Raw genomic sequence first — 1,153,433 nt, forward strand, 5'->3', positions numbered from 1 at the left:
TCGCCATGAGAGGGTACAAATGAAGACAAGGTCATACTAAGGAGGGATTAACAAGCCTATTACCAAATCCCAAGGCAGCATTTACGAAAGACAATGACACAAACCAATTAAAAATATGGGAGGAGAGTCAGCGCAGCTTCTCTCCCATACTCTACTACAACAGTCTTGCAGAGCGAGCAGCGCATGCACCCACTAGGCTCGACCTAAAAAAGTAGCTGTTGGCTAGGTTTGCGTTGTACAAATACCACATATGTCATGTAGGGTTGACGACATAGAGCTGTCTGGCAATTGGATCCTGTAGTAGGTCTATTACCGGGCAATTCGTATTTTGCTCAGGTTCTGCTAAATAAGTTACTTTATACCCGAGTGAGTTTCTTTCGTGGGGATACTCCTGACTATGTTTGACCCCTTGCTCATGACGGAACCACTCCGTCACGAGCCACGGTGGCGCTGTGCTTGTGACGGAATGGTTCCGTCACGGCCCCGCCTGCTCAAAAGAACGCGCTGCGTAGGCGTGAAATCACTGCAACGCAGGCGCGGCGGCCCGGCTGTGACGGAACCATTCCGTCACCAGCACAGCACCACCGCGGCTCGTGACGGAATGGTTCCGTCACGAGCATGCAAGGGGTTAAAAGAGGTGTTCTAGGCTTGGCACACAACAAGCTAAGGCTCTTAATAGTTCAATGACGTGTACACTCGGAATCACGTTTACTCTGTCTGCCCCAGATATGTAGCACTATGCATAATGTTTCTTTCTACAACTTGCATTCTCCAGTTGCTTGCTATCTCAGAAAGCAGTTTCCCACTGTACTCTTAAAATCAGTGGCGGCTCCCCTGCTAAGGTGGAGGAGCGTCACCCACGGCTATTTCAACAGTGCAAAAAGAAAATGATAATAACAGGGCGTTATCATTTTTTTTTTCTATGCAGGAGGCAGGGCGGAGCTGGGTCTGTGACACCAGAGCAGGGGAGTAGTGGTTTGCCCTCCTGTAAGTGCTCATGAAAGTTTGGCCGGGCAAACTGTCATGCACACTTGGCATGGTCTCTATTGGGCTCTGTTGCACTGCCTCTTGGAGATCATGCCCAGCCTCCCAAGCACTGCCTGAGCGTCCAATCACGACTCTGCTCCTGCAGCATTGTGATTGGCTGGGAGAGTTAGTAAGCCAGTGTGCTTCCGGTACTCCCAGCAGACAGAGGAGAGGTGTGCCGTAGCGGGAGAGGCGTGCAGCGCACGGCAGAGAAGGTAAGTTCAGTTTTGTAATTTTGTTTTAATTCCCCCCCCCCCCCATTACGAGCGAGCTGCTTAAAATCCTGCATGAAAAACTGGCCGTGGCGCACTTTTTCTTCAATTTGACCCTCTTCTTACCATCCATCCTCTTCATTCCTTCCATTTCTAACTATAGCCTCCTCTTAGTCTCACGCCTGTTTGCATCAGTCCTTTTTATTGTAATTATGCAATGGACTGATACCTCATTTCATAAATCACAACCTCTCTTCTTTAAAACCCTGTCATCTAACATTGTCTAATCTCTGCCAGCCTATCTATCTCACCAATCATTCACCTGAAACTACCTAGTCCCTACTAATGATCACACCTAACAGGTATTAAAATATCACAAAGTAGCTGGATTACATGTATGCAATTTTTTCTTTAGAGCACATGACTAATCGCAATAAGCAGCAATAACCACTGGATTAACTGCTAGATAACCGTGGGTTCTGTAGTAGCGCACTACTCGCCGTAAATTTCTTCAGCGAATAGTCTGGGGTAGTGAGTGCTAGATAAATCCAATTACAATATATTTTTCTGTAACTCTGAGCCATGACTGCATGTTGATCTTGCCTGCTATGGACTGTTATTGCTAGGTGAATTCTATAGGGACCTGCTCAAGCATTTGCAACAATAGAACATGCATGGATTACACCTGTCACTCTTCACACTGTTCTATGCATAAGCGTAGCAAGCAAAGACAGTATGAGAGCACCATTCTCTCCACCATAGCACAGCACCCACAAAGGCCTCTTTGCATTTCAACACTCTCATTCCCCAACAGTGTAGCATACCACCTATCCGCTAATAAGCTACAGCTCCTCTCCTTGGGCATGAGGCACTACATAAATGCACTTGCAGTTATATTGGTGAAATTTCAATAACATGTTTCTGCTCCATAGTGCCTATGGATATCAGGTCTACAAGTTCATTAGCCTCATTTAGAAAGAGTTTGGAGGCATGGCTATTCCTGAATTAATGCAAGAGTTTCTAGGGCTTAGCGCCAAGACACCTCTGGGTATTCGTGCGGTCAATAAGTCATAGTAACATAACATACTATGAATGCTTCTTAAAGCTATACGTTTCTGCCAAATGTTTCTTTATTACATCTGGAATTCTGTTGCATAAACTTCCATGTAAAATCGTTATGCCACAAGTCACCTGTAGTAATTTCACAAGCCTGTTGTGACGCACTTGTATTAACCTCTCTTCCCAATGTGTCAATAACATTTGAGACCATAGAGGCGTCCCACTCAAGCTTCTTTGTCTTTAAGGAATGTGAAGGCAGGTGATTTGGGGAGGATGAGTTTGTTGAAGTCATTTAAGGTGTGTGATTGTTTGGAAGATGAGGGTGGTGACGTTTATTTAAAGAATTTTCTGGGATGGTGAAAATACCTCCCAAGCAGGTGAGGTTCTCTAGATGAGAGTGAGTTGAGGGGCATGTGTGCGGTTTAACTGTTACACCAAGCATTAACTGAGATACTACACAATGAAAGCACAGCAGCACAATTTGAAGCAACCATGAGGAGAACAAATATTAAACTATGGTCTGTACGCTATTCACCTTTGTGTAGCACTAAATACTAGCATTGAGGCATTGTAGCTAGTCTCCAACTGGCCGCCCTTTCATGCAGATCTAGGAGGGACATCATTCCAAGTGGTGGTTGTTGTTTTGGCTGAGTTGCATGTGGTTAGGAGTGAGTTAATTCATTTCAAGGTGCAACATGTTAACCTGAGTCATTGTGAAAGTAAATGAGTTCAACCTAGTGAGGAGTTTTATATGTGTGGGTGCTTGCGCCCAAAGATTTTACAGTTTTTCTCGATTTGGGGGTACCAATTGACCATTCATTGGCCACACTATATAATATGTGTGTGTGTGTGTATATATATTACAACATTAGATGAATCATTACATCATATCCTTGATACACTGAAATAAGTGGCCTTATGATGGGCAAGCCCCATGTGTGCGTCTATACTAACGTGGAATAAAAACAAACACACGGCAGGGACCATGTTGCAAGCCATTTTGTAGCCCCATGACCCATATTTCACTGGTGTTTAATATAATTTACCGCTCATGTTTCTCCCCTCGCGAGCTCCAAGGCACAGTGGTGACAGAACTCCAGGGTCTCGCGCAATACTTTGGTAAAGTCCTGTTGGGTTCCCTTATCCGGTGTGTGGCCCTCTCAGAGGAATGATCGAGGCGCTTTTGATGTGATGTGTTTTGACTGCTCGCACACAATGATTCATTTATGACAGACGTCCATTGTTTCTCCCTCCCACGCTGAAGGGACCCTGCAAACATCCGTTGATTGGGCTGATTCGAGCTCAGCTGTCCGGGCCTCTGCTGTTTAATAATCAGCGCCATTGTTTTCATATCAGTTTGGCCACCAGCTCGACCGAGCGCAAATATTGTATCACAACTTTTGCACATTATCTCTTCGCCCCTGTTCCGTGCATATTTTAGGCCCGCAGACTCCGCGTCGTTTTCCGTGAGACAGAGTTGGCATGCCAGCCATGAACTCTTTCTCGGAATAGCTCCTGCAAAGAAAGCCCTGCTGAAGTATTGCCACAATGCGTATGCGTGGCTGGAATTCAGATCTCACCCCAGGGGCGCCACTTCACGGCACTGTTGGCAGCGTTCGAGGACTCCAATCAGGGAGGCTGCTTCATCTCCATTCACACATTAATTTGCAAGAATCGCATTTGTACCCGCATGCGAGACAGTGGAGCGATGATGCGGTTTTTATAAAAAACAGGAATTTTAGATTTTTTTCCTCTCATTTCTTGAATGGTCATTCGAAGTTGCTAAGCAGCCGCATCAGGAACCAATCCTGACTTTTTTTTACGCCACAAAGCTTTGAATTTTCGGGAATGTGGTTGAATTTTCTCCATTATAGGTATGCACCTTCGAGTCCATAATGCAAAGGGTGTCTGGTTCATTCTGCTGCACGTGACTATAGGCACCTGGCAGCAGGAGCATGTAGAGGTTGGTAGCCTTGGCTTCAGAGCGAGACCTCCTTCGGACGGTGCAGGAACTCATCCCGGGTGATGTAGTCTCCTGGCACCCGTATCAGCAGACTAGGAGCCTGTGCGCCCTCTTGTGCATGGATTTACCCAGAAGGTTCCTCGCGCCTCTAAATTAGGCAACATGGCGCTTTTGGGGGGCAGCCGAGCCTCGAGGTCTGCCTCCCGGGCACATTGGGATGGGGAGGGGGCGAGATGTCGGCAGCCAATTTGTGCTGTTGGGCTGTTTTGGGATAGCCCAAAGACAGCCCAATTTTAAATTATAGCCCAAGGTTATTTCAGTGGTCACCGCGCTTGCCCAGCCACCATTTTAGGTTTTGGTAACCTGGTGGCTGGGAGCGCTGGCAGTTTAGGTTGGTTGGAGTGAACAGCCTTATTCAGGAAGGAGGCAAGATGCGTCCAACTCCAGTCTGAACCGTAACAAGAATATCCCCTGCATACCCACCTACCATTAACCTTTTGCAAAGCCCTTTAGTTTCTCCTGTCACACTACCGTCCTATCACTCTCTAGTATCGCTCATGGGTAGAACTTAAATGTAGTTGGAATCCACCATGATGACTCTCGCCTCGTGGGTCGAGCAGAGTTGTGGTTGGAATCCTCCACAGCCAAATCTAAACCAGGCACATGCGGTACACTCTCACTGACACTTTGTCCACGCAATCAGTATCATCACACAACAAAGAATCACTTAAGGAACCAAATGTTCCACACTCTTTCTTCCACTGGAGAATTCTACCAAATATGCTAGGGTGTCAACACTTTATCATCGCTCAACTTTGCACCATTAGGGAATAGTTTGGTTTCGCGTAGTGGTTTGCTGAACTTACTCATTCCCTTCCTGTTCCTGACAGGTTCTTTTGAACCCAAACCCAATCACCCAACTCCAAATCAACATTCCTCACAGCATCTTTAAAATCATAGTATTCCTTGTAGATATACTGCACTTTTTCAATATTGTTCAATACCGCTGCAGGAGTCCACTCCTGATCACCAGACAACCAAGCAGTATTATCCTTAGTAAGTCGTTCCCTACCGCCAAGTACTTTGGAGGGACTGTAACCAGTAAGTTTGGGAGTGATTCTGTAAGCCCAAACCAATTTGTTGAGCACTCTTTCCCAAATAACACTACTACCAGTGGCAATTTGTACATTGGCAATAATCACTTTGTTGAGATGTTCCACAGCATCATTATTTACAGGATGATATAATGACATATACCTGGCTTTAATGCCATCATGCAATCAGACACAAATTGTGGACCATTGTTGCTCAGCAACACTTTCGGAATACCTTCTCTAAGGAAAACATTCTCCAGAAATGAAATGACTGCTTTGGAATCCATTTTTAGTCAACATTTACACCTCTGGCCACTTTGAAAACACATCAGTTAACACCACAACTTACTTAGGTGTACAATAGAAATTCAAAAATGGTCCTAAAATATCAATGGCCACAAACTCCCATGGACCACCAGGACATTCCACAGGACAAAGTAGTGGCCTCGATACCTTTTGACTTCATTGGCACATAGAATACAATCACAAACAAACATCAAGCACAAGCCGAGTGATGAACTATCAGGACAAGGAAACCATGCTACAGGCGACACACTCAGCGGACCCAATCCTATATGACAATACATGAATATATCTCTTCCCGGATTATACTCTAGCAGTGCAGCACCGTCGAGCCTCATTTCTGGGCATAAATCGTAAACTTTGGCAGCTCGGCCTGAAGTACTCCATACCATTCCCAGCCAAACTGAAGGTGATGGCGAATAACACTAGTTACTTCTTCACAAAAACCTCAGATGCTTGGGATTGGGTGGATCAGTGCCGGTTTCAAACTGGAGCACCATCGTTGCCATCAACGAGGTCCCGAGCAGACAGGCCAGGGCGTAGAGGCCGGCAAAGTGCTCTGGGTCGCCACCCCATTCAGATAAAGGGCTACCCCCATACCGAAACACGCAGAGGAGGATCAGTCTCGGGCACTATCTACAGCCACTTCTTGGTGGGTTGTGTGTCACTCCCTGCCATTGCAAGCCGATGAAGACACCCTCTCAGAAGTGTACTGACACACGGAGTAGCACTGCATCATTGGTCCTCCCAGAAGTTACTCCGCAGACAGCTGGCAGCATGATCTAAGAACGACTGTCTCACGTGATAACGTAAAGTCCAGTGGACAATAGACTCCTACTCCTGACATCTAAAGCAGAAAATGCTGCCTCACCTCCCTACTCTACTACTCCACACTGCAGTGACTGTGGTCCTATCTTGTTTCACAGAGCACAAAGATGTGGCTGAAGATGGAGGTGACGATCAAGTACAGTTTCCAGAAGACTGTCATGCGCTAAGTTGTATGTTATTACAAAGTAGAAATGGGTCGGTTTTACTCTTTCGCCCTTCTCTCTTTCCTAGTCTAGTTCTTGTAGCCCTGCACCGCTGGGGCTAGACTTTAAAAGGCCACACATGCAACCAGCCCCCAAAAAACTCTCTACGGAGTCAAGGGTGAGCCATGTGAGAGTGACTTGGTGATCCCCAACTAGGGGACATTTCTTTACCTGTTTGGGTATTCACCCTGTTGGGGACCACCCTGGGTTGAGAGTTTAAGGGGTTATCACCAGTTTAAGTTACACAGATCACACAGAGAGAGGGACTGACCAACCCCTCAGGGAATGTTGTACGTGTGCAAGCTAGGGTATGCCCTCCCTAACCCTCTCATTCCCGTGCAGGCTTGGCCTCTCTTTCCCCCTTCTCCTTACATGCTTCAAAGTTCCAAATGGCTAACATAGGAGTTATAACCTGGAACGTCCGGGAAATGGAGTCAACGCATAAACGACATGCAGTGCACGTACTGTGAGAAGGTGTGGAGCGTAGACCGCGCTACTCCAGGAAACCTATACGGAAAAAGGGGAGGCCATTAGACTTCAAAAGCGGTGGCCGGGGCAATGCTATGGTACTACATATTCAGGATTTGTGAGGGGGTGCTCATATGGATCCAGCCAGGGGTGCCGTTCCAGCATATCACTGTGGATGCCGATCCTGAGCAGCGCTATGTCCTAGTGAAGGGCCAGCTGGACAGTCGACCTATACTGTTGGGAAGCATTTATGCACCGAATACAGCACAGCCAGCTTTCCTGGTGTGTCTTTCCCTTACCCTCACCCATGGGCCCATATTCCCTGGTTAATTGGAGGGGACTTCATTTGTGTTCTCGATCCACAACTAGACCGCTCCCATCCCCCGCTGCCAGTCTCTCTGATGGTGTTTTTACCTGTCTCACGCAGTGGATCAGCCACTGGTCCCCTCGTGATAGCTGGCAGGTCCTAAATCCACTGACCAGGGAATACCCTACTACTAAGCCCCACACAACTTACATGTGCTGTTAGACCTCTTCCTTTATCACTCCACATTGCAGTTCACGGGCGCAGAATGCGTAGGGAAAACATTCTCTGACCACAACCCGCTATAGATACACCTCATTTGGGGAGCGCCACGCCCTCTGGTCCCCACGTGGAGATTGCAGCCGACTATGCTGGAAGATCAGGTCTTTAGAAAAGAGACGCAGGAAGTTATAACCCACTACTTTGAAGAGAATTGGGGCACAGCCACCTCCTGACAAATCGAATGGGAGGCACTGAAAGTGGTGATTAGAGGCCATTACATCAGAGTGGTGGTAGGGACATATACGGACCTACACAGAGACTGAGTACAGACTGAGGCATCGTTGGGTGCTCTACAGGTGGCAGCTAGAGCAGACCCCACGGCGCAGCAAGCATTAACTGAAGCTTTGGAGCATCATGCGCATTTGATGGAACAGCTGCTCTGCCTGGATTTTAGGGGGTACCAAGCAAGTATGCATGCAGAAGGGGAAAAATCAGGCCGCTTATTGGCATGGCTCCTGCGCAGCTGGACAACAGTAAACCCCATCCCAATGATTCCAGAAACCCCAACACACACGCACCCTAGTCAGTTGGACATACACAACAGGCATTCAGCAGGTATTCCCAATGGTTGTATGACCCTCTGCACATAGAGCGTCAAGCACACATCACAACATTCTTGAATGGTCTGGTGGTACCTACTCTCGACCCCCTGGGAAGAGAGGAACTGAACATCCCTCTTACGCGACAGGAAAGTCAGAGAGCCATTAGAGGCTCAGCCACACAGAAGACCCCAGGCCTTGACGGTCTGCCTGTCAAGTTTTACAAGGCTTATAAGTCTCTCCTGGCCCTAACATTTCTGCATTCATACCTGGCCGTCCTTGGTGTGGGCTGCCTCCCGCAGTCCTTACGCAAGTCACTGTTAGTGTCTCTGCCCAAACCTGATCAAGATTTGCAGGAGATAGCCTCTTACCGTCGATTATCAATGCTTGGGACATTCTACAAGATCCTCAGTAAAGTGATAGCATTCCGCTTTCAGGAGCACATGCCCAGTCTGGTTTATGCCGACCAGAATGGCTTTAGTTCCGGAAGGTCCACCACTTTAAATGTCCGACAATCACACAGCTGGATTGAGATGGCGCCAGCATAGTGGCCTTGTGGAGCCTGTCTTGTCCTTGATCTAGAAAAGGAGTTGACACTGTGGACTGGGGCTACCTGTTCTCTACACTGGCTGAAATCAGCATAACCTGGAGACTACAGATACTGAATAGGTTTTTCTACACAGCGCCAGCTGTCAGGTTGAAAATAGGCTACCTTATGTCATCTTCCTTTTCAGTGAGATGGGGGACTCGCCAGGGATGTCCCCTCTCGCCTCTTTATTTGTGCTGGCAATGGAGACCTTAGCACAGTGGCTATGGCGGTAGGGTGAGGAGTGGGGTATTGCACCGAATGAGGAAATGCCCGTAGTTTCACTATATGCAGATGATGTCCTTATCTATGTAGTGGACTTTCGAGTGGGTATTCCTGGGATTGCAGAGATTCTTGAAGAGTACCAGAGAGCCTTGGTACTGGGGGTCAATTGGACCAAGTTATGTGTTTATCCACTCCGAGCAGACTGCCCTCCACAATTGTTATCGCTGGGTGTCCTCTCATTCCGCTGGGAACCCAATATGGTCCGTAATTTGGGGATTCGTATATATCACGATACGCAGGACTGAATAGACCAAAACCTCTTTTCCCCGCAAATGGCATTCAGGAGCACCTTACCACTTACGGTATAGGGGTGAGTATCCCTCTATAAATGGTGATGCTCCCCCGGATCTTGTATTTCTTCCATAAACTTCCTGTGCATATCCTGCGGCCCACCTTTCACGCCATACGTTCTACGCTGGGTAGTTTCATATGGAACAGAGGCAGAAGACTGGTGCTGCTCCGTAAGCTGCAGCTACCAGTAGATAAGGGGAGCCCACGGGGGCAGAATATTGAGCATTATTACTTGGCTGCAAAGCTATAGTGGCCTGCAAGATGGCTAACAGGGCGGCAGACCGACGAGGTGGGTGAGCTGCAGGTGGCCAGGGCACAGGCAATGATTGGGGAAGCGCTGCTCCCATGAGCGGGGCTCCCTCAAGAGGCTAATAACGTAGGGCCCGATTCATAGAATGAACTTAAGACTCAATCCTAAACTTACTACTATTTTGGTATTCACAGAATGCACTTACTACTTTTGGTATTCCCAGAATGCACTTACTAGTTTTGGTATTCACAGAAGTTAAGATTTTGTCTTAAGTTTGTCTTAAGTTTGTCTTAAGACAGACTTAAGACAGACTTAAGACAGACTTAAGACAGACTTAAGACAGACTTAAGACAAACTTAAGACAAACTTCAAACAGACTTCAAACAGACTTAAGACCGACTTAAGTTAGGATTTTGTCTTAAGTCTGTCTTAAGTCTGTCTTAAGTTTGTCTTAAGACAAACTTAAGACAAAATCCTAACTTCTGTGAATACCAAAAGTAGTAAGTTCATTCTGTGAATGCCAAAAGTAGTAAGTGCATTCTGTGAATACCAAAATAGTAGTAAGTTTAGGATTGAGTCTTAAGTTCATTCTGTGAATCGGGCCTAAAGTCCGCATAGCCTATGAAAGTTATCGAAGAGGCCTACGTCTCGTGCAGCACATGGTGCCATATTATCTGGCAATAAGTATAAGCAATATTGTGCCGTTCTATGAACTCATAGGGAGTGACAGCCTGATGAATTGGACGGAGGATGGAGTGGGAACAAGTGGAGATCTTTTTCAGGACGGAGCACTAATACCTTTTGACCAACTGCAAGAGGAATGTAAGTTGCCAGTGGGGCATTTCCTGGACCATGGTAAAATAGTGGCAGAGCTGGGCTGTTTATGCAATATCACTGGCACTGAGACGGAGCAACATCCACTAGCACCTACCCTATACATCATGGGTAATGTCTGCCGACTCGTTACATGCTTCATTTCAGCCCTTGCACACATGTCCATTGACACCTTGCTAGTGTCACGCAGATACTGGGAAAGAGACATAGGCCGAGACCTGACATCCAAAGAATGGGAGAGAGCTATACTTTATTCGCAGAAGCTATCCCGTAATGTTAAATGTCAGTACATCCTACACAACATTGTGTGTATAGCCTACCTCACCCCTGCGAGTTTACACAAAATGTTTAACTCTCCCTTTGCCACAGATGTCGCCAACGAAATGCAAATCTGGCGCATATGTTCTGGAGCTGCCCTGTGACTGAGACACTGTGGATGGGGTTACTGGAGTGCTGGCAGAGGTGACAGGATTGACAGACTTGCACACCATGGAAAGAGCATTGTTGGGATTGTATAAGATGAAAATAGCCTAAAAAGGGACTAATCAAGTAATAGACTTGGCGATGCTCCTCACGCTGTTCCATAGCAATGCACTGGAAGGCACACACCATCCAGGGCATACATCACGGGTGTGCAGCAACGTTGAAGTGGGGTAGAGCGTAGGCAGTGGAGCTGAGGAGAAAGGAAGCAAGAGGATCCCCATATTACTGAGTGCATTACATATAACTTAAGTTGAAGTGGTGCTAATACACATCCCTGTTTAAGCCTCTTACTGTTAATTAGCAGACAGCAATCCTAGAAGAAACTGGGTCACCTGAATGCAACTTATGTTCGCATACATCTGTATATAATACAAGGAACATGGCTGGAAATATGCAACTTGCTGAAATTGTGCCATAAATGATTTCTGCAAAAAGAACAATTGATGGACAGAATGCAGAACAATGTCATACATTCACCCCAGAAAAGAAATCTGGGCCTAAAATCATCGTTTTTTTGCTCACCATGCCATTCCAGTTTGGACCCAGCCATATACAAATAAGTCTTGACCCTGTGCACAATGGGAATAGTTCAGCCCGATCTGCCAAGCCATGTCTTCCCTGGACCGGAAACAAGCATCCTGGGACCGGTTTCGGGCTAATAGCCCTCATCAGCCAGGCTTGAAACCTTGAATCCAGTGACAAAGTGAGCAAGAAACCCAAGTCTGGGCAAACCCTGTCAACTTAGGGCGTACAAAGCAAACACAAGGAGATGATGGGCGGAGAGCTGAAACCTTTCAGACACTCACCCCCAGTCAAAAATCTGGGTTGTATCCATCATTGTTCTTTAGCTCACTTCGCCAACCCAGTTCCAACGCAACTATATGCAAATCAGTCTTGACCCTATCCCTCATACACTATTTGGTTTCCTACTAAACCTCTCTAGTAGTTGTAGTCAGGGTGTGCTTAAGCCCTTAAAACCCACAACGTCTAAGTTCAGTAGAACTTACTGTATTTCTAAGCTGATTTATATGTCCCTATGGTACCTTTAGTGATTTTTCAAATGATATTCTCAAGATTATCATGTAAAACAATGCAAGCTGAAATCCCACACACTGCACACCTATGTGAGAAGTTGGCCTGGCATATGATGTCCTCTATTCTAGTGGGCACCTTGCACCAGTCCAAACGACCCTTATTGATGGTAGGTTTAGACAACCTTTATAGAAAGCTATCCTAGTGGTAGCTGTGGAGAGCAGCCTTCAGGCTAAGTCTTGAAGGAATGTAAAGCAGCTTGTTTTACCAGTCTATAATCTCTTGAATAATCAAATGAAAGTACACCACACAAGGTATATATATATAAAATATATGTATTTATTCTAAACACAACCCCTCTAGTCTCTTTATGAGGCTAGAGGCCAAAGTACAATACAAGGACTTAATTAGCACGCAGTATACGTTTTGCCCTAGGGGCCTCACAAACCATATACTAAGAAAGTGGTATAAGAACCACATAAGGGATAGAAGTGAGGCCTAGGGCCTGTAAAACTGCTGGGGCAACAAGGAACCACCCAAGGTAGGGACGCAGGAGACCCACGGGGACGCGTGCAGTGTCTAAACACAGCCGCAAATCACCATTGACTTCTATGGAGGAAAAGCAAGTTACAATTTTAAAAATTAAGGACACTTAGGAATGAACTACGATGGAACCCCTTTCGACTTAGACACTTGGAGAGTCAAGAGGCCCGGGAGCACTGGAGTACTAGTGTTACCTCACCCAGGGAAGCCGGGTGCATAGGTGTCTTTTCGTGTCGGGTTTCGTCGTTGATTCCAATGGAGAGCTGCGAAGAAGTGCTGCAGGCGACCAGAGGAAAAGTGTCCGAGTGGATCCAAGGGTGGATCGGAGATGTAAAGAATCTGAAAGCAGAGTGGACAGAGTCTAGGTCACTAGCCAGTGACCAGGATGGCGACGAGAAGATGCCAGCCGATGTCGTGTGCTTTAAGGTGAAGTAGGTGAAGCTTGACTCTTCAGCCACGAGGACCAGGAGGCGTGGACAATGACCGGGAGCTGTATTCAAGCTGTCCCACGAAGGATGTCGGGTGCTGCAGCGTCAGAATCCGGATTGGACCCAACAAGCCTTGGCAACAGCAACCCACGCAAGATGACAAGATTGGCTTCGGTGCAGACCGCAAGGTCTGAGGGACTCATCCTTTGGAGGGGAGTCAGAGCACGTCTGGAGCAACCAGGAAATCTCAAGAAACAAAGGATTGTCTATACTATACAATTATTTCCCTATTGAAATAATTGTACCCGACACTCGGAAGCACGAGGAGATTCTGCTCTATACAAGCAAATAAGTTGAACCTAAGCTGGGCAGCAGAGCAGTATCCACGTCCGAAGCCCACAAAATTAAGCATGTGGGGGACGATTTTAAAGAGCGACTCGCATGAGAAGACGTACCTGACATCATAGTAATCGAGCAATACTGACAGCCAGACCCATAATTTAATTTTGTGGGACACAAGCGCACAGGATAAAAAGACCCTTGCAGAGGGACAGCCACAAAGGAATTAAAGCAGCTTTCCGGCACTGGCTGATAGGAGCGCAGGTTAAATTAAAGAATCCAAGTCAATGAGACACTGTGAAAAACTGTATAAATACGAGGGGCGAAAGAAACCCAATTGATATAACTACAGAGACAGAAATACTGTGTCATGATAAAGATGGTGTGAAATTATTGGAGCCATCGAAACGCGTCAACGCTATAGAAAAAGCACAATTTAAGAACTGGCACGAACAGGCATGATATTGATTGGATCAATGTATTAACTGTGTGTCCTTGAGTCTAATTGAATGTGCAACTGTAACTGACAAGGGTTGGGTCTTACATTTGTCTGTCTCTTTTATGCTGGTCATAATTGCAAACTGTCCACTTATATTTTTTGTGAAATATATGTTATGTATGTTTTTTAATACTTAGGATCGATTTTATTGTGTATCATTTGTACGTTTTCATGTGATTTTATATTTTGTATAATGGAATGTGAACATAAAAATTATTTTTAATAAAAAAAACTGTGACAAAGTATTGGATATAACATTCAATATTTGACATTTGTAATCCGTGTATTTAAAATAGTTGGGTCAAGGGAATCTTTTCTGTTTTGGCTAACCACTACAGTGACAATGCAGACATGACTGCAGGCCTAGCATGTGTAGCCTGGCTGTTACAGGAGCAAACTGCAAATTCCACCTGTCAAAATAACCCCTTTTGACAGAGCAAAACCCTCCTTTTAAATATGTATATATCTCCTCTATGTAGGCCTTATTGCCCATAAGGCAGGGTCTGCTTCTTAAAAGTAGAACATGATGGAATTTAATGTTAAACACGTCCATATAGAGAAAAAGTTGAAAAACTATTTTCACTGTAGCAAGCCTTGCTGTTCCATAGAAAAACACCTGGTTACATTATTATGTTAAATAATTCTAGTTTCGGTTAGCAAACAGCTAGAAAAACAAATTAAACAACTATTTTGAATAATTATTACAAATTCAATTCAATAGGAAAGTCTATTTTTGATAAATATTAAGGAAAAGGTACTTTTAGAAAGTTACCTTTTCCCTGCCTAAAGCCTCTGGAGGCACATTTTCTCTTCCATTTCTGCAAGCCAGTAATTAGCATTTGAATAGGTATTATTGGGTATGAAATGCCGCCCAACAGCAAACAGTAGGTTGACCTGAATGGGCAGAGCTGACCCCTCAGATTCTTTACAGAATATGCAGTGTGGGATTATGAGCATCTCTTTTGACATTAGTGTTAAATCCTGATTGATGAGTCTGCTGGGGTTTTACACATAACACTTGGGGTACACTTCAAGGAGCAAAAACAGGAAGTCAACACAATTCTTGTGTATTCATATACTGGTTGCTGAAAAATACATTCATGTGGAAGGGTAGAGAGGAATAGACTCGGCCCAGCACACTATCTCCCAAATGTCATGAATGACATCTCCTAGTGCGCAGTTCCGAAAAGGCGCATTGTCATCTGGGACACCCCGATTTGACACACACATGTCATCTCAACACTTTGTGTGATGACCGCACTGTCTAAGGCAGGTAGCAGTTTAGATACAAGCTACCTCTGGTTGCATGCATGGTGACGCCAGTGGTATGCGTCATGCATCACATTTCAATCTCAACGAGTGGAGTTCAAAAACGCCTTACCGTCTCAAGTCAGTTTCCATTTCAGATCCACGGAGACGCAAATGGTGGGGACACTTCTTTGAAGGAGTAAGTGGCACATGTGTTGATTCATTGTTGGCTTGGGCAGAGACCCCTTTTTACCAGATTTTCCTAAGAGTTGAGCCCTAGATTATACCTTTGCTTATTTAGATAGTACTTAAAAGGGTCCTCTCTCTCCTATAGGACTATACTCTCGGTTAGTTTCAGGTGAGACCTCCATTCATGCTTCCATAAAATATGACCACTACAACTACTTTACACTGCATGGTTTGTTGAATGTTGCATATTTAACTCACCAGTGTGAGAAGCACTGACTATGAACATGGATGAGCTGAATCAGTGAACACCGGCATAATACTTTGAAGAGATGAAATTTACGACTTTTTTCTTGTTATCAGAATTTTTATTATGTCTTCTTTTACCTTTCGGGTCCTATTACAGAAACGCATCAAAACCCTTGAGTGTAGGGTATTTTTTGTTTTGCTTGTTTGAGACTAAGTCGGGGTCCATATGGGGGCACTTCTTCAATACTTCTTGAATTAGACAACCCGATAAGTAGATTAGGTATTAGATAATTGGCCCTCATGCATTGCCACTGATCCACTTAGGGACTGCAGGAGGTAAGAACCATGTTGAACCAGATCAGATCTTACGGAACATTATTTCTTCAAGATTCCCATTGTTTCTAATCTTAACAAAGGCCCTTGCAGATCAAAGAACCGATTTTAGGGGTTCCTTTAGTTGATTTCAATTTTTTTTCTCATCCTTTTAGCCAAATTTCTCTACACGCACCTTTAGACTAAGTATGGGCGAAATTTGCGAATTTGCGGTCCGTGAATTTGTGCGAAATTGCAAAAAAGTCAGAGTTTGCGAATTTTCCCGCGAACTCTCGGATTTTTGTGCCATTTGCACAAATATGTGACCACGTGTGCCTGTAACTTTGCCAGCGCACCAAAAGGCACCGAGGTCCCTTGAGTGAGCTGGCCATTATAGTGGGGACGGGCGGGAAGACGTTTTATACCGTTAGTGTGTGGTGGATGGGGCCAAACGGGCGGGGTTTTTTGCGAGTTCACATGCATCTTGTTTATAAAGGGTCAGAGACCGAGCAGAGCAGCAGATGAGGAGAAAGCAGCCTCCTGGTCACAGGAGCTACACGGGGATGGCGCTCGGGAAACTCATGGATGCAAAAATACGTTTGGCACAGGACCCCAGATTCCTTCAGATGTCCAAGATAGCTCTGCTGTGCGTGTTGGTACAAAGCCATTCTGATCTTGCTCAGTGGGTTCAGGCGCATGCAGCTGCTGCTGCTGGACAATGTTCCATCTTATACTAAACTGCCCCGTACAGGCATATGCTGGCGCTGGGCAGTAGGGTGCAGTGGCATGCGGGTGCTCCACGCCTGGTACATGAGCATACCGGTGCCAGGGGGAACACGTGTTTATTGGTGCTGTGTAGGGAGTTATGACTTTACATTTTGACTGCACCAGACGGTGGTACCACCTACACGGATCAGGAGCATCCAGGCACCAGACTTCATGGTGCAAGAGCATAATGGTGCTGTGCGGTATGGGTATATATGTACTGGGGGCAAGGGGACACTTAGCACAATGTGTGCTCACACCCAGAGGGCTCCCAGGCAATTGAGCACGAATGATTTTCACACTGAGAGGGCTCCGGGGCAGTTCAGCAGCATGGGGGCTCACACCCACTGGGCCCCGGGGCAGTTCAGTAGCGCGTGGGCTCACAACCCCTGGGCAGCTCAGCAGCGCAGGGGCTCACACCCACAGGGCTCCCCCCGGGCAGTTTAGCAGCACCACCCTCTGATTCATCACTGCCACCCTCTGGTTCATCACTGCCACCCTCTGGTTCACCACTGCCACCCTCTGGTTCATCACTGCCACCCTCTGGTTCAGCACTGTCACCCTCTGGTTCACCACTGTCACCCTCTGGTTCATCACTGTCACCCTCTGGTTCATCATTGCCACCCTCTGGTTCTTCACAGCACCCTCTGGTTCACCACTGCCACCCTCTGGTTCATCACTGTCACCCTCTGGTTCATCACTGCCACCCTCTGGTTCATCACAGCACCCTCTAGTTCACCATGCCACCCTCTGGTTCATCACTGCCACTCTTTGGTTCATCACTGTCACCCTCTGGTTCACCACTGCCGCCCTCTGGTTCATCACTGCCACCCTCTGGTTCACCACTGCCACCCTCTGGTTCTTCACTGTCACCCTCTGGTTCATCACTGCCACCCTCTGGTTCACCACTGCCACCCTCTGGCTCATCACTGTCACTCTGTGGTTCATCACTGTCACCCTCTGGTTCATCACTGCCACCCTCTGGTTCATCACTGCCACCCTCTGGTTCATCACTGCCACCCTCTGGTTCGCCACTGCCACCCTCTGGTTCATCACTGCCACCCTCTAGTTCATCACTGCCACCCTCTGGTTCATCACTGTCACCCTCTGGTTCATCACTGTCACCCTCTGGTTCATCACTGTCACCCTCTGGTTCACCACTGCCACCCTCTGGTTCATCACTGCCACCCTCTGGTTCATCATAGCACCCTCTGGTTCACCCCTGCCACCCTCTGGTTCATCACTGCCACCCTCTGGTTCATCACTGCCTCCCTCTGGTTCACCACTGCCACCCTCTGGTTCATCACTGCCTCCCTATGGTTCACCACTGCCACCCTCTGGTTCACCACTGTCACCCTCTGGTTCATCACAGCACCCTCTGGTTCACCACTGCCACCCTCTGGTTCACCCCTGCCACCATCTGGTTTATCACAGCACCCTCTGGTTCACCACTGTCACCCTCTGGTTCACCACTGTCACCCTCTGGTTCATCACTGCCACCCTCTGGTTCATCACTGCCAGCCTCTGGTTCATCACTGCCAGCCTCTGGTTCACCACTGCCACCCTCTGGTTCACCCCTGCCACCCTCTGGTTCATCACTGCCACCCTCTGGTTCATCACTGCCACCCTCTGGTTCATCACTGCCACCCTCTGGTTCATCACTGCCACCCTCTGGTTCACCACTGCCACCCTCTGGTTCACCACTGCCACCCTCTGGTTCACCACTGCCACCCTCTGGTTCACCCCTGCCACCCTCTGGTTCACCCCTGCCACCCTCTGGTTCATCACTGCCACCCTCTGGTTCATCACTGCCACCCTCTGGTTCACCACTGCCACCCTCTGGTTCACCACTGCCACCCTCTGGTTCATCACTGTCATCATCTGGTTCACCACTGCCACCCTCTGGTTCATCACTGCCACCCTCTGGTTCACCACTGCCACCCTCTGGTTCATCACTGCCACCCTCTGGTTCATCACTGTCACCTTCTGGTTCATCACTGCCACCCTCTGGTTCATCACAGCACCTTCTGGTTCACCACTGCCACCCTCTGGTTCACCACTGCCACCCTCTGGTTCATCACTGCCACCCTCTGGATCACCACTGCCACCCTCTGGTTCATCACTGCCACCCTCTGGTTCATCACTGCCACCCTCTGGTTCATCCCAGCACCCTCTGGTTCACCACTGCCACCCTCTGGATCATCACAGCTCCCTTTGGTTCACCACTGTAGATTATGGGGAGAAAGCACTACTGCCCAGCCTCAACCTGGGGCTGGTTAATGTGTTACTGAATTTGAGCTTCAAGTCCAGCACCTGCTTCCTTATCTGTAAGTGCTTCCTGTTGTGGTTTAATTTTTGTGACAGCCTGGAGCATTGTGCCATACTTGTAACTATTCTCTGACCCTGCTTCGAGGGTCAGAGCAGGGTCAGACAATAGTTGCAAGTAGGCAACAACTCTGGAGGCGCCACTCAGGAAGCACTTACAGGGTTACAGCAGGTGCCCAAGTTGAAGTTAATTTCTTTGTAACCATTTTGTAAATGGTTGCAAAGAAATTAACTTCAACTTGGGCACCTGCTGTAACCCTGTAAGTGCTTCATGTACTTCAGTTTTTGAAAATCCGTCCGGAACGCGATTTCGCTGATTTTTCTGCAATTTCGCGAGATTCGCAGACCACGAAATTGCAGAAAATCCGCAAATTCCGCGAACGGAACGGATTTTACGCCCATGCTTACTTTAGACCAGGAACTTGGACTTTTTACTGATTTTTTAATTTTCGGCAAAGAGCCTCCTTTTTTTTTGTTTTTTTTTTTGTTCCAAGACCTTTATTGTTGTTGTACTTCAAAGGATACACAGCTCAGTGCCCACAACCCTGATTAGGCTGGCAGCGTGTTGCTACGCACAATGATCAATGTATAATCAATACAGACAATAGCTTATGTAGTACACAGCAAGTTTCCTACAACCACTGTGGGCCGGCCGCGTTCACAATATCAGTTGGTCTCAGTTTTTACTATTATATGTAAATAACAATTATATAACATAACCGGATCATTCCACTACCGCATTCCCCACCCGAACCATTAGAGTAGTACGATGGTATATATAGTGCCTCTGCATATCGATAACCATGCGGATATCTTTTAAGTTACACATTTATTATGTCTCTCAATCTTCTACTTGTGCGTTTAAATAATTCGTGAAATAAGTCCAATAATCCCTGGGTCTGGATCTAGGGGGAAGTGATTCCTCATACGTCCTGAGTGTGTCCTGGCAATATGACATGTCTGCCAGCCATTGCTTGATTAGGGGTGTGTTTGGGCTGTCCCAACACATAGAAACTCTACGTTTGGCTAATAATGATGCTATAGCACGGAATTTACGTTTTGCCGCTTTCACATTACCCAGTAATCCCAAAAGACAACATCGAATCGTACATTCAAGTGGCACCCCCACCATGTCGGTTATCCTGTTCACCACCTCCAACCAGTAGTTCTGTATCCTCGCACAGTTCCAAGCTAGGTGTACAAAATCTGCTTGGTCGTGCCCACATCGTTTGCATCTTGCCTCATCTCGTAGGCCATATCTGTGCAGTTTGGCTGGCGTGTAATATACCTAATGTATATATTTGAAGTGGATTATGCGCAGATTGCCATTTGGCGTGAGCAGTTTTGTGAGCGTGCATGTCGTTTCCCATTCTTTTTCTGTAAGAGGGACTTCTAGTACTTCGTTCCACCTGTCTTGCGCCTTGGTCGCCCTATAGTCTAGTTCAGTCTGTGCCTGTCTATATAGCTGTGATACTAGATGTGAGGTGTTTGGGGAGGTGATCAACAGTTGCAGGGTATCCATAGTTGGCGGCTCGTTTGGGAAGGTCGGGTAATGTTGTTTTAACGCCCCCTTAAGTCTATGGAACTTGAAGCGGAAAAGCAGTGACGGGTTTTGTATAAAGGCCAAGTCCTGCTCTGTGATAAAGGCACCGTCTTTATAGATGTCTCCCATGTTACACAGTCCCACCTGTTTTAAAATGTTCATGCCCACCTCCTCACTTGTGACAGATAAATTCGGGTGGTGATGAAGGGGTAGCGCCGGAGCATAGAGTGGTAGTTTGTGCATCATTTGGCCCAGACTTCTCCAAGCCGAGTTCGTAGCGTCTATCGTGTTTATGTCGTTGTTATGAAGTGGAGGCCTAATATGTGTAATTATGGCGTCTAATGGGACCGGTGCCGCGTCTCCCTCTTCCACTGCCACATGAGTTAGGTACAGAGTTTTGTGGTACCAGTGTGTGGCATATTGGGCCTGAGCGCACAAGTAATATAACCAGAAATCCGGTACGCCCCATCCTCCTTTGTTAATTGGCAATGTTAGTGTATCTAATTTGATGCGCGCCTTTTTGCCTGCCCATATCAATTTCAACACCATTGCGGTTATACGTTTGAATACCTCTCTCAGAGGCTGGATTGGAATATTATTGAAAAGACAGAGAATCTTAGGGAGTACAACCATCTTCACGATCGCCATCCTGTCAGCTAGTGACAGTGGGAGTTGGATCCATCTTTTGACTCTGTCCTCGAGAGCATCTATTGTCCTACCATAGTTAGTTCTGATAACCACCTCAGGGTCGCGGTGAAACCATATGCCCAGATATCTTATGGGGTCCGTCTGCCATTCTAGTTGGTATTCAGTCGTGTGCTGTCGTGTGGAGTCTGTTAGTGGGAATATAGATGATTTGTCCCAATTAATTTGTAGCCCCGAATATCCCCCAAATTTGATGTATGCTCGTAAGAGTGGGTCTAAATTAATGGCCGGGTCTCTGACGTAAAGTAGCATGTCATCTGCATATGATGAGATATGCAAAGGTCTGCTTGGAAATTGAAGTGCCAAGTGGTGATGTTTCTGCCTCACTATGCAGGCCAGGGGCTCCAGTGCCAGTGCGAACAGTAGAGGGGACAGAGGACATCCCTGCCTCGTCCCTCTCTCTATGTTAATGGCCTCTGACACTTAACCGTTGATCTTAATCCTAGCTGAGGGCCTAGTGTATAGTAACTGTACCCACTGAATAAATATACGAGGGAAGCCCATTCTGTGAAGAATCGTGATTAGATAGGACCATTCAATGGAATCAAACGCTTTCGCAGCGTCCAGCATAATCGCTGCGGCTTTTGTGGTCGGAGTTAGGTAATGTGCTGTTGCAAAGAGTGTTCTCGTATTATGCGTGGTATTTCTAGAGGGTATAAATCCCGATTGGTCCGGGAGGACTAGGGTAGGCATAAGTGGTTGCAGACGTGTGGCAAGAACTTTAGCGAGTATTTTGGAGTCCACATTTATCAGAGATAGGGGTAGATAGGAGTTGCATGTGTCAGGATCTTTACCCGGCTTCAAAAATGCTATTATCATTGCTTCGCGCAACGTGGCCGGAAGTATCTGAGCCTCGTGCGCGTCTCCAAACATGGCCACCAGATGTGGTGCCAGTGAATCGCTAAATGTTTTGTAGAATTCACACGTGAATCCGTCCGGTCCTGGCGCCTTCCCGTTCGGTAGTGATTGTATTACTTCCGTTACTTCCTCTACGGATACCGGTTGGGCTAGATATTGCCTTTGATTGTCAGACAGCCAAGCGATAGCGATATCATCCAGATAATTTAGTGTTTCTTGTTGTGTGGCAACCGGACGTGATGTGTATAAGTCCTTGTAGCTATGCACGAAGCTCTGTAAGATGCCCGCTTGATCAGTGTGTGTTACTCCGTCCGCCCCAATAGTCTGTGTGATCACGTGTTGTTTGTGTCCAGTGCATATTTTAGACGCTAGCGCTCTCCCAGGCCGACCACCCTCACCATATGATCTAGCCACATGCCTTTTACTTAAATACTTGATTTCGTCTGCTGCAAATGTTTGATGTTCAGTTAGTGTGTTTCTAATGTCGCTCAGTATGGAAGGACTTGGCGTTAATTCGTATTTACGTTCTATTGCACGGAGTGTGGATTCGCATCGTGATAGTTGTGTTCTGATGTCTTTTAAAATCCCAGCCGTTGTGCTTATGCAAACCCCACGTATTGTTGCCTTGAACGCTTCCCATAGAAGGCCAGCGTCCTCCGTGGTTTCTCCATTTATTTGGAAGTATTCCTTGATTGCTTTTCCGATGGTATCCACATATAGGGGATCAGTAAGCGCCAAGCAAAGAGCCTCCTTGGGGGACAGTGGAGCATGGCAGGGCTAGCCAAACAAGGAGCATATGCCCAATGATGAAGCAGGCTGCCAGTTGGTGGATAAGGGCTCTTGCTCTTAAACATTATGCAGTATTTAGACCTTTTATGTTTCTCCAGTATTGCAGTAAATGACTATGAGCTTTTTCAAACTGCACACCAGGAGATTTCATTGGTTGCTGGAAACCACAGCTTTGTTCTAACAGTCTTCTGTCTCTCTTTTTTTTGGAGGTTCACTCACTGACCCATAATGGATTTTAGTGGTAGATGTGGGTGGACTAGGATTAGCATAGTATACACACACTCAACCCTCAAAGCCCAAGTTTAGCATGGCTGAAGACTTTTGCCATCTTAAAAATGCCCAAAGTGGGTATGGTTGGCACCACAAGCTTTTACCCCATTTGTTAGGGAGTGCCCAAGAGTCATTCCCACCCCCTAGCTTGTGCCAGGCATCCATTTCAGAACACACCTAGACTCAATGAAGATCAGAAGAGGACTGAACCTGCTTCCTGCAACCTGAGAAGAGCCCTGAATGGACTGGACCTGCTCCCTCTTGTACCCAGGACAAAGACGAGGACTCCAAGGGTCATAAGACTGATCTCCTGTTAAAGCAACAGGGACACAACAAGCTAAAAGATGCCTTTTCCTGCAACTGCCCAGCTGACCAATCACAATTGGACCTGAACTGGATCCTGCTATGTGGGCTCTGTGTTACACCCTACGAGTCTCTAAGTTCCTCCCCTGAGGTCCTGATGTCTTTAGAAATATACTCCTGTGGTGGATTGGGACATACAGGACAAATTCAGAATGTAAAATCTTTGACCAGGAGGATCCTAGTTGGTATATACTATGTGCGCTACATCACGGTCAGTGTTAAATTTATATATTCATTTGTCTTATAAAGCGCACTATCACCTTGCAGGCATCCTGGCGCTAGGCTCAAAAAAAGGGGGGGGGGATGTCAGGTCAGGCCGGTCAACTGAGTTACTTGGGAAACAGCCAAGTTTTAACACTTTTCCTAAAAGGAAGAAGCTCCTTAATTTGCCTGATCTCACACGGGAGCGTGTTCCATAGTTTGGCAGCTGCTTCCTCAAAGGATCTACCCCCTGATCTAACCTTCCTAAACCTAGGCACTCTCACCAATCTGGCCGATGAGGAGCGAAGCAGCCTAGTTGGGGTGTACAAATCAAATTTAGATTGCAGAGGAAAAGGTCCTATCCCATGAAGAGCCTTAAAGGCGAGACAGAGGGACTTAAATTGTACACTCTGTCTCAAGGGGAGCCAGTGAAGTTCCGCCAGAGCTGCCGGCGCAGGCGCTTTTCTGGGAAGCCCCAAGACCAACCTAGCAGCCGCTGATTGAATTCTTTGGAGCCTATCCAACAAGAAGCCCGGTGATTCAAGTAACAGGGCGTTACAATAATCCAGCCTACTAAGTATCGTACATCTTGCCACTTGGCAATAGCGGCAGGATCTTACGCAGAGATCGCAGAATTGCAAAGCAGCAAGATGTTGTTTTTGCAACCTGAGTCTCCATGCTAAGTTTGTTGTCAAGCATGACCCCTAAATTACGGACTGATTCCACTGGCTGCACTTTGGTCACTGTTTCAAAAGGCCCGAAATTCCCTGGACAAGGACGGGGGATCTTACTCCCAGCACAGAAAAGCACCTCAGTCTTGCCAGTGTTAAACTGAAGGGAGTTGTTCTGCAGCCAGCGTGACGTATCCCGCAGACACTTATGAAACACATCCACCGGTGTCGAGTCCTCTCCCTCAAAAGAGATGATCAGCTGAGCACCTAAATCCCAGTATACTGCGACCATTGATCATTGGCACTTTATGCATCTTGGCACTATTCCAACTTAAAAATTTTAAAAATCATATCTCAGATTCCCTTTACTGGATTTTTGTCATTTTTTATAATTTTGTTTATTATATTTTACTCTAATCTATTTTGAAATTTTTACAGTTTTGCATTTCAACTTTCTTACTGTTTTGGAACTGCATAAATACTTTACCCATTGCCTCTGAGTTAAGCCTGTCTGCTCTGTGCCTTAGCTACCAGGGGGTTGAGTCACTCACCCACTATATAGTCCAGTTTTTTTTACCGAAGGCTTATGTCAAATCTGAGAGCATTGCCTGTTTGAGCTATTGATGAAGAATGTTGTGCTCTTGAGCAAAGACCAGTCCATAGTGTAAGGGCAACTCGACAAAGATCTCCTTCTTCGATGTATGGTGCCTGCTAGCTCAGTCTAATGGTACACAAGGTTCCGCTTCTTAGGTGGATATGGTGTCAAGGCGGGAGGGCTCGATGGGCCTTTAGCAAAGGGACACGCACTAGGCAGCCATGCAAATGTAATCATGGAGGCAGCCATTGCAGGGGATGCTACATGCTGTACAATGTTACTGTATTCCATGAAGTGACTCATTTGAGACTGGTTCAGAAGAAATATAAAGGGAAAAGACTTGCACAAAAGGATAGAGTGGTTACTGGAAGTGTGTCACACTACCTGGACTGTGGGATTCTATCAAGATTACAGGGATTCTGGGAAATGCTACGAATAGAGAACTTACTATGCAGGTAAGATCGTGTATGATCACTGAAGGGTGAAATGATCATTACAGTGGGGCAGGGGAGATTTCTGGGACCCATTATGACATATTTTGCTTAGGAACTTAGGGGCATACTATCAACAACTAGCGATATTTATCGCTAAATGAGCTTAGCAATATTTTATGTATCGCCACGCATCGCCGGATTTTATCGCAGAGACAACGTGCTATTAGCAACGTTTATCTCAAATGCGATAAAATATCCGACGATAGCGGCTCAATGCGTGAATATCACTGGAAATCCAGCGATATTCAGACATTAACGCCAATTGGGTCTTAACCTGAATATCCAACTCCCTTTGGATATACAGGTTCTGAAATGGTCTGAGCAGGCGTTAGTTTTTGGCGATATTCCCGCTTAGCGCAATTTTTTTTATCACTGTGCCTGCGTTGATAATAGGCGATAGCGATGTTAGCGACTGATTTCAGTCGCTAACAGGTTGGGTACGCCCAATTTGCATGTCATTAGCAATAAATATCGCTGACATGCAAAGCGGGCCCCAAACCGCTCGCTATCGCCTATAAACTGTCGCTAACTGCTGTTAGCGACAGCTTGCTAATAGGGTGATGAAATTATCGCCGCTTTAGCGGGAAAAAGTCCAGCTAAAGCGGCGATAAGGCCTTTGATAATATGCCCCACAGTTATTTCCGCTTTAGGTAAGCAATGGAATGGTTATGGAATTTGGCAAAGTTGTGGAATTGTAAAAATGTGACATTAAGGACATGTTGGTTTAATCATCTTGGTAGACAGCTTGGTGGGCAGATGTATATACACAAAGCCTCTTACAGGAAGACTTGGCAGCCCTCGTATTCACTGAGCGAGTGAACACTCCCATCCTTCTTCACCAACTTCAACGAAATCATAGTGAACAAGCACACACTGCTCATTTGGACCGACCACACCTTTGTCCATTTCAGCATGCCCATCCCGCACCACCATAGAACCTCACCTGTGAACTCTACTCGATGAGACTGAAGAAACAAGATTCTAGCAGAAACCTGGTCCTCGGAGCTCCAAAGCCACCTTCTGCAACAGCACAACAATCTTGCTCGGTCCATTGACAACTTCAGCACCTTGATCACCTCCATCACAGACAACCTGGCAGTACTCAAAACTACCAAGACTGCCAGAACCAGTCCACAGGCAAGTTGGTATACAGAAGAACTCTGAGCCACCAAATGCCACTGCAAGAAGCTCAAACGCAGATGGAGGCAAATCCATGGCAGCACAGACAAGAGCACATCCAGGTCAGCATTCAGACGATACCATCAACAAATCAGAGCCATCAAAAGAGCCCGTTCACCGACCGTTATCAAAAACAGCAACAACTGCACCAAGGAAATTTTTTCTATCGTGAAGGCTTTTCCTCTTCTTCAGCTAGCACCACCTGTGTTGCCACTTTGCAGGACCTCTGCACCTAGTTGTTCCTCTTTTTCAGCAGCAAGATCTGCAACATCTACAATAACTTCGAACCCCAGTTGTACGCTAGCACACTTGCAGCCCTCCTGCCCATTGAGACCAACCGTCAGAAAACCACCTTGTTTACCTGACCCACCATCACCACAGAAGAAACCTCATCACCCATGCAGTCCATACATTATGAAGCACCTTCAGTCCCCTACCCACAATACATCTTCGCCAAAGGACTGGACCCCATAAACACAGCCCTAACCCAGATACTAACCAACTCAATCCCACTGCCACCTTCCAGGTCACTTAGAAGGACACTACTGTACTCTCATCCTAAAGAAACCATCAGCGGACCCACAGACGCCAGCCAACTACCAACCAATCTCCCTGCTACCATAACCGTCAAAAATCTTGAAGAAAATCATCAACTAATGCCTAGCTGAGCACCTCAATGACAACCACCTCCTTGACACCACTCAATCCGGATTTAGACCCAGCCAGCACCCAAACCATTATTATAACCGCCACTGATGATATGCGACTAATCATGAACAGAAGAGACACAGCTGCCGTCTGTAATTATAGGACATTGGATTGTTTGTCATTCTTTTATTTCCCTGTCTTCCCTCCTTGTTGCATTCTGGAATTGTTATTAATTGCATACTGTGTGCATGCGATAAGCGTTTGTTTACTTTTGATATATGGCCCGTGACAGTGTTCTTGTCCGCTGTGTTCAGAATGCTTCTGCCTGGCAGTTGCAGACTGGGACACAACGGACAAGGACGCACTCCAGTGGGCACCTGTTACATATGGAATGAACATAAGAAGATTGATAAATGTTTGCTTCAGCATTCTTCACTTTACCTACCTTTACATCTGGCATCACCCTCCCCCTTTGACACTGTCTCCCACCCTATCCAAATTATAAGCCTCCATGAAACCAACATACAAGGTCCCGAGCTCTGCTGAATCTGCTCCTTCTTAATAGATCCTATTCAGTCAGTCGGGTTGACTCCCTTTGCCTTGACTGCCGCCAACCTCATCTGCGGCATTCCCCAAGGATCACAGCTCAGTTCCACACTCTTCAAGACCTACATGAGCCCACTCAACAGCATCCTCTGCAACCACGGAACCAACGTCATCTCCTATGCAGACCACCCCCAGCTCTTCTCGCTGACAAATCAGCAAGCACCCAGACCAACTTTGCCTCCTGCATGTCCAAAATCGCTAAATGGATGAAAACCAACTGCCTCAAAGTCAACACAGACAAAACTGAAGTTATACTCTTCGGCAGAGACATATCACTATGGAACTCCATCTGCTGGCCATCAAAACTCAGACCCTACCCCTGCCTGGCAACCCAAGCAAAGAACTTTAGCAAAATAATGGTGGTCAATTTTGGGAGTAAGCACTTGACAACTGGTCTTGGTATAAGCAAGTGTTGCACTATCTAGATGACTTCTTGTAGGTGGGCAGGGCATGAAAAGACAGGACTGTGGAGTGCCACTGGGTGACCATGGTAGGGAGAAGCAATGGGATACTTTGACCAAGGATGGCAAGCATTGGACAGGAAGTGATTCATTACAGCTGCACCAGAAATGCTTCGTGTAGGTTGAAGAGCTCATTAGGGATTGGTATATGCTGTTTAAGGATGATGTGGTCATAGAGGGGCACAAGATAAGTATGGTTAGTTGGCAACTAGTGAGCTTGGAGAGACATAAGTTTGCTAAATATCAGAGCTATACAATTCCATGGAGTCAGAGAAGGGGCTAGAAGTGCTGTGTGTTTAGCGTTTATTTTTATTTCCCTATTCGAAGACCAAATTATTTTCTGGACAAGATTTGAACTCAGTACTTCAGGTTATTTGATCTGTGAAAGGGTCATGGAGTAGCGATCTACAATATTGCAAGACAATATTATTGCTTCCACTACATCGACATAACCACCGTATTGCAAGGTTAGTCTAAGTGAGAAGATATGGCGGTAAGAATAGTAATCATACTTACCTATGCAACGTAGACGATGTAGTGGAAGCGTTACATAGTAGATACAGTAGGATGATACTATCAACTTTGAGGTAGTGCCATACAACTGGTCAGGGGCCCACGCAAAGCAGGTAAAAGTGCTGGAAACATCTGTAGGTGAGTAGGTGAAAGTTCAGTATTTAGGTGGGGCCTAACTTTCAGATCTAACATTTATCCAGCTTGAGAGGTGGGAGGGATACAGGCGTCCTATGTCAGGCTTCCTATGGATACCCATAGGTTGGGATGCTTTAGTTCAACTGAGAGAACAGATGTTACAGATCAAAACAGGACTTAGGAGGATTTGGAATCAAAGGCCCTATGTGGGAGTGATTTGAACCCTACTGCGCCCCCATGGGTAATGTACAGAGCACAGAAGCCTGTTGCCAGTAATGGGACATTTAAGGATCTTATCACAGAGGTATAAAGTGTCTTAAGAAATTGAAAGCTGTTGGGTGGCTACTATGTGGTGTACGCTGGACCAGCTGTAGTAAGTGAATTAGCGGTCACAAGCTCTGCGATTCGGTAAGGTACAGGCTTTGCAACTGCGAGATCACTTATTCATGCTTCAATCACCAAGATAAGAAAATCTATGCTTAAATGGTGTTTTTAAAAGTAATTTTGCCTACTGGGTTAGGACTATTACAAGGGGTATCAGTGGGATAGGACAGGCCAGGTGCAGACATCTTCACCGAGGGTCTGGCGGCTGTAAATGGAGGAGTTACCGGTAGGCCTGTATGTTATAAGTGGCAGTAGATGTGTCAGATGACTGGTAGGTGGAGGAAAGTAGGGATAAACTATCAGTCGGCCAGGCAGTGTACAGGGAGGTCAAGGAAAATAGGAAGGGGCTTAAAAGTTGAAAAGGTGAATATTAGAGTTTAGGAGGGACCGCAAAGTTAAAAGGTGGATTCGAATTTATTAGGTTCAGGGAAGGCTCTAATTAAAAAATGTATTCATTTAACATCTAGGAATATATTCACTTGATCAGCCAATGATGTGATCTGTAACCTGCCTAGATAATTAAGCAACCTCTTGTCAGCTTTAAAGCATGTCCTTGTCTTATGCCTGGATCCTAATGAAATACCTCATCTGGCATTCACCTGAACTTGCACATCTTAAAGGGGCTGCAGTCGAGAGAGCTATAAACTTGGCGGTCTATTTTTCTATTCTATTATATCTTTTTTATTCTATGACTTGTTCCCTCTGCCCTGCCAGGTTTCAGTGCGCTACACACTGCACACGCGCCCACACTCTTTCAGCTTGCCTATAAAGCGCTTTGACGCCTCGTCTGGGGGTAGGAAGCGCTATATAAATACAGTTACAGCTAACATTCCTAAGACGGAGACGGTGCGCCGAGTGAGGGTTGCTTCCCCTCTCCACACACGGCGCTTTCGACGCCGAGCACCGGCTCACGGTGAGCCCGGCCCGGCCTGCCCCTTCCAGGCAGGCTGCCATGTCGCAGCCACCGGAGGCCTCTCTGAAAGGCGCGGACACAAAACGCGCATTGAAGACCGAGGCAGCCGCGTCCCTGTCTTTCATGTGTTCGTCCACGACAGGAGAAGCGAGCACCGCTGGGGAGGCCATTCAAGGCGCTGGCAAAGGCCCAGCATGGGGACAGGGAGGCCGCCCCTCATCTCCATCTGAATGCGGGGGCACAAAGGCGGAGAGCAGCTTCCAAGCGAGGGGGGCCAAACACGGAGAAGGAGGAGGCGTGCTGCCTATGAGCAGGGAGGGTGGAGGTGCGTGCTGGGCACGGAGGAGGAGAGGGCATGCTGCCCAGATGAGCTGGGAGGCTGTGGGGTGCGTGCTGGGCACGGAGGAGGAGAGGGCATGCTGCCCAGATGAGCGGGGAGGGTGGAGGTGCGTGCTGGGCACGGAGGAGGAGAGGGCATGCTGCCCATATGAGCGGGGAGGGTGGAGGTGCGTGCTGGGCAAGGAGGAGGAGAGGGCATGCTGCCCAGATGAGCTGGGAGGGTGGTGGTGCGTGCTGGGCACGGAGGAGGAGAGGGCATGCTGCCCAGATGAGCTGGGAGGGTGGAGGTGCGTGCTGGGCACGGAGGAGGAGAGGGCATGCTGCCCAGATGAGCGGGGAGGGTGGAGGTGCGTGCTGGGCACGGAGGAGGAGAGGGCATGCTGCCCAGATGAGCGGGGAGGGTGGAGGTGCGTGCTGGGCACGGAGGAGGAGAGGGCATGCTGCCCAGATGAGCGGGGAGGGTGGAGGTGCGTGCTGGGCACGGAGGAGGAGAGGGCATGCTGCCCAGATGAGCGGGGAGGGTGGAGGTGCGTGCTGGGCACGGAGGAGGAGAGGGCATGCTGCCCAGATGAGCGGGGAGGGTGGAGGTGCGTGCGGGGCGCGGAGGAGGAGAGGGCATGCTGCCCAGATGAGCGGGGAGGGTGGAGGTGCGTGCGGGGCGCGGAGGAGGAGAGGGCATGCTGCTCATCGCCCAGCTGAAGACAGACAATGGTCACCCATTCCAAAGATTAGAGTTTAAAGACCTGCTCACATCGCTGGGCATATGTCACCATTGGATAACACCTCAAGGGCCGCAAGCCAATGGCGAGGCAGACCGCTTCATGGAACTGCTATCACCACCAAACTAGGAACCGAAGTGTTCACCAGGAACGTATTTTGGTTCCAGAAGGTCAAAGAACAATTGAAACAAAGGAGTGCCAGCCCCGGAGACATGGGGACAGAAAATGCCTGGGCTGAAGAGACCTCCCCTCTCAAGCCAGAGGGAGTCAAGTCTGGTAGATCCTCACAAACCATCAACAACTATGGCTATGACTATCACATCCCTGCCAGACCAAAGCGCAGGTCCTCGATCCAGTCTACGGCATTACAACCTGAGGCCAAAGCCTTCACCTAGCCAGAGGCTTAGAGACTTTGGGCTAGATGTAGGTAATTTAGATTTACCGATTCGAAAATACCGAATTTTACCGATTCGGTATTTTCGAATCGGTAAATGCAATGTAGGTAATTATTTGGTAAAAAATACTGAATCGGTAAGATTCGGTATTTACCGAATCGGTAATTACCGATTCGGTATTTGCCATTCATTCTCAATTACCGAATCGGTAATTACCGATTCGGTAAAATTGGAAAAAAGTCCAGGGTGGCAGGGTGTCACTTTGACACCCTGCTGCACCCCTGATTAGTGCTTGTGTGCACATGTGGCACAAATACATGCCCTATGTATGTCTGTCACTAGGGAAGAGGTGTGGCGCTGCGGCTAGGAATCTGGGGATCACAGTTCGATCCCCGGCACCGGTGGCAGATTAGCTCAGCACCATGTGACTCTGGGCAACAACTTGCTTAATCTTTCCAACGGCCCCCAGCGCCTAGAGACCCTTGTGGGTGATTGTGCACTTTACAAATGTGGATTATTATTATTATTATTATTATCACATGGCACAGGTGTAAATGCACATATTTGCATTTACATAGGAATTTGTTATTTACCACCAACTAAAAGTTGGTGGTAAATAACGAATCCTTAAAGCCCTGAAGCACTGTTGAAAGTGCTTCCTACATCTCATTTACTGATTCGGTAAATACCGAATCGGTAAATGATGATTCGGTAAATACCGAATCGGTAAATACCGAATCGGTAAATGATGATTCGGTAAATACCGAATCGGTAAAATAGCCTCCTACATAGGAAAAGTCTTTTACCAGTCGGTAACAGCCGATTTCGGCCGTTACCGACCGGTAAAAGCCTACCTACATCTGGCCCTTTGTTTGTTAAAACTTTGTTAATGCATTGTTGGATACCGCTTTTAGGAAGGATGTAATGAACCAAGTCCTGCGCGAGCAGAACCGGGGTTTGGCCTGGAAGGGCCTGCAAACAATGCATGGCCAGAGGAGATAAATAAGGGTGCGAAGATTGCTCGTGGTCTTTTGCCTGTACTAGTGTACCAGAGTGCATGTGCCCAATTCTTTGGGCCTTGCTAGGCCGCAGCATGTCCCTGCATCTGTGGCTGTGGAGGTGCGTGCTGGGCACGGAGAAGGAAGCGGCCTGCTGCCCAGATGAGCGGGGAGGCCACGGAGGTGCGTGCTGGGCATGGAGGAGGAGGAAAATGCTGCCTATGAGCGGGGAGGCTGTGGAGGTGCGTGCGGAGCTCGGAGGAGGCCTCTGTGGAGCAGACATCAGAGGAAGGGAGGCCTGGTGCAGCGCCCAGTACTCACACCACAGCCATGTCACATGCTGCGCTTAGTGCAGGAGTGCAGCTGCCTGTCCGAGCCAGGGGACCAGGATCAACAGTGGCCTAAGCACAGAATGTGCACTAGTTGTTAAATAGGCCCGAGTCACAAAAACTTGCACTTGTGAGTAAGTTTACTTCTTTTTGAACATTTACAAAATCCAAGTATAAATTTACTCTGAGGTGTAACTAGCACGTTTCCACCAAAATCAAAAGCCTGGGGGCTATACACTTATAAGTAACTTACACTGTAGAGTAAGCTTACTACTTTTTCTAAATTTACAAAATCCATAAATGAACCCCAAAAGGGTAACCTAAACTCTGAAATTTTAAATAGCCTAAAAGTAATGCATTTACTCAAAAGTATCTAGCCCCCAGGCCTTTCAATATGGTGGAGACAAGCACATTACACTTTAGGATTAGATTTTGTGAATAGCCAAAGAGTAGCAAACTCAAAAATGGGACACATTGGACTTGTTTTCTTGTTTTTGTTCAGTATATTGCATCCATTGCATAATGCTATTAGATTTGTTATTGCAGTGTACGTCTAATCATTTGTTTATTACATGAATTGTCTACAGCCATTGTTGTGCCCATAATTGTTAGTTTGATTGAAAATTATGCCAATGAGAACCACTGTTTTCTGAAGATTTATTTGTACAGGCTGCTCTTGCATGATTTACATGCTATTTCTTTTAATGGCATGGCTCGTACTTTGCTGCCAGGGCCAGCCAGACCGTAGATGGCTCTGGCTCACCTCGCCCTCTTAGTTCTTTGGCTTTCTCATAGCTACATAACTACAAACTGACGCGAAGACCACAATAAGAGGCACCCTTGTCTACAGACCCCTGGGACCCAAGTAACATTCTGCGAGGCCACCCCAAACCTCATCACCCCCCTAGCCATCGACTCTCACCATTACGTCCTACTTGGCGACCTCAACTTCCACATCAATGACCCAATGACGCCAACTACATCGCCCTCCTGGAGAACCTGAACAACATCAGCCTCAACCAACTGGTCACCTAGCCAACGCACAAAGCTGGAGACACTCTTGACCCCATTTTACCTCCAGTGACAGGATCAAATTCAGCCACACCACAGAACTCACCTGAACTGACCACACCATTGTACACTTCACCATCGCCAATGCCCAGCACACCATCACCAAATGTCAGATCCCCCACCGTAGCTAGAGCAAGGTCACTGAAACTCAGTGGTCACAGGCCCTTACCACCCTCCAACCCGAGGCCTCAACAGACCTCAACCAAGCTTTTAAGAAATTAATCGCTTTGATCACCGACTGCCCAGACAGAGTCACCCCACTGAAACCTACAAAATCCAACAAGACCTCCAGGCATGCCAGTTGGCATACCCCGAACTCAGAACCACCAAGCGAACTTGCCACAACCTGGAGAAGCACCTCTAAGGGCCCCGCCAACAGGGCAGCCCACAAAACATCCCTCAGCAAACATCAGCAACACATCAAGGAAGCCAAGAAAGTAGCCATCACCACCTGCATCAACTCCGCGGCCAACCGCACAAAGGAACTGTTCAAAATAGTCTTAGAATTCTCCAACCCAACAGCCATAGAGGACACCATCCATCCATCCCAAGAACTCTGCAACACCCTCTCAGACTACTTCCACAGCAAGATCGCCAACATATACAACAATTTAACCATCCAACCCACCACCCCTCAACCTCAATGACCTCAACCAACCAGCGAACACCAGCCAACCCATTACCACCTCGTCTTCACTCGCCACCCTGACCTCCTCAGCCATCATGTCTTCCATCCACTACGGCACACCCACAAACCCCTGCCCCCACCATCTCTACAACCTCGCAACAAATCCAATCAGCATGCAACTCACCTGAATTCTCAACACCTCCATCTCCACAGCAACCTACCGGACAGTTGAAAACATGCAGATGTCATACCTCCCCTAAAGAAAGCCACAGAGGACCTCAGCAATCTAAAACATTAGTGTCCGATCTCCCTGCTTCCCTACCCCGCCAAAGTACTCAGGAAAGCCATCAACCAGCACCTTACTGGATGCCTCAAAATCAGGATTCTATTCCAACCGCAGCACTGAGACCCTGCTGATTGCTGCCACAGACGACATCCGAACACTCCTCGACTGTGGAGAAACTGTGGCCGTGATCCTCCTCAACCTCTCCATGTCAGTCGACACCATGTCCCATAACACCCTCATCAACAGACTCTACAACATAGGCATACAGTAAGACACCCTCAAGTGGATCGCCTCCTCCCTTGCAGGATGAACACAGAGCATCAGAGTGCCTCCCTTCACCTCCACTTCCCCAAATACATCATATGCGGTGTACCACAAGGATCATCCTTCAGCCCAGCCTGTTCAACATGTACATTACCCCCTCACAGACGTTGTCAGGTCCAACAGACTCAATATAAGCTCCTACGCAGATGCCACTCAACTGATTCTGTGCTCACCGAGGATCCCTCCAATGCCAAAACCAACTTCTGTAACACCATGACCATTGTAGCTAAATGGATGAGAGACAACTGCCTCCAAATCAACTGTGACAAAACAAAGGTACTGATCTTATGGAAGGACACCTCTGCATGGGACCACATCTGGTGGCCTGCAGAACTTGGACTTACACCCACACCGATGGACCGTGCTCGCAACCTCGGCATCATCCACGACAGCCAAATGACTATGAAATGACAGTTGAACGCAATAGCCTCCTCATGCTTCCACACATTTAGCATGCTCCACATCATCTTCAGATGGAACCTGACCAACACCAGAAAGACAGTCTATTACGCCCTCGACACCAGCCGCCTCAACTAAGGCAACTCCATCTATGCCGCATCTCCACCCAACTCCTCAGAAGACTCTAGACCATACAGAGTGCTGCAGCCAGACTTACCGTGGACCCCCCGAAACGAGCCCACATCACCCTCCACCTAACAAACCTCCACTGGCTCCCCATCCAGAAGAGATGCCAGTTCAAGATCCTCACACACGCCTACAAAACTGTCTATGGCCTAGGACCTGCTTATCATCGACTGATATTCCACAAACCCTCTAGACACCTGCGCTCCTCCTCACACACACCCCATACATCCGTTACAGTGAGGCCGCTCCTACTACATTGCTGCCAAGACCTTGAGCAACCTTTTCCTCCAGCTCCATACAGTCCCCTCGCTGGCAGACTTCAGAAAGAGACTCAATACCAGCAGCGGCTCGTCTGCTATGGCAGAGGAACGTCGCCCCCCCCTGCTGAAAAAACGGGAAAAATAAAATGATAATAAAACCAGTTCATCATCATTTTATTTTTCTTTCCCCACTAGAGCAAGCTAAGTCTGGCGGGGCCATGATGACAACAGGGGAGGAGTAGGGCAGCACTGTAGGTGCGCATGTCAATTTGGCCGGCTGTCTCAGGCTAGCCAAACCGTCATGCACACTTAGGTTTCTCCAACCCAGCTGAGTTGCACAGCTGGGTTGGAGAAACCGCACAGACTCCCAGGCACTGTCTGAGCAGCAAACCGAACCGCTCAGACCAATTCTGACTCTGCTCTCATGCTACTGAGAGCAGCAGCGGGATTGGATGGGGAGCCTGTGCTGGTGTCATAGGGACTACTGGGACACCATCAGGAGAGAAGAGGAGCACTGAGGCAGATGGCAGCATCGGCTGCAGACAGGTATTTAAAAAATAATATATTTCCCTAATTTCCCCCCACACTCCCACTTGAGTTTTACAGCGGCTGCCACTGCTTAAGACCTGGCTCTTCAATGGAGACACAGCGCCCAGATACCCCTAGGGGTGACAGTATTGATCTTTGCAAATGCTGTTGATTGACAATGGTGCAAGTGTTTTGTTGCTGTAGGCAAGGTGGTATTTTAACACCTTGGCTAACTTTCTTTAACAGAGACTACCTTTGATGTTTGAAGTTGCTCATCTGGTGCTCCCCTCTCACATTCTTCCTGTGGAGGAAAATGTATATTCGTGTTAGTGTAACTGTAACCACTGTAGCCGTGTGTTCTTGCTCATGCCAACCATGCTCCAAAGGAAGTGCCTTTGTATGATGGTTCAGGCCTCTCTTTCACATCTTGCCTTTCGGGATACGGTGTTAATTAGCTTGCTCAGCCAAAAAGGTTGTCTCTTCCTTTCTTATGATCTCAGACTCCATCCTGCATCTCAGTGACGTAACGGCCCATGCAGCCCTTGCAGTGAAGGGGGTGCCCTGAGCTCCTGCAGGCCCCCTCCAGCACTATGCACGGGTGGCAGGCCCCTGGCCGGAGAGTTCCTGCCTGGGTCCTGGGGAGAGGGTTGGCGGGGGGGGGGGGGGGGGGGGGGGGGGGGGGGGGGGGAAATCGCAGGTACTTTATTTTGCAGGGGGGACCCTCACATTTTGTTGCGCCACTGCTGCATCTGTTCTCTTACTTTGTTTTATGATGTCATGTGATATAATGGCAAGATTGTTAATAAAAGACTACATATTTGTGCACTATCCCCAACCGACATTGAGACTCAAAGACTGTGTGCAGAATTTCTGTAAGTGTTCTGGTGGGTAATTGCCAGGAAATCCATGCATTTGATTGGAGGAGGGGAGCTGGGCGTTCCGTCACAGGACAATCCCAGGTATCACAAGGTAGGAAGAGAGAATTTTTCTGAGGGACTTGAAGATATATGGCAGGGAGCGTAGGTAGGGGGCCCCCGGAGGAACGTAGGCGTGGAGGCCAGTGAAGAGGGGGGGGGGGGGTGTCAGGGTGTTTGGAAGTGGAACGGAGCCAGAGGTCGCCAAATCCCTGCCAGGGGCCGCCACGCAAATATGTATCCATCCTCAGAGGATTATTATATTAAGGATATATATTGGCGTGGCGGCCCCTGGGGGTTGGCGGCCCTGTGCAGGTGCACAGCTTGCACATGCCTAAGGCTGCCCCTGCTGGCGGAAGTGTATATGCAATCCATGGTATAGAACAAGAAGGCGCTAAAAGGTTGCAGAAAGGGTGGTGCAATGAGTGCTAGGTTGCCTATCTCAGACCCTAGCGGATGAATGTGTGAGTGAAAGAGGTGCACTTATCCAGATACTGCATCAGCCCACTGAGCCCCAAAAGGCTCCGACCAAGGGTCTCCAAATGCAAGGTTGTCAGTGCACAGACATGAAGGAACTTTCCTTTCTCCATCTATGGGAACAGACATGAAAGTAGCAGCTAGACACTCCCTTCTCCTGCTACCCCTCCTCTTCCATGGGATGAGCTGCAGTACAATGCCGGCAGACCCCTAAGATGAAGTGTTGATGGAATGGCCCTTCTGTTGCTCAATGTCTCCAGCTTTGATTGACTTGCAAAGGATTGATGATTTGGTTCTGCTGCATTGCAAACAACTGATTTACTGTTTGAACAGCTTACGTTCTCAGATGCACGCTGCACTGACAGCCAGCCGTACCGAAGTCTGTCACGATCTGCAGCTCGACCATTGGGTTCATGCGAAGATTTATCAGTGGACGTTGGCTCTCCAGCCACACTAGCAGGGGCGGCTCCTCCGCCAAGGGGGAGGAGCGCCGCCCCACTGCTCTATAAGCAGGTCAAAAAGGAAAAAAAATAATAATAACGCATTATTACATTTTATTTTTCTGTTGCGGCTCATGAGGTTAGGGGCGGGGCTGGGCTGTCCCAAAGGAGCAGGGGGAGGAGTGGTGAGCTCTCTCTTAAGTGTGCATGACAGTTTGGCCGGCCGTTTTGGGCCTGCCAAACAGTCATGCGCACTTTGCATGTTCTCCACCTGGCTGTATTGCACAGCCTGGGTGGAGAACATGCACAGCCTCCCAGTCCCTCTCTGAGCGCCGAACTACAGCGCTCAGACCAATCACAACACTGCTGTAATGCAGCGCCTTGATTGGGTAGGGGAGCCTGGGAGCCTGTAAACTTCCTGCTTCCTGCCACTAGAGTCCTGCAGTCGATGAAGAGCTGAAGAGGACCGAGAGGCGGCAGCTGGCCTGCAGGTAAGTGAATTTTTAAATTATTTTTTCATTCCCTCCTCACTCCCCATACCTGCCGCGACCCACACCTCCACCCCATTATATAGCAGCTGCCACTGCCCACTAGTGAGGAACCTTCTGGATTTCCACTCAACACAAACACTGCTGTGAAGTGTCAAGGATTGCATGCCTGGATTGATCCATCACACTGCAAGGGAACCCCCAAACCAAAGGACTCGCAACCTAACATCGCTACTCCTATACCTATCTCCGTCGCCAGAGAAGGCTCTATGCCTACTACATCCAAACTGCTGCATCTCATGGGCAATCTGTTCATGTCTGCTGCCAATGGCTACAACTTTCAACCTCAGTACTGTGTCGCGTCCCAGCTACCTGATCCTTCAATGGGCCAGGCAGGCCTGCCTTGCTGAAAGCCTGATGGAAGGCCCACCAAGTAGCTGTGCCTAGATGAGGGGGTGGGGGGGCAGCTGGCCTGAAAAAGTCACTCACACTGAACCTGCTGCCCTCCTTCAAGACAGGCACTCTACAATGACAATACTTCTCTCTCTGATCTCTCTTCTCCCCCACTGACAGCGCAGACCGCCAGGACACTCTTTGGACTAGAAGTGCGCTTTAGAAATGCCTTTTACATTACATTACATTTCTTGGAGCAGTACTGCATGCTGTATATGAGCTCATTGGCACACTGATTCAAATGGTGGAGTGCCCCTGATTCCAAACCCAATGTCACGAAGTACCTGCACCTGGCCGTCTCCTTTCCGAATCTGACATTTTCACCTCCCAGCTCCCTCCTTTGGCCAGGGAGATGCCCGTGCCTTACTAACAGATTGGGCCCTATTCCGTTCACCTTCCTGATACTGACCATGGACTTTCCTGTAAAAGTTGAAACAGCACTATCTTTACTGGACACAGTGGGCCCGATTCACAGAATTAACTTAAGACAAAATCCTAAACTTACTACTTTTGGTATTCACAGAAGTTAGGATTTTGTCTTAAGTTTGTCTTAAGTCTGTCTTAAGGCAAACTTAAGACAAAATCCTAACTTCTGTGAATACCAAAAGTAGTAAGTTTAGAATTTTGTCTTAAGGTAGTTTTGTGAATCGGCCCTAGTGAGTCCCATCTGCTATGACTGATTCATTTGCCCATCACTCCGAACTCCTTGCATGGGTACGCAACAGCTATGGGCCCGGTACCTTTTTTCGTGTGTGTGAGTAGCACCTATGCCTGGTTACCTAGATACTGGTCTAGATCTTATCCTATTACATTGTGCCAGCCACCAGTCACTCTGCAAGAAACCCTGGGCCTCATTTATGACTTTTTGCCCTGGGGCAACGCCACAGGGCTTCCTGCTGCGCTGCCCTATGGTAAAAGAAAAGGGCAGGAAAGCGCCGTATCCGTCAGATGCGGTGCATTCCTGTCCTTTTCCCCTGCGCTGGTGCACAATGGGATGCCATGCACAGATTTCGGTTAAATCTGGGGCAGTGTCAAAAAGCCACGGATGCTGCTGGAAACGCCCTCAGCAACGCCCATTGCACGCCTCTTTAATGAGCTATATAAAACTGAAATAAAGACCCCAAAACACTGTTTCTGACAATGTTATGTTATGTTATGTTATATTGTGAATTGTAGCGCGCACAACTACTCCTGAGTATCCTGGCGCGAAGCAGTCTAGCATAACTGGCAAGAGAAGATGAGTTAGTAGGCCTGTTTAAAAAGGTGGGTTTTAAGTAATTTTTAAAAACATCTTAGGTCCTGAGTGTGGCGCAGCTCTAACGGGAGGGCATTCCAAAGGATGGCTGCTTTCACCGAGAGAGACTGACCGCCCATCCTAGCTCGGCGGAAAAGAGGGATTACAATAGGCAAAGACACCCATTAAAAAAAAAAACAACAAAAGAAACAACTGCTGAACTAAATTGGACTTAAAAAAAGGCAAATCTCAAAACCTGGGTGTTGTTCTTTCTGGCAAAACGAGATCCAGTGAGAAACTACAAACTACTTGAACTGAACAGGGGTACCTCAAGCGGTTGGTATGGTTCTCGCTAGTTATTGTTTTTCTGGGAAGAAACTAAAAACTGGCCGAACCAGTCAGTGCTCGGTTCAGGGTTTTTTCATGCAGGAAGTCTCTTTCAAATACCTCAGAATAAAAAAACACAACCCTAGTCTTGACTGTACCTCTTTGAAATGTGTAATTGTTGTTTGTCTGTGGCAACTAAGACAACTGATTCCAGGACTACACTGAACACTATAACTGAATCAGAGGCGCTCATGTAGAAAACAATTCAGCAGAGTAGACATAAATCTTGAGTACTTTGGCCTTTGGGATAATTTTTTGTGTGTGTGATATATAGCGTCCTCTTATCAATGTAGAGAGATTTTAAAAGTTCAAAAAGGTTAACTTTTAGAAGTACTTACGAATCCAACATTTACTTGAAACATGATATTTGAGCAAAAAAACACAGGCAGTGTTCTGAGTTTTTCCAGGAAGAATTTGCAAAGAGAGGAAAAAATGGGTACTTTTAAAATTGTCAATTCATTTAGCTTTATTTCGGTTAAAAAACATAAAAGCATTTGGACAAATTAATAAAATATTACAAACCAGGGCCAATGTAATGCAGTAAATACATGGTCTGACCAGCATTGATCATAATGGATGTCGGCTCAATTGTATCATGTGAGCATGCTTAAAATGTTAAAATATGAGTCGGGAAAACATTCAATAGCAAAGATCCCTAGTTGTAAAGTGAGGTTCAACTCATACATACAGGTTATAGATTGATAAAACGTTAAAACTATTGAAAAAAAACCATATCATTGGCAAAAAATTTGTAGATTGAAGTATATGGTTCAACTCAATCATAAAAATTATAATAATTAAAATAGTGCTGTTCATCCTTTATCTCCAAAAGGTGTAGATTTCATGGCTGCCAAAAGTGCGCCAGTGCAGGGTGAGAGGTGAACAGCACCACATCTCAGTATACATGACGCGGTTCTGCCCTCTGTCTATCACGCTACTTTAGTTGCTGCCCTATGTTGGGTGACTTCTGGCCTATGTACAACACTTCTGTACTCAAGGCGGAGTCACCTTGTGTTAGCAGAATCATGCGACAGAGCTTAATCTGTAAAAAAAATGGTACCAGGGAGCTTTTCAGGAGGCCACTGCAGCTTGCTCCATCCATTGCCCCGGCCAGCGCTGCCTATACCTGTACAACGCACCAACTAACCACATCACTACAAGTGTGACACTTCAGACTATTTCAGGCCGCCCAAAGCTATAAGAATGGCGTGGGCGGCAGATATTATTAATTTTGAATGTATACTGAATTAAACACTATTTTTGTGCTCATCCCAAAATGAGTCAGAGAGCGCCACCAGGTGGTGGTTTGTCATTAGTGCCAGTGTTGATAATTAAGTGCTGATCCCAGAAAGCCACTGGCTCAAATTAAGAACTGGAGGAAGATCTCGGGCTGCCAATTGGGGATCTAGGGTACTCCCTGTGCGTAAGGTGCACATTGATACATTCCATTGCTGGTCCAGGGTGTAGAAAAACAAATAGTTTTCCCATTGTATTCAAGGGAGGTATAGAGTTTGTTTTATGTGCATGTGAGGCACACAGTTTATGTTTTACTTTAGTTTGTGCTTACCAGGCTTTTCAGGAGATTTGTGGAGTTGTAGATATTATGATGACTACACTCTGCTGCCACAGAGGCTGTACAATTAAACTTGGGAGATTTGCAGCCTGCCAGCTGAGTTGTGTGGTGCAAAAGCAACGCAACTGGGCTTGTAAATATGCCTTTCAATATGTTTATAAGAATGGCTTATGTCCTTGGAATACACACAGCACACCAGTACCCTGAATGTGGCCCTGCGTAGGTACAAGTTAATGTCAAAATATCACATAGGCTGTATTTATCATAGATAATAGGAAACCAGCGGTATATGTGCAAACAAGTAGGCTTTTAATTACATTTACACCCTTTAGCTATTTAAAAAGGTAATGGAATTCCCTCAAACCAGTTCATCAAAATATAATCAGAGGTGGGTGAAATTGCTGAAAATTGCATGAAACTACCTCATAATCACCAATTTAATAGTTCTAATTCTGCATGAATATCCCAGGTATGTCAACAGGAAGCACCCCCTAACTGCTAGGAAGTGTCCCATAATGAACATAGGGGCATATTAGCAAGGGTGATATCACCGCTTTAGCAGGACTTTTTCCCGCTAAAGTGGTGATATCTTTATCGCCCTATTAGCAAGCTGTCGCTAACAGCAGTTAGCAACAGCTTTTAGGCAATAGCTACAGGTTTGGGGCCCGCTTTGCATGTCAGCGATATTTATCGCTAATGACATGCAAAGTGGGCGTACCCAAACTGTTAGTCGCTAACACAGCTATCGCCTATTAGCAAGGCAGGTGAAGCGATAAAAAAAATCGCGCTAACCACGATTATCGCTATAAACTAACGGCTGCTAAAAAGTTGACTTACCTGTATAGTCAATGGGTGGTGGATTATCAGATTAAGCCCCCATTGGCGTTAATGCGAGACTATCGCTGGATTTCCAGCGATATTCTCGCATTTCGCCGCTATCGCTGGATATTTTAGCACAATGGAGAAAAACGTTGCTAATAGCATGTTTTCTCAGCTAAAATATCCAGCGATAAAAAAAGTCGCTAACCACGTTTAGCGATAAATATCGCTATTTCTTGCTACTAGGCCCCATAGAACTCTCCTGCATTCTGCATGTTTTGTCTCTGACGTCAGATGTTCTTCAACAGATGCACCCAGATGCCTCTGAAAATAGGAATGTTATAGTTATGAGTTAAACCGAATACAATGAAATAATCCTTACTAGTTTTCTGTTTGAAGCCTCCACTACACTCACAACGCATTACAATATTCAGACGCAGTAATTAATGTGTTTTTGCTGCTGTTCAAAAGCAGCGCTCATTAAAAAGCTCATAAAACGCTTTTAGCATTAATCACATCAATAAAACGCTCTCTGCGCCCCTGTACACATATTCACAATCCCAACTCTTTAATTTAAAATTGGCTATTCTGCTGATCATTGTAGCAGTCGGATGAATGTCAAATTAATTGATTATTTACAGGGCATTAAGTTGTAAAGTCTGATCAGCGTGCAGTGTTTACATTTAGCAGAGTCCAATCGCTGACAGAGTACAAATGCTCACATCCTGACCTATATCCAGCAAGGTAAGTATCAGATTTCCCACATCCAGAAATAATGATTTGCCCCTATAATATCCACAACAGTTCCGGATTACCAAATAGGCAATGTAGGCACCGGCCTATGGGTCCCACTCCTTTAAGGGGCACCGCGACAACGGATCAAAATAATATTGATTTTATCTTGAACGAAAATTGCAATCAAACTTTCTTAAATATTGCTTACAAAAGATTGAGAAAAATGAATCAACTCAAAGAAACGAAGGGGCATGTTATCAACAACTTGCGATATTTATCGCTAAATGAGCTTTGCGATATTTTTTTATCGCCGCGCATTGCCGGATTTTATCGCAGAGATAACGTGCTATTAGCAAATTTATCTCAAATGCGATAAAATATCCGGCGATAGCTGCTCAATGCGTGAATATCGCTGGAAATCCAGCGATATTCAGGCATTAACGCCAATAGGGTCTTAACCTGAATATGCAACTCCCATTGGATATACAGGTTAAGAAGTGGTCTGAGCAGGCGTTAGTTTTTGGCGATATTTCCGCTTAGCGCAAATTTTTTCATTGCTGTGCCTGCGTTGGTAATAGGCGATAGCGATGTTAGCGACTGCTTTCAGTCGCTAACAGGTTGTGTACACCCACTTTGCATGTCATTAGCGATAAATATCGCTGACATGCAAAGCGGGCCCCAAACCGCTCGCTATCACCTACAAACTGTCGCGAACTGCTGTTAGAGACAGCTTGCTAATAGGGCGATGAAATTATCGCCGCTTTAGCGGGAAAAAGACCCACTAAAGCGGCGATAAGGCCCTCGATTATATGCCCCGAAAACTTTAGATTAAAGTCTCCATAACGAAATGAAAACATATTAGGTGATAATTTGCAGGGGGCCTTCAAAGTTTCAACTGCCTAGGAGCTTCAACAGGGTTTAATCTGGCACTGACCACCAAATTCATCCAAAATTCATCATGAAATATGAATTAGATTGCCTTTAGCCACGTTCTCTTACACTATAATCGAATTGCCCCAAAACCTTTCAAAATCGTTGTTATATGAACATTAAAAGAGCCATAAAACAAGCCTTTTTGTGGCCTCAAAGTATGGACCTGATGCAGGTTGAGGTACCAATGAGCCAGTGAGCAGCCATTGCTTTAGCTCCCTTCACACTGCCGTAGCTGGGGCCCCAACCTAGATCTGTGCCAGGCCCCCTCTTCTTAAGCTAAACTGACTGCAACCTGGCCTACTTGTGGTAGAGGTTTTAGGGATACATAACCCCATCCTGTTTACTAACCAGTTGGTAAGTGGTATGCTCTCTCTTGACTCAGTTACTACTGCTGAGTAATTTACCAATAAGCACGGTAGTTATAACCTCGTAACTTCAAGTCTGGTAAACACTTCAAGCTGTTTTGGATCCAACCATGAGCAGCTGAAATAACTGCATAAAACAAGCATTGGCAATGCCAATAGGCCTGGATTTAAAATTATGTTTTATGGCAATGTAAAGCATTAAAATTAAATAGCATGGGAATGTATATGTATTTATGTGGAAGCAAATACACGTAGAATAATATTGGTGTAGGTTAAAAGGTTAGGTGATCAGGTTTCATTGTCAAGCCAGACCTGAAAATCCATGTAGGTTAATGACTGTCCTCCTCACATCTGTACCCGTGCCAGAAAAACAACCCTACATAAATAATCTTGGGGCATATTAGCTAGGAATAGCGATATTTATCGCTAAACGTGCTTAGCTCTTTTTTTTATCGCTGCCTATCGCTGGATATGTTAGCGGAGATAACATGCTATTAGCAACGTTTTTCTCCATTGTGCTAAAATATCAAACGATAGCGGCGAAATGCGTGAATATCGCTGCAAATCCAGCGATATTCCCGCATTAACGCCAATGGGGACTCAACCTGATAATCCACCTCCCATTGGATAAACAGGTAATTAATGTTTTTAGCAGGCGTTAGATTATAGCGATAATCGCGCCTAGCATGATTTTTTTTATCGATTTGCCTGCCTTGTTAATAGGGGATAGCTGTGTTAGCGACTGCTTTCAGTCGCTAACAGTTTGGGTACGCCCACTTTGCATGTCATTAGCGATAAATATCGCTGACATGCAAAGCGGGCCCCAAACCAGTTCCTATCGCCTGAAAGCTGTCGCTAACTGCTGTTAGCGACAGTTAGCTGATAGGGCGATAAAAATATCACCGGTTTAGCGGCAAAAAGTGCTGCTAAGGCGGCGATTTGGCCCTTGCTAATATGCCCCCTTGTTATCTTAGGCACTTTACTATCAATACAATATCGTGTGTGTGTGTGTCCCTGAAAGTTCATGCTAAGGCAGCTGGATAATAAACAAAATTATCACAGCTGTGTGGTGGGCAAGCCCTTTTTTGTGGCAGCACACAACTTCTGCCCAATCACTATATGCCATGTTTCGCTCCATTATGGGCGGAGCTGGAGCTGGAGCTCCTCTCTAGTGATGCTCACATAATTGTCTGGCAACAGCTGCGCTGTCAAGTCAGACCATAATCAGGTACACAGGCATGGATTACTCTCGAGCTGCAAGACCCATTTTGAAACAAGAAACCCTTGTTTTCTCACTAGCTCCATGTCTACCACTCATATGTGGCTTGAGCTGGACACCAACACATCAAGCTGAATTATTGGAGCCATCTGATTGACAAGCTCCACAACCCCTCAGAGAACACTGCCAGGTAACAAAGGAGGTCCCTGTCAGATGTAAAATCTATCGAAGACGGCTGCAAACTAGTTATCAATAAGAAAGAGCGAAAGAAACTAGCAAGCAGTGGTAGTTCATGAAAGTCTGAAGCGTAAATGGAGCTGGTTGGCCTAGAAGAATTGTTTAATGACTTACAAGAGAAGACAGCAAGGTCTTAGAGGCGACGCTCAAGTTACAGATAAAGTATTCAGCACTTTGAATCTGAAGCTTGTCCAGCAGCAATCAGTGGGTTTTTTCTCAATAGTTTGGTGAACGCCGAAATGGAAAAAAGACTAAGGGGCTGATTTACAATAACTGGCGCATCCCTGCATATCAGCAGGGATGCGCCAGTTACTGTGCGCCACGCCTCCGCCACCATGGATGAACCCCATTTACAATGCGTCGCACCATGGGGCAAAAATGGCACAGATGCGTCACGCATCTGTGTTGTTAAGGCGGCGCATTGCTGGAGTTACATCGCAAGCGCGACGCAGCTCCAGCAATGCTCTGGGGGGGACCTTTTCTTCCAATGCTGCGTCAATCCTTACACCTGCTTCAAGCAGACGCAGGGTTTTGACGCAGCATGGGCCCAGAAGTGACTGCCACTTTTAGGAGGCGTTCCAGCGCCGGAACGCCCGCCCCGCGCCGGAGCGCCTACTTCTGGCGCAGGGCTTTACAACGTGACGCATCGCCCAGATGCGTCACGTTGTAAATACCCAGCAGCATGGCGCATCTTTTGCGCCGCCACTGCATCACAAAAGTGACGCAACGGCGGCGTAAAAGAGGCGCAACGGGCTTGTAAATCTGCCCCTCTGGGCCTGATTTAAATTTTGGCGGACGGATATTACCTCCACCATCCTGGGAACACTCCACCTGCCAAATTTATAGATGACCGCCAGCCCAGTGTTTTTTTCTGTACATTGAAAGGAACTGCAGTATAGCATTTGAGGGAGATTCCACTTTCTACTTTTGGGTTTACTGAGATTTAGTATGGCGGCTGCTGTGAACGCCACATACACGCGTTTGTATATGTGGACACTACACACATCCACCTGCTCCAAATATACTTAAGAACCGAAAGGATTTGGAGGTTTGTCATACTTTTTATTGGGAAATTGAAGAGCGTCTAAATTGAGGTTTTCTGTTGATGGGTTTTGTATTTGATTTCCCTGTTTTTAGATTTAGCTTTGGGTCTGCGAGACTCTGGCACAATTTAGAATGCCTCAGTATGCTTCAATGTACACAACGAGTTGGTGAGCAGTTTGCAAAACTTGAAAGCCCGTTGATGGTAATACCTATTGATTCTCCTGTACAGTGGAGTGGTGACGGTAACGCATTGTTGGTACTCATAGGTTCCTAAATACGACATCACAATTTTGTTATTGATTGGATACGGTTTCCGGGTATTGAGTGACTATACAGTGGTACTGGATTATTATTATTGTTATTTGTAGGGCGCACAAATCATCCCCAAGGGGATCTCTCGGCGCCAGGGTAACAGGTAACTTGGGGGCATATTATCAAGCAGGGCAATAGGCAATTATCGCCGCTTTAGCGGCCATTTTTGGCCGCTAAACGGCGATAATTCTATCGCCCTATTAGCAAGCTGTCGCTAACTGATGTTAGCGACAGCTTTTAGGCGATAGCGAGCGGTTTGGGGCCCGCTTTGCATGTCAGCGATGTTTATCGCTAATGACATGCAAAGTGTGCGTACCCAACCAGTTAGCGACTGAAAGCAGTCGCTAACGACACTATTGCCTATTAGCATGGCAGGCGTAGGGATGGAAATATTCGCGCTAAGCGCGAATATCTCCAAATACTAACACCTGCCCAGACCAGTTCTTAGCCATGTTATCCAATGGGAAGTGGATAACATGGCTAAGAGCATTTCGTCGCTAATCCGTGAATATCGCTGTATTCTCAGCGATATTCACGCATTTCGTCGCTATCGCTGGATATTTTAGCACAAGGGAGAAAAACATTGCTAATAGCATGTCTTCTCCGCTAACATATCCAGCGATAGGCAGCGATAAAAAAATCATTGCTAAGCTTATTTAGCGATAATTATCGCTACTTGTTGGTAATATGCCCCCTAGTGTGGGAAATGCTCATTACAATAGCCAGGTTTTACTGATAAGGTGAGCCGCTTCTGTACAAACAGCGAATCTCTTACCTACGATAGCATGGACTAGATTCTCTCGTCCTTTGTCTGGGTCACTTATTGTTGGGTTTATATTACTCTAGAACCTGAATAAGGTTATGGTTGGCACTGGGTGTCTGATTTGTGTTCTTTTATGAACCTTCACATAAATGAGGCTGAAGCACCAATCTGTGTTACACCTATTGGACCATTACATGTGCTACTTTCTCTGGTCTTCGGCATGGTTATTTAAAAATGTATTGATATTATTTAGGGGTCTATTTACCAAATTCTCAAGCAGCTCAGCACAGCAGACAAAAATGCTGTGCTGCTTGAGAAGGAGAGAGCAGATGAGTACCATAGCTACAGAGATATGCCCCTCTCCTGCCCTCTCCCTAGAGCCAATGCACCATCAGGCAGCTGTGCTCCACGCACACACCTTTGCACCATAGTGCAAGGTTGTCTTCGTGAGTCTAGCATAGGTTTTGTACTGGAAGTTATCCTTCCGGTACAAAATGCTATGCTTAGACTATCTTAGGCCCACTTTGTATGTGTGTTGTTCTGTGCAGCACACGTGTAAAGTCGGAAAAGAAAGGAGAAATAAAAGCACTTCCCCTCGATAGCACCTATTTGAAATAGGAGTTATTTTTTTTACACAAAACCAAGTGTACTCTTTTTAGTAGATAGGGTTTTGCGTCAAAAACCCTGGGTGGTTGCATGGGAATGCCCACGCATCATTCATGGAACGTACCATTGGTGCTAAATACTGCAAAGCAGCGCTTTGCATTAAGTTCAAGTGAATTTCCAGCCCAAAACAAGTTTTGTGCTGGATAGTAAATTGGGAAAAAACAATTTTGCGTCACTTTTGTGACATAAACACAGCACAAAATCTTAGTAAATATTCTCCTGAGTTTCTACATTGTAATCTATGTGATTTAAGTTGCTTAAAGACTATTAAGTGAAATTACTTCTTAATTGTAAATGTATTTGATACTATGTGATTTCTAGCCCTGATGAAGTCAATCATGACGAAATTCTTGTTGGCCGGAATGGTAGAACAATAAAGGAACACTGCCAATTCTAGAAATATTGTGGTGTCTCTCTGGATGATTGGAGAAGAGTGCTTGAGGGATTTATGCTGAGCCGCAGCTAGAAAACCTTCAAGGGCCCAGATTTCACCCACCATTTTACAGATAGTACCCTGGATGCACAACTTTGTGTGTACCTGCTTTTAGCACCCTCGGGCCACTATAGTATTACAGTGGGGGCGGCAGACGCTTGTGCAGCCCCTTGTGTAATACTGATTGCACTGGCATAATTGCATAATTTTAAAGAGCTGACTACCAGCCTTCATTTGATCCTGTACTCCTGAGGCACAGCCGGGAGTTTTAGTTCGTGAAAACTGTATTTTTTAAAATTGTGTGTTGAATTGATTTTAAGAATTGCGCACTTTCCCTCACCTGCTAGTCCGGTTGGGGCACTTATTCTCACTTCTTGACACCCGTGCAGTCGATGTGAACGTTGCCACGGGATAGGAAATTGCCATTACCACCATCAGCGAGCGAGCCTGTTGTCAGGCCACGCCCACTTCACAAGGCCACGCCCCTAATCCCTGTATAAAACATGTGCAGCACTCGTACGCGCAGCGGGCGTGCCGTCAGCGCGCCGAAGGCGCGCCTAAGGCAAGCCCGTCTGGGCCCGTCCGGTCCCAGGCCCAGTCACCATGCCCATTTCTCCAAGAAGTTACCCTGCCTATACTCGAGACATGCTTCTGGCTCTGAACACTCAAAAACATCCCACCTGCAATTACACCTATATGGGCGACAACCCATTCACCGGCTGCAGTCTCTGCAATTCGCCCTGCGCAGAAACAGAACGCGGTGGCTTACAATTAGGACTCCTTAACTGCAGGTCGCTTGCCAAACACGCCCACGAGTTAAACCTCCTGATCTCAGACCATGCCATGGATATTTTGTTTCTTACTGAAACATGGCTCACTCCCAACAACGGCCCTGATATTATCAACGCACTCCCTCCGGGCTACCAAATCTGCTCACTGAATAGACCGTGTGGCAGAGGAGGTGGTTTAGCGATAATACATAAAGATCCCCTCACCTGCAGAATCTCGGATGGCAACATCAAAGACTGCGAAAGCTGCCACTTCACCATTCAAATTTCGCCAGAAACATCGCTGTCGGGGCTGCTTGTATACCGCCCCCCCGGCCAACTTGCTGAGTTCCCCAGCAAGCTCATTGACCATGTCACCCTTGAGGCCACAACTTCTTCTAACTACCTTTTATTAGGGGACCTCAATCTTCACTTTCTGGACCCAGCCGACACTCCCGCAGCTGAACTACTACTGGACCTCTCCTCCGCCGGTCTCTGCTTAAAGAATTCACAGGCCACCCACGACAAAGGACAGCTACTAGATCCGATCTTTACAAACATTCAAGATCTCATTACCCGCGCGCACCTCCCTCTCCCTTGGACCGACCACTTCCTGATCCCCTTCGAATGGCACATCGTTACTCCCCCACCCCAATTACCCAAAATCAGAACCCTTGCCAGGCGCTGGCACAAACTTGTCCCTGAAGAATGGGCAGCCAAACTTAGGGAAGATATCCCCCCCCCCCAACCCTAAACCCCATTACTGCCATTATTTTAACACATGGATCACCCAATCACTGGATTGCCTTCTACCGTGATACAGCACCCTTAAACGTACCAAGAGAGTCAACCCCTCCCCCTGGTACACCCCTGAACTGAACCTTTTACGGAAGGAATGTAAGAGAACTGAACGTGCATGGAGAAAAGACAAGACAGCAGACAAGAAAGACACGTTCCGGTCTTCCGTAAAAACCTATAAACTCGCGCTCTTTAAAACCAAGAGCTCATTTTACGAGGATAGAATTAAAAACTCATCCTGCTCAGCTCAGGAAACCTTTTCCATCCTTAAAGAACTTCTCCATGCCCCAGATCCCCCGGTGAAACCCCTGGACCCTAAAGCCGCGGAAAGTAAATGTATCAATCTGGCTACTTTTTTCGACGAGAAAATCAAAAAAATTCTCGCATCACTGCCACCCTTCGATGCCGGTTGCACAGGCAGAGACCCCCCCACCCTCCCCCTGGTCACAGTCTTCCCCCTGATACCCCCACACTCCATCTCGATACCTTCGGCCCAGTATCCACGGAAGAGGTAGCCGCGACGCTTGCCACAATCAGAAGTGGCTCCCCCAGCGACCCGGTCCCACTGCGCTTTCTTAAAAAAGTGGCCGCCACCGTCATCCCCTCTCTCATGTCCCTCATCAATGCCTCTCTAATGCAGGGAGTAGTCCCTCCTTGCTGGAAAGCGGCTGTGGTCAAAGGTCTTCTGAAAAAACCTTCACTGGACCCTCAGGACCTAGCCAACTATAGACCAATCTCCCTCCTCCCAGGAAACAGCAAAATCACGGAGAAACTAGTGAAAAAAAGCTATCACTATTCCTAGAAAGTAACAACCTACTCAGGAACTCCCAAACAGGCTTCCGCCCAGGCCAGGGCACTGACACCGCCCTCCTGGCAGCAGTGGAGAAGGCCAGAAGCATTCTAGATACAGGAGGATCAGTGGCAGTGATCCTCCTGGACCTCAGTGCGGCCTTCGACACTGTCAATCACCAGGTTTTAATCCAGCGTCTGAGAGACATTGGAGTGAGGGGTATGGCCCTGAAGTGGCTCACGTCATTCCTCAACGGCCGCTCCTTCCAAGTCTGGGAGAATGACAGCCACTCCACTGCGGTCCCCCTCCGCTGTGGAGTACCGCAGGGCTCATCACTTAGCCCGACGTTATTCAACGTTTACATGTCTCCTTTGGAAGAATTGGTCACCCCGTTTGGAGTGACGATCATCAATTACGCCGACGACACCCAGCTGGTGGTGACCCTTTCACACCCCCATCAAGATCCCTCCGATCTCCACAGCTGTCTTACTGAAATCCACGGCTGGATGAACACCTCAGCACTGAAACTTAACGGGTCCAAGACCGAAATCCTGCTGCTTGGACAAACAGGGCCCTCCTTGCCGCCCAACATCTGGCCCGCCTGCCTAGGTGACCCACCCTCCCCCAAGGATGAGGTTAAGAGCCTAGGTGTATGGCTCGAGAAGGATCTGAGCTTCAGAACTCAGGCTAAAAAGACGGCGGGAACATGCTTTGGACTTCTCAGGGCGTGCAGGAAGGTTCTCCCCTTGCTCCCCTCCACCTCCCGGAAATTACTGATCCAGGGCCTCATCTTGGCGAGGCTGGATTACAGCAATGCAATCTACTTGGGAGCCCCGGAAGCCACATTTAACACCTTGCAGAGAGTCCAAAACGCCGCGGCCCGACTACTCACTAACACCCCGGCCAGATCATCAGCAAAGCCAGCTTTGAAGCTTCTCCACTGGCTCCCAGTCAGAGAGAGGGTGATCTTCAAGGCCCTCTGTCTGGCACATAAACTTCTTCACAACAAAGGTCCACCCATTCTCAACAACTTCATCACTCCCTACAAAGCTACCAGGGCACTCAGGTCAAACCACGAGAACTTCATCACTGTTCATAGAGTAAAAAAAGCCCGGTCCGGTGGCCGCCGCTTTTCGGTACACACCGCAAAACGGTGGAATAGTCTCCCCCGGAAACTTAGGACCGAACCCAACCTCCTCCGGTTCAGGAAAGCACTGAAAACTCTCCTTTTCCCCTGATCCCCCCGTCCCTTCCGTTGCTGTTCCCCTCTGACTTCAGGTTCTAGCGCTGGGATGCTCAAGGGTTACTACGCGCTCTACAAAAACCTTAAATAAATAATAAAATAATAAATAAATAAATAATTGTAGTGCCAACACTCTTCACTCTTCAGAGGGTGGTCCCCTCATCTGCCCATGGGTGTGACCCCATACAAATGAGGAACCCGCACTGTATTATGGACAAAGGCACAAAGGCAAGCGTGACCTTAGAATGTGCATCGACAGTGCACCACAAAAAGGTGGTGCACTGTCAGTGTGCCCCTTGAGAGCAGCCCTCTAAGGGAGGAAGGAGGGGCCCATTTTTTAATATGGGTCCTGATAGGCTGAAAGAGGCCATAATTGTGAATAGAGGTTCATGCCCCAAGCCGCTTTCGTGCTCCTGAAGGCTGCCGAAGGCAGGCCAGCCATAGTCAGTCCTGACTCAAACCGTAGTCAAACTTGTACCCGTCACATGCAAGGGTGACAGAAGAAGAGCTTGGTAAGCTGCTGCCCTGACAACACAAGAATGAACCGTCCAGATCAGAGTTGCACTTCTGACATCAGCGCTCCATGAGAGCCCTACACATTTTTGTAAATCAAAGAGACCTGTGGGCTTTCAAACTTTACTTAAGAGGCATACTCCATCACTTCTAGAATTACCTCCCAGGTAGCACTCGCTCTCATTATTACGGAGTGACATTTCAGAGTCAAATGTCCTAGCTTTCATAATTTCAGCTAGGACAGCAGCATGAGCTTTGCAAAGTGAAACTGACTTTGTTCTTGCTGGCTGTAGGACTCTGCACACTTTACCACTGCTAACAGTACTAAAGTGCTCGTGCTCTCTCCTTAAAACACGGTAGAATTGGCTCACACTCAATCGCCTATTTAATTTGAGTCTCTAGTAACGTGGTACTGTATGTGCCAAGGGCCTGTAAATTAAATGATACTAGTGGGCCTGCAGCACTAAAGTGGCACTCACTTAGGTAGTCATTTACCTAGGCCTGCCATTGCTATTGTTTGTGCGGATTTAACCACTTCGACGCGGATGACGAGCTCAGCTCGTCATGACGTACACCTCTCGTACGCTGATGACGAGCTGAGCTCGTCATGAACCGCGGTATTTACGAATCTTCAGTGCACAGCGGGAAAATGCGCCGCACCGATGCGGTTAAATTGCCATTTTGACCTGGCAAAATAAACCTTTTGCCTTGCCTACACCTTCCTTTTTAATACATATAAGTCACAACTAGGGTAGGCCCCGAACAGCATGAAGGGCAAGGTGCAGTGTATTTAAAAGATAGGACATGTGCTTTCAAGTTTTACATGTTCTGGCAGTGAAACCCCTTAAATTTAATTTTCACTACCATCACTACTGCAAGGCTTCCTCTCCCATTGGATAACATTGGTGTTACCTTTAATTAGCTGTAACCTCCGATTGGGAGCAGGTCGAGTTTGGTGTCTAACGAATTGTAATTAAAAGCGCTCTTTAATGGTAAAGTTGGATTTTTTAACACAATTCTGAAAATGGCACTTTTGGAAAGTTGCATTTGCTTGCCCTAACAATTTGGTGCCTCCAGCCTGATCCTGCGTCACATGACTAGGTATAGCTGGAAGTTGGTGTTTGTGTATTGCTCCCAATCAGTGAGACAAAGAGAAGATAGTTGTTGGCCGGATGGGCCACTCTGAATTAACGAGGGGGAGGAGCTGTCACCTACCACACTTGTACATCACAAAGGCTCTGCCTGAGCACTCTCACAAATGGTTTGTCACTCGTCTTTTGTGACTCTGGACAACCTGGGGCCAGGACAGAGAGGAATGGAATGCCTGACAACCCAGGTGGGTGGAAACCTCTAGAAGCTTTCCCCCACTTCAGAGTGGGCACCAGGTATACATATTGGACCCTTAGACCCAACTCTTCAGTACACTTCTGGACCTGTGGACTCTGCCAGGAAGGACTGCTGTGCTGCAGTAAGGACTGCCACTCTGCTGGACTGATGCTCTGAAGGACTGATGGCCTGTTGTGCCACCCTGCTGCTCTCTTGCTTGGGTGAGAAGGGCTGGGCCTGCATCTCTAAATTCAGGACCCCTGAATGACTCTATGAGCTAGTTGGCTGGACTCCTGATCAGAAGCCTCAGGGACATAAAAGGCTTCCAATAACCTTGAACCCAGTACTTGGATTCTTCCATCTTTCAGTCCTGCCCTTCCCAAGTGGTGCCATCCCTGTCCTAGACCCTTGGAAGGGAGTCTGAAGGTGCTCTGTCAGCCCATCTGTGGATCCAGCAGAGCCAACTCATCTCCTCCACAACACGTTGCATCTCCAGCAGAACTGGTACATAACCTTTGCTGCTCGATGAAACGCTCTCGGAACTGATGCATCTTTACGAAAGGACATCGCCTCACTCAACGCAGCACATCGTAACTGCCACTGCGAGATGCATCTCCACACACTTCGCAGCTTCCCGGAACTGCCGCTGCACGACACACCTCCACACCGGACCTCATATTGCCACTGATGCGCGATGCATCCTTGAAATGGGACTCCTCATCTTTTTGCAAAAAGGATTTAACCCCTTCCATGCGGGGCTGTTTCCCCCGCTGTGCTGGGGGCGCGTAAACGCCCCAGTGCTCATGACGAGGTCAGCTCGTCATGACGGTGCTACGGTGCTCATGACGAGCTGAGCTCGTCATGGTCACATCCGTTCCCATGGAACGTTCAGCACAGCAGGGGAATCAACCCAGCGTGCGAGCGTTCCACGGAACGGGCGAGGTCATGACGAGCTCAGCTCGTCATGAGCACCGGAGCGCCGTAGCTCATGACGAGCTGACCTCGTCATGAGCACCCAAGGGGTTAATGTACTCTTGTTCAGCGGGCCCAACTGTGTTCCTGTAGCCAGCCCGTGCTCTATCACATTTGGCTTGAACTTGTGGCTTTGTCCCAGTCCGGCGTGACCAGATAACCACAGTTGGCACTTTGTGCCTTAAAAAAATATATATATTTAAACTTGAATATCTCTGATTCTACTGATTAGACTTTTATTGTTTCGATCTTGATTTATTTATTAAATTCCACTTTACTTTTCTGAATTGGTGGGGGATTTTTCTTGTTGTGTTTTAATTTTATTACTGTTTGAAGTGTTGCACAAATACTTTACACATTTACTCTAAGTTAAGCCGAACTGCTCTGTGCTAAGCTACCAGAGGGTTGAGCGCAAGTTAATTTAGGGTTTGCTACTTGGGTTTCTACACCCTCAACTACTAACCCAATTTCTTACAAAGGCCTCCACTAAAATAGCCTTGGGGTACACTGGTGAAGTCAAGGCAAACTTTTATGATTGAATCCGTCTTTTCATTGCCAGTTGATTGAAAGCAGGCAGTGTGAAATTCTTGGCGGATTACTGTGATCTTTCTCGGATTGTTGGATGTTGTGTTTGTAGATGATGTCGTCACTATCTGCTAAAAGATGGAAGATACGCTGGAAATGGGAACCCACTTACCTCCAGTAGGAGGGCTGGGGCAGAGCTGCTGCGGCGATGTGGGTCAGCCCGCTATTGAAAACCTTGTCCGCTGGACTGCGTCTGGGGGGAAACGCCACAGCCCTCTAGGCAGCCCGAATTTCAGACCAGTACAAAGGAGGTGAGAAACAGGAAATGGACTCCGGCCTCCCCGGCTCAGACTCACCAGGCACATAAGGTGTACAGCCCATTTACATAATTAAACACAAAGAGGCAGGTTTACAAGTCCCCTGCGCCACCACTACGTCACTTTTCGTGACGTACTGGTGGCGCAGGGGGCTCCTCCATATTTACAAGGAGAGGAAAAGCCACCCTGCGTGACTTTTCCTCTCTTCGTAAATATGGCCCCTTCACACACAGCACTGTGCGTGGAAGGGGGGTCCAATGGGTGTTGCTGTGGGTGTTCCCACGCAACACCCATGGAACAAGACACATCTCCAGATTTACGAGAAATCGTAAATCTGGAGATGCCTGTGAATGCTACGCCACCCTAGAGGTGGCGTAGTGAGGCGCAACGAAGAGAAATGTTTTCATTTCTCTTCGTTTTTTTCCTCTTTCAATGCACGCTGCATTCTACAGCACGCACTGAAAAAGGAAAAAGCCTCTTGTGATTGTTTTAGTGCAGGAAGGTGTCCCTTCCTGCATAAAAACAATCTCCCCACGACGCAGGCATCCTTGCACCATGGTGCAAGGGTGCTTGCGCCAGTGCATGGCTGCAGTTTGTGCGCCAGCGTAGGGGAAGCACAGAGATGCAACATTTTCTTGTAAATATGTCACATCTCTGTGCTTTCCAAACTAACGCAGCACGGTGCAGGAAAATGACTTGCTGCACCGTGCTGCGTTACTTTGTTGTAAATCTGCCCCAAAAGGCGGAGGGGCATATTTACGAAATTGGGATGCAGTGTAGTGATAAAAGTAACCTTGGTGCTCTGCTCTGTGTGACAGGGAAAGGACAGGAATGCACTCTATTGAAGTCAATATGGCGCATTCCTGCCTTTACCCTTGCGTTGGCACCCTTTTAGCAGCCTAGCTCCAACACAGGTACCCGTGCACGATGGTGCAAGCGGGCATCCATTGTATGCAGGGTTGTTTTTGTGCAGGAAGGGGCACCTTCCTGCAGAACAATAATCTGCTGAGGCATATTCCTCTTAAAGAGGAAGTAACCAGGAGAAATATAGGGGCCTATTACCAAGGGGGGCGATAGGCAATTATCGCCGATTTAGCGGCCGTTTTCGGCCGCTAAGCGGCGATAATTCTATCGCCCTATTAGCAAGCTGTCGCTAACTGATGTTAGCGACAGCTTTCAGGCGATAGCGAGCGGTTTGGGGCCCGCTTTGCATGTCAGCGATGTTTATCGCTAATGACATGCAAAGTGGGCGTACCCAACCCGTTAGTGACTGAAAGCAGTCGCTAACGTCGCTATCGCCTATTAGCAAGGCAGGCGTAGCGTTGGAAATGTTCGCGCTAAGCGCGAATATCTTCAAATACTAATACCTGCCCAGACCAGTTCTTAGCCATGTTATCCAATGGGAGGTGGATAACATGGCTAAGAGCATTTCGTCGCTAATGCGTGAATATCTCTGTATTCTCAGCGATATTCACGCATTTCACCGCTATCGCTGGATATTTTAGCACAATGGAGAAAAACGTTGCTAATAGCATGTTTTCTCCGCTAACATATCCAGCGAAAGGCAGCTATAAAAAAATCGTCGCTAAGCCTATTTAGCGATAAATATCGCTACTTGTTGGTAATATGCCCCATAGTTATTTCTTCTTGCTATGCCTCCCCTGGGAAGGCCAATCTTTTTGGCCCATTCCCAGGTTTACCAATTCTGGTAAATCTGGCAAAGTCGCAAAATCCATGGGAGTTGCATGGGAACACCCACGCAATGCCCATGGAATGCCTTCCCAGGGCAGAGTAAGGCAACGCAGTGATTTACACAGTGCTGCTTTACTACAGATTTATGGAGCCACTCAGGGCCAGACAAAGTGGCCTTGCGTGGCTTTATGAATCTCCCTTAGGGTTTGTGGCGCGCATGTACCACGTTGCATGGTGCGAACGCCACGCAAACTAGGTCATATGCCCCTAAATTCACATAGTTCTTATGCAGTGCTGCTATGCTGCACTGATGAGACAGACTTATTTAACCCCTTGGGTGCGGCCGCGATTCTGCGCCAGTGCGGCAGAATCGCGAGTGGGCGGGTTTATGACGGCCCCCAGCCATCATCAGCACACGAGCCCCGTGATGCATGACGGCTGGGGGCCGTCATCAGCATCGAAGGGGTTAAGCCACTTCAATTTACTACATAGAATTAAAACAAGCATTTACAATGCAACGGTTTCGCCTTTGGAAAAGTTGCAGTACAGGGAGGATGTCTGCACATGGCTAAACCTTTACACATTTACCCCAAGGTTTATGCCCTTGGTGCTGTAAATTTGTTCTGCTTTGATTGTAAATTTCAACAGCTGTAATCAGACAACAAATCGCTCAGCTTCAGGAGGTATGAGAATTAGTGATTTACCTTAGGAAAAATCACTCCAAAAGTAGATTTTTATCTCATATTTACTTCAATTAATCTTGTTTCGCATGAAGGACAACAGAGAATGGATGTTTGTACTCTAAAATATTGAATTCTCCATTCTCCGCCTTTTACCATTAAGTTGCGTTGAAAACACTCTAAACAGTTACAATCTTTAATAGTGCAGATATCTTATGGCTGTGTTGTATGTAGAATGCTTCTTGCAATTTCATTTTAGATTATGCTACATGTTTTACCTGTCAGTTGAAGATTGAGTACCAAGTGCAGGTAGCATTATATATTTTACGGTTATGTATTGTAGCTACTGTTTTCTAATAAACCCGAGTTCAAAATGTTATCTGGAGCCTCTCCAGTACAAAATAAGAAACAGGTCTGATCCTTATCTTGTCTACAGCCTCTTGAACCTGCAACAGAGAACTTTTGAGCTTCCATCACAGATTTCTTTAGGAAGTACACCCTAGACAACCGCAAGAATGGGAGCATGAACGGAAAAAAATTATGTTACAAATATTTGAAAATAACTGCTGGTGTCATAGGCCCAGAAGATAGCAACATATCAATTCTTCATTTAAAAAAAATCCACATGGTGCTCCAAAAACAAAAAGTACAGCTGAAAACGGACATGTGTTTTCCCTGGATGGCAAGTCTGGAACTAGGTGCCAACCATAAAGTGGCATCCCTTGCGAATAGAAGATTACTAATCTCCAGATCTATTCATTTTTGTGGTACTCCGGTTCAGATAGGGGAGGGTTTAGCTAGGGTAGAGTGGAGTCCCAGAGAGATCGATTTAGCTACATTTTGGGAATCTGTGACTTTAGAAATAAAAGAGCAGTCTGTAAACATGTTGAACGTGTGTACAGAAGCCATAGATCTACCATGATATTTATGATGTGCCCCATATTTCTGTTTACCTTTTCGCAGACGAGCTGCTGACTAGGAACAATGTTTATTGTGGTGAAATTAAGGGGGCTCAGGCAGGTCTGTCAGTAGACACTTACCCTCATCTAGGTGGGATAGTACAAAGGTCTGGACTGAGGCTCAGACAGTTTTGGATAGGCGTTTTATGTTTTAAGGGAGTGGTGGTGGGGTGAAACCTGGCTGTCTTTTTTTAGGCACAGTAAACTTGGAAGAGGGGTATGCAGTCGCTTTGCCAAGTAATTTCCACGTTTACTTTGGTTAGGCAGCCCACAGTCAATTCAGACGGTTTGCCCACTCTGCACTATCCGCTCAGTCACTGAATTATCGAGGAGTAGAAAAGTATGTGTTAATAGCTCGATGCGATAATTATGTTACCGCAGGGTGGGGGTTTAATATTACCACCCCTCCCCCTTTATTAAGGATTTTAGGTCTTAACGGGAGATAACTGGTAGTAATTTGACAACATATATGTGCGGATTCACCACCGGTTTTAAGCCAGTGGTAATGTGTCAGGCGTTTCTGCCTGATCACTAAGCGGTATCAACAAATCACTCCAAGTGCATGGTAACAGAAGATTGTGTAGAAGTACAGAATCTCCACATTTATACCATCACAGTGGCACCCTAGTCAAGAGGCTTCATCGTGAGCTGTGCCTTGTCCTTTCACCCTAAATAGAATAAGGGCCCAACTAACATCAAATGCCCTGGTACTCCCCTTCACTTCACATGATCACAGAGGACACCCTGCTTATCCAATCTACCTTGGAACCGGACATCCTTTATTGATTACAACACACCACAAGTAGGGTTGTCGCCTGCAAGATTTTCTACCGTCAACGCAGCTATTTTTGTCCCAGCGGAATACAAAAATTAAGATAAATCGCCTAAAGTCGGTATTTTTAGCCCTTATGTACACATGATTCAAACAGCAACTATGAATAGAAACCACTTTTAAATGTGTTCTAGAGCCGCGTCTAGATCCCTGGCTAATAATTTGAATAAACAAAAGCAGAAAATTCATATAAGAAAGGAATACATACGATTTTGTTTAAAGTCCTATTTAGAATGAAGTCCGGGCCTTTACAGACTCTTTAAACAACAGCTAATGCCCGGTATTTTTCTCTTAGAAAGGTGGCAACCCGAACCCCAATACATGATGGACACTGTTTGCAGCGCTGAAGTGTCATTCTATAAATCACCGGTAACACGTGTTTTAGACGAATCAGAAAGTAAACAGAGTACAACACCTAGAATGCAAGAGGCTGCCACAAGAAAGCTCGAAGTTCAAAACAATGAACTTGATAACGAAGTGATAAGACCACACTGGTCTTGATGGCCCATTCCAAGTTGGATGACCCTTTCCTATCGCATAAAAACACAATGTTATTATTACATGAGCACCTTTCACCCACTCCCATGACTTGAATCGTCCCACCACAAGGTGAGTACCGCTCATAACCCCCCCCCCCTGTCTGATCTCGCCCTCCTCAATGAAGGATGCTGCTTAACTGACTAATCGCATACACAAATAGTTAACGAAGGCTCCCCCCTGACCTCAGATGGGCTGATCTTCCTTTTCCTCCTCCTTGGTCTTGCGCTGGTCCTCTCCTAGGTAGTCGGGCATGGTGAGGCTCCGAAGACGTCGTTCGTGTCACAATACTCAGGAGTCTGACTCTGAACTCGGGCACCATAGGATTACACAGCAGCTTCCCACTTCCGGTACCAGCTACAATCCCAGTGCACCCCGCGCGCGCACTCGCCGGAAGCGTGCAACAGTAAAACCGGCCGACTAGAAACCAAATAGTTTTTCAGCGTGGCCGTTGACAGCCAGCATGACAGAGCGCTTTGTAAATTGCTGCCCGCAGTGGTGGCCATTGCAGAGTTGTGTCCAGCCACCGCCTCAGAAGCGGCTCCAAAGTCTTAAAATACCACCGAATGAAAACCAGTTATTAAATACGGCATCCTTATAGTCCAGTGGTCTAAGTGCAAAATAGTATTGGAACTAGGATGAAGGAAACACAAGTTGTGGGGTTACGCACAGTAGCAGCTGTATATTGCATTCGAATGCTACTTGGCCAAACACGTACACATACCTGGAACAAAAGGAGGTGCTAATAATACGAACTGCACAACGAGAGGGCTCGCTTGGGCTCAGGGATAAGAACCCCTTGTTGTTGGTCGCACCTGAAACAACTGCTGTAGCAGAAGACAACACACACAAACCTTGCCGCTTCTGTGGAAAGAAAACTAGGCATTTACCATAAGTCTAGCATGAGGTACATCATGAATGCGTCTGTCTGCCCGTGTCTGCGCCGGGAAATGGATCCAAAAAAAACAAGTCAGGTCCCGGGCCGGCAGCCAATCACAGCGCGGCCCGGGAATGACGTCACGGGGGTGTCCCGGGCCGGCAGCCAATCGCAGCGCGGCCCGGGACAAAGGGGCGGGGCTTAAAAAAAGCACCAGAAACGCCCCCGAATCGCGTTTTCGTGAGAAAGCGCGATTGACAGCCTCTGTCTCCCAATGGCTAGTCTCCATTTATGGAGCTAGCCAATTGGAAACAGAGGCTGTCCTAACCTCACTATTGAAAACAATAGATTTCGATCTGGGAGGGGCTTCGCCCCTCGCCAGGTTTCGAAACCTAAAAATGAAAGATGCATGACTTAAACGTGGTATTAATACATTTAAATGCAGATATTTGTACCGAAGTCCTGCCACTTCTAAGCACTATGAATTGCAAGTGTTACAATTACCCAGTATGATGGTAGTCAATTTACTAACATTTGAAGGGTGATTTTATCTTAACTTTTAATCAAACGTGTGACCTGTTTTAGGTGGTTGTTAACCCACTGAGTTGTCGGATTTATTTTGACCTTTGTACGAACTCACAGGCAGTGGTAAGTAAAACTTTCTGGTTCCTTCTCTGCATGAGAAATGTAAAAGCTTTTACCAGAAGCGCCATTGGGCAATATTCGGGTAGAAGCAGATGGGAGGGTGGAAGATTGCCCTGGGATGGCTAGAGAAAAGATTGTCCATTCTCTAGCTAAACTGAAAAACTGGCCTTCTTCCGCATTCCTGGCAACAAAAAGCCTGACAGTCTGATTAGCTGCCATTAGTCAGAACCATGGAATTATGAAATGAAAATTTGACAAATTACTTAACTAAATTGTTTTCGTGAATCATTCAAACTGAATGCTGAGTGATATAATCTTTCTTAATATCCAAAATTGGCTGCATTGTCATGTGCTAAGGACACACCAGCTCTTCACTTCATAGGCTAAACAAAGCCCTTTCCACTCTCCGGTGTTTCAGGCACACCGGCCGCAAGGACCAAAAACAAGCACTGGCAAAGCCAATAGGTCTTAAAGAAAACACTGGGTACAATTTAAAATATTATTGGGTCTCAAAAAGCACACCTGGCTTTGCACAGGAAGCCTTCTACTGAAGGGAACTACTTTGCGTGCAGATGTGCTCCTTATAAAATGGCAGAATACTGTCATTCACAGGGAGCTAGCCAATGGCAAAAGTGGTCTTACCCATTACTCATGCTCTGGTGGGCTGTAGAAAAATGTGGATGACAGAAAAAAACTGTGGATTAGGGGGGCCGATTGAAAGACCCTATAATTAAAAATATTGGGGCAGATTTATGAAGGCCTTGCGCCGCCGGTGCGTCATTTTTAACATGGGAAAAAGTGACGCACCGGCGGCGCAAGGCCTTCATAAATCTGCCCCATTGTATATATAATTTTAGTAAAATCAAAAGGTCTTGGCTAACACAAGACCTAAACTATTAAAAGCTGTTATCTTTTTTGCTAATCTGGACCTGCCCCTAAGCAAAAAAAATTATTAGCAATTGTCCCAATGTGAATATAAAACAGAGTATACGTGGCCAGTTCTTCCGTAAGGCACGGCAATGCACCAGCTATTGAGGGCCACCTCGTGTTTGTACCAAATTACTGTGAAAGTACATCAAAGTAGCCTTTTACTATGTATGGTGGCATTGCAGCAGACACAACTCTATTTTCCGTTAAGTTCCTTGCATTGTTCCTAAGGGTCAAGGGCAGTGGCATCCAAGGTAAGAATGGAGGGAGCTAGGGTTCATGGTGTCACTATCACTAGACTAGTATGGACGCAGGTGGTGGGATCTCGCAGGAGAAAGGAAAAGGGTATAAATAAAATAGTCCTTAGAGGACAGCAGGAGGAGTGAAACAGAAAAAATCTTATTGAAGGGGGAAGAGGGGAAACCGGATGTCCCCACAAGGGGAGGACACACACTAAGACCGCCTAAAGAGATGGATGAAATGGCTTCAGGTGGGACGTTGACGCGTTGAGTGATGGAGAGCAGGTCTTGAACCTGAGGCACCTGTCGAAGTGAAGAGTCACTTAGTGAGGAGCAGAATAATTGAAAATAAAGCTTTTCTCTTTACTTTTTAATCAAACCTCCTTACTGTTGAGTCCAGGAAGAAGTCTCAGCAGGACCCCAATATGTCGCTTAGACGCAGAGGCACGCATGCAGGGGTAGAGATAAGGTACTGAGGGGGACATTTCCTGGCCAAAACTCACCCCCAAAGGGACTAGGCAAGTCCTTGCAGGAACGCGGACATTCCCTTTCCTTCCCCCGCTGCCGCAGCTCCGACTACGCGGTCGCCGAGCGGGGAAGGATAAAGTGAACTACACCTCCCAGCGTCCCCTGGGACGGGGACGCCGACTGCCACCTCCCACTTCCTGCCTGGAGGCAGTTAAGAACAAGCAGCCGCTCCGGCTGAGTGGGGGACATTTCCTGGCCAAAACTCACCGCCAAAGGGACTAGGCAAGTCCTTGCAGGAACGCGGACATTCCCTTTCCTTCCCCCGCTGCCGCAGCTCCAACTACGCGGTCGCCGAGCGGGGAAGGATAAAGTGAACTACACCTCCCGGCGTCCCCTGGGACGGGGACGCCGACTGCCACCTCCCACTTCCTGCCTGGAGGCAGTTAAGAACAAGCAGCCGCTCCCGCCTCGCGGGACACGCGTGGGCGGAGCCCGGGCAGAGGGCGGGCCGTCTGTGGCCGTCCGGGGCGGACCGAGGCAGGGCAGGGCCACATCTCTAACATCGCCACCTCCATGCCCATGGTAAGATAGACTGAAACATACGTTTTGTGTGCAGGTCTACATTGACTATAGGTGCACGTATACCTGGGCCATGGGGAAACGAAAGTCCACGGAGGCCGGGGGAGGAGACGGAAAACACCCTAAAAAACGGAAGGGTAAGAAATCAAGAACGGTGGCTAGCCATGCATCCGAGGATGTTCTGGAGCGAATCAATGTTCTTGTCGATGAGTGTAGGGAGATCATCGACTCCGATCAGCATCAGTGTAGCGGGGAGGCCTCAAATGAGAAGGGGGACACACAAGAACTCCAAGAAGCCAATAACATTTTACCAATAATACCAGCAATGTTCCGGGCCAAAAGAAAACCTAAAACCTTGGCCGATAATGACACTGAACATAGGGACTGTGTGATCATACGAAACAACGACCAAGAACATGTAGCTAAGGATCAACTGGAAGGTGCGACCAGTGATATTTTACCAGCTGTTGTTGCCCCTTTAATACCCTGTCATAATAGGTTCACAGTCCTGGCTGACATTCACAATGTGCCCCCTGCCTATCAATCAATGTCACTAGAAACAGATACTACCCCAGCTGAAGGCGAGATAGCTATCTTGGATGCTGTCCTCAATCACAGCAGTAGAAAGGGAGTAGCTGTGAGCGAAGAAGTATCCAACGTAACAAATCTTGTTATCCTTCTCCGAGATGAAATAGTGTCACTAAAATCATTAGTGAAGAACCTAAGCACATTAGTAAGGGGTGAGAGCGAGGGAGGAAGAACAACCCAAGCTAATGCAATAAAAAGTCTACAAGATAGCTTCCCCCTGAAACGTAAAAGCAATCAAGCCCCAGATAAGGGTAAGGGTATTGACTTAATCGTACCACTCCCGATTGATTTGAGTAAGAATAGACCTGCCATACAGACAAGACCACAAGAAGCACTTATATCTAATGCTCCTAGAGTGAAAATGAATGCCCAAAATACCCAATACAAGTTAAGAAATACGAAAGAAGGGAGGAGGAGCTACGCGGGCGTCCTAGATGGTCGCGTGAGCAGAGGGCTCCTGAGACCCGCGCCGCCCTCTTGCAAATATCCTTATAATATCCTGGTTCTATTGATGGGCTTTTGAAGATCTACTCTCGCTGATCCTGATATCCTTTCAGAAATTGAATTTGGACGTCGGGAGCCGATTCTACGTTGACTTCAACTATCTGGGCCGGGGAGTAATTCAACAACAGCGGCCGGAGGGACGTCTCCCTAGTCGACCTGATTGTCACTTTCAGTTTCGGTTTCTCCCCGGACCCTCGAGTGATTGCGCTGCAAGCGGATCGTCTCCCACGGCGGTGCAACTTTACCCACTGTGGTGTCCGGCCACATCCCTACTTCCTCGGCCTATTCCTCAAGCTGCATTTTTCTGTTTTGGCCCTAAAATTTGGACTTTGTATCCCGCGGGCGTCGGCCATTTTTACCAGGTCCAGAAGGCCCCTTTGGGGCACTGATCCCAATATGGCCTCCAAACCTGAGTCCGAGAAGCGCAAGACCAAGACGCCGGTCCGCGGGGGACTCACTCAGACTAATGTCATGGATCGGTATACGCAACCGAAGGGGTCCCCCGGTGGTACCGGCCGCACTCTTGCTGACCCCAAGACGGACTCTGCTGAGCCTCCCGAGGTTTCTCTCCAGGACCTGATGAGTGCCATTACGGGGATGAAAGCGGATATGGGACAACAATATGAAGCCCTGGCCTCCAAGATTGATACTGTGGCGGTCGACGTTACACTCATTAGAGCTGACCTTGCCAAAACTAATGAGAGGGTCAAGGCCTTGGATTTGAAGACCTCCTGTCTTATCACGGATGTGGCGGACGCGCAGTCGGAGATTGGCAATCTGAGAGCGTCGCACGACTTGATGGCTCGAAGACTGGACGAGCATGAAAATAGGGCCCGGCGTAACAACATACGCTTGGTGGGAGTGCCGGAAAAACCCGAGAGCACCACAGTCGACCTGCTTGTCGAAGATCTGATCCTCAACCATCTGGCCCCCGCTGGACTCAGCTAATTCTTCGCAGTTGAACGTGCATACCGCTTCCCGGGTGGGAAGATTCAACCGGGGCCCCCCCGAGGCCCATCATCGCTCGGCTTTTTCACTTTCGTGATAGAGACGCTATCCTGCAAGCCTCTCAAGGTCTGGGCCCCTTGAATATTGACAACTGCACGGTCAACATCTACCCAGACTTTACCCCGCAGGTCCAGCGACAAAGGATGGGGTTTCAGGGAGTGAAGAGGCGACTACGAGATCTTGGATTTAAGTATGCTATGTTATTTCCGGCTCGACTGCGCATCGAGCACGAGGAGCGGACCTTTTTCTTTGATCGACCAGACTGCGCCAGTGACTGGCTTGATTCGCTGCCTAAACGAGACGATCTGAACGGGCGCCCCGGTGGAGCAGAAGGGGTGCACTTCAGATCAGGAGTGACATTGTGGTTCCTGAGGTCCGGTTTCTTTTACTTGCTTATCAGCTGAGTTATGCCATTTGTCACACTATTGTTTGGGTTGAGCCCGAGGGTGGTCCGGGTGTAAGGGGACTCATCTTCCTCCTCCTGGGTTCTTTGTGTAGTGTAGTTATGAAGGGGCGACAGGCACACTGCATGTTGGGGTGGCTTTTGAGTCGTACGCAGGGGTGCAGGGTGGGGGGTGTTGAAGCCGGGGGTGATTGGAGGGAGGGGGGGGGACTGTTACTGTTATCGTTTTTGTGTTTGTTACTTTCACATGGCACTGTGCACGTTGCTTTTATCCTTCTGTTGCCGGGTATCGAGGGGGGAGGGCAATGGTCCATTTCCGGGATGGGGGGTGGTGAGTTGAGGTTGCTGTCCTGGAACGTTAACGGGTTGGGGGATAAGATAAAACGTGGTGTTGTCTCTCAGTTCCTTAGATGCCATTCCCCTGATGTTGTATTGTTGCAAGAGACCCATTTGATAGGGAATGCTTGCCAAGCAATGAATAGGCGTGGCTACAAGCTGGTGGCACATGCTGGTTTCACTTCTGGCTCTAGAGGGGTGGGCATTCTGATCCGGTCCTCCCTGGCCCTTGAAATAGACGATGTGGCGCTCGATGACAGGGGTCGATATGTTGCAATTTCGGGGAGTTGGGAGGGCAAAAGGCTCTCTATAGTTAACTTATATGTCCCCCCGGGTCTACAAGCCACTACCTATGTCGACCTTGGGTGGCTTTTGCTAGAGCCTCCTGATGGTCTCCTTCTTCTTGGGGGGGATTTTAATTCTGTGGTCTCGGGCGATTCTGATCGCTACCCGCCCAGGGCATTACCGAACTCCCAGGGGTGGCTCTCCGAGCTACTGGACACTTTTGGGTTGGTGGATAGTTGGAGGATGCTACATCCTGTGCAATTACAATACACTTTCCACTCTGGGGCCCACGGTAGTCTTTCCAGAATCGACTACTTCTTATTGCCGTCGGCCCAATCTTCATCAGTGCGAGAAGTTCGTCACCTCCCGAGGGGTATTTCTGATCACTCTCCCTTGTGGCTAAGTGTTGCTGTTGGTGCGGGTAGTGCAGGGAGAGTTGCTCCTATTAATCCTTGGCATTTGAGAAATCCCAAGACATGTTCCGAGTTGGTCAAGGCTATTGATTGCTACTTTGATGAGAATGTGGGGTCTGTTTCCTCTTCTGTCTCATTGTGGGAAGCTTTCAAGACTGTAATTCGGGGTTGTTCACTGTCATTGATTGCCACTGCTAAAAAGGCCAGGAATGAAGAGCTGACGCGCCTTGAAGATGAGATAGTTGTGCTCGAGGGCGCCCTGGGTGGGAACGATACCCATGCTACTCTTCACTCCCTGGCTTTGAAACAGGCCGACTATAGGGCCGTGGTTACCGATGCTGCTAAAGTTATGTGTAGAGAGCAGCAGGGTAGACTCTATGATGTGGGTGATAAGGCGGGTAAACTTATTGCGTGGCTGGACAAGAAAGAGAGAGCTAGTCGAGTGTTGCCGGTGATTGAGAGGTCGTCTGGTGATTGTGTGTCTGACCCTATTGGAATTGTTGATTGTTTCATGGACCACTTCCAGACGGTCTATGCCTCGGTGAGCGACAGGGATGAGTGTGATTCCCGCTTGCTGTTACGTGATATCGCGTTACCCTGCCTCTCTGATGAGGATAGGTCCTTGATGGACGCTCCCATTACAGTGGATGAGATCGCCGGTGCCATCCGCGCCCTTCGGTCGGGTAAGGCCATGGGGCCCAATGGATTACCCATTGAGCTGTACAAACTACGGCCTGACAAAATGGCGCCTTATCTGAGGGATATGTTTCTCGAGGCCCTCGATAATGGTGTCTTTCCTACTGATAAGCGTTTGGCCACCATCGTTGTCATTCACAAGGAAGGTAACCCGCGTGATCGGTGTGCTTCGTACCGGCCCATTTCCCTGCTAAATGCTGAACCCAAAATTCGAGCTAAATTGCTTGCTAATCGACTGGTTAAGGTGGTTGGAGACCTGATCCATCCGGATCAATCCGGTTTCATCCCGCACCGGAATACCGCCCTCAATCTCAGGAGACTCCACAGAGTTCTCGCGAGAGCTGGGACTCTTACGGAGTCGGCCATTTTGGCTTCCCTCGATGCTACTATGGCCTTTGATACGATAGAATGGCCGTATCTCTTGGCGGCTCTCGGTAAGTTCGGGTTCGGCTCTCAATTCATCGCCTGGGTGCAGCTCCTTTATGAACGACCGCTAGCCCAGGTGTTAGTGAATGGGAGGGTCTCTGGTACTTTCGCGCTCGGCTGTGGCACCCGCCAGGGCTGTCCACTGTCGCCGTTGCTATTTGCCCTCGCCTTAGAACCATTGGCTGAATGGCTTCGCTGGGAGCCCTCCATAAGGGGCATCCGGCGGTCCCCTGACTTTGAAGATCGTGTCTCCCTGTACGCTGACGACATTCTTCTGTACCTCACCTCCCCCCGAAAGTCTCTGAATGTGCTTTTCGATGTTCTCACCTCTTTCGGTAAGAACTCGGGGCTCGTCATCAATTGGTCCAAGTCATGCGTCTACGTTTTGGCTGGAGACCTCCCCCCGCTGCCCCGTAGATTTCCAATTCAGGTGGCTGAGTCTGGTTTTCAATACTTGGGGATTTATGTCTCGCTAAACTCCGATGTCCGTTATGAACGTAACCTTCAGGCCCCTCTCCAGGGGCTTAAACTTGATGTTTTACGGTGGCGACGACTTCCCCTTTCCCCATTGGGACGTGCTGCTCTGTTTAAGATGATGTCGCTTCCCAGATTTCTTTATGCACTTCAGAATTTTTATGACCCTATACCTTCGGCGTATTTCCGTGAAGTCGACGGCCTTCAGAGGCGGCTGATTTGAGATGGGCATGCTCGTATCTCCTTACCCAAGCTCACCTTGCCGTGGTATGACGGTGGCATCGCCCTCCCTGATATCAGACGCTATTACTGGGCCTCGCAGCTTAGCGCTGTCAATCATGTGACTGACGCCCCTGGCCATACTCCTGCCTTTGCAATGGATAAGCATCTCTTGCCGGGCGGGAATTTTAGCAGGGCGCTGTATTCCAAGAAGCCACTGGGTGCCCTGACTGGCCCTACGAAAATTGCTGTGCGAGTGTGGCGAGATGCGAATGCTGCTACGGGATGGAGTGGTAGGTTGACTCGTGTGACCCCGCTGTATGATTCTGATCGATTGAGCGATTTGTGGAGAACGAAAGGATTCGATAAATGGGATATGATCGGTGTCAGTAGAGTGGAGGATCTCTGGTCCAAGGGAAGCGTTAAGACTTTTGAGGCGCTTAAGCTGGAATATGAGCTTGATGATAGGGAATACTTCAGGTATATTCAAGTGCGACACGCATTGCTCTCAGTTTTCCCCCCGGGGACTGAGATTCCTGACTCCTCGCCTCTAGAGGACCGCATCCTTGATGGCTATGTGCCTGACAGTACCATATCGCTGCTCTACAAGAAGCTCATTAACAACAGGGCTGACTTGCTTGGGCGCCTCTGAGCCTCGTGGACCGCAGATGGCCTTGAACTGGATGACGAGGATTGGCAAATGGCGGTCTCCTCCCCTAAGGAGGTGGCCATACCCGCTCGTCTCCGATTTGTCCAGCTGAAGATCCTCCACCGTGTATATGTAACGGGTCCGCGTCTGGTGCGAATGGGTTACTCTCTTGATGGGCTATGTAAGCGCGGCTGTGGAATGAGTGGAACCTTTTTGCATATTATTTGGGAGTGTCCGGCTGTGGCTGTTTTCTGGTCCAGAGTGCATGCGATTATGGAAAGAGTCACCAGGGTCTCCCTCCTGCCCGAGGTCAGAAGATGTCTTCTCAATGTCTAGGAACCCACGGACTATAACACGGCTCAGACTATTTGGGCAACTCTTCGTAACATGGTGGCCAAGAGGGACATTGCACAACTCTGGGGTTCCCACAGACCACCTAGCGTAGCGGCCTGGAGGGAGAACATGGACTGGTGTATGATCAGAGAGAGGACGGTCTATGTGGCTAGGGGCCGGCCTGAGAAATGGGGTACAATATGGTCCCAATGAAACTCGTATCGTGGCAACCTGTGCACTCCCCCACAAGACTACACTATCGACAAGTTATTGTCCCCTTAGTTGGCGTTTTGGGTCAATGCTAGCAATTGTGTATAATACTGATCTCCTCGCTACCCCCCCCCCTCTCGAATCGTATGCTTATCATTGTATGCTACCCAGAACCTGCCACCCTTCCCTTGACTCCCAGTATTCGACTATTGCCATGTGATTGTGTTTTATGTTGTTCGTTTTGTTTCATCAAAATTTAAAAACTAAACCTTCAATGCTAGTCTTCTTTATCCTTAACCACGTACAAGCCGTAATGTTTAATGTTTCTACCAGAAAGACTACCGTGAGGACTGGTACTGTGTGATACATGCAACGTTGGATGTCATAGCGGCCGGCCCTCTGGGTTGTAGGCTGACAGCTGTGTATCGTGCGTAAATTGAATAAAGGTTTAAAAAAAAAAAGAAATGCGAAAGAAGGAACAACCGTAATGCCTAGAGCCTGTGAAAAGAACAAAACATCAGCTTCTAGCATCCAGGGGAAAAGAGGGACTAGCGATACTAATAAAGGACACCCTTCAAATAAAATCTACATGACCAGTGTCCCTAAACTTGCTAAAGACATTAGGGAGTTACCCGACTCTCTCACAAACAAAGCCATTCATTGGTTGCGTCACGTGAGAGGTTGTCGGTCAGTGATAAGGGAAGATATCCTGCAGGCAAAACGGATTAGTGCCCCTAATCACAAATATGACTCCATAGAACTTATAATGAAGCATGCCTCCCTTGCTGAAAACCTCTTTACCCTAGAATTCAGGACTAGTGCCCTGTACAATCTAAGATCCAGTTAAGAAAATCTTGCCCCCAGTTCCAAGAGCTCTCCTCTCGAGTCATGAGTGGAGTTCACGAGAGAAGTTGCTCAGGACTGGATTGCAACGATTGACATCAAACATACCCAACTGATGGGATTGGGATTATTGAGGAGCTCGTGGATCAATTAGAAATAATAGGGACCTTAGAAATAGAGAACACCACAGATGTGAATGCAGCTACCCCCCAAAACCTAATACTGAGTTGGGTGTAATCTTCGGGGATACTTCTGAGACTAGTCTAATAGTAAGACCTGCCAATGTAGAAGAGCAGGGTCTGTCTGTAATCCCAGTTGTATCTTCCCTTAATGGAATTCCAGAAGATATATGGGGAGATAATGGCACGCTAGTTTCCTGGAATATAGCGGGGTTAGGATCCAAGCATGACTCACAGGAATGGAGAAGTTTTTTAAACTTATATGATGTCTGTATCTTCCAGGAGACCTGGCTCTGTGAGCCATGCTTTAATGAAGGCTTCCTGAATTATTACATCCCAGCAATAAAAGGTGTCAAGGGGTGTCCAATGGGTGGCCGTACTATTTGGGTACGCCAATGATTAGCGCTCTCTGTTAAAGTAATTGACACTAGAAGTAGATACATTCAACTAATTAGAATCGAAACGGGTCCTAAGGGTTGCCTTGACATCTATAATGTATATGCCAGGGGCAATAGGGGAGGAAGGTCAGAAGTTTGTGCAGCTTTGGTTTCCCTCCTAGAAACTCACTCGCTTGATAAAAGAATTGTGGCAGCGGGTGATTTCAACAGAACTTTTGAACCCCTAGCTATTCAAGATGACTGGGCTGGAGATGAGGAAGATAGGCAATGCGGTGTCCCCAAATTACATCTGAAACCTGTCACCCGATGGTCTGAGGACATCATTTCCTTAAATGTAATTTGCTATGAAAATAGCCTGAGGGCACTAAATGGAAGGACAAGAAGTGACAGGTTAGGGGCTTGCACTTTTGATAATGGGAGACACAGTAGCCGAATAGACTACGTTCTATGTAGTCTACAACTTTGGGTACAAATGATCGATATGGAGGTCAAAACTAGAATAGAAAGCGATCACAATCCGCTATGTGTTATACACAAATGGTGGGCCCCATATAGTATGGGTGAGGCACGTGAGGCAGTTAATGTCCCTTTGATTGTCCCAACCAATGATATGCGCAGGCTGAGATGGTTGCATGTTAAGGCTAATCAGCAAACTATAAACAGCATTAACTTCCAGGTTGATGAAGCGGTAACACTTTTTGAACAATTAAACCCTAAATATCTAGGGAGTGATAAAGCAACCAAAGTCCACGAGAACCTTTTCATAGCTATTAAGGATTATTTCCAGAAACCAGCAAAGAAAGGAGACACAAGAAATGCCAAACCAGCGAAGTGGTATAATTCGGAGTGTAGACAGACTAGAGTAGCCTTAGGAGTCGCGATAAGGGAGAGGGATATGGTGTCTATTCGTCTGGCCAGAACTACGTACAGAAAAAGCATAGCCAATGCGAAGAAACTGTGGGATGAGCAGCATTGGCGAGAGCTAAAGGAAGCAAGCGACAAAAATGACTCTAGACTATTCTGGAACATAGTCAAATGGGGCAAGGGGGGTTCACCAGAGACCCCTAATAATAATGTATCCCAGGAGGACTGGATCAACTACTTCAAGCCGCAGTATGAAGACACCCAGTCCAATAACCTGATGACTGAACATAGACCTTCTTTTTATAAAGACAATTTTTTCTGCAGTAATGAGGTTATGATGGCCTTGAGTACAGTCTCAAATGGCAGAGCCCCGGGTCTAGATGGGGTACCGGCGGACCTTTTCCTCAATGACAAGGAGCGCTGGTGTAAATACATCCTTCTCCTATTGAATGCGGTTGCTCAGGGCGCTAATATACCGGCGTCATGGCAATGTGCAATTATAATTCCTATCTATAAGAAAGGAGATAAATCACAACCAGGCAACTATAGGCCCATAAGCCTAATTGACACCATCCAAAAGGTGATAGGTAGGGTGGTTGTCAATAGACTTTTGGACTGGGCCGAGGAAAATAACGCCTTGTCACCATTTCAAGCCGGCTTTCAAAAATCTGTAAGTACAATGTATCAGGTCTTTCGTTTGTCCCTTCTACAATGGAAAACCGTGCTACTGAGGAAGGGTAGCCTGTACGCAGCTTTTGTAGATTTACGGGCCGCCTTCGACCTTGTTTCAAGGCCCAAACTGTGGCAAGTGTTGAAGAACCTGGGCATCCTTGAAGAACTTTTAACGATGTTAATGAGGCTCCATGGGGCAAATTATGCGAAGATCCAGTGGGGAGGGCATGGTAAGGTAACCTCTGATTTTCCAGTGGAGCGTGGGGTACGACAAGGATGTTCTATGGCCCCCACTCTGTTCACACTGTATATTAATGGAGTTGTTTCCCGCATGTTGGCTGAGAATGTTGATGCCCCGTTACTGGCTGGTACCAAGATACCGATTTTAATGTTCGCCGATGACACTCTGATTCTATCCAAGACTCTAAGTGGTCTACAACGCGCTTTAATAATCTTTGATCAATTTTGTAAGGACCACGGACTAGAAATTAATGTGTCTAAGACTAAGTCAATGGTTTTTAACCCTCCTCGTGGCCGTAAACCTCATATTGTTATGAATGACCGCCCATTAGAGATTGTCAATGCTTTTACATATTTGGGAATCCACATATCAAACGATTCAAGTTGGACCAAACTATAGACACTGCAAGTATAAAGCATAGGCAAATAGTTGGTGCACTTGGCTCTGAGCACAGAAAATCTCTAACAAAACCAGTAAAACCTGTGCTTCAGGTATATGAGGCCAAAGCTCTAGGATCATCACTTTATGGTGCAGAGTTGTGGGGCTATGAGAACCTAGGGAAACTACAAACTTCGGAAAATAAGTTCTTTCGACTCATTACAAGTCTTCCAAAGAGCACCCACCTGCTGCCATTAAGGTATGATCTAGGCAGAAAGGCATTAATTGACTCAGCAAGATTAAGACCTATTATGTATTGGCGTAGACTGTGGACTACACCCGAACTCTTACACTATGCGGAAGGATTTAAGGATATAATCAATGCAGATGAGTTCCACAAAATAGGATGGCTAAATGAACTAAGGAAAATGTTGGGCAAACTAGGCCTCTACATGTTATGGGCAAATCCGGAAGTGGCCACTTTTCCAACAAAGACTAAACTTAAAGAGATCTATTGGGAGAAGGTGGCAGAACGGACTTGGAAAGAAATCAACCAAGAGACTATGGCTGGAAAATTTCTGCAAGCAAAGTTCCTCCCAAGCCTAGAACCATACTGGGACACTATCACTAGCCCAAGGGATAGGAAGTTGCTTTTCCAGATTAGAGCAGGTTCTCTCCCTCTTAAATCCCTAACAGGCAGGTGGGGAGGCCCCTCAAACAGTTCTTGCCCATCCTGTGGAGCACATGACGAAACAATCGGTCACTTTTTATTTGCATGCAAATCCTATGTTGAGCCCAAACGTATCTGGCTCACTCCCATGTGTAAGAACTTAGGCACAACCAGCAGTGTAGTGGCATTAAGAATTATCTGTACTAGCTCTTCATTGTTTATACTAATAGCCACTTCTAAATTTCTCGGCTGGTCATGGTCCATGAGACAAAAATCCTTAGATAAATGAATGAACTGGAGGTCATTAATCAGAGTGTACATATTTTATCTGTAAATTTTATGTGACAATGTATGCGATACATTTTTTTAATTACTTTTTCCTAACTCTTTTTTAATCAATTTAAATGTTTTATAAACAGTTTTTTTAATGTTGTCTGTAAAGCTTTTATGAGTTTATTCTCGAATAAAGCAAAATTGAATTGAAAAAATGTAATTGATAAGGTACCGAGACCACACTTTAGCACTGCAGGTGGGTGCACATGGCCAAGGATACCAGTCAGGAAGTTTTCTTTACAATACATGTGCACAAGCAAGTTGACTGATGCAGGACCTGCCCAGAAATTGATGTAGCTCAAAGGTGGTGCCAGAAATGGTCTATTCCACAGTCAGAAAGGCCCATTAGCATCAGTGAATATCAGTTGCCGCCCCACCTTCGCCAAATATAGAAAGCACGTATGGAACAAGCAAAGAAGCCTTATTTCTGTAGCTTGTGAGAAGGCATAGGTGACTGCACCTGTGCAGTAAAAAAATACACAAGCCCACATCAGGCCACCAGGCAGGTTGCTCCCCTCACCGCCACGCAGCCCCCTGTGTGGCCGGTGCTCCTCTGCTACTGCTGCCCATCGACTGCTATCCCGTCTGCATTTTGCTCGGATCTGCTGTATCTGCACTTCTGTATTGCCCCGTATTGTTTTGCCTCGTATTGTATTGTATTGCCTGCCTGCCCACTCCATTTGCTTCTGTGTCAGTTTTTCCCCCTTGTGCCACCTTCTTTGTGTCCCTTGTCCCTTTGCCTAATGTGACCCCCGCCGCCGATTTCCCCGCTGCTGCGTTCCCTTGGCCCGCCCCCCTGCCAACCCATCCGCCACCCTGCTCCCGCCTCCCAGCTGCTCCTTACCCCCACATACCCTCATATGGAGGCCGCAAAGCGGACGCGCGCAGAGGACTCGCGCAGCGGGCACGCTGCTGGCGTGCCGAAGGCAAGCCCATCTGCGCCCATCCACGCCTGGACTGCACTCAGTGCCAGAACCCCTGGTCCCCACGGACGCTACAACGCCCGATTCCGCTACGACGCCAGCACCCTCCACGCCCTGAACCCCAGACGAGAACACACCTGCTACCGGGCCACCCCAAGCGCACCCACAGGCCCTTCACCTGCCGGAACTGCAGCTTCACTACCATCCGGCCCGGCAAACCGCCAGCCAAAGAACCCAACCACCTCAGATGTATCCTCCTCAACGCCCGCTCCGCCCGCAAACACGCCGGCGAACTCTGGGACCTCCTCGACTCAACCTCCCCAGATGTCGCCTTCCTGACGGAGACCTGGCTGAACCCCACCTCAGCCCCCGACATTGCCATAGCCATCCCGGAAGGCTAAAAGATCACCCGCCGAGACTGCACCAACGGAGTAGGAGGTGGAGTCGCCATCATCCACAAAAACACCCTCAGAGTCTCGACCAACTCCGACGACATCCTCAGCACCGCCGAACACCGGCACTTCCCGATCCACACCGACCCCAACACCACCCTCAGAAGAGCCCTCATCTATAGACCCCCCGGACCCAGGCCACAGTTCAGTGACGCCATTGCCGACTTCATCAGCACACACGCCCTCACCTCCACAGACTACATCCTCCTCGGGGACCTGAACTTCCACCTCGAGAACAACAACGACACCAACTCCACCACCCTGATCGAATACCTCGCCAACCTCGGACTCAGACAGCTCGTGACAACACCCACCCACTCCGCCGGTCACACGCTTGACTCCATCTTCTCCGCAAGCCCCCACTTCTCCTTCAACCACACCACCGAACCCCAGTGAACCGACCAACGCTGCATCCATTTCACCTTCAGGAATCCCACCACGCACCACCGCACCCAACACATGCCACTTCGCTGCTGGGGCAAAGTCACCGAAGACCAGCTAGCCACCACCCTCGCCCAGAGCCCACCCGCCGACCCCACCGACCCCACCGACCCCGACACCGCTGCCTGCAACCTCAGACAGTGGATCAACGACTGCGCCAACACCCTCGCCCCGCTCAAGACACCCCCCAACATCCACATCAGCAAGAAAGCCACCTGGTTCACCGAAGACCTCCAAGCCTCCAAAAGAACATAATTATTTACAACAAGGGGTGGTGATGGACGGAGTCTCTGAATTAAGCAGAGTACTCTCACCCAGTCAAGAGATCAGGGCTAGATCCAACACCGTTTTTTAGCTCATTGCACCATCCCAGTTTCAGAACCTGGCTGTATGCAAATTAGTCTGTCCCTGGCCCAGTGCATCATGGGAACAGGGCAGACCAGACTACAAAAGCCAGTTCTTACACTGGGAAGGAAACAAGCTTCCGGGGACCGGTTTCTGGCATTTCAGCCGTCTTCGGCCCGGCTTGCTTGAATCCTGATGGTGCAATGAGCAAGGGACTCACATCTGAGTATACCCTTCCACGCTTAGGGTGGACAAAATTATTTACAACAAGGGGTGGTGATGGACAGAGTCTCTGAATGAAGCAGAGTACTCTTACCCAGTCAAGAGATCAGGGCTAGATCCAACACCGTTTTTTAGCTCATTGCACCATCCCAGTTTCAGAACCTGGCTGTATGCAAATTAGTCTGTCCCTGGCCCAGTGCATCATGGGAACAGGGCAGACCAGACTACAAAAGCCAATTCTTACACTGGGAAGGAAACAAGCTTCCGGGGACCGGTTTCTGGCATTTCAGCCGTCTTCGGCCCGGCTTGCTTGAATCCTGATGGTGCAATGAGCAAGGGACTCACATCTGAGTATACCCTTCCACGCTTAGGGTGGACAAAATTATTTACAACAAGGGGTGGTGATGGACAGAGTCTCTGAATTAAGCAGAGTACTCTCACCCAGTCAAGAGATCAGGGCTAGATCCAACACCGTTTTTTAGCTCATTGCACCATCCCAGTTTCAGAACCTGGCTGTATGCAAATTAGTCTGTCCCTGGCCCAGTGCATCATGGGAACAGGGCAGACCAGACTACAAAAGCCAATTCTTACACTGGGAAGGAAACAAGCTTCCGGGGACCGGTTTCTGGCATTTCAGCCGTCTTCGGCCCGGCTTGCTTGAATCCTGATGGTGCAATGAGCAAGGGACTCACATCTGAGTATACCCTTCCACGCTTAGGGTGGACAAAATTTTTTACAACAAGGGGTGGTGATGGACAGAGTCTCTGAATTAAGCAGAGTACTCTCACCCAGTCAAGAGATCAGGGCTAGATCCAACACCATTTTTTAGCTCATTGCACCATCCCAGTTTCAGAACCTGGCTGTATGCAAATTAGTCTGTCCCTGGCCCAGTGCATCATGGGAACAGGGCAGACCAGACTACAAAAGCCAATTCTTACACTGGGAAGGAAACAAGCTTCCGGGGACCGGTTTCTGGCATTTCAGCCGTCTTCGGCCCGGCTTGCTTGAATCCTGATGGTGCAATGAGCAAGGGACTCACATCTGAGTATACCCTTCCACGCTTAGGGTGGACAAAATTATTTACAACAAGGGGTGGTGATGGACAGAGTCTCTGAATTAAGCAGAGTACTCTCACCCAGTCAAGAGATCAGGGCTAGATCCAACACCGTTTTTTAGCTCATTGCACCATCCCAGTTTCAGAACCTGGCTGTATGCAAATTAGTCTGTCCCTGGCCCAGTGCATCATGGGAACAGGGCAGACCAGACTACAAAAGCCAATTCTTACACTGGGAAGGAAACAAGCTTCCGGGGACCGGTTTCTGGCATTTCAGCCGTCTTCGGCCCGGCTTGCTTGAATCCTGATGGTGCAATGAGCAAGGGACTCACATCTGAGTATACCCTTCCACGCTTAGGGTGGACAAAATTTTTTACAACAAGGGGTGGTGATGGACAGAGTCTCTGAATTAAGCAGAGTACTCTCACCCAGTCAAGAGATCAGGGCTAGATCCAACACCATTTTTTAGCTCATTGCACCATCCCAGTTTCAGAACCTGGCTGTATGCAAATTAGTCTGTCCCTGGCCCAGTGCATCATCGGAACAGGGCAGACCAGACTACAAAAGCCAAATCTTACACTGGGAAGGAAACAAGCTTTAATGCCAGAAACCGGTCCCCGGAAGCTTGTTTCCTTCCCAGTGTAAGAATTGGCTTTTGTAGTCTGGTCTGCCCTGTTCCCATGATGCACTGGGCCAGGGACAGACTAATTTGCATACAGCCAGGTTCTGAAACTGGGATGGTGCAATGAGCTAAAAAACGGTGTTGGATCTAGCCCAGATCTCTTGACTGGGTGAGAGTATTCTGCTTAATTCAGAGACTCTGTCCCTCACCACCCCTTGTTGTAAATATTTTTGTCCACCCTAAGCGTGGAAGGGTATACTCAGACATGAGTCCCTTGCTCATTGCACCATCAGGATTCAAGCAAGCCGGGCCGAAGACGGCTGTAATGCCAGAAACCGGTCCCCGGAAGCTTGTTTCCTTCCCAGTGTAAGAATTGGCTTTTGTAGTCTGGTCTGCCCTGTTCCCATGATGCACTGGGCCAGGGACAGACTAATTTGCATACAGCCAGGTTCTGAAACTGGGATGGTGCAATGAGCTAAAAAACGGTGTTGGATCTAGCCCAGATCTCTTGACTGGGTGAGAGTATTCTGCTTAATTCAGAGACTCTGTCCCTCACCACCCCTTGTTGTAAATATCCAAAAGAACATGTCAGAAACTGGAGAAGAACTGGCTCAGCGAACGATCACCGGACAGCTACACAGCCCAAAAGACCGCCACCCACAGACACCATCAACTCATCAGAGCCGCCAAAAGGGCCTCATTCAAGGACCGCCTAGATAACAACGCACACAACAGCAAAGAGCTCTTGAACATCGTGAAGGAACTCTCCAACCCCAGCTCCAACACCAACGACATCCCGCCTTCGCAAGACCTGTGCAACTCACGGGCCACCTTCTTCCAACGCAAGACACTCAACATCCACGACAGCTTCAACTCCACGACCGCCCCGACAACCACCGCCCCCACAACCACCACCTGCACCAATCACCTGCTCTCCTGGACCAGCATCAACGACAAGGACACCTGCGAGATCATGAACACCATCCACTCTGGATCACCGTTAGACCCATGCCCTCACCACATCTTCAACAGAGCCAGCACAACCATTGCACCCCATCTCCGGAAAGTAATTAACATCTCCTTCGAGACGGCAACCTTCCCGGAAAGCTAGAAGCACGCAGAAATCAACGCCTTACTCAAGAAACCCAAAGTGGACCCCAAGGACCTCAAGAACTTCCGACCCATCTCCCTGCTCCCGTTCCCGGCGAAGGTCACAGAGAAAATCGTCAACAAACAACTGACCCGCCACCTCGAGGAGAACAACATCCTGGACCCCTACCCAGTCTGGGTTTCTCAGCAACCACAGCACCAAAACCACCCTCATTGCCGCCACTGATGACGTTAGGACCCTGCTAGACAACGGAGAAACAGAGGCCCTCATCCTCCTGGACCTGTCAGCCGCCTTCGACACAGTCTGCCACCACACTCTACGAACACGCCTTCACGACGCCGGAATCCAAGAGAAGGCCCTGGACTGGACCACCTCCGTCATTACCGGCAGAACTCAGAGTGTCCGCCTCCCACCCTTCCGTTCCAATGCCACTGAGATCATATGCGGCGTACCCCAGGGCTCATCCCTCAGCCCGACGCTGTTCAACATCTACATGGCACCCCTCGCCCACATCGCCCGACAGCACGACCTCAACATTATCTCCTACGCCGACGACACCCAGCTGATCCTCTCCCTCACCAATGACCTTCACACCGCAAAAGCCAACCTTCACGAAGGAATGAAGGCCGTCGCCGAATGGATGAAGAACAGCCGTCTGAAACTGAACTCGGACAAGGCGGAGGTCCTCATCCTCGGCCCCACCCCGTCAGCCTGGGAAGACTCCTGGTGGCCGACAACGCTATGAACAGCCCCGATACCCACCGACCACACACGCAACCTAGGGGTCATCCTCGACTCCACCCTCTCCATGACTAAGCATGTCAACGCCATCTCCTCATCCTGCTTCAACACTCTCCTAATTCTCCGCAGGATCTTCAAGTGGATCCCCCCCCGAAACAAGAAGAACGGTCACTCAGGCCCTCGTCACTAGCAGGCTGGGCTACGGAAACGCCCTCTACGCAGGAGCTTCGGCCAAGCTCCTGAGACGGCTGCAACACATCCAGAACGCCTCTGCACATCTGATCCTCGACATCCCCCGCCAAAGCCACATCACACCCCACCTGAGAGACCTTCACTGGCTCCCCGTCAACAAGAGGATAACCTTCAAGCTCCTCATTCACGCACACAAAGCTCTCCACAACAACGGACCAGCATACCTCAACAGATGACTCTGCTTCTACACCCCCACCCGCCAGCTCCGCTCTGCCGACCTCGCCCTCGCCACAATACCCCGCATCCGAAGAACGACCTCCGGTGGCAGATCCTTCTCCCACCTCGCCGCCAAGACCTGGAACACCCTCCCACCCAAACTACGGCAGACCCAAGACCTACTGGCCTTCAGAAGACTCCTCAATACCTGGCGCTTCGATCAGTAGCAGCACCCACCCCCTTCCCCCCCCCCCCCCCAAACCCCCTAGCGCCTTGAGACCCTCACGGGTATGTAGTGCGCTCTATAAGTGGCCTGATTGATTTCCTAGTTGGACTGCTTGCAGAAATGTATAGACCCTGGATAGAAGGCGGGCCTGAGATAGTTTGTGCAGTCTGGGAGCAACAGTAAGGGAAGGCTGCAAGGATTGAGAGATGCAGCCTAGGACCCAGATGAGCAAGAAAGGTGCAGCCAGGGTCAGCACGTGAGACAGAGATATTGCGGATGGCGATCCAGGTAAGCCGCACTGAGGGAGGGAGAAATGCTACTTTTTAAGGGAGCTGGAGCAAGTGATGATGTAGTTGCAAGGGGGGCCCCTCTGGAAGAGATTCAGAATGAACAGAGATCTAAACCGTGTGAAAGTAGAGGATGTACACAAGCATTGACTCTCAGGAATGGTCACACGATTCTGGAGAGTGAAAGACGAAGGGTCTAGGGAAGAACTTGGAAAAGTCTCTGAGGCAACCTCTGAATATCTGTGGGCAACCTCACACAGGTGAATGGCCAGTCCCCTTGGGCTGAGATACGTGTCTGTAGAATCCTACCTGTGTACTCACTAGCAGAAAGAGGAAAAACAGAGCAGTCTTACTTGCCTGGTAGGACACAAAAGGGGCCTCTGCTTAGATGAGGTAAGGTCAGTGAGTACGAATGCCTCACTTTGTTGCATGATAACTGATGCTAAAGGACTGCTGGCACTAAAGGGGTTCTGGCTTTTGAAGATATAGGGGCTTATTTATGGGCCCTTGCGTCAGTTTTGCGCCGCTGGTGCTTCACTTTATGTGACGCACCAGCGGTGTAAAAAATGCGCCATGTTGGATCATATTTACAAAGTGACGCATCTAGGTAGATGCGTCATTTTGTAAACCTCTGCATCACATTATACCTGCACCAGGTATAATGTATGCAGGGGGGGCGTTCTGACGCAAGAAAGGGTCGTAGAAGTGACGCAGTGAAATTTAGGAGATTAAACTTCACCACTTCTAGGATGAAAATGCGTCACTATCTTACGTTTGCCTCATAGCAGGCATAAGACTGACGCAGAAACATTTAACATGGAACTTGCCCATGTGTAATGACCCATTGCTGGAGTTGAGTCACTTTTGTGACACACTACAGCAATGCATAATTTCTACGCTGACATATACGTCAGAAATACTGACGTATCTGTAACTCCTTGCAACATGATGAGTCAAGCTGTAAATATGACGCATCATTTGTGTCGCTAGGAGGGCGCAATGAAAAGTGACGCATCGCTGTTTTCTCGCAGTGATGCGTCACTTTTCATAAATGAGGCCCATAGTTCGCCCCTGAATGTCTTTACTCTGTAGAGACATCCCTTAGGCAATCAGGAGTCCTCCTCTCTTCTGGAAGGATTCATGGAGGTCCCTAGACCACGTGCCTCAAGAAGCCAATCCAGAACAAGCAGGACGTGATCCTCCTAGGTCCAAGCACAGCTGAGAGAGAGATCTGGCAGTCACTTAGGGGCATATTATCAAGGACGGCGTTAAGAATTATCGCAGGTTTAGCGGCAGAAAACTACTGCTAAAGCGGCAATAATGGGCTTGACAATATGCCCTTGAGAATTCCATTAGAAGTCCATGATCTGGTGTGAACATGGGCTTCTATTGGAATTCTCCAGGGCATTTTATCAAGCCCATTATCGCCGCTTTAGCGGCAGTTTTCTGCCGCTAAACTGGCGATAAATTTAACACCGTCCTTGATAATATGCTCCTAGGTGCTCCATGAAGCTACAACCCTTCAGAGGGCATTAACCATGATTAACCGTTGCCAAGATTTCTTTTGTGCTCACTGGTGGTGAACCAATCTGATCTCTGACCACAGTTTAAGTTTCAAGAGCAAGTTGATCGAATAATGATAAATCTTATACGGCTCAGGAAGATCAGATAAAGACTCTACGATGCCCAGGTGGAGCACAGATAAAGCATGTCTGCAGGACACTACTAGACATGGCAGCCACCTAGAAGCATCACCAGAATCCAAAGTAGGGTCATTGTGTCATCACCTGTGGAGTGGTGTGGCTCACTGGTTAGAGGCGGCAGACCCGGAAGCAGAGAACGGCCCGGGACCAGGGTTCAATTCTCGACGCGGCAGGGTCATGGACCAGGGTCAGCGGACTCGACAATTCTCACCTCGGTGCCTACTCTAACCAGGGATCACACTCGGCAACTCTGGGCATTAAGCTTGCCTCATCTCTACAACGGCCCCCCACAGACGCCGGCGATGCCTGGTTTCACCTTGGAGATACCCAGAAGGGACCATCTCACAGGGAAAGCCAGGACGGGTTCCCCAGCGGACTCCAGCGTTGGGACGCTTACGGGCTGCTGTGCGCTTTACAAGTCCAACACATTTACATTTACCTCTGTGCCCACCCAGGTCACCAGGGCCTGGCTGCTGCAGCAGGAATAACATCTTCCTAATATGCGGCTGGGGTATTGGACCAGGTACGCTAGATCTCCTGTGGGTTCTGATCAACTCTATGGCACTAACATCAGGTGCAGCGTTGAGATTCTTGCTGGGACGCCTCCCATGATGACGCATGCCCGCGCGCACTTCCTGTGCACACTGCTGGTAGTCCACCTTTCTCACATACAGGGGTCCGAGATCCCTGCAGCAGCTCCACTGGCAGTAGACAACCTAGCAGATTTTTAGTGCTAGGCCAGAAAGTGTGTACCTAATAGGAAGATCCACCTGCCATCGTCTCTGAGGTGTGCAATGGAAGGAAGTGGGTGATGATATGGGTGCTTGCGTTGGCGCTAGGCAGCACATTATGCACCCGTGCTGGAAATGACAGGAATGCACCGTATATTGTTAAGTATGGCGCATTCCTGCCCATTCACTATCTTGCAGCACAGCGCAGCATGATAACTTGCTGTGCTGCATGATAATTTCATAAATATGCCCCTAGACGTGCTTTGCAACATGATGCATATTTTCTTTTATTTATTTTTTTGGTGATCCTGCACAGCATTTGTAAAAAGTGTTTTGCTTTTTACCAATACGGTACACCATCATCACAAAGTATTGGGAAAGCCAATAGATCCCAAACATGAGACCTATTGGCTTTACCAATGCATTTTTTTGTATCTGGGAAGGTTTAGTTGTAGTTTATAGGAACAAATAAAAGCTGTTACATGCTCCAAGTTTTTGGTAGAAAGCTCTGGAGTATACGTGCATCATGTTTAAAAAACATATATCCAAGCAGACTGGGCTGGACTGGAAGCTAAAAGCAGCCGTATTGGGGGGCATATTATCAAGGAACGGCGTTAAAATGATCGCTATTATGGGCTTCTTTTGGAATTCTCTATGGCATATTATCAAGCCCATTATCGACGTTTTAGCTGCAGTTTTCTGCCGCTAAAGCTGCGATAATTTTAATGACGTTCCTTGATAATAATATGCCCCAACATGTTTTAGTACTAGTCGCAGCCAAGACCTGTAACGACCTGCCCCTCCAACTCCACCCTCCCTGGTGGACTTAGGAAAAAACCTCAAGGCCTGGCTTTTCGACGGAGACACAGCACCCTCAGTGCCCAGAGACTTTTAGGGGTGACAGTGCTGCACTATATAAATGCTGATTGATTGATTGAGTCCCGCGTTGAATTAGCGTAGTGAGCAAGATCAATCCTCTCAACTTGATTTTGGGATAGGTCGTCCCCAGAAAATCATTTTTTTTGAAAGGGACAAACAATTTGCATCACACGTTTCTGAACATACCGGCTTACCGGGCATTGGATTTGCAGGCTGTCCTGGAGAAAAACCCATAGAGGCAGATTTACAAACCCCTTGCTCCACTTTTGCGTCACTTTTAACATGGGAAAAGTGACGCAAAATTGGCGCAAGGGGCTTGTAAATCTGCCCCATAGAATATTGCAGGATGTCCGAGCCTGGCACAGTGCTCGGAGTCATGATTTCACTTCAGCAGCAAATCACCTAAGTGCCCATAAGAAAGCTATGATGCCTCCGCTGCGCTCTTTTCAGGGCTGGCTGGGCGGCGGATCCCACAGACCCACCCAGCTATCAAAACGGCCCAACCAACCCCAGCCTCCCAGTGGCGTCCCCATCTGCCATATGTCCTGTCCTGTCCAGTCCTGAGGCACAGTGCCTGAACCCACCGGTTACTTTATGGAACAAGATGCTGCAATGTATACTGATACGTCTAGCCCTGCAATCCCTGTATAAAAGCTCATCTGTGGCATCTCTATGTGCCTATAATGAAAAAATAAATAACATAGGTGGTTAATTGTGATAACTTTTAGAGATGCGTTCTGGCCTTGCAATACCTAGATCAGTTGACTGGGGGTGAGTGTTTGTATTGTCAACGCTCCGTCCATCACCACCTTTGGTTTTTCTTTGTTCGCCCTAAATTGGCAGGGTATGCTCAGACGTGAGTCCCTTGCTCACTTTGCCACTGGAGTCAAGCAAGCCCGGCTGAAGACGGCTGTAATGCCAGAAACCGGTCCTGGGAAGCTTGATTCCGGTCCAGGGAAGACATGGCTTGGCAGTTCGGTCTGGACTGTTCCCATGAGGCACAGGGTCAGACTGAATTGCATATGGCCATGTCTGAACTGGGGTGGCGGAGTGAGCTAAAGAATGGTGATGGATTAAACCCAGATCAGTTGACTGGGGGTGAGTGTTTGTATTGTCAACGCTCCGTCCATCACCACCTTTGGTTTTTCTTTGCTTGCAATACCTGCCGCCAGAGGCAGTAGCCATAGGAAAGGCAGAACAGGAAAAATAACTAAAGCTGCAGGTAAAAAACGAAACCTAGCTATTCCTTCTTCTGCTGTTTTTCTAGATGAACAGTGATCAGCATAAATGAGATATTTATGGCAACATGTTTATTTTTTGTACACTTTGAATACTTATAGGAAATATAGAATCTCTTTGCCCGTTTCTACACATTCCAAGCTACAGTGTTTTTTTTTTAATCTGACTTTTATTAAACTGATTCTAATATCTTTTTGCAACAGATGTTTTTGATGTGTTTAATTTTGCAGCACAGATTCTACTTTTATTCTTCATGTTTGCAAACATCCTATCTCTTTCATGTGAAAACTCAACTTTAAGAATTTCAAAGGGTTATGGAAAATGTGATGGTGTGACCACGTGTTATAAGGAATGAAGCACCCCTGCCGTATATTATCTGAATACTGCAAGTTACCTTAAGGTTCCATGATCTTATAAAGGAACTTTGCTCCTTCCTCTAATTGGTCAAGGAATTCCTCGGTAACTTGCTATATCCTTATGATGTAGAAACTTGAGTCCTTGATCCCATATGTACACTGATTAACCTTTCCTCGAACAATATAATAGAAAATCAATGTAAAAAAAGGACTTTATTCAGCTGTTTATCCCCCAGGCTAGTGCGCGGAAAGGTCAGAGTGGGTTCCTGTACCAAGCCTGTTCATTTGCATTGCTAACGTTGTTGTAAATATGAACAACACTTTTATTGCATCACAGCTTTTGAGGAGGCGACCCACTGGGCATAAACAGACAGGAAAAAGGCCCATTCACGCGCTGTAAAATAATCCTTGTGGGAACGGATACTCACTCTGTACACTCAGGTCACCTAATTGTAGTGTAATTGATACTCTGGGAGGGAAACAGCTGCACCATCCTCCTTCAGCTTCTTCAGCACAGGTCGATGCCAGTTCTGTGGTCAAACAAGGTTCCATTGGGCTGGAACATGGACACTCTCTCCCTGGGGTCCAAAGCCAGAGATTCGCATAGATGTCAGTCATCTTGGTGTGTTCAGTATCTTAGCATAAGAGTGTCAGCGTGGGAGGTGCCTAAGATGCTAACATGAAAGAAAGTTACAATTGTATCATGGACACAGGGGTGAAAATTATGAGTTCAATCGAGCTCTGGCTACAGTTCCAGAAAACAAGGGGCTTATTTACAAGGGCATTGCGCCACTGAAGCATCACTTTTTAGGATGTGGCGCAATGCCCTGCTCCATATTTACGATGTGGCGCTAAGCCACTTTGCGTGGCTTAATGCCGCATTGTAAATATTGTACCGCTTCATGCAGTTTTCTGCATCAAAGGAGTGTGCAATGGTTGTTACTTTATTGCGTTTCGCCGCAACACCCATTGGGGCATATTTACAAGGAAGCTGTCAGAGCATGGCGTTAAGCCAAGAAGGCTAATGCTGCACTCTGACACTTTTCAAACGCAGGGATGCGCTGTAGTCACAAGAATACGGTGCACCCTTGCCTTTCCCTTAGAAATGGCGCTAAATGTAGCTGCCTAGAGCCAATGCAGGCTCTATTGCACCATTGTGCTAGGGTGTCTGTGTTGCAGGGAAATATTTTTTATGTGCAGGAAGGTCCCCCTTCCTGCACATAAACAATCAGTAATGGCGTTTTACAACTTCCAAGTGTGCTGCATTGTGCAGCACACATAAAAGTTGCAAATCGTCATTTTTTAAATGATTGTTCATGTGCAGGAAGAGTCACCTTTCTGCACATAAACAATAATTCATGGCATTTTTCTGTTTGTATGTGTGCGTCACAGTGCAGCACACATAGAAACAGCATAAACGGGGAGAAATAAAGCATTTCTTTTCGTTTCGCCATGTTAAGACCAGGTTTTTCCTGATCCTAACTTTGGCACTACCTCCTCTTTACGCAACCCTTGTAAATAGGGGTCAGTGTCAAAATCAATGGGTGTTAAGGCAGATCACCCACCGCAACACCCATTGCTTGCCCTTTCATGCTAAGTATAGCTTGAAAAAGGTGCCTTATTTACAAGGCGGCGTTAAGCCACATTAAGTGGCTTATCATCGCCTTGTTAATAAGGAGAAGACCGTATCGCCACAGAAACTTTGATAAAAGTGACATTCCTGTGGCAATAGGGGCTTGTAAATATGCTTCATTGTTTTTTGACGCTGCCCCAGATTTACAAGGATCTGTAAAGGTGAGGCAGCACCAAAAACGAACGCCATTGAAAAGCATTCTGGAGCACACATAGAAGGAGAAAATCACATTTCATGATTGTTTATGTGCAGGAAGGTGTCCCGTCCTGCACGTAAACAATCACCCCTGCAACGCAGGCACCCTTGCACCATGACACACGGGTGTTTGCGTTGGCACTAGGCAGCTTTTTTTAATGTTGGTGCAAGGGAAAACATAGGTGTGCGCTGTTGTCTTATGAATACGGCGCATCTTTGCATTTTTGAAATGACGCAACACGGCGGTGCTAAATCGCTTGCAGCGCCATGCTGCACCATTTCTTTGTAAATATGCCCCCTAGTGTCACAGTCGGCACCGCTAATGATGCATGTTTTCCAAGGTGGCTCCTGTTAGTAATGGTCAGACAAGCCTGACAAGACCTGACCTTGTGCTGCCTGGAGCCCCATATGTATCTGCCCTACCTGGAAAGAAAAAACATGGCAGATGCTAGCAATCAATTCAAACTCAAACAACATGTTCCAATCATTGTATAAATCCAATTAAACCAGCCCAACACTCTCACCAAGAACAGTAAAACATACTCCACTGGCTGCAGGCAGCAAACAAAGAGGTGGAACGGTTCAGATTGAGGACTTACTATGAAAGGGGGGAAGCTGATTGGTTTCTTGGTCGCTTGATGTTTGTTGTAGTTCTTTTCTCTGTCTCTCTTGGAAATGTGGCTCTGTGGGTGAAATTTGTATAGCTGATGTTTATGTGGAACAAAGAGGCAAACTCATTTTCTGCTTCCACTGCTTCCATAGAATGGGTGAATATAGAGGAGGCAGATAGGGTTAGCAGTTTACAAGTTCCAACCAAGTAAATAAAGGTGACATGGCCTCCAGCAAACATGTTTTCCTAGTCCTGGTGAAGACCTTCCCTTCAGATATAAGCTTTCAGTGATGAGCCTTTAAAGGACCTCCATAGGAAGCCAGGAGGCATTTGTGGCAAGCCAGAAGATGTTCCTTGTCATGAGTGCTTGAACCTGGATGGAGGAGAGTCCTGTGACCAGGAGGGTCAGACCGGAAGCCCGCCCACTCCTAAAGCAGCTAGGAAGTCTCACCTGCATCTTCTGCAGGGCAAGTGGAAGCGTGTGCAGAGCAGCAGAAAGAGTGGTCATTTTAAACTCACCAGGAGGAGCAGAATGTGGTCCACCTACTGTCTATCCAGGCAGGATAAGCCCAGAGCAGGGCCAGTGCTAGTGAGCAGAACAGTTTTCTACACACAGGGGCAACCCTAGCACAAGAACAAGGGGCTATAATAATAATTGTCCAAACAGTGGCTCTTGATCAGTCCTTATACACACAATAAATTCAGAACCCAAAAATAAACATCAGACATATATAAAGAATTTAAGAAGAAAAAAACAGATGAAAAAAGACCTAAAAAAACGTGATATCAAAAGAGACCATGTACAATGTAAAAATAGATTTAATCACATCAATAAATCTTTGAAACAATTACACTCCTACACAAATATAAAATAAAAGACATATGAAAAAAACCAACAAAATCAATAGCAGAGGAAAAGACTTATACAACAATCAACACATAAGATAATAAAGGTATTGATGTCCTCAATGATTTAGGCCATGTTGTGGGTGTCGACGGCCTTTCAACCCCAGATGATTGTCGGGGTCATCATCAGGACTAAGAGCTTCAGGAGTGGGAAGCGACCACTTAGCACAAATTATTTTCACAAGCTGTTCAGTATGGAACTTCTTATCTTCAGTATAAACCAGGAAGTTGGTTTATTTAACTTTAAAACTTAGCAAGAAGAACCAAGAGCTGTAGCTACATGTAAATTGAAAACATAGTAGTCAAGACAGGTCATAAAAAAATCAGCGAAGCCAAGTTCAAATGGAAGGGGAGCACAACAAAACATCCGAGCCTTCCTGGGGACTTTATCGGTAGGAATCTCGGCGTGCAAACTCCATCCGTCATCGACCGGCCCGAAATGCCGCGATGGTGAGCAGAAGAGGGCAGGAGGGTTCCAGATCTATGAGTAGACCGCTCTGGGAGTGATGAACTTTCCCTCACTGAGAAGATGGGTGCATTGTTATGTTATGTTATGTTACGTTATGTTAATGGCATTTGTACCGCGCACAGCTACTCTGTTCGATCGCTCTGCTGCCACAAGATTTTACTTTTGTTCCCCACTCCAGGTTCTCACATTGTGCTACTAATTAATGGTTGGTTTATTCTATGGTTAGATCTTTTTTCTGGTATTTGCAAGGCGCTTACGTCTGCCATTGGAATATGACCCAGATATATGCCTGAAATGGGCCCCTCGTTACCTTCAGTCATCCCTCTGAGCAGGAGAGAGAACCTGCACGTCCCAGCAAGTACACCAGAGGAGAGGGGTGAAGCACCGGCTTACTCCAAACTATGGTGCCAACAGTGCACGTCCGACCCATTCACCTCAATGGGGCCTATGAATGTCTGCGTGATACGGGGTGTGAGGCATTGGGTTGTTAGCTTGGGGGTGTGTGAACCATTCTCAACCAACAGCCACAATCCTCGTCAGAGTGAGCTACAAAAAGTTACTAAATTAATCTATGCTTAAGCCTCTGGTAGCTTGGCACAAAAGCAGTCGGCCTTAACTTAGAAGCAATGTGTAAAGTATTTATGCAAAATCAACTGCCGTTTTGCATTTGTCACCCCGAGTGGGATGGGTATGCTCAGACTTGAGTTCCATGCTCTCCACACCACTGGAGTCAAGCTATCCTGGCTGAAGACGGCTGATAGCCAGAAACCAGTCCTAGGATGCTTTATTCCGGTCCAGGAAAGACATGGCTTGGCAGTTCGGGCTGGACTGTTCCCATGAGGCACAGGGTCAAGGCTGATGTGCATATGGCCATGTTTGAACTGGGTTGGTGTGGAGTGCAAAAAACGATGGATTTAGGCCCAGATCTCTGTACTGGGGTGAATGTATGACATTGTTCTGCATTCTGTCCATCAACTGTTGTTTTGCATAAAGAATTTATGCAGCACACAGACAGTAATAAAATGAAAACACAACACAAGAAATATCCCACACCAATTTAGAAAATAGGGTAAAATGTAATAAGTTATTTGATGCCAAATGACAAAATTCCAATTAGTAGAACCGGAGATAAATGATTTCAAAGATGTGTGGTAAGTGTAGCGTCTAAAAGCACAAAGCGGCACTCACTGTCATCTGTTCATGCTCGACTGGGTGACAGTCACAAGTTCAGGCTGACCACAATGGGGCGCAGGCCAGATTCAGAAACATAGGTAGTACAGCAGAAAAAGTTACCTTCTAAAGTCCAGCCTAAAGAGTTCTGTTCATGATGAAAGTGGCTTCAAGGAGCAGAAAGAGTGTCATAATTGGTCATCACTTTAGTGCGAAGAGCAGGCCAGATGTTGCGGATGGCCATTGCTGTAACGCAGGGATCCTATTGGGCTTTGCTGATGGTCGTTGCTGGAGATTCACATTGGTGGTCACCGTGGGCTGTTGATGCTGTAGGGCAAATTGCAGATCTTACATTGCTGCTTGTCACTGGCAGTTACTGTAGCACAAAGAGTCGACTTCACCGGAGCTTCACATTGGCAGTCGATGTGGGCGGAAAGATCTAGCACAAACAGTCCCTTTTGAAGTCAGGAAGAGCCCAAAACTTCAGGATTTCTCGATGAACATCAATTCACCGAAAAGCCAGGTGTAGCAAAAATGAAATCACACTCCATTTAACCTATACATTCACTCACACACACACAGATGCTTACACATTGACACACAATCACACATACACTCTCCCACATAAACACACACTCATGTGTTCACCTGCACACAAAATATATTTAAAAGTGTTTTTACTTACCTCAGCTTCTAAGGAGGGTGATTTGCAAGCTAATAATACTTCATTTTGTTATTAAACTAATAGTGAATAATATACTGTTATTCACTATTAGTGTATTTAAAAAAAATGACAAAAACCATGGAGATTAGAGTCCCAATCGATGTCAATAAAAAGGAGGAGGCCACTGATTTTGCCACCTCTGAGTCCAGTTCCAGGGTTCGCAAGGGGCAAGCTACAGGTCGCAGGGGACCTGCTTGCTCTCTGCTTCGTGTGCTGCCTCAGAGGCATTTCAGAGGCATTTCTGACCTACACCGACTCAGCATTTTTGCTTCCTGCAACTTCCCACCTCCTGACTCAGACCTGCGCACGGTACGAAGCGCGGATCGAAGCCCGGGCAAAGGGCAGGCCGTTTGAGGCCGTTCGAGGACGTGAGAGACTGGACTGGGCCGTTCCTCTATCATCCCTCTCATCTCTGTTTCCCCCAGCTACTACATCATCTCTGTTTCCCCCAGCTACTACACAGTCGAAATGGTGAAGACTAGGGGAAATAAAACCAAGGCCCCGGGTAGCGTGGGCAAATTGCTTGGTCCTATGGATGAGTTCATAACGAAGGCGAACACATTCATAGACCAAAGCATATCATTGATAGAAGAAAGGGTTTCCCTAGACTTAGCATTTGCCAAAAGGTCGTCTTTGGGTAACCTGGCGGAGGCCAGATCCCCTGCTGTAAGAAACACCAACGAAGGGGTAATGCCGAGCCGTGAGAGACGTAGTTTGCCTAACACTGTGGATCTATCTGTGTCTCAGTTTGCAGACTCTCAGTTAAGTACCGATCTAGAAAGAACACCTGATCTAGAACCGCAATCCCCTCCGCAAACGATCTCACCAGAAAGAATCTTAGCCAGGGGAAGGAGGGAGGGGGCGATAAGTAAGAGAAGGAACGAACACAAAAATCCCACCTCTAATACCTCGGACCTTACACTAAGTGCTCCACAAGTCCGACTTGACAGAGCAGAACAAATTGTAGTGCCTGTGTTAGTCCACCGTCCTGAGCACGAAACATCTATACCCGTCATCCTGGATTCTCCGACCCCCTCACAGTTTAATAAGGCCCCATATAACAAGGATGACTCCCAGCTCTTAAATAAGATTGCCAATATATTTAAACAATCCTTGCTACCAATAGAACAAAGGTTAGCACAGTTGGAGGTACAGTTGTCAAAGCTTGTTAAAATTCAACAACACAATCACATTCACACAGCAGGGGCACAAAAACCAGGTGGCATTAATAACAAAAATCCACTCCCAATAAAGCCCGCAAACCCAACTTTGAATCTAACAAATGCCCAAAAGAAGACACCCCAGTCCGTAGTACCTACTCTGTCAACCATTAAGAATACACAGAATCCAACCATCACGTTATCCAATACTCGGCCACAGGCAAATCCACAAATATTAACTACACCTGCCCCAAATTTAGTAGCACAGAATAAAACAATAACTAAAGCATCAACTAAAACTTCGGCGCCTCAACCCCCGGCCCCTAATTCCTCGGCCGTAAGGGCGAGAAGAAATACCTTTAAAAGTTTTGGGGTTCCCAGAGTTCCAGCCGATCTACCACCTGAGGCCTCTTCGTATGTAGTGGTCATGGCAGGCGTGCCTGAGCTGGCGGACCACAACACGGAACCCGGCTGGTCTCTAAAAAACAAAGCACAACACTGGCTACAGACCAATCGCCCCATCCCTTCAACTTGGCATGGTAGGATTCGGTCAGTATGCAGGGTACCATGGGTGGGCAATACCAGAAAAACGATCCCAGGGGACTGTATTGTGATCACCTTCGAGGAGCCCCGAATAGCAGATTATATCTGCTCCCGGGAAGACACGACTGTAAACGGAGGTATAAGAATTAAACCACTTTCCTTCTTTTATCCTTTTAGACAACTAAATGGTTTCCCCCAGGAATAAGACCCCCCATGGGCTGTATCAGTTCCCCGAAAGGCCGATTTTCTTAACACTAGATATTATGAGGCCCCCAGACACTTTGAGCATGATTATTCTTGGCACACAGTGGGACCACGCTATCAGGGTGGAGGGTGGGAAGAAAGGAGGCCCTACTTACAGAGGTCGGCTCTTAGAGCGCCGCCTCGATGGGAGCCATGGTACAATATCCCGCTGACTAACAGATTCAGTGGACTTGAAATGGTTGATTGACCGTCAATCGAAAGTGAATCTAATAACCTTAATTTACCCCAGAGCATTTCGAAAATAAATACTTCCTCGGCATCCACAGAATTAGATCTAGATTTAGAAGTAGAAGCAGGAGTAGAGGTAGCACCCTTAAAAGATGATAGACTTTTCACACCCATCCTTTTTTGGAACGCAGCGGGTCTTCGCCCCAAAATTGAGGATGGGACAGCACAAAACTTCTTAGCACGCTATAAAATAATTTGTATTCAAGAGACATGGTCGATAGCAGAGCTTCATCTACAAGGCTATAAAACCTTTTTTATCCCAGCAGTGAGCAGTATAACTGGCAGACCCAAAGGTGGGCTAGTAACCTACATTGCTAATACCCTGAACAATCTAAAAGTGGTTATGGTCTACCAGGATCCTAATTACCAAATTCTCTCACTCTCCTTTGCAAACAAGGAGACTATCCTTCTGACCAACCTCTACAATAACCTAGAGGATGAGCAATTCATGATTCTCCTCAGAAGTGCACAGGAGAGATTAAAACAACTTTATCAAAGGAGTGAGAGACATGGGAATATCCATTTAATATGGGGAGGGGACTTCAATCTTCATCCATGCCCAATGGTGAACTCACACTGTTGCGGGATAGTGGATGAATACGAAACCCCAATAGTACACTTTACGCATAGTAAAGCGGGAGACGCTCTAAATGATGCGCTCTCAGACCTGGATCTTCAAATTGTTAATCGCCCAAGCGCGGATTCAAACTTACTTAAGCCGACCTACGTGGGAAGAGGCCACCAAACGACGGTCGATTTTATTCTTCTCTCCCCAGGCCTGTTAGCTACAGCCAAAGACTTCCAGGTTATAGGTAACTTATTAAGTGACCACTCAGCGTTGAGAATTCACCTCTATTTACCCGATTACAAGTCTCAAAACTCGGTAATAGCAAATGCTTTTGCCCAGAAAAATGTATAGATAGGGAAACAGAATGGCTACACAATTAAATGGGAAAAAATTAACCCTACTGAAATAACAAAAAAATTAGTCGAGCAGGCTTACCCAAATATATCAAAGTGTCTGGACCTTTCGTCAAGCCACGAGGAAGTCCTAAATAATTTTAAACAAATTTTAGAGAAAATTAAGGAACTACTTACGTCTAGACCTATGCCCAAACAATCAGCAAAGAAGGGATGGTTTAACCACAATTGTACTATAGCCCTTACTAAACTAAAATTGGCTCTACATAACAAACCTAGGGATGTGGGTCAAATTCAACTGCTAAGACGACAATATATGGGGGAAAGAAAGTTGAGAACTAAAGATCTGAAACAGAAACTCTGGGAGGATCTGCATAAGAGTGCTGTTTCTAAAAATAGTGACCTCTTCTGGCGAACGGTCAGAGCCCCTTATCTTACCGATAACAACACCCCCAGGATAGAAGTGGCGATAGATGAAGATACTTGGGTTACTCATTTTTCTAAGATTTTTAAGAATAGCTCAACCATTGATAAATTTCCGTCAAAAGTACAATACCCAATTCCACTCTTCTTCGACATGCCCGACCTACTAGCAGCTTTGCAGTCAAGTAAGACGGGGAAAGCCCCAGGCCCTGATGGGGTCCCAGTGGACTTCTTCAAACACAATTTGGACCTTTGGGCACCCATAATTACAAGAGTATGCACAGCGGCTGCAAATGAGGGAGTCTTGAATTCATGGGCCAAGTCTATAATGGTACCCATATTTAAAAAAGGGGACCGTCAAGATGAGAAATGCTATCGCCCCATGTCATTGCTGGACTCGCTCGGGAAAGTAGTGGGGAGAGTAATCCTAGAGCGACTCCAGCAGTGGGGTGAGGAGCGAGGTATTATCTCTGACCTTCAATTCGGCTTCCGAGAGGGGTTCGGAACGATAGAACAGGCCCTCAACCTCAGCCTAATAGTGGGTAAATACATACAGGCCTAGGAAAATAGGATATACCTGGTCTTTGTTGACCTGTCCGCAGCGTTTGACTGCGTATCGCACTCAAAACTGTGGGCAGTCTTACGCCAGATGGGAGTGGAGCCACCTCTCCTAGATTTTCTGAGGGAACTCTATTCAGGTGCCTCGGCCAGAGTGCGCTTTGGCCTGAAAGGTGAGCTGACAGCTCCGTTTGGAGTAGAGAGTGGAGTCAGGCAGGGATGCGTCCTGGCCCCCTTCCTTTTCTCACTCTACACCAATGGTCTGGAGGGGGAGATGTTGAGGGGGGCTCAGGACCTCCCACGTATAAAACAGCGCCTGATTCCCGCTCTGCTCTACGCGGATGACGCTGTCATCCTCGCGCGTACTCCACACGAGCTTCAGAACTCCCTGAATAGATACACGACCTTTATGGGCGGGCTGGATCTACGGGTAAATGTCAAGAAAACTTTTGTCATGATACCAGGCAACAGGAAAAAAGGAGTAAAAGAGATCTACCTTGATAATCAAAAGCTTGAGGTTACTCCCCAGTACCTGTACCTCGGTGTCATGATAGACGAACGCTTGACATGGAAACCAGCAGTAGAAACAAGATGCCATCTATTTAAAAGATCAATAGCGGCTTTAACGAGCTTCTCCCAGAGGTTAGGGAAAAGGGCCCCAGTGGAACTACTGAAAATTTATAACGCCAAATGTCAGGCCATTGCACTGTATGGTGCTGGAGTCTGGGGACACACGGATACCAGCTCCATACAGATAGCAGAAAATGGTTTCCTCAGATTTCTGTTAGCCACTCCGAAAGGCACTTCAACCTATGCCTTGCATCTGGAACTAGGAATCCCCTACCTAGAGGACTTACTCAAGATCGAACCACTGATGCTGTGGCGGCGCATCAGGACATCTGATAAGAATACGCTGACCCAGTCTATCGTCACTGACACAATGGCCCTTGACAACTCCTCAAAAGTAAGATGGCTTTCCTATGTTAGAATTTTTTTTAAAGACCTTGGACTGGAGAAACACTATCTTGAACCAGAGACTATAATTGATATCCCGAAGAGAGCGCTTAAACAACTAGCTCTAAGACATCTGGAGTCTCTAAGATTGGCATCCGAATCATCAAAACCCGCGGTAGTCCAGGCGAACATGGTACAAATCACGTACGGCATTCACCCTTATTTAACACTTCAGATAACAACTTACGAGAGAATGCTGATGACAAGACTTAGGCTGAATACATTTTTCAGATTGGTTGTGTTCCCTCTGAAAAATGGATGGGATGTAATTTTCCCCCCTGCCCGTGTGATGGAAAATCTAATCAGTCTAATTTACACGTGATTATGTTCTGCAAATTCTATCATTCACACAGAAAAATCTGGTTACTACCCATATTGAGGAGCTGGGGCCTCAGACAATGTAGACCGCCATTTCTCAGACTCCAAATGCTTGAATCTGAAACTGTTTGCTACTTCGTTCTCAGCTTTTTAAAATGTATTAGGAAGCATAGGCAAAATTTATAATCATTATCGTTTAACCGTACGAAATGAAATAGTTCTAAATAATTTTCTTCTTTTAAAACTTGCATTTTTTATGAATCTTCCTAAGATTGCTTTTTTTTTTTAAATGTACATGTATGTAAAATGCATTGTCTCTTTGATGGCTTTTCTTTGTGAATAAGCCGAATAAAGAAGTTTATATATATACAGGTCGCAATTACGACCCCTGGCAGACAGCAGGACAGGTCATAGACAGCAGGGTAGTCCTCTGGCAGCAGGGCAGGCCTTCTTCTGTAGTATCCACAGGTCCAGGAGTGTACTGTAGAGTGGATGTGAAAGTCACATTGTTATACCTGGTGCCCCTCTTGAGGTGGGTGCAGCTTCTGTAATTTACTTCTCCACAGAGGTGTCTGAAACTTCTGCCTCCTGTCCTGGTTCCAGCCTGCATGGGGAACAATGGGCTACAGTGAAGTCCTTTGGGTGTGAGTGTGGTAGGTGCTGCCCCATCAAACCAGGATGACCCATCCTGCCGACACCAGACCCTCTATTGTGTGGCTGCCCAGGAGCAATACACAAATGCCACTGCAACTACACCTAGACATGTGATCCAGGAAACAGGCTGCAGGCACCAAATGGTTAGGGCAAGAAAAGGTGAACTTTCTAAAAGTGCCATCTTCCGCATTGTGACTTAAAATCCAACTTTACCATTAAAAAGGGGTTTAAATTAAAATTCCTCAGATGAAAAACATTACATTCCTACATACTCCCAAACAAATGTTATCCTTTGTTGAATTTAATAAGGTAACCCAATGTTATCCTACGGGAGAGGTGGGCCTCGCAATAGTGAAAAAATGAATTAGGGAATTTTTCTCTGCCAGGACGTGTAAGTACATGTCCATCTTTTTTTAGAAGCAACACACCCTGCCCTATAGGCTATTTAGGACCTACTTCAGGGTTGACTTATAGGGTTGACTTATATGTATTTAAAATGAAGGTTTAGGTCTGGCAAAAGCTTTTTTTGGCAAGTCCAGTTGGCAGTTTAAAACTGCACATACAGGCTGCAATGGCAAGCCTGAGACATGTTTTAAAGGGCTACTTGAGTGGGTCGCACAATTAGGGCTGCAGGCCCACTATTAGCATTTATTTAACCTGTTCTCATTATATGGTAAAATACTTTATAAGGGACTTATTTGTAAATTAAATATGCCAATCAGGTGCAAGCCACTTTTACCATGTTTAAATGATAGAGCACAAGCACTTTAGTACTGGTTAGCAATGGTAAAGTGTGCAGAATCCTAAAAGCCAACACAAATGGGTTCATAAAATAGGAGGGGTGAAGTTAAAAGTTTGGGGTGACCCCGCAGAGAGGGCCAGGACCAATAGGAAGTCTCAGGGGTCTCTCACCACATTCTTCATGGCTATCCCACGAGATCATGAACACCATCCACTCCGGATCACCGTTAGACCCTTGCCCCCACCACATCTTCAACAGAGCCAGCACATCCATCGCACCCCATCTCCGGAAAGTAATCAACATCTCCTTCGAGACAGCAACCTTCCCGGAAAGCTGGAAGCACGCCGAGATCAACGCCCTACTCAAGAAACATAAGGCGGACCCCAAGGACCTTAAGAACTTCCGACCCATCTCCCTGCTCCCGTTCCCGGCAAAGGTCACCGAGAAAATCGTCAACAAACAACTGACCCGCTACCTCGAGGAGAACTGCATCCTGGACCCATCCCAGTCCGGCTTCCGCAGCAACCACAGCTCCGAAAACATCAGGACCCTGCTATACAATGGAGAAACAGCAGCCCTCATCCTCCTGGACCTATCAGCCGCCTTCGACAAAGTCTGCCACCGCATACTACTAACACGCTTACATGACGCCCGGATCCAAGAGAAGTTCCTGGACTGGACCACATCCTTCCTCTCCGGCAGGTCTCAGAGTGTCCGCCTCCCACCCTTCTGCTCCAATGCCACCGAGATCATCTGCGGCGTACCCCAGGGCTCATCCCTTAGCCTGACGCTGTTCAACATCTACATGGCACCCCTAACCTACGTCGCCCGACAGCACGACATCAACATCATCTCCTACGCCGATGACATCTAGGTGATCCTCTCCCTCATCAAAGACCCTCACACCGCAAAGACCAACCTCCACGAAGGAATGAAGGCCATCTCCGAATGGATGAAGAACAGCCAGCTGAAGCTGAACTCGGACAAGTTGGAGGTCCTCATCCTCGCTGCCACCCCTTCAGCCTGGGACGACTCCTGGTGGCCGACAACACTGGGAACAGCCCTGACACCCACCGACCACGCACGCAACCTAGGGGTCATCCTCGACTCCACCCTCTCCATGACTAAACAGGTCAACGCCGTCTCCTCATCCTGCTTCAACACCCTCTGAATGCTCCACAGGATCTTCAAGTGGATCCACACCGAAACTAGAAGAACGGTCCCCCAGGCCCTAGTCACCAGCAGGCTAGACTACAGAAATGCCCTCTATGCAGGAATGTCGGCCAAGCTCCTGAGACGGCTGCAACGCATCCAGAACGCCTCTGCACGTCTGATCCTCGACATCCCCCGCCGAAGCCACATCACACCCCACCTGAGAGACCTGCACTGGCTCCCCGTCATCATGAGGATAACCTTCAAGCTCCTCATCCACGCACACAAAGCCCTCCATAAAGCCGGGCCAGCATACCTCAACAGACGACTCAGCTTCTACACCCTTGCCCACCAGCTCCGCTCCGCTGACCTACGGGAGCAGGTCTGTAGTAGTAGACTTGTGGTTTTAGTTCGTCTTTTGAATATATTTGAGGTATTTAGAGAAGGTACTAAGAGCTAGCAGCTCTTTTCAGTAAACATTTGTTGTGTTATTGAAGGCACATGGTAATAATGCAAAGATGGGCTTTGGTAGTTTCTCCTTGAATGTATTAGCAGGATTTACTTTCTCTGTGGTTCAATTGGAAGACATATTTTAAGATTCTGCAGTTTTATTTTGCATTTGTAGTTCTGAGTTGTGTTGGTTGAATACAATAGGATGTTCTGTTATGAACATTGGCCCAGATTTACACAGACTTTGTGTTAGTGTGTGTCACTTTTTTTTAACACATTTAACGCAGACCTGACACAAAGTCCACTGGTGGGATTTACAATTGAAAGCGAATTGTAATCCAAAGTAACGCCTTGCAATATTTTGTGTCAAGGGTGAGTTCCGTTAGTGTTGTATGGGCGTTCACATGCAACTACTCATGGGTGTTGACGCAAATCCCTATCTATGAAGAACTGTAGGCTAGCATCTACACCAACATCTGTGTCTCACTTAGGCAGGTGTGTAGCAAACTGGGTTTTTGTTGCAGTAGCCCCCACATTTTTCGTCTAGTATTGCAACTTTGACTGAAGTGCAGTTGGTTCCTGCTAACCAGGTCCCCAGTGCCAGTGTTCTTTACCCAAAACAAAACAACTGCTCATTTGATCCCCAAGTGACCAGGCCTTTAACACCTCTGTAAGTTCCGAGTTAGTGGCATCTCTGGTGCCTACGGCATAGGTACTAAAGAGGGTCACTAAGGGCTGCAGCATATCTTGTGCCACTGTAAGGGGCTCAGCACCAAACTCTCACAGACTGCCACTGCAAGCTGCGTGACAAGCTGCTCTAAAAAGTCAAAACACGACATACCACACACTTGTGTGCAATGTCCCCTAACACTGCATGTAATATTTGTAAGACACCCCTACAGCAGGCCTTACAGTCCTATGGCAGGGTGCATCATATTACATGTGTTGGAATAACTCCATGAGCAGATATGCCCATGTGCTGGACAGTGCCATTACTGCCAGTACAAGTGATCAGGGAAGCCATTTAAAAACATATGGTGGACACTGGTAAAAACTAGTTCCCCAGCTACATGATGGCTTCACTGAAACCAAGGATGTTTGGTATCAAATATCTTGTATTAATAAGCCCACACTGATTCCAGTGCTGGATTTATTAATACATGCACCCAGAGGGCACCTTAGAGGTGCCCCCTGAAAACCTACCACCTACTGGTGTGCTGACTGACTGGTCCTTGCCAGCCTGCCATCACAGACGTGTATCTGACCTCCAAGGATTAGAGGCTTTGCTCTCAGGAGGTCAGGAACAAACCCTGTTTGGTTCGAGGGTGTTTACACCCCCTTCCAAAGGATGACCGGCACATTAGCATTCCAAGGCAGAGAGCGTCAAAGAGCCCACCGCCTTTGGTATGCAAATCTGGCTTCCCTCACAGGAGAGAATAATGACCCCCTTTGTCCAGGGCCACTTTGAACCTGGACAGGCGGGAAAATTAGTAGTCAGATAGGCATGCCCACCCTTATTGGTAGTACCACCCCTAAGGTGGGCTACCTGAAGTGGATACAACTCATCAGAGCCTTCTTCTTTGTGATGCCAATTTTAGGAATTTGGAACAGTGTTATGCCCACTTCCCACAGGAAGTTGTCATATAGGGGGCATAGTGACCCCAGAGGTCTGTAGCCCATTGGCCACTACCTTAAACTCCCCTAATGGGCCTAAATCAAGTATTTAGGGGTGCCTCTGGCACCAGGAAATCAGACCCTGCCAACCAAAAGAAGAAGAAGGATCGAAAATCAGTAAAATTAAGAACTGTGGAAGAAGCAACTAACGTTGCCCCAACCGTGTTGGCCTATCTGTTGTGCCCAACAATTGCACCAAAGTCTACTCTCCCCGCAAAGCTGCTGTGCCTCCAAAAGCCTGGGAGGACTGCTAGTACTTCAGAGCTATTCCCCTGCACCTTGCAGGTACCTAAGAAAGACGAGAGAGAGGACTCAGAGTAAACCTGACAACACAAAGCACCACTGCACCCGTTGTTATAAGCCCCAGTTAAAAGTGGGCCAACCATGTCAGCTTGGTCCCCCAGCCCTCCAGAGAAGAAGCACACCTCGGGTTTGCCAGGAGGGAACCACTCGATGACGCCTACAGTCTCTTTGTGAGGCCCCCCTTGACCGCGAGTGTTCCCGGTGACAAAAAGCCAATGCCTCAAGACACTGCTGCACTTTTTGCCCCTGGAGACAAAGACCAAAGGTGTCTCCACGTCCTCCAGCATTGTGAAACCTGAGCCCACTTGTTGGTTCAGACTGACTGGTTTCCCAAACCAAGCCTGCAGCCTCTTTGCAACCAGACCTTTCCCCATTAAATGAATGGGACACCTGACGCCGTAACACACATCTGCACCCGGATGCTCCAGAGCTTCCTGAGGTCACATGTTGGTGTGGCATTGGACCTTGCCCCACACTCACCTTAAGTCCAGGAGATTGGTCCCGTAAGTGATTGTTAAGTGCCCAAATGCAGTACATGTGTTTCCCCTATAGGATAACATTGGCACTTAATGCTGAAAAGCACTTCTGCACGCATCTGCCCCAGTGCCACCCGAGGTGACCTGTTGGTGCTGCCTTGGACCTTGCCCCATACTTACATTAAGTCCTGGAGATTTTTCCTGTAAGTCACTGTATGATACCTGTATGCAGCATGTTGTTTTCCTCCATAGGATAACATTACAGCTTCAGAAATTGCACTGTGTTGATTTTTCAAACTTGTTAAAATGTATAGCTCGAAACATACTTACCTGATTTTGATGATCTTGGTGTCAACAGTTATGAAAAGATCAGAGTTGTTTTTACAAATTGGTGTGGATCTCTTTATTGGGTCATGTGCATCATGTATTTAATGTGTATTGCCGATGTCTAACACTCCTCTCTGATAAACCTAAGTTTTCTCAACCACACTAACCCCTAGAGTAGCACCTTGGGATTGCTAGAGCAAGCCCTTGTCCATTTATAAGGGAATATCTAGACTCATTTCTCAGTGTACCTCTTTTGGTATACTATATAAAGAGCCAGCTTTCTACAAGGTGTATTTATTTATTGATATTTATAAAGCTTTATATAGCGCAAACAAGATCATGAGGGATATCAGAGCGTTTCACAATTAAAGGGAGGGAAGGTGATCGTACATGCGTCAAATAAACATATCAAAGGAAACAGTTACAAAGGGTGCATCAAAGAACATCACCATAGCTAAAATTAGCGAAACTGTGAGGGGAAGAAAAGATGAAATAAGGAAAAATAGCACATCAATTCAAGACTTAAAGGTGTAAGTCCAATATCTTAAAGCAGATGATCCGAACCCGTTTAAGGTAAGAACTTATTCATAAGGAATCTTTTTACTTCCAACTTGAAAGCAACCGCGGAGGTGATTCTGTGTATTTCAGGTGGGAGAGAGTTCCAGATCCTCGGGGCAGAGCCGGAGAAAGCTCTTTGACAAGTTCTCTTTTTGCAAAGTGAGGTGAAATATTTTAATTTCTTCTTGTTCTTTCCTCTTTGCATTGTTGCTTCATCCTACAGCACACATAAAAAGAGGAAAATACCTCAAAGCATAGATTTTGTAGAGGATGGGCCCCTTTCTGCACAAGCAATACGCAAACTACAATGCAGCCACTGTTGCACTATGGCGCAAGGGGGCCTGCGTTGATGCATGACGCCAAAGGTTGCTCCTTCTAAATGATTGTACAACACACTGTCATCTTATCTTCTCCAGGCATTTCAAATAGTACGTGTACCTTTGCAATATCGATTTGTCAGTAAGAAGCTGGGTTAGGGAAGTCATAAAACACTGTCCGGAATGTTGCTTCTGACTAACTAAAACTATCACCCCTTTCCCCTACGCAGAGAACCGCTATCCTATGCTGCTCACCGTTTTCTCTTTGTGTTGCACCCTGCCTTTTATACTACCCAGGACCCATTCTAGCAAGGATATTTTGAGTTCAGTCTGCTGATTGGATTCTAAAACAGACGTCTTTGCTAATTAAGGGGCATATTATCAAGAATGGCGTTAAAAATTATTGCCGGTTTTCCGATAAAGCGGCGATAATGGGCTTTATAATATGCCCTTGAGAATTCCAATAGAAGTCCATGATCTGGTGTGAACCTGGGCTTCTATTGGAATTCTCCAGGGCATATTATCAAGCCCATTATCGCTGCTTTAGCGGCAGGTTTCTGCCACTAAACCCGCGATCATTTTAACTCCTTTCTTGATAATATGGCCCTAACTTTGGGTCAGCTACCAGCATAATGGCGAGCTTGTCTCTACGTACTCAGCCTGGAATACTCTGGGAGACATTTTTTGGAGGCGCAAATATCTTTCTGGTACTTCTTTCTACCTCTTTTTTATGTTGAGCCTATAAGACACCAGATGGTTGGAATATATACTGTGGCTTAGCAAGAACATAGAACGGCTTGGAGCCCACCCATGCATTCCTTGTCACTCTCATTTGCCTGCTTCTTATTCCTGTACCAGCTTGTCAATCTTGTGTTTTCCCCTCCCATTCAGCATTCCCTCTTTACAATCTCTTTGATTGGCTGGCATTTCTGATTACACTGTTTGCGTTTTAAGCACTACTGTTTTCTTGTATGTGAAGCACTCCATTAGAGTGTGTGTTTCCGAGATGTCTCCCTCTTGTACGTCTCTCGCCCTGCACTCCCTAGGACTCTGTTGTGTTTGGCTGCTTCTTCCTGCCCTTCTCTCTCTTGCACTCTCCTCTGTGCTTTTTCTCATTGCTTCCCCCACCACACGCCTTCCGTGTGGCTTTCCCCACCACCACTGTGTTGCTTGCTGCTGTTCTCCCTGTGTCTTTTGCATCCCCTCCAGCCCCCTGTTGCTTTAGGGCATCCTTTCTGCATTACTTCGCCATCGCCCCCACCCATCCTCATTTTGCTTTGTTGTTCCTCCATCCATCCCCCATCTGCCTGCTTGAAAAAAAATGCTTTTGCACGTTTTATTTTCTCTTTAATTACCGGTCTAATTTGGATCAGTAAATAAAAAGAAAAATAAAGTGCCCTTTTGTTTTATTAATTTAGGGCCCGATTCACAGAATGAACTTAAAAGACTCAATCCTAAACTTACTACTATTTTGGTATTCACAGAATGCACTTACTACTTTTGGCATTCACAGAATGAACTTACTATTTTTGGTATTCACAGAAGTTAGGATGTTGTCTTAAGTTTGTCTTAAGACAAACTTAAGACAGACTTAAGACAGACTTAAGACAACATCCTAACTTAAGTCTGTCTTAAGTCTGTCTTAAGACAAACTTAAGACAAAATCCTAACTTCTGTGTATACCAAAAGTAGTAAGTTCATTCTGTGAATGCCAAAAGTAGTAAGTGCATTCTGTGAATACCAAAACAGTAGTAAGTTTAGGATTGAGTCTTAAGTTCATTCTGAGAATCGGGCCCTTAGTTTTTTAACTTTAGCCATGTTGCACAGCATGGCAGATGCTGGGTGCTGTGCAGCGTAGCTAAAAAGCCATGGTTAAGCCAATAGGACACAAGACAAGAGCTATTGGCTGTGCCATTGCTTTATTAAGGCCTCTGTAATATTCGTAGTTGTTGTACAAAGGAAAGTCTTTAGAATCCCCCCATTCCTGCTCTTACCGCAGTTCCTGCTTCACAAACTGTTGGAAATTAATGAAAAGCTCTACAGTAAAGGTAATGTTTCAATTCCATCTTTATTTAGGAATCAATCCATCTCATCACAAAGTTGGTCCCAGCGTCGGAATGAATCAACGACCAAAACTGCCCTCCATATATATTTCCTCTCCCATCCGAAACATACCAACCCACGAGCCCCGGACGATCAATCCGCTGCAGGGTTTGAAGAATAATACATACATGAGCGTGAGAAAACCATGTGCTTCTGTCTCTGGGCCCGATTCACAGAATGAATTTAAGACTCAATCCTAAACTTACTACTGTTTTGGTATTCACAGAATGTACTTACTACTTTTGGCATTCACAGAATGAATTTACTACTTTTGGTATTCACAGAAGTTAGGATTTTATCTTAAGTTTGTCTTAAGACAAACTTAAGACAGACTTCAGACAGAATTAAGTTAGGATTTTGTCTTAAATCTGTCTTAAGTCTGTCTTAAGTTTGTCTTAAGTTTGTCTTAAAATACCAAAATAGTAGTAAGTTTAGGATTGAGTCTTAAGTTCATTCTGTGAATTGGGCCCTCTGTGTGCACGCTCAGGAGGCACACTGCACACACACCATGGCAGGATGATGCAAGCAGAAGTATATACAACACAAACATCTGGCAGGCTTCAGGCCAATAGGAAGGACTCCTGCCTCCGGGCCAGGCCCTCCTCTTCTTCTCTTCCAAGCAGACTCTTTCTCTCTGGCCATCACTCGGTCACATCCATGCTCAACCCAGGGCTACCCCTACGTACTGGTACACCTGCAGGCCCTGCATCTTCTCCGCTGGGTCCCCTGTGCGTAGCTCAATTTGTTACTGCTGGGCCGCCACCATAATGCCTTCCCTGCGCAGGGTCCGGCAAGAAAGAGGCTCCATGAATCCACTGGCTTGGCCCCAGATCCTTGGAACAAGCCTTGTGTGGGCTGCTTGCACTGCACCTAGGGCACTCCATGGGCACTTCATGTTCGGACTCCGACTCAATCACAGACCCTAGACATGGCCCAGGTAAGGGAAGCTGTGCGGAAGTCAAGCAATCAATCAATAAAGTTGGTGAACGCAACTTGTCACCTGTGAGGGTATTCGGATGCTGGCAGGGTCCAGTTGATTAGCCGTGAAAGCCAGGTCTTCAGGGACTTGGAAGAGATATGGAGGTACATAGCTGAAACAGTGGTTAGTTCCATCTCTGTGTTGCTATGTAGGAGAAGGCCTGACCTCCGCACCTGCTACATGGGATGCGGGGTGAGGGTTAGCGAAAGGGACGCAGAGGGTTCTGGTGGGCTGATGGAGGTTTAGGCGGTGGTTCAAGTAGGTGGGTCCACAGTTGTGTTGGGCCTTGTATACATGGGTCGGGAGATTAAACTGGCATCTTTTCTGTACAGGGAGTCAGTGGAGTTCCCTGAGGTAGGGGGTGAAGTGGTTTCCTCTAGGGATATCCAGGACAAGTCTGGCTGCAGTGTGATTAAAGTGGGCCATCTCATAGATCTACTGCCTCCGCGTCTTTCATTAGAATAATTAAAAGGATACTTCCTCTGTTTCTAATTAAAATCCATCTTGGAGAAAGGGTACCTATTACGATGATGAGTTGGAGGCAGTCTTTGAGTCAAAGATTTTGCTCCTTGTAAATCCGAGAGTAGTTGGGATTTCTTGAATTATTTTGTTCAGTTATTGTGGCAAGTACCCATCCGTAGAAGGGACTAGCAATTGATCCATTGATACCTGTGTTGTTTGATCATTTCTCCATGTTGTTGACAATCACCTTTCCACTACATTTAGCCATGACTTTATAAAAAACTTACGAACATTTAAAATTCACTTCAGATCAAATTGGGATTATTGTAGTCCTTCCTTCCTATTATTTATGAATGGAAACCCTTCAATGCAATGCTTTAGATGGGCCGGTACTGACTGACTAGCAGTACCGAAACTTCTAATTTTTCCATTTTCCGTCTTAAGTACTATAACTTCTTCATATGAATGACAATAACTAACATTCATGCCACAGGAGAAGGTCTAAAAATGTGGGGCCAACTCCCAACCCAGTGGGCCTTCAGCTGATATGTTTAATACACTAGAAACAGCATTTTAAGCAAATCCTTGCATGGTCCTTTTAAACCCATGCTAGCAACTATGGCACAGATTCGCCAACATTTGCGCAATGCAGCCATGCATGAAAATCTGTAGTGCTGTATTGTGTGTCAGCAACACCAGATTTACTAGGAGTCACACACTGAATAAGTCATCAGCTGTGTTTGTGCAAAAAAGTGTAAACAGCACGAAGCTTAGTGCAGTGTTACAGCTCAAGGTTGGGCAAGTACTCTATATCTTCCAGTACAGATTACAACACAATTTCAACCAGCAAAGGACAGTGGTGCTGCAACAATTTTCAGAGCAGGGGTGCTGCCATCAACTTTACATCATCGATGTACTGGGGAATGTGAAAAATCAAAATGTTGCACAAAGACCAAGTGTAGCAAATGAGTCAAGCCCATTCAGCAGGAGAGTATTAAGGTTGTGGTATGTTGCTGGTGGTACACTTTGGATCACACTGTCGAATATATGTATATAGCATGGTATGTTCGCGCATTATCATTTACGATCAACACATTTTTTCAGTGAAATGGCTACTACATTTTCACAGACATGCAGTTTTACTGATGATGGTATATATCACACAACCGAAAATATGTGGAAATCGAGTTCTAGTGACTAATTATCATTTGCACAGCACTAAGTATCGTGATCTGTTTTGATTCTATTAAAAATCTTTGCTTCTATAACACTTCAGAATTACAATAACAGTGCTTCAATTGTGCTTTCCTAACTGATGGGGTATTTTTTAATATTTGTACACTACATATTCAAATTGCATTGTGTTAGAAAAAATTGACATCCTGCAACCTTCCCTTCAAATAATATAAGTTTGTGCAAAAAACATTAAGGTTGCACCGCTCTGCTCGTAGCACAGCTGCGCACCTGCTAATTGACTACAGCTGTAGCTGCGAGCCACGAGAACTCATAGGCGGGGTTTATGTGGCAGCAGTACGAGTGGGGGATCCTGGCTGTTCTCCGACAGATTCAACAGTGGGCACGTCTTTATGTCTCTATCGCAACCCAGGGTCGAAATTCACCACTATATCACAGCAGCGCCCAAACATACCTCAAGGTGGGCGAACTGTCCATGTCACAGCCAAAACCTGTGTGGGGGATTCTGATCCTGCGCTTGCAGCAGAGGATGGAGTAGGCTCTCCTCTTCTCCCAGCTGTCTGTCGTGCCTCACAAATAGGGTGCCTGATTTTGAAACTACTCAGGTCTGACATAGCAGCCAACCTGCTCCAGGCCTGCGGCAAGGAGCAAGCCGCACCAGGGAAAGAGTCTTCTTTCACAGAAACATTTATTGCAGCAGCTCAGATGGTGGGGACTGATACTTTGCCTACTTCGCAGGAGTACCTGTCGCAAGTAGGCAACAATGTTGCTAAGTCAGCAAAATATTCAAGTTTGCAACAAAGTTACAAGACTGGGTTACCTGGAACACTAGAAAATGCTCTCTCTGCAACTGCTTTAAATCCCTATGAGCAGGAGCAAGTTGATAACCAAGGCTTGGAGTCTCCGATCATCACAGTGAGTCAAAACGAAGGTGCTATGGGAGACTTGAAAGGCGGGGCCAGGGGTCTGTGGGAGAGGGGTGAATTTCTCTTCCAAATGGCATCTGCACTATCTCCCCCACAGCATGCTACAAGCTCCTATCCATCTGTGCTTCCCTTGGCCCCTACTGCTGCCAGTCTTGATATTTCGAATTCTTACAATGGCAATACCAGAGAGACACATGGGGGCTTACCGGACCAGATTCTGATGCTCCCCAAGCAAGAAAAAATAAACAGTCTTCCCAGAGTAATAGGGGCAACAGTAAGAAATACAAAGAACTTAATCTGCTGGCAAAATCTGTAACCCTGCGCCTCAAGCAAAGGGCAGCAAACAGTGATGCTAAAGGTGGGGCTAAAGGAAACCCTACTGTGACTGGGTTGTCTCAAAAGGAGACGTTAAGCCCTTAATTTTTTGAATTTCTACTGTCTACTCTTTGGCTCAACCAGAGACAAGATTAGACAGACAGGACTAAGTCCTGCTCTGACACCACCCCTACCCTTAAGCTGTCTCACTTCTTGAGAGTAGTTTTGATTCATTGGCGGGCCCCCTCCATTTATTCCTCACCAGCTGTCAGCTCAGAAAGTACAGAAATGCCTAAAGCAAATGTAGCACACAAGCCTTCTCAAAATATTCAATCTGGTACAGGCTCTGAAAACCGAAGCACAGAAGAACTATGCTCAAGTCCGAGCAAATGCCACCCTAATCCCGGAACCTCTAGTAGAAGTAATAAATAAGGTCTCAGCTCTCATCATGGACATGGCTGAGCTTCAGCAATGAATGGCCAATACTGGGAAGCTGGGAACGGCTACATAAAATCTATTGTGAATCACAACCGGCAGTTGGCATTTATCCGGATGAAAATTAAAGATTTAGAGAACCGTCAGAGGAGAAATAATCTTCGCGTGTTTGGAATACCGGAAGAAGGAGAGGGTGATGATCCCCAGCAGTTAATAGAACATTTGTTTGGGAATGCATTTCCTGATCTCAGGGATTGGGACATGTATTCCCAAATTCAGCATGCGCATTGTCGTCCTTTAACCCAGCAGTTATGTCGCTTACGGCAACGCTACAGCATCATATCTTCGCCCAATCCTAATCGACTTTGGCAATTTTTTTCTGAGGCAGGCAATTTCTTTAAAGGCCCGCTCAGCTATGCCAGTGGCTGTTGATGCAATGTTGATTTCAGTCCATTCTGATTTGTGCAAGTCCACTATGGACAGATGTGGAAGCTCCGCCAACTAATTGATCTTCTAAAGACTGTTGGGGAACAAGTATTTTTACAGAAACCTGCCAGGTTAAAGATCATTAAAGATGGTCACACACAGATGTGTTATACAGAACAAGATCCTGTGTGGACTCTTCATAATTTTCAAGGAACTGAATCGTAGCATCATAATGTAAGATATAGCTTCTGCTGTCTTTGCTTGGAAATAAGGATGATGTTTTTGAGTTTGGCTTTAATCGCTATCTGGGCAGGTCTACTCAGCTTACAATTTCTTTTTCTTTTCTTTTCCTTTCTATGAATCTGGGGTAGCTCTGTTCTTCATTATTATTACTTTCCTCTTATCCTTTTTTCTTTATTTTTCTTCTTACTTAGTAGCAATGTGTGTGGTTGGCAGGTAGACGGGGGGTTACTGTGAGGGACTCTCTAGGGGCTGTCATGGTCAATAGCAACCATGGGGTGGAGGATGATTCTTTTCGTTAGAAACCGGGGTGAGGGGTTCAGAAGGATGGCTTCATTGAGTAGGCTACAATGGCAATCATTGCCAAAGTTGCAGTGGTTGTGGTGAGGTGGGAAATAAGTCAGAATGATCAATGGTCACTTTATGATTTGATGTTTTTTTTCGTATACTGTGAATTGGGTTTTGGGCACCTGAAGATGGTGAGATGGGTCCTTTTTAATGGTTAGGTTAAAATGCATGTGCTTTAATGTTTCCAGCCTAAACTTGTCTAGCAAATACCAATCATTCCGGGAAGTGATTATATAAGCTGCAATTATGATCTCTATAACTGAGGCTCATCTTGCTCATACGGAACCCTTACTGTTAAGGCATCTCGGGTACAATACTAGTGCATGTACATCTCTATCTGTTTCTATACGTGGGGTAGCCATTTTGGTGGATAAGAGTCTTGAGCTTAAGATATTAAAAACTGCAGTGGACCCTAGGGGTAGGTGGGTGCTTGTCCAGTTATTAATATATGGCCAGAAGTACATATTGTGTACAATTCATGGGAAAAATGTAGATGAGCCTGGGTCCTGGATTTGCTCTATTTTGAATTACTGGATTGGTCTGCGGAGTTACTTATAATGGGTGATTTTAACTGTGTTATGGACAATAGTATTGATTCCACTAATCATTCTGCCTTTCCTTGTATGGTGAATACAAGGGCTTCTATTCTTGAATTAGTTCGCCTACATGGGATGCGTGATGTATCGAGGGCATTACATCCAACCAAGTCGGGTTATACTTTTTATTCATCTCCACACAGACATTACTTTAGGATAGACATGGTTTTTGTCAATGGGAGTCTGATTCAGTAGGTAAATATGGAAGTCTGCCCTAAGATCATGAATGTCAATTAGATATCACCAGGGGTCGCAATTGAGACCCCCTACATCACCTGTTGGGACCTCTGCCACCTTACTTAAGACCACTGGCTGGAAATCACTCAGCCAGTGTGAGCAGCGCTTCATTGCACTGCCGAAGGAATCTGTGAGTGACAGCATCATGATTGCACTGGCTCCTTGTCAACAAGAGGATAACCTTCAAGCTGCTCACCCACGCACACAAGGCACTCCACAAAACCGGACCAGCGTACCTCAACAGCTGCCTCGGCTTCTACACTCCCACCCGCTGCGCAGACTGCGCCCTCGCCACTGTCTCCCGCATCAGAAGCCGCATCAGAAGTGTGACCGCCGGTGGAAGATCATTCTTCCGCCTCGCCGCCAATACATGGAACATCCTCCCCATACGCCTACAGCAGACCCAAGACCTGCTTACCTTCAGAAAACTACTCAAGTACTGGCTTTTCGAACAGTAGCAGCATTCCGACCCCCCCCCCCCCATTCCTCAGTGCCTTGAGACCCTCACGGGTATGTAGTGCTCTTTACATATGCTTGATTGATTGATTGCAGATTGCTTACTAGCTGGCTATGTCCACCAGACCGGTCCTTTGCAGAACTTGTCCACTGTACCGTTGCCGGCACTCAGTCCTTGCCTTCTAGATATATGTGTATGTATCTGCTGCACTGCTTGCTTGGGCCTCGCCTCAGTCACTTGTAGGGCGATCAATATTGTAGCTCGCGAAAGCATTGCCACCAATGACAAACCTGGCAAGATTTATTGGCCAGCCCCCGACAGGTCTCTCTCTTTGAGTTGGGCTCATGTGACAACACGTGTGTCAGACTCCAGTCAGCGACCAATGGTGAACAAGTTACCGCCGGGTGTGTAACCTCTGCACATCTCTAATTACATAGGGCCTCCGTGTTTTCACATTATATGATATGCTAAATCGTTGGTTACAACGCAATTCTCCAAAGGTTGAATTGGTGAGTGTTTCCGTATATTGTAATCAGGGAAATTCCATCTTTTCGTAAATTTGAAGAGACATTTCACTTTTGAAGCTTTCTGGGTCTCAAAACAAATGCAATGTAATGGATATGAAAATGTACACTCACACCATTGTTTGATGCACACAATAGAATGTATAGATACATTATTCACGTAATGCTTTTTTCCTAAACAAGAATGAATGTTGTCAATAGCATGTTGTTGCTGCAGCCCTTCACATTTTCCAAAAAATGTAGAGATTAAAATTTAAAAGCTATGCAAATTTTGAAAGATTACTGTGAAGTACATTTGTTTTGGAAAGCCTCAGGTTAAAGCGTGTTTTAAACTTGGTTTAAAAGTCTGCCTTTTGGTGCGGTGTTAAGGTGTCGTGGTTTACTGTTGTTTGAATTTTGTCCAACAAGTTGGTAACTTTGTAAACTATGCTAAGTGCCCCCAAATCTAGTTAATGAAGATGTAGCAAACTACTAAATAGGTATATGCTCAGGTGGATGGACGAGGCCCCTGGTAAATTGACTTACTATGGTGTGGTAATTGGCGAGGTTTTCTATAATTCATATAGTATATGTTTGGGCTATGTTATGTATCATAATACTTTTTTGGGGGGGCATTTTTCATATAGCACAAACTCGACCCAAAGGTATCAGAGCACTTTACATGAGCACCAGTGGTTACAGACGGACACATTCCTTTTTTGGCATGGGGAGATTTCGTGATTTGCCCAGAATCATAGGGCCTCATTTATGAGACCGTGCGTCACTTTTACGCCGCTGGTGCGTCACTTTTTGTGACGCACCAGTGGCGTAAAAAATGCACCTTGTTGCGCCACATTTACAAAGTGACGCATCTAGGTAGATGCGTCACTTTGTAAACCCTGATCCAGCGGCCTATAGAAAATATGTCATAAACTTATGCTACCTAACTACACAACCTACTTCATAAAATATTTCTCAAACTCATGGACCCATTAATCAAACATGACATATTCTGACCTACTGAATCAGGTGGCCTAATTAAATTTATATACAACTTATATACATTTATATACAACCGCGGTAAATTATGACATTATATAAACAAATCCTAACTATTTAATTGACCACCATGGCGATGGCATCTAGCTAATAGTAACCTGAACTCTCGAATAAACAAGACCAGCTTGTTTCAAAAGTAAGATTTTATTAGCTATTTATTAGAATTTTGAGAAAATAATTTTATTAATGCAATTGTATTAGAATCATGGTGAACATGTTTGAAAGCATCATAGAAAATTGTAGATTAAAGTAACAAATTATAAGTTTAGCATTTTCAAACCTAAGTCCCTAGTTAAGCTAAATAGATGGAAATAAAGTAAAGTCTTTAAGGGTTCTTACGTGCTCCAAGCAAGTCCGTCAGCACAACACCCTCATCCGAAAGTTAGAAAGCAACAGCGATGACCCATCCACAGGGCATGGATCTTTATACCTTTCTGCGCTAGCTAATCTAAGTAAAAGTAAAACTTTCTGCAAAAGTCGATGTCCCATTGGTCCGTGAGTGACAAGTGACATGTCACCCCATATTTCAAAACCTCAATTCCGTCATAGTCTTTGAGACCATTGTCTTTTTTGTACGTGTTCTGAGGCTTCCTCTGTTTGCAACAGTTTTGTAATATTTTTACTGGTTTCATTTCACTTCCTCGGATGCCAAGTTATCAAATGTTCCTTCTGCCGGTTGCTGACCTTGGCCACGTCCGACTAGAATAATGTCAGCGCTTCTTCTTTGTTAAGCGAATGTGACTTTTAGTGGAAAACTTTAGAATGGACATCTCGTGCTTCATGCAGAAATTAAATTCATCTTTTAATAAACTCGAGTAAACTAGGCCCAAAAGCAGGTAACTTAATTTTCTAGTATATAAACAAACACAAGAAAAGAATTAATGAAATAAATATTATTCATTCTGTTTCCACCCTTTATTTGCTAAATGATTAACCCACCCATTTAGTCTAATGTTACCTAGCAAAAAGCAAACGAATAAGCAGCATTTTATATCTACCAGTCTTCAAAAATCCACGAAGCCTTTTATGCACCTATAAAGAGTAGAATGACATCACATAGACAAGGAAAGCAAAATAAGCACATGCCACTTTTAAATTCAGCTGCAGTTAGTAATGACATGACAGAACAACAAAATTAATTTATTATTTTCGCACGATCAAAAAGATGCAACAGTAATGCACACTTATGAGCACAGATGTTAATATCCCCGTGTGTAAAAGTTTAATCTAAGTTGGTTTAGTACAAACACATCACAAATCATTAATAGGATTATTTATATTATGAAAGTGTGACTTCACGAGCAGGAATAAAATGTTATTCCCAACTTCGCTCCATCAACTCCCTCATCTGATGATTAACAAATCACCACACCATACCCAAAAATTTTGAAAATTTAGACTCCTTGGAAAAATGATTCAAATTCATCTGAGTTAGTATTTCTAGAAATTTGTTTCTGCAAAATCCTTGCAAGTGTCATATCGTGCTCTGTGTAATTCTTGTAACTCAATCTCCCTTTCTTCTTCCTTTTTGATTTTATAAATTCTTTTCTTTTCTTTCGTTTGTTTCTTTCTCTTATGCAGTAAACAGCCAATTCTTGTCAGGACAATTATAAATATTATCACGATCAAAGGTGCCAAAATCTTGCCAAGAACTGAACCACCAATCTCTTGAAACCAGGTTTTAATAGCTTGAAATCTATTTGAAAGTTTTTCTGAAAAATCTTCCTTTTCTAATGGAATTATCTCTGATTGCATCTCTGTGATGTTCTTAATGTACATTTCAATATTTTTGCTTTCATCGGGTATGTAGGTGCAACAATGTTGCACATGCAAAATGCCACAGACTCCTCCCTCTTTTGCTAGGACTATGTCTAAAGCAAGGCGATCTTGTATCACCATAGATCTGATTGCAATGACTTCAACATTCAATAATTGGAAACCATCTGCTGTCTCAGTTGACAATCTGTCAACAATTGTGGATAATTTTCTAATTCTTCCTGCATTCAGGGTTATACCTACTAAAGGTATCACTGCTACAAAAATGTCTCCCAAAATTTCTGTGAAGGTTTCTCTTTTATCTCTATTTACATGATTTCTGATTTTAAACAATCCTTCTGTATTTCTGTCAACATGAAAAATCTTTGGAAAAACAATTCCAACAAAACAAGTCCCATACCAGTGGTCAGGGAGATTGTAGTAAGCCTTGTCACCACACACAAAATAAATCCCAGGGAAAATTGGATCTTTGCCACCTTTGAATCCCCAACCTCCCATGATCTGATATGTATCTTCACAATTGCCTGCACCCACAAAATATTTATCAAAAAGCGTATTGTCTCTTCTAATGCAAAGCTTACCACTAACTGGTTTGTCTATGTGAATTGCAACATTATCAAAAGATTTGCCATTAAGTTTTTCGTCCTCTTTTTGCCAGAACCTAGACTTAGTCTGCTTGACTATTTCATTTCTCTTGTAAATCGCTCTTCTTTCCTCAACTAGGTTCAGAAATTTCTTTCCTTCAGCGCTTAACTTGCAGGTTAGATTATTCTTGTAAGCATATTCATAGGTAAGTTCGTTAGTGACAAGAAAAAATTCCCTCATCTGTTTAGCTTTTTTATGTTTATTCAAAGCATTCTCAATTTTTAGATTTCCAAAAGTTTCATCAAAATTTGAATAATAGTATTCTAAGCGACCAGTTTGATAGAACAAGCTAGCTAACACACTACATGTTACTCCATATGTAAGAGGAAGCATATTGTATGTTACTCCCTCTGAAACAGAAGCAGGTAATTTAACACATACATAACAATCTTTAGCGTCCATTACTTTAACATATTCACTCAAAAGCCTTGTAAATGTATTGCTTGAAAAATCACTAATAGACTTGTCCTGATGAATGTCAGGTCTGTGATCAATAACTTTGCCTGTTGCACTATGTTTGTTTTGACTAACTGAAGCTTTGCTTGTCATGTTGGCTTTGTATAAATCTTTGTTGATTTCAAAAGGAATAATAACAGCTAAAGCTAACCAGAGCAGAATTAAAATGAGCACACACACCAGAGTCATCTTACAGCATCTCTTACAAATGGAACATTTTGAAGTACTCTGTTCCATGACATAAGGCATTTTTTTTTTAAAGAAAACAAAAATTATTTTAAAATATTAGTTAAAAAAAATATTAGTTTAAAATGCTAAGATTCTAAAATTATATACACCCCACTTTTTAAAATAATTTTTTTTCTTTTTTTTTTATACCCTAACAGTGTTTCTTCGACCTTGTGTCACAAATATTTTCTCAACTAACAAGTTTTCTTCGACCTTGTGTCACCTAACACAATTTCTTCAGCCTTTTGCCAAAATTGAAAATTAAAAATCTCATTGAAAAATTCAGTACTTCAATCATTGTCACTAATTTCTTCAATTTCTTCTTCTTCTTGGCTGCTACTGTTGATCTCAATTACTGGTGGAATTATCAAATAAGTCCACTCAGGTGATTTGTATTTCTGATTTGGCTTCACAATTCTTCCTGTTTTTCTAGTCACTACTTCTATTTTTCTCCCTAATTCAGCTTTCTTCACAGGATCTTTTTGACTACTAATTTCATTCACCTGCTCTTTTGAATTTTTGATCAACCTAACTCTCAGTCTTCCACCTGGCCAAAAATCACTTTTTCTCAAGATTTTCCTCTTCGGTTCAGAGATATTCGTTTCTGACAACCAAGATCTCTTCTTCACACTTCCACTTTCACCATCCACATCACTTTCTCCTGAATCGTAGTCCGAAACTTCAATATTTGACTCAGGAACTTTTCTAATCGGCAGTTTCACTCCGTTAGGAACTATACTTCGTCTTCCATCACTGGTACTTGGCAATTCGTCTTCTTCCTCCTCCTCAATTACCGTCAACTTCCCAGTTTCTGGTTTTCTGTTCCTTCTTTCAGAGCTTGTTTTCTGCTTTTCGATACCCTCCTGGTCAAAAGTTTCAATTGATTCAGCCTCTTTGTCTTCAAAATTTTCAGTAGGACTTACTCCATTTATTTCTTTAACTGATTCTTCAGTTGTTTTTCTTTCTAGCAGATTTTCTTCATTATCAGAATCTATTTCAATGATTTCCAAATCTTTTCTTGTTACTTCTTCATTCACAGATACAGGTTCCAGATGTCGACCTCTCTGTCGATCTTCAGAATCTGGAATTTTCTCACTCTCTACTTCCGAATCTGAATCTTCTGTTGTATCACTTTCTTCATCAGAATTTTCAGGAGTAGGTACTGGGATTGTATGACTAGGATGGATCCACCTCTTCAATCCTTTGCATTTCACTGCATTTGTAGTAACTAGAATTATCTGCCTAGGTTTCTGCCACCTTGGAACCAGACAACTTCTTCTTTGATGTACTTTTGTTCTGACCCAATCTCCAGGTCTCAGATCATGTGTCTGCGCTTTTTCATCTGACTGTGCTTCAGTTCCCACCTGATTAGACACAGAAGTTACTATATCAGATAACTTCTTACAGTATTCCAAAATAGCACTGTCATTTATACTCAACAATTTGCCTACTGGTACAAAAGCTTGTCTCATGACTCTGCCCATTAAGATTTCGTTGGGACTCAAACCTGTCTTTTTATCAGGTGTACTTCTCAACGACATTAAAACAAGTGGAAGACCATCTGTCCACTTTACACCTGTTTCTAAACACATTTTTCCAATCCTGTTTTTAATGGTTCCGTTGATCTGCTCAACCACTCCAGATGCTTCTGGTCTGTATGCACAGTGTATTTTCTGCTCAATATTTAATGCTTCACAAATCAATTTCATTAGTTTGTTATCAAAATGGCTTCCTCCATCACTCTCAATAGTGACTGGAAAACCGTACCTTGGGATGATTTCTCTAAGCAGCAGTTTTGCTACCGTCACTGAATCACAATGACGCGTAGGAAAAGCTTCTACCCATCTTGAAAACAAACAAACAATCACAAGAACATATTTCAAACAATTGTGTAAGGGCATCTCAATGAAATCCATTTGTAATCTGGTAAAAGGACCACCTTCTCTACCTATTATTCCTGTACCCACCACTGATTTTCTGTTGGGGTTCATTTGTTGGCAAGTCAAACACCTCTGACAAAGAGATTCTGCAATTGTTCTAAATTTGGTCTTAAACCAAGTTTCCCTAAAAAGTCTGATCATGGAATCTCTTCCAAGGTGAGCTGGGCCATGATACAATCTGGCCATGTCAGCAATCAAACAATTTGGTAAAACTACTCTGCCATCTTTGTAAGTCCACACTCCATCCTCATCACGTGGTCTACATTCTGCTCTTAACCACGTATCTTTTTCTTCATCATCAGCTTCATTTTGCAATTCTCTGATTTCCTGCCATGTTTCCACTACTGTTGTTAGCATCAATGAATTTGAATCACATTCTTTGCTCTTTTCCCGATTGTATGCACGACAATTTTTCGCACAGTATTTAGCTGTTTCATCTGCATAAGCATTTCCTTTGGTGATATAATCCTCACCTTTTGTATGTGCTGCACATTTGACTACAGCAATTTCTTTTGGTAACTGTATAGCATCAATTAATCTTTTAATAAAGACTGCATTTTTAATTGGTGACCCTGCTGATGTTAAATAGCCTCTCTGAGACCAGAGTTGTCCATAATCATGCACAACTCCGTACCCATACTGACTATCAGTAATTATGGTAACTCTTAAATCTTTTGATATTTCACAAGCACAAAATAAAGCAATCAATTCAGCCACTTGTGCTGAACGAATTCCTTCAAGGCATGATGCTTCTTCGACATCTGCAACTGTACACACTGAGTATGCTGCTTTTAAAACACCTCCCTCTGTTCTCAGACAGGAGCCATCCACAAAGTAAACAAAATCTGATTCAGGCAAAGGTACATCTTTAATGTCCTGCCTGGGCTTGGTGCAATATTCCATGACATCTAAACATTCATGTTCCACTTCATTTTCATCAACAATCTCAGAATCAGGTAACAATGTGGAAGGATTCAAGTTCACACACCTCGAAATAGAAACATTATCTGCTCCCAGAATAATTTTCTCATACTTGGTTAACCTGCTGCTGGTTAAATGTTGAGTTTTACCTCTCGTCAGTAATATTTCAACTGAATGAGGCACAAAAACTTTCACAGGAAATCCCATTATGATTCCCTCGCTTTGCTCAAGACTGACACTTGTTGCTGCAACTGCTTTTAAGCAACCTGGTAAGGCTTTTGCAACAGGATCAAGAACTGCAGAAAAATATGCAATGGGTTTTTTCAGATTTCCATGTCTCTGAATTAACACAGACAATGCACATCCTTCTCTTTCACTGCAGTATAGCTCGAAATCTTTCTCATAATTTGGCATGCCTAGAGCTGGAGCTTCACATAAGCTCTCTTTGAGATTTTCAAAAGATTCCAACTCAGTTTCGTTTAAAACAATTGGATCTTTTACATCTGATTTTGTCAATCTCTGTAGTGGTTTCGCAATTACCGAAAATCCACTTATCCATTGTCGACAGTAACCAACCATTCCTAAGAACATTCTGACCTGTCTTTGTGTTCTTGGGGGTTACATTGCTTGAATCATTTTAATTCTCTCAACTGTCACCTGTCTTTTCCCTTTAGCAATTCTATGACCAAGATATTTCACTTCTTGTTTACAAAACTGCAATTTTGCCGGAGACACCTTATGTCCCTCATCTGCCAAATGATTCAGAAGTATTATTGTGTCTGTCACACAATTTTCTCTCGTTTTAGCAGCAATTAACAAGTCGTCAATATACTGCACCAACGTTGACCTGCCAGGTAAATCTAGATTCTCCAAAGATCTTTTCAACAGCTCATTAAAGATTGAAGGACTCTCTGTATACCCTTGAGGGATTCTACACCATGCGAGGGTCCTAGTCTGGAACCTGAAAGCAAATATTTCCTGACTCTCTGGATGTAATGGAACAGTAAAGAATGCATTGCAAAGATCAATGACAGTGTACTATTCTGCATCATGTGGAATCTGATACAAAATAACTGCTGGGTTTGGAACCACAGGACAACATGGGACAACAATTTGGTTAATTTTTCTCAAATCCTGAACAATTCTGTAGGTTCCATTCAATTTTTTGATTCCCATAATTGGTGAATTACAAGGACTACTCTCAATTTCTTTTAAAACGCCTTGTTTAATGAATTTTTCAATCAAAGGTATAACTCCCTCAATTGTCTCTGCTTTCATCTTATACTGAGGAATGTACGGAAATTCTATTCCCTGCTTCAATGTAATTTTGACTGGATCGACATGTTTCATCAGACCCATCTCATTTCCAGTCAAATCCCAAATTTCAGATTTCACCGTTTCCTTGAGCTCTTCAGGCAGATTTTCTTTTTCAAATGCAGGAAACAAATTTGTTTCCTTTGTTTCCATCAACATCATTGTCATCCTGTACAACCCATCTTTCTCCATTGTTTGTAATTCAACTCCTTCAGGAGAACAATATATTCTGCAATTCATTTTACACAATATATCCCTGCCCAATAGATTTACTGGACTGCTGTTACAAACCACAAATCTGTGCTTGGCTTTAAAATTTCCAATCTCAACTGGTACTGGATCAGTCAAATCTGTCTTGATCTGTTGATTGCTCACTCCGACTACTTGGATGGTATCCCCAGAGAGAGGTAGGTTTTCAATTTCCACTGATCTAACAGTAGAACGGGTAGCACCAGTGTCCACTAGAAAAGTGATGTCTACATCATTAACTTTCCCATTTACAAATGGACCAGACTGGTCAACCTCAAGAGTGGCTCCAATAACACACTCTTCCCCCTCTCTCGGGCACCGTCAGAAGTAATCATCAGAGTCAGCTCCCTGTTGCTCTGTTAACAAAAACTGTTGTGAAGCATTTTGCACAATTTGTCTTTGGGATCTTATTATCTGATCATCTCCTTGAAAACCCACACTTGGATTATATTTTTGGTTTCCCCCACAATTAGGAAAAGGAGGCTGTGGTATCTGTTTCTGGTTATTATTCACCTGATGCTGTAGCTTTTGCTGAAGATTCAAATAATTTAAGTTCTGTTGTAACTGTAGCTGTCGCTGCAGATCAACATCATTCTGCATCTGTGGGATTAACAATGGACTTTTTAAATTTCTGGGTGGTTTCTTACACTCGTCCCTCCAGTGTCCAATCTCACCACAATTGAAACAAGGTAATTTCTGTTTTAACTCTTCAACTTTAGGATTACATTTTCTGTTAATATTAACTTTAAATTTTCCTTGACCCTGATTTGAATTTGAAGTTTGAACAAAATTTGTATTTCCATTCCCAAGACTAGCAATTTGTTGTTCAGCTACTTTCACTTGAGCCCACATTGCTTTTTCCTTGAGCTTTTTCTGCCTCACTTCCAACTCATCACTGCAGTATTTTGCTTTTCTCAGAATATCATCAACTGAAAGTGCATGCCATCCGACAATACTATTCCTGATCATATCTGCAATTTCTGGCTTGAGACCATATACAAATCTGTAGATGAAATGGCTCATATCCTTTTCATCTAGTTTTTCATAGCCACTGTATTGTTTAAAAATCAACAGTAACCTTTCGTAAAACGAATGAACTGATTCTTTTGGTTCTTGATTTGTTCTCTCTATTTTAACCCAATCAACCTCTTTTGGTGGAATTTTTTGTTTAAGCCAGTAAATCACTTTTTCGTAAAAATCCATTACAATTGGAGCTGGAGCACCTGTTTCTTTGACTCGCTCTGGTTCTTCTTTTGGCCAACTTATTGATATTTTGCATTCTGTCCAGAGATCTGATGGGACAACAATGTCAAAAAATCCATCCAGATCAATCCACAGAACTTTTGAGACTTTAATGAACCTGTCTACTTGTCTGTACCATTCAACAGGCTTCTCTCTCAATCTCGGAAAGTCATTTGTGAACAACAAAATGTCCTGTCTTGACCAAGGGACAAGAACATATCCTCCACCTGTAATTTCTCTCATTGGAAATTGTTTTGACAATCTTTCCAACTTTTCATCTTACTTCTTTCTCGTCGATTTCACTCTCTATTTGCTCAACTCTCCTAATTTTTTGATGTAAACAATCAAGTCTTTTATGTGCATTATTCTTCCCATTGAGTTCAAGTTTTCAATGTCCTTTTCTGAAAAATCTAACCTGTAATGTTTTGCAAAATTCTTTTGTCTGCTCAAATCGATTTCAAGTTCTGCTGCCAATTCATCTATTTGATCATATTTATTTTTTGTTTTCCATTGAATACTCTTGCAAATGAACAGGAGTTCATCATCTCTGTAAATTTTTTAACTGTCAGGACCAATCGTACCAATTATTAACTCCTCCAAATTTGCTTTTAATTTTGCAATATCAAGTTTAGAATTTGACCTTCTGTTTTCAGGAGTTTCAGCATCAGATTCTGCACCCATCGGTGATTTTGGAAATGAATCTTCATTAAAAGTCAGATCAGGCATTTTGGTTTTCGTAGAATTAATTTCAGATAAATCTGTGTAGAATTTTTCAGCAACCCTTTGAATTTCTGCATTTAAAGGAATAGTTAAACTTGGCTTATTAATTTCTTTTTGCTCAAAAACAGTCTGAACAGGACCAATTGTTACTGGAACTGTCACAGCTTCCATGCTTTTTGTTATTTGTCGAACTAATTCTTCTTTTGATCGCAAATATTCAGAAGAATTTCCAACTTCCACATCTCTAACTTCTCTCACATAGTTTTTTGGGGCTTCCCTTTCCTTTGGAATTAATGAAAAATGTCTACCTCCAATACAGACATCAGCATTTGTCTCAGTATTCAAACTTTTTGGAGTCTCAAAAGATTCAGAATTATTTGGATACATTTTAGGGGTTTCATTAATCGGAGGTGCACTCGGTGTAGTCTCTGTAGAAACCATCGGAGTAGACCAGGATCTAGGAGGTCTCAAAGGCTCATTCCTTTTATTAGAAGTAAAAATTTCTTCTAAAACTGCATCTTCAGCATCACTTTCTACAAGTGCATTATTTTTCTTCTCAATTCTTTTTCCACCAGGAGAACCCAAAACCATTTCTCTAATTAAATAGAGTCCCTCACTCATGTTCCCTTGTCTCCACATCCACATCCTGTCTTCATGTGTCTCCCTTCTATAGCTTGGTACTTTAGGAGGTCTTTTAATACCACTTGCTTCTCTTTGTAATTGAAACATCTCATCCTCCCATTCAACTAAAGCTTCAAATTGAGTAGGTCTTGGCTTTGGAACAAGAGCATTCATTTTCTCTCTTAGATTTCTCAAAACCTTTACATTGAATGAACCATCATCGGGCCAAGCCAAAACACCATCATCCTTAGTGTAAAATTTCCAAATATCAAACCACAAAACAGTATGATAACCATATTCACCTTCCATATACGTTGCTGGCGTTTTGTACTTATGAAGTAATTTACCACCTCGCGTTTCAATTTTCTTGTCGGGTGAAATGAAATTTTTAAGTTTCTGAAACAACGTAGGCTTTTTCTCGACATGTTTAAAATGATAACTCATTTTAAAAGTTCAAATTCAATTAATAAATTTTGTTTGTAAAATATTTCCGGGATGTTCCGCAACACTAGCCAATCCGTGCGCGAAACACACCAACAAGCCAATCAGAGTTGAGCTACGTCACCTTTTTACTCAACCAATAGAAATAGAGTTTTTCTGAAGAACCAATTAGCTTACAGTTCGTCAGAGTTTCGAGAACCAATCAGAACACAGTTTGTGACGTGTATCACCCAATCACAGCGCGGCTCTGTGACGTACACAGCAGCTGCGGTTTCTCACTTCTCACTCCCTGCGCTCACCCCTCCTTCACAAAATCTTTTCACAGCGCCATTTTGAAAACGCCTTTTCAGTTAAAATTAATTTTAACAACGACAAGAAAGACTCATCTGTCTGTTTCTCTAAAAGTGACAGAATTTCAATCACACAAGAATTCTTTACGTGGAATAGACGACGCTAGTCTCACAGAATATGCATTTGCCAGTAAAGTAATCTTTTTACTCCACCCTTCAAACAAGTAATTATTGAACTCGTCTCCCTCAGAATCCACATCCAAGTGACAATTCAAAGTTTAACTTGAACACTAATTACATATCAATCACGCACTTTCAAACAGAAAAAACCCTAAATTCAAACACACATGAAATCCGTACAGGACTCTCACCTGTTTATAGATATCATGCACCGTTAGTAGAATAAACGACGTTATCCGTACAGGACTCTCACCTGTTTATAGATATAAAACATGTACCCCTACAGGACTCTCACCTGTTTATAGATAATCATGTACCGACGTTACCCTACCCTTCACTCAAGCTCGAATATATACTAATAATTTTATCACAGTGAGTTTTATAGCAGGCTCTCTGTCCCTATACTCATGCTGTTCAAATTTCTTAGATAATCCTCACTATACAACATTTACACCTAGTCCTAACATGTGTTGCACGGCCACAACACTGGTGATACACGGCGATATCACTACTCTGAAACAGATCAAATGTACTGTGTGACTACCTTCTCATCACACTATCTGTACCGGTACAACTCACATATAGCACGAAAACGAACTCAACATGTGTTAAACATCAATCCTATATCCATACCATAACACATTGGTTACCATAGCAACCATCAAAATCTGCTACCAGAAGAATTGATCCAGCGGCCTATAGAAAATATGTCATAAACTTATGCTACCTAACTACACAACCTACTTCATAAAATATTTCTCAAACTCATGGACCCATTAATCAAACATGACATATTCTGACCTACTGAATCAGGTGGCCTAATTAAATTTATATACAACTTATATACATTTATATACAACCGCGGTAAATGATGACATTATATAAACAAATCCTAACTATTTAATTGACCACCATGGCGATGGCATCTAGCTAATAGTAACCTGAACTCTCGAATAAACAAGACCAGCTTGTTTCAAAAGTAAGATTTTATTAGCTATTTATTAGAATTTTGAGAAAATAATTTTATTAATGCAATTTTATTAGAATCATGGTGAACATGTTTGAAAGCATCATAGAAAATTGTAGATTAAAGTAACAAATTATAAGTTTAGCATTTTCAAACCTAAGTCCATAGTTAAGCTAAATAGATGGAAATAAAGTAAAGTCTTTAAGGGTTCTTACGTGCTCCAAGCAAGTCCGTCAGCACAACACCCTCATCCGAAAGTTAGAAAGCAGCAGCGATGACCCATCCACAGGGCATGGATCTTTATACCTTTCTGCGCTAGCTAATCTAAGTAAAAGTAAAACTTTCTGCAAAAGTCGATGTCCCATTGGTCCGTGAGTGACAAGTGACATGTCACCCCATATTTCAAAACCTCAATTCCGTCATAGTCTTTGAGACCATTGTCTTTTTTGTACGTGTTCCGAGGCTTCCTCTGTTTGCAACAGTTTTGTAATATTTTTACTGGTTTCATTTCACTTCCTCGGATGCCAAGTTATCAAATGTTCCTTCTGCCGGTTGCTGACCTTGGCCACGTCCGACTAGAATAATGTCAGCGCTTCTTCTTTGTTAAGCGAATGTGACTTTTAGTGGAAAACTTTAGAATGGACATCTCGTGCTTCATGCAGAAATTAAATTCATCTTTTAATAAACTCGAGTAAACTAGGCCCAAAAGCAGGTAACTTAATTTTCTAGTATATAAACAAACACAAGAAAAGAATTAATGAAAGAAATATTATTCATTCTGTTTCCACCCTTTATTTGCTAAATGATTAACCCACCCATTTAGTCTAATGTTACCTAGCAAAAAGCAAACGAATAAGCAGCATTTTATATCTACCAGTCTTCAAAAATCCACAAAGCCTTTTATGCACCTATAAAGAGTAGAATGACATCACATAGACAAGGAAAGCAAAATAAGCACATGCCACTTTTAAATTCAGCTGCAGTTAGTAATGACATGACAGAACAACAAAATTAATTTATTATTTTCGCACGAACAAAAAGATGCAACAGTAATGCACACTTATGAGCACAGATGTTAATATCCCCGTGTGTAAAAGTTTAATCTAAGTTGGTTTAGTACAAACACATCACAAATCATTAATAGGATTATTTATATTATGAAAGTGTGACTTCACGAGCAGGAATAAAATGTTATTCCCAACTTCGCTCCATCAACCCCTGCGCAACATTATACCTGCGCCAGGTATAATGTATGCAAGGGGGCGTATTGACGCAAGAAAGGGTCGTAGAAGTGACGCAGTGAAATCTATGAGCTTTCACTGCGCCACTTCTAGGACACAAATGCGTCAATTTCTTACGCCTGCCTCAAAGCAGGCGTAAGACTGACACAGGCCCTTTCACATGGGGCTTGCCCCATGTGAAAGGATACAATGCTGGAGTTGCGTCACTTTTGTGACACACTCCAGCAATGCTTCACTTTTGCCCCATACAGATACGTCAGAAATACTGACGTATCTGTAACTCCTTGCGCAATGATGCGTCATACTGTAAATATGATGCATCATTGGTGTAGCAAGGAGGGCGCAGTGAAAAGTGACGCATCGCTATTTTCACGCAGCGATGCGTCACTTTTCCTAAATGAAGCCCATAGGGTTTATTAGCGTCCAGCCGAGACGCAAACCACTTTTTCCAGCTTCAAAGTCATCTGCTCTTGCCATTACCCACATCCTCAACTACTATGCAAACGCATGCCAGTTCAGAGACGGCCTTTGCTAAGACAGTGCCCTGGGTGGAGAGAAATTTGTCTCCCGTTGCTGGTGCTATTCAATTAAATGAGGCAGCAGGGGTCCGTTTTGTTTTCAAAGGTCAGTCCCTGGCTGAGCAGTGACTAGTCCCTGAACACAAACATCTCTGGACCTACCCAGCTCACCTAAATCACTGATTGCTTTTCTGCCTCACACTGATGAGGGTGTTGTTAGTGTGTATCAGCAGGGGTGAGAGGGTGAAGGGAAGACAAGGAAGGGGACCAATGGGGTGTTAAAACATCACCCACAGTATAATCAAGAATTCAAACCGCTTCAAACCTGCAAACCGCTTTAAACTTGCAAATTAGACAGAAACGAGCACACAGGGGCACCGACAAGACTGGTTCAAGATGACAGGGGTGCTGCTGTTGAAATAACCTTAATGCACCCAGCTCAGTGCGCCCCTCAGAATACTGTCACCCTCGGCCTGGACCCAGCTGCTCGCCCATGCTAATCTGTAAATGTAATTTTGTAACTTCTATGTGTGCTGCTTCAAGTGACATTTCTCCTCGTTGCGCCAGGGTAAGACCAGGTTTTCCCTGGTCTGAATTCTGACGCTGCTTCCTATGTACGACTCCCTTGTAAATAGGGGGCAGCATTAGAATCAATGGGTGTTGCAGTGGAACGCCCACAGCAACACCCATTGCCCTCCCCTTTTACGCTCAGCATAGCTTGAAAGGGGGCCTTATTTACAAGGCAGCATTAAGCCACATTAAATGGCTTAACGCTGCTTTGCAAATAAGGAGAAGCCCCTATCGCCACAGGAACGTTGTAAAAAAGAGAAGTTCCTGTGGCAATATGGGCTTGTAAATATGCCCCTGCGCAGTGTTTAATTAGCAAAATATTAAGTGCCAGGGCTCTGACCAGGAGGCCACTGAGGCTTGCATCACACATCGCCCCTGTCATTGCTGCCAAAACATCTATTAACCATCTCTCTCACATGTAAATGCGACAATTCAGATCAGTCCAGGTCCCCAAAGCTAAAGGAATGGCTGTGGAGGCAGGGATTAGCACTACCGTTGTTCTGCTCATCTCTAAATTAGATGAGCAGCGCCACCATGTGGTAGACTGTCAACACAATACTTAGAACGGTTAGGGGCCGGTGCCGAGAACCGGAAACCAATTAAGTGCTGCTGCTGAGCGCCGGAAAGCACCGGCTCAAATTAGGCACTGCCCCTAAGTGTCCTATATAAGTCTTATTTGCAGTAGATATTTTGCATATGTTTGCCACATGTCCTACCTTGCAGGAATTCTTAACATCCTTCCTTGGATGTTATTATACAATTCACTCCTATGGAAATTATGTTAAGCTATAGAACAGAATTTTAAACCGGTCTGAGACAGATGTTGTCCATAATAATTGTCTTGGCCAGGCTCTGTATTGCCAGAGCTTGGGTTTTCCCGATACCCTCAAGGACAGCTGATTGGTGGGCTGTCATTCAACAAACCTATGAGTTGGAATTGGTGTTGGCTTGGAGGGTTCGTTCTATTAAAAAATTGCCTTGAATTTGAGCAGGATTACTTGGGATCCACAGGCCACTGTTAATGCTAATGTTGGAAATTAATCTGTTAGAATTCGCTGGTCGAAATAGTGTGGGTCAGATTAGTATTTTGGCATAACAATTTGTTTTCTGATGTTCTAGTGTCTGTTATCTACAAATATGTTTTATTTGGTTTTGATTTTGGTTTTAGGATATTTTGGGGTGCCATCCCTGTTTTTTTTTGTTCATGTTTATATAATAACTATGTGTTTTTAGTTTGGACTATTCCCTAGGCTACTGTCTGTCTTAATGAAATAATACAAATAAAAAAAGAGCAACATCCTCTGATTCTGGGAAAATCACTAAGGGCCAGATGTAGGTAGCCAAATACCGGTCAGTAACGCGACCGGTATTTGACTTTTGAGATGTAAGTGGGTTGTAATTTACAGAATCGGTATATTTACCGATTCGGTAAATTTACCACTTCGGTATTTTACCGAATCGGTAAATATACCGATTCTGTAAATCCATATGTAGCTGACACTCCTAAGAGTGCCACAGGCCCTTAAGAGTCGGTATTTTACCACCCAATCCTATTGGGTGTTAAAATACCGAATTCAGGTGTGCATGCACATGTGTGCATGCACACCTGTGCAATGTGACACACAGACATGCCCTTAGGGCATGTATGTGTGCCACATGTCACACAAGCCTGTACTTGGGGTGCTAGAGGGTGTCAAAGTGACACCCCCTGCACCCTTGCAGGATTCGGTATTTACCGATTCTGTAAATACAGAATCTGTATTTCCCATTAATTCCTATGGGCTTCAATCCCCATAGGAATCAATGTGAAATACCAATTCGGTATTTATAGAATCGGTAAATACCGAATCTTACCGAATCGGTAATTGGAAAATAAGATTTACCTACATATGCCTCCTTCCTATTTACCTACTCTTAAATACCGAATCGGTATGATTCGGTATTTAAGAGTCGGTAAATAGGAATTACCTACATCTAGCCCTTAATCTCCTCGTGCCTAACAAAACATGGATGTATCCTTCTGTAATGTAACTGGTGCTCATGTAAAGCGCTCCAATATCTTCGGTCAAGTTTGAGCTATGTAAAAACTGCACTTGTATATCACATGGTAAGTAAATTGCCCCCAGGCGGTTAACAGCATGTGCTAATATTAGTATACAACACGCAGAGGTATTAAATCTGCTGCCAGTAGTTGAACATCAGCCCCTGAAGAGGTGTTAAACGCCCTGAAGGTGCAAGGACACTGGACCTTGGCAGCGATTCCATTGACCTGGTATCAGACTCAGAAATAACCAGCTGGGCTGATGAGCCCACAGGTATCACTGAATCTGAGGGTGAAGGTGTGGGAGAGAAAGGAGAAGCTAGACATGTAACCCAGCTTGCTATACTATGTCAAGAACACAACCTAGGATAGCAGTAAGGGCAGTAGTAACATCTCTGTACTGTTGCCTTAGCCTGGCTTTTATGAGGACTCAGGAAAACCTACCCTAAAAATGTGGGGCCTCATTTATGAAAAGTGACGCATCGCTGCATGAAAACTGCGATGCGTCACTTTTCATTGCGCCCAACTTGCGACACCAATGATGCATTATATTTACAGTATGATGCATCAATGCGCAAGGAGTTACAGATACGTCAGTATTTCTGACGTATCTGTATGGTGCAAAAGTGACGCATTGCTGTAGTGTGTCACAAAAGTGACGCAACTCCAGCAATGTGTCCTTACACATGGGGTGTTAGAAAGGCGATCGCGGGGGAGGCAGAAGATGTCTGACTGACCACCCCTAGGTCCACCTCTCTGCGGAGAAGTAGCCGAGCGTTGTCGAGAGCCCTCCTGGATGAGGGTCCTCTCCTAAGATCGTACAGCAGAGTAACCACAACACTACAAACGGACACCACACAAGAGGGTAAGTTCTTAGGCTTTATCAAGAGTAAAAGGTCACTTGTTCTCAGCGGTATGTACAGGCAGATCGACAGATCTGGAAAGTCTCATAAATCAGGGACAGGGTAGCGGGACAGTCTCAGTACGGGAGCAGGAAGGGATACCCTACGCACAGCTCTCAATCCTCGAGCCGGGGGGTTCCGAGGGATCGATCCGCGGCAGCGCCAGCAGGCTCTCAAGATGGTTCAGCGAGGTTAGGCCGCGGCAGCACCAGCAGGCTCTTAGATGGTTCAGCGAGGTTAGGCCGCGGCAGCGCCAGAAGGCTCTCCAGATGGTTCAGCGAGGATAGGCCGTGGCAGCGCCAGCAGGCTCTCAAGATGGTTCAGCGAGGATAGGCCGCGGCAGCGCCAGCAGGCTCTTAAGATGGTTCAGCGAGGATAGGCCGCGGCAGCGCCAGCAGGCCCTCAGGATGCTCCGGGTTACAGGAAATGAGTTCTTCTGGTGTCGGCCGCGACAGCGTCAGCAGGGCTTCCAGTCCAGGATACAACTGCCGTCCTACTCCGGGGCTGGCCCAGATATAGGACTGGAGGCCTTTGATGTCCGGACCTTCGCGTCTGGGGGCCAGAGGGGCCGGGATGATGGTGTCCAGACACCCAGCAGGGGGGTGGAGCCAGCGCCCAGGGAGGCCGGAGGGCGATCGATACCAGGCGTCCGGGGACGGCTGGAGGGCCATCGAAACTCCCCTCCTCTTGGATCGGTTGAGTGGCCACTCGACTACCTGGGTGGATCTTGGTGCCTCGATGTCGGGGCCTCGCTGGGGCTTGGGCCGAGGCCGAGGCCACGTGTTCGTGACGTGGTGTGTCCAAGATGGCGTCGGGCGCAGCCTCGTGTTCAGGCCGTGGTTCGTGTTGGTGGTCTGGGATGGTAGCCGGACCGGCAGTGTTGGGGCGTGCAGGATCGGGCAAAAGGGGCCGCCCGGGGCTCGGCGGAGGGCCGATGTCGTTCTGGGCCCGCCATGCGGGGGGGATAAGGCCACGCCATGAGGCCGGGTCCAACACGCGTCCTCCCCAGCTGAAGGCAGGCGAGAGACACCCATCCTCTTGGGGGTTCTCCTCGCCGAGGCGGAAGAATCTGGACAGCCCGTCAACATTGGCGTGGTCGTTGCCACGGCGATGTTCCATAGTGAAGTCCATCCCTTGGAGGAAGATGGACCATCGCAATAGTTTCGGGTTTTCCCCCCGCATCTGCATTAACCACCGCAGGGGCCGGTGGTTGGTCTGGACCCTGAAGTGGGTGCCGAAGAGGTAGGGCCGGAGCCTCTTTAAGGCCCATACGACGGCGAAGGCTTCCCTCTCGATGGTGCTCCATCGTTGTTCTCTAGCCAGCAGCCGCCGGCAGATGAAGGCCACAGGATGGTCAACCCTCTCGGGGTTAACTTGGGATAGGACCGCCCCAATGCTGTGCTCCGAGGCGTCTGTTTGGACCACAAACTCTCGGCTGTAGTCGGGGGCTTGGAGCACAGGGGCGGTGCACATGGCGGTCTTTAGTGTGTCGAAGGCGACCTGGCACTCGGGGATCCAGTGCACCTGTGGCGTAGTCTCTTGGACATCAGTTCTGTGAGGGGCCCCACAATGCTCCCATATTCCTTTATGAAGCGCCGATAATATCCTGTGAGCCCCAGGAAGGCTCGGACTGCTGTCTGGGTGACCTGGGGCTCCCAGGCCCGGGTGGCGTCAATCTTTGGCTGGAGGGGAGCCACCTGGCCGCTCCCTACTTGGTGTCCCAGATAGGTCACGGACCCTTGGCCTATCTAGCACTTGCTGGCTTTTATTGTCAGTCCGGCCCGTCGGAGGGCCGTCAGGACCTCCCAGAGGTGGGTCAGGTGCTCATCCCAGTGGAGGCTGTACACCGCAATGTCGTCTAGATAGGCGGCACTGAACTCTTCTAGCCCGGCCAGGACCTTATTTACGAGTCTCTGGAAGGTGGCCGGGGCGTTCTTCATGCCGAAGGGCATCACCTTGAAATGGTAGTGGCCATCAGGGGTCGAGAAGGCCGATTGTTCTTGAGCCCCAGGGGTGAGGCCGATCTGCCAGTATCCGGCCGTGAGGTCGAAGGTGCTGAGATATTTTGCACCCCCCAGGCGATCGATAAGTTCATCCGCCCGGGGAATGGGATGGGCGTCGGTCCTGGTGACTGCATTCAACCCCCGGTAGTCAACACAAAACCGGAGCTCCGGGGGTGTGCCGAGGGCGGCGGCTTTAGGGACCAGGACAACTGGACTGTCCCAGGGACTGTCGGAGGGTTCGTCTACCCCTAGGGCCAACATCTTGGCCACCTCGGTCTGGATGCAGGCCCGAACTCGGTCAGGCACGCGGTAGGCTCGGTGTCGCACAGGCGGGCTGTCTCCTGTGTCTACATCGTGGACACACCACCGGGTGACCCCCGGAGTGAGGGAGAACAGATCTGCAAATTGCCCCAGCAGCTTCCGGCAGTCTTGGTGCTGTTCTGGGGTCAGAGTCGAGGAGAGCGTGACCCCTTCGACGGAGCCGTCTTTCTCGGTGGTGCTCAGGAGATCTGGTAGGGGTTCGGAGTCGTCTTCAGCTCCGTCATCGGTCGCTAGCAGCAGACTTAGTTCAGTGCGGGCAAAGTGCGGCTTGAGCCGGTTAGCGTGGAGAACCCGGAAGGGGTTCCGGGGGGACTCCATGTCCACCAGATAGGTGACGGGGCTCTTGCGCTCCACCACTTTGAAGGGCCCCGTCCATTTGTCCTGGAGGGCACAAGGTTCAACCGGGGACATGACCCAGACCTGCTGGCCCGGTTCGAATTCGATGGACGAGGCGTTCTGGTCATACCAGGGTTTCATCTCCTCCTGACTGGCCTCCAGGTTGGCCTCGGCCAGTTCCCGGAACTTCCGAGTTTGGTTACGGAGGGTCAGGAGGTACTGGTAGACATCTGGCGGAGCCCCTCGGCCAGCCGTCTCCCAGCCTTCTTTGACCAGGCTGAGGGGGCCTCGGACCGGGTGCCCATACAATAGTTCGAAGGGGCTGAACCCCAGGGACTTCTGGGGTACCTCGCGATATGCAAACAGGAGGAAGGGCAGCAGGACATCCCATTTGCGTTGTAGCGGCTCTTCGAGGCCCTTGATCATCCCCTTCAGTGTTCGGTTAAACCGCTCTACAAGTCCATTTCCTTGGGGGTGATACGGGGTGGTGAACTTATATGTGACCCCACACTGTTGCCACAGGGACCGCATATATTTGGATATAAAATTTGTACCCCGATCACTCACGACTTCCCGGGGGAAGCCGACTCTGGAGAAGATCCCCATTAGTGCTCGGCCCACCACGGGGGCCGTGATGGTTCGGAGGGGGATGGCTTCCGGATAGCGGGTGGCATGGTCCACCAGGACGAGGATGAAGTGGTGCCCTTGAGAGGTGCGGGGGTCCAGGGGCCCCACTATGTCGATCCCCACTCGCTCGAAGGGGGTGGTGACCACGGGAAAAGGCTGGAGCGGACCTATGACCTTTCTCCCGCTCTTTCCGCTGGCTTGACATGTCGGACAGGATCGGCAGTGATTACTCACATCGTTGCGCATTTTCGGCCAGTAGAAACGGGTCACCCGGCGGCTGTACGTTTTGTCCTGCCCCAGGTGCCCGGCGAGGGGCACGTCATGTGCCAAGTTCAAGAGGAAGTCTCTGAATCGGAGGGGAACGACCAGCACCCGGCTGGCCCCTAGTTCGGCAATCTTCTGCTCACTGTAGAGAAGGTCGTGGTCCCAATAGACCCAGTGGGACCCAGAGGGGTCCCCAGCGGCTTGAGTGGCGGCTTGTTGTCGGATTCCCTCAAGGGAGGGACAGGTTTTCTGTTCCTGCCGGAATTGTTCGCGGGTGGGGCCACCTTCTTGGCGCCCTTGAGCTAGTTCCGGAAGGTTGCTGAGCTCGGTGAGGTCTTCATGGCTGGGCCCCGGGGGGTCGGGTTCCTGTTCGGCGTCCTCAGGGACGACGGGCGGTGGTGGTGCGGGCCACTCTGGTTCTCCCGGTATGGCATCTCCGATCGGGGCGGAGGCCCGGGCGGCCATGGATCGAGTGGTCGCACAGGCCCACTCGGGAAGGCCTAACATCCCCAGATGCTCTCTCCGCTCGACGTGGGCCCAGGCGGAGCTTTCTAGATTGTTCCCGAGGAGGCAGTCCACGGGGGCATCATCTCGGACGGTTACTTTCAGCGTACCCGACACCCCTCCCCATTCGAAGGGGATACGGGCCATTTGGCACAAAGTCTCGGAGTTATCCGCTGACCGGACCGGGCACAGGACGTTGGGGAGGATTGTAGTGTAGTTCCTATTATCCCAATAGGCTCTGCGCATTGGAATAATACCTTCAATAGTATAGGCCTAGACCAGACGTTAACTAGGTCTTCTATTGTCGATATTAGACTTAAAGTTTTGGGTTTGCCAGCTAGCTCAGAGTTCACTAGAAACTTTCTCGAATAGGCAAGGAGGAGTTGAACCTCCCTGGATAGACAAGAAGGGATTTAGTTTCTGACAACCATAGAACATGACAACTTTGCTCTCCCCTAATCAAGAGTGTATCTCTAGAGTCGTGTGAAAACAAAAGACTTATTTTACTCAGTCAGTCAGTACGTGCATTCTTAGTTTCACCAGATTGTAGAGAAAAGGAAGAGACGGGCGTGTTCAATAAAAGATGGTATTTATTGATCAGTCTCTTTTCTCATACAAGAGAAATGGATCGATATTATTGCAATACTTATGGTTAAGTAAAGTGCATACAATAAAAGCAGAAGTATAAAATAATACTGTAAAAACATTTATATGGTTTCTAAGCCATAAGGTGGTTTAAAATGGATAAAATAGATACATACACATATACGTTTGACTAATCGTACTCAACTGGTGTTTCTAACTACGCCTACCCCAGTGTACCTGACCTAAGCCTAATACGTGGGCGGGAATAGAAAGTAGCAGTTTAAGTTAAGTTTGTTTTTGCCAAGTGACTGACTCAAGAATTCTCTGCTAAGGGGTTATTCAGTTCTGTACCTGGAATTTAGGATGAATGAGGGATGGTATCTCTCGTCTCTGGTCTCGATATTCCAGGCTGCCTGCGAGGGCTACCCGGAAGCGCCGGAGCAGGATTTCTCGGCAGGAGAAAGCAGCGTCTCGTTCTCAGCGCGTCAGGAAGGCGGGGCTGCGCCAGCGGGGTCTGCTCTGCTCTGGGCTTCGGCAAGTCTGGCTGCTCCGATCTCGTCACCACCGCGTGTGTTTGCTTAAGGCAATACCGGTAATATTTATACCTGTCAGGTGCCGAGATTGACGTAAGGATGGACATAGATACGTCAATAAGGATGTCATACGAGCTGGTCGTTAGCACATTCTTTTGCTGAAGTTCTCGGTGAAATCAAAACAATGGCCGCAGGGTTTTTCCCAGGTTGTCATAGGTTTGATTTATTTTGAGAACTCCGTATGCCTTATCAGGGGCTGGAGGAATATTGCTTGTCTAATTAGATGGCAAGCGTTATGACCTAATCAGATAACACGTTCCTGTGCCGTGGTATGGCTTGATCAGATAACGGTTTCTGCATCATGGGATGGCTGCTAGTTAACTTGTTAACCAGAACAGGGTCAGGAATAGGGGGATCGATACAGAACCTATAGGAATACATCACACCCACTCCACGCTAACTATGGCCATATGTACGAATTTAGGCATAGTAAAACATACTGTAGAGTATCGTGTATACCTTACCACCCCAAAATACATAAAATGCATTTTGAAATTATCTAATATACGGAAAAAACAGTCACATGTATTATATGCACTCAAGCTGTAGAATAATGCTAAAGTAATCACGCATATGTATACATTATTGCTAATTGGTATATGAGAATTTACACATGAAATGGCTCTTAATACAGAAAAAAGGTTCGAGACCATTTCATCACAGAATAAAAATAATTATGAACATACCAGCGGGCAGCTAATGTCTATAAAGTATCTAAAAATAGAAATTTTAGTTCTCTAAGAATAGTTCTTACTTTAAGCAGAAGATAAGTGTCCCGAAAAATCGTAAAAATATTTTGGGGCTGCTGAAAAAATCGCTGTCCGTGAACTGGAGGGGAAATTGTTCATGTTATTTTGCTATTCTAGTTGAAGGCCAAATTCAGGGAACGCCGTGTGCTAGCTTGCTCAAAAGTCTTTATTTCTGCTCTGGTGAGAACATCATATCATTTAGACTGTCGAAAAAGCTGTCAACAGCTTCCTGGGAGAGTTCCACTAACTCGGAAAAAGGTGAAACCATGCATTCGTGCGCATGATTGTCTCCATTGACGTTTTGATTAGTATTGCTGACAGAAGGTCGTACCTGATCGATGCTGCTTTCATCTTGAACTTCACTACCCCTCAATCGTAGTGGTGAAGTTTCCACGAATGCCGTCATCAGGATTGGTAGCCGTTGAGGGCAGCACAAAGCATGAGCCGTTATTGGACTCAACAATGTTTCTGCATCCATTGGCGCATCCGATTGTAGCGTCAGACAGGTGTCCAACACGCATTCTTCTCCGCACAGCAAGCACCTTAATACAGGTAAAACACATCGATGCCACATTGGTCGAAATGAAAGAAACCAAGTCATGTTCAGGTCTCTAAGCCGGGATAGTCCCAGGATTTTTGATATCCGGTCCCGGTATCCAATGGCTCGGATTGTTTCTTCCCTTGTCGCAGGTGTTTTGTCTGTGACACGGTTTGCCATAACGAAATATTAGGACCAAGAATAGGATTCCTGCAATTAGTCCCAAAATGAGGGGAAGTCCGCCAAAAATCGAATGGACGAAATCTGGAAAAATACCCAGTATGGCTTTGAATGGTGTTAATGCCATCGAAAATACTGTCTTAAATACTTTTGAGACTCCACTGGTATCAGAAATATTTAAGATTTCATTCAGGATTTCTGCGAAATGTATGGGGGAATTAGTTGATAACAATGAGTGAATCTCTGCAGTCGTCCTTACGACTAGGAGATCATACGTTTCTTTTGATGACGTGAGTCTGGTCGGCGTCTGAAGAAGCACTGTTTTCATTCTGCTTAAAGTATTTATTCGAATAGAAGTAATTTTCAAGTTGGGCCATGCCCTTGCCTCCCTGTCTGGAAAGGAGCTGGGGAACAATAAGTGTCCACAACACTTGACCTTCGCAGTCGTAGTTATGAGATAAGGAGTCCCGGGCATAAGACTACAACATCTGCGATCCACAATTAGAATGTAACTCCCATTATAGAGTCTTTTAAAGAATGGTTCTATCTCTGTTGCAGGTGCGCCTAGCTGGTGACATGAAAGGTTATTTGAGTTCCCTTCACAGGCTCCATGCAAACTAATTCCATTACACAGAAGTGTACCGCTTAGTGACATCGCACAATTATTGCCACTAAGAAACACTTTCTGTCCTTTATTACTGACACATGCATGTGAATAGGGCAAGTTCCATGTTGTCTTAATGTACCCTTTTCCCAATTTTTCGTACATGCCAGCCTGTATATATTTTTGGCAGTATTGAAACCTGAAGGTTGATATTGGAATATTAATTATCCCATGTATTATCCATTCACTGACAGGTCGTTCTGACATTGTCACTGGTAATCTATGCATCCTTTGGTGGAGACACGGGGGCTAGACCCACTGCCAGTAACAAGGAACCCTTCCATACCAATCATGATCGTTTTTCTCTTTTTGCTGACACCTCAGAGGATCAAATTAGCAGACTTATTTCCATCATTAAGTCTGGATCCCCTTTGGACCCATGCCCGCCCTCAGTGATGATCAGGCTAAGTGAGGTGATTTCTCACCCACTTACGGAAATTTGCAACACTGCCTTTCAAACTGGTTGCTATCCAGCCCCGTGGAAAAAGGCAGTGATTAAGCCCCTTATGAAGAAGCCCTCCCTAGATCCCTCCGCCCCGGCTAGCTATAGACCCATTGCCTGTCTTCCTTTCCCGGCCAAAATCTGTGAAGCTCTGATGAACACACAGCTCTCAGAGTTCGTCGATACGCACCATCTTTTAGACGAAACCCAGTTTGGCTTTAGGAAGGGACACGGGACGGAGACGGCTCTAATAAAAGCTACTGATGAAATTAGAACCATCATGGACCAGGGAGGAATGGCCATCCTGATTCTTCTGGATCTATCCGCAGCATTTGACTCGGTCGACCATGTCATTCTGGTCGACCGTGTCACAGCCCTGGGGATTGACGGTTTGGCTAGAGATCTTATTTCATCTTTCCTAGCCGACCGCACCCAGACAGTCAAGTTGGGTAACTTTTACTCTCCCGTCTCTGCACCACCATGTGGAGTACCACAAGGCTCCTCGCTAAGTCCTACGTTATTTAACATCTACGTAGCGGACTTAGCGAGGGTAATAAAGGCCTATGGGGTGCGATTAACCTCTTACGCAGACGATACCCAACTGGTACTGGCGATCCATAAAAATGGTACAGCAGTAGCTGCCAATTTCAGGAAGCAATGCTTGCGGTCAGTAAGTGGATGTCCTCTAATTGCCTAAGGCTCAACTCGGATAAAACCGAGGTTATGACCTTTGGCAATCTCGCCCCAGAATGGTCCTCCACCTGGTGGCCCATACAACTGGGCTCTCCGCCCGTCCCAGTGGTAAAGGCTAGGAACTTGGGAGTCATCCTTGATAGCAAACTAACTCTCAATCTTCACGCTAACAAGGTTGTTTCCGCTGCTTTCTTTATACTAAAGAAAATAAAGAAATTGTTGCCTTATCTCCCCCTTCTGCTGGGAAGACTCTAGTCTCTACTCTGGTATTTTCCAAACTGGATTACGGGAATGCCCTCTTTCTTAACACCCAGAAACGTGTAATCTCAAAGTTACAGTCTGTACAGAATGCGGCTGCCAGAATTCTGCTAAACATCCCTCGCCGCCATCCCACTACCCTTGCCATTCGCCAGCTTCACTGGCTCAGAGTAGAGAGTCGGGTTAAGTTCAAGGCCCTCTGCATCGCCTACAAGGCCGTGCATGGCACTGGACCCAAATTTCTGACTGAGGCACTTCAATTGTACACCCCCAAAAGACCGCTGAGATCGGCTAATATTTGCCTTCTACCTGTACCTCGTACCAGAACGGTAACTTGGGGAGACCGCCGCTTCTTAGTGGCTGCACCAAAACTGTGGAATCTTCTTCCACTAAATATTAAAAATGCCCCTAATCTGATAAACTTTCGGAGGCTTGTAAAGACATGGCTGTTCGATCAGTGAACTCTATTTTTATGGTCCTGCTAGCTTTCACATGCGCCGAGACACCTTCGGGTAATTGTTTGCGCAATAAAAATCTCAAATAAATAAATAAATAAAAATAAAATAAATAAAATAATCTCGAGTTTCTCAATGCTCAGGATTGTATAATCAGCACCCTTCTGTGCCATACTGATTTGTTTATCAGTAAGGTTAAAGATATTGAATAGTGACGTTGTGTTGATTAAACGCCAAGGCACATAGTCTGAACGCAGATTTTGTAACGTCCAGCCAAGCTGTACAATAGAACGCAATTGAGACTGACCGTGTTGTAACAACAGTAATTCTGCGATAATATGTCGATTGCTGAAGACACAATGCTGTCCAGAGAAAAAATTCTGGAGGACAGAGTCATTAACCCATTGTCCACTACAGAAAGTGATTTTTCCAAATTAATACGGTCAATTTCCCGTATACTTTCTGCTGTCTCAATTTGAGTCACCTTCCAGGCCTCGTTGTAAGCTGCATATACAGAGGCTGCTATGAAACGTTTTTGACGCTGTTTGCGCGGTCCCATAATGAAATCACGCAAGTCAGCACCATCAGTAAGTAAAGTTAGGTGTTGCTCAATTTCTGTCAGTGTGGAAGTTTGTAGCCATTGAAGGCACAATTTGCCCACACTGTAAGTGGTTATTATCCCTGGGTGTTGTCTTTGGGAATATCTAGGGTCTGGCCTGGTCAATTTGAACCCCTGTGTTTTGTTCAGGAATCTATCTTGACAGTTATTAGTATCTGTGGGCCAGATCAACCACTGTTTCCAATCAGGATGTGTTCTGTTTTGGTTTAATACATAGTTTACGTCTATCTCTTCATCTGTAGAGCTATTGCTGTTCATTGTTGGCTTTGGAATAGACGGTTTATTTAAGTCTTTGATTTTGGCTAGGCCAAGACAGGTAGTTTGTTGAACAGTGTCATTTAAAAATATAATTTGTTCTGGGATCATGCAGGCTCTAAACAATGATTCTATACCTTGTACTTGCCATTCTTTTGTACCCCAAACACTTTTTACTTCAACATTTTTGTCCCAATAATCAAAACCAAAAGTATTCATTTCTTCAAAAAATGAGTCTGAATATATCAATTTCGTGTTTGTTATCATGGTCTTTGTCCCTGTCTTATTTGACAATTTGAAAAAAAATGTTTCAGCATTACTTGTGTTGAACCCTGAAAAGTATGAATATTTGTCATAAAAGGTTCTTGAGCTTCCTTTTGGAGGGGTTGCACAATGTTCCCATTGATTATAATTTAAAACATTTCTAGGTTGTGCCGATTTATGTAGAAAATGGTTACCATAGTGGTTGTAACAGTACATACTATCATAATTAGTCGAACCCTGCAAATAATCATGTTTGGTAAATTTAGCAGACATCACTAAGTCAGACATCATATCATTTATATTTTCAAAGTCCCAATCATCAGCAAATGAGCTTGGTTTTACAAAGTCACTCAACGAGATCTTGATTTGGTGTGGATATTTCAGGATTTCAGCTGGACCATAAATTTCGTAGTCAGTGTTTTCCCATGCTACCTCACCCGGTATAGGATTGGCTGTGAAGTTGACTGAAGAAAGTTCTCTTTTCTCGACGTGTGAAGATGTGTGTGGCTTGAGGATCAAGTTGATTTTCTGACTTGCTGTGTCCATTTTAGCATATTTTCCTTCAATGAAGCGTCCCAAAGTTAGTACCATGATGAGCCAAAGTATGAGGATAAATGCACCAAAGCCCACCCAAAATTCAATCCATGGAGAAATCAGATATGTTTCTTTCAGTTGTTTCAAAAGTTCTTTAGCTTTATCTTTAAAGGTTTTTGTTGATGGCTGTCTTTTTGATTCACTGAAGTCTTCAGAGGAATCATCGAAGTTTATGAAGTAGCCGGATGCAGTTCTGTCAATTGTTCCAATTGCTTCAGGATTACTGTTTCTTGCATATTCGTTTGTTACTTTATTGTAGGTTGGTGTGTCTCTACTAAATGTTTTTATTTGGGTTTTCAGAGGTTTAAGTTCCATTACATTGTTGCATAGTCCTTGTTGTTCTTCTGTAGACGTTTCAAATGTGATTAGCCTCTTAGTTAGGACCTCTGTTTTGGTAGCAAATCTTGGTGTTCTACTACTTATCGGGAGTCCACTTGGCCTACTATTTGTTATCGGCCACATGATTGTGGTTTTACCAGGTCGATGGATACAACTCGGTTCTCCTTTTTACCAGCAAGCGGCGGTAGTACAACTGATCTTGTCCCGTTGATAGACAAGACAGGAACTGCTTTTCTGTAAGAAGGCCCAAATTCCTTCTTTACCGCGATCTTTTCTCTGACTAGATCCCCGACTTTTGGAATCCAGACAGGTCTTGCTGGGACAGGTGGTGGTTCTTCAGTGGTTGTTGGCTGCTGTTTCAACTTTATGTTGCTCAGGTCTTTTCTTGTTTTGTTTAAGTCCTGCAAAATAGCCAAACGATCTTTGATATCAAAGCTTTTTTCCTTCACCACTGAAGTCTGACTGTCAAGATCTAAGACTAACATCCTAGTTCCAAACAATAATTCGTACGGACTGAATCCCTTCAGAGAATTTCTTGGCAGGTTGTTTAGACTACGTTGGACACTTATTAGATGTTTGACCCACCCAGCTCCCGAACCTAATATCCTTTCCGTTATAGATAGCTTTATGCCTTGGTTTTTTCTTTACACCATCCCGTATCCCTCAGGAAGGAAGTGAGAAGAATCCCGCTGTGCTATGCTCATTTGGCCATGTTTCCCCACAGGCTTGAGGGCTAAAGTGAAAACATCGGTCAAACGTAGCATGCTCCTAGCGTATATGCCATTTAGACTCGCAAATCTTTGTATAACAGTCCCGACGTCAGCCGAGTGCTGGGGTCTACATTATAAGTGGAAACTAGTCTTTGTTTGTTAATTGGACGCTTTATTCGCACTGGTCTTATTGATTATTGCTTAGCCCTGCTTGAGTGAAACGCCATGGTAATACACCGTTTCTCTCGCCGCTACGATCTCTGTTGTAGTCCGGGCATTTTTTTACAAAAATGTGATGCTGCAGGCTCATGCCTGGCCACCAGTACACTGATTGTAGTTCTTCCAGAGAATCTTTCAGTCTGAGATGACTAAGACCCTCGCCTATATGTGCGTCTACAATTAACAAAGTTCTCCTGTCCATGTTTGGAATTACTCTATCCCCCACTCCAGGGATTCGAGCAAAATGGACGGAGTTTGCATCGATTATGTATGTATAATTGAGTGGATAGTTGATCGGTAGCGCTGAGCAGTCGCCTTTTGATGACGTTTTCACCGCCAGCACTGTTTCACCGTCAATGTATTTCATTGTACGCTTTTTTCTAGCTACGGAAGCCGATTTAGTTGCTACCGCTGTGGCTGTCTCAGCCAATGAATTCCCTGCAACGTGAACGCCATCACGTTGATGACTCAGTGTATGTATCACGTGAGTCTTTGGTAGTTCTTTTTGTAACAGAACTATTTGTTCCCAAAGCAGTTTTTGCTTTATTGTTGCACCTGTGTCATCTTTGTAACCGTTTTGAATCGATTTCTGCAAATCGTTGTTATATGATTTGACGCAGTAATATGAATCGGACACTATAAGTGTCGGGAATTCGCGATCCGCATTATCTAGCGCCATTTTCAATGCTATTATTTCAGTCTGTTGTTCTGAATTAGTTTCTACTGAGTGTGTTTTTGTTAATAGAGGTCTTAGTTTACCTCCGCGCCACACTTCTTTTGTAATCTCACATGTGGGGTTGTATGCTTGTTCTCCCCAAACGGAGGGTTGAGCATGTCCGTCTGTATAGATTACACAAGCGTATTGTCGTAAGGGCAGAATGTCGATTGGCAGAGGGTATTCTCTCTCATATTCTAGGTTTTTTAATTCTGGATCAAAATAGTAGTATACTTTGTCCGTTGTAATTGAATTCACCCATTGTATCCATTCCGGATTCAATGCTGTTGTTGGTAAATTACACTGTGTTGTTAATGCCTCAAAGGCTGATTCTGCTGTTCTGACTGTGATACGTCTACCGTCAGCTTTATCTTTTTCTCTAGCTATTGCGGTTTGAACTGCATGAACAATGTTTTCTTTAATGCTGAACTTCTTTACAGCTTCTGTGTACAAGTGTGATTTGAATGCAATTGGTACCTTTTCTCCCTCATTAGAGGTCAGGTATGTGAAGCCGCATCTTCCTGGGATGACTCGAATCACAAGGTTGCGTGTGTTATCACGTGTTTCTAATTTTGTTTTAATTAACATGTCTGTTTGTAAGGATCTCAGAATTTCTGTGTGTATTTGAGTCCAATTGGTTCTTTTAAAATCTGGTTTTATTAGATCATAAAGGGGTTTGACCCTTTCTGCGTAATTTGCAATGTATGTTCTTCCGAAATTTAGGAAGCCTAGAATTGACTGTAGGTTTTTTAGTTTCTAGGTGCTTGGAGTACGGCACATTTCTCTAGGAAATTGTCAGCCAGGCTTTTGCCTTCACTTGATAATTCATATCCTAAGAACAGGACTGTTAGATGGGCAATTCTAGATTTTTTAAAGTTGAATTTGTAACCCTCTGCTGCGAACCCAAGTATTATGGTGTTCACTCTCTTCAAGTGAGTATCCAAGTCATCATCTGTTAGGTATATGTCGTCGACATAAGATAATGCTTCGTCATCATATGTTTGTAGTAACTCTGTTACTCTCGCTGAGAATAATCCTGGGCTGTTCTTGAACCCCTGGGGTAACCGACAGAATTGTTTTTGAGCGCCATTTATTGAGAACGCCGATAAATATCTGCTCTCTGGTGCTATTTTTTGACAAAAGAATCCATTAGAGATGTCTAATGTTGTTTTGTATTTTTTGCGCACTATGTTATTCATTAGTGCAGCACTATGCGAGTTTTGCACAGCAAAAGTTTTGCAACATGAGTTAAGGTGTCTGTAATCCAAAACTAGACGATATGAATTGTCTGGTTTGGAAACCGGAAACAAAGGGTTGTTCATTTGTGAGGTGCAAGTTTCAATCACCCCCTGGTATTCTAGTTGATCTAGGATTTCTTTTACCTGTTTTTTAGCTTCTTGCTTAATTGGGTACTGTCTTTGTGCAGTAGGTTGTGTTTTTAACTGGATTTTGTGAGGAGGAGAGTCCTCATCCCATCCTACGTGATTTTTATATAAAGCAGGAGCTTGAGCTACTGCCCACTTTCTAGCAAGTGTGTATTTTTTATGAATTGGGATATGATTTGAGAAGGCAGGCATAATTATTTCTTCGCCATGAGGGCAGTCCCTGACAAACTCTGGTGGCCAGTCTTTTTCAGCTAGAAGGATGTCATAGCCCTTGGAGAGATTATCCCAAAATAGTCCCCTTATTTTTCTAGTCTTATCCCTTCTATACGTAAAGTTATTTCATATATTTTGTGAGGTTTGCTAACTCTGGTGTCTGCAGTTTCCACTTGAAGGTATTCATTCGTGTCCACTGTCTCCAGATGATTCATAAGGACTTTGCGAGCTATGCTCACTTCTGCTGCGCTCTCTAGCATTGTCTGAGCCCATTCTCCGTTTTTCAGTTGTGTCCTCAGAATTCTCGGCATTGTTAACTACTTTAATACTGGCTACCTTCTTTTTCGGAAATTGTAATTTCTTTTTTAGATGAGCAGGTTCCTTGTCTTTGGACTTGACGTGCTCTTCTCTTTGTTCTGATCGTCCTCTTCTTTCCGATTTCTGCGAGGAAGTCTGAAAAGATTGAGAGGGGCGTGTATCAATTTCTTGATATCTATCAGGCTTCTTTATATTATCCCTATTTCTAAGGTTATATCTTTTCCCAGAGGGATCACTTTGGGGAGACCTGTGTCTTTGGTTCGGAGATCTTTCTCTCCGCCGAGGAGACCTTCCTCTGGACTGGAATTTCTTTTCTTTAGGATTGGATTGTTTGTTTCCATCCCAGCTCTTTTTTTGTGATGTTAAATTATTATTAAAAAATACTTTTTCAGGACTTTCAATCAGTTGTGGTTTTACTGGTATTCCACCTAAACTATCTCTACCTAGTTCTTCATAGGATTTTTCTATAATTCTGGCAATTTCAGCTGGTTGTTCTGCTATATCTATTTCTTTTAACCTCTGGCGGATCGCTACGTTTGCTGCTTCTCCCTTTATGTTGGCTAATAATATAGCCGAGACCTGCTTGAAGTCTTTCAGTAATTTCATACCAAGAGTTAAAGCGGGTTCTGGACCGTATTCATCTTGAATTTGTTTTAGCACATCTGGTATTACCGAGATGGATGGAACGCCATGCGTTTTTGTGTAAATGGAAGCAAAGACTGTGCCCCAAGTGTCACAGTCCTCCACGTGTGGTGCGATTCCCATTGGAAGACAGATAGTCAGAATCCTGTGTTTTTCTAACGGGGTGGTGTCTGGAAACACCGCCTCTATTTGGGTGATTTTTTGTGCTAACCAGAATGGTATTTGTTCCCGTTTAGCTGGTACTTTGCCTAGGCAGGACTGTATGTTCTGTGGTGCAATTTTATTTGTGTTCCCCTGATGAGGGGTCAGCTGTGGAATTTTAATTGCTGGTTGGATTGTTGAAGTCCGCATTACATATTGGACCAATTGTCTATGTAATTTTATTAATTGTTTTAGTTGTACTAAAAGAGTTGCTGCAGACATCCCGTCGATGTCTGGATGTGGTGTGTATCCGGCTAGGACCGGCCACGTTGCTCCTGGTCTACCTAACGGACCGAGCCTGGTGATGTGATCATTGTGTTTTAGGGCGCCATTAAACAAGAGCAGGTGCTCTTGAAATTTGAGTGGTACTTCCACCTCCTCGAAAGGAGTGTACTCATTAGGAGGTTCCTCTGTTTTGTAATAGTGGAAGTGCTTTGTTACAGCGTTTGCTGCTGGAAAGTTTATCCATGAATAGAATACCTCTGTCTGCCGATATTCGTGTGCCTCTATTACGAATATGACTGTGCCACCTCTAGGTGTCAGTCCATTTTCTATAAGTTTTAAAGTTATAGATTTTCTTATGTTGACCGGGATGATTATTATACCCGGGTCAGCTTCTTGCAGTGCATTATCAGCTGCTACGAGTTCAGCTGCTATTCTAGCTGCCTCTCTTTCTCCTTCACTGTCTGACATTGTACTGTCCAGAAGGTTATTTCGTTTGTTTGCAGATCAGGTTTCTTATGGAAACAAAGATTAGATGCACAATATTTTGGAACAGTGTATCCTTCAACGTTGACTAAACCAAGAACCATACATAGGAGTTTCCTCCTGCGAGGTTTGGCGGATATGACCTTTCACCCACTCCAGACGTCTTTGGAGTATTATGGGAAAAAAGGGGTCTGAGTGAAATAGCACGACTGAGTTACTCTAATGTCTTGCGTTAGTTTTATCGCCTTTCCAAACGTTTGGGCGCCATTTAGTGTAGTTCCTATTATCCCAATAGGCTCTGCGCATTGGAATAATACCTTCAATAGTATAGGCCTAGACCAGACGTTAACTAGGTCTTCTATTGTCGATATTAGACTTAAAGTTTTGGGTTTGCCAGCTAGCTCAGAGTTCACTAGAAACTTTCTCGAATAGGCAAGGAGGAGTTGAACCTCCCTGGATAGACAAGAAGGGATTTAGTTTCTGACAACCATAGAACATGACAACTTTGCTCTCCCCTAATCAAGAGTGTATCTCTAGAGTCGTGTGAAAACAAAAGACAACTTATTTTACTCAGTCAGTACGTGCATTCTTAGTTTCACCAGATTGTAGAGAAAAGGAAGAGACGGGCGTGTTCAATAAAAGATGGTATTTATTGATCAGTCTCTTTTCTCATACAAGAGAAATGGATCGATATTATTGCAATACTTATGGTTAAGTAAAGTGCATACAATAAAAGCAGAAGTATAAAATAATACTGTAAAAACATTTATATGGTTTCTAAGCCATAGGGTGGTTTAAAATGGATAAAATAGATATACACATATACATTTGACTAATCGTACTCAACTGGTGTTTCTAACTACGCCTACCCCAGTGTACCTGACCTAAGCCTAATACGTGGGCGGGAATAGAAAGTAGCAGTTTAAGTTAAGTTTGTTTTTGCCAAGTGACTGACTCAAGAATTCTCTGCGAGGGGTTATTCAGTTCTGTACCTGGAATTTAGGATGAATGAGGGATGGTATCTCTCGTCTCTGGTCTCGATATATTCCAGGCTGCCTGCGAGGGCTACCCGGAAGCGCCGGAGCTGAATTTCTCGGCAGGAGAAAGCAGCGTCTCGTTCTCAGCGCGTCAGGAAGGCGGGGCTGTGCCAGCGGGGTCTGCTCTGCCCTGGGCTTCGGCAAGTCTGGCTGCTCCGATCTCGTCACCACCGCGTGTGTTTGCTTAAGGCAATACCGGTAATATTTATACCTGTAAGGTGCCGAGATTGACGTAAGGATGGACATAGATACGTCAATAAGGATGTCATACGAGCTGGTCGTTAGCACATTCTTTTGCTGAAGTTCTCGGTGAAATCAAAACAATGGCCGCAGGGTTTTTCCCAGGTTGTCATAGGTTTGATTTGTTTTGAGAACTCCGTATGCCTTATCAGGGGCTGGAGGAATATTGCTAGTCTAATTAGATGGCAAGCGTTATGACCTAATCAGATAACACGTTCCTGTGCCGTGGTATGGCTTGATCAGATAACGGTTTCTGCATCATGGGATGGCTGCTAGTTAACTTGTTAACCAGAACAGGGTCAGGAATAGGGGGATCGATACAGAACCTATAGGAATACATCACAGGATCTGTTCTGGGGTCACTAAGTGGCAGCGGACCGCCGTCACGCTGGCCCCAGTGTCACGGAGGGCTTCGGCCCGGCGTCCGTTGATGGTGACCCATTGGCGGTACTTCTGGGTATTGCTCGGGATCGGGTCTCGGGGGATCATGTCTCGATCACCCAGGCATGCCAACATCATAGCGGCGGGCTCCCACTCGGCCTGCTCGGGGTAGATGTCTTCTTCTTCGCCGCCTTCGGTTCCCAGGGCGGCGGCCGCGATCTGGCGGTTCGGCGGGTCGGTGGTGCCGGGTTGCTGGTTCATCGGGCATAGGGGTCGTTAGCATAATGACCCTGTCGCTGGCATCTGTGACACGTAACATTCGGGCGGGGCCTGGGTCGGGCTAGGGGAACCCCCCTTCTGCCCAGGGATGGTGAAGTGGAGGTAGGGGAGGACCCCGTGGAGGCTTCTCGTCCCCGCTCAGGCCTCCTCCGCCGCCTCGGGGTCACTGGTTTTCCGGGGATCCCCGGCCGTAGTCTCCCCTCGGGCTCCGGGGGACTCGGGTGCTCTCCCATCTATCAGCCTCGACAGCGAGTTTTCGTAGCTCAGTCAGTTTGCTGTCGAGGAGATGCTGCCGGAGTTCGATGAAGCAGTTGTTGGAAAGATGTTCCCATATAATGAGGTCGACCAACTGCTGATAGGTGGTGACCCGGCTGCCTTTGATCCACCCCTCGAAGGCTCTGCTGTAAAATTTCACGTACTCCACCCACGTGGTACCGGGGATTTTTTTACAGTGTCGGAATCGCTGCCGGTACATTTTGGGGGTGAGTCCGTAGCGAGTGAGGAGAGCATTTTTCATATGCTTATACGAGGTCATCTCGGCATCGGGAAGCTCTAGCAGGGCGTCTCTCCCCTCGTTGACAAACTTCCCCCATAGGCCGGCGCCCCAGTCCTTGAGGGGTACTCGATGGGCGGTCATGGCGACTTCATACGCTTTGAACCACTGTTGGATGTCGTCGTTCTTAAAGTACTCTTTGACGACATCCTTGGGTATGTGCACCTTCGTGTCCACAGGCGGGGGCGACGTCTTGCCCCCGGATGCTTTGGCATCGTTCGTTTTGGCCTTGAGTTCTATTTCTTTTAAGCCGCGCTCATGCTCGAGCATGAGTTTCTTTTCCTCGAGGTCTCTTTGCCTTCGTTTCTCCTCCAGGTCTCCTTCTAGCCGTAGTTGCTCGAGGGCTAGTTTCTTCGTTGTCAGCTGGAGTTCTCCGTCTAGCCGGATTCGGGCGAGCTCCAATTCGTGGAATCGGGTTCTTTCTCATTCTCGGGTGTCCTCGTGGGGAAGGCCCATGTCTGGATTTGTGGGCCTTTCCCCCGCTGGGGTTGTGTCGGTCTCTGGTCTTCCGTTCGGGCCCGGGTTATCTTCATTCTGGGGTGGCGTGTCACCGGCGTCCACCCAGGCTTGTAAGGCCGATTTAAAGTCCTCCTTGGTGCTTAGGCCAGTGGTAGCGATGCCCATGTCTTTGCAGAATTGTTTCAATTCCTTGTGGCTGTACTCTTCCATTTTCTCCTTTTGGAATTCTGTAGTTGGTCTTGTTCCCTGCGTTGTCATGGTCGTAGTATGTTTTTCTTGGTAGTGGGTGAATCACTCTCTGTACGATCTGCGTCGGCTCGGATCCCGTCACCTGCCACCAATGTTAGAAAGGCGATCCCGGGGGAGGCAGAAGATGTCTGACTGACCACCTCTAGGTCCACCTCTCCGCTGAGAAGTAGCCGAGCGTTGTCGAGAGCCCTCCTGGGTGAGGGTCCTCTCCTAAGATCGTACAGCAGAGTAACCACAACACTACAAACGGACACCACACAAGAGGGTAAGTTCTTAGGCTTTATCAAGAGTAAAAGGTCACTTGTTCTCAGCGGTATGTACAGGCAGATCGACAGATCTGGAAAGACTCGTAAATCAGGGACAGGGTAGCGGGACAGTCTCAGTACGGGAGCAGGAAGGGATACCCTACGCACAGCTCTCAATCCTCGAGCCGGGGGGTTCCGAGGGATCGAGCCGCGGCAGCGCCAGCAGGCTCTCAAGATGGTTCAGCGAGGTTAGGCCGCGGCAGCGCCAGCAGGCTCTTAGATGGTTCAGCGAGGTTAGGCCGCGGCAGCGCCAGCAGGCTCTCCAGATGGTTCAGCGAGGATAGGCCGCGGCAGCGCCAGCAGGCTCTCAAGATGGTTCAGCGAGGATAGGCCGCGGCAGCACCAGCAGGCTCTCAAGATGGTTCAGCGAGGATAGGCCGCGGCAGCGCCAGCAGGCCCTCAGGGTGCTCCGGGTTACAGGAAATGAGTTCTTCTGGTGTCGGCCGCGACAGCGTCAGCAGGGCTTCCAGTCCAGGATACAACTGCCGTCCTACTCCGGGGCTGGCCCAGATATAGGACTGGATGCCTTTGATGTCCGGACCTTCGCGCCTGGGGGCCAGAGGGGCCGGGATGATGGTGTCCAGACACCCAGCAGGGGGGTGGAGCCAGCGCCCAGGGAGGCCGAAGGGCGATCGATACCAGGCATCCGGGGACGGCTGGAGGGCCATCGAAACTCCCCTCCTCTTGGATCGGTTGAGTGGCCACTCGACCACCTGGGTGGATCTTGGTGCCTCGATGTCGGGGCCTCGCTGGGGCTTGGGCCGAGGCCACGTGTTCGTGACGTGGTGTGTCCAAGATGGCGTCGGGCGCGGCCTCGTGTTCAGGCCGTGGTTCGTGGTGGTGGTCCGGGATGGTAGCCGGACCGGCAGTGTTGGGGCGTGCAGGATCGGACAAAAGGGGCCGCCCGGGGCTCGGCGGAGGGCCGATGTCGTTCTGGGCCCGCCATGCGGGGGATAAGGCCACGCCATGAGGCCGGGTCCAACATGGGGCAAGCCCCATGTGAAAGGGCCTGCGTCAGTCTTACGCCTGCTGTGAGACAGGCGTAAGAAATTGACACATTTGCGTCCTAGAAGTGGCGCAGTGAAATCTTATAGATTTCACAGCGTCACTTCTATGACCTTTTCTTGTGTCAGAACGCCCCCCTTGCATACATTATACCTGGCGCAGGTATAATGTAGCGCAGGGGTTTACAAAGTGACGCATCTACCTCGATGCGTCACTTTCTAAATATGGTGCAACAAGGCATATTTTGTACGCTGCTGGTGCGTCACAAAAAGTGACGCACCGGCGGCGTAAAAGTGACGCACAGCCTCATAAATGAGGCCCTTGGGATTTGTGGAAAACGGTGCATTTACACTTCCCTGAGGGTAAGAAATGTTTTAGAGGAGAGAATGTAGCACTCATAAGTGTAGAACACACAATGCAGTGGTAAATTGTGTATCTAACAATACAAAAGTTCCACAGTGATTAGCTATGTCTGTAACTCTGCCATTGCATTTTGTGGTTTTTAAAATGTAAAAATAAATTATAGAAATATTGCAATATGTATGCATACACCCAGTTTGCTAATAGAACCAAGAGATGTGTATGTTGTGAGTGGTAGAGCAGCTTATGCTGAGATATTTGTTTTGTATGTTTGTGATTTACGCCTGTGCTAAAGCTCGGGGCTATGGGATGCAGCCGGTTATGAATGGCCATAGGAGGATAGTGCTAATAGGACTGTTTTACTCCCTCCCCAGGGCCTAGGATCAATAACAGAGCCCACAGCGGTCCACCTCCTGGCACGTTACCTCCACCAACAAAGCCATAACCCGTCCACCTTGGGACTTGTGAGCCATCCACACACATATATTTGACATTATTTATTTATCGTTCTACAATTCAACACACTGACTCAGCTGCGGAAATCATGTGCCACCACTCTGGGACATATTAGCTCTCCTTACATATTTTCAAATGCTCGTAGTTTATGTTTGTTGCCTGGGTGATGACCTCAGGACATACAGCTACAAAGATGAAAACACTTCCTCCTCTACTGGATCAATGAACAAATGACCACTCAAAAGTCATTTTGTTAGAAAACAAATGTTTCTCATTTACACAAAAGCATGTTTTGTTTGTTTGAAGTTTTTCTCTAGTGCCTTATTACCAGGACGTGTATTAAAGCGCTTAACAGAGAACCAAACTTAATGCACAGGAGTTAAAAAATGATGAGTTAAATAGGGAAAGGGGAAAGGGCAGGGGGTGAACAAAGGCAGAAGGAAGGTGGGAACAGAAGGAGAGAACCAGCAAGAAAGAACAGCAGAAGGAAGATAACCTGGAGATTGTCATGGATGCCAGGCTGCTTCCTGTAGGCGGTGAGGATGGATGGCTCAGACTAGTAGGCTGCATGGATGCTAAGCCTCTCTGCACCGAGGTAACACTTGGATAAGTAAGTCACGAGTCCTTTCCTGAAAGCCAACATGTCATTGGTTCATTTCAGGGCTGTAGGCAAAGAATTCCAGCAACTAGGGGCTGCACCCGAATTTGAGTGCGAGGGAAGACTTACATTTTGGAGATTTCAATGATAATTACATTTTGCTTGTCAGAGTCTTTCGCCTCCAGGTAGTGTGAGGTGGTTAGAGGGGTACCCTTCTCTGCTGTAGTGTGAGGAGGTTAGAGAGGTGCTCTGCTCGGCTGCAGTGTGAGGAGGTTAAAGGAACTCTTCTCTGCTGTAGTGTGAGGAGGTTAGAGGTACTCAGCTCTGCTGTAGTGTGAGGAGGCTAGAGAGGTACTCTGTTCTGCTGTAGTGTGAGGAGGTTAGAGAGGTACTCTGTTCTGCTGTAGTGGGTGGGATGAGGTTAGAGGTACTCAGATGTTCTGTAGTGTGAGGCGGTTAGAGGTACTTTGCTCTGTTGTAGTGTAAGGAGGTTAGAGGTACTCTACTCAGCTGTAGTGTAAGGAGGTTAGAGAAACTCTGCTCTGCTGTAGTGTGAAGCGGTTAGAGGTACTCTGCACTGTCGTAGTGTGAGGAGGTTAGAGAGGTACTCTGCTCAGCTGTAGTGTGAGGAGGTTACTGAGGCTCTCTTCTGTAGTGTGAGGAGGTTAGAGAGTTACTCTGCTCGGCTGTAATGTGAGGAGGTTAGAGGTGAATCTGCTCTGCTGTAGTGTGAGGAGGTTGGAGAGGTACTCCGCTCTGCTGTAGTGTGAAGCGGTTAGAGGTACTCTGCTCTGTTGTAGTGTGAGGAGGTTAGAGAGTTAATCTGCTCTGTCGTAGTGTGAGGAGGTTAGAGAGGTACTCTACTCAGCTGTAGTGTGAGGAGGTTACTGAGGCTCTCTTCTCTACTGTAGTGTGAGGAGGTTGGAGAGTTACTCTGCTCGGCTGGAATGTGAGGAGGTTAGAGGTACTCCGCTCTGCTGTAGTGTGAAGCAGTTAGAGGTACTCTGTTTTGTTTGTTGTAGTGTGAGAAGGTTAGGGAGGTACACTGCTCTGCTGTAGTGTGAGGAGGTTAGAGAGGTACTCTGTTCTACTGTAGTGTGAGGAGGTTAGAGAGGTACTCTGTTCTCCTGTAGTGTGAGGAGGTTAGAGAGGTACTCTGGTCTGCTGTAGTGGAAGGAGGTTAGAGAGGTACTCTGGTCTGCTGTAGTGGAAGGAGGTTAGAGAGGTACTCTGGTCAGCTATAGTCGGAGGAAGTTAAAGGTACTCGGCTCTGCTGTAGTGTGAGGTGGTTAGAGGTACAATGCTCTGCTGTAGTGGAGGGAGGTTAGAGAGGTACTCTGTTCTGCTGTAGTGGGATGAGGTTAGAGGTACTCAGATGTTCTGTAGTGTGAGGCGGTTAGAGGTACTTTGCTCTGTTGTAGTGTAAGGAGGTTAGAGGTACTCTACTCTGCTGTAGTGTAAGGAGGTTAGAGGAACTCTGCTCTGCTGTAGTGTGAAGTGGTTAGAGGTACTCTGCACTGTCGTAGTGTGAGGAGGTTAGAGAGGTACTCTGCTCAGCTGTAGTGTGAGGAGGTTACTGAGGCTCTCTTCTGTAGTGTGAGGAGGTTAGAGAGTTACTCTGCTCGGCTGTAATGTGAGGAGGTTAGAGGTGATCTGCTTTGCTGTAGTGTGAGGAGGTTGGAGAGGTACTCCGCTCTGCTGTAGTGTGAAGCGGTTAGAGGTACTCTGCTCTGTTGTAGTGTGAGGAGGTTAGAGAGTTAATCTGCTCTGTCGTAGTGTGAGGAGGTTAGAGAGGTACTCTACTCAGCTGTAGTGTGAGGAGGTTACTGAGGCTCTCTTCTCTACTGTAGTGTGAGGAGGTTAGAGAGTTACTCTGCTCGGCTGAAATGTGAGGAGGTTAGAGGTACTCCGCTCTGCTGTAGTGTGAAGCAGTTAGAGGTACTCTGTTTTGTTTGTTGTAGTGTGAGAAGGTTAGGGAGGTACTCTGCTCTGCTGCAGTTTGAGGAGGTTAGAGATGTACTCTGTTCTACTGTAGTGTGAGGAGGTTAGAGAGGTACTCTGTTCTCCTGTAGTGTGAGGAGGTTAGAGAGGTACTCTGGTCTGCTGTAGTGGAAGGAGGTTAGAGAGGTACTCTGTTCTACTGTAGTGTGAGGAGGTTAGAGAGGTACTCTGGTCTGCTGTAGTGGAAGGAGGTTAGATAGGTACTCTGGTCAGCTATAGTCGGAGGAAGTTAAAGGTACTCAGCTCTGCTGTAGTGTGAGGTGGTTAGAGGTACAATGCTCTGCTGTAGTGGAAGGAGGTTAGAGAGGTACTTTGCTCTGCTGTAGTGTGAGGAGGTTAGAGGTACTCCGCTCTGCTGTAGTGTGGGGAGGTTACAGAGGCACTCTGGTCTGCTGAGGAACTCTGCACTGCTGTAGTGTGAGGAGGTTAGAGGTACTCCGCTCTGCTGTAGTGTGAAGCTGTTAGTGGTACTCTGCTCGGCTTTAGTGGGAGGAGGTTAGAGAGGTACTTTGCTCTGCTGTAGTGTGAGGAGGTTAGAGAGGTGCTTTGCTCGGCTGCAGTGTGAGGAGGTTAAAGGAACTCTGCTCTGCTTTAGTGTGAGGAGGTTCGAGAGGTACTCTGCTCTGCTGTATTGTGAGGTTGGAGAGGTACTCAGCTCTGCTGTAGTGTGAATCGGTTAAAGGAACTCTTCTCTGCTGTAATGTGAGGAGTTTGGAGAGGTCCTCTGGTCTGCTGTAGTGTGAGGAGGTTAGAGAGGTCCTCTGGTCTGCTGTAGTGTGAGGAGGTTAGAGAGGTACTCTGCTCTGCTGTAGTGAGAAGCCTTGTTGGTGATGCAGCCGATCTTGAAGTTGGTCCGCACCTCCAGTGGTGATCGGTGAAGTTCTTTTAGAATCAGGGAGATCTAAAAATCTGTTTTTCTTCACGGTGAGTCTAGCTGAGGAATGAAAGATGGCTTTAAAGGGAGCCTGGGGTGATGTGAAATGCCATCACCCCACCACATGAACATATCCTTTCAAGTAAAGTCAAATAACTTCATTCGATTAAAAAGAAGCATAAAAGTTTACAAGAACGTTTGTACATTCATTTTAAAATACAAAAGATTGTAGCAAATAGTACAAAAAAATTGATATGAAGTGACATAAAATCAATAACATTTGTTCATGATTCATAATGTTTCCTAATTGAAAGAACAATTCTGATAAAACTGAGCACAGAGCTACAAATGGTAACGGTTGATAATGACCTCAGGTAATCAAACCCTTCTTTTTTTTTTTTTTTTTTTTTAAAAACCTTTATTGAGAGACAGGTATCAGTACAAGCGCAGGCCTACAACCACAGGGGCCGGCCGCAAAATCAGGAGAGTCAAAAAGGAACAACATCAATGAGTACGGTAGGATGAATACAGGATAGACGTGTAATGAAATCGTTGCACAGTAAGCGCCAGGATAAGAGAGGTTCATTTTATGATGTATAGAGGAGGCAGAAGCCATATCTACCAAAGTGTCATGCAACATACACAGAAAAAGAGGGGGGGGACGAGAGGGATGCAGCCCCCTACGCAATCAAATAACCACAGTAGGGCGAAGCCCAGAGACATCCGGTGCCCGTCAAAGGTTCAAAAATAAAGGACAAACCGTAGCAAACAAAGAAAGGGGTCACCACATAGACCGCCGTCCCGCCCCGAAAAAGGAGAAAGTGCAGACACATTACGAAACGAAGGAGAAAGCACAAAGGGACATAGCCCACCCCCTAGAAAGAAAGCAAAGAAGGGACCATAGAAGAAAACAAACTAAAATAACAAACACCCCCTCCACCCTACATCACTGTAATGGCTATGGCCTACCCCACTAAACAGCGTGCCTGTCGCCCAGAGTCACCCGAAATATAGAAGAAAGAGAAAGGGAATAATAACGAAAGGGAGAAAAGAGAAAGGGATAAAAGGAGAGGAAAAAGAGGTAAGAGAAGGAGAGGAGAGAAGAGAGGAGGGGAGCCAGCGATCGAAATACAGAACACCACCCCACCCGCAATAACGGATCACTAATCGAGGTCAAAAAGGATACTGAGAAAAGCCTACATAAAGGATGAAAACAGGAACTGTCCAAATGATGAGGCACGGAGATGCCATTTAACCAAACAAAAGTCCCGCAGGCACCCAGGCACGATCACCCCTGTCCACTTCTATGAAAAGCAGAGCTGCCAGACCCCGCCACGGCCAGGAAACAGCATGATACAGTGGGTCCATACCAGTCAGGGAAAGCAAGTGGGATCCTCGCGGAACACCATCCCGGCGAACAAGAAGCAGTCAGGAAAACTCGGCAGCAGTCAGAATGCAAAAGTAACCCAAAGATCCACGTGGCCAAGCACAAAATCCGGGCTGTCCAGCACAAAGCGAAGAAATCAGGATGTAGGAGACACTGCAGCATCGGCACCGGGTCCACTTGATCCCATGGAATCGAACACCCAGCCGGATATCCCAGCACCGCAGCTGGAGAAGTCTCGACAATATCAACTCGGGGAGACGACACCGCGTCACAAAATGGCTGAGCAACCATGGCGGCGACCCGCAACTCCAAGTCCCGGCATTGCAAGGACAGGTCGATCCGCAGAGCGCCCAGGGCGAACAAGACAGCACTCCGTGCAGGGGCCGCCCGAATCAATCGAGGTCTGGGGAGAGCAAATGTAGCAACGTCCCTGTCTCCAGGAGGAAGACACTCCGAGGGGCCATCCGCCATCTTGAGCACATCGCCCGCCGCCATTGTCGCATCCGCCTCCAAATCCACCAGGAGTGCCGGAGGCCCCAGGACACACAGCCGATCCGCGGCGGATGGCGCTCGGCGGAGAAAGGAGAGTCTCCAGAAGAACGGGCGTGCTCCCCACAACACTCGGGGGAGCCCTGCACCAGATCCCAGGCGGGACAATCAACAGGAGCGGGCTTCTCACCCGAGGGGCGCCGGACAACGCGGCTTCTCTTCTTCGGGCCGGCAGGCAATCAGGCATGCGGGGTGGCCCACCATCGGGGGTGGGTCCGCTCCGGCGCTTCCGGCTCGCGGCTCTCAGGCTCCCACCATCGGGTCTCTTCAGCGGTTCCGGACCGCCGGCACTCCGAACACCTCCGGGCAGACACAGCACTCGAGGCCCCGGCTTCAGGGCCGGGAAGGCCAGCAAGGCGACAAGGGCAGAACGCAGAAACCACTGCACGCCAGAGCCCCGGAAAAAGACGGTAAGTGAAGGCTCTTCCCTGGTAACCGAATTCGGAACACCCCGAACAGGATTAAAGACAGGATAGACGGCGGGGAGGAAGGGATCTCGGAGCGAGGCGTTTATGCGACCGTTCCGATCGCCATCTTGGCTCCTCCAATCAAACCCTTCTTGATTAATATAGGGACGAATGTCCCTTAGAATGTGCTTAATGAAACGGGCTCTTGGATCGTTATTAAGAAAACAAAAAAGCATAAGATGCATTGTGCTCTGCTGGGCTGCGTTATTACATGGACAAGGGGGAAGTCTCTCACACCACCCCCCCGTTTTGGAAAAGCCACAAGAAAATGCAATGTATTTAAACGAAATCTTGTCTTTAAAAAGCTCGATTGAGCCTGAGTAGTAAAAGACAAGTAGAACTGTTGTTTTAAAGAAACATATGCCACTGTGTTACTATCCTGACTAGACAAACTTAAAACAGTATGATATGCATTCTTGATGACCGTCTTCATATTAGATTGAATAGACCCTGGGTTTTCATAAAAATTTACAGGGCCTATCTTATAAAAAGTTTCCTTGACATAGCGTAACCATGGTACTGCCATTGCATTGTCAAGGTTCATACAGTCTCTTAAAATACCTCTTGAATATAACAGCTCTTCTGATGTCCAAATTTCCCCCCATAAAAGCAACTGGGAAACATGAATTCTGTCAATCACATAATCTAAGCCCACCTCGGAATGACACAATAAAGTAGAAGTACTAATGGGGATAAATAGGAGGCATTTTTTAAAAACGTGTTCTCTAATATTTGGATCTGGGCACTTTTATGGTATCCCCAACCCCCTGCCCCATAGGTGGCTACTGACAGACATTACATTTATACAATGTTTTCAGTTCAGCTATCGGCTTATGACCAAGTTTGCTGGCAAAGCGAAAGAGCCCCTCTATGGGTCTGCTAGTTTGTTGTAACAGTGTTGTAATCAAGTGATCCCAGCTCAACTTATTATTAAAAAGATTCCCCAAATAGGCAACATTTGACACTTTGTCAATGACTATGTCATTGACAATGTACTTACGTGTTTTAGTTTTATTCGAACCACAAACCAAAATAAAAGATTTGCTCAAATTAACCTTGAGATCCAATCCTAACATGAACTCATTAAATGCATTCAGACATTTTTGTAAGCTGTTTGCTGTTAAAGTCATCAATACTGTATCGTCGCATAGGACAATAAGGGTACCTGTTTACCTTCTATTCTTGGAAAATCCAATTTTTGTTGTAATAAAAAATATTCCAAACCGTTTGTATGTATTAAAAATAGAAAGGGAGCCAATATGCATCCCTGGCGTATACCCTCAGTTGAAGGAATTGACTTGGTCTTTTCTCCTCCTGGCCCATACTGAATGGCTACCGTAGTAGCTGCATGCAGTCTGCGCAACAAAGTAACAAGCGGTTCCTCAAATCTCATGGTGTCCATTAAAACCCACAACTTTCCCCGCCAGACTGTATCCTTTCCTGTATGCATTCTATCCTTTCTGTGCCGCACAGCATATACACTAGTGCACCTCACCATTCGAATATATGCTTTCCTATGTTCTTTCTGTACCTCACAGCATGAACACATGGAGAAGTGTGGCTCACTGGTTAGAAGCGGCAGACCCTGAAGCAGAGATCTGGCCTGGGACCAGGGTTCAATTCCCGACGCGGCAGGGTCTTGGACTCAATGTCCTCGGACCTGATAATTCTCGCCTCGGTGCCTACTCTAATCATGGGTCCCACTCTGCAACTCTGGGCAATAGCTTGCTTAATCTCCACAACGGCCCCGAAAGCGCTAGGATGCCTGGCTTCACCTTGGGGGTGCCCAGTAAGGGGCATCTCACAGGGAAAGCCAGGAAGGGTTCCACAGTGGTATACAGCGCCAGGATGCCTGAAAGGTGATAGTGCGCTTTACAAGTATACATACATTTCCATTTTTACATTTACAACACTAGTCCACAATTCATTGTTAATGCCTTGCATACATTGGGTAGAATAGGTATGAATTCTAAGTTTACTCAATATATCTCTATTTTCTTGGTGCAGATGTACCCTGGTGATTTTTTTACAATAAATCTTTGCTTCTAGGTGAAGCATTATTTTGGTTAAAACTGGTGTATTCAGGTTCACCTGGTGTTAAGAGGCTGCCGTGTCTTTGAGTGCTGAGCACTTGGTCTACGTGAGAACGCAAATGGGTGCAAGGAGCTCTCAAAGTGAAGTGAGGTGGTGGCATCAAATACTCACAAATGCTGGTCTGTCACTCATCAAGATGTATTTTTCTCTCTCACCAGGATTCTTGTCAAAGCCCTGGTGAAGGAGCTGGGAAGTGGCCCTGAGACGAAGAGAAAGCGTCTGCTGAGGCCGCAGAGAGGCATATGCATCATGACGTTACAGAGGCTCAACACCTCCTGCTGCTGGCTGCCAGTGCCAGGCCTGTAAGTTACCTACACACTGGGCAGTGAATCCCTTACAGTTGCACGATGACAGAATGGTGAGTAGACAGTCTGCATAAGTCATGAGAGAGCCTCTCACGAGAGTGCATTCCAAGACATCTAACTGTTTATGTGGATGACTCTGATGACGGGGCAGAGTCGGCACGGGTTTTAGGACAGCAGCGGTTTGAAAAAGCAGTACAAATCTGTTGCCTATTTGTGTGACTAAAAAATGCAAAATCTCCCGAACTGACAACTAGGGGTGGGAATCGCTGACACTCATTGGTGGGATTTTCAGAACTAACAATTTTCAAATTTCGTCACCTGTGCAAGCTGTGCGAACTACAAACTAGAAGGTGAAAAATACTGTAAAAGTGTTTCTGTTTAACGAAAAAAAAACTACTTTTTAAAGACATATGGTTAGGGTGGCAAACTTTGCAGGTTTGTGACCTTGCAAAGTTTTTTTGATTTATGGTAAATGTTGTAAGTGGGATTAGATTGGTGCACCACAGGCCTCAGCCTGGCAGCAGAGCGCTCGTTGAACCCAGTCATTGCTGTGGGGAAACATGATAAATTCGTGCCTTAATTTTAAGCACCGACTGCATTAGAACAGCGATTTCTTTTTCAGCAACCCAAGCCGAGAGCAAAACCCCTCTCATTGTGGGCCCCGCTTGTCAACATTCGGTAAAGCCTCGAGGCCCGGATGGAGGAAATGTCTGTGGTCTGCCCGATACCCTACCGAGGGCAGGAACCATTGACGCAAATGGAGTTTCTCCTGGGTTTACATGAGTGCATAATCATTTTTTCATTTAGTATTTTTATAAAGCGCCGATTGTCACCATTCGGCGGCACAGCAGGACGTTTAACTACGGGAGTCACTCACTTTAGACGAGGGAGCGCTTGACAAGGCACGTTGTTGCTGGAGGAAGTTTACTGTGGTTAATTTAACTAGTAGTTCTATATTTATTTGACATGTATGGTGCTGCGATTAATTTATATTTAGGTTCAATGTTGGATTAGCTTTCAGCAGGGCCAATTAACAAGAGACATTTACTTTGTTATCATGTCACCGCTCCTCATTTTACCAAAAATGTGCGGCTGGTGACTTCAATGTTTTTATTGGTTCTAAACATATTTGTTGCGTCTCTCGAAAGAGTGAGGCGTGACTCACTTTTGCTGCACAAGACCCAGCAGTATAAAGTGTGCATGCGCGATCATTCCTGCATGGATGCATTAGGCAGACTTTCTTTTTAGCTGGACGAGGGGATTGTTTGCGTGGCATTACTTGCTCTCTGCTTCTTCTCCAGGCTTTTTAGCTTCCCTTGGGCAGTGAGTTCTTGCTGTACAATAACAAAGCTAAGACTATATAAATTGCCACTACACCCCAGCAAACAAACAGCTCACGCTCTCTACATACCACCAGATACAATTCTATACGCATAACCTGCAATCTAACCCCCCCATATAGGTCTATAATCTGCTATAAACTATCAACAGAGAGTCAAATGATGTCTGCTCACTGCCCCCATGAAATTCAAGGGGCCTTATTTATGAAGACCTTGCGCCGCCGATGCGTCACTTTTTCCCATGTTAAAAGTGACGCACCGGCGGCGCAAGGCCTTCATAAATAAGGCCCAAGGTGTTTATATGCAGTTACATGAAATAAGGCATTTGTTTATTGAATGGTTGTTTGTGCATTGCTGATTGGATATAATAGATTGCTGCTTCCAAAGTGACAGAAAAGTCGTATAACTTTTGGTGCAGGATTTAATGCATTGTAACAATGAGTGAACACATTTGCACTCGGAACTGGGCAATTTGTCAACAGTGCTAATGGATCATTATTGTTAATGTCAAATTAAGAGAAGGTCGTCCCAAATAAACTTTTTTGTTTTAGCTGTGTGTAAGGATGAGCGCTCCACAGGACTGTGCTGTTGTTGCTGTGCTGGGTGGTCAGTTGTCTATTTCTGGCCTTTGCAGGTACTTTCCCCACGGCATCTCTTGCTGAGTCTCTCTAGCAGTGATGCAGTACTGTGCTGCAAACTGGGTGACATCATGTTCAAGCTGCCCGTTTAAGTCGGTTCGTTCAAGGACACGTACGGTTTGTTGAGCTAGCAGTACTTTGCCTGCTGTCTGGCTCTGGTGCCTTGTCATCAGACCTCAGAGTGGTTGACACCTTCCTGCTTTCTCAAATTTGCTTGAAAATGCACCATTTGCCCACTATTTTTCCACCGTGAAACATCCCCAAGCCCTCCGTAGGTGGTTCAGGCTCGCTCGCTACTCTCGCCGCAATGAAGTACAACAATTGTTTTACGGCCAACCAATTTCAAATGTCACCAGCCGCCACTGGTTACAGGTGATGACTGACGTCAACCCATCGGGACAAAATGGCTTCCTTCACTTGTACAGCCACAACCAATCCGCACAGCGACGGGTGACACTGTCAGAAAACGCTGTTGAGTCTCAGAATACCCTGCAAAGGTGCTCTTTCTCCAGCAGTGCTGCGAGGCAATCTATTTTGAAAGGAGGTGCAGTCTCCAGGGAGAGAGCGTGTTGTATTCTTATTTCAGGTTGTGTTTCTTTAAGAAGCTTGGTCATTGTCGCATGCCACTGCATGCGACATGTTTCCTTTCAACAGAACTCTACATTCCACATGCTAGTGGAACTTACATGTTACTGTTATAGGAATCAGTTGTAGCTGTACTCTGTAACCTGTGGATGGATGACCATGCTGCTAATAAATACATTACAACTTTATAATCTTTTCCATGATTATTCAACAAAATATGGCGACGAGGGAAATCACCACTAAGCAGCATGGATTTCAGTGGTGTTGAACTCACTATTTTCTCATTTTGCTGAAATTCTGGTATGTACTTTTCTTCATTTATTTTAATTCATGTACATTGATTGTACCTGCGGCTGAAATTGAATATATTTATGTGCTATGATCGCACCTGCGGCTGATACAACGTTAATTACAAGTTTAATTTTCTATTTTTACAAGTACCATTGTTTTGGTCAAATTCAGCGTTTTAATTTCAACTCATTTTCTGATGCTATCACCTCAACTATATTGAAAGCGGCACTCAATTAACATTTCGAGCAATTTTTCAAGCTATTTACCTGTTTTAAAGCCGGAATCTTGAAAGTAAACATTTCCCGATGCTCGAGCGCTGTTGACTCTTTCAGCGCATGCGCCGTGGTTCTGTGACGCATCACGTTTCATCACGCTACTACGCAGCCTCCTCTTACTCTGCTTGGCGCTTCCATAGCAACGCTGCAACGCTACTAACCCGACAATCATTTCTTTAACGTTTTCATACATTTACAAGCTTCGTTTTTCAACGCGATTTCACTCAACGCGTTCAAGTAAGTGTCAGACCAAGTCAAATTCAGTTAAAAAATTTAAACAAAAAAAAAAAAAAAAAATATTCATTTTGAGACTTTGGGTTAATTGAAATACAGTATAGAAGATACATAACTTTCCATTTCTTCAATTGAAAATTTATTCTGTTCTACAAAGTAAGGACATACAAATACATTTTACATTTTATTGTACAGAATTTCAGCATTGAACTACATTTTATTCATTTATTTTTCCTCCATCTACATTTCATAATATAATTTTTCAAGTTAATTACTTACAACATGCAATTCGATCCTCCTGCTAAATTTTTACAACTAAAAGGAGATCCACCCATGCCATGGACTAGGTGGAAAGAAGAATTCATGAATTATATGAAAGCCATTGATGGTGAAAGAATGGGCTCAGAAAAAAAAAAATGTATCCTTTTACATTGCCTAGGTTCAGAAGGTCAAGTTATTTTCAGATCTCTACCACAAATTACTTCTTCAAGTGATGGTAGTGGGGATTCTATGAATGTCTATACTGAAGCTTTAGCGAGACTTGAGAAAAGGTTTAAACCAACTGTCAGCATTGCTCTAAATCGTTTCAAATTTTATACTAGGAAACAAAAAGAAGACGAAACGTTTGATGACTTTTTAACCTCTTTAAGATCGTTAAGTTTACATTGCAATTTTGGCATGATGACAGATGAAATGATTCGAGACCAGATTATTGTACATGTTAAATGCAAAAAGATACAGGATAAACTTTGGGTCATGGGTGATCCCAATCTCACAGAAACAATTGCAATTGCTAAAGCACAAGAGCAATCTGAATTATGGATGAAAACTATTAGAAATGATTCCGAAAAGAAGCTTCCCGAGGAAGAAGTCTGCGTTATCAAAAATAGACAGGATAACAAATTTGTGGCTAACCAATCTTTATCTAAATATGTGCCTTCCAGATTTAAGACTAATTTTACACAAAAGTCCAATGAATATACTAATATGCAAGGAATGTGTTTTAGATGTGGAAACAAATCTCATTATGCTTCCTTTCCAGGTTGTCCAGCACTTAAAAAAGAATGTAATTTTTGTAAAAGAATTGGTCATTTTGGGAACATGTGTAGGGACAGAAGATTTCAATCTCATAATAAGGGTTCTGTTTCTTCTGTAGCAGAAGTGAATGCTGATGAAATTTGTAACCTTGAATCACATTCTTCTGGTTTTGTAGTATCCATCATTGATGAACAGGCTTTGTTTCACCTTAAAGCACCTGATTGCATATTCAACATTGGCAATGTTGAATTGTCCCTCATGGTAGATTCAGGTTCACCTTGGACTATCATCACCCAAGAGTATTTCAACCAGATTCTAGCTAATTATTTAATGTTGAATGAAATGAATGAACCTGATATTTTTGCAAAAAATTTCTCTGGTACAAGAATTGACATTATTGGTTTTTTTCATGTAACGATTCAATTTAGGAATAGGAAAGCTGACATAAAATTATACATTTCTCTCAAGGGCGTTAATGTTTTAGGATGGTGGGATCAGTGGCAATTAGGAATTTTGATTAATCCACGTGCCAAAGATCCCATTTCTCTATGTGATGACAATCTCATGGGTACTGTTTCATTAATTGAACCATCCAATATTGCTACTACTTATACTGAAAAAGCTGATAATCTAGTAAAGTCTTTTGGCTCAGTTTTTTGTGAGAAACTAGGAATGCTCAAACATTTTTCACATAATATTGTCCTCAAGAGGAACCATACACCAATTTCACAAAAGCTTAGAGGTGTACCTATCAACATCAGGGAGGAACTTAAAAGTATGTTGAAAGAGTTGCTAGATGAGGGCATTATTGAACCAATCGAATCATCCGAATGGGTTTCGCCCATAGTTCTAGTAAGAAAACAGGACAAAAAATTAAGGCTATGTGTAGATTTAAGAGCACTAAATGCTAATATCGTTATTGACTGTCATCCCTTACCCAACATAAACGAGCTAGTGTCTATGTTAGATGGTGCAAAAATATTTTCTACATTAGATTTGAGATCGGCTTATCACCAGATCCCTTTAACAGAAACATCTAGGAAACTTACAGCTTTCATTACACCTCAAGGTTTATTCCAATATGTACGTATGCCGTTTGGGTTAGCATCGGCTGCATCCGTTTTCCAAAGGACAATGTTCCATATTTTCAGAGATTTGGATGGGTACGTCAAATGCTTTCAGGACGACATCCTAGTATTTTCAAAAAATGTGAATGAACACGAATCTCATTTGCAAGAGGTTTGCAGAAGATTAGAATCAAATGGACTAACACTTAAAGCACATAAGTGTAAATTATTTCAAGAATCTGTGGAGTACTTAGGACACACGTTGTCAGGTGAGGGTGTTGTTCCTAAAAAATCAAATGTAGATGCCATTATTAAGGCTCCTGCTCCAATAAATAAGGATCAGTTGCTATCATTTGCTGGAATGTGCGAATATTACAGTAAATTTGTAGTAAACTTTGCAACTAAGATGGAACCCCTGAGGAAATTATTAAGGCAAGGTGAGGAATTCAAGTGGTCTACTACACAACAACAAGCTTTTGATACCATCAAGAATGATATTATAAGTTCCCCTACCCTTAAGCCTTTCCGCATAAACAAGGAATGTGTAATTACGGTTGATGCGAGTTTGTATGGTTTGGGCAGCGTTTTATCACAGAAAGAGGGTGATAATGAGTGGGTTGTAGCGTTTGCATCAAGAACTCTCAATGAGTGTGAGAGAAAATATGCAGTGATAGAAAGGGAACTTCTTGCTTGTGTTTGGGCGATTGAGCACTTCAGATTGTATGTCTGGGGTTCTAAGTTTGTCCTTAGGACAGATCACAAACCACTAGTCAACATTTTATCAGTTGGTGGTGGATGGAACTCAACAGCCAGGATAGCCAGGCTTTCCTCTAGACTACAAGAATACAATTTTGTCACTTGCTATGTACCTGGGAAGAAGAATGTTATGGCTGACTGTCTATCGCGTTTACCGTGTCAACAAGATGTAGTGGGCATTTTACATGAAGGAGATTTTGTGGTTACAATTCAGGATGTTTTACAAGATTCTTTTCAGGATATTTCTGAATCGTTGTGGTTGGAGTGTGTACAGAAGGATGATAAATGGGAGGAACTCAAAAATTATATCAATGGGGGTTGGCCTAGCAAGGACAAAATTAGAGCAGAACTTTTGCCTTTCTATAATGTGAAAGAAGAATTGGAACTAGAGTCTGGTTTTATTTTTAAGTCAGGCAAGTGTGTCCCTCCAGAAGGTATGCAGGATGTTATACTCAAGGTGGCACACAGGACCCATCCAGGAATCTCATCAATGAAAAGACTAGTTAGATCGTATTTTTGGTGGCCTGGAATTGACCGATTCATTGACAAGATTGTCAGAGAATGTCAGGATTGTGCATCCAGTGATAGGATGATGAAAACCATTACTCCACCCCTCAAGATGGTTAAGTGGCCATTAGAACCCTGGGAAAAAGTTGCATTTGATATTTCTGGGCCTTTTCACATGTTACCAGAATCTTCAAAGTATGCTTTGGTCATGATAGACTACCATTCTAAGTGGCCGGAGGTTAAATTTGTACCCAAAGCTTCCACAGAAGCTGTAATTGGTTTTTTCAAGGACATTTTTACTAGAGAAGGTTGTCCATCAGTAATGGTGTCTGATAATGGGGTGCAATTGACCTCTGTAGATATGTCCACTTTTCTTAAAGAATGTAATATTGTCCACAGATTGACATCTTTGTACGAACCACACGAAAATGGGCAAGTAGAGAGGTTTAATCGAGTGTTAAAAAATTTCATTGTGGAGTCTGTCAAATTTGGAAGAAATTGGGTAAGTGCTTTGCGAGAAAGGTTGTGGACGTATCGTATCACACCCCACTCTACCACAGAGGTGAGTCCTTTTAAACTGTTTAAAGGTCGAAATCCAGCTTCCACTGTTCTACCTTGGTGGTTAAAAGAAAAGTATAGCAAGGGTGCTTTGAATGATAAGGAAAATATTGTTGAAGTGGCTAAACGTGTGGAATGTAAACAGTTAAGAACCAAATCATGGTATGATAAGAAATGGAATACCAAACGTTTAATTTTTCAAGAGGGTGAATGGGTCAGAATTCTTAAACCTGGTCTTTTGCCCAAAGGATCCAGTAAATTTACCGATCCAATCAAAATTAAAAAAGTGTTTACCAACAGTGTCATGACCCAAGACGGTAGGATTTGGAATATGTGTAGGTTAGCCAAAAGTACTAAATCTTATAATGTTTCCAATAGTTTGGCTGATAAACATGTTGATACTGACACAGATGACTCTATAGCTCATAGGGTCAAGGGTGGAAAACGGGTCGTCAACTTACCTAAGAGATTTTCTGACTGAATGTAATTCTATATTTTTATTTTACTTTATTTATTATTCAACATTGTACATATTTGTTCTTCTCTTTTTCCTTTTGTTTTGAAAAGGGAAGATGTTGTATTCTTATTTCAGGTTGTGTTTCTTTAAGAAGCTTGGTCATTGTCGCATGCCACTGCATGCGACATGTTTCCTTTCAACAGAACTCTACATTCCACATGCTAGTGGAACTTACATGTTACTGTTATAGGAATCAGTTGTAGCTGTACTCTGTAACCTGTGGATGGATGACCATGCTGCTAATAAATACATTACAACTTTATAATCTTTTCCATGATTATTCAACAGAGCGTCCAGGCAGACTGACAACCGTTTCAGCAGCAGGAAGCAGAAAGTGCTCTCTGGATCAAAAACCTGCACCCGGCAGCCCTGATGTCGAATGCTGTTCAAAAGCATGGGTGGGTCAACACTTGCAGACACGGGAGCCTGCATGAATGACCTCAAGACCTGGCACTTCTAATGTCCCTAAGGGAACTGCTCACACCCAACCCTAGCACCTGGGGACCCTCACGGGTGAGTAGTGCGCTTTACAAATCGCTGATTGATTGACCCAGGCCCTAAGTTCACACTGCATGAGTGAGTGTCTATGAGGTTGGAAGAGCTGAGTCTTTAAAGGGGTTGGTACCATATGACCCATGGACCCCCCTATGAGTCTACTGCCATTAATGCAACATTCTTTGCCAGCACAGCTGGAAGAACACACCCCTAAACTGTGTATTTATTTTAAACTCTGCCAACTAAACTGGAGGAGTTGAGAACACTCTGCCAGGATTCAACGACCTCTTCAAAAGCAATTGCTGCCTAAAAGGGTGATGTGTGGCACTTCTTCACAATGACACTATTCAGCTGCTGGTCCCCCGCCACCAGAAGACTCCCTTTCACGCACACCCCAAAAGATAGCAGAAACTAAAAAACAAATGGGAGGTAAAGTACATCATCTGCAAGTTACAGGGTACAGACCGGTGGGCGTCCCATATCCTTCTCACCCGCAATCCGCGTGAGTTCCTGCGGTACACATCTGCAATGACAGGCACAAGGCAAGTATGGCCATTCGCTGATGTCACCTGACTCCTAAGGAGGAAACTTCATGGATGAGCTGATCCGCACCTATCTCTTTCTCAAACTACGATGCTCAATCAGTCTACCAACCTAAGACTCAAGTCTTGTCTCATGTTTATGGTCTCGTAGGCACTAATGTATTTCAGACTGAATAAAGGAAGTGCTGGCAGGCCTTAAAGAGAATCGGTAACCCAAAGTGATGACATGCTGGTGCATGCCAAAAAGTCCCTGAGGACAATGCATGTCTAGAAGCTATTGTGGTGAATTTAATGGCAAAGGGACTAGTACGCAACAGGCCGAAGCGCGAGCACCCGTAACAGACACTTGGGCATATTATCAAGGACCGGTGTTAAAATTATCGCTTTTTTATCGGCAGGAAACTGCCGATAAAACAGCGATAATGGGCTTGATAATACACCCTTGTTAATTCTCATTGAAGCCCATGTTCTTGTGTTAACTTGGGCTTCTATGGGAATTAACAAGGGCGTATTATCAAGCCCATTATCGCCGTTTTATCGGCAGTTTCCTGCAGATAAAACGGTGATAATTTGAACACCGGGCCTTGATAATATGCCCCAAAGTTCTTTGTTTCAAGACGAAGGGCATACATATGACCCATACAAATTAGAAGACACTAAGGGGCATATTACCAAGCAATAGCGATAATTATCGCTATTGCTTGGTTAGAGACAAAATTTTACCGCTGAGCTGCGGCGATTTTTATCGCAGATAAACCTTGGTATTACCAAGGTTTATCGCAAATGCGATAAAAAACGGCCGCAATGCATGAATATCGCTGAAAAGTTAGCGATATTCATGCATTACCGAGCTAATGCTCTTAGCCATGTTATCCACCTCCCATTGGATAACATGGCTAAGAACTGCTCAGGGCACGTGTTAGCTTTTGGAGATATTCGCGCTTAGCGCGAATATCTCCAAAAGTTGGTAATAGGAGATAGCGATGTTAGCGACTGTTTCCAGTCGCTAACATCGTAGCACGCCCACTTTGCATGTCATTAGTGATAAATATCACTGGCATGCAAAGTGGGGCCCAAGAATGTCGCTATCTCCTACTAGCTGTCGCTAACTGGTGTTAGCGACAGCTAGGTAATAGGGAGATAATTTTATCTCTGCATTCTTGGCTTTTAAAGCCAAAAAAAGCAGAGATAAACCCTATGATAAAATGCCCGCAAGAGTGCTGCTGCTTCTTCTCCAGCCCCGGAAGCATCAGTCCCAGGACACCAGTTGTGTGGCCTGAAGAGATTCAAACCACCCCACCCCCCCATCATGACGGACCTGGCACAGCATCTGGGGGCAGAGCTATGACCAGCAGCATAAGGGTGTGCTTGAGACTCAGCATTGAGACACACCAAGATGAGAAAAATGCCTGATGGAAGACACCACTCTGGCCTGTGTGGGTCCTAAAAAGAACACCACAAACAACATGGACACCCCACCCGTTTGCCTCCCCAGGGCAATGCTGACGAGCAACCAAGGCATATGCTAGCCGTGTTCCCACACTGACAAAACATAACTATTTACAGATTTAATGCAATACCATACAAGAAGCAAACATTTTGGGTGCTGTAAGCTATGCATGAAAAGCTCCTCCCTTTGGACCCATTTGTCTTACCTCTAACTCCTCAGGATATAGTAAAGCTTTCACAATGTATAAGGTCCGCAAGGCATTAGGGTCACTCTAGCGATATTAGTTCTGGAGGTTGCAATTGTCTCAGAAATGTTTCTCTGTCAGACGAGATGCCCTAGGAAGTGGCCCCTGGACAGCATCTTTGATTTATGAAAACAATTAATTAGAAAGTGAAGTAAAATAAACTTCAATTCTTTTAAGCTGTTACCATGACACCTCTATGGATATGCAATTGGCCAAAAGCACTCAGTGTGCATCAAAAAGTGGTTACAGAATCTTGAGGGCATAGTTTGTGAGTCACATATAAAGCAGGCCCTGAAAATCCAGAAGATTTTCTGTCACATACCCCATTCCTGAGTCCTCTCACAGATGCAAGAGCAGCAAATCTGGCTGTAGTGCGCAATCGCCATGCCTAGAGCGGTAACACCTCCGGAGATGGTGAGTGCTTCAAATGTGGGTACAGGCATTGAAATAGCTCTGGGCACCACCTACTCAAAATCATGGAGGATGGTACTCAAGGAGAATGGCCACAGCTCAACGGAGGTTGCTGCCACACTGTATGGACATGCCAATGTCACTTTATGGGATAATCTGCTGGAGGCAACAGAACTGCAGTCCCAAACACTGGGGCATAGTTACAAGCCCCTAGCGATACTGGTGTGTCATTTTCTTTTACGCTTAGGTGGCCCTGTGTGCTGGCCCATATTTACAATGCCACGCAAAGCCATTTTGCATGGCTTTGCACAGCCTTGTAACTATGGCCCTCTTTCAAGCAGTATTCTGCATTAAAGAGGTGTGTCATAATAATAATCCACATTTGTAATAATAATAATAATCCACATTTGTAAAGTGCACAATCACCCATAAGGGTCTCTAGGCGCTGGGGGCCATTTGGAAGATTAAGCAAGCTATTGCCCAGAGTCACATGGTGCTGGGCTAATCAGCTGCCTGTGCCGGGGATTGAACCGTGATCCCCAGATTCCAGAGTCAGTCGCCCTCGCCGCGGCGCCACACCTCTTCCTCTATCATAGGTGTTATACAAAAGGAAAGCCATGGCACTCGATAAGTAATCCAAGAAAAAACATGTAAGGTCCAAACAGGACTTGTGTTGAGTGAGAAGGTTTCTTTATTGTAGAAATAAGTAGTTAAGTGTTCTTTGGTACATTCATGTTTCACAAAATAATATTCTTCAGTCCTAAATACTTCCGACATGCGTTTCTTCATGCAGTGACTTTTTCAAGGCTTGATTTGTATTTAGACTCCAGGCATTAGGACAGGATGAAGAACCAAGTAGGAACAGGTGCTCACTATATTTCAGTGGGCAGGCCTTCTGTGGATGACATTTGGATGCTGTAAAATATGTAGATGTAAATCGAAGAAATGAGTGTAGTCGAGGCAAACGTTGTGAAATCTACGGTGGGTAGCAAATCTTCGTATATAGGAAAAAAGGCGACTCCAAAATATTGAGCAAAACAGGTGAAAGACTAAGAAGTCAAACAGTAATATGAGAAAAGATGGGGACAATGATAAGCCCCTGTCAGTAACCAGCGGAGTTATTTGACATCTATGCAGTGTCATAGGTGTTGTAGTGGGTGTTCCCACGCAACACCCATGGCTTTTTGACACTGCCCCAGATTTATAAGGATTGGTAAATCTGAGAAAGTGCGAAAAAATAATACCTTTCAAGGTGAGGCGTTAAAGTGGCGCAAAGAGGAGAAATACTTTTATTTCTCCTCATTGTTTGCTTTTTCTGCAGCACACATAGAAGGAGTACATGCCCTTAATGATTGTTTTTGTGCAGGAGTGTGTCCTTCCTGCACAAACATTATCATCCCTGCAGCGCAGGCACCCTCGCACCATGGTAGCTTGCCTGAGGAAGAAAATGAGGTTCCTTGGCATGGATCCTTCGGTCTCTCATTCAAAAGTTATGCTGATGGTACCCAGCTAATTCTCCGTTCAGATGACACTGTAGGCCTAGCCAAATCCCAGTTTCGCAACTTCATGCTGGCAGTAGCAGACTGGGTGAAGAACAGCTGTGTTAAATACTGAGGAAACCGAGGTATGGTGCTAAGTGGGCCATCACCTTCTCGTCATAGGAATGATTGATCAATCAATCAAGACCCGTGAGGGTCTCAAAGCGCTGAGGGGGGGGGGGGAGTAAAGGGTGCTGCTGCTGATTGAAGAGCCAGGTCTTGAGGAGTCTTCTGAAGGCCAGTAGGTCTTGGATCTGCCGTAGGCTGGTGGGGAGGGTCTTCCAGGTCTTGGCAGCGAGGTGAGAGAAGGATCTGCCACCGGCGGTCGTTCTTCAAATGCGGGGGACTGTGGCGAGGGTGAGGCCGGCGGAGTGGGCGGGTGGGGGTATAGAAGTTGAAACGTCTGCTGCGGTAAGCTGGGCCGGTGTTGTGGAGAGCTTTGTGTGCGTGGATGAGGAGCTTGATGGTGATCCTGTTGTTGACGGGGAGCCAGTGCAAGTCTCTCAGGTGGGGTGTGATGTGGCTGCAGCGGGGGATATCAAGGATCAGCCTGGCTGAGGCGTTCTGAATGTGTTGCAGTCATCCCAGGAGCTTGACGTTCCTGCGTAGAGGGCGTTTCCGTAGTCCAGCCTGCTGGTGACGAGGGCCTGGGTAACTGTTCTTCTAGTTTCGGTGGGGATCCGCTTGAAGATCCTGCAGAGAATTTGGAGGGGGTTGAAGCAGGATGAGGAGACGGCGTTGACCTGTTTAGTCATGGAGAGGGTGGAGTCGAAGATGACCCCTAGGTTGCGTGCGTGGTTGGTGGGTGTCGGGGCTGTTCCTAGTGTAGTCGGCCACCAGTATTCGTCCCAGGCTGAAGGGGTGGAGCCGAGGATGAGGACCTCCGTCTTGTCCGAGTTCAGCTTCTGTCGGCTGTTCCTCATCCATTCGGCAATGGCCTTCATGCCTTCGTGGAGGTTGGTTTTGGCAGTGTGAGGGTTTTTGTTGAGGGAGAGGATCAGCTGGGTGTCGTTGGCGTAGGAGATGATGTTGAGGTCATGCTGTCGGGCGACGTGGGCGAGGGGTGCCTTGTAGATGTTCAACAGCGTCAGGCTGAGGGAAGAGCCCTGGGGTACGCCGCAGATGATCTCGGTGGCTTCAGAGCGGAAGGGGGGAAGGCGGATGCTCTGTGTTCTGCAGGAGAGGAAGGATGTGGTCCAGACCAGAGCCTTCTCTTGGATTCTGGCGTCGTGAAGACTGTGTCAAATGCGGCTGACAGGTCCAGGAGGATGAGGGCCACTGTTTCTCTGTTGTCAAGCAGGGACCTGCTGTGGTTGTTGCGGAACCCGGACTGGGACGGGTCCAGGATGCTGTTCTCCTCAAGGTAGCGGGTCAGTTGTTTATTGACGATTTTCTCTGTGACCTTCGCCGGGAACAGGAGCAGGGTTATGGGTCGGAAGTTCTTGAGGTCCTTGGGGTCTGCCTTGGGTTTCTTGAGCAAGGCGTTGATCTTGGCGTGCTACCAGCTTTCCGGGAAGGTTTCTGTCTTGAAGGAGATGTTGATTACTTTCCGGAGATGGGGTGTGATGGCTGTGCAGTCTTTGTTGAAGATGTGGTGAGGGCACCAGTCTAGTGGTGATCCGGAGTGGATGGTGTTCATGATCTTGCTGGTGTCCTCGTCGTTGATGCTGGTCCAGGAGGGCGGTGGTCGTGGGGGCGGTGGTGGTCGGGGCGGTCGTGGCGTTGAAGCTGTCGTGGATGTCGGTGATCTTGTGGTGGAAGAAGGTGGCAGCGTGTCACACAGGTCTTGCGAGGGTGGGATGTCATTTGTGTTGGAGCTGGGGCTGGAGAGTTCTTTCACAATGTTGAAGAGCTCTTTGCTGTTGTGTGCGTTGTTATCTAGGCTGTCTTTAAATGAGGCCTTTTTGGCGGTTCTGATGAGTTGATGTTGTCTGCGAGTGGCGTTCTTGTGGGCTGCGTGGCTGTCAGGTGTTCGTTCACGGAGCCATTTCTTCTCCAGTTTTCGGCATGTTCGTTTGGAGGCCTGGAGGTCTTCGTTGAACCAGGTGGCTCTCTTGCTGGTGTGGCTGTTGGAGGGTGTCTTGAGTGGGGCGAGGGTGTTGGCGCAGTTGTCGATCCATTGTCTGAGGTTGAGGGCAGCGGTGTTCGGGTCGGTGGAGTAGGCGGGTGGGTTCTGGGCGAGGGTGGTGGTTAGCTGGTCTTTGGTGACTTTGCTCCAGCCGCGTCGAGGCATCTGTTGGGTGCGGTGGTGCGTGGTGGGCTTCCTGAAGGTGAAGTGGATGCAGTAGTGGTCGGTCCAGTGGGGTTCGGTGGTTTGGTTGAAGGTGACGTGGGGGCTTGCGGTGAAGATGGGGTCGAGCCAGCCGCGGCCAGTAGTGGGAGTACCTGCCGGGCAGTGACATGGGGAGGGGCGGGGTGGGGGTTAGTAATGTATGGATTACAGAGCTTTACAGGTAAGTAACCATATAAATAAATAAAAAGAATTTGTTGCGTGCACTGCATCACCAAAGCACTGCCCTAACCTGCTCAAGGTTCATGTGACCTCAGTGACAGTCACAGTGACTGGATCACTGTTTCGCTAGGGTGTGCTGCTTCGTAGGCCTGCCCCCAAGACTGGAGGTGAACTTTATTATGGATTGTGGTGGACAGGCCTTCAAGGTTAACCCCCAAGTGACACCACTAGGGTACACCTGTGTGTGCTAAGACATCAGGCCTTCTAAGGTCTAGTGGGGCCTTCTAAGGTCTAGCATGGGAATATGCTCCCTCTTGAGAGTGGTCTGGTGGACTGGTTGACTGGTCATGAAGGCTTAACCCAGTTCCTCAGTTCCAAATTCGACAGCTCTGGCCATAGTGCCACATCCTCTCCCCCACTGAACACCATACTCCCCACTGAGAGAAACTCGCACTGCCTTCAGCTACAACTTAATTGTGCCCGCTATAAACACTTGGATGTGGATCAATTCAAATTATGCACTTGATAAGAGTAATATGCTTCCTAAAAACTCATAGGGAATGCTAGGTTAAGTAAAGCATGTGAAATGTAAGCAGAAATAACATGGGTACTTTAACAATCTCTCACTCACTATTCAGAAATCAGCGAGTGGTTTTACCTGAAAAGTTAGGGACATGACTACAGGGCCCTGAAGGGAAACGTTTCAATGTCCATTGATTATATCCTTACAAAACGTAAGCAGTATGGGTTAAAAAGACCACATCCATAAACATAAACACAGAGAACATTTTGTTTTTCAATCCACCCATCAACCAGGTATTGCAATACATCCAGGAATGGTGCACTTCCCCACCTGGAGACAACAATGCTGTTCAAAGAAAGACAAGAAAACAAAAGTAGCGCTTCACTGCAAAGTCTGTAAAGCGAGGCTAATGCGTTTGGATGTGAATAAAACCAATCTGGCCACTTTGCAACCACTCTGTCTTGCTTTATTTAGTTATATATTTATTTTTCATATTTAAAACCTTTTATTTTTCTCCATTCCGAGGCTGCACTTTGGAATAGAAAAATGTCAGAAAAAGGGCATTTCCCACAAGAGTGTTTTTCTTTTTAGGATCCATTTCACAGGGAAGCAACTAAATGAAAGAAGGAGAGAGAGGTTGTGAACCGTTTCTTTCATTCATGGTTTTCAGTAAGTGAGGAGCATGACAGACAGAGATGGAATAATAGGAAGAGAGGGGGGGAGGCAGCTGCCAGCACAGAAACGTAGAGGACATTGTCCGTGTCTTCGCTGGGCAGTAAGGAAGAGACAGAGTCCTTTTCCTTCTCTGCCCGTCCCCGAACGTCCACGAAAGCAAGTCGAGCCTTATCTGAATATTTATTTATTTATTGTAGGCGAAGGTCGACAGAGGAAACTTTTTTGTGCTACTTTATCATTCTACTTAACATAGACGGGCCTGCGATCTCTTGGATGTGCTCTATGTCCATGTTTATGGTGAAAATAAAAAAACAGTTATAACAACAAAAAAACTCAACATGACATTCTATGTAAACTGCACATGGTTGTCTGAAACTACAGTTTTGGGAAGATTCTCTTGTGAGAAAAATAATCTTAGAAAATAAATAACTGCAGCTGTGTTGAGAACTTTAACAGAATCCATTTCGCTCCACTTGGACCTGTTTCATACTACAACTAATTACACTGTATTACCAAAACTAGTGAATGGACCTAACTTCTCCCACACATTTTCAGGTAACTTCTCAGCCAGGTGGCATCCTTACAATCAAATGTTTATCATACCTGTTGTAAACCTCTCATTTCTTCATTTTCTGTTCTTCTTCAAAATCCCATTTCGGCCACAAATATGTTTCATGTAATCACTTTTTGTTCATTGTCATCCTCAAATGCCCCATGAGTCAAATCCAGTAATTTATTTCTTAAAGCAATAGGAGGAACTAATTTATTCCTTTCTGTTAAGAATTCCTTAGATAAATGATAGTTCAAAAGCTATTTCTGCAAAACTCTGTAAATCGCCTGAAAGATTCCCCTCCTTAGGCCACCTGTGAATTACATACTAAATAACTTAACAAAACTCATTATCAATAGATGCTGTATTCTCCAAATAATCTTTGGAAATGCAACTTTGTAAATTGAAATAAATAAGGTCACAATACATTCTTCAATGTCTGTTTCAGACTATGTTTTCTTCTTGTAATGGGAATCGGGACAGAAAATCTGTCCTTCTATTGGTAAACCCAGGAACATGAACTACAGTGACATTGCAATCTAGTTACGTGGTGGAAAGCCTGGATAATTTTGCAGTAAGTTTTTCAGAATGTATATCAGGTCTGTTAAAAATAACGTTGCTGTCTCAACCACTGAGTATGTTTTTCTGATTTTCTGAGTACTCTTGAAGGAAAATTAACAGTTCTTTCTAAATTTTCACATCTTTGTGTGACTACAGCTACAGATCCTCTATCACTAGCATCCACAGTAATGCTAACTTGGAGACGTGGAATGTATGGTTGTGAAAGAGGTGCTTGTAATTAGAAAGTTTTAATTTGTAAAATGCTTCTTGTTGTTCATCACTCCACATACATTCTACTTTGTTTTGGTGGTTAGCAATAGGTACAGCAATTAAGGAAAAAATTGGTAGAAATGTTGCATAGAACTCACATAGACTAACAAATAGTATGACCTGATCTTTACTGTTAGGGTCTAGAGCTTCCTCAATGGCTTTGGCTAAATCCAGTTTGTGACTCATCCCTCATGCACTTCTTGGAAAGTAAGAGTTTGTTTCATGTTTCCTAAAATGTTGTCCATTACTCTTTGAAAGCAGAGGCAGAAGATGCTAGGAACCAGGTGTTTCAAAAGCTGCAAGATGACATGAAGATCTAGCTAGGGCAATTTGATGATAAACTGATCATAAATCAAATTTTCTAATGATATTAGCACCATTAAATTTCACCTTCAAGTCCTCAATTCTAGGTTGTGGATGAGCATCAATCCACACATTGCTATTAACTGTTCTTAGATCTATGCAAATTCATGACCCCTTGTTCTTCTTTTTAGCTTTGACCAAAGGAGAAAGCCAAGTCAAACTAAAAACAGGTTCACTTATCCTTTGTGTTTGTAACATGTGTAAAGCTTTGGACAAATAATTTCTGATGCTGAGAGGAAAAGTCCTTAGTTTATGCTTACAGGTATAGCCCCTTCTTTCAATTCCAGATCAAAATCCTTTAACAATGCCAGTTGACTGTTAAATAAATCTTTGAATTCCTCAACTAAGGGCCTGATTTATCTATTGGCAGTAATCCAAGATGGAGTATGATTACTGCCAATATAATGGTACGCCCATCGAATTTATATGCAGGTGGACCATAATTTGGCCACAATGGGTCCTACCCCACCTTAGTGTTTTTGTTGTTTCTTGAGCAGTCACACGGCTGCGGACCCTTTCTAATTGCAACACTACTAGACTGTGTACGCAGCTCACCACTAATTTGTGGTTGAGCCCCTTTGCTCTAGATCCACTGTGTACAGCATTTTCCTTCTCCCTCTTCCTCACGAAACCACAGACATGGCTGAGTACCAGGGTTTAGCGTTCACCGAAGATGACCTATTAGCAGCACTCGCACAACATCCGGATTTAGCTGACACCACACCAACCATTATTTCCGTCAATGAGGACGAATGGGGTAAATTGTTGGGAATAAAAAATTACAGACCCGCACAGCACTACATGGTACAATAATGGCTCAGTATTTACGGAACAATTGTGCTCCAACTGGCCTTATAGTGACGAATGCCCCAAGACTGTTCCTTACAGATAAAGAATTTCTTAAAAGCTGGGCTATGATCGTTTGGTGGTGTACCAGAGACTGGTTGATTCTTATCATCCAGACCGCCAAACGTATAGCGGACACTATACTTATCGAAATTCAGATTATGGAGTCCAAAATCAAGACCACCCTCTCTTCCAAAGCCTTTCAAAAGAATCTTGATGATGCCAATAAGAACAACAGGGATTATAAAGAGTATACTCTGTCAGTAAAAATAGAGAAATTCAGAAAAGACCTTGATAAATTCAAATTTGAGAAGGTATATCCTTACTCAAGTGACTCTTATGTCCCGCCCGACTTCAATACTAACAGTCGCATGACAGCTTCCACCTACGGGACATCGACTTCTGGCAGCGACACTAGTAATAATAACTTCAATACACAAGGGCGAGGCCGAGGCAAAAGGAATCTGAGAAATAACTGGCGAGGCAACCAACAAAACCAACAACAACAATGGTGGTCACCATATCCATGGCAGTGTGGAGGAGTTCCTCCTCCCCCTTTTTTTCCTCCCCAGCAACTAGGCCCTTTTCCTCAATCGATGGGCCCCCCTATGGGCCCTTGCATGCCTAGTTTTCCGGCGAATTTCAACAAGGATTCCTAGGCAACTTTCCAGGCAGCCTCCTTTTTTAGGATTTGGCCGGGGAAGGTCCCGAGGGAAAAGACGAGGTCAAACACAAACCCAACTCCAGGTCCACTACAGTCCACCATCCACTTCGACAGGGACGAGGAGTCTGAGGAGCAATTCTGCGAAGACCAAGGACCCGGTACAAAACAGTGCGGATCCAGCATCGTAATCAATTTGAGCAAACACACTCTCACTCCAACAGAGGAGAAAGCCCTCAATAAGGGTCTCGGATTCGTACCTACCCATCAGAATGACCACTTTGAGACTCGCTTGGATCTCGCGAAATTTCTGAGGAAAATTAGACTACACTACTTCTTTGCGGACAAGGAACAACTTATACAAGATGAGAGGGACGTCAATACCGGGCTAAAGTGTAAGTCCACTTTTACACCTCCCGCCCATTTGATGCCACCACAGGTTCTAGCCTTTGAACAGGCTATGGAGAGAGAAGTCGAGAGCCTTTTTTCTGAAAACAACAAAAAGGTTTTTTACAATCTACCCAAATCAGAGCATTTGGCACTTAAATCCCTTACAGCCAACAAAGAATTAACTATCAAGCCAGCTGATAAGGGTGGATCCATCGTTTTACTGGACACCGATGTTTACCGTTCTGAATGTTTGCGACAGCTCAATAATGAGAGTGCGTATCTTCGTCTTGAAGAAGATCCGACTGAACAATTGAAACTGACCATCAGGACAATGATCGAGGAGGCATCATCAGAGGGTTGGATCACTCAAGCAGAATCAACCTTTCTGTATACTGAGCATCCGAAGATGCCTTATTTCTATGCCCTGCCAAAGGTCCATAAACAACAGAGGCCACCCCCCGGCCGTCCTATTATCTCTGGAATAGGGTCAGCTCTGGAACCTTTGTCGACATTCGTGGACCATTTCTTGCGACCTATGGTGGAAGAGATGCCCACTTATCTCAAGGATACAACAGAGGTATTACGTCTGTTACCTGACATGGAATTTGACATCACTACAGATTTGCTTGTCTCTTTTGATGTTGAGGCACTCTATACCTCCATCCCGCAGGATGAGACATTAGAAGTTATCCGCTCATTGTTGGAGTCTAAAGACTTAAACAGTATTACACCGGTCCATTTTATCATGGCTTGTGCCACTTTGGCCATGAAGCAACATTTTTTTTGTTTTGAGGACAATGTCTATCTGCAGGTGTCTGGCACAAGTATGGGGAGCGTTTACGCCCCCAGTCTGGCGAATTTATATGTCCATTCTTTTGAGCAGCAACACATTTTCAGTGACAGCAATCCGTACATCGATAATTTAAAAACCTGGAAAAGGTATATCGATGACATTTTGGTGGTGTGGCGAGGCTCCAGCGAGTACTGCCTTGAATTTTTGGAATGGCTCAACACCAGAAACTCTTTTCTCAAATTCACCATCAAGATCGGGGGCTTGAGCCTTGCTTTCCTTGATCTGCTAATTGTGGCCAAACCTGATGGACTACAATCAGAACTGTACAGGAAACCCACCTCAAGGAATTCCCTTCTATTGTTCGATAGTCATCACCCAAGATCTTTAAGGGAGAATCTCCCCTTCGGACAATTTCTGCGTGTCCAGAGGAACTGTTCTACCATTGCAGCCTATAAAGAACATTCGAGGACTCTGAGTGACCAGCTGATCACACGCAAGTATCCACAGAAGCTGGTACGTCAATCGATGAAACGGGCCATGAATAACAACCGCTCGGCCTTGTTGGAACCATCTGTACCAAAAGCCCCATTGGAAAGACTAACGTTCGTTCATACTTTTGGGACTCTTTCCACCAGCATTCAGAAAACTGTCAAGAAACACTGGTCGATCCTTAACTCTGGACGTCTGGCTCTTCCCCTTCCCCTGTTCTCATTCAAGAGAGGCCCAAACCTGAGAGATAGGTTGGTGCACACAAGACCCCTTGAAGAACATCCGAGGGTTTTGGGGACTTTATGGGATCTTCCACCAGTCATAGGACACCATCCGTGTGGCACCTGTCAAGCGTGCCCTCAAACGAAGAAAACAACAGAGATTGACATAGGAACATCGCGACCTTGGAAACAGAACAAATGTACGAATTGTAACAGTGATCGACTCATCTATCTCATCACATGCCCGTGTGGATACAAGTACGAGGGATGACCACACGTAAGATCCGTATCAGGATATCAGAACACAAAAGCACGATTCGCTGTAAGAGACAGGCCACCATGTTAACTACACACTTCTTAGAAGCCAACCATCCCTCTACTGCATTCTTATGGACTGTGCTGGAACAACCTTTTATTCCCTCGCACACCGCGGATGTAGCCAAATTTCTCCTTGTCAGGGAGCAGAGATGGGTTCTGAAATTGGACACCCACCGCAATGGGTTAAATGACGAAATTCCCTGGTCTACTCTGTAAGACATGAGTATGAAACAACCTCATTCTCTAATAATGCCTTCTTTAGCCCTGCCATGAAGTGTTATCCATCTAAGTAGGTTTGGCATCAATCAAGGTCTTCCTAAGGCACTTGTGTTCTTGTGACTCCATAGACACACCTGCGGGCTTACTTAATAGTAACCTTTGAGCAGCTGTATATACAAACTCACTGGACATTCATGCTAATGACTAGTGTTGCACCCCCTTTTTTGCCTATTTTTCTACCCTGTTTACATCACAGTATAGTGGTAGGATGAATCACTTGAGTCTCCCCTTTTTTGCTCAGTCATGAGAATTTTTATAACCCACAGATAGGTAATATTCCTGCTTCCAAACTGGTCAAAACGGGGCACGAATAGAATTTGCGAGTCGATCCTGTAGAATGCGCAATCTTTGATAGCGCATTAAATACGAGCCTAATAACAAACACAGCGATTCCCGGGCCTGAGAAATACAGATCCTGATTTTGATTGTGTTTATCGATCATGGTAAAATGCGTCCAAACATAAGGGTTACCAAGGGAACGTCCCGTTACCAATGAAGAGCGGTCTTACACACTTAGCCCGCTATTTAGCCAATCACTAGGCCTTTGAATCTGTCACGTGGTCGCGGCGGCGAATTAGGCATTTCCGTAGCAATCGAGACGCGGATGAGTCAGTCACATGCCTGCCGCGACAAATCAGGTCTCTACTTTTATAAAGTCACGAAGCAACCGTTCGGTGCCTCCCCAGTCGACTCAGATGCCGGCCAGGAAGTACCGACGGTTAGGTAAGACGGCTACTTCTCTCCAATAGGTTCACGCTATACACCGTTAAAACGCTTGGCCTCAACCCCCCTTAAAGTACTGACTCGTTTTTAAAGTGACGATTGTTTGTAGTTGGTCGAACAATCAGGAGGCACTTTATTACGGAGACAGGAGTCTAATGCCTGTGGGACCTTATATCATACGCTGAAGTCAGTATACCATTCAGGGCATACTTGATGGACGATTGTGGAGTTATTCATTATGACTCCTATCCTCCTTAGTTTAGCAAGTCCCCACCAGTTCTCTGTAATATGGAGGTGTCTGTACACTTTGGAAACAACATGTTTTTATTCCTTTTTTCATGTTTCTTAGAGCGGTGCTTCACTCCTTTCCTGAGCCACTGCCAGGTGGGGTGAGGTCTTCACATCTTACAAGCTATGGTAAGATTACTTAGGCATATAAATGATATATCCAGATATGGTAAACCGATTACACTATATTTTTAAGTGTTCCTAGTCAACACCCTAGGTGTGATTACGCTTAAGGTCTTTAGTGTTCAGACCTAGCTTGTAACTGAGGCTATGTGTGTGTGGCCAGGTTGCCTGACTTGTGATTCTCTTTTTCTGTTCTAAACCTTTTCAGTGAACGACATAAGCAGTAAGCCAAAGACCAGAATTTTTCACCTGGAAACTGCAGGTGATCTCTGTACTTGCCTTTTAGTTGTCACTTATTATTTGTTTTATTGATGCAGTAGCACCTATTTGTTATAATGGTCCTGAAGAAAGCAAGGACTATTACGTTCAATTGTTGCTGAAACATGTCGACCGAATTCCATCTTGAGACAGCATATCTTTCTAACTGTCTTTAACAAATTTTTTAATATTGGTAGAGCGAGCATCACCCGAATAAAGTTTGTTCTATGCTTCCTCACCCAATTTTAAACTCACTTCCTTATGTTTATTACTTTCCACGTTAAGAGTTCTTTTGCACTGCACTTATTCAGTCATACCACACTAGACCACTCATAAGTTACTAGGAGTGGTAAACCATACTATTGCTTGTTGAGAAGGAGGGACTTATTACATCTTGGTCTCTTTCTGTCTAAACATAACACAACTGCATAGATGGTCTCGAGAATAAAATCCCAAATGATGAAGGGCAGTTCCGAGTGGTGACTGATGGGTACCTTTGACCATCTCTTGAGTTGTCATTGTACACCATTTTTTGGTTTAGTTTTTTGAGTCCCAGGTCTTGTTGCTTGTTTCACACACAATTATAACCTCCTTTTTTTAGACCCTCTGGTACCCTTTGTTGTTGGACTACTCGTCTCCACCATGGCCGAACATCTCCAATGGCCTGATGATGGAGTAAGGGCCAGAGGGTGGCTTTTTTTTGTTTTAAAAAGAAAATCCCAATATCCTGCCTTGGGACTTTCTTTGTCTGAATAAAAAAAAAATACGTTTTATGAACAGCTTCTTCATGTTGGCAGAGCCGTCCGTCAAACTTAAAAAAGCATTGACAGGAATCACCGTAAGGTTGGTTTGGCATTCATTTCTAAATTTGGCGGGCAGGGATTTCAGCAGGATGATGAGTATTTTGAAAAGGGGTGTGCACATTACTGATGCAAGCCTTCAAACATGTAGAAAAATATTAAATGGTCTTGACGTCATTATTTGTAAAAATTTTAATAATGGTGTGTACATCACCGAAATGCAAACGTTTAAATAACCTGCTGACAAATGATATGACTGTTTTAATACATAAATTGCCAATTAGCGGTGTGGTGGATGTATTGAAGATGTCAAATTAAAGGACAGCTTAATTTTAGGGCTACAAATATTACGGTGCTTGAAAATAAGTTTAAATTTAAGTGGCGGCTGGAAATGGTAAGCAGAAGTTATATTTGTTGAGGTAGTGGCTATCTGCAGGAGTGAGATTGTTCTCCTGTACAGAACACCTGCCTTCATTAAAACCTCAACATGGGGACAAGATATCATAGTGCTCCTCAGTACACACTCCTACCATGTCCTTGTCTATTCGAATACCTTATTTCTCTTCACAAGGCAGATTCCATTACTAGTGATATTTCACAGCCTCACTGCCTGAAATGCATCAAGGTCCAGTGCAGATAGACCAGAGTGATCTACCCTTTTTAATATTGTTATTCCTACTTCTGAGCTGCTGACCAGAGAGTCTATAAATGTATAGGTTCATACTGTTGTTCCTGATACTTTTATTACCATCTTTCATTCAACTGCTGGTTAGCAGGTAAAGATGACCTTAAGCTGAAGAACAACCTGTCTTGTTTCCCTGGTGGGGCGTTTGTTGGTGCAGTTTTGTTCTTGATTTACAATATACTGTTTTATGAAAAAATAGCAGGCAATAAATAAACAGAAATATTTATTTTTGAAAATTGGCACAAGATTTGTCCTTTGAGGATGTTTGCTGTACAGATATAGTAAAATGTTCCTTCCACCGCCCACCCTTTATGGCTTCATTGTGTGAAGCACAGTATGACAACTTTAAGGGACCCAAGAACATATTTTCCAGAGTTTTAGTACGTTCATAGAGGTGAGTAAAACAAACTGTACACATTTTCAGACATTTTAGTTGTGGCATCAGTGGCTCTCTGCTCCAGTAAAACAACAAAAACAATAAAAATACAATTTTACTAAAACACCAAGAAAAAAACCTGTCTGTGCAGAGAACACCGAGAACCACAAAACACAAATGAGGAACCAGGCGAAAGGCACCTCTCTTCACTGTAAATTGCATCTTTTCAGATGATGCAGCACACAGGTAAAGCCATCGACAAACAGTTAAGCTTTAGTAGCAGGCAGTCAGTCCTCCTGAAAATGAGAAAGAAAGGCAGCTGATGAAATGAAAGTGGAGACCCAGAGTCCACTTAGTCTACTCCTGTCCACTCCAGTCCTCTTAATGCAGCAGCTATGCTGGGTTTAAGAAAGGACGGCCAGCAACTACTTACGAATGCCTTAGATAATCACAATCTGCAGGTGCTTAGGTGTACTACGACAGAGTAAAATAAAAAAACACACAAAAAACAGATCAGCCCCCAGGTGTAACATGCTGGTGGGCTTAGGTTCCATAATTGTCCTTCTCAGTTGTGTGCAGTGGTATTGTACCTCCCAGCCAGACATATTCCATTTCAGTAGACTTGAGTAACAGTTCTACAGATGAGCTAAAACTGTGTTGAAGGTTCAGCATTGTTGACAGCTGGTCTTGTAATTGTTCTTCCTTGTTGCAAATATGTCCACATAAAAGTTGGTGTAAAGCAAATTTGGTCCTAGCCACTAAGGGCCAATAAGCAGGCAGAAGGTATGAGTTGGTGTGAACTCTGTGGTTGAACTGCTTCCAGTGATTTTTTGAATGTGACTGTAGCTGGACCAGTGTTTCAAACTAAAGTAAAATTTGGAGAAGATTGTAGCCTTCAAGCTTTAACAATATTTATGATGAAGGAACGGGTCATACCTTTCAGAACCTGTCACAATACAGAGAACATTGATTATAGTTCGGGTCTACACATCTTGAAGAAGACAGATGACCGAAACTGGGAGATGCCGGCATTGACGATTGTGCTAAAAAATGAAGTAATCCAGCGGACAGTAAAGATAGCCCAGCATTTGCCTGATAAACATATCTAGGACATGTTTTTGAGATTTCTGGATAGGCATATCCTCGGCCTACCTATAAGCAGTTTCTAGAGGGCCACTGATGTATACTCTTAGCACTCTTGGTTGGAGATTCAGATGTCACATTGGGGATGTTATTGACGGTAATGCGTGGAAGCAAGCTACATTATCGATTTGGGAAAGGTTCCAGGCAAAACTGCTACACCTTACGTAGAATAGAAATGCAACATTGTAAAGAGATCTGTAAGCTGCAGAGTACTGTAGGGAGCCCAGCCCTTTGGGAAGCAGGTCACACCCTTGCACAGTAGTATTGGTCAGAGCAGAGGCAGTAATACTGAATGGTGCCAGAACCAAGGCAGGCACGTCCGCTGTGCATTACAATACGAAGGTAGGACCTTCTGGGTTGGGTATGAGAGTAGGAAACAGAAAAAGAAGTGGGAGGAAAGAACATCAGACAGAAATGTTGGCAGGTGCTTCAGTTCATGAATCCTGCTTTGTTACTTTACAGGTACCAAGTATAAGGTAGGGTTTTGAACTATAAAAATTGAAACCAAGTTGCATGACTTAATGTAAAGAAAAGGATTCAAGTAAATGCATTTCTATACTCAATCTCTTTCTGAGTTTTTATCTTGTAGAAGTAGAATTGATTCACTTCTGTACATTTTGAGGATGCACAGATTAATTCCTCTAACGATTTTTTTATAAAAGTTTATTTTTTTAAAAGGCTGCTACAGTCCCTGATGTGGTGGCTAAGAGCCCCATAAAAAGGGGACAGCCACTGAGAAACATCCCTTTGAGACTAGTTACAATTCAGGAATTAGCTCTAGACTCTGGGAGGGACACAGCACCTGATTTGGAATGTATACGTTAATTTGATATTGAAAAGAGAGTAGGGTGAGTTGAGGCCAGGGGTACATTTGGTAAAATAACATTAACAAGCGCCATATCTTGACCCAGTGGGTGTATTTCTGGGCAGCGGGAGCGTGCCCCAGATTTTAGTTTTACAGTTTCTTTTGGACAGAGTATTGCAACAATTGCAGTTGGATCCTATTTACACTCAAATGAGGTGGACTTCTGTTCATTAAAATGGCAAATACCAGATATTTTTGTCTGGATGCAAGCAGCATTCATGAAGCCAATTACATACATTGTGGGTAGTAAGAAGCATTTAAAATGTTGTTTGATGTATTATTATTTACAAAATGTATAGTTAAAAAATCATCAATGCCATTGCTTATAGCGTGTGATGGGTAACCCTGGGTTTCATGGGGTATCTGAAGGGTTATAATAAGGCATTATTTTACTTGGTTCAACAGAAATTGACATTTTGGGGATTTCAAGGTGCTTCTAAGTCAGGTAGGTATTTCTTTTTAGGTTTTATTGGAACTCGTTGGCAACGTTAGCCATAAATAAAATCAGAGGTCAGATATTGTGGGTTAAATATCAAATATGTTTGTCTGTGTGCTTCTAAACCCACAATCTAATGTTGATAGCGAAAAAGTTCTACGAGATTGTCAGGGATGATTCATGGATGAGGGCAGCTTATTTAAAAAAAAACATAGGCAGCCATGCCCAAATTGGAATTCGAGCCCTTGTTGAGTTTGCCTCCGCCATTTTGTGTCTACAGGAAATAAAAAAATTCAAAGACTGAGCCCTTTACATATTTCACAAAAATAAATTTCTCGTGAGTGGATTTTTGTATCCTCTAGCACAGCAAAATGCCAATTGAGAGGGAGTTCCAAAATATTTTCTCAAGACGCATTTTTCTTGTGGAAAAATCACAGCAACATGTTTTTTGTTTGTTTCGGGAACACAGCTCAACATGACATCGAGGACCAGAACGAAAACACCTGTTCACATTTCCCGATATAATGAACAATGATCCGTGTTCTGGGAAAAAGTTATTTTCAATTCACGGCCTTACTCCCGAGCCAATCACAGTTCTGAAAGCAAAGAGAGAAAGAGTGTGAATGCATGTGGAAACTTAGAGTTGTTGCAGTCGTCACAGCTGGCGGTACTGCAACCAAACTTGCAAGAACAATCAAAGTTCTCTGTTTCTCTTACACAGTTTTGCATGCATAGGGCTGAGGTTCAGCATCGCAGCCTGAAGTGGTGGTAGACTGGCAAGCGTAAGGATAGAAGGAGAAAAAGAAATGTTAGGAAGGTAAGAATCATCGAAGAGACTGAAAAAGATCAAAGTGCAGATTAGTCATAACAGAGCCAGAGTAAAGGGCCATGACTTGCTTATGAGAGTGAAACGTGACCGTGGGGACAAAAGTACAGACTGCACAACACAACCCCTGGTAGCATGAGTTAGAGAGGCTTGAATGGTTGGAGTATAGTTAACTGTATGTGTGCGTGTGTGTACACGTGTGTGTTCTATTCTTCGGGCAACTTCTAACCCCATATCAGCCCCGCCCATTCATGCTCACTTGCTTTATCTGCTAATTTCCTACCACAGATAGCACAAGTACTGTTGTGTGCATTTTGTGGTGGAAAGGTTGTGTCAACAACACTGAGTTACTCAAGTGCAAAATCAAGATTTAGTGCCTTATTTGGAATTTCGGGGGCAAAATACTCCATCACAACATGGCTGATGTCCTGTCTGCCGTATTACAAGTGCAATATAGTCTATGGGACGTGTGATACAACAAGAAGGATATTTGCCACGTTTCGACATAGTATCCTATCCACCAAACTGTAAATAAGACCGTAAGGATTATATTGCTACAACACTTTTATTTATATGTCATTCACGATAGGGACAATAAACAGAAAATCACTGTGTTCCTGTAATTCTGAGACCACTACCAGTATGCTATTAAAAGTAAAAGCTGTAAACAAAATTGAAGCGCTCTAGGGACAATTATGGTGTAAAATGTAGAAAAAAAATACTCTGTGCTGAAGAAGACCATTTGTCCTTGAAACACTGGTGGAAATTTAAGAATAGGTCCTGAAACATTAGGTCTGAGAAGTGTGTTGGGTTAATCCATGACAATTTGTTTCCTCGATACCCGGACGGAAACATATTTGCTCAATCAGACATTTTATATCACAATCCCTTAAGAAAATCACCAAGCTGACACTCATGTCAGCACACTCTCTAATAATATCCGTTTCCAACTCTGGCACTACTCCAGCTGGCTGTCATTCCTCTCTCACTCCACTGAAAGCTGTCCTTCTTTTTACACCGAAACCCTCCAGTTACCTCTAAAAGAAGGGATCAAATTCAGAGTTTGTTGCTTCACATATATAGCATTCCATCTGAGAATTTCAGTGTACCTGGCCAACCTACTTACATTCTCAGGGAGAAAAAGAAGACTCACTTTAACTAAAAAGCACAACGTTCAAAACAGCTGAAGCCATGACATGGCACGTGACCTGAGGAACTCTCTGCCCTTGAGAATGAGACCTCAAACCACACTCCCACCCTTTAGGAAACTACTAAACCGGCACCGCTTCGGCTTAGATCTGAACAAACCTAGTTCAAGTTCTCATACCTACCCCTTATATCAGGAATTAGTATGAAGTAAGCTTGCCCCCCGTAGTTTTATAATCATACCCTTACGCGTTATACTGTGACTTCATTGGACGTCCAGTCAGCTTTTTGCTTAAAGGTACTAAACTGCAAGGCCTGAGTCAGGCAAAATCTGTCTCTTTTTAAAATAAGAAATATTTTATCTAAGTTTTTCCCTTGATTAAGCTCACTATATTTCAAATTAAAATGAGGAATAACTTTCCAAAGTATATGAGTATATGAGTTTATCAAAGAAAGATCACACAATAAAATTACAAATTAATATTTATATTAGTAGCCTAAAATCAAGACACACTATAAATTGCAAATGAATAAATGATATAGATTGTGATAGGAATAAAAAAAGATTGTTTTTAATGGCACATGAATATAAAATTAACTTAATAAATCAAATAACTAAATAAGTTATCCCTTTGAAAGAGTAATGTAATGCAATGACAGCCAGTTATTGAATTACTTAAATGATGAATGAATGGAGAAAATAATATGTAGGATTCCGGAGTGCTGATTGCGTGTCTTGAAAAAGTGCTTCTAAATAAATTATGCTTAAATATAACGCTCAGTAACAGGAGTCCTTTGAAAACCCTCCGGCCCTATTGTCCCAGTACAAAGAGTGCGTAGCACATAAGATCCAGGACCGCAGAGCTGGGACACTTCCTTCAAAGTAGCTATGCGCTTTAGAAGCTACACTATTATTATTATTAAAAAGCCCGATGACGGCAATAGGATTTGGTGTTTCCGTTCAGATGAAAGACTGGATGAACTGTTTCGTACAGTAGATTTGATCAAAATACTATGAAAGAGATGTTATGTCATAGACTGAAAGATTGATGGAAACCAGCACACAGCACATAATTAAAAACAATAGTACATGCTAAACAGACAAAAATACAGTCAGAATAAACTGGGGTTAAGGCTTGGAAAAGACCCTTTAAAACTATATGTATAAAAGATGGACAACAAAGATACCTTATGGGGAGAATCACATGAAGATTAGGTCAAAAACAGTGAAAGGAGACAACCCATTCCAGTCACAACTGATACCTTATATCAGCTGCAGCACGGAAATGTTGTTTTCAAGATTATTGCAGTATTTTGCATTCTACAGTACTTTTTCTAGTTAAACAACTATTCTTTTCTACTAATGAAATACTAATAATATTCAATAATATTTGTACAGACCCAGGTCAAAATGGTGCCCAGATAACTATATATTAAATAATTTAAAAAGATCAGCAAATATTTTAGTTACTGACATATGTAAACATAAGTTCATTCCTTCCATTGTAGTTGAAATGATTGATCATCTCAGCTCACAAAAGCATGCGAAGGAAAACACAGTGATCTACCACATTAGTATAATGTTGCAGGTAAATTTGTTGATAAATATTGATTGGCAAGTTTATTATGGTGGGTTATTGTAAATCAAGCCAGGGTTTGAAAAGATCATTACCCTGCAACCACAGTAAACTGTTAACTAACTTAGTGGGAGTATGAGAATTTATTTTCACTGGGATTTCAAACACTGTCCACTTTATGTGTGATCCTATGGTATGGAATATATTAGGCATATTATACTATGTTGTTAATAATTGTCTTCTGTGCAGCTAAGATTACGGTATAAACCATGCCTGATTATTTTTGAGTAATCAGCACTATTAATGATCTGTCTTTCATAGTGGAATTTACGAAATGTTTTAAAATCAGTAGTTCTGTGTTCTATTTTCTTGTTGTATGGGTGCTTTGCTTTTGATAAATACAGATTTGATTATGAAATGGAAATATACGATAAGCTGCACAGTCCCTAAAGATTTATTGAACATGATAGTTTGTTTTATATTACAGTTCCTAAGGAAGAGGTGAGGCCCAAAGCAGTAAAATTAGGTTCCTAAATAATTTATTAAATCTACCTTGCAGTCCATTACAATTCATTTGTGCCTGTTATACCCGGCACAGTATTGCTACATTTTTGCCTTGTGTTAGTGTATACTTATATTGCAGCTTTTCTATTGAGGATAAATTATACCGTATTCTACTTCTTCATGTAACCAGGTTAAAATCACATTCGGATAATTCATTCAAAGCCTGGAAGAGACTGGGATTACTACATAATCATAGACTCAGACACTCAAGTTGTGCAAAATGACTGTTAGGGGTTCTTGGATAATTCAATCTTGTGCACGTTATATTCAGAGGTAAATACATTTAGTGCTTAAGTAAGGCAAAGATACTGCAGCCATTAACTATTAATTCTGTATATAGGGACACTAAAATGTGTATCTTTTCAATTCCTGTGATGCCTTATTTCTGCATGGACCGCTGGGAAATCTTACTTTGATCCAGGCAGCAGCCTTCTGCTTGAGACCAGCCACATGCATATATATGTGGTTTCTCCGGATATCAAAGTTTATTTATTTTATGTTAGCACAATAAACTTGTATTCTTGAAATTCTAATATCTCTTTGATTGTACTTTAGTAAATTTTAGTGCATGGTTCTTAATTAAAAAATTAACAGACTTACACTGTCTACTGACTGATTCCATTGCTTTTCATACAGTTTTCTGTGCTTAAAATGTGTTCTATTATTGAGTGATTATTATACAGTAGATATGTGATGTTTATGACTTTCAATTTTCATATAAGAATATACAATGGAATAGTCTCAGACGCAAAACTATGTTGCAGATATGTCTTTCAAAGTGTTCAAGAAATCACGTATCCCATGCCAGGAAAAGTGTTAATTTCAAATCTTATCAGTATGACTGTAGTTGTAATTGTGACTATTTTAGATATACCTCAAATAAATGTATTACCTTGCTAAATCTAGCTGCACCTGATGAGCCAGATCATAAGCGCGTAGAAGAGCTAAGAGGTGCCCATCAAGCTGTGTTAACCCTAGAGGCTGTTCTACTTATAACACGAGGAATTCGGTTCATTCTCTACCAAAGCATTGTATAAAGTTCTGATCTCTTATTTTATTTCTCTCTAGCCTGCAAAACTGAAGTCCTTGCCAGATTTACAGGAAATCTTCATTACACAGATTTATTTCAGATAAAAAAGGAGAAATTAAGTTGTGTATCACCTAAATGTGCTATCATTACTTAAAAAAAAAAGATGAAAGTGATGTAACATGAGTATCCCAGAGTGCCCTTGAGATTCAAATGAATACAGTTTAAGTTGTCAAATTTTCTAACAAATTTTTTATAAATATTAAACAACTGTGTTTTTCTCTTATTTGTATTTACCTTACATGAGTTGGAAAGTAATTGAACAAATTGGGAGTCTTGTAGTTTTGGTAAAGTCTCCAAAGGTAGTTCCATTAATTCACTCAGGCACTTAATTTGCATTTGTATTTTCTGTGAAGGCCCCTCAAAAGTGTTGTGTTAATGTCATGTGCAGGTGTGCATGTATGGATCACTTTTTTCTGGCTCTGGTTTAAGTGAGATGATGAAGAAGGGAGTTACAAACTGAAACAAGAAGACAGATGGAGGAGATGGAAAAAGAAATGAGAACACAATGGTGAGTCAGACAGCCTAGGGACTGCAAGAGACGGCTACGGTGGAAAGACAGTTGGCCAGTAGTCTTTCTGCTAATCTCTTCAGGGAAGTCTGGAGTCTTTTGCCTAAAGTCAGTAGTGAAATGGTTCCATAGCATGGGGTGTTTATCCATCAGCAAGTGTTAACCATACCGGACCTTTCTGGATTCCGGATGTTGGAGGTGGTGTACATGCACTGAACGCAGAGTTCTTGAAAGTACCGGCCAAGTACATCTCTTCTTTACGTGAGTCAGGCGGAGGCTTGCGCACAAAAACACAGATGGCAATATGATCTCCTCTCTTTTGAGTGAGGGCTTATGCAGGGCCTTCACAGGTTGCGGGCACAGCATTACGTGTTAGCAGCAGGGACCAGAGTCTTCTGGTGTTGGGCACCAAATACATGGGTGAAAGTTAGAGTATGTGATTTAGACAGACCGTTCAGGTTCAGTGCTGAAGATGTATGTCTGGCTGTAAGGCGTGGCAACTATCCAGGCTAGAAAGTCTTGCGATTCACAGTACCTCTTCTAACTGTGTGGCACATGGTTGACAGACACTGAGAAACACCAGACACTACAGAAAATGCTGCATATTCTTGACACAAATATATTTTAACAATGGGTGACAATGTTGAGACCAAGGCAATGTGTTGCATCAGTTGAGACAGGCCCTCTGTCAACAGAGCGCTCTAAGATCCGGTGTGGTCTAAGGCAGCTGCGCTCTTAAAAACTGCAACATTTGCTAAATGTATTCTGCCCTGTGCATGTATGAAAGAGGACTGCCTATAACCTTAAGAATAAATTCGCTGCAGAATGCATCTGTAATTTCAATGCCTTCTGATGGCCTTCAAGCCTTCACAGTGGGACAGCCTATATGCAGAAGACCCTCCCTCTCAAGATGGCCGCCCTGCTCAGGAATTATCCTGAAATCAAAACTCCAGGAAAAGACTTTCGGCCTAAAATGACAACTTCTCTAGAATGGTCCCTGCCCCAAGGTTGCAATGTCTGGAAAATATGTTATTCTCTGAATCTTTCCCTTGTATCGTGCAATTGCCTCCACCCTGACATCCCCTCCTGTCCAGAGAGTAAAGCCACAGCAGAAGGCCTCCTGAACTGAGATTCTTTCCTCTACTGTGGCTGTCCAGTCTCTTGAAGACGTGGGACAGGTGACATTTTTTCTTGTCACGGGAGATGGAATGATCCTCAGAGACTGTCTGGTACAAATGGGGCTACAGCCTCAGGGGCCTCTCCACTCAGAACCTTCCTAATGTCTTAACGGTGTCAGACCACGAGAGACATCCTGTTTGGTAAATCACCCTGCGAAGACAATAAACAAACACACAACCATGAATGTACAGCAATAAAAGGACAGAGTTTTCAATTTTATAGAAAATTTAGATATAACTCCCCCACCCACTGCCTTTTCCTCCCACAGTTCTCACTGCCATACCCTTTTCCCAAAAACATTACTTCACTGTGACTAACTTAAGCATTACCCTGGAGGCTGAGAGGGTTACTGGCTGAGTAAAGCAAAGGGATGACCAAATGGAAAGTGGGAGTCAAAGCAATACCATGCCAGTGACTGAAGCTCTTCAACAAGAAGATGAAACAGAGGGTTCAGTAGTGAGGAGAACATTCGGTATTCTTTCGCAGAACCATCCTTGCGTTCTGTCAATGCCTCGAATGGGTCAGTAAGTGATTGTGGTTGAAGTATCCAGTATGGTTTAGCCTGAAATAGGCCTTTTTAGTCGCACTGCGTACAATGTCTTGTTGACGTTTAATAGGACTCTGGAAGAGGATGGCACTATTAGGATGAGGGGAAGCTTAGAGGTCCGGAGGAGATCATAGATGAATATTTTGAGGTGAGGGTCCACAATAATGCATACATTGGTCACAACTCTACTAGGGATGTGCAGAGAGCCTCAGAACAACTCTAGGGAGAGGGCTGATTTGATGGCGATGAGTTACTGACTGGGGAGACCAGAATAGAGCCTTTGCATGTAGTGACAGTTTCCAGAATTCTTAATGGAGCAACAAGGTGCAAACTTGACACAATGCATCCCACCCTGATTTTCAGTGCAAGAAATATATGTACCCTTTTTTCCAGGGCCTACCCTGGTATGAAGGCCACAATTTCCACTCATGGACGTCTTAGATGTGGCCAATACAAATCAGGAAGAAAGGAAGTAAAGGCAACAGTAACTTGGTCTGGAAGTGGTTGTGGCCACAAAACTTACCATCACAGTCTGGAAGATGTCATTCTAAGCAAATGTGGCTTTTCATGCTGTGACCTGATCCTTTCATGTCTTTTTTTGGGCAGAGAAACAGAAATATGTCGGCATGAACTGGCCAAAGATCGTATCTCTCGCCAAACAAGTGAGTATCTCCAGTCCCAAGCAGTTTCCGTACTGTGAATGTGATACTATAAGCCATTGACGCGTATCACAGTGATCAATAACAGAGTTAGATGTTTATCAGAACAGGTATTTGAGAGATAATTGTAGAACATTTTCCAAGATTGTCATCGAATAACGCCCAGACTCAGTTTCCTCATGGATCTGTCGACCTACTCACCTACCATGATCCATCTACCCATCTCTCTTTTAATTCATACTGATGTCCATGTTGCTATGTGAGCCAGCTAAATGTTCATGTATACATTTACATGCTAATATATAAAAATGCTTAGTCATGTATAAATATGTACACTTATATAGACAAATTTAAGTTGAAAAAGCTTCAATTTTCAAGGTTTCAAAAACACAGACAGGGGATGATCACAAAATGACAAGACCTCATCCTACAAACATAAAATGAGGTAATAATCCGTCTCAGACTCCAAGAGATAATGGCCCTCATTTCCTTCCCTGGTTTCTAGCTTTTTTAGACAGTGAATACTACTATACCTACTGTTTTAATAGACGGTTCCTTCTTTTTCCTCTTCTCCGAGGAGCCGTGGTAGCCATGCTCTCTGGAACGATACCCAGAACCTCTGCTGTGCTCTCTTTCACTATAAGGTGGTAAGGGGTCTTCTTCATTCCCCTGCTGCTCCTTCTCATCCCCTCCTTTGCACGTTGGGGACCGGCTGAATCTGGTCCCGCCCTGCCGCAGGCTCAGTTTGGATGGCGTTGCACTGCCGCAGCTGTCCTCCAAGCCCTTTGACTTCCTTTCGAGGACACTGCTTAGGTACCCATCATCATAGCTTTGCCCCATCCGACTGACCCGCTTTGGAATGTGCTTATCCTCTGGAACTCTCATTCTCGATGGGCTGAATGACCAGCCCCTCTCTGAGTCCGAGAACACTTCTCTGCAGCGGCTGCGCTTATTGTAGTATCCTTCCAAAGAGGTGTCTTGGTACTGTGACCGTCCTCGCAAGTCGGTCTTCTCAATTCGTGATGGGCCTCGGCTGTCCGACCTGCGGCCTTTCTGTCTATACGAATCTGCAAATGCGGCTAGTTCGTCTGTGGACACAGCTTGAACACCCATTGCAAATGCTTTTCTTTCCAGGAGCTCTGAAGTTGGCCTCTGATGACTATGAAAGAAACCATGATTTAGAAAATATTGAACAGTGCAAATAGAAATAAACAGTGAAATATGTTATTGCTTGGATATAGAAAGTGGAGACATTTTTGCTGATGAATAATTGACGACTCAACAGTGCATCAGTTAATTATCAAGTTACCTGTAATATTTCACCTGACTAAAGTGTGTAAAATAAGATTAGTCTAATGTCTTGGTAAGACATGTGGTGCTATACAAATATTTCATTTAGTAATTGATTTAAAATATTTTTCAATTCAATAAGATTGTATTTCAGAACACATTGAGGAGTTAAGTAAGACAGCTTCACCACAGAGATTGCAGATCCTCATGTGTGAACCTTGTGCCTAAACTATTTCTTCATCAGGTTGGTATCATGTACCATGGAGCCTGCTGCTCACCCCTACCATAGGTTAAGGTAGGTTATCTTAATTCAGGGACCTGAAAAAATTGCAATATGACAGAGATTATGATAGGACATACCAGCCTTCAGCTTTAACATCGAGGAGAAGAAAGGAGGATTCTGTTAGACCATTCGTAAGGTCTGTGACTTACTGCAAATACTCACCCGTTCACAAATAATTTCTTACAACAATGTTATCAGTTAATGAAAAGAGATTTAGGTAACACACTTGAGTCGGGGATGGAAGTCATGCATTTATAATAAAAATTGTGTTCAGCATGGCACTTAATGCCGCAGTTTTGCATTTGTTGGTGCTGCGAAAAACAGTTGGTATCTTTTAGACTTTTTAAAATTTGTACCGCATGCAAAGTAGCAACACTTTATGAAGGTAACTGGGTACTCAGGTTGTTCCATTTCCATAGAGTGAAACCCCCAAAGTAGGAAACCATGTCCCACAAACATAAACATCAAGCAACTCAAACAGCACAGTACTCAGAATCAAGAAATGTCAGACAAGATGTCCCACAAACATAACCCTCAAGAGGTAACTCAAACATCACAATCAAGAAAAGGAGGGCAAAATGTCCCACAAACATAACCATCAAGAGGTAACTCAAACATCACAGCACTCTGAATAAATAAAAGGAGAAGTTGTCCCACAAACAAAACCATCAGGAGGTTACTTAAACATCATAGTACTCCGAACCAAGAATAGGAGGAAAAGATGTTCCACAAACATAACCATCAAGAGGTAACTTAAACATCACAGTACTCTGAATCAAGAAAAGGAGGACACCATGGCCCACAAACATAACCATCAAGAGGTAACTCAAACAGCACAGTACTCTGAATCAAGAACAGGAGGGCAAGATGTCCCACAAACATAGCCATCAAGAGGTTACTAAAATATCATAGTGCTCTGAACCAAGAAAAAAAGGAAAAGATGTCCCAAAAACATAGCCATCGGGAGGCTACTCAAACATTATAGTACTTTTAACCAAGAAAAGAAGGAAAAGATGTCCCACAAACATAACTATCAGGAGACTACTCAAACATTATAGTACTCTGAACCAAGAAAAGGAGGAAAAGATGTCCCGCAAACATGATCATCAAGAGGTAACTCAAACAGCACAGTCTCTGAATCAAGAAAAGGAGGACACGATGGTCCACAAACATAACCATCAAGAGGTAACTCAAACAGCACAGTACTCTGAATCAAGAACAGGAGGACAAGATGTCCCACAAACATAACCATCAAGAGGTTACTAAAACATCTTAGCACTCTGAACCAAGAAAAAAAGGAAAATATGTCCCAAAAACATAGCCATCTGGAGGCTACTCAAACATTATAGTACCCTGAACCAAGAAAAGGAGGAAAAGATGTCCCACAATGACACAAATGAAACCCCACTTTCCCGCGACTTCACGGACCTATTGACTTAACTGCATTCAGCAGGTTCACACCCCTACGCACAACAAAGGTCACACCCTAGAACAAGTCTGGTCCTTCAACCTAGACATTACCCAACTTGTTGTTCTTCCCTGCGCCTGGTCAGACCACTGTTTAATTAGGTGCACACTTGCCGGCCTGGCTGTACCTCCCTCGATTAGACCCAGCAGCATGAAGGCGAGGAATTGGGGCCAAGCCAGCATCGAGACCCTTAAAACTGTTCTTATCAACACTGTCCCGCCGACCCAAGATACCTCTCTCACAATTCAGGCGGAAAACCTAGCCACTTGGCTTGAAGAAGCCAGCAACAAGGTTGCCCCGCAAAAACACATTAAAGCACGCAGGCCTCATGACGCTCAAAAATGGTTTTCTCTCGCCCTGAAGTTACAAAAACTAAACCTCAGACAAGCTTAGCGAAAATGGCGAAGAAAATATGAGCCTGAACTGAAAACCGGCTACTTGTCCCTTTTTAAGGATTACAAAGCTGCTGTGTTAAAATGTAAAACCGAGTTCATCGCAAGCAAAATCTTGAACTCAGTAACAAAACCAGAGAGATCTTCTCGATAGTCGACGAACTGACAGGGATGGAGAGAGTCTCAGCACAACCCGTGCACTCTCAAGAATTGTGCGACAGGTTAAACATCTATTTCTTCGAACAAATTGACATAATTAGATCTAGCATCCCCTTAACTTGCACCCCCAGTCCCTCTGCCTTGCCTGACAAATCTGTCCCCCTCTACTGGACCATTTCCCCTTCATCAACTCAGACTCCTTCTCCAACCTGATGAACAGGGTCAAATCTGGCTCCCCTCTGGACAGTGGTCCTCCCCATATACTGCGCGAGGCTTTCGGCGCATGTCCTGATCCACCCATATCTCTTCTCAACACTTCTATCGGCAGTGGAACGATCCCCAACTCGTTCAAAAGTGCATAGATCCTCCCCATCCTCAAGAAACCTGGGGAGGACCCCCAAGAGTAATTATCGCCCAATATCCCTCCTACCTTACTTGAGTAAGATTTTGGAGACACATGTGGCGGAATGCCTGAGCTCCTTTATTGAGGAGTCTCATTACCTGGACCCTCATCAAGCCGGCTTTAGACCTGCCCACTCGACCGAGGCGGTTCTTGTAACGGTCATGGACGAGTTACGCATGGGGGCGGACCACAACTCCCCCCAGGCCCTGATCCTCCTCGACCTTTCCGCCGCGTTTGACACGGTCGATCACAACATCTTGATCGACAGTGTCCGCAGCGCCGGCGTTGGAGGCCAGGCCCTGAGGTGGTTACGCTCCTTCCTGACGGACAGACATCAATCTGTCAGATTGGGCAATTTTTGCTCAAAAAAAGGTTGGCTCTCCTGCGGAGTCCCACAGGGCTCTTCATTACCCCCCCCTTTTATTTAACCTATACATGCAACCTTTAATATCAGCCCTGAAGGAAATGGGAGCTCTGGTCTACAACTACGCAGATGACCTGCAACTCATCTTTAACATCCAACCTACTAGACTCTCTGAAATCAATCTACAGTCTACTATGACCTACATTAGCACTTGGATGAATACCAACCAATTGAAGCTTAACCCTGACAAGACAGAGTTGGTCCTGACACTCACGCCGTCTAACCCCTGGAATGCCAGCTTTTGGCCTCCCGCTTTGGGCTCTCCGCCCACCCCAGTTTCCTCGGCAAAAAGCCTGGGCGTTAAAATTAGCAGTGATCTTTCGATGAACCCTCAGAGCAGTTCTGTTGTTCAGCCTGCTTTCTCATGTTACGGAAAATAAAAAAAATAAAAAGATTTTTATCTATAGAAGCTCTCACTCTGGTCGTTCTTGCGCTTATCATCTCACGGCTGGATTATGCCAACGCACTGTACGCAGGTCTTCCTGCGTACCAGACACATCGTTTGCAACTGATACAGAACCAGCGGGCCAGAATGATCTTCCAACTCCCGGCTCGCCACCACACAAAACCACTGCTCAAAAAACTGCACTGGCTCCCCGTGGAACAGCGTAGCATCTTCAAGCTCAGCTGCATTACGCATAAAGCACTATCAGACACAGGCCCTAGGTTCATCTCCAATCGGATCAAAAAATACATCCCCTCCCGTACCCTTCGTTCCTCCGGGCAACATTTACTGACCATCCCTAGATATAAGCGCCAAAAATATGGCGGCACTCGCTTTTCCACGCTCTCCCCCCAAATCTAGAAATCTCTCCGCCTCTCAATCCGTTCCACTGATTCACATTTTCACTTTAGGAAGCTGCTTAAGACGTGGCTATTCCAGCAAGCCTACTCCTCCTAAGCCTCCAAACCACAGAGCTCTATCCCAGAAGCGCCAAGAAACCAACCAGGTGAACGTTGCGCTATATAAATATTTTAACATAACATAACAAACATGACCATCAAGAGGTAACTCAAACAGCACAGTACTCTGAATCAAGAAAAGGAGGACACGATGGTCCACAAACATAACCATCAAGAGGTTACTAAAACATTACAGTACTCTGAACCAAGAAAAAAAGGAAAAGAAGTCCCACACACATAACCATCAGGAGGTTACTAAAACATTATAGTACTCTGAAGCAAGAAAAAAAGGAAAAGATGTCCCAAAAACATAACCATCGGTAGGCTACTCAAACATTATAGTACTTTTAACCAAGAAAAGAAGGAAAAGATGTCCCACAAACATAACCATCAGGAGCCTACTCAAACATTATAGTACTCTGAACCAAGAAAAGGAGGAAAGGATGTCCCACAAACATGATCATCAAGAGGTAACTCAAACAGCACAGAAATCTTGACTCACGTATTGAATATTCTCTCATGGGCAGACTAAGTGGATGGTCTTACCACTACCTGGTTGGCAGGCGTGGGGTGCCATACTTCCTGTCCACCTGTGCTGAACACATTCCAAGAGCGGAGGGGATGCCTATGCGCATAAGCGTCGCATATCCTTGTAAAAGGCGTTGCACTTGTGGAGGGTTCACTACGCGATACAGTCCAACAGAGGAATACATTTCCCCGAAATATCTGTGCTCTCACAAAATTGCAAAATAACCCCCTTGTCTTTAACAGCATCCTTGCTAGACATTCGGGCTACAATGTTGCTGCGGCCACAACGCTTACGTTGTAGCGCTGTGCTTCATGTTGGATGAACTCTTTCTTCTTGAGAGCTTGCTGAGAGACATTTTAGTTATAGAGAAGCATTTTGGAACTCAAGTTGAGTGGACAAAACAAACTTTAAACTATTTTTGATTTTAGAACTACTGCAATATTTTGAAATAATTAAAAGAAAATGGATCTAACATCAAAAGAACACCTTGATTATAATATGTGTGCAATATGTTTATTTAAGGTACAAGTGTCATTTAGTCCGAAATATATGTGTAGTTACGAATACAAATCAAAGAATGCTAATGAATGTTTATTAGTTTCTGGTTGCATCCAAGACAAAAGCAAAAAACAAGCCAATCAGTATCAGAAAGTACATATGTAAGAAAATGAGGGTGGATGTTTGCCTACAGGGTTAATACAGATCTCAGCAGTCACCTATATCTCGCTATATTTCCAGTTTCAGGAAGTCAGCTTCAAATCATGAGCGCATAGAGTTGGCTACACAGAGATATGTTTAAGTGTATCTTTTTCCTGTTAATGCTAGGTGCAGAATGTTCATGTAGATTATTAAAGTCTCGTATTTGCCTTTAGCTGCTTACCCCGACCTGCAGATGTCTGTGACCAGCAGAGTGACTGTATCTGGTGTCTCAGTTTTCTCTCTTATCCTATTCCCCTTTCTCTATTTTTACTATTTGTTCCACATACTATACTGCATGAAGTCCAGAAAAGCATCTTGTCCCAATTACCTGGGCACTTTCCCATCACTGCATTTTTTATCTATCTGCAAGCTAATTGTTAGTGGTAATGTAGTTTCTGAAACAATAGGGTTAGCTGCTGTTCTAATTTCCTGTAATTGGCTGCCTACGCTTGTGCCTCATGGCTATCAATTCTTGTAACATCGCCCTGGTTTGTGCCACATTAAGTGCATCGCGTTGTTGATGCTGTGTTTACTTCACTATCACAGGCCAAGTTAGCCTCTGTAAGACCAGCTGACCCATTCTAGCAGATGACACTATATTGGGCAGTTCACCATTAAACCCAGGGATACATTTTTGATATGTCATGGGCATCGCTTGTTGTTGGCATGGAGTGTATCACTGTGGGGAAATTGAGATTTTTCCTCACAAAATGTGCAGTGTTAGTTTCAATGGAATCAAGCTCCATCAGCGCGGTATGATATATGTGCTATATATCAGGATAGTATAAATCGCAAATGTAACCCCTTGATAAGGATTAGGAGTGAAAGTTCTTAGACTAGATTCTATATATAGCGCCAATTATCTATGAATAGCATAGACTATTTTATTGCTAGCTAGTTGCATCCATGGTAAGATTAAAAAGAAGAAAGGTAGTGTGCTAGCAGTACATAGTCAGGGACGTAATAATCCCCGAGGCCCAACATAATTAATTAGGTAATATCTAGATATCATCCAATCTAAAACCTTCCATCCTAATACTTACCAAGGTCTTAAAAGCATTGGCCTTTCGATCGTTGCGCATAAAAAATTCAAATGATCTCCAACAAAGTGTTCCCTTTGAAGTCGTAGGGTATTGCACACTCGACTTAGGGTGGACCACGGCCTGAAGATGAAGCATGCCACCTGGGTGAATCCTGTAAAGGATCCTGATGAGGCAAATCATTATAGGATAACTGTAGACCTACAAATTGATGTTCTTCTGGAACACCACACCTTGATAGTCTGACATAGCCTCTTATTGGGACAACAAGCACCGGAGACTGAGATAGAAGATCCGGCCTGTAGAAATCAAATCTTTGTGTAGGAATTATGAGTCTGGAACCCAGAAAATCGACATCAAGCTAGAGCCTAAAGTTTCTTCAGTTGATAATATTTTCTTTTAACCTGCAAAACGGAGAGCAAGAGCTCTTCTGTTGTTGTCCTGAGTCGTCTTAGGCATCACGTGCACTTGCTGTAACTAGACTCCAATGGCTTGACTATGAGTGGCCCGAGTTGGATGCAATAATTATAGCCCCCGATAAAAATCCGAAACAGAGGTGTTTGGTATTTATAGGATCTGAGGATCTGATCATTATTCCATATTTAGAGTTTTGGAGGAATCACGTGGATTTTAGTGCTTACTGTTCCCATATCCACATTTTACTGTGAATATCATACACTTTTCCCCCTTTAAATTGTGGCAGGTTCGACCTGCCAAAATGTAATGAAGGGTGAGGCCTTTATTGTACCACACTACTCGAAATTCTGATCCCGGAAATCTCCGATCCACTCGTAACCGGGGCTGGAGTCTACTGAATGAGAGAGTAAATGTTTGGGGACATGTTCTGAACTGAGGAAGAGATCCCTACAGATATAGAATTATCTCTTACAGACAAAAGACACAGCACCATCACACCTGAGGGTGACAAATTATAGGAACAGTGCACTGGACAAATACTAACACTTTCGTCTCATATATTTTAATACCTTCAGGCACCTATCTGGGACTGTCCATATGCTCCTAGATCTTGCCCAGTGTACAGAGAAAAAATTGGAGGTGGCGAAGGTAAAAGCCCTAAATGTGAAGAATCTTTACATTTCTTTCAATGGTAAGTGGGAGAGATAAAAGACAATGTTTACATGGAGTGGAATGCATTTAATTTCTACCACTGTATGTCAATGGGGAGAGGGTGTGGCCTTATGGCTAGAGTGGTCAACTTTGAAGCTGGGGAACTGGGTTTGAATCTTGACAGGGACGCTCAACATCCTGTGATTCTGGCCAAATCACTTAATCTCTCCATGCCTAACAAAAAATGAATGTGTCCATCTGTAACGCAACTGGTGCTCATGTAAAGCGCTCTGATACCTTTAGATCAAGTTCCTGCTATAAAAAACTCTGGGGGGGGGGAATGGTATGGGATTTCCAAGGATTATTCACAAATTGGTTGTACTATCCAAGAAGCTGTGTCACATAAATCATTTCAGACATCCAACATGATCTCTGCTGACAGCTCATATCAATGCATCAAAAAGCGCAATCGGCCCTGTGGCTCTAGGTCAAGCTGTGAACATCTGGTCTCTTTATCCACATCACACATTGTTCTCCCCTACGGTCACTGAGAAGAAATACAGAAACTCATCACGGTTTACTACTGTAGTCAAGCTTTCTAAAAACAATATTGTATGCCCTTGACACACAATATTGAGAATAGCAAACTTACACACACAGCCGTTGGAATGCATTATAAGGCTATGCGCAAGCCTCTTAAACTTTAGTGATAGCAAATGAAAAGACAGAAAAGGTTCTAAAGTGTTGCAAGAGCTTCCCCATCCCCAAATTACTCTCACTAATCCTATGTAATAATTCCCAAATATTTTTTTTTCAGTCAAAATGTAAGCCTGGAGAAGATCTTGGACATTTCAGAACAGGGCGGTCATCTGTCAATCTTCTCCCAGTATTGTGGATACCCACTCTCTCTCTTGGTCTTCTCAGTTTATGTGCACCACCCCAGATGTTCATGCCACACTGAACAGCTAAGGGTCAGAGTACAGCACCAGCAGTGAATATACTCTACAGTACTTATCCACTTGCCCACCTCTAAGAGTTGGCTGTTCAACAACCAAATATCAGGAAAAATATCATAGACCGGCAATAATTGTAATGATTTAAATCTCAAAACAGTCGTCTCCAGAAATAAGATGGGTTTTATTTATGAAGACAACTGTTTTGAGATTTAAATCAATATAATTATCTGCTCTCTATTTATGATATATACCACCCCAGAAGTTGTTAAGATTCTGGAAACCCTCACATCTTCTTTTCCTTGCCACCATACACTGAATCACTCTGAACACAGTACTGCTACTGTTCACTGTAAGCTCTATCTCGCCAGCATGGATCAAGTAAGGTGAAATGCATTGTGCACTTTGTGCCCAATGTGGCGGTATACATCTACTAAACATTTACTAAGTTCATCACATTGTGTTTGACTTTAGGTGATTGGTGAAATGTCCATTCTGACAGAGCTTTGTTTGAATTGTAGTGGACAGCATTCCAACCAATGGGAGACGAAGAAGCCATACAAAAACGAGTGCTTCAAGTGAATGCATGCTAAGGGCTCTGAGAAAGACATATTGTTGTCGAAACGCGTCTGTCAATTCAACTGAATAAAATTGATTATTGGGAACCCGTTGAGTGCTTCTGTATGATGGATGAAATATACATGTATAGTCCCTCTCCTTCCTGATTCCAAAAGCAGGTACCGACACCATGGGATTTTGAAGTCAAACTTGTTTATTCACGGCAAAAAATGACAAAAGATGACACGTTTCGGTGGTGACTCCCACCTTGTTCAGATATTTATGTATGTTTGTGTGTATCACACACACATACATAAAAAGCAACATTGAACATTTTAAAACGTTTTGTAAATGTGAAGGAATTTGAAATTGGGGGCTAAAAATTATGTTTGTATCCCTATCGTGATCCGTGAGGGCTTCACAAGTACAGAAAATGGAATCTAGTATAGAAAATAGATGGCCTCAATTGAAGCTCTGGTTTGTGCCAACATAAATAGACTATACATTAGGAGCTAAAACACACAAGGCGATATGCTAAAGTCTAGCTTATTGTTTTATCTTTTAGAAATAAAAAGACATTTTAAAAAGCTCTAAACTTCTAATCAAAATTGTTTTGTTGTGAATTAAATAAAATATTTCATAACTTGTCTGATTGTTTGGTGTGTGGAAAAGTAAATTTTGCCATGTTATATGTGCCTACGTGTTCCCCATCCTATGTTATATGTGCATGATCGATATGCATATGTATTCCTCTCTGATCGATTAAAGACGCAATTATAGTTGTGTCCATCTCTAGTATGCTAGTTTCCAGTTCTCGTGATAGCTACGAGTATCAGGCCTATGTAAACCTACGTTGCCACATTTTACAGTGTGCACGTTAATTCATTGAATTGTCTCCGTTTCTAGGCCTCAAAAGGGCCCGGACTCAGATTCAGCTCCTGTCTCCTGAACCCTCTCCGAGGAGCGATACAGCCCCCACCTGTATCCCTGACCCTTCACTTACTTCATGCCTCGCAGTGCCCGGCCCGGCCTGGCTCTGCCTCCCAGTCTGCCAAGAGTATGTTATGCTTCTAGTTATCAGTCCAGCCCTCCTTCTCTGCATTCCTAAGCTACTGAATCGCATCAATAGTTCCCGTCATGGTCTAGCCTTTATGTCTCCATGTAAGAGAAATACTGTATTAATATTCATAGAATACTCCTAGCACCCGCACTACATGTAGAATAATGCATGCACCAGTCTCAGTATCAAGTAGCCTTTGCCCTGATAACTTTTGGATTCTATCAACATGTTCTCTAAACACCAGATACCAGATATGCCCTAGGTACATGTCGCTCTGACACTCCAGACTTTAGTCTCCTCTTCTAGCGCAGGAGTCATAGCCCCCAGTTCTCCCTGGTAACACGTCATTGCCAGTTTGCGCGCACCACTAGGTTAGAGGTCCCAGCTGCTCAGGTAGCCCCCTCCATGTTTCCGCCCCATTTATGACATATTCTGTTACGTTTGCATCACATGTCTATGTATACGCCCTGTACACGCCTTCTTGTTACATCATTTTTGCCCTTATCTTTCGCGACTGTTACGAACCCCGCCTACTGCTACGCCTACTGTATTGAATGTAATGTATTTGTTTTGGTATATATACTAATGTATTGTTACTGAAAGCCAGCCTTATTCCCAGATCCTGCCCCCGGCAGCTGCCATCCTATTCCCATGCAGGCTGTCCTGTTCCTGTCCTGTTATGCCTGATTAAAGCCTGTAAACTCCAGCTACCTCGAATCTTGACTCTTATTTATTGAGCTATCTGTTTATAGAGTATCCTGAAAAATAGAACCGGTAATTAATTATTTATTTACCACATAATGGCGCCCGAATAGGGACTTGCCCTTTCCCCACGCGCCGGAGTAGCCACGCAGGCCCCCTGATCCTCTGCAGCCGTGACGGAACCATACCGGCCACGTGCAGATATTTCTGCTTCAAGTATCCCTCAGGCCCACGGAGGAGACGGAGGTTGCGGTCCAGCATCCAGACGAGGCGGTGGAGGAACGCGGCGAGTCCCGACCAGAGCCCAAGCCGAGAGTCCAAGGTCCGAGGTATCCAGAGGCCCACCTGTAACTGAAGTCCGAAGTTCGTCCGTCCGTCGTCGTAGCAGTCCAGTCCAGTCCGAGGCCTTCCGTTCTTGCTGCCCGGTGAGTACCGTTGCTGGGGTAGTATCTAGACAGGGTCAATTAATTTGTCTCTGGTCCGTGGGTTTGGGTACACAGATCCAACACGAAGTGTCCACCTAGGTGGATGCGGGTCCTGACGTGTCTCTTTATGAGACCGGTAAGTTTCGTACTGTTTTAGCAGTGCATCTAGTCATTCCAGTAAGTTCTGTTCTCGAGAAATTCATGTGTTTCTGTTCTCAGTATTCCAGGTAGTATTCTGTTCGAACTGTTATTTTAAATGTTATTTCATGTGTTTTCAATGTTGTGGTATGAGTGATTTGTTTTCAAGTTATTATTGTGTTTATTGTGTATTGTATTGTGTCTAGATTCCAGTCTAAGTCATGCCTCTGTTCTCGAAGTTACGTCAGTTAAAAACCAGAAAAGGTCTGCTCGAAGAAGCAGTTCCTGTCCCGCCTAGGGACAGTCCAGGTCATTTTATGTATCATAAGCATGGCATAAGTGCCATATTATATCTAGACTTATGGGTCGAGTATACTAAAGATCTAGAAGAGAAATATAGATGGCCTGTATCAGGTACATGGGATGCCGAGTGCATCATGCGAGTAGAAGAAGCATTATGGAAAAAGAAAGCCAGACAGTCCCAGAAAGAGGCCATCGAGTTATGGCGCAAAGAATCTCATAAAAGAACAGAAAAAGAAATCAGAAAAACAGAGTTAAGTAGGGAATCCTCAGAAAGAGCCCAAGAAAGGGAATTAATCGAAATAGGTGAACGAGTTAAAGCCGAACAGTCAGACAGACAGAGAAATGCCCTTATTAAGGGTATGTATCCTCTTCTTGCTGAGGGCTTGCCGAAAGCAACCCCGGAAGCATCCAGTAATTTCCCGCCGCCATTAGTTCCGATTAAGCTACGTCAGAAACCGACCGCAGCTGATATTTTTCTCTCGTCCTACTTGGACGACACAGTCCCCGAATATGCTAATCCTGTTCCGCCAGCTCCCGTAAATAATGTAATTCCTGTTCCTCCAGTCGCTGGCCCCGTGGGTCCAGTTAATGTTACAGCACCTGTTACAGTTCCCCCGGTCCAGCCTACAGTACAAGTAGCTGCTACATCCGTCAATCTCCCAGCCCGTACGATACCCGTCGATGATTCTAGTCTAGGGGCCTCGGGGGGAAGTCCTCCGGGAACCCCGCCGCAACACAAACGTGTAACGTTACTTGAGCTACATGAACGTGCGTTACAGCGTACGCCCAAACCCCAGTCCGTTGCAGATATCAAGCGAGCTCTCACCGAATGCCGTTATGACCCAGTCCCAGGAAATAATGATATGGTCATATATTCATTGCGTGTAAGACGGGTAACCGAGTATTTGGACACCCTACCGGATATGAAAGAAGATCTAGACAGAATATATCGTTTCATCCGTACAGGAACAGACCCAGAAAGTATTGGCGAAGCCATGTCTCAAAGGAAAGCTGAGACTCAGCTCATGCTTCTAAAGTTTCTGATAAATTGTTTAATAAGGGAACAAGATTATCCAGATAAAGATCCGACCGAAATGAAAGTCCTGACAAGGTGGAGTGATCATATAGCCGAGGGAAGACACAAGACACTAGGTAGTATAGAGAGTATGTACAAGAAAATTCGTAAGGAAATAATAAGGTTACACGAGAAACGCAAAGCAGTACAAGTGTCCGAGAAAGAAGACGACACTGATACTGAAGAGGTAGACGACGAGAATCCCACCAGAATAGCGTATGTAGGTAAAACTAGACTTCCCGACCGACATTCACGCCTAGAACACAAGAAAGTCTTTCCTCCTCCAGCACCAGAACAAGGTTCTCTCGAGCAAGTATTTCAAGCTACCGATCACATTCTGAAATCACGAATCGGTTATAGTGAACTTAGTACCATGCATGAACAAGAACTAGTCCGATCAGCAGTCCGATGGACTACTGATTCCACCACTTTTCCAGACGAAATAGTGGCACAAATGTTTCTGAAACTGCCCCCAGCCGAGCAGCGACTGGCGGGTATGTATATGATCCAGCACCTCATTACACTGTATGAGGGACAACATTCTGATCCAGGTCCGTTACATGATGTTCTGAACGAGTTACTCCAGTATAGATGGAGAGGTCTAGATACCGATTTAATTAGTGTCATTCTAGAACAGCGCCACAAATATAGAACGTTCCTGAACCCGCATTTTGTCCATGTCTCACCTCCAGAAAGTAAATCATTCTACATAGATAGACAGCATCCGTTACGAGAAGTACATCCAGTTAGGACAACGGGTGGTGGACTAGAACGAGTATTTGTTTACACCCCCATTACAAAGATGGAACTCTTAGAGATGAAGAAATTAATTCCCTGTCACGACAAAGATCCAGCAGGGTTCCATCGAGAATTAAAAGACATGCTCCGTATGGGAGAATACACGTATCCAGATATGATTAAAATGCTAAAGGTCCTGTTCCCCGCAGGGGTATATGAAAAACTCAAGGAAAAGGAATGGGAGGTGGGAGAGAAAAAGATTGATTGGACAGCTCTAGAAGCTGAAGATAATATACGAGTACCAGGTACCGGTCTTGGGGACAAATGTAAAGAATTGCCCGAGTTATTGATACAAGTTTTGCCAAGGTTACTAGCCACGAAAAAGGAAGATTGGGATGCAATCTCAGCATGTAAACAGAAACAGGATGAAGATACTAGTGATTTTTATTCTAGATTCGAAAAATGTTTTATTATTAACAGTGGTTTGAAGACGAGTAGCGAGTCATACCCTCATCTTTTTGTTACTAAACTAGTCGAGAATTCAAGTCCACAAGTTAAAAATCGAGTTTTGAAAGTCGAAAGTACCTGGCAAGCTAATACTCCGTCACAAATGCTTCAGATGCTCCAGTATCACCAGAACAGAATCAGGGAAGAGCAAGAACACGAAAGGAGACGTATGAAAGACACGAAAATGAAAGTATTAGTTGCACAATCTGTTCCACAAGACAGTCAGAAGAGGGGTCCGAATCAAGCCAGTCATCCTGCAGCTCCCGTTAAAGGGACTTGCAATTACTGTAAACAGCCAGGTCATTTTATAAACGAGTGTGCAGTTCTGAAACACAACATAGCTACTGGTAAGACTAAAGAAAGACCACGTCCGCCTAGGCAAGAACAAGTTTCACAGACTTCTCAGCCACCCCAGAATGCACAACAGACAGTTCCAGCATCGCAGCCTATCGCTGCAACACAGCATGTTACACAGCAGATGTACCAGTATGCTCAGTCAGAGTATCCAGATTATCAACAGTATTCATGAAACAGCCTAGAGAGGGAGGTAGGCTTGCCTCTCATCGAGATACCTGTAGATCAAGAGGGTCCCTATGTACACAGTCAAGTATTAGGGAAAGACAGAAAGTTTTTGATTGATACAGGGGCAAGTAGGACTACTATCAGTCATGACGAAGTTCCAGGGGCTCCGCTCTCAGGCTCTAGAAATGTTTCCCTGGGATTTTCAGGAAAACCGATTGTTAATGAAATTTCAAAACCAGTTACTCTAGAAGTTGGTCCATTGTCCCGAACTACTGATTTGTTACTCACGAAAGCATGTCCCGAAAATTTGTTAGGCATCAAAACGTTAAAAGAATTAGGAGCAGTTATATGCTGTTCCCCAGAAGGAGTCCGATTGTTTTTACGCGACTTTAAAGGTCACTATGTATTACGTGATTTTGATCCAAGATTATCGAATGTACCGCAGCATCTATGGGCGCAAGGTCCAACTGATGTAGGTTATATGCACATCACACCCCATCGTGTGACTCTCAAACAAGGAATAGTTTTGCCACGAATCAGACAGTACAGATTGCCACCTGAGGCTGTAGCAGCCTTATCCAAAATTATTGACGAGCTCATAGCTCAAGGAGTGGTTGTAGAAACTGACTCCAATGTATGTAATTCTCCTATCATTCCAGTCCTGAAACGTACTGATCCAAATGCACCTCCAGTATATCGATTAGTGATTGACCTTCGAGAACTTAATAAATGTATCATACCTCAGTACCCAGTATTCCCAGATATTTCATCCCTATTGACAGCCATTGATTCTGAAGCTACGTTCTTCACTGTTATCGACCTCAAGAACGCATTTTTCAGTGTCCCCATTCATCCAGACAGCCAGTACCTTTTCGGTTTTTGTTTAAATGGAAGGAGCTATAAATTCACACGAGCTCCTCAAGGTTTCACAGAAAGCCCTAGTATTTACAGTCAAGCACTTAAGAGACAACTAGACAATATTCACATGCCAATTGACACTGCCCTGCTCCAGTATGTCGATGATCTACTGATCACAGCCCGTTCTGAACGTGACTGCGAGCGTGCGTCACTTACAGTCCTGTATTTCTGGCCGAGCAGGGGCACAAGGTGTCCCCTTCGAAGCTTCAATTCTGTGTCCAGCAAGTGATCTACTTAGGCCACTTACTGTCCAAGTGGGGTAGGCAGTTGACACCTGACCGTATCCAGTTAATAGCGAGTCTTCCACAGCCCAAGACACAGAAGGAGGTACGAGCTTTTATTGGCCTCACTTCTTACTGCAGACAATGGATTCCTCAGTATGCATTTCTAGCTAAGCCACTGATACAGTTAACGACACAGGAGGCAGCCGTATCGACTGTCCTCCCTTGGACCCAGGAACATACACTTGTTTTTAATGAATTAAAGAAAGCCTTATGCCAAGCACCTGTTCTAGCAACACCGAACTACAGTAAGCCTTTTACACTTTTTGTTACAGAACGTGATGGTACTGCATTATCTGTTCTCACACAAGATCAAGCAGGACAGTACAAGCCCTGTGCTTATTTCTCTAGCACATTAGATCCAGTAGCCCAGGCTCTGCCTGCGTGCCTCAAGTCAGTTGCAGCCACAGCTCTAGCTATCAGACAAAGTGATTCCATAGTATTAGGACACTCCCTGACAGTACAAGTTCCACATTCCGTGGAAGTTCTTTTAAACCGAACACAAACTCAGCACTTGACAATTGCACGTTTAACAGGTTATGAATTGACACTGTTCCAGCCACACATAGAAATCAGACGCTGCAACATTCTAAATCCTGCTACACTGTTACCGTCAGTTACTCCAAATCCTGCCACACATGACTGTGTGGAAGTTGTTAATACTATGACCAAGCCAAGACAAGACCTGACAGACATTGCATTACCTAATCCTGACCTGACACTTTATGTGGATGGTTCATGTATGAGAACAAGTACAGGAGAACTAGTAGCCGCGTATGCAGTGACTACTGAAACTGAAGTTATAGAAACACATCGTATTGACACCCTGTCTGCTCAAGCAGCAGAGCTAGTTGCTCTGACCCAAGCCTGCATACGTGCCAAGAACCAGAAAGTAAACATATACACAGATTCACGTTATGCATTCGGAGTTGTACACGACTTCGGAGTACTCTGGCAAGAAAGAGGTTTCATGACTTCTCATGGAACCAAGATTCAGCATGGTCTCCTCATTCAAGCTCTGTTAGATGCAATACATTTACCGACAGCTATCGCTATCATGAAGTGCAAGGCACATACGAAAGTTACTGACATCATTTCCCAAGGTAACGATCTAGCCGATCGAACAGCCAAGCTTACAGCTCAGACTCCAGACATTCCAGTTAACATGACACAGACACTCACTCCAGATCCGACTACTTGTATGACAGTTAAGGACCCTACACAAGATGTCATAGACATACAGTTACATGCTACTCCCGAAGAAATCAAGAAATGGTCCGAACAAGGAGGGGTCCAGACAGATCAGGGATGGGTGACGAAGGGAAAAGCCACATGGTTTCTCCCCGACTCTATGGTTCAAGTCATTATCAATACCGCACATAGTCCAGCACATCTAGGAGAAAAAGCTATGTTAGACAGTATTCAGAACCTTTGGTTCAACAAGCATTTACGAGCTGCAGCCAAGCAGAAAGTCCGTACCTGTATGATATGTTGTCAATTCAATCCAGGTAAAAGTGTCCCGGTGGAACAAGGTGGATTCCAACCTCCTGACCACCCTTTTGAAGTCCTCCAGATGGATTATATTCAGATGGAGCGATGTCGAGGTCTCAAGTATGTCCTCGTAGTTGTATGCGCTTTGTCCAGGTGGACAGAAGCATATCCAGTTCCAGATTACACAGCCGCGACCACTGCCAAGCAGTTGGTTCGTGAATTCTTTCCCCGCTATGGACTCCCTAGGGTCGTGTATTCAGATAACGGCCAGCCATTCTCATCTGAGCTTATGAAACATGTTTCCCTTCTGTTAGGGTACCAGTGGAAGTTCCATTGTGTGCGCCATCCTGAAGCAGCCGGTCTCGTAGAGAGACATAATCAAACCCTGAAAATCCGCATTGCCAAAATATGTAAAGAGAAAGGTGTAGACTGGCTAGTTGCCCTGCCAGTTGCATTATTTTATATGCGCATGGTCGCACATTCCAGATCAGGTCTGTCCCCGTATGAGGTCATATTCGGCCGCCCCCCAAACATGTGGGGTACACCTAGACCCCGCAGTATTACAGATGTTTCCAGTAATATGCTGACAGATTACCTAGCTTCCTTGATGTCTGCCCTACACTCTTGTCGTTCACAGGTTGCCGCCGCATTTCCAGACAATACTGAAGTGAAACCGCATGAGGTCATTCCAGGAAGCCTCGTATTGGTCAGGAACTTTGATCGTTCAAGTCCACTGGAGCCCCGTTGGAAGGAGCCACGTTTAGTCTTATTGACCACAAGGACCGCGGCCAAGTTGGAAGGAAGAAAAGGCTGGGTCCATCTGTCCCATATCAAGAAATTCCATGGAATTCGTGAAAAAACATTTGCAAAGGACTGCCAAAAATCTAAAGACTGCCTAAAAAGAGACTCTGAACTTAATTCTGAACTCAAGCCTCCCCTGTTAGAGGAAACTCCGCAGCAGGAGTATAAACTGAAACTCAGGTCTAGTAAAATAAGTCAGCCAGTTTAATTGTCTAAGTCCCTCTCGGGTGAAACGGTTAGACAGGTTTCTGACATGTATGAGATAGACCCCCATAGTGAGAGAGTTAGTCAAAACTCTATACGATGTATCATTGTTCTAAGTTTTTTATTATATGTGAGTCTTATGGTCACCTGCACAAGTTATGCATTACATTTATGTTTTCCAATTTCACATGTAAATAAGTTTGTTAATGCTACAGTAGAGCACACATTTAGTGATCTGCCTCCTCACGAGCTATCCTATCGTCTTGCTATGCGTAATAATACATTTATCAGAATGTTACACTATTCACACCAGACCAGCAATGCCACTAATTGTTGGGTGTGTGGTCGACTCCCCCCTTTCCAGACACCGAAGGGAGTTCTGCCACTCTTTCCTTATCCGTTTTCACATAATGGTTCGTGTGGAGCATGGTCCACGTTAACGTCATCCTCCAATGATATGTCCCTTCTGAATAGAACATGTTTTCCAGACAAGCAAAGTCTCTCCCATAGAACAGGGTTAGATCTAGAAAATGAAGTATATGATTTAGGTAATTATTCTTCGAATTTTATGGTCCTGAATGTTCAGTCTGATACTACTCCAGATTTGCCTGCTATTTCAGTACTACCAGTCAAAGGCGAATTATGTGTCAGAAAGAATGGTTCCGCACATGTAGGACATAGTGATTGTACTACTACTGTCAAGTATAGTGACAGTGGGAAATCTATTTTCAAAGCCTCACGTCATTCTTATTTTGTTTGTGGTCAGACCGCATATGTTCGTCTGCCCCTCGATTGGGATGGAACATGTTACATTGCCTTCCTACTGCCACCAGTTTTTCTAGCACCATCTGATTATCATAGAAACACACATCTAGTACACGTCAGACATAAAAGGGAGATCGAGTCCCCGATTGTCGATCAAACTGAAACTACTCTAGAACAATATCAAGATTTCAATAAAGGTTTCTTCTTCTTTATAGGACCTGTCCAGAATAGTAAGCTAATCCGTAGGTTAACCAGAACCCTTGAAGCAGTAGTGAATGAGACTACTTCTGCTCTAGGTAACTTAACTGAAGAGCAATCTGCTATGAGATTTGTCGTGCTCCAAAATCGTCTCGTTCTTGACGTCATACTGGCCGATAGAGGAGGAGCATGTAGAGTCATCGGATCTAGTTGCTGCATTTTCATTCCTAATAACGCACCGTCTGTTTATTCAGCTATAACTAGACTTCATAAAATTGCCCATCAGTTACACCAGAATCCAGGCACCTGGACATGGTCCGGTTGGCTCTGGAGTATTATATCCGCCTGGGGATGGAAAGTATTGTCATTCCTAGGTATTGCAGTAATGATCATATTCAGTTGCTGCCTCTGTATACAATGTGGCCCTGCGATTTGCGGCATTTGTGCTACCTCTTGTATTCCCAGTCCTAAATCCCGTTCCAAGACAATTCGAGACGAGCAAATGATGCTATATGAAATGATAGATGGTATCATGAATATTGATGTTTCCTGATGGAAACGTAGGGCACAAGGAGGGAATGTGGAAAAGTAAATTTTGCCATGTTATATGTGCCTACGTGTTCCCCATCCTATGTTATATGTGCATGATCGATATGCATATGTATTCCTCTCTGATCGATTAAAGACGCAATTATAGTTGTGTCCATCTCTAGTATGCTAGTTTCCAGTTCTCGTGATAGCTACGAGTATCAGGCCTATGTAAACCTACGTTGCCACATTTTACAGTGTGCACGTTAATTCATTGAATTGTCTCCGTTTCTAGGCCTCAAAAGGGCCCGGACTCAGATTCAGCTCCTGTCTCCTGAACCCTCTCCGAGGAGCGATACAGCCCCACCTGTATCCCTGACCCTTCACTTACTTCATGCCTCGCAGTGCCCGGCCCGGCCTGGCTCTGCCTCCCAGTCTGCCAAGAGTATGTTATGCTTCTAGTTATCAGTCCAGCCCTCCTTCTCTGCATTCCTAAGCTACTGAATCGCATCAATAGTTCCCGTCATGGTCTAGCCTTTATGTCTCCATGTAAGAGAAATACTGTATTAATATTCATAGAATACTCCTAGCACCCGCACTACATGTAGAATAATGCAAGCACCAGTCTCAGTATCAAGTAGCCTTTGCCCTGATAACTTTTGGATTCTATCAACATGTTCTCTAAACACCAGATACCAGATATGCCCTAGGTACATGTCGCTCTGACACTCCAGACTTTAGTCTCCTCTTCTAGCGCAGGAGTCATAGCCCCCAGTTCTCCCTGGTAACACGTCATTGCCAGTTTGCGCGCACCACTAGGTTAGAGGTCCCAGCTGCTCAGGTAGCCCCCTCCATGTTTCCGCCCCATTTATGACATATTCTGTTACGTTTGCATCACATGTCTATGTATACGCCCTGTACACGCCTTCTTGTTACATTATTTTTGCCCTTATCTTTCGCGACTGTTACGAACCCCGCCTACTGCTACGCCTACTGTATTGAATGTAATGTATTTGTTTTGGTATATATACTAATGTATTGTTACTGAAAGCCAGCCTTATTCCCAGATCCTGCCCCCGGCAGCTGCCATCCTATTCCCATGCAGGCTGTCCTGTTCCTGTCCTGTTATGCCTGATTAAAGCCTGTAAACTCCAGCTACCTCGAATCTTGACTCTTATTTATTGAGCTATCTGTTTATAGAGTATCCTGAAAAATAGAACCGGTAATTAATTATTTATTTACCACAGGTGTATACCTGTTTGTGTATTTTAGTGTATTGTATTGAGGTGCAAACTGAAGAAATTGGTTCAGATGGGGTCCCAGGCTTCCAGTAGAGATCCAGTGGGGGTCCACAGCAGAGCTCAAAAGCTTAAGAACCTCTGTTCTACACAATAAGGACTATATATATATATTATATATATATATATATATATATATATATATATATATATATATATATATAATTTTTTGTTGTTGCAGTTTTATACAACACGAACTCGGCACAAAGGCAATACAGCCATTTACATGAGGGACAGACGTTGCACTTTTTGCCCAGAATCACAGGATATTGAGTAGAGGCTGGGTGTCGAACCTGGTTTCCAATTCTAAAGTTGGCAGCTCTAGCTCTGTAAATAAATTCATTAATAAATACATATATTGATAAATAAAGGTTATTGGTTGCAGCTGGAACAATACTGGCTGTTAAATACCACTCCCTCTGGTATATTCCCAAGCCACAGAAGAGGGCCCATGAAGAGGGGCAGGTAACTAACAGTCACATTACTCCAAAGTTAATGGAAATACGGCTGAGCACACGCCCAAAAAACACAGTGCGAATGACTTTTTTGTTGTGCTGAATTCTCTCGGTGTTGCTAGTGACCGAAAACCTACTTTCCTTTCAGTGCTTGTGTATGCTGGCTCCAACTCTTGCTTCAATGAGGGAAACTCACATGCCACTGAAGAAACCAAAACAAACCGCTCTGTTTATTTGTTTTTTCACCTTCAATGTGGCATTTGGCCTTGCTTTCTCCCTCTGTCTTCGGCCAGACACACACAGGTGATGAAAATTGTCCTAGCTAATGAGAAAGAACGTTTCAGTTCTATTAAGGTCAAGGATGCGAGGATTATGCATTACTTTCTTCACTTTATTAAATGAGCAGCCTTCAAAGAACATATGTAAAGAAAAACAGCCAAGACTACAAATCCGATGAACGACTGTGGATGAGTCTCCATAACAACCATAGACCGATAATCACACAGTCCGATGTATATAAATGTGCATCGTCCCTTCCTGTTTCTCTTCCTCACTGAAGATAGTTAACCCTGAACGTCTGTCCTATTCGAATTTCTGAATATTACCTACAAAACAGAGAAGTAACCCACATTATCCAATTCCTTACAACCTCTTTGTACATACACTTTCTGTCTTGTCTGTACGTCCATTGCATTGACTTTTTTACAACGTGAGTGGTACACATCACACCAAGATAAACGGATGTCAATTTGCATATGGTAAATCAGGTATTAACATCACCTACTGGTAGCGAAGTAGCGAAGGGTGGGCAGGAGATCACTTCCTGATGTCTCAGACTGGGCTAGTCCTCGCCTCCTTGTCCTTAATAGAATTGAAACTTTCCTTCTTGTTAGCTAGGAAATGTTATTTCTTTGTTAGGACCGGAGGCAAGGATTTTGCATCTTCAAAGCTTACTTACTAACAAAGCTGCGACCTCCGAAATAGGTTTGAAGTAAAACTTTTTAAAGGTCGACTCAGATGACCAGTCTGCAGCATTCATAATGTCCTCCAGTCTACTGCCTACCTGTATAGCCTTAGAAAACATGGGGCCCGATTCACAGAACTAACTTAAGAGAAAATCCTAAACTTACTACTTTTGGTATTCACAGAAGTTAGGATTTTGTCTTAAGTTTGTTTTAAGTTTGTCTTAAGACAGACTTAAGACAGACTTAAGACAGAATCCTAACTTAAGTCTGTCTTAAGTCTGTCTTAAGTCTGTCTTAAGACAAAATCCTAACTTCTGTGAATACCAAAAGTAGTAAGTTTAGGATTTTGTCTTAAGTTAGTTCTGTGAATCGGGCCCATTGTTCCCCTTGTGAAATGAGCACCAAACATTTGAATATCCGCCATGACCCAACTGGCAATGGAAGGTGAGGCTACCGACTTAAACAGTTTCTTAAAGGCAATTAGAAGTTGCCTCTCACCTGCCAGTGTGATCTTGTTTGTCATCTCCTCATATGCCTTAATGCATCGTACATCGCATAACTTAGGGTACTCAGTAAATGCAGGATACGATACTGCCTATTATTAGTCTTAGTTCTTCTGGAGATGGTAAACGTGACCCACTCAGGTGTGAAAAACTTAGCTAAAATATCAGATGTCCTCACATCCAACACTCTTTTGCATGAGATTAGACATAATAAAATGGCCAGTTTTGTAGATGGCTCTTTTAGCGACAGGTAATGGTTGTCTTGCCAGCGCATGATAAGTTATAGTACCACGTTAACATCCCACAAGCCAGAATATCTGGGCTCCGGTGGTTTAGAGAGTCAAACATCCTTCATTAGCTTACAAACCCAAGGGTGTTCCACAACCAGTACATTGTCAATGGTATTATGTCCAGCTCAGAGGGCTGACCTATAGAAGTTGACTGTATGGTATGCCAGCCTTAACAGTGCCAATTCTGGCAAAACAATGTAATATATGAGTAACTTCTGCCCCCAAGGGATCCAGATGTCTCTCCAAGCACCAACGATGCCATTGACTCCAAGCCGAGCAATATCTTTTGATGGTACCTGTAGCTCATGCCTGTTGGATAAAGTTTCCAGTGTCTCCTGAAATATGATTGTTTTTCCGGCATCTCCGGAAATCCTCGATGCCATGAGGAGAGATGTCCCTGCAGAACCATTGGGTGCAGACAGCCCAGATGGTCCTGGAAAATCAAAGGGAATAAGGGCAATTCTATCGGGAGATCGCATGACAGTTCCATCAAAGTCGAGAACCATGCCTGCTACTTCCAAATCAATGTCACTAACACCAGTGATGCTGTTTGTCGTCTGACCCGAGCTGCGACTCTGGGAATCATCATAAGCATAGGAGAAGAGGTGGGAGGGAAGTAAGATGGGGCTGGTGAGTCACTGGCCCCTGCTCTCCACCTTTTTTCACACATCTCCTCACAGCTGTTACTTGTTAAAATAGGAGAGGAAGTGAGGCTGATGTGTAGGTTTACTTTGCAGCCACGCAGCAACCTTTTCTCGTCTGTGAAGGGGCGGTTATATCTGAAAAACAAAACACAAATGGTCCGTACACCCTGGAAGGTTTCTTCTAGGCTGTGGTGGTTGTTTTAATTTTGTTTGCCAGGATTTTTATATCAGTCCAAAAGAACCAAAAAGAATGTCAGAACATGGACCCTAAATAGGGCAGATGGTCTGTGGTACACAGACTGATGGGCTGAAGTTCACTGACCAATCGGTCTAAGGTGTCCAACAGCAGAGCAAGGTTCGGGCACCACTGCAAGAAACATGGTGGTCTAATTGACTCTAAATAGAGTGGGAAGACCATCAGCTTGGCAGACAGGGTACACAGGGATGTTTGTGGTCGAGTACCATGTCCACTGAATTTAAATAAGACCAGAATGTTATGTGGGTCTCTTGCCTGACTGAATGCAAGAGCCATTTGGTGGTCAGTCTGTTGACCAAGCAGTGAGTGCATAAGTGCATATGGGTATACGTAACCAAAAAGGGTAAAACTGGAGGAGGAGCTTGGCGGGCATCTGTGATGGGCGCGTGAGCACAGCGCTCTCCGGACCCCCGCCACCTCCGGCATGATATCCTGAACATATCCTGATTCTTCACGAGGATTTGTGTAGAGGACGCTGGGCTGATCTTCCTGGGATTTTTGGAATTTGATTTGGACCCGGGGCGCCGAAGATACGACGATTCGAACTTTCGGGGTCCGCCCTTGAGGTGCGCCCGGGACTGGGTGCGGCACTGTGGCCGTCTTGGAGTTGAACAACAGCGGCAGGGGGATTGGACTTGTGGGTCCCCCTCTTAAGTTTCGGTTTCGATTCTGCCTCAGACTGAGACATCTGGCAGGGGAGTCTGGCCTTTGCTGAGTCCGGCGCACGAGACGGCTGTCAGGCCTTTGGCTAGCTTATTCTCCTTCCAGGCTAGTTCACTCCTAGTGGTACCCTCGCCGCTGCTTTTTGGTCCCGACGCCCTACTTTCCTGCGGCCATTTCCATCGGGTCGAGTGAGTCTCCTGGTGACGCGGCTTCCGACATGGCGGGCAGAGGGGACCGAGAGACACGAAAGACCAAGACGCCCCTGCGTGGGGGCCCGGTCCAGTCTAACGTTATGGACCGTTACACCCATTCGAAGGGGTCCCCTGGAGCCGCCCTGCCTGGCCCAAGTGCGGTTGACCACATTGTGGACGCGACAACGGAGCCGTCCTTGCAGGACATCATGGGCGCCATTTCTGGCATGAAGGAAACAATAGGCCAACAGTATGAAGCTTTGGCCCACAAAATCGACACCGTGGCCATTGATGTGAACTTGATTCGGGCCGACCTATCTAAAACCAATGAGAAGGTGAAGTCATTGGATCTCAAGTCATCCAGCCTCACGGCAGACGTCTCGGAGATACAGACGGAGATTGGCAATCTCCGTAGGGTGAACGATTTCATGACCCGGCGCTTGGAGGACTTTGAGAACAGGGCACGTCGCTGTAATGTGCGGGTGGTTGGCGTTCCGGAGAATCCAGAACCGCACTCTGTTGATCTCCTGGTCGAGGACCTGATCCAGAACTACCTCTCTCCGTCTGGGTTGAGTAAATTCTTCGCAGTGGAACGTGCCCATCGTGTTCCGGGAGGTCAGGGTAAGCCGGGCGCCCCGCCGAGGCCTATTGTTTCAAAACTCTTCCACTATAGAGATCGGGACGCTATCCTGCAGGCATCACGCGTGAAGGGCCCGGTGGCCTTTGAGAATGCCACGGTGAACTTTTACCCGGACTTTTCTCAACAGGTGCAGAAACAGCGTATGGGCTTCCGTGGAGTCAAGAAGCGTCTCCGGGACTTGGGATTGCGCTATGCTATGCTCTTTCCGGCCAGGCTGCGAATTGAGTACAATGACCGAACCTTTTTCTTTGATCGGCCTGATTCTGTGAATGACTGGCTGGACTCTCTGCCGGACCGACCTCCTGCGACTGAGCCCGCCGACCACCCGGGTGGTGCTGAGGGTGGTGTAGAGAGCTGAACTACTTGTCTATGCCCGGGTCTTCGTGTAAAGTAACTTCTTCTGGGATTTTATGCCTAAGTGCCTCTACTGTTTGTGTGTTCTCCTCGTTATTTGTCTTGATCGGGGTGGCGGGTGGGCCAGGGCCTTTCCTCCTCCGGGGTCTTTTTGTAGAATGGGGGTTCTTGGGCGACAGGCACACTGCATGTTGGGGTGGCTCTTTAGCTTCTTGCAGGGGTGCAGGGTGGGGGGTGTTTCCTTGATTGTTGGGGGGTGGGTGGATGGGAAGTTTGATGTTTGTGTTTTGTTTTATCAAGGCGATTCTATCTTGCTAATGATGTTTTTGAAGTCATGCTCATTGGGGGGGGGTTTCGGCGTTGCTGTGTGGGATGGGGGTAGCGGGTTGAGGTTTATTTCGTGGAATGTCAATGGTCTGGGGGATCGTATTAAACGGGGTGTGGTGTTGCGATGTCTACGACGTTTGTCTCCGGATATTGTTTTTCTACAGGAGACTCATTTGGTGGGCAATACATGTCGTGCAATGAATAGGTGGGGCTATCGCCTCGCCGCACATTCGGGGTTTACCATGGGTTCCAGGAGGGTGGGGATCCTTGTTCGGGCTTCCCTCCCCCTGGCTATTGATGATGTGATCCTTGATGATCGGGGGCGTTACGCCGTCCTTGTGGGACGCTATGAGGGTCGGACCCTTTCCTTGTTTGCTGTTTATGTGCCCTCCGGTCTACAGACCTCTACCTTTTCCGATTTGGGCCGGGTGTTGTTGAACCTCCCTGATAGTACTCTTTTTATAGCAGGGGACTTTAATTCTGTGCTCTCCGGTCTACACGATCGTCACCCCCCTAGGGACACTCCTTCGGCCCAACAGTGGCTGGGTGGGTTTCTGGATACGTTTGGCTTGGTGGATTGCTGGAGGCTTATGCATCCTACTCAGCTTCAATACACTTTCCATTCTGGGGCCCATGGGAGTTTGTCTAGACTGGATTATTTCCTGATGCCTGCGGCGCAGTCGCCGGCGGTTCGCGAGATTAGACACCTCCCCCGGGGCATCTCTGATCATTCACCGCTCTGGCTTTGTTTTGAGGTGGGGGTGGAGGCGGCGGGCCGGGTGGCTCCTATCAACCCATGGTACCTCACCTCCCCCGAGACCCGCGGTCTCTTGATTAAGTCTTTGGACAATTATTTTCTAGACAACGAGGGGTCCGTCTCATCGGCGGTATCCCCGTGGGAGGCCTTTAAGACAGTGATTCGCGGGCAGGCCCTTTCCCTTATTGCTGAATCTAAAAAGGCGAGGAATCGGGAGGTGGTGGACCTTGAGAGGGAGATTGCTGAGATAGAGGCTGACCTGGAGTCGGATGTTACACCTGGTAAACTCCACGCCCTGGGTCTGAAACAATTTGCCTATAGGTCTTTGGTTACAGATGCGGCTAAACTGATGTTTCGGGAGCAACAGGGTCGTTTGTATGATGTGGGGGACAAAGCGGGTAAATTGCTGGCATGGTTGGATAAGAAGGAGAGGGCGAATCGTGTGGTGCCTGTGATTCAGACTTTGAATGGTGTGAGAGTGACCGACCCGGTTGGAATAGTTGAATGTTTTGCGGACTATTTTCGTGTGGTTTATTCCCCTGTGTCGGAACGGGATGTTGATGACTCTCGCCTTTTGTTGCGTGATATAGCTCTGCCCAGTGTTTCCGATTTAGATTGAGTCTCTTTGGAGTCCCCTTTCACTACGGACGAGATAGCGACGGCCATTCGCTCACTCCGTTCGGGCAAAGCTTTGGGCCCGAATGGATTGCCAATTGAACTGTACAAGCTACGTCCTGATAAGGTGGCGCCCTATCTTCGCACCATGTTTTTGGAATCCCGGGAGCGGGGTATTCTCCCATATGATCAGCGTCTGGCTACGATTGTTGTTATTCCCAAAGAAGGTAAACCTCGGGACCTTTGTTCGTCCTATAGGCCCATTTCCCTGTTGAATGTTGAACCCAAGGTTCTGGCTAAGCTTCTGGCTACCCGCCTCTTGACGGTCATTGGTGGCTTGGTTCATCCGGATCAATCCGGATTTATCCCGCATCGCAACACGGCTCTTAACCTACGTCGTCTCCACGGAGCTGTTGCGAGGGCGGGGCTTCTGACGGAGCCGGCCATTTTGGCTTCCCTAGACGCCTCGATGGCCTTTGATACGGTAGAGTGGCCCTATCTTTGGGCAGCTCTTGAGAAATTTGGTTTCGGACCTGAGTTTATTGGTTGAGTGAAGTTGTTATACGCCGAACCCTTGGCACAGGTAGTGGTAAACGGTCGGGTTTCTGTCCCCTTCTGCCTTGGTAGAGGGACCCGTCAGGGATGCCCCTTGTCTCCGTTGCTTTTCGCGCTTGCCCTGGAACCGTTAGCTGCGTGGCTTCGATGGGAACCTTCACTCAAAGGGATCCGTTGGTCACCGGATTTTGAAGACCGCGTCTCGCTTTACGCGGATGACATTCTTCTGTATCTCACTTCCCCGCGTAAATCTTTAAATGTCTTATTTGACGTTCTTACTTCGTTTGGTGCTAACTCAGGTCTGGTTATTAATTGGGCTAAGTCCTGTGTGTATGTTCTCTCGGGTGTTTTGCCCCCATTACCGGACAGATTTCCTATCCAGGTTGTCCAGTCTGGCTTCAAGTTTTTGGGGATCTTTATTACGCTGGACTCTTCACTCCGGTTCGAGCGTAATCTCCTCCCTCCGCTTCTTAGACTGCGACTGGATGTGGCCCGCTGGCGTAAACTACCCCTGTCTCCTCTGGGCAGGGCTGCCCTTTTTAAAATGATGTCTTTGCCACGATTCCTATACGCACTTCAGAATTCTTTTGACGACGTTCCCGCTACCTATTTCCGAGAGATCGAGAGTCTTCAAAGGCAACTGATCTGGGACGGGCGTCCACGTATCGCCCTTGCGAAACTTACCATCCCTTGGTACGACGGGGGCATTGCACTCCCCGATATCAAGAGATATTATTGGGCAACCCAGCTGTCTGCCATTAACCACGCAATGTATTCCCCGGGTCGAGATCCGGCCTTTGAGATGGATAGACTCCAGCTGCCGGGAGGGGATTTTAATAGAGCGCTTTATTCCAGAGCGGCCGGGCGCCATCTTACGGGCCCGTCCAGGATCGCAGTCAATGTGTGGCGCGCCGCGAATGTGAGTTTGGGATGGGAGAATCGACTGACAATGCCGACTCCGCTCTATGCTTCCGAACGTTTGGGATGTCTCTGGTCCACTAAGGGCTTTGACCGCTGGGATATGATTGGGATATGTAAAGTGGGTGATGTCTGTGTGAAGGGTAGAGTGAAGTCTTTCCAGGCCCTTAAGGCCGAATATGACTTGAGTGATAGAGAGTTTTTTCGATATCTGCAGGTCCGGCAATGCTCTAGCCTCAGTTCTGACTCCTGATGTGACCCTGCCCAAGTCCTCCCCCCTTGAGGACCGCATACTGGATGGACACCTGCCCGATAGCACTATCTCCCTGATTTATAAGAAACTGATTAATAATCGCGCTGACTTACTGGTCCGACTTAGGGAGGTTTGGGTCGGTGACGGGTTGGACTTGGATGACGAGGATTGGCAGTCGGCACTCTCTTCTCCGAAAGAGGTCGCCATCCCCGCCCGCCTTCGTTTGGTTCAACTTAAGATCCTCCACCGGGTGTATGTAACTGGTCCGCGTCTGGTAGTAATGGGTTTTTCCCCGGATGGCTTATGCAAACGTGGTTGTGGGATGAGTGCTACATTTCTGCATATTCTTTGGGAGTGCCCAGTGGTAGCAGCCTATTGGATGGGTGTGCTTGCGGTGATGACTGCTGTGACTGGTATTACCCTGCGGCCTGAGGCCCGACGATGCCTGTTGAATGTGTGGGAACCCACCGACTATTCTGTGGCTCAGACCAGATGGGCGACCTTGGGATACATGGTCGCGAAGCGGGACATTGCGCAACTCTGGGGCGCATCCAGACCTCCCGACGTCTCGGTGTGGGAGGATAACATGGACTGGTCCATGTTCCGAGAGAAGACCGTCTATGTAGCTAGGGGCAGACCCAGGGCGTGGACGAAGATTTGGGGTCAGTGGAACGAATATCGTGGAGACATTTGTACCCCTCCCTTGGTTGACACTCCCGATGTTACCCTATCTCCCTAGGCTGGCGTTCCCGAAATTTTTCATGCTGTTCTAGGATTTTCCTGTCCCCCCCGCTGTCCCCCTCCCCCCAGCCTTGCCGAGTCCCATTGATTGTGCTTTCGTCTTCCTGATTAGTGGCTTTCCCCTCCGCCTTCTGGGCTGACCTTGATTACTGTGCATTCGCCTTGTTTAGAGTTCGTTGTTTTTTATGTCTAATACAGAAAATTGTTATGTCCTGTCCTATGTTTTGAGCAATACTTGGTATCTGATTTGTGCCTGGCCACGGGAGTGATCGTTTGCTTCTTATGTTGTGCGTTGCTATTAGCGGCCAGCCCGTGTGGTTGTAGGCCCATCTCTGTAATTTTTATTTTGATTGCTCAATAAAAGTTTTTAACCAAAAAAAAAAAAAAAGGGTAAAACTAGTTTCTTCACATTGGGACATCCGTCCCCTGTCCCAGGACAGTCTATTGGAGTTTGGCGCCCACTGGTACTGGAGTGGGCCCCCCTCTCTGGTTTGGCGTGCAAAAGTGTTCCAGGGAAATAAAGCAATATCATCCGCACACTTATTAATCCATTGTAAAACAACATATACTCTGTAGTTACACATGCATACCCTTTGCAGCAGCGCATAATCACTCTGAACCAAGATATACACCAGGGCTACCGGGACTAGCGAGATAAACTAGCCCTCACTGATTCTGGAAAAGACATAGGGGCACATGCATCATTGTAGGCAATTGTTTTTCCATAATTGGGATTATTAAGGAATCACAATTATGGTATCGCAATTGCCTATGCATGTAGGTTTCGCAAAAATATTAGCGATTCCTACATATCCCTTAATTGCGAATTGCAAATTGTGATTCAAAATTAAGGAATAGCTTGCCATTCATTCCTATGGGACATAGGAATGAATGGGAATTGCATGCGCAATTTGCGAGTACGAAATAGGTACTTGCAAATTGTGCATGCAATTTCAAGGGTGCAAGGGGGCCAAAAGGCCACCCTGATGCACTCCTGAAATTTGCATGTGATCACGTGTTGCGCACACACATGCCCCATGGGCATGTGTGTGTGCAACATGGCACTTTGAAAAATGCACTTTTGTGCATTTTTCAGTTTTCGCAAATTACCATCAACTTCAAATTGATGGGAATTTGCGATCCCAAATTGCGAAATCTCAATTTTCAAGTGCATCCTGCATTGCATTTCGGGAATCGCAATTTGCGATTCCCTAAATGCATTTGCAATTTAGGTAATTGCAAAATGTGCGATTACCTAAATTGCGAGATTGCATTTGGGTTGATGCATCCCAAATGCAAAAATACTGGTCGCAAAGGGACAGGGTACATGGAGACGTGATCAGGTGTAACTTTAATCCCTCCTGAACCCCATAAATCTCCACCTAAAATCCAGGCTATGCTGGAAACCACAAAGCATACTGACAGGATGATGGGCCACTGTCCGGAGCAGGTTCTACCCACAAACAGTAGAGCAGGGTGCCCATCCTGTGCCATAAACTCACCCACTAGTGTTGGGAGCTCTAACACTGGTGATGCCTACATTGGTGTCAGCGGGTTCAGGTCAGGGGACCCTCCATCCTCTTGGCTTTGCTCATGGTGAGGAACTCAGATGGCCTCAGGGAGTCTGCTGACCTGTTTCTCAGGCTTAACCTTGTGCCAGCCTGCCCCGCCTCTGGGTAACAGAGTGTCTGGTCCATCCTCCATTAGTTGGACCTGCTCCGACCAGAAGTCATCTGGATGGGAGATCTTTTTCTGCCCCGTGCAAGGCTGGTAGAGCTGCGGTAAGCACGGCTCGCTTGCAAGCTTCTCACTCTCAGGTATCCAACTCCAGACTGTTGAATTCTGGACACTTTAGGCAAGACCTACAGTGTACCATAGGCACTGTCCTCCAGGAACACATACGTCATAACTCTGCAGGCACTGCCACTGTCACTCACTCCAGGTTTAGCCACAGGATTACCTGATTATCTCATCTTTCCTTCCTGACAACATATATAATATTTGCTTCCCCCAAGGCCTCAGAAAGCCAGTCTTACAAAAGCTTACACACATAATGCATCATCATGAGCTGCTATAGCGCTGGAATGCCCTCGGGTAGCGATGCGCTTAATACATTATTTTCCTTCATTCATTCATTTATTCATTCATCATAGAATAGATGTAAAAGGGCGGATAGAACAGTGTTAGCATGTTTCCAGTACACCGTGGTGCAGACATTCACCCACCTGACCAAGTGAGTTATCATTTTAATCTCAGTCATTCACCTTTTCATCCTGATATTTCATGGATTCTAATTCAAGACTGATGTGCCTAGAGACAGGATTATAAAGCGCAGCTGCACAGTAAAAGGTTGCATCGGTCCTTGCAAAGCTACAACGCGGCACCGGGGAGTGACTTGATTCTTAATGGCTGAGAGCTCGCGCCACGGCCTTGGATCGATGTATATGGCTTCTCTGGAGCACGCGCGCTAAGGCTCTGCTTGAGTCACAGCAGTAAAGATTCACAGCCATTCTCCGGGGGGGGTACTTGCTTCTATGCGCTAAAGATAGACCAGCGTAAAGATGGACGATTCCTAGAGCCTGCCATGTTCCAGGCAGTTGGAGGGGGGCCTGGGTCACTGCTGAGAGTGGGGGCGCACCGCTCGACCAACGCAACTTCCATCTATGGGGACATGTCTAATCTGCAGCCATTTTGAAATGCTCAGATTGGCTCAGCCAATCAGAATGCTTAGAAGGCTGGCCCTTCCTCCTGTTGTTCGCCTGCCACAACAGGAGGTCGGATCTCTCATATAATGGAGACATTGGTAGCATTATTAAATGGGGGGCGTGACCTCTGTAATTAATGGCGTGGTTTAAAACACTTAAGCTAAAAAAATGTGTGCTTAGCATAGTGTGCTGCCCCACTGGTATTTTGCTGCCGCTGTCCATTCATCCAAATATATAACAAAAGAAGTAACATTACACCTATAACAAGGCAGGACGATTGTCTTTGTCAATGGTTGTAAGTTGTATAAGATAAATAAGCAACAACTATCACTTAGTTGTATATAATATTGAAAATGCTACTCGCTCTTGTAGGCGAGGTTGTGGCATAAGTCTTGAGCAGCCGACCTTCGAGCTGAGAAAAGAGGTTCGAGCCTAACGTCCCATGATTCAAAAAATGAATATGCGCTTGTGCAATCTAACCGGTGCTCATGTAAAGCGCTCCAAGTTTGCGCTATATAAAACTGAAAAACGAGTCTCTTTGAAGTTACATCAAAGTTAGTGACGGGTTGTACTACTGAGAGTAAAAATGGAGAGCCCGGTAGCGACCTGTCTCAGCACCTGTTTTTAAAACATATCGGTGCTGAGCACCGGCAGGACCCGGCTCACTTAAAGCCCAGGGTACAGCAAGTCAATAATGGAGGCTCTGGCTGTAGGCACTTGTTCAGTTAATATAATGGTGGTCATGAACTTGGGGTAAAAAAGGAAGAAAAGCAACTTCTGAAGTATCAGAATGGGGTCATGATGGTCTCCCTTACTTTAGGGTTCCCGTGTCCCCGCCATGCGTGCTTCACGTTGGATGGAGCATATGGCAGACATAAGCAACTGCAAATGCATGATGGGAAGTCTGCATCATGAAGACGGTGTGTGTTGGGTATGAGTGTACCATTTTGTCCCCACCTCATAGATCGAATATAGATTGAGCCTGACACTGCGTGTGGCACACATGAGTGCATGCCTGTCTCATGTTTATGTATTATATGTTCCATGTGTGTCATGACGATTATTGTTTGTGTTTAGTCTTTTACCTTCTTTTACAGATTTCACCAGCACTACTACATCAAAGAAGAAGTAGGAGGAAACGAATAGTTTCTCTCCAGCCCTTCTCACCTTAGCGTGTGTGCACTTTTCACACTCCGGTCTTAGAGAAGCCCCATTGATCAGTTCACGCTTTTTTTGCCCTGGTCCTTACGAAAGCCAGCATATGACACAGTGTGGCTGAAACATGTAGACCTGTTATTAGGATAACTGAGTCAAAACATAAAACGCTACACGTTTCCGCCTAATCAAATTTGTAACCGTCATAGGCCCCACTATTAAAATTACTTCTATCATTTGAAGGGGACCCTATAGATAGTTTTAACATCACCAATCACTGCACCATACAAAAATACACCAAAAATCTAGCTCCGCTGTAGTTCAGGCATCGTAGCACACACAGGGTGCACTCGGCGCCTTGGGTGGGACCCGATTTTTGAGCATGCCACCAACTAGGTTGGTGGGTGCCGGTTGTTATTCTTAGCCTGCCTCTGAGCTCTCTTGATTAAATGTTTGGGATATGAACGTTGATGTAGTTGATTGGCGGTCTGCATGCTTGATGAAGATATTGAGATCAGAAGAGTTTCTCTGTATCTATAGAAATTGTCCCACAGGGAGGTTTTCTGTCAGAGCTTAAGGTAGTAACTTTTAAAATAGAGAAGTGAGTTCCTGTCTGTTGGCTTCCTATATATTTCGGGTACCCGTCTCCCATCTTGTAACCACAAGAGATAGGTGCTCATTATTGTATGGGCCCGTGAACCTGAGATGTGGATTTAGCTGAATTAGCCAAGTGAGAAAGGTTGAAATAGTGTCCCTATCATCAAAACATCATCGTTACAGTGCTTCCAGAGTTTCATCTGGGCTTGGAAGGGGTAGGATAATGAATAACATTTTTTGAGTCAAGATGAGTTTAAGGAATTTGATAATTATTTGAGGTGGGTGACAGGCCACTCCAAGAAAATAATAATAAAGACTTTATTGCGTGATTTAAAAAACTTTTGCAAATTACAAGATTTAAAAAAATATATCAAAATATATATATATAAAAGAGAATGTAAGTTCGAGTCCATTTCAGAGAACGGTGACAGATGGAACCTACCAAGTTGTTAGGCTGGTGGAGGTTCACAGACTTGGGTCCCCTCACAAAGTTTTTTTGCTGCTTGATCCAAAAACCTTACTAAGGCACAGTTTAATTTGGTGTTCCGTGGGTCAAAGCAGGCCAAAACTGCTGCTCTGCACGATCTAACCATGTTTATATTCCAAAGTTTCCTTAAGAGGGTCCGTCTTTCATTCAGCAGGTTTGGACAGAGGCATAGGATGTGTATTATGTCTACTTTGTGATTCCCACAAAGTCGACAGTGTTCCTGACCGAGATCTCTTTTCCATTTTGGCAAGTAAAACGACAAATTGATGACTCCCATTCCCAATTTTAAAAAAACTTAGTTTTGTTCGTGCAGTGAATGGTAGGGTTAGGTACTGCTGTGGGATCAGCTGGACATAAGATTGCAAGGTCATCCATCCATGACTTCTTTTTGCTTGCCACTCCAAGAAACAATCACAACACTTGTCAGGGTGAACCTTAAAAGTAGCTAACTTAGGATAGGAGTTGGAGTTGGCCTAACGGCTAGGGTGGTCGACCTCGAATCTGGGGAACTAGGTTAGAGTCTCAGCAATGACACTGAACATCCTGTGATTCTGGGCAAATCACTTAATCTCCCTGTGCCTAACAAAAATGAATGAATCCTCATGTAATGCAACTGGTGCTATGTAAAGCGCTCTGATACCCAATTCAGATCAAGTTTGCGCTATATAAATCTCTGAATTTTTTTTAACTTCAGCTCAATGCCCTGGCAGCCATGGAATAGAGCAGACAGGCTTAATTTAGGTCACTGTATCAAGTATTTCTGCAGTGCCAAAACAGTAAGAAAATCAAAATAGCAACCAATAAAAATTCCAAACAAAATCAGTAAAATGTGATACAAATGACACCCAAATGACAAAAAGCTAATAAAGGGAAGCAGAGAAATGACTTTTTCAAGTTTAAGTAGAAATAGCAGCAAAAAGGACAAAGTGCCAATGATAGTCAATGGTCACAGTAGATCAACTAGGCGCTATTTGAGGCCGACTGCAATGGAGCACGGGTCAGATACTCCAACCAGATTCATCTTGGCCAACGATTTTACTTTCTTAGGGGCATATTATCAAGCCTGGGCGTTAAAATTATCGCCGCTTTATCGGCAGAAAACTGCAGATTAAGCGGCGATAATGGGCTTGATAATATGCTCTAAGGAATTCCAATCGAAGCCCATGTTAGATGTGAAGACATCTAACATGGGCTTCGATTGGAATTCCATAGAGCATATTATCAAGCCCATTATCGCCGCTTTATCTGCAGTTTTCTGCCGATAAAGCGGCGATAATTTTATCGCCCAGGGTTGATAATATGCCCCTTAGTCTTTTAATTCCCAACCAAAAATAGGAGTACACTTCCAAAACCCATGGGAGGCACATGGGGCCAGATGTCCCAACATACAGATTTTCGAGCAGCCAGTGGTCCATAGGACCACTGCCTGCTCTTAAAAAGTTTTTTTTCAACATTCTCAAAGGGGAAGGGGTCCCAATGGGACTCTTTCCCATTTGCAAATCGGTAACCACCACTTTTAAAATGGTGGTAAAATATTCCTGTTTTGTGTACTGAATGCGGTCGCAAAACAGTAATACATATCATTTCAGTTCGGTATCTGGAAGGGATGTCCAAAACATGCCTCCTCCAAATACTGAATCGCGATCGTAAATAGGAATCACATTTTGTACATTTGAAAAAAAGCATTTTTCCGTCGCAAACTGCCTAATTCTGCGATAATGGTCGAGGCAAACAGCAGGGTCAACTCCAGATCCAGTTGTCTCTGGTCAGCAGAATACTTCCAGCAAAAGGGTTCTTGTAGCTAGCTGTCTCACTGCAGCCACATCGGACGCCAGACAGATGTCTCTTGTATTCCACTTCTTTGTCTTGGGTACATGATGGAGGCAGGTTGAATCCTTCGGGGCTGCTCTCATGTCATAGACAGAAGGTCCAATCTTTTTCAAATCATCCACAGGTCTAGAAAGTGTTCTGAAGTGGGTGCTTGGATGTGCCACATTTGTGACTGGCACTAGCTAGTCGGTGGGGTGCTAGCTGTCAGATGCTTAGCTAATTAGCTTTTTGATAGTTCAGGCAGGTCAAGGATAACTTTCTAAACCTTACTTTTCCTTAATATTTATTAAATATCTGACTTCACTATTGGATGGAATTCTAATAACTATTACAAATATTGTTTTTCTAACTGGTCCCTTTCCTGAGGTAGCATTATTTGCATTTAATATAGCTTCCCAGTAGTTTCATATGGATCAGCCAACTTTCCTAAAGGTAAAACAGCTTTTGGGTGCTAGAAACTGTAAGGACATGTTAACGTTACATTTCAACAGGCCCTGCTTTTAAATTCCATGCACCTTGCCTGGGGGCTACAAATCATACATAGTGGTGATTTATTAATATTTAAAAGATAGGTTCTCTCCTGTCAAAAATTGTTATTTTGACGGGGTGACACTGCAGATTGCACCGCAGCAGTCAAGCTACACATGGTAAGCCTGAAGCCATGTTTACACTGCCAATGTAGTGGATAACAAATAGGTGTGAAAGTTCACAAGAGGCATTTTAAATTCCAGGCACTGAGTGTACTTCTACACCATATTCAAGAGACCTAAATGCAAGATAAAGGTTTCAATGAGGAAAATGTCCATTCAACCACATTGAAAGGGGGACCACAGGCACTTTACTACTGGTAGGGTGGGGTGCAGGGCACAAGTACAAAAGCCATCAAACCAGATAGGCTCCAACAAAGGTGAATAATCTGGGGTGACCATACAGAAAAGGTGGATTCACTACAATGAGAAACACTATTATGTTAGTACATTACAGTATTAGACTCAGAGACGCATTCACAACCCCCGGCATTCGCTACCCCAGGCTAAGATGTGGATATTACATATCAGTCTTTACTATCGCTACCACTGTCCCCATTACCATAGAGATCCAGCCCAGTTTGTGCTCCACTACTGAAATGAAACAAAATTCATTCATCCTTTAGAGAGAGTTTGGGTTTTATAATACTTGAAATGACTTACAAGAAGTACTGTGACCACTTGATCCCCGTTTCACATAATGTGTGGCACCAGCATGAACACAACAAGAGATACGTCTGTCATAAATATTCACGTTATTCCTTTCGATGATTCACCATGCTAACCTAGGTCGACCTTGACTCCATACAAATGACTGGACCCTGGACTCTAGGGGCAAGCTCCCATGAGGACTGACATTTCCTTCTGCGGGTTGTAGAAAATCAATCTGCTTCTCTATCCCTTCATCGTTTTGGTTCAGCCGAGAAGGCAAACACGTCGCGATGAAAGCTCCAACACATTGTTAGGAAGTTGACCTCCACAAATGGATCGAATTAAACCTTACGCCTACCCTTTGGGACTTCTGAAATGTTACCAGTGCAACAATAGGTAGTTTTAGCACAGAGTTATGTTCAATTCTCATCTGTATTCAGCACTTTCACTCAATAGTCCTTCCTCCACTTATCTTCCACCCCAATCCTGTTTGTTTATTGCAAATCACCAGCACCTTGAGACCTTCACGGGTGAGTAGCGCGCTATATAAGCCCCTGTTTGATTGATTGATTGATTGATTGATTGATCACCTCAGTAGGTTCCCAACATCCAGGTATTAACTCACACCTGAATCTTTCAGCCCTGTGCCAGGAATGGCTCAATCATGGAGCATGCCACCAGATAGGTGTGTGAGGGCCTTTGATCCCAAATTGGAGAATATCTTCTGCTCTCTCCTCCTTTCAGGCACACATTGCTGTTGCCTGTTGATTGATTTTGGAGGATGTACTGGTTGTGCCTCTTCCTCCTTACCCTCTTTTGTGATGAGTATGACATTCGATATACATCGCGTCAGATGGGTCAAAAAGTTTTACAAATTGTCCAATAGCCTCCTCAAACCATGATTTAAAAGATGGCATGGTAAAAATGCACTCTTTCCTACTCGCAGTATAGGTTCTAATGAGGGTCTGCTTAGTTTCTCTGCCAGGGTGTTCGAAGCAAAAGCCATGGGGCTAGCCTTTCATTTTACGCAGGAAAGGTGTAGCCTGAAGCTGGCTCGCTCATCAAAGAGTATACCCAGGTACTCATATGTAGCCGCTTCTTCGGTTTTGTTATGACTTATTTTTCAAGAACTAGGTTTTCTAATTTTCCGCTTCATTACTACCACTTTAGTTTTATCTAAATTGATTTCCATGTAATTGTTCAGGCAAAAAAAGAAAAAAATCTTTAATATGTCTCTGCAGACCTACTGATGTTTTGCTCAGCAGGATAATATTGTCAGCGCTCTGTAGAGATGAAATTCTTTTGCCTCCAATTTTCTTTGAAGGTGTGAATCCCCAAGGTTAATACAATTACTGAGTGCATTACATATAACTTTAGTTGAAGTGGTGCTAATACACATCCCTGCTTAAGACCCTTACTGTTATATTAGCAGACAGTGATCCTAGAAGAAACGGGGTCACCTGAACGCAACTTATCTTCGCACGCATCTGTCTATAATAAAAGGAACATGGTTGGATATATGCAACTAGCTAAAATTGTGCCTTACATGATTTCTAAGCGATACAAAAGGGGATGATGGACGGAGCGTTTGAGCAAATCAAAAACACACCCCCAGTCAACTGATCTGGGTTTAATCCATCACCATTCTTTAGCTCACTCAGCCACCCCAGTTCAGACATGGCCATATGCAAATCAGTCTGACCCTGTGCCTCATGGGAACAGTTCAGCCCGAACTGCCAAGCCATGCCTTCCCTGGACCGGAAACAAGCATCCTGGGACCGGTTTCGGATTCATAATGCTTCTTAGCATCCGTAGACCAATCTGTATCTGTGTTGTTTATGTTTTTCAAGACCTGTATCCACTTGTGGACTGTACACATGCTCCCTAGCAAAAGGCCTGAACACAGAATCCCACAACCAAGCATACCTTCCCAAGAGGATGTTTCTATGAAGGCGCAATCACCAGAGTCCCAACCAGGTTGTATTCCAGCATTGGAAATGTTCTTGTCCTTAATCAAATTTTCTGAGTTACTTTCATATTTTAAGAAATACAAAGTCAAAAGCAGCACTTGGTGAAAGCAGCACCGCTTTCACCAAGTGATGCTTTTGACTTTGTATTTATAAACCTCTCATTTTGATATTGGAATAAAGAACATTTTGGAATAATATTGTTAAGAATAGATTGTGTAATTGTCTTTTCTTGTATATTGAGAAGTGGTGCATCTGTGCTTTTATTTAAAAAAGACCCTATGATCGTAACTAGAAACTTTGGTGTGGCACAATGGACAAAAAAGAAATGGCATGCCCGCCTCTTCTGAATCATTCTAATACAACATAAACTCTTGTAAAGCAGTTCATAAACCTGCTGCTTTGGCACACTTTGTCTCTTTCGATGCTTCCCCCAAAGCTCAAACTACAGAAAATGTTCCCTGGACCTTCAGTCTTGACTCCTTGAGTAACTGCTTCCAAGCGCAACAAGAACCAAATCAATGGTGGAAAAAAACCCAATGTAAGGTGCAGTCTGTGACCAGGCACTGGGGTTTTTGAAGGCGTGATTATGGGTCCCTCCATGCATGCCCGAAACAGAAACAAGTTGCAGTGCTCCGACCCCAGCATTAGATTTCAGAAGAGTTCACTGCATGAGAATCTACAGCACATACTGAAAACATGGGCTTAGGTTGAGGGCTATATTTAGGTCAGGTCTGAGATTAAGGCTATATAATAGTTCAGGGTTAGAAATAGAGTTAAGATGAGTTAACATTTAGGCGCGGAAACTAAAGGAAATTAGGTAAATTCAGACAAAACAATTCAAACTAAGTTCCATCTCCAGAGAAATGATCACCTGATTAGCATCAAATGCAGGTCTTACTAGTTGAGTCAAACTCCGATCACAGAATCCTCTATAGTCTCGCTCTTCTTATGTTCGGTGCTTTGAGTTCACTCATTCCCCAAACATGAGGAACACGGAGCGAAACCCTGCAGAGACTTTAAACCCCGTCTCTTGTCTATTCTCAAACCATGCTCCACCAGAAGATCCCTTGCTGGGCCCTACACGTCCTCCAGGGTCAAGGCAAGGTGCAGGATACTGACACCAAAGTGAATAAACACTCCATACAATGCATATGGTTTACACTTCGCAAAGTAGTTGAATTTGTACTAAGAATGTCAATGACTAGGGTGGGCAAAGATCAGCACATAGGTGGCTCCTCCAGCGGGGGCGGAGGAGCGTCGCCCCACTGCAATGCCCCCAGTGCTTAATTTGAGGTGGGCTCTCCGGTGCCCAGCACCGGCACCTAATCCTCAGCACCGGCGCTTACAGCACCAATTAAGGACACACTCATTTGACAGGCACTCGATTTTCCCAAGAATCAACACGATTTTCTCAATAATCACAGGATGTTGAACCACACAGACTCGAACCCGGTTCCCCAGCTGTGAAATTGGCAGCTCTACCCATTAGGCCAAGTCCTCTCCAGAATAATAAGTGCTGGGGCTTTAGTCAGGAGGCAGTTTGCAACAGCACATTTCTCCTGGTAGCGATACCTCCTGAGGAGAGCCCCTGCACTTTTTATTTTACAAATTAATCACTGAATGCCCCCAGAAAAGCCCCCGAGACGGAAAATAAAATGATAATGAAGTTGATTCATTACCATTTTATTATACGTCAACCCGTCCTTAGCTGAGTGTCAGGATGGGGCGGGGCCTGCTGAGTACCAGCAGGAAGGAGTGGTGGGCTGCCTGTGCATAGTCTAAAGTGCGCATGTCTCTTTAGCCGGCCAGACATGCACATTTTAAATCTCTCTAACCCAGCTGTCTTACACAGCTGGGTTAGAGAAAGCACATGCCTCCAGGGCTCTTGAGAGTGCTGGGAGAGGCCGCTCCCTCCAATTATGGCGCTGCACTCATGCTGGTCACCAGCATGAGAGCAGTACCAGGATTGGGTAGGGGGAATTTGCCGGAGTCCCCAGAGGCTGAAGAAGACAGAGAAGAACAAGCACCTGAGTGAGGCAGCAAGCAAAGTAAGTGGCTATTTCTTTTTATTTACCGCCGCCACTCACCTTGCCTGCATGCACCCACCCACCACTCATTTGCCTGCCATCACCCCCATTCTTCTTCGATGACAGCCACCGCTGGATAAGCACTCTTTGGTGTAATTGGTGGTAGTCTTAGTACATGCATTTATTCACCAAACTACAGTTTCAGCCCTGTTTTACAAGTCATCAGGTGGCCTTCACCGGGCATCTTACCTGTTCCGTTGACTGTTCCTTTCTTCTCTGTAACTGGAACTAGCTGGCTGCCTTGTGGAGCCACTAGATGCCCCAGGGTAGTACTCTGCGTTCCCATCCAGTTCCCGACCAGTTGGCGGCTTTCTGCGGGACTGCCGGTACGACCGCCCAAAGTTGGCGTCTTCCTCGTGCAGGGAGCTGAGCTCAGAGATAGTGTTGTTATCTGGGAGATACAAAAAGAAAGCAATTTTAGAGTCTGTTCCAGGAAAACTTTAATCAGGCACCCGAGCTTGCCAAGTCAAGTGGTTTTATCATGCATGTTTGGATATTTTTCATTTAAAGCCCGGTCAGAGAGAATGCTTGACTTTATCTTAGAAGTGTTGCAGAATCCTCCTTACTGCTTCTCGGAATCGAAAAAGGAGGAGGCAGATAGCCTTGCTATAAATGGCATAATTCGGATTCCATGTTGAAGGCTAGCAGAAGGGATCTGAGGTGACCTTTCAGGTGCTACATCAAGATCAAGCTGGACAGGGCCCTAGCTTCACACAGGCCTTGCTTCACGTAGAATACTTTATGGACCAACAGTAGAGGTACTGATGCTCCACCGCGACAAGTAGAAGTCAATTCTAACAGCTCGAAGTGCACAGATCACTCACATAGCACTACATTCATCCAGGACACACAGGAGGAGATTCAACAAGCAGAATATGCCGCACATCTTCCCGCTTAAAGAAGAGAAGGGCACGTGTACACATCCCACACCAACCCAAAGCAAACAAAATCACAGCGTACACCTCCTCAAGCTAAACACTAAACTAATCTAAAATACAGTGCATGTATCATATGCATTGGATACACCCACAATTTTTAATCCTAAGTACAAAATACAAACAAAACACAACTTCTCGCACTGAACTCAACAGACAATCTCTACAAATCCGCCCTATGCATGCACATTCAAAGCAATCCCACCCGCTGAGGACTACGTGGAAACAAACAAAAAAACTAATGCCCTAGTGTGGAGTACACCACACCCTGAGGACAATGTCATCCTAAAAGAATAGGCACAAGGTGGAGTTTGCACACGCCACGTACACTACAGCAATGGGCACCCGTCCCTACCTGTGACGTTTATCCTGCAGGCACATCATTGCGACAGGCATCCCACGTAGCGGGGTTCATAACTAACACACACACAAATAGGCATCCCTCTGGATTCTGCACCCTCCATACACACAAAAGTTGATATCTCTGCCAATGACGTTCACACTCTCTGTGCACGCGTGCACACACACACACACACAAATAGTGCGCACAGAAGTTGGTATCTCCCCCACTGTTCGCAGAGTTCACCCCCTCCACACATATCACAGTAATTAGCATCCCAAGTGATGTTCTCACCCCTCACACATACAGACATGGGTACCCAACCCATTTAGGCATGCACCCTCTCCACACACAAAAACCTGAGCACTACACAAGCAATGGGGTACACATATCATCACTCCCCCCCACCCCCCACCCCTCCACTCAGGCAATAAAACAAAGCGACAAATACAGCCATGACAGAAACACACCAGCAAAAGTATCATTGGCAGCTCCATGAAACACTCACAGTGTCACCTATGCCAATAGGACGAAATAATATAATGGAAGCATCCATCCTTGAGTAAAATGGGAGAGGTTAACAAATAAACAGATTGTATAAGCAAGATGAAAACTAGCAACAGGACATACTAGCATTCTAACAAACCTGTAAAAACATCTTGCATGCATGCACAGTTTTTCCCATAAAAATGTAGTTCAAGACACATTCCACCCGGCAAAACCAGCATGAAAGAGTGCAGCCCTCTCCACGCAGACAGTAATATACATAGGCATACAATATGCTGTGTTAGTATTTACAATTTGATAATCTAGTATTTGGGGCAACAGGGTATGTTCAGAAAACGGCAAACTGGGGTTTAGTAACAACAATGTATTTAAAAAAAATAATGAGAAATTGATTTCTTGGGAGGAGCCAGGTTTATTTACTAAAATTAGAAAGCTGACACTTGGAATCAGAAATTGTGTGTTGTTAGGCTCTGGCAAACACGCTTGGGGACAACATTGTATTCTGAGATAATTGTAAACTAGTGTTTGGAGTTTAAAGCATATATTCATAAAAAAAGACAACTTTACTAAAAACTAAAATATTCTATTTGGGATGGTGAGATATAATGAAAGCTCTATTGTTTGAAAGACTATTTGCGCGCTAATTAAGGTAAGTTACTACTGCTATTCGCACATTGTTTCCTTGAGCACGCTCTTTCCATAATGTTACTCCAAGGCTCATCACCACCTACAGGAGCGTTGCATGAGTCCCCTGCACACCCGGATGTCATACCTGCAACTTTTAAGGCGATTTCTTTGGAAAAGTCTGCTTTAAATGCATATTTAGGCGCCAATTCAGTGCTTAATTTGTAAAAAAAAGTGCAGGTGCTGAAAATTTTGCCAAGGAGGCCACAGCTCACTTCTTCCTCCGGTGAGCCCCACTTTCAACACTCTCACTGCCTCAGTCTCTATCTTCTAACCTTGATCTGTTGTCTGTCCCCTAAGTCTTTGCTCTAAGAGTCTATCCTCTCACCTCGCAAAGGGCCCGATTCACAGAATGAACTTATGACTCAATCCTAAACTTACTACTATTTTGGTATTCACAGAATGCACTTGCTACTTTTGGCATTCACAGAATGAACAAACTACTTTTGGTATTCAGAGAAGTTAGGATTTTGTCTTAAGTTTGTCTTAAGACAAACTTAAGACAGACTTAAGACAGACATAAGTTAGGATTTTGTTTTAAGTCTGTCTTAAGTCTGTCAGAGCTCTGCCAGGTGATCCAGGTGTTGGCTGCCCTCAAGCACAGAGATCTGATAAAGGTGAAACTTACATTTCTCTCGCATCTTCCTGGTTGGGTCAAACTGGGCCAGCTCCTTCTCCACATAGTACATCACCTTCATCGAATCCCGCTCCTTGTCCGCCTGGATCCGGTACCCTTTGCGCACGGCTAGAAGAGTCATGAAAAGCAAGCAGAAGATAGCTCATTAAAGACCAGAGTGAACTGCAAGAGGCTCTAGACAGATGCACAGACTCAAAACATCACCTGTTGCCTGCACAGACCTTTTACCTAACACATCTAACAGATAAGATTCGTGTGCTTAGATTCAATTTAATCTATGAGAATTGGAGACTGAGATATACACTTAGCGTGAGTCACCAACACATGGCATGTATGTCAAAAGTTATTAAAGAGCCATAAAAACATCAACATGTGGGTTTCCAACTGTTGGAACCACCAATATTGAAACATTTATTTGTATTCATTGTTCCTCCCTTTACAACACAAACCTTGAAAAGAATCTATCTGTTTCACTCTGTGAGAGGTTTATTCAATATTGGTAGATGTTGACCGTCTCGTGTCCAAGCCCTTGGCAGTCCTTACTATGTTGCAACAGAGTCTGTTGCTAGTATAGAGTAGGTTTGCAGATTTCTGGGCACTCGGGAGCAAGTCTGCAGACCTTTGTAGGGGTATAATGGGCCCCGGTAGAGATAGGTGTTCTGATTCATGGGGAAAGGAACAGGATAAACAGAATATTTAATTACCTGCAACTCCAGTTCTCCTGCATGGGTATCTTAATTAAATTCATAAACACCGAATATCTTTACAAGTCTGCAATTTTTTGTAGTGAGAAATAAATATTTTCTATCGTAGAAAGTAACGCTTGTGTAAAGGCAATGTTTGCTTTCTATTTTCAATATTTAATAGCTTTAAATGCACATATATTAAAATACTCAAAAATGAAAATAGGTTTAAACACAGAGTAGCCCTGCTGCCTAAGCACACTGTATTTCCTCTCATTCAGAGGCATATGGAGTCACATACAGGAGATACTATAAGCACCCTATTACCAAGTGCTTTTTGTCTTACTCTCTACCCCTGCTGATGCCCTAGTGAAGAACCGAGGAGGGCAAGACTAGTCCAGGCCCTAACAGGAAAAAACGTTTACATGGCGGATTTTACAGCGCGTGCAAACACAACGCGTTGGTTACAACGACTGCGTTGTTACAACGCAGAGCCTTTACTATGTAAGTTATTACAACGACTTGCGCTAGATGGCGCTCTAGACTAAGGAATAGTATGATTTACTATTTCAACACTTTCCCTAGTGTTGCACACACTGGAGTTGGAATAATTAATCATACTATTCTTAAGTCCAGCGCGCCATCTAGCGCAAGCCGTTGTAACGACTTGTGTTGTAATGGCAGTGCGTTGTGACAACATGGTCGTTGTAACGACCAAGTTCGGAATGCATCGCGAAGTAAAATCCGCGATGTAAAGAGTCATATTCGGCCCTAACACGTGCAGCAGCCCAGATGTGTGATGCACCCACGACAACGGATTTCTTGAAGTGGTTCACCCAGACCACCTTCTCAGCAGTGGCCTCTGCTGCGACCACCAGGACCAGGAGCACAGTCCTGATTCCCCCGTCTCCAGGAAAGACACAGTGGCTCCTATGACCACCTAACTCCCTCCATGCGGAGCCCTCCAACTGGATGTCCTATTCAGAGTTCCTGATTTTGAACTTTAAGTCTCCCTCACACGGATCCTCATTATGAGGAGCCTCTTAACACCATTTTGACCGAAAAGAGGAAGGAAACCTGACTCTCCGCTTAAGTCCATATTGTGAGTCCTGCAGAATTACTGCATGTGGTGAGACTACACTGTTTCCAGGGACAAATTGTCCAGATCAAGCCTGGAAGAATTAGACCCAGGAAAAAGGCCTGGAATTATGGAATGATGTGAGGAAATTGATGTGGTAACACTAAATTCCAAACATTATTCCCTATTCCATACCCGCATGGGTTTAGTTGTAATCTGGGAAGCTTGATTTTCTGACGCCCCAGGTGCAATGATGAATCCCTAAGTCTTTTATGCAAGTAGAAAAATGTAAATTAATCCTGACTGCACCCCTTGATTTATTGTACTAAGATTGGGTGCCTTTTTTATTTAGTAAAACAATTTCACCCTGTTCTTGTGGCTAGCCTCCCCACTGTACACCTGTGTCTTTCCTGCCAGGTTGGTCATTCTCCTCAAACCTAGTAACTTATCTGACCTACTTCAATAGCCCCTTGAAACATTGCTCCTGGTGGACTTCACATGCCTTAGTAGAGTTGCTGATAATTACACTGGAAGTTCTTAAAAACTTAATACTGAGGTCCTCTTGTGTCACATCGTTTTGTCCATGCACCATTTTTGCCTCCGCCTGCCTACGCTGAGCCCTTACCGCAAGATGATTCTCGTGCACTGTCGGTCTGTCCGTTTTGTATCGTTCTGATTTCTGCAGAGGGTACCTTTCTTTCTCGGATTTATAGTAGCTATTTAATGAGGACTGTTGAATAAGTTGTACAACCACCAAGACGCCCAAAGTGGGGGTGTGAATGACATAACAATGGCAGCAACCGAGCAAACAATGACTAAGAGGACTCAGTTTGCTCTAAACATTACTAAATGTTTAATGGCTCTTTGTTTGCAGTAAGACATCATAGCAACACCCAAGCAGCAGACCTCAAGACTTCCCCACTTTATGAGTAGGTCTTCGGATGTAGAGTGAAGAAGCATTTAATGGGGTTTTCAGTTCTTGACCTGCACTCGAGCTACCACAAACCCGGATGCCAACGTAAGACATGTTTCAGATGTTCCTTACTCACTCGGTCTAAATTCTCCAACTTCTATTCCTGATGCTGTCCCATTTCGTCTGGGAAAGGATGAGTTTGCTATTCTATTCAGTGCTTATGAATATTAATGAAATATTAATGAGGAAATTATGCTTACCTGTTCTCCAGTACAGCTGTCTTCATTACATCCATAAACAATACCCTCCCCCATGGAGCGGTAGGAATGGATGCGGTTGTTTTCAGAGTGCGCTTCCTTCAGTAGAGCATCAAGATGGACTGGGTGACCATCTGCTGCTGCTCTGTAAGCTCAGGGGCTGTGAAGCTCCCCGGGTGCCGCAAAGCCACATTAAAATCTCTTCTCTATTTGAGGAGGTACGCCAATGAAAGTACTTCATTGTGCATTCTATCTTTTAATAAAAAGGATTTAGGCAGTAATGCTGCTTCTTTTTTTGTTTTTAAACTTGTTTTAATGTTATAGTGTTGATTTTTATTTAGGCATATTTACTTATATACACAAAGATACTAAAAGTAAACGTTTCCCCTTGGTTACTCCTCGCCTTTTCAGGGTTCATGGAAGAAGTGGCTCACTGGGGTTGGAATTGATATAGACGCCAGGTGAAAACCTTGTTATCAAGTATAAAGATCTTTAGTCTCTTCCAGAATCAGAGAACTATTTTTTTTCTACTGTTTTGAGCAATAATGGAAGAACAGTAAGTGGGTGATAGTTCACAACCCCAACATTCTGCCAACCACGTACTTCTCCAGGACGTAGTCTGCTATTCATTCGATAATGCACTTTGCCACCATACAACAGGGTATGAAGTGCTGTATAGAAGCTACAATGCAATGCAAATGTTGAAAGCCAAGGCTGCATTCTCATGTTGCTCAAGCTGCGCCTTCATCATGGTTGTGACAGCACACGGCTGGAATATTGTAAACTATGGGGTCGATTAGGATGGCGGACGGACAAAGTCCGTTCGCCATCCTGTCTGGGGCAGGGACCGTCCGCCACAAGGGCGGAGGTACCGTGCCCCGAATTAGGATGCACCCGCCACAGTGGCGGGTGCATCCCACATTTTTAACATTGCTGCCGACAGTGCTGGAAGCACCGTCCGCCGCGATGTCAAAAATGCATGTTGTGCATTTCACAGCACAACATGACAGGCACCCCGCGGTGCCTGCCATGTTGTACTGTGAAACGCAGTGGGGTACCATAGGTACCCCCCGTGTGCACCCCCCACACCACCTTCACCCTGGGGGCCCGCAACGGGACCCCAAAGCAAAGCCCGTATGCCTTTCCGTGGCGGCATTGCCGCCACGGAAAGGCATCTACATCCGGCCATCGTAATATGGCTGGCGGTGTCTGGAAGACACCGCCAGCCATATGAACCCTTTTCCACCCTGGCCGCAAGGCAACCGGGGCGGAAAAGCAGCGGACGGTGTTTCTGTCCGCCGTGGTCCCCCCCCGCCATTGTAATATGGCGGGGGGAAATTGGTGGCGGACGGGCACAGATGGCGGACGGATCGCCACCGCCTGCATGGCGATCCGTCCGCCATCCTAATCAGCCCCTAGGTTTGCACCTTACCTAATGTCAACATTGTTTTCTCAAGCCCATCCATATTGACAACTGGAGGTTTAACACCTTGCTCTGATGGTTGCTTTAGTATTTGTAAACCAGAAACAATACTATTAAAACCAGATTCACTGTCAATAAAAAGGTTCTAAGTGGGTTCCTTTTCTGGAGTGCTTGATTTCTACAGCTCTTTCACCGACACCCTGGTGAGCTTCTTCCCATCCTCAATGCTGATTCAGTGATGCTGTCACCACCCACCCAGACTCAACTCTTCGTCCTAGATGGAGACATATCAGGAACGACCCTCTCCATTCCCTTTTAGACTTTGGACAGTTTTCCTTCGGAGAATCTTTGCAGGTGGTTGTGTTTGCCACGCCAAAAACCTCCCACTCTCTCCTCCCTCCCTCAGTGGATTGTTGTGTGGTTGATTCTGTTTGGCACTCAGTCTGTGTTGCTGTCATGGCAGCCGTATGCCTCTCCAGGCTCCAGCCATTGATTGTTCCTCCTGCAGGGTATGTGGACCTCTCTACTTCTCTGTATAATGCGCCCACCGCTGTGTGTAAACAAATGATACTCCTGGTAAGAGCGAATATTATCAATACCGTGATAGTGTATGGTACTGTACCCTGGATCCAACTCTTGCACCTTCACACCGTAGGTCTTCCCACAGGCACCAACAGCCCCCCGGCTGCTCCTTTGGACTCTGACAATTCAAAAGTGCCCAATAGGTATACGCACTCCTCCCTGGAGAAGCTCAAGGGTTCATAGAAGAGACTACTGCCTTCAGCATAGAGAAACCACAGCCATTACCGAGACCCACATATGTGTTTTAAGTTGTATTTCATTATGAATTTTGTGCATGACTTTTCTTATATGACAGTTGTCTAAACAAAAAACAATTGATTAGTAGTACTATTATGGTTTAGTAACATTAGGAGATGTAGCGATACATTTAACAGCCAGAGTAGTAGTATACCAGTAGCAGTGTAGATGGCTAAAACTGAACCTGGATGCACCTAGGGTGGCATGTGTGCTTCAAAGTAGTCTCAGATTCAAGTTCATAGTTGCCCCCTTCCTTCCTATAACTCCCTTGGGACATTACCCTTGCTTGAGTCAGCATGCATTAGGAAAGTGATAAGCATTTAGACCTGACATGCAGCTGTAGTGATAATAAGACCTGAATACTGGTAAATTCCTCAAGCACTGCATCGATTAGTGCAACCTGGACATATACTCATCGGTCTGTGATGCTCTATCCAGGGGGTGTCATTGAATATCAGTAACTGGTGTTCAGTAAAGCAGTGTAGATGTGACAAGCAGAGGTGGGAAGGTCTCATCATACTAGACAATAAGCAACATGGACCAAGAGTTTCCATCCATACACAATGACCACAGATCAAGATATGTATGCTTCAGTCTAGGGAAGAGAGCAGGCATGGACCAGAGTTAAGACATGTTTCAATTCAAGGAAGAGAGCGGGCTTGGATGAGAGTTAAGACATGCTTCAATCCAAGGAAGAGAGCGTGCGTGGACGAGAGTTAAGACATGCTTCAATCCAAGGAAGAGAGAGTGCGTGGACGAGAGTTAAGACATGCTTCAATCCAAGGAAGAGAGCGGGTGTAGGAGAGTAGGGTCTGCAATCCTATGATCACCCAGATTTTTGCTTTTTGCTGCACTGGTTTACGACTTTCCCTTGCTGTGGGCCTGCTAATCAGACCCACAGCCTAGCTGTTCTCTCTATCTAAATTGTACTCAGGTACTGAATTGGCACTGGGCCCTCTCCAAGTCCCTGTACCCAGGGCTGAGGTGCACCCAGAAGTCTCCTAGGGGCTGAAGCATGTATTGTGCCACCCCTGGATTGACTAACTAAACTGACACAACTGGCTGCACGACAGCTGGGGCAAGGTGGTGTACTCACCCTTTGCTTTAGATATAGTATACCTATATCTAACCCTAAAATGGACACACAGATCTCCTATCAGTCACTCCTATGGCAGGCCTTAACAATCCTGGAGGCAGAGTGCTTGGAATCGTGTGAGATGGTGCTCTGGCATGAGCTGAGCCTGTCTGCGGCTTTCGGGATCCATCCCTTAGCCATTTCCATGATATCGCATACCATATACTCTTAAGTGCATTATAATCCTCGCGGTTATATGCCAACTCTGGTATCGCTTTATCAAAACATGTCGAGTAAGGTGTCATACGAATTGGAATACTAACCCCTCGCCAATTCTGGCGACGGGGTTAGCATTCCACCCTTCTAGAGGGACACGACATGCATGTAGCCTGTAACCCCGGTTAAAGTCAAACAGAGCCTCAGCTCCACAAAATGGATGCTGCCACCGAGACACAAGTCTGCCCTCCTGCTGCTGGGAGTCCTCCCAGAGCAGGAGATAAGGACAAAGGGTTTCCTGCCAGGGGCGGCGCCAGCACCGTCCCAGACAGGATTTTGTGTATTGTAGGTAGGCAGGGCTTCAGAGGAAGGTGACTGCACGTGGCACCCCGGTGCTCACTGTGCATAGGCTGGCTTGAACCAGTTCCAGGGACACTCCAGACCCTGTGCTGGGGAAAAGCCCGCCAAGGAAGTGGGTGTAACCACCCCCCTCCTGGTCCCACCCATAGGGCAGGACCTAGTCGCGTGCCAGCCCCCTTTTCCCAGATAAAGGTAGAGACTGGCCCCCTTCCAAATCAGATCATCTTTGAATCCTGAAACTACTTTCCACGAAAGGAACTCAAGACTTCTTCCTAAGATTTCTCCCTTGTGACTAAGGAGTAGTCACCCTGCATCCGCAGGCACCATCGCAAGAACACTGCGGTCTGCTGTAAGTCCTTCCTCCGGAATCCGACTGCCCAGCTCGACGAGAACCGGCTTCCCTGGCACCTCTGACCTCTACCCACCTCTACAGCCCAGCTGAGAACCGTGGGTGCGACGAGACCTCGAGTGACCGGCCATCTGCAAGACTGCACGACTTCTGCACAGCAAGCCCGCCGAGTAAATTCCTGGTGAGTGCTTTGGGGTCCGAGAAGCCCCGACCCTCAGCAGTTCCAGCACCGAAGTGCAGCCTCCCAGCATCTCCACGATCTGCGTGGGGCCCTTCTGCTTTTTGCTGCTCACCGCGTTGTTTGGCTACTAGCCCGCTGGCTTGTGGCCTTCTGAACGACGCCCGACGACATCCCTGCTGCTGGTCTGGTTGCTCCAGACTGGCCCTTGCTCCCTTCCCGAAGAGGAGCACCCCGGACCCTCCTGGTCCACTCAAGACGCCATTTTGAGTCCACCGCGTGGGCTTGAATTAGCCAAGGCTGGTTGCCCAATCCTGGGTAACTTCGACGCCGACAGCTTCATCCATCGTGGGACAGCTCGCCTCTCCATCCTGGTCGCCGACAACGCCTCCTGGTCCGTGAGATCTGCAGAGCCAGCGTCGCCCACTCACCTAGTCGAGGTGACTACCATCCGGTGCCCTCCTGGTGCCCACTGACTACTGGCTAGTAGTCACGAACTTGGTCCCCTCTGCTTTCAGGTGTCATCCATCTTCCAGATCCAGGCTTGGATCAACTCGAACTATCTTCAACTGGTCGCCTGCCAGCATCTTTCTTCCAGGCTCCTGGTCCGGCAACGAGGATTCCCGACGTCTTTTGAGACATATGCAGCTGCAGCCCCTGGGCTAGGTAACTTCGGCATTTCGGTGTCCCAGCATAGCCTCACTATCCAAGGGTCAGGATCCACTGTCGTTTTCTCCCTACCAGGTCGGGTTCGCCCGTGAACACTAACTTTAGCGTTACTAGCTACCATAGACTTTGTCCCGCATCCCGCGTGAGAGTGCACACTCTGCACCCGAGTCCCCTAGGCCTCCTAGAAGTAATCTAACGATTCCCTAGTCAAGTCCTAGCGATTACAAAGCCTATTAGTACTGTACTTACCTGCTAGTAATTTCGCATTCCACTTTTAGAGTATATGGTTTTCCGTGCCCCTCGGGCATTTGTAGATACTGTGCTAACTTAAGTATTTTCGTAAGAGTTTTGTTGTGTGCCTAGCACCCTGTCCTCATAAAGAGTACAGGGTTGTTGTGATTCTAATAAATACACTGTTTATTTTCATAACACTTGTGTGGTGTCCTTTCACTGGGTGTTCAAGGGGTATTGTGATGGTAAAACAGCTGGCTTAACACGCCCTCTAGAGTCTTAGCCTTAGACTGCTCGTATCCATGCTACTAGGATAGCTGGTCTATAAGGTTGACTTACAACCAATCATCAATAAGGGTTGTTTGGACTGATATATAGTGATCACTAGAATAGTGAACATTGCACATCAGGCCAACTTCTCACATTGGTCAGCAGCGGTTGGGATTTGAGCTTGCTGTTGTTTTACCACACATGCCCTAAGAATATCTTGTGAAAGATCACATAAGTACTAAAGGTACATATAACTTAGCTTAGAATACTCTGAGTTCTACTGAACCAGCTGTTGTAGCTCCTAGGGCCTAGCACACCCTAAACTACAACTCTAGCAAGGGATCAGTAGGCAAACATATAGTGTAGGTAAGTGCACCACTTACACCTCACTAGAAAAGCATGTCTACCCAGGGAGAATCTACTGAGACTCCCCTGGTCAGTGTTGACCCTCCACAGGTCACTTCAAGATATGCAGCTCTCAGTTTCCAGGAGATGAGACAAGTCTGCACCTCCAGGAAACTGAAGCAGGGGTCTAACCCCACCATTCCCTTTCTGATAGGTCTCTTAGAGACATATGATGCCAGAAAGATTTCTCAGTTGCATGAGAATATGCCAGCCTTAGAGGGAACCTCTGGGGATCCAGACCTCCCCAACACTGCTACTGCAGTTGAGGAGGAGGATCAAGAGGAACTCTCTGGGGATGAGGTAGACAAAGGTCTTGAGGTAGTCAGAAGGCTAACCAGGGCCAACTTAGACTTACTTGGGCTAGGATCTGGGGGACCCCCAGTACTAACCCTAAGTGGGCCTAACCTTGGAGTTAGGAGAGATAGATCTCTTTCTAGGGACTCCAATAGATCTCTGCACTCTAATGCCTCTTCCCAGAGGAGAAGGAATCCTCCACAGAGGAGATTTACTTCCCCTCAGAGAATGGAGCATGAAGCTAGGATGAGACAAGCTGAACTGAGGATTGAAAGGGAAGAACTTGCCCTGGCCAAAGAGAAACTTGCCTTTGCTAGAGAGCAGCAGATGAGTGGGCTAGCTCCCACTGGTGGCAGCAATCTTCCAAGAGATAGAGAGAAGGGTTTAGATACTAAACACCTGACTAAAATAGTGCCCCCCTTTAAGCAAGGGGATGATATCCAGAAATGGATGGCTGCTCTAGAGAGGGCCTGCACTGTGCAGTGCATTCCCCAGAGTCAGTGGGCAGCTATACTGTGGCTCTCCTTTGATGGTAAAGGTAGAGATAAGCTCCTCACTACAAGAGTGGAGGATGCTAACAATTACCAGGTCCTGAAGAATACACTGGTTGATGGGTTTGGTTTAACCACTGAGCAGTACAGGTTGCTGTTCAGAGACACCCAGAAAACTCAGTCTCAGGACTGGTCTGACTTTGTGGATTGTGCCACTAAGGCTTTGGAGGGCTGGTTGCTGGGTAGCAAGGTTACAGATTACACAGGATTGTATAATCTAATGATGAGAGAACAAATTTTAAACAATTGTCAGAACCTTGTTGATTCAGATCTGACCTCTCCCCAAGAATTGGGAAAGAAGGCAGACAAATGGGTCAGGACAAGGATCAAGCAGAACCAGAACCAGAACCAGGGTGGTCAGAAGAAAGCAGACCAGAAGGGTAATGTTAAGAGTGAACAAAATGACCAGAAGTCTTCACCAGGTCCCCAACAAACCAAAGAGGGTGAGGGTCAGGCTTCCCAGAAGAAGAAGACTCAAGAAGGCCAGTCAAAAAGGTGGTGCCAGTACTGCAAAAGTAAATCTCACTGGTTTAGTGAGTGCGCCAAAAGAGGAGGACAAACTCCTGCCACTACAGCCCCTAAGGCAACTGCACCCCCTAGTACAGTCAGTAGTGGTAGTGTACCTCCCAAGGCATTAGTTGGGTTAACCTTGGGTACTGAGGGGTCTGACAACTTAGTTGGCACACTCACTCAGGCTGTCCTTGTCTGTACAGGGGATATGGATATGTCCCCTGAAATAAGTCCCAATACTTTGGGCAAATACAGGCAGACACCTTTGATAAATGGCAAAATGGCTCAGGCCTATAGGGACACTTGTGCCAGTGTCACCATGGTGACACCTAACTTTGTGGACCCTGGACAGATCATGCCAGGTACTGATTTCCTGGTGACCAATGCCAGCAATGTCACTACTAGTCATAGTGTGGCAATTGTGGCTTTCTCCTGGGGTGGAGTGAAGGGACAAAAGAAAGTTGTAGTCAGTTCAGACCTCCCAGTTGATTGTTTGTTGGGCAATGATTTGGAGTCATCACAATGGTCAGAAGTGGAGCAGAGGACTCACATGGAAATGTTAGGCTTGCCAGCACATGTGCTTGCTGTGACTAGGTCACAGGCCAGAAGATGCCCCACTGAACAGGTGCTGGATCCTGAAATTATGGACCAGACACCTCCCAAGAAGAAGAGCAGTAGGGTTAAGGCTTTGCCTTCCCCCTTGCCCCAGGTTGAGGATCAAGTCTCTGAGGAGGCTGATCTGAGAGAACTGAGGGAAACTGAGCCTAAAGAGCTTGAACTTGATCAAGTTGAGTTTCTGGGCTCAGGGGGACCCTCCAGAGCAGACCTGGGGAAGGCACAGTTAGACTGCCCTTCCCTTGAACCCCTCAGACAGCAGGCTGCTGCTGAGGCTGCAGGGAATGCCACAGGTGCCCACAGGGTATACTGGGAAGATGGACTCCTGTACTCTGAGTCAAGAGACCCCAAGCCTGGTGCAACCAGGAGGCTGGTCATCCCCTTGTCTCTGAGAGGTTTCCTTCTCACCTTGGCCCATGAGATTCCCCTTGCAGGTCATTTAGGTCAGACAAAGACTTGGGACAGGCTTGTCTCACACTTTCACTGGCCCCATATGAATGAGAATACCAAGGAGTTTTGTAGCTCCTGTGTCACTTGCCAAGCCAGTGGTAAGTCAGGTGGCACCACAAAGGCCCCCCTCATACCACTACCTGTGGTGGGGGTGCCCTTTGAAAGAGTGGGGATTGACATTGTTGGTCCAATGGAACCCCAGACAGCATCAGGGCACAAGTTTATACTGGTGGTGGTGGACCATGCCACCAGGTATCCTGAAGCTATTCCCCTTAGGACCACTACAGCACCTGTAGTGGCCAGGGCCCTAGTTGGAGTGTTCTCCAGAGTGGGTTTCCCTAAGGAGGTCGTTTCTGACAGAGGTACAAACTTCATGTCAGGATATCTGACTGCAATGTGGAAGGAGTGTGGTGTGAACTACAAGTTCACCACGCCCTACCACCCACAATGCAATGGGCTTGTTGAGAGATTCAACAGGACCCTGAAAGGGATGATTCATGGACTACCTGAAACTCTTAGGAGAAGATGGGATGTCCTGATCCCCTGCCTCTTGTTTGCTTACAGAGAGGTCCCACAGAAGGGGGTTGGCTACAGCCCTTTTGAGCTTCTGTATGGGCATCCTGTAAGAGGACCCCTGTGTTTGGTGAAGGAAGGATGGGAGAGACCTCTCAAAAAGCCTGCAACCAACATAGTGGACTATGTACTTGGCCTCCGCTCCAGGATGGCTGAGTATATGGAAAAGGCATCTAAAAACCTTGAGGCCAGCCAAGAACTTCAAAAAGCTTGGCATGACCAAAAGGCTGTTCTGACTGTGTGCCAGCCAGGACAGAAGGTGTGGGTGCTGGAGCCAGTGGCCCCAGCAGCTCTGAAAGACAAATGGTCTGGGCCCCACACCATCATTGAGCAAAAGGGAGAGGTTACCTACTTGGTGGACCTTGGAACTCCCAGGAGCCCTCTCAGAGTGCTCCATGTTAACAGGCTCAAGGCATATGTTGACAGGAAGGACATGAGCTTGCTCATGGCCACAGATGAGGGACAGGAGGAAGAGAGTGACCCTCTCCCAGACCTGCTCACTCAGAATCCTGATGATGGATCAGTTGATGGTGTTGTCTTTTGTGGCAGCCTCACTGGACATCAGCAACAGGATTGCAGGCAAGTTCTGCAATCCTTCAGACATATGTTCTCTCTGACACCCAGCCAAACTGATTGGTGTACCCATGATGTTGACAATGGAGACAGTCTGCCTGTCAAGAGTAAAATCTACAGACAGCCTGATCATGTTAGAGACTGCATCAAAACTGAAGTGCAGAAAATGTTGGAGCTGGGAGTCATTGAGCCCTCAGATAGCCCTTCGGCTAGCCCAGTAGTTCTAGTGCCAAAGCCTCACACCCAGGGTGGTAAGAGAGAGATGAGGTTTTGCGTAGACTACAGAGGCCTCAATGCAGTCACTAAGACTGATGCCCACCCAATTCCAAGAGCAGATGAACTTCTGCCAAATTTTTAAGTACATTTGATTTGACAGCTGGGTATTGGCAAATCAGGTTATCTGAGGAGGCCAAACCCAAGACAGCATTTTCTACCCCTGGTGGGCATTATCAGTTTGTGGTAATGCCCTTTGGTTTGAAAAATGCACCTGCCACCTTCCAAAGGTTGGTGAATCAAGTCCTCACTGGGCTGGATGACTTCTGTGCAGCATATCTTGATGATATTGCTGTCTTTAGCTCCACCTGGGAGGATCACCTGGTCCACCTGAGGAAAGTGTTAGAGGCTCTGCAAAAGGCAGGCCTCACTATCAAGGCCACAAAGTGCCAGATAGGGCAGACACAGGTTGTATACCTGGGCCACCTTGTAGGTGGAGGCCAGGTTCAGCCACTGGAGAGTAAGATACAGGCCATCAAGGACTGGACTCCTCCAATCACCCAGACTCAAGTTCGAGCTTTCTTGGGCCTGACTGGGTACTATAGGAAGTTTGTCAGAAATTATGGGTCCATAGTGACCCCTCTTAATGACCTGACAAGCAAAAAGATGCCAAAGAAAGTTCAGTGGACAGCAAGCTGTCAGAAAGCATTCAATGACCTAAAGCAGGCCATGTGCACAGCACCTATCCTAAAGAGTCCAGATTACTCCAAACCATTCATTCAATTTTGATGGTAATGATCAGCCTATTGCTTTCATTAGTAGAAGGTTGACACCCAGAGAGAAAAATTGGTCAGCTATTGAGAGGGAGGCCTTTGTTGTGGTCTGGGCCCTGAAGAAGCTGAGGGCCTACTTGTTTGGCACTCACTTCACCATTCAGACAGACCATAAGCCCCTCTTGTGGCTAAATCAGATGAAGGGTGAAAACCCCAAACTGCTTAGGTGGTCCATTTCCCTACAGGGGATGGATTTTACAGTGGAGCATAGACCTGGTACTGATCACAGCAATGCTGATGGGCTCTCCAGATATTTCCACTTAGAGCAAGAAGACTCACCTGGTCAAGGTTAGTTTATTGTCCCAAAGTTTGGGGGGGGGGGGGTCATGTAGGAGAGTAGGGTCTGCAATCCTATGATCACCCAGATTTTTGCTTTTTGCTGCACTGGTTTACGACTTTCCCTGGCTGTGGGCCTGCTAATCAGACCCACAGCCTAGCTGTTCTCTCTATCCAAATTGTACTCAGGTACTGAATTGGCACTGGGCCCTCTCCAAGTCCCTGTACCCAGGGCTGAGGTGCACCCAGAAGTCTCCCAGGGGCTGAAGCATGTATTGTGCCACCCCTGGATTGACTAACTAAACTGACACAACTGGCTGCACGACAGCTGGGGCAAGGTGGTGTACTCACCCTTTGCTTTAGATATAGTATACCTATATCTAACCCTAAAATGGACACACAGATCTCCTATCAGTCACTCCTATGGCAGGCCTTAACAATCCTGAAGGCAGAGTGCTTGGAATCGTGTGAGATGGTGCTCTGGCATGAGCTGAGCCTGTCTGCGGCTTTCGGGATCCATCCCTTAGCCGTTTCCATGATATCGCATACCATATACTCTTAAGTGCATTACAATCCTCGCGGTTATATGCCAACTCTGGTATCGCTTTATCAAAACATGTCGAGTAAGGTGTCATACGAATTGGAATACTAACCCCTCGCCAATTCTGGCGACGGGGTTAGCATTCCACCCTTCTAGATGGACACGACATGCATGTAGCCTGTAACCCCGGTTAAAGTCAAACAGAGCCTCAGCTCCACAAAATGGATGCTGCCACCGAGACACAAGTCTGCCCTCCTGCTGCTGGGAGTCCTCCCAGAGCAGGAGATAAGGACAAAGGGTTTCCTGCCAGGGGCGGTGCCAGCACCGTCCCAGACAGGATTTTGTGTATTGTAGGTAGGCAGGGCTTCAGAGGAAGGTGACTGCACGTGGCACCCCGGTGCTCACTGTGCATAGGCTGGCTTGAACCAGTTCCAGGGACACTCCAGACTAAGCATGGGCGGATTTTGCGGATCCACGATTCACGAATTTGCGGATTCACGGATCGTGGATCCGCAAAATCCGCGGATTTTGCGGATCGGCGGATTTGGGGGCGGGGCTTCCTCGAGTGTGTGGGCGGGGCCAAACGGACGGGGCTTCCATGCGAGCGCACATGCCTCTTGTGTATACAAAAGGTCAGAGACCGATCAGAGCAGCAGATTAAGAGACAGAAGCCCCTGGTCACAGGAACAGCACGGGGATTGCGCTCGTGAAAGTCAAAGATGCAAATGCCTCTGGCCAGCATCACAGCGGATTTTCGATGGTATATTTGGGAAGAAGGCACATCTGCCCAGCCTCCCAACGCTCACGATTTTTTTTGGGCTGATGAATGAGTCACTGCATTTGCGCTTCAACTAGTTCCAGCGACCAAGTGTGTGTTACTATGCAATCGCGCCGAAGTGCGCAGGGGTCCCTTGAGTGAAATGTCCATCATAGTGGGTAAATGGCGGGAAGACGGTGCACACCTCGAGTGTGTGGGCGGGGCCAAACGGACGGGGCTTCCATGCGAGCGCACATGCCTCTTGTGTGTATAAAAGGTCAGAGACCAGCATCACAGCGGATTTTCGATGGTATATTTGGGAACAAGGCACACCTGCCCAGCCTCCACAACGCTCACGATTATTTTTTGGCTGATGAATGAGTCACTGAATTTAAGCTGCAACTAGGGCACATGCGTTATTGATATCTGCAAGTGTTTCCTGTTGAGGTTTATTTTTTGTGCCAGGACCGTCGTGCCAGAATGAACCCTGCCCTTCAGACACCATGTAAATAATTTACGATGGCGCCGGCAAGCTGCCAGCGCCATCCTGCAAAAGTTACTTAATTAGCTTCAACAGGAAGCTCCAACTGATAAAATAAAGCATTAATATAAATGGGGTAGCCCAATAAGTCCAGGACCTGGGAATATAACGATACCAAAAAACAATGGTCCAATGGACTGTTAGTTCCAAAGTAACAATTAGTTCAACATTTTATATTTCACATGATAGAGTAATCATGAAACGAAAAACAGCCAAAATACATAACCAGTGGTGATGAATTTATTCTCTTACCACTAATCCTCGTAATATTATTTTTGTATATTTACAAGTAATACAGGGTCAAAGGGTTGCCCCAATCAGAGCGTGCACAAATAGAAAAGTTAAGTGGATTTAGTGATGCAGAAGAAAAGAAGGAAATTGGCAAAGAGCGTGACATAAAAACATTTGTATATTTCAAAAACAAGGATCAATAATCATCCCCATATCAAGACCTGACCATATATTAATGTAGCAACACATCATTCAGAATTTTTTAAAAGACAAGTTGTGACTAGTACATCCTGTGCACATAAAGCAGAAATAATAATGGTCCAGGTCAATAATCAGTAATAAGCGTCGACGTTTCGACTCGACTAGTGGCCACACGGTGGATTATGCCTGGGCCGGGCGAGTCTTCATCAGGACTAGATGGGCAACCGAATATTCTTGGGGTGACCCCTGACGTAGATAGATGTATCTATGTTCAATTTTTTGGTTCCAATTAATGAAGATAACGTCCTCCTTGAGGTGTAAATGTATATCCCTCTGGAAGAATTCCCATGCAGTTCTCAAAATTGACATGCAGTTCTCAATTTGCCCCCTCCATTGTTCCAAGGGTTACCGGAATCGTAATTATGGGGCAGGTATTATTAGTAATTGTTTATTCTCCCCAAAACGGCACGGTGTATACTCCACAAACCGGCAGGGTATATGTTCTCACTAACTGACTCTTGAATAATTCATTCGCGCTGGACCTAGTTCTGTCGTTCAAAGCGGCTCACTCGGAGAAATGCATTTATTACTGATTATTGACCTGGACCATTATTATTTCTGCTTTATGTGCACAGGATGTACTAGTCACAACTTGTCTTTTAAAAAATTCTGAATGATGTGTTGCTACATTAATATATGGTCAGGTCTTGATATGGGGATGATTATTGATCCTTGTTTTTGAAATATACAAATGTTTTTATGTCACGCTCTTTGCCAATTTCCTTCTTTTCTTCTGCATCACTAAATCCACTTAACTTTTCTATTTGTGCACGCTCTGATTGGGGCAACCCTTTGACCCTGTATTACTTGTAAATATACAAAAATAATATTACGAGGATTAGTGGTAAGAGAATAAATTCATCACCACTGGTTATGTATTTTGGCTGTTTTTCGTTTCATGATTACTCTATCATGTGAAATATAAAATGTTGAACTAATTGTTACTTTGGAACTAACAGTCCATTGGACCATTGTTTTTTGGTATCGATAAAATAAAGCAGGCGCTCGAGCCCCTGCTTTATCTTATCTGTTAGAGCTTCCTGTCGAAGCTAATTAAGTAACCATTTGAGGATGGCGCTGGCAGCTTGCCGGCGCCATCGTAAATTATGCAGGCTTGAACTTTTGACCGCAAAATCCGCTCCGATCGCGGATTGCGGATTCTCGGTAAATTCGCGAGAGTTCGCGGATTGCGGATTTACCGAAAATCCGCAAAATCCGCGATCGGAGCGGATTTTGCGCTCATGCTTACTCCAGACCCTGTGCTGGGGAAAAGCCCGCCAAGGAAGTGGGTGTAACCACCCCCCTCCTGGTCCCACCCATAGGGCAGGACCTAGTCGCGTGCCAGCCCCCTTTTCCCAGATAAAGGTAGAGACTGGCCCCCTTCCAAATCAGATCATCTTTGAATCCTGAAACTACTTTCCACGAAAGGAACTCAAGACTTCTTCCTAAGATTTCTCCCTTGTGACTAAGGAGTAGTCACCCTGCATCCGCAGGCACCATCGCAAGAACACTGCGGTCTGCTGTAAGTCCTTCCTCCGGAATCCGACTGCCCAGCTCGACGAGAACCGGCTTCCCTGGCACCTCTGACCTCTACCCACCTCTACAGCCCAGCTGAGAACCGTGGGTGCGACGAGACCTCGAGGGACCGGCCATTTGCAAGACTGCACGACTTCTGCACAGCAAGCCCGCCGAGTAAATTCCTGGTGAGTGCTTTGGGGTCCGAGAAGCCCCGACCCTGAGCAGTTCCAGCACCGAAGTGCAGCCTCCCAGCATCTCCACGATCTGCGTGGGGCCCTTCTGCTTTTTGCTGCTCACCGCGTTGTTTGGCTACTAGCCCGCTGGCTTGTGGCCTTCTGAACGACGCCCGACGACATCCCTGCTGCTGGTCTGGTTGCTCCAGACTGGCCCTTGCTCCCTTCCCGAAGAGGAGCACCCCGGACCCTCCTGGTCCACTCAAGACGCCATTTTGAGTCCACCGCGTGGGCTTGAATTAGCCAAGGCTGGTTGCCCAATCCTGGGTAACTTCGACGCCGACAGCTTCATCCATCGTGGGACAGCTCGCCTCTCCATCCTGGTCGCCGACAACGCCTCCTGGTCCGTGAGATCTGCAGAGCCAGCGTCGCCCACTCACCTAGTCGAGGTGACTACCATCCGGTGCCCTCCTGGTGCCCACTGACTACTGGCTAGTAGTCACGAACTTGGTCCCCTCTGCTTTCAGGTGTCATCCATCTTCCAGATCCAGGCTTGGATCAACTCGAACTATCTTCAACTGGTCGCCTGCCAGCATCTTTCTTCCAGGCTCCTGGTCCGGCAACGAGGATTCCCGACGTCTTTTGAGACATATGCAGCTGCAGCCCCTGGGCTAGGTAACTTCGGCATTTCGGTGTCCCAGCATAGCCTCACTATCCAAGGGTCAGGATCCACTGTCGTTTTCTCCCTACCAGGTCAGGTTCGCCCGTGAACACTAACTTTAGCGTTACTAGCTACCATAGACTTTGTCCCGCATCCCGCGTGAGAGTGCACACTCTGCACCCGAGTCCCCTAGGCCTCCTAGAAGTAATCTAACGATTCCCTAGTCAAGTCCTAGCGATTACAAAGCCTATTAGTACTGTACTTACCTGCTAGTAATTTCGCATTCCACTTTTAGAGTATATGGTTTTCCGTGCCCCTCGGGCATTTGTAGATACTGTGCTAACTTAAGTATTTTCGTAAGAGTTTTGTTGTGTGCCTAGCACCCTGTCCTCATAAAGAGTACAGGGTTGTTGTGATTCTAATAAATACACTGTTTATTTTCATAACACTTGTGTGGTGTCCTTTCACTGGGTGTTCAAGGGGTAATGTGATGGTAAAACAGCTGGCTTAACACGCCCTCTAGAGTCTTAGCCTTAGACTGCTCGTATCCATGCTACTAGGATAGCTGGTCTATAAGGTTGACTTACAACCAATCATCAATAAGGGTTGTTTGGACTGATATATAGTGATCACTAGAATAGTGAACACTGCACATCAGGCCAACTTCTCACAGCGGGCATGTCCGAGTTAAGACATGCTTCAATCTAAGGAAGAGTGAAGGCACGGACGAGAGTTAAGACATGCTACAATCCAAAGAAGAGAACAGGCATGGACGAGATTTAAGACATGTTTAAATCGAAGGAAGAGAGCAAGCATGGACAAGAGTAAAGACATGCTTCAATCCAAGGAAGAAAGAGGGCGTGGGCGAGAGTTAAGACATGCTTCAATCCAAGGAAGAGAGCAGGCATGGACGAGAGTTAAGACATGCTTCAATTCAAGGAAGAGAGCGGGCATGGACGAGTTAAGACATGCTTCAATCCTAGGAGAGAGCGGGTACGGACGAGAGCGTTTAGACATGCTTCAATCCAAGGAAGAGAGTGGGCATGGACGAGAGTTAAGACATACTTCAATCCAAGGAAGAGAGTGGGTGTGGACGAGAGTTAAGACATGCTTCAATCCAAGGAATAGAGCAGGCATGGACGAGAGTTAAAACATGCTTCAATTCATGGAAGAGAGCGGGCATGGACGAGTTAAGACATGCTTCAATACTAGGAAGAGAGCGGGTATGTACAACAGTTACGACATGCTTCAATCCAAGGAAGAGAGTGGGCATGGACGAGAGTTAAGACATACTTCACTCCAAGGAAGAGAGTGGGCGTTGACGAGAGTTAAGACATGCTTCAATCCAAGGAAGAGAGCGTGCGTGGACGAGAGTTAAGACATGCTTAATCCAAGGAAGAGAGCGGGCATGTCCGAGTTAAGACATGTTTCAATCCAGGGAAGAGTGAAGGCACGATGAGAGTTAAGACATGCTTCAATCCAAAGAAGAGAACAGGCATGGACGAGATTTAAGACATGCTTCAATTCAAGGAAGAGAGCGGGCATGGACGAGTTAAGACATGCTTCAATCCTAGGAAGAGAGCGGGTATGGACGAGAGTTAAGACATGCTTCAATCCAAGGAAGAGAGCAGGCATGGACGAGCGTGAAGGCATGCTTCAATCCAAGGAAGAGAGCGGGCAAGGATGAGCCTGAAGACATGCTTCGATCCAAGAAAGAGAGCAGGCATGGACGAGTGTGAAGACATGCTGCAATCAAGGAATGGAGCGGGAATGGACGAGAGTTAAGACATGCTTCAATCCAAGAAAGAGAGCAGGCATGGACGAGCGTGAAGACATGCTTCAATCCAAGAAAAAGAGAAGGCTTGGACAAGAGTTAAGACATGCTTATATCCAAGGAAGAGAGTGGGCATGGACAAGAGTTAAGACATGTTTCAATGCAAGGAAGAGAGTAGGCTTGGACAAGAGTTAAGACATGCTTCAATCCAGGGGAGAGAGAAGGAAAGACAAGAGATAAGACAAGCTTTAATCCAAAGAAGAGAGCAGGCATGGACGAGAGTTAAGACATGCTTCAATCCAAGAAAGAGAGCAAGCATGGACAAGAGTGAAGACATGTTTCAATCCAAGGTAGAGAGCAGGCATGGATATAATTAAGACATGCTTCAATTCAAGGAACAATGTAGGCATGGAAAAGAGGTATAAGTCAAATAAGTTGGTTAAGCGCACAAACATAACGTGCCTTACTCACTGGGACTTTTGTTCTGACTAAATCATTAATTTCCAGTTTAGAACCCCATTATTAAAGCAGGTAGGAAGTAAATATCTTTTTTACCAGTGTAAGAAGCTGCTTGTGTAGTCACTAATGAACTGTCACTTTCTTTCAGAATTATGGACTAGAGGCATAAATCAGAGAAACTACATAAATTGTAGATTACTTATCGTAGACAGGCAACTATCTACATCTGCAAGTATTACTGACTTGTTTGTGAACACTGGCTATATATTTTCGTTTTTATCTAAATTGATTTTTGGGTAACTAATTTCTCCCCATTTTTATATGGAATCACAGTTATTTTACCACTGGTGTGAAACTGCAGCAGGGTTTGCAATTTCCTGTGTACAAAACTCATCAATCTTTTTTCAACAATTGGTAAACATGCCCAAGTAGAACAAGTAAGTGTATTCATGATTGATGAAGTTACATTGATTTGTGGTTTTTCTAAATATAACTTGTTTTTATAGCAATTCAAGCCACACTACTGCCATTCCTAAGCACTGTGAATAACAAGTGTTAACATTAGTCAGTTTAATGGATCTCTATTAACTAGCCTCGGAAGGACGAAAGGCTGATTTGGCATGGCCGACATTCACTCTTAAGACCTACAGTTCACAGCTGATGCCAGCAGTGTGTGATTAACTCTATAAGATATTTCCCAGGCTAGAAATCCAGTTGGCTTGGGTTGGTAGCACTGATTTCGGAACTGAAGGAACCATTTCCCTATCTCCTAATATTTAAGAGGTAACATGGTTTAAATGTGTCATTGGCCATAAACATGAATTATAGTTTCCCAGGTGCTGGCAGAAACCCTTTGGTCAAGTTATTTGTCCCATGTATTATGGGCGCACCTGCGACTTGAACATTTTTTACGATATGTAGGTCCCTTAAAGCCTGCTGTGACTGGGAGTCATATGCTAGATGTTATGTCAATTTCCAGGTCTTGTGGTCCTCCTGTTTGAACACTGATTTTTGAGACAGGCTGGAGATATAACTACACCTGAACTGTGTCCACAGACCCTCAACTCTGATCACAACCAGTAACCTTGTATCTGGCCACTCGCACTTTCAATTTGGGGCATCTTGCTGTGCGTTGGAAATCCCACTCAAATTTTTTGTGATGTGTTTTGTGGTTTCATGAAATTAGTGTCTATTTCTCAGCTATCTGGGATCAAACAGTCTGAGTAGAACCCTGTTTCACCCTGGTCCACTGAGAAACTAGCACAAAGGGGACCTCAAGTCATACAGTAACATTACTCTTAGGACAAACTGATACTCATACCTTTGAGGGACTGCTGAGGTTTTACTATATATAACTCCACATATATGTACCTTGAAGATATGTATACCTTCTCAATATTTTTGTCCTCTATAGTTTTGACACAACATTCTGCCCACACAAGATTTTTATTTCCAATATTTTGTCAGTGATCCAGCACATTCATACAAGTTACTTCGGAGGCAGGGCTGGTAGGCAACCTCTGCTTTCATATCATGTTTTTTTCTATTTTATTTTTATGATCGGTCATGTTTTTACTTACTTTTTATATGCGCACTCCATTTAGATAGCGTTCCTTTTCCTTTTTTATTACTTTTACGCAATTAATGCCTATTTCAATAGTTTGAAAAAATAAATACATATAAAAATTTATTTTTCACAAGCCAGACCTACTGGTTTTGCAAATGCTTGTTTGTTGTGTAGTTCATGTGTAAATGAAACATTTTATGAGAATTCACTGATTCTTCACATGTAAATATTAAAAAAGATAATATAGTTGAAGGAGGACAAGGATTACCGTTTTGGCCACTCATGGAATCACTCTGCACCATGGGCGGAACGTGTTGCTTCTCCATCATCATGGGAGGCGGAACAGGGGCCACCGGTACCGTGGAGATGTAGTATGGGGGGCAGTTGGTGGGGACAACAGGAGGGTATCCAGCTTTTGCAGCCTTGCCTGCTTCATATACTATAAGAGAGAAAGAAATATGTATAGTGAACATCGATAGGCAGATCTTGGCCAACCCTGCGTCAGGGATCATTAAACACTAAAACCATATATAGGGTACAAAAGAACAGTATTACTTGCTCCCACAGATTAACTTCTGACTTTGCAGAAGGCCCCAATTATTTGTTATAATTTTCATATTGAAATAATAGAAAATACATTTTCAGACTGAACAGAAACTATTTAAAAATGCAATTGAAACAAACAAAAAGAAGAATTAAAGGCAAGGAAGAACAGAAGCAACACACTACTTTGGAAGTCAATACATTGAATGAGATACATCAGGGGTGTTTACATCGCCGGAAAGTTTTAAGTCCTTTAATTCTCAAATCTTCACTTTGCAGGTAAGTATACACGTGTAAATAATTATATTACATATTTTGGTGCTTTTATTGTAGTAAAATAGAGTGCTATAATTTGCAATATTTAATGATCGCTTGTGAAATGCAGATTTAATCATGATATTAAGAGCCCCCAAAATGCTTTGTTGAGCTGTACCATATGCAAGACTACTAAGATTATGTGGCAAGGAGGACAAAATTATGCAGAAAAAAATACAAAATATGTGGCACATTCCCTGGAGGTATTTTAATCCATTTGAGATACAAAAACACTTTCTGATGAAATCCGCAAATTTTGCGATATAAGTGGAAAATATTTTAAATTCATAATTATGCAGTAAATGTGCAGATACCGAGTTGCCTAAATCCACTGACACATATCATTGCCCATTATTTTATTAACATTATTGAATATTGTTAACAAAACCTACACATTCTAACTCCAGTTTGTTCCCATCATTAGCTTCATTTAAAAAATGTTTTTTAACCTAACTACCATAAAATAAAAATTACGTAATATAAAAAATACTTAACTGGTATCATGTGGTCCAATATTGCCATCATGGAGTTATGATGACATTTGTCACCCGAAACCCTTCATGGTAATATTGGACCATATTACACTGTTACCTGTTATGTATCTAATTTAATATATATTCATATTTAAGTATATCTATGTGTATATATATATATATATATATATATATATATATATATCCATACCAGTCTCTCTCCTACCAACGTGAAGAAGAAAGTGTGAACAACTCCGGGGGAACAAAGGTTGCTTTTAATGATGTAGAAAGCGCTAACAGAAAAGTTAGTTCCTGAAACGCTAGGCAGACGCGTTTCATCCTTTGATAGGAATCTTCAGTGCCCGTTTCAGTCCGTTGCCATAAGCCAGGGTCCATTGCTTCGGTGATTTTTGAAGCTGTGATCACTTCCCATTCTGTGGCCACGCCCTGTTCCTGCCTCGCAGGTGGAAAGTTCTGAAATACCACGTCTGCCATATATATATATACACAAACACACATATTTATATGTTATATAGATATATATATATATATATATCTACATATACAAACATACATATGAGCTCATATATATACATTATATATATATGGGTACACACATACACATATATATTGCTCGAATTTAGTGTCTTTATTTTGTATTGAAGTTCTAAATTAATTTAATGTTAAATTAAATTTAGTTAACTTATAAGTCAAAATTAGTTTCATTTTCATTACTTTTAAAGTAATCAAAATTGAAAATATAGGAATATTCTTAACATTGTAATTATTAATTAATTTTAATATTTAAACAAATATTTAATACATAGGTATGTCGTTTATTATGTTAAGGGGTTATTTAAAAACAAAAATGGTTAATTGTTTTTAGGGGTACAGGATTGTTTTTTGAGGAAATGACTCTTTAGGGTTCATCAGTGGGTAAAACTCAGGGGTAATATTACGTTTTTTTTAAGATTTAGGGGTAGCCAGTGTTTAAGGGTAGCAAGTTTTTTTTTTTAGGGTTCAAGGATGGATTCAGATTAGTGGTGGTAAGAAGGTTTCAAGGTTCAAGGATGGGAAGTGTTTAGGAGTAGTAAGGCCTTTTTGGCATTCAGGATAAATAGTATTCCAGTGTAGTAGGGAGTTATTAGGGTTAAGGGAAGTGTAGTGTTTGGGGTAGTAATGAGTTTTTAGAGTTGAAGGATGGATAGTGGTTTGGGGTAGTTAGGAACTTTTAGGGAGCATAGATAAGTAGTGTTTATGGGCAGTAAGGAGATTTTAGGGTTCAGGGATATCAGCATTTAGGGCTGGTATCGTTTTTAGGGTACTGAAATGAGTAGTATAACGTTGCAATTTATTACATAACTGAAATTAAATACAATTGAATGTACATTTGAAATAGTTGAAGTTTTTATGTAATATTGTACTTTTATGATTTTAACATGTTAAAATCTAATCAAGTTTATACTGATCAAAATAAAGTTAGTATTGTTTTTTTAACAAAATTATTACTAAATTAAGTTTATAACTGTCGTTTTTTAAAATGTGTCTGCGTGTGTAGATGAATACATAGATAATATACTTAAATAGGTTAGAAATAATGTTTACCAACATACCTGCAAAGTAAAAGCGCTCCTGATGTAACGTAATATGATATAAAGGTACTCCTGATGTACCTACTGTGATGCAATAACTCCTGATCCAAAAGCGGGAACAGTAACAAACTACATTTGTGTGAGTCTATCAGGTGAAGTAAACACCATTTCAAAGTAATTTAAGAGTGCAATAAGTAATACTTCTTTAGTACTGATTAATGTACTCTTACATGGCTTGTGATTTGGCCCCAAAACATATAACATTAGAATTGAAATATTCGGGAATATTCATTTACAATTAATACAAATTGAAAGGATTGTGCCCCCTTTGTACACTAATAAAGACGTGTAAATGTTATGGCTGACTCACAAAGGCATTTGTACATGAAGTAGTACTCCTGCATACTACTTCATGTACTCATTAATGCCTTTACAAATCATCTCCTTTGCTTTTAAAGGGAATTGCTAGAAAGAATGTCAACACTAGCTGTACTACAGATAGAGTATCAAGTGATGCTAGCATGGAGGAAGTAGAGAAAACACCTTTCCAAGAGAGTTTATAAAATTACCAAGGAGTTCAGATTAGAAATTAAACACTCCGGGACTTCTTCAGTCAATTCTGAGATATGATAACGAGATATAGGTTATAGACTAGAATGTTATCAAGGGCAACTGAAGCGAATTTGTTTGTAACAGAAGAGTTGCTGTTTAATGATGTAGGGTTCTTGTTGGTGCAGAGGTTGCAAAGCATAAAAAATGATGGAAACATTCCCAGCAACTGTATTGTTTGTATTTTACTGAAACACAAATCACTGTAAAAACTCCATGGTTTTCTTTATAATGGGAACATGTCCCCCCATTTTCTTTTTTAAAGAACGTTCGACAGCTGGCAATGTGTTGCCAAGTTGATAATTGATGTAGTGATTTAATCATCCTATGCAGCTTTACTGTAGCAACAAATGGGCATATCAATGGTTTGCTCTGACATAAAAACAGATATTTCAGACGAAAGATTACACCATTGATTTCACAAGCAAACTCTTGAGGAAGTGTGATGTTATGCGTGTTCTGCACCAACCAGCATACATTTTGTCATTTAATCATTGGATGTCAAGCAAAGTTTTTTTGTTATAACATAGCACAGTCTGGTAAAAAAAAAAACACAGCAAAATAACTTGTTGAAAGCTGCTGGTGAAACTTGCGGAGGATACTCACATGCTTTTGGACAACAGCAGGTATCAGGGCAGCAAGGGCACCGGACGTAGCAGCAGCAGCTATGGGGGCAGCACTGGCACCAGCATACGCCAACCATGACAAAGAAGAACACTGTACCCAGGATCACGAGGCAGACAAACGCCCATTCTAAAAACAAAAAGTCCAAACAATGAACAACCATAATGCATTCTTAAGAAACATTTGTTGACAGTACTTTGAGAAAAAAAGCTTTGACAATTTTGAGAACCCACTAATTGTACCACAAAAATGTTTTGAGTTGCCCATGAGAGGATTCAGGCTAGTCAATCTTAATCTTTTTTTTACTTTTAATGGCATTTTGTTATTTCAAAGAAAAATAAAATGAGTAGCAAACAGTATAACACTTAATCATTCAGTGTGTGGGAGAATGGAATAACATAACAGAGGACAGATGGTTCTATTTCAGTCTATAATCAAGAGACAGTTCACTTCACTTGGTACAGTTTACGGGAAATCCCTGTGCCGAACCTATATTCCCTTTACATCCACGGTATTCACATTAACTCCAGGCCATTTCACATCATGTGAACCTCAGGCTAAAACAGAGGATACGCTCATTACCTCTGACAGCATAGTAATTATAGTGCAATATGTCTAAAGTCTTAAATGTTATCTCAGAATTTCCTGTTAAAGGAGCAGCATGGTTGCATGTAAGGAATGGAAAAGAGTGGTAAAAATACCAGCATCATTCATCTCTATCTGGGACAGCATGAGCATGAGTCTCCATTCTAACTGTTTCATTGATTACTTGACTTTATTTATACTTTTTCCTACAGTGCCTGCCATTGTACGGCTGCACAAGGTGCGACTTTACTGATGCATTGCTAGACTGTGAACAATAAACCCATTAGCTCCTACCGAGTGTGAAGAATGCAAGCCCATTAGTGCTGGTAGTATTGAATTTTTCTTCAAAAACCTGGTCTGGAATCTAACAGTCTGGCACTGTAGTGTGCCTCCTAAGACATTCTGAGCATTCTTATACAATATGCAGTTCATCTTCAGATAACAATTGAGGAAGTAATATCTTCAATGTTATCTAATGATGACCCTTCATTTGTGATAGAGGACACAATAGATGCCTGAGCAGTTGGTCAAAAAACATATGCATCAAGAACAACAGTGGTGTATGTACCTGAAGTAGCCCCTCCATTAGGATAGGCCACTTCTAAAGTTTGCCTTGTAATCCCAGAAGGCCAAACCACCTAGGCACAGACTGTTACAACGACTACCTAAATAGTGCACTGCTTTCGTCAACCAGAACATATACAGTATACGCTGTACATTTTTGTCATGAAACTGCGTCTATCTGCTTCTGTTTGTGAGTGTGTCTGTGTGCACACTCACACATAGACAGAAGGTGAGCCCAACCCCAAGAAGAAATGAAATCATTAGTGGTATTTGTGCATATTATGGTCTGCCCACAGGGAGTCTCATTGCAATTACTAAACGTTAACACTAATCAATGCCACAAAATACAAGCATTAGCTATGTGCAATAATTCACAACCGGAACAAGACAAGAATTAATGATTGCAATTGACTAGCATTAAAAAAACAACGTTGTGCCATTTGTTTGCCATTTTTTATGTTGTTTTCATCAGGAGTGTACTGACAATTGATAGCAAAGTCTTTTATACTCTACAACAAAACAAAAGAAAAATAAAAAGCAGGTAATAGAGGGAATACCTAATATGAACAATACCGTTGGGATGGAAAAATACTTTGCATGGTGATGGACATGCAACCATGCCCTGACTGCCCCAACTGTACCGATATCTGGATCCCTAATGTAAATGTTTGTTGACACAGGCCTGTCTCACGATTGAAGACTTTTTGGACCCGGAGGGGCACCCAAAGCGCTATCCTCATAGTGGTGAAAGGCTACTGCCTTTTCCAGGACAGGAGTTAAGCAGCACAAGCGCAAGGGTGGCAGCAACCATATAGTCATCAGTAGGTGTGAGCAGGTCCTTTTTCCCCAGGCTCACTCATTTAAGGTTTTACTTCTTCACTCATTTAAAGTTTTGTTGCTGTGTGCTTAGCTTACCCTTGGCCTACATTGGTTTGGTGTGTTGTGCTGTGCAGTGCATGTGTGGTATTCATGTGGTAGGTGCATATGTGCCTGCAAATGGTACAATACTTGACGGATGTAGTGCTGTGCTGTGGATGCCTACTAAATGCTTGTGCTGGGTGTATGTGTGGGTGAAGATGGTACAATGCATGGAATACTGTGTTTCAATATGGGAGGCCCATGGCTGACTGGGGAAACATGAGGAGAGGAGGTAGAGGAATCCTCCTGCCGGCTTTCTGGATTGCTGCATTCCTGTGAGCAGGGTGGGGCACACACGGTAGAGGGGAGAGCCAGGCTCTCGAGTACACTAAAAAGCGTGCTCTGTGACGCACAGAGGGGTGAATGGGAAGGGGCCTTGGCACATCTCAGGAAGGAGAGGGAGCTGATGAAAATAATCATAAAGAGTAAGCCTGAGGCCCTGGGCTAACCTTTTGATGAACATATCACTGCGGCTGATATCCAGGTATGAACTCTATGTACTCTGTGACAGACTGTTTTCAGGAGGATGAAGGGCAGAGGAGCGTGCACTTCATAAGAAAGCAGGCCCGTACCATAAACTTCAAAGACTCAGACTCAATCACATTTGGGTTCTGGAAGTGGACTATAAGACGGGGAGCGTGTGTCCTCAAAAACTGCCAACTGTCAAGCAGCCAGTCACGCTGTAGGAGGAGGGGAAGCTCTGCAAGACTTCTGCCTGTGACTAGGACTGGGGAGCCAAGGCCTGTTGGTCTCCCAACAGGGTGAGGGCGCATCATCCAGGCAATCCAAGACCACCTGGCCTGGTGCCAGGAGCACCTGTGCCTGTCTGCTGTCATGATTAGTGTGCTCTGTGTGGAAGAGGAGATCACTAGAGGGAGTGAGGTCCAGTGGGGGAATCCTGCGAGCGCATCCTCTTAGTGAGGTGTGAAGAGACGACTGCTGCACCGATCAGGTCGTTGTCCGGTGCAGGTCGGCGAACATTGTATGCCAGGGGCGGGCCACTGTGAAGTGAGCAGTGCTGATTGCTGCACCGATAATGACATAGCACATATGTGATATCAAGTCGGCGACCCTGAACGCCAGGTGTGGCCACCATGAGATTGCAGCTGTGTCGATCGGGCCGTAGCCCATGCCAAAAGAGGAACAGTGAGACAGACCTCGAAAAATCTACTCGCTATGGTGAGTCACATTCGATCAGGTCGAGCTATTTTTAGGTCTGACTGGTCCGTTCTGGCCAATGACCTTGAGCTGGAAAGGAACAGGTGTTCTGTTCCTTTAGACAGTGAATGGGCATTAAGGATGCCTTTAAATATTGTTTTTGTTTTTATCTTGCCACATTTGCTGTCTGTTCAAGCACAAGTCAAATTACAGTTTGTCTTTTTACTAATTGATGCTTTTGCACGATTTGCACAGGGACCTCTCAGCTTCTGTCACATATGGGCCTAATGGTGAATGCATACAGCACTTTAAATTAAAGCGTGGGGTTCGGCAGGATTGTATTTTAGCACCATTTTTATTTAGTTTTTAGATCAATCAACTAGAACTAGTACTGACTGACCCTCATTTGGATGTCCACAAAGCAAGATATTTAGGACCGCCGCGGAAAAGCATGTTTACACATGCTTCCTAATTTGGCTGACACCGCCACCAAATAGCAGGCTACACCCCGCGGATCAGCGGCGGACGGACCTGCCATCCGCCACTGATCCTACCACCATCCTGATCTGGCGGGTGGTGTTGACAGGGACCGCGGCGGTGAATCCCTATCCTCCGGGCCGGTGGTGGCTTCCACCGGCCCGGAGGATGTGGATTCTCCGCTATCCTAATCTACCCCTATGTTATGGAATACTGCCCCAAAATATAATGGCCAGCATTATGAAAAGTGTGGTCCTGCTGGCCATAGCTGGCTTTTAACCCATTCACCTTGGCACAAATTCTGCTGCGGTGCGGGTGAAATAATGAGTGGGCGTGGTTCGGCCGGCCTCCGGCCATCCCCTGCACACGCCCACCGTGACGTCGGATGGCCGGGGGCCGTCCGATGCACCAAAAGGGTAAACATCAGCTGCAAACACTGTCCATTCTAGAAGGAAGCAACGCCTCCGCCCTGAGTAAATAACTCAGTTTAGTAAGCATTATATATATATATATATATATATATATATGTATATATATCTATACATATCTCTGTAGACACCAGAAGCAAAGTTTAACCTGGAAGTTTGAGTACTAAATGCAAAAAAGTATGGGCCAATCTAGGTTTATTGTTTATAGCTGTGGTAATTACCTCCAACACAACGTATCCCAGGGAGAATTTCCATACAAATTGTGGTACTGCAGAAAGGCAACTTCGCTGGGCCGTAACCTTGGCACGCATTAATTTTGCCATGGTAATTATATACCTTCAGTGGAAAAGATTATGCAACAATGGCCGTAGGTTGAAACAATGATGACATAAGTCCTGATTTGGAGATCAAGGTACCGTATTTACGACATCAGGGCATCCCCCTAACAGAGTACCCATATTGCGCATTTAGAGTTGTCCACCAACCCTGAAGGCAACTCTAGTCGGTGACAGGAACCGCCATCTTAGCAGTTCCTAACAATGAGTTAAAAGTTGGTCACTCATCAAACTTTGATCTTGCTTTTGTTTTTTCAAAAACAAAATCCCAAAGTGGGTTTTTGTTTTGGAAGAAACAAAAACTAATGACCCCACTATGGGAGCTTTCTCCCATGGTGTGAGGCTCATTGAAACATTCATACTGGGCTTTACCACTAGATTTTCACGGTGGTAAGGCACAGTCAAAACTGCCCATTTGACCGCCCACTCTAAATCAGGCAGATGGTTGAATGGTCAAACCTTCGACGACTCTTAATACGTTGGGCTGTCGGAGGCATATGTTAGGGACAGAGCCAGCGTAGGCTCTGTTGCTGACATACTTAAATCTGCTTGACTATAAATTAGCAGTACCTTCTTCGCTGAACCCTAAATGAACCCCATGGCATGTCATAGAAAACACTCAAACAATAAGCAGTATAATTCTATAGCACACTCTATGGTTAGACTGTCTCCAAATGCTGATAGTAGATGTCTATTATGCAATTTAATGGCTATCACTGTGCTTAATTTGAGCCAGTGGTTTCTGGTGCTCAGCACCGGCACTTAATTGTCAGCACTGGTACATATGACAGTCTGGCACATGGTGGCGCTGACTAATTTAGAAATGAGCAATACAACAGTTGTTTATTAATTAAATATACATTAAAAGGATTAATAATTGCCACCAACCCATCCCTGTAGTGTTGAGTGCCTGGCATGGTCTGAATTGTCACACTTGTAGAAGTGTCAGGGTTAGTAGTTGTGTTGGTGGTGTAACTCACGAGGGCAATGAATGGTGCAAGATGCAGTGGTCTTTTAACGAGGGAGAGCCCTGGCACCTATTTTATTTTTATTTTTTTAAATAAAGCACTAGGTTATCAACCTTGTAACGGAAGAAAGTTTGAGTGTACCTCCCAGGGGCCTCATTTATGAAAAGTGACGCATCGCTGCGTGAAAACAGCGATGCGTCACTTTTCATTGCGCCCTCCTTGCGACACCAATGATGCGTCATATTAACAGTATGACGCATCATGTCGCAAGGAGTTACAGATACGTCAGTATTTCTGACGTATCTGTAGGTGCAAAAGTGACGCATTGCTGGAGTTTGTCACAAAAGTGACGTAACTCCAGCAATGCGTCCTTTCACATGGGGCAAGCCCCGTGAGAAAGGGCCTGCATCAGTCTTACGCCTGCCATGAGGCAGGCGTTAGATTTTGACGCATTAGCGTCCAAGAAATGGCGCAATGAAATCTTATAGATTTCATTGCGTCACTTCTATGACTCTTTCTTGTGACAAAACGCCCCCCTTGCATACATTATACCTGGCGCAGGTATAATGTGGCGCAGGGGTTTACAAAGTGACGCATCTACCTAGATGCGTCACTTTGTAAATGTGGTGCAACAAGGCACATTTTTTACTCCACTGGTGCGTCACTAAAAGTGACGCACCAGCGGCTAAAAAGTGACGCAAGGGCTCATAAATGAGCCCCCGGGGGCCTCATTTATGAAAAGTGACGCATCGCTGCGTGAAAACAGCGATGCGTCACTTTTCACTGCGCTCTCCCTGCGACATGATTGATGCGTCATATTTATAATATGGCGCATCATGTCGCAAGGAGTTACAGATACGTCAGTATTTCTGACGTATCTGTAGGCGCAAAAGTGACGCATTGCTGGAGTGTGTCACAAAAGTGACGCAACTCCAGCAATGCGTCCTTTCACAAGGGGAAAGCCCCATGTGAAAAGGCTTGCGTCAGTCTTACGCCTGCTGTGAGGCAGGCGTAAGATTTTGACGCAACAGCGTCCTAAAAGTGACACAGTGAAATCTCATAGATTTCACTGTGTCACTATTACGAGGCTTTTTGCGGGTGAACGCCCCCTCTGCATACATTATACCTGACGCAGGTATAATGTAGCGCAGGGGTTTACAAAGTGACGCATCTGCTTAGATACGTCACTTTGTAAATAGTGCGCATCAGGAGGCATGTTTTACGCCGCCGATGCGTCACAAAAAGTTACGCATCGGAAGCGCAAAACTCACGCAACGCCTCATAAATGAGGCCCCTGGGGCCTCATTTATGAAAAGTGACGCATTGCTGCGTGAAAACAGCGATGCGTCACTTTTCACTGCGCACTCCTTGCGACACCAATGATGCGTCATATTTACAGTATGACGCATCATGGCGCAAGGAGTTACAGATACGTCAGTATTTCTGACATATCTGTATGGCGCAAAAGTGACGCATTGCTGGAGTGTGTCACAAAAGTGAAGCAACTCCAGCAATGTGCCCTTTCACATGGGGCAAGCCCCATGTGAAAGGGCCTGCGTCAGTCTTACGCCTGCAGTGAGGCAGGCGTAAGAAATTGACGCATTTGTGTCCTAGAAGTGGCGCAGTGAAATCTTATAGATTTCACTGCGTCACTTCTATGACCCTTTCTTGCGTCAGAACGCCCCCCCTGCATACATTATACCTGGCGCAGGTATAATGTGGCGCAGGGGTTTACAAAGTGACGCATCTACCTAGATGCGTCACTTTGTAAATATGGTGCAACAAGGCACATTTTTTACGCTGCTGGTGCGTCACAAAAAGTGACGCACCGGCGGCGTAAAAGTGGCGCACGGCCTCATAAATGAGGCCCCAGGATTTTAACTTGTGAGCAAGAGAGTGAGTGCTTCAATAGAAGCTTTACTTCTCTGCGCTATCTCACCAGCATGACATCCGGTGACTAACAGAATACTGATGGGAGGGTGCATGGCCTGTCAGGACAACGTCTTAGCACTATTTAGGTTGAGTGGTGAAGGGATTCCATTATCTAGACTAGAGACTGATTATAACAAGCGCGTCAATGCCTCACGAGGCGTAAGAAGCGCTACATAAATCTACTATACAAAATATCAGCAGTGCAAGGGGTTGGTGTGATAATCACCTACAAAAACTTCCACCTGCAAATCAACTTTTCATACATGTCTGCTTCTGACAGCGAGGCACCCTGCTGATGAACACCAATCAGAATTCTGTTTCTTTGATCAATCAAGGACCCCGGTAGCTTGCGCAAGACCGCGCATGCTCGGCGGGGCTCATATGCAAATTGTTTTTCGGTGCTTGGGGGAAGGCACGCAGAATAAGAGCTGTCTCGTTTGCAGGAATCAATCCCTTTCTGCAGAGACATGTTTATCCTGGTTGTACATTTCCATACATTGCTGCTTCCGGTTTGATGGTCAAGACACTGTCACTCTATGTGTGGGGTGAATCGGGTGAGGAGTGTTCCAGCATTGAGTTGCAAGGTGCGCAGTTCAAGGTTTGGGTTGATGATTTACAGCTCGTAGACTGCACTGTAAAGCACCGATTTACAGATTTTATAATGAAAATCTTACATGAATCCTTCTATGGTGCCCTGTTCCAGGTAGATGTGCTTACTATGACACGAACTGTCAGTTGCTAATGGCTACATCATTTAAACGTGTTCTGAACAACTATGTGAGGGTTGAAGCCAACAAGTCACAACTGCGTGAGGGTTGCAGTTTACACGTGACTCCACGGTGCCCCCGGGGCATGCTTCCCTTTCAAAGATGGCGCCCATTGCTTGCTGCAGCTCACTCCGCAGTTCATCCACTTCATGCTTGGACTCGGGGACCCTCTTCTAGGTCCGCTGCTACCGACAGCCCCACTTCAGGCTGCTGCTGAGGCCAGATGTGCCAGGTGGATAGCAGACAATCTCCGCAGAGCTTCAGCCCTCCTTGGCACATTCAAGAGAGTCCTTGGACAGAGGGGCCGGCTGTTCCTGGGCAGATTAGAGTATGGAAGGTCACAGGCCGAAGGGCTCCCTCAGTCTTTGCCCTTTCAGGGATCCATGAAGAGAGGGTTTTATGTGCCTCTGCTGCCAATCTGTAGGCCTCGATTCTATCTCCATGCTTCCAGTCCAGAACCCTGAAGACTGCCCGGGGTACAGCGGGCCCTTTGGACCTGTAGTGGGATGAATGCTGTGCTGCAGCCCTTCTGGGATAAGAAGCTCAAAGCCTCCAAGTTTTTTAATTCAGCATGAAATAGTGTGGATGCTGTTGCAAACTCAGCCTGCATTCAGATGCAGATTGTCCACAAACTCAATTTCTGTCCTGCTGGCCAGGGAACGCCACAGGGATTGCCCTCTCTACCCATCTAAGTGGAGATGGTCTATCAGATGTAGCGCTATCGGACTCCAGATGCCGACAAACTGTTTCACTCAACAAAGACCATTATTTGGGGTATTGCTGTTGTGTACCAGGTTGTCCTCACCTTCAACTCCTTCTACTACACGCCACCCATCTGCAGCCCTCCTCTCACGAGGCTGCTTCCATGACCCTCCTATTCATATCTGGCCCATGGGCTACCATCTTTCTCAAGGCGGGAGCCCAGACTGTCTTACGTCAACAACCACCACCCTGTAATGTTCTACTGACATTCGACCCAATGGCCTTAAAGTCTCCACCCTGCAAGGGTATGCTCTTCTTCTTGGCAGTCTCCCGCGGTGTGCAATCAGACGGGGTCCAACGTGCTTAAGGGAGAGGGCACAGTTCATAAATTTCACTGCCCACTTGATTGCTCTAACTATAAAGTAAACCAACAGATTACACAATTTTTAATCTGGTGTCAAACTTTCTGTTCAACTGATGTGACAAGTGGTGAGGAGTTAGCTACAAACATTCTTCAACCAGAATAATATCCTGGTTGCTTTTGAGGCGGGCTTCACTCCCGCCCACAGTACAGAATCAGCCATCGTTACTATACGCGATGTCATGAAAATGGAAACCAGTGATGGCCATGTGGGGGTCCTGCTTATTTCAGATCGGAGAGCATCAGTCATCATCTCTTGTGGAAACTAAGAACAACGGGTACCAAAGTGGATTGCACCTTTATTTTAGGGTTGAACACAATCCGTCCTTTCCTCATTCTTGGCTACAATTCATTCAAGTCCTAGTTCCACGTCCCTGCACCATCACCCTCATCTCTTGATGCTTATATTTACTCCTGTGAATGCTTATTTGGCCCAGTGGTTTTATACCGACTGATTATCAAGCTGAATCCTGCACGCCTTGATGCTCGTAAAATATTAAGCAGATGTTTTACCACTCATTGGATGAAAGAAAACATAATAAATTCATCATGGGGGGAAATAATGAAGATAGAAGATCCTGATTTGGCCTGGCTTGCCCCCAGCTTTAGGTACCTGTTCGGAGCCAGAAGCGTATATTAAGGATTTAGGAGCTCATTTAGTGTTTGGCAGATGGATACTCCATCACAGATATGGCGGCTATCCCGTCCGCTGTAATACAAGTGAATTATAGCCTATTGGTGGGCTATCCGGCACGTTCTGATAGACAATACAGTTCGCCAAACTCTGCATAAGGCCCTAATGATCGTGGATAGGTAGAGATCTTTGAGTCAACATGTGTACGTTATGAGAAAATCGCATGTGTATACAAATGTTACACACCCATACCTGCCAACTCACACGGCGCCACAGTGTGACACATGATGTAACGTAAATGTAGAGGTACTTGTATAGCGCACGACTACCCGGAGGCATCTCGGCGCTTGTACGAATACCGCTGAGGAACCCTTCCTGGCCTTTCCCTGTGGAGTGCCCACTCCTGGGCACCCCCAAGGTGAAGCCAGGCATCCTAGGGTTGTTGGGGCCGTTGTGGAGATTAAGCAAGCTATTGCCCAGAGATCTTGCCTCCCATCGCACGGTCTCCCAATGAGAAGCCGATGTCACAAGATGTCAGGGAAAATTTGCTAAAAACCACTGTAAATACTGATTTTCCAGCTCTTTTTCCTAGGCTTTGAACTGCCGACGTCCATTAAGGTGTGTGAAAACTCCCCTGGACACCGGCACCAGCCTCAGCAAGCTTTTTTTGGGGTGGGGGACAAATGGGTTTTTGGGAGAGGGGTGGGGTTCAAAAGTGCCTCATAGGGTACTTCTCGGCAGAAGGCACCGCCCCCTTCCAGGCCTATCTCCTCCTCACACTGCGAGATTGTTCTTCAAGTTGCCAGGTATGCACACCAAAGGATTTTTCTTCTGCTAATGTTCAAGCAGTTTGTTCCCTAGCAACTTCTACACCCAATGATGGCAACAGATCGTACACAACGTTCCCGGACTATCAAATCTAGTGACTGCTGTCTATGTTGATTGCAAGAGTAACAGTATGTATAAAATCCTCTATATTATTTTTAATACAGACATGCTTCCTCTATTAACGTTAAAAACCTTTAGAGCCAGTCTAGTCAGCATTGACATTCTTTTTAGGTGTTTTCCCTTTGTATTTACAGCCATCGGTTTACCTTTCATAGAGGAAAATATTGGATTTTAATTATTTTCTTGATTTTATTTACCAGTCTTAGCATGACAGGTTAAAGCTGAGTTGAAATGGTTCAGGTAATAATGTCTTTTCCTTCATTATGAACTATGACAATTCCAAAAATGTCAAATTTTAAAAGTAATTTTTATTTCATGCACTCTTTAATTTCTCTAACGGTGCCCTAATGACACCTTAGTGCCCCTTATTGCTTCTTATCCCTGAAACCGTTAAAACTCGAATTACCCCGCAGTGCTACTGTTCCGGGCACCCTAGAACCCCCTTTCTACTCTTTAAGGCTACTCTTTCCTGAACTTCAAAAGCCCTAATTACCCCTAAGGCTGCCAATCCCTGAATGCTGCTACCTTTTACTAGTCAAGTCAAGTCAAGTCAAATACCTTTTACTACCCTTTTATGCATCTTTCCCTGAACCCTTAAAACATCTTTCTACCTCTTAAAGATACTTATTCCTGAGCCCCCAAAAACACTCACTACCTCTTAATGATGCCCTCCCCAAAACCCCAAAAACCCCTTTGTTTGTAGGATTCTTTGAGCGGTAGCATTATGTGCAACCCTTCAATTAATCCTGCCAACTATTTATGAACCCTTAACGCTACACTTCCCTGAACCCTAAAAAGCCTTATTTCCCCTCTTAAAACTACGGTTCCTTGAATCCAAACATAACTGTTACTCCCCCTTAAGGCTACCCTTCTCTGACCCCTAAAATCCTTTTAAAATTCGTTGCCGCAAGCATTCCTTACTCCCCCTTATTGCTACCCTTCTCTGAACCCTAAAAAACCTGTACTAGCCCTTGACACTACCCTTTCCTGAACTCTAAATGACCCTAACTATGTGAATGTTACCAATCCCTGAACCTTATCAACCCCCCACTGCCACATAGCACTGCCACATTACACTGTTATTCCCTGAATCCTAAAAAAAAACCTTACTAGTCTTCTGCCGCCTTCCCCACTTCACTGTAAATGTCCTTCTCAACTTTAGCAGGAGGAGGCCCCCTTGCCGCAGCTCCCAGTACACCAACATGTGCCCAAAATATACAGAGGTTTTTGATTTTTTTGTAGCCATAACCATGAACGTCAATTCACCAAAATGCCAGGGGTAGCGGAAGTGACATCACACACCCTTTGACCTTCAATTTCACTTACACATACATGCCTACACTGTTGTATAGCTCCTATATATCCTTATATCGTGTTAAGTTAGCATAGGTACATTTCAGATTTAAACGCCATTTTTCCTTTCTTGCAACTTCTGCACACGACCCTTAATTGTTGACTTAGCTTTCAACCTAGTGGTTTGCCGTGGTGTATGTGAGAATAATATGTTATTGCTCTGATATCAGTCTTGTTTAATAAACCATGTCTGCACGGAGAGTGCTGAAGTTTCAGGAGCAACACGATATGGAATTGTTATGAGGTCTGATCTCCACGCCTTCATAGTCATAACACAAGTGCAGCCTTTGCCAACTTGGGCTTGAGGCGGGATTGATATTGCTTTGCACGAGAATTGTTAACACACTTGATGCGGTGCACATGCAGAGAGAGCTGGTGTATGCTGATGTGATTCCTTCATGCTAGGACACTAAGGTATGGGCCCGCCCTAAAACAACCCAAAGAGACCTTCTTAGATAATAATATAATATATGTGTTAGGGAGGGTGAGATATAAGTGTTGTTAACTCTTATTCATTACAGCATGTTAACATGCTGTCACCATTCGCTTTTTATGTCTTAGTAACTATGCTGATAATTTTGCTACTGATAATAAGTATACTTGTATTATCAAAGATACTGCGCCTGAGAAGACGGCATTAGTAAATAAACATTTCAAATGCACATGTGTCTTCTTTACTCCATGATCTGGTTTGTAATGATAATATAACGAAAGAGTGTTCATGAGTCCCACGTACCCTGAGGTACTGTAAGTTCATGTTCTGGTTTGTCTAAACATTGGGTGTTTGATATGTCCAATGAGACACTGTAGCTAGCTCGGTAAGGGGTGAGTTGGTTGCTAAGGTAAGTTTTGGGACATCCTAATTTGCCGAGGTTCCACTCCTCTGTGCACAGTTCTGTGTGAGTACAGAAACCCTGCAACATGGCGCCCAACGGTTTCGGTGGTCTTATATCATGACACTCGAGTAGTTTATCGTTCATGCCTTAACCCCTTCACATCCGTTTCCGGAAAACGGGGTGTTGGTGAAACCTACCTGTTTTTTGAAATAGGTCTTTATTCAAGCTTGATTCTTACTTAAACGGTTTCTTTGAGTTACTACCCAGTTGTGCTACAAAGTATTCTTTGTGTTTACTTGTTTCCAATTCTGTGATGGCGGCAGCGGTGGCTATTGCACAGCATAGTCGCGTAGCGGTACGCAACCATCTTCAGACGTACCAGGTCCCAGTAGATGGGATGGCTGTGATTTTCGTGGTAAGTGCAGATCCGGCGTTTCCTTACGAGTTGTTTTACTCTTGGGTTACGTTTCCGGCTGTGGACGCTAATTCTGGTTTGTACCACTCCTACACCGCCTCGGATGTCCCGGCTGAATATACGCCATACAGGGCATTGGAAATACCTATTGATCATTGGCAGCATCGAGTTTGGTTTGATGGCGCCCTCCCCCACTCTTTGTCCCGTGCGAGGTTAGGTCCACTCTCAATTCCAGGTACTAATTGGCCTGCGTTGGGTGGCTTTACCCCGCACCCGAATCACGGGGCTTGTACCCTGGCAGAAATTCGCAGGCTACATGTAGTTTCCATTTCCGTGATTCGTGCTTTAGTGCAATACATTGGTCGACATCTTCCTGGTGGTCCCCAGGGGGGTGCGGCCGCTCCCATGGAACGAGGCGGAATGCGTCTCAATCCAGTGATGGTAAATTCGGTTTTTGGTGCGCGTCCTGTTGACAACGATGACTTCCCATTCTGGCTAGCGGAGAAGTTTGATCAACTGGAGGCGGTTTTTCCGAATTCTACTCCTGCTGATAAACATAGAATGTTGACGATTACTCTACCGAAGGATATTACTCCTGAACTTGCTGACTGTGAAAGCTGGGGAAAAACTTTTGCAGCAGTTTATACGAGGTGCTTCGGCACCCCGTCTATGAATGCCCTGCCTGAAATCATTAGACGTGTTCAGAATGATCACGGTCCAGAGGCAGCGGTGGAATTGGGTATGCGCCTGTGTGGTTCTTTTGAGATTGTAAGTGATCTCATTCTCTCCAATGTTAAAGGAGATGCAGTTAACTTTCAGGTGTCGAATGCTTTGGCTGCTCTGCCCGATGCCGACAAACCCCGCCAGTTAGCAAAGATTGTAGTGGCCGCTTATAAAACGATTGGCCGCACAAGTAGAGGTCTGAAATATTTTCCAGTGAAGGATAAAAAACAACCACAGGGACAATCTGCAGTGACAGATGCCCAGCCCAAGTCCAAGAAATCGAATTGGCCTAAAAAACAGACACAGGGGAAGCAGACAGTGCAGACTCAGGGTACTTTTCCTGCAATACAAGCTCCTGCGCCATCCGAAAAAGTTTATGATTTGCGCGACCGCGCGATGATTAAATCACCTGATCGTTTTCAGGGTTCTGATCAACGCTCTCCTCGTTCCTTTCAGGACACATCGGCCCCGAAGACCGGTGGAGGAGGAGGGGGTGGACGTGGACGTGGTGGCCAACAAGGACGTGGTCAGTCCCGCCAGACGGACGGCGCAGTGAAGCAGGAGGATTCTACGCCTAGGCGTCCGCAGTTTGCGAAAAAGAAAGTCGCAGCCTTAACAGCGCATCGATATGCCACAGATAGTGAGAACGCGGCTTCGGAATCTGACGTGGGCTCTGACCTTGCTGGACAGCGCGGCGGAGATAACCATAGTCAGAGAGGCGCTGCGTCCACTACTGAGGGTGACAGCGACTGATGTCTACGTTGTGATAGAAACAGCGGATACGAGACTTGCTCCCCCTGAAAGACTATATGAAATTGTCCTGTTAATTGAAGGTGACATACAGCGTACCGTTAAAGGTGTATTTTTGGGAGAATCTGTCTTCTACATATGATATTTTGCTTTCGGAGGCTGACTGGCCCCCACCTTTTGTGCTCGCGGCGCCGCGAGGGGAGGAGGTGATCCTACCCAGTTTCGCGAACACTGTCTCGAAAGAGCATGCGCAGCATTTTGCAGAAGAGTGGGCTCGGGCTCTCGCGCCGGCTCTGTACCGTAACCAATGTGGTTGGGATAAATTGTCGCCTTGCCACGAAATTCCGTTGCGGTCTCAGCCGCAGCCTCAACCTCAATATCCCATTCGGCGTGAAGCAAAATCTTCCGTCGCGGAAATCCTTGAACAATTGGAATATCAGGGAGTTATTGAAACGTGTGTGTCACCGATGAATAATCCCCTTTTTACTGTGAATAAACCTGACGGATCATATCGTTTGGTTTTGGATTACCGGCATTTAAACTCGCATTGCCGTAACTGTGCAGTACAGAATACCCACGGCTCTGCCCTAGTGGATAGTCTCGTGCGTAAGCGTTTCAAGACAACGCTTGACATATCCAATGGTTTTTATGCCCACAGATTGGACAGCTTTAGCTCCCAATGGACCAGTTTTACAAGCGCTGGAGTCCAAAAGCAATTCCGGCGTCTTCCAATGGGCTACAAGAATAGTCCTGGTATATTTACCGCTCGAATTGTCTCTATTCTGGAGGCACTAGACCCTGATGCTTTTTCGTATGTGGATGACATATATCTCACAGACGACGATATTTGGGAGCATCTGTGTCGTGTAAATACTCTTGTTTGCAACTTCGCAGACATGGGTTACAAATTCAACTTTGCAAAATCGCACATTGCTGAACACACAGTGTTGTTTTTGGGCTATGAGCTCAACAATGAAGGTAGGGGTTTGGCTCCTCACTTCTTAGAGAAGTGCGCACAATTGCGCGCACCAACAACACTGAAAAAATTACAATCCTTACTGGGCTTTTTGAATTTCGGCAGAACTTACATTCCGGAATATGCCCAGCGTATCAAGCCTTTGTATGCTTTGATACAACCGACTTTCTCTAAATCATGCTGGCTGCCTGAGCATTCAGCCATTTTGCAATCCTTGCAGGCTGATCTGCTCGCTTCTAAATATTTACTGACTCGTGATAACCACACCAACCTGGTCATAAGAATAATTCCTGGGACGGTGGGTTTCACGTACCTCACTTTTAATGAAGGTGACACGGTACCTATTGCTTACAAGTCACACTTGTACACTTCGGCTGAGATGCGGTTTCCCACCATAGAAAAGGTTTTAACTGCTGTACAGATGGCTATTCTAAAGGAACGAGCTCTGTCACAGGGGAAACGCATGCTAGTGGTAACACCCTGTCCTCATTTGGAGGCAGTCACGAAAGCAAGTGTACCAAATTCAAAGGCTTTGCACCCTCGGTGGATTCAGTGGGCTGCGTCATTGTCATCCACGGATGTCATGTTTATTTTTGACGCTTCCTTACGGTCGCAGGAGTACTTGCAGTATGAATTCGTTCACCCTGCTCCTCTGGCGATGCGACCTTTGGAGGACTTCCATTGCATCATTTACACTGATGGGTCGGCGCAGGTTGCGCATGGCTCTAAACATGCCTACGTTTCCGCATGCGCCATTGTGGTCGGTGCTATGTTGAATGATGAGTTCATTTCCAGGGAGGTACACACGTTGCCCCTGGGCGATTGCACCGCACAATTGGCAGAGCTTCGTGCTCTCTTACTAGCTTTGGAGTACGCAGATCCAAGTGTTACTACTCTAATTGTAAGTGATTCTTACTACTGTGTCCAGTCTTACAATGAAAACTTGTTCTTTTGGATTCAAAATGATTTTCATGATTCCAAGGGTAGCACAATAAAACATAAAATGATCTGGGTTCGAGTGGCAGAGCTTAAGGCTATGTTGCCACTCGTTTATGTGATTCATACTCTCGGTCATCAGCGCGTGGGAGTACACGCTGTTGGCAACTCGCTTGCTGATGAAGCGGCGAAATCAGCAGTATCTACATACTTAGTTGCAGCAGTTACTAGGTCTAAAACCAAGATTGATAGCGACATCTTGGCAGCGGTTGCTGCCTCTGAGAAGGGAAGTAAACATCCTTCGGGATTCCCTTCGAAGTATAAATACCACTTAAGTCCCGAAAAGGTTCCTTTTGTGACAATTCCTGATGTTGGGGAACGGCTGATTCCCAACACGGATCGCAGAACAGACTTGATTACAGCGGCTCATGAAGGTGTGGCGTCTGCGCATGCGGGCGTCTCAGCCACTGTAACGCAACTACAACAACGTTTCTGGTGGCGGGGACTGTATAAACAGACGCGTGATTATGTCCTTCTTTGTGACATATGCCAGCAGATTAAACCTTCAACTGCTACGCGTCCGCCTCAGACTCAGTTGTACATTTCTAATAAACCACTAGGATGTGTTTATTTAGATCACTGCGGTCCATTTTCATCTGATACTGCGTATAAATACATCTTAGTAGCAGTTGACTCATGCACACGCTTTGTGTGGGTATGGCCACATCGCAGCGCTGATTCCCGGACTGTCATCAGAGATTTGCGTATCTTTATAGGGATTTTTGCCTGTGGTACCTTCCATTCGGATCAGGGTCCGGCTTTCGCCTCTAAGGCGTATAAGGATGCCATGACTTCGATGGGGGTCCAAGTCAAGTTTTCGTCACCCTACAGACCTGAGGGTAATAGTGTAGTTGAACGAATGAACCGTGATTTAAAGCAATCTTTGACAGCCCGAGTTATAGGCACTGGCAGAAACTGGCTGGCTCACCTCTATGGCGTGCAGCGTGCTCTTAATAATCTCCCTAGAAGGTCTCTGGGTGGGCGGACCCCATACGAAATGCTCTTTGGCATCAAGATGTTCGTCCCTGACCTTGACGGTCTAGACTCGGTGGTTCGCGCCACTTCCTTTGACGCAGATGAACATTGCAATGTTTTACAGAATCTACAAAAGACGAGAGACACTCTTGCAAAGGAACATTTGCCCTCCACATCGGATGATGCGTTGCAGATCCCGGTAGTTGGCTGGCTACCCCAAGTTGGAGAACTGGTTCGAGAGAAGATCGACAACAAGAAAGAGTTTGGTCCCTCCTATCGAGCTCCGGTCCCAGTGCTTGGAGTGAAGGGCACAAGAACAGTCATTTTACCACCACTTCCAGGTCGTAAGGAAAACAGGTTTATTTCTATTGACAATGTCAAGATACACAGAGTGGCCGATTCTTCTTAGCATGACTCCGGCTGTTTCCTGTCCTTCCATTGTGAGAAATTCAATTATGCCCACTGCTTCTAATAATGAACCTGAGGTGGCCATCGAATTACCTGCTGTTTCCAGTCCATTATTGAATAATTTATCAGGAACTAACCTTGATGAGACAGACTATACATACCCCACTGATTTGTCCATGCCTGACCTGCAAGCTCGTTTAGCCACGGAATCCAGATTTTCATTTGACTCTGCTTCCCTTGCCTCGAAAAAACCCTCTAAAATTGCAGTATATGCTAGCCTGTTTAAAAAACATTTTTTGATACCTCCTTGGATATACATTTGGCTGGTCCTTTTTTCAGTTTACCTTTTTATGTCAATTGGTTTTGTGTTTTATTTTTTTCGGATTATGAATGGACACTATGTCGAGGAGAGAACTTGCATTACTCATTTGAATGGAACTTTGGCACCACTTTCCTCTTCACATTCTACACACAGATTAAAAAGAGACTTGACTTTGGTTAACATCACAGCGTGGCCTGTTCTGGATGGAATCGCGTGGGATGCAGTTCGTTTTCAGATTCATGGCCCAACGGAAGTCGTTAATGTCCCTAATGTACTAAGAGTTAATATGGGGGATGTGGTGAAACAAAACATTCGTTCTGATGATTGGGATGTTAATGCTGTGGAAAGTTTGTTTTCTGATTTGAAATATTATGCTGCTTTTGATGCTGAGGATTTATATTTAGAATCTGCTAATTATGGTGAATTGTTCTGTTACCAACATTATGGCAATCACTTCTTACACAAGACATCTTCCCGAAGGGATGCGGTTAATTTTACTCAGTGGGAACATTGCCCAGCACCAACACAAGGGAGTTCAGAAACGTTTCTTAAAAAGTATACTTATTTCACTGACTTTAATCAGTCCAATCCCGAGTCCTTTTATTTTAAATTTCACAAACAGCCACTGTCCAAGGTTCGACTTACAAATACAAAATTGTTATATTCAAAGGCCTTCCTGGATCAATTAGTTACTGGAGGGTATGAGTTATGGAAGGATACCATAGACCTTAAATCAGTTTGGGGCTCAAGGGCCTGGCAGGTACAAGGCACTGAGGCTTTGCACCGTGCATGTCTCATCCCAAATCATATGTGGTTTTTAAATGAAACCATTTCCCAGACCACATGCTTTGGATTGGCTACATCTAAAAGGTTAAACACCCCGTCTTTCCCGGAGTTGGAGGAATATGAGAATTGGAGTAATTTTACTAAATTGTCCATTAGAGATATACAGGCTCTGCTTCTGAATTCCTCCTTTAACATTTCCAGTATGAATCCCAAGGGTTGGCTGCTTTGGCACCGTAGTGCTGATTCTTGCCAAAAGAGATTTTTAAATATAACTGACGGTTTTAAGACTGTTAGATCTGATCCCCGTTTTGATTTGAGTCATACTGTCACCTCTTACTCAGTGGGCAAGTTGTGTCAAGCTTGGCTGAAACATTCAACTTTACCTGCGGTTAAGTATCACCTTTCCAAACTGAATGCAGACGTGGATTTGAATGATTTCATTAAGGGCCCAGCTAGTGGCAGGTCGAAACGTTGGTTATATGGTGTTTACAATGAAATTTGGAAACTCTCACAGATTGAGGCTGCTTCACGCCTTAGGGCTATTGATCAGGCAAATCTTGAGAAAGTTCTTGCAGTTGTTGACAATAGCATTAACGTGCTTTCCTCTAGAATTTACACATTAGATAATATTGTGTCGTCTGTTGTTGATATTGTACATGATGAAGTATCTGTATTATACCATGGTCAAAATCAATTACGTTCAATCATGCAATTTGCATGGACACTTCAGACTCTGAAAATGGGTAAAGTTCCCTGGGGATACATGAATGTTTCTTCTTTATTTGCACCGTTTAATTTGACAGACAAACAACGCTTGCTTTCAATGCGTGATGCTTCCTTTTCTATGCTCCATATTGAAAGGTTGGAATCTTTACCTTTTTCTGTGGCAGAAGCCACTGCTGCTACGTGGCTTATCCACGGTTTAATAACGCTGCCTTTTGCTTTATATAAGTTTTCAAATTGTATGAAGTATGTGCCAATAGGTCGTTTTGAACCCTTAGGTAGCGGTTTTCTTCATGAAGTCTGGTCACTCCCATACACATACAGATGTTTCAAGGATGAACAAGAGGTTTATCTGACAGGGGATGAGTGTACTGAGACGCCAGATCATTCTTTAATGTGCAGACACATACAGTTACACGGTTCATGTAACAAGGACCGACCGAATATGGCTTGCGTTTTACAGGGCACGCCAGTTCCTGCTATCATCCCCACGTTTAAATTGTTAGAGAATGGTAGTTATTTAATGCTCAATAATGAAAACTGCTGTGGTTTAATTAAAGGTATAGCTTTCATAGTAACGGTTAGTGAGCGAGTTATTTGCTGCAGAAATGTTCTTTATCCTCCCACACGTGAACATAGGGAGTCTTCCATTTGGCCACAGATACCGACCTTGGGAGCAGAATTCAGCGGCATGGCTAGAATAAGAGCTCTATTGTCCCAGAAAGAGGTGGCCTTGAGCTCGGCCCGTGAAACTTTCGTGCTTCACATTGCTAACACCCGTACGGAGGTTCAGGCTCTATTAAACACTGATTTGCCTTTGCATTTCGGAGCCATGGTCCGTTCTATCTTTAACGCATCCTCCACAACGGGCCTAGCACATTTTTTTAAAGTTGTTAGCGGTGGTCTCGTGACTTCCTTTGAGAAGATATTTGGAGTCATCCCTGCCTTCTTCCATTCTATTTTTTCATCCTTATTTGGAGGGTTCCCGTTTTTGCTTGCATTAGCGGCTGGCGCATTGGTGGTTTTCTGCCTTTTTAAATATGGATGCCCTTCCTGTGCAAGACCACGAACAGCTACTACTGACGCGGTTTCGCAACCGCATGCTTGATTACTATGGCACACTGCCGTTAGCGACTCTAAGCACGGCGTTTGGATTATCTTTTCGGTTCTCCTATTTCACCTGTGTCCAGCCTGTATTTCGCTGTCTGACCTGCGATTTCCTTTGGGCCATTGATTTGTGTCTCTGCGGACCAGCATCTTCTGACGTCGATTTTGATCAACTGATGAGTCCTATCATTGCTCACGAGTTGGTTTGTTCTGACGAAAGGATTATGGCCTTGGCGGTGGCACATGGACTAATGGGTCCCTGGGATGTGTTGTCGGCAGCGCAAAATTTCTTGGAACTAAGTTTTCTTGAGAACCCACCGAGCTGTCCTCTGATGGTTATAGAGGATCCGGTGCTGGAAGATCACGTATGTTCCTTTCATCTTTTAAATTGGATGGCTGAACTGTTTTCGGATGAGGACAGTGACTTCCTCCTGGAGGCTGTTGCAGCTTACTTTTCATATACAGTCTTATCATAGACACTGTCTCAAATTGACATGCTGATTGATAGCATTTCCTTGATTTTATTGACTTTTGGTCAAGACATTTTATTTTTGCTTGCCTATTGGCTTGAGCCACATTATATTTGTGGGCTATTTTTTAGCATTAGTTTTTATAATTGAATTTTTATTCATGCTCGTTTATGAATGGATTCTGCTCTCGGGTGATGGCACTTCTGTTACCATATTTAGTCCGTTCTCGGATCATGGGGGGGTGTTGTATAGCTCCTATATATCCTTATATCGTGTTAAGTTAGCATAGGTACATTTCAGATTTAAACGCCATTTTTCCTTTCTTGCAACTTCTGCACACGACCCTTAATTGTTGACTTAGCTTTCAACCTAGTGGTTTGCCGTGGTGTATGTGAGAATAATATGTTATTGCTCTGATATCAGTCTTGTTTAATAAACCATGTCTGCACGGAGAGTGCTGAAGTTTCAGGAGCAACACGATATGGAATTGTTATGAGGTCTGATCTCCACGCCTTCATAGTCATAACACAAGTGCAGCCTTTGCCAACTTGGGCTTGAGGCGGGATTGATATTGCTTTGCACGAGAATTGTTAACACACTTGATGCGGTGCACATGCAGAGAGAGCTGGTGTATGCTGATGTGATTCCTTCATGCTAGGACACTAAGGTATGGGCCCGCCCTAAAACAACCCAAAGAGACCTTCTTAGATAATAATATAATATATGTGTTAGGGAGGGTGAGATATAAGTGTTGTTAACTCTTATTCATTACAGCATGTTAACATGCTGTCACCATTCGCTTTTTATGTCTTAGTAACTATGCTGATAATTTTGCTACTGATAATAAGTATACTTGTATTATCAAAGATACTGCGCCTGAGAAGACGGCATTAGTAAATAAACATTTCAAATGCACATGTGTCTTCTTTACTCCATGATCTGGTTTGTAATGATAATATAACGAAAGAGTGTTCATGAGTCCCACGTACCCTGAGGTACTGTAAGTTCATGTTCTGGTTTGTCTAAACATTGGGTGTTTGATATGTCCAATGAGACACTGTAGCTAGCTCGGTAAGGGGTGAGTTGGTTGCTAAGGTAAGTTTTGGGACATCCTAATTTGCCGAGGTTCCACTCCTCTGTGCACAGTTCTGTGTGAGTACAGAAACCCTGCAACAACACACACTCTCTCATGTAAACACGCACTCAAACCCCCAAGCATGCACACAACATGCATTTAAAAGCATTGATTTTTACTTAACTCAACTGCCAAGGAAGGTTGCATTCCAGCTAATTGTGAGTGGCGTGCTACTCGCCAGAAAAGCGCTTCAACATCCATCAGGGGTAACAAGTGCTATATGAATGCAAACCTTTCTTCCCCTTTTATCCCTCCGCTATCCTTCTCACTCCAAATAACTGACTAATATCCACCACTGAAATTACTTTCATATTTCACCATATTAATTCACCACTAATCCTTTAAGGGCTTCCTGAATAGCGTGCTTCAACACCCCATCAAGGGTACCAAGCGCTATATAAATACAAACCTTTTTGCCTCCTCTATCCTTCTGCTATCAGTCCAAATCCAAATAACTGACTAACCTATCCACCACTTAAAATGTACTTGCATGTTTCACTATACTAATTCAACACTAATCCTCAAAAGCTTTGACGCCTCGTCAGGGGTAGTAAGCGCTATGTAAATGCAATTACAATACAATGCAATACTCCATTTTATTACGCTAGTAGTGAACAATGAATGACTATTCACTATTAGTGTAATAAAAACATGGAGAGAAAACAAAGAGAGTGGACGAGCTGCCACTGTGCTCCTGGCACTGATTTTACCACCTCTGAGGCCAGGGGTCACACAGACAGTGCCAGGGGTCGTAAGGGGCAAGCCAGGGGTTGCAGCTATGACCTCTGGCGACCCCTAAATGATGTCCACAGCCATAACTTTTCCTTCTACTTTTTCAGTACACAATATCTTTGACACAGTACACTTTCCCCTCCTCAGTATTTTTCCTGCACTCCCAGTCCTAGGTGTGACTCATTTTCGAACCCTTTCCTTTGTGTGAACTCCTGTGACTTAGCGCTCTGTCTGCATTTCATGAAGCATGCGTGTCTCGACAGGCCCTTTATATGATGTGATTTGTGTGCGCAATAAACACATTTTAAATGAGAGGAATCGATGCTGTGATGTGTAATTAGATATCCTGATTCGCTTCCCATCAGCGTGCCAGAGAGCTCCTCCGTGGGTGATTGCGGGCCCCTAGTCTTGGTGCACAAAGTAATTTGACAGCTAATTCGATTTATTAGCATCAGAGTAGGCGCGTGACGCGGCTCCTGCATTGTCCTCATTGTGGTATATCAGACCACGAAAGGTTCAATCTTGTGGCTTTTCAATAAGGTGTTAAATGGAAATATTCAGGGCTGGAAATGTGGTGGCACCCAGTGGCATAACGAAAAATTGATGGGGCCCCCCTGCAGAATGTGATGAGGGGCCCCCAAGTTTCCCATTTCTCATGTACATTGACCTTGAGCTGAATGGGGTTTCCTCCAATGGTTTGAGAGACCCCTTGAAGGGTTGGGGGCCCGCCTGCACCGCAAGGGCCCGCGTGTCTCTGTGTGGTGCCATGGTGACTAGGTTGTGTTGTACTTTTAGATAAATCCTGCCAAGACCAATAGGTCTGACATTGACATCCTAAAGTATAGAACATTAGAACATTAGAGCAAGGCACGCGAAAGAGAGCCAGCAAGAGTAGAAAGGGGGAACATCCTTTACGACGTGGATGTTACCCCGCGCTACCATTACGACGCGTCTCTTACAACGCAAGTCGTAACCACGACTTGCACTGGAGGGCGCTCAAGGACAAGGAATAGTTAATTTACTATTCCAACACCTTCCCTACTATCCACGGGGACTGGTGTTGGAATAGTAAATTAAACTATTCCTAAGTCCGCACCCTACAGCGCAAGTCGTGGTAACAACTTGCGTTGTAAAACACGCGTTGTAACGGTACGCATGGTAATAGCCCGCGTCGTACCGTCATACATCCGTAGAAAGACATGGCGGTAGCCGTAAAGTAGTCCCTCGCGTAGTTCCATACAAGCACTGGTGTGAAGGCAGAAGGATACACAGACACAGCCAATAGCATTAGGGGAGATATGCGTTGTCCACCATGCTGAGTGACAGGCTGGCCGAAGAAAGACAGTGGTTGAAAGGGGTTGACCCACCTTCCATTCAGTGCATAATGTTAGCAGCAGGTCTGTCTGACATGTGAACTGTCGAAACCCAGACTTAAATTTGACCTTTGAATATTCGCTAGTGACCCTTCTGAGTCTGTGTAGCCTCCGAATGTTCTCAGGTGGGTTTGGGCCATGAAGATGTGGTAGAATCCCCTCATACCCCAGGATTGCCCTAAATCAATAATGAAGATACATCTTTATGTTTAACCTTGAAGGACAAAGTCAAGAGCAGTGGCTTTAGCAAACCTTTCCCTTAACTTCCATGAATACATTTACCAATAGATGTATTAGCCAATACATTCAGTTTTACTCTATGTACAGCTGAACTGGTTTCTCGTGAGTAGAGTTTTCAACATTAGCATGTAAACTCACTCAAGGGGTTGAAGTCAGTAGAAATGACATGCTTACGACGTAAGTTCTTCTGATGAAGTCATATCCAGCATACCTTATTATGCATCAGGTTTATGGGCTCCAAAGTTGATACCCTCTGGCCCGCGGGACATTGATGAGATGTGGAAAAGTCTACTGGCAACATCTCTGAGACTTACCGAAGAGACAGCAAGCGAGCCAATCGGAAGAAAGTGGAAGCGGGCACTGACACTCATTTTGGGGGATAAACACTTAACTTTCATCATTTGACCAAAACTAAAACAGAACATCAGAGGATAGAGGAGGTGAAACAGAGTAAAAGAGACAATGGAAGAAAGCGGGGGGAGAGTAACTTCGAGAGTAAGATAAAGAGACAGGCGGCGAAGGCTGGTGAAGGCAAGAGGTGGAACTGACTATTAAACACTTACCCTAAATATGCTAGTATTGGAGAGTTAGAATAGTTAGAATATCTCATTTATACGATGGGTGGGAAGACAGTTTTGCTAATTTAAAGAATTTAAAACAGGTCGAGAGCTACTTATGCGTGGTCGATATTTTGGAAGTCTACCTTTTCCCTGACCTGAGGTGATAGAGAGTTCCTCGGGTTGTATTTTGTGGGGAGGTCACACTGCAGCTGTTCTTCAAGTAGTCAGTGCCTGTCAGACTCACATGAACATTTACAATAACTTGAAAGATTCTTTGAAATGTTGCTACACTTCAAAGCAGATTATCAGCTCCTGCGACTCATTCAATGTGAGACCTCGCACCATCTTCCTCTATTCTTCATCACCGGAGATTTAACTCTTCGACACTGAGTATGGCAAGTAATTCAAAAGTGTACTAAAGAATGATCTTACCCTTTGAATTAGCGTTATTTAATTTGCATCAGATTTTGCTGACTTGTAACTTTTAATCCTCATCCAGTTCCAATTTTGAGCATTTTTGCTCATGAATAATCATGACTTATGTGTCCTTTTATCTCAATTTTGTTAATACCTTGACGTTCTTTAAATCATTTGACTATATTATTGAATATCCTCTTAACATGCAGCATACACACTTACCCCTAAAGTATAGCCTTAAAATGAGTCAAAGGATATTTTACAGTTAAATCTAATCTTCATAAAAAATCTTTATTCAGATAAAATTAGCCATAAACGACCAATAAATAACAAGTTAAAAACACAGGTAAAGCATAGAATATAAAACAATATATAAGTGTGACATAACATAATTGATAATCTAAAAAAAAATCCTACAACGATCAGTTCATTCAATATGACGTACATTTAAAAGCTTTTTCTGATTTCTATCGATCTGTATAAAATTTACAGTAGCCACAGCAATGACCGGGGAGGGTAGTGTCTGCAGAAAGATCAGGGCTAAGCGTCACTGTCTCAGATGTAGGTCACGGAGTATCGGTAACAAGTATCTTTTCCCGGGACTCGTATAAAACTTGCAGAACAAAATAAAGTGCAATGTGCTTTGACATGAGATGTTGTCACGGCGGCACCGTGTAAAATATGTCTGGAGACACCTACCAATAGGAAACGATACCAGGAGATGGACCAAACTGAACCTAAAGCAAATCAAATAAAACCTCAATTGGGAATTAGAAACATAAAGAAGATAATGTTCAATTACAGATGGAAGAGAAATAACAGCATGTGTGTTCACCCATGATGTACGGTGCTCAGAATTCTTAATTTCTCAGCATGCTCCAAATACATTTGCTTAACTGTGAGTAGAAAATTGGGATGAATTTACCCTGGGCTAGATTGGCGCTTCACCAATTACGATCAGTATTGGATCTTCAAATATTTCCTATTTATGGGTGCTTAGGGTAGAGGCAATCATCCAATACCTCAACAAACAGATCAGCCGATCCTATAACTTCATACCAAATCCTAGCACACCACAGTACAGATTTTAACAGGTTAAGTAATTCCCAATATTACACATGAGCAATAACATCATATATCATTTTAATTCTTTTGGTTGTTCAGGTTCCAGCCGACTCGTGTTTCATCGTTCGGGATGAATTACCCGCGACTTCCTCAGGGCTTAAAGGTTTACTCAAAGTAAATTCCCCCTTCTGGCTGGTTATTATTCCATCCCAGCCTAAGTATGGCCGGGTAAATATTTGATACATGCTCAGTTTCGGGTCTTCTCAGTAAAAACAGAATTTAGATGAAAAAGTCCGTGATGAAAAGGTAATCCGGACGCATATGCAAATGTCAGTCAGTAGCGCTACTAGCTACAACCATTCCGCCATGGTTATCCGGCATCTCCGCATGGAGGATGAATTGGACCTAGAGATAGTCATAATTTCATGGATTAGTTTCTGTCCCAAACTTGTGGCAAATTTAAATACTAACTGTGATGTCCTGAGAAATTATTGGTTCTTAACTATGGGCAGGTTCCTCGAAGGCAAGCAACGAGAGTATCAGGATGCCCACATAATTAAAAGTTGATACAGATCCCAGCTGTGTTCTGGAGACAAGATAACCCTGTGTTTACATGTTTTTGGGCCACTCTTCATAGTAAATGATTTGGTGAGATTTGTCGACAGACCCAGCTGGCACATAAAGATGTTAAAAGAATCCAACAGCCTTTGCAACCTATTTGTGGTGCTGGCCAGAAGGACTGCATCGTCTGAGTATACCAGTGATAGGGTCAGTCACTTATCTACTTGAGGCTTATGTCTTTACCTTGGTGATACAAAAACTCTTGCAGGCCATTAATATATAACATGAAAAGGATGGTGCCAAGATGCATCCTTGGTGTATGCCCCAGTTTATGTTGAAGGACTCAGTACTTTCCTCCGTTTGGGCCGAATCACATGATACAGGAAAATATGCCTACTGGTGCAGACAAACTGGCACGCGTTTAAACAATTAGGGTATAATGTGAGTACACCCTCATAGTTAAACACAAAAAGACAAAAGAAGGGGTTGTAAGAAAGGCTTAGAAGAGAATGTAAGAAGAATCTATCACACAGGTAGCACCTTCAGGCTTGCAGCCTAACAAAGATGTCTTGACTGCTCTTAAAGCCAACACGTAGGAGGCCCTGCTATATGAGGGGATGATGAAAGAATTATATACCAGTTCCTGCCATTAAAGCTGGGGGTCCAATAAAGGTTCAAGTCCTTGTATTCTTGCATCTGGATTGAGGCAATGGCCTTCTCCATGGCCCCTGCCGGTCCACACTGGCCCACCTTATGGGCATCATAAATGCAGCAGCCTCTTTCCGCCATATTACAGGACCGGCACCATGGTGCGCATGAATGTTCTTGCAGATGCTCTGAAAAGCATTAACAATGCTGAAGAACGTGGAAAACGCCAGGTTATGATCAGGCCATGCTCCAAAGTGATCGTGCGTTTCTTAACTGTGATGATGAAACATGGTTACATTGGTGAATTTGAAATCATTGATGATCACCGAGCTGGGAAAATTGTTGTGAATCTCACTGGCAGACTAAACAAGTGTGGTGTAATCAGTCCACGGTTTGATGTGCAACTGAAAGATCTGGAGAAGTGGCAGAACAATCTGTTGCCATCTCGTCAGTTTGGATACATTGTTCTCACAAAGTCAGCGGGCATCATGGACCACGAAGAAGCTAGGCGAAAACATACAGGAGGCAAAATCCTGGGATTCTTTTTCTAGAATGTAAAAAGGCAGACTAATAAATTGTAAAACAGATAAATGCAGCAGCATGCCATGTCAAAGTCCTGAAGAAACATGGCCACATCACCCCCACCCTGATAGAACTCCACTGGCCGCCCCCGCCAGCTCTCATCATTTAAAAACAACCCTCCCATCTGGCTGACTAGCTCACCATCTCTGATGGCTCGCGACACACATCAGCCAGAACACTATCAGACTGGAGACAAGGAAGTGCAAAAAAGATACAAACAAGACAAATAGCCTTCTCAGTCTATGCACCCAGCATCTGGAACGACATCCCCGTATCCATCCGACTGTTCCAACCCTGCTCCAATGTAGGAAAGAGCTGAAGACACACTTCTTTAAAAAATACTACTTCATCATGTAGTAACAATACACTATTGCACTTATAAACAAGCTACGCCTTCAATCACAACTTGACGAGATCTTTGCCTAGCATCTTGTACAACGCTCCCCTGCGATTGGTTAGGTTCGCTCTATAGAAATACCACATTCATATGTGGTACGGAAGAGCTGGATTATGGGCAGATCTTCGGGACAACCACTATTTAAATGTGCTCCTTTTAGAATTTACTGCAAATAAATGTAATCTTAATGGATACTCTAAAAGTCTGATATTGCCCCAGTCACCCTGCACTTCCTTGGAATATTGCTGTTTTAAAGGAATAGTCGTAGGTAAGCCAAATAGTAAAATACAGACAGATATTTCAGGGTAACCTGTCTGTGGCAATAATGTGGAATCATCATCACCACCAACGCGGGGGCTGGAAACAGACTCCCAAATTAGGCAGTATCCACATTAGAATAATCCATCACATGCTGGTAGCTTTCTCCCACCATGCTAGGGACGTTGTTTGTGAGGGTCCATGCAACACTGCCATGCTTAACATCATGGTCCTGCACAGCGGTTACACCAGCGAAGACGTTTGTGAACCAGAAACCCTAACCGATGTGGCCCATCCGTTCCCATAGCACCACAATCGCCAAGTGGCCCTTGAGTTGTTGGACCTCGCTGTCTTTCCACACCTATCGCCCAGTACTTCTCACCCTGGAAGTCCAGCTCCCAGAGGTATTTTATTTTGTAGAGGTGCTAAAGAATTGCAGTCTCTCATTCAGTGTAAAGGCAGCAATTGAGGCAGAGTCATTTAAGAATGCTGACACTGCACTGTCTCCAGGGCTCAAAAATGATGGTTTTCTACCAAACATGATGGCATGCCTCTTTCCCTTCCCTACTGTTCATCTCTTTGAGGCTTTTCTTCTCACCAGTCTCCTGACAGATGTGCAGTGCTATAGAGGGAAATCTGTGGATAATCTTCTGCAGTCTCTGGATGGATTCTCTATGAAGTCCAGGGTATCACGCTTTATCGTAATCCGATTTTTCTGTTTCCATGGCAGTAACGACCGCGTCGCCATCTCGAAAGGGCAGTAACAGCAAAACCTTCTGTATAAGGCACGCTTGGAATAATCCAATTTAGACAGCAACAGCAGTCTGTGATCACAGCAACAGGTCCAGAATATTCATTTGTTTTGTTGGTTTTAATTACTTATAATGCATAAACATTGCTTTTAATCGAGCTTTACAGCGCAACAAATACCTAAGAAATTAACAAACTGACACAATGAAGCAGGTCAGAGATCATACAACAGTAATAGACGTAAAAATAGCAACTAACAACTTGTAATTTAAAACTAGAGGACTTACCTCCTGCAATAGCATTGCCTGATGTAGAAAAATAGAACCCTTCCTTAAAATTGGCGGTAAAGTCATTTCCACCATCTGTGTAATTTCCACTGGCAAGTCCTCCGTGGAGGAAGTGTTAATTCTCTGGCTGAGAATCCTCCAGTGGAATTAGTTTTATGGAGGAAATTTCATCCTTACTGTTTTTCGAAGGATTATACTTCACCGTCCTTCTCTAAATCAAGCCCCAAGTATCTTTCAAAAGGAAGTATTATTTCCTTTACCTTTTGAAGATGCAAAAACTGAAACATCTCACAGTCGTTTTGGAAGGGTGCTCCTTAACTTGTCACTTTTTAATACCAAAAATCTGCCTCCAGATTTTATTGGGGGGTTTTACCTGACACAGCCCAGCTGCAGCTGAAATACCGCTCAGATAAATAGGCAGCATCTGGGGGCATATTACCAACCAATAGAGATAATTTTTGTCTCTAACTTATTTAGAGACAAAAATTATCGCCGCAAATCGGCGATTTTTATCGCAGATCAACCTTGCTATTAGCAAGGTTTATCGCAAATGCGATAAAAAACGGCCGCAATGCATGAATATCGCTGAAAAGTCAGCGATATTCATGCATTATCGAGCAAATGCTCTTAGCCATGTTATCCACCTCCCATTGGATAACATGGCTAAGAACTGCTCCTGGGCAAGTGTTAGCTTTTGGAGATATTCGCGCTTAGCGCGAATATCTCCAAAAGTTGGTAATAGGAGATAGCGATGTTAGCCACTGTTTTCAGTCGCTAACATCTTGGCACGCCCACTTTGCATGTCATTAGTGATAAATATCACTGACATGCAAAGCGGGGCCCAAGATGGTCACTATCTCCTATTAGCTGTCGCTAACTGGTGTTAGCGACAGTTTGGTAATAGGGAGATAATTTTATCTCCGCTTTCTTGGCTTTTAAAGCCAAAAAAGCGGAGATAAAGCCCCTTGATAATATGCCCCCTGGACTCTTGAATAATTGTCACTACCAGGGGTTGAACCTCTCGACTGGTATGCGCCATGGTGGTCGATTGAGGGTAAATAATGGGATGTTATTTGTGGTTGGGTACTCTTACATTTTAAAGCCTTACTTTTGGGTTTTATTAAAAAGGAAGGATGACAATCATACATATATATGTGTGTGTGTCTTTTACATGTTTTTTCAGTTGTGAAGACAAAGTATGTCCTAATGCAGTGGCTTAACCTGTGACGCCCTGATGAAATTGCCTAAATTGGAGTTGGCAATGAAACATGTCGGCAAGTGGAGTATGGCTAGATAGGTATTAGCCTCTCTCTCTTTTTTAACATCCCGCAACCAACACGATATTGACAGAATAAGGCTCTGTGTTGTTTGTGTGTCTTTTATATGTTTGTTGTTTGATACAGTTTATGTGTTTTTTGTTTCCCCACACTGCATTCTCTCACAAACACTGTTTTGTTTGTTTTCTGGACACAAGTTTTTCTTTTGAGCTTGATGGTGCCAATGATGAGAACAGGGCAATCCTGGTGAGTACCTGCCAGGTTCCCGTTGGTGGTTCGCCCGTGAGGCGCCATCTCGCTCACACACACTTTTTTTCTACCTATCTTAATTTGACACTTAGGTGTGTGTTTTGTTTGTCTCACAACTGTGTTTATGTTTCCATGGGGCTGGGCATTTGTTTTTAAATAGGGCATAACTTGGATGTACCTCCTACCTCATTTATTAAAAGAGAGGAGTGATTTGCAAAAGATTTGCATATGATGGTACACCATGAAGTGGTTTATGATTTGATGCCGTAGTGCTCTAGGTCTTGTATTGTGAATTGTCACATGCCTGGCCTGAATTTGATGATGTGCTTTTTGGCACACTTGTTCTTCATAGCATGTTTTTAGGTGGTTCCAATTAGACCCCTAGAGCTCGGCTGTGGACCACCAGCTGCACCACCTACACTCGCCTCCAGATGGAATCTTATAAATGAAGATCTAGGGGAGCAGTGTAAACTTACAACTATGTGGATGCTCCCACAATTTCTAAGGTCAGCCACACTAACACGACCATGAGAACTGTGTAGAAGATGCTAGGCGGAGAGCTATGTTCAGTAGGTTTATTGAAGGCTCCTTCCTGGCAGACCTTATTGGCAAATTCAGAACACGAAAACTTGCCTTCTTACATTCTAGCCTTCATGATGTTTGCCAAGGAACACACTAAAGTGGATGACAATTTCACAACCCTTTATGTAGACGGCAGACCAGATCGCAACCTCTTTGACCCTCACAAGTGTACACCTCTTTAGGATGGTGTGGGCCATGCTGATTGGAAGTCCATCTTCTTGTCCAGGCATCAGACAAGCACCTGCCCATCCCTCTTTTGAACAACTGGGGTAGCCCATTCAACCACAGGACATTGGCTGCTTTCTACATCAGCATCAGAAGGCCTCCTCGGAATGCCATTGGCTTGCTTTCTTGGCTTCTGTGGGTTATTGTTTTATTTTGAGATTGATCATGGATGATTGATCTTGAGTGATTATTGTCAGATTTGTGTATATATTACCAATTATTCATTAATCGATGGGCTTTCTGGTACTTCTAAGGTACATTTCAGCATTCCCTTCTTTCTACTTTTTGGGAGGAGAGACGTCCCCATATCCGTTCCTTTCCCTTAATGTATAGCTTTTCCTTTACTTGTATTCTTTTGTTTGTATTCCTTTACAGTGGAGATCCTCTATGTCACGACATTTTCTCTTTAGCATTTCCTCTCTGGTACTATCAACTATATCCTTTACTCTTTTTGCTTATTTACTACATTCATTAGTCTTGTCTCCCCAAATCCCCAGGAATACCATTTGTAGGGTAAATATGGGTGTGTTTCCCACTATCAGTGAGATACTACTCTGCAACCCTGCCCGAAACCTAATCAATCTCAGGCAATACCAGAACATGTGTAGCAGGGCGCCCCTCTAGCCACATCGCCTTCAACAATGGTCAGTATCCACCACTCCTATTGTGTGTAACCTTGTGCAAGTGAAGTATGCCCCGTAAATTATTTTCAGTTGGATCAGCCAAAATCCGGTCTGGATATCCACCTCTCAAGGGTAGTAACACGTAATCCGTCATTCATCGTCTTCTATCTTCCCCAAATTTCTCTCTCAGTGATGGCAAGGAGGTCTGTCTATGTGTAACGACCGTCAAGTGGATTTGGGAAACAGTGTGAGAGTGTAAGGGGGCTCCCAACACCCTATAGGTGCCTTCCCACTAGCTCCTGCACCCGTCTAAAACAGCTCTGTAGAATCAAGCACATCTTCATATAGCCCAGGAAATTAAACCAAGAGAGGTCATAATGTTGGAATTTCTCGAAGGTCAACCATCCTGTTTCATTGCTTAAGTCTCCAATTTTCGAGATGCCCAACATGTCCCACTGTTGGCGGCCCACTACTGCACGCAGTTTTGACAAAATGCTGGACTCCCACAGCGGCGTTTCCAGAGTAAATTTGTTCATCCAGCCTATTTTGCACAGTGCCTATTTCCTGGCCTGGATCACACCCACTGCGGGTTCTGGGAGAGTCAAGACCCGATCCGATCGGCACAGTTGCCCAACTATAGTGTGTTTTTTCTGGCCCAAAAGATTCACCAAATGAGGCTTAGATGAACAGCACAATCTGATGTCATTAGTTTCCTCTACTTTCAGTGGCCCTGAAAGAAGCAAACTTTGGTGATGTGAATGTGTATAGGGGGGTGGGCTCCTTTCAGTGTGGTACCAAAGTCAGTAAATGTATCACCACCCATGTCATGGGAGTGTGATTCAAACATGCCCTCTGAGACATGCCATGTGCCAGAAGATATTTTGTGCCAGTTGATTAAGTACCAGGAGGAGAGCACCTCCTCCCTGTGGTAAGTCTGTAGCCGCAGAGATAAAGGGAGTATATCAAAGGGAGAGCAAGAAAGAGTGATATTTTGGTTAATTACCATGGGTACACAGATATAAGGTGATGATCTTTTGTAACCATAAATAGAGGAAGAGAAAAACAGAATGGAATTTAGTACTTTTCTACCGATAAAATTTAAGTTTAGCATCTTCTCCGTGATCCTACTCTGCACTGGGGTGATACCAGTGACAAAACACTTGATCAAATCAAGGGATATCTTATTGACCTCGATGATCCCATTCGAGTTAATTGATCAGATCATCTCCTGATTCCTTTCACGCTTGCTTCTTCCACCAGAAGGCTCAAGGTCAACAGAAAAAAGAGACAATGTGGTTTTGGAACTAAAAACGGTGATATCAGAAATGTGACTGAGGGGCATATTAGCAAGAACCTCGTTAAAATTATCGCTGTTTTCCTGCCGCTAAAACGGCGATAATGGGCCTGCTAATATGCGTTATACAATTCCAATAGAAGCCCAGGTTAGATGTGCAGGACATCTAACCTGGGCTTCTATTGGAATTCTATAACGCATATTAGCAAGCTCATTATCGCAGTTTTAGTGGCAGTTTCCTTCCGCTAAAACAGCGATAATTTTAACGAGGATCCTGCTAATATGCCCCCAAGAGTGGTCGGCTGAAACTTTCCACTTCAGGTTCTCAACAATACGTCAATGCCACAGTGGCTGATTGCTATTACTGCATAAAAGACTTGGCTAAAGTACTTGTCCCTTGAGAAAGCTAGAAGAAAAGACCAAAACCCTTCCTCGCCTGGTTCTCTAAAGAACTTTACGGGGAACGAAAACGCCTGAAAAAACTGGAAAAGACTTAGGGCCGGATTACAATTTTGGGAGGTACGGGAACGAACAGCCCGCCACTGCTGCGCTCCTGCACCACCAAGAGTCGCTGCCGCCCGCCAGCCAGATTACAGGTAATTTTGTGGTCTGGCAGGCAGGCAGCTTGGCGAATCCAGCGGCGGTGCCTCTTTCAAAGGCACCACAATGCGAACACAGGTTCCTGCATGGCATGGATTGTAAAGTCCATGCTGTGCAGGTACTGGGGTGTATGCTCAAAGGGGGCCACATGTTGTGTCCCCTTGCATGCATCCCCAGGCTGAGGGGGCAATTTCAGCAAAACCAGCCTTTTCATGGAGAAAAGATCTTCATGAAAACTCTGGCGGTCCTGAAACTTGTAATATGCATGGCGTGCCACAGTGGTACCACCTGCAACTTACAATGGCCCCAACGGCTATGCCACAGCCAGGGAACAGTGCTTCCCTGGTGGAGCCAGTGGTCCAATTAGCGTCTGACCGCCCAACTCGTAATAGGGTGGTCAGACCACCGGCGTGGCGGTAGCTGGGCCACCACCGCCGCACCACCACGAGAATGTCAGTCCTTTGACCGCCGGAATCGTATTTAGGCCCTTGAAGATATCCGCCTCTATTCCTATTTTGACTTGACTTAAAGATGCAAGAAAAAGGTACAAAACTCTGATTTTTAGGGATAAGTTCTCACACAATAAATCAGTTTTGGATTCCTCTAAAAATGACTCAAACGTCCTCTTTGAAGTGAGTAAACAAGCCTGCAACCTAACTTCCAATAGCACAAGTCCAATACCTGACCTCCTACACCACAGCTCATGCGCCCAAGGTAAATGTGAGGACTTTGTTAATGTTCTTCTGCAGAAAGTGACATCTATTGATCACTTCCCTCAACATCTGACAATTCATCGGTCTCCAAAGTAAACGGTAAGGCTGAGACAACCTGGTCTCACTTCAAATAAATCTCAAAGCCAGAGTTACTTGAAATTCCAACAAAACTGAGCCTTTGAATCGCTTCAATGATGCTGTACCTGGAAATATCAGGAAGGATCCTGCCAGACACCTGCACCCTTCTGGGCTTCTCTTTGGACTTGTTGCTTTAGCACAGTATCTTCAGTCCTGTCTCATCCCTACCGTTCATATGGAAGGTACAAGAAAGCTGTGTTACCTCGCAACTTTCTCTTCATATTCAATTAAACAGCCTCCTAGACAATCTCCAGTCTGGGTTTATGCAGGGCTGCGCCACAGAGACCCCACCAAAAGCAAGTTGCTGCTGACGTGCTCCTTTATTTTGACTTGGGTAACACCTGACTATCGGGGCTTCTATACCTTTCAGCGGCCTAACACAGAGTCAGCCATCTAAAACTCAGCATAGAGAGAGAAATCCTTAATTGGTTCACTTCATTTTTGTCTAATCCCTCCCAAGCTTTTCAGATAGAGAATGTTACATGAAGCAAAGGTAAACTGCAATAAAGGTTTCCTCAGGGCTCGATTCGGTCCCAAGGTTTTTAAGTTGGCCTAACGGCTAGGGCGCTCGACCTTGGACCTGGGGATCTGGGTTCGAGTCTCGGTAACCATGCTAAACATCCTGTGATTCTGGGCAAATCACTTAATCTCCCTGCCTAACAAAAATGAATGTGTGTCCTCATGTAACGTAACTGGTGGTATATAAAGCGCTCTGATACCCGATTCGGGTCAAGTTCGCGCTATATAAAACTCTGCAAAAAAAAAAAGATGAAGTTGCATCCAGGGAGTCGAAATGGAACAAACTTATTTTCATTGGGCATAACTGGAAATGTGGCATGGATAAGACCTTCCTCGACCTACATTAGGCACCCCTGCTTTAAATCCACAAAATTAGCGGATAATTGAACAACTGCACCCACTCGTTTCACCCGCTTTCACAGGGCCTTCCTTGCAGGTGGGAGGCTGTCACATCTCAACTGTAGCAGTTTGTGTTGTTCTCACCTTATCTCCGGTGTCACTGACTTCCAAAGATTCTACCCAGACGGTCCTTCTGCTTTTCCAATAAATATTCTCCCTTCTTTGGGCAGGTGGCTTTGCCGTACGAGTGTCCCCGGAGACTTTAAGGAAAGGACAAAGTGAGCCATTGCCCAGAGCCCCCTACCTTCCATGGGACCTTCAGTAAACGTCAACTTTCTATTCATCTAGCTCAGCTGTCTATTTCCATATCTCTCCCTAATTCCCTTTCTGTCCAGGGGCATCTTAAGCATTTTGGGAGGCCCTGGAAAGACATATTCCAACTGTTTTATGAAATGAAATGAAATGAAAAATTATATTTATATAGCGCGTACATACCCGGAGGCCTCGCAGCGCTTCGACTGATTACTGTGGCGAGGGCATGGGTAGTTAACACGCTTTAACAAACAGGTGGGTTTTCAACGCTTTCCTAAAAGCCATCCGGTTGGGGTGGGGGGTGTGGGGTGACGGGGCAGGGGTGGGGTGTGGGGTGACCGGTTCATTTCATTTCATTTCATTTCATGTGTCGACGCCTTTTTGGAAAGTTTTATTGAAAACATTTTTTTTGCAGTTTTAGATAGTACGAACTCAACCCGAAGGTAAGAGAGCGCTTTACATGAGCACCAGCTGCATTACAGAAGGATAATTTCATTTTTAGGCACAGGGAGATTAAGTGATTTGCCCAGAATCACAGGATGCTTGAGCCTCCAACCAGACTTCAGCCAGTGGTGTAGCAAGGACGGGTGGTACCCAGTGCAGAAAATTTCTTGTCACCCACCCCCCACATTGAAATTATTAAAATAAGGAAAAAATGGACAGTTACACATATTTTTGCAATTTTGTCAGCCCCCATCAGTGCCATTTTGTCTTCCCCCTCAGTGCCATTTTGTCACCCCCCTCAGTGATGACACCCGGGGCGGCGAACTCCCACCGCACCCCCCTTCCTACGCCACTGACTTCAGCTTAAAAATCGTACGCTTTAGCCATTAACCCCTTCGGTGCTGATGACGGCTCCCGGTCGTCATGCGTCACGGTGGGCGTGTGCTGATGACGGCCGGGAGCCGTCATGCCACGCCCGCGATCGGAATGTCCAGCACCAGCACGGAATTTTGGCCGCAGCCAAGGTGTTAAGGCACATCCTCTCCCCTGTGGCTTTATTTAGTTCTCAGAAAATTGGCAGTAAACAGGAAGCTCAACCCCCATAATATGTGTTACCCAGGCACCAAAAATCCTTAATACATCACTGGACTGTTGGGTTCTTGTGTCGAGGCTGCAGTCACCTGCCTTTCCCTCGCCTCCCCACCACGTGGCCTGCAGCCCTCCCTTTGATTCCCGCTCAGCCCATCAGATCTCGCGATAGCCGCGGGCTCCGTCAGATCCGGGATGCAGCGAGAGCCGCACGCGCACCCTGGCACCATGATGTCAAAGGAAGGGCGTCCTGAGCGCAGATCAGGCTCACGGAGCGTCGGCTCCGGCACCCCGGGCTCGGCCAGGTGGATGCTGTGTGCGCAGGAAGAGACACTGTTTGTTGTTTGAAGCAAGCACGCTTCCCTGCGCCGCGGGCCAGAGCTGCATCACATCTGAACCTTCAGCAGGCCCTTATAAAGTACATTTTTATGACATCCTCGGGAGGAATAGCCATCTGCGATTTTCAAAAACGCCAGGTGATCAACTACATAGCCAGATAAATCTGCGCCTGTGAAATCTCTCTTGGGAAAGTGTTATGTGCACTGTATTAGCAATTGAAGCGTGAGGTATGAGGCACAGCCTTGACAGCAAAGAAATGAGTCACGGGGAATATACCCCCCACTATAGCTTTTCACAAAAACATGTATTTTAATGGATGCAATATTATTCTAGGTCGATATTACCACTCTCGCTACAGGGAGGTTCAGCCATTAAAATGGCTCCAAACTGGGCTAGTCTTTAAAGACACACAAGCAAATTCCCAAACTCTGTCTAGATATGTAAACAAGTGTTAAGTATAGGGCCTTTTTCATGGCTGCTTGTTTTCTCTGCTGATACCACAAGCATTGTCTGCAGCAAGCACAAATGCATGCAGTTGTCCACGTCTTGCAAAACACATACAGGAGTTTTTAGAAGTTCAAAACTGATTTGATTTCAAAATGTGGGCCGCCTTTTAGCTATCTGCCTAGAAGTGACATGCCCCCTTTTCAGCAAAGGAACACAAGCCACACAGGGGTGCAAACAGACCCATGTGTCGCTGTTCTAGACACTGGCATCCTCTTGCAGGTGGTGGTATACAACAGATGTGAAGGGGAGAAGGAGTGTGTTTGTGGGTTCACACAGGGCTTTAAGTGAGATGAAAAACCTGGGGGGTCTTTCAAAGGGGCGTGGCCAATTTAATTAAGTGCGTGGCTTAAAACACATAAGCAAAAAATCTGTGCTTATCATTGTGTGCCGCCTGACTTTTATTTTGCTGTTTCTGTCATTGCCTCCAGATATATGATACAATAAGTATCATCATACCTACAACAGGTCAGGCTATTGGCTTTGTCAATGGTTGTTAGTTGCATAAGATAAATAAGCAGCAACTATGGCTTCGTTGTATATAATATTGAAAAAGCTTCCACTTAAAGCCCTGGTGACACCACGATGATGTTGCTGTTCCAGAGTTTCAAGAAGAGAAGGGAAATCCAGAGAGAAAATGACTCTCTTTAAAGGATTTCCCATCCCCTACAGTGCTCACCTGGCATGAGGTCATGCCGTAACTTCTCCACTAGTGAGAAGTGAGCACGTGCACATTGATGTGCCTGCTGGCACTGCAGTCCGGAAAAAAACAGACCGCCTCTGCCAGGGCACAAAACAGAGCCCGATAGAGACCCGTTCCGAGGCCGTTTTTTAAAAAACTGCCTGTGCTCAGACCCGGTGAGACCCGGACCACTTAAAGCCCTGGGTGCACACCTGCTAATGTGTAGCCACATGTGTTCTTTGTGGACTTCTGCATGTGTCATGCAGGTTCTCATTTCCACTAAAGCACACTGGGGCTTATTTATGAGCCCTTGCGTCACTTTTACGCCGCCGGTGCGTCACTTTTTGTGACGCACTAGCGGAGTAAACAATGTGCCTTGTTGCACCATATGTACAAAGTGACGCATCTAGGTAGATGCGCCACTTTGTAAACCCCTACACCACATTATACCTGCGCCAGGTATAATGTATGCAAGGGGGGCGTTTTGACGCAAGAAAGAGTCATAGAAGTGTCGCAGTGAAATCTATAAGATTTCACTGCGCCATTTCTTGGACGTTAATGCGTCACAATCTAACGCCTGCCTCATGGCAGGCGTAAGACTGATGCAGGCACTAACAACATGGGATTTGCCGATGTGAAAGTACACATTGCTGGAGTTGCGTCACTTTTGTGACACACTCCAGCAATGCGTCACTTTTGCGCCTACAGATACGTCAGAAATACTGACGTATCTGTAACTCCTTGCGACATGATGCGTCATACTGTAAATATGACGCATCGTTAGTGTAGCAGGGAGAGCGCAGTGAAAAGTGACGCATCGCTGTTTTCACGCAGCGATGCGTCACTTTTCATAAATGAGGCCCACTGAATCTGCACTAGCACACGTGATAACTTTGGTTTCATGAACTCACTTTCCAGGCGAAAGGCAGAAAAATCCAATATCGGGGCTGATCTGACGGGAGCCCTGTGAAGTGCACAGCTAGACTATTGTAACATCATTTACACCAGGCTCTGCAAGAAACTGACTGATGGTGCGCAGAGTCAACAGAACCAGGCAATAAGAAAGTGCCCGTATTTATGGAGGAAAGACTGCTAAAGCCTGCTCTGAAAGCTCTCTCCTTCCTCCCAGCCATGAGGAAATTCTAAGTTCACTCTTAACCGGTTTAAACTATGCTGTGAGCCGAGGACACTAGTATATGAGAAACAAGGGTGACCCTCATAAATTTTGAGAACCTGAGGTAATGTAATATGTATACAGAAACAATGTTTCACACGGAAATATATTTCTTAAGGAGTTTCACCAGCAAGGAAACATGACTTGCAGACATAAAACATTTTTTTGACACTTAATGTAATAGGATCCAAGACACATATTTCCGTAGACAAATATATCATTTTATTACTTTAAAAATCTTTGCTTTTTATCAACAAGACCTAGTGCTCATGCTTTTTGTGAAGGGAAGGGGCAGTGAGGTGTGATAGACGGAGTAACAAACAGTGCATCACTTATAAAAAAGAAAAATGACTCCTATTTTGATTTGTGTTAACAGTAAAATATTTTAGGCTGGTTGTCGAAGACGTTTCGACCTCTGTTATTCTGAGGTCATCATCAGGACAGAGCAAGAGCAATATAAGTCTCTATATAGGGGCCAGGAAACTGCATCTAAAGGTCAAGACTGGGCATGTCAAGAGGGGCCATAGCTGGAAGACCAGGACAGTCACTGGTGTCGGCCCTGGGACAGAAACATCAGATATATATCAATGCGGAGGTAACTTTAAGCGATTTATGGATATCGCAGAAGTTAAAGCTGTACGGGGTTCCAGGGAAAGGCTGCAATTAAGGCAGAACCTGCTTCGATGTTGAAAACATGGCTGATACGATGCAGACACGTGGAGAAATTAAGAGAAAACAGTAGACTGGACCGTGTAAGGAATCAGTGGTGTAGCGGTAAGACCATCAATTATCTTGGGAGCCGGCATCAGTCCGGGCTGCCTCGGGGGGAAGGAGCACCGTAATTTGGATAATCACGTGAGGAATCTGGGGTGTGTCCTGGGCGCAACAGTAGCTCTCTTGAGATCCGGGCAACATGAGAGTCACACTTTAGAAATGTGCCCTACCATAACACTGGTAGCACTGTTGTTATGAACTGATCAGAAAATAATGGGGCATATTATCAAGGGGGTTTATCTCCGCTTTTTTGGCTTTAAAAGCCAAGAAAGCGGAGATAAAATTATCTCCCTATTACCTAGATGTCGCTAGTAGGAGATAGCGACCATCTTGGGCCCCACTTTGCATGTCAGTGATATTTATCACTAATGACATGCAAAGTGGGCGTGCCAAGATGTTAGCGACTGGAAACAGTCGCTAACATCGCTATCTCCTATTACCAACTTATGGAGATATTCGCGCTAAGCGCGAATATCTCCAAAAGCTAACACCTGCCCTGAGCAGTTCTTAGGCATGTTATCCAATGGGAGGTGGATAACATGGCTAAGAGCATTAGCTCGGTAATGCATGAATATTGCTGACTTTTCAGCGATATTCATGCATTGCGGCCGATTTTTATCGCATTTGTGATAAACCTTGGTAATACCAAGGTTTATTTGCGATAAAAATCGCCACAGCTCAGCGGTAAATTTGTGTGTCTAACCAAGCAATAGGGATAATTATCGCTATTGCTTGGTAATATGCCCCAATGTTTCATATCAGACACAGGTAGTAAAGCACTGAATTGACCTCACCACAATTCGAACTCATGCCTAGGTCACTGCAGATGTAAGCAACATTCATTGAGCCATCTAAGTGGCCTCAAATTTATTTATTTATTTATTTTAAAGGTTTTATATAGCGCTGGCTAGACCCAGGGGTATCAGAGCGCTTTACAGGAGTGTGACGAAGTACGGTAATCGGAATATTTGAACAAAAACATTGCAATAAGAACCAAAATAACAATTTACAAAAGTACTCAATTTAGCTCACGTGGGTAGAGAGTAATTAAGATCATTTTTTAAAGTAAAGGCAATGGTTTTCCCGTCATATGTTATCATCAATTAACCTCAAAAATTTAAGTTTGAGCTAGTTAGTGATGCCCCCATATGTAGCACGTCATTTAAATCAAATTAGAAAGTATTACTTTGCAAACCATTCACGGGGACCGACAGTGGTAACATTTTTCAATGTATTTCCCGGATCAAACCTCAGGTGCTGCACCGTGAGCCTGGCAACCCGCTCCAATTACTTTACACTGGAGCCTAGAAGCGAGCTTCAGCATGGTCTTGGACTGCCGGCCACCTCCCCCCTTGAACACCGACTGAATTACCCAATTCAACCAGTCAACACATGGGGGTCTTTGGAAGTCAAGGGGGGGTACGGGGCCCCCCCCCTGGCCGTATTTATTAAAATATAAAAACAAATCAAAAATTTTAATCAAATAAACATTTCTGACAATTATTAAAATGCACACTTTTCAGAATATTAGATTGACATCCGTTTCGACATGGTATGATGGGCTAACCTTAACAAATAGCTAATACAGCGTGTCTCCTAACGTAATCTAATCATCCTGAAAATTAAACTGCATTCTAATATTTTCCATACTTTTTAATAACTTTAATAAAGTCCTACGGCAAGGTCGCCAACCGGTGTCAGATCCTTTTACAGCTGCGCTCTCACGTTGAAGATGCGCATGCGCAACCCAGGGCACGTTACACCCACGTGCGCTCCCCGAACTCCATTTAACCATAACAGGAGGGCCCAGACACTCGCGCACCTTAGTGACGTCATAGTGTTGTGAGGGGTGGCTACCAGCCTGAGGAAAGCGTAAACTCCCTCCCCCGCACCCTTTAAATTAATGGAGATCATATCCTGCCCCTGAAGTTCTGAGAGAGACCAAATGGCCCCTCCCGCGGGCGGCCCCTTTCGTGAATGGGTCCGCCCCCCCCGTAAGGACCTTAAAATGCTGCTCACCGATTAATGACCTTACCGCCAGACACACATAATAAATACGACAATGCTATTCTAAAAGGAAAAAAGGCCTAAGGATAAAATTGTTAACACACAGCAAAGCATAAACATCTACATATATAATTACTCCTGTAAGCGGGAAAAAGGGCCTAAGGAAAGAATTAGTTAAATATCACGGCACTGCACCAACGTTTAAATTCTGTTCTTCCTTCCAGTAAACAGGAAATTCAAGGCCTACTGGATCAAGCCCCCTTACATCTACGTTCCGGCACATTGACAAAACCTGATACTCACCATTTGCCAAGCCCCAAGGTCTGCTAATAAGGGATGGAGGGTGGGGAAAATTAAACGGCCCCACGGTGGGGCGAGGAGCGAGCCTGGGGAGCGCGGGCACAAAGAGGCCGCTTCCCGCGCTCCCCAGGCTCTTAACCCTTTCGCCGCCGCGACCCCGCCCCCTCGCCCCGGAAGCACACCAGTACTTCCGGGGCGAGGGGGCGGGGAAAGCGGCCCCGAAAGGGCCGGGGTGTGGGAGGGACCGGGCCCCGCCATGCTTGCGTGGGGGCCTATTGGCCCTCCCTTGTATCATGGTCTTGGACTGCCGGCCACCTCCCCCCTTGAACACCGACTGAATTACCCAATTCAACCAGTCAACACATGGGGGTCTTTGGAAGTCAAGGGGGGGTACGGGCCCCCCCCCCTGGCCGTATTTATTAAAATATAAAAACAAATCAAAAATTTTAATCAAATAAACATTTCTGACAATTATTAAAATGCACACTTTTCAGAATATTAGATTGACATCCGTTTCGACATGGTATGATGGGCTAACCTTAACAAATAGCTAATACAGCGTGTCTCCTAACGTAATCTAATCATCCTGAAAATTAAACTGCATTCTAATATTTTCCATACTTTTTAATAACTTTAATAAAGTCCTACGGCAAGGTCGCCAACCGGTGTCAGATCCTTTTACAGCTGCGCTCTCACGTTGAAGATGCGCATGCGCAACCCAGGGCACGTTACACCCACGTGCGCTCCCCGAACTCCATTTAACCATAACAGGAGGGCCCAGACACTCGCGCACCTTAGTGACGTCATAGTGTTGTGAGGGGTGGCTACCAGCCTGAGGAAAGCGTAAACTCCCTCCCCCGCACCCTTTAAATTAATGGAGATCATATCCTGCCCCTGAAGTTCTGAGAGAGACCAAATGGCCCCTCCCGCGGGCGGCCCCTTTCGTGAATGGGTCCGCCCCCCCCGTAAGGACCTTAAAATGCTGCTCACCGATTAATGACCTTACCGCCACAGGCCAGGTAGTTAACCGACTATCTGGCCCCCCCCCAGAACACCCCCCTTCTAGAAAGGTCATACTCTTCCTGCAAAAACTTCCACCCATGCCACGATGTTTCTTATAAAAAGGGCATTCCCCTCCTCCGTTAAGTGAACCCCATCCCGCAGGTAGAAGTGTTCCCCCCAAATGCAACCGTGAGGGATGGTCTGTAAGACCGGAGTCCTAAATAACCTGTCCAGCTTGTTGTTGACCCTCTTTAACGAGCTGTTCAACGCGCTGACTGAGTTTCCCCCCCTCCATTGCATCCTTGGTATCAGTTGTGACCATACTACAACACTTCCTGGTAACCGCTTTGCTAGCCAACCCGCTGCAGACACAATTTCTTCAAGGAGGACCCTTCTGCCCAGCCCTGCCAGATCATTCCCCCCTAAATGAATTATTACCGCCGAGGGTGGTGTAGTATGCCGCGCTAGTAAGTCCGACATATAGTCCCTGAACTGATTGAGGCGGAGCCCCCCCCTGCCATGGAAGGAGACCCTGCACCCCCTACTTTCCACCCTTTGTTTGCCTGAACCTGCAAGAAAAGGTTGGTTAGCACGTTTGACATATGAATGCCCCACTACCCAAATGACTACGGTCTTCTGTCTGTCCTCCTGGTTCCTCCATGCTGTAGTAACGTTGCCTTGATGATCCATGGGTAGTTTCCGTCCTGCGTCACAGGCCCGTGAAACTGTAAATAACCAGAAAAACAGCAGGTATTAGCAACACTCCACCTGGCGGCAGCTTCTCACAACATGTGCAACCGCACGTAGCGTTTATAAGCGCTTGAGGACCATCTCCCAATTCTTTGCACACTATTTGTGGTCAAACCCCTGGCTGTTGCTTCTGTGGCTGCCCCTATCCGGAAGGAGTGTGTCCCAAACTCCTTGTGGTTGTAACCAGCTTTTGCCATGCTCATGGCTAGTACCCTCTGGAACTGAAATCTGGTAAGAAGAGTCCCATCCCCATGCATTAGCAGTGACCCCACACACCCCTGTGCCCGCTGACTTATCAGTTCCTCCACATGTGTCACCGGGCAGCAGGGATTGTTCCTTGCCCGATGTAACGCCAAACTTTGGCCCCTAGCGTCCTGATCAGTTTTAGATTTCCTGATGCTGATCCACATAGTGTCGCCCCTTATGCTGATATCCCGCAGCTGAAGGCCGCCTATCTTATCACTTTTGCTGGCCGCCACGAGTTCACCTACCCTGAATGCCCCATAGAAGGCTAAAGAGAAAGCAGCTTTAAATAGGCCCACCTCAGATGTAGAGCTACATGTGTCCGGCAGTGCGAGGAGAACAGCTGATAGACGTTCAAAACCTATGGGTTTCCTAGAATCTATGGAGGGGGGCTACATGCGCCGCCATCCTTTTAATGCCCTCTGGGCCTGGAAGCTGTGCGTAGGGTCCCTGCCCCCTCGTGCCCGTGCGAAAAAGGAGATAGCGGCCTTGTGCCTGTTGGCTGTTGCCACTGTGCGCCCTTCCTTGTGTAGGCTGCCTAAATACCCATTGAAACTAGCCTCCATAGTCCAACTACTCTCCCAGCCCTGTCCCAGAAAGTGACAGTAAGACCTGAACGCCCCTTCGTATGCCGTCCTTGTCTTGGGTGCTAGGCTGGCTGCCACGAGGTCATGTAGTTGGGGGCACCAATTTGCCAAAGAATCGCCGGGAATTGGGCTGGCGTTGCCTCTGCCTCCGGCAAGTGATCCCTGAACACCTGCATCTTAAATCGAGAAAGGGCATCAGCTGCATTGTTTAACACCCCTGGGACATGTTTTGCTCTGAAAAGTACATTCCCCGTCATGCAACACAGCACAATCTCTTTGATCAAGCGTAAAATGAGTGGACACCTTGCAGCTTGTTGGTTGATGCATTCAACCACTGACATATTGTCTGACCAGAATATTACCGATCTGTTGGCCAACTCCTCGGGCCAGACTTTCAGTGCCACCCAGATTGGGAAGAGCTCGAGGAAACCAATGTTCACCGTCAGCCCGCTCTCCTCCCACCAGGCGGGCCACTTCTGTGCCACCCATTTCTTGCCAAGGATGGCACCAAACCCAACACTGCCCGCCGCATCGGTCCATAAACCAATGTCCTCCGAAGACACCGTGGGTGCACCCCACAGCACTCTTCCATTGAAATCCGCCAGGAATGCCATCCATATCCGCATGTCCTGGCGCACCTCAGCAGACAGCCGTGTCCGGTGATGTTTTTCACGAAGACCCCTCATGGCCTGTGCAATTGAGCGTGAAAATGGGCGAGCCATAGGAATTACTCTCAACGCAAAATTCAACTGTCCCACTGTCTGTTGCAACAGTCCTAAATTCACCTTCCTCGCTTGTAAGCACAGCCCTAGAGTCTGTTTGAATTTTTGGATCTTTTCTGCTGGTAGTCTAAAACAACCCTCCACTGAATCCAGTTCAATGCCTAAAAATTCCAGGCGTGTCACTGGTCCAACTGTCTTCCCCTGTGCCAACGGGACCCCGAAAGAGCGCATGAGCACGCAAAATTCCTGCAATGCTGACGCACACTCCCGTGAACCCGCCGGGCCCAGAAAAAGGAAGTCATCCAGGTAGTGCATCACCCACTGGTGACCCGTACATTGTCTTAATGCCCATTCCAAAAAGGAGCTAAACTGTTCAAAATAAGCACATGAAATTGAGCAACCCATGGGCATACACTTATCCATGTAGTACTTCCCCTCAAAGGAGAAACCCAGCAGGTGCTGGTCCTCTGGGTGAACCGGGAGTAGTCTAAAGGCTGACTCAATGTCTGACTTAGCCATCAGTGTTCCCGCGCCCAAACTCCTCAACATTCCCGCTGCCTGATCGAAGGACGCATACTTCACTGAGCAAATTGTATCATCAATAGCATCATTCAATGATGTCCCCCTCGGTGCGGACAAGTTGTGGATGAGCCTAAATTCCCCTTGTTCTTTCTTAGGCACCACCCCCAGAGGAGAGCACACAAAATTCTGCGTGGGGATGACGTGAAATGGTCCCGCTACCCTCCCCAAACGCACTTCCTTAGCTATTTTTGTTGACACCACTGTTGGATTGGCAAGGACTGATAGCTGGTTCCTACACTGTGGCCTCCCGACATACCCCCCAGCAGGAATTCGAAAACCATGTGTGAAACCCTCTTGTAATAACCTGGCAGACGTGTGATTAGGGTACCTATTCAACCAGGGGATCAACGCTGCCAACTGAATGGGTGAATGTGCTATTAGAGGGTGGATCTTACTATTCAGGTTTCCTCCTCCCCCTGTTTCCTGCACCACTATTTTTATTTCGGCATGTTGTTTCGGGGTGGGAAGGGTGGCCACATACGCTGCATGCGTGCCTGAACTTACAGGTACCTGGTGCCCTGTTGCATGTCCGCCTATTGAAATCCCAACATACCCCTTTCGACCCCCCATTTGCTCTCTGCTTTTGGGCCGTCTCCCCTCCCGGTGCTGATCGAAAGGGCTGTTGAAACTGCTGCTGCGGCCTGGGGAAATAACCTCTACCCGCATTTGTGCTTGTGCTTGCCCCCTGACCCTTCTCGAATTGATTGTGCCATGAGATAGAATCCACCTTGTCCCATGATAAAGTTTTGTCAAATTCTTTGGACTTCCTGAAAGCGACATCATATTCCTTCCATACATCCCCTGCATGATTCTCATGGAACATTGTTATCCTACTTTGATAGCAGTTCATGGCTGGTTGCATTCCCTTAAAACGTTCGCCCATTACTGCGCCGAACACTGCAAAAGCCCTCAGCCAGTTGATGAGGTTTTCTTCTACCCTAAACTTGTACAACTTCGCTCTCCATTCACTGGGCAACAACATTTCCTTCTGTGACTTTGCATATTCCCATTCCCTGTTATCTATCAGCAATGAAAACATGTTCACATACTTGTCAGCCCATATCATTTCCTTTACACTCTGTGACACATGCTGTGCTAAGCACTCACCCCTAGAGGGCAATGTTCCTTCGCCCAGCAAAGGAAGGGCAATCTCCTTACCATTCCCATTGTCGTTGGGTAACGCTGCCTCCGCGGTCTTGGCACTGTCTCCATCATTCGCTGGACCTGTTTGGGGAGAAACCGGTGCAGGCGGCGTTGCGCCCCTACCACTAGCCAACAATATCTGAGTCAGCAATGTTTGTTGCTCCGTTGTCAGAGCAGTATTGACCGGCAACGCACCCCCCCCTAACCAAGGGAGAATAGCCGCCACCTGAGCTGCCAGGTCTATTGGCCCTGGCCCTGGCGCGGGAATGGGAGTAGGGCCCTGCACCTAGGGGCACCGGAGCCTGTGGTGGCGCGACGGGTGGCACTGGTGCCGCCGCCGGTATTACTGGCACATTTGGTACTGCCACTGGCAACTGGGGCACCGGGGCTGGAACGGGCACCGGGACCTGAGGTAGCGGGAGTGGGGCAGCCGGGGGTACCTGTGGTGGCAGAATTGGTGCAGCAGGAGGTAGGATGGGAGTAATACTCTGTGGCTGCCCCCCCACCCTCTTATTTCTTGCCCGCCTGGGTGGTGTCACAAAGACGCCCCTTGGCTTGGGCGGTACTATCGTCCGCTTGGGTCTTCCAGATGGACCGGCCTGGGCATCTACTTTGGCCCCCAGGTCCGCTAAAGCCTTATCCATTTTATCAACCTTCCCCAGTCTCTTATCCATTGCAGACATTCTGCGCATCATTTTTTGTAACATTAAACCCACATTTGGATTGACACGCCCCCTTCTTTGAGACATATTAAATGAGCACACCGTGCTCCGTACCTGACCCAGTTGAAGGTGCCCGAGCTGGATCACACAGACCTAGTTCCCAGGCTTGTCCCCCTGAAATTAGAAAGTACGTTATTTCTTATTCAAAACAAGCAAGTACAGGCAATCACCCACTTTCTTTATCTCTAGCTGCTGATATCTGTAAACTTTAGAAATGCGAAACAGTAAAATACCAAATACACAGGAAGTGCCCCTTTTCTGTAATCATTCAGTTCTACAAATTATTTGGCAATCAATCACAACCTAAACCCGCAGGACACTTTTAGCGTGTCAATTCAGTTAACATACCAAGCAGTAAAAAGAGGCAATAAATCACATTTGTTAGACTTTAGCATGCCCCTTCAGATAAAATTAAAAAGCAGTATTCAGTGGCAATAAACTTTTTTCCTACACAGGTAGGGCACCTTTAGCGTGCCAAATCGGTTATAATAATTAAAAGCAGTGTAACTTCTGATAAATTACGACACAATGCGATATGCGGCAATAAATACCACCCAAAACAGGCAGGGCACCTTTATCGTTTTTAAGAAAATAAGCCTCCAGTCACGCTGCACCTTGCAGATAATCTATGCACAACAGTCTAGCCCTTTGCTATGACACAGCACCGTTATTCATTGAACAGCGTTAAAACTGTGGAAAAGCAAGTCGAAACAACCCTTACCACGAGCAGGCCCCCCTGTAACTGAATAATCTAAAAGACCCCCACACAAGGCAGCGCTCGCGTTCCTCGCTTGTACTGTATTTCGGAAAAAACAGGAACACTTATCAAGAAACGAGCCGAGCCTGCCCCCGCGTTCGTGAACTGGTACCACAGGAAGTTCAACCCTCTCCCACAAAAGGCAGCGCTCACCCGACTCGCTTGTTCTGTACTTAACTGCTAACTATGCAGCACGCTTGCGGCGAATAACCGCTGAGGGCACTTTCCGAACCGGCTTTCTCCCACTGCTAAGCCGGTGTCTGGCCGCGCCCCCGCCCCGCAAAATACCTCGTGTCTCGATGCTCCGGTACCGCTCGGCGGTGCGCCGCTGGAACTCGTCGCTCGTTGGTCCCGGCCAAATTCTCCCCGCTCCGTCCGTAGGCAGCGAAGACGATGTCCCGAGATCCCCCGACCAACACACCGCAGTCCTCAGTCGTCGGGCTCCTCAAACCGTCACGCCTCGATCACGGCAACACTCTCCTGTTCCACTACAACGCGTCGGCCTCAGATAAGGACACCCCCGCAGTCCTCTCCAACGAAGCACACCTGCAAGAATAAAAGGAGAAAATTAAACGGCCCCACGGTGGGGCGAGGAGCGAGCCTGGGGAGCGCGGGCACAAAGAGGCCGCTTCCCGCGCTCCCCAGGCTCTTAACCCTTTCGCCGCCGTGACCCCGCCCCCTCGCCCCGGAAGCACACCAGTACTTCCGGGGCGAGGGGGCAGGGAAAGCGGCCCCGAAAGGGACGGGGTGTGGGAGGGACCGGGCCCCGCCATGCTTGCGTGGGGGCCTATTGGCCCCCCCTTGTATTGCTCCTTGTAAACGAGGCGCATGAGACGGGAGATCTGCAAGGCGGCTGCAAGTGGGTCAGCTAGCAGCCAGCCCCAGAGGCCTCCTTGCTGGCTATGCAGGAACCTGCTAGAAAGCAGATTACTGTGTGAAAAGGCATAACATAATTAGCTAGTCATTATGTAAAGCTTATAAAGTTCTCTTGGCGCTGGCCGACTAGATCTCTGCGATCAGACGTAAATTCCTGCTCTGCACACTTTTTCATCTGTTTGAGCTAGAAACAAAACTGGCTTTGTTCAAATATGCAAATTGTGCAGCAGATGGTGGATTATGTGGCAAGGGTAGTACATCTATTATTATGCAGGGAAAAAAAGCTGCAGCCGCAACATTGCAAAATTCCAGTGTCCCTATTAAATAATTATAATCAAAGACGTGAGCGTTTTTTGCTAACAAAAATTACATTAAAAAAACATAGGGGCATATTATCAAGGGGGTTTATCTCCGCTTTTTTGGCTTTAAAAGCCAAGAAAGCGGAGATAAAATTATCTCCCTATTACCTAGCTGTCGCTAACACCAGTTAGCGACCGCTAGTAGGAGATAGCGACCATCTTGGGCCCCACTTTGCATGTCAGTGATATTTATCACTAATGACATGCAAAGTGGGCGTGCCAAGATGTTAGCGACTGGAAACAGTCGCTAACATCGCTATCTCCTATTACCAACTTTTGGAGATATTCGCGCTAAGCGCGAATATCTCCAAAAACTAACACCTGCCCTGAGCAGTTCTTAGCCATGTTATCCAATGGGAGGTGGATAACATGGCTAAGAGCATTAGCTCGGTAATGCATGAATATCGCTGACTTTTCAGCGATATTCATGCATTGCGGCCGTTTTTTTATCGCATTTGCGATAAACCTTGATAATAGCAAGGTTTATCTGCGATAATTTCTGACGATGCTTAGCGGTAAAAAATTCGTTGCTAAGCATCGTTAGCGATAAATATCGCTTAACGTTGGTAATATGCCCCTTAATCCTTCTGTTATGTTGAAAGGCACTAAAAGTCTCAGAAATTGGCTAATTAAAGTTTGGCCACCACCCCCACTTTAACCCCTGAGTCTGTCAGCGTATTGTGGTTCTGGTGGTGACTATAGTCATAACTGTGCAGTATAAAACGTTTTTTGTGCTTACAGCGTAACTAGGATGTCAACCTGGTTAAGGTTTCTAATTTACATTTTTAAAGGCAATGTTATGGTTTTGGTAAATTATACTGCTTTCAGTGTTTTTGCACATCGCCACTTCTGGTGTTTTTTTATTTTTTTAAATATATATATATATATATATATATATATGTATATATATATTTATTTTTTTTCAAAATAGTTTGTGTTTGAACATTGGGCAGCGATCAAGGCCTGTTTTCCTGGACATTTTTTAAGGCAATGAGAACGCTTTCCATCTGTTTGGGCAAGCCCTCTGCAGTCATGGACAACACTGCTTAAACTTGGATTATGCAAACCCCTTAATCTGGTCATTTTGAATGGCCTGCTAACCAATCTCCTAATTGTTAAAATACAGCAACAGGCCTGCCCACTGATACCCATAGAGTTGCACCAGACAATTCTGTTTTTTTCTTGATTTCTATCAGTCACCCATTTCAACAAGTATTTAAGGCATTGCTTGATTTGCAAAAAAAATGCCAAAAAAGTCGGTAAATATGTGACAGTGCCCAAAGTATTGCTAAGGAGGCCATATGCTGTCTCCATCAGTGCTGCCAAATGGCAGTACCAATGCCACCTAAAAGTGACAATTTGGGCTATTAATTCCACCTAAAAACTTTTTAAAAGGCATGGAGTTGCTTGTATTATTTTTATTATTTTTAATGCATATTCAATTGTTAACACTGATGATGTGCTCAATTAAAAAAAGGCAGACAGCACCACCATGTGGTGAACTTGTATAAATAAGTGCAGGTGTTAAGAATTAAGTGGCAGCATCAAGTGCCGGCAAACACTGGCACAAATGAAGCACTGATTTAAGCCCCTGTACGTTGTTCATAAGGCTTTGGACAGTACCTGTCTGCATTTCTAAAAGACAAAATGTGTATTACAAAATGTGATTCAGCGTCTTTGATATGATGATCTGGGTCTACTCTTTGCAAAGCTTTGCGCACTTTGAATTGAACACTCTCCCACATGCAGTCTTTATAGGTGCTGCTATGTTTAAGAGGAATTACTTAAAGAGGCTGCTCCAGCGACCTTACTTACATCTACCCCACTATTTTATCCCCTTCCATGCGGCCGCGATTCTGCGCCTGTGCGGCAGAATCGCATGTGGGCGGGTTTATGACGGCCCCCAGCCGTCATCAGCACACGAGCGCCGTAGTGCATGACGGCTGGGGGCCGTCATCAGCATGCGAGGGGTTAAAACATGGTTATCTATCCCTTTACTTAAAACAACAGCTTTTTTGAACCCGCATGCTAGGCGACTACTCCAAACTTAAGCTTATATCAAGACATATGTCCTGATGTAGAAGCAGCAGATAATGGTCAGAGATTTACAAGATGAACTTGTCAGTGTAATTCTGTTCACTGATAAAACAGCATGACATAGTGCGGAACACCTTATAGGGTGGAGAATTAATACTGTCTACAACAGTGGTGACCAACATAGGGCTGGGAGGGTCAGAACCATGCCATATGTTCTGCATCACCACTATCTAAATGAGGTCTCTGTGGATTCATTGTATGTACATTTATCTTATATGGATGTCCGGAATATCTGGCATGCATTCAGTCATTCTGGACCTAGGTTGGACATCACTGATCTACGAACCTCTGCTCTCTGCCAACAGCTGGCGAACAATAGACCGCGGCAGATGCAGCTGACGCATAAGCAGCTGCGAAGCTGCAGTATACATTAAACAAGCCTTCTCTGAAGATAATTCCCTTGGCCAGTGTTGAGCAAACAACAAAGATGAAACTGAAAAGACAGGGCAGAGGGTAAAGAAATGAATAGGACTTCAACCACAACATAGAGTTTTTATATCAACGACAAGAATACTGACTGCAGAACAGGGCAGCTCCTACGCTGGAGCAGAGGAGCGTTGCCCCACTTAAATGCCCCCCAAAGCCCCAGAGATAATAAATAAAATGGTTATTTATTACCTTTTTTATCATTCATCTACCCGTCCCGAACAGTGTCAGAATGGGGCGGGGCCTCTGAGTGGCACCAGCAGCAGGGAGGAGGCTGGACTGCCTTTGCACTCTTTAACGTGCGCATGTCTCTTTGGCCGGCCGTCTTGAGACGACCAGCCACACATGCGCACTTTAAACCTCTCAACCCAGCTGTCACAAGACAGCTGGGTTGAGAGTAAGTGCAGGCCTCCAGTGCTCTGTGAAGCGCCGAGACAGGCCGCTCCCTCCAATCTGAGCGCTGACCTCATGCTGCCAGCAGCACCAGGATTGGTCAAGGGAGTTGCAGCATCCAGTTTCTAGTTCCTGAGGTGAAAGAAGAGTTCTGGAGTGGAGGACATCATGTTGGTAAGTGTTTTAAATTTTAATAATAATATTTGCGTGCATTCCCCCGTAGATGCCAGCCACCACTGCTGCAGAATATCGACTACCACTCATTTCATCAACGCAATTATACATGGCTAACTGTACATTTACTATTGTTTACTTATCTTAGTTTGAGTTTGAGTTTGAAAGTATTTATACAGCGCACTGCGACCAAGCGGCTTCCTGGCGCTAAACAGATAGAAAGAATCAGATGGAAGAGGCAACCAGGGGATTACGGGGTGGAAAAGGCTTGGGCGAACAGGTGTGTTTTAAGCGCCTTATGAAAATGGGAGTAAACAGTGATAACCCGAATGGAAAGAGGGAGACTATTCCAGAAGCAGGGGGCAAGAACAGAGAATCTGGTGCCGCCAGTTCTGGATTTACGAAAGCGGGGGATATCAAGGAGTGCAAGACTAGACTTAATGACCGATATATATCTATATATATCTATATATATATATATATATATATATATATATATATATATATATATATATATATATCTATATCTATATATATATATATATATAAATATATATATATATAGATATAGATATATATACCTATATCTATATATATAAATATATATAGAGAGAGATAGAAGTAATATACCTTTTATCGATGCAACCAGCTTGTAAGTCCCAAGAATGCAATACCTTTCACCTCGGAATGGAGGTAAAAAACGTACTATGTCCAACTTGCCATTTCTCTTCCAATCGCCGTACAGAGGAAAACAGCTTATTATAACCTAATTTTAATAAGCAGCCAATGGCTCACTCTATCAAATGCACGCTTATCAACGCAAGGTCACTAGTAAAGAACTGCCACGAAAGTAAAGATTTCATTGAGTAACATAATATTGATATTAAGTTTGTAACAGAAACATGGTCCAGTGCTTCACCAGGACCGGACTTAGCCATAGTTACCCCTCCGGATACGCAACCTTTACCCATGATGCACTGACTGTATTCACAATTTGGCTTTCAGAGCCAGTACAGCACCGAATCGGCTCTCATAGTAGCGGTAAAGAGCATTACAACTATGATTGACAATGTCGAAAATACCGCCCTGAAAAAATTAAACGTTTTTGTTTCATTTTTTAAGGGCAGGCAGTGATCCCTGGGACCACTGCCAGCCCTTAAAAAATATTTTGCCTACATTCTCAAAGGGGAAGGGGTCCCATGGGAACCCCTTCCCATTTGAAAATGCATTACAACCTACTTGAAGTAGGTGGTAATTGCGAGTGTTTTGCGACCGCAGTTGCGGTCACAAAACATTACTCCATTGTTTTGAGACTCGTTATTTGGAAGGGAACGCCCCTTCCAAATAGCGAGTCGCAAAACCTATTTAACGAGTCGCAAAAAAATTGCGACTGGTTAAAATAGGCTATGTACATGGCCCAATAAGTTTTTGCATGGCAAACGGGTTCGTAAACCCATTTGCGCATGCAAAAGCGGGTCATACATCTGGCCCAAAGTCCTCTCCCTGTTGACATCCGGTCTGGATGATCGAAAAAATTTGCCTCCGCAACGTGGAACCTTCCTTGTGGTGTTCTTCAAGGGGCTTCACTAAGCCCCACCTTATTCAATTTGTACATCAACTCCTTAGTTAAAGTTGTCAGAACCTTTGGCCTTTCAGTTGACTCCTACGCAGACGTTGTGACTGTCACAGGAAACCCAGCCCACACAGCCTCCCAATTCCGCCTCCGTATGGAAAATATTGGAACCTGAATGGCGGAAAGTTGCCTGAGATTAAACTCAGGTAAGACTGATATCTTACTCTTCGGAAATAACACCAATTTCTGGTCCCCGGATTGGTGGCCATTGGATATGGGCCCAGTCCCGTCCCCAGTGGAAAAGTTTAGAAATCTGGGTGTCATTTTTGACAAAAAACTCTCCTTTGAAAACCAGATTAATAAAATAGCCTCCTCGGTTTCCTTCCTTTTGAAGAGCCTGAGAACAATTTACGCTGCAACCCCATTAAGCTTCAAAAATGTATTATGTCGGCATTCATTCTTTCCAAACTGAACTATTGCAATGGATTATATATCAGATTGCAACAAAATATGTTATCCAAACTTCAAAGCCTACAAAATGCTGCAGCTCGTCTCATTTTCGGCCTTCCCAAATTTCACTCAGCATCCACGGCATTGAACCAACTGCATTGGTTGCCTATGAAAAAAAGGATTGCATTTAAGGCTTTATGCATTGCCTTCAAGGCACTACATAATATTGGACCAGCGTCCCTCAGACAGCGTTTCCGCTGGTATACACATCTCAGACCCCTATGCTCCTCAGGCAGGAAAATTAATGAGGTGCCCAAATTCAGACTGGCCCATTGGGCGTTTAAAGATTTGGTACCTGTACCGCTAAACTGTGGAATTCTCTTCCCTTTGAATTGAGAAATTCCAAGAACCTTCGAAATTTCAGGAAAGCATTGAAAACATGGCTCTTCTAATTTTAGGAGGTCATTTTGCACCTTACCCCCATCTCCCAATCAGATCACCCTTACTTAAGGCAGTGCCAAAACACATTTGGGTACACAAGTGCTATACAAAACTCAATAACATATATTTATACACCTTATTTATAAAGATAAGCTAAAAAGTGTGTGTATATATACAGCGCTAACTGCACAAGAATCCATCCACTACAAGAACAGTAATTTAAGAACTTCTCTTCCTACTCTTAGGATCACAGTATTTGTAATGCTAATGAGATGGCACTCAGCCATTATTTGAGCAAATGACTATCGGGGGACTCCCAAGTATGAACAACTCCCTGGTTGGTAACAGTAGGTGGGAAAAAGGGCACTTAGCCGGTGATTCACCTACCAAAAAACAGTGGAATACAAACAATCACACTGCCCCCTTTTGGTCATTTCCCCCTTTGTTTTTGCCACCTCTTGTGTCTCGATCCTACTGACACACAAGATGGCGACCGCTCCGGACTGTTTGGAATGTTGACAGACACCCGAGAGCCAACCAGCTTTCCGCTCGCGAACTCGCGTAGCGCGCTGGTACGCGCGGGGCGCGCATACAGATATATATATTTTTTTGAAGCTAAATTACTCAAAATCCACTGGAGCACATATCTTGAGACATAGCAAAGGCACATCGGGCTACCAGTCCCTACAATTTTGCCAAGTTTGGTGGAAATCCATTCAGCCGTTCGGGCTAAAAGTGAGTCCAACCGCCTTATGGAAATTAACATGGGGAAAACACGTTTTGGGACCCCCCAAATATCTCGGCCCCCGCTTGACGAATCCCCCCCAAACTTTCAGGGAAGGAGCAGAGCGGAGAGGGCCATCGTCTTTGAGAAATTCTCGAAGATTCGTCCACCGGCGCCAAAGTTATTCCCAATAGAATGTTGCGGATTTCCTATGGAAAACAATCCTAACTATAACTACCTACTGGCGACCGCCAGTAGGTAATATATATATATATATATATATATATATATATATATATATATATATATATATATATAGTTCAGAGAGGTTAATACTGTGTTCCTAAACACGTTTTAAGATGGCGCCCATAGATTTGTATTTTGAATTGTCCGTTTTCTAATCATTGTCAAAATCATATCCTCTAACTTGACCCTGCTGAAGGTCCACTTGACACTGTATTTATCTGACCACATCGCTAAAACAGATACAATGACTGGGGAGTGGTCTGAAAACCCACTTGCCATATAAACCCTTACGAGCACACACCGAGAATGCATAAAAAAGTCCAGCCAGGCTGCCGACTTATAGCGTTCTGAGACACAAATAAATTCATGTCTGGCTGGGTATTTATCTCTCCAACAGTTCACCAAATACAGAGTTTTCATATAATTAAATAAAGGGTTAGCGGACCGTGGTTTATTCTGCTTTCGAGTGCTTGTGGATGAGTCTAGTGTCGGGCTGAGCAGTAGATTAAAATCTCCGCCCAGAATTAATTTACCTCGGATCGCTGACAAAGCTTGGAAGATATCTGACAACGGAGCAGGCTCATCCACTAAAGGGGCATAGACTGTGGCAACGGTAACTCGAACATTTTTCATAGTGCCACTTACCAGAACCCACCTCCCCTCCCTATCTATCTGAAAGAAGCTTATGCAATATTTCAGGAATTTATTCACATATATGGCCACCCCCGATAGGCCACTTTGGCATTGGATAAGCATACAAACCCAGCCCCGTTTTTGAAGATAGCAGGGAGTTGATTGTCCCCTGCATTAAAGTGGGTCTTCTGGAGTAAAACAATATCATGGGAATACCTTATTATCCAGTCTTCAACTGCCCTGTGCTTCCGCCAGTTGTTTAGACCGCTGGCGTTGTAGGTGAGAAATTGCAACTCATCTGCTTGTACCATTATAACACAGTATTATATATTTGCATGCCGAGGGGGGTTCTTCATTCTTGAAATACAAAAGCTAACAGCCATTGGGGCTATCTAAATTTACCCGCAGTTACTGAATGCTCCTCATTGTGCAACACAGTGCCAGGTGCAATGTGCATTGGGCAGTATACTCCGGTATTAGGAATGCCTGTGAGCCAGTCACCTTGTAATATATACTCATCCTCATTGTAATATAAAGTACCATTGGACAAAAGTGCCATGTGCCAGATGCTGGGAACGTAAAGTGTGTGAAGTCCCCCGCCTTTGGCTCCTGCGTAGCCAAAAGGAAAATTCTGAGATATGTACTCCTACAAGTAAACTCGTCCAAAGACTAGCCTATAATGGAGACGAGTTACTCATATCCCCTCTAAGCTTCTCCTTCCATAGCCCGTTCACCTTCAACGCGAGGGAGAGCCCCCCCACCCTTCATTAAACAAAGTGTGATATGCCAAAGTGCAAATATGTAAAAGGGACTAAAGTGCTGATGGGCGTATACCACAAAGGGTCCTTACATGCTTAAACCTCTTGGACTCTCTCTCCATTGAATCCCTCCATACTTTTGATTTCCTCATCATGTGATTTCTCCAATTTTTATCAATACCCGCCTCCTACCTCGTCCTCCTCACCTCACACTGACATCACTTTTGTTGTGCCACCTAGCCACCTTCCATACTGTGACCCCACCTCCCCCCAACCCACAGTGTCTCCTGGGACCCAATCTTCCCCTATTTGGCACCATGTTGCTGGGACATTCTTCCTTGCCCCCGCCCCCTCGAATGAAATAAGAATAAATGGAAATTTAGCCACAATCAGCATTGCTGCATTATCTACATTCTTATGCACTCTCTGAGAGTTCTTTCAGGAGCTTTTTTGCTTCTTCCGGCATAGGGCACATATTTGTCCAGAACTTTCATCCTGGTGGGCTGAATGAGGTTAGCATGCACCCCTATTTGGCGACAAGTTCGAAGTGGTGCTAATAATTATTTTCACCTCTGAGCTGATTCCACTGTCATATCAAAGAAAATGTGCATTGTGAACTGATTGTTCACCTCAAATACTTTTCCCTGAAACGCATTTCGTAAAACCTTCTCTTGAATGTTAAAATCTGCAAAGTTAATCAGCAGCGTACAGGGAAATTTAGGATTTGCACGGACTTGAGTAGGCACAAGGTTCGCCTGTACAATCGTAAAATCCTGCAAGAAATCAGGACAAACACATTTTAATCAGATTTTTCACATATGTAATCGCCCTCTCTGCATCCTCCTTGTTCTCTGAGATGCCAACAATTCTAAAGTTTGACTCTCAAGAAAGGCTCTCCAATTCTTCCTGTTTTATCCTTAGCTGTGTCATTTGCTTCTCCACCTGCTGCACAGTCCCAGAGTCCAGCGACAACTTATCCATGCTGTCTGAGGGGCGTAGCTCCATTTCTTGCATCTTATGTAGGGCTTGAGTAGTTTTCCTCTCAAGGCTGGTTAGTTGGTTTTCTGCTTGGTTGGGGATTATTTATTATGTGACACTCATGGATTTATTTTCTTCCAGGATCTCACCAGAATCCCTTGCAAAGGACCAGGAATTTCAACTAGAATTAATGTCGCTGCTGAAGTGCAGTCAAGTCCTGATGTTCGATAAAACTGGCCCTCAGATGACAACGTGAATTTGGTACCCTGAGGGGTTTGCCCAGCAGTTTCTAGTTGCTCTAGAGACTTCTCGGTGTTAGAGGAAGGGAGAAAAGGTGACTCAAGATCCTGAGCATGAACGATGCCCAGGGCATTCCCTTTATTGTGGCAGAGTGAATAAACTCCATGAGTTTGATGCTTGAGGATGCTTCAACTTGATTTGCACCCCCAGCTAACACCAGTAAACTCTGTCTATTTCAATGGGTTGCGGAGTCACTCAGATTCTTATCGCTCTTATTGGTCTAGCCAGATATTAAGCCAGCCTCTTTGTTCATGCATCCCACCTCTGCTGCCGCCCCCACCCTCTTTCTTCCAGCAAACAACGTCTTTTCCACCATGTTCCCTTTAGCCCTGTTGGCTTGTTAATGTTCCGATCAAACAAGAGTGCTTCCCACTGGGGATCGCCCTACTAGTCTTGGCGCTTCCTCGCAGTGATTTTACCGGCATAATCACAGTCACTGCAGACTCCCCTCATAGGTTGTATCAATGGCCTTAAAGTGCTCTCACTCCTAGCCAGCAGTGCACAAGCCCTCCTCCATGCGGCTTCTTGTTACCTCCTTTGATACCGGGGAGAGCAACTCTAGTCTCGTCTCGTTATCCAAGACAGTGTTCCTGTGTGAGGGGCGAGGAGCAAATGACATCCAGCGGTCCGTCACCTGCCTCTGTACTGCCAAATAATGTCAAACTGTGTTACAGGGGGTACGGGACTCTGCGTCTCCTTTCCCTTTGTGATTTTAAGGCAATTAGCAGAATGCTCTGCTCCCGAGCGCCTCTGGTAGCTTCGGGGTGGGGCAAAGGTAGCAGCGTTTACAAGGGCCGCCTAGACTCCATCCAAAAACCTAATGTAGAAGCTCTGCATCATAACACCATTAATAACCAACGGGAGCTTAGGAAAGCAAAACTATTACTGCAGGATCACTACTACGAGAAAGCCCACACCGCTAACAGTGGCTCCCAACAAAAATTATATGAAGAGAGCAAATACACTGGGAGGCTTCTAGCCTGGCAGGCCCAAGAAAAAAATGGCTCAGAACTGTATGGCATCACTCTACAACACGGAGACCAAGAACTGGTTCACTGATACTGTGTTGTTTTTTAAACACTACGAAAAGATTTATAGCACCAAGCTCGAGCCTGATGTTGAACATCTTATATTTTTTTGGGGGAAAACTTTCTATTCTCATGCTCAAGTTAAGACAAACTCAGGGTTTCAATAGGAAGGCTCTGTGGGGAAGATGGCCCTCGAGCCGACTTATATTAAAAAATATCTCCCTTTGTATGCACCTATACTAGTGCAGCTCGCTAACCACATATTGTAGGGGGCTATTTATTATCCATCCATCTTCTAACATGGCTATAGTGGTGAGTTAAAAAGAAAAAGACTAACAGGTAGATGCATCAAGCATTTTTGCGAGCGCAAACGGTGCGAATCGCAAAATTAATCCGTTTGCGTCCGCAAAAATGGCATTGGAGATGCATTAAGGGTTCATGCACTCGCAATTTAAGAATTCGCAAATAATTGCGAGTTCTCAAATTGCAATTGCATTTAAGAAATCGCAATTTGCGATTCCTTAAATGCAACGCATGAACCATTAGTAGTAGTGTGGCTCACTGGTTAGAGGCGGCAGGCCTGAGAGCAGAAGTCAGCCCGGGACCAGGGTTCAATTCCCGACGCGGCAGGGTCATGGACCTTGGTCAGCGGACTTGATAATTCTCGCTTCGGTGCTTACTCTAATCAGGGGTTCCACTCGGCAACTCTGGGCATTAGCTTGCCTAATCTCCACAACGGCCCCACCAATTCCGGGGATGCCTGGCTCCACCTTGGGGACTCCCAGCAAGGGACCATCCCACAGGGAAAGCCAGGACGGGTTCCCCAGAGTTATACAGCGCCGGGACGCCCCGTTGCTGGGGCAGCTGTGCGCTTTACAAGTATACTACATTTACATTTACATTTACATTCCAAGATTGCGAATTCGCAATCTGGGGTCGCTATTTACCGCGAATTCAAACTACGTGGTAAATAGCAAAAACTTAGAAATATGCACTTTAGTGCATTTTTCTAAGTTGTCTATTACACACACACATGTCCTTGGGACATGTGTGTGCGCAACACCAGTGAACATTACCATTTCAGGGGTGCAACAGGGTGTCTTTTGGACACCCTGGCACCCTTGAAATTGCGGCACATTTGCGATTCGCTAATTGCTAATCGCAAATAAGGAATGACTCCCCATTCATTCCTATGGGCCTTTAGGCCCATAAGAATGAATGGGAAAGCCATTCCTTATTTGCGATTAGCAATTAGCGAATCGCAAATAAGGAATCAGTAGGAATCGCAAATAACATTGCGATTCCTACATGCATCCCGTTTTCCGAGTCTTTAATAGTAAATCCTTAAAATTCGCTATTAAGGACTCGCAAAACATAACTTTGATGCATCTGGGGGTAAGACACAGAGAACACTAATTTGTAGTGGTCTATCAGTCTCCTCAATACAGACTATATGATAGTCAAGAAATTATTAACCAATCGAATGAACAAAGTAGTAGGCGCTCTTATTCACCCAGATCAGAGTGGGTTCATTTCAGATGGTTGAGGCATTAAACTATTTTACACAAAAAGAGAGATCCCGGCACATATATTTTTATTAGATGCCGAGAAGGCTTTAGGCTTGGTCAACTGGAAGAGCTTGTTTTGTATCCCCGAGAAGTTTGGGTTCCCCACTTAAGTGGTAGCTATAGCACAGTTAATTATAAACGCTGATGAAACCGGTACATGCAAAATAAAGCGGCGCACCAGTCAGGAGTGCCCTCCCCGCCCACTTTGTTTGATCTTTTTATCGAACTTTTGGCGATTGCTATCAGAAACGAGAAGTGCATAGAACCACCCTTGGACAGAACTGCAAAAATCAAGGCGTATGCAGATGATGTCGCTTTGTTTTTAAAACCACATATGGGCACCCAACAGAAAGTGTTCGATATTTTGCCGCCATTTCAGTCAATGGGTGGGTATAAAATCAGTCGGCTTAAAACGGAGATTCTCCTATACAATTGCTAGGTTGATACTTTACCAATAGAATTTTGCCATTGGTGAATACAAGGCCGAAGAGATTTTTGGGCATTTATACCACAGAGAGGGCGGACGATCTATTGGCATTTAACTATTTACCCCTTATTAAGAAAATAAAAGCTCTTTTTACCAGGTGGACAGGTTTGTCAATTTGTATAATGGAGTTGGCTGCACTAGTTCGTATGTCTGTGTTGCTTCTATTTAATTTTTTATTCGCTGTTTTTACCTGTGCCTTGCAGATAGAAAATTTGAAGGAAATTGAAGAGCTGCACTGTTATGTAGGTCAACAGGAGAAAGTGGCCTGGCATTGCATTGCCTAATTTAAAGGAATATTATTTCGCTAATGTTGCAAATTTTTCTTTCAGATTTTCCCTTTTCCTTGCTTTGGGTAATTTAATTGATCATTTCTTTTGGGTTTTGATTGTACAGGAATACACAATTAAGGGCTTCCTATGCTTCACAAAATCACCGAAAAAAGGTCTATTATAAACATATACAATGTTTTTTAAATGTAGGGATCGTTTTAAATAAATATTTCAATATACCTCCTATTAAAAACTCCACCTGCCTCACCTTGGTCGATAGGGGTATCGCCCATTAATGGGAAACTAATGGTTAACAAAAGATTGGGGTTTTTTTCAGAACGGAGGTCTGGAATGAGTGGCCAGATATGGAGCCTGACATTAGGGAAGAGGTGTGGCGCCGCGGCTAGGGCGACTGACTCCGAAATCTGGGGATCACAGTTCGATCCTCAGCACAGGCAGCAGATTAGCCCAGCACTATGTGACTCTGGGCAATAGCTTGCTTAATCTTCCAGACGCCTAGAGACCCTTACGGGTGGATTGTGCGCTTTACAAATGTGGATTAAATTAGATTATCCATGAGAGGACCGTCCTTTATTCATATCAGATACTTTTTTAAAGAGTTGGACCCGATTAAAATCAACTCCAGTTTAGAACAAGTGGACGAATTTAGGGAATCCAATAATCCTAGGGCCATCAGGCACCAAAAGGCTACATTTTGGGAGTACCGACCGGATGATCTGTTTAATAAAGCCGAACAACAATGGTTACTTCGGAGAGGGGGGTATCAATCTTGGCCGAGGTTTGGAACATGATAAACAGATTTAGCTTCTCTGTGATAAAAGGAGCAAACCTCTGCCAGATGCAATAGTACACAAAGTGGCACCTATACGGAATGCCTTCATTTTTACACAGCGGGATTCGGCTGAAGTTCTTGAGAAGCTCACTCCTAATTTCTTTAACTGGCTTGGTTCCTTGGCCCACACATTAGGTCCTGCTAAGACAATTACCGCCAATGCAAACCGTCGACATCAAAGTTTCCCGAAAGGTTGAAACATCAAAACCAGATTCCTAGGAAGCAAGAAAGGCTACGGAGGAAAGACTTCAGTCATGTAGAGAAAGTAAAATACACTAGGAAATCACAGCCTACAAGGCGAATAAGGGACGACAAATCTCACAATTTCATCAGGAAATAGAGTTAGCCAAAAATTCATCAAAAGAATTATTCCTGACAGTAAAGAAGCTCTCTAATGTTGTTTCTAATAGTAAATAAGAAGCCAGTTCTTCTTTTTGCAATACTTTGGCCTCTCACTTTCAAAATAAAGTGGAACAAATTTTCATCAAGTTCTCTCTATCCTCTACTCCCTCAGTTGAAGAAAATAGGCTGTATCTTCACAAGATGGGAATTCCACTTTTTTGGCATTACTCCCTGAGTAAAGAACAAATGATTGGCCTGAATAAAGTCACTAAGTCGGGTTCGCCACTTGACCCAGGTCCTGCTGCCATTATGCACTTGGCCCCTGAGGCCAATGCTAACCATCTCACTGCAATCTTTAACACAATGATAATAACTAGGCAGTTTCCTACTCAATGGAAAAAACATCCATACTCCCCCTGCTAAAGAAACCTAGCCTAGACCGCAGTGACCCCAATAGTTATTGGTTCCAGGCTACCCTTTTGGGCACAAATTATAGAAAAAACCTTAAATCAACAATTGGCTACTTTTATACAGATACAGGAGGAGTGGATAATAGCCACTAAGGAAATCAGGCATATTCTTGACAATGGTGGGCGTGCTGCTCTTATTCTTTTAGATTTATCAGCAGCATTCGATACAGCCAACCACAGTGTGTTAGTTGACCGTCTCAGTAGTATTTGGATGAAGGGTCTTGCCCTGTCCCTCCTGAGCTCCTTCCGAAGTGGAATGGAGCAGACAGTATCATTGAAGGAATCGGAGTCCGAATCCTTTGTCCTGCCTTGTGAAGTACCCCTGGGGTGCTCATTAAGCCTCAACATTTATGTCACGCCCCTGGCAGTTCTGATTTAGTCATTCAGCTTTGCTTTAACATCCAATGCCAATGATACTCAAATTGTTGTGTCCATCTTCGACTCCCAACATCTGTTAGAACTTCCACAACTGTATGCTAGCAATTAGCGATTGGATAGACAGAAACAGTCTAATATTAAATTCCAGCAAGACAGAATTTGTAATCTTTGGGAAGGATGCTTCCTTTATGAGGCCGTCCTGTTGGCCTCTGGAGCTGGTTCCCTACATCACCATCTAGCAAGGTAAAGAATTTAGGCATCTTACTGGATAATAAGCTTGTCTTCGGGGCCCAGTGAATGAAACTATTTCTACATCTTTCTTTACACTTAAGATAGTCAAGAAGATTCTGCCTTATATTCCCCTGAATCTTCAAATAACAGTGGTAATTGCTCTAATCTTAGCAAATCTTGATTAATGCAATGGCTTATATCTCAATATGCCTATGCTAATAATCTCCAGGCTCTTCAAAATCCAGAAGCGAGGTTGTTATTGGGAATCCCTAAATTTCAATCATCTCCTAGTTAAATGAAAAGTGAGTTTCAAAGCCCTCTGTGTCACCTTTAGTGCCTTACATGATTAGGGTCCGAAATCCTCAAAGACAGGCTCAGATGGTACCATTCAGAGAGGCCGCTCCGCACTAGCACTTCCAGGCACGTTGTTGGCCCTAAATGTAAGCTTTCTTCATAGGGTGGAAGAGGTTTTTTGGTAGGGGTCTCAAAACTCTGCAACTCTCTTCCCCTGCATATCAAGACACTGCGGGATCTATTGTCTTTTAGAAAGGCTGTTAAATCCTGGCTTCTCAACAATTAGATGGGCTAGCTTTTTTCTGTATCATTGCAGTGCCTAGATGCCTCTGAGTAATTGTTGCACTTTATAAAAACATTTAACATAACATTCCATAAGATATTAATCCACAGGTACCTGTCAATTGTTTTAGGTGTCTTAAGGAGAGCGAAGGGAGTTGGCGGCATATTATTTGTGACTGCCCCAAAATAGCTGGATACTGGCCCTCCATTAACGAGCATTGCATTTGTATTCTCAATATTGAATTTGCACAGGACACTCAAGTCATCACATTGGGTGTTTCTGTGAATCCCAGGCTGTGGGCTGAAGATAAGAAGAAGCTATTTTTGGTCACACTAATAACCAGATCCCTAATTCTTCAAAATTGGAAGTCCGAGGTATTCCCAACCTTAGTGCACTGGCGGTCAAAAATGGAGAAGATTAAGTGTTTAGAATACCGTTATGCTTTGAGATCAGAATCGTATAAGAAATTCAGGAAGTTTTTGGGCTAGGGCTATGAAAGAAGACGTTTAGAGCATTACTGCTATCAGGAATTTTTTACCCGTGGCGGGGGATGATGGAAGAACAAGTGGCTCGATTGCTGTTTGTACTTATTTAACCAACGTACTGAAATGCACTTTTGCATTTAGTTAATCGGTATGCGATGTATTCATGTGAACAATTCTGAATAAAAATATTTTTTTTTAAATGAAGTGTAAAAAAGGAAAAAAACAAGACTAAAGGCCTTTTCCATTTACACACCCAGGATCTGGAGCACCATCAACACTACATCATAATGCATGAACTGTGCACAAACCAGCTCCCTCTCCCATCCCTTGCTGACTTTATGTTCGTCTCTGACACTATGCAGCGCTCTGCTCCCTTACATATACATACATATGTTATGTTATGTTAGTGATTCTTATATCGTGCGTGAATCACCCTGGGGCATCTCAGCGCTTTACCTGAAGGAGGAACTCAGAGGGGAAGAGAGGACCGGCATTGTACGGGGTGTTAAAACAGCCAGGTCTTTAGTTGTTTTCTAAAGGACATGTAGTTTGTAGATTCCCGCAGTGTCAATGGAAGCGAATTCCAGTATTTTGGAGCTACAAACGAGAATGCTCTACCTCCTGTGCGGGTAAGTCGAATCCTGGGGACATTCAAAAGGGCTAGGAAGTTGGATCTAAGATTACGTTCGTTTGAGTGCTTGGTGAGTTTATTTCTGAGGTAGGCTGGGCCCTCACCTCTGAGCGCTTTGAAAGTCATACAGCAGATTTTGAATACAGAGCGCCTTTGAATTGGTAGCCAATGTAGCTGTTTAAGAAGAGGGAGAGATGGAGTACCGGGAGGGCTGTCTAAGACCATTCTGGCGGCCGTGTTTTGTATTACTTGTAATTTGGCAAGGGCTGTGTTTATACATACATAAATACACGCCCACTGTCATTTTGTTGTATGCATAAAGTATCCGTTCACTCTGCATGTGCTGACCATTCACAGAGCATAGATAAGATTATTTGTGCAAACAGCACAACATGAAGATCCTGTTCTTAAGTAGAGGTAGAGACTGGCATGTGACAACCACACCATCTCCAGACTGAGACACATATTCACAACGTTGAAAAGGCTGAATTAGAGTGGTGTTGTCAAATGTTTTGTTTGCCACTGCGGTGCTGTAGGATTTTGCCACTCTGGGGGGGGACAGTCTGCTTCACTTTGAGTTCTCTCCTGCGACAGTGGATGCTTCTCCACCACAATGTCTGATCCCGCCACGCAAGGAGGCACTTTGGCGGAATTCCCAGCAGAACATTTGCCAAGGATGTATGACATTACAACGCATGCTTTTACATCGCATGCTTTTACAACGCAAGTTTTACAACGCATACCATTACAACGCATAGTGCTTTGGGGCGCTGGATAGTGAATAGTTTAATTTACTATTCCAACTCCAGTCCCCGTGGATAGCAGGGAAGGTGTTGGATAGTAAATTAAATCTATTCCCTATCCTAGAGCGCCCCCCAGCGCAATGCGTTGTAATGGTTTGCGTTGTAAATACCGCATTGTAAAAGCACTACGTTGTAAAAGTTGAGTTGTAAGTGTTGTTCACCGTTTGCCAATGCAAGTGGTGGTTGGTGGAATTTCTGCGGGAAAACGTGGTACTGTGCATGTACCCCCAAATTTGAGGTACCTAAACAGCATCTGCATAACTTATGCCATCCACATGCTGTAAAGACATCAATCCACCATTTAATGAAAGACTGTCAGTGTCCATGGGGGGTGCTTCAAGCTCTAAACTGCACTGGGTGTGGTGCTGGACTAGTCTCACTAGGTCTGGTGACTTCTCTGCCACTCCTACTGGTTGAAGTGCAGTCAGTGGAGGCTCTTTAAGGAACTACTTGAGACCAGATTACAATAACCAGAAATATATCATGGGAAAGTTGCAGAAACATCTAGTTTGGGGCAATACAATTTGTTTCTACATTAGTTATAATACACCTATTCATAGTTTGAGGCCCAGGCAGGCAAAGTAACTGTCCAAGAACTCGACTTTAACCCTTTTCTCCTGATTCTGAGATTCTATGTGAGATCAACAAAGTGGCAGAAGGACAACAATTCATCCATAGCTGGAAAACAATTTTTTATGACACCCACTGTGATGGCAAAATGTTCTAATGGTTCAAGGGGCATATTACCAACAACTAGCGATGATTATCGCTATGTTGGTTTAATAATAATATCGCCGAGCTCCGCCGATTTTTATCGCTTAGGAGCCTTGCTATTATCAAGGTTTATCTCCTAAGCGATAAAAATCGTGGGAAATGCCTGAATATCGCTGAAAAGTCAGCGATATTCATGCATTACCGAGCAAATGCTCTTAGCCATGTTATCCACCTACCATTGGATAACATGGCTAAGAACTGCTCAGGGCAGGTGTTAGCTTTTGGAGATAATCGCGCTTAGCGCGATTATTTCCAAAAGTTGGTAATAGGAGATAGAGATGTTAGCGACTGTTTCCAGTCGCTAACATCTTGGCACGCACACTTTGCATGTCATTAACGATAATAATCGCTGACATGCAAAGTGGGCACCTAAATGCCCGCTATCTCCTACTAGCTGTCGCTAACTGGTGTTAGCGACAGCTAGGTAATAGGGCGATACAATTATCGCCGCTTTAGCGGGAAAAATTCCCGCTAAAGCGGCGATAATGCCCTTGGTAATATGCCCCCAAGTTCGTCTTCACTGCATCACTTTAAGGGGAGAAGTTAAAACGTGATTACAGTGGATCAAAAGGATGTTATTATCCCGGATAATGTAGGAGACTAGCTCAGCATTCGTAGACACAGCTCCTGGGTGTGACTCAGGCTCGAGGCAGACATTAAGCGCTTTGAGCTGTAATTAACCAAATTAAAGAGCTGGTAGGTGCAAAGTGCTTTGTCTTCCAGCAAGGTTAAATGAATGTCTGAGCAGGAGGGGATAATTGCATTTTAAATACAATGTCTCCAGCTTAACCAAAATTGCTTCTCCAGATTTGCAATATGTAAAAAATTGCACAGAAATGCAACTTGATACGTGTAGTGAAAAGTGGCTAAGCATAAGGGAATCTGCCACATAACTAGGGTCCATGCCCTTGTCTAAGTATGCACTTTGATATTGTGGCCTGCAATTCAAAAGTGGGATAGCCTTTATGTTGGTGTAAGTGAGACTTGGAACACTCAGGTATAGTGGTGTATCTAAAGCACTTCCAGACATAGAGTTAGAACCCTTGCTGCTGAACTATGCGGTGAACTGCAGGCCATGGCTTCAAATCCTGGGGGCTCATTTATGAGACGTTGCGTCACTTTTACGCCGCTGGTGCGTCACTTTTTGTGACGCACCAGCGGAGTAAAAAATGTGCCTTGTTGCACCATATTTACAAAGTGACGCATCTAGGTAGATGCGTCACTTTGTAAACCCCTGCGCCACATTATACTTGCCCCAGGTATAATGTATGCAAGGGGGGGGGGGCGTTTTGACATCAGAAAGCATCATAGAAATGACGCAGTAAAATCTATAAGATTTCACTGCGCCATTTCTTGGACGCTAATGCGTCAAAATCTTACGCTTGCCTCATGACAGGCGTAAGACTGATGCAGGTACTAACAACATGGGACTTGCCCATGAGAAAGTACACATTGCTGGAGTTGCGTCACTTTTGTGACACACTCCAGCAATGCGTCACTTTTGCGCCTACAGCTACGTCAGAAATACTGCCGTATCTGTAACTCCTTGCGACATGATGCGTCATACAGTAAATATGATGCACCGTTATTATGCGTCATGGTTGCCTAAATTATGCGGCAAGAACATTTTAATTATGTAGTGTGATGTGGCACATTTTGTGATAGTATTGCTTCCTTATTTTGTCATTTATACAAGGGGGACACTGTCTGGGCAAAGGTTTCACCTCATTAGGACCAGTTTAACATCCAAATACAGCAAGAAGCAACAGAAAGGGGATGAGTCTACCTTTGCAAAGTGCTTTTGTGTGGCAAACAAATGAGCACGTTTTTAGTAGAATTTGATCTGTCTGAGATCGAAGCAATTGTTTTTGTTAAAATCAGCAGATAATGCAGTGGGGGATTTGGCAAGTACAGCAAATCCACAATTCTTCGGAACATGCTACGGCCACACCAACATATAATTCCAGTGTTTCTATAAGTTATTATTGTTTCTAGCTAGCAATGGGGGGCATATCGAGAACGCGGCTCTTGGATGGGTTTCTTGAATGTCTCGGATGAAACGGAAACTCAACCCACAATGAATGGGGTTATTTAACTTAAAGAACTGGGTAAGCCCCTCCTAGAGACAGGGAAATCACTGAACATGTGAAATACCAACTTGAACTGCTCTGCAACACCAAACCTTCCATTTCCAGCAAGGACATTACATCTGATGTCCAAACGCTGGTAATATCTCAATTTTGAGGAAGGTACCTCTGTACTCTCCTGCCCTCCTAAAATTATCTTTACACCATCTCAGAGCCACTCTTCACTCCGCTGCCAAAGCGATCACCAGTAGTCAGAAATTTAACCAGATTTCACCGGTTGTATGTCATTACAACGTGGGCTTTTACCCCGCAGCCATTACAACGCGGGGATTACAACGAAAATCGTTACAACGACTTTCGCTCGAGGGCGCTGGATAGTGGAATAGTTTAATTTTCTATTCCAACTCCAGCCCACGTTGACAGTAGGGAAGGTGTTGGATAGAAAATTAAACTATTCCCTATCCTAGAGCGCCCTCCAGCGAAAGTCGTTATAACGACTTTCGTTGTAATCCCCGCGTTGTAATGGCAGTGCGGGGTAATCCCCGCGTTGTCATGGCTGTTCTCCAATTTCACCTGTTCTAAAATCCCTCCCAAGGCTGCCTCTCAAATCCCAATGTACACGGCCCGTGTTCCTTGTGAGAACATCCAGGCAAAGTTCCCTTTATATATTTCACATTAGCTAAAGCTGTCTGGTCAGAGGAGACCTCCAAGAAGCCCCCTTGCCTGATGCACCTGAAGTCAGTGAGCCTGTCATGTTGACTCATTGTGTGCCTGCACTTATCACGGACCCAGCACTCTTCCACCCTGGCTGACATCTTGAAGTGTCTCATCAAGAACTACTGAATAAATAATATATGCAAAATTAGACGTAGGTTGATTAGAGATGAAAGAGTTCCAAACTGGATTAAAGGACGTTGTGAAGTGATTGAAGACAACTGGTACCAAGCTGAAGCTGGGCAGCAGTGAGGTCAACTCAACACACTCCTCCGCTCTATCAGCCTAGCTATTGGAGGTACCACCAGTGATGTCACTTCATCACTAGAGCCAGAGATAGTGAAGGTGACATGACATAGCCTTTGACTGCCCATGGTCTTCTGATGACTTTCAGGATGGGGCATCACGTGATATTTGACACACATGATATCACAGGAAGTGAGTCATAACTGTATCTTGACATCAGAGGGAGTGACTTTTGAAGGCAAGGAAGGGTATTTTCTCACTTTTCTAGTAATGTAGTGGGAGTAGCGTTATATGAATTTATGAAATCTTGTGACCTTTGCATTTTCTTAAATAAAACTATGAAAGTGTGTGAACCTAAGGAGACGACATGAACCAAAGGGACATTGTGATTGGGCTGTTTTGAAGGACTTTAACATCGTCGAATCCAAATAGCCTGTATATATGACGGGGGAGTAAGGCACCTGAAGATTGGTTGCTGACAAGACAAGATAGATTCACCACCCTCAAACAACACAAATCCAGAGCCAGGTAGGGACACTGCCCTCTGCTGCCACCCTAGACAGAGTAAACGGGAACCTATTCCACCCACTCTTCGTCTGGATATGTGTCTGTGGACCTCACCAAAGCTGTGCGCGTCTATTGCACCATTCCTGATGTGATCAATCCAAGATGGTATAGAATTTTCCAAGTGTTCTGTCATCACCTCACCCATTTGCTGCCAAGCTAGAACTCTGCAGTGTTGGTTTAATACAGTAAGATCACCATGAGGCGTGGAGTCCTCTGAGGATCTTAGTCACTGTCTGTGGTTATTCCTCTAGGAAGCCCCTCTTACAGCTGGGAGAGGGCTGAAGGTTGGCAGGGTCCTGTGGAGAGATGACTCTAAAGCATCAGTGTTTGCATGAGGTCTGTGGCTAGGGTGCTAGAGTAGGGTGTGTGGGTGGGTGGGCATCACTATGGTAACCTGATTAACACAGATGAAGTCAGATATCATCTTTGTGGGGACTCTTCCTCCCAGCAGTGCTTCTGCGGTGTGTTTGTGGTTCTGTGGGTGTTTGTGTGTATCCTGATAAACAGTAGGTTTGAGAGGCGACTGCCCCCAACCTTCCTCGGAGCGGGCATTAATAGAGCTAGCCCGGGACAAGTCCAGCCACGTAGAGTTTCTCTGCTGCTCTCTTCCTGCTGCTGACGGAGGGACTCCCAGGCACTCTCTCACCCACAGGTTTGTGGCTCTTGACATGAATTCAGAGGTGGGATGAGACACATGGACTCCTGGGGTTCACCTCAAATTCTGTAGTTTCAAAATATATCCTGAGAAAGGAGTGGAAAAAGAAGGACTGGCATGTGACTGAGAAAGCAAATGTCTTCTTCCAAAAAAAAACCAGAGTAAACAAGATAAGAGCTGGAATCACCACAGGGTTGACTCAGTCCTCAAGGTCTGTTCCAATAGTAGAACTAAAGTGTAGAGTATGGCTATTCCCACCCAGGAGTTTGGAATGCACTCTCTGGGACATATACTAGCAGAGAGGATATTGTAGGAAGATGCTTTACCTGACTACGACATACGTACATTGAGGCGGCGTGGATGTAGGTAACCCCTACACTATTAGTGCGCATGTTAGACTCCACCGTTTGGTTGACTCTGAGCACAGGGGACTGTTGTGCTTGCAGAGTTAACACAGCTCAGAGTTTGCAGGTTTTTAAGACACCTGCCATCATAGGTTCTCAGCCTGGCAATTGATTTACCCCGGATAGAGAGGTGTTAGTGAATTGGATGTGAGGATGAACTACCCTCAGCGCTGCTTTTTTCGTTCCTGCCCCGCATGCGCCCTCTCTCACACTAGACCCCCTCTCCTCCGGTCACCAGTTTCCACCTTACTGCTACTCCAACTCCATGCCTTTCTGCCACTCTCTTACCTCTACTCCACCTCCCTAACTACTTGTACTAGTCTTACCTCTTGTACAGTGCTCTGTAGCTTGGTTTACGCTATGTTAGTCACACACACAGATGTATGTCTTTTTACGCTAGCTACAAGGAGACACATAGAAGTCTACCCATCTATAGGTATATGTAACAGCTTCTTATTCACACCAGAAAATGTCTACACAGAGATTCATGCATATCTGTCTCATTCATTAGATTGGAGGAAAATAGAAAAAAAACATATTCCCCTCTCAATATTTAATTTAATATAAAATACTATGAATTATTCTTCCGCGTGAGGTGTTGTAAGCCGAAGGGGAAGAGGTACATGATGAATTGTGTATAGTTTATTTATCACATTAATAAACGTGGAACTTTTGTCACCCCCTTGGGATTGCACATTATTTCCTTGAAGATGTTTATTACTGAGTCGTGTGACGTCGTACAGAGATAAATATTATATTAGAGTGGAGGCACATGCAGTTTTATTCTTGGAACTGTCGCAGAATCTTATGGCAAAGTCAAGAGAACTAACAACTGTGCTCACTGGGCGGGCGCCAGATAGCAAGGCCGCAAGATGGCCGCCACTGTGTGAGGCTCTACCGGCCTGGTGCATTATCCATCAATTTCTCAGCTAATGGGCTGACATCTAGGCTCCTTGCCTGCAGGCCTGTTCCGGCAGAGGAACGCGCAGCATCATGGCAATCAGTGGCGTGATAGGCAGAGTTTTGCGAGGTGCAGAAGCAGTTGACTAGTCCTGTGACCCAAGCCTGCGTGAGCTTAATGCAGCCGAGTGACATTACACCCGTGAGGTGCAATTAAGAGGGGCCTCACTACTACTACTACGGTGGCAGCCTGCTCTGCGGTGATGGAGCAAGGACTCATGAAAAAGAGACTTGCTCGGACGCAATCTTCTCATATAACCACATAACTAAGTATTAATAATGTCTGTTATATTAATTTCGCATAATATTATACATTTCTAGAAAAGAGGGAAGCTTGTCTATGTGTTTTACTAACAAGTAACCCGAGTGCAACTAAAGATGGCTGCTAACGTGGGAAAATAAACTGCGCATGCGTCGCTGCATGACATCTTAACGCTTGGAGGGAAAACTCTGCTTCTGCGCAGTAGCATCTAGAATGGTTGCTTAAGAACTCAAATGCTAAGCATCTGCTCTGCTGCAATTTAACTGTGTTATATATTAAGTGTTAATGCATAAATAGTCTTTATAAGTAAATGAGATTAGAGTAGAGATAGCTGGTATACAGTGAAATCATTTTATTTGAATCTAATATTTAGTCTTTTTGACCTCTCTGTTAGTTCATATTTGGGCCTTAACAGAGAGCTAGTGTTTGACACCCATGTAAGCCCGGCCGCATGCGCGGAAGGGACGACTCAGAAGCAGTGGACAGAGTATATACAGCAATTATATGCTAAATAAACTTTGTTATCAATCAGTGACCTCAAGTCTTGGGACCGGCCAAGGAAACTCTCTCTACATGTCCTGGGAACCAGCAGAACATCCTGAAGACTCAATGGACAACTGTGAAAATTATATACATTGTTGTTGATACAATATGAACACAGGTGGGAAATAAAGCTTGGGAGAAACAAATTAATGGCGGGAACATAAAAGACAATGCTCCTAAGAAAAGTTTTAAACTTAGCATGGTGTGATGATCATCCCCTCAGCTTGTCCAATCAAAATTATGTGTTTCATAAGATTCAAACATTTGGGGGTGGTACTTGTCATTTGTAGTTAGTTAGATCAGAGCGTCAGTCGCTGCCAGAACGCTGAGAGATAGAGATGCTGTCCGAATGCTGATCGAATACCTGAAGAAGCAGCCTTAGAAATTTCCAAGCAAATTAGAATTAGAAGAAGTTTGTGGGAGAATTGAGAAGGTAATAGAATTAGAAGATCGCGGAAGAATCGAGGAGGTAATAGAATTAGAAGAAAATCGCAAAAGAATCGAGGAGGAAGTTAGTATCAGAGAGGGGTGAGACGCAAGTGTTGAATCCAGAAGAGTTCATCTGTCCTGTCCTATTCCTGTCCCGAAGAACCTGTCAACTGAACTTTCTAAGGGGCCCATTAACTCTTGGTTAGAGGGGTCTGATTTCACACCATCCTAGGTAAATATAAATCTGTGTATTGTGTCAATGTGTCTTTTCTCTCTATCCTCTCTTCCTGAGGTACTTGTTATTGAAGATCTTATTTTTAATTTAGGTAAATCGAGTCTTACCGCTTCAGAACGATGGAGTTAACACTATAATTTGTCTTTGATTCTTATGGTAAATTTAGATAAACATTTCAAACTTAACCGAGTCTGTGGTTATTTAATAAGAAAGTCAGGTAATTGATTCATGTCATAATTATCAAACATATCAACTAAAATAGATCCATTTATAAAGAAAGGGCTTAGTAGTGAATAGGCTCAAGACTGAGAAGCAAAACGGACGTATGAAATTAGTCCTAAAATGGATCCCCATCGGTGTTCATTGACCAAAAATTGAGTGTGTTTATGGGCTCAAATGAGTATTTAGTGCTAATTGTCCACAGGTTGGTGGCCCGCTGTATCAGCGGGACAGTGACAAGAGCGGATGGGCTTGGGCCTGTTGCCGCTTGCCAGCTCTGTACTGGCCTGGCCTAGGCCTATTGCAGCCGAGGGACCTTACACCTGGAAGACACGGTTGAGCAGGGCCTCACTACTACTATTACTAGGGTGGCAGCCTGCTTTGCGGGGCAGCGACAGGAGTGACTGGTGGTGGGCCTGTCTCCACCTGCCAGCTCTGTATTCGCCTGGTCGGTGTGCGGCTCAGCTGCTTCTTGAGGGCCCTGGTATTGGGCCAGCGTGCACATGACCCGACTGCAGCTTGTAGATTAGCCTCCTGGTGGAGAAGGACCCAAGTGCACAGTATAGAGCATGAAAGCTATCAGGTTTGTGGGGTAAGGAACCATGTGCAGTCCTGGCTGCCGATCAGCCCACACCAATCGGGTCAAGAGGGATCGATCCATAGTGGTATCTGCTCCTCTATCCATCCAAGAACCTTGCCATAATTTTCATGCCAGGGTTGGTATATTACTCGGCTTATTCAGATCCCCAAGTACCAGACAGGCTCGCCTTCCCACTAAAGAGGGTACTCCATGGGGAATCTCGCTGTGTTTTCATTCAGAAGAAAAATCACCAACTTCCACCAATTTATCATGATCCCAGTTAATGAACCAAATTGAATACATGTGTGTAGCATGGGTGCAAGGTTCTGGGCAGGTTCTTTACGAACATGCTGACATCATCTGCATACATAGAGACGACAATCCTTTGGGTTGTATATTTGAGGCCTCGGTCTGCATGATGCTGCCTCAGGCGTGTGGCGAGGGGCTCTATGGCAATAGCATATAAAATCCGGGAGAGTAGGCATCCCTGATGAGTGCCACTTTTGATCGCGATGGGGTCTGATACTATAGCATTACTCCGGAGCCTTTTGGAGGGGAGTGTATACGGAAGTCTAATCCAGGGGAAAAAGAAGGGCCTAAAGCCAATGTTGCAGTAATCTGAAAAAGGCTGGCCACTCTAGGGAGCCTTTGTAGCGTCAAGGAAAACCACTACAGCTGAAAGCTGTGTATTGAGCGTGTGGAGCAGGGCAAAGACAGTGTGGAAATTGTAGGGGGTGGTGCGTCCTGGACAAATCCAAACTGATCCGGTCGTAGAGTTATGGGGAGGAGAGGGAGTATTCTTGCTGCGAGCATTCGTAACAGGATTTTGAGATACATGTTTATCATGGCTAAAGACCTGTGTGAGCCGCAGAGATTGAGCTGCTTGTCAGGTTTCAATATTTGGACTATAAGGGATTCTTGGACTGATGGGGGCAGGTGACCAGGTCCCATGGCCTCCTCGTACATTGCCAAAAGGTGAAGAGCTATACCCCCACATATTCCTTGTAGAACTGGGAAGTCAGACCATCCAGGCTAGGAGCCCTGTGGCCTGGCATACTTTGATTGCTTGAATAATATCATCTACAGTGAAGGGGGCATCAAGGTACTGTCAATGGCCAATTTTAAGACAGAGCAACTGTATAGAGTTGTAGTAGTCGGTAAGCCTGCCAGGGGACACTGCGCCTGTAGAGGCGCAGCAAATGGCATGGAGTCTAAGCATTGCTTGAATAATGTCTACTAGGGATTGACACAGTTCCCCAGCAGTATTCAGTAGTTCTGTAATATATGAGCTACTCCACTGCTTCTTGAGTAAAGCTGCTAGTGTCTTGCCTGCTCTGTCTCTCACACAAAAAGGACAAGTGGGGGCCTCCATGTGCAGGAAGCGGGTTTCACTTTCCACACTTCCACACTTGGCAAATTGGTGCCTGCAAGGGTAGGAGGTAGACGCTGTGATAAAGGGCTGCGCGATTTTGCGCTAACGCGCTTATTTTTTTAAATGTAACATAACGTTTCATTTTTTGTGTGTATAATTTGTGATTTTACTACAAATACTATCCATCTGCCTTAGCGCTTGTTCTGGCCCCTCACCTGCATTTAAAACATTATTTTGCACCGCCGTTTGGTGGGCCCGGTTCTGGGGTGGTGAGGGAGCGCCATGTTGGTGTAGCCTGCGAAGCCTGACGCCGCCATCTTGGTGCGGGTCGTGGCGCCTGGGTTGCTCTACTTCCGCCGGCCTACTTAAGGCGGAACCTTCGGACGATCCTTCTTGGCAAATTGGTGCCTGCAAGGGTAGGAGGTAGACGCTGTGATAAAGGGCTGCGCGATTTTGCGCTAACGCGCTTATTTTTTTAAATGTAACATAACGTTTCATTTTTTGTGTGTATAATTTGTGATTTTACTACAAATACTATCCATCTGCCTTAGCGCTTGTTCTGGCCCCTCACCTGCATTTAAAACATTATTTTGCACCGCCGTTTGGTGGGCCCGGTTCTGGGGTGGTGAGGGAGCGCCATGTTGGTGTAGCCTGCGAAGCCTGACGCCGCCATCTTGGTGCGGGTCGTGGCGCCTGGGTTGCTCTACTTCCGCCGGCCTACTTAAAGCTCCACCCTATTCAACGCGCAGCGGTGACGCGCAAGGTGGCGCCTTCCCTGCGCCTGAGTCGTGCCAGAGTCCTGCCCGTCTGCGCCCGTCAGCGTTCCGGCAGCGGACGGTGCAGGACGGCTGGCAGGCTCTTTTTAAGTAGCTGGTACTGTACGTTTCTTAAAGTCTTATAATGTGCTATTTTTATTCTTCTGAGACTCTTTCTGATCTCCGTCCGCCGCTAGGGCGCTGCCACTCGGTTTTTCCGGGACATCGAACCTTAAGGAAAGGGTGTCAGGTTTGTGGTTGGCGAGCCCCTTCATGTAATAGACCAAAACATATTTCCTCGGAAACTACTATTACTTGTTTACTCCTTAATACACGTTCATTAGGCTGTCATGCCTTAGATATATGGAATTTACTTGATAACTCCGACATATCTTGTCTTTTTCTCACGGAGACATGGTTGAGTGATACCTCGGCCCCAGACTTAGCCAACGCCATCCCACCTAATTATTCCATCTTTAGGAGAGATAGAACATCTGGGCGTGGGGGCGGTGTAGCAATTATTGTCAACAATAAGCTGCACTGCACCACTTTTACGGTAGATAACATCCAGAACACCGAGGCGCTGGGTTTCACTCTCCATTTGTCTCCTCATTATGCTTGTACTGGCATTTTGGTATATCGTGCCCCTGGTCCATTAGGTTCTTTTCTGGACGAGCTACAGGTTGCTCTTTCAGTCCCATGTCTCAAATCTAAACATTGTTTATTTTTGGGTGATTTGAATATACATATGGATGAGGCTGTAAACCCCGACACGATGAAACTTCTGGAGGTTACGGCTACATTAGGACTTACTCCTTTCATTCATGATCCTACTCACAATAAGGGTCATACTTTGGACCAAGTATTTTCCACTGTTTCGATTAATGTACTCGCCCCCCAACCCGTATTATGGTCAGACCATTCCTTAATCACTTTTAGTCTTTCAAGTGTCTCTTCTGCCAGATTGAACCCCGTTAGTTCTGCCAAACGTTTGTTTAAGCCTTTTCATCTGCTATCTAGTGACACGTTACTCCAGGTCTTGGCTCGTTCACCCTGCACTTTGTCCGGTGAGGTGGAAGTTGACCTACCCCGTTATACGGAGTGGCTCACGGCCATACTGGCGGATCTCGTGCCTGAGAAAGTTGTCAAACCTGGAATGAAACGTTCTTCTGCTCCTTGGTTCTCATCTAAGCTTAGAGAATTACGTCAAAATTGCAAGAGAGCCGAAAGAACTTGGAGGAAAGACTATAACCCTCGTGAGAGAGAAAAATTTAAAGATCTGACCAAATCCTATCATAGGATGATCTGGAGTGAAAAAAAATCCTTTCTTGAACGGCGGATAGATGAATCGGATAATTCCTGTAAGGAAATTTTTAAAATTGTTAGAGACTTCACTTCCCCATCCTTAGCCACGTATGTGCAGTGTCATTCAGAATCTTGGCTGAATGAACTTGCACGTTATTTTGTTGAGAAAATAACCACTATTCAAGCCGACCTTGCCACTCATTCCATTCAGCCTCGGGCTGTGGATCCTGATGCTATCTCTCTTGCTATTCCCACTCTTTGGGAATTTCCGCAGCTAAGCCTTACTGCTTCACTGGATCATTTGACAAGCTTGAAATCGGGCTCTCCCCTTGATCCTTGCCCGGTCTCGTGTCTTAACAAAATAGCCTCTGTGCTAAATAGTCCCATTAATTCCATTCTAAATTCCTCATTGTCCGCCGGCATTGTGCCACAGGCCTGGAAGAGCGCCTGTATTATTCCTTTAATAAAAAAACCAACTTTGGATCCCATCATACATGCCAACTATAGGCCTATTTCCCTACTCCCTGCTTTGGCAAAGGTGGCGGAAAGACATGTGCATCGATCCATCTCCGATTTTATCGAGATTAACAACTTATTGCACAGTACTCAATCTGGGTTTCGTGCGAATTATAGCACCGAGACCACATTACTGGAAGTCACCACTGCCATTAGGGAGGTTTTAGACTCAGGAGGAAAGGCCATGTTGGTTATGTTAGACTTGTCGGCGGCGTTCGACACCGTTCCCCATGACACTCTCCTAATTCGACTCTGGGATTGTGGTCTAAGGGGGACGGTGTGGAAATGGCTTAAATCATTTCTAGCCAACCGTCGACAAACGATCTGGGCGCCACCTCACTCCGCAGCTATGTCAGCCCTGGAAGTGGGGGTCCCTCAGGGGTCTATTCTTAGCCCCCTGCTTTTTAACATCTTTATGGCCCCCCTTGCAGAGGTTGCGGAGTTGTTTGGCGCCCAGATCGTGTCTTATGCTGATGACACCCAGCTCTTGTTCACTCAGAATAAGAACGAGGTGTTTGATGGGACCCGCATCAGAGGCTGCTTAGAGGCAGTCTTTGATTGGTTCAGGAGGCATGGCCTGAAATGCAACTCCGATAAATCGGAGCTGCTCTTTTTCGGGTGTGTCTCCGAACCAAACTGGAAGAACTGGTGGCCTCAGGATCTTTTTCCCCCTGCCAATGCCAGTACCAAGGCTAAAAACCTTGGTATTATTGTTGACAACGAGTTGACTTTTGGACCTCAAATAGCCTGTCTTGCAGGGAAGTGCTTTGGTATCCTACGGATGCTTAGGAAATTCCTCCCTTTGGTTTCTGTGAATCATCGAAGGGTTATTGTCCAGGCATTGGTAGGGTCGCGCCTGGACTATGTTAATGTCCTTTATTTAGGTCTTCCTAAGTATCTTGTAAGAAGACTTCAGGTCGTGCAAAACTCAGCTGCTCGGGCCATTTATGGTCTACCTAGACGAGCTAGTGCTTCCAATCTGCTGAAGGAATTGCATTGGCTTCCTATAGCCAAAAGGGTGCTGTTTAAAAGCCTGACGCTTACCTATAAGGCCCTCCATGATTTGGGCCCTAGGTATATTAGAAAGCGCCTTGCTTTGTACCAACCGAGCAGAGCTCTTCGCTCCGCCTCCTTGTCTACAATGCGCGTTCCATCCATCAAACGAGCCAGACAAGGGGGGCGTTCGTTTCATTACCTGGCCCCACGTGCTTGGAATGAACTTCCAATTGCTCTTAGACAGGCCCCTAGTCTGTTGTCTTTTAGAAAGGCATTAAAAACATGGCTTTTTATTTAGGAATCGTGTTGTCTTTTATTTTCAGTTATGTTTCCTTTCCATTAAAGGTCCTCTTCGCCAAAGCGCCGGGACACTCCATTGTGAGTAGCCGTTGCGCTATAGAAGAGCCAATTAACATAACATAACATAACACTTTCTTCATATTTAGACAATTTGTTGCAGAATTGTGCAAGGCATTGCATGACTGCCCCAGCAAAGTAGCGAAGCTAGAGCTCCCGTAGCTTGTGCTCCAGCGTCCGTTGATGCATGCGCAAGTCTCTCCGGACTGCTTATATATACTTATACTTTAGACATGGGCCTTGAAGGCCTCTCCGAGCACATGGGTGAGTCCACCGTGCTTACATTATGCTTGAAAAACTTGGCAATGGTGCCCCTTATTTTTGCATTAAAGATGGAGTCTCTGAGTGTGTTAGAGGGTAGTCTTCAGGTAAAGGTGTGGTCGGGTGTGTCCACTGATGATAGTGTTAAGACCACCAGCACATGGTCAGAAAGTTTCTAAGGTAAATGCTTGACACTTTTGGTGTGCGTGCAAACATCCCAGGTGGCCAGACAATAATCTATCCGTGACCATGAGCGCAGCAGGAGGATGTTACACAGGTGACTTCCATTGCCTGGTGATGTCCATTGTGCCATATGTCGACCAGGTCCTCGCCAGTCAAGAGAGATTGCAGTTGAGCAGCGGCATGGGGATGAGGCCTCCAATCGGCCTAGGATCTGTCTGTGCAGGGTCTAGGACCACATGGAAGTCACTCCCCCAGATCACTGTTGAGTGGCCTATTCTATTCTACTCTGTTCTATGCACATTTAGAAAGTGCATAGCTACCCTCAGGCACCCAAGCACTGGAAACACAAGATAGAATATACCGCTATGCTCAGTGGGGTTTATTTGTTGAACAGCCACGTTTTTTTTAAGTTTCCGGAACCTCAGTTCATTGTCAATGAGTTGCATTGTATGGGGGGTGGTGTTCCATAGCTTTGCCACATTGTAGCTGAAGGACCGCTCTCCATTTCTTGCTCTTCTAATAGATGGAAACGTAGCCAAACGGGTGTTGGGGGATCTAAGGGTTCTGCTTGGTGTGTAGAGTGAAATCAATGGTCGGAGAATTGAATGGCCTTTAGTTCGAAGTGCCCTATATGCTATACATAGGGCTTTAAATTTAACCCTCTGCTTGACAGGTAGCCAATGAAGGGTGGCCAGGGCCTGCTGGGCAGACTTGCGTTGGGGGCCATTAAGCAAAACTCGCAGTTTTTTCAGTACAGCTTTTGGTGCTCCCATGTATAGCGAATTCCCATAGCCCTACCAGGAAATAATTAATGCCTGGACCACAAGCCTTCGTGAAAGACTACTAAAGCAACTATTTTGTCCCACACTGAAGCAAAAAAGTCTAAGGAGTCAACATTGGGGCCATACATACAGGCAATGGTACAATGGTAACCTTCAGCCTAGGAGTACCTTGTGCAGGAGTATATATGGGACGCTGTGTCGCAGAGCAACTTCAGGGTCTGCCACTGTAGAATTGTCCTGAAATGGACTGTCACCCCCCAGTGCATAGGCCAAGTATGTGGACACACACAGAATCTGTGAAGGCTATTAAGGTGCAACTAAAGAAACCTGAACAATGGAAAAGAACATGAGAACTATCAACCTGAACAATTTGTCATCCCTCAGCAATAACATTTTGCCACCTCCTTTGGACATGGCTGTTGTCCATGACCTCACAAATCACTACAACAACTCCATGCTGAATATCCTAGACTCTATAGCTCCTTAACAGATAAAAAGAATGTCCACCAAAGACTCAAAAACAGGGTTTAATGACAGCCTTGATGCAAAATGACGAAAATTTAAATTAGCGGAACAACCGTGGAGACTCTCACCATCCATAGAACACCTCCGACACTTGAGATCACTCAGAAGCATTTACAACAAACGCATCAGAAGCTCAAAATATAACTTCTTTAGAAGCCAAATGGATAAAAGAAAAAATCGTCCAAAGCTACAATCCAATAGGCAACCCAAACCTTCCCCTACTGGGTCGAATTTACTGCCAAACTGAGGATTTTTACTCCTTCTTCAAGGAAAAGACAAAAAGGATCGAGATCGATTTGTGGACAACTAAGGAACACCTGTCTTTTACACATCTTATTAGCAACCCCGCCCTGTCCTAGAGCGTGGAGTTACCATGTCTCTCACTCCACCCTCCCAAGAGTGACGCTTCTTTGGAGCATATTCAAAACATTTGATAAAAGAGCCATTCCCAAAACCTTATCCACACTAAAACCCTCAAACCACTTTAGTGGGTATACACCCGTTACAACGGATCTTTTACTCCGCAGACCCATTACAACGCGACCATTACTCCGCATACCATTACAACGCATTGCGCTGGGGGGCGCTCTAGGATAGGGAATAAGTATAATTTACTATCCAACACCTTCCCTAGGGTCCACGGGGACTGGAGTTAGAATAGTAAATTATACTTACCACTATCCAGCGCCCCAAGGCGCTATGCGTTGTAACGGTATGCGGAGTAAAAGTCGCGTTGTAATGGTCTGCGGAGTAAAAGTATGCGTTATAACGTCATACATCCCTTTAGTGACCCTCTTCCAGCAAATATCTTCAGCGAGATCAAAATATCTTTGCTCCCTCTCTGAACCAAGATAGTCAATGCCTCACTGCTTCAAGGATCGATCCTGGAATGCCTTAAAGCTGGTCAGGTTTGATAAAACCGATGGCTGATCACGCAGACCTAAATAACTTCTGCACAATATCTATTATTCCAACCCTAGCGAAGCTACTTGAGAAATGTGTCCATCCATGTACAATTATGCAACCACAAAGAATAATTCAGTCTCTTAGATCAATTCCAGTCCAGTTTCTGTCAGGGTCGCAGCACCGAATTTGCCCTCACACACACATGTAAATTGTAAATTGATACTTGTATAGCGCACTACTCACCCGCAAGGGTCTCAAGGTGCTTGTACGAATACCGCTGTGGAACCCATCCTGGCTTTCCCTGTGAGGTGTCCACTCTTGGGCACCCCCAAGGTGGAGGCCAGGCATCCTTAGTGTTGTGGGGGCCGTTGTGGAGATTAAGCAAGCAGAGTGGGACTCCATGATTGGAATAGGCACCGAGGAGAGAATTATCAGGTCCGTGGAATTTTGAGCCCAAGACCCGCCGAGGCGGAGAATTGAACCCTGGTCCCGGGCTAGACCTCTGCATCAGGGTCTGCCGCTCTAACCATTGAGCCACACTTCACTTCCACTACACATGGTTGATGATGCGCTAATGTTATGTTATGTTATGTTATACCACTCTTTTATAGCGCACGGCTACCCCAAAGGGTGTCCCGGCGCTTTGGCAAAGAGGCCTGAATACCAGAAAAACACAATAACAGCAACTCACAGCGGTCCTAGAGCTTATGAAGAGAAGAGCAAGGTCTTTAGCTCTTTTCTAAAAGAAAGAAGGCTATTGGCTTTACGCAGAGTGATAGGGATCTCATTCCAGCGGCATGCCGCCACATACTGGAAGGACCGTCCTCCCATCCGGGCACGTCTAATAGACGGTACATCCACTTTAGCCAAATCAGCTGACCGCAACAACCTCCGCGGCACGTAGAAAGCCATGCGCTTCCTGATGTAGTTCGGCCCCACTGAATGAAGGGCTTTGAACGCCAACGTGAGGATCTTAAAAACAATTCTTTTCGAAATAGGTAGCCAGTGCAGTCTATGTAGCAGCTCTGAGGCTCTTGCTCTCCGTGGCAGGCCAAATATAGCTCTTGCCGCTGAATTCTGCACTATTTGCAGTCTGGCCAACAAATATTTAGGCAGTCCTGCATATAGCGCATTGGCGTAGTCGAGTCGAGACTCTACCAACGCCTGGACCGTAGTTTTTTTATACTGCAAGGAGAGCAGTGGGAGAAATTTTCTAAGCATCTTCAAGATGCCGAAACATTTCCCCGATAGCCCCATAATATGGGGTCTAAAAGAGAGGTCGTCGTCACACACTACGCCAAGGTTCTTAGCTTGGGACGATGTCTTCTCCGGTGGGAACATGTCCTGGGGCCACCACGATTTCCAACAGGGATCAGGGGCACAACCAAAGAAAAGCAACTCAGATTTATCTGAGTTGCATTTCAGGCTGTGCCGCTGAAACCACGCTAAGAATGTTGTATCAGAACGAATCCTGCCTTCTTATCCTCCTTGTTCTCTCGTCAGCATTTGACACAGTCAAGCATGACAAGCTCCTAAACCTACTTGAACGTAGAAGGATGATACCAGGATACGTTCTTAATTGGTTTGTTTCTTTCTCCACAATAGAACTCAAAGAATCAAGGTCAAGATGTCCCTGTCGAACCCAACACAGGTCACACTAGGGGTCCCTCAGGGATCCACGCTCTCACCTATCCTCTTTAACTTGTTTATGGAACCTCTAACCGAAGTGCTGAATCTACCCAACATCCACTATCACATGCACACCGATGACACCCAACAGTACTTGAAAATCTCTTCCTCCGAAGATATTAGGTCGCTTAATATAACCTTACTAAAAAATACAAAACTGACTGACTTGTAACCACCTTAACTCCTTCGCTGCACATTATGGCTCCTGGCCCTCATGAGTCACAATAGACGCGTGCTCATGACGGCCGGGAGCCGTCAGAACGGTGCCACTCTGCCCACGCGCCTTTAATTCCCCGGGAGAATTAATCAGTGGGCGGAGTTCTGACGGCTTCCGGATGTCATGAGCACACGCCCACTGTGATTTATGACGGCTGGGAGCCATCATGAGTACCTGAATGCCACGCCCAGCCCCCCCTCGCACCGCGGCGAAATTCGCACTGCAGCGAAGGGGTTAAACTAAACACTCTCAAAACAGAATTCCTCTTATTTATTCTTCCAAAAACTCTCAGGACATCTCAGAATGGTTGAAACAACTAACAGCCTTTAACTGCATACCACACATTTTAGGTTCAACATGGTCTTTGGGAATGATGCTGGTGAAGTACTTGAACATACAGGACCACATCAGTTCTGCTACCAAAGTAGTTAACTTCCACATGAACATCCTAAGAAAAATATGAGACTTCTTACCTCCTGAGGACTTCAAATCAGCTGTTTAAGCCCTAGTTATTCCCAGGTAGGGTCATGGAAGTGCAACCCACTGTGGACTACACAGATCTAAGCTGTGGTTAGTGGTTTCTCTTAATTCTGCTGCTAGACTGAATTCAGGGTATAAAAGAAACAGTCATATCACTCTGGATTGGAAATCTGGTGGTTGTGGAGCATCCAGAGGTTCTATCACCTTACTGCTGAAACCTCTGAAATTCTATAAGATGAAAACACATAAACGAGCCTTCACAGGAATTGCTCCGAGAATCTGGAACTCCCTAGCCCCTGAGGTCTAACTGAATACCTCAACTTCTTCATTCAAGAATTGTTTTTAAAGTGATATTGATTAACGTATTTCTTTGTTAGATCTCACAAACCTCACTCTTTGATGAACTCTACTCCCAGACACAATACATCCCATATTATTTACTCATGTTTATGTCTTGCATGTTAGGTTTGTAGCCGTTGTTTTTATGATGTGGTCCCTTAGGGGATTTCTTTGAGGATTTTGTTACACGTGTGCAGACCTTGATGATGTTGCTGTCTATTCTTCATAAATCCAGAATACCTGCAAAGTGATCGGATACCTGTAAGGGTCAAGTTCGCACTATATAAAACTTTATTAAATACATTTTAAAAATTGCTTTGCCCATCCACCCCACCCGTAATACAGCCAGGTGCCCACCGTGAGGTGGAGTTCTTGCAGCAATACTATGTCTGCTCTGTGTCACAAGAGGTATGTGAACGTTTGCCTCACTTTTCTTGGATCTTGGATCATTCACGCCACATACTTTCCAGGAAATAAATGTACCATCTCGCATATAAGTCTGTTGGGTGTCATGATTGGGGCGTCCGGCACAGGAAGCCCGTCGGCCCCAGAGAGCTTCTATAGTAGGATCAAAGCGTAGTGTGCATGGAGAGCAGCTCGATAGTACGCTACACATTCATGGGAACTTCTCAGGAACAAATATCTAAACTAACCCTCCCACTTCAAAACCCCCAACCCGTTGAAGATCATGCCCTCCCCCCAAAACATCAAAGATGAAGAGAAACCACATGGGAAACATCCGAAAGGCGACACAGTGAGGCGGGTGGTTTCTTTATCCCAAACGAAGGGCAGGTGTCCATGTATGGGAAAATTGAGGACTATTGAAAATGAATATCAATCGTTATCGCTTAGGTGACTGTCTAGATTGCTCTCGACCTGGAAGCTTGAGTCCTGCGGTTTGCAGGCTTGTTTGTCACAAAATTTAGTAGCCAATTTAGGATCAATAATGTAGTGGGCTTTACCGTTGAGGAGTACCTGGAGCAGAGCCAGGTAGAGGCCAGCATAGGGTAGGCCCATCTTCATCAACAGCTGCTTGACGGGGAGAAAGTCCTTACGGGCGACCTGAAATGCGCGAGGTGCAAGATCGCGTCACTGTCTCTTTAGTGCAGCAGTTGGGCAATGATGGATTGGGTGGGGGTCACATACCCTAGATCGGTGTGCGCGCTTCACGTAGAATGTTATTAAAACAGAAAGCTCTTCTGTTTATTGGTCATAGTTTGTAGTTTGGGCTGTGCATGGGTAAACAGCAGTGCTACTCCTCCCTTCTACCACTGCCACGGAGAACACTAAGGACCAGGCGAAAGGAGATTTGGAGGCAGGTATAAAATGCTGGAGCCATTTTGAATTCGTTGCAGAATACTTTACATCCCCTGTGTTAGTCCCATATGTTTTTTAACTTGTAAACTTTTTATGTGCATACTTAGCTTTTGGAATTCGATCTACGAGGTGCCAGAAGCCTTATAACATGTTGGTGATATATAAGGACCATTATCGTCCTTATGGTTATTAGTAGTACTAGTGGTAGTGGTAGTAGTAACAGTACTATATCAACCAACCGATAAAATGGGTTCTGGTAATGTGTACAACCATGTCCCAGAGGATATTTTAGACATAAAAAGTACAGATATTAAGAAAAAAAGTATGGGGCTGACTTAGGAGCCCAAAGGGTTTGAGTAATCTAAACTATTATTACACACTCCCCTTTCCATGTAATTTTTTTTATTATTGCTACGCCCTCAACACCCTGTCCACGCACCCAGTCAATCTTCCTGTGTTCCTGCTGATCCTCCTTCACTAGCCTCACATATTTACCCCTTGTTGCAGGGTTCTAGCACTACTGACAATTTCTGCCTGTAGGATTATGTGTATATGTTTTAGGAGACGCAGTGTTTCCTCTGTGATCTCACACAACACTCCCCGGGCCACCCTTCCACCCTACGTGCATACAAGGTTACACTCTTCCACCTATTCTGGTTGGACCTGTTGCCATTCTGGCCGCCCAAGGCTCAACATCAGTTGATCAGACTTTATCCTACAGGACTTGGTCTCTCAAACTAAAGACTTGGACAGATAACTTGTCACCAGTGAGATGTTAATGCATCCTCTAAGTGTGTACAACCACAGAAAACATGAACAATACAGAATAGACCCTTGTTTACACATGTCCAATGACTGTGACATTTATACGATGACACCTAAATAGGACACATTCGTAGAACTAAGAACTGTCTTACGTATACAAAACTCGAACCAGTCGTAATTCAATATGATTAATCTACAACAGAATGATGGCACTAGAGCCCAGCCATAGCCGAATTGTGCCCACTTCCCTGCTGCTGTCACAGAAGGCTGGCAGCAAGCTGGACCAGTAGCCCTCATGTGTCCCTTGAAGCACTAAAATGAACAAGTTCTGCAACCCTCTCCCGTGGCGTCACCAGCCACCCACATTTGGCCTCGGGCACTAGCAGGGGCAGCTTGAAGGGCCCATCTGGTGAATGAGGTTGGAGTGGATCTCAGAGCCCAGCTGACCTCATCAAACAAGCAAACGCTCTAGAACAATGGTACTCCTGGGGATCTGCAAAGCCTTCTCAAGGGATCGGCGACTGTTCGGAACATTCAATCATATTAACAGATTAAGAAAGTGTATATAAATAAAGAAGCAATGTATAAAATTAAACATTTCAGAACGTTCTGTGAATATGAAGGAATTTGAAATTGGAGGCTACAAATTAAGTTAGTTGAAATTGGAGGCTACAAATTAAGTTAGTACCCTCAAATTGAATTGTGGGAGCAGTGCAAATGCATCACACAGAATAAAGTATGAACTATAAGTAGCTTCAGATGAGTGGCCTCAATTGAATTTTAGAAAAGCTCTAACCTTCCCATTAAAAAATAAAATGATTTGTTTGTGACTTACACAAAATATTTCATAATTTGTGTATTTGATGAATGCTTGTTTCTGTATTTTTAATGGCTCAAATCATCGAAAATGCTTTGCAAAAATCCCCGCCTTCCAGTAATGACTCAGTGAGGGTCCCTGGATTCCCACAATAATTCAGAAGGGCTCCCCGGGTCCCTCTGATGATTAAGTGGAGGTCCACAGAAGTCGTAAGGTTAAGAACGTGTGCTCTTAAATGCTTATTGCTAGTGACTGTTAGAGATGCAGCACTGGAAAAAAAGTTTTTTTCTCTACACTGGATGGTCCCTTTAAAGACAGTGAGAGAGAGATTCCCACTCATGCCTCATTAAGGACCCATTTCAGAAAGACCTTTCGGATGTTGAAACTGCTCTCTAGCATTCTGGCCTCAGAATAGGGTCATTCTTGCTCTCTTTGGGCCCGATTCACAGAACTAACATAAGACAAAATCCTAAACTTACTACCATTTTCGTATTCACAGAAGACGCTTACTCATTTTGGTATTCACAGAAGACACTTACTCATTTCGGTATTCACAGAAGTTAGGAGTCCTAACTTTAAGACTCCTAAATGCCTTCTGTGAATACCGAAAGTCTTAAAGTTAGGATTTTTCTCAGTTTAGTAGTAGTAAAGTTAGGACTCCTAACTTTAGGACTCCTAAATGCCTTCTGTGAATAACAAAATGATAGTAAACTTACGATTTTGTCTTAAGTTAGTTCTGTGAATCGGGCCCTTTCTCTGTTTTTTCTCTCACTTCCCCTGTCTTTGTATCACTTTTCATTCCTCATTTTTATTTTCTCTTGCTATTTTTCTCTTTATGTTTCTTTTCAAAACATGCACTGGCAAAGCTGGATTGTATTCTGAGTCTTGACTAAAATAATTTTTCAAATCTTGCTGCAGTAAGAAAAACCAAAACTGTCTGCTCTCTGTATACAATGCACTTATGCAATGAAAAAGTAATTGTGTGATGATTCACTGCACCTTTGAGATTTAACATAGTCCCTTGTGCACTGCAAGCACTCAAAGGAGGTAGAATGATCGATCAAACAACCAGCAGCATGAGGTGAGAGAGAAATACACCCCTGGAAGGAGCCATAGTCCACACTATGTATATTTTAAAGAATTGATAACAATAGGTCAGGAGACCGATGCGCTGTATGCTAGACCTAGAAATATGTCAATGCTGCTTGCATCGCACGTCTTCATAGGGTGAGTAAGGAATGCACTGAGAGCCCCTGCAAATGTATGCATGTGAATGCTATTCAACTCAGAACCAGTGTTTAGGGGATTTCACCCTTCTTCTTAAAAGTCATAATCTCAAGCATTTCTGTTGTTGGAGAGGGAAAAGCATGGGGCAACAAGTAGGTTTAATACTCACATTCTCGGGGGTCCCAGGTCCCAACTCAAGAAACAGCTGTAAACTCATTTTATCAACCTAAGAAGGGTGAAAGGCTGACATAGTCCACCAGGATACAAGCCCATGTTCTACAGGCTGCAAACAGGACTCTGGTGAACTCCGTTCCTGCAGGAAACAGGTGTAGCAGTGACATTAACCCCCAAGCTGGTACAAAAGGGGGTGGTGATGGACGGAGCATCTGAACCAATCAAACACTCACACCCAGTCAACAGATATGGGTTTAATCCATCACCGTTCTTTAGCCCACTCTGCCACCCCAGTTCAGACATAGCCATATGCAAATCAGTCTGACCCTGTGCCTCATGGGAACAGTCCAGCCCGAACTGCCAAGCCATGCCTTCCCTGGACCGGAAACAAGCTTCCGAGGACTGGTTTCTGGCAATTCAGCCGTCTTCAGCCCGGCTTGCTTGAATCCAGTGGCAAAGTGAGCAAGGGACTCACGTCTGAGCATACCCTGCCAACTTATGGCGAACAACCCCCAAGCTGTCCTACAGGAATGGAACCTGTGACTCACAGATAAGTCAGATCTAGGAGCAGGCAGAGAAATTACTTGAGCTATGTTCTGTAAAGGGGACTTGTAATCTGTAGATTACACTGGCTCTCTACAGCTGGTGCACTGACCCCTAAACACTGGAACCTGAGAGTGGCCAGTTAACGTAAAGGTTTCCGTAGCAGGCACAAAACCCCACTTACCTATCTTTTTGTCACAGGAAACAAATTTCGTTGCATGCACTGCATACCCAAATGCAATGCAGTGCGCGCAACGAAATTCGTTTGATTTATTTAAATGTTTACTTACCTGCAAACCTCCATTATCCATACATTACTTACCCCCACCCTGCCCCTCCCCCTCCCCACGTCACTGCCCCGGCAGGTACTCCCTTACCGACCGCACACCTTACATCACATCACACCTCAGGGAACTACCCTGGCTCCTGACACACAACAGGTTCAATTCAATCTCCTCACACACCCACCTTCAAAGCACTACACAACTTAGGCTCCACCTACCTGAACAATCACATCTCCTTCCACCAACCACCCATAGACCTCTGCTCCGCAGGACTCCTACTCACACACATCCCACGCATACATAGAACAAGATTAGGAGGATGGGTGTTTGTTTACATCACTCCTAAGGTGTGGACTGGCCTCCCACTCAGCATCACAGCCCCTCCTCTCTTCTTGAATTCCACAAGAAGCTGAATACCTGGCTGTTTTCAATTGACCAGCCTAGCATAAGCAGGGCTAGACACACACATCTGCTCAGGGCGAGGATACCCTCATGAGTGATAGCAGGGACGGACTGGCCCAGTGGGCACCGGGTGTTTTCCAGGTGGGCCGGAAGGGTGGGGAGCGGTTTTTGACCCGTGGTGGTCGGTTTTAGTTACTGTGGAACCGTTTTGCAGCAGTGCTGCAATATCAGCTCCCTGTAACAAAATCAACACCTGTGCTTGACACTAGCGCACCCCCGCCCAGGGCCGGAACTTCTCAGCAGCATACCATTCCCCCCTTCTCCTGGCTGGTAGCGTGGAATTGCCAGGGTGGTTTCTGTTTCCAGTCCGGCCGTGGGTGATAGTGATAGTGTGCTTTACAAATACACATAAGATTTTGTGCTGGTCCACAGTACCTTACCTGCTTTACCAGAAGCCAATATTTCATAAACATTTCTGAATGCGACTTGTGAAAACATTTGTGAATACGGGAAGGCATTCCCTTCCGTCAAAATAAGCGTTTTCATGTTTCATTCATTCACAGCAGGTTTTTTGTTCAGTATATGAATGTGCCAATTGCACAAAAGGCTGCCATTATCATACTTAAGTATTCAGGAAATGCTTCCAGTAGCCATGGCTTCCATTGAAGCTCTGAGAATACCTTCTGCATCCTGGCAGGTGCAGCTGAGTCAACTTGTGCCACCCGGGTGCAAGTCCCTCCGCCCGGCTCTGCCGTCGCTGCAGCTGTGCCTCTGTGTGTTCCTGGGTGGATGCCAATGGCCTGTGTGTGCAGCAGTAATACAGTCTCTTGAGTTGGTAGGGGGGGGGGGGGTTACCCACGCAGGTTTGTTTCTCCCACTTGCTAGTGTTGAACCTTGCCAGCCAGGTAAGTGGTTTGTGTACTGCTGTGCCCAGCACAAGCTCTCCACTAGAGCATGCTAACCAGGCCATGTTAAACAGGCATGCGTAGGAGTGAGTCAGGAAGGCAGCATTTGCAAATTGAGAAATACAGCATGTACAGTCAGTGTAAGTAGCACTGAGACAGACAAACATACACACACACACCCCAACAGCCCCCATCGCCCAGCGCCATGTCACCAGCTGCAGATGTGCATTACTTTTAAATCCAGCTGAATTTCAACAGCGGCAGAGGAATGCACAGTGGTGTCGCTAGAAGTGCATTTTAAAGGGATGGGGCACATTGGGCCACAGATGAAAGTGGGGGGGCCACAAAGGATGTATACTTGCTGTAAATCTGACTTTGTACCTATGTGTGTAAATATGAATGCGTATATGTGTATATTTAGATATAGATATATACACACAATACATCCAAAGCCAGGTTTAAACATTTTAAGCAAACAACACTACGTTATAATGAAAAAGCTGGATGGGTGAATGTGTGTGGCAAGGTTCAGTGTGTGGTTTTTTAGGTCGAGTCTGGGCAGGGCATGCGCTGCTCTGCAAGGCATGTTGTATTCGAGTATGGACTTGAAGCTCCGCCCACTCTCCAGCCATATTTTCCATTGGCTTGTGTCACTGCCCTTTTTAAATGCTGGCTTCTGATTCATTAATAGGCTTCTTAGTCCCTCCTTAGTACTGCCTTGTCTTCATTTGTAAACTCCCATGAGGACTGGCCCTTTTACTACTGTTGTTACACAGTATGGGGCATATTAGCAAGGCGGGCGATATGAAATTCTCACCGCTTTTGCGGGCGTTTTCGGCTTAAAAGCGGCGATAATTTCATTAGCAAGCTGTCGCTAACATCCGTTAGCGACAGCTTTTAGGTGATAGCAAGCAGTTTGGGGCCCGCTTTGCATGTCAGCGATATTTATCGCTAATGACATGCAAAGTGGACGTACCCAACCGGTTAGCGACTGAAAGCAGTCGCTAACATCGCTATCGCCTATTATCAATGCAGGCACATCGATTTATAAAATCGCGCTAAGCGCGAATATCGCCAAAAACTAACGCCTGCTCAGACCACTTAACCTGTATATCCAATGGGAGTTGGATATTCAGGTTAAGACCCTATTGGCGTTAATGCCTGAATATCACTGGTTTTCTAGAGATATTCACGCATTGAGCCGCTATCGCACGTTATCTCTGCGATAAAAACCGGCGATGCGCGGCGATAAAAAAAATACCGCTAAGCTCATTTAGCGATAAATATCGCTAGTTGTTGATAATATGCCCCCTATGTCTTTTTTAGTCTGTTGGCACGATTTTCTTTAATGTATTTCTCCTGCTGCAGGCACAACATGCTTTCCTGCAACATACAGCGCACCATGCTCGCTTTCCCTTTCCAAGAAGCCCAGGACAATGGCAGCCGCTTCGCTGAAATGAAATAGGTCTCGCATTTCACAAGAGTTTAAGCTATTGGCATTGTAAAACACAATGCCTTTTATTTATGTGTTAATTATCAAAACAGATAAATAAAAAGGCATTTCCGTTTACAATCCCAATAGCTTAAACTCTCACAAATGTGAAGCCTATAGCATGGCCAATGCTTGTCTGTGTCTCCTGCTGGTACATTCAAAGGATGCAGAGGTGGGTTCAAAGGGGGGCAAGGACACATAGAGCTGGGGCACAGGCCCCATCTAGCAACCCTTTAGAGGCACCACCAGGCATTCATCTTGGTGGCACATGCAGTCTGCCCTGGTCCAACCCCCTGCACTTCCGGCACGTGCACAGGATAGCTCTTTCTCAATCCATCGCCTGAGCCTGTCAGTGATGGGCGAGAGCCTGCTAGGGTTTGTCCAAGTGTGAAGCATGCGCAATCTGAGCCCTACTCATGGCCCATTTGAACTGCCTGTAGTTGCACGTTGTCCTATGCCAACCTTTATGTTCTCTCTGCTTTTTTGTTTTAGCTCCCACTGCAATTCTTGTGAGGTTTAGGGGCTAATTGCCAACTTTACAAGCTCAGACTTGGATAATAATTCTGGCTCTAGCATACAACTGAAATGTGTTTGATTCTGGACGGATCACTTCATCACCCTCTGCCCGAAATGTAACTATGTTGAAATGTAACGCAACTGTGAATGCTTGAAATGCTATTGTAAAAGCTTCAGATTTCAGTGTGCCACTCCTTAATGAATGTACATGATCTAGTATCTTCTCCCAACACCCCGTTAATATAAAGCGCTCTGTTGCACCTCATGGGCCGTATTACGCGTAGCGCCTCAGAGGTGCAAAGGCATGTGTGCCATCTCTGTGCACTCCCAGGGCACTTTGGTATTACAGAATGCGCCATAGATGCTTGTGCAGCCCCTTCCGTAATACCAATAGCGCTGGCATACATGTAGCGAAAGCGCAATTTTCAGAGGGCGTTCCCTTAGGGAATCGCTCTGCCTATGCACCCATGGCCTATTACTGATGGACACAGAGACACGAAGGAGGTGCACTGACAGTGAGATACAGAAAAATGGGGGGCTGATAGTGCCCGCCCCTTAGTTCAACCCCCTGGAGCGGGAAAAGAGACTTTCATGGACTCCCCTAGACATCCCCCTAAAGGCGAGTGCAGTCACTCACTGCACCTGCCTGCAGAGGGATCTCAAAGTGCAGGGGGGTCCCCCCTGCACAGAGAAACAGAGAGGCTTGGAACAAGATGGTCCATATTTCAGCAAATGCGCTGCTAGAGGGCTGAGCACGTTCACAGCTGCCCTGCGGGCAGCACAATCATTATAATAGAGCAACCTTTCTGGTCAGTGCCAAGTGCAACTTTGAAAGGTGCGCCATGGCGCAAACAATGACAGTGCACCCCATATGTAATGTGGCCACAGCTAGTTTTGTGCTATATTAAGACCAATACATACTTGTTTAGGGTGTCTTAGAATGGAAGAACAATGGTTTGGGACAGCACACCAGTAAATGTCCACTTCAGTGATACACAAACATTCTTTGGACTCTCAGAGGAGTCGCAGTGATAATATGCCATCAGTGGAAAGTTGTCCATCAGTGACTAAACACTGGATAGACACACATTTTATTCATGTGTGTGATTTGTACAAGGAGGGAGGATGCAATGTGATAAAGTGCAGAGAAAAGACAAAGCTGGCCTTTCTGAGGTAGGTAAACACACACACTAATCAGCAGTTTCTATTTACAATGAGTCCAGAATCACCCCAGAAGACTGGGTGCTGCAGCATTGAGGTAAGTAATACAATCCTGCAAAAAATATTGAATGCAGAATACCAGCAACTACTATATCATGGAGATATGTATATAGAGGTAAGGGTATATTTACTGTTCTTAGCTCCACATTTATGTACCTTAGAGATTTGTATAAGTTTAAGGTACGTAGATGAGAAGTTAAGACTAATACATCTGTACTTAGCTATGTATACTTACTTTCACAGTACAGTGGTAGTCGGTATTCTGGATTCAATATTTTGGCAGGGAAATATCAAAATCTCTGTAATGTTGTGAAATACCCTGCAGAAGCATGATAGTTTGCTGCTCAGCCACATGTGTCATCTGATCACATCACCAAAGGTAACACCCACACTTACAGATCTACATTGTTTTCCCTGCATGTTCTGTTGTTTGCCATATCCATGGACCCTGGTATAGGGGATGCCCCACATTCTGACTCCAGCACATCCACAGGAGGACTCTAGACCACTCCTGGGAGAACAGAAACCTCACAAGAGCCACTTGTAAATTTGCTGTTAAGGACGAAGCCCACATGGACCCTAGGGCAGAAGGCTACTGGTTGATGAGAGCTATTCCTAGACTTTTCGAGTGAAAGCCTTAGATGTTCCCCACAAATAGGGTCCAACGCCCCCACATAAACCCAGTAGGAATTGTAACAGGGACCCTACTCCCTCCACCCACCATAACTGTGTTGAAAGAAAGTATGCATTGGGGGTCTGTTCTTTTGGATTAGGAATGTGTATACGTGATCAATATGTGCCTTCCATCCTGGTGACTAGGCATTGCCTTACCCCACCACAGCATTCCTGCCTTCTCCCCCTTTCACTTTTTGGAAGACATACACATGATTTCCAGTCTAGAGAACTCTCCAAACGTGAGTGAAGAAGACTCAAAATATGCCCTTCTTGTGGGTGGAAGAGCTTCATACAAGGAAATGGTTTGTTTTTATCCTGTCTGGCCTGATAGATGGAATCTCCAAGCAGTTCCATATAGCTTCATCACCTCAGCCGAGTTAGAAAGTCCATGCAACAACTTTTCCACACTATGCTAGTGCTGTACTGTGAGCCAGGCTTCTCCAACGAGTAGCTCGTGAGCTACTGCTAGCTCTCCAGCCAGCTATGAGTAGCTCACCTATGTGCAGCCCAGCCTACTAAAGAAGTAGCTTTTGCTTGGCTGAATATATTTATAACACAATTGAAAAGTGTGTGATCGAGACAAAAATGTATGTATTTTCAGAACTCATAAGATGATGTTTGGAGAAAAATGTTGAAATTTCCAAAATATTTTTAAAGCAGACCCACGACTGAAGTAATCTTCTTGACGACTATCTCCTCCTTTCTCTCTTTTATTCTCTACTAGCAGCCCGCCCCAGCGTTGCCTGGGGCAGAAAGGGGCTATAGATATGAGAGGTTTGTAAATGTGTGCCTATATATACATATGTAGGGACACATTTATAAGGCTGCATTTACTTAACATTATCTACGGAGGACCTCTACTCTGAGCCCCCTGCCTTTCTCTCCACCGGTCGATAGAAAAAGAATAAATGACATGACTTTTTTCAGTCTGCTGAGGCGCCCGTGAAAGGAGAGCATACTTTCAATTTTCCTTGAATTTACAACTTCAGGACCTTTGTCACAAAAATCGGGCCATGTACTTAAAATAAAGAAATATGTCAGAACACCGGGACAGTCCACCGAAAACCGAGACTCTCCACAGAAATCCGGGTCGACTGGGCAGTGGTCACTCAACTGTAAGAGTCCACCCTGTAAGAGTCCACCCTGCGTGACACAACCCCTTTCCACTGCCACACATTGACCCCCAGTGTATGCGTTGCCGGAATATTTGTTTTACTTTTCCACCACTGACTGGAATAAAGAAACCCAGTAAGCACATAACCTGCCTATGGTTTTCAGTTGTTATTGAGTTGAATCAGAGTACCATCGCACAACAACACTGACCCTGGCTCAGCTTCAGAGCTGGTGCTGCCTGCGCTCCGAGGGTGTACTTCAGGGACGGGGAAACCCGCAGCGTTCGGCTCCCTGCAGCATAACACAGCAACCGACCCGCACCCCACGTCATCGTTCACTGAGGATAACTAAGGGGCAGATTTATGTTTACTGGCGCATCCCCAGGGATGCGCCAGTTAACATGCGCCACAGTGCGCCACTGCTCCGCCACCCATGGTGCGCCGCATTTATGATGTGGAGCACCATGGTGCAAGACAGTGAGGATGCGTGGCGCATCTCTCGGCGTACGGGCGGCGCATTGCAGGAGTCATGTCGCAAGTGCGACATGACTCCTGCAATGCACAGGAGCCACCTCTTCCATGCATGGTGCGTCACCCTTACGCCTGCTTCAAGCAGGCGTAAGGAATTGACGTAGAAAGTGACTGAGTGAAATCTCATAGATTTCACTCAGCCACTTTTAGGAGGCGTTCCTGCGCAGGAACGCCCCCCCCCCCCTGCGCAGGAACGCCTCCTTATGGCGCAGGGCTTTCCAACGTGACGCATCTCTTAGATGCGTCATGTTGTAAATAGGGCACATTGTTTGCGCCGCCGTTGCGTCACATTTAGTGACGCAATTGCGGCGCAAGGAGGCGCAAGGCCTTCATAAATCTGCCCCTAAGTACAGGAGACAGGCCTCGCTTCGACCTTTAACCATACCACTGCCTCTTTCATCATCGACCCCAGAAATAGAAACAGAAAATAATACCGCGCAGTACAAGACCGCTGTGCTCTGCCTTTCTTGATCCGGAAGTAAAAGTGAGTATGAATACAGGCGTCCGGAAAGTTCATTCCTGCGACGTTTTTTGTAAAAGAGCTTCTAGAAATTATATATTGGCGATCCTAGTAACGCCGCCGCTTCGTACGATTGTGTGAACCATAAGAGCATGTAGTGTCGTCTGCTGTAAAGTCCTCTGCAACATGGAGTGCGCTTCTCGTGTGGCTCCACGCACTATCCGGAGTCAAGGCGCTATGACATGGCGCTCCTTGACTGACCCTTCAGCTGTGATTTAGGCACGTGCAGGATCACTGCACAGCCGCTTCCACTGCACCGCCCTCCTCCTTCGTCGTCATTAGCACGTCGCGTCGCGGCCGGCGCTAGGTCCCGACCGGCGCTACTTTCAGGGGACTACTTTGTTTACAAACTGATTTTTTTTTATTTACTTAAAAAAAAAATTATATAGCCTATGTCCATCTACACACCCTGATATTTTCATAGATGTATCGGGTGTGTAGATTGGCGCTGTGGTTCCCGAGTTTACCTGGCCAAAAGGTGCAAGTTCTCTCTTTATAATAATAGTATAGATATTCCCCCTTCTCATCCATTCTTACTCTTCTAGCAAGACAGTGGAAAAGGGGACAGCCAAACATATATACCACTTACCTGTATCCTTGACAAGGACAGCCAGTTTGGGCTGTTACCCTGTAATGGTAAAGCGATGATAATTGTATGTATAACATTTTTATAAAATACTTTGAAATCAAAAAAGCTTATATTTAAGAGATAAATCATGTTGTGGTGATGAATCGTATTACTACTATTATTACCTTGGTTCTGCGAGTGTTGCAGCTATGGCTGTTATGTATTGTCCATGTAAAGGAATTCCAAACTGAAAAAGCCTATTTTACACTACTGCTGGCAACCCTGCCTGATGCACAGAGGTGATCATTGTTGGTAATCTTGCATTGCATGACCATGAATTTAATCTTGTCTGATGCAGTGACTCTTATAACACTAGTAGCTCAGGATAATTTTCATTGAACATACACTGCTGTTGTTACTGAAAAGGTTGGAGACCCACTGCAAACACTGCACTGGATGTAATTCAAACTGGGTTATTTATACTTGAAACTTTACTTGACACGTGTGAACCTGCAGTGCTTCCTGAATGCCAGTAGCTACATCTCCTATCTTTTCTAGTCTGAGACTAAGCCTGAAAAAGATCTGCTTGTCCTGCTGTTTGCCTGGAGTCCATGCTTACGGAATAGAATTAAGAAGGAGGACACAGAAGACGAAACCTTGATCACCCTGTTGTCTTTCTGGGACCATCTCTCCATTGGCAAAAGATAGCTGGCCCCTACCAAGAAAGGATCCTTCTCTTGCCAGAATAACTACTCTCTACCATCTCCATGGCATTGAGCACAGGCTGCTCCACCAGCCCTGGGCACGGGTGCAGGAAGAGTGCCGCAGAGTCACACTTCAGGTCTCACTGACCCAACCTGGCCGCCTGGATGCACAGAGGTACCAAACCAGCCAAGTGCTGTGCTCTCAGGATCCACAGCTTGTTGACAGGACTGTAGGCCCAAGATGTGATTGTCAACTTATACCTTTTTTGAAAACAGGCAGACGCCCATCCGCTGCACCACAAAACAGCATTTGAAGACTTTAAGATCTTTCACATCATTGGCCCAAAACTTCTTACAAAACAAATCAGGAGGTACAATCAATGACACTCCCTGTGCACATAAACCAGTCCTTTTGATGTTGAAGGATAGGGAGGCAAGGTTTTTTGGGTAACAGCAGCCTTTTTGGAATAAAATCCCTTCGCGTCTTTGATCAGAAAATAGTGTGCTAAATTTCATAAAGAAAAACAAATAGAAAGCAAGCTATTTAAACAATAATTGTGCTGCGTACTATTGTCCTTTTCAACTTGTTTCTCGGCTAAAACACACAATGGAGTGTGAGCTGCGCTCAACAAATAACATAAACAAAAAAACTAGCATTGGCGAAGCCAGCAGGTTAAGCGTTGTCTGCCACACTTTTGGCTTTTTTAATGCTTGTTTTGTTTTGTCATGATTTTTGCAAAATTGTATTGTTGGGGAGCTGATGGGCCCTCACTAATATAAAAAAAATAACATTGGCTAAAAGCAAAAGTACTTTTTGGTCAAAAAAAGTACATGAATCATGTTCATTTTCCCCCACATAATTCCAATAACCTTGCAGCTTAATTTAGTCCGCCATTCAGCATAACATTAGCAACCCTGACAATATTAAAACAATACTGGGTGGTTTAGAGACAGATTGTCATTATGATGATGAAATTCGCATTTCCTGGGCAACTGCGAAATATTTACAATATTTGAAGATTCCCTGTAATATATGGCTTTTGATACTAATGCACTTTGTGCAATAAAAGCACCCAGACATATATATCACACAGTGGCAGTCACCACTGTGTTGTTATAGTTAGGACCAGGAAATAGATTTTTTTGTTTTGTTAACAACTGTGGAGCAGTTTGATGAATCTTCACAAGAATTTCCCCAAAAAGTTCATCCCCCTCAGCCCCTTCCCTGAAAGTTTGGGGTGATCTGTCAAGTGGGGGCGGAGAAAAAGGAGGGATCCCAAAAACATTATCCTTATGCAATCTCCATAGGGGTTTTTACCAGCACTACAGCCAAAACAGCAGAACTGTATTACAGCAAGTTTGGCAGAAAGCTGTTTGTGTTTTGGTGTAAATCAGTTCAGTAGTTTTTGAGAAACTGAGGTTCAAAATGTATAAATATCTGGACCATGTGGCTGAAATTAAAAATGTAAAGTCTTTTGATTAGCTGAGCGTTTTTTTCAGAGCGAGCACTCTGACCACATCATGAAAACAAATGTTGCGGGGGGCTAATACAGCACTCGGGGACTTGGTTCCCTTGTCCTCAAAAAGGTTTGAAAAATGACATAAGGGGGAAGGGTAGGGATGCCCTGAGTTCCCCATCCCCCTGGTCCCAGGCGTACTATACTTGTAAAAAAATTGTCGAGTGGGACTGCGGGAGTCCAACAATTTTTTTTTTTTAAATCGGAGGTCCCAAAACACTTCTTTACCATGCATGGGCCATAGAAAATATTAGACAATGATACAGAAAAAACGGCTGAACAGAATTACACCAAATTTGGCAGAAAGTAGGATATTTGTTCAGAAAGCGTGATTTTTGTTATTAGGTATAATTCAGTTTAAAGTTTATAGATATATTGAAAGTTGAAATATTTTAGAAAAAGGGGACCCCTATATAATACTCTTTCACTTGCTATACATAGGGAGAAACTGGGTTTAGAACCCTATATTGAAAGTTGATCCTGCACTACTCTTGCTGGAAAGAAATGTAAAAATGTGCAATCTGATTGGTCGGTTGCTCATGACACTCACTGCACTGCATAATGTGATTAGCAGCCGCAATATGAAGAAAAGTGTTGCGGCCGCCAACTTGAATAAAAAAAACACATAAGGGTATGGGTATGGGTACCTTGAATCCCTGCGGAAGGCGAGGTCCTTCTGGGACACTCCGTTTAAAGTAAATGATAAAAAAATCATTTAGATTCACTGCAGTTCCACGGGAGCCAGCGTGATCCCATCGAACACCCACAGGACTCTCGCAAGAGCCTCAAAGGACAAAAAATAAATAAATAAAAAATGGCCTTCTACCAACTACCCGCCCTGCCGGCAATGCGCAGGCAAGGCCTTAGCTGCAAACGTAGACTTTATGTAAAAAAAAAAAAAGACATTCACGGGAAAAAAATTACAGTGGAGTTATATATGAGGACGGCAGTAAGATTTTAACTTGCGTTCAAAAACCCTTAGAAATTCACTAAAAAAACACTTCCATTTAAAAAACATACAACCAGGGAAATTTGCCAGTCTTGAAGTCTAAAGTTAGACTTCAGTTCTAAAATCAGACTTCAGGTGTAAACTTAGGCTTTAGGTCTAAAGATAGAATGTAGGTCTAATGTTAGATTTTAGGTATGAAATAAGACTTTAGGGCTAAACTTAGACTTTAGGGTCCAAAGTTAGACTTCAGGTTTACAATTAGACTTCAGGTCTAAAGTTAGGTCTAAGTTTACCTTTGTGAATTGGGCCCTTTGTGCCTACCTCAAGCCAAAAGACTCTAAAACTGTGCTTCAGAGCAAGATAAAACCATGTGCAAAGTGCTGATAAGTCATCAGATATAAGTTTACTTGGGAAAAATAGCGAGATGAGCTTGACATTTTCATATTCGACTGCATTCAAAGTCTTAAGCAACAAGCCTGTGATGCCTAAAATATGTCTGACCCTCCAGTACCCATGAAGCGGTCGCGTTACACACAGTCACTCGCTGCTTGGTGCAGAACCATGAACAGCTACAGTACAGAGCACAGTAGAGTCAATCTTGTGTAGGCTTTCTTATCTTTCTCTTAATAACAAAGGTAGAAATCTAGTATATATTAATTTTTTCTTTGTGGGTCCTTTTAAATTGGCTTTTGTTTCTTAAGCTTTCAGCCATCTTGCTTTTTATTTACAATTAAATGAATTTTACTGCTGATCTCTCTTCCACAAAGGCAAGGTTGAAGTTCTCCCTGCATTTGTATGATTTATTTCAATATTTTCATTTCTAACATAGACATGTAACCTGCATATGAATCAGTTGTGAATGTGATAGGTCCACATTAGTGGAAGTCTTTCTTTTATGTCTGTATGAGCTATTACGGCTGCTGGGTTGCTTAGCAACAGGATAGTGCTGCCCCTGAAGCAATGTTGCACATCACATTAGATCTCAAGGTCAGAAAGGACAGGCTTTCTAGCCAAGATTCAGTCTACACTTGTTGAGTTGATGAAGGGTTCATGAATAAGACGATGAAGGTATGTCGATACAGCTGGCACGTGGGCAGCTCTCTGCTCTCTAACCTCTTCCCATTTTACACACACTGTGGCTTTAAGGTAGGACTTTGTCTGGTTTGTCTTTAGTGCCACATTACAACTGCTGTGTGTGATTAGTCGTTGTGAAATGTAAGCTGTGTGTACAATGACTTCCAACTAATGCACAATATGCAATGCCCCAAAAACAGAATGCTCTTCTCTGACTTTTTAAAGACTGTGTGGGCAGGCAACCAACCTTCTTGGGTCCCTATACTGTTAGGCCTCGTATCAGGGCATCCTAGCCCGCTGATACTTAATATAATTTCACAAGAAGAGCTTCTGTGCCCAGATGTCACACTGTGATGGAAAGACACCATTTTTATTGAGGACTCATTATGAATTAAATTTAGTGTGTTTAGAAGAGGGAGTATGCCTTCCCCTTTACCAGAAGAATGTGTAAGTTTAGCATGTTGTCTAGTGCGCTAGATTTCACTATTCAAGGTGTGCACAAACAGGGTTTGCACCAGTTTGTGGGCTCCCTGGGGCTCGTTTACATGTTGGGTTGACGCATAAGTTGACGCCAGCTAGAGTTGACTTCTGAGACGGGCCAGGAGGCTCCCACAGATCTTCGAGGAACTATTCCTCAGGTGTTTGCCGTAAGGATCTTCCTTTGGACACCCAGAAAACCGTGGTCCAGGCGTTAATAACATCTCGCCTGGACTATGGCAATGTTCTATTTCTGGGAGCGGGCAAAGAGGTAATCCGTAAATTACAAACGGTCCAGAACATGGCAGTTCGTCTATTGTGTAAATTACCTTACAAGTCTCCCACGTCTCTGCACCGTCGTAGCCTCCATTGGCTACGCGTTGACAGTCGCTGTAAATTCAAGGCTCTTTGTCTTATACATAGAATTAATACTGGCAAGGCCCCTCAGTATTTGAGATCTCTAATTCATCCGTACCTTCCCTCCCGTACTCTTCGTTCATCCAATCAACATAAACTTCAGATTCCTAGGACGAGGAGAGCCAGAATGGGTGGTCGATCTTTTGTTTTTTTGGCACCATCCCTGTGGAACTCTCTTCCGTTGTCTATTCGGATTGAACCCAACTATCTAAAGTTCCGCAGAGATGTAAAAACCTGGCTATTCGATCAATAATTTATGCGACTGTACACCTCTCTTGCTGGTTTAGCGCCGGGAAACCTCCGGGTAGCTGTGCGCTCTATAAAATTAAATATAAAAAAATAAAATAAATAAATAAGGATCTGCACCACCCTGCAGGGAAGAGCTGGTCCCTGATCAAATGCAAGCCAGACGGTGGCTCTGGCTTTGAGTGGCTTCTTGAGCTTCAAGGGGTCCTCAATATCCCCATCAAAGACATTGGGGCACCAGGACACAAGGATATATAGACCATCAGATGCAAATCAAGCAGAGTGTGCCGGCACTCCAGACCTGCATGTATCCCACAGATGTAAAGTACCACAAATTAATAAATACAATTAATCACAAATGGTTTTACAATACACAACAATTTACAATACCAATGACAACAGAGACCCAGGATGTGGCAGGAGCTCCTAACCAGCGACAGTCAACAGATGGGTGAAGAACAGAAGGCAGAGAAGTAATCAGAGAAATCAGCAGGTACCTGGCATAACCTCCACCTCAAAGCTGGGCAGCAGATCAGCAAGCAACCCTGTCTTGCCTGGAAGAGACAGAAAGAAGAGAAAAGATAGAGCGGTTACTGCAAGAAATATCCTGTGCTTCCCACACCTCCCGCAAACCCTGCCAACCTCCTAACATCTTTGGTTGGGTAAAGCAGACAGGTCAAGAGATGCTTTTCAGACACTTGGTTCTCAGATAATGTCATGTACAAGTACGCAGGCGCAGCCCCCAGGGAGTGCGGTGGTATACCACAATGGTAGCGTGAAGAGACGCGTGGAGGAGGCAAGGAGATACATCAATGAGTAGGAACATATTTACTCTTCAATACAGTGTTTGTTTTGTAAAAAATAAAGGCAATAAATATTTTGAAGTTATGTCAAACTGATCCCGTGTTACCTCTCAACGCTCCATTATTTTGTAGGAAGGCAGAATTACCATGTGTGAATATTAATGCTACAGATATCCTGCAGCTTAGAAGCAGCTGCCATGACTACTGTACTTGCGGAAGCTGGCCGGCAGCCATCTTACCCTCATGCATGATGGCGGATGTTCTGTTTCTAGTCCACAGTCCTAATAACGTTCATGAATGGCATTGATGGGTGTCAAAGATCCTTCCCCAGTAAAACAAAGGGTAGTAACAGGCTCCTACAGCAGTACGAGGCGAGTGGTGGTAAGTTACCACGAAATGTGGTTGGTGGCATTGAACCTAGTATGTTAAAGAGTGACGCAGAATTCCAGAAGCATTATTTTCCTAATGTCATTGGCCCGACTTCTGGACAAGCTACAGGATTCGCCACCGTCCCTGTTACGACATTTTACTGCCAGAAATTACCTCATTGATTGGATGATCTTATTTGTGGCGCTAAAACGAACATCCAGTTGGATTGGTCACACATGGCCTACAAAGCACCTCAACACAGCCAAGTGTCTTCTGGGCCCCATGGCACTGTAGCCAGATCACACCCTCATCACAGCAGTAAACCTTTGTGTAGTTCTGTTAAGTAGTGAAGACTTTTGGTGCCTTCATGGCCCGAGACTAATTTAAACATATTAGAAATTAAATTGAAATAGGCCTCTTTTGTAATCAGACGTGGCTACACGGCATTAGGTTCGCCATCAGTTACATCTGCTGTTGTACTTTTTTTTTTTTTACACCTGCTGCTGTAGCAGTAGTTCTATGATGGTCTTCTGTAGCTCCTAGATTAAAGGTGTTCGCCAGTGGATCAACTGTTGAGAGCTTATGGCTCTGTAAGGTTGTACCCCCTGACGCTCTATGCTGTGCTCCTTCAGCATATCCAGGCCATGGAACTGAGCAACAACACTTTTCCAGGGTGCGTGTAAAGTGTTTTTACAGAACTCAAACAGTAATAAAGTGAAAGAACATAAGAAAAAAATAATGTACAATAATAAACTATGACAAAAATCTAATCAGCAGGACCGAAGATATGCATTTTAAAAGTTTTAGATGCAAATAGTGCCAAAAAGCATCTGGTCATGCTGGACTGGGGAAATGTCCTAAGTTCAGGCCGACCACGATGCAGTGCGAGCCAGATATAGGGACCGGGTTTGTTCCACTGAAGAATTACGTTCTGAAGTCTGAGAGAAGTGTGGTTGGCATTGGCGGGGGCCATGAGGAGGTTGTTGATACAAGAAGCAGGTCAGGCGAAGCGGGCACTCGATGTTGAAACACCAAGAGTCAGTCGTATCTGGAGATTCGAGTTGGCTGTTGCCACGGGCTGTCACTGTCAACGTGAATACCAGGTCCTGCTGGAGCTTTACATTGGTTGTCGCCGTGGGCAGTCGATTCTTGGCACGAAGAGGTCACTTTGTGATTGCAAAGACCCCAAAACTTGAGAATCTTCACCTTTTCTTACAGAGGAGTACACTCTGATGACAGCAAAGGGTCAAGGACCTGGGGGCATCTCTTGGGGATCAGGACTCACTCCAGCAGAGACCAGCAGCAAGGCTCAGGCAGGTCCAATTGGAGCTGGTCAGCTGGGCAGTTGCAAGGATGCATATGGAAGCTTGTTGTGTCCCTGTGTAACTCAAACAGGAGTTCAGCCAACTAACATATGGAATCGCTTCCCTAGTGAGCATGAGTTCAAGGCAAGCAGGGCCAACCTTCCTTCTACAGAGAGCAGGGCAGTCCTTCTGAATGTCCCACAGGAATTCTGATGGGAGTTTCAGAAGGGCCCACTTTTATACCTGGTGCCAACCTTTGTGTGGGGGAATTCCCTGGTCTACCCTCAAAACTGGATCTGGTCATCCGGTCCATTCTTCCCCTTCCCCTGATCCTGGCTGAGAACTGTATAGGACAGTGCTTCCCAAAAATGTAAAATTCAACCCAATTTTAAGAATGACAAACGTTTGCGAATCATCTAATGAAATAGTAAATATGCTTTCAAAATACTGTCAATTTCCAAGATAGCATACTCTTCACAATTGTTTGTGTTCTTCTAAAACAGAAATCGATTGTAAATGTCACAACCTTGTCCACGCCCTTCGATATGTCTTTATCGAACTGTGGCCAATATATTGATCTTCATATAAAAGTGGCAGTTGGTAAACAGCACTGGAGCTGAGACACTTTTCAGAGTCGGGTGGTGGCCTGTGACATCTGTTCATAAAAATCACAATGCTTCTGAAAAATCTTAGTGTTGATACCAGTGATTTTAGCAAATGGGAAAAACCTCTTCTACAGCAGTGTAGGGGTATGGCCTCATCTATTCAGATTCAGCTCATCCGCTAAAAATTCCTTTCATACACCTTGATGCAGCAAGCATCGACTTCCTTGTAGGAGCCGCAACAAGGTGTGAGAAAAGATCTATACATACATATTTTTTTCCAATTAACAAACAAAGGTTTAGCCTTAGTTATAGTTAGAAAAACGTTATTTATTCTTTATTTACAAACCAAACTTAAAACAAACAGATAGTCTAAAGTTACAGTTATACCTTAAATTTAAATTTTACGCACCAGATTTAAATTACTATAACTTTATTTATTCTTCCTATACAAACCAACATTAACGTACACGAAAATTTTAAACTGAAAAGTTAGTAATACCCTAAATTTATAATTTATGCACCACCTTCACATTATTATAACTAGCACTCCTCCATACACACTGTTTTCAGCTCACTAACAACACAACAATAACTATAACTCAGTCCTTCTCCTTGCACTGCTTATACCCTTTCATACCCATTCATACTGCATCACTTATACCATATGAAATCATAGCATTTATAACAACACTTATGACATCTCAAATTCCATAATTTCTGTGAACACAGTACATGGTAGAGTGGCAAGTTATAGTTATTGTTACTGTAGTTATAGTTTGGGTTACCTGAGATCAGAATTCCTCAGATTGTTGACCATTAATAACTTTGAGCCCGTCTGCCAAATCTCCCAAAAACGTTGCAGGCCTATTCCTCTTTCTACAATGGCGGATGATGCAAAGTTTTGTGTAAAATGAATTGGCATTCTGTGGAGTAGGGTGTGCTCATCTAGTGTTGAGTGGAGCAGCGTAGAGTGAAGTGGTGTAGAGTGGAATAGCGTAGAGTCGAGTGGCCCACAGTGGAGTCACATACAATGGAATTGCGTTCAGTGGAGTGGTGCTACGCCACGTTGCGCACACACACACACACACACATATATATATATATATTTTTTTTTGGCAGCAAACGTCCTTTTTCGAGGAGGAGCAGCTTTCAGCTGGTGCCAGCGACAAGACAAGGACTCGGCTCGTGGTTGTTTTATAGCACAAAAGAATAACGCCGCACTCTTCTCGGGTAAGTTTCAACACGGTTTATTTCGGCTCCTTCATACTTCCTTCAGGAAGTATGAAGGAGCCGAAATAAACCGTGTTGAAACTTACCCGAGAAGAGTGCGGCGTTATTCTTTTGTGCTATACAATATATATATATACATATATATATATATATATATATATATATATATATATATATATTCTGTTTCTCCGTTTCACCACCCGTCGCTCCTCTTTGCCTCGGGTGCCTCCTTACCGCATGGTGAAGTGCGTGAATATTCAAAAACACACGGTCCTCACTCCCAGGTCCGTTCCACAATTAAGGGCACTCACAGCTCTCTCACGTTGTTTTTCATTGCCATAGTTTATTTTTAGGCGCTGCACAATCGTATCAACAAACGCATTTCGGCGTTGCCGCCTTCGTCAGTGTCGATCGATACATACTTTCATGCTGTTTAAATAAAGTTACAACGTAACATAGTCACGTGATTAAAACCAAAGTAAGAAAAAATGAAAATAAAAGAAGGCACAGTGAATTCTCTACATTACTGTGGCGGCCATCTTACAAGGTCAGAGAAACGCTTTATCCAATGATAGTGTCTTGCCATACAACATACAAGCTGTCAAAGACTTTCATTTCATCGTAATTCAGCAATATTTACAATGTACATTTCATTTTTGTCATTTCTTGCCATTTGATCTTTTGAATTTTGTTAGATTTGATAAGTTAATTTCGCCCTGAATGGGCTTGCCCTGTTCTATTCACAGGTCGGTTTTCAGCGCTTCCTTTGCATTTTAATTTTTATGGCCTTTTTTTTGTGCCAACAAATTTCACATTTTCGCATAGAAATATTGCTCTGAATGGGCCAAAATGTGAAAATTTCAGTTCTCATAGAGGGAGTGAGATTGCAGGTAAACATTCAGTGTTAGTATATTTTCTTACAGTTATCATCGACATTTTATCCAATATGTACCCACATTTCTTCCTCATTATTGAGGCCTGTCGGGCTCTTTGTCTGTAGCATTATTATATATCGTGATTCGAGGGTTCTTAGTTTTTTCACCCAGTCTCCCCCCCGTTCAGATTTTGTTAACTGATCTTGGATGAAGAATGAGAGCAGGTTGCTGTTACTTTGATGCATTCTTTCATAGTGTCAAGCCACCGGGTAACTCTGGTCCCTGGTGGTAATCGCTCTCATGTGCTCCAGTACCCTCAATTTTGTCTGTTTGATAGTGCTTCCCACATATCTTTTACCACATGGGCACACCAGACAATACACAGTGAACTCTGAGTGACAGTTCAAAAGTTTGGAGATTCTAATCTTATTAGATCTTCCTGGGACCTCGAATTCCTTCACTTTGCTACAGTTTTTGCAGGCTTTACACTTCATACAGGGATAAAATCCCAAAATAGGGGTCTTCTTCTTACATTTGGGGTCATGATGGCTATTGACCAGTAGATCTGTCAGGGAGTGTCCCTTCCTATAGGTGACAAGTGGGTAGTCGGATAATAGTTTGCCCACTACACTGTCAGACTGAAAGATATGCCAGTTCCTTCTCAGGATCTGGAAAAATTCTGGGGACTTTTCTGTAAAATCTGTTATTAGTCTCACCTTCATATCTTTGGGTTTTGTCCTTTCTACTAGTAGTTCATTTCTAGTTACAATATCACTTCTTCTTTCTGCCTCCATTTACACCCCCTTGCAATACCCCCTTTGGGAGAACCTTTGTCTGGATTCTAATCTAGCTTTCACAAACTCCTCTTCCGTTGAACAATTCCGCTTGATTCGCAGGAATTCTCCCAGGGGAATGTTATTGACTACGCTCCTTGGGTGACAACTTCCCGCATGCAGGATTGAGTTTCCCGCCGTTGGCTTTCTATACAGGGAAGTCTCAATTTTTCCCTCCTGGACATATACTCTTAGGTCCAGGTAGTATACTTCTTGCTTGTTGATGTTGCTGGTGAACTTCAGATTCTGTTCATTGTCGTTTAGAATCTCGATATACTGTTCAGCCTCACTCTCTGTTCCGCGCCACACGATAAACAGATCATCAATGTAGCGCATCCATAGCACTACTTTTTCCACCCATTTGCTGTTTGTATCCGCCCAGGCCACGTGCTCCTCCCACCAGCCCACGAAAAGATTCGCGTAGCTGGGGGCGAAGCACGTGCCCATCGCGGTCCCCTGTTGTTGTAGGTATAACTGTCCTAAGAATAGGAAGATGTTATTTTTCAGACAATATTCTGTAAGTTCTATCAGCATACAATTATGCGTTCTGTATTTCAGTGCCCTCCTATCTAGGAAGTATCTCATGGCTTTCAAGCCATCATCATGTCTAATTGCAGTGTACAGGCTGGTAATGTCCAGTGTTATCAAAACAAAGTCATTTTCCCATGCGACACCTTGAATAATTCTTAAAAAGTCTTTTGTATCTTTCAGATACGAACTTAGATCCCGCACTAATGGTGCTATGAAATTGTCAATGTATGTGGAGGTTTTTTCCAGTAGGCTCTCCTTCCTAAGCACTATCCCAGCTGAGGAATCGGGAACACTATTCCCCAGTGAAAAGAGGAATTTTCAATGAGAGTGTATTGAACTTTCATACCTTAATCACAAAGTGGAAGGAAAAGGGCATAATGGATATGAAAGACTGGAATAATCTAAAATGTGAACATCCACAACTGGCAACCTTTTATCATTTGCCCAAGGTCCACAAGAGCAGAATCTGGCCACCTGGTCGACCTATAGTATCTGCGAAGGAGAGCCTACTGTATATATATATTGCTTGGGGTCCCCAGAGGGGAAATGAAAACGCACTCTCTCGTCTTAGTATTGTGACAGCGGTTTAATCAACGTGAGCAAGCTTTGTAAGAAGCGAAACGCGTTGAGTTTTGGTTGTTGATTAAACCGCTGTCACAATACTAAGACGAGAGAGTGCATTTTCATTTCCCCTCTGGGGACCCCAAGCAATATAGAAACGACGAACCCAGTCGTAGAAAACTGCACCACGCTAAGAAATGAGCGCCGACACCAACTTGGGTTAAACCTGCTTCTCATATATATATATAAATATATATATATATATATATAAATACCTCCTTTCTTCACCAATTTTCGAAGAAATAACGGAACGGACTCCTCTTGCCTTGGTGCAGCATTATTTTATTTTGTGCTTTTTTCGGCTGCCATGACGCGGTTCGGGCTTCACAGAGCCCTTGATCACATATATATATATATATATATATATAGAGGTTTTATATAGCGCAAACACTACCCAAGGGCATTGGAGTACTTTACATGAGCACCAGATTACATTACATAAGGCCCGATCCATTGTATTTTAAGGGTAGGAGATTAAGGGATTTGCCCAGAGCCAAATCCAGGACTTCCCATATCCAGAGTCGCCAGTTCTGGCCTTTAGTCCACATCCATATTTCTCAATTCATGGGTGAAAGTCATACACAAGTGGGATGATCGTGTATGATTACCTACAATGAGCACATTCTCTCTTGAAATGTTGTGTGAAGTAAAAAACAGAAGCAAAAAATACTGGAAAGTTAACACTGAATCTTGCTTGGGAATACTTGCAAAGGTTTGTTTTAGAACTGGACTAAGCAACATAGTTCAGCACCTGTGCACCAGTGGTGCTGGAACAATTTTAGAGTGGAGAGGTGACATCGATGTTACATCAATGAAGTCAGAGGGATTATAAATAAAGTCCTAGGTTCACACACAATGTAGCAAATGTATTAAGCAGAAGAGTGGAAAGGGTGTGGTATGTAGCCGGTGGTGCATTCTGGAGCACAGTGCCACAAATCTATTACTAAAGCATCGATCTGTAGTTCCAATGCTATTTACAGACAGAACATTTTCCATTGAAATGGCACTAAGTTTGCACAGGCACATAGTTTTACTGTTAAAACTATACAGCGCAAAAATGATAATGCCTGGAAATAGGGTTTCAGTGAATATTTCTCATTTGCGCATTGATTTGTTTTTATCCTATTAAAGTGTTTGTTTGCAATACACTTCAGAATTACAAAAATAATATGCTTCATTTTTACTTTCCTAACTGCTGAAATATTCTGAAATATGTGTACAGTTCATTTACAGGTATTTACATGTTTGCTGTGTGTTAATAAAAAATGGCATCATACAGCCTTTTCTTTAACACTCCTTGTACCGTAACAAGATTGTCCCATGGTTCCTCTCCTCTCATTTTCAGTCAGAGAAAGCAAAAGTAAACACCACTGCCAATGTTAAAAGAATAAGCAGCAGTTTAACAGAAGTCACAGCCTGACACTTGGCCTTTGTCTCTGAAGTACAAAGATAAATGCAAAATATAAAGGCTTCTCTATTTATTGCTCTTTTGCAACCCACCAGAAATCTGTTGGCGACCCACAGTTTGAAAAATGCTGGTCTAGGGTGACAAAGGCAGACCTGATGTCAGGATCCTTGTGTGTATTACTGGCAGGATGCTTTGAAGTGTACTCAGAGCAGAGCACGGCTCCTCCCCAGCCATCCTGCTAGGAAGAGCCTCTCCCCTCATACTAAGGCCTTTTTCCCCCAAAAAACAACTCACAACAGGAAAGTCATTCAGTCATGTGACCCATGGTTTATTTGGACAGAAAAGTGCTAACTTTCTAAAATTGGAATTTCTACAAATGTAACTTAAAATATGACTTTACAATTAAAAAGAATTTTAATTTATTGTTAACTTGAGTGGAAACAACATTTCTTATCTGAACCCAAACTAACGTTAGCAGTTATTAATTATAATAAGGTAACTCAATGTTAGTCAATGGGAGAGATAGTCTTACAACACATTTTCCATTGAAATGGCACTAAGTTTGCACAGGCACATAGTTTTACTGTTAAAACTATACAGCGCACAAATGATAATGCGTGGAAATAGGGTTTCAGTGAATATTTCTCATTTGAGCATTGATTTGTTTTTATCCTATTAAAGTGTTTGTTTGCAATACACTTCAGAATTACAAAAATAATATGCTTCATTTTTACTTTCCTAACTGCTGAAATATTCTGAAATATGTTCACAGTTCATTTACAGGTATTTACATGTTGCTGTGTGTTAATAAAAAAAATGGCATCATACAGCCTTTTCTTTAACACTCCATGTACCGTAACAAGATTGTCCCATGGTTACTCTCCTCTCATTTTCAGTCAGAGAAAGCAAAAGTAAACACCACTGCCAATGTTAAAAGAATAAGCAGCAGTTTAACAGAAGTCACAGCCTGACACTTGGCCTTTGTCTCTGAAGTACAAAGATAAATGCAAAATATAAATGCTTCTCTATTTATTGCTCTTTTGCGACCCACCAGAAATCTGTTAGCGACCCCCAGTTTGAAAAATGCTGGTCTGGGGTGACAAAGGCAGACCTGATGTCAGGTTTCTTTGTGTGTATTACTGGCAGGATGCTTTGAAGTGTACTCAGAGCAGAGCACGGCTCCTCCCCAGCCATCCTGCTAGGAAGAGCCTCTCCCCTCATACTAAGGCCTTTTTCCCCCAAAAAACAACTCACAACAGGAAAGTCATTCAGTCATGTGACCCAGGGTTTATTTGGACAGAAAAGTGCTAACTTTCTAAAATTGGAATTTCTACAAATGTAACTTAAAATATGACTTTACAATTAAAAAGAATTTTAAGTTATTGTTAACTTGAGTGGAAACAAAATTTCTTATCTGAACCCAAACTAACGTTAGCAGTTATTAATTATAATAAGGTAACTCAATGTTAGTCAATGGGAGAGATAGTCTTACAACAGTGAAAAACTGCTTTAGGTGTTTTTCACTGCCTAGACATGTAAAACTTAAACCGACATGCCCCTTGCCATAGGGGTGGTTAGGGTCTACCTTAGGGGTGACTTATAGCTTTTAAAAATGGAGTTTTAGGCTTGGGTGAAGGTTTATTTTGCCAGGCTGAAATGGCAGTTTAAAACTGCACCACAGGCTGCGGTTGCAAGCCTGAAACATGTTTTAAAAGGCTACTTTAGTGGATGGCACAATGTGTGCTGCTGCCTACTAGCAGCATTTAATTTACAGGCCCTGGGTGCATAGGGTATCATATACTCTGCACTTACAAGTAAATTAAATGTACCAATCAGATGTGACCCAATATTACCATGTTTCACTTATTAACAGTAAAAAAAAAGTGTACAGAGCACTAAAATCTAACATAAAAGGGGTCAGCAAAGGAAGGCAAAACTCTGGGGTGGCCGGCAGAGAGGGCCAGGTCCAACATAATGCACCAGCCAGATGTGTGCCTTCGATATGTACAGGACTCGCCACTGACCTGGAGAGCTCTTCCAATGTGCCACGAGCAGGGCCGCTCTAGGGCGGTGCTATCGGTGCCACCGCACTGGGCACTGACTTGGGGTGTGGGCGTCATTATTGCAAGTATACTAACATTTTAAAAGCACCTGCTGCCCCGTTCCTGGCCTCCAGCAATTTTCAGGCATCAATTAAAATGTCAAGATAACTCGGTGATTAATCATCTTCCTTGAAAGAGAGCAGAGGTTTGTGTAGTGGAAGTTTTGACTCATTTTAAGGTAGCACAGAGGGTTAAAATGCCTGCTGCTAAGAACTGCTGCTAAGAACCGGCAGATCAAAAAGTGCATATAATGTAAATAGGTCAGTGGGTTACTGCTTCTGTAAGAGAGTTCCTATTGTTACTTGTTGTTTATAAGTCAAGATCCTAATATAGAACATAGAGCTATTAACTGTCATCAAAGAGCTACTTGCAAACTGCAAGGTATGTGTTAGAGTTATATGTTTTTTCCCGGCCTTTGATTATCGTAATCTTTCTAAAAGGGTTCATTTGGGTAGAAAACAATTATTATTATTATTTAAGAGAACCCTTAAAAATGGTGTTAAGTTTTAAGTTCAGAATTTGTACTTTTCCAAAATAAGGACTATGTTGCCTACCAGTATCTATGACATGTCACTCCTACACTACACCTTGTAGTTCTGTGTGATGTAACATTTCCTATACACTGATTTACACACATATGATTGTCTCTGTGCAATGTGTGTGTGATGTAAAGTGCTCTGACACTAAATGAATCTGAGAGACAGTGGTTATTGAGACTTGAGAGGCACTGTTAAAGGGTGCTAGTGAGGGAATCCATGGCAGAAGTCGTCATTGGAGGACGCAAACAAACATTGTCGCACAGGGCGCCACCAGTGTTAAAGCCGGCCCTGGCCATGAGTCACATACTGAGGCACATATTGAGTGCCTCTAATATGTATAAGACATGCTATGGAGCAGGGGATCTCTTCTGTAGTGCCATGTCTTAGGAGAAGGAATGCACCAGCCAGCTGCCCACTCGACTCACTGTCACATATTCACAACTGGAATTACCATTGGCAATTCCAATAGGCATACAACATTAGCACATTAAAGAGACCTAGCAAGAGCCGAGTGAGTTATAATTATGAAGAAACCTCTTGTGCGGTTCAGTGCTATGGAAGCACTTGAGTGGAGGAGGAAGGATACACTCAATCAGTCTATAGCATTCGGTGAGAGGGGAAAACTCCAGTGGGCTGAGGTAAGATGGGATTGACAACGTTTTAAGCCAATGCCTGAAAAAGGTGGCCCAAAGCACATTCTGTGTAAACTATGAGCAACAGGTCTGTTTGACAAATCCCAAATCCCATACCTAAAAGCCTCAGGATTTTTTATGCTTCCTTTAGGCCTGTGATTGTGCTTTCTCTCTGTGTAATTGAGTCTAGAGATAGGTGTAAATTGAGCAAGGGTACAGTGCTGTTATTACACCGTGCCCAAAGGCCCGCCCTCATCCACTCAGAAACAGTCCCTCAAACATCTTTGTGGTCCACCCACCCAAGTTTCTTCTTCAATTCAAGGCCGAACTGAATTCTCTTCCAAAGATATTTTTACCATGGCCCTGCCCACCTGATCGCTTGTCTGCCTGCTTCTCTCCTGCCTTCTTCTGCTAGCCACTCTGAGCTTCTTGCTAGGGCTTGCACTTGTCCTCTCTACACGTTGCTTTCTGACTTGTCCTCTCCCTACTCTCTGTAGTCTGGTATTTTACTTCACTACACCCCACTGGTGGATCTTCACTGTCTGATCACTTTAGCTTCTCATGATCTTTACACACCACTTTCTTTAATCTTGCAGTAACACCCTAACTAAAGGAAAATCTTGTTCAATAATGTGATGCACTGTGGCAATGCAGCAACTTTCTGATAATTCCTTCCACTCACGGATGTTCTATTGTCTCTCTCGCTCTTTGGCTTGGGTGGCTTACTTCCTCATGTTACTCGTTGTTTGCATCACCATGCTTGGGTGACTCATCAGTATTCACCTAATGCAACTCACCAGTTCTTATGTAAAGGTTACATAACTTTTTGTATGTAACTTGCTAATCTATATGCAAAGTGCTCTAACAGCTGAGGGTAATAGAAGCGCTATAGAAAATTGCATAAATAAATATCAATCAATCAATCAATAATCCTTTATTCGGTATTTAAAAAACACCATAAAAGTTCGTATTTACACAATAAAAGGGACAATAAAAAATACAGTTCATAAACATCACATGCCCACTGCAGAATAAAGTTTAAAAAGTGATTCTCAATAAATTCAATCAGCACAACCCGTTTGTATTCCTCAGCCTTAAAGCAACCTTAATGAGATTCATAACACAAAACAACGTAAGGGGATCATTGGCCCTTTGCAAGAATAATAGGGCAACCTGAGCTTGTCGACACTTGGCCTGTTTTAAAATACCTACTAAAAATCTACGCCTAGGTAATACATAAAATGGACATAATAATACAAAATGAAGGGTGTCCTGCCACCGTGGCCAGGTTTCTTCCCTTACACCAATAGCTCCAAGCTCTCTGAGCTTCATCTTTGCAACACTATCCCCACACCTCCCGATCATTACCCGGATTCCGCTCATTTAGCCCATACTCACGCTGAACCACCCTAATGCACCCCCGATCCAGTGGCGCAGCGGGGCACCAGGGGCAGTAGAGAAACTATGGACAATGGGCACCATGTCTGCTGAATGGGGGAGACAATACAGCAATATTCAGGGTCCAGTGGGCCTCTCAGGCCTCTGAGTGGTAGTACCACTGCACCCGCCGTAGCACTGATAGCTCCACCCATCCTTGACCTGTGGCCTTCAACCTCAATGTCTTCCTTTAAAGTTCCCTAAAGAATCACCAGTGGTTCAACCACCACATTTCACTGAAACAAGTCCTCCGCCAGCTCCACTGGTTGAGCCAGCTTGATCACTAAGGCCTACCCTGACCTCTGCAGAGGGCTGTGAAATGCACAAAGATCAGACGTTTGTGCGATTCTAGAAGAGCAGAGAATTAAACCATCCACCATGTGGAGCTCTTTATTGAAAGGGTTGTAGAGAACCTGAGATGGCAGAAACATGGAATGATCCCATTAGGAAGAACAGAGAAAAATGCAAAGCTGCAGAAAACTGACTGGCTGAACTGTGTAAAATTAATGATGGTTACAATTGCAAAAAACGCTTGTGGGCAGAACTGTTGGAAATGTTGGATTTGCAGAGTCAAACTGAAACATGTTAGATTTGTTTTTATGCCTTGTGCAAAACAGATTTGCAATTTTCAAGGAAATAAGGACTTGCAATAACTCACATCAAAATATGACTAGGTCTTCACAAAATTCAACAAGCATACCAACATCTTTCTACGCTGCTTGTTTAGAAAAGCCCTAGTAACTATTTTATTAACTTTTTCCTAGATTTTCCACATTAACAAAAAAGGGCCATAAGCTATTTTTCTAATCTACAAGGTGGATAAAGATAACCAGCTTGAAATATCACACAACACTTTCTGCTTCAAATGATAGGGCAAAGATGTGGCTGTCACACCAATGACGTAGCCGGAAGTGACATTGCATGGCCTTTGATTCAGAGGACATGCTTGTGTGTATATTTTGAGGTTCAATAAGCTTCCCTGGATCTTTAAGCTGCACCATATAAAATCACAACTGAAGACCAATGCTACTTATAGAAGCACAGGGGCATATTTACAAGAACTGATGCATCAACATCGGTACAGCAGATTTCTTGCGCCTGCCCCAAAGCCCTAATGACGTCACGGATGCGCTGTATTTACAATACAGTGCTCCATGGTGCAAAGATGCACTGATCTGTTAGAAATTCTGACATATCTTTTGGTGCTAAAGTGGTGCATTTCTGGAGTAGGTCTTAAGAATGACACAACACCAGCCATCTGCAAGAACACAGAGGCGAGTCCCATGATAAAAGCCCTGCGTCAATCCTTATGCCTGGTTTAAGAAGGTGTAGGAATTTTGACGTAATCAACTCGTAGAGTAACGCAGTGAAAAGTTGTGAATTTCAGTGCATCAGTTCTACATAGCTTTTAACGTGGGAACGCCTACCTTGCATACATTATACCTGGCGCAGGTATAATGTGACGTAGACCTCTACAAACTGATGCATTGGGCTCAATGTGTCAGTTTGTAAATATGGAGCAGTGTGGAGCACCGATTGCACCGCCACTGTGCTAAAGAAAATAGCGATACGGCGGCGCTAGCTCCTTGTAAATAGGCCCCACAGGATTTTAAGCAGCAGCACAGGACGGGGCCTGCTATACCACACGGCCATTGCACCCTTTGTACATAAATAACAATGCCCCGTCCCTGGCACAACAGTTACATTCTTCTCTAACCAAATTTCTGTTTCACTGTCTACTGCAGTATAAAGGGTTATTAGTTTTTTAACAAGTATTCATCCCCGCCTATGTAGCGTAAGGTCATTTATTTATATGACTCGTTGACGTGTTTACTAGGTCTTCTTCCTGCGATAATTTCTTCAAATTTGACTTTTACACAAATCAATAATTCCGGTGGTCGATTATTACAATTCCCCGGGCCATTCGCGAGCTGTTATGCCGTTAAGTGTGGTCAGCATTTTTTACCTGTTGTGGTTTTAAGAAGCATGAATCCAGTTTGATGTCTACCGTGGCGAATACTGAAACCCTGGCATCACTGGCAGACCTATCGCAAAGCATGGCAGACAAAACCGTGGTTGACTGAAGTTAGGCAGAACCATGAACATTTCATATGGGGCAGAACTGTAAGCAATTCATGGAGTTGGGGCAGAAATGTGGAAGAATGATTGATGGTGGGCAGAGCTCTGGAGAGTTCTCATTGGGCAGAAATTGGTAAGAACACAGTCAATGACTAGTTATTCTTGATAAGCAAAATGTTGGCAAATTCATGATTAGAAATTGTTCATGATGGCTGGATATTAACACAACGTATTATATCAAGGGTTTCAGGAGACCCCCAGAATAAAAATTTCACACAGGTACTCCCAGCCTTATTATTTAACTCACTTTCTGGTCTACACAATCCTGGCCCCACACCCGCACTTCACCAAACGGCTGTTGGATAAAAGATCTCCGATAAAGAGCCCCTCTTTGAGGTGAGCCCGTCGGGTATTGCAGCCCCGACCCGACGAGGAGCAGCCCAGATGATGAAGCATGACACCTGCAAAGGTGTGTAAGGGCATTACATCCAACAAAATGGATGCCCAACTGTGACCTCACTGAGTCCAGTGGCAACACCATTCTGATACACACATTTCTCCTACTGAGGAACAGCTCAGCACCTTTCTTTGTCTTGATTCTCGGGGGCACACGCTGGTGCTGGACCTCCCACTCCGAGTGAGTGGAAATCGCACCACTCCCGTCTCCCTCTTGTTGAATATATTTCCCAACCACCTCCCATAATTTATGGTATGTGTTGTCAATGCCCCTGAAAGGCGCTGTTCATGGGATGCAAAATAAAACACTGAAAAAGCACATCGGTGATCATCACATAGAAAAAATGTAATCTAGCTACAAAATGCAACTGCCCAACACTTTATAGATTAACATGCAGGAAATACAAAAGATCTCAAGTTGGGGGCCCTGGAAAGGGTTTCACTTCATACCGTACGAGGAAACAGAGAGGTTCAACTTTGCTGGTAGGAGGCAAAATGGATTTATTTCTTATCAGCAATGGTTCCTCCTGGAATGAATAATGACCCAGAACTGTCAGTTTTCATGGACTGCGGGATGGATAACATTAGAGTTGGGACCCAATGTGACTGCTTCATTTGTAAAACAAATTGTGTACGACATAATGACATAGGGCCTTATAACGACTTTGGCGGTCCTCATGTACGACCACCATTGCTGCGCCCACAGGAGGACCGCCAAGTTTGTGGTGCACCAGCCGGCCGGATTCCGAATTGAATCCAGGGTGGGCGGGCGGTGCGGCAGTAGTCTCACAGTGGTGGTATGTTAGGCTCATAGGAGAGCCCAACATGCAGACCACCGCAGTGAGAGGGGAAACATCCTTTACAACACAACTTTTACCACGCAGTGCCTTTACGACGCAACTTTTACAACGCAAACCATTACAACGCATTGCGCTGGGGGCGCTCTAGGATAGGGAATAAGTTTAATTTACTATCCCACACCTTTCCTAGTGTCCACGGGGACTGGAGTTGGAATAGTAAATTAAACTATTCACTATCCAGCACCCCAAAGCGCTATGCGTTGTAAAGGTTTTCGTTGTAAAAACCGCGTTGTAAAGGCATGCGATGTAAAAGCATGCGTTGTAATGTCGTACATCCCAGTGAGAGCACCGACTGCACATTCCTGCATGGCGTGGCATGCACTATGTTGTGCATGCAACACCGTGCAGGAACAATGTCCAGATGCGGCCGGGGGCCTTGTCAGGGCACTCCTACCTGCATCTCCTACACCCTTGACCCCGCCATGAATTGAGCAGTGGTGAGAAAGGATGTAATATACTTGGAGGTGCCGGCATAGGCATCGGCAGCATATTACTTCCCCTCTCCGCACTGCCAATGCTACGGGATCCTGGATTGCGGCAGAGGCGGAGCTCCTGTGGCGGTCCAACCGACACACTCAAAATACTGCAGGCGGACCGGCATTGGTTGCAGTGGTCAGACACCACCTCGAGTACAGTGGTCCTATGAACTGGTGTACTCGTAATTAGGCCCATAATATGTGCAGGAGGTGGCACTTGAGCTCTGTATACTCCTCCCATTATAATATTAACCTTTATTCAGCTTACATCAGGTGATAAAAAAATACAGACTGTGACTGAGGCAGCATGTGGTTGCCAGTGGCATTGTTATCAATAGCACAGCGGGCTTTGGACTCCTTGATGCAGAACCAAGAGCATGCACCTTCAGGTTCACATGTGAAAAAAATTGACACCCTTGGTCAACCTCCACCAAAAGATGATGCTGCTACCTAGTCTGGATTATCACCACCAGCTGTGGATTGGCCTGCTGAAAAGTCAATGAAACAGCTTTAATTGTGCAAACCCATGCAGCTCAACTAGTGCTTGGCATTAAACCATCATGGCACATGCCTCCTGCAGGACAATCCTTGCACTGTTTCCAGCAGAATACAGAATCACCCTCAACTTACTGCATGCGACTCTTAAAGCTTACCAGAAGATCTGATGACATTGATTCACTAAAACAGACCAACTCACAATTTGAGATTGGCGGTAGACAACAAGCTCATGACATAAACACTCAACATAACCCAAGAGGAAAACTCTTCAGGTGGGAAGCCCAGAGGCAAGAAACAAGCCATGTTCTACCATGAGACAATGGCTTCAGTCTCAGAAAGACCCTGAAAACCACGCTTTTCCGACAGACAAGATCAGGTGGTGAACAAGCACCAGGATTAGAACATGTTACCTCTCAGCAATCCACTGGATGGAGACAAGACGACTCTTCCCATGAGCTCTGGTCTTTACAACAGGTCCTGGAAGCTGAGAAAACCCCCACATTATTTTACTTTGTTCTAGTTCCCCTCTCTCTCCAACCCTCTTTCCCATATTTTGCAACTCATAATCCATGTGTGTGGTGCATAAGAGGGCACCATTTCATAAACAATTAGGTAAACATCCCCCATGAGGGCATGAAGGCAGCCATACATTGGAATTTTACCAACATAATCATTTCGAGTTAACTAGCAATCAGTGGCCATTCCAATGCTGAATGGATCACATGCGCAATGCTCTGCAACCTCTCTGATTTAACCAATTTGCCTGTCTTGGCCCTGAACTGTGGTACTCTCTACCCTCAGCTTTAAGGAATTGTAATTCACTTCTGAGCTTTCGTATGGGTCTGAAAACCTTTTTATTTTAGCTACTCGCATTGGACATGTACAATATCCTGCACCGGGAAACCATCTGGGGTAGCCGCGTGCCTTACAAATTGCACATTAATTATAATAATTTTGATAATAATACTGAGCTCTAATTATGCAAACAAGCAGAATGGCCACTTGGCTGAAAGGTGGCACAGACTGCCCATTTCTCAATGGCAAGAGGTGGGAAATCGCCACGAATCGCGTCCTTCTCCGGCCACCAAGCCGACAGGCGTAGAAGGGTTTACACAAGGACATCACACTCTCCCATTTACTCAGTGAAGGCATTTCTCCCCTCTGGTCCTGTGCCTGCCAACACTTTTAATGGCAGCCCTCGTCAAAGATGCATCCCGTTAGGTCCTGGCATTCTCCACTTGCAGAACCCTTCACCGCCCCCTCTTACTCCACTGGCAGAACCCTTCAACGCCCCCTCATTATCCACTGGCAGAACCATTCACCACTGCCTCATTTCCTCAGCAGGTGCTGATTGTCAATTGAGGGCGGCTAGGATATGTCAAAAGTACATCAGCTTCACCTTTTGTTAACGTCTAACAGCCACTGTTCGTATCAATCACCAATCACGTCCTCTGGATTTTAAGAAAGGTTCCATCGAACAGCCATCATGGAATAAAGGGTCTCTGATTCCACTCCAGGGATGTCTTTGGGGGCGGGGTGGGGGTAAAAGTGTGTGTGTGATGTCACTTCCGCTACCCTTATGAATTTAATGAAATTACATCATGAATGTGTAAATAAGCATGTTTTAGATAAAGTGTATTTTATATTTGTATTGAATGTTTTCAATTATGAAATTATGATCCTTTTATTGTTACTCTTTTATGGATGTGTTTATAAATCCGAATAAAGAATTGATTGGCACCACTGAATTAGAATACTGATCACTTCCTTCGATTATCAATAGTCTGTTTTAAACTTCACCTCAGTTCTCCCTTTCTTCGTGATCCTACATTTGCATTTAACACATGAAAGTGTAAATTAAGTAATCGATAAAGACAAGAAGACACGGGATTGATACAAAGTTCTACTCACCAGTGGACTTACTTTGAAAGCAAGTTAAAAAAAAAAAAACAAGCGTGACCAGGTTACAACATTATAAAGCTGCAAGCCTCTGGTTCATACTTACGATTGGTATTAGCTGGCAGCCTGCTGTCACATTCACAGGGTTACAGCACACAATGTGTATCCTTGATTTTGAGTCATTATACTCCTGCTAAAATTATCCTTACCTAAACAGGTTATAAAACCGTACAAATACCATATGAAACCCAATCTTAGAAAATGATATATTCTGTTCTTAATTTTCGTAAAATAAATTAAAAACAAAAAAACTGGTATTTATATTAAAATATTTTTTTTTATATTCACCATTGTACCTATTTTGAAATAGTGTGATACAAAAGGGGATGATGGACGGAGCGTTTGAGCAAATCAAACACTCACCCCCAGTCAACTGACCTGGGTTTAATCTAGGGGTGGCAGAGTGGGCTAAAGAACGGTGATGGATTAAACCCAGATCTTTTGACTGGGTGTGAGTGTTTGATTGATTCAGATGCTCCGTCCATCACCACACCCTTTTGTACCGCTTTTGGCCGCCATAAGTGTGGCAGGGTATGCTCAGACGTGAGTCCCTTGCTCACTTTGCCACTGGATTCAAGCAAGCCGGGCTGAAGACGGCTGGAATGCCAGAAACCGGTCCTCGGAAGCTTGTTTCCGGTCCAGGGAAGGCATGGCTTGGCAGTTCGGGCTGGACTGTTCCCATGAGGCACAGGGTCAGACTGATTTGCATATAGCCATGTCTGAACTGGGGTGGCAGAGTGGGCTAAAGAACGGTGATGGATTAAACCCAGATCTTTTGACTGGGTGTGAGTGTTTGATTGATTCAGATGCTCCGTCCATCACCACCCCCTTTTGTACCTATTTTGAAATAGTAGCAGATGAGAGCATATTCACGTATATACACATATCTTCAGGGTTAGCCAGTACAACATTTTAGGCCACTACGAAGTCCTATTACAAGCCTGTGAACTGTGTCGGGCGGTGTGGCTTCACCAACTACTACGGCGTGGACATTTGAAACGAAGGGGTAATGCTCCAGCGGCAAAATAATATTTTGCTGGAATGCTAAATGCCCTTGCACCGTTGCTGACTTTAGTGGTGAGAAACATGAATTGGGAAAAACTCGAAGCTTAAATCACTTGAATACCTGCCATTTAAAAATATTTAGAGATAACAAAAAAAGTTAGATGTGCATTGCAATTCGTAGTATAAGGAAGGATTCGTACTATGTTTTTTTAATCTGAAAACTCATGCCTTCTTCTACTTCACATGTAGGCAAGTGCTCACACTGTTTTGAGCTACACAATATAGATGGATCCATAATAAGTATTTATTTTAACTCGATGTACAATGATTTACTTAGAGGATTATAACTGCACTACAATCAGTTCACTGTTTTAATCAGAGGAGTCCACACCATGAGGACTGGGGAGAGCAGGTAGGCCGTAGAAGCAAAGGATGACACGTTGACCAATGCGAAAATTGTGCTTATGCAACTCTACGCATGTGCACAAACCACATGCAACCATGAACTCAGTCAGATTTTTGTGAGTCCTTCCTGGTGCTAGAAGTAAAATACAGAATTTACAAGCCTAGGAGTTCAGAAAGCAAAACTTTTTTACAAAAATGGCGTCCTTGACCTTGTACAGCACTTATATGAAAAAAGACTTAAGTGACCAACGCGCTCAGAGCTAACTTAGTGGAGCAACCGCACGCGCAAAATCAGGCGGTAACACGCCGCATCCTTAATACTGCTACTGCTGTATAGTGCCTGCTTTCTGAATTTCAGTTAGGAGCAAAAAAAATAGAAATACTGTGTTGTAACAAAGCCAGTGCACGTTTCTGCAGAGAGTTACTACCAAGCTTCGTGGTCTGATGGAATTTTAGCATCACTGCATCAAAAGTGAATTTTCCTACAAAAATCAGAATGTGCACAAATAAGAAAAAAATATGGCGCAATCTGGATAGAAATGTTTTTGTTGCTTCTTATACACTGTTCTAAATGAGCACCTTCGTTTTAAAACATAGAATCAACATGAATGCTAATTTTGTTGAACTTGCAAAGATGAATGGCGGATCCTTCCCCTCCAAGTACATAACCTGTTAGCATGTGGTTTACAGGTATCTCAGAGGTTGAGTTCTCGCCATCAGTGGCGCTTACCCAATTCGCATTGGGGTTTAGATCATTTTGATTAAATATAGCCGATTTTACTGATCCAGACCTGGCTCCCTGAATTCAATTTTCTGGACATGACTTTAGTAAATTGGATTCCAGCCTCTCCGCGTGGTTGTTCCTGTTTATCTTGCTCAGGTGGCAAATATTCCCATTGCTTATATTCATGGACTTTGCAAGACGTAAATTGACATCTGTAGCTGTAAATGTGTAAGCCCGCTCTGTCAGCGGGGGCTGTGCCTGAATCCTTTGTGTCTCATCTGGCAGCTGTGAGTAAAAATAACCTATGCGCTGTAAAAAGTCACCCAGTCCGAATCAGATATTAATGAGAATTCATTTTATCTGCCTACCTGCTCCAAGCGCTGCATGTTCAATTACCTGGCTACATGACTGGCGACGTAGCATCCATGCTCAAATCACTCTTCATAAACGAGGAAAGCACTGACACACGCACTTCCACCAGTGACTCACTTGGGCAAGCGTCAATCATTAAATGAAACATGCCGCAGGTAATGACAGCAAACGCCATTATCCACGATGCCTCATATTAGGCTCAGAGTCTTGCGCAGAAGCCGTGAAATAAGAAGCCAGGTAAATACACCTGGGAGTGTGAAGGTATTAGATCAGGCATCTGATGACAAAACAAAAGGAGCTAAATTTATTCTGGAAAACTGACCAACTCAACAGAAATCTCAAACTTAAAAGAGCGAGTAAGTTCTGTCTTTAAATATATGTTCATTCATAAGTGCAAGACCATCACAGAGTAAGCAGATGATTGGGTTTGAGTCAACTCTGTACTCTTTTGTCCAGAAGAAAGCCTCAAGCCACAAGATGTTGAAACTACTTGAAGACCAATTGATTTTTATCACTAAAGAAAGGATTCAAACAATTTGGCCCACAAATACCACCACCAATACACAAAATGTCCACTATGTTGTCTAACTTCTTAGTCAAGATTTACAGACTTCAAGAGTAGTGGTATTTCCAAAGCACACAATGCATTTCAAAATGTGGAACTTTCACCGTGTGAAGGAATGTAAGCATTCACAAATTTAGGGCTCAGGAGACACTGTGTGAGGGGCAAGCTACCACAGTAGGTGAACACCCACAAACTCATACATCTGAAGATATTCACATATACTTTTCGGTAGGACGTCAGAGGAGAAACACACAATTTTACTCCTATCTGAAATAGGTGTAAATGTGTTTCCGGTGTGGGACATATTAGCACCAGATCGTCTGCATAAAATAATGCCACAATTGTAAAGTGGTTGTTGTAATTTGTAGCTCTGCTTGTGGTGAGCAAGAACATGTTTAAATGACTGACGTGATAAGCTGAATAAGAAGATAAAGAAAAGGATGTGCTATTATACATAAAAGGATTTGCTGTTACACAAAAAAGGATGTGTTGTTGAACATAAAAATATGTGTTGTTACACATAAAAGGATGTGCTATTAAACATACAAAGGATGTGTTTGTAACATAGAAGTATGTGTCCATACACATCCTTTTCTTGTTTCAAGGGTTCAATTAACTGACCTCAGCCAAAAGTCCCGCCTCTTGTATATAAGTGCATGACTGCATTAGCATACACGGAATATGTGCCCAGTTTCTGTACAGTAATCAATAATATATAATTATCAACAGCACTGTATGTGGATGTTCAGTCCAAAACTGCTGACTTCACTGAATCATCGATTGCATCTGAATGTGCCAGATGTTTTGACATTCCTAAAGTCTATGGGCCCGATTCACAGAACTAACTTAAGACAAAATCCTACATTTACTACCATATCGGTTTCCCCAGAAGGCACTTACTCATTTCGCTATTCACAGAAGTTAGGAGTCCTAACTGCCTTCTGTGAATACCGGAAGTCTTAAAGTTAGGATTTTTCTCAGTTTAGGAGTTGTAAAGTTAGGACTCCTAACTTTAGGACTCCTAAATGACTTCTGTGAATACCGAAAGTCTTAAAGCTAGGATTTTTCTTGGTTTAGGAGTAGTAAAATTAGGACTCACTTTACTACTCCTAAACTGAGAAAAATCCTAACTTTAAGACTTTCAGTATTCACAGAGGGCATTTAGGAGTCCTAAAGTTAGGAGTCTTAACTTTACTACTCCTAAACTGAGAAAAACCCTCACTTTAAGACTTTCGGTATTCACAGAAGGCATTTAGGAGTCCTAAAGTTAGGACTCCTAACTTCTGTGAATACCGAAATGAGCAAGTGCCTTCTGTGAATACCAAAATGAGTAAGTGCCTTCTGTGAATACCAAAATGGTAGTAAGTTTAGGATTTTGTCTTGTTAGTTCTGTAAATCGGGCCCTAGGCACTTATTTCTGAAATCAATTTAGTATACAAAGTGTGTGGAATTTTAAAATAATCACTTCTCTTACATTTTCAAGGAGCTGTTGTGGAATTGAATGCGGCCCTGATATATAAAAAAACAATACATGACACTCATCTTGTGTGGATGTGCTCTTAATCAGATCAAATCCAGAAAGTGAATTATATACTTTTTTTGACCGCCAGGTTTTTGCTTTACAGTCTACAATGAGTGCTATTAAAATATAAAATCTCACTCACTTTAACAAAGAAAGGCAAATCCCATTTTAGATTAACTTTGTACTTAGCGTCAATTATATCAGTTTTTTGACATGATCTCCCCCCTGGGCTGTTTGCAGACCTGACGTTGGGCACAACATTGTTGCTGGCCAAAAGTAATTTTGCACTCTCACTGAAGAGTGGACTGGGGCATTCACAATTGCTTGTGGTGAAAATAATAAAACTGTATTTCAGACAATTACATTGAAACTTTGATAAAACTGAAGTAATGTGGATTGAATGAAAGAACTGATACAATATCTGGAGCATGCAAGTGCATCTGAAGTTATCCCAGTGCTATTGGTAAGGAAGAAAGAGAGAATCAGGATTTAGACTAATGCAGAGAAGAAGGAAAAAGCCACATTTTGAGGGCATTTTGAAACCAATATGGTTGGCAGCTGGTTGAAAATGGAGGGGCTATACAGTAGCTTTGAAACAAGGTTAAAGAAGAAAAAAAAGTCGAAGACGTGGCCGGTTGCGTCAATTCTACAAAATGGCGCAGTCACTTTTTTACTCTTTTTATTTGCCAATCCATCTTTCATTTGTAAATAATAAGAAAAGATGAAGCGTACACAAAGGTTGGGGTAAGCCACAGAGAGGGCCATGGTGGAAGCAACATGGAGGATGCGGGGGAGCGATACAAGAGAAAGCAACGCAGGGGAAGAAGAGAAGCAAACAGACGACAGAAAGAAACCCAGAGTTAGGGGGAGAAAGCAAGGCAAGGAGGACACTTGGGCAAGTGCATCATGGATGGGTTCAGGGAGAAGCATGCAAGTGAGAGAGAGCAACATGGAGCCATAGATGGGACAATCGCTGATGTGGTCCCAGCGCAGTAAGACACTTCCCCCCCTCTCCTATTCTACATGACATAATGAGTTGCCACCAATCATGACGAGGCCGCACGCAGCAAGCTATTAATGAGACGCCCCCCCCCGCACACCACTATTACATCACAAGTCCTTGCTATTATCCTTCCTGATTTTGTAATGTATTGACCCTCATACTCCTCGACACCTGCTATACGGCATAGCTGCCACAAGTTAAAGATGGCGATCTTTTCTTTTCTATCTTTTGTTATTAGTTATAGTTCATTTAAACAGGCGTCATATTTAAATCCTTGATACAGTCATTGCACTTAGAGACGAACTAGAAACGTATACAAGGCAACCATATCCATTCCTGAGAAAAGATGCAAATGTAGACCACATGTAGATATGTAATAATTTGTTCTTTATACAAATGCATAAATTACAGTGTTCTCAGTATTGTTGGTACATACTTGATATGATGCAGAACAAATTTATAATATGCTGAATGTAATTAATGAAGCCATAGATGGGACAAGAACAGCATGTATAGGAGATAGTTGGAAGAAACAGGCACCCTCATGGAGTACATAACAAGAAAAAGCAATGCCTGAAAAGTAAGCAGTGGAGGAACACAAGTAATAGAGCCATGCTCCGCGCGAAGGACAACCACAGAGCAGAAAGTACATCCCACACAAGCTAACAAATAAGAAGCTAGGAAATCAGAGTGAAGGTAAAGCCAACCAATGGCAATCAATGTGTGGGCTCTAAAATCGGACGGACAATAGATCTGTTTTGTCAACAGACTGCTTGTGCTGTCTGGTATGTAAGACTTAACAAAAATGTGCCTACAATTATAGTATATACATCCGTTAAGGTACTATTTTTTAAATAAATACACAACACAATAGTGAACTATTCCTGAAACTACAAGGAGAGATATAGTGGAACACTGGTGGTCGTTCTGGTTTAGTACAGGTATTTGTTCAGCACTATTATGTATTTGTCAAGGCAATGTATCCGATGTATTTTAGTACCTCTGTGATACTGAAACCTTTGTATGAAGTGAAGGACATGCCAAGTTAAAATATGCATTCTTTCCATTTTTGTTTAGTAGTATCCTACAAACATTTTTTAAATCTCCCCATCTCTGCATGGTGTGAAGGTGGCAAAGATTAAAATAAACAATAAAATAAACAAGTATTGGCAGAGAAAATAGGTCTGGGTTTTAATATGGTAGTGCATGCAGCGCAAGCACATTAAAGGCAGTAGGACGGACAATTAGGGGTTACAGTTTATAAGTAGCCCCATGTCCCGGTCAATACAAGCACTCGAGTGGAGGCAAAAGGATACAATGAAACATCCAATAGCATAGGTTGAGAGATGAGTGTCCCACTGGACTTAGCTAGAAGTGATTGTCAAAGTCTCAATCCAATGGCTGAAAGAGGCAGGTTGAAGAAAGACAACTATTAAAAGGGGTCAGATCCAACGCTCACTCAATGTAAAGCGTAAGCAATAGTTTTGATAGCTTCATTAGCCAACCCGACGCCCTAAAAAGCAGAAAAAGGGTCAGAAGCTTTTCAAATGCCACACTGAGCCTCAAGCGTGCAAGACGCCTGCCATGTCTAACAAGTGCACATATCTCCCTTCCCTGATACTAAAGTCCCATGACAGAACTTCAAGGAGCACTATAGGAGAAGACACTCCTGAGTGACAGCGAGTGACAGCAGAGGGATTAGTTCCTTGCAGCAGGATGCCCTGCTGTGCACAGGATGAGAGTGATGCAAAACTTCCCAGCCAAAGTCTATAATTCTACCCCATCGCTGGTCATATATTGCTTTGTTGGCTTCTCATTAAATGATAACCATGAGGCTGAGTAGTATCTAAATGTAACTATACCTCTAGAACATGTAATCTTTTATGAATGTTTTATACTGCATGTTTTTGAAACAAACAAATGCATATTACAACAGGGCACAGTGCTTGCATGTGTAGCAGTACACTACACCAATTTACAGCTTCAACATTTGTAGAAATCTGTAAGTGACTGAGACAATGTAATTTCTGCGAATAATGTTAAACAAAAAAATCATCATAGGTATGCCATCATTCCTGTGGAACATAGGTTTGGAAACCACTGCTGAAAGAATGTTGTGATTATGATCCAAAACCTGCAAGTATGGAATCCTGTTAAGGTAAAAAGCCTCTGGTGTCAAGGGGCTTCTATAAGAATACACAAACACGCTTTTGCAGCCAGCTTCCTTCTCAGCAGGGTGGAAGCCTTGCGCATGGATGCTCAGTGAAGCTGTAAAGACACTCCTATGGAGAGCAATGTGTTGGAATAGAATGAACAACATGTTGAAATATGGTGCAAACTGGTTTGTGATCCACTACATAATAACTTACAAAGCTCCCAAATAAATAACATAGGGCCAGATGTAGGAGCCCAAATACCGGTCGGTAACGGCCTATTTCGGTCGTTACCGACCGGTATTTAGGATTTGGCATGTAGGGGGCATGTCATTTACAGAATCGGTAAATTTACCGATTCGGTAAATATACAGAATCGGTAAAATACCGAATCGGTAAATTTACCGATTCTGTAAATGAGATGTAGGTGGCACTTCAAAGAGTGCCACAGGCTCTTAAGAGTCGGTATTTTACCACCCAATCCTATTGGGTGGTAAAATACCGAATACAGGTGTGCATGCACATCTGTGCATGCACACCTGTGCAATGTGACACACAGACATGCCCTTAGGGCATGTATGTGTGCCACATGTTACAAGTGCCTGTATTCGGGGTGCTAGAGGGTGTCAAAGTGACACCCCCTGCACTCTTGCAGGATTCGGTATTTACCGAATCGGTAAATACCGAATCGGTATTGCCCATTGATTCCTATGGGCTTCAAAGGCCCATAGGAATCAATGGGCAATACCGAATCGGAATTTACCGATTCGGTAAATACCGATTTCTGCAGATTCAGTATTTCAAAAAATAAATTCACCTACATCTCCCTCCTTCTAATTTACCGATTCATAAATACCGAATCGGTAAAATTCGGTATTTATGAGTCGGTAAATTAGAATGACCTACATCTAGCCCTAGATCTATGATTTCCTAAGGTATGATCACCCTAAAACCTGCTGAATTTCAATTTCACCATCGATACAACTATTTATAACTTACAACAATTTTGCACGACTATATAAAAATAAACGTATCCAGTGCTAAATTATTGCCAGTGGTTGCAGGTGGTGGCCATCAGCACCAATGGTTTCAACTGGGCCTTATTTTTCATCATCACCCAGAGCAAAAAAGAGGGTTGCAGGGAATGAGAAAGAAGAGAGAGGAGAAAGTAGGGACAAATGGTGAAACCAGAGAAGAAAATAACCTCAAGAATGAGATAACGAGACAGGAAGTATACAAGGTGGAAGAAAGAGACAGGAGTTGGAATCAAGAATAGGTGGCCTTCGTAGCCTGCAACCCGGCCATTCGGCAGCAGCGGGTGTGTAGGAAAAACTTTTAGCCACTGCCCTTAAGCACTGAAACTAGGGGATTGGTCTTGGAATGTATAATAAATAGCCATCATCAACCGCAGCAACTCTCTTGATTGGTCCTCCTTGCATGGTGGATCTCATTGCTTGGTCGCTGTTCATTCCCCCTGAAAGCGACGAGCGATTCTTCGCCAGTGGTTCCCTTGCAGAATCTAACAAGGAAATGAGGCGATAAGTAAGAACCCCTCTTACTCTGATGACAGCTCATGGGCGCTGCCAGGGCCGGTTAGAAGAGCATTCAACTTCACTGTGAACGCGTCCAAATTGATATCACTCAAGAGAGTGCCAAAGAGATAGCAACTGTGCAGCCTGCCCTTCACACTGTGGAAGAAAATAGGACTTATCGTGTGTGGCAGCTATCAAAGTGGCACACCGGGAACAGTATAATCCTGCCATGGTACAGAGAACCTTCTCTTGCCCCAAGTCAACTAATCCGGCCTACAATAGGCCCAATGCTCAATTCGGTATATAATAATAAAATCAGTCTAGATGTCCTCTGTGTATGTTTTATGCCTGGACAGTAGGGTGAGGTTACAGGAAGAGGGCAGTCTGTGCCCTGCCCCACTCTACCCCTCCTTGCAATGTGCCCTTCTGTCAGGCAATGCATCTGGCTACGGCCATGTCAGAGTTCAGCATCCAAGTGTGCTTTATTTTAATGCATCACAAGCACTAGACCAAAACTCACAATCAGTGGTCCCATACTTCTATCTTAGCAGCAGAGGCTGGATGTATGCATAGTCCCGTGCATTAAAATTCCTTTTTTTCAATTATTGGCACATGATCTGCAGCAAGAACAATTTTAAGGCAAGCAGCTGTGTATTAAGGCAGCGCCTGCCACGACTTTGCACCGCCTGATGCCGCCTTCGGAGGGAGGGGCTAAGGCGTTGTCAAGGAACTATGGACGCTGTGGCCTGAGATCCAGCACAGTCACCTTATTTCCCATTGTGTATCTACGTGTCAGCACTATAAAAGGGCTGTTTTTAGTATGATGGGTCAGTCGCGGTTTGTGGACTGATGAGCCAGTTGTTGGTGAATAGGTTGATTATGAACTGTTTAATGTACACTTATAATTTGGGGTGACACTTTTTCTGTCTATAACAAATATCTTCAGGATCCCGGGCTATGGCTGGAATAGGTGACCGCAAAGGGCAGGCGACCTTGACAAAAGTGTGACTACAAGTGCTGCCGCAACCGGGATCCATGTCATCCAATTTTAGAACGACATAAGTACAACAATTTTGCCTCTGCCTGCCAAACTACCAGAGAAAGCCATGAATTCGGAGTTATCATATTTGGAGACTAACAACTTGCTCGACAATACCCAACATGGCTTCCGTGCAAAACACTCCACGGAAACAGCTTTAATAATGGCGGCAGAGGAAATACGAAGGGGCATGGATGAGGGAAGCAGAGTCACTCTGGTCCTGCTGGATCTAACAGCGGCCTTTGACACCGTAAATCATGAGGTAGTTATTCAAAGGCTTAGGGACTTTGGTGTCAAGGGCATAGCACAGGATCTGTGCTGTGCAACTTTTAAAAGTTGTGTATTCTACCAACTGCTGTACATTTACTCCAATCAAGCGAGATAACAATCAAATGTGTGCCTTGGCAACCCACTTTGCAAATGAGTACAGCTTCTGTAGATTACGACTGGACTTGTGATCTGGTGGCGAGGTTCTCAACAAGCATTTGGCTGTCAGTATAAGGTGTTTTGATGGGAACAAAGAATGTATTTTAAGGGCAACCAAGAAGAAATGTAAAGCTTTTGTGAGTGCATCAAAACGGAACTGTCTCTCCTAAATAGTGATTGCATGTTCACTCCTCTTTGCAATCCTCTTTTAATCTCCCATACCAATCACCACGTATTTCAACATCACCATAATAGTGATCATAAATCAATGAAAGGTTACTGAACCCCAAGTTGGGGTGGTAACCCAAAACATAAGGGATTTGAAACCTCTTCCCTTTTGTGAAAGCTAAAAAATAAAAGTTTGCAGGGGAGTAGCCAGTAGTCCAAAAGACCACTGCAAACTCATAAACTTTTTTTAAAAAATGTAAACTTTTCTCTTCAAATACTGTTTTGTTTCCTGTACAGAAGATAAGCTGTATTAAAATAATAGTTCACTTTATGGAAAGACAATTACAGATATGGCCGTCTGCTGTCCCAATCAGGCCACCGTCCCTATCATAGCCTGGGGTCAGAGTGAGTTGTAATTTGAGACATACCTCATGGAAAGTAATAAAGTAGATCTGATTGTGGCTACTACAAAACTTTATTGCCTGAAACAACTTATATCTACACAGGTTAGTTCGAAAAATGATTTACTAGTTGGAAACTACAACCAGTATTTTGCATACAGTAAATAGCACATCGGGCTCCTGGTTCCCCAGTTCCAAAGTTGTAAGCTCTGGCCCACGCTGAAACCACATCTCCTCCCCTAACGTCTCATTCTATTTAATACTTTTTTGGGCCAGTATTGAGGTTAGGATACAAACAACGCACTGAATCAGATGGGAAGAAGCTACATAAGCATATTTTGAGAGACATTTTTAAGAGACTCTCGAGACCAGCTCTGTCCACACTAAGACTGATATATCTTTCATAAATTGGGCTCCCGGTTTTATGGTATTTATTTTTTTGACATTTCCGTCTGTATGTATCCATATTTCTTTTTTGTCAACTTTATCTGTATTTATCCATATTTATTGAGAGTTTTGTGTGAAAAATAACGCTGAAACTGGTATATTCCACATTCATTTAACCAATAAATATGTAGTCATTTAATGCTTGCCAGGTTTCAGTGATGTGAACCACCACAGAAGATAAATCTTACATGAAATATAAACATTTCAGTGTCAGCCTTGTGCATATCTACTGCTGTTTAAGCCTCTTTACTAAAACTCCTTTTTTTTTTTACCCCCTTTAACTATCAATCCACACAGTTATTGGCCTGGCAGTAATGGCAAAGTTTATTTAGAATCACTCAAAAAGCACCCAATTCCAATTTTTATCCACATTTAAAAATAAATATAAACAAGAAAATAAATGGTTTTCTGTCTGTATTTATCTGTAAAAACGGAAAACAGGGAGCCTTAATCATAAAATAAGGCCACAGCTTGGAGCCCAGCTGAAATGAGAACCATTGAGTCGCGAGGCAGCTGGAATTCCCCTCAGATTCAGGCCACTTACCCAGCCCGATGGCATGTTGTGACTTTTTTAAATTTGTTGGATTGCTCAGCCCCGGCTCTCCTCCATTAGCTTTGCTTACACAACAACAGCACAATCACCATCATCACCACTTTGGGCGCGTGATTTTCTCACCCACTCCAAGCTGTTTTTAACACCCGCCGTGACTGATGAGGCTGTTGGCGGAGGCAGGCGCCTGACCTACTTTCAGGGCTCCTGAGTAGCGTACAACACAGTGTGCCTTTATCCAAACACAGGCAACTATATTTTAGCCCCTGTTGTCCTGTTTGATAGAAACAAAAGAAGGGCTACAGATGCCCAAATACAAAAAGCACCTGCCAAAGACGTCATTTCCCCAAAACCTGCACACGTCACTTTTTCCTCCTTTAATGCACCGTTTGCTACCTCTTGCATTTTGTTTGCTCACGATTGTCACTTTTACCTCATGTAATGTAACGTTTGCTTTTGCAATTTGTTCACTTGTAATGTTCTCATGTATCAGTTCTGTTCCTATTGTGAAGCGCTCTGACACCTTCGGGTAAAGTCCGCGCTATATAAAAACGCATAAATAAATAAATAAAGAAGCTACCATGTGAGGCATGCAGGCAACACTAGAGTAGCGATTGCTAACCCTTACTTTCCATAAATGACACCCGAGTGATTTTACTCACGACCACTAGAAGTATGTGGCAGGGGAGGATAAAATTATGCTGCAGAGTTGGCTAAATTCAGCAGCAAGAAGAGGCACATTATATGGGGTAATGCAGTACATTTTGTGTTAGCATTAGCCCACTATTATTGAATTTTTACACATTCACAAGCTGGGCAAAGGATTCACCTCATTAGTACCACTTTGACACCCAAATGCAGAAATAAGCAACAGAAAGGTGAGCAGTTAACCTTTGCAAAGTTTCTTCCACTGCGCTGCAACATGTGTTATCACTTTTGCAATACCATTTGATCTGTTTTTAGCTAGAAACAATTTGTTTTGCGTTCACATCTGTTGATTATCCAACAGATGATGTGGCAAATGCACCAACTGCATAAATATGCAGTAAGTTCAAAAAGTACAAAATTGCATAATTCCAGAGGCCCTGATTTTACTTCAAAGGCAATTAAAAAACACATGATATCTGTAAGAATTGACAGTCTTAATCCAAATTATATTTATGGGGTGTATTTTTTGAAAATGTGTTTTTATACCAAACATTGGGCCTATTTATAAATGTCGTTCAATAGCATGTATGATGCTGGAGAGCCTGTGTTTATTATACTGCTTGCCCCAAATATCTAAAGGATGCTAAAATGTGCACGTCTATATGACGCTGGATGTGGCAAATGCTGCGGAAGAGTAAGCATGTATATAGTATTTCTATAATACAAATCTAGCCAAAAGGCAGAGAAGGGCTCAAAGACAAGCAAAAAGCCAACGGATGATATGAGAGGTAGCCGAGTTGTGAATGGTTAATGCATTGTGATGTCGTGTTCTTTAAAAAGGTGAGTATTCAACTCTTTCCTAAATTGGAGAAGCATTGGTCAGTCCTGGTGGATACTGGGATGTGTTTTCAGTTCCTGGGTGCATAGATGGAAAAGGTCTCCGGTCTTTTTTTCTTTTTTACACTTTGTAGTCTGCAGTTTGGTGGTATCCTGACTGCAGGTGTGCCAGGAAACACCAAAGATGGAGAGCCTGTCTGCAAGAAACGTAGGGATGCTGGTCGTGATGGCTTTGTAAATGATGCAGCTGGAGGGTTAATATGTGTGTATAATTCTATAATGTGCATGTGTCTCTATGACTGCAGAGTGCCCATATGAAGCTGGGGGCCATGTGTGTATATAATACTGGAGCGCCCCGTGATGCCGGTGACACCTTATGTGTATATGATACTTGAGAACGCAATATCATCCTAAAAAAAAAAGTCCAAATATATGTGATTTTAGAGGGCGCAAGTGTACGTGATGCTGGACAGGATTAGAACCTGAACGCCAAATATGGGTATATGATAAGGAAGGATCCAAATGATGCTTGCAGGCTAGTGGAGTGATACTGTCTTGGCTGCTGTGCCCCCTTCCCCGTACACAGTTTAGACACAGTATTCAGCAAGATGTGGAGCTTGCATCATCAGAATGGGCCCCTTTGTACAAGATGTGTGAGGGTGCACATGACTATATGATGTGTGCACCTACATTTGTCTAAATGCTGCTGGGAGGTCCATACGGAATCTGATGCTGGACTATGCTGATGTATATATAATGTGTGAAGATGCATGTGTACATGACGATGCAGGCCCCATAAGTCTATGCAATGCTGAGAGATGAATTTGTATATGTAATGGTCTGGTGTCTGGTGGCTCAGTGGACTAATGCATCCAATGCAGGGGCCAGTGTTCAACCTCATGGTCACAGGTTCAAATCCTGTTGGGTCCACTCAGCCTTTCATACATCTGAGGCCGATACAATGAGTGCCATTGAGTTGGTTAACAATAAACACCTGTTATTCAGCGACAAGATACCTACAGGTGAACGTGTGCTTTACAAATACACGTTATGTGTGAGGGTGAACTTGTCTATATGGTGCAGGATGGCTTATTTGCGCCTATGAAGCTGGAGGGCTTTTATGTCTATATGCAGATGAAGCGTTCAATGGTGCTGAATGCCACGTGATTACACGATCCTGGAGGATGTATATGACTAAATATGATGCTAGTGGACCCACATGGCTGGCTATATGATGTAAGTGCAGCAAAGTCACCCAAACCCAGGAAATCTCACATGTGATGTGAACCATGTTGAAGCACTTAAAAGACTTTAATGAACAAAATGTTCTCCACCTCCCTGATAAACTCTCAATCTCTGGCAAGAGCTGCAACTCCTGCCAGACTGAATATCTTGGACAGTATACAAGAGACAACATGGAAATATGCTTTACTTCCTCTGTGCTACCACTCTTTGAAATGACATAATCAAAACCTTCTTCAATACCAAGGAAACGTAAATCACATCTCTTCGGAAAACATTGGAGGCAGTACAACTAAGAGCAGCTTTGTCCACTGAACCAGGCTCTTATATGCACATGTAGACTGCACCCTGAGTCCATCCTCCTATAGAGCATAAGAACTTGGCGTGCAGTTTCCATGAAGTAGAATTGAGGAGTGACTACAACGTCAACTCTGTGAGATGGTAACGTGACAAGTGCACCAGTAGGTGCTAGATGCAGACACAGTGCGGTGCTTGTAGATGGTCTATCTGGTCCTACCTCTCACAGGGTTTGTACTACACGCATCATCAAAGGTTTCTGATGCTGTAGCTGCCACAACGAAGACTGTGTAGATAATCTAGTACACTCAGAGTGTAGATCCAAGTTGTCATGGTCACACCTATGTTTGAACCACAGCATAGCCAAACTGTGGGCTTTTATCCCTCAGAAAAATAAGGAACCAGGCAGCAACTCGCCTCCAAGTGTCCTCCCCAAATCACTATGCCCTACCTAGTTTAAGCATGACTAGAACCCTAAGGTTTTGATTCCACTGGATGTAAAAAATGATGACGTCTGTGTGGTGCTTGAACTAATAAATGGTTTCTCCACAGGTATAGTCGGTCAGCCTGCCACCTGGAGTGAGCGCCTTGAGGAAGTTTCGGAAGGAAGATGCTTGTTTGTCTGGCGATCATTCTGTAACAACCAGTCAGCCCTGTGCCATTGGATCATTGCCTTGGGCTCTGGAGATACTTGGTGTCAGGCTTCTTGGATTTTAAGGATATTGTACAAGTCATCTTGGGACTTATGTAAACGCCAGAAAAATATGTGTTGCCCTAAAAGCTGTTGCATGATTAGATTGCAGTCTATGATACGTGGATACTTTTTAGTTTAGCCTTCAATGGCACAGTTGTGTTATTGATGCCAAATATTTTCTCATTGATGAAAGAAAGATATAAGCAGGTCCATTAGAGATGCTAACAAAATGTTCTACCAGTTCTTACTGGTCATTGCATTGTAGCTGTGTGTCTAATTCAGCTGAACGTTACACCATGTAGGTGTCCACCTCACAAAAGAAGCCCCTCTCCACTTGATTTAATCATTATTTGGAAAGCGCAACAAATGCTGAAAGGCATCTTGGCTTCTTCAAGCTGCTAAAAGTGAAATCAAACCATAACTATTACATATACAGAGAGGGAGGTAGCATGAACAAAACTCCTGCCACCCCAAGAGGTTTTAAAAATCTTAGGAACCTGCGTAGTCTTGGCCGTAGCTGATCATATGTATCTTTAGGGAGAATACCATCGCATTTTTTTCTTCAGGACTGGGGCCAATTCCACGTAAAGCCTTGTGTGCAATAGAGAGTGCTTTAAAAGTCACCGTTTTGTATAGGAAGCCAATGAAGCTCCATCAGTCCCTTAGAGGTGGATTCATATTTTCTCATTGTTTTCCAAAAGACGGACTGCTGCAAATTACAGTCTCTGGTGTTTCTTTAATAAACCTTGCAGCATACCCAGATATACAGCATTGCAGTAATCCATCCGTGATAACACTAGAGAGAGAGACGTCCACAGTTGTCAGAAGATCAGACAAGATGAAAGGCTAAACTTTTTTCAGTATCTTTAAGAGATAAAAGCAGGATGAATTAAGCTGATTTGTCTGATCTGCAAACAAAAGTCTGGAATCAAAAGCTACTCCTAAGATTTTTACTTTAGTGACTAGAGTTGGTAAAGTACCGAGCACCAAAGGCCACCATGAGAGTTTCGGAATGACCCGTCAGAACCAAAGAGGAGTACCTCTGTCTTAACAGATATCAGTTTTAAACAACGGCTATTCATTCAGTTAACTAGGCTCTCATACAGTTATTAAACTTGAGAGCTACCTCCTCTACGCTTCTGGTGATAGAGACAAGTTGCATGTCATCCGCATATGATATTGTATTAAAGCCAAACGATCTAATGCATTCAGCCAGCGGAGCATCATAAATGTTGAACAACGTAGGGCGCAGCCTATGTGAAAAGACGTCTTTCAGTGTCCCACTTCATCCCTCTGGAGAGTGCTGAGCTGTACACTGGAATACACAACAAAAATCCATGCAGTTTTTAAAATTCAGTGTGTCTTATGGATAGTTAGTAGCCATGCCGTGGGGAATTCAGATTGTTATCTAAATTTTAGTGGCTTCAACCAGGGCTTTAAGTAGGATGGAAAAACTAGGGCGTCTCTCAAGAGGGGTGGCCAATGTAATTAAGGGTGCGGCTTAAAACACATTTGCTTTTATTGTATTGCCTGTATTTTCATTGTTGTGTCTGTGACTGCTGTTGTCTGTCTTCCCCCGCTACCTGTACGTGGTCCGTGCCCCTTTGTCTTCCCTCTGTTCCCCTCGCTGTCCCCGTGCTCTCTCTGCCCGGTTTTCCCTTCTGTTCCCCTTGCTGCCCCCGTGCCTCTCTGTTCGTTCTGCCCTCTGTTCCACTCGTTTTTCCCTCGTTTTTTGTGCCTCTCTGCCCTCTGTTCCACTCGTTTTTCCGTAGTTTTTCCGTCGTATTTTTGTGCCTTTCTGCCCTCTGTGCCACTCGTTTTTCCGTCGTTTTTTGTGCCTTTCTGCCTTCTGTTCCACTCGTTTTTCCCTCATTTTTGTGCCCTTCTGCCCTCTGTTCCACTTGTTTTTTGTGCCTTTCTGCCCTCTGTTCCACTCGTTTTTCCCTCGTTGTTTGTGCCTTTCTGCCCTCTGTTCCACTCGTTTTTTCCTCGTTTCATGTGCCTTTCTGCCCTCTGTTCCACTCGTTTTCCCTCGTTTTTTTGTGCCCTTGTGCCCTCTGTTGCACTAGTTTTTTTGTGCCCTTCTGCCCTCTGTGCCACTCGTTTTCCTTCATTTTTTGTGCCTTTCTGCCCTCTGTTCCACTTGTTTTTCCTAGTTTTTTTGTGCCTTTCTGCCCTCTGTTCCACTCGTTTTTACCTCGTTTTTTTGTGCCCTTCTGCTCTCCGTTCCACTTTTTTTTGTGCCCTTCTGCCCTCTGTGCCACTCGTTTTTCCCTCGTTTCAGTACCCCTTTTGCCTTCTGTTCCACTCGTTTTTTTGTGCCCTTTTGCCTTCTTTGCCACTCGTTTTACCCTCGATTTTTGTGCCCCTTTTTTCCTCCTGTTACCTTCATTGTCCCTCACCGCCCTCACCGCTGCGTCCCCCCCCTGACTGCCCACTGCCCATTCGCTGCCCCCGCCTCCTGCCTCCCAGCTGCTCCTCCCTCCCACCTACCCATATATGCCAGCCGCTGCGCGGCCGCACCGCTGGCGCGCAGAAGGTGTGCCTAAGGCGAGCCCGTCTGCACCCGTCCGTGCCTGGACCGCGCCCAGTGCCAGAACCCCTGGCCCCCGCACCCGCCACGACAACCGCCGCCACTACGACGCCAGCACTCTGCACGCTCTCAAATCCGACGGAGCCACACCTGCTTATAGGCCGCCCCAAAACGCACACACGGCCTCTTCACCTGCCGGAACTGCAGCTACACCAGCCTCAGAGCCGACGAACCACCTGACAAGAAAGACCCCAACCACCCCCGATGCATACTACTGAACACCCGCTCCGCACGGAAGCATGCCATCGAGCTCTGGGACCTGCTCGACACAACATTTCCGGACTTCACCTTCCTGACAGAGACCTGGTTTAACGACTCCTCCGCACCCGCCATCGCTATAGCCATCCCAGACGGCTACAAGATCACCCGCAGAGACCGCACCAACGGAGTAGGAGGAGGAATCGCCATCGTCCACAAGAACAGCATCAGGGTCTCGACTAGCACCGACGACGCGCTCAACACCGCCAAACACATGCATTTCCAGATCCACACAGACCCTAATTCCACCCTCACAGGCACCCTCGTCTACCGACCCACCGGACCCCACCCCCAGTTCAGCAACTCCATCGCCGACTTGATCAGCACGCACGCCCTGACCTCCACCGACTACACCTCGGAGGCCTGAATTTTCACCTTGAGAACAACTACGACAACAACTCCACAACCCTGATCGATAACCTCGCAAACCTCGGACTGAAGCAACTCGTCACAACGCCCACCCACTCCGCCGGCCACACGCTTGACTCAGTCTTCTCCTCAAGCTCATACGTCTCCATCAGCCACACCACCGAACTCCTCTGGACCGACCACCGCTGCAAACACTTCGCCTTCCAAAAACACACCACACACCACCGCACCCAACAGATCCCCAGCCGCTGCTGGAGCAAAATCACCGAAGACCAACTACACGCAAACCTCGCTCTCAGCCCACCCACCGAACCCTCCAACACCGACGACGCTGCCCACAGCCTCAGACACTGGATCGAGGACTGCGCCAACACCCCCGCCCCGCTGAAGAAACCCCCCCATAGAGACACCAGTAAGAGGGCCAGCTGGTTCACCCCAGAACTCCTAGCCTCCAAGCAAGCCTGCCGGAAACAAGAGAAGAAATGGCACAGTGAACAAACTCCAGACAGCACAGAGGGACGCCATCAGCAACCACCACCACTTCATCAGAGCGGCCAAGAGGACCTCCTTCAAAGACCGCCTCGACAACAATGTACACAATAGAAAGGAGCTCTTCAACATCGTGAAGGAACTCTCCAACCCCAGCTCCAACACCAACGACATCCCGTCGTCGCAAGCCCTGTGCGACTCCCTCGCCACCTTCTTCCATCGCAAGATAGCAGACATCCACAACAGCTTCAACAGCCAGACAGCCCCAACAGACAGCAACACAACAGACCCTCGGTACACCATTAACCACGACCCCCTGCTAGCCTGGGCCAGCGTGAGCATCGATGACACCATCAAGACCATGCGCTCAATCCACTTCGGCTCTCCGTCGGAACAATTCCCGCACCTTGTCTTCAACAGAGCAAGCAGCACCATTGCACCCCACCTGCGCAACGTCATCAATCTCTCCCTCGAGACCGCGACCTGCCCAGAGATCTGGAAACACACCGAAATCAACGCCCTATTCAAAAAACCAAAGGCAGACCCAAGAGACCTCAAGAACTTCCGGCCCATCTCTCTGCTCCCCTTCCCGGCCAAGGTCCTCAAGAAAACCGTCAACAGACAGCTAACCCGATACCTCGAAGAAAACAGAATCCTGGACCCTTCCCAGTCAGGGTTCCGCAGCAACCACAGCAACGAGACTGTCCTCATCGCCGCCACCAGGTCCCTGCTGGACAACGACAAGACCGCAGCACTCATCCTCCTAGACCTCTCTGCCGCCTTAGACACTGTCTGCCACCGCACATTACGCGCACGCCTTCACGCCACAGGAATCCGAGACAAGGCTCTGGATTGGACCACCTCCTTCCTCTCAGTCAGAACCCAGAGCGTCTGTGTGAGAAGTTGGCCTGATATGCAGTGCTCACTATTCTAGTGATCACTATGTATCAGTCCAAACAACCCTCATTGATGTTTGGTTGTAAGTCAACCTGATAGACCAGCTATCCTAGTAGCATGGACACGTGCAGTCTTTAGGCTAAACTCTAGAGGGCGTGTTAAGCCAGCTGTTTTACCATCACATTTACACCTTGAACACCAAGTGAAAGGACACCACACAAGTTGTTATCAAAAATAAAGTATATTTATTTATAACAAGACTACCCTGGCTCTTTATGAGACAGGGAGCTAAGCACACAACAAAACTCTTAAGAAAATACTTAAAGTCGCACAATTTACACAAATGCCCGAGGGGCACGAAAAACCATATACACAAGAAGTGGAATGCGAAATTACTAGCAGGTAAGTACTACTCTCATAGACTTTAGAAACGCTAGGCCTACAATGCTGAACCCTTAGATTAGAAGCAGGAGGCCTAGGGACGTCGTGTGCAGAGTGGGAACTCTCACGCGTAATGCGGGAACAAGTCTATGGATACTAGCAAATGCAAAAGTTAGTGTTCTCGGGTGAACCCGACTAGGTAGGTCAAAAACGAAAGTGGTTCTAGACACTTAGAGAGTTGGTCTACGCTGGAGCACCAGGGTACTCGGTTTACCTAGCCCAGGGGCTGCGGCTGCATAGGGTTCAAGTGTCATCGGATTTCTTCGTTGACGAACCAGGAGCCTGAAGTGGAAGTTGCTGGCAGGCGGTCAGTGAAGATGTTCCGGGCTGATCCAAGGACTGGATCAGTTGAAGAAGAGTACCTGTAAGCAGAGGGGACCAAGTTCTGAATCACTAGCCAGTGATTAGGTGGGCACCAGGATGGCACCGGACGAGGTCACTCAGCCAGGTGGAGAGGTGACACTGGATTCTGCTGCTGCACGGACCAGGGCGCTGATGTCGACCAGGCTGGAGGTCTGCGAGCTGTCCCACGTCGGATGTCTGCTGCTGGCGAGGCTGGATCCGTTGAAGGAGGCAACAAGCCTTGGCTAAGGCAAGCCCACGTGGAGACACAAAATGGCGTCTAGGGTGGACCAGGAGGGTCCGAGGAAGTTCCCCTTCAAGAGGAGACAAGGGCCAGTCTAGAGGAGCTAGACCAGCGGTGAAACAAACGTAGGACGTCGTCTGGAGGGTTACTAGCCAACGGGCAAGTGACCGGACAACGTGACAAGTGACACAGAAGCAAAAGGGCCCCACGCAGATCTGGTGGATGCTGGGGGGCTGGACTTCGGTGCTCGTGCTGCTTGGTGTTGGGGCTTCTCTTACCCCAGTGCACCCACTCGAGGGTCCCTTGGTGGTCGTGCTAGGTCAGTGTCGTGCTGGTTCTGATGGTCGCCGGGTCCTCTGGTCTCGTCGCACCCACGCTTCTCAGCTGTGCTGTAGAGGTAGGTTGAGGTCAGAGAGGGCAGGGAGTCCGGGTCTCGTCGAGCTGGGCAGTCTTGATCCGAAGGAGAGGCTGGCAGCAAACCACAAGATACTTAGTTGGTGCCTGCTGCTGCAGGGTGACTACTCCTTAGTCACAAGGGAGAAATCTTGAGAAGAGTCTTGAGTTCCTTTCGTGGAAAGTAGTTTCAGGATTCAAAGATGATCTAGTTTGGAAGGGGGCCTGCTCCTACCTTTATCCTGAGAAAAGGGGCTGGCACGCGACTAAGTCCTGCCCTATGGGTGGGACTAGGAGGGGGGTGGTTACACCCCTTTCCTTTGTCCGGTCTCTCCCCAGCTCAGGGGCTGGTGTGCCCCCAGAACTGGTTTGAGCCGGCCTATGCACAGTGAGCACCGGGGTGTCACTTGCAGTCACCATCCTCTAAAGCCCTGCCTACCTGGGATACACAAAATCCTGTCTGGGATGGTGCTGGCACCGCCCCTGACAGGAAACCCTTTGTCCTTGCCTCCGTTGCTGGAAGGACACCCAACAGCAGGAGGGCAGACTTGTGTCTCGGTGGCAGCATCCATTTTGTGGAGCTGAGGCTATGTCTGACTTTAACCGGGGTTACAGGTTACATACATGTCGTGTCCCTCTAGAAGGGTGGAATGCTAACCCCGTCACCAGAATTGGCGAGGGGTTAGTATTCCAATTCGTATGACACCTTACTCGACATGTTTTGATAATGTTATACCAAAGTTAGCATATGACCGCGAGGTACATAATGCACTTAAGAGTATATGGTATAGCGTTATCATGGAACAGCTATTAGGACTTGGTTCCGCAAGCTGCAAACGGGCTCAGCTCATGCCAGAGCACCATTTCACATTATTCCAAGCACTCTGCCTTCAGGATTGTTAAGGCCTGCCATAGGAGTGACTGATAGGAATATATGTGTCCATTTTAGGGTTAGATATAGGAATACTATATCTAAAGCAAAGGGTGTGTACACCACCTTGCCCCAGCTGTCAAGCAGCCAGTTGTGTCAGTTTTAGATGGCCAGCCAGGGGTGGCATAATACATGCTTCAGCCCCTGGTAGGCCCTGGGTACACCTATGCCCTGGATACCTAAGGTATACTGTACAGGGACTGATAAGGTGACTCAGTATCCAATCAGATATGTACCTAGGGTACATGGAATCCATTTTAACAGAGAGAGCAGTGGGCCTGGGGTCCTGAATGGCAGGGCCCCAGGTCAACTAAGTCAGAAAACCAGCAAAACACCAGGCAAAAAGTCGGGGGCAACCATAGTCAGGGATCTACCTTCCTACATAACCCCCCCCCCCCCCCCCAAACGAAAGGAGATAAGGCTATCCTTGACCAGGTAAGCCTATATTGCCTAAGTGGCCATATAAGGAAGTACCAGCACTGGCATGATTACCCCCTATCTCATGGTCCACTAAGCAATCCCTCACCCTAAGGGTATCTGAGGGTCTCCACCATAGGGAATCTCTACCTGTGGTGTGCTTTGGCAAAGAAAAAGGCTGGTGCTGGGATGGAGTACTGAAGTGAGACTCCACTAATGTTGGGCTCAACTTCCTCCAACCACCATCTACCATGTGTGCCTTTCTTTCCAGGACTGAGTTGCTGTGAGCTCTCAGGGTCAACCTCTGGCTACCTAAAGCTGGAGGCTGGGTCCCTCTGTTTGGCTTACTGGAGGGACAGGTCAGGTCTGGGGCCCTCAGGTCCCAAGTTTGGCTGTGCCCAACAGTGTCCATCTGTGGGAGGACCCTAACTAATTTTAAGGGGGATCCCTCAGGAGTGTGTTTTATTTTCACTTGGCTAGGTCTGCTAGCTTCAGTGCCCTTAATCTGCTGATTGGGAGATTCTTTTGGACAGGGGGCCCTTTGGGGTCCAACACTGGCCTCCCTGACCTCTACAGCCCTGGGCTGACTGAGGCAGGGTACAGAGGGGCAGGTTACCTGCTCCAGACTGGGTCCCACCTTGGAAGGGTCCACTGACATCAGAGGCTCTGCCAGGCTAGGCCTGACTACCTCTGGGGCAGTTTCTTCACAAGGGGTCAGATCAGTTCCCTGAGGAGGCTGATCCTTTCCTAAAGTCTGGTGGGAGGGAGATTTCTCTTCCTCCTCAATGCTCTCTGTCTGAGTGGAGTGATCCATAGTTTCAGGCTTCACAACACTATTATCTGTCTGAGTTTGAGCTGTGGCCATCACAACTCCAGCAACCTTTTCAGGAGGGGACTCAGTTTGGGTATGGGCTGTGACCATCACAGCCCTGCTAACCTTTTCTGGGAAGGAAGCTGTCTGAGATTGGGCTGTGACTGGCACAGCCCTCCTGACCTGGTCAGGGAGGACATCTTGGACTGGGGCTGTGGCTATCACTGCCCCACTAACCTTACCATGGAAGTTTACCATTTTGGAATGGGTTTCTTGCTCTACCTCAGCCCAGGCTGAGACCTCTAAATCATTCCCCAGTAGGCAATCTACAGGCAAGTTTGATGACACTGCCACTCTCTTGGGGCCAGTGACATTTCCCCAGCTGAGATTTACCACTGCCATGGGATGATCTCTCTGCACTCCATCAATATTGGTCACCTGGTATGTGGCTCCAGGTAAAAGTTGCCTTGAGGGGACTAGGCTCTCAGTCACCATGGTGATGCTAGCCCCTGTATCTCTATAGGCCTCAACTTTTATACCATTGATGAGGGGCTCCTGTCTGTACTTGCTCAAAGTGTTGGGACAAGTAGTGAAGTTGGCAAACCCCATGCCATTTTCACAGACAAGAGTATCTACGTCAGGGGACCTGGTTAGCTCAGAGTCCCCAGGAACTCCCAAAGTAAATGCACCCAAATTCTTGGGGGCACTCCCACCACCTGGGGGATTACTACTAGTAGTAACAGGTGGCTTGGAAGTGTTACTTGGGGGTATGTTTTCCTTATTGGGGTTCTTTGGGCAACTGATGTCAGTTTTCCAATGACCCACCTGCTTGCAGGTTTGGCAATAAGGTTTCTTTTGGGTATTGGAAGGATTCTGGGACCCACCCCCTTCAGAGGATTTTTGGGCCCCTGATGTGGTTTGATCTGAAGATTTATTCCCACCCTTCTCTTGAGGCTTGGTTGATTCCTTCTTTTGGTCACCACCTTGGTTCTTAGGCCTAACCCTGGTTCTGACCCATTTGTCTGCCCTCTTACCCAATTCCTGTGGAGAGGTCAGATCAGAGTCTACCAGGTGCTGGTGTAATAACTGGTTCTGACAATTATTTAAGACTTGCTCTCTCATAATTAGATTATACAATCCTTTGAAATCAGTAACCTTACTACCCAGTAGCCAGCCTTCAAAAGCCTTAGTGGCACAATCAACGAAGTCAGCCCAATCCTGAGACTGAGTTTTCTGGGTGTCTCTGAACAGCAACCTGTACTGCTCAGTGGTTAAGCCAAACCCATCAACCAGTGTATTCTTCAGGACTTGGTAATTGTTAGCATCCTCCACTCTAGTAGTGAGGAGCTTATCTCTACCTTTGCCTTCAAAGGAGAGCCACAGTATAGCTGCCCACTGACTTTGGGGGATGCACTGGACAGTGCAGGCCCTCTCCAAAGCAGCCATCCATTTGTGGATGTCATCCCCTTGTTTAAAGGGGGGCACTATCTTACTCAGGTGTTTAGTATCTAAACTCCTTTCTTTATCTCTTGGGAGATTGCTGCCACCAGTGGGAACTGTCCCACTCATCTGCTGCTCTCTAGCAAAGGCAAGCTTTTCTTTGGCCAGGGCAAGTTCTTCCCTTTCAATCCTTAGATTAGCCTGTTTCATCCTTGCTTCATGTTCTCTTCTCTGAGGGGAAGTCAATCTCCACTGGGGAGAAATCCTTCTCCTCTGAGAGGAGGCATTAGAGTGCAGAGATCTATTGGAGTCCCTAGAAGGAGATCTATCTCTCCTAACTCCAAGGTTAGGCCTCATTAGTGTCAGTACTGGGGGTCCCCCAGATCCTTCCCTAAGTAGGTCTAAGTTGGCCCTAGTAAGTCTGCTGACTAGTTCAGGCCTGTTGTCTGCCTCATCCCCAGAGAGTTCCTCTTCTTCCTCCTCCTCAACTGCTTTGTCAGTGTCAAGGAGGTCTGGATCACCAAGGGTACCCTCTAAGGCTGGCATATTCCCATCTGTATGAGAAGCTTTCCTAGCATCATATGTCTCTAAGAGACCTATCAGAAAGGGAATGGTGGGGTTAGACCCCTGTTTCAGTTTCCTGGAGGTACACACTTGTCTCATCTCCTGGAAACTGAGAGCTGCATATCTTGAGATGACCTGTGGAGGGTCACTAGCCACTAGGGGAGTCTCTGAAGACTCTCCATGGGTAGACATGCTTCTAGTGTGGTGTAAGTGGTGCACTTACCTACACTATTTGTTTGCCTACTGATCCCTTGCTAAGAGTTGTAGTCAGGGTGTGCTAGGCCCTGTTGAACTACAACAGCTGGTTCAGTAGAACTCAGAGTATTCTAGGCTAAGTTATATGTACCTTGGTACTTATGTGATCTTTCAAATGATATTCTTAGGATAAGTGTGGTAAAACAACAGCAAGCTCAAATCCCAACCGCTGCTCACCAATGTGAGAAGTTGGCCTGATATGCAGTGCTCACTATTCTAGTGATCACTATGTATCAGTCCAAACAACCCTTATTGATGTTTGGTTGTAAGTCAACCTGATAGACCAGCTATCCTAGTAGCATGGACACGTGCAGTCTTTAGGCTAAACTCTAGAGGGCGTGTTAAGCCAGCTGTTTTACCATCACATTTATCCCTTGAACACCAAGTGAAAGGACACTACACAAGTTGTTATAAAAAATAAAGTATATTTATTTATAACAAGACTACCCTGGCTCTTTATGAGACAGGGAGCTAAGCACACAACAAAACTCTTAAGAAATTACTTAAAGTCGCACAATTTACACAAATGCCCGAGGGGCACGAAAAACCATATACACAAGAAGTGGAATGCGAAATTACTAGCAGGTAAGTACTACTCTCATAGACTTTAGAAACGCTAGGCCTACAATGCTGAACCCTTAGATTAGAAGCAGGAGGCCTAGGGACGTCGTGTGCAGAGTGGGAACTCTCACGCGTAATGCGGGAACAAGTCTATGGATACTAGCAAATGCAAAAGTTAGTGTTCTCGGGTGAACCCGACTAGGTAGGTCAAAAACGAAAGTGGTTCTAGACACTTAGAGAGTTGGTCTACGCTGGAGCACCGGGGTACTCGGCTTACCTAGCCCAGGGGCTGCGGCTGCATAGGGTTCAAGTGTCGTCGGATTTCTTCGTTGACGAACCAGGAGCCTGAAGTGGAAGTTGCTGGCAGGCGGTCAGTGAAGATGTTCCGGGCTGATCCAAGGACTGGATCAGTTGAAGAAGAGTACCTGTAAGCAGAGGGGACCAAGTTCTGAATCACTAGCCAGTGATTAGGTGGGCACCAGGATGGCACCGGACGAGGTCACTCAGCCAGGTGGAGAGGTGACACTGGATTCTGCTGCTGCACGGACCAGGGCGCTGATGTCGACCAGGCTGGAGGTGTGCGAGCTGTCCCACGTCGGATGTCTGCTGCTGGCGAGGCTGGATCCGTTGAAGGAGGCAACAAGCCTTGGCTAAGGCAAGCCGACGTGGAGACACAAAATGGCGTCTAGGGTGGACCAGGAGGGTCCGAGGACGTTCCCCTTCAAGAGGAGACAAGGGCCAGTCTAGAGGAGCTAGACCAGTGGTGAAACAAACGTAGGACGTCCTCTGGAGGGTTACTAGCCAACGGGCAAGTGACCGGACAACGTGGCAAGCGACACAGACGCAAAAGGGCCCTACGCAGATCTGGTGGATGCCGGGGGGCTGGACTTCGGTGCTCGTGCTGCTTGGGGTTGGGGCTTCTCTTACCCCAGTGCACCCACTCGAGGGTCCCTCGGTGGTCGTGCTAGGTCAGTGTCATGCTGGTTCTGATGGTCGCCGGGTCCTCTGGTCTCGTCGCACCCACGCTTCTCAGCTGTGCTGTAGAGGTAGGTTGAGGTCAGAGAGGGCAGGGAGTCCGGGTCTCGTCGAGCTGGGCAGTCTTGATCCGAAGGAGAGGCTGGCAGCAAACCGTAAGATACTTAGTTGGTGCCTGCTGCTGCAGGGTGACTACTTCTTAGTCACAAGGGAGAAATCTTGAGAAGAGTCTTGAGTTCCTTTCGTGGAAAGTAGTTTCAGGATTCAAAGATGATCTAGTTTGGAAGGGGGCCTGCTCCTACCTTTATCCTGAGAAAAGGGGCTGGCACGCGACTAAGTCCTGCCCTATGGGTGGGACTAGGAGGGGGGTGGTTACACCCCTTTCCTTTGTCCGGTCTCTCCCCAGCTCAGGGGCTGGTGTGCCCCCAGAACTGGTTTGAGCCGGCCTATGCACAGTGAGCACCGGGGTGCCACTTGCAGTCACCATCCTATAAAGCCCTGCCTACCTGGGATACACAAAATCCTGTCTGGGATGGTGCTGGCACCGCCCCTGACAGGAAACCCTTTGTCCTTGCCTCCGTTGCTGGAAGGACTCCCAGCAGCAGGAGGGCAGACTTGTGTCTCGGTGGCAGCATCCATTTTGTGGAGCTGAGGCTATGTCTGACTTTAACCGGGGTTACAGGTTACATACATGTCGTGTCCCTCTAGAAGGATGGAATGCTAACCCCGTCGCTAGAATTGGCGAGGGGTTAGTATTCCAATTCGTATGACACCTTACTCGACATGTTTTGATAATGTTATACCAAAGTTAGCATATGACCGCGAGGTACATAATGCACTTAAGAGTATATGGTATAGCGTTATCATGGAACAGCTATTAGGACTTGGTTCCGCAAGCTGGAAACGGGCTCAGCTCATGCCAGAGCACCATTTCACATTATTCCAAGCACTCTGCCTTCAGGATTGTTAAGGCCTGCCATAGGAGTGACTGATAGGAATATATGTGTCCATTTTAGGGTTAGATATAGGAATACTATATCTAAAGCAAAGGGTGTGTACACCACCTTGCCCCAGCTGTCAAGCAGCCAGTTGTGTCAGTTTTGGATGGCCAGCCAGGGGTGGCATAATACATGCTTCAGCCCCTGGTAGGCCCTGGGTACACCTATGCCCTGGATACCTAAGGTATACTGTACAGGGACTGATAAGGTGACTCAGTATCCAATCAGATATGTACCTAAGGTACATGGAATCCATTTTAACAGAGAGAGCAGTGGGCCTGGGGTCCTGAATGGCAGGGCCCCAGGTCAACTAAGTCAGAAAACCAGCAAAACACCAGGCAAAAAGTTGGGGGCAACCATAGTGAGGGATCTACCTTCCTACAGTCTGTCTCCCCCATTCCATTCCAAAGCCTCCGAGATCATCTGTGGCGTACCCGAGGGGTCCTACCTCAGCCCCACGCTGTTCAACATTACATGGCCCCGCTCGCACACGTAGCCCGACAGCACGACCTCAACATAATCTCCTACACTGCCGACACTCAGCTGATCCGCTCCCTCATCAAGGACCCCATCACAGCCATAGCCAACCTCCACGAAGGAATGAAGGCCGTCGCCGACTGGATGAAGACTCAACGCTCTCAATGACCAAGCAAGCCGTCTCCACCTCCTGCTTCAACACCCTCTGCATGCTCGGCAAGATCTACAGATGGATCCCGACAGATACAAGGAAGACAGTCACCCAGGCCCTCGTCAGCAGCAGACTCGACTATGGAAACGCCCTCTACGCGGGAGCCCCGACCAACCTCATCAAACGACTACAATGCATCCAAAACGCCTCAGCATGACTGATCCTCGACATACCACACCACGGCCACATCACCCTTCACCTGAGAAACCTGCACTGACTCCCCGTCAACAAGAGGATATCCTTCAAGCTCCTCACCCACGCACACAAGGCACTCCACAAGACTGGACCATCCTACCTCAACAGACAGCTCTCCTTCTACATCTCCAACCGCCAGCTACGCTCCGCCAACCTCTCACTCGCCACCGTCCCGCGCATCCGAAGAACAACCACCAGTGGGAGATCCTTCTCCCACCTCGTCGCCAAGACATGGAACTCCCTCCCACTGAGCCTACGATAGACCCAAGTCCTGCTGACCTTCAGGAGGATACTCAAGACCTGGCTGTTCGATCAATAGCGACCTCCCCCCCACAGCGCCTTGAGACCCTTGCGGGTATGTAGTGAGCTTTACAAATGATTGATTGATTGCTGCTCCTTAGTTCCGAAAAGAGAAGAGAAATCCAGAGAGAAAATTACTCTCTTTAAAGGATTTCCCTTCCCCTATAATGCTCGAAAAAAACGGACCTCCTGTGCCACGGCACAAAACAGCCCGATAGAGACCCGTTTCGAGGCCTCCTTAAAAAACACTGCCGTGCTCAGACCCGGTGAAACCCGGCTCACTTAAAGCCCTCGCTTCAACACTGTCATCATGTGTCTCACTGCAGGAATACAAATAAAGTGATAAAAAAAGTTTTAGTGGCTTCATAAAAATGCATTTACAGATTACGAATTCTGTATCACACTGAACAACTACATCTGCCCTTGTTTGCATTTCTCTTGGAACCTATGATTTTAATGAAACTAGCCTCTATTTTAAGTAGGTTTGCACAGTATGTCTACAAGCGCAGCTCTGCCTGCACGCTAACCTGTCCTTCCTCTGCCAGCTTTGCTGCATTTATCACCGCAAAATGATCCCATGTGCACTTCAGTGCACGTCTGTTTTCTGGACCTTTAACTGCTTTGGCTCCAATTACAAGCCTGAGTTGAGCGGAAGTCTCAGGTGGAATGTTTTGCTGAATCAGAAGTGGGTCAGAGTTGCCGTACCTAGGTTTTCTAAGTGAGGTGATAGGGGACCCGATTTTACTGAACAGAAAATCCAGCAGTTAAATCACCAGGGATGCCCAGTCCTTGGCCCCCACCCCCACCCCCACAAAGGTACAGGGGGAGCATGTAATGCTTCCTACTGCCAGGCAACACCCTTCCCACTCACCTTCTCCCCCCCCCGCCCAGCACCCGCCACCTCAACCACTGATAGATTACCATCTGCTCACAGTCGGTGGTAGAGTAGGTATAGAGAAGTAGAAGGTTATGTGATGTTTTAAATTGAGGAAGAGAGACATATCTGTAGGGAGTAGGAACTGTATACGGGCATATTATCAAGAAATGGTAGGAAAGTGCTGCTAAAGCAGCGATAATGGGCTTGAAAATATGCCCTTGTGAATTCCCATAGAAGCCCATGTTCTGGTATGAATATGCATATTATCAAACCCATTATCGCCGCTTTCTCAGCAGTTTCCAGCCGCTAAAGCGGCGATAATCTTAACTCCGTTCTTGATAATATGCCCCTATAGAGAGGGTGGGTTACACCAACGAGTGAGGTAGAGAAATAACTAAAATAACTACAATAAAAGACAAGGTTGATTTAGACGGAGAGAGGTAGAGAACCAAGATAGTGAGAGAAATGTAGAAGGATGCATGGTAGAGTGGGGTAACGAGGAAACTGGGGCAAAAGCTCGAAAAAAGATAAGGCATGTAAAGAGTAGACAGACCCCAAAAGGGTGAAGGGTAGACGAAGGTGAGGTAAGGGAAGCAATTAGATCTTATTACACAGAGAGAGACTGAGTAAAGTCAAGAAAGAAGTAGAGAGATGTAGGAGAGAGAGCTCGAGAGAGGTGAGTCAGGTGAGGTGAGTGGAGAAGTGTGGCTCAATGGTTAGAGCGGCAGACCCTGATGCAGAGGTCTGGCTCGGGACCAGGGTTCAATTCCCGCCTCGGCGGCTCTTGGACTCAATTTCTCCGGACCTGATAATTCTCGCCTCGGTGCCTAGTCTAATCATGGGTCCCACTCTGTGACTCTGGGCAATAGCTTCCTTAATCTCCACAAAGGCCCCAGCAGCACTTGGGTGCCTGGCTTCACCTTGGGGGTGCCCAGGAGTGGACATCTCACAGGGAAATCCAGGAAGGGTTCCACAGCGGTATACGTACAGCGCCAGGAGTCCCTGAAATGGGGTGACAGTTGCGCTTTACAAGTACACACACATTTACATTTACAGGTAGAATGGGTGAGTTGAAACAGAGAGGAGTTACATAAAACGTTAAGAGAGGCAGAGGGTAACTACAGGTAGAGAACAAGAGGTAGATAAAGAGATAGTAAAGAAAGATTGAGGTAGTCACAGAGGTGAGGTAGAGGGAACAGTTAGAAAGAGGGGAGGTAGAGAGGTGAGGTAGTGATGGTACACTGAGATAACTTGAGAGGTTAGTTAGTGATAAAGAGCTTTGGCGTCAAGAGAAATGCGAGGTAGAGAGAGAAATGAAGTACATAGATGAGATACAGAGGGATGGAGTAGGGAGGGGGCTCAGAGAGACAGGTGAGGTTTAGAGAAACAAGGTCAAGAGAATTGAGGTAGACAGAAGATATGTATATAGGGAGGGGAGATGTAGCGGTAGGACCAGAAAGTGATAGGGAGTTTAGGAGTGATGACAGGCATACTAAGTGAGTGAGAGGTGTGAGACATAGGCGAGGTATTGAGAGTTGCAGTTGAGAGCGGGTAAAGGTGCAGAGATGTTGAAATAGGCAAAGAGATGCACGCTGAGCTTCTTGGTGGGGTGGGGGGCGAGGAAGAGGATTTAGCCTTGGAAGGGGGTCCTGGGTAATTGCCTTGTTTGCTCATGCCTTAAAACGTCTCTGTTTAAGTACCGTGCAAATCACGGGCCTTTGTCTTGTTATGTCATGATCTAAATTACGCATGAACATGTCACCAGGTGCAGCCATATGTCAGTCTCTTAAAGGTGGACATATCCACTGTGAAGAGATAGCTGACAGTATATAGTACTGAGTAACTTGAGTCTTTGGAATAGAGGCATAGTGGAATTTCTCTATGTACCTCTCCCACAACTGCTGGACAGGAATTTGTTTGATGACTTGTCCTCCCCTGCCCTAACTGCAAGTAAATGAACCAAAGAACTAATTGAGATTCGCCTCCTGTATCGTTTATCACTAGCAGTGAGGGCTTTGGAAATACGTCAATGTTGTGGGAAGTTGTGATAAACATCATCATCACAACACCTTTATTTTTAGGGCGCTAGCTTACTCACTTAAACCATGACAGCAAACATTGTCAAAAGAAAAAAACGCAAATCCATCAAAACAAGAGTCTACCAGAGCCTGCATACAAAGCAAGCTAACTACAAAGGTACAGGGGTGCACGAGCCCACTCTGAGCAGACGCTGCAAGCTTCATGCAGTGAGGAGGTCCTAGGGAAGCAGCGGGAACAGCCTTAGAGATCATGGTAGAAGACATATCAGTGCTGCAGCATAGACATGGCCAACGCCCAAGTACAGGACAAAGCCAACTGCATCATTGAGAATGGTCACCCCTGCTTACTATTACTCCAAGAATTCTTGGCGGCCTTCTACATTGTAAACTAACAAGTCCTTCTCACATCCTTACTGCAACCTTTGGCACCATTGGCTCAAGTCCTCAGATAGTTCCCTATTCATGGCCAGCCAACACCACCAGCTACTCTAAAGGGATCCTTCCAGGTTCAGCCTGATCATCATCTTTGGAGACCTCTCATAGTTCAATCTCAGTACTTGTTTCGGTAAGCCAACTATGAATGACAAGTGCCTCATGGAGCATAAGACCACGTGTTTGTGCTCCTCACACTCACTAACATTCATCCACACATTCAGTCCTGGCCAGCGTCCAAGGATTGTAAAGGCAATGTGTCAAACCATTTGGCTTCTTCAACATTTTAGCTACCTCTCCTTTAAAGGGACCATCTGGTGAATGTTATCACAATAGGTCTCAAAACCCAAGCAGACATCACCAAAGGAGCATTTCAGAATGCTGGTAATGGCTAAGGAGTAAATAGAGCTGTTTTATCTAGTTCCAACTTCACTTAATAGACAAGATAAAACCTTGTCACCCTGAAACATAGCATTTTGGCTGTTTGCTTTTTTAACCTTACTATATTAATCCAACTGCAGACTTGTTTTCTGATTGGGCTTCTTTAACAGGACTGGAGGATCGCTGGGGTTGATGTGCACTTGTTACTGAGCCTCTGAGATTCTTAACATTACTTTGAGGGTTCAGACAAGAGAACGTGGAGTACACGTCTGCCAAATGCCAATTTTCACACTTCCCGGGTGAGCTGTTGCAAGACCCCAACTAGGTAATGGGAACTTGGCATGTGCAGCCACGACCCCACCTATTTGAGATGGCCTGCTGCACAGCCGCATTACCATATTGTAGCTACTTGCTTTTTTAAAAACTTTCTATATTGATCCAACTGGGGACTTGTTTTCTGGTTAGGCTGACTACTGGTGAGTAGCAGTTTTTAAACAGGGTCAGCCCAATGTCATTTTCACATTTCCCAAGTGAGTTGCTCCAAGACACCATCCCGGTCAGCGGTCTAGTCGCTCATGAATAGCCCCTGCAATTTAAGTGAAGGCAGAAGGACACCAAGGGCAAGCCCGTCAGCACCCGTCTGCACTCCCGGCCGTGTTCTGGGCCAGCCATGCTGCTCATATATTTCAATTTATATTGGGGTACACAGATAATAAGCCTGGTGTTTGTACCTCCAGCAGCAAAATCCCAAAGGTGCATTTTTAGTCAGTTATCTCCAGTAGGAAAAATGTCAATTTCAAACTTGAAAAATGCTGAACTCTGCTATCGTTTAAGTCAATTGCTTTATTCACAATTTAAAAACCCAATTTGTCAATAAAGATCAAACTCCAAACACCCAACACACGTGTTTCAAGGTTAGCCTCATTTTCAAGGCTCAAATAATATAATCTGTCCCAAATATTTCACCATATCTCCGTGTTAGGTCCTATTTCAACTTTAGTGGTTACAACTGTTTCTCACATGATTTCCCCATTTACAAAAGCACAAACATTGCTTGAGGAGATGTATTTATAAATGTGTCAGTCAGGAAAAATGCTTTTGATCTCTCCCCTGTAGTCAGTATCAGATTTTCTTTTTCCCATAATAAGCTTTAGCTCTGAAGCGTGGAAGCCATTAAAGTAAAAGATATCATGACAGCGGAAAGGTTTGACATAATTTTTGTTACCGATGCCTGGCTGTGTGAGGAAACCGGACATGCTTTAGCATTGGCATGTCCAGAAGGGGGGCAGAGGTCCCAGCCATAATTTATAAAGGTGATTGGAAGATTCAAGATTTAAAATTCGAACTCATTTTCCCTGGCAGGACTGGTAGGCTTTACAATTTTTATATCCGCCACAGTTTGCATTTGAGGAATACTGTGCTATCACCCTCTGGGCCCTTCTCCCAATTTTGCTGACGCTTTGGCTGATTTCATTGTTTGTTTGTTTTGTTTTGAGAGTTTTATACAGCGCGAACAAGATCTTTGCAGATATCAGAGCGCTTTACAAGTAAAAAATACAAAGTAGAATATACAAAGTAAAAATACAAAGTAAAGAAGCGAATATACAAAGTAATATATGAGGTAGTTAGGTACAAGGTGCTAGTTACATAGGTAGGTCAAAGGACATGAGGTAGGTCATAGGTGTGGTAATGTAGGTACACTGAGTATAGACAAACAGTTGTGTCAATAGCATAAAGTGCAATAGCAAGGAGCATATACTTGCTTAAGCGTCTTTAGAGTATCTAGAGTTTAAAGGTGGGCCTAGTTGAGGTGGGTGTGTGCAGGATGTAAAGACCCACAGGTGCGAGTAGAAGGGAAGTAAGGATCGTTGAGGTGGAGAGGGTAAAGTGTGCAAAGTCAACCAGGTGCGTCAACAATATAACAGTAAACATAATCAACCAGGTGCATCAAACATTATAACAAAATACAAGGAGTGAGCGTATACAATACGTAATTCGTTAATACAGGGTACAATAGGCCATGGACGGGCAGGACTTACAGCGCAGATTCATGAGTGATACGTAGAGATAGGTCATGTGTATTTTGCCATGAGGATCGCTTTAACTTCCTTCTTAAAGATAGTGTTGGAGGTGATGAGCCTTGTTTCAGGAGGGAGTGAGTTCCAGATCCTGGGCGCCATTCCTGAAAAGGAGCGTTTATACGTTTTTTCCTTCCGAAATCTTCGGGGTTTCAGCAACAGATTGCTTGTGCTCCTAGTAGTTCGGGAGCCACCCGAAATTGTCAACTTTTGAGTGAGGTAGGCAGGTGAATTCAGATGCACAGCCTTGTGTGTCATGCATGCGATTTTCAGTTGGATTCTGGCTTCAAAAGGTAGCCAGTTCAGTGATTTAAAGTCCGGGGAGATATGTGAGTGTTTTTTTGAGCCTGTGACGAGTCTCGCTGCGGCGTTAAGGGACGCTCTTAGGGGTGCCGTCGTAGTTAGGGGAGCCCGCAGAGGGCGGTGCAACCGTATTCTATGTGCGGGATGACTATAGATTGTACTGCAGTTTGGAAGTCTTTGGCAGGAAGGAATGGTTTAAGTTTTCTCAGGGTATTGATTTGGAAGTTCGCTCCTTTGGTTGCCTTGCTGATGTGCTGCTGCATGTTGAGATTGGTGTCAAGTGTTATGCCTAAAGATTTTGCAGAGTCTACTACGATGGGCTGTACATTTAGAGCCGTTAATTGCTTAAGCCATGTTTGAGCCGTTGATATTTTAGCGGGAGGTGAGATCAGGAGAAACTCGGTCTTCAGAGCATTGAGTTTGAGGAGATTCTCTACAAGCCAGGATTGGGTGTTACTGATCGTGGTGTTCAGCAGCATGATGTCCTTGGGAGATTGTATTTTAAGATAAAGTTGGGTGTCGTCGGCATACATGTGAAAGTGCACATTAGAAGCCTGTAGCAACGTGGTGAGAGGTTCCATAACTAGGTTGAACAGTGTTGGGGAGAGGGAGGATCCTTGAGGGACGCCTAGCGATACTGGAACCGGAGATGACAGCAGGTTGTTGCTTTTGATTCTTTGTGTCCGGTAGTGTAGAAATGAGGTGAACCACTTTAGCACAGTCCCTGATATGCCCATTCTTGTGTTTAACAGTTCGAGTAAGTTCTCATGTTTAACTGTATCGAATGCTGAGGAGAGATCCAGAAGGATGAGGAGACAGGTATCGTTTTGGTCTAGGATTTGGAGGGCATCGTCCACTATGTGAGTCATGGCAGTTTCGGTGCTGTGCCCTGCTCGGAAGCCTGACTGATGAGCGTTTAGGAGATCAAACTTATCTATGTGTTTAGTCAGTTGTAGTTGAACGCATTTTTCCAACAGTTTAGCGAGAGTGGGAATGTTTGTAATAGGGCGGTAGTTGTTTAGATCAGTGGGGTCTGCTGTTGGTTTTTTTAGTAGCGGTGTGACTTGGCCTACTTTGAGGGCGTTGGGGATGGATCCTTGTTGAAGAGAGCTATTGATAATCTTAGACCAGAGTGGGAGAAGCCAAGGGGAGAAGTCTTTTACAGCGCTAGCAGGAAGGGGGTCAGAGAGGTGATTGGAAGGTTTCAAGGCGCTGAGCAGTCTGCCAATTTCTTCTACGGAGTAAGTGTCAAAGGAAGACCAAGTAGCATTGTTCTTTGGTTGAGGTATTGCTGAGTGTCGGGGGTTGGAGTACAGGATAGCGTCATTGAGGAGATCGCTTCTTATTCTCTCAGTTTTTTGGGTAAAGAAGGCAGAGAAGTCTTCGCAGGAAGGAGTAACGTCCATGGAGCTGATTGTCTGGGGATGCTCTTTGGATTGAGTTCTGACTAACTCAAACAATTTTCTTGGACGGTTTTTAGCTTGGGCGAGCTGGAGGCTGAAGAAGTCTCTTTTTGAGCGTTTTATTTTCCTGAAATAGGCGTTTCTCTGTTTCTTTAGATTTTTTAGGTGTACTGCAGAAGGGGCTGACCTCCAGGTGCGCTCTGCCATTCGCATCGCCCGTCTATCCTCATTGAGGCTTCCGTCATACCATGGGTTGGAAGTCTTCTTGGACAAGACTCTTTTCAGTTGCATGGGCGCCACCTCATCGATTATTGTGGACTTAGTATTGAGATAGTGGTCAGTCAGAAGTTGAACGTCTGTAACGCCAGGAGGGGGAAGTAGCCGATTGCAGCTGTTAGGTGGTAGGGAGTTTGGGTTGAGTTTCTTCAAGTCTCTTTTCCACACTTTGTGCTTAGGGGGTTGAACTGAATTAAGTCTGGTTTTTTCCTTGATGATGAAGGAGATAATATGGTGATCTGACCAGTCACAAGGTTGGATTGACTCCAGTTGAATAGCGCCCTCTTTGGAGATGATGAGGTCAAGGGTAGAACCTCTCTTATGGGTCGGGCTGTTGCATATTTGGTTGAGATCAAGTGCGTTGAGAAAGCTTTTGAGGCTGTTTACCACTGTGTCACTGTTGTCATTCCAGTGGAGATTGAAGTCACCAAGGAAAATTTGGGTGTGCTGACGTCCTGAGTTGGCTGTAATTGTGTCCATGAGTTGTTGGAAGAAGGAGAGATTGTCCCCAGGAGGGACTCTGTTGTGCCTCTGTTGCTATCACATGCAGTCTTTATACTGCAGGGCGACTTTAAGTCTGGGAAGACGTGGATAATAGCACACAGGCAGCCCACCTGATAAGTGTGCTTGCTGCTTTGAACCTCTGGCAGGAGGTTGCTGGTACTACACACAAAGATGGCAATATGCTGGAAGTAATCTTTGCAGCCCAGGGGCATGTGACTAATGTCACAATAGCCCCTCAGGTTTGGTCAGATCATTTATTTATTTTTTTTGTTTTTTTTTTTAATCCTCATTCGCCTCTAACCTCAGCTGACCAAAGATCAGAAGGCTGCCTCTGCTGCTCAAATTAGAGAAGTAGGCTGTAAGGTGATCTGTTCCGCCCTTCATCTCCCACCTACCAGTGGCGTAAGACGACTTCACTCCAGTTGCTGCCCTCCCGTTGTTGAGGGGAGGGTGGTTACACTCTCTCCAGAGTTTAAGACTGAAGCTGGTAGCTAGACAGTCTGAGAGTTCCACTGAGGCTTAACAACAACAAAAAAACTCTAAACCAAAGTCCAGTTTAACAGACTGCTCCAAATGGTGCGCTTCTTAGAGTTCTTCAGTCGTGCCAGATCTATTTTAGAAGTTTTCAATACCGAAGATAAGCACTCTGCTTGTATTGGGTGTGATAACTCAACTCATCTCCTACATATTTCATGCCAGGCCAGAAAGATGGAAAACAAAAATTAAAATCTCTATCGGGGCCAGTGATGTCACTAAATACACCAAAGATGATATGTTCCAGGGAAATTTGTATTGTACGTCACAAAATAGAGGATAAACAATCTGCAACTTCCTTCCAAAATTCCGAGAGAAACGGACACGCCCAAAACATGTGCACATCCGAGGCGCTTTCTAAGTTACATTTTTTACACCTTGCCGGTGGGCCCTTAGAAATTTTTGAAAGCCTGGCCGGGGAAAAATAGGCTCTATGTGTCGAAAAATAGTGATTCCTTCTCGCCAAGCTGGCTTCACGATTGAGAAGAGAGTATTATAAGAAATCTTCCACAAGTCCTCCAGATCTATCTCCGGGATGACTTCCCCCCATAGCTCTTCGGCTAGCTTGAACTTTCCGTCAATAGTCTCCTCGATAGCCCAGTAGAAGAAAGGGATCTCCTTCTTGGATACAGACCTATTAGCCACATGTTCTTCCAGGGGATCCCCCCGGCCTAACGGACTCCTCAGACTCTGGGACCAGCTTGATAACTGTAAATACTTAAACTTTGATATTCCTCCCTCCACTTTATCGCTCAGCATGGCCCACAGTAAGAGAGATCCATCAACTGCAAGGTCCCCTCATACTAATAGCCCCGTGGTTTTCAAAGGGACAGCTAGCTGATCTTTTAGGCAGCTAGGAGTTCCTGGACTATCCCACATGGGGGCCAGCCTTGAATAGTACTCAAGACCTGTTATTTTTTTTTATCCTAGCCCATATTTGAGCCATGCCACTTAGAACTTTCAATCTGACTTTTTTTTAAAGCTTTTTGTCCCCAAACTTAAACAGAAAACCTTCAGATGTAAGCCCAAGTTGCTCTAGCATAGCTGAAAACATTTTACCTCTCCCTGAAGTATCTGGGGATTTTAACAACATCCTGGAGTGTGTTAGCTGAAAAGCCCAAGCGTAGTATTGAATATCAGGGAGTGCCAAACCACCTTTCTCCCTTCTACGTCTAAGCTTCCTCCGTGATATTCTAACAGCTTTGGAAGCCCAAACAAAAGAATTAATAGATTGCTGGAATGTATCTATTAATGATTTCTCATATTTCAACGTAATGATGTTAAATAAAAACGTTACCTTTGGCAAAATTGTCATTTTTATTAGATTTACTCTACCCAAAATAGATATTGGGAGGTAGACCCAGGATTTCATGAGTTCTTGACACTCTTTCAAGATATTAACAAGATTGACTTTTGCAATTTTATCTATTTCTGGAACAATCCTGATCCCCAGGTAACACAGTTCTTTTTTGGTTTGGTATCGGCATCCTGGCAGGTTCCATGACATAAGCTCGGTTTTATCAGCATTAACATTGTAACCGGAAACTCTGCCAAAATCTCTTGCTAGTTCAATAACCCGTGGAAAAGAGGTTTCCAGGTCCGACGAAAGAATAAGAATATCGTCGGCATACAGGGCCACCTTCCTCTCCCATGAGCCGCTCTTAAAAGATGTAATAGCTGGCTCTTCCCTAAGCTGCTGGGCGAACGGCTCTGAAAATATAGGTCGTAAAAGAGTGGGGAGAGGGGGCAGCCCTGTCTGGTTTCCCTTTTCATTTTAAATGGTCTAGTCGTTCAGATCATTTGTTAATGAATTTTGAGGTTAACAGCCAGAGCACATTAGGAAACAGTAATATAATCAAGAACAGTTCAGACTTAGTTCATCCCTGAGCCATTTTCTCTTAGTAAAATTGCAGAGCTTTTGGCATGCACTCCTGCCCGAAGGAGGCCTGTTCAGTAAATGCTGAGTATCAAAATGATTAGAAATTACTATATATCGCCCTGGATATAACACTGCCCTTAAAACACATTCATTATAAGGGGAATTGCTGTCGCGTGAGTTAAAAGCTACCCTCAAATACTTTTTTTTTAGGGTGTTGGCTGGTAACAGAGACTAATAATACAGCAACATTCTATATGCCTTTAATCCCTTTATGAAGACCTTTGCTCAGGTCAGTAGGACGGTGTCCACCTGCTGTGCTGTTATCAGGATCCTGAGAAAGATTGCATCCTACCTCTCTCCTGCTACCCGGAAGCAAGCTACAGTTGCTCTTGTTTCTTCGGGACTGGACTACTGTAATGCTTTGTACGGGGGCATTAATAAGAGGGCAGTCCACCGTCTTCAGATGGTGCAGAACGCGGCGGCCAGGATTGTTCTGGATCTTCCCAGGCTTTCATCTGTAGCCCTAGCCAGGAAGAATCTCCACTGGCTCCCCGTCCAGTTTAGGATATCCTTCAAACTTCTCTGCCTCGCCCATGGGCCTTCTATGGCTTGGGGTCGGAAGGTATCAGGTCCCTTCTTCATCCCTATAGCCCTAGTAGAGTCCTCCGCTCCTCCTCTAAAAATCTTCTTCTTCTTCCCAGGGTTGCCAAAGCTAGATGGGGAGGTCGAGCCTTGTCCACTTTGGCTCCCAAGCTCTGGAACTCCCTCCCTCCAGAATTGGTAGGCCAACCGTCTCCGGTGCTTTTTCGTAAACAATTAAAAACCTGGCTTTTTTCGGAGGCGTACCCGTAGATCTTGAATCCGGTGCTGTGAGACTATCTGTCTGTTTGTCTGCCCATCTTGTTATGGCTGGCGCCTTGATGTCCTTCGGCTAAGTTGAGCATTATAAGTGCCTCCTCATTCATTCATTCATTCATTTGCTGTTGTTGGCTCCTTTTCTACTTCGATGTGATTAAGAAAAACATTTGGTCACGCACAATTTTGGGACAAACTCTCGAATTTTTTTGAAGAAAAAAATTCGAAAAATCTGTGTCAGTTTTAAACAGGGATATTCCAACCTGTGGAGGTGCAGCAGAAAAGTGGAAATTGGGCACTCTAATGACCACCTATTTCTGTTTATCATTGAGGCGCTAAACCACTAGGCTTTTATTGACCTATCCAAAACAATCTCCTCAGAGTTACTGCTGGATCCGATCCCTCTGAGGTTTTGGAAATAAATATCCTCCTTAGTGGCACCACTTTGATGGCCATCTGTAACAAATTTCGGAGTCTGTGGTGCCAGAGGCCTGGATTCCAGCATTAGTATTGCTGTTACTGAAAAAGCCTGGTGCAAATCCAACTCTTTTTTCAATGGTGTAGATTGTATTTGGAGGGCAGATAACAGGCAGTACATCTTCCACCCTTTAAGTCTCGGTTTAAGTCATGAATGCAGGGTGTATCACAAGGCTCCACCTTAAATCCTACTCTTTTTAATTTGTACATCCATCCTTAGCTTATCAGATCACATGGTGTGCATTTCATGAAGTATGCAGACGTTCTTCAGTTGATAATTTCAACTGATTATTCAGGGTCTCATTCTTTTGTGTTCCATATATATATATATATATATATATATATATATATATATATATATATATATATATATATATATATATATATATCTCCGCGCTTCCAATTCTGTTCCATATACAGAAATTCGGGCACACAGGAGGTAACCGTTGACGCTATTTATTCGGCCAGACGTACGGTAAACAACAAACGCGTTTCGGAATCAATCCTTCGTCAGTGTTAAATGTCAATACTGTGAGGCGCCATTTTAACCCAATCGCATCACCGTGATAACAACAGTGACAACGGCATCTCTGACCTTACATTGAGGCACTAACATTGTCCGCCATCTTAGCATAGTAAACAGAACAATATCTCTGCATAAATTTTAAGAGTTTGAAGATCAAAATCCATTGCATAAAGGCGACAATCAACAATATTATACTGGTATATCATGTCACAAACGATTGGAACATTCCACAGTCACTTGAAAAAAAATTGAAAAAATGTCGCCGTTTATCGGCGTACGTCCACAACATCGGGAATCTACTCAATATTTGCCGATAAAATTACTTATGTCTTTAAATAAAGAACCACAGCATAAACGGTTAACCAAATAGGGTTTGACATCCTGGAAATATCCCTATGTCGTTGTTCTTAATCAACCGACCCCGCGTGTGGACCACATGATCATGCCGTGTATCGGCAACTCCATGACGGGTATTGTCCCAAACAAAAAATGACCTACTATATACAGTGCCACAGTATAATACTCTAAAGCTTGAGATAACCAATCCCAGAGAATGGACAGAGTTCTCACACTCACTCTAATGGGATCAAAAAATGAAAAATTGCAAAATATAATCAAATCAAATAATAAAGAATAAAAATCTCATTACATCATATCACATACAGTCGTGCTGATACTGAAAAAGAGAATGTCGAATTCATGTTACTGTTTCCATTAACCCAGATGTACTGTCAATTCTTCACTGCTATTTAACCCGCTAGGTGTTTTGGTCTGTAAATCGATAATGTATCGAGATTCCAGTCTACCTACTCTTTGCACCCGTTTCCGCCCCTTGGGCTTATGGGCACATGATTAGTTCCGTAGTACTGGAGCAGATCCCTGTTGCTCTGATGTTTTAGTGCAAAGTCTCTCGCCACTGGATAATTTACATCCTTATTTGCTATGGCTCGTTGGTGTTCCAGGATCCTGATTTTTACATTGTGAATGGTGCTCCCAGTCCACAGGGACACACCAAACAATAGACCACAAATGGGGTAAGGCAGGAAATTAATTTATTGATAATTTTGGACTTTTTCAAAACTGGGATATTGTAGCTCAGTGTTCTTTTACTGGAGGCACAGGCTTTACATTTCCCGCAAGGGAAAAAGCCCCTCATATCCTTAAGTTTTCTGCGATAGGGATGGTAAGTGACTCTGAACTAAAACATCTTTCAATGATTTCGATTTACGAAAAGTCATTAAGGGCGACGCTGGGATATCTTTTCCTATCACAGAGTCAGTTTGTAATATATGCCAATTTTTCTTGAGAATACGTCTCAAACAAACCGCATCATCAGAATACCTGGTGATCATGCGAAATTGGCTGTTACGTTTGTTAGTATCATTGCCACCTTCTCCTACACTGTCTTCTTTGTTCATTAACAGTTTTTCTCATGATTTAGCCGGAACTTTTTTATAGGTAGATGTTAACAACCCCTGCTCATAGCCCCTGACCTTGAATCTGGCCAAACACTCACTCGCTGCTTTTTCAAAATCTGAGTTATACATGCAATTCGTTTAGGACTAAGCAATTCTCCGTACGGAATGCTTTTTATCAAGTTAGGGGGATGACTGCTCTCCACATGGAGAGTTGAATTCCCGGCAGTGGGCTTTCTGTACAGTTCCGTACCTAGGATTCCCTCTCTCATAAACACTCTGAGGTCAAGATAATTGACCGAAATGGTACTAATCTCATACGTAAATTTCAAGTTTAAGACATTGTCATTCAATGCATTGAAAAACTCCTCTGCCTGCCCGGAAGAACCCTTCCATACCAGGAAGAGGTCGTTGATATAGCGACGCCATACCACTACATTGTCCACCCACTTGGAACGAGACCCGGCTAGGGCCACCTGCTACTCCCACCAGCCTACAAACAAGTTCGCATAGCTGGGGGCGAAGCAGGTGCCCATTGCCATCCCTGAGACCTGTCTGTACATGTCTCCCTGAAACAAAAAGATATTATTTTGAAGACAGAAGTCAATAAGTTCTAATAGCATATTACTGTGTTCTGCGAACTTCAGAGACTATTTTTCTCAGGAAATAGCTTATTGCTTGAATTCCTTGTGAGTGCTCGATACATGTATATAAACTCGTGATGTCAAGAGTAATTAACAAAAATGTAGGATTCCATTGAATGTCACTCAATTGTACAATGAAATCCTTAGTGTCTTTAACTTATGAGGCAAGTTCAAAAGCCATCTGAGAAAGAAAGGAGTATATGTACCTGGAAAGATTTTCAGTAAGTCCTCCTTTAGAAGAGACAATAGGCCTCCCCGGCGGATCAATCAGGTTTTTATGAACTTTAGGAAGTTGATAAAAAGTCGGTATCACAGGTTCACAGTTTCTCAAAAACAGGAATTCATCAGTATCCAACATGGATTTCGTTCTCCATTTGTTGATCAAATCATGGTAAGAAGCAATACTCTCAAGATAACGCTCCTTCTTTGTTTTTTCATAATATCGCTCATCATTCAATTGTCGTAGAGATTCACGGCAATATTGCTCTCTGGTTTGAGGCACAATATTGCAGCCCTTGTCCGAGGGTTTACAAACGATGTCATCATCTTTACTCAGAATACTCAGGATATCTGTCTGTTCTTTTGTCAAATTCTGATGTTTGCGAACTCGACTTTTCTTATTGTGCCTCAGTCTCACCAAATCCTGGAGAACCGAATCCGAAAAAGAGTCAATCGCGTCATAAGGCATTTGAGGATTAAATTGGGAAAAAGGCTTAAAGACAGTCAGAGGTGCTTCCTGATCAATGCCAATCTTCCTAGTCCTTTTAGCCATTTCCATTGATGATGTTTCTGGACTCTCCCGTTCTGAGCGTAGATCTTCCAGCATTTCCACCATGCTGAGATCCTGCATTGTAAGGATATCAGTGTCCTTGGGCGAGGGTTTGATTTTTAATCTCCTTGCTTCCGTAACTGATGGTTTGAGTTTATGAAATTTGTAAAGTTTCATGTTCCGGACGAATTTAAACAGATCAATCCTGGTCTGTGTAAACTCTAACTTCTCACTAGGGCAGAATGTTAATCCTAGTTGTAATGTGGCTGGTGTTAATATATGGGGGGCCAGATTAATGATGGTAAGGTTATTTTCTGGCCCTACCACCTGTTGCCCCTCTTGCTGCGTGTTATTCGCTGTGTGACTTTGCCTTAGCCTCTTCCCCTTCCCACCGCCTCGTCTTGTTCTCCTTCGTTTTCTGGTGGTTTGCTCTTGCCCCCTCTGAGCCATGTTTGTCGAATTAAGTTGAACTCCAGATGAAAAGGAGTCTTCCCTTTATCTGATGTCGGAACTGCTGTGTCATCTCCTGACTGTTCCTCCTCAGTAACCTCAGATTCTGTGGTTTCGACCCTGGCAAGAGGGGGGATAGATTTCTTTTTATTCATCTCTTTTCGGGGACCATCAGATTTCTTGGCAAAGGTCAGAATCCTGCCCTGTGCATAGTCTTGTTCGTCCCTCTCAAATTTTCTTGTTTCCTTTGTCGAATGTTAAGTTCGTATTTCTTCAAGCGTATCTTCATTTCTTCTCTGAGTTGTTCTTGTTTATTCTTATCAGTATCTTTCACAATTTCCTGTTCAAGGCTCTCTATTTCTTCCAGAGCCGTAGCTGTATCGCTCCAGGCGAATTTGACCAGGATATCCATCATTCCCTTACATGATGCTGCCGTATATTCCGCCCATTGTTGCAGCAAACGAGGATCAGGATTTTCATATGCCGGTACCGTATAAATACGGAGACCCCTGGGCACTCTATCGACATCAATATAGTTCGGGAGGGAAGTGGCCTCCCACCACTTCCTGATTTCCCTCTCACAGAGCCTTTCAAGCTTCGTAAATTGTTGATGTAGTTGATTTCGGGTATTGCCCCCCCCCCCCCGTGGCTGCCGCCACTGATCCCTCTTATGGTTTCCTTTTAAATATGTCCAACGCCGCCTCACGGCGGTCTGTCTCATCGTACATAATTTAGTTCGCTGATAAGTGAAGTGAATGCTCCCTCACTCTGCCACGGTTACCACACATGCCTCCGCGCTACTGATTGTTTCCAGGAGTGCAGCCCCACACACGCCTCTCACCCTTTTCGACTCTCTGGGTGGCGGTTGGTATTTGTCCCTCTCGATCTCGCGGACTTCTCTTCCACTGCAGCGGTGCCTTGGAATTTTATCCCACTTCTTAGTGCACCTTCCAGCCAAGGCACTCGCAGGAGGGTGCCCGATCGCGGCGGTGCTGCCGCAAAAAATCTCCACGCTTCCAATTCCGTTCCTTACACAGAAATTCGGGCACACAGGAGGTAACCGTTGACGTTATTTATTCGGCAAGATGTACGGTAAACAACAAACGCGTTTCGGAATCAATCCTTCGTCAGTGTTAAATGTCAATACTGTGAGGCGCCATTTTAACCCATTCGCGTCACTGTGATAATTGACATTTAACACTGACGAAGGATTGATTCCGAAACGCGCTTGTTGTTTACCATACATCTTGCCGAATAAATAACGTCAACGGTTACCTCCTGTGTGCCCGAATTTCTGTGTAAGGAACGGAATTGGAAGCATGGAGATTTTTCGCGTCAGCACCGCCGCGATCGGGCACCCGCCTGCGAGTGCCTTGGCTGGAAGGTGCACTAAGGAGCGGGATATATATATATATGAGACGTTACTGCTTGGCTGACACAAAATGTACTAGAATTTAATTTAGACAACACAGAAGTACTGAGCTGTGAAGAGGAGTCAGACTTGAGCCCTACCCTCATGCTTCTAGTCTTTAATCTGTAATGTGCCCCTAGCGTGGATAAGTCCGTTGGGAATTTAGGATTCCATCTGGATGAGAAATTATCTCAAATTAGCCACGCTAACAATCAGTCTGCTGCCTTTTTTCAATGTCTTCCGGAAATTTCTGTCTTTCCCGCCTGGTTTAGGAGCAGTAAGTAGCTGTCCAATCAACACTATGAAGTCAGATGGATTATAGCAACTCCTTTTTCTTGTGAGCCCCAGCACATAATATGAATTGTCTAATGCAAATCTGAAATGCGTCAGCCAGATTGGTATTACATTTCATTTCAAAGCTCTTTTTTTCGGCAATATACCATAAAAGAAAACAATGATATAAAAAACAGTGCAAATAGATGACAATATAAATTACTTGTAGCAAAAATAGTTTCAGTAGATTTTGCCACAGACACATTTGGTCAAAATTCATAGGTATTAAACACAATTGGTATTAGTTAGAAAAATAAATAGATTTCATATTACCGTTTAAGAGCAAATTAAAAAGGACAATATGTGGCCGTGGGCTGCCAGTCCCAGCCTACGTTCGAGCAATTAGGAGCCTACGCTTATGCCACATGGCAGCCAGAAATTTTGAAACGGTACATACAATCGGACCAGTTGTGTCGGATTTTAGTATTCTAAATGCCTGTATTACAATGGCCTGGTTACCCGTCTGCTTCTGCCGTCCTGGACTCACTACTCTGGTAGCCGGTGACCAAGAGGGTCAAGTTTAGATTGGAGTATGCACAAAGCTTTTCATAAAACGGGGCCTCTTTATCTGAAACATGAGTTCATACATCATGCCCCTGTCCGTCTGTTGGACTCCTCGCATGCTAACCTTGCCACTATCCCAAAGTACAGGCGTGAGCTGGGGTGGCTCCTTCTTTGTAAAGGCAGCTTGTCTTTGGAATAAAATTCCTTCTCCCTTGCGAGCCACTTATGATTTGACATTTAGAAAGCAGTGCCGTTACAAAGTTTGAGGGGGGCCCTTTCATAGTACATGGAGTGGGCCTCCCATGCTCTAGAGTCAGCCAGGGGCCCGCCGTCCATGCACTGTGGGGAGGGGAGCTGGAGCTTTCCCCCCCCCCGCAGCATGTGGGCTGCTAGACCTGTTTTACACCACTGTAAGAAAGGCTCTTAACCCTGGCTGTACACTATATATTCAGTCTACTTGCAGTTCTGTGAGTCTTTAAGGTAGTTTCCTAGCACCAGAACACCTACGCACTCTAAAAATTAATATAACATACCATTTGGAACTCTATGCAACTTACTTGTTCCGCCTGAAGTTAATGGGATCCCCATTTAAGTATTTGCCTACTCTTACTCTTACAGCGTCCCTCGGAGTAGGCACTGCTTGCCACCATTATTGCTGTTAGCTTCTCCTGGTCCACTTTCAGTGCTCCACTGCTTCCTGAAACTCTTGACTGTTCTTTGTAAATGCACAAAATAAAATAAATGTCTGAGGTGTCCAGTGGCCCGTGAATAGTAGCCAAGCAGTGGAGGTGGAGCTCCCCCTCTCCCAGGGGTACAGCCTTATCTTCAGAGCAGCAACTGATGACGCTGCAATGTCTGGCAGATTATACGGAGAGTAGGATTTTTAGGTCTCGCCTGTCGATGCGCATGCGCATCGAGTTTGCGAGCCTATTGCGGCTTAAACAACTTTTAACTAAGAAGCAAGGAATCGTGGCGATTCCTTGCAGTGCCCGTGACTTTTAAGCTCAATGCGCATGTGCATTGAGCTTAAAAGCGCGTGCACAGCCGCAATCGCCGTCAGCTGCATTCCTCCGACACCTTTTGAAGTGAAGCTTAGCTTCACTTCAAAGGCCCGGCTTCTTAACACCCACATGCCGCTCTCCCCGCTCCGCCCCCTCCCCTGCCCGCCTTGTGCATTTCTCCTACACCCCCTCCCCACAGCAATGCCCTCCGTCTCCTGATCTTCACTCATAAATATATATTGCAGACTCTCATGCTCTGAGCGGGTACTGCCTCCTCCTGCCTTTGCCCTGTGGTTTTGTTTTCCTTTTCCCCGTGTTCCTCCAGTCCTTTGTTCTTTCCCCACCTCTCTGTAGTGTTTTTACCATTCAGCTTTACCCAGCTCCACATCCGCATGATTCTCTGCTCTGCTCTCATTTCTGTACTGCCAACACGCCAAGCGCAGGCTCGGGGCTTTGCCTGTCAAGCGCCTGGGGTTCGTGCCTTCGATTAGGTTCCAATTTGGAAATGTCACACTTTTTTCTGCAAATGTTTTATTTAAACGCCACTATGATTTGTGTCTATGTTGTTGTTTTTAATGGAATCGGTGCTCTTAGCCAATTGTTGGCAAAGTTTGGGCTAGCTTAACTTGTGCCCTTTTTGTGAAGCACCAGCAGACTCCTTAATGGTAAACAGAAGTCACTCAGCCCCATGTGCCTAATGAGATGTTTGTCCCCATTCTGCAGGAGGCCGACGAGCTCACTGGGTCTCTTACTCGGGTGTGTAAATGGATCTCACAGCTGAGCAAAGCACGAGTGTCCACACACCCAACCCAGCGCCAGTAAGCGAGTCTCTTATGCCACCTCAGGAAGCTCAATTATGTCCAACAAGTCACATATTGTCTCAAAGTAAACGCATTTGCAGGTACAAAAGTACATTGATTCATTAGACCAGTGCCTAATTTGAGCCGGTGGTTTCTGATGGAGCTACCGGCACTCCTTTTTTGCGCTAGACCTTACCCCCAGTCAGCTTTCCAATTAACTGGGGCGCTTCCTGCCTTTGTAAAACTGCCGAAGAACAGCTTAATAGCTTTGGCCGAGCCTTCTGCCTGCCTCCTGCCTTGAAGGCAATCTGCTTCTCCGCCCCCCTGGCAGCCAAACGCTCTTCAAAGGCTTTGCTCCACGCCCCCCGCCTGCACCACTCTCCATACTTCTCCTGTCCAGCCTGTGCCTTCTCTCCCTACCCTTAACCCTGCCCCCACCACCTCTCGATATTGCTGCTTGTTTTTCGTGCGTTCTTTCTATGTTCTGTTTTATCTCTGTCTTTGCCGACCTTTTTTCCTCTCCTCCATCTTTTATTCTTTCTTCTCATCCACCCTCCTCTCTTTTCACTGTTTCCTGCATTGTCCGCCCATATTTGCTCCTATTACCCGTTCTCTACTTCTGTTCTTTTTCTTGTCCGCTCTCTCCATATACAGAATTCATTATTCTCTTATTGTCTCGGTTGTTCCTTCTGCAGTCTTTCCTTATCTCAACCCATCTTTCGTTGCTTTAAAGTTCCTCCCCGTTTCATGCTCTGTCTGCTCCTAAGTATAGCGCCGCGAGGGGAAGCAGTGTGCTCTATTTCAGTGTATACAGTACACTCACTCTTTCCCTCAATTCCCTGGCTCCCTCACCCCTCCTCAACTCCCCGGACCCCCCCCACCCCCCCGCTCTTCAGACCCCCCCCTCCCGCACTGCTGTAATTACTGCTTTGATGAGCTCCGTGCCCCTCCAGAACACACAGCGAGAGCCGCCTCCGGCTCTCGTTAACACCCCTCGGTGAGACAGACAGGAGCCGAGGCTGCAGCACAGACTCAAGGGCAGGGACAGGGAGAGTGCACGCAGCTGGAGTCAGACGAGCTGCACCACCCCACAGCGGGGGGCTCCTGTATCAGCATCCACAGACCTCCCAGCAATCACCATCCACAGACCTCCCCAGCCATCACCATCCACAGACCCTCCCAGCCATCACCATCCACAGACCCTTCCAGCCATCACCATCCACAGACCCTCCCAGCCATCACCATCCACAGACCCTCCCAGCCATCACCATCCACAGACCGCCCAGCCATCACCATCCACAGACCGCCCAGCCATCACCATCCACAGACCCTCCCAGCCATCACCATCCACAGACCCTCCCAGCCATCACCATCCACAGACCGTCCCAGCCATCACCATCCACAGACCCTCCCAGCCATCACCATCCACAGACCCTCCCAGCCATCACCATCCACAGACCTCCCAGCAATCACCAGCAATCACCATCCACAGACCTCCCAGGTTCGTTCTTTCTATGTTCTGTTTTATCTCTGTCTTTGCCGACCTTTTTTCCTCTCCTCCATCTTTTATTCTTTCTTCTCATCCACCCTCCTCTCTTTTCACTGTTTCCTGCATTGTCCGCCCATATTTGCTCCTATTACCCGTTCTCTACTTCTGTTCTTTTTCTTGTCCGCTCTCTCCATATACAGAATTCATTATTCTCTTATTGTCTCGGTTGTTCCTTCTGCAGTCTTTCCTTATCTCAACCCATCTTTCGTTGCTTTAAAGTTCCTCCCCGTTTCATGCTCTGTCTGCTCCTAAGTATAGCGCCGCGAGGGGAAGCAGTGTGCTCTATTTCAGTGTATACAGTACACTCACTCTTTCCCTCAATTCCCTGGCTCCCTCACCCCTCCTCAACTCCCCGGACCCCCCCCCCGCTCTTCAGACCCCCCCCCCCTCCCGCACTGCTGTAATTACTGCTTCGATGAGCTCCGTGCCCCTCCCCCCTCTCCATTTACTTACACAAATCTTGCAGATACCCCAAGCAGCAGTGCCCGCACTACCAATCCTTCTGTTATGCCACATCTCTCAGCTTACAGATTCGCACTTTCTTTTCCTCTCAACGTTTCTGCCTCTTTCACTCTCTCTTCCAACTCTCTCCCCCCTCTCCATTTACTTACACAAATCTCGCAGATACCCCAAGCAGCAGTGCCCGCACTACCAATCCTTCTGTTATGCCACATCTCTCAGCTTACAGATTCGCACTTTCTTTTCCTCTCAACGATTCTGCCTCTTTCACTCTCTCTTACAACTCTCTCCCCCCTCTCCATTCACTTACACAAATCTCGCAGATACCCCAAGCAGCAGTGCCCGCACTACCAATCCTTCACACACGCAACGCCACTCACACACGCAACGCCACTCACACACGCTACGCCACTCACATACGCAACGCCACTCACACACGCAACGCCACTCACACTCGCAACGCCACTCACACACGCCACTCATCCACGCAACGCCACTCATCCACAGAAACGCCACTCATCCACGCAACGCCACTCTTCCATTTGCAAAAAGAAAAATGTCTAACTATTCTATTGCGAGACCTATTGCATTTCCAATGCTTGTTACTATTTACCAACAGCGAAGCAGCAGCACCTGGATCATCCTTATTACCTTTCAAGCCATAGGAATATAATGACAGCAGAAAAAGAACAATGACAAGACGGAAAGGGAAGAAAACAGAAATGAGAAGGGAATCTAGAAACGGAGTGGCTAGGGTATAATAGGGTGGTAAGAGGAATATGTAAAGATTGGAGACTATGATGGAGTAGAAGGGGTGAGCGGAAGTAGAAATTCCAATAAGGATTCATCTTGTTGGCTTCTCCTCATGGCTTAAAAGTTTGACTCACACCAACTTCGAAGGATCAGGTGACAAGGGATGCGCTTATGAAGGACAATGAATGAATGCCAGAGAAAAATGTAATCTTTTTTGTTCTTCTGAAAGTAAAGAGCTGGTGACCTTTTAGTCTTTTTAGACCAAAAGGTCATCATAAGATTTTGTCTGGTGCTAGACTTAGAAAATGTCATGTCATGTGTTTTCACCTTCAGCTCCAGTAGCCCATACCATTGACGCCAATGGTTTTGGATTGGAGACAACATTGTGGTACCTGGCAACACATACTTTGGATCAGTGGAAAACAACTTTCCATTGGACAAACTGATGGGGATTATCAAGTGCTAGACAGCTTTTCTTCCCATCGAGTCCAAGTTTTTATCCTAGGGACCTGCAGGCAGGCAGTAAAACTGTGCTTCAATCCGGCTGAAACACAACTAAACTGCAGGCTTACAAAATATTTTGACATAGTGACAGAAAGACTTAACTACATATCACAAGCAGACATTAAATAAAACAATCGTCAAGGGGACAAGGCACTGGACCCTGGCAGACTTGGGGTTCAAGTTCAGGCTGTTGGCACTGGAGCATCAAGTGTCCCTGAATAAAGTTCACATTTAGGGAATGCAAAATGAGCAAAGTCATCAATGTTTTTCCAGAATCCGAATGAACTCTCCCTATGCTAAGCACCCTCTCCGAACCTCTGTTTTAGGTTTCTATGTATCAATTCCAGAACTTGCTGTAGAGATATAAAGTATCAAGGGCTTCCATAAGTAGGGAAAACAGTCCTATGATTTCCATGTCCAGTTTGAAGATAGGGAAAGACAAACAGTAGATCATAACAGATTCATCTCTCCGAGAGGACTGAGGAGAGGAAGAACAGGGGCATGGCAGCATTTTGGGTAGAGAAAGAGCAGATGCCTCTGGTAGACACTTGCAAGCCTGCCACTAGGACTACTCCTGATATGCTTTTTGAAATTTCAATTAGGTGGTCGAAAAGTCTCATTTGTTGGGGGTTCAGGGATGGGAGTGCAAAGTGCATCAAAGTGAACTCTGTTTTAGGAATTGACTGTTGGCATTCGTTTTATGGGCTGCTGTGTGTTTCATTGATATCTCAAATATCCAACTTATTTGGCATTCTTTTAAGTAAGTACTGGGACAAGAAAAATAGATGTGGGTGAGGCAGAAATTGCTAGATTACTTATTTATTTTATTTATTTATTGAAGTTTTGTATAGCGCTGGCTGGACCCGAGGGTATCAGAGCGCTTCACATCAAATAGAGAAATGCAACAGGAAAAATAAACATAGAAAAACCGGAGTCGGGAACAACAGGTAGGAAATAGAGTCTGTAAAACAACAACTTGTTCGCAAAAATGGGACGGAGTTCAAGAGCGAAACAATCGGCTCTAGATCAAGAGAGATATCGGATTTCACCAATAGGCGTGGAGTTCTCGTTAAGCAGTGGAGCGTTCCAGGAAGAGGGCTTTGAGTAGCAATTTGAATTGCGGGAAGGAGGCGGTCATTCTGATGTGGGGGGGGGGTGGCGTTCCAGACCCTGGGAGCATTCCCCGCAAAGGATTTATTTGAGGTATTGCGTTTCTGTGATTTCAGAGGGATGAGTAGTAGTGTGTTGGAGCTTCTGAGGTTCCTGGATTGACCCGCCCTTTTGAGTTTGGAGGCCAGGTATTCTGGTTTGCCTGTATGCAGGGCTTTATGTGTGAGGCAGGCTGTGCGGAAGTTGGCTCGTTGGTCGATTGGGAGCCATTTCAGTTCTTTGAGTGCCGGAGAAATGTGGTCATATTTCTTTGTTCCTGTGACCATTCTTGCTGCTGCGTTGAGGGTGAAGGATAGAGGACCCAAGTGCGACTTGGCTGTTCCGGTCAGTACAGCGATGCCATAGTCAATTCTGGAGAGCACAAGTGCCTGCGTGGCCTGTTTCAGATCTTTGGGGGGGAGGAAGGGTTTAATTTTATGGAGAAGTTTCAGGTTCATGAACGCGCTTTTGGCGGTTTTAGAGATGTGTTTATTCATGACCAGTTTCGGGTCAAGAGTAATTCCTAGGGATTTTGCGGAGTCCGTTGGTGTTAAAGAGACATTGAGGGCATTTAAGGCTTTGAGCCATTCCACTATTTGTGGGTTTTCATCCTTGTTCGAGATTAGGAGGTGGTTGGCTGAGAGCCAGTGTTGGACCTCCAAGAGTGTAGCATTTAATCTGTGGATGTCTGCGATCGAAGTGGTTTCTAAATAGAGTTGAGTGTCATCCGCGTAAAGGTGGAAGGGGATGTTAGATTTCCTGAGAAGTGAGGTGAGGGGTTCCATGTAAATGTTGAAGAGTTGTGGGGAGAGTACTGATCCTCGAGGGACTCCTCTGCTGAGGGGGAGGGGGTCTGATTCGAAGCTGTTGATCTTTATTCTTTGAGTGCGGTTGTTAAGAAAGGAGGAGAACCATTTTTATCGGCTTGGCTCATTAATCCTCTTCTTTGTGTCAGTCCACATTATGGATATTTACTACTGAGGTGCCTGTTGCAGGTTTGGGAGCAACCAAGAGGATACCTGTGTAGAGGCGGGAGTGGGGTGACACAGCAGCCTTTATTTGGTGCTCTCGTAGGAGATGTGTCATTCTAGTATTAAGGAACGAGACAGGGACGTATATGACTCGTAATAACGAGGAGTACTGGTATGTGATTTAGGAATTCATTTGGTTTTAAGAAATACTTTTAATTCTAGAGCGTTCTCCGGTTGGAAAATTTGTGTGCACGTGTATTTCATTGCACAGGGGACTTTACGAGCCATGTGCATCACGATGCCCATACATGAGCACAAATCTGCTTCTGCTGCGCTAAAAGAATTACACTAGCTACCAGTAAAGAGACGTATCGAGTTCAAGGATCTTTCCATAGCATTCAAGGCTACCCATGACATAGGACGAACCTTTTTCAAGCAGAACTTCCATAGGTATGTTCCTACGCACCATTTATGCTCAGCTGAGTCCCATAATTTGGTGATCCCAAAGTTCCGGAAAAGTTCCTGGGGTGGGAGAGGCTTTCTGGTCGGTACGGAAAGACCTTGGAACTCTCTCCCCCATAGGTTAAAAAGCAAAGCTCACTTGGCTTTCAGGAAAGCGCTAAAAACATGGCTGTTCAACTCTGAATTAAGACCCTACGGTACTTCTTACTGGATGAGCTAGCGCTTTGACACCTTAGGGTAATTGTATTGCGCTTTATAAATCTTTTTCATTTCATGACTGTATGTACACAGGCACTATTTCAGGTACCCATTTATGGAAAGACGTTCCATTCGCACAACTGCCACAAAAGGCCGCAATTACCCATGCCTACAATCTCTGACAGATGGCGGGAACCGCTTAGAGCCGCATGCTTGGATTTGTAAAAACCTGAAGGGACTGATCTTGCCAACTGCAGGGGCGCACATTTTGCGTTGTTAATCTGCTGACTGTAAAGAAAAACATACCAATTATCACTCACCAATGAGAGTTTACGAGATCCAGTTCAAATTAACTACCCTTGCCCCACGCATATGATTTCATTTATTTTAAAGCAAATCCCGTTGTTTTTTTTTGTTTTCTTTTTACATAATTTGTTGCAAGCTCCTGCCTACTAGCACCCCCTCGAGTACTTTAACGCAGGCAAAGGAAATAGCGCTTCATCCTCTGGTTTGGTAGCATGCACGGGTATAACTGGGCCCTGGTGCCACTACACCTGTTGCACGGCTAATACCTACATCCCTACATCTACCTACCACCAGTACTCTGAGCAATAGCTCCCCCTCGAGTCACGCGGTGGGCCGTGTGGCTTCCATGACAACCCAGCCCCACACATGGAGGCGCGCAGATCACACGGCTGGTGCGCATCCCCTCTCCTCCCACAGAACAGCAACAACTCCAACCACATGGAGAGCGGGCGTCTGGAAGTGAAAAAGCGCATTACAGGCGGGAATAAATCACGAGTGGTCTGAAGGGCCGTCGGCGGGTTTATTGGCAGAGCGTGTGAGGCCGCGAGAAGGCGGCGACCCCGTCCCTCGGGGGTTTGTTTTACTCGTAAACGGCCGTAAAGTTTCTCCGCCCGGCTCCGGCGTGTGTAAACCGCCGCGACGGGGCGCGCGAGGCCTCTCGGAGGCGTCAGGAGCGCCGGTTGCCATGGAGACGCGGGTAGCGCGCGGCCTTTAATCGCGAGCATCTCCATTGTTGTCTTGCGTGATGCCGACGCTGACGAATAAACAGCGGTGATGAGGGGATGAAAAACCCCTGGCAACAGCCCCTTGTCTTCCAGCGGCGCGCGGGAACGTAATGGGAACAACGGCGGTTAACGATGCCAGGCCCAGGCAACGATGACGAGCGGAGGAGACGAGTGCGTTGAAGGCGTGGGCAGGGCGGAGAACGACAAGGCCTTCAACAATGGCGCCCTCAGAAGGCATAATATTGTCACAGACTCGCAGTCAAGGTCCAGAGTGTGAATTAAATGAGGGAAGGTGGTGGGGGCTCTACGTGAATGAATGATGTGAAGCGTGTGTGTGTTTTTGCACCGCCGCTTCGATAAGGAGCCTGTGGACGTCGTGCTGCTGGTCGACGAGGGCCTTCCTCGTGAGTCCATGAAAGAAAATGCTTTGCCGTTCCGGTTACAAATATTTGCTAGCATTCTTTGACCAAAAGAGGTAGTGTTTTTCCAAGTTTTAAAACCACTTAATTGGCATAACGGTGGCATCACTGAGAATGGGTTTTGTGCGGAGGACTGTCATCATAGAATATCACATTACCTGGTATGGGAATAAGGCATAAAATGAGACATACATCATAATTTTAGGGCTTCTCTTTGCCCTAAAACTATGATGTATTGTTCATGCACGTGCTGCTTGGGCTTGGCATGCTAAACAGCGAGCACGCCACATGTGAAAGCTTGTTGGTTAAATTAAGGTTGAAAATTTGTTAAAAATGATGGAGTGCTACCCATATATATGTGAAATAAAATGAGACATACCACAACATTTTTGCCCCCCATGTCGAATGGGGTGATGGGCCACTGAGATCTCATAGTTCGCAGATGCTCTGCATCCTCCAGAGGCTGAATAGGGTCCCCCCTAAAGGGGGGAGAGGGGTGTATTTGAATAGTAGGTGCCCGTGTTACACACATAGCCAGGGGTCAGAGAAAAGAGCCATGTGACTTAGATGGCATCATGAGCCATGAATGTTATGACGTGAGCTTTGAACCATACGATCTGGCAGCTCAGTTCTAGTTGTCTCCAGATAGATGGCTAAGCGTGACAATGCAAAAAATAGAACAAAAGTATGATATGATATGTTTAAGCACGCAAATGTCCAAGGGTGTCTTGGCGCTAGCAAACTGTCCAGGATAGATAAACCCAGGCTGGCAAATTGTAGATTAGAAAGCAACCAGGTTTTGAATGCCTTGCTGAAATGTAGCAAATTGGCCACCCCAAAATACCTGGTTAAATTTAGGTGGTTCTTTAACCAAATAACCACGGATGTTCCAGAACACACAGCAGACACTTCAGGGATAAGAACATTTAAACCGAAAAGTACATTCATGTCACCAATTACGCATAAAGCTTTGGATTTGTTTGAGACACTGGTAAAAAAAGATCTTAGTGAGCTAAATTACCATCACAAAACAAAAAGAAATTTGACTAGACAAGAAACTATGGCTTTGAATGAACTTGCAACAAATGAGGCACTCACTATAGTCTCTGCAGATAAAGGCGGAGCACTAGTGGTGCTCAATTCTACCTATTATCATCTGAAGGTAAATCAACATGTGAAAGACACCAACACCTACATACAGCTAGAGGCAGATCCTACAATCGAGTTCCAGATGATTTTATCTGAGATTTTGAAGAAAGGTATAGAGCTAGGGAGGATTGATGAACAAACTAAAAGATATCTAACCACGGAGTATCCTAGCAGGCCGCATATTTATATGCTGCCTAAGATGCCTAAGATGCGGTTGACCCACCATTCCGACCGATTGTGGCGGGATGTGGGTCACTGCATGAACCGCTAGGAAAGTATTTAGATCATTTTATGCAACCTTTGGTGCAACAATGGTCAACTTTTGTGCAAGACACCACCGATTGTCTGCGTAAATTGAAGACTGTGCCCATTTCTGATAATGAGGAGGTATGGTTGTGCACGGTTGACGTTTCAGCCCTGTACACCTCAATCCCGCACATAGAAGGCATAGAGGCGGCAGAATGGATGCTTTTGCAACATGATTATGAGGAAGGTCTAAATATTTTTCTTCTTGAATTATTGCAATTCTGTTTATACCATGGATATTTTCAGTGGCAGGACACTTTTTTTCTACAGAAGACAGGGACCTCTATGGGGTTTACTGGGGCACCCACTTACGCCAATATGTTCATGTCCAAGTTTGAAGATGAGCACATATTAAAACAAGAGAAGTGGAGAAAGCATTTGGCACTATACCTCAGGTACATCGATGATATACTGATAGTGTGGAAAGGTTCGGAAGATGACTTAAGAACACAACTTCAAGTGCTTAACAATTGCCATGCCTGCATCAAGTTCACATATACCATCAATAAAGAACAGATTAATTATCTTGATATTATGATCACAAGAAAAGGGAACTTACTCGAAACAAGTGTATTTAAAAAGGCAACAGACAGAAACAATGCCTTACATTTTGAGAGTTTTCACTCACAATCTTTAAAGAGGCACCTTCCATTGTCGCAATTCATTAGGGCAAGAAGAATTTGCTCAGATGAGAACCAAGGGATAGAAACAATTAAGAGAATGCGCACAGAGTATGCAGCAAGGGGGTACCCGGACATAGTCCTTGATCAAGCTGAAAACAAAGTTAAAACCATGCCAAGATCTACCATGCTAGAGAAGAGAGCAAGAAGCATAAACAGGAGAGAAGTTTATGTATTAAAATTTTCTACAGCCTCAGAGGCAGTAAAGAAATGTATCATGAAGAGATGGGAAATTATTGAGCAAGAACCTGATTTCAGGCAGATATTCCCAGATAAACCTCTGTTCGCACATTCCAGATCAAGGAATATCAAAGAAATTTTGAAAAGAGGCAAGGTGAAACAAATTGATCTAGGTCAGAAGGGTATGATGAAGTGCCAGAACTGTGGTCATTGTGGCAATGTATTGGTAGGAAACATTTTTGCGCACCCACACACGGGTAAAAAGATAACCTTGAGACACACATCAGATTGTAATTCAAGTGGTGTAATATATGCGATCAAATGTCCATGTGGACTTGTTTATGTTGGACGCACTGCAAGGAAGGTGAAGGTTCGGATGACCGAGCACAAAAGCATGATACGCACACAAAACATGAAATCGTGTCTGGCAGCACACTGGCAGGAGAGGGGTCATACGATACCTCAATTGAAATACACTGTACTAGAGAGATTGGTGGTACACACACATGTTGACACAGTGAAGATGCTGGCGCAAAGAGAGACATATTGGATTAAGTCCCTGAGGACGCTGACCCCCTATGGGCTAAATGACAAGATTGAAATGATTCACTTTTTGTAAATTGAGTATTGTAATGTGAGTGCTGTTATTTGTAATTTTGCATTTTTTATGTATTTTTGACGTACCTGTTCATAAATATCAAATGTTACCTATGCTCAATAAATCTCACTAGCAATATGTGATTATGGTCACTATAGGCACCTATTACGTTAGTTATGTTTTATTAAGTAGAGGAGACACTAGATTGTATATAGAGGAAGAGAGGTTCTTGTTTAAGTCAGGTCGAGTAACATTAATGCACCCGCCATTTTGGATGAGGATCAGGTAGTGCGTAGTCCGTTTTCTATGTCCATCACGTTATGACGTTAGACGCCAGGTACCGGCGGTTTTAACACAGTTCTGATTGAGCAGGGAAAGTTACACGGAAGAGCCCCAGAACCACGCAGCATATTTCAAATAAGAGGTGAGATATATTTGGTATGTTGACTCGAGCAACACTTGTGTAAAATTGAATGGAACACTAAGGAGTCTTCCTGTGTTTACATTTTAGAGGAACGACGAGAGTATATTAGAACATTTTGGAAAGAAATAAGACGTGGGGTCGAAAGAGGACCGAGTGAGTACTGGCTGTTTTGCACTAGGCTACTTACACTTTTGAGTTTAGGGATAGTTTAATGAGGTTTTCGGTGCTGTCGTTATTTTTTAGAACAAGGAGAGTTCGTCATTGTATTACATTTCATTTCGTGCAGCTGTTAGTGAAGGTAAGAGTGCACGTCTGTGGCACTTCTCATTTTTTGTAGTATAAGGCAGCACATGTGGTTCTATTTATGATACACGTTTGTCCACAGTTGCATGTAGTGAACAGAAGGTGGTGGTAGTATTGGTTGTACACCGGGTTTTGATTAATAGGTGGCATGTGAACTTTGTTGAGCATGGTTTTATTACACAAGAAACGCAGGCACAATTTATTAAGATCTTCTGGTTTCTGTTCATGTAAATTAGATGTTGTATGAAATCTGTAATTATTTTCTTTATTTCTTGGATACATATGTGATAGACTCTTATGTTATTTGTAGCATATTCCCCTGAAGAAGGTGCATACCGAAATGCATTGGGACATGGCTTCATAAGATGTTTGAGGAATTCTAATTTTCATTGATGAAAAAGAAGAATAAAACCATTTTGAAGAAAGGAAACACAAAGCATTGTTTGCACAGGATTCATTTTGTTGTTGTTTTGGTTTTTTCATGTTTTCAGTTTGATCTGTATGATTGTCAATACAGCTTGTGAATACTATATGGACATTATTTGCTTTTGCACAGAATGCTTTAGATTGATGAAAGAGACATAGAGATAGGAAATTGAAAAAATTTAGCACGTAATTGTGTATGTGTGAACAGTGCTCCCCATACCACAGGTTTCTGTGAATTTTTGTAAATTTAGGAACCACCATATCTTTAGGTCGAGCCTGGGAAGGGCAGGTGCTGCTCTGCGAGCCATGCTGTATTAAAGTATGGAATAGAACCCACATTTATCATTGACTTTTGCCATTGTCCTTCGTGAATGCTGGCTTCTTATTCCCTATTTGGCCTGTTAGTCCCTTATTAGTACTGCCTTGTCTTCATTTGTAACCTCTCATGAGGAATGGCCCTTTTACTTCGGTTGTTACACAATACTATTCTTTAGTCTGTAAGCACTATTTTCTTTAATGAGTTTATCTTACTGCAGGAGGGTCTCTCGTGCACAGTTGTGACACCGCCGGCTTGTTTATTTAACACGTAGTAAACGGGGAGCTCTTCAGGGCCCATGGGAGACAGAAGGGGACAACTCTGCGATGCCTTCAAGCATTTGCAATGCAATAGGGCTTGCATTTGCGACAGTTTAAGCTATTGGCATTGTAAATGACAAATTCCTTTTATTTAAGTTTTTAAAAACTAAAACATAAATTAAAGGCATTGTCATTTACAATGGCAATAACTCAAACTCACGTAAATGCGAGACCTTTTAAACAGAGGGTGACCCAGTACTCAAGTATGTGCATTTTGCATAGAGGGAGTCTATTTATTATCCACAATTACAATAAAACAGTTCAACAATAAATCAAGATCTTCCCAAAAAAAGCCACTGATAAATTTTGATTGTAGATGTAAAAGTTCTTTATTCTTTTTTAGTTCTTGAAATTAAAAATCGCTGACACGTTTCGTCCTCATGCGGACTTCTACAGGGCTTTGCTATAGGTTAAAGTTTTTTTTTTATATTTGAGAATTCCCGAATGTGGTCAAATCAATTGGCATAGCAAGACAATTTAAAAAGAACAGCTCAAATGCATATGTTGATATCGACCCTCTTGATCCGAGGAGATTATATTTTATTCTTGCTTGAATTTCTAGAGTGGAAGTAGTAGTATATGTATCTCCTGTGCATCCCAGGTATCGTCTGGTTCAGAAATTGTCTTGCTATGCCAATTGATTTGACCACATACAGGAATTCTCAAATCGAGAAAAAAACGTTCACGTATAGCACAGCCCTGAAGAAGTCTGCATGAGGATGAAACGCGTCGGCTATTTTGAATTTTAAGAATTGAACAAAGAATAAAGAACTTTTACATCTACAATCAAAATTCATGAGTGGCTTTTTTTGGGAAGATCTTGGCTTGACACCGTGCCCTTTGCTTCACAAACACCATAAAAGGCATTGCCATTTACAATGCCAATAGCTCCCAAACTCGCAGTTGCGAGCCCAATTGCATTGTAAATATGTGTAAAGCATCCCTACAGTAGGCATGTCGAGTCCTATGGCTGCGTGCAGCTTATTAAAATGTAGAACGTGTTTAACATGTTCTATCAGTAAAAACCTTCAATTGTCGTTGACTGGAGAGAGACTGATAGCCCCATTGGCGTTTACAAGGTTACACGCTCACAACTCAACTGTGTTAACTTCTGAAGGGGACTACCAAAGTTGGTGCTTCAAGGTATCGAACAACTTGTTACATTAAGCCCAACTTGATGCCCAAAATCTTGGGAAGCCACATGGTGTTGCCCCAAAAGGCGAACTTCAAAGGGAAAGCCACCTTTGAAGTGTAAATAGTGCACACACATGGGAGGGGCTACTCTGTTGTTTAGATAGACAGGCTGGCAGTAGGGACAGAGAGGGAAAACTGTTGCTAAACTCAGAGGTAGCCACACCCCTAGGGTTGGCTCCCTAGCTCCACAGTCCAAGAGCTGGTTCCCAACATCTTGGGAGTTAGCAGAATAAAGCAATTTGGAATAGCTAGATCCACACTTCACTGGTAGTTGTCTTCAGGCGGGAGAGATCCTCGAAGCCAAATGGCTAGAAACCGAGACCTCCATTAAGGGCACTGTCTGGCCATATGAGAGGCATCTCTGGCCCCAGAACTCAGATCTCACTTCACTGCCGAAGAGAACCGAAGAAGGATTGCCCCACTGACCCTGGAATTGACAAAGAAGAGACTGAACCTGCGGTTCGTTGGGCTAGCGAAGGAAAGGACTGTGCCTGCTGTGTCCTGCTTTTGAAGAAGTCGTCCCCCAAGCCCAGCTGGAAGTAGAGCCTGCAAGAGACAGTTGGCTAACTTCCTGTTCGCAGCTCAGGGCCACAAAAGCTGCGGAAGGCTGCTGGGGCAAGTTGGTAGCCCTAATCACAAGATTGACCCTCCTCGCCGCCGTGTAGCATAAGAGGCCAGGACCCGACACCCAAAAGGTCCACCTGAGTCTGCTAGACCCAGGAGATTAGTCATAGTGCAGATTGGTCGTCCAGAAGTAGTTATCCCGAAAAGAAGGAAACTGATGATTCTGATGTGCCTGGCGACTTTACTTTTGCTGACCCCAAGAATACTTTGATGGACGTCGACTCCTGTGGCTAGAATCGCCTCACCAGGACCGTGGACTGAGGAGTATCTCGAATGAGACCAGGGCCGGACTGGGAACCACAACCGGCCCTTGCAAAGTGCTCGGCCAGCCCCCCCCCCCCCCCTTCCCCACTCCGAGTGCGACCGAGCTCTTAGCCAGGCCGGTTTTCGGCCGATTTTGGTACAGGGCTGATTTTGCAGCTATGCTGCAAAAACTGCCCTGTAACAAAAACGGCACCCAGGGGCCCAAAATCAGCCCCCACCCGTGCGGCGCACCGGGGGATTGCCCCGTGCCCGCTATGGCCAGTCCGGCCCTGAATAAGACCCCTGTCGACTGCACAGTATCTTCAGCATACTGTATCCCATGTTTTAGGACTACTTCATAGAAGTCAATAGCAAGGGGCCACTGACGCTGGAACTGTATTGAAGACTGCTGCTTTCTTTGAGGATCGAACTGTTTCTTTGGACCTTGCTGGTCCCCCTTGACTGGCACCTTGCCGGAGTTGTTTTTGTAAGTGGCATACTCACTTGCCAGTTTTTTCTTGAAAAAGTGTCTATGTGTCAAATTTGTTGAATGAGCCAATGCTTGTTCGCGATTAAGTGAAAAGTCACGATTTCTTGTTTCATCAGCCAGGACAGCTTGAATCTGGTGGTGTAGCAAGCACACGACCCACGTCTGGGCATACCCTTTCCACTTGAGGGCGACAAATGCAAAACAAGCATTTGCAATGCAATAGGTCTCGCATTAGGAAAGTTTGAGCTATTGGTTTTTTAAATGACAACATTTTTATTTATGTTTTGTTTTTGGAAATAGCGAAATTAATAGCTTTGTCATTTACAATGCAAATGGTTATAACTTTCGCAAATGGGACACCTATAGCATTTGTAATACAATATGTGTTGTATTTACGTGACTTAAATGTATTGATATTACGAATAACAATGGCTTTTAATTTTTTAAAATAATTAATACTTAAATAAAAGTTATTGTAATTTATAATGGCAATAGCTTAAACTTTTGTAAATAACTTTTGTGAAGATTATGTTCAGTGTATTTTCTTGTGACGAAAATCCAAGAACAGAAGTGAAATATTAACATACTTTTGTTACATTTGTAATAAAGCTTGAAACGTTGAGAGAACATATTCATGTTATTCCCCATTCTGGCGGGAAAATGTGCAATCCTCGGATCCGGATACAAATATCTGTTGAGCACCATCCTTTTTCTATTCCACTCGCTACTTCACCTGTAGTAATCACTGCTGAAAAGGGTTTAGTTCTTCATTCAGACACACAGCACTTGATAACAAGTGCCCTGGCGTCGAATACGCTAAATATCGCAACTAATAAAACACAGAGGGTCACATTTACAAGCCCCTTGCGCCATGTTTGCGTCACTTTTCCCAAAAGTGGCGCAAAAGTGTCGCAAGGGCTTTGTAAATCTGCCCCTGAGATCTTCGATATTTTTAGTGTGCGCAAATTATTACCTATTCTGAGTTTTGCTATGAAAATGGGGCATACCATGCAGATTTTGCATCTTATGGCACCAAAATCGCCATGTCCTGTTATTTGTTGTGCATTTTTACCTAATCTAGTCCGGCAGGTTTGACCTACTGACATTTACCGGTTAACAGGGCTGCAAACTTGATTGCACCTGGTAATTTTCTGGAGCGATTAACATCTTTCCTATAGTAATTACAATCCCTGTGCAAACAATTTAACGGGGCACTTATAATCAGACCGGTAGCGTCTTGTCAGAACAGATGTAGCATTAGGGCGCTTGTTGAACACACCAATGTTTGGACAGCTGTTACAAGGTAGCATACATATAGCACGGTGACGATATGCACTGTCTGACACAGCGTATCATGTCCAGGTACACATACTTAGTAGCACCTTATGTTGATGACTTAGCCTGTTACAGAACGCTACTTGGAGAGCAGATGTTAGCGCAACCTTCCTTTTTGGCAAAAAAGTACAACCCCTTAATTTAGCAATCTATTCAATGAGCCAGTTTACATAGCACAGATAAACATCCCATTAATCAATGATCCCCAGTTAAAACACCGTTGTCACAAACATGCAGAAAGCATTAACAGCGTCAAATGAAGCACATAATGGCCCGATTCATAAAGGCTTCTGTACAAATGTGTGACCTGCAGTGTGTATAAAAGTATAAAAATAATAATGGTTTTAGTTTTCAGCGCAACAACTTCCGAATCATAACATCTACATAGTTGAGATGACCCATCCAAGGTAGCCAATTATTTCTCACGCCTGAACGCTCTACCTTATTTGTTCGGCAGCATCGAGAACCAAGATGATTCTTCATACGGCTCCCAAGTTATTAGCAAAACAAACAAAAGCAGTTAATGTTTCACCGCTGCCGGCCGAAAACCAGAAGTTCGGGAACATCACGCCTCGTGGGACGGGACTTCCGCCTTCTGGGGGAAGCCCGCACCCACGGAGTGGCTGGCCCAGAGGAGCACTGGTGTCGCGGGCTTCCATTTCGGAGGGAGAGCCCCGAGTGTGCCACGAGACGATCAGAAGGAGCAGGAGTGGCGGCTGAGGCCGCTGATGCAAGTGCGGGGCTCCCATGAGTGAGGGAAGGCCTGCGTGTGCCAGGTGATGCGGCAGAGTGATGGAGCCTGTAGCAGCGCAGCGAGGAAAGAGCCCGGTGAGTGGGGTAGGGGGGTGTGGGGGATTGTGTGCGCATGTGTGTGTGTGCGCACGTGTGTCTGTGTGTGTATGCGCGTGTGTGTCTGTGTGTGATTGATTGCAGGAGACTTGCTCTGGAAGTGGGACAGGAGATGTGCAAGGCGCGTGGGTGTACGTGCGCGCACACATGCTGATATCGCCGACAGCCCTGCACGTGCCCATCCCATGTCCCAGTTCTAGAGCAAGTGGATAACAATAGAGGCTTCGCTGGACAGCAGCTCGACCTAAAGAACAGATGATGGACGGAATACTGAATCAATCGTACATTCAATCAATCAGGGTTTGTAAAGCGTGCTACTCACCCCTGAGAGGTCTCAAGGCGTGGGGGGAAGAGGGAGAGGGTGGAGTGCAGCTCCGGTTCATTCGACGAGCCAGGTCTTGAGGTTCTTCCTGAAGGCATGCAGGGTCGGGGAATGTCTGATGTTAACAGGGAGCTCGTTTCCAGGCTTTGGCTGCGACGTAGGAGAAGGCTCTTCCGCCAGCTCTGTTTCTGCGGATGCAGGAGGTCTGCTAGGGCGAGGTCCGCGGAGCGGAGGTTCCTTTTGGGTGTGTGGAAGCAGACTCTCCCGTTGAGGTATTTGGGTACGATGTTGTGGAGGGATTTGTTAGGGTGGGTGAGGAGTTTGAAGGTTACACTTCTCGACGGGGAGCCAGTGGAGGTCTCTTAGGTGTTGGGTCATGTGTTTGTGCCGCGGGGTCCCGAGGACGAGTCTGGCTGCAGAGTTCTGGATGGTCTGGAGCTTGTGTAGAAGAGTTCTGTATATTCCGGCGTAGAGGGCGTTGCCGTAGTCCAGTACATTCACCCCGAGTCACAGATCTGAGTTAAATCCATTGTTTTTTTGCATACTACACCATTTCAGTTTAGACTGAGCTATATGCAAATCAGTCTTTACCCTGTTCCCGATGGTAACAGTCCAGCCTGAACTGCGAGGCCAGGTCCCATGCTCACTTTGTCACTGGATTCAAGCTAGCCTGGCTGATGGAGGGGTGTTACCCTGAAACTGGTCACAGGATGTTTGTTTCTGGTCCAGGGAAGACCTGGCTTGGCAATTCAGGCTGGACTGTTCCCATCAGGAACAGGGTCAAGACTGATTTGCATATGGTTGGGTCTGAACTGGGGTGACAAAGTGAGCTAAATAACTATGATAGATTCAACCCAGATCTGTGACTGGGGGTGAGTATCTGAAAAGTTTCAGCGCTCCGTCCATCATCTCCTTGTGTTTACTTTGTTCACCCTAAGTTGGCAGGGTATGCCCAGATGTGGGCCCCTTGATCACTTTGACACAGGATTCAAGCTAGCCTGGCTGATGGTTGGTATTACCCAAAAACCAGTCCCAGAATGCTTGTTTCCGGTCCAGGGAAGGTCTGGCTTGGTAGTTCGGCCTGGACTGTTCCTATGAGGAACAGGGTGAAGACTGATTTGCATATGGTTGGGTCTGAACTGGGGTGGCAAAGTGAGCTCAAGAACGATGATTGATTCAACCCAGATCTGTGACTGGGGTAGAGTGTCTGAAAAGTTTCTGCGCTCTGTCCATCATCTCCTTGTGTTTACAAAGGGTGTTTCTGGGCAAATCACATATAATGGATATAGGGACCTCTGGATTCAGCTATTCCCAAGTATGCCTTATTAGGATAGGGTGCTTAAGGATATGAGTATTGCATCACCTTCTGGGCATGACCCCACCCCACAGCATACATATAGAATTAGTTTAGTTGTTTGTAGTGATGCTTACACTTATTAATCCTATTGGTATCATGCCATAATTGCATAATTCTAAAAAAGCTGATTATTGGGAAACATCTGACAAACCTGCTTTGAAACATCTGACAAACCTGCTTAAGAAACGACAAAAATACGAAGTTGTTGTTGATATTCTTTTATTCTTGCTCCTTGATGTCAGAAAGTTATATATAAGTTATAAGCTGTTTTGTAACGCGCTCAATTACTACCGGAGTATCCTGGCGCGGTATACCGCTGGGGAACCCGTCCTGGCTTTCCCTGTGGGATGGTCCCTACTGGGAGTCCCCAAGGTGAAGCCAGGCATCCCCGGCGTTGATAGGGCCGTTGTGGAGATTAGGCAAGCTAATGCCCAGAGTTGCCAAGTGGGACCCCTGGTTAGAGTAGGCACCGAGGTGAGAATTATCGAGTCCGCTGACCCTGGTCCACGACCCTGCCGCGTTGGGAATTGAACCCTGGTCCCGGGCCGACTCCTGCTTCTGGGTCTGCCACCTCTAACCAGTGAGCCACACCACTCCACAAAAGAAAGTCACCGCCAACACGTGTTTCACCCCTTCTTTTCACGCAGGGCTGGGATTTTTCAAGGCATTTGGTCGTTCAATAGTTAGGTATTTAAAAGTCTAATCACACTGTTGTTGTCACTCTGCCCTCAGCAGGAGGTCGTTACGGTCTTGTTGAAAGCACGAGGGTCCGCCCACATGAGACGAAATCGATCAAGCCGCCCATAGATTTAGGAGATAACAAAAGGATTGTGTTTGGCATTCGCTAACCACAGCTTCAACAGGGACCCTCAATCTTTTTTTTTTTTTTTTTTAAAGATAGTATGAATAGCAAAAGGAATGCACCATTGTAAAGTGCACCAAACCAATTGTGAAATAACACCACATTCAAGCTTACTCCAGTATAGCAGCAATGCACATATGTAATGATCTTAAAAAAAAATCTTCCCACATGCCAATTCCAAGTCTAAAAAAGCTTAATAACAAAATAAAAATGAGCATAAGCTATACAAGCAAAGACACAAAATAATTGATAGGTTTTCTTATATAGGGCTCCAATAGAACTTATGTGATGAAACTGAAACAAAGGGTTTAGGTACAGGATTCTCAAATCATGAGAAACTTTAGAGACAACCTTCAGATAGATACAAAAATAGAAACACTAATCACAGAGCACGTTTGGAACCAAGGCTTTACAGGTCAGCAATAGGCACAACTTAAAAGCATGTTTAGCATGAGGAGACAATGGCTGCCACAGTTACAGATCCACTAAGGTAAACATTTTTAAACGCCCATCAATTCAAATCAGTTCTGTTGATTTGTATGAAATAATACAAAATATTTAAGAGGCTAAGTGACTATTGAGTACTCTTGTCAAATATATCCCTTTATCCTCTCCATCGTTGTTGGTAATTCCCTTCTCGCTCTGCCTATCCCCCCAACCCCCATTATTCCCTGCTTTAGACATTCTCCTCACCAATATATCACCTTTAAAACTGATTACTCAACTGTACTCTACTACGCAGGACAAGTCACCCGTATGCACCCCCTGAGGCCCTTCTTGGTTGTGAAGTTGATTTTGACCCTTCCTCTCGCCACCCCCCAACTGTTGCACAATGGAAATACTGCTGTAAACTGACTAAAGCGCTCTCACCCAATTACAGACTGTGCTTGTTCCTTATTAAATTTTTCCACAAAATGTATCGCAATTTTGTTTAGATGCATTGCATTGGCCTCACGGCAGATGAGAGCTGCCGCAGATGTAGGCAAGACAGTGCAACAACTTCTTCACTTGGCATTGGACAGCCCAGCGGTGGCTCCCTTTTGGTCTTCCGTATACAAGTGTCCCCACTGATAGCCATTCTGGGGTACGTAAAAGATGTTACTAAGAAAGTCCGACGCCTGACAGCAATGCTATTATTCCTAGCAAAGCACAGAATCGCAATTCACTGGGATCGCCGCCCTGTGCCCCAAATAGATAGCTGGTTACCAGGTGTGATGTACTGCCAGGAACAACTCGCTGCATAAGGGACTTGATGCCCCTGGGATCCCGGCCAGTCGATATCTGCCCTCCCCCATTTTTTCCTACTGGGTGTCATATACAGCCCTGACTAACATTCGAGGAAGCCATAGTCCCCAACTACAAGAGGGACTACCATCAAGGCAATCTACACTCAGTTGATAACCTACTTACTAGCTGGAGTTTTCCCCCAGTAGCCACACGGCCTATTGGACATGAGATGCTTGCACACTTGATTAGTCGAACCATACATTCTCTGTATTGTCGTATTCCTGCTGGCAAGCCTGTCTTATAGTACACCAATTGTCTGCATTAATGTCTTTGCTTATCGGAAACTCCACTTGTTTTGTCTTTGTACCTTTGTTATTTTTTCGAGTTTGCCAAGACATGTTTTTCCTGCTAAGCTCATTTTTGTTTCTCTTATAGTAGAGACTATAGCTGTTGTTTACTGGAGATCGACCTATAAACCAAGTGGAGCATCTGGAGTTTAACGCCTTAACCGCGGCGTTTGCGTTCTAAAGGGTGGGCGGGGCTGCGACGGTCAGCGGTCCTGCGCAGCACTAGGGAAGGAGTGACGGGAGCACGGAAGGGGTTAATGCCCGCGCTGAGTAGCAGCCCCCATCTCTCATCATTATGTCCTGATCAGAGCAAGCCATGCGTTCCCTGAAAGTTGTCCTTTTCAGGTCTTTATTACATCCAAAGTCCTTGCCAATCACTGTCAGGCAAGCAGTGGCCCTGAGACGATCAGTTGTTGTCCTACTTACCATACGCCTTTCTACTAGTCCTTAGCATGTTCTGGTCTAAGCGTCAATCACTCAAATCACTCTGTCCATTGAGTATGTACATTTCTTATTCCTTTGCTTTTTTACTGCTCTAACTGTATACATGTACAAGAATTGTATACAAAGCTGTGAAAAATTGCCTTTGCCTGCAGCAGTTCCCCGATTGTTTTTGTTTTATTAATACTAATTGTATTGTAATCTACGAGCCCTAGCATCGGCTTCAAATATGATGTCCTGAATTCATGTTGCTCCGCTCCACAGGATCTGCAGGGTTGGCTTACTGTTTGCAGAAGTCATTGAGGTTGTCCTTGGAGATGTATATTATTCAACGATTTCATTCACTTCGATGGTTGTACAAGGCTGGCCACCAGCTGTCACACAAATAAGTGTTATTATTTTGTTCGGCGATCCAAGGAATTAATCATTTCTGTAGCCGGGCTTGTTGCACAGTTCACAGCTGGCCACCGTCTATTGTGACTGTAGACTCACATCTGCTGGGTCTTGCTTACTCATAAGGACAAACAGTAAATACAGGAAATCAGATTGTTAATTTTGTGGAAAAGAAGCCACAATCTTGCTATCTTAGCTTGAAACCTTGAGGGCCAAACAGTCTGACCAACGTCTAAGATAAATATAATGTAACAGGTGCAGTGCTACCAAGGCTCAGAGCTGGTAGTTGTTCACTTTATTCCAAATATGGCTGTCTTTTTACTACGGAGTAGGGGCGAGGGGGGATATGACACATTTTTCTTATATATATTGGGGCCACAGCACTCTTGCTGCATTAGTGACTGGCTCACTCTTGGTAGCTTGTCACAAGCAGTGAAGTTTTCCTCAGAGAAATGTACATTGTACATGTGCAACAACCAAAAAAGAAATACAGACAATAAAAAACAAATAAATCCACACTAAGGTAGCTAAAAGGCGAAAAAGTTAATAAGTCATATGCCACAGACATGAAGGAAACTATTATAGTAATCAAATATTATAGCAAACACAAAGCTGTTCCATTGATAACAATAGGGAGTTAAAAATCCAATGTTTGTATTTTGGGCACAGCAGTCTGGGACTACAGTACCTTTGCAGCTGAATGAAGATGTATTGTGGCTGGGTAAAAGTTAGTAGTTTGGCCCAGCCAAAAGGTGTGCCAAGTAAGTATATGTAAGGTAGACCGTTTTAGCAATATTAGATGATTTTAAAGTAAATATCTAGTCCATAGTACGTTTCTAACGTGGTAAGTTGACATTATATACATATATATATATATATATATATATATATATATATATATATATATATATATATATATATATATATATATATATATATATATATATATATATACACACACACACACACAGTTGGGATAGATAAAGAGTAAAGAAAAAATATAGTAGCAATGGTGAGGCATGCTAGGTTTGTCATACCAAGGCTCCTTTTCTGTGTTTTTGGTGTCGGTACGTCTTGTTGGTAGGGAAAAAAGAAAAACGGGGGAGTCAGATATAAACGATGGGTGGCAGAAATGCCTCTGCGTAAAGGGGAAAGGACCCACAAGCGCATATCACGCTTACTTGTTGCTGTCAGTGGGAGACAGCAGACGTGTGTGTTTGCAATCCGAGAAAGTGGCATGGTAATTCCTAGCAGTCTAGGTTTCAGGACCGCACACAGACTCTTGTGTTGTCTAAATTCTTGGAACTAACAGATTCACTCCTTACGCTAGGACCCTTACCATTAATAATATTGGACTCTTAACATATGATTACTTAATATTACCTACTCAATCGGCACAGCAAGAATATATCTTGTGTGGCTCACTGATCTTCAAATACGGCCGTTCCCACCATCTGACCTTACTTTATTTCAATCAGCCCTGATAAAGTCGCTTAACCGACGAAACACGTGTTGGCTACATGAACATTGAACATGATCTACGAATAAAAGATCTCTGCTGAAGCCAAAGACTTGGATGATTGTATTATTCATGTGGAACATAGTCTCTTTCTCATGTTAATGTCTAATCAGGATAACTACTGCACGGAAACGAACTGTATATAATCTATGTATAGTGTGTGCCCAAGGTTTGTTTAAATATGTTTCAGTATGTGGAGTGTGGAGGGGTCAAAGGTGCAGGCCCTGGTCACATGACAAACAAGATCAGGGAGCAGCCATATTAGAGCGGTGCAAATAAGGATAATTCAAAGGTAGTCAACCAGTCTGGTATGGAAGTAGGTAAGGAAAAACACTAACATATGGGGGCTACAGGAGGTTTAGAGACCATTGAGGGTATTCTCCCCTTACTTAATCAAAAACACTAGAAACCCTCGGGTCTAAATAGAGAGGAAAGGCTAAAGGAGACAACACCAAGACTTAGAAAGGTGTTCCTTTAAAGGACGGTTTCCCTCACCCACCATAGGGGGCATGCTTCATCATTGGGGGACCTCCTTGCACCATGAAGCCTAGTCATGGTGTGGGCTACAACCACCTCACTGAGAGGGAGGAGCTCAGGGATGTTTTAGTTGCTAGGAGGGTGTTTAATAAGTACCCATCATGAGCTGAAAGGCGTGGTGAAGAGTAGGTGTAAAACCAGCTTTAGAGTTCGCCACACATCTTTATTCAGACGACTCTGTGCTAGGATTAAAAGCAAAAGCAGAAGAAGCATGGTGGGGAATTTTAGACCCGCTTGTGTTGCTTAGACATCAACATGTTTCGGCCCGTGCCCCAGTTGGTATTGTGGCCTTCATCGGGATCTAATTAGTGCTCCTGCAATGAAAGTGAAGTATGAACCAGAAGTTATAGAGAAAACTTTATATACAAAACCAGTGATCCATTTGTTTCGGAGTGGTGGATTCACCTGTAGTACCTGTTAAGAGACATGAAAGAATTATGCAGTAGGTGATTTGTTCTTTAGCGGAACCCCTGTTGTGCTGTCCAATAGGCCAAATTCTTGGAATTGTAATAGAAGCGACTATTACAACATGTACTTTTCTAAATCTATAAAGAAGTAAAGTAACACCAAGCGTGACTCGGGCGGGTAACAAGAATCCAAATGCGTGGAAACCAATTTGTAGAACACTATTCGAGGTATCTGGATGGAGACACTTACCCGTCTCAGTCGGGTATCAAGTTCAGCTGTCCTTGGCATGGGTGGGTGCTCAAAGGGCAGTCTGGTATCCAATCTGTGCGGTATTCAGAGGAGACATGCTTGTAATCACACTGGACAAAAAAGTGTGTTAGGACGACCAAACCGACATGCACACTTGGATATCTCTAGGCTGTTTCTTGGAGACATCAGCAGTGGTCAGGAGCCCCGGACTCCCAGTCCCTGCTGGAGCCTGAAAACGGCCCGCTCCACCCAATCCCAGCACTTCTTTCATGATGGGTAATAGCATGAGAGCAGCGTTTGTGTTGCGTGGGGAATCTGGAAGCCTGTGCTCATGGGGAGTGCAGTGCCGGGAGCAAAGGAGCAGTGAAGCGCGGCACGAGAACAGAAGATCACAGAGGCGGCGGCTGGCAGCGAATGGTAAGTGTACATTTATTTATTTTAATTTATTATTTTGTGCCCTGCACTGCCCGCCCCCCACGATGGATTGGCGCTGAAGGTCAAGATGTTCGTAATGGACAACCAAAATTGTGGCAAAGTTTTGCTGAAGAGCTTGTCTCCACTTCAGGGCTACAATACATATTAGAGCTAGGGGCAATAACTATGTGCCTTGCATCTTCATGCGACTCAGCTGGTGCAAGTTGATGGAGGTTGTAGTGATGTGTTGTGGAAATCTTGTTCTACTTCACATTTACTACTAGATGATGGAGGTCTGAGCCATACAGAGGACTGAAATAAACGTCAAGCTATTGTTTAGGTCTCATCTACAGGAAGCTTTGAGATGCCCGCTGTCAAAATACCTGTTATGGACCATACCAAAACTTTCAGTGGACTTTGGAATTGCCCATTGCTTACCACTGGCTGGCTTTCATGTCAATCTCATTGCTTGCTTCTTATTTGATGGCTTTTCTTCTTCTTGTGTTTGTCCTTCCCCTGGAGCATAGCTTCTTACCCCACTGAGCTTTTGTTTCTAAACTATTTATGTTTCAATTTTTTTTACAATTGTCCTCCTCTTCCCCAATCTCTTCTGTTGCTTCCTTGCATCCACTTTACGAGCCACACCCCCTGCATTGTTTTCTACCTCACCTGCTACTCCGTTGTTCCACTGCCCACCCATCACGGTCTTCGCTCTTTTTTTTCTGTAAGTTTCTTTTCATTTGTTGTAGGGCCCAACAGCTGCTGATTGCTTCTGATGCACTTCTTTCCCAAATGCACTTTCGTGGATACTTAAAAAGAAATTATTATTGTTCCAAGATTGGTGCTTGCCTATTTGAACAAGTAAATAAAAAAAAAGGAGAAAACAAAATGGCCATGTGGCAGGATGCAAACACAAATATATGTCGTTATGCGGTGGCTATTATTGCTGATGCCATATTGCATCAGCATCTGAGTATTGTTATTATTTTGCAGATTTGAACCAGCATCAGCAAAAATCACTGACAAAGCCAAAAGGTATGGTAATGCCATTAAATAGCGAGATCTAGTGGCTTTGGTAATGCTTGCTGTGTCTCCTGTCTACTTTCAGGAAGGAAGGCCCCCTGTGGTGGCCAAAAAAACAACGTACTCTGATGCAGTTTAAAGATCTAAGATGAATCTGTCTTAGAGACTTTCTGGTGAAAGATCTGGAGGATGGATTATCTGCAGTTATCTACAGATGGAAGCAGAGGCAGTCACCATGTATGCCTTTCTCAGGATTGCCGGCTCCTTTGAAACTCAAGTTTGCAGTTGGCGGGGTTATGAAGGACAAATGTAAGTTTTTAATGGCAAGGTGATTGGAGTGCAAGTATCTTCACTGGCCACTATGCTGAGTAAGTGGTCAGGTGACAATACAAAATTGTATTGTATTGACTCAGCAGAAATGTGAACACTCTAAATAAAGAGACTCATCTCTTTGCTTCAGGTCATGGTACTCTTCATCAAATATAGGGGTGGTAGTTTTCAGACATCAAGGTCAGAGGAGTTCAGACTAACTCTGATGGGTCCTTGCTCCAGACCACTTTCTCATGGAATAGTCAGCAAGAGCTCGTCTTCAGTCATCTGCATTAGTGTGGTAGTTAGCACCCGTAACAATAATTGTGTCCTTTCTGGCATTCCTCCATTAGGTGATTGGAGCTAACAGTATCCCACTGACTGTGAACAGCTCTTTGTCTTACTACATAGTGAGAAACATTGAATGCATATCCTCCACTGCCCAAGGTGCATCAGGGAACGCTTGCATTCTCTCCAGAGCGTGACATTACCAATTGATAAAGCATATTGTATGTATAACAGCATATGGTTCACCGAGGACCTTCCAACATCAACTTCTAATAAGATCTCATAGATTTTGGTAGTTACTGCTAAATGTCTATTGACCGTTGTCAGGGTCAGACGGACGCATAACAGAACCCTCATTTACACGAACTTCATTCCTGTAGTACCTTCTAAAATGTGTGTATGGCATTCCCCAATTTCACTTGAGTGGCATGCAGGCATGTAGTAAACTTCACCTCAAATATAATCAGCACGTGCACAGTCACTAATAGAGGTAGCAAAACACAATACTTTTAATATGTAGCCGTATTTACAAATTGGCCTGCATCACACACAAAGCCCTTCACACACACTCCCCCAACTACCTAAACAGCAAACTGGTAAAAGCAGGGAGATCCAGAACTCTGAGAAGCTCCAACTCACTTCTTCTCATGCCTCAAAAATTGAAAAGGAAAACCACTCATTCCCAATCTTTTTCTGGTAATGTACCCAGGATGTGGAACACACTCCCTCTAGACCTCAGATGTAACCCCTCCTTATCCAGTATTGGGGTATCTTTCATAGATTCACATGCCTGAATCATTCCCTGTGGTCGAGAGAGATGGGAGTCCCACGGTAAACTACAAAAGCAGTGCCATAAATAATAAATAGGCTCAAAAAGGCCAAAGACCATACATTAGTAGCCTATCTACGACCTTTTAAAAAAAGGACCAAAAGTTGGCTCCAGCCAATCAGCTGTTAGCACCCTCTAGAACACGCCCAGCAGAGGCAAGTTGTCTTCAGATTTTCACCGCACCTCGCGTGGAAGGGAGTCTCCCTGAGTGCTACTCAGTTTTTTCCTTCTATTAAGCTATTCTGAACAATATGTCAGACAAGAGAGGCCTCCTCCACCCTTGCAAGACCTGTGGGAAGAAGAGGGTCCATGTAGATGATCTACATAAAGACTGTATTTATTGCCTTTATCTGAAGCATGAGGTGTAAGATTGTAAAATGTGTCGCACCTTTTTTAACAAGACCCTCCAGGACAGAAAGGGAAGATTACTTTTGTGGCTTCAATCCACAAAAGAACAGGGTCACTCTTCAGATGATACACCCGTCAAGAGAGAAAAAGAGCGTCCAAGATCTTCTACTGATTCTGTGAGTAGAAAGCACATAAAGAAATAAATGTTGACGATGATTTCTCTTTCATCGTCTAGGATATGTGTAACTTCATCGATGCCATCGTCGACGGCAACCGTCAAGACAACGGCGATTCAGTCCCTTATTTCATCTAAAAGGATTTGTATTGTGACGAAACCTTCGTCGTTGGAACCAGTCCATGAGCCATCAGTGACGAAGAAACCCATCAGCGAAGATACTGTTGAAGCTTTGGGATCTTTCGAAGATGTGATTCGAATAACAACAAGGATGGTGGTAAACACTTCAATGGTGGTCCCAAACGACACATCTTGTCCAAGGTCAAACCTTTCTGCAAAGTACCCCGGATTTCATTCTGACAACAGACTCCTCCATGGAGGGATGGGGAGGTCATCTGCAGGATTTACAAATCCAGGGAAAGTTGTCTTAGATACAATAAAAAAAATATCAACAGATTGGAACTCAAAACCATATATCTCTCCAGGCTTTTCTTCAGAGAACAACAGGTTCCTCAGTGCTGGTCCGTACGGTCAATACGACCAGCATGCACTATATAAACAAACAAGGAGGAGCGAAATCCATGATGCTATCTCAAGAGGCGCAGGATTTATGGAAATGGACGACGCTCCATGGAATCGTGTTTAGGGCCTAGCATGTCAGGGGTCTACACAATACCCTGGCAGATACACTAAGTAGGTCTCAGTCCAGCTGCTACGAGTGGGAGCTAGAGCAAACAGGTGTACAGGATGTTTCACAGATGGGGGAAACCAGCTCTGGACCTGTTTGCAACGAAGGAGAACGCAAAATGCCAGTATTATGCTAGCAGGTTCCCACAAACGGGATCAAGGGGGAATGCCCTTGTAATGCGATGGTCAGGGATTTATGCCTATGCTTTTCCCCCATCCCATGAATCCCCAGGGTACTAATCAAGATGAAGTCGGAAGAATGACGCTTTATTTTGATTGCACCACTGTGGAAAATGTATAATATTTTATTTGGCATAAGCAGCAGCCATTTTGGCTGTAGTGTCCATTTCCTTTCCTTTGTAATTTTCCCGTCCTCTGCTGCTCGTCTTTTCCTGCCTGTGCTATCTATTTTAGTTGACTTCCTGACTTAGCTAAAAGCAATGTACGTGCTGAGAGTCTGTAGCTGCCTGTACATCTGTTGTCTGTCAATCATTTACTGCTGCCATAAGCATTCCTACTCCCACCCCACTTTGCTGACCAAGTGGTTATTCATTTGCTGAAAACTATTTCAAAAACTTGTCCTGACAATTTCTGTTCACCTGCTTGCACTGCAGAAAACCTGTAGAAAAGCCATGTGTTCTGTGACTTCAGTGTACTACCTCCTCCAGCACTTGAGAGTGCTGTGTGGACGTGGTCCCACTTATGAGTGATTAATAAACTTGTTATTTATTCCTACTCCAGTGCTGATCTCTACTTTGTTGGTTTTTGAACCCGTGGACAAAATCGTGACCCTGCACCATTGTACCCCTAAAAAGGTATATTTCCACAGTTGGTTCCCGTCATGGGAGCCCTTTGGAGACGCGGCCATCTGAAGGAGTGGTCTTGGCGGAGAATTGTAATCTTACTGAGAAAGCGCACTGCATGAGGAGACCTTTGTCTTTGAAGGCCAACATGAATTTTCAGTTTTTCCTGATTTGACCCTCTAGGTGGTGGCCGGACTCAACTGGGATTTTCTTTGGCGCACTTTTGCAGTGACCATTAGGTCGACCAGAGATCAGCAGGTGGGAGTTGGAGTCTTCTGTCTGGTAAGGTCACTAAAGCGACACTCTTGATTTGTTAAGCCTGGGCTTTTTGTTTGAATTTGTTATTTAATCTTTGCAAAAATTGAAGGCAGGAAATGTGGAGATTTTTCTCCTTTTTAAATATTTTTGAAGTAGTAATATTTTACATACTTTTTTTTCTTAGCATAACTCTGTAGGTGGTGCTGCTGCTCTGGTGGTACCAAATAAGCTTGAAGAAACAAAAGTCAGCTGGCTCCCCCAGAGGGGACACCTAATAGAGACATGTATGTCAAATATGGTATTTCTTCCATAATTTGCGGTCCACTGTGGAACAAATACACAAAGAAAGATTCTGATTTATTATGGCCTGTGAATGAGTCATTTGATTTTAAAAAGGTTCACTATGCAGTGTTTCTTTAAAAGAAAAAGTAGAAAGGATATGTTTGATTTTGTGTGTATGTGGGAGAAAGAAGTACGAGAGGGTGAAGAGAGCAGAGGCTATAGCAGAAAAAGAACAACGAAAAACGATATATCAAAAAGCGCTAGAATTAAACTAATAAAGAAAAGAAGGAAAAAATAGAAAAAGAAGAAGGGTATAGCTGATTAGAGGTAAATGGCCAGTACCCTATTAGGATCCCTATTTATCCCATACTTAATAAACCTCAGGATGACTGCATCCTATTAGAACGACCCCCACCCATGTATACATTTCCCACTCCAAGTGCCCTTGTTGAGGTTTCTGATGACGAGCATTTGTTTTCAGACGACAAAGAACAAGATGGGCGACAGACTCACTCTACTTTGACTAGAGCAGAAAAAGATAAGACACATTTCTCAGGAACTAGAGCCAGCTGATATAAATACTGATTACAAACGATTGACAGAGGGGACTTTTCCTTTTTTAAACTTATCTGATATGATTAGACGAGTTGTTAAAATACGAGATGCAACATTGCGTTTACGAAAAGAGCAAGAATTAGCTAGAACACAAAGAGGTATGGAAGTAGTTCAATCTCAAACACAGAATGAAGATGCTCCGGTGGAAGAGGCTACACGCAGTAGTACTACAGTTACTGTAAAACCTATGCGTGAAGCTGCACCCCTGTATGTTCCTCCTAAGGGTGCTGGAACAAATGATGATAAAACTTCAAATGATGCAAAGGGATATTTTATATATGATTGGGTTTATACTCCTTGGAGTAGAGCTGATGGGATGGCTCTTAAAGCTGCTTTGCCCGACCCCCGGAAAAATCCTACCGCCTTCTATGAGGAGGTGGAAGGAGCCATTAGCTCCTGCACTATGACCTTGCCAGATATTGATATGTTCTTTGGGCTTAATTTGTCTCCTGATATGTGGAGAACAATACGTAGAATAGATGACAATGTAGTATATGTTGCTACCTGGGAACATTTAGAACAAATAGATGCGGAAAGGGAGCTTGCGCAGAAACCTCAGAAGGAGATATTAGATCTTCCTAAAGCTATTGCTACTAAGTTAAAGACTCTCATACCCTCTAAGAAATAGATTGGACCATGTTAGCACCCTGTAAACAGAAAAAGGATGAGTTAGTTTCTGATTTCTTTTCAAGATTTGAAGAGACATTCCATGATTTTAGTGGCCAGTCATTGGCCGATGATACGGGTAAGCATTTGTTTGTTGATAAATTTGTCGCTAATATGTTACTGGAAACAGCTAGTCGCTTAAAGGCCGGAGAGAGTTCTTGGATCACGTTTTCCCAAGTTTCCCTTTTTACTAGCAGTTGAAGCAGTTGAACAAGGACCAAATTACTCTAATACATTTGATAGACGAAATCAATATCAAATGTCTGATTATTCCTATGAGGTCCTTGCAGATTCTAATTACGCATAGGGATTCCTAGGATGGGGTAAGGAACCGGTTGAGGTGCCAGTAGATCAAATGGGTCCTTATGTTGATGCAAACGTCTTGGGATTTACTGATCAGTTTCTGGTTGATACATGGGCTACCCGTAGTGCCCTGTCTACAAATGTTTCCTGGGGCTCCCATGTCCGACACAGTAATAAAATTGATAGGATTCGATGGGACACATACACCTAGCCCACTTTCACAGCCACTTGAATTCGGACTTGACAAATTCACTGAAGCATGTCCATTTTTGTTTTTCCCCTACCACACCGGACAACATTGTGGGTATCGATATGCTTAAATATTTACGTGCCACAATATATTGTTCTCCGGAAGGTGTGCGTGTTATTTTGAATGACAATTATTCAATGGTTGAGAGATCCTGTCTTGTCATAGAGGATGCCGCTCTGGGTCCTTACCTAGTGTGAAGAAGGAACGCTGTTATTGTTATCATTTCATGCCTCCCATCATCATAAAGTCTCTAGAAAGAAATGACAATTTTGTAGACAGCAGGTTACCTATTTAGGTCACCTCCTGTCTAAGGAGGGACGTGCACTTACACCAAACCTCATTTAGAGCATTCTAGATACTCCTGTACCCCGTACTCAGAAGGATGTCCATGCACTGATTGGCCTCACTTCTTTTTGTAGGCAGTTTTCACACGTTATTAAACCTTTGTTGGCCCTTTTTTGCCCCTCCCATGGACTACAGAATGTCAGAATGCCTTCCAACCGTTACGCCAAGCTCTTTGCTCTGCACCAGTATTAGGAACTCCAGACTACACTAAGACTTTCACATTCTATGTCCATGAGAGGGAAGGTTGTGCCCTCTCGGTTTTAACACAAACACACGGTGATAAGCAATAACCTTGTGCATATTTCTCAGCTGTCCTTGACCCAGCCGCCGATGCGCTGCCTGAATGTTTCCAAGCAGTAGCAGCAACGGCTGTATCAATACGTCAGAGTGAAGGAATAGTTTTATCACATAAACTGCTTGTGTTAGTACCCCATTCTGTTGATGCTTTGCTAAACCAAACGCAAACTCAGCATTGGACTAGTGCTCGCTTGACAGAATATGAATTGACACTTTTGGCCCCTCATATTACACTGAAAAGATGTTTCACACTAAACCCTGCCACATTTTTGCCATTTCCATCTACTCGGCACAGTCACAAGAGTCACATGATTGTATATTCCTTACTGAAGAGCAAACAAAAGGCCACATTGATTTACAAGATACACCTCTCTCTAGTGTTGATGGGGAGTTATGGGTTGACGGCTCGTGTCTGAAATTGCCTGATGGCACTACATATGCTGCTTATGCGATTACAACACTTCAGACAGTAGTTGAAACAGCTCGCATCCCACAGAAGTCAGCCCAAGCGGCCAAATTGATTGCACTAACGAGAGCGTGTAACTTTAGTACAGACTTACTTGTCAATTTTTTTACCGACAGCCAGTACGCATTCAGGGTGGCCTATAATTTTGGTCACTTATGGAAAGAAAGGGGTTTCCTCACAAATAGTGCATGGAGAATTAGTGCATAATCTTCTTATTGTCCTAACCTATCCTAAGAAAGCAGCAATTGTTAAATATAGTGTACACAAGAAAGTGACTGATCAAATAGGAGCAGGTAAATGCATTTGCTGATCACACAGCCCGTGAGACCGCAATGCAGCGAAGTGCCACCTCCATGTATGTAGTGAAGTCACAAGCTGAACGTTGGCATGATGCCAGGCAAGAGGTGCTGGACATGCAACAATCTGCTTCCGCTGATGAACTAGACCAATGGTCTAAGGAGGGAGCGCTGGTGGATGACGGCTGCTGGAGGTATAAAGATATGACCAAATGGAAGTTACCCACAGCTTACTTATACCCCATGATTCACATGGCACATGGGCCATCACATGTTGGTGCATCCTCAATGGCAAAACAACTCATGCAAGTTTGGGATCATCCTGATATTGCTGGCACTACTAAAAAGATGGTCCAGTCTTGTTTGGTCTGTCTTCAGTATAATCCTGGAAAGGAAACACGAACCCCAACAGGAGGGTTTGAGACATCAACTGCACCTTTTGAGGTCGCGCAAATGGACAACGGACCTCATTTCATTGGGCAAGTTGTAGAATATGTCATGAAAGGGTTGGGGATTAAGCAGAAATTTCATGACGCTTTTCACCCATAGTCAGCAGGCCTGGTGGAGCGTTATAACTCCACCCTGAAATTGAAATTGTCTAAAATACAGGCTTCCACATCTTTTAAATGGCCTGATGCCCTGCTCCTAGCACTACTTTCTATCAGATCAATACCACATACAGGATCTGGCCTTACGCCACATGAGGGTGTTTGGCAGGCCCATAAATATTTGGGAATCCATAAGCCTCGCCCTATACATGATGTAACCCATGTGTTGATGAGTGAGTATTTGTCCCAGTTAACTGACAGCTTGTCTTTTATTTATCAGTTGGTACGGGAAGTTCTTCCAGACAGGTCACAGGGTGAAGGCCACGATCTGCGGCCTGGCGACTCCATGCCGCATGCCCTCGTAAGCCCAGGTGTGTTAACAAGTCACCACGACATTCTGATTACCGAGAAAGGGCAAGCTGCGTCACCTGAAGGACCTGAGGAAGTCTTCCCGGACCACAGGATCCCTGGTATATCTAGATTTCTGCTTCGATCCAGAAAGAAAGACATTTCAGCACAGAAAGAGACTGTTTGATCCACTGTCCTCTGTGGTTTAAGACTGACTACAAAGGACGGTAGCCTATTAGTGACTACTCGTCTTAACGTTAGTAAAGAAACCAACGCCTGCCCAGGATCTTAGGGCACCATCTGTTTTGTTGTTTGCCGATGAAAATGAACTTGCCTAATAAGAAGATCGCTGCGACAATGTGCAACAGCTGTACAATCTGCATCCTTGGTCTAACTTTGACTGTTGTCATCATCGCTACTGTAATGTGGGTAGTGGAGGATGTAATGCCTGGAGCCTCCTTTCCTAACATTACTGTTACATCACTTGCTGCAAAAGACAAAGAGCACCATCATTTTGATTTGCCGCAACATGAACAAGGATAGCGGCAAAATCTGAGAAACAATTTATTTCTTCAAATGTTGCATCAGACACATCAGCTAAGCAAGGCTACTACTTGTTGGGTTTGTGGCAAGATTCCTCCTCTAATATCACACTAGCTGATGTAGGAGAACTTAATGCAAAGCTTAATAAAGTTTGTTACCCCGATGAGGAAATGGGACCCACGAGCCAAAGAAACTATATGGGAAATGGAGGTGTATCGCGGAGGAAATTCCTTCACACGCTATGGTTTCCCCAACACTCGAATGGCCAAGGGTAACAGGCATTTTGTTATCGCTGTTACTAGAGCCCGAGCAAATCTTTGTGTGAGCAGTTTTGGTAGTATCCCAGTGGGAAAAAGTGATTGTACCACAGTATTGAACATTACTGGAACGAACCATAGCAGTTTTCTATCCTCACACCATACTTATTTTGTTTGTGGAACTAAGGCGTACTACGTCCTACATCCAGGCTGGCCTGGTACCTGTTACATAGCCTTCCTTCTACCACCTGTGTTTTTAGCTTCCCCAACCTACCATCAAGATTTGCAATTGTTCAATCACTATGCTGGTAGTAGGGGAAAACGTGCAATCAATGTTTCTGTAGTCGACCAGACAGATGTTTTTTTTGCTTTGTATTTCCACGTGTACTACTTGTCTACATCTAAAACAAATGTCTAAAATGTAAATGCCCATTTAGCAATAGATCAAGAAATCAGTAGCATAATGTTAATTGATATATATGACATTTATCAAACCCCTTTAGAAGCATAGGAAATTGTCTTAGCTTATGCCAAAAGGGCCGTCTATGGAAAACGTGTAATATTTTATTTGGCACTAACTTACCCGTCGCGCGTTGCTGCAATCTCAGAAGATAGGAAATTCAAGGAAACTCGTTATGATAACATTCAATTTACATTGTGTCATTTTCATTGAAACTTATTCATTTTAATATGGAAAACATTTCAAAGTGTCGTTTTAATTCTATTTATTTATTCGCGTGCTTGTGGATACACAAATTTTTGTTTTTACGTCTGGTGCGTACATCAGTATTCGAAAGATTATGAGGGCCCTCGGGGGCCGATATTTAAAAATAATTTATGCCAGAAACCTTCGCGGGACTGTACTCAACAACGTCCCAAAGTTTCCTGCCGGTCGGATGAATGCTGTTTTAATTCTATTTACTTATTCGAGTGCTTGTGGATACACGATTTTTTGTTTTTCCGTCTTGTGCTTACATCACTATTCGGAAGATTATGAGGGCCCTGGGGGGCCGATATCTAAAAAAAAAAAATGCCAGAAACCTTCGCGGGAGTGTACTCAACAACTTCACAAAGTTTCATGGCGATCGGATGAATGCTGTTTTAATTCTATTTATTTTTTCGAGTGCTTGTGGATACACGATTTGTTGTTTTTCCGTCTGGTGCGTACATCAGTATTTGAAAGATTATGAGGGCCCTGGGTGGCCGATATTTAAAATATTTTTATACCAGAAACCTTCGCGGGAGTGTACTCAACAACTTCCCAAAGTTTCATGGCGATCGGATGAATGGTGTTTTAATTCTATTTATTTATTCGAGTGCTTGTGGATACACGATTTGTTGTTTTTCCGTCTGGTGCGTACATCAGTATTCGAAAGATTATGAGGGCCCTGGGGGGCCGATATTCACTTTTAAAATGATGCCAGAAATCTTCGCGGGAGTGTACTCAACAACTTCCCAAAGTTTCATGGCGATCGGATGAATGGTGTTTTAATTCTATTCATTTATTCGAGTGCTTGTGGATACACAATTTGTTGTTTTTCCGTCTGGTGCGTACATCAGTATTCGAAAGATTATGAGGGCCCTGGCGGGGGGCGATATTTAAAAAATATTTATGCCAGAAACCTTCGCGGGAGTGTACTCAACAACTTTCCAAAGTTTCATGGCGATCGGATGAATGGTGTAGTAATGCATAAAGGACAAACAGACAGACAGACATACATTTGTTTATATATATATATATATATATATATATATATATATGTATATATATATAGATAAGCAGCAGCCATTGTGGCTGTGGTGTCCATTTCCTTTCCTTCGTAATTCTCCCGTCCTCTGCTGCTCGTCTTTTCCTGCCCGTGCTATCTATTTTAGTTGACTTCCTGACTCAGCTAAAAGCAATGTACGTGCTGAGTTTGTAGCTGCCAGTACATTCGTTGTCTGTCAATCATTTACTGCTGCCATAAGCACTCCTACTCCCCCCTCCCACTTTGCTGACCAAGTGGTTATTCATCTGCCCTTGTTTGCTGAAATCTATTTAAAAAACTTGGCCTGCCTATTTCTGTTCACATACTTGCACTGCAGAAAACCTGTCTATAAGCCCTGTGTTCGGTGACTTCAGTGTACTACCTCCTCCAGCACTTGAGAGTGCTGTGTGGAGGTGGTCCCACTCATTAGTGATCAATAAACTTGTTATTTATTCCTACTCCATTGCTGATCTCTACTTTGTTGGTTTTTCAACCCGTGGACATAAGAGTGACCCTGCACCAGTGTACCCTTAAAAAGGTATATTTCCACACCACGTTGGCCCAGGCAGTATTGGTCCCCGGCCAGTTGATTCATTCGGATCCACGTTCTCTTCACTTGCACGCATGGCTCCTGAATTCCTAGAGTTTAAGGATCTCACTATTTCACAGGACTGTAGAGAAATACTTGTTAAATCCTGTGCTAAAAGCACTGTCAAGACATATCGTCTGAAATGGAAGAGATTCTGTTGCTGGTGCGAAAGGAACAAAGCTCATCCAGTGCAAGCCCCTGCTGAGCAGATTTTACCTTACTTGCTCTCACTAGCTAAGTCAGGCCTCACCTTTTCTTCAGTAAAAGTTCACCTGGCTGTAATTTCCCGGTACAGGAAATCTCCTCAGATTCCTTCTCTCTGTTCATCTCCTCTCATAAAACAATTCATGAGAGGCCTCTTCCTCCTTTTCCTCCGGTGCGCGCACCTCCTTCAGAGTGGAAACTCAATGTGGTCCTAGTACAATTGATGAGACGACCATTTGAACCAATTCATAAAGCAGAACTAACATTTCCCACATGGAAGGTATTCATCTTGCTAGCTCTTCTGCAAGAAGAGTGAGTGAAATACAGGCTTTTACAATCAAAGAAACTTTCTTACACTTTACAGAGAATTACGTAGCTCTTCGGACAAATCCTAAGTTTATTCCGAAAGTACCAAAGCAATTTCACTTAATGAACCAGTAATATTGCAAACTTTCTATGAAAGATACCCCAATACTGGACAAGAAAACAAGTTACTTACCTGTAGCTACAGTTATTCAGTATTGGTATCTTTCATAGATTCACATGCAACCCACCCTCCACCCCGTTGAGTCCGTTCTCATTAATTTTGGGTATACTTACTTCCCACTTGTGCTTGGAAAATCTGAAGAGAACTTGCCTCTGCTGGGAGTGTTCTAGAGGGTGCTAACAGCTGATTGGCTGGAGCCAACATTTGGTCCTTTTTTGAAAAGGACGTAGATAGGCTACTAATGTAAGGCATTTGGCCTTGTTTAGCCTATTTATTATTTGTGGCACTGCTTTTGTATTTTACCGCCGTACTCTCATCTCGACGACGGGGAATGATTCAGGCATGTGAATCTAGGAAAGATACCAATACTGGATAACTGTAGTTACAGGTAAGTAACTTGTTTTCTTCTCCTGCTTCAAAAGGGACCAGAAACTCCTTCTCCTCAACAAATACTTTACAGACCAAGCCAACTGATCTAGACTTCAATAGCCTAGCTGATTTTCCTTTTAACTAGACCATCAAGGATAGGTGGTTATTTCACTGTTTCAACCACCTAAGCTTTCACCCTCCCCTTTACTGTATGCCTTCTTATAATGTTATGCCTATCTCTTTATGCATCCTTATCTCATGCAACTTCATGCTATATTTCCTTTGTGTATGTAAAGCGCTCTGATACCCACTGGTCTAGCTAGCGCTATATAAAACTTATAAATAATAATAGTGCTGTATCTTTATATTTACATTGTCACATCCCAGAGTCCAAATATCCTGGATACTACTCAGTGCCAGAGGAGTGTTTGAGAAGGTATACCAGTGACTCATAAATGTGTCATTCCTGGCTAATGCTGTAGCACATCCTCTGGCTCCTGGACATTGTTTGCCACTCTGGGTGAACAGTTTAAGGACTCCAGATTCTGAAGCACTCAGTGTGATGCTTTCAAGAGAATTTGATGTGCAGAGATGATGTTTCCAAAAGAATATAAGTAAGACCTTAATTATATATTTATATTTAATGTTTGTATGGCGCAATGAATCATCACCTGGGGGATCTCTCGACGCCCGGGAGGCAAGCAGTTAGTGATGGTATGGTTGAACAAAGCTCATTAAAATAGCCAGGTTTTAAGACATTTCTTGAATTGAGCCAGATTGGTACATGCCCGGATATCTTCTGGCAGACTATTCCAGTGTTTCGGGGCTAGGTTGAAGAAAGCGCTGCCCCCCATCTTGACCTTTATGACTCTTCGGGGAAAGAGCAGCTTTTGACTTCTGGATCTCAGCTGGCATCCCAGTGTATACCATGCTAGTTTTTTTGTTAAATATGCCGGGCCTAACCCATGGAGAGATTTGAATACCAGGCATAAAAGTTTAGAAATTGATGTTTTCTAATGTTCAAATTATTATCAATAGAATTATAGATAGGTAATCATGAATAATGGGGGTGTTTTACACTGAGAGGTTCTGAGGATGGCAAGAGTAAAGCTTCAGTAGTCTATAATGTTGCTCAGAATCTCTGATTAGCCTAAAGAAATTACAACGTAGCACGTCTGGAGGGGACTGGGAGTGCCTGATCTCAGGGCGTATTTTTACGCCTGCCAACTGCAGTGGCTGTCCTTTTGGACTGCGGGGTGTAACTTGCAGGAGATAAGGATGACTGAACAGGACGTAGGACACGGGGCTCTACATACCCTCTTACTGCCATATAGCATCTTACTCTCCCCTCTTTTGCACACGGCGCTACAGTGCTGGAGGGCAGCTCTACAGTACACCAGAGCATCTCCTGCATATGCCGGGAATATACCTCTGCTTGGTATACCTTTACAGGGCGGACGCCTGTCGACGCATAGGCTTGTACCTTGGTTGGACGTGGCGGTCACTACGGTGGTAGACCTCTTTGGTGAAGGGGTGGTACTGTCCCTCGATAATTTTGTACGTGAAACTGGTGCACCGGCCCATCTATATCTCTTGCATGGAGCACTATTGCAATATGTCCAAAAACATTGAGCCCCACAAAGGCTAGAACCCTCCACAAACGATCTAGTGAAAACACGGTATTACATGTCATGGGGCTGACATCTCATTAAGTGTTTGTGTGTAGGGTTGCACTCCCACACACAAGATGACCTGACACCGCTACGTAATGCCTGGGAGGGAGACATAGGTAGGGCCCTTGGGAATAAGGAATGGGAGAGAGTAGTGGATCACCCTAAAAAGGTATCACGAAGCGCGCAGTTTAAGTTTATCCAAACTATGATCTTACATAGGGCACATCTTACACCATGCAAGCTAGACAAGATGTACCCGACCGCACAACACCATTGCTCCAGATGCATATTAGAAGGAGCAGACCTAGTGCACATGATATGGTCATGCCAATGGATTGGAGGGTATTGGGACTTGATCAGAAATCACACGGCGGAGATCACACACAGAGAGATACCTGCTACAGTTGAGGGCTGTATCCTGGGGCTAAGAAAAGGAACTTCCAAATATAAAGTGCAATGGAGGTTTTAGAACCTGGCGCTCCTGCTGGCAGTACGGGCGATCACCATGCGGTGGAAGTCAAAGACACCGCCCACTATATATACATGGCACAACAAATTGATGCGCTGGGGGTTGCAGAGAGTGCTGCGTTGAGGCGGGAGGAGTTGAGAGGGTTACGGAAGACCCCGATTGCAATGGACTGGGAATGTCATGCTGGAAGTGTGTAGATCCTTGGATATAGCCTTTGATTTCACTGCTAACAACACACAAGGAGGTGACTGAAAATAAGACTCGGACCTAAGCATAAGCAGAGTGTAAGGTACAGGATGTAGGATACAATCATGTTAGTGCTGATTGCCTGAACTTGGAGGTTTTGTATGTATGCAGGTCTAAAGGGTGGGGGGAGGGAAAAGTACAGTTGTGGGTTTGTACATCATTTGTTGAGATAAGACGATGCTTTAACCAGTTACAGGAGCGTAGTACAGATGCGGAAAGTTAAGATGATGCCTCTTCATTGAGGATTTGAGTTGTCAATAATCAAGTCGTAGAGGAACTGAAAAGTGGATAACATAAAAGTAAATCAAATAAGATATTGCAGAACAGCAAGCAGGAACTGTTGCAGCATGTTGTAAGTAATGATGCAAGATGAATGTTGAAATTTTATGCAATACTGCGCCACTGTATGGTACATATAAACTTTGAAAATCAATAAAATTATGTTTTTAAAAAAAATGTTGCTCAGAATCTCTCCAGGCACCAGCCTGGATCCAGAACGTTTCTTGGCAGTTCCTCTGCACACTGGGGGACGGGGTCATACGACTCCATATTGATATAGACTCCAGTTTTGACTTCAGCGGAGTCATATAAGTCCTATCCGGTGCACAGACATCAGTTTCTTCTTTTCCGCGCTCCAACGCGGATCCGGAGAAGAGGTTCCTCAGTCTGTTTTCTGGCCTACTTCAAAAGTTTTGTCAGTTGGAACAGTGTTCCCTTTTTCCTGATATCTAAAGGCTTAAGCCTTTAGATGTCAGGTATGGACCCTCATCTCATTTACACATCACGACTCTGAAGATTGCTTCTCCTGTCGGAAGTTAAAGCTTGGGGAACCGCACAAGAAACTCCTGGCAGCGCGGCTGACGAGATCCTTGGAGACTTCTTATCGATCTTCTTATTCGATGGGCCATACGCAGGCTTGTTTGCTGGGTAATTCCAGGAGCCGTTCCTGTGGGCGTCACCGCCCATTAACGTGCCAAGGTAAGTGCAAGCGCTTGAAGTCGCACGATCCGCCGACTTCGCCACGTAGAGACTCTGTCTGTCACGGTACCTCCCGTTCGCCGGTTGAGGCCACACAAGACTCCACCCACGCCCCTCCCTTTTTTGTCTGGGATCCGGGGCATCGATGACCCAAAGGAGAGAGTATTATGACTCTCTACATCTTATCTTCATGTCTTTTACTTTCCCCTAGAGCGCCGTCTTGCCCCATGGCGATGAGAAGAGCTATGCCAGTGGGTTCGCCATTGGTGTCATTTCGACCCTCTGAGTCATTGGGTCAGCGCCGTTCGGCCAACTCCGGTGCCGGTGCACAGCCCTTCAGGATATCCACCTTCAGCGTCTATCTTCGAAGCAGCAATGGTGTTAGTGGCGCCGACTGAAGTCATTCCTCCTCCTCCTCTCGACATTGGATGCAGAGTCGATGGAGCCAACTGTGAGGAATGTTGTCCTTCCGCTTCCCTCTCATGTCGGTACTTCTGCGGGTCATCTTTTAGGAGATGATTCGGAGGAGTCAGGGCTTTTGCGACCTATATCTGAGGCTGTTCTGCCTCTTATGGAGGAGAATTGGCTGTCTGCTCTATGGAAGGCTATAGGGTTGGAGTATTCCCCAGGTTCAGGACTTCTTTCCCCTCCTAGCCTTGCTACCGAGGAGAGTTCCTCTTTTGCGGACATGTTAAGGAGAGTGGCTATGGTTTTGGAGTTGACTATTCCTTCTGTGGAAAAGTCTACTGATCCCCTGAGTGATGTCGTCTGTCAAGATCAGACAGGGGTAGAGCCTGTTCTCCCATATAGTGAGGCCTTGCACAACATTTTGTTGGGTACTTGGGCTAAACCTGATATTGAGGTCTCTGTGGATCGTTCTATTTATTTTATTTTAGTATTTTGTAGAGCGCGCAGCTACCTCCGACGGAGGTGTCCCGGCGCTGAAGACGTTATCTCAGAAGGGTCAGAGAAGAAGGAATGAAGTGGGTTTAGATCTGGGAGAAAAACCAGGTCTTTAATTTTTTTCGGAAAAGGGGTTCTGACGTCATGAATCTCAACTCTGTGGGCAGCTGGTTCCAGAGTTTAGAGGTGACAACTGCCAGAGCCCTTCCTCCCGTGCGAGCAAGACGGAAGCGGGGGCATGTCATGAGGCGGAGATGATTGGATCTGAGGTTGCGTTGCGACTGTGAGAACTTCAGTCTGCGCCGTAGGTATGATGGGCCTTGATCATTAAGGGCTCTGAAAGCTAAGGTAAGGGCCTTGAATTGTATCCGTAGTTTTATTGGGAGCCAATGAAGTTTGATAAGATGGGGTGAAATGGAGTGGCGATAAGGAATGTTATTAACCAGCCTGGCTGCGGCGTTTTGGACTCTCTGTAGCTGGTTAATGAGGTAGGATGGAGCACCTACATATAGGCTATTAGCGTAGTCTAGGTGGGAAGTTATCAGGGCGTGGACTACTGTTTTTCGAGAGTCTTGCGGTAAGTAGGGGATGATTTTTTTTAACATTCGTAGCTTTCCGAAGCAGGCAGAGGTCACTTTGCTGATTTGTGTTTTACAGGAGAGAGAGGTGTTGAATTGAAATCCTAAGTTTCGGGCTGCTAGGACTGGTACTGGCGGGGGATAGAGTTCGGTAGGCCACCAGATGGTGGGCGGTACAGGTGATTTCTGATTAAAAAATAAGACTTCCGTCTTATCAAGTTGTTCTCAGACATCCATGCGGCAATCTTCAGCATGCAATTCGAAAGTTGTCGAAAGATTTTGCAGTATGGTCTTTGAAAGAGAACACCAGCTGGGTGTCGTCGGCGTAGAAGGTAACTTTGACGCCACAAGATTCGACAACTTTTGCCAGTGGTTTGAGGTACACATTGAAGAGGAGTGGGCTAAGGGTGGAGCCCTGTGGGACTCCCCAAGTCAACGTTTTTTTTGGACCAGAGAAAGGGACCCAGCATCACTTGTTGAGTTCTGTTTGTGAGGAATGATTTTATCCATGAGAGGGGGGGCCCGCCGATCCCTATCTCTTGAAGACGAGTCAAAAGTTTGTCATGCGAGATGGTATCGAATGCAGCGGATAGGTCAAGGAGGACCAGCATGGCCTCCTCTCCCCTATCCGTGCATTCCCGGATTGACTCGGAAACTTCAAGCAGCGCTGACTCGGTACTATAGCCCGGTCTGAAGCCTGTTTGGGTATCGTGGAACAAGGAGTTTGTTTCAAAGTAACTCGATAGTTGCATTTGAACTGCTTTCTCAAGTACTTTTGCGGGTTTGGGCAGGAGTGAGATCGGGCGGTAGTTGTTAAGACAGAGAGGGTCAATGCCAGTTTTTTTTTTAATAGGGATAAGCAATGCATGTTTCCAGCCAGCGGGGACAACACTGGTGGATAAGGAGGAGTTCCAGATTTCGAGAAGGGGGTTCATGATTAAGGGGGCAATTTCATTCAGGAATGTGGCTGGGGCAGGATCCAGAGGTGAGCCTGATTTGCATTCCAGAAATAGTTTCATAGCATGTTCCTTAGTGAGTGGTTGGAATGATGTAAAAGCATATTTGTAGTTCGTGTCAAGGTCTACAGCGCTGGCTGGATCGTTCTGGCGGATCGTTGCAGCGATGTTGGTAATTTTCTCTTCAAAAAAGTTTGACAGATTATCACTCAGTGTTTGGGACATGGGTACTGGAGCGGTAAGTGCATTGGGCTGAGTGAACTCTTTCACTATATTGAAGAGAGTTTTGGTGGAATTTTTTGCTTTGGCGATGGTGATAGAGAAGTAAGTGCTCATGGAGTGGTGTTTGAGTTTACAAAACTCTTTAAGGCTTTGTTTGTAGAGTGCCTTACTAATAGGGTCATAGTTCAGTCTCCAAAGTCGTTCCAGCTTTTTGCATTTGCTTCTGTGTGCCCTGAGTTCTTGTGTGAACCATGGAGTGGAAGGTTTAAGTCTGTGGGAGGTAAGGGTGTGTAATGGGGCAATTTTCTCTATTGCCGCTGTGAGGTCGTTGTTTAGAATACCTACCGCCGCGTCCAGGTCGTCTGGTAGCGGGTTGAGGTTATTGAGGTATGTTTGCTCTAGGGCAGTTAGGGAGAGTTTATGCCATTTTCTGCCTTGGGATCTAATGGCGGACTCCTGTTTGGTAATTTGGGTTAGAGAGATCTCAAAAGGTATTAAATAGTGGTCTGACCATGTCAGCGGTAGAGGGGGAATGATTTTAAGTTTCTCGTGGTTTGAGAATATAAGGTCACGGGTCTGCCCTGCTGAATGGGTGGGGCCATTTACCTTTTGTGGAAGATTTCGATTTTTCATAGATTCCAGGAGTTGAGCAGCGCGGTTGCAGCTGCTCATATCCACATGGTGGATGAAGTCTCCTAGTACCATGAAATGGGGGTGTTTAAGGGAGAGATCTGCAGTGACTGCCAGTAGCTCTAGGATGGCTGGTTGAGCAGTGTTAGGGGGGATGTAGGTCAGAATCCCAGAGGAGATGGCAGTAGTGGAGTCCGTGATTGAGAAGTATAGAGCTTCTATAGGTTTGATGTTTGTAATTTTCATGGTAGTAATTTTCAGATTATCTTTTAGAATTACAGCGATTCCTCCACCTGGTTTGGAGCCTTCGCGGTTAAGGCAGGAAAAGCTGTACCCAGACGGGATCGCTAGGGCGATGTCAGGGTTGGAGGAGTCTTTTATCCAGGTCTCGGTTATATATCTCGCAGACAGTTCCTGCAGATCCAGCTTGTCTCCTAAGACATCCTACTTCTTATAGTTTGGTGGTACAGGCTGCTTCAGTTTCACAGAATACTTATTCTCTCTCTAATGTCCCATCGGACAGAGATTCAAGGAGACAAGATACGTGTGGCAAGCATATTTTCTCTTCCACCAGTTCTGCTTCAAGGTCAATTAACATGTGTTCTTGGGCGTTTTTCTCACGCATTGTGGGATTCATTACAATCTATGTTGCCATCCGTTCCAGATGACCTCCGATCCAATCTTGATCAGTTGATGCGGGATGGCCAACAGGCAGCTAAACTAATCATAAGATGTGGCATGGATGCTACAGTGTGTTGGGCCATGGCATCCTCTGCGGCACTAGGTTATCGTGCCTGGTGTTGTACCTTGGGTTTTTCGGAGGCTCACCAAGCTGCTTTGGTTGATATGCCCTTAGATGGCACCCATATTTTTGGTGTCCAGACCGACTCGGCTTTGCAGAGTTTCCGTGTCAGACGAGGTAAAACAGTCCTATTTCTCTCTTTCTAATTATATGCCTCTTTAATTTTCCCTATGCTAGGCTTGTATGGGGGAAGCTGATATTTTGTTTCTTACACGATTGGCCATGTCATGTGGTGTTCCTGCAGTTAGCAGGTATTATTCTTTCAATATTGACTAAGACAGGTTATGATGTTACAAGGATACCTATTGCATAGGGTTTCCTTCCCTTTTTTTCTCTGATGATGGGTTTCATGCTTAAGAGGTCGTTATCTTGTGGTATTTTCTGCCAGTCAGGAAGTTTACCTATGTCACCTGTTCCTTTAGAAGCAGTTCGATATGCTGGTAAGCATTACTGATGACTTTCAATATCTCTTATTATGCCCTTTGTGGAGTTTTGATACAGAGAGCATGCTTATACTGTTTGGTTCCTCTTCCTCTTCAGTGGAGTTTTGGGCTCTTCTCCGCGGTCTATGTTTCTAGCCTGACCAACGTTCCCACTAGGAATTCTTTTTTGATCTGTCCTTTTCACTGTTGTTTTGATCAGAGTGGACTATTTGCTGAATTCCTATGGTGAACGGGCTGGATTTAATTTTGGTTATTTTGACAAAGGTTCTGCTTCTCTCTTTGATGGTGGTTATACCAGCTTCGCCACGTTGTGAGGTCTTGGCTGTGACTGTCCTTGCCTGCGCATTGGCTATTGTCCCTTAATGCTATGTACACCTCTTTCTTAGAGCCTTTACATATGGTACTGTCAAGGTCTCTACTTCATATTCTTCCTGATACTTGTTTTAGGTAATGGTTACCTCAATATTTTGGGAGTTGCATTGTTGCTTACATATGTTCTTTGAACATGGTTGTTCCAAAAGCACTGCTTGCGCAGTTATCTGGGATGTGGTGTCATAATGTTTTACTCCTCATGGGTTAGTTATTACACCCATGTCTGGTAGTTTTTGGTGGCATTTTTTTCTTCTCTTAAGCGAAAACCACTTTCTATATAGTTCTTTCTCTTCTTCAAGAACATTCTGAGTTGTCGTCCTCATATACTGCAATATTTGTAGGCACCCATGCCTGCTTTGTTTAGACTACATCGTGTTTCTTCCTTCTTGTTTTTTTTTTACTGTCTTTTTGCATATGTTGTTGTTTGTGGCTGTTTTATTGTGGTTGTGTCAGAGAGTGAATGCAAGAATGAGTTAGTGGACGGGTAAATGGATGCATTTGTTCAATGAGTATCGGAGTGCATGTAGGATGAGTTAGTCAGTGCCTAAAACTAACACTGACACAAAAGGCACTATCTTTCATAAGCCAGTCCTAGTGACTTTGCCAGCACTTGTTTTGAGGTTTGAGGCACACGTTTTTAAGCCTTCAGACTACTTTTTCACAATGGTATGTAAGCCACATTTGTGTCCTATTCCCTTCACATGTTGGGAATTGTAAAGATACCCAGTGTTAGTGGATTGCTCTTGACGGAACCGAAAGTATTGATAGACAGACAGATAGACCTTCTGCTTTTTTGGGGGTGGGGGTATTGTGGGGAAAGAGTGCTATGCAAGAAAGCATGTGTTTTGTTTTCTAAAAATTGCATCAATAAAATGTTTGCTGTGCTCTGATCACCATCTTCCCAGGTTTGGTGGAAAAATCTGTGAATCCCATGGGTGAATCCAGCAAGCTATAAATATTCGAAAACTAGACAAAATTCTGAATTCAATAAATTGTAATTTATGTAAATTGCTCATAATTTCCCCCCAAAATTTAAATGGAAAAAACGAGAAAATATGTTGCAAAAAATAGAAATATATGACAACACTTTCTTCCATAATGTTTTGCCCTGTTAGCCCATTTACAAAAGTAATATACTATTACGTCTGTCGGACCCTTCTGATCAAAGGGATAAACATTATTTGTTTGTTGTCCAAAAGAGCGATACAGAGAGCCAACAATGGAGCTGCAGCTTATAGTGATTTTTCATTATGTACCAACCATCCAGCGATTCATAGGGTAAAATCTAATGAATTAAAAATTGTATGAAGGAAACCTGTACATTTTTCAAATGTGACTACGGTACTGAGTTTAGAAGTAGTGGATATTTGTACAAATCTGAATTTGGGGTTACCCATACTATCATGTGATTCAGAGGTCATTTTGCAAATTGTGTTCTTTCTTGCTCATTGGCTTACATTTGGAAGCCAAAAACGGAGAGCAATTCAGCTGATAATAATAAATGTTCAACTATTCTGTATTCCCACACTTATCCCGATACAAATGGTGCCCCACTTGTGTGGGTGGGCCTATCACCTGAGACAGGCAGGGCCCCAAATTGCGACATGGAGACATTACATTTTCGCCATGAAAAATTACCCATTGTGCCGATATGGGTAGTTGTGGAATGGGTTCAGGCTGGGCTGCCATCCAGGGAAACCTAGCAAACCCAGAAATGTCGGAAAACTAGTCACCCAAAACATACCAAACCCAGACATTTCTAAAAACTAGTCATCCAGGAGAATTCATAGTCATATGACGTGCGTGGATACCCCAGCCTTTTCTTACAATAAATGCCATGCCATGCCAACCTCTGCTAAGATCATACATTTTGCTCACATTACTGTGAGACTCTTCCAGACTCTGTGAAGATCCACAAAATTCTACCCACTAAGGGGCCCTGCACTTCTCCTGTAAAAAGGTACCCCACTTGTCTGGGTGGTCCTATCTCCTGCCTAATGGCGTATACTGGTTCCACTTTCATCAGTGTGACAGCAGCACACTGAATGTGTGCTGCATGTCACAATGCTTAAAAAACAAATTTGGGATGAGAGAGAAGCATTTCCCTCACATTCTGACCTAATAAAAGAAAAACCTTTCAATTTTCTACTTCAGAGTGGTGGGCAAACCGTCTTGTCCACTGCATTTCAGAGGTAATAGGGTGGATGTGAATGGTCCATCCATCAAATTAAAGTGTTTAATTAAAAATACCTGTCCTTCTGCTGCCCACAGGGACCACATTTTGTGCAATTCCTTTAACTCCCTGTCTCACACTGAAAGCCACACACTCCTCTGTCACACTGAAAGCAGATCCAGCACTGCACAGAGTCTCTGTGAGAGCCGCATGTCAGTGCAGGTTGTTTTGTCCTGTCAGTGTGGGTCTACAGAGACTTGCGCTGACAGGGGAGAAGGCAAATGGTGCATGCACAGCGCCACCCACGTTCTTCCATCCCCGAGGCCTATGCAGTCCCAAGAGAGATGGTAGAAGTCAATTGAGACAGCCAGCAAACATTCCACAACCAAGCACATCTCTGGAGAACCGGGTGAGTCGAAGGAACAAATAGAAAGCAAGTGCTTTCCCTTATCTTATCACAAAAGTGGGTAACCACTATGGTTTTCACCTACTGTGACATCACTGCAATGAATGACCAGATTTCAATTTCGTTATTTACAATCGAAGCAATATATACTAAGGAAATTAGAGTAGGGCTTTTATACAGGGATTGCAGGCTCCCATGTATTAGAACATTGGAATGTTGGCAGTTCCATTGAAAACAGTGGTGTGCTCCAAGCTTCTAATGGCCAGTAGAAGCCCGGAGCTCTAACATTCCAATATGTGTTCACAGGTGTTGCTGTAAACAAAAGGCCTCACGGAGCCCCATCGGCTCTGTGAGGCCTTTGTTTTACAAATTAAAACTTTCTGTTCTCCAGGGGCGGAATGTTCTAATAGCATTAAAGCCCTCCATAGCGGGCTCTACCGGCCATTAAAGGCCCGCTCCCTTTAACGCTGGAGCAGACCTTTAATGTCTGGTAGAGCCCGCAACATCTGGCTCAAAGGCTATATTATATTGTGCTTAGCCTGATTCAGACAATACCAGTTTTGGTAAATATGACAATGGAGTCAGAGTAGGGCACAGCGAATAGCACAAGACCCCACAGATCTATTGCAGAAGGAAAACAAGTCCCTTAGTTGAGAGTCTGCAGTTCAACCACCCAACCACATCTCAGAACGACATTCGACTTGCATGTTGGATGACCTACGTGTCTGCATGCTAGGCAGTTCTCATACTCTTATTTGATGAGGTCATGCTAAAATAATGTCATTATTCAACATAAATAATGAGCACCACAGCCTTGCCAGAAAAGCTCACATATGAAATACAATCTGCCTGGGGCAGCTACTCTATTGGGGCGGGGGAGCATCACCCCATTTCGATGCCCCAGAGATGGAAAATAAAATGCTAATTCATCACCATTTTATATTTCAATAACCCCGTCCAGAGCCGACTGTTGGGACTGGGCCTGCTCAGTGGCAACAGAAGCAGGTCTTGCGACGGATAGACAGACATGCGCACTTTACACCTCTCAAACCCCGCTATGTTAATCACAGCAGGGTTGAGAGTAAATACAGGCCTCCAGTGTACTGTAGAGCGCCAAGACAGACCACTCCCTCCAATCAGGGCACTGCTCTCATGCTATCAGCAGCACCAGGATTGGTCTAGGGAGTTTGCTGGGGCCTACTCTGCAGTCGCAGCGAGGTACGGAGCGAGGAGGTCCTGGAAAGGTTTCAAAGTTCCTAAGGGTATTGTGTCATAACCTTTCAAGTCTTCTAGGAGAGGTTACCTATATTGTAAGAATTTTCCACAAAACAGACTCCCGCCAAATCCCCCTACCAACCGTTTCACTGAAAATATATGTATGCCTCGTCCCTTCGAGGAACCCTTTTTACCACGCATAGACCACTGGCACAGAAGTGTACTTAATCATCACCTGTAAGCATTGCGAGCTCCAAGCGCCCCAGCACTGTCAAAAATCAAAGGTTGGCAGGTCTGCTGCACCCACCAACAGATCAGCCTGGCAATTCGATGGCGCACCTGTTCTGCAGCGCCATTATGTGAAGGCTTCGTTTTTATTGAACCTCCAATCTGCTTGGATCTCACTGTGCTTGGCAGAAGTAGAAAAATCCTCACAGTCGTGTGTTATGAAAAACAAGCATATTTTTATCCTACAGCAGTGAATGTTTTGTAACAAACCCACCATCATTGGACCTGCTGGACAAATTACTCTCAGGGAATATTTTGGGCATGAATGGCGTTGTGAACGTCAGCCAAAGAGTGGCCTCTTGCAGTCTTCTCTGAGGCAGGAGGAGCACAGCCCTCCACAGGAATGATCATGCCAAGCGCTGCTAGCCTGAGGCAAGCAACTGCACAGCTGTAGCCAGGCACGAGGAAAGGGTGGTAAATACCATTAGGACAATAATTAGTACTAAACAACAACACACTTAATACAAGATAGGGCCCCACAACAGAGGGCAGATTTGATCCCAGAACAGAATATTCATTGCTTCCTCACATTTCACAGAAAAGGCGGAGGAAGTGATTGCGTTTCTGACCTGCGGTATTGTACAAAGGCGAAGCTGGTCAGTTCTGTAGGGCATGTGATCCACACAGACTCAATGCTGTAGCATAACAAGTGCTGCAATGGCAAAATCGATGACAAATATGACATCAAGTAATTTGCCACTGCACAAAAGTGTAAAACGTCTAATTTGAGAAGTCATTGTGAAAGTTAGGAGCTGGCAAACCTGGTCCAATTGAGCCCTTCCAGTTGTGATGACACCCACCAAGGAATGGCAGTAGTCCCTGATCCACTAAGGAATGGCAGTAGTCCCTGATCTACCAAGGAATGGCAGTAGTCCCTGATCCACCAAGGAATGGCAACGTCCATGATCCACCAATGAATGGCAGTAGTCCCTGATCCCCCAAGGAATGGCAGTAGTCCCTGATCCACCAAGGAATGGCAACGTCCCTGATCCACCAAGGAATGGCAGTAGTCCCTGATCCACTAAGGAATGGCAGTAGTCCCTGATCCACCAAGGAATGGCAGTAGTCCCTGATCCACCATGGAGTGGCAACGTCCCTGATCCACCAAGGAATGGCAGTAGTCCCTGATCCACCAAGGAATGGCAACTTCCCTGATCCACCAAGAAATGGCAGTAGTCCCTGATCCACCAAGGAATGGCAGTAGTCCCTGATCCAACAAGGAATGGCAACGTCCCTGATCCACCAACGAATGGCAGTAGTCCCTGATCCACTAAAGAATGGCAACGTCCCTGATCCACCAAGGAATGGCAGTAGTCCCTGATCCACTAAGGAATGGCAGTAGTCCCGGATCCACCAGGGAATGGCAGTAGTCCCTGATCCACCAAGGAATGGCAACGTCCCTGATCCACCAAGGAATGGCAGTAGTCCCTGATGCACCAAGGAATGGCAGTAGTCCCTGTGAGCACTAAATCTCAACCAACAAACCGGAGATTCATACCATTGAACTTTATGCACCAGGAGGTCTTGTTAGGTAGAAGTTATATGTTCCATGTCACCTGGCTCCTCCTTCAAACAAAGAACAAGCCTTTGGGGAGATGTATCATAACAGTGAGCGTTGGAAAGATTTACTCTGGGATGCACTAGCACCAGATGTGGCACCAAGAGGTAGAATCATCAGGAGGGAAGGACTCCAGAAGACATGGACACGGGGGGATGCGAACACCTGGACTTTTGCACTCAGAGTAATAAGGCCTAGGGAAGATGTGGACTCTGAGAGTCATACACTCTGTGAGACAATAATTCAGGGAAACAGCTGCAGAAGAGACACAAACATGGGGAGACCCCGAACGGGTGAAATTCCAGAGCAGTTCCTACCAGCTCTTCCATCTGCCACCATCATTTTTCCCTTTAAAGCTCCCATCCAGTTTTGCTTATATCATAGTTTGGATCACCACTAATCTAAGGATCCACCCAAACACCAATTGTAATGCTTATCTCCAGAGGCATACCTGGACTGCATCACAGGAAAAACTGCATCAGAGGAAAAACACCCCTCTCATCTCTCCCCCACCCTCCTTCGCCTCATCTTCTCAACATGGCCACCTCTCGAGTTAAGTCTGGAGCCAATTGCTACAAAATCATTTATCCTCCCGACCAGTCTAAAGCTACAATAAAACGACTGAAGCATAACACTATTGAACGTTTCCCGGACTCCCTTTTTGTGGATCAATTTTACAATGGTCGACTTGGGAGGCTCAAAAACGATTTCATCTTCTTCACTCGCGACACCCCCTCTTGGTCCAACAGTTTTTACAATTCCCTTAACGTCACCTCCTCCTCCTCTATCCCTTATGGGAAACAACTAAAAATGTCCCCCTCTGGGTGCTTTAATGGCTACCTCACTATCTCACTCTATAACAACGGTACTGTCATGATCCAAGGCAAAGACTCCTGCCTCTCGCTCTTTGACCACCTCTTCCCCTCCTTACTCCCCTTCTCTGCAACCGGGTTTCCCCTGGACTCTCCTTCCAGCTCCACCCATTACTCCCTTTCTCCTCCGCCGACCCCACCTCACTCCAATTGGCTGCACTCTCGAGAAGCGCAGGTCGGCCCTCTTCCCTCCCCCCCCAACTTACCTCATCTCCTATTCCTCCCCCCCCACAGTATGTACCCTCCCACATTACTTCAGCCTTACCACTAGCTAACATGCTCCTCGTCCCATCTGCACTATCACGATACTCCAATCTCTTCTCCTCCCCCATACTTCTTCCCATCACCCCCTTCTTCTCCTCCCCCATACTTCTTCCCATCACCCCCCTCTTTAGTCCACCTCGCCTCCAACACTCTCCCCCAATTAACTTTCCCTATGCTCCCCTTAGCCCTCCTTCCATCCCTCCTCTCCAGCCCTTCATCCCCTCGTCATTCACCCAGTTTTTGCCACATTCCCACTGCATCTCTCTCCTCCCTCCTACTCCTCCAGTACTGCCGCACCCCCTTTCCCCTCCTAGTAACCCCTTCCATCTCCCTCCCTCGGGCCCAGCAGAACCACTTCCCCTCCTCAACTTCCCTTTCTCTCAACCCCCCTCACTCTGCCAGATGACCGTTCCCTCACTGCTACCTCTCCTAACTGACAGGACCTCCGCAACCACTGCACCTCTCTTCCTCCCAAACCTCCTACATTCCCATGACGCCACACAGGCCTCCCCCCTACTACTTCCCTACCGACGTGTTTCGCACATTTCTCCCTCTAAATGTGTCCTTAATTCCTCTCCCTCTTGCAACACCAACAATGACAACTCTCCCTTAACCCCCAATTCACTTACTCCCGCTCCCAACCTCCACCTTTCCCCACCTGTGAACCCCACCCCCCGACTCACCTCCTGTACCCCCACCTCTCCCTGCCTTCCACCACCAATTCCACCCCCCCTTATTTCAATCGAGCCACCCAACCTTCCGTGCTCTGCCTCTTTCTCACTGGAAAATACGCTAGGCTCTCTGATCACCTCCATCTCCCAGCTTACAGCTGCCATTTCACTTTTATGCTCTAAGATCTCCACCCCTCCATGCACCTCAACTCCCTCCCAACTTCCCCGCAGATGCACCTCGCCCCCTCACCCCAACACAGCCAAGCTCAACCTTTCGTCTGCAAACGTCGTTAACTCACACAAGCCCTTGAATGCCACCCTTCTTCAACAGGCATACCCTAGCAACCCCACTGTCTACACTATTCCGACCATCACCTCTGTCAAAACAAAGCGTCCACCTAAACCCTCCCGAGCACCCCCGCAAATGTACAATATCCCGATCACCCTTCAGAGCCCAAGTGCCCCCGTCACCAAAACAGTCTTGACAGAGCTGCGCTGTATGCTTCACAACTGCAGATCGGCAGTAAAACACAAACTTGAAATCTCCGACACCATCACCCTTCACAAACTTGACATGCTCTTCCTCACAGAAACCTGGTTCAAAGATACCTCTCACTCTATTTTTGATCTCCTATTACCCACAGGTTATTCCATATTTAGGAATGACAGAACTGAAAACACGGGGGAGGTGTTGCAGTCATCTTCAGAAACGCCCTCCAACTTAAGGCGTCTCCTATCAGCTCCCCCCACACCTTTGAATGCCTTTCTCTTGAGCTTCAATTGCAACACCGTTCACCGCTCAGATTCTATATCATTTACCGCCCGCCTCGTAGTGGCTCTTCGTTTATAAAAGATCTCAAAGACTTCATCAGCGACCAATACTCTCAAAGTGACAATCAGACCATCGTGGGTGACTTCAATCTCCACTGGGGCGCACCGCAAGACTCCTCTGCGAACTCACTGGCCACCTTCCTCTCTGCAAATGATCTTATCCAACACTGCACTGAATCAACCCACTCCAAAAGCGCAATCCTGGATCTTGTTATTTCTAAAGCAGGCCTGCTTTCTACTACTACCCCAATTCATGTAGACTGGTCTGACCACCACCTCATCCCATTCTCTCTTCAACTTTCACACTCTATAACTCTTGGCCAACCCAAGAGGGCCATCTCCTGGTTCCGTGATGCCAAAAACATTGATGTCGGTCCCCTCTGTGAATCAGCTTTGCTATCACTTCCAAGGCTAGACCCGAACATAGCTGTTGTCGATCTCACCTCCCAATGCCTCACAGTTCTTGCAGCTGAAATTAATAACGTCGCTCCACTCAAAAGCAAAAGGATAAGGCCCACTCCCTCAGCACCTTGGTTCAACAAATCCCATTATGAGGAAAGGAAGCAGCTAAGGTTCCTGGAGAAGCAATGGAGGCAATTGCCCTCCACTGACAATTTAGCCATGCTTCGCACAGCAAGATCCAAGTACCACAAGCACATCTTCCTTGAGAAAGCGACGCACTTCAAAACCCTCCTTGATTCCGCCAAAAATAGACCCAAAAAACTATTCGATCTCATCAAGATGCCGAGCTGCTCTCCCCCAACCTCCAAGGTGGAGGATTCTTCAAAGAGAGCAGCGGATTTCGCTATTTTCTTAGATGGAAAAGTGAAATCACTTGTGGATCAGGTTGCTCATCCTACACCTCCAGAGGAGCGCAAATCCTTAGCCATTTGGCAGAGCTTTGACCCCATATCTGAAGATGCCCTTCTCAAGTGCATACGCGAAACAAAGCCCTCCAACCATTCTCTTGACCCTATCCCCAGTGCCATTGCCTTTGACTTCTATACCCATTCCCTTTCCTATTGGACCACTCTGTTCAACCTCTCCCTCTGGCAAGGCTCCCTTCCTGTCTCCTTCAAAACTGGGCAGGTCACCCCTCTGCTTAAAAAGCCCACTGCTGATGCGAATGACCTCAACAACTTCCGCCCCATCACTAGCCTTCCCTTTCTTGCGAAGATCACAGAAAGATGTGTAGCAAAACAACTCTCTCGTCATATCAAGGACAATGATCTTCTTGACAATTGTCAGTCCGGCTTCATCCAAAACTGCAGCACTGAAACAGCCCTACTGCAAGTGGTTGATGATGCACTGAGGATACTCGACTCAGGGGGGTCCTGTCTGCTAATTCTCCTTGACCTTTCCGCAGCCTTCGACACTGTTAATCACAACACCCTCCTCAATATTCTTCAACAGAGAATGGGCATGGAGGGCACTGTGCTTAAATGGTTTGCATCCTTCCTCTCTGACAGATCTCAAATGATCAAAATAGCGAACAGTCTTTCTTCTCCTGTGGCGGTGGGTCAAGGTGTTCCCCAAGGCTCTATACTTGCACCCACATTGTTCAATCTCTACTTAGAACCACTGGGAAACCTCCTAAGCAAATCTGGGATTCACTATCATCTCTATGCAGACGACACTCAACTCTACCTCAAGGTTGCCTCCACTCATGATCTCTCCATCCTAAGATCTACTCTTGACTACATTCAAAATTGGATGTCAACTCATCAATTGATTCTGAATCCCTCCAAAACTGAATTCCTCCTCTTCTCCTCCTCACTCTTTCCTCCCCCGGTTCAATCATAGATGGATCAGATGAATATACTAAACAATAAACCCATCATTGTCGACAGTGCAAAATCCCTTGGTGTCATTCTAGACAAAAAACTCAATCTAACTCCCCACATCAATTCTATTGCAAAATCTGCTCGCTACCAACTGCGCCTTCTTTGGGGAATCCGTCGCTTCTTCCCGGAGCAGGACCTTATAACCCTGGTGCAATCGCTGGTCCTCTCCAGACTAGACTACTGCAATTCTCTTCTTACTGGCCGCCCCAAATCTCACCTGTCCCCACTTAAGTCTGTCTTCCATTCAGCAGCTCGTTTCATTTATGGGGCCAAAAGAAGCGATCACATCACACCGATGTTATCCACCCTCCGCTGGCTTCCCTTCGAGGCTAGAGCTATCTACAAGACCGCTTGTATCACCCACAAAGCCTTGCACTCCTCCTCTCCCCGCTACCTGGCGAATAAACTGAAACTCTCTGGAGACTCTAGACCTTCACGCAATGCGGAGAATCTACTGCTTGAACCTCCCACTTTCAAGAAGGAAAGAACAATGGCCCAATCCTTTTCAGGCAACGCAGTGAGAATCTGGAACTCCTTTCCGCCTCAGCTCCGGACCACCGCCTCCTCCCAGGCCTTCAAAAGGGACCTCAAAGTTCTCCTCCTCCAGAGACACCTACAAAAGTAATTCACGTCCTCTTGCTATTTGTGAGGAAGACTTCCCACTACTGATAATTTCTACTTTCCATGACCATGGAAGTGCCTTCCCAGTGTATTCCTGTGGTTGGAGTGGCTGCCTTTTTGCAGTATTTTCCATGTACTGGTGTTCGGTGCCCTTTTGTAACATGCACACACCACTCTGCTCTTGTAACACACGGTTGCTACCTCTCACATGTTTTTACCTTTGATACTTGCACAAGTGCCACCTTTCCTACGTAACGCTTGTTCTTGTGCCTGAGTGTCTAGCACTTATTGCAGTACTATACCTCAAATTATACTGTTTTCTATTATAACTGCACACTTGTCACTTTTCCTCTTGTGCACTTTTGACTACCTCTTGTATTTTTGGTTGCTCACAATTTTTACTACCTCAAGTATTTTGTTTGCTCACAATTGTCACTATTACCTTTACTACCTCATGTATTTTTGTTTGCTCACAATTTTTACTACCTCATGTATTTTGTTTGCTCACAATTGTCACTATTACCTTATGTAAGTAACGTATGTTTTTGTAATCTGTTCTTTTGTAATGTTTCTCATTATGTTTCATTTCTGTTCCTAATGTGAAGCGCTCTGACGCCTTCGGGTAAAGTCCGCGCTATATAAAAATGCATAAATAAAATAAAATAATCACAAATGTTTTCCACATCATGGTTCTAGAGGGGGTATAGTCCCTGTATCTCCCAGACTCCGTACTGAAGATAGCTGGCTGGAGCTCATGGTTTTGATTTGAGGGGGGCAACATAACCACCTAGTAATGCGGCCCCTTCTTGCACCTACTTGCATGAGAGCTGTGGCAATGTGTCATAATGTGCCACGTAAAACATGGATGTATGTAACACAAGATGGTATATGTGAACATGAAAAAAAACACCCTTCCCACTCTGCACTGGGGCCCCTCCCATTTGAGTTTCTTTTGTGGTCCAAGTAGCCATGAAGGCTTCTCAGATCTGGGAAATGTTTTTTGTGTAATTGTGTCCTGTGCCTGCTCGCCACTCCTTCTTGCTCTACTGCCATAGGACAATCCACAACCTTTTAACTTGAGAACCCTCGCGTAGAAAGTCCTGGAAATTAAGTGAAATCTTCCCAGTAACAAGAGAGGAACATTTCTCAATTTGGTGATGATCAGATTGGCAGTGACTGCTTGCCCAGCTTTCACACATTGAGCATATAGACTGGAACACACAGGTCATCTTGAGCAAGGGCTGCTAGGCTTTGCAGATATTTGCTCCTTTTTTGGTCGAAGTCTATCAGATAGCACAGCTATCGGGTTTGCTAACAATATCCTAGGGACATTCGGAAAGCTTCCCCGGGAATGCAGTCAGCCCATTGCCTACCATTGGCTTTGTGGTTTGTAACTCACATTTGCTTGCTTTCTATTTGCTGGCTTTATTTGTTTTAGGTTGTCCAGCTTGAGTTTGTCCCTTCCCTTGCCCAAATTTTACTCTAAACAGACCTTTAAAACTTTTTTTTTCATCTTTTCATATTTGCTGTGAAGTCAAAGAAAGAAGTCGAATGGTAGGCCCTGTCTTCCAGGGAGCTTGGTGTTTACTTTTTTTTCTCTGACTTTAACCGCTTCCGTGCGGCGCCGATTTCGCCCCTGTGCTGGACATTCCAGAACAGGGTGCGGTCGTGACGGAACCGTTCCGTCATCAGCACAGCTCAGCCGTGACTGATGACGGAATGGTTCCGTCACCAGCATCGAAGGGGTTAAAGGGAGAGGATTTATGTGAAAATCATGCTGCTACTGAGGGTGTGCTGGTCAGAAGGCTGTATAATGTTATTTCTTTTCTAGCACAACAAAATGTAAATGTCTGTAAATAAACTGTCCAGATATTGCAGCATATATCAGAATTAGGACAGCACAAATGAAGCACATTTTTTGGTGCTTCTGAAGTGTGGTGGATAGAAACATTTTAATATGATCAAAACAAATCAATACACTAAGTGATGCCATTTCCACACAATATCAGTTGTGCGCTATATACTTCTATCTGTAAAACGGTGCATATGTGCAACTGTACTGGTCATTTAAATTGAAGAGGTGTGGCCAGTACAAAAAGTATTCCTGAAGAATTCTACATGAAAGAGTACGGATTCTCGCAGGAGACTTATGAAGGTGAACTAAAGATATATTTTTGGCCAAGACCACATTAGCAGCCTCACTGGAAGAGAGATAATTATTTGATACCTCATAAGCAGGTATCATATAATCCGTTACATTTATGCCACCTAATGCATTTCGTGTGGGGCAGTCTATGGGGCTAATTTAGATGTTGGTGGGACAACAACGGAGTGGTCTTCCCGCCTGTCTACCCAGTGGTCCGCCCACCTTATTTAGATGCTGAATTGCAGTGGGTGAGAAGACCACCACAGGGACTCCAGCCAGAATGTGCTTATGGCTTGTTTTGGGGAGAATTCCAGCAGGAATCCCTCCTACTTCGAGTCGACAGAAATGGATGTAAAGGGGTGAATACCCACCTTTTGTTGGGGTTCAGTCTGCGTTTCCTCCTCTTCTCCTTCATACAGGCCCTCGTCCTGCTGCATCTTGGCTGCGACGGACCGGCACCCCGTTTTAACGGACTGGATGGTAATTGTTGGTGGTGTTTGCGGGTATACATTGCATGGTGTGTGTATGTTGGTAAGGTGCAGTGCAGAATGTACACAGAATGCACACAACACATATCTCACATACAAATATGTGATTTATGTATTTAAAAAAATTCTGTCTCCCCTCCTCCAGGGTCATCCCCCTTCAATACTCCGCCAACAAGACACTACCAGGCCATCGGGAACATCCAGATCTGCTCGGCATGACCCTGCCATCAGGATTGCTTTGTTTGCCCTAAATTGGCAGGGGATTCCCAGAAATGGGCCCCTTGCTCACTTTGCCACTGGATTCAAGTTAGCCTGGCTGATCAAGGGTGTTACCCAGAAACCGGTCCCAGGATGCTTGTTTCCGGTTCAGGGAAGACCTGGCTTGGCAGTTCGGGCTGGACTGTTCCCATGAGGCCCAGGGTCAATACTGATTTGCATATAGCTGGGTTTGAACTGAGGTTGCGAAGTGAGCTAAAGAATGATGATGGATTCAACCCACATCTGTGACTGGGGGTGAGTGTCTGAAAAGTTTCAGCGCTCAGTCCATCATCTCCTTGTGTTTGCTTTGTTCGCCATAAGTTGGCAGGGTATGCCCAGACGGGGGTCCCTTGCTCACTTTGCCACTCGGTTCAAGCTAGCCTGGCTGATGAAGGGTGTTACCCAGAAACCGGTCCAAGGATGCTTGTTTCCGGTTCAGGGAGGACCTGGCTTGGCAGTTTGGGCTGGACTGTTCCCAGGAGGCACAGGGTCAAGTCTGATGTGCATATAGCTTGGTCTGAACTGAGGTGGAAAAATTGAGCTAAAGAATGATGATGGATTCAACCCAGATCTGTGACTGGGGGTGAGTGTCTGAAAAGTTTCAGCGCACAGTCCATCATCTCCTTATGTTTGCTTTATTCGCCATAAGTTGGCAGGGTATGCCCAGACGTGGGTCTCTTGCTCACTTTGCCACTCAATGCAAGCTAGCCTGGCTGATGAAGGGTGTTACCCAGAAACCGGTCCAGGATGCTTGTTTCTGGTTCAAGGAAGACCTGGCTTGGCAGTTTGGGCTGGACTGTTCCCAGGAGGCAGAGGGTCAAGACTGATTTGCATATAGCTGGGTCTGAACTGACGTGGCGAAGTGAGCTAAAGAATGATGATGGATTCAACCCAGATCTGTGACTGGGGGTGAGTGTCTGAAAAGTTTCGGCGCTCCGTCCATCATCTCCTTGTGTTTGCTCCGGACGGCAAAGGCGGGCAGTTCGCCAGCACAAAAGACTGCCACCGCGGCTGTCTTCTGTCTATTGCGTATACATCTAGATTGGGCGGGCAGACCAACGTCAGCTTGGCGGTGTTTTAGAGACGGTGGCGGCAGCAGGCGGGAGGTCATTTTGCCAAGATCTAATTCAGGCCCTATGTCTCCTGGGTTTCCCATCTCCAGTCCTATCACATTGTTTAATGATTTGTGATCTATACTGTCATGCATATCACTTAAACTGCCAATTCTTACATGCTTTTACAGACATCTCAAGCTTCAACACTTCCCATCTTGAGTAATCACACTGTTTATGTCACATTTTAGGGGTTTAGAGAATTTGGAATTTTAACACGCACATTTCACCTACATGAAAATCATGAGAAACAGCAGAGTGTTTGCGATCAAAATATTCTTTGGACCTCCACTGACAACGTCACATTTTGGCAGTTACCATGTCCTCATCAATATGCTGATTCAAACACTTACACACAGATACCTTGTTACACAATGACCGAGGACATTACTCTGAGACCGGTTGTCTTCCCTGCAGTAATACAAAAGGACTTTCTCCCGTCACAGAATTGGGGATAAACCTACATGCCCACAACCTTTCCCTAACTTTAGTAATCACAGATTTACATGTATTGAGGTCTAACATGACACTATCCTTTAGATAGTGATTGAAGCATTCAACCTTACCATCCACTGGGGGTCATGTAAGGCAGTAGTTATGTGAGATATCTTATGAGCAGACAGGAACTCAGTCATTTCACTGGATCGTAATTGAACTTCATTATCGGTGACTAACATCTCCGGACACACTACCTTGCTAAAAACTTTTATAAAGAAATCAATTACAGTTTGTGTACTGACATTCTCTACAAACTTCATGTCATTCCATTTTGAGTGATAGTCAATATCAGCACAAACTTCAAGAAGGTGGAAAGTTTATAAATGGCCCCATAATGTCCAACCTTACTTTCTGCAATGGATGTCCCTGCCATTTTACAGGTATCATAAGATGAACCTTGTATTTCGCATACATATCTGAACTCACACATACATCACACTCCCTCACAAACTGTTCTGCTGCATCTGTACCCATACATGGCTACCAAAAGTGCAATCTAATAAGATTTTTTAAGGATGACATTCTCATGTAACCACAATGACTAACTTTAGGGATGGTCTCCCAGATGCCTATACGATGAAGGTATTTCTCATTTCTGAACACCGGACCATTACACACACTCAACTCATCCTTAATATGGTGAAATGGTTGTACCTCTTTTTGAAGGGTTTTGATACCTGGCATTCTTCATTAATATAGCATGGTATTTAGATCTACCACTTTTCCTCAGATATTTTGGGATCAATTATAGAACATATCTCAAACACACTTGCCACAATGCCAATTTCATCCTCTTCAACATCATCCTCAAGACCAACTCCCACACCGCAAGGAAGCCAAGACAAGCAATCAGCCATGCAATTCAACTTCCCAGGAAGGAATTTTACTTCATAACAGTACTCCTGAAGTTTGGGACACAATCTTGCAATGCGTGCTGTGGCAGACAAACCCCCCTCCCCCCCTGCCCCCCAGGAGCTAAAATGGAAACAAAGAGCTTGTGGTCCGTTTGCTAGGTGGGTTCTCCCCCATACAAGGGGGCATATTTACAATAACTTGTGCATCCCTGCAAATCAGCAGGGATGCGCCAGTTATTGTGCGCCACAGCTCCGCCGTCATGGATGCACCGCATTTACAATGCGGCGCACCATGGTGCAAAAACAGCACAGATGCGTGACGCATCTGTGCTGTAAAAGTGACGCATTGCTGGAGTTGCGTCGCAAGCACGACGCAGTTCCAGCAATGCTCTGGGGGCCCTATCTAGTTAATGCTGCATCAATCCTTACGCATGCTTCAGGCAGGCGCAGGGTTTTGACGCAGCATGGGCCTAAAAGTGACTGAGTGAAATCTTGTAGATTTCACTCAGCCACTTTTAGGAGGCGTTCCTGCGCCGGAACGCCCCCCCTGCAAAGGAACGCCTACATGTGGCGCAGGGCATTACAACGGGACGCATCTCCCAGATGCGTCACGTTGTAAGTACCACCGCACCATGGAGCAGGATTTGCGCCGCCGCTTCGTCACAAACGTGACGCAACTGTGGCGTAAATGAGGCGCAAGGGGCTTGTAAATCTGCCCCAAAGTGTCTTAAATAATTCACAGTCCATAAATATGTTAGTAACTCTTTCGATAAAAGCATCTCTGTGTTTTTAAAACCTATTTTATTGATTTTGAAGAATAGCAAACCAAGACAGCATGAATGTTGCAGGAACAGAATCGTATAAGATCAGCACATTGTGGTTCCTGGATTACAATTACTGCTTGCAGATTCCCAACAACAGGTACATTTGTGCCAGTAGCGATGATAACAGTGTGGTCTTCTACAGTTGCAGCGGCAATCTATACAATCAAATAGCCTATAGCCAATGAAGAAATACCCTTACGGTACAAATAACTGGAGAAAACCCACCCCCTCCCCACCCCTGACTCACTGCATTGTTAACATAGACCATTGGTCGGCGGACAAGTCAGTTTCTGGCAACGGGGCCCAGGTACTGGGCCTTTAGGTTTACATATCTCAGCTCTTTAGGGTTGCGCCCATAAGTTTGCTAAGTAGGCTAGCAGTATAACAGAGTCTCAGAGCAACGAAGGCTCAGTGGAAATAAACTGTTCTAATATCGCATCCCACTCTTACGAAATCGGATTCTTTCGCAATCCTCTATTTTCCTCCCTCCTAATTTCCATACTTTCAGCTCTGACCTTGATGTGGAGAAGTGTGGCTCACCGGTTAGAGGAGGCAGACCCTGATGCAGAGATCAGACCCGGGACCAGGGTTCAATTCCCGACGCGGCAGGGTCTTGTGCTCATAATGTCCATGGACTCGATAATTCTCGCCTCGGTGCCTACTCGAATCGTGGGTTCACACTCTGCAACTCTAGGCAATAGCTTGCTTAATCTCCACTACGGCCCCACCGTGATGGGATGCCTGGTCTTCACCTTGGGGATGCCCAGTAGGGGTAATCTCGCAGGGAAAGACCAGGACGGGTTCCCAAAGCAAGTGCCTTGAGACCTTATGGTGATAAGGCGCTATACAAGAGCGTATGATTACGATTACCCATCGGACAACTTCACTATGCCATGCTAGAGCCGTCGGGGGCAGCGCAGCTTTCCATCGCATCGTGATTGACCGTTTCTTCAAGATTAACAGCAGGTTGGCAAGCCTAGATTGTGCTCCCTGATTCTTGCGTTTTTGACACAAACCAGAATGCAATAGTCAATTGTGCCAACACCCGCAACAGGTGCCACTTCACTTAGGATTTTAAGCACAGTTGCCTAGAAGGACATCCCCATATCATGTGTATTAAGTCAGCGGTTTGTGTGTGGTATCTAGGACTAGCTGTGTCCGGGAACATCTTGCTCAATCTGTGCAGAGTCAAATACACCCTATGTAATACCATGTATTGAATACGTTTAAATTTGGGGTGTTCCAGTGTTTGCTCCCATTCTTTATCTGATAGTTCACGTCCGATATCCACATTCCAATTGTCTCTAAGCGCCTGAAGTGGGATTCCCGCGTGGGATCAGATACCTTTGTATAGCCACCTGGTTAAGTGTCCTCCATTGCCCATGAGGTATAGCATGTGCACAACATCATGCGTCGGGGGCTCATTACCATCCGGTGCCCAGGTACTTTTCACATATCTGCTAAGGCTAGCGTGAAGGATATACAGGGAATTGGGAACCCCTTGTTCCCTGACAAAAGTCTTGAGGCCCATTAGCATGTTATCAGCGAACAGAATCAACACAGTGCTTGTATCTTAAAGAGTTGCGACAGTGAGAGACGATCGTAGTCCAGCGGCTCAAGGATTCCTGGTAGAGCAGTTTTTTGAAGCTCAACTAGTGGGCAGAGTGCTTGATAAGGTAGGAGCTGCCTATGGGAGTTTAACACGGGAGAAGATATCAACCTCAACCAAACCCAAAGAAACGAGGATATACTCCTGAAGAGGGCCCACCCGTGGACTATTCACTAATCCTTTTTGAAGAGCAGCAATGCAGCACTAAAGACATTTACCTGCTCCTGGCAGTTTGGAAATTTTCAATCTCCTCTAACACTTTCAAGTTTTACGAAGGGTCTAATAAGAAGACATTCTTCCGATGACTCATGGTCCAACTTATAGGAATAGGAAGTATGGGAGGTTTAGACAGGATTTATAGATGGCATCTAGGAAGATCAATTATGTTTTGTTTCAGTTTGTTTCCTGCAGTAAGATTTTTTGGTGTAGATGGCTTGCCCTGCACTATCCTCCTCGCATTTTTCAGTGACGCTAGCACTGTAAGTAGTATATATTTTTTTGTTCTAACCATAACATAATGCTAATAACGTAATTTATCTGCTCTTCACTAACTTTTTGATGACAGTTGCTTGACTTGTGTGAAAGCAACTGAGGTGGGTTGACCACTCCACCCGAATTAACTACATGTCTTCTCCATAACAATCATACCCAAACTTATATTCAGCTGTACTATAGGCTGTTCAACTGATACCGCCTTCTTGGTCGTGATGAATATACAAATATTTGCCAATAGCCCTGAAACATCCTGAATGGACTGAATCCTGTCAGACAGAATTTGTGTCCTCTGAACAAAAGTTGCCAAGAGTGCTTCTCTGACTAGATGCACTCTGGGTTTTATTTCACTGTAATATAAATGCACTAACACTGCACTGCACATTCAGCTTAAATTGGACTATTTTTATTATTTTTATTATTTATTGCATAATGTTATTTCATTCAAGATAAAAGATGCATCTGGCAAAATAACCCCCTGATGTACCTGAAATGTTATTCATGCTGGTGAATGCTGCACAATTGTGTAAGAATGAATATAACCGCCCCACCCCCAACATATTGACACATGGATCCCAGAACCAAGCAAATATAATCCTTAGACCCAGCATTAGCAATGAGTTGTCGCTTACCATTGTTCTTTCATTTTTAAGCCAAGGTTGCTGGTTACATTGTGTTCGCCCTGATTTTGCTTCATTTCTCTATGACAGACAGGTCAATTTTTCCTCTACTTCTGCGACTGACAGACAGAGACAGATGAAGGATAGCAATGGATGGTAGTATAGGCAAAAAATTGTCCGCCAAATCCACAAAGAGGTAGAGGAGTGAGCAGAGGGAGTGACCGTCCCATTAGGATACGACCTTCCTATATTTAACTATTGTATTGCCGTAAACCGGCCGTAATGTATGCTCCCATAGTAAAATGGGAGGTGCAGTTCATCCCTGCACCCCGTGGCAGGCACCTCAAGGTTCTGCCACAAGGTGCAGGGATCAACAGGGGGGCGCCATAGATGTCCCCTAGACCTCCAACCGGAGGCCATGCACCAAAGGTAGCCCTGCTGGGGGGCCCCTAAAAGGCTTTCCGTCATGGTTTCCATGTCGGACAGACCAGCATGGAAACCATATCAGAAAGCGTGCATCGTAATGTCAAGGGTGGAAAGAGCTGCCCTTGAGAGTAAAGTCTCCATTCCGACTGGCGGACGGGCTCTCCACGCCCGTCGGAATCCAGTCCGAATGACCGTCCGGTTTCCTTTCCGACCGCCTCATTGTAATGAGGCAGTCGGATAGGAAACTGAACAGCCCATTACGATGCGGATGTAAAGGCTCCGACCATATTTTGGAGCCTTTACCCGCCGCATCATTATCGGACCCTATGTGTGAATGGTATAGCAGCAATATCTGAAAGGAGATTCACCAGTATCTCACCATGTAAAGTAAGATAGGAAAGCATAATGGGGACTATACGATTCTCCACTATAAATAGAAGCAAGCATCGTCAAAACCAGTAGGTCTTGCCTTTGAAATGCACCGGCTAAGCTATTGGCTTTACCAATGTTCGTTCCTGAAGCACAGTGAAACACATGAAAACAAATTTCAAAATGGCTGGTGGTGTGTTGCATGTAGACTCACAGGTGGCCATATTGAAAACTTTATGAGAAAAGCCTTTTCCAAGATTGCTTCCAGCGCATAATGATGAGTTCCCATTCATGGTTGGCCATTTTGAAACAAGTTCTCTAAAGGAAAAAGCCTTCTTAAATGGCCGCCAGTGCATGTACACTGGCACCAGTTTTGGTTTCTTTTTATAAGTTTAGTTTATCATTCCTAGATGGCTGGTGCCTATTTATGAACGGTAAACTAAAAGTAAAGAAGTGAGCAGCTCAGTCGCAGTGCGTAGCTTTTGTGCCCTTGGTGAAAAAATAAGAAGACAAAAAGTGCAGGTTAAGAGTGTGGGGTGTCGAAATGAAATGGAGGGGCTAGGAGGAGTAGCAGAAGAATTTTGGAGGTGGAAGGGGTGATGGGTTTGAAATGCATCTGACGAGTTGGGTGGTGGGAAGATGCCAAAGAAGACCCTGGTGGGTGGGGCGAAAAGCAACAGAAGATTGGAGAGGGGTAGGAGAGTAAGTGGCGTAAGCAACACACACATGGGGAGCAACTGTAATGAGAAGTGGAGTATAAAAAGCAACAGGAGAACAGATCAACTGGCAGAGCAACTGGTGGAGTCGCAAAAAGCAACAGAAGAGTGGGACGGGATGGCAAAAGAATGGAGGAACTGGTGAGTGGGACAAAGAGGAATGGAAGAGTGTTGCGGGATGAGGGAGTAACAGAAGAAGTGAGGCGAAGAAACAAGCATAGTGTTAGTGGGTGAAAAACGTAACAATATACCCACAGCCACTTTCTAATTGTAAGACGTGAATACAAAACTATTAAAAACATTGCAAAAGCTGCTGTGCTCCAGGGAAGGAACAAACACAAAATGAGGAATGAAAGCAACTGAATATGAAGCAAAAATTGAGATTGACAAGAAAGCCAACCAATAAGAAGCAGTGGGCTGACCCAAACCCCACTATAAGCATTGGCACTGAACACAATAGGACTTTTGACAAAAGACAGCTAAAACTGTATGTGAGACCTTAGCTACAGTGAAGAAAAAACAGCCACCAGGAGCTTTCCATGAAGGTCCCAAGCATGGGTAAATTTTCAACTATTCAAACTTATTGGCTTTTTTATGGTAGATGCTGCCTACATATTGTAACATTTTTCACTCATCTGAGTCTGGTACTTCATGTTGAAATGCTGGATCAGAATTTCCAGGAACATGCTGTGTGTTTTTTTTATTGTTCCCTACTTGTCCCAGTACTGCAACTATTTTTTTAAATTAATCTTTACTCACTTTAATGAACAAGTTACCTACCTTCGATAGCGTCTTATCTGGTAGAGACATGATCTAGCAGCAGGTTCCTTACCGTTGAGTTTCCCAAGCATCAGACTGGATCCAGAAGATTTTTTTCTTCGAGCAATACCCTTGTGCGCCGTTAGTTGGCGTCAGTCAGCTCTACGTGACCTCGTCAGTGTCATTTGCACCGTAGTGACATCCATGTTACCTATATAGGCACCACCTTGGCGCACTGATGTCAATTACTTTTCATGACTTTCCACGCCAGAAGTGCGGAGCCATGAAGTGCACTGGCACTGGTGTGTTTTAACAGCTAGGACACTAAAAGGGATCAGCCCTGACCTTAGAAACCTATCCACAGAGCATGGCGGATGGGTGGGTTGGTAAGGAATCTGCGGCTATATCATGTCTCTACCAGATACGGCGTTACCGAAGGTAAGTAACTTGTTCATCTGATAGAGACATCTAGCCGCAGATTCCTTACCTTTGAATAGATACCCAAGCAATACCCTCCCCGGAGGAGGGACTGCAGACAAGTTTAGACTACAAAATCCTGCAGGACGGATCTGCAAAGAGGCCGCCCATGCAGACTTGACTGTTGAGGCAGTAATGCATGGTAAACGTGTGCAGAGATGCCCATGTTGCTGCCTGACACAAATGTCTAAGAATGGAACACCACGTTGCAATGCAGCGGTTGCAGCCTTAGCTCTGGTAGAAAGAGCTCTTAAGCCTTCAGGAGGCTGCTTCCTTGCCAGAGCATAGGAAATCTTGATGCAGAGGACAACCCATCATGAGATAGTCCTCTTCTGCACCACACAACCTTTCTTCGCTCCCACGTAGCCCACGAAAAGTTGGTCATCCACCTAGAACTCTTTTGTGTGGTCAAGGTAGAACGACAACACTCTTTTTGCGTCCTCTTCCTTGGAGGGGTGTGGATGAGTGTAAAAAAGTGGGCAAGGTGACAAGGTGACAGATTGTACCACAAGGAATGGTGTTATCACTTTTGGGAGGAAAGAGGCTCTAGTGTAAAGCAACTTGTCAGGAAATATTGTCAGGTAAGGGGGCTTGGATGACAAAGCCTGCAATTCACTCACCCTCCTCGCAGATGTGATTGCCACTAAAAAGGCTGTTTTGATGGTAAGCAGCCTGAGGGGTTAATTGTGCAGCGGTTCAAATGGAGCGCACATCAGGAAGGTGAGAAACAAATTACGGTACCACTGAGGCATGATGAAAAGAGAAGGTGGGAACATATATACAAAACCTTTGAGGAATCTATTTACAATGGGAGATTTAAATAATGAGGTTTGGTCTGGCTGTTACACAAAGGCATAGTGCTCAGAGCAGAGCCCTGCTGGGCAAGTGTTAAAATATAAACGTAACATTAGCAAGGAAGCAGATAGGAGGTCAGTAGACTTTTGTGTACAATTTATTACAAATGTGTTCCATCAGCAGGCAGACACCGGCTTGGTGGAGAAATGCCTGGCTGCCAGAATAACATTAGAAACTTAGGGCGGAAAGTTGACAGGTTCGGGTGGAGGACCCTCCCCTGCTGCAGATTCCTCACCGTCCCACCCTTTTTCCTGTTCTGCGGAATGGACTCAGATAGTCAATTAATAAGGTTCTAATCTATACAGTCTGCATACCGTCATATTCTAATATCTATGGCTCTGCGGCTGTCGGCACAGACGGAGATCAGAAAGAAACTGACACCAGTGGAGAGATGGTGAATACATATAGGACCAAAGATGTCACATCTAGGAGGGATGGATCCAACGTGGAGCAGCGTGACTCAACCTACCGACACACGAGGAAATTGCTACAAAAGTTTCCAGATCCCACCTGACACCTGAGGAAATTCACATGGTGTGGAATAAGGAGTCAGATAGAGTCTCTACCAGAAAAGGCATTACCGATGGTAAGTAACTTGTTCCTTAGACATCATGGGACATTTCCATTATATTTCAGATAGTCCAACGGTCAACCCTAATGCAAATCATTCAAACTAGCCTCTAAAGGTTTTTTTTGTATCAAACTACTAAGCCACACCCCCATCCATACAGGGCAACAAGCAACTACTGGTGTATGGCATCCTCAGTCGGGTTGGTCAGTGAGCTGAAGAGGGAGTGTTAGGTACAAAAGTGGAGCCCATGACTGTACATACACACTCCCCTTAGCAATAGATAAACCCTGGATTCAAAAATCTTAAGTCCAGCATCAAGTGTAGTAATTCAAGAATGGACATACAAGACCAGGGTACGTAAGACCAGGTCACCAAAACCTCCTCTCTAGAAAAGGCTCTGCAGTAGAAAACAAACATTCTAAACGGACTGCTATTACTGCCAGCCTCCACAGCCCTCAATCAAGAGGTTTTCACAGAGTGAAGTTACAATGAAGAGATGTGCATTTTTAGATGCAATTATTCTAAGCTGAAGCTCAGAATAAAGATCCAATCTGTAGTCAGTGTCATTTAAATGAGACTTTGCCAGCCAAAGATAGACATCGCTTAAATACGTTCAACAATTACAAATACATTTCTCCCTGGTTGCAGCTCATCAGTGTCATGTGGTTGTCATGCTTTGAGCAGTAATGAAGCTCCAGTTGGTATCTGACTAATAGCAAATTCTCAACAATTACAGAGGGGAAACGTCACCCACCTTAATGTGCAGTAATGCTGTTAAGTCAAAAATAAAGAAAATCTGCTAAGGATTAGAGAGTCAATAAAAGTCAAAGGCTCTTCTCCATTGCCTACAACACCGGATCAGCACTCTGGTGCTACAGACGCAGGACGATTCCTCAGTCTGATCAACCAACGCCACTATTGTCCAGCAGCACTCCCATCGCCACACTCAACAAACTCAGCCCTTTCCCAGTAGCATGATGGAAATTAACATCTTTTACTTGATGACCTTCTCTGCCTGTCTTAAGCCGCTGAACACGTATGTTCAGTTTTCTTCTTTAGGCATGCATATTTAGAGCAAATACTTTGAAGCAGCAGGAGAGCTAAGGTGAACATCACCAAGTGGCCAGTGGCTTAGAAGACACAAAGATATGGATACTGCGGAACTGACTCCAGAGACCCGGGTTATTGTGCATGGGTCTCAAGGGTCTGTTGCCTCTTCCATTCCATTGGCCACACCCAATGGGGCCTTTCCCCTAAACCAGTACAGTAGTTATTGATATCAGGAGGGCCGGTTGGGGCTGTTTGACACCGCCTTGTCTTTTATTTTACAATTTAATGCAGTGCCTAAGAATGCATTCTATCAGCTCTGCAAAAGTTACAGTGTACTCCTCTTTGCCTTTTGTTTACAAAATTGCACTAGTGCTTGCTGTAATTATGTCACGTCTACATCACTGTAACACTTGCCACACCAAGAGATCATATCTCAAAGCCTAAACTCACTCAGAACCACTCGGCCCTACTGATATCCACAGCACTGAAGATCTTCACTGGTGCTGGGTAGATGAGTGATCCAGGTTTCTGTGTCAGTCTCTGGTGCAGTAGACACTATACGGTCATTCTCCTAGCTACCTTTCCCTTCTCCTTCCAAATTTACCACCCAAGTAGAATGCTATCAACTGCCGCCACTCAATCTCCATGCAAGAAGGCGTTGAGTTGACATGTTCGGGTGGAGGACCCTCCCCTGCTGCAGATTCCTCACCGTCCCACCCTTTTCCCTGTTCTGCGGAATGGACTCAGATAGTCAATTAATAAGGTTCTAATCTATACAGTCTGCATACCATCATATTTAATATCTATGGCTCTGAGCCTGTCCGCACAGACGGAGATCAGAAAGGAACTGACGCCAGTGCAGAGATGGGGAATACATATAGGACCAAAGATGTCACATCCAGGAGGGATGGATCCACCCAGGAACTTCAAACCAGCCTCCCATAACCTTATGATTGTCTGCCCAGTTTAATGCAAACAAGAAGTGGCACCCTACCATGAAATGTCAGACAATAAAGAACTTATGGAAGTTTCGGCATGGTTTGAAAATGCCTACTAATCTTCTTTTATGCTTAGTCAGACATTCACAGTTAATTTCAACCTCTTACTTCACCTTGTTTTGCCGCCCGATACAAACAAATGCCTACGGTAGCGTTCCCCACCCGCCTACCATCGAGAAGCATGGAGACCTTTCAAAGCTTTTAAGTTCTCTCCTCTCACAAATGATGATTATTCAGTCAATCAAGTGTGGAAGACAATGATTCGACAATTGTTACTTAGAGAGACATTTCTTCCATTGACTTTTGTAGCACACAGGATCCATTATCCAAAGGCGGAATGCAGGGTTCATAAAAAACCTTGTGCTAACAAAAAACGTATTTGTAATGTATCTCCTGTAGGCAACACCTCTCAACTTGCTGCACCCCCAGTGTCTTGGATTCTAAGACCATGGGGCAGATTTATGATGACTGGCGCATCCCCAGGGATGCGCCAGTCATCCTGCGCCGCTGCTCCGCCACCCATGGTGCGCCGCATTTACAATGCGGCGCACCATGGGGCAAAAACGGCACAGATGCGTGACGCATCTGTGCCGAAAAGGTGGCGCATTGCTGGAGCTGCGTCGCAAGCGCGACGCAGCTCCAGCAAGGCTCGGGGGTGCCCCATCTCCACAATGCTGCCTCAAGACCTACGCCTGCTTCAAGCAGGTGCAGGCTTTTGACGCAGCATTGTCCTGAAAGTGACTGAGTGAAATCTTATAGATTTCACTCAGCCACTTTTGCGAGGCGCACCTGCCCCGGAACGCCCACCCTGCGCCGGAACGCCTCCTGATGGCGCAGGGCTTTACAACGTGACGCATCTCCTAGATGCGTCACGTTGTAAATAGGGCGCATTGTTTGCGCCGCCGTTGCGTCAAATAAAGTGACGCACCGGCGGCGCAAGGCCTTCATAAATCTGCCCCTAAGTGTTACTCGGCCTATAACCCACCTCGACTTTCTCATTGTGGCTTGCCACCAGGAGACAACTTTCTACTCAAGTTTACGTCTGGAACTTTCTTCAGTCTGCAATGTTTACGGGTGATTTGCCTGGAGCAGGTTTCAAAGTTTCAGTGAACTCCAAGGTAATTTATGTTGACTGCTACACAGTCACCCATTTCAATAAACACCCAGGAGCCAAATCCAGGCAGTTTGCTTAGTTTTCTTTCATTTCTGCTAACCCATTCCTACAGCAGTCCTCCTGGGTGGTCTGTGGTGTCTAGTCACCTTGTAACTTCACGGTTTGATGGGAAAAGATGCGCACAATTCCACCCTGCTTTATCCAGCATGTGATTAACAAGAGTGGGCTGTTGTTCACACCTCCCATACACTTGCAGCACTCCCTAGGTTTGTGCAATTATATTTTATCTCAGTTTAAGTATTTAACCCTGTGCTCTCTGGTTCTGATAGTCAGTGCATATCCAGCAGATCATACTGGGAGAAGGTTGGACTGCATCATTTACACCAAAGCCTGGATGGCTTCCAGATCCATCCTGTGTGGCAGCTGCTTTCTACACTGATGCAAAAACAACAGCTGATGGAGAGAATGCAGAACAATGTCATACATTCACCCCAGTACAGAGATCTGTGCCTAAGTCCATCGTTTTTTGCTCACAATGTCATTCCAGTTTGAACCCAGCCATATGCAAATCAGTCTTGGCGATGTACCCCATGGGAACAGTTCAGCCCGAACTGCCAAGCCAGGTCCTCCCTGGACTGGAAACAAGCATCCTAGGACCGGTTTCGGGCTTTAAGCCAGAATAGCTTGATTCCAGTGGCATGGAGAGCACGGGACTCACGTCTGAGCATACCCGTCCCACTCGGGGTGACAACTGCAAAAACAACAGTTGATGGACAGAATGCAGAACAATGTCATACATTCACCCAAGTACAAAGATCTGGGCCTAAATCCATCGTCTTTTTGCTCAACATGCTATTCCAGTTTGAACCCAGCCATATGCAAATCAGTCTTGACCGTGTGCCCCATGGGAACAGTCCAGCCTGAACTGCCAAGCCAGGTCCTCCCTGGACTGGAAACAGGCGTCCTAGGACCGGTTTCGGGCTTTCAGCCCTCTTCAGCCAGGATAGCTTGATTCCAGTGGCATGTAGAGCTTTCTACACTGAGGTCGCTCTCCCATCCCTCTCACGTTGTGGCCTCGTGAGGTGGTCGGCCTCATCAGTGCTACGTAGGTTGAGATAAAATTGTGGTAGAGGGTGCATGGCTGAGCTGCACCAGCTTGTGGCACAGCGGCTGTGGAAAGACAAGACACTCCAGCTCCAGCAGCTACTGCTCCACTCCAGTATGTCGCCCTACCATTTCTGCACAGATGCCATGTCTGAGGGTAGGACAGACAAAAGCACTGGTGGGAGGTTTAGTACTGCTGTGGCCATCTTGGAACCGAGCAGCCTGAGACATTGCTTTGGCAGTTTGCTGTATACATACGTCTTGGCAAGCACCTGAGATAGAACCATAGCTATGCTTGTAGCTAGGGTACTTGTCAGGCTTCTCCTACTAGGCATTGCACAGAGTAGGCTGCACACAGGGTCAGATTGGCAAGGAGGGCAATCTACCGGTGCCCCAGGGGCATGTGGCAGAGGAGAGCTTGGGGCGTATTTTTTCGTCTGTGGTTAAAAGCAGCTCCACATACCTGGGCTGATTTTCCTGCAGCTTCAGCTGAGAGGTGGTCTGAACAAGCCATAAATTAGGTCCATTCATTTTTATTTGCAGAATGACAATTGGGCAGCTGAGGGACGCACATCCTGTGGGGCACCTCCCTCCATCCAGGGCCTCAGAAGGTGACAGTGAGCCTTTGTGGGAGGTGCACAATTTACAAGTCTTCAGTGTGGTGGGGAGGCTTTTGTCCTCGTCAGCAGGTCACAATGACTGGACAGAGAAGCAGCAGGTGCCTGCTGCCAGTGTTCTCGGACTGAGATTGGAGTTTCATTCAAATACTGTGCAATGGAATGAGAGAAAAAATACCAAGAACCACAAAAGTTTTAAATAACATTGCAATTTGTTTTTAAAAAAAAGTGAATAGAAAAAGGTTATAGTAAAGCACCTTTTTGACAGTATGCCTGTAAAAAAAATTTTTTAATTCATCCTCCATCCTGGGAGGAAAGGGGACAAAAAAAGTGAATAGAAAAAGGTTATAGTAAAGCACCTTTTTGACAGTATGCCTGTAAAAAATGTTTTTTTAATTCATCCTCCATCCTGGGATGAAAGGGGACAGAAAAAGGAAATTAAAGAAAGAGACAAAAGGAAATGAGAGACAGGGAGCGGAAAGACACACCGGGGAAGGGAGAGGAAAGATTGAGTGGCATGAAGGGTTGACCGATAGGTTGGTATAGGGTTCTTCAACATTTCCTTTAATAATAGCTACTTCTGTTTAGTGAGAATCATCCCGAGCTACTTATATTATTAGTGCTGTTATACAGAGCATATCAGACAAGATTACATTAGTGAACACAATGTGCACGATTACAAGCAGTGGTAACCTCAGTTTTCCAGACATGGTTTCCATCATTAACGTGATAAAGGCTTTGCCAATGTAGAATGCCTCTATGTGAGTAATACATAACAGCCATATCAGTATTGCCCCTGACATCAATGTAATATTAGTAATTAGTCTTCCCAACACCACGATTTATTACTCAAATATCACCTTTAAATATACTTAGGCAAGTCAGTCATTTTTCTCCAATCATCAGTTGACGAGTTCTCAAAATAAACAAATTTTCATCTTGAATACATGCTTTCCATTTTGGTGAACATATATTAATCCAACAAAGCAAAAGCTTACAGTTTGGTAGGTTAAGATGCAGTTATTGGAACCTGGAGAGTTACCAGTAGTTTATGAGTTACCCAATGGAGAAGCCTGGTAAAGAAAGTGAAGGATGGGAAACAAAAGAGGAGAGAAAAGAGATGGCAAATGGAGAAAAAACATGTACAGTAAATGATGAAACAACGTTTTGATGGAGAAGAGGATGTCTGAAGTTTCCTTATCAGTGAGAATAAGGAACAGGCAGAATAGTGCCTCATACACACTCCCTAGTTCTTGGACGGTCCAGTAGTCTATGGCTTGATTTAAGAAGTTAGTGAACACCTAGAAGAAGTGCTGAATCCACTTCCCCGAATCACCTTTGGAAGACTGCAGAAATCAAAGTACTCACAAAGACCGAAATCCATTGAATTTCTATGAGGAGTAGTGGTTTTCTCAAAAATATTAAGGTTTGCTAAAGCAGGTTGCTACTGACTTCAGGAGTCAATGGTGCAACCAGGGGCCTTTAAGACCTGAGAATGAGCAAGGATTTGGGTAACTGAGAGGGAGTATGAACCCCAGGAAGCTGAGGGTGAGCTGCAGGTTCTGGGGCCTAAATGAAGCCACCCGCTTGAAAGAAATATTTACCGCCACCAATGCCCAATTAGAGTAAACAGGGCTTTAGAGATCTGGCGGTGACTATGTGCCAAGCAGGAAGGGAACTACACAGAAATATGGGGCATATTACCAACAATTAGTGATATTTATCGCTAACGAGGCTTAGCAACGATTTTTTTAAAGCTAAGCATCGCCGGAAATTATCGCAGAGATAACTTGCTATTAGCCAGGTTTATCTCAGAAGTGATAAAATCCTTGCGCTAACTGCCAAATGAGAGATTATCGCTGGAAAAACAACGATAATCTCTTGAAGTTTTGCGTTAGCTTGATGATAGGGGCTCACAAGTTTAGCCATGATATCCACCTTCCATAGGATATCATGGCTAAGTCAGGAAAATACCAGGTGTAAAAAAAGCAGCGCTAACCGCGGTTAGCGCTGCTTTTTTTTATCACTAACAGGGTTAGCGAAATCCTTGATAATAGGAGAAATGTCGCTTAACAACATTTCTCCTATTATTTTTCTCTGGAACGCCCCCTTTGCATCTCATTAGAGATGCAAAGGGAAGCATAGAGAAAAAGGGTGCCTACATGCGAATTTGCGTGTTAGCACCCTGTTGCTGATAGGGAGATACTTTTATCTCCGCTTTCTTGGCTTTTAAAGCCAAAAAAGCGGAGATAAATCCCTTGATAATATGCCCCTATATGCTTTGCAAAATCTCCTGGTGAACAGGGTTTTCAGTGAACTGAGGGTATCCTGAAGCTTCTAGGTATGAGTGAGTGAGAGCTATTGAGACTAAGGATAAACAGGGAAGTAAGGCGACCAGAAGAGGAGCTGGAATCCAAAGGCTCCCGAGAGTGAGTTGGAGCCTCGGAGATCTGAGAATGATCCTCAGGGGGACAGAGAGTGGAAATGAGATTAAGGTTCCTATTGGTTAGTGGGTAGTTTAGAGACCAACTGACAGGGAGATGGGCCTCATGTCCTTCATGTCCTTGAAATGAGCAGTAGCCTACAGACTGGAGGATGAGTTTCAACCTCTGGGGACACGTTGGATAGAAGTGTCAGAGAGTCCCTAATAATGACCAGGAGTTTTAGGTCCTGGCAGGGGATCCAGAGATCCAAGGTTGAGCAAGGGCCTGGGGATCTAAGAGTGAGCAATGCGTTCAGGGACCTGACGGTGAGAGCTTTATTAACCTGAGGTGATCTGTAATGGAATGTGTTTCCAGTCTTGAATAATCCTACTGGTCTATGAAATTTAAAACAAAATAATGTACCACACATTTCTCCCCAAAATAAGCCCCTAATGCTAACTACACAATGATTCTTGAAAGGTTGCGAACTGCAAATGTGGGCCACATTTTTTGGGTGCCCGGGATAATTTTTCACCCCAATTGGACCCTGGCTACACACCTCAAACATAAAGCATGGCACATGGTTGGTCATGTTGGATGCAGTGGGCAACTCACAGCGGTGCTTGCATTTCCTGTAGAAGCGCGCCTGTGCAGTTGCAGAGTAAGCCTGGCTCTGTGTACCTTTATGCAGCTGGTGCATGCCTAGTGCCTGTCCCGTTTGACTTCTGTTTTTCGAACAGACATGTTTGTTTAATGCAGTAGCAGTTGGTAGGGAATGAGGGTGGAGGGGCAGAGGGGTGGCAGTTGGTGGGGGGACAAAATAATAATTTTAAAAACGAACCTTGTCCGCCGGCCGCGTCTCTCCTCCTCTTCTCCAGAACCAGGAAGTACCTAGGCTCCCCATAGCCAATCACAACACTGCAATGCAGCGTTGTGATTGGTTTGGGCGCTGTGGATCGGCGCTCAGATGGTGACTGGGGGCCTGGGCATGTTCCCCACCTGGCTGTGTAATGCCTGTCGGGAACATGCAAAGTGCGCATGACTGTTTGGCCGGGGCAGAGTGGCCAGCCAAGCAGTCATGACCAATTGGAGTGTGCAAACCACTGCTCTCCCTGTGCCTCCAGCTCCGCCGCTCCCCCTGTGCCTAACCCAGCCCCGAACCTGCGAAAAATAAAATGATAATAACTATATTATTATCATTCTATTATTCCTGCACAAAGAGCAGTGGCGCGACGCTGCTCTGCCTTAGCAGAGGAGCCGCCACTGGTTTTATAAACTCAGTTCATACTGCTACTGGGAGTTACGCTTGTGCACTAAAAGTTTACTTTCAGGCTCCGATGCTGGAAACAAACTTCTTTGGTACTGAAGACATGAATACTGGCAGCAGCCTGACCTAAAAAATAAGACGCCAATGAGTCCAAAACTAGCACAAAAATATTTGTGCAGGGTGAGCCCCAATTATTCCTATCACAGATAGAGAAGGCAGAAGACCACACCTGGTGCCAGGCATGCATGTTATTTGGACTCAGTGGGCCTCATTTATGAGGCTGTGTGTCACTTTTACGCCGCCGGTCCGTCACGTTTTGTGACGCACCAGTGGCTTAAACAATGCGCCTTGTTGCGCCATATTAGGAAAAGTGACGCATCTAGGTAGATGCGTCACTTTGTAAACCCCTGCGCCACATTATACCTGCGCCAGTTATAATATATGCAAGGGGGGCGTATTGATGCAAGAAAGGGTCGTAGAAGTGACGCAGTGAAATCTATGAGATTTCACTGCCCCACTTCTAGGATGCAAATGCGTGAATATCTTACGCCTGCCTCACAGCAGGCGTATGACTGACGCAGGCCCTTTCACATGGGGCTTGCCCCATGTGAAAGGACGCATGCTGGAGTTGCGTCACTTTTGTGACACACTCCAGCAGTGCGTCACTTTTGCGCCTACAGATACCTCAGAAATACTGATGTATCTGTAACTCCCTGCGACATGTTGCGTCATACATTAAATATGACGCATCAATCATGTCGCAAGGAGTGCACACTGAGAAGTCACGCATCACTGCTTTCACGCAGCGATGCGTCACATCTCATAAATGAGGCCCAGTGTGTTTACAAATGAGTGACATGGATGAACGAAGGCGTGGACTGACTTGTTGCTAGAGTTCGGTGCCCTCCATGCCAGCACCACCGTCTCGCGAGTACCCTCTGAACACAAGTATGTATTTAGTGTTCTGATTTGTTTCGTTCCGCCTCCGCATACTCCCCCTCGTACCTCTGCAGAAGCTCAATTAACCACCTACACTTTCTGTCTACATCACAGAACAGAAACGAGGCAGTGTCTTCTTTGGGGATTTTTAATTTTGAAATGCAGCTTCTGTGCTCTTCTTCCTAGATATATGTTGCGATACTAACCATAGTCTTTTTGTCACATGCCGTTATGCAAAAAGCCAAATATCCATCTTCGATGTTCCTTTACACATTTGCATTCTGCCTCTGCCAATATATTCACTCCAGCTGGGGTTCTAAGAGCAATCCCGCTTCTATCAGTTAATCCGCTGTGTTGGCAAACTCCTACCCAAAGGCTCTTTGAAGTGCACTCATACCACAACAGCCCCCGCATCAATGCTCGCCCCCTGTGGAGAGCCACAGCTCTTCCAGTTCTTTGGTGAACCATCTTTGTCCCCACTGAGGAGTGGTGAGAAGCTCCTGCCAGTTACACTTCCACTCTTGTGCAAATGACACCAAGCGTCACGTGACCACTAACATGGCGCAGACCAGTGCAACCATCTTATTTAGCTTTGGAGACACAGAAGCCTGCTTAGATCAAGCTGCCATGGTCAAGAGGCGGATTAGAAGTTGCACAGGTGCTGCTAGGATGGAAACTCTGCTCTTGTGAACATTGACAACGTGTGGTAATACCCTGCCAGTACACATTGGGATTTAACCAAACAGACCCCTTTTTTCCATGTCAAAGACCCTATTCTGTGAATGAATGGTCCCATTTAGTGCCTGTTCTAAGCAGGTAGTAAATAGGAGCAGGGGCTGCAGTGGGTGGGGGAGGAAGGGGCTGTGGGTGGCAGGGTACAGGGGAGGAAGGGGGCTGGCAGGGAGGAGCATTGAATGCTCCCCAGTCCACAAAAGGGGGTGAGGCGGGGGCCCCGTGGCTGCAACCAGGCTGCTCCTGCTCCTCATACGGTTTTACCAGCTAAAATTTCCAGCCAGTAAAATCGGGCCCAGTGTTCCCATACCTCGGTAAACCAGGTGCAGAAATACCTGGCCAGTTACAATCGAGCGGACTGGTATCCCATCTGGGAATATATCGCTCAACCCAACTCGTAATTGGTCCTAAATGGAAACACAACAATAGTGCAAACATCTATGGGATGTTGATGCAAAGATTAAACTTTTCACAGATTCAAATAGTGATCAAATGAGGTTTCCACATCCTGCATACATCTCAAACACCTTCTCATGATCATCAAACCACTTCTCCATGTGGTTATTGACAACAAAATGCGAACATGAGATATAGCTATCACAAACATCTACCCAATCCTATCAAAAAGCAACAAAGAGCAGCAGATCCCCCAGAATACTCCTGTTTTTCTTCTCTCTGGGTGGGACAAGCAAGAACATTACACCGATTTAAAAGCGCCCTTCACCTTTTATGTGTCAAATATGTTTCCAGTACATTGGCCATGTCTATGGCACGCCATCTGAGCAAAGCTGTACCACGCCATATATTGGATATCTATTTCACTTATTGTATTTTTGAGAACGTATGTCCCAGGCTCAGGTCCCAGAGGGTTCCTTCCTGTTCATCTTCAGTCTCCATATGGAGCCACGTAGGGGCATATGTATCAAGCCCTTTTCCCATTCGCAACGTTTGAGAAAGGGAAAAGGCCTTCTTGGGATGTATCATCCCAAAAGGGCATCACAAATTAGAGAATCGCAAAATTTGCGATTCTCTATTTTGCTATTACATTTAAGGAATCGCAAATTGCGATTCCTTAAATGCGACGTAGAAACCACCTGAGTAGTGCGAATTTGGCATACGAAATCATAAATTACCACCAACTTAAAGTTGGTGGTAATTTGGGAATTCTTTGAAAAAAGCACTTTTTTTCTTTTTTCAAAGTGCCATGTGCCACACATACATGCCCTTAGGGCATGTATGTGCGCCACATGTGCACACATACATATTTCAGGGGTGCAACAGGGTGTCCTTTTGACACCCTGGCACCCTTGAAATTGCATTCTCAATTTGCGATTCTCAAATTGCGAATCGCAAATTGAGAATGTCTTCCCATTTATTCCAACGGGCCTTAGGAATGAATGGGAAGGTATTCTTTAGCTGCGATTCGCAATTTGCAAATCGCAATTAAGGAATGTCAAGGAATTGCAAAATAATTGCAAATTATTTATTACATCCCGTTTTGCGATTCTCAAATAGCGATTCCCTAAAAATCACTATTTGAGAATCGCAGTGATGGTATTTGATACATATGCCCCTTTGTGCTCTAATCACTGATAGCAGCATCAAAATTCATCAATATGACATTGATACACAAAACTCTACTTGAAAGTCTCCTACACTTCAGATATTCAAAGCCTCAAATACAGTCTGTACCCCATCCAAACCTGGGTGCCCAGCAGCTACCTAAAGCTACTAAATGAGAACTCTTGTTATTTGTCAAAAAAACACCAAGCAAGAAATGACCAAATATAGCTAAATTATTTACAACAAGGGGTGGTGATGGACAGAGTCTCTGAATTAAGCAGAGTACTCTCACCCAGTCAAGAGATCAGGGCTAGATCCAACACCGTTTTTTAGCTCATTGCACCATCCCAGTTTCAGAACCTGGCTGTATGCAAATTAGTCTGTCCCTGGCCCAGTGCATCATGGGAACAGGGCAGACCAGACTACAAAAGCCAATTCTTACACTGGGAAGGAAACAAGCTTCCGGGGACCGGTTTCTGCCATTTCAGGCGTCTTCGGCCCGGCTTGCTTGAATCCTGATGGTGCAATGAGCATCGTTTTTGGCCACTATAGGTGTGGCAGGGTATACTCAGACATGAGTCCCTTTCTCACTGCTCCATCAGGATTCAAGCAAGCCGGGCCGAAGAGGCTGAAATGCCAGAAACCGGTCCCCGGTAGCTTGTCTCCTTTCTGGTGAAGAATTGGCTTGGTAGTTTGGTCTGCCCTGTTCCCATGATGCACTGGGCCAGGGACAGACTAATTTGCATATAGCCAGGTTCTGAGCTGGGATGGGGCAGTGAGATAAATAACGGTGATGGATCAAGCCCTGATCTTTGGACTGGGTAAGAGTGGTCTGCTTAATTCAGACACTCTGTTCATCACCACCCCCTTTTCTGTATCAAATATAGCTAAATGGCATGAACTTTAATGGCTACAGCCCCAGCTTTCACCCAATGCCAAGTCACTTGCATTTATCCTGGACCCCAACCCAGCAGGAATACAATGTCAAGAAAACAAAGACAGTTTGCACCAGTTCTCTCTACTAAAGAAAGTGAAGCAGTTTATTACAGAAAGACACTTCAAAACATATGTTTAAGCCTTGTACTGTCACCTCTGGATGGCGGAAACGCCATGCTGTTTGGCCATCCATACTCTAAACTGATCCCTTTTAAGGGCATCCTCAAAGCTGTAGGGGGCCACCAAGGAGAGAGGAGTTGGCCTAACAGCTAGGGCGCTCGACCTCGAACCTGGGGATCTGGGTTCGAGTCTCGGTAACGACGCCAAAACCTCCTGTGATTCTGGGCAAATCACTTAATCTCCCCGTGCCTATAAATGAAAGTGTGTCCTCATGTAACGTAACTGGAAAATATGTAAAGCGCTCTGATACCTGATTCGGTTCGGGTCTAGTTCGCGCTATATAAAACTCTGCAAAAAAAAAAAAAAAGGACCTGAAGAAATATGATTATATCACCCGCATACTGGTGCAACTCCACTGGCTCCTGTTGCCAGCCTGCACCATCTACAAAACTAGCTGCATTATTTACAAAGCATCACAACCAGCACCTCTGCCCATTTGACATGTTCACCATCTCTGGCAGCTGTTGACACACCAGCAGCCACAGGACATCCTCAGTCTGGAGACAAACAGGCTTAACGGAAAAGCAAGGCAACAGGCCTGTTCCGCCTATGCACCCAGCATCTGGAACAACATCCATGGATTGTGGAGAAGTGTGGGTCAATGGTTAGAGGGGCAGACCCTGATGCAAGTCTGGCCCGGGACCAGGGTCCAATTCCCGCCTCGGCGGGTCTTGGGCTCAATTTCCTCGGACCTGATAATTCTCGCCTCGGTGCCTATTCTAATCATGAGTCCCACTCTGCAACTCTGAGCAATAGCTTGCTTAATCTCCACAACGGCCCCAACAACGCTAGGATGCCTGGTTTCACCTTGGGGGTGTGCAGGAGTGGGCACTTCACGGGGAAAGGCCAGGAAGGGTTCCTCAGCGGTATTCATACAAAGCGCTGAGATGCCTCCGGGTATTCGTGCGCTATACAAATACGTAATTATAATTTATTATTTATATATGGACTGTTGCTGCATTGTGACACTGTTCTTAAAGAGGTGCATCTTAAATTCTTTTCTAAATTGGAGCATCATTATGGTGGTCTCAATTTATCAGTAAACAACACCTCTAAGGAGGTGGTAACTGATTTGCAAAGGGGAAGGTGGCGGGTCAGGACACTATCCCTTATGTGAATGGTATCAGAAGCCTTTGGGGAGGAGGGGCAACAGACAGTGGTCCTATGGAATCAGAAAATTCATAAATAAAAACACATATATAAAATAAAAATATAAACACACACAAAGGGGTCTGTGGGTAAGCCCTCTTCATCCATGTGTCTGTTGGACTGTCATTAACATTTCGCTTTCATCCTTAATAGCATAAAACATCACTCAGGGGATCAGCTCACTTCAGCAATTGGCGCACACATCTGTGTAGAAAGCAGTTCACTTCAGTGCTGGGGCTGGTGAGCCAATACTTTACTTTGCCAGTGCTTTTTTAATTACATTCTTTATCCTTTTTCATTTTTTTGTCATCCTTGTGTGTTTAAACTATATTTTCAGGTTACAGTAAACGCTAATAGTACATTTTCTTTGGGAAACGGCCTAAACAACTCCGGCAGAGCCACGTTTGCCGTTCATGCTTGCCTTAATCATGCATATGCTTTAACCACACATATGTGTGGTTAAGGCAATGCGCAGTCTAGGTGCTGAGATGGGATAGCCCAAGAACAGGAAAGATTGGGTGAGGTAAGTGGGGCTGGGGCCGGGTTTTGGGGGGGGCTAGTTTTTAAGGTTTGGGGTAGTTTTTAGGGCTCCGTGTTAGGGCTGGGGAGACGGGGTTGTGTTTAGGTCTCGCACCTGCGACGATCGCGAAGCGATGTCGCTGCGAGACCCTATTGTCGTCGCCTCAGCTTACAAGGAGCCAAGAGGAGACAACAGCTGTGCACGCGCAGCATGCCGGAATCGGATGAGGTCGCGCTCGTGAACACGCGCTCCGATTCCGGCATGCTGATCCCCGTCACAATGGAGCGCGCACACAGACAGACACACACGCGGGCACACACACACACACACACACAGACACACGAGCACACACACGCCGCCCCCCCGAACGCACACACACACACACACACACACACACACAAGCACACACACGCTGCCCTCCCCCCCACCTAAGTAAGTTCTGAACGCGTAGACACACACACGCATTACCTGATATACGCGGGGCTTCCCTCACTCATGGGAGCCCCGCACTTGCATCGACGGCCTCATCCGATGCCATTTCTGACCCAAGGCTTCTTCTGCAGCCACAGCGGGGCTCTCCCCTTAGGCATGGGAGCCCCGCAGTGGTATCCACTAGTCTTCACCCGGGCCCCCTCCTGGGACCCGGGACTTCTGCTTTGGCGCCGGGGCTCGCTCCTCACAACAAAAGTGGAATGGCGCACATGCGCGGACAGCCCCCGCCCTCCCAGGTCTCCTCACAACTGTCCCGGTGCGTGTCGGTTCCTGGAAGAGCACAGTGGTGAGTTGCGTGCCACGGGCGAGATCACTTGTTAATGTTTTCTTATTGAAGGCAAAAAAATTCAAAAAAGTTCTACTGGCGACTTTTCCGACTCCATGTTATTTCAAGAGACTGATCTCGGGTTATTTTATTGTTAATTTCATTTTCCTTGCGTACACCTGAATACTTCGAAAACAGATTTTTGACGGAGAGAAACATGCCATTCGAACTACTTTAATGGCGGCGGTCACACCATTCACACAGCAATGACAGATGGCCAAAGAGACAGTGTAATGACGGAGGCTGGCGCCATCATCCGTGCAGTGGAGGGCTCCCTGTCATTTAGAAGAACCTGACCCAGCCCTGGAGACAGGTCAGCTGCTGCCTAAAGATGGCAACCCCTGATTGACTCCGCTGATGCCCGCACCATCCCCTGCCCCCTTATCCCCTACCCCCGCTGTTAGTGCAAGGGCACCGACTTTTCAAAGTCCAAGCTGGCATCTTTCAACAGCTCTCACTGAAGGGCTCTGCCCGCCCCACAGTCTGTAAAGCTGCTGAGTTCCAATCTGATCGAGTCCGTCTTAACCCAGACGTGTTTGTTCAGCAGTAAAACTAATATTAAGGGCTTTTAGCAGCACACGATGTCAGAGGGAAATAGATAAGTGGCGGGAAGGAGTCTTCATTAAAGGACTGGAAATATGATACACCCATGCTTGGGAGTCTCATGACCTAATTTCTTCAATAATAAATATTTTCAATACTGGTAAAATAATTTAACGTGACAATATCCAAAGAACAACGACACTGGGCCTGGCTTAGGGGATGCGTCACAAAGTTGTACTAGTGACAAATTTTAACAGAGAAAGAAGGATGGGAGTGGCTTCTTCACATGCCTCCTGTAACCCTACTCACTACAGGCTGCGATGAGACATTTCGAGTTGTCTCCTCTCCACAGCCAAATACAAAGATGCGAGCACCGCAGGGTGGCTCCTCTCAGACATACATCAATAGCTTTCTGTCACTGGAATGACAGGATATTCACACCATCTAGCATACTCTAGTTCAGAAGAGTAATAGACCATCCTAAATTTAAAAAAAAAGAGTAAGATGTTTGTAATTTTTACTTCTTGTTGCTTTCTTTACTTTTAAGTTGCTCACGTGATGATCGGATTCTCTTGGCATTAAATAGACGTCCGGTCAAGCGCTGGCTTCGGGCAATTGGGTGTTCCTTGGTTTAAAACAGAGTAGTTTGCATGGAGTAGTATTGCCAAGTTCCCTTTTTTGGTGCAAAAGCATCCTTACTTAACTATTGACTTTCTTGCAAATTAAATCCGGGACGTTCAAGAACTAATCGCCGTTTTCATTTGACATTTCGCCACAGTGGCCCTTACCTTAAAATATAATTATTACAATGAGGTTTCAGAATAACTATTTCATAATCACATGTTAAAAAACAAAGAAAACTGAAGGCAAATAAGAACAAGCATTTGCAATGCTATAGGTGTTTCAGCTATTTGCATTGTAAATAACAATACCTTTTATTTATGTTTTAAAAATCAAAACATAAATAAAAAGGCATTGGCATTTACAATGCCAATAGCTCAAACTCGTGTAAATGCGAGACCTATTGCATTGCAAATGCTTGTTAGGACTGGGGGTTGGGTTGCTTTTAGGACTCATGAGGGGGGTGGGTAGTTTTTAGGGCTTAGGGGGGTCAGGGTAATTTTTAGGACTTGGGGGTTGGGGTAGTTTTTAGGGCTCAGGGTGGAATTGGGGTAGTTTTTAGGGCTCGGGGTTGGAGAAGTCTTTAGAGCTCAGGGGAGAGTCAGGTTAGTTTTAAGGGCTCAGGGCAGGTGCTACTGGGTGTGATCTTTACCACACATCCCTTTACCAGTCTTGCCTTTACCACAAAATTGCATGGTAAAGGAATTAGTTTTTCAGACACATTCGTGGTTTAGACAGCGTAGTAGAGGCACGCATGGTTTAGCCATGCCTGCATCTGTTATACAACCATTTTCTTTGCACGTAATAGTGTTAATTTTTACATTTTTCTGATTGGAAGCATACAGCTGGCACATTTAGGTGGCATGATTTCTTTTTTCGTCTTATTTTGGTGACATATGCTAGCAGTAATTTAAAAATAAATAAAAAACTGTCCCACCAGCTTACGAAGGCCAGTCCTATTGGCTTTGCTAATGCTTGTTGAATACGTTTATTATGTATTTATTAATTTATTATGTATATGCTTTGTAGAGCACTAGCTTGTCACCTTATGACAACTACAGAGTGCTTGAAAATCCTGGATGTGATGGCCTCCATTAATGTCCCTGGATGAATATATGACGTTACAACGTAAAAAATTACAACGCATGCCTTTACAACGTGGTTTTTACATCGCAGCTACCTTTACAACGCATGATTTTACAACTCATGCCATTACAACGTATTATTAGAAACTACCTTTACAACGCATTCCATTACAACGCATACCATTACAACGCATAATACTTTTAGGGTAACAGTGGGGTAAGTTTTGGATAGTGTAGGGGTAAAATTACTATTCCCACTCCAGTGAGTGCAACAGTAGGGTAAGTGTTGGATAGTGTAGGGGTAACAATTATTATTCCCACTCTCGTGAGTGCAACAGTATGGTAAGTATTGGATAGTGTAAGGGTAAAAATTACTATTCCCATGTACCTCCAAACCCAAACCCACCCTAAAAAAACTCCATTACTTACCTTATAATGCGTTGTAATAGCATGCGTTGTAATGGTATGTGTTGTAATGGCATGCGTTGTAGTGACATGCGTTATAGTGACATGCGTTGTAATGGCATGCGATGCAAATGCAGTCGCGTTGTAATGACTGCGTTGTTAAGGTAGTGCGTTGTAATGACTGCGTTGGAATAGTTGTTTCCCCCCTGGACCTGTGTCAGCATTCTCCTATCAGGCACCTGGCATACGAACACGTAGGGTGATCGAACACGTTGGGAGTCCCCAGGCGGCAGATCACTTAGAAGCCAGAGCTGTGTGGCCAGTGAGGCCTGCCGACTTGTTGCATAAGGGAGGGTCGCCCCTTTATGTTTCATATGTTTAACAGTCCTGGGAAGTTGGACAAATGATCTCAAAAGTGATACAGCCGTGGCCTGTGCAGGTAAGAGCGTTGGGCAGGGTGGGTGGGAGGGGGATTTTGAGGGGCAATGACGAGGGAAAATTAAATAAATAATACATTTTTCCTCGCCACCGTCTTTCAAAATACCCCCACCCTGCCCCACCGCTCTTACCTGCACGGGCCGTGGCTGGAGAGATATCTTGAGAGCCCAGTTTTTTAAATATTATGGGGCATATTACCAACAACTAGCGATAATTATCGCTATGTTGGCTTAGCGGCAATATTTTTATCGCCGAGCTGCGGCGATTTTTATCGCTTAGGAGCCTTGCTATTATCAAGGTTTATCTCCTAAGCGATAAAAATCAGCCGAAATGCATGAATATCGCTGAAAAGTCAGCGATATTCATGCATTACCGAGATAATGCTCTTAGCCATGTTATCCACCTACCATTGGATAACATGGCTAAGAACTGCTCCGGGGCAGGTGTTAGCTTTTGGAGATATTCGCGCTTAGCGCGAATATCTCCAAAAGTTGGTAATAGGAGATAGCGATGTGAGCGACTGTTTCCAGTCGCTAACATCTTGGCACGCCCACTTTGCATGTCATTAGTAATAAATTTCACTGACATGCAAAGCGGGGCCCAAGATGGTCGATATCTTCTACTAGCTGTCGCTAACTGGTGTTAGCGACAGCTAGGTAATAGGGAGATAATTCTATCTCCGCTTTCTTGGCTTTTACAGCCAAAAAAGCGGAGATAAACCCCCTTGATAATATGCCCCTATGTTTTATCCATGGATGCAATGCTAGACCATAGCTTGCAAACATAGCCTGGAGTGCTAAGGAAGATAATTCAGATTAACAGAGAAGCTAGGAGAGGAACATCCCTTTGATGTTCGTATTCCAGCTGTGAGCGGGGTTCACAGCATGCAGTGATTGGTGAAATAATAATGAAAAGATTAACAATTGATCTATTTCAAGCATATTTTAAATATGATAAGTCAGAATCATAAGTAATGTTATATACCAGAGCACTGGCTATGAAAATAATGAATGTTGAAGGAAAGTGAGATCCACGGGTTGACACCCGGGGCTGGACGACTGCTTGATAACAAGAAGGGAGGGGATAATAAGCTCAGTGTTCCTCGACAGCTTTTGTTTGAGACAGGCGAGAACATTAGAAAAGGAGACCTTGTTGAATTAAGCTTGAGGAAAAGTGATAGGACCAAGAGGGACCAAATCTAGGGATCTCGCCCACTCAACATCACTGGTTGCAAATGAATGCTGGCATCTTATTTCCCAAACTCCCAGACACCGGCCCATGCCTAACAATGTCGTCATCAATTGCCAGTGATGTCCTTCATGTGGGATTGTAAAACATCGCTTACTGGTAGCTCTCATGCTTAGAGCATCTTAGACGGATTAAACAATAATACCACCAGGTTAGATCTTGATCTACCTTTGCCAGTCTTCATGAATGATGTCCTTGATAGGAGTTAAAATTTGCTCTATTTACCCTAGTGGTGTTCACAAACGGATAATATGATATGGGTAAAAATGTGATGAGTGACCACTATTGGTGTCACAAAAAGGCGCAAAAGGGATAATTCAAGCCGAATCCACTTCTGATGTTCACAATGGCAATATAATAAAGGTAAAGATTTGCTCTGCATAATGTACTGGTGTTCGCAAACAGGCAATATAATAGTGATTCCAATTTGATCCGCATTCACCACTCGTGTATACAAATAGGCATTATGGGAGGGATTAAATCCATATCTTACATTTTACGTAAAAAAAAGAGGACTAGTTATTATATCGCAACTAACTATGCCTTCACTTTAAATATGATAACATTCTCCAATCCTATCAATTGCTGTCTATGGAAACATTTGATGCTACAAATTGCATGCATGTGAAGTTGAAGTGAATGAAGTCACGCATTCCTGGTGGTTAACCAGAGTTGTGTCATGGTACCACAGTGGGTAAGGAAATAAGCACAATGTATACTGCCTTAAAGGCGTGCATCTTTAATGTTCCTCTCGAAGAGCATTTGTCAGGCATGCCTTATATTTAGATGAACTACCATAAATGAAACGGTTATTCCCAGGTGTGGGTCCCTGTGCACTCTCTGTCCCTAGAGCCAAGCTATAACCGGCTGATGAACTCTAACTAGAGCGAAACCAGACCAGGGATGCTTGTGTTATGGTTCAGGGAGGACCTTATCTGGCAGTTCGGGCTGGACTATTCCCATTAGAGCAGGGTCAAGACTGATTTGTATGTGGCTGGGTCCAAACTGAGAATGGTGTGCAAAATAGCGGTTTTGAAGGGGAAGCAGTCCGAGTAATTACCAGTTAATTCATGCATTCCATCCATCACTTTTTTGTATACTTTGGTGTGTCACCCTATACCTGGCTGATGAGTCCTAACTAGGATGAAATAAATCCTGGGTTGCTGATGAGCCCTAACTAGGATGAAATAAATCCTGGGTTGCTTGGGTTACGGTTCAGGCTAGAACCTGGCCTGGCAGCTCAGGCTGGACAGTTCCCATTGAAGCAGGGTCAAGACTGATTTGCACATCGCTGAGTCCAAACTGAGGTGGCATGTTGTGCAATATAATGATAGGCTGGGATGTGGCCCCCAATTAATTACCAGTGGCTGAAATCAATTCAAGCATTCCATCCATCACTTTTTTGTATAATTTGTTACATTTAGACAAAGTCAGTAGTGTAAGGCAGGCTCCATCTTCCAGGTTTTTTGAGGCACATATACGACTTTTTGGAAATCTTGGCCACATTCCATGATGGGCCACTTCAAAGCAATGACAATCAAAAACAGACTCAGGTTGATTTTAAATATGTGGTTCCAGGTGGCAAAAAAGACTGGAAAATACATCATGCAAACTTGTAGACTGACAAAATACCAGTCTTACGTGCACAACAGGCCTGTTTTAAAGTCCTAGATCTAATCAGTCTCACTTCCACCTATTTTAGGTCTTGGTTCATTTCTAGTTTAGCAAGTATCAGTCTTAAAAAATTAAATCATGGCCTACAGACAATGGCACGATCACCAGCTAACAACTATAAGGCGCAAGGAACTTGAGGTCCAATATTGAAGAAAAGGAGCAATCTCATGTTCACCATGGATTCAAACCCACAGGTTAATAAAGTCCCAAGGAACACCTTCAATACAAGGAAAAGCATAAGGCACATTTCCCCCCACATTAGTTAACAGCAAAAATCACAAGCTGCCCTCACTCTCGTTATCTCTAAAGTAGGCAGTCCCAACAGCCTGTACATAAGCACACCATGCTTCGACGAACACCTGGAACATGCCTGGATCTACTGGAAAGCATTAACACTGTTTGTGCCACAAAAAGGTGGGATTCTCATCTGCAAGTCCTGCTTCACCGCTGCACCTTTCCCCACACACACAAATGACAACTTTTTGTCTCAAAGCTCCAACCTGCACCTCTTCCTTATCTTAACAACCCAAGAGAGGACATTCTGGGAGGAAATAAATTGAATCACACAGATCACAATGAAAGGCAAAAATTCTCTCTGACATCAGGGCTAAGACCCTCCCCACTGTTTCACTTCACCCCAATTGGGGAAGGCTTTCAACACACTACCACCATTGTCATCATCATAAGCAACTTATGTAGCACGTCATCCTTGCCGCAAGGGACTTCCTTACATTTTTTAGGCCCAAGGTGATGGTATAAACCAACATCACCTGAGCCCTCTTCTATGTCAGGAAACAGCTGCCAAACACTCACCTCAACCCGTGCAGTGTCAGTGAGCCAGCATCTCCATTCGCCACACGAATGGGAGCTGGAATTGACAGTCTGCGACTCCATCTTCAAAGTCCAAGGGTATCCAGAGGTAGAAGCTTTCGCAATACATCAGAACAAGAAAAGCAGCAATTTTTCTTCATGGATGGATGTCTAATTTAAGGGTCTCCGGACCCACACGGGTCACATAGTCTTAGAGGCCAGTCTCATCAATCAATCAATCAATCACTGCATTTCTAAAGCGCGCTACATACCCATGAGGGTCTCAAGGCGCTGGGGGGGGGTGCCGCTACTGATCGAAGAGCCAGGTCTTGAGAAGTCTTCTGAATGCCAGCAGGTACTGGGTCTGTCGTAGGCTGGTAGGGAGGGCGTTCCAGGTCTTGGCGGCGAGGTAGGAGAAGGATCTGCTGCCGGCGGTGGTTTTCCGGATACGAGGGACTGTGGCGAGGGAAAGGTTGGTAGAGCGGAGGCTGCGGGTGGGGGTGTAGAAGCTGAGTCGGTCGTTGAGGTATGCAGCTCCGGTGTTGTGTAGCGCTTTGTGTGCGTCTCATGATACTGGACTGGCTGGAGAGGTTTCAATATATATTTTCCTTGGCTTCTCTGATAATAGTCCTTCAGAAACTGGATGTTCAGTCATCATGGCTAACAGATCTTTTCTCAAATATCCTTCATCTCCATCAGAAGGAGACTATTTGGAGTTTCTTAATGCTAGATTGTCTGGCCGTAACGAAGGGGTGGATTCTTAAGTCCTACCTATAATTAGTCAGCCACACGCATGGTCCTTGGGGATCAAGTCGGCTCCTACCGAGCTCTCTCCTCAGACTACCTCAGTGTTCTGGTGGCTAGTTTTTTTAGATGAGCCTTCTGTAGGATTTCAGCGCAATTCCCCAGTGCCAAGGCAGTGGCATTCTCACTTCATGCCAGACAGCTAAGCAGGACAGCTGCATCAGCCTTCCTATGTGTATTCGCTAACCCCGAGATGCATCAACAACCCATTTTACGATTCCTTAATAGCGAAAAATACCGATTCTCTATTAAGGAATAGCAAAATGGAATGCATCAAGAAATCACCAAAAAAATTGCGATTTCTTAGAATTCCTTAATTGCGAGTCGCAATTAAGGAATACCTCCCCATTTATTCCTATGGGCCTAGAGGCCAATAGAAATGAATGGGAAGACAATCTCAATTTGCGAATCTCAATTAGCGAATCGCAAATTGAGATTGCGATTTCAAGGGTGCAGGGGTGTCCAAAGGACACCCTGTTGCACCCCTGAAATTGATCTGTGCACATATGTTGCGCACACACATGCCCTTAGGGCATGTGTGTGCGCAACATGAAACTTTGAAAAATGCACTTTAGTGCATTTTTCAAAGTTTTTGCAAATTACCATGTGAAGTTGTACTTCATGGTAATTTGCGTGCCCTATTAGCGAATTCGCTATTTTTAAAACTTTCATGCATTGCATTTAATGAATCTCAATTTGAGATTCCTTAAATGCAATAGCAATTTAAGTAATCGCAATATTGCGATTTCTTAAATTGCGATTTTTGCATTTGGTATGATGCATCCCAAATGCAAAAATACCGGTCGCAAAGGGGCAGATTCTGAGAATCTTCCCCTTTGCGAGTAGATTTTTGCTTGATGAATCTATGCCAAAGCACTGTGGTATTAATGCGCAATCCCAAGGAGAGTGTAATGAGCAGTTTGACCTTGTGGTTTTAACAAACTTGTGCACCTAATACAACAGCTGCCTCATGCTACATTTACCCGCTCTTTCTTTTGTTTAATGCAGTGAAAAATATACTCGTAGATTTAATAAGGGCGTATGATAAAGTTATCTCTATTGTGACTCTGTTATACCAAGACTGTAGGGGTTTCCTAATCACCTGTACCCTCCAGCCTCTAGGTTTTCTCCAATCCTCTACACTTTTCCAACCAACCTGCCTGCCATCAGTGACAGTGATTCCACCGGTAGGCTATAGACATCTTGGGGACATTCAGAAAGTTGGCGTAGGAATGCATCATCTACCGTACTACACTCTACGCCACTTTACTGCTCTCTACCCCACTGCACTCTATGCCACTGCAATACTCTACTCTATGCCAATGCACCCTGCATCGATCCACTCTAGGCCACTGCACTCTACCCTTCACAGTTCCACCCTACTCTGCACAACACCACTCTAAACCACTTCACTCTACTCTGCAACACTGCTGTCTCTGTCACTGAACTGTACGCCATTCTACTCTGCAATGCTCTGCGCCACTTTACACTACGCCAATCCACTCTAATTTACTCTGTACCACTGCATTCTAAGAAACTCTGCATCACTGCACTCTACGACACTTCAGTCTACTCGGAAACAATCTATTCTTTGCCACTGCAGTCTACGCCACTCTTTGCCTCTCTACTAAACTCTTCGTGTTGCGCTTTACGCCACTCTAATTTACTGTGCACTACCGCACTCTATGACACTGCAGCTCTACATCCCTTTACTCTATGCCTCTCTACTCTGCACCACTCTACTCTATGTCAGTGCACTCTACCCCACTCTACTATGCACCACTGTACTCTTTGCCACTGCACTCTACACCACTCCAGTCTAGGCCACTCCACTCTGCACCACTCCACTCCACTCCATTCCATTCTGCAACACAGCCATCTGCAATATTGCACTCTACGCTACTACTCTATACTACTCCACTCCACCCTACCCTACCCTGCACCACTCCACTTTAGACCACTTCCCTCTACTCTAAAACAATCTACTATTTGCCACTGCACTCTACGTCACTGCAATCATCTCGGAGCCTTCTACTCTACACCCCTCTACTCTATGCCACAGCGCTGCACCCTGCACCCTGCACCACTTTACTCTGAAACAATCTACTCTACTCTACGCCACTGCACTCCACGCCACTCTACGGAACTGCACGCTATGTTATGCCACTCCACTCCTCTGCAGTCTACACTATGCCCCTGTATTCTAAACCACTGAACTCCACGCCAATGCACGAGACACCACTTTACTCAAAACAAATGCACCCTACACCACTGCACCATGCCAACTACTTTGCTTCACTGCACTTTACACCACTATACTCTACAACATCTACTCTACGCCACTGCACTCTACGCCATCCGATTCTACTCTGAACCACTGTACTCTTCGTCACTGCTTTCTGCACCACTCTACGACCCTGCACTCTGCATGACTGCACTCTATGCCACTGCACTCCACTCTGCACCACTCAACTTTATGCCACTCTACTACACTCTACACCACTACACTCTAGGCCACTGCACTCTACATAACTGCACTCTTCTCTACACCTCTGCACTCTACCCTGCACCACTCCACTCCTTGCCACTTCTCTCTACGCCACTCTACTCTACTTTGCACCACTCTACGCCATTGCACTCTATCCCACTGCACCACTGTACTCTAAGATACTGCACTATATGCTACTCTGCATCACTGCACCCTACACCACTTTACTCAAAACCAATGCACTCTACGCCATTGCATTCTATGCCAATCTACTCTGCACCACTGTACTTTACACCAGTTCACTCCAGGCCACTTTACTACACTGCACTCTGTGACACTCCACAATACTCCACTGTATGATGCTCTACTACATTAAACTCTGTCCCACTAAGACTCTACTCTACACTATGCCACTCCATTCTACTCCACTGTAAGCCATTCTACGACACTACTCCACTATACGACGCTCTATGCGACATCCTCTACACCAATCCACTCTGCTCTACACCACTTCATGACACTCTGTTCCACTCCACTTTATAACATTCTACTCAACTATGACACTGTACTCCACTCTACGCCACTCAACTCTATGCCCTTCCACTCTTTAGCACTCTATTCCCTTCACGACACCACACAACACTATACACTACTTCCTGACACTCCACTTCACTTCACTCCTCTCTTCTTCACACCACTCAACTCTATTGTACTCCACTCCACTCTACTCTAAGCCACTTCATGACACTCCACTCTCGTCCACTTTACGACTATCCACTCCACCCCGCTCTCCTTTACCCCACTAACTTTTAGCCATGCTGAACTGTAGCCCCTCTGGTGTACAACATTGCTAAAACATATTGGCAATTAAGGCCCTCTACGACAACTTCAGCAAACAGACCCCAGAAACCCCCATTCCCTCCAGCGATGACAGCCAGCTCACCATCACCACCTGGACACCAGTCACCACCGAAGATACCAACACGACCATGAAGAGCACCCACTCAGGAGCCCCCACGGACCCCTGCCCGCTGCACATCTTCCACAGGGCCGCCGCCGCCATAGCACACGAGCTACGCCGCACCCTCAACGCCACCTTCGAATCCGGCATTTTCGCCAATGACTGGAAGCGGGCAGAGGTCAAGCCCCTCCTCAAAAAAACCTTGGCAGACCTGACGGACCTGAAAAACCACCGTCTCATCTCTCTCCTTCCCTTCAGCATAGTATCCTACGCCAATGACACCCAGCTCATCCTCTCCCCCACGAAGAACCCAGAAGACACCAGACTCAGCTTCCAGGAAGGAATGAAAGACGTTGCATCCTGGATGAGCAGCAGCTGCCTAAAGCTCAACTCGGAGAAGACAGAGGTGCTCGTCCTTGGTCCCCCCCCCACCGCTTGGGACAACACCTAAAGACCCTCAGAAACCCACCCACCCTGACGGACGACGCCCGGAACCTCTGCATCATTCTAGACTCCTCCCTCACCATGACTCATCAGATCAAGGCCATCGCCAGAAAGACAGTGACTCACACACTCATAACTAGCAGACTGGACTACGGAAACACCCTCTGCGCTGGAATCAACAAATCTCTGCTACACAAACTCCAGACCATCCAGAACACCGCGGCCATTCTCGTCCTTGGCACTCCATGACATGAGCACATGACCCCACACCTGTGAGACCTCTACTGGCTCCCCGTCTAGAAGAGAGTAACCTTCAAGCTACTCACTCACGCCTCCAAATCCCTCCACAACATCAGACCCAAATACCTCAACGAAAGAGTCTCATTCCACGTACCCAAAAGAAACCTCTGCTCCGCCAAACTCGCCCTAGCAGAAACCCAAAGCAGGGGGAAGAGCATTCTCCTACGTCACAGCCAAGGCCTGGAAAGAGCTCGCAGTCAACATCAGACGCTCCCCTACTCTGCACACCTTCAGGAAGACCTGGCTTTTCAGCTGACCTGGGGCTGCCCCTCCCCTTTCCCCACCCCCAGTGCCTTGAGACCCTCACAGCTGAGTAGCACGCTTTAAAAGCCCCCTGATTGATTGATTGATTGATTGCCAATAGATCTTGCATAGACAAGACAATTGGCTTTGCCAAAGCTTGTGTAAAGAGGGATCTGGTGAGGATGTACACCCACGTGTGGAGAGTGGTAACACAGTCACGCAAACGCAGTTCGCCGCAGCACCAGCCATGCAAAGGTCTGAATTAAGAACTTTCAGGCACAGTTTCTATTCCTGCTTCTTGGAGCACTTTAGTCATAGGTCAGGAAAAGAGACACGCTGACAACTAGGGGTAACGTAGTCGAATTAAAGGTAACTGTATCCTACCACAGCATCCCCAGAGTCTTCTCAAAGGGAATGACAGGGTGTTTTACTTGTTTAGCAGAAACCAGTTTAAGCCTTTTACTTTGTGGAGCCTGAGTACTGACAGGACTCACTTCCACACTTCTAATCCCTCCGGCACCTTACCGTGTTTGTTATATTTACTGATGTGCTTTCTCCTGCTGTGCTGTTGACTGTCATGTCATGACCGCAGTGAAGGAGGTAGCGCAGTGTTCACTAATAGACACAGAAGAAAGACTGCTGCTGGTGCACATTGATGTGAGATTACAGTCTAGCATTCAGGTACCGGCTTTGAGGAAAGATTCTGTGTCAATCTAAAAGCTTTAATTGGCTGAAGAGACGAAGAACTGTCAGGAAACCTTGAAAGTGCTATACATTTTTTGCTGCGATGTTTGTTTTGCATATGATGTGACAAGGACTTGTAGTGTAGCCCTGCAGAAGGTGCGAACTGCTGTTATACATTAAAGTTGATGCTCCGGTGCTGTTCGGAGGAGCCGCGCACTTAGCTCAGAGTCGAGAAAGTGCAGAATATGTAAGTTTAGGAGACATAAAAGAGCAACGAGTGGCGGCGGCAGAAACTGAAAGACACACAGAAGTCACTTTGCATATAAATATGTGTAGGTGTGAGCACTGAGAGAACCAAGCCCGTCTCTGGGTCTACAGCAACAGTAGAAGGATCCAGGCCATACAAGCGGCAGTAGCCCCTCTGCCGGGCCCCGGGGGAAGCACAGTCGCAGACTAGTCTTCCCCCGGGGTCATTCGCGCAGATAGGCCAGGTAGGGGAAGGGGAGGAGTTAGGGGGTGGGTATATAGGCGCAGGGGAGGAAGGGAACTTCCTCTTCCTGCGCCTGGCACCATCGGGAAGGTTCAAGAAAGGGAGGTTAGTGTGAGTTAGTGGTTAGCATTTTAGTGTAGTCGGTTGGTCTTTGGGTCGGTCTGTTAGGCATCGGGGGCTGTTTACACGGCAGCCGGTTCAGTTACCCCGCCGGAAGCGTGCGATTTGGCACAATGTCGGGTGTATCGTCACAGGAGGTCAGGGAGGCCTTACTGCTGCTCGCGAGGGCCGGGCGGGAGGACATGCTTCAACCGGGGGTTCTGGGCCAGGCGTGGGTGGGGGCCACCAGGGGCACGCGCGCTGCCTCGGCCGGGGTTACGGCCGCAGTCGTGGCATGTCAGGAGGACGAGCCTGACGCGGCTGGGCATGGTTGTGACCGGAGGGGGGGCGGAGGGCCCAGGGACCCGGCGAGGGGCGGGAAACGCAAGAGCCTGCCCCCGCGGGCCCTCCCTCCGCTCGAGTTTATGCCTGGGGCTACGGGGGCTGCTGTGAGGCCTGCGCCCACCGCGCTTCCGCTCCTGGGGCCTCTGCAGGTGCCGGCCGGTGCTGCGCAGGGGGAGGGACGGGCAGACACCCTTTCTGGGCCTGCTCGGGAGCTAGAGGGTGCCTCGGGCGGGAATGTGGCATCGGGGATCGACGGGCAGGTTGCTCTCACCACCTCTGGGGCTGGCTTGACTGGGGACAACGTGAGGGAGGACGGTGGCCTGGAGGAGGAGGCCCCCATCGACCTGTCTACTAGCTCTAGGGCTGGCACCCCCGCCCCTGCGAGACGGGCGGCGGTGGGGGACCTGGGGGACAGGGGTGGGCACCCCACCCTGGTTCCCATGGCAGGGGAGCCCGGGTGGGCCCCGGGGTTCTCACATGGGGGTTTATTCCCCCCGGGGGCTGAATTTTTCGGCTACTGCCCGCCCCCGCCCCCCCAGATCTGGGGCGCTGCTTCCTGGGAAGAGAGAGCTAGGGGGAAGAGGATACTGGAGCAGATCCAAGAGGCCCGGTGGGCTGAACAGTCCGGGGCCAGGGTAGGCGCAGTTTGGCACCGTGAGGTTGATGAGTGCCCCTCCCCGACCTCTGAGGAGGAACGGGAGGCGGAGAGGGAGGAAGAGCTCAGGAGAGTCAGGGCCAGGAAGTCTGTGGAGGACCCCCCCCCCCCAGAGAGTCATGGCGGGCGTAGGGACGGCCAGGACGGCTTTGAGGCCCGATGGTGCCGGGGCCCACTCAGGCTGGAGCGACCTGAGGGGTGGGAGGGGATCCAAGCCGGCGGCTGTCGGCAGAGCCTGGGGGTGCCTGGCGGAGCGCAAGACGGCTCCGAAACGCGGGACTGAAGCAGCAGGGCAGTCTGCGGCGGCTGTCCCCCCACCGAGGGCTCGGGCTCCTGCGGCGCGTGTGGAGACGGGCATGCGTGTGCAGAAGGGTGTGCAGAAAGGTGTGAAGAGTGCGGTGAAGGAGGTGGCGAATGTGCGTGTGGATCTGGAAACGGTGCTTGAGTTGGATTATGGCGCGGAGAGTGATGAGCTGGGGGACGGGGAGGTGCGGGATGACTTGGAAGGCTTAGGGGGCGCTGCGGACAACGGTGACCTTGGTGTTTTGCTGGCCCCGGCGTCGGCGAGGACCAGGGCCAGTACGGCGGTGGCCCAGGTGACGGTGCCCAGGGGACGGCCCAAGGAACGGACCGAGACACTCACAGGTGAGGGAGCCTGGTGGGCTGCCTGGGATGACGGTCCCCGGAGTGGGGAGGGGCGTAAGAGGACTTGCAGGTCTGTGGGAGTGGGCGATGGGTCTGTGCGGGAGAGGGAGAAGCCATCGGGTGGTCCACCTGAGGATGGTGACAAGGTGGACGGTAAGTCGGTGACTTTGGGGGTGCAGACGGACAAAGTGGTGGGTAAAGAGGAGAAGGGAGTAAAGGAGCGGATTTGGAGGCACGAGTTTGTGGACGTCTTTAAGTTACTTCATAGGGAGGTACAGGCAAAGGAAGGGTCCAAAGAGGAGGAGTGGGAGCTGACGAGGCGCCCTAGGGTGCCGGTGACGATGGAAAATTGGACGTCAGCGTTCTTAATCTTTGCCAGTGTCTACTGCCAGAAGTATTTGGATAGGGCAATTGCGCTTTTCAAATACATGGACATCATTCGTAAGGCCCAGATGCAGTTCGGGGGTTTTGCCTGGCTGAGCTACGATGAGGAGTTTCGAGCCAGGGTCAGTGCAAATCCGGAAAAAAGCTGGGGTGAAGTGGACCAAGAACTCTGGGTTCAGTGGATGGCGTCTACGCACTCCACTGCGTCCACACACACGGCCAGCTGCCTGCCGGTCGTGTATCGGTCCTTTCCGCCGCGTCCCGCCCAAAGCGCGGCGGGTGGAAGCTCGGTGCCCAGCACCATCGTCTCTGGGCAACAGTCCAAGCCGGGGGGTTATTCCACGGGGGCTTGTTGGAGCTACAATAGAGGGTATTGTTCCCGGTACCCCTGTAAATTCAAACACGAGTGCTCCAAATGCGGCGGGAAAAATGCCCTTACTCAGTGCCTCACCCTCACCACGCCCTCGGAGCAGTGGAGGAACGCCAGAGGGTGGGGCCACCCTGGACAGAAGGGCGCCTACACCGGTTAGGGTGGAGGCGATGGCCCCGTGGCTCTCGTGCTACCCGGATCGGGAGGCGGCGGCGCAGCTCTTCTGGGGCTTCTCGGAGGGTTTTAGAGTGGGCTATCAGGGTCCCAGGGAGCGGCGTTGGGCCGACAATTTGAGATCTGCGAAGGAATTACAGAGTGTAGTGGCTGCTAAGCTACAGAAGGAGGTTGAGGAAGGAAGGGTGGCTGGCCCGTTTACTGACTGGCCTTTGTGTGATTTGATCGTCTCTCCATTGGGGGTGGTGCCGAAGAAAGAGGAAGGGGAGTTCAGGATGATACACCATCTGTCATGGCCGGAGGGCCAGTCAGTGAACGACTTTATTGCAGAGGAAGATTCTAGGGTGCTCTATGCGTCGGTGGACGATGCGATCCGTCTGGTGAGGGTTTGTGGGACAGGGGCTGAATTGGCGAAATGCGACATCAAGTCAGCCTTCCGTTTACTGCCTATTCACCCGGCGGACTTTTCGCTCTTGGGCATGCAGTTTGGGGGGGCCATCTACGTGGACAAGGTTTTGCCCATGGGGTGCGCCATTTCCTGTGCCCTCTTTGAGCTGTTTAGCACTTTTCTGCAGTGGGTCGTGATGCGAGTCAGTGGGTGCCGGGAGGTTACTCACTACTTGGATGATTTCCTCTTCCTGGGGAGGGCGGATTCCGGGGATTGCGGCAGGGCCCTGTCGCATTTCCAGGACATGGCCCTTCAGTTTGGGGTGCCTTTGGCACCGGAGAAGACGGCTGGTCCCAGCTGTTGCCTCACATTCCTGGGGATCGAACTGGACTCAGTGCAGTGGATGGCGCGCCTCCCTGCGGCCAAAGTGGCGGAGATACAGGCATGCCTGGATTGGGCGGTTGGGGAAAGGCGGATTCCTTTGCGGGCAGTTCAGAAACTTCTGGGCTTTCTTAACTTTGCGTGTAGGGTAGTGCGGGCAGGGCGGACGTTCTGCAGGCGGCTCGGCATGGCCATGTCGGGGGCAGTGCTTCCACATCACAGAGTGAGGATTTCCATGGGGGTGAGGGCGGACTTGAGGACCTGGATTGCTTTCTTGCAGGATTTTAATGGTGTGTCCCTGGACTTTGATGAGGAGAGGGCGGTCTGGCAATGCCAAATTTACTCTGATGCAGCTGGGTCGGCGGGGTTTGGTGTTTTCTGGGACGGGAGGTGGTGTGCGGAGGACTGGCCGGCTCCATGGCTCAAACAGGGGAGAAGCATTGCTTTCTTGGAATTCTTCCCTTTGCTGGTGGCACTGGAGGTCTGGGGGGAGGAATTTCAGAACAGATCTGTGCTCTTCCATGTGGACAACATGACGGTTGTGGAGTTGGTGAATCATCAGAGGGCGCGGGACCTGAGAGTGCTGCGGCTGTTGCGGAGGTTCATGTTGGCTTGTCTGCGGTTGAATGTGGTGTTCCGGGCTAAGCATGTTCCTGGAGCGAATAATGACATTGCGGATGCTTTGTCTCGTTCGCAGTGGCAGCGGTTTCGACACCTGGCACCGGGAGCGGATACTTGCAAGACCGAGCTGCCGGCCGGCATCTGGGCCTTGGGGGAGTGAGGATGATTGGACTAGTGGAAGGTTCGCTGGCAGAGACCACAAGGAGGACATATCGTTTGGCATGGTCGGAATTTAGTGCTTTCATGGGCTGGAACAAGGATAGTGTGGTGTGTGCTGAGTCTGATGTGGGGCAGGGGCTGAGACGTTTTGGGTTGGTTTGTGTTGACAGGGGCTTGACTGCGGCTACGATCTCTGGTAAATTGGCGGGGATATCTTTTTACTGTGTCCTGTTTCTGGTGTTTGATCCGACCAAAGATGTGATCGGGAGCAGGATGTTACGGGGTTGGGGCAGGGAGCGCGGGAGTGGGGGGGGGGGGCAGGCTGCGGGAGGCAATCACTTTTGAGTTGTTGGTCCGGCTGGTTGGGGTGTTGCCGGATTGTTGTTACGACCTGGTTGAGGCTGGCCTTTTCCGTTTGTGTATGGTGTGGATGTTTTTCGGGGCTTTCCGGGTATCGGAGTTGTTGGGTTCTAGGAGAATGGCTGGCAGGTTGTTTGAGGAGGTCCGGGTGGATGGAGGTCGCCTGGGAATTTGGTTGCGTTGCTCGAAGACTGACCAGTTGGGCAGGGGTAAGTGGGTGTGGCTGAATGAGACGGAGGTCGGGGTGGTATGCCCTGTGGTTGAGTGGCGGGCTTTCCTGGGGACGGTGAGTGTGGCGCGTGGGGAGATTTTTGTTCATGCATCTGGCGCGAGAGTGACGGCAGGCCAGTTATTGGCAGTGTTGCGCAAGGCTTTGCGAAGGCTGGGCCTGGATGCGTCTCGGTTCGGGACTCACTCTTTCAGAATTGGGGCTGCGACAGCTGCAGCCAGGTTGGGGTGGTCCTGGTACAGGATTAAGAGGATTGGACGCTGGAAGTCCCGCTGTTGCGAGAAGTATGTGAGGAAGTAAGGTGTCCCTGGCAGGTTGTTGGTGAGTCATGTAGTTGTGTTCCTGTTTCTAACATCTTTTTCTTCGTAGGTTGCGTGGGTGGACCGGGCAGTAAGACGGTGACATGGATTGTTGGGCACTCCTTCGTGCATTGGGCATCCAAATATGCGGAGCGACAGGTTTACGGCCGTAACCTGGGACTGAAAGGACACTTGCACGAGGTACAATGGTGGGGCAAAGGTGGCATGCGATGGGGGGCACTACTGCCCTGGCTCGCGAAGATGGTCCCGCAGAGGGGATGCCCTGATTTGTTGATTATACATCTGGGGGAGAACGACCTGGTGCAGCTGTCCGGTTTGGCACTTTTGCAACTCATGCAACGGGACCTGGATGTGTTGAAAGGCAGGCTCGCAGGGACCTGCATTGCCTGGACAGAGTTGGTCCCCAGGAAAGTGTGGAGAGGGGCAATGAAGCATGGGGCGATCGAAAAGGCACGAAGGAAGCTCGACAGGGCTATGAGACTTTACTGTGGTGACAAGGACATTAAAGTAATTGCACATGAAGGGATTCGACTTGAGGAACCATTAGTTTATAGGGACGACGGGGTGCACTTGTCCCAGCTGGGCAATGCCTATTACATGATGGAGATGAGAGATGTGGTGAGCAAGTTGTGGAATGAGGCTATCTGGTGTCCCAGGGAATGAATGCAGGCGAGTGTGGTGGACTAGAAGCCCTTTGAGGGGGGTGGGGCAGTGAACCGCCCTACAGGGGGTTCACTGGTTGGCGGTACTTGAAGGGACAAGGGGGTCAAGAGCGGGCACACCCATCCCTTTGGGGGGGGAGTTCGTATGGTGGATAGAAGCGTGAATGGCAGGACGCAAGGAGTGGGCTGGATGCCAAGTGATTGAGGGGCAGGAAGAAAGCATGGTATGGAGCTTCTAGGGCTTTGTGATGAGGTGGAACGAGTAAAACAAGTGAGAGGGGAGTGTGAGTGGGGGTTTGATGTCATTACCTGTTATGTTTACTGTTATGTACAGATTACGCAGTTCTGGTCTAATAAAATGGCCTTTTACGCTGACACTGCGTGGTCTGTTTATTGCGCGATGCCGGGCCCCGGGGGAAGCACAGTCGCAGACTAGTCTTCCCCCTGGGTCATTCGCGCAGATAGGCCAGGTAGGGGAAGGGGAGGAGTTAGGGGGTGGGTATATAGGCGCAGGGGAGGAAGGGAACTTCCTCTTCCTGCGCCTGGGACCATCGGGAGGGTTCAAGACAGGCCACCCACCCACCCGGCAGTTGGAGGTGTGGTTTTGGGCTGGTCGGTGGCGTTGCCAGTTTAGGCCAGAGCTGCTTTAGGCGGTACTTGAAGGGACAAGGGGGTCAAGAGCGGGCACACCCATCCCTTGGGGGGGGAGTTCGTATGGTGGATAGAAGCGTGGATGGCAGGACGCAAGGAGTGGGCTGGATGACAAGTGATTGAGGGGCAGGAAGAAAGCATGGTATGGAGCTTCTAGGGCTTTGTGATGAGGTGGAACGAGTGAAACGAGTGAGAGGGGAGTGTGAGTGGGGGTTTGATGTTATTACCTGTTATGTTTACTGTTATGTACAGATTACGCAGTTCTGGTCTAATAAAATGGCCTTTTACGCTGACACTGCGTGGTCTGTTTATTGCGCGATGAGGCATGTGCCAAGGACTGCTTCTGACAACAGAGAGGACCAATTTGTTCAGAATTGTTGCCCCCGCTGCTCTTAGTTTAGAAAGCTTTATTGAATAAAATAAACCAAGTAAAACATCATTACAAAAACAAATGGCAGTGAGAAGAGATAAAGGAATAACAAAATGTAACAGTATGCAATGCAATCCCGAAAAAGGGCTATATAAACTGTACCAAGGAACAAAGCTTTAAAAAAGGTATTTGGTATTGTGAGAGGGAAAAAAGAAAAAGAAAGAAAGAGAGAGAGAGGGAAGGGGAGGAAGAAAAGGAGGGCAACCAAATATATAAATTCAATACCTTAAAATGCTATAAAAAAGTAAAAGTGAAATGCTAATAATAAACGTCAGTGGAAAAGTAAAGGGATAACAGATAAAAAATTCAAGGAACATGTCTAGAGAGGAAATCAGTTAAAGGCAACCATAAAATGCTACGGTTTTGAAGTGGTCCCAGACAATACACAACAAATTACACAATTCAAGGTTTGATACGTTGAATTATTTCACAAAAGATCGAATCAAGGTGCAACGTGTTTTAATTTTCACCACACCTGTGCTAAACGTTCATTAGCTCATTACTCAGAACATGAATATACACACATTACACACAATTTCAATAAGCCCAGAAGGGGAGGGGGAAGGGGAAGGAACAGGGGAAAGGAATAAGCATTTCTTGATAGTTCAACATCACTATTCAATAAATTCAAATGCGTGTGACCCTATTTGAGAATCACAGAAGACAAATTACACAGATCCCCAAATGGGGGGTCAAAAGCAGTGCTTAACAATCAACATCATATTTTTGCACAGAATCTCCTATTCAGCTATACACATTCAACTGTTCTGAAGGAGTTCAAATTTGTAGAGAAGTCTACGTTTCGACCCATAGAATGTAGGACAGTATATCCTTACTACGCGGGTCTTCGTCAGGACGTGAGGGAGGGAAGGAGTGTGGGGCTGTTCCTGCTCAGGAGTCAGGTAAAGGTTCTGGCCGTATCCGAGCGAAATGGTAGAATTAGTTGTACCTCTACAGCGTTGCTGTGTAGGATCACGGATTCTAAAGATAAACAGCAGGCCAGCATCTTTAGAATCGTACCCCGGATTCACTGATGAACTTTGATTCGTATGGACCGAATTTACCAACTGCAATAACACCCTATCCGTGATCCTACACAGCAACGCTGTAGAGGTACAACTAATTCTACCATTTCGCTCGGATACGGCCAGAACCTTTACCTGACTCCTGAGCAGGAACAGCCCCACACTCCTTCCCTCCCTCACGTCCTGACGAAGACCCGCGTAGTAAGGATATACTGTCCTACATTCTATGGGTCGAAACGTAGACTTCTCTACAAATTTGAACTCCTTCAGAACAGTTGAATGTGTATAGCTGAATAGGAGATTCTGTGCAAAAATATGATGTTGATTGTTAAGCACTGCTTTTGACCCCCCATTTGGGGATCTGTGTAATTTGTCTTCTGTGATTCTCAAATAGGGTCACACGCATTTGAATTTATTGAATAGTGATGTTGAACTATCAAGAAATGCTTATTCCTTTCCCCTGTTCCTTCCCCTTCCCCCTCCCCTTCTGGGCTTATTGAAATTGTGTGTAATGTGTGTATATTCATGTTCTGAGTAATGAGCTAATGAACGTTTAGCACAGGTGTGGTGAAAATTAAAACACGTTGCACCTTGATTCGATCTTTTGTGAAATAATTCAACGTATCAAACCTTGAATTGTGTAATTTGTTGTGTATTGTCTGGGACCCCTTCTTTCTATATCGAGCAATTACCCAGGTCCTACTGACTGTATGGGTCCAACCCCAATTTTACAATATACGGTTTTGAAGTGGGCAGCCTGTGATGAGTCTGTCCTTTGGAGGGAGGCTATGCGTGACCTGAGACCCTTCGAACATGTACAAGAATGGGGCTTAATACTGTGCAACTGCCCTATGATAGATTGCACGGGGAAAATTGTCTACCCTCTGGCGAATAAGGGGGGGCAAGGACAATATGGGACCACACCCAGACGCCAACTAATCCTTGCTCCACCCACCTGGGATCCGGTGACACTGACACTGCTGTAATATGTTTCAATAGTGTGCATATTGAGGCATGACCTCATGTTGTAAAGGTGCTCATCACTGAAACTCTTTTGCAAAAGAATAAAATGATATTGTAAAAAGAAAAAGTTGCTAAAAGCCCAGCAACCTGTGCTGCAATGCGGTGGAAGACCATATGCAATGGGTAACTTATCATCTTTCACCTACTTATTACTCTATTTGGATGTTAATCTGTTACTAATGAGGCAAAACCTTTGCCCAGCCAGTGTTAATGAGAAAAAATTACAAAATTATGAATTAATCCAAAATGTGCCTCATTAGGTCACATGATTTGCCTGTTTGTGCCGCATAATTTAGTGAACTGTGCTGCATAATTTGGTCCTTCCCTGCTGCATAATTCCAGTGGCCCTGCCTATATTCCTTATGATATTCAATATGACGCATTTGTCACCATGAATATTTAGTCTAGTTGATGCTTTAGTTCAACATTTGTTTTCACTATAAAAGATAACATTGGCAATCAGATACTATCAAACCTCAGGTATTGAACCATAATCAGAGAGGGACTTCGCGTCAAGACTATCACGCAGTCATAGGCGAAATAGGGGACAGCGAACAAACATGGCCTTCAGCCTGTCGCTGTTTATTTTATAGCACTGAATAAGCTGTGACAGCTTGCCTATTTCATAAAGTAAACACAGGTATAATGTGCGGTCCATCTTGAGAAACTGGAACAAGAGCTTACTATTTACTGCTTTAGCTAGAATTAGCATAACACTTAGAAATAGAGGAAGCTACGATGCTAGGATTCAATGACCATCGTAAAATATTTTCTACTGTTCACGCTGAACATAACTTGCTTAGTTGCATTTGTTTTTGTATTCAGTGTGGCTACCACATATAAGTTAAGCACTAACCCCTTCCCTGCGCTGCAAATTCCACTGCGGCACGGGGGTCTAGGGGGTGAGCGCGGCCCTTCCGTGCTCATGACGGAACCATGCCGTCATGAGTCACAGGCGGCGTGTGCTCTTGACGGTGTGGTTCCGTCATGACCACTCCCGCTCATTAATTCGCCCGCATAGGCGGGGAATTAATGCCACGTAGGAGGAGCGGCAGCCGCATGATGGAACCACGCCGTCAGGAGCACACGCGCCCGAGGCTCATGTCGGCGTGGTTCCGTCATGACCACGCAAGGGGTTAAAATGGGATTTTAAAATAAATATATTAAAATACATATTCCATTCAATAGTGTTATTTTGAGGTGTTATTCATTCACAAAATGAGTTTGGAGTTTCACTGTGGCCTTGAATTTATCTTCTGGGACTGACATGTACCTGTAAAAACTTCCTGCATAGTATTTTTCAGTGGGTTGAGCATGGGTTGCAGTCCAATTGGATTTCTAAATGGTATTGGTGTATTGACTAAGTCCTTGCACTGGGTGGTTAGAGATCCGACTCCTGCGGTTCTGAAGGGTAGAGTTGGAGGGAGGAAGATCGTATCAGGTCCAACATGAACAAAACCAGTATGGGGGTTTCTTTTGTCCTAATGCAGAATGGACATGGCCTTCGGGTCTAGCTGTTCCTATTGAAGCACAATCAAGGTTAATTTGCATCAGCTTGGTCTGGTCCTTGTTTACTGTCTTTCGCTCATCCCTCCATCCTTTCATTCAGCCGTCTATCCTTTCACTCACCAATCCAAACTTCGACCCATCCATCCACTTAACCATCCATCCATTTACCCTTTTACTCATCCATCCTTTCACTCACTCATCTACCTACCATGTCTCTCATCTGTCCATCCATGCACACTTTCACTCATCCATCATTCCACCCTTTCATCCAGCTACCCATCTACTCTCCCTTTCACTCATCATCCTCTCACTCTGGCCATACGTCCACCCTTTCACTCCATACATTCATCCAGACTTTCATTTCATCTATTTACAATGATCCATTTACCCTTTCACTAATCCATCTTTTCACACTCATCCATCCATCCATTCTTTCTCTCATCCTTTATTCATCCATTCATTCACCCTTTCACTCACCCATCTATCCATCCATCCATCAATGTTCCCCTGCACTCATCTCTCCCTCCATTCACCCTTTCACTCATCTATCCTTTCCTCCAGCCACCCATCTGCCCTACCTTTCACTCATCCATCCATTCTTCCACCCATCCTTTCACACTGTCCATACATCCACTCTTTCACTTCATTGAACGATACAGACTTTCACTTAATCCATTCATCCATCCATTTAGCTTTTCGCTCATCCATCTAGCCTTTCACTGACTCATCCATCCATCATTCCACTCATCCTCCATCCATCCTTTCACTCATCCATCCGTCCGTCCATCCATCTTCCCTTTCACTCATTCATCCATGCATATACCATTACCTCACACATTCATCTTTCCATCCATCGTTACCTGTTCACCCATCCCTCACTCATCCGTCACTCTTTCACTCATCCATCCATTCATCCTTTCATCCACCCACCCATCCACCTACCCTCCCTTTCACTCATCCGTCCATTCTTTCACTCATCCACACTTACATCCATCCTTTCACTCATCTAACCATCCATCAATACTTTCACTCATCCATCCTGTCACTATCCATACATCCACCCTTTCACTCCGTCCATTCACCCAGTCTTTCCATCCATCCATCCATTTACGTCTTTACTCATCTATCCATCCTTTCAATCACTCACTCATCCATCCTTTCTCTCATCCTCTGTCCGTCCACCCTTTGACTATCCATCCATCCTTCCTCCCTTTCACTTCTCCCTCCTTAACCTCATTCACCCATGCATCTATCCATCCACCCTTTTCATGCACCCATCCATCAACCATTTCACTCACACACCATCCAACCATCCATTTATTCTTTCACTCATCCATCTTTCCATTCACACTTTCACTCATCCATCCATCTTTTCATCCAACCATACATCTACCCTTCCTTTCACTCATCTATCCATTCTTTCAGTCATCCATCCTTACATCTATCTTTTCACACTTATCCATCCATTGAATCCATCCATCTTTTCCCTCATGCACCCATTCAATCTGCCCACCCACCCAGCCTTTCCCTCCTTCCATTTACCCTGTAATCATCATCTGTCTTATCACTCACCCATCCACCCTTTCACTCATCCATCCATCCATTTATCTTTTTACTTATCAATCCATCTTTCCCCACTTTCATTCATCCACCCTTACATACATCCTTTCTCTCACTCATCCATTCATCCACCCATCCATCCTTCCACTTTAATTATGAGTCTTTGTCTGCCGAGTTACAAACAGAAGAGCCCCATCAAGAGCCCCACCATGCTGTACTGATAAAGCGGGGTTGACAACACCCCTGGTTGGGGCCCTGGAGTGGATGGTACGCATGACTGCCACTGTGTGGTTCCTGGTGGAATTGTCCATTTGGTCAGGTTGCCGTTTCGGTTGGTGGTAGGTAGGTTAGCAATGAGTTCTCTGCGGTTGGGTTGATGTGTGAAGTTGTTGTAGGTGTTTGCGATTTTGCTATGGAAGACGTTGGATAGGTTGTCACCGAGTTTTTGGGAGGCAGCGATATTGGTGACTGTGGCTGAGGGCTAAATGAAATCCTTAACGAACTGAAGCATCTCCTTGCAGCTATTGCAGCTTCTTTTGTGGCGGTCCACAAGTGCTTTTTTTCTTGGTGTCCCATATTTGCTGGTGATAGTATCTGAGTGCAGCCTTGTAAGTAGTTCTGCCTGGGGTGTTGTGGCTGGCTCTCCATTAACTTTTTAGCTGTCTACAGCGTCATTTGGTGTCTCAGCGGTCTTCTGTGTACCAGATGGCCTGCTTGTTTGATTTACTATGCTTCCTGGGTTTGATGGGTTAGACCTGCCAACTCACATGGGGCTACTGTGTGTCAGATGATATTAGCTCACTTCACATGGTGAAGTGCTGATATCACACATGGAGCACAGATGACCTGATAGTAGGTTTCCAGATCGCATGTGGATGCTCTGCACTTTTAAAATCGATTGAAGATTTTGAAACCAACATTTAATCTGTTGTGTGGGGAAGGATTAGGAAGGTAATATACTCTCACTCAATGAAATATATTGAACTCACGTGGTGCCACAGTGTGTCACGCAGTATAAGGTTCTTTCACACGGTCTCCAGGTGAAGAGCTGATGGCACACAGTGACACAAAAGATGAGGGGGAAACTCTTCACAGAGTGAGTTTCCAGCTCCTGTCCAGGGGCCCTGCACAGCCGATGAGTATTATGGGGTATGGAATATCCTAAGATATCGGGGTAGGCTTAGAAAATGTTGTGCTATGTTTACAATGCTCTGCGGCACTTTTACACTACCAGAGCGTCACTTTCCAGAGCCCTAGTGTGACAGGCTCATATTTACAAGGCTACGCAAAGCCACCCAGCGTGGCTTTTCTTGGCTTTACAAATATGGACCAATGCCCTATTCTGCATGGTAGATGCGTTACATGTTTTTTTTGGGGGTGTTTCCATGCAACACCTGTGGTTTTAGACTCTGCCAAAGATTTACAACACCGTTCTAAATCAGGCGTAACGACGAGAAATGTTTACATTTCTCCTCAGTTTTTCCTTTTTCCACGTGTGCTGCCTTTGGCGAACACATAGAAAGAGGAAAATGCCTCTCTTTTGATTGTTGTTGTGCAGGAAGGTGTCCCTTCTTGAACAAAAACAATCATACCAACAACAAAGACACCCTTGCATCATGGTGCAAAGGTGCCTGTGTTGGCACTCGACTGCAGTTTGTGCGCCGGCAGAAAGCACAGGAATGCACAGTACTTTGTAGATACGACGCATTCCTGCCCTTTTCTTTTGACGTTGGGCAGCGCAGCTAGAAGTCTTGCGGTGCTGCCCTCTGCCAAAATATTGTAAATATGCCCCTTTTCTTTTTGTTTCGTGTATTTTTAGTGGAGATGTTGGGGCAGGTAGAAGTACCGTAAGATGAGCCTGGCACCAAGCACTCCCCTTTCTCGCACATGGTGACAATTTTTTTTTAGTTTACAGGTCTGGTTAAACAGTGAGATGCCAGATTACACAGTTTTTGAGGAGAGAATTATTTCCAGTCAGTTTTTTTGTGTTTCTTATACATCAGAAGGGTGGGTTTGTACTTGAGAAAGAGTGTTTCGGGCAAGAGAGCTTTTCCAACATAACCAGTTCTGACTTCTCTTTAGCAGACCACGATGCTGAGGTGTGCAAACAAGTTTATGCGTTTGTTCAAAGTAAATGCATATTATTGTGCTAATTCTACAGTAATATGTCAATATTGGAGACAACCATTACAACGCGGTCTTTACACCGCGATACCATTACGACGCGGTCATCACAACGCAAGTCATTACAACGACTTGCGCTGGATGGCGCTATATACCAAGGAATAGTATGATTTACTATTCCAACACCTTCCCTACTGTTACGTAGGCTGGAGTGGGAATAGTAAATCATATTATTCCTAAATCCAGCACCTCTAGCGCAAGTCGTTGTAAAGACTTGCGGTGTGATGACCGCGTCGTAATGGTATCGCTGTGTAAAGACCGCGTTGGAACGTCATACATCCTGTCAATATGAAGTGGCACATTTAATCAGCTGGGAAGGATGAATCCACTAAAACTCCATGGACCTGACAGTCACCCCGATGCTACAGCGGGTGCATCAACCAACTGAGCTTTTGCTTAAGCTGCTAACATACATCCACCCTAGTTGGTAAATTGCAAGCCTTTTTCAAAACCCAGCGCGCGGCTTCTTCCTCTGAGGAGAAGCTCCCCGCCAGGCCAGGCAGCATGCGTGGGGACGCAACCAGGTGACAAATAGGAAGTGAAAAGAAACATCTCAGTATTGTTTACTTCCCTCACAGTGAATTAACAAATGGCTGACTCGTTCACTCCTGGGAGCGGTGCGCATCGACAGAAGGGCATCCTACGCGCTACATACCCTACCCCCCTTCCACCTGGATGCATGCTGGTAATTTCTACCACGTACATTTGTGTGATGCAGTGGTTGCGGAATCCGTCCGCACCAAGGTGTCACCTCCCTGAACCTGGCACCTGTTCACATCCTGTAAATCGACATTTATGAGTGTTGCTCCTTATTCTAAAGTACACCTTTTTCTAATGCTCTTTGTCTATTATAAATTCTCCAAAACCTTTGGGTAATGTAATTTAAGAGCCCGATGTAATGATCTGTTTCTTTTGTAAGAGTCTCTAACAGCTTTCGATAATGTCCATAAATAAATAAGCATATGCAGAATATATCAGAAGACAACAAGCTACATGCTAATGTTGTTCGCCATTTCACAGCTTTCTTTAAGTCGCCTGCAAGTCGGGGCAGATGACGTTTCATTTTGTTCATGGTATGTGGAAGCAAATCACACTGGGAACTCTATTCCATATGGCAATTCCATAATGGACCATGTTTGACTACAAAATTACCAGTTTCAGCACATTAGGGGCCTGATTCACAAAGGGTCTCCGCACTGGTAGTGGAGGCCCCGCAGTTGGGGTTGAATCTCCGCACTGAGAATTCTCATTGCGGAGATTCCGCCCAAGTGCAGAGACTCCCCCAAGACTGCGGGGCCTCTGCCACGAATGTGGAGGCACCTTTGTGAATCAGGTCCTAGGGGCCTGATTCACAAAGGGTCTCCGCACTGGTAGTGGAGGCCCCGCAGTTGGGGTGGAATCTCCGCACTGAGAATTCTCATTGCGGAGATTCCGCCCGAGTGCAGAGACTCCCCCACGACTGCGGGGCCTCTGCCACGATTGTGGAGGCACCTTTGTGAATAAGGTGCTAGGGGCCTGATTCACAAAGGGTCTCCAGACTTGTGACTCGCAGAGTGCCCGCAGTCGGGCGGGATCTCAGCACTGAGAATTCTCATTGCAGAGATTCCGCCCGATTGCAGAGACTCCCCCACGACTGTGGGGCCTCTGCCACGAGTGCAGATGCCCTTTGTGAATCAGGTCCTAGGTGTTCGGGTAGCTTGGGACTTTTTAGGCATTTTGTTCAGTTTGTGCTGTAAATCTGCCAGGGTCTCTTGTTGGCACCCAGAGTCGCTTTTGCCGTTTTTGTAGCCCAATTTTGATCCATGGCGGAACCAAAAAAGGATCTGATTATGTCTGATCGACTTTTCTACAATTTTTTCCTGTTCCTGACCGACGACTTTCTCTTTCCCAATTCCATGCTGCACTCCAGATCCCACTCGCCAAAAGATTTTATTTAAACCCTTGTTTTGCACAGGGTTAAAAAAAAATTATAAAGGGACTAGTTTGAGGCTGATTTGGAGGTCTTGCCTACAGACCTACAGACAGCTTTTAGTGTTCTGTTGTCAAAGACCTATTGTGTACTATAACAATACTTATAGTTGGCTTTGGGTCAGCCCTTGCTCACCATTGGCTGGGGTTCTGGTCATTATCACTTGCTTGCTTCTCATTCTATGACTATTCTTCCCTTTCTTGCATTACTCTTCCTTTGGGGCATAGTTTTTTTAATCATCCTTTTAACGACTTGTGTCTTTCCATTGCTTGCATTCGGGGAACTACTTCTTTTTTTTCAACACTTCTTGAGAGTCCATGTGTCTTTTGTGCTCTGCCGCATGTGATCCTCTCAGGCTGCACCCACACTATCTGACTTTTTTTTAAATTCTGAAACCCCCTCCCCTCAGCTGCGATGTTACCTCTTTCACACATACTTTTTGGATTTACCGCACAGTAATTGGCATCCGCTGTTTTGGAAAGGTGAATTAAAAGTAGAAAATAATGCCAATGTAAGTGATGTATGCGTGCAAATCATCATGCTGTAGTGCATTTTTTATCCTGAATCCATCCCAAATCAGCAACAAGCATCTTTTTTCCCGTGTGCTGGTTTGGAACTGCATTGGCAAAAAGCACTGACAAAACCAAAAGATCAGGTAACACCATTGAAACGCAAGACCCATTGGCTTTGCCAATACTTGTTAAGTTTTCAGTGACTTAAAAAATGTTTCGTTTGCCAAGTACATTGCTCCAAATTAAGTGTACCTAATAAAGGTAACTGTGTCTTCTGCCACTTGCCTGAAATTGACAATTAAATCAGTTTATTGAATCAAATAGGAAATTTTAGACATAATAATCTGGGAGGACCGGCGAAGTTTTCCTCACCACATGCACTAATTTCCGATGAGATACAGGAAAGGAGATGCTCAGTCAATGTAAGAGGAAGAGTGTTGCTTGAATAATAAAGACGAGCTGGTGCTGACAGGCATTGCAGTCAGTTGTGCAACAGGTGCAGTAGCACCAGTGCACAGGTGTATTGAGGGTCTAAACCCTGCATATAATAGGGGTTACTTTTGCTTGATGTAATGATGCTCAATATCTCGATCTAAGAAAGATGAAAGGCAGAGTTGGTCCTGCCAAGATTCTAATATGTGATTTGCGGGTAACAACAGATGTCAGCAGCAAGAGTTTAAATTGCTGAACCATCTTGACACATTTGACATGCAGTCTTGTTGAGCAACACACACATCTATTCACACATTTCAGCAATATCAAATAGTGAACACTTTTTTTATTCAGTATTCAACAGTTCTAAAAAAGTAATATGTTTATGTTGCAATAAATCCTCTTCATGCACTTTAATCTAGCATTGGCAACGCCAATTGGTCTAGCATTGGCAAGCTGGTGAGTATTGTTTTTTATTGTACGCACGTGCCACACAAAATCAAAAGAATAAAAAAGAAATATAAAATGCCACTACCTAAGCCACATTCCTGCAATAAAAGTGTATATTTAGACTAAAAAAACAATCACATATAATTGCAGCAGAACAGTAAGGGGTATTGTGGACAGGTTCACTTTGAACATGTATAGAAACCCTTTTATGATTTAATGTACATCTGAAAGAAAGTTTTTCTTATTGGCACGAAGTAAAGGTTCTATTGGCTCTGAACAGATGTAACCTGAAAATACAGTTTAAACACAAATAAATTACTAAAACAAATATGAAGAATAAAAAAAAAAGCTTTGGAAAATTACAGTATTGAGTGAACTTCTTTTTTATGTGGATGTGCAAATGTAATAAGACAAATGGCATCACTAAGAGGGCAAGAGAGCCAATCCCTGCAGTGGGATGAGTTATTGCCCCATGCTCTATGCTGGATTGAACAGAAGCAAAATATGAAGTACAGCTGAACAGATGAAGTGGGCTGGTATTCCGAGAGCTGATCCAAAGCTCCTCTATGTATGTATTTGTGTATGTATATTTTATTTATGATTGTGTTTGTATATAAGGCTGGTGAGACTGCTAAAGCTGTTTCTGGACCAAACCTAAAACGAGTTCAGCAAACATATGTCAGGAGGGACTCCAGTTATGAAGCCATCTTTTTTTAGTGCCTGGGCATTACACATATGCACTTTACTAGTAACTGGTAAAGCAGCAACACATTTCTGTCTTCTGATGTCCTTTTCTAGAGAAATCTACAATATAGAGTCATAGTTAGTAATCTTTTTGTTTTAAGGTACAACAATTACAGCCTTGAAGTACTATGGCACCGGGGCTGGGTTTCACCCACAGTCCCCCTAGTCCTAATTCTGGTGGTGTCATTGGCCCTATACGACCTTGTTTCTTCAACAAAGAGTTTAGGATGAATCCAAATCTGGTCTTTGAATCCTACATAAGACTCAAGCTAACAGAGCTAACTCAAGGGTTTAGGAACTATAGCATATAACCCAATCTACAGCACGAAAATACAAGAAGCATTGACTATGGTAATTAGGTGTTCGTCTAACTCTAAACAACCTTCAGCAATTGTTCCTTGTTCACATTTTCTATGTGCCACAGACACCAAGTGTGTGACAAGTGGGGCGAGTTTCTTCCTCCTCTCCAGATTTCCAGAAAAGAAACACAGAAGAGAAGATCTAGTGATGTCACATGAGGTGTACAAAGATGGGTAATGCGCTCAAGGTCTTGCGCATAGGAGGCCGGCTTGGAATTTGACTGGCAGAACTCCTTGAGGTCTACAGATTTACCCAGAAGACGGAAATCTAGGACTACAGTCTAGATACATGTGCCACTGGGCACTACCCTTCTTTTTGAACTCTCAAAACAAAGATAAAGTCGCTTCACAACCCCTGTGCAGACGATCCCAAAGTGAGCACCTGGATGAAGATTGCTGGTATCCTAACAAATGTGGCGCGGGCATGACCTGAGCAATTCAGCTGATCTACCCCAGAAAGGTGCTAAATCCTACTTGGGTACACACAGTGCTGGTCAGCGTATGGATTGGTGATCCAGACAGCAACACCAGGTGGGAAGAAAAATGCATCTCCACAACAAGCAGTTAGCTACCTCTGTCCTAATACTGCAATGTAAGCTTAAATTCCTTCTTGTGGTACGCAGAAGAGTAACTAAGACCTGACTACAAAAGAGGCCTGATGATAGCCCTTTCCAAAAGGCCCTTTGCCATCTGGAGACGAAAACGCAAGGTCACAGCCTTTCTTGGGCAGAGGGCCATTTGCTGCAACCATGGCCAAACACAGGAAGATTTTCCAATTCGTTCAAGTGTTTAGGCTTCTCACAGATGCAGGAGAGAAGAGTCAAATCGGCATTAAAAATAAAAATGTTGCACCTGTCAATGTTGAAAGGAGGAAACAGGGTCCATCTAAGGAGCCACATGTGAGCCTCCTAAATGGTATGTCCCATGCACAGATATGCAGATTACCCTCCTAGGATGGATGTGGTAGCCTGCTACTGATGCAGAAACTCTGATCAGCTTCCACCAGTGAGCCAGGACCTTGCAATGCGCAGGTATTCCTCTGCGTAATGAATAAGCATCACCTTAGCCAACTACGTCCGGAGGCAAATCACGGGACGTGCGTGGGATGTGCGTGAAGAGGCGCATGCATAATGAATGCACCGCAACACCAGGGCCCGGCGCTCAGTGGAGGCGCGTCAGGTGGAGATAATGGCCGGGAGTGACTCATTAAAAGTGAGTGAACGCCGTTCCAGGCGGGCGGCGCTGTGCCCCGCCGCTCGGCGTTCCTTGACAGCTCGCTGTGCCCTCTTCCTTCCTCGTCAGCAGTTCGTGGCGCGGATACACTCGGAATCGAGGTCTTTGGAGGCCCAGCCTCATTAGTCACAGTAATGAACGTAAATATTTATCTTATTAAGATTATTGGGATAGGGAAAAAAAGAGACGAGTGGGACGGAGCGCGCGCCACCACGCCAACCACCCACGACGCCGCGCGACCAAAGACGTGGCCGTACGTGCGTGCGTCGCTCCTGTTTATCTTGTCGCCGTCGAGGAGACGTCGCTGAGGCGCATGGGGCTCGCGCCCACCGCGCGCGCGGAGCAGCACCTCGCTGAGAAAAACAAAGTGGAGTCTGCCAGACTAACTCTCGCTTAACGCGGGCACCTGGCAGAGGCCCCGCGAGTAACTCATCTGCATTGTGTGACTATCATGATTACAGGGAACCAGCGAACACAAGACAACAGGAGGCGCGTCATCGCCGCGGATCACACAGGGACATGTTAAAGCCTCGTGTTTACCAGCCACCTGGCATTCCTTTGTCTCTGAATGTGCCAGCATGTAGGGAGCATCACATACTGGTGCCTCGTCTTTTTCTCTTACCCTTTTCCTCAGTTGAAAATGTAACAAAACAGCGCCTGAAATTGTTTTCCAGGCAGGTCTAAATGAAGCCAAATAAACTCAATGCCAATTTTAGGTCTTAGCACAAGTAAACAGCAGCATCTCATTTATTCATCTGGGCCACGCGAATCGAAACACATATATCCTTAGACTGCGCCTTACGTTTGTCAAATGTTATGATGTGAACATGTATTAGGCCATATGATTTAAAATGTCAATGTCATCAAAGAGCACTTTCTTTTATAGTACCTTTCCTCGTGTATCTGGTCAATGCTACTCTTAAGTGACAATAGGTACTAAACAGCCAGGGCTCGAGTCGGGGTACCACGCGGGTGGACGGCGTCCCCCCACTTATTTTACCAGGAGCTCGATTACTGGAGCAAATGGAGCCACACATTCACTCTTTGGCCTCTCTGGGGTGAGATCGGTGCTCATTCAGAACGCTGCTCACAAGATGGCTTCTCTGATGCAATCGCATTTAAGGGGTGAGCGAGGTGAGGCAAAGAGTCTGACGTCCCCCCACTTCTTTTTAGGTTTCGACTGCAAAAAGCTGCGCAAGCAGCTTTTGCGCAGGAGAAATCTTATGAGAACTGTAGTGTGGCTTTGGGTCGGCCCTCGTCATTCATTGGCTGGCTCCATAAATGGAGCCTAGCCATTGGACGAGGGGCCTGTCCATCAATGCCGGACCAGACACGGGGGCGTTCCCGAGATTCTTTTCCTTTTGCCGACGTCACGCGACGCCGGGAACGCCCCCGTGTCTGGTCCGGCCGGGCCGTGTTTGCTGTTCCCTCCTCCCTCCCGACGTCCGTGTCCTTTCCCGCCCCCCTCGTCCTCTCCCGCCCCCTCGTCCTCTCCCGCCCGCCCCCCTCGTCCTCTCCCGCCCCCTCGTCCTCTCCCGCCCGCCCCCCTCGTCCTCTCCCGCCCCCCCCGTGTCCTCACAAACAAATATTGGTATCCCGTCCCGCCCGCGGGTTTCTTCAGCCGGCCGGCCAATCCCAGCGCGGCCGGCCGGAAGTGCCCGCCCCCCCCGCCGCCCAGCGCGAGAAGAGGAGCCACGGCGAGCGCTGGAAGTCTGCGCTGCTCCCGGCCGGGTGACAGCAGACTGGGAGCCCAGAGAGGAACTCCCGCAGCACCCGGGTGAAGCGAGGCGGGACTGGCCTGCAGCGCTGCCACCCCGGCCGCCTCACTTGGAAGGAGGAAGAAGCGGGCGAGGGTGGGGGGCTAACCGGACAGGAGCGGAGGGCCGGCCAGCCGAGGAAGTCCAGGTGAGTGGTTCCTTTCCTGTCCCCCCTCCGCTACTGACGCTATAATTTCCTGATTTTGAACTGAGAGGGAAAGCAGGCAGCCTGCCACCCCGCGGGCTGCGGGGGCTGCCCCGCCTCGCAGGGCCTTGTGATCGATGTCGCTTTCATAACTTCCTCTGTATTAAAGTGAGGGTTCACCGGCAGGGCAGCGTCATCCATCACCCGCCTGAATGGAGTTTTGATTTGCCGAGAGCGCGCTCTGCGTTGCCCCCCCCTTCCCCTTCTGCCGATATTTTAATAATAGCGGGGCTTGGAAGAGAAAAAGCGCATGTTTAGCATCTAGAAGAATCAATCATCATGACTCTTACCCTCGTGAGTCAGGCGAGTGACTAACCGCTTTCTTCAGTCCGAAATGGTCTTGGCGATTGAACCGCTTTGTGAGAGGCTGAAGTGTCGAAGCATGTATATTAAGCCCAAACATATCCGTATGGATTTGTGGACATTACAACCCTCGTATGCCTATGGCTGACAGCCAGCACATGATAAAGCAGAAAAGGTTAAATTCAGTTTCATGATTTATCTTTATTGAGTGATTGGACATCAGTTGTAGTAGTCCGCCTAAGATATTGTTTAATTGCACTTATGAGTCATGCACCGTTCATGATATGCTTTATAGGTACTTTATTTTCCCCACATCGCCAAGGACTCGACCATCCCTCAGCACTGACACCGCAAGCTTTAATAACCACAGAGCTAAGGTTGAAAACAGTAGTGTCCGTCTGTCTGTGTGCCTGTAGTGTCCGTCTGTCTGTGTGCCTGTAGTGTCCGTCTGTCTGTGTGCCTGTAGTGTCCGTCTGTCTGTGTGCCTGTAGTGTCCGTCTGTCTGTGTGCCTGTAGTGTCCGTCTGTCTGTGTGCCTGTAGTGTCCGTCTGTCTGTGTGCCTGTAGTGTCCCGCTGTCTGTGCGCCTGCAGTGTCCATCTGTCTGATTGCAATGTCCGTCTATCTGTGTGCCTGCGGTGATCGGCTGTCTGCCTGCCTGCAGTGTCCGTGGTCCGTCTGTCTGTGTGTGTGCCTGCAGTGTCCGTCTGTCTGTGTGCGTGCAATGTCAGCCTGTCTGTGTGTCTGCAGTGTCCGAGGTCCGTCTGTCTGTCTGTGTGCCTCCAGTGTCCGTCTATCTGTGTGCCTGCAGTCTCTGTCTGTCTGTGTGCCTGCAGTGTCTAAGGTCCGTCTTTCTGTGTGCGTGCTGCAATGTCAGCCTGTCTGTTCGTTCCCCCAGCAAAAAAAAGTGAGCAACCACTGTCAAGGAAACCACAGTGTCATGGAGCAGCCCCTCTCCTATCTGTTCCTTCCTTCAACAAATCTCGCACAGGGTGAAACGCCGAAGATGCACCACTCCGTGCCAGCAGGAATAAGAGGACTTTGCAAACAGCAAAAAAAAAAATGGAGCACATTAAAACTTGGCTGCGCAGCCATGTAAGAGGCAGGGCATGTCTGCGCTTGTGCAAAGTAGTATATTATAACCAGCCACGTAAGAGGGCCGATCTGCGCTTGCGCAGAGTCCCCATCTCCAGACCTCACACGCGTCACCCAGCATCACAGGCACTGGTCACGCTCGAACCCGCGCCATCTTAAACCTTTGCACCTAGGATCTCCGTGCAAATCAGAGCGCTCCACAGCCCGGGGATGAAGTGCTGTGTAAATGTCACAGTGCAGTACATGGTATAGGCCAATTCTACTACAGTACCTGCTTCAGTGCACACTTGCACTGAGAACAACTGCTGTGCTGTGACAGCTGTGTGGGCGGATGGCTGTGAGAGCTGTGTGGGCTGTGAGAGCTGTGTGGGCTGTGAGAGCTGTGTGGGCTGTGAGGGCTGTGAGGGCTGTGAGAGCTGTGTGGGCTGTGAGAGCTGTGAGAGCTGTGTGGGCTGTGAGAGCTGTGTGGGCTGTGAGAGCTGTGTGGGCTGTGAGAGCTGTGTGGGCTGTGTGGGCTGTGTGGGCTGTGTGGGCTGTGTGGGCTGTGTGGGCTGTGTGGGCTGTGAGGGCTGTGAGGGCTGTCAGGGCTGTGAGGGCTGTGAGCTGTGTTGGGCTGAGAGCTGTGTTGGGCTGAGAGCTGTGTGGGCTGTGTGGGCTGTGTGGGCTGTGTGGGCTGTGTGGGCTGTGTGGGCTGTGTGGGCTGTGAGGGCTGAGAGAGCTGAGAGCTGTGTGGGCTGAGAGAGCTGAGAGCTGTGTTGGGCTGAGAGCTGTGTGGGCTGTGTTGGGCTGAGAGCTGTGTGGGCTGTGTTGGGCTGAGAGCTGTGTGGGCTGTGTTGGGCTGAGAGCTGTGTGGGCTGTGTCGGCTGTGGGCTGTGTGGGCTGAGAGAGCTGTGTGGGCTGTGAGAGCTGTTGGCAATATAAATAACAATGCCATTTATTTATAAGTAAAAAAAAAAGAAATGTCATGAGCAATGCCAATAACTCTAACTTTTCCAAAGGCGAAACCATTGCATTGTAAATGCTTGTTTTAGGACTTGTGCCCTGTAAACAGCTTTCTAATTAAGCTCACTTCGCTTAATGAGTTATCCACCTACCTCATGGAAATGAGTTACGTAGAAGACTAAAAGTGTACTTTTAGGATCTAGATTAGTATCTAGCTTTAGACACAGGGTCATGTGTTGGCCTTATATGTACTCACTAACATTGTTCTGTATATAACAGTACACTAGAGAGGAGTTTAGAAGTTAATGTTGGTTAAGTCTGCAATAACAGATTTTCAATATCCAGGGAGAACTCACACCGCTATAGCTCATTCTGTGACATCTCTCTTACTGATGCCGTCTTATAGGCTTGGTCCTCTTATCCCCTTGCTGCTGATGACACACACATTTTCATTTGGTTCCCCAACCTCAATGTCAAAGCAGCTACGTTCCTGACAGCTCATATGAGAGACAGAACTCGATTATTTGGCAGCTGGTAACGGGTCGGGATCATTAAGTTTTGTTTTATCTGCGTCAGGGGGCTGCTCAGATGAGACACTGCCTGACTGTCCTTTGCAAAAGCTCCGAATTGAGTAAACACATTTGATGTAGCTCCCTAATTGCCTAGACTTGGACAAACTGTTTTTCATTGGTTCGGGATATGCAAGGAGAATAGCATATGAGTGAAGGTTCCAAAGAATTCTAGGTACTCCATTCAAAGTGAATTTCCAAAGGCACGAGCCCATCTCGGAAATGTGCATGGCAGCCACATGGGCGACTGCTCCTGATTTTAAAATGCACTACTCTCTAGATGTACCTTTCAGAAAAAAGGCTTCTTTTGACATGAAAGTTTAACCCCTTCAGTGCTGCGCGAATTTCGCTGCAGTGCTGAAGGGTCATAAATCACATTGACTCATGACGGAAATGTTCCGTCATCAGCACCGGAGCACCGACGCTGATGACGGAACCGTTCCGTCATGAGCATGGAAGGGGTTAAACCAAACTCTCGGTCAGAATATAGTGGCCTCGTAGCGCATCTAGTTGTGACAGCGAACAGGAACCAACAGTAAGGATCACTTCTATTTCAGGTGGTTCTGGTACGCTCGGACATCACCAGTCGTACCATCCTCTTTAAGTTATGCTGCACATTGACTCTACATATTGGAAACATTATGTTAAACATGGGTACAAACGATTGGCAACACAGTGGGACAGGACGTCCAGTTGAAAGCTGGGAGCCATGCTGTCATCATGCAACAGGCTTTTAAGGTGACAGAAGTTTATCAGGCCCCGGCTGCAGCAGCATGAGCTCGGCAGAACAGCTGTGAAAGTGGGAGAGATGAACTGAGGAGAATCAGATTCACCTTGAAGATAATGTTTGATTTTTATTCCAGTTTTATGTCAGAATTTTGAGGACAGAAATATCATCCTACAAAATTACTGTGGTCTAAATCTTGAGAAGCAAAATATCATGAAAGTAAATGGAGTAAAAATGTACTATTCTGAAATTTACAGGCATGTACCTTGAAGATATAAATATATTTTCAAGATAGATTTATATAGAGTTAAGTATAGGAAATGGATTCTTATTTCTATACATACTTATCTTCAACATATTTTGGTAATCAATGTTTTGGACACTACATTTTTTTAGGAATTAGTAAACCATTTTCTACTAATTCTGTCAGGAATCTTGGACTGTCCTTATCTGTGTCCTATCTACTTAAGTTACACCCATGTTCTTTGCTTCAATCCCTTTCGTATGCCTTTGCCTCTATCCAGGTCATTGTCTTGGCCACGTGTAAAGTTAGATATGAGGAACTAGGTCTGCCGAGATGGCTGATTTTGGTGGAAATCTGGAAAATGAATAAAGATAAGAAACCTACTTGAGCAAAGGGTGTGCTTCCATCCTGGAACACATGTAAACTCCTTTGAGCTAAACCCTATTTTACCTCTGAAGAAAATAATACAAATTAAATAGACCAAAAAGTCACTTCTGCTTTTGATGCACAGACTTGAGATCTTAATAAAGTTTGGCGTAGCCAGAAAAAGAACGAGAAAGATAAACAGCTTACATTTGGAAGATATGCGTCTGGAGAAAAAATGAAAACATCTTGAGAAAGAAGGAACATTTTCGTTTTGAAAACAGCAACATTGTGGATTATGAAAAACTAGCAGAGCCATCTAACTGTGCAATGTAAATGCTTTACTCATTGATTCAGCCATCAGAAATAGAACATTCTTAGTAATTGCTAATGAAAATGGAAACTATGAAGAAGTGTAATTTAGAGCTAAAGGGGCAACAAAGAAAGATCAAGTAAAAAAGGGAAAGTTGCTCTTTTAAACTAAATTCTAAATTGTGCGTTTTATGAACTAACCAAGATTTGTTTGCATGTAAAAGTATGGAAATGATACCGTGAAAGAAATGGATAACATTTTATTAGTCGTTGGCTGAACTAACAAAGTTACCACTTTTGTACGTAATATGTTATACATATAACAAGAAAATCCCAGATCTTGGATTTGTCATTTTCGCGCTGTATCCTGTTTCAGCATACTCACCTTCGTAGACTGGATCCAGCAGTACCCCTCCATCATAAACTGTTCAGTTCTATAAAAATTCATATTGTAGGATAGCTCAAGCATATTATTTACTGAATGACATATTGCTGTTGAAATCTAAAAACATAAAAATGGATACCAAACCCCTCCTCTACAAACTACACACACCCTTCCTTCGACCTTTGTTGAAAACATAATCATCTTAGGGGTCTACCAAGCTGTTAGCCACAATATCACGCTGTGTCCCTTGTTGCTTTTTACACTATTTCACAAAGTGCATCAGGACCACACAAGCTCACGCTACGCCTCCCTCCACAGCATGAAAAAAAGCACTAACTCACTCACAACCTACTAGGTTCTTTGATGGTCACCACTGCATGCACAGTTACTCGAGTCCTCACATAACCTCTTAAGGGTCTACCGACTTTGGTTCTCTAATTAAATCACCCACAAACAAATTTCATCCAACATAAAGTTATACCTGCTGCAGACCTAATGTCTTGCTATATTTGCCCTATTTTTCCTCCCTATTTACACAACATGCTCACACTCTTTAAATTAGCTCGTGCAATTCTTGTCTTTAGCAAATCATTTAGCAAAAACCTACACTCCTTTTTACCCCCATCAGTGACATATTACAGCTCAATACACGCCATATTCTGTACCATTCCTTCTAATTTGTCTCTTAATTCATCAGCCTCCAAGGCCAAGCACATAGCACCTTGTTCCTGTATGTAACAGTGAATCATAAGTGCAATTGTTGGTATGCTTCGCCATAAGAGCTCAATTGTTTTTTACTGTACCTAACGTTTGTTGTCAGTGGTACTATGAAAAGGGCATGCATTAGCACAGTACATTGGTCAAGGAGATATTATGTTTTCCTCAAGGTAACAAGAGGCTTGATCAAAACCGTCTTGGTTGTTTCAAATGGGAAAGCAAAACTCGCATAAGAAATGCGTAGGATACTGTCCTATTAAGGCCATAGTCGGACACGTTTTTCCAATTGGAGCTCCTCCAACTATTTTATAAAATTATCCTGTACAATTTCTGGCATGAGCTTCTGGTACTGTTCACATAGAGATTTCATAGCCTTCCTGGAAGAAGTCTCTAAAAAGCCAACAGGAAACATAAGATTCACTAGGAAAAAGTGCTCGGGACACTGCTATTCCATTTGTTTCTATTTTTGCAGAACCACTCCTCTCTTCTTCACCCCCATTCCTCACAGTTGGTTTTCAACTTTGCACTTGGAAGAGGCTGCTTTGGGTGCGTTACAAATAAGCAATAAAAATAATACACAAATGTTTGCTAAAGAATAAAGAGAAAACCATATAGTGGCTCTGCAGACCTCCGCAAGAGACCAATGTCTCAGGAGAGAATGGGACGGACCATTCTCCCTCTGATTTCCTCAGAGATGAACACCAATGGCAGATAGCAACCAATACTGAGAGACATTTGGGAGCCTGGTTCCTGACCAATACAAGTTACTAACAATTTTTGAGTCCTTCTTGAACTCACAGCCCAAGATATAAAAGTTCTCCCAACTTCACTGGACCCACAATAGATGCTTTAGCCTAGTTCTAACACTGTAGTGTTCAACCACCCCCTGGATTTCTTTCAATTAAGGATGGATGGGAGGCGGGGAGGGGGATTAGGGAATAACACTACACACACAGGCAGACCCATTTATATGTAGGTCTTCTGATAACCCTCCTACACTTTATGAAAACTTCTAGTTTCAGAGCAAACCAATCAGGTGTCCCGTCAAGAGGAAACTGGCACTACATCATGGGATAAAAGGAGTCGACGGAGCACTTGTTGAGCGCCGGAACACTCCTTGAGTAGCCGTGTGCTCTATAAAACTGATCATTGATTGATTGATTGATTGATTGTTTGACTGATTGATAGTTGTAATTATGTAACCCACGGTTGTAACTAGTGGCATAAAGTTTAAAATAAAGCCAAGAAAACTATAAACCGAGGAGTCAGCAATGTTCACAAAAAATAACACCACAATGAAATAGTCATTAAAGCAAACATGAATGTAAAGTTTCATGTCTATACATCAGTGGGACTAAGGATCTGGGGATGATGTAAAGAGGCAGTAAGGCCTAGTAGGGTGCAATTGTCTTTTAGAGGAGCAGTAGTTAAGTGCGTAGCTGTGAAATGGGCCCGGTGGGAAAATGTGAGAAATTACTAAGAAAAGGCTGGTGATCTTGGAGACAGCATTCGCGGGAGGGAGGGGAGCCAGAAGTGGAGGTTGGTACTGCTACAAAATGATTGTATGCATGGGAGCTGTGAGTAATTCTGGCTCAGTTGATTCCAGAAGCATCAGAGGAGCAAGGTATGGGGTGATGGTAACCCCCTCTTCCATTGCATGACCGCTGCCCCAGAGCTGATGCAAACATTTTACTGCAATGTTGATTATCCACCAGGGATTTAAGGCAGTTTCTCACAAGGTGGATTGAACGTCTACGAGACATATCAAGTCGCAGTGCCCCACCTACATTTTACAAAATAGAAGAGCAATGCGAAACCCAGATGAATGCTCTTTGTAAAAATATGGATGCTGCGGTGATATTGGTGTTGGGTGATTGAATGAGAGGGAAAGTGTGAGCTGCAAGTGCCAAAATTCTTGTCTGAGTTTCTCTTATTTTTTCCTATATGCACCTCTAGTACCTCTAAGGCACAGATATGTATGTTTTATAGGCCATACCAAATAATAACCAAGAGAACAAAAGTCAAGACCATAAAAAGAGAACATTCGACACACCACTGTGTTGAAAAAAAAGGGTGGCACTACCAACCAGAATATACGATCCTTAAGTATTGCCCGGCGGTGTCGCCTCTTGAACCCACAAAGAAGTTAAACTATTGAAGAGGCAGGCGCTGGAGACTGGAAGGCAGGAAACAAGATTTTTTATTCTCTCCGGAGGAGAACACAACGAAACGGACAGAAGGTATCGTTCTGAGGTGCTCTAGCTACATTTCTGAGGCCTGGCCTCTTATACACTGTTTTATGACTTTATTGCAGATTACATATTCATGTTAAAGCTTTGATGTATGGAAAAGACATTCCCGGAACTCCCCTTTGGGCCCGTTCCCACACACATTTACAGTTGAAGTCCCCACCCTAGTCACAACAGGTGATGAGTATCGCGCAGCTGGATATTCCGCCGATTCACGGAATGTGGGGGGTTTGATCGGATCTCATGGAGTGGGGGCTTTGATCAACCCGGGGATCCTTTGGTGGGGGAAGCTTTCTATTGTACGGGGAGGGGCAAGGAATGGTATCGGCAGAGCTGGGTGTCGGCCTGGGAACGAGGAGGACGAACGGGCACACGGGAAAAAGGGGTTTGCATCAAAGGGCCGGGGATCATAAATGGGAAGAGGGGAGGTGTAGCGCTGAGAACAGGACGAGGGCCCGGGGCAGAGCAGCGCTGAAGAGGGGTTTTATGATTCGCGGCAGGTGCAGGCAGGGGGGTTGTCAGTATGCGGGGGATGCCGGCGAAGCTAGGAGGGGGAGAGAGGCGCGCTGGCTCTCGGCGAGAGCAGGGAAACCATGGTGTTCAAAATGGCGGCTGTTTTACGCGCACAAAAAGGGTTAAGGAGAGCAAGAGGGCGCCGATAATGTTGACGGTCTCAGCCCAACTTTCAACAGTCCCCCCTTTTCAACATATCTAGCCAACTTGCTTTACTCAATGTCAATTTTCATCAAATTCCTAACTTCGGTATCATACAATGCTCTCATGTGTTCGCTTCCAAAGTCCACAGTTTTGGGAAAAATACAACTCGCACATAAAGAACACATAGGTGGCAGACATTGAATTCCCAAGCACAGGCCACATATTACAACTACGGGAATCATGATAATGGTGAGCAGTCTCCAGCCCCAGCTTTTGACGGTGTCCCAGAACCAACCACCAAGCGACCATTCTTCTTGCTCTTGGTGAACTTCCGAAGAGAGTCTGTGAAGATGTTCGATGGCTTTGTACACTGAGGGTGAGTTGTCCGGTATGTATGTGCAACAGCTGGACCCAATTATGCGGCATGCTCCTCCACGGTCCGCCAGAACCACATCTAGAACGAGGCGGTTCTGAAGAGCCACCAAACGGACCGCTTGGAGCTCGGCAGTGTTGTTGGCAAAGATGCCCGCTGTGATGTTCATGGTCGTCTCGACTGCCTGAGTCAAATGTCGGATGGCACGGCTGTTTGCCATCGGGCCCCAGAGGGGGACGAGTCCTTTCATAGCATCGAGGAACTGTGCCCCTGTTGAGTCGGCTTGTTCAATGTCTTTGGCTCGTTTTTGCCTGTGGTGATTCGCTGGGGCTACATAAGTCGGAGGAAGGACGAAGGAGATGTAGCAAGTGCCCCCCCAGCCTTTGGGGAGCCAGGTATAGGCCTTCGTGCCGCAGATGAAATACATGTTTGGGGATGACACAAAGGAAGGTGGATCCGTGGAATCCAAAGTTCTGGTAAAGCGGCAAGCGCTGCGACCCACCAGCTGTGTCCCAAGTCCTTCTACACACATGTGGCCTGTGACGTTGATGACCGACAGGGCCACAGTCAAAGTGGCAGCCGTTCGTTTCCGCAGATAGGAGAAGGTGGGTCTGGTTGGATTGTTGAACACCTGCATTTCGATTCGTTCTTTAGCCGGGATGTCCATTTGGATCGAGTCGCTGGGGGTCAGCGGGCAGAAGTGTGTCTTTGTCTTGTTTCGCCCGGCCCCGTGAGAAGAATGTGTTGCAGTTTTGCTGGAGGTGGCATTGCCCGTATAGCTTTCTTGCAGGAGGATCAGCCAAGCAAGGCAGGAGCCGTGGACAGAGAAGGGTGAAGGGATGAATGGTATTGAATGTCCAGTGGCATGGGGTAGCAACCCACAGATCCAGCAGTTGGTGGTATTGGTGGCAAGATTGTGCTGGTGAAGTAGCTGCACGAAAGAGTTGTTCCAAAACTCCTTTCGCCTTTCTCTTAATTGAGGAGAGAGCGAAATTAGATAATGGTCCTTCATGGTGGTAGGCTGAGCAGTGGTTAGGAATGTTTCGTGAGCAGGTGCATGTTCTTCCAAAATCCAGAGCGTGGTCATGAGGAGAAAACAGAAGAGGATTGTGATGAAGAGTGCAATTGTCTTTGAGCTATGGAGTCTGTCTGTTCTCGGATTTCTGTAGTGGGTATTTCCTGCTGTCCCCGTCGGCTTCTTGTTTGGCGCTTCCATCATCTTCTTATCTGGCGCTTCCATCATCTTCGTTTTCAAGGTGCTCGGTAGTGGGCAGGACCACAGACTTAGTTTTAGCTTCTCTCCAGGTAACCCTTGGTAGTTTGGGTCACCGTTCTGAGATCCTTTAACCTAGTCCGTGGCCTACTTAGCCAAAGCTCCCTCCTTTCGACGCAGGAAATACCCTTCTCGAGATGGCACAGTGGGGTCAGGATGTTTTGAAAGTTCAAGTGTCTCAGTATCAGGATAGCAGTTCAACGATGGTCGGTCCTGGTTCAGGAGCTCTTCTTGGGTGTTGACGGTGTCTGTCGTGGCCAGGGCTGGAGAGACCTTTTTGCAGTGATGAGCGTGCAGCCAGTGTTTCTTCCCCTCCACTCGAAGTGCGGTCCGAGTGGTGATCAGCACTTGCCAGGGGCCCGTCCACCGGGGTTCCAAACTCTTTGATCGCTGAAAATTTCGGATCAGCACGAAGTCCCCCGGCTGGATGGCGTGACCCGGACCCCTGGAAGCATCGGGGATGGCCTGCTGCACCTGCTGATGAAGGACAGACAAAGTTTCAGTCAATTTGTACAGATAATCAGACATTAGGACGTCCGGAACGTCATGAATGGAAGTTGGTTTCGGGGCAGACCAGACGCTCATGGGTCGACCGAAGACAACTTCATAAGGGGTTAAGTGATGTCGGGTGGGGGTAGAGCGCATCGATAGCAATGCCAATGGGAGGGCGTCTGGCCATTTCAGGCCCGTGGTAGCCACTATTTTGGCCAGTTTAAGCTTTAGTGTGGCATTGTGTCGTTCGACAAGCCCAGCAGATTGAGGGTGGAAGACTGCGTGGAATTTCTGTTCAATACCCAGCCCATTTAGGATGAGCTGGATAACTTTGGCTACGAAGTGGGGGCCATTATCACTCCATAAAACACGACAGAGGCCATAACGGGGGAAAAACTCCTTTAACAGAACCTTTGCAGTGGCCATAGCGGTGTTGTCACGGGTTGGATATGCTTCCACCCACTTGCTAAATGCGCACACCACGACGAGCACATATTTCAAGCCTTGGCATCTGTCTAGCTGGATGTAGTCCATCTGCAGGACTTCAAATGGGTGGTTTGGGACCCCAAATCCCCCCCGGGGTACTACAGTTCCTTTCCCGGGGTTGTGTTGCAGGCATATTAAGCATTGTTGGACCAGGCGTTTGGCGGAATCTGGGATCTTGTCATTGTGCCAAACCCTGGAGACAAGTTCGATCATGGGGGCTGATCCTATGTGGGCAGGGGAGTGTGCCATGGTTAATATGGGAATCAAGTACGAATCAGGTAGCAACCATCTGTTCGTGTCTTTTGTCCGCCAGCAGCCTTCATCGTCTTTCAATCCCACCCGTGTCCATTCAGTCAATTCGTGTTGTGTGCTAGCCGTTTGTATGTCTCTAATTGTGTCGTTGGCGTCAGTCCAGTTTTCTGCTTGTGACCTGGTCACGTACATACGTGTTGTCGTTCTATTTTCAGCTGTCGTTCGGGCGGTGATGTCGGCTAGCGCATTTCCCTGTCCAATAATGTCTGTCACTTTCTTGTGTGCCTGGCATTTGATAACGGCAAGTTTGTTGGGGAGGAGGACAGCTTCGATTAAGGCGGAGACTAAATCCCCGTGCAAAATGGGTGTGCCGTGTGAGGTCAAGAATCCTCTCTCCCTCCAGAGGAGCCCAAAATGGTGAACCACCCCGAAGGCATACTGGCTGTCGGTGTAAATGTTCGCTGTGGTTCCTGTTGCCAGGATGCAGGCTCGCGTCAAAGCAATCAGTTCCGCTGCCTGGGCAGATCGCTGGGTGATGCGGGCTGTTTCTACTACAGTTCGAGCCGTGGTGACTGCATAGGCAGCGGAAGTGGTACCATCGGAGAGTTTGATGCAAGAACCGTCCACCCACAGCTCCCCGTCGGGGTCAGGGAAAGCCGTGTCTCTGAGATCGACCCTACTCCTGGTCTGTTCGTCCGTAAGAGTCACGCAGTCATGTACGGGGTGCACATTGGGATCGTTCTCTGGCAAGGGTAACAGAGTTGCTGGGTTCAGTGTGGTGCATCTTTTCAGGGTGATATGGGGGGCAAGCAAGGTCAGTTCGTATCCAGTCAGTCGTGCACTCGTCAGATGTTGCGTCTTGGTTTGGTTCAGGAGGGTGTCGACTGCATGGGGTACCAGTACCGTGAGGGAATTCGAGAGTACAATCCCCTCACTCTGTCGGATAGAGATTGCAGCAGCAGCTACAGCTCGAAGGCAGGCAGGCAAGGCTCTGGCGACAGGGTCAAGAGTGGCAGAGAAGTAAGCGCACGGTCGTTGCTTAGGGCCGATGGCCTGGGTCAGGACAGATAAAGCGCACCCCTCCCTTTCGTGAGTGTAAAGGGAGAAGGGCTTTTTGTAATCAGGGGTACCTAGGACAGGGGCTGAGCAAAGGGCATCTCGCAGTTCCGTGAAGGAAGTTTGACACTCAGGGGTCCAAGGGAGTGGGAAAGGGACGTCTTTGTTTAGCAGAGAAAGCAGTGGTTTTACAACGAGGCTGAAGTTTGGTAACCATTGTCGGCAGAAGGAGGTGAGGCCTAATAGGGAGCGAACCTGTTTCTGGGTCTTAGGGACAGGGGTATCTAGAATGGTTTGGATTCGATCAGGGGTGAGTTTTCTTCCATCTTTGGACAAAAAGTGGCCTAGGTAAGTGACCTGGGGTAGGCAGAATTGCAACTTCTTCTTGGAGACCTTGTGGCCATTTTCCGCAAGGAAGTGCAAGAGTTGAATGGTGGCGGTAACCGCTAGAGGGGTGGTGTCAGCTGCCAAAAGGATGTCATCGACATATTGTACCAACACCACTCCGTCGGGTAACTGGACTTGGTCTAGTTGTCTTTTGAGGGCCTGGCTGTAAATGCTAGGGCTTTCCGTGTAGCCTTGAGGCGCTCGGCAAAACCTATATGAGCGGGCTTTTAGGATAAAGCCGAAGAGATATCGGCTGTCTGGGTGGATGGGGATGGAGAAGAATGCGTTCTTGAGGTCGATGACGGAAAAGGGGGTGGCAGTGGATGGAATCAAAGTCAGGATGGTGGTGATGTCTGAGACCACAGGGTACTGGGGTACCACCACTTTGTTGATCTCTCGGAGGTCGATGATAAAACGGTATGCTTTCTCATCTCCCTCTCCCTGTTTCTTGATAATGGGCAAGATAGGGCTGTTGCAAACGTTGCTAACCACTTCCTCTACCACTCCTGCGTCTATCAGTGACTGGATAATCATTACCAATGCCTTCTCGCCCTCTGGCGATATCCGATATTGTGGGAGTTTTGGGAGTGTTGCGTCTGGTCGGACAGTAATGTGCACTGGGTCAATTAACATACGCCCTACGTCCGAATCCGCTTTGGCCCACAGATACGGAGGTAGAGTGTCAAGCAGGGACGCGTCAACGTCGGTGATGGAAAACATGTGTCGGGGAGAGCAATGTCTAAGCAGAACGGGGTTGTTGTAAAGAAACACTCGAACTCCATCTTGAGAACACCTGATCGTCGCTCGGAAGTGTTTCAGTAAGTCAAGTCCCATAATGGCGTCAGGGCTATTGGAGGAAAGCAAGAACGTGGTGTCGGTGGTGTTGTTTTCTACGTCAAAGAGAATCGGGGCAGACAAAGGGTTGGTGGAGGGCGTTCCATCGAAACCTGTCGATGTTATGAGTGAGCCAGACAAGGGTGCCCTTGGAATCAGTCGTTTAGATAACGCACTACGTGTTGCGCCAGTGTCTACCAGAAATGGAGACTTGGTACCCAGGACCTTAGCAGTGACATAAGGGCCCTGCTGGTCAACATAGAGCTCGACTGGATCCCTCCCTCGCCCTTGGCTGTCCTATGCGAAGGTGTGAGTGTCGTCATAGTCAGATTGTTGATATTGGTTCTGCCTGGGTCGATCGAACGTATTTGGTCTGCTTGATCTGTCGTTAGTCGCGTCATTTGGGGGCCCTCGTTGTTGTCCCTTAGGTCTCGGTCCGTTTGCTACATCCCTGGGGTCTTTGTTTCTGATCATTTCCAGAAGAACTGGGCACTGGGATTTCCAATGGCCAGTCCCTTTGCAGAAAGCGCACTGGTTTTCTCTAAGGTCTGTGCGTCCACTGTAGGAAGTCAGAGTGCGGTCCTGGGGAAATGTAGTCTTAAGGACGTTTGTCTGGTAGTTTCCCCGGTATTGGTCTCGTCCTATAGTCACCCCTTGCAGTTTGGCAATCATCACCCTCTCTTTTAAGTCCTTCTTCTTTTTCTCTGTCGCCCTATCGTTTTCATTTTTCTGATGCTCATAATATTGGGCCATTTGGAGAATCGCTGTAGGTTTGGAGGCTGCCCAACTACTCTCGCTGGCCTGTAGTTTCTGGGAGATTTCCGATGATAGGCCCTTAACATAATTCTGGACAAACAGATGGTGTCCGGTTGCAGTGGTCATGTCCTGGCCGCTGTAATCGGAGAACACCGTTTCAAACCGGGAGAAGTATTCCGATACATCCTCCTGGGGTTTTTGGCGACAGGCTGTTACTATCGACCAGTCCACTTTCTTTTCTGGGATTAGGGTTTTTAATTTCTCTACGATTTTATCTGGGAGGTCTAGAATGGATTTCAAAGGCTTTTGTCCTGGTCCCCGTTGTTTATCCAGGTCATCGAGTTGTGACCAGGTATGTCCAAACAGCTCAAGGTGGTCGACTTTCCGGATTTGCTTCCACACATCAGCTGGTAGACATAACCCGAAGAACAAGTCGATGTCAGCCAGGGTCATAATCGTTGAGCCCAGGGCTGTACCCAATTCAGTATAGAAGGCAGTGGGGTTTTTACGTAGGTCGGGTAGAGATTTCCGGAATGTCAGTATCTCTTGCCGGTCCCATGGCTGGTAGACCCAGTTGTACACTACCCTTCCCTTCGCATCTTGGTTGTTTGCATCATCGTGAGTCCCTGTACCCCGAGGAGGAACCCAGTAAGGGGCAGCCTCTCGTATCGGCATCATGGTGTTAGATTGCTCGGTTGGTGGTTCGGTCACTACGGAGGTTGCGGATTTAGCTCCCGGCTTTCGTTCAGTGAGGTGGCGGAAAACCTCAAGCGTACGCGTAAGGAGGTCCGACACATCACACTCGCCCTCATCCCCGATATCGACCTTCCGGTACAGAGTCCTTAGGCTCTCGGGACCTTTGTCTCGATATCGGTCCTCGTATGCATTCAAGACATGATAACACAGTCGTACGGTAAAATGTCGTCTGTGACTCCCTGTATACGAGCTGAACATATCTGTGATGTACTCTTCATCATCCTTCCTTTCTACCAGTGTCCTTGCTATTTTGTCGATCCCCGCTCGCTCATCTTTGTCTAGTCTGTTTGTTCTTGCAGGGCCAGCCCCTCGAGTCTCATGGTCGTCTAACGTTGTTGTTGATGCGGGTTTTAATACAAGGGGTTCGGCCGGCACAGAGGCCATTGGGGCCGACGCTGTGGCGGTACCTTCGTTTGTACCTGGGGGTGGCGCGTGCTGCGCCAAGGGTTGAGAAGGGGCATATGGAGGGGGCATGTAGATGATAGGAGGACCTAACAGCAGGTCCTCATTGGCTCGTTGTTTCGAGGGTAAATCAGGGTAGAGCATGGAGGGAGTTCTAACCGGACACTGGCTTGGCGTTTCCATTTCTAGTTTCTGTTTAGCTTTCTCTCTTTCCTTTATCTCTTTTTCTAAGTTCTGGGCAGCTAGGTGGGCTGCTTTTCGCAGCTCTTTTTCCAGCCTACTCTCAGTTTTCTTTTTACGTTGTTCAGTTTCTTTTTGCCACATGCCGAAACTGTCAAGCATAGTGGGTGTTGTCTTGTTTTTACCCAGGGCAGTTTCTAGCGTTTTTATTTTATCATCATCGAAGGATCCTATCAGGGGCCACTGACTTTCTTGACCCTTTTTCGTATATTTATGCCATAGTTTACTATAGGCTATAGCGGTCAATCCATGCTTCATGAACATGTCCTTATTAGGGGTGCCTTCCAGTGGGGCTGGATGGTCCATCTCTAATAAGCGGTCCGGGCTAAACAGGCTACTAATCAGTGGGGAGAAGACAGACATGACGGCTCGTAACGAGGGACTAAAAAGTCAGCACTGCCTATCTTATCACTAGGTGCAAAGACTGGACAGAATATTTCTATTCTACGTTGTTTGCAGGCAGTGAATACCTCATGGATCAAAATAACAAAAGACCAATAAATAACAATGGGGAGAATGAGTAGGTCCGCAAAGATCTGCGTTACCTACCCTTTTCACTGTCTGCAAAAAGGGTGGTCTCTTCCCTGTTTGCAGACAGGGAATCTCCAGGAAACAATAGTTTTGCGAACAACAGTTCAGTTTCAAGTAATTATTGAATGGGGGAGAAAAAAATAAGCACGGCTGCTGCCCTACCTATCCTCCACTGCTTGCAAAGAGAGAGAGCCCGTTGTTTCTCCGTTTGCAGACAGTGAATCTCCAAATAAATAAAAAGAGCAATACTAGTATTTTTAAACAATCAAGCAATCAAGCAATCATTTCGCAACTTGTCGTGATTACACGACCTTACCCGGACCGCATGGACAGTTTCTTGTCTTCCGAATCCAGCGCCCGATCGTCCTCTCTTCTCCGTTATCCTCGCGGCACTCCTTATGGTTCCCAGTCAGGACCGTAGATCACTCGAGAGAGGTCTGTTCGGAACCAGTGAAGTTCGGATGATCGGCTGTCAGACGAGGGTCTATCGGACAGACGCGTTCCCGATCGTTGCAGTCGTTCACTTTGTCGTCAGGACCTCTCCCACTGGATCCATGGGTCGCTGATGGGCCCCACGCTTGGGACGCCAATTGTTGAAAAAAAAGGGTGGCACTACCAACCAGAATATACGATCCTTAAGTATTGCCCGGCGGTGTCGCCTCTTGAACCCACAAAGAAGTTAAACTATTGAAGAGGCAGGCGCTGGAGACTGGAAGGCAGGAAACAAGATTTTTTATTCTCTCCGGAGGAGAACACAACGAAACGGACAGAAGGTATCGTTCTGAGGTGCTCTAGCTACATTTCTGAGGCCTGGCCTCTTATACACTGTTTTATGACTTTATTGCAGATTACATATTCATGTTAAAGCTTTGATGTATGGAAAAGACATTCCCGGAACTCCCCTTTGGGCCCGTTCCCACACACATTTACAGTTGAAGTCCCCACCCTAGTCACAACAGGTGATGAGTATCGCGCAGCTGGATATTCCGCCGATTCACGGAATGTGGGGGGTTTGATCGGATCTCATGGAGTGGGGGCTTTGATCAACCCGGGGATCCTTTGGTGGGGGAAGCTTTCTATTGTACGGGGAGGGGCAAGGAATGGTATCGGCAGAGCTGGGTGTCGGCCTGGGAACGAGGAGGACGAACGGGCACACGGGAAAAAGGGGTTTGCATCAAAGGGCCGGGGATCATAAATGGGAAGAGGGGAGGTGTAGCGCTGAGAACAGGACGAGGGCCCGGGGCAGAGCAGCGCTGAAGAGGGGTTTTATGATTCGCGGCAGGTGCAGGCAGGGGGGTTGTCAGTATGCGGGGGATGCCGGCGAAGCTAGGAGGGGGAGAGAGGCGTGCTGGCTCTCGGCGAGAGCAGGGAAACCATGGTGTTCAAAATGGCGGCTGTTTTACGCGCACAAAAAGGGTTAAGGAGAGCAAGAGGGCGCCGATAATGTTGACGGTCTCAGCCCAACTTTCAACAACTGGACATAAATAGACAATTCCATAAAACATATTTTTCGCAGTCTGCAGACAATCTAGGGAGCTTTCCACACTGTGGAACTTGAAGAGAGACTTGAGATGTCACTCACCCATCACAAGCAGCTCAACTTTATCCTCATTCTTTCCTTCCGGGTCATCCGAGGCTATGACATGGCAGTAATACAGCCCGCTGTCTCCCCACTGCAGCTTTCCGAACCTCAGGTCAGCATCTGCAAAGCAAAGGATCCAGAAAAAGCAAGAGGTGACTCACTGCCTTCAGTAGGGAATACACCACAGACCGCTTACAAGTCAAGCCCCCTTGAGTCACGGTATATGGATATGCTGACCTCTACCAAAAGCACTCTAAATCCTTAAAAAATGAAAAAGAACTACTTCCTGTTAGTAGATGCCATTAACAACCTACCCACCTGTGGCATGTAGTAGCATTACACTCACATGTTTGTGTCATGTTGTATAAGGACGCTGTCATATGCCAGAGCAACCCTGGCCGATGCCCTGTGGAGCTATCCTGCAGCTGTAGAGGAGTTTGGCTCTGGTTCACCCCTCGGCCGTCACCTACCCAGCCGGACATCGCATATTGTTTTCCCTGTCTCCCCGTTGTGTTTCCTACCTGCATTCCTACCCCTGTTTACCTCTCCCCCCTACCTTTCACTCCCCACAAGACGTGTGTCTTGGCTATGCTACGCGCTAATAACTCTCTTTATTGTGTAATCTCATGTTTTTCGCCTATGTCTATACTTGGCTTCTGTAATTGATGTAATGTTGTAACCTGTAACTCGCTGATCCTCATGTAAAGAGCTCTGATACCTTCGGGTCTAGCCAGCGCTACATAAAACTTTGTAAATAAATACATAAAAATATATAAAATAAATATGTTGGTATCATGAGCTAGGATGATGGTGTCACAAATTGGTATCATGCGGTAGGGAGCCACTGTAACAGATTGCTGTCATGTGGTAAGATGACATGGTGCTATACGGTAGGATTACACTATCATGCATTAGTGTCATGTGATGGGATGATGTTTCCATGGGTTTCCATGTGGTATGGTGAATGTATCACATGTTGGTGTTATGTAGTCATGCTGCCATGCATTAGTGTCATGTGGTAATATGATGCAGCTACATGCTGTCATATATAGTAGGAGGACACTGTCACATGTTAGTGCTATGTGGTAGGATGACATCACCACATGTTAATGTCATGTAGCAGGATGACGTGGCCACACATTGGTGTCAGGGAGTAGCATCACGCTGCTACGCATTGTCCTGTAGTCGATGAACACTGTCATGCATTAATGTCATTTAGTAGGATGATGCTTCCAAGAGTTGTTGTGTGGTAGGGTGATGCTGTCACGTGTTGGTGTCACATGGTTGGATGCTGCTGCCATGCATTGTCATGTGGCAGGTTGACGCTGTCACGCGTTGGGGTTGAGTGGCAGGATGACACTGCCACATGTTGGTGTCATGTGTTAGAATGACCTCGCAATGCGTTGTCATGCACTAGTGTCATGCGGTAGGGTGACACTGTCACGCATTTGTGTCATGTGATAGGAGGACAATATCACACACTAGTGTCATGGTAAGATGCCACTGTCACATATTTGTATCAAGTGATACGATGACACTGTCACACGTTAGTGTCATTTGGAAGGGTGATTCTGCCACATATTGGTGCCATGTGGTAGTATGGCCCTGCTATGCATTGTCATGTGGAACCTGACACTGCCATGCGTTAGTGTCATGTGGAAGGATGATTCTGCAATACGTTGTCATGCGGTATGATGATGCAACCACACATGGGTGCTATGTGCTAGGTTTGTAATGTCACGAGTTAGTGCCTTCTGTGTATACCAGCGAAGAAGCCACCTGTAATTCAGCATTCATGACGTGAATAAGGACATTTACTGTGATCCAGTTTTGAAGCATATGTAGTAGCCTTCACACTAGGCATGTTTTCTCCATAATGTTTTGGTTCCAATTCTACTGGCTTGAAAACCTGGGTCAGCCTTGCCTCAGGCAGTCTGTGGATGCTTTGACTCATACTATGCATCAAATGCTTCCACCTAGCTGGCACCCTTTGAGGATGCATGGTCTGTATGATTCAGCACATTTGGAGGGGTCCTCGACTGCTCGTGAGTACCAATCAACAAGGAATACCACAAGACCAGAACTACATGAGAGTTTATGGAACAGACAGTCTATGGCCGGCAGGGTGGATCAGTGAGTTGATTGGTTGCCTCCCTCTGAAACCTAAGGTTATCTGCATACCACTATATTAGAAATGCATGTTATTTAAAGTACTTAGAAAATGTTAAATAAACAAGCGTTGGCAAAGCCAATAGGTCTCATACTTGAGACATATTGGCTTTGCAATGCCTTTTGTCAGTGCTACACAGAAATGACAAGATGCTGTGCAGCATGGCCTCCAAAAAAATGGGGCTTTGCGGGGGGTGGCCGACCGGAGGGAGGCTTGCTCCCCCGGGGAGTTTGGGGCCCCGGGGGAAGGGTGGGGGGAAGGATTAGGACGGACACAGGAAGGGACTTTGGGCTGGTTGGGCTAGCTAGTTGGTTTTGGGCTCCTTTTGGGCTTGGGGAGATAAAAGCGGCCATTTTGGGTCACTGTGCACCATTTCGTGGGACAGTGACCCAGCAGCCGGGGGGCATAATTCGAGCGTTGTTAGGTTAAGGGCAATTGAGGCGGTACGGGTAGTGGTGGCGTTTGTGTAGTAGCGGTAATGTTGGGGGGCGTTAGCGTAGTGTTTCTTGCACTGATAAGTCGTGTGCGCCAAGCGGGGGTAGAGCGACGACGGCGAGGCGGCAGGCCGAAGGCGGAGAGTTACCTGCTGACGATGTCAGCGGAGGCGATGGCGGACCCCCGGGTGCGTGAGGCGTTGCGCCTTCTGGGCGAGGCGGGCAGGACTGACCTCCTGCACAGCGATGTCCGGGTAAGGCCACCGCGGCGCTCTGCAGATGGCGCCGCGGCGGCAGTGGCAGCTTGCGAGCCTCTGCGTTCGCGGGCGCGAAAGGGGGAGGGGGCGGGAGCTGTGGGAGGAGCGGCGCGAGTTGGAGGCCCGCGGGCGGCTGGGGCGCCGAAGAATGGAGGGGGACCGGGGGTGAGGCGCGGCGGCCGGAAGAAGGCACCGCTGGTGTTTGTTGAGGGTGCGGGGGGCATGGGGGGGCGGGGGGAAGCGGGGGGGTGCCTGGGGGGGCGACAGAGAGCGCAGTGGAGGGGAAGGGCCCTGAAGGGGGAGAGGGGGGGGGACGGAACGAGCAAGTGGCGAGGAGGAGTACCAGGCTGGGGGGGCGGCGGGGGGAGGGGGAGGGGGACAGATACCGAGGGGAAGCGGAGGGGGGATGTCTGGGGGTGGAGAGGATGCCGTGGGGGCGGGGAGAGGGCAGGAAAGGGAGGGGTGCCTGGGAGGGTGGCTGAAGTTGCGATGGAGGAGGGGGGGAACGGGGGCAGGGAGAGGCGGGGGGGGAATCGCCGTTATTGATTGAGGGGTCGGAAGAAGGGGAGGGGGCGGGTGAAGGGGGTGGGAGCGAGCTGGATTGGGGGTCGTCAGCGGACGTAGACGTAGTTGCACCCAGTAGGAGGGGATCGCCGCGGGGCGGGGGGAGGGGTGTGGGGCAGAGAGGGGGTGCGAGGGGAGGCGGTGGGGGGCGGAGCTGGGGTTTGGGGATGCCACAGGGGCCAGGGGCGGACGGAGGATGGGGGAGGGTGCGGGGGGGTTTCGGTGGGGTGGACCACAGGGTAGGGGGGGTAAGGGGTAGCGGGGGGGACGGTGGGATGTGGGGAGTGTGGGGGTTCAGGGGGGGCGCGTGGCCCGGACAGGGTGAGGCGGGGAGCTGGGGGTTGGGGGAGGGCGGGTGGGGGGGGGCAGCCGGCACGGCGTGGAGGACATTCTGCGGCAGGGGGGAGAGGTGGGTCAGGAGGGTGGGGAGGCGACTGAGATGGGTTTGCCTCGGCATGCTGGACTTCCCCGTTTTTCTCTTAGCAGGAGCAGTTGGGCAGGGGCTCGGGTGAGCAGCATGAGCGAAGGAGAGCTGTGAGGTACCGGTCAAGAAGCCGCCGTATATGGGGGTGGCGAAGCCTCTGGGGGTGCATTTGTCGCTGGCGACTAGGGAAAAGATCTGGAAAGGGGAGTATGTGGAGATTTTGAAATTGCTTCACAGGGAATTGATGGCCAAAGAAGGGTCGAAAGAGGAAGAGCAAGAATTGGCTAGGCGTCCTAAGGTGCCGGTGACCATCAAAAATTGGTCGGGGCTTTCCTGATATATGCAAGCGTGTACTGTGAGAAGTACCCCGACAGGGCGGTCGCGCTGTTCAAATACATGGATGTGGTGCGGCGGGCACAAGTGACCTACGGGGGTAATGCTTGGTCGCATTACGATGAGGAGTTCCGGGCACGTATGGCGTCGGACCCGGAAGCGAAGTGGGGGGAGTTGGATGCGGACCTGTACCAACAGACGATGAGTGGGGCGAAATTTGGCCGCACTATCTACACGGCCAGTGGATTGCCACTGGCTCCGCCCCCCTTTTCGGCCCGCCCCACCCGTGGGGGGGTGGGGGCGGGGGGAGCTGGGAGCAGCAACAGCGTTGGGGCCTGCTGGGATTTCAACAGGGGTTCCTGTCTCCGGCAGGTGTGCCGTTTTCGGCATGAGTGCTCCGCATGTGGGAGACGCCACCCAGAGGCTCGCTGTTGGGGACTTGGGGGTGGACCTGCACAGGGTCAGTACCCGGCTCACGTGCCCAGCAGGGGGAGGGGAGGAGGCAGGGGGGGTGCCAGTACCATGGGAAAAGGCTCATACGCCGGTTAGGCTGGATCAACTGGAACCGTTTTTGGAGGCGTATCCGCGGGCGGATGATGCGACGGTGCTGCGTCGGGGTTTCAGGGAGGGTTTCCGGTTGGGGTACGAGGGTCCGCGGATCGCTCGATGGGCGGAGAACCTGAAGTCCGTGAACGCACACAAGGGTATCGTCCGGGAGAAGCTCTTTAAAGAAGTGAAGGAGGGGAGGATGGTGGGACCTTTCGAGGAGGCGCCGCTGCCGGATTTGATCATTTCACCCATTGGAGTGGTCCCGAAAAAAGAGCAAGGTCAATTCCGCCTGATCCAGCATCTATCATGGCTGGAGGGCGCGTCGGTGAACGACTTTATCTCAGCGGAATTGGCGTCGGTGTCATACTCGTCCGTGGACGTCGCGAGGAAGTTGGTGACGACGGCAGGTCGGGGGGCGCTCATGGCAAAATGCGATGTAAAATCAGCGTTTCGGTTGCTGCCGGTTCACCCAGCAGATCATCAGTTGCTGGGGATCCAGCTTGACGGGCTCATTTTTGTGGATAGGGCGCTTCCTATGGGGTGCTCCGTGTCGTGTGCCTTGTTTGAGCGATTCAGCTCCTTCTTGCAGTGGGCTTTTTCCTGGCGCACAGGCTCTGAGGCGATAACGCATTACCTGGACGACTTCTTCCTGGTGGGGCGGCCCGGTTCGACAGATTGCCAGCAGCAGCTGGACAGTTTTACGGACCTGATGGGTTACCTGGGAGTTCCTTTGGCGCCAGAGAAGACGCAAGGGCCCAGCACGGTGCTATCGTTCCTTGGGATAGAGCTCGACTCGGCAGCCATGGAAGCACGCCTACCGGAGGACAAGCGGGCGGTGATGGTGGACTTGGTGAAGGGCATGTTGGCCAGGCGAAAGGTGTTGGTGCGAGAGGTGCAGGTGTTGCTGGGGCATTTGAACTTCGCGTGCCGCGTGGTGCGAGCAGGACGGACTTTTTGTCGGCGGTTGGGGTTGGCCTCGTCCGGTTTGTCGCTGCCCCATCATCCTGTGCGGATATCGGCGGGCGCGAGAGAAGATCTGAGCATGTGGTTGGCCTTTTTGGAGCATTTTAACGGTGTGCCCATGGCGCCCCCGGAAGACTGGGAGTGGGACGTGACGATGTCGTCGGACGCAGCTGGCGTAGGAGGTTTTGGACTATACTGGACGGGCAAGTGGTGCGCGGAGCAATGGCCAGAGCAGTGGCAGGCAGGGGGTAGGAGCATTTCTTTTTTGGAACTTTTCCCGTTGGTGGTTGCTGTGACAGTGTGGGCGCGGGAGTTGGCGCACAGGCGTGTGTTGTTCAAGGTGGACAATATGTCGGTGGTGCAGGTGGTGAACCGGCAGTCTGCAAGGGAGCCCCAAGTGCTAAAGCTGATTCGCGTTTTCGTTTTGAGGTGTTTGGAATATGACATCTTGTTCCGGGCTCAACATGTGCCAGGAGTGGACAATGGCATTGCGGATGCTTTGTCTCGTTCACAGTGGCAGAGGTTCCATGGGCTAGCCACGGAGGCGGAGGCAGACAAGACGGAGGTGCCGGAGGAGATGTGGTTGGTGGGAGAGCGCGGGTCGTTCAGTTGGTGAGGTCGTCCCTGGCAGCGTCCACGTGGAGGAGTTACGAGCAGGCATGGCTGGAGTTTCTGCGTTTTGGAGCGGTAAGGCAGCGGGACAAGTGGAGTCGGGAGGAGCAGGTGGTGCGATTCATGCTGGGGTTAATGGACAAAGGTCTGGCGAGAGTGACAATTGCGGGAAAACTGGCAGGTTTGGCTTTAATGGGCAAACTCTGGTGGGGGTATGCCCCCTCGGCGGGAGAATTGGGGGGGCGTCTGCTGGAGGGTTGGGAGAGGGAAAGAGGAGCTCGGGTGCGGCGGAGACGACCGATTACGGAGGCAATGTTGGAAGGCCTGGTGGGTTGCTTACCGGTAGTGTGCAGGGATCGGGCGGAGACGGTGCGGTTTTCCACATTGATGTCGTGGATGTATTTTGGAGCCTTTCGGGTGTCGGAGTTGGTGGGTTTGAAGGGACGGCCGGGTCTGACGTGGGGGGAAGTGGAGTTCCGAGGCCGGAAGGTTGCGGTGCGGCTTCAACGGTCCAAGACTGATCAGCGAGGGAGGGGTACTTGGGTGTTGCTGGGTCCTGGGGGAACAGAAGCAGTGTGTCCGGTGGCATGGGGGAGACGGCTGGCTGAGGGAGGGGTGCAGGATGGTGCAGAGGTGTTCGGCAGGAGAGAGGCGGGACGTGTGACGGCTGCGCAGTTGCTGTGGGTCCTGCGGCACGCCCTGCGGTCTATGGGTGAGGATCCAAAGGAATTCGGAACGCATTCATTTCGCATCGGGGCGGCGACGGAGGCAGCGCGAAAAGGTTGGGGGAAGGAAGAGATAAAACAGTTGGGGCGCTGGAAATCAGACTGTTATAAGACGTATGTCAGGTTGCGAGGGGTAGTGGTGGAGTAGACTGGGAGTTTGGACTTGCTGCTTACATATGTCTCTTTGCAGGTGCGGTGGCGGGGCCTACGGCGGCAGCAGTGTCCAAATACGTTGTGGGCCATTCTTTTGTAAGGAGAGCGGAAAGGTCCGAGTGGGAAAAATGCAGGAACCTTAATCTGGAGTTGGATGAGCAGTTGTTTAAGTGTCATTGGAGGGGCAAAGGGGGCATGCGTTGGCACGAGTTGGTGCCGGTTTTGAACAAAGTTGTGCGGGGAGGGGTGTGCCCGGATGTGGTGGTCATTCATGATTTGGTGCAGTGTAAAGGACTGGCGCTGGTAAAACAAATGAGGAGGGATTTGTTGGAGATCAAGAGGCAGTGGACGGGGTGTTACGTCATCTGGTCAGACTTCATACCCAGGAGATGTTGGAGGGGGGCGGAGAGACCAGGGGCTATTGACAGGACTAGGAGGAAGATTAACAGGGAGATGCGGGCCTTTTGTGAGAAGGAAGGAGTGGGGAGAATGGAGCACCCGGAACTGAAGTATGGGGCAGTCTATTTCTTCATGGAGGATGGGGTACATTTGTCGAGATATGGGATGGAGCTTTATATTGTACAGCTGAAGGAGGCGTTAGACCGGGCAATAGGGGTGCACAGGTATCCGAAGGTGCAGGGGTCCTGGGGGGGGGGGGTCGAAAGCAGTATGGGGCTTTCGAGTGGCGCTTTTCCCTAGTTAAATGGGGGAGGTAGGATAGGAGGAAGGAGTTTTACTGGATGAGGGGGAGGGAGTGTACATATGGCAGATGTTTAAACAGTTGAGGCAGGCGTTTGGGTAACTGATAATGATGTTTATGCTGTTGGCGGGGAACTGTTTAGGGGTGGGGGTGGGGGGTTTGGTCAGGTATATGTATAATTAGTTAGGCCTAGTTTTGTACGGCAAAGGCCAAGGTTGGGGTATGTTTTCAGGATACACCTGTTTCCCAATAAAAGCGGCCTTTATCACACCTTACATCTGTCTCCGGTCGGTTCTTCCCCTCCCCGTCTCCCGATGGGCCCCAATGGGGCTTTGCGGGGGGGTGGCCGACCGGAGGGAGGCTCGCCCCCCCGGGGAGTTTGGGGCCCCGGGAGGAAGGGTGGGGGGAAGGATTAGGACGGACACAGGAAGGGACTTTGGGCTGGTTGGGCTAGCTAGTTGGTTTTGGGCTCCTTTTGGGCTTGGGGAGATAAAAGCGGCCATTTTGGGTCACTGTGCACCATTTCGTGGGACAGTGACCCAGCAGCCGGGGGGCATAATTCGAGCGTTGTCCCACCCTCCCTTAGGTCAGTTTCTTTTTGGGTGGAGGTAGTGGGGGTTCAGGTCAGGGGTTCATGGTTTGCGGGGTTGGAAAAGGGGTTTTTGTTGGTCGCAGGTGCTTTCTGTGTTAGGGTTGGGAAGTGTTGTAGCTGGGGGCACTTGCTGGAGAGTTTATGTCGGATGGCGCTTTTCCCTAGTTAAATGGGGGGGGTAGGATAGGAGGAAGGAGTTTTACTGGATGAGGGGGAGGGAGTGTACATATGGCAGATGTTTAAACAGTTGAGGCAGGCGTTTGGGTAACTGATAATGATGTTTATGCTGTTGGCGGGGAACTGTTTAGGGGTGGGGGTGGGGGGTTTGGTCAGGTATATGTATAATTAGTTAGGCCTAGTTTTGTACGGCAAAGGCCAAGGTTGGGGTAGGTTTTCAGGATGCACCTGTTTCCCAATAAAAGCGGCCTTTATCACACCTTACATCTGTCTCCGGTCGGTTCTTCCCCTCCCCGTCTCCCGATGGGCCCCAAAGGTGTGATGACACAGCCGCGTGAATATACATTCACACTTACAAGGTGATGCGGGAACCATTTTTTTCATTTAGCCATCCGAGATGGATTGATAAATTAAGAAAATTGAAAAAAGACTAGCACGAAAATGATTCTTTTTAGGCAGAGTGGCGGGCAGAAATTTGCAGCCTGATCCTCTGCCCCCCCCCCCAAAAAAAAAGATTTTAAAAAAAAGTGCGTGGAGCAACAGAGGAGCTGGTAGGGAATGTAAAGGGGAGTGGAAGATGCACAAGAAAGAAGAAGAGGGAGATGAACACGTGGACGGGGAGAGAAGCACAACAGCAATAAATGAACATGGAGAGAGAGGGGGAGGCAGAAAGTTTTGCAGGGGAGAAGCACACAAGCGGGAGCTTGCAACACGTGGGATACAGCTAGATGGACAGTGGAGCGGCGGGTGTTTAGCGGGAGGAAAGCTTACACTCTCATGGAGTGCTTAAGCAAAAGGAAAAGAGTAGTTCTCTAAAAGTGAGCATTGGAAGGATGTAAGCCAGCTAATCAGGGAAATGGTAAAGCGGCTGTGGCCCAGGGGAGGGACAAACACAAGATTCACAAACTGGAACAGTGAAAGCCATCAGATAAGAAAAAAGCAAATGAGTGTGATAATAAAGGTAAAAAATGGTTAGCAGTAGGCGGGCTGTAAGCTCCTGCACGTGTGGTAGGCTCGACCGAAGAAGAAGCTAGAATACTGCATGATCTGCATCATAATTAGATTCTTTGGATTAGAGATTCAAACATTCTTTAGTCTAGCGGAGTGAGGGGAGCAGGAAAAGATGATAGAACTATCTAAAAACCTCAGTGAGCATATTTCAGGGACAACGTAGTTCTAGTGGGCATGAAAAAGTACGCTTTGGTCTGAAGCTCAGGAGCAATGTAAGGAGTTCTTCGTACAGAGGTGGTAAATGCATGGAACCACCCCCACCTTTAAGAAAGAGTTCTAACATCAATGCAGCTGAAAAACTCCATAACAATTTTAAGCAAGCATTGACAACGCCAGTAGGTTTAGTATCGATGCAAGGGGACTCGCAGAAAGTCATACCGTACATGCACACATTTTGACCATGTTCTCATCTCTACCTCTGTCAGCAGTCTGTCTCTTAAGGGAAGGTGGGGTTACCAGTGCACATCAGCTGGGGGTGATTTGATTCCACTCATGGTTCATTGGGGTTACCCATGTGCAGCATTCCTGTTTGAGGTGTTCCAAATAGCTTGAACACCGAACAACAGGTCATTAGGAACTCAAGACCTGAAATTTCCACCGACAACTCATTGTTTTGAGATGTGTTACTCTAATCAGTTCAATGGCAGCAAAGCCAGACTACTAGAACCAGAATGCAGTAGCAGAAGAATGTTCAGGACTGGAAAGATTTGTAATGACCTGGAAGGAGATGGTCACCCTAGTTCCAAAGGCAAGCTCATATATGTCCATCCATGCCAAACCCACGCAGCCAGCGGGGTTGCCAGCTCCTCCTCTTCCCTCCTGCAAGCACGTTCTCTCTTTTGTTAATCATTTATTAATTGCATAACATGGCACATACCAACAGTACAATGACCAAATACCAAAGATCATAAGCACATGTACAAAAGTCCACTAAACATGTCATTACGCAACAGAAGAAAATGACATCCCATTACTTGAAATGTACATTGGTCAGTGTGACACTGGAAAAATAAACTATTGCCATGGGGGCAAAGGATTGTAAAGGGGTATATGGACAAAAAGACGGGATAATGCATTTACACCCAACATAACGAAACCAGAGGAAAGATATATAACACATGCAATCCTTGTATATAAAAACCCTGTTAATTAGCTCATTACAGGCATGCTGCAACATCCCTAGTCATCTGTAATAAAGAAATGGCATAGCTGCTCAACTGTAATACGCTTTTGGCTTCTGATGTCACGATGCCAGCAGGCAGAGTGAAAGGATGGCCATAGAGCATAATTACAGCTGAAGTTTAAACAGTGACCTGGATAAATGGACATTGGAACTCTACACAGACAAACTATTTATGGACCTCAAGCCAGTTCCCACCTGGTCTGCAGGTCTCCTGCCTTGGTTTTCCTTGTGCGTGCCTGTACTGCATTTGCCTCCTGATCAGCCTGTGTACTCCATTGTCCTGTCTCTGCTGTTTTGCCTGTAATTTGTTGTGCGCTGCTGCATCTGGTGTTTACTTTGTCACATTTCTGTTCTTTTTCCCCACTTGCTGCTGTTTTGCACTACTGTCTACTGTTGACTGCTTTATTGCCATTGTATCTGCCTTATTAATAAAGTTTTTCTTCCTCTTTTTTTTCTCGTATTTTCTCCTCTTACCTCTCCTTCCTTCCCGTTTTTCATCTCCTGCTTACCGCCTCCTGCTTGCTCCCCTCTCCTCCCAGGACCTGCTTAATGGAAGCGGCATCGCAAACATATTTTGCAGGTCCTTGAGCCAGTACTGTATTTGCCTCCTGATCAGCCTGTGTACTTCACTGTCCTGTCTCTGCTGTTTTATATGTAATTTGTTGTGTGCTGCTGCATCGGTTGTTCACTTTTTCCCTTTTTTTTCACCACTCGACACTGTTTTGCACTATTGTCAACTGTTGACTGCTGTATTGCCATTATATCTGCCTGATTAATAAAGTATTTTTCCCCTGTTTTTCTCGTATTTTCTCCTCTCGCCGCTCCTACCCGCCTGTTTTTCACCTTTCGTTTGCTGCCTCCCGCTTGCCCCGCCCACCGCCACCCTGTGCCCCTCCTTCCTCCCAGGACCTACTTAATGGAGGCTGCAGCGGGCACGCCGATGGCGCACCAAAGGTAAGCTTGTCCGTGCTTGGACCGTGCCGAGCACCAGGAACCCTGACTCTCCAGCTACACGAAGATACACTGCTACAGAGTTCCGAGCCCTGGACCCCAGACCCTGCAACATCAACTGCTGCCGCACCTATCCACAATCAATGGTAGGCTCTTTCTCCTGCCGGCACTGTCTCCTCTCCTGCAACACTTGACCACCTGCACATACAACAATCATGGAACACCTTAATTTCTAACTCCAGATGGATGGCAAAACCACCATCAGAGGCACCCTCGCCTACCGGACCACACCCTGCTTCTGCGACACCATCTCCGAATTCATTGCCCCGCTCAGCATTGACTCCAATCACTACATGTTTTCCGGAGACCTCAATTTTCACCTCGACAACCCAACCAACTCCAACACAGCCAACCTCCTCGAAAGTATGAACAACATCGGCCTCATCCAGGTAGTCACCAACCCATGCAAAACGCAGGACACACGCTGGACCCCATCTTCACTGCCAGCGACAGAGTCAAGTACAGCCATGTCACTGAGTTCACCTGGGCAGACAATGCTATTGTCCACTTCACCATTGCAGAATCCCCTGGCTCCCTAATTAAGCCGCCCAGCATATCACACTGCAGCTGGAACAAAGTATCAGAGAGCCAGTGGACCGACGCCCTCAACACCTCCGATTCAGACACCGCAGACAACCTAGAATAGGCTGTCAAGAACTTTTCCACCTGGATTACTGACAGAGTCACTCCGGTCAAGCCCACCCAGCTCATCCTTTCGATTTCCGAAGACCCCTGCACCACAAGGTCAAACTTCCGCAGGTGCATTACTGGCATTGCCAACCGGATGAAAATCAACTGCCTGAAGCTCAACACAGACAAAACAGAAGTGCGGCTGTTTGGGAACAACACCTCCCCATGAAACGACTTTTGTTGGCCTTCCAAACTAGGACCCTCTCCGACAGGCCATGTGTGCAACACAGGCATTATCCTGGACCGCAAGCTCACCATGAACAGCCAGATCAATGCAATATCTTCTGTCTGCTTCCTTAATCTTCGTATGCTCTCTAAGATCTTCAAATGGCTTCCTCGTCAGCAACAGATGAACCGTCACCCAAGCCCTGGCTGGACTACAGCAACACACTTTACGTAGGCATCACCACGCACCTCCTGAAGAGACTGCAAACCATACAGTACTCAGTGGCCAGGCTCATCCTCGACCTTCCCAAACAGACCCAGATCTCAAGAAGCTCCACTGGCACTCCATTCAGAAGAGATACAAATTCAAGATGCAGATCCACACCACACCTAGAAAGCCCTTCACAAGCAAGGACCAGCATACATCAACCACCGAGTGTACTTCGACCAACCCTGCAGACACCAGCGCCATGCCTCCCTTTCCCTTGTACACACCCCTTACATTCAACTAATCAACAGTGGAGGGCTCCTTCTCCTACCTCGCTGTGAAGTCCTGTAGCGACCTCTCGTTTCACCTCCGGACCTCACCCACTCTTCCGAAATTCAGGAAGGAACTTAAAACCTGGGGGTTTAACTGAACCCTTCCAAAGCAGCAAGGTTCCCAGCGCCTGGATACCATTGCAGATGATTAGCCACACTTTACAAATCCTGCTTGATTGATTGACAACATGACCAGGTCACGAAATTCGAATGCATGTAGGGACCGTTAATGGTATACTGCATAACGCACATCACGTGACAGAATGTTTTATGACCTATTACATCAAAGTCTTCACTATTATTCCCCTCCTTAACTTCCTTTAATATTTGTCCCTTCTTCAACCCAACCCCTTGCAGACTATGGGTGTGAGATCCAACTGAATGAGAGAATTAGACAAGACACCCATTGGATGGACAACTTTCTTTGGCCAACTATGGCTGTATCCTCGATCTTTACTGTTCAGAGTGGTGTACCATAATGAATGTCCACTTTCCCTGGTGCAATAGTACGTATGCAGTTGATGATCTCTTCCCCTGTTGAGGACAAACCAGCCCTATCTCACACATCTGGAGCTCCCAGATGAAGGTTACCTAATGGGAGAATTGCCTCTAAAATAATGTATGCAAATGAGATTTGAAGTCAGAGGGGGCTTAGACTATGCTGCCCCTGTTACACATTTTACAGATTTGTGCTAACTTTTCTGTAGGATATTTCTACCTGCAAGCTCCTCATCTGCGGAATAATCCCAGGTGCTAGATGTGATTTGGAAACTTCAAAGTTCTCACTTTGCCAGGAGGGGGCGCTGGCTTTGTATTGATGCTGGAAGTGGCGTCATGTGACATCCCCAAGCCATATAGCGCCCAACCTTTCCAATCACTTCCTTTCAGCTGCTACCCGAGGTGGTTGACGTTATACTATCAGTGTGCCGCCCCTCAACATAGTTGGCATACTCCAATAGATGGAGCAACATTGTTTTGTGGTGTGGGACCCACAGCATAGATCCCTTAAGCGCAAAGCTGTCTCAGGTCCAATAGTCCTCATTCGCTTGCAAAGTGAGGGTGTGCAATTCGTACTGTTAAGGGATATCTAGCTGCGCTGTTGGTATACCTCAGTCTACCTGACCCACCATCACTGTTCAAATCCCCAATTTTGATGTGTTTTGTAAAGGGGCTGACTAATATATATCCTTCAACGCCCCTTGTTGTTCCACAATGGGACCTTAATTTGTTTTTAACGTTTATCATAGGCACTCCTTTGAGCCCTCAAATATTTGCCCCTAAAGGATATTGACCATGAACACAGTTTTCTAATGCCAATCACTTCAGCTATAAGGGTGAGAGAGTTACAGGCTCTTAGTTTCCATCCTCAATTCACAGTTTTTTTTACCAGGACAAGTTGGTATTGAGAACCAGGCCTGATTTCTTGCCTAAGGTGGTGACACTCTTCCACCTCAGTCAGTCCATCACTTTTCAGACTTTCTACCTCCCTCCTCATCCCACAAAGTAGGAGAAGCGTTTGCATAAGCTGGATTCTAGGAGGGCTGTCAACTACTACCTGGACAGCACCAAAGACATACGACTGGATGACCAGTGCCATGAAAGGTATAGAGGTGAAGAAAAGGGACCTTTCTATATGGATCATCCGCTGCATAAAGACAATGGCGAACAGTTCTCTCGATGCGCAGCTGCACCACATCATTTATTTTATCTACGACCCCCTGCTGATAATCCCCAAGAAGGGCACAGCCCCAGAACATATGGAAAAAGTCAGACTTTGTCCCCCCACAACATGAAGCAAAGCATCCAACACAGCTGTCGACTGGGGGACTTTGGGGAAACCCGCCCAGGTCTCCCTATTTGTGGCCGGCATAGTGTTAAAATGTGACCCAGTCCTACCCCAAAAGTAGCTTGAGCTTCTTCAAACATCACATTGGCTTCACCCATGTACAGGCCTCCCACAGTAGTACATTCTTCACTCCCCCTACTGGTCATTGACATCACCCTACATGATCTTGGGCCTGCGCGCTCTGTACTGCCGAGGCATTTTAACTGTGCTTAATTTTAAAATTTACTCGCGCCGCTGGCATCGCGCCATAGAGCTGTTAAGGGCTCATTTAAATCGCGCTGTTACTTTCTTACTGTCTTAGGTGTCGGATTCTTAGGCCGGGGAACTAGCTCAGGCTCACCTTGCATTCTAATTTGGTTCTCACCCGCACTTGGCGGGATACAGACAGTTTAGCGGGTCCGACCGCCATCTTGGGTTGGGGCGAAGGCTAGGAGCACTCCGGGCGCCATCTTGCTGAAGGCAGGGGCGCTGGAGGCGGACTTCCGCTCGGTCTAATATTATATAAGGATGGAAGACCAAGCGCGCAGCGGTCACGCGCAGCGGTCACGCGCAGCGGGCGCGACGTAGGCGCGCCGGAGGTGCGCCAGAGGTAAGCCCGTTTGCGCCCGTTCGCGCAACGGGCGCGCCTAGGGCCGCTACCTCTGGTCTTCTGTATTCTCCCCGCCTAGTTTATTCTCGGACGGAGCTCTTGGAACTAAGACCAACTCAGGCGCCCCTGACGCAGAGGGCCATTGCTTTACCCCCGTCCCAATCTCTGTCTTGTGGGCTGCTTAACGTTCGGTCGCTTTGCAAGCACCATACGGAGATTGCGTTCCTGATCGATTCTTCAGGGCTGGACGTATTGTTCCTAACCGAAACTTGGACTCTGGAGGACTGTCTAGTTGAACTGGGATTGGCTTGCCCCCCAGGCTTTAAAATCATTCACATCCCTCGGCTGAAGAACCGAGGTGGTGGAATTGGTATCATCTATAAAGAAAGGCTGGGTCTTTTCCAGCTTAAAATTGGTGAGGTTTCGGGCTTTGAACTGATGGGGTTCTCTATTAAAGATCTGGAGAGAACACTGATTACTGGTGTGCTGTGCTATCGGCCACCGGGCGCGGCTCCCTTCCTATCAGATTTCCTTGACCTGATATACGATCTATCTAACACTCACTCTAAGCTGTTGGTCCTGGGGGACTTCAACTTATGGCAGGGGGGCCCATTGGATGGGGCGTTTACGACACTCTGCCAAGCCTTTGGTGACATTCAATTGCAGCAACTGGTCCGTTCAGCGACTCATAGGGGAGGTCATGTTCTGGATCTGATTTTCGCTGACGCTCAATCAGTAGTGATCAACGATATCCTATGCCAATGCTGGACCGACCACGCACTTGTGGTTTTCTCCCTCTGCATAGGGGATTATCCCTCTGAAGCAGCCGGGGTAGGATTATCGAAACTGGGTAGACCTTGGTCCCGACTACTCAGCTCATCTCCACTGCCCTCTTTAATACCAGACAACTTTTGTCTGAGTAATTCGGTGGAGGAAAGCTACTTTACTCTGTGCCGGTCCATTACCGACACGCTTGACAAGGTGGTGCCCCTCCGAAAGTCTCGAGGGAGAGTGAACCGGGCTTTTCCCTGGTATACGGAAGAGCTACGACAGTTGAAGTTGAGCTGTAAACGTGCTGAGAGAGCTTGGAGGAAGCAGTACTCTACCTCGGGTAAAGCCTCGTTCAGGCTCGCACTGCAGGGCTATAAGGCGCAGATTAAGCTGGCTAAGGCGGCTTTTCTGGAATCCTCCCTGAACCAGGCGCCTAATAAATCTCAAGCCCTGTTTAAAATTGTCAGGGACTTGTCCCACCCTGTATGTGTGGCTAATACGGTCCGCGCGTCGCAGGCTCTGTGCGACTCCCTGGCGGGTGCTTTTGAGGAGAAGACTGCAAATATCTTAGAGGGCCTAAAAAACCCTTTGCCTGCTGCTCTCGGCTTGGGAGCTCCGGTTAGCCCGTTCAGTCGACCCCAGCCAGTCGCTTCTAGCCTTGACTTGGGAGCTCCGAACGAGTTACCCAGTCGACCCCAGCCGATTGACTCTGCTCTCATATTGGGAGCTCTCGGTTCGGGAGCTCCGGTTAGCCTGCCCAGTCGACCCCAGACGGATGCCTCTGGCCCTAGTCTGGGAGCTCTGGGCAGTTCACCCAGTCGACCCCAGCCGAGCGTCCCTGTCCTCTGCTTGGGAGCTCCGGATACCTCCTCCAGTCGACCCCAACTAAGACTTTTTCCCTGTCCATCTTTTGAGGAATTCTGCAGCCTGGCACATACGGTGTCCTCGGGCTCTCCGCTCAACCCACTGCCTCCCAAATTCTGGAAGGTTTTTCACGCAGAACTTTTCCAGCCTTTGTTTTCCATCTGTCTCCAGTCTTTGGAGTTGGCATCTGTGCCCGAGTGCTGGAAGTTAGCAGTAGTGTCACCTCTGCCCAAGAAACCAACATTGGACCCTGCCTGTCTTTCCAACTATAAGCCAATCTCCTTGCTCCCTTTTCCTATCAAGATCCTGGAAAAATGGGTGACTCGTTCACTCTCAGGTTTCCTGGAAAATATCGGTTGGTTCGATGAGGCACAGTTTGGCTTCCGCCCCGGGCACGGGACGGAGTCCGCGCTGGTAACCATATTGAACAATCTTCGTTCGCGTGTCGACAGTGGTCGGGCAGCCTTTTTAGTGCTGCTCGACATGTCGGCCGCGTTCGATACGGTTTGCCATCGGACCCTTGTCAGGAGACTAGAGGAGTGTGGGGTCATAGAGGGCGCAAGAGACTGGCTGATATCCTATCTTGGCGGCCGGCAACAGTTGGTCTCACTCCCTCCATTTCGCTCTGAGCCAAGGAGAGTAGGGCAGGGGGTCCCACAGGGCTCGGCCATCAGCCCTACACTTTTTAATCTGTACCTCCGCCCCCTGGTCCAGCTAATAAAATCTTTTGGTGTCTCGGCTTTTAACTACGCCGATGACACCCAGCTGGTCTTTTCTCTGGAAGGAAACAACGCGGTCTCGCTGGAGACTTTTCATCGCTGTATGGCAGCCACAGGGGACTGGCTACGGGCTAACTCCTTACAATTCAACAGCTCTAAGACGGAGGTGCTCCATTGTTCCATAGACCGGATCCCGCGGGCACTTCCAGAGAACTTCTGGCCTGACACCTTTCTCGAGCCAGTGTCGGCGGCGGAATCAGCTCGTAACTTGGGGGTGATCATCGGCCCAAACTTACAGCTTGACATGCACGTCAACAAAACCACCTCTACGTGCATGATGCTGTTACGCATGTTGCGTAAAGTTCTGCCCCTTCTCCCTGCTCAAGCCAGGCCGGAAGTAGTTCGTGGTACCATACTAAGTCGTCTAGACTACTGTAATGGGCTACTTCTGGAGGCCCCAAAATATCTGCTGGGGAAGTTACAACGGGTGCAGAATATGGCCGCCAAGTTGGCTCTCTCCCGCCCTAGGTCTAGCTCTTCTACTCTAGCTTTAAGAGATCTACACTGGCTCCCGGTACATCTGCGAGTGCTGTATAAAGCTGCGTGTTTGGTGTTTAAGGCAGTACATCAACAGGGTCCAATACCTCTGCAAAATATGTTTGCCTGGTACTCTGCCTCGCGGCCCCTCCGCTCTTCCTCGGCGCAACTGCTCGTAGTTCCGAGGTTCCAGAGAGTTAGGATGGGTGGCCGCTCATTCAGTGTTGCAGCGGCAAAACTTTGGCACTCCCTGCCACTACCATTGAGAAGCCACAGGGACTACCTTCTGTTCAGGAAAGCGTTAAAAACGCATGTTTCCTAAAATTGCTTGAGCAGTGAAAAGTGCAACTGTTCGAAGATCAAAGCGCCAGGATGCCCTTTGGGTGACAGGACTGCGCTTTATAAGTATACAAAATAAATAAATAAATATCATTTGAAATGGCTGAAGCCACCACATCTCCAGGGCTCCAGAAAAGGGAGGTTATTTTAGTATCCTTTTTACTACAATATTCCATGTCATGACTATCCATTGAATTACTATCAGGCAGTGAGTGGGGGTCATTCATCCTCTCATCAATGTGACAAGCGACTGTTCCTCCTCCCAGGAACCCTCCAACAACTTATTTTCTCAATTGTACTCAGAATCACAGCATCAAGCTAAATAATACAATTCTAGATGACGAACCCCCAGTTCCCCCCTTTTTGATCTAGTTTAAGAACTTCCAATTTCATTTTTTACCTTTTACCCGCCCAAACTAGAGAGATTAATAAGGATTCTAGGTCTTTGAATAGCGAGCAGAGAAGGACAATTAGGGTATTTTGTAAGTGATACCGGCATTTTAGCAAGGGCTAAGCGACCCACACAGGAGAGCGGGAGCTTTCCTCAAAGCTCAACTGATTTGGGCAACCCCTGCACCACTCCGCCCATATTCAGGTCACATTGCTGCTGTGGTGAATGTGCTATCTGTATACCCAAATATCTAAACTGGTCCATCGTTCACCCATGGTTAATATGAGGTAGCCTATCCGGCTCAAGTCCGACCAATGAACCCAGCGGGAACAACACTGTTTTGTCCCTGTTCACACATAGCTCAGCCACATCACCAAACTTGTCCAATACAGTAAATAACTTAAGCACCAAGAGATGCAGTTCCTGAACATACACCAGGGTATCATGTGCATACATGGACACATCATGTGTCATATTCCCAACTTTGATTCCTTAAGCTAACAGGGCCTCCTGCAGGTGTACTGCTAATGGCTCCATTAAGAGAGCAAACAATAGAGGCGAAAGGGAGCAGACATCCCTGCCGGGTGCCCCTCTTCATTGGCCAGGCTGCCGACACCAACCCACCCAGTCGTACCCTAGCTTTGGGAGTCGTATTCAGCACCAGGACCCACTGTACAGATTGCAGCCCAAAGCCCAACATTCGCAACACTTCAAACAAGTATTCCCAAGGAACAGTGTCAAAAGCTTTCTCATTTTCCAGGGAGATCAAACCTCCTGTCATATCCATTTGTTGCGTGGAAAGGAGTACATGGGACAATCACCAGATATTTAACTGTATGTATGTATATGTATGTATATGTATGTATAGGCATTTATATAGCGCACTACTTACCCGTAGGGTCCCAAGGCGCTTCGACCGCTGCGAAACCCTTCCTGGCTTCCCTGAGAGATGGTCCCTTAATGGGTATCTCCAGGGTGAGACCAGGCATCCCCGGCGGTCTGGTGGGGCCGTTAGTGAAGATGAGGCAAGCTAATGCCCAGAGTTGCCGAGTGTGAACGCTGATCAGAGTGGGCACCGAGGCGAGAGAATTATCGAGTCCGCTGACCCTGGTCCAGAAACCTGCCGCGCCGGGAATCGAACCCTGGTCCCGGGCCGTCCTCTGCTCTCGGGTCTGCCGCCTCTAACCAGTGAGCCACACTACTTCACTTAACTATGTACTATGGCCCGGTATAAAACCGCACTGGTCTTCATTCACAAGCGAACCATGACACTTTTGACCCTGCTGGCCAAAAACTGGACAAGTATCTTAGCATCGGTATCTATCATGGACAGTGGTCTACATGACTCCCCACATTGCGGGATCTGTTTTGGGATTGGGTATCATAACAATCAAGGCCTTCCTTATAGAGCTCAGTGACATGCCCATCCTCTTAGCTTCAAGGAAAACCTCTAGTAGTGTGTCTACTAGCAAATGTGTATGTGTTTGCTAAATTCAGGTGGGAAACCGTCAAGTTTCGGTGTTTTGTATCGCAGGAATTCTTTAAGAACGCCCACAAGAGTGATGGCTACCTCCAACGCCTCATTCTGCTCACCCGTCAAACACAGGAGCCACAGGGTTGCCAGATAGTCCCAGATAGTTGCCCCTGATATCACAGGCGACCGACGATGAACTCGTTGAAGATGGTTCTGGAGTTAACTTAATGTGCCCTGTTGAGTGGAGACCGAGACTCCCCCTGGTGTATGGAGAGGCAGGAACTGCGGCAGAGGCTGTACCCTCTGAAAACCAGGCAAGTAGCCTCCCTGACTTGTCGCCCTCCCTATGAAGCTTCTGTCCGTATTCTTTTAATGTAAGATGATCCAGCTGGTCCCATTTCTCTGGCAATACTTTTTTGGGAATGTTTGTTTTTTAATGTATATATTATAATTTAATGATGAAACAGAACACTCAAAAAGAAAAAAGAGACATTACGGTATGAAAGGTGCATGTTGTCTACATGGTGCAGTATATTATACATGTCAATATTGAATAATGACAGCGTCAGTAAAAGAGAGAATGACAACAAAAGTATCTCATGAGATGATACAAAGTTAGAGTGGTGCAGACATAATGTATGAGAGAGTGCATACATTAAAGTAGTGAGTAACCGTTCAGCTGGAATAGTCTGACTCTAGGGAGAGTAGGTAATCCCTCAGAGGCTGCCAACATCTTTAGGCCTTGAGGTGAGGGGTTGTACCTGTGCAGAGTCCTCACTGATTTTGTCGCAATGTGACATACTTTTGAGCCAGGCAGTCTCTGCGGGGACCCACCTACTGCCCCAATGCAACGCCAGTTCACGTTTTGCAAGGAGGAGTGCAGCAGAAACAAATTCGGATTTGGGGATGTCATGATTATATCCTAGAAGTGCCACCAAGGGATCGGATGCGATTGTGATGTTGGTCATTGTGGAGAGGAGGGAGCAGCTAGGGGTCCAATAACGACCTATATGGGTGCACATCCAGGTTAGATGTACAAAGTTGGCACCTGGGGCATGGCATTTTGGGCACTGGGTGGAGTGCGTGGGGTTGAATCGTGCGATGTCGGTGGGGATAATGTAAGCCCCATTGAGGAACTTGAAATGGAGGAGTTTGTGCTTTTGGTTTACAGAGATGAGCTTCGTTTAAGACCAGCAGTAAGACCAACTTTTGTCGGTCAGTGGATGATTTAAATCGGTACTTCAGGCCTACCTGACACGTTTCATGGAGTCCGGTTTCATGGATAGGCATGTGTGATATAGCCTGGAGATAAGCCTATCCTCATCAGTGTCAGAGATAATGAACGTCAGTGGGGGAAAGTAATTAAGGGCAAGATACATAGGAGTGCGTGAGCACAGTGCATTTAGGAGTTCTCGTGGGATGAAATGGTTCATATATGAGGTGCCATGAAAGTGGGTGTCATCAGCGTAAGAGCATGACCGTCAGAAAACACAACTCCGATAGTATACAGGCCATGATGTTGCAGAGTGCATTTTAAGTTTCTTGCATGTTAGGGGAAGCCAAGGGTTATCAGCCAACGGTAGGGCTGGAGAGTATAAGAGGCCATCACCCAAGACACAGCAGAGTTTCCTAAATGCCCAGCAAGTGGTGGATATAGTTTGGATATCAGCAACATCTAAGGGAATGCCTTTCGGCAGGATAGTTGTATGTCACTTGTAAGGGAGCGTTAAAGTGTTCCACCGGATACGGGGCTTGTGGTCAGCCAAGATAAGCCGAAGCAGGAGGCTGCGGAGAGTGTTAAAAATTGCAGTGTGAGCAGTATTGGACTGCCAATGCTTTTGTGATCAACACCAATTGGTCCCCCATAGCTGGATAAGATGGTTCTCTGCATTACAAACGGGCAACCCTCTGCTCTAAGCTATGCATCTCTGCTCTTAACTGGTGCTGTATGCCAATCTTTTTACTGAGGCATTCACCTCGGCGCACCCCCTTGGATGCATCCCACTCATTTGCTCTTGTAGGTGTAGACTCCCAGTTCAAGTTAAAATATCCCTCTAGACCGCCCTGCATGTCAGCACGAAATACATTGTTATGCAATACCTTGGTCTGCAATCTCCATAAAGGGACAGGTGGAATCATGTGCCCTATGGTGTACTTGATTATCAGTAGTACGATCTGATAAAAATCTACATTGGGAAGCTGCATCTGCAGACTCGGCAGCCATGTCTCTCATCATCAGTATACAATCTAATCAGCTATATGTATTATGTGTAGACTATCCTGTTTTCGGTTTAAACCTATAATAACTGATTAAACCCCACCAAAAGGAAATGAAATAACACCTGCACACCACAAACTAAAGGCCATTCAATAGAAGGAAAAGAAGAGTAAAAGAGTTTGTTATACTTTGTTATACAAGGTAACAGCAAAAAAACCTGAGCTAACATTATTCTGCTTGAGTTTTGTTATTTAGGGATGTCACTAAAATATTGTTTCTTCCTTTTGCTTTTTTCAGTTTTGTGGATTTTGGTCTAAAGATGCAGGGTTAAGAAGCATGTTTTAGGTTTTGTTTAATTATTTTATCAAGTGTAGCGAATCAGGAAATAACAAAATATTATTTGATATTTTGGCTACTTTTGATTCTTTCACTGATAGGTGAAATGGCCAGTTTCGTAATAATCTTTCCCAATATGTACCATCACATTTACCCACAGAGAATGGGTAAAACCCCTTGATACATCAGCCCCCTTGATAGTAGGCGAATTGCCAAACACCTCAGGCTTTAAACATTGCTGCTGCAAAATGTTCTTACCAAGTTCAACAAAGATTGGAATGAAAGTGTTTGTATTTGCAGTGATTCAGCTACGTATATGAAAAAGTTGTGTGGTGCCCTATCAAAATCAACTCAATCGCCACTGTGAGAAAGTCTAGAATGTCACGAGGGGTTATTTCCCTCGACCTTCTAGGTGCATCCAGGAGGTACCTTATATATCTATCTATGCTGGACTACACCACAAGTCCAAACTTCAGCACTTCACATACACACACTAAACCCGTCCCTTTCTGAGTAGAAGAGGATCCCTTGGTCCTGATGAAATGCCGAGATCCTTTCGGAGGGAAACGGCATGAAACATGTTGTCACCTTTCATTGCACACAAACCAATTAGAGCTTGAGAGGTTGTAATTCCCCCTCTCTAGCTACGACTCTTAAGTCCTTGTTTTTACTATAGCACAGGAACCCAGTCCATAAAAGATATTCTGTGGGATCCCTATAGCTATTTTTAGCTCTCACCTGCACCCTTCCATTTCTATTCACATCACTTCCTTGCCCCCTCACCCCTCATACTTCACAGCGGCAAAAAGAAACGACCTCCGGCAGAGAGCCCTTTCGTGGGGCCCGTTGGGCATTGCAGCGCCGGCCAACGAGGAGCTGCCCGATGATGAAGCATGACACCTTCTGGGGTGTGTAAGGGCCCTTGCTCCTAAAAGGAGCTATCCCCCCTGTCGTCTTCTCAACTTCTTGGCACCTGGGACACTAGCCTACCTTTCCCCATATACATTGCCTTCTAACGGAACTGCATACCCTTGTTTACGCCTGTCAAAATTGATACCTGAGCTGAAGTGCTTACCTATAAGACACCCTTACCACTTACTAGATGGTATGCTGAAAGCATCTTTACAATCTTCAGAGTTAATGAAGTATGCTATTGACTTTTTAGTCCATTCTGGTGTACTGTTTTGTTATGCACGGGAACTAAAATGCAGATATTTCTCTTTTTATGCGTTGTCTGGCATCAAAGAGAGAGTCATCCCAATTGTGTCATTTAGCTGATGGTTCTCAGTCCTAGAGGCCCTGAATGCTAATTTATTCATGTGGGGACAATTTACAAAAATTTTGCTGAGTTATGATGTCAAAGGCAAGAAATGTGAGGATCTTTGGTCGCATATTCTCAGGAGCTCTGATCTATCGTCCACCCGGTCAGAGCACCACTTTCATAGACTCACTGGGAGAAACCCTGAGTCATCTCCTGCTCAGATACGCCAACTTCACTCTGTTAGGAGATTTTAATCTCCATTTAGAATACAGAACTGAGCCAGGAGTCAACAACTTTCTTCAAATTATTGAGTTATTCACATTGCATCAATTGGTGGAAACCCCTACACATCGGGCGGGCCACACTCTGGATGGGCCTTGCTCCAACTTTGCCTCACTTTCCATTGATACCCCATCCCCTCAGATTTGGACAGACCACCACTTTATCCCCCTTACACTTAAGATCCCACAAATGAGTTGTATGAATAAGTCACCCCCAACCTAAAACATAGGTAAATGGGCTCAATTCGTTGACAACCCTAAGCTAGCAACCTCAGCCCAAGCTCAAACCCCTGCCCTGACAGGAAACACAGGTGCGAATTCACGCCTCTTCCATTCTTGGCTAACTGCTGTAAGTAATGAACTCATTACGCCAGAGAAACCCTATAAAGACAGGAAACCAAAAACTCAAAAAGTCCCTTGGTTTACGCCTGCTCTTACACTAATACATCTCCAATGTAAGCAACACGAGCGGTAGTGGAGAAGATCCTACAATTCCGAAGAAAAAATTGCTTTTAAAAATAGCAGAAAGGGAGGAGGAGCTACGCTAGCAACCAAGATGGCCGCATAAGCTCCCGGCTCCGCCGACCTCCGCCAGATGCTTATGAATCCTGACTTTTATCCTGATTTCCCACCGGGCTCCCGTGCAGCTGAAGTGCGCCTGACTCTACAGGTGCAATCCCGGAACTTCTAGCTGCTTCACTGATGAAGATACTCCGTGTGCCATTCTCGGCCTAACCCGGAGTTGAAGCCGGGGCCTCGAGTTCCAACCCAGCCGGGTTGTAGTTGAACAACATCGGCCGCGGGACGTGGGTGGTTCCGGTCTCCCGAATTGGTGTCTATCTTCCCGTTTTGGATGGTGAACCGGTGGCAGCTTTATCCCGCAACTGCGGCGACTAGACGTATTGACTGCTTTGGTCGGGGATCCGCTGCCCGGAGGCCCTGTTGAGACCCCGGGGTCGATGGGCTCGGTTCCTCGCAGGCGGTGACGGTGCTGAGATCTCGCTTTTGAGGTGCTCGCAGTTGTCTTCTGCATTGCCTATGCCTGGTGCCCCGGAGTAGTTGACCTCCGGGGTTCAGATACCCGCCCGGTCGCTCACTGAGGGGCGATGGAGCGGGCCGAAAGTACACCGTCGCTGCATACTATAATGGCCGCCATTGGGGAGCTCCACATACGAGTCTCCGCCACCGTCCAGAGGATGGTTGTGACGGTTGATAACATCTGCCGGAGACCGGACTCCGACCCTCTGTTGGTGTTGGACCAAGATGCCTTACCCGCGGAGCGACCTCCGATAGCTACCGAGGACCCTGCGCGGAAGTCGGACATTGGAATTGTTTCCGACCCCCAGATGCCAGCGAGCGAGCCCGAAACTATCGGATGTGTGTTTTGCCCTATGTCGATATCGCCCGAGATGGATGTGACTATTTCTGTACTTCAGTGTGCATTTTCGAATGACTGTCGGATTGATACCTCGCCCCTTTTCTTTCTGAGTGCTCAAAAACGCTTTGCTGACTTATTGCCGGTGGGCAGTGAACTTTGTTTGACTTTTGGACTTTGTACACGTCTATCCTGGTATCACTCCTTTCGTGTGGACTTTGAAACTTTTCTATCTCTGGATATCCTTTCTGTGATGGCGGATCGATTGGACAGGGCTCGCATGAAGAATCGTAGCGGCCAGGGTTGACTTTGACCATATGGGTTTGGGAACAGACTTCATTTGCAACGGGATTGTACCTCATGACTGCACGGGAGAGGGGTGGGTCTTCTACACGCTTCCCCCCTGTTGGATCCTATTTGTTACGTTTTCTTATCCTGGAGGCTTATGGGGTGGGTTGCGGCTTGCGGGGGGTAAGGGGGACCGGGGGGGCATGTTCGATATTCCCTCCTCCACTTTCTTCTTTCCTTCTTTTAGGTACGAGTTCCGGGGCGACAGGCACGCTGCTAGTGGGGATGGGCCGTAGCCATTGCAGAGGTGTAGGGTGGCGGGATTGGGGAGGGGTTTATTGTTTTCTATTAGTTTAGTTCTATGGCCTTTTTTCTTCTTTCTTTCTTCTTTACAAGAGACGGGTTGATCATCCTGGGTCGTTTTGCTTATTAGTCGGGGGTCTGCTTGGCTCTTCATATCCTGTATCGTGGGTGGGCGGGCTTTGTGGAATACTGTTTGTCGGATTGCCGTTTATTTTTTCCCTTGCAGTACATATCGTTGCCACAATTGCATCCGTCTGTAAAAATTGTTTTCTATGCATCGTATCCACGCTCACCTATTGATGTATCGTTTTGGAGTATGACACCTGATTTATGTATATTCTCTTGTTTTTCTTCAATAAAAACCTTTAAAAAAAAAAAATAGCAGAAAGCTATATCTCCATCAGATTAAACGTGCCAAAAAAGAGTACTGCTCATGGAAAATACAGGAGGCACACCAAGACCAAAAAGTCATCTTTTCGGTCATAAAGTCCTTTACCGACCCTAAAGCACTGCTGAAAGAGTTACCACCCTCCCAAAAACGATGTGAAAATATATCAGTTTTCTTCGAGGAAAAAATTCTTACAATCCAGAAGGACTTTTTAATGGTTCCCGTCCCAGACCGAGACGCCACCCCTGAGCACGTCCCCGCTAGCGAGGCGCACTGTATTCGAACTTTTGCACCAATATCACTAGAACAGACGCATGATGCCATAAGAGCATGCAGATCAGGTTCTCCCTCGGATGCCTGCCCCCCCATGATCCTTCACAAAATCACAGACACGGTTAATCCAATCATAAATGAGATAGTTAATTCCTCACTAACCTCAGGTATAGTGCCAGATGAATGGAGTCTTGCACTGGTAAAACCACTGAAAAAGAAACAAAACATCGACCATTCGGTACTTATGAACCTCCGCCCCATTTCACTACTTCTCTTCCTTGGCAAGATCACAGAAAAATTTGTAAACAAAGAACTAATCAAATTAGTTGAGGCCACTAATATCCTCCAGCCCCAGCAATCTGGTTTTCGTCCCAAGCACTCCACAGAATCGGCACTCCTGGTAGTAATGGACGCACTAAAATCCATAGCTGACAAAGGCAGAAAGGCGGTCCTGATCTTACTTGACCTTTCTGCGCGTTCATTACTATATCACACAGTATCCTCCTGGAAAGACTTAAACTCTGTGGCATCTCAGGTACCGCTTTGAAATGGATAAAATATTTCCTCACTAACCGCAGCCAGGCTGTGACCCTTGGCACTTTCCTTTCTGTTGAACGTAACATAACAACAGGTGTCCCTCAGGGCTCGTCATTGAGCCCACTGTTGTTCAACATTTATATGACCCCGCTCATCTCCCTGATAGCATCCTTTGGGATCGAAGTCACGTCCTACGCAGACGATACCCAGATGATTCTTTGTCTGGACAGTGACTCCACAGATGCCGAACTTAATTTTAAACGCTGCCTAGCGGGAGTCATCCAGTGGATGAAGGACAACCACCTCAGATGCAACACTGACAAGACCGAGATCCTCCCCATAGGGAAAGATGTCTCATTCCAGCCTTGTGAATGGTGGCCAGAGGGAACTACACCTCCATCTGACATGGTTAAGGTTGCCAAAAATGTAGAAGTACAGTTCGATATTGCACTCTCCTTCCTCCCACACGCTACGGCAGTAGCAGGGACCTGCTTTAGCCTTTTTAAATAGCTAAAAAGATTTTTTGATTTAATCCCACTCGCAGCAAGGAAAACAGTGGCAGCGGCCCTAATTCTCTCACGTTTGGACTACTGCAACAACCTTCTGGCAGGAGCCAACAAATCCACATTAAAAAGACTCCAAGTCGTCCAACACGCGGCGGCGCATCTAGTTCTAAAACTCCCACAAAGGTCCTTGGCATCAGCGGCTTAAAAAGTCCTTCACTGGCTTCCATTGCAGAAGAGGATACTCTTTAAAATCCTTCTAATCACCTTCAGAGCCAAGCTTAAACTAGTACCTTTCAGCAAGGTTCACTCATCCCTACATCACTACCAGGACCCTTAGGTCCTCCTCAGCCAACTTATTTAAACCACCCATTTTTAGATGTAAAACTAAAGGAGGGAAAACAGTGGCCGCTTTGGGCACCAAAGCGTGGAACCTGCTGCCTACTCATTTAAGATTGTAAAAAACAGAATCACAATTTAGAAAGGCACTGAAAACCGGGGTATTCTGCGCCTCAGATGAATTCTGCCTCTCACTCATTTAGAATTCCTCGGGTCCGGGGGGCGTGGCTTGGCGCCGTGGGTGATGGCGGCGCCTGAGTGAGGCTCCGCCGAGGTGCCGGGAATCTTACTTTCATTCCCGCGATGTTCCTGTCCTGACGCCGCATACTGCCGTCGGAACGTCTCTGCCATGCAGTGGTGCCTTTGAAGACCTTTTCAGAGCGACGGAAACGAAGGTATTAGCCGCTCCGCCTTCACAGACGCCCCGGTGTGCGCAGCCGCCATTTTGCGCATCCGGTCACGGAGCGACTTTTTCACGGAGACGGAGGTGGTTCTTCGCCCAGCCCGCACATGTAGGCTGCTTCTCTTCCGGATCACCTGTGCAATTCTTCAGGATCCAGACATGCTGCCACCTTTCTCCGGTGCCTCGCACATGAGGTAAAATTCATTCCTCACATAACGCGGCCGCCATTTTGAGTGCTCTGCAGTCTTTATGATTGAATGTGGGACTATTCCTCCTTCTGCCTCACAATTTGGCTTCCCATAATTACGATTTCTTCTGGTTACTCTATGGAATGACTTTCCTGTTTACATTCTCATTTTGTTACAAGCAGGGATGGTAGATTACGTACTATCCTCATCAGTTAACATATTTGCATGGGATTTGCCTTAATGACGCAGAAGCTTCCTCCATGTCTCCTTATCAGCCCAACGATGATTTGGTGAATTGCCCTTATCAAAGGTCTTGCTGACTTACATTTCAACTTCGGATATTTGGAGCAGTTTGGGGAAACTTTATGTGAGGTGCATGGTTGCACTTTTCCGCCATTTTGCCTTTTACTCTTCTTGAATAGCCCCTCATCATTGGGGTCGTTTCCAGCATTTTTCATCGCTATTACCAAGTGTTACTCAGTCTTCGCTTCTTTGCTCCTCTACATGGGAAAACAACAACTCATGTCTCGCTCTTCCTCCAAAGCATCTACCAGGGTGGCTTTTATTAAGAACTCGAAAGTATTCTCTGCTCTCTCCCAATTAGAAGACTCTCTTTCACCCTCAGGCTCAGAGGAACTAATGGAAACACCCTCTCCTCCAACATTGGGGAAGACAACTGTCAAGCGGTTGAAGAAAACACCTCTTTCTCCGCCTAAGTCAACATCTCCTGTATCCATGGAGCTGCTATTGGAGGAAATACGCTCTTTTCGTCCTTTTCTTGAGGAAATTGGAACACTTCGCCCTTTCATGGAGGAGACTAACGCCAAGCTTCAAGTTCTCACGGACAATTGGTCTCAAATTGAAACGAGAGTTTCTTCGGGGAGCACTATGTTGCCTCTTTTCAAGAATCGCAAGCCAAAGTTACACACTTGTCTTCACAAGTAGGAGCTCTTCAAAAGCAGGTGGAGGAGTTGGAAAATAGAGGCAGGCGTAATAATCTTCGTATTTACGGTCTTGCAGAAAATCTTGAAGGGTCTGACCCGATTGCCTTTTTTAAAACCTTCCTTCCTAAACTGCTCCATCTACCACAGGATACATCTCTCAACATCCAACGTGCGCATCGTCTGGGCCGTTTACCTACATCCCTCTCCATGTCCCAAAGGCCAAGGGGTGTTATCCTATATTTCCTGGAGTACACAGACCTTTTGAAAGTTCTAGCAGCGGCTAAGGCTCTTCCTAAACTGACTTGGCTTGATTCTCCACTATTCTTTGCTCAGGATTATGCCAAAGCTACTGCCACGCGTAGAAAAGCTTTCCTCAGCATGAGAGAAGTCCTTCGCGCCATGGGTGCCCGATATGGTTTATATCACCCGTGTCTGTTCAAGGTCACCTATAATAACAAGACCACCACCTATGAGGATCCAGTAAGATTGCAGAGTTTCATCAATGCCCATCGCACCTCTACTATGGATACCTCTGGTCCTTCATCTTCTTCTCCTGGCTGACTGTTCACACTGCACGCTTGTTTGGAGACTTACGCTCTTTCATTGCTGTGTTGTTGTTGGCCTCCTGTTTTAGGCTGATTCTTTGATTCTGCTAGTTGCTTTATGCACTACCCATGCGTTCTGTTGTTCTAGTCTCCCCCTTTTTGAAGTTTCATGTTTGATTGTTTGTTTTCTTCCTTTTCCATATTATGACGTCTCCCATTAAGTTCGTTTCCTCATCGTCATTTTTGCCACTGATTTTTGTTTTGTATTGCCTTCTCAGCTTTACCCCGTCTTTGTTTCCACAGGAACCCATTGATCCATGATGACATCTCCCCGGTTCCTTGCCCGGCTGCCCTCAGTTGTGTTGCCTTCCCTACCTGGCTCCTTCCCCCCTCGTCTTCTTCTCGTATTTTCCCTTCGTAGGTATGTTTTCTTCATGTTTTTTGTACCTTTTTTGTTTCCTGTCCCTCTTCACTTCCCCTTCCTTTACCGAAGTACTTTCTGTTTTGCTCTACGATGATGTTCTTTTCTCTTCCGGTTATATTTACTCTTTTACTATTATCACTCCTTTTTATTTCTTACTCATTTCTACATCCATCAACATCCTTTTCTTATCTCTCATTCTTCCCTCATCGCTCTTGGACCTCTCTCCTATTTCTGACCTCATTCTTCTTGTACTTTTCTTCCTTCTTCCTCATCCTACTTCTATTTTTCTACATATCCTTTTGATCACTCATTCTTCTGTCTGCTATTTCTTCTTTTCCTACTCCTCATTCTTTCATGGAAGCATTGCTCAGCTAATTTATGAATTTTATTCGTAAACTATGTCTTTAAATTTGGTTTCATGGAATGTTAAGGGTATTAATTCACCTGTTAAGCGACAGCGTATTTTATCTCACCTGGCCAAATTAAATACTGACATTGCATTTCTTCAAGAAACCCACCTATCAGACACAGAATCTGGTAAACTTAAGAGAGGGTGGGTGGGTGATGTCTTTTTCTCACAGGGAGATGGGAAACGTAATGGTGTTGCCATTTTATGTCGTAAATCACTTCCTTTATTGGTCATATCTCAAGACTCTGATACCAACGGTAGATGGACCCATGTCAGACTATCACTTAGAGGTGTTCCAATCTCTCTCCTCAATGTTTATGGTCCCACGACGGGTGACCCCCTTTTTTGGGCTGACCTTTCTCCCCGTATCACTCAATTCATGGATGATAACTTCATCCTTGCGGGAGACTGCAATCACCCTCTTGATCCTTTTTTGGATAGGAAATCCGATGCTACTTACATTTCCAAAAGGCCTCACAAATTGTTTACCCAAGCTATTTCGCAACATAAGCTTGTTGACTCCTGGCGTTTATGCAACCCAACTTTGCAAGAATTTACTTTTTATTCCCCCCACCATCGTTCTCAATCACGGCTCGATTATATTTTTGTGTCACACGCTCTTTCTCAAACACTACAGGCGGCAGAAATTGGTCCAATTTTACTTTCGGATCATGCCCCTGTCTTGGTTAGTCTTGACGTTTTACCCAAGACTGAGGGTCCCAAGAGATGGCGTTTCAATAATGCTCTCCTTCTAGACCCCAATTTTTCTACTTCTTTTTCAGCCTTTTTTGATGAATTTTTCCTTTTTAATGATGTCCCACCTATTTCGAAACATACTCTCTGGGATGCCTTTAAAGCAGCTGCCCGTGATTTCATTATTAACTATGTTGCTAAAAAACGTAGATCTGCTCGTCACTTTACCAAAAACCTTCTTCAGGATATTAAGAGATTGGAACACGCCTATTTTACCTCGCACTCTTCAGATAGTCTGACATCTCTGGTTGCTGCCAAACTTAAGTTTAACGAGAAGTCTACTGAAGATGCTTCTTTATATTTGCTTAAATCTAGTGCCAAGTTTTATGGTGGTCGGAACAAAGCCGGGAAGATTCTTGCTAATTACTTGAAAGTCAAACAAAATAAAATAACCATTGAATCGATATATGATGATGATGCCCATTTACATCACAAAGATGCTGACATTCTTGCTACTTTTTCACATTTCTATGAGTCCTTATACACCTCAGACACACCTTCTTCCCCTCAGACTCTAGCTCATTTTTTCTCTACTATTCAAGCCCCTCCTTCTTTCCCTCTTGACCTCTCCTCCTTAGAATCTGATGCCTCGCAAAAAGAACTACTTAACGCCCTTAATCGTTTAAAATTGAACAAAGCGCCTGGCCCTGACGGGTTCACTGTTGAGTTTTATCTTCATTTTTCGAAGCTTCTTATTCCAAAACTTCACTCCCTTATACACTCTTTTACTGAATTAGGCACTTCTTCTGGCACCTTTTCCGATGCCCATATTTGTTTAATTCCCAAACCAGGAAAGGATGTCCAATACTGTAAAAATTATAGACCCATTTCCCTAGTTAACATAGATTACAAAATTTTTGCCAAACTACTAGCTCTTAGATTGGACCATCTGCTCCCTGACCTCCTCGGAGATGAACAATCAGGTTTTGTCAAAGGCCGTTATATTACAGACAATACCAGACTCTTATTCAACATCTTGACAAAATCCTCACATCTTCAATCTCCTCTCGCAGCCATTGCCTTGGACGCTGAAAAGGCATTCGATAGGGTAGAGTGGCCTTACCTCTTTCACACTCTTAATTGGTTTGGATTTGGACCTAAATTTCTGTCCCTAGTTTCGCTGTTATACTCTCATCCACGTGCTGCAGTTTTCGCAAACGGCCAAGTTTCTCCTTATTTTGATCTTGGTAGGGGTGTTCGTCAAGGCTGTCCTCTTTCGCCCTTTCTCTTCAACCTGGCCTTAGAACCTTTTTTATCTAAACTCCGTCAAAACCCCGATATTCACGGCTTTCACACTAATGACCTTTCCATAAAATTGGCTGCTTATGCAGATGACATTTTACTATTCATCTCTAACCCTACTGTCTCTATTCCCGCTTTTTTAGCGGAAGTTCAACATTACTCCTCAATCTCTGGTTACAAGCTTAATAATGATAAATGCGAAATTTTGCCTTTGACCAAATTTACTTTTAAGAATGATTTTAGTGCCTCAAACTTTACCTGGAGTCCTTCTAATATTAAATATTTAGGTTTGCATATTACCCCCTCGATCCCTGACACAGTCTCCCTTTGTTTAACCAAGTGCATCCAGAAACTATCTGATCTCACTGCGAGGTGGCATCCTCTTTACTTGTCCTGGTGGGGTCGCCTAGATACAATCAAAATGATGCTTTCCCCTGTTATTCTTTATACCCTATCTAATATTCCTGTTGCTATTCCAGCTAAATTCATTAAAAAAATTAATTCAATTCTATCTTCTTTTCTTTGGAGTAAGCGTAAACCCAGGATGTCTCTGGCTCGGCTCATTCGTCCTATTTCTGATGGTGGAGTTAATTTTCCGGATTTTTATGCCTATCACAAGGCTTTTCTGTTACGCCAATCCTCTTTTTGGTTACAGGATCCTGATTCTCCCTGCCCTTTGTGGACCAAGGTGGAGCGCCTGTTTCTCTCACCTTTCTCTTTTGCCGAATGTATCTCCTTTTCACGCAAACCTGCCTCAATTCTCACTCCTATACATAAGTTCACCCTTAAACTCATCCTGGCCTCCAAACCCCCGCCTCCTGCCTGCATTGCTGACTTCCTCTCCTCCACTATTTGGCATAATAAGTACCTTTTGATTCGAGGTAGGCCCATTCTTTGGAAGTCTTGGAGAACCAAAGGGCTGCTTTGGATCTCACAACTGTTTTCCAACTCCGTCTTCCTCCCTTTTCACACCCTTCGTCTTAATTTTCACCTACCTCTCTCTTCTCTTCCCCAATATCTTCTACTTAAAGCATCAGTTATGGACACATATAATAACCTTCCCCAATCTCGTCCTCCTACATCCACTCCTGATCCTATCACTCACCTCCATTCTACTTTACTTACCTTTCCAAAAGCTGCACTCCTATACAAACATTTTCATACACGCACTCTCCCTAGACTCAAAAGCAAAGTAGAGGAGCAGTGGGAGACTGACCTTTCCTTATCCTGGCCCACTTCCACTTGGGATAAGATTTGGTTGAAGATTCGCAAATCCTCCAGAGCCGCCTCCCTAACGCAATCCCTTTTTTTTATTTATAACCGTCTACTTCAGACTCCTTCCACCCTTCATAAACGTTTTCCCACCACACCTGATACATGTTGGTCATGTGCTTCCCCAAATGCTACCTTGTTTCACATGTTGTTCCTTTGTAAGAATGTTCATGCCTTCTGGTTACAAGTATGGGCTCAACTCAATGTCATTTTTTCAACTACTATTCCATTTTCACACGCTCATATTTTTCTAGGTAGCCTCTCTCCATGTTGGGACCACATTGATCTTAGTGTTCGAATAGTTGATTTATTAATAGCAGTTGCCTTTCAACAAATCACGGTTAACTGGAAATCCACGTCGAGTATTACGTTTAAGGCTTGGTGGTATAATGTGTGTCATAACCATAGACTGGATACTGCTTTTGTTTTTCCTCCACAGATGGCTACTAAACGTGCTGAGTTATGGCTTCCTATCACCTCATATTTAGACAGTTGTACAACCCGTTCCTTTCGTCCTCGACCTGCTCAGCAGGAAGTTCCTAAACCCCCTTGATATCCTTCACATTTCTTCATGTTCAACTAATCCATTTTACTGCATAGTTATATTTGCATTTTTACTGTATTTTGTATTCTTGCTTTCCATGATTAGTTTCTCTACTATGAATTGTTTGTTTCCAATTGTATTGCTCCTATATCTTTTTATTAATCCGTCATCGTATATTTCCCCTTCCCTTTTACCCCCTTTTTATTTTTCCCTACAGTATTTGTTCATATTCTGTTCCTTTACCATGCATTTCTTTCAATAAAAATTTTTGAACTCAAAAAGAATTCCTCGGGTCCCTTCTCACCTCCAGCCAGCGCCAAGATGCTCCTTTCGGAGTGGCAGTCAGCGCTTTATAAATACAGCATTACATTACATATTGTTAGTGATGTGAAAAAAATACACTCTACTGCATTCACAGATTTTTACAGGAAACCATGACTGCTGTAGTAGGCATAATAAAAAAAAACTAGAGTCTGAAAACACACTTGTCTACCAGGTGTTCAGCATAATTGGTGTAGATGTGAAACATCTCTTCTAGAGTAGGCTGACCAACACTTTTAGCACTTTTGGCACTGCAGCATGTTCTATGTTAGAGCGCTGGCCACTTGGTAAGCAAAGAATGTTGAGAAGCAATTCAGACTTTTTTATTTCTACAATATATGAGGAATGGCTTGCTATGGAGCATAGAAATGTTCCTTCACTGACCAGGGCATTTGAAGTCAATGAAGCCTCACTGTGGTACTCTGTACAAGTTCTAGATCCCTTCCATAAAGGTGAATTTTCTCCGGACTTTCAAAAGTGCTGCTTAATTTTTCACTGCTTCAATAACTCTGAGGGCATATGTGCCTAGTTCGAAGCATTTGTTGCAGAACCTGTCTCAGAGAATCGCAATCTTCAGGTGCACCAGTATTGGTACTGAAAGCTATGTCGGTGGCCAGAGTTAACAAATTGTGTACTGGCTATTTTGGCGTTGCCCATCTCAAGTGCCAATGTTGAGAGGGCCTTTTCACAGATAAAAGTTTCCATGGGAAGGAAAGAGCGAGTGGACATGACCAAAGACTAACTGAAGAAGTATTGTATGGTGTACCATGGTAAGTTTGATTTGTGAAAATGCATTTGGACCTCATATACACTGTACATACACTGTCTTTATACTATGCACTATCAGTGCAGAAAGCAAGCAATAATAAGCGTAAAATGTTCCATAAACACCAGAAAAACACTGTCTTTGTTGTTTTTAATGGGGCGAAAATGTGTAACCACTAATTATCACTGTTTTTCAAGGTATTGGAATCACTTGAAAACACTGGAAAAACCCCACCAGAAGTTACCAAAAATAGAATCTGAAAACAGGAAAGCCTAATTATGTGTCAGCAAGTGGCATGAGTATGCCCATGTCATGGGGTGAAGCTCCTTCTAGGTTTCAGTGCAACCCAACCTATCCATAATCTCAAGCTAAAGCTTGCATCATAGCCGGCTTAGACTGCAACGGTGCAGACTGCCTATCCAGCGTCCCATTCAAGATACATTTGAAGTCACCTCCCCATATAAGTAGGACCTAAACACATGGTGATAAGATGCCCAGAATTCTCCGGAAGAAAGCATCATCGTCTATATTTGGGACGTAGACATTTAGGAAACATATCTACTTATCATTTAGTAACCTGTAAAGCAGTATGTATCAGCCCTCCACATCCGCTTCAGTGTATTTGTGCTGAAAAGGAACTCCTGGAGCCACCCAGATTGCCACAACCCTAGCATAAGTCAAGTATGTGGATGAAATACAGCTGCCCCTCCATTTTCTGTGTGTTTTGTCTACCTCCAACTCTGTCTGGTGTATTTCTTGCAAGAATAGTATTTGAATGGCCTGCCTCTATACTGCTTAATATGATCATTTATTCCCCGCACATTCCGATATGCAATCCAAACTGTCCCCTTCATAGTCTGTCAAGTATGATAAAGTCAAGACCCCCACTGTCACCAGGCAAGGAGGACCCAAGCAGGACCACAGGAGCATACCAGAGGCCAACCCTACATGACCAGCTGCAAAATAAAGTATTTTTTAAAAAGCCACAATTACTGCCAAGGTTCAATAAAAAAAAAAAAACTCAAACTCTCCCAGACCCTCTTTCCAGCGGGTAAACACGAAACCAACTTTGTTTGAATTTTCCTTTTTAGTTCAATCCTGAACTCAGATCATGGAACAAACAGAGATATTAGCCCCCCCCCCCTTTCAATAAATGATGCTGAGTCCTTCCACCAACAATAGAACTCAGCTTTACTATGCTGAAAAAAGATACCCCAAATAAGACCACCCATAACAATCATTCAGGCAGAGGGTGGGAGTCCCCAGAGTGCACCCGCCCATCTAGCACTAGCTGGTGTCACCCAGTGAGGAGCAATCCCCCGGTCACCCAAGCCAAAAGAGGAAAGCCAGATGGAGGTAGGACGAACAGGAAAAGGAGAAAGTAATAAAAGAAATCAGACGAACAAAGAAAATCAGACAAGCAGAGCAACAGAAACAGAAACTGGGGCGTGTGTGCAATCCAGCCAGATACCGCACCATAATGCTCACGGGGATATGAACCATACATTTGGGAGCCGTTCCCTCTACAGCAGGCTAGACACATTAGCAACCAGGAGTTCATAGCATTGTCAGAGCCCCCACCAAATAATGGTTCAGTACAGTCAAAAAGATTATTTAACTAAATGCAGGAATGTCATATAAACCTTCCCCCCATGCCCCTCCCAACCAGGACAGCAAGGTAGCATCACGTCCAATCCAGCGACAGGTCATGTGTTCCATCAATTCCCCCTGGGCACCCATAGGGCTCCTTCAAGGTGGATTCATGAGACTCAAGGTCACTACTGCTCATATTGTTGTCCCGCATGTGCAAAATAGTTGTTTTTACATCCAAAGTGCTGTCTTCCTGTACAACTACTCGGGTTGATGATGCTCTATCTTGAGACACCTGCAGAGTCCTCTTGAACAGACGACCAACCATCTACCTATCCGCGGGTGAGCCGCCCGCCCTGTCAGTCAAGTAGGTGTCAGTGTCATCCCTTTCATGTCAAGCCCCTTCTAGATTTCTTTAGGCTCTGTAAAAATGTATGTCTTCCCATTGTGGACTACACACAGTTTAGCAGGATACAGCAATATATATTTGAGTCCCATGGTATGCAGCTTTTGCTTCGCTGCATCAAAAGACCTTTGAAGATTCTGCACATGCTGCGTATAATCCAGGAAAATTCTTATGATCTGATCTCCATATTTTAAATTGGCACGCTTGCACGCGTGCTGGAGGATCAAATCCCTATTCTTTTAGTTAAAGTTACAAGCAATAATCGTGCGTGGGTGAGCACCTGGGGGAGGCATGAGCACTAACTCACAATGTGCGATCTTTAAGACAAAGACCGGAGACAAGCATACCGGGTTCAGTTCAGTTTTGATCCAGAAATGACTCCACCAACTTAACCTTTGCATTTTCAGGAAACCCCATGAATCTGAGGTTGTTGCTCTGGATCTATCCTCTGCATTCTCCACCCTAGTCTCAATTTGGGGGGGAACGGTCCAAGAGAGAACTCAGCCTGGACTTTATCTCCGTAACAGTTGTTTGTAGTGCCTGCACTGATAGGTCCGTTGCCATTGTCCGTTCGCTCACTTTGCAGAGCTCTGTTCAGATGACGTTGACCCCTTGCGACAGAATCTATTTTGTGTTCCAATCCAAGCCTCGATTGTTCGATGACAGCCAGTATCTGTGCACCTGTGACATAGATGGGTTGCATAGCCCCCATCGCCCGCCACCTGTTTGCTCCTCGTCTCTCCAGCATACTGGTCAATTTATGTCTGCTGAACTGTCCGTGGCTTGCCCATGATCCCGCCACCTGTGTCCTCAGCAGTGATGGAGGGACTAAGCCCTGAACGGTAGTCCGTGACTATCAGTCTTGAGTCAAGGTTTTCATCCCTGTCAGAGTAAGCAAAGAGACAAATGAGTAGCGCAACCCCGGAGCAGAACTGTAGTCCATTCACCTCAGCCCTCACTCAACATCAGGGGCCACCTAGTCCATGGCAAAACTCACCCACCAAACCAGGCAAGCTGCCTCCTCACTTGGCAGCTCCAACACCACTTGCGTACCCTAAATGGCCGACCCACACAAGTCAATATTCAAGGGCCCGTGCAGCCCCAGAGGTTATTAGTACTAGGAGGGACTCCTCATCCAAAGCCAAGCCCCATACCTGCAAATACGATTGCCTCTCTCATGAGGGCGGCCACGCTCCTCAGACCTTCGATGTTCCGGGCTCAGCAGGGCAGCTAAAAGGGCCCAGCCTCTTCCACCGCCCACAGACAGGCCTCCTCAGACCACTTGTCCCAACCGCTGTGACCACGATCTTCAATGCAGGCGGGTCCGCACAGCACTCCTGGTCTCCAGGAAAGGCAAAGGCCCCAGGGGTTGGTGCTCAGCAGTCCACACCCACCTCCACAACTGGAGACCCCCTGCTCACAGCTCTCTGATGTTCTCTTCAGTGCACAAATTTGCCCCTCAGCCACACCTCATTCATCAGCAGGCAGCTTGCACCAGGTCCGAGCCTGCGCTGCACTCGCGCCCGCCATCTTGCTCTCGTGCCTTCACTCCAGTCTGCAGCTCTGGTCCGTGCAACAGCCTTCAGAGAGCCTTCCCATCTCCAGGCAACACAGGGGAGAAAGTACCCCCTCTTATATGCCCTGATAAGCCAGGATATTGTAGGATATTGGTTAAGGCCGGCGGAGCTCAGCTTTACCACGTATTGTCAGCCATCTTGGCAGACCACGCCCCATGGCCTGAACTTTTGGGGATATGGTGGTAGCACCAAGGGAAACTTGCCAAGTAGCAAGCCATAACCCAGAGGGTCTTTTACACATCAGCATTCAATGGTAGTCACCTCATGGAAAAGCACAGTCTCTTCTTAAGCATAACAACATGGATATTGGTTTTATTATTAATATATTAATATAACAAACACCTTCATAGTCATTGAATTGTCCTGGCTTAGGGACTCTTTAGGAACTGATCTTGCCATTGCTCTCCCTTCTTTTTAGGAGATTCCTCTCCACAGGAGAACAGCTCTTTATTTCTTCATTCAGGTATCAGCAAGAATGAACAGAACACATGAATGTGCTTAACATACTTGCTCAACTTCTGCATTCATGCTCAATAGCAGAGATGAGGTCACAACACAACAGGGGTCCCTCCTCAAGAAGTTTAACTGGCCACCTGACATTAGATACAGATCTAATTCACAAGAGGACAATGAAAGATTCTTATCCATACTAATATAATAAAGAGAGAGCCCAAACCTTTGAGGCGGGTAATCTCAGGAACCACAGCACCAATCACAACACCCAAAACAGCGTTGGAAAGGGCAGTTGCAGCAGAAGGACATAGGCTATGCAGACGCCCACCATATACATTTAAAATGTAAAAGAACCGTGCCAGCAAAGTAGTCCCTTGTGGGCGTGTCTGCGTTGTGCTGTGGGCGTGTGCTGGGGGCGTGACAAACGCTGGGAGCGAGTGGTACGTTTTGCCCTTCATGCCATGTCTCATATCGTGTGCTAATCCCACCCTGCCCCCTTTAAATACCCCTGCACCCCATAATCATAACCCACCCTTACTCCTTAAAATACACCAACACCCTTAAACACTAACCCATCTTAATCCTATAAATATACCCTGTACCCCAAAACCCAAACCTATCCCTAAACCCTAAAAATACCCCTGTACCCCAAAACCCAAACCTAGCCCTGAACCCCATAAATACCTCTGTACCTCAAAACCCAAACCTAGCCCTGAACCCTAAACATAACCCTGTACCCCAAAACCCAAACCTAGCCCTGAACCCTAAAAATACCACTGTACCCCAAAACCCAAACCTACCCCTGAACCCTAAAATACCCCTGTACCCCAAAACCCAAACCTAGCCCTGAACCCTTAAAATACCCCTGTACCCCCAAACATACCCCTGAACCCTACAAATACCCCTGTACCCCAAAGCCCAAACCTAGCCCTGAACCCTAAAAATAACCCTGTACCCCAAAACCCAAACCTACCACTGAACCCTAAAATACCCCTGTACCCCAAAACCCAAACCTAGCCCTGAACCCTAAAAATACCCCTGTACCCCAAAACCCAAACCTAGCCCTGAACCCTTAAAATACCCCTGTACCTCAAACCCCAAACCTACCCCTGAACCCTAAAAATACCCCTATACCCCAAAACCCAAACTTAGCCCTGAACCCTAAAAATACCCCTGTACCCCAAAACCCATACCTCTCCCTAAACCCTAAAATTAACCCTGTACCCCATAACCCAAAACTATATCAGAACCCTTAAAATACCCTAACACCCCAAAACATATACCTCAGTACCCCAAAACATATATCCCTATACCCATACTTACCTTATCCAAACATTTTAAAAAAACATGCTTTTACCATTCATGCATTTACAACGAATTTTGTTGTAAATGTATGCGTGGTAAAAGCATATAAAATGTAATGCCATGCGTTATAATGGCATTGCGGAGTCATGGTACTTTCGTAATGAAAGTATGCGGAGTGATGGTATGCGGAAAGAAAGTTGCGGAATAATGAGTGTTTTCCCTCCCCCGGTAAGTACATTGGTGGCACGGTGGCCCACATCTCCAGCAACATACTCATATTTTTTCACCACCCATTTGAAAAATGCACAGGTCTCTCTCATTGATGGCCAGCACCGACATACACTTTTAGACACACCTCCCGCCACAAGTTCTAGAATTGCGAACTTTAGAGCTGGGGAGCTACGTTCGAATCTCGGCATCAGCTCAACATCCTGTGATTTCAGGCAAATCGCTTTGTCTCCCCGTGCCTACCACAAATGAATGTGTTCTTCTGTAATGTATATTGTGCTCATGCCATGTTGTCGAGTTCGCGCTATATAATATTGCAAGGAAAAATAAAGTAGGGAAACTCGAGTTCACACACTACTGAACGCGCACTCTTAAGTGCATCAGCAGTGCACTGTGAATCGGAGTGTTTCACAGGCCTGTCACAGATAAGAAATGCTATCAAAACGAAATCCTACAAAACAATATACTACTGGCCGGCAGCAATTCATACCCGGACAACGTCGGGACAGGCTGTAAGTCATGTATAAACAAGCCTTATTCCACCATCCCAAAATAAATATTTACTTCAGGAAAGGAGAGTGATATGAATGAATAATGATGCTCTGTAGTACATAAGAACAATCTTCAGAAACATGAGAAAACAGAGGAAACGCATAACCCTAGAAAACAGTAAGGAAAAACCTGAACTCATTCAACACAAGAGTGTCCACATGCCCTCCTCACACAGGCCAAACAAAAGCCATGCAAGAATTGAAATCATCAACATGGACAAAACATACACAACTCCAACAAGGTGAAGTTCCAGGAAAATATCCACCAATCCTAAAGAGAAAGCTAGAGAGAGAGGTCACCTAGTTGAAATTAAGACAATGCTACATGCACAAATAACAAGGCCCAATTACCCTTGCAATACCTATTACATAACTACAGAGCAACAGCCAAACATCACCTTGAAATTTGAGACTCGATGAAGGAGCATAAACTCAACCGTATATTTCTAACAGATACTTGGCTTGCTTATTCCACCTGCATTTTCTTTCCTCTGAATGGATGGGGTAAAACATGTTAAGGGGTAGCACTGATTCATAAGAGCCATATCATATGAAAGAACATAAACAAACCAATCTTCAAAAGCTTATCATATAAATAAGAACAGTGGTGTTTAAATTCATTAAAGCCCACTTCATCTGCCATCACAAAGGTGACAATATCATTTTCATCAAACAGCTTATAGCTTTCATGATTAAGAAATCAACAGGATACTATCAGAATATGTTCCTCCGAGACTTTAACCTGAACTGAGGTGAAAAGAGTGAATCACAGGCTTCTCAATTATCTTCATTCTTAATCAAAAGCAACCTCAAAAAACATTGTTTAAAACCCACATATGTGAGATATACCTTAGATCTATTAACTGGCCAGAGAGGATGATGAAGACAGAGTTTCCTATTCAAGTTGAACCATAAGACCATTACCTAGCCCCTTTCATTAAACCATCCATCAAAACCACCAACAGAGACCAACACAGAGGGCTTTAACAATGGGTGAGAGACCTAAAAAACATCACCGTCAACACTCCAGAACATTCATTCTCTACAAACAATTTCTCCAATCAAAAAATCAATGAGTTTACCTCCCAATACATGGAAGCCATGTTCAATATCACTGAGAACCGCAAAAACATAAAAGGATGAAGACAATTCTCAGCACAATGGTTCACTAAAGAACTAAATGAGGCAATAATGTCTTTAGAAGAACCGGGAAAGGCCTGGTGATATAGCCATCGCCTAGAAACTCGCTGCCCAACAGAACAAAAATAGAAAACCGCTTACCGAATAACGTTTTTGAGCAAAATTGGAATTTATGACAAGCTAAGAAAAAGTCCTGACCAGTAGCCCTTAAAGGAAAAGGAAAAGAGGAAGGCCAAGAAACACTCGGTGCTGAGGCATTTAGGTTGACTGCAAGGACATGGGTTACACCTGGAGTCAGATTGAAAGAAAAGCCCAGGACAGAGATGGCTGGAGAGTCCTGATTGATGGCTAATACCGCAGGAGGGGTAGTAGGCATACGTACATAAGTGTAGATAGAAAAATGAAGCCCAGAAAGCAGCTTAAGACTGTCAGACAAACACACCAATCATCGATCCATTTCAACAGTCCAAAAAATATCATTGACAAATCTGCCATTTTGTTTAAGTAAATATAAAAAATATGGAATTACAGATCACAAAGCAAGCATTAGAAGAGTCCAACTACAAAGCACAGAAATCGACTTCTTCCTAGCCTAACTTAAAAGAAATCTCAAAAGAAATTCTGAATACTATTGCCAAAAAAAGTAGACTGTCTTCCCATTTTTCTGAGATCATTAACACAGGCATTTTCAAGCCAATCAGTTCATCTATACCACCTTAATGGGCAAACATAACTATGTTATTAATTCAGGAGAAAATGCAAAACTACCTTAAAATAGAGGATGCCACACTATTAGTAAAGACAACAGACGCAGGGATTATGATTTGCATAATTTCCACACAATCTCAAACACATCCTTTTTTGCAAAAGTTCCAGAAAGTTTTGTAGCAACACAGCATAAACAATATAGCACTGACAGCGACCTATTTGATTAATGTTAATCAGGGCTCAGAGAAGGAGCTGTACACAGTCAGCAATCTTACACATAATAGACAATGCCCTGCACATCGCAGACTCTGGTTACTTATGCCTTCTAATGCTCCTGAATCTATCAGCGGCATCTGACACAGTAAACCAAGCTACGCCCCTAACTACACCAAGATAAAGAATGGGTAAGGAAGGCATTAGACTGAATTATTGGGTAAAGTGTGCCATTTTTCAGCTTATACATTGAACATTTTACAGCATCACTCAATCATTCAACTTTGGTTGTATTATTATTAGTAGTATTTTGTAAAGGGTGCAGCTATCCACAATGGGTTTCCGGTGCTATGCCTCCACATGGTACTTTAAGGGAGAATGATGGGATAATTTGTTCAAACAGTACCTTCTACATGGATAACACTCAATTCCACACAAAATATTTACACCAAAAGACATCCTAACACAAACGGTCAAAGGAATACAAGCAGGGAGAACATTTCACCACCTAAACCTAAGCCCACTCAAAGCTAAATTCTTCTTATAGCTTCACCAACCCATTAGGTTTAAGGTCAACAATGGCTGAACACAATGGCCATACTTGAGCAGTAGCCTGGAGTCATCAATTGTGCAAAATCATTGAGTTTCATACTAGACTGAACCCATGCCAGATTTTGATGAACTTGCTAAAATGGTCCATTAGGATTACTGTGAGGAATCAAACAACTCATTCCAGTGTTAAATTTCAAACAAGTTACTTGCTCCTCAGTACTCTTAAACCTAGATTATGCAACTTCCAACTATGTAAAGCTTCAAAATCAACCTGGGTCTGTGAGACCAGCTCTGCATTGGGGTACCAGACCCATCACAAGGATGAAGAAATATGATCATATAACCCTGATTTTGTCTTCACTCTATGTGCTATCAATTGAGGCGACTTGCCAATTTAAAGTATCATGTGCTATGAACAAAGCTCTTCCCTTTAGACCCTAAAATACCTGGCCTGCAAATTAACCATCTAAGGCAGTCGGTGCTAGCGAGAAGCGCAGGCACCCTTCGACTAGAAGTCCCGGCATACAAGAATGAAAGAAGGATGCAGCAATTTATCTTGGAACATGTGGCCTCATTATGGAGCTCTATCCTTCACACACTCAGAACACTGAACTTCTATAAAACCTTCAAGGAAGACATAAAGGAGCTATTTTTTTCAGCATCTTCTCTATCAAGAAGGATATTACGATCAGGTTATTAGACCTCATACCTGTTCTAGTTATTGTACTGTTATATTTTGATCAAAGCCCCATCATCCTCCCGGTCCTCCCCCCTAGCTATATAAGAATTGCCTCCATGATGAACACTGTCTAAATAGCTCTCCGAATTTGTAGATATGTTTTTTTATATTATGAGCAATGTAACAACATTGGCTAAGATACGCACAACGCCAAGACCCTTATTTTGGTTTGGGTCGTTATACACGTCTACTAATAGATTAATAAACCTTAACCGAAATTTAAAGCCGAGTCTAAACCTAACTCCTAATTAGTCTACAGTAAATTAAGTATAATTAAATAATTAACTGTAGCCCTTAATTAAAATTAAAGTAAAATTAAATAAGTAATCGTAACTTTAACTCTTATTAAATTTAAATTAGTGAAAGATAAACTATTACCACTTTATTAAATTGAACTACCTCAAAATTAAATGAAAGGCTATTGTATTTACCTAACTCAATGTAGTGGCCCAATCTGCAGTTGTAATTCCAATGTAGAAGCATTGAGGCAGTGACCCATCGATGTAGCAGGATTCAGGTATTGGAAGTACACCAGTGTATCATGGCTCAGTACATCTAGCCTAGCAGATGTCAGCAAACACACAGGCAATCCAGAATCCTTAATGTTGGAAATACAAGACTTATCTTGGATGGCCTCTTTTAACCTCTGTCTGCCAGAACCTACTTCAGGGTTTATTAATTGGGTTCTTCTACACCATGTCTGGTCACCATAATCCTAGCATATTTGTCACAAAAAACGTATATTCACAACTGATCACCCTTTGAAGTACAAATACATAATTTTACCATGATCTATGGTGATGTCTCTCTCCCGGTAGAACTCTCCAAGGGTGACAGCAGGACCCTGCTTGGACGCTACGATACGGACGGTCCGGGCGTTATCCACGCAGTCCGCGTAGGGATCCCAGCCAAGGTTCTGCTTGTTGGGATCGGGGGGCAAGCCCAGAGCTTCCTCCATGCGGTCCTGGCAGTAGGATTTGTACTTCCACTGCACAACCGCGGATTGGCGGGAAGATGTGGAGTACTGGCAGCGCAGCACGGTGGAGTCGAAGAGCATGGCGACCTTCTTCTTCTCAGGCATGGTCACTTGCAAGCCTTCCACAGCAGCTGTGAACAGATCAACAGGTTCACAATCAGTACATTTTGTTTTCAGGAAAATACATCACTTGCAGGTGAGGCAGGATCACAATACTTTATACTAGGTCTTAACAGCAACAGTTTGTACATACAAATATAATTAAAAACAAAAATGGAGCACGGCGAATAATTTTCCACAACTTCTAAAATGATATTGCCACAGTCGTACATGTCATTGTAATCTCTTCAAACATGGATCCTTAAAATCTCCCGGAGATTCTAGCCTTACCAAAAATATCAAAAAATGCTCCTTTTTGTTAGCCCTCATTCCCACCTCACTCATTAATGCATCTTTCAGGGAGAATGGAGAAAGCCATGCCGGCAATCTGGAGACACCGGTGACATCCCCCCGAACACAACCATTCCTTGTCCAACAACTGCTCCATTCACATACCCATAGCTCATGGAAATTGTAAGCATCTCCCCATTCCAGACACTCAATAAAATGTGCACAATTGTATTGCAATGAGACAATTACTAATGCACCCTTATATACTTTTTGTATTTTTGTGTATTTTTATTGAACAGTTTCTCATGCACTGTGAAGTTTGTGGGCATTTTACACTGAAACAGTAAACACGAGGGCCCGATTCACAAAAGTAAAGTTAAACTTTTGGTCTAAGTTTAGACCAGAAATCTAACTTTCATACTTTTCGGTATTCACAAAGGGTTACAGTAGAATGTTTACGACTGCGGAGTTCCCGCACTTAGGGCGGAATCTGTGCACTTGGGGCAGAATCTCTGCACACTGGGAGATCCGCCCCAAGTGTGGAGATTCCGCCCGAGCATGGAGAATCCACCCCGAGTGTGGAAACTCCACCCCGAATGCAGAGATTCCGCTCCAAGTGCGGAGATTCCACCAGAGTACGGAACTTTTGCCCGAGTGAGGAAACTCCCCAGTAGTAAAGCTACTACTCGTAACTTACCTTTGTGAATGCCGAAAAGTAGTAAAGTCAGACTCTTGCTCTAAACTTAGACCAAAAGTCTAACTTTACTTTTGTGAATCAGGCCCTAAGTGTACATCAAAAGACCAAAAACTACAAAAAAGAGGTTGAGGCATTAAAAATATGCACTACTATAGTCCAAACCATGTTTGACTTTCCAGCCATCATAAGCGAGGTATGGGTAAGGAAGAGGTAGAAGGATGCGGTAGAAGGATGCCAACAAGAGGCAGAGAGGATCCGGTTAAAATCTTGACTGAATTTAAGAGTATCGCCATTGAGAGCGGCATAAAAAAATAGTGCGGAGTGTAGAAGAGTGAGGTATGATCGTGGTGCAGGGACAGATTGAGGAGGTTTAGACAACAAGGGAAGAGAGAGAGAGAGAAAAGGTGGGGACAAGAAAGAGAGAAAAGGTGGGTAAAAGACAGAGAGAGACACTTGCATGTACTTTGTCTGTACCATGTCAATTAAAGACCAAGTAAACTAAATGATATATGCAAGTTATTTTGACCCTAAAAGGATGTTTTTTTAAGTAACTCCTCCTATCAGAGCAGCACATAGATACAATGTTTCATAAACTTTACTACTGCAACAGCCTACCTTCAATATATCTTCAAGGTCATATCGCCTGATTGGGGACTATTGGGGACTTTCTTCAATCCCTGTCTCTGCCCATTGCTGCTGGAAGATTGAAGGGTTCCTCTGCTATCATATTATCTGTAATGCTACTTTCCACTTTCTCTTATATGTATCCACCCCAAAACGCTCTGTGGCCACCTATGGATTATTAGAAGAGCTTTCCAAAAAGCCCAAATAAATAAATACAAATGTATATTGGAGGTGCAAAAAATCTCAGACTATGTACAGAATGTCCAGACCTCTGTCCCCATATTAACTTAGACTAATAAATAAGTGGACACACCAGTTCCGGTCTTTAGACCTTATACTGTCTCCCAGTTACAGATGTTCGCCAGTATTCAAAAGGTTGTAGTTTGCAACGCTCCCACTGTCTGTGTTCCATATGAAAATATACTGAAACAAGCATTGGCAATGTCAATAGGTCTGGCTTCACAAGAATGTTGTATGGTAATGTGAAGCATTACTAATAAATAGAAAAGGAATAGATATGTATTGCTGTGGAAGCAAACAACTGTAGAATAATATTGGTGTAGGTTAAAAGGTCAGGTGCCAGTTGCAGGGTCAAGCCAGACCTAACAATCCTTGGAGGTTAATGGCTGCCCTCCTCCCATCTATGCTGCTGCCATAGAAAAACAACATAACTTATCTAATTATCTAAGACACTCTAATAGCAGTGTGCCACTGCAATTTTGAGCTTAGGCAGCTGGATAATGATAACAGCTGCATGCAGGGCAGGCACTTTTTTATGGACGCGCACAACTTCTGCCCAATCAAAACATGTACTCCTGACTCCCAACATGTGGGCGGAGCCAAAGCCCCTCTCTAGTGATGCTCACATAATTGTATGTCGACATCTGCGCTGCCAAGCCAGACCATAAAAACAGATGTCAAAAACGCAGACTAAAAGACATCTATTGCAAAACTATCCAGCACACATAAATATCTTGCTACAAAGATTTCTCACAGCTTTAAAGTCATAAGCACCAGTTACATTACACAAGGACACATTCATTTTTGCGTTTTAGGCACAAGAAGATTAAGTAAATTTCCCCAGAATCACAGGTTGTTGTGCCGCGCTGAGACTGACCTGCCATGGCTGATACATAAAGAAAGAAGAAATCAGGGCGTGATCACTGACTCTGGCCTATCACTCAGTGCCAGCTTTAGCGCTGCTGCAAAAACAACAATTGATGGACAGAATGCAGAACAATGTCATACATTCACCCCAGGACAGATATCTGGGCCTAAATCCATTGTTTCTTTGCACTCCACACCACCCCAGGTCAGACATGGCCATATGCAAATCAGCCTTGACCCTGTGCCTCATGGGAACAGTCCAGCCTGAACTGCCAAGCCATGTCTTTCCTGGACCGGAATCAAGCATACAAGGACCGGTTTCTGGCTATCAGCCGTCATCAGCCTGGATAGCTTGACTCCAGTGGTGTGGAGAGCATGGGACTCACGTCTGAGCATACCCATCCCACTCGGGGTGACAAATGCAAAAACAACAATTGATGGACAGAATGCAGAACAATGTCATACATTCACCCCAGTACAGAGATCTGGGCCTAAATCCATCGTTTTTTTGCACTCCACACCACCCCAGGTCAGACATGGCCATATGCAAATCAGCCTTGACCCTGTGCCTCATGGGAACAGTCCAGCCCGAACTGCCAAGCCATGTCTTTCCTAGACCGGAATCAAGCACCCAAGAACCGGTTTCTGGCAATCAGCCGTCATCAGCCTGGATAGCTTGACTCCAGTGGTGTGTAGAGCATGGGACTCACGTCTGAGCATACCCATCCCACTCGGGGTGACAAATGCAAAAACAACAATTGATGGACAGAATGCAGAACAATGTCATACATTCACCACAGTACAGAGATCTGGGCCTAAATCCATCTTTTTTTGCACTCCACACCACCCCAGGTCAGACATGGCCATATGCAAATCAGCCTTGACCCTGTGCCTCATGGGAACAGTCCAGCCCGAACTGCCAAGCCATGTCTTTCCTGGACTGGAATCAAGCATCCAAGGACCGGTTTCTGGCTATCAGCCGTCATCAGCCTGGATAGCTTGACTCCAGTGGTGTGGAGAGCATGGGACTCACGTCTGAGCATACCCATCCCACTCGGGGTGACAAATGCAAAAACAACAATTGATAGACAGAATGCAGAACAATGTCATACATTCACCCCAGTACAGAGATCTGGGCCTAAATCCATAGTTTTTTTGCACTCCACACCACCCCAGCCCTTTAGCGCTGGTGGCGCCCAGTGTGACAATGTTTGTTTGTGCCCCCCCCAATGAGTTTTCCACGGATTCCCTCACTACCACCCTTTAACGGAGCTACTCAAGTCTCCATAACCACACTCTCTCATGCATTTTCATTGTTTTATAGCACCACTCATACCAATATAAGTGTCAGAGCACTTTACATCACATACACATTACACAGAGTCAATGAATCATAAGTGCATAAATCAGTGTATAGGAAATGTTACATCAGATAGAGGACTACAAAGTGTAGGAGTCGCAAGCCATCCCTACTGGTAGACAGAACAGTTTAAGAGTCCTTGGTTTGGAGAAGCACAAACTCAGAATTTAAAATGTAACACTATGGCTGGGGGCTGGCTTTACTAATACAACTGGATTTCTAGCCAAATGAACCCTTTCTGCAGCATTAGGATAATGAAAGACTGGGGGGGAATTCATAATGCTCTAATCTATACCTTGCAGTTTGCATGCAGCTCTTTGATGGTAGTTAATAGCTCACTGTTTCTGTATTAGGATTTAAACTGATTAACTGCAAGTAACAAAAGGGGCTCTCTGACAGAAGCAGTAACGCACTGACCTATTTACATTGTATGCACTTTGTGATCTACATGGTACATGTGCTTTAGAGTAGGCGTTTGAACCTTGTGTGCTACTTTATAAAGAGTCAAAACTTCCACTAGACAATACTCCGACCTCTATGCAGCAGGGCCATTATTCGCCAGGTATCTTGACATTTTTATGGTTGCCTGAAAATTGCTGGGGGCAAGGAAGGGTGGTTCCCCATTCCCCCAACGATCGCGCCCCCTAGCACTGGTCCTGCCTGAAATGAATCTAGATGTGCTTTTCACACCCTGGAAACCAGATAATGCATCTTCACACGCCTAGGTTTCCCTCAGAAATTACAGGTTACCCGCCAGCCGAGTCTGGTGACTTAGTGGTCTAATGCGCCCACTGTAGGGGCCTGTGTTTGACCACATGGCCACAGGTTCAAATCCTCGCATGTCCACTTAGCCTTTCATCCTTCTGAGGTTGATAAAATGAGTACCGTTGGGTAACAATAAACATCTGTTATTCAGCCCCAAGATACCCTTCTGGGTGAACGTGCGCTTTACAAATACACATTTTATGTTACTCTCATCTTGGCTCACCTAGACATTGCTAATGAAGAGTGGGGGGCTCCCCTTCCTACTCAGAAGACTTCAAAGCAACTAAAATGGAGCTCCGAGACAACTCCTACAAGTGCGCGATCAAATCACACCAGCACTTTATGCATTTCAAAAGGTGTCCAGGGCCAGATGTTCTGCCTCCGATGCACTCTGCTGAACAGGCCCAGCCTTCAGTCTAGTGTAGCTTCAAGGACACTCCTTAAGCAGGACCCATCGCTCAATAATGGCGCCCATCCTGACTGGCCATCCTTCAAGAATGAGTGCATCGGTGGAACTCTCTCCTCTGCATAGCCTGTAAAATGATGGATTTCCTTCTTTTCAAAGACCAGAAATAATGTACGTCAGAACCTGAGGAGTCACTGAGGCCATCGCCTGCACACAACTCACGTCCACAAAGGTACTCGTAGAAGCAAATCTCGGTTTGTCATGACATTTCGTCTTTTATGTTCTGCATTTATTATTGATAATCCACCATTTTATTTTTGATCTTCTTATAATCATGTACATATTTTAAGAATCCCCCTGTCAGTAAGTCACATGCCTCCTATCCACAGACCTGAGGTGTACCTGCCTTAGGTGGTCCCTCATGAGGGGCTTAGGAGGGATGACCTCCCACCAGCTTCCATGCAACTGGGCCACCTCACTAGTGTCTACCACCCTAGAGTGATGTGAGTCACTTTGGGGTTTTCCACCGGGAGGGTAGATGGTGCTGCCGCAGTGATGGTGACTGATGCTTCAGGTATAAAAAGAGTCGCAAGGAGTTGAGGTGCCTAATATGGTGATTTGACCTCTCCTACCAGTAGCAGTTGCTGCACGAACGTCCTTCTGGACCTACACATGGGATTCTGACCCCATCTTTGTGACTGCAGAGGTACTGTTGAGTAATGCATTTTGAAAACATTCTGCACAGACCAAATATGGGAAACCCTTGAGGATTCAGACTCAGTTACATTCAATAAATGGATGTCCGATCCTGTCGGGACTGTGACCAGAGATGCTTTGTCCATCCATGAGGAAGGCTTTTATCCTCACTAAAGGGCCTTACGCCGTGAGGTCAAGAAAAGGCAAAGAAAAAACCCACTTTGGTTTAACTGAACTTAAATGATGATGGTGGGCACACTGCAGCTGACACTGATCTTAACACAGGGGGTGATGCCACTGCCGTTTTATTTAGGACTCCTAAAATCAATCAATCCATCAGTAATCTTAACAAGCGTAACAAATCACCTGTGAGGGTCTCAAAATGCTGAGGGGGGAGGAGAGGTCTGCGGTTCAGCCAGGTCTTGAGGTCCTTTGTGAGCAGAGTACTGCTAGGTGATGCCGCGGACAGCGCACCTTGATGAAGTTTTGACTACAGGGGCTTTCCTTTACTCCCCCTCCCATGAAGTACGTAGGATAAAGACTGTGGGGTACTAAAGACCCCAAGACAGTGGAGAGTGACAAATGTCACCCCACCGCAGGTTTTCTAACCACAGTGTTGGTAAGAGTGGAGCCCTATATATATTAAAATATTAAGGTCCTGGCGAATACCATGTACCACTGTTGACACGAGGCAGAAACATGTTGACCCAAATATATACAGCGAGGGGTTAATAACTCTCCCCATTTCACCGTTCACATGTTTTTATACACCATACAGTCACCTGGTTCATTCAAATTAAGTGAGGTACCTGTAATGGCTTTTAATTTCACTCACTCACTTATCTGCCCCCACTTAGTTAGAAGTGCATCCCTGTCGTCAGGTGTATGCCCGCCCTCTATCAAACTAAGTTTTTAGAGGGCGAGGACGGCCGAAGATGAAGCATGACACCAGGTGGTGTGTGAGGCCAGTCCTAAACTTTTTGTGAGATGTCCACACTCAAATACACATAACACTCTTGAGCACCATTTAGGTCATTCTGATGGGAGTGGCCTTATTTGTGTATAACCTTCCTAAATTGCGGCAGTGAGGGAGATTGCCTGAGGTTCAGAGGCAGGGTGTTTCAGGTCTTCGCAGCAAGTAGGAGAAGGAGTTTCCTCCAGCCGTGGTCTTGCAGATCCGTGATATGGTGGCCATGGTCGGTTGGGCAGAGCGGAATTGTCTGGTGGGAGTGTACAAGCAGAGGCAGTGGTTGAGGTATGCAGGTCCGGCGTTGAGGAGGGCTTTGTAGGCGTGCCTAAGAAGCTTGAAGGTTATTCTTTTGTTGACAGGTAGCCAGTGAAGTTCTCTCAGGTCGCCGGTGATGTGGTTGTGGCGTGGGCTGTTCAGGATGAGTGTGGCGGAGGCGTTCTGGATGGTCTGCAAATTTTTCAGAGTTTCTGGGTGGTGCCAGCGTTGCCCTAGTCGAGTCTGCTGCGGACTGAAAAGTGAAAACTCTCCTCTCATACAATACAGAACAATGTACCTCTGGTCTCAACTAGGGACATACGTGATGCTAATGGAGGTCCCTGTTTGATACTTGCTTATTCCAGCACACTAATTTCTCAATTAGCACTCCTTTACATAATTTAGATCACAATAAGGGCAATGCAACACAATTGTCTATCGCAGTGGTCCTTAAAGCGTAGACTGGGAATCCTTTGGGATTCATGCAGCCTACTCAGCGGGTATGTGACTGCTTAGGAAATTATATAATATTAACAGATTAATAAAGTGTATATGAATAAAGAAGCAAAACTGAAAATGTAAAAACGTTCTCTTAATGTGAAGGAATTTGAAACTGGAAGCTAACAATTATGTTGGTACCCTTAGATTGATTCATGGGAGCAGTGCAAGTGCATGAAACAGAATATAGTAAGGACAATGAGTGGCCTCAACTAAGTTTAGAAAAGCTCAAACCTTCCCATTAATATAAAAATCTGCTTTTTTTTATATTTGAGAATAAAATAAAATATTTTATCATTTGTGTATTTGATTGATAAATGCTTTTGTCTGTATTTTTTGTGTATTGTTTTATGATTCAAATCATCGAAAAGGCTTAGGCCAGGGTACATGGCTTCCAATAAAAATTCAGTGGGGGTGCCCAAGTTTCAGTAATGCTTAAGTAGGGGTTCACAGATGTAAACAGATTAAGAACCACTGGTCTATGTTAAAAACAGATTTAACTTGGGTGTACTGTAAACTAGACCTAAGGCTTAGGGACTCATTTTTAGGGGAAACTGTATAAAAAAATTCAGCTAATAAGTAGTTGTAGTGCCCAACATGCACAAGGTGCAATATTCCTTTAAATGTGTCATGATGCAAGCCAATGTGGCTGGGGCGCATGACCTTAGCTGGCTGTCAAGGGAAGGAACACAATATTTGGTAGAATGACATGACAACTGTTAGTACTACTTGACTGCTCAAGTGTCACCCAAGTTAGGATCCAATGTGCAGTCCTCCCATGCTTGGACAATACTTCTACAGTAAGGTACATACATCATCCTGAGGACACCAGATGTGAACCTCTGGTAGAGTTTGCAAAAGTCTTCCGGAAATTCTGCTTGCAACACAGTACATCAGTTCCACTAGAATATCATCTGAGGAACCACAGCCCTTGCAGACTGGGATTGCCAAAGCCCTGGCAGAGCTGGCAAAAACATCCTTGGAATTCTATTTGATTCTTAATATCAGTTCAAGTGGAACATCTTCTCAGGATCCACAATACTGTGGCTCCAGAAACCAGAGGCGCCTCAGCACCTTCATCCTCAGGTGTCTCTAGCTCTTGCACCCATTGTCCAAGTAGCTATCCCATCCACTCACACTGCCGAATTGTTGAATTGTTACAGATGGAGCCTGGGCCCGGCTGCTTTAGCAACAGACACCTTTGGGCAAGATTGGTCAATCGGCCTTTTTATTATTTTCCTCCCTTTCCTACGATAGCTCTACTCCCGGCTCAAGTCTGCAGGCAGGAGACATCATTGGGTCTGATAATTCAACTTTGAAGTAACTAAAGTATCAATTTTTATTACAGACAAGAAGGCGAATATTATCCCTCCACTTTCTTTCTAAAATAGATCTGTTTCCAGCACAGTTCTGGCTTTTTCCACTTTCATCTCCAATCATCGCCATTTCTGGTGCCTAGAGAGGACTTCCTGAGGGCAACTCTCTGGATTTTCTTACTGTTGACGAATTTCTTATATTTTCTCCTCTCATATCGCATCACGCCACCAAGGGACCCAGAGACCCTTGTATAGACCGTTACTTGTAATGAAAGTCTTTTTTCACTTTCCTGCTCTTTGTTGTTCAAACCCAAGACCTCTGGGAAGTGTAGTTTAGTTTTTCACTATGGATTTTATTACAAAGTGGCAATACCTGAAAGCATAATATTTGCCTCTGTGTTTTAAATAACATCAGAACTTTCCTTTACTATTCCTGTTAGGGAAATCTGCATTTTTAATGTGAGGCTAGCCCCGTTTTTGCAGTCCATTCCCCCCTCCAGGGTGTCCATAGCTGGGACATACTAAGAAGGGAGATGTATGTGGAAGGATACAACCTCCAACACACACTGCTAAGTGTCAAAGAGCTGGAGTAGTGTGGAGGACAGGCCCATAAAAGGTTCAGGCAAGTGGAGCCAGTGGAAAGGGTGGAGCTGAGCGGGTCCAGGCATGGAAGCACTGCAGGCTGATGCGTATTACAGGAAACACTTTGGAGAGGTTGGCTTGGCTGGCAAGAAATGTATGCGCGGGGCTCTCAGAGGAAGGAGTGGGTGTACAATTGCAACATGGTGCCATTCCATCAGCAGCCATGAGCACCCCTGATTTTAAGGGAAAGGGATAGCTTTGCACTTTCTGTACTTTAAAGAATTTTATACCATGTTGTAATCAGTCAGGCTTCACAACATCACACGCCACGACCTAGTATCAGCTCGGGCCACACCCCCAGCTATCGGTGTGAGACAAAAAATACATCTTGACTCATCCTAGCACCAAAGACTGGCCGGTGTTTTTGTAGATTTGTTGGGCTGACTGGTCACACTTTGTTTTGGGAGGTGTGTTATGTTCTGTGGACCTGCTTGTGAAGAGAGCAAGCACACATGTATGTCATGTAACCATCCTGCCAGGCTCAATATTGGGAGCAAAGAGCTGGAGGTAAACAGGAGCAAGAAAATCAGTATTTTTAATTTTTTTTATTTTGCAGAGTTTTATATAGCGCGAACTAGAACCGAACCGAATCAGTTATAACAAGCTGAGCACACTGTGCAGCACGTTATTCCTCATTTTTGACAGGGACCGCTATGGGGCTATTCAGAAAGGTAAATGTACACATGTACATTTACTTATATGTAAATGTACTCTTATATCTTGTAGTAACTTCACTACTTTTGGCCAGTCACCATCTCCGAGTGTAAAGTTACTACAAAGCATAAACATTAATCTCCACCCCGTGAAAACAAGGGTTGGAGCCAAATTTACTAGTGTGAGGTTACAATTGGTACATGTTCACACATAGACAGAGGTCTCCTTGTGGTAAAGTATAGCTTGAAGTAAAAAAGTTTATTAAACTTAAAAAAGAGTTACAATATTTTAATGCTAAATGTTAATGTAAGCTAATTTAATATTTTATTACATCTAGAACAAATAAAATAGTGAAAGCAGTATTATTTGTAAAATATATCAAATTACTTAATTTCAATATAATAAAAATATTTATTTAAAGATGTATTTAAAAAGCAACCCCACCTAAAGTAAAATGTTTATTTTTATTTAAGGTGTATCATACTTTTCTAAAAGTCATGTACAGAATTTATTTGAATGAATTTACAATTTTCCAAATAATTAAAAATTCCATGTTATATTAAATCCTAAAAGGTATATTTAAATCATGATAATAAAAGGTTATGTATTACTAATTGCATATCATTTTTTAAACACTAAATAAAATGTATATATTTTTGAAAACATTGATTTCTTTTAACATTATTTCCTAGGAGGTGTTATTTTAAGTAGTTATCTCCATCATTTTCTATGGGAATGTGTTGCAGTACCTTAAGGTAATAGCCAGTCTGGAAGTTTCACAGACTGTCCGTAATTTAGTCCTAATGTTCTTTGTCTGTCATGAATGGTTTAGCGGATGGTATATATCATCTAAAGGGCAAAAGTTAATTCCAACAATTGAGATTCACCCTCTGGTGTGGCAGGGAGGGAGCCTCCTGTGCTGTGATCCCAAGGGAGGGGCAGACAAATAAGAAATGCCTTCTTGACAGGGTGCCTGCTTGCTGAAAGAAATGCAAATGTGCACAACTGGTAAATCTGCACATGTGAAGGCTGCTTGGGAGGGGATATAGGCATTAATTATATGAGGCACTTAGGGTTCCTGATGGCAAGATATTTTCTTTTTGAGAGGTACTATAAGCCTGTTCCAAGCTGAACTGTGGATTGCTGGTTTTAAAGGACACTTATACATATGTTTGCACTAGGTACAATCTGCATATCACTGCAATATATACTTTAAAAGTACTTTTTTTTTATCTTTGACCTAAATTTATATGTGCATTTTGTGGCAGTCTAAATTATACTGTGTTTAATGCACGTTTAAATCAATGACTTACACATTCACTGTGCTTTCAGGGACCTCGTAGCATTAAATATACACAAGTCACTTTTCTCTGCTGCATCAAACAGAATTCAATTCTGTGGGCCCCTGATAACACACATCGACATCTGTAGTGATTTCATTTACCTACAGAGGTTTCATAACATAAAATTGTGCTTTTCCCACCAGCCATGGCCCGTGTAGGGCGTGCCACCGGGCGGTGATGTGGGGCGGGGAGGGGCAGAGTGGGGGGTTGTAAAATACGGGATTTCAGGTGAGTACCGAAAAAAGAAATACAAATTTTGTTGCGCGCGCTGCATCACATTTGGTGAAGCAGCGCGCGCAACAAAATTCTTTTTTTTTTTTTGGTACTTATCTGAAATCGTCCGTTTCCCGCATTTTACAACCCACCACCCTGCCCCTCCCCCGCCCCACGTCACCACCCGTTGGCACGTCCTACACGGGCCGTGGCTGTTTCCCACTGAATAGTTCAACTTTCATTTAATTTTCAATTAAGATGTGTGTTATTTTATATTTAGTTACTTGATGGTGAAAGATCAACAAAATGGTTACAGAATATTTTGTTCTTTTTAGCCTCCGCTCTAACACTGACCCTGTCCCCATTGCAGTAGCCATCTGTTTTTAATGCACTTCGACCGCTGCATTTAATAGCTAAGTAATGTCTGAAAAAGCCAGTGGTATTAGCATATGGTGTCCTACCTTCCCTTATTTTCATTATGTACCTTTTTCTTTTCTTGATACTCTGTCAGATTAACCCGTGACCTGTATTTATTTAACACAGGGATCTATTCATCCACAAGAATTGTACAAGAACACTGTCTTCTGGCTTTAAAGAGGATTGAACAAAATTAATTGTTAGTCAGTGGCTCAAGTGCACTGTGTGTGACCAGAAAGCCTGAGTTCAAATCCCGGATTTCCTGCATGACTGAATTGTGCGATCTGAGTCAAATCAATTTACTTCATGTGTCTAATTTTCTTGCAAGTGACATTTGAGCGCACTTCCAAGTAATTCAGTTTAGGACAGACTGAATACAAAAAACTCACTTGTATGTTTTATTAGCCTGTAATATTACACCATCCATAACAATAACATTGGCCATGATGTAAGGGACACCAGATAATCTGTTCACTTTGTGTTCACTCGTGGAGTTGTCAGGAGGGGGGGTTAATTACTGTTTTAAAGTTTTAGGAACTTTCACTTCATATAAATGTCACTGAAATGTTGTGATCTAATGTACTAATTTGAAACACTACCATGTGTTTTTTCAAAAGATTGTATTGCTGTATGCCAAAAGAGGTCAAATACCAGGATAGAAGCCAGGTAAGTAGCAACAGATTCCATCACAAAGTTACAGAATAACAGTGCTGGGTTATGTACATTTATGAAGAGTTAGTGCACACTTTAAAAAAAATTCTGATTAACAAACTGATCCATAATGAACTGTCCCTCCCCGCCCTCCTGCCCAGCCGCCACTACCTTACCTCTCAGCATAGGGAAGCAGAGGAATGAACCCTGTGGTGCTTAGAAGAAAGTGTTCTAGTGGGGAAATCATAAGTGTGTCAGAGATAGGGGCCCTTAGACTACTGCCTTGTACAGTAACCTAGATGCAGCAAGAATAGCTAGAACATAGAAACTGAGAGTGTACGTGTCGGGTGGTTTACGGAGGGGAGAGTGTCCTCCTTGGTGCAGTCTTTGAAGCCCCCCACCAAAATATCCCAAGTCTGTGCAATAACATATTTACTCAGACCTGTTCCTTCCTCTCTGTGTAACAGGATGCTCTCAGATCGAAACCAAGAGAGTGAGATCTCGGTCCAACTTATGATTGTCGGAGAAAGTTAATCCTTCTAGTGCAGTGTGATATTGCGTTGTGCTAGAAAAAGAGCCAGGTAGAGGAACTTGGTGGAGGGTTTCTCCTACTTAAGGCTGGGGAATAGGCCAAATAAGACCACTTCTGGAGAATGTGTTGGTACACAGCCCGTTGTGGTCGACACCACCTCATGAAAGGAGTGTGGGGCAATACCAAAGCATATGAAGCAAATCGGCATCTAATTGCATACAGCAAGTACATGCAGCTGCAGCTCACAGGTATATTGTTATTTTGTTAATTCGGGCAGATGCAAGGTGGGCTCAGTTCAGAATATTACATTGAATATACCTAAAATGGCAGCCGTGGGATACTTTGTGGGGATAGTCCAATATTTTTTGCCCAGTCCGTATTGTGTCGAGGTTAGGCCATGTTGGTCTCCTGGATGGTACGGAGAGAAGCCCTGGAGTGGTCTCCATGATGCAGTAAAGCTCTGTTTGGGGTTAGTGCTGGATGTATAACATCACAACGCATACTTTCACAACGCATGCCATTACGACGCAACTTTTACAACGCATACCATTACAACGCATAGTGCTTTGGGGCGCTGGATAGTGAATAGTTTAATTTACTATTCCAACTCCAGTCCCCGTGGACACTAGGGAAGGTTATTGGATAGTAAATTAACCTATTCCCTATCCTAGAGCGCCCCCCCAGCGCAATGCGTTGTAATGGTATGCGTTGTAAAAGTTGCGTCGTAATGGCACTGCGTAGTAAAAGTTGCGTTGTAAAGGTTGTCTCCCGTTAGGGCTACATGGCAGACATGAACTTTGGCATTTAATGATTGCTTAAGATGTTCGTAAGCAAGTAGTTGACCCTGGTGAAGATTGTAGTCTGCCATAAGTGTTTGGAAATCTAGTAGCTCGCCTTCAACAAACAAATCCCCAAATTTTGAGAGGCCTGCAGCATGCCACTGACGGAATCGCTCTGAGCGTAGCCATCCTGGGCAAGTGGAAAACCTAGCAAAGGTAGTGCAGGGCCATAGGGTTTCTTCATGTTTGTGAGTTTATGGGTTCTACTAAGGTAAGAGAAAGCTATGTGTTATAACCGCAGGGGGAGTTCTGTAGAATGGTCAGTTAGGAAACAATGAGTAGTGCAGTAAACCCTCCTTAAAGTCTTTATGAGTAAAACCCATCGCATGCAAGGGATGGCCAGACAGCCAGCAAGCCACCCATTGGAGTTGTCCAGCTAAATAATAGCGCTCTAAGACTGGATGGGCTAATCCACCCGCAGTCACGGTTAGCTTTAGAATAGAAAGAATTACCCAGCGACACCCCAGCTCCCAAATCAGATGTGGGATGTGTCTGAAGGAATGAGGGATGAGCAGGGGAAGGTTTTCAAAATAGTAACATAACTGGGGTAGCACCACCATCTTCACTAGTGCCATGTGACCTATTAATGAAAGCGGAAATGAAGCAAACTGGGCTCAGAGGGGCCATGTTGTTCTGCCCAGACTTCCCTCCTGCACATGCACATCAGTGGGGAAACCGTAGATATTAATTCCTAGGTATTGAAAGGTAACTGATTTCCAGTTCAATCTGGAGTCCAATGTATATAAAGCGAAAACATAACCATATATTAAAGAAACACATCTTACATTTTAAAATCTTTATCATGTTCTTACATTTTGTTTGTGTATATGTTTGAAGATTCTATGTATACTTTGGCACTTATGGAGGAGCCAGATCACTGGTATGGCCTTGGCTCAACTAGTAAACCATTTAAAGACACGGACAGAGTGGGCAATTGCCCAAAGCACAATCTTCTAAAGGGTCTGGCCCCAGCTGACCCTTAACAAGCACCACTAGCCGACCATTCAATGCTTAATTTGTTAAAAATAAGTACTAGGGCTCTCGTCAGGTGGCCACTGCAGCTTGCACCACACATTCCCAGTGCAGCCAGTGCCAGTAACAACACAACTATTAACAATCACAATTCTTCAAGTGTGATTATTCCAGGCCCCCAAAGTTATAAGATCAGCTTCGGTGGCATGTATTAGAAACCTTTAATATATTTTGAACTAATAAACAACTGTTGTACTCATCTTCAAATTACACAAACAGCGTCACCATGTGGCAGGCTGTCATAAGTGCCAGTGTTGACAATTAAGTGCTGGTGCTGAGCACTAGAAACCGCCAGTTCAAATTAGGCACTGGGACCATTGCACCAGAAGAGTTTGCCAGGGTGGGTGGGTGCTGCTTGTTCTACCACTTGACAGTGCCTCTTCTGTTTCTCTCTTCTCTGATGAAACAACTCCCCAGGTACTCAATTTCCGATACACATTGCGGACCCATTTTGTCTGATTTTAAGAAATGTCCCACCTTGTTCTTCTCTTCATTATTTATCCAGTTCTTAGCAACAACCCTTTGAATCAGTTACTGTGGAGCTCCCATCTGATCTTGGTTTCATCCTCTTTAATTCTCTCTGATTGGTAATCCGGACTCCCAGTCCTGAGATAAATGTAGAGTCCCGGATGCACACTCTAGTGCTGTGAGGTGACAGACAAGTTGTGGGAACTTCACTTCCTGACATTAGGTGTGATACTGTTGCCCACACCACCGGCTCTGCCTCACTAATTATTTTTAAGTTAAAGTCCATTGGAGGTCGAGGTGAGCCATATGTTTTGTTCAACTTGTTTAAACTAGCAGAAGGTCACTTACCTTAATGTTTACCAAATTGTTTACAAATGGTTTTAAAAATGTTTTAAACCTTAATCAAAATGTTGGTGTTGCGTTCTCTCCCAGAAAGACTGAGTACATTTGGGTAGGGGTGTTGGCATTGACACAGTGCTCAAGGGCATTAACTAACTATTGAACAAGGACATATTGTGCCACCTTAATGTAGCATACCTTGAGACAATCACAACAAGCATTTACAATGCAATAGGGCTCGCAGCATTAAAGTTTGAGTTATTGGCATTGTGTATGACAATGCGTTGCATAAAATGTTTAGCAAACTTTGAATTGGTGAGCAGTGAGTGTGTGTGCAAGAGTATGCTGTTCTTGAAAGCAGTGTGGTATAGAGTGCAGGAATTTGGGTGACCTGAGCAATGTGGATGATGCACCTCACGCACAGGGCTGATACAGTTATTATTCATACAGCTCTGATGATGTGCACTCACTACTCTGCACTCACTACTCACTACTCTGCACTCACTACTCTGCACTCACTACTCTGCACTCACTACTCTGCACTCACTACTCTGCACTCAGCACTCACTACTCTGCACTCACTACTCTGCACTCAGCACTCACTACTCTGCACTCACTACTCTGCACTCACTACTCTGCACTCAGCACTCACTACTCTGCACTCACTGCTCACTACTCTGCACTCACTACTCTGCACTCACTGCTCACTACTCTGCACTCACTGCTCACTACTCTGCACTCACTACTCTGCACTCACTGCTCACTACTCTGCACTCACTACTCTGCACTCACTACTCTGCACTCACTACTCACTACTCAGCACTCACTACTCACTACTCTGCACTCACTACTCACTACTCTGCACTCACTACTCACTACTCTGCACTCACTACTCACTACTCTGCACTCACTACTCTGCACTCACTGCTCTGCACTCACTGCTCTGCATTCACTGCTCTGCACTCACTACGATGGTGGAGGCGACCACCTTACTGGAAGAAATTGTTAAACACTAATAACGGAGGAGTTGGTGCAACAAAAAGAAGTCCCATCTGCCATAGTGTCTAAAAGTATATCCAACAGCAAATTGGCGGGAAATGGAGCAATGATGCTATAGCAAATATGTGTGCCTGTGCTGCATGGCATACTCTCTATCCTCCTGTGATTAGCATCAGGAACATAAACATTTTAGTTCCCCCTGTTCTTGTGTTAGTAGCACAAATGGACTGCACGACTTGAGCGGTCTTTAGCGCCCCCTGTCGGGTGAAAGTGGCTTCACCAAGTGCTCGGCTGTGACTGAAAACATTGTGAATCCAAAACCCTGCGACCTTTCTCTGACAGACCTGCTGTAAATGTCTTGTGGTCGTTGTTTGCTGTCACCCTCCCCAGATTCCAGTCTGCACTCGCCTCAGAACGAGAGCCCCCTGGGGCACGGCGAGGCATCCCTGCGCCGCTTTAATACTTAGCCTCTCTATCGGCATGGGAATCTCAGACACAAAGCACTTTCCCTCTCCCATTTCCGAAATAACAAATTTCCCCAGCATGCCGGCGCTTCTATCTATCTCTGTTGTGGTGTTTGTAAAATATACAGACCACGCAGTGCAGGGAAGAGCAAACACATCATTATGCCTTCATGACAGAAAAGCCTGCTCTGCTCGAGTGTAAACTCATTTTTCTCCAGGTGACTTTTAAGTAGCCTTGCACTATTGTGTGGGGGCTTCAATCAATAATCTTTGTCAAAACAGAATATACTGCATTGTCATTCTGTCCCTTTTAAAACAAAGCCGCAGCCTGTGAAGGAGTAAGGCCGTCTGCTTCTGCCTCCTCTTAGTATCGAACTCTTAATAACAATAATGACAAGCATTACAGTCCCCGTTCCTTCCGCGCGTTCAGCCGAGCCCTGTGAATGCAGCGAGCGCGTTCGCGTGCGCGTGCTCGTTTCGAATCGCCTCCAAGGCGATGCGCGCGGCCAGGAATGTCTCCTTGAAAGGAGACACGGCCACAATAAGTTCTCGGCGGAGACGCGCTTCCGCGCGTTCAGCCGAGCCCTAAAAAGGCCATAGTAAATAAATAGTGCAATGTAGGAGCCACTGGCGGCCTGGATCCGGCAAGACCGTATGATACAAGGCTGTGATGGTCCCCAGGGTGGAAAGACGGCATATCGCTCTATGCAGATGACATTTTACTCTACTTGGCCTCCCCGGCGAAATCCCTGATAGTAGTTCTAGGCATTTTGGTAGTGTTTGGTAGATTCTCCGGCTTTACAGTTAACTGGGGCAAATCCTTGGTGTTCGCGCTGTGGGGAGACCCGCCTATCCCCCCCAGAAATTGCCCAATCGAGGTCAACACAGCGGGCTTTACATACCTTGGCATTTTTATCTTTCATGATTCCTTTGTGCGATATACCCAAAATCTTCTCCCTCCCTTGCACAGACTTAAGAAAGACATCAGAAAATGGAAATCCCGTCCCCTCTCCCTGCTGGGAAGAGCAGCCCTGTTCAAAATGATGTCCCTGCCCCGCTTCCTCTATGCTTTGCGAAATACTCTTGACCTGGTACCCGCACAATATTTTAAAGAAATTGAGGGCCTGCAGAGAGAATTACTCTGGGATAGTAAACCGCGTATGGCCCTTAATAAATTGACCATGAACTGGTACGACGGTGGCATAAGCCTTCCGGACATGAAAAAATACTATTGGGCTGCACACTTAGCCGCCATAATTCAAGGTACGTACGGATGGGGTGACGACCAAGGATATGCCATGGATCGGTGGCTCCTCCCTGGAGGGAATTACAACAGGGCGCTCTACTCAAGGCCTAACAAATATAGCTTGACGGGCCCCACCAAACACTCGATCCAGGTTTGGCACGATGCAACCAACTCCCTTGGTTGGGGACGCAAACTAATGCCGGCTACCCCCCTTTTGGACTCTGAATCATTGGGCAGCCTATGGAGATCAAAAGGCTTCGACAGATGGAATCTCATTGGCATTATGCACATCAAAGACATCTGGGGAGAAGGGGGAGTTAAGACTTTAAATACGTTACAGACTGAACACTACCTAGTTGCAACAGAATACTTCCGTTATGCTCAAATTCTACACTCTCGCCGCACGCATGTACCAGTGGGCACGACAACTCCAGCCGCCTGGCCATTAGAGGACAGAATCCTGGATGGCCACCTTCCCGAAAAGACGATTTCCCTAATATATAAAAAACTGATAAATAATATGACTGACCCCCTCCAGGCATTAAAGAAGAAGTGGACGGGAGAAGGTATTGAAATAGATGACGAAGATTGGCAAGGGGAGGTTTAATCTCCTATAGTGGTCGCCATACCAGCGCACCTTTGATTGGTTCAATTGAAAATCCTCCATCGTGTGTACATCACTGCGCCATGCCTGATCCACATGGGGGTCACTGACAGAGGGGACTGCAGGAGAGGGTGTGGTCAGTTGGGAACCTTTTTCCACATTATATGGAAATGCAAGTTTGTTAGCGCCTTCTGGCACAAGGTACACAAGATAATGTACGCAACATTTCATACATGTCTTTTGCCGGAGGCGAGACGTTGCCTTCTCAACATATGGGAACCCACAGACCTTAACACTCACCAGACACAGTGGGCGACCCTAGGCTTCATAACTGCCAAAAGAAATATTGCACAACTGTGGGGAGCGGTTAAATCGCCAACGTTAGAGTCCTGGGAGAGGGATCCCGACTGGTGTATGTTTAGGGAAAAGACAACGTATGTCACTAGGGGTAACCCCAAAAAATGGACACGCATATGAGGCCCCTGGAATAGTTATTGGGGCGAAATGTGTACACCACCGGAATGCTCTGAATTGAATACCCCCCTCACCCCGTGATGTCCCCATCTTATGTTGCAATGTTATCCTTAACATCCACATGTCATTATTTTATCCTGAGCCACTGTGACCTCTGTATTGTTGTATGAACCTGATGCTTGTTTCAATAAAAAGAATTATATAAAAAAAAAATAGTGCAACGTAGAAAACTGTAAATAAATGCACTGATAACGTAGTGGGATATGTCCTTTCCTTGGATTTGACCATAAAATTGACCGTTTGTCCTGAATTTGTGCCCTGAATTTTGACCTCGCCCTGAATTTTGGTCCTGAATTTTGACCCTTTGACCTTAACATTTTACAACCCGTCCAGAATTTACCTCCATGTCAGGCGGTCACCCTGAGGTACCCGTGAGCGGTCATGTGTGGTGATGACTTACTCCAAGCCTGAACTGGAATACATTTACAACCGTTCTAGGTACTTTTTGACTGTAGTAAATCTAGAAGTGCAATTTGTGAATAGAAATGGGCTTACTCCTGTGCTTGTGGGTGGGTTTCCCTCCTTAAACCCCTTTGTAATCCTTCATTAACGTCTCCTTACCTCTCTCTAAACATTTTCCACCCATTCCGCCGTTCTGCCCACATCTATATATATAAAAACCAAAGTATGTCCATTTGTCCATTATGCATTACTACACCGTTCGTTCATCCAATCGGCATGAAACTTTGGGAAGTTGTTAAGTACACTCCTGCAAAGGTTTCTGGCAAAAAAAAAAACAAACAAAAAAAAAATTTTAAACAAAATTTGTTAAAGGTTGTTGAGTACACTCCCGCGAAGATTTCTGGCAAAAAAAAAAAAAAGAAAAAGAAAATTTTTTTAAATATCGGCCCCCCGGCCACACAGGCCCCTCATAATCTTTCCAATACTGAACGTTTACAGTTTACGGTGCGACTCGCTTTTGCAATGACCATCAACAAAGCACAAGGACAATCGCTGCAAGTGTGTGGACTAGATTTGGAGAATCCGTGCTTCTCACATGGACAACTGTATGTGGCCAGCTCACGCGTCGGAAAACCTTCTGATTTATTTGTGTACGCACCAGACGGAAAAACAAAAAATAACGTGTATCCACAAGCACTCGAATAAATAAACAGAATTAAAACAACACTTTAAAATGTTTTCCATATTAAAATGAATAAGTTTCAATAAAAATGACACAATGTAAATTAAATGTTATCATAACAAGTTTCCTTAAATTTCCATTCTTCTGAGATCGCAGCAACGCGCGATGGGTAAGCTAGTATACTACTAAAATGTAGGCGTACATGTGCAGAGACCTCTGTAATCAGGACAGAGATTTTCTAATAGAAAAGATAATAGTAGCAGAGGTGGCGGTCTCCGCATGTAGGTGAGTGGATAGCATTTTTTACTATTAAACGTACGACAAACTGCATTTTGCGAACTGGCCCTTAAACCTGGCGTTGACGCTGCGCAGGTGGTATGCAGCGTTTAGAACGCAAGCATTACCACGGAATACCTTTACAACGCGGGCGTAACAACGAAAGTTGTTACCACGCATTGCGCTGGGGGGCGCTCAAGGATAGTAAATGATTTAATTTACTATCCACGGGGACTGGTGTTGGAATAGTAAATTAAATTATCAATTCTGCGCCCCCCAGCGCAATGCGTGGTAACAACTTTCGTTGTTACGAACGCGTTGTAAAGGTACGCGTTGTCAATGTATGCGTTCTAACGTCATACATCCTGCGCAGGTACCTCATTATCACATCTGAACATCACCGCAGGACTCTATATGAGCCTCAGAGATTCAGGAGCCCCAATCGAAATCCCTCAAATAGCACCCAGGGCTAAGAATTCCGCTAGAAGCAACCCTCTGCGAACCTGTGGTTCTCTGGGTAGGTGAGAGCACATCTGTCTGCAGCTGGAAGTGACAAGACAGCACACCCACAGGCAACAGAAACTGATTACAGGCAGCAGTCCGTGTTCTCAGATATTACTGTCACTTACTCCGACATTTCTTATCGAATTTCTGAAAATGACCTTTAGGAAGAGCCAAGAGAGAAAAAATATACACCTGCTTCACTGTTCTCTAAAATCAGAGCTGCTGTTGTTATGGAAGGGAGAGCAGTCTACCCCGCCCTCACCACATCCAGTTAAGAAATGGTACATTTGTAAATTAAAATATGCATAAGATTCACCACTGGTATCAAATCCAGTGCCCCAACACCAGGCCATTCTGAGATGGCAGTGGTACATTCAAAAGGCACCATACCCAGGGCCACTAGAATTATAGGATTGTGGCCGAGGCGTTTTTCCGCATGGTTATGGATTAACCGCATCTGCAACATGATCCATCATCTGCTTCATAATTTGCAGATGTAAAACAACATGTTTCTAGCTCACACCAATGGAAAGTTATATAAGAAAAACAGCATTTGGTGCAGCGCAGTAGTTGGCTCTTGGCAAAGATGAACTGGTCTATTCTAGTTTCTGTTGTTTTCAGATACTCAACCAACACAGTATTAATGGGTATTAAAATGGCCAAACATCAAAATATTACCACCATAGAACATGCCACAATATACCTCATAATTTGCTTTTTCTTGCTACATAATTTAGTCAGTCCTGATGCACAGTTCTGTCCTCCACTGCCACATACCTCCAGTGGCCATGAGTAAATTCAATTATTAACCTATGGCAATCCATGGTAATATTAGTCATCCTGAAAGGATGAGAGGTTGAGAGGCTGAGCCTCTCATGTTGGGCCCAGACCTTGCGATTTGGGCATGCAGGCCATTATTATGTAATTGCATGTGTCACATCAAAGGTGACGTCATGACCATTGCATTTGGCCTGCTATTTATGGTTTGCGTGGCTTGTTGTGCAAGCTGTGCAATACCAAGCTATTTAGGTTGTATTTTATTCATATTATATTCATAATATTTTATTTTGTAACCATAATTTTAACAGTGGTTTATAATGAATTTCAGCATTTATTTTTTTAACATAAGCTTAGGAGTTTTAATCAATTCTAACTATAACTTCACTTTAATTGCATTTGCTTTGAACGCATTCCCTTTCCTGCTATTTATGGCCTTTCACTGTGTGCAGAGGGGTTGGCTGCAGGCCCTGGCTGTTGCAAGGGCCAGCGCCTGACCTACAACAGGCAGCCAGCCCCTGCTGTATCTGGGCAGCCGGTGGCCTTCGTTGAACCTTCATGGGGTTTGCAAATCCAAAGCAGAGTCTGGGAGCAAGAATCCAGAAGCCTATGGCACCAGGGGCATATTTACAAGGGCATAGTGCCATCGGAATGTTGCCTTTTTCAACGCTCCGGTGATGTTGTGCCTTGCTCAGTATTTACAAGGCAACACTGAACCACTTTTACATCCCCCCTATACGCAGTTTTCTGCGGCAAAGGGGAGTGCAATGAGTATTGATGTGGGCGTTCCCACACAACACCTATTGCTTTTTGACAAAGCCCCAGATTAACAAGTAATTGTAAATATGAGGCAGCGCCACAAACTAATGCCTTTAATAAGGAGGTGATAATGTGGCACAGCGAGGAGAAGTACTTTTTATTTCTCCTCGTTCTTTGATCTTTCTATGTGTGCTGCATTATGCAGCACACTTGGGGGCATGTTTACAACTAAATGGCACAGCGCAGGGACGCACAGTATTAACAAGAATATAGTGCAACCCTGTGTTTTCCCTTGCACTGGCACTAAAAAAGCTTCCTAGTGCCAGCGCAGGCACCCTTCCACCATGGTGCAAGGGTGCCTGTGTTGCAGGGATTATTGTGTTTGTGCAAGAAGGGGCACCTTCCTGCACAAAAGCAGATCATTAATGGTGTTTTGCTCCTTCTAATGTAAATGTAAATGTAAAATGTACATTTACATTTTACATTTACATTTACAAAAGCAGATCATTAATGGTGTTTTGCTCCTTCTACATGTGCTACAGAACGCTGCACACATAGAAAGAGCAAGAAACGAGGAGAAATGAAAGTATTTCTCCTTGTTGTGCCGTTCTAACGCCTCCCTTTTAAAGGCGTTATTTTTTGGCATTGCCTCATATTTACAGATCCTTGTAAATCTGGGGCAGTGTTAAAAAGCAATGGATGTTGCGTGGGACCGCCCGAAGCAACACCCATTGCATGTGCCTTTGTGGCAGAAACTGTGCTGAGGAAGGCCATATTTACAAGGCGGCATTAAGCCATGCAAAGTGGCTTAGCGCCGCCTTGTAAATATGGAGCAGGGCTTTGCACCACCAGAACGTCTGAAAAAGTGACTCTTTGGTGGTACAATGCCTTTGTAAATATGCCCCAAAGAAGGAGTAAAACGCCATTAATGATTGTTTTTGTGCAGGAAGGTGTCCCTTACAGCACAAACACAATAATCCCTGCAACAAAGGCACCCTTGCACCATGGTGGTGCCTGCACTGACGTTAGGCTGCTTTTTTACCGCTGGAGCAGGGGAGAGCACAGGGGTGTGCCGTATTCTTGTTAATACAGTGAATCCTGGCATTTTTTTAATTATGCATTTCGGCGCAGCTACATTGCTTGCAGTGCCGAGCTGCCCCATTTCATTGTAAATATCGCCCAGGGTTCGCAGACCCCGGGCAGGGTTAGTGTAGTTCAGAGTCCTGCTGTGGGTTTGTAAACCATGCAGCAGAGACAGCTGTCCCCACAGCAATATGTACTTTTTTTTATTTTTGACAGCAGGGTCGTCCCTTTGGAGCCCTCCAACACGACCTAGGGGATATGGAGATGCTCCCCCTGACACCTCATGGCTCTTTAACTTTTTTTTTGAAAGAAACAGAACTAAGCCAAGCGTCCAGTAAGGGTGGCCGCAACAAAACTTTCTATGTTGCAGCCAGCCAATCAGATTGCTCAGATTCACAAATGCAAACCCTAGAAGAACGGTTTCATGTTCTGCACCACAAGGGGTCAGGAGTTACCACGTAGGTCAGTGAAGCCAAATTAGACATGATAGTGTTCACTGGCCATCCCAACAGGCGGGACAGCCTACATTGTGCATAGGAATTTGCATGCACCCGAAATAAGCCGAAAAGCCAAATACAATACAATAAAGTCTTTAAAATCAAGGGCTATAAACAATTTAATTATCAATTACAAGATCAATAAATAACTGACGAAATCCTACAGGTTATAGTATTTGAAAGGGAAAATTGAATAACCAAAAAACAGATTGGGAGAGTGTCTTCACCCAGTTCTGTGAATTTGTTGGAACCACCTACGTGTGTGTCGGCACACTCGTTAGGTTGACCCTCCCTAGGTCATAATGGACGCAGTTTCCAGTCCTGGATGTTTGTGTGACAGCATGAAGCCTTCTGGGTGTTGTGGTTCTTGCTATGCTCGGTAGGTATTCTCCCCACTGAGCTAAAATCCATCTAGTAGAATCAGCTGTCAACTACTGTTGGTCACAGAGGCAACAGCTGCTAATGTTAAAAGGAGCACAACTAGGGGTGCACCTGTTTCTCCTAACAGACTCTGCACTCTGGTGGTGAGCAGCATTCTGAAGTCATGTAGAGCACCTGTCAGGAGAATTGTACACAGGTCACCTGCAAGAGTAAACATACTCGTTCAGTAAGAATCAAGATCAAGTTATAGTTCACAACCCCCAGCACATGGTCAGACAGGCCCTGCACCCAACCCTCAGCAGGAAGCCAACCTCCTGTGGGCAGACAATGTCCCACAACCATGTGGCATGTTGAATATTTGTTACTACCACTAAGATCTGCACCCGTGGCGGCTCCACCGGACTCCCATGTGCATCATTTGATTTTAGAAAGAAAAGCCTAAGCAAAGTTTTAGAAGGCGTCTGCATTAATGCAGTGACACATTGATAGTACTTTCATTAAAACAGAATACAGAACAGGGGTGTGAGCTGCTGACTGAAAAGCACCATCGAAAAAGGAGCTGGCAACATGGGCCACTAATGAGCCTGCTGTGTACCTCAGCATACACTGGAACCCTGGTGAGTCCACTCTCAGACTCTCATCCTTCCAAGGTCAATCCATTGAGCACCACTGAGTTGGGCAATTAGAGCACCTGTTATCAGTGCCTAGAGACCACTCAGTTTGTAGGTAGCACTAATTATACAGAAGCCCTGTATATCACGCCTTTACTGGACAGGTCTCTGAAGGTAAAACTTTGATTAACCGTGTTTTGTGAATCTTTGTACACCCACAACTTGTGCGTGTGCTTTGATTCTAGGTTGAAGCTCCGTGCTTCAAGGGTGTAGGGTGTATAACCCACAGAATGCAGAGTTGCTGCGTAGCCCTGTGCCTCCGTACTCAACAGTCATGGCTTTTTCTCCACCTTGTCTTGCCCCACTAGTTTGCCTTTTCATTTATTTTGTATTTATTTATTTAATGCGATTTTATATAGCGCAAACATTACCCGAAGGTGTCAGAGCGCTTTGCAAAAGAACCAGTTGTGATACATAAGGATTTAAGATTACATGAGTTACATAAAAGATCCAAACAGAAAAAATTGCAAATGTACAAGTTGTAAAGTCACTCAAGGAAGAGATATAAACAGAGAAAAATTGCAAATGTACAAGTTGTAAAGTCACTCAAGGAAGAGATACAAATGGATAAACTCTAAGAATCACATAGGAATGGTAGTGAGTACAAAGGTCTACTACATATACTAGTGGTTACAGTTATCTCTATATACATATATATACAAACAGTACATTTTCTCAGGATTCCATTTTACCAGCGATTCGGCTTAGACAAGTATATATCACATATTTTAAAGAGAAATACAAATTTTTGAAAATTAAAATAAAAAGGGGTAGAGAGTGGTATGTGGGGGAGAAGAGTTGGAGGCTGAGATTGGTGAGAGGGAGGAGAGAGGGTGACCTGAGGGGGAGAAAGAGATAAGGCAGTCCAGCCTAAAAGCCCAACATGCTGAAAGGGAAAGACTGCAAACTGATGCTCTGACGTGTGTGGTTTTTTTATGCGGCGGAACATCAGCAATTTTGTTTTCTGCTGATGCTTCTGAGTATCAGCAAAAAAGCACTGGCAACGCCAAAAGGCCAAAAAAGTCGAGACCCATTGACTCTGGTAATTCTTGTTTAATCGGACCATACCCTCAGTAGGGTTATATCTCATGTGGCTCCATGTCATCAGCAGCACTGCACTCCACTCCCGTTTTTTCCTGCTGCAAACCACCTTATGTAGGGCATCCTGGAACATATAGTTTTATTTATTTATTTGTATTTATTTATTTTATGCGTTTTTATATAGCGCAGACTTTACCCGAAGGTGTCAGAGCGCTTCACAATAGGAACAGTAATGATACATGAGGAGAGAATTACAAGTGAACAAATTACAAAAGCAAACGTTAAGTTACATGAGGCAAAAGTGACAATTGTGAGCAAACAAAATACAAGGGGTAGCAAACGGTATATTACAGGAGGAAAAAGTGATATGTGTGCAAGTCACAAAGGCGCACAAAGTACAAGTAGAGGTATACTGGCATAGGCAGACACTCAAACACAAGAACAAACGTTACGTAGGCAATGGTGGCACTTGAGCAAGTTTCTAAAGCAAAAAAATGTAATAGGTAGCAAACACTGTGTTGCAAGAGAAAAGTGACGTGTGCAGGTTACAAAAGAGTACCAAACACAGGTAGAAGGATAATACTGCAATAAATGGCAAACACTCCAACCACAAGAACACACTTGGAAGGCACTTCCATAGTCAAGGAGAGTAGAGTTTTCTATAATAGAAGGTCTTCCTTCAGATAATAGAGAGGGCGTGAATTAAATTTGGAAGTGTCTTTGAAGGAGGAGAACTTTGAGGTCAGTTTTGAAGGCCGGGGAGGAGGTGGTGGTCCGGAGCTGAGGCGGAAGTGAGTTCCAGATTCTCACCGCGTTGGCTGAAAAGAATTGGGCCATCGATCTTTCCTTCTTGAAAGTGGGAGGTTCAAGCAGTAGATTTCCTGCATTACGTGATGGTCTAGAGCCTCCAGAGAGTTTCAGTTTATTCGCCAGGGGGCAGGGGACCGGTGGCTGCTCTTGGAGATGTCTCGCCTCCACTGTGATGGAATGCGCTCTCTGTGGAGAGACGAGCGGCTCCGGGGGCGTGGGGGGAGGGCGGGGGGGAGCGGCGGCATTTACATTCCAGTCTCAAGGGAAACACAACACACAGGCGTTCACCTCTTATCCAGGCAGTGGGGAGCGGCTGCCATTACTGAGGAGAGGGAGGGGGTACCCGCCACCTCACCCCTCTTGAACCCGCGTCCGCCCTGCTCTTGTGTTATCTGCACTGTCCTCTGCGCCAGTGTTATTCACACACCTGCTTCCAACACAACCAAAACAAACCGCGGTCAGAACACTTGAGTGCTGCTCCCCTCCTTCTCTGCACAACCAGCCTTCACACCCACTCACTCCCACCAGCATCTTCCACATCACTGCCTCGTGTAGGGGTGTCACTACTCACAGACAAATGCAGGCCATTGCTGCATGTTTTTGGGTTGTTGCAGGACTAGAGGCATATGATTCAAGAGATGGCGTTCTTGAATTGTAGTATTTCTATAGCGCTTACTACCCTTAGGTGGGCGCTGGAGCGCTTGTCCGCGTGGGCCGCATGCTACACCAAGTGGATTGTGTAAAATCTATTGTATTATTTTTTAACATAGCTGTCCTGTCTCTATTTCTTTTAAAAACTTAAGAATAGTCAAGACTGCATTATAATTTTTTTGTGTGTTTTCATTTTGTGTTTTGATGCTTCAACTTTATGTGGAGTGACGGTCAGAGCTGCCCACTTTGGAGCTGGGGGACCAGCTTCGAGTCTCGGCGGCGGCTGAACATCCTGTGATTCTGGACAGATCACTTAATCTCCCCGTGCTTAAAAAACACGGATGTGTACTGTAACCGGTGCTCAGGTAAAGAGCCCCAATACTAGGGTGACCTGAATTTTAAAGCAAAAAACGGGACATTTCACAAAAAGAGAAGAAGGACTATAATTTTACGTCAAGTGAGCACACAGAATGACAATGCTCCTCAGCAGAGAATTACAAAACAGGCAGTTAGAAAATACATAAAATACAATTTTTAAACCCAGTAGCTTGCCTGTTAATTAAATTGCTTTCTTGGAACAACTGTTAACCTCATCAACGCTCATGACGAGCTCAGCTCATCATGAGCCACGGTTCCCGTGTGCTAATGGCGAGCTCAGCTCGTCATCACCGTTAGAACGCTCGCACTGCTGTGCGAGCGTTCTACAGGAACGGGTATGGTCATGACGAGCTCAGCTCGTCATGAGCACACGACCACCGTGGCTCATGACGAGCTGAGCTCGTCATGAGCGTGCGGGCGCTGTGCGTGCCCCCCCTCCCTCCAGCACAGCGGGGGATTCTGCCCCGCAGCCAAGGGGTTAACTATCCCTGCTTTGTAAAACATAAAAAAAAAACACCCCCGTTTTTAGTCGACCTTCTCCAAAAACCGGGACATGAGCTAAATTTCTCGAAATCTGCCCGGACAGCTGGTGAAAAACGGGGACCATCCTGGAAAATTCGGGACGCCTGGTTACCCTACCCAATACCTTCAGGCTGAGTTGGCATCATTACTAAAACACGACACACCCCAGACCTCCTCTTTAATCTTGGTCAAGTTCTTCCCCAGAGGTTACAAGATCCTCCACCCCACATGTCCCCACAAAGTGGGGGCAGTCCTATGTATCAGCAACTATATCGTAATATCTTTCGTATACTTCGTTTACATACAGTCACCATGGGCCTCATTTATGAAAAGTTACGCATTGCTGCGTGAAAACAGCGATGCCTCACTTTTCACTGCGCTCTCCCTGCGACATTAACGATGCTTCATATTTACAATATGACGCATCATGTCGCAAGGAGTTACAGATACGTCAGTATTTCTGACGTATCTGTAGGTGCAAAAGTGACGCATTGCTGGAGTGTGTCACAAAAGTGACGCAACTCCAGCAATGTATCCTTTCACATGGGGCAAGCCCCATGCGTCAGTCTTACGCCTGCTGTGAGGCAGGCGTAAGAAATTGATGCATTTGTGTCCTAGAAGTGGCGCAGTGAAATCTTATAGATTTCACTGCGGCACTTCCATGACGCTTTCTTGCGTCAGAACATTATACCTGGCGTAGGTATAATGCAGCGCAGGGGTTTACATAGTGACGCATCTAGGTAGATGTGTCACTGTGTAAATATGGTGCAACAAGGCACATTTTTTACTCCGCTGGTGCGTCACAAAAAGTGACGCACCAGCGGCGTAAAAGTGACGCAAGAGCTCATAAATGAGCCCCCATGTATTTATATTTACTCCAAATCTATCTCATGTAATGGCCGCAACGCAAACTCTGTGAAGCGCTCAGATACCTTCGGATCAAGGCGTGTTATCTAAAACTCGATAAATAAATCAACAACCACACCACCACCCTCACTCTCTCCCCCTTCCATGCCCTGCTTCGAACAGCTTTGAATGCCTTTTGATCTGCCTCCCCTCCTCCTCCTTTCAACCCATGTACACATGTATTCATGGCCCACCGAGCTCTGACACACTCTTAGGCCCCAATTAAGAGTGTATCAAGATTTGGTGCAGGGTTACTGGTTGACCAGAGTCTCCAAAATCCAGCAATGATAACTTTTGTCCCTGGGATGGGGCATAACTGAACAGACCTGGTAATACCAGGTCTGTACACATGAATTTCTTTCTGATTCCAGGGAGGAAACTGCAGACATTTTGTATCTGCTCAGAGCAGGCAGAAAAGTGTCAGTGAGAGGGCTGGTGGGAGATCATGGATGCATACAAGCCAACATTTTAGAAGAGGGAAGTGGACGATTCTAAAAACCATTATCAAGAGAATGTATTTCCCCTCTGACTGCTATTGAAGGAGCGGCAATCTCAGGTGGGAGGCAACCAAAAAGAAGCCATTTTTGGCTTAAAAAGGCACAAGTCTCCTGCCTGAATCTGGTCTGTTTGCATGTATGGGTGGCGGGACCAATTCTTCAGATGACATGACTGCATCATTCCATAGAGGCGAGCCAGACCCGAGCTAGAGGTATGGCGTAGACCTGAAAGCCGAAGAGTGAGCCTAGCCACGAAAGACCTGCCATGTACATGCAAGTTCAGGAGGACAAATACTCACATTTCATCTTCCTGGCAGGATGACCCGGGCTAGACTGGCCACCCTGCCACTTCCCCAGTAGGCTGCAGACTTGGGTTACCTTTAGAGCAATAGGGACTGAAATCACCCAACAAAGCCCCCATGGCCCTGGCAGCCTCCTGCCGTGTAGGGCTGGATGGATCGTTTTTGCCAGGACTGATTTTGGTCTCCAGTCCAGCCCTGAAGCTCCCCTGCATTTTCAGGATGCTCCCAGTCTGTTTTTCTGCTATAAAACAGCATAAACAGGGAAAAGAAGGCACTGAGCTGTTTTGCTGCGGCTCGTCCTTTATTTGGTACCTTAGGCTGAGCTAAAGCCCGACTCAGGAAAACTCCTGCTTTGGCTCAGCTACCTCGACCTATTTGACATCTACCTTCACTCACTTGCTGATAAATTGCAGCCATATTCATGTCCTTCAAGAGGTTCCTCACTGAAACCCTTTACAATGCCTTGGCTGCGATCCGCCTTACACCCATCTGATAATATGGACACACTCCTCAGCCCTCTAGGTCGACAGTCAAGCACCTTATTGACAAACACACTCCCCTTCTCCCCAAGAAGATGATCCCACAGCCCAATGTCCCTGATATTCACAAGACCAGAACTCCTGCAAACCCACATCAGGAAAGCTGAAACGAATCTGGCATTCTAAAACACTTGAAAAACATACCCTCATCACAACTACATGTTTGTTTCACAAGCTGGCTATCCAACAACCCAGACTTGTTCCCCTCTCCAAAGCCACCACTTGAGCAAAGAATGAATTAAGGTACTGTTCAAAGCAGCTAACGCACTCCAAACTCCAGTCATTCCTTACTCAATTAAACAGAACTGGCAAAGTCAATAGGCCTGAGTTTAAGTGCTAACAGATGTAGCATTAGAACCTTAGAGCAGAACTGATGGGAGGCAGGCACCAGAAGAGGACTGAGAGGGCTATACTTGTAGAAACGTCTCTCATGCAGTTCAATACAAGCACTCGAGCTTAAGAGGAATGGATGCACCCAAACATCCAACAGCATTAGGTAAAAGATGAATACTCCAATGGGCTGAGCAAAGGTACGATTGGCAAAGCCTCAAGCTAATGGCTGGCACAGCCTGGGCAAAGAAGGACAGTTATTGAAAGAGGTAGACCCAAAGCCCACTCTGTGTTATCAATAGGTCACTTTGACAACTATGCTGTCAAACTCCAGACCTTAAAATGTGCCTGACTTCTATCATTTCCTTATTAAAATAAATTGAAACCATCAACCTCGCCAGCTGGCAAAATGTAGTCATGTCTTCCATCCCACAAGGAGACTCACCTCTTGCACTTTCTCAAGCCTATCTCCCCATGACCAAACAGACACCCTGCAATCCCTCACAGCTCTGTCCAGCCAAAGTTAAAGTACTCTCCTCATCCATACTGGGTTACCTTCCCTCCGTCAACATTGTTAATATCTCCCTCTGCATCTTTCCATCCTTAATTAAACTCCGTTGGATCCCACTTACTAAAGAAAGCTAACTCACAAGTGAAGGCCTAGCACACAAACATCCCATCACACATATTTCCTTCAAGTATCATGAAAAAACAGTAGCTTTTCAGCTTCATAATCAATTTGAGCAACATAACCTACCTCAAGCGTACCAGTTGAGCACCTGCCCCCAACCCAGCACAGAAACTAACTATCACACTGCAAGTCATCACACAGGTCATAACACAGTCCAGAACAACCACTGCCTAGTTCTGCATGATCCATCAGCAGCCTCCAAGTCATGCTTATCACAGTGTCTTCCTGAAGAGTCAAAATGGACTAGGTTGACCACATCACTGGAGTCATTATGGAAACAGTGTCTAGTTCTGAACTTTTCACCTACAAATCACTGATTTCAGGTGTGTTAGTCTAATTAGTTCAGAAAGCAAAGTAAAGACGACAACAGAATGCATTAGGTGATCACAAAGTTCAAGCCTGGAAACAACGACTGCATTGACATGGAAAGAGGTGGTCAGCCTCCCAAGGATGTCACCCTCAGTCGGCTGAACTCCTTCCTCTCCGACAGACCACAGTACTCTCAATGGAACCCTCCATGTCTCTTGCACTCGCTGTCAAGTCCAGAGTCCCTCATGGATCCACTCCTGCTTCCCTGATCTCCACTCTGCATGGAGCGTGCAGGAGACAGACTAACCTAACATGGCATCACCACTCATCAACATGAGGATGACACGGAACCACATTTACAGCTGCCACGTGTAAGTACATCACGAGTGACACCTCCAGCCAATCCTGGCGTTCCAGTCAACAGTAGATTGCATTCTGGGGTTTGTAGTTTTCCTTTTACTGTTGTAAGTGTGGGTTCATGCTACAGTGTGCAAAACGCTGTTGTTCCTAATGACAGGTTTTGTTGAAAGTGTAGCACATGAAACTGAATCAGAACTTAGTAGATGCAAAGTGTCAATGTGTGACAACTTTGCCAACCATAGTTTAAAAAAAAAAAAATTGCCAATCAGGACACAATGCCACGTTCAAGTTCAAAGTTCCACCCTGCGGGTCTGTATTTACCAGCGGTTTCCTACCCGAACGAAGGAGGAGGTGCGGCTGGGCTGTGCATCTTGGTGCTCCTCCCAGCATGCAATGGGTTGCTATGGTGTGGGCCACAATGCAGCTATCACTCCAGGCTCAGGCTGCCATAGGAGGAGCCCTTGTGTATGCCAGCCAGCCTGCCAGTTCTCTGGAGGAGGTAGAAATGCTGCTCCTGTTCTTTTACTGTGGTTGGCATCCATCCTTCCTAACTGGGAACTGTTTCACAGAAGAGTACCTGATCACAGTGCACCTTTTATTGGACTGTCTATATGTTCTCGATGCACGAAAATTGTGGCTACGTCCAATCTTCCTAAAATATGAGGTCAGAAATCGGGAACAGGCAGGAGATCTTCTTTTAGATATGCACGCCTTAGATGTAGCATGTGCATTTGGGAAGTTAATGCGTGTAGTTAAAAATGTTCTTAATAATATGTAGAGTAGACGTTGCAGTATAAGAATGGAAAAAAAGCATCAGTTTTTATGAGTGATATTGGGAATTTAAATAATGTGAGATAGATTGTAGCTCTTTTAAGTGGATTTTAATATATCAGAAGTATTTTATTGGTTTGATAAAGTTTTTAACTGGAGCTGTTTTTTAACCGATGATATGTCTGATGCTTGGATGTTCGTCCTCGTTTAAAGATCAATGGTCTAAATAAACAATTATTTGACTGACTGACTGACTGACTGACAGTGCTGCTTATAATCACTCCAGTGTTTGCAACAGTGAGACGAGAAGGCTCTGGATTTTTACACAGGGGAATTAGGCATCCTCCAGGGGGAGCCATCATGCTGAAAGGACACACACTATTGTCACTGCCAACAAACTGAATGTGGTAGTAAAGTGACTGAGTGTGGAAGCAAACAGGAAGGTGAGTTTTTTAAGAGGTCTCTCCTATTGCCCCTGCCCATTGTATTACTGATTCATCGTGCGATGTGGGGAGCTTTGCACTTGCAATGGATGTAATATGTGAACAAAATGGATTCAATGCAACTATCATGCGATGAGCAAAGTTCAATAAAAAGTAATAAAAAAATAGAAGTCTCTCCTATCCCAGGGGCCACCAAGCCTGTCCCAAACTGGCTTTGATCTCTGCAGTGTACCTGAATACGGTGCTATGAAAGGAGGTGATGGACTCGCACGCAAGTTGTCCCTAAGCCGCCATGTGACGTCAGTGATTGAAAGGGGTGAACCCGTGGACGGCGCTATGCACACAAGGAGTTGTGGAGGAAGATGCATCTAATCAACATATGTTAGATGGTCTTTGGGGTAGGAAAAAAGGATCTTCTTACCAAATTCTGGAGATAAAGCAAGCGGCGGCACAACTTTACTTATCCCTGAGGCTCAGTTCTTGATTAAGTGTTGTGCTCTATAAATTACAAATCAAACAACTCCTTTAAGCAAGAATGGAGAAATCAAGTCCCTAGTGCCACATGGTCAAGAAGGACCAAAGAGACGAGAACAAGGCTTCTTGAGGAGAAAGATCCTGGGCATCTCCCAATCATATAACAGGCGCTATAGTATCTGCCATTGGTGATAAAGCAATCTCTTCTGATACTCAGAGATTTTCACCATATATTTCGGAAATCAAATGCCATGCCATCATATCCCTAAACTCTGTGGGATGAAGGCAAGCGGAGGGGACATATGTGTAATTGAGAAGAAGGAGCATAGCAAAAACATGCACTGACAAAGCCAATAGGTGTCACCATTTAAAGATGTTAGCCGATCTCGGGGCTTCGCCAATGTTTGTGGTCAATGCTGAACTTGATGATGCCCCATGATGCAGGGAGGGCGGGGGAGCAGCCAGGACCTCCCATGCTAATGCAAAACTGCCTGATTTCCTCACTTGCTTGATGGGACAACCTCTTTCTCTCTCTCTCTCTCTCTCTTGTTTTTAAGTTATAAGCCCGGTGCTATATCTTGATGCGCACAGCCTCTAATTCCATAGATCCGAAGTATAGTCCAAAACTGTTTTATTTCAACTGAAAAAATATGCAGTATTTGCCTTTTTCTCTCCATGCAACAGAGAGATTTAGTCATAGAAATTACAACAGATTCAGGCTTAGATTACTGCCATGCTTACCACCCTACACAACTCAGAGTCTTTAGTTAATACAAAACACAGACACCAGGCAGATCTGCGACCTGAGGAAACATGGCCGTATCTCATGCTGGCTCCATGTAAAACTCGTTATCCATTTCAAACTCATGTGCTTAACTTTTTACATGCATGCACTACCTGACCAAGCTTACCAAATGTTGCACTCCCTCTAGGTGTGGTGGTTCTGTTAATTAATACATTCAATGCAAGAATCTGTTTTTACTTCATGATCAGAGGTTTAAATCCCCATGGACTACTTAGTCTTCTGTAGTCCACAAAATAAGTACAATTGAGCTATGTAAAAGTAAACATCTGTTATTTGGCACCCTGATGCCCCAAGTGCACTTTACAAATACATGTTATGTTACTTTATAGTCCAGCCCTCTCATTAGGCAGTTTTCATGAGTTGTTAATAGTAATTCCCCTGTTCAAACTCTTTAATATACTCTAAACTAAAACTTGGAATAGTTCTCACAGGAACCTTAAAGTGGAAAAAACATTTGAGCAGTTATATGGTAGAGGTGTGGCATAGTAGCCTGAGCAGCTGACTCCGGAGGTGGGGCCCATGGTTCAATCCCTGGCGGTAGCTCAGCTCAGCATCATGTGACTCTGGGTAACAGCTCACTTCACTTTATCTCCCTGGTGGCCTGAGCGCCTTGAGGGTGATATGTTCACGCTTTACAAAAAACAAAGTATAATATGTGACTTAATTCTAATCGGAGACTATAGACTCTAGGGTATTCGGTGCTATAAAAAGGTTATGTGTAGTAGTAGTGGCAGTAGTAGATATGGCACCACTAGTAGGTGACAACGTACGGCTTGTCTCTTAGAAGTGCGGGCCCTGCCGGTTTCACACCTCGAGTACCAACACTAGCCAGAGTATTACTCTCATAGGATGTAAATATGGGAGAGGTGCTTATTGCTGCAAAAACAACTGCAATTAGTATTAACATTCTTTCCTGGCACTATTCTCTACCTGGTTGTTCGTGCCAGTGACATATGCTTGTCTCAGAGATTAACCCATACATGCCTAAGTACACATGGGCAGTAGAGTGAAACCGTGAATGGCTCATTATGTAAATTATTTTTAACAGATATAAATATATATATATATATATATATATATATATATATATATATATATATATATATATATATATATATATATCGAGGACGGGCCCACTTGCGGGGTCCCTACAGGACTTGATTATGTGCTTTCCGCACCACACTTCCCATAATACACAGTCTCATTTGAGCCTCCGATTGGTGGGTGTGTCATATGGAAAATGGAGAAGTCGGTTAGCGGTTGCGCACACCGCTTCCGTTAAAGCCCCTGAAGAGAAGCATATGGAGCTTCGAAACGCGTCGGGCAGATCCATTACGGAGCGGCATCTACAAGCGGATCCCCGTCCTCACCTACACATAAATCAAGCTGCTGCTCGTGTGCTACTCAAAGGTAGACAACCTTGGAACGACAATATATATATATATATTTTTTTTATTATTTATTTATTTTTTTTTTTTTTTTTTTAATGCACAGTATTGCTATGTCCTCCTAGTTTCCTGGGTACAGCAAAATAAATAAAAAATAAAGGTGTAGAAATTCCTGAATCAAACTTTGCCACTGGTAATTGTAGCATTCTGTATAAAGAAGAGTATTGGGGGAGGGATAGCAGTAGTTTTGAAAAAAACAAAACAAATCTCTGGTAACTGAGTCATAACCATTCTCTGACGAAATACTTGTGACTCATTGCACAATGACAAGCAATCCTGCTACTTATTTTGTGCTGGTTGATAGGGCCCACAGACATCTGCTGAGCTTTTACAAAGATTAGTCGAGCAGGTAGGTTTCATGGGGCTCAACTGCGACAAAGTAGTTGATTTAGGAGGTGTATGCATGGATATATTCCGTGAGAAGGTAGCTAATTATCTCCTTGTCAACTACATCTAGTCAGCTTCACTTTCTCTCCTACTTTCCCCCCCATCTGGGTTATCAGATTTAAAACTATAGTGCCAGGATGCTCCATTTCGAGTGGCAGTGCTCTTTGTAAGTTTCAAATTCATTCATTAATTCACTTGAATATTTTTGGTAATATCTGACTTCCTCAGGTTGTAAGTGTGCCCACTCATGTTAAAGGACTTACGATCAAACTAATATTTGCCCCTGCAGTCTGCAGGAGATACAGGAGTGCTTACATATGGCATAGACAGACTGTTGTTTAATTATCTTTTTAGTTACTGTGGGGTGGTGAAATCCTAAACATATCCCTGGCAGTAAAAATACATCTGTCAAGCTTTGGTTTAAGCTTGAGATTGCTAAAAGACATATACAGTTCAAGTAAGCATAGCCTACAACTGATTCCATGCAAAATACAGAAGAGTTACTTGAAAATGTTGTGGTTGTTCATTGGATAAACTTGACAGTACCACAATCATTTAAATGACCTTATATGACCTTAAGATCACCTGTAGCGAATATATGGATTTAATACAATCTGACCAGCTAAAAAGTGATGCAAGAATGGTTGAAGAGAGGAGAGAAGATGTGATGTGATGGCGAGTGGTCCATCAGTTTCCATGGAACATCTCAGTGAGCCTAGATTGTGTGTGTTGGTTGAAGGGTCCCAGAGAAAAGAGGCAGAATCTTAGCATTTCCCAGAAGATTCAGTGATTTTCTATTATTCTAGGATGCTGCTAACAGCCTCCCCATGCATCTCCGGATCATCACCTCACTTCCAGAATTCCAAATGGCCCTCGAGACCTGGCTGTTCGAATAAGCCTCCAGGACCTGCAAGCGCCTGGATACCCTATCTGGTGATTAGCCACGCTTTATTAATCCTGATCGATTGATTAAGATAGCTTTACTTACATTACCATGTTGTTTTTATATTTATATACACAGACAATGTATTGTTTGCAGGAAACTTGAATTAAGCTGCCTGTTATGCAATGTGGCCTTATTGGATGATTTATTTTATTATTTGTTTGTTCACTATAGTAAAGGGGAAAGTTTGCCCGCGTAAGGTTAGCATTGAGTGGCAAAGGTTTGTGTAGTGTGTTCGGTTTGCGAATGTGTGTTTTTGGAAGGTGAACGGATGCGAGAGGTCAAGAAGTGAGGCAGCCATCGGGCTCTGAATGCTTATATGTGATTTCGGAATAAAGCATCTTTCAGGACTTTAGCTCTCAAGCAGCCACACACCGCGCATAACAGCCTGAGGGACTGCTTAGTAGAAGTGACCAAATGGATGACATTGTCATGTCTTAAGTTGAATGGTAACAAAACTGAGCTGATGCTCTTAGGTAACCCCCCTCAAGCTCACGGTCGACTCACTGTGGCTCACCTGCCTTGGCCCGGCTCCTACACCAAAGGACACAATCAAGAGCCTGGGCATCTGGTTGGATAAGTCCCTTAACTTTAATTGCCAAGCAGCTAAACTGTCAGCCACTTGCTTCGGTCTTTTCAGGCTTCTATGGAACATTCTCCCCTTACTGCCTTTCCAAGTGAAACAGATCATGGTCCAGGGCCTCATTCTATCCCGTTTGGATTTTGGGAATGCCCTCTACTTAGGGGCCCCTCAGGCCACCTTGCGCAAGCTTCAGATCATCCAAAAATGCGCAGCCCAAACACTCCTTCAGACCCCCCATCGACTCCCAGTTAAACCCGGACTAAAGAACCTCCACTGGCTCCCAGTCAGGGAAAGAATTGAATTTAAGGCCCTGTGCATTGCCCACCGAGCCTTCTGGAAAACGGGCGCTGTCATCAATCAATCACTGATCACCCCCTACCACCCGAACAGACAGCTCAGATCAGCATCTTCTCTTCTCACCACAGTGCCCAGGATCAAGAGAGCCAGATGTGGGGGCAGTTCGTTCTCCTATAACTCGGCCAAACTTTGAAACTCCCTCCCCTTCCATCTGCGATCAGAGCCCAACTTACTCCTGTTCCGTAAACATTAAAAAACCCTGCTTTTTAATAAATCTGAATAGGTATTTTGAAGTCACCTACCAGGGTTAAAGATTCACTCAGCAGGCCATGGATAGTTTTGTGTGCCATGAGTGTTTGAAGTTGACATCGCTGTCAATATGGAAGCCAAGAAACAAGGCACTGGTAACAAGGTTCAGGTTCAGTTTGGTCAGTCTTTGCTGGACCAGGTACTGTTTGCTGGTGTTAGCACTGCAGACAAATGTAGTCTTGGTTGGATTCACTTCCAGGTAAAGTCCCAGTTTGGTGTTATACCACAGCACAGACAGCATATTTTTTCTACATGTCTGCCCTCTAGAAGCTCTCTTGCATCATAGTGAGCGTCACACCAAGTACTGAGGAAGTGGATTGTTGGGGAGTTCCTCCAGAGTACTACGGCCTCATAAATCAACTCTTCAGTGATCTGCAACACACTTACAACATGTGACAGGTAAGGGGTGCACTGTTTAATTTTCCTTGGTGTTTTATCCAACCCCAAATCGACTTACGGCCACTTGAGAGCACTTTGTGCAGTATACTTGCACACGTCATCAATAGGTCCATATGGGCTAGAGCAGGGCTTTAAGTGGGGAAAAAACCTGGGGGTGCTCTAAAAGGGGCGTGGCAAGTTTCTTAAAGGGGTGTGGCCTATCCGAGTAGAGGCGCGATGTAAATCAAGATAACTAGCATTGTGTGCTTAAGAAAATCATGAAGTCGCATCCAGCAAAGGATAATAAAATAGGCAAAAAAGTATATTTATTAAGTATAAGCCATAAAATACCAAACACTTTAAAAAAATATGTAAAAATTATTTACATTACTTAGAAATGTTTTGCAGGATTTCCCAAAACCCTTGAAGATAATCACTGTGTCTATTTTGCTGGGGTTTCTCACAACAATTTTCTTCAGCAGACCTTCTACCTTTTGCCAGCCAACTCTTTACATACAGCTTTGCGTCAAATGTTTCAAATGGAGGACCATTGAGTTTTACCCATAAGCATGAAGAAATGGTCTCTACAAGAAGAGAGGCCCTTGTTGGACAAACAATTAAGTTCATTGCGCTGAAACCTCTCTCCCAATCCACATTACTTGCTGGCAGGGTTTCCATGCAAACTACTAACTTATTTTAATGCTTAAGGGGTTTTCTTTCCACCAAAGTCTTTGAAAAGTCTAAAAGCTTGGATAGTATATCTTGCTGGCAACTGAAATTCTGAACACAGACCTTTGAGGTCCGAAAATAGAGCCCCCCTTCGAGACCCCCCCAAAAAAAACTGGGGGGGCTCAGCCTCCCACAGCCCCCCTACTTAAAGCCCTGGGCCAGAGAGAGAGTGAGATAAAGTCTTGTAGAGTTCAGTTAACACTTATTGTGGCAGGATGCATCTTTCTTTCTTCCATCACCGCTTCGTGTGGCTCCAGACGGTACACTCCCAGCCAGGGGCAGTATACGTCTACCCAGGATGTGTGATTGGTACTCTGCCAGACTTCAGGCCTTGCTTTGTGTGGTACAAGGCAGTATGCTGTCAGAAAAAAAGCACTTCAGTTCTGCCCAGGATACAGAACTGACCCTCAGGGTTTTATTTGCCCACTGACTCTACAATATCAGACTGCGTGCGGCAACTGTCCTAGCCTGTGTCATCAGACATTATGTCCAGTCTGGCCTTCTCGCTTATGGAACATTGTCATCAGGTTTGTTAGTTTAATGTGCACAGTCCAAGACTACAGCTCCCAGAATGCATTAGCATACCTATCAACTCACACTCATTTGCTGGGTGTCACCCTTTCTTTTTCAATCATAGTTTCCTCCTGACAAATAATGGCTCCGTAAATTTCAATGGGGTGACCCTCTTTTCAGATCTACATAACATCACCTCCAAAACGGCTCACTTTACTATCATTTTAATGGGATCACCTTCTTAAACGTCTGAATTAATCGCCGTTGGAGAATCAGTACATTGGCACATATCAGGTTTTCACATGGAAGCCAATATTGCAAACAGTGGCCGTGATGAGTCAAAGGTAGCTGAAGTCCAAACTGCATGCACGATTTGTGCTGTCCCCTGTCCATTTTAAAACTCTACAGCGCCTTTTTCCTGTATTCCATTCAAATGCATAAATATACTGTATAATAAGAGCTGGTGGCATAATGCCACTAGCATTGCTTTTCATTAATTCAGAAGGGTTGCTGTCGTCGCCACTGCGCTGTAATTGTACCTGCGGTGGGGTCATTCCTAGTGCATCCGGGTCGCATTACTCAACCATCTGTGTGTGGACGGAAGCCCAGGCAGGTCAGCCTTAGAGCGCAGAACACCTGCAGGCTCCGCCGACACTAGCGCGCGACAGCACGGCGAGCGCGTGCCAAACAGGTACCCCACTGTCTATTACTCAGTCAGCCAATTTACTTTATTCGAAGCTTACAGTATAAGATCATAAAAGTACTGGAAAAAAAACACCTATACATGCACATATGCATAAAAAGAAAAAAAAAAGATGAAAACATCACAACAAACACCATTAGGGAACAGTTAGTAAAAGCACGCTGATGGGAACAGTTTAGACTTCATTCTCGGGTATAGTGCAATTTCCTAATTCTTCGTGATTGGATTAAAAAGGACGCCACAGAAAAACAGGCCATAGAATTAGACAAAGATTGTAGAAAATACATTGCACCACGACATTGTTTAAAAATCATATTTACGCATCAGGGGCAAAATAAATCTTTTACGCGGTTCTGCATAAAATTTGCAAAAAAGAAGACATGTAGATTTGATTGTGCAGAAACACCATCGCAAGGACAGAATGGCATCATTTCTATTACTCTAAATCCCAACTGATTAAATGAGAGGAGAGGTGTTTGTCTGTTTTGCACCGACCCTGAAAATCCAGTGCATAATTTGTGCAGATTGTGGGCACCAGCACACATGTCCGGGAACCAGGACTTATTTTGAGCAAGAGACAAATTAAACAAGCATTTGCAATGCAATAGGTCTCGCATTAGGAAAGTTTGAGCTATTGGTACTGTAAATGTTTTTTTTAAATGTATGTTTTGTTTTTGAAAATAGCGAAATTAATAGCTTTGTCATTTACAATGCCAATAGTTATAACTTGCGCAAATGTGACACCTATAGCATTTGTAATGCAATATGTGTTGTATTTACGTGACTTACATGTATTGATATTACAAATAACAATGGCTTTTAATTTTTTGTTAATTACTACTTAAATAAAGGTTATTGTAATTTATAATGGCAATAGCTTAAACGTTTGTAAATAACTTTTGTGAAGATTATGTTCAGTGTATTTTATTGTGACAAATCCAAGAACAGAAGTGAAATATTAACATCTTTTTGTTACATTTGTAATAAAGCTTGAAACATTGAGAAAACATATTTGAACCAGGTGTTGTTGAATGGTTGCACAGAGGTGAAGGTAGGTGAGGGTGTGTGAGAGGGAGGGTGTGTGAGGGTGTGAGGGTTATTGAGGGAGGGTGAGGGGTGTGAGGTTGTGAGGGGGTGTGAGGTTGTGAGGGGGTTGTGAGGGGGTATGAGGTTGTGAGGGGGTATGAGGGTGAGGGGGTGTGAGGGTGAGGGGGTGTGAGGGTGAGGGGGTATGAGGGTGAGGGGGTGTGAGGGTGAGGGGGTGTGAGGGTGAGGGGGTGTGAGGGTGAGGGGGTGTAAGGGCGAGGGGGTGTGTGAGGGTGAGGGTGTGTGTGAGGGTGAGGGGGTGTGTGAGGGTGAGGGGGTGGGGTTGTGAGGGTAAGGGTGTGAGAGTGAGGGGGTGAGAGGGTGAGGGGATGTGAGAGTGGGGGTGTGTGAGGGTGAGGGGGTGTGAGGGTGAGGGTGAAGGGATGTGGGGGTGTGAGTGGGTGAGGGGGTGTGAGGGTGAGGAGGTGTGTGAGTGTGAGGGTGTGTGAGGGTGTGAGGGAGTGTGAGGGTGAGGGGGTGTGAGGGTGAGTCAGCGAGACCTAAAATCAACAAGTATTCAGAAAAACAACAAATTATCTGCATGTGGACAGACACACCTTTGCAGGAAGCAGTGAAGGCAGGTCTAGTTACAAAGAATGCGTGTTCATACAGTGCGCTGCCAAATGGGATTCAAGCCATATGATGCAGGAAAAAATGCACACTACTTCCACACTGCATCTCCTCTCATATCTGAGCTGCGCACCTTTACACACACACTTATTTTAGATGATCCCTAGTTCAGCAAGACAAAGAGCTTTGTGCGACACCAGCCCAAAAAGCTTCCCACCCCCAGTTTCATCTCTGGGTTTGATGTGGGGTGATGTATCATGGCCACAGAGTAAGACACGGATGCGCGCGGTGTGTCATGGAACAGTTTACCTTGCTCCTGGTCCCTAGCACAGCAAGCCAAAGGCATCCACTGCCACAGAGCTGCAATCTGCACCAGGGACGGCATGGTAAAGAAGTCTGCTGTAGTGTGACTTTCTGTAACACTCCAGACACTTGAGAAACAAACCAGCCCAGGCAAATTGACCGTAAAGAAGGCAACTGAGAAAGATAAGAATCTATTCCTCTGCAGCATCTGTGTGATGCAAATTAATCACAGCAGGATACTAAAGTCATTAAGGCAACAAAGGTGAACGCTAAAAAAAAATAGACATGGCAACCTGCCTGCTGACTTGCACGGTCTAGGGGAAGAGCTATGGGAGGGAATAAACGGTCTTTAAATGCCCTGCACATCTCCTGCAAAGTGAGACAGCACCTCTGCAAGGATGGCTGCCAGCAAAAGTTATTGGGCTGCTGGCAGCTGCAAATCTCGCAGACGCTGACATACTTAATATGGGCACCAGATAATCTTATGAGCAATTTTACAGCGCGCAGGCTTTTCTACTAGTAAAACGAGACCCCTCTTCTTTCCCAGAGTAAGGTAGAATGCTTTGATGCCGAAATACCTCATTAAAGCAATCCGTAATATGTAATGCTTAATGCTTGTAAACACCACTTTCTGGGCCAGATGTACAAAGACACTGTCTGGAAGAAGTGATTGGAAATTTCCCATTGACTTTTGCAACGTGTATCAGATTTCTCACACACCTATGCATTATTACGATTTGCAAAATCATAATTCGTATGAAGTCACAGAGCAACCTGCTTAATGAACAGCAGATTCCATATGGGAAACATTTTTTGAAAGCACTACATGTGTCTTATAAGAACCGGTGCTGCTGTAAAAAAAAACAACAAAAAAAACAGCACGATCCCCGCCCCATGCCTCGGAGCGAAAGAAAAAAATCTGGTGCCGGAAGCAATAAACTGTGGGGTAAAGTGTGCACTGATACAAAACATTTGTGTGAATCTGGCGTATCTACTTAGGTGAGCCTATGTCCAAATGAAAAATGGGAACTCCGATGCGCTTTCACAAATGCACTGAGACGCGCAAGCATAAGGAGCACATACACAGATTCTGGCCCCTCAAAAATACATAAGTGCACTTGATGCACACCCAGAACACGCTAATAGAGTCAACAAAAACTGACATATACACAAAGCACACAGACGGGGTCTGACGGGCAGATATGCCACAGTGCATCCAAAGTGGCAGTTACTGATACACAAGTTGAGCAAACGCACGCACTCAGAGTGCTTTGAAGAATGTGCTTTATGTATATAGATTTTTTTTTAAACTACCTCATTAGCGCTGTACCAAACCTTTAAGCTACCCTAATCACCAAAACACTACAACACGTCACACAACATCTAGAAGGCAGGGCATCTCTACCAGGCTGTGTGTTGCACGGGGATAGCAGCCAGCCTGCAGACATCGAATGCAGAAATATCAAGGGACAGCCGGTGGCCGGGATGAGGCGCTACGATGACGCCAGGAGGAGCCTCGAGCAGCCGAGTATAGTGGAGATGAGCTAACCCATATGGGATTGGCGGCCCGGGGGGAGGGGGGGGGGTGTGTGATTAAAACTGAGGAGCGCAGTATCTTCCCCATGTCCCACTCCTAAAGCTCTGCCGTGGGGGAGCAGTTGCTCGCTTCCTTCAGCAGCAAAACAAGGAAAGGCGGGGGAGGGAGGGCAGGACCGGAAGTGGGAGGTGTTCGTGGCGAGCGGCGGAGAAAGGGCGGTCGAAATAAATGAGGGACCACTTTGCGACTGAGAGCAGCACACTGTAAAATGAGAGGAATAAAGCATAATGGCGGTAAGTGGGGCTGGGGGGGCGCTTCAATGTAGGCGGCGGCGGGGGGGCTTGTATGTATGCGGCGGGGGGGCTTGTATGTATGCGGCGGCGGTGGCGGCGGGGGGTGGGGGGGCTTGTATGTATGTGGTGGCGGCGGGGGGCGGGGGGCTTGTATGTATGCGGCGGCGGGGGGCAGGGGGGCTTGTATGTATGCGGCGGTGGCGGCGGGGGGCGGTGGCGGCGGGGGGCGGGGGGCGGGTGTCTCTGTATGTATGTTTGTGTGCGTGCGTGTGTGTAGGTGCCTCCTGCGTGTGTGCGGCGGGGGGGGGTGCCAGTGAGTGGGGAGAAGTAGGGGGGGTGCGCGCATGTCTGTGTGTGTGTGTGCCTTCCTGCATGCGTGTGCATGTGTGTGTTTAGGGAATCTGTGGCAGGGGACGTGCACGGCGCCGGGCTGGGCGTGCGCGCTCACGAGGTCAAATCTCAGCCTTAAAATGCGCGTGGCACTTTGCTGTCCACATTCCCCGAAAAGTAACTACATAAGTTGTCTCGCATAGACAGCAAAAGCTTCGCTTTTGCTTTCGTCTAGCGAGACCTAAAAAACAAACGTAGAAAGCAGAGATGAGCAATAACTTGCAAGGGTGGAATAAAGAGAAAGGAAGTGTACGTAGGGTGATAAAAGAAAGAGGTATGAGGTGGAATCACGGAAATGCAGCCTTGGTATTCGGCTATCCAGGCATTCAGCAGCAGCAGTGTGAGCTATGGGGCTCCTGAGAAAAACCTTGGGCCCCTGCAGTTATTTGTTTCTTTAATTCAAATTATACACAGCGAAAATAGGCTAAACATACATACAGTCTTTAAATGCGTTAGTTACACAGCTTTCACGTCCCCCAGTTCCATGTGAAAGTAGCTCAGTCAGTTCAGGATTTTATTTTGAATTCAGGAGTATGTGTTCTTTGATACCATTATTAAATTCTGGACTACAAGTCCCGGTATGTAAAGAAAAACCCTAGAGTAGATGAGCTACTCCTGCGTGGATGTGGGAAACTTGATCTCTGAACTCCTTAAGTTTGTCTCTCCTTATATAGTTATTGTATTGTTATCACTAGTCCTCCAGGCAGTTTTGTTTTCTAAATATAACCTAGACTGTTAGGTGACCAGATTTACTAACCACAAACTCCAAAATGTTTTGCTACTCATTATTTACAATGAGGTTATGCACTCTGATGCCCGCACGCGACAATATAAAACTTCAAAAAATAAAACAATGAAACATCCTCTCTGTCAATAGGATATAAATATGGATGAACCCCTGGAACATTTTAAGGTCTTGCCTACCAGACGGCTTTTAGCTATCTTGTTTGCAAAAGTCCTTTATTGGACCCTACCAAAAACTTACTCTAGACTTAGAACCCAGCCACAGCTTGATTGACACTCTCGCTTCTTACACGAGGGGTTCCCATCCTAAGCCAGCCTCTTCCTGAGTTTGCATGTCTCCTGGAGAATGGCCTCTGTCCATGATTTTGATTGGTCAACTTTTATCATCCTACTGCTCGCATTTAGGATTTAGGTGACTACTTTTTTTCTTTTTCATTAAGCATTCCATGATAGTGCATGTGTTTTCCAGCTCTCTCTTGTGTGTTGCTTGACCTCTCAAATAATCAGCCATAAATGGTGCTTTCCCTTCACCCATCCCTCACCCTCTCCTCTGTTGCTGTCCTATGACTCGCACTCATTTAAGTAAACTGTTTGACTTTATTCTGGATGGCAAACAGCTGCCATTTGCGGCTGCGCCACTCCATAAGTCAAAAAGCCCTTTGATACCTCCAATGCTCCTTCACCCTTGCACTCTCCCCAATGCTTCCCTCAGACCTGGTCCTCCGCTGTTGCCCCACCCTTCGCAGTCCTTTCTTAAAAAGCATCATTTTATTTTTGCAGGCCAGGCCGCCGCCATTTGCAGCTGGGCCACTTCTGCGCAAAAAATAAAATTACTTCTTTAAAATTACTGATTCTACTGGCGTTTACTCTCTGCCAAAAGTGATGCATCACAGCGTCTTTTTCCTTTCTATTTAGTTTTATTGCTGATGCTGTACAAGACTGCATAAAGTATTGGCAAAGCCAATTGGTCACAAGGCAAGATCTATTGGCTTTGTCAATGCAAGTTCCACTCTTGTTATTATGCCTAGTATAATATATATATAGTATATAATATATATAATATATATAGTGCAAGCCTCATAAGGAAGCAATGGAACAATCCACATAATATAAGGTGCATTAGAAACAGAGGTATTTAATAAAGTGTGGTCCTAATTCCCTGAGGAATGTTTTCACAGGAAAATAGATTATAGCGGAAGGAGCATCTTAAACGTGAGGGTCCCTACATAGACCACTATGGCGTGTGGGGACGTTCGCAGTGAGAAAATGCAGGATGCCGTGTTAGTGGAAAGGAGACATTTACTCACGTACAAAATGACGGGGCATATTACCGAGATGTGAGTTGCAAAACGCACATCTCCGTATCGCCGGCTATCGCCGGATTCCATTGCCTAATTAGCGCGCAATTATCAATGCGCATCAGGCAGGCGATCAGAAATCCAGCGATAGTCGGCGATATGGCACATTAGCTCAAGAAAACAAATGTTGTTTTCACGCGCTAATGTGGGCCTTGTTAATATGGGGGGGTGGATTCAGCTTTATGATCCACACCCCCATGTTAACAATGCCTAACGCCTGGTCGGAGCAGGCGGGAGACCTGCGATAAATGAGTTTATCGCAGGTTTTTGTCTCCCAACGCCTGCCTTGGTAATAGGGTGTTCCCACCTCCAACCACATTTTACATGTGGTTGGACGTGGTAAACGCCCAATTTGCATGTCATTAGCGATGTTTGTCGCCGACATGCAAAGTGGGCTTGAGGCAGGCTTTAAAGTACCCTTGGTAATAGGGCTCTAACTGTATCGCCGCTTTCTCGGCACAATTCGCCGAGAAAGCGGCGATACAAGCCCTTGGTAATATGCCCCCGACATCTCCGTGCCTTAATATTAAGTGTGATTAAACCTCCCAAAATGGGCGGGATCTGTGTGCTTGAGGGGAAGTACAAAGTCACACAAAGCTTCAGCAGGTAGTTTCAGGTTCTGGAAAAGGCTTCCTATTTGCTCCTGTCACGGTCAATTTTACAGGGTGAGCAATGGGAGGGAACACCCCCAAAACTGTCTGGGGTTAGGGTAAGGTGCTTCTCCATAGGGATAATAGTGTTTCCTAGTGGATTAAAAAAGTTAGCTAATGCACAGTAAGACATATGCATCACATCTAGATATTGGGAAAAGCAGAGTATAGGACCTGTACAGAAAAGCATCTGCTGGAGGAGGAGTGAGCGTACGAAGAAATTTACTCCGAACGGAGGAGCAACACTGCAGGAGCCAATGCTTGACTTTCTTAGTGGATGGGCCCAGAGGAGTTTGTCAGGATCACAAGTTACTTTGGTCACGTGTCAAACCTGGACGAAAACCGAGGTAACCGCGTGCCAAGCTTGGCTACGTAGCCCCGTAACCACGTCTCCAGCTGTGGGAAGCAGAGTTCCAATCTGGTTGTACGTCTAGAAGTAGAATACATGTGGTACAATCTTGTCTTGACCCAAATACACTATGATCCATGACATGCTAGACGTCTCTTGAGTCTCGCTCGTCCTGGTGTAGGTCTAGTGATCTGCCGTGAACATCAGTAATTTCGTCTCCACCACACACTACTTGCAGAAGGACAGACACCTGCTTCAGAGCTAGGAGGATCTCATTTGGAACATATATTAAAGCCAGGTACATGGGCACAAATCACAATTGCCCCACATTATCAGATGCTATTTGCACCCAATTTACACACTGGAGCAAGACATGGGGATTAAGAGGTGAAACGGTATTTCCATGTGTATACTGCATGTAAATTAAACAGAGTTGTATCAGTTGGTACCTGATAAGGTGAATTTACCTCCGCTGCTGATATCTGGAACAAAAACACACTCTACATTTCAGTGTACTTTTTCCAAATGAACCAAAAGCTGGACACTTTTCTAGTGGTGACCCAGAGAAAGATCAATGAAAAAGAAAAACAAACTCTTTTAGCAAACTTTGTCAAACTTTTTTTAAAGGAAAAAAAGTAAATCATGGGTTTGTGATCCCAAATATAATCATCCTAACACTCCAGCTGTCTGTATTTACAAACATTTGAGGGAAAACGTAAGATACGCATCACTTTCGTTCCTCAGTAAACCTCATCCAAACAGCCTTGGAACAAATTGATGGATGCTGATAGACCTGCAGCTGAAAGGACCTAGGTGTCCTGGAGGTCCGGATCCATGCCAGGTTTTTAGCATTATCCCTATTTAGATAAATGTAGTTATCTTAAAAATCTGGCATGGATCTGGCCCTCCAGGACCGACATTGGAGAACCCTGACCTAAACCATGAAGTACCCATTCGCACACCAAAGAATAAAAAAGACTTCCATACACAGGTTATTACACCACTCCCATTGCAGCCTCATTAAGACATAGCCAGTCAGCGACTCAATTAGTGGCTGTCTTAATTCTGCAGAGTGTGATTAAGTAAGTTCTCTCCTAATGCCTGAATTGACCCATTTACATACCTTTATGGGGTAATCGCATCCACTTCCCAGCCTCCTATTCCCTCTCGAGGATGTGCTTCGTTAACGAGGAGGCTGTAAACTCCTCCAAGCGGAGAGAGGCACGCGGTCCATGTCATTGATGAACTAAGATGCAGGATACAAAAGGCCGGCGTGGAGCGGAATACTCGATACAGCCATTCATCATCTCAGCATAACTCCAAGTGAGAGATCACTCCTCTACAAGAACTGGCAGCAATTTCCATGCCATATAGCAGCTTGCCTTCACACCAATAAAATATGGAGTTTTGTCAAATCATATTATGCATGGTCTAATTTTTTACCCTGATCCTCTAGAATATCCTTTAGCGTTAATAGTCCCATAAGGAGCAGCGTTGCTCAATCGTATTAGCTATGGTCTGACATCACTTGCCTTGGCGCTGCGTCCTTGCTTGAAATGTCGCTCTGATAAACAGAGCCGAATGCCACACTGTTCAGCAGCACTTTTGGGAGAATACCCACAGGGTTGGGCAAAATAGCCTCTAATGAAACAGTGCACTGGGCACAACTGCAATCACTGGATCTCTTATAGTTCACAATCAATTTTCCCAGCCACTGGATTCCACTCCATTCAGGGGCAGCTCTAGGCTCATGGCGGCCCTAGGCAGGGAGCATAGGTAGGGGGCCCCGGAAGAGGGGGTCCGGGCGGGGCGGATCGTGGAGCCCAGTGAAGAGGGGGATCAGGGTGTTTGGAAGTGGAAAAGAGCCGGAGGCCGCCGAATCCCCGCCAGGGGCCGCCACGCAAATATGTATCCATCCTCAGAGGATTAATATATTAAGGATATATATTGGTGTGGTGGCCCCTGGGCTTTGGTGGCCCTGTGCAGGTGCACAGCTTGCACATGCCTAAGGCCGCCCCTGCTCCATTTGTTGATGGAGTCTGAAAGTGGTGGGGCATACACAGACACCCAGAAATGCCATGAAAGAGTGAAGCAAACTTGCCCGACTACCTGTATAGGTTGTGCTCACCCACCCAAGTAAATGTTTAAAAATCTGCTGATTTGTTTTTCCAATCATTAGCAAGGCGGTCCTCATAAACAAGGAGTTATGAATTATCCTAATATGTTTATGGTGTGTAAGCCTGCCCTTCATAGGACCTTCCTCACTTCTGCCTCCCGCTTGCTTTCCTTTTTAGGTCTGGGTTAAGACAGGCATGCTTTGTCTGTTGCAAGGCAGATTGTTAGCTTAGGCTGGGCTTAGAGCCTGATCTTTCTTAACATTGGCTGGCTCTATTGTCACTTTCATTTGCTTGCTTCTTATTCGTCAGTTTCTGTGTGCTTTTCTTTCTCTTCTGGTGTTTGTCCCTCCCCTAAAGCATGGGCTCATTACTTGTGTCCTACCACTACTCCTTTTACTTGTGCTCCTTATTTTTTGTTGTTGTTAAGCACTCTACAAGAGTGCATGTGCTTTTTAGCTGTCTCGTTTGTGTACTGCTGTGTTCTTCTTTCTCACCCTTGTATTTCTCCCCTCACCTTCCTTCCCTCAGTTGTTGTTCTTGCTTCCCCTGACAACCCACCCTCCATTGTATATGTGCTTCCCCAGCCCCACCCGCCCTCCATTGCCTGTGTGCTTCCCCATCCTCCACCCTCCGTTGTCACTGTTCTTCCCCATTGTTGTCCCACACTTGTTCTTTTCCCTCCCATATCATTTTCTACCACCCGCCACTGTGTTGCCTCATCCCTGCCTGCTCCGCATTCCCAACCCATGCCCTCATTCATTTTGTTTTTTTAGAAAAAAGAAACGAAGCAAGAAAGCACACTTGAATCAAGATGGCCGCATAAGCTCCCGGCTCCGTCGACCTCCGCCAACAGCTCGATTATCCTGTCTTTCATCCTGTCTGTACACCTGATTTTCTTGTCTATGAAGGTCTACTGCTTCCAGAGGTGCAATCCCGAGATTTCTACTTTATCGGCTGACGAAGATACGCCGTGTTTCTATTCTCGGCCTAACATCGTGTTGAAGCCGGGGCCTCGATTTCTAGACTACCCGAGTCGGAGTTGAACAACATCGGCCGTGAGACCTGGACTGAGCCCGGTCTCCCGAAGAGTGCCTGAATTGTTGATTTTTCTGACGATCCTTTGAACGATCCACACCCGGGACACGCCAGCGTGCCACGCCGGCTGCTGTGGTGGAGGCCCGGCGCCCGGAGCCCTTTCTGCCCCGTGGGGGTCGACGGGCTGGGTCCTCCCTGACGGCGAAGGTGTGTTCTATAAGACGAGGAGCGCCCATTATTTGTGATCAGATTTACGTGGCCTGTGACTCCGGAGCAGCCGGCCTCCGGGGTCCGAACCCGGCTCTGTCACCTACCGAGAGGAGATGGAGCGGACGGAGGGCACGCCATCACTACGGGCCGCTGTGGCCGCCATTGGGGCGCTCCATTCGCACACAGTCGCTGTGCTCCGGACACTGATGGTGAAAGTGGACGGTATCCTGGAACCTGAGGACGACACCTCGTTTGGTCTCCAGCTGGAGATGGTACCAGCGATGCATGGCATCTCAGAGGTCGGGGTCCCTGTGCATCGCCCGGACTTTATGATTCTCGACGGTCCCCTATTGCCGGCTAGCCAGCCCGTGCTTCTCACTAGTGTCTTTTGCCTGACCCTGCTGCCACCCATCACTTCTATGGACAAACTTCCATGTGGCCACGAGTTACTTGCTGATGGTTTCGGATGCTCGCTGTTCTTGGACATCTTTCCTAGTTCGAGCCATGTACTTTTATCCTGTTTTCGATCCTCTTATGCTGCAAAGAACTGTTATGGACGCTTTGCCTTTTCCATCAAAATGGCGGCTCGAGTGGCAAAGACTCTTAGGACGGACCGTACTGGCCAGGGCTGAACTTTATCGCTGGGTTCCGATATAATAGCTTTTCTTAATGCCGGGGTTGTGCCTATATTGTGATGGGAATTGGGTGGCTGTTATTTATCCTACCGTGACTGGTTTGTATAATTGCTGAATATTGGTTTTATTGTGTCTCCGGGTGGTTGCTGTTGGCGGTGGGCATGGGAGTCCGGGAGTGTGTCTGCTTTCTCCTCCTCCGCTTTCTCTTTTCTTTCCCTCTCCTTTGGGGCAGTTCCTGGGCGACAGGCACGCTGTTAGTGGGGTAGACGGTAGCCATTACAGTGGTGTAGGGTGGCGGGTGTAGGGGGGGTTTGTTATTTTAGTTTGTCTTGTTCTATGGTCCCTTTCTTCTTTTTCCGTCTGTCTCTGGGAGGGTTCTTTACCTCTTTAGTAGGGTTGGCTGTCTTTCTTTCCCTTTTTCCTTTTCTTATAAGGCTTCTACACTCAACTATGCCTTTAGGTTACTGGGGGGCGAGTTTTCAGAATGGTGCTCTGCTTTATTGCTTGCTGTCGTATTGTTTTTGCTCTAGGTCCGCCTCGGCGACTGTATTGTTTTGACAACTGTGTGGTTCATCAACTGATTCTGTTTGCTCTGCGGGGTACGTCCCCCCCTTACCTCTTCTTATTTTATTATGTGGTGTGACGCCATTGCTCCTGCAGCCGTTCCTACTCTACATAACTTTAAAAAAACGAAAACCTCATATATCCTTATGCTTTGCAGTGCGCACTCACACATGACGTATCTATGATATTGCTTTTTTCGGTCGTGTTCTTGTTTCTACATCCTGATTCATTTGATACGCTTGCGGCCGGCCCCTGTGGTTGTGGGCCTGCGCATGTAATACTTTGCAAGTTTCAATAAAGGTTTTAAAAAAAAAAAAAAGAAAGCACACTTGATGCAACTTTATATTTACTATTCCTTCACACATTGGTTAACTAAAACAAATGCTAGCCTCATTTTGTAGGGGCACGCATCCGTGTTGGGACGTGCCTAAAAAATGATGTGATGACCACTTCATAGTTTTTTTTTACATTATTTTTACTGCCGCCGCACTACTGTACACCATGGCTAAAAACCATTGCCAAAGCCAATCGGTGACATAGGCGAGCTCTGTTAACTTTGCCAAGGCTTGTTCCATCTTGCCACTATTAACTAAATTGTCTGTTGTTTGACTCAGTTTTAGGACAATTGAGAATCTATTTGGAAGGGGCAAGGTGGAGAAAAAAAGTCCCATATCTCATTATCGCAAGCTGTTGGCAGCTTAACTATCCAATGGATGAACCTACCTCCTAGCCTCAGACCCTCGACCTACTCCTGAGGTACAAATATCTTACCAGTCCAGACCACAAACATATTTTTGGTTACACCCATCTTACAGGTTCAGGCCTCAGACTGCCGTAGTGAATGATAACAATGTTGTCCATCTCTGTCCATGTAGATGACATTCTTCCACTTAAGCCATTAAATAAGAGCCCCAGAAGTGAGTGGCCTCTGGCCCAAAATACACACTATCAGCAATAAGGGCCTCAAATTCAGAAACAATTATTACTGATATATGAACTTTACTTGTGCTAAGGAAATGCAGGCATTAGTTGCACAAACATTAGCTTGCCATCTTTTAGTACACACACTTTGGCCTTAATTACTAGCTTTTGCGAAACAATTTTTCCTCACATGCAAGCCCGTGATTTTCTTCAAAAACACAGCTCATTCTGGTAAATAACACCAGTCCCCCAAAAGAAAATACAATCATTGTCTGAAAATAAGTATTTTGTCAAAAAATACAAGCATTTGCTTACAAAAAATTTGAACTTGATCCCCCAAAATCGTCTTGGCATTTTCATTAATTAAATACATGTAGTGGGTTCCCCACGGGTCCTCAACACATACATGGCCCCCCTGGCCACGCTGGTCAAATACTACGGTATGAACATCATATCACGCTGACGACACTCAGTTCATCCTCTCCCGATCCTCAAACCCCTCTAAAACCAAAACCCATTTCCACAGGTGCATGACCAGTCAAGAACACCAGTATACCAGGATGGCTACCATAAAGCTGTAGAGGCCCAAAATATGTGATTGATGTCTACAACATGCCGGAGGTGGCCACCACAAGGACTACAATATGGCAAAGAGATCAACAATGCGAGAAAGCCAGTATTATTCTATGGACAGTCACCATAATTCCAAGCAGAGTCAGAATAGGCCACAAACGCCCTCAAAATGCACCATGATACCCACTGTAATGCCAAGCAGGGTGACAATATCCAAGAATGGCCAACAGACATTGTTGGAAGCGAGGCCTCCGCTGAGATCGATATGCATACTCACTAACACAAACAGTGACACAAAACCCTTCACATTTACTTTCAATGTTCATTCCCTCTTTTTTCAGATCCGCTGCATATACCTTTGTACCAATAAACACCAAGGGGCAGATTTATGTTAACTGGCGCATCCCCAGGGATGCGCCAGTTAACATGCGCCACAGTGCGCCACAGCTCCGCCACCCAAGATGCGCCGCATTTATGATGCGGCGCACCATGGGGCAAAAACGGCACAGATGCGTGACGCATCTGTGCCGTAAAGGTGACGCATTGCTGGAGTTGCGTCGCAAGCGCGACGCAGCTCCAGCAAGGCTCGGGGGTGCCCCATCTCCACAATGCTGCATCAAGACTTACGCCTGCTTCAAGCAGGCGCAGGCTTTTGACGCAGCATTGGCCTGAAAGTGACTGAGTGAAATATTATAGATTTCACTCAGCCACTTTTGCGAGGCGCACCTGCCCCGGAACGCCCACCCTGCGCCGGAACGCCCACAAGCGGCGCAGGGCTTTACAACGTGACGCATCTGCCTAGATGCGTCACGTTGTAAATCGTTCGTAGGGATGCGCCACGTTTACGCCGCCTTGCGTGACGCAACAGCGGCGTAAACGTGGCGCAAGTGCCTCATAAATCTGCCCCCAAATGCCTCCCCATTCATTATGGACAAACCCGTGGAGTCGAACTGCGCTCTGTTTTAGGGGCAAACAGCAACACTTTCCCTCTTTCCTGGAGGATAAGCTGTTATGGAGCTATCTGTAAATTTACCTTCCTAGCACGGTCTTTCTTTACGCATGCATTGTGAGGATGGAGGCGAGAGAGACCAAACCGCCCTCACCAGGGCCATGGTCTTGGTGTCTTTGCCTCTTGTTTGGTCACTTTTATTAATTCATTCAGCCATTCGTCCAGGAATGAATACAATGTCTAGCTGAGGGCTAAGGCTCAGAGTAGTCCACATAAACCAGTTGATGGATATCAGGGCTCGCCAGCAGCTACCGAAACCTTCATTTTATTCACCCACACACAAACCCCACAAGCAATGCAGAAGCCAAGTAGGCTAGCGTGGGAGCATCCTGGTTAGACCTTCAGCCACACCCAACAATCAACTAACACCTGTGTTGATCAACAACTCTGTTTTAATCATCATCAGACTTCCTGTTGGCTACCACAACTCACAAACAACGCCGGACTCAAGTCTGCGATAGAATCCTTGAAATCAGGGCTAGAAGGTACTGAACCTAATCAACGATTCGACGTCATACAAGTGTCAGCATATGCACTAGATGTATGTATTCCATTAGTAAAAACACACCTCTTTCCGCCTTGGGAAAGCGACACCCATGTAGCCGAGTAGCTTGTCAAGTGTTCACCAGCTCTACTCAACCTCAGGTGCTGGACTCAATATATACCACTACTATGATCGCCAAAATAACCCTTTCTAGACTCTCTCCTACTCTACCCCTCCTTGCATCATCTGACACCTGTTTTTACTATACCGATCCCCTAAAACAAACCTTTCTAAACTCTTCCCTCTCACTCCTCCCCTCCAAAACTCCTTTTTACTCATCCAAAAGCCTCCTCCTACTGCTAAGACCTAAAAAAAAAAAAATCCTTCACTCTTTTAGCCCTCCACTATCCTTTTCCATCAAAATTAACAGACTAACATGTTCACTTCTCAAATTCCATATTCAACTATACTAATATACTACCCAAACAACCGAATAACATATCCACTACTCAAATTACTTCATATTTATACTATACTCATTTTCAACCCTAATCCTTTATGGGTTCCGGAGTGGCGTGCTACTCGCCAGAAAAAGCGCTTCAACACCCATCAGGGGTAACAAGTGCTATATGAATGCAAATCTTTCTTCCCCTTTTATCCCTCTGCTATTCTTTACACTCCAAGTAACTGACTAATCTATCCACCACTTAAAATGTACTTGCATGTTTCACTATACTAATTCAACACTAATCCTCTATGGGTCCCGGAGTAGCGTGCTACTCGCCGAAAAAGAGCTTTGACGCCTCGTATGGGGTAGTAAGTGCTATATAAATGCAATTACAATACAATACAATACAATATACTCCATAAGTAAAAACCCACCTCTTTCCGCCTTGGGAAAGCGACACCCATGTAGCCGAGTAGCTTGTCAAGTGTTCACCAGCTCTACTCGACCTCAGGTGCTGGACTCGAAACATAGCTGAATGTCGTTCTAAAGAAGCACGCTGGCAATGCGTCAACATTCCTCGGCTAAGCGGCTGAAATAGGTTTCTCCCAGCTTAGATACAGGCATGCATAAAAGGTGCTACAGTTTAATTACTCTCTGGCACCCCCTGCTCTGCACTTGATGCTCCTGGTCTCAGGGGGCAGCAGCAGGAACTGAAAGTTAGCAGAACTTTAAGACCCAAGTTTATCTTCTGTAGTACGCACAACACTTGTGCACCCCCTCTCTAGCCCCTCTGCAGTAAATAAGAAGCAACTGCAGAATTAGGGGTGGTACAAGGAGTCCGCCCTGCATAGTCACCGACCGCCAAAGGCAGCGTGATGTCATTTCCTCCATCCCTTGGGCCAAAGAGTCCTGTAATCTCCTTGTTCTTCTGTTTGACCATCCTTGGGTACCATTCCTAGCCCCCTAAGGAACCAGTGTAATTCGTACATCTTTTCCCCTGTGTTACGTCTTGGACCTCCTCAGGTTTATTAACAATTCCCAGCCTTTTTTTTCTAAACCTTCCTCCATCCATTTCTGTTCCTAATGACTCCCAAAGATTGAACGCTCCAAAAAATAACTAGGGAAACATTTCCTCAAGCGAGCCGTCCTCATCCGCCGAGGTGCGTGTTGCCTCCTAATTTGCCAGCAGCCTTCACAGAAATGCAGCTGTCATCAGCTTCTGTCTGTCACCTACTTTCATCTTTTTGTGCCTAACCTCCCATCTTCCTTCTAGATATTTGACTGTCAGGCACAGAAGGCTAATCCTTATATCGCTATCAGAGGCAGACCTTTCCGTATTAAACTCAGTAAAAGCGATCCCATGATCTGTCCTTTGAGGTCAATGTTCCATCTCAGGCAAAACAAAAGTATCACTCACTGTGACCTGAGTACTCGAGTCTCATAGGCAAATTGCTAAACAAAATCCTCTTTGCAGCTTAAGTGCTGAATTTCCACGGACAATTACCTGTTATCCTGTGCCACGACCACGTCTGGATCCAAGCTGAGATACCTCTCCTTAATCGCAACAAAAAGACACTCATCCAATCATGATTCCCCCAGTACTCGCCAAACCTGGCACAAGGCTGGTGATGTCTTCTTGTTCCTCACGTGAGCCTTCTTCTACACCTCCACCACCAGCCTGCTGCACCTCAAAAGTCGAAGCCCCAAAGGCCATCAACATAATATTCAAACCCAATACCTTGTGTCTTCACCCCTTTTGTTTCCCGTAGAGGTAGGCGGCTGCCAGCCTCCCCCTCCACATGTACTAAGGTGGACTTGGCCCAGGCCGGCTCAGATGTGAGGTCAACATCGATATCATTTTAGAACACAGAACACCTGGCTCATATTGTAACACGTTGATACTCCTGTTTGTCATGTGTCCAGCCTTTGTCTCAAACGTCTTGAGTCCTTTTCGTTGTCTCGTGTCTCCCTTTGTTCTATCTTTGTTCTATCTCGATCTCATGGACTTGGCTATTTTGTGTTTAGGTATAGCGTGCCCCAAATACCCCAAGTTGTCAGTCTTTCCCCCACTTCAATGTCAGCCCCTTCAGAGCTTGCAAAACGCCCTCCGTTTTAAATCTTTCTCCATCGCATCCTTCCTAAAACCCAGAATGTCATCCTGAAACACAATGGCACAGTTTGTACCCTCAATTATCTCCTTCATAATCCTTTGGAATACTGAGGTAGCACTTGCGGCACGCACTTAGAACATATCCTCTGCGGTCATGATGCCGGGAGTCTTCCTGCAGATCTACCGGGTGATATCCACTAGATAGGTCAAGTGTAGAAAAAACAACCGCACCTCCCAAGGTGAAAATCATTTTGTGCATATTGGGTGATGGGCTAAAATGGATCCAGGTGGATTCATTGAGACTTCGCAGGTCAACACATGAACAAAGCTCATTATAACACTTGATATCCTTCAGCTTTCCCCAATAGGACAGTGGAACATTTCTTACCCAATGTCTGTCCAGGACAACCTGCTCCATCAACTTAATGAGGTGCCTAAAAATTCTGTACTTTCCTAACCTATCAATAAAGAGCATGTTAAATGTTTCTTGCAATTTCCATATGTTATAGAAAGTGCCCTTCACTCCAAAGCACTTCAACGACCGCTCACCGTGCGTGGCCATGCATGACTTGGTAAATGTGGTGCAACGCAAGGCAGCTCAAGTCACTGCCTTGCGTTACTCTACCCCAGTCGGAGACCTGGGAATGCATCAAAATACTGCGCCTCACCAAGGAAGGCTGAGAAATATGTTTATTTCTACTCGTTTGTTCCTCTTTCTACACATGTTGCATTCTGCAGCACACACAAAAAGAGGAAAATACCTCTGATGATTGTTTTTTTTTGCAGGAAAGTGTCCCTTCTTGTACAAAAACAATTCTGTCTCCAATGCAGGCAGCCTCACACTAGGGTTCAAGGGTGCCTGCGTTGGCGCTAGGCAGCAGTTTGTCCGTCAGTGCAGGCCTGGATCAGGAATACGCTGTCTAATGTTAAATATGGCACATTCCTTCCCTTTCTCTCAGCGTAGCAAGGTGGGTTCCTGCGTTGTGAGATGTTTTGATAAATCTGCCCCTGTGTTTTTATTAAGAAGCCTGGTGACCTAGCATACTAACCGCTTCGCTGCGGACATTCCGCCGCGGTGCGGAAAAAATGTACGCATGCGCAGATTGGACGGCCGGTGGCCGTCCACCGCACACGCCCCCTGTGATGTCGGACGCCCGCCGGCCATCCGACGCATCGAAAAGGCTAAAGCCTGTGTCCGGGAGACCAGTTTGTGCACCTTTAAAGCAAGGATCTCCAGCTTGGTGCAGCAGGTGCAGTGGTGCCGGGGCCCAGGGGTGCGAGGGACCCAGTGAAGCCCAGTTATGACTGTCTTTTTTTACCATGCCAGGGGCTGGTTGGGCCCCTTTACCCATCTTGCATTAGGGCCCATGACTCCCTTGCCATCTTATTTATTATTTTGTTTATTAAATATTTGACAGTAACAGAAGCCCAGTTCAAAACGTGCTTAAGAGCATCTGAGTGGGAAAAAGCAAAGCTGCGGTTTCGTGCCTAACTGCAGATCTAATGTGGTGTGTTTAAGGTGTCGCCCATAATTATATCACGCAACACGTCCTAAAAATGCTAAACATATTCATAAGTCAATGCTGCATGGATTTTATTATCGCTGTTAGTGCACAGTGATGAAAGCTGCAATTGTCTAATGGGTAAAAGTGATAAAACGAGGATCTCACTCCTCCCCGTCCCTCCCCATGCGAGGTAAGACTGCCCCCCCTCGGAGTCCCTTCATTTAATAAACCTAATAGCATTTAGTGATTAGGAGGAAATCTGACTCCCTGCTGTTGGCCCTGCTCCCAAGCGGCTCTGCTCCCACCAGCAGCTGTTTACATCTCAGTGCAGGGACCACTCACGTCCATCTTCCTCTGATAGGCCCACCTTAGGCGATCTATTTTTTGTTTTTTTTGTTTCATATAGCGCAATCTCGACCAGAAGGTGTCAGAGCGCTTTAGATGGGCACCAGTTGCGTTACAGTCTGACACATTCATATTTAGGCATCGGGAGATTAGGGGCCAGATGATTTCGCAGAATTTCAGCCTTTGCGGTCGCAATTTGGCTTTGAGTAATGTAGGTAAGATTAAACCTACTCGCAAAATAAGGAATCGCAAAAATAGCGATTCCTTATTTTGCAATTGCATTTAAATGCAATGAAAGTAGTACAAAAGAAAGTGCACTGTAGCCTTAAGGAATCGCTAATTACCACCAACTTTAAGTTGGTGGTAATTAGCGATTTCCGTTAAAAAAGCACATTTTTGCTTTTTTAAAAGTGCCATGTGGCACACATTCATGCCCTTAGGGTATGTATGTGCGCCACATGTGCTCACATGCACAGTTCAGGGATGCAACAGGGTGTCCTTTTGGAACCCTTGCACCCTTGAAATTGCGCCAGGAATTTGCGAGTGCCTCTTGGTTGCTCGTAAATTGCGGGCGCAAATACTATTAGTTCCTATGGGCCTCTTGGCCCATAGGAATGAATGGGATGGTATTCCTTGATTGCGAATCTCAATTTGCGATTCGCAATCAAGGAATCGCATATATATTTTTGCAATCCCTAACTACATTCAATTTTGCAAGTCCTTAATAGCGATTCGGTAAAGGACCTGGCCTGGCAGTTCAGGCTGGATTGTTCCCATGAGGAGCAGGGTAAAGACAGATTTGCATATGGCTGGGTCCAACTGAAGTGGCGTGGTAAGTAAAAAAAAAACGATGGATTTAACCCAGATCGGTGCCTGGGGTGAATGTTTGATTTGTTCAGCATTTAGTTCATCATCTGTTCTTTTTGCTTTTGTCGCCCTAAGTTGGCAGGGTATGCCCAGACGTGGGTTTCTTGCTCACTTTGCCACTAGATTCAAGCTAGCCTGGCTGATGAGGGATTAGACATATCCAACTCACAGACAGCAGGCCTGAGTTGTTTCTGGGGATGGCAGCCTGTACAGGACAAATGATACTTGCATCTAATCGGCTGCACCGGCTCCTGGCTGGATCATGGCCGCCGAGGCTGCACGGTGCAGACATCCATCTCCCAGCATCCCCGGTCCCCTGCAGGCGCCTTCTGAAGGCGCCTCTTTGAGGGATTCCAATATGGCCGAGATGCAATAACACGTCAGCCGCGGACAGCGCCCAGTGCGAGGAACATTTCATTCCTCTGCGCTGGCGAAAGCTTCAAGGTGATCTTTTCATCTTGTGGGTTTAAGCGAAGCTGGGCCTGCGGCACAACTGTAAATACAGAGGGCTGAGGAAGGAAGAGGAGAGATGAGGAGGGGCGGGCCGGAAGAAGAGGGGTGCGGAGCAATGGGAAACGGAGGGCAGGGAGAGGAGAGAAGAGGAAAGGAGAAGAGAAGAAAGGAAGGAGAGGTCAGGGGAGGAGAGGAGGTACCAGCAGGGGCAGAGCCTGAAGGGGGAGGCGGACTGGGGAATGGGAGACAGGGTCAGGTAACAAGAGAAAGGAGGGAGAAGAGTGCAGTGGAGGGGATAGATAGAGCCAGAAGGAGAAAGGTGACGTGGGAAGGGGAGTCAGGGATAGAAGAGAAGAGAAGAGAAGAGGAGTGGGGAGGGGAGGGGAGAGGAGAGGAGAGGAGGAGGAGAGAGGAGGAGGGGAGGGGAGGGGAGGGGAGGCAGGGTCAGGAGAAAAGAAAAAGGAGAGAGAATAGAATAGGAGAGGAGAAGAGAAGAAGAGGAGGTACCAGGAGGGGCGGAGCCAGAAGAAGAGGGGTGAGGGGGAATGGGGAATGGAGGGCATGGTCAGGAAAGAAGAGAAAGGAGGTAGAAGAGAGGAGAGGAGAGGTGAGATGTGGAGGGGCGGAGCTGGAAGAAGAGGGGGGAGGGGAAATGGGGAAAGGGGTGGCAGGGTCAAGGGGGAAGAGCAAGGAGGGAGAAGAGGAGAGTGGCGGGACAGGTAGGGCCAGAAGGAGAAAGGTGGTGTAAGAAGGGGTGTAAGGGAGGGGAGAAGAGAGGAGAGGAGAAGAGAGAAGAGGAGAGGAGAGGAGAGGAGAGGAGAGAACGGGGAATAGGAGGCAGTGTCAGGGGACGAAGAGAAAGGAGGGAGTAGAGTAGAGGAAGGGAGTGGAGTGGGGGGGACGGGTAGTACCTGAATGAGAAAGTTGACATAGGAAGTGGAGTCAGGAAGAGAAGGAGAAGGAGACGGAGCAGGAGAAGAAGCCGGAAAGGGAGAGGTGAGGAGGAATGGCGAATGGTAGACAGGGTCAGGAGAGAAGAGAAAGGAGGAAGGAGAGGTGGGGAGTGGAGGAATCGGGTAGGACCAGAAGGAGAAAGGTGACATGGGAAGGGGAGTCAAGAAGAGAAGAGAAGAGAAGAGAAGAGAAGACAAGAGAAGAGAATGGGGAATGGGGAACAGGGAATGGGAGGTAGGGCCAGGGGATGAAGAGAAAGGAGGGAGAAGAGGAGAGGAGAGGAGAGGAGGGGAAGGGAAGGGAGTGGAGGGGACAGGTAGGGGCAGAAGGAGAAAGGTGACATGGGAAGGGGAGTTAGGAAGAGAAGAGAAGGAGAAGGAGAAGGAGAAGATGCCGGAAGAGGAGATGTGAGGAGGAATGGGGAAGGAGAGACAGAGTCAGGGTGGAAGAGATAGGAGGGAGAATAGGAGAGGAAAAGAGAAGAAAAGCAGGCAGAAGAGATCAGGGGAGGAGTGAAGGTACCAGGAGGGACATGCCAGAATGAGAGGGGTGAGGCGGATTGAGGAATGGGAGACACGTTCAGGGGAGAAGAGGAGAGGGGAGGAGAGAGAGGGGAGGAATGGAGAGGGGAGGAACGACTGGTGCCATATGGAGAGGGGCGAAGAGGAATGGGAAATGGGACACAGGGTCAGGGGAGACCAGAAGAGGAGGGAGAATAGGAGGAGAGAAGAGAATAAGTGAGGAGAGAAGATACGAAGAGAGAAGGGGAGAATTGGCCAGAAGAAGGGAGGTGAGGAATGTGAAAAAAGAAACAGGGTCAGGGGAGAACAGAAGAGGAGGGTAAATAGTAGAGAAGAAGAGAGGAAGATAAGGGGAGGAGAGGAGATACAAGGAGGGGTGGGGCCGGAAGGAAAGGGGTGAGGAGAAATGGGAGACAGGGTGGGGGAGAACAGAAGTGGAAGGGGAATAGAGGAGGAGGAGAGGAAAGATGCCAAAGTGTTATGCAAAATGATGGGGACCCCTGCAAAATTCTGGAAGGAGCCTCTAAGATTCACACCAGCCGCCAGCCAGCAATAGAGTCACACAACTAAAGGCACAAATAGGTAATCATGCACACGCACAAAGAGGCACACAGGCTACACAAGCAGGCACACAAAGCCACAACTTCACACCTAGACACAAACACACAGTGCACATATACATAGGGACACAACATAAGACATATATAGCCACACCTTATCACCCACACACAAACACAAGTACACACACAGGCATAGAACATAAGCCACATAGAGCCACACCTTCACACCCAGACATAAATACAAGTACAAGCACACAACATAAGACACATAGAGCCGCACTTTCACACCCAGAGACAAACACAAGTACACACACACAACATAAGACACATAGAGCCGCACTTTCATACCCAGACACAAACACAAGTACACACACAGGCATGGAACGTAAGACACATAGAGCCACACCTTCACACCCAGACATAAATACAAGTACAAGCACACAACATAAGACACATAGAGCCGCACTTTCACACCCAGAGACAAACACAAGTACACACACACAACATAAGACACATAGAGCCGCACTTTCATACCCAGACACAAACACAAGTACACACACAGGCATGGAACGTAAGACACATAGAGCCACACCTTCACACCCAGACATAAATACAAGTACAAGCACACAACATAAGACACATAGAGCCGCACTTTCACACCCAGAGACAAACACAAGTACACACACACAACATAAGACACATAGAGCCGCACTTTCATACCCAGACACAAACACAAGTACACACACAGGCATGGAACGTAAGACACATAGAGCCACACCTTCACACCCAGACATAAATACAAGTACAAGCACACAACATAAGACACATAGAGCCGCACTTTCACACCCAGAGACAAACACAAGTACACACACACAACATAAGACACATAGAGCCGCACTTTCATACCCAGACACAAACACAAGTACACACACAGGCATGGAACGTAAGACACATAGAGCCACACCTTCACACCCAGACATAAATACAAGTACAAGCACACAACATAAGACACATAGAGCCGCACTTTCACACCCAGAGACAAACACAAGTACACACACACAACAAAAGACACATAGAGCTGCACTTTCATACCCAGACACAAACACAAGTACACACACAACATAAGACACATATGAGTGCACAAAGACAGACAAACGCAAGGCCATGCAATCGCACACATATTTCTGTGTTGCTAGCAGAGGCCTGCAGCAGCAGTGTAGATTCTGCCCCACCCTGGGCTGAGTCTGCAGAATCTGCTCCACTGTAAGGAGGGCATCCCTCAGGAAAGCAGAAATCCCCACCCTGACGTCACTACCAAACAGGTCCAGCCTGCTTCAAGCCCTGGCCGGCCTAAGGGCTGCCCCTGAGGACTCAGCAGTCTGTTCGGGTCCTGCCTCGGTGCTGCATGTGATGTGGGGACCCAACTTATTCTCGCGGGGAGATATATGGAGAGGCAGCCAGGAAGGAGCACAGGCATCGAGTCACCACAATGCCCGGTGTAGCAGAATGGCACCATGCACCCTTTGTAGGGTGACCAGGTGTCCCCGTTTTGCCAGGACGGTCCCAGTTTTTAACCAGCAGTCCCAGTAAATTTCAAGAAATGTAGCTCATGTCCCAGTTTTTAAAGAGGGTCGACTGAAAACAGTGGGAGGTGTTTTTTATGTTTTACAAAGCAAGGATAGTTAGCAGTTGTTTCAAGAAAGCAATTTAATTAACAGGCAAGCTACTGGGTTTAAAAATTGCATTTTATGTATGTTTTTACTGCCTGTTCTGTAATTCTCTGCTGAGGAGCGCGCTCCTCGCTTGAAGTAAAATTGTAGTCCTTCTTCTGTTTTTGTGAACTGTCCTGGGTTTTGGCTTTAAAATTCTGGTCAACCTAACCCTTTGACACCAGTTTACTTTGAAAGGTTGACCCCTTGTCCCATCCTTCACCCCACTCCAGCTTTCGGTTTGGTCAACCCACCTCATCTTTGGTCTGATCCCGTGCCATTCGCGCTCAGCTTCCACTCACCACAGCATGTCGCCAGGGGCAGCGGGTCAACTCACTTCATCCATTAACTCGCTTACTATGAGTAATGACATTTTACCTCAGCACATGTGCACAGGGATGTATGACATTACAACGCATGCTTTTACATTGCATGCCTTTACAACGCGGTTTTTACAACGCAAACCTTTACAACGCATAGCGCTTTGGGGTGCTGGATAGTGAATAATTTAATTTACTATTCCAACTCCAGTCCCCGTGGACACTAGGGAAGGTGTTGGACAGTAAATTAAACGTATTCCCTATCCTAGAGCGCCCCCCAGCGCAATGCGTTGTAATGGTTTGCGTTGTAAAAGTTGCATCGTAAAGGCACTGCGTGGTAAAAGTTGCGTTGTAAAGGATGTTTCCCGTGCACAGACACAAGAATAGGAATATACTTTAGTGCCAGGGTTGATGTGCTTGAGCTGTTGCCCCACTTCTGAATTTTTATGTTTGCCAGGTTTTTTTTGTACAACTTGCATGTGTTTATAAAAAAGTTTCAAAAAAACAAAAAAAAATTGCGGATGCCAATGCTTGTTTAAATGTATTTATTTGAGTTTTTATATGGCGGGGTCTGTCATAGTAGCACAAATCATTAGCAAGTGTCAATATGTGTTGGTGGCGAGCCTATAAATCACATTACCACTTGGATGTCAGACTTCTTAAGTGTTTCTTAACAGTATGACTTGTAAATGGAAAGTTTTTTTTGCCTTAGCTTTCGCGAATGTGTTTTTAGTTGAAATCAGTGCGGGTGAGCTATTAGTAGACGGATATTCCTCACTGGGTTTTGAGGGCTGCGCAGCACAAATCCTTTCATCCCCCTTTTGAATGCAAAGTATATTCCTGCTGTTCTCCGCGCAAGAGGGATGCTATTTCAGACTCTTGGCTCGGCACCGGAGAAGGATTTGCAAGGAGTTTTTGGTTTATTACATTGTGGGATTGCTCGAGCGAGCAGATCTTTGTTCCGTGAATGTCCACCTTTCCCTAGGACAGTTCATTTCTGTGATAGGTATGTCAGGGGATGATGGTGTAGGGCTTTGTAGATGAACCAAGCAGCTTTGAGGATGCATCATCTGTCCATTGCCAACTAGGTTAGGGATAAGAGAAGTTCAGAGATGTGGTCAGTTTTTATTGTTTTAGTAGAGTCTCGCCGCTGGGCTCAGGACTGCTTTCTGGGTTTAAAAGGCCTCATTTTTGGAGCTATGTTAGCAGCCCCGTTCCGTAATCTACTCTAGTTTGAACTAAGGACTGGACTAAGATCTGAAGGTCTTGCTTTGAGACCAAACACTTTAGATTATGCAAAGGTTGTAGTTGTCATTGAGGATTCTTGGCTCTGTAGCTTATGTGATCATGAAGTGAGAGCTGACCGTTCAGTACAAAACCTGCTCTGCTTGCAACCTCTGGTTTGTGTCTGAGCAGATACACGTCAATGATCAGACTGTGCAATGGATGCCGCTGTTGTTCGGTGAGAAGTTCAGAAACTCAGACTTGCCGGGGTTTCGTTTTAAGAAATGGGTGGAGAGCTACAACCAAGTCCTCTCCCACCTTTTTTCAGCGTTTCTATGCCTTCCTCTGATCTTATTTTTAGATACTGCTGAGTATTGTGGAGAAGTGTGGCTCAATGGTTAGAGCGACAGACCCTGATGCAGAGGTCTAACCCGGGACCAGGGTTCAATTCCCCGCCTCGGCGGGTCTTCGGTGCCTATTCCAATCATGGAGTCCCACTCTGCAACTCTGGGCAATAGCTTGCTTAATCTCCACAACGGCCCCCACAACGCTAAGGATGCCTGGCCTCCACCTTGGGGGTGCCCAGGAGTGGACACCTCACAGGGAAAGCCAGGATGGGTCCACAGCGGTATTCATACAAGCGCCTTGAGACCCTTGCGGGTGAGTAGTGCGCTATACAAGTATCAAATTTACATTTACATTTATGCAAAATGTATTGATGAATATTTAGACCCAGATTTCTCAGCTATCCCATGAGTTACCCCATCTATACATAAGTTTTGAGACTAGTATGGATCCTTGGGGGACCCCTTAACCCCTCTCATGCTCCTGACGAGCTCAGCTCGTCATGAGGCATAGTGGGGCTGTGCTCATGACGAGCTGAGCTCGTCATGACCTGCACGGCGCTCACACGTGGGGATAATTCCCCTGCTGTGCTGAGCGTTCTAAAGAAACGGGCGTGATCATGACGACCATGCTGCATGACGAGCCGAGCTCGTCATGAGCATCAGGAGCTGTACGCGCCCCCCTGCCCCCCAGCACAGTGGGGGAATTACTCCTGCGGCCAAGGGGTTAAAGTAAAGCTGAGGGGAGGGAGGAGTGGGTCATGTTCTGAACTGTGTGGTACCCAGCTCTCAGATAAGATCAAAACAGATTTTTAGGTTTTGTTGCCTTTTGTCATCCTTTTTTGAACAGTGTAGATGAAGATATTGTGGTCCACTGTAACAAAGTTGCGGTAACACCAAGAAGGACAACAACACAAGATCCATGATCTGAAGGGCATTGTCAAGCACAAGTAGTTTCGCTGATTCCGTCTGGCATCCCTTGCTGAAACGATTGGTTCAAGTCAAGGAGGCTGCTTTTGTTGACACGATCTTTCATTTGTTGGTTTTTATAATCTGGCTACGCAGCGCAGCTGTCACCAGATAATTATGTGAGCATTACTAGAGAGGGCCTTTGGCTCCGCCCACATGTTCAGAGCCCGGAGTACAGGTTTTGATTGGGCAGAAGTTGTGTGTTTCCACATAAAAAGTACTGGCCCTCCCCACAGCTGTGATCATTTTGTTCATTTATCCAGCAGCCCAAGGTTGAACTTTCAGGGGCAGATGCGACATTGTAATGCTATTAAAGTTACTAGGCTAACAAGATCACTTAGGCTAACAAGATCACTTAAGTTGTTCATCTCTGGGGGGGCCACAGATGGGAGGCGGGCAGTCATTAACCTAAATGGATTTTTAGGTCTGGCTTGACAGACCTTTTACCCTACACCAACATTATTCAACAGTTCCTTGCTGCCACACCAATACATGTCGATTCCCATGCTATTTAGTTGTAATGCTTTACATTGCCATACAACATTCGTGTAAAGTCAGACCTATTGGCATTGCCAATGCTTTCCTAATGTTTTGCCAATATTGAGAAGGTTTGTAGGTATTTAGCTCTTTTAAGTCTGTAGGAAGTTTCTTTAACAGTAGCTTGACCTGACCTCTTTTCAGACAAACTGGGAACATTCCTGGCTCCAGGGACAAGTTAATGATCTGCCACCATGGAGGAGTCACTGGCCCTGCTAAGGACTTTGTCACTGAGAATGGGACAGCGTCTTCTTCATGCTTGGATGGCCACAGATAGACGTCTCCTTGTGCTTTTTAGAGTTCTGAGATATGAAGTCATAAGTTTCTCATTCGTTTGAATATTTACCTTGCAGCACCTTGGTAGATGTATCATCCAGGTTGGCCTGGATACTGTCCCTTAGTTTGTGCACATTGTTTACACTTCTCTTTGGAGGTATCCAGGATAGGAGGTTGGGTGATTTATCTAGTTTGCTGATCTTGTAGAATAGTTTCTGTTAGCCATTTTTTTGCTGTCTTCTGCTGCTTGGGAAAGCATGATAATTTGACCTTGTGGGTGATACCTTTGCTATTTTCAGTGAGTTTAGATTAGGGATTGATGTATTTTTTCTCATTTACCTTCCAGCACTCACCTGATTTACTTTCATTGTCAGGTCTTTTGAGAACCATTTTATCGTTTCTTTGTTTTCATCTTTTGCTCATTAGTGCGGTTAGTTGGTATAATGCGGTTGCTGCTGATATGCTGTAACTTAGTTTGCTTCCCTTTTAATGTTTTTGGTTAATGGGGAGATTCATTTAGGTGCTATGTTTTCGTCAAGAACTTTTCTGTCATTATTTTTCAGGTTTCTACATTTGGTTGTGGGGCAGTCGTGTCCTCCTTTTGATGTCGTCTTGTAGGAAGGTTTGATGAATGGAGTATGTTGGTGGTCAGATCACCGATCACTTGCTGGGGTGTTCACAGTTACTTGGTCCTCTTTAACTATCATAAGGTGGTGCCTCTGTGATGGGTGGGAACGGTAGACTGAAAGACCACTGTATGAGATTGTTATCTTCCAGGAATGCCACCAGTGGTTTTGCTGCTATGTCAGAGTTGTCTCCCAAGTATGTTGTGGAAACCTTCAAGTTCCTAGAGAGGGTACCTTCCACTATCTTCTCCTCAGTAGTTGATCTTCTAGCCAGGACTGCGGTAAATAAAATGCAGTCAATGGGAGTCATGCTGTTTTGTCTGATTTCTGCTTCGCGGCTGTTACAAAGTAAGAATCTTCAGGATGCCAGGATGTAGGTTCCAAGTTAAATCTTTATTTGTAGTTCAGTTACAGGAAGCTTAGATAAGCCAAGATGGTAAATAGGCTATAAAGTACGCCCCATCAGGAGCAGTATATCCTTACTGCTCAGCCTGCTGACACCAACTGCCTAACCCCGTGCACCCAACATTCTATGCAGTCATCACATTCCATAAACAACTAGGCTGAACAGGAGGGAAGGGCGAAGAAAGAAGAAGAGCGTGAAATAACATCACAACAGCGGCTTTGGAAGACGCGTCTGAATAGTCTTGTATGTAAGTGTGCGCTTATGAACTGGTGACCCCCTCCCCCCCTCCTGTTTTTGTCTCTTTGCCCATTTCTAGGACAGACTAGGAACTAGGAGATGGAAGTAAGTGGTAAATTAGGCTCCTGTATCTGTAAAAAATGTATGTCGGCTTTCTTGAGAATCGGGGTATCTCTAATTTCAGTTCTGTGCCTCACAGTTGTAAGAGGAAGCCATCTGAGCCGGGAAGACACCACTGTGAGCTGACACACAGGACCAGACATCTAGGCCAGAAAGATACCATCGCAGGCTGATACGTCATACAAGAGCAGACACATGGGCCAGGTAGACGTCATCATAAACTGGTCACAATACTAGACACTTGGACCAGGAGGACACTGCTGTGTCCTGACACAAAATAACAGGTTCCAGGGCTGGGAAGGCACAACCACAGGCTGATGCCCCACAGCAAACACATGGTCAGGTCAGACACCACCACAGGCTGAAGCACCACAGCAAACACGTGGGCAGGTCAGACACCACCACAGGCTGAAGCACCACAGCAAACACGTGGGCAGGTCAGACACCACCACAGGCTGAAGCACCACAGCAAACACGTGGGCAGGTCAGACATTACCACAGGCTGAAGCACAACAGCAAACACATGGTCAGGTCAGACACCACCACAGGCTGAAGCACCACAGAAAACACGTGGGCAGGTCAGACACCACCACAGGCTGAAGCACCACAGCAAACACGTGGGCAGGTCAGACACCACCACAGGCAGACACACAGTTTTAGACCCCTGAACGGAGAAGACACATTATCTTGGACGAGGAGATAAAGTTTGAGGCAAGAGAACCAACTCAGCATCTCTGAGAGTCTGGGCCTCCTCTGGGGCTCGCGATTGACAACGCCGTCCGTGTCAGACGCGCGCAGAGCTCTACCGAGTGATTTTGCAAATGAATACCCACAAGGCTAATTACCTGTTAATGTAAAGTTTAGGCATCATCTCGGAAAACAAAAAGGCTTAAGCACAAGAGGCTCATGGGAAATGTGCCGATGCTTTACATTTTTTGCTGATGGTGCTGTTTTCTGAGACCATGGTACTTTAATAGTTCGCAAATTTCACTTGTGCAAAACACATAATCCATCTGACTAATCCCTCTAACGTGGGTGATGGCAGACTGACTTACCGACAACAGATCAAGAGATAGTAGCATTACACACACTGCAGATACAGAGAGCAGTATTACACCTACTGCAGATACAAAGAGCAGAATTACACACACTGCAGACAGCTGTATTACACATACTGCAGATACAGAAAGCAGTATTACACACACTGCAGACATCTGACGGATCCCTCTAACGTGGGGTGATGGCAGACTGACTTACCGAAGATAGATCAAGAGATAGTAGTATTACACACGCTGCAGATACAGAGAGCAGTATTACACACACTGCAGATACAAAGAGCAGTATTACACACACTGCATATACAAAGAGCAGAATTACACACACTGCAGATACAGAGAGCAGTATTACACCTACTGCAGATACAGAGAGCAGTATTACACACACTGCAGATACAAAGAGCAGAATTACACACACTGCAGATACAGAGAGCAGTATTACACCTACTGCAGATACTGAGAGCAGTATTACACCTACTGCAGATACAGAGAGCAGTATTACACACACTGCAGATACAAAGAGCAGTATTACACATACTGCAGACAGCTGTATTACACATACTGCAGATACAGAAAGCAGTATTACACACACTGCAGACATCTGACTGATCCCTCTAACGTGGGGTGAGGACAGACTGACTTACCGAAAATAGATCAAGAGATAGTAGTATTACACACACTGCAGATACAGAGCGCAGTATTACACACACTGCTGATACAGAGAGCAGTATTACACATACTGCAGACAGCAGTATTACACCTACTGCAGATACAGAGAGCAGTAATACACATACTGCAGACACCAGTATTACACCTACTGCAGATACAGAGAGCAGTAATACACATACTGCAGGGACAGAGCGCAGTATTACACACACTGCAGATACAAAGAGCAGTATTACACCTACTGCAGATACAGAGAGCAGTATTACACACACTGCAGATACAAAGAGCAGTATTACACATACTGCAGACAGCAGTATTACACATACTGCAGATACAGAAAGCAGTATTACACACACTGCAGACATCTGACTGATCCCTTTAACGTGGGGTGAGGACAGACTGACTTACCGAAATTAGATCAAGAGATAGTAGTATTACACACACTGCAGATACAGAGAGCAGTATTACACACACTGCTGATACAGAGAGCAGTATTACACATACTGCAGACAGCAGTATTACACCTACTGCAGATACAGAGAGCAGTAATACACATACTGCAGACACCAGTATTACACCTACTGCAGATACAGAGAGCAGTAATACACATACTGCAGGGACAGAGCGCAGTATTACACACACTGCAGATACAAAGAGCAGTATTACACACACTGCAGATACAGAGAGCAGTATTACACACACTGCAGATACAGAGTGCAGTATTACACACACTGCAGATACAAAGAGCAGTATTACACCTGCTGCAGATACAGAGAGCAGTATTACACACACTGCAGATCCAAAGAGCAGTATTACATACGCTGCAGATACAGAGAGCAGTATTACACACACTGCAGATACAAAGAGCAGTATTACACATACTGCAGACAGCAGTATTACACATACTGCAGATACAGAAAGCAGTATTACACACACTGCAGACATCTGACTGATCCCTCTAACGTGGGGTGAGGACAGACTGACTTACCAAAAATAGATCAAGAGATAGTAGTATTACACACACTGCAGATACAGAGAGCAGTATTATACACACTGCTGATACAGAGAGCAGTATTACACATACTGCAGGCAGCAGTATTACACCTACTGCAGATACAGAGAGCAGTAATACACATACTGCAGACAGCAGTATTACACCTACTGCAGATACAGAGAGCAGTAATACACATACTGCAGACAGCAGTATTACACATACTGCAGGGACAGAGAGCAGTATTACACACACTGCAGATACAGAGAGCAGTATTACACACACTGCTGATACAGAGAGCAGTATTACACATACTGCAGACAGCAGTATTACACCTACTGCAGATACAGAGAGAAGTATTACACACACTGCAGATACAAAGAACAATATTACACATACTGCAGACAGCAGTATTACACATACTGCAGATACAGAAAGCAGTATTACACACACTGCAGACATCTGACTGATCCCTCTAACGTGGGGTGAGGACAGACTGACTTACCGAAAATAGATCAAGAGATAGTAGTATTACACACACTGCAAATACAGAGAGCAGTATTACACACACTGCTGATACAGAGAGCAGTATTACACATACTGCAGACAGCAGTATTACACCTACTGCAGATACAGAGAGTAGTAATACACATACTGCAGGGACAGAGAGCAGTATTACACACACTGCACATACAGAGATCAGCATTACACACACTGCTGATACAGAGAGCAGTTTTACACATACCTCAGACAGCAGTATTACACCTACTGCAGATACAGAGAGCAGTATTACACACACTGCAGATACAAAGAGCAGAATTACACCTGCTGCAGATACAGAGAGCAGTAATACACACACTGCAGATACAGAGAGCAGTATTACACACACTGCTGATACAGAGAGCAGTATTACACATACTGCAGACAGCAGTATTGCACCTACTGCAGATACAGAGAGCAGTATTACACACACTGCAGATACAAAGAGCAGTATTACACCTGCTGCATATACAGAGAGCAGTAATACACATACTGTAGGGACAGAGAGCAGTATTACACACAATGCAGATACAGAGAGCAGTATTACACACACTGCTGATACAGAGAGCAGTATTACACATATTGCAGACAGCAGTATTACACACACTGCAGATACAGAGAGCAGTATTACACACACTGCAGATACAAAGAGCAGTATTACACCTGCTTCAGATACAGAGAGCAGTATTACACGTACTGCAGAGACAGAGAGCAGTATTACACACAATGCAGATACAGAGAGCAGTATTACACACACTGCAGATACAGAGAGCAGTATTACACATATTGCAGAGAGCAGTATTACACACACTGCAGATACAGAAAGCAGTATTACACATACTGCAGACAGCAGTATTACACATACTGCTGATACAGAGAGCAGTATTACACACACTGCAGATACAGAAAGCAGTATTACACATACTGCAGACAGCAGTATTACACCTACTGCAGATGCCGAGAGCAGTAATACACATACTGCAGGGACAGAGAGCAGTATTACACACACTGCAGATACAGAGAGCAGTATTACACGTACTGCAGAGACAGAGAGCAGTATTACACACACTGCAGATACAGAGAGCAGTATTACACACACTGCAGATACAAAGAGCAGTATTACACCTGCTGCAGATACAGAGAGCAGTAATACACATACTGCAGGGACATAGAGCAGTATTACACACACTGCAGATACAGAGAGCAGTATTACACGTACTGCAGAGACAGAGAGCAGCATTACACATACTGCAGAGAAAGAGAGCATTATTACACATACTGCAGATACAGAGAGCAGTAGTACACATACTGCAGATACAGAGAGTGGTATTAAACACACTGCAGACAGCAGCATTACACACACTGCAGATACAGAGAGCAGTATAACACATACTGCTGATACAGAGAGCAGTATTACACACACACTGCAGATACAGCGCAGTATTACACACAATGCAGAGACAGCACTATTACACACACTGCAGATATAGAGAGCAGTATTACACATACCATAAAGACAGAGACAGTTGTATTACATTGTGCAGAAACAGCAGTATTACACATTCTGCAGAGACAGAGTCATCTATATAACAGATACCGCAGAAACTTAGACAGCAGTATTACACATACTACAAAGACAGACACAGCAGTATTACACATTCTGCAAAAACAGTAGTATTATACATACTGCAGAGGCAGAGACAGCAGTAGAACACATTCTACAGCGACAGTCAGCAGTTTTACACATACCACATATACGGAGACAGTTGTATTACGCATACTGCAAAGACAAAGCCAGCAGTATTACACATACTGCACTCACTGTGGTGTAAAACGACGCATTCTAAGGTCTGTGGATATATCTGTTCTAAGCCTCCTCCCCTCTGGAAGGCTCAGGACACCTGACCAGCCACCATTGTCTACTCCGTGTCCTCTTCCTGGTCTTAACCAAACAGAGCATTTGCCAGCTTCAGAGGGTGCAGATCTGTGGGACTGGCCTGGCTCTCCAAAGGTGATTTATGTATTTATTTATTTATTTTTGGTATTTTTAGAGCGCGAACAAATGCCCGTGGGCGTCTCGGCGCTATAGAATCAGTTAATGCCTCCTAAGAAGGAAGAGGGAGAGAAACCGGTCCAGTTACTAGGTGTATTGCCAGGTTACTGGTTAAACAACCAGGTCTTCAACCTTTTACGGAACTGAAGAAGAGAGTTACTTGACCTAATCAGTACCGGAAGTGAATTCCACAGTCTGGCCGCTGTGACCACGAAACGCCTATCTCCCCAGGAGACCGTCCTCGTCCGCGGTACCACTAGTTGTGACTGTGTCATAGATCTCAGTTGTCTGGTAGGGCAGTAGGATATGAGCTGCTCCCTAAGAAACTGCGGGCCTTGTTTGTGTAGCGCTTTGAATGTCAGGCATAAGGTTTTGAATTTGATCCGATTTTTAATCGTCAGGCAATGATAATTCCGAATAATTTGCGTGATCGATTTTCATTTTGGGGTCCTAGAGAGCAGTCTTGCCGCGGCATTCTGAATCGTTTGCAATTTATTAACCACCCGAGCCTGTGCGTTGGAAAATAGGCCATTGCAATAATCCAGAGAGGAAAGCACCAGTGTGCTAACCACAGTTTTCCCGGCACTTTCTGGAAGGAACGGGATAATTTTCTTTATGAGCCTGAGCTTGTGAAAAGCAGTGGAAGCTGTTTGATTGGCATGGGAGACAAAATTAAGACTCTCATCAAAGATGACTCCCAGATTCCTCACCCTCGGGGCAGGAATAGGCAAAGCTCCCAATGCTGGAGGCCACCACGCGGACGACAAACCCGGGGACATTTTCCCAAAGATGACAGCCTCGGTCTTCTCGGTATTAAGTTTAAGGCAGTTACCGGCCATCCCGTCTCTGATCGCCAACATGCCTTCTTGGAAGCGCTCAGCTACCTCTTCTCCATCATTATTGACGGCGAGCACCAGCTGGGTATCATCAGCATAGGAGGTAAGGCTCATCCCATAAGTTTTAATAACTCTAGCTAGGTCCGACACATAGATGTTAAAAAGTGTCGGACTTAGGGATGAGCCTTGAGGAACCCCACAGGGCAGAACTAGTTCTGCCACCTGAAAAGGTTCTAACGTTACTGCTTGCGTTCTGCCCGCTAAAAAGGAAGCAAGCAAGTCCTTTGCTCTTGATTGGATGCCCATGTTTCCGACACGGTCGATCAGAGTGGAATGATCGACCGTGTCGAACGCCGCAGATAAGTCCAGCAATATAAGCACTGCTGTCCCTCCCTGGTCTCTGATGACTCTAATATCATCAGCGGCTTTGATTAGGGCAGTTTCCGTGCCGTGAAGTTTGCGGAACCCAAACTGTGTATCATCTAGCAAGTTGTGTTTCTCAATGTATTCGGACAGCTGACCGTTCATAGCCTTCGTGACCACTTGAGCTAAGAATGTCTCTGCAACATGGAAGAGCCCTTGTTGGCAGCCAGTAAAGAGCTAAGCATTCCTAAATGAAGGCATGGCCTGTCTCTCCACCTCTAACCTTCAGGCCAAAGTCCTCACTTGTGAACCGGGGGGAGGGGAGCAGATGACTGGGCTGCTATCCATGCTCCCTTCAGACCTGACAACTGAGGGCCCGAGGACTCTGCAGGAGGGTACCCCTAACTTTTTATTCCCATTTTATTTTTGCAAGAATTGAAACATGGAGTGTGGTACACTTCTCTTCCACTGGGTTACTCATCCATTGGGCAGGGTTGGGATGGGAAGAGGGGTCAGACCTTTATGAAACGCATTTCCCTTAATCCCATGCCCTCTTGATGATGGGGGTCTTGGTTCTATGGCCCCTTTGAGAAGGAGCGCCCGGACGTCTTCCCAGAGCAGCCTTTAGTGTTCTGGGGACAGATGGAGTTTGTGAGGTGGGATATGGGAGGTGTGGAAATGAGTTGCAGTCAATAATCATGGTGGATAATATCCAACACCCACTGGTCAGAGGGGACTTTCCACCAAGCAGTAGGAGAGGCAAGTCAGGGCTTAGTGGTGGTGGTAGTTACTTTGGGGGAGCCACCTTTACCAGTGCCTTTTGAGTTGTTGCCTCTGTAGGAACCTTTGAAGTACTCTCTGGGAGAGGACTGCTGGGCCTGTGGGTGCCCGTAATATGCAGAGGACTCTGCAGGTGGTTTATGAGCCTCCACGATAGGGCGTGCTGCAAAAGGACCCGCGAGGAGCAGATGTCTGAAGGGCACCCTTTGCCTGGGCCGCTCTATGGCCAACATTGATGTTAGCCATAGGGCGGCAGGTTGAGCACTTTTTGTTGGACTTCGGCTTCAAGACGGAGATATGGAGCCAGGCATGCCTGCGCAGGACACTGGAGTTGATTCCCCTAGCAGCAGTGTCATTCGCATCTAATGCGCAGTGGTTTGTGGAGTTGGAGACCTGTTTTCTCTCAGAGACGATCTCATCGCCTCTTTTCCTGTGCTCCGCGGGGAGATGTTGGAGGAGCTCCTCGATCTCGTTCCAGTGGGGATGGTGATATTGGGAGAGCAGCCCACTAGAATTTACAACCTGCCACTGGTTGACCGATTGTGTAGCTACCCTCGTACCCGCAGTGTGTATCCATTTGCTTTCTTTATCTGGTGGAGGGCATAACTAGTAGCCTTTGAGTTAGCCCTCTTACGGGCAGTAGTGACCCTTAGAGAGTTAGGCAGGAGCTGGTCACCAAGGTACGGGGGGCAGCAGGAGAAGGTGTTTTTCTTGCCTTGTGATAACCCTGGCATGGATGGGGTCTTGAAAGATGTCAGGGGTGTGGCGGAGTATGCCTGTGAGCATGAGGAGGTACTGGGTGGACAGGGTCTCATAAAGAAAGTCCTCCTCCAAAGGCTCGGTGTGTAGATCTAACTTTTGGAAAGAGTCAGACCAACCAATCAGCTCATAGTAGGCCATAGAGTCATTGTGAGGGGAGAGATGGAAGAAGAGGTAAAAATCAGGGTCTGTGTCCTTCTAGGAGTCTCAGGGGTCATCCTGCGGAGAAGTGTCAAAGGTATCCCCTTCCCTCTAGCACCCCATGTCTGAGTGAGGTGACCCCTGAGAAGTATAGGGAAGAGAGGTGCCTGGAGAAGTGGGCAGGGAAGGTTAGCACTGCGGAGCAGGATGAGGTGGTGATGGGAGAGTGACGGGCAAAGTAGCCTTGTCCACTTTCTTGAGCTGCTTGTGTGGAGGTGGCATGTCCAAGGCTTCCTTAAAGGACAGCCGATGTTTCGACGGTTCAGCAGCAGATCCTGGAGGGCGTGTGCGAATCCAGCCTGTGTGGGGATGTATCATTAAGTGTTTCTGCCGGGCATCGACCCCTCTCTCAGTTTATGAAGGATCCCCAAACCGTAGCCAGTCATGATGGTCGGTGCCGAGGCTCTTGGCTCCGAGGCTGATTTAGATTTTGGTGCTAAATGTGTCAGCTCTGATAGTAGTGCTGGCTCCGAGGTGGGCATGCGAGGGGGTGGCCCCGAAGCTGCCGGCCTGAATAGTTTCTTCGGCGCTGAGCCGAAGTTTAACGTTGTATCCAAAGATGGTGGTTGCTGCCGACCACAGTCCAAAGGGCAGCCCGTCTAGTGCTCTAGAGCAGCTGGGCTGCTCAGCTTGCGAGCGATGTCGAGGGGGAGGGAGTACGTTACTCATGGCTGGCTACACTGGTTGAAGATACTTGATTTCCAGCCGGAGCCGTCAGCGGGGGAGAAAGCTTCCTCATCTGTGGCCAAAGGTTGTGGGTGGTGTTCCCCCCCCTATGTCTTTGGGGCTGAAGAGGTCTGGGGTGTTGTTTTTGCTTCTACGCGACATCTTGAGACGTCGAGCCCAACAGTCACGGAGGGTTTTCTTAGAACTGAAGGAGCAGCTGTCATTGCATTCAGCCTTGTTTTGTCTGGGAAACAGACACAAATTACTGAACTGATGGAGATTGGTCCAAGAGTGTTTCGCATGGCAGTGAGCACAGAAGCAAAATGGTGCCTATTCCATCACCAAGGAGGCATGGTTGGGGGTGGGGGGACATGGTTGGGAGACAAAAGGAGGCCCCAAAGGGGGAAGGCCCACTTGGGACCGAGGTCGACACAGAAAAAGAAAACCGCGATTGAGAAACAATATTGAGAGGGATGAAACCTGTGTAGACCGAAGATAGCACCGAAACGGTGTTGAACCGAAGCACAGGATCACATCTCCAAACCTGATTGCAGAAAGAAAACAATCTAACAATGGAGTCGATGACCATGCACATTACAATAAAGAGGAGGAGTCACAGTACCTTGTGACTTATAAGACTTCTTCAAAGAAAAATATCTTGCACACATTCGCGCCCAACACTGGATGGCAGGAGTATGCAAAGCATGTGTACAGCATGTGTATCTACAGCCACAAATGCCTCAAACATGCACTACAATGTTCCGTTGTTACCGTCAGCTCCTCCAGCAGTGCCTGGTGATGTTTTGGAGATCTGGTAGGGAAAGGAAGGTTTTGTGCATATGCTTGTTGAACAGTTGCTGTAGGTAAACTTATGATCAAGGATCATACACCTGTAAGCAACTGTGAATCGTGTAAGACTATACTAGTTTAGATTCATGCTTATTTGGTTCAGGCCACCATGATTCATAGAGTTTAGAAAGAGTGTCAGTTTAAAGATTTACTGGGGCCTTGGGCAAGATGTATTTTAGGGTCCCTGTTCTGAACAACATTGCATTTTAGTGCAATTTTCTGTTTTTTCAGGTGCTTGACGCCGCTACCAAACAAACTTTCAGAAATTAAGCCACACAAAAGCGGTTGAAATAGATCTTTCCAGGAATGGCATAAATCCTTAAGATGATACTGGTCAAAACAAAATAGAGTCAGTTGTATTGGGAGACAAACAGAAGGACAGAGGTTGAGATACCGTAATAGACAGAGGTGAGATAGAAGAGATAAAGTTCACTTTTAAGGGTCCACTTGGAAGGTTGGGCCTGAGGCAATTGCCCCTTTGCGCATGCCTTTTGGCGACGAGTTGTTAAAGACCTGCATGAAAATGCAGCAGGAATCAGGTGCCAGCTGGGAGCCATCCCTGGCAGGAGAGGAAGCCAGTTGTGAGATGAAAGATGGCCCTGTTACATGCATGACTAATTTGGACTGGCCACAGTCAAATTCCCCAGTAATTGATGTCATCTCAGGTTACTGGACAGGAGTAGCCCAGCGGGGGTGGGCAAGGTTTGGCAAGGACAAGGAACCAGCTGAGGGGAGCTATAAGCTGAGGTGTTTATGGTCCTAAGCTTACGAGCAGTGCTACGGGGACAGTGTTATTAGGACAGAGCTGTGGAGACAGTGGGAAATCTCTGTTACTCTGAAATGACCCATGGAGCTGCAGGCAGTTACACATTCAATGGTGAAGGCCACATAAGGAGAAGAGTTGGTGAGCGTGCAGTTTGATTTTTAAATTAAGGTGAATGTGGTGCAGCCTAGTACATACCTTTGGAGGAGCTTGAGTGTCCACCTGGTGTTAATGTACGGCGACGGTTGCACATAGCTCCATTTCAATTCAAGTATCCTGTAACAGGGCTCATATGTCACTCATGAGTCCGGTCACAGCTCTGCATGAGGCACAAGCTCTGCCTACATCACGAGGCGTGTGACCGGGCGTGGTGAACACATGTGACCTGATAGAGTTTAAGGATGACAGCATGATGTCTCGAAGAGTGATGGTCAAAGACATTCTGCAAAATGTATGGCGCGGAGTGACCGAAGATATGGCTCCTCCTCTTGTTGTGGTCAAGGTCATGGACAATAATCTTGTGACAACGTCAGCACTATGTAAATGGGAACTTTTCTCTCCGGCGTGAGTTAGTTGGTGCTGGAAGAAGAGGGGGTGGTGTTTGTGGGTCTATCAGCACAACTCATTTGTGAGAGAGCCTCATCAATGTCTTAGATTCCAGACCTGGATGTCGAAGAGGAGGCGCTGCCTATGTAAACTTTTGACATCATGGAGGCAGGTATCAAGCTGATGTTTGATTGAGAGGTCTGGAACATTTGAAGAAAGACTATCCAATGCCTCCTGGGCAATTTAGAAAGAGAAGTAAGACTATCTCGAAGGACACTGCATGTTAGAAACGACACTGTTTCAAGAGACAATATATTATGTCCTGAAATCATCAGAAGTCGATCATCGCCCCCCTGACATTTGTCCACTTGAAAGTTAAAATATGACATTTAGTTAATTAATCATTGAGACTATTTGTCATTGATGTAGTTTGTATTAAGCTATGTACTTCTGTGCCTTGCTTCCCACTAACTGTGAGGTGTATTTGGTTAGGGAACAATTTGGTTGATGATTCTTTTGTATTGACATATGATATATATATATATATATATATATATATATATATATATATATATATATATATATATATATATATATATATATATATATATATATATATATATATATATATATTATTGTTACGGTATGTGTCATATTAGTAAGTTTCCACATAAGTTGACTTCAGATGTACGAGAACTACGGTTTATGTTAACAGTGCTGTGCTGAATGCTTAGTACTGCAAAACAGGTTGGGAAGTTTAAATTAATCAATTGATGTAAAGTATTGCATCGCTCGGGGAAACCAGCAATGTAACACTTTTCACCATGGATGCATCGGATTTACTGTACGGTGCTTCATGTCGCAAGGATTTACCGATAAGTCAGTATTCCTAACGTATCTGTAGGCACACAATTGGCACATTTGTGAAGTGTGTCTGAAACCAGATGCAACTCCAGCAATGTCTCCTTTCACAAGGGGCAATCCCATCTGAAAGGGCCTACATCACTATTTACGCCTGCAGGCGTAATGATCTGACGCAATGGCGTCCTAGAAGTGGCGTAGAAAATCTCATAGATTTCACTGCGTACATTATACCTGACGCAGGTATAATGTAGTGCAGAAATTTACAAAGTGACGGTTCTGCCTAGATGGATCATTTTGTAAATAGGGCGCAGTGTGGCACATATTTTACGCGCCACTGCAGCATCACAAAAAATGACGCAACTACAGCGTAAAGAGCTCATATATAAGGCCCTAGGTGATTTGGGAGTACAGTATGAGCATTTACTTTCCATTCCTTAAGGGGGCTATTCAGCAGTTTGTGGAAGAGGTTGTAGTATACATCTGTGTTTTGTTGTGTAGATTTCAGTATGTTCATGTGTTGCAGATGTAGGGAAGAGTAGTACTCCGCTTCCAAAAATATGTGTATAGTACACTTGTGTATGTGTGTGCTGATATGAATAGGGGAAAGACCAGTATCCTGTTTGCTAGAAGTTATCTGGAGCAGTACCCCATTGCATGGAGGGTAGGGAAGAGTAGCACCATGTCGCTACTAGTAGTATGCAGGCAGTATCCAGCGGATTGCAAAGTTAGAGAAGTGCAGTAAGTACCCTATAATGAAAAGCAGCATGGTGGAGTATCCCGCATTGTGCTAAGTTGGGGAAGAGTAGTACCCTGTTGTGCAAAGTTGCATGGTGGAATACCCCCAGTGGTGCAATGTGTGAGAAGAAACGTATGCATGTTCTGAGAGGTTGCAAGGGATAGTTCATTGTGGGTTAAAAGTGTTGGGATGTGCATTACCCGGTAAAGCTGTGGCCGATAGCCACAAGTTTTAGCTGAGTGTAGTGTGTACTAGCCACATTTTTTATCTGAGTTGTCATTCTGTACAAATGGAAAGATTTGACTGGTGAGTTGTACTGGAGACAGCATACATTAGTGATAGTTTAGTGGTGAATAATGGAGTCAGTCATTGTTGTCCTTGAATGGCGGTGTTTATGGTAGCTCCGGATTGTTGTAGGTGAGTACGTCATTACCTGTTGACGTGGTCTGGTGTCAATGGTGGCAATGCAGGACTGCTCTAGTGTTTTATTCTTGTGTCAATAATGTTTCCCTATGCCTTTACTGGAGGCTGTCATCATTATGTTTGGAAGACGTCTTAAAGCTTCTGGTGCAGTTTCCAGAGAGAGAGGCACTGGGTGAAGATGTAAGTTCTTTCTTTAGCTTGGTCCTTGGTCGTGTTGGTTTGTCCCGCTAGTGTGACTGAGTGTGGGGTGTGTTGGAATGCTGGGTTGCAATTTTGTGTGTACGTGCATGGTGCAGTATATTGACTTGAGGGGATGTGTGTGTTGCAAGTGGATGACGGAGAGGGTGTGAGAGTTTGTGGTGCTGTGTAGTTTAGTAATGCCAGGTGCATGTCTGGGGACATTGTGTATGAGTGTAGCTGCGATGACACATTTTGCATTGGAGTCTTGTCGAGGAACTTTTGACTTGAGGCGATATATGGTTAAACTTTTCTTTTGCGTTTTGTGCCTTCCACGTGTAGACTAAAGAATGATGAGGAAACCCTTTGCCGATGGAAGCCAATGGGTTCTGTGCCTTGGCTTTCGCATGACTGGGCGTCCTGTGTGCATACACGTTGTGAGGCGTTGTGAGTTTCAAGCAATGGGGCGATCGCGCCTCATGTCCAAAGAGGTTGCAAGATTGCACGTCTTGGATCATTGTGCAATGGTAGACACAACCTTGTTGTTGCCTCGTTTATTTGTTTAACTGGAGGTGAGACGAGCTCTATGTCTTGACTGTTGGCTGAGTTTCTGTGAGTATTTGCTGTCCTGGGTATGTGTTTGCATGGGTATTGGATGGTTTAACAGGTTGTTGTTGGGTGAATGTATAAGCTAGACATGTTGGAGATTTATTGTGAATGAATGCCATCTCCACTTTATATGCAATGGAATGGCTGTTTTTGTTTTGTTGTTTGCAAGTGACACAGTGCAGTATCCTGTGTCCCCTTTCCATGAATGCCTGAGTTGGTGTCTGGAATGCTGGGAGTCAATGATGTAATAGAATGTGTGTGTAGTAGGGTGTGGGAGCTAGGAGGGAATTACCGTTGAAGGGAGGATGGAGACCCGAGAGGACCTATCTGCTGTTGCTGCAAACTAGGAGCTTAACATGAAATAAAGAGCATGCCTCCTACCTGAATGGCACCATATGTCTGCATGAAGATCCTGCTCTCTGCCTTCAACATAAACCAGAGCAGAATCGATGCTTGGAGAAGGGACTGGGAGAGTAGGCAATTCTTAACAATAGCTCATTTCATTGTATCACAGTTGTTTAGTCTCTAAGCACTTTAAATATCAATAGTTACCATTACCAGGTGTAATGGTTCAGAATCGAATCATCTAAGAAGGATGGAAGGATGAACTGGCCTTGCAAGGATTGAAACTCATGCCCTGCAGGCCACTGCAGATGTCAGCGGTGAGGCCTTAGCCTGCGGAGTAATGTCGCAGGAGCTTTAACTGCAATCGGGACCACCTTACTGACCTGATCAGTTGAATCTAAAAGTATCAGTTTACCAAAGTTGTGGTCCACTTTTCTGGCTTTATAATTCACCTAAACTACTTAAGATCATGTGGTTTGTTCTAATTCCTTGAAAATATTAGAGTGAAGGTACTATTTTCTATATAGTTCATTGAGGTCAAAACATTTACTATAGGCACTACAGGAGATGTAGGAAAGGTACAAGGATTGTCAACATTTTGCCTGCTGGCTTTTTATAGTAATGTTGCTCCACAGTCTGGTGTAGGCCAGGATTTAATGTCGATGGTTTAAACCAACAGCGCAAGGCCTTCTGCTCCTGTTTGGTATGATTCAGAAAAGGGGGTGGTGATGAACAGAGTGTCTGAATTAAGCAGATTAACTCTTACCCAGTCCAAAGATCAGGGCTTGATCCATCACCGTTATTTAGCAAAAAAAACGGTGTTGGATCTAGCCCTGATCTCTTGACTGGGTGAGAGTATTCTGCTTAATTCAGAAACTCTGTCCATCACCACCCCTTGTTGTTAAATATTTTGTCCACCCTAAGCGTGGAAGGGTATACTCAGATGTGAGTCCCTTGCTGATTGCACCATCAGGATTCAAGCAAGCCGGGCCGACGACGGCTGAAATGCCAGAAACCGGTCCCCGGAAGCTTGTTTCCTTCCCAGTGTAAGAATTGGCTTGGTAGTTTGGTTTGCCCTGTTCCCATCATGCACTGGGACAGGAACAGACTAATTTGCATATAGCCAGGTTCTGAACTGGGATGGTGCAGTGAGCTAAAAAATGGTGTTGGATCTAGCCCTGATCTCTTGACTGGGTGAGAGTATTCTGCTTAATTCAGAAACTCTGTCCATCACCACCCCTTGTTGTTAAATATTTTGTCCTCCCTAAGCGTGGAAGGGTATACTCAGATGTGAGTCCCTTGCTCATTGCACCATCAGGATTCAAGCAAGCCGGGCCGACGACGGCTGAAATAAACCGGTCCCCGGAAGCTTGTTTCCTTCCCAGTGTAAGAATTGGCTTGGTCGTTTGGTTTGCCCTGTTCCCATCATGCACTGGGACAGGAACAGACTAATTTGCATATAGCCAGGTTCTGAACTGGGATGGTGCAGTGAGCTATAAAACGGTGTTGGATCTAGCCCTGATCTCTTGACTGGGTGAGAGTATTCTGCTTAATTCAGAAACTCTGTCCATCACCACCCCTTGTTGTTAAATATTTTGTCCACCCTAAGCGTGGAAGGGTATACTCAGATGTGAGTCCCTTGCTCATTGCACCATCAGGATTCAAGCAAGCCGGGCCGACGACGGCTGAAATGCCAGAAACCGGTCCCCGGAAGCTTGTTTCCTTCCCAGTGTAAGAATTGGCTTGGTAGTTTGGTTTGCCCTGTTCCCATCATGCACTGGGACAGGAACAGACTAATTTGCATATAGCCAGGTTCTGAACTGGGATGGTGCAGTGAGCTAATAAACGGTGTTGGATCTAGCCCTGATCTCTTGACTGGGTGAGAGTATTCTGCTTAATTCAGAAACTCTGTCCATCACCACCCCTTGTTGTTAAATATTTTGTCCACCCTAAGCGTGGAAGGGTATACTCAGATGTGAGTCCCTTGCTCATTGCACCATCAGGATTCAAGCAAGCCGGGCCGACGACGGCTGAAATGCCAGAAACCGGTCCCCGGAAGCTTGTTTCCTTCCCAGTGTAAGAATTGGCTTGGTAGTTTGGTTTGCCCTGTTCCCATCATGCACTGGGACAGGAACAGACTAATTTGCATATAGCCAGGTTCTGAACTGGGATGGTGCAGTGAGCTAATAAACGGTGTTGGATCTAGCCCTGATCTCTTGACTGGGTGAGAGTATTCTGCTTAATTCAGAAACTCTGTCCATCACCACCCCTTGTTGTTAAATATTTTGTCCACCCTAAGCGTGGAAGGGTATACTCAGATGTGAGTCCCTTGCTCATTGCACCATCAGGATTCAAGCAAGCCGGGCCGACGACGGCTGAAATGCCAGAAACCGGTCCCCGGAAGCTTGTTTCCTTCCCAGTGTAAGAATTGGCTTGGTAGTTTGGTTTGCCCTGTTCCCATCTTGCACTGGGACAGGAACAGACTAATTTGCATATAGCCAGGTTCTGAACTGGGATGGTGCAGTGAGCTAAAAAACGGTGTTGGATCTAGCCCTGATCTCTTGACTGGGTGAGAGTATTCTGCTTAATTCAGAAACTCTGTCCATCACCACCCCTTGTTGTTAAATATTTTGTCCACCCTAAGCGTGGAAGGGTATACTCAGATGTGAGTCCCTTGCTCATTGCACCATCAGGATTCAAGCAAGCCGGGCCGACGACGGCTGAAATGCCAGAAACCGGTCCCCGGAAGCTTGTTTCCTTCCCAGTGTAAGAATTGGCTTGGTAGTTTGGTTTGCCCTGTTCCCATCATGCACTGGGACAGGAACAGACTAATTTGCATATAGCCAGGTTCTGAACTGGGATGGTGCAGTGAGCTAAAAAACAGTGTTGGATCTAGCCCTGATCTCTTGACTGGGTGAGAGTATTCTGCTTAATTCAGAAACTCTGTCCATCACCACCCCTTGTTGTTAAATAACCTGTTGGTATGATGCAGCACACTGAAAAGATATAGGGCCTCATTTATGAGGCTGTGCGTCACTTTTACGCTGCTGGTGCGTCTTTTTTTGTGACGCACCAGTGGCGTAAAAAATGCGCCTTGTTGTATAATGTATGCAAGGGGGGGCGTTTTGGCGCAAGAAAGGGTCATGGAAGTGACGCAGTGAAATCTATAAGATTTCACTGCGCCATTTCTTGGGCGCTAATGCGTCAAAATCTTATGCCTGCTTCCTGGCAGGCGTAAGACTGAAGCAGGCACTAACAACATGGGACTTGCTCATGTGAAAGTACACATTGCTGGAGTTGCGTCACTTTTGTGACACACTCCAGCAATGCGTCACTTTTGCGCCTACAGATACGTCAGAAATACTGACGTATCTTTAACTCCTTTCGACATGATGCGTCATATTATAAATATGACGCATCAATCGTGACGCAAGGAGTGCGCACTGAGAAGTGACGCATCGCTGCTTTCACGCAGCGATGTGTCATTTCTCATAAATGAGGCCTGTAGCGCCTAGTGAGGTAGGGTCAGATGGAGCAGCTGCACATGCATCTACAAGAGTCACAGATATACATTTGGGTGTTTTTCTTGCGAGCTCAGGCTCTACACCGAATCCATAGCACATTTGTTCCCCCACCAGAGACTAAATAAATGAAGTGGTTCAGAAATTACCAAGCAGAGCCCTGGAGGAGCCCAGGAAAACATTACAGCAGAAAGCTCGGCATTAAATAGATTTCACTCCACAGTAACCTCTCAGCACCTCCAGCAAAACAATATCACTGCCTCGCTCGCGCCTTTCCAAGCAGCGTCTCTGCCAATAGGGGACCGCTGGCCTCTGCGCTCGCGGGGGAGCAGGAAACAGAGAGAATAATCCATTTTGCTTTCAATAAACAAGAATCTAATGTGTCTGAGGCCTCAGTCTGGAAGATCTTTCACCTGAGGGACTGCTAGGCGTCTGAGGCCTGAGCCGACAAGATTGCTGCTGAGACAGGAAGGAGCCGTCTCTCCCCCGGAAGGCCGAAAGAGAGTGAGTTCTGGAGTCTATAAGGGCCTCATTTATGAGGCCTTGCGTGAGTTTTGCGCTTCCGATGCGTCACTTTTTGTGATGCATCGGCGGCGTAAAACATGCCTCCTGATGCGCACTATTTACAACGTGACACATCTAAGCAGATGCGTAACTTTTTAAACCCCTGCGCTACATTATACCTGCGTCAGGTACAATGTATGCAGAGGGGGGCGTTCACCCGCAAAAAGCCTCGTAATAGTGACGCAGTGAAATCTATGAGATTTCACTGCGTCACTTTTAGGATGCTGTTGCGTCAAAATCTTGCGCCTGCCTCACAGCAGGCGTAAGACTGACGCAAGCCCTTTCACATGGGGTTTTCCCCATGTGAAAGGAAGCATTGCTGGAGTTGCGTCACTTTTGTGACACACTCCAGCAATGCGTCACTTCTGCGCCTACAGATACGTCAGAAATACTGACGTATCTGTAACTCCTTGCGACATGATGCGTCATATTATAAATATGACGCATCAATCATGTCGCAGGGAGAGCGCAGTGAAAAGTGACGCATCGCTGTATTCACGCAGCGATGCGTCACTTTTCATAAATGAGGCCCTAGCATCCGATTTTAGAAGGATAGCCTAAACTAGGGTGACCAGCAGGGTTGGATTGGGATTAAAAATCGTCCCGGGCACGCTATAAAAAGTGGCCCACATTTGCATATTGCCTTTCCTCAATAACACAGTTTCGGCGAAATTTTATTTAAAAAAAAAAAAAAAAGGGGGGGGAGGGTAATAAAAATGCATGGATTAGTTTAAACTGGTGAAACACACCTGAAAACAAGTGAGGCCACTACTGCTTAGGCCTCGTGCCCTAGCTCAATCTTCGTACATTAATGGGCCGGCCCAGCTAGAGAAAGGGAGTGAAACCTCTGCCCGCTGATAAAATGTAGAATGGAGCCCATCTACCTCCAAAAAGGCCACTCAGGCACCCACTGGGCCGCTGGCAGCATCGAACAACACAGAAACCGCCCAAACCGGCCCCCCAGACTGCTCAAAAAGCACCCTTCAGCTGGATCGAGGACAAGGGCCCCTCGGGCATGGCCCGAGTGCCCATGTTAGCAATCCGACACTGGTGACCAGATCTTGAGAACCAAAAAACAGGACATTTTGCAAAAATAGAAGAAGGACTACAATTTTACGTCAACAGTGCTGCACTCTTATCAGCATAGGAGCACAGAAAAAGTACTAAGAAAATAAATAAAATGTATCATACCTGTTCATGAAATTGCTTACTTATATACCTCTTAAAGAAATTGCTTACTTATAACAGCTGGTCACTAGCACAACTTTAGAACACCTAATAAGTGCCTCTCACTGGTTTCAGTCCACCCCCTCTAAAAACAGTGATATGAGCCACAATTGCCGAAATTTGCTGGGATTGCTGGTGAAAACCCGGGACTTTCCGGGTAAATCCGGGACGCCTGGTCACCCAGGCCTAAATGCCTTCTAATCCAGAAAAACCTCATGGAAGACACAAGAGGCTTAGGTGGCCTTGTAGGAGGTGATACAGACACAGAGGAGCCATGTGAAAATAGAACCCAGATGCCTTAATCCAGTGGTCTTCAATCTTCTTAATTTTGTGTCCCCATTGGCAATGTTTAAATATGTCTAAACATATTTAAACATTGCTGTTAAACTCTGTTAAGCTTTTTACACATACTTCCAGTCAGGATATAAATGACAACAGTTGTTAGTGATGGCCCATTACAAGGTGGCTTACTGCCGCTCATGTTTTTAACACTTAAAACAAAGTATGATGCTTCTGTAGGTCAGAGACTGGCACCTCCCCCTGAGCTCACTTAAGGCCCCTCCCAAGGGAGGACCGTCCCTTAGTTTGAAGACCTCTGCCTTAATCAAATTCAGTTGTTGACTGTTAGCCAATGCAAGGTAACATGTGCCGAGGAAACATGTTCTGGTCTTTAACTCGTTCCGTATGCGCGTCGGCCAACGGTCGTCACGAGCACTACCTGGCTAGTGCTGTGCACATCCGTTGGCCGAAGCGACCCCGCCCACTCATTAAAAGTCCTGCACTGCAGCCGAATTTGCGCCGCGGTTAACGGGTTAAATGATGAGATGTTGTTAGAATACTTCATGTCTGGCAGTTATGGCGAGCAACGAGCATGCACTTCTAATCAAGATGCTTTCTTCAATTTAGCTATCTTCACAAATCTAATAAGAAAGGTCTGAGGGCTGATGCACTTGGTGTAGACAGATGTACATCATTTGAAAGTTAAAGGATTAAATATGTTTTGGGTGGGGAAGTTACACAAAAATGGGTCGGTATAACAAGCTTTTATCCACAAAACACGAGCCGCCTGCACAGCTACCCTCTCAGATACACCACGACGACCCGTCAACCCCACAACTGATATCGGACATTTCGGAACTCCTCTCGTAACATGACATGAAGAAAGGTTAAAACTGCCAATGATACAGTATATAGCTCATCTTCCCCAGTAAAAACATAACAAAAATAAAACCAATATAAATTCTAATAAAAACATATTACCAAGCAAACAAATGCAAGATAACAACACAAAATATTTCCATGAGAACAATATACAAAATGTTCTCATTAAAACATCATCCTACAGGTGGCCGCTTATAAAATAGAAAGCACGAAGATAAAAATTTCACAAAATCCATACATTTGGAAAGGGTTCACCTGACACACACACCTCATCTGTTAAAAGCCACTTACCAGATATCTCTTCAGATGGGTAACCTAACAGTTGAACACTAGTTCTCTCAGGCACTCATACACCACAACCTTGTTCACAACCCACAAAAGGAACATCATCACCATGACTGGAGACCCCACACCATGAGCCTGAGCAACCGGCACATCGAGAAATATATTATACTCATTCACAGGCACACCATCATCACTCAAAGCTGTCCCCCAAAATAATGAGATCCTGCACAAATCCATATCTTGCCACCTTCCACTAGCACAGCACTCCTAAATATGCCTACTATCTTAAAAAGATCCGACCATATGGGCCTACCCTTCACATGCGTAGTCGGAAACTTAATCCTGACCCAAAGCCCCACTTCGCGTATTCACATACACCTTCATCTTTTGTTGATACTTATCCACAGAGTCTCAAACCTTGGCCAAATCTACCTCACCTCCCTTTCCATTTTTCTCCTTAAGCCACCAGACAATCAATTTAGAACCTGGTGTTCTCCCCTCAACATCTCAAAAGGAGAAACAACAATAACTGAACTGGGGGAAATGCTATCTGATAACAAAGTGCCTGCAAAGCCTTTCCATAGGACAGTCCACTCCTGACCACCAAATGAACAGATTTTTTAACTACTCGGTTAGAGCACTCAACATCTCCATTGAACTGGTGATGATAATTAGTAACTCTTCAATGTGTATCACCACATTTAGAGAGAAACTCACTCGAGTCCTTACTTACAAATTGGGGACCACGGTCCGACACTAGCTCCTCTGATAAGTTTTCTCTACAAAATCTGTCCTTTAATACTTCCACAATCACACTCATGCTATTGTTTCCACCATTCTCCCTCCCGGCTATAGTTAACCAGCACTATAGCGAGCGCCTTTTTCCTTAAAGTGTCACATAATGGACCTAAAATATAAATTCCAAGCTTCCTACATATTCCAGAAACATATTACAGAGCTAGCAGCTAAACAACGCAAGATCTGGTAGCTCTGTCACTGCAAGCTCTCACCCATTCATCCACAAGTCTGTCAATTCCTAAGCACCAATACAATTCACAAACTCTCCTTTTAGTGTCTGACTTACACATCTGTTCCTGATGGTCCAACTGAAAATGTTCTTTCTCAAACTATAAGGTGGTTTCACTTTCTCACCTCTCACTAAAACACTATAACAAATCAGCAGCTCACTTCTCACTCTAAAAAATGTGCCAAGGTGTCCATTAAGTTTATGTTCTTCCAGTCATTCTTTAATCAGATTCTCTCATGGATGTTTAGTGCGCTCTACAAATTTACATAACATAACATGTTTCATCACCAGTTTCCTCTCTACATCATATTCAACTGACTCCACCAATCCCACATTCTCCCTTCTCCTCCATCTCCATACTACTCTTCAAAGGAGGATGTGACAGGCAGTCTGCATGGACAGTCACTCTCCCTGGAATATGCTCAAAGGGAAATAGATACTCCTTAAGTGTAGCTGCTCAACGAGCAAGGCGTGCTGTCAGGGACCTGACCCCCACCCAGAGAAAGCATGTTGAAAAGGGGCTTATGATCCGGTCTTAACACGAACCGTTTGCCCCAAGCGAACTGTCTAAAACTTTGTGAAGCTCAGGTGCACGCCAGTAGTTCCTTCTCAATGACAGTGTGATTACACTCTAATTATCTAAATGTTCTCAAAGGGTATGCAATCATCCTTTCAGTTGAAATGTAGCATTGGAGCAACACCACACCCTCATTGCTAGAATCCACTACAACCACACATTCCTTCACACCTCAAATGACTTGAAAAGGGGAACTTGTATGATCGAATTTTTCAGCTGCAAAAAATCTTCTTCTTGTTCAGAACCCCAAAGATATTTCACCCACTTTTTCAGAAGTCGCATCAACAAATCAAATCACAGGTGCTGACGTTTCAAAAATATCCTATAGGTAGTTTTGTTTTGTTTGGGCTTGATACAATCCTTGGAAATGTTTTGGCCCAGAGAGTCCACTTTCCCACATCTGAATACTGCAATGTCAAACGTTTGCTCTCCAATTTACTCAAAATAACATGCAAATACTTGTGCTCATTGTAGACATTCCATAATACCAATATAGGATCCAGGAAAACAACCACACCAGTAATTTCCCTGGAGTGTCTCTTCCATAAGGCACTGGGGTACTGACACAGAACTTGTCAGATCAAAAGGCATTCTTAAAAGCTGGAACATTCCTTCAGGTGATACGAAGGCAGTCAAATGTTTCAATTCCTTCTGTAATTCATCCTGGTGGTAAGAAATTTCAAGATCCACAGTTGAAAACCCAGTGGCTCTAACAAGTGTGATAGCATTTCATGGAGCTCAGCCAAAGGGTGACTATCTACACAGTTCTCTTCTTTGAGACTGCGTAAATCAATACATAATCGCAGCTCACCAGAACTCTTTGATGATAGAACCACGGGAGAACCCATTGTGAGGGTTCTATAGGCTCAATAATGGTCTTAAAACACAGGTCCTCTAACAATACTTACAATTCTCCAGACAAGCCAAAGAAACATTACAAACTGTATGCCTCACCAACATGGCATTGTCCTTCAGAATGATTTTGTGCTTAAATCCCACACACATCCCCAAATCCTCCTGGCAATCTTGGTATGCTAACTTTTCAAGACAGGAACAAAACTTTCTCCATCCACACCTTCACCATCAGAATTTCCATCTCTTGTTGGTGTTGCTAACCCAGAACAGCATCGCCCTTAACTGCCACATAGACATTCTATAGGTTTTCCTGCCTACTAACTCCAAAAGTGCTGACAAATAACCAACCAAATGTATTTTATGTCTGATATATCCAATGTGGACATCTGGGGGCAACAATTATCTTTCACCCCTTCATCTCCAGAATCAATCACTTTCCAACAATGCTGAACCATGCACACAAGTCCACCATCATGGATACTTCCTTACCATATATACATGCAATACATTTGGGAAAATCACTGTGATAACTTTCCCCTCACACAAGGAATAACAATGAGATTAAGATCTGGCTCTTCCTTCTCATCATTGATGAAATTAATCATATTTCCTACACTAGCCTTGTATGTCCTGCAAAATGCCCCCCCCTTTTTTTTTTACAATAGTTAGACACTTTTTCTATATCCGGATACTCTTTAAAATTGCCTGCATGGTCAAGACTACCACATCTAAAATAAGACATTGGCCCAGATGCATCAAGCTAGAATCCTCTCACAAAGGGGCAGATTCTCAGAATCTGCCCCTTTGCGACCGGTATTTTTGCATTTGGGATGCATCATACCAAATGCAAAAATCGCAAATTAAGAAATCGCAAAATTGCCATTACTTGCATTTAAGGAATCTCAAATTGAGATTCCTTAAATGCAATGCATTAAAGTTTAAAAAATTGCGATTTCGCTAATAGGGCCCGCAAATTACCATGAAGTTGAACTTCATGGTAATTTGCAAAAACTTTGAAAAATGCGCTAAAGTGCATTTTTCAAAGTTTCATGTTGCGCACACACATGCCCTAAGGGCATGTGTGTGCGCAACATATGTCCACAAATCAATTTCAGGGGGTGCAACAGGGTGTCCTTTGGACACCCCTGCACCCTTGAAATCGCATTCTCAATTTGCGATTCGCTAATTGCGATTCGCAAATTGACAATTTCTTCCCATTCATTCCTATGGGCCTCTAGGCCCATAGGAATGAATGGGGAGGTATTCCTTAATTGCGACTCGCAATTTGCGAGTCGCAATTAAGGAATTTTAAGAAATCGCTATTTTTTTAGTGATTTCTTCATGCATTGCATTTTGCTATTCCTTAATAGGGAATCGTTATTTTTCGCTATTAACCGCATGCGTGCGGGCGGAATTCCGCCCGTACGCTGGGTTTTGCGAAAGCGCACTTTACGTGACGAGCTGGGCTCGTCATGAGCGTGCGAGGAGGCTACGCCATGACGAGCCCAGCTCGTCATGAGCGTCGAAGGGGTTAAGGAATAGCAAAATGGGTTCTTGATGCATCTGGGGGTAAGTTTTTTTGTTCTCAGTTCCTTTGATAATGCTGCTTTTTAGGGCTCGGGCCTACGTCACACGAAGTGGGGCGGGGCTTCCGAGCTCTAATGTTATAAAAAAAAAAAGTTCAGAAAGGGCTGTGGGCTGCCGCATTCCAGAAAGCGCGCGGTTTTTGCGTGTGGTATTCTGCCATGTGAATGGTAATTGGTGCAGGCAAGGCTGTGTTTAAGTAAGGCAGCACGCCATAGGGCTTTGGAATTTTTGCAATGTCCACTTCCTGCATAAAGTGTTCGGACACGCGCAGAAGAATACATAAATCCTCAATTACCAGCTGTCCGAGGTGCCGGTAATTGAAGGCAGATGGTGCTGGGAGCGTGTGCACTGCTGTGGTTTTTTCCCTTGAGCCCTGTGTGCCCGCCGGCAAACCCGCGCCTGCTCTTTGACTGAGGTAGGCTAAACAAGCATTGGCAAAGCAAATAGGACTCTCCTATACAAAATCTGTTGGTTTTGTCAGGGATATGTTTAGCCATGTTGTACAGCAGCCTGGCTGCTATGCAGCACAGCTGAAAGTAAAAAAACAAACAAAGTGCTTTGATAAGCACTCGTGCCCACTCACCCGAACTCAAACTTTTAATGTCAAAATAGAAGATCACTTTAATTTACTGCCCTCATAACAGACCCCTTGCAGTAGCTCTCGTTGTCCTCTTACCAGATCCCTTGCATCTTCCCAGCTATTGCCAGATTCCTCACTCGCTCCCTGTCTCGTCACCATGACTCACTCTCTCCACCCTTTCATTAAAAAAACACTCCACCTCGCTTTCCTCTCACTGGGAGCCTCACATTTACTCTCACAGTCCGGTTACCAGATTCCTACTGCCGTTGTACCAGAAAACTCATTGTAGAGTGGCGGTGCAGAGTGGCGGTGCAGAGTGGCGGTGCAGAGTGGCGGTGCAGAGTGCAGAGTGGCGGTGCAGAGTGCAGTGCAGAGTGGCGGTGCAGAGTGGCGGTGCAGAGTGGCGGTGCAGAGTGCAGAGTGGCGGTGCAGAGTGGCGGTGCAGAGTGGCAGTGTGGCGGTGCAGAGTGGCGGTGCAGAGTGACAGTGCGGCGGTGCAGAGTGGCGGTGCAGAGTGGCAGTGCGGCGGTGCAGAGTGGCGGTGCAGAGTGGCGGTGCAGAGTGGCAGTGCGGCGGTGCAGAGTGGCGGTGCAGAGTGGCGGTGCAGAGTGGCGGTGCAGAGTGGCGGTGCGGCGGTGCAGAGTGGCGGTGCGGCGGTGCAGAGTGGCGGTGCAGAGTGGCGGTGCAGAGTGGCAGTGCAGAGTGGCGGTGCGGCGGTGCAGAGTGGCAGTGCAGAGTGGCGGTGCGGCGGTGCAGAGTGGCGGTGCAGAGTGGCGGTGCAGAGTGGCGGTGCAGAGTGGCGGTGCAGAGTGGCGGTGAGTGCAGTGTGACAGTGAGTGCAGAGTGACAGTGAGTGCAGAGTGACAGTAGAGTGCAGAGTGACAGTAGAGTGCAGAGTGACAGTAGAGTGCAGAGTGACAGCGAGTGCAGAGTGACAGCGAGTGCAGAGTGACAGCGAGTGCAGAGTGACAGCGAGTGCAGAGTGACAGCGACTGCGACAGCAGAGTGACAGCAGAGTGCAGAGTGACAGCAGAGTGACAGTGAGTGCAGAGTGACAGTGAGTGCAGAGTGACAGTGAGTGCAGAGTGACAGTGAGTGCAGAGTGACAGTAGAGTGCAGAGTGACAGTAGAGTGCAGAGTGACAGTAGAGTGCAGAGTGACAGTAGAGTGCAGTGACAGTAGAGTGCAGAGTGACAGCAGAGTGACAGTGAGTGCAGAGTGACAGCAGAGTGACAGTGAGTGCAGAGTGACAGCAGAGTGACAGTGAGTGCAGAGTGACAGCAGAGTGACAGTGAGTGCAGAGTGACAGCAGAGTGACAGTGAGTGCAGAGTGACAGCAGAGTGACAGTGAGTGCAGAGTGACAGTGAGTGCAGAGTGACAGTGACAGCAGAGTGACAGTGACAGCAGAGTGACAGCAGAGTGACAGTGAGTGCAGAGTGACAGCAGAGTGACAGTGAGTGCAGAGTGACAGCAGAGTGACAGTGAGTGCAGAGTGACAGCAGAGTGACAGTGAGTGCAGAGTGACAGCAGAGTGACACTGAGTGCAGAGTGACAGCAGAGTGACAGCAGAGTGACAGTGAGTGCAGAGTGACAGTGAGTGCAGAGTGACAGTGAGTGCAGAGTGACAGTGAGTGCAGAGTGACAGTGAGTGCAGAGTGAGTGCAGAGTGACAGTGAGTGCAGAGTGAGTGCAGAGTGACAGTGAGTGCAGAGTGACAGTGAGTGCAGAGTGAGTGCAGAGTGACAGTGAGTGCAGAGTGACAGTGAGTGCAGAGTGACAGTGAGTGCAGAGTGAGTGACAGTGAGTGCAGAGTGACAGCAGAGTGACAGTGAGTGCAGAGTGACAGCAGAGTGACAGTGAGTGCAGAGTGACAGTGAGTGCAGAGTGACAGTGAGTGCAGAGTGACAGTGAGTGCAGAGTGACAGCAGAGTGACAGTGAGTGCAGAGTGACAGTGAGTGCAGAGTGACAGCAGAGTGACAGTGAGTGCAGAGTGACAGTGAGTGCAGAGTGAGTGCAGAGTGACAGTAGAGTGCAGAGTGACAGTAGAGTGCAGAGTGACAGTAGAGTGACAGTGAGTGCAGAGTGACAGTAGAGTGACAGTGAGTGCAGAGTGACAGTGAGTGCAGAGTGACAGTGAGTGCAGAGTGAGTGCAGTAGAGTGCAGAGTGACAGTAGAGTGCAGAGTGACAGTAGAGTGCAGAGTGACAGTAGAGTGCAGAGTGACAGTAGAGTGCAGAGTGACAGTAGAGTGCAGAGTGACTGTAGACTGTAGAGTGCAGAGTGCAGAGTGACTGTAGAGTGCAGAGTGACAGTAGAGTGCAGAGTGACAGTGAGTGCAGAGTGACAGTGAGTGCAGAGTGAGTGCAGAGTGACAGTGAGTGCAGAGTGAGTGCAGAGTGACAGTGAGTGCAGAGTGACAGTGAGTGCAGAGTGAGCGCAGAGTGACAGTGAGTGCAGAGTGACAGTGAGTGCAGAGTGACAGTGAGTGCAGAGTGAGTGACAGTGAGTGCAGAGTGACAGCAGAGTGCAGAGTGACAGTAGAGTGCAGAGTGACTGTAGAGTGCAGAGTGACTGTAGACTGTAGAGTGCAGAGTGCAGAGTGACTGTAGAGTGCAGAGTGACAGTAGAGTGCAGAGTGACAGTAGAGTGCAGAGTGACAGTAGAGTGCAGAGTGACTGTAGAGTGCAGAGTGACTGTAGAGTGCAGAGTGACTGTAGAGTGCAGAGTGACTGTTGAGTGCAGAGTGACTGTAGAGTGCAGAGTGACTGTAGAGTGCAGAGTGACTGTAGAGTGCAGAGTGACAGTGTGTCAGGGTGCACATTGTGTGAGTGTGCAGAATGAGTGTGCAGGGTAAACAGTGTGTGACTATGCAGGGTGACATTGGGAGTGTGCGGGTGAGCAGTGTGTGAATGTTACGGGGCAGTGTGTGAGTGTGCAGAAAACACCACACACACATACACCACACACACATAACGCACACACAAACCACACACCTCAGTCTCTCAACACCACACACTTGTCACCACTCAACACAACACACTCACCACCACACTCAATCCCCAGGCTCACCCCCACAGACTCACCACCACACACTCACCAGCACACAGAAAACAACACACACAACAACACACCCCCAGCCGTCAATGAATGCTTTCACCATGCACAAACACCAACAACCATCATCCATCTGTGCACGCTTTTACCAAGCACACACCCACCAGCCGTCAGTGCACCCTTCCACCAGGCACACACACCTCCAGCCGGCAGTGCACTTTTCCACCAAGCAATCGCAGTATGGTACACTTTACTTTTAAACATATTCATATAAAGCACAGCATGCCACCATTGGTAAAATTACAATTCAACCAACATACTTCCACTACACACCACATGCACACACTCCATAACACATGGCAAAAAGACATTGGCATTTACAATGCCATTAGCTCAAACTCAAATAAATCCGAGCCCGATTGCATTTCTAATGCTTGTTCTGTGTTTATTGTTAGAAAAATTCTTCACTGCACGAGCTTCTCCTCTTTTGCCTCCTTGACACCTTTTTTCCATGTACAAACCTCTCAGACTGCTCAATTCCTTTCGTATTATTTTTGGTAGCGTTCAATGTCATCTTTATGCTTCCCCATATTCTCTCCTGGACCTTGTTGCTTTTAGTTTTCATCATCACTTAATCTGTCAAAAATTGATCATCCTTGATAGTCTCAAATTCACAAGAGACATCAAGAGTTCTTAATACAGCCCTTGATGGATTTAGCCTTCGTTTGAGCCAATAAGAAGAGCATAAATCTCTTCATCACAATAATAATTATTTCCAAATCTCAGTCTTGACAGCATGATGGCCTACTTCAATACATCAAGATCTCCAGCATTGTCTAAATAAATTACGTTTTTATATTCATTTAAACCAACACCACTGAAAGACAGTGCTTTAACAAGGAGAGATAGCTTCCTTTGAGATGAGCACTCTCTTCACCTTCCAATAGTTCTGCATATGCTAGGAAAATTAGATGCAATAGTTCGCAGTCCACAGGTTGACCATCAGCCAATTGCAAAACACATGGTGGAGTTGCAATGCTAGCTAGATTAAATATCACCCAAGAAGCAATAACGCTTTCAGCCAGCACCAAACCCCTCCAACTTTCCAGAATGCCCCCAATATGGATGTTCTGAAGTAAAATAAGGACCTCCAATGCCTCAGGTATAACAATATAGCCAAGGACCACTTGGCAGAGTCTCTTAAGTTTCTGACATCTATAAATTAAACACCATTTACTTTAGTAGTTGTTAAGTAGTAGTCGCACATTAAGGAATTTAGGTTCATGGTATACACTATATAAATGTCTACTATTATGGTGGCATGCAGTGAAAAGCTGTTACATAGCCAATATTTGTTTTGAAATTAAATCAAGTTAATAAAAAGAGAAAACTAGACTACGTTTATTTTTCTGGTAACAGAGGTTCTACTTTTATAACTTTTCTGGTGATCTTTACTCATTCATTTTTTTGCCTGAGTGAATGAAATTCATGAGCACTTTCAAACTACTTTGGTCCAAAGACAACTCATGTCCTACAATTCTCTGTCCCTTGATCCTGTGATGGTCAGCGGGTGACACCACATTATCACGAGTACCCTCCACAGAGCTCTGTTGCTACCGAGCTAGGTTCACACTTTAGAGATACCAAAACATACACACAATGAATGTGACAAAACACAAGGGTATTGGATTCTGGGAGTAATTGTGTCACACGAGAGGCCATTCTAGGTCACATATTTCTATAACAGACCACCCTAAGGTGGCATGTGGATAAGAGGCAGGAGTCAGGAACAGTTTGATTAGAGGCAGTGTAGATCTGTGATGCTGTGTTCAAATAATTTTCTTGCAAGCGTTTGGCACAATTCACTGACATTGTGTCTTGCCCTATGTGTTATAAGCTGGGATTTGTGACTAAGAGAATTTCTTTTTCTAGGTAGAAGCCAGGGCATCCCTACACAAAACACCAGCCATAGCAAAGGCCCCCCCATGGGCGCCAGCATGGATCATGCTAGCTGTGTATTCTCTTTGTTTGTGTGAGGGAAGCTTGCAGTACTATTGGCTACAGCTCTTCCTGATCTGTGTATGAGGGAAGCTTGTAATGGTAAGTGAATGGTGCTCTGGGTGGCGATTTGAGGCAGTAATTAGCCAATTCATGTCTCCATCTTGCATATAATGGCAGTACCTCAGTATATAAAATACCCATATCTCATATGTGTTTTTTATTTTAACCCCTTGGCCGCGGCGGCAATTCCGCTGCGGTGCTGGGGGGATTGCTCGTCGCCGCCATGCTTGTGACGGAACCACTCCGTCACGAGCCACGGGCGCGCTGTGCTTATGACGGAGTGGTTCCATCACCGCTCCGCCCACTCACTAATTCGCCCGCACAGGCGGGGAATCAGTGCTGCGTGGGCCGAGCGGCCGCGGCATGACGGAACCACTCCGTCATGAGCACAGCCCGCCCGTGGCTCGTGACGGAGTGGTTCCGTCACAAGCACGGAAGGGGTTAACGATCTTGCACTTATTGTTTAAAGTTGCACCTGTTGTTTGGTTTTCAACTTCAGCAATATCGTCAGGCCCAAAGATGCCATTACATTGTTTCTTGTGATGTCAGCAGGGCTACAGGTCATGTGATGTCACTTCCTGAGAAGTCACCATTGTGCTCAAAGGGTACATGATATCTCTACTGCTACCCAAGGCATTTCTTGTGAATCAACGTCTCAAAATTTTAAAAAAGCCCTCTCATTAGGCAGCTATTACAAATAAAAAGGCTTTAATAGGAAGAGATATAATAAAGTATTTAAAATTGTCTTGTGCTTTACAGGGTTGATGGAGCAAGGACTCGTAGAAAAGAGACTTGCTCGTAAGCAATCCGCTCGTTTAACTTACTTACATGTTATTCATTTTGTTTTGTATGAAACTAATGCGCACCACACCAATACGGGGGTTAGTGAAACTTGCCTATGTGTTTGCTAACACTAATAACATGAACAAAGGACTAAACAGCTTTTAACAGGGAAATCTATACTACACATGAGTCAACTGCATCTACGTAGTATGACGTATTAATGCTTGGATGGAAATTCTTGCGCATAAGCAAAAGGCACTAAAATGGAGTCTTGAAGACTCACGTGCATGGCATCTGCGTGCTTGAAATGAAAACATGCTATTTTACTAATGCTAATGCGGGGAAAGTCTTAATAAAGTAAAGGGGAATAGAGTATAGATGGGTGGTATAAAGTGAAACCATTTATTTTTTAAAGTAACATCTGTCTTTCTGACTTTATTATTAGGGAGCATTTGGGCCTCTGAAGTAACTGAAATAAGCTAAGCCATGTGACAGCTGCGCATGACAATTGAGAGTGGACCCAGAAGGATGACACAAAGGTTGGAAGAGGGACAAGGTCGCAGAGTGTCCGAGCCTGAGAACAAGCAGTGAAATGTTCAAATGAATGGATCTACATGTCAGATTTTAACAAAAGTTGGAGATGCAATGTGAATGCGGGTGGGAATAAAAATTATGAATAAAAAATTAAGGGGATGGGTTTGCGAACAATGGTCTAATGGAATAAAGTGATATGTAAGCATGGTGTGATGATCTTCCCTCCCTTGCCTGACCAATCAGATTTAGGATTTTTACGATATTGAAACATTAATGGGTGGAACATGTAGAACGAAAGGTATAATTGAGATAGCTTCAGTTAGTTAGTCAGAACCGAATGCTGGAGATGAAGATTTGCTGAATGCTGTGAGCCGGAGGTGCTGTCGCTGTGAGAGATGCTATGAGATGCTGAAGAAGAATCGAATTCAGAGCCTGAAGCAGAATTTTCTATCCTAATTTAATTGGGTTAGAAGAAGACTTGCGGAAGAATCTCGAGGAGGAAGAGAGTGTCAGAGAGGAGTGCGACGCAGTTGTCGGTATCTTAGAGAGGTAACTATTTTGTCACGTGTCCTGCCTTGAAGCCTTTGTCGCCTGACCTATCCCAGGGGACCCTTACCAGCTCCTTGGCCAGGGGGTTGGTTTTCACACCATTCTTTGTAATTACATTTTCATATTATTTTGTTGATGTTCTTTTCTCTCTATCCTCTTCTTTTTTTAGACACAGGTCATTGAGTAAGTTTGTGTTATATTTGTTTGATGATTTAATTGAATTTTCTCTCCTATGAATGCTGGTGACTGTACTGTGTTTTTGAAGGGCTTCACATGAATTTAATTTAGATAAAGATTTAAAACTTTCCCGAGTCTGTGGTAATTTCACCTTAGTAAACGAACAAGTTAGCATATGTCTTTTCACCATCAACTAGTTCAACTAATGGTCCATTGACCAGAGGAAAGAACTTTTTGATCAGTGAAAGGTTAGTTAGGAATAAAGAATAACTAATCTTAAATTGTGGAAAAACATAAACTTTGACTCCAGCGGTTTACTCAATTATAAGTGTGTTTATGGGCCCAGGTGAGTATATGGTAGTGGAGTATCTGTTGTTGGTACGCCACTGGATCAGGGTTACCTGCCCCATCTGAAATTAGGAGCCTCTCGGAATAACGGGATAACTTGTGTAAAATGAAACAGAAATAAAAGGTTTTATGTTTCTGCCAGGAACCTTGAAAAGGTGCAGGAGGGAGTGAAATATCCGTGTGGAAATGTGTGCTTCAAAAACAATTTGAAGGCGGATACTAAGAATGTCCAAACAAACTCTTCTAACTTGAAAGGCTTCAAGACTTGTAGAGAAACCTTTGTCCTTCGTTTGGACCAATGTGATAGATGGAATTTAATGCATCTTAACTGACTCAGGCGAAATATAGGCCAAGAAACTAGAGATCAAATAGAATTAAACAAGGGGACTTTTGTCCTTACAAACATCCCTAGATATCCACATAATCCTTAATCTAATCTCTTATAGAGACCTTTCCTATGCAAGGTAGTTCGGGCCCAGACAAACAGATGTTTTCTGTTCAGAAGCTGCCTTTTCGGGAACATTTGTTGTAGTACAGCGCCCCTTTCTGGCCAACTGCAGTGGTGCCACAAGGCAGCTGCTTGTAGTGACCTTAAAGGGTCTCCAGTTCATGAGGAATCGACCTTTTTTGATGTCGCTCATCTGAAATCCCTTCACAAAGGTGGATAACAGACCTGCAGTGTCTCACTTCACACCGCCCTCAGACGTCTGGCTGGAGAAGTGAGGCTCAAATATCTGCCTTGATTTGTAAAAAGTTTAAGCGACATCTTTTATAAGGCCTAGAATGCTTCCAACTGTGATTGTCTTAACCATTCGTTTCTTCCACAAGGTCAATGTGGGAGCCTTCCTGTTGGAGATGTGGGTTAAAATATCATGCACAAACACATATATATGATGCAAGGTCTTAGTCTTGGCTAATGTACTTTGATGGGTGTGTCGTTGTACTAATTTTGACTGCACTTTCATATATTTTTGTGATCTTAACTCGAAATTCACCCCGTGTGCGACTGATTGACAGATAATTTTACTACTCTAGCAAACATTTGGTGAAGCTTGTCTTTGAGATTTTTGTGTGGTCTTGGGTGCTGCTACCCAGGCTTGTTTAAATGCACCCTATGACCTTTGTAGGACTCCTGATGTAGTCATTTCACACCTGCAAATCGTGAGATTGTTGGGTGCGGTAATTTCCAGGTGCGGTATTACCACACATTCTGATATTTCCCCTGTGGAATGTGGATTAATCATGGAAATCAGTATTTCACAAACATTTCCAGAGGTTTTTCTAGTATTCTGATTTAGCATACTGCTAGAGTTTCGAGTTTTAAATATTATACTACAAAAATGTTGTAGCCAGAATATTGACTACAAAAATACCATAAAGATAACTATATTCAGGAAAGTACTTAACTCACTCTCTCGATCGCTCTCTCGCTCTCTCTCTCTCTCTCTCTCTCTCTCTCTCTCTCTCTCTCTATATATATATATATATATATAAATATATATTTTCAACAACAGAACACTGCAAGGCTCCCATCGGCGAACCAGATTCTCCACAGCACAGACAGTCCACGAGGATTTCTTCTGTTTTAGAGGTACTTCATTGTAACAACACCATTAGTGCAGACGTGTAAGGACGGTATATATATATATATATATCTCTTGACATAGGCTTGTTACAAAGCTGAAACGCGTTGGAGCGGTATGAATCTACGTCAGAATATATATATATATATATATATATATATATATATACAATATATATTATATATATATGTGTGTGTGAGCACTTTGTCTATATGCATGTGTACGTACAAACACACACACCTACATAAATTCATAGTATGTAGCTGTGGAAACTTAAGAATCGTTAATCTATATTTACCAGCTGAATTGTGGTTTCAAAGAATGTCATTATGCAGGACTTAGATCCCTAAGTTCCTTACTAGCTACTAACTGTGGCACTGAACTGCCAATTACACCAGGGTACAGAAAAAAACAGCACCTGGTTACATATTTTACATTACCTCTTCAATATGTGCCTCCCGAATATTCTGTCTCAGTGCTGAGCACACCATTTTACACAGCACTACATAATCTAATCACATAGCGGCAAGAACGATCAATAATCATCTCAGCGCTAGGCAGGACATGGGTGTGTATGGTGTGTGCTATGCAAGTATGTGTTCAGTCCTTGAAAGACCTTGATTTAGTGTGTTGCTTCCTAGACACTGTTCCAAACAAGAAAAGACAGCTGTTGCATAAACAGTGCTTTTCAGCCTTCACACCAGTAAAGTCCAGCAGGAAATACAATGCAGCGTAGACCCAACTCAGGAGCTAACAGAAGCACACTCCTGGCAGAAGTATTCCGCCAGCAGGAAATATTAGGTGGAGTCAACCCAAGAGCAACAGTAGCCCATCCCTGGTGGAACTACTCAGCCAGAAGGAAATACTATATTGAGTCAACCTAAGAGGGGCCGAAGCCTCACCCCGGCAGTACTGCTAAGCCAGCAAGAAACACTATCTGGAGTCAACCCAGGAGCAACACTTCTGAACCCTGACCAGCATGAAAGACAACACAGGAGCCACAGATGCCAAGCCCAAGTGTAGTTCCAAGCAAGCAGGAAATAATAGCAGGAGACAACCCAGGAGCGAATGAAGCCAAACCTGTGACTGTAGTTGTAAGGCAGCTGGAAATAGTATGCGGAGATACTATATGCACACAACCCAGGAGCGTCAGAAGCTGAGCCCATGCGGTAGTCCTAAAACAGAATTAAATACTACGCAAAGACCACCCAGGAGCGGCAGAAACAGAACCCCGGCGATAGCCCTAACCCATTATTAAATACTATGCAAAGATAACCCAGGAGCGGCAGAAGTCGAACGTAAGATAACTCAGGAGTGACTAAAGCTGAATCCTGGCGGTAGTCCAAAGCCAGCAATAAAAACTACATGAAGATAACCCAGAAACGCTGGTGGTAGTCCTAAACCAGGATTAAATACTAGGTGAAGATAACCCAGGGTCGTCAGAAGCTGGACTTTGGCAATAGTCATAAACCGGCATTAAATACTACGTGAAGAGAACTCAGAAGCAGCAGAAACCCAACCCATGATTGTAGTTCAAAGCTAGCAGGAACTACTACGTGGACACAACCTAGGCACAATGTAGTGAAACTTGTGACAGCTGTTCAAGGGCAAAGGGAAATACTACTTAGAGTCAACACAAGATCAAGAGAAGCTCAACCTTGCCGGTAGAACTAATCCACCGGGTAACACTACATGAGTCTACCCTGGAGCGACAGACGGCCACACTATAGAAGTAATATTAAGCCAGCGAGAAACACAACGTGGAGTTAACAGAGGAACGAGAGAAGCCCAAACCTGAAAGTCATATGAATCCTGCAAGAAATACTGCTTATCAGCAATAGAAGCCCAACCCTGGCGGTAGTACTAAGGCAGAAGGAATTACTACATGGAGTAAAGAGTGAAAGTCGCTCATCACTTGGCTGTGGTGTGACATAGCCAACTGGGGACGTCACCCATCGAGAAGTAAGTGTTAACCAGGTTGGTTAAGCCGGGGTACTGATGTCTTTCAGAAAACCATCGGGGAGTGGATCCATGAAACAGGAAGGTCTGAGCTTTGCGATAGTTTGACTCACAAAAATCGAATACTTCAAAGAAAACCTGCCCAAGGGGAAAAGTGGATATGATAGAGGTAGAATCCACTGTAATCGCTTAGCAGGGAAAAAAATGTTTCCTTGAGACCCCTCACCCACCAGGATGAGGGGTCTCCGAAGTATTCGATTTTTGTGTGTCACGTATATAAAGGAGGATAAACCTAGCCTCTACCTCGACCTCCCCTTGTTTTTCGTATATCAGATCCACGTGGCACACAAGGGTGAATTCCAGGAATTAGGGATCTCTCACTGGATCAGCGTTTGAGGAATGAGAGAGATTTCTCCTCAACGAGTCGGAAGAATTTCTTGCAGTTTTGATTTGTGCATGAGTAGGGGGGTTCATGCTGTTACACTAGAATGAAGAGATTTTGGGGAGATTTTCAGCGGCTCTAATGAATGTTCCTTTGCATCAAAGACGTGTCTATGGGGCATATTATCAACGACTAGCGATATTTATCGCTAAAGAAGCTTAGCGACATTTTTCTTATCGCCAAGCATCGCTGGATTTTATCGTAGAGATAACGTGCTATTAGCAACGTTTATCTTCAATGCGATAAAATAACCGGCGATAGCGGCGAAATGCATGAATATCGCTGGAAAACCAGCGATATTCACAAATCATCGCCAATATGGTCTTAGCCATAATGTCCACCTCCCATTGGATATAATGGCTAAGAACTAGTCTGAGCACGAGATATTCACGCTTAGCGTGATTTTTTTTATCGCTACGCCTGCCTTGCTAATAGGCGATAGCCACGTTAGCGACTGCTTTCAGTCGCTAACTGTTTGGGTACACCCACTTTTTATGTCATTAGCGATAAATATCGCTGACATGTAAAGCGGGCCCCAAACCGCTCGCTATCACCTAAAAGATGTCGCTAACTGATGTTAGCGACAGCTTGCTAATAGGGCGATGAAATTATCGTCGCTTTGCTGCCGAAAACGGCCGCAAAAGCGGCGATCATTTTATTTCGCCTGCCTTGATAAAATGCCCCTATGTTTTTACTCTCCCGGTATAGATTCTGAAGAGTCTCCAGAGATGGGTTTTCTCGCCGTACTGTTTTCTGTGCCACTGAGATTTTCCCGCCATCAGCACACGAACGCTGCGGTAATTAGGTTAAAATATTTTCCTACAGAGATAGCTTGAACTGTGTCCTCTGCGCCAAACAAAAGGCCTCTCATTTATTCACCAAACGACGACGTGACAGCGTGTCACCGCTGTGCCTCTCGTTTCCGGTAGCACCTGCCTGGACCACGTGGTCCAATTACCACCTTCGCCGGCTCGTTATTTTAGGCACCAGACCTTTTTGTCGCCCTCAGTGAAAACAGATATGAGATTTAGAGAATGGGAAAAGGCCATCATTAGTACAGAAGACGCACGGGGGCTCAGCTGTGTGACTGGCCACTGCACCCCAAGTTTTGTTGTTTTTAATACCCGTCCCGGCAGCAGGGGAGCAGAGAGCCCGTGTCATTCAGTGCATGAAGAACAAACCAACGCACAGGGAAAAAACACACATCTCGCCATCCAAGGAGAAAGTTAGGATTTTTTTTCAAGGGAGGATGAGGGTTTTATTCAAATTGTGACTGAAGGGGGTATGATTAACCTTATGGGATGTTTTCAAAGTGCCTTTTTCGTGTGGCTTCTGGCCTTTCTCACAGACCTTCATCAGGGCCTCAACATATCACGGTTTGTCTATTAACAGTGCTTTAAATGGGCCGGTACTGAGCACTAGCACTTTTTTGTTTTGAGAGGGAGAGTGCCTGCACTTTTCAAGAGTGACGCTATTCTTTTAATTGGAGAGTACCGGCACTTCTCAGAAACAAGCTGCTACTCTGGTACAGGGGACCAGCACTTCTCAGAAACAAGCTGCTACTCTGGTACAGGGGACCAGCACTTCTCAGAAACAAACTGCTACTCTGGTACAGGGGACCAGCACTTCTCAGAAACAAGCGGCTACTCTGGTACAGGGCACCAGCACTTCTCAGAAACAAGCTGCTACTCTGGTACAGGGTACCGGCCTTTCTCAGAAACAAGCTGCTACTCTGGTACAGGGTACCGGGCTTTCTCAGAAACAAGCTGCTACTCTGATACAGGGTCCCAGCACTTCTCAGAAACAAGCTGCTACACTGGAACAGGGTACCAGCACTTCTCAGACACAAGCTGCTACTCTGGAACAGGGTACCAGCACTTCTCAGAAACAAGCTGCTTCTCTGGTCCAGGATACTGGAACTTCTCAGAAACAAGCTGCTACTCTGGTCGAGGGTACCGGCCCTTCTCAGAAACAAGCTGCTACTCTGATACAGGGTACCAGCACTTCTCAGAAACAAGCTGCTACTCTGGAACAGGGTACCAGCACTTCTCAGAAACACGCTGCTTCTCTGGTCCAGGGTACTGGCACTTCTCAGAAACAAGCTGCTACTCTTGTACAGGGTACTGGCACTTCTCAGAAACAAGCTGCTACTCTGGTACAGGGTATTGCCGGTACTCTGGAACAGGGTACTGGAACTTCTCAGAAACAAGCTGCTACTCTGGTCCAGGGTACTGGCACTTTTCAGAAACAAGCTGCTACTCTGGTCCAGGGTACTGGCACTTCTCAGAAACAAGCTGCTACTCTGGTCCAGGGTACTGGCACTTCTCAGAAACAAGCTGCTACTCTGGTGCAGGGTACTGGCACTTCTCAGAAACAAGCTGCTACTCTGGTCCAGGGTACTGGCACTTCTCAGAAACAAGCTGCTACTCTGGTGCAGGGTACTGGCACTTCTCAGAAACAAGCTGCTACTCTGAAACAGGGTACCAGAACTTCTCAGACACAAGCTGCTACTGGTACAGGGTACCGGCACTTCTCAGAAACAAGCTGCTACTCTGGTACAGGGGACCAGCACTTCTAGTTTTCCAATGCAAGCACTGTTTGTCTATTAATGTCTGCTAAGTTTCAATATTGATTAAGTGAAATGGGCAGTTGGACCAACATATATTGTGCCCACAGGTGTGGCGCTCACAGGGTTGTGAAGTTGACAGAAGATCACAATGCCATTTGTTGTGTTTTTATATTTGTGGTGTGCTGTTTTGTTTTTATGTGCAGTTATCCTTTAGGCTTTTTTTCAACCATTGTGCTGAGAGTTATTTTGAGATGTATTGCTGGGGTGCAACATATTGCCCTCTATGTGGCATTGGTGCTGTGTTATTTTGTATTTTGTGTCTGTGAGGGTCAATAATGGTCTGTTATGTGTATTTGTAAAGTGCACTATCACCCGCGAGGGTAGCCTGGCGCTGATGCGGTCTGTCGGATCCATGAATGTTATGCGCGCTTTTAGTTTCCGAGCTATACAGCTTTGGTGCTGTGGTGCGTTGGTGTGCGTGCAGGATGGTGTAATATATTATTATTATTATATTATTATATTTATTTTTATAGAGCGCGCAGCTACCCGGAGGTTTCCCGGCGCTAAAGACACTTTAAGCTAAGATATATTCTGCTCAATCTGTGAGTGCAATGTATGTGCACTGTGTGGTCCCTGTGATTGTTGCTGCAGGACCTTCTTGTGTTGTCATCTATATACTTTTTGAGCTGTGTTGGCTGTAAGGATAGCGGGTGCTCGGCTGCCATCAGATGCCTTCCATACCTGCTCCTCTAGGACCACAACACAATCCCCTGTAGAACGTAGGACCCTCGAACCACTGACTAACACTTTTTGGTTGAATGTAAATACAAGCATATGTTGCTGTTGGCCAGCAGCGGCTCCGCTGCTATGACAGAGGAGCATCACCCCCCTGCTGGCCAGCTGAGGGAAGGGAAAAATAAAATGATAATAACACAGTATTATAAGAAATGTATTTTTCCTCTGGACGGAGCCACGTCTTTGGGGGTGGGGCCATGCCAGGGCATGGAGGGAGTGGTGGGCAGCACTGCTGTCAGTGCGCACGGTGGTTTGGCTGACCGTCTTAGGTTGGCCAAACCGTCATGCGCATTGACTTCTCTCCGAGCTGCATTGTCGGCTGGAGACAACTGCAGGCGTAGGCTCCCAGTCCCCTTTGGGGCAGAAAAAAAGCCTAAGGCCAATCCCAGCACTTCACTCATGCTGATCAGCATGCGAGAGGAGCTGGAATTGGGCGTGGGGAGTCTGGAAGCCTTAGCACGTACACAGCAGGAAGTAGAAGAGTGGCGATCGGCTAGGAGGAGCAGGTAAGTTATTTTTTTGTTTGTTTATTTTGTCGTCCATCTGTACCCCTATACCGTTCCCCTACCCCGCCACTCTGCCCCCAGACCAGCTGCTAATGCTGTTTGCTCATGAAGAAATTAATTCAAGAATGGTTTAGGTTCTGGAAATTTAGTATTTCTTGAAAAACTGAATTTGGTGGCCAGCTGTTGAGGGGGTGTCGAAATATGTAGATTTCCTTGACTACCAAAAGATTGGGAGGTGACACCCATATGTGTAAACTTTGAACTGAGATGGGCAAAGCGAGGACCACAACAAAGGTCAAAGTTTGTGTGCCAAAGCCAAAGCGTTCTAGAACAACGGAGAATAGAAGGGGCTCATGGTTTTGACCAGGACTGGGAGGTTTGGTGGACGGTGCACATTCATGAACAAGATGTGAAGATCACCAGCTGAAATATCATTGCAGTGTGCGGTTTGGTATCTTGCACTAGAAGCTTGTGTAGGCTCTAAGATGGGCAGAGATAACCACATTTGTTGATGCTCGTGGGAATAGAAATTCAAGAATTCCTGCTTCTGCAACTTCCTCTACAGAACACACCAGGGTTCTGGGATTCAGACCAGAAGATAGCATGGGACGCATATGAATTGGCCTTGTTGACTAAGGTCCAGGTCCAAGGAAAATAGGCTCTAATTTGAATAAAGCATTTTATTGTTACGGAGTTTTATAGGGCGAACTTGACCCGAAGGTATCAGAGCGCTTTACATGAGCACCAGTGTGGTTACAGACGGACACATTAATTTTTGTTACGCACTGGGAGATTAAATGATTTGCGCAGAATCACAGGATGCTGAGCATCGTTGCCGAGACTCGAACCCGGTTCCCCAGATTTGAGGTCGAACCGTTAGGCAACATCCTCTCTCCTAACTCACAGTTACAATTAGAAGATCCCTTCCCTTTAGCAGAAAATGTTTACCCACAAATATTTGATTCCATTTCTGGATCATGGCTTTTAGTTGCACGGTGTCATTAAAAGGGAGCTTTGAGCTTAGACAGCCGACATGGAACACAGTTTGTTCTACTTAGTATTTGTGTCTTCAGAGGGAATTTAGGGGCATATTATCATGAACAGGCAATAAAATTATCGCCGCTTTATTGGCAGGAAACTGCAGCTAAAGCGGCAATAATGGGCTTGATAATATGCCCTTGTGAATTCCCATAGCAGCCCAGGTTAACACCAGAACCTGGGCTGCTATGGGGATTCACAAGGACATATTATCAAGCCCATTATCGCCGCTTTAGCAGCAGTTTCCTGCCGATAAAGCGGCGATAATTTTATCGCCTGTGCTTGATGATATGCCCCTTAGTCAAAGGAGCCCATACAGCAGTGTAGAGCAATACCACTGGAAGATCCTATGTGAAGTGTGAGCATTCCATGAAGTAGCTCTAATTCCTAAATGTGGGGTTACCACCTCTTATTGATGGAAAGTCCTCATTTTATTAAAGACACAGAGACGAGTATTTTTTAGCCTGCAATCCACATGCATGAAAAAATAACCATCAGTCTGAACCAAGTGAAACAAATGGGGCCAACACACGCTTTGTAGCTCCCTCATAAAAGACGGCTCCGCTTCTGATCATCATCTGCCCCGATTCGAGGGAAACACCACTGACAGCTTCATATATAATGAGCGTCCTGACCGAGCGGGAGGAACTGCTTCACCGTCTGATCCATTCTGCAGCTCGTCTGCTTCACTTACTACAAAACCTATGCCAGCCATGAGACGACTTGTGCTGCTTGATAAGATGCTTCAACAAATAAGTCGACCTTCCATGATATCTTTAGTCTATCATATGGCTATGTGATTGCGCCTCTCCACCAATCAATACTCATTATGTGGGGATCCTCGAAGGACAAGAAGATTTGATGAAGCATGAGTACAGAGCAGAAGTGGTTGTAAGAGGCGGCCATTTCCACTCTTGATTGGCTATTTAGGCCTGTGAGTAAGTGAATTTGTGCCCATTTCTAGTTTTACTAGACTTATATGTATAATATGCTTACAAGGAACTTGAACAAGCCATCTTGATCCATTGGTCTTTTGTTTTGTCACTCACATTTTCTTACACCTATTACAACATACAGCATCGGGCAGTGGGTCAGCCCACTTTATCCATTGTCTAACTTCCCAGTGAGTGACTACATTCTGCCATTTACAAGGAGCATATCCACACAAAAAGTAGCTCCTTTCAGCGCCAGGCACTACTATGGCAAGTTGTGCTCTTTGTGACCAAAAATAATTTTAGATTTTTAGCCTATGTTTTTTTTTAACCCAGGCAGCTTTCCCAACAAAGTCTTTCCTAAAACTATTACAGAACCAAAATAGCTTTGCCAATGCTCGTTGTTGTTGCTCCCGTTATGAATCAGCACAAGTTCTACTTGCTGTAGTTACCAATCAGGCAGTTACCTCCAGATTTGAGCCGGTAGTAATTGGCTATGTAAAAGGGTATGCACTGTGTAATTACACATAAAATGTTGGTGCAAAGACCATCAGCTCATTCTATTTCTCACCACCAAATCTGCACCTAATTCATAATTATGTGAAGAAGCACACCAAGTACTAGTCACTAACGAGATCACTACCTGTTATAGCCTTACGGGTCTACACGACCACTTGGAATTCTGCTTGCATCTGTACCGCCAGTATACCTGACACTCAGACGTTACAGGGACCTATTTTGGAAAGTTACCCTTGATGCCCCTGTTATAAAAATTTCACAATAGGAATCCAGCACATTGCATGATAATGTAAGTGACGTAGAAAACAGCAATCAACAAAACAATGTCGTTAGTATGGGCATTCCTGAAGGGTAGGAGTAACCCATTCACAAATACAAAGCTACACAAACTCTTGTAAATCCAAGACGAAGGCAACTATGAGACTGCTTTAACTCAAAGACTTGCCGGTAAAAGCACAGAAACAAACCAAATTCTCAGGGATTTTGTTGCACAGTTACTCAGAAACAAACCCAAGATGAGTAAAATAAAAATGGTTTCAGTGAAACAAGACAAACTGTCCCAAAAGCACAACAGAGATTTTAAACAATCGCAACAAAAATACTCATGGTCTACCCGAAAGTTCTCTCCCGAATCAGCAGATTATAAGTAGGTTGTCCGGCACTGTTGTGACTACGACGCTCATGCTTAATTAATCGTTAAATCCCTCCCCATTCGAGGAAGCCACTGAGCCTCCCTATTTGGGTCGGTTCTTTAATAAATCATTGTATCAAAGTACACCATAATTAGATTTACTGTGTTTGGATTCTATCCACTATGTAGATAAGATTTTTTCTGGTCCTGATGAATTGCCAACTGATCACTTCTGACTAACACGGCAAGAAATATGTAGACCTTGATTTTAGAGCTATCAGAGATCATTGTATTTACTGCTGGCCACAAACCTTTAAGCAGACATAAAGAGTCATTTATTAAAATTGACGTTAGAGACCTGCTTAGTCTACTTTAACATCACTAGTTCTTTATACACTCACTATACCACTAATCTACACTTGCTAGCTCTACACCTCACTTCACATACAGCGTTGGAACAAAATATATCCATCAAAGAGCCTCCTTGAGGTTGAATGTCAGGCATCGCCCTATGATGAACCATGACACAAATTCGGGTGTGTGAGGGCTTCAGTTCCAAAAAGAACAGACTGGACGCCCTGTCTGGCGACTTGGACATTGATCGACCATTTAATTTCACCTTTCCTTCTCATTTCTCTAAAGGAACTGCATACTTATTTTCAGATAACTACCTGAAGGTTAAACAGTTCCTAGCCTTCAATCTATTCAATAAAGGTGCGGAACACATGTTTGGCATTAGTACCTGTGAGAGATTCATCTGCTACAGGGACCTCATAATTTATTTGAAACTAAATTGGTAAGACTCCAGTACATTAATGAGAAACTCAAAGCGGCAGTGTGAGGGCAGATTCAGAAAAATACGAAGCAATGTTTACCCGTGATCCAGTGTGTCACCTTCAGTAAATAGCCCGTCCTAGAAAACTACATGAGAATGATAACCAGCCGACACCAGCAGGAGACCCAGAACTTCTGCCATTTCTAACAGAAGCAAATCTCATAACATTGAAGGAAACATAGTCGGAAGAGCCTCGGGACAAGTGTTGCTATAACACTATCTTCAACACTGTTGTTATCAAAGTAAAAGGAATGAAAATAGGGCTCGCAACTGATCTGCAGCGTCGAAAAAGTCTTGGGCGCTGATTTACAGTTTGGCGGAAAGAGTGCTCCTTCACAAATTTAAGAGCGGATTGAGGATGTGCCTCTGATTAACCTGGCAGGGAAGTTTTCGCAAATGCCGTTCAACAGCGGATAATTTTTTCATTATAAAAACTCTAATTGATAAATATTCACTACATAAGGGAGGCTCCATATGTGGCGCATTCTTGGTCGCCAAGCTCGTGACTTGACGAAGCCTACAGAAGATACTTGAGATCCTGGACTACAGCCCTCACCTGATCTCCCTTCTGAAAGAACCGTAGGAAAACTCCACGACGCGGGTTCGATACAGCACCAATGGAAGTCTAAACGAAAAGACCACTTCTGGAGTGAAACAAGGCTACGTGCTGCCACCCCTCCTCTTCATACTTTATATCAACGGGATGGCAGTTAAACTCACCGCAGCCATCAGCAACGTTCTAATGATCAACAGCAGAAAAGGTGCATTCCGACTATACACCGATGACTCAGTCGTTCGAGTAAGAAGACCATACAAAAATCTAGTCATATTCACAGAGGGAGCCTGCAAAGACTATGACATCAAGGTAAATCTGAAAAAACAAAAAATAATAGAGTGATGAAACCTATCCTCAAAATTGAGGAGGCGGAACATCACAATGGTGGACTAAGCATTGAAAGAAGAGTTTAAGCTATCGTTGAGTAATGCTAGCCACACCATTCCACTGGAACACCCACAGCCAAAGCACAGTAAAGATAGCCGAAAGGGCCGTGCAAGGCGTGACAAGATTTATCGAGGTATATGGCAGTGGATCATTGACATACATCCCACAGACTGTCGGATACAGAACAGAAAGTACTGCTATTCCTCGTTACGGGCTGTCACGCCTTCCTGGATTACTGGCTAGGACCTCTTTACTCCTCACGTCTGCCTGTCTCCCTGGCCTATTTAGTTAATTGTGTCTCTCATCCCCCTTACAACCTGACCACTGCATCTCCATATGGCTTGCTCACAATCACTATTGGGTCTGACTCCTGCAGTCTTCTCTTTCCGCTCCCCTCTCAAACGGTGTCTCTGGTCCCTCTTTCCCCACACCTACAGTACCTTATAAAATGTGTCTCCCATTCACAATGGTCCATTAAGGCCTTCCCCTTATGTATTCCCTTCTTGTACAACCAATGTATCTTCACTGGAGTTAGGTCAGGCCTGACCATAGCAGTTTTCCCTTCCTGGATTCCTTTCATTCTGATTTCTTCTCTCTCCCACAGCATTACTGGTTCTGAGCCCTCCAGTCTTTCCCCGACTCACCTGTTGTCTACTTCCTTACCATTGCCACTGTGGGCGCATGGAACCCCTGAAATCTCATACCGCAAAAGGACACCTCGACAACAGATGTGTGGATCGGGGGCGGTGTTCAAACTAAATCTCATGAGGCAATTGATCCCAAGATAAAATGCAAAACAGGATTTCAAAAAGAAAGTTAATTAAGTAAGACCAGACTCAAAAAAGTGAGTTCTAGGGTAGAATTAGAAACATAGAATTATTTATTACAAAAATGTAAAGGGATACAATACTGAAATTGTAAAAGTTGAAATGCATAAAATCATTGTCATGAAGGCTTTCATCAATAGAACATTACAGAATAATTGGCAAAATCAAAATGATTTAAAGTCCCATATGAGCAGCAAAATCAAAAAAGAAATCGGACAGCATCCTTAGTAAAAGTCATCTGGCCGACCCCCAAATCTGAAGGTTTACATAAGAAATGTTTTCATAGACTAACACAGAAACTGCAGATTCATCATGGTGTGAATGAAAGATTTATAATTTCAGCAATGACAGCATAGAAGTAATAAGCATCACACTGCCTTACCACCTAAACGCTATCTCACTTCATGAATATGAATTCAACCCCTCTATGCTAATGTCATCAGGAGATGGTAGAAAAAATGTATTACAAAAAGAACAGTGAAGTATTGTGAATGAAAGTCATACGGCGAGCAGGAGGAAGAAACCTTGAAGGTAGAAACATTACTGAGCCCATGCTACAGAGTCTTCTTAGAGAACAGCATCATTCAGAAATAAACAAACATGGCATTGCTAGACTGTGTGCAGCAGAAATAATAAACAGTGAACGTGCCGGGTGAAACATCCATTTTGAACAAGATGACGTTGAGGCCACTGCAGTTTTCCCTTTCTGGATGCCTTTGATTATGGCTTCTTCCCTCTGCCACAACACTACAGGGTATGTATGAGACTATGAGCCCTCCAGTTTTCCCCCCACCCAGCTTCTGTTTTTGTTTTGTTTTTTTAAAGGAGTTTTGTATAGCGCGAACTTGACCCGAAGGTATCGGGTCTCAGAGCGCTTTACATAGCACCAGTTGCGTTACATGAGGACACATTCATTTTTATTAGGCACGGAGAGATTAGGGACCTGGGGCCCGATGTAGGTGGCCATTACCGGTCGGTAACGGCCGAATTCGGCCGTTACCGACCGGTAAATGGGTCATTGAGATGTAGGGGACCATTTTTACAGAATTGGTAAATTTACCGAATCGGTAAATTTACCTATTCTGTAAAATACCGAATCGGTAATTTTACCGATTCGGTAAATCACACATGTAGGTGGCACTGCAAACAGTGCCACAGGCCTTTAGGAGTCGGTATTTCACCACCCAATCCAATTGGGTGGTGAAATACCGAATCCAGGTGTGCCATGTGACACACAGACATGCCCTTAGGGCATGTCTGTGTGCCACATGGCACACATGCCTGTAATTGGGGTGCCAGAGGGTGTCAAAGTGACACCCCCTGCACCCTTGCAAAATTCGGTATTTACCGATTCGGTAAATACCGAATCGGTAATGCCCATTGATTCCTTTGGGCTTCAATGCCCATAGGAATCAATGGGCATTACCGATTAGTTATTTACCGAATCGGTAAATACCGATTCCCTCCGATTCGGTAATTAATTACCTACATCTGCCCTCCTCTTTTTTACCACTTCTTAAATACTGATTCGGTATGAATCGGTATTTAAGAAGTGGTAAAAAAGATTTACCTACATCGGGCCCCAGATGTAGGTAGGCAAATACCGGTCGGTAACGGACGAAATTCGGTAATTTAGGCTGTTACCGACCGGTATTTGGAAAATGAGATGTAGGTGGGCATTTTACTGATTCGGTAATTTACCGAATCTGTATTTTAAGGAATCGGTAAATTACCGATTCCTTAAAATACCGAATCGGTAAATTACCAATTTTGCTATGTAGGGAGCACTCAAATGAGTGCTTTTCCCCTTTTAGGATTCGTTATTTACCACCAACTACAAGTTGGTGGTAAATAATGAAAACCTTGTAAAAAAGCATTTTTTTTGCTTTTCGAACAGTGCCATGTTGCAGACATACATGCCCATAGGGCATGTGTGTCTGCAACATGTGCACCCATACACAATTGAGGGGTGAAACAGGGTGTCAAAGTGACACCCTGCCACCCTTCAAAGTTTCCCCCTTTTACCGAATCAGTAAATACCGATTCGGTAATTGGCATTCATTCCTATGGGCCTCCAGGCCCATAGGAATGAATGGCAATTACCGAATCGGTATTTACCGATTCGGTAATTACCGAAACTTACCAATTCGGTAATTTTTTCGGTAAAATTACCTACATCCCATTTGCCTGTTCTTAAATACCGAATCGGTATGATTTGGTATTTAAGAATCGGTAATCTGGGATTACCTACATCGGGCCCTAAGTGATTTGCCCAGAATCACAGGATGTTCAGCGTCATTGCCGAGACTCGAACCCGGTTCCCCAGATTTGAGGTTGACTGCCCTAGCCAGTAGGTCAACTCCTCTCCCCTTTGAGGTCGACCGCCCTAGCGTTTCTTACCGAAGCTGTGTTTAAACTCAATGCACCCCTCCCCAAGAGCCGCCACTCCCAGATGCTTGAACACTAGCTACCTGGGCAATGTGAGCCTGACCTTCTGACTGCTGCCTACCCTGATCGGTTGGTCCAGCCCAGGTACAGTGTCAGGAGACTCAAATGCTATCCTTGGTCATCTGAGCCAGGTTGTCACCCACTGGTGAAGGTCGCCAAGCTAAAGGGGACTCCTGCTGTGTTTCCTCTGTAAGGGCCTGTTAAGGCCTTGAAGAGCTTTAAACCAGAACCCGCTATGACCGACACTACTCGACAAAGCAAGACACACAGGGTAACACTGCAGAACTCCAAAACCTGCATGTATCTTCTTTCATCTGCCCTTCGCTCATGTGAAGGGGCTGGTAACAGAGTTCAGTTAGCTAGCCAGCATTCAACTTTATGATGCATCAGTTACATAGCAATGCAGATTGTCTCAAATGTAATAACAATGATGTAACTGTTCTGTGCTACATTCTCCTAAATACCAGGTGGATAGTTTAGGTCTAGGGTAGCCTGATCACACATTTGTAATACTTCTCTAATGGGCAGGCCACTAGAGATGCTCTACCAACAAGTGCTGCAGTTTTTGTGATGGGCAGAGTGTCTGCATGTGGAACCCAGTGCTTAATTCGTTACATTTTAAGTCCAGGTGCTCAAATGTTTGTCGGAGGCCACACCCAATCCCACCGGCTCCGCCCACTTACTCTATTGGCCCCACCCACATCCTCAACTGGCACTGCTGAAAGTCAGATGTAATATCGGAGTGCCTCATTGCGATAATCATTTTATCAATTGGCAAACACCAACTGTTCATGCAAGACCATGATTTGTGCCTTCTGGGGGGGGGGCATCCAGGTAAGTATTCTATAAATTAATTTAATACATTTGGGGTGGGAGTACATTTAGGTATTCTATACATCAAGACCAATCCCTCCCTTACCTCAATTGAGTAGTTCTCAGTGTTAGGTGTTCACTTGGCATTTTAAATCTTACCAGGCACCATCACTGATTCACAAAACTGTGCATTTGATGAAAACACGCCTGGGGTTTCTTCTAGTGCACGACCAACTGACTACATCCAATATCATGGTATATCTGCTCAGCAAAGCTAAATATACCCAGCATTCTTCTCATTAAGTTATTTCTTGGCAGACACATATATTTCTGAACTATTTTACAACCATGTTGATTTCACAAATATTCTCTGGGAACTGGGTGATTTTACAGCGGACGTCCGGAAAGTTCAGTGCGGGGTCCCACAGGGCTCCTCCCTCTCCCCCCTTTTATTTAATCTTTACATTGCCCCCCTTATTTTTTCTCTGCAACAAATGGACGTCGCCGTGTTTAATTACGCGGACGACCTCCAGCTTGTCTTTGACCTGTCTTCTTCTTCCTCCTCTGCTCTTAACTTTCAATCTATCATGCTTCACATCAGGGACTGGATGAACCACAACCACCTTAAACTCAACCCCGATAAGACCGAGTTGGTGTTGACAGGTGGTTCATCCAGCCCCTGGACCCCTTTGTTTTGGCCCACCTCTCTTGGTCCCTCTCCCACTCCTGCTACCTCAGTTAAAACCCTTGGCATTAAAATTAATTCTCAACTGTCCCTTCACTCCCAGGTTAGTTCTGTGGTTTCTGCCTCTTTTCTTGCACTGCGTACTATACGCAGGGTGTCCCGTTTTTTCTCATTTTCTGCCCTCAAGCTTATCATTTTGGCCATGGTGGTGTCCCGCCTGGACTACGGGAACGCCCTATATGCGGGTATTCCTGCATATAGTTTACGGCGTCTCCAACTCATCCAGAACCAGGCGGCCCGCCTGGTCTTTAATCTCCCGAAATTTCATCACTCCACCCCCCTCCTGAAGTCTCTACACTGGCTGCCCGTACAGGCCCGAGTCCAATTTAAGATCGCCTCCATCACCTTTCTCGCTCGTCTAGGCTTAGCCCCAGCCTTTATTTCTTCAGAGATTACCCAGTATGTTCCGGGTAGAGAGCTCCGCTCGTCCTCCCAGGCCCTTCTTACGGTTCCACGGTTCCGGAGGAAGAAGTGGGGAGGCTCTAAATTTGCCACCCTGGCCCCGTCCCTGTGGAACTCTCTCCCTTTGGGAATTCGATCCCTCACTGTCTACCCACACTTTCGGAAACAACTCAAGGCCCATCTATTTAAGAAATCCTTTGAATAACCCCTCCCGGCCCCCTGTTTCTTTCTTCTCTCAGTAGTCTGTTAGTGGTAGCGCCAAGAAGCCGCTGGTGTATGTGCGCTCTTATAAATAATTTTTAATTCAAATTCAACTAAGTAACTCTCTATGTCCCTCATAAGTCGATTCCGAGTAGCTCTCTGTTCTCCCTGTAAGTCTCAGGTGAATGCAGTCCTCAATATTTGGCTTGGGAATTCAAGTGCCTTAGAAATCACAACTTGGCTGTCCCTGCATCTAGCCGCTGGGATGCAGGGTAGGTGGGGAAACAACCCCTGCTGCGTACAGCTCATCCGCGTGCGCATCTGTGGCTCGACGTACAGGTCGTTCAAAGCTGGGCCTTTATCCAACTGCCTGGATAATTGGGTGGGTGAGAATAGGGCTGCTTCCAAATTCCATCAGGAGCTCGGCACATGGGCAGATGAGTACAGTGCCTGGCCTGCATCCAACTGCCAGGACACACCCCAGTGGAAGCGTCATTTATCTACCCATCGCTCAGGGGCGTAACACAGGCCCCCGCAGCCCACGCGGTGCGGGGGGGCCCCTAGCTCCAAGGGGCCCCCTCACCACTGAACTCTGGCTGGGAGAGCTCCTGATTGTGCCCGGAGGGGGCCCCCCTAAGTACCGTGCAGGGAGGCACCCTCACTTTTCGTTTAGCCAGTGCCATTGCTTATTGGCCAAAGGCTTTCCGCAGCAGGGTTGGTTGCACTTGTGATGGTCTGGCGTTCAACCACTAATGTTTCTTTTACAAAAATCTGAAATTGACTAAAAGAACACAGCTCAATGAACGCTATGGTTCAGGCAGTAAAAAGAGCTAAACTTTCTGCTCAGAAATTAATTGATAAAACCACAGTTAAAGTGATGGTATGGTTCCAAAGCAAAAAACCCAAACCTCCTGGAATTACCCAGTTATGGTTCACCACACAAACCGTGTATTACTCCTTTCCAGGTATTGGGCTCAGATTTTAGAATATTCTATGTCCTACAGCAGCAAAAATGGTGTATTCCCTGTGGCCGAATAGGGCTTTGCGAGTTCATTACATTGCCTTAACCGTCCAATCCATTCCTTCACCGCCCACTGAACCACTCAACCAACCCACTTGCCCTAAGAGAACAGTACGCTCCACGATAATATGACATTAGTGCTTTTTCATGTTTGGAGCCAAGGATGGGATCAGAGGCGGCTGGTGCATGAGGGCCCTAGGACACTGCCCCACTAGCACCAGCAGAGACAGAAGAGAAACTGCTTTTTGCTGCTCAAATCAGAAGAAATGTAAAAAACACGATGATGGACTTGTCAGTTTGTCTGTTTTCATTTTTAGGTCTCTGCTGCTAACAAAGCAAATTGTGCAAGTCAGAATACCAACCTCGAGATTCAATTATGGATTAAGGCTATCACAGCCTTAAATTGCCCACCGACCATTGTGAACTCTGCTAAATCCCTGTGAATTACCCTTGACACCAACCTTAACATGCGGGACCACATAAATTCAATGGCCAAAACAGCCAGATTCCACCTGAGCTACCTTAGGAAATTGAAACCCTTCCTCAATGCTCCAGACCTAAAAATGGCAGCTCAAGCACTCGTCATCTCTAGACTGAAATACGGCTGCTCGACCCTCTCTGATTTACCCAAGATCTCCCTGGCACCTCTTAAACCCTGCCTCAACGCGGCCGCCAGACTACTTACCGGCACAAGGAAATATGATCATATTTCCCCACACCTGAAAGTTCTCTTACCCTGGAGCCAAGAATACAGCTCAAACGGATGTATGACATTACAACGCATGCTTTTACATCGCAGTTTTTACAACGCATGCTGTTACAACGCATAGCGCTTTGGGGTGCTGGATAGTGAATAGTTTAATTTACTATTCCAACTCCAGTCCCCGTGGATAGTAGGGAAGGTGTTGGATAGTAAATTAAATCTATTCCCTATCCTAGAGCACCCCCCAGCGCAATGCGTTGTAATGGTTTGCGTTGTAAAAGTTGTGATGTAAAAGCACTGCGTGGTAAAAGTTGCGTTGTAAAGGGTGTTTCCCAGCTCAAACTATCATGCATCAAGCACAAAGCTTTACACGTGAACTCCCCTGCATATCTGACACAGAAACTTGTGATCTCCGGAGGAACCAGAAACTCCCGATCTGCCAGAGACCTCTTGCTCCAACCCGCATGCTTTCGGAAAAAAAACACCTTACAATCGGGCCTTCTCAGGGTCTGCTCCAAGAATATGGAACTCCCACCCGACATCAGAAGAATCCTCTTACTGACTCGCTTCAAAAAGGATGCCAACACATTCCTTATAGGCAAATTTCTTGGCGAATATTGCCTCAAACACCGATATGGCCCGACCTATGGCCGTCCACTACTTCCCTTCAGACTACCTCGTCAACCCATCAGAAACTTGGGGCCTGGCTTGAATAATTGTAAACGTATTCTGTAAATATGGTATCTCACCTTGAGTAACTGGTTATGTAAACTGTAAATACGTAATCTTCTTTACCGTATGTTTCCGGCACCCCTCCCCCTCACTACTCGAGCTGTAACTGGTTGATTCTAAGTCTGTCTGTATATTGCTTTGCTCTCCTGTAAAGCGCTCTGATACCCTAACGGGTCAAGTTCGCACTCTATAAAACACATACATAAATAAACAACGAAATGTGACCTTTACAGGCCTTCATCCATGCCTTGCTAAATGTGTAAGGGCGCTTTTTAATGTCAGCTTTCCTCACACATTTGCAATCCATTAGACATGCTAACCGGGACCTGTGCAGGCCTGCAATGTTAAAGACAGGCACCTGCTTGGCAGGCCCGGAGTGGCCGTTGCGGGCACCGGGCAATCCCCCGATACGCCGCAAGGGTGGGGGCCAGTTTTGGGCCCTTGGGGGCCGATTTTGTTTTAGGGCCGTTTTTGCAGCGTTGCTGCAAAAACGGCCCTGTAACAAAATCGGCCGAAAACCGGCCCTGGCAACGAGCACGGTAGCACCCCCAACCCCCCGGGGGGTGTGGGGGTGTAATGACGCGTTCAGCATTGTGGCACCATGCCCTGTTAGAAGACACGACAGAGTAGGGAGACAAAAGGTCTGTTGAGGCCTATCCTGACTTCTGATTGGGCCTATTAGACTCAGCAATCTTCTCACACTGTGACGAACAGACGTCTGAAGTCCAACAGGCACAGAATGGAAAAATGGTCCAGTGATCGAGTGTTCCAGCATGCAAACATGTCAACAGACCCGATCCAGGAGGGAGACTCCCGATTTTTGAAGCAAACGCATGACTTTAATTTGGCTATCTCCCATCTGCCTCAACAGAAGTCAGTGGCGGAAATATATCCTCCGATCATTTCAAATAAACTTCCCTTTTCTAAAATGTTGGCATGTATGCCGGAGGTAAGTTTTAATTGCAGAGAGAGAAGTGGAAACGGAGTGTGCACGGATGGGTGTGTTTTATTCATGAGAAACGGTTGTTTGTATTACAGCTTAAGGGGAGGGCTTGCACGGTTAATAATTACAGTGTAATTATTGCTACTTTTTTTAGTAACGCGTTTCCTGAGTGTTGACCGTCTTCGTTTTTTGCAATCGTTTCAGTCTTTGCAGGCTGAGACAAGATATGGAAAAACAGAACACTGAATTTACATAACATTTAGTAGTATAATATCATTCTTGAGTCCCCTGCAGATTGAAAAGACCTTTTTTAAATAACATGTGGTGGCAAATTACTCTGCTTGAAAAACATTTTTACACAGTTTGCTGTCGATGAGAATATTATGCACACAGGTGTGCGCATTTAGAAAATCCCTTGGAAGGGGAAAGGGATGAAACGAATGCATAGAGTTCTGCACAGGCCCTATGCACTTCAGTCCAATCATCTGGAAGACATATGGGGCCTCATTCATGAGGCTATGCGTCCCTTTTACGCCGCTGGTGCGTCACTTTATCTGACGCACCAGTGTCGTAATAAATGCGCCTTGCTGCGCCATATTTACAAAGTGACACATCTAGGTAGATGCGTCACTTTGTAAACCCCTGTGCCACATTATACCTGCGCCAGGTATAATGTATGCGGGGGGGCGTGTTGATGCAAGAAAGGGTCATAGAAGTGCAGCAGTGAAATCTATGTGATTTCACTGCGCCACTTCTAGGATACAAATGCGTCAATTTCTTACGCCTGCCTCACAGCAGGCGTAAGACTGACGCAGGCCCTTTCACATGGGGCTTGCCCCATGTGAAAGGACGCATTGCTGGAGTTGCGTCACTTTTGTGACACACTCCAGCTATGCGTCACTTTTGCGCTTACAGATACGTCAGAAATACTGACGTATCTGTAAGTCCTTGCGCAATGATGCGTCATATTGTAAATATGACGCATCATTGGGGTCGCAAGGAGGGCGCAGTGAAAAGTGACGCATCGCTCTTTTCTCGCAGCGATGCGTCTCTTTTCATAAATGAGGCCCTTGGGCTTTTCCCTGTCTAGCATAGATACCACCACCCCTCTCAGCCAACTCATCCCAGGGGAACTCAATGGCGGTCAACACTATCCTTCCCTCCATCGGCCTTTTGTGACCAGGTTAGTGAATGGGTTTCTATGCACTATGAAAGAGTACCTTAGTGTCGGCAATAAATTCTAGCCGTGGAACCTGGGTTTGGCAGGACATTGTATGAGCAAAGAAACTGTTCATGCCTCTCTGTCCTATGATGGCCACATCAGTTCCACCGTCTCAGCCTCCTTCTTTACAGCCAAACTTCTCAGGAAAATCTCTCCCGCCATCCCGATGGATTTACAGAAAACCGTGATATAATCTCTCATTCTTTCAAGAATTGGTTATTGTAATGCCCTATTTGTCAATATTCAGAAAAAAGCCTTAATAAAATTCAGATTCTACAAAATGCTGCTGCTCAGCTACTCTTGGGCATTCGCAAACGTGGATCTGTTTCCACTGCACTCGCCCACCTCCACTGGCTTCCCGCCAAGAAGCGTATCGAATTTAACCAGCGCTTTTTAATGTGTAAAAATAAGTGCAGGTACTCATTAAAATAGAGCTGTGGCAAGTGGGCGGGGCTAGGGGCGGGGCTAAGAGCAACATTTGATCATACATAATTACTTCTGTACCAGTTGCAGCACATATTAAAACACATGAGGAGTGTGTTTCTGTAAAAAAAAAAAAACGGCTTAACTCCTTACACAAGATAAGTCATGATGGCACATTCACCCGAATGGTCGCTCGCACCTGATTCACAGTGCAGGGTCTGTCTAGAGACCCTGTCCTGTTAACACAGCGTGACACAAGCCCTCTCAACCCCCTGCAGTTTTGGCCATTCAAATGGACGCTGCTGGAATCTTCACCAGCAAATCTGCAAAAGGCTGCCATGTTAATTACCAGCTCCTCGGATGCAGAGTGGCCTCTGCCCTGAAGGAGAAACCTAATCTGAGCCTGCCCTGCTGTCGATCAGAGTACCGGTACTCTCCCTGGCTCCAGAGAAGTGCCGGTACTGATGGCAAAAAAATTCGTAAGTGCCGGTACTCAGAACCGGCAAGTACCGGCCCATTTAAAGCACTGATTTTAACCTCTGTATTGCCTTTAGGACACTTCACGGTAGCGGTACTGTCTATCTCAGGCAAAGCTTTCGCTGGTACATCCCGTCGAGACCCATCCGCTCTGCTGCGGCCCACAACCTGGTGATCCCCAAATTTAAAAAGTCTCAATGGGTCGAAGTAGGGTGACCAGATTTTCAGAATGAAAACCGGGGGCAGGCACAGACATAGAAATAGGACTAAATGTGGCCCTGGCCTTGCCCTATGGACTCTGCAGTCCTGATTCACACCTCATAAAATCCTGCTGTGCTGCTTAAATGAGCCGAAGCAGCACAGCAGGAGAGCTTAAAGAATTGAACTTCTGTCCATATTTCTAAGAGGGCTGGTCGAAATGTGAGCCTGCATAACACTGTGATTAATTTGAAGAAAATTGTCGGGACACCGGGACACTTTTCCAAAAACCGGGACCGTCCTGGGAAATCCGGAACGTCTGGTCACCCTAGGTGGGAGAAGCTTTGTGGGCAACACATCACGACTCTGGAGCTCCCTCCAGATGTGCTAGCTTTAAAAACAAAACCTTAAAACATGGCTTTTCAATCAGTAGCTTCCTCTCTCACAGCTCTCCATTTCCTTCCGCTGTCTTGTTTCGAGTCCATCGCCTGCAAACCCCTGGGTATTAGTGTGCTCTATAAATCTCATTTTCATTTAATTTTCAATTCATTTCATTTCTCTCCCTATCTGTTTGCGGTCTTTGTGAATTTTCTTCACACTTGCGAATAATGTGTTTACTTGGATTTAGACTGTGTGCTCATGGGGGAATGGTCTGATGCATGCAGTTCGTCCACACCTTTCAATTATCCGACTTGAATTGCAGTTGCTCTGTGTTTGGAATTGTGAGCCCAGAGGTTATGTTTGTAGGAGTGATTCGTTCATAGGGATATTTAAGAATACCCCTCCAGTACTGTGTTTAGAACCTGTAGCTTTAACCCTCTGGCTGCGGCCGGAATTCTGTGCCTGTACGGCACATTCCGATCGTGGGCGTGGTCATGTCGGCTCCCGGCCGTCATCAGCACACGCTCACCGTAACTGATGACGACCAGGAGCCGTCATCAGCACCGAAGGGGTTAAACAATCTTTAGGACAATGTGGTGTGAAATGCACCATTATACCTTCAATTCTTTTATTGGGAGTACATAGGGTAGAGGTGTGAAAGAACATCAACAGTGGTGGGGCAAGTCAGAAACAAACCTCAGCTGTGTCGCATAACATTCCCATACCACCCACGGAATGTGTGCACGTAACACGTCTGTACAACAACAAAACACAAAACTATATAAACTTTACCTTGGGGATAAACCTCCTTGACTCAGAATACGTTGACTACATTCAAAGAGAAATCCTAGATTCCGGAAGTGCTGTGCCACCACAGGCATGTTAGACCCTCACTATACAAACAGCATAACGCCTGCCACCAAGGTTTGTGGATGGATGATGATGGCAATGGGCAATTATCTATTGATAATGCCTTCTAAAACTTGCAGTAAGTCTATTGGAATATGTTGCTGGGAGAAAAATCAGATATAAACTCCCTCTTAGGGTCTAATTTTAAAAAACGTACACAGGCTATTGCCTGAGGTTCTTATGAATAAGGCAAACAGGGGTCCCTAAAGAGGGAAGTGTGAACCTCTACTTCCCCCTATAGGGACCACTGATTGCCTTATTACTAGAAGGCCAAGTCCTAGGGTTACTGGCTTGCCCAGCAGAGGGAGCTGTGAGAGCCACATGCTGGATGAATGGTGAAACATTAGTGCAGCACAAGCCTCAGAGTTGTCGAAAGCAGGCCATTATTACCAGTTAACGCCCCCACTGAGATCCATTTGATGCTTCTGTCCAATGCATAAAACTCCCTCACACTTTACCCGTGAAGTCAAAGAAGTAGGGAACACAGAATAATGTTAGGGTACACAAAGCATCACTGCCTGTATAGACACAGAGTACTGATAGCTGCTAGGCCCCCCAATCCGCCCTGTATAGGGTCATCACACAATGCAAGAGTGCCTCACGTCACTGCTGGCCAGCTCAGACATATCACACTACACTTCATAACTGCACAATTATGTACAAGTGCATCAAAACATCAACGTTACATGTCCACCCGGCATAGGGACGTCACTCACTGTATAGCTGCATAACTTCATGTTCCCAGCATAAGCACATCACGCAAAATATACTGCGAGCTGCCCTACCTCCTTCTGCCAAGCAAAGGAGCATCATTGAAAACACACAGCAAACTTATCATTGCATCATAACTCCTTATCTACCCGGCACAGGAAAATCCCACAGCAAGCAATCGAAATGCGAATAGGCCTGTCTTGCATTTTGAGGGCTGAATAAAACATAAAAAGCCTACAGTAGTAACCATCGAGCATTGCCAAAGCCAATAGGTCTCGACTACGAGAACTATTGGCTTTAGCAATGTTTCGTAGTCATGCTGTACAGCAGGGCGGATGCTTTGCAGTATGGCTAAAATTAGTTTAAGAAAGCATTATGACACAGCCAGGGCTAATATGCAAACTTTACAAAAGTGAATTACCTCTAGATGCATCATAGTCCTTTTTTATTATTTTTAGCCGTGCTGCAAGGCAGGCACGCTGCTATATAGTATGGTTGCAAACCATTGCCAAAGTCGGCAATGCCCATGCTGTACAGTAAGAAGAATAAACAATGGCAGAGCCACTAGTCTCAAAGGTGAGACCTATTGGCTTTGCCAATGCTTTTTAGGTCTCAGCACAACATCCCAGTGATTCTAAACAAATAAGTTAGGGCCAGATGTACGAATCTACCAATTTGCGAGTCGCAAATTGCGTCATTTTGCAACTCGCAATAGGAATGTACTACAGTGTCTCAGACACTGTTTGCGATTCCTAATGGAGTCGCAAATTGCCAACCTCATTAATATTCCTGTTTGCGAGTGGCTTACCACCCATTTGAAATGGGTGGTAAACTGCAAGTGTTTTGCAGCCGCAATTCCGGCTGCAAAACAATCTTACATTGCAGTGGGACTCGCTATTAGGAAGGGATGCCCTTGGCACGCCCGTTCCTAATAGCGAGTCACAAACCCTATTTTGTGAGTCAGTAATAGGTTACCGACTCGCAAATAGGGTTTGTACATGGGGCAGACCTATTTTACGGTCACAAACGGGCCGAGTTCCCGTTTGTGAACGCAAAACCGGTCATACATCTGGCCCCTAATCTGCCCATGTGTGAAAAAGAAAAACAAAGTGACATCTGGCAAAAAAATCCTATCACATAAAGAAACCAATTGAGCTCATGACCATGTCTTAGTGAAAATACATTTGGAAGCAGATAACATCTGTTGACACAATAAAAGCAGATAACATCTGTTGACACAATAAGCAGACAGTTCAAAGGAGAAAAGGGCATCTTTGAAGAGCGTGTAGCACAGTTAAACATGGCTACAAATGGCCAGAGGTTCAACAAGGACGAAAGGGAAGAAAAAATAAAAATAATACCTCAATCACAGTGCGATCAGCAGAAGGACAGCAATCAAGCTGAAGCAATCAGTAATTGGTGTACATGTCAGCCGAAAGAAGAGGAAGTGAAACCAGCATGCGCTGGCAAATTAGTAGGCAGCAAATAACAGTGACAATGAAGCCAACAAATGTTAAACAATGGGCAGGTTGTAAGCCCCTTCTTGTATACAATCGCTCTCACAAGAAAAAGCTCATGCAGCGCAACTGCTGTCGAAGGCGACACCTTAAAACGATTGCTTTCCGTATGCACATCATCTACGAGATGAGTCATATAGCTTTGTAGCCTGCAGCCCAGGCCTTTACCAGTTGTTAAAGGCCCTGAACCCGCGTTATTGGCCCAAGCGAAAGGCCATTAACAACCGGTATAGCCAGAGACAGAAGGGCTATATGGCTTTTAGACAATGCCGCCACTTAGGGTAGAATGTTCTGAATTAAAAATGGAGAAATAGAAAGACAAACATTAGAATGTCGGAGCAGAAGGAGTGTAACAGTCATTATAAGCCCGGAGCTGTGCCATTGCCTTCAATGGAGCTTCCAAAATTCCAATGTGCTAATTTAATGTGATGATTTAGGGTACTTTTGAAATAAAAAGTAGTTCCTCTTGTACTGCAGTGCAAGCACTCCAGAGGAGGCGGAATGATATACCAAACAGCCAATAGCATGAGATGACAGAAATGCCCACTCTATGTATTAAATCATTGTTAGCAGTAGGTTCTCAGACAGTTGCACTGTCAAGCAAGACCTATACACATACTGCACACTGTGAAATTATGTACGCACTAAGCGCAAGTGGTACTTTTAACAATCAGCAAATACGAGACGTGTACACCAAGACCTGACAATGCGAGTAGCACTAATACAAGACACAGGAAGGAAAGGTGACAGAGGAATAAGCACACCCACATCTAAAACACACTAAACACACTCACAAAACATGCAGTGGTTCTTAACCTGGTGCCCAGCCAAAGTACCTGAAAACTTTTAAGCGATATCCCCAAAATTCAAGCACCCAAGACAGGGCGCATGATGACAAGTATGTTGAAATCTTCCTAACAATTCAAGCAACCTCTAATCAGGAGGTAGGACAACATCACAAGTAGCAAAAGCACCTACTGATGCTAATCACAACAATAAACTGGTTACACAGCTAACTAACAGTTCTGACACACAACTTTCCACTCACACAGCTGCCTGGTGTTCACCCTGGAGTGCACTTCTCATTTAACACATAGTACACACAACCACTGCAATCCGTCTGTGAGTTCAACTGCCCCCGCTCGCATTGCGCAACAATACCACACATCCCTTCCTTTACTGCAATGGTGTACCAACTGCAAGTACAGAACCTTCTTCAGGGCTTAGTTACATACACAAAGGCACCCTGGGTCCTAGCTTCCACAGCTTCTCACCTATAGCCGGAAACTGTGGCGCACATGAACACTCTTCAGGCCACCTCACTCCATGCCCTCAGAGACTGTCACCAGCCCTGGCCTCTTGTGTGATAATCTATTGAATTCTGGGTACTGTAGTCTTAATTTACATCCACTGAACAAATCAAATAACCTCCTAGTGAAAATTGCAGATTAAGAATCCAGGTCTAGAAGCAGTGTCTGTGATGACATGGAGTTGAGTAGTCTCTGTACTAGACTCTCACACTACATTCGACAGGATTAAGATTGTTTCACTCAAATACAAGACACGAGACACTAACACACTATGCAACAACTATTACAGTTTTCATAAGCATATAGGATCCGCTAAAGTCACTTACGAGTCTACACCTCGACTACAGAGACCTGTGTGTAACTAGCAAACTGAGGGGCATATTATCAAGGGATTTATCTCCGTTTTTTTGGCTTTAAAAGCCAAGAAAGCGGAGAAAAAATGATCTCCCTATTACCTAGCTGTCGCTAACACCAGTTAACGACAGCTAGTAGGAGATAGCGAACATCTTGGGCCCCGCTTTGCATATCAGAGAAATTTATCACTAATGACATGCAAAGTGGGCGTGCCAAGATGTTAGCGACTGGAAACAGTCACTAACATCGCTATCTCCTATTACCAACTTTTGGCGATATTCACGCTAAGCGCGAATATCTCCAAAAGCTAACACCTGCCCTGAACAGTTCTTAGCCATGTTATCCAATGGGAGGTGGATAACATGGCTAAGAGCATTTGCTCGGTAATGCATGAATATCGCTGACTTTTCAGCGATATTCATGCATTTCGGCCGATTTTGGTCGCTTAGGAGATAAACCTTGATAATATCAAGGCTCCCAAGCGATAAAAATCATCGCTACACGGTGATAAAACTATTGCCGCTAAACCAACCTAGCGATAATTATCGCTAGTTGTTGGTAATATGCCCCTGAGTGTTCAAATCCTGAGGGGGCTGGCTCTGCTCTTCATCTTTTAAAGGCTGATGGATTTAGGTAAGAACATCTAAAATCAAGAAATACTTTGGATCGAACTAGTGCATAATGTCTTAGGGCGACCAGTGGGAAATATCATTGCTGGTGGAGAGTCAATAAAACTTCTTTCCTGAGTTGGGTTAACTGGGGAAGTGTTTTCTTCCAGGCAGTCCTTATAGAAAGATATCCGTCTCATCCACGCCATTGGGTGCACTGGAGGCCGAAGCATTATTGTGAACCGAGCCACAGGTGTGACCCTGCTGCCGCAGGTATAGAACCCCACACCCCTTCCGCTAAATGTCTTGAACATGACTGATTGATTTAAGTTTCAAGAGATAAACCAATCCCACAAAATAAATAAAGACCATCCGCCTCCCTACACAACCTCTTGTTTCAATGCCCCATGTTTCCAGGAGGGCGTGAGGAGCACGAGCGCTCAGCAGCCATGCGCGCGCAGTGAGGTAGCTCCTCCTACCACTGCCTCAAACCAACCTGTGCAACAAGCACCCCCTTGGTGGCATAAAGGGAAGGCTGGGTGAGGGAAAGGACGTCCTTTGTTTCTGCTCATGTGTGGTTGCTGAAGCTTACATGCCAATAGACCTGATTCAGACTGGAGACTCATGATTTTTAAAGCAAAAAAGGGCTTTATTTTTGCTGTCTCCTGCCTAAACAATGCTTCAATATACCCCAATGGAGAAAATACATTGGCACCATTTTGTTTTCCAAAATCTCCCACTTTGAAAATGTTGGCGTGTATTCTAAAGACAGCAGAATATTGCCTTCCGTGGGGTGGTGTTCGGGTGCCCCAGTGAGTGAGGTCTGGTGTGGCAGCTCTTTTCTAAACTAGGAGACAATCCCTAAAAACTGGGTCAGAAGAGGTATTCAACACATTTCATTAAAAAACAGCCCTTTACAGTTTCCTGGTGAGATGGCAAATCCCTTGTTAATGGGATTAGCTGCTGTTGGCGAGCAACCATCTGCTACGACAAACAATTTACTTAGGATTTGCCGCTAACTCTCTCCCAACCAACACAGGCCTCCTTGTCTTCTGGCTCCGCTGCCCTCCCCCCAGCAGCCGACAGTCGCTAAAGCTGCAATCTCAGGAGCAATCTCCAGCCTCGCAGTCATTCCCAGTGACACTTGTTTCTGTGTTGAGTAAACCAACCGTGGCGCGCGCAACCGCACGTTGTCCATTGTTGGGCCTAATACGCCTGACACTGGGGGCGGGAGCAGCAAAAGTGCGTATGTGCCTGACATGCACAACGAGACGGTACACTAGGTAGAAAACAGTGCACGCGCTCGCTTGCCTGATGCAAGAGGTTAGTAAATAATATGGTGGGGGTGAGGTGAAGTGAAGTGGTGGGGGTTCCGATTGTCTCCAATGTATTAGTCTCACCATTGACCAATGAATTTAGTTCAAGTGTTTATGTATTACCCGTAGGATATTTTTTGGAACTGAAAAGTCAGAGCTGTCTATGCTTCTCCGCCCCCCCCTTACGCAATTTGCTGTCTGTGATTCCCTCCATTTTCAAAGTCCCTTGTTACTATGAAGAGCACATTGGCAGACACACCTTAGGCTATTTGACCCAAAAGCATGCTGCATTAAGAACGCATAAAGTAGTACCCAATGTGAAGAACATATTGTTTGGGGTCAAGGAAGCAAGTCTTCATGTTTATTTTGTTCACTGGGCACGTTGGGCCCTGCAGCACAAATTCTTTGCCTGACAGTTTACAGTAAGACAAAATGAAGCTGTGAAAAAGAATTGTCTGCAACTTAGACAAGATTTGTATCCATATGCATAATTGTTTCAACTTGTCTATATGGTTCATTAATGTAAAGCTTTTGCTACTAGGGTGAGCAATGGAATGAAATGTGGTAAGCTGTAAGCTCGGCTTGCGTTACAGACAGTGGTTCCAGTATATAAATATGTACACGTTTCCAAAATGTCACTACTTGGAGCTACTTATAACGCTCCCTGATTATATGAAAATACATACAGAAGGCTGAAAGCAAGATCGGCGAGAGTCTGCTTTCAAAATAATTTTGGCAGAAAAAAAATTGCAATTTGGAAAAAAGCTTTGCTACATCATTTTGGAACTTTAGATAGCATTTCTTTGAAGAATCATATCATTCATTAGAAAGAATTTGATGCGCTCCGATGTTTAAAAAAATATTAATGAATGAGTGTAAACCATTTCTTAAAGAAAATCACAAATGCACAGCTACAGGCATATGTCCATAAATTTGTGCAGATTAACAACTTTCAAGAAATCCCAAGAGTTTACAGAAGTAGGCCTATAAACTGCACTCCAGCAAACATTTGTGAATTTCATTTTCTCATAAGCAAAATTCTGTTGAATGATTGGAAATTCACTTTGCCTACCTCCTCTATGTTCCCAGCCAAGACTCTTGCCCTTGTCAAGTTCCACCTTTTTCTAGTGTGAAGGAGACTGGAGATAAGATGGTGGATGCCCTAATCATTTCAATATATTGGTGTGCACAAACTAACAGGACATTCCAACCCTTGAACTACCAATTCCCACCTTCTTCCATCCCCTGTATGCATATTTGCAGACTGGTGCCAAATAGGAACCTTGTTGGAGTCCAGACCCTGGGATCCTATTAGTCCTGGCATAGTCAGAGAAGCTGTAATCCGAGCTTTGATATCACAAGAATGCTCCTATAATCTGTTACCTCACTGCATGAGCTAACAGATGGGCAAATAGATTTTGTTTACAGAACAAGTAGATTTCTTAGACTGGGACAAGTAGATAGTTAAAAAAATTCCACACCGACTTAGCGCCTTGAGACCCTCATGGGTGAGTAGTCGCGCTTTATAAGATTACTGATTGATTGATTGATCAGGGGTCAGAGATAGTAGTCTATGATATGGAATAAATGCTACTTGATATCTAAGAACATGGATGAGATAAGGTACCCAAAACTCCACTAGAAGAAAGTTTTAAACTACCTGGATCATTAATCGCTTGTGCACTGTGGTGGTCTTCATAGCAAGGAACCTGTGATGCATTTTCATTCTCCCTTTTAATAGAAAAAATAGTAATGAGAGCGCAGATCCATCGATATGAAGATTCTGGCATCACGTTGGGTGCCGAAGGAGATTGCAGTTTGTTTCAATCTACTGTGGTGTATAGTTGTCTTTTGCTCGGTTTGAGGTGCTTGTTGGGGTTTGAGGTATCATTGCTAATTATTTGGTTTCGGTGCCATCCTATGTGATTGTGGGTGCTGTAAGGTTAAACTCTCCTCTTTGTGATGCTTCGGAGACCGATGATAGGATAGAATTTGTCAGTATAACTTGAAAGGATGTGCCATTGAGGGAGCGACAACTTTGCCAACTGTAAGCTTTGGAGAAGTTTTATGTTTATGATTGGGATAGGAGTTGTGTCTTAAGTGTACTGGTGTTGTAAGGCAGTGTTTGTTAACCTTTTGACTTCTGAAGAGACCCACTTAATCCTTACTGTCCACCCGGGACCCCCAGGGAACTATTACTGATAATCCGGAGACATCCCGCACCCCACTGAGTCATTACTGTAATCCAGGTATCCCAGACCAAGCAATTTGGATGATTTGAACAGCAAAACAATAAGGTATAAAATGCAGTTGTACTGACATACATAGTCCAGTTCTAAGATCATATACACACAACTGTGACTCCAACAAGTGTGTTAACCCCCTGACCAGTCATCAGAACGCTCTTTATTTACGGTGCTTACGGCTGGCATAGCTGGAAAAGCTCTTAGAACTAACCAGCCGTGTGCTAGGAACTGTGAGTACCTGTACATGTTTGCACTGTGATTTTCACCGTAGTGCAGAGAACTGAAGACCGAGCATTGCGCCCCGGGCACCACACCCAAGTGTTGAATTCGGGGAGCATCGGCATTCCTTTTTTGGCACTTATTTTTTCTCATCAGACATCGACCAAGCGCAAGAGGTGAAAAAATAAACTAAGTGGAAAGACAGAGGAAGAGAAAGGAAAAAAAGTCACCAAGGGAGAAAGCAGGAACCTGCAGGAGTGACATAAGGGGAGAGGGAGTATCTGGCGGTGGATTAAAGTGGACTGAGGTGGATTCAAGGCTGTGCAGCCTTGGTATTGAGTGCGCCGACATTTGAAAAACCGATCGTGGCGTCTGACCAGAGGTTTGGCCACCAGCACTCATTCATTTACAAATTAATCACTGACAGGAAGGGGTCCTGGCACCCAGTGCCAATTATCAATCAGTTTAACCCCCTTAGCTCTACCTACATGGGGGCGGAGCCGGGAGCCGAGCGGACGCTGATCGTCTCGGCTCCCGGTCCACGAGATGTTCTGACCCGGCCCTGGGCAGATGCAGCCCTTCATTTCGACCGCACTTTTTTCCAGCACGAAGCGGAGCGAGTGGGGCAGGTGCGGAGCAGAAGCGATCGCTCCGAGGTTGGCAGACAGGCTCGATCTCCCGAGGTGAAGGAGGAGAGGGCGGAGGCGCTCAAGATGGTGGGCGGCACTGCGCCGTGGACTCCGCTGACTGCGGCCACCGCTGGGAGGTAGGATTGCGTCCTGCGCTACCCCGGCTGGTCGAGACTCTCGCCGCAGCAGCTGGCATAATTTCCTCTACCTTCACTTCGGTGGAGACCCCCACCGAGGGAATCCTCCCAGCGCCTGCCTGACTCTAAGATGGCGGCCGGAGGCGACTTTTGGATGGCGATCGCCGCTTCCACTGGCTCGCCCCAACTTCTCCCCGGCCTCCTGCTAATCCGGCCCTCTCTTGGACTTTTGGCCTGCCTCCCGACCTGCTGCCAGTTTGGGGCCACTGCCAGTGCCGGAATGCCCTGGGGCCCTGCAACACGGGCCGGATCTCCAGACAACTCACCCTCCCCCTCCCCCCCCCCCCCACAGGGCACCAGTGTTCTGAATGGACTCCGCACTGCTTGCGGGTGAATCCACACACAACCCACCGGCAGCCGTGCAGCGCCCCATGGCCAACGCGTGACCGTACCAACAGCGTCAACATGGCCTTCACCACCTGGCGCACTCTCTCCCCCACCGAGACGGCTGACTGCAAGCTCTCCAAGATGGTGTTGCGCCTGCGGCTGGCCTCCAGCTTCATCTCCCACCTTCACTCCTGGACTTCTTGACTTTTTGCTTTGTCCTGACCATCACTTTGCTGCTGTTTTCGGACAGTTTCGATGGACTCTAGCCCTCCTCCCATTCCCTCGTCCATCAACCCTTTTCCCCGTGGATGATCCTCAAATGTTCCCTCCCTTTTCCGCTTCCCCTTCTCTCCATACCCTTGCATCCCTCCCACCCTCCCTTTGTTCTGTGACTGCATCCACACTTATGGATCTCTGCTCTTTGACTTATTGTAATAACTCTAATCAATGGTATTTGCTTTAGACCTTGCACCATATACCTTGCCTATGTGACTCTTTAGTATATCCAGTCTTATCCCCTCCCTATGTACATAGAGATAACTCTAATCACTAGTGTATGCAGTAGACCTTTGTACTCTCTACCATTCCTATGTGTCCATTAGAGTATATCCGGTCTTATCCCTTCCTATGTATATAGAGATAACTCTAATGACTAGTCTCCTATGTGACTTTTAGAGTATTTCCATGTGTATCCCTTCCCTATGTATATAGAGATAACTCTAATCACTAGGACATGCAGTAGTCCGCTTTGCTCTCTTCCATTCCTATGTGACTTTTAGAGTATATCCAGTCTTACCCCTTCCCTATCTATATAGAGATAACTCTAATCACTAGTTTATGCAGGAGTCCGCTGTGCTCTCTACCATTCCTCTGTGACTCTTAGAGTATATCCATGTGTATCCCCTCCCTAAGTAGATAGAGATATCTCTAGTATATGCCTAGAGTTTATCCATTTGTATCTCCTCCTTGTGTGACTCTATCTCTTGTACATTTGCAATTTTTTCTGTTTGTACCTTTTTTTGTAACGCATGTAATCCTAAGTCCGTATGTTTTCAACTGGTTCTTATGTAAGTCAAAAATTTGCAAATCTGTTTTTCCGAATGTAACCATCAGTCCTTATGGTTGAAACTGGGTCCTATGTAAAGCGCTCTGACACCTTCGGGTAAAGTTCGCGCTATATAAAATCGCATAAATAAATAAATACATAAAATACACACCTCTCAAAGTCTCCTAGGCGCACTCAGCTGTCCAAGTCAATGCTGAGTTTGTGTGACATGTATGAGGTATGTTACTGATCACGTTGACGTTTCCCTGAGTAGTTTTGTGGTGTTAGGGAACTAGGGATGCTGGATCACACGAGGAAAGAAAATATATTTAGGTGCAAAGCCTTATCCCTATTACTGGCTCCTGCTGTCAGATCTTCCTTCTCTAGCATCTGAGCCTGTCTTCATAGAGAGACACCTTCACAAAACAGGTCAGCACAAATCAAAGACTGAGTGGACTAAACGCAAACAAAATCTGCCCAGTGCTGGATTCAAAACACACACACACCCAAACATATCACAGCCTGGTGCAAGAACAGGATGGTGAAGTCAGTGATACCACAAAAAAGGTATGTATATGTATTGTAGGTCATCCATCTCTCAATACATTAATAATGTCTTTATCAGGCTCCCGGGAAGTAGAAAAGTATGCCTTACATTTCAATAATCACTGGGCAGATGCCATCAAGCTGTGGGCTGGCTCAGAAGGCTGAAGAGTGTGGATCAGGTAGGGGTAAGAGGGTAGGCAGGTCAAACCAAGTCTTATTTATTTAGAAATTATAACCAGTGGGAGGAAGGGAAGGGGGATTTGAAGCCCCAATAAATAGATGAATGCAAATTATGTGCACTGTCCCAGGCTGGTCCTTAATTCCAAATGACATCCTCAGATTCAAGTGTACTGATTAACTTTACATAGGGATGAAGGAGCACCAATAAATTAGAGAACCTTTTCATGGTAACATTTGCTACCTCATCATGCATGTGTGCCAAACTGTAATATGCTTGTGTGTTTCTATTCCCTTTTTCCTGAAGGGACAACTAATTTTAAACTTGGTGATTGCTGCCTACAGTTCAGAGGCCCAGGACATACACTTCTTTGTCTTCAGACTCTCTTAACAGATTGCAAGATCAGTGCAGAAGGAAGGGCTGTTGTAGATTCTCCGTGGGTGCTCACATTAACCAGCTGAGCAGTCATGTTTGAAAGGTATGCCTGAGGACTCAGGAACAAAGGTGAAATACTCGTAGGACCAGACTTGGTTTCCTTAGCTGATGCAGCCTCAATACTATTTAGGGCACATATTGTTCTCATATGAATGCCACTTATTAGCCAGAGATCTACCTTTGCAACTCAGACAACTCAATTTGTTGTTAACAGTATCTTCAGTATCACTTTCTTTTTGATTTCTTATTTGACAAGCAAAGAGCTCCAGGGGTAACTTCATTTGCAGCATGACTGCATGCAGATGAAATCACCCCTGACCCAAGTGCCATATTTACAAGTATGTCACCTCCTTAGCTATAATACAACTAAACATGAATTACTCCTGCATGATGGGATATTTAATGTACACATTCGCTTCACCTCAGGAAGCTGAACTTCTTTGCAAGCTAGATCTACTAATGACAATCTCCTCGCTGCTCCCTAGCCGGGGTCTACCACCTCCACATCCTCGGCACCAGTACTCCACCAACCAGGGATTCACAACTGCCTCTTTAAGAAGTAACTTTAAAAATGTGACCCTGATCCTTCAGCCCCATCTTTTTAGGTCTGCTGTTAGCCAAGACCTTTTGGTACTTAACCTCTCTTCATCCATTGGTCTGTTGTTGTGTCATTCACATTTTGTTTCTGCCCACTGCGGCATACATTATGGGGCAAGAAATCAGCCTCCTTAAGCCACTGGTTACCTTCACTTTCAGTGATTGCATTTTGCCCTCGCACAATGACCACATTTACACAGAAGTAGTTCTCTTCAGTGCCAGTGTTTTCGTTTTTACTTCATAATAATGTTAGTGTTGCTGTTGTGTTCAGAGCCTGAGGTGAAAACACGGGGTTTTATACCAGATGAGAGCACAGGGCACATTCCACGCTTTATCAGTTCCTGCCTCCTGCTGATACTGTTGTAAATTCCTTGAGTGTCCTTTGTTTATCTGCTGGTATTTCACAGCATAGCAGATTCTGTCCATTTGAAACTGTTCTGTATTAAGTTATCCTCTTTTATTTTTTACTATGCATGCAGTACACAAACTAAAAGCTTCAATATTACTCCTGTGAAATCAAAAGTGGACAACTCTTCAGAACACGTTTGCACATGTTTATTTTAGAGTCAATTTAACCAATAGTTATTTAGTAAAACTTTGCCTACAAAGAAAAGTGGCTTTATTGTGGTTAAATATCAGCGCTGGCAACACTTTTTAAAATGTATTTCCTTCTTTATTTCTTTTTTGTTTCTTTCCTTCTTTCTTGTTTCCTTCTTCTGTTGCCTTCTTTCCTTCCTTCCATCTTTTCATCCTCTAACTTTCTTTTCCATTTTCATTCTTTGCCACTTTCATTCCTTCTCTCTCTTTCATTCTATCTTTCTTCCCTTCTTTCTTTCCATCTTTCTTGCTTCCTTTTCTTCTTTCCTGGTTTCTTTCCTTCCTTCTATCTCAGTCCTACGATTTTTCTCTAATTTTCTTAATCCTTACTTCATTCCTTCTTTCTGTCTTTCCTTTCCTCTTTCTTTCATTTTTTCCTTCTTTCTTGTCTTCTTTTCTTTCTTTCATTCCATCCTTTCTTTCCTTCTTTCTTGCTTTACTTCTTTCCTTCCTTTTTTCTTCCTTCCTTCCATCTTTCTTTCTTTCCTTTATTTCTTCTTTCTGTCTTTCCTTTTTTCTTCTTTCTTTCTTCCTTCCTTCTATCTTGCCTTTATGCCCTCTTTCTGTCTTTCTTTCTGTCAATCTTTCTTTCCTTCTTTGATGCTTTCTTTCCTTACTTACTTTGTTTCTTTGTTTCTTTTCTTACGTGCCTTTCTTCTTTCAGTATTTCTTTGTTTCTGAATTAGCCAGGACCTTTTGGCTGTATTGGAATTATGTACAGGACAGTTACTTATATGGGTTTTAGTCACACTTCATCCATTTGTCTTTGGGTTATGCCAGTCACATTTTTCTCCAACCCACTCGAGCATGAATCAAGTGGCAATACGTCAGCTCACTTCAGCCATTGGCTGAATTCACCACGAGTTATGGCATACTGCCCTTTCAGATGGAGCAAATCCACACAAGGTAGTTAGTTTTCTAGAATACCAGGGATAACTATGGTAATGTATGCCTTTTTGAAAGCAAAAACATTTTTGCTTTAAGTCAATGTATTTTTTTTTAGATTGACGAATGCTCAGCAGCTTCCCAAACAATAAAGTTAAACAAAAACCACAACAAAGCAAAACAAGAATTGCTAAAAGGCTGGCAGACAAAACCTGACCTATTGGCTTTGCTAATGCTTGTTTAGTTTATCACCAAGAAGCCCCTTCACAGTGCATGTGTGCTCTATAAGTAGTACACATAAATAAAGTCAGCTTATATCTAATGAAAAAACAACTACAGCCTTTTGAGGAATAGCAACAACAAATAAATAAAACATGTATTTGTAAACATATGTGCAAAACATATTATACATTGTAACTCCACCGATCACCTCTCAACCACTGAACTCACTCTTTTTACCACTCCAATCTGTCAGTCACCTTGGACCACCTTGCCCCATTGAAACTAACAAAAACAGGGGTACTCCTTCCAGATCTTGGTTCACTTCCAACATCAATGAAGAAAGAAGACTTCTAAAAACTGCAGAAAGAACCTGGAGATACAATCCCTCCATCCTCCATAGTGATCAACTCCTAGAAGCCCGCAGGTCTTACAAAAAATCATTAAAAACAAAAAAACAGCTTTCTTCCGCTCGGCTCTAGACAACGCGAAAAACCGACCCAAAGAGCTTTTCAATATCATCAGGAACCAAACCTCAAAACCAATGACATCCTCAACACTAGCATCCAAAGAACGCTGCGACAACTTCGCTAACTTTTTCAATGAGAAAATTGCCACGATAGATCTCTCGCTTGGCTCGAAGCTCTCCCCCCCATAGTGAACTTAGCGTCTAAAAACCATGAGAGCGAATCCTTGATGCCCACAAAATACTGGTCCTCCTTCATCCCCATCCAGGAAGCAGAGATAGTTAAATTAATCTCCAATGGTAAACCCTCATCACACGCCCTCCATCAGCTTTCCACGCACATGGCCAAAGACCTGAAGCTTGTGCTAGCCCCACTGTGGTGCAAGATCATTAACAGCTCTCTGAGCTCTGGAAGCGTTCCAGACTGCCTCAAAGTAGGCCAAGTCACTCCTCTGCTGAAAAAGCCAGGGCTAGACACAGAGGACCTGAACAACTTCAGACCAGTCTCAAATCTACCCCTCCTTTCCAAAATCCTGGAAAAATGTGTACTTCCTCAGCTGACCCAACATCTCGACAATATCAATCTCATTTACCCTCATCAATCAGGCTTCAGAAAAGGCTGCAGTACCGAATCCGCAATCCTCAATGTCATAGATGACATCCTCAAATCACTGGACTCGGATCATTGCTGTCTCCTCATCCTTCTAGACCTATCGGCCGTGATCTATACAGTTGACCACAATTTGCTCATCAAGGCTCTGCAAGAAAGGGCTGGCCTTCAGGAGATGGTCCTACACTGGTTCTCTTCCTTCCTCCAAAACCGTTCACAAAAAATCCAAATTAAAAACTTTGAGTCCGACCTCCACCCCGTCATCAGAGGTGTCCCCCATGGATCTGTGCTTTCCCCTCAGCTGTTCAACATCTACATGGAACCCCTCACCTCTCTACTCGGGAAATCCAACATCCCTTCTCGCTTATACACGGACGACACGCAACTTTATCTGGAAACCACTTCCATTGAGGACATCCAGAGCCTTAACAACACGCTCAAGGAGGTGCAACTTTGGCTCACAAATAATCACCTGAAACTCAACCAAGAGAAAACGGAATCGCTCCTCATGTAAATGTAAATGTAAATGTAAATGTAAATGAAATGAAAACGGAATCGCTCCTCATCTCCAACAATAACGACAACCCCCAAATTGAAGAATGGCTCAAAGCCATTGACGCCCTCAACGGCAACCTCGCCCTGGCGGATTCAGTAAAATCTCTTGGCATCACCCTAGACCGGAAACTGGACATGAAACAACATATTTCAAGATCGGCCAAAAGTGCCTTTCTCAACCTGAAACTACTTTACAACATCAAACCCTTCCTCCCTCCCAAGGACATTCAACAAGCCACCCAGGCACTGGTACTCTCCAGAATTGACTATGGGATTGTAACTCTAACCGGGACAGGAGTATCACACCTCGCCCCCTTAAAGACAAGCTTCAACGCAGCAGTGAGGATGGTCACTGGAACTAGGAAATTCGAACATATCACTCCCGCCATCAGAGAACTTAAATGGCTCCCAATTGAGCTGCGAGCCAGCTTCAGAACAGCCTGCCTCGCACACAAAGCCCTGCACACAGGCAAACCTGAATATTTAGCCACCAAACTCAAAAGGGCCGGCCAGTCCAGAAGCCTCAGGAGCTCCAACACCATGCTACTCATCCCGCTGAAAACACATAAGAAAAAAAACGCAGCCAAAACATTAGCTGGAAACGCCCCTAAAATCTGGAACTCCGTTCCCCCCCCGACATCAGGACGACCCCCGCGTTTCCAAAATTGAAGATCCTACTCAAAGCCCTCTTCCTCGAATGAGCACAAGGGAACAGATAGCAGACGACACTGTCCCGAACCAAGAAACCCCCTTATTTTCTTTTTTTTTCTTTTGGACTCCTGTCATGACTGAACATTGAATCCTCTCAGAGACTCGTTTGAGTTGTTCTACACCCTCCCCCCTTCCCTCTTCACCTTCCCTTCTATGTGCGTTCGTTACCCAGCCAAAACCCTCATGTTATATCAAGTAACTGTACCTCTTTTTGCTCTTAAATGTACATGTTGTGAAGCGCTCTAATACCCTCGGGTCCAGCTAGCGCTATATAAAACTCCTAAAAATAAAATAAAGAAATAAAACTAACCTGTCCAAGAGAACTCTAATCTTGACCCTACAGTAACCTAACCTAACCAAACACCTTGACCCTCCCTTTGTCTGTCCTCAAGCCTTACCGTAACCCTAAACCAAAACCTAGCTCTTTTCTTGACCCTAATCCATATTGTCCTAAATTTGATGAAATAATTTGCTTTGAATGATTTATATTCCACTAATTCCATTAACACCTAAATGGGTTTTAAAGCCAATTGACATAACAAAAAAAATTACTATTTCTGTAGAAGTGTGTTTTCTGGATAATGGAATGCAATGGCTGCATACTGTTTCTACCATTTACTCTTTTTAGAAATGTGAACATATTTGATGAACTTTCTTCGCTGTCTCCTTATGTTCTTTATCTTTCCTAGACAGTGACAAGTGCGCATGCGCACGGCCACTAGCGAGGCGCGCACGGCACTTCAGAACGTGCCTCCAACCGCCACTGTTCGACGTGCACGCGCTTCTCTAAAAGACCGTTGTTAGGAGGGGATGCTGCAGAGAAGCTGGAACCTTTCAACACATTTTTATCACAAGAGATAATGTATTCTGCTCAGGCTGGAATTACAAAAGAACCCACAGTGATTTTATGCCATGGCAGCACAAGCCTTGACCCCTCTTGCTGTTCCACCACATCACTGGCGATTAGATTACAGCGAAATAAATGTTTCTTTCTGGGCAATGAAACCTGCCATTTATCTTCAGTTATGTAGGTTTGGGTTACATGTTTTTTTTCTTGAGAACATGGCCAGTTTATTAACAGATGCCTTGGCCGTCTCTGGTTGATAATGCACTCAAATCTTTATGCAAACTCTTTCAGATATTGCATGTTTTCACCTGCTAATTTGTATTTGTGGGATTTACCCTACAGCTCAATGCACTTTCCATTGAAAAGGCATCTCTAGATTGTTTATAACATTTGATCCCCATGAACGGATTTGCAGGAAAAAGTCCTGTCAAATAACTCAGGGGCATATTAGCAAGAACCTCGTTAAAATTATCGCCGTTTAAACGGCAGGAAACTACAGCTAAAACGGCAATAATGGGCTTGCTAATATGCGTTATATAATTCCAATAGAAGCCCAGGTTAGATGTCCTGCACATCTAACCTGGGCTTCTATTGGAGTTAGATAACGCATATTAGCAAGCCCATTATCGCCGTTCTAGCGGCAGTTTCCTGCCGCTAAAACGACAATCATTTTAACGAGTTTCTTGCTAATATGCCCTCAGGTCACATAAATGTTTTTTAATTGACGATCTATTCATGGGAAAAAAGTTCAGTGTGGTGGAAAGCTTCCCATGTTAGTTCCAATATTACATTTTGCTGACAGATAGAGCAAAAACCGCTGAACTGATTTACACCAAACTTGTCATGAAAGTAGAACGTTACTCAGAAAGTGTGATTTTTTAATAGGGTGTTTATATGTTTAGTAGTTTTTGAGATATTTATGTTTTAAAAAGGTGCCTGTTGGGATTTAATGGGTTAACACTTTTATATATATTGTCAGTTGATTAGACCATTTGATAATTTGGTTATAACTTTGGCACAGTTGAATAAATATGCCTGAAATTTGACAGCACTTTGTAGTTCCGATTAATGTTGATGATTATTTATAGAGGGGGAATACAGTGAAAAGGGGAGGGAGGCAAAACAGTGTTCATTTGCTAATAGGTTTGGCACTGTGAGATGCATCTACACAAAGTGTGGCACAAGCTAGGAAGGATTCGTTCTTTGAAGGTATCCATGAAAGTGGGGGGTTCATAGTTAAAATGGCGGGTCAATAAACTGTTTGATCAATCTGTGTCAAAAAGGCAAGTAGTTAACAAGTGATACCCGGTGCAAGTATATTAGGTTTTACGACAAACTTAAAGGAGGGGGGGTTTCAACATATTTTTGATTTACTAATAACTTTGGCATCGTTTGATAGATCTGCATAATTCTTGGCAGGGACTTAACACGTTTAATGTTCTTTTAGTTTTTTACGTTTGTGCAGAAATAGTCAAAATGGGAAGGAGTTGACTAATAACATTGGCATAAATTTGGCAGAAGCTTTGAGGGTTTTCTCTTTGATTGGCATGTCAAGTTTTGTGCCAATCCATCAAGGGGGAGGGTGAAGGGGGGTCAATACAATTTTCAATTGCTTATACATTTAGCACTGGTTGATGAATCTGCAGCAACTGCTGTAGTCAGTTAGCAAGTTACACCACCGAGGGTGTTCCAGGTTCTGTGCAGACCCAGTATGAGGGAAGAGTTAAAGAGGTCAAATCATTTTTCATTTTTTAATAACTTTAGCACTGCCTGATGGAACTGCAATTACTCAGGGCTGCATCCCAGTCCGCCATTCTTTTACCCACCATGCCATCTACGGAGTGACCCATCCCTATGCAAATTAGCATTGGCCATGCTCCAGTAGAACAGTCCAGTCCTGGCTTCCAGGCCAGGTCCATCCTGATTTGCAGAAGGCCTCTGTCTACAGTGAGCAGAAAACGATTGACAAGACTGCAGCTCGAGGTATGGTCAGCTGCTGAGATTAACTCAAAGATTCCATCCATCACCCTGCTGGTTGTTGCAGTTAACACCCTTTGAGTGACAGGTATGTCCAGTCATGGTCATTGGACTCCAGATGCAGGCTCAAGTAGGCCGAACTTGGTTGGGGGTTGCTGGTTTTCCCTTGAGAAGGGGGTGGGGATTCGCAGTTTGGGATGGGCGTTGACATGAGGCGCAGGGTAGGTACTGATTTGCAAAAGGCGGGCCTCTGTCTGAAGTAGCATTGCAGGTGAAAAACGATGGACGCAATGCAGCCTGAGCAATCAGCAGTGGCTGATGTTCATTTATCCATCTGTCACCATGCTGTTTGTTGCAGGGGTAGCAGAACTGACATCACACACCCTTTGACTGCAATGACATCACTGAACGTGACATCATTCGACCTTTGACCCTGAATCCTAGGAAGAGATGCCACATGATCTTGATCCTCATCAAAATAACCGCTGTTACTGACCCTTAGTATATAACTCAAAGAGAAAATGTATTAATAAATTACAAAGATTCACAAAAAAGAAATTAAAGAACACTATAATAGTCATGCCTGCAGGTATTACCACAAGGCTCATATATTGAATATGAAGTATGTTATTTGCCTGAGTTAGTCCTTCCCATTGCTGGTGACGAGGGGGCATGGTGGCCTTGTTTATTGTTCCCACCAAATTCTGCCTGCACCTGACGTCGCTCGTTTGTGTTTATTTTTGGTGTGTTTGTTAAAGAGGCATATGGGATGCCGTGTTCGACAAGCACTTGTAACAGCTTGGTGTAGTATTGCCAGGAACGCCTGGCTTCGCAATCATGGCTCATGGGTGGGCAGAGGTGGGCCGTGAGCTTTGAAAGGATGTTGAGGAAAGAGGATTTCCTCAACAATGGCTGGTCTTTGAAGACTCAACAAGTACCTGAAATATATTGAAACAGACTTCCTCAAGCATTAGAGCAACAACAGAAATACAAAAGATCCACAACTGAACTAAAATTATTAACATACTCAAAAAGATTATAGTGGCATGCCTAAAAGATTAACAGTGTTGAACGGCTATGTGAGAATCTCCATGTGGATTTGTATGAGGGCGGTGAATAAATATCGGCAGCGGCTGAGGGCTTTATAAGAAAATCGAATGAGCAAAGTCGAGAAGAAAGAAAAATGTGACTACAAGAAGGAGGAATTGAATTTAAGGAAGAAGAAGTGAATACAAAGTTGGAGCATTAAATACAAGGAAGCAGAAACAAATATAAGGTAAAAGTGAATACAAGGGAGATGTTAATACAAGAGAGAAAGCAGTCAATACTAGGAAGAAGTCAATACAAGAAAGAAGACATGAATATAAGAAAGAAAAAGTGAATACATGAAAAATGTGAATAAAAGAAATAAGTGAAGAGAAGACAGAAGAAGTGAATACGAGGAAAAAAGGAGAAGGATGCAGATAAAAGATAGAGAACGTGAGTACAAGGATGGAGAACTGAATGCAAGGAAGAAAAAGTAAATACAAGAAAGAGGATGTGAATGAAAGGAAGAAGTGAATACAAGGAAGAAGCAGTAAATACAAGGAATCAAAAGGGCCTACATGAGAAGATGTAAATACGAGAAAGATGTAGTGCATGGGCACCTGCATTGGAGGCACCTAATTTTAGTGCCGGCGCTAGGAAAAACACAGGGGTGCACCGTATTGTAAATATGGCACATGTCTGCGTTTTGGAAATGTCGGAGCGAAGCGCTGCCAAGTTTGGTGCGGATCCACACTCCGACATTTCCATGTACATATGCCTCCCTGTGTTGATAAACTGGAGTAGCAGATTTTAATGTGTCGATAAACTGGAGTAGCAGATTTTAATGTGTCGATAAACTGGAGTAGCAGATGTTGATGTGTGAATAAACTGGAGTAGCAGATGTTGATGTGTGAATAAACTGAAGTAGCAGGTGATTATATATATCGATAAACTGGAGTAGCAGATTTAGCAGATGTTCATGTGACGATAAACTGGAGTAGCAGATGCTTATGAGTTGAATATCTGGAGTAGCAGATGTTTATGTGTTGATAATCTAGAGTAGCAGTAGCTATTAACCGCATGGGCGCTAGCGGTTTTCCCGCTGTGCGCTGAAAATTTAAAAAACCCGCGTTGCGTGACAAAGCCAGCTCGTCATGCGCGTAGCGCAGGTAACGCCCATGACGAGCTGGCTTTGTCATCAGCACTGAAGGGGTTAAGCTAGAGTGCATGAGTTCATTGGTATACAAATTGAAATACACCTTTATGAGTTTATAAACTTGATTAGCACATAAGCGAGCGTCGGAAATCTGGAATTGCCCACACCCATGCTTTAACAATCGAGAGCAGGGTTCTCCAAAGCCGGTCCTGGAGGGCTTGTTCCATCCAGATATTTAGCATATCCCCAATTAGATTAATGTAGTTATTTTACAATTCTGGCATCGATCCAGCCCTCCAGGACCGACGTTGGAGAACCCTAATCTAGATTATCACAAGCCAATAAACTAGTAGTCATAAACGTGTGCTAAGAAACTGGGGCAGTTCATGTCCACGGCTCAACAACTTGAAGTAGCCTGTCTACGTCTTGATGAACTGGAGCAGCAGATTGGAAGAAAGTAGGTTCTGCTTCTATGGTTACCCCCACTTTTTGCCTGGTGCTAAGCTGTTTCTGACTAGTCTGACTGGAATCCTGCTAATCAGGACCCCAGTCTATCTGCTTTCTCCCTAAATTGTTGTGTTCAGTATTTAGGTACATCCCAGATTGGATGCTGGGGTACCCTTATCAGTCCCTAGTATATGGTACTAAGGTACCCAGGGTAGGTACCCCAGAGGTCTCCCATGGGCTGAAGCATGTATTATGCCACCCATCAAAGACCATTCAAAATGGAACTACAGGCTTGCCATTGCAGCCTGTTTAAGTTGATGCTAGCACCACTTGCTAAAGATATAGGTGTCCTATATCTTGGGTCACTGCACTTAAAACCTATATGTCGCCCCTATAGCAGGCCTTTGCACTCCTGAAGGCAGGGTGCTTGGTTCTAAGTAAGAGGGTGCCCTGCATGAGCAGGACACCCCTACAGCCTACGGAGTCCATTCGCCCAGGTTGTCAGTGAAGCAGCCATATACCATACAGAGGGGCACGGTGTCATAGAGCTGTGCAAACTGCACGCTACAGGTTAAAAAGTTATTTTTTTCTCATTCTTTCTTTACCATAATATTACTAAGAAAGGGTTTGTTTGGGTTGAAATACATTCTTTTTAGTAAAGCCAACACTAACCACTGTGTTACGTTTTGAATTCTGAGCTTCTCCTGACCAAGCGCTCTTACTATGTAACATTTTCTATACACCGATTTACAGGCGTTTTATTCATTGTGTCTATGTGTATGTGTGTGTGATGTAAAGTGCTCCACCTCCCTACACTGGTATGAGAGGCGCTGTAAAACAAATACAATATATGTGAGGGAGGGGCTATGGAGAGATCTGAGGCTGTTGGAAGGGGATAGTGAGGGAATCATTGAAGATTGTTGTATCCTGGTGCACTGTAAAGTCATTTACTATGCTTTAAAAGCTAATGCAATTGGATACTTTATGAAAAATGTTTTGTAGAAAGTACCATTTTGTCATTTTCAATGTCTGGGGGGCGATCTGACAAGATTTGCCAGGTCTGCTTTAGGTCCCTAGTCCAGCCCTGTATCCAATCGTTTAAAATCTTGAGCATTGCGAACCATTGAACTGAATTTGCACGTCCATGGATCAACAAGCCGTCAGTGTGTTGATGATTTTAAGACGCACACCCATGAATCAACAAGCTAGAGTAGCTCACATAAACATGTCAAGAAGAAGGATGAAGACATGTTCATGTGTCAATAAACCGGAATAACGAGCCATGTACTCATAAAGAAGAGCAGCACGTGTCCACGCTCAACAAAGCGGAGTAGTCTGTCTACGCAACAATAAACTGGAGCAGCCAGTGGCGTAACAATAACCCCCTCAGTCCCTGCGGTGGGAGGGGGCAAGGTCCAGTGGGCCCTCTCTGGCACATTGGAAGGGTGGCATGCCCCATGTCTGAGAGCTCCTGACTGGGTCCAGGGGCTGGGGAGGGGACTCCATGTACTTTGCAGGGGGTCCCCCTCAAGTTTTGTTATGTGACTGGGAGCAGCACATGCAATTCTAGAGTATTATGAGTCAATTAACTGAAGGGGCATCTGTACATGGATAAACAAGGTGCCAACATGTGGATAATCTTCAACAAGGTTGAGCAGCGCGTGTCCACTATTAAGTAAGGCAGAACAGCACTCATCTGGAAGCCCTTAAGCAGTCGCAACGTGTCTACATGTTGATAAACTGGAGCATCAATGCCCTTCTTCTAGATTAGAAATCCTAGAAGAGAAATCCTGGATTCCTTCCCCCAGACTCCACCATGTGGCTAAGATCCCCTTAATTCATGTAGACACCAGTCTAAAGGAAATCTTTGGCGGAACTGTCAAGGGGCCTACAATAAAAATGAACTTCAAGATGGCAGCTTCACGTTAGGGGTTGGAATGGCCTACTCGCGAGTTGACCTTTATCAAAGGACGTGCGTGATGTAGTAACTGAGACGGATCCAGCCCCACGGAACGAAGCCGAGCTCGGTCTGGTGGCTCAGGCATATTAAACCGAGCTGGGCTTTCACACCAGACCTGCTCAGCGGACTGTAATCACCTCTGGAAGAAGATGGGCCTCCGAGCCAATCACGGTGGCGCTACACTAACAACAAGCAAGTGCGCCCCTGGGACCTCGAGGAGCTGTGCGCGAGCTAATGAATCTGCTGATGCCTTCGGATTTTATTGGGCTCTGGGCCGCTTTTAAATGATAATTGCTGCAAATGAATTATGCAAGTGTTTTAATGACCCCGGGAGAGAGACAGGAAGTAAACTTGGGCTCCGGCTGGCTTTCCTCCCAGGTGAGGCACAGGGCCCTAAGCTTACAAGTAAACGATTTCCTTACCTTGATAGAGCTTGTTTGTTTTCTCCCAACACAATTATGATTGGACAACTTTGTACCCTCTCCCACTGGCCAAGACAACACGTCTAGAGCTCTCTGTATAAGGTTCTGAAGGATCACTGAGACTGTATCCCCCTAAAGGTTTGCCTTGAACTCAGCTGACCCCTAGAAGTAAAGCCTCAACCCTGCCTGTGCACATGTCACTGAACATTTGCCCAGGACTTGTGTAACAAGCATTGTCAGACAATAGGGCTGACATGCCTACCATCATGTTGGTTTTGCCAATGCTTGTTTTTTTCATCATTGCTTTTGTAAAACGTTATTTTTGGGGAAGCTGTCAGACCCTCACCAATATGTAAAAATGAAATTGCCTAACGGCGAAAAAACATTTTTTTTTTTTTATCTCAAAAATGCACACGCTGCCATTGTAGCCTCTAGCATAAAGGGAACTACCTTGTGTGGGCACGTGCTTGTGACACAGCAAATGCTGTCACTCACAGTAGAGTCAGCCAGTGGCTGAAGTGGGCTGTCCCATTGCAAACATGCCAACCCTCCCGAATCAGGCGGGAAACTACCAATTTCTAAGCTAGTTTCCCGCCTTCTGATTCTTGCATGAAAATACCCGATTCCTCTGCGAAGTTCTGTCAACAGGGACGGGTCTTGTGTATGCAATGCGAGTAACCTGCTCCTGCAGGGCAGGCCAGAGCATAACATTTTTTGTCACACTCTCTGCCTGCCAAATCGCTTTCTCAGTGCTCCTGACATGTAAGGGAAACAAAAACCATATATTTGCAATTCTGATATTAAATATTGCAGCAGCACACTTACAAGGCATGACATTAGACCCGATTCAGGTCAATGGGAGAAATATATTCTCCTTATTAGTTTTTTGAATCTCCCACTTTCCTCTTCAAAAAGGCTGGCATGTATATCATTGCGCCATGCTGTATGCTGTAGTGGACAACACCAAAATGCGAATTACACAACAATAGACCAATGGAAGACATCCCCTTCAAGTGCGTTTATTAAATGCAATTTTAGTAAAATCAAAAGGTCTTGGCTAACACAAGACCTAGAAATTGCCCAGAACTAATGAAATATTGTCCGCCACAGGTGGAATTTATGCGGTGGTGCAAGTTTGCAATGTATGGCTTCTCTCTCAACATTGATTTGAGATGAATTAAGGGAATAAAACACCATTTATTTCCATGTGAGTGAAAGAAGCTTAGAGAGGTCGCATGCATATTGAAATTATACAAATCTGTGCATTACAAAAAAAATATATATTTGAAATAATAAAAAAAGTCTGTGATGTCCATTATAACAACAGCCCCTACCGTGAACCCCACATCGGACTCACCCCCTTACCCTTAGTTTTCCAACTCCTGACAATAATTGGGGGTCTTTTGATCCGCACCGCACACCCCTCCCGCCCCATCACTGGCGACAGTTCTGGGTCAGCCTCCTGCCCTGTCACTCTCCGGTTACCATGGCGACTGTCAACAGGCTGATGGATGGTGCTCACGGAGTCAAGCACGGGACAAAAGGGGGCCTGCTCTGGAAGGAACGCGCGGCGTGACCTGCGCTTTAAAAACCCATTAAAAGTGAAAAGAGTACAAGGCCACAGAAAGGCGCGAGAATGCGCCGCTGACAGGTGCGTCTGTGCCTGAACCTGACCTCGTTTAGAGATGCGCGGAAGCGCACAAAAGGCTCATTAAGTGGCGATAAGCGGCTTCACGCATATTCCGCCTTTTAAAGCAGTGTCATTAGCACACATGCAGGAAAATAACGCAGTGCGTTGTGGGGGAAAACATTGCGGGTAGCAGCCCCGCGCCAATAAATGTGGCAACTGTTGCAAAACACTTTCTGTGGGTATTTCCGATTTATGTGCATTAGTAGTAATTCTAAGTGTACCTGGTGGTAGTGCTTTAAGCGGGGGGGGGGGGGGGGGGGGGGAAGGTGGGAGTCTACAAATATTAGCAAAGCCAATAGGTCAAGCCTATGCAAGAGCTATTGGCTTTGGCAATTTGTTTTAGCCATTAGGAACACCAGTGTGACTGCTGTTCAGCATGGATAAAAGTTAATGGCGTGGAATGGGGTAGGGTAGATTGGGTGGATTATGGTAGGGCAGACTTGGGTGAAGCGGGATAGATTGGGGGGAGATAGGAGAAGTAGTTTGAAATTGGATAGATTGGGGGAAATTGGAGCGGAGTGGGACAGACTGGAGCAGCGGGCAGGGCCGGACTGGCCATAGCGGGCACCGGGCATTTCTCCGGTGCGCTGCCAGGGTTCGGGCCGGTTTTGGGCCCCTGGGGGCTGATTATGTACAGGGCCGTTTTTGCACATAGCTGCGCTATCGGCCGCTGTAACGAAATCGTCCGAAACCGGCTGTGGCAAGCAGCTCGGCCGCACCCCCAACGCCCCGGGGGGAGGCCGGCTGAGCACTTTCCCAGGGCCAGTTTTGGTTCCCAGTCCAGCCATGGCAGCGGCGGCCGGCACAGGTAAGCGTGGTGAGTCAGAGGGGGGGAAATTGACACAACAGAATATGTATAATTTAATAAATAAATAATACCTATTCTGTGGACTGTCAACTTCCCACCTGCTGTGCCCCGGCCAGCCTCACCGCTCTTACCTGTGCCGGCCGCCGCTGGATTGGAGTGAGATAGATAGGAGGGGGTAGTTTGGAGTGGGATAGATTGGGGTTGAATAGGGTGGAGTGGGATAGATTGGAGTGGGATAGATTTGGTGGATCATGGTAGGGTAGATTGGAGTGAAGTGGGGTAGATTGAAGTGAAGTTGGGTAGGCTGGAGTGAGATAGATAAGAGGGGGTAGTTTGGAGAAAGGTAGATTCGTGTGGATTGGTGTGGAGTGGGCTAGATTGGAGTGGGCTAGATTGGAGTGAAGGAGATTGGAGTGAAGCTAGATAGAGGGGCTTGGGATAGATTGGGATATGGTGGGGCAGATTGGAGTGGGGTAGATTGGGTTAGGGTGGGGTAGAATGGAATAGAGAAGATTAGAGTGGAGTAGTTTGGGTTAGATTGGATTGGGGTCGATTGGCGTGGGGCAGATTAGATGGGCTGGACTTGAGTTGAGTAGTTTGAGTTGGAGTGGAGTGGGGTAGGGTAGATTGGAGTGGGGTGGATTGGGGTGGAGTTGGTTAGATTGGACTGGAGTGGGGTAAATGTCAGTGGCATGTGGTAGATTGGAGTGAAGTGGAGTGGGGTAGATTGTGTAGAGTAGAATGGAGTGTGGTAGATTGGGGTAGAGTGGAGGAGGGTAGATTGGAGTGGGTGGAGGTGATTTGGATAGATTGGAGTGGAGTAGAGTGGAGTGGGGTAGATTGGGTAGATTAGAGTACGGTGGATTGGATTGGGTAGACTGGAGTGGGAGAGATTGAAGTGGTGTAGATTGAAAAAGGATGATTGGAGTGGGAAAGTTTGAAGTGGGCTAGATTGGAGTGGAGCAGGTTGGATTGGAGTAGGGTAGAGTGTGGTGGGGTAGACTTTAGTGTGGTGGGGTGGAGCAGGGTAGACTTGGGTAGATCGGAGGGGAGGTGAGTAGATTAGAGTGGAGTGGGGCAGAGTGACTGGAGTGGATTAGACTGGAGTCGGTTAGACTAGAGTAGGGTAGATTGAAGTAGAGTGGGTGGGGTAGACTGGGCTGGAGTGGGGTAGATTTGAGTGGAGTAAGGTACATTGGAGTGGGGTAGATTAGAGTGGAGTGGAGAAGATTTGGTTAGCGTGGAGTGTGGTAGAGTGGAGCGGGGTAGATTGGGTGAAATGGAGTGTGGTAGTGTAGAGTGGAGTGAGGATGACTGTTGTAAATTGGAGTGGGGTAGATTGTGGTGGAGTGGGGTTGACAAGAGTAGAGTGGGGTAGATTGGAGTGGAACAGGATAAAATGGAGTGGGATACATTGGGGTAGATTGGAGTGTAGTGAGGTAGACGGGTAGATAGGAGCAGAGTGGGGTAGATTTGAGTGAAGTTTAGTAGACTAGGTGGAGTGTGGTAGATTGGAGTGGGATGGGGTGGGGTTGACTAGGTTACGTTGAGTGGAGTGGAGGTAGATTGGAGTGGGGTAGATTGGAGTGAAGTGAGGTAGAGTGGCGTGGGATCGATTGGAGTGGGATATCTTGTAGGTGAGTGGGGTAGACTAGATCGTAGTGGAGTGTGTTGGGATAGATTGGAGGAGAGTGGAGTAGATTGGGTTAGAGTGGGATAGACTGAAGGGGGTAGATTGATGTGGGTCGATTGGAGTGGGGTGAGGTAGATTGGAGTAGGGTAGATTGGACTGGAGTGGGGTAGATTTAAAGAAGAGTGGAGTGGGGTAGTTTGGAGTGGAGTAGATTCTGGTAAATTGTAGCGAAGTGGGGTGGTGTAGATTGGGATACATTGAAGTGGGTTAGAGTGGAGTGGGATAAGTGTGTGTTGTGTCATGGAGTGAGTGGCGTAGATTGGAGTGGTGTGGAGTTGCATGGCATGTCGTAGAGTTTCTTTAAGTGGAGAAGAGTTCAGTGGAGTGGAGTGGCCTGTCGTAGAGTGGAGTGAAGGGTCCTAGAATGGAGTGCTGAGGCATAGAGTGGAGTGAAGCGCCATAGTGTAGAGTATGCATGATGTGGTAGCGCACCGCCATTACAGTTTTACTGCACACAAAAGATAATGTGTGCATATGTCATCACCTAGTGTACTGATGTATTTTGATTGTATTCAAATATTTGTTTCCACCACAATTCAGAATGACAAAAAAGTGCTTCATTTGTACTAATTCTGATATTTTCTGAAACATCAGCACAGTTCATTTTTTAGTCTGCGCTAAAAAAAATCATACACCCTCTCCTCTCACATGGATACTCATCAGGATTGTCACATAAATTCTCTCAAAGTCAGAGGAAGACACATAAACACCAAGCTCCCATGGAAGAGAGAGCTTGACATTTGACCTCAGTCTTTGGATACACAGCAAATGTGTCAAGATATGAACAAGATTTAAATACCTGTTTACAGAAAGTTAGTTTGTGGAAGAATACAGTAAACAAGGTTTGGGCAACGGGAGGGACAAACTAACGCCAAATAATGTGAGTTACAACCCTCAAGCCAATGGTAAGCAATGGACAGAATGCATTCCTAAGTCAGCTTTCTGAATGTCTCCAAGATGTCTTTACCAAACCAGACAGCTGAGCTGTATGGTAGGCTTTGAACTGAGAAGGCATGGCCAAAGAAGCACAATTTAGAAACCATTTCCACAACTTGTGGTCTCTGTAATGAAGGGTGCATTTTAGATCACGTGAACTTGAATCCTGTTCTCGACACAGCATGCCACCTAACTAGTATTTGGGTGCCAGGCTTCAAGTTTTCTATTGATGTATTCAAACATGTCAGACAACAATGGACCTATGCCTGAATCAAGCCAGACCTATTGGCTTTGCTAATGCTTGATTGTAGTAGCAAATAAAGGAGTAACACGATGGTTTTGTTATAATTAACACTGGGCCTCATTCATGAGGCTGTGCGTCACTTTTACGCCCCTTGGTGCGTCACTTCTGGTGACGCACTAGTGGCGGTAAAAATGCGCCTTGTTGCGCCATATTTACAAAGTGACGCATCTAGGTAGATGCGTCACTTTGTAAACCCCTGCGCCACATTATACCTGCGCCAGGTATAATGTATGCAAGGGGGCGTATTGACGCAAGGAAGGGTCATGGAAGTGACGCAGTGAAATCTATGAGATTTCACTGCGCCACTTCTAGGGCTCAAATGCGTCAGAATCTTACTCCTGCCTCACAGCAGGCGTAAGACTGACGCAGGCCCTTTCACATGGGGCTTTCCCCATGTGAAAGGACACATTGCTGGAGTTGTGTCACTTTTGTGACACAACTCCAGCAATGCGTCACTTTTGCGCCTACAGATACGTCAGAAATAATGACGTATCTGTAACTCCTTGCGACATGATGCGTCATACTGTAAATATGACGCATCATTGGTGTCGCAAGGAGGGCGCAATGAAAAGTGACGCATCGCTGTTTTCACGCAGCGATGCGTCACTTTTCATAAATGAGGCCCACTGTGCCTTAAGCCTCAACTCCAGAGCTGTCACATTGCGGTTTGATCCCCGGTACCTAATGCAGCAGTTTGCTATACACAAACCTGCATCACACAGCATTTGCACATTAATAGTGTGCCTCATTTTATGATTGCAGCACACTTGTTCTCCTCTACATTAGGCCAGGTGTACCTGAGTGTAGTCAATTGACAATAGAATGTCAGGAAATCCTGCTGTAGCATAGATCTTTGCTTTGCTGGCATTGGCGACGTGGCCTCCCAAGGGCAACAACATATGCTGACCACTCACTCTCTGCAAAGCACCCATCACTTAGCAGAGTATTTTGCTTAAGGTTGACTGACAAACACCATGCACCAATCCTACTCGTTGGTACCTCTTGCAAAGAATTCTAGTGCTGCTGGCATTTACAGGTAGGGGGATGGCAGTGGGTCCCTAAGTTGGACTCCAGGGTATTCATATTGATGCATTATGTTTTGTATGGTGCCCGATTGGAGCCTGTATATCTTTTGGATTTCACTCTGGCTCATGGTTTGGGGTTGCACTTTCTTTGTAAGCCTGGCTCTCATCCTGCGTTGATGTGTCTAATGAGGTCATGGATGGGTGGCCTTGTTTCCATCCTCCTGCCGCATGATTGATTGTTGCCGAACATCAGATTGACATACTATGATATAGCGGTCTAGCAGTGCTGCGACCATGGTGCTGCACTGAAGAATCGAAATTTGAGCTGCTGCAAGCCATCTGTAAGTCATTCTTCACCTGTTCAGGGCTGTTTATGTAGGTCTGGCCCTGGGTGCAAGTGCATGTGTTGTTAATTTTTGCAATTCAAGCGCATGTACTGTGTTTTTTGCATTATTGTGTTGGTCTTAGTTTTTTTCTATTGTTTGACAGCTTTGGTTTCATTTTTAACCACTGCTTTTGACGGAAGGTATTTTGAGGTGGTATTTTCCACTGTTTTTTAATGACCTCTCGCGTAATTAGGGGGCAGATGTATCAAGCGTTTTTTTTGTCGCAAACGCTGCAAATCGCAAAATAGCAGCGTTTGCGACAAAAAAAACAGGGAATGGTATGTATCATGCAAAAAGCCTCGCAATATTGAGGAATCGCAAATTTTGCGATTCCTTAATATTGCGTAAGCATTTAAGAAATCGCAAATTGCGATTTCTCAAATGCTATGTATTAAGCATTTCAGTTTTGCGAATTTAGGCTAAGAAATCGCAAATTACCGCCAACTTGTAGTTGGTGACAATTTGCGAATTCTTTTACAAATGCACTTTTTGCAATTTGTAAAGGTGCCATGTGACGCTCATACATGTCCTTAGGGCATGTATGTGCGCCATAGGCGCACATATGTCAATTTCAGGGGTGCAGCAGGGGGTCCTTGAGACACCCCTGCACCCTTGAAATTATTCTCAATTTGCGATTAGCAAATTGCGATTAGCAAATTGCGAATAATTTCACATTCATTCCTATGGGCCTCCTGGCCCATAGAAATGAATGGGAAATTATTCCTTAATTGCGATTATCAATTTGCTAATCGCAATTAAGGAATTTTAAGAAATCGCTAAAAAATAGCGAATTTCTACATACATACCATTTTGCAATTCTCAAATAGCGATTCCTTAAAAATCGCTATTTGAGAATCGCAAAAGGGTATCTTTATACATATACCCCTAGGTGTTATTTACCACATATGTTACTTTTTGAATGTGGTAAATACCACATGTGGTAAATACCACATGCGATAAATAGCCATTAACATGAGGTATTTAGCACATGTGAAAAATATCACACGGGTTTCTAACTCTTAAGCAGACGAGTCAGTAAATTAATGAGCTATTTACACTGGCATGCAGTAATCATCAGTACAACTCACCATGAGGGCCAAACAGTGGAAATAAGGGATGCGAATGGAGAAATCCATTCTGTGAAGGGGGTTCCAGCTCATCTTTGTGTGTTATCGGCTCTTCACCGAGAGACCGTGTCAAGGTAGGGAATTTTGTGTGCTCTAAGATTTATGAATTGCTTCATATTTGAATTGGCTTACATTAAAATAGACTGTTTGTGTAAGAAATTGGGTTATATGTTTGACTTCCCACCTTAAGTAATAAACACAATCCATGTCATGGTGACCCACTAAAGTCACTGAATCACCCTGGGTCAACCTGTTGATAAAAATGGCACAGAGCAGGCAGGCTTACCTTAGAGGTAATGTGCAAAGTACTTATGGAGTACCAAAAACAGTAATAAAGTTATAACACGCACAATATGAATCACAAACCAATTCAGGAAAATAAAGTACATTTCAATACATAAAATTAAACCAAAATGACAAAAAACCAATAGTGGGAACCAGAGATAAGAACTTTCAAAGTTTCAATTTAAAATTGCGCCAAAATGCGTTACGCGCCAATTGTGGTGGACTGGGACCTAGGCGCGATTTGAGGCCAACCGCGATGAAGTGCAGATCACACACTGTAACTAGGTTCAACCCGGCCGGAGGTTTTACCTTGGGACTTAGGGGCATATTTATTAGAAAATGACGCCACACGGCGCCGCAAGCCATCTTGTGCGCCAAAATGTGTAATTAGAAAAGTGCAGGGATGCGTCGTAGTTACAGCAATACAACACATACCTGTGCTTTCCTCTCTGCTGGTGCACAATTGGATGCAATTGCGCTGGCTCAATGCACCCAATGATGCATTGATGGTGTTTTCCTCCTTGTATGTTTGGTGCAGAAATAGAAAGAGCAACAAACGAGGAGTAATAGATGTATTTCTCCTCGTTGCTCCACTTTTATGCCTCCCCTGGGGAAGAGTAGAAATCTGACACATCCCCAGGTTTACAAAACCTTGTAAATCTGGGCCTGCATCAGATTCCATGGGTGTTGCGTTGGAACACCCACAGCAACACCAATGGAAGGCCCCTTTCACGCAGACTAAAGCGTATAAGGGGACATGTTTTCAAGGCCATTAAAAGCCATGCAGGGTGGCGTTACGTGGCCGTGTACATATAGGCGAGCGCACTGTGCCCCCTGAGCGTCATATAAGTGATGCTCGGGCGGGGTTAATGTGCTGCAGAGGCGTTGTAAATGTGCCCCTTAGTCTCACAAAAGGAAGTAAGAAAATCTTTAGCTGGGCACAGCAGCAGGCTGCCGCCGAAGAGGGCTCCACGAGGTCGGATAGCTGTTTTTTGGCGAGTGAGCGCCAAACTGGAGAAATTCGAATTTCACGATCAGGAAAGGTCCCTTGCCGACCGGATACTTTTGGCACTTTCGACCCGTCAAGATATCCTTCTTCGTACTTTGTTACTTTTTTGGAGCTCAGATTCCTGCAGCAGGGCAAGGCTGCACACTGTAGCCAAAGAGGGCGTCATGATGCCCGATACCATCTCCACGAGCATCAGCTGAGGATTTGCTGTCAAGAAAAAGCTCAGAGCGAGGGAACTTGAAACTTCAGTCCAGCAGCAATGCGCCTTTATCAGATCAGGTTGTCAGGTTTCGGTCCCCCAGAGGTCTTCAGAGTTAAAAAGTTTCCAAGTCACAGGTTTTCAGCGGTGGTAGTAGAACTCCAGCCAGACATAGCCAAGTGTTCAAGGACCTCAGGAACAACAGCTAGGTATCATGACCCACTCCAGCAGAAGACAACAGCATGGTCCAGGGCAGATCCAGTATGGAAATGGTCCACTGGGCAGTTGCAAGAAAGGACCCCTGTAGCTTGTGTCCTTATAGTTTGGACAGGAGGTCAGCCTTATGACCGTCAGAGTCCACTTCTTTGTACAAAAGATAGCAGGTCTAGTCCTTCAGGGCTCTTCTCGGGTCCCTGACCGCAGATTCAGTCCTCTTCTGATCTTCCTCATGTCCGTTGTGTTCAGAGGAGGGTACCAGCGATGCCACATTTATGCCTGGCACAGGCACAGGTTTGTGGGTGTGGTGACTCCTGTTTCCTCCCTAACCAATAAGGTAAAAGGTCCCAGAGCTTACTCTACCACTTTTACAGCATTTCCTAGGTGCCCTGTTGCAAACAATCACACAGTGCTCCTCTCTGCCTCAATCCCGGATAGTGATACCAAATTCCTCTTGTGCAGAGCATGTACACCCAACCAGGAAGTGTGGCCAGGGAAATGAGTAGCCCCTCCTCTTTGTCACTCTAATCCAGTTCTGGAGGCAGCTCACCTCCCCCTGGGACTGGTTAATGCCTAACTGGGGGAAAAAACAAGGGGCATGTGCATGTGTCATCTGACATCTGCTGGTAACAAGAAAGAGCCCTTTGAAGTACATTAAGTTTCTGGGTATATCCCCAATTGTTATCCTGCCAGAGGAACAAATTCTCCCCACAACCACAGAAAGGGTACATTTCTAAAAGTACATTCTCCTCAATAATTATTAAAAGTCTCACTTAAGAGTTGAATTGGTGTCACAGCCCCTTCCTGCTCCCTCTCTGTCGCAACCACCTCTTGCATCCTCTGCGTAGTGGTCTAGCATGCAGGGCTCATGTTGCTTTATGTAGTTGTCTAGCGCGCAGGAGGCTCATGTTGCTTAACCCTAGGGAGCCTTATGCACACTATGATATTCCTGACTGATACTTACCCAGCATCCTCATAACCAATGTTCCCTCCAATACCCCTCATGACTCATACTCCCCCAGCATCCTTAATAACTTATGTTCCCCCAGCTTCCTCATGACTGATTCTCCCCCAGCATCCCTCATAACTGATGTTCCCCCAGCTCACTCATGACCGATGCTTCTCCAGCACTCATAATTTCCATTACGCTTGAACCCCTGCAATTGTTCCCCACATCCTGTGAACCAATGGATTAAATACTCTTGCTGTTATTAGGGCCTTGCCGTAGTTTTCCATTAAGTCCCTGCAAGCTTCCCCCAGAATTCTGTGAGCCAATGTCAAGCCTTGCTGTCGCTATTACTGGAGCCTTGGTGTAGTTTTCCACTATGCATGTTCGAGCGAAAAAAATAGATTTGTTTCCTGTTACTTTTTTCTGATCAACAAGTTGCACCTGCCCATTCTGTAAGGTCATAGAGAGTGTCCTAACATGTGTTTTCCCCAAAGTTCAAGAACCTCCCAGACGGTTCTGTGCCCCACATGCTTCACGTGATCTAGCTACATCAATCGAGCCTTCAAATGGGACTATAAACCGCACCCAAACCCGAATCGTGGCTTGACCTCGCTTCCTGCAGAACAAGCTTCACCAGTCCCCAGAGCCAAGAAGCACTCCAGTCTCCTTAAAGTCCATCAGAACTGGTGGTTCCCATGGCACCTGCTCCCTCGATGTCTTCCTACTCGCATCTTACAGCACAGCTACTCTGGATCCCCCACATCTCCCCGAGTCAAGGCTTCGAGATCTTCTTCGAACTTCAGACAAGTTGAAGAACTAGGCTATGTATTTGATATCAGGTTAGTGCACACTAAACCTCCGACATTAGTAAACAGGACAAAGTATCCCAATCGTCAAAGACTATAGACTTTTCCTCCATTTCCTCTGTGTGGTTTCAACGGGTCTGGTGGCTTAGTGGACTAATGTGTCCACTGCAGTGTCCTGTGCTCAACCTCATGGTCACAGTTTCAAATTCCAGAGGGTCTACTCAGCCTTTGATTTATCTGAGGTCGATAAAATGAGTTGGTTAAAAAAATAAAGATCTGTTATTCAGTGCTAAGATACCTACGGGTGAATGTGCGCTTTACAAGTGCACATTATGTTATTTACTCCAGCGCTTCTTGTGTGTTTATACTCCGGACCCTCCCTACAACCTTAATGCTAGAACTGACCGCTCAAAGATGAAAGACTTTAGTCTGTGTTTCTCTAATGAACAGTAGTGCCAAGAAAAAGCCCTTTAGAGTCTATGATATACGCATCAACCTTGTACCCCACTCTGTGTTTCAAGCGTATCCCTAGGTGTGCAAGTCACTCCAACCATATGCTCCCAGTGTATCTAAAGGCGTGCCGATAACTACAATCTGTATTTCAAGGGTATTTCTAGGAGTGTCACACTCCAATCGTTGATTTTGGTATTTCTGCTCTTATAGCTGATGATGACATTTGTAAGTTTGTGTCACTAAAGTCAATGCATGTCCATTGTATGGAAAGACTTGTTGGTGTACTGATGGTAACTGCCTCCTCTTTTCATTTCCAGTGCATTACATCATCACAAAGCCAGAGGTTCTGGTCCAGTGCACATCTACCTCGCAAACGTCGAAGTGACAAATCCTGTTACGCAGCCTCTCACAGCTGCTGAGCAGATACAGTACTGCAAGTCTTTCTTTTTAGGGCTCGGCTGAACGCGCGGAAGCGCGTCTCCGCCGAGACTCTTTTGTCGGCATGTGTGCTTCCCAGGAGACAATCCTGGCCGCGCGCATCGCCTTGGAGGCGATTTCAAACTGACACGCGCACGCGAACGAGCGCCGCGGCCTGGCGCTGTCTCCTGGGAAGCACACACGCATGCGCATACACACACACAAGCGCCCACGCACATACATACAGAGACACCCCCCCACACATACACACACGCGCGCGCACAAACCCGAGTGCACTCCCCCTCTCCTCCGCCGTCGCACACATGCATACACACACATGCACACACACAACGAGGGAACCGAGCTCCCCCCCCCCCAGCCCTTTGTAACTTACCAGATCAATTCTGAGGGACTCCGCTCTCCTTCTGGCATCGCGAGACGCTTTCACTCCACCTTCTCTTCCGGTTACGTACGCAGCCCCGCCCCCGTCACAGGCGACTTTGCCTGACTTCCCGCATTGGCATCTCCATTGGAAAAGCAAGTAGGTTGTTTTGAGAATCTGGTCACCCTATCTCCGATAGGAAGTCACGTCTTTGGTTTCCGTAATTACGGTCCTTTCTTTCCCCGTGTGTCGGTCTCTCACAATTACAGGCCTTTCATATCCGGTTACTGCTGTCACTTCGCTCTGCTCTTTGCCGTAGCGCTCACACTCACAGGCTGTCTCTGAGTGCGGGCTCTCGTCTCCGCCGCGCTCGCTCGGTCTCCTTCGCCCCTGTCCCTCCGGTGCACAGCCGTTCCCCGTCCTTGGCCGTCTCTCACCCCGGATCTCCAGGGGGCGGGCGGGCCGAAGTTGCACGGGAAGAGGAAGAAGCCGAGGCTGGGTAGGGAGAGTGAGCCGCTCGGGGTGAGCGTCCTGCCGGGCACCGGGGAGGCCTCGGGGGCGCATAGAGCCATGTTCAGCCGCCTGAGTGCCTTGCTGCAGCAGGCAGTGGAGACGGTGAGTGCCGGAAAGTAGGGCTAGGCAGAGGTGCGGGTGGCCCAAGAGAGGAGGGGAAGCCGGCAGGGGGAGGCTGTAGCCGTCCCCAGCTCAAGCATATAGTTATAGGGGAGATAAACCACAGCAGGCCGGGCATTGGGCCTCTGCACTTTATGGGAGAAGCACGTCCGTCGCAGAACTGCGCCATGCCTTGTAACCCCAGAGAAAGTAAATGACACGTACAAGTCGAGAATATTGGCCCGATCTTTCCGGGTGTACAAAGCTGCCTTGACTTAAACGAGAAAGTAAACATACTTTCCAAGTCTCACTCGACAGTGTAAAAATACATTTGCACCTTCGAGTATTGAGATTTTTTTTTATCAGAACCTGAGTGGTTGGATTTATTTTTCCTCTTTGTATTTAACATTTTAGGAGGTCCATCGTTTGTAGATTACAAAGCAGACTATTGGGGCAAGTACTGTTTTGACCCCGACGCGAGAGTTCTCAAGTACCCAAGACTATGCATAGCTCAGTTGAGGCCAGGTTTTTGTTGCATTCTGGAACTTATATATAGTTCTGTTTATTCCATATAATATCAGGGCTTTATCAGTCCCAGTGGGAAACTTGAGAGATTGCTTCCCTTTTCCTCTTGGTCAGGGTTTTCTAGCAGGTCCTTGCATTCCTAATTTTCCCATGGGCTGTAGAACATCTCTTTCGAATTTTTTGTCAAACCACGCTATGCTCCCTTTGGGTCCCATGGCTGTCTTTTTAATTTTACTGGCTGTACTTGAGATGAGTAGTAGAAGTGATGTTACTGGGTTTTCTTAATTAGCCTGCCAATGTTTTGTTAGGTGTCTGGGGTTTTCCAATATGGCTTTGTCTAGGTTCTTGGTTTGATAACCCTGTTTCAATCCATTCCTCAAGGGTATAATCACATCTCACCCAAAATTGGCCACCTAGATTCCAGAAGCTCTCAAGATCTTGTACAGATTTAGACTCACTTGATATATTTCTGAAGATGTCCAGCAGTAGGGCATCGTGGCCGCTTTCCTGCCTTCGAAGGAACTTCAGGTTTTTAAAGCAGTGTGAGTACTCCCGTTTCAGGAAAATGTAGTCTATTACAGTCTATGTCCTTTAAGCATTGTAGGTTGGGATTTCAGCAAATCCAATCTCGATCAAGTTGCGTCCTGAAATCAATCCCTCCTTTGTACAAAATTGTTGGAGTTGGTGACCACGTGTGTCAGATTTTTGCAAAGTTGTACTGAACCATGGCATGTATAGTGAAGTTTGTAGTTTGTTCATTTCTTCCAATGTGTGGCCCCATCTTGCAGTTGAGATCTCTACAGAGAGTGTTTTAATAAATCTAATTTAGTTGGCTGTACGCAAATTCATTCATATGTAGGCAAATATTATAATAACATGGAACAGCAACAGAGTTAAATATTAAAAGTTCCTTATTTTGTCAGTTTGACAAACATACACTCTTGAGCTCAAGGACTGAAAGCAGGTGCTTGCAATCATGATATCAATGACCAAGCAATAACCAACTGATATTTTAAATGAAGAAAAACACTGCAAGAACATAGCTCATTTTATGAATGGATTCGAAAATATGAAATATTAGAAGTGCTGCCAGTGTCACCAATGTCTTTCAATGGCCAAGCAATACATCTAAGCAAGAAGACTAGACCACGGCAGTCTTTCATGTGATAGTGACCTACTGATTTGATATTTGCAAGGCTGTATTTACTCCTAAAATTAAAACCTCGGTCCAAAAAAACGACCCCATGATAAATGAGTAAACTCTCACTTAGGGGCATATTTGCAAGCCCCTATTGCCACAGGAACGTCACTCTTTCCCACGTTCCTGTGGCGATAGGGGCTTCACCTTATTCACAAGGCAGCTTTAAGCCACTTGACGTGGCTTAACGCTGCCTTGTAAATAAGGCACCCTTTCACGCTATACTTGGCATGAAAGGGGCGGGCAATCCATCACTGCCATACACACACGGATACCACCACTGGCATACACACACGGATACCACCACTGCCGTACGCACACGGACACCACCACTGCCGTGCACACACGGACACCACCACTGCCATGCACACACGGACACCACCACTGCCATACACAAACGGACACCACCACTGCCATGCACACACGGACACCACCACTCCCATGCACAGACACGGACACCACCCGTGCTTAATTTGTAAAAAAAAAACTGCCAGGGCTTTAATTTGTAAAAAATTAAGTGAAAGGGCACTCGTCAGGAGGCTACTGTAGTTAGCCATACACATTATGCGACTTTGAGCTATTGGCATTGTAAATGACAATGACTTTTAGTTATGTTTTGGTTTTTAAAACATAAATAAAAGACCTTCTGGCATATGCATCAACGTTCGTAAATACCAGTCGGTAATACCGAAAAATAACGAATCGGTAATATGAACATGCAAACCGCGATGCATCAAAGTAATCGGTAAAAATTACCGAGTCGGTAATAATCGCTAATAAAGAACGAGTAAACGCCAGCGCGAGTAACAAAAACCGTATTCGGAAATACCGAGTCGGTATTACCGGATCCGGTAATAGCGGATTCGGTAATACCGAAAACGGGAAAATAACGCGACGCTTCGGAAGCAGGCTGATGACATCACAACCAGGAAGTAGGACACCCACGCTGCATTCAGTGTCCGGAGTTGCACAGAGGAGGAGGCAGAGCTCAGGAGCTGAGGTCCCACACTGAACCAGAAGCAAGCAGGAAAAAGGTAGCAGGACAAGATGGAGAAGGAGGCCCCCCAGCATGGAAAGGACACACCCCGAAAGCGAAAACGAAAGTTTTCAGATAAGGAGCTGGAAATCCTCATACAGAGTGTGAGCAGCAACCATGATCGCATATTTGGCAAGTTGTCGCTTAAGGTGCCAGAGGCAGAAAAAAGGAAGATGTGGCTGCGCATCATGGACAAGGTGAATGCCTGTGGAGTCACCCACCGCAGCATCGACGACCTAAAAAAACGATGGTACGACCTGCGTAAGAGGGCCAAGGAGAAGATTGCGCAGAGGGTCAGGGATGCTGCTGGCACAGGAGGGGGACCATCAAACGTGACGCCTAACACTGACCTGGAGGATCTAGTGGAGGCCACCATAGAACGTGAAGCTGTTGTGGGGGTCACAAGTCTGGACACCTCAGGTGCTGCGGAAGGAGGACAAGGTAAGAGGCATGCCAGCGTAACGATGCAGCGTGTACGTAGTCCCTGCCCACTCCCCCATGCCAGACCCAGTGCACATGTAGCGTTGCCCTACACACACACCCTCACCACTGTGTTGCACCATGGGAGATGTAGTCAATACATGAATGGGTGCATGCCTGAGTCCAGAGATGAATACAGCTGCCAAGGGTCAAATGTCAGTCAACAAAAGTAATTTATTGTGAGATGCCACAGCTATTGTCACATACCATACCATGATATTAACTATGCACTGTTTCACACACAGATGCATCCCCCATCGATTCAGACGACAGTGGCCGCCTTGTCATCTCAGAGACGCCAGTGTTGTCAGAAGCGGAGTGCTCAGAGGGAGCTGAAGTCATGTCCTCCCCTTCACCACCACGCCGGACAACACCTCCACCGTCCTCCCGGCCGAAGCAACCACCACCGCCACCGTCCTCCCGGCCGAAGCAACCACCACCGCCACCGTCCTCCCGGCCGAGGCAACCACCACCACCACCACCACCACCACCATCCTCCCAGTCCAAGACACCACCACCACCACCCTCGCGGACCAAGACACCACCACCACCAGTGCTGCCCACTCCGCAGAGCCACAGAGCAGATGTTGCCGCCCTGTCCGTGATGGAGTCAGATCAATCTTCATCACACCCAAATGTTCCACGCCAGGCTGTCGTCACTCCAACCAGCCACACTGCAGGCCGACAGCGCATCAGGCAGAGGGTTGTGTCCCCGGGTCGGGCTGCTGCAAGACCGGTCGATCTGTCCGGAGGGTACGGAGTAGTGGAGGCCCGGATGCTGCGTGTCCAGCGCCTGCAGGGGAGACACATGGGTGCCATGAAACTCAGCATGACACAACTATGCAACAAACTAGGCAACATGACTGCCGCAGTGCGTGAGCACACCACTGCCGTATCTGCGGGCAACAAAGACATCAAGCTGTGCCTGCAAGAACTGACACGTGCCATACTCGCAGGCCAAAGGAGTGAGCGCCGGCGTCACAGGCAGGTCATGCTGGCAGTGAATACCACAAACAAGGCCATCAATAAGCTGTGCAACAGCACGGCTGTGCTGTCACGCAGGTCCGTGTCCCTGCAAGTGGATCTAGGTCATTTTTGTGGGGATGTGGCAAAGGCCCTTGAGAGGGTGACCACTGCAGTGGAGCAACTGCAGCCAGGGTCAGCCAGTGTCAGCAGTCTGGGGGCGGAAGAGGGGAGTGAGGCAGCCTCCAGTGTCAGCAGCGTCTCCCTGCCGGACACCAGCGTGAGGAGGCGCAGTGGCCGCAGTGCAACTGCCACTGACTCCCATCGTGTACAACCCGAGGAGTCACAGGACAAGAGACTGGGGGTACGCGGCAAACGGAAGTAAACATGTGGCATAGTCACACTGTCCTTGGTGAGGTAACCATGGACAGACCAAAGTGCCTCACGCGCCACCTGTTCTGAGAAGGGACATTGCTAGTTTTTTTCGCTGCGGCAGCAGCTTGTTTGTGTTACGTTTTTCTGCACCAGTCAGGTGTCCATGCCCATTAAACCCTTGCAAAACTGTTCCTGTTGTCAAGTCACTCTCTTACCTGTCTCAGAAATGATTCCGTGTGATGTATGCCCGTCTCCTTTGCCCTTCAGCTGTGTTGGGCACATGTGCCTGTTGGTGTTGTGGGGGGGGGTTGCTGGGCACGCAGTTCTTCCTCTCCCTCCACCTCTATGTGTATCCCCCTGCGCGTGGCGATGTTGTGCAGGATGGCACACACAGCAATTATCTGGCAGCAGGTCACTGGGTCGTACTGCAAAGCACCTCCAGTCTTGTGCAGTATTCGGAAGCGGCTCTTCAGGATGCCGAATGTTCGCTCAACCACATTCCTAGTACTGATGTGTGCCCTGTTGTAGCGCTGCTCTTGCGGGGTAGCTGGGTTGAGATAGGGCGTGAGGAGATATTCACGCAATGCGTATGCGCTGTCACCTGCAGGATGGGGAGAGAATGGTAATCAGCATTAATGGAATTATACATGTGGGGAAGGAGTGGATGGGGAGTACGATGATGCAGCTATATGTACCTAGTAGGTGTCCCTCTCCAAATTCTCCGTTGATCAGGCGCCTGTGGAGGCCACAGTGACGGAAAATGTAGGCGTCATGTGTGCTCCCGGGAAATTGGGCTACAATGTCGGTAATGATCAACTTGGCATTGCACACCACCTGAACATTTATTGCGGTAAATGTATTCGGTGGCTGATGGAGGACAGATGGGGACATGCGTGCAGTCGACACACCCGATGACATGGGGGAATTGTGCCACCTGGTAGAATTCCCGTTTGGTGCGGGTTAGCTGCTGGGGGGTTCTGGGGAAGGTGATGTGGCGATTGAGAAATGTCAGCATGGCCTCTAGGAACCGGTGGAAAAAGCGTGATAAGGCACTTTGCGACACGCCTCCTGTCTCAGCTATTACCCCCTGGAAGCTTCCAGATGCAAGCAGGTGCAGGCAGCATAGCACCTGCACATGGGCAGGTATGGCGTTGGTCCGACGGGTCTCGTGCTGCAGTAAGGGTGTCAGGTCTGCTATTAGGTGCATTATCATGGCACGGTTCAGTCTGTACTTGGCGTACACCTGTTCCTCGGTCTGCCCCAGCAAAGTGATGCGAACCCTGAAGATCCTGTCCTGTATCATCCTCCTGCGCTGGGCCTGGGCGTTGATCCTCCACCTCCTAGCAAGCACGTACAGGGCAGCCATTTTGGTGTACATGTGGGGTTTCCCAGGGCATTTATGAAGGGTAACTGATTGTCAGCACCTGCTGATGGGGTTTTATTTTTTTTTTCTGTCCTTCTGTTAACTTTACCTCCTGATTGTGATTCCCCTTATTTTGCTCATGCTAAATAGCGAATTTGGGGATTTCCGGTATTAGCGACTGTTCATGCATACCATTTCCATTCGTTATTGCCTATTCGGTATTTCCGAACTATTGCTTTGTGGTTCGGTATTTCCGAATGTCTGTTTAACGAATCGGTAATTTACCGCGGGGCCATTTAGCGGTTCTTTATTTTTTTCCGATTTTCGGTTTGATGCATTGCAATTTATGGTTTTGCGTTCGGTATCGGCCTGTTTTTCCGATTCGCTGTTTTACCGGGAGGTATTTCCGTTGATGCATATGCCTGCTTGTCATTTACAATGTCAAGACCTTAAACTTGCGTTCTTTTACAATGCTAATAGCTCTAACTTTTGCAATGCCGAGACCGTTGCATTGTAAATGCTTGTTTAATTTGATCCCAACCCACTTCTGCAGAGGGGACAGTGTGTACTCTCAGATTATGGTTCCTAGATTTGCATTGCCCTTAGGTGGGATGAGAAATCTAGCATTGGCTCCAGGGTCGTCTCTGTGGTTGGACCCAGGTGAGTGCATGACAATTGGGCACTTTAATAAATATTACAAAGAGTCCTGGGATGATGTTTTTAATGGTCTCTTAGACAAAGATAGCATTATTAAATGTATGAGTGTGTCCCAGTGTTTATCTATGGAACAGCCAGACTTGCTACAGTGAAAATAGCTTTTAAGTGCTTGTCACTCTAAGGACATGGTTAACATTAACTTTCTACATTCCGTCTTTTAAATACCATGCAGCCTGCCTTCTAGGCTATAGAGCCTACATAGAGGTGACTTATTAATATTTAAGAAGGTTTTGACCTGTCAAAAGAGTTTATTTTGATAATTCGAACTGCAGTTTTTTCACTGCTATAGTCAGGCTTCAATGGTAGACTTAAAGTCCTGTTTACCCTGCCAGTGTGGTAAGACGGCACAATAGGTGCTGCAGTCCATTAGTGGCATTTAACTTACAGGTACACCTTGAACCATAAACAGGGGAGTTATGGGTAAAATAAATATGCCAATCAGGAGTACACCAGTTCACTCATGTTAAAATGGGGCGAACAGGCACTACTACCAGTTAGTAGGGGTGAAGTGCACAGTAGATTATAGCCAGTAAAAACCAATAGGGAAAAATTCTGGGAGAACAGCATGCAAAAGTAGGTCATTTCCTATAAAGATCCTATTTACAAAGCCACTTATACACCTGCTGTCAGCTTGGCATGCTCACACGTGGAAATACATTCATTTGAACAAAATGCAAATTTGCAACTGTAAATCCATTTACTCGCGAGTGATATTACGTGGGGGTAAATCTGCTCCCAGTGGCACAGAGTGGGCGTTCCAAGGCAGGAATGCCCTGATTATTTGCTGAATACCGGCAAACCTGTGAGTTTGTGGGTATTGAGAAATGTTTCAAAAGCATACTCCCAACCTGGATTTACTCAGAGATTTTCTCCTGTCAAGGGCAGGAGTAAATGTCAACCCACAGTGGGAATAAGGAGAGTACGCCTCAAAATTGGTGGGCGTATTAGGCAAGAGGTTTCCCCAAGAGGAAAAATGTTTAAACATGGAGGAAACAAATTAGCATGTGAAAATGCACTTTCGCTGGGTATTTACACATGCATCATTACACACCAGCTTCAATTACGCCTGTGTAAATGCTTAACACTTGACAGTACTCCTGGGATTTCAAATACTTACTAAATCTACTTCAAATGTAGCTGGTAAAACATGGGTGCACATTTAGAAATGAGGGGCATATTACCAAGCAATAGCGATAATTATCGCTATTGCTTGGTTAGAGACAAAAATGTACCGCTGAGCTGCGGCAATTTTTTTCGCAAATAAACCTTGGTATTACCAAGGTTTATCGCAAATGCGATAAAAATCGGCCGCAATGCATGAATATCGCTGAAAAGTCCGCGATATTCATGCATTACTGAGCTAATGCTCTTAGCCATGTTATCCACCTCCCATTGGATAACATGGCTAAGAACTGCTCTGGGGCAGGTGTTAGCTTTTGGAGATATTCGCGCTTAGCGCGAATATCTTCATAAGTTGGTAATAGGGGATAGCGATGTTAGCGACTGTTTCCAGTCGCTAACATCTTGGCACGCCCACTTTGCATGTCATTAGTGATAAATATCACTGACATGCAAAGTGGGGCCCAAGATGGTCGCTATCTCCTACTAGCTGTTGCTAACTGGTGTTAGCGACAGCTAGGTAATAGGGAGATAATTTTATCTCCGCTTTCTTGAATTTTAAAGCCAAAAAAGCGGAGATAAACCCCCTTGATAATATGCCCCTGGGTGTGTGAACTGAGCCCTAAATGCCCATTGTAAAGGGTCAAGTAGCCAAGCGCCTTAGTCATGCTGGCGCGCTTTAACACGCCAGATTAGGAAAAAAGTCATCACTTATTTCAGCCTCGTTGGTAGTACTGGCCCAATTTCATCTAAATTAAAAATCCTAGGATATTCTTTTGACATCCTTCGCTGAGGAGGCTTGGAAAAAAATGAAGTTGCGCACACATTCTTCTAGGCAGAGAGCTGTTAAGACAGATCCTTCACCTCCAATGAAGAAGTACTGCAGCTCCTACTGCCAGGGGCATGACTGGAGCCAGGACAGATTTTTGCATCAGCACCATCTTCACAAATCCAGAATCAGCAGCCAAGATGCCAAGGACCTAGCTCAAAGCACAACCTTCCACTTTTTGCACACAAGTTTCGACTGAATTGTTATCATACTGAAAAAAGCTGAAATGCAAGCTGTGCAAAATGTACATGCAAAAATAGAATGCGGATATAACAGTATAGTATGCGTGTTTTGTTATGTGCCACTTTGTGTAATAACCAATGCAGGGGGTGTCTGGTTTTAATATCCTCATCTTCATTTTCTTCTTAGAAGCCCTTATAACTAAGGCTCCCAGTTTTCCATTTTTACGGATTTTTACAGATAAATACAGAATGAAAACAATTTGTTTTCTGACTTCATTTATTTTTAAAAGCAGATAAATAGAAAAAAAATGGGCTACTTTTAAGTCTTTGCTGTCTTTAATGAAGTGTAGGCCAACAGCTGAGCAGATAGCATGCGGAATTAAAAAACAGGATGAAATTTCCTTAAATAACGGCATTTGTCAACAGACATTTGTGGTATAATGCTAATATTTACCAGTAGGTGTATTGTTATGCTATATTTGGCAGCTTAAATAGATAAAACATGACAGACATCAAGTTCAATTTTACAACTTCGTTTATCGACAAAACGTAAAACAAATATGGATGAATGCAGATAAGATGGCCCTAAAATAAATGTGGATAAAAACAGGCTGAAATGTTAAAAAAATAAATACCATAAAACTGGGAGGCCTACTCATAACATGAAGACAACATCACTAGTCAACTGAAACATGCACACAGGAAACTAGTGATGTCACAGAAGTCTGCGCAATCTCACAGTTGCATTCTCAATTAATGAAAAGAAGATCATGGCAATTGCCCTGAAAACTGCTTGCTAAAGACCACATTACATTTGGTGGCGGCCATTGTGCCCCACCAGCTGCTCCAAACAAGCAAAGGGGAGACCAGTGTGGAAAGGAAACACCTACCTGTGAGTCCACACATTACTACAAAATCTGCATTGCATAAAATACAATACCTGAATCCTCAAAGTTGCAAAGGTTCACAAAAAAGGGTACCTATATCACAAGAAAATGATCATCTAATTTCACTGCTGGACATTGAGTGAAATAGCTTGGCTAAAATGTTATATGATGAATCGAAACAATGGGCCACCGCAAGGAAGCTGGACCACTGAACCCAAACTGGCTTCCAAAAAGACTGTGCGATAGAGGACAACCTACAAACTCTACCACTATTGATCGATAAAACAGCGAAAACGAAGGAGCTGTTCACTACATGCGGCTTTTATTGATTTTGCCACTGCCAACAACAACATAGAGGGAAGGAAGCTATGGGAACACTAAAGAGCGGGGGCCTCGTCCACCTCTGCTAAGAGCAGTTATAGACTTCTTAACTAAACACCTGGGATAAAGCGAAGCTAATATCGAAATAGGCCATGGCGGAGAAAATCCATACCAACAAGTGACTAAAGAAAGGATGCTCTATGCCCCAGTCCTCAATCAATTTATATGTAGCAAATATAGATAAGATGTTGAGCACCACAATTCGATTCCCTCTGAAACTGATCGGGCAAAATATAAACATCTTACAATACGTTGACGACACAGTGATACTGGACCAAATCCCCGTTGGCCTTCAGCGCGCCCTGAATGCTCTGAAGAAATACGGCAACAATAACTATCTAAAGATAAATGAAAACAGCATTTTTCTATTTGACTGCAAGATCCACAAAAACAGGTATTGGCAACTAAATGGCACCAGTATTGGCAACTAAATGGCACCAAGATCATAGGTGCCAAAAACTGTAAATATTTACGAGTCTGGTTAGACGAACATTGGGGGTACCATTGCACACCTCTCGCCCCGCTAAAATGCAACACTGGGTCTAAATAACCCTTTCTTGCATCTCCTGTGCAACCTCACGGGCCAACCATTGGTGCCCTACTCAAAACAATGAACTGCAAAGTAATGCCAACTCCTACTTATGGAATGATAACATACCATGGGAAAGGAACACAGTGGCTAGCTATGGCCTGATATTAAACTGCTCTTCCATCTGCTTGACAGCACATCCAAGCACAGTTAGGGCTGGAAATCCAATTACCAAACACAACACACATGTGCTCCGGGCCAAGTAAATGACTTACTGTTTGAAACTGAGGTTCACTCCCCCTAATTATTTAAAAACACTGGTGTGTTTAGCGATATTACAAAAAAACACTGCTGAACAGCTACTTATCAGCCGTAAAAGATCTACAGTTCATGACAACATGGGAAAAGAGTCCCCCAGTAAAACAACTAACTAAACTGGTGAAAAAAAGTCGAGCTATTGTCCAAAAAGAAAGAAGTGGCTGACTTCGGACGGAAACCTCCTGCATGGACAGTGGCCAAATCATACAAGACATCATCAACCCATTGTTGGGTTTTAATGATGGGAGAGCAACTTTTATATTTGACTAATGTATGAGGTAATTCGCACTGGATCGTCAATACGAATATATCCTTCTCAGAGAAGGGTGTATTATCTTTTTTCCATGTACACCATATGTAACTTTATGGTTTGTGTTTTTTTTAAAGTTATCATAAATGTATTATTATCCTGGTCAGATGACATTCAATACAAATATTTAAAATAGATAAATAAACAAATAAAAGACATCATCAACACAAAAAAATATCGCGACCAGCCACTGTCTCTAAAAAGGAAAAGAAAGTTGATACAATCAAGTTTTGGTTGCTCCCATTTGGGCCACTATGGCAGGCGAGCTGGAGAAGCAGGTCCTTCAGGGGAAACCCAACCCTTCAGTGGGCCCCCAATCAGCCCACGGTCAAGGAACATCTGTGAGATCTGGGAGACTCGGGGCCCCACATCGCATTTTGCAGGGGGCCACATGATTTTCCGTACAGGCCACTACATCAAGGCTCTCCTTTCCACGGTATCAACAATCTCGACTCACCTTAAACATTGGAAGGCCAAGCAGAGGAACACTCGGAACAAGTAGGCATATTATCAAGGGATTTATCTCCGCTTTTTTGGCTTTAAAAGCCAAGAAAGCTGAGATAAAATTATCTCCCTATTACCTAGCTGTCGCTAACACCAGTTAGCAACAACTAGTAGGAGATAGCGACCATCTTGGGCCCCGCTTTGCATATCAGAGGAATTTATCACTAATGACATGGAAAGTGGGCGTTCCAAGATGTTAGCGACTGGAAACAGTCGCTAACATCGCTATCTCCAAAAGCTAACACCTGCCCTGAGCAGTTCTTAGCCATGTTATCCAATGGGAGGTGGATAACATGGCTAAGAGCATTAGCTCGGTAATGCATGAATATCGCTGACTTTTCAGCGATATTAATGCACTTCGGCCGATTTTTATCGCTTAGGAGATAAACCTTGATAATATCAAGGCTCCTAAGCGATAAAAATCGTCGCTACACGGCGATAAAATTATTGCTGCTAAGCCAACCTAGCGATAATTATCGCTAGTTGTTGGTAATATGCCCCAAGGTTTCTCATGGTTTGTGTTAAGGGCTGCATGTCAAAATATTGATGGCAAAAAAATATTGCGATACATAAATACTGTGGTCTAAGTATATATAGGTAAGTATAGATTTACTATTCTTGAATTCACCTCTATCTTTCTTTGAAAAGCTCAATAAAAATACTTACATTCAACAAATTTTGGCACTCCATATTTAAGGCATGATATTTTTGTCTCAATATTGTGGAAGAAAATTGCATCAAGAGCTCAGAACCATCTGGGGACGGCCTTTCAAAATACTCTTAAAACTTTTCAAAACAACTTCCACACCTTCAAAGAAAATCAATGGTCCAAGGACCTTTGCTCGGAGACTCCAGCACTCAAACTCATCCTTAGACCTCTTTCTCTCCCATACGATCACCGGCTTCATCGTGTTATGCTCGATGGAAAGCACTCCGCTAACCATGCGGTGAGGTGCATGCTATATAAATTATAATAATGAAATTCTATTTATTTAGGCTATAAAAGCCATACATCTCTGTTCACGACAATACAGGCAATAACAGTGAAATAAATCATTAGCAGTATAAAATATCTTATTAAATTGAAGCTGTGAGCCTTTTCTCAAACATCATTATAAATTCATTAATGGCAGAAGAGGCTTCATTGGTAGTCACAAATCAATCAAAGGCGCCTCCCTCCACCACAAGGTTATACACACTCTACAACAAGGGTTTAAACGATGAAGGAAGAGGACTTTCCAATGAATGCATCTAAACTACACGTGCCCCATATAGCCCACTTCTTCTGAAAATGAGTATCTTTAAAAGGTAAACCTAGATGAAAAGTAGCAGAGTGGGAAATGGGGTCAAATGCAAAGATGCCGTCACAAGGGGAAATGGCCCTTGCTACGTGGACTGAGCCACACGTGCCATTTCCCTGCAAGCTTGCCTTAACCACACACATGCATGGTTGACGCAGTGCGCAGTCTAGTTGTCTGGATGGGGGAAGACTGAGAAGAAGCGTCAGAACAGGAAGCTCTGGACAGGTAAGTGGGGCTGGGGCCAGGTCAGTTTTAAAGGGTTGATTTAGGGCTCAGGGCGGGGAAGTCCGGGTAATTTTTGGAAAGGGGAATGGTTTTAGGACTAGAATTTTAGGGCTTACTTTTAGGGCTCGGGGCAGGGGGGATTGGGGTAGTTTTAAGGTAGTTTTAAGGGCTAAGGCTGTGTTGGGGAGGTTAATGGTGAGGGTAGATGGGCTCAGGGTGAGGGGGGTCCGTGTAGTATTATGGGCTGGGTTTAGGGGTGAGGGTAGCTTTTAGGGCTCAGGGTGAGGGGTAGGGGTCATCCTATTTTTTAAAGGGGAAGAGCTTAAAGCCTTAGGGTGGGGGAAGGGGTAGGGATAGGTTTTAAGCTTCAGGGCAAGGGTGGGAGGGCAGAGGTAGGGGGGAAGAATTTTAGGACTTAGGCAGGAGCGGGGGCGGGGTAGCGGCAAACTTAACCACGCATATCCCCTTATCAATCATGCCAATACAACCAAATTGCAAGGTAAAGGCGTGCGTGGTAAAGGAATGCGTGATTAAAACACATTTGCGGTTCGGGCTGCGTGGTAGAGGCATGCATGGTTTACCCATGCGTGCCTCTTGTCATACAACCATCGCAAGGGATGGGAGATGTACCTGGGGTGTAAGAGAGGAAGTGGACTATATGTTTGCGTCTTGACTTCCTCCTTCTTCCGACTGCAGATAAATCCAAGTCTACGACTGGTAAATCCAGTCTTCACCTGGAGAAGTTCTAACGGATAAAACTGTTGGGAATTATTAAAGAGATTAGTTCTCTACATCTTACAGGTGAACGAGAATAAAGAACATGTGCATAATTTACTACAAATAGTCATACATGTGTGCTTGTACATGTACTCCTATGCACAGGTGTAAATGTACAGCTTTTGGGAACTGATGAACAATCCCAATGGAATGCTGGGAAAGCTATGCCAGCAGAAACTTTCCAGGAGTACAACTGGGAATCTCATATGACGTTCCCAATTTCCGCAAAGCAGGATCAATTCAGGGTGATGTCTGCATTGAGTTTTTAATTTTTCCCTTTTTTCCTTTATGGGGTAGAAACTCCTTCCCCCAAACCTCATGATGTTTGGAGGTGTGCCGTTTCCCTTCCTACAGTAGGAGTGAGGGGAATTACTGCATCCCTTTGCTGGAGTAAATCTCCAACTGTAGCCAGGTGCAGTAGCGACTCGTGTCTCGGCAGGGGCGTGATGGTGTGGGGGAGAAAAGGGGGGCGGGCAACTAACAAAGGAGACACAAACAAAAAATAATAACTCACCTACTGCGTCACCCCATCTCCTCTCTTCTGCTACGTCCTCGCCAGCAAAGGCTCTCAGAATCCCCTGCGGCCAATCCTGATGCTGCTTTCATGCTGCTGAAAGCAGGGTCAGGATTGGCCTGAGCGCCGATGATTTGCGCTCCCAGTGAGACTGGGAGCCTGTGCTTGCCCTCTCCAACCCGGCAACGCAGCACGGGTCAGGGAGATCTTCAGTGCCCTGCCCACTACTCCCCCTCCATGACAGCCCCGCCCCCAAGCCTTGGCTATTGTAAGAAAAATAAAACAATAATAAACACTTTTATTATAATTTATTTTTAAAGTTTTGAGGCTGAAGGGGGTGGGCGCCACTCCCCCATCACAGCGGAGGAGCTGGCGCAACTAAGGTGAGAAAGAGTCAGGGATGAATTGGGGAATGCTCATGAGTCTATGGGCTCAGTTAAAACAACAGGTTTACCTTCTACTGCCCACCCTTGGATTTGGTTTACTATTTCATAAATGTACACAGTTTTGGCATGCAACCGTGTAGTTGTAAAACCAATTACGCTTGACAGGTATCTTTTTGTGCATAGCCTCCAGGGCAGCTTAACTTGAGCTATGTACATCATAGCCCTAAATGGCTTTGGAATCAAACCCATATATCTCCAGTCTGGAAGCTGAGGACCCTTCTTTATAACTTTTGTTCAATTCAGTGTCGGATGCGGAAATGGCCAGCGTACAGACCAGCGGATCCAAGACTGCGTGGTTGGATGGACTCCAGCTGCGCGGCACATGAGGGGGACCAATGGAGGAAGGAGGAGGAATAATACACAGAAATGATGTAAAGAACCAATGGGCGATCACAATCATGCCTTCCTTTTGAAAAAACAAAGGCTTTATAATTGCTCACTAGTAAATGGACAATTTAAGTGAAAATTTAATTTGTTTTTTAAAGCACCTTTGAGACCCAGTCTGCGAATTGTGATCCGCTGAGGCAAATCCCCAGGTAAGGGTATCAAAGGCGTAATGGACACAGAATTCATGCTGATTCTGCTGGCTACTGATGTCCCCAAATCATGTTTAAGATTATCTTCCTCTGTCTCTCCAGGTACCATCTGTAGGTTTTGTTGTCCCATCGAGGCTCTACTGTGGAACCTGAGCGGGCCTCGGAAGTGTCGACAGCTAAGTCAGGATGCTGCCGCACATCTCCCCAGGGGATTGTTTTTTGATGAATAAATATGGAGTGATTTATTTCCTACTATAATCAGAGGATTATTACTTTTAACTCCTATAGCTCCTGAAAACCACAAATAATTCTTCCAAACTCTTACAGTGGTTGACAAAATATCAAGTTAACATAACAAACTGACATACGCCCAGATGGGAAACATTCATAACAACGCGGGCATTACCCCGAACTGCTATTACAACGCTGCTATTACAACGCAAGTCGTTACAACGACTTGCGCTGGAGGGCACTGTAGGATAGGGAATAGTTTAATTTTCTATCCAACACCTTCCCTACTGTCAACGTGGGCTGGAGTTGGAATAGAAAATTAAACTATTCCACTATCCAGCGCCCCCCAACGCAAGTCGTTGTAACGACTTGCGTTGTAAAAACTGCGTTGTAATGGCATGCGGGGTACAAGCCCGCGTTGTAATGCCGTACAACCCGCCCAGATACCCCTAGGGTTGACAGTGATGCGCTTTACAAATGCTGTTTGATTGACTGACTGACACACCATCCCCAAAAATCCACAGAAGTACTAGAAAACCTTTACCGTCACCTGTCCATAATCTGATAGTGAGCATCCAAAGGGGCTGGGACTACTTAATACAAATTTGGCATTTATTGGCATAAAATAGAGACCGCAGTACCGCAGTGAGACACAAGGGCCTCTCTTTTCTTGCCTCTCATTTTCAGCCATATGTTCCAAATCATTGCCAAGACGTTCTTTTACAAGGATAGTGTTTGTCAACAAATTCCTCAGAGTCAAGCAAAGAGGTTGGTGCCTCTCCACCCAGACAACCACCCTTTGGAACACTCACTCCCATCCAGCTGACCTTGCCTGATATCTGAAGGTCACAGTTTCATATCTAAGCAAGGCCTGCACTATTCTCTATATGTCTCACTAAACTGAGTAAAATAAAGTGGGCTATAGTCAAATAGATGTTTAGAAATTACAGAAATTAACTGTGAAGTGCTTTAGTTAAAAGAATAAACATTGCCGCAGCCAAAAGGTCTAGCTCCCTTTCATTTCCGGACAAAACAAGTTAAACTGCCTTCTGCATTGAAAAATCCAAAACCAAAAAAAATATCCTTTTCTCATCCAATGCATCTATGAGATTAAGAATTTATTTGGTGGATGTTCAGAGTACTTTTGAAACGTAATACAGGATCTCATTCCTAAATCAAACAGCCTGTAGCATGAAGTGACGGGGAAATACTCCCCTGGGTGGGTCCCCAGCCCTCCCCATGTACATTTTAGAGGATTGGTAGCAGTGGATTTTGTTGCCTGCAGAAAGCATCCCCCTCTTGGTGTGTAGCCTCAGCATCTGAGTGCTGTTGGAGCACATATTTACAGTCAGAGATTTGTATCTAGGCGTGCAGGGGTTCTCAAATATACTGTACTGAAAATTGAAAGTCACTAAACACTCAGCTTCACACAGAATTTTTACTGCGAGTGCTTTGCTGAATCCACAAGCCTTGGGCTCCACCTCCCACCAGACCCTTCTTCTTCCTCAAGGATGGAGCGGCTCTGCAGATACCAGGCTGTTCTGAGCTTCAAAGGGTCTTCTTGTGAAAGTCACTCTTTAAATCAGCACGGCGAAGTGATCATTACTTTTTCATCATTTGCCTTTCAGTATTAAAATCCTCTTTTCTAAACGCCGAGGTGTTTTAATGTGGCTCGTTAAATCCGGCACATTTTCTGAATATAAGGACTATGGGGCTGAAGTGTGAGAGTGTACACACCTTTTAAGCTTCTGTCTACAACTTTTGTAGATTTACTCTTTTTTTTAATTCACAAAAGTCTCGAATTCTCAGGTCTAATTTCCTCTTGTTTTTTCCCACAGTGAGGAACAGCAGCACCCCCAAACTAATTTGAGCTTGTGGCAACTCTTTGCTCTAAGTTCACACTTACTCTAACCCTTTCAAGGAGTAGGTTTGAATGTGCATCTGGGCAGCCGCGGCCCGTCCAGGTAAGAGTGGTGGGGCCGGGTGTGGGTTTCGATAGATGACGACGAGTAAAATTAATTATTTATTTAATTTTCCCTCGTGGTCGTCTGTCGATCCCCCCCCCACCCAACCCGGCCCCATCTCCCTTACCTGCACGGGTCGCGGTTGCATCTAGGGTGAATACCAGTGAATACTTACAAAGATCCAATTTTCTGGATATTTCCAAAGGCCGCCTCCACCTGTCCACCTTGGAAGAATTAATATGTTCTCACACTTTCCTATCCTCACGACTGCGGAAAATACGGCCACCAAAGACTTTTCCACGGTTATTAATTCCACCTACGACTGTAAATGTCTGCATATCACGATTCTGTGAATAAAGTTATGCAGTTTGCAGCTGCAGGTCACCCTACTGAGCGCCAAAGTGGGATATGGGTGTGGAAATTATGGTGACCACTTTACTCCAGGTCATTATGTACACCGTCTCCGCTCCTGAACGTTTGACCTACAAACCGTTGATTTCAGAAGTCAAATTAAGTAATTGGAAGAAAAGCAAGACTACAACACCCAGAATGCATTAGGCTATCACACAAAGTCCGGGGCTAGAAACTATGGGGCACATGCATCAAGCCTGCATTTTGCGATTCCCAAATAGCTAATTTTACCGATTTGCTTTTTGGGAATCGCAAAATGCTAAGTATGTAGGAATCGCAAAAAAATTTGCAATTCCATAACATTACCTATTAGCGATACGGAAATTGCAAATGTTGCTATTAGGTAATGTGACTCCATTCATTCCTAAGCGCCTACAGCTCCGTTAGAATGAATGATATTGCATTCGCTAATTGCAAATACCAAATTGGTAATCACAAATAGCGAATGTAAATCCAAGGGTGCCCGGTGTCCTAAGGCCCCCCTGAAGCACCCCACAAAAAAGATAAGTGTGCACATGTAAAGCACACACATTCCCTAAGTGCTTTATCGAATGCATTTTTGAAAGCATGCAAATATTACCATCAACTTGAAGTTGATGGTAATTAGCGTTTCCTAAATGCATAGTTCGCATTTAGGAAAGGCTACGTGCATCGGCATTAGGGAATTGCAAATTGCGATTCCCTAAATACATTCGTAATTTAGGTAATCGCAAATAATTGCGTTACCTAAATTGCGAATGCCAAAACCTACATGCATAGGAAAAGGCCAGTTTGCGAACGGGGTAAAGGCCTGATGTATGTGCCCCCATGTCCATAATGACCTATAATGACCTATGCGGAAAACAAAAATATGGTGCCACATCATCATGATTCATATGTGCAATTGGACGGTGATGTGTGCATGCGTATACATCACCGCGAAAAGTTTGCCCACCTTGGCAGTCATGACAAACACGCGTGCATGTTTGGTGAAGCATGTAAGAATATACATCATCACACTAGGGGTATTCATCTTTTTTCCTTTTTTGACGCTGCTGAACATTATTGGAAAAAGAGAAAAAGAATTGGCCCGATTCACAGAACTAACTTAAGACAAAATCCTAAACTTACTACTTTTGGTATTCACAGAAGTTAGGATTTTGTCTTAAATTTGTCTTAAGACAAACTTAAGACAAACTTAAGACAAAATCCTAACTTAAGTCTGTCTGAAGACAAACTTAAGACAAAATCCTAACTTCTGTGAATACCAGAAGTAATTAGTTTAGGATTTTGTCTTCAGTTAGTTCTGTGAATCGGGCCCAATGTTTGTTGCTGATGCTGTTCAGAATCAGCAAAAAGCAATGGCAAAGCCAAGTGATCTGCTAATGCCAAATTCAAAAGCACAACCTTTTCACTTTGCTAATACTAGTTGATTTTGCCACATGTAGAAGCCATAGGTTTATTAAGCTCTTTGAGATTACACTACAGGCATTGCCTCTAATATGTTACTGTATGGATGCCAGTCAAGGTTAAAGAAGTCAGAAAAGTTAAATCGTTGATTTATGTAGGTCCATTCTTAACCAGTGGCTCGTCAAGCTCATTCTCATATCCAAGGAGTTCAAATATGAGTGTTTTGGAGGCAGGGACTTTGTGCAGAGTAGGTTATTTTAAGTTACGCTTCTACTTAATTATTCTTTGAAAAATAAAATCTACCCACAAAGTCATTCTTTGTTCAGACTTATTTATGAAGCATTTCATTAAATAAAAATGGATTCCTCCAGCACAAAATGTCCCGTCTTTGTTCAAATTTGCTCATTTAGAATGAATCCAAGTTCTTAAATAAAAATCTACTCTTTCAGCACAAAATGTCCTCGGTTTTCCTCCAAGTGATGATCACAGATAGGGAGTGAGGTCTTTGAGTTTGCGAGGGGGTAAAATGTGCAGAGTGAACGGTGGAAAAGAGAGTTTAGAATCCACATTAGAACATTGGAATGTTGGGAGCTCAACTGAAAACAATGGAGTGCTCCGGGCTTATAATGACGGGTAGAAGCCCAAAGCGTCAACATTCCAATGTTTGTTCACAGCTCTGGCTATTATTGTCAGCAGCATTTAAAGAAGTTATTCAGCAGGTAACAGGTGACGTCAGAGCTGATGATTCAGCAGGTACCAGGGGGCGTCAGAGTTGATTATCAGGTAACAGGAGGCGTAAGAGCTGAGTCAGCAGGTACCAGGAGACGCAAGAGCTGAGTCAGCAGGTACCAGGTGGCCTCAGAGCTGATTCAACAGTAACCAGGAGAGGTAAGAGCTGAGTCAACGGGTACCAGGTGATGTCAGAGCTGATTCAGCAGGTACCAGGAGACATCTGGGCTGATCCCGCAGGTAGGTGCTAGGTGGCGTCAGAGCTGACTCAGCAGGTAGCAGATGACGTCAGAGTTGATGATTCAGCAGGTACCATGTGGCGTCAGAGGTGATTCAGTAGGTGCCAGGAGACATAAGAGCTGACTCAGCAGGTACCAGATGACGTCAGAGCTGATGATTCAGCAGGTACCAGGTGGCGTCAGAGCAGACTCAGTAGGTACCAGGTGGCATCAGACCTGACTCAGCAGGTACCAGAAGACATCAAAGCTGATTATCAGGTACCAGGATTTAGCAGGTACCAGGAGATGTCAGAGCTGATTTAGCAGGTACCAGGTGACAGAGTGGATTCAGCAGGTACCAGGAGATGTCAGAGCTGAGTCAATAGGTACCAGGTGGCATCAAAGTTGATTTAGCAGGTAACAGGAGACGTAAGAGCTGACTCAGCAGGTACCAGATGACGTCAGAGCTGACTTAGCAGGTACCAGAGGTTGCGTCAGAGCTGATTATCAGGTACCAGGAGACGTAAGAGCTGAGTCGGCAGGTACTAGGAAATGTCAGAGCTTATTCAGCAGGTGGCCTCAGAGTTGATTCAGCAGGTACCAGGAGACATCAGAGCTGAGTCAGCAGGTACCAGGAGACGTAAGAGCTGAGTCAGCAGGTACCAGGTGACAGAGTGAATTCAGCAGGTACCAGGAGATATCAGAGCTGAGTCAGCAGGTACCAGGAGACATCAGAGCTGATTCGGCAGGTAGGTTCCAGGTGGCATCAGAGCTGACTCAGCAGATTCCAGATGATGTCAGAGCTAATTATCAGGTACCAGGAGATTTAAAAGCTGAGTCAGCAGGTACCAGGAGATGTCAGAGCTGATTCAGCAGGTACCATGTGGCGTCAGAGCTGATTCAGCAGGTACCAGGAGATGTCAGAGCTGATTCAGCAGGTACCAGGTGGAGTCAGAGCTGAGTCAGCAGGTACCAGGTGACAGAGTGGATTCAGCAGGTACCAGGAGACGTCAGAGCTGATTCAGCAGGTACCATGTGGCGTCAGAGCTGATTCAGCAGGTACCAGGAGATGTCAGAGCTGATTCAGCAGGTACCCGGTGGAGTCAGAGCTGATTCAGCAGGTACCATGTGGCGTCAGAGCTGATTCAGCAGGTACCAGGTGACGTCAGAGGTGATTCAGCAGGTACCAGGTGAAGTCAGCGCTGCCCCAGCCCACACGCCTTCGGAGTAAACATTCAGAAGGGGTTCCTTTTCTTTCTTCTTGGGTTTTTCACTGAATATGTGAACACTCCTTTCAAGCCTCCAGCACAATGTGCACTTCACTGCACTGCCAGCACTCATGTCTAGCACCCTTGAAACAAAACGCGAAATTAACATATTTTGCTTTATGTAAATGTTGATTTTTGCATTGGATGAAATCTTGTTTTTGGATCCGAACACACACAAGCCTCCCTTGTTTTCCAATCCTCACAAGGCGGCTTGAAAACTGCCTGAGGGCCATCATCGCTCCTTGGATGCAGGGGGACGTTTCTGCTGTTCCCTTCCATCAGGAGCAGGAGCAACACATTTCTGAAGATGCTGATGCAGGTGCATCCATCTTTAGGATACAGAAGCTATGGCAATGCAGCAGGATACACACGAGGTAAAAGGATCCCCCCTTTAGTGGGGCTCCTCCTCCAAAGACAGCTTTGCAGCTGTGTAGTGCTAATCTGGAACCCCTTGCCCCCGTTCAAGACCCCCACTACCCCCCCCCCCATCTACCAATCTCTTTCTCTCTGTATCCTCCTGTTAAAATACTGCAACACACTCATCATCACACTAGCTGCAGCAGGCAGCACCAGGTTTTAAGCAGTGTTAAACCGTCGGTTAGAGCTTTGCCAATACCAGGTGCATTCTGGGAGTTGTAGTTTTCTTCCCACCATTATAAATAGTGGGAATAGAGTATGAAATTCAATTGACTAAGAAGCCAGAACCGGCTGAAGTTGTCACACGGGTCAACTAAAGAACTGGTCTGACTGAAGTTATCACACTGGACCCTGGGAACGCTTGCAACCAAGGCTTTAAGTGGTCCGGTTCTCACCGGTGCTCAGCACCAGTAGTTTTTAAAGGGGCCTCGAAAGGGGTCTCTATCGGGCTCTGTTTTGTGCCCTGGCAGAGGCGGTCCGTTTTTTTCCGGACTACTGTGCCAGCAGGCACATCAATGTGTGTTGCTCACGTCTCACTTTCGAGAAGTTACGGCATGACGTCATGCCAGGTGAGCGTTGTAGGGGAAGGTAAATCCTTTAAAGAGTCATTTTCTCTCTGGATTTCCCTTCTCTTTTTGAAATTCAGGAGCAGCAACATTGTTGAGGTGTCACCAGGCTTTAAGTGGAAGCTTTTTCAATATTATATACAACAAAGCCATAGTTGCTGCTTATTTATCGTATGCAACTAACAACCTTTGACAAAGCCAATAGTCCTGACTTGTTGTAGGTATGATGTTACTTGTTGTATCATATATCGGGATGCAATGTCAGAAACAGCAAAATACAAGTTGGGCGGCACACTATGCTAAGCACATATTTTTAGCTCACATGTTTTTAAGCCACGCCCTTAGTTATTCGGCCGCACCCTTTGAGAGACCCTCCACCCCCCCCCCCCAGTTTTTTCATCCCACTTAATGCCCTTTTTGCAACAAAATGCACTGAAAATAATGGACTTTAGAAGACTACAGAACATAACGTGGGTTTGTAAAGTACACACTCACCCATTGCCGCACCCTTGCACTAAAATAACAGACGTTTATTGTTACCCGGTACTGATTTCATCAATCTCAGAGGGATGAAAGACTGAGTGGACTAGGTGCGGTTTGAACCAATGATCATACAGTCAACAGATCCCAAGAGGGGATGCGCCAGTCCACTGAACCACTAGACCTGGCAAACAAGTGCACACATTGAATCCACAGCATCAGGGACACTATTGTCCAGTTCTGAATTTCTTTTAACTGCTAATGCATTCTGGGAGCTGTAGTCTGGTTAGTTTCAACTGAACTACTGGAAATAACGCACTGAAAACAATAAATTGTACACAGAATGTCAAAGTCTGGACACATCACTTTATGACTCTATGTCTTAATTAGTAAAACATCCAAGTCATCATGTATGTAAATGTCAGAAGAAGCAAACATGGCAGTGTTAAAAACCACCACATTACACTGCTACTGGCTGTGAAGGGAGCTAAATACATTAGTAGATTAAATGAGATGGTATGAGAGGCGAGAAGCTACTGGCCCTGAGCTGGTGGCTGGTCCTAAAGAGAAGAGGAAACCACGTACCCAATGATGCAGACTAAGGGCCTGATTCAGATCTTGGCGGACGGGTTACTCCATCACAACGGGGGGAGGATATCCCGTCCGCTGAAATATAAATTTCATTATATCCTATGGGATTTATATTTTGGCAGATGGCATATACGTCACCGTTGTGACAGATTAACTCGTCCGCCAAGATCTAAATCGTCCCCTATGTATGCTTGACTATCAGAAGTACACCACTAGGCAAAACTCCGAAGACGGCAAGGTCAGTCATTAGCTAGATTGGCCCGACCGTATATAACCACCCTCCAATTGCCACGCTGAGTTTGGATGGCGGGACATAAATGAGTTGCAATTGGATATCAAAGCTGCTTTTGCTGAGTGTTATACTTGTCTGTTTTCTCAACCACACACTTTGGCCTTGATTCACAAAGAGCCTCCGCTCACGGAGCGGAGGCTTCACAGTCAAAGCAGATCTCTGCACTCGGCGCCGGAGGCTCTGCATTTGTAGCAAATCTCTGCATTTGGGGGCGGAGGCTCTGCAGTCGTAGCGGGATCTCCACACTTGGGCGGAGGCTCTGCAGTCGTAGCGGGATCTTCACACTTGGGCGGAGGCTCTGCAGTCGTAGCGGGATCTCCACACTTGGGCGGAGGCTCTGCAGTCGTAGCGGGATCTCCACACTTGGGCGGAGGCTCTGCAGTCGTAGCTGGATCTCCACACTTGGGCGGAGGCTCTGCATTCATAGCGGGATCACCGCATCCTTGGCACGATCTTTGCACTGCAGTTTCCCCATTGCGGAGATCAAGCTGCGAGTGCGGCGATCCCACCACGACTGCGGAGCCTCTGTCCCAAGTGCAGAGGCCTTTTGTGAATCAGGCCCTTTGACTCACACCTTTCAGGGTGATGATGTCACGAGAGCCGGGGTACGCACCCTTTCCCCAAATACGAGGCAGGCAGTCGATGCATTGCTTGCCGTACAGGCAGTACAAAGAGCTATGAAACAGTTGGCTATGGGGAAGGCCCAGGTAGAGAAAGTTTTCCTACTGAGTTTTATACAACTTTAGTGGAAATTCTGGTCCAGAAGTTGCATGAAATGTGCCTGTGAGCCAAAGACAGAGATACATTACCAGACTCCGCTAGAAGTACTATCATTGTGGTGGGACTCAAACCCCATGCGTAACTGAAGCCCGTAAAACCATGCTACCCGCTCTGAATTAAGCATTGTACCAGTGTACCAATATTTTGGGTAACGTTTGGCCCTGAAATGGATGAGGATCCTTACTTCACTTGTGTATCTGGTAAAATTGGTCATGTTCTGTGTAGGAACACCTCTCCTAACATTAGCAGATTATTTCATATCCAGGGTAAAGTACCCATGTAGGTATTAGATGCAACAGTGACTTCGACTGACATCGAGAAGGCCTTCGACATGTTGGGATGGAATTACTAGTTCCAAGAATTACAGAGTATGGGATTTGGAGGGGAATTCATGGCAGACATTCACTTATTATATACTGATCCAGAGGTGAGGGTTAGGGCAGGAGGGGTTATATCTGTATCAAGACCTGAGATTAGAGGCACACAATATGGCTGCCCCCGTCGCCACTGCTGTTTGTGCTGGCCGTGGAGAAACTAGCGAGCCCCATAAGGCAGGATATTATGCTGCACGGCTAGATGGAGAAGTCCACAGATTATGGATACATTCAGAGGAGTTTATGCCGCATTTGTAAGATGTAGAAAGTGGTTTGGGTCCATTAAGTGACCACTGGATGGCTACATGATACATGGTCAACTGCGGCTAGGGACATCCATGGATCGCTAGGCAGGGATTCTATCCCAGAGGTGCTACGGATGGCAAGTACCGCGTCCTGCTCAATCTAGGGCATTGTGGGTTGCCAAGCGTGCTGGAGCAGGTATTGCACCAGAGATAAAACAAAGGAGCCGTACGCACCTGAGTTGCCTCAGCAGTGCCTGCCCCGATTTGCAGATATTAAAAATAGAGGGATACATGTGGTGGCCTAGTTATTGGTAAGATTGATGTGTGGATGATCTGTTCACTAACGATACGTTGCTGGGCTTTGTGAAACTCAGCAAAGGACACAATCGAGCCCAGTTTGCTTTGAGGTGTGAGTCAACCAGGACATGCAGCAGTTGTAGCACCACTCACACTGGGTTTTGCCACAAACCTACTACCCTAATAAGGTATAAGGTGATCTGATCAACTATATTTGTAGATATGATTCATCTAAAGACACTGTGGGAGGCGGCCCTGAAAAGGGAACGATCAGATCAGGAACAGGAGGTAGCATTGATACACACAACAACAGTATCCGGTAATGCCAGATTTACAACGTGGACATCTAACACCTCGCTGTCTCAACCGGAACTGCCCAGGTGTCATATGTTCTAAAGGTGGTGCTAAAGCTGTGGACGTATGTCATGTGCTTTGGGTTGAAAGGCTCTTACTGCATCCTGGAGCGAATGACCATGATGGGGAATATCGAAACCAAAATATTAAGGGTTCAAAATATCGTGACCAGAATATAGAGGGACAAAATATCGAACAGGTAAGTGCACAGAGGGAGGTAGAGATTTACTATTCTCAACTCCACATAAGCCTACGTAGGCTCTCATTTACAACAGGGCTGTGCCAACGGAGTGTCACTTTTTAATACGATCCTCTGGTGCAGGCCTCTCAATCATATCTAAGAGGTGACGCAAAGCCACACAACGTGGTTTTACATGGACTCATGGATACGGAGTAAGGCAAGGCAGCATTGCCATGCCGTACTCTACTCAAGGATCAGTGGGTGTTCTCACTCGACACCCGAGGATTTTGAAACTGCCCCAGATTTACAACCTGGGGCAGCGCAGAGAATGAGGAAAAAGCCTTCCGTGATTCTTTTTTGGCAGGAATGCAAGGGTGCCCGCGTTGGCGCTTGGCTGCAAATTGTATGCCGGCACTGGCTGAAAGGGCATAAATGCACCATATCTTGTAAATACGCAAATACACAAAAAAAACATCCATTTAGACATTTATTTACCCATTTATTCTTCCATCAACCTTTAGATATACATATATAAAAAATATTTATTTTTCAGAAAGATACACATTCACTGGATGATGTCATCAGTGATGTCATTTGAGATGTCATCAGTGATGTCATGAGTGATGTCACTGACCATGTCATGAGTGATGTAATATGTGACGTCATCAGCAGTGCATTGCATGCGCAAGTTATAGTGAGTCCAACTAACTATAACGTGGGAATTTCAATGGTTTTATGCGAGTAAAATTTCCACCTAACTATAACTGGTGTGAAACCTATGGTTTTTTCAGTGAATATATATATATATATATATATGTATGTATATATATATATATATATATATATATATATATATATATATATATATATATATATATATATCTCACAGAATCGTGTTAACACCAAGCTGAAACACGACAGCAAAGGACACAGCAGAAGTTTGTGCAGCAATCGGAGATTTATTCTTCGATGGTCTTACAGGCAAGAACAATAATGCCTGTAAGACCATCGAAGAATAAATCTCCGATTGCTGCACAAACTTCTGCTGTGTCCTTTGCTGTCGTGTTTCAGCTTGGTGTTAACACGATTCTGTGAGATTTGAAGAGGCTGCCTGCCTCGCAACGGACCGCCTTCATCAAAGGGCTGGGAAAGGCGCTGCGGGCGCTTGCGCTCGCTTATGGGATTTATATATATATATATATATATATATATATATATATATATATATATATATATATATATATATATATGCACACAGATCCTTCCAAACGAAAAGAAAACAGCGACCCAGGAGGAAACGGTGGAAACACTGGTTTAATGACACAGATACGAATGCATTTCGGCAGCCATTCTGCCTTCCTCAGCGCCCAAAGCGTCCTACCAGCGAGATGTCATGCTGCAGGTGAGTCCCTCTTTTAAACGCCTGCTAATGCAGGCCAGCTCCACCCCTAAGGTTAAGTTCCCACACCTGTGTAAATCCCGCGTGTGGTGCAGGACTACAGGTCCCAGAATGCAACCAATTGGAGCCTGGAACCTAGGAGCAGGAAGATACCGTAAATGGTGCAATGTCAGAGCGGGGGGGGCAGGGAAACAGCGTGAGCCTCTGGAGTTGCTGTGTTGGAAATGCCGCTTTGGTGTGCCACTTGTCCGGTGCCTCCTCCGGTCCCCCAATACCATCACAGCCACAAACACCGAAAAAGTAATTGAAGCAGGGGATGAACCACAATGAGTTCTACCCAGCATGAAACTGTCCATTTCAAAACTGCTCGCTTTTCTCCTCGGCTTGAGTGGCGGGCTTCCAGCCGGTCCAACAAACACTGGCAAAATACACCGGACTACAGGAGTCCGAAAGTTCCAGTGAAGCTGGTCGCCCAAAACGTGACAGGGGTCATCTGCAAAAGCGCCTCTGGATAGCGCTGTAGTTATGCACACAGATCCTTCCAAACGAAAAGAAAACAGCGACCCAGGAGGAAACGGTGGAAACACTGGTTTAATGACACAGATACGAATGCATTTCGGCAGCCATTCTGCCTTCCTCAGCGCCCAAAGCGTCCTACCAGCGAGATGTCATGCTGCAGGTGAGTCCCTCTTTTAAACGCCTGCTAATGCAGGCCAGCTCCACCCCTAAGGTTAAGTTCCCACACCTGTGTAAATCCCGCGTGTGGTGCAGGACTACAGGTCCCAGAATGCAACCAATTGGAGCCTGGAACCTAGGAGCAGGAAGATACCGTAAATGGTGCAATGTCAGAGCGGGGGGGCAGGGAAACAGCGTGAGCCTCTGGAGTTGCTGTGTTGGAAATGCCGCTTTGGTGTGCCACTTGTCCGGTGCCTCCTCCGGTCCCCCAATACCATCACAGCCACAAACACCGAAAAAGTCATTGAAGCAGGGGATGAACCACAATGAGTTCTACCCAGCATGAAACTGTCCATTTCAAAACTGCTCGCTTTTCTCCTCGGCTTGAGTGGCGGGCTTCCAGCCGGTCCAACAAACGCTGGCAAAATACACCGGACTACAGGAGTCCGAAAGTTCCAGTGAAGCTGGTCGCCCAAAACGTGACAGGGGTCATCTGCAAAAGCGCCTCTGGATAGCGCTGTAGTTATGCACACAGATCCTTCCAAACGAAAAGAAAACAGCGACCCAGGAGGAAACGGTGGAAACACTGGTTTAATGACACAGATACGAATGCATTTCGGCAGCCATTCTGCCTTCCTCAGCGCCCAAAGCGTCCTACCAGCGAGATGCCATGCTGCAGGTGAGTCCCTCTTTTAAACGCCTGCTAATGCAGGCCAGCTCCACCCCTAAGGTTAAGTTCCCACACCTGTGTAAATCCCGCGTGTGGTGCAGGACTACAGGTCCCAGAATGCAACCAATTGGAGCCTGGAACCTAGGAGCAGGAAGATACCGTAAATGGTGCAATGTCAGAGCGGGGGGGCAGGGAAACAGCGTGAGCCTCTGGAGTTGCTGTGTTGGAAATGCCGCTTTGGTGTGCCACTTGTCCGGTGCCTCCTCCGGTCCCCCAATACCATCACAGCCACAAACACCGAAAAAGTAATTGAAGCAGGGGATGAACCACAATGAGTTCTACCCAGCATGAAACTGTCCATTTCGAAACTGCTCGCTTTTCTCCTCGGCTTGAGTGACGGGCTTCCAGCCGGTCCAACAAATGCTGGCAAAATACACCGGACTACAGGAGTCCGAAAGTTCCAGTGAAGCTGGTCGCCCAAAACGTGACAGGGGTCATCTGCAAAAGCGCCTCTGGATAGCGCTGTAGTTATGCACACAGATCCTTCCAAACGAAAAGAAAACAGCGACCCAGGAGGAAACGGTGGAAACACTGGTTTAATGACACCGATACGAATGCATTTCGGCAGCCATTCTGCCTTCCTCAGCGCCCAAAGCGTCCTACCAGCGAGATGTCATGCTGCAGGTGAGTCCCTCTTTTAAACGCCTGCTAATGCAGGCCAGCTCCACCCCTAAGGTTAAGTTCCCACACCTGTGTAAATCCCGCGTGTGGTGCAGGACTACAGGTCCCAGAATGCAACCAATTGGAGCCTGGAACCTAGGAGCAGGAAGATACCGTAAATGGTGCAATGTCAGAGCGGGGGGGCAGGGAAACAGCGTGAGCCTCTGGAGTTGCTGTGTTGGAAATGCCGCTTTGGTGTGCCACTTGTCCGGTGCCTCCTCCGGTCCCCCAATACCATCACAGCCACAAACACCGAAAAAGTCATTGAAGCAGGGGATGAACCACAATGAGTTCTACCCAGCATGAACCTGTCCATTTCAAAACTGCTCGCTTTTCTCCTCGGCTTGAGTGGCGGGCTTCCAGCCGGTCCAACAAACGCTGGCAAAATACACCCGACTATAGGAGTCCGAAAGTTCCAGTGAAGCTGGTCGCCCAAAACGTGACAGGGGTCACCTGCAAAAGCGCCTCTGGATAGCGCTGTAGTTATGCACACAGATCCTTCCAAACGAAAAGAAAACAGCGACCCAGGAGGAAACGGTGGAAACACTGGTATATATATCCAAGATGCTAATATCTCAAGTTAGGTGTTAGGTATAGAATATCCCTCGATATTGTGGTCAGATATTGTGACCCATTGACATTCTGGTTTCAATATTCCCTGCCCACACTGAGGGACATATAGGAGCTACACATCACTGAAACACAAATGCAATAACTTCCTGATGGGTCTTAGCAGTGATCAGTGGCGTAGCTAGACCTTGTGCTACCCCTGGTGGTCCCTGCGTTTGACGCCTGCGGCGGGCGCATATAAGGGGGATGCTGACAATTCCTGCAACGGGGAGGCTGCGGCCTCCAAAACTCGTGAGGCCTGGGGCGGATCGCCCCTTCTTGCTACGCCACTGGCAGTGATGCTGATTGATCGCGATGGACTGGCGCTCTGCTTGGGCACCGGGCATCTCTGTATGGGAGAATAAATAAATTAGATGGATTACAGCAGAAATAAAAATGGTTGTAGTGATGCAAAGAGAAGGTAAAGGGACAGTGTCCCCCTGCAGCAGCAGGGATGTACTTAAATGACCTGTCTGTCATCCTGAGCTGTCCTGTTCCATTGGTTAGGTTATAGACACTAGGGGCCATTTTATAGAATACGGCACAATCTTCTTGTTATTGCCGAGCGCACCTTTCGAAAAGTATGCTTGGCGAAAAACAAGGAGAGTGCACCGTATGATGTTGAATGCGCTGCCCCAAGGGCTGCCACAAAATCATGCTGCCCTGGGGCAGCACATTCAAGTGAAAAATGGAGTGGCTTTGAAGCAGCCGCTCCATGCTTCACTGTGCAGGAGGCAACCCGCCTGCACTTTTAAGGGGGAATTCGAGTTCCCCTTGCAGGTGGATGCAGAGAGTGAATGCACCTGCCTGCAAGGAGATGTCTAGGGGGTCCATAGGACCACCTTTCCCTCCTCTAGAGCTCTGCCACCAGGGAGTGTACTGGTAGTGTGCCACTTTTTAGGTGGTGCACTGTCACTGCGTCTATAATACAATGTGGGCACATAGGCAAAGGGATGCAATCATTTTCATGGTGCCACGCCCAATGCAAATGAAGGAACACCCTCTAGTGATAGCACTGGCACTATATGTGCAACAACAATTGGTTCTGTCGGGGTGGTTATATTTCTTTTACAAAACATTATTTAGTCCCGAAAGTTCTTTGAGATTTGGCAAATCAATTGTGCCTTAACCCGTTCCGTGCTCATGACGGAATCACTCCGTCACGAGCCACGGGCGCGCTGTGCTAATGACGGAGTGGTTCTGTCACGGCGTGGCCTCCCCGCCCACGCTGCAGCAATTCCGCGCCTGCGCGGCGGAATTAATGAGCGGGCGGGGCCGTGACGGAACCACTCCGTCGTGAGCACAGCGCGCCCGTGGCTCGTGACGGAGTGGTTCTGTCACGAGCATGGCGGCGCCTTGCGATTCCCCCTCCCCCCAGTGCCGCGGTGGAATTACCGCCGCGGCCAAGGGGTTAATATGAACAAAATATTATTATAAGGTACCAAAGAGAGGATTTGTAAGACACAGTATATTATCAATCATATATCGTGAAGTGATGTAAATGATAACCTGTCACAGAGCCACACAGGACTGTTACGAAACATATACAATAATAGAATGGAAAATAAAGAAATGAACATGAACAAAAATTAGGGCTAAAACAGAATGAACACATACAACGTTACACAAGTTGACATAAATGACTCATTAAGGTGTCCCAAAGATGATGGGCCAGATTCACAGAAGTAACTTAAGAAAAAATCCTAAACTTACGACTTTTGGTATTCACAGAAGGCATTTAGTAGTAGTAAAGTTAGGATTTTGTCTTAAGTCTGTCTTAAGTCTGTCTTAAGTCTGTCCTAAGTCTGTCTTAAGTTTGTCTTAAGGCTGTCTTAAGTCTGTCTTAAGTCTGTCTAAAGTTTGTCTTAAGTTTGTCTTAAGTCTGTCTTAAGTCTGTCTTAAGTCTGTCCTAAGTTTGTCTTAAGTCTGTCTTAAGTCTGTCCTACTACTGTTGATATTCACAGAAGGCATTTAGTAGTAGTAAAGTTAGGATTTTGTCTTAAGTCTGTCTTAAGTCTGTCCTAAGTCTGTCTTAAGTTTGTCTTAAGTCTGTCTTAAGTCTGTCCTACTACTTTTCATATTCACAGAAGGCATTTAGTAGTAGTAAAGTTAGGATTTTGTCTTAAGTTTGACTTAAGTTTGACTTAAGACAGACTTAAGACAGTCTTAAAACAGACTTAAGACAAACTTAAGACAAACTTAAGACAGTCTTAAGACAGTCTTAAGACAAACTTAAGACAAACTTGAGACAAACTTAGGACAGACATAAGACAGACTAAAGACAAAATCCTAACTTTACTACTACCAAATGTCTTCTATGAATACCAAAAGTAGTAAGTTTAGGATTTTGCCTTCAGTTAGTTCTGTGAATCTGGCCTGTTGTCTGTACAAGTAAAAGGCAGACATTCTGACATACATTTACCGGTTCCTGCCGACAGAGCCAGCTGAAGATTTGCCGGTGTGAACCTGGTGTTTCACCCACATCTAAATGGAGAGGATGAAGCGCAAATTTGGGGGATGAGAGTCCACCACTTTTGACGAACAACCCACATCCACCAAACTCTACATGAAGTCCTCACTGATTATCCTGAAAACCTGGCATGGACCCTTTCCTCTGGAACCTCTGTTCACTGGCATCTCAAGGATGGGCCAGACGGGGTACGTGCCCCATTCCATTTGACCACCCCTCCCTTCGGCCACATCACCACAACTGTTGAATGCAGTACCATGCCAAAGTTGCACCACAAAATACCAAACAGAAACTGCACATTGCCACACACATTAATAAATCCAAGTACTGCACAATTTATTTTAGAAAAAGCATAAATGTTTGCTTAAAATGTTTAAATATGCATTTACATGTATGTGTGTATATAAGTATAAACATAAGTATACAAAGAGGATACATAACAGGTAGCTGGATATATTTATCAATATTGCAGTCGAAGTGGACTGGGGACATAATAAACCACAATGCCGAAGGCCAAGTGGTTTGTTGAAGTCATGAAAACCCTGAGATGGTAACATAGGACCATATTACAAGTCACCCCTTAAATATATTTTTTAGATTATTCATTCATTTTGGGAAATTAGCTTGAAACCCCTATTTTCAGCTAACAAAGGGCACTGATTGGAATTAGAATTTTTCGGTTTTGTTTATCTTTCATCTACAATTGTGATTTTGTGGCTCAGGAAATTATTACACAATTATGAAGTTACACAATCTGCAAAATAATTTGTATCATTTACAGATTTCACAAAAAAAATTGTTTCTAGCTCAAATGAATGAAAGGAATACTACCAAAGAAGATGCCACATTATTTAGATAGTTTTCTGCATACTTTAGGTAGGTTACCTTGCACTTAATTTAGATAACCTTCCCACATACTTCTAGTACCCCAGACAATGTAAAGCTCTGCAGAGTGATTTGGGGACAGCCATTTTAATTATGAAACCCTTATTTCACAGTGAACTGTATTTCAAAGGGAACTGAAATATTCTCCATATTTTACGCTTGGTGTCCAGTGAAATGTGTGTTTTATACCACTGCATTCTGTGCAATAAAAGCACCCACGCCTGTAAACATAGCACATATGCAGATGTGCAGAGTGCACTATGCTATTTATAATAATAATACCAGCATTTGTGAAGCGCACAGCTACCTCAGGTGCGGTGTCCCGGCGCTGGAAGATTAAGCGAGCTATTGCCCAGAGTCACATGGTGCTGGGCTAACCCGACGCCGGCGATCGAACCGTGAACCCCCGTGTTCCGGAGTCAGCCGCCCTGGCCGCTGCACCACACCTCTTCCCCCAATGTATTACCATTGTTGAGTGGGAGACGAGGCCTGACTCACCAGTGGTTAAGCATCGAGAGGGTAAAGACACACCTCTCCACACTAACACATTAACCCCAACAAAAACAATTCCTCAGAACCTTGACAGACATATCTGTAGCTTCAGGAAAACAATCATTACTATAGGGCAGACACTCAAATGCTCTAAATATTTCAAAAGGTGCTGAAACCAATTAGTAAATCAAGTATATCAAAAATACATAAAGAATAACATGTGTGATATGGCCCTTCAGTGTCACCCTGGGCCCAGTGAGTTTTAAATGTCAACAGATCCCTTTGATGACCATACAGGCCCATATTACACAGTTACCCGGTATGCATTCTCCAGCTATCGCACAGTGGTGGTTGTTACTGTGTAGTTATGATTCAGAGGCACTTCCAATTAAAAGGAAATTTGTGATTTGATGATAACTTTGCCTCCAGTGGATGAATCTGCACAAGATTTGGCAAAAGGAAGGTTTAGTCAACTAAGGTCTGCTGTGCCAAATTTTGTGCACTTCTGACCATGGAAAAAAGTGAACAGGGTAGAGGTGAAAAAAGATTTTGTAAAGAAGCAGTGACATAGGGATAAAGGACATTTTTGTTCAACATGGTGTATCACTCAACTGAAATTCATAACTGACTCCACACACAGCATGGAGAGAACACACAGTCAAGCAACACTGCACTCGGCAGCAGCGCATAACACAGTAAGACTAAGGTAAGAGTAAAGAGATGTAACACCCTTCCCCCTGCAAACAAACACAAGGGGAAAAAAAAGAAAGAGGGTACAAATAACCACAATAGGAAAACAGAACCATAAGAGTGATGTGGAAGAGAATCTCAGAAAAAGTAGAACAGCCAGGAAAAGCAATGGTACTTTAAACACAGCAGTGCTTAATTTATATCATAACAAAAGTGCTGTGGCTCTCGCTAGGAGGCAACTGCTGCTTGCACCACACATTGCCCCTGCCATCTGGGCCGGACTGGGAACCAAAACTGGCCCAGGCAAAGAGCTCGGCCGCCCCCCTGGAAGCGGCAGAGCTGTTTGCCAGGGCCGGTTTCGGACGATTTTGCAGCTATGCTGCAAAAACGTCCCTGTAACAAAAAAGGCCCCGAGGGGCCCAAAATAGTCCCCACCCTAGTGGCCAACCGGGGAAACGCCCGGTGCCCGCTACGGCCAGTCCGGCCCTGCCTACCATGCTGCCAGTGATATCAACAACACAGCTACTAACCATCACACTCCTACAAGTGTGACAATTCTTGGTCCCCAAAGCTTTAAGATTTTAATTGGGTGGCAGGTATTAGTCCCGCACTTTTCTGGCTTACGATTTGGAAGAATCCTGCAGCGTCACTTACTAGAGAGATTACAGGAGATTTTCGTAACTGTAATAAGGGAAGAGAAATACCATGGCTTGCTGCAGTGAGGGATAGTTTGAGCAGTATCAACCATGCATTGGTTTTTACAAATCCGAATGAAATTGATGGTACGAACAAAAAAGCCATTCGGAGGGCTCTATATGATCACTACAGAACTCTAAGATATGGAGGTCCAGAAAAAGTCCGTAGAAAGTTACTTGCCTATCGCGGATGAATCAAATACCCCATCAAGTTATCTTCTAAAATCAATGGGACGTTGGGAGAGAGAATTATTGTTTCGTTTAAGGGCTGGCACAGTTACATTTTATTGTGTTTCCCTTTGGGGTATACTGTTGATCTGGATGATCAAATACCTTGCCCATGTGATGAAAGGAGTGGGCAGACAATACTCCACTTTTTATTTTTCTGTAAATTTTATAGAGTATACACTAATCAGTTTTTGATTCCCTTTTAAGAGTATTAAACCTATACATTTACAGGAAGCTTACTTAAAATTCGTAAGTTAGAAGATGATGAACTAACTGCTCATGTAGGCACCTTTTTAAAAATGTCAGTGTGCGCTCAAAATTCAATGTGCACTTTATGATGTTTGTTTTCATTGAATTATTTGGTATATGTTGTGGTTAGGCTTAATATGAATTTGATTGAATCTGTTTTTACATAGTGCTAATTGGTTTACCATACTATAAATGATTTATGGGATATTTATTGTAAATATTTTTATGCTAAACTGACTGTTATGTATGATATGTTTTATTGTGTCTATGTTAATGGATTGTGCTACACCCCTTTTATTATTATATGATTTGTGTTTTTATGGATATATCTATGTCTGAATAAGATTCGGGAAAAATAATGTTGTCATTTTAATTTATATTGAATTAATAATTACCTGTTATTGTGGTCATTTCTAAATTAGACGGACAGGGCCACCTTGTGGCAGCCTGTCACAAGCGGCGGTGCTGACAATTAAGTGCCTGTGCCGAGCACCGGAAATCACCGGCCCAAAATAAGCACTGAAACACTGGAAACATTAAGCAAGATAATGCAAAACACAGCTAAATGAATATTGATGTAGAAAATAAATAGTCTAACAGAGTGGTGACAGATCCTACATAGTCTTAAGTAGTCACAAATGATACATGGTCTTTAAGGATAATCATTGACATACATAGTCTCTAAGCCGACCTGAGCCCTGAGTAACCAGACTTATACGTTTAACCGTAAGAATCGTAATGGGTTTGCCACATTTAAGGCTCCCTTTCTGAACCATACCTAGTTTGTGCACCTGCGTCCACTCACCAGGGCAGAAATCAAGCACACAAATCATTCTCTGTGATATCGAGACTTGTGCTGTTCGCAATAAGTTTGGGCTCCTTCACCATGGTGATCCTCTTAAACATCCATAAGGGGTACAGGTTGGACACCGGGTCTATACCTGTGCGTCGCCTAAAAGGGCTCCCTTTAGTGGGGCTTTGGTGCGTGACGTCATGCAGTCATATCTTGGGACCACATAAGCTCTTTCCAGTTCTCTTGCTGTTAGCTTTGGCCCACGTGATGCAGTCTTTTATGACCCGTTTGAAACGCTCCACAAGCTCTTTGCATTGTTGATCATTAAGTGTAGTGGTAATGTGCTTAATGCCAAAAGACCTCAAGAATTCCCTCATCTTTACTGTTGTAAACTATCAGTGACAAGGACACGCGCCACCCCTTTCACTTGAGAAAAGAGATGGGACACAACTAACAAACTTCACTTTGGGCAACTTTGAATGGTAGTCAACTGAGTTGCAAGGAGAACCATGAATCCCTGCATAAGCAATTAAAAAGGACACAACACATCGAAAGCAACCATACCCCACAGCAATGACGGCCACCGGGCAAGTTTATGAGGGGCAGGAATGGGCCTGTCACTCGGACAGCACTCAACGGAACCTTTCACCCACTGGACCGCCAATCAGCCAATCGATGGCCGCCAGAAATGTTGCCTCAAACGCCTCAGCTTGCAAAGCTCTGCATCTTGGCCCCCCACCCCTTTCAATGGTGGCATCCACATCCAACTTATTTTTTAATTCTTATTTCTTGTCCTCATCACATGGAAGCCTGGACAAACTGTGGAGGAGTGTGGCTCACTGATTAGAGCGGCAGACCCTGATGCAGAGGTCTGGCCCGGGACCAGGGTTCACCTCCCGTTGCGGCAGGGTCTTGAGCTCAAATGTCCGCGGACCCGAAATTCTCGGCACGGTGCCTACAATAATCATGGGGTCCCATGCTGCAACTCTGGGCAATAGCTTGCTTAGTCTCCACACCGGCCCTAATCACTAAGGATGCCTGGCTTCACCAGGGGGGTCCCAGGAGTTGGGCACCTCACAGGAACAGGCCAGGACAGGTTCCTCAGCAGTTTATTCAGCGCGGGGACACACTGGTAAGTGTAACCATGCGCTTTATAAGCTTCAGAATTACAATTACGAACAGTTTGCTGTTACAATTTTTTCTAGGTACTTTTACAACATGAAAGACAGTCTAGCAATGCGTGCTGTGAAGTTTAACCTTCTCCATGTGAACAAATCTCCACAAGCGGCTAGTAACCGTGTAGCCTCCAAGAGGCAATCCAAGAAATACAGAAGGAGGAAAGAAATGTATGAGTTGTGTTTCCCATTTTAGCTCCCATAGGAAAAACAACATTGAATGTATTTTACACTGAGCTTGGCATGATAGTAGAATTTACTCAGAAAGCATGTTTTTGTTGGTTTGGTGTAAATCCGTTCAGCAGTCTTCGAGATATAAGCTTTTGGTGCCGGGTAGGCTTGAAAAGGTTAACACTGTTGCAAATTTCTGCCATTTAGAGTTGCGATTCGGCGATTCACAACTCCTGTCAATCACATATGAATTTTTTGACAAAATTGACTTGCTTCAGTAGGTGGGCTCTGTAGAATTTTTATTGCCATCTTTAAAATCTCGAATTAATTCTGATTTGTGACTTGCGCACAGTGCATAAAAATAGCAATAGGGGTGAGAGCATGAGTGAAGTCTGACTGAAAGAGAGTGCTGGGGGATGGAGGATCAGCGACGTGGAATACTCGAGTAAAACACGTAGAAAAATGGATACAACAGCACGTAATTTAAATTTCAGAAGGAAGCTGAGCGGAAACACTGTCTTGATGGTCATATCTTTTGGTGAAGATACCCCTGGACTCTGAACTATAGTAGCTTGGAAGCAAAATATTGAAGTATTTGGACTGTGAGTAAATATTACTGAATCATTCATTTCAATTTTTTGTGAACTGCGAGAAATTGATTTGATAGTGACAGACCTATCAAGCGCTGAAGAACTGTCTTGAAGACAATGCAGAATTTTGAGTATTTTGTAAATGGTGACACTTCCCTAAGGCTCCTGTCAAGCTAGAGTATATCTATGGTCAAGGCCAATACACATTTCTGTTCCCTTGTATTCCTTTGTGGTATTACAGGGGATGTATAGGTATTCATTGGGTTGTAGCGTGGGCTGGGAAGCGCAACTGACCAATGGAGGCCCACGAGGAAAGCCTCACGGCTGCTGAGCAGGAACGAAGTCGCGGAGGCAAAAGCCCACGAAAAAATGCCTCGCTGGGATTAGGCGCGTCATTTGAAATGGGGAAGCCACCCATTGGTTAACCAAGGTGGCGGCAAGGGACTCAGGTTAAAGAGGGGGACAGGGGTTCCCTCGCCAATTCATGCTTGGAGGGCCCTTGGGATGCCACACGGCAGGGGAATGGAGGAGCAGGCCCAGGGTCAGCAGGACAGGCCAAGGGGAACGGCACTTGCAGCCCGGGCCAGGTCTAACGGCCGCCCACGAGATCGGTATCAAGAGAAGCCTAGAATCCGTAAACACTGGTATACCTGCGGAACTGATCTCTGCTCAGGAGTTATGCTATTGGCTAGAATGAAACAGGACAAGTGGGATATTATTACCAAGAGATGCAAAGTATGACAAAACATGGGTCGCGGATGACCAACCATGAACGTTGTGAGATGTTGGTCCATGCTTTATGTAATATGCAATAAACTGCGGCCTTTTTCTTTACCATGACCTTGTGTCCTTCGAAATATGTGGGAAGAAGGGAAGGTAATGAATGGGGGCCAAGAACTAGTTGAGGGAGAGTGAACTTGCAAGCCTGGGAGGGGTTCAGTGAGTGCCCGTAGGTGCTGAAAGGACGAGCTGGCGGGAATCGACAGAAATATGGGGTTGTGACTCTTGTCCTTTGTCGATAGATCATTGTCACCTGAGCAATAAGCTCAGGTGTTTGGGATCTGTCCTCGGTGTAGATAGAGAGCTGGACCTACAACGTGTGTGTAACCTGCCACACCTCTGCTGCTAATGCAAGCTACTCTATGATCGACTCCCCCTAGTGTAAAACACACGTACAATTTGCTTTAACATTTGTCTTGTGTGTTTTTCCCCAGATTGACATCTGTGCAGAGGCAGTACAGTAAGACCAACAACAGAACTGCCTTCTCTATGTGCCCGACTGCTGTCTTTGGCAGCAAGGCACTTGTGAAATCTTACCCTGCTGCCACACTGTACCCTGGTCTGTCATATGCTCTGAGCACAACAGTTTACTGGTGAAAAGGCACTGCACAAGGAATTACCGACCTTTATGCACACTTCAATAGAACGTGAGTGCGTCACAATAATTGCTACAAGTACTATGGTCATTTGTCCTCGTTTTCAAAAGCATTTCGAATATATTAGTAATAAATTATAAAGCACACTTCTCATCCAAAATTAAAGACAACACTGGTATTTTTCAGTTGAATTAACATTGTGGGCCCGATTCACAAAGAGCCTTCAGAGTCATGGTGGAGGCTCCACAATGAGAAACTGCAGGGTGAAGACTGTAACACCATTGCGGAGACTTCGCCACGAGTGAGGCGATTCCATCACAAGTGTGGAGACTCTGCCACGAGTGAGGCGATTCCATCACAAGTGTGGAGCCTCTGCCACGAGTGAGGCGATTCCATCACAAGTGTGGAGACTTTGCCACGAGTGAGGCGATTCCATCACAATTGTGGCAATTCTGCCACGAGTGTGGAGATTCCATCACGAGTGAGGAGACTCCATCACGAGTGAGGAGACTCCACAACGAGTGCGGAGACTCCGCCATGAGTGAGGCGATTCCATTACAAGTGTGGAGATTCCATCACAAGTGCAGAGACTCCGCAACGAGTGTGGAGACTACGCCACGAGTGAGGCGATTCCATCACAAGTGTATAGACTCTGCCACGAGTGTGGAGATTCCATCACGAGTGCGGGGACTCCGCAACGAGTGCGGAGACTCCGCCACGAGTGAGGTGATTCCATCACAAGTGTGGAGACTCCGCCACGAGTCTGGAGATTCCACCACGAGTGCATAGACTCCGCAACGAGTGCGGAGACTCTGCTACGAGTGAGGCGATTCCGTCACAAATGTGGAGACTCTGCCACGAGTGAGGCGATTCCATCCCGAGTGTGGAGACTCCGCCTCAAGTGTGGAGATTCCATCACGAGTGCGGATACTCCACAATGAGTGCGGAGACTCCGCCACGAGTGTGGCGATTTCACCACAAAAGCGGAGACTCCGCCACAAGGGTGGACCCTCTGGCACGACTGCAGAGTCTCTTTGTGAATCGTGCCCTGTATGTGTTCTAGGTTTTAGAACAGAACTATAGCCACGGTTGTTTTAAAATATGCTATTTACAGGCACTAATTCTGTTTGAGTGATGTCTTTACAGGACGAAACTGCCCACAGATAGCATATTCTATGAATTCTGAAGCTTGACGAAACGCACATTTTGCAATTCAGAACACTGTTATTGCAAAGTTATTTCAAGGTGCCTTCCACTTTTGCCAGGCTCTTCAGGCCTGGTGGCTTCTTGCTTGGATATGGATCATTGATGCACTGCCTGTGAGCAGTGCTCACTGTAGGGTGATAACAACAACTATTTGAAGGTTAAGCCAGCACAGATTTGTGGTAGAGCAATTAACAAACAGTAATATTGCCGACTGAGGGGCACTCACTCACTGTATCTCTGGAGGAAGGAAAGATGCATCAGGAGCCAAACCTGTGACTTACCAGTCACACACCCCAAGCAGGTGTGTGAACCCACTACGCTATATGTTTTCGGATCTGTACATGCATGCCGCCTAGAACACGCGCACGTTGCAACGTCCCGACGAGAAGACTAAAAACATATCGACAGTCAACAATCAGGTGGGAGCACCTTTCCGATTAGGCACTGAGAAATATTTAATGAGCACATCATCCTGCCACAGGAGGAATTGTCATAGAATTGGGAAAAGGGCAATCTTCTGGAAATAACTTTGCAAAAACTGGTTGTAATGTGCTTTGTTTTGTAATCTGCACAAATTGCTATTTAGTTATCATTTCATTCAGTCCCCCTTGTCAAGATCTCTGTCAATAGCCTATAGAAAGTGTCAAATCCAGTGCTTAATTTGAGCTGGTGGTTTTCGATGCTCGGCACCAGCACTTAATTGTCAACACTGGCGCTTGTGACAGAGTCCGCCACATGATGGCGCTGTCTGTCTAATTTAGAGATGAGCACAGCAACAGTTGTTTATTAATTCAATAAACACTAAAAAGGACTACTAACTGCAGAATAGTCTAAATTCTCTCACTTGAAGGAGTGTGATGGTTAGTAGTTGTGTTGATACTTTCAATTACAGCGCTGCCAGGGGCAATATGTGGTGCTAGCTGCAGTGGTCTCCTGACAAGAGCCCTGGCGCTTTTGTTTTGTTTACAAATTCAGCACTATCTCAAATTCACAAAAACATTTTAGTTCTAATTATATTGATTTGTCCATTTAATATGCACAATTTGTCACTCTATGTTCTAGCATTGACTCTGAAGATACCTTCCCTCCACTGCCTGATGTGTTGGCTCCTCCAAAGTTCTAGTCTAGCTGCACCCCATTCACATGGTTACAGGAAATTGTGATAACCTTTTGATATAAAGCAGCTGACATAGTGCAGTATGTGATGAGATATTTCACTGCATATTATAAAGTATGGGTGACCTTTCAGCACAGGCCCCGTCCCCCTCCTATCCCAGTCGTGATGTGTTCCATTACGTGCTACATTATCTGCGGATTTTAATTTTTAAAAAATTGTTTCTAGCTCAAACGGATCTGAAGTTATTAACCCCTTCGGTGCTGATGACGGCTCCCGGTCGTCATCAGTTACGGTGGGCGTGTGCTGATGACGGCCGGGAGCCGTCATGACCACGCCCGCGATCGGAATGTGTCGCACAGGCGCAGAATTCCGGCCGCAGCCAGGGGCTTAAAAACAAAGCAACATGTGTGACCACACAGTGGAAGGCCCTTTGCAAAGGTTGACTAGTCACCTTTCTGTTGCTCAGTGCTGCATTTAGGTGTACAAATGAGAAGGAAGCCTTGTTCAGACAGTGTTAACATGTGAACATTACAAAATAATGTAGCAACACAATCACAAAATGTGCCTGATTACCCCAGAACATTTGCTTTTTCTAGCTGCATAATTGTATAATTTAGTCAACGGTGCCACATAATTTGGTGTTGCCTTGCCACATAATTCCCTATGGTCCTACCCAATAACTAAGCCAGAGTAATTAAGGAAATTAGAGGTTTAGGCATTTTCCAAATACCTGCTGATTTACTCTGTTTGCTAAATAATCCACCATGACTAATTAGTAGATTGCAACAACAAAATAATTATATTTCTAAGCCAGACGGATCAAATCTTACTTGAAACAATGTGATACACGTGGTGCCACGCAGTGGCAGACCCGTTGCAAAGGTTAACTGGTCCCCTTTCAGTTGCTGATTGCTGTACTCAGGTGTTAAATTGGTATAAAAGTGTGTTAAGATGCACCCAAAAGCCAGCTGATCTCACTATTGCCTGACCAGGCGCCAGGAAGGTCCTGGGTAGGAAATTTCTCGAACAATGATTTACCAACAGCATTTATTAAAACAGAGGAATTAACTCCAGACGTTTTTCTGAATTCTAAGAAGCGGAAGGGGGAAGGCAGCAAGTGCAGTAGATAGCAGTTGACAGTGCTTAATTTGAGCCAGTGGCTTCCGGTGCTCGGCACCGGGCACTTAATTGTCAAGATTGAAGCTTATGACATGGTGGTGCTGTCTGTCTGATTGATTTACAGATGCGGTACAAAAGGGGGTGGTGATGGACGGAGCATCTGAATCAATCAAACACTCACACCCAGTCAAAATATCTGGGTTTAATCCATCACCGTTCTTTAGCCCACTCTGCCACCCCAGTTCAGACATGGCTATATGCAAATCAGTCTGACCCTGTGCCTCATGGGAACAGTCCAGCCCGAACTGCTAAGCCATGTCTTCCCTGATCCGGAATCAAGCTTCCGAGGACCGGTTTCTGGCATTCCAGCCGTCTTCAGCCCGGCTTACTTAAATCCAGTGGCAAAGTGAGCAAGGGACTCACGTCTGAGCATACCCTGCCACACTTGTGGCGGCCAAAAGCGGTACAAAAGGGGGTGGTGATGGACGGAGCATCTGAATCAATCAAACACTCCCACCCAGTCAAAAGATCTGGGTTTAATCCATCACCGTTCTTTAGCCCACTCTGCCACCCCAGTTCAGACATGGCTATATGCAAATCAGTCTGACCCTGTGCCTCATGGGAACAGTCCAGCCCGAACTGCCAAGCCATGTCTTCCCTGGACCGGAAACAAGCTTCCGAGGACCGGTTTCTGGCATTCCAGCCGTCTTCAGCACGGCTTGCTTGAATCCAGTGGCAAAGTGAGCAAGGGACTCATGTCTGAGCATACCCTGCTACACTTTTGGCGGCCAAAAGCGGTACAAAAAGGGGTTGTGATGGACAGAGCATCTGAATCAATCAAACACTCACACCCAGTCAAAAGATCTGGGTTTAATCCATCACCATTTTTTAGCCCACTGTGCCACCCCAGTTCAGACATGGCTATATGCAAATCCGTCTGACCCTGTGCCTCATGGGAACAGTCCAGCCCGAACTGCCAAGCCATGTCTTCCCTGGACCGGAAACAAGCTTCCGAGGACCGGTTTCTGGCATTCCAGCCGTCTTCAGCCCGGCTTGCTTGAATCCAGTGGCAAAGTGAGCAAGGGACTCACGTCTGAGCATACCCTGCCACACTTATGGCGGCCAAAAGCGGTACAAAAGGGGGTGGTGATGGATGGAGCATCTGAATCAATCAAACACTCACACCCAGTCAAAAGATCTGGGTTTAATCCATCACAGTTCTTTAGCCCACTCTGCCACCCCAGTAAAGACATGGCTATATGCAAATCAGTCTGACCCTGTGCCTCATGGGAACAGTCCAGCCTGAACTGCCAAGCCATGTCTTCCCTGGACCGGAAACAAGCTTCCGTCCATCACCACCCCCTTTTGTACCGCTTTTGGCCGCCATAAGTGTGGCAGGGTATGCTCAGACGCGAGTCCCTTGCTCACTTTGCCACTGGATTCAAGCAAGCCGGGCTGAAGACGGCTTGAATGCCAGAAACCGGTCCTCGGAAGCTTGTTTCCGGTCCAGGGAAGACATGGCTTGGCAGTTCGGGCTGGACTGTTCCCATGAGGCACAGGGTCAGACTGATTTGCATATGGCCATGTCTGAACTGGGGTGGCAGAGTGGGCTAAAGAACGGTGATGGATTAAACCCATGATCTTTTGACTGGGTGTGAGTGTTTGATTGATTCAGATGCTCCGCCCATCACCACCCCCTTTTGTACCGCTGATTTACAGATGAGCACAACAACAGCTGTATATTAGTTGAGTGTACATTAAAAATAGCTAATACCTGCTGCCGCAGCCATTCTTATAGCTTTGGGGGCCTGGAATAGTCTGAATTGTCAGTTGTAGGAGTGTGATGCTTTGTAGTTATGTGGGCACGTCATTGGCAGCGCTGGCAGGGGCAACGGGTAGTGCAAGTTCCCATGGGCTCCTGATGAGGGTCCTGGCACTTAGGTTTTTACAAATAAAGCATTGCCAGTTGATTTCTTACATGCAACATCATCTCCAATCAAGGCAGTGATCAGACACCAATGCTAGTCCAGCTGTTGCTGTTTGTATCACGCCGGCCCGCCACACCTGGGATCCGACAGATCCGAAGCACGCCATGCCAAAGAATACCATAACATGTCTACTCCCTTAAAACAATAACTACAAAATCAAAAAACTGTATAAAAACACAAGTCATGCAGAGGAAGCAAGCATAGAAAAACATCAACTTGAAAAACACAGCCTGCAAAAAAAACTACTCAAATACACAGACTGCCAAGATCTCCACCTACATAAACCTCTCCCTACAGAACTTTCAAGCTGCACCTTCATTTACCGTCAAGCACTTGCCACAAATATCCTAGGGCTGGAGTTAAAAGAGTTCATGCGCCCACTCCTACACAAGGTGGGAAGTGAGCTTGGCTGCCTGGCCTAAGGAGTGTTAAGGGCATTATTGTGTCAAAATCATATTGTGTGTACTCAAAACTCCATTTCAGACGCATAACTTGCAGCTTTTCAATGTAACTCTACAATAATAATTCCTATTTGTAAAGCACGACCATATCACCCCCCTTAAGGATTCGAAGGCGCTGGGGGCCGTCGGGGGATTAAGTGAGCTATTGCCAGAGTTGCATGATGCTGACCTGCCGCCCGCGATCGAACCGTGATCCCTGTGCTCCGGAGTCAGCCATTCTGGCCACTGCGCCACACCTCTCCATGTCAGCCACAATCACACCCAGCAATTCCCACATCACAGCACACATGATCGCTACTGGTCTATGGCCTTGAAATATTTGCAGCATTGAAACAGCCACACGCAAAAAGGCCAGTTGTGGTACAAAATCCATTGTAAAGCTAGGTCCCAGCTAGAACATTCAAATGAACCAAAGGGGGTGAAGTTTCAGAATCCCAAGTTGGGTGACCCACTTCCGGAAACCATTTAGTCAGGAGACAAGGTTAGTAAGTATCCGGGATAGATGTGCAATTTGCTTTAGCACGGACCGATATTTACGATTTGAATTGGTACATAGTACATTGGAAAACTTGGCACAACCAGTTCTGATTGACAAACTGGTTAGCACAGATCGGTTAGAGCTTAATTTGAAAACAAATATGTGCAGGGCTCAATGTTTTGGTGAGGATCCCGCGGCACGGACTACTGAACCTCAGTGTGCCGAATACCAAGTCTGCGTAGTCTTGATTCCACCTCATGCCTCTTTAATCCACTACCAACCACTCACTTTTGAAGGTTCTTGGTATCCGCCTTTGTCAATATTTTTCCATCTTTCTCTTCCGCATTCTTTCTCCCTTGTGTGTTTTTCATTCTCCTGCTCAGCATCAAAGTCTGATGAGGGAAAATAAGCACTAGTCCCCAAAAATGGGTATCAATGGACCCCACCTGCAACCAACGGCTAAAATTTAGCAATAAATCGAGTAAGGGCGTTGCTCTGATAAATTGATGTTTTTACCCGCTGGCTTTATGAGCCATGAGGAGAGGCTTACACTGGACTCTGATCACCATGGAAGCCAGGATAGGGCCTTGAATATTGCTATCTGGTGTCCTGTAGGTCTGAGGTGGAACGCAAACCTGTCTGCTTTATCTAGACTTCTGATAACGTATTCATCAGTTTTTTAGGGTGTGCCCTCGGAGATCATATTAACACCTTAAGTGCTCATGACGAGCTCAGCTCGTCATGAGGCACGGTGCTCAGGTGCTCATCATGAGCTCGTCATGAGCCGTGGAACGCTCACACGCGGGGATAATTTCCCTGCTGTGCTGAACGTTCCACGGAAACGGGTGTGGCCGTGACGAGCTCAGCTCGTCATGAGCACACGAGCACCGTGCCTGAGCACCGGGCCGCTGTGCGCGCCCCCCACCCCCCAGCACAGCGGAGGAATTACCCCCGCTGTGAAGGGGTTAAACGAAGTCACGATGAAGATAGATGGTATAGCATGAAGCGGTACTGTGGTAGTATTGTGGCCTGTTTTAGTTGTAATGCTGAAGTATTATAGATATGTGATAGATATGATATATAGATTCACAAAAGTGCTGCAAACAGGTGGGAAGTGTTGTTTTGGGATTTATTTTCCAGTGCAAAGCCTGTAGTGGTTTGGGAAGTAGCCCTAAAGTAACACAAAGTAAAGTTTGCGTCAAGGGGGTGTTACCACGCAACCACACCCGTATCTTGACACGAAGCCCTAATTACTAAAAAAGGTACACAGTAATTTGCACCAGAAATGAACACCTCCTGTAAGCAGGTGTAAAGTTTGCGAAACTTTTCTCTTCTCATAACGTATCCAACTTTACATGTGTGCACACTGTAAAGTGCATGCAAAGTGTTTATGTCAAAGTATATTATTTTGTTAAGGAAGGTACCTTTCCAGAATAAAATAAAGGTTCGACATCACACACACACTATTATTGCATGGGTTTGTGCACGGGAGCAAGGCAGACAAAAGTGCGCTATAGTGACAAACGCACTATAGGGCAGATTTACAAGCACATTGCGCCACTTTTGCGTCATTTCCCCCATGTTAAAAGTGACGCAAAAGTGGCGCAAGGGGCTCGTAAATCTGCCCCTATGTGTTAGTAGGTCTGCGACTGTTCTGCTCTTTCCCTGTCATGCAATGCAGTCTCTCTTTTGTTGCTGCTCTGTCTTTCCAGAATACTTAGTAAAGCTGCCTGGTAGAGCTGAAATGTTTCAGTAATGTTGTATTATTGTGGTGCTGTGGCTGTAATGCCTCAGCGCTGAAGAGTTGTAGCCTGTGTTTTAGTTGTAATCAATGCTGGAAATTGAAACATTTACTCCGGGATCCCATCATTTGGGGATCAGGGTGTAAAGCAGAAAGCGTTGGGGTCACAAGGGGTGGTGCCGCAAGGCGTGAAGTCTGACAGTCCAATTATATAGTTTTTTTTTTAATCTGCCCCAATTGGCAACAAGTCCAAATGTGACAAGAAAGGATCAGCACTCAGCCCTGTGCTGTTTAACATATATATGAAGCCACTAATCTTGCATAATATTGCCTTGGTTAATTATGTGGATGACAAGCAGCTGATTCTATCTCTTAAAAACAATAAGTCAGATGATATAAAAATGCTTCAGACTTCTTTAGTCGACATTGTACAATGGATGAGGGCAAACTCCATTAAACTAAATGGGAATAAGACAGAATTTCCGTGTTGCTCGGGGAACAAGATCCAGATATCCCTACCCTCAAATCTTTGCCCATTACCTACTGAGACTGTGTTGTCCTCCTCGGAGGCCGTACGCAACCTTGGAGTTATCTTTGACGATAGACTTTCTTTAGAGAAGCATGTCAATAAAGTGGCCGGTGTCTGCTTCGCAATGCCTCATGGCCTCAGAAAATTGTTTCCGTTCTACCTGCTCAAGCTAAAGCCTTAATCCCGCAGAGTAATATTCTCAGTAGACTAGACTACTGTAACGCTCTTCTTTTAGGAGCCCCTTATTACCTGACAAAGAGGTTATACAGAGTCCAGGTGGCTGCAGCCAAACTGGCGCTGACTAGGGAGTGGAGATGCTCAACCTCAAATGCACTTACGGACCTTCATTAGTGACCGGTAGAGCAAAGGTTTGTATTCAGATCTATGTGTATTGTGTTCAAAGCCCTACAGAAGAAGTGTCCAGTATCGCATCAGCGTAGACTGAGAAGATATGCCCCCGGGAGGGATCTCGATCAGCAAATACGACTCTTTTACAAGAATATAGGTGCCGGAAGGTTATCGCGGTGAAAGTTGCACAGCTGTGGAACAGGATGCCGGCCATTCTAAGGGCCTCGACAGATTTGCTGAGATTTAGGAAAGCCTTGCAGACCTGGCTGTTCCCAAAATTGGAATTGTTCTTGATGTTCCTTAATAACTGAATGCTTACGCTTTGGTACGCTTTCTAGTTTTTTCCGCACTTGTGGGTAATTGCTGCTTCTGGCGCCAGGATACTTGTCTGGTCACAGGGCACGATACAAAAATATTATAAATAAATAAATAAATTTGGTCTGCACCAATGAAAGTTTGATTCTTGTTATGCAATTTTGCAAAGATGTTCTTTTTCCTTCATTTGATTTTGACCCATTGAACAAAAGCAATCGCGGGCACACATGGTCTTCCAAGGCCGCCTGGTCTGCCCGTGGTACGGCCCACTCTCGACATCACAGAAGGCGGTATGGTCTCCGGCTTTACCCTTGATTTCCATGTACTTCTACTCACTTGTCTCTCCCTGGTCTTTCTGAATTCAATTACTGCCTCTATCTCTCTCCACCCCCTTCAACTGAAAGCCTGTTCGATGCATCCGCTGTTCTTTTTATGAAAAAAAAAATATTTTCTAAAGTTAGTCGTCGGCCTCCCACGCCACCTCCTCTACCGCAGTCTCATCTCAGCAGCTCTAGGAGAATTTCAGCCTGAAAATGCTCCCACTCTGCCCTGCGCTTCTTTTCTTCAGGAGTGGGAATCTCAACCAGATACCTTCACTCCTGCCCTGGCTCCATGTGTTCTGGAGTCTCTCTCCAAAGGACTGTGGTTTAAAGCAGAGGTGTCCAACTTGGCGCCAGGAGGACCCCATCCATGCCAGACATTCATGATTTGCATACAAGTTAGATTTTTAGGCTGCAAATCGAAATGTAACTCATTTATAAACTCAGTGGGGGGGCCCAAAACTATGACTTTCAACAAGGTCCTCCAGTCCTCCTGGAGTGGTGGCCCAGACCTGGGGAACTCCATTCCAGATGAGATGTTACGAGTGACGTAAACAATTGTAGAACAGCCTCACTTTTTATGCCTCATCGTATGAACTCAACGTTTCACCTTCTCTTAGCCCGCGTTCATCTTCTAAAATGCTTGTTGCGTAACAGTTAACGTATTAATTGCTCAAAACAATTAAGGGCTGCTTCTAAGCACTGGGAAGAAGGAAATGTCCAAAGGAGAAAATGTGAACCAGTCAATAATCAAATATATTCTTGGAAAGGAGGGTTATGACATGCACCTTCATCTACAGTGAAGTTGAGGACTCAGCGGGGAGCTACATCGATGCCCCTGTGACACATCTGAAGGAGACTTGAAACACAGTCTCCTGAGAAGGTCCAGCAGGTTGAAATAAGTGCAGGCCAGTACTGGGCCAGTGCATGAGGGACGTCCGATCCTTCAGCCCCCACAATCTGAATCAGAAATGCCAGCGCTTACCCTGATCAGTCAATTCTTTATCTTCTTGTGAGGTACAGTCCATCTGCATTCCCTTCCGACAATTCCCCCTTATGCTGACCGGCAAAGCCTACGCTTTTCAAGGAAATAACCCCAAAATGCTTCTTTGGGATATCATTAACTAAGTGTGTAACTCTAGATTCTAGGTGCCTTGGGTGTTTGAGCTGTGACTGCTGAGGCCTGTCACCCAGGTCAAAGTTTGACTGGTCTGTAAGGAAGGAAGGCGCTGTATCAGTTTCAGGACACTGGAGTAAAACCACCAGAATTCACTGAAGAGTCGGAGTAAAAACCCTCGTGCATCATCTGGGTGCTGTTTCTCCTGTCTCCAACATCCAATGTACTAACATTTAAAGATCTGGAGACAGGCCATAATAGAGCCAACACTCACTTCCTCAGAAGTAAACCTCTCCTACTTGTGCTCAAGTAGAAGATATAGAAGAAACACTATGTATACAACTTGAGCTTGGTTTTCAATGGCTGAAACCAGTTCTAATCCCTCAACTACCTCCTTCAGAAAAGAAGTAAAACTGCTCTTGTTGAATAAATACCTTAGGCAGTAGTCCTGAATCCAATAAGCTTGAATATTTTTACTGTACACATTTCTGGATCTTGAATCTACTAAGTCGTTTGTTTACATTGTATATGCTTTGTTTCTTGAGTGTTCCTATTTAGGTCTCGCCTGAGGCACCGCATGCGCTGTCTCAGGCGAGACATTTAGTAAGTGCGTTTTCCAAGTGCTACCCACCGGCTTTTGCTTGGCTAAAGATTGCGTTCACATGAGGGTGAACATGCACAGCTGCCAGCATTCAGCGCCCGAGGCGCCATCTGGAGCGTGATTACTTTAACTTTTGTCGGTGCTGCGCGCGCACCACTCGCGTGTTTGCCGGCGCACGTGCACCCCTCCTTTCAATGTTCAATTTCTCTCCTTGTTTTCCTGCTGATCATTGTTCATTATAAGTACAATATTCTGGCCCGTGAGACATAGTTGCAGGTTTTTACAGTCAGATGTCCTGGTTGACTTTGTATTTCGTAACCGCAGAATTCTTGAACAACACAAGTGAGCCTTTCTGTCACAGGCATTTGATGTTCCACCGGCATTATTCCTGCGTGCTTTAAGGCGCTCGTGACCTCGCCCCCTGCTGTGCCTTGACGTTTCTGCTTGGCTGTGAGTTTGTGCTGGTAGTAATCACACTATTATGTGCAACCGTCCGTGGCTAATCATCACGCACAGAAAGTCTGATGCAAGCGCCGGTATCCGTGCAGGTTTCTGTGCTGCATGGGATGTATGACGTTACAACGCAGGCTATTACAACGCCTGCCTTTACAACGCGGTTTTTACATCGCATACCATTACAACGCATAGTGCTTTTAGGCGCAGGATAGTGATTTATTTAATTTACTATTCCAACTCCAGTCCCCGTGGATAGTAGGGAAGGTGTTGGATAGTAAATTAAATATATTCCCTATCCTAGAGCGCCCCCCAGCGCAATGCGTTGTAATGGTTTGCGTTGTAATGACCGCGTTGTAATGGTAGTGCGTTGTAAAAGTTTCGTTGTAAGTGATGTTTACCGCTGCATGGTCTGATGTGCCGAATTAACTGAAGTTATCCTAACTCTGAACAAACCTCGCTCCTCTTCAGGTCGTCTTATGTGCGGTGTTTGACTGGTCTCTGAGAATTGCTGGTATGTTGGCGTATAGACAGGGGTGTAGCTTCAATTGGTGTGGCAGGTTCAGTGGCACCGGGGCATAAGGCCTGAGGGACCACTGGACCCTCATTTTCAAGGAACACTATCCCCTACACAACGTGAACACACACACATTATTTATTACCTGCTTCTCTGAACACGTTAAAATGAAAAATTGCTTAATTGTTTTATTTACTTTTGCACATGCACTGACAGTGCATGTGTCTGCAGTCTCACTCCTTCAGCCCTGCACTCCTCACATTTCATATTACTTCACATCCCCACACCCTCCCCCACAGTCCATTGTTGTTAGGCACAACCACCACCCCCCCGCAACTCCCATAGTAATTTAGCAACATTAACAAACAAGCATTGACATAGCCAATAGGTCTCGCCTTTGGGCCCTTATAAGGGTTCAGCCATGCAACAGTTGATGTTGCACCAAGGATATTGTGCTGCATAACTAAATACTTATAAGGTCCCAAAAGCGAGACCTATTGACTATGCCAATGCTTGTTGCTTTTTGATGTTTTAACAACCTGTTTGCTATTTGTACAACATATTGCTATCTGTATTGTATCTCTAATGCCTTTTTTGGCATTTTCTGTGAATAACTTGTTTTGCTATTTGTACAGCGCTCTGATACTTGGACGGGTCTTGTTTGCACTATATAAAACTGCTATGGGTAGGTCAGGAGAGTTCCATTCTCAGGGGATATGGAGTGAGGAGAGGTTTGTTCGTACAGATTCAGAGCTCATCATCGCCTAGTGCCCCTTAAAGGCAGTTTTGGCACCTTGAAATACACCAGGTCAGGACGTGTGCTGCACAAACCCCTTAGACCAGTGGTTCCTTACTTTTTGGCTGCTGTAGACCCCCACTGAATTGTTACTGGAATCCAGGGACCCCCACTGAGTCATTATTGAAAGCCAGGGACCCCCCCCTTACCCCCGCTTAAGCAACATCTATGATTTGGACCTCAAACAACGTACAAAAACATATACGCACCAAACAAATTACCAAATATTAAAATATTTACTTTAATGCAAATTTGGAAACGTTTTCAAATGTATATTCATTTTCTATTTTTCTTCTTTAGTTGTATATCCTTTACTAATTTACATTCATTAATTGTAATATCAATTTGGTAAAACATCCGCGGAGCCCCTGAAGAGGCCTCGCAGACTTGGGGTCCCCGGACCACAGGTTAAGGAGCGCTGCCTTAAACTATTGCACGCTGTTTAACAGACTATACGTTGATCCCTTTATACCAATTACTTAGGTCTCACATAGGGGCAGATTTATGTTGCCTGACGCATCTCTGCAAATCGGCAGAGATGCGCCAAAAAAGATACGGCACGCAAGTTTATCCTTGCGCCACCCATGATGCGCCGCATTTACAATGCGGCGCACCATGGCGCAGGAATAAACAGATGCGTGTCGCATCTAGGGCGTGAAGTTGGCGCAGTGCTGAAGTTGTTTTGCGTGCGGCACGCATCTCCAGCACTATTCTAACTTGCCCTATCTCTAACGTGGTGCTTTAAGCCTTACGCCTGCTCCAAGCAGGCGCAGGGTTTTGGCGCATCAGTGCTGGGAAAGTGACTCAGTAAAATCTTGTAGATTTCACGGAGTCACTTTTCAGGGGCGTTCCTGGGACGGAACTCCCCCCCCCCCCCGAGTGGACACGCCCACATGAAACCTGACTCAGGTTTCATGTGGCGCAGGGCCTTACACCGTGACGCATCTCCTAGATGTGTCACGATGTAAGTATGTCGCAACGTGGCGCACGGTTTACGCCGCCGCTGCATCACAGAAGTGACGCAACTGCGGCGCAAAAGTGCCGCAAGTCCGACATAAATCTGCACCATAGTGTGAGCGTGACAGATGACAGGCTCACCTATGTCATTGTGGTCAGATCTTTGACGGAAGGTAAGGGGCATGGATGTTTCTAAGCTCACATTTAGAAATTATCGCTTCAAATAAATGACACTGAATGCACTAAAGTGAAACAGATCCAAACTACCCTCATGATGTGGCATCACCATCTGTGAGTTGCTTGAACTATGTTCGACCATTGACTAATCTGCTGCATCTGTCCTAGTGGCAGCAACCGATGCTAATGTCTGAATTTACTTATTGTAACTCAAACTTGCTCTACCCTGTATCCTGCTACTGTTGTAAAGCGCTCTGATGCCTTCGGGCCATGCCTGCGCCGTATAAAATTGCAACAACAACAAAAGTGGAAAAAAATACACTTTTCGAGAATTTGTAAGAGTTTTAGCATATTTTTACTTGCACTATTTTCCTGCCAGATTTATTGCTAGCTCGGTTTATTTTATGGCTCTTAGAGCCAAGCCAGGTCCTCGGCTCGGCTCGCTTTTAATTTGCCGGTTGGCCCACCTCTCATCTGATGCTCGGTTCATTTTGCCTGTTGCTGTCGATACTGTCTGTGTTTCCAGGCCCTGTGAGGTGCGGGAGTTTGGGGGGAGGGGAAACAAGACAGACAGACCTCCATTGTCCTCAGCAGCAAACAGTCCCGGGGGAGGGGGTGGGGGTACAGGAGCCAGCCGAGGTGCTGTCAGCCTCGACTGTCATCTTGTTGCAAAGCGCCCGTGCAAAAAAAACAAAAGAAAAAACACTCTGTGGCAAAAGAAACTGCAGAAGAATGGAGGAATCAGCGGAAGGCACAACAAGTGCTGATTCCAGCTCCTCAGCCCGCTCGTGCGCGCGGGGGCGGCGGGGGACGCCATTGGCTGCGCGCACATTCCTGCCTCTGATTAAAAACCCTTTATCTCGACGCCTGTCAGGGGTGAGGCTCGAAGCATTCACAAGTCCCCGTCACCCCGGTCGGCTTTGGCTGTTTTTCTTTGTCAAAACACAAGATAAGGCGGGGGCTGAATGGGGACCCACGGGGGCAGCTGGGCACAGGGGCTTGGGGCTGCCTGGGGTCTGCCTAAACCGGGGGTCTCCAGACTTTTTAATGACACCCCCTACCTCCCGCCCTCGTGCAAAGACGTCATTGGGGCCCAATAGAATGATTCTTGCACCATTATTACATGAAATTGGAAGCTCCAAAAATTTAACAATTGCATGTTCAGTCATCCCTTTAAAAGATGGAATACAATGTATAATTGCTACATGCAATGTGCGGCCTGAGCTTCCTAAACAGTAAGATTTGCTTATATATTTATGCATCTTCATGTCCTGCGATGTAGTGCAACTTTTTCTTCACCTTTGTGTATGTAAAGCACTCTGATACCCACAGGTCTAGCTAGCGCTATATAAACTCTATAGATTAAAAATAAAATAAATAAATAAAATATCCACAGAGGGATTCTTTACCATGAATGAGGGTGGTGGTGGGACTTTGAGGATTATTTGGAGCCCCTACACCATTGCTGCCAACTCACAGCCTGGATATAAGGGCCATATGTATCAACATTCTGTTTTGCGATTCCTAAATAGCGATTTTTAAGGAATCGCTATTTAGAAATCACAAAATGGTATGTATGTAGAAATTAGCTTCATTTTAGCGATTTCTTAAAATTCCTTAATTGCGATTAGCAAATTGCTAATCGCAATTAAGGAATAATTTCCCATTCATTTCTAGGGTCCAGGAGGCCCGTAGGAATGAAGGGGAAATTTGCGATTCGCAATTTGTTAATCGCAAATTGTGAATATTTTCAAGGGTGCAGGGGTGTCCAAAGAACACCCTGTTGCACCCCTGAAATCGGCATGGGTGCACATGTGGCGCACATACATGCCCTAAGGGCATGTATGTGTGTCACATGGCACTTAGAAAATTGAAAAAATATGCATTTTGTAAGGAATTCGCAACTTACCACCAACTAGAAGTTGGTGGTAATTTGCGATTCCTTAAGGCCAATTTGCTAATTTTTTTGGCTTCTTACATTGCATTTAAGGAATCGCAAAATTTGCGATTCCTTACATGCAATCGCAAGATAAGGAATCGCATATTTTGCGATTCCTTATTTTTCAAGCAGATTGGCTTGATGCATACCATTAGTCCAAATTGCATTTGCAAACGCCGAAATTCTACGAATTTCGGCGTTTGCGAAGTCAATTTGGCTTGATACATATAAGTGACAAAAGATGGTCCCTTACAGAGAGGGAGGGTCACTGCCTCCATTTTTTTTTCACTAAAAGCAAAACACTGTTTTCAGCATCATGTTCCTCTTGGTCAGTGCCTGCACCCCCTGCTACCCAATGTCAAATCAGTCCCCCAGGAGGGCCCGCCAGTTGAAAGACCTCTGCTCTACTGAGGTGCTTATTATTAGTATATGCAGGTTTTTTTTTAAATAAAGTGCTGTTTCCCCTCTCATGATATCACCTTTATTGATATCTCACTCAACTGTACCCATTTTAGAAACCCCAGAAGCAGAGCTTAATTTGAGCCAGTGGTTTCCGGGCTCGGCACCGGCACTTAATTGTCAGCACTGTCACCTAACACAATCTGCCACAGGGTGGCGCTATTTGTCTAATTTAGAGATGAGCACAACAACAGTTGTTTATTAATTCTATGTACATTTAAAAGCACTAATGCCTGCCACACAAGCCATTCTTATAACTTTGGAGGCTAAAATAGTCTGAACTGTCAACCTTTTAGGAATCTGATAGTAGTTGTTTTGGTAATGTCATTGGCAGCGCTGGAAGGGGCGATGTGTGGTGACACCGTCAGTGGTCTCTTGGCGAGGGCCCTTGCACTTATTTTTTTTTACAAATTAAGCCTGCCAGCATGAACGAATTGGTGGACCTACGAAGATTCAAACCTCTAAATTTTTATATCACATACTCTTCAGTGACTACATTAGTCCACTGGGTTATTAACCCAGCTCGTGTGTTTCACGTGCCAGAAAGATGTCACGTGGCTTACTGAGAAGGTAGCACGTCTCCCTTGGCACCAGACTGTGGTTGTTCAATGAGGTCTGCTCTTACAACACATTGCAAGGTGTGATCATATTCCATACACGTCAGGTCTGCATGACTTACTGAAAGGCACAGCATCCCAAAATCATGCAAGGTGTCCCTGGGAAATATCCATTTGTTTCAGTGAGAAGACAGTGTCGGTACACCCCGATCTACCATCGTCTGCCAGTAACAGAGAATACGGTGTATGGTCAACTGCTTAGTGGAAAGGCTACTGCTAGGCAGACACTCTGGTAACAACAGTAGGGGTTAACTACATTGCCACTGAGATGTATCAAATACCAGGCAACTCTGGAAGAGATTGTCACATTTTACTCAGCTTAGGTGTAAAAATTCTAGATGGTAGGAGCAGGTTGTGGTGGTACTAGACGTACAGGCACACATGTCTAAAAGCAGCACACTGGGTCCAGATCACTCTTGAAATCATCAGCTCCACACAAGCACTGGTCACACCATGCTCAGCCCTGATTCAACTTCCAGCATTGTTTCTCAGTGTATGAATCACTCCCCCCACTGTCAAGTTATTATGTATAAAGTTCAAACAATTGTTAAGCACCCTAGAAATGTTTTTTATCGGTTAGTGTGTCCTGCTACACAAAGACAAGGCCAGATGTACAAAGAGTCTGTTCACAAAAAGTGCTCGTCGAATAGCACACCAACGTTTTGCAAACAGACTCTGATTTTGTGAACTGACCTATCTACTATTAGATCAGTTCACAAACTCACAATTCGTAAGGGGTCGCAGAATATTAATTAGGCAGGTCGCAATGTGCAACCCCTGCAATTGTCTGCAAACATAGGGATGGTGGCCTGCACATGGAAGCTGATCACCATCCATGTGTCTGAATTTCCAAAAGGAAAAGTATTTTGTCACACTAGCCAGTCTTTCTTAAAGGTACCGGTGTTGCTCTGGAAAAAGATCTGTTTGGAAAAAAAGTCAGTAGTTTCAGGCAGGGGTTGCCAGGACTTCTGCCTGCTCCTCCTAAGGCTGTCAACCTGATTCCCAAAGGGGAAGGGGTGTGAAGGGGACCCCATCACCGTTGCGAATCACTTACTGCCTCCTGCTCAATGGTTTTTGACAGGATCTGTGGTTGCAAACCTTTGACATACCATACCACAATTTGGAAGGAACACCCTTCAATGCCCCTCCAAATTAAGAGATTCAGTATGGCTCACAAAACCCATTTGAAAATTGGATTTTTTTCTTCTAATTTGTAAAATAGGGTTTTGTGCATAACAATAGTGATTGTACATTCCTAAGCCCAGTGAATTTGCAAATTGCATGGTTAGTAATTGCAAAATCCTTTAGTACATCTGGCCTAAAACTAGAATTATGAACTTTCAGCAAGTTTTTCAATACTGCTTTTCATGTTTCTAAGACTTGTATTCACAAAACGAAATCAGGTCTAGGTCAGACTGTGTAGATTCTTGTGGACGGCCCCTATTCATGAAACCATACTCTCATCTCTCAACACCTCATGCCAATCACATCCCTTTGAAACATATCTCTTTTCCATTACTGTCAAATCAGCTTCACCTGGTGGAAGTTCTAAAGTAGCTTTCAGAAACACAGATTTAGAGATTAGGCAGCCTTCATTTGAGGGTGGGAGGGTGATGGCTGGCAACTAGTAAGGGTGTGTTATAAATTGTTACTTGTAAGAAAAGCATACTTGTCAATATCAGTTCTGTGCCATTTCTTCTGCCACTTAAACACGTTTATAGGCCTGTTTTACTAAAGGTAAGAGTGAATCAAATTGGAGAAAGAAGGCAATATTGCTAATTTAATCATTTCATTTCATTTAAAAAATGTAATCAACAAAGTGATTTGTTATTCTCATTCTAAACCATACAGTTGTCATGTAGAAACAATCACTATATCTTGATTATGGGTGAGAATGTTTATTTCCCCATATTTCTTCAAAAAGATATTGGCATACGTAGGCATGACACTTGAACCCATGACCGTGCCATACGGTTCTACAAATAGTCATAACTGAGCTTAACATAATAAGGCTGAATGTGGTTTATACCATCTTTTAGTACCCTAACTGCATGCCAGCTTACAAGTTGCTACAAACAAGGTCTGGAAATCAATTAACTAATGCCAACAAAACTCTCTCCCCGTTGTATGGGTCACAATCAAGATTCTGGCAATCATGCCCGAATGCATGCATGCATGTAAATGCCTTGGCCGCACCTCAGCAACCCCACTTTTCCAGCACACCTTACTTACAACCAACCGAAATGTGCACTAGATACCCTAAAAATTATGCTTCTTATTAAGAAGCAGAAGTTTTGCTGCCCAAGGATCCCAAATAAGAAAAGCATTACTTAGGACCACCTGGAAAAAAAGGCAACCAAACCAGTTTTAAAATAAAACGGGGCCTATTTTTTTCTGAGTCCGACATGCGTTTTTACATAATGCTACTTATTAAGATGATTTAGTTTTCAGTGCCTCACTATGCCTGTCATTCATTAATTTTTTCACATAGATAAATGTTGGGAATCCTAAATGTCAAGAGGTACTTGTGCAAATATAAGTACTGCTGTATCGTGCCAAGAACACCCCTGTTTCATTTATTCAAAACGATCTACAAAATGCCCAAAAGAGATAGCGACTAGCTCTGGGTTTCACTGAGTACAGCTCAAGATACTACACAGGTCCTGCTATGCATGCACTACCATTGTAAACCTGGGTAGAGCGACAGATGCAAACTGCCGTCGACAGTGTGAACAACCGGGTACCTTCTATCATATAATTTGGGATTGCCTTGCTGAGCGGCCTTACTGGGAGTCTGAGGTGAATTGTATGAACATCCTGTGCGGCAGTGTGATGGGAGAAAATCTGGGGAAAATGGAATGATTATAGGGGAGGTGCAAAAGCTGGGAAATTTGTCCAACATGTATTCATGCGTTTTTCCGTATCTACTAATATATGACTCTGATATGCTGTGGTACATTACTCTATTTTCCTCTTTTCACTACTTAATAAAAATACCTAAAAAGAATTCCACTAAATGCACTGCACATGTTGTAGAGAGATGTGCTCTTTGTTTCACAAATACACAAACAATGTACACATCCATTCAGGGCAGAGGATGAGCTTTAGACTTGTGTTGTTAGGAATGGATTACAATGTAGGGTCATCAATAAAATGCAGACGGTCCAAAATGCCGCGGCAAGAATACTCTCAAGGACCCCCAAATTTAAACCGATTTCGCAGGTTATTCGAAACTATCATTGGCTGGCGATCAAGAATTGCATAAAATTCAAAGCTCTCTGCCTTTCCTATAAAGCGGTAAACAAACAAGGCCCTCAATTTCTTATAAAACAGCTTATTGCCTATTGCCCCACCAGACAACTGAGATCCTTGACAGCTCATCAACTAGTGGTACCACGCACCAAGACTGTCTCTTGGGGAGACAGACGATTCGTGGTGACAGCAGTCAGACTTTGGAATGCTCTACCACTACAGATTCGATCATGGCAATCCTTGTTGCAGTTTCGAAAACTGATAAAAACTTGGCTGTTCAATCAGTAAACTCCTTCCGGAATCTTGCATGGAATCTACAGCGCCGAGACGCCCACGGGCATTTGTTCGCGCTTTATAAATGTAAAAAATAAATAAATAAATAAATAAATAAATGGCACAAAGATTGCATGCACTGTTTGTTATGACTGTTTTGCATCCTGCAACTGCAGAAGCATAGTACTCATCTGTCACTATACAACAGTTAATACTCTACATTTCCACTTGTGCAGACAACTGATAGAGAAATATAGAAAAGATCAAATGTAGCCTGGGGGACAGTAGCATATGTGGCACCAGTCTGGAACATCTGCACTGCTAGGAAGCTCAGCGGTCGATTACAAAAATACCACTACATGACAGCGCAGTCCATCCCTTGCGCACCCATGCTAGTGTCGTCCTCAGGAAAGTTCATTGGCTGCCAGCCAGCGCCTGGAGCCGGTTCAAGAAACTGACAATCACCCGCGAGACTCTATTCAGAAAAGCTGTAAATACCGCATGAAAGTACTTCACTTTCTCACCACTTCAGGCAACGTTAGATCCGACATCTGTATGTCTGATCTGAAGGGAACCCAATATAACCCAATGTCACGTAATAGTCAACACTTGTGTCGTACTAGCAGCCGCATATGGTCCATGGTCATGCACAGTCAACACCCACATCATATCCACATACAGCCATTTCCAGACCGTGTGCACATATAATCAATGTACGGTACGTACCTTGATACTTTTCACATGCTTCTGTATTGCAAACATACCTACCACTGGAATTATGCCATTTTGTGAATGCAGTGTTTTCCGCATAATTAAGTTTTTGTCACAATTACCACATAATCAATCATCTGATACCTAATCTAGAGATTTTAGCTCAAACAGATCATAAGTTACACAAAACTTACTGACATGTTGCTGCGCACTGGAAGGCCCTTCACAAAGGTTGACTAGTCACGTTTCTGTTGCGTATTGCTTATATGGGTGCCAAACTGTTTTAATAAGGCGAAACCTTTGCTCAGACAGTGTAAAAATGTGTAAAAATAATCAAATATGCTTTGTTATGCCACATAATTTGCCTTACTTTGCAGCATGATACAGTCACTCCTGCTGTATAATTTGGTCCTCTCTTGTGGCATAATTACAGTGGCCCTGCCTATACCCATTACCCATGAGTAAGGTACACAATTACATTTGCCAACACCAATATAGTGATCTTACAGTGATATAAAATGTAAAGCTATTTATAGTCTATACTCATACACATGGGGCCTCATTAGGATGACGGGCGGACTTTGTCCGCCCGCCACCCTATCGGTATTCTGGACCGCCCGCCATAAGGGCGGGGGTCCCGTTGGGGGAATTAGGATGTGCCTGCCACATTGGCAGGCACATCCTTCATTTTTAGCATTGTGGCGGGCGGGGCACTCTGCACCGCCCGCCACAATGCTAAAAATGCATTTTCGCATTTGCATATACAAAGCGGCAGGCACCGTGCGGTGCCTGCCGCTTTGTACATGCAAACCCTGTGCACCCCCACCTCGGCCTTCATCAGGGGGGCCCGCAGGGGCCCCCCAAAGCAAAGGGCGCCTGCCTTTCCGTGGCGGCATCGCCGCCGCGGAAAGGCACCTGTTCGCAAGCATCCAAATATGGCTGGCGGTGTCTGATAGACACCGCCACCCTATGAACCCTTTTCTGCCCCGGCCGCAAGGCGACTGTGGTGGAAAAGTGGCAGGCGGTGTTTGCCTCCGCTGCAGTCCCCCCCGCCATTGTAGTGTGGCTGGGGGGAAAGGGTGGCGGGCGGGCATTTCTGTCGGGCGGATCGCCACCGCCACCATGGCGGTGGCGATCCGCCCGACATGGTAATGGACCCTATAGTGTCCAGTTACAAACTATGGTCATATATACACCCATGTAGATATCACATTAACATATACAAAACACGCAGGTGTGCAACAACCAGTGGACTAAAAGGGCTTTACTTCCCCCCACTCCTCCAAACAGCCCCTCCCTCCAAACTCCATTGTGTGTAGTAGCCCGGGCTACTGCTGCTTCAAAGACACACACAATTCTTCAATTATAGCCTCGTACAGTGTTTTGCACTGCATCCAAGGCCTGGAGGGTATAAAACAAGTAAAACACACACATACCTTAAATAAAAAGTAATAGCAAGTTAAAGTAACTGGTGCTAAATGCATCCCTTTATGTTATGAAAGCTCAACTGGTTAATGCAATTGCTGCAGATATCTGAGTGCGTAACCAGAGGGTCATGCAACTGGATACTGGTTAGTAAACTAGCGAATAGTGATGTGCGTTTATTGTGCTACGAGGTCCCAGCCTGCAACTGAAAGAACTGTAAATATGTAGGTCATTATTTTAAAATTGTGTTATGTGAAGCATAAGATAGGCTGCAGCAATATGTTCAAAATACATTTTGGGCCTGATGTTGTGGTCCAAAAGCCTGCAATATGCAAAATTGCAACATCTGTGACCACTACAAGGCATTTTTAATGTACTAACTCCATTTTGCGTTTCAATAACAGACAGTGGCGTACTGGGAACAGAAACCGGCCCTGGCAAACTGCTCAACTGGCCCCCTTGGGGTGGGGGGGAGTGCAGCTGAGCTAATTGCAACAGTGGGTTTCGTCCGATTTTGTTACAGGGGGTCGATATTGCCGACCACCGGTAACAAAAATGGCCCCCCGGGACCCAAAACCGGCCCCCACCCTTGTGGCCTACCGGGGAAAAGCCTGGTGCCCTTTATGGCCAGTCCGGCCCTGGCAACAGGTTACCAAAACGCAAAATGTGTTTACAAAGGCATAATGAATCACTACTCAGAAGGAGTATGTTTAGGGAGTCCCTTCTGCGAAGCAATTTGTTATGGTAATTATAAATGTTTTGCAAACGAAATCTAGTCGCAAATCATTGAAAAGTTACAGATTCCGGAGTTGAGTGATAGCACATTCATAAATGTGAATGTAAAAAACAAAGTATGCTGGGGAGTAGGTAGTGGTCCAAAGGACGACTACCAACTCTCTAACAAACTAAAAAAAAGTTTCATTTTTGACTACAGCCTTGTTTCCTTTAAGAAAAACAGGCTGCATTTAAAAAGCATACTTTATTTGAATGCACACACAAACATGGTGATCTGCAGACCCCAGCAGGCCACCAGTCATCCATGTGATGATATACATACAATCAGAGTGAGTTGCAATTTGCATCTTACCTCATGAATATTGATGAGGAAGGTCAGATTGCGACTCACTACAAATTGCAATTTTGTGAAAAGACATATTAGTACATAGGTTAGTTAAAAAAAAAATTACATTCACAAAAGTAAGTGCACAATTTGCAACCTCTTTTGCCAATGGAAATTTGGTACAACAGGCTTATAGCATCTACGATAAAAACAAGTGGTTTAAAAAAATATATTTGTAGTAACATGCAATCAGACTGAACATAGTGCAAACCATTTTAATATGTTTCCATTCGCAGGACGCGCTCCAGTACGCAGCTGATAACACCCTTGCATCATCTCTCAAAAACAATAAACCTTTGTCACTATAAAGCCTGAAATGACCACCAGAAGCAATATTCTGGCTCTAAACCAGCCTTTACATTTGCTGATTAACCAATTGTGCACATTTACATTGACCTCAGATATCAGGGACTTCTTTCACTGTCTGCCACTCCCTCGTCTTTACAGGATTGGAGACCGCTCCCCTCCTTTACTTTTGGTACCACACACCTATGAGAGAACAACCAGTGTTACTGCTTCGAGATTTACTGGCTGCTGGAACAACCAATCAGATTCTACCGGCCAGAAACCCCGGCAAGGAAAATCACTGCAACCTATTTCTCACTCTTTTTCTCTTCAAATTCATGCAGAGGAATAGCATCACAACTTATTAAGAGCATAACTTTGTCCCCCACGCGTGACATCAAAAAACTCCCCATACTGACCACACAACAAGTACACACGGTTCAATTTACGGCGCACCAAAGCAGGGGCGGACTGGGAACCGAAACCGGCCCTGGCAAACTGCTCGGCTGGCACCCTCTGGGCGAGGGGGGTTGCAGCCGAGCAGTTTGCGAGGGCCGGTTTCGGACGATTTTGTTACAGGTGGCCGATATTGCCAACACCCGGTAACAAAAACGGCCCCGCAGGGGCCCAAAACCAGACCCCACCCTAGCGGCCCACCGGGGAAATGCCCGGTGCCAGCAACGGCCAGTCCAGCCCTGCTCCACAGAGTTGTGCGCTTTCCGTCTGCAAACATGTTTCGGCACCTCATTAGGAGTATGAAGTGCTGTATAAACACAAGTGCAATACAATACAACCTACTCGAACCCTACAGCACTGTGAGTCCCTAATAATGGCAAAACAGGGTTACGCAAATTACTATTGACATAACCCGTCCCTGGCTCATATAAACATACATATTTTATTCAGACCCTGATTCAAAATTGTGTTTTAAATTCCGATCCGGGCACAGATGAATGTTTGCGCAAAGGTCGGAGTCGTGCATCAGTTGCCATCTGCTGCAATTCTCTCCTGACAGATTTTCCCAGAAATCTTTCCGGATAAAATGCTAAGACATTAATTCAAGACATGCTGAAAATGGTTGTGGTAAACACCGATTCCACTTTTGAGGCTTCATTTTGAGGCGAGAAACTCAGTAGGAGCCCTAGGTTGGCGGTAATTATAGCCTAAATATTACATAGCTTCAAATCATAGCCTTAGACTCCAAATCTCTCTTTGTACTGTTATCGTGTACACGTGATGCATTATACGGTACTGTGCTTCCCCCAGACAGCCTATTATGAATCAATCCACCTACTGCTTATGTGTTTGCATCAAAGTCTAAACAATCCCTTAATTGTGTCTCTTCTTTCCTCAATCAATCAATCAATCAGAAGTTTGTCAAGCGCGCCTACTCACCCGCAAGGGTCTCAAGGCGCTGAGGGGTGTGGGTTTAGGAGGGGTGGGGGCGGTGTGCAGGTTCCAGTCCATCAAGGAGGGGGGGTGTCGAAGAACCATGTTTTGAGGTCCCGGAGTGTCAGAAAGTCGAGAAAGGTCCAGGAGTGTCAGAGAGCTGAGAAAGGTCCAGGAGTGTCAGAGAGTTGAGAAAGGTCCAGGAGTGTCAGAGAGTTGAGGCAGGTCCAGGAGTGCCAGAGAGGTGAGAAAGGTCCAGAAGTGCCAGAGAGTCGAGAAAGGTCCTGGAGTGCCAGGGAGATGAGAAAGGTCCAGAAGTAGCAGAGAGTTGAGAATGGTCGAGGAGTGCCAGAGGGTTGGGAAAGTTGAGGTGTGCCAGAGAGTTGAGAAAGGTCCAGGAGTGCCAGAGGGTTGAGAAAGGTGAGGTGTGCCAGAGAGTTGAGAAAGGTCCAGGAGTGCCAGAGAGTTGAGAAAGGTCAGGTGTGCCAGAGAGTTGAAAATGGTCCAGGAGTGCCAGAGAACTGAGAAAGGTCAGGTGTGCCAGAGAGTTGAGAAAGGTCCAGGAGTGCCAGAGAGTTGAGAATCGTCGAGGAGTGCCATAGAGTGGAGAATGGTCAAGGAGTGCCAGAGGGTTGGGAAAGGTCCGGGTGCGCCAGAGAGTTGAGAATGGTCGAGAAGTGCTAGAGAGTTGAGAGAAGAGAATGGTCTAGGAGTGCCAGAGAGCTGAGAAAGGTCAGGTGTGCCAGAGAGTTGAGAAAGATCCGGGTGCGCCAGAGAGTTGAGAAAGCAACAGGAAAAGTTAAGTAAAGAATGAAAGTGGAGTGTGCCGGACAGGAATAATCATGGGGGATATGTGTAATCTCTCCTCTTAAAATGTTGTGGGTTCAAAAACATGGGTTGCAGGTCAGAGAATGTTGCAGCAGTGGGGAGGGGAGAAAAGCAGATTAAGAGAGAGGAGAGAGATGGAAATAAGGGGGACGGAGTCTGGCCTGGGAGACAAACGTAAGTAAAAAAAGGTATAATTATACATAGGGAATTATACGAAATAGACATTAGATCAAATGTGACGCTAATGAACCAACAACAATGAGCAAAGCATTACGAAGATTGCATCCCGGAAGGAATGCAGACAAAACTAATGATCCAGAGAAATTGCAACCAGAGATAATGAGGCCGATTATTACACATGAACTCAGACCCCCTCAGCCACCATGGACTCTGGAGGGAGGTGGAGACTTGGTTGTTCTTCTCTCGGTCCTCTCTGGCTTAAACTTCTCTCGGGCTTCGCAGTCACACAACTGGAGCATCCCTCCGGAGTCCCCTTAAAACCCCTAACATCTCCTGTATATGGCAGACTACCAGCCGAGACCCTATAATTCAAGCGTACTGTGGTATCCTGATGTTATGGATTGCCTCTCCCATGTTTCCCTGTCCCTGGCTGCTCAGCCTGCGTGAGTGCTCTGAATGGAATGTTTGGTGTGTGGGCTATGAGGGAATGCTCGGGTGACTGAGGGCTGCTGTGGCAATATATACCTGGATTTCTTCTACCTGTTTATCTGCTTACCTGCTACCTGAATAAACCTAAGTTGACTTAATATCTCCAACGTGGTCCCTGATTACTACACGTACCCATCAAGATGGCTTCTTGCCAACCACCCAGAAGATGGCACGTGTCTGCACGTGCAACTATATCTCTCTGTCTCACTCCATGTAAAGGATGATGGTCTGTACCTGGTTACCGGTCACAATCAGTGCTTAATTTGTGAAACAATGGGTGCCAGTGCTCACGGCTCTGCTCAGAAACCCGCGGCTGGTTAAACTAAATCTTGGAGTGGCAAATGCCAAGACTTAGTAGTCCTAATACCAACCAGTGCCTCTTTAATCCACTACCAGACACTCCCTGCCCCTTTATCTCACTCTTGCTGGTCCCGCTTTCTCCCTTTGTGATGGATTTCCCGTATTTCTCTTCCTTCATCCTAATGTTTTGTGTGCTTTTTCCTCTCCTGCTCCCTTAAATATCTGATACAGACAGATAAGTGCCTGCCCCCAAAAATGAGTGCCAGGGGCCCCCAAAGTCAACCACTGGCTCAAATTAAGTACTGGTCACATATATGGAAGAAACCATATTAATTAAAGATCATTTATAGAAATATTACCTTAGTTGGGGGCAGATTTTCTATTATTAACCACAAAGGAGAGATTTAAGTTTGTTATTTTTCTAAGTCAGATTTAGGACACAAAATGTATGCCAAACAATATTCTGACTTCGATACAACACCCTGTATCCAGATGTCCGTCTATTTAATTTTTTTTCTCCTGTACTCCATGCATAGCTACTGGTACAACTTGCTGCAGAGTAATCGGAACCTCACCCACACCCCTTCATAGACCACTCTGTAAAGCCACTTTCTACCAACCATGACCCACACATAGGGAGCTTCCTACTGAGGCACCCAGAAGTGCTCCAGGCCCTCTACAGTGATATACAAATGCCACAATACTACACAGTGCACAACACTTAATTACAATTCACACATGCAAATGGTCAGGACTAAGACAAAATACTCACATCTAACCAACACACAATTTGTTTATGGGCCAATATAGCCATCTTTGCAAGTCACACTTGAGGTGAAAGCCACCAACACAACTCTCACAAGAGGCTGCTTTTTAAAAACCTTCTACCTATATTCCCCTACTGAAGTTATCACTTTACAGGGGAGCATTGGAATGTTACGTCACAACACCACTGCTTCCAGACCTGTCCATTCTCTCTGAGCCTGAGGTCTGGGAGTCATTTTTAGAAAACCTGTTTTCACTCGCCTGCAAAGATTTTTGCATCATGTGACTCGGCCAGGTGAGAAATTCCACAGGAAGGTCTCAGTGCTTAATTAAGGCCAGTGGTTTCCAGTGCTCAACACCGGCACTTAATTATCAACACCAGCGTGTTTCCTGAGCACCAGTTAAGGACACATTTGTTTAAGGGGAGATTAAGTGATTTGCCCTGAATCACAGAATGTTGAAGCAACGCTGAGACTCAAACCTGCTTCCCCAGCTCGGAAACCAGCAGCTCTGGCCATTACGCCACATCATCTATCCAGGGGCGTTACACAGGTCCCCGCAGCTCCAGTGGTGGGGGGACCCAAGCTGCAGAGGGGCCCCTCAGCACAGTACTCAGGCCTGATAGCTCTGGATTAAATCCAGAGCTGGGGGCCCCTCTGTGTATCTTGCAAGGGGGTTCCTTCAACTTTCGTTACGCCACTGCCTCTCTCAAATTTCATGGTTAGTAGTTGGTTCTGTTTTAGGCGGTGCTAACAGGAGAAATGGGCTGGTGCCAAGCTGCCTTTTGACGAGAGGCCCGGCACTTATTTGTTTTGCAAATTAACCACTGGGTCAATTAACATATGGATAACTATATTTCACTCAAACCTATATGTGTCATTGTGCATTTGAGATGGCTGCCCAAAAGCAACATTTAGTAAAATATAATTTAGAATACAGATCAGCTTTACATAAACCCTCAATTTGTTATGTATCTTGGGTCTCTTACCAGCGAGATATTGCAAAGACAATTAATTTATCAAAGAGTTTATCACATATAAGACATGTAGGCAGAAAGTGTCCATTGTGTGGGAAAGGCCCAGCACACGGATACACAAAGCACAGGAGGTAGAAATGGGATATCAGAGGTGGCACAGAGCAGGCAAGGGTTGCTCTGCAAAACGGGCGGGGCCACGTCGGCCGTTGGACGTGTGCAGCACTACGAAGGTAGTGCTCGCGACGTCCAAAGGCCGACGGCAGCACTTAAGGGGTTAAATCAAATCAGTACATTTACGTACAAACCAGTAGGGTTAACCACAATTCATAACCATTTTACAATGTGGACTGTAAGGGAGGTGAAAACGTGCACCCCAGTTCAGAAGTCCCATGTAGATGCTACTTAAATGTATATCTAAATCCCCCTTAGCAGGTTGTATGTTGGTCAGACAACTCAGTGGACAAAGCACTTCCTTCATTAACAAAAGGTCACAGGTTAAAACTGTGACAATTGTTCATATTTTTGAGGTGATTAACGTAACCTGTCATTTGATCAGCTAATAATTATAATTCAAGTACACTTTACGCCACCATGCCTTTATCCTGCCTGCCAAATTTAGTGATGTCTGCCGGCCTCTCAGGACAATGCCAGGAACCACTGTCATGAAAGTTCCTGTCAATGTAGGAAAGGTTTGGTAGATAGCTCCGTCACACATGACGGCCTGCCAAGAAGCTTTTCAAAGGTTTTTTTTTTCAAAAACAAACTCCTATGGCGTTTGTTTTGAAAAATAATAAAAACTAATGACCCCACAATCTGGGATTTTTCTCCAATTGTGTGGGGGTCATTTTCTTTTTTTTTACTGCCCCTCATCAACAGAAGACAGAGAGTAAACAAACATTTGCAATGCAAAAGGTGTCGCAATTGCGAGAGTTTAAGCTATTGGCATTGTAACTGACAATGCCTTTTATTTATATGTTTTGATAATTAACACATAAATAAAAGGCATTATCATGTACAATGTCAATAGTTCAAACTCTTGTAAATGAGAGACCTATTCAAAGAAGTGGCCGCCATTGTCCCTGGCTTCTTAGGGGAAACAACCTTTACAACGCAACTTTTACATCGCACTACCATTACAACGCAGTCATTACATCGCAACATCCTTTACATCGCATGCAATTACAATGCAACCATTACATCGCATGTCACTACAACGCATACCATTACAACGCATGTCATTACAGCGCAGTCATTACATAACATTAAAACGCATACCAATACAACGCATAGTACCCTTACATTATCCAACACTTACCCTACTGTTGCACCCCCTGGAGTTAGAATAGTACATTTTACCCCTATACTATCCAACACTTACCCTACGGTTGCACCCCCTGAAGTTAGAATAGTAATTTTTACCCCTATACTATCCAGTACTTACCATAGATGCAATGTAATGGTATGCGTTGAAATGGTATGCATTGTAAATGTAGTATGCAATGTAATGGAATGCGTTGTAAAGGTAGTTTCTTAAAATGCGATGTTGTGTCATGCCATGTAATGGAATGCGTTGCAAAGGATGTTGCGATGTGAAAAATGCGTTGTAAAGGCATGCGTTGCAAAAGTATGCATTGTAACGTCATACAACCCTTCTGAAAGTGAAAGCGCACATGGTGCTCTGAATGGCGCAGGAAAGCATGTTGTGCCTGCAGTAGGAGAAACTACTAAAAGAAAATAGTGTTTACAGACTACTACTTACAGACTCACCATGTAACAACTGAAGTAACAGGGGCAGTCCTCGTGGGAGGTTACGAATGAAGACAAGGCGGTACTAAAGAGGGACTAACAAGCCTATTAAGGAATCAGAAGCCGGCATTTACAAAGGACAATGACACAAGCCAATGCCAAATATGGGTGGAGAGTGGGCGGGGCTTCTATTTCATGCTCCAATACAGCATAGCTCGCAGAGCAGCGCATGCGCTGCCCAAGCTCGACCCAAAAAAGAAATGTTCCTCGTGCAGGAGGATCACATATGCCTGTAACACTGTGCTCGCCGAGCACTGATGCGCTTCCTGGACGCCGCTGGTGTCTACACGCACGCGGCGAAAGAGAGGGGTATTCCACCAGTCGCTTGAAGTGCCAGACATGAAAGGCGGCGACGGGTTCCTAGAGTCCAACCAGAAAACTGAGAATGTCGACCTTGAGCTTCTTCTTCAAACTCTAAACAAACGCCATGACTTTCTGCGACGAAGCGCAGACAAGTCTTATAATGAGCTCTTCCAAATGTGACAGACTGACCATAGAGCGTTATTTGAGAATCCCAATCTAAGATGGAGTTGAGTCTTCTGCTGTGATGTCAATTCCTGCTTAGCCACATATAAGTGAGACTGTCGTGAGAGGCAGATCTGTTGCGATGCATGCACCCTCTAAATTTTTGGCACCCTCTTCCTTCCTTTGCTACTCTTTTTGTTCCTGATTTTAGCTTTTTTTTAAATTGATCTTCTTTAAATCATCTAGATTCTTGCTTGACTTTTTTCCTTTTCTTTTTCCTGATGTCAGAAGGAGATGTATGCCTTGTTGAATTCTTCAAATGTTCATCTTCAATCGAGATGACCAAAGCTTTTTTTCCCTTTTATAGGTTTTCCCTCCTCACTGGAAACCTCTGCAGGAGACACTTGACACATTTCACATAAACTATTCTCTTGTCCTGAATATCCAGTCTTTGACACAAACCTCCTTCGGCTAATCAATAACTCCACTCCCACAGTATCTATCCCTTCCAGCCCTTCATAGGGCAAACCTTGTTCTGAGTCACAAACACACACAGAGCAGATCCAGGCGGGTGCTGGATGCTGTGAGTGCAGAAGGCCAGTTTACTGTGTCGTGATGTAGTGTTCTTTAAACAGGCGTGTCCCCCTCTCTTTCTTAAACTAAAGCAGAGTAGGATAGCTCCCAGTCAATGTACTTAGGATTCCACCTCATTGTTTTACATTGATCCATATACTAGCGCCTGGAGGCCCATTTTTGGGTAGCAGTACCACTATATAAATATTTCATTCATTCATTCTCCAGAAGCATCAAGGGCAACTTGATGGTAAAACATGTACGGGCGCCTCACTGCTGGCTTCTAAAAAAGGCATCTCACCCAAAAGACGAGCATTTCTTTTCAGTTCTTTGGCTACAATAAGAGCCTGGTCCCACTTTTGGACCCTTGCTGCCTGCACCTTGAGCCTCAAGCAGGGGGGGCCCTCACTGGTCCTTCTGGGTCATGCAATGCAGGTACCCAAGGCCCTCATCTGCTTCTACTTGAAATGCAATCTCTCCCATACAATCTCCTGTAGAGGGCCCTACAAAATTAGCCTATTCGCCTACCGGGCAGAGCGGCAAAGCAGAATGATGGCTCCTTGAGGAGCTGTGATCCGGGCCTAGAAAGAATGAAATTCTTAGAACGAGTATTACAAATCAATGAAATATCTATTCTAGGCTTTAGTGTACAAGCATAATATACCTTTCCCATATCCCAGTTCCATGCGGACTCACACTGGTGCACAGCTAACAGCAGCATAACAGACTTACTCTCATACACCCAGCAGCAACATAAACCCACCCTCACATACACTCACACTAATGCAAACTCCATGCTCCCAAAATACCAACAAGGTAAAAACTCTACAACATATAAACAGTCCCAAACAGCAAAGTACACGAGGAACACACTCAAACCTAGCTGACAACATAAACCCACCCTCATACACCCACAACAATGCAAAATCCATATTCCGATAACAGCCAATAACATAATCCACACTACCAAATAGCAACGTACACAAGGAACACCCTCAAACACAGTTAACAACATAAGCCCACCCTCACATACACCCACAGCAATGCAAAATCCATGCTGCCAAATTACCAACAACTTAAGACTCTACAATTACATATTGAAGGCGGCAATATATAATACACACTCCCAAACAGCAAAGTACGCGAGGTGAACACTCAAAAACAGCTAGCAACATACTATCCACACTCACATGCACCCAACAGCAACATATAATCCTACAGTCTAAAACGTATTATTCATGCTTCCATACAACATACAATAAACATTCATGTACACACAGAAGCAACATACAATTCACTCTTACATACAACCAACAAAATTCAACCCATGCAACAAAATAAAACCCACGTTGCCACACAGACATTTACTCCTTACTTCTTTATAGCTAACTACCACAGACCATCCAGACTTAAACACAACCAACAAGAGGCGAGCCACCAGGGGCGACCTTAGGCATGTGCAAGCTGTGCACCTGCACAGGGCCACCAAACCCCAGGGGCCACCACTCCAATATATATCCTTTATATAATAATCCTATGAGGATGGATACATATTTGCGTGGGAGCCCCTGGCAGGGATTTGGCGGCCTCCGGCTCTGTTCCACTTTCAAACACCCTGACCCCCCCCTCTTCACTGGCCTCCGTGCTCCGGCCCGCCCGGACCCCCTCTTCCGGGGCCCCCTACCTACGCTCCCTGCCCAGGGCCACCATGAGCCTAGAACCACCCCTGGAGCCACATTCATATACAGTCAACATCAACGTCAACGACCAGGAACATGCAGCCATGTGCGCCAGAGCCCCCATTTTTTCGTGGTTTTCGCTATCTTTAGCCGCCTGGATGTCAGGCAAAGATCGACTTCTGCAGCAAAGCAGAGCTCCAAAAACAGCAGTATATCAGCAGGAAAATGAAGGCGATGGCAAGCACGGCGCGTGATGACGTCCACAAGAGACACCCCCAGCTGCTTGATAAATTGTAGACATTAGATCCAGATGGCTGTTCCGTCAGGCCAGCGTGCGATGGAGCCGCGGATATATATTGCCCAGAAAATCAATGGAACCGCGGATATACATTGCGTCAGGTTCGAGGGGCTTTGGGTGTTTCTTAGGCGGGTATCTGTGCCATGCGGTTTACTTTCTGATTTCATACCTGGGTGGGCATTCGCCCCATACCAGCCTTGTATGTGCATCTCCATGGTGGCTAATGACAGGAGTTGCTTGCCAGCCATGGCACGTGCCTCAGTGGATGAGTAATTTGTAGCTGTGCAGCACTGTGTATTGGCGTGTGTAACACACTTTCCTACCAATGTCAGAGTGTCGAATCCATTTATTATGCCTGGTTCATAGTGCCATTATATGCAAAATTCCCACCCACAGAGCATGCATGAATAAATAAATACACAACACAACTTTTGTTTGGGAAGATATTGCTGCCAGTTTATTCCAAACAACCGTATGCAATATGGTGGGTTATCTTACGGGCGATCCAAGGGCAGGGAGCTGTACCAACCTATGCTGCCCCGCCCGCCTGATGAGCCAAGCACTGTGGAGAACCCAAACAGTGCTACACCTCATGGGTGATCCTCTTTCTGGATCATGTGACACATTGGTTCCTTACTGGCTACGCCAAGATGGCCATGGGAGGCATAAGTACCCTCCCCTGACCTCGGCATGCCGGAAGTGACGCGCCACGCCATGGCGAGAGGACTCCTCCCTGAGTCCAATCACTATCAGGGGTGTGTATGTGCCCAAATGGCACTAAAGGGCCGCCTTTTTAGTACTGTACTGTACAGAGTACTGTTGTTAGATTGGACTGTGAGGCAAGAACGTTAAAGTTGTACGAGGCTCAAAGGTGTGCAACAGAGTTGTTGAGCTTGTGGCTGCATTTAAGCATGTGTAAGGGAGAGAGCTGCGAGCTTGTAGCTGCCCCTAAGTATGTGTGAGGGAGAGAGCTGCGAGCCTGTAGCTGCGCTTACAATAGTGTGAGCTTGTAGTTACATTTAAGCATGTGTAAGGGAGAGAGCTGCGAGCTTGTAGGTGCGCTTAAGCATGTGTGAGGGAGCGAGTCATGAGCTTGTAGCTGCCCCAAAGTATGTGTGAGGGAGAGCTGCGAGCTTGTAGCTGCGCTTACAATAGTGTGAGCTTGTAGTTGCATTTAAGCATGTGTAAGGGAGAGAGCTGCGAGCTTGTAGGTGCGCTTAAGCATGTGTGAGGGAGCGAGTCATGAGCTTGTAGCTGCCCCAAAGTATGTGTGAGGGAGAGCTGCGAGCTTGTAGCTGCGCTTACAATAGTGTGAGCTTGTAGTTGCATTTAAGAATATGTGACGGAGAGAGCTGTGAGCTTGTAGTTGCATTTAAGCATGTGTAAGGGAGAGAGCTGCAAGCTTGTAGGTGCGCTTAAGCATGTGTGAGGGAGCGAGTCATGAGCTCGTAGCTGCCCCTAAGTATGTGTGAGGGAGAGCTGCGAGCTTGTAGCTGCGCTTACAATAGTGTGAGCTTGTAGTTGCATTTAAGCATACGTGACGGAGAGAGCTGTGAGCTTGTAGTTAGATTTAAGCATGTGTGAGGGAGCAAGCCATGAGCTTGTGGCTGCTCTTAAGCATGTGTGATGGAGAGATCCGTGTTTGCCTATATTTGCCTATGTTTGTCATGATTACCTTATTAAATATTTCCATCTTCTGGTGCATGGATAAGCTCGTTAGAGACCCTTTTAGGACTGAAAAACCTTGGGAGGTCTGCGGTTCCAGAGTTTTTCACCCTCACACTTCACATGGCTTATTGGTGGAAAGCATTGCAGGAACTGATGTGGAAACAATGATTCCCAAATGTTCTTCCACAAAAACCTGTCATCAAGAGTACTTCTGCCCCCTGGGATTACCGATGCCCTGGATATCAGAAAATGTTGGGCCTAGAAAGAATGAAATTCTTAGAGCGAGTATTACAAATCTATAAAATATCAAGGGCCCGATTCACAGAATGAACTTAAAACTCAATCCTAAACTTACTACTATTTTGGTATTCACAGAATGCACTTACGACTTTTGGTATTCACAGAAGTTAGGATTGTGTCTTAAGTTTGTCTCAAGACAAACTTAAAACAAAATCCTAACTTCTATGAATACCAAAAGTAGTAAGTTCATTCTGTGAATGCCAAAAGTAGTAAGTGCATTCTGTGAATACCAAAATAGTAGTAAGTTCATTCTGTGAATGCCAAAAGTAGTAAGTGCATTCTGTGAATACCAAAATAGTAGTAAGTTTAGGATTGAGTCTTAAATTTATTCTGTGAATTGGGCCCCAAGGCTTTGTGTAGAAGCGGGTTCCAGCCCACTTGTAATGGGTCCATATCTATCGCGTGTGAGTAGACCCCGGTGGCTTTGGAATTTAAGGAGGTTGAGGGGAAAGGATACTTTGTGTGTAAGTCTGCTGTTTGAGTAATCCTGGAAGACAACAGAGCCAGGAAGAGAACAGACTTGAAGTGCAGACCTGTCCCAATGAAGCAGCCTTCTGTGCATGGCTCAAGAGACACCCAGGGTCAGTCTGGCCTATAGGGCCATGAGGTGGGGCCCGATGGGTTGGTCTGACAGGGGGTTTTGGGCTGTTTCTGGGCCTGTTTTATGGTCTGCTAGTCTGGTTTTCACTGTTGACTTCTCTGATATTAAAACAAGCATTGCGACTGTATGTACCATTTGAGACCCCTTGGGGTTCTGATGTATTTTGGCTTACCACCTAATCAAATGTGGGATTTGATCATCACCGGGCTATACTGTACTGCTGGTCTATTATTTTATTTTGATTTAAAAACCAATAAAAACAATTATAAAAAAAAAAAAGCATTGCCTGTAGCAAGCTCCAATCCATGCAGTCTCCCATACTTTCCAAACGACTTATACCGCCTGTCTTTACAAGTTCAAAGCTGCCCAGTTTGCAAACATGGGATACCTCTTTAGCTATCTAATTCAGTATTGGGGGTTACTTTTGTCTATTTTGCGTCCCAGTCCAGCTCTGATTGCATCATCTCGTCCAATGGAAGTTAATGCTTATGACATTACATTTTGCATCGCCACCTACCGACCATCTTATGATGCTTTCTCTGAGGGCGAACCTGCTTTGCTGAGTCAAAGTCGAAATCAGCCAATGAGAGGTGACATGACAGGGAACCCCTGCAAACAGATGAGACAAGCATTTCATGTTGACACCTACCTTCACCCAATCATCCAATCAGAAGTATACTTTCAAGCTGTGCTCTACAACAGGGCATTCCGACTACACTCTGTTGATAATGCTAAGTTGATGCCAGCATTAAAAGAGACATAAATGACAGCTCTAGGGACCTGTACGCCAGTAAGAAACTGAGTCACAAATAACGAAAGAGTAAGTAATGTCACTGACATACACTACTAAAACCAGCAAAGATATTGTGGCCATAATGTAAATAAATGTGTGCACTTCATGTTGATACAAACACCACCAGTCCGAGAAAGAGGCAACAAGGGTGTCCGGCAAGCCTGAGGGCCTGGCTTGCTATTGGGCCTTAGAATCAGACCTAGGCGTGACGCTATTTGGAAATGTTAAGGCGAGGCAGGACCGGCTATAGGGCGCTGCGCCCAGTGCGGCTGCACAGGACGTTGACTTGGAGGGGGCCACTGACCTGGGGGTAGGGGGTGGGCTGTGTTTAGCAATAACTTACCTTTTAACAACACCTGCTGCAGGATTCCTTGTTCATCCAGCTTTCAGGCAGCAATAAAAATGTCAAGATAACTTGTGATTAATTTCCCTTCTAGAGAGGGAGAGGTGGTGTTTTATCTAGTGGCAGTTTTGACTTGCCATAAAGTAGCACAGAAGGTTAATATACCTGCTGCAGAGAACAGATTTGTATTTTATGTGGATAGCTGAGTGGATTAGTAAAGCCAGCCTTTACCAGAGCTTTAAAACAAATAAAATGTATGTTAGAGGGGTTATTTTTATTTATTTATTTGATGAGTCTTATATAGCGCTGGCTAGACCGGGAGGTATCAGAGCGCTTTACATAAGGAACAGTGAGTTGCAAGGTACAATAATTAAAACATTAGTTACACAATAATTACAAAGTAAATGGCAAGTCATAAGGGGCAAAGAAGGTAAGGGGGGCAAGAATCGGAGTCTGTGATAGGTGAGAGGAGAGAAGGGAGCCTAAGTGGGAGATAGAGTTAAGGCAGTCCAGCAAAAAAGAGAAACGTTCGAGGGTCGCCAGGATGGAATCCAGTGGAAAGAAGGAATGGACAAAGGTCAACAAGATGGCGGATCCGAGTCGTGGATATCGAGGAAGTCTGCCTGGGAGTTAGAGTTTACCCAACCACTCTCCAATACCCACGCAGACACACACAGACAACAAACAGCAGCCACAGAAACTATGCGAGCGGTCAAGCCATGAGGCTCCTCCCACCTCATGTCAAACAAAGAAACTAGACAACAACTTGCTTGTGAGAAGCAGTGTACAACTGTCTAAGACATGCAAATCTAGCATCCTCCTCAGACATGTGGCCCTGCCATCTCATTTCTGCATACTCATGGTGGTACCACACAACATTTATGTGCAGAGGACAGGTAGTCCTGGATGTGGAGTCAACCGACAGCAGGGCATGGAACCCACAAGGTTTCAAACCCTTTGAATAGTGCTGAGAAACAGTAGGAACAATATACTTCCCCTTGGGATCAAAAGAGAATATTATCACGAAATTAGAGTGACCTTTCACCCTGCCTCTTTCATTCACATCTACATTCAGCCCATTAAACATACTCATATACCACCAAGATAAAAATATAACATCATAGGCTTTAATTAAAAATATTTAAAAAAAAGGATTTTTCTATACATCTGATACATATCATTTAGACAAAGGAATTCATGTGTTGTGAAATCTGTACACAATTCTTATAAATCCCCACACAGCACAAATATGATAAATGCACAAACGGGTCAGAGGGAACAATATATGTTTTGGATCATAAATCCTAACAAGGAGAACCCTCATGCACAATGTCTAAAGTGCTGTTGCATATTCTGATCCAATAACCAACATCAAGTCTGAGACCTGGTGAATATAAGAATTAATTAATCACAGTAACTCTTCCTGATTGGGGAAAACCATCAACAATAGCATACCACTGAGTTATATTGTAGCCCATATGAAAAATGTATTCCTTTTCAAAGAACTACATCTGGAGTGATATTAATCTCTATTATTCTTGACAACTACAGTGTTATATTGTATGAGAGCCCAAAACCCTAACCAATTCTAGAGTGAGCCTTGGCTGCTCAGCGACCGCTACTGGAGAGATTAGGGCTACCTTTGCTGGGTGGTAGGGAGGGAATCTGAGGAGGAGTTCATGGTAGGGGGACAAAAAAGATTGTCGCACCGGGTGCACGCAGTGCTACAGCCGGCCCTGCAGCGACGGTACAGTGACACCGCTGCCTGGCTCTGAAAGCAACGCGGCCTAAGAAGCATATAATAAAAACCTTCACAAGTGGTGTGGCCTCCTTAAATAAGGCAGGGGCATAATACACCTGAAACAGAATCCGGTGCTTAAATATTTAATGATGTTTTACTGGGCAAAGAATGGCCAAAATCAGCAGGCCACAAGGTATTTATTGAGCAGTACATATAGCACCATTATCCTGGGTCATAAGAAATGGAAGACTTTACAAGGAAATCATATGCACAGTTTCCGATAAAAGTCATGCATAACACATAGCACAAGTGATGGCCTGCAGGCTCCCCTTTGCCTAGTGCATTAGTAGATGCACCACAAGAATGTTCAAAGTAGCAAATCAGAGGCTCGGGCAGCCAAGATCCTAGTACAAGACATCACAAATGATGGACGGAGTGCAGAACCAATCTAACATTCGCCTCCAGTCAAAAGATCTGGGTTTAATCCATTGCTCTTTTGCTCATCATGCCACCCCAGTTTAGACCCAGCCATGTGCAAATTAGTCTTGACCCTGCTCCTCATGGGAACAGTCCAGCCAGAACTGCTGAGCAAGCTCCTTCCTGGACCAGAAACAAGCATCCTGGGACCGGTTTCAGACTATTACCCCTCATCAGCTAGGCTAGCTTGAATCCAGTGGCACAGTGAGCAAGGGACCCACATCTGGGCATACCCGGCGCACTTAGAGTGAGAAAGCAAAAGACACACAAAGATGGACAGAATGCGGAACAAATCAAACATTCACCCCAGTCAAGAGATCTGGGTTAAATCCATCATCATTCTTTAGCTCACTTCCCCACCCCAGTTTAGACTCAGCCATATGCAAATCAGTCTTGGCCCTACACCTCATAGGGGTGATGTTTGATTTGTTCAGCATTCCATCCATAATCTGTTCTTTTTGCAAGATCCAAGTACAGGCGTGTCTGGCAAACTTCCACTGCAGCTATGGGCCCTGCTCTATGCCTCCTGTGGCTGCACTGTGCTACAAGAGGCTGGAGGGCTATTTGTTTCCATCTCCACCTTAAATTGCACAGTTGACGGCCATGTGTATTACATAACAAATAAGCATCCGCGGCCCATCCAGTTGGGCTGAGGGACACGCCCCCTCACCTTTTGGCAATCAAGAAGCGTATCTGCCAGGCTGAAGAAAGGACAGCTAGACAAACACTCTTTATGTTCAGGCCAGGCAGCCAGGAGCTGGACGTGCGCTAAATGCACAGGCTCGCGGCTGCCTAAGCTGAAGTTTGCTGGGCTGAGGACGTCACAGCTCCGGTGGGCCTGACCTCCTCAGCTCAGCAAAGGTCCTCGAGGCCCTCCCCCTCGTGACGAGGAGGAGAGTCACTGATTGGCTCGGACCTGGGCGCTTCAGATTTAAGCCCCGAAGTGCCAACGGCCGAGTGTCTGTCACTGACACCTCGTCCCCGAGTGGGTGGGGTCAGCAGTCTCCATCTCCATCCTGCTCTGTGACGAGTGAGGGACTGCTGCCTCCCCTCATTGGCTGACCTAAGGCCTAAGTCAACACTCCCAACCCTCCTGCGACCTCCGAGGTAGAGCTGCAGGTAAGTGTGATTTGTTTTTTAATTAATGCTTGCTGCATGTGTGTATGTATGAATATTTGGTAGTGAGTGTTGTGAAGGGACGTGCATGCTCGCTTGTGTGAAAGCACGGGTGTGAGTGAATGTGTATGCATGCGAGTGTTCCGTCTGCCCTCTCCCTGCTAAAAGTAATGGCCGCCACTGCCAATATGTGCCTGCAAATCCTCACAGGGACTCTTGAATGCCAAAAATAAACAAACAACTTGTAGGCTGAGACTCACCAGATCACAGAGATATGGCTACAGTTTAGTTTAAGTCCTGCATATCGCTGTGATAATATGAAACTGCAGCATTACCTCCTTCACCAATGGGAAGGGATCCTATACATGCATCCATGCAATACGTTCTCTCATGTGACGAGACATGGTCACTTCTAGGGCATGTGTCTTGAGAGTGTTTGCTCATCACTTATGCCGTTGCATCCATGCAGCTCTGTTGACCCGTTGACCGCGACAGTCAGTGCTGGCGCTCATCATACGATGAAAACTTTGAAGAACCCTTGTGTAGGTCACAAATGAATTGCGTCACTGTAAGGCTAGCAGGTCCCTGGCCTCCCATAAGGGCATTCTACACACCACAGCACACCACTGGAGGGTTGCATGACATCACAACGCATGCTTTTACCACGCATGCCATTACAATGCAGTTTTTACAACGCAGGTCGTTACAACGACTTGCGTTGGGGGGCGCTGGATAGTGGAATAGTTTAATTTTCTATTCCAACTCCAGTCCCCGTGGATAGTAGGGAAGGTGTTGGATAGAAAATTAAGCTATTCCCTATCCTACAGCGCAAGTCGTTGTAATGACTTGCGTTGTAATGGTTGCGTTGTAATAGTAGTGCGGGGTAAAAGTTGCGTTGTAAAGGATGTTCCCCCCACTGGAGGGCCCAACAAGTCTCTGTACAAGGCTCCACCTCAGAGTTAGGCTACTCTTCCCAACACAGGGCCATTTCCCACCGGCAAGTGATCTACTCTACTCTACTGGCCCATTCGTTTACTGCAGATAAATCCTGGAGAGGATCCCGTTGGTAACTAGCATAATTTGTGGACACTGTTATGTTATGTTAAAAGGATTTGTTCAGTGCAAACAATTACCTGGAGGTGTCAAGGCGCTATATCCCAGGGGAGAGATCGAGATAAGAGAACGTTGAGGGAACAGCCAAGTTCTGCGATTGTTTTCACAGTACCGACTTGCGCACCTTGGAACGTAGTACTGCTTGCGCGAGTCCAAATTTTGCACTTTTTAACAAGATAATTGTCCGGTTTTACCTGCAGACAACCTGTAGCCTAATAGGTAAATAATAGCATACCTGCAATTAGTGGATAGGAAAATATGGCGAACAGCCATAACAACGCGGGGATTACCCCGCACTGCCATTACAACGCGGGGATTACAACGAAAGTCGTTACAACGACTTTCGCTGGAGGGCGCTGTTGGATAGGGAATAGTTTAATTTTCTATCCGAAACCTTACCTACTGTCAACATGGGCAGGAGTTGGAATAGAAAATTAAACTATTCCACTATCCATCGCCCTCCAGCGAAAGTCATTGTAACGACTTTCGTTGTACTCCCCTCATTGTAATGGCATGGGAAACATCCTTTACAACTAAACTTTTACAACGCAGTGCTTTTACAACGCAGGTTTTACAACGAAAACCATTAAAATGCATTGCGCTGGGGGGCGCTCTAGGATAGGGAATATATTTAATTTACTATCCAACACCTTCCCTAGTGTCCACGGGGACTGGAGTTGGAATAGTAAATTAAACTATTCACTATCCAACACCCCAAAGCGCTATGCGTTGTAAAGGTTTGCGTTGTAAAAACTGCGTTGTAACAGCATGCGTGGTAAAAGCATGCGTTGTAATGTCATACATCCAATGGCATGCGGGGTAAAAGCCCACGTTGTATTGACATGCAACCGAAAATATGGCCCAACTAGGGGTCTTGTTCCAATTGCATATGGGCGTTAGCCTTCAAAATAGAAGTAACCCTGTAGTCAGGGCCGGACTGGCTGTAGCGGGAATCAGGCTTTTCCCCGGGAGGCTGGAAGGGTGGGGGCCGGTTTTTCAGCAGTGGAGGCTGGTCTTGTTACTGGAGGCGGGTTTTGCAGCGGTGCTGTAATTTCAGCCCCAGTAACAAAAGCAGCAGTGTATTAAACTTGCAGCCCCCCGCCTCCCCCCGGAGGGCTTGTTCAATACAATTGCCCGGGCTGCTTTGGGTTCCCAGCCCGCCCCTGCCTGTAGTTGTAATCAGGGCCCCAGTACCTCTTACTTGGTATCAATTCCAAGCGCTGCTCCTGCCTGAAAGGCCGTGTAGACCATCAGCCTGGAGCCTGGCTGGATGAAGAAGAACTCAGAGATGGTCCACCTAGAGTTCATGGGGAGCAGGGAACTCTTTGATAAGTCCAGAGAGCCGTTCTCCTGCCAGATTTTCGGTATAACTATTGACTATTTAAATGAGTTCCATTTTAAAATCACTGCATACAAATTTCTTTTATGTGGAGATCCTAATCGTGACATTAATCTGGCCCTACATGGGGCACGATTGATTTAAACACCGTGTTCCTAGTATTCCCAAATTGAAAATAATAAACTCTACCTACATAAGTATATGGTCCTTTAAGTCCCATTATAAAATACCCTGTCCCTGTGTCTGGGCTCACCTGAGGGAAGCAGAAACTCTTCATAAAACCTGCCAGTATTACATTCTTTCTGACAGTTGAGCCTGGCCAGACCAAGGTAAACCCCTCATTCTCACCCCGATAACAGGTCCTGTGATCTATCGCAGGGACATCAGGTGAGTCCACAGCAGCTGAAAGGTGAATATGACAATATATGTTTAATCACATTACTGCTCTGCCTATAGGAAGGAGGACCAGGGGATTGTGGGTACCCGTGAGAACATCAGTGGCGGGTTGACCTCAGAGGCGAGTCTAACTCTTCCTCACAGACACCCCCGGGTTCTGACCAAGCAACAGCGGGGGACGCTCCTTCTCTCACCTAGCGACCAAAGCTTGGAACAACCTCCCCTTGCAACTTAGGACCACCTCCTCGCTCCAGGAGTTCAGGAACCGATTCAAGACCTGGCTGTTCAAATGAACAGATGACCACCACCAGGCAGCAGGCAACCCTAGCACTTTGAGACACTCACTGGTAATTTGCAGCGCTATAATAAAACCTTGATTGATTGATTTAGATAACCTAAGAAGCTTCTCCATCTCTAACGGTCCTTGGATCAAGGAGTGGGGAGTTTCACACAGAGTTATGGCAAGGAACACTACTCTATTCTCTTTCGCCCTCTACTCTTAACCATGTGCTTCAAATCGGTTCCAGTTCCTCCAACTATCAAGCCAAATATGATGCAGGCAGAGGACGCGCACTGATAGTTCTGCCCAATCGGCTCCAGGAGGTCATCTGGGCCTCCTAGAGGTGGCAATCTGCACTTTGTGTTATCTGCATGGGTGTGAAAGTGAAAGTGAAGGAAGCAGCAACCTTGCCCTGCTAATGAGTGGGACACTGAGGGAGATGGGTGTAGTCCTAGTTCCCTCTGTGTCATGTCCTGTGTGTCATGCCCTGTCCTTTGCATGAAGGAGTGAGATGGGTGGAGTCCTAGTTCCTTGTGTGTCATGTCCTGTGTGCTTATGAAGGTGTGAGATGGGCGGGCCCTAATTCCCTGTGTCGTGTCCTGTGTGTTATGAAGGCGGGAGATGGTGGGGTCCTAGTTCCCCGTGTGTCATGTCCTGTGTGTTTATGAAGGAGGGAGATAGGTAGGTTCCTAGTTTCCTGTGTGTCATGTCCTGTGTGTCATGCCATGTCTTTTGCATGAAGGAGTGAGATGGGTGGAGTCCTAGTTCCTTGTGTGTCGTGTCCTGTGCGCTTATGAAGGTGTGAGATGGGCCCGCCCTAGTTCCCTGTGTCGTGTCCTGTGTGTTTATGAAGGCGTGAGATGGGTGGGGTTCTAGGTCCCTGTGTGTCATGTCCTGTGTGTTTATGAAGGAGGGAGATAGGTAGGTTCCTAGTTTCCTGTGTGTCATGTCCTGTGTGTTTATGAAGGAGGGAGATAGGTAGGTTCCTAATTCCCTCTGTGTCATGTCCTGTGTGTCATGCCCTGTCCTTTGCATGAAGGAGTGAGATGGGTGGAGTCCTAGTTCCTTGTGTGTCATGTCCTGTGTGCTTATGAAGGTGTGAGATGGGCGGGCCCTAATTCCCTGTGTCGTGTCCTGTGTGTTATGAAGGCGGGAGATGGTGGGGTCCTAGTTCCCCGTGTGTCATGTCCTGTGTGTTTATGAAGGAGGGAGATAGGTAGGTTCCTAGTTTCCTGTGTGTCATGTCCTGTGTGTCATGCCATGTCCTTTGCATGAAGGAGTGAGATGGGTGGAGTCCTAGTTCCTTGTGTGTCGTGTCCTGTGCGCTTATGAAGGTGTGAGATGGGCCCGCCCTAGTTCCCTGTGTCGTGTCCTGTGTGTTTATGAAGGCGTGAGATGGGTGGGGTTCTAGGTCCCTGTGTGTCATGTCCTGTGTGTTTTTGAAGGGAGATGGTTTGGGGTCCTGGGTCCCTCTGTGTCATGTCCTGTGTGTTTATGAAGGCGTGAGATGGGTGGGGTTCTAGGTCCCTGTGTGTCATGTCCTGTGTGTTTTTGAAGGGAGATGGGTTGGGGTCCTGGGTCCCTCTGTGTCATGTCCTGTGTGTTTATGAAGGCGTGAGATGGGTGGGGTTCTAGGTCCCTGTGTGTCATGTCCTGTGTGTTTATGAAGGAGGGAGATAGGTAGGTTCCTAGTTTCCTGTGTGTCATGTCCTGTGTGTCATGCCATGTCCTTTGCATGAAGGAGTGAGATGGGTGGAGTCCTAGTTCCTTGTGTGTCGTGTCCTGTGTGCTTATGAAGGTGTGAGATGGGCCCGCCCTAGTTCCCTGTGTCGTGTCCTGTGTGTATATGAAGGCGTGAGATGGGTGGGGTTCTAGGTCCCTGTGTGTCATGTCCTGTGTGTTTTTGAAGGGAGATGGTTTGGGGTCCTGGGTCCCTCTGTGTCATGTCCTGTGTGTTTATGAAGGCGTGAGATGGGTGGGGTTCTAGGTCCCTGTTAGACGGACCGGGAGGGTCGGCCGAGGATAAGGGGAGAGGTCTCCGGGGAGAGCCGTCTCCAGCGAATCGTACAGACAAGTAACTCCCCCCCCCACAGACGGACACCACACAAGGATAAAGTTCAACGATACTTTATAGGGAATTCTTCAAGTACGGTAGAATGGTACAAGGAGGTCTGGACTCAGGGGTCCCCTCTATTCTGGTCTCTGTTTGGGAAGAGGGTAGCGGGACAGTCTTGTTACCAAAAAGATGGCAATAGCTCTCAATCCTCGAGCTCGGGGGTGTAGATGAACGGGCCGCGGCGGAGCCAGCAGGTCCCGAGATGGATGAAGGAAGACGACGGTCCGCGGCAGAGCCAGCAGGTCCCGATGAAGGTGGTGGGTACAAACGGTCCGCGGCCACGCCAGCAGGTCCCGACGACGATGAAGGATAGGGTGGTTCCCAAAGCCGCGGCAGCGCCAGCAGGCAAGACGAGGGTGCACAAGACAGAGCTACGGCAGCGCCAGTAGTCCGTCAAGGATGAGTTCTTCTTTGCGTCTCTCGACTCCAAGATACAACTCCCGTCCTGCTCTGCAGCTGCCCCAGTTATAGGGCTGGTGTGCTTTGATGTCCGGACCCTCGCACTTGGAGGTCGGGAGGTCCGGGATGAGGGAGTTCAGACACCCAGCAGGGGGGTGGAGCCAGCGCCCGGGGAGGCGATGGGCGAGCGGTACTTGGCGGGGGAGAGCCATCGACACCTCTTGCTCCCATTGACTGACCAAGTAGCCTGCTCACCTCCTGGGTGGATGTTGGTGCCGGAATGTCTGAGGCCTGGCCAGGCCCAGGGTTGAGGTCGATCGGGGGCCAGGCGGCCTCGTGGTGGAGTGTCCAAGATGGCGCCCAGGATGGGCGCGCAGGCCGGTAGTGGGTCGGCCTACGCGGTCAACAGGTTCGAGTGTAGGGGTCCCTGCGGGGACGGTGGACGTGCAATGGTGGTGTGTGGTACTTGCGTGGCTGGCTCGGGCCTGGTTGGGCCGGGGGAGAGCGGCCCTTCATGTGGCCTGTCCAACATGCGTCCCCCCCAGCTGAAGGCGGGGAGAGTTACCCATTCTCTTGGGGACTCTTCTCGTCGAGGCGGAAGAACCGGGACAGGCCATCTGCGTTGGCGTGATCTGGCCCAGGCCGATGTTCGACTGTGAAGTCCATCCCTTGTAGGGAGATGGACCAGCGTAGTAACTTCGGGTTTTCCTCCCGCATCTGCATCAGCCACTGCAGGGGTCGGTGGTCGGTCTGTACCCGAAAGGGTGTGCCAAAAAGGTAGGGCCGGAGCTTCTTGAGGGCCCATACCACCGCGAAGGCCTCCCTCTCTATGGTGCTCCAGCGTTGTTCCCGTGGTAGGAGTCGCCGGCTGATGAAGGCCACCGGTTGATCACGGCCTTCGGTGTTCACTTGAGACAGGACTGCCCCAATGCCATGGTCGGAGGCATCCGTCTGGACGATGAACTCCCGGCTGTAGTCGGGGGCCTGGAGCACAGGGGCGGAGCACATGGCGGCTTTCAAGTGTTCAAATGCAGCTTGACACTCTGGGGTCCAGTTGACTTTCTGGGGCTGATTTTTTGACGTGAGTTCTGTGAGGGGCCTCACGATAGTACCATAGTCTTTCACGAACCTTCGGTAATAGCCCGTGAGGCCCAGGAAGGCTCGTACCTCGGTCTGGGTAATGGGGGGCTGCCAGGACTGGATGGCGGCAATTTTTAGCTGCAGAGGGGCCACCAGGCCGCTTCCCACCTGGTGCCCGAGGTAGGTTACAGACCCTTGCCCAATTTGACATTTGCTGGCCTTGATCGTGAGGCCAGCTTGCTGAAGGGCGTGCAGCACTGCTCGGAGGTGGTGGAGGTGCTCGGACCACTGGTTGCTGTATACAGCGATGTCGTCTAGGTAGGCGGCGCTGAATCCTTCGAGCCCCGCCAGGACCTGATTGACGAGCCGTTGGAATGTTGCTGGGGCATTCTTCATGCCGAAGGGCATGACTGTGAAATGGTAATGGCCATCGGGAGTGGAAAAGGCAGAACGTTCTTGTGCCCGGGGTGTGAGGCCGATTTGCCAGTAGCCCGCCGTCAGGTCGAAGATACTGAGGTAGCGGGCAGCTCCCATGCGGTCGATTAGTTCATCTGCCCGGGGGATGGGATGTGCGTCTGTCCTGGTGACCGCATTCAAGCCCCGGTAGTCGACGCAGAACCGGAGTTCTGGTGTGGTGCCGGGGGCAGCTGCTTTGGGGACCAGTACTACAGGGCTGGCCCAGGGGCTGTCTGAGGGCTCGATGACCCCGAGCGTGAGCATTTTGGCTACTTCCTCCTGGATGCAGGCCCGTACCCGATCTGGCACGCGGTAGGCCCGGTGGCGGATAGGGGGGCTGTCCCCCGTGTCCACATCGTGCGTACACCAGGAAGTGACACCTGGGGTGAGGGAGAACAGGCTGGCGAATTGTGACAGGAGAACTTGGCACTCCTGGTGTTGCTCTCGGGTGAGGGCCTCTGAAAGTCGGACCCCATCTACGGAACCGTCTTTCTCCCGCGTTCGTAGGAGGTCCGGGAGGGGCTCGGAGTCCTCTTCAGCCCCATTGTCTGTGGCCATCAGGAGGCTGAGTTCTGTCCGTACAAAGTGCGGTTTCAGTCTGTTAGCGTGGAGGACCCGGAGGGGGTTCCGGGAAGATTCCAAGTCGATGAGATAGGTAGCCTGACCCTTGCGCTCGACCACTTTGAAGGGCCCTGTCCACTTGTCTTGTAGGGCGCAGGGTTCGGTGGGGGACATCACCCATACCTGTTGCCCAGGTTCAAATTCGATGGAGGAGGCATTCCGGTCATACCACCTTTTCATGTCCTCTTGACTGGCCTCTAGGTTGGCTTTTGCTAGTTCTCGGAATCGCCGGGTCTGGTTGCGGAGTGTTAGGAGGTAGCGGAAAACATCTGGTGGGTTCTTTAGAGGGGGCATCTCCCAGCCTTCCTTAACTAGGCTGAGCGGCCCGCGCACGGGGTGTCCATATAGCAGTTCAAATGGGCTGAAGCCCAGGGACTTCTGGGGAACCTCTCGATATGCGAAGAGGAGGCACGGCAGCAGCACATCCCACTGGCGACGGAGGGGCTCTTCCAACCCCCCGATCATCCCTTTGAGCGTGCGGTTGAACCGCTCAACGAGTCCGTTTCCTTGAGGGTGATAGGGGGTCGTGAACCGGTAGGTAACCCCGCACTGTTGCCAGAGAGATTTCATATATTTCGAAATAAAGTTCGTGCCTCTGTCACTGACGACCTCCCGGGGGAAGCCCACCCGGGAGAAGATCCCCATCAGAGCCCGGCCGACTACCGGGGCTGTCACAGTCCGCAGGGGAACAGCCTCCGGGTAGCGGGTGGCGTGGTCCACTAGCACCAGGATGAATCGATGGCCTTGTTTTGTGCGCGGGTCCAGGGGCCCTACGATATCGATTCCGACCCTCTCGAACGGGGTGGTGACCACGGGAAAAGGTTGCAGGGGGGCTTTCAGTTTGCGGCCGCTCTTCCCACTGGCTTGGCACGTGGGGCAAGATCGGCAATGCTGGTGTACATTGTCCCTCATTTTGGGCCAGAAGAAGTGGGTCACCAGGCGGCTATAGGTTTTGTCTTGACCCAAGTGTCCTGCCAGGGGGACATCGTGGGCCAGGTTTAGCAGAAAGTCTCTAAAACGGAGGGGTACCACTAGGACTCGGCTGGCCCCCAGCTCCGCGATTCTTTGCTCACTGTACAGCAGATCGTTGTCCCAGTAGACCCAGTGAGTTCCGGAGGTATCCCCTGCGCTTTGGGCTAGCGCTTGCTGGCGGAGTCCCTCGAGGGAGGGACAGGTCTTTTGTTCTTGGCGAAATTGTTCTTGCGTGGGCCCCCCCTCTTGAGGCCACTGGTCGAGGTTAGCGAGGTCTGGAGGTTGAGCTGGTTCGGGGGGGGCGTCACGGTCGGTGGTTTCGGCGGGGGCGACCGGAGGCGGTGGCGCCGGCCATTCGAGTTCCTCTGGGCGGGTGTTGGCACGGGCGGTCATGGACCGGGTGGTGACGCACGCCCAGTCCGGGACGCCCAGCATCCCCAGGTGCTCTTTTCGTTCGACTGCTGCCCATGGAGAGCTTTCCAGGTCATTACCCAGGAGGCAGTCTACGGGGGCATCATCTCGGACCGTCACCTTCAACATGCCGGAGACCCCTCCCCATTCGAAGGGGACGCAGGCCATCCGACACAGACTTTCTGAGTTATCGGCTGAACGTACGGGGCAGAGAATGTTTGGTAAGTATTGTTCGGGGGTCACCAGGTGACAGCGGACGGCTGTTACACTGGCCCCAGTGTCACGAAGGGCTTCAGCCCGGCGTCCATTGATGCCCACCCATTGGCTGTACTTCTGGGTATTAGCGGGTAGGGGGACCCGCGGGACCAGGTCTCTCCCCCCTAGGCAGGCGAGAGCCATGGCGGCTGGCTCCCATTCTTGGTGTTCCTGTTCATATTCTTCTTGTTCCTCTGAGATCTGTTCCTCCCCCAGAGCAGCAGCGGCTACTTGGCGGGGTCTTGGGCTCTGGTACTGGGGGCAGTTTGGGTCGTTTGCATAGTGTCCGACTCGTTGGCATCGATGGCAGGTAACATTGGCTCGATGTCCCGGTCGTGCTGGGGTGCTGCCCCGGTTGGCCGGGGGGGTGGGGCTGGTAGTGGGGGTGACCGGAGCGTTGCTTCTTCCGCGTCCTTGGCCTCCACCTCCTCGGGGACGGTGCTGACCATTGTTGTTCCGGTTCTGTTCGGAGGACCCATTTCGACTCACTCTGGTGATCTCCCACCGGTCTGCTTCGGCTGCGAGCTGCCGGGGATCCGTTAACTTGCTGTCGAGGAGGTGCTGGCGAAGTTCAATGAAGCAATTGTTCGACAGATGCTCCCATACCATAAGATTGAACAGTTGTTCGTAGGTTGTGACCTTGCTTCCTTTGATCCAGCCCTCGAAGGCTCGGCTAAAGTAATTGACATAGTCCACCCAAGTTGTACCTGGGATGCGGGTGCAGTCTCGGAACCTCTGACGGTACATCTCGGGTGTGAGGCCATAGCGGGTGAGGAGTGCAGCTTTCATATGGTCATAGGAGGTCATCTGGTGGTCCGGGAGTTGCAGCAGGGCGTCGCGGCCCTCATTGAGGAATCTCCCCCACAGACCGGCCCCCCAATCGCTTCTATCGATCCGGTGTGCAGTCATAGCGATTTCATAGGCCTTAAACCATTGCTGGATGTCGTCCTCTCGGAAGTATTCTCGAACGACATCCTTGGGGATGTGTACCTTCTTCTCTGTTGCCCCTGGAGTGTGGGGTTGCTCGGGCACCCCTGCTTCTTTATTCTGTTTGCGTAGGTCGATTTCAGCTAATTTCCGCTCATGTTCATATGCCAGTTTCTTTTCCTCGAGCTCCCTTTGTCTCTGTTTCTCCTCTCTTTCTTCTCGGAGACGCAGGTGCTCTAAGTTGATTTTCTGTTCGGCCAACTTCAGTTCAACGTCCATTTTGAGCCGGGCCATTTCCAGCTCGTGTAGTCGGGTTCTTTCTCGTTCCTGGATCTCGTCTGGCGAGAGACCCGTTCTTCGTTCTTCAGGGGCCATGGGGGTTTGTGCTGCGATGTCTTGATCGGGGGTTCCGGCAGCCCCGGTTTCTGCCCAAGATTCTAGGGCCTGCTTAAAGTCATCTTTGGTATTTAGTCCGGTGGTAGCGATACCTAATTCGATACAGAACTGTTTAAGTTCACGATGGCTGTACTCGTTCAATTTCTCCATCTGGAATTTCTCCGTTGATCCGCTGTCTTTAGTTGACATCGTGATTCGCCGTGGGGTGAGCTACTCTCTGTACGGTTTATGCGGTGATTCGGATCCCGTCGCTGGCCACCAATGTTAGACGGACCGGGAGGGTCGGCCGAGGATAAGGGGAGAGGTCTCCGGGGAGAGCCGTCTCCAGCGAATCGTACAGACAAGTAACTCCCCCCCCCACAGACGGACACCACACAAGGATAAAGTTCAACGATACTTTATAGGGAATTCTTCAAGTACGGTAGAATGGTACAAGGAGGTCTGGACTCAGGGGTCCCCTCTATTCTGGTCTCTGTTTGGGAAGAGGGTAGCGGGACAGTCTTGTTACCAAAAAGATGGCAATAGCTCTCAATCCTCGAGCTCGGGGGTGTAGATGAACGGGCCGCGGCGGAGCCAGCAGGTCCCGAGATGGATGAAGGAAGACGACGGTCCGCGGCAGAGCCAGCAGGTCCCGATGAAGGTGGTGGGTACAAACGGTCCGCGGCCACGCCAGCAGGTCCCGACGACGATGAAGGATAGGGTGGTTCCCAAAGCCGCGGCAGCGCCAGCAGGCAAGACGAGGGTGCACAAGACAGAGCTACGGCAGCGCCAGTAGTCCGTCAAGGATGAGTTCTTCTTTGCGTCTCTCGACTCCAAGATACAACTCCCGTCCTGCTCTGCAGCTGCCCCAGTTATAGGGCTGGTGTGCTTTGATGTCCGGACCCTCGCACTTGGAGGTCGGGAGGTCCGGGATGAGGGAGTTCAGACACCCAGCAGGGGGGTGGAGCCAGCGCCCGGGGAGGCGATGGGCGAGCGGTACTTGGCGGGGGAGAGCCATCGACACCTCTTGCTCCCATTGACTGACCAAGTAGCCTGCTCACCTCCTGGGTGGATGTTGGTGCCGGAATGTCTGAGGCCTGGCCAGGCCCAGGGTTGAGGTCGATCGGGGGCCAGGCGGCCTCGTGGTGGAGTGTCCAAGATGGCGCCCAGGATGGGCGCGCAGGCCGGTAGTGGGTCGGCCTACGCGGTCAACAGGTTCGAGTGTAGGGGTCCCTGCGGGGACGGTGGACGTGCAATGGTGGTGTGTGGTACTTGCGTGGCTGGCTCGGGCCTGGTTGGGCCGGGGGAGAGCGGCCCTTCATGTGGCCTGTCCAACAGTCCCTGTGTGTCATGTCCTGTGTGTTTTTGAAGGGAGATGGGTTGGGGTCCTGGGTCCCTCTGTGTCATGTCCTGTGTGTTTATGAAGGCGTGAGATGGGTGGGGTTCTAGGTCCCTGTGTGTCATGTCCTGTGTGTTTTTGAAGGGAGATGGGTTGGGGTCCTGGGTCCCTCTGTGTCATGTCCTGTGTGTTTATGAAGATGGGCGGGGTCCTAGTTTCCTGGGTGTCCAGTGTGTGGCACTACTCGGCCTGACAAATGGTTCTATATGGGATGTTGTGCATGTCATCCTGGCCTATGGGACGAAGGATGAACGGGAGGAGGAGGCTGAGCAGAAGCATACAAGCTCCTGGTGGGATCTGCACCACATTTTAATAAAGTAGCCCCCCGCATGAATTCTGCAGCCTGATCATCTTTACAGACACAGTTATATTGAGTCAAGCAGAGATGCAGATTACTTCTTGGACCACCAGCGCTTATATGTGTGAACCCCACAGATATAGGCCCGCGTGAACCCCAGTTGTTCAGTCACACCCTGACCCAGACCAGTCCTGGTCCTGAGTCCCCAGGGGCCTACTGCAGCTTCTCAAAGAGCGAGTATCGATGGACTGCCGAAGACCAGGGCAATGAGTACGATTACTCCGTTCACACCAGCCGGGGCAAGAATAACCCCCAGACTAGTACATGGTACATCTGGGATGAACGGTTGAATGTCAGGTGTCCAAGATCAGACCAGATGTCATGGTGGGGGCTGAAGAGAGGGGGGTGGGTGCACATGGCCACCTGCCATTACAGGAGACACCTGATAGCACATGCCATCTCAGCGGTGACCAAGGTTATGGCTTCAAAATGGCACCCGATGCTCATAAACCCCGCTCACACACTAACGGTGTGCGGTCACCCAGGGCCGGCTAATATTGTGGCTGGGTTAGTTTTGTGGTGATATGCAATGATACAGACCAGCATTTTCCGCATTACCCAGCATTTAGCAATTATTCAAATATACGCCTGGCCAGTATTTCAATTTGAGGGCCAAGAGATGCTCTTCCCAATCTCCAGGATGCAAATCCTATGAATCTCAAACACCCCTGGAGAGCCTGAAAAGTGGGCCGTTCCGGGCCGTCGCTCATCCGAAGTTCTGATCCGAGACGCACCGCAGGAGCTGCCATTGTAATTACCAAAACAGAAAAAGGACAAAAATAAAGCTTCGTCATATTTTTTTCTAACAAAATCACCCTGTTATCATCAGATGCACGTTTTATAAGCAGCATTTAGGTCTGTAGGCGTCTGGCAAATGCTTTTTAATTAACACTTATCTCGGATGGAGCTTTCTAAAAGTAGCTGTGTGCGCATCGAGGCGTATATTAACAGAAGTGTACCATTGCTGCGCCCAGTCCATCAGCAGTGAGCTCTTGCGCAAGTCTGCTTGCTTGAGTGTTTTTTTAATCATTTTATTTTGGTGCTCAGAGGAGAACTGCTTGTTCTCTAAAGTAACGGCCTCTTTGTATCCACAAGTCAGGGAAGAGAAAGAGGGAGTGAAACAATGCGGGGGTTCCAAGATGGCGGGCCTCGAGGTATGAGAAAGGCATAAGAGGGCGGAAACAGTGATGCAAATTGTAATTGTATTTATATAGCGCTTACTATCCCTGACGAGGCGTTGAAGCGCTTTTCGGCTAATAACACACTATTCTGGAACCCAAAAGGATTAGTGGCTGATTAGTATGGGGAAATATGAGTATAGTATTAGCATAGGGAGGTACGAGTTAATTTGAGCAGAGGACATGTGAGTCTGTTAGTTGCATTGAATAGAGTAATGGAGGGATAGAAGACGGAAGAAAACCAGACGTGTTAATTGGGAGATCATAGTAGTAAATTGAGGTCTGGGATGAGTAAAGGAGAGATGGAGGAGGCAAGAGTCTATAGAAAAGGATTAGGGAGAAAGACAATCAGAGTAGAAAAATCCGGTGTGGAGAGAAAACATGAGGGAAAATGTAGTATGGTTGTGTGGGAGATCATAGTAGTAAACTGATGTTTGGGTTGAGCCAGGAGGTGTAGAGGAGGGAGGAGTCTAGGAAGGGCTATTTTGGAGATCATAGTAGTAGAAAGGGTTTGGGATCAGAGAGAGTGAAGATAGAGGATACATTGATAGAGGTGTAGGGTGATGGTAGGACAGAGTAAAGCTTTCAAGAGAGTATTTTTTTTCTTGTACAATAGGACTAAAATAATAAATATACAGATACATGATTACCAAAGTAAGGGAATATATGTGTAATTAATATAATATATTGAGATTTGTGCGCTTTTTTTTGTGGAGTAGTAAGAGGAGATCTTGATGTAGTGTTTTTTGTGAAAGATGTGTATGTGTAGTACTGCAGGTGAGTGGTATTTGAATAGTACAGGGGTGGTGATGTGTTTTGGGGAAGAACATGTGGTGTGTAAGAGGGGATGGACAAGAGTTTTGAGTGGTTGTGTTAGATTGGATCACTGGAATAGGTAATGCATAGTTGTGTGCAATTGGTAAAAAGAGGTGGCAGGTGTTGGTGGATGGTGTGATGGAAGGCTGATAATAGACTTTGTCATGATAAAAGAGGATCCTGTTAGGAGCAAGTAGAGGATAGAGATGGTGCTTTGAACAGAGAGTGTGTGTGTGTCTGGATGCATTAAAGTTATGTATAATGCGGCTTTGTGTTGTGTTGGTGATGTGTTAGTGGTATAGGACAGAGTGCTGTTTTGTGTGAGAATGCAGGTGCCATAGTGTTGTGGCTGGGGTAGAATTGTGTGTAGGCGTGGTTTGTGGCGTTTTGTAGTGGTTCAATACACATTGAAATCTGTATGAGGTTTGTTTGTGGTGCAGGAGTAGAATGCCTTGGGAGGTGTAGCGTTAAGGTGGTAGATCATAAGTGAAAATTGGGCAGCATCTCAGGCTTTTAGGCCTGACCCGAACAGGCAACTGCCCCTTTCCTCTCCACCCAGCCCAAACAGGCATCTGCCCTGGTCCTCTCCGTCCTTAGCCTCTCTGCCTGTGCTAAGACGCCCTGAACCCTATGCTTAAAATGTCCCTATTGACCAATGGAACCCCAGCCCTAACCCATCAGAACCCTAACCCTATAGCCAATGGAAAACTTGGCACTATTAACCAATCACAGCCCTAGCACTAACAGCCAGTCCAAGCCAAAACCCTAAACCTCAAGTCCAATAGGAAGCCCTAGTCCTAGTAGCCAATCAGAACCCCTTTACTCCACCCACTTTCTCCTTTACGATTCATTTATCCCTCCTCTTTGCTCTTTAATTGTTTTTCCGTTGAGACCTAGCTGTTTGGCTGATGCCCAGTCAAGCTACCTGATAGCTACAGAGGAGATGGGTTGTGGACTTACCCCTCAGCCTTCACCTACCCAGCCGGACTTTGGGCAGACTCTCCTTCGTCTCTCCATCCTATCTATTTCCTACCCCTTTACCCCACCCCTTTACCCTTCTAAGCTCCATTTATTTCGTACAAAACAGTGACAGAGCACAGCTCAGACAAGTATACAACTGACTATCCCCAGTCAGAAAAAATTATTTAATACAACGAACATAGGAGGAAAAGTAACACTTTGTCCAGCACATTAATCGTCACCGCTGTTGTTAGATTTTTTACAGCAATGGCACAGCCGACACGTGTTTCGTCGCCATTTGCAACTTTTTCAAGGCTGTTAACAAGATGATACAATAGGGTTTTAATATGTCCACTCTCTTGGAAAGGCTTGCAATAACGTGTTAAACGTATTCAGTGTGCTCAGTTGAAATTCCTATCCCATGTGCTGGACAAAGTGATACTTTTCCTCCTATGTTCATTGTATTAAATAATTTTTTCTGACTGGGGATAGTCAGTTGTACACTTGTCTGAGCTGTGCTCTGTCACTGTTTTGTATTGTTTATATATATGGAGAATTCTGTATATATTTCTTAGCACTGTGGATGGCACGGTGCAAAGACATTGAGCACGCCTTGAAAAAGAGTACAATCGTTTAACCTATGTGCAAACACAATAGAGGTGCTGGCTACCATTGAAAAACCACTGCCATCATTTGTCTGTGTATCCATTTATTTCGCCTTGTACGCTCTTGAAATATTTTTCTAGTAACTGATGTAACTTGTAACTGTTGTAATTTTGTAATTCTGTGGAACCTTATGTAAAGCTTTCTGATACCTCCAGTTCTAGCCTGAGCTATATAAAACTCAAATAAATAAAAACCCTAACCCAAATAGCCTATGCAGCAGCCCCTCTGACAACAAGAACCACATACAACAGCACTCAGCACTAGTAGGCCACACAGCACCAAGTTTTTAGTTGACTTCTACAAAATTATGACACCATATCCATGCCATCTGAGCACACTCATAAGCGATTCAAGAGGTCTTTATTCGATTTGCATCATAAAAGACAAATACATAATAAAAAAAACAGTTCATACGCTTTTACATATAAGATAATAAATACGTTACATATTAAAACCATGTTAAGAAGAGTATTACATTTTAGACAATGATGTACCGGAAGACCCCTTACTACATAAAAACAATGCTACATTGGAACTAATAGTCATAAAAACATATACAATGGGAACTTCATTTACCAAGGTTGCGAATACGGATTGACCAAGCCCAGCTCACGAATTTTGCTACACCAATGGCGATAGGGGGGGAAGTATCAATTTTAAGAATCCTAGTCGCTGCAACAGCAGATCTAGTACCTAGTAAGCGGCAGACTGGTAAAAGCCAAACTTTTCTGGATAACAAGTACTTAGGGCAGCAGAAGAAAAGATGTTCAATATTCTCTACTGCTGTTACACAGAAGGGACACTTATCGCTACCACCAGTTGACCAGGAGTGCGTAAGCCCCCGCACGGGTAACGAGCCTACTCGTAATTGGTGATACAGTTTGCGATCATTTGGCTTAGTAATTAAGTCCCAGTAGGCTTCATATTTAGGGACATCCTTTACAACCAAAAATTCCAGTGACATCGTAGGACCATCAACCATAGCGGATCTCCTCTCAGCGATCCAGTGCCAATAAATATCTTTAAGTGCCTTTTTTGATGGAAAGGTCGCACGTGCTGGATCAACCCATAATGCCTCCAGGCTCAAATTTTTGAAAAGCATCCTGAGATGAGAGAGCCAGGGAACCCTATGGGACCCTTCAAGCCCCCTAACCTCAACGATAGCCTCAGCAAACAGGGTTAATTCGGGTGTAGTCCACAGACGACGCCAGAACGCCAATGGTCTATACCGTGCCACGTCCTCGATGGATTTAACACCTAAGTCAAGCTGCAGGGGTAAGCAAGGTGTTGATTGTGGGAGACCAGTTGCCATTCTGAGGAACCTATTCTGAGCCACCCTCAAAGTGGATAAATCACTATACCCCCACAGTTCTGCACCGTAGATAGTTGCAGGGATTATCTTGGAGCCATAAATTTTTACCAACGGTGCCAGGGGTTTAGTGAGAGATTTTGCGTGCTCCTTCAGTAAGGCTCCCCCAAGTTGAGCATGTTTCAGGGTCATAAGATCCAGTTGGGGTTTCCAGCTCAAATTCTCACTTAATGTGACACCCAGATATGTAAAAACCTCCGTTTGATCCAAAATGGCTCCGCTCATCGACACCTTGGCCTTCACAGCCTTGGGGCCTCGCAGGACCATAAATTTGGTCTTGTTGACGTTCACCTCTAACTCATGCTCGCTGCAGAAACACTCAAAACGGGCCTGTGCGGACTGAAGGCCCTGCCTCGTGTTTAGAAATAATAAGAGTGTCGTCCGCGAACATGAGGAGGGGAATTTTCCTTCCAGCAAGGGAGGGCTCGTCCGTTGGATAGTTAGTGAAATACTTAGTCACCCCATTAATAAACAAGGAAAAAAGGGTGGGGGCCAACACACATCCTTGTCTAACCCCCTTGGCAACTTTAAAACTGTCAGTGACCTCCCCTGGACCACCCCATCTTACTTTGGCATAGGTGTTTGAGTGCAGATTGATCAATAGCGCCACCAGCTCTTTGGGCATGCCAAAATCCAGCAATACTTCCCAGAGCTTAGTCCTGGGCACTAGGTCGAACGCAGACCTGAGGTCCACAAATGCCGCAAACAACAAACCTTCCCCAAGAAAGACCACCTTCCAATATAATAACATAAATCTAAAAACTTGCTCTAAAGTCCCCCTATGTTGCCGAAAACCCGCCTGGAGAGGACTTAAAACATCATAATCAGAGATCCAAGTCTGGATCCTACCCAAAAGAAGGCGAGCCACAATCTTTTGTACAGCATCAATAAGGCTAATAGGTCGATAATTAGCCGTTACTGAGCGATCACCCTACTTGTGAATAGGGAGGATCTCCGCCCCCAGCCATGAGTCAGGGACTTTCACACCCCTTGCCAAAGCATTGGCTAAAAGAACAATGTATGGGACCCAGAGGTCCTGTTCCTGCTTAAACATATCAGCTGGTATGCAGTCAGGTCCTGGTGCTTTACCCCCCGGGATAACCCTTAACACTGCCCTCACTTCGGTATGCGTATAAACCAAGGCTTCGTTGGAAGTAATGGGCAACAAATTTGCAGAACTAGTGACATTCGCTTTGATTTTTTTCCCATAGTACTCGACCCATTCCCTTGGCTCAACACAGTTTGAGGGGGATCTATCCTGTGGGCGATTGCCCCATTTGAGCTGCCGCCAGAATTTAGTCATGTTATTACTCTGGCAAGCCTCCAACAGTTCCTTCCAACGGGTCTCGTCCCAGTTCTTCTTGGCAGTGGCCTGCACAGCTTTGTAGGTGGCCCTGCAACTGCGGATTAAGCTCTGATCTCTTGACTTTAGAGCCGCATGCAGCGCCTTTTGCGACTCCCTGCATGCACTGTCATACCAGGTTAGGGGCTTCAGCTTACTTCTTCTGGGGCCAGTGGATTTAATAAAAAGAGTTTTAAGATTTAGAAAAAGATCCCTATGTAAAGTAGTAATGTTATCCAGAAGGGCCGACTCTTGGCTAAACCCGCTGATTTGAATCATTGTATCCCTCAGCATGGTTCTAATCGTTGACAGAACCTCCTCATCCAGGGCTATTTTAGGCCAGCTAACCCTTCTTTCATTATTGGATAATAAGACCTGCGGCAGGGACGCCTCTGCCACCAAGGGCTCTGCAAAGGTACCTTCTTTGATCGATAGAACCAGTGGATTGTGATCACTCTCGGCTCTATTTACTACCACCATATCCAGCAGACTGGGTCACATTTCCACATTCACCAGGATATAGTCAATGCGGGAACCAGATCTGCCATTATCGTAAGTCATTGCCCCCATCCTATCAGACTTCAAACGCCCATTGACTGCACGCATTCACTGATTCAAGCATAGACCCTTCAAAAATATGGCTGATTGAGACCATTTCTTAATAGGTTGTAATTCCAAACCCGGAATGCCCCATAAAGAATCCTCATCTTCGGTGAGCATACCATCATCCAACCCCATAGGTTCAAAACAGGTATTGAAGTCCCCCAATACCACCCTGTTTGTATTCACCGGCAATGAACTCAAGAGACCCTCCAACACCAGTGCAACAGGAGAGCATTTTCCCCCTTGGATACCCCGCATATAGATATTTACAATCACCATATTCAGTCCCGAAGACGAATTTACCTGTATGGCCAACATATCGGGGTTGTCCAGCGGGAGCTCCTCCACTGTTACTCATAAGCACAAAATATATCAGACTAGAAGTTGCGTAGTAGTAAAGTAATTACACTACTAGGACTTTAGGACCTGCCCTGCCACTTAACCAAAAGATCGTTAAGCAGATTCGGCACAGAATGTTGCAAAGCGGTGGAAGGAAGTCACAAGAAAATGTAACGGAAGAGGTGGATGTAAGTATGCAGCAGGGGGTCTAAGGAGTAGCAGGTTTTGAAGGTGGGCTTCGAAAAAGAGGATTCTACGGGTCCAGGGCTTTAAGTGGGATGGAAAAGTGTGTGGGTGGCACTCTAAAATGTTCCTCCCTGAGCTTTCTGCTATAGCATCCAGATATAAATAACAAAACACTTACATATATCTAAAACCAGCCATGACTATTGGCTTTGTCAATGGTTCTTAGCTGTTTAAGATAAATGAGTAACAAAAATGATTTTGTTGTAAATACTTAATATTGAATGTTTCAATTATGAAATTGTGACTATGAATTAAACATTTCTGAGGCCACTGGAAACGGGAGTGGTCTTCAGAGTGTCTCATTCACTCCTGTTATGTTGACCCGCTGTTAGACATGTACGCCATTTTTTGCCCATCTCATTATCTTCATACCTTATACCGCATCTGTTTTCTCTTCAGCACCCTCTTTTCACTCTTTCCTGAATGCACTCCCTAGCATCTCCTACTACACCCCACGTTCCCACAAATACACGATGCACCCACTCACCTGCGTTTTCTTTTATTTTCGCCTTGTCAATATTTTGGCAGATGCATACCTCCTTCACACACATTTGCATAGAATCACAAATCCAGATGGAATATGTGACTACTGCTCCGAGCGCTCTGCAGGGGGGCCAAGGGTTGGATGGCCCTGTATTGTGAACACCTTTTTATGAACCACCGACAGCCACTGTGAGAAACTCGCACTGCCTTCAGCCTCAACTCCAGAGCTCTCAATCGTGGCCCATTATAAACACCTGGAGGCGACTCATTACAAAGCATTCACTATGGAAGAGCAATTTGCCACACAGAAAACAAATATGGAAACACAACATCCTAGAAATAGCTCAAACTCTTTGTGAATGCAAGATTAAGTACAACATATGAAATATAAACAGGAACTAAACCGACAAGGAATACCTAAACGTTTCTTTACCTTCGTCGTTCCAATATTGATCAGTGTTTTCGTCATTAAAGTCAAGTACTTGAATATAGGGCCCGATTGAGATGTGTTTTGATGTCCGTTTTTAATAACTACTGGGTCTGAGACTGGGAGAGGCCCGGGCCACTTAAAGCCATGCGTGGGCCACCAAGGTACAACCGTCCCTCCAGGGATTCTAGGACTATGGCCATTGGGAGGCTGGACACAGGGCTGGATTTTAGCATGTAGTTAGTTGCCTGTTGGTCAAATGATTGTAAATTAAGCCGTAGGCAGGTAGACAGAGGGCCTTGAAATGGAAACTCGGGTAAGAAGACTGTGCTCTGTCGCAGAAGCCACAAAGGCTTCTTGCTGCTAAGTGTTCTGATAGTTGTGGTGTTTCATGAAAACATTTGTAGGTTGAGTTTTCGAGGGCCAGTAGGAGAAGCCATAAGCCATGACGACTAAATGTTGCCTAGGAAGCCGGGTGTCGTACGGTCAGGTTCTGTTTTTAGCCAGCTGAATGTAAATAAAGTCACAGAAAGGTCTTAAAGGGACAATCCAGTGAATGATGTCACAATACACCTCAAAACCCAAGCAGACGTCATCAAATAATGCGACACGCTAGAATGCCTATTGTCTGCGACTATTAGAGTTGGCGGACTGGGTGATGAGAGGTGTGTTTTTACCTCCATTGGATGGCCCCTTTAATAGAAAGTGACACCAAAGTTCAGGAATCTTGGGTGAAGGGGAAAGGGCTGGTCTGTAGGCCTAACACCAGAAGAGGATCTATGAAGGTGCTTCCATACCATAACACCTTTCTTTTTTGCTTGTTTCGGTCCAGGAAGGACCTTGCCTGGCAGTTCGGTCTGGACTGTTCCCATGGGGCACAGGGTCAAGACTGATTTGGATATGGCTGGGTCCAAACTGGGGTGGCGTAGTGGGCAAAAGAACTATGGATTTAACCCAGATCTTTTGACTGGGGGAGAATGTTTGCATTATCAGCATTCCGTCCATCATTTGTTTGCTGTAACACTTTTCGCCCTAAGTGGGATGGGTATGCCCAGACTTGGGTCCCTTGCTCACTGTGCTACGTGATTCAAGCTAGCCTGGCTGAAGAAGGGTGACATACCCTGAAACTGGTCCTGGATGCTTGTTTCCGATCCAGGGAGGACCTGGTTTGGCAGTTCGGTCTGGACTGTTCCTATGGGGCACAGGGTAAAGACTGATTTGCATATGGCTGGGTCTAAACTGGGGTGGCACAGTGGGCAAAAGAACAATGGCTTTAACCCAGATCTTTGGACTGGGGGAGAATGTTTGCATTGTCAGCATTCCGTCCATCATTTGTTTGCTGTAACACCTTTCTTTCTAGTGGCACGCCACGGCCCATTTTATCCAGAATGAAGTCTATAATTAGCCACTTGGGTCTCTGGACCAGGCCTGCAAGAATCTTCAAGCAAATAAAATAGCTATAAATTCCGATTTTCAACCATTAGTATCTAGACAGCAGAAAGTTGCCCTTCCAAGATAAAATTTGTGTCTTAGGATACTGACTACAGGAATATCGGTCTGCAAAAATATCAACTACTGAAATATTGTTAGGGTAAGTATCTCCTTCGCAGGTTACTGGTCAGCAGCGGCCCGTGCAGGTAAGAGCGGTAGGGCTGAGGGAGGTGTGGGTGTGGGGGGAGGGGGTAGAGATTTCAACAGACAACAACGAGGGAAAATTATTTATTTAATTTTCCCTCGTGGTCGTTTGTTGAATCCCCCCCAGCCCGGCCCCACCGCCCCACCTCTTTTACTTGCATGGGCCGCTGCTGTCACTGGCGCCCCTAGAGGTTGCCAGATGGGGCCCATGCCCCAGATCTATATGTCCAGGTACCCATATGGGCTCCACCACCTCACCTGCTGAATGTACTAGAAGGCAACACAGAAAAACTAACAACTGCACCTCATTCGTAAAGCTACTTTTTTATTTCAATGCAGCGTTGTTTTTTTTAAAATGTTAAATATGACTTTGCATCTATGTGTATATATGTATCCCTAAATATACATTAAAGAATGGCGGTCACTATTCTGTAGTTATATTTAGGACCCAGGAAGAAAGTTTTTGGTTTGCTAATAACTTTGGCATCGTTTGATGAACCTTCATGAAACTTTCCCCAAAAAAGTTCATCTACCTCAGCTCGATGCTTGAAAGTTTTGGAATGAACTGCCAAACGGGAGATGAGAAAAAAATGGGTCCCACAATGCAATTTTCCCATTCTTTAGGAAAATTGAAAAGCGATATTGCAAAAACAGCTGAACGGAATTACACCAAATTTGGCAGAAAGATAGATCTTGGTCGAGAAAGCATGCTTTTATGTGATTTGGAGTAAACCTGTTCAGTGGTTCAACTCTATTCTGTGCCCAGCTGCCTGTGGCAGGTTGGACGCACGGCCTGGTCGTTGCCAGGCCCTGTGGCCAACACCACGCTGCGTAGGGCCAACCTAGAAATTCACAGAAAAATCAAAGAATATATATATATATATATATATATATATATATATATATATCCACAGATTAGGCTCCAAACTCGTAGTCCAATGGCGCTCTTGTCACCGGTGCTGACTACAAAGCAGAGCCCCGCTTTCGTCTATTCTCCAAAGAGCTATCAATGATAGCATAAGTCAGCACTCAAACAAAGGATATATTTCCCAAATTCTCCTTTTATTGTTCAAAAAGGCAGCATTCCTCGCATAGTACCAACGCGTTTCGCAACGTACTGTTGCTTGATCACGGTAAGGATACAATGTTGCAGTTCTTTCTTATATTTTACAAAAAAAAACGGCCTGAGACCCATCAGTATGATCTCACTTCCTGTCCAACAACAGGAAGTAGCTTGGGAGTTGTAGTTTTTACATTAAAAAAACGAGTGTTTGTAGTTCTGACATTGGGGTCAATACAGTCTCTTATCTCTCTATGGATGTGTCAACATAATCAATCAAGTAATACATTTCTGTACATTTCATAGAAAAATTTCAGGGATGACGCTTATTGTATCATAACATTTGTCAAGAAAATTTTTTCCCCATTAAGGTGGGTGTCGAGTGTTCGCCCTCTGGTGGGCACAATTATTTTACCATCTATTCTCCATTCAAAACTCTCTAGTGAGTATCTCTGTCATACTTGTACATCTATTGAGGCCCTCTAGTGGGCTGATGGTCCTCACCTTAACACCCCCTCAACTCTGCGTTTAGTTATTTAATTCCCGTTAAGGTTGTTTAAGCACCCCAACATACATCCATCTACATTCCTGTAAAGTAACCCTTCTCATATCATTATTATTCCATACTATTCATAGGGTACTGTGTTATCCCCCAATGTTTCTCATTATTCCCACTCCTTTATATACAGTTTCTCAACATCTCTATTGCATTCTGTCTCTCCTTCCAAAGAAAGACATATATAAAACATCTAAAGAAATTCAGCTGTTAGTCCACATATCTCAGAACAGTAGTAAGTCCAATTGATTATAAATGTACGTAAAGTTCCTCACTCAAATTTAAACCCCAAGGGCTCATCGTTCGGAAGTTTAGAATTTGTCTTGATTCCCTGCATCGTAATTGTTTTTCTTGGTCTCCGCCCCTTTCGTGTGGCAATACACATTCCAGTGCATAAGTTTTTAGGAGTTTCCAGTCGCTGTTGTGCATCAGTTCCATATGTTTTGCAACAGCATTGTTTTTGTCTTTGTTTGCTGTCGCTCTGATGTGCTCAAGGATTCGTAGTGTGAATTGTTTCTTCGTGCTTCCAATATATTTTAGTGCACACGGGCATTCGATTACATATACCACGTGTGTGGTTGTACAGTCTATCAATTGGTTGATCTTCCACAATTTTTTATTTGGTAACATTACTTCTTTTTTGTTAGTAGCAATTTGACAGACCTTACATCGTTGGCATTTGATGAATCCTTTCGTATTCATCCATTGGATTCCCTTCTTCTTTTTTGTTCTGTCCTGGAAATGACTTTGTATCAATTTGTCTCTCAGGTTTTTTGCTCGACGAAATGTAACCAAAGGGTGATTGCCCATTATTTTTCCCATTGTTGGATCTAATTGCAAAAGTTTCCAATTCTTTCTGAGGGAGTTCACAATTTGTTTTGATTCTCTTGTGTAGTCCAATATTAGTCTCACTTTTCTTTCACTTGGTGGGTTATCGGTTGCTTTTGTTGTTGATTTTTTTGTTCTGTATATATATATATCCAACAAAAACGCCGCAGTAATTAAACGTACTGCAGCCACGGACACATATATACACAGAGAAAATTTAAGTTTTACACATTTTAAGCAAACGTATATGTACACGTATATGTGTACCCATATATGTGTACCCCTATATGTATGTTTGCATAACGTAGGAGCCATCTACAAAGGTTTTTATATATATTTTTTCCACTGAACAACACAAAAGTTCAAGTAAACTTATAGTTAGGTACCCATTTCGGAGTGGCAGGGGGCTCTCATTTCCCCCTCCCTGCATATATTAAAATAAAGACCCTCCTGGCCATGGCCCACCCTGGGTGTCAAATTACTTAAATTGAAAATGCTGGTCTGCGTTTTTTTTTCTTTTTCAATATGTCACAATCCCACAGCACTCCTGCATGATCACGGTTTTGAATAAAAAAAAATTGGTTCCAGTGGCATCCCTCCACAAGGCTTGGGAGGCGCGGTATCCCTACCCTGCCTCCTTATAGCTTTCTTTTTTAGTATTTTTAGGAAAGGGGCCTTAGTGCCAGTGTCTAGTAAAGTCTGCCTCCAACATTTTTTTTCTCATGTTGCAGGCAGCTAATTAGAGAGCTTGCTCCCATGGAAGCCTTACTCCTGTGGAAGGAGTTGGCCCAAGGGAAAAAAGACCTCTAAGCTAATCAGAGCACTCTGTTTTTATGAATGTGGTTCAAGGGACATCGGACCCAGCCATTCAGATAATCAAATATTTTTAACCCTTAATATCTCAAAAACTGCTGAACAGATTTATACCAAATTACAAAAACACAGTTTCAGGACCAAGATCTAACTTCCTGCCACATTTTCTGTAATTCCACTCAGCAGTTTTTGCTGCATCTGTCAAACGGTGTCAAAGTTATTAGCAAACCAAAAAAGTAATTTCCTTTGAAAACACGGACCTAGCTATAACTACCTAGACAGAAAGAGAGAGAGAGCGAGAGAGAGAGAGAGGGAGAGAGAGAGATAAAACCCTTTGTAGTGGCCCCACTGGTTTTGTCTACGGCCCCAACAGACACCACTGTCTGAGGACACCCAAATCAGCTCAGTTCTGATTTGACTGGATAACACATATGCAGCAGGAGACAACGTTTTTGAAGATAGTTTTTCTTACAGTACTTATTATTACTGTTAACCCCATAACCGCGGCCGTTATTTCGCCGCAGTGCGGCGGTTCCACGGAGTGGGCGGGGCCGCGTCGGCCGTTCGCAGCACCAGCGAGGTAGTGCTCGCGACGGCCAACGGCCGTCGGCAGCACAAAAGAATTAAGAGAATACTTTACCTCACTGGACAATAATACTATGTCAATTCACTATCACATATATATCGCCTTTCCACAGCCACTGAGGGTCTCAACGATGCCATCCCCTGGAACTCCCTGGCATACTCGTGACCCATAGGCTATGTCTCCAGCATCATCCTGATCAATCTGCTGAAACAACCCCACTAGAAACCCCTTGTAAATATCCCCTTGAGGATAGAGCCCCACTGTTCTAAATACTGAGGTTATAGAACTCCACCCATGATGGTGACACAGGTACCTTGTAAATATCCCCTTGAGGATAGAGCCCCACTGTTCTAAATACTGAGGTTATAGAACTCCACCCTTGATGGTGACACAGGTACCGCTGTGACTTTATGCCACGATAGCCCTCTGAATATACCCCCGAATGTGCCAATATCATACTTATTCAGTACCTACAAGCCACCAAACACAGTGATGGCACTAATCACCCTCCAGCACATGCGCGTCTATCCAACACGCGCGCACCCCCGTAACGCGCATGCGCGGACATAACACTTCTTCCCGCGCATGCGCTATGCGAACGTACAGTACCACGCATGCGCGAACGGTCGCCACTGCTCCTTAAGTACCTGGGAGCCCTCGCGAGCGCAATGACTCGGCAGATCGATTCTCTCTACTCTTTCCCCTACAATGCAGGTGCGAACAATTATACAATCAACCACAGTATAAAACCCCAGCAACAATGGCCATTACTCACCGGTTCTGCGAAGGAGGCACTACAGGTCCAAAGCAGGCTCTGCCCAGTAATTCTGTGAGTGTTTTGATCCACCACCTTCATCACTGGTAAGCGCTTTTCTCTCCTACAGGTCTCCTCAAATCTAAGTGGCCAAAACCTGTTTTTTTCCCCACAGGGCCAACCCTTGCCACTTCTCAGCCTTGAAGTAGCATATTACCAAAACTAGCGTAAGAAAGAATTCTTGCGTTCGCATTTTCATTTCCTTACCACTAATGCACTATTTATGTACATACCGTGTTTTAGCCACTTCACCCTCGAACTTCTAGTGCGAACCCCACTATAATGGTATCACCAATACCATTACACTGTAGCCGCTTATAGCCTGCACTCACAACGCTATAAAGTCGGCAGCCAAATGTATACAATGAAATACAGTCAAGTGACTCTCTTTTTTCCGTGTATGTTTTGTCCTTGTCTTTACATGTTATATGTACAGGTGTTTTGAGAAGGGAATCCCCCCTCTCACACATAGAAAAACACTTTAGGGCGTGTATACACATAGTCTGAAGTATACACCCACTAGTTTTAATCACACACACATATTTTAATCCGTCCTGAAGAAAGCCAGCTTACTCATAAGGCACTGGCTGAAACATGTTGACCCGTTTCAGGATGTGGGAGGTCGTAACTCGCCTCTAACATCCAACAGCCTTATTTTTAACCGCTGACGGTGACCCAGCTATTAAAGTCTAATTTGCCTCCGGGCACTGGGATCCCCGCCAAGCCGTTTTAACCCACATTCCATAACACTCTTCACCGCACACTCAGCGACATACCTGCTCCGCTGTAATCAGGCGTCGAAGCACACCCGGGACACGCTAGGTGTCACTGGGTGGGCCCGATGATGAAGCATGCCACCAACTAGGTTGGTGGGTGAGGGCTTCATGAGCACACCTACCAGGTGCCTCCATCCCGTGACGAAACATACTTGAGTCCTTGAACTAAAAATTAAAAACTAATTTTTGTTAACCCTGTCTATTCGAGCTAGTCTCTTTTTGATTAACTACAATTCACTATCACAACCTCATGGTATGAACCGTTTTATAATATACCCTCTGATAGGAGGGTATTTTTGTTAACCCTGTCTATTCGAGCTAGTCTCTTTTTGATTAACTACAAATTACTATCACAACCTCATGGTATGAACCGTTTTATAATATACCCTCTGATAGGAGTTTTGTAACTTATTAGATGCAGCACACGATTAAGAATAAAAAAATCTAGTAGTGTTCTGATACGTATCGACTTGTAATATTTTGTAATACAAATTTGAAGAAATCGCACTTCAATAAATAACAATGAAGACAATATATGATTATGAAATTTATTTGTAAGTACAAGGGGTAAAGCTCTCTTAAACAGTAACCTTAAGACTGCTTTACATCTGATAGTGGACGGAACATCAAAATGCAGAAATGTTCCCGCTTGAAACCTCACATTCAAGACACTACATCAATTCTTATTCTTCCCTTCCTCTTTTCTATGAGGAATATGTGTTACTTGTAGGACTTTCTCTGAAGAGTTTTCTGATGTGGTAAAATTGCGTAGCAGAAAAGACCATAATAGAATGTTGTTGCGTACGGGGCATGGTAATGATTCACCAACTCCTCAGTCAAATTTCCAAACAACAAATCCCCTACTACAAAGTAGACTGTGATGAATTAATTTCCCTATCTTTGTTTTTCTTCAAGCACACTAAAAAAGACATTTGCCCACTGAGTTATATCAATACACGCTTGTGTTTTTTGCTTGTACTATTGTCTGGGCCTGAAGAAGGCTTGAGTTGAATCCAAACCAGGAAGCCAAAACCATCAAAAGTTGTTGTTAGGTATTATGTATAGAATTCTCATAGGTTTTGTACCAGTAGGTATATAACACTGAATCTGTACTAAAAAAAAACAGTGTTTGCACAAATGAATTGAAAAGCATAAGTATAACCATGGGATGTATATGAAAGAATGAAAGGTTGTGGTATAAATGCACAGCTGGAGCAGTTGGGATAGGGATCTTCATGCATTGGGTTTGGGAATGAAGTATGGTTCTGCACAATTATTGTACTTCTCAATATGCGGTTATTACGGTTAATGAGAAATATATAATGAGCTCTATATTTATATTTTTTTGAAAAACAGACTGTGACATATACATGCTAAACTTACGCGGGCTCTGCATAGTTTATTTTTATGTGATTGAAATGAAAGTAATTAGTTCTATAATTGAGAAGTATTGAGCGGAAAAAATCTCAGTACTCTTTTTTGGTTTTGTATTGTTCCACATCTGGGAAAAGATTTTCCAAGTCCAATTAGTAAATATAAATAGTCTCCTTTTTGTGTTTATCAAGAGTCTTACCCTTTGAATCATTATGCCTCACAATAAGTCTTACTGCAGTTTGACGTATAGTTTGGTCATCAAAATTGCCTTATTAAAGTGGTCATGCCGTTCAGTTTCACTGTTACCATCAGCGATTACTGGTAAGCACCCAGGCTCCCCTGACCAATCACAACGTTGCAATGCAGTCAGGGAATGAGGGCCTGGACATTGTTCTCCAAGCAGGCTGTAATGCAGCCTGCGTGGAAAACAGGGAAAGTGCGCATGACTGTCTGGCCGGTTCCAGAGGGCAAACCACGCTTCCTCTGCCCAGCTTCGTGAGCAGAGCAGCCCCGCCCACCGCAAAGGAGCACGGAAACATAAAATGATAATAACTCTAAGGTATATAATTTTATGCTTCTTTTCTTTGCACTGCTTAAAAGAAGTGGGGCGACTCTCCTCCGCCATAGCGGAGAAGCCGCCACTGTGCTTCACCAAAAGAGACAGCCGGGATGTAGGTAAGATAATGAGGGGCGTAAACGATCAATTTTGTCTATTTTTTGTTTTCTGTGGATCTAACGTTTGGCTACTCTGTGGCAACCCTCTAGCATCCTTGAATGCAATAGTATTTTCGTTATTTGTCCTAAGCGGCAAATGTGAGTACAGGTGGAGTTGTAAAAGGGGCAAATTCAGATGGGAGCTGGTTGTGGTACTAGGTATATAAAAAGCATTCTCCTGCCCAAGAGAGGATTCCTCTAGGTCAGTAGGGCTTCTAGCCTACCACGCTCACCTGATCTCTCATTGGGGTAGCAAAGGGGGGCTCCTATGGATTAAGTATGTTTGCTCCCCCCCACATCATCTGCCTTGCAAAGTACAAAGTAATCAGAAGGGAGCCAAAGGCTGAATTGTATATGTTAAAAAAATGCATATATGTGGCCCCTGTGCAGCAGCTGAACTGGACGATGCCCGACAAACCATCCATTTAGGCGATGGTATCTCGAGATGAGGGTGGACAGCTCACAAGGACCACGCATCATATATGACTCACTGCCTCAACCTAGGGCCACCAGCCAGTGCTTAATTTGTAAAACAAATAAGTGCCAGGGCCTTCCTCAGGAGGCCAATGCAGCTTGCACCACCCATTGCTACTGTCAGTGACAGTGCCTACACAACTAACCATCAGACTGCTACAAGTGTGACAATTCAGACTGTTCAAGTCCCCCAAAGCAATAGGAATGGCTTGGTGGCAGGCATTAGTTGTTTTAAAAGTGTATTGAAATAATAACCAACTGTTGTTCTGCTCATCTTTAAATTACACAAACAGCGCCACCATGTGGCAGACGTCATAAGTGATGGTGCTGACATTTAAGTGCTGTTGTGGAGCACAGGAAACCACCAGCTCAAATAAAGCACTGCCACCAGCTGGGGATAGAGTTAAAGTGGGAAGGGCACAAAGTAATTGTAATACATCCGCATGAACGTGATGGCCAAGAAACCAATGTAAAAGAAGACTTTGTAAGAAAACGAACAACGTTCAACACTGCTTCTGCTCATGGGAGCAAAGGAAATGCGCATTGTCGGGACCAGAGATGTCCCTGAACTTTATATATATATCCTGAAAAACCAAAGCTAGCTGCAAGTGAAAGTTGACTAGGTTTTAGTACTAGGTACAATAGTAAGATCAAAAGATAGTAAATCCTACTGACAAGTAAGTACTCCCAACCCTGCCATTACTTGTGAAAGGCGGGAATGGGATGTGAACGAGAGGAGTATGGTAATGAGCATGTAAGCATTTATACGAATGTCTGACTAAGTATGTGGAGTGACAGTAAATCTCCATGGTAATAACAATTGTTTGTGTGTGGGAGTAGCAGCATAATGTGAAAGCATGTGACACTGAACACATGCTTGGTCTACTTATTGCTATGGGCATGAGTTAATGTCGTCCATGAAAACATACTCCTGTGCAGGTGTAGGACAGTAGTTTAGATTCCCTCTTGTGGCATTATCCACACGATATGTCACTTCAAGCTCCTGACCCACGCCTACAAAGCCCTTCACGACCAAGGACACACCTACTTGAACGACTGGCTGCACGTCCAAGGTTCCCCCAGGAACGTCCGCTCCTCACACCTCGCCCTCGCACAGATCCCTCGCACACTCCGCTGCTGCGCTGGAGGACACGCCTTCTCCCATCTCGCTGCCAAAGCCTGGAAGACCCGCCCCCTCTGCACCGCGCTGACCGACTTTAGGAAGGGGCTCAAGACCTGGCTCTTCGAATGAGACCTTCAGCAAGCACCTCGATACCCTCTCTGGCGACACGCAGCGCTCTATAAATACTTCTTGATTGATTATCTGATTTGTCCTACAGGTTAGACTATATCCATACGTAAACATTACAGACGCAATCTCTGATATTGCAGATTGTGTAAAGTGTTAGCGATTGTGCGAAAACATCTGGTAAGTTGGTTTGATGCATGGCAGAGCTAGGGGTAAGGTTGAGGTAGTTCCTCAAAGGTGACGTTTCTATAGTTCGGAGTTTTGTGTTAGCCCCACTATTATCACTCTGTAAACCTTAACGTCCCCTGACTTTAGGTTTTTTTCAGGGAATTCCATTGGTTTGTATAACTTTATTGCTCTTAAGGGAGCTTTGGTAAGACTCTGTCTGTGGATTGTTCTATTTTTTTTCTGCTTCTATTGAGGTTCATGGACATCATCCCGCATTACTATTGACTACATTATACATTTACACATACACTAGTCTATAATCTGCACAAACATTATCTTGAGAGATGTCTGTGTCAGAAACTGTTGCAGACTCTCATGCTGTCTGTCAATCAAAAATTACAGAGCTCTGTTTGTTTGCTTTTTGGAGCATTGTGAAGGGAAACACTTCTTCTCCTAATGCCCATGCCATGCCCTTACCCCGCAGGAACATGAAGGAAGCATGATGCAGGGATGAGGGGTCTGCAGGACAGGGGGCATGGACAGACACTGTACACAGGGAAAGGGTGCCAGGGGTGAACCAGGCAGAGGAGGGGTAGTTAGGGAAACTGTGGTTGGATTGAAGGAGATCAGACAATATGACCTCCCTAGGAAGCGAGATGGACCGTGTCTCGCGGCACTTGTGCAGGGACCTTGAGAAGATCTTCTGTCGACAAAATGCAAAACGCAGAGGTGTGTGAGGGCAAAACATGATGCAGACACCCCGCTGGGCTGCAATGGGCACACGTGTGCAAGATTCCAGGACACAACACACTGCCATCCAGAAATCATTTAATGTTGACATGATCACTCAGAACGTTTAGGTGGTGGCCATTCAGGGAGCGAGATCCACCGAGGAACCTCCATCTTGGAAGACGTCTGAAGGATCATCTTAGCAGACTCCCCATCATACAAACTGAGGGAACGAGGGATCAGGAGTAAATAATGGGACTGTCTTACAGGCTGCGTGAGTGCGCTCTTCTAAAGGCACCTTACAAAGCTGCATTTATCTACAGTCAACAAAACTTTCAAAACTTGGCCAAAATGCTGACCCTGTTTAAGTGTTCACAAATGGTTCCTGCTGTCTCTGTCCAGCATTACACCTATGCGTCTATCAGATGTATACCAAAATGTATGTGCATCTGTATGTAAGGTAGTCCTACAATGTAAACGTAACTAAGAGCAACTCAGACCTGCAGATGGAAGCATCTTGGTGCAGGAACCAGGAGGGGAGAACATTAAAAGTCAATACATTGCCTGGGGTGGTCATGTACACAATCTTAGGACATAGAAAAGAGTGAAAGAGTGGAGCGGGCTTCACAACTTCATCCAACCCTGCGTTAAAGGGCGTGTCGATAATGTAGAAGTGTTAGCTGAAGCAATGAGTCATTGATTTACATCAACGTTTTAAATGTGGTCAGTATAGTTCCTTCTCAGTCATAGCAGAGAATTAAAGCTCTCTGATCAGGGCTGCCACCACTCAAGTCAAGATGAGGCCCCAGATTCAGGCTTACAATCAGGACATCTGCATCCTCTCGCGAGATAATCCTCAGCTGGCAACAAATATCACCTCCAAGATGTAGAAGACTTTTCTTTGCCACAAAGAATGTTTAAAAAGCAATCTATTCAAAGGGAATGAAGACCTTACTTTGGACATTATAGCCTGCAGAAAATCTGATCTCACCCAACTGAGACAAGTGAATCCTTACGCCTCCCAGCAGCGCCTGAACTTGGAACTACATTAGACCCCTTAGAAATTAATTTAGTGATCCCCCCTGGCTCTGGAACATGTGTAGCAGGGTTTCGAGGAGCTCGAAACACATTTCACATAACACATGTTCGAATTCTGAGGGAATGCTGAAAAGTCTATTTTCCACACAAATGGCCCTATAACTCAATTGATTAAATAATCCTCTCCAGTGGATAAAACCTACCTGGTAACTTCAATGTCTTGTCCTGGATGTTTTGTTGCTGGATAACTGTAGTAGTACAAAAGGGGGTGGTGATGGACAGAGCATCCGAACCAATCAAACACTCACATCCAGTCAACAGATCTGGGTTTAATCCATCACCGTTCTTTAGCCCACTCTGCCACCCCAGTTCAGACATGGCTATATACAAATCAGTCTGACCTTGTGCCTCATGGGAACAGTCCAGCCCGAACTGCCAAGCCATGCCTTCCCTGGACCGGACACAAACTTCCGAGGACCAGTTTCTGGCATTTCAGCCGTCTTCAGCACGGTTTGCTTGTATCCAGTGGCAAAGTGAGCAAGGGACTCATGTCTGAGCATACCCTGCCAACTTATGGCAAACAAAGTGGTACAAAAGGTGGTGGTGATGGACGGAGCATCTGAACCAATCAAACACTCACACCCAGTCAAAGGATCTGGGTTTAATCCATCACCGTTCTTTAGCCCACTCTGCCACCCCAGTTCAGACATGGCCATATGCAAATCAGTCCGGCTCTGTGCCTCATGGGAACAGTCCAGCCCGAACTGCCAAGCCATGCCTTCCCTGGACCGGAAACAAGCTTCCTAGGACCGGTTTCTGGCATTACAGCCGTCTTCAGCCAGGCTTGCTTGAATCCAAGAGGGCTAAAGAACGGTTGCATCCTTTGCTGAAACCTCTACTGTGTGGGGACGGACTCTTACTCATTGGACTCAGAGAAAACTGCCTCACTCGAAAAACATTGGCAAGAAGGCGTTGTTACACCCTCTAATATACAAGGGAATCCTTTAAAACTAACTAGGACCCTCTCTCTAAACCTGTGGCCTCTGGAAACGATCAAATAGCTATCCAAAAATAACGAGGACCCTGTTTTTAAATTCGTGATTTCTGGAACCGACTGACCAGACAGGTTCATTTACGGCAACTATTAACCGCTGCAGTGCAAATCACTCCACCCATCTGGGATACCGGTTGGCTCCCATAAGGATACTTCATCACACCACACAAAATTATCGAACCAGTAACAGCAGTAGACAATTGAATCTCGGGTCTGGGCGCATATACGAGGGTACGCAAGATATGAAATCCATGTCCTGAGGATGGTCTCCTACACGAAAGAATAGAGACCGAAAGGTCGACTGTGGCTTTATCTACCATTGAACACTCAATTAATTTTGTAATAGGTAGAAAAGCCTTAGCAATTGATGTAGTAAGGATTGTGTAGACTAATGTATTTACCCTTCTGCATCTTTGCCTTTTCTTGTACCCAACTTTTTAATTTGATTTGAAAAAAGAAAAAAGATTAAACACTTTTTTGTCTATATACACCCGCCTTTTAAATTCCTTTTTGCTCTCTCCTTCCACTGATTACTAATAAGTGACAGTTTTCTAATACATATAATTTCTGTTGTTGCATAAACTGCATCATTTGGTTAAATTACTAAGCCCATATGATTCGACTCTCTAAGTGTTTTTAAATTCTGTTGTTTATTAAAATCCCTTGAAGGTACTGTTACCCTACCATATCTTTTGCCCAAACCCTCAAGGGTATATTGGGTTGCCCACTATCAATTCTCATGCCTGTGAATGTGGCAATTGAGGGAACACCCAGGCCCCCCCTAGATCTTGTGACGTTTGATCGCTATGACTGACCCACGGGTCTCTGCACATTGAGCTTGACACTCAACACATTAAAACACATTTTATTTGCTGGACACACCAGTCAGCCGGGACTGACATCCCTGTGCACGCTGGGACTGGGGCCACAGTTATAATGGGGAAACAACCTTTACATCGCACCACCATTACAACGCAAAAAACACAGTTGATGGACAGAATGTAGAACAATGTCATACATTCACCCCAGTACAAGGATCTGGGCCTAAATCCATCGTTTTTTTGCACTCCACACCACCCTGGGTTAGACACTGGCTATATGCAAATCAGCTCTGACCCTGTGCCTCATGGGAACAGTCCAGTCCGAACTACCAAGCCATGTCTTTCCCAGACCGGAATCAAGCATCCAAGGACCGGTTTCTGGCTATCAGCCTTCATCAGCCTGGATAGCTTGACTCCAGTGGTGTGGAGAGCCTGGGACTCACGTCTGAGCATCCCCATCCCACTCGGGGTAAAATTGCAAAAAACACAGTTGATGGACAGAATGTAGAACAATGTCATACATTCACCCCAGTACAAGGATCTGGGCCTAAATCCATCGTTTTTTTGCACTCCACACCACCCTGGGTTAGACACTGGCTATATGCAAATCAGCTCTGACCCTGTGCCTCATGGGAACAGTCCAGTCCGAACTACCAAGCCATGTCTTTCCCAGACCGGAATCAAGCATCCAAGGACCGGTTTCTGGCTATCAGTCTTCATCAGCCTGGATAGCTTGACTCCAGTGGTGTGGAGAGCCTGTTGTTCCGCTTTTGGCCGCCATAAGTGTGGCAGGGTATGCTCAGACGTGAGTCCCTTGCTCACTTTGCCACTGGATTCAAGCAAGCCGGGCTGAAGACGGCTGGAATGCCAGAAACCGGTCCTCGGAAGCTTGTTTCCGGTCCAGGGAAGGCATGGCTTGGCAGTTCGGGCTGGACTGTTCCCATGAGGCACAGGGTCAGACTGATTTGCATATAGCCATGTCTGAACTGGGGTGGCAGAGTGGGCTAAAGAACGGTGATGGATTAAACCCAGATCTTTTGACTGGGTGTGGGTGTTTGATTGATTCAGATGCCCCCGTCCATCCCCAACCCCTTTTGTACCACTTTTGGCCGCCATAAGTGTGGCAGGGTATGCTCAGACGTGAGTCCCTTGCTCACTTTGCCACTGGATTCAAGCAAGCCGGGCTGAAGACGGCTGGAATGCCAGAAACCGGTCCTCGGAAGCTTGTTTCCGGTCCAGGGAAGGCATGGCTTGGCAGTTCGGGCTGGACTGTTCCCATGAGGCACAGGGTCAGACTGATTTGCATATAGCCATGTCTGAACAGGGGTGGCAGAGTGGGCTAAAGAACGGTGAGTGATTAAACCCAGATCTTTTGACTGGGTGTGAGTGTTTGATTGATTCAGATGCTCCGTCCATCACCACCCCCTTTTGTACCGCTTTTGGCCGCCATAAGTGTGGCAGGGTATGCTCAGACGTGAGTCCCTTGCTCACTTTGCCACTGGATTCAAGCAAGCCGGGCTGAAGACGGCTGGAATGCCAGAAACCGGTCCTCGGAAGCTTGTTTCCGGTCCAGGGAAGGCATGGCTTGGCAGTTCGCGCTGGACTGTTCCCATGAGGCACAGGGTCAGACTGATTTGCATATAGCCATGTCAGAACTGGGGTGGCAGAGTGGGCTAAAGAACGGTGATGGATTAAACCCAGATCTTTTGACTGGGTGTGAGTGTTTGATTGATTCAGATGCTCCGTCCATCACCACCCCCTTTTGTACCACCATTACAACGCAGTCATTACATCGCAACATCCTTTACATCGCATGCCATTACAACGCAACCATTACATCGCATGTCACTACAGCGCATACCATTACAACGCATGTCATTACAACGCAGTCATTACAACGCATACCATTACAACCCATAGTACCCTTACACTATCAAACGCTTTACCTACTGTGGCACCCCCTGGAGTTAGAATAGTAATTTTTACCCCTATACTATCCAATACTTACCATAATTGCAATGTAATGGTATGCATTGTAATGGTATGCGTTGTAAAGGTAGTATGCGATGTAATGGAATGCGTTGTAAAGGTCGTTTCTTAAGATGCGATATTGTGTCATGCGAAGTAATGGAATGCGTTGTAAAGGATGTTGCGATGTAAAGAATGCGTTGTAAAGGCATGAGTCAGAAAAATAATGCATTTTAACGTCATACAACCGTTATAATGAGAGAAGTGTCACTAAAATCTGCAGAGTGCACAGTGCTGGGGTCTGGCAGAAGGTGCAATAACACAGGCATGTGGTCACACCAATTTGTTTTGTTCCTGGCTGGATTTGTCCTTTAAAGTTAGATCCGTTGTCTTTCCCGCTCCGCAAATTAATTAAACCATTCATATAAACTATACTTTTGATGTCCTTAGCCTGTCCACTCACTCCATATTGTTGTTTCATTCTCTCTCTTTTTTTTTTTTGCAGAGTTTTATACAGCGCGAACTAGAACCGAACCGAATCAGTTATCAGAGTGCTTTACATAGCACCAGTTACGTTACATGAGGACACACTTTCATTTTAGGCACGGGAGGTTAAGTGATTTACCCAGAATCACAAAGGGTTTTTTGGCGTCATTACCGAGACTCGAACCAAGTTCCCCAGGTCCGAGGTCGAGCGCCTTAGCCGTTAGGCCAACCCCTCTCCCCTCTTTGTTTGAATTTAGCTGCAGACAGCTTTAGCTGTCAGGAAACCTCATGTTTTCAATATTTCAAAAAACTACAGTGAGAACTGCATTGAGAGAGCAGGGTTTGGGTCAGCCCCCTCCAGCCACTGCCTTTGTCGGTATTTCATGGTTTGCCATTCCTTGGATGGTCTGTCCATCAATGTCATTGCAGTTTGAGGATGGTTACATTGTCCCATTGTGTTCCTGCTAGGCTTTGGTGATGGGGTCATAAAGTAGTACTTTTGATAGACTGCAGATACCACATGTATCTTTTAATGGATACTTTGTGTGTGTTAGCTGATGTGTGGAGAGGTGTGGTGCAGTGTCCAAGGCAGCTGACTTTGGAGCACAGGGTTCATGGTTCAATCTCCGGCTACAGCGGTAGCTCAGCTCATCACCATGTGACTTATTTAATTTCCACGACGGCCTCCAGCGCCTTCAGACCCGTAAGGGTGAGTAGTTTGCGCTTAACAAATATGGATTTTTTTCTTCCAGTGGAAGCACAACACTCCCCCTAACTCTCCTTACACATAGCAGAGTTATTGGCTTTACCAATGCTTGTTTAAACATCAGCAGCTCTGTGTAACTCACCATCCAGCAGGGAGCTGCTGGGCCATCTCAACTCACCCTATCTCAGCCACCGGAGAAGCCACACTCACACGGTTCGAAAGCAGCCTGGGTGTCAACAAACGCGAACTTCTCTTCGCAGATTACGCATGTTGGGAAAATAAAGAACGCCGTAATAACAAATCACTGTAATAATGACCCCCATCATGATGAAACCATAACAACTAATTAACAATATCATGCAAGGGGTTGATCTCGCGAACCAAAGAACGCAGATGTTTATAACTGGGAAAATAATACTCTTTGGTGCGAATTAGCAGATTTTCAGAGCAGCAATTAATTGGTTTTCTCTGTTTGCGGGGTAAAGTACCCCACGCGTACCGCGAACGCGCACCCCCTTTTCACCCTTTTTGTGACAAAACCTGGGTACTCACAAACATTTTCCCGGGGGCTGCAAATTTTGGGCTTTGGTGTGACCGAGGGCAGCACCGATGCCAGCGGGGGAGGGATGTAAAGCAGGTATAAGGGAAGCAAAGCATATATATATCTACTGGCTGAACTCAAATGCGCAATAGGAAAATAGAAAACCTGGGATGAATCCCGGCTTCTCCACTTGACCAAATTGTGTGACTCTGGGCAATTGTTTTATGTCAATCTCCCTTCTTTTACTTCATTATCACATGTAAGAGGACCTCGAAATAGATGACTTAAGGATGCTTGCTGCCCCAAATCATCTCCTGTGCTTGGATGTAATCACTATTGTTATTGTTTTCAGGGTGTGTGAGCATAAATGTTTCTAAATCCATGTTTGAGAACCATAACTTTAAAAAAATACTTCTGAATGCACTGCTATAATTTGATTTACTACGGTGAAATGGTTCAACAGGTCAATAAAATACACTTTTTGAATTTTGAAAAGACTTTTTTTTTTTATGTTTGTGTCTTTAAATATGAAGATGTTCCTAAAGTTAAGGGGCTGGTTACTTCCTTTTGATGAACTGCAAGTAACCTTTAAATAAGTGCTTGCTGTATATTTAACATTTTTTAAATCTTAGTGCTGAGTCAAGTAAACAGAAGCCCAGTGCTGCTGCTGCTCAGGGGCCGCGCCTTACTTTGAGCATCACTGTGATAAAATGATGGGACCTACATGGCAACACTTAAGTTGATGGATATTTTTAAGTGGACCCCGATGTATATATTATTTTGCCCTGAGGAAGGCGCCTGACCCGATGGGGCTGAAAGTGTGCTGAAACTAGTAGACAGAAAAGTCACCAACAGCATTATATGCTTGCACACAGGTCAATATAGACCCTGTCTCCAGTCCTGAACTTTCACTACACATCATGTTTGTCTAATGAGTTTAGTGGAAGCAAAATAAGACCACAACACCCAGAATGCATTAGGCTATCACAGGAAAGTCCAGGACTAGAACAAGTGTCCGTTATGGCCTGAGGGAAAGTGGTACCCCAGGCCAGCAGTGCCAATTGACTGTTTCTATTTTAATAATGTAGTGGGCAGGACAAATAAAGTTTAGGAATATGGCCAGACACGTGTTAATGTTCTTCTAGTGTCCACACCACAGAGCACGGGGTGCTATTGAATTATAAAGATAAGGGAGAATCTGTTTGGGTCCAGGGGGGGTCTGTATCGACAACAGCATCTGTCCTCCAACGAGGAGACGGGGTGAGTCGATAAAACGCAGTGACTCGCTCTCCTTCGCATAAGGACAGGCCCAGGGGTTTTCCTAGAAGACCCGGTGGGCGGGTGTGGCGACCACTTGTTTACATCGACACGGGCACACCCCCCCCCTCTTCTGATTTCCACTATATTTGACTTTATAACTTATACATTTGCAATTTTTTCTGTTTGTATCTCTTCCTTGAGTGACTTTACAACTTGTACTTTTGCAATTTTTTTCTGTTTGTATCTCTTATATAACTCATGTAATCCAAAGTCCTTATGTAAGTCGGGCTATATAAAATCGCATTAAATGAATACAAAATTTAATAAATTTCCCTGTACATCAGAGGCAGAGTTTTCTGAGGCTACTTTTAAGCTGCGTTAGGGGTGCAGTACCCATACAGGCCCACCGTTAAGGCTTTCATATAGGTTTGCAAGTTAATTTTTTGATTCTGACCTTAGGCTAGTAAGATAAACAGATACAATCATTTTTGGTAATATTTCAACCATTCAATAGTCGCTTACTGTATGTCAGAACTCAGAGGGTGAACTAAGGTCACAACACAGCTCTCAGACGTTGATGCTTCCTAGAACGATAAACTCTGCTGCGTTGATACAAGGTTAGCATCTATTCTTCACCGCGCTTCAAAGATAGTAGCAGTAGGCACCTTACTGTGTATAGCACCTACCTCCATTGCTTAAAATGTGTATGTGCTGCCGTGTACTGAGTGCCTACACGTGTTCAATTCTATAGGGAGAGAGTAGGTACTTCTCAGCACTGGTGCAATACTTTGAAAGGGAGAGTGCCTGCACTCCTCAGCACTAGTGCAATACGTTTAAAGAGAAAGTACCTGCACTGCTCAGCACTAGTGCAATATCATATTTTTAAGGGGGGTACCTGCACTTCTCAGCACTGGTGCAATAATTTGAATGGGGAGTACCTGCTCTTCTCAGCACTAGTACAATACTTTTAAAGGGAGAGTACCTGCACTTCTCAGCACTGGTGCAGTACTTTTAAGGGAAGAGTACATGCACTTCACAGCAGTTGCGCAATACATTGAAAGGGACAGTAAATTTACTTCTCAGCAATGGTGCAATACTTTTAATTGGAGAGTATGTGCACTTCTCAGCAATAGTGCAATACGTTTAAAGAGAAAGTACCTGCACTGCTCAGCACTAGTGCAATATCATATTTTTAAGGGGGGTACCTGCACTTCTCAGCACTGGTGCAATAATTTGAATGGGGAGTACCTGCTCTTCTCAGCACTAGTACAATACTTTTAAAGGGAGAGTACCTGCACTTCTCAGCACTGGTGCAGTACTTTTAAGGGAAGAGTACATGCACTTCACAGCAGTTGCGCAATACATTGAAAGGGACAGTAAATTTACTTCTCAGCAATGGTGCAATACTTTTAATTGGAGAGTATGTGCACTTCTCAGCAATAGTGCAATACTTTTAAAGAGAAAGTACCTGCACTTCTCAGCACTGGTGCAATCCTTTGAAAGGAGAATACCTGCATTTCTGAGCACTGGTGCAATATTTGAAAGGCAGAGTACCTGCACTTCTGAGCACTTGTGCAATACTTTGAAAATGAGAATACCTGCATTTGTGAGCACTGGTGCAATCCTTGTGGAATACTTTAAATGGGAGAGTATGTGCACTTCTCAACACTTGTGGAATACTTTGAATGGGGAGTACCTGCACATCTCAGCACTGGTGCAATACATTTAAAGGTAGAGTGCCTGCACTTCTCAGCACTGGTGCAATGCTTTTAAAGGGAGCGTACCTGCACTTCTCAGTACTAGTGCAATATTTCTAAAGGGAGCGTACCTGCACTTCTCAGCACTGGTGCAATACTTTGAATGGGGCGTACCTGCACTTCTCAGCACTAGTGCAAAACATTTAAAGGGACTATACCTGTACATCTCAGCACTGGTGCAATACTTTTAAAGGGAGAGTACATGCACTTCTCAGTACTGGTGAAATACTTTTAAATGGGAGAGTGTGTGCACTTCTCAACACTTGTGGAATACTTTGAATGGGAGACTACCTGCTTGTCTCTGCACCTGTGCAATACTTGTAACGGGGAGTACCTGCACTTCTCAGCACTGGTGCAATACTTTGAATGGGGAGTACCTGCACTTCTCAGCACTAGTGCAATACTTTTAAAGGGAGAGTACCTGCACTTCTCAGCACTGGTGCAGTACTTTGAAAGGGAGTGTACCTGCACTTCTCAGCCCTGGTGCAATACTTTTGAAGGGAGAGTATCTGCACTTCTCAGCACTTGTGGAATACTTTGATTGGGGAGTACCTGCACTTCTCAGCACTATTGCAATACTTTTAAAGGGAGAGCACCTGCACTTCTCAGCACTTATGGAATTCTTTTAATGGGGAGTACCTGCACTTCTCAGCACTACTGCAATGCTTTTAAAGGGATATTACTTGCACTTCACAGCACTGGTTCAGCACTTTGAAAGAGAGAGAACCGGCACTCCTCAGTACTGGTGCAATACTTTTAATGGGAGAGTACGTGCATTTCTCTGCACTGGCTCAATACCTTTAATGAAAGCGGACCTAAACTTCTTAGCACTAGTGCAATAATTTGATAGGAAAAGTGCCAGCACTTCTTAGCACTGGTTCGATACTGTTAATGGGAGCGTGCCTGAGCTTCTCAGCTCTGTTGGCAATACTTTGAAGGGAGAGTACCTGCAGGTCTCAGCACTGGTGCAATAATTTGATAGTAAATGTACCAGCACTTCTTAGCGCTGGTACAATATTTGAAAGGGAGAATACCTGTCCTTCTGAGCACTTGTCCAATACTTTGAAAGGGATAATACCTGCACTTCTCAGCACTGATGCGGTACTTTGAAAGGGAGAGTACATGCACATCTCAGCATTTGTGCAATACATTATAAGGGAGAATACATGCACTTTTCAGCACTGGTGCAATACTTTTAATGGGAAACTACGTGCACTTCTCAACACTTGTGGAATACTTTGAATCGGAGAGTACCTGCTTGTCTCTGCAATTGTGCAATGCTTTTCTTGTTCAAATATTTTATTGATTTTGATCATATATAAACACGACCATACAAAAAAAAGCATCGGAAAAAGGTACACATATGTTATAGTTTGCTAACTAGTGAACTATCTAACAGTTATTTAACATTTTAATATTGGCTAAACAATATTAAGTACCCATGAATATAATTATATACTGTAATAAAAGAAAAGAAAAACAAGAAAAGGAAGACAAGAATAATAAAAAAGAAAAGAATAAAAGAAAGAAAATAGATAAATCCTTTAATAGAACAAAATATTACAAGTTATTAGGACTCTATTAACATTTGAGTAGAACTACGTAGTTTTATTAAGAATGGTTAAACAATTATTATTTTCCTCAACAGATTAGATATAGTCATGGTTGTAGAGTTATGTAATTATCAGTTGGTTTACAAAATAAATGATAATTAGAAGTGTTATGAATAACACCTGTAAGGGATAAATTGGCTCCTCGTCTGTAAAAAAATTATCCATGCCCAACAAGTATGTACTGACAGTAATTAAGCATTTTTCCAGTTAGAAGTAATAGATTTCAATGCAGCTGAAATTAAAAAATCAAAAAGCTTGCTTGCAAGATCTGTCAATTTTGTTGCAATAACGACTGATTTACAAATCATTATGGTATAAGACACTATGTCAGTAATATTCAATATTCCAAACATCATTACAAAACTTACAAATGTTAGTACAGTCAAAGAGCAAACGTGTTAACAGTCCTTCTTGTCGAAAGTAATTCCAACACACACAAGAATTCAATAATTTTGCTTTCAATAACCTAAAAGAGTCCATCATCAATTGCATAAAATAAATGTATTTGTTTGATATATTGAAACTTGCAACCATCCTGGGATGTTATTCAGCCAGATTTTCCGCCAAATATCTAAGGATAATACAATATCTTAATTCTTTATTCCAAAAAGAGGTCAGGAAAATAATATTATCATGTGTACTTCCATTCAATTTTTTATAAAGGAGAGATACAGCATGGGAAGAGAAGGCCAGGGTTTGTACGTATACAGCCTAATCAGATGTCGCATTCTGGGGAAAATTATTATGAAAAGAGTCCAGTATTGAATTACACATTAATTCATATTTATAACTATCTGCAGATTTTAGTTTGAACAATTGTTGTAGTTCCATAAAAGATTAAAACAAAGTATTGTCTCTGTACATTTCTTTTAAGTATAAAATACCAGCTTTAATACAGGTATACTAAAATGTTGTGGATCTATTTAACTTAAGTCTAGGATTATACCATAATGATGAGTGTAATGTAAATGCCATTGTGTATTGAAAAATTGAATCAAGATCATTTAATATCAATTTTGTAGATTTCACAATAGTTGATTTCAGTAGCAAACTTGTTGAATTAGACATGGTGACTAATGCTGGCAACGGAAACAGGGCAACCAAGCTTTGTTCAATACTAAACCAAGTAGGAGTATTATTAGGTGTCACAGTTTGAAACCATGATGTACTATTCTTTGAAATGAAAGCTTTATAATATGTTAAAAAAATCAGGTAAACCTAAACCACCATTGCATTTGACAACCTTCAATTTCTTATAGCTTATACAAGGAGGTTTGCAGTTCACAAATACATCTGGTAATAATGCTATCAAGTTTTTCATAGAATTTAAGAGGAAGCTGTATAGACATCATAGTTAGAAAGTAAAAGATTTTCTAAGCAATCACCATTTTAATAGAATCTATCTTCCCCCACCAGGTTAAATGGAGTGCAGACCATTTTTTTTAAATTGTCTCTGATATATTCTAAAATATATTAACAGTGTAATGAAATGGATTGTTTTACCTTATGTGAAAATAATATACCCAGGTATTTGCTTTTGTCAGCTGACCAAATGATATCTTTGTTGGGAACCATAGCTGGTAAACAATGAACATTTGAGGGGGGAAAACAGTTTTTTTTAGCATTTAGTGAGTATCTTGAAACTTGAGAATAAGTATTAATTAAATTTAATAATGAAGGAATTAACGAAGCCAGATTACCAATATAGAGAAGCACGTGTTCAGTGTATGCAGAGGTTTTAATAGGAATGTTGTTAATAGTAAGACCTTCAATTTCTTTGGAATTTCTAATCACAAGTAAGAAAGGTTCTATTGTAAGTAAGAAAAGTAAAGGTGATAACGGGCATGCTTGCCTAGTACCTCTGTAAAGTAAAAATGTATAGGACCTCTAACCATTAATAAAAAGTTGAGCAGACGGACCCGAATATAAAGCTGAAATCATACAAATAAATGAGGAACTCATATTAAAAGCAGCCAATGCAGGAGAGAGATATTGCCAATGAACTTTGTCAAAAGCCTTTTCTGCATCTAAGGCTAGAAGGCCAGCAGGTTGAGTTACTGATGCACAACTTTCAATTGCATGGAGTAATAATCTTACATCGTTTATTGACTGTCTGTTTTCATGAAACCTGATTGATCAATATGCACAATGGAATGCAAAACTGAAGCTAATCTTTTTGCCAGGATCTTAGCATACAGTTTACAATCCTGATTCATCAAGGAAATAGAACGATAGTTTGCAACCATTGAGGGGTCTTTATCTGGTTTTGGAAGGACTATAATTAAAGCTTCTGTAAAAGACCCTGACTTGTACAATACTTTGAATGGGGAGTACCTGCACTTCTCAGCACTAGTGCAATACTTTTAAAGGTAGAGTACTTGCACTTCTCAGCACTGGTGCAATACTTTGAAACTGAGAGTACCTGCACTTCTCAGCACTGGTCCAATACTTTGAAAGGGAGAGTACCTGCACTTCTCAGATCTGGTCCAATACCTTAACATGGAGAGTACCTGCACTTCTCAGCACTGATGCAGTACTTTGAAAGGGAGAGTACCTGTACTTCTCATTATTGGTGCTATACTTTTAATGGAAGAGTGCGTACACTTCTCAGCACTGGTCCAATACTTTGAAAGGGAGAGTACCTGCACTTCTCAGCACTGATGAAGTACTTTGAAAGGGAGATTGCCGGTACTTCTCATTACTGGTGCAGTACTTTGAAAGGAAGAGTACCTGCACTTCTCAGCACTTGTCCAATACTTTTAAAGGGTAGTACCTGTTTTTCTCATTACTGTTGCAATACTTTTAATGGGGAGTGCCTGCACTTCTCAGCACTAGGAGAATACTTTTAACGAGGAGTACCTGCACTCCTCAGCACTTGGAGAATACTTTTAATGAGGAGTACCTGCACTCCTCAGCACTCGTGCAATACTTTTAAGGGGAGAGTAAATGCACTTCTCAGAACTTGTGCAATACTTTGAAAGAGAGAGGGCATGCACTTTTCAGCACTTCTGCAATACATTGAAAGGGAGAGTACATGCACTTCTCAGCACTTGTGCAATACTTTGAAAGGGAGAGTACCTGCACTTCTCAGCACTGGTGCAATACTTTTAATGGGAGAGTACCTGCACTTCTCAGCACTTGTGCAATACTTTGAAAAGGAGAGTAAGTGCACTTCTCAGTACTTGTGCAATACTTTTAATGGGAGAGTACATGCACTTCTCAGTACTTGTGCAATACTTTTACTGGGAGAGTACCTGCACTTCTCAGCACTTGTGCAATTCTTTGAAAGGGAGAGTACATGCATTTCCCTCAGTATTGGTGCAATACTTTTAATTGGAGAATACACAGATCCCCCAAGAACAGGCTTTGGAAAACTTAACATTCTTTCTTGATCAAAGGCAACGACCAACTAGAGTACCTACCAGTTTCATATTACAACTAGCCAAGTTTGCTTTAAAAAGAAATTATTTTCAGTTTGATGCAGAATTTTTTTATCAAACGAAGGGAGTGGCCATGGGCTGTCCCTTTGCGCCAGAATTAGCAGTGTTATTCATGGGCCTATATGAGAAAAAGTTCATATATAATAACAATCCATATATGGACTACATTACAAAGTATATGCGTTACATCGATGACGTTTTTCTCATTTGGTCAGGGACACAAGAGCAGTTGAAAGACTTTGTCACATGGCTTAATTCTAGAACGGATGACATTAAATTCAGCTTCACTGCTTCAAATAAAGCCGTCACCTTTTTGGACGTGAAAGTATATGCTTCAGGTGGAACTTTGGCGACGACATTATTTCGCAAAACAACAGACAGAAACAAAGCACTCCACTACACTAGTAACCATCCTAGAAGCCTTAAGCAAAATTTGCCGTTTGGGCAATTCCTTAGAATACGCAGGAATTGCTCTTGGAAAGATGAATATTTCATTCATGCCAACAAACTGGTGGAACGGCTATTGGAAAGAGGATACCCGAAGAAGCTACTCAAACACTCTTTACGTAGAGCCTGGTGGGTCCTACGAGAAACTCTATTACAAAAGAAAACACGACATGATCAAAAAAGAATAGTATGCGTCACTACTTTTGGCCCCAATGCACATCAGCTGAGAAAAATGGTAATGCAAAATTGTTACTTGATAAAGGATCTGCATAGTGAATTTATGGAACCACCATTGTTTGCATTTAAAAAAAGAGAAAAGTGTGGCAAATCATATTGTGAGGGCGGCCCTCCCGTCTGAGCAAAAAGTAACACTGAGAAGCATGTTGGGACTAACTCCAGTGGTGGGACACCACAAATGTGGGAATTGTACCTGCTGCGACCAAACAAATGAAGGATCTGTTTTTACGTTTGACGGGATTCATTGGAAACATGAGGTCTTTACAAATTGTAAGACAAGAAATGTCATCTATGGCATTACATGCCCTTGCCCAAAACTATATATTGGGAAGACGAGCCAGGAAGTCCGCCAGCGGATCACCCAGCATAAATCAAGAATAAGAAGAGAAGTACAAAATGCACCTCTGGTACACCACTGAGTGGCAAAAAATCATAAGGAAGAAGAACTGTGCTGGACAGTTCTTTCTAAAATTGAAAATGACCAACGGGGTGGAGAAATGGAGGCAAGGCTCAGCCAACGAGAAGCACTGTTAATAATGAAATATAACACTGCAATTAATGGATTGAATGAGGTCTCTGAAATATTTAAGGCCAATACCTAAAGAAGTCTGGGCAACAAGTGTAGAATCCTCAAGTTATGAATTCACAATTACATATCGAATGCTGTGCTGCGTGTAAGGATCTGGGATATGTTTGTCCGATCATAAAGACAACTGGATACCTAGGGGTCGATTAAGATCGTGGACGGACTTGAGTCCGCCCGCGAGCCCAGAGGAGGAGGGAACGTCCGCATGGGCTGCGGCGTTCCCTCCATACAGATTAGGATGTGACCGCCAGGGTGGCGGTCACATCCTCTATCTTTAACATTGCGGTGGGTGCAGCTTCAAGCTGCACCCGCCGCAATGCTAAAAATGCATGCATCGCATTTGCGTGCACAAAGCGGCAGGCACCGCGCGGTGCCTGCTGCTTTGTGCACGCAAATGCAGGGGGGTACCATATGTACCCCCCATGTGCACCCCCCTTCACCAAGGGGGCCCGCAACAGGCCCCCAAAGTGAATGTCCGTATGCTTTTCCACGGCAGAATAGCCGCCGTGGAAAATCATATGATATCCTCCATTCTAATATGGCTGGCGGTGCCTGATAGACACCGCCAGCCATGTTAGAGCTTTTCCGGCGGAAAATCTGCAGACGGATTTCAAGACCCACCACCATCCTAATATGACGGTGGGTCTTTTGAGGCTCCGCAGCGGTTTTCCCGCATCCTCCGAGCCGGCGGTGGCTTCCGCCGGCCCGGAGGATGCGGGAAAACCGCTATCATAATCGGCCCCCTAGTTAGAGTCGTGACAAAGGAACCACATAGTCCAAACATACCAGCAATAATTTGTCATTTTTACGTGATCCATTCAATAAAGTTCTGTTGATACACAATATAGCGCAAATATACTAGCGATAGTTTGCCATTTGACGCGATCCATTCAAGTGTACTTTGGGTTAGGCTGAAACAATGATGGGACCACAAAAGAAGTGCATGCAAATGAACCGGGATCCCGGAGATGAAGAATTAATAAAGTTTTGTTGACAATACTTCACAATCGCATTGGTGGCCTCCCCGATGACGTGGAATTAATAGCGTTCTAATCTAGAAACATTATAAGGACAAGTTTTGGTTAGAATCGAAATATCAACTGGCCCCATTGATTAAGAAATAATACAATTTTAAGTGTGCACTACATATTCAAAGTACATGAGCGGCCCTTCGATCACGTGATCAAGTTAACAGAGTTGAGATCCAATTGAAATAGGAGGAAGGACTAATGCCCGGCACTTCCGCATAATTCTTTATGCAAGCAACGTGACACGCACGAAGGTGAGCCTTAGTTAGAATCAAGTCTTCGCATGGCGTTTTTAGAGAGATTCGCAGCAGCAATCTAACGGACCCGTTTTTTCACGCAGGGTCCGTTACTGGGTCAGTCAAAACACCCCGGGACAGCGGAAGTCGGTTACCGCGACAAGACCTCCAAAAGATTGGTAAGCAGCCCACAACGACTTTCACTCCTATGAGTACGGTCCGACTTAAAAATAGGACTCGTGATTTTCGAGCGGAGTAGCAACTCTCGCCCTGTTTTTCCAAATTTTTGGTTTTCAGGAGTCCCCTGATCTTCTAACAAAGGAGGGGTGAGTGGGATACTCCCTGTATTAAACAGTTGAGGACGAACAGACTGGTATGTGTAGTAACATTACGTCTTGTTTTGGGTTTCCTGTTTAGTCATTTGTTTTAACACACTCCATGTATCAAAGAGACTTCATTTCCTGATCAAAAGGTACGAATTTTAAAGCCGGCTGGGTGCTAGTGTGGCATTGGTTTACCTGATTAATTAGGTGTCTAAAATCTGGCATATTTGTTTTGTTTTGTAGAAATTATCGGTCCTGAGGAGAACCCTAAAACCATCGGGTTCGAAACACGTCGACCTGGCCTATTGTCAAAAAGAATGTATATAAAAAAATTAGGGTGATGAACTCGAGATTATATGAGAAATCCATATAATCCAAATAAGCAGAGTCCACTAAGTGCAACTGTTGACAACCTTGGTTCAGTTAATTACTTGTTGACAAGAAGGCCATTTTTGTGTTGTGTGTATGAGGTTGAGTGAGGAATGTGTGTATTAGCCAAATTTGTGAGCGGGTGTGTGGTAAAATTGTATATAATTATATGTCTTGAATAAAAATTGTAATGTTTTGTATCTAACTGGTTCTTTATGCACAAAAAAATCTCTAAATTCTGAAAAAAAGTGTGACTATTGGCAAAGCAAATAAACCAATTAGTGACGTAATTTATAAAAACGGACCAGTATGTTTTATTCATAAAGGTTGTAGATAAAAGGATGAAAGTGTAGTCCAGTATTGGCAGTTGTGTTGTTCTACGCTAGTGAGCCCCTGGCATAGGAGACAGCCCTGACAAACAGTCTGATACATGTCATGCTTATTAGGAATATGCCTCACCAGTGTCACATTAGGACTCAGGACATTGGGTGTCAAAAAGAGGTGCCAATCTTGTTTCTGAGAATAGTAATCCAAAATATGTTCATGATTAAGAAGGAATTATTGTTTCCCAAAAATTATATTTAAGTAGTTTTGTTGTTTTTGTTTACCGTTGCAGGCAAAAGTCCTTCTCCCAGCTCATCAAATTGGGGTTGTTTCTGCTCTCTGGGCAAACTTGTCACCTCTAAAATGGCTGACTCAGCAATCAACCCCTGAGGGAAGCAGTTAACTTTACAAACTGTCAGGCACCGCACCTGTGTGCTGTGATTCTAATAACTTGTGATAACTTTGAGCTAGAAACTACTTGTTCGACTCTTCAACATATGCGGCAGATGGTGAATTATGTGGAAAGTGTGACAAACCCAAAATTATGTGGAGACTGCTGCGGTTGTACAACTGCATATTCCCAGAGGTCTAGCCTAGGTCCCAGTGTTGAACCATAGCAGGGCTGATTCTGCAGTTCATCCATTCAAGGCAGATACATGAGTATTGTTGAACTCAGCAGTATGCACTACAGAGGGAAAGGCTGCAGCAGGAAACGCCATATACTAATATGAGGTATATTAAATATTGGCACTGGTGATATGTTTCAGCACTCTGTGATATTATATCAAAAGGGCAACACGATTGATTTCACAAAAGGTCTCAAAAGTTCAGCTAACATCATCAAATAGGAATATTCTGGAATGCCTACTGCAGGCTGGCTAAACAGAACTGTTATATTTCTCTACACTGGATTGTCCCTTTAATGTCTGGTTACTTTGCACTAACTGCCACCAAAGTGGCACCCAGCAGCACCTTCACTGGCAGTCTCAGCAGCGAAGCCAAAGCTTGAATGAGCATGGAGTACGCTCACCCCCTCATTGCGTGGGTAGGTTGGAGACGCAGGGCTGTGGGTGACGTCACTCTACAGTGACACCATCTGGTACTGTCAGAAGAATGAAACTCGCGCCCTCTACGCACAGCAGACCCTAGAGGCGTGAAACACGGGCGCCCCCACGTACACCTCTATCTTTAGGAAGCCCACCCATTGGCTGCCCGGGCACGTGTACACACCATCCAGGCCTCCGAGTCCCCTTGGATAGTGCTCGTCAGAGAACGGAAGTTACACGAACACATCTAGAACCTCCCTCCCCCTCACCGCCCCTTGCTGTTCTGGTTGCATGAAGTATGTATTATTTAAGCGCCTAGAAACCATGCCGTTTGTGATATGCACGAGTTCTCAACGGGCAGTGCTATCCGTCCACTTCATCTTCATCTAAACACATCAACCGTCCTCACAAGTGACGTGGAAGCTTCCCAAGGAATGCTATTCGTCTGATAGCTCGGTGGGCGAGGCACGTGTCGGCTGAAAGCACGCACCATCCATGGGTTCCTGGTTGGTTTCCATACGACCGACGCGGCCTCTCTTCGTTCAATCACTACCACTGGTGCTCGCCTGCTGTTTACAGCGCCACGAAGCCGCAGCAGTTCCACAGATCACACTGAGGCCCGGGCTGTGGATGCCCCTCCTCGGTGCAGGTGCAGGTGGAGGCGGCCCGGTCCTCTGATCCCCAAGCCTCTAATGTGCGGCCTGGGAGGCTCACGCCCGCCGCCAGGCACGTGTGCACACGCACCGAGGCGCCTCCTTGTCAGGCCGTGCACGTCTGCAGTCTGAGCCGCCTCCGAGGCCGTGGCTGCGGAGCCGAGGACTGAATGCATCCCTGCGCACACTATTTTTTTGTTTTCAGAGTTTTATATAGCGCGAACTAGACCCGAACCGAACCGAATCAGGTATCAGAGCGCTTTACATAGCACCAGTTACGTTACATGAGGACACACTTTCATTTTAAGCACGGGGAGATTAAGTGATTTGCCCAGAATCACAGGAGTTTTTGGCGTAGTTACCGAGACTCGAACCCAGATCCCCAGGTCCGAGGTCGAGCGCCTTAGCCGTTAGGCCAACTCCTCTCTCCTCTATACCCATACTAGAGACTGAGTGCCTCCCTGCAGCACATTATATCCGTACTAGTGACTGAGTGCATCTTTGCAGACCACTATATCCGTACTAGTGAAGGAGTGCATCCATCCTGCAAATAATACATGTCCTAGGGACTGATAGCAGCTGTGCAGCACACTATACCCACACTGACTGAGTGCATCCGTGCAGCATACTACATACTATACCTGCATTAATGGGTCAGCGCACCTGTGCAGTGCACTATACCCGCACTAATGCCTAAATGCATCTGTGCAGCACATTACACCCCTATTTATGACTGAGCACATCCGTACAGTACACTATACTCCTACTAATGACTGAGCGCATCTGTTAGTGCGCTACACTCCTACTAACAACTGAGCACATCTGTGCAGTGACACCATACCTCTACTAATGACTGATCGCATCAGTGCAGTACACTGTACCCGTATTAATGACTGAGCGCACCTGTACCGCAGACTGACCCCACAGTAGTTACAATGCTCCTCCGTGCGCCACCCTGTACCCATACTTGTGACTGAGAACATTCATGCAGCACATAGTAAACGTAGTAGCGACTGAGCGCATCTGTAGAGCTCACTGTACCATACTAATGACTGGGTGAAGCTCTGGAGCACACTTCATCCGTACTAATGACTGAGTGCATCCGTCCAGCGCACTATACCCATACTCATGACTGACTGCTTCTCTGCAGCACACTGTACCCGCACTGACTGGCCGCATCCCTGTTGCACACTATACCCTTACAGCCAGTGATGGCTCCACTGCTTTTAAGCAGTGCAAAGTACGAAACATAAAATGATAATAACTTTGCAGGAGGGCAGGTGGGCTGCACTGCACTCGGAGCAGGGCTGGGGAGGAGTGGTTTGCCCACTCCTAAGTGTGCAATAAAAAATTGGTCAGCCCTCTCGGGCCGCCCAAACCAGTCATGCGCACTTTCCCTATTCTCGATGCAGGCTGCATTACAAAACTGCATGGAGGACATGCCCACCCCTCCAGACTCTGGCTAAGTGCTGTGTCATGGCCAGGGCCGGACTGGCCTTAGCGGGCCCTGGGCGTTTCTCTGGTGGGCCGTCAGGGTGGGGGCCGGTTTGGCTGTTTTTGTTACCGGGAGCCGGCAATATTGTCCCCCTGTAACAAAATTGTCCGAAACCGGGCGTAGCAAACAGCCCGGCCGTACCCCCTCCAGGGGCCCGGCCGAGCAGTTTGCCAGGGCTGGTCTCAGTTACCAGTCCCGCCCTGATCACGGCGCTGAGACCAATCACAACGCTGCATTGTGATTGGTCAGTGGGGTCTGGCTGTGCTTCCTGTTCCAAGATGGGGAAAGCAGAAACGCAAGACCCGGCGGGCGGCAAGGTACATTTTTTTTTATATTGGGCACCCCCATGCCACTTCCTCCCACACATCCTCTCCACCCCGCCACCCGCAAGCCATGCCGGCCGCCACTGTTTACAGCACACTATATCTGATAACTGAGTGCATTCATGAAGCATGCCATACCCCTATTAATGACTGAGTGAATTAATGTAGCAGACTGTGCCCATACTGTTGAATGAGCGCATCTGCGCAGCACACTATACCTGTACTAATGACTATGTGAATCCGTGCAGGGAACTATACAATTTTTAACGATTAGATACATTTAAATATATATGAAAATGTACTTTTATTATTGATTATGCACACGTACATAGTGCAATATATATCTATTAATGATTAAGTACATGTATATATCTCACTACATGTCTATTAATGATTGTGAACATTTATATAGCGTACTACAATGGTTCTTAACCTGCGCTCCAAGGATCCCTGGTGGGCTGCAAAACCTAGTCAGGGGGTATGCGACTGCTTAAAAAATTAAATAATGACCAGATTCATAAATTTGAAATTGGAGGCAAAAAATTGAGTTAGTATCCTCAGATTGGTTCATGGGAGCAGCGGTGCTTAATTTGATCCGCTGGTTTCTGGTGCTCAGCACTTAATTGTCAATACCGGCACTTATGACAGTCTGCCACATGGTGGCGCTGTTTGAAGCACACACCAGTTCTCTATTAAATCAATATACATAAAAAATGAATAATACCTGCAATTCAAGCCATTATTATAGATTTGGGGAACTGGAAGAGTCTGAATTGTCACACTTGGAGGAATGTGATGCTCAGTGGTTGTATTGGAACTGTAACTGGCAGCACTGGCAGAAGCATTGGTGGGACAAGCTGCAGTGGCCCGGCCAGGGCCCTGGCACTTTATTTTTTAAATTAAGCACTGGGAGCAGTGCAAGTGCATCAAACAGAATATAGTATGAGCGGCCTCAAATGCATCTAGAAAAGTTCAAACCTTCTCTGTACTATTAAAATGTTTTTTTTTTTAATGTTAGTCTTTTGACAAAAATATTTTGTCATCTGTTTGATAAATGCTTGTTTTTGTACTTTTGTGTATTTTTTTGCAGTTCAAATCATTGAAAGTGTCTGGCTTCAAGTACTGACTCAGTGGGGGGGTCCCCTGGATTCCAATAATAATTCAGTGGGGCTCAGCGGGTTCCAGTAATGATTAATGGGGGTCTACAGATGTCAAAAGATAAGAACCACTGGCGCATTATATATCTATTAACGTCCAGGGTACAATAATAAAGCGCAATGTGACTTTATCAATGCTTGAGTTGCCTTATAGCGCACGCTATACCTTCACTAACAGTCGGGTACATTCATAATGCGCTCTATACATTAATGAATGGGTGTATCTGTTCATATAGTGCACTGTACCTTTAATAATGGGGTTGTGTATGCAGCGCCCGCCGGAGGCAGCGCGTGGCCCGCACTGTGCCCGCAGGTGAAATGTAAAATCACGGAGGGAGTCCCCTGAAAGCGTGGCCAGGGGCTCGTGGGGCCCCTGCCTAGACTGGCACCTCCAAGGCCTGGGCCAGAGTGGGGGCCCTGAATGATGGGGGTTCCTCTACCCCACATGTGCCACAGGTGCCCACCGTCTGCCCCTGGCTGCTCCATCGCGTGCCACTGACCCCAGGCTGCCATTAGACCCCCTGGCATACGGACCCCCGGTCCCTGAGCCCCCTCCCTGGGGGCCCCCCGATCCACCGGGCCCGTCGCCCTCCCATCCATCACCAGAGGCCCCCGACGGTTGCCAAGCGCGGCGCTTAGTAACGGGCAGCGGGAGCCCCCACTGCTCATGGGCTGTGGGCACCTGTAGAGGGTGCAGCGCCCCGGAGCGGCCTCGCGGCGGCACGTGCCCCCACACACCACCTACACACACGCACACCAGCCTGCTCCGGCCTCCCACGCCCCCTCCGGCCCCCACCGTCCGCTCTCAAATCCCCATCCAGCGCCTCTCGCGGGGTGCCAACACGGCTGGGGGGCATCATGTCCCACAATAGCTGCCACGGGGGTATCTGGGTGACGGATACCCGAAGGGGAGGGGGGCAGCGGGTCTACCTCTCAGAGCTCAAGTGCACAACAGACATCTGCTTCCGGTCTCCCCTGATCCCCTGAACAAAGAAGAGAAAGCCGCAGAAAAATCACATTTCACTGTTTTCATCCCTCATTCAGACAAACGTTCATGCCCGCCTCTGCCAACACTGTCTGCCCCCCTGGCATAAACCTGGAGCTGGACCTCACCCCCACACGTGCAAGCTGCAGAGGCTCAGAGGCAGCAGCTCGGTGGGGTTGAGAACCTGTTGCGCAGATCCGCGCGGGCGAAGGCCACAGGTTGCAGTTAAACCTGGCACCAGTAACACGAGGGCAAATAAACGCACACTCCTGCGCCCAAGAGACAGCGGCCCTGACAGCACCGGCTCGGCATGCACCCCCACCCGCAGGTACCAGACACCCTCTGTGCCACGAGTGGGGCTCCACTGTGCCCAGGTGCCTTGAAGACGCTCTAGTGGCATGCACCGCTTTACAAAACACATCAATACACGCGGGTCCCGCGGAGTACGTTTATGCAGCGACAAGGCATGGATGGTTTCTATGATCGTAGCATCGCAGCGTGCCGCCCCGCCCCCTCGAGGCAGATGCAGTGCCATCTCCGAGGTGGGTGCTGTGCCACGAGAGGTAGATTCAGTACCAACTAAGGGACACATTCACTGGCAACCCTGGGAAGACGGGATGCCATCTCTCAGAGAGGTACACGTAGTGCCAGCTCTGAGAGAGATGAGGCTGGTGTAATGCCAGCCACCAGAGCTGAGGTGGGCGCAGTGCCACCTGAGAGAGGGCCATGTGCAGTGCCACCCTCACCCCCCACCCCCCAGGCCGAGGTGGGCGCTGTGCCACCTGAGCGGGTGGGCAGGTGCAATGCCAGCCACAGGGCTCAGTGCCACCTGAGAGATGGGGCAGGTGCAGTGCCACCCCCCCAGGGCCGAGGTGGGCGCAGTGCCACGTGAGCGATGGGGCAGGTGCAGTGCCAGCCACCAAAGCTGACGTAGCTGCAGTGCCCCCCTCGCGAGCGGAGGTAGACACGCTGCCACTTGTAGGATCCGAGGCAGACGCAGGCTTCCCCCCATGGTGCCCGCCGCCAGGGCTGTGCCAAGGGGCGAAGGCTGGCTGGGCACTCATAAGTTCGGCGCAGCAGGGCACTGCCCCTTACCTGTGACCCAGAGCAGGCTCAGGCACCCCAGCTCTAGCGCCCCCATCTTGCAGCGCTTCCATCCACGGGCGCGGGGCCGGTGTCTGCAGGCGGGGGCTCCGGCGCACACACACACTCCCCGTGCGCTCCTGGGCGGCTGCTGGCGCCGCTCTGTGCGGGGGCTCGGCTCAGCAGAGAGCAGCAGCAGCTTCTCAATGGAGCCTACCACTGCCTCCGCAGGCGGGGAGGGGAGTGCACCGGGCCCGGAGCCCTCCCCGCGCAGCCCCCGCCCCAGCTGGGCGGGCCGGGGCCACCCCAGCCCTCTTCAGGGGCGCGCCACTCATTTCAAGCGCCTGGAGGGGGGCGCGGCCGGGCGGCGGGGCCGGTGCCAGGCGGCGCAGGGCTCGGGCTCCCCCCGGCTCCGGCACAGGCTGCAGGGCCCGCGTCACATGCTGCCCATTCAAGCTTTAATCTGGGGGGCTGCATTGTGAGTGTGTGCAGGGAGGGGGGGCACCTCTCACACTTCTTCCCACGATCACTGCATAGTAAGTGGGGTCGGTGCAGACACTGCCCAGAGCTGGAGACATTCCAGCCGGGGGGGCAGGGCAGAGCTGATAAAACATCAGAAGTATGGGAAAAAAATCTAGCAACAAATGACAAAATACACATAAATAAAAAACAAAGATGAAAAATCTCAAATACCCATAGGTTTGATTTAAAACTCTGCTTAAGAGAAGTAGAGGTAACTAACTACCTAGATCACATGGACCTGCATTATAAAAAATATTAGAGTCCCCAAGTAGCTAGAAAGGACATTTTATACACCAGTGGACTGGTACATCGGTACCTGAATGGAATGCATTATTACATTCATTTATTTGCAATACTTTTTAGAGGAGACGCTTACAAGTGTAAATTATCGCATACTCAGGAATTTCCTTTTTACTCAGTCAGTCCCGGTTTTATGGTATTTATTTTCTAACATTACCATCTGTATTTATCCAAACTTATTTTTGATAATTTGATCTGTAGTTATCCAAATTTATTTTTTGAAAATTTTATCTGTATTTATTGATTTTTGGGGGATAATTTAATCTGAATTTATCCATATATATTTTGGGTCTTGAAAAAAATAAACTGATACTAGTATGTTTCCAGATTTATGAAACCAACAATGCTTGAACACTTGTCAGGTTTCAATGATATGAATACCCTTAAATGATAAATCAATACACTGGTATGAAAAAATACATTTTAGTATCGATCTTGTAGACAATTACTGCTGTCTAAACATCATTAAGAAACGTTCCGAGGTTTTTAGCTCCCTTAACTGTCAATCTGCATAGCTATTGGGCTGTCAGCCATGACTGACAGCATTTGAAATCACGCAAAAAATAAACTAATATCTGTTTTTATCCATGCTTAAAAATATATACAGAGAGAAAATAGATGTTTTCTGTCTGTATATATCTGTAAAAATCAGTGAAAACAAAAGACTGGGTCCCTTAGTTATAAAGCATGAATTCAGAAATACTGCTTCAATTTGCATAATGTTAATTTACTTGGATGATCGCATACTGAAACATCCACACATTTAGATTTCAAAATATGCAGTATCCCTGAACTCATGCTCTATGAATGAGTAATATCGAATTGCTACATATATTATGATTTACATTGGAGGCGCTGCCTGTAGATGAAATGTGAAATTGTAACACTGTGAGAGTGAGTGCACCAATCACATAGTGCTGAGCGATCTTTCAATATACATATATATATATTCACTGAAAAAACAAAGGTTACAGGGACGTTATAGTTAGGCTGACATTTCACTCGTACAAAACCAAAGAAATTCAGAAGTTATAGTTAGCTGGGCTAACTATAACTCACACCTACGCAATGCACTGCTTATGACCTCACATTTCATCACTCATGACATGGCCAGTGATATCACTGATGACATCTCAAATAATTTGTGAGGTCTTAAGCAGTGCATTGCAGTGGCGCGAGTTATAGTTAGCTTAGCTAAAATCCATTTCCTAACTATAATGCCTCTGTAACCTTTATTTTTTAGTGAATTTCTAAGGTTTTATTTCATGCTAATTCCTAACTATAACGTCTCTGTAACCTTTGGTTTTTTTTCAGTGAATTTCTATGGATTTTAAAGTAGTAGTCACTTTGCAGAGTACTGGAGAAAGGGGATGGGGCCTCCGACCAGCTCACAGGAATTCCGCTGTGTAGGACTTACGTGAGGTTGATGAAGCAAAGCTTCGCCTTTGCGACTTGCTTTTGTCATGAACCTCGTTCATGTGTAATAACGTAATAAGTTGTACGTCTCACTAACGTTTATTTTATGTTTAAAACGAGGTCCACGAAGCTTGCCTATGTGTTTTACTAAAACGACTTCTTTGAGTCAATAAAAATGGCCGCTGCTTTGAAGTAAGTGTCTGCGCATGCGTCAGTCACACTCACGTGTCCTGATGTGTTTGCAGGTTTGGAGGGAAATAGTTGCGCATGCGTAATGCATAGCTTTGCCAGTAACGTGGTACTGCTCGTGCCACTGCTCTTGTATATATGTAGCTAACATTTAGACTGCATAAGTATATTTCTTAGTGATAAGTTGAAAGTACAAACCCTGTGATGTGTTTTCATAATGTTATTTCTATGTATTAATTTGTTCTCGCTTACTTTTCATGTACCGCGGGGAATGGGGGTCTGACTGAGCCGAAAGCCATCTTGGAGGGTACTTGTGCGCAGACTCGCCAGAAGCCATCTTGGCATTGAATTGCTGCCAAAGAAGGTTGATACCAGAAGCCACCCTGGGAAGCAGCACCTTCGCCCCGCAGCATCACGATATTGTTCTATTATGTTGCTAAAATGTATTCTTTGCCTCTATTCTGCGCAATTTTCTCATGGGAACCCCAATCTTGCTAGGCGGTGCCCTGAGATGTAAATAAGGCCTCCAAATAGTGTGTTCTGATTGGTGTGTTACCCAAATCCTATCTTAGGACCAATCCAAATTGAGGGATTCTGACACTTTGCAACATTGGGGGGTGGTACACCGTCCCCAAACTGTATATCTACCCTGGGTTCACCTAGGGAAATTGTCCGACTTGTCTGGTTTAGCTGACCTGTCACTGACCCATCGTACTCAATAGGTGACTGAAGATACAGAGAGCTGCGGAGCACTCTGTCCGAAATTGACCATAGACTAAGGTTCTACTGAATCTTAAAGTGCTGGCGAAGCACTTTGCTGGGAGTTCGCTGACCCAATCGGGGTCTTGATCGATAGCTGCAGAGAGGGTGGAGCGCAGGCGTTGCTTCCGAACTCCGGGTGCTGGTCCTGTCCTGAGGGTTTCCTGTCCTGTCCTGAGGTCCTGTCCTGATTCCTAATCCGAGGGTATCCTGTCCTGTCCTGGGTGTCCATTCTGCACCTGCTGTCCTTTGAGGGGTATCCTTCCTTGAGGGTTTCCTGTCCTTAACTGACCCGTGGCCAGGGTTTGGTTTCCACACCAGTCTAGGTAAATATCGCTCTAAACTCTTTAAACTTGCACCTTTCTATTTTTCTGTCTTTGCTTCAATAAAGACATACCTTTGCACATGTTGATTTTTCCATGCTTTTTGCCGCAACTATTTGAAACGTAAAATCATTTGCATATTTTCATAACGTGTTCCCATGTTACCCAACCTTTTAGAAATCATATTTTGCATTGCAGTTTGTCATTTCCTGATATGGTCTAGAACGGCCTTACTTAAACTGTCTAAAGAACTATTGTCCTAAATGCATAGCGTTTTCTGTTGCATCTCATATTAGCATTTCCATGATTACCCTGACTTTATTTCTCTATAGTTATGTACTTTTCGTTATCTTGATTATTGATTGCCTTATTCTTGTGAATCTTATGCTTACCGAGAACGAACTTTAGATAAAGATTTTAAAACTTCCAGTTGTCCGTGGTCATTTACAACAGTATGGAATGTCATTTTGAGTTTGTATTTTGCTGCCTTTCTTTTACAGCTAGCTCCCTGATCCGTTGTGGTCATAGGTACCCGTGTCGGTGGATGGTAAGTCGGGTACGCTGAGAAATAACAGTAGGGAATTCACACAAATTGGTAGCAGCCCGTGAAGTCACCCGGTCAATGAATATTGTGAATTGAAAGTATATGGGCCCGAAGCCGGAAACGGCGAAATTATTGGTTGGGTGACCTCGCGCGCTCTATCAGTTTTTCTGGCTAGCAGAGGATGGTTAGGGACTAGTTGAAGGTTAGGCAGGATTAGTTAGGCTAGTTAAGTCGGTAGCTGCTAGTATATTAATGCTGCTATAAGAGTGGCCGTTCCGAGGGACCTGATCAATCTCTTGTGAATACACTGCTTTGAAATTCATGAATTGTTTTATCATTGTTATTCTTGTTCTTATATTGTTATATGTATTAATCCATACGTTTATAAACCGTCTCGTTCATTGTTGTCCGAACTCCCCGGGGAATTGAAAAGGCAAGTGGTGAATAGAATCCATTGCCTTGAGGTCGCAGGCTTAAGGAAAAGTTAGGTGCAGGTTAGGATAACCGGGAAGCACTAACTAGGGTTTTTTCTGAATACGTGTGTGAATAAATGTCAGTAACGAGGTTCATTGGCAAAATTCCCATAGTGGCGTAACCTAGTAAGGGTCACATCGGAAGAGTAGCAGGTTCCTCGGAGCTTGGGTGAAAGCAGAGGGGTCCGCTGGGAAACCTTAGACTCGGATATATCCCGGAGAAGTGGATGAGTTTAGGGGAATAACAGGTTCACCGATGCTAGAGTGAAGGGTAGGCGGAAGAGATCTACCCGCAGCGTGTGAAAAGTAAATGGAAGTAGTTTACTTGCAGTAAAATAATTCTTTCTCTGTCTAGACACTTGAGCACTGTGGCGAATGTGTATTCGTTGTAAAATAACCAAGCACTAAGCACTTTAGAAAGAAAGAAAGTTTCCGTTACCTTGTGAAGGGAGGGAGTCAGCCGCGAAGCGTCTCTGACGTCACTCCGTGCCGCGCTGGGATTGGTAGAAGCAGCAGGCGGGTAGCGGGGCTGGAATTGTAAAGGAGGGGTGAAGCGCCGGAGCGTGAGGACAGTCTCACGAAGGGGCCGCGCACCCATTGGCCGAAATTATTTGAACGCGTGCACCCCAGTGATCGCACGGAATTGCAAGACGCGTTCTGATTGGAGGTAACTTTGTAAACAGAGTTAAGCGTAGAAATCGTATGTGGCACTCGTATTCTCCAGAGACTAGACCCGATCCAAGAAACCAAGGGTTTGAAAGGGATCAGTGGAAAGCCAAGAGATATGATATTATGTACGGAACTAAGAGAAAGATGTCCCTTGTAAATAGGGTAAAGAATTATTTCAAAACGGACAAACCGATTAAATCTAGAGAGGGCGTTATTGTCCCGCCACCGAATACTCCCGCCTCGTTCATGATGTTTGACCGAGGGTACAATACCTGTGTGTGGTTGGAAAATTGGGAAAAGTACACAAAAGATGACGGAATATTGGCTTTTCCGTTAGACGGTACTTTCAATGGCAGGATTTTATTTAATTTGAGAACCCGAATGAATGAATTGCATCCCAGACCGAGACTAACGCAGTATGAGGCATTAGAGGAATGGGAGATTGAGGCTTTTGAAAGAGAGAAACCCCGGTTGGACAAAGGGCTGACCAAGTGGTACCCAAGGCTGAAACAAGAGACCAGGGACAAGAGGATGAAACAGTGGAGACAGAGTATGATTGTTGAAGGTCTGTTTCCCATGATGCCAGCATGTACCCCTTCTGGGGGAGAGAAAAAGACAGAAAAGAGTAAGCATTGGGGAGCGCTTGGGGAGTCAGACGATGAATTATTAGATGACATTTTTACGCGAAGCCCGCCCCCTTATAATGAGGGAGCCCGACCTTCTAGTACAGGCGAGAATCCCCAGCGTCCATCTATTAAGGAGGAGGACAGATCCCTAAGTAGGGGGGGAGGTGGCCAGGTACTGCCCTATTTTGAGAATCCCGGACCCGCGGAGGTACGAGATATATATCCTAGAATGCCCGTGAGCCCGGAGGAAAAATATTCCCGTGAAAGAGCCTTTTTCCCCAGACCTCTTTATGAAAACAAAGAAAAGCCATTAAGTTCAGGAATGCCCTTTTTACAGCCTCCATATGGGGAAGAGCGCAGGTCAGTTGGCACAGGAACTTTGTTCCCTAAACCAAATTATGGTGGAGGACCAAGTGAAACGCATCCTACTGCCCCGAGTTTTACCCCTCACCTGACCCCACAGATAATACCTGACCGAACCTTAGGAAGAGCACTAGATGAAAGGGAGCAAGAGGCCATAGCTAGACAGAGGACAGAAATAATTCAGAAAATCTCCCAGTTAAATGCCCGTCCTGAGGCTTTGACTATTCCGGTAACAATCGGACCAGTGGTTCCGTTGTATGGGAATAATCAAGGAAGTCCAAACCCTCCAGTTATGAACCCAATCATGGCCCCGCCGAGGCAGGAGCCCCTACTGATAGACGATCAGTCCAGTGAGTGCGAGTCCGAAGTTGTGTTCTTGGACCTACTAAACACACAGAAGGTCCCAGGGGTAAGTTTATCGACCCTAACTGTTAAGCCCCCTGAACGGAATTGACACCAACCTAAAATTAACAGTGAGTCCAAAAAATAGTGAGTCCAAAAAATAAACAATGTACCCAAATATACACAAATAACAGGGAGTAGTTTTAACATAAACGAGTTCCCATCAGTCTACCATCGAGACCGCCCTTCATCATCTGGGATCTCTTGTGTGTATATCTATCACATTCATGGGTAAAAAACCTGTGCTGGCAGATGGATAAGCCATGCGCAGGAAAAACCACAATGTTGTTGCAAATGTGAATAGAATGGCGTGTCTAGCGGAGAACTGAATAGCAGTGCTTAGAAAAAGGTGTGTACAGTGAAAAGAAAGAGAAGAAAGCTCTAAAATTAGGTAGTGATCGGGAAAACAAATTTAATAAACACCCTCACACTCCTAAATCAATAAAAACAGTGCAAAGTGCTATAACAAATGACCACTAAACAAGATGTAAGGTCGACATGTTTCTGCAGACTAGTGGAGTCTAGAGATCTCCCGCTGCTTCCTCAGGACCATTAGTGCTACTGCTAGTTTAAAGTAAAATAAACCATATCACCTGAACGTGTATGTATAATCATCTTCTCATCCTAGAGGTAGGAGAGAAAAATATGTATATGAGGGTACAGTGTCATGGATACAAATAGAGGAAAATAACATGCACAATGTGCCAACGTTATTAGGTGCTAGTCGTAAGCAATTTATTGACCAACACATAGACCGTCAAAATCGGTCACAAATCACCAAATCAGTAAATTTGTAAGTTTGAAATTCACTCACCCACTTGATGGGAAGGAACAGCTCCACCTCACCTGGCACGAGCTCAGGTAGTGGATGCACCGCACTATGAAAAATAAACAACACTAAAAGATGTATCTACATCTATATATACTCCTAGACTAACTAGTTTAAACATACGCCACATCAAGCGTCTCAATCCTGCCAGTGCCAGGAAACATCACCTGGTCAAGTTGCTTATTGTAAATAGTGGTAATCGGTAGATAGGCTCTGAAGCCAAAAAGGTAGCCGACCCACATTTCACATACAAATACACTCTGACTACCAGTGCCAGGAAAATTCACCTGTTCACATTAGCTGCTGCTTGTAAATAGTGGTTATCGGTCGATAGGCTCAAAAGCATGTTATTTTCCTCTATTTGTATCCATGACACTGTACCCTCATATACATATTTTTCTCTCCTACCTCTAGGATGAGAAGATGATTATACATACACGTTCAGGTGATATGGTTTATTTTACTTTAAACTAGCAGTAGCACTAATGGTCCTGAGGAAGCAGCGGGAGATCTCTAGACTCCACTAGTCTGCAGAAACATGTCGACCTTACATCTTGTTTAGTGGTCATTTGTTATACCACTTTTGCACTGTTTTTATTGATTTAGGAGTGTGAGGGTGTTTATTACATTTGTTTTCCCGATCACTACCTAATTTTAGAGCTTTCTTCTCTTTCTTTTCACTGTACACACCTTTTTCTAAGCACTGCTATTCAGTTCTCCACTAGACACGCCATTCTATTCACATTTGCAACAACATTGTGGTTTTTCCTGCGCATGGCTTATCCATCTGCCAGCACAGGTTTTTTACCCATGAATGTGATAGATATACACACAAGAGATCCCAGATGATGAAGGGCGGTCTCGATGGTAGACTGATGGGAACTCGTTTATGTTAAAACTACTCCCTGTTATTTGTGTATATTTGGGTACATTGTTTATTTTTTGGACTCACTATTTTTTGGACTCACTGTTAATTTTAGGTTCGTGTTCTTGGACCTGCCAAATAAACAGACCGGGAAGGGAGTGCAGAAGAGGCATAATCCTTTTAATGCGAAAGAAATTAAATTAGAATCAACGTCGGGTACTAGGAGTGTTTCTTTGGTAACTCCGGAAGAAATTGAAAATTGGAGTCGTGAATTAGAAAAACAGACTCCGCAAACGAAACCTTTAGACCTCTACAAACTGAGGGTAGAAATAGAGGAATTAATGGCAGGAAATGTGGGATTAGACAGGTTAAATACCTACTCTGAAGAAGAGTTACTGTTTATGTGCAAAAGCCTTACCAGAAGTACCAGAGTGCTCCACGAAAAACTGACAGACACTGCAGCTAGTATGGGGGTAGATATTTCAAGATCCAAGCCCTTGCAAAAGCCTTACAGAGCTGAATTTTCAGACAAGGATATAGAGAACTTGAATGTGTCAGGGAAGAAGTTGCAGATTAAAGAGTTGCTTGCAATTTTGCAAAAATGGGGAGACGTGGAAAAATGGAAAAGCAGGTGGGCACGAAAGAAAGATGAGGCTCGATCCAGACAAGCGACCCCTGAGTTCCCTTTGAGAGAAGTAGACAAGCCCGAAACGTTATGCCCCATGCGTGAAGTACCAGGTGGGAGGTATGTGCACGTTCCATGGTCCCGGCAGGATATTGTGTCCTTTACTAACGATTTCCCGAAATTGCGCGAAAAGCCAGTTGACTGGTACCGGCAGGTGGAAAGGTTCGTAAAGGTACAAAAATGCCTATGGAAAGACCTGGATGGATTTTTCGACATTGTGGTCCCGGTAGATCTATGGACCGAGTGTAAAATAGCCATAGGCTGGCCTAGTGAGGAGTACCCGAGGGACTCCAACACAGGGGAGCCGTCGATTGAAGTGATGAAAAAATACGAACAAGTAATGCTGCATTTGAAAATTAAGGTGCCCGCAAAGGAAACTGATTGGACCAGGATAGATAGAACCACGCAGGAGAGAGACGAGACAGTGCACTCCTATTATGAAAGGCTGTTGCAGGTGTTTAAAACATACAGTGGTATAGATAACATCGAGATGAAGGATATGACGCATTTCATTTACAGGTTTGTAAACGGTTTAAGGCCTGAAATTTGTCAGTGGATAAAGGATAACAAAATTTGTTGGCACTCCAAAAAGATAGACGAGGTCCTGCGGTACGCAAAGTACTGCGAGGCCGAGATGGCAGAAAAGAAAAAGGCTCTCAAGGAAAAGGTCATGTGGGCTCAAGTGAAGCTCGCAGAACAGCAGGAAAAACAGTTGAGTAATATGGTCAAAAACACTCAGAACCAAGGTCCTGGGGGTGGGGGAGGAGGTAAGCCCCGGCCCAAAATGAGCAGGGAAGAGGCTATGAAGAAATTTCCCTGTCACCAGTGCGGAGAAATTGGACACTGGCGTAACGAGTGTCCTTATTTGCCTGACGATAACCCCAAAACACCTGATTTAACTCCACAGACGCAGAAAGAAAGACCAAGAAAGACTCAACCACAGGTAAAAACGGTTCAGGTGCCCCGAGCTCCAAAGCAAGTACATAAGGGAAAAGGCACAGAGGGTGATGAGATAGAAGTCTGGGAAAGCAATGAGAACAGAAATGCAGCAACTTCGCAGTATTTGTTAAATGATACCTTCCTTTGTGATGACCAGTACTGACGGGGCCTGAGAGGGGAGGACGAGGAGTGCGTACTTGGCGCCTCCTTGCCGGTAGACCAGTCCGGACCATACATTGAAGGAAAGGTTGACGGAAATGATGTCACTTTTCTGTTGGACACTGGCGCTACCCGTTCTACTGTGAGAACAGTGGACGTTCCAAACCTACCCCTCTCGAGAGAAGCCATCCAAGTAGTAGGTGTATCTAATCAATTGATTAGTACTCCTGTTACCAAGCCCATGGAGATCTCAATTGGAAACTTTAAGGAAATGCATAGATTTGTCGTTTGCGACACCAGTCCAGTAAACTTACTGGGACGAGATTTGCTGTGCAAAATGAACTGTACCATCTTTTGCACACCAAAGGGTGTTGAAATTCAGACCCCAGATGAAGACGGCATTTATAAATTAATGTTAATCAGACCTGACTCAGAAATTAAACGAATGACCATGCAGGATTTGCCCAAAGAACTCCAAGAAGCAGTGAAGCCAGAGGTATGGGACTTTACGGGGAAAGATGTAAGGTTAATGAAAAACGTGGACCCCATACAGATAGCAATCAAGGACAATGCAGTATACCCCAATACTAAACCCTACAGAATGAATGCAGAAGTGAGAGCAGGTGTCACTCTGGAAATACAGTAATTGCTAGAAGGAAACATCATACAGGAAGTAATGAGTAGCCCATGCAACTCCCCGATTATGGGCATCAAGAAGCCTAGTAGCAAGTACAGAGTAGTGCAGGACCTACGAAAAGTCAACAAGATAGTAGTCCCCTGCTGCCCTATTGTCCCGACCCCAGCAGTGATTCTGTATCAGATTCCCTGGGATGCTGAGTGGTTCACTGTGATAGACCTATGTCATGCATTCTTTTCCATTCCCTTGCATCCAGATATCAAATTTCTTTTCTCATTTGCCTTCAATGGTCACGTGTATGTCTGGAACCGGGTCCCTCAAGGGTACACAGAGAGCCCCTCTATCTTTATTCAGATCTTGAAAAAATGTTTGGAAACTTTGGTCTTACCTGGAAACTCTGTCCTAGTGCAATACATAGACGACCTCTTGGTGGCATCTAGAAGTCATAGGGATTGTGTGATTGACACCATTGCCCTACTGAATCACCTGAGTGAGAAGGGACATAAAGTGGCCCCTGACAAACTACAGTTTTGTGCAAAATCAGTGAAATATCTGAGGCACCAGATAGAGAAAGGTGTCAGGAAAGTAACATCAGAAAGAGTGAGAATAATTCAAAAGATGCAGTTACCCCGTACTCAGAAAGAGATCAGAATGTTCCTGGGAGTGATAGGATACTGCAGGCAGTGGATTCTGGGATTTGCAGTCCTAGCTAGGCCCTTGATAAAAATGACCAAGAGAGGAACACCAGATATTGTAGAATGGGATGATGAAAGCTTAACAGCCTTCACCAAACTGCGAGATTGTCTGTGTACAGCGCCTGCGTTAGGAATGCCAGACTATACTAAGGAATTTGCCCTATTCTGTGACACTCGCGATAATTGCGCATTGTCAGTCCTGACACAAGAACATGGCACAACCAGAAGGCCTGTGGCATATTTCTCTGCCACCCTGGATCCAGTGGCTGCTGGATTACCAGGTTGTCTGAAAGCAGTAGCTGCTACCTGCGCAAGTTTAGAGCAGAGTGAGTCCATTGTCATGGGACATCCTGTAACTGTGTATGTTCCACATTGAGTGGTAATTTTACTGACCAGAACAAAAACTCAGTATCTCACCCCTAGTCGGCTGACTAAATACGAGAGGATTCTTGTGGGTGCTGCAAATGTAAACATTGTTAGGTGCAGTATTCTGAACCCCGCCACTTTGCTCCCCGACCCAATGGATATGGAAGGTGGGGTGGATGATGAGCATGATTGCATTGATTTAACAGAATTCAACACCAAGCCACGCCCAGACATTAAAGAAACACCATTGCCTGAGCATGACAAGGAATTATTTGTGGATGGTTCATGTCTAAGACATGAATAAGGAGGCCTGAGTGCTGCCTATGCGGTAGTCTCCTTAACCAAAATTGAAGAAGCAGGTTATCTATTTGACGTAAAGTCTGCACAAGTAGCCGAATTGATCGCTATGATAAAAGCTTGCAAAATTGGGAAAAACCTACGCATAACAGTGTATACTGACAGTCAGTACTGTTATGGGGTTGTGCATGACTTTGGCCAGTTGTGGCTACAGAGGGAGTTCCTGACTTCATCAGGTACCCCTATTCGAAATGGAAAAGTGGTTCAAGACCTTTTAGAGGCAATCCAGTTACCAAAGGAACTGGCAGTGGTAAAATGTGTTGCTCATAAGAAGGGCATGGACACTGTATCACTGGGAAATGATTTTGCTGATCGAGTGGCCCAATGGTGCGCCAGAGATCGGTATATCATAAATCCAAAACGAGGGGGGCCAGGAACCAGCTGCCAACTTCAAGTGTTTGAAGAAGTGCCTACATGGGATGAAGTGAAAGAGTGGCAGCAGGCGGCACCTTGGCAAGAAAGAGAGAAGTGGAAGGAAGATGGGTGTAGACCAAGACGTGTGGATGGTGTCATCTTGGGCCCAACTGGTATGCCTGTGTTACCTAGACACTTACTTAGCACAATGGCGAGATTGATACATGAAGGATCACACATTGGTAGGGACGCCATGATCCTGGTGTTCCAACAGACTTGGTACAGTAAAAAGTTCAGGAAAGTAGCAGAGTCCCTCTGCCAGAGGTACCTGCCATGTCAAAGGATGAACGCAGGCAAGAAAACTGCGGTAGAATTGGGAAAAATTGGGAGGTCAGGGGGTCCCTTTGTGAGAATACAGGTTGATTTTTGTCACCATGCCCCGTTGTGAAGGGAAGCGATATGTCCTTGTCATGGTCTGTTTATTTTCGAAGTGGGTGGAAGCTTTCCCTACTCCCCAGAATGACGCGCTGACCGTAGCCAAGTGTTTACTGAAAGAACTGATACCTAGGTTCGGGGTTCCAGTCACTATTGAATCAGATAGAGGCGCACATTTTCAGAATGAGGTGATCGACGAACTCTGTAAAGCCTTTGGAATCTCACAAAAGCTTCACTGTGCATACCGTCCAGAGGCTTCTGGAATAGTGGAACAAATAAATGGAACTATCAAAAACAGACTAGCAAATCTGTGTGATGCATCATGCATGACCTGGGTGAAGGCCCTGCCCTTGGTCCTGATGGGACTCCGAAATGTTCCTGACCGCAAGACAGGCCTAAGTCCCCATGAAATCATTATGGGAAGAGTGATGAGACAAGCATGGGTGCCAGGAAGCAAACTGTTGAGTATTACTGATGATTTGGTGCTTGAATACTGCAAGAGATTGGGTGACCAAGTGCGTTCTATCTCTCGCCAGATCGGAGAAGACGCCATCCTCAATCCAACGACTCCTCTCCACAAACTGGTCCCGGGGGACTGGGTCAAGATAAAGAAGCATACTCGGAAGAGCTGCCTGGAGCCCAGGTGGGGAGAGAAGCGTCAGGTGATCCTGGTAACAACCACAGCAGTAAAGTGTGCAGGGGTTCCACGTTGGATCCACGCCAGCCACACCCAGAAGGTATTACCAGATGAAGAGCCTGAAGAAGAAGGGCGTCCAGCAGAGGACTCTGCAGGAGCCAGACCGGAAGTAGCTGACGACGTACAGCCCAGTACCAGTCAAGCTGCAGGATCAGCAGACGTTGGCCCAGGAATAGTTGATAACGAACTACCAAGAGCCCAGCCTGCTGAAGGGGTCCAAGAAGCTGAGCCAGAAGTAGCTGAAGACGAGCTGCCGAGCATATGGCCAGAGGAGTGGATACCATTGATTGATCTCACTGAAGACCCCATTCGAACAAGAGAACGACTTTGTGAAGGTAGAGAGTGGACTAGAGAGGAAAAGCAAGGCACAGGCGAAGAACCTCAGCATCTTGAGATTCACATCAAAACTGAGGAAGGAGAAGGTCAGACAGGGACAGAACAAGTGAATGATACAGAGCAAGTGATTGATACTCCTCCACTGACTCCTGATGTCGGGAAGGGACAGACTAGACATAGCGTAATAGTTCGAGCAGAAGAAAGTCCAGAGATCGAAGTGCTTGAACAGGATCAGATAGGATTAGAAGAACGTGTTCAGGAAACAGAAACAGAGACATTTGAAAAACAAACCAAAACCTGTCCTGAACAAGGCCAGATTAGTAACCAGGCAGAAGAAATAGATGCTAGCCCTGGAAACAGTCAGATAGAAGAGGGAGAAACTGAAGCAGAATTGCCACCATTTAATGAAAACAAGAGGGCAAGAGAAGAAAACGAAGTCCAAGTGCCAACTAAAAGACTTAAGAAAAGAAAGCACATTGAGCCTGGATTTGTCAAGAAATTGAGGCTAAGGATAAAATCGGTAGAAGAAAAACGTGCAGAAGAAAGGAGAAGTGCTCGCATAGCTAAGCAACAAGAAGGTACCTCCAAAAGAAGGAGTGATCGAATAAAGAGACAAAACAAAAAGTACAAGTCACCTGAATGGACACTTGTGTTGGAAGAATTTGAAGATCTTGATCTAACTGACGAGAGCGACGGAGAACCCGTCCCTGAGTACTCTGCCGAAGAAGAAGACGAGCCACCGTGAATTTGCACAAAGTAAGCTACTCGTGTAAAGTCACAAAGAGGGGTCGAGAAACTTCTTCTGAGCCAAAAATGTCTGATTCAAGCGTGAGTGGTAGACCTAGTCACAGCTGTTGTAAAACTTGCTGCAAGGTATGTGTATGTAGTATAGTTGTCCTGATATTAGTTTGGATAGGACTAACAGTGTTTATTCCCTTTGCAGTGAGCAAAAATACTAATATTGTCCCTACTGAAATTGTAAATACTGACAGTGAGGAGCTGACAACACAGAGTGTAGCAAGACATGAGAGAGCACTGAAACAAACAAAACAGGACTTAGAAGCATCAGATGAGGGAGGACTACATTATCATGGAGTTAAGAACAGGACACACTTAAATGTTTTCGCAAACTTGTTAATACACTATGTAGAGACTATGGAAATTGAAGATTGCTATGTCTGCATGAAGCTACCTACCTCTGTAGCTGAAGGCGTGACATACCATCACTTGCCGCTGACATATGGAATCTCCTGTAGCATATTAGCCAGTTTATTTTACAAAAGAGGACCGTTACAGTACTATTACTCTAACAATGACGTGATCTTTTCTGAACTTCCTATACGTGGGAACTTGAATCCTGTACATACCAAAAGTGACGTTACTCGCTATATGGGCGAATACTGTCTGACTATAGGTAATATTGACATAGGTGACGCACACAGAGATAACTTGACTTGTTCTTTGCGTGAGCAGGAAAAGATGTTCCTGAACATGGCAGAGAAAAGGAGAATTAAAATACAAAGAAAGGCAGATGACGAAAGACAGAAAAGGCCAAGATGGGCAGAGAACATGGAAGGCACCTCAACTGGTGGGGCGGGTCCTGCTCTGTTGCTGGATTTTGAAAAGAAAGGCAAGCTATGTCTTCACCGCGAGAAGACTAGCTATTATAATAACATTTTCATTGGTTCCAGTGAATGCGAACATAATTATAAGGTAATTGGAGGTTGGGGTTTCAAAAATGGGTCAGAGCCTGTGTTTCCTGGAATTTATTATATTTGTGGGGACAAGGCTTATTTCAAATTGCCGGATCACTGGTATGGAAGCTGCTATTTTGGCATTGTCTTCCCGAAGATATACCATGTGAATGGAGTTGCTGGAAGCAATGAAAATACTAATGGCTTAGTGCGTAGTAAAAGAGAAAGCGTAGGTGAAATAATGGGTAGTATTTTCAGTGCACTGATACCTGGAGTGGGAGTGGTTCTGAACACTCACAGAATTTGCAAATTGTCCACTATAGTGGATGTGTTGTCTACTGACACAGCTCATGGATTTCTGCTGGTCAATACCAAAATGGTTGCGATCAGATCAATGGTTTTGCAGAACAGACTTGCTCTTGACACCTTATTAGCGAAAGAGGGCGGAGTCTGCCGGATGTTGAAGGCGCAACATTGTTGCACTTATATTCCGGACAAAAGTGTACAGCTCAAAAGATACGTGAAAAACATTACTAATTTGGAAAGGGAACTCAAACCACTCGAGGTTGACAGTGCCTGGAAGAGACTGGTAGATGGTCTCTCAAATGTAGGTCATTGGCTTGCTAGCGTAGGTAAAAGCTTATTGTTCAAGGTACTGATGCCAATTGGAATTATAGGTCTCATCCTATTCTTCATATTTGTCTGTTGCAAATGCCGTAAGCACACCAGAAAGCATCAAGTGAATGCGAGAGGGGTGAAAAGAAGTGTGGATGAGCTTGAGTTGGAGGAGATGAATAATCAGATATACAAAAGGGTGAAGAATTCTCACCCTACCACAAATGAGAAAGAAAAGTTGAACAGATTGTTGGAAGAGATAGAGCTGTATAAAGTGTGAGAAGTTGGCATCTGGTTCCATTTATTTTTGTGATGATAGTAAATATCATCAAAGAGGGGATTGATGAAGCAAAGCTTCGCATTTGCGACTTGCTTTTGTCATGAACCTCGTTCATGTGTAATAACGTAATAAGTTGTACGTCTCACTAACGTTTATTTTATGTTTAAAACGAGGTCCACGAAGCTTGCCTATGTGTTTTACTAAAACGACTTATTTGAGTCAATAAAAATGGCCGCTGCTTTGAAGTAAGTGTCTGCGCATGCGTCAGTCACACTCACGTGTCCTGATGTGTTTGCAGGTTTGGAGGGAAATAGTTGTGCATGCGTAATGCATAGCTTTGCCAGTAATGTGGTACTGCTCGTGCCACTGCTCTTGTGCTTGTATATATGTAGCTAACATTTAGACTGCATAAGTATATTTCTTAGTGATAAGTTGAAAGTACAAACCCTGTGATGTGTTTTCATAATGTTATTTCTATGTATTAATTTGTTCTCGCTTACTTTTCATGTACCGTGGGGAATGGGGGTCTGACTGAGCCGAAAGCCATCTTGGAAGGTACTTGTGCGCAGACTCGCCAGAAGCCATCTTGGCATTGAATTGCTGCCAAAGAAGGTTGATACCAGAAGCCACCCTGGGAAGCAGCACCTTCGCCCCGCAGCATCACGATATTGTTCTATTATGTTGCTAAAATGTATTCTTTGCCTCTATTCTGCGCAATTTTCTCATGGGAACCCCAATCTTGCTAGGCAGTGCCCTGAGATGTAAATAAGGCCACCAAATAGTGTGTTCTGATTGGTGTGTTACCCAAATCCTATCTTAGGACCAATCCAAATTGAGGGATTCTGACACTTTGCAACATTGGGGGGTGGTACACCGTCCCCAAACTGTATATCTACCCTGGGTTCACCTAGGGAAATTGTCCGACTTGTCTGGTTTAGCTGACCTGTCACTGACCCATCGTACTCAATAGGTGACTGAAGATACAGAGAGCTGCGGAGCACTCTGTCCGAAATTGACCATAGACTAAGGTTCTACTGAATCTTAAAGTGCTGGCGAAGCACTTTGCTGGGAGTTCGCTGACCCAATCGGGGTCTTGATCGATAGCTGCAGAGAGGGTGGAGCGCAGGCGTTGCTTCCGAACTGCGGGTGCTGGTCCTGTCCTGAGGGTTTCCTGTCCTGTCCTGAGGTCCTGTCCTGATTCCTAATCCGAGGGTATCCTGTCCTGTCCTGGGTGTCCATTCTGCACCTGCTGTCCTTTGAGGGGTATCCTTCCTTGAGGGTTTCCTGTCCTTAACTGACCCGTGGCCAGGGTTTGGTTTCCACACCAGTCTAGGTAAATATCGCTCTAAACTCTTTAAACTTGCACCTTTCTATTTTTCTGTCTTTGCTTCTATAAAGACATACCTTTGCACATGTTGATTTTTCCATGCTTTTTGCCGCAACTATTTGAAACGTAAAATCATTTGCATATTTTCAAAACGTGTTCCCATGTTACCCAACCTTTTAGAAATCATATTTTGCATTGCAGTTTGTCATTTCCTGATATGGTCTAGAACGGCCTTACTTAAACTGTCTAAAGAACTATTGCCCTAAATGCATAGCGTTTTCTGTTGCATCTCATATTAGCATTTCCATGATTACCCTGACTTTATTTCTCTATAGTTATGTACTTTTCGTTATCTTGATTATTGATTGCCTTATTCTTGTGAATCTTATGCTTACCGAGAACGAACTTTAGATAAAGATTTTAAAACTTCCAGTTGTCCGTGGTCATTTACAACAGTATTGAATGTCATTTTGAGTTTGTATTTTGCTGCCTTTCTTTTACAGCTAGCTCCCTGATCCGTTGTGGTCATAGGTACCCGTGTCGGTGGATGGTAAGTCGGGTACGCTGAGAAATAACAGTAGGGAATTCACACAAATTGGTAGCAGCCCGTGAAGTCACCCGGTCAATGAATATTGTGAATTGAAAGTATATGGGCCCGAAGCCGGAAACGGCGAAATTATTGGTTGGGTGACCTCGCGCGCTCTATCAAGGTAACATGAGGGCTTATTGGCCCCCAAGGTCCCTCTTGAACCAAGGGGACTTCATCCCCCAACTAGTGGTGTGCCAGGAGGTACGTTTGAAGAGTGGTGGAGAAAGGGGACTGCCTCAGACAACTTCTCAGCAATCCTGCTGTGTGGAATTTACTGGAGGTAACAGGCGGGTAGTTGGCCCCTAAGGACCCGCAGCAGCCAAGGGAACTTCATTCCCCAACCAGGAGCGGGCCAGGAGACACATTTGCAGAGTAGTGGAGAAAGGGGGCGGTGCATCCCGCAAGTTGCAGCTTTAAAGAAAAAACAAATGTTGGGGAGAAGGAGGGGCCCGTGGCCCTCCTTCCCTAAAGCATTTTCGCCCAGGTACCCCATCTCCCTGGTCATGATCCTTTAAAAAATGTTGTTATTTAAAAAACTGGTGGGGGGGTGGGCACGTGGCCCTTCCCTGGCTGATTTCGGCCCTGGGGACCCTATCTCCCAGGGCCAGGCCTTTATTTTTAAAAAAAATTAAATTTCAAAGGGAGGGGAGCTGAGGGGCCCCCCTTCCAGGGCATTTTCAGCCCCGGGGACACATCCCCTGGGGAATGACCATTTTCAATGAAAAGAAATCAATAAATAGGAGGGGGCCATGTGGCCTCTTTCCCGAGGCCGATATCGGCCCAGGGGCCAGGCCTTGATTTTTTTTACATGGGAGTGGGGCCGCATGGCCCTCCTCCCTGGGCCTATTTTGACCCTGGGCACCCCATCCCCCGGGGCAGGCCTTCTACAATTTTTCTTATATTGCCCCGGGTACCCCAACCCCTGGACAATGGCCCGTTGGGGACTGTGGGGGGAAACCCAAGGCCCCAGCGGGCCCTACCAGCTTCCTGCCTCCTGCGGGAGCCAGCACTGCTTTTGGACAAAGGGAGCTGCAAAAATGCAGCTCCCTCTGTCCAAAAGCAATTCTGCTCCACTTCATGGAAGCAAGAGCATTTTCACTGATCTTGCTTCCATGAGGCGGACCAGAGTTTGCTATGGCTTTGCTCCAACCAAGCCATAGCAAACTACAATATCCCGGGGAGGTGGCGGTCCCTGGGGCTGCGGGCCGGCCACCTGGCCCCCCACATTACAGTGTATTAGCCCCCTGGAGGTGGAAAATTTCACAAAGATTCACTAAGCGACACGCAAGTTATTGGCAAATCAAAAAAATATTTTCCTATGGAAACTAGGTCCTAACTATAATTAACTACTGGAGACTACCAGTAGGTAATATCTCGGTAAGTCTGTTTCTCTGAACTGTCTCCACATTCCATTCAAGTATGTTCAAAACAGTACGCAGCAACATCCGATGTTTTGCACAATCCGATTTTTGTATTCCATACATTTACACCAAGTGCATCTTGCAGTTCCACATTGTGTATATATATATACATATATATACATATATATATATATATATATATATATATATATTCAAACAAATGCAACCTCCCAGGCTCCAACCGTAGTGACCAGGAAAATCACGCGGATCCAAACAGCTTTGTAATAGGCACAAGTTTATTCACGAGCTGAACCAAACAATCTGACGCGTTTCGGGCATCCGCCCTTGCTCACAGACAGTCAGTGTTGGGAATGGCCACATTTAAATATACTTAGCCCCACAGTGAAAGTGCATTTTTTTCTATTCAGTACCACGTGATAACTGACATAGAGGACAAACTATCAATACTGCTTTGTATGGTCTGTTTTCCAAACATTTGCAAATTATTCAGCCTAATTTGAAGGTAAAATACAAGGATAAAATCCATACAAATTGTGACATTTAAAAAGATACATACATATATAAATATATACATATGTACAATTCAAAGGAATGATGGAAGAAAATTTAAAGCATAAAATGCATGCATTCCATCATAACCAATACTAGCAGATAATGCCCTAGCAAATATCAATGTGCAAACTACGCAATAAAGTGCTTGATGCATGATTTAAAATATCCATATGAAGACAATACAATTACTAATATATGTGCAAAAATATGCATGTGCAAAATACGCAATTTTTGTAAACATTACTCATTGCACTCCGTCATAATATGTGCAAATTAACGCTATATGTAAACATATGACTCATAGCAGCATAGTAATAGGGCAAAGACTGCATAGTATAGAAAGTCACAATTCATGATCATTGCAAATGTAGAATATATTGTGGATAAACCAAACAGCCTATTGTCTAAGTCCTCAAAAATAGAAAGTGTTAATCCCAAAAAAATAAATAAAAATGCAAAAATAATACAATTATATAATAATAGATCACCATGAAACATACTAAAAAATAGAAAAAGATTTAAGTGCAGAACCCAACTAAGGAGATTTAACATAGTGTGTGAGGGTGGGCGGCAGCCCAATGCAGCTCCAATGTAGAATACTTATACGGACAAAAAAAGTACAGAATTAAATTACAGAAACACATGTAGATCGTCTGTATTATTCAGTCCATTGGGGGATCTGCTATCTAACTCAAGAATATATTGGGATTCCAACCTCCTTAACATCTTCTCCCTATCTCCGCCCCTTCTTGGTTTCGCTATTGCAGAGATAACAAAGTAGAACAGGCACTCCAAATTTTTGTTATGAACGGCCTTGAAGTGCCTGGCCACCGGGTAGGCTGGGTCATTATTTACGATCGCTCGTAAATGCTGGAGGATTCTCACATGTACAGGTTGCCGTGTACTCCCGACATATCTCAATGAGCATGTACAAGTGAGAACATAGATAGCAAATTCCGTTTTACAATTATATTGACCCTTGATCTGAATTGGGTCAGGACTGAAAGGCGTGTAATACTGCCGTGTACTTTTGCCAAATTTGCAAGCCCTGCAGGAGGTACAACGTGTAAAGCCTGATCTTAATTTCATCCATTCCTGTTTTTTCCTAAGTTCAGGAAAGTCATGGCAAATATGGGACTTCAGTGAAGGGCCCTTCCTGAAAGTCACCAAAGGGGAATCTGCAAGTTGAGGTTTGAGAACAGGATCAGTTTTGAGGACTGGCCATCTCTTGGTTACAATAGATCTAATCTGTCTGGCCTGCCTACTATATGAGGTTATGAACCTGGGCGTAGTGGCATTGTCGTCCAATATTTCTGAACGTCTCCCAGTGTTTGTTGTCTCCAATAAAGAGACACGGGATCTACATTTGGTCTTATCCACTGCTGCTTTTAACACAGATTCGCGATAACCCCTGTCTCGAAACCTATGTAGTGCTTCATCAGTGCAGACTTTGAAATCAGAATCTGTGCTACAGATTCTCTTAATTCTTAAAAGCTCACCCAAAGGAATGTTGTCGACTACATGTCGCGGATGTGCACTGCTGGCATGCAGAATACTGTTGCCAGCAGTGCTTTTCCGATGTAGTTTGGTAGCTAGCTGGCCATTATTAATGAAGACTTTAACATCTAAGAAGTCTGCCTCGCTATTGCTAATAGAACTCGTGAACTTAAGATTTTCCTTGTTGATGTTAATCAAATTAATAAACATTTCTGCACTGTCACGATCACCCTGCCATAACACAAAAACGTCATCAATATAACGTAACCAAAGCAAAACATGATCAGAGAAAACTCCAGCGTGTTGTCCCCTGAGGACCTGCTCCTCCCACCAGCCCACGTGTAAACACGCGTAGCTGGGAGAGAAGCAGGCCCCCATAGCAACTCCACGCTTCTGCAAATATAGATCACTGCCAAATAAAAAGAAATTATTATTCAGACACCAAGATGTTAGTTCAATGAGGACTTTGTTGTGTTGGTAACAGTTCATGGGCCTTTTGCCGAGGAAAAACTCCAGTGCCTTCAGCCCAGAACTGTGCTCTATGCTCGTGTAGAGCGACTCAATGTCAAGTGTAATCATGAGCATATCATTATTCCATGTGGTATCTTGTATTTTAGCAAGAAAATCGCCTGTGTCTCTCACATATGTTGGCAGGTCCTGGACTAAGGCTTGCAGGAAATAGTCTATGTATTCAGTGACGTGTTCAGCCACCCCTGCGATAGCCGAAATAATCGGTCGACCCGGGACCGGTCTTGTCAACTTGTGAATTTTAGGAAGTAAATACAGTTTAGGCAACACAGGAAATTCAACATGGAGGAATTCGAATTCCTGTATATATATCAAACACACAAAGAACGCCAGCTTGAGGAGCCTCAGCGAAAATTAACAGCCTTTAATTTGCAGGATTGTGGCAGCGTAGTACAGGCACAATGTCTCTCTGGTTCAGTTCAAAAGCCCAACGCGTTTCAAACAACAAGTGTTCTTGGTCACGGGCACAGGGAGCAGATATGGCAGCAGTTGATCGGGAACACACCTTTTTAAGTTTACCTGGCTCCGCCTCCATTGTTGAGTGCTGCTGTGAATGCTGGAGCCAGTAGTTCCCCATCGTATTCCCCTCGTGGGTGCTGATACCTTCTTCATGTAGTAGTCCAAATAAAATCCTTGGTAGGCAAGAGATGACATTATCTGCAATGCGCTGCTCCAATAATACATCCTCCAAGCGGCTTTTCCGCTCCACCGCGCTTCTGAGTTTTCAGAGCGCTAGGTCTGCTGGAGATGCAGCGGGCTTCCTCGCGATATATATATACAAACAGAACACCTCTCCGGCAAAGAAAGGAAAGAGGCCACTCGGGGAGTCCATGTGGAAGCCTTTAATTGGAAACAGCACAGCATAATGCATTTCGGCGCAACTCGCCTTCCTCAGATGCCACTGCTATCACGGTATATATATATATATATATATATATATATATATATATATATATATATATATATATATATATATATATATATATATATATAGAGAGAGAGAGAGAGAGAGATAGGGATATATAGATATTTACTGAAAAAACCAAAGGGTTACAGGGGCGTTATAGTTAGGAACTGGAATAAAAGGAAAAAGATGTAGAAATTCACTGAAAAATACACAGGTAACAGGGACAAGAAGAAAGTTGTGAGCATGCGATCCTCCTTTCCAAATTTTATATTCAGGCCCATCAGTGGGTATGTTTTCTTCATGGAAATAGCACAGTACGAAATTGCTTGGAGTGAAAGTAGTTCTTTTTATTTGTGTTTTTCACTTTATTCCATCCATTTTCACTCATTAATATTTTTTTTTTCTCTTTTATTTTTTCTTTTGAAGATGTTGTTTTAAGAAGAGCAAAAAAGAACAGCTGACACGTGTTTAGCCGTGTGTGGCGAGTAAAGCCAGGGCTTTCTCAAGGCTGTTGGTTAAATGAAAAAAGAATAAATGTAAATTTTGGACCAAGTGACTTCAGTAAAGAGAAGAAGTGGAAAAGCATCAGACAAGTGTCCGAGTGAAAAATAATATTGAAGCAGTGCGTTGTGACGTGCCTTAATTCAGGTAACAGGGCTTTATAGTTAGGAACTAGAATAAAAGAAAAACGTACAAATTCACATAAAAATACAAAGGTTCAAGGGGCGTTATAGTTAGGCTCAGATTTCACTAGTACAAAACCAGTGAAACCCAGTAGTAATAGTTACCTAAGCTATCTATAACTTACACCCCCACAATGCACTGTTTATGACCTCACCCATGACATGATCAGTAACATTACTGATGACATTTCAAATGATCGGGTGATTGAGAGTGTTTTTAAAAGTTTATTACTGTTAAACATATATTCCAAAGTACCACAAAAGTTAAATTAGTATAGTTTGTGATCTACTAATGAGTGAATATATTTCAAATTAATAATATGTGAGTGGCTGTATGACTGTATCCGTGTGTGAGTGGGGGTGTGAGTGGCTGTATGGGTATGTGAGTGAGTGTGTGAGTGCCTGTATTGGTCAATAAGTTTGTGTGTAAGTAGCTGTATTGGCAAATGAGTGGGTGTGTGAGTAGATGTACGGGTGGGTGAATGGGTGTGCGAGTGGCTGAATGGATGAATACTTGGGTGTGTGAGTAGCTGTATGGGTGAGTGAATGCCTGTGTGAGCGGTTGCATTGGTGTGTGAGTGGGTGTGTGAGTAGCTGTATAGGTGAGTGAGTGGTATGTGAGTGCTTGCATGCATCTGTGAGTGGATGTGTGAGTGGCTGTATCAGTGACTCAGTGGCTATGTGAGTGTCTCTAAGGATGAGTGACTGGGTGTGTATGTGAGTGTGTAGGTAAGTGAGTGGCTGTTTGAGTGGGTCTATGGGTGAGTGTGTGGGTGTGTGAGTAGCTGTATTGTACTGTCAGTGTCTATATTAGTGGCTGTATAGGTGGGTGAGTATGTCTGTGAGTCCTTGTATGGATGTGTCAATGGGTATGTAAGTGGTTGCGTGGGTGTGTGAGTAGCTCTGGTGAGAGGCTGTATGGGTGAGTGAGTGGCTGTCTGAGTGGCTGCATGGGTAGATGAGTGTGTGAGTGGCTGAACCAATTACTGGGTGGCTGTGTGAGTGGCTCTATGGATGGGTGAGTGGGTGTGTGAGTGGCTGTATTGGTGGGTTAGTGGGTGTGTGAGTGGTTGTATGAGTGAGTGAGCAAGTGTGTAAGTGGTTATATGGATGTGTAAATGGGTATGTAAGTGGTAGTGTGAGTGGGTGTGTGAGTAGTTGTATGGGTGAGTTAATGGCTGTGTTGAGAGACTGTATCGATGAGTGAGTGGCTGTGTGAATGACTGTATGGTTAAATAAGTGGGTGTGTGAGCAGCTGTATGGGCGAGTGTGTGACTGTATGGGCGAGTGACTGGTTGTATGAGTGTATGTATGGGTGGGTGAGTGGTTGTGTGAGTGAGTGAGATGCTCTATGGATGAGTGAGTGGTTGTGTGAGTAATTGTATGGGCCTGTGAATGGATGTGTGGGTAGTTGTGTGAGTGGATGTATAAGAGGTTATAAAAGGGTGTGAGTAGGTGTGTGAGTGGTGGTTCTGTGGATGATGTCATCAGTGATGTCATTTGAGATGTCATCAGTGATGTCACTGACCATGTTATTAGTGATGTAATATGTGAGGTCATAAGCAGTGCATTGCAGGGGCATAAGTTATAGTTCGCTCAGGTAACTACCACTGCTGAATTTCTCTGGACAAGTGAAATCTGAGCCTTACTATAACGTCCATTCAACCTTCATTTTTTCAGTATATTTCTAAGCTTTAAAAAATCGATTTATTAACTATAACAGTCCTGTAACTTTTTTTTTTTTAGTACATTTCAAATGTATTTTTAATGTTGTTTCCTATCTATAACATCCCTGTAACCTTTGGTTTTTAAGTTAATTTCTAAGGTTTTTTACATTTTAGTTCCTAACTGTAACCTTTGAGAGTAAGTGTGTGAGTGAGTGCATAGGTGTTTCAGTGGGTGTGTGAGGGAGTGCATGAGTGTCTCAATGGGTGTGTGAGTGGGTATGTGAGTATTTGTATGGGTCTGGGAGTGGCTGAATAAGTATTTCACTAGGTGTTTGAGTGGGTGAATGAGTACCTGAGTAGGTCTGTGAGTGGGTTCATGAGTGTCTGAGCGGGTGCATGAGTGTCTGAGTGAGTGTAAAAGTGGGTCTGTGAGTAGACATGAGAGTGTCTGAGTAGGTTTCTGAGTGCCACCTTGAGTGTGTGTCAGTCTGTGAGTGAGTGCATGTGTGTCTGAGTGGGTCTGTGAGTAGATGTGTTAGTCTCTGAGGGGTCTGTGAGTGGCTGTGTGAGTCTCTGAGTAGGTCTCTGAGTGGCTGTGTGAGTGGATGTATGTGTCTGTGAGTGGGTGCATGAGTGGCTGAGTGGGTTTGTGAGTGGGTTTATGTGTCTGAGTGGGTCTGTGTGTGGGTGCATGAGTTTCTGAATGGACCTGTGAGTGGCTGTATGGGTCTGTGAGTGGGTGCATGAGTGTCTGAATAAGTGTTTGAGTGCAACTGTGAGTGGGTGTCTGAGTGTGTGAGTGGGTGTCTCAGTGTCTGTGTGGGTGTTTTAGCTGCTGTGCGAGTGACTCAGCCACAAAGGAACCGCCCCTGCCCTTTTGTCCAACAAGAGTCCACAGTTTTTAAAAAAATGTCTCCCCAAGTGGAGTTCTTTCTCCTGGTTAATTACTAAGTGCAACCTCCTTGGGTAAATTTCCAGTACGTATTCTATACTACAGCTGCACATTGGAGCACAAGGAAATGTCATTACTGACCGTGTGTGCGTATTGGCAATATGATTGTTCCTGGTGAGTCTATATCCAGATCTATGTGATAACATGAATTCTCCTGTAGGGAGGCCAATGAGACTGCAAAGAGGTACATTTCCACCAAACAAAGGTACTTCATCTTAACTATATGAAGTAAGTGCTTTTTTGATTGATAGAGATGTCCTCTTATTCCTCTGCATCAAGAACTCCTCACCAAAAATTGAAGGGAAGCGCGTTGGGGGGCCACTTGTTAAGCTGTCCATCATCCTGGCAAAAGGCAGGAAGACCTTTGGAAAGTACTAAAGTGGGCATGGCCAACTGGGAAGCATCCAAGTGATTTCCACATCTGCAGACTTCTAGCAATTTAAAGGGAGAACCCTGGACTTTGCTTTCACCAAGAGAGGAAAAGAAAGAACCCACTCATCAATCAATCAATCACTGTATTTGTAAAGCGCACTACATACCTGTGAGGGTCTCAAGGAGCTGGGGGGAAAGCTGCTACTGTTCGAAGAGCCAGAAGTCTTCTGAAGATCAGAAGGTCTTCGGTCTGCCGTAGGCAGATGGGGAGGGTGTTCCATATCTTGGCGGTGAGATGGGAGAATGATCTGCCGCCGACGGTCACTCTTCGGATGCGGGGACGGTGGCGAGGGCACGGTCTGCGGAGCAGAGCTGGCGGGTGGGGTTGCAGAGGCTGAGTCGGCTGTTAAGGTACGCTGGTCCGGTGTGGAGTGCCTTGTGTGCGTGGGTGAGGAGCTTGAAGGTTATCCTCTTGTTGAAAGGGAGCCAGTGCAGGTCTCTCAGGTGGGGTGGGATGTGGCTGCGGCTAGGGATGTTGAGGATCAGGCGTGCGGAGGCGTTCTGGATGCGTTGGAGCCGTTTCAGGAGTTTGGACGAGGCTCCTGCGTAGAGGGCGTTTCCGTAGTCCAGTCTACTGCTGAGGAGGCCTGGGTGACCGTCCTTCTCGTTTCAGTGGGGATCCACTTGAAGATCCTGCGGAGCATGCGGAGGGTGTTGAAGCAGGAGGAGGAGACGACGTTGACCTGCTTCGTCATGGAGAGGGTAGGGTCGAGGATGACCCCTAGGTTGCGTGCATGGTCGGTGGGTGTTGGGGGTGTTCCTAGTGTAGTCGGCTACCAGGAGTCGTCCCAAGCAGAGGGGATGGATCCGAGGATGAGAACCTCCGTCTTGTCCGAGTTCAGTTTCAGACGGCTGTTCCTCATCCAGTCGGCGATGGCCTTCATTCCTTCATGGAGGTTGGTTTTGGCGGTGTGGGGGTCCTTGGTGAGGGAGAGGATCATCTGGGTGTCGTAGAGGCGTGTTCGTAGTGTACGGTGGCAGACCACGTCGAAGGCGGCCGACAGGTCCAGGAGGAAGAGGGCAGCGGTTTCTCCATTGTCTAGCAGGGGCCTGATGTCATCGGTCGCGGCGATGAGAGCAGTTTCGGTGCTGTGGTTGCTGACTGGGACAGGTCCAGGATGCTGTTCTCCTCGAGGAAACTGGTCAGTTGTTTGTTGATGGCCTTCTCGATGACCTTTGCAGGGAACGGGAGTAGGGAGATGGGTAGGAAGTTCATGGGGTCCTTTGGGGTCCGCCTTGGGTTTCTTAAGTAAGGCGTTGATCTCTCCGTGAAGGAGCTGTTGATGGCTTTCCGGAGATGGGGTGCAATGGTGCTGCTGGCTTGTTGAAGATGTGGTGTGGGCAAGGGTCTGACGGGGATCCAGAGTGGACGGTGTTCATGATCTTGGTGGTGTCGTCGTCGTTGATGTTGGTCCAGGAGAGCAGGTGGTTGGTGCGGGTGGTGGTCGCGGGAGGAGCGGTCTCAGTGGTTGCTGGGGCGGCGTTGAAGCTGTCGTGGATGTCTGCGATCTTGCGATGGAAGAAGGTGGCCAGCGCGTCGCACTGGTCTTGTGAGGGTGGGATGTCATTGGTGTTGGACCTGGGGTTGGAGAGTTCCTTCACGATGTTGAAGAGCTCTTTGCTGTTGTGTGCATTGTTGTCTGGGCGATCTTTGAAGGAGGTCCTTTTGGACGGATCTGATGAGGTGGTGGTGTCTGCGGGTGGTGTTCTTGTGGGCTGTGTAGCTTTCCGGTGTTCGTTCACGGGTCCAGATTTTTTTGAGTTTTCGGCATTTTGCTTTCGATGAACCAGCTGGCTTTCTTGTTGGTGTGTGCTTCTTGAGCGGGGCGAGAGTGTTAGTGCAGTCGTTGATCCACTGTCTGGGATTGCGAGCGGCAGCGTCGGAGTCAGTCGGGTCTGCGGGTAGGCTCTGGGTGAGGGTGGTGGAAATCTGGTCTCCGGTGACTCTGCTCCAGCAGCGGTGCGGCATCTGTTGGGTGCGGTGGTGCATGGTGGGTTTCCGGAAGGTGAAGTGGCTGCAGCAGTGATCGGTCCAGTGGAGCTCGGTGGTGTGGTTGAAGGAGACGTGGGAGCTTTTGGAGAAGATGGGGTCAAGGGTGTGGACGGCGTAGTGGGTGGGTGTAGTGACGAGTTGCTGGAGTCCGAGGTTGGCGAGGTTGTCGATCAGGGTGGTGGAGTTGGTGTCGTTGTTGTTCTCGAGGTGGAAGTTCAGGTCCCCGAGGAGGATATAGTCCGTGGAGGCGAGGGCGTGTGTGCTGACGAGGTCGGTGATGGAGTCGCTGAACTGTGCTCGGGGTCCGGGGGGGTCTGTAGACGAGGGTTCCTCTTAGGATGGTGTTGGGATCGGTGTGAATCTGGGAGTACAGGTGTTCGGCGGTGCTGAGGTTGTCGTCGGTGTTGGTTGAGACTTTGAGAGTGTTCCTGTGGAGGATGGCGATTCCTCCTCCTATTCCATTGGTGCGGTCCTTGTGGGTAATCTTGTAGCATTCTGGGATGGCTATGGCGATGTCGGGTGCAGAGGAGGGGTTCAGCCAGGTCTCCGTCGGGAAGGCGACGTCTGGGGTGTTGGAGTCGAGTAGGTCCCAGAGTTCAACGGCATATTAGCGTGCGGAGCGGGTATTGAGGAGGATGCATCTGAGGTAGTTGGGTTCATTGGTAGGTGGATTGGCGGGCCGGATACTGGTGAAGCTGCAGTTCCGGCAGGAGAAAGGTCCTTGGTGCGCTTCGGGGTGGCCAGGCAGCAGGTGCGTGATCGTTGGGCGTTGAGTGCGTGAAGGGTGCTGGAGTCGTATCAGTGTTGGGTGTCGCGGCAGACGCGGGGGCCAGGGGTTCTGGCGCTGGGTGCCGTCCAGGCGCAGACGGGCGCAAATGGGCTTGCCTTAGGTGCCCCCATATATGGGAAGGTGAGAGGGAGGAGCAGCTGGGAGGTGGGAGCGTGGTGGGTAATGGTTGCGCAGGGGGGCGCGGCCATAGGGGGGGGCACTGATAAAAATGAGAGCACAATAAGGGGCAAAATGCAATGCTAGTGGCACAGAAGAAAAACACGGGGAGAGGGGCACTGACAAAAATGAGAGCACAACAAGGGGCAAAATACAATGCTAGTGGCACAGAAAGAAAAGCGCTGGGAGAGGGGCACTGACAAAAATGAGAGCACAATAAGGGGCAAAATACAGATGCAAGGGCACAGAGGGGGAAACACTGGAAAGGAAGCAGACTTACAGCGGCGGCGAACTCGGGCAGCAGGGGGCTAGAGGCACGAGCACACAGGTGGTGCTGTGCGGCTTGGGGAGCGGCCTAACCTGCAAGCAGGGTCAAGGGTCACTCATCACAGTCACATACAGATTGCACTCCAATAGATCACTGCAATACAAAAGGGGATGATGGACGGAGCGTTTGAGCAAATCAAACACTCACCCCCAGTCAACTGATCTGGGTTTAATCCATTACCATTCTTTAGCCCACTCAGCCACCCCATTTCAGACATGGCCATATGCAAATCAGTCTGACCCTGTGCCTCATGGGAACAGTCCAGCCCGAACTGCCAAGCCATGTCTTCCATGGACCGGAAACAAGCATCCTGGGACCGGTTTCGGATTCATAATCCTCATCAGCCAGGCTATCTTGAATCCAGTGGCGAAGTGAGCAAGGGACTCACGTCTGAGCATACCCTGCCACACTTAGGGCGAACAAAGCGATACAAAAGGGGATGATGGATGGAGCGTCTGAGCAAATAAAACACTCACCCCCAGTCAACTGATCTGGGTTTAATCCATCACCATTCTTTAGCCCACTCAGCCACCTCATTTCAGACATGGCCATATGCAAATCAGTCTAATCCTGTGCCTCATGGGAACAGTCCAACCCGAACTGCCAAGCCATGTCCTCCATGGACCGGAAACAAGCATCCTGGGACCGGTTTCGGATTCATAATCCTCATCAGCCAGGCTATCTTGAATCCAGTGGCCAAGTGAAAAAGGGACTCACGTCTGAGCATACCCTGCCACACTTAGGGCGAACAAAGCGATACAAAAGGGGATGATGGACAGAGCGTTTGAGCAAATCAAACACTCACCCCCAGTCAACTGATCTGGGTTTAATCCATCACCATTCTTTAGCCCACTCAGCCACCCCATTTCAGACATGGCCATATGCAAATCAGTCTGACCCTGTGCCTCATGGGAGCAGTCCAGCCCAAACTGCCAAGCCATGTCTTCCATGGACCGGAAACAAGCATCCTGGGACCGGTTTCGGATTCATAATCCTCATCAGCCAGGCTATCTTGAATCCAGTGGCCAAGTGAGCAAGGGACTCACGTCTGAGCATACCCTGCCACACTTAGGGCAAACAAAGCAATACAAAAGGGGATGATGGAGGGTCATGTGGCCCCCTCCATGGGTTGATTTCAACCACGGGACACCATCTCCCGGGGCTCAGCCATCTCTCCTTGGGTGCCCTGGAGTACACCCAGGGTACCACATGTGCTACTGGACAGTGGGGGAACCTCAAGGGCCCGTGGTCCAAGCTGGTGCCCTGCCTCCTTCAGGAGTCGGCATTGCTCTCACACAGAGAGTTGCTGGAAATGCATCTCTATTTGTTTGAGACCAATCTTTCATCTCTTTTCCAACTTGAAAGAGATGAAAAATTAGCTTCAAGCAAGCGGGATCACTTTGACAGCTCCCGCCTGCTGGAAGCTGAGTGTTTACTTTTGCGTGGTGGGAGCTGTCAAAGCTCCAGGAACAGGGGGGGGCCGCATGGCCGCCCCTACTTTCTTATGCCCGGGCCAGCCCCAGGGAGATAATGGTCTCTGGGGCTGTATATGGCCTGGGAGGGGGTGCCCACCCTCCCATTATTATAAACATGGCCCTGAGGAGGTGGTGGTCCCCAGTGCTAAGGGGAACATTGGAGGGGGTCTGGATGGCCCACCTCCTTTTACTTCTAAAGACCCGGGCAGGTGGTGGTCCCAGGAACCATCCTGAAGCCCAGGAGTTGGGGTCTGCACCCCTCCTTCATTTTTATAACTAAAGCTCCGGGAAGGTGGTGGTCCCTGGGGCTCAAAGAGCATCAGCAGGGGGGCCCCATGTGCCACCTGCTTTTCTCAAATAATGTCCCCTGGACCTGACCCACCAGGGGGCTTTTTTAAAAACGAGCGTGGGAGCCTTCACTTATATTTTGAGGGTCATTTTTGGCAGAGTCGTGGATCTACTGTGAACTTTGCCGATTTCTTTAAAAAAAATGTATTTCTGCCCTGGCAGGGTCCCCTCTGGGTCCCCAGGACAAGAGTTAAGGACTTAGCATATTCCTATACTGCCCGTTTAAAAAAAAATAAAAAATTCAGGGACTCTACTGAAGCTGACTTCCAAGATGACCGCCAACACTTCCAGGTAGAAGTCTTGGCAGACAATCAGACCTCAGCACGAGTTCCGGAGCGTTCACGGAGCCTTTGCACCCCTAGATATACAAATTTGGATTTATTTCAATAACTCTAAAGCTACTGAATGGATTTACACCAAATAACAAAAGCATGATCTGTGAAACAAAATCTTCCTTTCTGCTAAATTTTGTGTAATTCCGTCCAGCAGTTCAGGCGAAACGCGTCTCTCTTTTAATGCAGGGTCGTGGGAGACCTAAATTACAATAAAGAAGCCTGATCCATACATGCCTCGTGTACGTTCCTCTTCTTCACTGAAGCAGGAGTGTTTTTCTCTCATATATATATATATATATATATATATATATATATATATCACGCTCCTGGGTTGTTGCCACACAGTAAGAGAGCACACGGGCAGCCAAGAAGGTTTAACCCAAAACCTTTAATCATCGGTATGGACGGCATGCAAGGGTGGGACAAATGCAAGCAGCTCCTCCACATCACCTTACGCGTTTCGAAATCCTTTCTTCATCAGAGGCTTTTGAAATGAAGGTTGCGCGCTACTCCCAAAAGCTGCTTTCATAATCATGACACGCCCTGGATGGGCCGTCCTAATGGAACTGTGCCCTGCAGCTTTCTGGGAGTTGAAGTTCAAGTCCATAGATGGAAGCACTCTTAGCTGCATCAAAGGCTCTGTATGAGCCCCCCCACCTTTGCTTCCGTCCTCATCCACCTTAGATGCCCCACAGGAGGTAGGTATATGACGTTCCTCGTGGCCCCCAAAGTTCGTAGGGTGGTGCTCATCTCGCGGCTGGCCTGCCGCTAAATATCACGCTCCTGGGTTGTTGCCACACAGTAAGAGAGCACACGGGCAAATGCAAGCAGCTCCTCCACATCGCCTTACGCTTTTGAAATGAAGGTTGCGCGCTACTCCCAAAAGCTGCTCTCATACAGAGCCTCTGATGAAGCTAAGAGTGCTTCCATCTATGGACTTGAACTTCAACTCCCAGAAAGCTGCAGGGCACAGTTCCATTAGGACGGCCCATCCAGGGCGTGTCATGATTATGAAAGCAGCTTTTGGGAGTAGCGCGCAACCTTCATTTCAAAAGCCTCTGATGAAGAAAGGATTTCGAAACGCGTAAGGCGATGTGGAGGAGCTGCTTGCATTTGTCCCACCCTTGCATGCCGTCCATACCGATGATTAAAGGTTTTGGGTTAAATCTTCTTGGCTGCCCGTGTGCTCTCTTACTGTGTGGCAACAACCCAGGAGCGTGATATTTAGCGGCAGGCCAGCCGCGAGATGAGCACCACCCTACGAACTTTGGGGGCCACGAGGAACGTCATATACCTACCTCCTGTGGGGCATCTAAGGTGGATGAGGACGGAAGCAAAGGTGGGGGGGCTCATACAGAGCCTCTGATGCAGCTAAGAGTGCTTCCATCTATGGACTTGAACTTCAACTCCCAGAAAGCTGCAGGGCACAGTTCCATTAGGACGGCCCATCCAGGGCGTGTCATGATTATGAAAGCAGCTTTTGGGAGTAGCGCGCAACCTTCATTTCAAAAGCCTCTGATGAAGAAAGGATTTCGAAACGCGTAAGGCGATGTGGAGGAGCTGCTTGCATTTGTCCCACCCTTGCATGCCGTCCATACCGATGATTAAAGGTTTTGGGTTAAACCTTCTTGGCTGCCCGTGTGCTCTCTTACTGTGTGGCAACAACCCAGGAGCGTGATATTTAGCGGCAGGCCAGCCGCGAGATGAGCACCACCCTACGAACTTTGGGGGCCACGAGGAACGTCATATACCTACCTCCTGTGGGGCATCTAAGGTGGATGAGGACGGAAGCAAAGGTGGGGGGGCTCATACAGAGCCTCTGATGCAGCTAAGAGTGCTTCCATCTATGGACTTGAACTTCAACTCCCAGAAAGCTGCAGGGCACAGTTCCATTGGGACGGCCCATCCAGGGCGTGTCATGATTATGAAAGCAGCTTTTGGGAGTAGCGCGCAACCTTCATTTCAAAAGCCTTTGATGAAGAAAGGATTTCGAAACGCGTAAGGCGATGTGGAGGAGCTGCTTGCATTTGTCCCACCCTTGCATGCCGTCCATACCGATGATTAAAGGTTTTGGGTTAAACCTTCTTGGCTGCCCGTGTGCTCTCTTACTGTGTGGCAACAACCCAGGAGCGTGATATTTAGCGGCAGGCCAGCCGCGAGATGAGCACCACCCTACGAACTTTGGGGGCCACGAGGAACGTCATATACCTACCTCCTGTGGGGCATCTAAGGTGGATGAGGACGGAAGCAAAGGTGGGGGGGCTCATACAGAGCCTCTGATGCAGCTAAGAGTGCTTCCATCTATGGACTTGAACTTCAACTCCCAGAAAGCTGCAGGGCACAGTTCCATTAGGACGGCCCATCCAGGGCGTGTCATGATTATGAAAGCAGCTTTTGGGAGTAGCGCGCAACCTTCATTTCAAAAGCCTCTGGTGAAGAAAGGATTACGAAACGCGTAAGGCGATGTGGAGGAGCTGCTTGCATTTGTCACACCCTTGCATGCCGTCCATACCGATGATTAAAGGTTTTGGGTTAAACCTTCTTGGCTGCCCGTGTGCTCTCTTACTGTGTGGCAACAACCCAGGAGCGTGATATTTAGCGGCAGGCCAGCCGCGAGATGAGCACCACCCTACGAACTTTGGGGGCCACGAGGAACGTCATATACCTACCTCCTGTGGGGCATCTAAGGTGGATGAGGACGGAAGCAAAGGTGGGGGGGCTCATACAGAGCCTCTGATGCAGCTAAGAGTGCTTCCATCTATGGACTTGAACTTCAACTCCCAGAAAGCTGCAGGGCACAGTTCCATTAGGACGGCCCATCCAGGGCGTGTCATGATTATGAAAGCAGCTTTTGGGAGTAGCGCGCAACCTTCATTTCAAAAGCCTCTGATGAAGAAAGGATTTCGAAACGCGTAAGGCGATGTGGAGGAGCTGCTTGCATTTGTCCCACCCTTGCATGCCGTCCATACCGATGATTAAAGGTTTTGGGTTAAACCTTCTTGGCTGCCCGTGTGCTCTCTTACTGTGTGGCAACAACCCAGGAGCGTGATATATATATATATGTATACATATATACACATATTCACACATATATATATAAATACATACTGCCAGTAGGAAATATATTGTTTTTTTGTTTTGACAATAACTTTGCCGCCACTTGACAAATCTCCACGAACTTACCACAAAACGTCCCCTTTTTGGTTCAGCTGCTGTGCTGAAAGTTTCGAGGTGATCCGTCGAGCGGGGCTGAGAAAACAGGGGGGTCCTAAAACTCTTGAACACCACTATAGCCCGACTGCTGAACAGAATTACACCACATTTGGCAGAAAGCTAGATGTTGGACCAGAAACCATGCTTTTTGTGATTTGGTGTAAATCCGTTCAGTAGTTTTTGAGATATCTAACTTAAAAAAATAAAGATACCTGGGGTTACGAATCCTTGTAGTGGACTTGCGGATCCTACTAAAATTTGATTGGCTGCCAAAACTTCAACCAGGAAGTGTTGGCAGCCATCTTGCAGCCATCTTGGGACTCAGCTTTAAGCCGAGTTCCATAAAAAACAGTTAAAAATAAAGAAAAGGGGGCAGGGTAGGAATACCCTGACCCCCCAGATATGGTGGGGAGGTCCCTCAGGGACCCCGCCTGGGATAAAAAGCATTTAAAAAAATTTATTTTGATGCAGACTCTCAGTGGATCCGTGGGTCTGCGAATCCAGGGCAAAACAGAATAACCCCAGAGTGAGCCAGGTCCCGGGGGCATATGGTAAAGATAGAAGGGAGGTACATGGGACCCCTCTCCTAGGGCTTATCAAAGCCCTGGGAACCGCCACCTCCCCTGGACATTTTTAATTATGAATTCACCTCCCCAGTAATTTCAAATATGTTGGGGGGCCTTGTGGACCCCCCCTGCCCAGGGGACCGCCACCTCCCCGGGGCTAATCAGAATATATGGGGGGGGCCTTGCAGACAAGCCTGCCCCAGGAGCAGCCACCTCCCTGGGATTAAATCCAATTATGTGGGGGGCCTCGCGGACCCCTTCTGCTTCAGGGTACACCAACTTTCCGGGGCTTTAAATGTTTGGGTTAGGGGCCTCACAGACCACCATGTCCCTTGGGGACACACACCTCACCGGGGCCAGAGAGTTAAAAGGGAGGGGGCTGTGTGTCCCCCTCTCCTGGGCCGAGAACAGCCCCAGGAGTCGCCACCTCCCCAGGGCAGGTCCCTAGTTAAGGAAGGAGGGGTGCAGTGCATACACCCCCTCCTGGAGCCCTAGATGGCCCTAGGGATCACAACCCCCCAGGGCAGGCTCTAACAATGTCCTGGGGTGCCCACCTCTCGGAAATTGCAGTTTGCTATGGCTTGGCAGGAGCACCCTTCCCACCAAGCCATAGCAAACTCTCTGCTTTCAGCAAGTGACAGCAGAAAATGCTCTCGCTTGCTGACAGCTGAGCATGTCGGTTTCCCGGCTCGCAGTCAAGTGAGCAGGGAAACACACATTGTTTTGAGATCCAAGAGCTGCATGTTAGCAGCTCCCTGGGTCTCAAAGCAATGCAGGCTCTCGCAGTCCCCAACGGAGAGGCCAGGCCCTGGGGGATAGGGTTCCAGGGGCCGAAATTAGCCCAGTGAAGGGGGGACTGCGTGCCCCACCTGCCCTTTGAAAAAAAAATATTAAAGCCTGGCTCGGGGGATGGGGTCCCCGGGGTGAAATCAGCCTGGGAAGTGGGGCCATGTATCCCCCCTCCCTTTTTAAAAACAAATAGTAAAAAAACTAAAGGTGCAGGCCCTGGGGGTTGGGGTCCCAGGGGCCAAAAATGTCCGGTGAAGGGGGCTGCTCGGCTCCCCTCCCTTTCAATTATAAAAAGTTATACAAAAAATAATAAAGACTGGGTCCCGGGATGGGGTCCCCCAGGGCCTAAATTGGCCTGGGCAGGGGGGCCGCGCGGCCCCTCGTCCTAATAAAAAAAATGGCAACTCCCTGGTGGCCCTGCCGCCCGTCTCCCCTACTCTGCAAACAAGCCTCTTGGCATGCTCCTGGTTAGGGGATGAAGTCCCTTTGGCTGCTGAGGGTCCTTAGGGGCCAACAAGACCTCCTGTTACCTCCAGTAAGCCCCAAACAGTGGGTAGTCGGAGGCCACGCCCTCTTCCTCCACCACTCTGCAACCATGCCTCTCAACTCACTGCTGTTGGAGGGATGAGGTCCCCTTCCCTCCTGAGGGCCTCAGCACTAAAGTGGACCGGCACGCAGGGCAGCATCCAGGAGCCCGTCGGCTCAAAGCTCAAGGGAGCCAATTAGTAAAAACCACCGCAATGGAGCGCACACCGCTAGCCCATCCTCCGGATCGCCCCTCCTGGGCTCCTGGATGCTGCCCTGCGTGCCGGTTCGGGCATCGAGGCCATTGACTGTTGTTTGAGGGCCTTCTCCTCCACCCCTAAACCATTTTCTCTACTGATGAGGGAAGTTATCCCGAAACCCGAGCCATGTCTCGGGCGATACCCAAAAACCCGGGACATGTATCGGGTCTAGAGATTCATCAGTCCAACAAGTACCGACTTGCACCCACCTGGGTGATCCACTACTGAACTACAAGTACCAGAATCCCGAGGGGCGATCCGGAGGAGGGGCTAGCGGTGTGCGCTCCATTGCGGTGGTTTTTACTAATTGGCTCCCTGGAGCTTTGAGCCGACGGGCTCCTGGATGCTGCCCTGCGTGCCGGTTTGGGCATCGAGGCCATTGACTGTTGTTTGGCGGCCTTCTCCTCCACCCCTAAACCATTTTCTCTACTGATGAGGGAAGTTATCCCGAAACCCGAGCCATGTCTCGGGCGATACCCAAAAACCCGGGACATGTATCGGGTCTAGAGATTCATCAGTCCAACAAGTACCGACTTGCACCCACCTGGGTGATCCACTACTGAACTACAAGTACCAGAATCCCGAGGGGCGATCCGGAGGAGGGGCTAGCGGTGTGCGCTCCATTGCGGTGGTTTTTACTAATTGGCTCCCTTGAGCTTTGAGCCGACGGGCTCCTGGATGCTGCCCTGCGTACCGGTTCGGGCATCGAGGCCATTGACTGTTGTTTGGCGGCCTTCTCCTCCACCCCTAAACCATTTTCTCTACTGATGAGGGAAGTTATCCCGAAACCCGAGCCATGTCTCGGGCGATACCCAAAAACCCAGGACATGTATCGGGTCTAGAGATTCATCAGTCCAACAAGTACCGACTTGCACCCACCTGGGTGATCCACTACTGAACTACAAGTACCAGAATCCCGAGGGGCGATCCGGAGGAGGGGCTAGCGGTGTGCGCTCCATTGCGGTGGTTTTTACTAATTGGCTCCCTTGAGCTTTGAGCCGACGGGCTCCTGGATGCTGCCCTGCGTGCCGGTTCGGGCATCGAGGCCATTGACTGTTGTTTGGCGGCCTTCTCCTCCACCCCTAAACCATTTTCTCTACTGATGAGGGAAGTTATCCCGAAACCCGAGCCATGTCTCGGGCGATACCCAAAAACCCGGGACATGTATCGGGTCTAGAGATTCATCAGTCCAACAAGTACCGACTTGCACCCACCTGGGTGATCCACTACTGAACTACAAGTACCAGAATCCTGAGGGGCGATCCGGAGGAGGGGCTAGCGGTGTGCGCTCCATTGCGGTGGTTTTTACTAATTGGCTCCCTTGAGCTTTGAGCCGACGGGCTCCTGGATGCTGCCCTGCGTGCCGGTTCGGGCATCGAGGCCATTGACTGTTGTTTGGCGGCCTTCTCCTCCACCCCTAAACCATTTTCTCTACTGATGAGGGAAGTTATCCCGAAACCCGAGCCATGTCTCGGGCGATACCCAAAAACCCGGGACATGTATCGGGTCTAGAGATTCATCAGTCCAACAAGTACCGACTTGCACCCACCTGGGTGATCCACTACTGAACTACAAGTACCAGAATCCCGAGGGGCGATCCGGAGGAGGGGCTAGCGGTGTGCGCTCCATTGCGGTGGTTTTTACTAATTGGCTCCCTTGAGCTTTGAGCCGATGGGCTCCTGGATGCTGCCCTGCGTGCCGGTTCGGGCATCAAGGCCATTGACTGTTGTTTGGCGGCCTTCTCCTCCACCCCTAAACCATTTTCTCTACTGATGAGGGAAGTTATCCCGAAACCCGAGCCATGTCTCGGGCGATACCCAAAAACCCGGGACATGTATCGGGTCTAGAGATTCATCAGTCCAACAAGTACCGACTTGCACCCACCTGGGTGATCCACTACTGAACTACAAGTACCAGAATCCCGAGGGGCGATCCGGAGGAGGGGCTAGCGGTGTGCGCTCCATTGCGGTGGTTTTTACTAATTGGCTCCCTTGAGCTTTGAGCCGACGGGCTCCTGGATGCTGCCCTGCGTGCCGGTTCGGGCATCGAGGCCATTGACTGTTGTTTGGCGGCCTTCTCCTCCACCCCTAAACCATTTTCTCTACTGATGAGGGAAGTTATCCCGAAACCCGAGCCATGTCTCGGGCGATACCCAAAAACCCGGGACATGTATCGGGTCTAGAGATTCATCAGTCCAACAAGTACCGACTTGCACCCACCTGGGTGATCCACTACTGAACTACAAGTACCAGAATCCCGAGGGGCGATCCGGAGGAGGGGCTAGCGGTGTGCGCTCCATTGCGGTGGTTTTTACTAATTGGCTCCCTTGAGCTTTGAGCCGACGGGCTCCTGGATGCTGCCCTGCGTGCCGGTTCGGGCATCGAGGCCATTGACTGTTGTTTGGCGGCCTTCTCCTCCACCCCTAAACCATTTTCTCTACTGATGAGGGAAGTTATCCCGAAACCCGAGCCATGTCTCGGGCGATACCCAAAAACCCGGGACATGTATCGGGTCTAGAGATTCATCAGTCCAACAAGTACCGACTTGCACCCACCTGGGTGATCCACTACTGAACTACAAGTACCAGAATCCCGAGGGGCGATCCGGAGGAGGGGCTAGCGGTGTGCGCTCCATTGCGGTGGTTTTTACTAATTGGCTCCCTTGAGCTTTGAGCCGACGGGCTCCTGGATGCTGCCCTGCGTGCCGGTTCGGGCATCGAGGCCATTGACTGTTGTTTGGCGGCCTTCTCCTCCACCCCTAAACCATTTTCTCTACTGATGAGGGAAGTTATCCCGAAACCCGAGCCATGTCTCGGGCGATACCCAAAAACCCGGGACATGTATCGGGTCTAGAGATTCATCAGTCCAACAAGTACCGACTTGCACCCACCTGGGTGATCCACTACTGAACTACAAGTACCAGAATCCTGAGGGGCGATCCGGAGGAGGGGCTAGCGGTGTGCGCTCCATTGCGGTGGTTTTTACTAATTGGCTCCCTTGAGCTTTGAGCCGACGGGCTCCTGGATGCTGCCCTGCGTGCCGGTTCGGGCATCGAGGCCATTGACTGTTGTTTGGCGGCCTTCTCCTCCACCCCTAAACCATTTTCTCTACTGATGAGGGAAGTTATCCCGAAACCCGAGCCATGTCTCGGGCGATACCCAAAAACCCGGGACATGTATCGGGTCTAGAGATTCATCAGTCCAACAAGTACCGACTTGCACCCACCTGGGTGATCCACTACTGAACTACAAGTACCAGAATCCCGAGGGGCGATCCGGAGGAGGGGCTAGCGGTGTGCGCTCCATTGCGGTGGTTTTTACTAATTGGCTCCCTTGAGCTTTGAGCCGACGGGCTCCTGGATGCTGCCCTGCGTGCCGGTTCGGGCATCGAGGCCATTGACTGTTGTTTGGCGGCCTTCTCCTCCACCCCTAAACCATTTTCTCTACTGATGAGGGAAGTTATCCCGAAACCCGAGCCATGTCTCGGGTGATACCCAAAAACCCGGGACATGTATCGGGTCTAGAGATTCATCAGTCCAACAAGTACCGACTTGCACCCACCTGGGTGATCCACTACTGAACTACAAGTACCAGAATCCCGAGGGGCGATCCGGAGGAGGGGCTAGCGGTGTGCGCTCCATTGCGGTGGTTTTTACTAATTGGCTCCCTTGAGCTTTGAGCCGACGGGCTCCTGGATGCTGCCCTGCGTGCCGGTTCGGGCATCGAGGCCATTGACTGTTGTTTGGCTGCCTTCTCCTCCACCCCTAAACCATTTTCTCTACTGATGAGGGAAGTTATCCCGAAACCCGAGCCATGTCTCGGGCGATACCCAAAAACCCGGGACATGTATCGGGTCTAGAGATTCATCAGTCCAACAAGTACCGACTTGCACCCACCTGGGTGATCCACTACTGAACTACAAGTACCAGAATCCCGAGGGGCGATCCGGAGGAGGGGCTAGCGGTGTGCGCTCCATTGCGGTGGTTTTGTGGAAAATTAGTACGGTTTGGTAAACATTATCTGCGCCATCTTGCCTTTTCCCCTGATGCCACACTTTTTGTCGTGCACGCCCGCCATTTTAGGTGCCTCGATCAGAGCAACCCTTTTTGCACGCCGCTGACCCCCGGCATAGCCCTCCTCCCTCACAAAGCCTGCGCTCTGACAAAAACCCCCCACCCGCACATGCTTTGGGTCATAAACCCCTCTCCAACGCAGCTCTGCCTCAGAACCCCATCCTGTTCCCAGCGCGACACCTCCCTTCATTCCTTTCATGGTCCCAGATCCCTAGATGCAAACCCCCCTTTTTTCCTGTGTGTCCGATTGTCTTCCTCGTTCCCAGGCCGACACCTAGCTCTGCCGATACTGTTTATTGCCCCTCCCCGTACAGTAGGAAGGCTACCCTCATCAGAGGACCCCCGAGCTGATCAAAGCCCCCACCCTATGCGATCCGAACAAACCCCACATTCCGTGGATCGGCGGAATGTCCAGCTGCGCGATAATCATCACCTGTTGTGACCGGGGTGGAGACTTCAACTGTAAATGTGTGTGGGAACGGGCTTGGAGCGGGGATTCCGAGAATGTCTTTCCGTACATCAAAGCTTCGCCATGAATATGTAAAATGTAATAAAGTAATAAACTTGGATATAAGAGGCCAGGCCTCAGGGATGCGGGTAGAGCACCTCATGACGATACCTGCTGTCTGATTTGTTGTGTTCTCCTCCGGAGAGAATAAACCTTGTTTCCTGCTTTCCAGTCTCCAGCGCCTGCCTCTTCATTAATTAATAATTCGTGGGTTACAGAGGCAATACCGCCGGGCAAATATCGATTGTCCCCCACCTTAGTTTCTACAATTGGCGCCCAACGTGGGGCCCATCAGCGACTCGTGGATCCAGTGGGAGAGGTCCTGACGACAGAGTGAACGACTGCAACGATCGGGAGAGCTCGTGCCCAATAGACCCTCGTCTGGCAGCCGATCATCCGAACTTCACTAGTTCCGAACAGACCTCTCTCGAGTGATCCACGGTCCTGACTGGGAACCATTAGGAGTGCCGTGAGAAATACGAGAAAAAGAGGACGAACGGGCGCTGGATTCGGAAGACAAGAAACTGTCCATACGGTCCGGGTAAGGTCGTGTAAACACGACAAACTGCAAAATAATTGTATTGGTTGTTCAGAAAATACTAGTATTACTCTTTATTTGACTTATTTGGAGATTCACTGTCTGCACACGGAGAAACAGTAGGCTCTTTCCCTTTTGCAAACAGTGAAGGATAGGTAAACGCAGCCGTCGTGCCTATTTTTCTCCCCCACTGATTATTTATTTATTAACGGTTTTTGGGAGATTCCCTCTCCCACACTGATTAACTGGGTTCTTTGACCCCGAACTACTGTTCACGGATCGTTTTCTGGAGATTCGCTGTCTGCAAACAGGAAATAACAGATTCCTCTTTACGGATAGTGAAAGGGTAGAGGACGCAGACTTTTGCGCCCCTACTTATTCTCCCCACTGATTTCATTTTATTTTATTCTATTTTTATTTTTATTTATTGGTTGATTCTTTGTCATTGGTTCATGAGGTATTCACTGCCTGCAAACAACGTAGAATAGAAATATTCTGTCTAGTCTTTGCGCACAGTGATAAGATAGGCAGTGCTGACTTTTTGTCCCTCGCTGCGAGCCGCCATGTCTGTCTTCTCCCCACTGGTTGATAGCTGGTTCAGCCCGGACCGTTTATTAGAGGTGGATCATGTAGCTCCACTGGAAGGCACCCCTAATAAAGACATGTTCATAAACTATGGATTAGTTACCATAGCCTATAATAAATTGTGGTACAGGTATACCAAAGAAAGTCAAGACAAACAGTGGCCACTGGTAGGATCCTTCGATCTTGATAAAATAGAAACGTTAGAAATAGCCCTTCGTAATAATAAAACAACGCCTATTATGCTCGACAGTCTCGGTATGTGGCGCAAAGAGGCAATGCAACGAAAGAAAAGAGACGAGGACAGAGCAGGTAGAGGAATATATCAACAGGACAACCCCTGGACACCACGACCCGAAAGTTATCCCCCGACACTACGCACAGGACGGCCAGACTTAGGGCAAGACCAATGTGCTTTTTGTAAATGTGTCGGGCACTGGAAAGCACAATGCCCGACTTTACTGAACGAGGGTAGGAATAAAGGACCGACAGGAATAGCAGTCCGGAAGAAAGGAAAAGAGCGCCAGACAAAGAAGAATCAGACTGACATGGCCAGGCCAGATAGAACCACCACGTTTGATTATGCCCGATGGCACAGATTTTGCCAGACCGATTTCAGCGACATGTTCGAGTTTTCATAGATCGGACAATGTTAAGACGAGAACCCAGTCTAGCTCTAAATTAACAGACAGAAAGAGATAATTATGGCCAATAACTGTTTTATGTTTGTCTTTGGGTCTTGTGTGTCATACTTTTACTGTCTCCCCGTCTGAGTTTGTGTGTACGTAATGTATGAATCTGCGTCATCCCCCTGCATGTGCTTCCGTGTTACATAAACTCTGTTAACAGAAATTTTAGCATGAAACAACCTGGAAAGAAAGGAATGGGAAACGAAATCAGTAAGCCACTGATGAACACAAACTTTTATTTAACATAACAAGCAAGAAACAATAACGTTAGAAACAAGAACGGTAAACTGTAGAAAATAAAAGTCAGCAGAACCCCCCCCATTCTGGAACCTTCCAAAGTAGGGCAGGGTTACGGCTACGCCCAACCGGCGGCAACCCATATAAGGCGGGCCCTGCTGCCAACACTCGGTCAGGAAATCTTAACATATGGGGGAGCCGGAGGAGAGGCAGGGGCCAGCGGAGTCCGGCCGCAGCGGCCCTGGATAGTTGCAGGTAGTCCCGCCACATGTCCCCCGGTCCGGCCGCCAATGGCCAGGGACCGGGGCCAACTGAGTCCGGCTGCAGCCGATAACCTAAGGAAGCCCGGCCCAGAGAAGGACGAGACACCTCTTCCTTTTCTCCTCCGTTGTGGCAGCAGCAACACGCCAGGCGCCACCTCTGTCATGAACAATGGCCGCGGCAACTCTGTACGCCGGGATGTCCTGTTCGTACCTCCACGGAAATTAGTCCAGGTTGGGCTGGGAGGGAGAGGCGACGCGGACGAGCCTCTCCCACCTCCATGGATAGGAGGTCTCCCAGCCCCCGGCCCAGCGCCGAACTCCCCCAGCCAGGCGGTGGTGCCAATACCTGCGTAGCACCGAACATACCATGGTGGTGCCCCAGTACTTGCGCAGCACCGAACGTGCAACGGTGCCCATATTTTCGGAGCACCGAATATGCAATGGCTGCACCGATACTTGTGCAGCACCGAAAGTGCGCCGCAGGTGACCGTACTTCCACAGCACTGGGCATGGGCCTTGTGGAGCACAGGGTGTGGAGAGACCATCGTGCATGCCCATGAAAGAGAGCGGCCTGGAGTGCACCGAGAGAAGGAGACGGCGCGAACGAGTCTCCCCCGCCCCCCAGGTGGGGGCATCACAGCTGCACCCCAGCCGAGCGCCCCGCTTCCACAACACAGAGTTCCATTCCCTATTTGTCCTCGGAAAGGTCTCTTCCACTCTTGCAGACTCGACGAGAGGGGACTGCTGCAGGGCCTCAAAATGGCGTCTGGGCCCGCTGGAAGGCGGGACTCGGCCGCTAGAGTAACTTTGAACAGCAATATAACTCAGGCGCTCGCCCACCGGAGCACGAGCCCCCCACCTCCGACAGCATCTCCACAGCCTTGAAGAGTCTACAAAGGTCCCCGGCGGAGCCCTCGGCCCCTGCAGGCTTCTGGTAAGGGACGACTGCCCCGATCACTAACGAAACAAGCATGACATTGCCGCTCTTTCTGTTAGCAGGAATTCTAGATCTGCCGAAAAGGACTCTGGTCCAACTGCCGGTTGTAGGAAACATTCTCTTCTGATGCTACTTCCGGACTAACCCGGCCCCGCCCAAAATGGCGCCGGTATCAATAGGAACTTACGAACACCTCGTGGTGTCCCTTTTTACTAATACTAAACTTGATGTTCTGAGACATACATGATCCTTTGTACACTCGACAAGAAAGAAGGAGAGCTCACTCGACGAACATGTAAAGGAATCCCGTTAAAAATGTTGGTTACAAAATGTACGATGTATTATATTTTTTATTTATAATTGATGTATAAACTCGCTTATGACGCACGCACACGGTATGCATATAGGAAATCTGATTGCAGCTAGTCTGACTATGCTTCTAAATTATGAAATAAATGCCCCCGATCCCCCCCCAACCAATTGATGGACGTTTTAGTTACCTACGAATGACTGAATAAACGTTTCTAAATGTTTTTATTGCTGCAAAACAACACCCCCACTGTACGCACTTTAGCCATTGCCGTGTCCGGCCAAATACGACTCCACCCTCATAATCTACGTACTGAAATGATTTTGCAAAAATAAAGGTTTTCGAAACTATGAATGGGTATTGCATGCTTTATTTAAAATATGGGATCGGCGGGAGAGTTTTTGTGCACCCTACTTTGTTCTCTTTTTAAGGTTATTAGAAGATGGTTGCCCAGCCTCGAATGAAGGATCGGATCTAAGACACGATACTCTGCCTTCAGACACGCGACTGACTCATGAACTCACGCATGGAGGAAGACCTCGACTTCTGAGGATGGGTAAAACGAAACGGTATAAATGATGGAATGTAAAAGATGGGTAAACTGGAACGATGTAAATGTTATAAAATACAACGCTCAAAGGTACTAGGGAACAGAGTTGATCGAAGATGCCTAAACCTTAGAACACCACAGCGTTGAAAGAGATTTAAGGACCCCGATAGCTAGATACACCTTCCAACTAGATACCTCGCACTAGATGCCTTTGGTTTTCCTTTTTAACGTTTTCCTACACCCGACCTAGTAGGGCACACTGCCCCCCCCCCCCGACTCCAGAAACCCTACCCCAGGGATTCTACCCCGAGGTGGAAAGACGAGTATGAGGTAGGTAAAGGACTCTTGAATCCATGTATTTTGATATACGCGAATGTTGTCCCCCTCCCTTCCCCTCTTTTCCCTCCCTCTACAGGGTACATCGGAGATCACAACCGAGGTATGGCAAAGATCTGAAGCCCCGCCACGTCTGATACGCGAAGCGAACTAACGCCGCAAGGTGGCGCCTAAGCACACCCACAAACTACTCATGTAGCGAACGAGCCAATAAATCATATGATCTGATGGAAAATGATCACCCTTAATCCATGCTGCGCGAATGAACACATGTCACGTATGTCTGAAACTATGAGAGAATGTGTGTGTGTGACTGAAGCGTTGACTCAGCTGGTCAAAAGACCGAGAATGCAAGAAGTGCGACACCGTGGTGCCCTTTTCCCTTTTTCTCAAAGCATGACCCCTCTACCCTGCCTAATGTTTGCCCGTCCTGAACCGCATGCATTCAAAATACTAACACCGACCCGCAATGTCTTGTGTCGAGTAATGCGCTGAATGGCTTATCTTGATACACGGCTGCTCCCTATGTTGCACGTGTACTATCTAGCCTATTGTTGCACTCTCTCTCTCTCTCTCTCTCTCTCTCTCTCCTCCACACTCTCACTCTCCCGAACGACTAACGCCGAAATTGGCAAACCGCCACCCCTAGCATACCACCCAATTGGCTCCAAATACCGCCGGTATTTGCACAGAAATTGTCTTTAATAAAATCTCCCTGACGCCGTGTCACTACCTCTCCTTTCTGCTAAAGTTGATGAAACCGAGATTTGGCCATAAGGGAAAGGACAGGTAAGACGACTGAGGTTCCCTAATCCGGCCCGAAATAAGGGAACTACATGTCAGCGGCTCCTATGTTATAAAAAGATGCCTCAGATAAACGCGACCTTCCCCCGTCCCGAATTGTCGAAATGTCCAAACAGAATGATCGAAACATCCTCATGTTCCAGGAACGCCCCCTGTTTCGTATCAGCTGCCCCAGACGAAAGTTATAAACCTGTCCCTCACCCCCGGTCATAAGAGATGGGTCTACTCACGCCCTTACCACAGTTTTCTATGTCCCTAGTTGTTTCTCATATAAAACCCCTGTCTTTTCTAATTAAGTAATCAGGCTGTAAGGGGCTACGTAGGAACCAGAATGATGTTTTACAAGGTTAAAGACTAGACCAAAGTGAAGAAATCATTGCAATGAGCCCTGTTGAAAGCGAAAATGTTTAGTTGAAAGGCAGGATGCATTGATAGAAAAGAAATGTTTAGCCTATGTTCACCCCTCAGCAAAATACCTATTTAGTACCTTGTTGATAGCTCACAGTACCCTTTGTAAATAAAAAAAAAACCCTAGAGAACGGTATAACTTTATAAGGCTCGTATCACGAAGGTGGGTCTTCATCAGAGGAACTGTTGTAACTGTAATACAATAAAAGGTACCAGATCCCGCACCACGACCAACAAACACCTAAAGGAATAATTGTGAAGGGAAGTCATAGTAAATCCAGCAGGTCCATCATCAATCATTTATATGTTAATTGTGAACCCTAATATAACGGACGTTTTCATTTTTGCCTGGAGCTGGGAGAGAAAATAGACTTATGTGATTACTTTCCACTGCCAATTCTCTAAAGACTGTCTTTTCAAAACTCATTTAAGGGTACGGTTGACGGAAGAAAGAAGGACCGGATGTGGGAGCACGAGGCCTGACTACAGACCATGGAACACCTGCGACTTTGGCCAAGGCGAGACCGCGACAGTAAGGAGCTGCAGGACAAGGCACTGTTTTCGACAAAATGAGAAGAAAGGGGCGACCTGATGCCCCTGCTCGATGTCCAGTGTTTGCCAACAAGTCCCCGCTCTCTGAACTCGGTCATGAGCCCACCTATCTGAAATTTTCCGTCCCCCTAGTCTGTTCCCGATCTGGCCCTGCTCCATCCCCCTTTTTCTCCGACCTACCCTAGAGGACTGCTCACACGCACCCTTCTTCCATCTGAACTTTTTGACTATCGACTCCAAAAGACACAGGGCGAAAAAGACCTTTTCAACCAGGAACGCGAGGAAAAGGTCGTGACTGCAACACGGGACCTAGAATAGAGCTGGACCCTTAGCTCCACCGCCGGTGCTCCACAGCACCTACAAAAGACGACAAAGAATACTGAGAACTCATTAACTTCGAACATTTGACACCCTCAATCATCATTTCTGCTACACCTCATTTCTCTCCCAGCCACCATTGTATTGATTATGCTCCAATCCAAATCTGATCAGAACTTGTATATGTAATAACCTATCAGTTCACATTATGAAATGTGCTCACTACTCTCGCTACAGAATCGTTTTTGTATTGCATTACTATGACTTTCCTGCTAACAAGTTTATCAAAGTTTATCAATAGGCCCGCCTCCTAAAACTAGAGATCTTAAATGTAATGTTTACGACTCCTTCACCTGGGTTACTGTTTCTTATGCCCACCGTAATAGACCTGAATAGGAAATAAACCAGCAAGATGTCTTGAATATGTTAAAGGGAGGACTGTGGAAAATTAGTACGGTTTGGTAAACATTATCTGCGCCATCTTGCCTTTTCCCCTGATGCCACACTTTTTGTCGTGCACGCCCGCCATTTTAGGTGCCTCGATCAGAGCAACCCTTTTTGCACGCCGCTGACCCCCGGCATAGCCCTCCTCCCTCACAAAGCCTGCGCTCTGACAAAAACCCCCCGCCCGCACATGCTTTGGGTCATAAACCCCTCTCCAACGCAGCTCTGCCTCAGAACCCCATCCTGTTCCCAGCGCGACACCTCCCTTCATTCCTTTCATGGTCCCAGATCCCTTGATGCAAACCCCCCTTTTTTCCTGTGTGTCCGATTGTCTTCCTCGTTCCCAGGCAGACACCTAGCTCTGCCGATACTGTTTATTGCCCCTCCCCGTACAGTAGGAAGGCTTCCCTCATCAGAGGACCCCCGAGCTGATCAAAGCCCCCACCCTATGCGATCCGATCAAACCCCACATTCCGTGGATCGGCGGAATGTCCAGCTGCGCGATAATCATCACCTGTTGTGACCGGGGTGGGGACTTCAACTGTAAATGTGTGTGGGAACGGGCTTGGAGCGGGGATTCCGAGAATGTCTTTCCGTACATCAAAGCTTCGCCATGAATATGTAAAATGTAATAAAGTAATAAACTTGGATATAAGAGGCCAGGCCTCAGGGATGCGGGTAGAGCACCTCATGACGATACCTGCTGTCTGATTTGTTGTGTTCTCCTCCGGAGAGAATAAACCTTGTTTCCTGCTTTCCAGTCTCCAGCGCCTGCCTCTTCATTAATTAATAATTCGTGGGTTACAGAGGCAATACCGCCGGGCAAATATCGATTGTCCCCGACCTTAGTTTCTACAGTTTTTACTAATTGGCTCCCTTGAGCTTTGAGCCGACGGGCTCCTGGATGCTGCCCTGCGTGCCGGTTCGGGCATCGAGGCCATTGACTGTTGTTTGGCGGCCTTCTCCTCCACCCCTAAACCATTTTCTCTACTGATGAGGGAAGTTATCCCGAAACCCGAGCCATGTCTCGGGCGATACCCAAAAACCCGGGACATGTATCGGGTCTAGAGATTCATCAGTCCAACAAGTACCGACTTGCACCCACCTGGGTGATCCACTACTGAACTACAAGTACCAGAATCCCGAGGGGCGATCCGGAGGAGGGGCTAGCGGTGTGCGCTCCATTGCGGTGGTTTTTACTAATTGGCTCCCTTGAGCTTTGAGCCGACGGGATCCTGGATGCTGCCCTGCGTGCCGGTTCGGGCATCGAGGCCATTGACTGTTGTTTGGCGGCCTTCTCCTCCACCCCTAAACCATTTTCTCTACTGATGAGGGAAGTTATCCCGAAACCCGAGCCATGTCTCGGGCGATACCCAAAAACCCGGGACATGTATCGGGTCTAGAGATTCATCAGTCCAACAAGTACCGACTTGCACCCACCTGGGTGATCCACTACTGAACTACAAGTACCAGAATCCCGAGGGGCGATCCGGAGGAGGGGCTAGCGGTGTGCGCTCCATTGCGGTGGTTTTTACTAATTGGCTCCGTTGAGCTTTGAGACGACGGGCTCCTGGATGCTGCCCTGCGTGCCGGTTCGGGCATCGAGGCCATTGACTGTTGTTTGGCGGCCTTCTCCTCCACCCCTAAACCATTTTCTCTACTGATGAGGGAAGTTATCCCGAAACCCGAGCCATGTCTCGGGCGATACCCAAAAACCCGGGACATGTATCGGGTCTAGAGATTCATCAGTCCAACAAGTACCGACTTGCACCCACCTGGGTGATCCACTACTGAACTACAAGTACCAGAATCCCGAGGGGCGATCCGGAGGAGGGGCTAGCGGTGTGCGCTCCATTGTGGTGGTTTTTACTAATTGGCTCCCTTGAGCTTTGAGCCGACGGGCTCCTGGATGCTGCCCTGCGTGCCGGTTCGGGCATCGAGGCCATTGACTGTTGTTTGGCGGCCTTCTCCTCCACCCCTAAACCATTTTCTCTACTGATGAGGGAAGTTATCCCGAAACCCGAGCCATGTCTCGGGCGATACCCAAAAACCCGGGACATGTATCGGGTCTAGAGATTCATCAGTCCAACAAGTACCGACTTGCACCCACCTGGGTGATCCACTACTGAACTACAAGCACCAGAATCCCGAGGGGCGATCCGGAGGAGGGGCTAGCGGTGTGCGCTCCATTGCGGTGGTTTTTACTAATTGGCTCCCTTGAGCTTTGAGCCGACGGGCTCCTGGATGCTGCCCTGCGTGCCGGTTCGGGCATCGAGGCCATTGACTGTTGTTTGGCGGCCTTCTCCTCCACCCCTAAACCATTTTCTCTACTGATGAGGGAAGTTATCCCGAAACCCGAGCCATGTCTCGGGTGATACCCAAAAACCCGGGACATGTATCGGGTCTAGAGATTCATCAGTCCAACAAGTACCGACTTGCACCCACCTGGGTGATCCACTACTGAACTACAAGTACCAGAATCCCGAGGGGCGATCCGGAGGAGGGGCTAGCGGTGTGCGCTCCATTGCGGTGGTTTTTACTAATTGGCTCCCTTGAGCTTTGAGCAGACGGGCTCCTGGATGCTGCCCTGCCTGCCGGTTCGGGCATCGAGGCCATTGACTGTTGTTTGGCGGCCTTCTCCTCCACCCCTAAACCATTTTCTCTACTGATGAGGGAAGTTATCCCGAAACCCGAGCCATGTCTCGGGCGATACCCAAAATACCGGGACATGTATCGGGTCTAGAGATTCATCAGTCCAACAAGTACCGACTTGCACCCACCTGGGTGATCCACTACTGAACTACAAGTACCAGAATCCCGAGGGGCGATCCGGAGGAGGGGCTAGCGGTGTGGGCTCCATTGCGGTGGTTTTTACTAATTGGCTCCGTTGAGCTTTGAGCCGACGGGCTCCTGGATGCTGCCCTGCGTGCCGGTTCGGGCATCGAGGCCATTGACTGTTGTTTGGCGGCCTTCTCCTCCACCCCTAAACCATTTTCTCTACTGATGAGGGAAGTTATCCCGAAACCCGAGCCATGTCTCGGGCGATACCCAAAAACCCGGGACATGTATCGGGTCTAGAGATTCATCAGTCCAACAAGTACCGACTTGCACCCACCTGGGTGATCCACTACTGAACTACAAGTACCAGAATCCCGAGGGGCGATCCGGAGGAGGGGCTAGCGGTGTGCGCTCCATTACGGTGGTTTTTACTAATTGGCTCCCTTGAGCTTTGAGCCGACGGGCTCCTGGATGCTGCCCTGCGTGCCGGTTCGGGCATCGAGGCCATTGACTGTTGTTTGGCGGCCTTCTCCTCCACCCCTAAACCATTTTCTCTACTGATGAGGGAAGTTATCCCGAAACCCGAGCCATGTCTCGGGCGATACCCAAAAACCCGGGACATGTATCGGGTCTAGAGATTCATCAGTCCAACAAGTACCGACTTGCACCCACCTGGGTGATCCACTACTGAACTACAAGTACCAGAATCCCGAGGGGCGATCCGGAGGAGGGGCTAGCGGTGTGCGCTCCATTGCGGTGGTTTTTACTAATTGGCTCCCTTGAGCTTTGAGCCGACGGGCTCCTGGATGCTGCCCTGCGTGCCGGTTCGGGCATCGAGGCCATTGACTGTTGTTTGGCGGCCTTCTCCTCCACCCCTAAACCATTTTCTCTACTGATGAGGGAAGTTATCCCGAAACCCGAGCCATGTCTCGGGCGATACCCAAAAACCCGGGACATGTATCGGGTCTAGAGATTCATCAGTCCAACAAGTACCGACTTGCACCCACCTGGGTGATCCACTACTGAACTACAAGTACCAGAATCCCGAGGGGCGATCCGGAGGAGGGGCTAGCGGTGTGCGCTCCATTGCGGTGGTTTTTACTAATTGGCTCCCTTGAGCTTTGAGCCGACGGGCTCCTGGATGCTGCCCTGCGTGCCGGTTCGGGCATCGAGGCCATTGACTGTTGTTTGGTGGCCTTCTCCTCCACCCCTAAACCATTTTCTCTACTGATGAGGGAAGTTATCCCGAAACCCGAGCCATGTCTCGGGCGATACCCAAAAACCCGGGACATGTATCGGGTCTAGAGATTCATCAGTCCAACAAGTACCGACTTGCACCCACCTGGGTGATCCACTACTGAACTACAAGTACCAGAATCCCGAGGGGCGATCCGGAGGAGGGGCTAGCGGTGTGCGCTCCATTGCGGTGGTTTTTACTTGATTGCTACAATAGCCAAAGGTTCAGGAAGGATCAGACGAGGGCAATAAAGCCCGCGGGGAAGGGGAGGGAACAGCAGGGAGGGAGATCTGAAAAACAAAAGAAAGGAATGTGAGTTTCCCCTTCTTTCGTATACTCCAATCCCACACAAAGGACAAGAACTCAAAATGCTAAATAACTCTGACCCAGTATGTACCTGTAACTGAGAAACAACGTATGGCCTCACTGGAAGATAACTCTCTTCACCCTTATCCACGTTGGGAAGTACAAGGACCACGCTAACCACACCTGAGAAAACGAAGGCACACCTTCTTACAAATACACTCATGCAATATTGAATGAATGACTCAACACAGACACAGATCGTGCACGTACCCCCTTATGAATAGACTGTCCTTCTAAAGGGGCTTCTTGAATAATAAGCGTAGTCAGAGGCAATGTCAAAACACAAAATAATCCTGCGGGGTTCAAATCACCCTCTAAGAACTTAAAGAAACAGTACCTTTTGGATCCTTTGTGCAACGGCACGAAGAACTGAATAACCTCGGTATTACCCACTTGAAAACACAATCCAGTAAGTGGTAATAAACATGAATTAGACCCCAGCCTGGATGGCAAGTCTCCAAGCTCCCGAGTAGAGAAGAGCGTGATTACCAAGCCTGATAAAGACGGTGGGTACCTGGAGCGTTTTCGTCCTCCGCATGAGCCGGTGATCAGCTCCCCAACGGAGGGCAAACGGTGAAACAACCCACTTGTAGAGGAGAACAAGAAAAACAATATTCATCCGCAAAGCGCCACGGTAGGAAATACAACGGAAGGCACAAGCGGTTTGGGGATCTGCTTTATGTCACGAAAGCGTTCGTCCTCCGCATGAGCCTGACCGGCTCTCCAACGGAGGGCAAAATCGGAGCAAGAACAATCAGACAGCCGTCTGACTGTATAAACAAAGAAACGTAATGCGGGTCAGCCAGGAGACAGGGACATCAAGCAGCAGTCAACTCCAAAGGCAGCAAGATCGAAGAATATCCGACGCCCTCTGCTGGCTGGGGGGCACCTAAATAACTTCCTGTTACTCGCTATGGAGTCTGGGAGATGTAGTCCCCGCTGTGTCTGCTCCATGTACAGGTCGGAACAGCAGCGCTCAACAGGATTATAACAGATTGCTTGGTGGAAAAGTGCACTGCCGGCTGGAGGTGTGTGTGCCTGGTGGAAGGGTGCACTGACGGCTGGTGGGTGTGTGCTTGGTAAAAGCGTGCACAGATGGATGATGGTTGTTGGTGTTTGTGCATGGTGAAAGCATTCATTGACGGCTGGGGGTGTGTTGTTGTGTGTGTTGTTTTCTGTGTGCTGGTGAGTGTGTGGTGGTGAGTCTGTGGGGGTGAGCCTGGGGAGTGAGTGTGGTGGTGAGTGTGTTGTGTTGAGTGGTGACAAGTGTGTGGTGTTGAGAGACTGAGGTGTGTGGTTTGTGTGTGCGTTATGTGTGTGTGGTGTATGTGTGTGTGGTGTTTTCTGCACACTCACACACTGCCCCTACACATTCACACACTGCTCACGCGCACACTCCCAATGTCACCCTGCATAGTCACACACTGTTTACCCTGCACACTCATTCTGCACACTCACACAATGTGCACCCTGACACACTGTCTCTGCAGTCACTCTGCACTCACTGTCACTCTGCACTCACTGTCACTCTGCACTCACTGTCACTCTGCACTCACTGTCACTCTGCTGTCACTGTCACTCTGCTGTCACTCTGCACTCACTGTCACTCTGCACTCACTGTCACTCTGCTGTCACTCTGCACTCACTGTCACTCTGCACTCACTGTCACTCTGCACTCACTCTGCACTCACTGTCACTCTGCACTCACTCTGCACTCACTCTACAGTCACTCTGCACTCACTGTCACTCTGCCCTCACTGTCACTCTGCACTCACTGTCACTCTGCTGTCACTCTGCACTCACTGTCACTCTGCACTCACTGTCACTCTGCACTCACTGTCACTCTGCTGTCACTCTGCACTCACTGTCACTCTGCACTCACTGTCACTCTGCTGTCACTCTGCACTCACTGTCACTCTGCACTCACTGTCACTCTGCACTCACTGTCACTCTGCACTCACCGCCACTCTGCACCACCACTCTGCACCGCCACTCTGCACCCCCACTCTGCACTCCCACTCTGCACCGCCACTCTGCACCGCCACTCTGCACTCTGCACCTCCACTCTGCACCGCCACTCTGCACCGCCACTCTGCACCGCCACTCTGCACTGCCACTCTGCACTGCCACTCTGCACTGCCACTCTGCACTGCCACTCTGCACTGCCACTCTGCACCGCCACTCTGCACTCTGCACCGCCACTCTGCACCGCCACTCTGCACTCTGCACCGCCACTCTGCACCGCCACTCTGCACCGCCACTCTGCACCGCCACTCTGCACCGCCACTCTGCACCACCGCACCGCCACTCTGCACTGCCACTCTGCACCGCCACTCTGCACCGCCACTCTGCACCGCCACTCTGCACTCTGCACCGCCACTCTGCAACGCCACTCTGCACTCTGCACTGCCACTCTGCACCGCCACTCTGCACCCCCACTCTGCACCCCCACTCTGCACTCTGCACCGCCACTCTGCACCCCCACTCTGCACCGCCACTCTGCACCGCCACTCTGCACTCTGCACCGCCACTCTGCACCGCCACTCTGCACCACTGCACCGCCACTCTGCACTGCACCACCACTCTGCACCGCCACTCTGCACCGTCACTCTGCACCGCCACTCTGCACCGCCACTCTGTACCACCGCACCGCCATTCTGCACCGCCACTCTGCACCGCCACTCTGCACCGCCACTCTGCACCGCCACTCTGCACCGCCGCACTGCCACTCTGCACCGCCACTCTGCACCGCCACTCTGCACCGCCACTCTGCACCGCCACTCTGCACCGCCACTCTGCACCGCCGCACCGCCACTCTGCACCGCCACTCTGCACCGCCACTCTGCACCCCCACTCTGCACTCTGCACCGCCACTCTGCACCCCCACTCTGCACCGCCACTCTGCACCGCCACTCTGCACCACCACTCTGCACCGCCACTCTGCACCGCCACTCTGCACTGCCACTCTGCACTGCCACTCTGCACTGCCACTCTGCACTGCCACTCTGCACCGCCACTCTGCACCGCCACTCTGCACCGCCACTCTGCACTCTGCACCGCCACTCTTCACCGCCACTCTGCACTCTACACCGCCACTCTGCACCGCCACTCTGCACCGCCACTCTGCACCGCCACTCTGCACCGCCACTCTGCACCACCACTCAGCACCGCCACTCTGCACCGCCACTCTGCACCGCCACTCTGCACCGCCACTCTGCACCGCCACTATGCACCACCACTCTGCACCGCCACTCTGCACCGCCACTCTGCACTCTGCACCGCCACTCTGCACCGCCACTCTGCACCGCCACTCTGCACCGCCACTCTGCACCACCGCACCGCCCTTCTGCACTGCCACTCTGCACCGCCACTCTGCACCGCCACTCTGCACCGCCACTGTGCACTCTGCACCGCCGCACTGCCACTGTGCACCGCCACTGTGCACCGCCACTCTGCACCGCCACTCTGCACCACCACTCTGCACTCTGCACCGCCACTCTGCACCGCCACTCTGCACTCTGCACTGCCACTCTGCACCGCCACTCTGCACCGCCGCACTGCCACTCTGCACCGCCACTCTGCCCCGCCACTCTGCAACACCACTCTGCACCCTGCACCGCCACTCTGCACCGCCACTCTGCACTCTGCACCACCACTCTGCACCGCACTCTGCACCGCCACTCTACACCGCCACTCTGCACCACCGCACCGCCACTCTGCAACACCACTCTGCACTCTGCACCGCCACTCTGCACCGCCACTCTGCACTCTGCACCACCACTCTGCACCGCACTCTGCACCGCCACTCTACACCGCCACTCTGCACCACCGCACTGCCACTCTGCACCACCACTCTGCACCGCCACTCTGCACCGCCATGAAATTCGCACTCTTTACCTCTTACTGAACTCGCCACCCGTTGAAATAAGTTGAATGTTCAATATCATCCGAAATTGCACTTTCCCACTTATTTTTATCGCACATCAGTGCTCTAAAACAAACTCGCTTTACATTCCGTGTTCAAACAAGGAGGTGCAAGGTAGCTGAAAACTGTAAACGTTTTATTCCAAACAAACATTTTTAATTTCGGTAAAAGCATTTCAGCTATTCAAGCATTGAAATTAGCAGAGTAAACTTGAATGGACTGCCGTGCGCGAAAGGTAAATGTTAAACGCGCGCATAATACATGCAATGCTATGGTGAACGCGCTCGCACCATCTGGATTGCATTACACGGGCACTCTGACAGCTCTTAATTAAGATTAATCACTCTGCCGTGCTCGTTCTCGCACACAATATGCCACATCGGGCACGCGTAAATTACTTACAGCCTATCACATCAACGCTACAAAATACCCAGCACAGCGAAGACGAATCACTAGGCAGATGCCAGAAAACACTAAGGAATGTGTCTGGAATGTGTCTGGCCAGAGCCCTAGAGATACTTTTTTTTTCTCTTTAACATTAGGAGCTCGAAACTCCACCCACTTCGTGGGCGTAGGCCGAGCCTTAAAAACATAGAAATTCACTGGAGAAAAAAAAGGTTACAGGGACGTTATAGTTAGGAATTAGCATTTAAAAACCTTAGAAATTCTCTGAAAAAGCCAAAGGTTACCGGGACGTTATAGTTAGGAAATGGAATTTAAAAATACCTTGGAAATTCACTGAAAAGAAAAAGGTGACAGTGACGTTATAGTTAGGCTCAGGTTTCACTTGTACAAAACCAGAGAAATTCAGTAGTTATAGTTAGCTGAGCTAAGAATAACTCGCACCCTGGCAATGCACTGCTTATGACCTCACATATTACATCACTCATGATATGGACAGTGACATACCTGATGACATCACTCATTACTCCTCAAATAACATCACTGATGACATCATCCACAGAATCTCTGATGCACCCACTCACACCCCAATATAACTTTCCTACAACCACTCCAACTTTCATACAACCAATCTCAAAACCATTGACACACCCATACCAGTACTTACACACCCACTTACTGATTCATAGGTCTACACACACACATCCACTCAGTCACCTATACAGCTACTCCAACACCAACTCACTCACTAATACAGCCGCTGATATATCCACTCATACACCCATACAGCCACTCACACATGATCAGGCAACCCATAGAACTACTCTCACACCCACTCACTCACTCACAGAGTCAACCACACAGCCTCCTACTCACCTATACAGTTATACACACACCTACTCACTTATTCATACAGATACTAACACATACTCACTCACCTATACAGTCACTGACACAAGCACATGCTCACCCATCCTTTATGGGTTCCGGAGTAGCATGCTACTCGCCAAAAAAGCACTTCAACACCCCATCAGGGGTAACAAGCGCTATATAAATGCAAACATTTTTCCCTCTTTTATCCCTCTGCTATCCTTCTCACTCCAAATAACTGACTAATATCCACCACACAAATTACTTTCATATTTCACCACTAATCCTTTATGGGTTTCCGGAGTAGCGTGCTACTCGCCAAAAAAGCTCTTCAACACCCAATCAGGGGAAACAAGCGCTACATAAATACAAACCTTTTTGTTCCTCTTCTATCCTTCCGCTATCCTTCTGAATACAAATAACTGACTAACCTATCAACCACTCAAATTACTTTCATATTTCACTATACTAATTCAACACTAATCCTTTATGGGTTCCGGAGTAGCGCGCTACTCGCTGAAAAAGCACTTCCACACCTCAACAGGGGTAGTAAGCGCTATATAAATGCAATTACAATACAATACAATAAAGCCACTCTCACAATCACTCACTCACACGTTCAGTCACTCAAATACTCTAACACTCACCTATAGTGCATTTCACATATGCAGTTACTTACCCATATAGCACTGACACATCCATGTTAGGGGTGGGCGGACATTTCCGTTCCGCCCACGGAATGGGCGGAAATTTGCACTTTCCGCCTTCCGCAAAGAAGGCGGAAAAACGGGGCAAATTTCCGCCCATTTGCGGGCGGAACGGAAGTTGGCCGCACGCCCGCCTCCCGCTTCCGCCCGCCTGCCTCCCGCCTGCCTCCCGCCCGCATTATTAAATTAAATTAAAAGGCTAAATAGAACTTTAAAGCAAACTTACCTTATTGCGCCGCATCTTCCCGATCCTGGCTTCATTTTTGGAAACTGCGCATGCAAGGGCTCCCGCGCATGCGCAGGACTGTACATGCGCAGGCTCCCACGCATGCGCAGTTTCCAAAAATGAAGCCGGGATCGGGAAGATGCGGCGCAATAAGGTAAGTTTGCTTTAAAGTTCTAATTAGCCTTTTAATTTAATTTAATAATGCGGGCGGGAGGCAGGCGGGCGGGAAGCGGTAGGCGGGCGGGCGGCGGGTGGCCTCGTGAAACGGAAATGCCGCGGAGAGGCAAGGAGATTGCTTCAATCTCGGTGCCTCTCCGCGATAGTCCCTTCCGCGACTTCCGCTCACTCCTAATCCATTCACTCACCGACACAGCCATACACACTCAGTCACCCATACAGCCCCTCACAGATGCATTCACTAACCCATACCACCACTGACTCACCCCCTCACTCATCCATGCAGGCAGTCACACCTCCCCTCACCCACCCACACAGACACTCATACACCCAATACAGGTACTCAGACAACCAATCAATCACCCATACAGCCACTCACGTACCCACTCACCAACACATGCAGCCACTTAGACACCAACTGAGAGACTGATACAGACATTCACACAACCTAGTCATTCAACCATACATTCACTGAGACACCTAATTATTCACTTATACAGTCAGACACACACCCATCAAATCATCCATACAGGCACTCATACGCCCACTGATTCACCAATACACCTTGGCGTATATATTTAACAGTTAAGGTTCCACTCGCACAACCTTAAAGGTTTGATACTTTTCGAAAGTAATAGCGTGCTCCAGAGTGTGTATTCCGTCATACACTTATAGTAACATAGGTAGCCGCGTACCCCTAAACCTGGGGAGACGTCCTCTGATCACTGCCTTGGTCCCTGTTAGTAGGGGTAATAATTTCCTTTTCAATTACAGTTCATTTGTTTTTTGTATTTCATCAAAAGACACTGTTGATTTCTTCAATGTGTATGTTTATTTCGTCATTCCATAATTTTTAATCCTTTCCCATATTCATAATTATTCCAATGCATTTTGGCTTAGCCATGAAGCCTTCATCAGGGAATTGATCTAAAAAACAATACAGCCTTTAATACATGAGGTAATGCTAATTAATAAACAAAAGATTAAGATAGTATATCCTTTCCAAGTGCTCCATGCACTAATATAATCGTAGTATTGTCCTGTTCCATACTACGCTGGTGTTCATTTTCTGTTAATAGTGACTGGTGTCATATTAATAGCAACCGAAACTAAAACGTGCTGTATTTCGGGTTAATTGTGAAACATGGTGTCGCGTTCACCCGTGAAGTAGCGCAAAATAAACCAAACGTGATGCCTATATGGTGTCAAACCGTGAAAAGTCAAGTAAAAACTGTGTGTGAGAAAAGTTTTACGAACAAACATTCGTGAAATTCAATATCACCAGCGTAGTATGGAACAGGACAATACTACGATTATATTAGTGCATGGAGCACTTGGAAAGGATATACTATCTTAATCTTTTGTTTAATAATTAGCATTACCTCGTGTATTTAAGGCTGGATTTTGATTTAGATCAATTCCCTGATGAAGGCTTCATGGTTAAGCCGAAATGCATTGGAATAATTATGGATATGGGAAATGATTAAAAATTATGGAATGACGAAATAAACATACACGCTGAAGAAATCAACAGTGTCTTTTGATGAATTACAAAAAACAAATACACTACAATTGAAAAGGAAATTATTAGCCCTACTAACATGGACCAAAGCAATGACCAGAGTATATATTTAACACTCATAAACTTTTTTCAAACACTCACAGTCACTGGATGATGTCATCAGTGGTGTAATGAATGATGTTATTTGAGATGTCATTAGTGATGTTATTTACCATGTCATGAGTGATGTAATATGTGAGGTTATAAGCAGTGCATTGTGGGGGCCCGAATTATAGTTAGCTCAGCTAACTATAACTGCTGAATTTTTCTGGCTTTGTACAAGTAAAACTTGAGCCTAACTATAACATCTCTGTAACCTTTGTTTTTTTCAGTGAATTTCTAAGTTTTTGAAATTCTATTTCCTAACTATAACATCCATGTAACCTTTGGGTTTTTCAGTGAATATATATTGATAAATCAACTTCCCATCGCTCACAAAGTATCCTATGAGTCCAGGCGCAGACCCTAATATCCTCTTTGCAAAAGTTTATTTCTTTACACGAACATCCACCATGACATGTTTCAGCCTCAACAATAGCCTTGTTCACATACGCGCGGCACCATTGCTTGTACATTTATATAGTGTCAATTGACCTATCATCATGGAAGAAAGACTCCATGTGTCCATAACTTTGCAGACAGGGTTATTAACAAAATGATCAGTACTGTTATAAATCACAATCTATATAGAATTCATTATTACATTTCATTAACATTTAGGATTGTGCGTGCATAAAACTTCATATTACATTTCAAGTGCAAGCGGCATTCTTCTACCTAGAGATCTGGCCTGCTGTCTCACTTCAGGACATGGCCTAGTGCTATTGTGTTACCTCTAACTGGCACTTCTCACTTGATTTGTCAGTTTACGGACCAGAATTAAAAATATTTAGCAACATCCATGGAATTGATGCATTGCTTACCATTGAGATTAAATAATAACATTGTGCAGCCCCAGGTATGGACCAATTACAATTGTAAGTGTTGCTCCTAATAAATTTGTTATCTGGCACATTGATTTGATCACAATTGGGCCCAAGTCGGCATGCAAGTTATGCTAGTCATAATTCAATAACACGCATACCATCATCCTAAATTCTACCCCTCACAACATATTGTAATTGATTAAAGGAAACCTATAACAAAATCCCTATCCCTATCTTTTCCTGATAAAGTCACACGTCTCTGCCATATGCATCTAAAGGAACTAGATGAATTGGCAGCCTACTGCACTATAGGAAGGTATACAATTTTCCTCCTAAATTCAACCCATTGGGTGCTTTTGCATGAGCTGTCATTTTCCGATTGCCTTCTCTCAAGTTTTTGTGTATTGCACCTATCATAAAATATTGTAGACATTGGATGATATTGTTGTGGCTCTCAATCATATGGCGATCTACCGGGTATCTGTAGGGTCCTGTTCGTCACTGCTCTCATGTGTTGCAGAATTCTTTTGTAGACTTAAGACACCGTATTGCCTATGTATCTGAGTCCACACCCACAGTTTAAAACATAAATGGCATACTCTGTCTTGCAATTAAATACTCCACTGATTTTAATCGGTGCTTACTCGAAAGCGGATAGATAATCTGCTGTGTTGACCCCAATGCTGCACGCCCTGTACTTATTACATTTGCGAAAGTCCTTTGTTTATTGAAGTCAACGTTGGTGTTTTACACCTCTGGGCTGCTTCTAACTAGTGCATCTCTAATCAAGTGTGACCTTCTATATGTAATAGCGGGAGATCAATCAATGTTTGGCTCTAGGACTGGATTTTCCTGAACCAAGTGCCAGTGTCTATTTATGATTATCCTGCCTTCCCTTTCATGTTTTCTTAAGGTGATTATTAGCCTAATGATTTAGTTTTCTCACTTTTCCTCTGAGTGAATAGTATGGACTCTCTGTCTCTCCCACTGACCCTTGCTATGGTTTTCTCTAGGGATTCTATATCATCACCCCTCTCCAGGAATCTACTGACTGCTTCCTCCTGACATTTTTTTAAAGTCCTTAGGGCAACTGCAATTCTTCTTAACCCTAAGCCTTTCACCATAGGGAATGTGGGCCTTCAAATGAGTGGGGTGTGAGCTGCTAGCATGCAGGGTGGAGTTCCCTGCCATGAGTTTTCTGAACAAGTTAGTTTCAATTTGACCTTCCTTAATGTAAACTTGTAGGTCTAAAAAGATCACTTGTGTCTCACCCATGTGTGCTAATAGATGCAAATTTATATTATTGCAAATGATCGCCTCTACAAATGCCTCAGCTGTATCTCTTGTGCCCTTCCACACCACAAATATGTTGTCAATGAACTGCAGCCTACTCAGAACATGTTCACACCACACATAGCTATGGTGGTTCACGAGCACCTGCTCCTCCCAGCAGCCCATGTGCAAGCAAGCATAGCTGGGAGAGAAGCAGGTTCCCATTCTCGTCCCATGCTTTTGCTTAAAGATCTCCTTATTAAAAAGGAAGACATTGTTTTATAAATACCATTTAGTCATACATATTAACATTTTGCTAGGATTGTAAAGCTTAAGAGGTCTGCTAAAACAATTGACATTCTCGAATGATCATTTCTCATGAATAGGTTTTCCTCTTGATTCAATAATCCCATGTTTTTAGACTCTATCAAATCTGATAAGTATTTACTTTTAACCTGGCATACCTCTTCCCAGCTACTCTTGGCAAAGCATTCTGCATCACTCGATTGTTTACATGCTTCAGCCATGTACATCTCCAACATCCAGAGTACGATATTGCCACAATTGTCAGAGGGGTGAATAACCACCTGTTTTGTAGTTTCCTGATCAGTTCATGTTACTCCTTTTGTTTGAAATTGTGTTCCTTGCTTTAAACTTTCACCTTTTTATTGAGTTGTTTCAAATCTTCCACGATTCTGTCATTGAATTATTATTATTATTATGTGTTCTTATATAGCGCTCGATTACCCGTAGGCATCTCGGCGCTTGCCTTGGGAACCCGTCCTGGCTTTTTCCCTGTGAGATACCCGTACTGGGCATCCCCAAGGTGAAAGCCAGGCATCCTGCCGCGGGGGGCCGTAGTGGAGATTAAGCAGGCTAATGCCCAGAGCTGCAGAGTGTGAACCCGTGATTCGAGTAGGCACCGAAACGAGAATTATCGAGTCCGTGGATAATTGGGCTCAAGACCCTGCCGCGTCGGGAATTGAACCCTGGTCTCGGGTCTGACCTCTGCTTCAGGGTCTGCCTCCTCTAACCAGTGAGCCACACTTCTCCACATTCTTAGATGGAATCCTTGTTTGACATAGGTATAAAAGTTGAAGCAGGTTTAAAAGGGGTATCTGCATCCCCCTAAATATACAGTCCCATAATATCAATAATTTCTTGTTCAGAAATAGGTCCCCTTAGGCCCATTGTTTCAATCTCCAGCTCTTTGAGTTCTTGTATTAATTTCAGGTCAGAGTATAGTAGATGCTCTTGATCACCAGGTGCACATATCGCTTTGTGTTTAACTCTTTGGTAATGGTATTTTGCCAGCTACAATTTTTGCAAATACACATGTAAATATCCAATCTTGTTTGACAATAATGAAAAGAACTTTCCGGGCAAAATAAGAGTTCCAATGCTACAATTTTTTGTTCAGCCACATTTAGTGCCTTTTTCAGGCTTGCATCTTTGCCCCCTCGGTCTGAGTGTGTTGCGCCTGTCTACACGTAAAAAATTGAGTTCTCAGTTATGGATGGTTTGCTAACCCCACTTGCTGCCCCAATGGTTATGCTTCCACTTTCTGAGTCGGCCACCTCTTCAGAGCTCAGTTTTGAACCCATTTCAATAATTATGTTCTCTTGCAGCGCCCTTTTGCCACCAGGTTTTCAGAACTTGGAGCTATCAAAATCTTGAGGCAGCGTTGACTGTGACCTACTTCCAGGTATGTGGTTAATGATGTATACTCCCAACATTTGGCCAATTCACACGTCATGAATGCTTCCAATTGCCTTAGTTTGATCTTCGCCTTATCCTCCTTTGAAGCTGCCACCGCTGTATGTTGTCCACTCCCTCCACTGTCCAGAACATTGTCAAATAGTTTATCTGCAACTGCTTCACTCTTGTGCAGCATGCTGGCAGACATTGTGCTCTGCTCTCGTGCTCAGTATCAGTGTGATTCAATGCCATCTCACTGGAAGCACTGAGCTTGAGGAAACCGGCTGATCCTACAATCGTCTACAGTGTTCAGGTTGCACAGCTCGGGTCCTCCGACTCGTTGCTGTCCACTCCTTTGGGTATCTTTGTGGGGGTGGAGGGTTGTGGGATTATGTAGTAAAGGAAGATACACAGTCCAACTGTATAGTTAGATAATCCTGTATTGTAGCTTGCTTCTAGGAAAGATGAGTCGGAGAAGATAGGAAGTACAGATGTAGCCCCACCAAGAGCAAGCTCCACGCAGCTCAGCCCGAGTTGACCAACTGACACTGTGAGCCAGAGAGACACCCAGGCATTATATAATGTCATGATGCATTCTATTTAGTGGAGAACAGTAGAGAAGTAATTTACTACACATCCTCCTTCCTTAGGGAATGACAGCAGAAATAGAGAAAAAGATAAGTGAGATACCTCAAATACAACATTTACATGAAAGTACAATAATGAGATACACAAATCTAATTATGTACTACACGAGGTATCAGGAATGTCATTAGCATGAGCAGAAATACAATAAGATGCTAAATATTACTACTACATGCCCCATCCCCCTCCCTTAGGAAACAGCATGGTTTAGATGAAAAAAAAACAATGCAGCAAAGAAAGGTGGTCACGCTCACAACCTCCCCATACATGGGTACACCACAGGGTAGGCACCTTGGTAAACAAAGGTGAGTGTAGACACAGACCCTTGGGAGAAATACAACATACCCAATAAAAAGGTACAACAGGGGTAAAATTCACTCTAGACAAATGGAAAAGTGTAAGCCCCATAACAAAAATTCCCTAGAGAAAAACACTCTGGAAAGAAACCAAAAGTTCCCCTGATCAAGGCATGCTGACACTGAAAATATGATTAAACTCCTCACTCAAAGTCCTACCAACATGAAACCCTTGGCCACGAGTTCCAAGCAGGTAGACTTCGACGGGAGCATAGTGTCAAAAAGAAAAGGTGTCAAAAGAATCTCCACCAAAAATAGGGAACAACGCGAGGTACTAACCCTATAAAATAACACAACCTCCCCTAAATAGGGTACACCGCAGGATAGTCACTCAGGGAACTGAAATGGGGCATTGACTACCCACAAACACTACCACCTCCCCAAAGTAGGATACACCACAGGAAATTCACCCTGGGAACTGATATGGGGCATTGACTACCCACAAACACTACCACCTCCCCAAAGTAGGATACACCACAGGAAATTCACCCTGGGAACTGATATGGGGCATTGACTACCCACAAACACTACCACCTCCCCAAAGTAGGATACACCACAGGAAATTCACCCTGGGAACTGATATGGGGCATTGACTACCCACAAACACAACCTCTCCAAAGAAGGGAACAACACAGGATATTCACCCTGGAACTAAGACTACAACATCCCCCACATAGGGTATACCATAGGTACAACATCACCCTAGAAAACAAAATTGGGCATTGACTGGCCCGAAAACCTCCCCAACGAAGGGTACACTGTAGGGTTAAAAGATGTCGCACTAGGAAACCAAACTCTACAACATCACCTACATAGGGTACACCATAGGTACAACATCACCCTAGAAATCAAAATTGGGCATTGACTGGCCTCACAACCTCCCCAAGAAGGGTACACCATAGGGTTAAAAGATGTCGCCCTAGGAAACCACAGCCACAACAGCTCTCAAAACACTTTCCATAATGACCCCAAATACACACAATAGAGCAAACACACCATAAAGCTGCACAAAGATAAAGCAACCTAAAACACAAGACTATGCCCAAACAAGCGCACATGCAAAATATGCACAGAGATGCTAAGCACTATAAAAATAAATAAATAACTTGAGCTCCGGTGAGCGGTTTCTCACCCGGGAACCTTTCACACAAACGATACACCAAACAGGACATGCATTGTGTCAAGTCGCTCTGTGTCCCGGTAAAAGAGCTGTGTTCTTCATACAGTTGCTTGTGTAGTCATCAGGAGCACAGTGAACTTCAGAAAACAAGTGCAGCCCAAACTCGTCAACCAGCATGAAGTAGGGGATTGATTTCGTATTTATGCTCCTGGTACTTGCGAACCAATGCCCTTTCTTGTGCCACATAGTCATCTTCAGTCCAACTGGTAATCCCGGAAGAGGGCGCAAAAGTGTTGGAGCCATAGAAATTGTAGGGATCATTGAGGACTGCCATGATAAACGTGATTGGCAAGCAGGTAGCGCGAACAACATGTACCACCAATTCCAAAATGGCGGCACACTGCCTCACGCCGTGCCGAGTGGCTCATGGCATGTTTGAGCAGTAGAGTGTCGGTCAGCAGCTCTTAGAACGCGAAGACAACAAAGTGTCACTGGTGATTTCAAGAAGAGTCCATGACGGAGGTAAGGGCGCGCGCTATAGCATGAATGAGGATATTTGAAAAATGCAGCTCGCTTCGCTGCTCCCAGAGCCGCGTCGATGTCTGTTAAACGTTTGGGAGTGTAATGATTTAAGCAACTCGATGCAGGAATGGGCAACGCTGGGGATTGTGTACGCTAAACGAAATGTGGCCAAGGCCTGGGGATCCCCCGTGTCACCGGCGCTCAGAGAATGGAGCGCGGATATGGACTCTGCGATGGTTGCCGAAAAGGCGGTATATTTAAACCGTAAATGTCCGAGAAAATGGGGGAAAATTTGGGGAGCCTGGAATGAATACAGAGGGTATGTTTGTGAACGACCTCAGATGGAGAGTGATACTGATTCGGATGGAGAGGGAGGGAGGATGGGATAATCTCGGAGGTGAGGGCTTGTGTTGTATAGAGATCTTTGTTGTGATAGTGATGCTTCCTCGTGATCAAGTGAAATGGCCGCTATGTAGTTCATATTAACTGTGTACGATTGATGCATACAATGTAAACCTTGAAAATGTCCAATGTTCACTTTTATTAACAATAAAAAAAGAAAAAAAATTGCAGCTTGCGCTGAGATTTAAAGTCAAACCGCTTCGCCGCAACGAAACTCTGCATGCACCATGCGCAACATGAAAATTACCTTATTGACACTGTCGAGGTCACACAGCCACAGTCACTGCCCTTCTAAATATGTGCAAGAACTCACCAGAGAGACTGTTTCTCAATAATAAATGTTCCGCTTGTCCCCACTCGCTGCACAACAGCCGAACACAGTTCACTGATATGAAAACATGCTCTCCTATGACGCCGGTCCCCGAATGTGCTCACCCAGAATATCGCTGACAAGGTACTAAGGGCCCGATGTAGGTCGGTCGGTAACGGCCGAAAATCAGTATTTTCGGCCGTTACCGATCGGTAAATAGGTGATTGGCATGTAGGGGGCTTTATTTTACCGAATCGGTAAAATTACCGATTCGGTAATTTTACCGATTCGGTAAAATAAAAAATCGGTAAATTTACCGAATCTGAGCCACCTATATGTAGGTGGGACTCTTCAGAGTCCCAGGAGCCTTACCAAATCGGTATTTTACCATCAAATAAATTTGATGGTAAAATACCGATTCCGGTGTGCATGCACATGTGTGCATGCACACCTATGCCATGTGACAGGCAGACCTGCCCTTAGGGCATGTATGCCTGCCACATGGCACCCAAGCCTGTTTTGGGGGTGCCAGAGGGTGTCAAAGTGACACCCCCTGCACCCTTGTGAAAATCGGTATTTACCGATTCGGTAAATACCGAATCGGTAATGGCCATTCATTCCTATGGGCTTCATAGCCCATAGGAATGAATGGGCATTACCGATTCGGTATTTACCGAATCGGTAAATACCGAAATCATCCGATTCGGTATTCCAGCACATCTGGAATACCTACATGTCGACCCCATAGATTTACTGATTTTTAATTACCGAATCGGTAAAATTCGGTAATTTAAAATCGGTAAATCTATTTCACCTACATCTGGCCCCTTATCAGTTAGAAAGCACTGGGAAAGCATTGAAGAACCACTGATCAATGTCGCTATGAATATGCCAAAGTGACAGAAGCTGCCACACTGTTTTCTGCCTCCCACAAACTCGAGCATGTCACGCCTCTCACCAGACCCGATGCCTTCCTCCAAGGTGCAGGGGAAGTGCGCCGAGTCTAGACAGGATGCCTCTCAAGTAAGCACCCATTTCCACACACAGGGCAGACACAGAGTAGGCCGAGGCTGTTGGAAGGTCTCTTTCCACACGGAAAGCTGATCACTCTGGTAGACACTTTGATCAAAAGACTTGCTGTTGAGCCAGGACAATTCCCACACAGGTTGAAGTATGTTGCTGGATTCCTCAGAAATGTTCCAGGTGACAGCAGAGTCTTGAGTGATGGAACCCCAAACGCCCAGGTTGCAGGCTGTCCAGATAGTACAGGACACTGGTGGGGCTAGCCGGGGCGATACCTTTGGGTTTCAATTGACGTATTGAAAGTCCTTAATGTCTTTAGTTCCTTGTCTTTTGGTTCCTTGGTCCCTTTGTTGTCATTACTCCTTGCTCCACGCGTAGGTTCAAAATCGTCGCCAAGTTGTAGTAAAGGAAGATACACAGTCCAATTGTATAGACAGATAATCCTTTGTTGTAGCTTGCTTCTAGGATAGATGAGTAGGAGAAGATAGGAAGTACAGATGTAGCCCCACCAGGAGCAAGCTCCACGCAGCTCAGCCCGAGTTGACCAACTGACACTGTGAGCCAGAGAGACACCCAGGCATTCTATGATGTCATGGTACATTCTATTTAGTGGAGAACAGTAGAGAAGTAATTTACTACAGATTACTTCTCCAACGTATTTTTCAATTCTCCACAAATGCTGATGCGGCTGACGATCGCGCGCCACAGAGAGAGGGGCAGGGCTTTAAGTGGGATGAAAAAACTGAGGGGGTCTCTCAAAGGGGCGTGGCTGGTGTAATTAAGGGCATGGCTTAAAAAAACGTAAGCTAAAAATGTGTGCTTAGCATAGTGTGCCGCCCAACTTTTATTTGGCTGTTACTGTCATTGCATCCAAATATATGATGCAGCAAAGTAACATCACACCTACAAGTCAGGACTATTGGCTTTGTCAAAGGTTGTTAGTTGCATAAGATAAATAAGCAGCAGCTATGACTTGTATATAATATTGAAGGAGCTTCCACTTATAGCCCTAGTGACACCAGGACAGTCTTGCTGCTCCTGAGTTTAAAAAAGAGAGTGGAAATCCAGAGAGAAAATGACTCTCTTTAAAGGATTTTCATTCCCCTAAAACGCTCACCTGTCATGACGTCATGTCGTATCTTCTCATCTAGTGAGAAGTGAGCAGTGTGAGCACACGCACATCGATGTGCCTGCTGTCACTACAGTCCGGAAAAAAAAACGGATTGCCTGTGCAAAACAGAGCCTGATAGAGACCCGTTTCGAGGCCCCCTTTAAAAAACTGGCGGTGCTCAGCAATGGTGAGACCCAGCCCACCTAACCTTTTAAGTGCACCCGTCGGCCAACGGCCATCGCGAGCACCACCTCGGTAGTGCTGTGCATGTCCGTTGGCTGACGCAGCTCCGCCAACTTAATGGAACACCCGCAAATTCCACCGCGGTTAAGGCGTTAAAGCCCTGGGAGGGGGTCTGTTGTGAAAACAGCCTCTTGCGCCACAATATCTCAACTTCCTGTCTCTCACAAAGAATGGTCTTAGACCTTGTTATGTATGAATCCACACGTTGAGTAGTAATTAAAAGTAGTTTATTCGTAAAAAGAAGAAGCACTCTCAGCATACATCCGGAGGCTCTGGTCGTTGGTAGTAACTGTACCACAGTGACAGTTTATGCATCTATATATATCTATCAAACAGTAATGAATAGCGAGACATACATGTTTAAATAATAATATGACACGTGGTGAATTCAAAAGACAATACACGCGCGGTTCGCGCACTATGAATAAGTATAGAATGCAAAGTGTGCGCGAGCAAGTGAGCGCGTGTATATTCTTATACATAACACACCTTCCTCCCTTATAAAATAATGAAAAAAAAACCAAAAAAAACAATTTAATTCTTGCCAGATATGTAAGCAACAAAATCTGATAATCACTTGGGTTTTCTAGTTATCCTTTTAGAAATAGATGCATCATTTTGAATATCAACTCTTTGATTGTTGATGTCATTGGTTTGACAATAAGAGCTAGAGGTTAAATTTTGTTCAGTGTAATTGTCGCTTGAACAACAAGGTGTGATGGTAGAATTATCACTAATGTTGCTTTCATTTAATTCTCCATCCAAAAATGACATATCAGAATGTTCTGAATCTAGTTTTTTTGGATAAATATCCTTATCTGCTTTGAGAATGGCAATTCTATTGAGATTCCAAACTTTGTTATCTGATAGTCTCACTGAATTTTTTAACACTTCTGTTACCTCAAAAGGACCCATGAATGAACTCTCTCCTTTTTTGACTTTCCATGGTTTTTTTACCTTTACTAACATCCCAATTTCTATTATAGGGTCAACTTTTGATCCAAATTTACTATCAAAGTACTTTTTATTTGTACAATGGGTGCGAATGAGATTTTCTTTAACTACATTCAGATCAACATTTGAAGATGTAGAACTAATCAACCATGACGGATTCACGATAGTTCTGGGAATTCTTCCTCTCATGATTTCAAAAGGAGAATATCCTGTCATGGTATTTATATTCGTTCTGTACATCCATACTTTTTTAAATATTTCAACTTCCCATCTTTTTTCATCATTACTGGTAATTTGTATGGCACTTTTGAGGACCCTATTGAATCTTTCTATAGTACCATTTCCACTGGGATTATATAAGGAAGTGGTGGAGTGAGTAATCCCAAGTCTGGTAAAATAATCATTTGCTTTCTTGGAACAAAATTGTACACCATTATCAGAAATAATTCTAATGGGTATTCCTTCTTCAATAAAAACTCTGTCTAGAAAGTTTAACACAGAGTCAGTATCTATTTTCTGAACTATTTTGATAATGGGCCATTTTGAGAAAATGTCAATTGCTGCAATGACGTATTTGGATTCAAGACCAATGGGACCCATAATATCTATAGCGATAGTTTCCCATGGATTGTTGGGAATGTTGTGTGTACTCATATTAGGTTTAAGAGTCACTAATGATTTATCAGAATTTGCACAAACAACACAATTTCTGATCAATTGTTCAATGAACGTGTCCATACCTGGCCACCAAAATAAATTTTTAACTTGTTGTTTGGTTCTGACCATACCACTATGACCTTCGTGGCTCTGTAAAACTATATCTTTTCTTATGCCCACGGGTGGAATAATGCGTTCCCCTCTTTTAATGATATCTTTACAACATGAAAGTTCTGTTCTTACTTCCCAAAAGTTCTTTATATCAGAATCTAAACACTTCTTATCTGGCCAATTAGTGTTGATGTATGTAGCTACATTCTTTAAAACTTTATCTTCTTCAAATTTCTCTTTCCATAAAGACTGATCAATTGAAATGGGACCTTCATCATGAATTAAAGCAATTTGGAAATCATCCCATTCATTATGTAAATTTTCTTGTATAGGGAGTGGCATTCTAGACAAGAAATCTGCAGAAACATTTTCTTTGACAGGTACGTACTGTATATTATAAATGAAGTCTTGTAGACGCATGGACATGCGTGCAATGCGAGCTGAGGCTCTTAACATACCCTCCGTAGTGAGGAGTTTAACTAAAGGTTTGTGATCACTCCTTAGCACACATTCTTTACCCCAAACAAAAACTCTGAAATGCTCTAAGGCCCAGATACATGCTAATGTTTCCCTTTCTATTGTGGAATATTTTTCCTCAGCTGGTGTGAGTGCCCTGGAAGCATGTGCAATGACAACTTCATTTCCTTTATCAGTCCTTTGAGTAAATACAGCACCTAAACCCTTCGAGCTTGCATCAGTAGTAATGATGTTTTGGAGAGAAGGATCAAAACAGGAAAGTGCATTAGCGGAACATGTAGCGTTTTTAACATCACAAAACTCTTTTTCACATTCATTTGTCCAGTCAAAAACAACTCTGTTTTTGATTAATTGTCCAATATTATACGTTCTACATGAAAATTCAGGCACATATCTGGCGTAAAATTCAACTAAACCTAAAAAAGATCTTACATCGTCCTTAGACCGAGGATGGGGAGCAGATTCAATAGCTTCTAAGAGTGAAGGTTTTGGTTTTATACCATCTTCACATAGTTCATGGCCTAAGTAATTTACAGAGTGAACACCAAATTTGCATTTTTCATGTTTGATGGTAAGACCATGCGCATTGAGTGCACCTAAAACTTCTTCCAAAGCAGCAATGTGTTTATCTTTGTCATCATTAAACACCAAGATGTCATCTTGAAAACATATGGTACTTTTGCAGTCTTTCAAGATGTCTTGCATAACTCTCTGAAATATTGCTGCTGCAGATGCTAAACCAAATGGCATTCTGTTGAATCTGAAGCATCCAAAAGGTGTAATAAATGCAGTCAAGTCTTTACTTTTATCATTTAACTCAATCTGATGATATGCTGCTGACAAATCAATTGTCGAAAAAAACTTTGATCCTCCCACAACAGACAACATTTCTGAAATACGGGGAAGTGGGAATTGATCAATAATAATATTATTGTTGAGATGGCGAAGATCAATGCAAAGTCTTACCTTGCCATTGGACCGTCTGGCTACAACTATGGGCGAAACCCATTCAGATGATTCTATCCTCTCTATTATGCCTGCTTTGACTAGATTGTCTAATTCACTTTTAACTTCGTCTCTAACGGCAAAGGGAATATTCCTAGCCTTGTGTATTTTAGGACAGGCATTACCCTTTAAACGGATTTCATGTTTAAAGTTGGTTAGTTTCCCAATATCTTTTGAAAAAACTTTGGGAAACTTATTCAACATCAAGGAAGAAATACCATTCTGTTCATCAATTAACATAACCGGGTTGGGACTATTAGGATCAAGTACAATGTCGAGTTTACCACAGTCAAACCAACTTAGTACTGAAGGACCCTTTTTTGAAACATATAACTTTGCAATACATTTCCTATTCTTAAATCTAAACACTAAGGTTCTGAAACCTAAAATGTCTATCCTTCCTCCAGAATATCCTTCAGGATTAATGTCACTCTTCTCTAAGTGATCACTTAATTTCGGTACAAATAGTTTTTTCCAAACAGATTCACATACTATAGAATAGGGTGAACCAGAATCAGCATACATGTTAATTTTAACCCCTCCAATAATCATATCACATAGTGGTTTTTTCTTAATACCTGTGTCACTTACATTCAAAATTGTAGACTCCTTTATGTTTAGTACATAGGAGCAGTTGTTGGAATCATCTGTAAAATTATCTTCATCACTATTGTCACTTAACTCAATACACTTTACTTTTTGGTTGGTTTTGTTTCTTTTGCATGCTGAGGTAAAATGCCCCATTAAACCACAGTTTGTACATTTTTGTTTTAAACCTGGACAATTTTTGCTGTTGGCTAAATGTGATTTGCTGTTGCATCTATAACATTTTAAGTCACTTTTAAAATTCTCAGTATTTCCTTTGGAGGAAAATGTTTGTTTCTTTTTAGTAAAATCCTTACTTTTATTATCATATTTATGATTTATCTTGGAAACAATTTCTCTACTGATGGAAACGTCCTTGTGTTTAACTTGTTGTGCGCTCCTACAAGAAAGCTCAGCTTTCCTAACAATGGATATTATGAAATCTAAATTTTCATCACCATTTATCCACAGTCTTTCTTGTATGGTATCATTACTGGAATGCATAACAACTTGATCTCTGATGAGATCTTCTTGTAAGTTACCAAATTTACAATCTAATGCTAATGTTTTAAGGGAAGAAACAAAATTATCAACAGATTCTTCTTTTAACTGTTTTCTCTGAAAGAATTTATACCTTGAAATCCCTATGCATACTTTAGGGGAACAGTATTTATCAAAGTCATATATAGCTTTATCAAAAACATTCATGCCACCACTTCCTTACCACTATCCTTTTCACAGAAGTTCATTTCTTTACACGAACATCGCCATAATAAATTTCAGCCACAATATTGTTCTTGTTGACATACACCCGGCGACATTGCTTGTACATATAAATAGTGTCATGTGACTTTTCATCATGGAAGAAGGACTACAGGTGTCCATACCTTTGCAAACAGGGTCATTAAGAAAATCATCAGCATTGTTATAAATCACAATCTATAGAATTCATTAATACATTTCATTAACATTTGAGATTATGTGTGCATAAAAATTCATATTACATTTCATGTGCAAACCGCATTATTCTGCCTAGCGATCTGACCTGCTGTCTTACTTTAGGCCAGGGCCTAGTGCTATTGTGTTACCTCTAACAGGCACTGTTCACCTGATTTGTCCGTTCACAGACCAGAATTGAAATATTCAGCAACATCCATATAATGATATACATAAACAAAAGTTGAAGTGACTTTATTCTGAGGTATGGTGATAATATCTTAGGGCCCGATTCACAGAACTAACTTAAGACAAAATCCTAAACTTACTAGCATTTTAATATTCACAGAAGACACTTACTCATTTTGCTATTCACAGAAGGCACTTAGGGCCAGATGTATCAAAGGGTTTTACCCATTCTGTGTCTATGGGAAAATATGTTCATACATATATGGCCCTTACACATTTCGGTATTCACAGAAGTTAGGAGTCCTAACTTTAGGGCTCCTAAATGCCTTCTGTGAATACCGAAAGTCTTAAAATTAGGATTTTTCTCAGTTTAGTTGTAGTAAAGTTAGGACTCCTAACTTTAGGACTCCTAAATACCTTCTGTGAATACCGAAAGTCTTAAAATTAGGATTTTCCTCAGTTTAGTAGTAGTAAAGTTAGGACTCCTAACTTTAGGACTCCTAAATGCCTTCTGTGAATACCGAAAGTCTTAAAATTAGGATTTTACTCTGTTTAGTAGTAGTAAAGTTAGGACTCCTAACTTTAGGACTCCTAAATGCCTTCTGTGAATGCCGAAAGTCTTAAAATTGGGATTTTTCTCAGTTTAGTAGTAGTAAAGTTAGGAGTCCTAATTTTAGGACTCCTAAACTGAGGAAAAATCCTAATTTTAAGACTTTCGGTATTCACAAAAGGCATTTAGGAGTCCTAAAGTTAGGAGTCCTAACTTTACTACTACTAAATTGAGAAAAATCCTAATTTTAAGACTTTCGGTATTCACTGAAGGCATTTAGGAGTCCTAAAGTTAGGACTCCTAACTTCTGTGAATACCGAAATTAATAAGTGTCTTCTGTGAATACCAAAATGAGTAAGTGCCTTCTGTGAATACGAAAATAGTAGTAAGTTTAGTATTTTGTCTTAAGTTAGTTCTGTGAATCGGCCCCTTAGTTTCCCTTAATAGCAAACATAGAAAGTCACTGAAAAAAACAAAGGTTAAAGGGACGTTACAGTTAGGTGAAAATGTCAGTCAAAACATACTGCTTTAAACTAACAAAACTACTGGCATTCACCAGCAGGTCTATTCTCCCAACTGTTCCTCAGGGGCATAAGAGGGCAAACGCCTTGTGAGCAGCTAGGAGGGCGAAGGGTGTTGGGAATCGTTTATACAAACCCATTGGGAAATCATCATGTTTTTCAGTATCATGATAATAATGACTGTGAGATGTATTGCATTGAGAAACCAATACAAGAAATATATAAAAAAACAGAGGGCAAATGCCTAGTCCTGGTGGTCAGTTGGAGTCAAAGTCCCAAAGTCCATCCTTGCAGGGTATCAGGTGGCTTTTCCTTCCAGTTGAGCTTTCTTTCACCACCGTCGTTCCCAGGTCCAGTGTCTTCTCATCTTTCATCTGTCCCTCCCCTGTGCAAGAGCTTTTAAGTGTGGTTGGAATGTTATAGAAGCCAGGCACCTATAGCCAGGCTTAGGATGCCACATAATCACTCCACCACGGTCCCAACCTTCCTGCACAGCATTCTGGGACAATCCAAAATGGCAACTTCAAGTTGTCTGTGGAAAGATCTCCCCTGAGAGTCTCAGCTTTGTCCTTTGATGGTGGAGCTGCCCAATTCCTTCCCACGAAAACTTCAAAGCTGAGCCCCTTCTGTGTTAGCTCCAGCAGCGGCTCCCCCGATATGGCACAGGAGCGTCGCCCCACCTGCCAGCAGCCACAAAAAATGAATAAATCAAATGACAATAACCATTCGTTTACTATCATTTTTTTCTCTCCGAGCCAAGGTTTTGGGGCGGGGCCAAGGTGATGACAGGCTGGTGGAGGAGTGCTCGCACTGCTATTCATTGCGCATGGTGGTCTGGCCGTCCGTCTCATGTCTGCCAAACCGTCATGCACACTGAAGCGATCTCCAACCCGAGGTGGGTTGGAGAGAGCAGGTACAGGCTCTCAGTCTAACTTAGAGTGCAAATCCTCGGAGCTCAGGCCAATCCTGACGCTGCTTTCAGCAGCATGAAAGCAGCGTCAGGATTGGCTGCAGTGCACTCTGGGAGCCTGTGCCTGTAGAAGAGAGGGGTGCGATATGGCGATGCAGGGAAGTGTTTTTTACATTTTTTTTATTTTGTCTTGTCCGTCTGCACTTCCCCCTGTCTCCCTGTCCCCCCCCGCCTCACCACTGTATCAACAACCTGACCGCTACTGGTTAGCTCTCGAGGTTTGGCCCTCCTCCTTTGCTCCAGTGGGTCTGGGCTGTCCCAGTCCAGGTGCAGTGTGACAATCTAATTAGCAGATGCAGATTCCAGCCACATTTCTTCCTTTCCCAGGAACCTGGTCAAGCACTGTTAATTGGTCTATTGTGTGGGGAGGCCTTTTATCCCTCTGCTGGGGAGCAGAGTAATTAACTTGTCGCAGTAGGGGGACAAAGGCCTGGAATCTGATTATGAGCTGAGCCATGGAAATATGACACATCTTAAAGTGCCATAATGTGTGTATGTGGGATGTTGAGGATGTTGAGGATGTTGAGGATTATAAATTCAAACTCAGGGTGCATGTTTATCCCCAGAGTGGCACTTCCCTGGACCGTGTAGACCTAATTGGTGTGACCCTGTAGACCTAAGTAGTGTGGAACTGTACTGTGGGGAAGATTTCACCTAAAATGTGTAAAATAGTGAAACCACTACAAACATTCAATATAGGAACCTTTTTGTTCCAAGCTACCTGTGCACAAATACCAGAATACTCCAGACAGTGGTCTCACACGTGCAGCACACGTGTGCACGTGTTCATGTATAACCAGTCCAGAGCCTCCTTCCCTAGCTGTGCAATGGTGGCCTTACCTTAACAGGTAGAGACTGGCAGTTAGCACGCTCACTACAATTACCATGAATTTAGAGTTAGTGAGACTCAGTTAGTGAAACTCACTCACAATAGAGTCCAAAAACCAGGTACTCAAAAGCAAAATTCTGTGAGTCAATAGGGGTGAAACCCATTTGCAACACATATGTGTGTGTGTCTGTGTGTGTGTGTGAGGGCATGCATGTGTCTGTGTGTGTATTTATTGAAGGGCTTTTGAATTTTACTGGACCTGTTGCCTCACAGGCCACTTCAGAGCACAGGAGATGGTTGTCCAAAACTTGAAAGCACAAAAATTTGTCTTCACAAATGATATCACAGACAACGTCACAAATTATATAATTGACAACATCACTGGTGACACCACAGATGCATCACCAATGAATAGCTCTCACATGCCACTCAGAGATGATAGCGGTAGTCACGCCCCCCCCCCCTCCACCCCTCAGTGGAGGGCTATTTCTAATGCAGCATGGCATGTCCGCACGCCCAAGGCAAGCCCATCTGCGCCCGGATCACGCAGAGCGCCGGAAATCTTGACCATTTCAACCCAGAGAATGGGAGCGAAATCACCATATCAGGTAATAAATTATGCTTCCTTAAGACTGTTAAACTAGGCTGTACCAGTGTTGATCCCACTCCACTACCTCTGGGACCTAACACTCTGTGTACCAAGTGTGGATACTATGGGGCAGATTTACAAGTCCCGTACGGCACATTTGTCACTTTTGTGATGCAGTGGCAGCGCAAAGTCAGCGCCATGCTGCGGGGTATTTACAACGTGACGCATCCAGGGAGATACGTCACGTTGTAAAGCCCTGCACCACATGTGGGCGTTCCAGCACAGGGTGGGGGGCATTCCAGCGCAGGAACGCCTCCGAAAAGTGGCTGAGTGAAATCTACAAGATTTTACTCAGTCACTTTTATGCCCATGCTGCGCCAAAACACTGAGCCTGCTTGAAGCAGGCGTAAGGATTGACGCAGCATGTTGGGAATAGGGGCACGCCTAGCCTTGATCCCCCATTAGGTCCTTTGGCTTCCCACCAACGTCCCACGCAGATGACACAGATTGTGTTGTCCGCCTCCAATAAGGCTAATGATACTAATCTCCAACTCCACAACTGTATGACAGCTAATGGCAGCTGGATGGGCAAACATTGCCCTAAATTGAACTTGGATTACAAACCGAGGTTACCCTCTTTGGCAATAATCGGCAATTCTAGAACCCCACATGCTGGCCCACAGAACTAGGAGGACCCCATCCCCAGTCCAATAAGCAAAGAACCTGGGCGTCTTGATTGATGGTAAATTAAATTTTAGTAAACACATTAATTCATGTGTCTCTTCTTGTTTTAATACCCTGAGAATCATCAGAAAAATTCTACCTCTCACACTCCCCATTTCGAGAAAAAAAGTGGTCACTTTGCTAATATTAGCAAAACTGGATTACTGTAATTGTACTGTATCTAAATCTCCAAAAGCAGTATCTGAATAAACTGCAGTGTGTACAAAATGTGACTAACAGACTCCTACTGCACATTGCAAGATTTTAGCCAGTCTCCCAATCCATGAACGGACTTCACTGGTTACCCGTAGGGAAGCGATATAAAATCAAAGCACTCTACCTTACTTACAAAGCTCTCCACAACTCTGGCTCTGATCATGCCTTTGCATCTGACACAATAGGGACACCTAGCAACAACTAGAGGAACAGCAGATTCATGAAAGAATTTCAATGCTTTTGCATCTGACTCAGTAGGGACACCCATAAACACTTTTGGAAATGCAGCTAAGAAGTTCAGTGTGTTTGCATTTTACTTGTGAGGGACACCTAGTAATGACTAGCAGCTAAAGAACTGCAGCTTCATGTAAAAAATGCAATGCTTGTCTCTCTGAATCCTTAGGGACACCTCGAAACGAATAGTGAAACTGCAGCTTCATGTAAGAACTTCAATGCGTTTGCATCTGACTCCATGTAACGACTAGTGGACCTGTGGCTTCATGTAAGAAGTTGCAAATCCTTTGCATTTGAATTAAGAGAGACACATAGTAGTGACTAATGGAATTTAAATTCTTACATGAATCCTCACTTCCACTAGTCATTTCTAGGTGTCCCTCTCATGTCAAATGCGGAAGCAATGTAATTCTTTTTTTTTTTTTTTTTTTTAATTAAATTTTTATTTTTTCCAGGCACACACATAACACAGAATACAAATAAACTTAATACCAATAATAAAACAAGGTTACTCTCAAGACAAACAAATTAGTGCTAAACAAAACATTCGGCACAAAAATGAAAAGAAAAAATGAGGACATAAGAAAACCATTGATCCGATTAATAATACATCACACTACATTTACATTTGACATTTCCTTCCATCGGTGTACCGGTTCCCAAATTTTCCTTCCCCACCTTTTTAACCTTTTGCCTTTTTTCCCAAATATACCCTTTTCAAGATTAAACGTCCCCAGTAATAAGGCAATCCACTGCTGTAATCCCGGGGGTAGGGGGTCCAACCAGACTCTAGCGATCAGCAGCCTAAGAACTGCCATTGCTACAAATACAAATTCGCTGTGGGCGCCTTCGCCGCCCCTAACTCCTAGCATAATTACTGTTGGTGTTAGAGTCACGTTTAAAGCAAATGTATGAGCCAAAAAATCCTCAATACCCTTTAATAAAGGCCTTAATTTGGGACAGAGCGCAAAAATGTGGATACTATCTGCCGCCAAAGCATTACAACGCCAGCAAGTAATCCCTATAGTTGCCCCCCACTGTGCTATGCGATCTGGCGTATGGTATAGTTGAAACAGCGTTTTAAAGTGTTGCGATTGTAGAGGGGCAGAATAAACGACTGAGCAGCCCAACACCAAGGACTCCTGAAAAGCCTCACATGATATCCCTAACTTTCCAGCCCATTTATTACCAAATCTTTCAGTGTCGTCCTTCTTCGATTCAGCCAGTTGAGCGTAGAAATATCGGATGGAACACACCCCACTTTGCTCTATTGCCTCCATAATGTTACTTGTCTTAAATCCGCCTGCCCCTCCTTTTTTCTTTGAAAAAAAACTCCTAATCTGCAGATACTTAAAAAAACTATATCTTGCTAAATTAAATTTAGCCAACAGATCTGAAAACAAAAGTATATTTCCGTCTGGATCTAGCATATCTCCTATTTTCCTAATGCCTTTTCTGTCCCAATCTGCCATAATTGCATCAGAGAAAATTACAGGGGGTAGGGACTTATTCCTATACAATCTGGTATACCTATTAAATCTCCCTAAACCACAGTTTTTTGCAACAGCAGACCATACATTATAAGCTGCGGCAACTGTCTTGAAACGTGTGCGTTTATAGTATGATGAATCTGTACATTTTAAAAAAGCATTTACTGTATCTTCGCCCAAAACAATTGAATAAATCATAGTTGAAACAGCTTTGACCTTCAAATCCCCTTCATTTGCACCAATTAAGCCTTGAATATATTGCAACACCGATGCCCAATAATAGAACCTAAAATCAGGAACCCCCCAGCCTCCCCGATCCCTTGGCAAGATCATATACTTGTATGCCCGTCTTGTCTTCCCATACGACCAAATACATTTATTAAGAATCGACTCCAGCTTATTAAACCAAATTGACTCACACAAAAGAGGAATTGTACGAAAAAAGTAGAGAAATTTGGGAAGTATAAGCATTTTAATAATGTTAGTGCGCCCCACTAACGTAAGCCTAAGATTATTTATCCTCATTAAGTCTGAGCTAACTTTCCTCAATAAGGGCGAGATGTTACGTTCAACTACTGTCCCTAAATTAGAAAAAATTTCAACCCCAAGGTATACCGCTGACGAAGTCACCCGTGTATCGTTACATTGAGCTGCTATATTTTTAATAATCTGTGTTTTGGCACTGTTAAGCTTATAGCCAGAAATATTCCCAAAATTTAGAGCCTCTTGTTCTATCACACCTATTGCCATTGCAGTATCAGGAGTAATTATCGCGACATCGTCTGCATATGCCAGCACTTTGACTACCGTCTCGTTTATACATATGGGGGGAATACTGGGATTAAGATCAAGATTGCGTAAGTACGGATCCATATACAGTGCAAATAAAAGAGGAGAACTAGGACAGCCCTGCCTTGTCCCTCTTCTAATCTGCACCGCCGCTGTTAACTCCCGATTGATTTTAATTCTAGCCGTTGGATCCCTATAAAGAACCTGGATTGCTTTGATAAAATTAACGCCAAACCCAAAAGTTCTCATTAACTCCCACAGGTATTCCCAAGCGACCCTGTCGAAAGCCTTCTCGGCGTCTAAAAATAAAGCCGCGACAGGGCCGCCAGAAACCTCCATGGCATCAAAACAGGTGAACACTGTCCTAACATGTTCTGTAGTCCCTTTCCCCGGGATGAATCCATGTTGAACTGGGGTGACTAGTTTCCCTATGACGGTGGACAACCTTGTGGCCAAAATTTTCGAATAGAGCTTCACGTCAGCATTCATTAAAGCAATAGGTCTATATGACCCAGGAATTGTTGCGGGTTTGCCTTTTTTCAAGATAACTATGATTTCAGTCTCGCCCCAAGATTTTGGGACTGAAATTTCTCTCTGGGCTTGTATGAGCGTATCCAGAAGCTCTACTCTAAGAACTGATATAAAAGTCTTGTAAAATTCGATCGGTAACAGATCTGGACCTGCAGCCTTTGAGGATGGGAGATCTGATAGAGCTAATGACAGTTCTTCTAATGTTATAGAGGCATCGAGTATAGTATTATCCTCCAAATCTAGTTTTTTAAGTTGAATGTTTCCTAAATAGTCCCTAATTTTGTCGATGTCTACCTCAGACTCCCTATCATATAGTCCAGAGTAAAACTTCCGGAATTCATTCCTTATTCCTGCAGAGTCGGAGATCAAGTTGCCCAGGTCATCAGCTATGTTTTTAATATCCCCCGCATTAACTTTTTGCCTGGTCCTGACGGCTAGAATATGGCCGACCCGCTCACTAAACTCACAAGCCTGCTCCCTCTTCGTTAAATAACTAACTGCTGTCTTATTAGTTGTTCTTTCCGCTATTTCCGCCTTTAAAACCGTAATCTCCAATAGTTGTTGCTCCAATGGGAGACCCCCCATGATTAACCTACTTAACTCAGCCTCCGCGTTTAGAAGGGAATTACCTTGTTGATCAAACAATTCTCTTTCTTTTTTCCGGCTGTATGTTGCAAAGCTAATTGACTCTCCTCTGACACCTGCTTTGAAGGCATCCCAGACGTAGCCACTACTTGTGCTCCCTACGTTATTAAGCCAAAACTCGCTGATCCATTTTTCCATGTGCTTACAGTAGCCCTCGTCTTGTAACAAAGCACGCTCAAATGTCCATCTACATATTTTCCTACCTAACCCATTTAAACTAAGTGATAGTAACAAAGGATTGTGGTCGGAAACTAGACGAGGTAACTTCTTAATCTGCGTGTTAGAAATAAGTACATTAGATATTAAAAAAGAATCCAACCTTACTGTTATATTGTGTGGAGCGGAAAAAAACGTGTCACCGTCTAGCTGTGGATGCAGGTTGGCCCAAACATCTGAAAGAGCATTATGCAAGGCCATATCAACTATCGCCCTGTGCACTCTTTTCTTCCTCCCTGTATAGGAGTGGCTTAGTTGCAGCTCAGTGTTTGCTGGTCGACTGATATTAAAATCCCCACAACAAACAATTGGCTCCACCCAGGTTGAGAGTTCGTGATCCAGAAATTGAAATATATCAGGGTCATCGCACGTTGAGCCATAGACTGAAGCCAGAGTAAACCTAGTGCCTCTGAAATCTATTTCTATAATCGCCCACCTACCCCAGGTATCTTCTTTGCACCTAAGTACTGTACAATCTGCTCCTCTCCCCAGAATCGCTACCCCACGAGTTTTGGAGGCTTGTTTAGTATATGCTAAAACTTTAAAGCCAACCTGTTCTAGCAAAAAACCCTTTCCTCCCTCCACATGCGTTTCCTGTAGACAAATCAGGTCAGGAAGCATTGATTTACAAAATGCTGAGACTCGCAGCCTTTTTTGGAGTTCATTAAGACCACAGACATTAAATGACAGAATTCGACAAGTCATCAGAAAACATCAAAGATCAGCACCAGCTTCCAAAACCAACTCTTAACCAATCCCAACACTTCCTTTTTTCCCCATTTGAACAAAACTTGCCTCTGACTCAGCCTACATTTCACTGTGCATGATGTGTGCCATTTCCTCCCCCCCTCCTCCCTCCCGCCTCCCTGAACCCCCCCACAGTGCCCCTCCCCCCTCCCCCCCTACAGGCAAATAGGTCACGGATGACCTATATGTGAACGCAAGGGAAGCAGCAGCCGCCACTCCTCCCCACTGCCAACCAGCATACCAAACATGTCAAACTTAAATCCACTATTGGTTTTCCTTATATCCCAAAACTTCCACCATGTAAGCCTTCGCCTTAATCTCTGAAAGGAAAAATTTAAACTGGCACTTGGTCACAATTTTCAATTTTGCAGGGTATAGCAAGTAAGCTTCAGAGCCCAGAGCTTGAATATGAGGTATCAGTTGTCTCAGCCTCCATCTACGTTCTACAGTGGCATGGCAAAAGTCCGGTCTCGCAAAAAACGTGACATTGTTATGGGTACGCCTTGCCTCGGGCTTCGCTTTGTCCAATATCAGCTGCCTAAGGAGGAAATTGCCTACAAAAATTAGCAGGGCCCTTGGGCGCCCACTCTGTGCACCAGCCTGGTGCTGACCCCTTTTAATAACAATGGGAAGCGGTGGGCTCTTTGGATTTCAGTTTCCCACTGCCAGCTAGATAACTCCGGAAAAGCCCCCTTTAACAAATTCACCACAAACAACCTGGGGTCCTCCCCTTCAAGACCTTCCTCCACGCCTAGCAGTCTGATGTTATTGCGACGCTGCCTGTTCTCAAAATCTTCCAACTTCCAGTTGACGTCCACTGCCACCTTTTGATGCTCTTCCTTGTATGATCTCAGGTCCCTCAGGTCATCTTCCACTTTACTGGTCCTTTCCTCCACTTGCACAACTCTCTCAACCATCTCGTCTTGCCTTTTGCTTATATTTCTAAGTTTATTCTGTATCTTCCTTGATTCCTGTCTTGCCCTCCTACTCTCTCCTCTAGCCTCAGATTGCATTAATTTCAGGGTGTTAAAGAGAAGATCGAGCGTAACCGGAGGCTGAGAGGGTTGAGCAGAGCCATATTCCCCAGTCAATGTTGCTGGGCTGTCTTGCTCCAGAAACGAAAAAGTAGTGGTGGAATAATCCCAGGCTAACTTTTTTGTAGGATCAGTAGTACTACTTGCAGTGGAAGGTTTCCTTTTAGACAGGCGTTTTCTCTGTGAAGTTTTCCTAGCCGGGGAGCTACTGACCGAGTCAATACCCGTGGATTCATCAGATCTTAAACCCGCAGATGACTGTGACTGCGTATCTTCGTCGACAGAGTAAAATCTCTCTGCAGAAGCTGAGCCACTAGTGATGCCGATTTCCACTGAGGTAGAGGATTCACCTCCTGATTTGATTCCCCCACTGTCTGTAGCTAAATCCATGGTTTCTGCCCAAGATAGGGGTTTAAACAGTAAGGTTCCCGCGTTGGCTACAACAGTAGCAGCGGCCTCCATTCCTGCCTCCATTCCTGCATTCATCTTCTGCCCAAGTAGCTCAGCCCCCAACACCACTTGCCCTGGCGTCAACCCAGAGAAACTTTGGCTTCCAGCCGGTGGCTCATCTGGAAGCTGAGTATTCATAGCCCGATTGTCAATTGTGACTAAAAGTTCTTTGTCTGCTCCTTTGCTTGTGCTTGTTTTAACCGTTTTTAACGTTTGCCCCAATGCCTGCGCCTCTGTCCCCCGCATCAACCCGGCCCCGACGTGTCCACTTGACTCACCCTCGACAGCCATCGTTTCTGCATCTCTGCTCTCTCCCAGGTTGACTGCAGGCACTGCAGCGGCCGGCTTTCCTGCTCCTGCTGTCGGTCTTACTGGTTGCCTAGCAACCCCAGCGCCGGCCATGAGTCCTGGATCTGCACCGAGGACGCCAACTCCACCAACGCCGGTTACAGCCTCTGACTCCGCTCCTGCTCCAGCTCCCCTGCCTGCGCTAAGATCCGCAGAGATAACAGGTTTGGTTGCGGGGGGTCTGCCACTTGCTGGAGCATTGGCTGGGGTATTTGCGAAGCTTTCCGACACTGTGGGCTGCCGAAGCGCATTCTCCTTGGTTTTCGGCTTAGTGACAAGTCCTGCATCTCTAGCGGATGGGGTACTATCTGCTCCGTTTCTCTTTGTAACCGTCTTCTTTAAACTCGAGACGATTTTCTGTGCAATGGGTATGACGGGGCCAGCACCAGCAGCTTTCAGCTCCGCTTTGTTTTTCTCCTTTTCTTTTGCCGTCTGACCTTTGATGTTATCTGCGTCTGCCGGTTTCTTGCCGTCTTTGGCCTCGGGACCGCGCTGTGGGCGAGGAGGCATCCTGAACCAGAATTTTAATACCAGGCTAACAGCCTCTGAAAATCTCCTCTTGAAACGCAGGACTGTGCGTATTACAGCAGTTCCTTGATGCTCCCAGGAAGGGAATATCGCAGTACATGACAGAGGCATATAGCGACCTCAGGCCATGCGAGTAGTTATTCTATTTCACCATTGAGACAACGCCTGGCAGTGGAGAAGAGGGGAGTGCGACTCACTCACTGCATCCCTCGGCGGCCATCTTGCCCCCTTCAGGTTCTCGGAAGCAATGTAATTCTTATAAGAAGCTGCAGTTCCAAATCTTTTGCATTTGATTCAGGTCCATTGTTTATGTGTGGACCTCTGCCCTACTTTGGCTTCCATGTCCCCTTTCGTGCTGTGCCTGCTATCAGGGGCCCGGCCTATTTGGGCATCATTTTGGGCACGCAAGTTTGTTTTAATTGAAGTAAAATTGTTTTAGGTGTTCAACCCGTTTGCTGCTACCGCGATTTTGCGGTAGTGCGGAATTTCCGCAAAACGTGCGGGGCTGCGTCGGCCGTTGGACGTGCGCAGCACTACGAAGGTAGTGCTCGCAACGTCCAACGACCGGCGGCAGCACTTGAGGGGTGAATACTTGTCCTCTTGTCCCTAACTGATCTCACCATGTCCAGCACTTTCAAATCTAGCCCAATTGGGCTATTTATTTAGTATGTCTTAATTGGACTGGAATTATGAATTGCAATGAATCATACAGTTCCCGCGGGGGCGAATAAGATTTAATTGAAACATTGTATAAGGTGTCGCGCCAGTAGATATAATCAATTTTCTATGTTAAGTTTCTTTCTAGCTATGCATAATAGTATGTGCCCGACAGCAAGACATGATCTCTACTAGATTAATTAATGTTGCTTGCTGTGAGCAGCTCTTTTGTGTTATATACAACTCGTTTAGTTGCTGACATTTCAAGATGGCGGACACAGGCACATACCTAGTCTGTTTTCGATGTTTTTTATGTGTGTCACTATATGGCAGTGGTCTTCAAGCTTATTTGCTCGAGCCCCCCTAACCAAAATGTTTTGAAGGCGGGCCCTCCTCCAGAACTTTATGGCAAGATTTGAGGGAGAGGGTGGAGCATTTATGAGGCTGTGCGTCACTTTTACGCCATCACTTTCTTTGATGCACCAGTGGCGTAAAAAATGCGCCTTGTTGTGCCATATTTACAAAGTGACGCATCTAGGTAGATGCGTAACTTTGTAAACCCCTGCGCCACATTATACCTACGCCAGGTATAATATATGCTAGGGGGCGTTTTGACGCAAGAAAGGGTCATAGAAGTGACGCAGTGAAATCTATAAGATTTCACTGCACCACTTCTAGGACACAAATGCGTCAATTTCTTACGCTGGCCTCACAGCAGGCATAAGACTGATGCAGGCCCTTTCACATGGGGCTTGCCCTATGTGAAAGGAGACATTGCTAGAGTTGCGTCACTTTTGTGACGCACTCCAGCAATGCGTCACTTTTGCGCCATACAGATACGTCAGAAATACTGACGTATCTGTAACTCCTTGCGCCATGATGCGTCATACTGTAAATATGACGCATCATTGGTCTCGCAAGGAGGGCGCAGTGAAAAGTGACGCATCGCTGTTTTCACGCAGCGATGCGTCACTTTTCATAAATGAGGCCCAACATTTCTAAAATAACAAACACCAAAGAGAAGTTGACTAAAAACTGCTCCCATAATTGGGGTGTTATCAGTTCCCTCACACTTCTAGGCCCCAATGCAACTGCTGCACTAATAATAACTTTTTGCAGTGAGTAGCAGGCTGTCTCCTCTTCTTCTTTCACCGCTTACCCACCATGCCTGACCATCCCTCCAGTCTTGAAACAGGCTCTTTGTCCCTCTCAGAAAAAAGGAACTTCCAAGAGTTGCTGGCCTCTTTGCAGCACGAATGTCCTCAAGCCTAATGGTAGCAATGAAAATGAGCCACGCCTCTTTTGAAATGTGAATCTGTCTTAAGTGTGATGCAATGGGCCACTCAACCTTCTGGTCTCGAGTGCCACTGCGCCTACTTTACTAATGGGGAATTGTCCTTTTAATGGATTTATAAAACTGTTTGCACTGGGCAAAGTCTGCTTACCTAGTACTAAAATGCAATCTTTGAAAGCACTTGTTTTAGCTTAAACACTAAATCATTTTGTGGCAGCCTATCCTATAATCTGCAGTCTAAAGTATAAAGATGCCTCTGGTCTGATTCTCAAAATCTATTTGTGAAAGAGCAATGTAAATTGTCTCCTTCTGAATGCCATTAATCATTTCTAAGAAACTAGATTTTGACTCATTTATGTACCCATACCCGATTCCAACTAAAAAACACCAATTTCCAACTTATACTTTATTTTTGTATTTGATTTGCAAAATTAGAACAATTATGTACCACAATGACTTATTAATTTCCCAAACAATATTTAGGTACAATCACAAAATAAACATATATCTATACACAATATCTCTATACAAATATATATATATCCACACGTATTTTTTATGTCTTTCAAAACATGTTAGCCCACAAATTTTTGAAAATAAAGGATGCTATAAACATGTACAACTAAGCATTCCTATGCATTAAGACTTAACCGGAAATCAACAAAAGAGCAGACAAGGTCTATATTCTTTCGACCTATCTTGTTATTCTACTCTTTTCAATATATATTTACACAAAGTAAACTATTTTTAACACTGGAGTCTTTTCATGGGTGTCGACGCGTTTCAGCCCATTCACTACGGGCCTCATCAGGACAAGGGCTAATAATGATCCATCGTAAAGAGTGAAACTCCAACCAAAATGAAGATAACGCACGGCAGAGTTCTTATCTCGGTGCACTGATCCAACAATCGAGAAAAAACGGGGGTGGGGGGCTTCTTTATTCCAAACAGTATGTCATATCCAATTGTCCTCTACCGCTTTTATTGAGGCTGTTCCCTAGTAAATGCAGACCCCTCTCCAAATGATTACAGGGGGGGCACGAGGGTAAACACTTCTATTTTCTTATATTCCACGGGTTTTTAGTTACTCCGTCGCCGCTCGTTACAACTAGCGTTTGTTCGACTTCTTCTCAATCCACCACCATGGTCAATCAGTATCTTATAATCTGGGCAACTGGATTCGTGATTATGTGAATCTGGGGCTGCAGAGTTTTCTGCATATGTCCCGTAATCCATCATCTGATGCATAATCTGCAGATGTTATCCAAAAAATTATTGGTTGTAGCTCAAATGGAACCGAAGTTACTAATAAATGGCAACATGTATCCTTGCACAGTTGAAAGCCCATAACAAAGGTTGACTGGTAATCATTTAATTGCATATTGCTGTAATTAGGTGTTTCAGTGTTGGTTATCAAGTAAAATACCTGCTATTTGTCAACCTCGACACATAGGGGCCGATTATGATGGCGGACGGACCTGAGTCCGTCCGCCACCATAGAGTAGGAGGGACCGTCCGCAGGGGCAGCGGCGGTCCCTCCATGCAGATTAGGATGTGACTGCCAGGGTTGCGGTCACATCCTCTATTTTTAACATTGCGGCGGGTGCAGCTTCTAGCTGCACCCGCCGCAATGTTAAAAATGCATGCACGGCATTTGCGTGCACAAATCGGCAGGTGCCTGCCGCTTTGTGCACGCAAATGCAGGGGGGTACCATAGGTACCCCCCATGTGCACCCCCCACCCCCCTTCACACAGGGTGCCCGCAACGAAACCCCGAAGTGAAGGTCCGTATGCTTTTCCATGGCAGAAAAGCCGCCGTGGAAAAGCATACTTTCTACTCCATCATAATATGGCTGGCGGTGTCTGATAGACACCGCCAGCCATGTTAATGCTTTTCCACCGCAGTCCTGCGGACAGATACAAAGACCCACCAGCCATATTTTGACTCCCGAACTTAACCGAAAATGAGAGAATAAGGAAAGGAAGATGGCTTAAAAAGGAAGGGTGAGGGTAAAGGGTTGGTGTGTTGGGAAGAGTGTCAATGTGTGTCCGTAGAGGTGAACTTCCAATTCCGGGGCAAAGGCGCGTGGTGGTCAAGGGAACATGTGGGGTAGGTCCTTCCCATGGCAGTGGTGTGGGGGAGGGGAGGGAGCGGTCCGTCAGCGCCCGATGGGCACCGGGGCGTCGGTGTCATGGCGGTGGGGGTTCAAGAAAACATGTAAAATGATGCATTTAAAAGCTAATTTTGTTTAAAAAAAAGAAAAAAGAAAAAAGTGTTAAACAGCAATAAGAATCTAGGGGCATATTATCAAGACAGGCGATACAATTATCGCCCCTTTAGCGGCAGAAAACTGCCGCTAAAACGGCGAGAATGGGCTTCCTAATATGCTCCATGGAATTCCAATTGAAGCCCATGTTAGATGTCCTTCACATCTAACATGGGCTTCAATTGGAATTCCATATAGCATATTATCAAGCCCATTATCGCAGTTTTAGCAGCAGTTTTCTGCCACTAAAGCGGTGATAATTTCATCGCCCTGTCTTGATAATATGCTCCCTAGGCCGCATATAGGGGGTGCATGACCACTGATTTGCCTCATAGTTCACTAATGGCCTTGTTGAAAAGGGCAGACTGAAACTTCTAACAAGTTCATTTTTAAAAACTATCACTTTTAATGAATGCCTCTCCATGCAGTGATATAATCATTTTGATTCCTCATGTTAAAAATACTTTTTTTGAATTTAAAGAGACTACGACATACCTTGCACGATTGACATCGGTTTGCATTGTATTGTGATTGGATTTTTATAGCATTTATTCACCTGATGAGGCTTTGAAGAGCTTTTACAGATTCACATAGAATACATACGCACGTGTAGTCTATGGGTCAGAGCTTTTAATAGAGCAGATTTGTTTTATAGCTATGTTAATTAATGTGCAAAGTGTTTCTCCCAAACACTGCATATTCGAAGGTCGGGATAAGGCGATTACTTTTCACAAATATTTAGCGGAGTTTGTCTACTTCACAGCCTGACCTGCACCATGCAGTTTGCATGTATCTCTCTGATGGTAGTTCATAGCTCACTGTGCTAGATTACGATTGTAATTTATCAACTGCACAGTAACAAAAGGATCTCTGTGACAAAAGCAGTATCCCACAGAGCCATGCACAACAAATGCTATTCTGTCATCCGTATAGTTTACGTTCTTTGCAGCAGGAATATTACCTGTGTGTACTACCTTAGATGAGTCAAAACTGCCACTCGACGACAAAACACCAATCTCTTTCCAGCAGGTACATTAATTACCGGAGTTACCTTGGCACTGTTATTGTTGCCTTAAAACTATTGGATACACAAGAAACTGTGGGGCATATTATCAAGGAACAGAGTTAAAATTATCGCCGCTTTAGCGGCAGAAAACTGCCGCTAAAGCGGTGATAATGGGCTTGATAATATGTCCTTGTGAATTCCCATAGAAGCCCATGTTCTGGTGTGAATATGGGTTTCGATGGGTATTCTCCATGGCGTATTATCAAGCCCATTATCACCTCTTTAGCAGCAGTTTTCTGCCGCCAAAGCGGCGATAATTTGAACGCAGAGCTTGATAAAAATGCTCCTGTGTCTCTGCACTGCTGTACTGCTACAAAAGCCGCCCCACCATAACAAATGCGCCTGCCCCGCCCTTACAGCCTTCCGGGCCCGGTACGGTCAGTCCGGCCTTGGCACTAGTGCATGCCTGGGTTCCTGAGGGCTGAACGAGTGCACACTCAGTCATGCTTGTGAGATGGAACCTGCTAGCCTCTGCTCTGGTCCAGAGTACCGAGCACCAGAAGAGTGCGTGTGCTCTGGCCAGTGTCCTGGGTCCATTATTGCATTACTTTGTACTGCCCTAGTCTGGTTGGGAGTGCTCTGTCTACTCATAATTTTGGCTTGTGGGGGGTGGGGGGGGGGTTTATGAAATATTATTACCAAGCTATGCACAATTAATAATACCAGCCTTTCTCCTTGCCCTTGTAGGGCTACTATAAAACAAACCTATAGCTGCATCAAACTCAGCCGCAGGCCCAGCCTTTTCTCTGGGCCCTGGGGTGCTCAGTCAGTGTTTTGACCTGTGAGTGTGAAAGACACGACAGGGAGGGGCCTACCTGGACACCTCTTTTAGCAAACCGTTTGCTGGCCATCTGTGCAGAGGTGATTACCAGAGCTGAGCTAAAAGGGCATAAACAAAAGCTATTACTTAAGTAATGTATCGTGGAAGAATGGAACTACAAGGCCACATGCCTACGTTTCTTTAGGTTAAGCATTCGAAACCTCTTGTATATACTTTAGTATATACTTATAATGTTTAGTATATACTAATATGTGTATGTAGTTTGTGGGCTCTGGAGATCAGCCCTAGGATTTGTCTGCTTCAGCTTAGGGACTTTTTTTTCTGTTCAACTGCCTCTATTTAACTGTCTTTGTTGAAAACGACCACTAGAGGTCAGTAAAAGACCAGAATTGCTTTCTGCTTAGGGACTTTCTTTTTTTATTTTCTGGCAACTGCTTCTATTTTACTTTCTTGATAGAAAACGACCAGCACAGGTCAGTAAAATACTAGAATCACTATAGCATTCCCTAGATTCCAGTCCATAGAAATTGTCTTTCACGAGCACCCGCAGACAAAAATATTTTTTTTCAAATCGTGTACTTTTAGTGATATGACCACCGAATTCCCTGATTTTATTTTAAAAACAGAGCTTCGGACTATACCATTTCCCGCTGAAAGGCAATATATCTCTCCATGTGTTTCCATACCTGGCATGTCAAGCAGTTTGGTGCTTACTTTCCCTCCATGTTAAAGGACAGTAGATGTTTCAGCACCCAGGCTAATGAGCTGCATAGATAAATACATATAAGGTCCCAAAGGTGAGACAGATTGCATTGCAAATGCTTGTACTGCATTGCTACGGACTTTTTGAAAACCCGGGCAGCGCTAACGCCACATGGTAGTTCAATCAGCCACATAACAGTCATAAATAAATATGTATGAGTGTCACTAGGTGGGGGCCACAGAGAACCAGGCCGGGCCATCGCTTCAACACTCACATGTAGTAATATAACAAAAATGGAAGCAATATAACAAAAATGGAAGCATAGTTTCGCCAGGGACATTCTTCGTGGAATATAATACTGCTAATTCCGATATCAGTTTTTGGAGCGTATCTGAGCTGAGCAGGTCGGTCAATTAATGTTTTCTCAAAGATGAAAGCTTGTGTTTTCTCTCCAAAGGAAACATATTGGACTGCTTGAATTTGTAACTCCGAAGCCTCTACCCGGCCATTCTGACCATGTTGGTTTTGGAGAAAATAGAGATTTCTAATGAGTCGCAGTTCTACCTACCTCATGAGCACTAAGAAGGTAGGTTGCACATTGCAACTCACTGGGAATTACAGCCATCACCGGTATAGTGGCTTGTTGAGGTCAGCAAAATACCATGTCTGTGATTGTTTTTATATAAAGCAATTATTTTTTTAATCCCCCGTTTTCCATGGGACCACAGCTTACCTTAAAAAATCGTTTTTTCAACATTCACAAATGGAAGCCGTCCATTTGCGAATGCCTTACCACTACCTTTCTATAGTCTGTAAAGAATTAATGTCTTGCAACTGCAAAACAATAAGACATACCAATCCGTTTTGGTATTTGGAAGGTACGCCCTAAACACACCCCTTCTAAATATCAAATCAGTATTTGGCAACAAACTTAATTGCAATACGGTAACGTGTTACTAAATCACATTTTGAGTTTCATACATAATAAAATTACTTTTTGAGGTTGGAAATGGCACAATTCTGCAAATTGGGCTGTTTGCAAATGTAAAAAGACCTCATACATCTGGCCCCTAGTCTCAACAAGCATTTGCAATGCAATAGGTCTCGCATTAGATAAGTTTGAGCTATTGGTATTGTAAATGACACATTTTTTCTTTATGTGTGGGTTTTGAAAATAGCGAAATTAATACCGTTGTCATTTACAATGCCAATAGTTTTAACTTTCGCAAATGTGACACCTATAGCATTTGCAATGCAATATGTGTTGTATTTACGTGACTTAGATGTATTGATATTACAAATAACAATGGCTTTTCATTTTTTTTAATAATTAATATTTAATTAAAAGTTATTGTAATTTATAATGGCAATAGCTTTAACTTTTGTAAATATCTTTTGTGAAGATTATGTTCAGTGTATTTTATTGTGACGAAAATCCAAGAACAGAAGTGAAATATTAACATATTTTTGTGACATTTGTAATAAAGCTTGAAACATTGAGAGAACATATTTGAACCAGTTGTTGTTGAATGGTTGCACAGATTGATGCTGTGGTGGCGCTGAGTGATGTTGTGGTGGCGACGAGTGATGCTGTGGCGTTCAGTGATGCTGTTGTAGCGCATAGTGATGTTGTGGTGCCCCTGAGTGATGCTGTGGTGGTGCTGAGTGATGCTGTGGTGATGCGATACATAGAATGAGTGCGATAGATAGATAGATAAAGTGAAGGCGATAGATAGAGGGAGGGCGATAGATAGATAGATAGATATATAGATAGATAGATAGATAGATAGATAGATAGATAGATAGATAGATAGATAGATAGATAGATAGATAGATAGATAGATAGATAGATAGATAGATAGATAGATAGATAGATAGATAGAGAGAGTGAGGGCGATAGATAGATAGATAGAGTGAGGGTGATCGATAGAGAGATAGAGTGATGGCGATAGATAGAGTGAGGGCAACAGATAGACAGAGTGAGGGCGATAGATAGATAGACAGATAGATAGAGTGAGGGTGATAGATAGATAGATAGATAGATAGATAGATAGATAGATAGATAGATAGATAGATAGATAGATAGATAGATAGATAGATAGATAGATAGATAGATAGATAGATAGATAGATAGATAGACAGATAGATAGTGAGGGCGATAAATAGATAGAGGGCGATAGATAGATAGAGCGAGGGCGATAGATAGATAGAGTGAGGGCGATAAATAGATAGATAGATAGAATGAGGGCGATAGATAGATAGAGTGAGGGCGATAGATAGATAGAGTGAGGGAGATAGATAGATAGATAGATAGATAGATAGATAGATAGATAGATAGATAGATAAATAGATAGATAGATAGATAGATAGATAGATAGATAGATAGATAGATAGATAGATAGATAGATAGATAGATAGATAGATAGATAGATAGATAGATAGATAGATAGATAGATAGATAGATAGATAGATAGATAGATAGATAGATAGATAGATAGATAGATAGAGTGAGGGCGATAGATGGAGTGAGGGCAATAGATAGATAGATAGATAGATAGATAGATAGATAGATAGATAGATAGATAGATAGATAGATAGATAGATAGATAGATAGATAGATAGATAGATAGATAGAGTGAGGGCGATAGATGGGGTGAGGGCGATAGGTGGAGTGAGGGAGATAGATAGATAGATAGATAGATAGATAGATAGATAGATAGATAGATAGATAGATACATAGATAGATAGATAGATAGATAGAGGGGCGATATATAGAGTGAGGGCGATAGATAGAGTGAGGGCGATAGATAGATAGAGTGAGGGGATAGATAGATAGATAGATAGATAGATAGATAGATAGATAGATAGATAGATAGATAGATAGATAGATAGATAGATAGATAGATAGATAGATTGATTGATAGATAGATAGAGTGAGGGCGATAGAGTGAGGGCGATAGATAGAGTGATAGATAGATAGATAGATAGATAGATAGATAGATAGATAGATAGATAGATAGATAGATAGATAGATAGATAGATAGATAGATAGATAGATAGATAGATAGATAGATAGATAGATAGATAGATAGATAGATAGATAGATAGATAGATAGATAGAGTGAGGGGCGATATATAGAGTGAGGGTGATAGATAGAGTGAGGGCGATAGATAGATAGAGTGAGGGGATAGATAGATAGATAGATAGATAGATAGATAGATAGATAGATAGATAGATAGATAGATAGATAGATAGATAGATAGATAGATAGATAGATAGATAGATAGATTGATAGATAGATAGAGTGAGGGCGATAGAGTGAGGGCGATAGATAGAGTGATAGATAGATAGATAGATAGATAGATAGATAGATAGATAGATAGATAGATAGATAGATAGATAGATAGATAGATAGATAGATAGATAGATAGATAGATAGATAGATAGATAGATAGATAGATAGATAGATAGATAGATAGATAGATAGATAGATAGATAGATAGATAGAGTGAGGGCGATAGGGATAAGAAGGTAATCATATCTGAAGAAATAATTTTTTTGCTACTTATAACATAAAAAAGTTTTTGCGCAATCGAATATTCAAGATCTTCTGAGCCCAAATATATATATCCATCCACGTGTTGTTTGATTTTTTAGGTTTACAATGGACCTTTTAGTACAATTCACATTAACTGCACGCTTTCAAATAAAAAATCATACAATCTAACAACAGAACTTCTCAGAAACATATTGAAGAATAATTAGACAAAAACATCCCACTCAAAGGTGTGAGCAAGCAGATCAATGAATCATGAAATGCAGCTCAACTCAGCAGGAGACAAACCCCAAGATTAGAAATGTGTTTACCGCATACGCAGATGACCCAATATTCCACTCCAGGGGCTTTCTCTTTGTGGCAGGCACCATCAAAATGATAGCCAAGGTAACAAGTTAATTGCTGTAGAATGGGGACTAACGGAGGGTCCGTTTTTTAACGAGCAGAATTCTGCACAGTATTTTATTTTTCGTGGGGTTTAATGGTAGTTGGAAAGTGTAACTGATGTAATGGTTTGAGTCGGGGATCTGGCATGACTAGATAAGAAACTAAAGAAAGCTGGTTGTTGGGTAAGCATTATATTCTCCCCCTGTGCTGATATGAGGTGGGGCAGGGCTGCATTAAATAAAAACACATAAACCAACACTAACACGTAGTGAGGAGAAATGACGGTGACGGGTGGGGGAGCTATTTGAACGCGGGCTCATGTAGAAAATAAGAAAGACATGCAGCCCCTCCCCGTTACCCCCGAGCCCTCTGAAGCCCCCTCCATGCCTAGGAAGTGGGAGTATGAGGGGCTACAATGCCTCATGCTTTCTGGTAAAGTAGATTTAAAAGTGAAGGAACAGCGCAACTTGGGGTGGGTGGGGGTAATAAAACAAAGTGCAGCGGAGGAAACAAAGGTTCGAGTCCCACGTGGGCTCGACAGCCTGTGAATCTGTGCAAATCACTCCATCACCCTGTGCCTAAAAATAGCACAACCTTGTTTACAATGGACTGGTGTTTAAAGTAATATACCCCGATCCAATACCTTAGACAACATGCTGGCTTTATGTAAGGAGGCTACTCTGCGCAGTAAAACCTCCCGCCTTTCCGCATGCACAGCCAATGGTAGATTAAGAAAATGAAAAGCAAGATGACTAATAAAGGGTCCGCACTAAACATCGCCGCTGCAAGGAGAATCCACTGTTACACGCTGGCTCTTACTTAAAACGTCGCATTCCTCCTTCGTCCCTACAGCGTTTCACAGCCTCCCCTGGTGCGGGACTTCCACCTTTTGCGGGAAGCCCGCGCACAAGGAGTGGCTGGCCCAGAGGAGCAGTGGTGAGGCGGGGCTCCCATGCCTGAGGGAGAGCCCCGTGTGTGCCAGCAGACGTAAGGAGGAGCAGAAGTGGAGGCTGAGGCCGCCGATGCAAGTGCGGGGCTACCGTGAGTAAGGGAAGCCCCGCGTGTGCCTGGTGATGCGGTGGAGATGACACCAGGGGAGTCCTGAGCGTGACGGAGCCTGTAGCAGCGCAGCAACAAAAGAGCCTGGTGAGTGGGGCTTAGTTGTAGGGGTGTGTGGGTGGGTGTGTATGTGTGTGTGTATGCGGGTGTGTGCGTGCGTGTGTGTGTGTGTGTGTATGCGTGTGTGTGTATGCGTGTGTATGCGTGTGTGCATATGCATGTGTGTGTATGCGTGTGTGTGTGTAAGCATGTGTGTGTGTATGCGTGTGTGTGTGTGCGTGCGTGTGTGTGTGTATGTCTGTGTGTATGTGTGTATGTGTGCATGCGTGTGTGTATGTGTGTGTGTGCGTGTGTGTGTGTATGGGTGTGTGTGTATGCGCGTGTGTGTATGCGTGTGTGTGCGTGCGTGTGTGTGTGTATGTGTGTGTGTGTATGTGTGTGTGTGTGTCTATGCGTGTGTGTATGCATGTATGTGTGTGTGTATGCACGCGCACTCTCTTGCAGGAGGCTGACTTGCCTCAGAAGCGGGACAGGAGATGTGAACGGCGCGTGGGTGTACGTGCGCGTACACCTATTTAAATCGCCGAAAGCTCTGCGCGTGCCCATCTCCTGTCCCACTTCCGAGGCAATTCCCTAACAATAGAGCTCGCTGGCGACAGCAGTGCTTCGCACTGCTGACGCTAGGCTCGACCTAAAAATGTAAGTGAAAAATCTTCAGCAGAGCAATGCAGTAGGCTGTAGTTTAAAAGAGCTCTACAAGGTCGGATAGCCTTTGGACAGAGTCTCTGTAAAACCGTTGGTTTAAGTGGGAAAAGCTCAGAACGGGGAAGTCCCCTCACCAGTTGTATTTCTACATTTGCATCTAGTCGCTTTTTTCCGGAGCTCATGATCCTTCAGCGGGGCAAGGCTGCAGGCTGAAGCCAAAGAGGGCTCCATGAGGCTGGATGCCTTCTCCATGAGATCCAGATGAGAACTGGATTTGCTGCTGCAGAGAAGCTCTGATTGGGAGAAACCTAGGAGCATATTACCAAGGAGAACAATAAGCGAATATCACCGCGTTAGCGGCCGTTTTCTGCCGCTAAGCGGCGATAATTCTATCGCCCTATTAACAAGCTGTCGCTAACAGCAGTTAGCGACAGCTTGTAGGCGATAGTGAGCGGTTTGGGGCCTGCTTTGCATGTCAGCGATATTTATCGCTAATGACATGCAAAGTGGGCGTACCCAACCCGTTAGCGACTGACAGCAGTCGCTAACGTCGCTATTGCCTATTAGCAAGGCAGGCGTAGCGATGGAAATATCTCCAAATACTAACACCTGCCCAGACCAGTTCTTAGCCATGTTAGCCAACGGGAGGTGGATAACATGGCTAAGAGCATTTTGTCGCTAATGCATGAATATCGCTGTATTACCAGCGATATTCACGCATTTCCTTGCTATCACCTGGATTTTTATCGCTTTTGAGATAAACCTTGCTAATAGCAAGTTATCTCAGCGATAAAAACCGGTGATGCGCGGTGATAAAAATATTGCCGCTAACCCTACTTAGCGATAAATATCGCTATTTGTTGGTATTATGCCCCGTAATTCTCCACCCCAGAGCAACAAACTCTCGGCAGATCGACTTCACAGGCTTTGTCCTGCTCCTCCGGAGGTCTTGATGTCGAAAAGGTTTCTAAGTCCCAGATTCTATGGGGTGGTAGGAGAAGTCCAGTCAGACTGAGCAAGGGTTCCAAGACCTCAGGATATATCACTTGGAAGTTATCCTATACTAGTGGCATGTCAGCAAGTTAAATATACCAATTTGGAGTATGTCAATCCAACCATATTTAAAGTGGGTGCACAGGCACTTTATTGGTCAGCAGAGGTATAGTGAACTGAGGGGCATATTACCAAGGGTGGCGATAGACAATTATTGCCGGTTTAGCGGCCGTTTTCGGCTGCTAAGCGGTGATAATTCTATCGCTCTATTAGCAAGCTGTCGCTAACTGATGTTAGCGACAGCTTTTAGGCGATAGCGAGCGGTTTGGGGCCCGATTTGCATGTTAGCGATATTTATCGCTAATGACATGCAAAGTGGGCGTACCCAACCTGTTAGCGACTGAAAGCAGTGGCTAACGTCGCTATCGCCTATTAGCAAGGCAGGAGTAGCGATGGAAATATTCCCGCTATCGCCAAAAACCAACGCCTGCTCAGACCAGTTCTTAGCCATGTTATCCTGTGGGAGGTGGATAACATGGCTAAGAGCATTTCATCGCTAATGCGTGAATATCGCTGTATTCTCAGCGATATTCACGCATTTCGCCGCTATCGCTGGATATTTTAGCACAATGGAGAAAAATGTTGCTAATAGCATGCTTTCTCCGCTAACATATCCAGCTATAGGCAGCGATAAAAAAATCGTCGCTAAGCCTATTTAGCAATAATTATCGCTACTTGTTGGTAATATGCCCCTGAGTTCTAAAGCCAGCAAAACATATAGGGAATAAAATCTGAGGGGACATCACTTAAAAGATGGTAATTTGCTCCAGTTAGGTTTATTTAAGGTCTATGGTAAGGTAACTTGTTAAAGTTATAGTGATAATATATCAATATAATTTACCTTAAGGTTAGGGTGGCATAAGGGTTATGAGAAAATATATGTGTACATTCTTGTATTTTCGGGTCAGGGTAAGAATTATGATAGGGGCAGGTAAGTAAAAAAAAATATTTAATTAAATGTGATGTAATTTAGGATTTGGGATAGGATTATAGTTGGACTTAGGTTTAGGGTTAGAAAAAGTGGATCTCTTAACATTAGTGTTAGCGTTAGGAATAGCTAGTGATTGTACGTTGGCGCAACAGTGTATACAAAGTGCTCAATTCAATGTTTTTAAGCAATACTATGTTGAGGTAAGTATCAAAGTAATGATTTGACATAGTAATGGATGTTGAGGAAATGACATATATTTAAGTTTTGACAGAGTGCATTGGAGATGAGGCTGTTTCCAGGTGGAGGGGCCACTAAAAAGGGTCTGTTCCATCCTTTGGGCCTCTCCACACTAGAAATTATTCAAGCACAGGAAATTCTCCCTCATCAATTAATATCAAGTGTGTAGCTAACATTGGTAGGAATGTTTGTTATTATTTTACCTATAGGTAGCTTACATTTTTTGAGTAAGTTTACTACTTTTGAATATTAAAAAAATCTGAGTGTAAGTTACAACAAAAACAAGTGCAGCACCACACATGGCCATCTACTGCAACACCCTCCCAAAGAAAATAATGGAGGTAGGAAATTAAAATAAAAACCTATACGCAATGATGTTGAATTAAATATAAATGATTTAAAATAGTTAACAATATAAATAAATGGGGGCCAAATGTGAATGGAGAATATGGGAACACTGTAACAACTTGAGAGTGGTGGGGGGTGCCCAGGAGGGCTGGACCGAATAGACCTGCTGGGGTAGTGCCTCCTACTGCTGGGTGCTTCATGGTGTATGCGCTACTTAGGTGCAGTGAAGAACACTGTGGACTTTTGTTCTTGGCCCCCTCCTGGCTGGGCCTTGACTCAATGGCTGTCCTTCCCCTTTTTCCTCTCCGGTCTGCGACTGTGGTCCGTGGTTGATCCTCTTTGTTGTTTGCTCCCTTCCAGGTTAGACTTCTGTGACATTTCCTGTAATCCTCCTTCCCGAACTAGATTAACACTCCCGATATCTGTCCATCGCAGCTCATGGCCCTATGCTCTTCAGGCAAACAATGATAAGTAAGACCCAAGACCATGCTCACAATCATATCCATGTGGTTTCATGGAATGTCGATTGTCTTCTAAACAAATGTAAGTGCTGTGCTATTCCTGTGTAAAACACTATGGGGCTAATTTACAAGAAACTGTCGCATCGGCATAGATGAGTCAGTTTCCCTGCGCCTGCATGCCAAACTCTTGTGCCACCATGGATGCGCCGTTTTTACTATGTGGAGCACCATGGTGCAAGGATTGACAGATGCGTCAAAAAGTCTAATGCATCTGCTGCCGTTTTAGTCATGCATTGCTTACTCAGTTCTTGAGCTCTAATAATATTCTGGACCCATCGCAGAATGGATTTCGACCGGGTCATAACACGGAAACAGCTCTTCTGGCCACTACTGAACATATGCGGTCGATTCTTGACGCCGGTCAAAGTGCGGCTCTGTGTTTGCTCGACCTCAGCGCCGCCTTTGATACGGTGTCCCATGGCATCCTTCTTCAGCGGCTAGAGGAAGCTGGGGTTATCGGGTTGGCCTTGGAATGGTTTAGATCTTTTTTGACTGAAAGATCCTTCCGAGTGTCCGCCCCCCGTTCCTCTCCCAAACCCATTCCATCGGTCAGGGGGTTCCACAGGGCTCAGCACTGAGCCCATCGTTGTTCAATCTCTATGTCCAGGCTCTGGCTGCTGTCGCTAAACAGTGGGACCTTACTATGGTCTCATATTTAGACGACACGCAGCTTGTTGTTACTTTGGCTGAGGTTTCCTCTACAACTGCCTCCAGATTTAGAGAAGGGATGACGGCGGTAGCCGAATGGATGGCCATCAATTGCTTGCAATTAAATGCTAACAAAACTGAGGTTTTGCTGGTTGGGAAGAACGCCATTCTGTGGAGCGAGCATTGGTGACCATCGGCTCTGGGGGATATCCCCATGCCTAAGGCAGTGGTTAAAAATCTCGCAGTCTGGATGGACTCATCCCTTAGTTTTCAGACCCACACAAGGAAAGTAGCCGCCACTTGTGTTGGTCTGCTGCTGGGTCTTAAGCCTCTTCTGAAGTTTTTTGATCCGTCATTGCGACAGCTGATTGTGCAGGCGACCACATTATCGCGCCTGGACTATGCCAGCTCCCTTCATTTGGGGGCAAATAAGGCGGAAATACTCCGGCTGCAACGTGTCGAAAATTCTGCAGCTAGAATGTTAGTTGGTCTTCCACGTTCTTGCCCTGTGGCTGCCACTATTCGAGGGCTGCATTGGCTTCCTATGGAGAAGCGTATCCATTTTAAATCCTTATGTCTATCCTTTAAGATAGTGAAAGCTGCCAGCCCTGATCTACTGAGTGATCTTCTCACTCCTTATGTCTCGGCGGGGCAACACTTTGTTGTTGTCCCACGGGTTAAGCTTTGTCGTGCGGGTGGGCACTCTTTCCGCTGTCTTGCTGCCAGGTTGTGGAACTCTCTGCCTGAACTTAGTCGGGGCATAGACTGCTTGCTTGCCTTTAGGAAAGCTATTAAAACTTTTCTTTTTCCCTCAGTGTAGTCTTCTGATTCTATGACGGTTGTTACGACCTGAACTGTTGTGTGTGTTATTCCACCTATTTGTAAGCGCCGGGACGCTGCTTTGCTGGGGCAGCTGTGCGCTATATAAATCTTTTTAACATAACATAACATAACATGTCACAAGCACGACGCAACTCCAGCAATGCATGGGGAGGCCTATTCTTAATACACTGCATCACTCATGATGCCTGCTCCAATCAGGCGTAGGGTTTTGATGCTGTGGCGTCCCAGAAGTGGCACAGTGAAATCTTGTAGATTTCACTGCATCACTTCTACAAGACTTTCTCGTTTGGGAACCCCCACCCTGCATACATTATAATTGACGCCGGTATAATCTGGCGCAGGGCTTTACAAGGTGACGCATCTCCCTAGAAGCGTCACGTTGTAAATGGCCGTAATGTGGTGCATTGTTCACTCCGTTTCTGCATCACAAAAAGTGATGTAGCTGTGGCGCAAAAGTGTAGGAAGGGGCTTGTAAATCTGCCCCTATGAGGCTTACATTCTCCTACTGCAGAAACCCATCTCGTAGGCAATATATGTCCCTTTCTGAAATGACAGGACTACGGCAGGGCCTTCCATGCCGGCTTACAAAGAGGCTCACGGAGTGTCCCCATCCTCCCCCAGAACAGGCTAGTATTCGTACATTCCCATGCCTGGTGCGATGCTCAGGGGCACTAATTGGTGATTTCAGGTACCCTACAGGACACACCCTTCTTTTGTTTCCTTATATTCCCCTCCGCCTCTCTGCTCATCCCTATTAGATTAACTTGGTGCCCTATTGCTGCAGCTTCTGATAGGATGCATAATTATCAGAGGTGACTTTAAAGGAGTGATTGATGCTACATTGGATAGATCTACATCCCAAGATGGTGCACCTGTGCCCACACCCCCTTCACCCCACTTTTGGCAATGAACGGCTTTGCAATATTTGGCGCTCCATACTTATGATCACAGCTTCACATATTATTCCAACCCCATAATGCATACACTAGATTGGACTACTTGCTATCTCCTGAAGAAGACCTGTGATACATGCACATATGCAGGTGCGGTTGTATGACGTTACAATGCATACTTTTACAATGCATGCCTTTACAACACATGTTTCACACTGCAACATCCTTTACAATGCATTCCATTACATCGCATGACACGACATCGCATTTTAAGAAACTACCTTTACAACGGATTCCATTACATCGCATACTACCTTTACAACGCATAACATTACATTTCATTATGGTAAGTATTGGATAGTATAGAGGTAACAATTTCTATTCTAACTCCAGGGGGTGCAACAGTAGGGTAAGTGTTGGATAGTCTAGGGGTAAAAATTACTATTCTAACTCCAGGGGGTGCAACATTAGGGTAAGTGTTGGATAGTGTAAGGGTACTATGCGTTGTAATGGTATATGTTGTAATGGTATGCGTTGTAATGACTGCTTTGTAATGACATGCATTGTAATGGTATGCGTTGTAGTGTCATGCGATGTAATGGGTGCGTTGTAATGGCATGCGATGTAAGGGATGTTGCGATGTAATGACTGTGTTGTAATGGTAGTGCGATGTAAAAGTTGCTTTGTAAAGGTTGTTTCCCGCAGGTGCTAGCCTGAGGTCTAAGATCATTCACCAATCAAGGTAACCATAAACTTCTCCAGAGGTAGCGTCAGAGGGCAAGGAGGCTATGCTCCTGGTGGCTGATGGACTGAGAGTTCACAACATGCTTTTAGGAAGAAACTGATGGCTATTTTGCACAAAACACAGGACTGGTGCATTTCCATGTGTAGGTGTGGGAGGCCTTTAAGGCTTAGATCCACAGTAGAAGCATCAGTCACCTTGCAGGTCGTAATAGACACCGACTCCAAGATGTGACACAGTTGGAACTCACACTGCAGACACTGGACGCACAACACCAGGTTCACCCGGACCTCACACTCACGCGCACTGCAGCAAACCACAGAGAAAGATTGAGGCAGCTACTATTAAACGAAGCAAAGACACCTTGACTTGCCTCTCAGGGTAGAATCTATCAGTGGGGTAATAAAGCCTTGAAAAGGCTTGACTGGCTTATAAACATAAAGTACCCCCCAGACACATCAGCATGATAAAGAGCTAGAATGGACACATGATAGGATAGCTGGCCAGTGGGAAACAGACTTTGACCAAGAAAATCCAAACAACTACTCATTCTGACGGACCTCCTTCTTTGTATATTGAGCAAATTGTGGCCCTTTTCCGGATAAAAACAGGCCACTCTACCTTCTACTGGGGGTCACAATTAACATACAGGATTTTCCAGTTCCCTGAAGACTGGACGATCCGGTCTCAACCCTGCAAGGGTTTATCATAGATTCCGTTTCATGAGCATGGGCGCCTGTTCACAAAGAGGCATAACCCAAGTTTCAGGTGGGCTGTCATCTGTGTTTTGTCCTGAGCATTGTAATGCTTTTTTGGCAATCTAATGATGAGATGTGAAAGTCCACCTCATATTTGACAGTGGCTAATATTTCTTAGGCCCACTTCAGTAGCATGGTTTTTCTCCAGTGTTTGCTAAGTCTAAGATCATTCACTTCCTCCTTATTAGCAATAAGATTGTGCCATTTCAAATGAACCAAGGAATAATGTTTCCTTTGGATGCAATTGTTCTTTAACAGAAAAATAAAAGGAGTGGTTTAGATGTACCTTCTTCTTCACCAGCTGGGCACTTTTATTTTTTGTATCCAAGAAGATTAAGACCTCCATCCTAGCCTTGACTATAGAAGGCTAGATCCAAATATAATCAAACATCAATATTCTTTGCCTCTCCTAAAGGATCCAGTGGAGTCTGTCCGAGGAAGATGAGTCTTCTCCAAGCTTGATTTATTAGGTCTTATCATCTTCTGCACACAATGGAGGGCGTTGAGTGGAAGATGACTTTCCAAACCCTCCTTGGGCATTTTGAATATTGCGTAAGGCCATTTGGCTTGAGCAGTGCCTCAGCTATTAATCAGCGAACCATGGAGTCTATGTTTTATGATATTCTGAAGCACCTTGTATTGCTCTATCTGGATGACATCCTGGTGGTAGTAGTTTATTTGTATATGAATAATTAAAATATTTATAAAATGTAGCAAAAAATATTAAAACCCCGTTCTCCTTTTTTAAATGCATAATATACGACATATAATTTCATACTTTAAGATACAACATACAATGATCTACGATTCTTAAAATACATCTGATGCAATCCTTCTCAGTCTTGTAATAGACTTGAGATCATCAGAAGTCGTGCTCATTAATGCCGCCCTTTCGATTTATACAAGTTAATCCAGTGACACCAGTCGATGACTCTCAGCAATACTTTAAAATAAATGCGCTTCCAGTTGTTTAAACTGTGATATGTGTCTGGGGTGTCATTTTGTTAGATCTTCTGGGTCGATTGGTTGCAGGTTGTAAATCTATTCAGCATAATTTTAGCAAATTTCCCACATCGAGCCAATGTCGTCATATCATCCAAATGGCCGTTAAGGGATAATGCCTTGTTACATGTACACATCACTTTCTGATAATTTTGCATATGTATTGCATCAAAGTAAGAAGCATGGTTCTAAACTGTTCGTAAGTTTCCAAGGATTGTAGATCAATTTTGCGTGACGATGCCACCATTTGTCTCATCAAGATATACTTCAGAGCCGAATATGAAAGAATTTTACCTCGTAGGGGGTCCATGTCCCTGTCTAAAGCACTCCTGGCCATATCTAAGTATCTAGTCCAGCCACTGTCTGCTCCACTAAAGATCTCTTATAATACCCTCTTTAGCGTCCCATCTTTGGGGTGACTTATTTTATGGTAGTGTTTTACGGAATGATGATTTGAAGACTACCTCTTGTTTGATTAGGCATAACTCCAGTCATATCTGAGCCCAACAGGTGTATTGAGGAAGCACCACCTGACTGTCTTTCTACCTGCACCATCAGAAGGTTGATGTCCTGGCCAGCACAACAATTAGGAACATCCCCTATAAATAGAAAGGATTTTTTAAATGTGTTCTAGAGCTATGCTAAAGATCCATGTCACAAATTAATATATACCATTTTTTTCACAGTATTATTCAGTATCATGTCCAGGCCTTTTCAGATTCCCAAAGAAATAACAAATAGTCGGTATTCTGGTAGCCAGTATTTTTCGCTTGGAAAGGTGACAATCCTATCTACAAGTGATGCATTGTAACTTGTCTAACAATGTATCCATTGTGGATGGGAAGGCTTGTTAGCCATTCAAAATTGTTGGCCTCAACTTAGCCTTTGTTACCCTTACAATAACTTCGGAGGCGGGGCTGTATACATTTGCATTTAGTCGACAAAGGGAAGATGTTAAGTTGCTTGCTTTTGTCTTGCTACCACTTGAGTGAATTGATAATTTGCTCCTATCCACTCACCAAACTCCCAGAGAATTATACGATGTGGAACAATCAATCTTGTTTCTTCCCAGTTTCCATTGTATCTTTGATTAGTCCTTTATTTTCCAAAGAACGTTACTTTTGTTTTGTTTGCATTTGCCACCAGCTTATTCTTTATGTTGTATTTGTGCAGCTCATACAGAGAGCGTTGTAGCCTGATTTTACTTAGATTCAGGAGGGCTAGATCTGCATACTGTAAAATCGAGATTTTATGCCACACCATGTATTCTGAGCGGAATTGAGGGGCATATTACCAAGCAATAGCGATAATTATCGCTATTGCTTGGTTAGAGACAAAAATTTACAGCTGAGCTGCGGCCATTTTTATCGCAGATAAACCTTGGTATTACCAAGGTTTATCGCAAATGCGATAAAAATCAGCCGCAATGCTTGAATATCGCTGAAAAGTCAGCGATATTCATGCATTACCGAGTTAATGCTCTTAGCCATGTTATCCACCTCCCATTGGATAACATGGCTAAGAACTGCTCAGGGCAGGTGTTAGCTTTTGGAGATATTCGCGCTTAGCGCGAATATCTCCAAAAGTTGGTAATAGGAGATAGCGATGTTAGCGACTGTTTCCAGTCGCTAACATCTTGGCACGCCCACTTTGCATGTCATTAGTGATAAATATCACTGACATGCAAAGTGGGGCCCTAGATGGTCGCTATCTCCTACTAGCTGTCGCTAACTGGTGTTAGCGACAGCTAGGTAATAGGGAGATAATTTTATCTCCGCTTTCTTGGCTTTTAAAGCCAAAAAAGCGGAGATAAACCCCCTTGATAATATGCCCCTGAGTTTTCACCTTTTTAAGAACGCTTACCAGGTCAGCAGTGCATAGATCAAAAAGGAGGGCAAACAAAATCTCGCTTCTTTGATGCCCCTATTTGTGATGATTCCTGGTGCTTTCTGAGACTCTAGTGAAGCACCATCAACTTGAGTTTGATGCTAGCTATCAAGACCTCAGCAGCAGTTTTATTGTGGGACCAGAGAATTGTAAATTCTAGAAAAAATAAGTGGAGTATCTTGGATTTATTGAATGCCACTGGCCTCTCCATCGAACCAAAGAAGGTTTCAGCAGTTTTGGAATAGCCTTCACCTACTAATGTCAAAAAGACTGAGAGCTTCCTTAGATTTGCAAAGTTTTATCTTTTTTTTATTAACAATTTTGCAAAGATAACTAGTGACATAACCAGTGGCCATAGCTCTGCTCAGAGGCCAGCAGACGGTGCAACAACATGTCAGTGCGCCTAATACCAAGGCTGCATCACGGCTCTTTAATCCATGACCAGACTCCCCCTGCCCCTTCATCTCACTCTTGCAGTTCCAGCTTTCTTTTTTATGACAGTTTTTTCAGCTTTCTCTTTCTGTGCCTTTCCTCTTTGTTTGTTTTTCTCTTCCCTGCTCTCAGTAAATGTCTGATGCTGTAAAATAAGTGTGGGTCCCCACAAATTAGTGCCGCTGACCCCCACCGGAAAACCACTGGCACCAGATATATTTAGAGTTTGAAAAATTAAAAATAGGAGACAGAGGTTTTTTCTGGAATGATCAAGCTGACAGGGCCTTCAAGACTCTCTTAGAGGATGTACTCAAGCATCAATTTTATGCCATCCTGACATCTCTGAGATGTTCACTGTGGAAGCAGACTCCTCTGAAAAAGCTATTGTGAAAGTTTTGTAACAAAAATAAGACCAAGATGGATTGGAACACCTTTTATTTTATTTATCTAAATTCAAATTATCAATTTATAGGAAGGGAACATTTAGCATGGCCTGTAGTGAATGAAGGCAGGCTTTGATGAGCACAAGAGAACCATTTGAAATGATCATAGGAATTTGTATATTTTCGAAATCTTCAGTGCAGGACTAGTCAACCGGCTAATGTGCTTCACTCTCTGTCTAGATTGATTTTTCAATCACTCATAGCCCTGGCTCAAGGACTCTTGTTGGTGATGCGTTGTCCAGTCATTATCCTGAGACATTTCTCAATTATGATCAACCTACAGTTCCTTTTCATCAAGTGGTTTGAAATGTTCAGTCTTTCTTAGACAGAATTAAAGTGGATCAAGAACAAATGGATCTGTAGGATACAGAAGAAATCAAATTCAGTACACTATTAGTTCAACTAAATGATTTGTATTTCAGCCAAAAAGCCATGTTGGTTTCACTAAAAGAACTAAAACAGTATGTGATGAAACTATCGGGATTCTGCAATTTCTAGTCATGGAGGGGTCAAAACTATCTTGGATTTAATTTTTAAAATATTTTGGTGGCCAATTACTACATCCAAGAATATGATCTTTTTTGTCTCATCTGTGCTCAACACACTTCAGTATATTCTAAACCTTGTGGATGTTTACAGCCAGTACCTGTAGCTCCTGGCATTCCGTCTCTGCAGATTCTATAAGATCGTCCACCTTCTAATGCTTATCAATGATGCTTACTGATCAATTATTCTTACTTTTATATATGCTTATAATAGGCTTCTCTCTGAAGCTTTATGGCACAAGGACAACCAGATTTGAAGTTCAAGAATGTGTAATTCTTGTATTTTCAGAAGTCTTCTTATATTCTTGATTTACTGGACAGACTATCCATGCAGTGAGCAATCCTTAAAAGATACTTTTTCTGTTCATGTTCCCTTATTGGTTTGCTGTTTGCTGTTTCTTTCAAAGATATCCTGATAAACTTGGAACTGCAGGAATGAGTCAGACAGTCTCATGAGGGCCTAGGTTTTACTGGAGTCTGTCCGTGGTCAGAAGAAGACTGTGTGCACACTGTACATTCTGATGGCATGTTGCTGGACACTGTGCTGAGCGTGATGCTGAGCGTCCTTGACCGCGCTCATGAATCTGTTATTGCAGTTAGCCAAAGCGTGTTTCACGAAGAGTTGGATGCACTGATCTCATTGGCCATGCTAGAGCTGCAGCATCTGGCAGCTGACAGAGGATGTCAAACTTGATCTTCTTCTTCGTGGTTCAGCCGATGCCATGATTCTGGTCAAGCCTATGAACTACTCTTCCCAGAATGGTGGATTGTACGAAGAACTCTATCGGAGGTTCCAAAAGCAAGATGAAGCATGAGTCTTAGTAGTGATGGCAGTTCCTCTTTCAATAATATATAATGGTGGCAATCACCAAAGGAAAATGTGTCATAATGCATCTGTTGTCTATTGGTCATCTCCATGTTCTCTATTTTTGTCCCTGAATTTTGATTTGTGCATCAGGATTTACTTTGGATTCATCTTGTAGATTATATGGACTGGTTCCCTTCTCTTCTCTTCTCTTCTCTTCTCTTCTCTTCTCTTCTCTTCTCTTCTCTTCTCTTCTCTTCTCTTCTCTTCTCTTCTTCTCTCCTCTCCACTCCCCTCCCCTCCCCCACCTTCCCCTCCCTTCCTCTCCTCTCCTCTCATCTCCTCTCCTTGTGTCGAGGGGAGTTTGGTGGTTGATTTTTATACTGCAATATAAATCTTCATCTCTAATCATTTTCCATCAGATTGCCAAGAAGGCTTGTTAACTTTCTATTTTGTTGCGTCTAGCTGGTTCTTAAGGAAACACCTAACACCTCTCATTTGTGTTATACTGTGCAATGAGACACCTTGGCTACTGGGAGGAGCCACCCTTTCCTTGGGCAAACAACAAGGAAATGTGCCTGCCCAGTCCTTAAAAGCACCCCTCCATAGAGCATCTGCCAGATTCTACCTGCCACTAGGAAACTCAACACATATTCCTTCACCAGTTGAGACCAAATCTCCATAACAAAGTCCTACTCTTATCTCTCCAAGCCGGACATGGGTTCCTCTTCTTCACTGCTAGTCTGCATTGCCTACATGCATGTATCTTTTTTTACCTCTATATCCCAGCGAGTCTCTCGAGCTGAGGGAGTGCCACTAGATATACTGCAATCATTACACATCTGCCTACAGTAATCCTAAGTGTATGCATCGTCATTTTGCATTTGAGTTCTTATGTACTCATCTAGATGGGCCATTCCTCCTTCTGCTCTTCCATTGTCATACCTTTCGCCCCTTCCTCAACTCTGTACCCTGTTAGCCACATACACGTATTACTCTCGCCAGACATGACCACCCCCTCTTAACATCATCACCCGGCTGCCTAGTTCTTGGCCCATAACTATGCGCGACAAAAGCTCCGGTATTCAAAGCAGTGCATGGCCTGGTACGTCCCTGCTACTAACAATAGTGACAACAACGCTCCTTGGTTCATCTGATGCTCTGCTTCCCTTCGCCTCCTAGCAGCCCTAAACTATTTATTTATTTATTTTCGTTGTCCAAGTTTCATTCAATGTCAGAGTGCTTTACATGTTAGAACAGTTACTATAATTTGGTGGTTGATCAAAGTTATACATCTTATGACAAATTATTACTCCAATGAACTCACCAAGGTACAAAAGGTCGTGTTTATACAGTTACTAGAGGCTTCCACCCACTATGGTTAGGATCAAGGGCCTGATTCACAAAGATAAACTAACACTTTTGTGTAGGTTTACTTCTTTTTGCTATTCACAAACTCTGAGGTAATAGTAAGTTTACGATTGCGGAGATACCACAGTCGAGGCGGAGAACACAGCACATATGTTAACGCGGGATTACTGGTCACTAGTTACCTTACCAGATCCCAAACCATGTCGACTGGATCGTTGGTACCTGTCATTGAGTAAAAGGCAATCTAACAATAGGTCAATCAATTAAGGACTTACACCACTCTAAATGACCACTGACCAGGATTAAGTTTCAAAGATTTAATATAAAACCAAAGATAACTGAAGATGCAAACTTCTTAAGATAAGATTCAGAAGGTAAACTGGTATCACTATGAACATAAATTCTTTGAATAATCTGAGTCTACAAAACAGAATAATGAGTACAAGTTCAAAAATCATGAGAGTTGCCAAAATGGATACAAGTTGCAACCTCAAAGTCATCACAGAAAAGAAAATTCAGGTTAGTCTGTCCCTACACTACTCTAAATGACATCCCTACTTAACAAGATCTTTACCCCTCTAGGTGTCAGCCGTGGTGATTTCCTAAGAAGATCACGCACTTCTCTTTGTCTCTTCTCTCGATAATGGGTCTCTCCTGATCAGTCTATCTGCCTACCCATCCGCTTCCTTAGGCTCCCAAAATCATCTGCTCTGCTCTCCTCCCGGGTCGCTTTCCCTAATACAAAATCACATTTCCGATAGGAACGCCCCTTGGGACGCCCCTCACGTGGTATTTCTTTGCGCGGTAAACTCCATGATGGTACTCTTCAAGACCCTCGTTAAAGTTGACCTTGGTTCCCAGGCTTCTTCTCCAGTGCGCCGATACCCCCTGAAATTCCTGAAGACTCCTACAGGCCTGCGCCAAACGCCACTGAACAAAGCTCCATTCATTTCGACTGATTAGGACCCCTCGCACCTGCATACAGGCCGTCCTACAGTGGGCCTCAATTCCAGGCTCCACCATATCTATAGGTCATAAAGCATATGGAAAGCTCTGTACTTGGCACCTCTCGACTTCTCCTCTAACAAGCACATTACAGATCAAAGGAGCATCCCTATCAGTTCGGGCCTACTTGATTTACATGAAGCGGGTCCCTGCACTCTGAAAACATTTAACTTGATTTAAACAGCATTCTTAACTAACATACGTTTCTTAAAACACACATCTATAAAGCATATATTTCTAATTAAACTCGATAATACATTTTGGAAGAACCACGTTAACCCCACCTCACATTATTTTAGCAGCACGTTTAGATTTTCTGTGAATTGCCATGAGGCCTACACAATATACTGGTTTGTAAAGTTCCACTTAACTCTTACAGGATTCCTTTAACATGAGAACGTGAGGTTTTCATATTCATTCCAACATTTCTACATTAGTCTCACACTGTTATGATTATTGATACCCTACTTAAACACTCTATACGTTTCACTACTAAATATAAGACACTCTGGTGCAAGGTATATGTTAATTAACTACGTGCTTGTAAATATGGTGCACTTATACATTTTTTTTCAGATTGGTGCTCTCTCAGTCCCCCCTTTGATGACCTTCAGGGGTCATCACCATCAAAACATCATCACAAAAAATGTAGGACTCTTCAAAGTGAAGTCGTGGCAGTACCACTTCTTTTCATTGTCTCCAATGCCTTCAGACTCTTATATTGTGTATCTTGCATTGCTGTCAACCTTTTCTCCTGTTCTCTCATAGATCTTTGCAATCTGTTTGCTCTATACCACTGATAAAAATGCACCAGTCCCCACAAAGTGATTACACAAATCACAATTATGATGATGGGCTTCAATATGTACCAAACGATACCCTTTCCTAGATTGGCAAACCAACTTCCAACTTTACCCACTCCATGACCTACTTTTTCCCACACATTTACTTTTGTCAAATCCTCAATTTCGTGGTGTATGGCAGTGATGTTTCGTATATACTTTTCTAAAGGTTTTGAATTGTCCGGAATGTAAGTGCAGCACTCCTGGACCTTCAAAGCCTTACAGACTCCTCCCTCTTTGGCTAACAAAACGTCTAAAGCAAGTCGGTTCTGAAGAACCATTGCCCTGATCGATTGCATCTCACCTTCCACCAGCATTAATGATCTAGCAGTACTAGCAGATAACCTATCTACGACTGTAGCTAGTCTTCTAATTTTGATGTCATTCAGTATCACTACCAAGATAGGGAATGCAGCACCAAATACATCTCCAATTACTTCCTCAGCTCCTAACCCTCTCTTTCCTCTTGTTGGTATTCCTCTCTTGCTCGATTCTAAATTCTCAACATGATATATTTTGGGGAAGACAATTGCTAGATAGCATGATCCGTACCAATTATCTGGTAACCTCACATAAGCATTTCTTCCACATACAAAATATACATTTGGTATGGCTTGCATTTCTTTCAAAAAGTTTTGGAGTAATACTCCAACTGGAAAGCATGTTCACAACTAACTTCCCCTACAAACAAATTCTCATAATAGGAGTAACTTCTGTGTATACATAGTTTCCCCCTTTTCTCTTTATCTAAAGCAATTGGACCCTTGCTACCTTTCCTCTGGTGTTCCCTTTCTTCCTTGGTCCAATCTGTCTCCCATTGTCCTGAAGCTTTCTGAATATTCTGCCTTCTGTATCGAGTATCCACCTGCCCTATAAACTTTTTCTCAATTTCTGACACCTGACAAGTCAGATTATTTCTTTGGGCATGTGAAGTATCTAACGTTCTCCATGGAATGAACCATTTGTGTAATCTGTCTTCGCTCTTGTAATAGTCCCACTTGTTCAGATGCTTGTAATTTGGGACCTCTGGCAATGTCGAGTCGAAGTTCGAGAAATAATACTCGAATCCTTCTCGTCCATAGAATATGCTCAACAACAAACTGCACGTGATTCCATATGTCAATGGAAGATGATGGTATCTGATACCCTCATCCACAGAAGCTGGTAATTGCATACAAACGTAGCAATTCTTCGCCTCCATGACATCAATGTACTCATAAAGTAATTTGGCATAAGCATTTGACCTGAAATTTCCCTGTGACTCGTCTGTGTGTAACCTTTTTATTTCTGCATCTAACAACGCTTTGTCTTTATCATTGGTGTTTCCCTTATAATTTACAGTAGTGGTTCTCTGTGTTGACACTCCCTTGACTTCTTTGACTGCAATTGCATCCCTCTCATGTCCCACTATGTATGAGACAGTGACCACTAAAACTATAAGAGAAATCACCACTCCTAAAAGTGTGCCAACTATACATTTTGCCCTGCGGCTCGGGTTGCCGGCCTCCATGTTCTCAAACAGTGCAACTTTGGATGTTCTTTCAGCATCAACTTCTCCTTCTCTCTGAACAACGGCTTTTTCAAACCATGTCTGTCTTTTGAACACTTGGAAGCTGACAATTTATTTTGCAAAACAGTTTAAAGTCCTGTGAAAATAGACAACCCTAGCCCTTCTCCATCCTCTAAAAGGAAACCCCTACCATTTTCTTCTTCCACTCGGCGCTAGGTTATCTTTGCATCAATATTTACAAGTTCTTTTCCAGAGTCCTTTATCAATCTGAATCTATGAATGTTGCAAGGAGTGACACGACGTCTTCATAAATGTCCATCCGAAGAAACATTCCCTCAAGTTCTGGGCAATTCGTGCAACAACATGGAAAGTCGACTGTCTCTAGGATTATTCTTCTTATTTCGCTCTGGACAAGTGGACGAACAAAATGAAGAGTTAATGTCTTTTCAATCTCCACTCCTGGTACTATCAGTTCTACATCCACAGTTACAAAGGGGTCCGTTCTGACCAAGATCACTTTCTTCACTTTCCCAGTTCTGCGCCCCTTTGAAGACATTTACAATAAGGTATTAATCCAAAACAACGAGCCTTCCAAGAACTTCCACTACTCGCTCAAGCATTTCCAAGCGAAGAAGAGTTCCCTCCAATATTGGATATCGTGAACAGCAAACCGGAAACTCAACTGTCTCTAAAATCAATTTTCTTATTCCGCTCAGGAGAGGAGGATAGACGATGTTGAGTGTCAGCAACCTTTCGGTCTCCGCTCCTGGCAGCAGGAACAGTATTTGCACTGTGATGATCGGATCAGTTCTGATCAGGTTCACTTCCCTGACCCTCCCGGTTCTGTGTCCCACGGACATCTGCAACGAGGTAGGTCCAATCAGGAGTAGAGTATCTTCTACTAGGCACTCGCACCCTCCTTGATCTTCTAAGACCTTCCTCGCCTTGATCCTGGGTATCTTCTTCTGGATCTGAGTCTTCAGATATAGGAGTAAGAGTTTCTTCCTGGGCTGACCTTAAGCTTAGCCTCCTTTTTCTTTCCGGCCAAGTGGCAGCCCCAAGCCTTATTCTCCTATTTCTCGTCCTCACACTCGGTTCTTGATCGCTCTGATACTGATCTGTGTCTGAATCGTATTCACTGCTGCTCTCTCCTTCTGTTGCGTCTTCAGTCTCACTGCCGTGCTGTCTTCGCTCTTCTTCTGGATCCGATGCGTTCCCAACTTCTTCTAACACCCCCTCCGCGGATCCGATCCCCTCCTGTGACTCTTCTTCCACTTCTGGGCTTTCGTCTGGGGTAGGAACTGTTTCTTCTAGAGGTGCTGGAACTCTTCGAGTATGGGATGCATGGATCCAATTTGGCAGCCCCCCGCACTTCACCGCGGTGTTCGTGATCAGGATTACCTGAAAGGGCCCACGCTAACGTACATCTAGGCAGTTCTTCCGGACGTGCTTCTTGACCAACACCCAATCTCCTGGGTTCAGATCATGACACAGATTCCTTGATGCTGGAACTTCAGCCGCATGCATCTGAAGAGACACAGAATGGATGGCGTCAGACAGTCCTTTACAATAGTCCAAGATCAGATCATCTGTAATATTCAATAGGGCAGCAGTTGGAACCGTGGGAAGTCTCATGGCCCTCCCCATCAGAATCTCGTGTGGGGAGAGACCTGTCCTCCTGTCAGGTGTGCTGCGCATGCTCATGAGCACTAAAGGAAGAGCATCTGGCCAACTCAAAGATGTGGATGCCACTACTTTAGCCAGTCTATTCTTCAGAGTGCCGTTCACTTGTTCCACAATTCCTGAAGCTTCTGGTCGATAACTACAATGCAGTTTCTGATCAATCTTTAGTGTGGAGCACAACATCTTCACTATTTCGCTGTTAAAATGTTTTCCTCTGTCAGATTCCAGAGAGGCAGGCACCCCGAAGCGCGGTATCAACTCCCTGAGCAACAATTTAGCCACTGTGAGTGTATCGCACCTACGTGTCGGGTACGCTTCAACCCATCTGGAAAATACACATACAACCACCAACACATACCTAAAGCGGTTGACTCTTGGCATTTCAATAAAGTCTATTTGCATTCTATTGAAAGGCCCCCCCGACCTCCCAATGTGACTTAGTGTGACTGGTGTCCGTTTGCCTACGTTCAGTTGTTGGCAGGTAACACATCGCTTGCATACTGATTCTGCTGCTATTCTAAATTTAGGGCAATACCAAGTTTGCCTAAACACTCTCATCATAGCGTCTCTTCCTAGGTGTACTGGACCATGTATTTCTCTCGCCATGGGATTAGCTAATTCTTCAGGTAACACAGCCCTCCCATCTGCTGAAACCCAAAAATCCATTTCACTTCGCACACAACCTGCTGTTTCCCATGCCTTTTTCTCGGTTTCTGGTGCGTTCTCCTGCATTACCCTTAAATCTTCCCAGGTATCCACGGTCTCTAACATCATGCTCAATTCTGTCTTTTCTTCAGCACCATCAATTTCCACTTTTGAGAAAGAATAATTTTGTTCTGCACAGTAGTGTGCGACCTCATCAGCGTACCTGTTGCCTTGTGATACAAAGTCTGTATTCTTGGTGTGAGCTACACATTTCACTATTGCTATGGCAACTGGACCTTGTAATGCTTCTAACAATAATCGTACAAATTCCCCATTTCGAATGGGCGAACCAGAGGAGGTCATGTAACCTCTCTGAGACCACAACTGCCCGAAATCGTGAACCACTCCGAACCCATATTGGCTGTCAGTGTATATGGTGACTCTCTTTCCATTTCCTGCTATGCAGGCACGAGTCAGGGCAATAATTTCTGCTACCTGTGCGGAATGTACTCCTTCCAGGCAAGCGGCTTCCACTACTCCAGTAATGGTACAAACGGCATAAGCTGCTCTCAACCGACCAGTATCGTCTCTTAAACATGAGCCATCAACAAAATAAATCTCATCAGGGTCAGACAACGGCTCATCCACGATATCTGGTCTGGGTTTCGTGCATAGTTCAGTCACATCAAGGCAATCATGGTCTTCACATCCTTCGCCTTCTATTACAGTAGGTAATGGCATCAACGTAGCGGGATTCAAGACAGAGCATCTCCTGAGGGTCACGTTCTCCGCGGCAAGAATAACTTGCTCGTAGCGCGTGAGCCTGCTATTGGTCAGATGCTGCGTCTTTGTCCTGGTCATTAACAATTCTACAGAATGCGGTACATACACCACTAACGGATGTCCCATCACAATACTTTCACTTCTTTCAATGCTGACACCCGTTGCAGCAACGGATTTGAGACATCCGGGCAACGCTGCGGCTACTGGATCTAATGTAGCCGAAAAATATGCAACTGGTCTACGGGCATTTCCGTGGGTCTGTGCCAAGACTGACAAAGCACATCCCTCTCTCTCACAGCAATAGAGTGAAAATGATTTCTCATAATCGGGCATTCCCAGGGCCGGAGCACGGCACAAATCGTCTCTCAGCTGCAAGAACGCCACCAGGCATTCGTCGTTCCATGGTACCGGATCACTCACCTCCTTGTGCGTCAGTTTCTGTAAGGGTTTTGCTTTCAGTGAAAAGTTGACTATCCACTGTCGGCAGTAACCTACCATCCCTAGGAACATTCTAACTTCTCTCTGTGTCGTAGGCGCATTCATCTTCATTATCGCCTCAATCCTCTCTGGGGACACCTTGCGTTTTCCTTTTTCTAACCGGTGTCCCAAATACTGTACTTCTGTCAGACAATACTGCAACTTGCTCGGAGATACCTTATGTCCATTTTCAGCTAAATGGTTCAGTAGGGCAATGGAATCCGCTTTACAAGCTTCCTCAGTCTCTGACGCAACAAGTAGGTCATCTATGTACTGGACCAGAACCGAATTCTGCGGCAGTACTAGATTTTCGAGATTCTTCTTCAACAACTGGTTGAAGATGGATGGGCTGTCTGTGAATCCTTGTGGAATTCGACACCATGTTAAAACGCGATCTTCCATTTTAAAAGCGAAAAGGTACCCGCTCTCTTCATCCAATGGGATTGAAAAGAACGCCTGGCAAAGGTCTATCACTGTGAACCATTCTGCTTGACATGGTATTTGAAACAGTATCACTGATGGATTCGGTACCACGGGACAACATGAAACGACTATGTTGTTAATTTTTCGTAAATCCTGAACTATCCTGAACTTCCCGCTAGGTTTCTGCAAACCCATAATCGGGGAGTTACAAGGACTACCCACAATTTCTTTCAGTATGCCCTGTTGAATCATTGACTCGATCACAGGTTTTATTCCTGCAATCGTTTCCTGGGACAATTTGTATTGAGGCGTTCTTGGAAACTCGGCATTTGGTTTTACCATTATTTTTACCGGTTCTACCCCTTTAATCAATCCTATTTCTTCTCCAGTAAAATCCCATACCTCTGACGCCACTGCATCTCTTAAGTCTTGGGGAAGATCTTCTACTGTCAGAGTAGGATATAGTTCTACACATGATTTTGAATTGGCCACCTTGAAAGTAGCATCATCGTCTGTAGTCTGTACCTCCACTCCTTGCGGGGTGCAGTATATTGTGCAGTTCAATTTGCACAACAAATCCCTTCCTAACAGACATACAGGACTCGAGTCACAAACCACGAACCGATGTTCGTTCATGTGATTTCCTATCTTCACAGACACTGGTTCTGTCAAAGGACTAGTCAGCCTTTTGTTTGCGACTCCTACTACCTGAATTGTTTCCCCTGACATCGGCAAGTCTGGAACCACCGCTGATCTCAGAGTTGATCGAGTAGCCCCAGTATCCACTAAGAACGTTGTAGGACACCCTGCCACCTCTGCCTCAACAAACGGTCCTCTCTGATCCACCTCTAGGACTGCCCCGAGAGTGCAGTCCTCTTCACTACTTACACGTTGTCCTGTCAATGGATCAATATAATAGCACTTTTCTTCCTCGATAAAGAGAGGCATTTGTTTGAAGACCTTTCCCCCTGTCGATATTTTCGGTGGTTGTGGGAACTGGGCTCGTGGAGCCGAAGTCCCCCCTTTGGCCCCCTTGCTCCCCGTAACTGTCCCCTTTGGAGCTGGAACTTCTTGAACCTGCTCTTCGACTTCTAGCTCTCCATTTTCGGGGTTAAAGGGACACTCGCGTCGCCAATGTCCCACCTGATGACACAAATGGGACTTTGTCGTTTTCTTTAAAGTGGCAAAGTCTACCCTAGGTCTCTGCCCTTCTTCATTGTCCTTGTTCTGACCGTTTGGCTTTCGTCCCACTCCCTGCTTCTGCTGTCCAACCTTTCCGGCTGACTGCATTTGCACCACCATCAATTTCTCCTTTAAATTTTTGGCTTTAGAATCTATCTCGTCACTACAGTATCTCGCATACCGCAGGATCTCATCTAATGGTTTGTTTTGCCAACAAATTAAATGTTGTTGGATCATCAAACAAATATCTGGTCTCAGCCCCAAAACGAACTTTGACACAAACTGCCCTATGTCTTTGGGATCCATTACATCTAGTCCACTATACTGTTTGAATATTTTCAGTAATCTCTCATAAAACTCGTGGACTGTCTCCTTGGGTTCCTGCCTTGTTCTGTCTATTTTTACCCAATCTATATCTTGTGGAGGCACTTTATCCTTTAACCAGGCTATTACTCTTTCGTACTTTTCCATGACACTGTCCGATGGTCCATTAGTTCTAGCATTCCTCTCAGGCTCTTCATTTGGCCACTGGACACTAATCTTGCACGTTACCCACAAATCCCCTGGAACCACAATGTCGAACAAGGTGTTCAAATCAATCCATAATACTTTGGAGATCTTTACAAATCTTTCTACCTGCTTATACCACTCTACTGGATTTTCCCTCAACTTCGGAAATGAGTTGGTAAATGCAGCTAAGTCTCCTCTACTCCAGGGCACATGTACATAATTTCCGTTTGATATTTCTCGCAAAGGGAATGCCTCCATCTGCATTACCCTTCCTTCTGGGGTCATCACACTTGTACTCCGCCTAACAGTGCCCTTTTTCGACCACCTCTCTTCCCATTTGTCCAGTTCTCTCCACACCCTTATTCCCGATACCAATTCTCTTATGTGTGTTTTTAATCTGGTAGTTCTCTTCTCATCTAAGTCTTGGTCCGAGTACTGTAATCTGTGGTTACTCTGCAATGCCCTTGTCCTAGATAGATCTACGGCATACCTGTCTGCCAACTTAGTCAGTTTTTCATGAAACGCTCTAGCTTTCCTAGTAATATCCTTCGCTATGAACAGCAGCTCATCTTGTTCGTACGAGTCAATCCTTTCTAAAGGCACCGTCCCTTCTATAATCTCGTCTAGATCGGATTTTAGACTGGAGACATCAAGCCTTTTAACCTTTATCGCAGCCTTTAGTACCTCGGCTCCAGATGCTCCTTCCATATCCCTCCCGTCCCAGCTCCTAGTCCTGCGCCTAGGCACTGGTGAGTTAGCGGGAGTCCTCCCCTGTTCCCATCTCTCTAGGTCCCATGCCTTTCCATCTTCTCGGGGTGGATAGTGAAACACTCCTTCGCTCCTCATAGCCCCGCGTTCCCTATCCTGTCTAGTCTCACGGGACACCTGGTAAGATGTTCCGTTACTCCCTCTTTCTTCCTCATGCATCTGTGACCTTCGATCACCCGATGTATGACGTGACCTTTCACTGTTCCCTCTTTGCCAGTGCTGTATATTTTCCCAAGGTGCGTGTGTGTGATGAGTGCACCTAAACCTATCCCTGTACTCTCGCGTTCTTTGGTCTCCCTCTGTTTGCATGAGGCGAAACATCTCCTCACACTCCATGGTCCTGCCATTCTGCTCCTGCTGTTCCCTCCCATTCATCGGACAGGCAACTCCTCTATTCTCCTGACTTTGACCTTCTCGGCCCTGACTGCTTTCACTGGCCCCACAATGAGATGCAGTCCCGTTATCTCTACTTTCCCACTCTGGTTCTGTTCTTGACCTGTTACTCTGGGTTACTGCGGACCCATCCCATTCTCTCAACTCAGCTCTTAATTCTGTATAGGATTTTGGCCGCGGTCCCCTTAGATCCATCGGTCCTCTCGGACCTCTCTGTCCTGAGTTGGGACCTACTGTTGTATCTAATGGGGTGTTCCACGTTACCGATCCAGGCAATTGTTTCCATGCATTTGTCACATTATTCCTCCTTTCCATCTCAATCCTTTCTCTATCTAATTGCCTCTGTTCTTCTTCTCTATTTCTCTCAGAGTTATAGATCGATACTATAGGTCCTATGGTAACAGGCACTTGAAGAGCGTCTGGCAATCCAACAGACTCAACCCTTTCAGTGGTTGGCGTTTTCTGCACCACAAACCTTCCCACTACACTCTGTACCGTGTTGTTGTGAGGTGTCTCCTCGCCTTTGATAGGTGTCCATTCTGATACGGGGAGTGGTGTATACCCCTCTATGACAGTCCCACCTTCCCTTGCGAGTCCCCTATCTTCAATCTCTCCAACTCTCGGAGGTGGTCTATCTAACAGCAACCTGTTTATCAGGTTGTCTTCCGACTCACTTTCTTCGTCCTCTTCCATGAAGTTTCCTCCTCCTCCCACCTCCCTCATGGGATACAATTTCTCTACTTCAATAGCCTGTACCCTCCACCTCTTTGCCTCCTCGTCCCATTTGGAATCTCGCACTGCTCTTACCGATCGCGACAGTCTTTGTTGACGCCTGTTCAAATTTCGGTCGTGCGCTGCTCTAATCCATGCATTAAGGGCCTCAAACTGTGTTGGTCTAGGCGAGGGTTTCAATGAGGACATGGTTGCTTTTAGCCGATGCAACACCTCTAACTTAAACGTCCCGTACTTCGGGAACTGCATTTCCTCATTCCCTTCCGTAAGCTTATTCCAAGCCCCAATCCACAATATCGTATGCAGCCCCACATTCGTTGCCATATAATGAGCTGGTGTACCCTCCGGCGGTGCCTCTTCCCCGTAATAATGTTCACTTCTTTTTCTTTTAAAAATCCCTTTCAAACACTTAAAACACTTCATGATTTCTCTTTCCTCCGCGTTTGTTTACTTTCTAATGACAATCCACCAATCTCAGCGTGGTTCTCACTAACTGGCCTATCCGTGCGCGGCTTTCCTCCGACGTCACTCTAGCCGCCCAACCAGAGCGCGGCTTTAGCTAACGTCACACCAACCGCTCAATCACAGCGCGGCTCTAGCCGACGTCACCCGTCCCCCTTCGCAGCAGTTCCCCTCCTTCCTCAGCTCGTCTCCTCGGTCATGCATGCGTCCCATTCATACTCTGAAAAATTATTACTTCCGTCCAAGCGATCACCTTTCTTGACTGTACGCCCACAGTCTTTTCTGTAGTTGTCACCTTAACTTGACGAGATGTCTTTCCGTTTACGTCCAGACAATCGCCTTCTCCGATAGGTTTCTTACACACAGTAACGTTCGACCAGCGTCCGTTACTTCACACACCCACTCTTACACTCCCCCTATCTCGGTCCCACGGCGGTCAATGGTACCTCGTGACCTCCGTACTATGGTCGACAACTACTCTGGATGTTCGATACACCCAAAACCACTTAAGCTCTGGCCTGAACTTAAGATTTTCCACCAGTTTACCCGTTTACCAGGTTTACCAGTTCACCAGGTTGTGCGCGCTCACAACCTTCTCTCATTCACACTACAGGCATTCAACTCCGCAAGACATTACAATCACAAATACAACACAAAACACCGCAATCTGTTCACGCATGACCCTTGTTATACTCACTCTCCTCCGATACTGCTGCTTTTCTCGCACCGTCTGCACCTTCGGCTCACGATTCTTCCGCTGCTCTTCTCTCGATGTCTAGGGGCCTTGGGGTAAACTAACCTACCTAGATTACCTTCCTCAAGAAGATAACCATCCTACACTGCTACCAACTGTTAACGCGGGATTACTGGTCACTAGTTACCTTACCAGATCCCAAACCATGTCGACTGGATCGTTGGTACCTGTCATTGAGTAAAAGGCAATCTAACAATAGGTCAATCAATTAAGGACTTACACCACTCTAAATGACCACTGACCAGGATTTAGTTTCAAAGATTTAATATAAAACCAAAGATAACTGAAGATACAAACTTCTTAAGATAAGATTCAGAAGGTAAACTGGTATCACTATGAACATAAATTCTTTGAATAATCTGAGTCTACAAAACAGAATAATGAGTACAAGTACAAAAATCATGAGAGTTGCCAAAATGGATACAAGTTGCAACCTCAAAGTCATCACAGAAAAGAAAATTCAGGTTAGTCTGTCCCTACACTACTCTAAATGACATCCCTACTTAACAAGATCTTTACCCCTCTAGGTGTCAGCCGTGGTGATTTCCTAAGAAGATCACGCACTTCTCTTTGTCTCTTCTCTCGATAATGGGTCTCTCCTGATCAGTCTATCTGCCTACCCATCCGCTTCCTTAGGCTCCCAAAATCATCTGCTCTGCTCTCCTCCCGGGTCGCTTTCCCTAATACAAAATCACATTTCCGATAGGAACGCCCCTTGGGACGCCCCTCACGTGGTACTTCTTTGCGCGGTAAACTCCATGATGGTACTCTTCAAGACCCTCGTTAAAGTTGACCTTGGTTCCCAGGCTTCTTCTCCAGTGCGCCGATACCCCCTGAAATTCCTGAAGACTCCTACAGGCCTGCGCCAAACGCCACTGAACAAAGCTCCATTCATTTCGACTGATCAGGACCCCTCGCACCTGCATACAGGCCGTCCTACAGTGGGCCTCAATTCCAGGCTCCACCATATCTATAGGTCATAAAGCATATGGAAAGCTCTGTACTTGGCACCTCTCGACTTCTCCTCTAACGAGCACATTACAGATCAAAGGAGCATCCCTATCAGTTCGGGCCTACTTGATTTACATGAAGCGGGTCCCTGCACTCTGAAAACATTTAACTTGATTTAAACAGCATTCTTAACTAACATACGTTTCTTAAAACACACATCTATAAAGCATATATTTCTAATTAAACTCGATAATACATTTTGGAAGAACCACGTTAACCCCACCTCACATTATTTTAGCAGCACGTTTAGATTTTCTGTGAATTGCCATGAGGCCTACACAATATACTGGTTTGTAAAGTTCCACTTAACTCTTAAAGGATTCCTTTAACATGAGAACGTGAGGTTTTCATATTCATTCCAACATTTCTACATTAGTCTCACACTGTTATGATTATTGATACCCTACTTAAACACTCTATACGTTTCACTACTAAATATAAGACACTCTGGTGCAAGGTATATGTTAATTAACTACGTGCTTGTAAATATGGTGCACTTATACATTTTTTTTCAGATTGGTGCTCTCTCACATACAAAGATAGGCCTGTGGAGTGGTGCAAGGAATAAAGAGATATAGAACCCTTCTGTGGGGGTGAAGGCCAGTCCTCATGGGACCTCGGGCCCATGAAGTAAGTCTTGCAAGCAAGGCCTGCCTCAATGCCAGAATGGAGGCGATGTCTCCCACGTCCAGAGGAAAGCATTCCAGAGTAGAGACACAGGGAACAAGAAACCTTGGGGCCTGATTCAGAAAGGTAAGCATACACCTTTGTACAAGTTTCTTATTTTTTTAGCTATTTATAAACTTCGAGTTAATAGTAAATTTACGGCTGCGGAGACTCCACATTCGGGGCGGAGAACACCGCATGCGGTATCTAAGTGTAAGTATACCTTTGTGAATTGGGCCCCAAGTTTTCCCGCTCCCTGTTCCTCAACACTGGAATGCTTTCCACTGGACCAAGGGCGTAGCTCCAATTGGTGCAGCAGGTGAAATATATGTCATTACTACGCATGCTTTACATCGCATGCCATTACAACGCGGTTGTTACAACGACAGCGTTATTACATCGCATACCATTACATCGCAAGTCGTTACAACGACATGCTGTATGGGGCGAGCTGGACTTAGGAATAGGATAATTTACTATTCCTACTCCAGTTTGTGCAACAGCACGGAAGGTGTTGGATTGTGAATCCAACACCTCTGCCCCCTATAGCAAGTCGTTGTAACGACTTGCGATGTAATGGTTCGCGATGTAACAATGCGTTCGTTGTAACGACCGCATTGTAGTGGCATGTGATGTAAAGCATGCGATGTAAACTCTGTTTCCCCAGCAGGTGCAGTGCTCGAAGGCCTGGAACCCTGAGAGGACCATATACCCCTGATAATTGCTGTAATTTACTACCCTAGCAGCAGTCAGGTGGGCCATTTTCCTTTCTTGCACTAGGGCCCATGGAACCCCTGCTCTTGCTACGATACTGCTCTAGACATGGGAGGCCTCCACTCCATCATGGCAGTCAGGCAGGCAATGGATGCAAGACTTACCTCATGGGCTCGAAGCCCCATAAGGACCGGCCTACACCCCGCAGAAGAGTTCAAGGGGCATATTAACAACAGCCAGCGATAATTATCGCTGGCCATGCTTAGCGATAACTATATTATTGCAGGTTATCGCTGGTATTTATCGCCCTGGTAGTAATCAACAACGCGTTACTCCAAGCCGATAAAAATTCCAGAGATAACAAGTTTATCGCCCTTTTGCAGGGAACATCGCTGGTTCTCCAGCGATGTTCCCTGCAAAAGGGCGATAACCTTGCTGATACGACCCACAGGGTCATATCAGCATAATCCACCCCCTAAGTTAGGGAGGGCTAAATCAGGATTTTTGCAGACTTTAGATTTTAGCGAAAACTGCAGTTTTCGCCAAAATCTAATGGGTGCTAAAATCATGTGAGCTGCCTTGTAAATATTGTGATGTAAACATCAGCGATATTTGCAAGGTAGTCCATCGTGGGTACGTCCAGTAACGCCCACTTTGCATCTCATTGGAGATGCAAAGGGAGGCGTTGGGAAAAAGGGTGTTAAAATGCGATTATGCATGTTAGCACCCTCTTGTAATAGGGCGCTGGCTTTATCTTCGTTTTTTTTTCGCTTTGTAAGCCAAAAAAGCTGAGATAAAGCCCTTGTAAATATGCCCTCAAGTCTCTTACACCTAGCATCACTCCACCCTTGGTTTATGCAACCGCCAACTCCAATGGTCTGTCTATTACTTTGCCAATGGCAACTACTGTCCGGCAGTTCTTGTTCAGTGAGGTTTTTTTAAGTACTTTTAAGTCCTTATCCTTTAAATACTAAAAATCCTATTTTGCCAGTTGTTATATATCTTTAACGACAATGGGATTCCATCTGACACATCTTTTGCTTTTTCTCATCTTTAAGTGGTGTTGCCAATTCCCCCTGTGAGCTCTTGATAATGTTTGTCGCCCCCAGTTTTTCGCGTTGCATTGCGTACTGTTCTATTCTTTAAAAAAGTGATTTGTTTATCTGTCAATCTTCAGGGGAGACGTCTCATCCTGGGTGTCTTTCTTTGCGCGGGATCCACGCGGGAGAGCGCCTTTGAACTCGACGCTGCTCTTCAAATCTCGTCTGATCACGTCAGGTCTCTTGACAGTCACACTGTTCAGACGTGCTGTCGGGCAACACAAACACACGTCTGCAGCTAGCTCCAGGATAGACTGTTCCGAGATCCCCTCACCAATCAGCCCCATATATATTCATTTTTTTCTGAAATGTTTAAAATCTGGCAACATATACTCATTCTCAGTATTATTATTATTATACAAGGCGAGGAAGTGACGCATGAACCGTGTTTTAACCGCAAGCGTTCCGTTCATTGAGAGGGGCAGATATACTAACATATTGAGGTAGGTTTACGTCACAAAAGTGATGCAAACCAGTGCAAAATGTCTATATTGCATTTACTTTCCAGCTCTGGAAAGTTGCCTGAAAGTAACTTTGTATCAAGGGGGTGTTCCATCGGTGGAACATGGGCGTTCCCCCGCCACCACGGTTGTGAAACAAAAGCCCTATGTGCTAACAATAGGAGGCAGGGTTTTGCAACAAAAAAAAGTGCACACTCCTTACGACATGATTGATGCGTTATATTTACTGTATGACGCATCATGTCGCATGGAGTTACAGATACGTCAGTATTTCTGACGTAACTGTATGGCGCAAAAGTGACGCATTGCTGGAGTGTGTCACATAAGTGACGCAACTCCAGCTGGGCCAAGCCCCATGTGAAAGGTCCTGCGTCAGTCTTATGCCTGCTGTGAGGCAGGTGTAAGATATTAGCGCCAGGTATAATGTATGCAGGGGGGTGTTCCCCCGCAAAAAGCCTCGTAGAAGTGACGCAGTGAAATCTATGAGATTTCACTGCGTCACTTCTAGGACGCCGTTGCGCCAAAATCTTGCGCCTGCCTCACAGGCGTAAGACTGACGCAAGCCCTTTCACATGGGGCTTGCCCCATGTGAAAGGATGCATTGCTGGAGTTGCGTCACTTTTGCGGTCACAGATACGTCAGAAATACTTTTATGTATCTGTAACTCCTTGCGACATGATGCGTCATACTGTAAATATGACGCATCAGGTATGTCGCAAGGAGTGCGCACTGAGAAGTGACGCATCGCTGCTTTCACGCAGCGATGCGTCACTTTTCATAAATGAGGCCCATTATATTTTGCCAGTAGCGCTTACTGTGTAGCAATGCCCCCGCCGACACAGTAGAATATCTTGTAACCGACTGCTCTCCAGAGGTGATGCACAAAACGTGTATCAGGTTACACCGCCACATATGTGTAGTGGCACCAGCTCGATGGTTACACAAAAGGCTTCAGTAATTTACTCCTGCAGGAAAAACGTTGAAATTAATGGTGTTTAAGAAAAAGCTTAATTAAACCTGTTTTTCTCACTTTAAATGTGAGAAAGAGTTCAGATATTTAAAAAATGATAATACTTCCTTTGCATTTGTTTCTAATTTAAAATGTCTTGCCCTAATATTCATTCCACTCTCTCACTTAGTCCAAATAAAACTAGCGTAACTGGTGTACCTTCCCACTCTCTTTGAAACCTCTGTTAGGAGTGCTATGTATCAAAATGTGAAATAAGCCGGATCTGGCCATTTTTCTACCTCATTTGAGGAACGAAACAAGGCTACAAAAATGGCTCAAATTGACCCGGCATGTGATCCTGGTCATAGGGTTACCACTTGGCATGAAGGCAAATTCAGGACAGGACTGTAAAAAATTCAGGTCTAAAGGGCAATTTTACTGACACATCTGAGGTGTGGCCATACCCCACTACTTTATAAATGAATTTATTTACAATTTTTTTATATTGAACTTATTTATTATTTTTAAGCACTTTCCTATATGAGATTGCCTTTAGATATGCTATATTCAGATGGTGCATTAAGTCCTTGTTAAACAGTAAATTGATGCCTTTGAACACAGTGTGAAGGCATTGATTACCCCTACCCAAATCTATCCAATCTTTCTTGGAAGGAAAGCAACAGCAACATTTTTATTATGTTTCTAAACATATCCATGCCCATGGCAAACAATTTGGGAAATATTAAGGGCAGTAAGTTTTTCACCTTCTGCTCACCTCACCCTCCACTAGCCACCAAATCTAAAATAATTAATGAGGCAGAGTAGATTGTCTGGGTGACAGCCTCACACCTAATATCAGGATGGCAGTGCCCACAACTAGTCTGTACACTCACAGCACCAAGTAGACCCGTCTGATACATTAGAGTGTGAATTAGGGACTCTACTTTTAGCTCATACCTAGGAGGCCGATCACCAAAAAAATAATTAAAGAGTAGGATAAAATCAAGATTGGATGGGAGATCCATAGCAACTGATTCAAAGGGTCGTTGCTAAGAACTGGACAAATAAGGGAAAGAAGAACAAGGTAGGACAATTCCTAAAATCAGATGAGCCCTACACGAGTACCAGAAAGTATTGCATACATGGAGAGTAGTCTCAGCAGAGCGGCCAGAAGCAGAAGCAGCACTGTCAAGTAGTAGAAAAAGCAGCGTCCATCCACTCTGGCAAACTCTTACGGTGCGATGGGCCATTGGTAGTGCTTGTGGGGGGCAGGCAGAGGCGGGTCACTTGGAAGGTTGGGCCCTGAGGAATTGTCCACTCTGTCCATGTTTTGAAATGGCTCTACAGTCGACCCAAACCTGAACCAATGGTCTGGCTCATGCCTATGTGCTAAAGAAATTTCAATATATTTGGGTGGCAAATTACACAACAAACAAAATATAAGAACATGATAAAGACTTTAAAATGTAGAAAGTGTTTCTTCAACACATGGAAATGTTTCAATTTAGTGTATTAGATCACAACATTGCATTGATATTTATTTGAAGTCGAAGTTCTAAACATGAGCTTTAAAACATTTATTAACCCTCCCTCCTGAGAAAGCCATGAGTGAAAGAAGTTAACCAATTGTTTGGTGTCCCTTATATCATGGCCAATAATATTTTTATGTCTGGTGGAACATTACAGCAGCGAAATCATATACAAGTGAGATTTTTGTATAGGATCCATCTTGAACTGAATTACTTAAAATTGCTCTCAAATGTCACTATCAATTAAACTAGGCTAATGAAGTAAGTTGATTTGACTTAAATCACACAATTTAGCCATTTGGGTGAGCTGGGATTTGAACTCAGGTCTCCTGGTCACACATAGGGGCACATTAGGATGGCCCGTCGTACAAAGGGACCGCCCGCCATAAGGGCGGGGGTCCCGTGGCTGCCATTAGGATGCGCCCGCCACAGTGGCAGGAGCATCCTGCACTCCTAACATTGTGGCGGGCGGTGCACTCAGCACCGCCCGCCACAGTGCCAGGAAGGCATGTTGTGCAGTTCCATTCACAACATGGCAGGCACCGCGCGGTGCCTGCCATGTTGTGCATGGAACTGCAGGAGGGTAACATAGGTACATCCCATGTGCACCCCTCACCCCCCCAGAGTCACTGGGGGCCCGCAACAGACCGCCCAAGCAGACTCCGCATGCCTTTCCGTGGCAGCAATGCCGCCACGGAAAGGCATTTGATAACCCACATCCTAATATGGCGGCGGTGTCTTTCAGACACCACCACCATATAGAACCCTTTTCCGCCCGGTCGACATGATGACTGGGCAGAAAAGCGGCGGACGGTCTTTCCGTCCGCTGTGGACCCCCAGCCATTGTAATATGGCAGGGGGTAACTTCTGCACAGATGGCGGGCAGATCGTCCCGCCGTGCTGGCGGAGGCTACCGCCAGCCCAGCGGGGGCGTACCGCCCACCATCCTAATGGGGCCCATAGTGTATTTAAACAGCTGACTAGAATTCTTTCTTTTCTTCAATTTCCTTTAGCACCAGAGGACAGTGGTTTTGTACAATTCTATCAGATGAATAGTAGACTGTGTTAAGTAAAAACAGATCATAAGTTAATTTGACGCAGTATCTAAAAAGAAAGGTACATGTTAAAGGTGAGGTACTACAGGAAACCATATGCTAACATCATTAGCTTTCTCAGACTATACATAGCTAGTCAATTCAGCGGTCAAAGTGCATTACAAAAGTATGGATTCTGTGATCCTGAGTGCATAGAAGCATAGATGTGGCTAAAAAGAACAAATTATTCTGTGACTATTTTGTTGTTCTTTCATCATCAGGTATATGCATATAAAATAATGAACCTTAAATTAAAAAATAAATGCAAGCTAAACTAATCAGTGTACACTATTTTATATCATGAAAGGTCTGTTGATTAATGTGATCACTGCCGATGTATGTGTGGGCAACCAGAGGCACATGGAATTGATACCTGTTTGGTTAGGAGGGAATAGTAACTTGTGCATTTTTAGTGCTAAGAGGTCACTCTGCCTATTACAGAAAGCACAGTGAATGTGTAAGTCACAATTTCAAACCTGTATTACACACAGTATAAGATAGGCTGTCACTAAATCTGGAACAAAAATGTAGGTTAAAGACAAAAAACTGTTTTCAAGTGTAGAGTTTAGTAATATGCAGATTGCACCTAGAGCAAACCGTTTTACAACTGTCCATTAAAAGCACACACTTCACAGCTCTGCTTGGAACACCCTAACAAAACCTCTCAAAAAGAAGAAATCTTTCACTTCAAGCAGCTTAAAGTGACCTCTATCAATTAACACCTATACCGGCACTCAAGCAGCCTTTCCATGTGCAGATTAACCAGCTGTACACATTTAATTTCTTTGAGGCAGCCAGCACACTGGAAGGAAGGCTGGTTTATAGTTTAGCTGTATGCCCCTCCCTCTAGATCACTGCACAGGAGACCCCCCTCCCTTCTGCTTCAGCTGAGTGATTTCAACTGATGAAGGTAACATTTGTCCTTTAGCACAGAGCCTAAAATGATGGGCAAAAGCTGTCCATGGAAATTAACATCACAGACAACAGACATTAGCACAAATTCATGGACAATCCATGTAAATTACAGACGGGTGGTCACCCTACCTGACAAAACAGGTGGATTTAGGGTTTTTGCACTTTGTTTAGGTGTTTCTGGTAGGACAAGGTCCAGAGAGAACCAGGCACATGGCCCATGAACCAGGTAGGCCATGTGGTTCTCACTGAACTTCATTTTCCTTGGTAGAACAACATGAATTACCTAAATTGATCTAGTCTTCATTTGTGGGCCTTTTTCCCACTGTTGGCAGGAGTGAATTTCAGGAATTCTGTAGGAACTTGCTTCTGAGTACCACAGAATAAAATTTAATTCGCTCAGCCCTAGTCCCAGTCCCTTGATTGTTCAAATGCAGCTTGTATGCTCTGTTGTTTGAGAATGATTCTATTACTTACCAGTAATCTTCATTACTCTGATTCGTAGTCCCCCCTAGTTCTTGTCATAACCACATGAGGTGTCTCAGCCTCCTGAAAGAGAGATTTTCCATGCAAAATTACTCGGAAGACCATGTTGACATAGAACTTTTCCATGTCTACATTCCACTGTATATGTCTCAACCTCCAACAGCACTGCCTGTATGCAAAAAGCCAAAACTTGAAGCTGCGTATGTGGACTGGGACGAGGAGGATTACGAATCAGGGAAATGAAGATTATCGGTAAGTAATCAAATCTTTACCCCCTTGTCTGCATCCTCCTCGTCCCAGTCATTATCACGTGAGGTCATACCAAGTGATTAAAAATAATGCACCAACGAGAGGTTGCAGAAAAAAGCATTTATTCAGATCAACAATTATTTCATTGCGATTGAAATACAGAACAGCCAAAATTTGAATTCGGTAGAATTAGTCAACTGAAAACAGTATTGTTTGTTAACTGTATGCTGAGAGGACCAGGTTGCCGCCCTGCAGATTTCAAGAACAGGCTCCACCTGCTTCAGCACCTAAGCTGACACAGCTCGTGTGTAATGGTCCTGGATGTTTGAGTGAACAGTGACCCCTACTGACTTGTAAGCATGACAGCCAAACACACCCGTCTATTTTTGGATTGTGTTGTGGCTAGACTCAGGTGTACTTATATTTCTGCTCAAGGAGTTGGAGGAATTCTAGTAACTCCGCACTACGCATGTAACGCGGTGCCACCATCTATCGAAATAATCCCATTAGTGTGCGCGAGGCTTGTATGAACGCGCATTTTGCGAGCGAGATTAGACGGCCGCTAGCGACCATAAGCAAGATTTTCCGTCCGCTAGCATAATTTTCAGTCACCACGGATCCTTCCGGCGCCATATTTGTGTCTACTCAAGAAGCAGCTAAATCAACTAAAAAATAACTTTTCGAGTGAATATTCTACTCGAAGGGTCCGCTCTTGTTGTTTTTTTAGTGCATAACGCATTTTTTTATTAAAATTTGTTTTCAACAGGAAGTGTCCCAGACAATCCAACTTCCTCTTCCTGTCCAAAAGGCTCCTCCCAGTGTTTTGTCCATCTCCTGGTCACTTTTCATTTGGATTCCAAGGTGAAAGGATCACACTCTTTTTCTGCAATTCCAGCTGAATACATATATTGTTTTATTTAAAGGACTTTGTTTTTGTGACATCGCACGTAAGTTCAAGAACTTTTGTATAAGGGTGTTGTTTGTTTGATAGAGTGAATGCACCAGTATTTATTTCTAATTTTATTCAATTTTTACATTTAATTGTGGTTGTGGTGGATGGCCTTGAGTTGCCTAGTATTTTTTTTGCATTTAATTTTTTATCTTTTGTGAAGGAGAAAGGTTGCACAGCTAAGTACATTTTCTCCATGTTTGTTAAATTCGCACTATTGATTAATTTTACCATTTGGCCTAGTCTGCCCACGGGCCAATCAGCCAGGACTGGTCACAGTGTCTGTGGTTTATGTTATTTTAAAACATCATTTAGGCCAGGGATGGAATTGGATTACATAACAAAATTGCTTTCTTTGTATTGCATGCTTTTTCAGCAAAAAGTGTATTTTGGTGGGCTAATATTTGATGTCTTGGGAGGATGTGTGGTTTAGAAAACGTTTTATAGCTCATTTAATTTTTTGTTTTTATCATTGCTGAATTAATGGTAGTATTATCCTCATTGTTTACCCTGCCTCTTGTATCTGGCCAATGTGTGTGTGTGTGTTTGCCATAGGGCACCATTTTGTTTTTGTTCTCCATGCCATGTGGCTGTTGGCCATTTTGGGTAGTCAGTGTTCATAGGCCTGCATGTGCTCATTTTTGTCCATGCCTCCTTCCTTCCTGTTGTTCGACCATGTGGCCAGCAGCCAATTTGTGTCGTCAGCATGTGTGCTTTTGCTATAGGTCAACATATGTTCTTTGGTGTCCATGCCTCCTTGCTTATTGGTGAATATGTGGACGGTGTATAAAATAAATAGTTTCTTCGGAGTTGTCAAAGCCATTTTCTAGGGACATTTTATAACTTTTTCTCCTTGATATCAGTTCAATGTGCTTGAGAATCATTGTAGCATGTATGTACAGTGTTCATATAATTTTATATGCATTTTATCAATTTCCCCATACCCCCCTCATTGTCTCCCAAAGGATTTATCATAGTCCCTAGTAAGACACCAGCATTTACTTTTTTTATATTATTCCATGTTTTCCTGGCCTGCCATAGGCCTCTTAGGCCATAGGCAGACACCAGCATTCACCTTTAAAGGATTATTCATTTATTTTACCTGGCCTGGACTTCTGCCCCCTGCCTGCCATAGGTCTCATCTTTATAAGAAGAATCAAAGAATGGATTTAACCCAGATCTGTGACTGGGGGTGAGTGTCTGAAAAGTTTCAGTGCTCCATCCATCATCTCCTTGTGTTTGCTTTGTTCGCCCTAAGTTGGCAGGGTATGCCTAGACATGGGTCCCTTGCTCACTCTGTCACTGGATTCAAGCTAGCCTGGCTGATGAGGGGTGTTAGCCTGAAACCGGTCCCAGGATACTTGTTTTCGCTCTAGGGAAGACCTGGCTTGGCAGTTCGGGCTGGACTATTCCCACGAGGCACAGGGTCAAGACTGATTTGCATATAGCTGGGTCGGAACTGGAGTGGCAAAGTGAGATAAAGAACGATGATGGATTCAACCCAGATCTGTGACTGGGGCTTTATTATTTTTTTCCCTGGCTGCCTGCACATCCTGCCTGCCTTAGGTCTCTTCTTAGGCCATAGGCACGAATTTGCCTCTTCACTCCGCATAACTTTTTGCCGCATGCTGTCACAACGCAGTCGTAACAACGACCGCGTTGTGACAACGCATACCATTACTCCGCAAGCCGTTACAACTCCAGTCTGTGCGGACTTTAAGGAAGGTGTTGGATTTTAAATCCAACACCTTCCCCCCCCCCCTCCGCAAGTCGTTGTAATGAGTTGAGGAGTAATGGTATGCGTTGTCACAATGCGATCGTTATAACGACCGCGTTGTGACTGCATGCGGGGTCACAGATGCGGAGTGAAGGTGCTTCACCCATAGGCGCACACTAGCATTCACATTTCCACTGATTATTCAATTTTTCCCTGCATCCTTCTGCCTGCCATAGGTGTCTCACCTTAGAGGCACATGACGCAATCTTTTAGATCTGTATTTTGTTTGTAACATGATTGAAATATTATGTTATGGTTTGGATTGGAATGGTCAATGGATACACTAATTGTTGTTCATTATTTGGGACTGGGGTAGCCTCACTAAATTATATTGTCTGTATGAATAATGTAAACTGCAAAAAGGCCACATTTTACTCAATGTTTTTCTTTTTTGTTTGCTTTTAGGTGTGCAAGAAACATCACCCACAGCACTGCCAGATAGAAGGCCAGCACAAAGTGACACCACACCGCCTCAGTCCTCCTCTGTCTGCTTCCACTTGTGCAGCTAAGTTGCAACCGACATAACTTGAAGTCAGCCCCAAAAAAATGTGCTCCTGCCAAGAAAGTTACCAGTAAGGAGGAGACAAAGAAGCAGATTGCCACCACTGCCCTGCACCTTTTTCATGAAATGTGGTGTGCCTTCCACACCGTCCTCCGGGGTGCAAGCTGAAAGAAGAACTCTAGCATCAATGGCACCACCCCAACCTAAGCCCAAGGCCTTGTCTCTCAGCAAGGCAGCCACTGAAATCATGGCAGCGAGCGGTGAGTCTGAATTGGGTTTGTCTCAGCTGCAAAGTACCCAATCATCGCAGGAAACTGAGCAAAGTGGACAACAGAAGTTGCAGCCAGCGACAGTTCTTCCTGAAGAAGGAGCAGAACAGGAGGTTGAGCTTCCTGCAACGCAAGATGTAGGTGAACCATTTCTCCCCGAACTCCAGCAAGAAAAATAAAGGGTACTCCACCATCTTCTCAAAGTCCCCCTCCTGATGATCTGGACATGGACTAGACCCCGGCTGAGTCTGAGACCCGCCACAAGAGACAAGGTAAATGGAAAGCTCCTGAAAGCCTTACAATTATGAAAAGGGACAGTGATGAGGATAAGCCAGGGATTGTCCATACGGAAGCCGGCTCAGAGGACACCAATATTACACCCCCCTATTCAACCTTCTCAGAGAGATGTGTCACTGGTTCCACTACCACCAGCTTTCCACTGGCACAGGCCCCGCAGAGACCTGCATCTACCTCTACCTCAGTTGAAGCACGCACTGCAGAGAATCAATCGACACACTCACCTACCTCCAGTTCTTCTTCAGGCATTGCCAGTGGAACACTAAAAAAGTTCTCCTCGCTAGTTTGGAACTTATTCCCGATTAGCAAGCTGGAGCATAGCATTGCTCTATTTGCCACGCTAGTGTTCATTGAGGTAAGCCTGGTTCACACTATGGAACTGGAGGCCAAATGACCCATATGAATAAACGTGTTACAGCAAACAAATGATGAACGGAATGCTGACAATGCAAACATTCTCCACCAGTCAAAAGTTCTGGGTTAAATCCATAGTTCTTTTGCCCACTATGCCACCCCAGTTTGGACCCAGCCATATGCAAATCAGTCTTGACTCTGTGCCTCATGGGTACAGTCCAGACCTAACTGCCATACCAGGTCCTCCCTGGACCAGAAACAAGCATCCTGGGACCGGGTTCAGGGTATGTCACCCTTCTTTAGCCAGGCTAGCTTGAATCCAGTGGCACAGTGAGCAAGGGACCCACGTCTGGGCATACACATCCCACTTAGGGCGAAAAAAGTGCTACAGCAAACAAATGATTGACGGAATGCTGAGAATGCAAACATTCTCCCCCAGTCAAAAGATCTGGGTTAAATCCATCGTATGAAAAAACATCACACAATCTCGTGGGAGAAGCACCTTAAACAATTGCTGGTGGTGGTGGTGATGAGAGAGAGAAATCAGCTCCGATCACAGTGATAGGAGGTGATGAGGAAGAAGTGGATGACAGCTTTACACCAAGCAATCTTGTCCCCAGCCATCAGTGTTACAGTACCACCCGCATCAGCAACCTCCAAATGGCACAAGACTCGGATGCCGACACCACCACATACAGGATTCCCCCAAGAAGCACTTTGAGTCTACCACCTCCTGGGTCTCTACGGAAGTCACTTGCATCAGTAGCACCACAAAAGGAAACATTTTAAGCTACCATTATGGGCATATGGAAACAGATGAGCGCATGCTCCTCCTTAGTTAGTGATAAAGTTCCAATTTGATGTTTATTATTTTTTATTTCTTTATGTTTTGCTTACAATCTTCATCTTCATATTATGATTCATAAATTAGCACGGTTCTCCAGAGTGTTACACAGATAGTTTTTTTGATGTTGCAGCAGCCAACATGTGTTTCACCCTTTAGCGGTCAATTGTACCAGGGCTTCCTCAAGGCTGCAATTGATATATTTAACTTCATAAATTTAAATAAAATTTAAGAATTAGATATAGTCACCACCGAGTACTATGTGTCTGAGTGCAAAAAGATTTTTCCAACAAAGTGCAGATTCTAAACAGAACGAAAAGTGAAAAAAGTTAGTGTAGAAACATTAAAGTTTAGACTGTAAGAATAAGGACAGATTACCACAGTGCTGGCAAAAAGACTTAAAGTCAAAGTGCAGTCTAATTTATGTGGCACTTGATAGTCTCTGCATGCAATAAGTTGGGTTAGTAATATATGTGATAACATTTTACACCAAGCCTTTTTGTTAAGCTGCGGATGTGTTAAACCTCAAAGGTAAAAAGTAAATTTGGAGAGAAAAGCATTGCCATTACAGGGTAAGATTGAGTCATTAGTTTCTAATCGTTTTATCATATGTAGAAAACGTATAAAGAATGAAGGGGCATATTACCAACAAGTAGCGATAATTATCGCTAAATAGGCTTAGCGACGATTTTTTTATCGCTGCCTATCGCTGGATATGTTAGCGGAGAAAACATGCGATTAGCAACGTTTTTCTCCATTGTGCTAAAATATCCAGCGATAGCGGGGAAATGCGTGAATATCGCTGAGAATACAGCGATAATCACGCATTAGCAACGAAATGCTCTTAGTCATGTTATCCACCTCCCATTGGATAACATGGCTAAGAACTGGTCTGAGCAGGTGTTGGCTTTTGGCGATAGCGGGAATATTTCCATCGCTACGCATGCCTTGCTAATAGGCGATAGCGACTGCTTTTAGTCACTAACAGGTTGGGTACGCCCACTTTGCATGTCAGCGATAAATATCGCTGACATGCAAAGTGGGCCCCAAACCGCTCGCTATCGCCTAAAAGCTGCTGCTAACATCAGTTAGCGGCAGCTTGCTAATAGAGCGAAAGAATTATCGCCGCTTTCGACCGCTAAACCGGCGACAATTGCCTATCGCCACCCTTGGTAATATGCCCCGAAGTTCCCCGTGATTGTAGTAAAACATGCTCAAATCCTCTTGTTCTTCTTGTTCATCACCAGAAGTGCACTACAGGTCTATTTCTCTCAATCTCATTTGGGCCGGAAGTTGGACTGATTTGTTACTCAACAGGCAGAAGAAGGAAGTTGTCTACTTCAAAGGGAAGCCAACATGATGATGACTCTAAGAGGGCTACTCAGCCCTGTGGACTGGAGAGAGGTAAGCTGATTTAGGAAATGTGGAGTAGCTAGTGTGCTGGTTTACATATCATACTCCTCTATTATGTAATTGGGGGCTGTAACTGGCGACAGACATGTGGATGTCAATCACATCATCACACGATGAACCCACTCGTCTACATGCTATTACAGTTGTGAGATTGATCAGGCAGGTACATGCAGCTCCTTGTCTGGGATTGGTTGTAAAATCGCTCAGTCATTCCCACTAGTCATCATGAATGATCTCAGAAGCCGATGCTCTTGCTCAGCCTCTTGGTCCCCTCCTAATGGAGCTTACCTTTGGTACTGGCTTCTCCTTGACTCTACAATATCATTACTGTTTTACAATCCACACACCTTCACTTCTTCTACACGAAAGGCGAAAGGCCCATAGCACTCCTGCTTGGTGCTTACCTTACTGGTCCGGTTCAGACAGGCACCCAAGACAGACATCCCGAGAAGAATGCAGATGCAACACCCAATTTGGCATTTATATAAAGTATTATTTTTCTTTTAACAATCCTAAATTTTAGAATGTGTGGGTGACAGATCATTTAGATATATAATTATGTGGGTCTCAGGGGCAGAAGAATTGTTTGCAATGCATTTAATTGAACTGTGTTCTTCATTTCATTCCACAACAGATTTGATGATGTGCTGCTGATGGAGCGTAGATGTTTTCATACATCCAGCTTCACCAATTCCTACCTGTGAAATTGATTTACGACACCTTTTTAATGGATGAGGCAAAACAAAGATATGTGCCCTACTGAGAAAGAATTACTCTACACACTCATGTTTAGATACTGCATCATAAAAGCATGCAGAATGTTAGAATACATGACATATGTAGCAATGAGAAACTGTGCTAAGAAACGATAAAATTCTGCTGAAGCATTTATGTGTTTTAGAAGAAAAGATGAAAACCAAACTGTAACCTTTAGAAACTTACATAGACTAATAATAATGTGCATTGAATAATGTATTACCTTTAACTGCTCTAGAAACTCATATATTTACACTAATTACATGTAAAGAATGCATTTAGCAAAGAAAAATGACATAGAATATTACAGGGCTTCTGTAACGTAACGTATAGATTTACACGCATCGAAAAGTGAAACATTTAAATTTAAACATGCATAGTAACTTACACATAATGACTTGAGAGAGAAATATTTTAGTAGTGCTTAATACTGGCATGTATTTCATGAGCGAATCGTATTTGAATTAATAAGAAATGGCTAAATGCGTTTAGAAATATGTGCCCGCTAATAATATTAATATTTCGTGATTTAGCTGTTTTCTGCTTAGGCCTCGAAGGATTTTCTTTCCTTAGCTCAGGTTAAGTCATGTGAAACGGATACCCAAGCCCTATGAGAATTTTCTGTAAGGTTTCCATTTGTATTCTCGTTTACAATGGACTCACTTCTCACATGTAGCACACTCTATTGACAATGTAACAACTTTGTTGCATCCTAGCCGAAAAGCGCCTGGGAACGGACATGTGACAGATGACAAAATGTACCGCCTACTTCCGAGGATGTTACTAGACACTAACTAGATGAAATATAATAATCCTAAAGAAAACGTGATAAAAGGATTAATTAATTCTTTCGTGAGTGACCAACGAAACACCATGGACTGATGGAATCGACATTTTAAGGAGTGTAAACTTTTATGTATTGGAGTAAAATTGCCCAAATTAAGAAGGTGTCGAGGGCTGGCTGTCTGACCTTTCTTGCATTCCCTGCTTGACACGCTGTCAGAGTTTTCCTTGATCTACGCATGTTTGCTTGTCATGAACTTTCTTCCCTTGACCCCAATCACTCATTCTAAGTGGCATAGACTTTAACTAACTGAATCCTGAGCGAACTGAGATCCTGTCCTGCGCTGTTGCCAGCTGGCAAGCTGGCCAAGGTGATAACTTTTCTCGGCTAAGGGGTTATTCTGACTCCTGATGTGCCAATCGGAGCTACATAGGGTACACACACTGATTTCTTGAGGACAGAACCTGAAACGATATTGATTGGTTTGTATGAGCATCACTGAACCTATAATTTCATGTACTCTGTAGTTTCTTTGCATTCTCAATTTGTTATTAAATGTGATCTTTAAATGTATTTCTGTACTTACCACATTCACGCGGCATTAGATAAATATATAAAACTTTATAAATAAATAAATAAGTTACCTGTATTGATACTGTCTCATTCTTTTGGTGATACTCTTTAGGGAAGATTTAGAAGCCCCTTGTGCCACTTTTGCGCCGCCGTTGGGTCACTTCTGTGATGCAGCGGCGGAATAAAGCTAGTGCCATGCTGCGACGGAATCGTAACGTGACGCATCTAGGGAGATGCGTCACTTTGTAAAGCCCTGCGGCACATGAAACCTGCATTGGGTTTCATGTGGGTGTTCTGGCACAGGGTGGGCATTCCGTCGCAGGAACACCTCAGTAAAGTGACGCAGTGAAATCTACAAAATTTCACTCAGTCACTTTTCCGACGCCGCTGCATCAAAACCTTGCGCCTGCTTGAAGCAGGCGTAAGGCTTGATGCACCATGTTGCAGATTGGCTGGGTTGGGACAGTGCTGGATTTGCGTCGCGCCACGACATGACTCCAGCGCTGCGCCAACCTTACGCCGGCAGATGAGACATGCATCTGCATTTCCTTGCGCCATGGCAGGCCGCATTGTAAATACGGTGCATCCATGGTTGAACAAGGATTGTAATGGGGCATCCCTGTGTGACGATGTGCTTTCCTTAGAAGACCCGATGGAACAGTATTTCCCTCATTGTTCTCCCTCTTTCCTTCTATGTTTTCAGAACGTACCCGAGGACTCCTATTGCTTTAATTCCCTCATCCTGTCGGGTCATGTGACTCTGTCACATGACCGCCAGCGCTTCAAGACAAAGACGCGGTGGAAGAAGTCGTTCACTGAGACCACCTCGTGGAGCAAAGATGGAGGAGACGCTCGTGCGGACCTTTGAAGTAGCCCCGTGGAGCAACGCAGCGCTTGCCGGACCCGAGGAAGAGTAGCACCCGCCGTCGAGGAGAAGGACAAGTGGGAGACCGCCGAAGGAGGAACAGACGGGCAGCCAAACCCTACCTGGCAACGCGGAGCCTCCCGCCACGGCCCAGGAGGGACGTGGCTGGACAAGGTACGGGGATGCCTGGGGTTGGTACTGAGGCCTGGAGCTAATGCACTTGAGGGGGGGGTGTAAAGGGAGAGAGCTCTTAGTTCTAGCAACTGGCCAGCCTGCACGTATGTTAAGAGCGCTTGCGAAACAATGGTGAAGGAGCGGTGATATCCCATTACACTTCCCTTGCTCCTGCGACATTATTAGGAAGAAGAACCCCTTCATTACCACGTTTCTTTTTTTCTCTCTTTCCCATGGACCCATCCACCAAACGAGGGGAGTAACCAACCACAAGAGTGGGAAGAGAGCCGCCCATCAGCGTACACACCACCCGGACCGAGAAGAATCGGGAACCCGACTACGACTCCCAGAAACCCTGGCGTGATGGACTAGAGTATCAGTCCCCCTCATAATCATTTATAGGAGTTCTGGACTACAAGTCCCATAACCCCCTGCTTCAAATACCGAACTCTCACTCCCGAATCCCTTGTGTGAGATAGGACTCTTAGTCCCCTAAACCCCCAGTGTTGGATTAGTTGTTAATAAAATCTCAACCTATTTAAGAACATATTCAAGTTATCCTGGTCTGCTTCTCTGCCACGCCCTGCTTTACAGGGATGCGCCAGGAATTGTAAATCTGCCCCTTTGTCTCTAGGAATCTATATTCATGGCTGATAAAGGTGCTAAGCTATGTTGAAACATAAGTTTGACATAACTGATCTATTCCAGGTCCTCGTAGGATAACTGTTCATTCCCCAAATATTATAGTCCCTTGTAGCTCAAAGCAAGATCCATCCGTGGACATGTGTGATGATGGTAGCAGTTGATAGTAGGTTCTAACCATCAAGGTTTAAATGATAAAGAGAGAAAGTGTAACACCAAAACTGGGTCCTGGCTCTTACTCAGCAAGGCTGAGCCATACAAATTATAGAACAAAATAGTTGCCAATGCTGGGACTAGTTCCTCATCAATTCGTAGAACAATCTCATGAACCGAAACATGAAATACAGCTTTAAAGATTGCTATTTATTTATATGCAAAACTTTTTAAACCTTCATTTGTTTTCTCGAACAGCGTTATTAATTGTGCATTTGAATGAAAAAGTGGACATAAACATTACAATGAAAGACAAATATTTACAAAAAACTTTTTTGCCATAAATCATCATACACAAATCCCCCAAGAGCAGGCACTGGAAACACTGACTTTCTTCCTTGAGACAAGAGACCAACCAATGAGAGTCCCTACTGAATTCATTCTGGAACTGGCAAGATTTGCATTACAAAGGAACTACTTTTCATTTGACTCGGAATTCTTTTATCAAATTCGAGGAGTAGCTATGGGCTGCCCATTTGCACCTGAATTGGCAGTCCTTTTTATGGGACTTTATGAAGAGAAGTTCGTATATAACAACAACCCTTATCTGGAGCATATTTCCAATTATATGCGTTACATTGATGACGTTTTCCTGATCTGGACTGGCAACCAAGAACTTCTTACCGAATTCGTGACATGGTTAAATTCAAGAACTGAGGACATCAAATTTAGTTGTTCCGCATCCAATAAACCAATTAATTTTTTGGACGTCAAGGAGGTGGCATCAGAAGGCCAACTTGCTACAACTTTGTTTCGTAAGGAGACTGATAGAAACAAAGCTCTCCACTTTAGCAGTAATCACCCCCGTAGCCTTAGACAGAACCTACCGTTCGGCCAGTTTCTGCGGATCCGCAGAAACTGTTCAAATAAAGGAACTAGTCCCAGCATTGGCAACTGTTTTGTTCTATAAAGAGAGAAAGTGGGCCTGATAAATTGAGTTTAGGCTATACCAGAAAAGGATAAGTAGTACGTAAGTTTCCAGACCCTCTTCTGCTGGATCACTGCACATTGACCTAATGAATATTATAGTTGTGTAGGGTTTGTCTTTGGCAGACCTTTCCCCAACTCCCCAATCCCTTCCATTAATCAAACCTCTAAGCCTCTTCCCCCAGGTTGTCTGATTTATTGAAATGTGACTTAATGTACACAATAAATGGAACACACAATTTGTGGGGCAAATATGGTGAAGGCAACACCAACTCACTGCAGGATCGTCTTACCTGAGCAATAGTCCACACCAGCCCCACTTACCCACCCATGCATAAAAAGGATAGATACATCATTCATCAACATCTTCATTCTGGCCTTGTGTTGCTTAAATACTTAACTTTCTCCTGAGTCCACTCCTGAGTCGAGGATTTCATAAGTCTAGTTTTAATTGTTTTAATAGATTAAATACTAGCTTCGGAAACCCTGCAATAAGGTTTTGGAAGATTGCAAGAGGTAGCAGCCATTGCTTCATCATTTCAGGTAAGAGAACTAAGAAGTGAAGTGAACTAGTTTAGTTAGTAACTTTTACTGAAGCAGATCAAGTTATTTTGTATGTTATAGGCAATAGGCAGAGCCCCCCATTGGTCAATACTGTTCCATAGGCTAGTAGGTCAAGGGTATACTTAACCGGCATACACTTTGATAAGTGGATGGGTGCTGCAAAAGTTAACCGTCTCAAGCAATAAGACAGACTTAGTCTGTGTTGTTCCCACTCTGGTAGCAGGGTATTCTTTGCATATAAGTAATGTAAGTAACCTGGAAAATAAACATATATCAAGGGACTTCAGAAACAGATAGGGAAAATCTAGGGGGGAAAGTAGACACACAGTATGTGGCTGTTTAGAGGCAGCTTTTTGTCAGAAAAAGGCTGTGCTAAAGCAGTGCACAAACAAAAGACAGATTGCGAGTGATATGCAACAAACTACCTATTTTTTATTGAAATAAAAGCTCACCCGCAACAGGCCCACCCCTCTCCCCAAATAAATACATCTCACCCCAATGTCCCAAGCATCAATGTCCAAAGGTAAGTCCAAAGTCCTTTACCCAACTGCCCTTCCCAATTCCGACCCTCTCCACCCACAACAAAAGTCCCTCCCACCAAAAACAAAGTATATTATAACAAGCATTTGCAATGCAATAGGTCTCGCATTTATGTGAGTTTGAGCTATTGACATTGCAAATAGCAATGCCTTTTATTTTAAAAACATAAATAAAAAGCATTGTCATTCACAATGCCATTAGCTTAAACTCGGATTACTACGAGACCTATTGCATTGCAAATGCTTGTTTTATTTTGTAGTACCGAATGGGAAAGAAGTTTCTCTCCCACTTGCAGTGCAAAGTGAAATTTAACCTCAAGTGATTGAAGCTCCATTTTCAACGTAGGAGGCATCGAACATGAAAACCAAACTGCACTTGTTTGCCTCGTCTGCTCCCACCTTTCAGATACGTCATTTGGATAAATGACAATAAAAAGGAGAAGCATATCACTATGCAGGCAGGGGCGCCATGATTATACAGACGAACACTGGCACGGATGCGCTCTGTACACTGAACACAATGAGCTGAGCATAGGAATTAATGAAAAAATAAGATCATCCTGCAAGCATCGAATTTAATTGCCAAACAAACGTCATCATACATGCCCAACCTAATGAGTCGGCTGCTGCACGACCATGACATGCAACACCAGTGTAACCAACATTTGTGTGTTCGTGCATTGCATCTAAGCGTTATAAAATTAGAGCTTACCCTCTTTGTTTTTTTTAGAAGACTCGTGTTTCTATTATAAAGGATCATTTAAACCAGGGCTTTCAAGTGGGCTGGGTCTGTCCCGGTCTCAGATCCGGTAGTAAATAAAGGTGGACATTGAAACGGGTTGATATAGGGCTCTAATTTTATGCCTTTAACATTAATGGCAAAACAACTGATAGATTTCTGAAACACAAATGTAAAACGCATTAAAATAATCCATGCCAGCAATTTACTTCCTGTTTATAGTGCACGTTTTGCTTAATCTTGCATTATCTAAGTGTGTTAAGTATGACTACGAGAACTGATGTAAGCCAGCCTGTTTATCTCGTGAGCCTCGTGAACAGCGCCGCGCGCCCCTCTGCAGACTCCCCCTGCATTCCCGAGAGGCGCGCAACGCGATCCGGTCTGCATTGGCATGCCGTGGAGACAAGACCTGGCCGCGCACAACGTTATCCTATGGGGAAACGCTGCGCGCGGCCAGGTCTTGTCTCCCTTCGTCGGTCTCAGACTGCTGAGACGACGACTATAGTTCTCGCTTGCGAGAACGCGCTTTTAACGTCTTTCAGGTCTTGACATTGTAAATGACAAGGTCTTTTATTTATGTTTTTTATTTATGTTTTAAAAACCAAAACATAAATAAAAGTCATTGTCATTTACAATGCCAATAGCTCAAAGTCGCGTGATGTGTATGGCTAACTACAGTAGCCTCCTGACGAGTGCCCTTTCACTTAATTTTTTACAAATGAAAGCCCTGGCACTTTTTTTTTTACAAATTAAGCACGGGTGGTGTCCGTGTCTGCATGGCAGTGGTGGTGTCCGTGTGTGCATGAGAGTGGTGGTGTCCGTGTGTGCATGGGAGTGGTGGTGTCCGTGTGTGCATGGCAGTGGTGGTGTCCGTCTGTGTATGGCAGTGGTGGTGTCCGTGTGTGCATGGCAGTGGTGGTGTCCGTGTGTGCATGGCAGTGGTGGTGTGTGTGTGTGCACGGCAGTGGTGGTGTCCGTGTGTGTACGGCAGTGGTGGTGTCTGTGTGTGCATGGCAGTGGTGGTATCCGTGTGTGTATGCCAGTGGTGGTATCCGTGTGTGTATGGCAGTGATGGTGTCCGTGTGTGCATGGCAGTGGTGGTGTCCGTGTGTGCATGGGAGTGGTGGTGTCTGTGTGTGCATGGGAGTGGTGGTGTCCGTGTGTTTATGGTAGTGGTGGTGTCTGTGTGTGCATGGCAGTGGTGGTGTCCGTGTGTGCATGGCAGTGGTGGTGTCCGTGTGTGCATGGGAGTGGTGGTGTCCGTGTGTGCATGGGAATGGTGGTGTCTGTGTGTGCATGGCAGTGGTGGTGTCCGTGTGTGTACGTTTCTCGTGCCATGGAGAGACTGAGTACAGCGCCTGGGCTGGGCCGGGGTCAGTCTGTCCATAGGCCACGGTGCTCGTGCCATGGAGAGAACAGCGCCTGGGCTGGGTCGGGGTCAATCTGCACAGTAGTGACGTTTCTAGTGCCAATAACTCGGGAGCGCCGAGCAGATGGCTCAGTTCCAGGCCCAGCTGCAGACGGGCTCGCCGCCATCCTCCGCTCAGCCCCCTGCACCGCCGGCCTTCGGAAATAAACAGGGAGGCATTAAACACAGCACAATGATTTGTTTCGTGTGACTGCAATTTAGTGCGTAGAAATTGAAATGCGATTTTTGTTATTGTGCAGGGGAATTGCTCCTTCAACATTCGCATCCAGTGGCTGACACAGAGGCAAGTTGTCAAAAGACCTTTTAGGAGTTCCCTGTGGCTCACCTCTCAATAGCCCTGGTCAAGCTTGGAAGGCTTCCACTTCAGGGGCGTTCCACTTATGTCCAGGAGGGCTGGACCGTTGCAATATTTTCAGACTAGCCACTGAACATGTACATGAGTTTCATTTTCAATCACTATAAGCAAATCTACTTAACATCTTAACAAACCTCAGACTTCCTGGATCTCCACTACAAACTGCTGATTTAAAAGTTGAAGGGTGGAGTCATCAAGGAGTCCTGCAGTGCAGCTAAAAGATAACATATTTATGAGCCAAACAAAGATAGTTATACAAATGTGTTAAAACACACTAAGCGTTTCTAGAGGAAAGCTGGAATAAAATGTGAAATAACCGGTCATAAATCTTTGCAAACTAAGTCCCTCGGATTCAAACATATGACTTACGTCAAAGTGGACGACTCGTATCTATGGGTCAATGTTTGTAATAAGCCGTTAGTGCACTGAGCTGCAAGAAAAAAGCTAAATAACAGTGAAACAGCAGATGAAGCAAACAAGAGTGATGGTCTATATTGCATTATCACCTTCTGAACATGAACATGTATATCGTGTTAGAAAGTTAAAAGGACAAAGGCTTTGGGACCTTATAACATGCTGTTATGCTGCAGCATGTGTGTGGCACTAAATCCACACTGAATGTTCATGAAAGTCAGTGGCAGTCATTCTCAAGGGCCAAACAAATACCAAAATAAGTATTTAACCATCACTGATAAAAAATAAAATGAAAAAGAATATGAAATAATTTAGGAACATTCAGTCCCTGCTGACTGTCATTTAGTGATTATTAGAACTGTCCTGAGATAAGCTATGAAAGAAAAAATTAATTTGGCCTTGCGTAGGAACGAACAAAAACGTAATATTATAATAAATTTGGCAACCCTTATCATCACTCTCAGCATTGTTTTGATCGTACCACTCTACAATTGTAACATTTTTCATATAAAGGAACCATGTAACACCAGCCTTAACAGTTTTTACTGATGGTAATCACCACTACTTAGCTAGACTGCCATTCACCGACAGTCTGCTCAACCCATACGAAAAACATCTGACCACAATCACTTTAGACAGCAAAAAAAAAAAAAACCATGGCTGTTTATCAGCGCGGCGCGCCTCTCTGCAGACTCCCCCTGCATTCCACAGAGGCGCGCGACGCGATCCGGCCTGCCATGCATGCCGTGGAGACAAGACATGGCCGCGCGCACAACGTTATCCTATGGAAAAACGCTGCGCGCGGCCAGGTCTTGTCTCCCTTCGGCGTCTCAGACTGCTGAGACGCCGACAATAGTTCTCTGGCGAGAACGCGCTTTCAGCGCGTTATAGCCGAGCCCTAAAAAGGACTTCAGAGGACATCTAAGCAAGTGCAAATGTGTGCAACCTGTGGATCCAGGTTCTGCTGTCACACAGGAATTAGCCCTGCTCACATAGGGCGTAGCGGAGGAGGCAGTCTGTTGTTGATGGGGGGGTACCATGACAAAAACCAAAAGAGAATGGGACCGTGTGTTCTGGAGCGATCGCAATAGAAACAATCAATAGGAACCGCAACAGCTATTTCCGGTCGATGGTATATGCTTTGCCATTGACGTACTAATAGTTGGTAGCATCATCATTGGGTCTTGTTTCCTCCACCAAGACGTAATCCCTCTGCGTTGAGAGATTAGTTGGGATCTGTAAATGAAAAGGTGATCTAAAATTATCTCTTATCTAGAGGGAAATGATTTATAAAAAATCTAGATAAGGGTTAAGGTTGAAACAAAAATGGATGTGAAAATGGGATGTCCAATGTGTTCCTCACATCATGTAGTAAAAAGTAGTGTACATGTTTCAGACAATCTGCGCCCTCATCGTGCCGATGGTTTTCGTCAGGACCAATGTTTTAAGGGATCCCTTTTGTTTCAAACATCAGGCGGAACACTGTCACCTGGATTATTTTATGTCCCGGTCTAATTCACTCCAGATAGCAAGAATTTAGTGTTCTCAGCTAAAATGAGAACAAGAAAAAGAAAAACAGTATGAAATATAGACAAACTGTTTTCATTTAGTGCACACACATTTATGTGAAAGCTTGTAATGTATCCTTGATGATGGTTAAATGATTTATAGAGTGTATCATTGTACTCTCATATCTCTTATTCATATTTACATTAATTTGAGCTAATCATACACAGTTTTTTTGTTCTATATCCCTGTAGATCTACTCTTTGTTCTGGCGTGCTGTTATCATATGTATTTCTTACTCCTCAATGGAATGTTATGTGAAAACATCCCACTCAGAGTTTCCCATATATACTTTTTAATGTTAAAAAATCATTGTTTTTTAGCAGGGTTGTGCTATTTTTTTCCCTTCTTAGCGCCAATTATCTATTGCCTTATGTTATGACCATGAACGTTTCCCTGTTATTGAGCCTACCCGTATATGTGTAGGTCATGATTAGTCCCAAAGGTATTAGGTCTGGTACATCTATTGTTTAGTGAACACGACTCAGGAATATATCATGGATCTATTTGTGTCTCTGCCGTAAAGAAAGGGTTAAGCGCCCCATAAATGTACTATATTTGCAAAATATATTTAAACCGCACTTATTGTGAAGTATTTTCTATGTGTCGTGGTCCACAGCTATTGTTGTGGTTATGCCAGTAATATAGTAGATGCAGTTGTCAGAGCACCAAACCAGTAAAACATGGGTCATATTAATAATATTCTCAAGACATTTTGTGGTTTTAAAGTATCTTGTCCTTGTTAAATAGGACCCCATAGGTTCAAGGGGGAGTGAGAAAGGGAAAAATGGAAGGTCGCAGGTTTTTATAAACATCGTGGATCAGAAATGGATACATCCTCGTTATGAGGTCCTGCCTATGATAATGGTGGGCGATCGTGATCTTAATGAAAAGGGGCAGACTTACTTGTGGGTGCAGCTCGTCCTCTTCGGTCTGGTCCCTCATGTCCTCGATGTTACCTCACAGGGCTCCTGGTGCTGTATTTATGCAACATCTGCAATAATTGGCTTAGGCAGATTTAGTAGAAAGAGAAGACAGACTTCTGAAAAATAAGCACTTGTTTTTCTCTCAAAAATTATTTTTAATTTTAAAAAACATGAACAGAGACTGGTGTACTAGAGGTCTGTAGACAAACTTGGTAACATGGTTTAATTCATTATATATCCTGTCTCACATTTCAGGAAATTGAAACATTGTCGCATGTTATAGTTGCATTAACTGTGAGTGGGATATTAACCACTATATAAAAACTCACAGTTTAATAATAATGTAGTTCATGCAGGGACAATGGGGCCTCTATAACTGATTCGCTAGATATTACAGTCATGATCGTGCTCTCTCATCAACTCGGAGATTAAGCGGGGAAAAAAACTCTCACTACTTGGGGTACATTTGCTTCCCTGATCATATCTTATCCCTTCAAGTCTTCCAGGTTATGCTTCACTTGAGTTTGGGTATGTGCTATCGTTAAAGTTCTCGGGATGTCGGTCTTGGAATGGTTGGAGTCGACAATCATTCGTTAGTCTCCTTGGGAATAGTTGTGATCTTAGTTGTCATCTTTTTCAGTTCCTCTAAAGGCGATGGTTCTTATTGTAATCACATGGTTATCTGGTCACTTGATTCAATGGAAAAGCCCTCCATACTTGGTGTGCAGTTGCTTCTACAGAGTGGACGATTGCTATTAAGTGTGATGTGCTTTCATTATTTTTTTATGTTGTTTTTAGATGGTATTTAGTATTTTTCATAAAGGGTTTGGTGTTTCACCTGATCATTCCTTCTCCCTTCAAGTTATACAGGTGGCTCTTAACTAGAGGCCTGGGTATCTTGTTATGTTATCAGTTAAAGATCTCGGAGTGTTGCTCTTGGGATGATTAGAGTTGTCCTCAATTTACTTGTCTCCTCGAAACATTTTTGGTCTTGGCTGGTGTTATTATTAATTCTTCTAAGGGCAGCTCGGTATGCAACAGTTCTTTGTGTGAGTACATGGTCATCTGGTGATTTGATTTCAAGGAATTTGGTCTCCGAGCCCATTGTGGAAGGTTTCCGGATGATAAATCCATCGTTGTTCCTTCTGTAGTAAATTTCTTTCTGTGTTTGCATCATCATATTCAAGAGTCTCCAGTACAACCCATTGTAGATTGTTAGGGCAATGTCCTACAGAGAGGAAGTGGTTACTCATTTTTGTTGTAGACTTTTTTACACCTGAAGTTGCTTCTGTGTTCACAGAAGCAAGTTTTAATCTTTCTGCAAGTCAATCTGCGGGGGGGGGGGGTGACAGCAGTGATTGATCCCGGTGCTGCCTATGGTGTGGCTGGGAAGGAGGTGAGCTGGCTGGCTGGATGGAATGGAAGCACCTACCTCCTGCTCCTGCTCCTCCTCCTCCAAAGCCACCAGTTGGTGATATTCTACCTGGATATTCTCCATCCAGTATCACCGCTGCCGGGCTGCTATCTCCTGCAGTGATGGGGGAGCTCCAACAGCAGGCTTAGCGCTATCAAGAATTAAACAAACAATGTAAAACACATGTTATAGTGCTCAGTGGAAACACTTATTTATAGTGACACAGTAGCAGAACATTTCTGGTCCCCTTGGGCGATTGGAATTTTAGATGTCAGTAGTCACAGGGCCATGTTTTCCCCACACATGCTTCCCATCACATAACAATAGCACGGACAACAAGGATTAAGCCAGAATCCCACCAGAATGAAAGTGACTTTTTTTATTTAAAGGATTTCATAGTAAAACTGAACAGATACGTTGGGCCGATTACGATGTCGGACGGATAGACTCTGCCTGACACCGACTCGGAATAGGGACCGACCAACTTGCGGTCGGCTGTTCACACTGCCGGATTATGATGTGACCGAACACTGTTCAGTCAGAGTCCCATTGTTCTCTATGGGAGCTTGTTTTCTGCCTGACAACCGGCTGCAACACAGGCTCCTATGGGGAAATGGGGTGTTTGCGGAAAACCCTGCACCCTGTCGCAGGCACCAAATGGTGCCTGCCACACAATGCGGGGTTTTACAGGGTGATCCTTTAGGTACCCACCAGGCCATCAACCGTAGGCTGTGGTGCCAAGGGGGCCCTGACAAAGGCCCCCAAAGTCACTTTCCGGCAGCCTTTCCGTGTCGGACAGGCCAACGCGGAAAGGCTGTTGGAAAACGACAACGTAATCCTGACGGCATAAACTCTTCCCATAGGGGTGTACAATGCGGTTCGAACGTGAGTCGCTCAGAAACAATTCGGAATGACTGTGTAGTTTACAATCCAATGGTGAACATTGTAATCTGGTGGTCGGAATGTAAACTGACCAAGTCAGTCTGAAGGGTTCCGACTTGGTCGAGGAGTTTCCGACTGTCGGGAAGGGGCTTTCTGCCCGACATCATAACAGGCCCGTAAGTGTGTAAAAATGACTTTCAATAATGAGTAAGGTGTATATGCAGCACAATTAATAGTAGTATTATTGATGTGCAACATTAATGGAGGGTATTCTAGCTTCGGGTCTTCTACTCTATACTGTCTGCAGCTTTGGGGCATCTGTAATGGATAGTTTATTAACTTACTTTAATTTCAATGGCCCTGCTGTTCTCTGACTGCCTTTTCAATTCTACTCTCACTTTGCTGAGTCCAAACTTAGGCAGATGAATAATAATAATACTACCTCATACGCATTACTTATAACATATAACCTACCTGTTGCAAGAAGGCAGTCGAAAACACAATGCACTGCAGTACAGGGAAAGGAATGAGATATATTTTATTTAGCATGTTTGTCACAGAGTATCCCACCTGTCAAACTCTAAATCAGGGACTAAGACCCACTTTATACCCTTGCCTGACCCTCCACCACAAAATATTTTCAACAAACATCTTGACTTGGCAGAAGTGACATTTATTCTACTGCAAAGTAAGTTAGAGGGATTAAGCTAGGTTGAGCTTTAGCTATAGAATAGTGGGATGTCACTGATCATCTGGTGCTGCCCTTTTGCTTAGTCAGTCACTGTGGTTGACGAATGACGAAAGAGAAACATTTGAATAGGTTTAAATGCTTCATGCAAGCCATGAAATATAAATAACTTGGGTAGAAAAAAGTGACAATTTTCCATTTTTTGGTAGGCTGGGACAGAAGGAAAGTATGATGGAGTGAAGTACTAGTAGGAGGTGACTGAGAGGGCACTGTAAAACACACCTTGGGGCATATTATCAAGGACCGGTGTGAAAATTATCGCTGTTTCATCTGCAGGAAACTGCCGATAAAGCGGCAATAATGGGCTTGATAATACGCCCTTGTTAATTCCCATAGAAGCCCATGTTCTTGTGTTAACATGGGCTTCTACGGGAATTAACAAGGGCGTATTATCAAGCCCATTATCGCCGTTTTATCGGCAGTTTCCTGCCGATAAAACGGCGATAATTTTAACACCGGTCCTTGATAATATGCCCCCCTTGTTTTCAGTTTGTAATGTATTGCAAACTCTGTAATGCTGCATTCACTGCAGCAGACACACACTGCACAGTCAACACTGCAGTGTCAAATTGAACAGTGCTGCAGTTAGGTCACGGGTGGCAAAATGCTGTGGGCAGGGAGGTGATGATGATGGGTGGGATAGGCGGCTCACCTAACTAATACAGTATGCTTACTCGTAAATAAGCAAACCATGTTACTTACCCCTCTTCTCTGCCATCACTGGGACTCCTCCCCCTCCAACCACCTGGGCCTCCTCTGTCGTGCTCCCTCTTGCCCTGTGGCTGGCACTGGCTCCGGCACTGTGGGTCTGTGTGGCTAGAAACAATTATCAATTTTTTACACCAGATTCGCCACCTAAGAAATTATTATATTGAACAAATTACAATAGCAATACCTCACTATAGTTCAGTAAGCACTGTAGTATCTTCTATCAACACTATCACTTTGGGAGGTTTGTTGGTTGGACATGTTAGAAAGGCCAGGTAGTCAAGTCAACCAAACATTTCTCCTAATGGAGGGATGGAGTTTTGATGAGAGTGAAGCACAATGAGGAGGTAGAATAGTCAATGAAGAGCATATGGTCTTGGTTGTGAAATGCAATGGATCTCTCATTTCTCTTCTGCCATTATGCACTGTCATGGAAACTGCTGGTACACTGCATACATGATAAGACATAATTGGTGGGGTGTCTGACCATGTCCACTCTCTTTTTGACAATTTGAGAAAGCCTTCTCAACAAACGTGTGGTAAATAATAGCTTGCTTTTGGCCTGCAGTCTTCTTCACGATACCAAAAATGTGTTCTTTTTGTCTTACAGTACCACAAGACACAAAACAGAGAGGAGAGGGAAAGCTTGCTAAAAGAGTAGAAGAAAGCTAAAGACAGAAGAAAGTCAGCTAAAGCAACAGGAAATATAGACAAAACAAATAATGCGGGTGTAGCAATTTAACAAACAATAGATAAAGGAGTTGAAAGAAAAGTAGACAGTATAAAAAAACACAAGGCCAAATTATTTTACTAGTGGGGAGACGTTAAAATTAGCGAAATAATAATAATAAGCAGGTCTTACTGGGGCCCGAAGAACCATCTGCCATTGCCACGGTGGTGGTTCTACCCACTACCGCACTGCTGGTGGCAGCTCTTTCACCCTGCTCCACTTCTTAAATAGTCAGCCCAAGCTCCGAGCACCTGGGAAGCTCATGCTGGTTCATTATTAGTAATGTAAACTTATCTCAGAGTGTGAGCAGCATGCTATTTGAAAAAAAAGAGTTTTAAAAAAAACCAAAAAATAATTATTACTCACCGAGCCCCGCAACCTAGAAACCTAGCAGGTTGAGCAGGTCCTGTTTGAGGTTGGTATGGTCCACCGAGCAGTGTGGCATCTGCTATGTGGTGCGCTGAACCCCTGTGCTGAGGGGCACGCACCGACACACTCTACCCCACAGCATCTGACGCACCTGCATGGCACACTCTTTCCCAGGCATGCCGCATGCTGTCAGCATGGAGGGGAACTGGCACTGAATCCCAAAAATCCACGAGGCCAGCTTTGTTCAGTTAAAATTGGGAGAGGCAGCATCCCTGAATGGCGCCAGGGCCTACAGTGTGTGGGCATGTCACCGTCACCGCCGCTGCTGCCTGCTTGTGCCATGGCAAATGCAAAAACAACAATTGATGGATAGAATGTTGAACAATGTCATACATTCACCCCAGTACAGAGATCGGGCCTAAATCCATTGTTTGTTTGCTCTCCATGCCATTCCAGTTTAGACCCAGCCATATGCAAATCAGTCTTGACCCTGTTCCCTATGAGAACAGTTCAGCCTAAACTGGCTAGGCAGGTCTTTCCTGAACTGGAAACAAGCATCCTGGGACCAGTTTCAGGGTTTCACCCCTCATCAGCCAGGCTAGCTTGACTCCAGTGGCATGGAGAGCACAGGACCCACATCTGGGCATACCCGTCCCATTTGATGTGACAAATGCAAAACAACAATTGATAGATATAACGCTGGACAATGTCATACATTCACCCGAGTACAGAGTTCTGGGCTTAAATCCATTGTTTTGCCCCCCCCCCCCCCCCTTGCCATTCCAGTTTAGACCCAGCCACAGGCATATCAATCTTGACCCTGTTCGCGCTGGACTGCTCCCGTGAGGAACAGGGTCAAGACTGATTTGCATATGTGTCCAAACTGGGTGGCATGGTGAGCAAAAGAACGATGGATTAAACCCAGATCTTTGTGACTCAGGATGAATGTTTGCATTGTTCAGCATTCCATCCATCATTTGTTCCTTTTGCTATTGTTGCCCTAAGTGGTAAGGGTATCCTTAGTCATGGGTCCAGTACTCACTGTACCACTAGTTTCAAGCTAGCCTTGCCGATGTGGGGTGATGCCCTAAAACCGGTCCCAAGATGCTTGTTTCGGGTCCAGGGAAGACCTGAATTGGCAGTTCAGGCTGGACTATTCCCATGAGGAACAGGATCAAGACTGATTTCCGTATGGCTGGGTCCAAACTGGGGTGGGGAGTGAGCAAAAGAACAATTTTGACTGGGGTGAATTTTTCATTGTTTAGCATTCGGTCCATCATTTGTTCCTTTTACTTTTGCCATGGGGCATGGGTAAACAAGTAGGACAAGCAAAGCAAAGAAAAAGGAAGGGGAACAGGAGGAGAAGGACAGTCACAAAAAGAAAGGGAAAAAAAACTAAGTGCAAAAAGTTATGAAAAAGTAAAAAAAAAAAAAAAAAAACGTAAAATGCGCACAAGAAAGCCACACAGTTATAATAAATTAATAAATGCGGGGGAACGAGAGAGATTCATAAAAAGGCCCAGCAGCATGCAAGTATCAAGGAAAAGAAAATGGTGTGCCCACATGCACCACGTGGTGCAGTTTGCTCTGATTTTTAGCGTGTAATGCACTACTGGCATGAGTTTTTTTGTAACTCCGAGGAATTTCGCAGAGGAAAGCTCAACGAGTTGCAACCAATGCTTAGTTGTGGCCATTTTACCCTAAATAGCAGTTCCAAAGGAAACAAAAAGAGAATTATAGGAGCGTAATTCTTTAGCACAAGACAGATACATAGCTAAGGTTCTTATCACATCCACGTGGAGGGGACCGTTGTGTCAGCTTCAGAAAAAGACAGGCAAACTAATTCCTGCTCCCGGTGAAAATTGATTTTTTTTGCCAAATTTAGCATCCAATTTAAGAATATCTCTGTCAGGAAAAAAATAATAGAAGGGAAAGATTACAAAAAAGTCAGTTATTCACCCAAGCGCCTAGCAGATGTCATGGTTATGAGGAAGGCAGTCTTGCATATAAGCTAGGATAAGTCTCCTTATTTGAGAGGCAAGTGATCGAGAGAGGATCAACAGTCCACGCTAGAGAATTTGGACTGCTGATCATAAGAGGATGAGCATTGTGTCCAAATGAGAGGCAAATATGTCCCTCCAAGTGTTCCCGAATAGTAGACAAATGAGGTAGAACTCGAAAGACAGGTGGTACTTTACTGAAGACAGGAGATTCCTGATGAGACTGCCTGCTCAACAATTTAAGCGGCCTTTAAGTACACTGCCCGTAGTGCTTGAAGATAAACTTCTGCTCATGAGAAGATCTGTTCTGCAGTCATATTCAGGGACTTGCACCTTGTACCTCCCTATTGATTGATATAACACCTGGTAACCTGGTTGTCTGTCCTGCCCTCAACATTTTGACTTTCCAACTGACTAAGGCCAACAAAGCCTTTTTCACTGACATTAACTCCCTCCAATTGGAAGAATTGTGACTCCCCTCCTGAGACCAAGGACCCTTAACTTCAAAATCCAGCAGAGTAGCACCCGAACCCCAGAGACTGGCATCTATTGTGAGACAGAGAGCAACAGGCAATTGAAACAGACTACCTTTGCCAAAATGTCCCACACTAACCACCATTAAAGAGACTGATAAAGTTGGGAAGTGACACAAATCAATATCTCATAATTGCATGTGCTGGGGGACCAACAACTGAGGGCCTGATTCACCAATGTTTTATGTGAAAATGACCCCAATGTACCACTGCCATTAACGCCGCCATTATTCCTTGCACCCTGAGCCAAGTTCTTGCTGATTCCATCTGCTGAGCAGGGAGTGGAGTTATTAGTTCCTGAAGAGCAACAATCCTCTGTGGAGGCAGAAAGGCACAAGCAAGTTTGGTACCTAACTGGGCTCCGATGAAATTCTTTTCTTGTGATGGTTGAAAATTGGACTTTTGGAAATTCACAAAGCATCCAAGTTCTTGAAGAACCTTCAAAACCAGTCGGACATCCTCTTGAGCATTAAGAAAAGAGGAACAGACTACAGCCAGTCTTCAAGATAAAGGAAAAGAGAGACACCATATGTGCAAAAAAGGCAATTACTGGAGCAAGTGCCGCTGTGAAGTCAATCAACCAATAAGGGGTTTTATAAAGCGCGCTACTCACCCATGAGGGTCCCAAGGCGCTGGGGGCGGGGGGTTGTGGGCATTTCCGGCGCTGTCGAAGAGCAAGGTCTTGATGGCTTTCCTGAAGATGTGCAGGTTAGGGGAACGTCTGATGCTGACCGGAAGCTCGTTCCAGGTTTTGACTGCGATGTAGGAGAAGGCCCTTCCTCTTGTTTTGCTTCTGTGGATGCGGGGTGTCTCCGCTAGTGCTAGGCCGCTGGATCGGAGAGTCCTTTTGGGAGCGTGGAAACTGACTCTATCATTGAGGTATTTGGGTCCGATGTTGTGGAGGGATTTGTAGGCGTGGGTGAGAAGCTTGTAGGTTATTCTCTTCTCGACTGAAAGCCAGTGTAGGTCGCGGGGTCCCGAGGACGAGTCTGGCTGCTGCATTCTGGAAGGTTTGGAGCTTGTGTAGGAGGGTCCTGTTGATGCTGGCGTAGAGGGCGTTTCTGTAGTCCAATCAGCTGGAGTCTGAAGTCTCTGGGAAACGTTGAGAGATCGAATGATAGGACTTGAAACTGGAAGTGTTGGTCTCCCACTGCAAATCACTGTTATTGCTGACTGGTTAAGGGACTTGGGATGTGAAAATATGCATCCTGACGCTTCCATGTGACTAAGTAGTCATTAGGGGAAATAAAGAAATGATGGCCTGTGAAGAGATCATCTTGAAGGTTTCAGACAGAACATATTTGCTTAAATATTTTCAAATCCAATATTATTCTGTAGCTCCCATGCGGCATCAGAACCAAAAATACTACAGCGTAGAAACCCATCATTCATTGTTCCTATGGGACTGGAACTACTGCTCCCTTTTCCACCAGGGACTAGACCATTGCCAGGGATTTTGAGTGATCTTTTGGTAACGGGTAGGATGAAAAAACTTGCGTGGGCATTGGGAGAACAGTATACAATATCACTTTTTCACAATCTCCAGTACCCACTGGTCTGAAAGACAAGCTGGCCATTAAAGATAGAAATAACTTAACCTTCCCAAAACTCGCAAACATTAATTTTTGGGGCTGGTCCTTAGTGATGACACAGGTTGGTCGGAACTTATTCCTAAACGCGGCCCAACCTCGAAAGGGATGTTTATCCTGGTAATTCATTCCCAGATGCTTCGAAATAAACAACTTCTTATTAGATGCCCATTTAAAAGGTTTCATAATTTTCTGCTCTTCTGCAGATTTTTGGACCATTCCATTGAGCTATTCCAAACAGCTAGCTACCTGTAAATGGCAGTTTCTGGGTAAGGGTTCTGAGATGATTCCAGCTTCCATGACTTCCGCCACAGGAAATGGCATCCTCTTATTGCCACTCCCACTGAAGCTGTCAAAGCCCAGTGACTGTTAAAAGTGAAATCTGAGAAGAATTTAGAAAAGAGTTCCATATTTACCAGAATAATCATTTTGGGCCCGATTCACAGAATGAACTTAAGACTCAATCCTAAACTTACTACTATATTGGTATTCACAGAATGCACTTACTACTTTTGTCATTCACAGAATGAACTTACTACTTTTGGTATTCACAGAAGTTAGGATTTTGTCTTAAGTTTGTCTTAAGACAAACTTAAGACAAATTTAAGACAGACTTAAGACAGACTTGAGACAAAATCCTAACTTAAATCTGTCTTAAGTCTGTCTTAAGTTTGTCTTAAGACAAACTTAAGACAAAATCCTAACCTTTGTGAATACCAAAAGTAGTAAGTTCATTCTGTGAATGCCAAAAGTAGTAAGAGCATTCTGTGAATACCAAAATAGTAGTAAGTTTAGGATTGAGTCTTAAGTTCATTCTGTTAATCGGGCCCGAGTCACCCCTACTTTGAAAATAATCATAGAGGAGTTAGAAATCCTTCAGAAGGACCTGCAAAGCGTAGGCAGCATATGTGTTAGTCCGAAACGCAAAATGAGGCACAGCATTCGACCTCTTAAGAGAGGATTCCACCTTTTTATCCACAACCTCTGTAAGTGTTGCATCCTCAGACGTCAGATTTGAGGTAGAAGCCATGGAGGCCAAGATGGTATTAAACTTTGGGGGAATTCCAAATCAAAGGCTTGAAGAGAAAATGAGAAATTGAGGATGTATCTGGATCTTTCCATTCTTTCAGTAATATGTCCTTGATGAATAGGCAAATGGTCCACATCTGAAGAACAATATTGGGAATAAAATCCCTCATATTGCTGGCTTTTGTGTTCAAAACCAAGAGAGTCCTCTTATATGGGCGAGGAGATCACAGAACTGAGCCCCGTGAACCTACCTTCCCTTTGATCTTTTTCAGACTCAACCTTGGCCAACACAGAGTCTACTCCATCCTTAATCAAGGACTACAAGTCAGTCCTGGAAATGTGCAGGACTTCCTCAGTATTTGCATCCTGCAGCTCAGTAAGATGCTGTTTCTGGGTAGCTTCACACCCCTCCATAGCAGAAATGCAGTTAACAGACACTCTAAAGTAGCATTGTTCCTGCTTTTAAATCTTGCTAAGTGATGTCGTAACGCGTATTGCAAGATCTCGACCATACCATCTACTCAGCTGTCTCCTACTCCATATGCGTGCAGCCACACATTTGGGGCAGTCTGAGATGTCGATTTAGGATGCGGCTCTTGAGCGGCCTGAAAAATGACCTGACAATGCTCCCCACCCCAGCCCAGCCCAGCACGTGGGCGGGGAGCACACTGAGCAACAATAGATTGCACACGGTTCCCCTGAGGATGAGTGATGGCGTAGTGCGGTGAGCTGTCTTCCTCTCTGCCTCATGTATGAGGTGTTAACGTGCCTTAATACAGCAGGGAAGGGTATCCCTTGTCGGAACTAGGGATGCCTCACACAACAGACTGGTTTTACGGCTGTTGTCATGTCACCAGTTAGTCGTATTGTAACATCATCGGCTCCCTGCTCCAGCGTCAAGCCGGCGCTGCAATGCCTGACGGGTAGCACAGAGTGCTACACTCTTGTGGAGATCTTTTGTTCCTGTGCCGATAGGTGTAAGGGTGTGAGGGCCCTAGGAGGTGAAGTAGTGAGCGTGAGTGAGGTGAATTAAAACAGGTTGGTGTAATCTACGGCTTAGGTTTTATTCATGTAGTACACCACCTGAAGTAAAAACGTGTGAGGGGCAGTGGGACTGCAGTAGCTACGAGGAGTCAGTCCCGTTCAACCCTCAACTGTGAAGCGGTCAACATGTTTCATGCCTATATTGGCAATTCTTCAGGACCAGACAAAGGTGCTCATAAACTTAGTGATTTAACTGGAAGCCCCGCATAAGGCTGAGGCTTCAGTAGTATACAACCTGTTGGGTTGTTGGATCCAGCCGGAGAGGGGTTCCTGCGTCAACGGGATACCCTGTAGGAAGAGAAGTAGACTTCAGCTCGTGGATCAAGCCCCCCAGTAGACATATCAGGGGGGTGTATCTTACTTCCCTACCGTGAAGCAATGCATGATGAGGTGCGGAAGACAGAGTAAAGACACTACGCATCAAGGGGATAGTGAGTCTCACTTAACAACGTTGCTGGGTAAAGGTTTCCAGCAGACATGAAGTGTATCCATAAGCCAGGTAGGTATTTAAAGGTATAGGAGTACACATGATGTTAAAACATTAATAAAGAATACAAAATACAAAAGACAAAAGTGACAGGATGTCACGCCAGCCGGCGTGCCCCTGCACGTTGCGATGGCAGTGCCTCAGGGTATATTAGAACAAGACTATTAGAATCAACGGAAAATCGACGGAAAATCGAGGGACTTCCAGTTCGGGAGCTCCGGCGATTGAGGCCAGTCGACCCCAACTGAGTAGTTTTCCTCTACCTTCCTTGGAGGAGTTTGGCAGCCTAGCTCTTACGATCTCATCTGGCTCGCCTCTTGACCCTCTTCCGCCAAAACTCTGGAGGTTGTTTCAGGAGGAACTTTTTCAGCCACTACACTCCATCTGCTGTCAGTCGTTTGAAACAGGGATTGTACCGGGTTGTTGGAAGAAGGCAGTGGTATCCCCGCTTCTAAAAAAACCCACGCTTGACCCTGCCTGTCTTTCCAATTACCGGCCAATTTCCCTGCTTCCTTTTCCAGTTAAAATCATGGAAAAGTTGGTCACCCACACTCTATCCGGCTTCTTAGAAGGGAACACCTGGCTGGATGAGACGCAATTTGGCTTCCGCCCAGCTCATGGGACGGAATCCGCGTTAGTGACCGTATTAGACAACCTGCGGGCGCGAGTCGACAGTGGTCGGGCGGCCTTTTTGGTGCTGCTCGACATGTCGGCCGCGTTCGACACGGTCAGCCATCCGACTTTGATAGCGAGGCTGGAAGAGTGTGGGGTCAAAGACAAGGCGAGGGACTGGTTAATCTCCTATCTGGATAACCGTCAACAACGGGTGTCGCTCCCTCCCTTCAGTTCAGAGGAGCGGAGAGTGGGACAAGGAGTACCGCAGGGCTCAGCCATCAGCCCTATACTCTTTAATATCTACCTCCGCCCTCTAGTCCAGCTTATTAAATCATTTGGGATCACTGCATTTAACTATGCAGATGATACACAGCTGGTCTTTTCACTGGAGGGACAGGATGCGGTCCCACTGGAGACCTTTCATCGGTGTATGCAGGCCACAGCGGACTGGCTCCGCTTGAACTCGTTACAGTTCAATGGTACTAAAACTGAGGTGCTGCATTGTTCCAGCGACCGAGTCCCCAGAGCCCTCCCAAATGACTTTTGGCCCCCGTCCTTTGCAGAGACAGTGCCAGTCACACACTCGGCGCGTAATTTGGGGGTCATCTTTGGGCCTAATCTGCAGCTGGATCTGCACGTAAACAAGACCACCTCAACGTGTATGATGCTCATTCGTATGCTGCGCAAGGTCCTACCTCTCCTCCCTGAGCAAGCCAGATCCGAAGTAGTGCGGAGTACCATCTTAAGTCGACTAGACTATTGCAACGCACTACTGTTGGATGCCCCTTCAACACTACTGGGCAAGCTTCAAAGGGTACAAAATCTGGCGGCCAAACTCGCCCTCTCCCGCCCCTACTACAGCTCATCTACAGCAGCACTTCAGGAACTCCACTGGCTGCCGGTCCACCTTCGCGTTCGTTATAAAGCAGCGTGTATTGTGTTTAGAGCTATTTATGGCTTGGGACCAATCCCGCTGCGGAGAATGTTCGCGTGGTATCTTCCATCCCGAGCATTACGCTCCTCGTCATCCAAGTTGTTAGTAGTCCCGCGCTTCCAGAGAGTGAGGATGGGTGGCCGATCGTTTAGAGTAGCGGCGGCCAAACTCTGGAACTCCCTGCCACTATCCCTTAGGAGTCTTGAGGCTCTTTCAGCCTTTAGAAAGGCGTTGAAAACCTACCTCTTCCCGAGGATAGGCTAGTTGCTGAAAGTTGCTGAATCAGGGTTCAAAGCGCCAGGATGCCCTTGGTGGTGACAGGCTGCGCTATAGAAGTATGCCACAATACAATACAATTACCCTCACTGGTGGTCGTAAAGGCCCCAAGGCTGCTCCCGTGGGGTCTGTGCAGGTAGGGCAGTAATCTAAAGGGTTTGAAGCAGATGGTTATTAATTTATATGGACAGATGCCATCTGGGAATGAGAACGTTTCCGAGTGTCCCAACACTGGGGACAGCAAGGGGGAGGGGTCGGTCAAGGTACCAGTCCGTGGTGGGCCCCCACACAAACATTCCCGGCGTGCTCAGGACAGTCACACCACCCAGGGCGGTCGCGGTCCGGGGGAGCACCAGGGCGGGGCCGGCTTGGCTCTTCTACTGGCATTGGCCGCTGACCGGTAGGCTGGCTGCCGATCACCGCCAAGCGTGGTAGGGGGTATCGAGGGACGCTTTGCGGGGGGCCGAGTCAACCCCCAGTCCAGCGGTCGGCATGCCCATTGCGACGCCGCCCGGTGCCCCACCACTACCGATGGCCTCGGAGGGGGCCGACGCCTGAGGTCCCTGAGGGGTGTTAGAGAGAGGAACAGCACCGAGGACCCTACCATCGTGACCGGGCTCCTGGCGGTCCATGGAGTTGCCTCACCGGAAAATCCCGGTCCGAAAACCTTACCTCTGTAAAGCGGGCTGGTGAAGTCAGTACCTAATCCCACGTCCAGGCGCGCGGAGTCGCCAGAGACAGCCGTGGTTGTAGACTGGTTGGGCGCCCAGATAAGGAGTAGGGTGGAAGCCGGAGGCGTGTCAAGGAAGCAGCTGCGCGGCGCACCGGTGTGACGTCAGAGCGTCAGAGTGTCGGTGCCCGCCGCCATGTTGGAGAGGGAGAGAGGGAACGTCAAGGAGGTCGCTGGTACTGTAACCATCTATTGTCAGCACAACAAGAGATCACTCCTGGCTCGCTGTATAAGGGACAGGGTACACTGTAGGGCTCTCAGAAGTTAGGACAGCCGGGGTGCACAAAAGACGGTAGTGACTCAGTGCAAAACCCTTCGGAGTGCACAAAAGACGGTAGTGACTCAGTGCAAAACCCTTCGGACAGCAGTAGTATGGATTAGAAGAAACCATGTGGTAGGTGGGAGCACACTGCAAACTAGTGCAGGGTTTATGAATCACCTTGCACAGTGACTGTGGAAGAAAAACAACAGGTAAACATAATAACACATTCATTGAAATAATGCTTGGCTCATTCTGTCCTCCATGAGGACAGAGCACAAAACAGGAAGGGGCAGATTTACGAGCCCCTTGCGCCATGTTTACGCCGCTGTTTCGTCACGCAAGGCGGCGTAAACGTGGCGCATCCCTACGAGGCATTTACAACGTGACGCATCTATGGAGATGCGTCACGGTGTAAGGCCCTGTTCCACATGAAACCTGCGTCAGGTTTCATGTAGGCGTTCCGGTGCAGTGGGCGGGGGGGGGGGGGGCGTTCCGTCGCAGGAACGCCCCTGGAAAGTGACTCAGTGAAATCTACAAGATTTCACTGAGTCACTTTCCCAAAGCTGCTACGTCAATTCCTTATGCCTGCTTGAAGCAGACGTAAGGAGTGACGCACCATGTAATGTATGGGTGGCCCCTGTGCATTGCAGGAGTTGCATCACGCTTGCGACGCGACTCCAGCAATGTGCCGCCCGTACGCCAAAAGATGCGTCACGCATCTGCCCTTCCTTGGACCATGGTGCGCCGCATTGTAAATGCGGTGCACCATGGGTGGCGGAGCTGTGGCGCACAATAACTGACGCATCCCTGGGGATGCGCCAGTTATTGTAAATCTGCCCCGTAGTGCTTTAGGAGGGTGAGGCATACATAGTGGGATGTAGACATAGAAAAGTTCTATGTCAACAAGGTGTTTTGAGACATGGGTTTGGAAAATCTCTCTGTTGGGAGGCGGAGTCGCCTCACGTGGTTATGACTGGAACAAGGAGGACATAGATGAGGGGGTAATGTATTTTTCACATGCTTCTGCATACACTTTCCATGTCCATCATGGAAACACCCACTAGTGTATGTTAAGTATTGTGTAAAGTATGACTATTTCTAATTATAAATCAGTCAAATCTGGAAAAAATGCTGTGTATGGGGTAGCCGCTGATTGATAATTAAAGACAGTCTTGCATTTCTGCACTCATCCTCTCTAGAAAATTCCCAAACACTGCACATCTTATCTGTAGATCCATACAACCTGGTCCATCTTCCTGGTCACAGTCCTAAATATGTGAGTCCCTCCCCCGTGCGTACAAGGGATGTGATGAGGAAAGCAAAGCACGATGAGCGTATTCAGAGTCGTGTAGATTTTCGGTGAGTAATCTGATAATATTTGTCCATTCTGGTGATTTTAACACCAAAGGAAGTGCCACAAATCTGTTAAGTTATTAAAAAAGCTGCACCTCTCCCCTCACTAGGATTCTCAGAGTTCCAGGTTATTTACATTTGCACCCAATTTCCACAAGTGCTATCTCTTGGTCTGGATCTTCTTCTAGTTCTTCTAGTGTGAACAAGAAATATTTGGCTAGATGCGCCATCCGAAGTAAATTCAATTTGTGATCCAGACTCATCAATTTTTTTCTGCCACATTGAATGTGTCACGCATACTCGCCTTGTTCTTGTGCAATGGCTAGTAAATCTTTCAACCAGTTGCTCTACTCGCCATGTAAAGTTCTAAGCAAATACTATTTTCTATATTTATCTCCCTTCCAATATTTGTGGGAGTCCTACCACACAAAGGTTATTTCGAGTCAAGTGAAAATGCAATTGTCTGCGACTATTGCGGTCTTTACAATTGACCAAAATCAGATTAAACAGTCAGTACATTATTCCACCATCTTCCACGAAATCACTGAAAAGGCAAATAAATAGAGTAGTAACAGTCTGAATGAAGAGCATAAGATATTGAAACTCATAAATTACTCTTAGGCAAAAACAGCATTTGGCTTAAATGTGATAACTACTTTAGCTGACCAGATATCTGACATTCTTAAAGAATAAAGCAGTTCAATCTGTGAAGGGAAAGATATATTTGGATTCAGTCCATGTCAATGGTCTAATTTTTGTCAACCCTAGAAGGATGAATAGCTGAAGGGTCCTTGCTAGGTTCAAATCTGTGACCAGGTGGTGAAACACTGGTTGATGCAGGGGATGCGTTGATCCACCCAGCACAAGAGAAGGAGAAGAGAAAAGCAAATTTGTTGCTAGAAGATTCATTTCAGAATATCTTGTCTTGTTCCAGTGACTGAGCAGCTCTTTCACAAGATCAATAATGCTGAGTCACCCACCCCACTGCCAGGCTGGCATCTTTTTCATGTTTTCGCCGCTCCTGGCTATCATTAAATTCTACTCAATTATAACAAATGTTCATGTGCACGTGATGTATATACCTTGAAATCCCGACTCCCCTTGCTCCAAGCGCGCACCACATGCAGCAAGTAGCGAGGCCTGCCTGCAGGCGCCCAGATGCATATTGTTGTCAGGCTTATAAATTAGCCAGCATGTACCAGACTTTGATGAGATGGGATTTTTACCAAGATTTCGTTAATAACAAACTAGAGCTCGCGGTGGACTTTGGGGAGAGTACAGGGGAAAAGGAGCTTTTTCGTGCTTTGCTTTCAGAAGAAAGAAAAATCTGCATTTTAAATGCATTTATAACAGGTACAGGTAATACTGCGGTACTGCGTTTAAGGGGACTGTACCTAGGCATTTTAGAGAATGGGATGCAGAAGAGGAAGACCAGTCGCATTCCACAGATGGCCAAGTGGTCAATGCTGCAAAGTAAGATAATAAAGAAGGGCCTCATTTATGAAAAGTGTTGCATCACGGCGGTAGAACAGCGATGCAACACTTTTCAGTGCGCCCTCCTTTAAACGCCATGGATGCACCGTATTTACTGTAAGATGCTCCATGTCGCAAGGATTTACAGATACATCAGTGTTCCTGATGTATCTGTAGGCGCAAAAGTGGCACATTGCTAGGGTGTGTCTGCAAACAGACGCAACTCCAGCAATATATCTTTTCACATGGGGCATGCCCCATATAAAAAGCCCTGCTTCAAGCAGGCATAAGGATTTCTCGTAGTGAAACACTAGAAGTGGCGCAGAAAAATCCTAATTTTAAGACTTTCGGTATTCACAGAAGGCATTTAGGAGTCCTAAAGTTAGGAGTCCTAACTTTACTACTACTAAATTGAGAAAAATCCTAATTTTAAGACTTCCGGTATTCACAGAAGGCATTTAGGAGTCCTAAAGTTAGGAGTCCTAACTTTACTACTACTAAATTGAAAAAAATCCTAATTTTAAGACTTTCGGTATTCATAGAAGGCATTTAGGAGTCCTAAAGTTAGGAGTCCTAACTTTACTACTACTAAATTGAGAAAAATCCTAACTTTAAGACTTTCGGTATCGTTTTGGTATTCACAGAAAGCATTTAGGAATCCTAAAGTTAGGACTCCTAACTTCTGTGAATACCGAATTGAGTAAGTGCCTTCTGTGAATACCAAAATGAGTAAGTGCCTTCTGTGAATACCAAAACGGTAATAAGTTTAGGATTTAGTCTTAAGTTAGTTCTGTGAATCGGGCCCAAGTTGTCTGAAAAATTTTACCACGTCAAAATATTTGTTGTGATTCGGTATGTTATTCCAGTGTCCAATCATGTAAATTCCCAGGTCATGAGTTCTTTTCAATTCAGTGGCCCCAAGTTCCCTGTAAAGCAGGTTCCACTCTGTCTACAAAGGCATGGGCGCGCCACCTTTAGGCACTGGGTCTCAGGGGATATGACGTCGGTGAGACGCAGGGAAGCACACACATGAAAGATTTTTATAGATGCGCCTCGTAATTGATATGCGCTGGGCCTTGCCTGACTTATCCTGCTAGTGTGAACTGTGCACTGGGGAAGGATTTACCATTTTATCAAAAGTACTTGGGTGGGGGGGGGCTAAAAGAGGTATGAAGTTCTTAGGGCTTCCTAGAGTTCATAATTCAGGATGGATGCAGAAGAAACAAAGGACTTATTCATGATTCATATTCTAATGAGAAACTCATTTCTACATATTAAAACCTTTTAATTTAATCATTCTGAAGTTGTTTAAATATCTTTTCCATAAGGGAATCTAAAATCTTCCAGCTAGACGTCCACCTTCTAGCACCTAAAATTAAACCTGAAGCTACCTTGCTTGAGAATATGGCCTGATTCACAAACTGTACTCTTGAGTACATACACACTTTGAGGGAGTTTACTACTTTCAGTATCCACAAACTGCACTTTTATAGTAACTTACACTTTTGTAGTAACTTACACTTTTGTACTAAGTCCAACACTACACATAGATAACCACGGGTATTACAACACCCTCCTATAGGATACAATGCAGTGGGAGACTTCAAATACAACCCCTTAGGAAATAATTTTAAATCAAATTAAATTATTTAAAATAGATATTGATATAAATAAATATAAATTGAGGTAAAAAAAATATTAAAATAACCCATATTTATTATTATTATTATTATTATTATTATTATATACAATATTTAAATAACCTAAATTGAATTTCAAATATAATGTAACAATATTCTTTATTCAAAAAAATATATATGAATTTTAATTACTTTTATACATGACTTGTAACATTTTTAGGTGGGAATTTATAATAAACTCAAAATATAATGTAACAATTTTTTTTATTGAGAAATAATTATATTGATTGTAATTAATCCTGTACATCACTTTTAACAATTATTAATGCACTTTATTTGTTTCAGGCGGGAATTTATTTTTTTATTTAAACTTCAGAAACATAATGTTAATTTAATTTCATATATTCCTATTCAATAAAGTTTTAATTCAAAATTAATTCAATAGTGGAGTACCTTTTTAATTTTGTTTTATATTTGAGTACTCCTATCACAAGAGAGGGAACTTGTACATAAATTCGAATTTTATTGTCTCCCTGATGAAAAAGTCAGTTGGGGATATCATTCTTTTTTAAGTAGAACCCTCCCCCTCTAGTCATACTAGTGGCAGTTCTCGCCTAGCATACCTAACGCATTTTGGTGACTCTACGCTTACGTAACAGCAGAGCTCTTTGCTTGACTCGTCAAAGACCTCCAGACATGCCTCTCTTGTGATGGGAGTATATTAGCTATTGGAAGTGGAGTGAACCTGCATACTTCTTTCTCCCCCTCTTTATATATTTATTAATGAAGCAGCGCACAGCGGCGGGACTCAAAAATAACTATAAGCCAGGTCTTAACATAAGACTATCCCCCTGAAAATAAGAAAAGGACGTGGACAGATATAAATTAGCTAGGTATAGGTGTCCATACCAGCCTAGCAAAATAGAATAAAACCCTTTTTCTGGTATTTGGGTGTGATCAAAACATTATGACTGAAAACCATAGCCTAACCTTTACAGATAAGGATGTGCACCTGAATTTCACAACCACCCCTACCTCTTGACAGATATAAATGTAGCACAAACAATAGCTCTAACAAAGGACTTGGAAACACTTACAGAACAAAAGTGCAACTGGAATAAAACAATATTTCATGGGGTTTTCATGACCGAACATTTGAGGTCAAATACTGCTCCAAGGGACCTATGGGTCACCAATGACCCACGCATTCTTCTGGAGTATGCAGATTTTAGAAAGGATGGGGCATAAGTATGTTGGCATTGTATAAGGGACATACTTATACTAATAATTAAAACAGATGAAAGGCTGCCCGAGGCATTGTTAATTGAGATACAGACTAGTTAAAACAATCTAAAGACCACAGTTACAACATACAAAAAGAAAACGGGATGAGATAAATATGGAGATGACAAAATATAAAGACTTCTTCATACAATCAAAAATACAAAAATGTATGAAAGATGTTAAGAAATGTTCTTTTGCAAAAACATACCCCTACGCCGCACTGGATTACACAGTACCGATTGAGAAAAGCAACAATAAGACTGGCTCCAGATCCACATATGGGAAGTCATCAGATTCAGATGGGTGGAGCAGTGGAGGGGAAGTGAAAGGGCGATACAAGGGGTAGAAACAGAAACAGACCATGGGCCCAACAGTGGCAAAATTTCAACAGCTACTCGCCTCCATTTTTATACCCATCATTGCCTTCACATCCCAAAACATTTCTTTGGTTGGGGTAATCCCTTTAACCAGATGGCACTTCAAAGGCTTCCTCAAAATTACTGAACCACTTTTTAGTGAGAGATCAAAGATTCAGAGTTAAGAAAAAGAAACATACACAGGTCTAGTGGGAGGACGGTCAATCGGGGGTACACACAATAAACATGACAAGGGACTCAGAACATGGGACCAGCTGGAGTAAAATGTACTCCTGATTTAAGCCCTCAGAAGAACCTGTTAATTGGTTTAGAGTCTCTCTCTCCCTCCCTCTTTCTCTGTCTCCCTCTCTCTTCCTCCCTCTCTCTCTCCCTCCCTCCGTCTTCCTCCCTCTCCCTCCCTCCCTCTCTCTCCCTCCCTCTCTCTCCCTCCCCCCTCCCTCCGCCCTCCCTCTGTTTCCCTCAGTCTCTCTCCCTCCCTCTCCCGCCCTGCCTCACTGCCTCCCTCCCTCTGTCTCCCTCCCTCCCAATCCCTCCCTCCCTCCTCCCTCCCCCTCTTTCTCCCCCTCCCTCTCTCTCCCTCCTCCCTCCCCCTCTTTCTCCCCCTCCCTCTCTCTCCCTCCGCCCTCCCTCCGCCCTCCCTCTGTTTCCCTCAGTCTCTCTCCCTCCCTCTCCCGCCCTGCCTCACTGCCTCCCTCCCTCTGTCTCCCTCCCTCCCAATCCCTCCCTCCCTCCTCCCTCCCCCTCTTTCTCCCCCTCCCTCTCTCTCCCTCCTCCCTCCCCCTCTTTCTCCCCCTCCCTCTCTCCCTCCGCCCTCCATCTCCCTCCCTCCATCTGTCTCCCTCCGTCGCCCTCCCTCCCTCTGTCTCTCTGTCTCCCTTCCTCTTCCCTCCCTCTGTGTCCCTCCCTCTGTCTCCCTCCCTCTGTCGCCTCCCTCCCTCTGTCTCCCTCCCCGTCTCTCTCCCTCCCTCTGTCTGCCTCCCTCCCCTGTCTCCCTCCCTGTCTCTCTCCCTCCTTCTGTTTCCTTCCTTCCCTCCCTCTCCCTCCGTCTCTCTCCCTCTGTCTCCCTCTCCCTCTGTCTCCCTCCCACTCTGCCTGTCTCCCTTCCTCTCCCTCCGTCACCCTCCCTCTGTCACCCTCCCTCCCTCACCGTCTGTCATCTCATCCGTGTGTGTATGTGTCTGTGTGTGTGTGTGTGTGTATGTCTGTGTATGTCTGTGTATGCCTGTGTGTGGGTGTGTGTGTGAATGTCAGTGTCAGCATTCAGCCCGGGCTGAGACAGCTTCCTCAGTGCACACACACAGTCGCACCCGAGCACTTCACAGGTCTTTAAAAGACCATTTACATGTTACTGAGGCCTTGATGTTTTCACATTTTAGCGCCCCTGCATCTCCACTCTGACAATCACTGCTCCCCCGGCCCCCACAGAGCAGAGTCTCTGAGTTCAGCGCTGCTGCTGTGGTGTTTGCCAACACTATTTAAAAAAATGTTTTAAACACAGGTACATGCCTGCAAGGTCCGTGGGCTGCCAGGGAAGGCTTGCCGGGCCGCTGGCGGCCCGCGGGCCATACTACGAGTATCCATGGTTTAGACATTGAGAGTCTATACACCAGTCTACCGCAGGAGGATACTTCACAAGTGAGACAGGAGACTCTCGAAGGAGAGAACTGGGAGACATCTCAATTCATGTAGGAATGTGCTAGACTGGCACTTTCTAAAACCTTCTTTGAATTAGAATGTACGTTATACTTGCAGATAGATGGAACTTCCATGGGAAATAATTTCACCCTTAATGGGGCAGCATTATATGTTCATGATTTTGAGAAGAAGTTCATTGTTTAAAGACAACATACTAACATGGAAGAGCTATGCAGATGATGTCCTATTTGTTTCAATGGAGGATACAGACGTAACTATTCTTTTTTTCATGTGGTTGAACAATTGCGACATGAACATTAAATTCACGTACACTGTAAATAATGAATCCCTTACTTTCCCTGATTTGAAAATAAATGTATCCACAAGGAGGTGTTCTACACATGCATACTTATCACAAACCGACTGGCAAAAATACCCTACTGAAATCTGATAGCTTCCACCCCAGATGGATAAAGGAGAACCTTCCTTATGGCCAATTTCTGTGGCTGAGGAGAAGTTGTAGCAAGACCTCAGACTTTAAATTACAAGCAAAATTCCTTTTGGATAAACTGAATGTACGAGAGTATTCAGAAAGAATCATACAAACAACGAAAAAGAGAGGCAGAACTAAAAATAGGGAAGCACTAGTTAGAGAAACAATAATGACAGCCGATTGACTTGTGTCACAACCTTTGACATAGCATCAAGTATCATAAAAAAAGATCAGGAATAGGCACGTTCCTGCAAATCGGAAAAGCCATTTTTTTATGTGCCAGGACTTTGACGGATATTCCTGACTACACAAAACAAAGTGAGCAATCAATGAAAGGGGAACCATTCTCAGTCAGTGGAGCATGCCTAGAGTAACAGCCACTACCCATGTGGTAATTACAGCATCTTCTATCTAACAAACACCACCAAGAATTTGGACCTCAAGCTGCTAACCAAATATACTATCAGGAAACAGACTAATTGTAACTTTAAGCAAGTAATCTACATTATCATGTGCCCTCGTGGTTTACAATATATCGGAATAACAGGAAGAAAGGTAAAAACCAGGATATGTGAACATTGTGGCAATATACGATTTACAAGGACAACAACAAAAATGGAGGATAATTGTATAGAAAAGGTACCCGCCACAAATGATTTACAATGGGTAGTAACTGAACACTTGGCAGTAACACTAAGCATCCTGAGAGAGTTCTATTTGAAAATGAACAGAGGTGGATTCACAGGCTATCTACCCATTAGGCAGGCTTGAATGATAACATCCCTTGAGGAAGTATTCCTAATAACTACTGATATGTTAATTAGCTCTAATGAATTTTATGATGTAACCACATTTATGCCTTGGGGAAGAATTCTTAATAGCCACTGATATGTAAATTAGCTCCTATGCATTATATGATATAATCACATTTGGACCAAATCCAACAGTGTAGTGCACCACTATGAAAAATAAAATGACACGCAAAAAAAATACTTTACCTAGCTAACAGATTCTACTTCTAAAAAATATCAAACACCAAAGGTAGAAACATTCCAATACAATCCTTGCACAAAAATCCCTAAGTCTCAACATATATGGAGCTCTCCGTATATGTATTGGTTTTCTGTGAACACTGTAATCGTACCTTTTTGAAATAGTTGAGAAGTTACTTAAAATCTACCAGACATTGAGTACTATTAAACTTGTGACTCAGATGGGGCATATGAACCTAATTTAAATTACTAGTCTCCGCACTGAGCATTGGAAACAAATAGCCCAATTTTCACATACCGACATGGATGCCTCCAGACATGCCAACCCACCTACATTGACGATCACATGACGACGTTGGCACGTTACACGCCTCATCACGTGACTCAAAAAAGGAATAATTATACATTTCCTTGTACACACAAGCAAGATGTAGAGTTTAGAGGACACATGTGGGTGTTTGGAGGGCGAGATACCTTGACAAAGTAAGAGAGAAGAGAATTGGGGTATACAAGAGCTAGTGGTTGGTCACATAACTCTCTTTTAAACTGTGTAACTATGAATCTCCTAACTCCTTCCTCCTCAGAGTGTGACAGTAGGGTCCCCCCGACTCTAAGACTCTATGGGGCAAAATAACCAGAAAAAAGTATGGTTTGTTAATAATAACTGCATGCGAGCATGTTCATCACTACACTGTGCTTCTCGTCCCACCCAGACACAAGGGCATTCGAGAAGCTCCCTCTTTTTGTAGAAATACAATGGCTGAAAAAACTTATTTTTTCACCAATATCAGTGGCGTGCAGTGCTGACAACGAGCGACTTTTATTACCATATATCTTTTTCTTTTATTGTTAATAATTAAGTGTCTTTCTTTTGATTTTTTCCAGATTTACCTAAGAGGAAGTTTCTTCTAATGGGTTTTAAACTATGAGGCATCCACGCACCAGCATGAATTAATGCGTATTGACACTTATCACGACTGCCGGACTAGTGCCTTTTTGAGGACATAATTAAACTAGGGATCTTTCATAGTTTAATGGTCCTGAAGAAAGCCATTTGACCTCTGTGGCGAAAACTATGTGCCTTAAACATGTAGACCCCGTTTTTCATGATGGAGCGATAACATCTCAAGTACATCAATATTTCAATTTTTGACCATACAAAAAGATTACCCAAATAAAAAAAGAAGGTATATCTGCAGGTAATTGTAAATCAATAGATCCCTTGACAATACCATTGAAGAGCTCCACTGTTACTTAAGCGTATGCTAACCTACATTAGGTATGCTGGGTGAGAAACCAATGATGAAACCTGCCCCTACTATGACTAATGGGTGAGGATTCTAATTAGACTGACATTTTGATCAGCGAGACAATAACAATCAAAGGTACTTACAAGTTCCTTCTCTCGTGATAGGAGTATATTAGATATTGGAAGTGGAGTAACTCAGCACACTTCTTACTCCCCACCTTTATATATTTATTAACTATATTTCAAGTAAACATATAAAACAAATTTGCATTAGAATTGAAAATAAAAATGTTTAATAATTATTTTAGAGTTAAATAACGTTCCCCCCCCCCTATACTTTACCATGCTGAGATCTCCACCATGACTGTGGAGTCTCCCTATGAGAAAGTATCGCAGAAAAAAAAAATATTTAACTTGAAAATAAATATTGCAATTTTTTGTTAAATATTACTATAAATTCATTTTATATATTTCCTTTAAATGTAGAACAAAAAAGAAAAATTCCATGGCAACATTAAATTATTTTTTTATTACACTGTTAATGCAAAAATATTAAATTAAATAAAAATAATATTTCTGAAGTTTGATCCTCAGCTCAGTCTTGTGCTTGGTACAAACATTGTGGCTTCACGGTGACAAAGTGCATGTAGCCTGCCTGCAACAACTCGTCAAGCAGCAAGCTATAAATAAATTCAAGGTCTGAAACAAGTAAAGCAAATGTAAAATGTTAATAAATTATGTCAAATCACATACTAGGAGAAATTATGCAGATATGCAATTGAGGTGGTGTAAAAGTGTCAAAAATACCAAGTAAAAAAATGAGACCAAAGTCTTCAGCTAGAGTTCGAGGTCAGTTTCCCATCATTTGGTTGCACCAGGGTCTTTCACTTGTTTTGTTCACCACAAGTCTGCTCAAAGGTGAAGGATGTGGCATTGGCGTTTCGACTCATGGAAGGCGAATAGTTAGTAAATCCGAAAGTGCCAAGCTACCTGGCAGAACATTGAAAAACAAATACGGTTCACAGTTGTTGAGTCTGACTCAAAGCAGCTTCAATGTGGTTAAGCTCTTGGAAGATAGTAGTGCTAAACAACAGGTCAAGTTAGGAGCTCGATCCAGTGAAGGGGGACATTGATCCCAGGTTCAAGAGACAGGACGACTTCTGCTCCAGTTGATGCTCTGCATAAATCTCCAACCAGGTGCTCCTGGTTGCTTTTCTGACTGTTGCTCTGAATGGGTTTAGGGGCTAAACTTCGCTCGATTGACGTGTGACATGTCATCTCTGCAGCTCAGTGGTTCGTTTTCTAAGTTGAGCTATAAAATTCACTGCCCATGTTGCTGGTTTCTTCTGGACTACTTCCTTTGATCCAGGGCCACCAGCCTCTCTGAGCATCTTCCCGTGCACAGGTTGAAGGTTTCTTCAGGACTAGTTCTTCTGATCCAAGCCCCCAGCGTCTCCGAGCAGCTTCTAACGCACACATTGCAGGTTTCTACAGGACCAGTTCCTCGGATCCAGGCCCCAGCTTCTCAGAAAGCTTCCCGTGCACATGTGGCAGGTTTCTTCAGAACTAGTTTCTGTGATACAAGGCCCAACACCTCCCTGAGCAGCTTCTAACTCTCACATTGCAGGCTTCTTCAGGACTAGCTTCTGTGATTCAGGGCCACAGACTCTCAGAGCAGCTGCTCGTGCGCACGTTTCAGGTTTCTTTGGGTCTAGTTCCACTAATCAAGGCCCACAGCCTCTCTGAGCAGCTTCCTGTAGGAACAAGCTCTCCATATCTCCCTCTGTACTACAGACTCTCTGGGCAAGTGCTTCCCAAAAGGGCCTCACCATCCAGCAGGCAGACTATTCTTAGCCCCTGGATGCAGAGGCACTGCAGTAGATGGTTTTACAGGTATGGTATCAGACTATTGAGACCGTCTGATAAAAATATTGTGTCCTACATAACATTTACAAAGATATCACCCATTGGAGCTAGTAATAGAAAATCTACACCCAATGGAGTGATATTTTGTTAAACAACATTTGAACCGCAAAATGTATCTCAGACTATATTTTTGTTATTGATATCCTGTCATAGAATGTGTTCTGACTATTCCTGGGGACCCCAAGAGATGGAACTGCATTTCCAGTTCTGTAGAAGAGTTCTGGAGTTCAATTCCAACCTACATCTGGAGACAGCACTCTCCATACTCAGACAGTGTCAGCACAACCACTCACCTGAAAACCAGGCCTTCTGCAGGGTCGACGCAAGCCCACCCAAACATCCTTGAGACAACGTTCAACGAGTGCAGAGGTTTAAGAACGCTGGCAGGAGTCGCAAAGGGAGAAGGACGCTGGGGAAGAGAGAAGAGAGAGAGACCGCCTTCACTGTTCTGTCGTCATTGTCGTTTGTTGGGAGTAGGTAGTAACGTTGGTCAGACTGATGGAGATCCCTGGGCCCATGGTTTAAGCTCTTTGTTTAGAAAAGCAAGCAAGAAACACATCAGGACAGCATTTGAGGAGTCCACATAGCCTCTGGTACTGCACATGCATACGTATTACCAAAAGACACGTTCCTGCTCAGGGGCTAGGTGAATATACTCTAGTCTTTGTGCATACAATTGTCCTTGACTGTTGCTTTTTACAGTCACCGAGAATGATGTCAAAAGTCCATTAGCACAATAATACGTCTCAGCACAAACCCTGTAATAAGTCTCACAAGAAGTCCCTTTGCTGCCTTTCACAGTTAGGGCCCCAGTTAGGGCCCTTCAAAACGTTGCCGAAGCTTTGGTTTATAGCTTAAAAACTCCCAGGTGAAGCCATTGGTCTCTAGGCTCTGGGGGATGTTCTAGGACCTTCCTTTTCCTTGACACACTCACTATATTTTTTCTTTCAGGAAGAACCCGATTGGCCTTACCAAAGAAGACCGCTGAAGTGGAACTGCCAGAACGGAAGGATGTCGTAATTCAGGTAAGCGGGATACAAGACATAGCAGGAGCCCTGTGAGAAGAAACAAAGAAGAAACAAAGCCACGCGGTGTTTCCAGGTAGGGACATGCTATTTATACCAAGCTAAACCAAGATGGCCGCCGGGTCACATGGTTCTCAAACAGAAATGTATCATGGGAAGTTGGGAAGCTTCCAGTGCCAGTGTCCTGATATGGAGGCCTTTAACAAATGGGGGTCCCAAATGAACCCTTGGGGAGTGTGGCGGGAGGGATACAAGGCTGGCGGGGCATGAAAAGGGGGACTGGGAGGGGGGGCGGAGACAATGAGCATGAGGATCACCTGCCTCAAGGAGGGGTGGGAAACCAGCAGGGATGCCATGATTCAGAAGGGAAACAAAGGGGAAATTGGCATATAATGACCGACAATGCTGATGCCACTCCAGGGTCCTAACAGATTGTCAGGAATCCTCTAAGTCTGTTTTCTCCTTGCGGGAGCTCAATCAGTCTGTTTAATAGGGTCAACCAGTTTACTACTGGCAGGAAATGCTAAACAAATTTGTAATAAAACACCTATCCCTCTTACTACCTATATTTTCTGTAAAGTGCTGCACTTTCTGTTCTAAGGAATGCACTTTCTGGTACCAAATGCTTCCCAGACTTCCATCCATCTAAACACCAACATGCCGACACCCTGTCTCGTTTCTGCAGAGCTGTCTCCTAACTCTCAGCTCCATCCATGTTCCTCCATTCCACTCCAGTCCTTCCTGTACTACAAAGGAGCACCCCTCCCTAGCCAACACCTTCCAGGGTCACCATAACGGTTTATTGGACCTATTTAGAACAGGAGAAGAGTGTTCCTAAATCCATTCTCTCACAGATATGTTGCTCAAATTTACAGAACAGCTCCTCCAAATCTTTGTTTTCTTTGTGTGAGAGCCTAGCGAAGTGGCTGCTGGAAAGAAAAGCAATCACCAAGTGTGAAATAAGGGTGATTCTCCAGAGAAGTGTGTATGCAGCTGGACTGATCTGTAGGTTAGAGAGGCGGGTTATATCATCTATTCCATTGCAGTGCACCCAATTATACGTTTTTGAGAACGGCTGTACACAATGAGTAAAAACAATGAACCCTGCATTACAGATTGCATTCAACAATTAATTTACACAAGGAAACCAATCTCCTAATAGTCAGGAGACCTCTGCAATGTGATATTAACTTATTACACAACTTTAACACCTTGCTTGCATTCCGGTTTTAGTTAAATATCTTTGGGAGACAATAAGTGCATATGAAGAAATGCTGCTGCATAAACCATCTTTGCAGATGTGCGGAGTGTAATATGCTATCTATTGTCATTGTTCAGGAAGGGAAGGTCCATCATGAGTGACCCACTCGCGGCTCCACCTCTTGTGAGTCATGGCCCCTCCCCACACCGACACTCAGTGGTAATAAATAGAGAAGTGCGCTCCAAGCACCTGCTTATATGTATGTGTATATATTACCCTCGCCGCAGCCACATCACACCCCACCTGAGAGACCTGCACTGGCTCCCCTTCAACAAGAGGATAACCTTCAAGCTCCTCACCCACGAACACAAGGCACTCCACAACACTGGACCAGCATACCTCAACAGACGACTCAGCTTCCACACTCCTAACCGCCAGCTCCGCTCCGAAGACCTCGCCCTCGCCACAGTCCCCTGCATCCAAAGAGCGACCACCGGCGGCAGATCGTTCTCCCACCTCGCCGCCAAGACGTGGAACACCCTCCCCATCAACCTACGGCAGACCCAGGACCTGCTAACCTTCAGAAGACTCCTCAAGTCCTGGCTATTCGAGCAGTAGCAGTCCCCCCAGCGCCTTGAGACCCTCACGGGTAAGTAGTGCATTTTACAAATGTTCTGATTGATTGATTGATTTAAGTTGCCTTTGGATTGTTATAGTTAGGCCTCCTTTTCCATAGACAGATCGCTTTTTGGTTTGCTATTAACTTTGGCACCTTTTGCCGAATCTTTATCAAACTTTCTGAAAAAAAAGTTCATTCACCTCAGTTGCTTCCTTGGAAGATTCGGGGTGATCCATTAAGTGGGGCACAGAAAAAAGAGGGGGCACATAACGCCAAATCCTCATGCATTTTTCTATAAACATTTTTAGACAGAGATACCACAAAAACTGTTGAACAGAATTAGACCAAATTTGGCAGAAGGCTAGATGTTGATCCATAACGTGTGCAGAAAGGGTGCTTTGTGTGATTTGATGTAAATATGTTCAGTAGTTTTTGAGAAATTAAGGTGGAAAAATATTTGATTATCTGGATGGTTGAGTTCAAGGGACTCTCGCGAGAGTTACTCAAACCCATAAAAAAAATAAAGCATTCTGATTGGCTCAGGAAGCTTTCTCACATTGGACCAATTTGTTTTCATAGAAGTCAGACTCCTGTGGGAGTGAGTGCATTTAATATCGGCTGGGAAATGAGAAAGTGTAGCTGGCAGCCATTACAGGGCTCGGAGACGTAGTCCCCTGTCCTGGAGTGTAAAAAGTATAATAATATGAGGGGGCAGGGTAGGGATAGCCTACCCACTAGGCCTTTTGGAGGGAACCCAGAGGGACCCCCCGGAGCAAACCTTTAAAAAAAAAAAAGAACGGGGCCACATAGCCCCTCCCTTCAGGGAAGATGGCGCCCCCGGGCACTCCATCCCTGGGGCCGATTAATGTACAAAAGAGGAGGGGGCTGCATGGTCCACCTACAGAGCAGATGGCAGCCCTGGTCACCCCATCATCAGGGGCCAACTAATGTGAAAAAGGGGAGGAGCGCTTGGCCCCACTCCTGATGCCTTTGTAAGTCCTGAGACCCTGTCCCTCGGGCCGAAATTAACTTTAAAGTGGGGGGACTGCATGGCCTCGTTCCCTGAGCCTTTTAAGGACCTGGGTCTCAGTTACTGTGTTCTGAGGGCCCACCCCTGGGAAACAGTGGTTTCCCTGCCCGCAGTAGTGAGGTCAGGGAAACATGTGTTTGCTCCCACCTGGCGGGAGATTTAAACATACTCCCTGCGGGTGAGACCAGACTTCCATTCTGTTTCCCTGCCCGCACTAAACAGATATTGCTTGCTCCTGGGAGGAGCAAGCATAGATAGCTTCTCCCTTGTGGCAGGAGCAATGCCGGCTCCCACACCATGCGACGAACTGGCGGGGCCATGGGCGCTCTCCCCGCAGCTCCTAAATGTGTGATTTGTGGGTGTCCTGGTGGTCACCGGACACCCATCTCTCGCCCCGGAGATGTGGTCCCTGGGGTCTGAGACGGCTTGGGGAGGGGGACCGCACGGCCCTCTTTCTTTTAAATAATATACTAACCTGGGGGATAGGGTCCCCAGTGCCTATGAAGGCATGGGGAGGGGAGGTTCCTTTTTAGTTCAGTCCAGCATTGGGGGGTGAGGTGCGCATCTCCCTCTTAATTTAAGTGTTGCTTGGTGGATGGCCCTGGTGGGCACCAGGGCACCCATCTAAATTTAAAGAGGCCCCTGGGGATGGGGTCCCCGTGGTCAAAACAGGCTCGAGGTTGGAGACCATGCATCCCTCCTCCCCTTGGTAATGGAATTCAGCCACAAGGGATGGGGCCCTGGGGCCAATTAAGGCGGTGACGTCCTGCATGGCGAGCCCCGATCCAAGAGGAAGGGCATTTGTCTATATATATATATAATATATATAGAATACAATGTACGAATGGCGGATTTTCTATCGTAACCTGCACATCAATATTAGTTCCCCCAATCACGTATACTGTCAATTCAATTTTACAGACAATAATCAATATAGAGTGCAGCCTTGGCGTTCGATGCACATCCTCCTAGGGCATGCACAAGAACCTCCCGCCTAAATAAAATTCAGGCAGTAGGTCACCATAAGTCCAATAATACACCAGTGCACATCCCAATAAAGTCACTTTTATCCCTTGTGCGATTTAGCACTATCTTGTCACTTAATGTCCTTTTTCAAAAGCGACATCCAATAGCCATATGATGTTGATAATTCAATCTTTATTTCTCAGTCGTCAATGATCCACAGCCGACACGCGTTTCGCCCCATTCGGGCTTTCTCAAGGCTCTTAACTTGCGTATTGCACACAATTCCTTTTAGTGTATATCGCTGATGTATCCCAGCAACCGGTATTTCCTAGATAGCTGTGTCACTATTCTGTAGTTGTCATTCTTATTGCCACAACGAGGTATAATATGTAGATCTTCCACCCATTAACGATGTTATGGAACCATGATACGTTCCATTTCTCCCTGAAATCAACAAAAGTCCGTTCTAAACGCCATCCCTGCAATCCGGCGGCAATAATATATATAGAAGAAGAATATATATAGATATAAATATAAATATATAGAAGCATATATATATATATATATATATATATATATATATATATATATATATATATATATCAATGCTCGAAGGTGTCCACCTTTGAGTAGCACGCGAACAGTAGCTTGATTTATGTATAGGTGAGGACGGGGATCCACTCGTAGACGACGCTCCGTACGGGATCTGCCCGACGCGTTTCGAAGCTCCATATGCTTCTCTTCAGGGGCTATAACGGAAGCGGTGTGCGCAACCGCCGACCCACTTCCCCATTTTATATATAACACACCCACCAATGGGAGGCTCAAATGGGACTGTGCATTCTGGGAAGTGTGGTCCGGGAAGCACACAATCAAGTCCTGTATGGACTCCACAAGTGGGCCCGTCCTCGATTCCAAGTCTGACTGCTGCTTCACTTTCGTGACCCCCAGGGTACCGGGGTGGTGCATACTCCGTGGCTGGACGGCCGCGTATAAATCAATGCTCGAAGGTGTCCACCTTTGAGTAGCACGCGAACAGCAGCTTGGTTTATGTATAGGTGAGGACGGGGATCCACTCGTAGACGCCGCTCCGTACGGGATCTGCCCGACGCGTTTCGAAGCTCCATATGCTTCTCTTCAGGGGCTATAACGGAAGCGGTGTGCGCAACCGCCGACCCACTTCCCCATTTTATATATAGCACACCCACCGATGGACACCTTCGAGCATGGATATATATATATATATATATATATATATATATATATATATATATATATATATATATATATATATATATATATATATATATATATATATATATATGTATGTATATATATATATATATATATATACATATATATATATATATATATATATATATATATATATATATAAAATAAAGAATGCCCGCCGGCTGTACTGCTTCTATGGAAATGAGCAAGCGGAGGCAAAGCTGCCGGGGAAAGGCGTTGACACCTGTGGCCTATTGAACTTATGACCTCACATATTACATCACTCATGACATATTAAATGACATAATTGATGGCATCTCAAATGACATAATTGATGATATCACTATTGACATCTCAAATGACATGATCTATCATACTGCTTTTCTTGTATCACTTGTCTACATGGGTTTCTATGGTCTTGGTTCTACTTGTGAAGCTGTTTCTACATTTGATTCAGGTGTGATTCTCTCCGGTTTTTTTCGACACTCAATTTGTGCCTTTATTCTGTGCCCACACTGTTACCCTTCCATGACCCGCTAATACCAATCAGACGAAGTGTGAGTCACTAGACACCCTTTTCACTCCACATACTATGTGGACAGCCATCTTCACATGAGGAGTGTACCCTCATCATAATCATTTCTAAAATGCCACCCTAGCCCATATTTACTAAAAATTGACTTACTCCAACAGTATTGTACAGGAATAACTTGATCTAACCTTCATACCTTCTAGAGGGAAGCCTTTTCCCTGTACTGCTTGCAATAGGTGTCCTGCTCTTATCTAAAGCACCCTTCGCAGATAGACCATCATATCCTCCTTCTCTAACTCACCTGCTGGACTCTTGTTTAACAATGTAACACCCGCAGGTACTGATGACTCAAACCAAAACGTACTATGGAGAATGGATTTTGTCACAAAGTATCTACATTAGCAGACAACAGTTGCATTCTTATATTTCATACTAATTTAGCCACCCATATGCTATTAACCTCTGTTTCCTTATCAAGACCTCAACAGTCACCCTTAAGACCTTATAGAACAGCCACTAATCAGAGTAAACGTAATATTTCTCTCACTTTGTTTACTCAGAATTCTTGATTTTAGCCTGTTGATCTTGGCACATGATATTGCCATAGCCACAGAACAAACTTATTTGCAATGTCCATACTACCTCAGTATTTAAATTTTAGGATCCATTTGCGGCATCAAAAGCACAAGGTCACCATTACTCACCTGTATTCCCACTCCTTTGGCCTTCCTTGACATTTCTTTGTCTTATAGGTTGGACCCCACTACATGTGTTCACCGTTGAAGTGGATAAAAATAAATGTTCATAAAAAAAATTCAAACAACTAGTGTTAGGAAGTTGAGATAATATATAAATTGTTATGTACCTATTTGAGCCTTGAAAAAGCCCTAGACCTGCGCCACTAGGGGCAAAACACGTGTTAGCTGTACACCACAAGAAATTGATTGGAACAACTGAAAGAGAATAAAGAATCTTTACTCCCGAAGTCTGAACATATAGGACTGTATATGTATTACTGCTGGCATGTCCAAACCCTTGTAAGCTGTAGAACTGCTTTAAGTGAACATGATAATTGGAATCTAACTTCTCTGCTTGTCTTTTCAGTCCAAGTTGCACACCACACATTTGGTTTTATCGCATTTTAGAAATCAAACAATGCAACTTCGTCTTATTACATTTTATATATCCGCTGATATGTGCTTGTCACATGAGATGCCAGGAGAATAGACAGGATAGACAGTCTAAACTACATATTCCAGTTTTAGAAATTGTTGGGTCAATCTATCCTTCAGTATGTTTCTTATTGCGTTGTGAGGAGATTTGTACTGACTTACAAGAGTGGCACTTATGGTAATTTAGAGACATATAAGGCTTAAACTTTAAGTGAACACATATGGTTGGGAGTAATCTGTGGGCCACCACCACAGCGGTGGTCATAAATACTAAATGCCTCATTTACAATATTTTGACGCATGACAAGCCTTCCTGCTGAACTGTGCTGTGTCAAAAGAAAAGGGCAGGAATATCCTATATCTACAAGATACAGTACATTCCTGTCCTTTTCCCCTGCGCTGGCGCACGAAGGCCGGCCATGTGCCAAAGCAGGCACCCTTGCGCCATGGTGCAAGGGTGTCTTTGTTGTAGGGGTGATTGTTTTTGTGCAGGAAGGTATACCTTCCTGCACAAAAACAATCAGGAGAGGTGTTTTCCTCTATCTTTGTATGCTGCAGAATGCAGCACACACAGAAAAAGGGAGCACAAGGAGAAATAAAGGTATGTCTCCTCTCGGGAGCCGTGGGAAAGTGATGCATTCCTAAACTTACAAAATCTTGTAAATCTGGGAATGTGTTAAGTTCCAGCAACACCCATGGAACACTCCTTTCATGCAAAGTAATGCTTGAAAGGGGGCCATTTTGGGTCAGGGGCTGCTCAAGACTTAATATCTACTTCCCCCAACCCTCCCAATACCCTAGGGGGCCCGCAACGGGCCCCCGAAAGCAAAATCTGCATGCCTTTCCGTGGCAAAAAACACAGTTGATGGACAGAATGTAGAACAATGTCATACATTCACCCCAGTACAAGGATCTGGGCCTAAATCCATCGTTTTTTTGCACTCCACACCACCCTGGGTTAGACACTGGCTATATGCAAATCAGCTCTGACCCTGTGCCTCATGGGAACAGTCCAGTCCGAACTACCAAGCCATGTCTTTCCCAGACCGGAATCAAGCATCCAAGGACCGGTTTCTGGCTATCAGCCTTCATCAGCCTGGATAGCTTGACTCCAGTGGTGTGGAGAGCCTGGGACTCATGTCTGAGCATCCCCAGCCCACTCGGGGTAAAATTGCAAAAAACACAGTTGATGGACAGAATGTAGAACAATGTCATACATTCACCCCAGTACAAGGATCTGGGCCTAAATCCATCGTTTTTTTGCACTCCACACCACCCAGGGTTAGACACTGGCTATATGCAAATCAGCTCTGACCCTGTTGATGGACAGAATGTAGAACAATGTCATACATTCACCCCAGTACAAGGATCTGGGCCTAAATCCATCGTTTTTTTGCACTCCACACCACCCTGGGTTAGACACTGGCTGTATGCAAATCAGCTCTGACCCTGTGCCTCATGGGAACAGTCCAGTCCGAACTACCAAGCCATGTCTTTCCCAGACTGGAATCAAGCATCCAAGGACCGGTTTCTGGCTATCAGCCTTCATCAGCCTGGATAGCTTGACTCCAGTGGTGTGGAGAGCCTGGGACTCACGTCTGAGCATCCCCAGCCCACTCGGGGTGAAATTGCAAAAAACACAGTTGATGGACAGAATGTAGAACAATGTCATACATTCACCCCAGTACAAGGATCTGGGCCTAAATCCATCGTTTTTTTGCACTCCACACCACCCTGGGTTAGACACTGGCTATATGCAAATCAGCTCTGACCCTGTGCCTCATGGGAACAGTCCAGTCCGAACTACCAAGCCATGTCTTTCCCAGACTGGAATCAAGCATCCAAGGACCGGTTTCTGGCTATCAGCCTTCATCAGCCTGGATAGCTTGACTCCAGTGGTGTGGAGAGCCTGGGACTCACGTCTGAGCATCCCCAGCCCCCTCGGGGTGAAATTGCAAAAAACACAGTGGATGGACAGAATGTAGAACAATGTCATACATTCACCCCAGTACAAGGATCTGGGCCTAAATCCATCGTTTTTTTGCACTCCACACCACCCTGGGTTAGACACTGGCTATATGCAAATAAGCCTTTCCGTGGCGGCGTTGCCGCCACGGAAAGGCATGTTTCCGCCCCCATGCTAATATGGATGGCGGTGTCTAGCAGAAACCGGCACCATATTAAACCCTTTTCCACCCGGTCGACTTGTCGACTGGGTGGAAAATCAGCAGATGGTCTTCCCGTCCGCAGCGGTACCCCCGCCATACTAATATGGTGGGGGTAAATGGGTGGCGGGCGGGGAAGGATGTAGGGCGGATCACTACCGCCATGTGGGCGATGGCGATCCGCCCTACATCCTAATGGCCGCCTTGGTATTCAGAGTCACATAAGTTCACCTCCCACTCCAGCAGTTGTCGCAGCTGTATAGGCAACATGAGACCAAGGAAGCTGCATACATTTTTTTTTTGTAGAGTTTTATATAGCGCGAACTAGACCCGAGACATCGGGTATCAGAGAGCTTTACATGAGCACCAGTTTCGTTACATGAGGACACATTCATTTTTGTTAGGCATGGGGATATTAAGTGATTTGCTCAGAATCACAGGATGTTGAGCGTAGTTGCTGAGACTCGAACCTGGTTCCCCAGCATCGAGGTCAACTGCTCTAGCCATAAGGCTACATCCTCTCCCCAACATTATGATTACAGTTGGCTCATGTCAGGCTAATGTCTTCCTATCAAAACTTTGAGTTCCTTGAGGACCTTATCCCATCAGCTAAAGATGCTCTTGTTGACAAAAACGTTCCAGAAGGCATTTTACCATGACACCCATCTTTAGGAGGTGCGGGGCAGAGCCCTGAACCACGTGACTACCCCACTGCACAACCAACAGCCACTAATATTCCCACTCAAATTGCCTCAAATATTTTTAATTGGAATTTCAAATGTACTCTACCTCTCCTTGTAGACAGAAATTCAGTTTCGTTGCAGATGTTCTGGGGTAAATGGCTCTGCTTCCGCATATCCCAGATGCCTCTTGCCAGTCAGCCAGGGCAATATCCCTCACTCCTTGGACATACAATAACGTCCTCAGAAGATGTCGCAGGGTCACAGCCCCCTCACCGTACGCTCACAAAAACATAAGACCGGGGGGCATATTATCAAGGGCATTATCGCCGCTTTAGCAGGACTTTTTCCCGTGAAAGCGGCGACAATTTTATCGCCCTATTAGCAAGCTGTCGCTAACAACAGTTAGCGACAGTTTCCAGGCGATAATGAGCGGTTTGGGGCCCGCTTTGCATGTCAGCAATATTTATCGCCAATGACATGCAAAGTGGGCGTACCCAAACTGTTAGCAACTGAAATCAGTCGCTAACATCGCTATCGCCTATTATCAACGTAGGCGAAGCGATAAAAAAATGAGCGCTAAGCGCGAATATCGCCAAAAACTAACGCCTGCTCAGACCACTTCTTCATCTGTATATCCAATGGGAGTTAGATATTCAGGTTAAGACCCTAGTGGCGTTAATGCCTGAATATCGCTGGATTTCCAGCGATATTCAAGCATTTGAGCCTCTGTCGCCGGATATTTTATCGCATTTGAGATAAATGTTGCTAATAGCACGTTATCATTGCGATAAAATCCGGTGATGCGCGGCGATAAAAAAAATATCGCTAAGCTCATTTAGCGATAAATATTGCTAGTTGTTGATAATATGCCCCCTGGTGTGATATTCCCAGGGAAACATATGAGCAAGTTGAAGATTAAAAGATGTTTATTCTTCACTGTAAATTTTATATCAGATCAGGTGCTTTAAAATCACTTTTGAATACTCTTTTAAAGTCCAAACGTTCTTCACATGCAGGTATATGTAGATGTTGGTCAACCTCAGGCTTGATATCAATAAGGGTCATGGAACTGCCTCTGTTGAATAAGGAGAAAGTTGTTCTCAATGTTGCAACCTGGAATCCTGTGTTCCTTTGCCTCCCTATGGCTCTCTCTATCTACTCATTTATATAGTGCTTTTTCTCCAAGAGGTCCCTCTAAAGCCCCACATTATTCGTTCTGATTTGGTCTGATCTGGAAAGCAGTGGAATCAAACTCTCTGTGTGATTCCCTAATGGACAAATACCTTTGAGGTGTTTCTGAAGCTATGATCCCTTTGAATCGCCACCATCACCTCCATTCAGAGCTTGCCTTTGCTGACTGTGACCTTCAAAATGTGTGGGAGTTTTGCTAGAGATATGGCTGGTTTCCCACAGAAGATGTAGGGTTTTAACTTTAGCAGGGAAGATGGAATACTGGATTTCAGCTCCACCTCAAAATGCAATCTGTCTACTGGCAGAAGCTAGCCGATACCATGGTAGTGATACACCTGCGCTCAAGAAGTGGTACTGTGACCTCAAAGGACTGTTGAGCAGCATTTCCAGCACCTCTAACTGTATGTGTTACTCTCGGTGAACAACACTTACAATGCAACTTTTACATCGCAGAGCCTTTACAACGCAACCATTACAACGCAAACTATTACAACGCATTGCTCTGGGGGGCGCTCTAGGATAGGGAATAGGTTAATTTACTATCCAATAACCTTCCCTAGTGTCCACGGGGACTGGAGTTGGAATAGTAAATTAAACTATTCACTATCCAGCGCCCCAAAACACTATGCATTGTAATGGACTGCGTTGTAATACTTGCGTTGTAAAGGCATGTGATGTAAATGCATGCGTTGTAATGTCATACATCCGTTACTCTCTACTGATGAAGGACAACTATCCTGAAACATGAGCTTACGTCTAGAGATACTCAGCACTGGCTGCACCCACTAGGGTTAAACCCAAAGATTGTTAAATGGAAGTAAGTGTTACCATGCACTGCATTTACCAGAATGCATCTGATTGAACTGGGTGCTGGGATGTGATGTGAAGGCAGTGTGCTCCCGCCCTGTTTATGCACGGTGGCAACACTGAGAGAGACAGGCGATATTCTCTGTACTCAGTTTTGAAAAGATGTGGTGTGTATATTTGGTTATTTCATCTATTCACAGGACTGTGAATGTGAGTGCACATGATACTCCTCACTGGGCAGAGGGAGGTGTTGCCTTCCAGAACCACCTGTTTGTATGACCTGAAGCGAGCTTATGGTCTTCGACACACCAGGTTTTACAGCAGTGTGGGAGGAGCACAAACAAAGAAGTCCAGGTTCTTTGAAACATGACTTTAAGTTCCCACATGAAGGCACCATGCTGGGGCACCAATGTCAGTCCTGTGGCACTTATCAAGGGGAAATGAGACATATGCATGTTAATTATAAAAGTGTGATGAAGGCCTTTAAATTGTTTTCCATGCACTGATGTCTCCACATTTAGGGCCTCATTTATGAGAAATGACGCATTGCTGCATGAAAGCAGCGATCTGTCACTTCTCAGTGCGTACTGCTCGCATCATGATTGATGCGTCATATTTATAATATGACGCATCATGTCGCAAGGAGTTACAGATACGTCAATATTTCTGACGTATCTGTAGGCGCAAAAGTGACGCAATGCTGGAGTGTGTCACAAAAGTGACGCAACTTCAGCAAGGTGTACTTTCACATGGGCAAGTCCCATGTTGTTAGTGCCTGCGTCAGTCTTCCGCCTGCCATGATGCAGGCGTAAGATTTTGACACATTAACGGCCAAGAAATAGAGCAGTGAAATCGTATAGATTTCACTGCGTCACTTACATGACCCTTTCTTGCGTCAAAACGCCCCCCTCGCAACATTATACCTGACGCTTCATAATGTGGCGCAGGGGTTTACAAACTGACTCATCTACCTAGATGCGTCACTTTGTAAATATGGCGCAACAAGGCACATTTTTTATGCCACTGGTGCGTCACAAAAAGTGACGCACCGGCGGCGTAAAAGTGACGCACAGCCTCATAAATGAAGCCCATGGAGTTTAGCAGTGCCCACCGATAGTAACTCCCTAAAGACAGCTGTAGGTGGTGAAAAATGACACAGCCAGAATGATTCCACAAATTTGACTCTTTGGACAAGCCACAACCACACGGTGGGTAATTCACTGGCTCCCAATTGAAGTTAAATTATAACGCTCTGCTCATTTTTAATCCTATCCATCAACTCAACCTCTCTTACCTGCAAGAACAAGCATTGGCATAGCCAATAGGTCTCGCTTTTGGGACCTAATAAGTATTTAGTTATGCAGCACAATATCCTTGGTGCAACAACATTAACTGTTGCATGGTTAAACACTTATAAGGTCCAGAGTGGGAAACCTATTGGCTATGCTGGTTCTTTTACAAAAACAAAAATGGCATGATGTTTACTGTTATTCCCTAAATATGTTCCATTGTTTTTGGTTTGGAGAGAGATATGTCTGTAGTGTGAGTGCCTGATGTAATGTGTAGTGTGAGAGCTGTATGTAAGCGTGAGGGACACAATAAGGATACATTAGCGAGTTGTGTGGAGGTTGAGAGATACATCTAATGAGTAGTATTAAAGGTGTATGTAGCGTTAGGTAAATATTTTAAAAGGTATTGTAATCGTTATGTGCTGTGTGAGTGTCCAATGCAATGTATACTAGGAAGTGTGTTTGTTTTCCAACGAACATATTGTATGTGGAGTGTAATATGTGCGAAATGTGTGAGGTGCACTTGAAGAGCTAGGTACATTCTGATGGCGTGAGGTGAGCTTCATTGTGAAATGTGTATGTAGCATAGACATCAGTGAGATGCAGAGTGAAAGTTGTTTGCAGTTTGGAAAGACCAGAACTGCAGTACAAAGCATGAAGGATACAGTTGTAGTCTATTAGGACATCTGTGTGCAGCTTAAGGGGCATATCATAGGTGTAGTGTGAGAGGTGTGTGCCGATTGATGCAGTATTGGTGCTGAGTGATGCTGTGGTGGTGCTGACTGATGATGTGGTGGTGCTGACTGATGCTGTGGTGATGCTGTTTAATGATGTGTGGTGCTGAGTGATACTCTCTAGTGGTGTTGAGTGATGCAGTGGTGGTATGAATGATGCTGTGTTGGTGCTGAATGATGTCTGTGTGCAGCTTAAGGGGCATATCATAGGAGCAGTGGGAGAGATGTGTGCTGATTAATGCAGTATTGGTGCTGACTGATGCCCTGCTGGTGATTAATGAGGCTGTAGGGGTGCTGACTGATGCTGTGGTGGTGCAGTTTGATGCTGTGGTGTGCTGAGTGACGCTCTAGTGGTATTCAATGATGCTGTGGTGGTATGAATGATGCTGTGTTGGTGCTGAATGACATCTGTGTGCAGCTTAAGGGGCATATCATAGGTGCTGTGGGAAAGGTGTGTGTGGATTAATGCATTAATGGTGCTGACTGATGCTCAAGCGGTGGTGGTGCTGACTCTTGCTGGTGTGGTGCTCATTGGTGCTGTGGAGCGAGAGAGAGAGAAAATGTGTACATAGAATAAAGGGTGTAGCAAGAAAGGAGAGAGAATAAAATTGAGAGGGTGGAGAGAGTGAAAGCGAGAGACAGAGTCAGACAGACATACAGAGTCAGACAGAGTCAGACAGACAGAGTCAGACAGAGTCAGACAGAGACAGACAGAGATAGACAGAGTCAGACAGAGTCAGGCAGACAGGCAGAGTCAGACAAAGACAGAGTCAGACATAGTCAGACAGAGTCAAACAGAGATAGACAGATAGACAGAGTCAGACAGAGTTATACAGAGACAGACAGAGTCAGACAGACAGAGTCAGACAGGACAGACAGAGTCGGACAGACATACAGAGTCAGACAAGTCAAGTCATAAAATTTATATAGCGCACTACATACCCAGAGGGTCTCAAGGCGCTTAGGGGGGGGGAGGATTACTTGTCAAATATCCACGTTTTAAGTTGCTTTCTGAATGCTAGGTGGTTATGGGTAAGGCGAAGGTGAGTGGGAAGTGAGTTCCATGTTTTAGCTGCCAGGTATGAGAAGGATCTACCTCCCATGGTGGTCTTGTTGATACGGGGTACAGTGGCGAGGGCTTGGTTGGAAGATCGTAGTTGGCGGGAGGGGGTGTAGAAGGACAGTCGTGAGTTGAGGCATTCTGGTCCGATTTCGTAGAGTGCTTTGTGTGCGTGGGTTAGAAGTCGGAAAGTGATCCTCTTATTGACGGGTAGCCAGTGGAGGTTTTTCAGGTGACCAGAGATGTGTTCGTTACGCGGGATGTCTAATATGATCCTGGCTGAGGCGTTTTGGATTCGTTGGAGTTTTTTCTGGAGTTTAGCGGTAGAACCTGCGTAGAGGGTGTTTCCGTAGTCCAATCGGCTCGTGACCAGAGCATGGGTGACTGTTTTTCTGGTTTCGGTGGGGATCCAGCGAAATGTTTTTTTGAGCATGCGGAGAATGTTGAAGCAGGATGAGGAGACGGCGTTGACTTGTCTGTCCATTGAAAGTGAAGAATCCAGGATAACACCTAGGTTCCGTGCGTGGTCTGTCGGGATGGGTGCTTTTCCAAGGGCTTCCGGCCACCAAGAGTCGTCCCATGCAGAGGGGGAAGTGCCTAAGATGAGGACTTCTGTTTTATCTGAGTTCAGTTTCAGACAGCTGTGTTTCATCCATTCGGCAACTTCTTTCATTCCTTCGTGTAGGTTAGTTTTGGCGGTGCTGGGGTCATTGGTGAGTGAAAGGATCAGTTGAGTGTCATCCGCGTAGGAGATGATGTTGAGGTTGTGTTGGCGGGCGATGGCCGCGAGGGGGCTCATGTATACGTTGAAGAGGGTGGGACTGAGTGAAGATCCTTGTGGTACGCCGCAGATGACTTCAGTGGCCTCGGACTTGAATGGTGGAAGTCGGACTCTTTGGGTTCTTCCGGTGAGGAACGAGGTGATCCATTCAAGTGCTTTTCCTTGTATTCCGATGTTTCTGAGGCGTTGTAAAAGGGTGCTGTGGCAGACTGTGTCGAAGGCTGCAGAGAGGTCGAGGAGGATGAGGGCGACTGTGTCTCCATTGTCCAGTAGAGTTCGAATGTCGTCTGTTGCTGCGATGAGGGCGGTCTCAGTGCTGTGTTTTGCTCGGAAGCCAGACTGTGAGGAGTCGAGGGATTTGTTGGCTTCGAGGAAAGCGGCGAGCTGGTTGTTGACAGCTTTCTCGATGACTTTGGCCGGGAAAGGAAGGAGCGAGATGGGGCGGTAATTTTTGAGTTCGGTGGGGTCCGCTGTGGGTTTTTTCAGAAGGGCGCTGAGTTCAGCGTGTTTCCAGCTTTCCGGGAAGGTGGCGGAATTGAAGGAGCAGTTGATGACGTCTCGGAGGTGCGGTGCCATGACGGAGTCTGCTTTGTTGAAGATGTGGTGGGGGCATGGGTCTGTGGGGGATCCTGAGTGGATGGAGTTCATCAGGCGGATGGTGTCCTCAGTGGAGATTGGGTTCCAGTCGTTAAGGGTGTTCAAGGGGGGTGAATGTTCAGCATGTGGTTGGGTGGGTTGGTCGCCGGGTTGGTTGTCGAAGCTGTTGTGGATGTCTGCAATTTTGTTGTGGAAGAATGAGGCTAGGGAGTCGCAGAGAGCTTCAGAGGGGGTGATGTCGTTGGAGTTGGCCGAGGGATTGGTAAATTCCTTGACGATGTTGAAAAGTTCCTTGCTGTTGTGGGCGTTGTTGTCTAGTCGATCCTTGAATGCTGTTTTCTTGGCCTTTCGGATTAGTTGGTGGTGTGTGCGGGTGGCGTTTTTGAAGGCGTCCTTGGTGCTAGTGGTTGGGTCTTTTTTCCAGGTCTTTTCAAGGGCGCGGCAGAGTTTCTTGGACTTCTTAAGATCATCGTTGAACCATGAGGCCTTCTTGCTGCCAGGTTTGCTTTGACGTTTTTTCAGTGGTGCTAGGGTGTCGGCGGTGTTGGATAACCATAGGGTGAAGTTGGCAGCGGCTTGGTCTGGGTTAGAGGAGTGGGCTGGGGTGTTTCGAAGGAGCGATGAGGAGATCTGGTCGATGGTGATTTTGTTCCAGTTTCTTTGCAGAGTTGGTTGGAGGTGGTTGGTGGGTTTCGGCTTGTTGTAGGTGAAGTGAACGCAGCTGTGGTCAGTCCAAAGGAGATTCGTAGTGTGGCTGAAGGAGACATGATTGCTGGAGGTGAAGATGGGGTCGAGTGTGTGACCTGCGATGTGGGTGGGGGAAGTGACCAGTTGTTTAAGTCCGATGTTGGCGAGGTTGTCCAAAAGGGTGGAGGTGTTGCGGTCGTTGTTCTTTTCAAGGTGAAAGTTGAGGTCTCCCAGAAGGATGTAATCTTTGGAGGGGAGCGCGTGTGGAGTGATGAAGTCCGTGATATCTTCACTGAATTTTGCGCGGGGTCCTGGTGGCCTGTAGAGGAGGGTGCCTCTGAGTGTGGTCTTGGGGTCGATGTGGATCTGGAAGTGAAGGTGTTCAGAGTTGGCGAGGTTGACGTCAGAGCTGGTTGAGATGTGGATTGATTTTTTATGGACGATAGCGATTCCTCCTCCTGTGTGGCCGGTACGGTCCTTGCGTGTGATCTTATAATCTTCAGGGATGGCAATGGTGATGTCTGGGGCGGAGGAAGCGTTCATCCATGTTTCTGTTAGGAAGGCGACGTCTGGAGAGATGGTGTCTAGTAGATTCCATAGGTCAATGGCGTGTCTGTGGACCGAGCGGATGTTGAGAAGGATGCATTGTAGGTGGTCGGGGTCGGGAGTATGTGGTGTGGTCGTAGCGGAGATGTTGTCGGTGCCGATGAATTTGCAGGAGTAGCAAGAGAAAGGTCCATGGGTGTGTCCAGGAGCGGCTTGGACGCAGTTGGGGGCGCGACCGGGGTTAAGGGCTAGGAGGGTGGCGGCATCGTAGGTAATACGGGCGGGCTGGGCAGCGCGAGGGGCAGGGGGTATGGCGCTGGGCGCGGTCCAGGCGCGGACGGGCGTAGACGGGCTTACCTTTGGCGCACCTTCGGCGCGGATTGGGCGCGATCGATGCGCGTGAACGCTGCGCGCGGGAACAACTGTCATATATGGGTGGTGGAGGGGGAGGGGAGAGGGCGGCTCAGCTGGGAGGCGGGGCGGGCACACGAGGACGACCACAACAAACAAAATAGAGGCAGACAGAGTCAGATAGGCAGAGTCAGACAGAGTCAGACAGAGTCAGAGTCAGACTGACCGAGTCAGACAGAGTCAGACTGACAGAGTCAAATAGAGTCAGTCAGACAGACAGACAGAGTCAGACAGACATACAGAGTCAGACAGAGTCAGACAGACAGTGTCAGACAGAATCTGACAGACAGTGTCAGACAGAGTCAGACAGACAGTGTCAAACAGACAGACAGAATCAGACAGAGTCAGACAGAGAGAGTCAGACAGATAGACAGACAGAGTCATACAGACAGACAGAGATAGACAGTCAGACAGACAGCCTACAGAGTCAGACAGTCAGACAGAGTCGTCAGACAGACAGAGACAGACATAGTCAGACAGAGTCATACAGACAGAGTCAGACAGAGACAGACAGAGTCAGATAGACAGAGACAGACAGTCAGAGAGACAGAAACAGACAGAGTCAGATAGACAGAAACAGAGTCAGATAGACAGAGACAGACAGGTTCAGACAGAGTTAGATAGACAGAGATAGACAGTCAGATAGACAGAAACAGACAGAGTCAGATAAACAGACACAGACAGAATCAGATAGACAGAGACAGACAGATTCAGACAGAGACAGACAGAGTTAGACATACAGACAGAGTCAGACAGTCAGACAGATACAGACAGTCAGACAGAGTGACAGGCAGAGTCAGTCAGACTGACAGTCAGACAGACAGAGTCAGTCAGACAGAGTGACAGACAGAGTCAGTCAGACAGTGTCAGACAGACATAGTCAAACAAACAGGCAGAGTCTGACAGTCAGACAGAGAGAGTCAGACAGACAGATAGAGATAGATAGACAGACAGACAGAGTCAGACAGATAGACAGACAGAGTCATACAGACAGACGGAGATAGACAGTCAGACAGACAGCCTACAGAGTCAGACAGTCAGACAGAGTCGTCAGACAGACAGAGACAGACATAGTCAGACAGAGTCAGACAGACAGTCAGACAGAGACAGCCAGAGTCAGATAGACAGAGACAGACAGTCAGATAGACAGAAACAGACAGAGTCAGATAGACAGAAACAGACAGAGTCAGATAGACAGAGACAGACAGATTCAGACAGAGTTAGATAGACAGAGATAGACAGTCAGATAGACAGAAACAGACAGAGTCAGATAGACAGACACAGACAGAATCAGATAGACAGAGACAGACAGAGTCAGACATACAGACAGAGTCAGACAGTCAGACAGATACAGACAGTCAGACAGAGTGACAGGCAGAGTCAGTCAGACTGACAGTCAGACAGACAGAGTCAGTCAGACAGAGTGACAGACAGAGTCAGTCAGACAGTGTCAGACAGGCATAGTCAAACAAACAGGCAGAGTCTGTCAGTCAGACAGACAGAGTCAGTCAGTCAGAAAGACAGACAGACAGAGACAGACAGAGTCAGACAGAGTCAGACAGAAACAGACAGAGTCAGACAGACAGAGTCAGACAGACAGACAGACAGACAGAGACAGACAGAGACAGAGAGAGCCAGCCAGACAGACATACAGAGTGACAGTAAGTCAAACAGACCGAGTCAGGCAGACATACAGATTCAGACAAATAGACAGAGTCAGTCAGACAGACAGTCAGACAGAGTCAGTCAGACAGAATAAGTCAGACAGAGTCACACAGTCAGTCAGAGTGACAGACAAAGTCAGTCAGACAGAGTAAAAGACAGAGTCAGTCAGACAGAGTAACAGACAGAGTCAGACAGACAGAGACAGACATACTCAGACAGAGTCAGACAGACAGAGTCAGACAGAGACAGACAGAGTCAGATAGACAGAGACAGACAGATGCAGACAGGGACAGACAGAGTCAGACAGAGACAGACAGAGTCAGACAGAGACAGAGATAGACCAACAGAGTCAGAGAGAGTCAGACAGACATACAGAGTCCGACAGACAGACAGAGTCAGAGTGACAGTGTCAGATAGAGTCAGTCAGACAGACAGACAGAGTCAGACAGAGTCAGACAGAGACAGAGTCAGACAGACAGACAGAGACAGACAGACCGAGTCAGACAGATAGACAGAGTCATACAGACAGACAGAGATAGACAGAGTCAGACAGACAGAGTCAGACAGACAGACAGTCAGACAGACAGACAGTCAGACAGAGACAGACAGAGTCAGATAGACAGAGTCGGACAGAGACAGAGTCAGACAGAGTCAGACAGACAGAATCAGACAGAGACAGACAGACAGAGTCAGATAGGCAGATTCAGACAGAGTGACAGGCAGAGTCAGTCAGACCGAGTGACAGACAGAGTCAGATAGGCAGAGTCAGACAGAGTCCGACAGAGTCAGTCAGACAGAGTGACAGGCAGAGTCAGTCAGACAGAGTGACAGGCAGAGTCAGTCAGACCGAGTGACAGACAGAGTCAGACAGACAGTGTCAGACAGACATAGTCAAACAAACAGGCAGAGTCTGTCAGTCAGACAGACAGAGTCAGTCAGTCAGACAGACAGACAGACAGAGACAGACAGAGTCAGACAGAGTCAGACAGAAACAGACAGAGTCAGACAGACAGAGTCAGACAGACAGACAGACAGAGACAGACAGAGACAGAGAGAGCCAGCCAGCAGACATACAGAGTGACAGTCAGTCAAACAGACCGAGTCAGGCAGACAGACAGATTCAGACAAATAGACAGAGTCAGTCAGACAGACAGAGTCAGTCAGACAGACAGTCAGACAGAGTCAGTCAGACAGAATAAGTCAGACAGAGTCACACAGTCAGTCAGAGTGACAGACAAAGTCAGTCAGACAGAGTAAAAAACAGAGTCAGTCAGACAGAGTAACAGAGTCAGACAGACATACTCAGACAGAGTCAGACAGACAGAGTCAGACAGAGACAGACAGAGTCAGATAGACAGAGACAGACATATGCAGACAGAGACAGACAGAGTCAGACAGAGACAGAGATAGACCAACAGAGTCAGAGAGAGTCAGACAGACATACAGAGTCCGACAGGCAGACAGAGTCAGAGTGACAGTGTCAGATAGAGTCAGACAGACAGTGTCAGACAGACAGAGTCAGTCAGACAGACAGACAGAGTCAGACAGAGTCAGACAGAGACAGAGTCAGACAGACAGACAGAGACAGACAGACCGAGTCAGACAGATATACAGAGTCATACAGACATACAGAGATAGACAGAGTCAGACAGACAGAGTCAGACAGATAGAGTCAGACAGACAGACAGTCAGACAGACAGTCAGACAGAGACAGACAGAGTCAGACAGACAGAGTCAGACAGAGACAGAGTCAGACAGAGTCAGACAGACAGAATCAGACAGAGACAGACAGACAGAGTCAGATAGGCAGAGTCAGACAGAGTGACAGGCAGAGTCAGTCAGACCGAGTGACAGACAGAGTCAGATAGGCAGAGTCAGACAGAGTCCGACAGAGTCAGTCAGACAGAGTGACAGGCAGAGTCAGTCAGACAGAGTGACAGGCAGAGTCAGTCAGACCGAGTGACAGACAGAGTCCGACAGAGTCAGTCAGACAGAGTGACAGACAGAGTCAGTCAGACCGAGTGACAGACAGAGTCAGTCAGACCAAGTGACAGACAGAGTCAGTCAGTCAGAGTGACAGAGTCAGTCAGACAGAGTGACAGAGTCAGTCAGTCAGACAGAGTGACAGACAGAGTAAGTCAGACAGAGTGACAGACAGAGTCAGTCAGACAGAGTGACAGACAGAGTCAGTCAGTCAGACAAAGTGACAGAGTCAGTCAGACATTCTGACAGAGTCAGCCAGAGTGACAGACAAAGTCGGTCAGACAGAGTAACAGACAAAGTCAGTCAGAGTAAGAGCAGAGTCAGACAGACAGAGACAGACATAGTAAGACAGAGTCAGACAGTCAGACAGATACAGACAGCGTCAGATAGACAGAGACAGACAGATTCATTCAGAAACAGACAGAGTCAGACAGAGACCGACAGAGTCAGACAGAGTCAGACAGAGTCAGACAGACAGGCAGAGCCAGACAGACAGAGTGCACGGCAGAGTCAGACAAAGTGACAGAGTCAGTCAGACATTCTGACAGAGTCAGCCAGAGTGGCAGACAAAGTCGGTCAGACAGAGTCAGTCAGAGTAACAGTAGAGTCAGACAGACAGAGACAGACATAGTAAGACAGAGTCAGATAGAGTCAGACAGATATAGACAGCATCAGATAGACAGAGACAGACAGATTCAGACAGAGACAGACAGAGTCAGACAGAGACAGACAGAGTCAGACAGAGTCAGACAGAGACAGACAGAGATAGACAGAGTCAGACAGAGTCAGACAGACAGGCAGAGTCAGACAAAGACAGAGTCAGACATAGTCAGACAGAGTCAAACAGAGATAGACAGATAGACAGAGTCAGACAGAGTTATACAGAGACAGACAGAGTCAGACAGACAGAGTCAGACAGGACAGACAGAGTCAGACAGACATACAGAGTCAGACAGACAGAGTCAGACAGAGTCAGAGTCAGACTGACCGAGTCAGACAGAGTCAGACTGACAGAGTCAAATAGAGTCAGTCAGACAGACAGACAGAGTCAGACAGACATACAGAGTCAGACAGAGTCAGACAGACAGTGTCAGACAGAATCTGACAGACAGTGTCAGACAGAGTCAGACAGACAGTGTCAAACAGACAGACAGAATCAGACAGAGTCAGACAGAGAGAGTCAGACAGACAGATAGAGATAGATAGACAGACAGAGTCAGACAGATAGACAGACAGAGTCATACAGACAGACAGAGATAGACAGTCAGACAGACAGCCTACAGAGTCAGACAGTCAAACAGAGTCGTCAGACAGACAGAGACAGACATAGTCAGACAGAGTCATACAGACAGAGTCAGACAGAGACAGACAGAGTCAGATAGACAGAGACAGACAGTCAGATAGACAGAAACAGACAGAGTCAGATAGACAAAAACAGACAGAGTCAGGTAGACAGAGACAGACAGGTTCAGACAGAGTTAGATAGACAGAGATAGACAGTCAGATAGACAGAAACAGACAGAGTCAGATAGACAGACACAGACAGAATCAGATAGACAGAGACAGACAGATTCAGAAAGAGACAGACAGAGTCAGACATACAGACAGAGTCAGACAGTCAGACAGATACAGACAGTCAGACAGAGTGACAGGCAGAGTCAGTCAGACTGACAGTCAGACAGACAGATTCAGTCAGACAGAGTGACAGACAGAGTCAGTCAGACAGTGTCAGACAGACATAGTCAAACAAACAGGCAGAGTCTGACAGTCAGACAGAGAGAGTCAGACAGACAGATAGAGATAGATAGACAGACAGACAGAGTCAGACAGATAGACAGACAGAGTCATACAGACAGACGGAGATAGACAGTCAGACAGACAGCCAACAGAGTCAGACAGTCAGACAGAGTCGTCAGACAGACAGAGACAGACATAGACAGACAGAGTCAGACAGACAGAGTCAGACAGAGACAGCCAGAGTCAGATAGACAGAGACAGACAGTCAGATAGACAGAAACAGACAGAGTCAGATAGACAGAAACAGACTGAGTCAGATAGACAGAGACAGACAGATTCAGACAGAGTTAGATAGACAGAGATAGACAGTCAGATAGACAGAAACAGACAGAGTCAGACAGACAGAGTCAGACAGACAGAGTCAGACAGACAGACAGTCAGACAGACAGACAGTCAGACAGAGACAGACAGAGTCAGACAGACAGAGTCAGACAGAGACAGAGTCAGACAGAGTCAGACAGACAGAATCAGACAGAGACAGACAGACAGAGTCAGATAGGCAGAGTCAGACAGAGTGACAGGGGGAGTCAGTCTGACCGAGTGACAGACAGAGTCAGATAGGCAGAGTCAGACAGAGTCCGACAGAGTCAGTCAGACAGAGTGACAGGCAGAGTCAGTCAGACAGAGTGACAGGCAGAGTCAGTCAGACCGAGTGACAGACAGAGTCAGACAGAGTCCGACAGAGTCAGTCAGACAGAGTGACAGACAGAGTCAGTCAGACCGAGTGACAGACAGAGTCAGTCAGACCAAGTGACAGACAGAGTCAGTCAGTCAGAGTGACAGAGTCAGTCAGACAGAGTGACAGAGTCAGTCAGTCAGACAGAGTGACAGACAGAGTAAGTCAGACAGAGTGACAGACAGAGTCAGTCAGACAGAGTGACAGACAGAGTCAGTCAGTCAGACAAAGTGACAGAGTCAGTCAGACATTCTGACAGAGTCAGCCAGAGTGACAGACAAAGTCGGTCAGACAGAGTAACAGACAGAGTCAGTCAGAGTAAGAGCAGAGTCAGACAGACAGAGACAGACATAGTAAGACAGAGTCAGACAGTCAGACAGATACATACAGCGTCAGATAGACAGAGACAGACAGATTCATTCAGAAACAGACAGAGTCAGACAGAGACCGACAGAGTCAGACAGAGTCAGACAGAGACAGACAGAGATAGACAGAGATAGACAGAGTTAGACAGAGTCAGACAGACAGGCAGAGCCAGACAGACAGAGTGCACGGCAGAGTCAGACAAAGTGACAGAGTCAGTCAGACACTCTGACAGCGTCAGCCAGAGTGGCAGACAAAGTCGGTCAGACAGAGTCAGTCAGAGTAACAGTAGAGTCAGACAGACAGAGACAGACATAGTAAGACAGAGTCAGATAGAGTCAGACATATATAGACAGCATCAGATAGACAGAGACAGACAGATTCAGACAGAGACAGACAGAGTCAGACAGAGACAGACAGAGTCAGACAGAGTCAGACAGAGACAGACAGAGATAGACAGAGTCAGACAGAGTCAGACAGACAGGCAGAGTCAGACAAAGACAGAGTCAGACATAGTCAGACAGAGTCAAACAGAGATAGACAGATAGACAGAGTCAGACAGAGTTATACAGAGACAGACAGAGTCAGACAGACAGAGTCAGACAGGACAGACAGAGTCAGACAGACATACAGAGTCAGACAGACAGAGTCAGATAGGCAGAGTCAGACAGAGTCAGACAGAGTCAGACAGAGTCAGACAGAGTCAGAGTCAGACTGACCGAGTCAGACAGAGTCAGACTGACAGAGTCAAATAGAGTCAGTCAGACAGACAGACAGAGTCAGACAGACATACAGAGTCAGACAGAGTCAGACAGACAGTGTCAGACAGAATCTGACAGACAGTGTCAGACAGAGTCAGACAGACAGTGTCAAACAGACAGACAGAATCAGACAGAGTCAGACAGAGAGAGTCGGACAGACAGATAGAGATAGATAGACAGACAGAGTCAGACAGATAGACAGACAGAGTCATACAGACAGACAGAGATAGACAGTCAGACAGACAGCCTACAGAGTCAGACAGTCAAACAGAGTCGTCAGACAGACAGAGACAGACATAGTCAGACAGAGTCATACAGACAGAGTCAGACAGAGACAGACAGAGTCAGATAGACAGAGACAGACAGTCAGATAGACAGAAACAGACAGAGTCAGATAGACAAAAACAGACAGAGTCAGGTAGACAGAGACAGACAGGTTCAGACAGAGTTAGATAGACAGAGATAGACAGTCAGATAGACAGAAACAGACAGAGTCAGATAGACAGACACAGACAGAATCAGATAGACAGAGACAGACAGATTCAGACAGAGACAGACAGAGTCAGACATACAGACAGAGTCAGACAGTCAGACAGATACAGACAGTCAGACAGAGTGACAGGCAGAGTCAGTCAGACTAACAGTCAGACAGACAGAGTCAGTCAGACAGAGTGACAGACAGAGTCAGTCAGACAGTGTCAGACAGACATAGTCAAACAAACAGGCAGAGTCTGACAGTCAGACAGAGAGAGTCAGACAGACAGATAGAGATAGATAGACAGACAGACAGAGTCAGACAGATAGACAGACAGAGTCATACAGACAGACGGAGATAGACAGTCAGACAGACAGCCTACAGAGTCAGACAGTCAGACAGAGTCGTCAGACAGACAGAGACAGACATAGTCAGACAGAGTCAGACAGACAGAGTCAGACAGAGACAGACAGAGTCAGATAGACAGAGACAGACAGTCAGATAGACAGAAACAGACAGAGTCAGATAGACAGAAACAGACAGAGTCAGATAGACAGAGACAGACAGATTCAGACAGAGTTGGATAGACAGAGATAGACAGTCAGATAGACAGAAACAGACAGAGTCCGATAGACAGACACAGACAGAATCAGATAGACAGAGACAGACAGATTTAGACAGAGACAGACAGAGTCAGACATACAGACAGAGTCAGACAGTCAGACAGATACAGACAGTCAGACAGAGTGACAGGCACGGTCAGTCAGACTGACAGTCAGACAGACAGAGTCAGTCAGACAGAGTGACAGACAGAGTCAGTCAGACAGTGTCAGACAGACATAGTCAAACAAACAGGCAGAGTCTGTCAGCCAGACAGACAGAGTCAGTCAGTCAGACAGACAGACAGACAGAGACAGACAGAGTCAGACAGAGTCAGACAGAAACAGACAGAGTCAGACAGACAGAGTCAGACAGACAGACAGACAGAGACAGACAGAGACATAGAGAGCCATCCAGACAGACATACAGAGTGACAGTCAGTCAAACAGACCGAGTCAGGCAGACAGACAGATTCAGACAAATAGACAGAGTCAGTCAGACAGACAGAGTCAGTCAGACAGACAGTCAGACAGAGTCAGTCAGACAGAATAAGTCAGACAGAGTCACACAGACAGATCAGGGATGGTTGACGAAGGGAAAAGCCACATGGTTTCTCCCCGACTCTATGGTTCAAGTCATTATTAATACCGCACATAGTCCTGCACATTTAGGAGAAAAAGCCATGCTAGACAGTATTCAGAACCTCTGGTTCAACAAGCATTTACGAGCAGCCGCCAAGCAGAAAGTACGTACCTGCATGATATGTTGTCAGTTCAATCCAGGTAAAAGTGTCCCGGTGGAACGAGGTGGTTTCCATCCTCCTGACCACCCTTTTGAAGTCCTCCAGATGGATTATATTCAGATGGAGCGATGTCGAGGTTTCAAGTATGTCCTCGTAGTTGTATGCGCTTTGTCCAGGTGGACAGAAGCATATCCAGTTCCAGATTATACAGCTGCGACCACTGCCAGGCAGTTGGTCCGTGAGTTCTTTCCCCGCTATGGATTACCTAGGGTCGTGTATTCAGATAACGGCCAGCCATTCTCATCCGAGCTCATGAAACAAGTATCCCTTCTGTTAGGGTACCAGTGGAAGTTCCATTGTGTACGCCATCCTGAAGCAGCCGGTCTCGTAGAGAGACATAACCAGACTTTGAAAATCCGCATTGCCAAAGTGTGTGCAGAGAAAGGTGTAGATTGGATAGTAGCCCTGCCAGTTGCCCTTTTTTACATGAGAATGGTCGCTCATTCCCGTTCAGGTCTATCTCCCTACGAGATAATATTTGGTCGTCCCCCTAACATGTGGGGTACACCTAGACCCCGTACCATTAGCGATGTTGACAGTAATATGCTGACAGATTACCTTGCTTCCTTGATGTCTGCACTACAATCTTGTCGTTCACAGGTTGCAGCTACATTTCCAGACAACACCGACGTGAAAATGCATGAAGTCGTTCCGGGGGATTTCGTCCTGGTGCGCAATTTTGATCGTTCAAGTCCGTTGGAGCCCCGTTGGAAGGAGCCCCAGCTGGTGTTATTAACAACAAGGACCGCCGTCAAGCTCGAGGGACGTAAAGGCTGGGTGCATACCAGCCACATCAAGAAATTCCATGGATTACGACAAAAGACATTTATCAAAGACTGCCATAATCTCAAGGACTGCCCAAACACAGACTCTGAATCCAAACTTCCCCTGTTAGAGAAAAGTCCGCAACAGGAGTATAAAGCAAAACTCCGGTCTAGTAAAGTAAGTCAGCCAGTTTAATTGTCTAAGTCCCTCTCGGGTGAAGCGGTTAGACAGGTTCCTGACATGTATGAGATAGACCCACACAGTGAGAGAGTTAGTCAAATCTCTAAGAGATGTATTATCATTTTATTCTTTTTATTGTTCCTGAGTCTTATGGTTACATGCATAAGTTATGCCTTACATTTATGTTTTCCTATTTCCCATGTACATATGTTTTCTAATGTTACAGTAGAGCACACATTTAGTGACCTGCCTCCTCACGAGTTATCTTATCGTCTCGCTATGCGTAACAACACTTTTATTCGAATGCTGCATTTTTCACACCAGACCAGCAATGCCACTAATTGTTGGTTATGTGGTCGGCTCCCCCCTTTCCAGACGCCGAAGGGAGTTCTGCCGCTCTTTCCTTATCCATTCTCACACAATGGTTCGTGTGGAGCATGGTCCACGTTAACGTCATCCTCAACTGATATGTCCCTTCTGAATCGATCATGTTTCCCAGACAAGCAAGGTCTTTCCCATAGAATCGGGTTAGATCTAGAAAATGAAGTATATGATTTAGGTAATTATTCCTCGAATTTCATGGTTCTGAATGTTCAGTCCGATACTACTCCAGATTTGCCTGCTATTTCAGTTCTACCAGTCAAAGGCGAATTATGTGTCCGAAAGAATGGTTCCGCACATGTAGGACATAGTGATTGTACTACTGTGGTCGAGTATAGTGACAGTGGGAAATCTATTTTAAAAGCCTCACGTCATTCTTATTTTGTTTGTGGTCAGACCGCATATGTTCGTCTGCCCCTCGATTGGGATGGAACATGTTACATTGCCTTCCTACTGCCACCAGTTTTCCTAGCCCCATCCGATTATCACAGAAACACACACCTAGTACACATTAGACATAGAAGGGAGATCGAGTCCCCAATTGTCGATCAAACTGAAACTACCCTAGAACAGTATCAAGATTTCAATAAAGGTTTTTTCTTCTTCATAGGTCCTGTCCAGAATAGTAAGCTAATACGTAGGTTAACAAGAACCCTTGAAGAAGTAGTGAATGAAACTACTTCCGCTCTAGGTAACTTAACTGAAGAACAATCTGCTATGAGATTTGTCGTGCTCCAAAATCGTCTCGTTCTTGACGTCATACTGGCCGATAGAGGAGGAGCTTGTAGAGTCATCGGATCTAGTTGCTGCATTTTCAATCCTAATAACGCGCCGTCTGTTTATTCAGCTATAACCAGACTTCATAAAATTGCCCATCAGTTACACCAGAATCCAGGCACCTGGACATGGTCCGGTTGGCTCTGGAGTATCATATCTGCCTGGGGATGGGAAGTATTGTCATTCCTAGGTATAGCAGTAATGATCATATTCAGTTGCTGCCTCTGTTTACAATGTGGCCCTGCGATTTGCGGCTTGTGTGCTACCTCTTGTATTCCTAGTCCTAAGTCCCGTTCCAAGACAATTCGAGATGAGCAAATGATGCTATATGAAATGATAGATGGTATCATGAATATAGATGTTTCCTGATGGAAACGTAGGGCACAAGGAGGGAATGTGGAAAAGTGAATTTTGCCATGTTATATGTGCCTACGTGTTCCCCATCTTATGTTATATGTGCATGATTGATATGCATGTATCCCCCTACGATCGATTAAAGACGCAATGATAGTTGTGTCCAGCTCTAGTATGCCAGTTCCCAGTTCTCGTGAAAGCAACGAGTATTAGGCCTATGTTGCCACGTTTTACAGTTGCCCTTTTTTACATGAGAATGGTCGCTCATTCCCGTTCAGGTCTATCTCCCTACGAGATAATATTTGGTCGTCCCCCTAACATGTGGGGTACACCTAGACCCCGTACCATTACCGATGTTGACAGTAATATGCTGACAGATTACCTTGCTTCCTTGATGTCTGCACTACAATCTTGTCGTTCACAGGTTGCCGCTACATTTCCAGACAACACCGAAGTGAAACCGCATGAAGTCGTTCCGGGGGATTTCGTCCTGGTGCGCAATTTTGATCGTTCAAGTCCGTTGGAGCCCCGTTGGAAGGAGCCCCAGCTGGTGTTATTAACAACAAGGACCGCCGTCAAGCTCGAGGGACGTAAGGGCTGGGTGCATACCAGCCACATCAAGAAATTCCATGGATTACGACAAAAGACATTTATCAAAGACTGCCCTAATCTCAAGGACTGCCCAAACACAGACTCTGAATCCAAACTTCCCCTGTTAGAGAAAAGTCCGCAACAGGAGTATAAAGCAAAACTCCGGTCTAGTAAAGTAAGTCAGCCAGTTTAATTGTCTAAGTCCCTCTCGGGTGAAGCGGTTAGACAGGTTCCTGACATGTATGAGATAGACCCACACAGTGAGAGAGTTAGTCAAAACTCTAAGAGATGTATTATCATTTTATTCTTTTTATTGTTCCTGAGTCTTATGGTTACATGCATAAGTTATGCCTTACATTTATGTTTTCCTATTTCCCATGTACATATGTTTTCTAATGTTACAGTAGAGCACACATTTAGTGACCTGCCTCCTCACGAGTTATCTTATCGTCTCGCTATGCGTAACAACACTTTTATTCGAATGCTGCATTTTTCACACCAGACCAGCAATGCCACTAATTGTTGGGTATGTGGTCGGCTCCCCCCTTTCCAGACGCCGAAGGGAGTTCTGCCGCTCTTTCCTTATCCATTCTCACACAATGGTTCGTGTGGAGCATGGTCCACGTTAACGTCATCCTCAACTGATATGTCCCTTCTGAATCGATCATGTTTCCCAGACAAGCAAGGTCTTTCCCATAGAATCGGGTTAGATCTAGAAAATGAAGTATATGATTTAGGTAATTATTCCTCGAATTTCATGGTTCTGAATGTTCAGTCCGATACTACTCCAGATTTGCCTGCTATTTCAGTTCTACCAGTCAAAGGCGAATTATGTGTCCGAAAGAATGGTTCCGCACATGTAGGACATAGTGATTGTACTACTGTGGTCGAGTATAGTGACAGTGGGAAATCTATTTTAAAAGCCTCACGTCATTCTTATTTTGTTTGTGGTCAGACCGCATATGTTCGTCTGCCCCTCGATTGGGATGGAACATGTTACATTGCCTTCCTACTGCCACCAGTTTTCCTAGCCCCATCCGATTATCACAGAAACACACACTTAGTACACATTAGACATAGAAGGGAGATCGAGTCCCCAATTGTCGATCAAACTGAAACTACCCTAGAACAGTATCAAGATTTCAATAAAGGTTTTTTCTTCTTCATAGGTCCTGTCCAGAATAGTAAGCTAATACGTAGGTTAACAAGAACCCTTGAAGCAGTAGTGAATGAAACTACTTCC

The 1,153,433-nt window shown here is 45.6% G+C and overlaps 1 protein-coding gene and 1 pseudogene across 3 annotated transcripts; one reads left to right on the forward strand and one right to left on the reverse strand.

Moving 5' to 3' along the window:
• Positions 1 to 189,050: 189,050 nt before the first annotated feature.
• Positions 189,051 to 941,967, reverse strand: ILDR2 (immunoglobulin like domain containing receptor 2). Of its 3 annotated transcripts, XM_078656684.1 has the most exons (11): positions 941,815 to 941,967; positions 635,346 to 635,666; positions 588,402 to 588,521; positions 380,307 to 380,363; positions 272,558 to 272,704; positions 268,688 to 268,858; positions 246,114 to 246,230; positions 243,209 to 243,410; positions 200,298 to 200,919; positions 192,382 to 192,437; positions 189,051 to 192,260 (listed from the first exon to the last, which is right to left on the reverse strand). In XM_078656684.1, exons 1-11 carry the CDS (start codon positions 941,858 to 941,860, stop codon positions 192,230 to 192,232), a joined length of 1,890 nt encoding a protein of 629 aa, XP_078512810.1. In that variant the 5' UTR covers positions 941,861 to 941,967; the 3' UTR covers positions 189,051 to 192,229. The 3 variants fall into 3 exon arrangements, with proteins under 3 accessions (XP_078512810.1, XP_078512811.1, XP_078512812.1); XM_078656685.1 differs by having other exon boundaries at positions 189,051 to 198,704; XM_078656686.1 differs by lacking the exon at positions 380,307 to 380,363 and having other exon boundaries at positions 189,051 to 198,704.
• LOC144771491 (small ribosomal subunit protein uS8 pseudogene) lies at positions 301,118 to 301,574 on the forward strand (annotated as a pseudogene).
• Positions 941,968 to 1,153,433: the final 211,466 nt, after the last annotated feature.

Source organism: Lissotriton helveticus, chromosome 8, assembly GCF_964261635.1.
Source record: "Lissotriton helveticus chromosome 8, aLisHel1.1, whole genome shotgun sequence".
Taxonomy (NCBI): domain Eukaryota; kingdom Metazoa; phylum Chordata; class Amphibia; order Caudata; family Salamandridae; genus Lissotriton; species Lissotriton helveticus.

Bases quoted from the DNA above. Each gene is read 5' to 3' on its own strand.
- ILDR2 (XM_078656684.1), bottom strand. From the start codon at position 941,860: ATGGGGGCGCTAGAGCTGGGGTGCCTGAGCCTGCTCTGGGTCACAG. The intron at 268,859-272,557 runs GTGAGTATCCTC...TCTCTCTTATAG, and splicing joins CTGCTGTTGTCCAAAAGCAT to TATATGAAGCAGGCAAGGCT. The intron at 192,261-192,381 runs GTAAGAGAAACA...CTTTGCTTTCAG, and splicing joins CCCTATGCATGCAAAACTGT to AACTGTGATTGGCTCGGGAG.